The following is a 966791-nucleotide window of genomic DNA, read 5'->3' on the forward strand; positions in this document are numbered from 1 at the left end:
TGTGGAGTCCATTGACTGCATTTATTGAGTCACAATAATTGTCATGTATCTTTCCTTTTATTTGATTTCCTTACACATCCAGTGTGGGTGGGTGGGGGGAGGAGAATGTATTATTGTTTGCTATTCTTAATTATCTATATTATTTAAATTAAATATGTACTTCTTTTATTAGTTATGGGGAGGAGGGGGAGAGAAAATTATTGTTTTTTGAATTGTGTATTTAAAGTGCGTTCTGTATAGTGTTTATGTTTAAATTCATTGTATTGCACTGTTAACGTTTGAAAATTAATAAAGATTTATAAAAGAAAAAAAATAACCCCACTGTGTTTTTATAGGCAAGATCAGACACTAAAAATCTCACACTGTTTTGGGATATAAATTCAAAGCCAAGACTGTCAAAAAACGTCTCCAGCCTGGAACTGGGTAACATGGCATCTCTGCATAGCTAGGACTGAATGCCTCCCAAAACTATCACTTCCAAGATAGTAGGGCTATTTCCAAAGCTGACATCAATGTTTGTTGTCCGAAAGCTGCTTTGGTCCTAGTGTTTCTCTTATGTTTATTTTTCTTAAGTCGGTCCTTTTGACATTTCTCTATGTCCACTATGTCCTTTTGACATTTCTCTATGTCCATTTCTCTATGTGCTTCTATCCGTCCTGTCCAGCATCTCCCTTTGACTCTATGCTCCCTGCCTGCTCTTCCTCATGTCCAGATTCTCCTCTCTTTTTCCTTTTTGTGTCTCCTGATCCCTCATCCACTCACTCTCTGTGGTCTGGACATCTCTCCCTGCCTCAATTAATTTAGCATCTATCCACCTTCCTTTTGGTCCAGGTCTCTGTTTCTCTCCCATCTGTCCACTCTCCTCTTCCTCTATATTCAATCTGGTCTCAGATTCGTTAAGAAGAGCTTAGAATCTTTATTCAATTCTGTCCCCATCTTCTTTTTTTAATGCTGAAAAATCTTATTCCAATACCTGGATTTCTGGACAAGCCACCATATATGGTAAAAACTCCTTAACTGCTCGCAGCCCCACCAGCCTCTCTCATTTAGGCCCTTATTTGAAAAGCTTTATTTGTGTTTAGGACATCGGAAACCCAGCATTGTAGACACTCATATTGCATGGACATCCAAATTCTGATCTTATAAAGCTGGGATATGGACATCTAAAATTGCAGTATGTCCTTATAGCAAGGGGACATTTCTGAGTGTGATTTGAATGGGGCTAGCGAAGGGTCAAAATATGGACGTCTAACTTAGTGACTGATTTCAGAAGGGAAGGGAAGTCTATATTCAAAAAGATGGACGTTGTTATTTAGACCTGGTATCTGACATGTCCAGGTTACAGAAAGGTGCTCAGATTGAGCAACTCTCTGATGGAGGGAATAAGAGGAGTCATCTCTTATTCCCCCAGTCATTGCTGCCCACCCTAAATGTGAAACTGGCATGGGATATCAGGGCAATGTCGGGATGTCAGGGGGGATGTGGGGGATGTCAGGAGGGATGTGGGGGATGTCTGGGTGATGTTTGGATATCAGGGGGAGGGGTTTAGGGCTCTGTGACTCAGATGATCCTGCCAGGAGGAATCCCTATCAGCTGAGCCTCCAGGAATCCCCCAAACCGGCTCAGCTGATGGGGATTCTTTCTATCGTGATTAGCTGATGGGAAGCCTACCGGGGTGTTCCACTCTTTGGGTGGTGGGAGGGAGTCGTGACCACTGGGAGAATAAGGGGGCCATACCTTAAATTCTCCAGTGGTCTTCATGTCAGTTTGGGCACCTTTATGGAACGTAGACGCAACTTAAATAGGTCTAACTGCCAGCGTCTAAGTTCCCTCTAGGAAAGCTTTGATTATGGCTGGGGTATGTCCAGGTTGAAGCTTGCCCGATTCCCACCCATAACACACCTCCTAACATGCCCCTTTGTTCTCTGAACGCACAGCAGCTTAGAAGTGCTGCTGCACGTCCAGAAAGTTGGATTTGATCGGCACTTGGACGTCACTGCTATTAGGACATCCAAGTGCCGACTTAGGCTGGTTTTTGGACGATTTAAAGTTTTGATTATGAGCCTCCTAGTGTACCTGAATGTACACCATGTAATAAGCCTGAAGGCTACTGAAGCAGTATACATTCAGGTACAGTAAGCATTTTTCTGTCCCTGGAGGGCTCACAATTAAAAACAAAAAATGCAGAAATTGCTGCAGTGAGATATTGTATTGAATTAGTTTAGATCTTGTCTATCCATGCAAACTTTCAGGTCTCCAGTAGAGGAACTTCATCATCTTCTTGTCAGGCTTTATATGGTGTTCATTCGAGATTGTTATTGGCATCTTTTTTTTTATTGCTTTAGTTCTGCTTATTGCACTGCTATTTCGCACTCAGCTCTTGGCTTCTACAATTGGTTTTCCAGATTTTGTCCACATTTTTCAAAGACTGCATTATTACATCTTGGATCCCTGAAGAAGGCATGTTTAGCCGAAACACGGCCCGTGTTGGGTCCTCTGATTATTAATGTGGATAGAGATTTTAATGTGTTTTTTAGCTTTTATTTGTTGTTGTTAAGACACTGAATAAACTACAACTCAAGCTCCACGAACATTAAGTTTTCACAATCTCGTTTGTTTGGATTTGCTTTTCTTCTGTGGAAATTTGTGTCTTCTTGTTTTTGCTGTATCTTTATTGCCCCACTGCCACTATTGATTCAGTTTAAGGACTGAAGCTGATAACATTCAAATTCCCTATACCAGTGTTCTTCAACCTTTTTACACCCTCTCCCCCATTTCTTTTTATTAATTTTTTTTTTTTTAATGTAAAATTATCAATCATGAGATATGTTATTAGCATCTTCAGTGACATAGCAAGAAATTTTAATATGTAAATAAGTAAATAAACACAGCCTCAACACATGTACCTCTCCTCCCCTCCCAATGTGTAATCCATATTTCTAGTGTAATAGATGTGTCACTCTAGATGGTAGGATATTCTCCCCATGCCCGCGAGCCATGCAGAAGGAATCAAATCCAGCATTTTGATGCCTCCTTCTTCACTTCTGCTGCCTCCTTCAGTTTTTCCTTTTACACGCGAGCCAGAAGGAATCTTTCTTGATCTGTTCTGTATATTTCATTATTTTTTTCTATCTTTTTTGCGGTTTTTGGTAGCTTTTGGAGCTCCCCAGCTTGGGGGTTAAGCTCTGCCTGTGCTGAGGATAAGCAGACTGAGGTCTGCATCTGACAGGCCAATCCACCTGTGGTATCTGTTAGCCAGACTGCAGAAACATTTGTGGAGCTCAAGGTCTAGTCCCCTGGAAGCTTTGCTCACCTACTGGGTCACAGGAGCTTGAGCGCAGGCTGTCAGGCATCCGTAGAGGGCTCAACAGGGCTCTTCAGGATGCAGTCTGCATCTTGCCTCACCCCTTTCACATGCGCAGGTCCACAGGGTTTTGAGGATCAATCAAATTTCAGTCCAACTAGGAGCCCGAAGATTTGAGCATTGGAGGATCAGTAACATTGAGGCAGTGATTTATTTTCCCAGACCCAGCTACTTTAAGAGCCGAGGCAAGCTGCAGCACATCCACAGCACAGGTCAGCACAGTGAGTAAGGCTGTTACAGCCTATGAAGAAAATCAGAGGGGGGGGTGTCTTAAAAAGTTAATTTTAAAGGTTTCTGACCATTCCTTAAGGGTTACCCTGCTGTAAAATCCTTTTTTTCTGTGTTTTTTGTTTATGGTAGGGAATGACACGAGGACAAATTTGTCCCCGTCCCCGCAGGAAGTCATTTTCCCCATTCCGTCCGTGTGAATTTTGTCGCTGTCCGTGTTTCTGCCCCTGCCCAATTCCTGTAAGCTCTGCCTTAACCGCACAAGCCTCGAACGCTTATGATTTTAAAGTGTTTGAGGCTTGTGCAAATGAGGACAGATCTTGCAGGAATGGGGCAGGGACTGGATAAGAATTTGCAGGGATGGGAATATGAGTTCCTGTGGGGATGGAGAAAAATTTATTCTCGTGTCATTCTCTAGTTTATAGTTAAGATATTTTGGAGCCTTTTTGGCACCAAAATACTACCACCGTTGCCATCTTGAATTTCCCAATTAAAAAAAAAGTTCTCCAGATCCTTCAAATCACCTTGTTTTGCCTCAAAACTGGCAGGGATTGAGTCCTCAGGCTCTTTAGCCCCTACATGCCAGGTTTGCGCTGGATGGGTGCCTGAAGAGTGCCCTTGTTCCGTGTGCTACGCAGCACATGAAGGGGAGAGGGAGCATCAGGTTTAGCCCCTCCTTTGGTCTCTAGTTCCAAGGAACCATTGGGGGCTTGTCTTCTGGGAGAAAATCCCTTCCAGAGCACCAGAATGGTGGTATACTTAAGCGTAAGAGTACAGAGGCCCCAAGAGATGCAAATTGGAGTCACCTAAAGGGGACTCCACACTGCCTAATACATTATTTTTGCCTGAATTTGTTAATCTAATGTGGAGAACCTATTTGGATGGATGAGATCCCCAGGGGAGGCCTGGCAGCATACCAGGAAGCGCACAAGGAGGCTTGGGCTTTAATGTCTCAGAGTGAGTTTTCCCTGCTGGGAGATGCAGGGTCACAGGCAGGTACGAGTACATAAGATACAGTGATGGCCCTCAACCAGGGGGATGACCCCACGGTTCACCAATTGTTCAAACCCTCAGCTCTATTAGAACTCATTGCTGACTCCCTGTGTGAGTCACTCTTGGACTACCAACAGGTCCTGTCTGCTTTATTCTCTTCCCTGGCATCCTAATATGAGTGTTTTAGTCACAAAAAAATTGAGATGCTTCTGAAGGGACATTAAAGGTAACCAAGACAATGGCTCAGCAGTATCTGATAGCACAGGAGTGTCAGCAGATGTTTGTTCAGTCCAAGGTAGATTCCTTAGTAGCACAGGTAACCTATTGCACTAGAAAAGAGATTAGATTCTTACTTTGCTAATATCTTTTCTAGTAGATAGGAATGTAATTCTGGAGTCCTGCCTTGTCAGTTTTCTCCTGCGCCTGCCTGTTGTCTCAATCAGAAAGTTTAAGTCCAAACTGAAATTTTGGATGTCAGTCAGATCTTAAGGCATACATGTCGAACTCTGGTCCGCAGGGTAGTACAATTTGGCCTGCCAAACAATTCCTACTGTCACTGAGATGTGGCCCACCATTCCTTTCCTCCCTCCATCAAGTGCAGTGGAGCTCCGCCAATGTTAAAAGGAGCCACGTCGAAATCGGAGCCCTGCCACTGCTGTAGCACGTTTCCTCTGCCGCGGTCCCATACGTCAGAGGAGGGGCATGACCATGGCAGAGGGAACATGTGGTGTCGGCAGGGCTCTGATTTCGATACGGCTCCTTTTAACATTGGCAGAGTTGCACTGCATCTGATGGCTATGCCTGGAGATGGTAGTGCACTGTTTTCTTTTCTTCAAACTTTTTTTTAAATTTTTTTTTAAGTCTCCAGCCCCAAAGCTTCCCTTCTGTGACATCCTGCCTTCTCTGACGCAACTTCCATAGAAGTGGGGGTTGTTGATTTGTATTGTGTGAATGATACTTTTGGACCATGTGGTCAGATTATATATTATTTATAGAGAATAGACAGGAACTTTTTGTTCATCAAGGACTGTGACACTGAGTTACTTGTATTACAAATCTGAATTATGGCATATGAATCTACAGTCACAGATGAACAATGAGCGTTGTTTAAAATACACATCCCTGTTTTGACGTGGTTAGTAAACAAGTGGAAGAATGGTGGGAATGAACTGTTAAAAGTTTCCGATGCAAATTGACTTCAGCAGACCAATTCACGGTTATGGTTTCACTTTGTGTTTTGTGATTACAATATGTCAGATTTGAAATGTGTATCCTGACAGAGCTGATGATAGACAGCAGGCGTGAACTAGGGCCTAAAAGAGAGAGGAAAAGTCTTTTTTATTTATTTTGTTTACATCACAGAGCTGGCGTGGGGTTGGAGAGGTTGTAACCCTATATACTTCTACTAAGACTAAGGGGCCCTTTTTTTAAGGTGCGCATTTAGCATGTGCTAATCTTTAGCGTGTGCTAAATCGGTTAGCGTACCTTAATAAAAGGACCCCTAAGTATCTTAATAAAAAAATTCGGCCTGCAACTTAGCCTATTTTTTAGATTTCAGCCCCTTATGTGATTGAGTTTGACACCCCTGCCTTACGGGTATGAAGATAATCTATTGCTATAAAACATTGGGGAAATGTTTGAGCTCCATAAATGTTTCTGATTGGTGCTTTTGTTGTATTTACAGAGCAGAACAGAGTTGTAGTTCGGGGAGTTTCCCCGTACCCCTCCTATCGCCTGCTTTGATACAAACTGAAGAGTGCAACAGAGCCCTCTAGTGAAGGAGGAGGTGTCAAAAAAGCTGGAGTGGATTCCTTCTGCATGGCTTGCAAGTATGGGGAGAATACCCTACTGTCCAGAATGACACACCCATCTACTAGAAATATATTAGCAAGGTAAGAACCTAAATCTCTTTATTCAACGAAAGGACCTGAGATTCATATATACAGCTCCAAAATCTATGGCTCTTCCCCCTTCACTATGACAATACATATACAGAACTGATGAAGCTGCTCTTGCCTTCTCCCTTCATCTTGGGCATCCACATTACCTGTACCTAACACAAAGTCATGTATAAGATATTAAGAAAAAAGCATGCCTGCTTTGATCACTCCATTTCTGACTGAATGCATTATTCTGCTGCTGAGTCAGGAGCAGCTCCCTGCTCTAAATGGCTTTTGCCTGAGGAGCTGAATCACTGAAACCTGATGCTGAGGATTTGTAGAAACAAGATTATGTATGTGCCGGGACAGCCTTGAGAGTCTACCAATACTTTCTCTGCGTTGGCTTAATCTCACCAGCAGATAGAGTACCAGGCAACATTGTGCAGAAGAGAACAGGTTGAACTGCCTGCTGGGACAGGGAAGTCCGCCTCTTTGCTTTGCGAAGAGAATAACCTTTCCTCGGAGTCTATAGCTTATGAGTCATTCCAAATGTGCTACTGTAACATGGAGACTGTAGCATGGAGAGCTGAGACCTTAAAGAGGTAGACAAGAAGGAGAAATCAGTGAACCCCTGTAAGTATTTCCTGCTTTATGTCAAGAGAGGGATGATAGAGATCAGTGCTGCCTGTCAGCATCCTCTGTTTCACCTCAGGAGATGGAGCAGTGGTGAATCAGTGTTCTCTGCTTTGGGATGTTAGGGGTGAGAGAGGGAATTAGTGCTGTCAATGCTATCTACTCCATCTCAGGAGGCAGAATGATAAGGAGAATTAGTACCTTGGTCAGTGTTCTCTGCTTTATCTCAGATGATGAGGTGGCAATGAATCAGTGCTACTTTGTACCTTTTTTTTCTGCTTTATCTCAGGAGATGGTATAGCAGGATAGAGGGAAGGAATTAGCTGTTTGCCTTATTTCAGGCAGCAGAGCATTAGGGGGAATCAGTGCCTCCTGTTAATGCTGTCTGCTTTATCTCCAGTGATGGAGTAATAGTGAACCAGTGCTACTGTCAGTGCGAGGCAGTTGTGTGAGTGCCTATCAGTGCTCCCTGGTTTATGTTTAGAGAGGGAGTGGTGGGGGTGTATCAGTGCAGTTTGTTTGTATTCCCTGGTCTGGGGTTTGGAATTTATGTTCCCTTAACTACAGTATATGCGAAACTAACCATTTGGAGAAAAAGGAGGACAAATTGAGACACCGGGTTTTACTTCTATTGCTTTCAGTGGAAGTAAAACCTAGATATCTCAGTTCATCCTCTTTTTTTTTTTCTGGAGCCATATGATAACCCTAGCCCAGGAGCTGACCAACCCTGAGACTGCTGGTCTCCCTGGTTGGTTCCTGGGGGCAGTGTCTCCAAATGATTAGTTTTGCACATATTGTGACAGTAATGCACCTTACTTCTAAGTCAGGCTATGTGGAGCATGATTTCAGTCTCGCAAATTTATTGGTAACACTTGCAGTGATATTTGCATTGTTCCAAAGAAAACTTCTTTCTAGAGTTCATAAAATGTCACATGTATAGGCAACCTATCCATGTGTGCTTGAAAAATCTTTTCAATCACCCAAAATGATGGAGAAACAGAAGAGAGGGAATGGAAAGCATGGAGAACAAAGCATAGCAACAACAAAAATAGCACAGTGGCCCCCATGAATGGATGAAGCAAATAAAATTAATGAAGGACCCAATATAGACCATGTTTGTGCAGAATGCTTGCATCAGGGGTCTGTCATAAAATATGTATATCATTATAAACATGTGTAAATAAATATCTTAATTAAAGAAACTTTTTAGAAAAAATATCAAATAATAAATAATTTATAATAATATTTTAAAAAAAGCATCATAACTGAAAATGAAAAAAATAAAAATTCCATCCAAACAGCAATTGTATGAAATTTGTTAAATAATAATGACATGAAGATAGGAATTGAAATTGTACATGAACAAATAATAATCATGATGATGACATCATAGTAGAGTTACATACTCAAAACACTATACATTTAATTGAAATTAACATCAATGTCAGCGATTCAGCAAAAAACAATTGTTCTCATTCAAAGAGATTGGACAAATACAACAAATACACTGATAAGAACTGTAAAATCAATACAGTAGACACCGGAACTCAAGCAACTATTAAAAAAATCAAAGAAATATTGTAATAGTTTAAATAAAAATAAAAATAAAATCAATTTATGGCAGAAATTTAAGTGGAAACTTGGCACGCCACACCTGAGTATACCCACGCTTTGCCTACCACATGTCCAATAGTTTGTCTAGAACAGTTTATGGTATGGTATAGTATGGGGTATAGTATTAGCTAGGCCTGTTTTTAATAGTAACTCTCAAGCAAACAGAAACTACATTTATCCGGCATCTATCAATCCCCATGGGTGCCAGTTAACGGAGAGTCTACTGTATAAGCAAATTATAAGAAGATTATAAAATATATTATAAACAAGTATATTTATTTGTTTATTCAATAATCCTTTTACTAAGATGGGCTACGCATTTTAGCACGTGCTAAATATGTGCGCATGCTAAACGCTAACGCGTCCATAGACTTATAATGGGTGTGTTAGCGTTTAGCATGCGCATATATATATAGCGCATGCTAAAATGCATAGTGCACCATAGTCAAAGGATCCCTTAGTTTTTTTTAGCAAATCCTTCCAAAAGAGCCCAGAACGAGTACAATATTACATACACAGTATAGGACACACCAGATACAGACAGATATGCGAGTACTCTTGCACAGGGAGAAATAGGAATTTATACTTCAGAACAGGGAGGAGTGAACACTCTAAGGAGTCGATTTGAGGATCAAAACTATAAATTAGAGGGAGTTACTTGGTGAAAAGGTGAGTAAATAAAGAATGGTGCTAGAAGTGTGCAAACGTATATCGACAGGTGTATATGTATATATAAAAATGTATGTAACAAATTATAAAAGTATGAATACAATGTTGAAAATAACTTTGATATATTTTCTCAATCAATAAAAGAAAATATTAATTCATATACTAATTATCCCCCTCCCCCTTTTAAAAAGCTGTGTTAGGCTTTTTTATCGCCGTCCGCAACAGTATTAGCTTCACCCATAATGATGGGAAATTTTTGCATCATTTTGCCACTTTTTTTGTTTTTGTTTCAAACTGCATTTCTTTATATGATTCACAGAGTAAGTCTCTTAGTAGTCCTGTGATCAGTGCCATTCTGGTATTTTTCTCTTTTACCATTATGTCCAGTACCTGGCTGTGCGCTCTGCATAGTACTGATGTCATTGGTCTCCTGGAACTTGTATACATGCCTTTATTTTCTAGTTGTTACCACCCCCCACAGGCAATTCTCTCAACTATTGTATTGTAGTAACCTAATTTAACACATACAGAATAATTTAAACGATGCCTAATATAAACTAAACTAACCTTACCCTTCCCACACTTTCACTGGGACACTTCACATTACTGCAAAGTAACACTCCCTCCCAATAAATATAAACAGCACATACTACAACTACATGGCATAATATAAAAAAATATTACTGTTTGCTAAATTAACAAATTATTAATAGTAAGGAAGAAAAGACTTCAAGTGCTCTATAGGCTGTAGAATCTGTCTCGCTTTATTCCATGCTTACTTCTATAGAGCATAAGCCACCCAGTCTGTTAAGTCATTGTGATGTAAAGAAATAAAATAAAATAAAAAAAGTAAAAAAGATGAAATTATAATACTAAAGTTAGGTTTTTATGACTAATGATTGGCTCTAGAAGTAAACACGGAATAAGGTGAGACAAGTTCTACAACACTTGAAGTCTTTTCCTCCTTACTAATAATAATTTGTTAATGTAGCAAACAGTAATATTTTAATTATTTCAATGAGGTGGATAAATTATATCTTTATTATAATATACTATAATATTAAAAAAATACATATCACATTTAGGTTAATTTTCAAACAGAATTATATACAGTATACACTCCCCCCTCCATATTCATGGGTTTAGGATTTGGGAATTTGGTTATTCACGAGACTCTACCACCCCGCCTCCCTCCTCCCATAGCTTACCTTTAAAGCCCTAGTGGCGAAGCGGGGCAGGAACAATCTTCCTATGCTCCTGCCCCGTGCAGATCCGCTATCAAAAATGTCTACCTCAAATTGCTCACGAGACTGATACAGGAACTTGAGGCCACCATTTTTGATGTTGGATCTGCATGGAGCAGGAGTGTAGGAAGATCTCTCCTAACCGGCTTCACCGCTAGACCACCAGGGCTTTAAAGGTAAGCTGTGGAGTGGTCCTGAAGGTGGGAGAGAGTCAGGGTGGGGGCCCTAAGCTTATTCACAATTTTTTGTAAATATTCGCCTAAATTAAACAAATAGGAGCAGCACTGAGGGGAGCAGTCGCTTAAGGGCAAATTCTATAAGAAGCGCCCAAAAATTAGGCACTGTTCAGCGCGATTCAAGTAAAATTGGATGCTGTTTAATGAATCACGCTGAGCGACACCTATTTTGGAGGTGCCCAATAAATAGGCCAGCTCTAGGTACAATTAAAAGTTAGGCGCCTATGTAAGCACTTAAACACACTTAAGAGCAGCGATTCTGCATCAAGGCGCCTAACACGTAGTCACACCCACGCCTAACGTGCATAGCGTCTATTTTTTTGAAGGCCGCTTAAATTTTTAGAGGCGCCGTATTGCAGAATCGCTCTTCCTCGATAGGCGCCTAAGTTTCAATTAGCGCTGATTTAAAAGCTTAATTGCGCTTGTTCTTCAATTTAGATAGGCGCCTATGTAGTTGGGCGCCTCCGAAATAGGTGCCTAACATTAGACGTCGGTTACAGAATTTGGACCTTAATAGTTAACGCAGTGGGTAAACAGCTCCTCATTTAACCTTCAGTTGTCTCAGGTACAAATTTAGATCATTAATCCTCCAGGAACAGGAAAATACCTACTGTGTCTGAATGTAACTCACCTTGAACATATAGCCAGGTCTGCCAAATAGGCATATTAATTTAGATCAGGGGTGTCCAACCTTTTGGCTTCACTGGGCTGCATTGGCCGAAAAAAATGTTTCTGGGGCTGCACAAACGTGCAAACGCTGCTGTAAGACACAGGAGGGAGCTGGCAAGACGGTAAACACCCGGGGGCAGCAAAGGAAAACACTGCATCGCCCTCAACCGGGGCGACACAAAATACTTCACTGGGTTGCATGTGGCCCTTGGGCCGCAGGTTGGACACCCCTGATTTAGATGCTGGCACTGTTGTTTATGTTGATGCAATGGTTGCCACCACTGAAAATTTAATCCCAACCCCATCCCCTAAACAGTACTTGCATTTGCCAATTCCCCCCCCCCCAATTGTTCCTGGAAAGCTCCCCTTTGGGAGTAACCTACCCCTGTTGTGGAGATGGGCTGAAGGTTTCCCTAGATTACATTAGTTAGGAGAGATTGTGGACAGAGCAATAGCTATACAAAAAGGAAATTATATTAAATTTAAAGAGATTTGGGGGCCATTGATAAATTATTGTAATGAATAGATACCATTTTTCCAGTATAAGAACATTGCAATAAAGGGATGGGTTGGGGGGGGTTCTGAATTTTATTACATGTTTAGATCAATAGATTATAATTTTCATAAAATATACTTGATTATATAAGTTATTGTAAGGGTGGGAAGGAGGGGATAAAACTTTATGTTTTATTGTTCAATATGATAAGAATTCAAGTGATGTATTAAATTTCAATGTTAATTAATGTTACACTTGATGTAAGATGTCAAAATGAATAAAGATTAAAAAAAAAGAACTGGCATTAGGCCAGCACAGAAGAATGGGCAAACCTCAGCAGCTGGAACTGGACACGAAGAGGTACAGAAAAGCTGGGTACCCATAGAGCACCATCTTCTTCCTCTCCTCACCTAAAAAGGTTTCTGCAGATGATATACAGTTTGTAGGAGGCCTCTAATTTTAATATTTCTGAACTTGTGTTTATATTTCTTTCCTTCCTGCTGGCTCAGCACTACCGTTTCTTCACCGATAGAAGATGGAGGAGATTCTGGCTGACCTCTGTGGTACCAGTCCCTCAGAACCGCTGCCAGTTTGGCTTCATGGCAGGATTGGATATTGCTTTAAGGCGTTGCTGCTAAACTCACTCCCTCATGCTATTATTGCTGTTACCAGTGCCTGTTATGTGGGCACACCAAGGTAAGCTCTGACCCGCTGTTCAACCTGTAGTCTTTATTCATCTTTCTCTCCCTTTCCTGCATAATGCAGGCACTTTCATCTCTTTCCCCATCACAAATTTATGTTCGTTACCCTAAGAATGGGTTTAGAGGAGAGAAAGTTAACTGGAAGGGGAGGGAAGACTGTACTTTTATCTTATTCTATTAATTTTAAACTTTTAATGTCTTTTATACAACAAGCTGTATTCATTTTTTACTATTTTGTACTTCACTGATTGTCCAGTTTTTCTCTTTTGTGGAAACCGCCTAGAATTATTTTGATTAAGGCGGTATAGAAAAATAAAGTTATGTTATGTTATATCTAATATAATAAAATGATAGGCCGCGCATGCGCACTAAAAAAAACGTGTTCCCTGGTCCGTCGGGAAAATACGAGTGCGCATGCGCGCCTACAACGTCACCACAGCCTGCTCTCCGTCTCCACCTCGCGCCGCTGCAGGCCCCACACTCGCAACTCACACATCCGCTGCAGCCTAGCAACTCCGACCACAACCTTCCACCCTCAACCGGGGAGCTGGCCAGACCGCGAGAAGAGAAAATCGCGTGGGCCACGAAGAGACAGGGAGGAACTGGGAAGAGGGAAAGGGGCCTGCTTTGGGGTAAGGGTGTGCTTGGAGGCACACAGCTTTGCTTGGGGGGGAAACAGAAGGGGGGCCACGGAGAGACAGGGAGGAACTGAAGCTGGAGAGGGAAAGGGGCCTGCTTTGGGGAAGGGCTGTGCTTGGAGGCAGACAGCTTTGCTTGGGGGGGAGACAGAAGGGGGACCACAGAGAGACAGGGAGGAACTGGAGCGGGAGAGGGAAAGGGGCCTGCTTTGGGGAAGGGCTGTGCTTGGAGGCAGACAGCTTTGCTTGGGGGGGAGACAGAAGGGGGACCACAGAGAGACAGGGAGGAACTGGAGCGGGAGAGGGAAAGGGGCCTGCTTTGGGGGAGGGGTGTGCTTGGAGGCAGACAGCTTTGCTTGGGGGGGAGACAGAAGGGGGGGCCACGGAGACACAGTCAGGGAGGAACTGGAGGGCCAGAGGGAAAGGGGTCTGCTTTGGGGGAGGGGTGTGCTGGGAGGTAGATAGCTTTGCTTGGGGGGGAGAAAAAATGGGGGGCCACGGAGAGACAGTCAGGGAGGAATTGGAGGGGTAGAGGGAAAGGGGTCTGGTTTGGGGGGGAGGGGTGTGCTGGGAGGCAGACAGCTTTGCTTGGGAGGGGAGACAGAAGGGGGACCACGGAGACACTGTCAGGGAGGAATTGGCAGGGTAGAGGGAAAGGGAGCTGCTTCGGGGGGGAGGGGTGTGCTGGGAGGCAGATCATTTTGCTTAGGGGGGGAAGACAGAAGGGGGGCTACGGAGAGACAGGGAGGAACTGGAGGGGGAGAGGGAAAGGGGGCTGCTTTCTAGCACCCGTTAATGTAACGGGCTTAAAGACTAGTTATATTATATTATGTAAAACCAGGAATGGAGGATAACTAAGGGAGGTGTAAGAGATCCAGGGATGGGAGACAGAGAATGGCTAATGGAGGAGGAAATTGTTGCAGAAACAGAGGAGAGGAGAAGGCTGGTTGAAGCATGGGATTAGTAGCAAAGAAGGCTGGAAGGGAGAGAGAGATTGGGGATATATGAGGATAGTGGATGCTACGGATGGGGCCATTTGTCCTTTATCTGCTGTCATGTTTCTATGTTGCTTCCACTAGAGGTCTGCATGGGAACGGGGATCGCGGGAATCCCCCCTAACCCACGAGACTCCCACGGGGACCCCCCTCTGGCTCATGGGACTCCCATGGGGACCCCCCTCTAGCCAACGGGACTCCCACGGGGATGGAAGGCTTTGGAAGCAGGGTTTGTCCATATAATATAATGGACACGCCAGCCTTAGTAAAAGAGGGGGTTTATAAGTTAATTACCTGAACAGAAAACAAAAAAAGGGTTCCACCAAAGAGATTCCACAAGGAAAACAGCAGCGCAAACACAAAAGAAACTGTGGAATTGATGATCCTGTCAGAAGTAATTGCTGCTTTTTATGGGGACAGGCGGGGATGAAGGTAATTCCTTGCGGGGATGGGTGGGGACAGAGAGGATCTTGACGGGGATGGGTGGGGACGGAGAGGATCCTGGCGGGGATGGGTGGGGACAGAGAGGATCCAGACGGGGACAGGTGGGGACGGAGAGGATCCTGACGGGGACAGGTGGGGACGGAGAGGATCCTGACGGGGATGGGCGAGGATGGGTGGGATTTCTGTCCCTCATGCAACTCTCTAGCTTCCACTAGTGGGGGAAGGAGAATTATAGGTCCTAGAGTTATGTATGTGTCTCTCTACAGTGCAGGATTGCATGGGAGTTACAGTTCCTGGGACTCTATATGCAGCTCCCCATAGTGTGCGATTGGAGGGGTACTAGAGTTCCTGGGGCTTTATATATGGCTGCTTACAGTATTGAGGGGTGGGGGAGGACAATTTCTAGGACTATAAATACAGCTCCTCACAGTTTGAGATTGGATTGGAGGGAAGGTACTGTTCCTCTGACTGTATACACAGGTCTAATGGTGGAGGCAAAATTGACAGAACAGAGAAAGGAAGAAGAAAAGTATAATAGTAAAAGGGTAGAGATAGGTAAGAGGACAGACCCCTTTTAGGAGCTGTTGTGAGAGGAAAGGAGAGGGCAAAAGAGTAGGGCAAGGGTAGGAGGAAATAAATGAATGGCAATACTTAGGGTTACCAGACGTTTGGATTTCCCTGGACACGTCCTCCTTTTGAGGACATGTTCGGGAGTCTGGACTTTGTCTGGGTTTTGAAAAGCCTCCTCAAATCGCATCGGGCAGGGAGGAAGCCCAAAGTGATTTGCAGACAAGAGCAGGCAACGGGGAGCGAGGGGCGGACAAGAGCAGGCAGCGCTAGAGAAATAAATAAATAGTAGCAGTAGTAGCTGGTGCTGGATGGGAGGGAGGGACAGTGTATATTGCAGGCCAGAACCTGGAAGTTATATGGCTAGAAACTTAGAAACATGAAGGCAGATAAAGGCCAAATGGCCCATCCAGTCTTCCATCCGCAGCATCCATTATCTCCTCCTCTCCCTATTGGCTAATGCTCTGAACATTTGCATCTCCTCTTCCTATAGGCCAGGGGTCTGCAACCTTTAAGACATAAAGAGCCACTTGGACCCGTTTTCGAAAAGAAAAAAAAACTTGGAGCCGCAAAACCATTATAAAACAAATCTAACACTGTATATATTGTTTCTTATCTTAATGCTATATACAGGATCACTAAATTGAAAATAAAATCATTTTTCCTACCTTTGCTGTTTGGTGATTTCATGAGTCTCTGGTTGCACTTTCTTCTTCTGACTGTGCATCCAATCTTTCTTCCTTTCTTTCAGCCTCCTGTATGTTTCCTCTCCTCCAGACCTCATTCTCTCCCCCAACTTTTTCTTTCTGTCTCCCTGTTTCCCCTTCTTTCTGTCTCTGTCTGCCCCCTTTCTTTCTTTCTCCGTGCCCTCCCCCAAGCCACTCGGTTTGCTGCCACCGCCATCGGGGAATAGCCCCCAAGCCACCGCCATCCCAAGCTTTCCCTGCAGAAGCGTCGTGCTGACCAGCATTCCGCTCCCTGACGTCAATTCTGACGTAGGAGAGGAAGTTCCGGGCCAACAAGGCATTTCTCCTCATTCCATCCAGCCTGAGCCCCATCTCTCCTTGATCCAGCATTTCCCTTCTGTGTTTGTCAGAATTACCATTCCACCTATTTTCCAGCATCACCCTTCTTTGTGTCCATCTCACCTATATCCCTATCTCACCACTTTTTCAGAATCTTCATTTGTCTCTGTCCTTGTCTTTACCCCATGTTCACCATTTGCCCTTTCAATGTCTTTATCCCCCCCACACACTTTTTCAGCATTACTTCTATGTCTCTATTTCACCTCCTCTTCATGTCCCCTCTGTATCTCTATCCTTATTCAGTAGGTCCTGCTTACCCTTTCTCTTCTTTGTGTCACTATCTCCATTTTCAGCTTTCCCCCCCCTTTTCCTTTGTTACTGCACCCTGTAGCTAGAATCTTTCCACCCTCCCTCCACTCCGGCCCAGCCCAGTATGAAATATTTCCTTTTGTTTCCCTCTCCTCTCTCTTTCTCTCTCTCTTCTGCTTCCTCACCCACGAGTCCTGCATCTGGCCCTCTCCCTTCTACCTGCACCTGGCAACACCCCCCTGCTCCGCGGCTCTCTTCAGCAACTCGTCAGCAGCGGTGATCAAGACAAGCTGCCGACATCGAGGCCTTCCCTCTATGAGTCCCGCCTTTGTGAAAAAAGGAAGTTGAAACAAGCGGGACTCGCAGAGGGTAGGCCCCGACGTCAGAAGCTTGTGTCGATCGCTGCTGCTGAGTTGCCGAAGAGAGCCGCGGAGCAGGGGATGTGGCCGGAAGCAGGTAGAAGGGAGAGGGAGATAGGAAGGCTGTAGATCTCCGGAGCATGACACCGACCCCGGCCAGGATGATTTCTTTTTCAGGCGTGCAGCTTACAAGTCCGGCGTCGCGGCGGGAAATAGCCATGCTGAGCAGTGAGCTCAGCACTACACAGATGAAAGCCTTGCTTGCTGATTGGTCGGCGGCATGGCGGGGCGGGTCCGCCGGACCAATCAGCAAGCAAGGCTTTCATCTGTGTACGTGCTGAGCTCACTGCTCAGCATGGCTATTTCCCGCCACGACGCCAGACTTGTAAGCTGCATGCCTGCATGACACACTACTGGAGCCGCGGCAAAGGTGGAAAAGAGCCGCATGCGGCTCTGGAGCCGCGGGTTGCCGACCCCCGCTATAGGCTAAGGCTCTTTACACCTGCATTCTGAGGTCATAGAGCTTTATGGTTATAGAAACATGACAGCAGATAAAGGCCAAATGGCTCATCCAGTCCCCCCCATCCACAGCATTCACTATCTCCTCCTCTCCCTAAGAGATCCCATGTGCCTGCGCCACGCTTTCTTGAATTCAGACAAAGTCTTTGTCTTCACCACCACTACCGGGAGACTGTTCCATGTATCTACCACCCTTTCTGAAAAAAAGTATTTCCTTAGATTCCTCCTGAGCCTATCATCTCTTAACTTCATCTTTTGCCCTCTCATTCCAGAACTTCCTTTCAAATGAAAGAGACTCCACTCATATGCATTTATGCCCCTTACGTCTCTATCATATCTCCCGTCTGCCGCCTTTCCTCCAACGATTTTTAAGTCTGTCCGCATACGCCTCATGATGAAGACCACCGACCATTTTAGTAGCCTTCCTGTGGACTGACTCCATCCTGTTTATTCAATGCCAGCACCTGCATAGTTAAGCAGGCAAAGCTAGGAAGGCTTTTTATGCAGTCCTACATGCCCAGTTAGCTATGCAGGGGCTGGCAATGAATATTATCAGCACTCACATGACTTTCGACTTCTCCATAGCCCCACCCCTTGTAACGTCCCTGATTCGCCTATTTGGAACATGATTGATAAATGTTGATATTCAGCAGTACTGTCCAGTTAAGTCCTGCTGAATACCGGCACCTAAGCAGTCATAAGTGATTTAAACGGGTAAGAGTCTCATCTGCTCGTTATAATCATTTTGAATATCAATCCTCTACAGCAGTGTCCTGCAAACTTTTTGGTGCCTTGCACACTGGTGCCGCGGCTGGAAGACATCCAGAAGTGCACGAACTGCGACGTGATGACATCATGTGCATGTGTGATGTCATCATGGAAACGTCCACATATGCGTAGAGGCTCTCCGGCCATGACCCTAAACCTGTCACTTTGCTGGTGGACGATCCTGGAGGAGGGGAGGCGTGGGTAGAGGAGGAGAGACACCGGCGAGGAGGAAAGGGGTCGGTGCCTGCTGACTGCCTATAGGACATGCCTCTCGCCGCGAGATGTGATGCAATGACATCGTGCACGCACACATGATGTCACTGTGTTGCATTTGCACATGCTTGGATGCCCCTTCCTGACATGATTTTGAGGGAAGCATTTCAAAGCCCAGACAAGTGCCGGGTTTTGAAAAGCCGTCTGGACCCCCCCGAAATGTCCTCAGGAAATCCGGACATCTGGTAACCCTATCATTTACACACATATGCCCCAGTATTCTAATTATTTGCATGCATATTCAGCACATAGGAGTTAGCCCCTCTTTATAGAGTTACTCCTGTGATGGACTGTACTGTAATGGTTGAGGGTAGATGCACTACATTAACTCACCCTTCCCTTTAAACTTATGAAATGACTTCTGTCCCGCTGTACTGAATTGATCCACTCTCTTTAATTGTGAGCTTTCCTCCTCATGCTTCACTTTAGTATTTGTGAGGGTTGGCTGGGGCAGGGGAGAATATTTGGCATTTATGGATTTACATAAATGACCAACTATCGTTTGTTTGTATAGTGTTCAGGGCATTTAAACGAAGCTTTATGGTCTACTCTTCATTTTTGCTATACGTGTACTGAAAAGTCCTTCGTAATTGAATTTGAAGTTGTCATTACTGGTTTCTACTGGCAAGGTCCTTCTTCTTCTGAGAGACTACAGTAAAAATAAAGGGGTCCAGAGTCTCTCAGAGTTCTGGTGAAGAGACAGGAGCTATTACTAATTCAAATTCTCTCTATAAAATTAGAGGATCCTTGTGTATTTACTCCCTTCTGTTTTGTAGATTTCCTGGCTATGAGAACCTCTCCAGGCCAAGCTGGAAATGCCGGATCTTTGTGTCCTTCTTCTTGGCCATCCTTTCCTTCCTTGATATAATTCTGGCAGTTGTCTTTCCAAATCAAGGCACCATTTCCTTGGAGGTGCTGACAGGTGTTGTCTCAGTAGTCACATGGGTCACACATGGCTTGGCACTGCTCATGCTCTTCAGATCAGTATATGGCATCTCCAGAGGTCCTGTGGCTATGGTCATTCTTGTGCTTCTGCCTGTGCCAGCCCTAGTGATCACCATAGTGTCTTATTGCCAGTCTTGGATAGCAACTTATGCCCTACCGCCTGGTTCCATCTCAAAGCTTGCCATCCCATGCCTCCAGCTGGCCTGTCTAGTTGTATATATAATTTCATTCATTGCTCCTGTCCCTAGAAGACAAGAATTTTGTTCTGTCAATGATGCTTCTGAATGTGCACCCCTCCTTTCAGGCTCAGGAACTCTGACATCTGACGCACGTGCTGTTGGTGAGGATGGTGAGAGCTGGCTTTCACGGTTTTTCTACCTCTGGTTGAATCCTTTGTTAAAACATGGGTACCAAAAGAAGCTAAAACACCCTCAAGATGTCTGTCTTCTGCCTCACAGGCTTCAGACAAGGACAGTCTTCAGGCACTTCAGCAAATGTTGGCAATCAAAGATGGCCGATGAGAAAAAGGCATGCAACTTTACTAAAGCCGACGCTACTGCTACAAATGATCCCATTGGTAGGATTCCAGACACACCGAAGAAAGTGAGTCTTCTGTCTGTGCTTCACTCGTCCTTTGGACTCAGATATTACTCTCTAGGATTACTTAAACTGGGAGATAGTATACTGTTCTTTGCTGGCCCCCTTCTCCTCAACTTACTGGTAAATTTCATGGAGACACGGCAAGAACCTCTTAGTCATGGGATATTATATGCAGCTGGACTCTTTGCTAGCTCTTTCCTAGGTGCAATCTTGAGCAACCAATTTGCATATGAAGTGGACAAAGTGGTTATAATGGTCCGAGCTGCTATTATTTCCTCCATCTACCACAAATCCCTGCGTGTCAACGGCACCACCCTGTCCCGCTTTTCAACGGGCGAGATTGTCAATTTCATGAGCATCGACACTGAGAGTCTGATTGCTTTCTGCACCAGCTTCCACGAAGTATGGAGCCTGCCATTGCAGTTCTTGGCCAGCGCCTTTCTTCTGTATCTGCAGATGGGGGTTTCCTCCCTTGGAGGTCTGTGCCTGATCCTGCTGCTTGCACCCATCAACAAATATGCTGCCGGCCGAATCATGCAGAGCAGAATCAAGATGATGGAACACAAGGATTCACGAATCAAGGTAAAACCATGCAGAGCACTTTGCAAAGGCCTGCATGAAACAGAATTTTATGTACACAATGTACAGAAATTATATATTTTTTTAAATATCACGCCATATATACCATTATGCACATGCTGTTTAGTCAATTTGCAGATAAGTGTACACATATATCAGGGAGGCATTCCTGGGCTGGGGTTAAAGTGGAGAGTATGCTTATGCACATATTTTTGTATTTCCACAGATAGGCACAAGGGTTTTAATGGAAAAAGTACTCTTACAAATAGCAGGCACAGATTTGTGCACATAATTTTGCCAACTCAGTTTTTAAAGGGAAATATTTTTTCTTTTGAAAATTAATGTCAAGTCTGTGGGTAAAATGTTCTCCCAGACTTTACACATATTTTCATTGTTTGAAAGCTGCCCTCAGACTTATAATGCACACCTTTGTGGCTGTATTCATTTCTTCTTATGCCCCTAGCTCATGACAGAGATCTTGCGTGGTATTCGGGTTATTAAGTTTTACACTTGGGAGAAGCACTTCATGGACAAGGTGAACCATGTGCGGAACAAGGAACTGCAAATGCTGAAGTTCATCTGCTATCTGGATGCTGCCTGCGATTACCTATGGGATGCTCTGCCTATGCTCATTTCCATTCTCACTTTCATGACCTATGTCCTGCTGGGGCACCAGCTCACTGCGTCCAAGGTCAGTTATCATGCCTTGCTTTCTTCTATCATGGTCAGCTCCCTCCCTCATCCCTTCTGTCTCACCACCAGATCCAACTCCCTCCCTCATCCCTTTTCTCCTTTTCTATCCAACTCTTTCCGCATTCCTTCCCTCCCACCACAATATCCAGCTACCTCCCTTCCCTTTCCTCTCCTAATGCAGCCAGTTCCATCTTTCTTTCCTCTCCCACCAGAGGTTCCTCCCTTATTTCTCCTCTCATATCACAGATAATTCCCTCCATTTCCTTTCCCAAACAGCCAATTCCATCCCTCCATCCTTCATCTTGTATCTTAGCTCCCTCCCTTATCTCTGTTCTACAATCACAGCCAGCTCCCTCTCCCAGCTTTCTCCCCCAATTCTCCATTATCTTTCCTCTATTGTCGCATGTAGCTCCTTCTCTATATTTTCTCTCTTAATCCAAAGACAGCTCCCTCCTCTTAATGTCATCTTCAAAGCCCTAGACTTCCTGATATATTCTGTTTCCTGTCCACAAGCTCCTCTAAGGCTAGCTCTTTATGTGTTTAAACATGCAGGAGCCTCTCTTGGGCTCTGAGAAAATAGCCATTCATGACCCAAGCTATGAAACAATCCCCTGAGTCAGATTCTCAGTTGTATTAGCATCCCCTTGTAGAGTTGATGTGTTTCTTGTTTAGCAGGTGAGAGTATCTGCATTAGACACATACTGACCCTGTATTTAGTGCACTTTCTGCTCTTCTTGGGGGCCTCTAGCAATTCTATCCTTGCTGGACACACCTGGACAGGTCAGTGAATGATGGATTCTTTATAAATTACTGCATATTATAAAATGTTATCTTGCTTACCTACTTCTGCCTCATTCACTGCATCTCTCTCTCTGGCTCTCTCTTTATTCCAGGGCTTTCTAAACCTGTCCTAGGAGCCCCACTCTCCACAATGAATATGCATGAGATACTGTAGATCTGTATGCATTGCTTCCATGGTGAGAAACTTTATCTCCTGCGTATCTGTTGTGGATAAATGAAGGTAACTGCCTATGGGGTCCCCAGTGCAAGTTTGGGGAGGTCTGCTCTACCCCATGTTCTTGTGTCTGCTGTAGGTGTTCACAGCACTGGCACTGATCGGAATGCTCGTCTATCCACTCAATATGTTCCCATGGATGGTGAATCAAATTCTGCAAGCCAAGGTGTCTCTGGATCGGATTCAGCAGTTCCTTGAGCTCTCAGACCAGGACTTGGATAGCTATTATAGTTCCGGTATGTATGTGTTTATTTCTGACTATTAAATAGTAAGAGTGAGGTGAGCCATGAAACACTAAGGCCCTCTTCTATCAAACTGCGATAGCAGTTTTTAGCGCGGAGAGCCGCGTTGAATGACCCATGCTGCTCCCGATGCTCATTGAGTTCCTATGAATGTCAGGAGTAGCGCAAGCCATTCATTGCGGCTCCCCACACTAAAAACTGCTATCGCAGTTTGATAGAAGAGGGCCTAAGAGTCAGTTAAACTGGTAAAAAAAAAAGGGTACACAAGGATCAAGTTGTGAATGACTTATATAAGAGCTGCAATGAGGTTTCCTAGATGGTTTGCCATTCTCTTCCCCAGTCATCTTTACACACACACACAAACACATCCTCCCTCAGCTAAGGCTGGCCACTCATTTATTGACTGATACACATGTATTTCAAAAATCGATTCAAGGGAATAACCCAAAATGAAATCAGACGTTTACAGATCATCCAAAATGCATCAATCAAACTTATAATGAAAGCTAAGAAATTTGATCACGTGACTTCCCTTCTTAAGAAAGTGCGCGGGCTCCCAGTCGTGCACTGTATAATGTATATATTAAGTCTGCTTACCTTCAAATCTTTGCTATACAAAACTCCGGCTTTCATTTACAAATCATTGATTCCCTATACCTCAACCAGACTAAGGTTTAGTTCTCTGTTTGTTTTGCTGCCCCCTTAATTTTGTAATTTTACTGATATGTTCATCGCTTAGAATTTTGAATAAGCGATCAATCAAATTTATAATAAACTTGAAACTTGAACTAAGGCCCGGATGCACTAAATTCACCGATTATCTAACGACGATCGCTAAACCAGTTTGAACTGGTTTAGCATCGACCTAATATGCTGACCGATGTACACAATAGCTCACTGCATTGCTTTTCTGCGCGTTCGTACATTCTCCGACTCTCTGATGCAAATGACCTCATTAGTATTAAATGAAGTCATTAATATTGAAACGAACACTCCGATCGATAGCCTAACATCGCTAAGGCATGCACAAAATCTAGCGATGGCTACTAAGGACCTGAAAAAAGCAACAGGTCTGCCATAAAAAAAAGAGACACAAACGTTGAGGCAAAAATTGTGATACTTTCTCAGGACCAGAGAGTGTGGCGCAGTGGCTAAAGCTACAGCCTCAGCACCCTGGGGTTGTGGGCTCCAACCCATGCTGCACCTTGTGACCATGGGCAAGTCACTTAATCCCCCCATTGCTCCAGGTACACTAGATAGACTGTGAGCCCACCGGGACAGACAGGGAAAAATGCTTGAGTACCTGAATAAATTCATGTAAAACTGTTCTGAGTTCTCCTGGGAGAACGGTATAGAAAATGGAATAAATAAATAATCCCTTCATACATATAGATCCTGAAGTTCTCCATTAGCAGACCTCGGCAGTCTTAGGGGTCAGCTGCTATTTAGAAAAATGAGTATCTAAACATTATTAAGCTTTGAGTATATTTATAAAAGTAAAAATAAAAAAGTATAATACTTATTGTAATGAGTAAATACCATTTTCTATTGAAATATACACCGTCTATTGTTAGGAAAGGGGAGGTTTTATATTTTATTATTCATATTGGAAAAATAATAGAGGGAATGATGAGAGGGGAGGGTGGTAATTTTATGTAATATAAGATAAAATAGAAAGATTGTCAAGTGATGTGTTTAACTGTATTGTTGTAAAGTTTGTACACTTTGATGTAAGATTGAAAATGAATAAAGAATTAAAAAAAAGAAAAATGAGTATCTAAACATTATTAAGCTTTGAGTATATTTATAAAAGTAAAAATAAAAAAGTATAATCCTAGACCAATGACGAATCTGATGCTAGTATTCTGTGTGTTTAAACCTTGTACACACAGAAGCACCGCCGAGGTCTGTTAATAGAAAACTTCAGGATCTATATGTATGAAGGGATAAAAAAAGAGAGGCAGAAATCCCAGCATGAAAATTGAACTCAGGTTGTAGGGTAACATTTGAACCATAACATAGAAACATAGAACATGACGGCCCATCTAGTCTGCCCACACTAATGGCCCACCCCCTAACTACCTCCATGAAGAGATCCCACATGCCAATCCCATCTTTTCTTAAAATCTGGCACACTGCTGGCCTCAATTACCTGTTGTGGAACATTATTCCAGTGGTCAACCACCCTTTCGGTGAAGAAATATTTTCTGGTGTCGCCATGAAATTTCCCACCCCTGATTTTCAACGGATGCACTCTTGTTGCCATGGGTCCTTTAAGGAAAAAGAGATCCTCTTCCACCTCGATACGGCCTGTGACATATTTGAACGTCTCGATCATGTCTCCCCTCTCTCTGCGTTCCTCGAGTGAGTACAGCTGCAACTTACCCAGTCGTTCCTCATACGGGAGATCCTTGAGTCCTGAGACCATCCTGGTGGCCATTCGCTGAACCGACTCAACTCTCCGCACATCTTTTTGATAGTGCAGCCTCCAGAATTGTACACAGTATTCCAGATGGGGTCTCACCATGGATCTGTACAACGGCATTATGACCTCGGGCTTACGGCTGACAAAACTTCTACGGATACAGCCCATGATTTGTCTAGCCCTGGAGGAAGCTTTCTCCACTTGATTGGCAGTCTTCATGTCTTCGCTAATGATCACCCCCAAGTCACGTTCTCCTACAGTACTTGCTAGGATCTCACCATTTAGGGTGTAAGTCCTGCATGGATTTTTGCCGCCAAGGTGCATGACCTTGCATTTTTTGGCATTGAAACTTAGTTGCCAAGTCTTTGACCAATGCTCTAGCAGGAGTAGGTCCTGTGTCATACTGTTGGGCATTGAGCTTTTGTCGGGCACTGTGCTTTCATCTGTTGTGCGGTTGCCTACCATGTCCAGGGACTCCCCTATATCCAGCTTTCTTGTTACCCAGTCAAAGAAGCTGATCAGATTTGATTGGCAGGACCTTCCCTTTGTAAAACCTTGTTGATGGGGATCTCGTAGATTCTCCTCGTTCAGGATCGTATCCAATTGGCGTTTGATTAGTGTTTCCATAAGTTTACTCACTATCGATGTGAGACTCACCGGTCTATAATTCTCAGCCTCCGTCCTGCATCCCTTTTTGTGGAGTGGAATGACGTTAGCCATTTTCCAATCCAACGGGACTCTTCCTGTACTTATGGAAAGATTGAAGAGCACGGATAACGGTTCCGCCAGGACGTCACTCAACTCCCTGAGCACCCTGGGGTGTAGTTTGTCCGGTCCCATAGCTTTGTTCACCTTGAGTCTTGATAGCTCCTCGTAGACACTGCTGGGCGTAAACTCAAAATTTGGAAACGGGTCTTCCGAGTTTTCCCTCGTCGGCAGCTGAGGGCCGGATCCCGGCGCCTCGCAAGTGAAGACCGAGCAGAAGTATTCATTTAAAAGTTTGGCTTTGTCAGAGTCCGATTCTACATAGTTCCCATAGTCTCATAGTTTAAGTGGGGAAAGCCAATTTGAAGAGGAGGGTCTTTAATGCAGACTGAAAAGCAAAAAGAGTGGGAAATTGCATTTTTTGTTGAAACTGCACTGTTTTTAATATTTATAGTAACATAGTAGATGACGGCAGTCTGCCCAACCTGATTCAATTTAAATTTTTTTATTCTTAGCTATTTCTGGGCAAGAATCCAAAGCTCTACTCAGTACTGTGCTTGGGTTCCCACTGCCGAAATCTCCGTCAAAACCTACTCCAGCCTATCTACACCCTCCCAGCCATTGTAGCCCTCTCCGGCCCATTCTCCCCCCAAATGGCCATATATATACCGTGCAAGTCTGCCAAGTACTGGCCTTAGTTCAATCTAATATAATAAAATGGTAGACGCGCATGCGCACTAAAAAAATCGTGTTCCCTGAGCTGTCCCGTTTTTTTTAGTGCGCATGCGCGGGTTGTACGTCACCAGTCAATCGCCTCCACAGGCCGGACCGCAGCCAAACGGACCGCGGGAAGGGAAAGGGGGAGGGGAGGAGGGCTTCGAGGGAGCCGGCTGTCGGAGGAGGGCAGACGCGGGCCCAGGATCAAGTCCAGCTGTACAATCCTGTCCCTTAAGCCGCGGCGGCTTTGAAAACTGCTCCCTTAGTTACCGCGGGAAGGGAAAGGGGGGGGGGGAGGAGGACTTCGAGGGAGCCGGCTGTCGGAGGAGGGCAGACGCGGGCCCAGGAGCAAGTCCAGCTGTACAATCCTGTCCCTTAAGCCGCGGTGGCGGCTTTGAAAACGGCTACCTTAGTTCTTTGTTCGATTTTTTTTTAAAGTTTAACGCTGCCGCCATGGCTCCTCTCACGATCCCGGCCTGTGTCAGAGAAGGCTTCCGACGCAGGCGGGATCGTGAGAGGAGCCGCGTCGGCATCTTTAAACTAAAAAAAAAACAAAAAACCAGCAAATAACTAAGGGAGCCGTTTTATCTGCATGCTGCTACGAAGGAACAGGTGAAGGGGAGGGAAATGCTGATGCTGATGCACAGGGAGCAGGCAGGCATGGCAGGCAAACAGGGGGAGAGGGAGAGGGAAAGGGGCTGCTTTGGGGGTAGGGGTGTGCTGGGGGCACACAGCAATCATGGGCAGGGGATCACAGAGCAGGCAGGCATGGCTCAACAAGGGGAGAGGGAAAGGGGGCTGCTTTGAGGTGAGGGGTTTGCTGGGCCAGCAGCAATCACAGGGGGGAAACAGAAGGGGGCCACGGAGCAGGCAGGCATGGCACAAAAGGGGGCAGGGGCATTGGAAAACGGGGCTGTTTTGGGGGGAAGGGTGTGCTGGGGGCACACACCAAGAGATAGGCAGGCATGACGCAATGGAGAAATACAGGCAGGCAGGGCACAAGGCAGACACACAAACAGAAAGAATGACAGACAGACAGACAGCATCCAAGCACAGAGAGAGAAAGGAAAAAAAAACAGTCTACTCTAGCACCCGTTGGACAGGGGGAGAACGAAAGAGATGCTGATGGACGGGGGGGGGGGGGGGTGAAGAAAAAGGAACGGAGGACTAATGTTGGACAGGGGGAGAAGGAAACAGGTGCTGCTGGACAGGGGGGAGGTAAAACAAAGGGAGAAGGGCTGCTGCTGCATAAGGAGAGCAGTGAAGGGGTGGTGGTGGATACAGGGGAGGTAAAAGGAAGGGAAAATGGACAGGGGGAGCAGGCAAGGGGTGATGATGGACAGCCAAGGAAAAAGAAAGGCAGAAAGAAAAAAAAGCGACTAAGGAGAGAGAGAAAGAAATAAAGACAGACACACACACATATGTTCTAGCACCCGTTAATGTAACGGGCTTAAAGACTAGTATTTAATATTATTTTATGATTCTAGATCCTCTGTGTTCATCCCACGCTTCTTTGAACTCCGCCACCATTTTCTTCTCCACCACCTCTCTCAACAAACAACAATTATTACTTCCCAAGAAATTTTTGAAACAGATAAGCCTTCAATAACTTTCTAAAATGAAAATACAAAACAGAATGGACAAAATTCAGATTCCCAGCTAGTAGCCTGTGTCTTGTAAACACAGAGGGGCATTTTCGATAGGACATCTAAGTCTGAGTTTTGGGAAAGACGTCCAGAAATCCAGTTGAGAAAATGTCCATTCCTAAAACAGCAAGACGTCTATTTTAAAAAAAATTTTTTAATGATCTATGTAGACGTTTTGGTCATTAGTACTTCTTTTTGACCATTCTCAAATATAAATACATCCACATGAAAAACGTACAAAAGCAAGTTTTCGTCTAGGCAGCCTGCATTTTTAGCAAACTGTTCAGACAGCTGAGCACATTACATTTGTGATTTCTATTCCGCCATTACCTTGTGGTTCAAGGCGGATTACATACGAATTGTCATGATAATACAAAATACATACAGTGGATTACATATAAATTATCATGATAATATAAATACATAAGGTGGATTACATGTTCTTATATAAGGGTTGATTCATAATCATGGCAACTATTTCTTTTTCTCTCAAAAATGCGCCAACACTGGAAATCTAATATATGCGTTTGAAAGTGTGTGACCTGCAGTTCTTAATGTTCTCACCAGATAAGAGATGAGTGCAGGCGTCTCTGGTGGAGGAGAAGCAAAAAACATGACATTTGAAATCATTGTTTTATTATGGCAGACAGTGTACAACACGAACCACAAAGTACAAGTACAAATTGCTTAACTGTTAAAATCGTTGAAAGTAGAGAGGTTGTGCTCGGTTTGTTGTCATTGTTGGGTAAGGCGGTGAATACCATTCAGCTGCCTTTGATTTGCTAATGTGTACTATCTCTAGCTGAAATGCAATTAAAATGTCCTTTTTGTTAGCAAAGCGTTTCCCATACAAGGGCTTCTTCACTTTAAGGATCAGATTGAAGTCACACGGACTAAGATCAGGAGGATGTTAACAGTTAGACAGTTTGTACCTGTACTTTGTTCTTCCTGTTGTACACTGTAAAACAATGATTTCAAATGTCATGTTTTTTGCTTCTTCCCTACCAGAGATGCCTGCACTCATCTGTTACCTAGTGGCAACATTACGAAGTACAAGTCACACACTTTCAAAGGTATGTACAGTGTTCCCCAGGTCGTTCGCGGTCCCGGTCATTCGAGGTATTTTCCAACCGCAAACCGCCAACAAGGAGAGGGCAGTGGGAGAGGCAGGAGAGAGCATTCGGAGCTCCGCGAGTGCAGGAAAGCACTCGCAGTACACTCCGACCGCCTCTTCCTGCACTAAGTCTGGCCTTATCCAGTCAGGAGCTGCTTTGACACGCTGCTCCTGATTGGATAAGGCCCAACTTAGTGCAGGAAGAGGCGGTCGGAGCGTACCGCAAGTGATTTCCTGCACTCGCGGTGCTCTGGCTGCTCTCCTGCTGCCCTCTCCCGTTGCCCTCTTCAGGCTCCCCCATGAAAAACCGTATTTGCGTTTTTTTGAGATTCACAGGGGCTCCTGGAATGGAACCCCCGCAAATATCGGGGGAGTACTGTATTAGATTTCCAGTATTGTACATTTTTGAAAGAAAAAAAATAGTTGTCATGACTTATCTGAAATATTTGAGGTAGAACTGGTTAGAAGAAGTCAGTGCTTAATATAATGAAAACCTCTTGGGGCCTTGTTCCTGCTTTTTTCCTTTGTTCTCAGATGCTTTCTCTGATCCAGACGTGGTGCTGGAAATGCACCAGTCCACATTCTCCTGGTCATCTCCTTGCAGTGACAGTGTGAGCCATCCTGAGTCTGGAGAGGAGCCAGAGCAGAAGGGAGCTCTGGAGACCTATGTCCATCATCTGGCAGTGAAGAAGGTGAGAAATATCCCAGGAGTCAAGGGTGGGGAAAGAGTCAAAAGAAAACAGTGCAAATAGTGGAGGAAACACTTCATTCATCATTCAGTCCTCACAATGACTCACATATCAGTCTGATCACTTTCAACTAGTGCTGCTCGATTCAGGAAAAAAAATTAAATTCGATTTGATTCAGCCTATTGAATCGATTTTTCTATTCGATTCGATTCAATTTTCCTGCCCAAGTGGATATTTTTTTCAAATATCTTGGTGGGTTTATTTTATAGTCTCTTCACCCACTTTGTCCTCTCCTTCCCACACTTATGCTGTGGTGTAAACAAAATAAACAAACAAAAAAGACTTTTCCTCTCTCTCTTAAATCCTAGCTCACGTTCGTGGTCTAACACCACAAAATAGAAAATAAAATTATTTTTTCTACCTTTTGTTGTCTGATCATTATTCATATCTTATCGGTCCCCGGCTCTAGTTGTCTTCTGATAACTTGCTTGCCAGGGTCTCCTTCTTTCTTCTTTCTCCGTGCTAACCATCCATCTTCTGTCTATGTCCTCTCCTTCCGTTTCCCTTTCCTCTCTTGGAGGTCTGGTATCTTTTTTCGTCTCCATCCACCTTTTCTGAATTACCCTTTCATCCTTCATCTCTCTCTCCTTCCCCACCACCCCAGGGTCCACCATGTCTCCCTTTCTCTTCCCAACTACCTTCCTATCCAGTATATCTATCCCTCCCCTCCACACCATCCCTTGTCTTCAATTTCTCTTCCTTTCTGTTCCTTCCCTCCCTAAATCCCATTGTCCACCATCTCTCCTATTTTTAGATCTTTATTTCTTCTATCCTTCCCCTCATCTCCCCTCTCCATGATCTCCCCCAAGTCCATCTCCCCCTTCCACCAAATTAATTTCTCCCATCTATCTTCTCTGCCAGCACTCCTCGTGTCTTCTCTCCACTGCGGCCCGCCCTCAGTGAAAACTTCCTGTTTCTGCCTGGGTGGCCGAATGGAGAGAAGACGCCCGGAGTAGCGGCAGTGTAGTGAGTCGCATTCGCTACCGCCACTTATGCCTGGCCAGGGAGGAGAGGATAGAGCCTTGCAGCTGGGAAGGAGAGAGCCTTGCTGCCCCAATCTGTACACAGAGACCCGGAGTCCTTGCTTCGATGTAACTTCCGTTTTTTGCCAAACCAGAAGTTACATCGAAGCAAGGACTCCGGTGGCAGAAGGAAATCCCGAATGGGTCTATGGTGGTAGCAAGGGGCCAACGAATCGGTAAGTCCGATTTTATGCAATAACAAACCGATTTGAATCAATTCACCCAAAGTGAATCGGAGAATCGATTTGAATCGCGAATTGGGCAGCACTACTTTCAACCATCCACTTGTTCAGCTCATGACTCTACTGATCCATTTACATTTCTTCCTCATCTATTTATATAGGGTCTTTTTGGTTTATTAATAATAATAATTTTATTTCTTATATACCGCTTTACCATAAGTTCAAAGCGGTTTACAACAAGTTACATACAATGAGAGTAAGAGATGTTTATAACAAGAAGTAAGAGATGTTTACAACAAGAAGTAAGAGATGTTTACAACGAGATACATACAATGAGTGTATGAGATGTAAGGGGAACAGAAAAAGTACTTTCTGGGATACAAGTTGCAAATGGAAGAGAACCAAGATGGTTTGAATCAAAATGAAGTATTACTGTGCTCATAATTTTAGCTATTTATTTTTGTTCTCTTAGGGAGCATTGGTGGGTGTTGTTGGGAAAGTCGGCTGTGGAAAGAGCTCACTACTTGCAGCTGTCACAGGAGAGCTTAACCGGTAAAGTCCAGGAAGAGCCCTTCTGCTAATCAGGGCAGCCTATGAGGGGTTGTGGTTTGAAGCTAGGGCCATGTGCAAGAGGGTGTGGTCTGAAGCCAGGGCTATGATTTGAAGCCAGTATCTGAGGGGAATGAGGATTCAGGTCAGGGTCTTCTTGTGAAAAAGTGTGATCTCATGGAAGAAATATGAAATCATGCAGTGTGTGTGGATTACAGAGAAAAAAAGGGATCATGAATATAGAAAGACCTGAGGGAGGATTGAAGAATAAATGTAGAGGATTGGAAGGAGGATTCAGAGAGAGTTGGAGGCATGAACTGCATATAGAGAGTGAGTTGGGTGAAAATAATGTAAGAAATGCATGAAATACAGGGGGCTGGAGAGAGATAGGGAATTTTGGAGATGATGGCTAGGTATGTATAGTGAAAAATGGCTAATTCAACATCAAAACTTCCAGCACCTTAATCTAATAATAATCAAATAAGACCATATATAATAATAATAATTACATTACATTACATTAGTGATTTCTATTCCGCTTGTGCCTTGCGGTTCTAAGCGGATTACAAGTTAGAAGACTGGACATTTCCAGGAGCGTTACAGTACATAGAATCAAGAATGTATCTTGTTACAATTGTTAGTCTGGAACATTTCCAGGAGAATTGAAATATGGAATGATATGGAATAATGATCCTCCGATGGCTAGATTACCCCAATGGTTGTTATGAAATAGATCACAAAACCCGATCTTCATTGGATCAATAAATAATTTGATTATATTTTAACTTATTTTTGAATTTTGTATCAAAAGGTTTTCTACTTATTTTTTTCATGCATTCATACTCCAATTTTAAGGCGCTCCCTTAAACATTTGCTACTATATTAAAGCTAAGTGTTATGGTGAAGCTATTAAGCTAAATATAAATTGGAGTATGAATGTATGAAAAAAATAAGTAGAAAATCTTTTGATACAAAATTCAAAAATAAGTTAAAATATAATCAAATTATTTATTAATCTAATGAAGATCGGGTTTTGTGATCTATTTCACAACAACGATTGGGGTAATCTAGCCCTCTGTGGATCATTATTCCATATTATTATTATATATGGTCTTATTTGATTATTATTAGATTAAGGTGCTGGAAGTTTTGATGATGAATTAGAATCAGGGGTAGAGAACTCTGGTCCTCGAGAGCCGTATACGGCTCTCGAGGACTGGAGTTCCCTACCCCTGAATTAGATATATTGGATTCCAGCTATTGAATAGCCAGTTTTAAAACTGCTATAATATAGTGAAAAATGGCAGCATGGGAAGTGTAGAGGGAGCGGGTGGAGAGGCTGGCCTGTAAGTTTGGTATGGGAAAAGTTTGATCCCCAAATCATTCTTGCACTCTCTTGGTTTGCTGAGGATGCTGCAGAGAGAGCATGCACGGTACTTTTGCAATGATGACCTCTAGAGCTTGGTTTCAGGGCTCATGATTGCAGCATTCTGGAAGGAGTTGTGGTATATGGCTGTCGCTACAATGATTGGACTAGGTATATTTTAGGGAAAGATCCCCAGGTAGCTCTGAACGAAGGATCATATTATTAGGATCCTAAATGAGCTGGAAGCTCAAAGGAATAAAAGGAAACTACCAGGTAAAAAAACGAAATTCTGGAGAGAGTGTAATATGTGGACCATGCAGAGAAACGAGGGGATCTAGAGAATACAAAAAGGAGTTAGTTGTCTTAGCCCTCAATACCACATCTTCTCTTCTGTTCCAAAAAAACCCCCTCAAATTCCCCCACACTATCTTTTTTGCAGGAAAGATGGACATATCTGTGTTTTGGACCTGGAGCAGGGATTTGGCCTCGCAGCTCAAGAGCCATGGATCCAGTTTACCACCATCAGGGAGAATATCCTGTTTGGGAAAAGATACAATGCCAAATTCTATCAGGAGGTGGTAGAGGCCTGTGCTCTGAATGATGACCTGAAGGTGAGTTCCTGGGGGTCAAGAGGTGACTTATCTGATGGCCACAGAATTAGGAGTTAGATTGGGGTGAATGATGGCCTTGGTATATTTGGATTTCAACGGTGTGTTTGACATTTCCATAAAAGAGGGTCATAAATATGCTGAGCTGCCTTGAGTTGAGTCCTAAGATATTAACCTAGGTTAGATACTGGTTAAATTATAAGCAACAGAGAGCAGTGTTTAGAGACCTCTAGGGTATATATATAATATAATTTATTTCTTATATACCGCTACATCCGTTAGGTTCTAAGTGGTTTGAAGAAAATATACATTAAGATTATAAATGAGAAGTAAGAAGGTACTTAAAAAAGTCCCCATTGTTTTTCTGCTAATATGCCTCTCTACCCAGACTTAGGACAGAAAGAAGACAGTGAATGGGGGGGGGGGGTACAGCCACATGCTAGAAGAGCAAGATATTTCTCAATAGACAAAAGAAAATGCATTTGGAAATGCTTACAACCTTCAGAATACCCCTCCACCCCCCGATGAAGTCTGAAAGTGGGCTGGTGGAGAGAGATGTCATTGATATACACTGGTCAGTAGCATTGTGGCCCCGCATGGGAAGATATTTGGCAGCTCTCCTTCAGCTCATTAGAATTCAAAATTGCTCCAGCTTAAACATTAATGAAGACCATTGTTCTAAACCATTAGATATTCTTTGGCAGGCTCTGGCTGAGATCTGAGATGCAACTTTTGCTTTTCTGTGGATTTGCACATGAGCATCTAAGTGCTGCCTTTCATCTTTCAGATTTTTCCAGCAGGTGACCAGACGGTGGTGGGGGAAAATGGGGTGGCCCTCAGTGGGGGACAGAAGGCTCGGGTAGCCTTGGCCAGGGCTGTTTACCAAGTGAGTAGACCACATTTATACATTTAAACTGTCTCATTCTCTCAAAAAGAAGTTTTATCGTTTACTGGTCCTCCTTACACCCACTGCACTACAGAAAGGATCCTGAAATCAGTGGCATAGCAAGGGTGGGAAGCACCTGAAGTGGTGATGCCCCCCCACACCCTCTTCTCTGTCCCCTGCTCCTTGTACAACAACCCTCCCTCCCCACTCCTTCCGCACCCCTATGCCAAATTTGCACCCTCCCTTCCCACCACAGTACCTCTTTAAATCTTCGCCAGTGGGAGAAACTTCTCTGGCTTGCTAATTGCACTGGCATTCGCTTTCCTTTTGATTAGAGAATGACACGGGGACCGTTTATCGCGGTAAACTGTGGTCACCGCAGTAAATCCGCAGGAATAGAGACATTTGCAACTGGTTTGCCGCAGGAATGGGGACAAGACCTTTCATCGCCCAGTGGGAGTGGTAAAAAGTCTTGCTCCTGTGGTAAAAAAAATTGCTCCTGTGTCAGACTCGGCATCTCCTTCCCAGCTCCTCTTGCACCTATTATACCTTCAGGAGCCAGCCATGCCATGATGAAGACAGAAGGAATCCAAAACCAAAGCCTGAGATCAATGTTATTTGAAGAATAAAATTACCAGACAACAAAAGGTAGAAAAAAATTAATTTATTTTTTATTTTGTGATTAGACTATTTCAGTTTTGAAATATGGTATCCTGCTAGAGCTGGTATTAGACATAACTGGAGACTGCAAAGCCCAGGCTGTGCTCCTTTAGCTTCCAGCTGGCTTAGGGCTCTCTCTGTGTCCAGGGGGAAGTTGCCCTAGTTGTACTCCCCTAACACTATTCCTGCCGTGTGTGACTGAAGTATTCTGTTAGCTTGATTTTTCTATGTAGCATTCTGTAGTAATTTGGTTTGTTCAGTTTTCACAATAGTGGAGGGGATATTTGTGAAAGGGAGGGGAGACAGGGGTTTTGTTGATCCTTGCTCTGTATTATTTGTGTTTATAAAATGACAATTGTACAGAATATTGTCTCTTTTAATACTTTACTAAAATAAGTTCAGTATAAAATCATAACTATTCGAGGCTTGTGTGGATGGGATCTGACAGTTTTGCGGGACGGGAACAGGGACTGAGCTTGTGGGGATGGGGCAGGGACGGGGACTGAGCTCGCGGGAATGGGGCAGGGACGGGGACTGAGCTCGCAGGGATGGGGCAGGGATGGGGACTGAGCTCGCGGGGATGGGGCAGGGACGGGGACTGAGCTCGCAGGGATGGGGCAGGGACGGGGACTGAGCTCGCGGGAATGGGGCAGGGACGGGGACTGAGCTCTCGGGGCGGGAACGGTGATACATTTTTTTCACTGTGTCATTCTCTACTTCTGATGTCTCTTCCTGGCCCTGTGATCGGGAAGTTATTTCAGAGGGAGCTAATCTGGTACGAGCAGCTGGCTAGAGCAGTCGCTCGCGCAGGCGAAGAATTTAAAGAGGTATGGGGGGGGGGGCGTGAGCATGGTGTGGTGGGGCAGAGAGGTTACCGGTGCCTCCACCAAGATGGTGCCTGGCGTGGTCCGCCTCCCCTGCTTACTATGCCATTCCCTGAAATTAATCAGGAAATGCATCTTTGGAAGCCATGCATGCTAGAACGATGCATAGCTTTTATAAAACTGACCTAGGGAAAGCAGGTGCGCACATTTACACTTCTGCCTGAGTCTGTGTGGATGCTTATGCATTTTATAATATATGGATATACAGCAAAATCATGGCTGCGAGCATAGTTCGTTCCAGAAGCATGCCTGTAATCCAAAGCACTCGTATATCAAAGCGAATTTCCCCATAGGAAATAACGGAAACTCAGACGATTCGTTCCACAACCCACAAACTTTAATCCAAAATACTATACGTACTTGTATTGCAAGACTTTGCTCGTTTAGAACAGTCACTACACTCTTGCAGTGTCAGAGAGAGAGAGAAGAACCATTGGCTCAGTTGTGATGATGTGACGCGTGTATACTGTATGTACTGGTATTGCAAGACTTTGCTCGTTTAGAACAGTCACTACACTCTTGCAGTGTCAGAGAGAGAGAGAAGAACCATTGGCTCAGTTGTGATGATGTGACGCGTGTATACTGTATGTACTGGTATTGCAAGACTTTGCTCGTTTAGAACAGTCACTACACTCTTGCAGTGTCAGAGAGAGAGAGAAGAACCATTGGCTCAGTTGTGATGATGTGACGCGTGTATACTGTATGTACTGGTATTGCAAGACTTTGCTCGTTTAGAACAGTCACTACACTCTTGCAGTGTCAGAGAGAGAGAGAAGAACCATTGGCTCAGTTGTGATGATGTGACGCGTGTATACTGTATGTACTGGTATTGCAAGACTTTGCTCGTTTAGAACAGTCACTACACTCTTGCAGTGTCAGAGAGAGAGAGAAGAACCATTGGCTCAGTTGTGATGATGTGACGCGTGTATACTGTATGTACTGGTATTGCAAGACTTTGCTCGTTTAGAACAGTCACTACACTCATGCAGTGTCAGAGAGAGAGAGAAGAACCATTGGCTCAGTTGTGATGATGTGACGCGTGTATACTGTATGTACTGGTATTGCAAGACTTTGCTCGTTTAGAACAGTCACTACACTCTTGCAGTGTCAGAGAGAGAGAGAAGAACCATTGGCTCAGTTGTGATGATGTGACGCGTGTATACTGTATGTACTGGTATTGCAAGACTTTGCTCGTTTAGAACAGTCACTACACTCTTGCAGTGTCAGAGAGAGAGAGAAGAACCATTGGCTCAGTTGTGATGATGTGACGCGTGTATACTGTATGTACTGGTATTGCAAGACTTTGCTCGTTTAGAACAGTCACTACACTCTTGCAGTGTCAGAGAGAGAGAGAAGAACCATTGGCTCAGTTGTGATGATGTGACGCGTGTATACTGTATGTACTGGTATTGCAAGACTTTGCTCGTTTAGAACAGTCACTACACTCTTGCAGTGTCAGAGAGAGAGAGAAGAACCATTGGCTCAGTTGTGATGATGTGACGCGTGTATACTGTATGTACTGGTATTGCAAGACTTTGCTCGTTTAGAACAGTCACTACACTCTTGCAGTGTCAGAGAGAGAGAGAAGAACCATTGGCTCAGTTGTGATGATGTGACGCGTGTATACTGTATGTACTGGTATTGCAAGACTTTGCTCGTTTAGAACAGTCACTACACTCTTGCAGTGTCAGAGAGAGAGAGAAGAACCATTGGCTCAGTTGTGATGATGTGACGCGTGTATACTGTATGTACTGGTATTGCAAGACTTTGCTCGTTTAGAACAGTCACTACACTCTTGCAGTGTCAGAGAGAGAGAGAAGAACCATTGGCTCAGTTGTGATGATGTGACGCGTGTATACTGTATGTACTGGTATTGCAAGACTTTGCTCGTTTAGAACAGTCACTACACTCTTGCAGTGTCAGAGAGAGAGAGAAGAACCATTGGCTCAGTTGTGATGATGTGACGCGTGTATACTGTATGTACTGGTATTGCAAGACTTTGCTCGTTTAGAACAGTCACTACACTCTTGCAGTGTCAGAGAGAGAGAGAAGAACCATTGGCTCAGTTGTGATGATGTGACGCGTGTATACTGTATGTACTGGTATTGCAAGACTTTGCTCGTTTAGAACAGTCACTACACTCTTGCAGTGTCAGAGAGAGAGAGAAGAACCATTGGCTCAGTTGTGATGATGTGACGCGTGTATACTGTATGTACTGGTATTGCAAGACTTTGCTCGTTTAGAACAGTCACTACACTCTTGCAGTGTCAGAGAGAGAGAGAAGAACCATTGGCTCAGTTGTGATGATGTGACGCGTGTATACTGTATGTACTGGTATTGCAAGACTTTGCTCGTTTAGAACAGTCACTACACTCTTGCAGTGTCAGAGAGAGAGAGAAGAACCATTGGCTCAGTTGTGATGATGTGACGCGTGTATACTGTATGTACTGGTATTGCAAGACTTTGCTCGTTTAGAACAGTCACTACACTCTTGCAGTGTCAGAGAGAGAGAGAAGAACCATTGGCTCAGTTGTGATGATGTGACGCGTGTATACTGTATGTACTGGTATTGCAAGACTTTGCTCGTTTAGAACAGTCACTACACTCTTGCAGTGTCAGAGAGAGAGAGAAGAACCATTGGCTCAGTTGTGATGATGTGACGCGTGTATACTGTATGTACTGGTATTGCAAGACTTTGCTCGTTTAGAACAGTCACTACACTCTTGCAGTGTCAGAGAGAGAGAGAAGAACCATTGGCTCAGTTGTGATGATGTGACGCGTGTATACTGTATGTACTGGTATTGCAAGACTTTGCTCGTTTAGAACAGTCACTACACTCTTGCAGTGTCAGAGAGAGAGAGAAGAACCATTGGCTCAGTTGTGATGATGTGACGCGTGTATACTGTATGTACTGGTATTGCAAGACTTTGCTCGTTTAGAACAGTCACTACACTCTTGCAGTGTCAGAGAGAGAGAGAAGAACCATTGGCTCAGTTGTGATGATGTGACGCGTGTATACTGTATGTACTGGTATTGCAAGACTTTGCTCGTTTAGAACAGTCACTACACTCTTGCAGTGTCAGAGAGAGAGAGAAGAACCATTGGCTCAGTTGTGATGATGTGACGCGTGTATACTGTATGTACTGGTATTGCAAGACTTTGCTCGTTTAGAACAGTCACTACACTCTTGCAGTGTCAGAGAGAGAGAGAAGAACCATTGGCTCAGTTGTGATGATGTGACGCGTGTATACTGTATGTACTGGTATTGCAAGACTTTGCTCGTTTAGAACAGTCACTACACTCTTGCAGTGTCAGAGAGAGAGAGAAGAACCATTGGCTCAGTTGTGATGTGTGTGTACTGTATGTACTTGTATTGCAAGATATTGCTTGTATATCAAGTTAAAATTTAATAAAATGTTTTGCTTGTCTTGCAAAACACTTGCAATGCAAGGTTTTACTGTATTTCAGAATTCCATTCAACTGCACCTTCAGGAATGCCTACATGTACGCTGCGTAAACAAATACTCTATGCTTCAGCTACATGTCTCTTTATGTGTGTGTAACCCCAGCAGTTTGATGAGCACCTATTTCTGCATGCATTGTCCTATGACATGTACTTTTATCTGTATTTCGCAGAAGTGTCTCCAAAGATAGCATTAGGGTGGCGATTGCAAAAACATGCTGACTTTAATGTTTTCCACAGCATGTGCGTTATTTACTCAGAAAAGGTGCCTGATCTGCACATAAATGAGGCTCAGTGTCTCTGCGGCATCTTTAAACCTTTTTTCAAAGAGAAAATACACCTTTGAAAATTTCATTTCATTTATTATAGGGTTACGAGAGATCCGGATTTACCCGGCCATGTCCTCTTTTTAGAGGACTGTCCAGGTGTCTGGATGGCTTTTCAAAACCCAACACTTTGTCCTGGTTTTGAAAAGCGTTGAGATCAGGACCGTGTCTGGAGGGCATCTGCACATGTGTGGCTTCAGCGCAGTGACATCACATGCGTGCACGCAGGCATGCAGCATCATCGCGACGCATCTTCACGTGTGCAGATGCACGCCAGACTCGCTCTGAAGAGACAAGGTATGTGTGGGGCTGGGGTTGGTGGGTGGAACAAGTTGGGGCCGGGGGTGGTGGAATGGGGCGTGGCCAGGGACATAAGAACATAAGCAATGCCTCCGCTGGGTCAGACCTGAGGTCCATCGTGCCCAGCAGTCCGCTCACGCGGCGGCCCAACAGGTCCAGGACCTGTGCAGTAATCCTCTATCTATACCCCTCTATCCCCTTTTCCAGCAGGAAATTGTCCAATCCTTTCTTGAACCCCAGTACCGTACTCTGCCCTATTACGCTCTCTGGAAGCGCATTCCAGATGTCCACCACACGCTGGGTAAAGAAGAACTTCCTAGCATTTGTTTTGAATCTGTCCCCTTTCAACTTTTCTGAATGCCCTCTTGTTCTTTTATGTTTTGAAAGTTTGAAGAATCTGTCCCTCTCTACTCTCTCTATGCCCTTCATGATCTTGTAAGTCTCTATCATATCCCCTCTAAGTCTCCTCTTCTCCAGGGAAAAGAGACCCAGTTTCTCCAATCTCTCAGCGTATGAAAGGTTTTCCATCCCTTTTATCAGACGTGTCGCTCTCCTCTGAACCCTCTAGAGTAACGCCATATCCTTCTTAAGGTACGGCAACCAATTTGGACGCAGTACTCCAAATGCTGACGCACCATTGCCTGATACAATGGCAGGATAACGTCTTTCGTTCTGGTAGTAATACCCTTCTTGATTATATCTAGCATTCTATTCGCTCTCTTAGCGGCCGCTGCGCACTGTGCCGTCAGCTTCATTGTCATAGTGTCATACAAGAACGGGGCAGGGCCACATTTCCTCTTTTTTCTGATCTAAAATCTGGTAACTCTAATTTATTAAAACTTGTATGCTGTAATTCTAGAGTTTCAAAGCTGATTACAATGAAACATATGTATTAATGTAAAACACGCCGCCATCAAAACACAAAGATACAATATCAGACAATAAAAGCAATCAATATATCATAAGCAAATATTTAAAAGTCACTAATAAGTGCTTAAAAATAGCCTTGTCTTTGGCTGTTTTGAAACTCTAACATACCTGTTTCAATAGGAAGCCTTGAAAGAAATGAAAGTTCAAATGTTTGCAAGTAAAATGGTCCTGCAGACTTAGGGCTACATTTCCAACCACTTTGCGACCCCCGACCCGATTCACTAACCTTCCTCCCGAGCGTATCCACACCTGATCCGATCCGCGCATGCAAATGAGGGGAAACGGCATACAAAGTAGAAAGGGCCTCGATTCACAAAATAAATTCAGGCACATTGACTGGGCTGGCCAATCCAAAAACTAGCGACTGCTGAGGACCAGTCGCTTGTGCAAAAACCCTGCTCTCTGCCCCGCCTCTCCTGCTCTTGCCGCCCCGACTCCGTGGTTTTAACTCGTGGGTTTAAAGCGGGGTTGCACTACGGCGTGTTCTGTTAAGTTCCAGAACACGCCGCAGTGCTGCCCCACTTTAAACCTGCGGGTTAAAACCATGAGCTGGCGAGTAAAAGAGTTTTTTAAAAACTACAACGAAAGCAAAAAAATAAAAGCACGGAGAGAAAGCACATGCGCAGACCATCTACAGCAGACATGTCAAACTCTAGCCCGCAGTGTGTTAAAAATTGGCCTGCCAGACATTTTCAACTTTATACTAAATCTGGCCTGCCAGCATGAACCACTGCCGCTGCTGCTCTTCACTCGCGTCTGCCTTCGCCTGGTCTCCTCTTCAAAGCAGCCGGCTGAGGATTGGTGGCCGGCTGTAGCGAACCTCGCAGGTCACTGTTGACCTCGGTAGCACGTTACCTCTGACGTGATCCCATACGTCAGAGGAGGGGCGGGACCATGTCAGAGGGAATGTGCTACCGAGGTGGACAGCAGCCTGCAAGGTTTGCTACAGCCGGCCGGTGATCCTCAGCAGGCTGCTTTGAAGAGGAGACCAGGCGAAGTGAAGAGCAGCAGCAGCAGTGGCAGCGGTTGGTGCTGGCGGTCCATTGGAGATCAGGAAGCTGGGATGGAGGGAGGGTGGGAACGACGGGCCAAATTTGAAGGTGAGACCAGGAAGAAGAAGGGGGGGAAACATACAGGCCTTCAGGATGGGGGCAGGCCCTGGGGTAGAAGTACTCGGAGGGAGAGAAGGAGGGGTCCAGATGTGCATATGCTGTACTGAGTGGAGGGTAGGTAAGAAATAAAACAGAGGAGAGGGAGAGAGATGGTGGGCAATGGGATGGAGGGAGAGAGGGAAGGAACAGAAAGGGAGAGAAGTTGGACACAAGGGATGGTGTGGAGGGGGGATAGAGATACTGGTTAGGAGGGTAGTTGGGAAGAGAAACAGAGAGATGGTTGACCCTGGGGTGGTGGGGAAGGAGGGAAAAATGCTGGATGAAAGGGTAGTTGAGAAAAGGACAGATGGTGGATCTGGGGACTGTGGGGTCCATCGTTGCAGCTGTGGATATGGACACGATAAAAAGGAAAGATGACAGACCTCCGAGGGAGGGAAGGGAAACGGAAGGGGAGGACAGAAATGGAAGATGGATGGTTAGCACAAAGAAAGAAGAAAATGACAAATGGGCAGGAGACCCTGGCAAGCGAGCTATCAGAAGACAACCAGAGCCTGGGACCAACAAAAGGCAGAAAAAATAATTTTATTTTATTTTTGTGATTACAATATTTATTTTGTTTACACCACAGAGCCGGTGTGGGGTTGGAGATGTTGTAACCCTATATTTCTGCTAAGACTAAGCCTTAGTCACTTAGGGTCCTTTTGTTAAGGTGCGCATTTAGTGCGCGCTAAATCGGTTAGCGTACCTTAATAAAAGGACCCCTAAGTATCTTAATTAAAAATTTGGCCTGCGACTTAGCCTTTTTTTCAGATTTCGGCCCCTTATTAGATTGAGTTTGACACCACTGATCTACAGGCAAAGAAGATGGTCTGCGTATGCGTCAGGATCGCCCTTCAGCGATCTGTGTATTCGGTTAGGAGCATGCCTCTGATCAGCCTAATTTGATTGCGGACGCGTTGTGAATCGGGTGCCCGGCCACCTCACGGATCGGATCGCCCACAGATCGGATCGGATATGCATGTAACATGGAGATGGTCTCCATATGAAATAATATAAAGTGTCTGATTGTAGGAGGAGCTGACAGCTCCTGCAATCCCAGACTCTCTCAACAGGACAAGCTCACAGCTCCTTTAGGAGGTGCTGCATATAGAGGGGGTGAGGAGTGCTCACAGCTCCTTCAGTCCTATTATCGAAGAGAGGCAAAGACTATGGGGCCTCTGACTGCCTTTTTCTTCTTTTGGTCATTGGACACCATGACACTCTCTTCTTTTCTCTTTTCTCAGAATAAGGAAATATACCTTCTCGATGACCCATTGGCAGCTGTCGATACTGATGTTGCCAGTCACATCATGGAGAAGTGCATTCTGGGAGTTCTCAGACACAAGACTAGAATCCTTTGCACGCATAGGCTGGAAGTCTTGGACAAGGCAGACATATTGGTGCTGATGGAAGATGGAAAAGTAGTGCGAACAGGTAGTGGCTCTGCTGTCAAATGATGGGCAGTTGCAGAACGCCTTGGTGACGTCCCTGAGAAGCTGCTGTCCAGCAGAAAATTGAAAGATGCTAAGCAAATCAGGATGTAGCATCTTTTAGCTTGGCCTTTTTAGAAGGGTTACCCTACCATATTAAAGCAGTAACTCATATTGTCTGCATATAGAGCCTTTAATAAAATTTCCCTAATCAATATAGGCACAGTGTTCTAATTCACTCTTAAGAATTTGATGGTAACTGTGCCACAAGTTTTGTGCTTGTAGACGAGTATATTCAAGACGAAATTATTTACATTTCCTATGAAAAATCACATATATGTTCTCTCTTGATGTGGTATGTAAGTGCACTCGAGTAGCCTAGGAAAGGGTTAAAGCAAGAATGCATTGCACATGTTCTCAGGTGTGCCCAATCCCCAATTACAGGATTATCTGTGTGTTTGGGCAGGTAGAATATGTCTCTGGAGAAAAGCGGACTCCCAGAGGCAGGAGGGAGAGCAGGAAAGTAGAGGCAGAGCTCTCTGAAAGTGGTTGCCAGCTTTCAAGTAAATTGTTTACTGGGTTTTAGGGAGAAGTATTGATGTGAACTAGAGAATGACACGGTGACAAAATTCATCACTGTTCCCGTCCCCGCGGATAACCGCAGGAAACCATCTTCATGTCATTCTTTAAGAAGAGAGGGAAGAATCAGAGTATGAATGGCCAAAACCACTGACCCTCAAGCTTTGCTTTGAAGAATGCTGGTGTAGAAGGACCGAGGTTGAAACAGACACTACAGAATGACAGTCTCTGGTATCCAGAGCAGATATTGTGATGTCATAATGCCTCATTCCACCAGTGCCTAAGAGCCAATCACATCAGTGATGTCACAATGGCTTCATTATCCTTGGCTCCCATAAGAATCAGAGTATGAATGGCCACAACCACTGACCCGCAAGCTTTGCTTTGAAGAATGCTGGTGTAGAAGGACTGAGGTTGAAACAGACACTACAGAATGACAGTCTCTGGTATCCAGAGCAGATATTGTGATGTCATAATGCCTCATTCCACCAGTGCCTAAGAGCCAATCACATCAGTGATGTCACAATGGCTTCATTATCCTTGGCTCCCATAAGAATCAGAGTATGAATGGCCACAACCACTGACCCGCAAGCTTTGCTTTGAAGAATGCTGGTGTAGAAGGACTGAGGTTGAAACAGACACTACAGAATGACAGTCTCTGGTATCCAGAGCAGATATTGTGATGTCATAATGCCTCATTCCACCAGTGCCTAAGAGCCAATCACATCAGTGATGTCACAATGGCTTCATTATCCTTGGCTCCCATAAGAATCAGAGTATGAATGGCCACAACCACTGACCCGCAAGCTTTGCTTTGAAGAATGCTGGTGTAGAAGGACTGAGGTTGAAACAGACACTACAGAATGACAGTCTCTGGTATCCAGAGCAGATATTGTGATGTCATAATGCCTCATTCCACCAGTGCCTAAGAGCCAATCACATCAGTGATGTCACAATGGCTTCATTATCCTTGGCTCCCATAAGAATCAGAGTATGAATGGCCACAACCACTGACCCGCAAGCTTTGCTTTGAAGAATGCTGGTGTAGAAGGACTGAGGTTGAAACAGACACTACAGAATGACAGTCTCTGGTATCCAGAGCAGATATTGTGATGTCATAATGCCTCATTCCACCAGTGCCTAAGAGCCAATCACATCAGTGATGTCACAATGGCTTCATTATCCTTGGCTCCCATAAGAATCAGAGTATGAATGGCCACAACCACTGACCCGCAAGCTTTGCTTTGAAGAATGCTGGTGTAGAAGGACTGAGGTTGAAACAGACACTACAGAATGACAGTCTCTGGTATCCAGAGCAGATATTGTGATGTCATAATGCCTCATTCCACCAGTGCCTAAGAGCCAATCACATCAGTGATGTCACAATGGCTTCATTATCCTTGGCTCCCATAAGAATCAGAGTATGAATGGCCACAACCACTGACCCGCAAGCTTTGCTTTGAAGAATGCTGGTGTAGAAGGACTGAGGTTGAAACAGACACTACAGAATGACAGTCTCTGGTATCCAGAGCAGATATTGTGATGTCATAATGCCTCATTCCACCAGTGCCTAAGAGCCAATCACATCAGTGATGTCACAATGGCTTCATTATCCTTGGCTCCCATAAGAATCAGAGTATGAATGGCCACAACCACTGACCCGCAAGCTTTGCTTTGAAGAATGCTGGTGTAGAAGGACTGAGGTTGAAACAGACACTACAGAATGACAGTCTCTGGTATCCAGAGCAGATATTGTGATGTCATAATGCCTCATTCCACCAGTGCCTAAGAGCCAATCACATCAGTGATGTCACAATGGCTTCATTATCCTTGGCTCCCATAAGAATCAGAGTATGAATGGCCACAACCACTGACCCGCAAGCTTTGCTTTGAAGAATGCTGGTGTAGAAGGACTGAGGTTGAAACAGACACTACAGAATGACAGTCTCTGGTATCCAGAGCAGATATTGTGATGTCATAATGCCTCATTCCACCAGTGCCTAAGAGCCAATCACATCAGTGATGTCACAATGGCTTCATTATCCTTGGCTCCCATAAGAATCAGAGTATGAATGGCCACAACCACTGACCCGCAAGCTTTGCTTTGAAGAATGCTGGTGTAGAAGGACTGAGGTTGAAACAGACACTACAGAATGACAGTCTCTGGTATCCAGAGCAGATATTGTGATGTCATAATGCCTCATTCCACCAGTGCCTAAGAGCCAATCACATCAGTGATGTCACAATGGCTTCATTATCCTTGGCTCACATAAGAATCAGAGTATGAATGGCCACAACCACTGATGGTGTAGAAGGACTGAGGTTGAAATAGACACAAGAAAATGACATGGGTTTATTTCCCGCGGTTATCCGCGGGGACGGGGACGGTGAAGAATTTTGTCACCGTGTCATTCTCTAATTTGAACAGAAAAAGCCCGGTCAGAAAAAGCCCTAGTCCTCTCCACTTCTTCCGTAAATCTTTAAAAACTTTTTTATTTGCTAAACACTTTGAAAATTAATCCTCTTGTAATTCTTGTTGTTTCTCTTTTAGTATATCTTTTTAAATTATTGTTAACCGAGTCGAGCTTCCTCCGGTTGATGACCTGGTATATAAAGCTAAGTTTTAGTTTAGTTTAGATTAGAGGTTTCTTGAAGAATGTTTAGATACTTGAAGTAGGCATAGTTTTCATATGTTTTATGTCTATTATACAAAGTTTAACCTGCTCAGGGGATTTTTTGTCATTTTTTGATATTGCTTTTTTAATAAACCTTAAGTATACGAGGGGGTGCTGATACGAGGGGGTGCTGGCAATTCAGGCCAACCAACCAATTTCCTAAATTCTGAGCGTTATTTTGTCACTGTAGCTGAAAAAAGTGTTATCTTATTTTGTTAAGTGCCAATTTTTCAGAAATGAAATTCTATGTTATGACATTGTTTCAGATCATTGATTGAACCATATCCACGTCATTCTCTTGCTGGTTGGGTTGAGAACTTTTCAGCACCCCCTTGTAAATGGAAGAAACCCACTGCCACGGACAGTGTGTGTGTGTGTGTGGGGGGGGGTTTCGGGGGTGGCGGCAGGAGGGAGTGGGCATCCCTCCTGCCGGCCGACTTGTGGTGGGGCTAAGGGGTTCCTTGCCAGCTGATCACAGCAGGGAGATTTCCTGGCCGCAATCAGTTTAGCGGCTGCGTCTATTTGCTGGCCTACATTTTAGGCCCTAGGAAGACACCTAGGGCTGCTTAAGCTTGCCTAAGGCCACTTCCGTGTGAAACCATGCCCACATCCAGCCTTGGGTGAGCTTAAGCATCCCTAGGTGCCTCCCTGCACCTGCAACAGATGCCTACGGTGTAGGCAGCCCGCCTCGGTTTTTGTTTTTGTTTTTAAACGTGCGTCCTGATTGGCTGGTTAGACAGCGGTAGGATGCCTACCGCCACCTACAATTGTGACGCCATTTATAGAATCTGGCCCAGGATGTCTACCCTTTGCTGTTGTCTCTCAGACACAGTGACTGACTCTTCTGGGATCCTCTTTGTGTCATGCTTGTAAGAGCTTGGGGCTGCTCCGTTATATCTTGCCGACAGGTTATTCATAGTGTCATACAAGAATAGAAGAAAATCTCATTCCCTCTTTATATTTCCGGCAGCTAAGGGCTGTAAAAGTAAGAAATATCACGAGCGCATTCTTTCATATAAAGCAGCTTATTACGATAAAGACTTCCGTCCACTACTACTTCAATCCAGCTCTTATGAACATTTTTGAAAACTATTGAAAACCTTTCTTTTTTCAAAATTTCTGACTAATTAGATCCTTTGCATTCTTCGCATTATAACATGTATTTTCTTAACATAATTTTTTGTTAACCGCATCAAGCTCAGGGTTATGCGGTATAAAGATCTGCTGTTATGTTATTTTAGTCAGTATGATCCCGTTCTTAAACATGGCAACAACCACAACTAAACAGCAGAAATTCCACTTTCATTTCCCTTCCTGTCTCCTCTTTTAGCTGACCTCCACTCCAGTCCTCTTTCAGCTGAGCTTCAGTCCTCTCCTCTCTTTCGGCTGACCTCCACCCTTCTCCCTTCTTTGTTTCAGTGCATTCTCTTTCCATTTCTCTTTCCAGGGTCTCCGTCAGAGGTCCTCTCACAGGTGGAAGTGACACTCAAGCACCGAGATGAGGAGGCTGAGGGAAAGGAGGAAGCTAGGATCGGATTGGGAGCTTCAAAGGGTTTGCATGGAAGTAAGAAAAGTTGCTCATTCACGGGGATAATAATTCTATAACAGTGTGTCCCTATTTAGGCACCTAGAGGGCACTTATGTGGCACCTAATCTATACAGGAAAGTAATTGCTTGTGGCGAAATGCTAGAAAATACATGTGTAACCTATAGTACGAGGGATCTTCAAAAAGTTTCCACATTTTTATTTTTTGAACCCTTTGTTAAATATCTCAAAAGCAAATGACATCACTTTTCCACATAATCACCCTGTTTTGCGATCCATTTTCCCAGTGTCCTACTAACTTCCCAATGCCATCAGAAAAGAATGTTTTTTTGGCTGAGGGTGAAAATATGCAGGTGCGGAAACCTTTTGAAGAACCTTCGTATATTAATTATGCAGCTAAGTGTGAATCCCATGGACCCTGCTGGAAAACCGAACCCAGGTCCACCCAGTCCCACCCATCCCCGCCCTTCAAGCCCCGGTTACGCCCTGTCACGCCTCCAGGCTCCCAATCCTGCCCCAGCCCTGCCTCCAATCCCGCCCCTCGCTGCCTGTTCTTGTCGGGCAGCACATCCATGCAGCATGGATGCCCTCCTGCACGAAGGAAAGCTTTTCAAAGCCTGGATAAAGTGCTGAGTTTAGAAAAACCATCTGGACCCTTGGACATGTCTGGGGAAATCCGGACGTCTGGAAACCCTACCCATGTATATGCCTACCTGTGAAATATGCAATATGTAAGGGGAGTGTGTGGTGCAGTGGTTAGAGCTAGAGCCTCAGCACCCTGAAGTTGTGGGTTCAAATCCCTCACTGCTCCTTGTGACCCTGGGCAAGTCACTTAATCCCCCCCTTGCCCCAAGTAAACTAGATAGGGTTTGAGCCCACCAGGACAGATAGGGAAACATGATAAAGTACCTGAATGTAAAACCATTTAGGATATAAGTGGTATGTAAATAAAAATGCACATATATACAGAATTGTACATAGGTGGAATTATGACATATATGTGCCATTGTGCTAATTATTTACTGCACAGAGCTGGCATGAAAATGTTAGCACCCCATTTTATAGAATTTCTCCCCCATACTGCTGTCAATATGTGATAATCTTGACCTGAACCCCATTTGACAACTGGGAATTCTCATCCCATGGCATTTTCTAGATATTAAACCTTCCTTTCAACTGCTACTCTCACATAGGAAGAAGGACATCTATCTGATTTTTCATCAAGCCAATGGATCTCAATACAATGATAAATTTAATTCATAGATTAATTGCTTAGAATTGAAATCTCTATAATGAATACCATCCTGATGTTTTTCTCCTTTATCACTATCGGCTTATCAGTTCCAGCGCCTCTCCTTCTCTCCGGTCCTCTTTCCTGCTGGCACCCCCCTACTGGCATCTCAGGGCCCGTCTGAAGGGCCTGCATGCATGCGCAGACGTCGGCGATGCCTGCGCTCTTCCGGGTGCCTTAAGCTGTGGCCAGTACCTTTAATATGCGGGACACTGTTCTCAATAGATCTACTCTTGCTTTCATTGCTGACCTGCTCCCTTTGTTTTATCATTCTCAGAACTGCACAGGATGGATGAAGAGTGTGAGCCAAAGGAGTGTGGACATGAGCCTTTGGTTGGTTCTTATCCCTGTAAACTGGAGGAAAAAGAGACAGAGGAAGACTTTCCCTACAGCTACCATAATGAGGATGAGGCAAAGAAGGAGGGCACAGTGTCAATCCATGTTTATCGATCATACTGGAATGCTGTGGGCACTGGTCTAGCATGTCTCACACTCACCTCCTTCTTCTTGATGCAAGGTATGCTGGCATTATGGAGATATCAAAAGTCAACAACAAACAAAGAATCCAAGAAAAATGCAGTGAAATATCAAGTCGAAAAACAAAGGCAAAAACTGCAGTGATGATGTACAAGATGCCAAGTCTTTAATAAACAATGGTAAAAAATAAATATAAATATAATCATAAAACAGTTTGAATCCAAAAGGATTGATAAACCCAGACCCGACACGGTCTGTGTTTCGAAGAAACACTCCTCCCTCAGGGGTCCTATAATGTATCATATACCAAAAAACCTGATGGATAACATCTGGAATCAGCGGTAAACAGCTGAGCAAACTGTGAAAGCTCCTACGCAGTGCACTACAGTACTCCCCTGAAATTCGCGGGGGTTCCATTCCAAGAACCCCTGCGAATCTTGAAAAACCGCGAATACAGTTTTTCGTGGGGGAGACTGGAGAGGGCAGCGGGAGAGGCAGGAGAGAGCAGCCGGAGCACCGGCGAGTGAAGGAAATCACTCGCTGTATGCTCCGACCGCCTCTTCCTGCACTTAAGTCGGGCCTTACCAATCAGGAGCTGCTTTGACACTGGCTGCTCTCTCCTGCCTCTCCAGCTGTCCTCTTATGGTCGGCGGTCACGGTCAGAAAATGCCGCGAATGACTGGGACTGCGAACCGCCGACCGCGAATGACCGGGGGAACACTGTATACCCAAAAAGTTCAAGGCGATTTACATTCAAAGAGGCAGCAAAATCTACGGGAAGATCACATGCCCTGTTCATTTTTCCATCGGTTCAGGGTTGTAAAAGCAAAAAATTTCTTGATCATACATTAGCATTTCAGGCAGCTTCATACGATAAAGAATTTTGACCGTTGTTGCATACAGCTTGTTCTTATAAACATTTTAGAACTCGGTTGAAAACTTATCTTTTTTCAAACTATCTGGCTAATTAGTTCTATTGTGTTTCTTTTGTTATTTTTTATATAGGGCTCCTTTTACTAAGGTGTGCTAGCGTTTTTAGCGCACGCAGGAAATTACCACGCGTTACACTACGTGCTATGCTTCTAGAACCTAATGCCAGCTCAATGCTGGCGATAAGTTCTAGTGCTCGTGGCAATGTAGCGTGCACTATTTCGCGCGTTAAAACCTTAACGCACCTTAGTAAAAGGAGTCCATAATCTTTTGTAAAACGCATTGAACTTACGGTTACGCGGTCTAGAAGCACGATGTTATGTTATGCTGTTTCAATGAAAAGAAAGCTCTAGGAAGAGGGTTCATAGTTTGCATCTTTTATTCGGAAACAACTATTGATCTTTCAGGCGCTGACTTTTGAAATTTCCTGGTATCATTCAATTATATATTTGGCTTTCTTCAGGCTTGCACATCCATCTTCTTGCTGTAAGTTCTGCACTGATCTCACTATTTCTTCCACAGCTTCTGAGAACATCTCTTCTTGGTGGATGTCATACTGGATCTCCAACTTGCGGAAGACATCCAGTCGAAATGCCTCCAGGAGTGAATTTTCACTTTCTTCCTTTTCACAGAGTCTTGTGTAAGTAAAGTACTCGTATACAAGAAATTACAATGATAAAGACCGTATGGGCCAATCTAGTCAGCCTAACTATGCCATCTACTATCCCCTCTTCTCCCGTAGAGATTCAACATACTTATCCCAAGCTTTCTTGAATCAGCTACACTTTTTGTCTCTGCCACCTTCACTGGGAAGCCGTTCCACACATTCACTACATTTCCTGAGGTTACTTCTGAATCTATCCCCTTTTTCCATCATCCTATACTCCCTCATTCCAGAGCTTCCTTTCAACTAAAAGAGATTTGCCTCATGTGCATTTATACCATATAAGTATTCACTGTTTGGATAGTGGTGCTTTTCCCACAATATATGACAAGAAAAGTGATGGAAAATAAAGAACTGACCAACAAAAGATGTACAGTGTTCCCCTGATGGTTCGCGGTCCCAGTCATTCACGGTATTTTCCTACCACGAACCGCCAACAAGGAGAGGACAGCTGGAGAGGCAGGAGAAGGCAGCCAGAGCGCTGGCAAGTGCAGGAAATCACTCGCTGTATGCTCCGACTGCCTCTTCCCTCACTAAGTCAGGCCTTACCAATCAGGAGCTGCATGTCAATTTTTGACGGAGCGAAAAATCGATCCACTTGTACTCGTTCTACTCCACTCAGGATTTTGTAGACTTCAATCATATCTCCCCTCAGTCGTCTCTTTTCCAGGCTGAAGAACCGTAACTGTTTTAGTCTTTCCTCATACAAGAGGAGTTCCATCCCCTTTACCATCTTGGTTGCTCTTTTTTGAACCTTTTCTAACTCTGAAGAAACTGAACACAATGCTACAGCAGTCAATAAGTTATCTTCAGAAGATGCCATCAATTGTTAGAGCTCCCTGAAGAAGGAATGTTGTCCATATTCCTCAGCCTTCAGGCACAGCTACCACATTCTCAAGGACCATGACAGCCACAAATGAGAGTTTACTGCAACAAGGGGAAATGTCCAAACTCACAAATACTTTATACCTCAGTTTTCAAGCAAAAACTTTACTTTCAATAGTGCCATTGCTACAGAGTAGGTGTGAACATTTTTAACCTGCTTTTGCACAGGTTGAATTTTGTTGGATGAGAATGCTCATATGTTTGAGAATATCATCTACCCTAGCATTTTTTCGAACTATGACCCAACATGCCCCTAGGAAAGCCTCCTTTCCATGCTATTAAAAGCAATGCTTTGTACAACACACATCCGTCTAGCTACAGTGAGCATTGTCAGATTTCAGACATTTGATCTATTGCTTTGAAAAGTATTGTCTGTGTGTAGTTATGGTGAAAAAGCAACCTCGGCTGACTCCAATTTGAGCTCCAATGGGTCCCATCTGTTTGAATAAAGACTATTTTATTCGCTGATAGGATGCCTCCCTTGCCTTTTCTGTTGTACTGTTTGCATTTTAAGGCGAAGAGTTTCTGCTTTCATTTGTCTGTAGTTATGGTGAGGCAAATTGGAGTCAGCTGAGGTTGCAGTAATCTAATTATTTAACATAGATCCCAGCTCCAACAGTGACTGCATTTCTGGAGGAAGAGAAGGGAAATTGAACAGGCAGGGATATAGGTATCCATTAGAGTGCAGATTTTTGGTTTATTCTCATTTCTTTGGTCACCTTCTCATTTCTCAGAATCCTGTATATGAAGTGGATGATTCTTATCACTTTCCCACTAGGTCCCCGGTCACTATGGCGCCTGCAGTCCAAACAAACAGCTCTTCAGATCTGAATTTCTACCTCGGTGTATATGGCGGCATTGTGGTGGCCAATTCCATCTTCACCATCACTCGCGCATTCCTCTTTGCCTATGGGGTCATCCGTGCTTCAACGGTTATTCACAGGAGACTGCTGAATAGAGTGTTCATGGTAAGGGTCTGTAGTTCACAAGGGAGTTTTGGAAACGTTGATACCTTTGTTTACACTTGATTGTATGGTTCTCAAGGAATAACCTAAAAATCTTGTCAATCCCAAAAGAGAACATAAGAACATAAGAAGTTGCCTCCACTGGGTCAGACCAGAGGTCCATCTCGCCCAGTGGTCCGCTCCCGCGGTGGCCCATCAGGTCCGCGACCTGTGAAGTGGTTTCTGACCACTTCTATAACCTACCTCAAGTTCTATCTGTACCCCTCTATCCCCTTATCCTCCAGGAACCTATACAAACCTTCCTTGAACCCCTGTGGGTAAAATTTTTATACCATCCTTAGAATGGTTTATTTGTTTATAGTCCACCTTTTATAAAGCGGATCACAAAACCACACACATAATATAAATAACACACATACATAAAATCAAACAAAAAGAAAATCTTCTCTTGACCATAGCATCCATTATCCCACAACAGAATAAATAATTTTTCAACCCCGGTACTTCATTTTACAAAATAAATGCCGTTTTAGCAGTAATTTAAAAGTCTTCAAATCAACAGGCTTCTACAGGAACAGAAAAGTTTGCTTTGTGAATAATTAAAGCCCCTGATACTTTCTAGGCGTAATGGGAAAAAACTGTATCACTCTGTTGTGAACTGCACCTTGAACATTGTGTGCAATTTTGGTTACTGCATCTCAAAAAAGATATAGCAGAATTAGAAAAGGTACAGAGAAGGGCAGCAGACCTTAGACCTTAGACTTAGTGGGGATGGGCGGACCCGCTATGCCTAAGGCCTGATTGGTCCAGGCTTCTAGAGCCTGGGCCAATCAGGCCTTAGGCTTCGGCGGGATGGGCCGGGAAGGGGCGGGCCCGCCTCATTTCGACGAGGCGTGCCTGCCAGCTGGATGGGCAAGACCCATCTGGCCGTAAGAACAGGTTAGTTTGGTGGGGTGGAGGTTTGGGGGTTGTTAGCGCCGGAGGGGAGGGGGAGGAGGGTGCGTCTTCGGGCAGGAGGGATTGGGCACCCTCCTGCCAGCGATCAATATTGTCGGGGGGGGGGAGGGTGCGTCTTCGGGCAGGAGGGATTGGGCACCCTCCTGCCAGCAATCGATATTGTTGGGGGGGGGAGGGTGCGTCTTCGGGCAGGAGGGATTGGGCACCCTCCTGCCAGTGATCGGACAGGCCGCGGCCCGCTATACTTATAGCGGCAGAGAGATCCCTTGCCGCGATAAGTGTAGCGGGCTGTGTCTAATCTAACCCGATTCTCTAACCAGCGTCTGTAACATGGACGCCGGTTACAGAATCGGGGTTTAGTGTAGGCCGATTCTGAATAGGACACCTTTCCCGGGCGTCCTATACAGAATCAGGGCCTAGGTGTCTTGTGGGCCTCGCCTTCAATATAGGCGGCCTGCCTGGGGAGCATTTTTTTTTTAAAAACGTGCATCCCGATTGGCTGATTAGACAGCTGTAGGACGCCTACAGCTGCCTAAAATCGGGACGCACTTTGGAGAATCAGGCCCTCAGTGTGTAATTATAGAAAATGTGGTAAAAGCAGTTAGCATAGTAAGGTTTAAAAAAGATTTGGACAAGTTCCTAAAAGAAAAGTCCATAGGCCATTGGCAAGATCTCAAAGAGTAAACCAAATTGTATATTGTGTATTTTCCCAGATACTTGTGACCTGGAATGGCCACACTTGGAAGCAGGTTATTGGGCTTGATGGACCTTTGGGGTCTAGCCCAGAATAGCGATGCTTATGTTCTTATACAAATTGTCATTAAAATTAAGTGGCATCTAACCTAGTTAACTTGATAAAATCATCTTCAGTGTGCAAGTGGTCTGGCTGCTTCTAGGTTGCCTCCTACAACCAACTCATAGCACAGCTATGTGTGAACACAAGCCAGAATAAACATGAAACTTAAGTATAATAAGACAGATAGAAAGAGTTTACTGTGTTCATCACCCAGGAATGAAGCTGTTTAAAGAAAACCCACAATTATGTGTTGAATGATAAAAAGAAGAAAAGAGGCTCACCCAACTGCACAAATAGGATGAAAGACAGAAGAGCAAAGAGAATAAACATCAAGTCAACAAATAAATATCTATCCAAGGTATTATTCATTCACAGGCTTAAATTGTCACCCTAGATTTATCTTTTAAAGAGCACTGTGCAGAGAAGAGCCTCTGTCACTCATTGTGACTCTGATGCTCAAAGCTCCAGAGCCCACCCCATACCATAGGAACAACGCAGAAAACTAGTCCTTCAATGCTCAAAGTTAATGGCATTCAAATGATAAAAAATCAAAAGAAAATAAATCCACTCTTCAGCCACACACATACCCCCCCCTAACACCTGTTCTGCCTCGGGCTTTTGCAGCCCAAATGCATGACATTAAATTTTAGCTGCCAAATTTCAGACCATTCTTCAAGCTTCACCAGGTCTTTCTTCATGTTATTCACACCGTCCGGCGTGTTTATTGCAGATTTTCGTATCATCCGCAAAAAGGCAAATCTTATCTGACAACCCTTCAGCAATATTGTTTATAAAAATGTTAAAAAGAACAGGCCCAAGAAGAGAACCTTTCCTCAGAGCAATTTCCATTGACCTCTGTCGCCTTCCACTCAACCAGTTCTTGACTCAGCCCGTCACTTTGGGACACATCCCGAGGGCACTCAGTTTATTTATTAGACGTCTCTGTGGAACACTGTCAAAGGCTTTGCTAAAATCTAAATACACCACATCTAGCGCACAGAATCCATGTTATCTCCGGTCCTATAATCCACAGGATTACAGAAACTTGACCATTACAAAGATCTTATAACCCGCAGTTATCATTCAGGCAGTGGCGTACCAAAGGGAGGGGGGGGGCGGTCTGCCCCGGGTGCATGCCCCAAGGAAGTGCACAGCTGGCCACCCACTGGGGAATAGGCTGCCACCGGGAAAAGGCTTCCACTGCTGTCATCGGGAACAAGCCAGCCAAGTTCTCATAGGCAGTAGAGCACTGCTTTGTTTGGGGGGGGCCCAGGAGCTCTGCCCTAGTGCACAACCTCTCAGCAGCTCCCGGGTCCCCCATCCACCTCCTCCCGGTGCTATAGTTTTAAATCTTCAGGGAGCCACCACACTGTGTCCATGAGCAGGCCTGCCCCTAGAAGTAGAGTGAAGGGCTCCGGGGCAGGCCTGCTGTTTGACACTGTGCGGTGGCTGCCGAAAGATTTTAAACCATAGCCCTGGAAGATGGGTGGGCAGGTGGGCAATGAGCAGCAACCAAAAATTTTGGGGGTGGCCATGGCCTCCGTGGCCTCCCCCATTCTGACGCCTATGTAGTGGCTGATGCTCGCTTCCACCCCCAAAAGCAAAACTAGCAAAGGATATTGGGCTCGGTAACAGGTACAGGAAAAATAAATGGTTGTGTTTCCAAACAGATGGCATCAACGTTTATGTTCTGGCATAAAAAATTCTTATGTTGCTATTTCATAGATGGAGGTGGGAATGATCACCGCAAACCAAGACAGAATGACCAAAAAGGTCTTTATTCAAATGTGTCCATCGTCAAATGTAGAGCAGATACCTAACCGGGCCTGCAGTTATGTTTCTGCTCTACTAACTTTCCCCTACCCCTTTGTGTTATCCTTAACTGTTTTCTTTTCTAAAATGTTGTATTTCACCCTCTACCCTCTTGTTTTTCATTTGTCTGTGGGTCTTGTCCGTGTTTTGGTTCGCACTAATTATTTTAATTTTGACCCCCCCTCGCCTAGAATGTTAATAGACAAATAATCACATTTTTAATAGAACCTTGAAACCTTGAAAACCTTACTCCCACTTCCTTCATGGCTCTGCTGTTCTCCCGTGGGAGTTGGTTGGTTCGCTCTAGTTGCATTGGCTATTTCATAAAGTAAACATTTATGTGCCCACTTTGGCCCTGTTCATATCTCAGATGTTTTTGATTCGAAAGTGGGTCTTCCAGCCACGTGAAACCAGCACATAAACGACCATTTCACCAGGTATTTTAGAACAGGCTCTGTGTCGGCAGTTCCTGTTCTAGAAATACGAGCAGAACTTGAGGCTTGACCTGGATTTGTATGTCCTTTCTAAAGTGCCACTCTGTGTCTGTGATTAGACAAAGATATCAATTTCATGCTTTTAAATAACCATTTTTCCCCCCCAGGCTACAGTGACATTCTTTGATACTACTCCAGTAGGCAGGATCATTAATCGCTTCTCCTCTGACCTGGAATGCACAGATGAAAACCTTCCATTTAGACTCAATATGGTCTTGATCTTTATCTTTATTCTGCTGGGCATGGTGGTGATGATAAGCCTTGGGCTGCCTTGGATTATCTTAGTGATGGTACCTCTCACTGCCGTTTACTTGTACATCCAGTGGTACTATCGTCACACATCGCGGGAACTGAAGCGACTAAATAGCACCACTCTTTCACCAATCTACACCCACTTCTCAGAGACCCTGACAGGATTAAACACTATCCGGGCAACCCGGGCAACAGACAGGTGAGCAGAGCACCACTATCTGTTATGTTAAACCAAGATCTGCTACAATACACGCGTTTCAGTAATGGTGTTATTGTATGAAGGGAGGGAGATGGGTTGATAGTTAAGCAGGTTAGGTAGCATGTTTGAAGGCAGATACACTCAATAACCTTCTCAAAGTGCTTCTACTTCCAACCTCCCCCCCCCCCCCCGCCAACCCCCTACTTCATTATATGCACAAACTATAACTGACTATTTCCATAACACAGTTCACAAAGTTAATCTCGAGCAACACCAGGTCACCTCCATCTCCCCTTTATTCCTGAGCTCTTCCTTTAACCCAGGGATCTCAAAGTCCCTCCTTGAAGGCCGCAATCCAGTCGGGTTTTCAGGATTTCCCCAATGAATTTGCATTGAAAGCAGTGCATGCACATAAATCTCATGAATATTCATTGGGGAAATCCTGAAAACCTGACTGGATTGTGGCCCTCAAGGAGGGACTTTGAGATCGCTGCTTTAACCCTTACCATTATTTTTCTTCCTTCCCAAAAATCACAGCAGAGATCACGGCGCATCTTCTCTCCTCGACAAAACTCACTACCTGTCCCACTGATCCCATTGTCACCTAGCTAACCGGCTCTGTCTCATCTGCTATCACCCTTGCATCTAATATCCTTGGTCTCTCAGTTTCCACCGCAACTACTTCTGCTGCCTTCAAATATGCTACCTATCTAAATGACTTGAATGTGCTGTGCACCACTGTCATCTTGACTTTCTTTCATCCATTCTGGCTTTTGCTCTCTGCATTTTACCAAAACCAGTGCTTGCCAAATTCTCCAGTGAACTGTTCCTAGTCATATCCAAGGGCCCTTACTCAATCCTCATCCTTCCGATTTAACCAATGCTGATCACGGTAACATATTAACATTGTAAATAATCAGTAGTTAAAGAATTGCACAGTCCATCAAGTTTCAAGTTCAAGTTTATTGATTTTTAATATCCCGATCATAAAACAAATATCTGACCGGTTAACAATAAAAAATTTTAAAATAGGAGAGTAAAAACTAGATATTGGTGTATTAGAAGAGTTAGAGAAAACATATTAGACATACACTAACAAACATGACTGTGAGGATAGATGGGAAGGAGGGAAAAGTTACATAATATTAGAAGAAAAGAGATAGAGGGAAGGGATAGGACATGGCCAACAGGCATACTGACAAATCCGCGCATGACAATTGTGCCCCGACAAATGTGCCCCAACAATTGCTCGCACGGACAATTGCGCGCTGGACAATGCCGCCCCGTCAATTGCACCCCGTGAAATGTGCACACCAAAGACAGAAAGTTTGAAAAGTATACATACATTGAAGGCCCTGATTTGCTCAGATTCCTCGGGCCCCGTCCTTTGGAAGAGGCTTGAGGGGCCTAAGGAGTCTGAGCAAATCAGGACCTTCCAAATATCCACTTATGTAAAGGGTTCCCATAATCATCATGTAAACCTTACCCTAACACTAGATAGGAAGTGAACCTTACTGAGGCTGTAGCTCTAACCCCTGCATCACACTCTCCCCCAGTCATCAGCAACTTAATATGGCTTCCTATCCTTACCCCCTAAACCTATCACCTCCCTTCCCCCTTTCTCTATTTATTTATTTAAAAATAATTACTCACTAACATCCAACAATTCTGTGCGAGTTACAATGTAAAACCTGCATAATTAAAAATCAACAAACTAAGACACATATAATACATAAAAACTAAATTCACAATTAAACCAAAGCAAAAATTACATTGATTACTTTATCTCAGAATAAAATCTTTTAGGAAAAACATCTCTTGTATAACATGGTTTAAATCAACTTCCTAAATTGGGGCAAGCTAGATGCACTTTTTAAGTCAATAGGCAGTATGTTCTACAATACAGTACCCTGTACGGTCATCGGAGAATGACAAAAACAGGACACATTCACATGTTTCAGTGATGGAACTTCTAAACACATTTTACTTTCAGAGCACAATGAGACGGCTGGTACAACTGAAGATGAGCACTCCACCCTGTTGGGCTTCCAGGGTTCAAAATCTTAATAAACAAACAAAGAATTTTGAACTCATTCCGAAAAGTAATAGGCAACTTTAAGCCTTGCCTGGTGGTCTAGCGAATTTTCAGGCAGGAGCGATCTTCCCACGCTCCTGCCCCGTGCAGATCGCTCACAGGAAATGGCTCGAGAGATTGCAGGTGCTCAAGGCAGCCATTTCCTGTGAACGATCTGCACGGGACAGGAGTGTGGGAAGATCTCTGCTACCTGAAAACTCACTAGACTACCAGGTAAAGCTTAAGGGGGGGGGGGGGGGGGGCTTACAGGGCTAAAAATAGCCCGAAAAATGAAAAACATTTTCTGGTCAAAAATCGCAAATAACCGAATCCGTAGATATGAAATTTGCGAATACGGAGGGGGAAGTGTATTACTCATGCCTCCACTGGCTACCAGTGCAACAGTCTATAATAGGGACTAACATGATCACTTTTCTTCAGCCCAAATATCATATGGACAGCCGTGTTCTTAGTTCTTAGGTTACAAAACAGTTAAATAGATTAGTTTTTAATAGTTTTCTGAAGTTTAAGTAGGATGAGGAGCGCGAGATAATATTGCCCAGCCAATCAGCAGGTCAACTAAATGATTGGCTGGGCAATATTATCTCACGCTCCTCATCCTACTTAAACTTCAGAAAACTATTAAAAACTAATCTATTTAACCGTTTTGTAACCTAAGACCTCTATGCCCGACCTCTTGTTTCCTGCTCCCCTTTATTTATGGCCCCTATATATTGTACCTTTATCCTGCTCACCTTTATAATTTGTATCTATATTTGCAGATTGTACATATACATTGTACCTGTATCCTGCTTACCTATTTAAATTGTATCTATATTCGCTGATTGTACCTATATTCGCTGATTGTCCAGCCCTTCTTTGTTGTAAACCGCCTCGAACTACTACGGCTTTGGCGGTATATAAGAAATAAAATTATTATTATTACTAGTCTTATAGCCCATTACATTAACGGGTGCTAGAATATATGTGTATATGTCTGTCTTTATTTCTTTCTCTCTCTCCTTAGCCGCTTTCTGTATTACTGTCTTTCTTTTTCCTCGGCTGTCCACCACCACCCCTTGGCTGCTCCCCCTGTCCATTCTCCCTTCATTTTACCTCCCCTGTGTCTACCACCACCCCTTCACTGCTCCCCTTATCCAGCAGCAGCCCTTCTCCCTTTGTTTTACCTCCCCCCTGTCCAGCAGCACCTCTTTCCTGCTCTCCCTGTCCAGCAGTAGGCCTCCCTTCCTTTTTCTTCCCCCGTCCATCAGCACCTCTTCCCCTGTCCAACAACACCTCTTTCCTGCTCCCCCTGTCCAGCAGTAGGCCTCCCTTCCTTTTTCTTCCCCCGTCCATCAGCACCTCTTCCCCCATCCATCAGCACCTCTTTCCTGCTCCCCCTGTCCAGAGATAAGCCTCCCTTCTTTTTTCTGCCCCCCCTGTCCATCAGCACCTCTTCCCCTGTCCAACAGTACCCCTTACCTCCGTTCACGTCTGCCCTCCGCCGACAGCCGCCTCAAGCCGCGGCGGCCTCCAGGCACCGACAGCCGCCTCGGTAACGTTTCCACCATCCCTGCCATCGCCACTGCTTGAGAGGCCCGTGGGACCGAAGGTGGTTAGCATGTCTGGGGCTCAAGAGGAGGAGTCCTGGTGTCGCGCATGCGCACTCCTGCCGACCACTGACCTACAGATCAGGGAACACGCGGTAAGAGTGCACTTGCGCGCTTAGCATTTTATTATTATAGATTATTATTCTCAATTTGCCAGTATTCTGTAAAGAAAAATAGGGGCTTACATTCCTTCATGGAATAGGCTTTTATCTAATGCCTCCAGACATCTGTTTACTTACCCGACAGTAAAAACCTGTTGATATAAAAGATTCTTGGATAGAACTCTTGCCTTTCAAGCAGGCACAAAGAATAACTGGTTGGCCAACTTTGTTAAACCTGCTTCTTCTTATTATAAGAACATAAGAACATAAGAAGTTGCCTCCACTGAGTCAGACCAGAGGTCCATCTCGCCCAGCGGTCCGCTCCCGGGGTGGCCCACCAGGTCCGTGACCTGTGAAGTGGTTTTTGTCCACTTTTATAACCTACCTCTAGTTCTATCTGTACCCCTCAATCCCCCTATCCTCTAGGAACCTATCCAAACCTTCCTTGAACCCCTGTAAAGTGCTCTGGCCTATCACCTCCTCCGGAAGCGTGTTCCATGTGTCCACCACCCTTTGGGTAAAAAAGAACTTCCTAGCATTTGTTCTAAACCTGTCCCCTTTCAATTTCTCCAAGTGACCCCTAGTGGCTGTGGGTCCCCACAGTTTGAAGAATCTGTCCTTATTCACTTTCTCTATGCCCTTTAGGATTTTGAAGGTTTCTATCATGTCCCCTCTAAGCCTCCTCTTTTTCAGGGAGAACAGCCCCAGCATTTTTAACCTGTCAGCGTATGCAAAATTTTCCATACCTCTTATCAGTTTAGTCGCTCTTCTCTGGACTCCCTCGAGTACCGCCATGTCCTTCTTGAGGTACGGCAACCAGTACTGGACACAGTACTCCAGGTGCGGGCGCACCATTGCGCGATACAGAGGCATGATGACTTCCTTCGTCCTGGTTGTGATACCCTTTTTGATGATGCCCAGCATTCTGTTTGCTTTCTTTGAGGCTGTCGCACACTGCGCCGATGGTTTCAATGTTGTGTCCACCATCATCCCCAGGTCTCTTTCAAGGTTGCTCACCCCTAGCAATATTCCCCCCATTTTGTAGCTGAACATCGGGTTCTTTTTCCCTACATGCATGACCTTGCATTTCTCTACGTTAAAACTCATTTGCCACTTTTTTGCCCATTCTTCCAGTCTCGTTAGGTCCCTTTGCAGGTCTTCACAGTCTTCCGTGCTTCTAACCCTGCTGCAGAGTTTGGTGTCATCAGCAAATTTGATAACCTTACATTTCGTCCCCGTCTCCAGGTCGTCAATAAATATATTGAACAGGAGAGGTCCCAGCACCGACCCCTGTAGAACTCCGCTCGTGACCCATTGCCAGTCTGAGAACTGGCCCTTTACTCCAACCCTCTGTTTCCTGCCTGCCAACCAGTGTTTGATCCATCGGTAGATATCCCCTTGCACCCCGTGGTTCCACAGCTTTTTAAGTAGCCGTTCGTGAGGTACCTTGTCGAAGGCTTTTTGGAAGTCAAGGTAGATGATGTCTATGGATTCCCCCTTATCCATCTGGCTGTTTATTCCCTCAAAGAAGTACAGCAAGTTCGTGAGGCACGACCTTCCCTTGCAGAAGCCATGCTGGCTCGCCTTCAGTTGTCCATTGTTTTCTATGTGTTCGCAGATTGTGTCCTTAACCAGTGCTTCCATCATCTTTCCCGAAACCGAGGTCAAGCTCACAGGCCTGTAGTTTCCTGGGTCACCCCTTGATCCCTTCTTAAAGATGGGTGCGACATTTGCTATTTTCCAGTCCTCTGGGATCTCCCCAGTTTTTAAGGAGAGGTTACATATTTGGCAAAGTGTTTCTGCTATTTCATTTCTCAGTTCTTTTAGTACCCTTGGGGGATGCCGTCCGGGCCCGGTGATTTGTCGCTCTTCAGTCTGCCTATCTGTTTGAGGACATCCTCTTTGCTTACCTCTAGTTGTACCAGCCTTTCATCATGGTCTCCGGTTATAATTTCCTCGGGTTCTGGGATATTGGTTGTGTCCTCCCTGGTGAAGACTGACGAGAAGAATTTGTTTAACCTGTCAGCTATCTCTTTTTCCTCCTTTATCACTCCTTTCTTGTCTTTTAGAAAATTGGTAAAAACGCAGCTGTTTGATCGATTTATATCATAAAGTTTTATCGGTTTGAACTTCATTCTTCTCTCTTAATGTATTTTTGTTTAATTTCATTTTTATTCATTGTATTTTTTTACTGATTGTCCAGTACTTCTTTTTTTTTTTAATTTCTTTATTCATTTTTAAACTTACATCAAGAGTGCAGTAAATATCAACCAAATATAATACAACATCACTTGAAAAATTTTCAATATCATACACCAAGAAGATTTAACCCCCACCCCCCTCCCAAATTCATATACAACTAATATATACCACATGAAAATAATATCTTACGACAATCATCTATATATTCTTAATGGAAAAACAAGAAATCCCCCCCCCAAAATTCACATGTGTATTAAGATTGGGAAAAGTGTAACTTATTCATTACTATAATTTAATAATGGTCCCCACACATCCTTAAATTTATTATAATAACCTTTTTGAACAGCCAACGCTCTTTCCATTTTATACACATGAAATTGTCCAGTACTTCTTGTTGTAAACTGCCTTGAACTATCACGGTTTTGGCAGTATATAAGAATACATTATTATTATTATTATTATTATTATTAATTCTAGACACCTGTTATAGAATTGCCCAACCTCCTCCCCACCCGAAGTCTGAAAATCTATGGCTAAGGAAGTTTCATGTTTACCAGGTACTTGTAGCCCCACCAGTAACAGGATACTGGATTTGATAGACCTTTGGTTTGATCTAGTATGCTAGTTATTAGGTCTTCTTTTCTACCAATGTTGAAAAAGTAATCAAGCTGTAACATGATTGCTGTGGAAGGCTCATGGCCAGAAAGAACCAGTGGCAGGCCAGGGGGGGGGGGGGATCCAAAAAAGAAGCGCTTGATGCAGGAATGCTAGAAATCAAACTATGAAACTAGAAAGCTATGTTGATTTTACCAGTTGTCTAATGGGTGAATTATTTGTCCTCTGAGAACTTTCTGTATATACCAGTAACTATGTTGGCTTTTGACTCTATATGACTCATTAAAAAAAAAATACATTGTCTACTTTAGCATTAACCCTGGATTATGTGCCCGCTACAGGTTTGAACAAGAGAACGAGGTGCGATTGGAGATGAACCAACGTTGTCTGTTTGTCAGTAACACTGCTCTGCAGTGGCTAGACATCCGTCTGCAGATGATCGGTGTGGCTGTGATTACAGCAATTGCAGTGATTGCCATCATTCAACATCAGATGGAATCTGGCGACCCAGGTTCACAAACTATTTTATCTCTTGCTTCTTTCCTCGGCTGCACTGAACCTGAGCATAGCCTGCTCCTTCTACCAGGAGTACAATGAAAGGCTTAAGAACATAACATAAGAATAGCCTTACTGGGTCAGACCAATGGTCCATCAAGCCTAGTAGCCTGTTCTTAACGGTGGCCAATCCAGGTCCCTAGTATCTGGCCAAAACCCAAAGAGTAGCAATATTCCAACATCTCAAAGAATAGCAAGGTTCCGGAACCCCAATGAGAGCCAACCTCATCGGTGATGTTACAGTGGCTTAATTGTCCTATACTTGGCTCATGTAAGAACATAAGAATACTGGGTCAGACCAATGGTCCATCAAGCCCAGTAGCCCGTTCTCACGGTGGCCAATCCAGGTCACTACTACCTGGCCAAAACGCAAGGATTAGCAATATTCCATGCTACTGATCCAGGACAAGCAGTGGCTTCCCCCCATGGCTTATCTCCTGCTCACCCTCTTTTTTTTCCTTGCTCATATCTTGGGAAACTGAGGTGCCTAAGCATAAACTGCTCCAATACATGGGAGGATACAAGGAGATTATTCTCTTATATACTTTTATTCAAAAGCAGTTCAAGGACTTGTGGAAGAGTAGTAGACAAAACCCAATACTCCCTCTAAGGATTGGCCGGGTAAATGCAAATTTTTTCTGACGTGAGCAACAGGTTCTAAAAATCAATAATTTCCCAGATTTGCAAGTATTTTTGTGAGCGACCATGTAAAATCTGCGAGGATGCTCCTAGAATGTATGAGTGATTGCTCATGTGCTCAGCTTAGAGCAGTGGTCTCAAACTCGTGGCCCAGGGGCCACATGCGGCCCGCCAGATACTATTTTGAGGCCCTTGGTATGTTTATCATAATCACAAAAGTAAAATAAAGAGTTTTACCTCATGCAAAATTGTCATGTCTTTAATAAGACATGAACTATTTTTTCTGAGGTCCTCCAAGTACCTACAAATCCAAAATGTGGCCCTGCAAAGGGTTTGAGTTTGAGACCATTGGCTTAGAGGGAACATAGGACAGAATGTGGTAGGGAAATAAACCAAAATAGCACAATGGGCCTCGATGAACTGGGACTAGTCATTACAGTACTGTCCCCAAATGAGCCATGTTTTGGCATGCAATGCCTGCGTCAGAGGTCAATCAAGTGTCTTGTGATAATAAAACAGGCCACTAGGTGGTTTATTCTAACATACTGTACTTTACAGTACTGAATATCAATTGCACAGCTGAAATGAAGTAAATAATAAATGGTAAAAGTTGTGTCTAATTTGAAGAAAGTGAAAATTATAAACTGTGGTAGAGACATGGAAGGAAATGTCCTTACAAAGAACTTTAGTTGATAGTTGAGAAATTAGTTATGGGGTGCTTTGGCGAGTGAGGATGGACTTAGAACAGTATCTGTCAAACTTTTTTTTAGCTTTGGCATACTAAACGGAGCAAATGTTTTTTTGCGGCACATTATCTAATATAATAAAACGGTAAGCCGCGCATGCGCACTTCCTATGCGTGGGTCCGTTTTCCATGAGCTGCAGCTAGGAAGTGGCATGCGCGGCTTACGGTCTGGCCTCGTGGCCAGAGTTCGTATGCGGAGGACAGATCGTGAAAGCACAGCCGGCGACTCCCCCCCTCACTCACTGCCAAAACCACCACCTCCTCTTTCTCGCTGGCTCACCCGCTTTTAAATGCTGTCTTAACGCTGGCTTTGCTGTCTTCTGTCCACTGCGGCCCGCCATCTCTGACTACTTCCTGTTTCCGCTAGGGTTGGCCGCAGTGGATAGAAGACGACGAAGCCAGGGGCTGTAGCCGCCGATCTCCGTTCCTCCGGGGGGGGGGGGGGGGGGGTCTGGGAGGAGATGGATCGCAGCCACTCAGCGCCCCCACCGAGGAGCCCAGCAACTTTCCGCTGCCCGGGACCCGACTCATTTGCCGCCCCCCCTCTTCCTTACCGCGAGCCCGACTGGCGATTTAAGCAGCGTGTCAGCAGTCTTCACACGCTGCTTCGGGCCCTTCTACTGCCCTGATTTGCTCTGGACATGCCAGAGTAAATCAGGGCAGTAGAAGGACCCGAAGCAGCGTGTGAAGACTGCTGACACACTGCTTAAATCGCCAGTCGGGCCCGCGGGAAGGGAAGGGAAGGGGGGGGGGGGTGCGGCAAAGGACTCGGGCCCGCGTTTGTAGTCGCGACTGTGGGAAGGGAAAGAGGGTAGAGGAAACGCTAATGCAGGCACAGGGAACTGGTGTGGGGGGAGGGAAATGGAAAGGGGAGGGAATGCAGCTTTGCACAGACAGACAGGGAGAGGAAGGGACACAGAAAGACAAGAAGAAAGACACAGGGACAGGTGCACAGGGAACTGGTGTGGGGGGAGGAAATGCTGCTTTGGAAAGACAGACAGAGGGAGGAAGGGACACAAAGACAAGAAGAAAGACACAGGGGCAGGTGCGGGACAGCGGGAGTCGTGTCAGGAGGGGTGCGGGATGCTGCAGAGGGAACTTTTCCAATGGGTGCAACTGGGTGGCTGTCGGGAGCCTTTGATCAGGGGCAGAGCAAGGTAAGTGTATCATAGGGATAAGAAGAAGGAGGGGGGAGAAAAAGGAAGGGACGCCTACTGCTGGACAGGGGGAGAAGGAAAGAGGTGCTGATGGACAGGGGGGTGAAGAAAAAGGAACGGAGGCCTAATGTTGGACAGGGGGAGAAGGAAGGTGCTGCTGGACAGGGGGGAGGTAAAACAAAGGGAGAAGGCCTGCTGCTGCATAAGGAGAGCTGTGAAGGAGTGGTGGTCGACACAGGGGAGGTAAAAAGAAGGGAGAATGGACAGGGGGAGCAGGCAAGGGGTGGTGATGGACAGCCAAAGAAAAAGAAAGACAGAAAGAAAGAAAGCGGCTAAGGAGAGAGAGAGAAAGAAATAAAGAGAGACACACACACGCACCCGTTAATGTAACGGGCTATAAGACTAGTAATTGAAATAAAATTGCAAAACCAACAGAAAAATAAATTTGAGAGTTATTTATTTATTTAAAGTTCTTTAAGCTATGTATGGGTAATTGTAACAACAGTGAAACTCATAAGCGGCAGAACGGGGGGGACTACAGGGGCCATGGCCTTCCCAAAATTGCCAATCGGAAGTATGGCTCTCACAACTCCCCCACCTAGCGCCTACCCGCTGCTGAAATTTAAAATCTTCTGGGGCAGCCAATGGCGCAACGAAGCCAGCCTCCCGCCATCGGCCTGCCCCAGAAGTGTTCTTTCTGCCTATGCGGGAAGAAGAAGTGCTGCAGAAAGAACACTTCTGGGGCAGACCGACAGTGGGAGGCTGGCTTTGTTGCACTATCAGCTGCCTGAAAATTTTAAATTTCAGAAGGGGGAAGATGGTAGGTGGGGGAATCAGGAACTGGGGCGAGGTCGCATAGTAGGATCCAGCTGAGAGGGGAGGGCTGGGGTTGGGAATGAGGGAAGGACAGACTGCATGGGCTGAGGGGGGTAGGGGGGTTGGGAAAGCAAGAAGGACAGATGTTGCGCAGGCTGGGAGGGGGTTGGGAAGGACCGCAGCTGCACAGGCTGGGGATTAGGAAGGGAAGGAAAGAGAGACACTGTTGGTGGACGAGGGAAGAGAAAAAGAAAATTCTTGGACATAGGTGTGTGGTTAACTATTATATGATGTTAATGAGATTATATTGTGTGTATATATGAAAAATGAATGGAAAAATGGTATTACAATTAGTATTATTATTATGGGGGGCAGGGTCTGGGGGCGGAGTCTTTGGGCCTCCCCAAACAAAAAAGCATTCCACTGCCTTTGATGAAACTAAAGTAGATAGAATAGAATTACTAATTAATGTGATGGATGAGCTTGTTTTTGAGTGCAAATTAACTCAAAAGGTGGCTCGATAGTTGACAAGCAAACATGCATTTCATCATCCACCATCTGCAGTCGTTCTCTTTTTTTTTTATTTAATTTCTTTCAGAGCTGAAAATCCAAGTTCTCAAAGATAAGAAGATCCAAACGGTAACAAAGCATTAATTGCTTTGTTGCTCAAGTTAGGATAGCTACTGCATAAAAAATACAAATAAAATGACTTGCCATTAGTTTTCAAGGACCAATCACGTCAAGGAATGATGCTTGCCTGGGCGGTTATATCCTTACACATGCAGACTCTCATAACAGTGACAAACTCATGCGTATGCGACGTGCATGTCATCTATTCTAGTGTATACTTATGAAGGGAATTGAACGGACACGTATCAGAACTTTAGTAAGTGTCCTTAGGCATATGTTGTTTAAAGATGCAAAGGTAGGCCCTGTTTATCTTTCCCTTCTTTGAAGATGGTATAAGGACATCTATGTTTGTCTTTCTTTCTTTGACATGAATGTTTAAACAGAGTTGTAGTGAAGTGAATTCAATTGTTTTGTTAAGCCGTATTTACAGACAGATTTAGTTAAGAAGCTCTGCTGGTCAAGGCTTTTTCTTACCTTTTGGACTTCAATCTCTAGATAGGAAAAATGCTGATGTGTTTAAAGTTTCATGTGACCTTACGTCACATGCCATCACATGCTGGCAAACCTGATTCGTATAAATATGTGAAACTCATAATAAAAGACGGACATATTTGAAAGATGGTTTCTGGTCTTTAAGATGTGTCCCCAGGTACCTGACTTACAAATGACAGAGACAGAGAAAGTATGGGGCAGGAATTGGGACCTGAATCCTTTTCAGTTGGGGGCTTGTCCGCGATGGGCAGATGATATCACCGGTATTTTGTGAGTATTTCTGAATTTTTTCTGTTCTTTAATACTCACTGGATAGTGGTGACCTGTACCCAACCCTTTATTTTAAGTTCAAGCTTTGGGTTCTATTATGGAGTTTTTTTGGGAAAAATCTCGGGGTACTTTCGGTAAGCGCCCCTCATATATATAAGCAGCTGCCATTCTTTCGGAAAGAATGAAATTATTTATAGAACCCCCCTGCCCACTCTGTCATTTGTAAGGTTAAAAACTTTTATAGAGTATAAGATTTTATTGTCTCTTATTACTGTACCTCGCTTATAAGGTAAGATAAGCGAATATTTTTGCATTGTTATATGGGTTTTGTAATGAGTCATAAAGGCACTTACTCCTAGACAAATGAGACTTGTACGGCTGTGTGTGTGTATGACATTTTTCCTTCAGCTCCCATCTTTCTGTGTCACCAATGTTTACTACTGAGGTAGGACATGCTGTTATGTGGAATGAATTGAATGCGCTGTTTGAATCAGTCTAAGATCTTTCCCTTGTAGTTAAAAAAAAGAAAAAAAGAAAAAGAAAAAATTCCGTTTTAAAGGTTTTCTTTCTTGTGCAGAGCAAAGCTAATCTGTTCTTTGCTTTCATTATCAGGGTCTGTGCATGAATGTTTTTGTCCCTTCCCCCAGACTTCTCTGTTTGGGCTTCCACTGACCCCCTATAGTGCTTCTTTGAAATTACTCATTCTTGGTTTTATAAAGCAGTAAGGTGAGATTCCACTGCTTGTCTCTTGACTTTTCTCCGGCATTATCAAAACCACCATCTCTTCTTATAATATGCCCATCGCTCTTGTTGCCAAAGCTGATGGCATTCCCTGTTTCGTCCTAGATTTAGGGCTGTTAATGTTTTGGTAATTCTCATTGCCCTTATGTTTCTTCCACCATTCCACCGGCAGCCAATGATTTTTTTTCTGTCATTTTCCTAAATTAATGTTTTATTTTAGTCCCTTTGGTGAAGCTTTTCAGCTCCCTTTTTGCCTTCACCTTTAAGCAACAGTATACCTAGTGTGGAATGTCCTTCGGGCTATTCTACAAGTCATGCACTGCCCCTCATGGTCCTATAATGATTGTCTGTGTGTGGTCACAAGGTGTCACGAAATAAACTGCACTGGTGTACATCTGAAGTGAAATACCTGGGTTTTGTCCTGTCTCATGGTCAGAGGAAAATCTGCACTTTCTGCACTGCTGCTATTCTGGGTCGGCCCCGCCCAGCTACCAAGAAAGACATGCTTACTTTTCTTGCTATGATTGGTCACTGCCGCCAATGGATCTCTGCTTGTTCCTTCTATGACCAGATTTTGAGACAGACCCTGGTTTCTGAAATGACTGCTCTTATCAGATGGACTTATGAAATGTTGGACATTTAAGATGTGCTTTGGTTTTTAGCTCAAGTTTGGGTTTTCCTGCTTATGCCCACATGTTTTATCTCTTTGTTTGGGACTATTGTAACACCATGAAGGGAGAACATGGCGGTAAATTACGCTCTGTTGCCTTTTTTTTATAGTCACTCCTGTTCAAGAAAGCCCTGGCTGCTTGTGCTATTGTGGTAGAGATGGTTACTTCTCTGATCCTAGGTCACCCCATTACCCTTCACACTCTTCACGATGTTCAAGCCCTTCTTTTAAATGGGCTTTCGGGTCTCACGGGTGAACAGGATTCTCTTCCTCTCTTTTTTCACAGCTTCCTCTGAATTTGATGCCTGGCGTTTGGCAGGTGCCCAAAGCCGCCCTTTTAGACGGACTTTGGTGCAAAGAGGGGAAACCCTGGATACCAGCTGCTAGCTCTCCCTTATTCATTGCCCAATATCATGGTATTGGTTATCGTAGTGCTCGCTCGACATTTTAACTTCTTGCTAGTGATATTTTCATTCTTGACCTTTTGCTCCTTGATACAGAGATATATAGCTTGATAATTACAGCTGGCACGGTTGTGAATTGAAAATAAATTGGAAAATACAATTCCTTTCTATTGTTTTAGCTGAAATTAGGATGTTGCTAATTTAAAATGTTTTTTCCGGATTTATACATAGCCATCCCAGATCCGTTTTGGCACAGATATTTCTAATGTTTTCCACGGGTCCTCTTTATCACTGCAGAGATAGAGACGCTCCAAAGAGACATTAGCTTTATGCCTTTTTCCAAATATGAGATGGTTATGATATACATTATTTGTTGTTTTGGTTTTTTTATATCAATGTGTTTATTTGCAGAGTTAAATTCAGCCCTGCACACTTGACAGATGGAGTAATAGCTCCACGCTTAAAAACTTTATGTTTTGTCTGTGTCATGTCTACTTGTTTTAGTTTAGTGGGTACCCCAGGATACATAATATTGGCCATTTCTAGAGCTCTTTTTCCACTTCTTACTAGCCTAACTGCGCAATGTTCTTTTACTTTTAGCTTTTATATTCTGAATATAGTTTAGTTAGGGGTTATAAGAAAAAGTTTTACTTTATACAGCGTTTATTTCGTGGTGTTCCCTACATATGATCCATTCAATATACATTTCTGAATACATTCAGTACATCAGTATGGTCTCTCTGAAGTGCATAATAGTTATATGCAGCACGATAAAAACATATCCTTTTGGATTGTTCAATTAAGAACCTTAAGCAAGTGAGTATTGTCTCTCTTTTGCCATGGCTATGCTAAGTGAATGAATTGGTATTGTGCATGTTGCCACATTCAGTACAGGCAACATGGTTTCTCTTGTTTTCTATCTCTTATTTGGATCACATTGGAGTACAGCTGCTGAATGATATTTGGAATGCTTTTCAAGCATTTCTTTTCAAGTATCTCTTTCTGTATGCACAGATATCTGGCTGCTCTCCCTTTGAGATTCTCACGGGATGACCTTTCCCCGCCCCATGGGTGGATTTTCCCTTGATACAGGAGGAATACGTCCAAAAGCTAATTGAAATATTAGGGCTTGTTCAAAGAAACGTGTCTTGCACTTCTCCTTTCTCTCCACAGATTCCTACCCATTTTTTCCAGCCTGGTGATTATCCAGCAGCTTTCCAAGGATCGGAAGCAGACAGATTTCCCCTTTGGCCTTCCCACTACTGTGATCGCTGTGCCCAGGCCCGCTGCACTCACTGAGGAGTTTCCTGTTTGGATCCACGCAAGTCGCTTGAAGAGGGTTAACCTAAAACCCCAGAAGCAAGTCTTCCCTGCGCAGATTTCACCTCCTCCAGTAGAACAACATGATGATCTCATTGCAGCATTCTACTGGCACTGCTGCTGCTAGTTTTTCTCCCTGTATGGATCATTTCTAACTGGGTCTACAGGGATGATGTGTTCTGGGTTCACGACACTTTCTGCCCATACCCATCTGTAAATGACACTCCTACTGTAAACAGCACCCCCGACACCTCTTTGCGAACACAATGTCAAGCTGGACTACTCCCTCGCAAAGGCTGTCCTTCAATTGGAATCCAGAAAAGACCGATAGTATGCTACCCTTTGGTATAATTCCAGCAGTGTGCAAGTTGCCACCTTCTCCTTTGAGTATTGTGACATTGTGGACTGTTCATCAATTGATATCCCAAGGCTGTGCCATTGGTCCTCAGAGATTCCTAAAACTAAGGACATATATGTATATGTTACTGACTTACGTTGGGGGGATAAGTGTGCATTCTGGGGAGTGGTAGGGTGGAATATTAATACTGACTGGGCTTATAAACTAGAAAATACCCTGAAAAACAGTGGACCAAAATGGTAAATCACTGCTTACTTGTATGACCCTTCATAAGGTTGGACACTGTTATAGGAAAAGTGTTCCTGCACAAATTATTAAGCTTTCTCTTACTATTGACAACCCTAGACCTACTGATGAAGGTATGTACATTATGGACATGTGGTTTAAGGGTGGGTCTAGCTATCATCAGTTTTCTTATGGGATCTATCTACCTCCACTCATCCTCTCCCGCCATTTTGTGGGGGCCCCAAAAAATACTAACCCACTGGCCCCTACATTCAATAAATTTACTGACATGATGGCTATTGCCAATCCCACTTTTGAAGATACTGTGGCTGTTGAGGTAGGGTTTTCAGAACCTAACCTTTGGTTAGAATGGATGAAATTCACTGCTGATCAACATAATAAGAGTAATTGTTACATATGTGCTCAAGCTAGACCCCATCTAGGAACCGTACCTCTGGACCTCCCTCCTGGTATCCAACCATGCCTTTTTGGGTTATTTACCAGTATCTCCTCTAATTTTACCTATCCCCTTTGTGTACTGCAGTGTTCTAAATACCCTTTGTTGCCAGGACAGCAAAAGCTTGATATTGCCGTTATCATCTATAAGGGCAATTACATATGTCATGTTTCTAATCTGACACAGAGTAGTTTTGTAGGTAATTTACCCCCAGGTTATTGTTCTGTCTTGGCTCATAGGTATGCCCCATTGTTGCTGCATTAGATTTGATATTTACTGGCTTTATGGAGACTTTTGGCTCCCTGTTAAGCTACCCAGCCAGTGGATAGGCCAGTGCACTTTAGTTAAGGTTACTATGCTTCTGCATATTCTTTCTGAAAGGCATCCTTCCTATTCACATGGTTTTTCCTTTTATTTGTCTTGATATAAATCTGATCACATGTATACATAGATGCTATAGGGGTCCCAAGAGGGGTCCCAGATGAATTTAAGGCCCGAGCTCAGGTTAAGGCTGGGTTTGAGTTCCTTATTCCCTTTATTACTATTAATAAGAATGTTGATCGGATTAGTTAAAATTATTATAATCAGCAACGCTTTGTGAACTATTCTAGGAACGCCTTGCAAGGTATTACTGATCAATTAGGCTCCACTTCTCAGATGGTTCTCAAAATCATATGGCCCTAGATATGATTCTAGCTGAGAATTCTGAAAAATTCTCCTCAGTATTTTATGCTGTTGTACTTTTCTTTCTGACAATATAGGTCCTCCTATGGACATTCAGAAATTAGCAGACCTCTTTGCTGAGTTCAAATGTAACTCTGATTTATCTAATTCTTGGGATCAGCACTTTAGTTGAATGCATAATCTCTTATTATTTGCACTCTTATCTTGACTGCTCATGTACTGTGTTATTCGTATTACAGCTCCTAAAAAGACCCCTCCTTGAGAGACATACCTAGAGTATCACTCCCTTCCAGCTCATGCTGTGTATTTGTGACGTCATTTACATGACGTAAGAGGGGAATTGAACGGACACGTATCAGAACTTTAGTAAGTGTCCTTAGGCATATGTTGTTTAAAGATGCAAAGGTAGGCCCTGTTTATCTTTCCCTTCTTTGAAGATGGTATAAGGACATCTATGTTTGTCTTTCTTTCTTTGACATGAATGTTTAAACAGAGTTGTAGTGAAGTGAATTCAATTGTTTTGTTAAGCCGTATTTACAGACAGATTTAGTTAAGAAGCTCTGCTGGTCAAGGCTTTTTCTTACCTTTTGGACTTCAATCTCTAGATAGGAAAAATGCTGATGTGTTTAAAGTTTCATGTGACCTTACGTCACATGCCATCACATGCTGGCAAACCTGATTCGTATAAATATGTGAAACTCATAATAAAAGACGGACATATTTGAAAGATGGTTTCTGGTCTTTAAGATGTGTCCCCAGGTACCTGACTTACAAATGACAGAGACAGAGAAAGTATGGGGCAGGAATTGGGACCTGAATCCTTTTCAGGAATTTTTTAAAATAAAGTAAAATTCTGGAATCTCTTGTGGCACACAGTTTGAGATAGATTGGCCTAGAAGGATAAGGGATTTTGCTAAGAAATGGCTTATATCTGTCCATGACGGGCACAATGGACCCTTTTCATGGAGCAGCATTTGAACTAAGCAACGAAGTAGACTAGCAATTACTCTTCCTCTCAAACAGAAAGAGGTGCAGTGAACAAAGTAAGCCCATAATTAATCATATAACAAGAGGACTGTGAGAAATGATAGCTACTGACGAAATTGGTGGAAATACAAACACTATTTAATGTTAATTATTGGCATTTAGGGATCCTTTCACATATACACTCTTTAAACCCTTGTTAATGCAGTTGCATGTGTAAAGCTTCTATCTTGCCTTGCATTCATTTTCAATCCCCACTTCCTGCCCAGGCATTCAAGTTCCCGACTTTCTTTCTCTGCAGGGCTGGTGGGCCTGGCGCTGTCATATGCTCTCTCCATCATTTTCCTACTTTCTGGGCTCATTTCCAACTTCACTCAGATGGAGACAATGATGGTGAGTCTGGAGAGAGCACAGGAGTATTCCACTGAGATCCCCAAAGAACCTGAAGATGGAGTCATACAGGTAAGGACTAGAAAACCACTGGGAGAGTAAAGCCCAGGCAAATGTGAATTATGCAATGCTGGGATCTCTCTGCACTTTTCTGCATGTTTTCCTCTTTTCTCCAGTTTCATGATTTATTCAGTAATTTCCTACAATGTTCGACCTTTGTACTTTATAGCAAAGTTGATATTGAAAAGGTTTTATCCTGTTAGCTGTACCTACTACCCAGATAATTCCTACCAAGACAGATATTAAGCAGTACTATTTAGATAGTCCTCCTAAATATCTTAAAAGACCACCACCTGGATAACTACTGGACATATGTGCCCTGTATAAGAGACTTCGTGAGGCTAAGCTTCCCCAGCCCAAAAACTGAAGTCCCATCTTCACCAGCCAAGGTGCTGGCATTTCTTTCTCCCCCCTCCCCCGCCGTGGTCCCTTCACCTAACCTTGATTGTTTCACCTAACCTGATAGCAATACCATAACGATTAAAACAGGCCACTTCAGTGCCTTTCCTGTAATGTGCCTCGCCTCCTTTGATGCCACTTCCTGTTTCAACACGATCAAGGTGCATCACAGAGAAGGCACCGAACCAGATTGTTTGTTTAATCACTACGTTGTTGCTACTGGTAGAGATCAAAGGGGTGAGAATGAAGGGGAGAGATACTGTGATCTGTGTGAATTGTGTTTGTGAATGCACTTCAGTTAGGGAAGGGTGGAAGATGATCCCATTAATTCAGAAAAGGACCCTTTAAAGAGCGACTGGATGGGGGTGGGGGGTGTAGGCAATTTCTTTGGCCAATGAGGAGCGGGCAACAGGAGGGGAAGCTTCTAGAGCTCCTGGGGCCTCTTAATAGTGAGGCTGGTGTGGTCCATGAGAGCTGCAGTCCCGAGCCACTCCGAAGAAGCCATTATCAAAGGGAGTCGAGCAAGAAATGGACGAGCAAGAAATGGAGACTGATCTTGGATGCCAAGTGAGAGGCCTCTGTGAGCCTTGTGGATTTAACAGCTGCACTTTAAATGCTAGTATTACTTATTTATTTGTTTTTTTTAGACCAACTAGGGTTGATGTGTGCTAGGGCTGGAGTGAAGGTATTCAGGAGCATAGGAGAATATGTAGCCTTGTGATGTTTTTCTATCCCACCTAGACTTTATTTGTTTATAAATAGTTTTGATTTATTTTTGTTTGATGCCAATAGCCTTCCACACGAGGTACAACATAATTATTTTAGATAATTATGTGAATGTAGCATTAATCAATAACAAGGAAATAGAAATCATTTCATAGTGAATCAAGTAGTAAATCCTCTTCAATAAAACAACACCAGTCTAAAAACTTAAAGAAATCATATAGCCAAATAAGGCACCTTCCTGGGTTCAAATACAAGCTAAAAGCCCACTTTTTCTCTTAACTCCCAATCACTGTCAGAAACCTATACCCATTGTACTATTCCTTCTGCCAGAAACTCCCAACCTTGAAATGTTCTGTCTGTCTGTCACGCCACCCTCTGCCAGCCCACTGCTTCCTGATGATTAAAAGAAGGGACATAAAGGTATGGAGCTCTTGTCTAGCCACATAGCTGATGTTAAAGAGGTCATCCTGCACCTAGATGGCTGAATATGTTGACGACAGCTTTGGGGATGATGCTGGAGGACCTTGTTGGACTAGCACGAAACTAACTTCTTTTTGGATTTCTAATTCGTCAAATCGCTAGGACTCGAACTCGAGTTGATGGCACCTAACACACACATAGACAGAAAAGATTATAACATTTTAAGGTAGCATATGTTTCTTATCAACATTTTTGTGGGCCAGGGCAGGTTGCTCCCCAAGACAAGTGGTGAAGGGATGAGGAGTTGAGGGAGGGACTATGTGCCAAGGTGCCAATTTATCTGGTGCCGAGGCTGGAGATTTTGGGACAGTCCTGGGTTTCTGACTTGGTGCATTGTGGGACTTTCAATTGACAAGATCAGGCACTACAAATACCACACTGATTTGGGACATGAGCTTAAAACATGGACTGGCCAAAAGTCTTCAGCCTAGAGTTGGGTAATTTGGCATCTCAGGGGGGGCCTGGGCAGAGGCAAAGGCCCCTTATCCAATGACCTCTCAGGAGACCTTACCCCTCCACCTCCTCCCCCACCTCCCTGATGCCTGTGGACACCCAAAATTTAAAAACAATCCTGGGCTCAGCTGAGAAGGGGGGGGGGTGTTGACCGTTAATTATATCTATTTGATGTTCAGTTGATTCCTAATGAAAGATGGTCTCAATTATATTACTGGTAAAGGGGAATTGTTAAGAAACATTGAAAGATAACATTATTGTTACTTTTACAGGCTACCTCTGATTGGCCCAGTGAAGGCCATGTGGAGTTCAGAAATGTCATGCTGGCATATCGACCTGGTCTTCCCAATGCCCTGGATGGGATGGACTTTACTGTTGTCCCTGGAGAGAAAGTGGGCATAGTGGGCCGAACTGGATCTGGCAAGTCAACAATGTTCCTAGCTCTGTTCCGCATGATTGAACTGAATGAAGGAGAGATCCTTATTGATAATGTCAATATTCGACTGGTGGCCCTGGAGGAGCTGAGGTAGGCTGGACAACACCCTCTTATTCCAGTTAAAATATTATATCATTGTGAAGGCAATAGGGGGGGGGATCATGAACTCATTAGCAATTCTCTCTGTCAGTTCTGTCTTTGCCTTGATCCTCATTTATTTTATTTATTCAATTTTCTATACTGTTCTCCCAGAGGAGCTCAGAATGGTTTACATGAATTTATTCAGGTACTCAAGCATTTTCCCAGGGTCACAAGGAACAGTGTGGGTTTGAACCCACAACCTCAGGGTGCTGAGGCTATAGCTTTAACCACTGTGCCACTCTAGAAATCAAATTGAGTAGAAGCGAGCCAAGTATGGGACAGTGAAGCCATTGTGACATCACTGATGAGGTTAGCTCTTAGGCACTGGTGGAATGAGGCATTATGATGTCACAATATCAGCTCTGGTTATCAAAAGCTGAAACTTTTTACAGTATTTATTTATTTATTCACTTTTCTATACTCTTCTCCCAGGGGAGTTCAGAATGGTTTACATGAATTTATTCAGGTACTCAAGCATTTTCCCTGTGGTCGCATAATCTTATCTAATGTACCTGGGGCAATAAGGGGATTAAATGACTTGCCCAGGGTCACAAGAAGCAGCATGGGTTTGAATCTTCAACCTCAGGGTGCTGAGGCTGTAGCTTGAACTACTGCAACATACTCTCCCCACCACATTTGCCTGATATTCAGCGCTATCTAACTGGCCAGGAATGGCTCCTAGTTGGTCATTGGCCAGGTAATCCTTAGTATTTAGTAGGAGATAGGCGACCATCTCTGATAAATGTTAATAGTTAGTGGCTAAAACTTGGCCAGCTATATCATGCAATAGCTGCTAATTTTAAGAGCTGACTGGCCGAGTTTAGTGGCCAAATTGGGCCCTACAAACAGAAGGTCTATCTTTGGCCACTATAACTTAGCCAGCCAGCACTGAAAATTGACTTAGCCAGTTAAGTTTTAGCCAGCTAAAAATAAACTGGATATTCAATGCCAGTCACCAAAAATGGCCCAACCTTGAATATCTGCAGTCAGCACTAACAACGGGAGTTAGCTGACCTCCCTCCTGCGAACAGAATATCAATCCCCATGTGTTTCGGTCGTCTCATTGAAAGGCTTTGACTGGATGGGCGATCTGGTTTCTAAGCTCTCGATTTTACTAGACTAGCTTTGAAAGGGTTTGGAAGCTTCAGCCATTTCTGCTGTACTTCACACACGTGAATCATATGCTTCAGATCAACCTTGTATAAGGCTGAAACCCACACACGGCATTGAGATCACCCTTTGGATGCCGACTTCAACTTAATGTTGCCAGATATCGGAGTATATGCAGGAGATTCTTACAAAAGTCCCCAGTGTCTCTCCTCGCCTTCATCGTGCATCTCCCTTAGCACAATGCCCCTGCCTGTGGATGTTGGGTTGGGACAACACAAATTATTCCAGTGTCTTTGCATTTTTGTGTATGTGACATTCGAGATATATCTTTTGAGTGAGTTTTTCCAATCAGCCTGAACGACCTGCCCATGCACTTCAGAGGCTTTGCACTCATCCTGCTCTCTGCTCCCTGTGTCACTCCACTCCTAATAGTTAGTGCAGTGGCCTGAGAATCAGGGGAATGGGGTTCAAGTCTCAATGCGCTCCTTGGGACTTCGTGCAAGTTACTTAAGCATCCATTGCCCCGGGTACAAAATAAGTACCTGTAGATAATTTGTAAACCACTTAGGTTGTAATCACTGCAAAGGTATTATATCGAATCCCTTTCCCTTTTCTGTGTTTTGCACTAGCTGAAAGATTTTACGCTTGGCAATTCTTGTTCATTTGCAGAACTTTGTGAAGCATGCTCTCCCTTGGGAAACCAGTCCTACTTTTGAGTGTCTCTCTTGAACAGTGCTCCTGCCCACCTTTGACACTCCCGTTGTCTCTTTTTCAGATCCAGATTAGCCATCATCCCCCAGGATCCATTTCTTTTCAGTGGAACAATCCGAGAGAACTTGGACCCCTGGGGTCGGCACATGGATGCAGAGCTGTACCAGGTGCTGGAGCAGGTTCACCTGAAGGAGATGATCACGCGAATGGGTAAGCCCTAATTACCAGGGAGGATAGAACTGGACCGAGATGACTGGAATTACAGTACTCGCTCAAAGCTCTTGAGTAAAATGAAATGCAAGCATCTGGTTAAGCTAGTTGTTGGTTTTTTTTCTGCCTCTCTTAGGTGGACTAGACTCAGAAGTGGGAGAGAGTGGAAAGAGTTTGTCAGTGGGACAGCGACAGCTGGTCTGTCTAGCAAGAGCTCTTCTTACCCAAGCCAAGGTAAGTTCTTGTCATAGTAAATTTTCACACCTATTTCGCTGACACTGTCTGAAGAAAAGGATTGGAGTAAATCTGAAGATTGGAATAGAAACCCAGTGAGATGCTCTGGGGTAAATTTTATAAGTGGCATGAGCTTGTGGAATAACATTTATAAAATTTCCCAGGGGCTCTCCATCCTCCAAGTTAATTATAGGAGTTCTTCAATGCTGAGGGTAGGAGGAGTTTGAGTCCTGTCAAGTTCTGCATCCAGCCGCCTTCCCTCCCTGCCCTGCCAGGCTCTGCATGCTGTCCCCCCTCCCTGCCACGCTCTGCATCCTATCCCCCCCTATCCCGGTGCCATGCATGCCTCCACCAGGCTTGCTTTAAGTCCTGGTGATCCAGCAGTGGGCTTGGACAAGAAGGATCCCTCCCGCCTCCTGTCCCAGCCAACTTTAGCAACTCTCACCTCTCTCCCTCCCCCCCAATTAATAAAAAGCGTACCTTTAAAATTCCTGCTGGTCCAGCGGTGAACCGGGACAGGAGTAATCTTCCTACGCTACTGCCCTGTGCAGAGCCATTACTGAATGGCTGCCGCAAATGGCGGGCTGAAAAGTGGTAAATGTAAAAGAGGAACTCTAAGACAGTTATAAAGTGGTCAAAAAAAGGAAAACTTGATGTGATGAAAAAGTGTATTGATGAAAAAAAAGGGGGGCCTGCGCGCTTCCTCAGATGTGGATTGGATGCTTATGTGCTGATGTAAGAGACTAAACCCCTCTTTTACGAAGGCATAGTGTGGGTTTTAGCTCCGGCAGCGGTGGTAACTGCTCCGACGCTCATAGGAATTCTAGGATCACTGTTGTTTAATGAATCTAATTTGTCATTAGCAATGGTATTCAAATTCTCACTTTTCTTCTTGGCTGTCTTTGCCAAGAGTATCATCAGGTCAAGGGAACATTTATTTATGTTTAAACAATTTTTATTGATGACAATCTCACAAAACAAATACAACACAACAGTGTCATGAAGTTTTACAATATCCGAGCAAACAACCCCAGCAAATACAACCCACTCAAGAGCCACCCCCCTTTTGTATCCTGTCCCCCCTCCCCATATTACACAAGAGAACAAGGATCCTCCCCGACCATCCATATATCCATATATTAAAGCTCATTAAGGAGCGCACCTCTTCCCTTGGGATGCAGTTGTATCAAGTAGAGCCCCCAGGTTTTCAAATAGAGTCTCATCCCCTTCCATTTCCCACGGACATCTCTAGCCTCCCAACTAGCCAAATGATGCACTATATTGCACCAGTGCCAATAGGTGGGCACAGTATTGGATGTCCAGTGTTGCAAAATACAATTCCGTGCCACCAAACACATTTTCCTACATAACTGAGTGGGAGTTGCAGGCAAAGGCCCAAACGCTGTTGGAATATCCAAGACCGACTGGGATACCATGCCCTCAATAGTGGAACAGAGAGTCCACCGCATAAAGCCCACAATACGTTTCCAATATATTCGAATACAAGGACACTGCCAAAAAGCATATTCTAAAGGGGAACATTTATTTAAAATCGCACACCATTTGTCTAAGAATGTTTGATCATCTAAAAACATAGTGGGTGCTTTTGTATTCTTAGTCCTCTTGGTACCTTTCTGCTGCGACAATAATTGATCAGACCAAAAAAATGTAATTCATTTCTAGTGGCATTTTACCTTAGTTGTATGACATCAGTCCATTGATCTTCAAATGAAGTTTGATTGGAGTCCTCTGTGTGTTGGATACATCTTGCATCTGCATCAGTTGTTATAAGTGTTCTTCTGTGAAGCTCAGGACATTGTCCCATGGTTGAAATGACATCTCTGGGTACTCGTGAGTAATAGGGCAAACAAACAAAGAGTACTTGCCTTGTGAAAGACAAACAAACCAAAACAAAGGAAAGGCAAGAGAGATGTCCTATTCAACCAAAGAGTAACCTTTATTATAAGTAAAGTCCCAACAAGAATCCAAGTTTTGGCATCTAAGATGCCTTCATCAGGAGACACTATAATGCACTTTATATTTATTGAATGAGATTAAAATTAAAAACAACTAAAAATATTCACAGCACATATCACTTTACCAAGACCAATGATGAATTTACCACCCCAGTAAGGGCATGAAAAATGATTTAAGTAGCGCCTTGGGTATTTGAGGTCTGGTAATTCAATATAACTTGATAAAAATTTGTTCTCTGATTTATCCCAGAATTGTTATATCAGGGTTATGCCAAATTGAAACAAGGTCAGCATCTGGCCAAGTCAAACACACCCCATCCGCTAAAAACCTGAACACAGTTGGAACTATCTGTAAAACAGAAAAGTACCACTCTTGAAACCTGCATTGTACACTAATTTCCTCCAACTGCAGCCAACAAGGTCTTCGCACATCCCCTACCAGCAAAAATCAGTTCACCACAGCGGCCATCATATAGGCATTTCAAGTTTCAAGTTTTATTAGGATTTTATATACCGCCTATCAAGGTTATCTAAGCGGTTTTACAATCAGGTACTCAAGCATTTTCCCTATCTGTTCCGGTGGGCTCACAATCTATCTAACGTACCTGGGGCTACAGAGGACTAAGTGACTTGCCCAGGGTCACAAGGAGCAGCACGGGGTTTGAACCCACAACCCCAGGGTGCTGAGGCTGTAGCTTCAACCACTGCACCACACATTCCTCCATAATGCATAATGGTTGCATAATGGTGCAACTTAAAATCTGGAAAAATAATACCCCTTCTCTCTATAAGCAGTTTAAGCTTTCATAAAGCAATTCTAGAGGGTTTATTCCGCCCAAAGAAACTCAAAATCTTAATTTCCAAACTTTTGCACAAGAAATCCAAAAAAGGCATAGGAATCGTACTCAAGCCTACCCACCAAGACAAATATAAAGAAGACCATTTAGGGCCTCTTCTGTTAAACTGCGCTAGCAGTTTCTAGCGCAGGGAGCTGCGCTGAATGGCCCGCGTTGCTCCCGACGCTCATAGAGTTCCTATGAGCGTCGGGAGCAGCGTGGGCCATTCAGCGCTGCTCTCTGCGCCAAAAACTCTAGCGCAGTTTAATAGAAAAAGGGGTTAGTAACCAACTCGTCAACAATCATAATCAAGGTATCTCTATTAGACTCCAGAGTATTCTCTACTGAAGTGCCATACCAGACCCTTAAACACTTCAGCTTTGTGGCCGCCCATGCCAATGGAAGTCCCTCAACACTTCCTTTCTTCTGCTGGTTATGTCTCTCTTACAAATCTTGGTATCATCTGCACACAGCAAACCTTCTACTAACTCTTCGGCAATTGTTTCCTTGTCTCCTCGATTCTCTTTCCATGTTTCTGCCAGATCTTGGCCTTGCTCCTGTCTTCCTTGATCCTTTTCCTCTTTCACGCTGACTTTTTGTTTTCTGAGTCTCCTTGTTTCCTATCCCTTTCTCACGCCTATTCTTTCTCATCCATCTCTCACAAGTTTTGCCTCCTTCTTTTGCAGATTCTGTGTATTGATGAGGCCACAGCCAGTGTGGATCAGAAGACAGACCGGCATCTCCAGCAGACAATTCGTGAGCGCTTTGCTGATAAGACAGTACTCACGATTGCTCACAGGTCAGTGTCTAGACTTCACTATATTCAGAAAATCAGTTTTAGTGTTCCCTCAGGGCAGAAGAGATCCAGATCCAGCTACCTTGTGGGGCTCAGCAAAAGTTCTCACTGCCATTTGTGGTTTTGAGGTCAGAGAGACTGCTTAACCTGAGTCTGGTGTTACGTACTCTGACATTTCTAAGTTCAGCCAACCCAGGTTCTGTTTTTATCAACTTAGGACTTGTATGATCAAAAGCTTTAGCTGTGGATAAGTACTAGTGAGATTTAAAAAGGATGTAGAGGAAGAATACCTTGTTAAAATAGAAATAAAAAAAGAAAGATTTAAAGACTGGTGTTTGATATCTGAGCAAGGTTACAGCACCCCAAAGTCAGAATGGGCTGAGGTTGTTGCAGAGAAGAAGAGGCACAGTAATTGCAATGATGATACCTACTAGCAAGACTCTGGGCCCCTGGTTTCAAAAGTTTGGGGGGTGGGGAGTTGATGAGGGTTCCCATATATTTTCACATAGGGATACCTATGTTTGAATAAATAAACTATATTCTTTCTGTTTGAGCTATTTATTTAGTGGTTTTTCTATCTCTCTTATATGATAAGAGGATATATATTGTTCAGCTGATGGATGCGGTCTCCCTGGTTAACTTCCTTTATCTTAACAGCAAAATTTAGGGGACATTTGCTTAGACTGCTTTATTTTGGGGAACTCAGTATAATACTGAAACATTTCACTGTAGAATTGTCATTACTCAGTGTCCAACTGTTCATATCATGACATTTCATTAATGTCACATGCTGATGCACCCAATTGTACATAGATCATGAAGGTGGAAACAGGGACATCTACGTCTGAATGTTCACAATATGCACAGCATTTTACAAGAGGTTAACTGGATGCTGAATCTTATCTCAAATGCCTCTAAAGCCACAGGAAAAGCACATGTAGTTTGTGGCACAGAGTAGGAAGTGCCATTTTCCAAAGGAACTATTATATCACACACTCACACTATGGGCTCCTTTTACAAAGGTGCGCTAGCGGTTTTAGTGTGCGTTAAAATGCCGCACGCGCGCTAGCTGCTACTGCCTCCTTTTAAGCAGGCGGTAATTTTCGGCTATCTTGTGAGTACGCTAAAAATGCTAAATATATTCACTCATTTTTTCTTCTAATTGTTCAGATAAATTTTATTTTTTACAAACACCTCGTGTTGACATTCACATTCAACTGAAAATGCTATATGATTAAAGTAGAAATTCAACAGGGGATAGGATGAAAAAAACCTCAAGCACTCGCGGCGGTGTGATTGTTAGAACTAGTCTGAAACATAACTGCCTAATGCGAGTTATCACAGTGCAGTTTCCGATAGAAAGGAGTAAACATAGAAACATAGAAGATGACGGCAGAAAAGGGCTATAGCCCATCAAGTCTGCCCACTCTGCTTACCCACCCCCTGTCTATGCCCTAATGACCCAATTTCCTTATCTTGACCCTCGTAGGGATCCCACATGGGTATCCCATTTATTCTTAAAGTCTGGCACGCTGTCTGCCTCGATCACCTGCACTGGAAGCTTGTTCCAATGATCAACCACTCTCTCTGTGAAGAAATACTTTCTGGTGTCGCCATGAAATTTTCCGCCCCTGAGTTTGAGCGGGTGCCCTCTTGTGGCCAAGGGTCTCTTGAGAAAGAAAATATCATCTTCCACTTCGACACGACCCGTGAGGTACTTAAATGTTTCGATCATGTCTCCCCTCTCCCTACGTTCCTCAAGAGTGTAGAGCTGCATTTTGTTCAGTCTCTCTTCGTACGAGAGACGCTTGAGCCCCGAGATCATCCTGGTGGCCATCCATCGAACCGATTCAATTCTGCGCACATCTTTACTGTAATGTGGCCTCCAGAATTGCACACAGTACTCCAGATGAGGTCTCACCATGATCTGATTTTTTTCAGGTTATAAATTAACCTGACAGCTGCATTCTAAATCAATTGCAGTCTGCGCAGGTTACTCTTGAGACCAGCATGATAAACGATGTCACAGTAATCAAGAGTACTGAGGAGCAAAGATTGCACATGTACTCTGAAAGCAGAATGGTCAAAGTAAGAACGTATGGAACGCAACTTCCAGAGTGTGTAGAAACACTTCTGAACTAGCTGGTTAGTGTGTTCTTAATAAGAGATGCCGCTGCTGGGTCAGATCAGTGGTCCATCGCGCCCAGCAGTCCGCTCACACAGGGGTCCTTTTGGTCAAAGACCAGTGCCCTAACTGAGTCTAGCCTTACCAGCGTACGTCCATGTTCAGTAGGAACTTGTCTAACTTTGTCTTGAATCCCTGGAGGGTGTTTCCCCTATGATAGCCTCCAGGAGAGCGTTCCAGTTTTCCATCACTCTCTGGGTGAAGAAGAACTTCCTTACGTTTGTATGGAATCTATCTCCTTTCAACTTTAAAGAGTGTCCTCTCGTTCTCTCTACCTTGGAGAGGGTGAACAACCTGTCCTTATCTACTAAGTCTATCCCTTTCAGTATCTTGAATGTAGGAGGAGTGTGTGGCGCAGTGGTTGGATCTACAGCCTCAGCACCCTGGGGTTGTGGGTTCAAACCCTGCGCTGCTCCTTGTGTCCCTGGGCAAGTCACTTAATCCTCCTCCATAGCCCCAGGTACGTTAGATAGATTGTGAGCCCATCGGGACAGAGAGAAAAAAATGCTTGAGTACCTGATTGTAAAAACCGCTTAGATAACCTTTGATAGGCGGTATATAAAATCCTAATGAACTTGAAACTTGAAACTTCGATCATGTCCCCTCTCAATCTCCTCTGTTCGAGGGAGAAGAGGCCCAGTTTCTCTAATCTCTCACTGTACGGCAGCTCCTCCAACCCCTTAACCATCTTAGTCGCTCTTCTCTGGACCCTTTCGAGTATTACTATGTCCTTCTTCATGTATGGCGACCAGTGCTGGACACAGTATTCCAGGTGAGGGTGCACTATGACCCAGTACAGCGGCATGATAACCTTCTCCGACCTGTTCATGATCCCCTTCTTATTAATCATTCCTAGCATTCTGTTCGCCCTTTTCGCCGCCGCCGCACATTGTATGGACAGCTTCATCAACTTGTCGATCAGAACTCCCAAGTCTCTCCAAGTACCGCCCCGGACATCCTGTACTCTTGCCTGAGATTTTTCTTACTGACATGCATTACTTTACATTTATCCACGTTGAATCTCATCTGCCATGTCGATGCCCATTCCTCGAGCCTGGTTATGTCACGTTGAAGATCTTCGCAATTCCCCTGTGTCTTCACTACTCTGAATAACTTCGTGTCGTCTGCAAATTTAATAACCTCGCTTGTCATACCTATGTCCAGATCATTTATAAAGATGTTGAAGAGTATGGGTCCAAGCACCGAGCCCTGCGGCACCCCACTGGTGACGCTATTCCAGTCTGAGTATTGCCCATTCACCCCCACTCTCTGTTTCCTATGCTCTAGCCAGTTTTTAATCCACGTGAGTATTTCTCCCTCAATTCCATGGCTTACAATTTTCCGAAGTAGTCGTTCATGCGGAACCTTGTCGAATCCCTTCTGAAAGTCCAGATATACAATGTCAACTGGGTCACCCTTCTCTATCTGCCTGTTTACTCCCTCGAAGAAGTGCAGCAAGTTCGTCAAACAAGATCTACCTTTGCTGAAACCGTGCTGGCTGGTCCTCATCAGACCGTGTCCATCAAGGTGATCAATGATGCGGTCCTTTATCAGCGCCTCTACCATCTTTCCCAGTACCGAGATCAGACTCACCAGTCTGTAGTTTCCCAGATCTCCCCTCGAACCTTTTTTGAAGATCGGCGTAACATTCAACACCTTCCAGTCCTCCGGAATCTTTCCCGTTTTGATCGACATATTGGCTATTAGTTGAAGTAGTTCAGCTATGGTCCTTTTCAGTTCCTTAATGACTCTCGGATGGATGCCATCCAGTCCCGGGGATTTATCGCTCTTAAGCCTATCAATCTGCCTGTATACCTCTTCTAGGCTGACTGTCAACCCTGTCAGTTTCCCGTTTTCGCTTCCAGCATATAACCTGATGGGTTCCAGTATGTTGTGTATATCCTCTTTGGTAAATACAGATGCAAAAAATGTGTTCAGTCTATCGGCGATTTCTTTGTCCTCCTTTAGCGCTCCCTTTATTCCGTGGTCATCCAGTGGTCCCACCGCTTCATTCGCGGGTCGTTTTCCTTTAATTTATCGAAAGAACTGCTTAAAGTTTTTCGCCTCCTTAGCTATTTTTTTCTCGTAGTCACTTTTTGCCACTTTTACCGCCTTATGGCACCTGCATTGGTGTTGTTTGTGCTTATTCCAGTTTTCATCTGTTTTCGATCTTTTCCATTCCTTAAACGAGGTTTTTTTGTCTTTGATCGCTTCCTTAACCTCTACAGTGAGCCACTCCGGTTCTTTATTCTTTTTCCTCTTTAATCCCTTGTTGATACATGGTATATATAGATTTTGCACCTCAGTGACTGTATCCTTAAAAAGAGACCAAGCTTGCTCCAGCGTTCTTATATTGTTTATACTCTTCTTAATTTTCTTCCCCACCATGCGTCTTATCCCTTCGTAGTTTCCTTTTCAGAAGTTTAGGGCCGTTGCTGTCATTCTCGGGCCGACGTTTTGCCCCTATTTCCAGGTTGAAGTGATCATATTGTGATTGCTGTTTCCCAGCGTCCCTTCTACTTCTACATCCTAAGCCGGTCCTCGCAGCCCATTTAGAACTAAGTCCAGAATTGCGTTTCCTCTTGTGTTTTCCTTGACAAGTTGTTCCAGGAAGCAATCACCTACAGTTTCTAGGAACTTGGTCTCTCTAGCACAGCCAGAGGTGCCTAGGTTCCATTCTATCCCTGGATAGTTAAAGTTGCCCGTGACAACTGCATTGCCTCCCTTGCAATTGCATTCAATCTCATCCATAATTTCTTCATCAATTTCTTCTGCCTGCCCTGGGGGTCGGTAGTAGATGCCTATCCTCGTTTCTGGTCCATTTGTTCCTGGAATTTTGATCCATAGAGACTCTAACTTATCTGTCCGTTGTGGCATGTTCTCTTCAGTAGATTCAATTCCCTCTTTGATGTATATATATGGTAATGCCTCCTCCCTTTTGAGCCACTCTGTCTCTGCGGTATAGTTTGTATCCCAGTAGCACCGTGTCCCAGACACTTTCATCAGTCCACCATGTTTCCGTGATGCCGATGATGTCAATGTCATCCTTTTGTGCCACAGCTTCTAGTTCACCCATCTTATTTCTAATGCTCCTTGGGTTCGTGTACATACACTTGAGTTTGCAGCCTGTTCCCTTCTTGCGTGTCCTTCCCTCTTGTGTCCCTTTTGGTCTGACCTGTCCATGATCTGGTGAGTCCTCCCCTCCATCTTCCTGCACGGTATCCTCCGGATATACCGGTTCCCAAATCATCGACTCTCTCTCTCGGTCGACTGTCAGCTTTCCCCTTCTTCCTAGTTTAAAAACTTCTCTCTTGATGTTGCTTGCAAGTAGACTCATTCCATCTCTGCTGAGGTGGAGTCCATCCTTCCTGAATAGCTTGCTCTTCCCCCAGAACGTCGTCCAGTTGCGCACGAAGTGGAATACGTCTTCCTCACACCAGCGTCACATCCACACGTTGATTGCTTGCAGCTCCATCTGTCTTTTCATCTGCCCTGGGTACCGGCAGGATCTCCGAGAATGCTATCCTCTGTGTTCTGGTCTTCAGCTTCTCTCCTAGCATCCGGAACTGGTCCTTCATAGAAACATAGAAACATAGAAGATGACGGCAGTTAAGGGCATTAGCCCATCAGGTCTGCCCACTCTACTGACCCACCCCCAAGTCTACTATCCTAGGGATCCCACTCCTGGTGACAGGTTCCCTTTGCTTAACCCTCTAAGGGATCCCACATGGGCATCCCATTTGTTCTTAAATTCTTGCACGCTGTTTGCCTCAATCACCTGCACCAGGAGCTCGTTCCAAGGATCAACCACTCTCTCGGTGAAGAAATATTTCCTGGTGTCGCCATGAAATTTCCCGCCCCTGAGTTTGAGCGGATGCCCTCTTGTGGCTGAGGGTCCTTTGAGAAAGAGAATCTCTTCTTCCATCTCGATACAGCCGGTAATATACTTAAACGTCTCGATCATGTCTCCTCTCTCCCTATGTTCCTCGAGTGAGTACAGCCGCAAATTTTTCAGCCTTTCCTTGTATGATAGATCCTTGAGCCCCGAGACCATCCTGGTGGCCATCTGCTGCACCGACTCCACTCTCAGTACATCTTTTCGGTAGTGTGGCCTCCAGAATTGCACACAGTATTCCAAATGAGGTCTCACCATGGTTCTGTATAATGGCATTATGACTTCAGGCTTCCGGATGATGAAACTCCTGCGGATGCAACCTAACAACTGTCTTGCCTTAGATGAAGCCTTCTCCACATGATCAGCAGTTTTCATGTCTGCGCTGATGATCACTCCCAAGTCTCGTTCTGTTGAAGTTCTAGCTAAGGACTCACCATTCAAGGTGTAAGTTTTGCACGGATTTCTGCTGCTGAGGTGCATGATCTTGCATTTCTTAGCGTTGAAGCCCAGCTGCCAGGTCGAGGACCAAAGCTCCAACAAATGTAGGTCCTGTGTCATACTATCAGGTGAATTGCCATCTCTCACTATATTGCATAGTTTGGCATCGTCAGCAAATAATGTTATCTTATCTTGAAGCCCCTGAGTTAGGTCCCCTATGACTGAGCCCTGCGGTACTCCACTGGTCACCTCTGATGTTTTAGAGAGGGTACCATTAACTACCACCCTCTGAAGTCTGCCACTCAGCCAGTCATTGACCCATGTAGTTAGTGTTTCTCTCAACCCCATTGATTTCATCTTGCTCAACAGCCTGCGATGTGGGACACTATCGAAAGCTTTGTTGAAGTCTAGGTATACGATGTCCACGGATTCTCCCAAGTCTAGCTGTTTTGTTACCCAGTCAAAGAAGCTGATGAGATTGGATTGGCAAGACCTACCCTTGGTGAATCCGTGTTGACTGGGATCCCATAGATTCTCCTCATCCAAGATTGTGTCTAATTTACGTTTGGTTAGTGTTTCCATGAGTTTGCATACTATTGATGTGACTTCTCTGTTGTAGTTCCTGTTGCTCACTTTGTTCTTCCCCACATGGAGCACCACTGCCGTGTCCTCTTTTTCCACACTATCGACAATCCTATCGATGCGGCTTACTATGTCTTCTACCTTAGCTCCGGGTAGACAGTCGATCCAGTCTTCCTCCCGCTATGTGGCTGTCAACTTGCCTGATGATAGAGTCCCCCACGACGATTGCTGTCCTCTCTATCTTCTCTTGATTCTCCAGTCACAGGTCCGTGTCCCTGGTGTATGTCCATCTCTCCAGCCGTAGGTCCGTGTCCTTTGATACTATCCATTTCCTCTCATCCTGGAGATCGTCTTCTTGTGGGTTCCCTCTGCTGCTTCCAGATCCTGCTGCTGTGTCCTCCATTTCCTCCTGCTGGCTGTCCGTCTGATGGTCTACAATCTCTGTAGGTGTATCCTGGCGGTCCCACTGTAGTTGGTGCTTTTCCACGGCCTCCCTGTATGCCTCTTCTATGAAGTTCTCCAGGTCCCGTACTTCTTCCTCGATGGTGTGCTCTGTCTTGATCATCTCTGTCTTCCTCCTCTACTGCATGAAGTGCCTCCAGTTCCAGTATTCTGCTCTCCAGGAGTCTGATTTGCTTCCTCTTGGTCCAATGTACTTCCTAAGATCTTAATCGTTGAGTTTAATGGATAGGAAGTTCCGTCTACTAACAGATTCTCAATTATGGTCTTTTTGAAAGGAGTCGCATAGAAAAATGTTGTCTTATCCTTGTTGAGTTTTTAATTTAAATTCCTGCATCCAATGATCTATAACCAACAGTACTACAGATATTAACTGAGATAACTGTAACAGCGTAGTTGGAACAGGAATTACCACAGTTATATCATTAGCATAACTGTAATAAGTAACATTCAGTTCAGACAGACTTGAACCCAGAGAACTTAAATAAACATTAACGAGTAAAGGAGAAAGAGGGGAGCCCTGTGGGACTCCGCATCGGTTACTCCAGACATCAGAAGGAATGTTACCAAAACGCACTTGGTAAGTGCAAGTGGTCAAGAAATCTTGAAACCAGTTAAAAACCTTGCCAGACATTACCATCTCATCTAAGCTCCTCAATAACACGTATGTCGTGATCCAACAGATCAAATGCACAACTTAGATCAAACTGCATTACTAATACATATGTAAGCAGTAATGCTGAGTTATACTAAGCCATGGTAGAGGTTTCTACCGCAGTCCGGAGTGCCAAATGCTCCGATGCTCATAGAATACCTATGAGGGTTGAAGCAGAATTGGAGCTTTAGCACTCCAGGCCACAATAGAAACCTCTACTGTAGCTTAGTAAAAGGGGCCCTAAGTTTGCAACTGAAATGTCATAGTGCGGAATTTTACAAAACTGGATGCTCAAAGGAGAGAGGCCGTTAAAGAGGAAAGCTATGAAATTCTACATTTTGCATTTTTGAGGTGGATGTTAATGCCAGAGCAGAAAGCTCAATTGCATCCCCCCTATCATTCCGTTAAACCCCAAGCTGAAAAAGTATTTAGCTAATATTTTCACTTACCTCAGTGCAGGTGTAAATAACCAACATCTGGAGGAGAGTGTGGCATAAAGGTTAAAGCTACAACCTCAGCATCCTGAGGTTGTGGGTTCAAATCTCATGCTGTTCCCTGTGACCCCTGAGCAAGTCACTTAATCCTCCATTGCCCCAGGTACATTATATAGATTGTGAGCCCACCAGGACAGATAGGTAAAGTACCTGTATGTAAACTGTTTTGAGTGTGGTTGTAAAAATCTACAAAAAGGCAGTATACAAGTCCCAATCCCATTAATAAAGAAGGTGTGCCCTTCCTCTGCAAAATAGCAAATACGCACATACTTCTCAGGCCTGCCCAGGACATGTCCCTTTAAAAATGACGGTTACCCAAACATATTATGTTTATTTTATGAGGGCCACTGAAAAGTTCTCAGCCCAACCAAGAAGAAAATGAGATGGAGCTATGAAACTTACAAGTTGTTCCACACTTTTCGTTTCAATGATATGAAATGAAATGAAACAAAAAGTGTCAAGAGAATTGTGAAATAACTTGTAAGTTTCATGGCTCCACATCATTCTTTTCTTTCTTCTTGGTTGAACTGAGGACTTTTCAGCTGCCCCCCGTATTGTGATGTCATAATGCCTCATTCCACCAATGCCTACGAGCCATCCTCATCGGTGATGACACAATGGTTTGGTTTCCATATACGTGTGCCCATATACTAGATGCATTTGCCTCATTGAAATGAAAAGTGTCAAGAAATATTTGGAATAACTTGTAAGTTTCATAGCTCCATATCATTCTCTTCTTGGGCGGGCTGAGAACTTTTCAGCAACACTTCGTATGTTATATTCTGTTTGTCTTTCTCAGGTCATGTTTTTTTGAATTATTATTGGTTGTATGCCACCCAGAATCGTAGATATTAAATATAAAATAAATGAATAAGGATGTAAATAGAGGCTTTTCTGAAATCACTGCTTGGACATGTTGGGGTCATTTGCATATGTAAATCTTCCATTCAGAAGTGTTATTTATTTTTGCACTGTTTTATTTTTATTGTAACAAGCAAACTTCAATAATTCCCAGGCTTTTTTTTCCCCCTACATGTTTTTAAAATTGTCTTTAAAGTTGATCAGATACCGGTACATTCTTTTGTTAATCTACATAAATTCCACTTTTCTTCAGCACTAATACAGGAGCTCAATGTTTACTCTCGTAATTAGCTATCCAGATGAATGGGAGTTGAGTTCCAGATAACTTGCTTGTACAGCAGAGCCAAGTATTACATGGAAATATTCCCGTAAAGGAGTACTGTGCTGGCCTAAACTGAGCATTTAAAAGTACATTTTAAAAAAGTAAAAGCCTATGGGGTTCTTCTAATGGAACTGTTGCACCACGATGTTTTCAATCTATTTATAGCGCTCTTCCAATTCTCCTGTAACTCACTATTGCAAGCAATTGTCATTATGCAGAAGTTATAGACCAGTGGTCTCAAACTTGTGGTCTGGGGGCCACATGCGGCCTGCCAGGTACTATTTTGAGGCCCTTGGTATGTTTATCATAATCACAAAAGTAAAATAAAACAGTTTCTTGATCATATGTCTCTTTAGCTATACATTACAATATTATTATTAAGACTTAGCTAAAAGGAAAGATTTATAAACTATAAAGGAAAAATTGTCATTTCTTTAATAAGACATTAACTATTTTTTTCTGAGGCCCTCCAAGTATCTACAAATCCAAAATGTGGCCCTGCAAAGGGTTTGAGTTGGAGACCATTGGCTTAACAGTAATCATGACATCCTGTTTGTTTTTGGGAAGCAGAGCTGAGATTGTGATGTCATAATGCCTCATTCCACCAATAAGAGCCAACCTCATCAGTGATGTCACAATGGCTTGATTGTCCTGTTCTCCCCTCTGCCCTCCAACCCAGCCAGCAGATTAACTGTTCCCCTTAACTCAGTGGTCTCAAACTCTTTAATAAGACGTTACCTATTTTTTCTGAGGCCCTCTAAGTACCTACAAATCCAAAATGTGGCTCTGCAAAGGGTTTGAGTTGGAGACCCCGACCTAGATCCTTTCCCTGGGTGGAGACAGCGGCGTAGTGAGGGTGGATGGTCTGCTCTGACCGCTGTCTTGATGGGGGCGGTAGCACCCATTCTCCTCTCTGCCCTCCCCCCGCTCCTTCCCCGTCCCCCATACCTCTTTAACGTTCCCAGTGCGAGCAGAAACCACAAGCTGCTGCTCGCGCCAGTGTTGGCTCCTTTTTGACGTCACTTCCTGGACCTGTGCCTAGGAAGTGACATCAGAGGAAGAGCCAATGCTCGGGAACGCTAAAGAGGTTTGGGAGAAAGGAAGGGGAGCGGGGAAGGAGCGGATGGGGGTGGGGGCGGGGGAGGGATGCACTGCACCCTTCATTTCAGCACTGGTTATAGACAGAGCTCTTTTTGGAAGTCAGTATGCACATAGCCAGTCGGTGTCTCTATTGAGCAGTGGGTTGAAATGTCCTCCCCTCTGCCACCAAGAGCTGTAAATGCTGCTGTTGCCACCACAGCATCCCCAGACGCTCCAAGGAGCATCCTGGTTTGAAGCAGAACCAGGATTTCTTAATTATAATGCAATAAAATTAGTTAATGGACTCCATGCATCATTAAAGGACTTATTGGTCCCCAAACTAATTTTATTACATTATAATTAAGGTTATGTTTCTTTCTTTCTATTTCCATTAGAGTCCTTGCACAACCAGGGAGGGTGGAGGGGTGGGGGGAGGGAAACGTATTTTGAGGAGTTAAATTATTTCATTATAATATTGAAATCATATCATATATATTATTGTTTTAATAATTAAGACAAGGGGAGAAAATGATTGTTAATGTAATAATTGTATAGTTAATAGTGTGTTTGTATGCAGTTTGTATGATTTACCATTTGTATTGCACTAGCAAAGTTTAAAAATCAATAAAGATTTACAAAAAAAAAAAAAAGAACCAGGATCTCCCATATGGTGGTTTTAAAGGAGGAAAGAACGCTAATCTTGCCATTTGTAAATTAATTATCCCATGTGGCGATATTACTTTTTCTTTGAGAAGACTGTTAAAAGATCCTTGGGAAAGTAGTAAATTGTGAAAAGTGCAGAGACAGTTCCTATTCCTTTGGCCTAATCCATGCTGTTGTGCATTTCTCTGGGCAGGCTAAACACCATCATGGATTCGGACAGGGTACTAGTGATGAACGCCGGGAAAATGGTAGAACTCAACTCTCCCAAAGTGCTTTGCAACAACCCCGAATCCTTCTTTTATCAACTCATTCAAAGCGGGGAACACTGAGGAGCGTCACTGGGCTTCCAACTTCTTCAGACATGCCTCATTCCGGATCCGGGACAAAAGTGCAGAAATGATTCCAGGATGGAAAGGACTAGAAGCCAGCTGGGTTTTGTGTCCTGAAATATTACTTGCCATGTGGTGTTCAGGACCAGGGCGGAAAGGGGAACTAAGGAGCTGGTCCACAAGAATTTCTCCTTGTTGTGATGGAGAGCTAAAAACTAGCATTACCTGTGGCTCATGTCTGGAATTAAATAACAAGAATAAAATGCACAGTTTTAGGAGTCAGCATCTTCCTTGTCTCATGTAGTCATGTATTTTCGATAAAGAAACAGCACAGTTTCATGAATTTTTTTTACAATATGATTACACTTCCCCCTCTGTATTCGCGAATTCTGTATCTACGGATTTGGTTATTCGCGGTTTTAAACCCAAAAACCCATTTTAATTTTTTGGGCTATTTTAAGCCCTGTAAGCCCCCCTTAAGCCTTACCTGGTGGTCTAGTGGGTTTTCGGGGCAGGAGCAATCTTCCCATGCTCCTGCCCTGTGCAGATCGCTCACAGGAAATGGCTCCAGAGGCTATGGAAGATCAAGGCAGCCATTTCTTATGAGCGATCTGCACGGGGCAGGAGTGTGGGAAGATCACTCCTGCCTGAAAACCCGCTAGAACACCAGGTAAGGATTAAGGGGGGGCTTTCAGGGCTTAAAATAGCCGGAGGAAGTAGGGGTTAGGGGCAGAACCGGCCCGAATATTATTTGCGTTTTTTTAATATTCGCGGGCCGGCTCTGCGAATACGGAGGGGGAAGTGTACATTACATTACATTGATGTCTTCTATCCCACCAATACCTTTCAGTTTTAGGCGGTTTACAACAAGAAATCAACCTGAACATTCCCAGGGAGATTACAAGGTTGATAGCTATAGTATGCTTCAGGATTTGGGAAGGGTCAATACGGTCTTGTGTTAGATCATTTGACAATTTCTTGATATAGTATGGTTTTCAGCTTCTTTCCTGAATGTTTTGTAGTTGGGCGTCGTGTTGACTTTTCTCTCCCTTATACCTTTCTCTCTCTGACTCTTGATTTTAAAAATAGATAAATGTCTGCTCAAGGCCAAAAAACATCCACTATCACAGCCAGCCCTAGGCCCCTCCCTTCCCCCCCCCCAAAAACAAATATATTAACTATAAATATGATAGGTAATTGTATAAATACATTATTGTTTCTATCACCATGGCCTACAAAATAAACAATATATAACATATTTCAAATGGGTGTCCTAATCTGGCGCGCTCATTTAGTTCGCGCAGGAGGAACTGGGGCGGGGTGGCAGAGTAAATATTTGGGAGGAGGGGAGGGGAGATTGGGGTAGGGGAGGTGCTGGTATTGGTAAGGCTTCTGGCTTAGTTACAGGATTGGGAATCAGTGGGCATAGGTGGGAAGGGGTGATGTGGCATCTTCGGGGCTCATAAGAGTCCAGGGCCTCGGAGTGCCTTTCCGCCTCCTTAATCTCGCTCACCCTATGTAAAGTAGGATAGGGGGGAATTTGGTTGCTGTTACTTTTCTTCTGTACATGCTTGTTATTTTATTGTATATGATGCATCCTTGTTTGTACTGTGCACCCTGGGGATGCCTTGGCATTGTCTTTGTTGTTGCTGCAACAGTAAAAATTGTTTGAACCTAACACATCAATATCCAAAATTATATTAGGAATAATTGATTATTTATTTAAAACTTCTTTTTTTTTTTTAAATACCGTTTACAAAAAAATTAAGGGCTCCTTTTACTAAGATGCGCTTAGCGTTTTTAGCGCACACAGGAAATTACCGCGTGCTACACCGCGTGCTATGCTTCTAGAACTAATGCCAGCTTCAATTGTCTGGCATTTAAGGTCCTAGTGCACGCGGTAATGTAGCGTGCGCTATTCTGCGTGTTAAAGCCCTAACGCGACTTAGTAAAAGGAGCCCTAAATGGTTTACATCAGTTAAAACATACATAAAATAAAAACAAACCATATCATAAAATCTACATAATTAAACAATTTCTTTTCTGCAAACGTCAACCAATAAATTGTAAAAATGCAGTAACATCAACATATGGCACAATGCAGAATATAAAGCTACTATAAAGATGATATATGTATCGTGCCCCCTTGTCGGTATCCCTAGGAACAGGCCAGACCTAGCAGGTGGCTCCCTGGAGAAGGCTCTGTCAGTCCCTGGTGCCTCCATCTGGAGAGGAAGGGCTTCCCTCCCTTCCCCAAGGAAAACCACACCAATAATAAAGCAGTGTAACCGTGAACAGTCTTGGCTGGTAGCATGTACAAATTTTATAACCCTATTTATTTAATTCATTTATGCCCCGCCTACAACCAAGTGGCTTACAATCATATACATACACAATACTGTAAAACCATCCTTCCTAATAGTGAAATATTCACACAGTACATCATAGCAAATCATTCACTGGGGAGTCGCTGCTATACGTTAGATCTTCTGTTAATTGATCACAAATGCTTTCATAAATAAGAGAGTTTTCAGATGTTTTTTAAAATTGCTATATGTATGTATAGAATCGACAATGTCCTGGGCAGGGCATCCCGCAGTCCGTGGTCCAACAATTGAAAATGAACTATCAATTGTTGTGGCATGGGAAATCTGTCACAATTCTGGGACTACTGGCCTCTTTTCATTCTTAACCAGCAAAGCTCTCTGGGAGGTATAAAAACTGAACAGATTGTTTTAAAATATTTCAGCATATTACAGTATAAGCTCCAGAAGACTATTCTTCTGTATTTCTCCCTTCCTCGGCTAAGAGCCAGGCAGGAAGAAAGGAGAAAAAAGTGCAAGGCTGCTCTCCTCCAATTATCTCCATTCAAGTCTCACAATTAGGGTTACCATAGTTGTGAAGTCAAAAAAGAGGACATATAACCCCGCCCCTGCCCCATCCTGGCCCCACCTCCCACCAGTCTCACCCCTGCCCTCCCCCATTTCCTTAATCTCCCTTCCCATCTTCTGTACTTTTTTAATGCTTCTCTCTCAGTACTAAAGCATTGCCTGAAAATCTCTCTCATGAATATTCACTGTGGACATCCTGAACACCTGTGGCTAAGGTGCCTCCAGGACCAGGTTTGGGAACCAGTGGCCTGGGACCTTTCAGATTGGATTAATTTACATATGAATGAGATGTGCAAATTTGTGATGACTGCTGAGAAGTTAAGTCCAGATATTACTTCATTAATAATACAACTCTAAAGATGAGAAACAGGGTGAGTGAGAGAGGGAGAGGAATGAGATTAAGAAATGATATTCAGTATAGCATTCACTTGCCAGATCTATTCTCACTTCAAGGGTCTTGAATACCTTGATAGTTGGGTGGAAAGGAGAGAAAAAGATTTTAAAAAAGAAGCAATATTTCTTTCCCTTTTTCCAAGGGCTAGATTCACTAAAGACAGCGATCGTCGCTAAACCTGTTTTCACAGGTTTAGCAATGATTGCTGCTACTGATATGATTCACAAAACGGCCCCCAACGCATGTTTTCCCCCTCGATCGCCCATTCTCTTATCCGGCCATGCAAATTAGTAAAATCCCATGCAAAACAGCTAAGTGATTGATTCACTCCCTCCTAACTAAACTAAACTAAACTAAACCTTAAGTTTATATACCGCGTCATCTCCACAGAAGTGGAGCTCGACATGGTTTACAGGAATTAAAAACAAAGAAAGGAGCTCCAATGGAAGTAAGGAGGTAAGGAAGGAGGTAAACAGGAAGGAGGTAAACAGGAAGGAGAGGGGGGGAGGGAGGGGAAGTTACATTTTGGAGAAAAGCCAGGTTTTCAGATGTTTTCTGAAGTGTTGTAGGGAGGTCGAACTCCGAAGATGGGCAGTAAAGCTGTTCCACAGTTCGGTAATCCTGAAGACGCCCCCCTCCCACCAAACTTAAATATGGCAGGAGGGATGCCCACTCCCTCCTGCCATTGGAGGCCACCCTCCATCGGCTCCCCATCCTCCCTGAGCCCCCCTCCTCCCTGGTATCTTTAGGTCAGGAGCAGGAGGGATGCTCAGTCAGTCCTGCCTGCTCCTCTTACCATCTGCAATGTGGGCCTTAGGCCCCTCCCCGGCGCATCATCTTATTGCATGGGGAGGGGCCTAAGGCCTTGATTTGGGGACCCCCAGCCAGTCTGGTTTCAGGAGTTTCCTGGTGAATATGCACGAGAGAGATTTGCATATAATGGAAGTGACAAGTATGCAGGTCTCTCTCGTGTATATTCATTGGGAAACTCTTGAAAACCCGACTGGCTGGGGGTCCCTCAGGACAGGGTTGGGAAACAATGATAAACCAATGTCATTTTCACACGATTTCTATTCATAACCTTAAGAACTATATAGCTTTCCACTTCTTTCATTATGTAAAATTGTATTGATAACTCTGAATTTTGACCTCTTTGCTGATTGTCCAGCGCTTCTTGTTGTAAACCGCCTTGAACTTCATGGCTTTGGTAGTATATAAGAATAAAATAATAATAATAATAATACTTGATTGGTTCAGATGCCTCAAGCCCCTCCCCTTGGGCAGGGTCTTAGGCATCTGAGCCAATCAGTGACTCCTTTAGGCTCCCTCTGTATCCCGGATACAAGGAGGAGGAGCCTTAGGAGCAAAGAATTCATTTAGTCTCTCCACTGTGGCCTTATCCTCTCTAAGTGCCCTTAAAATTAGAACTATAAATTGGTTTTCCTGCATATACATACCCCAGAGTCCCCACTGATGTAAATAAATCCCTGATAGCCAGCTTCTTTCATCCCCTCCCCCAGATAAGGGCTATCAGAGTGGATGGGCAACAGCAGGTGACTGTACATGCATCAGGATGAAGGCAGAAGCCAATCTACAATGCCTCCCATGTACAAAAACACTTCTTGGCCAGATACGCACAAATCAAAAATATAGAAATTGAAAAATGCAGATTGTAAGATATTTAAATCTTTAAAAAGTTTGGTTTCACTTTTCTGCTAAATCCTTAAAAGAAGGCTAAAGCACAAGACAAAAATCCAAACTGGATCTAGTGGAGAAATTCTTTAAGGATCTCAAGCGCTCACAGCTAAAAGCTGATAACCATAGGGTGAACTATCATCGGTCCTTTTAAATTCTCCAATTTACTTTATTATTTATCAAAAACATTCTTTTTTTATTATTTTAGATATTTTAAACTTGTTAGATATTCTGACTTTCGATTATATTCAACTATATAAGTCATAGAGTACTTAACTTGATGACTTGATGACGACGGAAGATCTCCGTTTCGCTCTTACTAATTTTAGAAGAGCTTCATCAGGGAAAGTGCCAACATTAACACTATTTATGTCGGCAGCAGTTCTAACAAATGAATAGTTGAATATAGGAGTACTGGCTGCTAATCGAAAGTCAGAATATCTAACAAGTTTAAAATATCTAAAATAATAAAAAAAAGAAAAAAAAGAATGTTTTTGATAAATAATAAAGTAAATTGGAGAATTTAAAAGGGACCGATGATAGCTCACCCTATGGTTATCAGCTTGTAAGATACATCGGGCTTTTAGCTGTGAGCGCTTGAGATCCTTAAAGAATTTCTCCACTAGATCCAGTTTGGATTTTTGTCTTGTGCTTTTAGCCTTCTTTTAAGGATTTAGTGTGTTTCACAAAAATTAGAGGTTTCTTAAGATTTCACTTTTCTGCTAACAAGGCCTCTCAAATGGTGACATCTTGCTGTCAGTCAGTGTATATAAATTTGCCAGTAGTTGTGAGGACTGCGTTTTATCTGCAGGTTTTCCAGAGATTTCCTTCTTTCTTTTATGCTGAGTTCATATGAGGCAAGCACATTGCCAGGAATTTTGCATGGGCCTGGAATGATGCATTTCTTGGAATGCTTTTTTTTTTTTTTATCAATATTGGGTTGGGCAGTAACTTAGTATCACCGATTACTCACCAGGTTTTACAGCCACCCTTGACAAGTTCTGAGAGAGACGGGGTTTGCCTGAACACCATGCTCAGATGAAGGTTTGTACCTTTGAAAGCCACTGCCTGAATATGTCCTAAGCTATGCAGTTTTTCTGTGTGAACTGAGTGGTAGTTTTTTTAAAAAAATTGTCATATGATACTGTGCTGTTTGGTTTGGCAATGAGAGCAAAAAGTCAGATTTCTTTACATAATAACAAATTATTACTTATAATGACTGGGGTTGCCATTCAACAAATTACTTATAATTGGAAGAACTGGAGTAGGCTAAATTATAATTTTTGGTGGAATTCTCTATGTGTGTGGCGCAGTGGTTAAAGCTACAGCATCAGCACCCTGAGGTTGTGGGTTCAAACCCACGCTGATCCTTGTGACCCTGGGCAAGTCACTTAATCCCCCCATTGCCCCAGGGACATTAGATAGATTGTGAGCCCGCTGGGACAGACAGGGAAAACTGCTTGAGTACCTGAATAAATTCATGTAAACCGTTCTGAGCTCCCCTGGGAGAACGATATAGAAAAGTGAATAAATAAAAATAAAATAAATAAAATAAAATGGAAAGATTTATTGCAATACAGAAAGAGTGTTTGAAGAAATTTCAAGATGTGTGGGAGCCATTAACAAAATATTGTACTGATTAGAGGACATTTTTCCCTTGAATTTACAAGTTCAATTGTGAGGGGGGGAGGGAGGGTAATTTATTATCACAAATCGTACAAGGTATTTGATTATATGATAAGAAAGGGTGGGAAGGGTGGGAGATAAGAGCATATCATTTGTACCATTGATGATTATTAAGTGATATATTTATTGTTAATTTGTTTGAATATATTGTCACACTTATTGTAAGTTTGAAAATGAATAAAGATTTAAAAAAAAAAAAAAAATTGAATCCCATATTATACCTAGGGGCTTCTTAGCATATAGCACCAATGGGCCCGAGAGAGAGTTAATACCAGAGGGCTGTTTCTAATTCATGCATCTCAACTTTTAAGAGTCCAGGGCTCTCGTCACATCTCCTTCCAATATATTATTTGGAAACGTCACTCCAGAAGCTTTGTTTCTTCTGGTCAAAACCCTCCAAGTACTCATTTGCTCTCTTCCCCTCAAAGCATACACTCTGACTCTCTCCTATCTCTTCCCTCCACATTCTTCCTACATACTCTCCCCCACCCCTTTCTTCCCTACAAGGCATTCCCTCTTTGAAGTGGCGTAGCGAGGGTGAGTGGCACCTGGGGCAGTAGTGTCCCTCCCCCGCCCTCTGCTCCACCCCTCTGCTCCTTCACGACCCTCCTGCCACACACGTGCCCCCTTCCCTCACACCTCTTTAATTTTCCCAGCGCAAGCAGCATCACGAACTTGCTACCCACTTCACGTCGGCTCTCCCTCTGACGCCACTTCCTAGGCGCGGGACCCAGAAGTGACGTCAGAGAGAGCCGACACCGACGCGGGCAGCAAGGTCGTGATACTGCTCGCGCCGGGAAAAAGAGGTACAGCGGGAAGGGGGGGAAGGAGCAGGGGGCGGAGAGGAGGACGGGTGATGGGATAATCACGCGCCAGATGCCAGCGCGCCGACAATTCGGCGGAAGACAGGGAAAAAATAATTTTTAAAGAGCTCCAACTGGGGGTTTGGGGTGGCAACCCCCCCACTTTATTGGTTAGTGTTCGTGCTGCTGTTGCAGGGGGGGCTGTGGGGGGTGAAACCCCCCACATTATAGAGAAAATGGAACTTTTCCTGAAAAAAATCAGAAAAAGTTCGGTTTTTGCTATAATGGAGGTTTCCAACCCCCCGAATCCTCCTCCAACAGCAGCGCGAACACTAACCAATAAAGTGGGGTGGTTGCCACCCCAAACCCCCGTCGGAGCTCTTTAAAAATTACTTTTTCCCCCGCGCACTTCTGTCTTGCGCCGAATTGTCGGCGCTGGATTGTCGGCACCACTGGACGTCTTGCACTCCACTGTCTATGAACCGGGGCAGACCACCCCCCCCCTTACTATTCCACTGCCCATCCCCACAGTGTTACTACTGCTACTCAGAAAATAGTTAAGCGCTGGAACGCGTTGCCAGAGGATTTTGTAAGAGCGGATAGCGTAGCTGGTTTTAAGAAAGGTTTAGACAAGTTCCTGGAAGAAAAGTCCATAGTCTATTATTGAGAAAGAGATGGGGGAAGCCATGGAATGTTGCTACTCTTTGGGTTTTGGCCAGGTACTGGTGACCTGGATTGGCCACTGTGAGAATGGGCTACTGGGCTTGATGGACCGTTGGTCTGACCCAGTGAGGCTATTCTTATGTTCTTAATCATTTCTATTGCACTACTAGATATACTGTATGTAGCGCTGCACATATTAGATACAGGTAATATCTCTGTTCCTAGTGTTCACTATCTAAGTTGGTCCAGGGTCAAAAGGAACTGCAGTAGGAATTGAACCCAGTTCCAGAGGATCTCAGTCCACCGCAATAACCACTAGGCCGCTGCTCCTCCACTCCCCTCTCCTTCTCTTCCCAGTTAGCACTGTTTCTGTCTCTCCTCCTCAAGTTTTGCAGCCCCTACCATTCACCTGTTTCCATGGCACCCCCGCTTTTCTTTTCCCCTGGTGCCTCTGCCCTAGGATACCATAGCGGTGCTCATTGCCTGTCAAGTGCCAGCGAGGTGTACTTACATATTAACATGCATTGGTACAGTAGATGCCAATAGCCACGTTACCCGAGCAATTTTGTAACTTCCTTGGTAGGAAGTCCAATGTGGTGCTCATGGGGAGGGGCTAAGTGGCTTTATAAAATAGCCTCCCAAAATCTGCCCCTATCCATTTAAACTTGCTCAGGTGGAAATGTATGTGCATAGATTGAAAATCCATCTATGCTCCATCCAAACTGCCTTCATTCAGGTTGCATGAAAGGAAGCACAAACATTCTCTGTTGCCTGCCTTATGAACCAGCTCTGTGGGTGCTTGAGAACCCCCCCCCCCCCCCCCAGCATTGTACGCACTGCTCAACTGTGTCCAGAGAGAGGTCATTTCTGTTGGGTTTTCTGCTGGGTTTAGCACCCTCAGGGCTGGCTGCTAAACTTGTACTTGCCCGAAGTCAGGAGGGGTGTCAGTGGGATTTGAATCCTGGCCTCCCTGGTTCTCGGTCTGCTGCTCCAACCATACCTGATGCTTACAACTTTAATGGAGTCATCTAACCAGCTTGGTAAGCCATTCATTTCTGTCCTTCTTTGCCTAACTGTCCACATAACAGAGCAGAAATCTCTGAGTCAGCTTCCCAAATCTGTCTTGGTGACTCCACAACCTGCTGGGTTTTGCAAGATAGCCACAACAATATGCACGAGACATTTGCACAAATTAAAAGGCCTACTATTGCAAACTTCTATCATCCAGCTTTGCAGTGTGATATCCTAAATAGCCATCTGGCTGTGGGATCACCAGAACAGCTTTGGGGAGCCCTGCACTGAATATTCCCAGGTTATCGATTTGAATCCTGCAGAGAGGCCTCACCCTCCTCTGCGCCAGGGACTTGGAAGTAGTGCAGGCCCACTGCAGCAATAGAGGAGACAGGAGAAAGCTGCAGTCACATGCAGAGGCAGAGTGATGAGATGAAGTCATGGATTAGAATAACAGCCAGCCTTGTCCCTTCTTCAAAGACCATCTGTAAGCGGCGGACGCACACTGCGACTTGCAGAAGAGGTGTAAAGAACAAACAGTGGGAGCTCTTCCCCTCCCCCAGCCCCAGTGAAATGAAGAAAAGACTGGTTTTGAAAAACAGACACTCTGAAGAAATAAAAATGCACCGGGAAAAAAAAAAAAAAAAAAGATCTTAGTTTTGGATAAAAACACCAATTAAAACAATGGAAAAGGCTGGAACGAGGTAGATAAAAGAGTTTCAAGTCAGAAACATCAGGAAAAGTATCAGGTCCTCTGTGTGGTGCATTTATTTTTGGTAAAATTTGCTGTGCCTTGCCAGAATGTGGGAATAATGTACTGGGTGAATCTAGGGATCAGATTTGACTGACAGTTCTTTCTCTCTCTGGACAAGTGTCAGATACATCACTTAGGGGAGTGAAGCAGCATACTGGCGCTCATCTGTGCTGTTTGTCAGAATGTATTGAACATTATCTATTCTTACAGAGGAACCAGGAGGTTTGGAGGATAGTAAGAGAAGGTTTATCTCGAATTGGTTTTTATTGAAGGGGGAGAGAGACTCCAACATAATCATTATTACCAAGGCTGTAGCAAGTTATAGTTGTGCCCTGTGTAGGGTTACCATATGGCTCTAGAAAAAAAAGAGGATGGATTGAGACATCCGGGTTTTACTTCCATTGAAAGCAATAGAAGTAAAACCGGGATGTCTCAATTCATCCTCCTTTTTTCTGGAGCCATATGGTAAACCTAGCCCTGTGCAACTCACCTACCATGGAGCCCCTGCCCCCTCCCCCCCAAAGCATCCACCCCCTCCTGAAGACCCCCATAATCCCCCAAGCCTACCTGAAGGGTGCCCTGGTGGTTTAGAGTAGGCTAAGCAGCAATAGAAACATAGAAAAAAGCAGCAGAAAAGGGCTATAGCCCACCAAGTCTGCCCATTCCAAGTATCCCCTCCCCTGAATTTACTCCCTTAAAGATCCCACGTGAGTATCCCATTTTCTCTTAAAATCCGTCACGCTGCTGGCCTTTATCACCTGGAGTGGGAGTCTGTTCCAATGATCCACTACTCTTTCGGTGAAGAAGTACTTCCTGGAGTCACCAGCTGTTGCCGGCCATGCTGCACTGGTTTCAAAATGGCAGTCATGACCTCTAGCCATTTTAAGCCCAGATATGGCCTGGGCAGCAGTGACTGGATCAGGACTGCTTCACCAGGGATCTTTCAGGCAGGTCTGGGGCAGCATACAAGAATATGGGGGTAGAGTATATGCAAAAAAATATGTTTTTACAGATTGAGGGTGGGGCCAGCCTGCAAAGTCCACACAGGCTGCCTGAAGATTTAGTGGCCTAAACCACTGCTGGCAGAGGATTGTTACCCTGTGTATGGCGCAGTGGCTAAAGCTAAAACCTCAGCACCCTGAGGGGTGTCAGGTCAAAAGCGCGCCGGGACAAAGGCGCGAGCAGACAATTGAGCGCAGCGCGGAGGCACGTGCTGAAGAAAATTACTGTTTTTAGGGCTCCAACGAGGGGGCGTGGGGGGAACCCCCCCCCACTTTACTTAATACACATCGCGCCGCGTTGTGGGGGCGTTGTGAGGGGTTTGGGGGGTTGTAACCCCCCACATTTTACTGAAAACTTCACTTTTTCCCTGTTTTTAGGGAAAAAGTTAAGTTTACAGTAAAATGTGGGGGGTTACAACCCCCCAAACCCCCCACAACGCCGGTGCGATTTGTATTAAGTAAACTGGGGGTGCTCCCCAACAAAATCCCCCGTCGGAGCCCCTAAAAACAGTAATTTTCTTCGGCGCACGCCTCCATCTTGCGCTCAGTTGTCGGCGCGCGCCTTTGTCTTCCGCGTTGTTGTCTATGAACCCCCTGAATTGTGGATTTAAACACACACTGCTCCTTGTGACCCTGGGCAAGTCACTTAATCTCATAAACCAAATGCAGGAGAGTGGGTTGTCCTCAATGCAAAAAAATATAGACCAACTCAACTCTAAAAAGATTTTTTGAAAATAATTTCATGAAATACTGCAATTACTGAATTATGTGCCACCAATGATGAGAGGGGGCAATAGGAAATTAGCCCTCCTAAGGAAGGAACAACAATGGATCCACTGTTTGTGTAGGGAGGAACCCAACGGTTTGAACCACAAAATTGAGTGGCACTTCTTTTTACGAATTTTAGCAATTGCATCTTTTTTTTTTAATTTCAGCCATCACAGAATTTCAGCAACTGTAATTATTGGGTTAGCCCGTCAATATTTCAAAAGTCATTTTGCCCGTGTGATTCTAGTGCTGGTTTTCACTTTGATGGTTTTTACTTTTATTTTGAAGTCTTTATGAACAGCTGATGCCATGTTGTCATTGGCTCTGACGGCACAAGATATTTAAACTGAGGCTGCACTGCCCTGCGGCCATCTTTGCCGCCGATTTGCAGTAAGTTGTATTGTTCTGCACTCTGTCTGTGTGAAAGTGGCATTTTGGTTTACACTTCCCCCTCCCCATTCGCGGTTCTTGCACTCGCGGTTTCATATAATCGCAATTTTTTCTGGGGAGGGGGAAAATTAAAAAAAACAGACTTAATGTTAAAAAAATCCATCTTTTTTTCCTCCCTGCCGCCTTCCCGGCCTTACCTGGTGGTCTAGAGGGCTTTCGGGGCAGGAGCGATCTTCCTACGCTCCTGCCCCGTGCAGATCGCCATGAGGAAATGGCTGCTGGGCGTTCCCGTAGTCTCTCGAGACTATGTCAGGAACTCACTACAGCCATTTCCTGATGGCGATCTGCACGGGGCAGGAGCGTAGGAAGATCGCTCCTGCCCCGAAAGCCCTCTAGACCACCAGGTAAGGCCGGGAAGGCGGCAGGGAGGTGGGGGTGGGTCAGAGCCGGATAATCGCGGTTTTTCGGCATCCCCCGCGAATGACGAGGGAGAAGTGTATTTTGATTTATTTTTTTGCAGAAGATCACATCCTACCCTCCTGCCCCCCGACGCAGCTTTGAGCGAAACGCTGGTTACCATCATCAGAGGAGGAAGGCTGAACGGACGCTTGCAGAGCCCCGCACAAGCGGCCCAGCACAGCTATTTCAAAAGATATGTTGCTGTATTTATAAGCCTGTTGAAAAAGTGTTTGCTGGGCTGTGTACCTTTACCACAATTTAATGGACTTTAATGATTCTATCACTTCATTCAAAATTTAACAAGCATTTATCAACGCTGTTTAAGGAGGTTTTTTTTTTTATAAGCCAGTGAGGTACTTACCCTTTCCAGTCTTTCAGCATTATTTCATCTGTCTGAATACGGGGTTCTGAGGCTTTTTTTCTCCTTATATTAAATTCAGTAGTTGCAGTTTTCATGAAATGATTTTCAAAAACTCTTTTTAGAGTTGAGTTGGTATATATTTTTTTTGCAAGTCACTTAATCTCCCCATTGCCTCAGGTACATTAGATAGATTGTGAGCCCATTGGGACAGAGAGGAAGAAATGCTTGATAAATTCATATAAACCAGTGGTCTCAAACTCAAACCCTTTGCAGGGCCACATTTTGGAGTTGTAGGTACTTGGAGGGCCATAGAAAAAACAGTTAATGTCTTATGAAAGAAATGACAATTTTGCATGAGGTAAAACACTTTATAGTTTATAAATCTCACCCCCCCCCCGAAGGCCTGCCTTTTCCCCCCTTCTTTGCAGCGTCCTCCAGCTTCCCCCTTGGCCTCCCAGTCTTAGTTTCAGCTAATTACCGCAGCCTGCAGAGAGGATCGCCAGAGCTGTAGCATTCCTTGCAGGCTGCCATCGGCCTCCGCAGCACGTTCCCTCTGCCGCGGTCCTGCCCCTCCTCGTGACGTCAGGGACAGGATCGCGGCAGAGGGAACAGAATGCTGAGGACAACGGCAGCCTGCAAGGATTACTACAGCACTGGCGATCCTCTCTGCAGGCTGCGGTAATTATCTGAAGGTAAGAGCGGGAGGACGGGGGGAAGCCAGAGGATGCCGCAAAGAGCGGGCAGCACTAGTACAGACTGCAGGCCGCATAATAGTACCTGGCAGGCTGCATGTGGCTCCCAGGCCGCGAGTTTGAGACCACTGATATAAACTTTTCTGAACTCCCTGGGGAGAATGGTATAGAAAATTGAATGAATAAATTTCTTGTTGATGGCTAAGTAAGTTTCAAACAATTAATACTCTTGAGCAGCAAGAAGAGATCAGGAATATTCAAACTGTACACCAACTTCTCCAAATAGAGATTCAAAAACAAAACATGCTACCTTAAACAAGGTAAAGGAGATGGGCCTTTCTTAGACAGGTACTTAGCTTGTACCTGGGACAATGAGGTGTTGAGTGACTTGAGTGGGAGTCAGACTCGTAACCTCAGGCTGCTGAGGGAGGAGCTCTAACCACTAGGCTACTCTTCCACTTGTGTTCTAACTGGTGCCAATAAAGATGAGGTGAAAAACTCTCAAATAAGTCTGGCCGCAGTGTTTGATAGCAGAGTCTGATGTACACTATTGTGCATACTAGACAATCAGCTTTTTCCAGAACTGTGGAATGAATTGCTGGGCTATTTACGCCTGTGTGTGAGTGGTTCAGGTTTCCAAAAATTGTTAAAGACACTTTTTTTGTGAGGGCATTGCCATCTAGAGTAAACCTGTATTGTTATGCTGGCAGCAGAGAATATTAGCTGCAGAGCATTGTTTGTTGGGTATTTTATTTATGTTAGTTTTATGAGTATGTATGTATTTTAATTTAATTTGAGTGTTATCTTGTTAAGCAGGTGATACATTTTAGAAAGAAACTGAAGCCTTAAATTGTTTCTCTGTTAATCTGTAATACAATAAATTGCTGTAATCTAAATATGGAAGCAAAATAGCTTGTGCAAGCCTTCTAAAGCATTGAACGGGTTACTCTTAATTGTCTTAACCTAAAGAAAAACTCTTTCATCAGAGCAGTGATTTGAGATTGGAATCTATTATTACACCCAATATTTTTGATTTTTCTTAGATTTTCAAAATCTCACCTGACCTTGTTCAAAAGTCGGTCAAAAACTCACCTTTTCAAGATTACCTTCAATTCATAACCCTCTCCCCTCTGTTCATCACCATAGGTAGCAGTTTAGCCCCCGCTAACTGTAACCTCTATCCTGGCATCCTGTCTGTCTTGATTGATTAGATTGTGAGCTCATCCAAGCTAGGAAGAGGGGAGATATGATAAGATATTTTGGGCTAGATTCACTAAGCCCACCGATAAGTCCTGACTAGAGAGTTGCGCGGGGACAGAAATCCCATCCATCCCCGCCCGTCCCTGCCAGGATCCTCTCCATCCCCACCCATCCCCGTATGGAATTACCTCCATCCTCGTCCATCCCCATAAAAAGCAGCAATTACTTCTGACAGGATCATCAATTCCACAGTTTCTTTTGTGTTTGCGCTGCTGTTTTCCTTCTGGAATCTCTTTGGTGGAATCCTTTTTTTGTTTTCTGTTCAGATAATTAACTTATAAACCCCCTCTTTTACTAAGGCTGACGTGTCCATTATATTATATGGATGAACCCTGTTTCCAAAGTCTTCCATCCCCGTGGGAGTCCCGTTGGCTAGAGGGGGGTCCCCGTGGGAATCCCGTGAGTTAGGAGGGATTCTCGTGGGACCCCCGCGGGACTCCCGCAATCCCCGTTCCCGTGCAGACCTCTAGTCCCGACTACTTAGCGACCCGATTTCCCTCTGACCCGATTCACTAACCTCGTGGCTGATCATCCTCCAATCTGCGCATGCAAATGAGGGGAAATGGCTTGTAAAGTAGGCAGGCAGCGATTCACTAACCAAAAACTGGAACACCGAGTGGGCTGGCCGATGAACAAACTGGGGACCAGTCGCTCATGTCGTTTCCAACTGCATCTCCTGCTCTCTGTCCCGATCGCCGCCCTGCTTCTGTCCCAACTCTCCAGCTCTCTCTCTGTCCGGACTTTCCTGCTCTCTCTCTGCCCCCAACTCTCCTGCTCTGCCCCTTGTCTGCCTTGGAAGCTCTGTGATGATCTAGCAATGCCCACTTGCTCCTACCCATTGCATAACGAGCATAAAACAATCATAATTATATAAAATTCTCATATACCGTCAGTACCATGGGTTCAAGATGATTAAAAAAATATAAAAATCTTAGCTGGTCAATTTTAAAATGACAGCTTTACAAAAGAAAATACTGCAAATACCATAATTTCAACCACATGGAACTTTCCATAATTGCCACTTGAATTTAGGGTTGACCAGAATGTTTTCTACAAATTAGGTATTACTCTAGAAAACAATTTCTTACAAGTGGAAGCCAATTTTGTAAAAGATGTGGGTATTTCTAAATGATTTTTATAGTATAAATGACTAGGGTAAAGTCCAATTCTAAGACAAATCAAAGAAACATGTACGATGGACCGTATCTATATAGTATTTTTAAAAAATCAAATATAAAACAGAAGTCACACTAAATTTAATAATTCTATACTGACTATCCTTGAGAAATATGTTGTAATTTTACTATTTGTATTTTGTAAATTGCTGATTGTCCAGTTCTCTTCAGTGTAAACCGCCTAGAAGTCATATGACTGTGGCGGTATAGAAGAATAAAGTTATGTTATTATGTTATGTAATAAAATGTGAGCCATTATCATTATTATGGCACGAGAATAGGAGTCATGGTGGCCATCTTGAGGCTGGACACATGATGGGCAGGAAAGAGTGAGCATCGCTGCTGCCTACATGACCCCTAGACCACAAGAGAGCTTTAAGGGAGGCCAGGAAGTGTGATATCAGCCTAGGCCTGGTGGTTGCTTGGGGTGGGGGAAGGATCGGAGGAGTTGAGGCCCCTCCTTCCTCTTACGCAGGTTGATATTCAAGAAGTTCCGGCAGCCAGTGCAGCTTCAATTAACCCTGGCTATTCAGTGCCAGTGCCTGGACATGGCACAGCATTGAATATTTGGGGCTGATTCTGCTCTCGGTTGTCAGCATTTACAAATTTCTGCCTTGCGCTGAATACTATGGGGCTTATAATCGAAAGAGAAACACGACCAAAAACCGGCCTAAGTCGGCACTTGGACGAACATTTCTCAAAAACGTCCAAGCGCCAAAAATAAAAACAGGTTTTGGACGTATTTCTAAATGACCTAGGCCTTCATAGTTCCGCTCAACGTCCAGCACTAAACGGGGCGTTTCGGGAGGCGTGTCAAGGGCGGGACGAGGGCTGGCTTAGACTTAGTCGTACAGCATGTATAAAGTTATACAGCACAGGATCGACGGAACTTGGACGTTGTGACTTAGACCATGTAAAACATAGTCTAAGTCACAAAAACCCACCTAAATTCACCAGATAAGCACTTCAAACACATAACTCAGACCCCCACACACTACCCCAGTGATCACCAACCCCCCCACCCCCATAAAAATTTTATTCACAACTTTAAATTTCAGCCTCCAGACCATCATCACCTGGCAGCCGGGCATAGGAAAGCCTAGTCGTCCAGCACAGAGGCAACTTAAGTCATCTTGGGGGTGGGTTAGGGACCCATAGAGAGGAGGACCCAGGCCCATAAGCCCCTGTAAGCACTGCATTGATACTTAAACATGTGCACTGCCCTATACACCCCCAAAACCAATTTTACTGGCATATAAGTGGCTCCTGCAGCCATAAGGGCTATTGGGGTGGTAGATAAGTGGGTCTAGGGGATTCTGGAGGTAGTTTGGGGGGCTCACCATGACCTATAAGGGAACTGTAATGAAGAGAAGCCATGGCACCCTTTTTGTGAAGTTCACAGCAGTGCCCTGTAAGGTACCCCACTATTTAGGTGGCATGTCTGGGTGTGCAGTCCATCACTTTGCAGACCCTTCCCACGTCCAACAGGGCTTTTCTAGGATTTTGGACTTGGACGGAAATGTGGTATAAAGATGGATGATTTAGTGGCTTGGACGATCAGATCGTCAGGACGTATAATTAGACGATTTTTGAAAGTAAAAAAAAAGTTGGACGTAGCTTTCGAAAATGTGTCTTAGGCTCTTTTTAACTTTGGACAACTTGCGAGATGGACGAAAAATGGACTTAGACGTCCCTTTCGATTATGCCCCTCCATGAGTTTAGATTCTAGCCGGTTGATGGAGTAATTGCTCAGGGAAAATATCCTGATCTTTATCCGCAGGCATGTTTTACTTTTGTTCAATATGGTGTTTCATGGGTTGTTTTTTGTTGTTGGTTTTTTTTTTTTTCCTTACTGTGCTGTGCATAATACGCACATCTTTTCTCATGTTAAAGTTGGAGTCGGATGACGGCGGCAACCTTGGGAGACCCTTGATAAAGCACTCTTTTGTGCGAAACATGTCAGGTCTGACTCCCAGGTTTGGCTGAGATAAGTATTTATTATACTTAAAATTTTATAATATTGAAGACACGAAGACACTTATTTATACTATATTTATTCTAAAAAAATACTTTAATAGAAATAACAAATGAAAAAATGACAACAAATTGACAGCCAATGATGAAGCACCACAGTATGCTTCCCGCAGTACAAATTATTATAGCGGAGGAGTGGTGGGGCTGAGGCGTCTGTTTGAATTAGGCGAGATGTATTAATATCATATATATCCAGACCCTATCGCAATATATGCAAGATTAGTGTATAATACGCAGACATATTCAAGTGACTCCAGACAGAAATATAAAGCATGATCCTATTTCCATGAAATGTGCAATAAGCGTGCTAGCTGGGGCTACTGGAGCCTGGTACCGATGCAAATGAAGGTAAGACTCTACAAGTGGCAGCACAATCAGGCCATTCATTGCTCTTCATTAGCAGCTTTCCTCTCAGCATTGTTCACAAAGAGGACTTCCCCCTCCATCTGTGCTCTGTTATTTGCTTGAAAACTAAAAAAAAAAAAAGGCACCAAATTGGAGAGTGGATATTATGGGTTAGATTCACAAAGCAAACCGATCGGTTGCGACCCCTTTGCGACCTGATTATCCTCCGGCCCGATTCACTTACCTCTCTGCCGACCATCCTCCGATCTGCACATGCAAATGAGGGCAACGGCATGCAAAGTAGGCAGGGACGCGATTCACTAACCAAAACCCTGCAACACCAACTGGGCTGGCCGATCACAAACAAGCGACTGCTGAGGACCAGTCGCTCAAGCCTTTTCCGACTGCCCTGCCTTCTGCCGCCCTGCTCTCTGCCCCGTCAGCCCCAATCTCCTGCCTGCCCTGAACGCCTCCTGCCAGTTTGGAGAATCCATCGGACACGGATCAGTCCCGATCAGGCAGGTTTGTGAATTTAGCCCTATGTTCTGTTTGTGTGACCCCCCTTTAGTTCAATTTACTTATTTAGTTTTGGGTGTTTTTTTTTAATGTTTAGACTAGAGAGTTGCGCGGGGACAGAAATCCCACCCGTCCCCACCCGTCCCCGCCAAAGTCCCACCCGTCCCCACCCGTCCCCGTGAGGACTCCCACCCGTCCCCACCCGTCCCCGCGAGGAATCCCTCCGTCCCCACCCGTCCCTGCGAGGAATCCCCTCCGTCCCCGCCCGTCCCCGCGAGGAATCCCCTACGTCCCCACCTGTCCCTATAAACTACAGAAATAGTTATTTCATTTAATTATGCTACTGAATTAAAGGCTCTGGTAGAAACCCATTTAAAAATAAGCAAAAAGACTTTATTAATTTGGAAATATTAATTGGGAAGAATACATACTTTGTAAACGGGTTTCTACCAGAGCCTCTAATGTTTATAAATTTTTATCAACACAACTAATATACTACTTTATCCTTAAGCAAAAAAAAATAATAATAATAATAATTTTTTTCCTACCTTTATTGCCTGGTTTCTGCTTTCTTCATGTTCTCATTCAATTCCTTCCATCCACTGCCTCTCTTCTCTCTGTGTCTTCCATTTGCTCTGTTACTGTGCCTCTCCCTTTCTCCCCCCTCCCAAATTGGTCTGGCACCCATCTTTTTCCCTCCGCTCCCCCCATAGTCTGGCACCTCTGTCTTCTTCCCTGCCAGCGTCTTCTTCCCATTCCCTCTTCCCCATTTCCTTTCAGTGTCCTTCTCCCCCACCATCTTCCCCATGTCCTGTCAGGCAGCATCCTTCTCCCCTCTCTGCCTTCCCCATGTCCTTTCAGCGGCCTTCTCCCCCCTCTGTCTTCCCCATGTCCTTTCAGTGGCATTCTCCACCCCTTTGTCTTCCCCAGTGCTTTCAGGGTCCTTCCCCCCCCCCCTTCCTCCCGTTTACCCCATGTCCTTTCAGCGTTCTTTTCCACCCCTTTGTCTTCCCCAGTACTTTCAGCGGCCTTCTCCCCCCTTAAGCGTCTTTTCTTCTCCACTCCACCTTTCCTCCCTCCCTGCCTCCACCTTTGTGGCGCTTTTGCACCCGACCGACAACAGAACAGGCCCGGTCGGACAAATCTCCCTGTCCTGTAGCCGCGAATCTAAATTACCTTCTTACAGCAGCTGGAGTAGTGAAGCTGCTGTAAGAGGTAATTTAGATTCGCGGCTACAGGGCAGGGAGATTTGTCGGCCGGGCCTGTTGTCGGTCGATCGGGGGACCTGACCGGCTGTGCACATTCTCCAGGGCGGACCGCCCCCTCCCCCCTCTTTCGTACGCCATTGCCTTCTTCCTACCTGCCCTGCAGCACACAGCCGACCGGAAGTCTTCCTGATGTCAGCGCTGACGTCGGAGGAAGGGAGGGCTTTGCTTAAGCCCTCCCTCCGACGTCAGCGCTGACATCGGGAAGATTTCCGTTCGGCTGTGTGCTGCGACAGGGCAGGTAAGGAGAAGGAGACTACCCTCGCGGCTCGACCAACCCCGCTGCGATCCAACCCCGCAGGAACCCCGCGACCCTCGGAGGCGTCCCCACGGGATCCCCGCGACCCTAGGGGGCGTCCCCACGGGATCCCCGTGACCCAAAGGGGGAACCCGCGGGATCCCCGCGGGTCCCGCGGGATTCCCGTCATCCCCGTTCCCGTGCAGCTCTCTAGTTTAGACTGCACCATTTACAGTTCTAGATGGTTCACTATTAAACACAGATAGTGAAAAAAGCCATAAGAAGCCATAAACTACAGTAACAAAAATTACAACTACATCAACTCACATTGGCTACCAATCCATGAAAGAATACAATTTAAATTCTACTGCATGTTATTTAAAGCCCTAAATGGAGACAGCCCATCCTACCTGAACAACCGCCTCATCCAAGCATCCACAACCAAACACAGAAAAACGCATTCCCCATTCATACCTCTTCCCATCAAAGAAGTAAAACGATCAAAACTACACGACGGCCTCTTAGCCACTCAAGCCGCAAGACTAGACAACCAGATCTCCAACTTTCTGATGACCACCCCTGTTTACAAGACATTCAGAAAAGAAATAAAAACTATACTTTTCAAGAAATTCCTGAAGCAGCCCTAACTTCAAGTTCTCTTAATAACTCTAAATTTGACAAACGTGCTTCCATTGTTACCCCCTCTCAAATCTTTTGTAAGCCGCCTTACTCTTAACAACCCGAGAAATGTCAAAAGATCCACCCTTTACCACTCTAGTAAATCAATCGTTCTCCCAATGTAACCCCCGTTTATAAATCTTTTGTAAGCCACCTTGAACCGCAAGGTAATAGCGGAATAGAAATCCCTAATGTAATGTAATGTAACTAGATCACCAAGGTTGACAGCCTATTACATAATAAACATAAAAACTCACTTGTATACCGCAAATACTGTTAAATTCTATGTGGTTCACAGAGATTAGCAATACAAATGAATGAACAACCAGTATCTAACTTCCAAAAAATTCTGAAAAAGATGCGTCTTTAAAGCACGTCAAAATTGATGATACGAGTTTGAAAGTGTAAATATGTGAGTCAGATCCCTAATCCTTGAGGCTGCCTGGAAGAACAACAGTCATTCCTGGAATTCCTTATACAGTATTTGCATCCCTTTGCAGAAGGAAACGAGAATAGTGAGTGAGATTTTCTAGAATTTAGAATTTGTAACGATGAAAGATTCCATAAGATACTCTGGGATTAGATCTGTTAATGCCTTAAAACAAACTTAAATTTAATTCGTGCTTCAACCCAATGGCATACCTAGCATATGTGACACCCGGGGCCCATCATTTTTTGACACCCCCCCCCATCTATATGAAAAATATGATTTTTAGTAACAATCCACATATTGCACAACAAGAGTGTACTTAGGAAAAGGCAGCATCTTAAACAATGCAGTAAGCACTAGATACCAACACATACATTGTAAAACTAAACAGTTGATGCTATCAGAAAGCCATGTCCCTTTCATACACACAAACAGATATACCTTCGCCCAATATGGAATAATCACAAACTAAAAATAGAAATATGTAGACAAAAGTTAAACTGAACCGCCAAGAAACCAGACTCTGCATACAATGCAACACTACAACACCACAAAAACAGTAATACATGTCCTCTAATACTGTGCAAAATATAAAGACAGTAGATGTAAATTTGAAAAAACTGATACATAACAATCACCACTTTACAAATTAACAAATAAAAATAAAACAAATAATGAGAAATAAGAAAATACCATTTTATTGGACTAATCCTCGTAAGCTCGGTCCCCATCACCGCAAACCACCTGATTCCATCCACACAAGCCTTGAATTGTTTTATATTGAACTTATTATATTAAAGTATAAAAACAAACAATATTCTGTACAATTGTCAATTTATAAATCAGCGTCTTCTCTCCACTCTCTCTTCCCCATTTCCCTTCAGCGTCCTCAGCCCACTCTCTCTCCACTTTCCTTCAGCACACGCACATAAAAACAAGCAAGTAATTTTATATCATTTTCATTCTATTCATTCCTAGAAATTAAAGTCTAAATAATGCCAGTCACATAACAAAACATGATTTTACAAAAATTATTCCCTGCACAGTCAAGCCTGCAAGGATTACTAGATGTCTTTCAGCAGCTCCCCTCCCTCCCTCCCCCTTACCTTCATGGCCAAGTCAAAATGATCTACCAACAATAAAATTTTAAAAACACAAAGCACACTGTACGCAGAGAAAATGTTAATTATCATTTATATTCCGCAGGTTTTCAAAGAGGTCAAGGCAGATGACTTTATGCAATGTCACTTCAGTAACAACTATACAAAAATAGACAAATATACCCCCTCCCTTTTTACTAAACTGCGATAGCGGTTTTTATTGCAGGGAGCTGCGCTGAATGCCCCACGCTGCTCTCAACGCTCATAGGCACCCTGCGTTAAAAACCGCTATTGCGGTTTAGTAAAAGGGGGCCATAGTGCAAAATATAGACAGCATATATAAATTCTCAAAACGGACACATTTTGATCACTAAATTGAAAATAAAATCATTTTTCCTACCTGTGTTTGGTAATTTCATCAGTCTCTGGTTGCACTTTATTCTTCTGACTGTGCATCCAATATTTCTTCCCTTCTTTCAGCCTCCTGTATGCTTCCTCTCCTCCAGACCTCATTCCCTCCCCAAACTTTTTCTTTATTTCACTCTGCACCCTTCTTTCTTTCTCTCTCCATGCCCCCTTTCTTTCTGTAAGTCTGTCTTTCCCTCTTTCTCTTCGTGCCCCATTTCTTTCTTTGTTTCACCCTGCCCCCTTCTTTCTTTCTCTCTCCATGTCCCCTTTCTTTCTCTATGTCTGTCTCTCTCTCTGTGCCCTATTTCTTTCTTTCTTTTACCCTGCCCCCTTTCTTTCTCTATGTCTGTCTCTCTCTCTGTGCCCTATTTCTTTCTTTCTTTTACCCTGCCCCCTTCTTTCTTTCTCTCTCCATGCCCTCTTTCTTTCTCTTTGTCTTTCTCTCTCTCTCCGTGCCCCATTTTTTTCTTTTTCTTTGTTTACCCTGCCCCCTTTCTTTCTGGCTCCCTGTCCTGTCCCCCCCCCCGTTGCTTTCTTTCTCCCTCCCCTCCCCTCCATGCCACCGCCATTGCGAAAATGCTGCCATCGCCGCTGGGGAATAAGCTGCCACTGCCGCCATCGGGAACAGGCCGGCTCCGAGTTCGCCCTGCTTCGCTTCCCGAGAGGCCGACCAACTCTCGCCGACTGACGTCAATTCTAACTTCGGAGAGGACGTTCCGGGCCAGCCAGGCAGCGATTGGCTGGCCCAGAACGTCCTCTCCAACGTCAGAATTGACGTCGGGCGGTGAGAGTTGGTCGGCCCCGCAGGGAAGAAAAGAAAGGAGAACTCGGCCGGCTTGTTACACATGACGGCAGTGGAAGCCTTTCCCTGGCGGCAGCCTATTCCTCGGTGGGTGGCCAGCTGTGCAACCCCTTGGGGCATGCACCCAGGGCAGACCGCCCCCCCACCCCCTTTGCACACCACTGCTTCAACCGGAAGCCAATGCAGTTGACAATAGAAATCGGTGACATGATCATACTTCTTTAGATCAAAAATCAATTCCATATCATGCACAGTCTTTGAAGATTTTATTTTGAGCTCCAGCAAGATGGACGATGTTACAATAATCAAGCTAAGGACCGATGATTGGATTAAGAGTTGAAAGAAATTAATATCTCTTGTGTTACAATTCAGAAGGCCTTAGTGAAAAGATAAGCATTTAGATAGTTTCCAAAACTGCAACAAATTAACCAGAACAGTGGCATAGTGAGGGTGAGAGGTGCCCGGAGTGGTGGTGCCCCTCACCCACCCTCTTATCCACCCCCTACATTCACACGCTCCTTCCACGCCCCTCCATGGAGGTACAAATCATTTGCATGCAAACATGATCGCTCAGTGAGCAATTGAGACATGCGCAGAGCCCTAACAGCAGCAGCCTCCTGTCACTGCTATTAGAGCACTGCGATCCCCCTCCGCCCCACAGCAGCGAAAATGGCAGGAGGGATGCCCACTCCTTCCTGCCCTGTCACCTCTTTTTCTATCTTTTCTTATTCTTTTTCCTTCCTTATGTCCCTAGTATCTTATTCATTTATTATGTAAACCATGTAAGATGGCTGCTTCAAGATTTGTAGTATATAGAAACAAAGAAACATGATAGCAGATAAAGGCCAAATGGCCCATGTATTCTACCCATCTGCAGCATCCACTATCTCCTCCTCTCCCTAAGAGATCCCATGTGCCTGTCCCACACTTCCTTTAACAACACAAAGAAAACAGAGAAGGTTACCAGTGGTGATCAATATTTTTATTGTAGTCCAGATCTGACATGTATGTGTTTCAGCCAAAAGGCCTGCTTCAGAGGTCTATATATAAATTAAAAACAACAAATTACATAAATAAATAATGAATGAAAGATTAACATTACAATGTTTCTAAGACATATATCTGAAGAAAGCAACTTAAGATTATAAAGGATAAAACATACTGGTTAACTAAACATAAATACATAGCATTGTATTAAAATGGTAAACATAACAGTAAAAGCATAGCACTAAAATCATAAAGAAACATTACAAAGCTAATGTGTCATTTAAACCCAATGGGCACATTTGTAACCATATAAATATGTAACGAGCTTTTCACATTCCAGAGGAGGTTTTTTTCTGCCTCCACTGGTCGCCGTACATGAAGAAGGACATAGTACAACTCGAAAGGGTCCAGAGAAGAGCGACTAAAATGGTTAAGGGGCTAGAGGCATTGCTGTACAGTGAGAGATTAGAGAAACTGGGCCTCTTCTCCTTTGAAAAGAGGAGATTGAGAGGGGACATGATCGAAACATTCAAGATACTGAAGGGGATAGACTTAGTAGATAAGGACAGGATGTTCACCCTCTCCAAGTACGGAGAACGAGAGGGCAATGTCTAAAGTTAAAAGGGGGGAAGAGGTAAAACGCGGACCTCACGGACCTGACGGACCTGGCGGATCTAAACCCGTACGTCCTTAAAAATCTGAGGTCCGTGTCGGTCCGGTGTCCGTGCCGCTTGTAGTTTCTGTCGCTGACAGACCTTGATTGAGATTTTAGCACTGACGGATCAGTCTCAGCATAGGGAGGGAAAAGTGTTAGGATCCGTCAGCGCTAAAAATCTCTTCAAGGTCTGTCAGAGCCAGAGACTAGTGCTGGAGTGTGGAGACTTCTTTTCCCCGCTCTCTTGGCTTCTGCTCTGCCGCTCCAGCACTAGTCTCTGGCTCTGACAGACCTCGAAGAGATTTTAGCGCTGACGGATCCGTCTCAGCATAGGGAGGGAAAAGTGTTAGGATCCGTCAGCGCTAAAAATCTCTTCAAGGTCTGTCAGAGCCAGAGACTAGTGCTGGAGTGTGGAGACTTCTTTTCCCCGCTCTCTTGGCTTCTGCTCTGCCGCTCCAGCACTAGTCTCTGGCTCTGACAGACCTCGAAGAGATTTTAGCGCTGACGGATCCGTCTCGGCATAGGGAGGGAAAAGTGTTAGGATCCGTCAGCGCTAAAATCTCTTCGAGGTCTGTCAGAGCCAGAGACTAGTGCTGGAGTTTGGAGACTTCTTTTCCCCGCTCTCTTGGCTTCTGCTCTGCCGCTCCAGCACTAGTCTCTGGCTCTGACAGACCTCGAAGAGATTTTAGCGCTGACGGATCCGTCTCGGCATAGGGAGGGAAAAGTGTTAGGATCCGTCAGCGCTAAAAATCTCTTCAAGGTCTGTCAGAGCCAGAGACTAGTGCTGGAGTTTGGAGACTTCTTTTCCCCGCTCTCTTGGCTTCTGCTCTGCCGCTCCAGCACTAGTCTCTGGCTCTGACAGACCTCGAAGAGATTTTAGCGCTGACGGATCCGTCTCAGCATAGGGAGGGAAAAGTGTTAGGATCCGTCAGCGCTAAAAATCTCTTCAAGGTCTGTCAGAGCCAGAGACTAGTGCTGGAGTTTGGAGACTTCTTTTCCCCGCTCTCTTGGCTTCTGCTCTGCCGCTCCAGCACTAGTCTCTGGCTCTGACAGACCTCGAAGAGATTTTAGCGCTGACGAATTCGTCTCAGCATAGGGAGGGAAAAGTGTTAGGATCCGTCAGCGCTAAAATCTCTTCGAGGTCTGTCAGAGCCAGAGACTAGTGCTGGAGTTTGGAGACTTCTTTTCCCCGCTCTCTTGGCTTCTGCTCTGCCGCTCCAGCACTAGTCTCTGGCTCTGACAGACCTCGAAGAGATTTTAGCGCTGACGGATCCGTCTCGGCATAGGGAGGGAAAAGTGTTAGGATCCGTCAGCGCTAAAATCTCTTCGAGGTCTGTCAGAGCCAGAGACTAGTGCTGGAGTGTGGAGACTTCTTTTCCCCGCTCTCTTGGCTTCTGCTCTGCCGCTCCAGCACTAGTCTCTGGCTCTGACAGACCTCGAAGAGATTTTAGCGCTGACGGATCCGTCTCGGCATAGGGAGGGAAAAGTGTTAGGATCCGTCAGCGCTAAAATCTCTTCGAGGTCTGTCAGAGCCAGAGACTAGTGCTGGAGTTTGGAGACTTCTTTTCCCCGCTCCCTTGGCTTCTGCTCTGCCGCTCCAGCACTAGTCTCTGGCTCTGACAGACCTCGAAGAGATTTTAGCGCTGACGGATCCTTCTCGGCATAGGGAGGGAAAAGTGTTAGGATCCGTCAGCGCTAAAATCTCTTCGAGGTCTGTCAGAGCCAGAGACTAGTGCTGGAGTTTGGAGACTTCTTTTCCCCGCTCTCTTGGCTTCTGCTCTGCCGCTCCAGCACTAGTCTCTGGCTCTGACAGATCTCAAAGAGATTTTAGCGCTGACGGATCCGTCTCAGCATAGGGAGGGAAAAGTGTTAGGATCCGTCAGCGCTAAAATCTCTTCGAGGTCTGTCAGAGCCAGAGACTAGTGCTGGAGTGTGGAGACTTCTTTTCCCCGCTCTCTTGGCTTCTGCTCTGCCGCTCCAGCACTAGTCTCTGGCTCTGACAGACCTCGAAGAGATTTTAGCGCTGACGGATCCGTCTCAGCATAGGGAGGGAAAAGTGTTAGGATCCGTCAGCGCTAAAAATCTCTTCAAGGTCTGTCAGAGCCAGAGACTAGTGCTGGAGTTTGGAGACTTCTTTTCCCCGCTCTCTTGGCTTCTGCTCTGCCGCTCCAGCACTAGTCTCTGGCTCTGACAGACCTCGAAGAGATTTTAGCGCTGACGGATCCGTCTCAGCATAGGGAGGGAAAAGTGTTATGATCCGTCAGCGCTAAAAATCTCTTCGAGGTCTGTCAGAGCCAGAGACTAGTGCTGGAGCGGCAGAGCAGAAGCCAAGAGAGCGGGGAAAAGAAGTCTCCAAACTCCAGCACTAGTCTCTGGCTCTGACAGACCTTGAAGAGATTTTTAGCGCTGACGGATCCTAACACTTTTCCCTCCCTATGCTGAGACGGATCCGTCAGCGCTAAAATCTCTTCCAGGTCTGTCAGAGCCAGAGACTAGTGCTGGAGCGGCAGAGCAGAAGCCAAGAGAGCGGGGAAAAGAAGTCTCCAAACTCCAGCACTAGTCTCTGGCTCTGACAGACCTTGAAGAGATTTTTAGCGCTGACGGATCCTAACACTTTTCCCTCCCTATGCTGAGACGGATCCGTCAGCGCTAAAATCTCTTCGAGGTCTGTCAGAGCCAGAGACTAGTGCTGGAGCGGCAGAGCAGAAGCCAAGAGAGCGGGGAAAAGAAGTCTCCACACTCCAGCACTAGTCTCTGGCTCTGACAGACCTCGAAGAGATTTTAGCGCTGACGGATCCTAACACTTTTCCCTCCCTATGCTGAGACGGATCCGTCAGCGCTAAAATCTCTTCGAGGTCTGTCAGAGCCAGAGACTAGTGCTGGAGCGGCAGAGCAGAAGCCAAGAGAGCGGGGAAAAGAAGTCTCCAAACTCCAGCACTAGTCTCTGGCTCTGACAGACCTTGAAGAGATTTTTAGCGCTGACGGATCCTAACACTTTTCCCTCCCTATGCTGAGACGGATCCGTCAGCGCTAAAATCTCTTCGAGGTCTGTCAGAGCCAGAGACTAGTGCTGGAGCGGCAGAGCAGAAGCCAAGAGAGCGGGGAAAAGAAGTCTCCAAACTCCAGCACTAGTCTCTGGCTCTGACAGACCTTGAAGAGATTTTTAGCGCTAACGGATCCTAACACTTTTCCCTCCCTATGCTGAGACGGATCCGTCAGCGCTAAAATCTCTTCGAGGTCTGTCAGAGCCAGAGACTAGTGCTGGAGCGGCAGAGCAGAAGCCAAGAGAGCGGGGAAAAGAAGTCTCCAAACTCCAGCACTAGTCTCTGGCTCTGACAGACCTCGAAGAGATTTTAGCGCTGACGGATCCTAACACTTTTCCCTCCCTATGCCGAGACGGATCCGTCAGCGCTAAAATCTCTTCGAGGTCTGTCAGAGCCAGAGACTAGTGCTGGAGCGGCAGAGCAGAAGCCAAGGGAGCGGGGAAAAGAAGTCTCCAAACTCCAGCACTAGTCTCTGGCTCTGACAGACCTTGAAGAGATTTTTAGCGCTGACGGATCCTAACACTTTTCCCTCCCTATGCTGAGACGGATCCGTCAGCGCTAAAATCTCTTCGAGGTCTGTCAGAGCCAGAGACTAGTGCTGGAGCGGCAGAGCAGAAGCCAAGAGAGCGGGGAAAAGAAGTCTCCAAACTCCAGCACTAGTCTCTGGCTCTGACAGACCTCGAAGAGATTTTAGCGCTGACGGATCCTAACACTTTTCCCTCCCTATGCTGAGACGAATCCGTCAGCGCTAAAATCTCTTCGAGGTCTGTCAGAGCCAGAGACTAGTGCTGGAGCGGCAGAGCAGAAGCCAAGAGAGTGGGGAAAAGAAGTCTCCAAACTCCAGCACTAGTCTCTGGCTCTGACAGACCTCGAAGAGATTTTAGCGCTGACAGATCCTAACACTTTTCCCTCCCTATGCTGAGACGAATTCGTCAGCGCTAAAATCTCTTCGAGGTCTGTCAGAGCCAGAGACTAGTGCTGGAGCGGCAGAGCAGAAGCCAAGAGAGTGGGGAAAAGAAGTCTCCAAACTCCAGCACTAGTCTCTGGCTCTGACAGACCTTGAAGAGATTTTTAGCGCTGACGGATCCTAACACTTTTCCCTCCCTATGCTGAGACGGATCCGTCAGCGCTAAAATCTCTTCGAGGTCTGTCAGAGCCAGAGACTAGTGCTGGAGTTTGGAGACTTCTTTTCCCCGCTCTCTTGGCTTCTGCTCTGCCGCTCCAGCACTAGTCTCTGGCTCTGACAGACCTCGAAGAGATTTTAGCGCTGACGGATCCGTCTCAGCATAGGGAGGGAAAAGTGTTAGGATCCGTCAGCGCTAAAATCTCTTCGAGGTCTGTCAGAGCCAGAGACTAGTGCTGGAGTTTGGAGACTTCTTTTCCCCGCTCTCTTGGCTTCTGCTCTGCCGCTCCAGCACTAGTCTCTGGCTCTGACAGACCTCGAAGAGATTTTAGCGCTGACGGATCCGTCTCAGCATAGGGAGGGAAAAGTGTTAGGATCCGTCAGCGCTAAAAATCTCTTCAAGGTCTGTCAGAGCCAGAGACTAGTGCTGGAGTTTGGAGACTTCTTTTCCCCGCTCTCTTGGCTTCTGCTCTGCCGCTCCAGCACTAGTCTCTGGCTCTGACAGACCTCGAAGAGATTTTAGCGCTGACGGATCCGTCTCGGCATAGGGAGGGAAAAGTGTTAGGATCCGTCAGCGCTAAAATCTCTTCGAGGTCTGTCAGAGCCAGAGACTAGTGCTGGAGTTTGGAGACTTCTTTTCCCCGCTCCCTTGGCTTCTGCTCTGCCGCTCCAGCACTAGTCTCTGGCTCTGACAGACCTCGAAGAGATTTTAGCGCTGACGGATCCGTCTCGGCATAGGGAGGGAAAAGTGTTAGGATCCGTCAGCGCTAAAATCTCTTCGAGGTCTGTCAGAGCCAGAGACTAGTGCTGGAGTTTGGAGACTTCTTTTCCCCGCTCTCTTGGCTTCTGCTCTGCCGCTCCAGCACTAGTCTCTGGCTCTGACAGACCTCGAAGAGATTTTAGCGCTGACGGATCCGTCTCGGCATAGGGAGGGAAAAGTGTTAGGATCCGTCAGCGCTAAAATCTCTTCGAGGTCTGTCAGAGCCAGAGACTAGTGCTGGAGTTTGGAGACTTCTTTTCCCCGCTCTCTTGGCTTCTGCTCTGCCGCTCCAGCACTAGTCTCTGGCTCTGACAGACCTCGAAGAGATTTTAGCGCTGACGGATCCGTCTCGGCATAGGGAGGGAAAAGTGTTAGGATCCGTCAGCGCTAAAATCTCTTCGAGGTCTGTCAGAGCCAGAGACTAGTGCTGGAGTGTGGAGACTTCTTTTCCCCGCTCTCTTGGCTTCTGCTCTGCCGCTCCAGCACTAGTCTCTGGCTCTGACAGACCTCGAAGAGATTTTAGCGCTGACGGATCCGTCTCGGCATAGGGAGGGAAAAGTGTTAGGATCCGTCAGTGCTAAAATCTCTTCCAGGTCTGTCAGAGCCAGAGACTAGTGCTGGAGTTTGGAGACTTCTTTTCCCCGCTCCCTTGGCTTCTGCTCTGCCGCTCCAGCACTAGTCTCTGGCTCTGACAGACCTCGAAGAGATTTTAGCGCTGACGGATCCGTCTCGGCATAGGGAGGGAAAAGTGTTAGGATCCGTCAGCGCTAAAATCTCTTCGAGGTCTGTCAGAGCCAGAGACTAGTGCTGGAGTTTGGAGACTTCTTTTCCCCGCTCTCTTGGCTTCTGCTCTGCCGCTCCAGCACTAGTCTCTGGCTCTGACAGACCTCGAAGAGATTTTAGCGCTGACGGATCCGTCTCAGCATAGGGAGGGAAAAGTGTTAGGATCCGTCAGCGCTAAAAATCTCTTCGAGGTCTGTCAGAGCCAGAGACTAGTGCTGGAGTTTGGAGACTTCTTTTCCCCGCTCTCTTGGCTTCTGCTCTGCCGCTCCAGCACTAGTCTCTGGCTCTGACAGACCTCGAAGAGATTTTAGCGCTGACGGATCCGTCTCAGCATAGGGAGGGAAAAGTGTTAGGATCCGTCAGCGCTAAAATCTCTTCGAGGTCTGTCAGAGCCAGAGACTAGTGCTGGAGTGTGGAGACTTCTTTTCCCCGCTCTCTTGGCTTCTGCTCTGCCGCTCCAGCACTAGTCTCTGGCTCTGACAGACCTCGAAGAGATTTTAGCGCTGACGGATCCGTCTCGGCATAGGGAGGGAAAAGTGTTAGGATCCGTCAGCGGTAAAATCTCTTCGAGGTCTGTCAGAGCCAGAGACTAGTGCTGGAGTTTGGAGACTTCTTTTCCCCGCTCCCTTGGCTTCTGCTCTGCCGCTCCAGCACTAGTCTCTGGCTCTGACAGACCTCGAAGAGATTTTAGCGCTGACGGATCCGTCTCGGCATAGGGAGGGAAAAGTGTTAGGATCCGTCAGCGCTAAAATCTCTTCGAGGTCTGTCAGAGCCAGAGACTAGTGCTGGAGTTTGGAGACTTCTTTTCCCCGCTCTCTTGGCTTCTGCTCTGCCGCTCCAGCACTAGTCTCTGGCTCTGACAGACCTCGAAGAGATTTTAGCGCTGACGGATCCGTCTCAGCATAGGGAGGGAAAAGTGTTAGGATCCGTCAGCGCTAAAATCTCTTCGAGGTCTGTCAGAGCCAGAGACTAGTGCTGGAGTGTGGAGACTTCTTTTCCCCGCTCTCTTGGCTTCTGCTCTGCCGCTCCAGCACTAGTCTCTGGCTCTGACAGACCTCGAAGAGATTTTAGCGCTGACGGATCCGTCTCGGCATAGGGAGGGAAAAGTGTTAGGATCCGTCAGCGCTAAAATCTCTTCGAGGTCTGTCAGAGCCAGAGACTAGTGCTGGAGTTTGGAGACTTCTTTTCCCCGCTCCCTTGGCTTCTGCTCTGCCGCTCCAGCACTAGTCTCTGGCTCTGACAGACCTCGAAGAGATTTTAGCGCTGACGGATCCGTCTCGGCATAGGGAGGGAAAAGTGTTAGGATCCGTCAGCGCTAAAATCTCTTCGAGGTCTGTCAGAGCCAGAGACTAGTGCTGGAGTTTGGAGACTTCTTTTCCCCGCTCTCTTGGCTTCTGCTCTGCCGCTCCAGCACTAATCTTTGCCTCTGACAGACCTCGAAGAGATTTTAGCGCTGACGGATCCGTCTCAGCATAGGGAGGGAAAAGTGTTAGGATCCGTCAGCGCTAAAATCTCTTCGAGGTCTGTCAGAGCCAGAGACTAGTGCTGGAGTGTGGAGGCTTCTTTTCCCCGCTCTCTTGGCTTCTGCTCTGCCGCTCCAGCACTAGTCTCTGGCTCTGACAGACCTCGAAGAGATTTTAGCGCTGACGGATCCGTCTCAGCATAGGGAGGGAAAAGTGTTAGGATCCGTCAGCGCTAAAAATCTCTTCAAGGTCTGTCAGAGCCAGAGACTAGTGCTGGAGTTTGGAGACTTCTTTTTCCCGCTCTCTTGGCTTCTGCTCTGCCGCTCCAGCACTAGTCTCTGGCTCTGACAGACCTCGAAGAGATTTTAGCGCTGACGGATCCGTCTCAGCATAGGGAGGGAAAAGTGTTAGGATCCGTCAGCGCTAAAATCTCTTCGAGGTCTGTCAGAGCCAGAGACTAGTGCTGGAGTTTGGAGACTTCTTTTCCCCGCTCTCTTGGCTTCTGCTCTGCCGCTCCAGCACTAGTCTCTGGCTCTGACAGACCTCGAAGAGATTTTAGCGCTGACGGATCCGTCTCAGCATAGGGAGGGAAAAGTGTTAGGATCCGTCAGCGCTAAAAATCTCTTCAAGGTCTGTCAGAGCCAGAGACTAGTGCTGGAGTTTGGAGACTTCTTTTCCCCGCTCTCTTGGCTTCTGCTCTGCCGCTCCAGCACTAGTCTCTGGCTCTGACAGACCTCGAAGAGATTTTAGCGCTGACGGATCCGTCTCAGCATAGGGAGGGAAAAGTGTTAGGATCCGTCAGCGCTAAAAATCTCTTCAAGGTCTGTCAGAGCCAGAGACTAGTGCTGGAGTTTGGAGACTTCTTTTCCCCGCTCTCTTGGCTTCTGCTCTGCCGCTCCAGCATTAGTCTCTGGCTCTGACAGACCTCGAAGAGATTTTTAGCGCTGACGGATCCTAACACTTTTCCCTCCCTATGCTGAGACTGATCCGTCAGTGCTAAAATCTCAATCAAGGTCTGTCAGCGACAGAAACTACAAGCGGCACGGACACCGGACCGACACGGACCTCAGATTTTTAAGGACGTACGGGTTTAGATCCGCCAGGTCCGTCAGGTCCGTCAGGTCCGCGTTTTACCCCTTCCCTTAAAAGGGGATAGATTCCGTACAAACGTAAGGAAGTTCTTCTTCACCCAGAGAGTGGTAGAAAACTGGAACGCTCTTCCGGAGGCTGTTGTAGGGGAAAACACCCTCCAGGAATTCAAGAGAAAGTTAGACAAGTTCTTGCTGAACCAGAACATATGCAGGTAAGGCTAGACTCAATTAGGGCACTGGTCTTTGACCTAAGGGTTGCCGCAGGAGCGGACTGCTGGGAACGATGGACCCCTGGTCTGACCCAGCAGCGGCAATTCTTATGTTACGTTAGATAGATTGTGAGCCCACCGGGACAGACAAGGAAAATGCTCGAGTACCTGATTGTAAAACCGCTTAGATAACCTTGATAGGCGGTATATAAAATCCTAATAAACTTAAAATCCTAATAATAAACTTATATTCTTATGTAACACCTTGAGCCACTATTGTGGAGGTAGGAGCTTTTTCCTCCCCTGGGTTGATTATTTTTGGCTTGTGCTGTAGCTTTTCCCTCTACTGTGCACTGTCCATGTGAAAGTGTTTTATATGACTACTGTAATATTGGATTTTCACTGCATCTGTGTTATTAGACTATTTACTGAGAACCAAAGCTCAGGGCATCCTACCTCTTTGTTCCTCCTGTCCATTGTGCGAGTGCACCAGGGCACACTGGTATGGCTTGGGAAAGTCCTTGGTGTGCCTTGGTGATGACAGCTAGGGGCGTGGCTAGGCATAAGTATGATGGAGTGGAGGAACAGCCTAGTAGCTAAATCAGTGGGCTGGGAACCAGAGTTCAAATCCCACTGATTCGTGGGCAAGTCACTTACGAACTCACCATTACCTCAGCAAAATGAGCTACTCATGACAGAGGACACATATCTTAGATTTACTCACAGAAATACAGTAACTTTGCCCTAATTTACACGTGTGCCTCTACTACGACTGCTATTATTTCTATAGCGCTACCGGATATGCGCAACGCTGTACGGAGTCATGAAGAAGACAGTCCCTGCTCGAAGGAGCTTACAATCTAAACAGGATGCCATGGATACAGTTAAGGGGAATGGTTCACCATTGTTACAATTACCCCTGCATAGCTTAAAGAACTTTTAAATAAAGAACTCTCAATTTTAATTTTTTGTTGGCTTTGCAATTTTATAATTTCAATTATAATGTGCCACAAAAAGTGTGCCTCCTCTACTAGCTTCAGTTTAATGTTTCAACAGGTGGAGCTCTGCGGTCTCCCAGAGCTTCAGACTTCATGTAAACCGTTCTGAGCTCCCCAGGGAGAACAGTACAGAAAATTGAATGAATGAAAGAAAGAAAACAACTGAAGCTAGTAGAATGAGGCATTCACAGTTAAAAAGTACTCTCTCCTCCCATTGGTGGTAGGTTGTGGGGTTGATGTTCATGCTGAATTTAGCTTTGTTTCTGGTAAGGATTCAAATGCACAAGTGTTCCATAAAATAAAAAAACGCTGAGAAGTATCATGTTTATTGTGTAATTAGATTTGCTCTACCGCCTTGTTCTAAGAAAACAGGTTGAAGCAGTTTACATAGGAATTAAAAGGAGGAAAAGAACTACAATTCACAGAGAGAGAAGCACACGACACATGGTCAGTCAGCCTATGACTCATAAAAATAAAGCAGAGAAACAGGTACACCGAGCTACCTGACTTCCAGGCCATGCTCACCAAACACCTGCTGAAAAACAAACATTTTTAAGGATGTTCTAAAGGACGTACAAGCTAACTCTGTTCAAAGTGCCAAGGGCAATGAATTCCACAAGGCAGGGGCCAAGAAAAGATGGCATTATGTCTAGCTGAGCTGAAGGAAAGGCCAGACATGATTATTAGGAGGGTAAAGGAATTGCATGAGAATAGAAGGAATCATGGAGGAAGCAAAAAAAAAAAATAAGATGGACAGCTATTGTGTAGTATCCCATATGTGAGAATAAGAATTTTAAACTTAATGCGGACCTTATTATGTATGCAAGTGTTGTTAAACTGCTAACTCTCGTTATGCACTGCATGCAAACTTGTAATCCGTTCCGGGCTCTTCTGGGAGGACGGGCTTGAGAAATTTAAAAAAAATAAATAAAAATCTTGATAATTTTTTGTTTTACTTTTAGCCTCGCCCAAACCCAGGGGAATGTCAGCATTTATCTCCAGAGCCCTTTTGATGGGAAAAAAAGCCATCCTCACCAACTGGCTCTCCCGTGATCCCCCGTCATATGCACAATGGAGATCCCTAATGATAGTGCACGCAACACTGGAGAGACGCATGGTGGGAGACTTGACTCTTGGCCCGGGTCGCAAATTTTGTCAGGTGTGGGAGCACTTCTGGCAGGACCTCACACCGCGTGCTCGCAGTAGACTTTTGAATCTTTAAGATTTTATTCCTACTCTCAGCTGTTGGACTGGCCATGGATTCTTGGGGAGGGGAGGGGGGGATGGGAGGGGAACTGATTATATTGTTGAAAATGTTATTTCCTGACTGGTACTACTGTTTGTATTTGCTTCTTATTGCTGGAATAATAAAAATCATTTAAACATAATTTTTTGTTTTACTTTATTATTATTATTATTGCACTTTTAAAATTCTTACCCCATTGTACTTACCTTTCTTGCTTACTTTACTTTGCTTATTGTAGTCCTCCCCACTTCACCTATGTATAAGTCTGTAATGTTTGTGTGTTTGCTGTAGTTAGAAACTGAGACCCTGTTTTAATTGTAAATCGCTTTGAATTTATGATATTGTGATACATCAAAATTTTATTAAAACTTGAAGCCAATGTTTATGGATCAGAAGTAGCATCGCATAATCTAACTTTTTAACGTGGCAAAGAAGCTGAACTGCAGAATTCTGGAGGGTCTGTAAGCATTTCAGGTTAGATTGGGTGTTACCATAGACCATATTACAGTAGTCCAAGTAGGAAATCAAAAAAGGCACAGAGAAGGGTATGCATGGTTGAAATCAGTAAAATAGCTGTGAAGGTTCCAAAGTCCTTCTTTACCACCGCCAGCACTTGTGGTAAGAATGACAATTGATAAACTATCATAACTCCTAAGTAACTGAAGCAAACTACAGCTTTTGCTGGATGGCTAAAAAAGATAAGACCTGTAGAAGGATGGGAAGAGTGGCCTGAGAGCCAACACACCACTGTTTTCTTCAAATTGAGAACTAAATAGTGAGAACATTGCCAAGAAGCTATTGCATCAAGGCACTGATGCAGGAGTCCTGAGTTGGAATTTAAAGGGGAAATGTAGTGCAGTAATAAGATGTCATCAGCGTCAATAGTATGCACGGATGCCATGGTCTTATACAAGAATGGCTAAGGGAAATAAGGATATATTGAACAGTAAAGGAGAACGACCTGAACTTTGAGGGACCCCACAATACAATTAGCAGGGAACAGATAAAGTTGATATGATAGAAACTCTGAACCTGCAGCCTTGGAGAAAGGAGTTCAGGTTGGACCCTTGGAGAACAATTTTTTTTCTAATTGTCAAAGCAAAAGGAAATAGCCTATCAAATTGAATGCTGCCAAGGGGTCTAAAGAGATTACAAGAATGACTCAACCAGAGTAAAGTATACTATGAACTTTGCTCATACCGTCCAGAAGCCTCTTGTGGCAGAGTTCAGTCTGGGTTTTCCTGAACCCTGTGCCCACTCACACAAACAGCCTGGACACTCTTGCAGGTATAATAGTTTGTTTGTTTTTTTATTAAGTACAGATCTAAGCCTGTTACCTCATAGGCTCTGGTAAGGCAAAACCCTCTCTAAGCTCAAAGATGAACAGTTTGTCTTAAGCAAGGTTCACAGTCCTCACTATAACAAGGCTGGCTTACCTTGGCCAGCTATGTACCAAAGGTGTCGCACTGTCAACTCGTCTAACAGTCCTTGACAGATTTCTTGACTTCTCAGGGCTTTTACTCAGCCCTTGGCTAAGGAAGGGTTCTCTCATAAGAACATAAGAACATAAGCAATGCCTCTGCTGGGTCAGACCTGAGGTCCATCATGCCCAGCAGTCCGCTCACGCGGCGGCCCAACAGGTCCAGGACCTGTGCAGTAATCCTCTATTTATACCCCTCTATCCCCTTTTCCAGCAGGAAATTGTCCAATCCTTTCTTAAACCCCTGTACTGTACTCTGCCCTATTACTCCCTCTGGAAGCGCATTCCAGGTGTCCACCACTCGTTGGGTAAAGAAGAACTTCCTAGCATTCGTTTTAAATCTGTCCCCTTTCAACTTTTCCAAGTGTCCTCTTGTTCTTTTATTTTTCGAAAGTTTGAAGAATCTGTCCTTCTCTACTCTCTCTATGCCCTTCATGATCTTATAAGTCTCTATCATATCCCCTCTAAGTCTCCTCTTCTCCAGGGAAAAGAGACCCAGTTTCTCCAATCTCTCAGCGTATGAGAGGTTTTCCATCCCTTTTATCAAGCGTGTCGCTCTCCTCTGAACCCTCTCGAGTAACGCCATATCCTTCCTAAGGTACGGAGACCAATATTGGACGCAGTATTCCAGATGCGGGCGCACCATCGCCCGATACAATGGCAGGATAACTTCTTTTGTCCTCGTTGTAATACCCTTCTTGATTATGCCTAGCATTCTATTTGCTTTCTTAGCGGCTGTTGCGCACTGTGCCGTCGGCTTCATTGTCATGTCCACCATTACCCCCAAGTCCCTTTCTTGGTTGCTCTCATTCAATAATATCCCTCCCATCGTATAGTTGTACCTCGGGTTTCTGTTTCCAACATGCAATACTTTACATTTCTCAACGTTGAACTTCATCTGCCATCTCGCCGCCCATTCCCCCAATTTGTTCAAGTCCCTTTGCAATTCTTCGCATTCCTCTTTAGTCCCAGCTCCACTAAATAGTTTTGTATCGTCCGCAAATTTTATTATCTCACACTTCGTGCCTGTTTCTAGATCATTTATGAATATATTAAATAGCAGCGGCCCGAGCACTGAGCCCTGCGGAACACCACTCGTGACCCCCATCCAGTCCGAGTAGTGGCCCTTCACCCCTACCCTCTGTTTCCTACCCGCCAACCAGTTTCTGATCCATCTATGTACGTCTCCGTCCACTCCATGGTTCTTCAGTTTCCGGAGTAGACGTTCGTGAGGCACCTTGTCAAAGGCTTTTTGGAAATCAAGGTATATGATGTCTATGGGGTCTCCTCTGTCCATCCGTTTGTTAATTCCTTCGAAGAAGTGCAATAAGTTCGTTAGGCACGATCTCCCCCTGCAGAAACCATGTTGGGTTGTTTTCAAAAGTTCGTTTCTTTCCAGATGTTCATCGATGTGTTCTTTAATCAGTGCTTCCGTCAGTTTCCCCGGAACCGAGGTCAAACTCACTGGTCTGTAGTTTCCCGGGTCACCTCTTGATCCCTTTTTAAAGATGGGCGTGACATTGGCTATCTTCCAATCCTCCGGGATCATGCCCGTTTTCAAGGATAGGTTGCAAATTTGCTGCAGTAGTTCCGCTATCTCCTCCTTTAATTCCTTCAGAACCCTGGGATGGATTCCATCCGGACCCGGGGATTTGTCAGTTTTAAGTTTTTCTATCTGCCTGTGTACATCATCAAGGCTCACTTCCATGGATGTTAATTTTTCTGCTTGATTTCCATTGAAGATTTGTTCAGGTTCCGGTATGTTGGTTGTGTCTTCGTTTGTAAATACAGACGAGAAGAACTTGTTGAGTCTTTCTGCGACTTCTTTCTCCTCCTTCACCGCTCCCTTCCTGCCTCCTTCGTCCAGCGGTCCTACCTCCTCCCTAGCTGGCTGTTTCCCTTTAACATATCTGAAGAACGGTTTGAAATTTCGTGCCTCCCTGGCTAGCCTCTCTTCATACTCTCTTTTGGCTTTTCGAACCACACGGTGACATTCTTTTTGATACTTCCTGTGCTCCTTCTGGTTCCCTTCAGTTTTGTCCTTTTTCCATTCCCTGAATGAATTTTTCTTATTGCCTATCGCTTCCTTCACTATTTTAGTCATCCATACTGGGTCTTTTGTTCGACCCTTTTTGCACCCCTTTCTGAATCTGGGGATGTGCAGATTTTGTGCCTCGCTCACTGTGTCTTTGAAAAAAGACCAGGCATGTTCTACTGTTTGCCATTTTTTGGAAGTGTTCCTAAGTTTCTTCCTTACCATTTCCCTCATTGCTTCATAGTTTCCTTTCCTGAAGTTGAAAGATGTCGCTATGGTTCTCTTTCCGTTCGGTATGCCTACTTCAACCTTGAACTTGATCATATTATGATCACTGTTTCCCAACGGTCCCACTACTTCCACTTCCTTTGCAGGTCCCCTTAGTCCATTTAGGATTAAATCCAGAGTGGCATTTCCTCTCGTCGGTTCTCTAACAAGCTGCTCCATGAAGCAATCTTGTATAGCCTCCAGGAATTCTGTCTCCCTAGCGCATCTTGAGCTTCCAAGACTCCAGTCTATCCCAGGATAGTTGAAGTCTCCCATAACAACTGTGTAACCACTTTTGCATTCTCGCTTCATCTCGGCATCCATTTCTTTATCGCTATCTCCGGTTTGCCCGGGTGGACGATAGTATAGGCCCATCTTTATTTCATGCCCTTTCCTACCCGGTATTTTAACCCATAGCGATTCCAGTTTGTTGATCATCTCTGCTGTGTCCATTCTTGTCGATTGTATGCTTTCTTTTACGTATAGGGCTATTCCTCCTCCTTTCTGACCTGACCTATCCCGGCGATAGAGCTTGTACCCCGGCAGTGCTGTATCCCATTTGTTTTCCTCATTCCACCACGTTTCAGAGATTCCAATGATGTCTATGTCCTCTGCATTGGCCATGGCTTCTAGCTCCCCCATTTTGTTTCTTAAACTCCTTGCATTAGTATATATGCAGTTTAGATCCTGGCATTTTGTCGTCTTCATTTCTTTTCCCTGTGCTTCAGTCTTTGGTGTCTTCTCTTTTGCTACAATCTTTCTAACCTCCTCTTCTGGGTTAGTTGACTCCTGTAATTTGTCTCTTGTTTCTTCCCTGCCTTTTTTCCCCTCAGTATCTTCATGGGATACCTTCTTCCGAATCATCGACGCTAGGTCGACTGTCGGCTTTCCCCTTTCTCTTAGTTTAAAGCCTGTTCTATTCCTCTCTTGACGTTGTTTGCTAGAAGTCTTGTTCCCGCCACGCTCAGGTGCAGTCCATCTCTCCTGTAGAGCTTGCTCTTGCCCCAGAACGTTGTCCAGTTCCTCACGAAGTGGAACCCTTCTTCCTCACACCATCTCCTCATCCATGCATTTATTGATTGTAGTTCTTCCTGCCTTTTCACATCTGCCCTTGGTACCTCTCAGTCTCATAAGAATTCCTCTGCTTCCCAGAGTTCTCCTCAACCCACAGCTAGGGAAGGGTTCTCTAGTGGAAGTCTCTTTCTCAAGATCTCCTCTCTCAGGGACCTCTCCGAATGTTTCCAATCTGGGATAGAAGTATTCCTCCCTGCCTGAGTCCTGCCCCTCTGACTCAGCAGGGCTGTATCCCTTTCCTAATAGATCTCACCACTGAGCTGCAAAGTTCAGAGCATTCTGGGATGGATATTTTTCCCTGATTTGTCTGACACCCCCTTCTGCCAAATGGCATAACTGCAGTCTTTGTGAAAGAAAACCCTTTAATCTCTCTCATACCCTCCCTCTCAGTTCAACCCTAGTAGGGTGAGCACCTGCATTTGATAGTGGAATCCCCCTAAAGGGGTGTGGGCACTTCTTTCTAAGGGCATCAAAGACCTTTCTAGCTATAGGAAATCCCCAGGACTACCATCAAGTTCCCACCCTGCACATCCCATGTCTTAAGAACATAAGAATTGCCGCTGCTGGGTCAGACCAGTGGTCCATCGTGCCCAGCAGTCCGCTCACGCGGTGGCTCTTAGGTCAAAGACAAGTGCCCTAACTGATACTAGCCTTACCTGTGTATGTTCTGGCTCAGCAGGAACTTGTCTAACTTTGTCTTGAATCCCAGGAGGGTGTTTTCCCCTACAACAGCCTCCGGAAGAGCGTTCCAGTTTTCTACCACTCTCTGCGTGAAGAAGAACTTCCTTACATTTGTACGGAATCTATCCCCTTTTAACTTTAGAGAGTGCCCTCTCGTTTTTTCTACCTTGGAGAGGGTGAACAACCTGTCTTTATCTACTAAGTCTATTCCCTTCATTATCTTGAATATTTCGATCATGTCCCCTCTCAGTCTCCTCTTTTCAAGGGAGAAGAGGCCCAGTTTCTCTAATCTCTCACTGTACGGAAACTCTTCCAGCCCCTTAACCATTTTAGTCGCTCTTCTCTGGACCCTTTCGAGTAGTACCATGTCCTTCTTCATGTACAGCTACCAGTGCTGGACACAGTATTCCAGGTGAGGGCGTACCATGTCCTGATACAGCAGCATGATAACCTTCTCTGATCTGTTCATGATCCCCTTATGTGAACAGAACAGCCATTGGGCTCTGTCACACCAATGGCCTTACAATTCGGGAACTGGTCCATCCTCTCAAAAAGTTCACGCTTGGCCACCAGGCCCTCCCTGACTCTCCACTGCCAACTCTTCAACCAGCTCTTCATGCGCCCTGTCTAGGATGCTGTAGCTCCTGGTGAACCCATATCCTCTTTTTCCTGTAGCTTTTGATAGTCATTGCTCTACTGCCCAGTACTTCCTTGATTCACTTTAGCTTCTGTTGCACTTGAACTCCTTCCCTGTGATGTACCACTTCACTTGGGTTTTTATCAGATTCCAATGGGTCCACTATGGAGTGCAAGGTTTTTATTGAGGCGTTCTCTCCATGAATCAATGTAATCTCTCTTCTGAGTTATTCTTTATCCTTTTCTGTAGTCAAGGCACTAGAAGTACTAATGGACTGCTGTAAAGAAGCTTTTTCTTCATCAAATTTTCTCTGTAGCATTGAATCTCTTTTCTCCATTTCTGGCAACTGGTTATTCAGTACAAAGCTTTTGAATACTCATCATTTCTTCTCTGCTCTAACTTAGCTCCTCAGCAAGTTTAGCGTTTTCTTCTGGCAATGAGGTCAGCTGCCAGGATTTCTGAGTTGCTGCTAGTTTCAACTCTTGTTTCTTTCCTCAAGTCATCCCTTTTCCTATTTTCTAAGCAATAGAGTTCTGATTGGCTCCATTCTTCAGCCCATTGCTTCAGCCTTGGGTTGCCCAGCGCTGCTTCGTTATATCGGGTCCATCACGTGACACCAAGAGGCTACTCGCTGAGGTGGAGATTAGATCAGTTCTCACTTAAGAAACTGGAAAAGAGCTCTTCCATCGACTGTCCGGGATAACGCACCGAGGAGCAGGGATTTGTTGTCCGAATAAGGAAACGCTGCCTGGAAGAAAAGGCCAGCTTTTAGCACCTGCGAATCTGAAGGAAACAGATTACATTTCCTTAAAAAGCCCAATGAGCTAGAGCAAAATGGGTCCCGTCGGATATTGGGACACGTGACATAGAGATCTGTAAACTGCATCAGTGCATAAACAATCTGATGATCAGCAAGAAGTGGAGAAGAATTTCTCTGTGCTCTCAATAAGATAAAGTGTTCTATTTTAAACACTTAATAGCATTTTTAGCTATTGAGTGATATTTAGCTATTGCATACTGAGAAGCAAGTTTTTAGTGATAGATTCACGCTTTATATGACACAATCAAAAAAGGAAAAACTAACAAAAAAGTTTATTAATTAATAAGTGAATTAATTATTTGAATAAGATTGTTAGAGAAAAATAAAAAATATATCATTTAGTTACTTTGAAGGCTTTTTGAATCTATGAATGAAACCCCCATCCACAATGAAGCCTGTAGAGATAGCATGATCATTGGCGTGGATTTCTGAGATCCTTTTCCTTCATTTTAGCTCCTTTCTGATATTTTATAAACCTCTTTTGGATATTTAGTAATTGCTGTGATATATTTCATTTTCGCCAACTGTGTGATCACAGAGAGAGAGCCCTAAGCCAGCTGGAAGCTAAATAAGCACAGCCTGGGCTTTGTGGTCCTCAGTTATGTTTAACACCAGCTCTAGAAAGATACATATTTCAAATCTGATATATTCTAATCACAAAATAGAAAATAAAATTATTTTTTTCTACCTTTTGTTGTCTCGTTATTTTATTTTTATGTTGGTCTCATATGCTGGTCTCTGTTTTCTTTTGTCTTTTTAACTCACTTGCCAGGGCCTCCTGACCATTTTACATTTTTTTCTTTCTCCATGCTCACTATCCATCTTCTATATCTGTGTATGTATTGTTCCCCATGTTCAGTATCTCCCTTCTCTATGTCTGCTATACATCCTTTTCTTGTATTTCCCTGTGTCCATCTCCCTGCCTTCATCATTTCACCATTCTATGATCCTTTCCCCCTGTGTACAATATCGCTCCTCTGTATCCCTATGCCCCTCCTAAGTCCATCATCTTCCTTCTGTGCTCTTCTTTTCCCCTATGTCTAGCCATCTTCTCTCTGTGTCCATATACCCTCCCATGTCTGGCATTACCCCTCTGTGTCCATATACCACCCCCATGCAGAATTCCCCTTTTTGTCCCTGTTCCTATGCTTCCATTCATGCCCACCATCTCCCCTCTTTTTGTATATCTCCCTGTGTCTAGCTTCTCTCCTCTCATACTCCCTTGCACCAATGGGTCTCTCACACTCTCTTTCCTCCCTCCCTCTGCTATGTTCAATATTTCACTCACTTGTCCTTCATCCTCTTGGTTCAGCTTTTCTCTTTCCCTTCCCTCTCCTCCTCCCTGCAGATCCTGCACCTCTCTCCCTTCCCTCTAGCCCCCTTCCCATGGATCCAACACCTCTATCCCCTCTCTTCAGTGCCCAGGTGTGGGTCTGGCACCTCTCCCGTCCCTCCAGCTCCAGTCCCCCCACCACATGATCCCTGCATATCTTTCCCTTCTCCTCAATCCCCAGACCAGACTTAGCATTATATAGGAGCCATTTTCCAAGTAAAACTTGCTTTACTTCTGAAAAATGATTTCAGAAAGGACCTCCACATGCGATCCACTTTGCTTCCATTGACTTCAGCCGCTTCCTCCCTTCCTGGTGTGCCTCTGACCGGCCCTTGCTGGCTGCTTGATCCTTAAAGGCACAGTTGCTGATAGTCACCTGGAGCCGGCTGGGGGCTGAACACCACAACTTGCACTCTCTAGCGGCGGAGTATGCCGCCAAAGGTTTCGCGGCCGACAAAGACCTCTGGGAGCCCGGCGAGCAAGATGGCGGAGACCCAAACAGACGCCGTGACGGCCCAATCCCCAGACGAGGTGATGCAGGTCTCCATGAGGCACCTCTCGCAGCTGCTTGATGAAAAACTGGCTAAGCTGCATGCCTCCATGGATGACCTTAAAGATACCTTGGTGGGGCAGGCTGCACAACTACAACAAGTAGAAGAGCGACTATCGGCACAAGAAGACAGGGCTGGAATAGCTGATAGCAAGCTTGCTTCTCTGGAGACCCGGGTTTCCCAGCTGGAGGAGAAAGTGGAAGATCAGGAGAACCGGGCTCGCAGAAAGAATCTTAGATTTATTGGAATACCAGAGACGGTACATGATTCTGAGCTTAAGCATTTGATTGAACAATGGCTGCCCAAGGAGCTTGGATTCCCGGACGCTGAGGGACCTGTGGTAGTGGAGCGGGTTCACCGTGTGGGGCACCGACGCGACTCGGATGGTAATAACAGACCTCGAGCTGTGCTGGCCCGCTTCCACAACTATGCTGTTAAGGCCCGCTTACTTGATCTGTTTAAGAAGGCGCGACATCTGCTATACGAGGGTGCTAAGCTACTGATATTTCAGGATTTCTCCACTAAAGTGGCGGAGCTGAGAAGAACCTTCACGCCTTACTGCTCTCAACTGGTTTCCAGAGGAATTCGATTTGCCTTTCTTTACCCGGCTAAGGTGCGCTTGACCTATGAGAACCGCACCTTTACGGTATCTAAGGCAGAGGAGCTGAAGCGCTTCATTGAGAGTCTCCCTGCTCAGTAATGAGCTTGTTCTTTAGGGAGCATTCCTGCCTGAGGACTAGGAGAATTCTGTTTTGGGGGTGAACCTTCGGGCCCACCATGATTTCTCATGGACTCATCTAGGACAAGGACTATTCTTGCCTGTTTGGATTACTTTGCTGCCCTTTGGATAAAGCCTATTTGTTTGGACATGGTTGCGATGCCACCGGATACGCGCTGGAGGGCCTTTGGCGGTTTGCTGGCAAGACACCTGGGGAGGGGGTGATCCTACCCCTCTCAGCCGGCTTTTGCGCAGGACTGGACATCTGATAACTATTTTCTGTCTCTCACTTTGATTTGAATTGAAGAGCTAGCTGCCTTGCTCTGTTGTGCGGGGCTGGCTGTCTTGGATCTTTTCTGCTATTTTGACCCTCTGTGTTTAGCCTTTATGTCCAGGGACTGGGATGTTTTCCTGTCCTCTGTTTTTCACTGTTCTATTTTATTTTAGTTGGGTCATGGCTGCGACCGGTACTTGTGGTTGGAGTTGCGTGGGGGGGGGGGGTTGGGGGAGGGTGCGGGGGGAGTGTGAGCATCTGTGTTTGAGTGTGGTGGGTGTTGGTGGCATGGGGGTGTGGTCGCCAGTGTGGATGGGGGCAGAGGCGGTGGGGTTGCTGGAGGGGAGGGGGGTGGGTCATTTTGATTGTTGGGGGGGGGTTCGTTTGAAGAAGTTGGCAGTTGTGTTGGTGGGTAGTTTGGGGTATGGGTTGCATCCTGGGAATCTGGCTCAGACTGCTTTTCTGTTTGAGTGGACGGAGCGCCGGCTCGGCTGGGAGGCTGGTGCTGCCGCCCCATATGATCTTTGGTCTTTTTTGTGTACTTTGGTTATATTTGGTTATCATGCCTGGGGTTAAGATTGCTAGCTTTAATGTAGATGGGTTGCACTCTCCTGTTAAGCGTAGCAAGGTGCTTCAGTACTGTAGGAAACTACAGGTGGATGTCTTGCTTCTCCAAGAGACGCATCTCAACGCGTCTGAGCATGCTAAGCTCCGCAGGGATTGGGTGGGTGAGCTTGTCTTTGCTTCCTTTAATAACAGACAGAGGGGTGTAGCTGTGCTTTTCCATAAGAAACATACCTGTACTATGCACAAAATGATTTCGGACTCTGAGGGCCGGTATGTAATCTGGGCAGGGGTGTTTCAGGGAACGAAATATGTCTTTTGCTCTATCTATGCCCCTAATGTGTATTCTCATCGTTTTTTCTCTGTATTAGTTGCTGCCCTTGCTCCCTTTTCTGAGTACCAACTGGTGCTAGGTGGGGATTTCAATATTACTGCTGACCCCCTAATTGACTGTAAACCTCCCAGGCCTCGCTTACATCATGGGGAACACAAGGGGATCAACTTTGTTGCTTCGCAGTTGGGCCTTGTGGACATTTGGCGCACGCTCCACCCAGACGAATCTGATTTTACTTTCTATTCACCAGTGCATAAAGCACACAGTAGATTGGATTATTTACTAGTTGCCCCGTCCCTTTTGTCCGGAGTCCGTAGAGTGATGATTGAGGATGGAGTACTCTCCGATCATCACATGGTCTGGATGGAGCTTCTTGATTACCAGGCGCCCCAGAGGACCTTGTCCGGCTGGAGAATGAATCCCACTTTGTATGAGGATAACGATTTCCGCACTTTCCTGGCAAACCAATGGGATTCTTATCTAACCGACAACTCCTCTTCTGATGTTTCCGAGGTGGTATACTGGGAGGCTAGTAAAGCTGTTCTAAGGGGTAAAATTATAGCTTACACCTCCCATAAGCGGAAGATACAGGATAAGGCTCTGTTGGATCTGTCCCGTCAGTTGGGTCAGGTGCGGGGGGAGTTGCATAGAAAGAGTTCCACAGCCCTCAAGAGTCAATACGTGGAGCTGCGACGTCAAATTAATGATTTACTGGCGCAGAGAGCCCTGCGGGATATTCAGATGTATAAATACCGTTTGCACAGGTGGGGCAACAAGGCAGGGAAATTGTTGGCCTCCTTGGTTAACCGCAGGGCCCGCAGGCGACATATTCCCAAAATATGGGCTCCTGATGGCTCTGAGGCAACTTCGCCCGAGGCTATTCAACAGAGTTTTGTACAGTTCTATCGGGCTCTATATGATCGGGGGAGCTGTGACACTGAGCAGAGAGCAGAGTTTTTTCGTGGCCTTACCCTTCCTGGGTTGTCCCAGGACCAGAGAGATGCACTTAACGCTCCAGTGCAGGGCATTGAGATCCAGAGAGCTATACGGGCTTTAAAGCTTGCAAAAGCTCCTGGCCCGGATGGACTGGGCCCCGAATACTACAAATTGCTGGGGGAGAAGATTATTGGTCCCTTTCAGGCTTTATGTCAGGCCATGTGTGAGGGGGGCTTGCCTTCACATCGGCTCACTCATGCGCATATTGTTGTTTTACCGAAACCTGGAAGGGCGGAAGACCAGCTGGGGTCCTATCGGCCTATATCTCTGTTGAATCAAGACATTAAGCTCTTCGCGGCCATTATGGCCGCACGTCTTGGCAAGGTCTTGCCCGGTCTGGTTCACCCGGATCAGGCCGGGTTTGTGCCGGGGCGGTATTCTTCTGCTAATGTTTTACGAGCCCTATCTGTGCTACAGAACCCGGCATTGCTACGGAGCCATCCGGGTCAGGAGAATGCCCTTATTGTCAGCCTGGATGCGGAAAAGGCATTTGATAAAGTTCTCTGGGATTATCTGTTCTGGATTTTACCACAGATGGGCATCATGGGGAGCTTTCTGGCCGGAATTCGGTCGCTCTATGAGCAGCCGACTGCACAGATCTTGGTGAATGGGGCGCTCACCTCCTCCTTCTCCCTAGCTCGAGGCACGCGTCAGGGATGTCCGCTCTCCCCTATGCTGTTCGTCTTAGCCCTTGAACCTCTAGCGATTAAGATCAGGCACACTACAAAACTGCGGGGTATACATCTGGGGCCGCAAGAATTTAAAATCAATCTATTCGCGGACGATATGCTTATATTTTTGGGGGATGCAACTACGGGAGTGCCTGCTCTAATTCAGATTATCCAACAATTCGGTATGTTTTCCGGTCTGAGCATTAATTTTGACAAGTCGGAAGTTTTGGCGGTCTACTCGCAATGTGCGGCTCACCATGATCCTTCTTTTCCATTAAAATGGTCTGGGGGCACGCTTAAATACTTGGGAGTGTTTTTGCATGCGGACCCTCGGGTGGTATATAGGAAAAATGTGCTAGACAAACTAGATGCGGTTGGGGCGCTTTGCAAGAGGTGGATGGACTTTCCGATTTCTTTTCTCGGTCGCGTTGCTCTTTTTAAGATGGTCCTCTTGCCGAAGTTGCTCTATCCTCTGCAGATGGTGCCTCTGTGGATCACATGTAGAGATATTAGGAAATATAAAGGTATTGTTTCATCTTTTATATGGCGCTCTAGACGGGCGCGAATTGGTTACCAAAAGCTTATTAGAGAGCGGTCTCAGGGTGGGGTCAATCTCCCGGATCTTCGTCTCTATAACGTGGCGGCTCTACTTCGTTGGGTGCACGAAATCTACACGGGTGAGACTAAGTTTGCCCCGCAGGGATTTTGGTCCATGTTGGCGGACCCGGTATCAGTGTTCAATATCTTGAGACCCGGGGCTGGCGCTTGTGCTTCCTTGTTACGACCTCTGCGGACCGCTTGGGGTTGGTGGCGCAGGGAATTGGGGGGCTCGTCGGGCCCCTCCCCTTTCTTGGAGTTCGTGGCTAACCCTGCTTTCCCTGCGGGTACACATGTTTTCTTTGTGCGGGCTAGTCGATACGGGTGCCGATTTGTTGGCCAGCTTGTGGAGCTGGGTTCGGGGCGACTGCCAGATTTTTTTGCATGTCAGGAGCACTGGGCGTGGAGTGCAGGGTCCGTACTGTTTTATCTACAACTACGTAGTTATTGCTCCTCGCTTCGGCTGCCGTCCGGGGAGTTACCTACCTTTTCCCCGTTGGACAGGGCTTTCCTTTCCCTCTCACTTGAATTTAACTCGCTATCGGCTTGGTACAAACTGGGGAGAGACTGGAGGCCTGCTGAGGTTTTTCTGTCCCGGATGGCGGCTGGCTGGAGCTCTGAGTTGGGTGAAGAGGTTACGGTTGATGAGTTGTCACAATGCTTTGTGGATGGTGCGGGGGTGACTCCTAATGTTGCTTTACATGAAATTCATCTTAAGATCGTGCATAGGGCGTATGTAACCCGCTGCGTTGGACACACTATGGGCCTGTGGCCTGATGCCTTTTGTACCCGGTGTCCTGCTCTCAAGGGGACGCTGGTGCATCATTTTTTGGAATGCTCTTTGGTGGGACCGCTGTGGGTACGTGCACTTCAAGAGGTGGAAGATGTTCTGGGGCGCTCCCTGGAATGGTCGTACAAGACTCTGCTGCTTGGTGTCACGGGTCCCCTGACTGAGGCTGGTATTACTGTGCCTTTGCAACGTTTTGTGCTGGTGGCTTTGGGGCTCGTTAAGAAGCTCATTCTGCAGCACTGGGTGGGTAGTGTGTGCCCTACGTTCCAACAATGGAGAGCTAGTATCAGTGGCGTACCTAGGGTATGTGGCACCCGGGGCCCATCATTTTTTGACACACCCCCCCCCCTCATGGAAAAATTTTTTTTTTTTTTTTTTGCAATAACCATGAAATGGAATAAATGGTCAGAATAGAAACAGGCAGTGAAAATTTTCTTTTATTGAACCTCATTTATGTAACCATTATTCCAAACATAACATAACATAAATTATGTCGGAATTGTCATGACATCAGAAGTACATATGGAGTAGTTGCAGGTGATGCTTGGGACAGTTCTGATTATGTTAGTTTGGTTTTGTGTTTTTTGAATAGAAGGGTTTTTATTTCTTTTTTTAAGGTTTTGTAGTTTGTGGTCGAGGTCAATAGGTTGTAGAGTTGGGGGTCAAGTGTTGCAGCTCGAATGGCTAGGAGGTTGTCGAACAGTTTTTTTCTTTTGACGTTTTTGGTTGGAGGGTGTGTGAATGGTGCGTGAGTTCTCCTATGTCTGTTTGAAGTGGATTGAATTATTTAGCTGAAGAAATTAGTTACCCCCCCATTCCACACACATTAATTCTCTTCCATTTTTGTTCCCATTATAAAAAAACACTGATAAGTTCCCAGGAAAAAAATACATTAAAATAAGAAGTGAAAACAAAGGCCCCTACAGATGAGAACATAACATAAGAATAGCCTAACTGGGTCACACCAATGGTTCATCATGCCCAGTAGCCCATTCTCATGGTAGCCAATAGTGCTGCCCGATTCAGAGAAAAATATTTCATTCGATTCGATTCACCCTGTTGAATCGATTTTTCGATTAGATTCACTGTTAATGACACCGCTTTTTAAGTTTAAACAAAGTATAACAATAAATTTCACAACAACAATAAATTTCACAAAGTACTTAAAAAAAAAAAATCACATTTTTCCATTAAAGCAGTTCTGGAGACATTTGCTTGAACAGTCTTTTTTCCCAGTCCATAAGCAAGCAATATGAAAAAGATTTCCTTAATTATCTACTCAAACATTTTTGCTATTTACTTTCATTGTACCTAGACTATTATTCAGTAGAAAAAATTTAGTTTGTTCAATCAAGCAGAACATTCACTCATAGAAGTCCAATGTCCACACAGGATTTGATTGAACAAACCATATTTTTTCTACTGAATAATAGTTTAGGTATACTGAATAGCAAAAATGTTAAAGCCACACAGAAAAGCAGTAAAAGTCAATAGGTTCTCCAAGTGGGAACAACCTGATGTCTCAGCACTTGAGGAAAAGACCACGTAATAATGTTTATAAGATAAATCATATAAATGATTATACTGAAGCAGGGTGTCCTCAGCGTGAGAGGTAAGCGAGAGGAGAGAATTCTCCAGTGCTTTACACAATAAGGCTCCTCTGCCTGCAGTGCACACCATCATAGGACACCTCAGGTGTGCTCAAATTAATCAATGTGATAAATTAAACAGTGATAAACAATTGGTCAATCACAAGAGTGCAAGATCAAACAGGTTGTTCCCACTCAGAGAACCTATTGACTTTACTGCTTTTCTGTGTGAGTAGATAATTAAGCAAATTTCTGATAGCCTACAGAACTGATTCTCACCTTCCATCCCCAGCCCCCAAGACTTACCAGACCCCCCCTGCCGATGCATTTACTTACTGCCTGAACTGGATATTAAATCGTGGGGAAGAGAGGAGAAATGCGGGGAAAGAGCCAGCCAAAACTAGTATTTGTTGCTGCTGAGGGCACCAATCCAGGGCAAGCAGACGCTTCCCCCCATGTCTTAATAACAGACAATGGACTTTTCCTCCAGGAATTTGTCCAAACCTTTCTTAAAAACCAGCTACGCTATCTACTTTAACATAACTTCTGGCCACTTCATTTTTAAGCTTAGATCTTTCCTTCCAAACAGAGACCTTGCTAGATGTCAAATACAGCACAAGGTAACTTCACATGGACTTAACTGTGCAGGAAATGAATCTCCTCATACACCCACCATATAGTGCAAAAATGTGCAAAGGTCTGTTTTTTTCTTTCGATCACTACATAGCCTAATGCCACACAAGCAGCGCTGTTACAAACATATTCTGAAGGTCAATGCTAAGGTTGACAAAGTTTCCTTCCTTGGACCAGAAGGAGATACTGACAAACCACTGGAAGAGATTCTAAAACAACTACCCAGAAATAACACCCAAAGACCCACTCAGTGTGTGAACCAGTTGAGTGGAGTGGACTAACTGGGGGTGGAAATGGGCCCAGAGTTTGCTCAGCAGAATTTCCCAGACTACCTCTTCCTCTCAACACACTGACATGCTACCACCACCACCAACACTAGGAACACCTCACCGAGTATGCCAGCAATGCTTATAAACTTTATAAAACACATTATTATATTTTCTTATAAAGCATATATTTTAACTGAACTCAGCCTTGCCATTCACAAAAATAGAAAAGTTCCCATTTCAAGCTGTCTCATGTACACTTTTCAAATCTAACATATTGTAATCACAAAACAGAAAATAAAATTATTTTTTCTACCTTTTGTTCTCTGATCAATATTCAAATCTTGTTGGTCCCAGGCTCTTGTTGTCTTGCTTGCCAGGGTCTCCTTTCTCCGTGCTAACCATCCGTCTGCCATCTCTGTTCTCCCCTTCCGTTTCCCTTCCCTCTCCCGGAGATCTGGCATCTTTCCTTTTTTTTGTCTCCATCCACAGATTCACCTTTTCTCAACTCCCCACCACCCCAGGATCCACCATCTCTCCCTTTCTGTTCCCAACTATCCTCCTATCCAGTATCTCTATCCCCCCTCCACACCATCCCCTGTTTCCAAGTTCTCTCCCTTTCTGTTCCTTCCCTCCCTAAATCCCATTATGCACCATCTCTCTCCCACTCCTCTGTTTTTAGACCCATTATTTCTAACCCCCAAAGTCTGGCATATGCACGTATCTTTGAACCCCCCCTTCCCTCTCTCCCTCTGTGTACTTTTACACCAGGACCCCCCTCCCCCGAAGGTCTGTCCCCCCTCCGAAGGGCTACCCCCCACCCCTGAAGACCTGCACCCCCCGAAGGACTTTACCTCCCACCCGAAGGTCTGTCCCCCTCTGAACGCCTAAACCCCACCCCTGAAGGCCTGCACCCTCCCCGAAGGATTGTACCCCCCACCCGAAGGTTCTGTCCCCCCCTGAAGGCCTGCACCATCCCGAAGGCCTGCCCCCCCCCCCGAATGCCTGCACCCACCCCGAAGGCCTGCACCCACCCCCGAAGGCCTGCACCCCCGAAGGCCTGTCCCCCCCCCTTGAAGGCCTGACCCCCCCTTGAAGGCCTGCCTGCTTGTCCCCCCTTGAAGGCCTATCCCCCCTTAAAGGTCTGCCTGTCCCACCCCCTTGTGGCCTTGTCCCCCCTTAAGGTCTGCCTGTCCCACCCCCTTGTAGGCCTGTCCCCCCCTTGAAGGCCTGACTGACCCCCCCTTTGAAGGCCTGCCCTGCTTGTCCCCCCCTTGAAGGCCTGTCGTCCCCCTTGAAGGTTGGCACCCCCCCAAAGGCCTGCACCCCCCTTGAAGGCCTGTCCACCCCCTTGTAGGCCTGTCCCCCCCTTGAAGGCCATGCCTGCCTTGTCCCCCTTGAAGGCCCTGTCCCCCCCCTTGAAGGCCTGCCACCCCCCCTTTGAAGGTTGGCACCCCCCCAAAGGCCTGCACCCCCTTGAAGGCCTGTCCACCCCCCTTGTATGGCCCTGTCCCCCCCTCTTTGAAGGCCTGCACCCCCTTGAAGGTCTGCACCCCCCCCGAAGGCCTGCACCCCCCCGAAGGCCTGTTCCCCCCACTTTGAAGGCCTGCCTGCCTGTCCCCCCCCTTGAAGGCCTGCACCCCTTGAAGGTCGGCACCCCCCCCTGAAGGCATGCACCCCCCTGAAGGCCTGTCCCCCCCTTGAAGGCCTGTCCCCCCCCCCCTTGTAGGCCTGCACCCCTTGTAGGCCTGTCCCCCCCCCCTTGTAGGCCTGTCCCCCCCCTTGTTAGGCCTGTCCCCCCCCTTGAAGGCCTGCCTGCCTGTCCCCCCTTGAAGGCCTGCACCCTCTTGAAGGTCTGCCAGCACCCCCCCCCGAAGACCTGCACCCCCCTTGAAGGCCTGCCTGCCTGCCTGTCACCCCCCTCCCCCTTGAAGGTGTGCCTGCCCGCCCGCCCGCCCCACCCTGAAGGCCTGATGCCCCGACCCACCCCGAAGGACCATTCGCCCCCCTGGCCTCCCCGCACTACCTATGAAGCAGCCGCAGCAGGATCGCGACGTCAGCTATCTTTGCGCTGCTTAGGAGCTGCTTCCTGCGCCGGGCTACCTTAAGCTACTGCCCCCCCCCCACGCCCGAAGGACCGCTCGCCCCACTGACCTTCCAGCACACCTATGAAGCAGCCCGCAGCAGGATCGCGACGTCAGCAATCCCTCAGCTGCTTGGGCGCTGCTTCCTGCGCCGCGGTCCCGCCCCCTCCTCTGACGTCAGAGGAGGGACGGGACCGCGGCGCAGGAAGCAGCGCCCAAGCAGCTGAGGGATTGCTGACGTCGCGATCCTGCTGCGGGCTGCTTCATAGGTGTGCTGGAAGGTCAGTGGGGCGAGCGGTCCTTCGGGCGTGGGGGGGGACTGAGCGGCAAGGCCGGGAACACCCCCTCAGGGCTGGTACCCGGGGCGGCCCGCCCCCCCCCCGCCCCCCCCTAGGTACGCCACTGGCTAGTATGTCCCAGATGGCGATCTGGGAGAGGCAACGCAAGAAGGGTGTCACTAGTTGGCAATCAGTGGCTTATGTGGAGTGCTGGGACTCGTTCTAAGCTGGGTCGGTTCCTCAGGATGCAGGGGAGGGGGGTGGGTGGATTTGGGGCAGGGGGAGGGAGGGAGGTTTGTTTTCCTGTTGTTCTGTTTTATAAATGAAAATTGTGAACTTACATGGGAAGGCTCTGTTTGAGTGCCTGATTTCTGGCCTAGCTGTATAGTATACCTGATTACTGTATCTATGGTGTTATTCTCTTTTGGCTTGGTTGCTGATTGTACCTCTCGTGATTGGTTCATTCAATAAAAATATATTAAAAAAAAAAAAAAAGATCATTCTTTCTGCTAGAAACTCCCCAACCCTGAGATGTCCTGTCTGCTGTCTGTCCAAATTAGATTGTAAGCACTTCAGAGCAGGGATTGTCTATTGAATGTTAAATGTACAATGCTGCGTACGCCTTGCAGCGTTATAGAAATGATTAGTAGTAGTATAGTAGTAGTAGTAGTAGTAGTAGTAGTATAGTAGTAGTAGTAGTAGTAGTAGTAGTATAGTAGTAGTAGTAGTAGTAGTAGAGAGACTCTCCACTTTAATGGGCTTTACAAACATGATTGAATTATGAGTGTATGTGAAGATGTGTGAATGGACATAGCTGTGTCTTACATCATCATAACCGGTGGTAGAATTTGCAAGTTTCGAGCTTTCACTAATTGCACTCTTTTTATTTTTGTTACCATGTGGCCAATATATACAGACATGTTTCTCTGTTCCAGCTCAGTCCTACCAGCCCTTGACCTTTGGAGACTAATAAGTATGAGGGGCCAGCTGAAAAGTTCTCAGACCAACCAAGAAGAGAATGAGGTGGGGGGCTATGAAACTTACAAGTTATTCCATACTTTTCATTCCAATGAGGCAAATGTATCTAGTAAATGGGCACAGGTATAGGGAAACCTAGCCATTGTGACATCGCCGATGAGGTTGGCTTTTAGGCATTGGTGTAATGAGGCATTATGACATCACAATACGAGGGGCTCGCTGAAAAGTTCTCAGCCCAACCAAGAAGAGAATGATGTGGAGACATGTAATGTACACGTTATCCCACACGTTTCTTCACACTTTTTGTTTTGTTTTATATCATTGAAACAAAAAGTGTGAGCAAAAATGTGGAATAACTTTTAAGTTTCATAGCTCCACATCATTTTCGGTTGGGCTGAGAACTTTTCAGCTGCCCCTCGTGCTGTGGGAATGAAAGGCATCTGTTTTGCTTTCACCCCTTTCCAGGCTCCATTTTGCAGCTGTTCCCTCTCCTGAATGAGCTCTGCAACACCAAGTGGTCAATATACCAAAGATGTGTCCTGTTAGCTTTGGGTCTTGATGGGAAAATCTTCCTCGTTAATATTTTATTCCCCATTAGCTAGCTAGATTTGTGTGAAGAAGTCATAGAATGCGCAAAATATACCCAGACAAAAGAGGTGATGGGGAGAAAGGGAGTTCCTGGTGCACTGTCCTGGTTTCATTATCTAACACTGATATTCAGCATGAGCCAGACAAAATAGCTAGATAGTTTGAGGACATAAATAGATGTGTTGAAGTTAAATGGACTATGCTATCCAATTATTACATTACATTACATTAGTGATTTCTATTCTGCCATTACCTTGCGGTTCAAGGCGGATTACATCCAAACTAAAACAAGAATTACATTTAAAATTTTAAGGAATAGAATAAGCGATGACATAAAAATTTTAAGATAATAAAACGTTGGGTAAGGAGTTACCACAGGGAAGTGGAGGTCTTTAGGAGATAAGAATAGGGTGAATTATGGGGTTTTAGATAACGTTTGGTAGATAGAAGAGTATTAGAGAGTTCTAAGGGTAAATAGAGTGTTGGATATTGGGTTGGGATTGGTCGTGCTGGATAGGTTCTATGTGTTTTTTGAAGAGTATGGTTTTAATATCTCTCTTGAAGGTTTTGTAGTTTGTAGTCAAAGATAACAGAGTGGTGATTTGTCTGTCCAGTTTAGCTGCTTTGGAGGCTATTAGGTTGTCATAAAGTTTTTTTCGTTTGACATTTTTGGATGACGGGTGAGTGAATAGTGAGTGGGTTCTTCTGTGTCTGGTTGAGGAGGATTGATTTAGTCGGTTATTCCAGTAGGTTGGGCTTTCTCCGTTGAGAGCCTTGTAAAGTAAGCAGTAGAATTTGAAGTGCACTCTCGCCACCTTGCTGTTTTGTTTCAAAAGATGGATCACATATCTGAACAAATTATATAGAATGAACACAAAATACAAAAAAAGCAACAAAATGATTACATATGGACTGAGTATCTAGAAAAAAATTAATATTGAACAGAATAAAGTTTTCTGGTTAGCTTTTCCCCTTAGTGGTTTTCAAATACTGATCCCGTCACAGGCAATACCTTTATGATGCACAAAAAGAGATGCTGATACACTGGGTTACCATATGGCTCCAGAAAAAGGAGGACGAATTGAGACATCCAGTTTTATTTCAATTGCTTTCAATAGAAATAAAACCCAGCTGTCTCTATCTGTTCTCCTTACTTTCCATTGCTTTCAGTGGAAGTAAAACCCGGATGTCTCAATCCGTCCTCCTTTTTCTGGAGCCATATGGTAACCCTACTGAGTAGAAATGGAACATATCACATGCTCCTTAATACAAAAACATGGGACTCCTTTTACAAAGGTGCGTTAGCGTTTTTAGCACATGCAATCGGATTAGCGTGCGCTAGCCGAAAAAAATTACCGCCTGCTTCAAAGGAGGCAGTAGCGGCTAGCGCGTGCGCAATTTAGCGCACGCTATTCCGCGTGTTAAGGCCCTAACGCACCTTTGTAAAAGGAGCCCATGGGCTTGTAGTGTACTAGTGAGGAAACTGAAAAAAAAACCAAGAAGGTAAAATAATTTCTGTTTGATACCCTGCTGTTTGATTCTCTTTGTATTCTTTCCAATCAGATATTGGAAAGAAAATTATACATAGAAGATGACGGCAGATAAGGGCCATAGCCCATCAGGTCTGCCCACTCTACTGACCCATCCCCAAGTCTATTATCCTAGGGATCCCACTCCTGGTGACAGGTTCCCTTGGCTTAACCCTCTAAGGGATCCCACATGGGCATCCTATTTGCTCTTAAATTCTTGCACGCTGTTTGCCTCGATCACTTGCACCGGGAGCTCGTTCCAAGGATCAACCACTCTCTCGGTGAAGAAATATTTCCTGGTGTTGCCATGAAATTTCCCGCCCCTGAGTTTGAGCGGATGCCCTCTTGTGGCTGAGGGTCCTTTGAGAAAGAGAATCTTTTCTTCCATCTCGATACGGCCGGTAATATACTTAAACGTCTCGATCATGTCTCCTCTCTCCCTACGTTCCTCGAGTGAGTACAGCCGCAAATTTTTCAGCCTTTCCTCGTATGATAGATCCTTGAGCCCCGAGACCATCCTGGTGGCCATCCATTGCACTGACTCTCTCACTGGTCAAGAATGTCCAAAACTGTTATGAGATTTTTACCATCTCCATCATGAAAAAAATTCTCTTCCTGCAGTGCCTTTCACTGGTGTATTGAGGCAGCTGCCTAATTTTCTCAAGGTTTTCTGAGTGCTTTCTACTGTTGGCCTAAATGAATAATTTCCAATAAATCACCGGGTGTCAGCTGTGTTATTTGTTCAACGCCCGAAAAGGGAAATCTAGTTCTGATGTATAACTTCTTGAGTTCAGAGTCTGAAGACATGCTTTGCCACTACCACTATACTAGATAAGTTCACTTCGTTGTGATTTTTGCCTTGCTGGGACTATTATGCTTTTGTGGAGGTATTGCACGGATATTTTTATATGTATCTCAAATCTCAAATTCATGACATTTAAAAAGGAAGCCTTATAAGATGGTGAGGCAACGATGACACTTTTACTGCAATAATATTTCCTAGTGTGGAAGTTACTGTGCAGAAATATGAAGTTTTGAGCCTTGTAAAACTATTTGATTGATGCTTTATACACAATCATTTTTATATACATATTCTGTTGACATTTCTTGTGGATATACTGTATATTATACTTAGACACATTTTATTTATGTTTCTGTTATCAAAGAAAGAATGAATCAGATGGCTTGGCTGTCAATGAATCACAGACTTGACAGAAATGATTTTTTTATTATACGTTGGGGTTTTTTTTTTATTGTATCTCCTGGTTTTAATACTCCATTATATTCTGGATCTCTGAATTTTGTTGAAACTATGTTACCCTAACATTGTGTGATAAAATAAGTCTTTCTTTTGCAAACTCTGAGATTTTTTTGTTGTTGCTGCTGTATCATACATAGATGCCTTGGATTGTAAATCTTCTATATAAATATAAAATTGGATGGATGGATGTTCCACAAAAAAACAAGGAGGAATGGAGGGAAGTATAATACAAAACAGAAGCACCACACAAACCAAGAAAGCTAGCTGGTTAAAATCAGCAGTTAGGATCTGCATACTGATAGCCTGGATTTGACGCTAAGGCCCTGAAGCAGTGATTACCGGCCACAAAACGATCGTTGGCCTGGCCTGGTTGTGTTCAGTGGTTTTTACCATTAACCATTTTCGCCTATTTTTTTTGCTCCCACCTGCTAACTTTAAACTTGTGCGAAAGTTTTTTGCCTATGATGCTTGGGTGGAAGAGTGTGGGTACACCTTTCCATTTGTCTGAGGCTTTTCTTTCGCTTAAGTACAGTAATAAGCTCAAGTTTCAAGTTTATTAGGTTTTTATATACCACCTATCATGGTTTTCTAAGCGGTTTTACAATTAGGTACTCAAGCATTTTTTCTATCTGTCCCAGTGGGCTCACAATTTATCTAACGTACCTGGGGTTATGGAGGACTAAGTGAGTTGCCCAGGGTCACAAGGAGCAGCGAGGGATTTGAACCCACAACCCCAGGGTGTTGAGGCTGTAGCTCCAACCACGGTGCCACACACTCCTTTCTTGGCTTGTGTGGTGCTTTTGTTTTGGATATATTTGATATTTTTGTTTGGATATTTTTGAATTTTTTGACTTATGTTCCAGGATACCTCCGAAACGCATGGACAGATTTCAACCACACTTGGTATACATATCACTTACTATCTGGGGAAAAATACTGTGGGGGTGACATGTGAAAACAATAGAAAACGACAGATATTAGTGTCTAATCCATAGCTTGCCATAGAGAAGGCCATTCTTGCTGCTAAAAATGAAGATGTCCACGATTCCTTTTCCTGTCTAATAGAAGATTGGGATAAATAAATATCCAGGCAATGCCGAGTGATCAGCTAGAAAAACTAATAAAATCCATTTTTAAAGCTCTAAAGGCCTGATAGTCAAAGTGATTTAAGAAGACAGGCAGAAGTTCCTGCCTGCTTAAATTGCACTGTGGGAGTCATCACATTTTTTGGCAGTTGAGTAAAGGAAAGGGATTGGGACTTGTATACCACCTTTTTGTAGTTTTACAACCACACTCAAAGCGGTTTACATACTTCAAGCATTTGTCCCTATCTGTCCTGGTGGGCTCACAATCTAACTAATGTACCTGGGGCAATGGAGATTAAGTGACTTGCCCAGGGTCACAGGGTTTGAACTCACAATCTCAGGGGGTTGAGGCTGCAGCTCTAACCACTGAGCCACCCTCTCTTCCAATACAATCTCAGAAGTGAGCTAAGTATAGAACAATGAAGCCATTGTGACATCACTGATGAGGTTGGCTTTTATTGGTGGAATGAGGCATTATGACATCGGGGAAAGGGGTTGGGACTTGTATACCACCTTTTTGTAGTTTTACAACCACACTCAAAGTGGTTTACATACAGGTACTTCAAGCATTTTCCCTATCTGTCCCGGTGGAAGACTGACTGCAGGGCTGGTTCTGCCTATGGACCAGGTGAGACCCTGGTTCAGGGTGCTGGTGATAAAGAGTGCCAAAATCCCAGTCCAGACTTACAGAAGGATAGATGCCAGGCTGGGATTTTGGCACTCTTTATCACCAGTGCCTTACCTAGTCCAGCAAGAGGGAGGGAGACTTGATTGAGAGGGGGGGGGATACTGGATCATTGTGGGGGACAGATACCAGTTTGTGGTAGAGGGGGGCACCAATGCAAAAGTTGGTTTAGGGCACCACCGACCCTTGAGCCGGCCCTGACTGACTGATGAGTTGCTGTTTGCTTTTAATGGATCTTCTTGGTCAAATTCATTTTCATGTCTTTAGGATCTAATATATTAGACCAATGACTTGGGCATTCTGCCAGAACATGGCCTGGGTCCTGTACTAAAATCAAATTCTAGATGTCGACTGCTCTTGAAGGCTCATTAGCTTTTTTCTTTTATTTTTTCTACTCCTTGGCTAGCGTCAGAGCTGAATCTGAACAGAGCCATTCAGTTCCGGTACCTAAATAGCAAATTGAGCCATGTAGGGCTGCTAAAAAAGAGGTCCTAACTTTTCCTGCTTCACTTTGTGGTATGGTACTGCATAATGTTTGAGCATCACCAAAGAGCCTGGGCGCAGGGTGCCTCCTACCCTTGCTACATCAGCCACTGCACTATACCACTTGGCTACTCCTCCACTCCTGACTAGCAACACTTCCTCATAGGGAAGAGATGCAAGCAGGAATTTCCTCAAGGCGAGTCTCCAAATGTATCACTGCTAAACCTCCACCTCTTCTTCCAGAGTGCATAGCAGAGACAGTTGTCCTATGTGACTTGTCAACTTAGGTACCCTTTATTAATTTACCCTTACAGGAGGGAATTTTAAAGGCAATTTCACCAAATAAAACAGTATTTTAAAGGTAAACATGTGCCAGATTATATGTACTTAAACTGGGCATTAGGGTGGTCCAAAAATTAATTAACACATTTTGTTTGTCCACAAGGCTAATTTTATTCCTTCATATGAAAATGAAAAACACACACAATTTTACTTAAATCAAATACAGTTTAGGGGTCGCCCCACCTCGCTGTTGGGGTTTATTTTTTTTAACTACCGCTAAGCTTAGACGTAAATTCTAATTCTTGTGCACTCGACAAATGGTCTATGACTAAAGAGTTGCCTTTGATGCAGAAGGAAACTGGTCACTAGCCGAAGAACAAATTGTTTCTGTTCTTCATCTTTTGTCGAAGTATTGTATTTTTCAACGAGGCTTATCCCTCGTTTTGCTGCACTCATTAACAACAGTCAGTTTGGATGCCCGATTCCAAAGTTGCTTGAAAAACTGGATCGTCAGTCCATTCTGTGGGATGTTTCTTCTAGAATATTTTCGCTTTTGTTGATCCTCCTTCAATCAAGGGATCAAAAAAATGACTGTTCTCTGTGTTACAAGACTTTCAAAGGTCACAGGTTCTGTTTCATCTGTACGCATGAACGTCATGGAATGTCTGATAGTGGTGGACAGTCTAAGTTTTGCGCCATTTGTAGCTTTGTTTCTGATGCGATTCTGTCATCAAAAAAGGCAAGTGCTGCTATGTGCTCGGACAGAAACCATAAATGTCTGGAAATGGCTGTGAGCGCCTTGTTTGCAACAAGTTTTATTTGCAAGAGTCTATGCGTTGTGTTGACTCACACGCCAACTTATAGCTTTCTGATGAAGGTTTTCCTTCTTCATAGTGATGAAAATTGGCCAGTCGAAGAACATCCAGTCCATGTGACAGTCTAGCAGTTGACAGCTGACAGAATGACTTCCCAAGGAGCCAGTTTTCGGGTGCAGATCGCAAACTAGATGACGCCATACAAACTTATTATGCACAATCACCTACATACACAACACACAAGCAAACAGTGCATGTCAGGGTGATCTCTAAATATTGTCTAATCAAGCTGACAACTAAGTAAGATATCAAGTGGACAAAAATAAGCCTTCTGGAGACAAGATTTGACAAGGTTGATTTTTTTGCATTTTACCGTGGACCACCCCACTGGGTATACATCCTCTATACCAGTGGTCTCAAACTCAAACGCTTTTGCAGGGCCACATTTTGGATTTGTAGGTACTTGGAGGGCCTCAGAAAAAAACTAGTTAATGTCTTATTAAAGAAATGACAATTTTGTATGAGGTAAAACCCTTTATAGTTTATAAATATTTCCTTTTGGCTAAGTCTTAATAATAATATTGTAATTTATAGCTAAAGAGGCATACGATCAAAAAACTGTTTTATTTTACTTTTGTGATTGTGATAAACATACCGAGGGCCTCAAAATAGTTCCTGGTGGGCCGCATGTGGCCCCCGGGCCACGAGTTTGAGACCACTGCTCTATATGGTCTACTTAAGGTTATGTGTACTCGTATTCCTGTTGCATGAGTTACGCAGCCTGTTATACAATTAACCTATCAACTCTAGGGCTAGCTTTCCAGCAGGACTCCTCTAGGACTTGACAGGCATGGCTTGCTCAATTATTTTTTTAGTTTCTTGTTTGTAGCAAGTACTTCCAAACAGAAGTGCTTATTGATGCCAGGTGAAATGAATATGTTTCCTCCCATCTCACTAAGGAAAATATACCTAAAAGGGGAACTTGTCATTAATCTGCCTGTAACTTGGCAGATTTTCAAAGAAAATGGACCTGGGGCATGTGAGAATCTAAGATGGTTCCTCAAAAGAAGCTTCTTGTCTCATGCCCCTGATCTCCCCACCCCCTCAAACTATTCTATTCCTTTCTCTCCTCTCTTCTACCTTCCAAAGTATTTAGATCAATGCTGTCTTGTTAAAATGTTTATTTTATTTTTATTTTTCCTCTAACTCTACTTTTCACTTCTCTATTACCCTCCAGGTACTTTAGTTAGATTGTGAGCCTTCGGGACAGTAAGGGAATTTTTCAAGTACCTTTCTTATTTCTAATCTTAATGTATATTTTCTGTAAACCGCTTAGAATCTAACGGATGTAGCGGTATATAAGAAATAAATTACATTACATTAATTTGCACATGGTGAAGAAATAAGGGCAACAGAGCCAGGAAATACCTTGCAGTTCCTGTGACAGCCTGTGCTTGGACCAACAAATGCTTATGCTGTGCAGAAGGCATTTATGGGAGAGTCCAGGGAGGAAAAAGGTGCTTGTCGCTGGCACTCCCTCCCCCCTTCGAGGGCTTCATTCAGTCCCAGTAAGCAAGTTACCCAATAGATCCTGCAACTCACATAGCAGTGCCAGGAAAGGAGAGCAGAACTCATTGTAGTAGCAGGAGAGCTGTGATGATGGAATGATCACTACTACTTCAGGAAGGGACAGCTCGGTGAACATCACTTAGCGGAAGAGAAGAGCCAATGGCATCAAGCGTAGAGAGCAGAGAAGGTACTCTTCAAGAACAGGTGCTCTGGCAACACTGATGTACAGCGGGGACCTCTACATGTGTTTCAAGTGACGAGGCTTTCAGTCTTCATGCCAGAGAGTCAGATGGCCATGGTGGGCTTGCACTAGTCCCTTTTTTTCTGATCAACTTCCTTTGGTTCTTGAAGAACGTGGCTGTAGAAAGTGAGCTGAGTTTGCAAAAGGGGCTTTAAAAAGTAGGATAATAAGTTTGGAGGTTAAAACTGAGAAACCTATACGAGCACAAGGTGGAAAATCTTGAGGACGATGGAGTCCTTTGGGGGGAGGGAGGGAGGAATACATCAAGGGGCTTTATGACCTTAATAGGCATTAACTAAATGTGCATTGAACTAAATGCCAAAGCTCATTCATACCTATAGGTTTCTAGCATGCGCTGATTTCTGCCATCCCCATGTCCTTGCAGCTCTCTAAATCAAATCAGTTTACATATTATGTAAAGGTACAGTTTAAGTGACTTGCCCCAAATCACAAGGAGCTGCAGTGGAAATCAAACCCAGTTCCCCTGCTTCTCAGGCCACTGCTCTTCCGCTCCCTAATCAGTGCTGCACTGTTTTGGTTTCTGTTACTGTTTTCTCACTCCTCTCCCCTGGGCACTGGATGTGTTAATTAATCGCAAGCTCCCCCTCACATAGTGGTGCAGTGTCCAAGGGAGTAGAAAGCAACGATAAGTCCATTTCTCATGGGTTTGGTATTTAAAGTCCCTCAGTTTCCCTCCTTTCACTCAGGTGGGGGGTGGGGGGAGGTGGAGGTGGAGGTGGAGGTGGAGGTGGAGGGGGGGGGTCAACCCTGGTTCTGAAAATTGCAAGAGCTTTCCAAGTCAAAAGTATTCACCTAACACTGGTAGAGGCAATAAAGATCGCTGCAGGGCTGTGTCTTAACTGGCAGGATCCGCATGCCCTCTTCACTCTAAGATGATTTCTCTTTCTGATAGTGTTGAAGCAGCCCTCCTACCAGTGGCATAGCCAGACAACGAATTTTGGGCAGGCCTGATCTCAAAGTGCCCCCTCCCCACGATCCCACCTGCCACATGCGCCCCCACACACACACACTTCCGTTCCCTTCCCCCATACCTCTAGTTGAAGTTGTTGCTCGCAGCGGTCAACAACGTGTTCCTGGTTACTCTGTTGGCTCTCCCTCTGACATCACTTCCTGACATCACCCGGAAGTGACATCAATAGGAGAGCCAACGGGGTCACGAAGAACAACTTAAATTAGAGGTAAGGGGGACACGTGCGTGGAAGGGAGAAATGGTAAGAGGCAGGGGGCGGAGAGGAGGAGGATGCCAGTGCCACCAACAACATGGCGCTCAGGGAAGACCGCCCCCCCCTTACTACACCACTGGGTATGCCAAAAATCACTTACAGCTCTCTGGCTTACAGCAGACCCTGCCTGGTTTCCTCCAGATGTCTATCATCTCTCACCCTTCTCCCCTTCCACCCCTGCTCTGCATCATTGCCCACTATCGTTCTCTCTCTCCCTTTTGTTTCCATGTTCCCCTCTCTCCCACCCCAGCCTCCCCCATTCTACTTAAGAAGCTGGTCCAGGGGGCTTCCTGGCCTGGCATTTCCTCCCCTTTCTATCCTAGGGTTACCAAAAGTCCGTATTTACCCAGGCATCTGGACGGCTTTTTAAAACCCAGCACTTTGTCCAGGTTTTGAAAAGCAGATCGCGTCAGGATGCACATGTGTGTGTGACATTATCGCATCACTTCTGCATATGCAACGGATGCCCCCAACCGACTGACAAGAACAGGCTGAGGGGGGGCAGGGGTTAAGGGTGAGGCTGGGGCATGGCGTGGGCATAACAGGGCAGGATAGTTAAGCTCTGGAACGTGTTGCCAGAGGATGTGGTAAGAGTGGTTAACATAGCTGGTTTTAAGAAAGGTTTGGACAAATTCCTGGAGAAAAAGTCCATAGTCTGTTATTAAGACTTGGGGGAAGCCTCTGCTTGCCCTGGATCGGTAGCATGGAATGTTGCTACTCGTTGGGTTTTGGCCAAGTACTAGTGACCTGGATTGGCCACTGTGAAGATGGGAAACTGGGCTAGATGGACCATTGGTCTAACCCAGTATGGTTGTTATGTTCAGGGATGGATGGAACTGGGCAGCCCTGTAGGCGGGTCTATGGGTCCGGATTTTATGTGATTAAAATCTGATGACCTTATTTTATCCGCACCGGTCCAACGTCATCCTCACCTTCAGTCTTGCAGACACATCCATTTTTGTTGCAGGGGACCGCCAGCCTCGGTAGCAATTCTCAACCGCTGAATGCGGCCCCTTTCTGTGTTTTCCTTCTGCTGCGGTCAGTCCCCAATGACACAATTTCCTGTTTCCCCCCTGGACGAACTGTGGCAAAAGGAAAGCACAGAGAGGGGCTGCAAGTAGTGGTTGAGAATTGATGCCAGGGACAGCAGCCCCCTGTAACAAAAATGGATGTGTCTCCAAGACCAGGAGAGGACGACGTCAAATCGACATGGATAGAAGGGGGTGCACATGTCGACCCTCTAGGAGCACCCCCAGAACCTCTGGGCCCAGGGCAGCTGCCCTGTTTGCTCCCTCTAACGCTGGCCATGTGCTGCAGCAAAGTCACCATGGGCCACTTATAAAGGCCAGGCGGGCCTTGTGTTTGACATATATGCTTTAGAGCAGTGATTCCCAACCCTGTCCTGGAGGAACACCAGGCCAATCGGGTTTTCAGGCTAGCCCTAATGAATATGCATGAGAGAGATTTGCATATGATGGAAGTGATAGGCATGCAAATTTGCTTCATGCATATTCATTAGGGCTAGCCTGAAAACCCAATTGGCCTGGTGTTCCTCCAGGACAGGGTTGGGAACCACTGCTTTAGAGCAGGGGTGTCAGTCATTCCTCGAGGGCCACAATCCAGTCGGGTTTTCAGGATTTCCCCAATGAATATACACGAGATCTATTTGCATGCACTGCTTTCATTGTATGCTAATAGATCTTATTCATATTCATTGGAGAAATCATGAAAACCTGGCTGGATTATGGCCCTCAAGGACCACCTTTGGACCTATGCTCTAGAGCAGTGGTCCCCAACCCTGTCCTGGAGGACCACCAGGCCAATCGGGTTTTCTGGATAGCCCTAATGAATATGCATGGAGCGGATTTGCATGCCTATCACTTCCATTATATGCATATTCATTAGGGCTGGCCTGAAAACCCGATTGGCCTAGTGGTCCTTCAGGACAGGGTTGGGGACCACTGCTCTAGAGTATTCAGCAGGAAAGACAGAGGGGACCAAATTTTGGTTTTGGTTTCACTTTGGTGCCAGTACCAAAACAGACCTGAAATCCTAATTCGATCCTTTTTCAGTTTTGGCCAAAAATACAAGTGTATTTTCAGCTAAAACCAAAACTCTAGTGTAATCCCTGCTATCTCCCTCCCCTCTCCCCCCAGAGCAGCTCCTGTCCAAGGCTTGAGCCCCAAGAACATACATGAAGGCCCCTCCCCTGCCCCCCCCCGATCCCTCACCTCCAGTCTTACTTTAAAAGGATTGGTGGTGCAATGGGATCAAGAGTGATCTTCACTCGCTGCTGCTCATGTCAGCTCCATCGTCAACATGGCTGCTGGTATTTCAAGCAGCGGCCATGTTGAAATTGGAACCTATCTATCCTTGCCATCTCAACATGGCTCCCACAACTTCTGACAGCAGTCTCAGTAGACTGCTGCTTGAAGTACCAGAAAACATGTTTCAGCTTTCCATATGGATCCAAAGAAAAAAAAATGGATCCAGCATTTTTCCTTCATCTTTTTTTCCCCTGTAGGTCCTTCTCCCCACAGAGGTGGCCCTTCAAATATGTCTTTGTGGCTCACAGTAGCAGCACTGAAGACAGCCTGTGCTCAGCGGGTCTGGGGCCTTCCCTCTGCCACATCTTGCCTGCCAGAAACAGGAAGTTGCACCAGAAGAAATGGCATCCAGCAGAGGTAAGTCCTTAGGCAGAAAGATGCAACCTGCTTTCAGTACTGTACTGCTGGCTGAAGGGACACGTATCAGAACTTTAGTAAGTGTCCTTAGGCATATGTTGTTTAAAGATGCAAAGGTAGGCCCTGTTTATCTTTCCCTTCTTTGAAGATGGTACAAGGACAGGTAATGTTTAAACAGAGATAATGTGAAGTGAATTCAATTGTTTTGTTAAGCCGTATTTACAGACAGATTTAGTTAAGAAGCTCTGCTGGTTAAGGCTTTTTCTGACCCTCTGTGGACTTCAATCTCTAGCTAGGAAAAATGCTGATGTGTTTAAAGTTTCATGTGACTTTCCATATATGGTTTGTATTTACGTCACATGCCGTCACATGCTGACAAACCTGATTCGTATAAAAGATGTGAAACTCATAATAAAAGACGGACATATTTGGAAGACGATTTCTGGTCTTTAAGATGTGTCCCCAGGTACCTGACTTACATATGACAGAGACAGAGAAAGTATGGGGCAGGAATTGGGACCTGAATCCTTTTCAGTTGGGGGCTTGTCCGCGATGGGCAGATGATATCACCGGTATTTTGTGAGTATTTCTGAATTTTTTCTGTTCTTTAATACTCACTGGGTAGTGGTGACCTGTACCCACCCTTTATTTTAAGTTCAAGCTTTGGGTTCTATTATGGAGTTTTTTTGGGAAAAATCTCGGGGTACTTTCGGTAAGCGCCCCTCATGAATATATAAGCAGCTGCCATTCTTTCGGAAAGAATGAAATTATTTATAGAACCCCCCTGCCCACTCTGTCATTTGTAAGGTTAAAACTTTTATAGAGTATAAGATTTTATTGTCTCTTATTACTGTACCTCGCTTATAAGGTAAGATAAGCGAATATTTTTGCATTGTTATATTGCTTTTGTAATGAGTCATAAAGGCACTTACTCCTAGACAAATGAGACTTGTACGGCTGTGTGTGTGTATGACATTTTTCCTTCAGCTCCCATCTTTCTGTGTCACCAATCTTTAATACTGAGGTAGGACATGCTGTTATGTGGAATGAATTGAAAGCGCTGGTTGAATCAGTCTAAGATCTTTCCCTTGTAGTTTGTACACAAGCACTATTTCTTGTCTTCCTTTTGATCCTGACTAATTTTGTGCGTTTAAAAAATTCCGTTTTAGAGGTTTTCTTTCTTGTGCAGAGCAAAGCTAATCTGTTCTTTGCTTTCATTATCAGGGTCTGTGCATGAATGTTTTTGTCCCTTCCCCCAGACTTCTCTGTTTGGGCTTCCACTGACCCCCTATAGTGCTTCTTTGAAGTTACTCATTCTTGGTTTTATCAAGCAGTAAGGTGAGATTCCACTGCTTGTCTCTTGACTTTTCTCCGGCATTATCAAAACCACCATCTCTTCTTATAATACGCCCATCGCTCTTGTTGTCAAAGCTGATGGCATTATTAGGGCTGTTAGAGTTTTGGTAATTCTCATTGCACTTATGTTTCTTCCACCATTCCATCGGCAGCCAATGATTTTTTTTCTGTCATTGTCCTAAAGAATGTTTTATTTTTAGTCCCTTTGGTGAGGTTGCCTTCACCTTTAAGCAACAGTATACCTAGTGTGGAATGTCCTTCGGGCTATTCTACAAGTCATGCACTGCCCCTCATGGTCCTATTCTCATTTTGTACAACTTTTTGTGTTCCATAATTCAGGAGACCTGTCCGATTGATAGTTTGCATCTTTTATAATGGTTGTCTGTGTGTGGTCACAAGGTGTCACGAAATAAACTGCACTGGTGTATGTCTGAAGTGAAATACCTGAGTTTTGTCCTGTCTCATGGTCAGAGGAAAATCTGCACTTTCTGCATTGCTGCTGTTCTGGGTCTGCCCCGCCCAGCTAACAAGAAAGACATGCTTACTTTTCTTGCTATGTTTGGTCACTGCCGCCAATGGATCTCTGCTTGTTCCTTCTATGACCAGATTTTGAGACAGACCCTGGTTTCTGAAATGACTGCTCTTATCAGATGGACTTATGAAATGTTGGACATTTAAGATGTGCTTTGGTTTCTAGCTCAAGTTTGGGTTTTCCTGCTTATGCCCACATGTTTTATCTCTTTGTTTGGGACTATTGTAACACCATGAAGGGAGAACATGGCGGTAAGTTACGCTCTGTTGCCTTTTTTATAGTCACTCCTGTTCAAGTTCCCTGGCTGCTTGTGCTATGGTGGTAGAGATGGTTACTTCTCTGACCCTAGGTCACCTCATTACCCTTCACACTCTTCACGATGTTCAAGCCCTTCTTTTAAATGGGCTTTTGGGTCTCACGGGTGAACAGGATTCTCTTCCTCTCTTTTTTCACAGCTTCCTCTGAATTTGATGCCTGGCGTTTGGCAGGTGCCCAAAGCCGCCCTTTTGGACGGACTTTGGTGAAAAGAGGGGAAACCCTGGATACCAGCTGCTAGCTCCCCCTTATTCATTGCCCAATATCATGGTATAACTTCTTGCTAGTGATATTTTCATTCTTGACCTTTTGCTCCTTGATACAGATATATATAGCTCAATAATTACAGCTGGCACGGTTGTGAATTGAAAATAAATTGGAAAATACAATTCCTTTCTATTGTTTTAGCTGAAATTAGGATGTTGCTAATTTAAAATGTTTTTTCCGGATTTATACATAGCCATCCCAGATCCGTTTTGGCACAGATATTTCTAATGTTTTCCACGGGTCCTCTTTATCACTGCAGAGATAGAGACGCTCCAAAGAGACATTAGCTTTATGCCCTTTTTCTAAATATGAGATGGTTATGATATACATTATTTGTTGTTTTGGTTTTTTTATATCAATGTGTTTATTTGCAGAGTTAAATTCAGCCCTGCACACTTGACAGATGGAGTAATAGCTCCACGCTTAAAACTTTATGTTTTGTCTGTGTCATGTCTACTTGTTTTAGTTTAGTGGGTACCCCAGGATACATAATATTGGCCACTTCTAGAGCTCTTTTTCCACTTCTTACTAGCCTAACTGCGCAATGTTCTTTTACTTATAGCTTTTATATTCTGAATATAGTTTAGTTAGGGGTTATATGTTTAAAAAAAAGCTTTATTTTATACAGCATTTATTTCGTGGTGTTCCCTACATATGATCCATACATTTCTGAATACATTCAGTACATCAGTATGGTCTCTCTGAGGTGCATAATAGTTATATGCAGCACACAAAAACATATCCTTTTGGATTGTTCAATTAAGAACCTTAAGTAAGTGAGTATTGTCTCTCTTTTGCCATGGCTATGCTAAGTGAATGAATTGGTATTGTTACATGTTGCCACATTCAATACAGGCAACATGGTTTCTCTTGTTTTCTATCTCTTGTTTGGATCACATTGGAGTACAGCTGCTGAATGATATTTGGAATGCTTTTCAAGCATTTCTTTTCAAGTATCTCTTTCTGTATGCACAGACATCTGGCTGCTCTCCCTTTGAGATTCTCACGGGATGACCTTTCCCCGCCCCATGGGTAGATTTTCCCTTGATACAGGAGGAATACGTCTAAAAGCTAATTGAAATATTAGGGCTTGTTCAAAGAAACGTGTCTTGCACTTCTCCTTTCTCTCCACAGATTCCTACCCATTTTTTCCAGCCTGGTGATTGTCCAGCAGCTTTCCAAGGATCGGAAGCAGACGGATTTCCCCTTTGGCCTTCCCACTACTGTGATCGCTGTGCCCAGGCCCGCTGCACTCACTGAGGAGTTTCCTGTTTGGATCCACGCAAGTCGCTTGAAGAGGGTTAACCTAAAACCCCAGAAGCAAGTCTTCCCTGCGCAGATTTCACCTCCTCCAGTGGAACAACATAATGATTTCATTGCAGCATTCTACCAACTTTATCATTCTCTTACTGGCACCGCTGCTGCTAGTTTTTCTCCCTGTATGGATCATTTCTAACTGGGTCTACAGGGATGATGTGTTCTGGGTCCACGACACTTTCTGCCCATACCCATCTGTAAATGACACTCCTGCTGTAAACAGCACCCCCGACACCTCTTTGCGAACACGACGTCAAGCTGGACTACTCCCTCGCAAAGGCTGTCCTTCAATTGGAATCCAGAAAAGACCGATAGTATGCTACCTTATGGTATAATTCCAGCAGTGTGCAAGTTGCCACCTTCTCCTTTGAGTATTGTGACATTGTGGACTGTTCATCAATTGATATCCCAAGGCTGTGCCATTGGTCCTCAGAGATTCCTAAAACTAAAGACATATATATATATATATATGTTACTGACTCACGTTGGGGGGATAAGTGTGCATTCTGGGGAGTGGTAGGGTGGAATATTGATACTGACTGGGCTTATAAACTAGAAAATACCCTGAAAAACAGTGGACCAAAATGGTAAATCACTGCTTACTTGTATGACCCTTCATAAGGTTGGACACTGTTATAGGAAAAATGTTCCTGCACAAATTATTAAGCTTTCTCTTACTATTGACAACCCTAGACCTACTGATGAAGGTATGTACATTATGGACATGTGGTTTAAGGGTGGGTCTAGCTATCCGACCCATCAGTTTTCTTACGAGATCTATCTACCTCCACTCATCCTCTCCCGCCATTTTGTGGGGGCCCCAAAAAATACTAACCCACTGGCCCCTACATTCAATAAACTTACTGATATTGTGGCTGTTGAGGTAGGGTTTTCAGAACGTAACCTTTGGTTAGAATGGATGAAATTCACTGCTGATCAACATAATAAGAGTAATTGTTACATATGTGCTCAAGCTAGACCCCATCTAGGAACCGAACCTCTGGACCTCCCTCCTGGTATCCAACCATGCCTTTTTGGGTTATTTACCAATATCTCCTCTAATTTTACTTATCCCCTCTGTGCACTGCAGTGTTCTAAATACCCTTTGTTGCCAGGACAGCAAAAGCTTGATATTGCCGTTACCATCTATAAGGGCAATTACACATGTCATGTTTCTAATCTGACACAGAGTAGTTTTGTAGGTAATTTACCCCCAGGTTATTGTTCTGTCTTGGCTCATAGGTATGCCCTATTGTTGCTGCATTAGATTTGATATTTACTGGCTTTATGGAGACTTTTGGCTCCCTGTTAAGCTACCCAGCCAGTGGATAGGCCAGTGCACTTTAGTTAAGGTTACCATGCTCCTGCATATCTTTCTGAAAGGCATCCTTCCTATTCACATGGTTTTTCCTTTTATTTGTCTTGATATAAATCTGATCACATGTATACATAGATGCTATAGGGGTCCCAAGAGGGGTCCCAGATGAATTTAAGGCCCGAGCTCAGGTTAAGGCTGGGTTTGAGTTCCTTATTCCCTTTATTACTATTAATAAGAATGTTGATTGGATTAATTAAAATTATTATAATCAGCAACGCTTTGTGAACTATTCTAGGGACGCCTTGCAAGGTATTACTGATCAATTAGGCTCCACTTCTCAGATGGTTCTCAAAATCATATGGCCCTAGATATGATTCTAGCTGAGAATTCTGTTAAATTCTCCTCAGTATTTTATGCTGTTGTACTTTCCTTTCTGACAATATAGGTCCTACTATGGACATTCAGAAATTAGCAGACCTCTTTGCTGAGTCCAAATGTAACTCTGATTTATCTAATTCTTGGGATCAGCACTTTAGTTGAATGCATAATCTCTTATTATTTGCACTCTTGTCTTGACTGCTCATGTACTGTGTTATTCGTATTACAGCTCCTAAAAAGACCCCTCCTTGAGAGACATACCTAGAGTATCACTCCCTTCCAGCTCATGCTGTGTATTTGTGACGTCATTTACATGACGTAAGAGGGGATTTGAAGGGACACGTATCAGAACTTTAGTAAGTGTCCTTAGGCATATGTTGTTTAAAGATGCAAAGGTAGGCCCTGTTTATCTTTCCCTTCTTTGAAGATGGTACAAGGACAGGTAATGTTTAAACAGAGATAATGTGAAGTGAATTCAATTGTTTTGTTAAGCCGTATTTACAGACAGATTTAGTTAAGAAGCTCTGCTGGTTAAGGCTTTTTCTGACCCTCTGTGGACTTCAATCTCTAGCTAGGAAAAATGCTGATGTGTTTAAAGTTTCATGTGACTTTCCATATATGGTTTGTATTTACGTCACATGCCGTCACATGCTGACAAACCTGATTCGTATAAAAGATGTGAAACTCATAATAAAAGACGGACATATTTGGAAGACGATTTCTGGTCTTTAAGATGTGTCCCCAGGTACCTGACTTACATATGACAGAGACAGAGAAAGTATGGGGCAGGAATTGGGACCTGAATCCTTTTCACTGGCCACATAGGAAAGTTGGAGGGCTACCTGAGGGACAGAGGACAAGAGAGAAAAATACCAGACTATGGGGACAGGAATACCATGAGTGAGAGAAGAGTGGGCACTTAGGCATGTGAGCTGGAGAAGGTTCCCAAATGTGTGTGTTACATGCTTATTGTGACTTGGCATGTCAGCTCTTTTTATTTCAAAACAGTTTTATTAGCATTATTATGAAAGTCTGAAACAAGATCAACGAACAAAACAATGAAAATACAGTCAGCCGAAAGTACATAATAGACCCCCTCCAACCCATATCAGCAATTCCAGCTCATATACCATAGTATCTCCACCTGTACCATTACACAAATCTATGCAACATAAAAACTTCCCCTATACCGGCAGAAACCCCCCACCCCCTCCTCCTTCCCTAAGGTCTGACTAAGTCTCCCCCACCCCTACCAGACAAGCCCACCACACAGCTCTACAACTCATTCAACAAAAGATCACGCCCTCTTGGGTGCAAAATCTGTATATATGGATCCCAAACTTTCAAAAAGTGTAATTTACCTTTCTTAGAGCCTCTGGCATCCCGAGATTCCCAACAGGCCAGTTGATGCAGATCAGCATGCCACTGTCAAAACCCAGGGGTAGCACTAGAGGTCCAACATTTCAATATACCCTTATAGGCCAACAGGCACATTTTGCGGCATAATAATTACATTACATTATTATTTGTATACCGCATAACCATATTTAGTTCTATGCAGTTCACAATTTAAGAGTCTGAGGCAATCTCAGGAATTACAACAGAATAAAAAATTGATAAATCCTGATCTTATATTACAAATTTTTTTTTTTTTGAATAGATAAGTTTTCAAGAATTTTCTGAAATGTGGCCCCCTTGCCCATAGATCCATAAGCCCCAGGGATAGGGTTGCCAGATTTTACATTCGTAAAATCCAGAGCCCTAGACCCACCCCAGGCCCGCCCCATGTGTGGATGCCCTCTTGCTTGACATGTGGGTTCTTCTTTGATAAATTTATTTCTTAAACGTGGGTACTATTGTTAGCAAAACTCAACTTAGAATATATCTAAGTAACTTGTATTTTTAACTATTTGTATTCCGCCGATTGTCCAGCTTTCTTCTGTGTAAACCGCCTAGAAATCGTTTGGTTATGGCGGTATAGAAGAATAAAGTTATGTTATGTTATATTATGTTACAATTTCAGGGGAAGCTTTTCAAAATCCGGTTAAAGTGCCAGGTTTTGGAAATCCAGACGTCTGGTAACCCTACCTAGGTATATCTCACATCAATTGTTCCAAGGTCCCCTGAAGAGGAATCTCCAACATGTGAGCTATTTTTAATGCTGAACGCCAAGCTGATTCTTCTGTGTACATTGCGACCCTTTTTGTAACCTGGCAGAAAGCAGTCTGTTTTTGATGATTGGAATTTGTATGATTTATGCCTACTCCTAAATTTACAGGCCTGTGAAAAGAACAGGCTTCCGTTTGTTTGGAAAATGACTTCAAAGGAATGTTGCTTAGCTATTTCTGTGGAGACTCCACACTCTGCCCCCGCTCATGCTATCACATAAGGCTTCTGCTACATCTGTAACTTGGATGCTCTCATTTTTGAAGATTGGAAAGACTGGAGTTGACAGTTTTGATACTTTGGTTTTCTGTCAACTCTTTCTTCTTAAGTTCATTGTTTGAAATTGGTGAAACCCACGCTGTGAGGGGGGGTCCCTGACAAGAACTTGGAGAGAGAATAAATCTTTGTTTACATTGGGTTTAAAACCAGAATTCCTATGTCTGAATCAGAAAAATAAGAGAGGGCTCTGACTGACATTTGGCTGAGCTACAGTGGAAACGTATCCAATTCACAAATATTACGTGGCTGAGTGTTTATAGAAGGAGCTGGGCAGCACCTTATGCAAATTATTCTATGAGGGACAGACACGTAAGGCAGATGGGAGGAATTTTATACCTTTTTTAAGGAATTAATTCATGAAAGGGAATTAAGTTTATGGAAACCAATATTGTGTACACACAGAATAAAAGGAGCTAGATCAGAATAAAGGAAGTGGAAATCTGCTCCCCATGAGTTCACAGGGAACCCAGGCTTTCTTGGTTCAGCTCAGGGTATAGAGTTATGTCTGTATTTTGTGTTAACTGTGGGTTAACAGTCTTTTGCATGCTCAGCTGTTCCTGATGGCTTTAGTTGAGACTGGAGACAGCTCTCTAGAGGGGAAACCCTGTTACTGATGGCTACAGAGCTTTTATGAGAGCTGGCAGTACTGAGTGCCAGCAGGTGTGTACCCCTAGAACAGGGGTTGACAATCATGATCCTTGAGGGCCACAACCCACTCAGGTTTTCAAAATTTCCACCATGAATATGCATGAAGTTGATTTGCATACTATGGAAGCAGTCCATGCAAATTAATCTCATGCATATTCATGGTGGAAATCTTGAAAACCTGACTGGATTGTGGTCCTTGAGCCCTTAGAAGCCTGGCTCAAGGCAAGAGGCCTTTGGGAGCAGCTCAGGGCAGAAGGAGGTGGAACATCAGCCCTTGGGAGCATCACTCAAAGAAGAAGGAGCAGCAGCAGCCCTCAGGAGCCTGGATCAAGGCAAATGGTCTTTGGGAGCAGCTCAGGGCAGAAGAAAAGGACCTATTGTTGCAGTCTTCTACAGCAGGGGTAGGGAACTCCGGTCCTCGAGAGCCGTAGTCCAGTCCAGGATTTCCCCAATGAATATGCATGAGATCTATTTGCATGCACTGCTTTCAATGCATATTCATTGGGGAAATCCTGAAAACCCGGAGTTCCCTACCCCTGCTCTAGAGGGATCTCTGTTACTGATGGTTGCAGAACCCAGTTAAGTGCAGGTAATCTGAACCCCAGCAGGTAAACACCCAAGAGGCTCCTCTTGAAGACCCAGAGGCCTCCAGGGTACGATCAGCACCAAGAGCCTAGCACAGGAACAAGGCCACTGGAGTGCTATCAGCACAAGGGGGTCCAGCGAGGGATAGGAGGCCTCCAGAGTGTGATCGGCACTAGGGATCCAGCAAGGGAGAAGGATTTCTAGGAACGATCAGCAGATAAGGATAGTTTTTAGGAGACCGTAGCATGGCCAAGCCTAGCCAGTCTGAAAGTCCAGCAGTCACCTGCCCATGAGAGCTGCAGAAGAGGGGTGAGTTCTGGGGACAGGGTAAGGGTGGACCAGCTAGGAGAGAAGGGATTTAGTCACACAGCCATGCCCATACACAGATTTAACTGAGAGGAAGCTTGCAGCTACTGCCTTGACAAACAAAACTGAAAGGGTTTTAAAGGTCGCAAAATACTATAAGTTAGTGGTTTCAAAGATCTGAATTATAAACTAATGGTATTGGTTTAACTGCATAAGTATTGGTTTAATTCAGTAAGCAATGGTATTGAGTATTCTGGATTACAGTAATCTTATTTATCTAGGCTATTTGCAATATTTAATCAAATGTCTCAAAACGGCCCAAAATACTGCAGTGAGATTGATATTTTTGTGAAAGAAGTTCAATCATGTTACAGAGTATTACTTACAACTACACTGGCTCCCAATTCGAGCAAGAATTTGGTTTAAATTTGCATGTGTGCTCTATAAAGTTTTCATTGAGATGGCTCCATCTTATTTGCTCGAACATTTTAGATTTGTTAATTTTCCTAAAATAACTCATAGTAATGATCATTTTGTTTTTCCTTCTATGAAAAGGATGATCTAATAAGTGTTATATCCAGAAGTTATTGACATATCAGGCAGGACAATTTTGGAAGGAGATATTAGTTCATTGTTCTGTTACTGTACCTTACCAATGTTTTAGACTTATTTATTTAAAAAATATTATCAGTAACTTATGTATTCTTATCAGGCTCATAATCAAAAAACATAGATGCCTAAAAAGCATCCTAAATGAGTTTCTAGATAGAATGCTATCATTCCAGGCAGCTAGGCTGAACACATGGCTTGGAAAGCCCATACTTGAGGCCACTACATACGCAGACTTTAGAAAATCCCTGAAAACTCGACTGTTTAACAAATTCTAAATTCCCATACCCAACTCTTCCTCGCCATGACCCTTCCACCTCGCCCCCTAATTCCAAGGCCCGAAACTAATTATACTTTCCACCTTGAATCTCATGTACTGACATAATGTATCTTTATTGTAACCCACCTGCACCCCATGTACTGACAAAACGTATCTTTATTGTAACCCATGTACTGACTAAATGTATCTTTATGGTAACCCACCTGTATCCCTTACACTGACAAAATGCACCTCGATAGTAAACCACTTGTATTGTAACCCACTTGTATTGTAACCCACTTGCATCCCATGTACTGACAAAATATATCTTTACTGTAACCCACTTGTATCCCATGTACTGACAAAATGAATCTTTAATGTAAACCACTTGCATCCCATGTACTGACTAAACGTATCTTTATTGTAAACCGTTTCTATCCCATGTACTGTCAAATGTATCTTTATTGTAAACCTCTTCGAACTTCACGGTATAGCGGTATATAAGAAATAAATTATTATTATTATTATTACTTGGATATCCTAATCGCCAGGACATCCAAGTACCAATAATTAAAACCGTCTTTCTGTGTGTCTAGCAAGGTGTTCTACAAAGGTGCCCAAACGGACCTGATGACCACTACATGCATCAAGGTAAAACACCCCCACATTCCACCAGTGCTCACTGACCCCCCCTTCCACCACACAAAAATGAGAACAAAAGGGTACTTGGGGAAGCCTAGTAAAGCTGCACAAAGGTGTCTTAAATAGGCTGGTGGGTGGGCTAGTGAACCATAGAGAGGAGGACCCAAGCCCATAAGCCACTCTAACCACTACATATATGGTAGAATGTGTGAGCCCATCCAAATCCTACTATACTGCCATATAGGTGCCACCTGCAGTCATGAATGCTATTGGGGTACACAGGAGGGTATAGTAGGTTTTGGTGGGGCCTCACCATAAATTATAAGGGGGTTATGGTGAGATATACAGATGGCACTCTTTACATGAAGTTCACAGCAGTGCCTTCTAAGGTGTCCCATATGCATGTTGCTAGAAGCAGGATTTTAAATACTTAACTGATGGTCCTTCCTTCTAAAACCCTTGAAAAGGTGGGGGAGGGTGGTAGACAAGACCGTTTGTAAATCTAATTGAATTTTGCGGTATATCAGGCCCTAATTCCATAACATACACTAAGCATTCGTAAAAGGGCCCCCTAAAAGAATGATGGAGAAAGAAGAGGTTATGATCACCAGGGACTCTCTCATGCCAATGAACAAAAAGCTGGATTCAAGGAAACTGGACATAGTGGTAAAACTGAAAAACACCAGAATGGACTTGATCTTAGAGGTGGCTGACCTAAGCGATTGCTTTGAATCGTGTAGAGAAAAGAAAAAAAATCCTCAAGCACCATGAAATGCAGTGAAAGACGTGGCATAAGAATAAAGAAATTTCCCAGCAAACATAAGCGATAGACAATTACAGCAGTAAAAAATAGTCAAATTACAATCAAAACATTACAATGTCGACGGAATGCATGGTAAAACATTTTAATAGACAGCATAGGGTGTAAGCAATGATTAAAAGGCATTTCTAAGCATACTTGGATAAATTGCCTATACACAGTATCTTATGAGCTCCAGAAGGAAACTCTCTTTTGGCACAATGCCGTCTTTTCCCTCCATTAAGTATTAATGATATTTGTAACCTTCAGCGCAATCCTACAGCAACGTCCTCGGATCGTGGTGTTGTGTTCTATGCACTTCCCACCCTAGGGTTGTGTTTCACAGTAAAAGCAGTCCTTCCTTTCTCTCTTATTATGTTTACAGCGATTGTATTATAGACCTCCTTCTGTGTTTACCCTTTTTTCCTTCCTTGTTCTTTATTTTGTTTATTGTAAACAGCTTAGCTCTGCATTTGCGTTATATCACATGAAGGTGAATCTCTGCAAGGTACCATGTCACAGAGGTTTATATAATTTCACACGGTGCCAGCATTGTAAATGAGTCTGTGCGCACAGGTGCCGTTGCTACGTCTGGTGCAGCTCATCCCTTCCTTCACAGTCTAATGGAAATACCCTTATGATGCAGTTACAAAGCGAGATTGACAGATACGATGTATGATGAATTTGGCAGAGTGGAACATGTTTCAAACTAGCCTGAAATAATGGCTGTCAGATGACTGTGGAAAGGTATCTGAAAAACTTCTCAGCAAAGCCCAGATACCATTCCAGAGCACAAAGATAAGCAGCTTCTTCTTAGGAAGACAGCACATAGCTTGGCATGGGTTCTGCACACAATTTTCTGCACTGTTATGCTTGCCTTATGTATGATGTTTAGCACACAGAACTGCAACAAAGAGTTGTGTAGACATCAGCACATTGTTCATTTCAATTCAATGGTAATGAAGGTATTAGATATTAAAGCCAATGCAACAAAGTGCATATATGGCTCAAAGGCTTAATGTCAGGTTTTGTCATGCTAGGGATATAGCAAGACAGACCAGGACAGGCTGGAGATAGCTATGACGGTGACTCTAGCAGTGGGGCAGTGTAGCTGATACTGGAAGGACTTCTACGGTCTGTCTTGCCATATACTGCCCCAAAGGATCAGGAGCAAATATGCATATCTTGTACCACATTCATATTGTCCAAGTACAGATCTTGACTATCTCGGGGGGAAGGGAAGACATCTTAGAGGGGAACTTGGCAAGTAAAATAACTAATTACTAGATTGTTGGTTCAACATTGTCTTGATAAAGAATGTGATTGTTGGGCAGACTGGATGGACCATGCAGGTCTTTATCTGCCGTCATTTACTATGCTACTACATAGAGCAGAGGTGGGAAACCATGGCCAGAGGGCCACAACCCAATCAGGTTTTCAAGATTTCCGCAATGAATATGCATAAGATTGGATGTACTGCTTTCATCATATGCAAATAGATCTCATGCATATTCATTGTGGAAATCGAGGACCACTTCTGATTTAGAGAGGGGTTTGAGTGGGAGTAAAAGATTTGGCTCATTGGTCTTTGGCCAGTGTTGGTGAGAGTTTTGTGTCAGCAGACAATCTAGTGAATAAAACTTTTTAAAAAATACAGTATGGTAGTGCTTCTCCACCCAGCCCTTGAGGCCTACCTAGTTCCATCAGGTTTTCAGGATATCCAGAATGAATATGCATGAGATATTTACATACCAAGGAGGCCATTCATGCAAATCTCTCATGCAAATTCATTCTGGATATCCTGAAAACCTGATGGGACCAAGTGGGCCTCAAGGACTGGGTTTAGGAAGCACTGCAGTAGAAGAATAAAGAACAGAGATGACTATGTAGGCCAGTGTTTCTCAACTTGGTCATGCAGTATTCCCTTGCCGGTCAGGTTTTCAGGATATCCACAATGCATTTGCATAAACTTGATTTGCATACACTGCCTCCATTTTGTGCAAATTTCTTTCATGCATATTCATTGTGGATATCCTGAAAACCTGACTGGCAAGGGGGTACTCCAGGACCGAGCTCAGCAGCTCTGAAATGATATTTATGCTCAGAATATACATTTAATTTTCACAGAGAAGTCCATTATCTGACATGGCACCATGTTTCACACCACTGCCACAGGAAAAGCTTCTGCGAGCACATATATATAATCAACATCCAGTCCTCTGCAACATTAGCATCATCATACAAAGCAGTAACTTTATTAGACTTTCAGGCAGTTGCGTAGCGAGGGAGGGAGGCACCCAGGTTGGTGGCACCCGGCATGGGCATGCTGTGCGTTCCCGGCGCTCTTCCCTGCTGTGCACGCAGCCCCTGTCCACACCTCTTCAAAATCTTATCCAACAGCAAGCCGTTTCTAGCTGCTGCTCGTACTGACCTCAGATCGCATTCTGACATCACTTCCTGGAAGAGGGGAGGTATGCTAGAGCCGTTTAAATACCTACATGGCATAAATGTGCATGAGGCAAGTCTCTTTCATTTGAAAGGAAACTCTGGAATGAGAGAGCATAAGATGAAGTTAAGTGGTGTTAGGCTCTGAAGTAATCTAAGGAAATACTTTTTTTTACAGAAAGGGTGGTAGATATGTGGAATAGTCTCCCAGTAGAGGTGGTGGAGGCAAAGGCCATGTCTGAATTCAAGAAAGCATGGGACAGGCATGTGAAATCCCTTAGGGAGAGTAGGAGATAGTGGATGCTGCAGATGGGCCATTTGGCCTTTATCTGCTGTCAAGCTTCTATGTTTCTGAGGGGTCACATAAGTATTTAAAACTATCAGAAGGTCATATGATACGCTGAACCCAAACAGCTGCATTTTTCTAGCAATCTTCCAGTTTCCCCAGATTACCACCCCACATCAGGCAAAATTCTCCTCCAGCGGTGATAAGAAATAAGAATTCTACAGCATAGCAGACAAAAACCTTGTGACCATCATATTTCAAGATGTCAGAGGGCCCAGACGTTTCTGGCAGCCTTAGTGAAAACTTCCATCTCACAAACTTTAAGCATTCATCTAGAGTCAGAGAGGTAGAAAGGTGGAGCGCTGAGTGTCCAATAATGAGGATAAGCTTCATAAGCTAAAGGCCCAGTTATTGGGATTGCAAAAGCAAGCAGAGGCTTGGAAGGCTAAGACTGAGGACCTGGAGAATTTCTCCCATAGGAGCAATATTTGATTTGTTGGCTTCTCGAAATCCATCCTAGATGCAGAACTTCTAGTGTTTTTCGAAAACTGGTTGCCATGGGAACTTTCTTTGCCTGACCATCAAGGCAGCCTTAGAGTGGAGCAGGCCCATGTTAGGGCCAAAGAAAGCTTCTGCCTCGTGACCTTGAGTGGTTATGGCCAAGTTTTTTTAAATTATGACCATAATTTCAAGCCCTATAGGAAAATAGTTACCAGAACCACCACATTCTTTTGTTTGTGGATTATACTGCAACAGTTTTTCAACAACGTTAATCCTTTGTGAATATTTGTTCATAGGTACGAAGCAAAAATGTTCACTTTATGTTGTCCTATTCACAGGGCCATCTCATCCTATCGATCAAGTGAGGCTCTGGCCCAGGGTGCCAGTGATAAAGGGTGCCAAGAATCCCAGTTGGTCTACCTTCAAACTTCTAGAGGGATAGATGCTGGACTGGGATTTTAGCGCCTTTTATCATCAGTGCTCTGAACTAGTTTCTCACCTGGTCCAGCAGGAGGGATTACTTGAGAGAGAGGGGGGATCCTGGATTACAGGAGGGGGGGGGAGAAGGGGAGAGAAATCAGATTGGGGGGATGGAGGCACCAATGTAAAAGTTGGCTCAGGGCGCTACAGTCCCTTGAGCCGGCCCTGCCTTTCCAGCTCATTTGAGAATCTGGCGTGATGGAATATCTCACACTTTTGACATGGCTTCTGCAGTGAGTTCCTGGTGAGACATAAGCGGCTGTATTGGTTGTACTATTCTCACCGTGTGCTTCTAATAATGTGGCATCTTGAACGTGCTGCAGTTTGCTTCAGCCTGCCTGGTCAGTCTGTTTTATTCTGTAGGGTGGCAACTTCAAGGTGTTATCCAGTGAGTGATTGACCTTTGTAAACTGGATGATTTATTATATGAGGATTGCAGGAGACATTCATACTTTGAACTGTAAAATACTGACTTTCGGTTTAGACTGTGGTATTTATTCTTTGTTGTTTTATTAAGGTTGCCCTCCTTCTGGTGGATTACTATTCTTCAGGAAGACTTGGATTTTATGACCTTGTTTTCTATTGAATATAATGGCTACAGGAGTTCCAGTTCCAGCTACAGTTAAATCATGTACTGTATATTCTGCTATTGCCAACAAAGAGTTCATAGTTGATTACATACAAAAAACTAGATTAATTCAACTAGGATATATATAAATAACAAGTTGCATTACTGTTCTGTCTTTCTCTCTGTCATGGTATTGTGTTATTGATGCAGGATGACTGTATAGAGGGTTTCATTTCTCTTCTTTTTCCAATCTACAGAGGAGTTACCGTATCTGTTTCTTTTTCTTGGTTTTATTAGACTTTAAGACTGCTACATGATACACTTATTATCAGTTTGGAATGACTAGTTGCATTTATTGTTCCCCCTCCCCCAATACAATATGTTTCATGTTGTAAGAAGGGATAGCATAGCTGGTTTTAAGAAAGGTTTGGACAAGTTCCTAGAGGAAAAGTCCATAGTTTGTTATTGAGAAAGACATGGGGAAGCCACTGATTTCCCTGAATTGGTAGCATGGAATATTGCAACTCCTTGGGTTTTGACCATGTACTAGTGACCTGGATTGGCACCGTGAGAACATGCTACTGGGCTTGATGGACCATTGTCTGACTCAGTAAGGCTATTCTTATGTTCTAATTAGTGGTCAATCTATGGGTGTGTGGGGGAGGGGGAGGAGGAGGAGTTTGGAGCTGCAAATCAATTGGTGTGGCCATTTTCAATGATAAACTACTGTATTATGGAGGAAGTTGGAACTTAGGGAAAGGAGAGGTTTCAGGTTGGGGAGAGGAGGGGGCTTTCAAGATACATAAGATTTTCAGGGGGACTTTTACTTGTATCTCTTTGTTGGTGCGGGGTCTGGCTGGGCACCCTGTATCTATTTTTCACCATTATTACTTGGCGCCTAGAAACTAGCCCAGCTGTGATAGCCTGTTGGTGTGTACCCAAATGTTCTCTTGAAGTGTGTCTTATATATTATCTTTTATAAAATATTATAAGATATTCACGGAGCTTAGATGAAGGGGAACCCATCTGGCCATTCTTCAAGAAATCTAGTTAGATCAGGTAGAACATAAAAAATTAAAAGGGGATTGGGTTGGAGAGGTAATTGTGGCCTCCTTTTATGACCACAGGGTGGGAGTGGCTATCTTAATTAGGCCTTCCCTTGTACAGTAGAAACTGTTAATGCAGATACTGAAGGGAGGTATGTAATAGCAATTTTGTCCAACAGGGTAACATCTAATCTAATCTAATCTTCCATTTGTGAATCCATTTGTGAGTTTGCAAGCTCTAGGCAACTGATCAGGGATCAAGAGGAAAAAGGGAGGGGAGGAATGGATAAGTAGACAGCACGGACAAGAGGTGGTGCCCCAACACATCAGGTCACACCTTTCTAGTTGAAGTAATTAGTGTTTGGCACTTGGTGATTACCCACTACTGATGTTTGAGGACTTTAATATGGTGATGGACCTTGTTTTGGACAAAACTCCTGCATGAATGAAAAAGATACATCATTCCAAAGGGCTACATTATCTTTGTGACACTTTGGATGTCATTGATGCATGAAGGACTTTGCACCCTTTTGATATTAAATTTATTCATGTTGCTCAAACCCACATCTCTGTCTCTAGACAGGATTACTTGTATATTTTTGTTTCCAGTACATAGTTTGATTGGGTAACTGGGATAGTCTATAATGATTTCACATCATTTATTAATTTGGATTGAAATTAAACATCAGGCAGATTATGAACCATGGACCAGGTGAGCTTTTCTGATATTTCTATACTATGATTCTTCTATGATTTCTATACTATGAGACTACTTGAGAGGGGCATCCAAGAAAGACTGACGTAGAAACTTCTGGACATTCAGTTGATGACGGGCTGGGAATGGTTAGATGAGCTGGAGTGAGCTGTGACAGAGACTCCAGTAGGTAGAACCTAAGCACACTACCGGGCAGGGCTCTTGGTTTCTGGCCCAGAAATATCTAAGAAATGAACCATTTAAATTAAATGATTAATTTATGGCACATGTTTGGTTGGGCAGACCGGATGGACCATTCATGCTTTATCTGCCGTCATTTACTATGTTACTATGTATAAGTTGAACTTCCAACACAGATGTCATCTACATATCTTTGTGAAGTTTCTGAGTTTATATCTGGTCATGGAAATCCAAAGGTTGGGAATGAAAAGGAAGGTGCTATTGTTAGATTTCAGCCTTCTGGATGTAGACTGAAATTTCACATATGCAAAACAGAAAGAAGTAGAGAGATCATGGAACTTCCAACGTATTGGCGGAATATAAGTCACCAATGTAATGTAATGTAATACCTTCAAAGGTGCTCTGCTTAGTTAAAGGATGATGAAACTCATGATGGAAGGCTGATGCTAGATCTATCCAGTAGTACTCACAAATGGAGAAAGCATGTCTAATGTCCAGGTGGGTGACTTCCTGGGTTGAGTGATCATCATATGGTTTGGTTTTATGTAAGAGTTAAAATTGTGTGCAGACACACAAAACTCAAGGTATTGGATTTCAAACATGGGAAAATACCTGAAGTAAAAGATAATAGTTCTAGCTGAAAGGAGCTATAAAAATTCCAACAGATCTTTATGTAAAGAAAGTAAATGAAGCAATAGGAAAAAGGAAACCAATATGGTTCTCTATTAAAAAAAAAAGTGGCTGAAAAAAGGCAAAAAAAATTAAAAGGTAGCATTCACATAATACAGAAGAATACCAGATAAAGCTCAAAGAATCAAAGAAAGAAGGATGTCAAAAGCACGGGAAGAAGAAAATATGGTTAGCGATGTAAAGAGAGGTGACAAGGGGGAAGGAGTAAAACGCGGACCTCGCGGATCTAAACCCGCACGTCCTTAAAAATCTGAGGTCCGTGCCGCCTGTAGTTAGTTTCTGGCTCGGTGACCATTTAGCGCTGACGGATCCGTTTCAGCATAGGGAGGGTAAAGTATTAAGATCCATCAGCGCTACAATGTCACCGAAGTCTGTCAGAGCCGATTTACTGGGGCTGCAGGAAACCAGTTTAAATGATTCGTTTTGGAGCCCCTCCAGCACTACACTAGTCTCTGGCTCTGACAGACCTCGGTGACATTTTAGCGCTGACGGATCCTAATACTTTTCCCTCCCTATGCTGAGACGGATCTGTCAGCACTAAATTGTCACCATGGTCTGTCAGAGCCAGAAACTAACTACAGGCGGCATGGACCTCAGATTTTTAAGGACGTGCGGATTTAGATCCACGAGGTCCGTGAGGTCCGCTTTTTACCCCTTCCCATGACAAGGCTTCAAGGAACGTCAAGGAAATGAGAAAGATGCTGAGGATCTCTGTGTGGAGATTGACAAGGGAAAAGTAGACATGCTAAACGAATACTTTTGTGTTCATGGAAGAAGGACCACAGTTGATTAATGAGGAGAGTCCAGAGATGTTTTTAACAAGTCCTCTTAAAGATTTGTTTAATAGATCCTTAGAGATGGGAGAGATTCCATGGAATTAGAAAAGGGTATTTATTTTAATCCTAAGTGGTTTGCATCCAGGTACTTTATCAAATTTCCCTATCTGTCTCGGTGGGCTTAAGCTCTATCTCGTACACCTGGGGCAATGAGGGGATTAAGTGACTTGCCCTGGGTCATAAGGAGCAGCGAGGGATTTCCTCTTTATGAAAGTGGTAATAGAGAATAAGGATAAGTTATAAGTCAATAAGCCTTTCCTTAGTGATTGGAAAAGTAATGGAGACACTGCTGAAGGAAAGGATAATGAACTTTCCGAACACCAATGGGTTGCAAGATCCAGACATGAATTTATAGAAGGAAGATTGTGCTCAACAAATCAGATTTTTGGGGGGGTGACCAGAGAATTAGATTGAGGGCCTGCTCTGGATGTAGTTTTCTTGGATATAGTTCTTCATATGAAGCCAATGAATAAACTGAGCAGCCTGATGTTAGGACCAAAGACAACATCTGTGAGCAGTACCAGTGCACACATCACAATAATAATAATTGATCCTGAAGGGCATAGAAAAAGTAGACAGAGACAGATTTTTCAAATTAAGGGGCACCACAAGTACAAGGGGGCATTGGGGGAAATTGAAAGGGGACAGGTTTAGAACAAACGCTAGGAAGTACTTTTTCACTCAGAGGGTGGTGGATGCATGGAACGTGCTTCCAGAGGCTGTTGTGGACAAGAAAACACTAAATGGATTCAAAGAAGGTTTGGATAGATTCCTAGAAGAAAAAGGGATTGGGGGGTACAGATAGGTATAGACCATTGCTCAGGCAATGGGCCTGATGGGCCGCCGCGGGAGCGGACCGCTGAGCAGGATGGACCTATGGTCTGCCTCAGCGGAGGCAACTTCTTATGTTCTTAATTGAAACAATTTTAAGTTGTTGAGAATGGTTTTTAAATGACTTTCTCAATATTTACAAGCACACTGAGTAATCCAGAGTACTTTATAACTGAATTGCTAGAGTAGGGATAGCCAGTACTTAATATACATGAAATGCATTGGCATACAATGGGGGTAGTACATGCAAATGTATCTCATACATATTCATTGGATATATTCTGAAAACCTGAGTAGCTTGTGGCTCTCCAGAATTGAAGTTGCCTACTCCTCTGTTAAAGCTGTTTCTGTTATAATTATACTAGCTCAGAGTTTCCCCACCCCCTATTTTGGGGGCACAGCTAGCCAGTCTGGTTTTCAGGAATATCTGTAATGAATCTGCATGAGAGACTCACCAGGGTCTAGATGCACTAAAGTCTCCCATCGTCAACAATCGTCGCAGTTTAGCAGCCGATCATATTTGCCGACCCGATGCACAAAACGACTCACCGTGTGTTTTTCCACGTGATTGCTCATTTACTAATCCAGACATGCAAAGGAGGTTGTTAATATTAAAACGCCATACAAAGTAGCTGACCGGTCTATGCTCTAAAAACAGTTCGCCATGCTCAAAAAAATAGTGATCACCTGTAGCAATCCGAAAAAAGCAACAGGTCAAGACTAGTCACTTACATGTCTTACCAACTGTTTAGCCCTGGAAATAATAATATTTATAACATTTATACTATAAATACAATTTTTACAATGCAGTAGAGATGCATACATGTGTTATATTTATGTTGTGAGTACATGTGATGAAGGTGTGTGTTATGCATGCCCATTAATAGCGTAAAATATAAAATATAAGAGAGGGCTGCGAAAATATGGGTGCCAACAAGAGAAGGTGAAAACTTTCGTCCCTCATGATTAAAATATGTAGGAACTAGGCCAGAACATTACACAGTACCACCCTCATTTATGCTCCATAGTAGAGTCTGCGTAATCTGCTGCTACCTCTCCGCACCCTCTGTACGGCATCAAGGGATTGCCCTCGCTGTACTATTTAAAATCGCGTGAAATACCAGCGTTTGTTAACCGCGTGTGCTTTGTGCTCCAACGGTCGATATTATGGACGGCAGTTGTAGGCTCCGCTTTATGCAGGCTGCCCTTTCCCTGGGAGGAAGTAGAAACCATGATGGCGCCTATGACCGACGTAGTAAATCTGACACACGCGTACATTGTTGCTGTATCAACTGGACTATTCTGTGCATGTGTGAGAGTCGCTCTCACAGCGATCGATCGGACGGGGATTATGGATAACCTCTGCGCAAATCATTTGCATTCAAACGTGTTCGAGCATCGATCGCTGTTTTGGAGGCAGCCAAAAACTCTGCCCACAGCGACCCACATGGTCTTACCGACCGTGTTTAGTGCATCTAGCCCTAGATCTTCAACGCATTCAAATCTCTTTCATGCATATTCATTGTGGCAGTCCTCAAAACCTGTCTAGCTAGGTGTGCCCCCAGGAGAAGATCAAGGACCATTGTTCTACTCCTTAGCCTAGAAGGGCTAGAGATGGCAAATGTTATGGAAAGTATGTTGCTATTCCTTCAACTATAGCCATCATTTAAATCCAGCACATGAGACCTAGTGATATCCAGCCTGCAACATTCACTATGCTACAGAAATAGCTGTATGGTTTAGAAAATAGCCACATGTCATGAAAGGGACAACGTCAAAGTTGCTAGATTGTGAATTGGAAAACCAGCAAGGTGTTGATATCCACAGTGCAGTGGGAAAGATTGCTCACACTGAAGCCTACTCACTTCCTGTTCGGCTGCTGCTGGGTTCCTGTTCCTTCACTTTTCATTTCATTGCTGCCGTGTCATAGCTGCAGCAAAGGTGCTCAGGACTAGAAACATAGTAACATAGTAGATGACGGCAGATAAAGACCCGAATGATCCATCCCAGTCTGCCCAACCTGATTCAATCAAAAAAAAATAAATAAATAAATATTTTTTTTCTTCTTAGCTATTTCTGGGCAAGAATCTAAAGCTCTGCTCAGTATTATGCTTAGGTTTCAACTACTGAAGTCTCCATCAAAGCTCACTCCAGCCCATCTACACCATTCCAGCCATTGAAGCCCTCCCCAGCCCATCCTCAAGAGACCTTTGTGGCAAGTCCTGATTTTGACCTTAACTCTTCCTCTTGCCGAATGTGAAAACATAAAAGTTATAGCTATAATACCAAAAACTTTGCTCCATTAAACAAAAAATAGCAGCAAATTTTAAGAAAAACGGAGCTATATGTAATCAGTGGCTTTGAGGGACCCCAGGATGAGCTTTAAAAAAACTTTAAAAATTATTTTCTGATCAAGCACAATCTAATTCATGGGGAAAAACTTAAATCGGCAGTTTTTCCAACTTTAGTTTTTTTCTGGACAACCCTACAGAAACTGTGACTCCTGCACAGATGCATCGGAACTGCATACCACAGTTTGTAAGGCCAATCTGGAGCAACTAGAATGACGCGGCCCTGATGGACCACGATCTGCCGAATGACCCGGCCTATCATTGGCCAAGGAGGAAAGACATACAGGAGAATTTTCTGAGGCCACGGCTGCACTAGAGTGTCAAGTCTCTCGCTTCCGAGTTCGGATCTTCAACTGAAGGAGCGATCTGCTTTCTTGTTTCTTGCCGTGGCCATGAGGTCAAAGAGGGCCCAACCCCACCATTGCACTATGGCTCAGAATGTTGCTGTAGACAAGGCCCACTTGCCTGGATCCAGAGTCTGTCTGTCGAGGAAATCTGCTTGAACATTGTCATCTCCCGTCACATGCGCTGCCATTACCACTTGAAGGTTACATTCTGCCCAAAGAAAAAGAAGGTGGGCTTCCTGAGCCAGAAGAAGGGTGCTCTCGGTCCCTCCCTGGTGATTGACATAGGCTACTGCCATCGCATTGTTGGAGAAGACCCTGAGCGCTTGGCCCTCCAGAGTCTTCTGCAATCGCACCAGAGCCAGTCGAATGGCTCTGAGCTCTAACTGATTGATTGACCTCTGAGAGGGAATCCAACACTCCTGAAAAGAACAATGATTGCAGTGGGCTCCCCAGCCCTGAAGACTGACATCTGTCATCACTGCGATCCAGGAGGCAATTCGCAGTGATACACCCCTGCAGAGTGACTGTAAGAGAAGCCACCAGTTGGCTTGCCTGAGATTTCGGAGTCCAAGAGCAGAACAAACACCTCTGCTGGCATGCGTGCAGAAGGGAAGAACTGCAGGTGGAGCTAAGGAGTCCAGTGAAGTACAGCAGAGGTAAAAGGAAAAAAATCCAGAGTGGATTCCTTCTGTAGATAGCACACGGCCATGGGGACACTACCCATCTGTCTAGAACAGTGTTTCTCAACTCGGTCCTGGAGTACCCTCTTGCCAGTCAGGTTTTCAAGATATTCATGATGAATATGCATGAAAGATATTTGCATATAATGGAGGCAGTGTATGCTAATCAAGTTTATGCAAATTCAGTGTGGATACACTGGCAAGGGGGTACTCCAGGACTGAGTTGAGAAATACTGGTCTAGAATGACTAACCTATCGCACTAGAAACTTCCTGGAAAAAGAATATCTAACATAGTATTGCATGATCTTCCTTGGGGTCATGAGCCGGCTCAATCTAAGAGTAAGATATGAAGCTGGAATTTACCACGATGGAATCGGAAGCTGGGAAAGAGAAATGTTGCTCATTTACTGCCATTGTAGAACTCTACAGTGCACTAATGAAAAGGTTAGGGGGGGGAATTACATAATATGTACAAAGGCATGAAAGTACAGAGTGATATTATCAAATCAGAGGGCCAGAAAATGTAATACAGCTTCTAGTTACACTGCAAATGGGTTACTGTATATCAGTGAAGATATGAGATTGTTTAGGGTCTACACATCATAGAAATGCTGATTTAGAAGCCTTTTGGCCAGTCCTGTTTTGAACTTCCATCTCAAAGTAGGAGGGAATTTGTAGTGCTTGGTCATGTCCACTGAAATTGGTGCTGGAAATCCCATAATGTTCCAGGATGGGATGGTCAGAAATCTAGGACTGTCTGAAAAATCTCTTGCCTTGAAATGATCAACTTGACATCTTGGAGTCCAGATGAGATGAGGTTATTATGGGAGTGTGAGTATTGGGAGAAAGAGTGTGGGACAGAGAGGAACTGAGAAGGATGATGACAGAATGGAGTCAGATGGGCAAAGGTAGGGAGATATAGAGTGGGGATAGACTAAAGGGAGTAGAGAGCATATGTGTAGAGTTAACATATGGCTCTAGAACACAGGTGTCAAAGTCAGTCCTCGAGGGCCAGAATCCAGTCGGGTTTTCAGGATTTCCCCAATGAATCTGCATGAGATCTATTTGCATGCACTGCTTTCAATGCATATTCATTGGGGAAATCCAGAAAACCCGACTGGATTCCGGCCCTCGAGGAGGGACTTTGACACCCCTGCTCTAGAAAAAGGAGGATGGATTGAGACATCCGGGTTTTTCTTTCATTGAAAGCAATGTCTCAATCCGCCCTTCTTTTTCCGGAGGTCCTGAGGAAAACCACTGCTCCATGTAGCTCTCCTTCCATCCTCACAACTAAAGCAAGCTTAAATAAATACATTTTTAAAAAAGGAGGAGGGGGTAATTCTGATCATATGCCTTGGGTACGGAAAATGCTGGCCCCAGCTATGCCTTAAGGAACATCAAATTCTGGTCCACAATTTTTACATCTAGAAAAGTTTGGTTAGCCCTATTTAGTGAATGATTCCCCCTCTGATCCACTACAACCAAGGGCTGAGTATGGCTGCTAATAATCCTGAAGCTGTTCAGGCGTAAAATAAATGCAAAGCCTGACTAACAGACATGATAGTGGGATAACGCAATGCATTGCTTGAAGACATTCGGATTTCTATTTCCCCAACCATAAGTCACTGTAGCAGCTCTAATAGCAAACCAACCACATGTCAGAGGAGCATCTTATAAAATATTCAGAGACAAAAATTACTCAGATATTGTTTTGCTTTTAGGAATTGTTGCTTCCTCTTAATCCACAGTATTCGTTATAATGCAGGGAAATGTATCTTAGCCGACCAGTTTGTGGCCTAGCAGTGGAAGCTTCTCTTTATTATCTTGCTAACCGGGCAGTATGCTTGTTCTCATCTGTAGCTTTTAATGGAAGGAGAATGTGTTTTACACAAATAATTCAATGAATTTTGCCCTAATTTCTGTGCAAAATAACATAGGGGAGGGTGTATGTGTAATAATCTATTCTAAGCCTTAGATTTATATACCATATCATCTTTTGAGTAGGGGCTAAACTTGGTTTGGTGACGGGACAAAAGCGCGTGAGACTTCTGTGCGCCGACATTGCAGCGCCGACAATTTGGCGTAAGACACCAGCGTGCCGCCTAAAAAGTGACTTTTAAAGAGCTCCGACGTGGGGTGTGGGGGGGACTCCCCACTTTACTTCAGACTGTTCGCGCTGCCGTTGGGGGGGGTGCAAGCCCCCACATTATAGAGAAAACTTAACTTAACTTTTTCCTAAAAATTCGGGAAAAAGTTAAGTTGCCCCCCCAACGGCAGCGCGAAGAGTATGAAGTAAACTGGGGGGGTTCCTCACTCACACCCCACTTTGGAGCTCTTTAAAAGTAAATTTTTAGGCGGCACGCTGGTGTCTTGCGCCAAATTGTCGGCGCTGCAATGTCAGCGTGCTGAAGTCTCGCACGCGAATGACTATGAACCATCGGTTTACATAAGACTTTAATAAACAGGGAAATCAGTTTAACTAACATGTGAATTACTAAACCAAAGACAATTAGCACTCCTTAGTTAGGGTTGCCAGATTTTCCTTTCAGAAAATCCAGACCCCCCTAGCCCCGCCTCCAGGCCCGCCTAGTTCTGTCTTGTTTATTCCAATAAAGGACAAACACCAACTGTGGACCCGACACAGTACTGTGTTTCGGCGAATCAAAACGCCTGCATCAGAGGTCACTGTAGGATTGTAATTCACGGGTAACTCCTCCTTTGTTAGTAGAAGGCTGGGTCAATCAAACGCAAAGAAAGTCTAGCGCCTCAACACCTCTGTATAGTACAATTGGTGGTTTTTCAAGCATCTTATTACATAATATAAGAGGATGAGACTTGATGTTCTGCCTTTTCTGTGTGTTTACAATCAAAACAGTTTACATATTTTAGACAGGTACTTATTTTGTACCTCGGGCAATGAAATGTTAAGTGGCACAGGAAGCTGTGATGGGAATCAAACTCGCAACCTCAAGGTGCTGAGGCAGCAGCTCTTCTAACCACTAGGTCGCTTTTCCACTCCTGTGTCTGAAGAGCAAGAGTGTATGCATGTGTGTGCACATATGTCTGGGAAGCACGAGTGCATACATGTGCGTATGTTTGTTTGTGTCTGGGGGGGGGGGGGGAAGATGCTCTTTCTTTGAAAATTTGGGCTGGAGTGGAGAAGTTCTCCAGTATAACATAGTAACGTAGTAGATGACGGCAGATGAAGACCCGAATGGTCCATCCAGTCTGCCCAACCTGATTCAATTTAAATTTTTTAAATTTTTTTTCTTCTTAGCTATTTCTGGGCAAGAATCCAAAGCTCTACCCGGTACTGTGCTTGGGTTCCAACTACCGAAATCTCTGTTAAGACTTACTCCAGCCCATCTAAACCCTCCCAGCCATTGAAGCCCTCCCCAGCCCATCCTCCACCAAAGGGCCATATACAGACACAGACCGTGTAAGTCTGCCCAGTACTGGCCTTAATTCAATTTTTAATATTATTTTCTGATTCTAGAATCTAAAATGATTCTAGATATAAATGTACCTGTGTATAATCCAAAGGGTCTTTTTACACAGCTGCAGTAAACATTGGCCTTAATGCATACTTCAGGTCTTTCCCATGTGTTTAGGCCAATGTTTACTGCAGCTGTAAAAACACAAACTTTCTATTTATTCCATCAATGGCTAAAAGCAAGTATTGCTGTTAGCGCATGACCATTTTTTCAAATTATTATTACTGCCACCTATTATATAGGTCAGTGGTCTCAAACTTGCGGCCCGGGGGCCACATGCGGCCCACCAGGTACTATTTTGAGGCCCTCGGTATGTTTATCATAATCATAAAAGTGAAATAAAACAGTTTCTTGATCATATGTCTCTTTAGCTAGAAATGACAATATTATTATTAAGACTTAGCCAAAAGAAAAGATTTATAAACTCTAAAGAGTTTTACCTCATGCAAAATTGTCATTTCTTTAATAAGACATTAACTATTTTTTCTGAGCCCCTCCAAGTATCTACAAATCCAAAATGTGGCCCTGCAAAGGGTTTGAGTTGAAGACCACTGATGTAGATGGTAAGGGATCCTGCATTATATTTGCACTAACTATTTACCACCCCACCTCCCTGCAATGAAGCCAGTAAGGAGATAGCGGATGGGCAGACTGGATGGGCCATTTGGCCTTTATCTGCCATCATGTTTCTTTGTTTCTCTAACTGTAAAGCTCTATGACCTCACAATGCAAGTGTTAAGAGCCTTAGCCAATAGGGAGAGGAGGAGATAGTGGATGCAGCGGATGGGCAGACTGGATGAGCCATTTGGCCTTTATCTGTCATCATGTTTCTCTGTTTCTCTCTAGGCTTTTTTATCACCGGCTATAGCAGTAAAAGCTCCGACGCTCATATCGTCGTGGTTGGTGATAAAAAAAAAAAGCCTAATGTGGCTTCATAAAAGGGGGTCGTAGTGTTCTGGTTAGCACAAGAAGGCCCACTCTCCAGCCCCTGACACACTTTCTCAAAAAATAAATATAAAATATTCAGTATACGGTTAGCGTTGCCATATTGCAAAACTAAGGCGGAATGCATGAATGTGTGTGTTAGACATACGTTAGCACCTAATGCAGCTTAGTAAAAGAACTGCTAAGTGAAGGGGCATTTTCAGTCCAGGAGTGTGTGGCGCAGTGGTTAGAGCTAGTCTCAGCACCCTGAGGTTGTGGGTTCAAGTCACTTAATCCCCCATTGCTCCATCTATATTTATTTATTTGATTTTTTAGCCCGTCCTCCCAAAAGAGCCCAGAACGGGTTACAATGAATATATTGGTGCATTAAAATTATAAGTAAGATAGGTACTTAGAAATTCCCTTACTGTCCCGAAGGCTCACAATCTAACTAAAGTACCAGGAAAAATGACAATTAGAAGAGTAATAAAGAAAGAAAAATAGAGATAGAGGAGAAAAATAAGAAAATAAACATACTAATAAGACTACAATGATCTAAAGGACTTTGAAAGGTTGAAAAAAGAGGGGAGATAAGAATAGATGCAGAGGGAGAACCGTTGAAGCAATAGAATTCTGGGGAAATTTAAGTGAAATTTGAATGATAAAATACAACAAAATAAGTGGCAAAACAATAAGTGAGATTAAAAAATATATCATAAACTAAAAAGAAGTGAAAATAAAATCAAAACAGTCAAAACTGAAGTCCAGCTTGAACGGGCCCCCGAGCCAACCGTTGGTCCGATGGCCGGACTGCAGCCCTCCTCCGTCGGCTCTCCCCTGCTGGAATGGGGGAGGAGCGAAGACAGTGTAAGCCTACCAGGACAGATAGGGAAAAATGCTTGTGTACCTGAATACTAAAAATAAATTCAGCTAACTATTAAGTTACCTGGCAAATTCTTTAAAAATCTGACCTATTACAGTCTCCACATTATCTATATCTGTTCAGAAGCACCAAAGAGCTAATTTTTTAAAAATATTTGTGAAGCTTTTGTCACACATTAAACTTTTACATTTACACCTTAGACCAGGGGTCTCAAAGTCCCTCCTTGAGGGCCGCAATCCAGTCGGGTTTTCAGGATTTCCCCAATGAGTTTTCATGAGATCTATGTGCATGCACTGCTTTCAATGCATATTCATTGGGGAAATCCTGAAAACCCGATTGGATTGCGGCCTTCAAGGAGGGACTTTGAGATCCCTGGCTTAGACTCATCACTCATAAATCTCACTCTTTAGTGCAGCTCTCCTTTGTTCCAGAGTCAATGGAAGGTGAAAATGACTCATCAACTTTTCTGGTTCTCAGCCCACTGTTTCAAAAGTGCCAACACCCAGTTTCGGGAGGCAGACTTTTTGACCAGTCATGTAAATTTAATATTTATTAAATGTGAAGAATAATTACAAACATCTTGCACAGAAATTAGAGAAATAATACATTAGAATGCATGAAAAACAAGAAAAAAAAAATCAGCAAAAGTTACAGCACTTTAAGCACCCTATTAAATCCACAATTCAAGTGGAGAAATATACAGCAATGCTCATAAACCAATCCTGGTTTTGGCCTTACATATGAAATTAAATATGCTATTTGTAGTCCCTGATTCAAGCAATTAAAATAATTTCTGCAGGCCTCATAATACACCAGGATAGGGTAATCAGAACTTCAGGATTGGCCTAAAATCTCCCTTCTTGGAGGCGGTAGCTTGTCAACTCTAACCATAAAATAACTCCATTCAAAGCATATGCTTGCCTAGTCCTTGTACTCACTTACCCCCTCTTTTACTAAGGTGCGCTAACCAATTAGCACGTGCTAAACGCTAACGCGTCCATAGACTAACATGCATGCGTTAGCGATTAGCGCATGCTAATCGGTTAGCTCACCTTAGTAAAAGAGGGCCTTAGTATTAATGCTACCACATCACAGCTAGGTGCCGCCATTTTCATTGGTACTTATGGGCCTAGGGTTATCAAATGGCTTCAGAAAAAGGAGGATAGATTGAGACATCCAGGTTTTACTTCCATTGAAAGCAGTGGAATTAAAACCTGGATGTCTCAATCCATCCTCCGTCTGGTGCCATATGAAAGTTCTGGAAAATGTGAAATGTAATGAAAAGACAGAGATACCAAATCACCCAGTTCCAGGTTGGAGACTTTTTTGACCACTTCTGGTTTTGAACCATATCCCAGACCAGTATGGGATTTGCAGTACTAATTTCAATGGGCAGAATCAGGCACTACAAATCCCATAATGTACCTGGATTGTGTGGTCAGAATCCAGAACTGTCTCAAAATCTCCAGCTTGGAACTGGGTAACTTGGCATCTCTGACATGGCCATGAATGAAGATCAGGGGGAGGGGCAAGGAATGTAAATGTGATGGGATCCATTGTAGTAATACTTTAATTTGCTTATGGTTGAGTGCAACTGTTGGGTATATAGATGGGGGATTGATACATATATTTGATATGAAATATAATTTGATAAAATTTAAGTGCTGTTAAAGTGTAAAATGTTGATATATTATGTTGCACTTATTGTTAGTTTTAAACCAGTGGTCTCAAACTTGCAGCCCGGGGCCACATGCATCCCGCCAGGTACAATTTTGAGGCCCTCGGTATATTTATCATAATCACAAAAGTAAAATAAAACAGTTTCTTGATCATATGTCTCTTTAGCTATAAATGACAATATTATTATTAAGACCTAGCCAAAATGAAAGATTTATAAACTATAAAGAGTTTTACCTCAATCAAAATTTAATACAACTTAACCATTTTTTTCTGAGGCCCTCCAAGTACCTACAAATCCAAAATGTGGCCCTGCAAAGGGTTTGAGTTTGAGACCACTGTTTTAAACTGAATAAAGATTTACAAAAAAAAAAAAAAAAGGGAGAGAGCCACAAGAAAATAGCCAAATACTGAAGACAAAAAGCAGCGACCACATCTGGGGGTTATATGAACTATAAAAGTACTGTATTCAAAAGAAAGAGGCGTCTCATATGAATGGACAGTCCTGAAAGAAAAATATAAGTGACGGTTTGCTGTTATTTTTGCTGTCTGGTCTACTACATTTTTTCTGAGATGCTTGTCATTTTATGCTTAGAGACTAGTAAATAAACCTTTTGGTTCACAATCCCAATTCAAGTTTTTTCAAGTTTCAAGTTTAATGAAAATTTGATTAAATCGCATTATCAGAAATTCAAAGCGATATACAATTTAAAATAAAGGAGATGACAAACAGTGCATTTAGGGAATAAAAGACATAATTATGAACAATATATAACCAGAGACAAATAAATCAAAAAGGGAAGTGGGAGGAACTACCATGCATACAGCAAAGGAGAAAATTAAAGGAAACAACACCAGCTAAAAACTAACTATATTGAATGGTCATTAAAAATTTATGAGTCCAATGCATCTTTGAACAGAAAACATTTTAAATTTGCTTTGAATTTGTCTAGGTTATTTTTTTCTCTCAAATTCGCTGACAATGAATTCCATATTTGAGGGGCCGTCACAGAAAAAATTGTGTTCCACCGAGTATTAATAGTTCTTACTGATGGAACAGAAAGTAGACGTTTATCCTCAGATTTCGGTGTTCTTAAAGGGGTGTAGGGAGTGAGAATCCTTTCTACGAATAATGGAGCTTTAGACAATTGTGGCCATTGACACTGGCCCTGACCTGGACCCTCTATAAAACATGTGTGTATTCAAAGTAAGGTAGCTTTGCTAGGGCTAATCCAGACAAGAAGGGGTTACTTGTTCTACCATAGAAAGAGCAACATAAAACAGGTCTTACAGGAACGGAAACCACACACTACAAATAAACAAATCACATCTTTTCTTCACAGAAAATTCACATCATAATATTGCCTTGCAGCCTCTTGTGTAAAGGGTTCATGGAATGGTGAGGTGTTCTGTGTATGTTTAGGTGGGAGATGGGTAGGGTTATCATATGGCTCCAGAAAAAGGAGAAAATAACAAGTGGGGAGTGGGATAGACCACTCCCTTGGGGTGGACAATCTTTATTTTGTATTAAAAAACTTAACACCATAATACATATAAAACTACATGAAAAAATCCAGTGTATAGAATGTCCTTTATTGGAGTATTATAATCAATGACCAGACACGGTCCTGATGAAGGCCTGCCTCAGGAGTGTGGTTTATTAGTCATCCATGGTGTCTCTGACAGCACTCAGATTTGCAGCACTCGCCATGTTTGTAGGACATTTTATATGTATTATGGTTTTAAGTTTTTTAATACAAAATAAAGATTGTCTACCCCCAAGGTTGGCATGGTCTATCCCACTCCCCACTTGTTCGACTTTATGTGAAGCTTTTGTTCACTCTCTTTTGTTTCATATTTGCTTTCTCCAGAAAAAAGGAGGACAGATTGAGACATCCGGGTTTTACTTCCATTGCTTTCAATGGGAAGAGGGTGGGGGAGGGGCACCGCTCACCCTTACTATGCCACTGAGCATGTGTATTCTTAGTTTTCCCATAGCATGTATGTTATCGAAAACCATCTCAGTGGTGTGCCTCAAGGTTCTGTTTTTGGGTCTGTTCTTTTTAACATTTTTATAAACAATATTGCTGAAAGGTTGAAGGGTAATATTTGCCTTTTTGCGGATGATACAAAAATCTGCAATAGAGTAGGCACGCCGGATGGTGTGAATAACTTGAAGAAAGACCTGGCGAAGCTTGAAGAATGGTCTGAAATTTGGCAGCTAAAATTTAATGCTAAGAAATGCAAGGTCATGCATTTGGGCTGCAAAAACCCGAGGGAACAGTACAGATTAGGGAGTGACGAGCTTATGTGCACGACAGAAGAGTGGGTCTTGGGTGTGATTGTATGTGATGATCTTAAGGTGGCCAAACAGGTTGAAAAGGTGACGTGAAAGCTACAAGGATGCTAGGTTGCATAAGAAGAGGTATGGCTCTATATAAGACTCTGGTGAGACCTCATTTAGAATATTGTGTACAATTCTGGAGGCCGCACCTTCAGAAAGATATAAAAAGGATGGAGTCGGTCCTGAGGAAGGCTACTAAAATGGTGTGTGGTCATCATAAGGCATGTGGGACACTTAAAAATCTCAATCTGTATACTTTGGAGGACAGGTGGGAGATGGGAGATATGATAGACGTTTAAATACCTACATAATGTAAATGCGCATGAGTCGAGTCTCTTTAATTTGAAAGGAAACTCTGTAATGAGAGGGCATAGGATGAGGTTATAGGCTCCGCAGTAATCTGAGGAAATACATTTTTACGGAAAGGGTGGTAGATGCATGGAACAGTCTCCTGGAAGAGGTGGTGGAAACAGAGACTGTGTCATGAGGGCCTTGGATAGGCATGTTGGATCTCTTGGAGAGAGAAAGAGATAATGGTTACTGCAGATGGATAGACTAGATGGGCCTTTTGGCCTTTATCTGCCATCATGTTTCTGTAGTTTGTTATTGATCCTGTGGCTTGTATGTTATTGATGTTAAAAAGTACTGTACGTTTCCTTGTAACCTTTTCTGGGCTCCCGGGAAGGACGGGCTATAAAACTAGCTAACTAACTAAATAAATAAAAACATTGATAGTCAAAACTAAATATTAGATCCTAAGAGTCACACAGATTCAAAGAATCATCAGTGCCTTCTTGTATTTGCAAAAGGGTGGGTCTTTTTTCACATATTCATTTGCCTTTGTAAATGGCCTTTGAAAATTGCAATAACTGTAACCATGTCTGTATATATGTTTGTGTTTTATGTGCAGACATGGTATTATCTTGTCATTACTGCAATTTCATTTGCCTCATCCCAAATTTATCTCACTGTATGAATTATGTTGACAGTTGGTCACTTGTATTGTAATTATAGGGTCTGATATGGAGAAATCATCTTTATTAATGCATAAACATACGGTGTCAGGTCAAAAGCGTGCCGGGACAAAGGCGCGCACAGACAACTGAGCGCAATGCGGAGCCGCGCGCCGAAGAAAATTACTTTTTAAAGGACTCTGACGGGGTGTGGGGGGAACCCCCCCACTTTACTTTATACAGATCGCGCCGCGTTGTGGGGGCATTGTGGAGGGTTTGGGGGATTGTAACCCCCCACATTTTACTGAAAACTTCACTTTTTCCCTAAAAAACAGGGAAACAGTTAAGTTTCCAGTATAATGAGGTGGGTTACAACCCCCCAAACCCCCCACAACGCCGCCGCGATCTGTATTAAGTAAAGTGGGGGGTTCCCCAACAAAAACCCCCGTTGGAGCCCCTAAAAACACTCTTTTTCTTCGGCGCAAGCTTCTGTCTTGCGCTCAGTTGTTGGCGCGCGCCTTTGTCTTCGGCGGTTTTGTCTATGAACCAAAAATACAGGCATTATGGTACATAAAGTGCAAAACTAGCCAATTGGCTGTAAGCATGAAAGAGAGAACCACATTTTTAAGTAAATGATTTATGTGGCCAGGAAAGGCTCCTGGCAGTTTAAAATCACCTGTCAGGGGCTAGCCAGGCATATTCAGTAGCATTTAATCAGGTGAGTGCCCAACCCAAAACTGGCTACTTTGGGGGGTATTTCAAGGGTGGAGTCAGCACTTGACTAGTTAGGTGCCGATATCCAGACTTTAGCCAGCCAAGGTAACCGCATACAAGTTAGTCCTATTTTATTGGTTTACCATAGCTGGTTAAATTTATTTATTTAAAAATTCATAAGCCACTTAAATCCTAAGCGGCTAACAGATAAACATACACAGTAGAGAATGGCACGGGCAAGAACTCAATTTCCCTATTCCATCCCTGCAAGTTTTCTCGCAGTCCCTGTCCCATTCCTGTAAGCTATTGGTTCCCAAACCTGTCCTGGGGGACCCCCAGCCAGTCAGGTTTTCAAGATACAGCACAGAAACAGTCATAGCTTCCATACTAAACTACCTCTATGATCTTTCCAGCAAAGGCGAAAGCGCACTGATTCTGCAACTTGACCTCAGCAGTGCGTTCGACCTAGTAGACCACAAAATCATGCTACTATGCCTTGACGCAATAGGAATCTCGGGAAAGGTAAAGAAATGGTTCCAAGAATTCCTAACAAATAGATCCTACCAAGTAACCAGCAACGGAAGCTACTCCAACCCATGGAAAAACCCGTCAGGGGTGCCCCAAGGCTCCCCTCTTTCTCCCACATTATTCAACATCAACCTCGCATCCCTAGGTCACCTATTACAAAAATTAAACTTAATACACTATATATACGCAGATGATATATCCATCCTAATCCCCTTAAATGACATCACAAATGAAACTACAGATAACCTTTCGCATACAATGACAGAAATTGAAAAGTGGACCACCAGCTTCAAACTAAAACTAAACGCAGAGAAGACAAAAGTCTTTTTGGCAAGCCCCAACAACAAAATAACGAAAACATGTATAAAAATAAACGGCCATGAATACCCAATCGCCAAAACCATAAAAATACTGGGCATCACTCTAGATACTCACTTAACCATGGCTGACCACACAAACCTACTGGTGAAGAAATGCTTTTACACGCTGTGGAAGCTAAGGACTATAAGAAAATACTTTGACACAACATCCTTCAGATTACTGGTGCAGTCGCTGATCCTATCCACACTAGATTACTGCAACATCGCCTACCTGGGTATCCCAAAAAAAAAGTACAAAAATTAAGATTAGTGCAAAACATTGCAGTTCGCTTGATCTTCGGACTGAGAAAAAAAGAACACATTAGCCCCTATTACAAGAAATTACACTGGCTGCCTGTGGAGGCGCGAATACTGTTCAAATTCGCCTGCATCTGCTACAAACAAGTCTGGGGCCTTGCACCTTCCTACCTGCAAACTCACTTCACTCTACACAACCCCACACGAACAACCAGAAACAAAAACATCTTTGCATACCCAAAGATCACAGGCTACAAATACAAATCCTTCCTAGACAGAACCTTCATTTTCCAAGCAAACAGACAGCAATCCTGGCTGGGAAACCACATAAATAAAGCTAGACAGACCTACAACACATTCCGAAAATCAATTAAAACCGCTCTATTTAACAAACTCCTTGTTTAATCAGATGACCTCTCTCAGGTATTCTTCCCCCTTTCCACCCCAATGTATTATGTATCATCTTTCTTCTCTCATATATTCATGCTTCTCCAATTTACTATGTAACATCCTTCTTCTTGCATTTTGCAATTCGCTGATTGTCCAGCCTTCTTTCTATGTGAACCGCCTAGAAGTCAGTTTGACTATGGCGGTATAGAAAAATAAAGTTATTATTATTATTATTATTATTATTATTAATGAATATGCATGAGAGAGATTTGCATATAATGGAAGTGACAGGTATGCAAATCTCTCTCATGCATATTCATTAGGGATATCTTGAAAACCTGACTGGCTGGGGGTCCCCCAGGACAGGTTTGGGAACCACTGCTGTAAGCTGTGCCTTAACTGCACAAGCCTTGAACACTTATGAGGCTTGTGCAGATGAGGACGGAGCTTGCAGGAATGGGGCAGGGACAGGAAAAGAACTCAGCAAGACGGGAAAATGAGTTCCCACAGACGGGGAAAAAATTGTTCCTGAGTCATTCTCTAATACACATTTATACTCCAAATTATACAGTACACTTTATATTACAAGACCTACATGCAGGGCAGGATTAACCAATAGGCACATGCCTAGGGCCCTAAATGGTCAGGGGGGCCCGATGAAGGAGGGCATTAACATTGTTTTTTCCAAACAGTGATGGGCCCCTCCAGCATCGATCGGCAATGCGGGCCCCCTCCCCCCCGATCGGCAACGCGGCCCCCCCCCCATCGACGGAAAGTAAGACAAGCAAGCAACGCGGGTAAGAAAGGCACCGGGAACTGTAATTGTGCAAGTGGTGCTACTTGCCCAAAGCTTCCCTCTGACGCAGCTTCCTGTTTCCACCTGGGCGCATGGTGGGGTGGGGCGGGGCAGGGGGGCCCAGTATACTTGTGTGCCTAGGAGCCCTCGACGAATTAATCCTGCCCTGCCTACATATAATAACAGTAGGGAAAACTACCAGCCAAACCTTTATTTTCTTTCTTCATTGAGAACTTATTAAACTGTCCCACGTTTATATAAATTGTTAGAATCGGGGAAATGCTAAGACAAAATAAGTGTGTCTTAAGTAATTTACTAAACAGTGCTACATTATTACAAAAGCGTATCATTCCAGACAACTCTAATCTAATCCTTTGCTTTATATATCAGCTCATTCCCATAAGGGACTCGAACCGGTTAACAAAACTTAAGATAAAATTCATTAATGGAACAGTAATAAAACTAAAAAGAAAGAGGGTAAATTTGCATTCCGTCTTTAACTAAAACTACTTTAAAAGTATTTCCCTTCATCTATCAGTTAAATTTTTTTGAAATAAATATGTTTTTAAAGTTTTTCTAAAATATGTCAAAGAAAAAGAAGTTGTGATAACTGAAGGAAGATCATTCCAAATTTTTACCATATTGAATGCCAAAGAATGAGAAAGTTTACCTAAAGTTTTAATCCCTCTTACAGAAGGTAATATTAATTTGTATTTATGTATATTCCTAGTAGACTGGAGGCGATAAGAATTAAAAGAAAAAGGAAGTAATGGAGAAAAAATTCCATATAAGCTCTTAAAGACAACACTGGCACACTTAAACTGAACTCTCCAATAGTGTTTCATGGCGCCAGACCTTCAACTGAAAAGCAGGACCTTCTGGTGGTCACATATCTGATTTGATCTCTTTTTCGTACATCTAGGAGCATTCTATTCTCTGATCTCAATGCTCTATTTGGTTTGTATATTTTCAGGCACTTGGTCAGATGGTCTGGATTATTTTCAAAATTTTAAATTGTACTCAGTAGCAAATTGATAACCAATGTCGTTTCTTTAAAATTGGAGTAATATGTTCATATCGTGATTTCCCCATCGAAACGCGTGCTGCAGAAATGATGCATGATGTCACACTTAACTGGCTATGTTTTTGTTGCTCCCGTATACCTGGAAATTCATGCTGAAGCCTGGACAAGGTCCGTAGCGGTCAGCCAAACGATGACTGCCACCAGTTGAATATTGGGCCCATATTGTTAGCATTCCTTGTCCAATTTCAGCCCATATAGGACAGCAGTGATGGAATGGGGGGCAGGGGAGGAGAGAAACAACCACTGAGGTCCCAAGGAGAAAAACGGCTGACCATACCTTCTGGCCGCTCCCTCAAAACTAAAACTGCCCGCAAACGCTCCTACTCACATTTCATACCCAAACTTTGGCACACAATCCCTCCATCTGTCAGATCACTAGATGGACTCTGGAACTTCAGGAAGGCCGTGAAAACCTTCCTCTTTACTAACCCAGCGCCTTAAAGTCATTCACCCTGAAATGCCACCCAGTCAACGCACCTATGTCACTTAATCTCAACAGATGCTACTTAGTACATATGTTTTATTGTCATGTCTATATTGTAATTTATGTAAACTGTCATCTCTGCTCTGTCTGGATTATTATGGATGTACTTTGTAACCCGTTCTAGGCTCCTTTGGGAGGACGGGCTAAAAAATCGAATAAATAAATAAAAGAAGTTGGACACAGACAGGGGTAAAGCAAGGGAGATGAGATGCTACTCTCCTGCTTTACTTCCAAACCCCTCCCCCACAAATGCAGCCACTCTAGGTGAATGCCTAATCTACCTATTGGGGGGGGCTAGCCCTGTCTGGATGGAACATGTGGCCCAGTTCCTTGCTATAAGCAGCCAATGATGTGAAGAATTTCCATGCTAACCTGCCAAAACTAAGCCTTTGATCTTCCAGTAGAGGATGTTAAGTTTGTTCTCAGTTGTTTACTCTTCTGATGAAGTCATGTGTCCATTTTCCCTACAACTAAAAAAGTTTTGTTTTTCTTTTACTCCCTTTATTATAAACCATTATTATTTTCAGTAGTATTTAATTATCTTTAATAATAATAAACTGAAACATGTTTTTGTTTTAAATGACTGCATTGAATACAATTATAGTTCTAAAATATTTCTGATTTAAAGCAACCTTCAAGAACAAGATTTTCTAATGCTGGATTTTTTTTTTTCGATGTTTTAGGTTTGGTCTTCCCTCTTGTAGCACTGGCTATCTGCTTTAAGAAGCGCTGCCTCTAAATGAAATAAATATATGTAGTTTCTCCAGCACTCTTCCTGAAATTCATCTATTCCTGAACCAAACCGCCTCTCTCTGTGCTCTACGTTTTCTAGGTGTGGCATATCCACCTAACCAACAATTCTTTCAGCAGCTTGTCATGACCCATTTCTGACTTGTGTGGGGAAATTTATAATAATGTGGTATTCTCAAGAGCATAAGAACAGCCATACTGGGTCAGACCAATGGTCCATCTGCCTAGTATCATTTTTCCACAGTGGCCATCCAGGTCACAAGAACCTGGGAAAGACCCAAATAGTAGCAACATTCCACGCTAGGATTGATCCCAGGGCAAACATTGATTTCCCCCCATATCTATCTCAATAGCAGCCTGTGGATTTTTCCTCCAGGAACTTGTCCAAACTTTTTTTAAAACCCAAGTTGAACACTGTTACCATATCCTCTGACAACACATTCCAGAGCTTAAACTATTCACCAGAGCCTCAACTGGTGGATAGGTTATGTCAGCCCTGAAACCCTGATACCAAAGTTGAGTTTTCCAATTATAACTGATAAACCCTGAAATTCATGGCATGTTGATGTCACCCTGACTTTTTATGAGTCTTGTTTGTGGAGAAAAGTCCTCAAATATCTAGAAAGGCTAGGGATATCTATAATGGAGATGCTCTAGGCAATGGATGAGGGCGAGTCCCTGGACATCGTATATTTAGACTTCAGCAAGGCTTTTGACAGTGTTCCACACCGCAGGTTATTGAACGAGATGAACACGCTAGGACTAGGAGAAACACTGACAGCATGGGTAAAAGACTGGCTTAGCGGCAGACTTCAAAGGGTAATGGTAAACGGTATACGCTCAAAAACGTCAAGAGTGACCAGTGGAGTGCCACAGGTCTCGGTCTTGGGCCCAATACTGTTTAATATCTTTGTAAGGAATCTGACTCAGGGACTTTGTGGCAAAATTACATTATTTGCCGACGACGCTAAACTGTGCAACATTGTGGGCAGGGCAAAGGAACCTGATAGCGCAACCAGGCCCAACACTATGGAGCAGGACCTGCTTCTGCTGGAAAATGGTCCAGTACTTGGCAACTAAACTTTAATGCCAAAAAATGTAAAGTAATGCATCTTGGAAACAGTAATCCATGCAGGACATACACCTTGAATGGTGAAAACTTAGCAAAAACTACTGCGGAAAGGGACTTGGGAGTACTCATCCGGGACGATATGAAAGCTGCAAATCAAGTGGAGAAAACTTCAGCAAAAGCTAGACAAATGCTGGGTTGCATAAGAAGGAGCTTCAACAGCCGAAAGCCTGAAGTCATACTACCATTGTACAGATCCATGGTGAGACCTCACCTGGAGTACTGTGTCCAGTTCTGGAGACCACATTATCATAAGGATGTGAAGAGAATGGAGTCGATCCAGAGAATGGCCACTAAGATGGTCTCAGGACTTAAAGATCTCCCTTATGAGGAACGTCTGGCCAAACTGCGCTTATATTCTCTCGAAAAGCGCAGAGAAAGGGGGACATGATAGAAACATTCAAATACATCACGGGCCGTATTGAAGTGGAGGAAGAAATCTTTTTTCTCAAAGGTCCCACGGCGACAAGAGGGCATCCGCTAAAACTTAAAGGGGGAAGATTTCAAGGTGACACAAGGAAATACTTCTTCACTGAAAGGGTGATTGATCGATGGAATGGTCTTCCACGCCAAGTGGTCGAGGCCAGCAATGTGCTTGACTTCAAGAGACGATGGGACAAACACATGGGATGGATTCTCGTGGGAGAGGGGATTCTAGAGTGGGCAGATTTGTTGAGGGAGGGTTCTTGAGTGGGCAGACTTGTTGGGCCGCCGGCCCTTATCTGCCGTCATACTCTCACGTTTCTATGTTTCCTAAAATATTTTCTCTCATGAAAAAAAATTCCTTTAAAAAATACCACAGAAAACTTTGGAGTCCTTTTACTAAAGCTTAGCTTGTGTTAAGTGCTAAGAAGCCCATAGATCTATAATGGGCTTCTTAGCATTTAGCATGTGCTAAGCTTTAGTAAAAATGCTCCTTTTATTTGGCAAAAGGCATAATAGCACATTAAATTAAATCATCACAAATTACATTGTAGAACATTTAATCCAATTTGAACTGTCAATTCCACGGGCAGGTTTAAAACTTGACCTAAAAAACTCTGAATGAAGTCAATTGGATAATGTGATTTTGATGTTTTGGGACATTTACTGTAGAAAACCCTACATGGTCAAAAATATCTCCCAGGCACCCTGAAGCGGGTTCAAAAAATCTTTAGAGCATAAGGGTAAGAGATCATGATATGTGCATGCAAGGTGGTGGGAGGAGGGAGCCTATTTCAAGTTTATTAGGAACTTTCTACCCTGCCCATTAGACAAGCTGCCTGGGCAGCTTAGTCTACAGTAAGAATTAAAAAAAAAACTGAAGTAACAACTGACCCTTGAGGACTGTGGTTGCCCACCCCAGTCCTATGTGGATTGTGCCTTATTAGGCCGATTCTGGTATCTCAAGACGTTATGGGGCTCATAATCGAAAGAGAAAAACGTTCAAAAACCAGCCTGGACGAACATTTCTCTAAAACGTCCAAGTGCCGATAATCAAACCGGGTTTTGGACGTATTTCTAAACGACTTAGGCCTTCATAGAGCCTCTCAACGTCCAAAGCTAAATGGGACGTTTCGGGAGGCGTGTCGAGGGCGGGAGTTGGGCGGGATGTGGGCCGGCTTAGACTTAGTCGTACAGCATGTATAACCGAAAGTTAAACAACAGAGCCTAGAGGAAACTTAGACATTTTGACTTAGACCATCTAAAACATGGTCTAAGTTACTAAAACCCACCTAAACTCACCAGATAATCACTGAAACACATAACACAGACCCCCACACACTACCCCAGTGATCACTAACACCCCCAACCCCAATAAAAATTTTAATCATAACTTGAAATTTCAGCCTCCAGACCATCATCACCTGGCTGCCTAGCATAGGAAAGCCTAGTCGTCCAGCCCAGAGGCAGCTTAAGTCTTCTTGGGGGTGGGTTTGGGACCCATGGAGAGATGGACACATGCCCATAAGCTCCTGTAATCACTGCATTGTTACTGAAACATGTGCACTCCCCTATACACCCCCAAAATCCTTTTGTACTGGCATATAAGTGGCTCCTGCTTCCATAAGGGCTATAGGGGTGGTAGATAAGTGGGTCTAGGGGATTCTGGAGGTGGTTTGGGGGGCTCACCATCACCTATAAGGGAGCTGTAGTGAGGAGAAGCCATGGCACCCTGTTTGTGAAGTTCACAGCAGTGCCCTGCAAGGTACCCCACTATTTAGGTGCCCTGTCTGGGTGTTCTGTCAATCATTTTGCAGACCCCTCCCACGTCCAACAGGGCTTGTTCTAGACGTTTTTGACTTGGACGGACATTTGTACGAAAATGGACTATAAAGATAAACGTTTTTGATCAGATCTGCAGGACGTATAATTTGGACGATTTTCGAAAGTCAAAAGAAGTTGGACGTCTCTTTCGAAAATGTCACTTAGGCACTTTTTGACTTTGGATGACTTGCGAAATGGACGTAAACGGACTTAGACGTCCCTTTTGATTATGCCCCTCCATGAGTTTCAAGGGAACACCAATGCATGTAAAAAGCAGGTGCTTTATTCTGCACACAGCTGGCTCCGTGTCTTCTAGAGAACTGACAATAAGTCAAGAGCATTAAGACAATGGCATGTGACAGGGCACTAATGTGGAATGAAGGGGCTGAGAAGGGAAATTTGGTAACAGAAGGATCCAAACTGTAAGAATCATAGATTTAGATGCTTATGTTTATTAAAATCTTTATATACCGCATATACAGCTAAAAAGGATCAAAGCGGTTTACAATATAACTTGATCAAAATTATGAAAATAATTCCATTTAAGAAGAAAAGAAGAAAGAATAACATTTCTAGTACATGATATCCTATAACTTCCAAGTTAATACATAAAATTAAGAATTAATTAATTAATACAAGTAATGCAAAGTGCATTAAGGTACATTTGGATACACTGGGTATTTCCCTTTCCCCAGAGGGCTTACAGTCTAACCCCCAACCCTTTTTGCTAAACCGTGAAACTGATTATTAGCACAGGGAGCCATGCTGAATGATCCGCGCTGCTCCCGACACTCATAGAGTTCCTTTGAGCATTGGGAGCAGCACGGAGCATTCAACACGGCTCCCTGTGCTAATAACCGCTATAGCGGTTTAGTAAAAGGGAGGAGGGGGGGGTGGTTAAATCTATATCTGAGGCAATGAAGAGTTATGTGACTTGCTCAATATCACAAGGAGCTGGATTTGAACCCTGGCCTCCCTGGTCGTTAGTTTGGTGCTCTAACAACTAGGTTACTCCTCCACGAGGTTACAGTTAAATTTACAAATTTACTTGTAATCCATGTTAAGTCATTTTAATATTAATGAGTTACTGTGCAGGACTATGTTCTCGTCGCCTTTTTGGGGGGTATTGGGAATGCTTACACAAGTGTCACAATAAGATGCTTTATACTGGTTTTAACATTCGTTAAATGCTGAAGTTTAATGAGTGTTTAATGTGCATTGCTGCATTATCGTGAATTAGTAAAAAAAAAAAAAAAAGCTCCTATATTTGGATAACTGACAGCCAGTATCAAGGAATGGGGAGTAACAGAAAGCAGGATCAGTGACAGGATTCTTTGAAGGCAGATCCTGGTAACTGTAGAGGCAGAATGTGCAAGTCACAATACCTAATGTGGTCTTTATGACATGACTGAAATTCTATCCATTGTGTGCTCAGTATCTTATTTTCAGATGGCACTTGAATGTCCCCCCTCCCCCCTCTCACTGACAGAACTACAGAGATTCTGCTGGTATTTTTGGAACCAGTTTGAACCTCTACGTGGATCTTATGGTCATGAGGTTGTGACAATGAAAAGCATTGCATGTCTATAACGAAAAACAAGTGTGATTCTTCCATATGAGCTGATTTAAGATGGCTTCAAGTTATCACTGGCTTTCTATCCCTATATTGCATAAATTCTCTTCTCTCATTAAAACTGGTGGGCACCTGACACTTTTAATTTAAAATATGTATAAGCCACTTATCTAAAAATATATGCACCTTATTTGGGCTTTGAGTGATATAGCCGGTTTGATCTCTTCCAGAATCAATTTGTTAGTTCTTCTGGCGGTCCAAAGCACACATATCTTATTCATTGCAGGAGGCAAAAACCTGTTGAAACTAATAAGTCTTCACTTCCAGAATGACATGACCTCACTCAGTCTATGTATATCACATGATAATGCATTTTACAGAGTTGGACATACTAAAGAAAACATATGATCCCAAACCTTCATTAATCTCACTGTTTTCAAGGAGAGCACCTGTAACTATCCCTGACTCTCAGATTAGATAATGACACGGGGACATATTTGTCCCTGTCCCTGCGGGAACTCATTTTCCTGTGCCGTCCCCGCCAGTTATTTTCCTGTCCCTGCAAGCTCCATCCTCATCTGCACAAGTTGCAAACACTTTAAAATCACAAGGGTTTGTGAGGCTTATGCGGTTAAGGCCGAGCTTACAGGGATGAGGTAGGGACAGGGACAACGACAAAACTTGCAGGGACGGGACGGAGAAATTGAGTTCCTGTGGGACGGGGAAAAATTTGTCCCCGTGTCATTTTCTATCTCAGATCGTGAACTCCTAGAGGGCTGATAAAGCATCAACAAATTTGACGTACATCAAGGTGCCTCATTATGTAACATAGAAACATAGAAACATAGAAATAGACGGCAGATAAGGGCCCACGGCCCATCCAGTCTGCCCACCTTAATGTCCCTTCCCTTACCTTTGCCCTGTGAATAGATCCCATGTGCCGATCCCATTTGGCCTTAAAATCAGGCACGCTACTGGCCTCAATCACCTGTAGTGGAAGACTATTCCAGCGATCAACCACTCTTTCAGTGAAAAAGAATTTCCTGGTGTCACCTCGCAGTTTCCCGCCCCTGATTTTCAACGGATGCCCTCTTGTTGTCGTGGGACCCTTGAAAAAGAAGATATCTTCCTCCGCCTCGATGCGGCCCGTAAGATACTTGAACGTCTCGATCATGTCCCCCCTCTCTCTGCGCTCCTCGAGCGAGTATAGCTGTAATTTGTCAAGCCGTTTTTCGTATGATAGATCCTTGAGTCCCGAGACCATCCGGGTGGCCATTCTTTGCACCGACTCCAGTCTCAGCACATCCTTGCGATAATGCGGCCTCCAGAATTGCACACAGTACTCCAGGTGGGGCCTCACCATGGATCTATACAATGGCATAATGACTTCCGCCTTACGACTGACGAAACCCCTTCGTATGCAGCCCATGATTTGTCTTGCCTTGGACGAAGCCTGCTCCACTTGATTGGCAGACTTCATGTCCTCACTGACGATTACCCCCAAGTCTCGTTCTGCTATGTACAGCCTTAAAAAACACCAATACCTTAAACATCGTCACTCTCCATAAAACAGGAAGCCAATGCAATGAAATCATAAGTAATTAGGTAAAAAGGTAAAGGGTACATGGATATATCATACAGGTGAGAAGCTATTGCAATCAGGAGACTAAACTATGAAGATCATTAATAATGTTAAAGAAGGATAATAGCAAGGGCTCCTTTTATTAAGGACTTTTCACCACGCGCTAACCCCTGCGCTGGCTTAAAAACTACCGCCTGCTCAAGAGGAGGCGGTAGCGGCTAGCGCGGCCGGCGGTTTAGCACACGGTATTCCACGCGTTAAACCGCCAGCGCGCCCTTGTAAAACGATCCCCAAGTTGTGGCGCTTCACATAAATGATGATGAAATTGTGAAAAACAGTGCAGGAAATCCGAATCCGATAGATGTCTGGAAGATAAGAGGCATCATTGATGAGAGTGGAGCTACTAGATAGCTTTTCGGTTATTATGAAAAGCATAAAGAAGGTTCTGTGAAAAATGTATTTGTTCTAAACTATTTACTAGCAAAATAACTTCCATACTGTCATATTAATAATGATTTTTGACTCAGCACAAAATCCAGCTCACTAAATGCTTTGGCAGTTCCCATAGTTAATCCTTAACTAGCTTGCTATATTCAATCCATTGCCTCTATGTTATTAGGGGGGGGAGGGGGTTCCTTATCAATTTACCTTATCCTTGGCCCTTCTGTTGTGGACTAATATTTGATTGTTATTTCCTTTTTATGTATATATTAGGGCTGCACATTAATTGTGTGCAACGCTGTGATTAACATGTTAATTATTAATCACAATTAAAACATTTAATTGTGATTAATAATGAATCATGGGCAGCTCACTTTGTTGCCTGCATGCATAGTCGGTCCAGAAACCCTTACTCCCACCCCAATGTGGCTGCTATCCTTTCCTCTCCAGTCCCAACATGGCTGCTTTTACCCTTGCAGCTGACCTATATTTAAATCTAATCTTTGGCCCTTCAGGCCAGTAACAGCCATACAGAACGGCTGCATATGGCCTGAACTAGGCCTTTCTCTTTGATCCAGCTTCCTTGGAAGGGGCAGGTAAGGTCAAAGGCCTGATATAGGCCGCAAGCATCCTTTCTGTACGGCCGCTGCTGGCCTGCAGGGCCAAAGATTGGATTTAAAGGTAGATTGGCTGAGGGCTGTGGGGGGTGGATGGGAGAGTAGGCGCATTGGGTATGGCAGGTGAGGGAAGAGAACTGGGCAGGGTCAAGTTGGGAGGGGAAAATATAGAGAGAGATGCCCTGGAAAGAGGAAGAGAATTGGACCTGGGGCCAGGAGAAAGGAAGATAGGGGGGGGCCCTTGGATGCCTGGCCCCCCTCCCTTTTGGCTCAGGCTCCCTCCAAAGCTGCAGTATCTGTTCAATGGCTGATGGGGTAGCTGAAGCCCTATCGGCTGAAGAAATCTGCTGCCTGAGTCACCTCCTTCTGAGGAAGTCAGCGACATGCCTCCCGCCACTTACACTTGCATGTACTGAGCATGTTCGGGGAGTGTCAGCGTTGGCTGCTGGAGAGACCCTGCTGACTTCCTCGCTATTGAGGCAGTACAAAGAAGAAGGAGACAACTTTGGCAGTGCATTCCTTTGACTGGCGGGCCTTTGGCATCACCAACAGCAAAGGTATAAATCTTAATGCGGTGAGGAGGGATAGGAAATGCATGGCTCTCCAGTCCCCTCTTTTGCCCCCCTCCACGTGGCACAATTAAAGTTTTACTTGAAATGCAACCCTAATATAAAGTTCCTGTTTATTTTAATACTACTTCTGTCATCCAATTTAAATGATTGACTGTGCAATATATTAAAATCTTATAAATAAAACATTAATTTGCACACACTTTTTTAGGTACCAGGATCCGCATGGAAAATTTTATTTGTGGATCTGAAAAGGGGGTGCAGCCATTGGAATGGCAAAGGCGGACAAGAGGTGTTCCTAGAATTTACAGGCAGTTTTATAGAATAAGGGAGATCCATGCATGAGTAGGCATGAGAATTTTGGAAGGTTTTACTCGGTGTAAATCCTTGCACCCAAAACTGGTCACAGATTCCAGTGTGAAATGCTACTCTATGAACAGCATCCAACTCTGAGCACTATTTATAGAATACGAGGGGCTGCTGAAAAATTCTCAGCCCCAACCAAGAAGAGAATGATGTGGAGCCATGAAACTTACAAGTTATTCCACACTTTCCTTAACGCTTTTCATTCCAGTGAGGCAAATGCATCTAGTAAATGGGCACAAGTATAGGGAAACCTAGCCATTGTGACATCACCGATGAGGTTGGCTCTTAGGCATTGGTGGAATGACGCATTATGACATCACAATACGAGGGGGTCGCCGAAAAGTCCTCAGCCCCAACCAAGCCCCAACCAAGAAGAGAATGATGTGGAGCCATGAAACTTACAAGTTGTTCCACACTTTTCTTGACAACTTTTGTTTCAATGATATGAAACAAAATGAAAAGTATCAAGGAAAAAGTGTGGAATAAGTTGTAAGTTTCATGGCTCCACATCATTCTCTTCTTGGTTGGGCTGAGGACTTTTCTGTGGCCCCTCATAGCGCTTAGTACTAATTTTTATCGGCGCCCAAAATTGAGTCCACTTGTACATTGCACTGATGGAGTAGCCCAGCTACAAACTAGCCAAAAGAGATGTGATCTCTATGATCTCTACAACTGTAATTAAAGCAACTATTTCTGTTTGAGATTTTCTACTTTGTTGTCGTCACTGAGCAAGCAGATAAACAGGACTAACATGTTTTAGTACACTTTAACCTCTCTTTGATACAGTAAATATTCCTCCCGTAACAAGCCCTTAAATCAGAGCTCCAATGAAGATTTGTGCAAAATTTTGTTGATCTGTTTGGGGTTTTTTTTTTTTTTTTTCAAATTCAACTTACAGCAGATGAACTCTCAAGGGCAGTAATGCTGTAGCATCAATGCACTGGAGGATTGGAGATAGGACTTCTGATTTTAGATTAAAGTAGTGTGATTGCTAAGTCAGGCAATGTGTCTACTGTATATTTACTTTTTCACCTTAAAATCTAACATAGCAGTGGTTCTTAAACCTGTCCTGGGGGACCCACCCAGCCCATTGGGTTTTCAAGAATAAGAATGAGCAAGATTTGCCGTAGGTAGTAGGCCTGCAAATTTCTCCCATGCATATTCATTAGGGATATCTTGAAAACCCTGGGGGATCCACCAGAATAGGTTTAAGAACCACTGTAATATAGTAACATATTAAATGACAGCAGATAAAGACCTGCGTGGCCCTCCCAGTCCACCCAAGAGTCACATTCATTATCAAGGCAATGTTGAACCCATAATCCAGTATTCATTTTCCTTGCTAAGTTGCACTATAACAGTGAACCCAAACTCAAACCCTTTGCAGGGCCACATTTTAGATTTGTAGGCACTTGGAGGGCCTCAGAAAAAAATAGTTAATGTCTTATTTTTTAAAAAATTACAATTTTTCATGAGATAAAACTCTTTATAGTTTATACCGTAAATCTTTCTTTTTGGCTAAGTCTTAATAATAATATTGTCATTTATAGCTAAAGAGCCATTTGATCAAGAAACTGTTTTATTTTACTTTTGTGATTATGACAAACATACCGAAGGCCTCAAAATAGTACCTGGTGGGCCGCATGTGGCCCCTGAGCCACGGGTTTGAGACCACTGCACTATAAGATGTCTTCCCCTCCCCCCCCCAAGAAAGGCAAGACCTGCTCCTGATCTATCCTGTGATATACGGGAACAGACTGTAGAAGTCCACCCAGCCTCAACTACACTGCCCCTCCGCTAAGGTCACCATCAAAGCTAACTCCAGCCTGCCCTGATCTGTCTTGCCATATATGGAACAAAGATCATAGAAGTCTGTCTGGCAATGGCCACCACTTCCCCCACTGCCATCCAAGTGCTACTCCTGCACATCATAAATGAAGTTATAGCTGTTGAGCTGTCAAGTTGTGTATTGATACTCTTCTTTCTATTTAGGGATCCTCTGTGTCTATCCCATGGATTTTTATTTTTTTTTTTAATTCTTGTCACTGTTTTTTGCCTACACTACCTTTACAGGAAGGGCATTCCGGGCATCCACCGCCCTCTTTATGAAAAAAAGTATTTCCCGATATTACTTCTAAGTCTACCACCCTGAAGCCTCATATTATATCCTCTAGTTTTACTGCTTCTCCTTCTCTGGAAAAGATTTGTTTGTAAATTAAATACCATTCAAGTATTTTAACGTCTTCTCTATCATATCTACTCTATCCCTTCTTTCCTCTAGGGCAGGGGTAGGAAATTCCAGTCCTCGAGAGCTGGAGCCAGGTCAGGTTTTCAGAATATCCATAATAAATATGCATGAGATAGATTTGCATCTCAAGGAGGCAGTGCATGCAAATCCATCTCATACATGTTCATGGTGGAGATCCTGAAAACCTGACCTGGCTCTGGCTCTCAAGGACCAGAATTGCCTACCCCTGCTCTAGGATATATTTATTTATTTAAAATATTTATTATCCACCTAAAACCTAGGTGGCTTACAATACAAAAAATTGATAATCAATTGAACAAGCAAACATTAAATAAATACCACATCGTTTACATCACTCTTAGTCTTAAACTGTAATAATGATTCACTAAGTTTATAGTTCTTTTTTTTTTTTTTTCAGTTAAATGCCTGGAAAAAAAATACATTTTTAATATATTCAGGTATTCAAGCCTCTTCTCGTATGTCTCTCAGTGCAGACCCAATTTCATCTTCATCGCTTTTCTCTGGACCACTTCAAGTCTTCTCACATCCTTAGCAAGATACAGCCTCCAGAACTGAACACAATATTCCAAGTGGAGCCTCATCAACAACTTGTATGGGACATTAACACCTTCCTTTTTCTGCTGGTGATTCCTCTCTCTATGCAGCCCAACATCCTTCTGGCTATAGCCACTGATTTACCACATTGTTTTGCAGCCTTGAGGTCCTCAGCCACTATCACACCAAGGTCCTTCTCCCACGCCATGCAAATCAGCTTCTCATCCCCTAACAAATACAGATTCCTTTGGATTTTTACTCCCCGAGTGCATCATGCTGAACTTCTTTGCATTAAATTTTAACTGCCAAATATTAGACCATTCATCTAACATTGGCAGATCTCTTTTCATGTTTTCCATTTCCTCCTTGGTGTCCACTCTATTGCAAATCTTCGTGCCATCTGCAAAGACACATAGTTTTCTCTCTAATCCTTCAGAAATATCACTCACAACTATATTGAACAGAATGGGCCCCAGTACCAATCCCTGAGGTACACCACTTCTTACTTTTCTTTCCTCTGAGCAAATTCCATTTAAGATGACAGAGTGCTGGTAAATGGATTGGAGTATTGTGTTCAGTTTTGGAGACCATATCTAGTGAAGGATATAAGAAGACTTGAAGCAGTCCAGCAAAAGGCAACAAAAACGGTAGGAGGTTTGAGTCAAAAGATATACAAGAAGAGACTGGAAGATCTGAATATGTATACTCTAGAGGACAGGAGGGACAGGGGAGATATGATACAGACATTTAAATACTTAAAAGGTATTAATATAGAACCAAATCTTTTCCAGAGAAAGGAAAATGGTAAACCTAGAGGTCATAAATTGAGGTTGCAGGGTAGTAGACTTAGCAGTAATAATAGGAAATTCTTTATCATGGAGAGGGTGGTTGATGTCTGGAATGGCATCCCGAGGGAGGTAGTGGAGAAGAAAATGGTGATGGAATTCAAAAAAGTGTGGGACAAATACAGATAATCAGAAAATGAAGGGTATAAATTGGTACAAGGGTATAAATCAGAAAATGAAGGGTATAAATTGAAGAACCAGGCCTGTATTGAAGAACTAAATCTGGTACTAGGTAGACTATCACATTGTAGCTCTGATTCTATAAAGGGCGCTTATGTCCCACCTAACGCTGAGCGGCACTTAGGTGTCCAAACTAAGTGGTTAATGAGCCATTTAAGGGTCTTAATGAGTGATAATTGGCACATGGACATCCAAAGGATGTGGATAATACTTTGTAGGCACCTCCACAATTTCATTGGCGCCCATTGGGAAAACTCACGCCTAACGGAATAGGCGTGGGCATGCAATGATTCATTATGGGCATCTTTCAATTCATTTGCATAATGCTGAGCGACCTAGGGAATCCATCTCATGCCTACATTGTAGGCGACTGAAAACCAGGCTTACTTTTCAGCATAGTTTGGGCTTCATATAGACCTGAGTTCTATGGACAAAACTTAGGCACAGTTTGGACATCCTTAATGCGATTTGCTAAATAGCTCTCTGGGTTTTTATTTTTGCTTAATTAAGCTCAAAATACATTTAATAAGGTACCACATAAACAGGGCACATCAAAACAGATATATTGCATACACAACCTTCTATTTTTGTGGACAAACAGCAATGCTATTTTCTAATTAGAGGAAAAGATCCATTAACTAAAGCACAGCACATGAAAAACATAGCTTTAGGTTTCTTGTTAAAAAGCTACCCTTTTTTCTGACTAAACAGTGCTCCAATCAGCTCATTACTGAAAGCAAGGAAAGCACATGAAAAATATATATAGATTGTATACATAACTTCATTTGCAAATGCTTAAAAACTGGAAAAAAAAATCCCAGATACAGACTTAGCATGGCTTCTACTTCGTTGCAAATGGAGGTGTGCAGCTGCACAATGCTGACCTCATTATGAGATCATCAAGGTGCACCTGCAAGGTGGAATGCCACAATTATAATATGTGCTGGGATTTGAACCCATTACCTCTAGAAGATAAGAATAGGACTGTTACATGATGAGCCACAGCTTCTTCCTTTCAGTCTTGGGAGTTTCTACCATGAGAGCATAGTGATCCTAGCCATGTGAAGGTGAAAATACTTGAAAAGATCATAGCTTAGCAGATCCCTAAGCTATCATATCAGATATGAGGAAGAGAGACATTAGTGGAAGCTGCTGTGGCTCAATGAGTAAAAGCCTTGTTCTGATCTTCCAGAGCTCATAGGTTCAAATCCCAACACATATTTTAATTTTAATCTAAAAGACAGGTTGTCCAAGTGCCATAGTAACATAGTAACATAGTAGATGACGGCAGATAAAGACCCGAATGGTCCATCCAGTCTGCCCAACCTGATTCAATTTAAATTTTTTTATTTTTTCTTCTTAGCTATTTCTGGGCAAGAATCCAAAGCTTTACCCTGTACTGTGCTTGGGTTCCAACTGCCGAAATCTCTGTTAAGACTTACTCTAGCCCATCTACACCCTCCCAGCCATTGAAGCCCTCCCCAGCCCATCCTCCACCAAACGGCCATATACAGACATAGACCGTGCAAGTCTGCCCAGTACTGGCCTTAGTTCAATATTTAATCTTATTTTCTGATTCTAGATCTTTTGTGTTCATCCCACGCTTCTTTGAACTCAGTCACAGTTTTACTCTCCACTACCTCTCTCGGGAGCGCATTCCGGGCATCCACCACCCTCTCCGTAAAGTAGAATTTCCTAACAGTGCCCCTGAATCTACCACTCCTCAACCTCAAATTATGTCCTCTGGTTTTACCATTTTCCTTTCTCTGAAAAAGATTTTGTTCTACGTTAATACCCTTCAAGTATTTGAACGTCTGAATCATATCTCCCCTGTCTCTCCTTTCCTCTAGGGTATACATATTCATATGCCAAAAATCAAAACAGCTTTTTGGACGTATCCAGGGACATTTTAGGCCTCTGAATCCTGCTGTGCACCCAGAGCTGAAAGGGGGTGTTTTTGGAGGAGTGGTTAGGGCGGCATGAGGGCGGGATGTGAGCCATCTTAGACTTAGTCGTCCTGCAGGGACAATCATATGTTTGACGAGACTGCTTAGATGAAACTTATACGTTGTGAGTTAGACAATGTAAAGATAGGTATAAGTGCCCAAAAGGTATCCAAAGTGACCAAATAACCACTGCAAGGACAAAGTAAAGACCCACACACACTCCCCCCATGCTCACTGACCCCCATCACATCCCCACAAAGTTCAGAATAAAAAGGTACATATCTGCTTCCGGAACATCAGCACCTGGCATAAGAAAGCCTAATAGAGCTGCAGAGAGGTGGTTTAAGTAGTCTGGGGGGTGGGATAGTGAACCATAGAGAGAAGGACCCAGGCCCATAAGCCACTCTAACCACTATATTCATGGTGGAAAATGTGAGCTCCCCAAAACCCTACTGCACTGCCATATAGGTGCCACCTGCAGCCATAAGAGCTATTGGGGTTGTAGACAGGTGGGTATAGTGGGTTTGGGGGATGTTTTGGGGGGCTCACCATAAAGGAGTTCTGGTGAGATGTTTATCTGGCACCCTTTTTGTGAAGTTCACAGCAGGGCCCTGTAAGGTGCCCCCCTGTTCTGTTGCCACGTCTGGGTGGCCAGTCCATCACAATGCCGGCCCCTTCCACATCCAAAAAGTCTTGTTCTGGGTGTTTGGGATTTGGACATATTTTTGGTTGAGAACGTGGTTCAAGATAGATGTATAGGCGATCTGGACGAACAGATAGATGATTTTCGGGGAAAAATATTTTGGACGTACTTTTAGAGAATGGACATTTTGCTGCTGCCAACTTTGGGCGACTAGAGCCTTATGTTCAAATCAGACTTTTTTTTAAATTATGCCCCTCTATGTGTACAGTATATGAAACATGAATACATTTCTGGAAATGCTATCTAGAGTTTCTGGATCCCACTTTCTACCTATGAGTATTTGACTTCCACGACCTCCCTCCCACATTTTCCTATTTTATCAGTACTCACAAGAAGCAAGACAGCCAGCTCCTCCCCAACATGATCTAAAATCTTGTTTAGATGACATGTGAGGTCTGCCACTGGGCAGACATGTGACCAAACAATACTCATACTCACCAGTCACTCAGCTACTTTCCATATCCCCCCATCTTTTACTAAGCCTGATAGCCTGGGCTGACATATTAATAATAATAATTTTATTCTTATATACCGCCAAAGCCATGGTAGTTCGAGGCGGTTTACAACAAGAAGAGCTGGACAATCAACGAAAATAATTACAGTTGACATCGTCAAGTACAAGGGGAGAGGGTGGATACAAGTTGAGTGGGAGTAAGTCAGAGTGACAGACACAGAGTAGAGGCGTCGCGGAAATGTGAAATACTCTGACACCCACAGGGATTGAACAGGTGTCAGCATTTGCCATACAGCACATACTCCCAAAGCTTAGCAAAAGGGGGCCATAATGATTAAATATCTAACTAAAATGGCCATCCTAATCCTTCCTTCCTAGACAGAAACCCCTGGAGACATATCCTCGATATGAGAAGAAATTGTATCTCCTACAGGGAGGTCCTGGCTTCAGAATCTTTTCCTGTCTCATCCAGGAAGGACATGAGCTTATATTCTCCATGCAGTTTTGTGCCTTATCAGTGCTGACAACTTCTTAGTGACACCAAAATAATTACTTTCTGCAATGTAGAAAAGGTATACAGCAATAGTATCTTTGGCATAAAAGCACCAATTTTTATAGCCTCAAAGAACCCGTAATGAGCCGGAAAAACAAACATCTAAATTTACACCACCTAAGAATAGAAACCCTAATGAAAGTCCATAATGTGTTGTCACACAATACATTATGGACTACGATTAGGGCCTTTCTCTGAATTTTGTACTATTCTAATTCCCTCCCAGTATGGCTGTCTCAAGTGCACCCCTCAGGCTCAAAGAGTAAACAGGCAAGCTTCCAAGGGATGCTGCAAAGCTACATTTAAGACAACTCCTCAAAGATTGTTTAAACAAAACAATCTCCACCTTAACCCTCCCATTAGCTAAAAGTGTTGCTTAAGTATGGATCCCAACCCAGACACTGAGTCATGGGCATCCCATGTTTATACAGGGGCTGATTTTCAAAACAACATTTTGTGATAACGTGGCCAAATTCACAGAAAGTTTTATATGAGTGCAAAAAATAGGGGGGGGGGGGGAATTAAGAAATGAGAAAAGTGGGATTTAATACTTGGATGGGTAGCATATTACTTCAGGAAATTGGACTTCTGCCAGACTTATTTGATTTTGGTTTTCAATTTATTCTTTCAGTTTATGAATTATTTTAAATTTTATTCCATTGTTTTTACCCCTATTCTTTTTATTTTATTAACTGAATTCTATTGTTTAAAGGATCCTCCCTCCTTTGTACATATTACTTTAATTCATTTACATATCATTTACATAAATGTGCTCCTATCTGTAAAGTTAGGAATTTCTATGAAATATTCTACATACTTCTCTTCTCTCCACTCCTTCCTGTCCTCCATAGTCCTCCCTACCCTCTTCTAACCCCTTCCTCTGTAATATCTTTACTTTTTAATAATTGTTTTCTCAGGTACTTTTGCTAGATTGTGAGCCTTTGGGACAGTTAGGGAAGTTCCAAGTACCTAATTTTATTTTTATTTTATTGTAACCCGTTCTGGGCTCCTGGGGAGGAAGGGCTATAAAAATGAACAAATAAATAAATAAATATTGCATGGTGTATAAATAGGTTTAACACTTCTGCTTGAACTATTCTGAATAAAATTTGAAGGTCTGGAATGCGTGCTCTTTATTCAATAGCATTGGTTACTGAATTCTTCACTCAACTTTGGGTGTGAGGTCTTATATCAACTGGAGGGTGGCCAACATGATGCTAATTTTTTAAAAAGTTTTCAGAGGTGATTTGGGAAATTAATGACCAGTGAGCCTGACCTTGGTGCCGGGCAAAATGGTAGAGACTATAATAAAGAACAAAATGAAAGAACATACGCATGGATTAATGAGAGAAAGCCAACATGGAATTAGTCAAGAGAAATCTTGCCTCACTAGTCTTCTGCATTCCTTTGAAGGGGTGAACGAACATGTGGATAGAGGTGAGCTGGTTGATATTGTGTATTTGCATTTTCAAAAGGCGTTTGACAAAACCTCATGAAAAACTTCTGAGGAAATTAGAAAGTCATGAGATAGGAGGTAATGTGAATGTTTTTATTGTAAGCTGCTTAGTTTTTTAAGTGGATAAAAAAAAAAATATATATATATAAATCTCCTATTATGGATTAAGAACTGGTTGAAAGAGAAAACAGATCTAGAGATGGGAATAACTAGTGAGATAATTACATTTGCTAATGATACAAAGTTCAAAGTTGTTAAATCACAAGAGGATTGTAAATTGCAAGAGGACCTTGTGAGACGTCAAAATGGCAGATGATGTTTAATGTTTAATGTGTGCAAGTGCAAAGTGATGCATGTAGGAAAAAGGAACCCAAACTATAACTACGTGATGTTCCATGTTAGGGGTCACCGCCCAGGAAAAGGATCTAAGTATCATCGTTGAAGGTAGGTTGAAATGGCATACTGTATATTATTTATGTTAACCTGTAACCCATTCTGAGCTCTTTGGGGGAAACGGGATAGAAAACCAATTAAATAAATAAATAAAATTAATAAATGTGCTTGCATGTGCTAATTGCTAAAGAAGCCCATCATATTCCTATGGACATCCTTAGTAGTTAGCGTGCGCTAATGCAATTGCTTGCATTAATGCACTTAGTGCTATCCTATAACTTGGTGTGTAAATGTACTGCTGCACCCATCTGCCTTTTCAGCCCTGTATCGGCACCGTTCATCTGTTAATATGTGCTTCTGCACTTAAAAGGCCTTCTTTTACGAAGCCATGGTAGAGGTTCTACCGCGGCCCAGCACACTAAATGCTCTGATGCTCATAGGAATTCTATGAGAAATCCCTACTGCAACTTAGTAAAAGTGTGTGTGGGGGGGGGGAAGTTGGGTACAGAATTATCACCTAACTTTAGGCACATCCATAATAATAAAAGGCTAAGCGCACATGCGCTTTTCAAAAATCGTGATTCCTGGTGGCATGAGGTGTGCTTCTGTGTCACCCCTCAAGACGCCTGCGCTAGCTGGAGGCGCGTGTTCCAGAGACTCCTCCCTCCCGCTGCCGCTGCTCTTCAAAGCGGCCCGCTGAGGTTCGCCAGCCGCTGTAGTGAACCTCGCAGGCCGCTCTCCACCTTCCTGATGCAGATAAAAAAGGAAATCCAGGTAGGACGGAGTCTGCGATCGGCAGCGACTGCTGCTACTCCTCCAGCCGCCTAGCTCCTCTCTGCCGGCCCCGGACGGCAGCCCCCTCCACCCCGTCCTGATCACGAGGGAGACTGTGCAATGGGAAGGGGAAAGGGAGGAAGCGTCTCTAGCACCCGTTAATGTAACGGGCTTAAAGAGCTAGTTTATAATATTTCTTCAATATTGATTAAATAGTATAGTTTTAATTTAAACAAATATTGTGCACCTAGGTCTTTTTATCTGTGCTTAGTTGCGTTACCAGATAAATAAAGAGGACAGGTAAAATATTTTATTTATTTACTAGTCTTTAAGCCCGTTACATTAACGGGTGCTAGAATAGTTGTGTGTGTCTGTCTTTCTTTATTTCTGTCTCTCCCCTTGGCCGATGTCTGTCTATGTTTATTTGTTTCTCTCTCCTTGGACGCTGGCTGTCTGTCTTCCTTTCTGTCTGTCTCTCTGGCCCCCTGTGTGTCATTCTTTCTATCTGTGTCCTTGTGTCATTCCCCCGCCCCCCCCCCCCCCCCCCAGAACAAAGCTGTCTGCCCCCAGCATACCTCTTCCCCCAAAGCAGCCCCCTTTCCCTCTCCCTGACTGTCTCTCCATGGCCCCTTCTGTCTTCCCCTCCCCCAAGCAAAGCTGCCTACCCCCCAGCACACCTCTCCAACAAAAGCAGCCCCCTTTACCTGCAGCACCGGCACGACACCCTTCAGCCAATCGTGAGTGCTCAGAGCGCGAGAGGGAGCAGGGCCTGTGCGTGTTGGGCGCGGCGGGGGAGGCCCCGACTGCCCCAGCTGCAGCTTCTTCGGTGTCGGTGAGGAAGAAGAGGTAGGCCCGACTCTCCGCAGGGGCTTTGGGGACAGTCTTCTGTGGCTCGGAGCCCTCCTCCCGGCAGCCACTGCCAGCACCGTTCCGCACTGCCTTCATCCTGCCACCCAGCACGTCAAGCTAGCGCATGCGCCTACTCCGCACTGCTGTCATCTCGCCACCCAATGCGCCAAGCTGGCGCATGCGCTTAAGTCACCGAATACAGCCACGGATGGACACAGCACATGTCAGATACCTACGGCCTCCTAAGTGCGCATGCGCGCTTAGAGAATTATTATAGATTTATTTAAGATTTCAAAGCTATAAGGGCTATTGGGGTGGTAGACAGGTGGGTACAGTGGGTTTTAGGGGAGTTTTGGACAGCTCACCATACTTTTGAGATGCAAAAGTCACTTCACCGCAAATTAGTAGAAGTTCTATGCATTGTTCAAACAAAGTATACAGCATCTCTTTGGACAAACAAAAATGTCCCTTTGCAAAATCAAACTCTGACAAGAGAGCTGATTTAAGGTAATTTGTTCAGCAGAGTTATGTAAGCCGAGTTATAGTTACATCATCTATTACTTTTACGAATAACACAAATCATATAATATATGATGCAATACACATTTTTAGATTACATCATTCATTGTTTTGCTTATAAAGCAAGTACTGTCAAAACCCAAACCCAGTCGTATATATGCAAAGATGTATTTTTAAGTCATTTATAATTTAAACTGAGATCCCTTCCTTTTATAACTCACTTACCCCCTCTTTTACTTTTACTTTTTTTTATTTTATTTTTTTTATTTATAATTTTCAATTTACAATTCAAGTATCACTTGTACAGAAAATAAAGATAAGCCAATAAAGCACTAATATACATTTCTAAATCCCAAACTTATTACAAGGAAAATCCTTATAGCTTAACTTCAACTCTAGTCCACAATAAGGATCCAAGGCATATATAGCGGAAAATTAAGGTAATGTTAACAAACTAAATTGTTATATAAAGGAAGGCCCTTTAGGCAGAGACAGGTTTAACAATAATCAATTATCCTCTTATTCCCCCTTAAACCTGATAGGCTTACAGATCCAAGATGGCCGCAGACCCTTCCGGCTGAGTAACACGCCAAAGAGTCTTACCTCTAACATCTTTGATACGCTACTCGGGATTTCTGCTTCCTGCTTCATGCCAAAACGAAGAGGACGCAGTGCTGCTGGAGCCTCATGGCAGCCCGGTGTAGCGGCGTTCGGTAACATCGAGGAGATTCTCCGACGCATGCAGGAGACACCCCGGGCGTCGGGGGTCCCGCTGGAGTCGCACCGGAGGAACAGGGGTGGGCAACTCGTCGGGTTTTCAGGATTTCCCCAATGAATATGCATTGAAAGCAGTGCATGCAAATAGATCTCATGCATATTCATTGGGGAAATCCTGAAAACCCGAGTGGATTCCGGCCCTCAAGGACTGGAGTTGCCCACCCCTGTGCTAGAATATAATGGATGCATTAGCATTTAGCGCGTGCTAAATCGACTAGCACGCCTTAGTAAAAGGACCCCTTACTTATCTTTCGCAAGTTCTATATTCTGACCCAGTAGCATATCTTGAAAACTAGAGCCATCAACAGTTTAAGCCTCACGGTGAAGATGGTGTTTCTGGTGGTGGTCTCAGCAAGACGAATAGGTATGGGTGGGGGGTGGTGTCGCAGGGTCAGCAGGTGGGGGGGACAATCAGGGGTTCAGGAAGGGCAGTCGTGGGGGGGCATCATGGGCTGGAGGGCCTGGGATCCCTCCTGCCCATATCTTAATGGGGGTGGGTGTTTCGCCAGGGCAGGAGGGCTCCCTCCTGCCCCGATCGAGTCTGGGGGATCGATGGGGCAGGAAGACCTGGGCTCCCTCCTGCCTGATCTGATTGGAGGGGTCATGGCATGAGAGATTGGCTATCTCTCCTGCCGCGATTGTTGCTGGGGGTGGGTGGGAGGGTATGTAGATTCTGTAACTGGTGTTCTTTTTGACAGGCACTAGTTACAGAATCCAGCTTTTACGTGAAGGACTGGCCCCTCCTTCGCCTAAAAGCTCTTGTGTTGGGCATTTGGGACTTAGGCTTTTTTTTGTTGATTATATGTTGTTAGTGTAGACGTAGTGTTGGTCTGGACGTTTAAACAGCTGAACGTCGAGGCAAGCCATTATCAAAAAAACTTCCTTTCAGCGTTTAGGGCCTAGGCCAAAAGGGAAATTAGATGGGTTTTTTTTTTTATTATGCCCCTCCACAAGTCCAAAATTTTTTTTTTTTTTTTTTAAATCGTCTCTCTGGATGTCCAGGCGGTTGATCGTCCAGACCACCAGTACGTCTATATTTATACCACATTTTCAACCAAAATTTCGTCCAGGTCCCAAACGTCCAGAACAAGACCATTTGGACACGGGGCCAGCATTGTGATGGACTGGCCACCCAGACATGGCAACAGACGGGGGGGCACCTTACAGGGCACTGCTGTGAACTTCACATAAAGGGTTCCAGATAAACATCTCACCAGAACTCTCTTATAGGTTATGATGAGCCCCCCTCAACACCCCTCAAACCCACTATACCCACATGTCTACAACCCCAATAGTCCTTATGGCTGCAGGTGGCACCTATATGGTAGCAAAGTATGGTTTGGGGGTTTTGGTGGCCTCACATTTTCCACCATAAATGTAGTGGTTAGAGTGGCTTATGGGTCTGGGTCTTCCACTATCCTACCCCCCAGGCTACCTAAGACACTTATATGCAATTCTACTAGGCTTTCTTATACCAGGTGCTGATGTTCTAGAGATAGGCTTGTACATTTTTATTCTGATCATTGGGAGGGGGGGGGGGGCAGGGGGTCAGTGATCCCTGGGGGAGTGTGTGTGGGTCTTTAGTTTGTCTCTGCTGTTGTTATCTAGTCACTTTGTATACCTTTTCGGCATTTATACCTGTTTTTACATCGTCTAACTCACAATGTATACGTTTTGTCTAGGAAGTCTCATAAAACATCTAGGAGTAAAAACCTGGAATGACCTCACTGAAACGACCAGAACGGAAACCAATTACACCATATTCCGGATTATCCCTGCAGGATGACTAAGTGTAGATTGGCTCACATCCTACCCAAATACCGCCCTAACCACTCCTCCAGATACGCTCCTTTCAACTCTGGGTTCACAGCAGCATTCAGAGGCCTACAATGTCCCTCAATACGTCTAGAAATTTGGTTTATTGGCACTTGGACGACCTCTCTTATAGGTCGTTAAGTGCCAACTTGGGCGGGTTTTTAGACATATTTAAGGTTTGATTATGAGCCCCATAATGTATAGTTTAAAGGTTAAATTTGCTATAGTTACAGTGGAAGATTATTCAATATAAGTTTTTATCTTAACATGACGCACACCGGGAACTAGTACCAGTATACTTTTTTTTATAATCCATTGGTCATGGGCAGGGGAGTTAAGTGAAAAGGTATGTTTTATGTATAAACAATTTTGTTGATAACAACAGAGCAAAAGAACTAAAGTATCACATAAACTAACTTGAAAGTTGAAACTTTCCATGCATTAGGCCCAGATTTAACAAAGAACTTTTTGGGACGTTTTTTAATTTGCATGTCATCTGCTAATGTTGCCATTAGTGTGTCATACCTGTAAAAAATTAACATGGGAGCACTTATTGCCTCCAGTTAGCACACACTAATCATAATGCACTAGCCTGACATTTCTCTTCTTCCCTTCTTGTGGTTTGGTATCTCCTCTTCTCTCCTCCTCCTCCTCCCTACATCTCTATCCTCCCCTTCCCTTCCCCAGAGATCTGGCATCTCTTTCTCTTTTTTCCTCTCCATCCCCACGGTCCAGCATTTCTCTAATGACCACCTCCCTCTGATTCCTCCCCTCCACAAGATCCGGTAAGGCAGCTACTCTTGCACTCTTCTGATTGCTGGCAGTGTGTGAAGTAAGAACACTTTCTTAGGTAGCCTGGAAGCTTTCCCCTCTGCTACTACTTTGTGCCTAAGCAGGGACAGGGCTGAGGAAGGCAGTGTGTTTATTTCACTCATGCTGCCGGCAGCCCAAAGAATAAAGGAGTGGCTGCAGTGATGGATTCTACTTGGGGGGGGATGGAACCCTGGAGCTGCTGTGTGAGCTGCTCAAAAGGTCTCTGACCACAAGCCGCTATTGGATCACAGTCACACGAGGTCCCAAAAATATTGGGGGTGCTCAGGCACCCACAGAGCTGGCGCCTATGACTGATACAACAGGTATGCTTACAGATGGCCAGTTCCCACAAGATCTCAATGAAATCATCATCATCCCTATTTTGAAAGACACAAAGGGAGCAACTGATCAACCTTCCAACTACAGACCTATAGCCTCAATACCTCTATACGTCAAGATTATGGAAGGTCTAGTGGCAAAATACCTCACTGAGTATTTAGAATTCTACAACATACTCCACCCAACACAATCAGGCTTCAGGACCAACTTCAACACAGAGACTGTACTAGGCTCTTTATTGGACACAGCATGGCAACACTTGAGCAAAGGTAAAAAAATGCTAACCATACATCTAAATCTCACTGCAGCATTTGATCTAGTGATCACAACATACTACTACAAATACTGCAAACAACAGGAATCATAGGCAGGGTCCACACATGGTTTCAAGGATTCCTACAATCCAGGAGCTACAGGGTAAAAACAAACAAAGAAAAATCAGAATCTTGGTACAAAACCTGGGGTGTACCACAAGGATCCCCACTATCCCCAATGCTCTTCAATCTCTACATGTCCTCACTCGGAACCTACTTAGATCAATTAAACATAACATTTTACAGCTACGCAGATGACATCACCATCCTCCTTCTCTTTGACCAACCAACCCCCACCGCAATAGACTCACTACACAAAACACTAGAGACAGTAACACAATAGATGAAAGACCACAAACTGAAGCTGAACCCTGACAAAACAAAAATCCTACTTCTAGAAAATTCCAAAGCCCCAACCATAACAAAATTAGAAATAAACTCCATCACATACCCCTTACAACCCCACCTAAAACTTCTAGGGGATGATGATAGACAGAGACTGTACCATGCAACTACAAATCAACAAACAGTTCAGAAAGCATTCGCAGTTATGTGAAACTCAAGAACTATCCGAAAATATTTCGATAAAACTCAATTCCGACTCCTGGTCTAGGCCCTGATATTAGGACTCCTAAACTATTGCAACATCTTTTATCTACCCTGCCCCGCCAACACAATAAAACAACTTCAAACAATGCCAAACACAGCTCTCAGACTGATCTACTCACTGAAGAAATATGACCATATCACTGCGGCCTACCTAGACACTGACTGGCTCCCAGTACAAGCATGAATACTTTTCAAATTCTACTGTATTCTTTACAAAGCCCTAAATGGCAATGGACCAATCTACTTAATCAATTTGGAACAACTCATCCAGACCAAGGAGAACACAGACCACCTTCACTCACCCCCTTCCCCCCAATAAAAGGTATACAATGAAAGAAAATGCACGATGGGCTACTTGCCACGCAAGCAGCGAAACTAAAGAACCACCTCGCCAATTTGCTGACCTCAGCACCAAACTACAAAACCTTCAGAAGAGGAATCAAAACCATGTTATTTAAGAAAGTTATCAAGACAAGCTCATGATATAACTGGTTACTTCAATCTATCTCCAGAGCCCAATTGTTCCAATGAAATAGCTATCTTGTAATCTTCTTGTAATCTTCCAGAATCTCCTCTTATTGTAATCCGCCTAGAACTGCAAGGTATTGGCGGAATAAAAACCACCAATGTAAAGTAATGTAAGTTGAAGCCAAAAGAATTCCTTTCTTAATCACCTGTGAAATATGTGCTTCAAAAGAAAATTTTGCATTGAAAATAGCCCCAAGGAATCAAATCAATACCAAGAAGATTATAGGAGGAAGTTGAAACAAGGAGCATTCCAGTGATCCAGCATGCAATAGTATAAAGGATTCAAAACCATCCCATGTGTAGAAAGCCATGAGGCAATATTGGTCAAGCAAGAATGAAATGGATTAAGGTCGAGATGGTAAGGGAAAACAGGAAAAATCAACAGAATATAATCAGCGTATATGAAGGCTTTAATGTTACTATCCTGAATCAATAGGGCCAGTGGAATGAGGAAGCTGTTAAACAGGAGAGGGGAGAGTATAGATCCCTGGGGAACTCCACAAGTTAACGGAACAGTGGAAGAAATGGCAGAAGGTGTTATGACTGTATAATTTCTATTAGAGAGGTAGGAGGAAAACCATTTTAGAACTGTACCGAGAGACCAACGGCTTGTAGATATGAAAGTAGTAAGGTGTGAACAACTAAATTGAAAGCTACTGAGTGATCAAGGGATACCAAAAGTACTATTTTCCCTACATCCAAAAAAAGAATGCAATTCACTATTTAAGGCAGTCAGGGTGGTTTCCATGCTGTGATGTGAGCAGAACCCTGTCTGATGGGGATTATGTAGTAAAGGTTTGTCAATAAATTGTGAAAGTTGAAAAAGATTATCTGCTTGATTTTTTTTATTTTATAGAATGCATAGATTAGAGATGGGATGATAGTTTTCAGGCAGATGAAGTGGAAGAGAGAGATTTTTGAGGATGGATACTACACATTTTTTATTTTAAATTATATTCAGTGTTCAGATAAGCTTTTTTTGTTAGCAACATTGGACATTTCAGGATTCTATACATCCATCCCTCAAGATGAAGCATTTCAGGTATTATGTAATGTTTTAGAGAAGAGAGAAAGTCCTCATAGAATTCCAACAGATTTCACTTTGCAGTTGGCTAGGATTTCTTTGAAAAACTATTTATTTAAGGAACATCTGTGTCTACAGATTTCAGGAGTTGCTATGGGCACCACTTTCACCCTTTCTTTTCTTGTCTTTACATGAATCAATTTGAGAATGATTGGATTTTTCAGTCTCCATTTTTGGAAAAATTACATTCTTGGCACAGATATATAGATGATGTTTACTTTTAAGGATTGGCATAGTGGAGGAGTTATTATGTTTTATGTTATGGAGGTGAGGGGTGACCTAGTGGTAGAGCCACTGCCTCTGCACATAGAGATTGTGGGATCAAATCCCAGGGCTGCTCCTTGTGACCCTGGGCAAGTCATGTAATCCTCTATTGCCTCAGGTACAGAATAAGTACCTGTATATATTTAAACTGCTTTGAATGAGGTCGTATAACTACAAAAATTCAGCATACAAGTCCTAATTCTTTTCCATTTTTTCCATTTTGTTAAATGATTGAATACATGCAATTCTTGTATAGAATTTACTCGATATGCTTTTGAATCAGTTTATTTTTTGGATGTCCTGATTCATCAAACCACTGTAGGATTTAAAACCATAGTTTCAAGATGGTTACTGATAGGAATACCTTCTTGAAATTGCCATCCGAGACACATTTGCAAGAATTTACCTTACGTATTCTCAATTTTTAAGATACCATTGCATATGTAGTGAAATGACTGATTTCAAACCAAATCAAATGCATTGATTCAAGATTTACCACAATGGGTTATAGTAAAAAATTGATGGGAAAAAACTCTTTTCCCTATGCTAAATATAATGACTATGATTGGTCAACATAGCAAATACACACAAAAGAGGCAAGTGAGATGCTTAAATCCAACCAATATTGCTACATTTATTGGTCCAACACACACAAAAAGTGCAACACAAAAAAAAAACCCAAAAAGGGAGACCCAATGATCCACAGTAAAAACAATCTAAAGATAAAAACAATAGACTGTGAATGTGGATGAAAATGGCTTGAAACAAGCAGAGTGGCGCCATTTTCAGGTTGTATTCTCAAAGAAACGTACATTGTTTTGCTTATATTTTTATCTTTGTACCCTACATCATCCGGACCCCTGAGGAAGGCGTTCTCACTGATACACCGACCATGTAGGGTCCGTCAGGACAATCATACGTTTATTATAAATTCAGTCTTTTATTTGTATTTTTATTGTGAAGAGCGGATAAAATCATCTTTCAGGACATCCACAGCCACGGTCTGTTGTTTTTATCTTTACATTTATTGGTCAACATCACTTCAGACAGAAGATGACATTTGTGATGAAGTATTCAAATGCAAGTTCTGTTTTGAACAGCATCATATGCATACATTGGCAGATCATAGAAACACAGCAGTGAGGACAGCACACACATGGAGTCTGAATTTAAAGGAGAGCTTGTGCCTAGCAATGTTACCAAATACCACAGAAACAACAAAGGTTCTTATAGGACATTTTAGGTGTGGTGCATGTAAAAATTGTAAATCACCCATGTTTGTCATTCCCTCTGTAATTCCCTACCTGAGCAGCGTGTGTAGATTCACCCTTTTTGTCCTGTTTATCTGTCACAATTAGATTGCAAGCTTTCTGGAGAAGGAACTGTTTCTTGTGTGTTAAATGTACAGAACTGTGTGCGTCTGATAGCGCTACAGAAATCCTTTAAAAATTCTGCTGATGGTAAAGTGTGTGTTCTCAGTTTAGTATTTTTAACATCAGGTTGGCCTTCTGTGATCATGTGTTTGTGTGACAGAATTTATGTGGGGAAGATAGATAGAAGCTTCAAACTGAGACTAAATGAACACCAAGTTTGAAGCGCTTGAATAGAAGCCCTTTTGGTTCAGCACTGTCATAAGAAAATCTTTGTCAACTTGTAATATTTTATAATTGATTTTGTGAAGGATAACATTAGAGGTGCCTTCGGTGGCCCTGGAAGCTTTCCCTCTGCTACAGCTTCCTACTGTGGGGACAGGAAGCTTTAGCAGAAGGAAAGTTTCTTGGGCCGCTAAGGGCAGTATGTTTATTTCATTCACGCTGCTCATGGCCTGAAGAGTACAGGACTGCAGCAATGGAAACAAAAAAGTGCCGGATTCCAACCGGGGTAGGGGGTGGGAGAGGGAGAGGGAAAAGGGAAGAAGATGCCAGACCTCTGTGGCAAAAAAGATGAGGAAAGGGGAAGGGCGGAGAGAGTGAGGAGATGGTGCACATGGATGAAGAGGAGGGGAAGACATGGAAAAATAGACAGATTATGAAGGAAGCAGAAAAATGGAAGTTGAATGGTAAAAGTTAATGCCAAAGAGGGATGTGGGCATCTTTGTTCAACATCAAGTGTGTAGATCAAAGGACTCAGGCACTGCACACTGCATATAAAAACAATATAAAAAGCTTCCTGATATAGCATAGCGAAACACAGACTGTGTTGGAGCCGTGAACTGACCTGATAGACCGCCGCGTGAGCAGACTGCTGGTCATGATGGACCTCTGGTCTGACCCAGCAGAGGCACTGCTTATGTTCTTATGTTCTAAAGATGGATGTGGGGCAGAAAATGAAGGAGAGAAAAACAGCAAATGGATATGACAGTCCTGTAAGCAGTTAAGAGCACAAACAGAAGGAAATGCAGCCAGAGCTTGGGAAAAGATGAATAGAAAAAATAAAATCACCAGACAACAAGGTAGGAAAATTATTTTATTTTCAATTCAGTGATTGAAATAAGTCAGTTCTGAGAATTTAAATCTGCTGTCTATATTTTTCATTGTTCAGGAAGAAATGCATTTCTCTCTATTTCTCTGGTGGTGTACTGCATGCAGATTCTGGCATTATGGGTTTCAGTTATGTATATTAGGACTTTCAGTTTGTGGTCATGTATCTGCGTAGGGCTCATTGTGTGACTAAGACCAAATGTTCTGGAAGGAATGAATGTTGAGAAGGGCTACTGGCATCATGGCCCCAAGTAGGAAGATATTTGTCAGCTCTCCTTCAGGCCTTTTGGACACAAAACAGTCCCCGCTTAAAAATTAGTGAAGACCACTGCTCTAAAGTCTAAATTGAGACCAGTAAGCCTGAAAATAGCAAATCAAAATCAGAGTTCAGAAAGTCACTTCCAATTCACTTTTAGGAGAAACTCAGGAGCATAGCACAGTGCAGAGATAGAGGAGTCAGAGCTGAAAAATGTAGATGACTGTTTTTACACAAACTTGTGAGTAGAGGTGAATAACCTATCAGTTCAAGACATATGCCTTTTGCACTAGAAGTATTATTCAAGTGAGTGCCAATTCATTTAATTTTTGTGACATTGCCAGTATCGTCAAACTTTTTGTAAGCAGTTCTAGCCACTGAATGCTTGTTTGTGGTATGTCTTTTAGGTTATCACTGAAGAGTGAACCACAAATGACATTTATCTTTTTCAGCAGCCATGTGTCTTGCATTTTAACACCAGCAAAAAAACACTACTTCTGAAGAAGCCTTGGAGTGAAACGGCTGAGTCACTGTCAGGTGCAAGCTAAGTGTTTCTATTTTGAAATATGGACTCACATTGTTTATAACATTTGAGCTGCAGTTTTTTAATATTTTAAATTCCATAATTGGTGATGTATTAAAAAAAACACCTAACAATGTTTTTTTTTAGGACCTATGAGATTTGTAGATTTGCGGTATATAAGAAAAATTTTAAATAAATAATAAACATTACCTCAGTAAAAATATGGGTGTACCCTTTTTCCTTATTTGTTTCAATATTACATATTATGCATTATTTTTGATAGCCTTACTTTTGATGTGATTGGCTTTAGGAAATGCATAGAAAAGTATTAATATTGTCTACTTTTTTTTTTTTTTTTTTTAGTAAGTAGCATTCACAGAGAATTGTAACTTAAAATAGTTCCTTAAAGGGAACTATGCCCCCTAGTAGCAATACCATTTCACCAGGTTCACCCCCACCCCCACCCCCTTTTGCTCTCTACACCCACAGGTCTGGACCCATCTCCTTCTTCTCTGCAGCAGATAGAACAGTGATCATGACAACAGGAGAGGCAACATAACCCCATATTTCTAGGCCAGGTGGGCCATAGACAAAAATGGAGCAAGATGAAGTATTGCCAGCCCAATAGCAACTGTGATCATTGCGGGAGCACATGTATGTTTAAGATACAGTATAGAGAATAACATTTGGATGGATACCTGCAGTTAACCACAGAGCCCACAGGAACGGAGCGGGGACAGGGACAAACTTTGTCTCCATGTCATTTGCTAAAAAATTGAGACTAGTATCAATATGTAAAAACTTAATATCTTAGATAATTGGCAACTGAATTCAATGATTAAAAAAACTGCAGAAGCTGCTTTTGGATTTAAATGAACTACTGTTATATGACATTTGTGTCTTCTCTGCCTTTGATGTGGCAACAAGAGTCTTCTCTGCTGATCAGACTCCTACAATCTGCAATGTCTTTTCATCATGTACCCAGCTGCTCAAGCATATTACTGTTACTGTAAAGCACAGTTACTTACCGTAACAGATGTTATCCAGGGACAGCAGGCAGATATTCTCACTGATGGGTGACGTTACCACGGAGCCATCGGTACGGACCACTCTAAGAACTTAGAAAGTTCTTGATGCCCGCACCGCGCATGCGCGAGTGCCTTCCCACCCGACGGAGGTGCATGGTCCGTCAGTTAAATTAATTCAGCTAAGAATCCAACCCAGGGAGGTGGGAGGATTGTGAGAATATCTGCCTGCTGTCCCTGGATAACATCTGTTGCAGTAAGTAACTGTGCTTTATCCCAGGACAAGCAGGCATATCTTCTCACTGATGGGTGATGGGAAAGTTGGCCATTCTAACAGAATGGGATGGTGGGAAAGTTGGCCATTAAGAAAATAAATTTTGTAACATAGATTGGCCAAAGTGCCCATCCCGCCTGGTGAAAGACTCCAGACAGTAGTGAGAAGTGAAGGTATGAACTGAGGACCAGGTGGCAGCCTTGCAAATCTCCTCAATAGTAGACCTGAGGAAAGCAAAAGAGGCTGCCATAGCTTGAACTTTATGGGCTGTGATACGGCTCTCCAGTGTCAGTCCGGTCTGAGCATAGTAGAACGAAATGCAGGTGGCAAGCCAATTGGAAATCGTTCTCTTGGAAATAGGCTGTCCCAACTTATTTGGATCAAATGAGAGAAAAAGTTGGGGGAGAGGTTCTGTGTGGCTTTGTACGATCCAGGTAATAAGCCAAAGCACGTTTACAGTCTAAAGTATGTAAAGCTTGTTCCCCAGGGTGAGAATGAGGCTTTTGAAAAAACACAGGAAGAACAATAGATTGATGAGGTGAAAGTCAGAGACAACTTTAGGTAGAAACTTAGGGTGAGTACGGAGAACCACCTTATCATGATGAAAAACTGTAAAAGGTGGATCCGCAACTAGTGCATGCAACTCACTGACCCTCCTGGCAGAGGTGAGAGCAATAAGAAAAACCACTTTCCAGGTAAGAAACTTGAGAGGAGCAGTGGCCATTGCTTCAAACAGAGGCTTCATCAAACTGGAAATTACCACATTAAGGTCCCAGACTACAGGTGGAGGCCTGAGAGGTGGTTTCACATTGAAAAGGCCCTTCATGAATCTGGATACCAGAGGATGAGCAGTAAGAGGTTTGCCCTGCACTGGCTCATGAAAATCAGTAATAGCACTGAGATGGATTCTAATAGATGTAGACTTAAGACCAGAGTCCAACAGAGAAAGGAGATAATCCAGCACTGATTCCACTGCCAAGGAAGTTGGATCATGATGATGAAGTAAACACCAGGAAGAAAACCAAGTCCACTTTTGTTGATAACATTGCTGAGTGGCCGGTTTCCTGGAAGCATCAATAATTTGACGAACAGGCTGAGACAGGAGTAATCGAGTAGAAGTCAGCCCTAGAGAAACCAAGCTGTCAGGTGTAGAGACTGAAGGTTGGGATGTAGAAGGGATTGTTGATTCTGAGTAAGCAGAGTAGGAAACACTGGAAGTAGTATGGGTTCCCTGGAACTGAGTTGTAGGAGGAGGGAAAACCAATGTTGTCTGAGCCACCGTGGAGCAATGAGAATCATAGTGGCTGACTCCCTTTTGAGTTTGAACAGAGTTCGCAATAGGAGAGGAAGTGGAGGGAAAGCATATAGAAACCGACCTGTCCAACCCAGTAGAAATGCATCCGCCGCCAGATGGAGAGGAGAGTAAAGTCTGGAGCAAAACTGGGGCAGCTGAAGATTGTGAGGAGCTGCAAACAAGTCCACCTGCGGTTTGCCCCATTGAGCAAATACTGATTGGAGAGTGAGAACGTTGAGAGTCCACTCGTGAGGTTGAAGAATTCTGCTGAGGTTGTCTGCTAGAGAATTCTTCTCGCCTTGAATGTATATTGCTTTCAGGAACAGATGACGAGCTGTCACCCAGGACCAAATCTTTTGAGCCTCCTGACACAACAGGAAAGAACCCGTATATCCCTGTTTGTTGATGTAATACATTGCTACTTGATTGTCTGTGCAAAGAAGGAGGACTTGAGGAGAGAGAAGATGTTGAAACGCCTTGAGGGCATAAAACAGCGCCCTGAGTTCCAGAAAATTGATGTGAAATTTTTTCTCGTTGACAGTCCAAAAACCCTGAGTTTGTAGATTGTCCATATGTGCCCCCTAGGCATAAGGGGATGCATCTGTAGTAATGATCTTGTGATGAGGCGGCAAATGAAAAAGGAGACCTCTGGAAAGATTGGAGGAGGTCATCCACCAACGCAGAGACTGCAGAAGAGACGATGTGACGGATATGTGCTTCGAGAGACGATCCTTGGCTTGAGACCACTGAGACGCTAGAGTCCATTGAGGAGTACACAGATGAAGTCTTGCCAGAGGTGTGACTGTAGAAGGATTTATGGTTCACTTAGCAGTAGTATAATATGTATATATGTATATATATATATATATATATAATATGTATATATGGAAGCCATATGACCCAGAAGAACCATCATGTGTCTGGCAGAGATGGTCTGAAGAGAAAGCAATTGCTGACAGACAGATAAGAGTCTGAAGTCGATCTGGTGGAAGGAACGCCCTCATCAGAGTAGTGTCCAGAATTGCTCTAATGAATTGGAGACGCTGTGTTGGAATGAGATTTGATTTGGGAAAGTTGACTTCGAATTCCAGAAGCTGAAGAAGAGAGATGGTTTGAGATGTCGCATGAGCCACTCTCTGAGAGGAAATCTCTTTGATTAACCAGTCGTCCAGGTAGGGAAAAACCCGGAGACCGTGTAACCATAGACAAGCCACCACCACAATGAGGCATTTTGTGAATACTCAGGGAGAAGATGCCAACCCGAAGGGAAGAACCTTGTACTGGTAATGTTGATGATGAATTTTAAACCGAAGATAGTTCCGAGAGACCGGATGCATGGGTATATGCTTGTAGGCTTCTTTGAGGTCTAGGGAGCATAGCCAATCATTGAGATTGAGATGAGGATACAGGACAGCTAGTGACAACATCCTGAATTTTTCTCTGACCAAGAAGTTGTTGAGAGCTCTGAGATCCAAAATGGGTCTGAGTCCTCCTGTCTTCTTGGGAACCAAGAAGTAACGGGAATAAAACCCCTTCCCCTGCTGGTCGAGAGGAACTTCTTCGATGGCATTTAGCTGAAAAAGAGATTGTACTTCTTGAAGAAGAACGGAGGACTGTGCAGGATCCAAAGCAGACTCTTTTGGAGGGCAGTCTGGAGGAAGAGTCTGGAAATGAAGAGTGTAACCCTGATGAACGATGGTGAGAACCCAATGGTCCGAAGTAATGAGTTCCCAACGGTTGATGAACCACTGAAGATGACCTATGGGCTGAGGCAATGGATGAAAAATGTGAAGATTGGCTATGCTCCGAAGAAACAGGTCAAAGGGCTGCTAAGATTTAGGTTGTGCAGCCGGTTGTTTCTGCTGATGCTGACGAGGCTGCTGTTGTTGAGGTTGGTGTGGTCTCCGAGGTTGAGACTGAGGTTGTTGTAGGGGGTCTAGCAGCAAACCTACGTTGGTATGTAGATTGTGGCCTGAAAGGACGAGCAGGTGGAGGCTTTTTCTTGTTCTTGATTAAAGTATCCCACCTGGTTTCATGAGCTTCTGGGTCATAGTATCTAAAGACTCACCAAAAAGCTCATCGCCCAAACAAGGAGCATTGGCCAGACGATCCTGATGATTAACATCCAGTTCAGAAACTCGAAGCCAAGCTAACCTTCTCATGGCAACAGACATGGCAGTAGTTCTGGAGGTAAGCTTAAAGGTATCATAAACAGAGAGAACCAAGAACTTTCGTAATTGCAACAAGGAAGCAATATGCTGCTGAAAAAGAGAAAGCTTTCAGTCAGGTAAATATTTCTGGAAAGCAGACACTTGTTGAATTAAATGTTTAAGGTAAAATGAGAAATGGAAAGCATAATTTCCAGATTGATTGGCAAGCGTAAAATTTTGAAATAAACGTTTGCCAAAACGATCCATAGTTTTACCCTCTCTGCCAGGAGGAACAGAAGCATAAACAGTGGCACCTGCAGATTTTTTAAGAGTAGACTCAACAAGGAGAGACTCATGAGGCAGTTGTGGCTTATCTAAACCAGGAAGAGCCACCACTCTCTAAAGAGAGTCCAGCTTCCGGGGAGCTCCTGGAATAGTTAATGGAATTTCTAAATTTTTATAATAAGTCTCCCTAAGAATGTCATGAAGAGGAAGCTTAAGAAACTCCTTAGGAGGTTGATCAAAATCTAATGCATCCAAAAATGCTTTAGATTTTTTAGAATCAGATTCAAGAGGAATGGAAAGCACCTCTGACATTTCCCTCAAGAACTTAGAAAAAGAGGTCTGTTCAGGCTTCGAAACAGGCTCCCTAGAAGAACCATCCTCATCTGAGAAAGCCTCTTCGGCTGTAAGAATAGGTTCCAAAGATTCGAGTCTTTTGTTGGTGGAACCTGGGAAATGGATGTTGAAGGCTCGACATGCTTAGTCTTCTCAGGTGATGTCAATGAAGAACAATGTCGAGTCGAATCAGACATCACACCGGAAGACAAAACTGTCGGCACCAATGACACTTTCTTAGTCGGTGTCAAGATGGATGTCCGCATTGATGGCTCAGACCTGGTCGATGCTGCCAAAGTCGATGCCGAGACCATGTACTCAGACGGAGTCGGTGTCGGCATGATCAGGTGCAATAGTTGTAATTGCTCTCGCAACTGTTCTTGCAATTGCTCTTTAATCACCTCAGCAATTGTATCCTCGAGAGATTGCACTGAGTCGAAGGTCGAGGTTCAAGGCTGAAATGAAGCCCCGCCGGGCCGCGTGCGTAAAAGTGAAAAATTAAATTTTTTTTTAAACTTTAAATAACAGAAAAAGAAAGAAGGATTAAATCCTAAGAAAAAAGAAGTACTGCGTGAGCGAGAAGACAAGTCAAAAAAAAGCAGCTGACTAGCTCCGCGGAAACAAAATAACTGACGGACTGCGTGCCTCCGTCAGGCAGGAAGGCACTCGTGCATGCGCGGTGCGGGCATCAAGAACTTTCTAAGTTCTTAGACTTGTCTGTACTGAGGGCTCCGTGGTGATGTCACCCATCAGTGAGAAGATATGCCTGCTTGTCCTGGGATAACAGATTCATCCATCTTTGCTGACATCAAAGCATTTCCAACATAATCCTGTTCATCCACTAAACAGTTTAGCTTCTCTTCTATATCCATGTCTGAAAGACAATCCAGTTACTTTCCCAAGTGATGTAAAAACATAGGCAACTGAATCTTTAGGAAGATTTAAATGGAAGTCTCTATTTATGATTTATGAACAGCTGTACAGAATATTATCCCTCTTTATACATAAACTAGTCTTTAAGCCCATTACATTAACGGGTGCTAGAATATATGTCTGTCTGTCTTTCTTTCTGTCTTTCTACCTGCCCCTGTCTTTCTTTCTGTCCTTTGTCTATCTGTCTCTCTCCCTGCCCCTATCCCACTTCCTTGTGCAGCAGCATTTCCCTCCCCCCCAACTTTCCTGTGTAGCAACAGCAGCGGTATTTTGCTTTCCCTCCATATCCCTGTGCAGCAGCAGCATCGTTTCCCCCTACCCCCCTTTCCCTTCCCGCGGTCTAGCCAGCTCCCTGCCGCCCCCCCCCACCTTCCCTTGCTGCGATATAGCATGCAGGATTAGTTTTAGGCTCTGGCCTCCCTGCTCTCCACCTCGATCGTAGGAAAAACGGCCCTACCGGCCAAAGTTTATTTTAAAGTTTAAATGTGCCATGGCGGCCCCTCTCATGATCGCCACCTGCGTCGGAAGCCTTCTCCGACGCAGTTGCGGCTCATGAGAGGAGCCGCCGCAGCGGCTTTTAACTTAAAAGTAAACTTTGGCCGGTAGGGCCATTTTGGTGATGGAAGGCTGCGAAAACCACCGGGGCCACCGTTGCTGCTGCTGCCGCCGAGATAAGGGGAATTGGGGGAGCGGTACCGCTTACAAAGGCCGAGAAGAGTCCATTGGAGGAAGGCAGGCCTCAGTGGAGAGAAGACGGCGAGGCCAGCGGCAGCACTGCGCAGCGCTTTGCGGGCGGATGAGCAGGCAAGAGGGAGGAGAGTGAGAAGAAGATGCTGGCAGGTGCGCCTGTGCCCCCCCCTCTGAATCAGCGGCAGCAGTGAGGCGGCACTCTGGCAGTGAGTGACGGCGAGGGGGGAGTTGCTCCATGTTCTGGCCTGCCTCCGTGTTCGAAAATCGAATTCGGCACGGAGGCACACCTCACGGAGCCAGGAATCACAAAACTCTAAGTGCGCATGCGCACTTAGAGTTTTATTATATAGGATAAAAAGATTTAAATATAAAATCATGTGTGCAAATGAGGACAGAGTCTGCAGGGATGGGGGATAAATTTTGTCCCTGTGTCATTCTCTAATTGCCAGTTGGGGAAGAGGTGGGGAAAACAGATCTGAAATATTTCCAACTTGGGCTGGTAGTAACAGTGATCATTCGGGATGGGGAGAAACAGAATTAAGTAGCAGTTTCAGTTAGGGCTCCTTTTACAAAGGTGCGTTAGGGCCTTAACGCGCGGAATAGCGTGCACTAAAATGCCGCGTGCGCTAGCCGCTACCGCCTCCTCTTGAGCAGGCGGTAGTTTTTCAGCTAGCGCGCGCTAATCTGGTGCGTGCGCTAAAAACGCTAGCGCACCTTTGTAAAAGAAGCCCTTAGTGATTTCAAGTATCTGACTCTGTTTTGTGCTCTGGCCAACATACAGGCACAGTGATTGTTGAAGAAAGTATAGGCTTGTTCTACATATTAGATTTTTGGCGACAGGTTGGTTGACCATTGTTCTAATCCAGGCACAGCTTGTTATCTATAGATAACAGATCTACAAATAAGAAAAGTTCAGCTAAGCCAATACAGGCCTTTATTGTTCAAAAAAAGCTATTTTAGTTTACCAAATGTAGTTAATTTTCCCTTTGTCATTTTAGCAAAGCACTGCAATTTCCATCTTCTCCCTTCAGGAAGCATAAGGTTGAAAAGGAGCTCAAACACATCTTAAAGGAAAAGTACAGTGCTCCATGTATTTACAGTACAGTAAAACCTTCAATTGCAAGTAACTTGGTGTGCAAGTGTTTTGCAAGACAAGCAAAACATTTTATTAAATTTTAACTTGATATACAAGCAAGGTCTTGCAATACCAGTACATACAGTATTTTGTATTAAAATTTTTGGGTTATGGAGTTTCCATTATGAGGAAATTCGCTTTGATATACTTGAGTGTTTTGGATTACAATGTTTTCCGAACGAATTATGCTCACAAATCAATTACTACACTCGGGAATTTAGGCCTAGTATGGAGCAGATCAAGGAGGCCGAATCAAAGCCCTGTAACATCCAAATGACTATATGTGAACAGAAACGTTTTTTTAATCTTTTACTCCCCCCCCCATCCCCCGAAAAACCAATATCATGAAGAAAACATCACTACCAGCAAGTCGCATAGCTTTTGCCGGCAAAGTCAACTGGCGATTTCCAGTAATAACAAAACTTAAAGAATCGCTGTCAGACATAGTAAATAAGGAACAAAAACCCCCCCAAAACAAACCGCCCTCTACCAGCGGAATAAAAAGCCGCTGGTTCTTATTTCATAACCGACTCTAACCTCCCTCCTCCTGCTACCCACACTCCGCAGTTACTAAGGCAACCCCGCCCGCCCGAGAACTTTCCCCATTGGTGCACACAGCGGCGTATCCGCCCCGAGCCGCCCTCCTCGCCTCCTTCCCATTGGTCGTCGTCACGCTCCGAGCGGCGGAGAGTTTGGCGAGTCGGCGCTTGTCATCTCGCTCACACGCAGTTCTGCGCGAGTCACTGTGCGGCGTGTCTTTCTGGCTTGTGCTGCCCAACCGCACCCTCGGTGTCTCGCGCGGACCAGCCGCACCCACCTCCTCTCAGCCGGCCATGGATGCGTACAAGAGCCAGTCTCCGGAGATCTCCAGCACCGTCCCGCCGGAGCCGCGTCGTTACCCGCGGGAGCCCGAGGAGGAGGAAGAAGAGGAAGAAGAGGAGGACGAGGAGGAGGAAGACAAGCCGCGCTTCTGGGAGCAAGACGACGACGGCGAGGTGCTGGATTTGACCGGCGGCGCCGGGGATCATTCCCACCCGCCTTTCACCGTCCACTTCCCTCCTCAGCCCAGGGCAGCCGCCGCCGCCCTGCTCCCGAGATCGGAGGGAGCTGAGAAAGTCCCCGAGAGAAGTAGCCCGCAGCCGGCATCCGAGGTGCCGAGCGTGAAGCCGCCGGAGAAGAGTCCCGAGAGGAGCCCCGAGCCTCCCAGCGTAAAAATCCCCGACTGGAGCCCGGAGCCGCGCGTCAAACCCCCGGTGCCCGGTCGCATCTCGGAGGAGCCGGCCCCGCCCGCCCTGCCTCGCCGCAGGGGCCCATCCGGATCCGCAGGTGAGTGTAGCTCGTGCCCCCGGGAGCCGACGGTTCTGGCCGCAGGTAACAGTTTTGACCACTCCCCCCCCTTTTTTTTTCATGTGAGAAGACCGGGAGTCGGGACTTAATGCTTAGTTTGGGGGGGGGGAGCGCGTCACGTGAGGCGGCTCCCAGCCTGTTCTGCCATCACCCTCCAAAATTGGGATACGCCCATTATAGGACTATATACAGTACATAGCCAGAGCATCCCTGCTGTTCTGAGACCGCCCCCTTCCCTGATAGTGAGGGTGTCCCATCTACTGTTCAGAGACCCCCCCCCCTTCCCTGATAGTGAGGGTGTCCCATCCATCCTCTTGTTACTGGGAGTAAGGCGGGTGTAAGCGCTCTCCGCTCACCATTACCATCACTACCACTTTAGCCCTGGTTGTAGATGTCTTATTGTCTGGCGGTGCGAGGGTTAAATCCCTTTGCGCTTCCTATTGTTCTCGATTTTCTAGAAGTAGCTGATTGGCTGGGGCTGCTGCTGAGTGGCAGCTGATGGGGCCCTAGGGGCGGCCGCTGAGGGCGGGGTCGCTCCTCGTGAACCGCTGCATCTCCCTTTTTCCCTCGGCCCCTTTTATCCGATTTACTGTATCAGTTAATGAAAAGAACGCAGACCTTTTCTCTCAAATAGGTTTCTGCTCGAGTCTCTCCTGTGTGACGCTGTTTCTCCCCCCCCCCCCCCAATGCAGAGCTTTTGTTAGTCCGTTGGTTTGCTTGTCAGTTTGCGATACTTTCTGACTGAATTTTAGGCTATGTGAAAGCGGATGTTTCTGTATAATATGCTGACACAGAAGAATTGAAATAAAAATTGCAGCTTTTTCAAGGCGTGTGGTGGTCAACCCACTTCACTGGCTATGCAGCTAGATGGTGAGTGAACAGTGAGATCACAGGGGAGGGATGTACTTCAGCTTAAGGTTCTAGTTTATGAGGGTTGCTAGAATAAGCATAATGCTCTGACCTTTAAACTATCTGGATTTGGTTCTGTGAAAGTACCAGAAAGTTATACATAAAAGTAGGTGGTTGTTAGTTATTTCCAGGTATTCCTGAGTTACACCCAAATAATGTAATATTTATAGGTTGCATTAACTGATTTATAGCCAGCCAGTTTGCTTAGACTATGTAGTTCAGGAATTTGGTGGGTCAAAAGGCCTTGATACAGCTGTGCTAAGGCTCAAACCTTACTAAAATATTTTTGAGGTGAGTTCAAAAGAGCTAAAGGACAATACATATCATAGTTTGACTCTTTCCTATGTGTTACTGTGTGTAATAGGAAGTACGTATGTTAGAGCCCCTCAGAATGGCATTCAGAACTAGTACTTGCCTATTGGCAAGTGCTGGCTGGGTACTCTCTCCACTGCCTATAGAAATATGATAGCAGATAAAGGCCAGATGACCCATCCAGTCTGTCCATCTGCAGCATTCACTATCTCCTCCTCTCCCTAAGGCTGGGGTGTCAAATGTCAGTCCTCGAGGGCCGCAATCCAGTCGGGTTTTCAGGATTTCCCCAATGAATATGCATGAGATCTATTTTCATGCACTGCTTTCATTGTATGCTAATAGATCTCAGAACTATGGGACCTGCGCCTTCTTAGATGTGCACAGACCCCAGGGGAAGGCTCTTAGGGTGATGATGGAGAGAAATTTACCACATTTAAAGAATACAACTAAAGTGTTGTAAGTTGTGTTCTATCTTGGAAAGTGGGAGGCATAACTTCTCCAATTAAAAGAGATTCAAGATATTGGTTGCCCTAAAGTGGCATAAGGGCGATATAGCATGTCTGCAAGAAAAACAGAAGATTATTTGATAGTGCTCATCTTAAATTAAAGCGTAGCTGGGTAGGCCAAGTTTTATTTCATCTACTGGTAGACATGGAGGAGTTGCATGGAGGAAATATACAGTAAGATCTTGGCAAGACAGAGCTTGGATCTCCAATACATGATGTGCCTAGGAAATGACCACCTGAAATACTGTCTTAGCAGGGAGGTCTTTCAGAATGGACTTACATAAGAATATAAAAATAGTCTTACTTGGTCAGACCAAAGGCCCATCAAGTAAAAAAAGAAGAAAAAACCAGGCAATTTTTCAAACCCTCCCCGTAACACTAGCCTGAACTAGCAGCAGCACCGCTCTCTCCTTATTGTAATTTGCCTGACTGCTGCCATAGCTTTATCGAGTCAATTCCCTTCTACAGCCTCGGGGATTTTGCTAGGCTGCCCCCATCTCCAATGATGCAACTTCCTTCTTCCTCAGAAGCAGGACGGCCTAGAAGAGGCACCAAGGCTGCTGGAGGGAATTGACTCACTAAAACTAGGGTAGCAGTCAGGCAAATTACAATAAGGAGAGAGCAGTGCTGCTGTTAGTCCAGGCTAGTGTTACGGGGCGGGTTTGAAAAATCGCCTGTTTTTTTTTTGTTGTTGTTGTTGTTGGGTTTTTTTTTCTTCTTTTTTTACTTTATTTGGCCGGAGTCGTTCAGACTGTGCCAAGCCGGTGAGAGCCTGTTAATCGGGAGTGGTGCCGATGGACCTGGGTGATAAGAGGGAGGGGTGCTGATAGAAGGCGAGGAAAAGAGGAGAGGAGGGAGTGATGCTGCTAGATCTGGGAGGTGAGTAGGTAAGGTACTGCTTCTAGCCAGAGGGGAGGAAAAGGGAAGAGAGAGGAGCTCTGCTAGTCGGAGAGGAGAGGTGCTGCAGCTAGTCAGTGGGGGACATGGAAGTAGAGGGGAGAGAGAGGTGCTGTTGGAACTGAGTGGTGGAGGGAGGCGAGAGGGAGAGGTGCTGCTGGTTTGGGAACAGAGGAGAGTGCTGATGGACTTAAAATGGAAGAGGGAAAGCTGCAGCAGGACTGAGGGGAGAGCAGTGGAGAAGGAGAATGGATGCGGAAGAGCAGAGGTGGAGAGTGAGAGGGGATGAGGGAAGAGAAATGCTACTGCTGCTGCACCCAATTGGGGAGAGAGAGGGAAGGAGGGAGAAGGAAGACCAGGAAGGGAGAGGATAGGAAAGAGAGATGCCAAGGCCATAGGAAGGAGGGAAAGGAAAGGCAACACTAGACCATGGAGGGAGATATCAGGGCATGGGGGAGGGGGAAGGAGATGGATGCCAGACCAGGAGAAAGGAAGGAAGGAGAGAGAGAAGATGCCAGATAATGGAGGGGGAGATGAGAGAGATGCCAGGGCAAGGGGGAGGGAAGGGAAACTAAGGAGACAAATGCCAGGCCAGAGGGAAAGGAAGAAGAGGTGCCAGAGCAGAGAAGGAGAGATAGGAGATGAGAGCGATGCCAGGGCATGGGGGGAGGGAAGGGAAGGAGATAGAGATACCAGACTATGGGGTGGAGTGGGAAGGAAGGAAAGGAGAAGAGAGATATGCCAGAGCATAGGGGAAGGGGTGGAGACAGAAAAATGGAGAGGGGATGAAGCTGAAATGAATCATGTACAAAGGAGAGAAAGGGCACAGGATATACAGTTTACTGAAGGGACATAAAAAGAGGGGACATGCCGTATGGAAGAGAGAGGGCGGACACTGGATGGAAAGGACAGATAGAGGGTGGACAGTAGATGGAAGGGGTAGAGAGAGAGCAGAGGCTGGGTGGAAGGGGCAAAGATAGAGGGCAGATGTTGCATGGAAGGGAGAGAGGACAAACATATAGAAAGAAAAGAGCGAAGAGAAGATGATTAAAGCAGAAACTACAAAAGGTAGAAATAATTTTTTTGTTGTTGCTTTATAAATAGGAAATGGAAATGAGGCAATTTCTTTTGGACTAAACCTCTTTCCTCTGGTCAGAACAGGATACCAACTGTATACTGTACTGTCTTGAAGAAAGATTTGGCCTTTGAAAGCTAATTGAAAAATGGATTAGTACAATAAAATGGTATTTTCTTATTTCTCGTTATTTGTTTTATTTCTATTTGTTAATTTTTAAAGTGGCGATTGTTATGTATCAGTTTTTTCAAATTTACATCTACTATCTTTATATTTTGCACAGTATTAGGGGACATGTGTCACTGTTTCTGTGGTGTTGCATTAGTTTAACTTTTGTCTACATATTTCTATTTTTTGTTTGTGATTATTCCATATTGGGCGAGAGTGTGTTTCTGTGTTCTGTGTGTATGAAAAAGACATGGTTTTCTGTTAGCATTGACTGTGCAGGATCTGGTTTGTTTAGTTTTACATGTGTTGGTGTTCTAGTGCTCACTGCAGTGTTTAAAATTCTACCTTTTCCTAGGTGCACCCTTGTGTGGCTAAAAATAACTTTTTTATATAGAGGAGGGGGTTGTTAAAAAATGAACAGTATTGGCTGTCATATATACTAGGTACGCCACTGGATTTAATGACCCTATTCTAATCACCAAATTTCCCTGTCCCGCCCTACCCGGCTAGGGACAGGGAAATTTTTTCATGCCACCCGGCTGGAAAAAATTTCTGGGGAGAACACTGTCTATGTGCATGCACTGCTTTCAATACATATTCATTAGGGAAATCCTGAAAACCTGACTGGATTGTGGCCCTCAAGGAGGGACTTTGAGATCCCTGCTCCAGAGCATATGTCCTCTCATTCCGGAGTTTCCTTTGAAATAAAAGATTTGCCTCTTTGCATTTATGCGATGTAGGTATTTAAATGTGTCTATCATATCTCCCCTCTCCCTCCTTTCCTCCAAAGTATACCTGTTGAGATCTTAAGTCTGTTCCCATAGGCCTTATGACATAGACCATAAACTACTGTTGTTGTCTTCCTGTTGACCGACTCCATCTTGTTTATATCTTTTTGAAAGTGCAGTCTCCAGAATTATACACAGACACAGTATTCTAAATGAGAGCTTACTAGAGTCTTATACAGGGGCATCAATGCATGACCTTGCATTTTTTAGCATTAAATCTTAGCTGGCAAATTTCAGACCATTCCTCAAGGTTTTTACCAGGTTCCTCCTCATGTTTTCCATACCATCAGTGGTGTCTACTCTATTGTAGATTTTGGTATCATCTGTAAAGAGTAGTGCTGCCCGATTCAGGAAAAAAATTTCGATTCGATTCAGCCCATTGAATCAATTTTTTGATTTGATTCGATTTTCCTACCCAATTGGGTGTTTTTTCCAAACATCCTGGTGGGTTTATTTTATAGCCTCTTCACCCCCTTTGCCTTCTCCTAACCACACTGGCGCTATGGTGTAAACAAAATAAACAAACAAAAAAGACTTTTTCTCTCTCTGTTAAATCCTAGCTCACGTTTGCGGTCTATCACCAGCTTTGGCAGAATACATGTTTCAAATATGACATTGTAATCATAAAACAGAAAATAAAATTAGTTTTTCTACCTTTTGTTGTCTGGTCATTATTCAGATCTAGTTGGTCCCCCGCTCTGGTTGTCTTCTGATAACTTGCTTGCCAGGGTCTCCTTCTTTCTTCTTTCTCCGTGCTAACCATTCATCTGCCATATCTGTCCTCCCCTTCCGTTTCCCTTCCCTCCCCTGGAGGTCTGGCATCTTTCCTTTTTTTCGTCTCCATCCACAGATCCACCTTTTCTCAACTACTCTTTCATCCAGCATCTCTCCCTCCTTCCCCACCACCCCAGGGTCCACCATCTCTCCCTTTCTTTTCCCAACTACCCTCATATCCAGTATCTCTATCCGCCCTCCACACCATCCCTTGTGTCCAACTTCTCTCCCTTTCGGTTCCTTCCCTCCTTAAATCCCATTGTCTTCCATCTCTCTCCCTCTCCTCTGTTTTTAGACCCATTATTTCTCTCCTACCCCAAGTCTGGCATATGCACGTCTCTTTGAACCCCCCTCCCTCCATGTAATTCTACACCAGGGACCCCCCCGAAGGCCTGCCCCCCACCCCTGAAGGCCTGTGCCACCATACCTGAAGGTCTGGCCCCTTGTAGACCTGCACCCTCCTGCCCAGGCTATCCCACCATGCCCTGCCCGCATGTACCATTTTCTTATTTACCGTACTTCTTTTCCCCTTCTTGCTTCTCTACTTCTCCTCTTCACTGTTCTCTTTCTTTCCCTTTCTCTGCTCATTCCATCCCTCTCTCCAAATACTCTTTATCTTCTTTCCAACCCTATATTTCTCTCCTTGTCTCCTTTCTCATTCTAATCCTTCATTCAGTACTTTTTCACTCCTTGCCTCCTTCCCCTCAGCTCTCCTCTCAGGCTGCCTACACTTGAGATCTCTTTTTTTTTTTTTAAATCATGCAGCAGTCTGATGGCAGCAGAAGAAATGCTGTGCTGCTGTGAGCCCAGTTATGGCATCCCTCCCTCCCCCCGAAGCCTGCCTGCCTTCCCCCAAGCCGACCTGCTACCGATTCGGCCTCCCGCCATTCACCCGCTGCCCACAGCCGCTGCTAGCTGAATCCAGTTAGCACACACCCCCTGCTGCTGCCGCCGCAACTCCAAAAGGGCCAGGCGCGTACAGCGATTGCACCCGCCGATCCATAAGCCTTCCCCCAACATCAATTCTGACGGAGAGAAGGCTTATGGGCCAGCAGCGTACAATCGCTGCACGCGCCTGGCCCTTTTGGAGCAGCAGCAGCGAGCGGAATTAAATTGAGCTGGTGGACGAGTCGCAAGTAAGCAAGCAGCAACACAGAAACACCACTGCCGCTTGCACTCATCGTAGAAGTGCATCGGGCCCACCCTTTAATCCGGCCTGGGATGCGCGGGAGGCTAGGGGAGAAGCTGGAAACCAGCACTTCCCAACTGACCCTTCCCCCTAGCCCTCTAAAGCAGCAGCCGGCCAGCAAGAGGCAGCGCTGCTGCTCCTTCTTTAGGGGGCGAGGGGGGGGAGAGTCAGTAAGCGAATCGGGAGGCTGATTTTTTTTGTTTGTTTGTTTTTGTTTTGAATCGATTCAAATTGATTCACCCGAAGTGAATCGGTGAATCGATTCGAATCGTGAATCGGGCAGCACTAGTAAAGAGGCAGATCTTACCAGTCAGCCCTTCAGCAATATCATTTGATAAATTTCAAACAATTCTTTTAGTACCCTTGGAGCAATGTGGTACAGTATCTGATGGATAATGATCTTAAAATGTATTCTTTACTGAATAGGCAGCCAGTGTAACTGTTTCAATATAGGAGATATATGCGAGCTCCTAGGAACCACAGAAGTTAGACTCACCGGCCCATAGTTCTATACCTTTTCTTTGGTTCCACATTTGTGGGGAAGGACCACACCACCATTATCCAATCCTCTGATACCGCACCCTGACTCTAGGGAAGCATTGAAAAGGTCAGCCAGTGGAGACACAAGAACTTCCCTAAGTTCCCTCAGTACCCTCTGATATACACAATTTGGCCCCATCTTTTTATCCACCTTTAGGTCTAGACCAGTGTATCGCAAATTGTTCCATGGCACACTAGTGTGCCTCCTGAGGTTTCAGGTGTGCCGTGGCACACTGGGGAGGAGGAGAGGCGCCCGTTTACTATCTACAGGAGGTGCCTCTAGTGGTGAGAGGTACGACCTGTAGGCAATCAGCCTCTCCTTCTCTCCGGCCCTCTTCCCTGCCAGCACCCCCCCCCCCCCCTCACTGGTATCTCAGGACCCGTCTGAAGGGCCTTCATGCATGCACGCACCTCGATGTGATGACATCACACATGCATGTGACATCATCACGGTGACTCCCGCACACTTCCTGGAGCCTTGAGCTGTGGCCACTACCTTTAGTGTGCTGCAGCTCTTGAAAGTTTGCAGGACACTGTTCTAGACCTTAAAAATATTGTATGGGAGTGTTAAGTACCTGAAATTACTCAATTTTTCTGAATTCTGTTCTGATCTAAAAGCAATGCCATCAGTGGTTGGGCATTAAACTATTCATGTGTCTGCTTCTGTGATGATCACCCTGAGGCAATTTAATAAATAGCAACAAATACATTGCTACAGAGCCCTCCTTTTGCAAGAGAAAATAGTCTTCAGTTTCCATCTCATTTGCCTATGCATTTCTGGCATTCAGGCTGCAACTTTCTCTTTACCATTCTGTTAAATGTGTGCATTTAATGTTTTGCCTTGAGTCAATTTTAAGAGTAAGTAAGCTTTATTCAGAAAAGCTACATGGGCCAGTTCACTTTTTCAGCGTAATGTCATATAATTGAAAGACTACTATATTATTAGTATTCAGACTTGACAGACTAAGCAAATGGATTCAAGTAGCTAGATCCTTTTCTTAAATTAAGGAGCAGAATTAAAAAGTAATTTTTTTTAAACAGGCAATTTAAGTATTAAGTATTTAGATTTGCCTAATGGAAATATTGAGCCTTCAGTGCAAAGGCAGCTATGCTACCTAAGTTCTTGGTAGTTTTGGTCATGGGAAGGGAAACTTTCAGGCTTTTTTTTTTTTTTTTTTAATAAAGCTTTGCTGAAAAGCACCCTGATGGGGAGGGCAGTGTGTGTTGGCTGATCATATGCAGTGCAGAGTTAGTGCTAGCCAGGGATCTCAAAGTCCCCCCTTGAGGGCTGCAATCCAGTCGGGTTTTCAGGATTTCCCCAATGAATATGCATTGAAAGCAGTGCATGTATATTCATTGGGGAAATCCTGAAAACCCGACTGGATTGCGGCCCTCAAGGAGGGACTTTGAGATCCCTGTGCTAGACTACCATGGATAATGTTTCACCCATCAATTTTTTAAAGGGAAATTTGTGAGCTATTTCCATAGGGATTCTAAATTGTTTCTTGCCACAGCCCAGACTGCTTTGTACATTTCTCTTCACTCTTTAATATTGATCTGACATGAGAACCTTGATATTCATCATGGGTAAATATGACTCTTTTTTTTTTTTTTTTCTGTTTTGCCTAGCTGCCCTCCAGAATTCATTCATCCCTCCCCCATTTCATATAATCTTTCCTGCTAATATTCAGAACTGCTCTTAAAACACCACATTCGTTCTTTGTACAAGGGACCGCTGAAAAGTTTTCAGCCCAACAAAGAAGAGTGACGTGGAGCCATGAAACTTACAAGTTATTCCACACTTTTCTTGACACTTTTTGTTTCAATGATATGAAATGAAGTGTCAAGGAAAGTGTGGAATAACTTGACTTGGATGTGATTGTATGTGATGATCCCCCCCCCCCGTCTCCCTCCTCTCCCCCTTCTTCCTCCTTGTAGTTCGTAATTCTATGATCAATTTGGAATGTAACCACTTGTAACTTCTTTCTCCTTGCTGTTCGCAACTCTATGATCAATTTGGCATGTAACCTCTTGTAATTTGTTCTAACCAATGTGAACCGCCTAGAACTCTTCTGGGTATGGCGATATACAAAAATAAAGTTATTATTATTATTATTATTATTAAGGTGGCCAAACAGTTGAAAAGGTGATGGCAAAAGCTAGAAGGATGCTAGGATGCATAGGGAAGAGGGTCAGTAGTAAAAAGGAGGTATTGATGCTTCTGAATAAGACTGGTGAGACTTTTATTTAGAATATTGTGTAGAATTCTAGAAGACCACACCTTCAAAAAGATATAAAAAGGATAGAATCACTCCAGAGGAAGGTTACTAAAATGGTACGTGGTCTTCGTCATAAGGCGTATGGGGACAAACTTAAAGATCTCAATATACATACTTTGGAGGAAAGGCGGGAGAGGGGAGATACGATAAAGATGTTTAAATACCTACGTAATGTAAATGCGCATGAGTCGAGTCTCTTTCATTTGAAATGAAGCTCTAGAACAGTGGGTCTCAAACTCGCAGCCCAGGGTCCACATGCGGCCTGCCAGGTACTATTTTGAGGCCCTTGGTATGTTTATCATAATTACAAAAGTAAAATAAAACAATTTCTTGATCATAGTAACATAGTAACATAGTAGATGACGGCAGATAAAGACCCGAATGGTCCATCCAGTCTGCCCAACCTGATTCAATTTTAAATTTTTTTTTTTTTCTTCTTAGCTATTTCTGGGCGAGAATCCAAAGCTTTACCCGGTACTGTGCTTGGGTTCCAACTGCCGAAATCTCTGTTAAGACTTACTCCAGCCCATCTACACCCTCCCAGCCATTGAAGCCCTCCCCTGCCCATCCTCCTCCAAACGGCCATACACAGACACAGACCGTACAAGTCTGCCCAGTAACTGGCCTAGTTCAATCTTTAATATTATTTTCTGATTCTAAATCTTCTGTGTTCATCCCACGCTTCTTTGAACTCAGTCACAGTTTTACTCTCCACCACCTCTCTCGGGAGCGCATTCCAGTCATCCACCACCCTCTCCGTAAAGTAGAATTTCCTAACATTGCCCCTGAATCTACCACCCCTCAACCTCAAATTATGTCCTCTGGTTTTACCATTTTCCTTTCTCTGGAAAAGATTTTGTTCTACGTTAATACCCTTTAAGTATTTGAACGTCTGAATCATATCTCCCCTGTCTCTCCTTTCCTCTTTAACTATAAATGACAATATTATTATTAAGACTTAGCCAAAAGGAAAGATTTATAAACTATGAAGAGTTTTACCTCATGCAAAATTGTCATTTCTTTAATAAGACATTAACTATTTTTTTCTGAGGCCCTCCAAGTACCTACAAATCCAAAATGTGGCCCTGCAAAAGAGTTTGAGTTTGAGACCTCTGCTCTAGAATGAGAGGGCATAGGTGAAGTTAAGAGGTGATAGGCTCGGGAATAATCTAAGGAAATACTTTTTTACAGAGAGGGTGGTAGATGCACGGAACAGTCTCCCGAAGAGGTGGTGATGACAAAGATTGTGTCTGAATTCAAGAAAGTGTGATATAGGCACATGGGTTCTCTTAGAGAGAGGAAGAGATAATGGTTACTGCGGATGGGCAGACTGGGTGGGCCATTTGGTCTTTATCTGCAGTCGTATTTCTTGGGTGGACTGAGAACTTTTCAGTGGCCCCTCATATAAGTTCTTGTTTCACTTCCTTTTCTTATGATGGAGATCATGTATGTATGTAGAAGACTTTTTTCTTTAACTTTAAATCTAAATTCAGTGCTCATGGGGCAGTGTCTCCAAATGGTTAAGTTTAATGTATACTGTAACAGTAATGAACTGCTAAGGCAGTGTCTAGCAAACTTTGAGCTGTGGCACACTAAACTGGTGGCCGCGGCTTGAGGGCACCCAGAAGTGCGTGGACGTTGCCGTGATGGTGTCGCACCGCATGCGCGAAGGGCCTCCAGATGGGGCCCCGAGTCGCCAGTGGGGGTTGCTGAAAAAAGACACCAGAGAGGAGGAGAGACGCTGGTGGTGGCTGGCTGCCTACAGGATGTGCTTCTTGCCACGAGAGACACATTCTGTAGTCAGTCAGTCGGTGCTGGCGCCTTTCCTCCTTCCTGGTGTCTTGTGGTACACCTGAAATCGCATGCGTCACACAGTTTGTGATACACTGCTCTAAGGCTAAGGAGAGCTTGCTGATTTTATTTTTGGATTTAATAAAAACAAAAAACCCTCTTGCCTTGCTTTAATGAAAAACTCTATGCAGGGTACCTTTAACATTGATTGCAAGCTTGGGGCACTAGTTTGCAATCACTCATATTTTTCTAAATGGCTGTTTTTGAAAAGAGAAACAAAGAGGTAGTTTTTACCATGTGCCAAAAAAAATCCACTATTATCTACAATTAAAAAAGGTGTCCAGATTTCTTAGAAACCTTAGTACTATGATGACTGTGTTAGGATGAGGCCTTATCAAAGTATAGGATAGCAAGCTCATGTTTCATTCTTAACCTTTTTTGAGTCAGACTCCTTTAAGAATCTGATGAAAGCTATGGATCCTCTTCCCCAGAAATATAACATAACATTTATAGATCACATTACCCTTCAGATCTAAGTGGTTTAACAAAAGTAAAATACTGCTGCAACACAGAATGAAATACTTTTTCAATCTTTCAAAAACACAACTTTGCATACAATAAATATAATGTACTTTATCGAGATTTGATTGTCTCATTCATATGACGTACACAAAGTATTCTTAAACTTTAAACAACAAAACCCCCACCCCTTTTGTATGCAAAAAAGTAATAGCCACTCATTATAATTATGAAATACAATCCTTTTGTGCAAATTAAAGCAGATCTACCACTATTACTAAGCGTTCTACTACCATTACTACTATATCTGCGAGAAAAATCAATAGTACCAGGCTGTATAGTGAGCGGACTGCTGGGCACGATGGACCACTGGTCTGACCCAGCAGCCGCAATTCTTATGTTCTAAATGTTAATTTTTATCTTAACCTCACGGATCCCTTGAAACCTATCCATGGACCCCAGGTTAATATCCTTGTTCTAGATCAGTGGTCTCAAACAGGCGGCCCGCTAGGTACTATTTTGAGGCCCTCGGTATGCTTATCATAATCACAAAAGTAAAATAAAACAGTTTCTTGATCATATGTCTCTTTAGCTATAAATTACAATATTATTATTAAGATCTAGCCAAAAGGAAAGATTTATAAACTTTAAAGAGTTGCCAGACTTGATGGACCTAAGGTCTGATTCAGTGAAGGCATTTCTTATGTTCTTATGGAAAATTGTTATTTCTTTAATAAGACATTAATTATTTTTTTATGAGGCCCTCCCAAGTACCTACAAATCCAAAATGTGGCCCTGCAAAGGGTTTGAGTTTGAGACCACTGTTCTAGATCTTACCAGTGCAAAGCAAAGAATGAAGGAGCATCCCTAACCATTACTCAGTGCAGGTCCAAAAAAAATCAGTCTGCCTCTTAGAATGTAGGGTTTAATTTAGTTGCTAAATATTTCTATACTAAATTTTTAAAGATACTTTATAGAGCCAAAGGAGAGCACTTTTAATCAAGGAAACTGCAGTGTCAAAGTAGGAACAGAACATTGTTTGAGTTTATTTTATAAAAGGGAACTAAATGGTTTCTTATATCCATCCATAATTTGTTCTAATTTTACCCCCTCTTTTACTAAGCCGTGGTAGAGGTTTCTACTGCAGCCTGGGGTGCTAAATGTCCAACGCTGCTTCGACACTCATGGAATTAATTGTAGGAGCAGCATTGGAGCATTTAATGCCCCAAGCTATGGTAGAAACCTCTATTGCGGCTTAGTAAAGGAGGGCCTTAATGCACTTTCTTTGAACAAGAGCCCCATTGCAGAGTGGTGGGCATTTGAACCTTCTCAGTTGTGTACAGTTGATGATAAACAAAAAAAAATTTGAAATTGTAAAAGGTTATCCATCCTCTGTGCCCCCAAAACTGACGACTATGCTTCCAATTTATTTACTTTGCCTGTAACATAATCAAGGAGATCACTGACCTTTCAAATTTAGAATTGAGTTTTATCCACAAAATTAGATCTTTAAGCTTTTTTAGCCATTAAAACAGACAATTACATGTTCTGTTCAGCTGTTCACAGTCGGTGGCATGACTCATGTCTCTGCCCAAGCTCAGAAATGGAGTGTGACATGTGGATTCCTACACAAAGCATCCTCTTGGGATTCCCCGCAGTGAGGCCACACCATCTGAATGCAATTCTCAGGAACTCTTCATGTTCAGACTTGGAGTCTGAAGCTATAAATAATTCAAAAGCAAAAACATCGAGCTGTGGACTTGTGGACCCTCTTATCCTGCATGTATGTAGCCTATCCTGGATGAGGAATTTAACTTTCACATTAAGCATATGAAAGCTGATGTGATGTAATAAACTATGCTGTTCTTTAGTGTGGCAGATTAATGTTTGCATAGTTTTATCTGCATTGATTAGTACCAGATGTATCAAGGAGGGGATGGAGGGATTTGGATTTAGCTCGCAGCTTTTTCAGTAGTAGCTTAGATAAGTCAGGTGTACTAGATATTTTTCCCTGTGTATGGTGGGCTTAGTTTATCTGTACGTGAGACAATGGATGATCACAGAGCAGCAGCGAGATTTGAATTTTCCTGTTTCTCTGCCTATTGCTTTAGTGCTACTCCTAGGGTTAATTTTGCACAAAAGTGTATTTGTTGAAAAATTCAACAGCATTTGCATAAAATTTCCACATCCTAAGGCTTGACATTTTCTCCTGTTTCCCGCTACTAGTTCCAGTTTCCTCGGTGACACACTCATTCCTTCCTCCTACCCCTTCTGCCCCGTCTACCCAACTGTCTTCTACCCCTTCCCAATTCTAACTGATGTAACCTCACTGTCCTTACAGCACGTCTTTTTGCACACCATCTTGAACTGAAAAGGGATATGACGGGATATAAATAAAGCTATTATCCCAGGACAAGCAGGCAGCATATTCTCACATATGGGTGACGTCAACCACGGAGCCCTGATGTGGACAGCTTCACAAGCAGACTTACGTGAAGAACTTTTAGAAAGTTTGCAACTGTCGCACTGCGCATGCATGAGTGCCTTCCCGCCCAGTGTAGGACACGCATCTCAGTTTTACGTTTTCTGCGGAGCTGAGAAGCCCTCGTTTCAAGGCTCTGTGCGAAAGTTAGTTCTACTCGTGCCTGGATTCTTTTTCCAGATGAGATGGCCACTTTGGCCAGGCAGTATTACAAAATTTATTCTCTTTAATTGCCAACACTCCCACTATCCCATTCTGGATAGCTTGAAGGTCACCCATACGTTGAGAATATGTTGCCTGCTTGTCCTGGGATAAAGCAGTTAACTTACCATAACAGGTGTTATCCAGGGGCAGCAGGCAGATATTCTCACAACCCACCCAACTCCCCTAGTTGGTTTCTTAGCTAGCTATCTGAACTGAGGAGATACTGAGGAGACACACGCCCTATGGCAGGCGGGAAGGCACTCACGCATGCGCGGTGTGGCAGTCGTGAACTTTCTAAAAGTTCTTCAAGCAAGTCTGCTTGTGAAGCTGTCCACATCGGGGCTCCGTGATTGACGTCACTCATATGTGAGAATATCCGCCTGCTGTCCCTGGATAACACCTGTTAAGGTAAGTAACTGTGCTTTATTATTATTGTCTGCCTTCCTCCCCCTTCTTTGCATTGATGGAGCTGGCTGTCCCCCCTCAGATCATGTAGCAGGAGGAGGATGTGAACCACTGAACATTGAGTCACTTCTCCTTTGCCAGCCTAAGACTTGACTGCAGGACCTCCATAGTCTGGTCTCAGCCTAAAGAGGAAGTAACCTGATGTTCAGCAGTTCCTTCTTCTCCTCCTGTTCAATCTTTGTGGGGGAGGGGCAGAGAGACCTGATTCTGTACAAATTCTGTGCTGCACAGCTGGCACAGAATTCCCCAAACAAGGGAGAGAATTTCTTCATTCAGGGTGTAATTGAACTCTGACATTTGTTGCCAGAGAGTGTGGTGAAGGCATTTAGCTTAGCAGGGCTTAAAAAGAGTTTGGATGGAGAAGTCCTTAAGCCAAAATCCCACTGCTTATTCCTAGGATAAGCAACAAAAATATATTTTACTCTTTGGGATCTTGCTAGGTACTTGTGACCTGGGTTGGCCACTGTTTGGAAACATGATACTGGGCTTGACGAACCTAAGATCTATCCCAGTATGGCAGCTCATAAGTTCTTATACACAAACTTACACTACCCTTGAGCAAAATGGATTTAATGCAGATTCGCTAGCTTTATTACATGTCCGTCCCCCTCCCCCCCTAGTGCTAGTATTTTTGGGAAGAGTAAACGATCAAAGGGAGGATCTAAATGTTAACTCCTACTGTCTCCCTGGAAACATCAAGCAATTGAAAGAAGCTAAAGTAAAACAGGAAAACATGGCAAGGACTGGCCTACAGAGTATCCAAGGATCGGACACAACTGAATGGATAGTAGTAGTAGACTTCCTAGGAAAATGCCGTTGGCTGCTTGAGGCAGATCTTTTACAAGTTTCAGGTTTAATTTTATTTTGATGTACTGTTTATTGGGAATGCCATCTAAGCCATTGTTCTTCAATACAAGACCTGGGGACCTGTGCTGTGTTGTCATGGTTTGTGATTGTTTTGTTTTTTTCCTTACTGTCTCTCTATCCAAGCTCGTCATAGAAAGACGGGAGTTTCATAGAGGGAAGAGCTGTATGCTTGAAGTACAAGGCATTTCTCAATAGAAGAGAATGCATTTGGAAATACCCTCTTTCATGAGGACATCCCCAATGAAAAGGTTGAAGGGTGACTCTGAAAGCAAAAAAGGCAATGTGTTTGCAAAATCCAGACTGGCAAAACAGACCATTGTCAAAAGAAGAATTTCTTAATTAAGCAGCAATAATGGAAGGGTAATAAACTATGCTTGATGAGGGGAGATGTGCTTTAAAACTACTTCAGTTTTGTTTTGTCTGATCACTTTTTTATTGACACATTCTGGTCAGCAACCACATGGGAAGATGTTTGGTGGCTCCAGTTTAAAACAATTAGTGAAGACTCCTGATCTAAGCTAAAAAGTAGTATGAGAGGAAACCTATTTTGTTATTATTAAAATGCTAAATTGCAATCATTAGGGTAGTATAGTATTGCTAGCAATCCAAATGTATCGTTACACATTGAGACTACCTTTCACTTGTACCTGCAGAGCACACCAAGTTCTGAATGATCTGTTAAAAGTGTTTTTACATTTTGAATTCTTAAGAAACTTAAGCAGGAAGATTGTTCATAAGGTTGCTCTGATCAGACTGAAAATTCAACAAATTGAGCCAAAAAAACATAGAGGCTCATAAGCAAGCTCTGGGAAAGTAGCTTGAGAGAATATGTTATAAGCAACTGAGACAGAAAATGGAAGACTTTTACTTTGAGTTAGTATAAAAAGCTTGAAAAGGATATGTGATGAAACTTGCAGCCAATGTTTCTCCTTGAGGAGTGCGTTCTCTGGTGTCAAATGCTGGTAAAAAGGTCCCTGTTGTGTTTTGTTTTGAAATGATTACGACTTTATTATATTATAGGCTTGAGAACAAAAAGTAAGAACATAACATAAGATAAGCCTTACTGGGTCAGACCAATGGTCCATCAAGCCCAGTAGCCCGTTCTCACGGTGGCCAGTCCAGGTGACTAAAGCAATTCATGAGAACTGACGGCAGCCATTCAGTGAGCGGTGCGAGACCAGGCAGGAAGCAAAAAGCTCGCGCTCCTTCCTTATTCGCCACTCTGCATCAAGAAAGGAGGCAGCCATCCAGCAAGGGAGGGGCAAGGAGCGTGGAAAGCTCCTCCCAGGACTGTGCTGGACCACTGGCATTTAAAAAAAGGTGCCGGGGACAGCGGGCTGCCTACCACCAGATGCACCAGGGCTGTGAGCTGCCTACCACCAGGTGCACCTATGTGTAGAGGAGGAAAACCCAAGAAAAAAAATTTCTGAACCAAAATTATTTTTTCTTGGCTTTTCCTCCTCTACAAGTAGGTGTGTCTTATGGCCAGGTGCGTCTTATAGACTGAAAAATACAATAATTGGTACAAAATGTAGCAGCAATAATGCTGCTGGGAGAATCATGGCAGATGAGCACCACTCCACTGTTAAGAAAATTGCACTGGCTCCCAAACGAGAGCGAGAGCAGAGTGAAATTCAAGACTTTGCTACTCACATTCAAGATCTTGCATTTAACGGAACCTCAGTATCTGTTCATCAGACTACAAAAATATGCACCATCAAGGACCCTATGCTTTGGATAAGATCTCTGGATATCCCTTCCCACAAGAACATTAAATATGAATGCAACAGGGTGAGAATGTTCTCAGTAATGGCTCCAGTGTGTTGGAACACCCTACCTAAGGAACTATGAACGGAAAAAGATGTCAGTAAACTGAAGACACTACTTTTCACAGAATACTTTTGTTGACATCTTGCTAGTAGCCATGAGGTGCTGTGGGAAGGGAATTGTGATAAATGTAATCAATGTCTTATGTGACTTTGTATGTTACTAAGGTTATTGTCACTTTGTTCATTATAAACCACTTTGAATTGACTATTTATAGTCATTTAAGTGGTATAAAAATTGCTAATAAAGGATAAAGTTGCATTAGGTGTCGCAAAGTGCCTCCGTAGCTGCGATTCACGTGAAAGGTAGGTGCTGTAAATGTAAATGTAGGCCTGTAAAACCCTGGCCTATATTTCTGGCGTTTACCTTTCATGAAGCCACAATTGACATTTGATCGGTGTCTTGTTTACAGAAGCTGGCCCTTAATTCCAGTACCCAGAGACAATTCTCGGTCCTAAAGCTATAGATACTATGTTCAGTAAATAAGGAAGAGACAGATCTTTTTATTCAATTGTGATTGCAAGTGAATTGACAATAGTAATGGGAGGATTGAATGCAGCTGGTATACTGTGTGATAAACAAAGCAAAGCAGTTGTCATAATATTTCACAAGGCTCAGAATAGTCCTGTCTGAATCTTAAAGCACTGAGAATGGTAGCTGATGCTTCCAGTTGTTCCAAGAATTGAGTGATTCTAACTGTGGAGCAGATGAGGCTTTTGACAGCTGAAATGCTTGTCCTTTTATTTGAGAAAAATAGGAAGCTAGAGAATCTGCTGAAGGTACAGGATTTTCTTTTTCTGCCAGAGAGCTGTGCTTGTCCCTTTTGCCCAGATCACAACACATGTGTATGAAGCAAAATATACCATGCCCCACATCTGAGAAGACTGCAGTGTGTCCTTGCTGCATAATCAGTCCTGGTAAAATCTTATTACATTGGTTGTAACTAAAGTATGGTAAAAATCAGTGCTATGTTATGAATTAGCATGGATGTTTAACAAAGCTGAATAGCAGATGTCAATTCTCAAAACTGACACATTTCAATTTGATTATCCCACAGAAAGGCAGTACAACAAATCCCATGAGGCCCAGCCCACCCTCACAGAAAGGCAGTACACCAAATCCCATGAGGCCCAGCCCATCCTCTCACTAAAATAAAAAAAAAAATTAAATCATGCCAAATACCCTACCCATGTCTGGTGATTTTTATCTTTCTAATCATCTCGTTCCACATCACTGGTTCTGTTTCCATGTGCTCTGAACTCTTATTTCCAGGGCTTCCTGTCTATTCACTGTTCACTTCCTGCCCTATATCCATCTTTCACAATCCAATATTTTCTTCCTCCTATCAAATGTCTAGTTCCCTTCACTTCATGGGCACCATCGTGCTCTCCTTTTCCTGTCACAATCTCCCTTGTTTTTTCCATACCCTGTTTTTAGCATCTGGCCCTCTCAAATATCAGCCCCCCATAGGCCACATCTTTCTCCCAGCAAATCTTCTTGTCCACCTAAATCCTCTCTCTCCCTCTCCTTTGTTCAAATCTTCCTGTGCTCCTGAATCCTCTTTTTTCCGGTAGCTCTCTCCTCCTTTCCATAGGCTTCCGGCAGTTCTAATGTGAAAGCAGAACTCTGCTGGCAGGCTAGCCAGTTCCATCCTCTCTCTAAAGCAGATTCTTGAGCTGGGTAGGCCGCCAGGTTAAATATGAATTTTGGGTAGAAAATGCTGGTGCAGGTTTCTATGTCCTCCACCTGTAGGCTGATTCCCAGCCATAGGTTGATGGCGATGCCAGTCCTCCCCCCCTCCATCTCACAAATGTCTGCCTTACCTGGTGGTCTAGTGGCTAGTTGAGGCAGGAGTGATCTCCAGTTGCTTTTGCCCCAACTAGTTAATAGACCACCAATATAAGGTAGACTTCGGAGAAGTTTGAGGGACAGAATGAAGGTTATTCCCAGTTTTGGGGAGGGAGGTGCTAGTGGTGTATCTAGTTTAGCTATGTCTTACATTAGCTGATCCTAATCTAAGGATCAGAAGTGGGCTCTTACCAAGATGTACTGCTTGGTGGCGCACCAGTGTAAAAGGACCCAATAATGCAGAAAACTAGCACTAAATTTAAATTAAATCAAGGAGGTAAATACAGTTAAGCACAGAATACTTTCTGATTAGATATCCAAGTGGTTGAGTGTGTATGTTTTAAAGAGATTTATTCTAGTATTTTTCTGAGAACACTGCCACAATCTTTAGCTCTTTTTTGCGAGATTACAGGTTAAAGCTGCTTTCCCTATGTATATTTATTTATTTATAGTATTTGGTTTACCACTTATAGCCAAAGTAGCTTACATTCAGGTACTCGACATTTTTCCCTATCTGTCCTGGTGGGCTCACACTCTTATCTAATGTACCCGGGACAGTGGGGGATTAAGTGATTTGCCCAGGGTCAGATGAATTTTTATTAAATTTAGGAGGCATCAGCCAAGACCTTATTTAATTTAACATGAGAATTGCCATACTGGGACAGACCAAAGGTCCATCAAGCCCAGTATCCTGTTTCCAACATGTGGCTAACCCAGGTCCCAAGTATCTAGCTTGATCCCAAGTAGTAAAACAGATTTTATGCTGCTTATTCAAGGAATAAGCAGTGGATTTCCCCAAGCCATCTCAATAATGACCTATGGATTTCTCTTTTAGGAAATGTATTCAAATCTTTTTTAAACCCCGCTAAGCTAATCAATTTAACCATATTCTCCGGCAATGAATTCCAGAGGTTTTAATTATATGTTGTGTGAAGAAATATTTTCTCTGGTTTGTTTTAAATCTACTACTTAGTAGTAGTAGTTTCATCGCATGCCCCCTAGTCCTAGTATTTTTGGAAAGAGTGAACAAGTGATTCATATATACCCTTTCCACTCCACTCATATTTTATAGTCCTTTATCATATCTCCCCTGAGCTGTCTCTTCTCCAGGCTGAAGAGCCCTAGCTGCTTTAGTCTTTCCTTATAGGGAAGTTGTCCCATCCCTTTTATCATTTTTGTCGTCCTTCCCTGTACCTTTTTTCGAATTCCGCTATATCTTTTTTGAGATACATCGATCAGAACTGCACACAGTATTCGAGGTACAGCCATACCATAGAGCAGGGATAGGCAGTTCCGGTCCTCGAGAGCTGGAGCCAGGTCAGGTTTTCAGGATATCCCCAATAAATATGCATGAGATAGATTTGCATCTCAAGGAGGCAGTGCATGCAAATCCATCTCATACATATTCATTGTACATATCCTGAAAACCTGACCTGGCTCCGGCTCTCGAGGACCGGAATTGCCTACCCCTGCTCTATGGTATAAAGCGATACGATGACATTATATAACATTTTTTAATCTTTGTTTCCTATTCCTTTCCTGATAATTCCTAACATGCTATTGGCTTTCTTTGTCATCGCCACACATTGAGCTGAGGGCTTCACAGTCTGAAGTGAATTTTTCTTTTTGGGGTGGGAATTCCCCCCTCCTATCTCAGGAGCAGCTGCTTAAATAAGTGACTTACTAAGGCTCGGTTGCTTGCTGTTTTGTCTGTGGCCAAATAAACTTTATTATATCAGTCCATTAATATGCCCCTGTAGTAGCCTCCCTTACCAAAGTAGGCTATCAAATGTATGACAGCACTCCCTTGATAGGTAAAGCAAGAGGCAATTGCCTGAGTTCTCCCCCCACAAGATTTTTACCCAATCTTTTTCTCACATTAGGGTAAGACTAGAAGGATTTCAAATGAAATGAATAATACCTGCACTGACTGTATGTGAAGTTCTTCCCCCCTGTGTCTGAATTTGAGCCCTTCCATTTAAAGTGCTATTCATATGCACTTATGGTTGAGTGCTCTTTGAATCTGAGACTTTCTCCACTTTAGTTATGCATATTCTGCATTTCCCATTCAGTCTGACTATAAGTACTCAGTTAGAATCTTTTTAATATTTTATACCAGCAACTTCTACGAGTGTGTGGACATTTTGCTGGTAAGAGTATTGCAGTATATAGTGACGTTTTTAGGACCAGTGATCTTGTTTTGTTACTGACCTGTTACTTTGCACAGAGATCCTTGTTTTTTACTAAATAGTACGGTTTAGAATAAAGCAAGGAAATTGAATTTGTAGTTTCTGGTATCAGGGAAGGCTTTTGTATATGATTTTAACATAACTCATCTCTAATAAGAGAGAGGTCTGGGAATTAGTCGGCATTCAAGGTTTTTTTTTCAATATGTGTTTGTAGTTTAGGTTTTATAATGTGTCCTTTTTTGTATTTGGCCTACATTTGCTGGTGACCTGTTAGTATTTATGTAAAATAATTTTGTTTTATATTTATTGGATCTTTCTAGAACTGATAGTGGGCTGGAAATATTTATTTCCTTTACTTTACAATCAAAAATTTTAATTCTCCCTTTCTCCCTTTGTATTCTGTGATGTTTTATTAATATTTAAATTTAAATGTCATTGTATCTACAATGATTTTATTGTAAGCCGCCGCTTAGTTGTAAAACAATTTGCGGGATATCAAGAACTAGTATAAACTTGCAACTTGAAAATAAGTTTTTGGTGATCAGTATCATTGTTTGGTTAAGCCAGTGCCGCTTCGAGAGCTATCATTTGTTTGAAAGGAGAAAAGGCTTGCATGTGAAAGCTGTGATGCTTCTGAAAACAATGTGTTCTGTGCAGCTTACTGTGAGTTGTTTGGTGCAGAGATCCTTATGTCTTGGTCATCTGAGCTGCTTAGAACAAACGCTAGGAAGTTCTTTTTCACCCAGAGGGTGGTGGATACATGGAATGCGCTTCCGGAGGCTGTGATAGGCTGGAGCACGTTATAGGGCTTCAAAGAAGGTTTGGATAGGTTCCTAGAGGATAAAGGGATTGAGGGGTACAGATAGGAGTAGAGGTAGGTTATAGGGATAGTCAGGGATCACTGCTCAGGCAATAGGCTTGATGGGCCGCCGCGGGAGCGAGATGGACCTCTGGTCTGCCTCAGCGGAAGCAACTTCTTATGTTCTTTGTAAGATTCCTGCCTTTATTCTGAAAGCGAAGACTATGGCATTACTACTTTAGCCAGTGAAGTGATTGTACATTGTATTTTTAGTGTCATTAGCAAATATATGCAGATACTGAAGAATTTGTATTAATTTTTTTTGACGCATTTGTTCTGAAGGAAAACTGAACAGGGAAAATCGTTCACAAACCCGTTTAACAAACTGATGTCTCTTAAACTTAGGTAAGTTTCACAGACTTTGAACAGAAATATGGAATGTATCAAGACATCTAGAAAGTCCAGAGAGTAACATGAACTTTTCACATTGCTGTAATGAGGAGTTGCATTTTGTTGCAAGGATAAGATTATTTGCCCCTATGCTAGCTGAGTATGCTGTGAGGCAGTGCTCAACTCCTGGGGCAGGGAGTTGATCACTGTCCTGTGTCCTAAATCTGGCCATTAGATATCGCTGTTGAATATCGGGTTTTCAGAAGGAACCTTGCAGGCACGGCCACCAGTCAAAGACTTAGGGCTGGATTCTATAAAAGATGTCTACAGTTAGGTGCCTAAATTGCTGATTTAGGTACCTAGCTTAATTACCAAAATGACCTTAATAGCTTTAATTATGAGCTTTAAAAACAAGCTCATAATTGGAAAAAAAAAGAAAGTAAGTTTAATTGGCTGATAGGCGCTTATCACATAGTGTAACACCTAAATGGGCATGTTTTGGGGCAGACACACATAAGTGCTGCTAGGCACGATTCTCTAAAAAACTTAGGTGCCTGCAGTGTAGGCCAGTAAAAACCTGACCTACATTACCGATGCACCATTAGGCACGATTCTTTAAACGGCACCTGAGCATGACTGACATTTTTCTAGGTGCCACCTACAGAATCCGGCCCTTGGTGACTAAACTGAGAAGAGAAAATAGTGAAGAAATCGTTCCTTGGGTATTTGGACTTTTTTTTTTTCTCTCTTTCATGATCCTGACTGAATCCTAACCCTGGCTTTCTTTTAGCTGGAAGTTCAATAGAGTGGATTGTCGTCCGCACCCTTAGGCAAGCGGCCCAGGAATGCAGGGACGATAATTATGCTCTTGTGACCTAAGGTAGGATACACAAGAAATGTCAGGATATACGTTTTCAGGATTTTCCCCAACACAAAAAAAAGAAAACCAGAGGAGTCAAAATGAAAATCCGGACTGGATTTATTAAGTTCCACTGTAGGAAGGGGCCAACACACTTGGTTCCGAATCCTTCCAATAAATCAAGGAGCTTTTCAAACAAGAAAGTAAAACAGTTTAATGTTCTAGTCCCATATTGAAAAATCATAAATCCAAGCAGCTCCCAAAAGAAAGGAAAAGGGAAGACTCTGTATTCAGGAGTCTTAACTTTAAAGTCTTTGGCTGCACTACGCAGAACAATACAAACAGTCTTTTTGCTTTTCTTAGAACACAAAAATATGTCCCAAAAGGAACAGTGTCTCAACACTGCACTATGTCAGCCGGTAGTAAGGCTGGCCAGGTGGTGTGCTCCACGTGCTGATATATGCCACATTAAAGAGCCCGCAATCCCACCTCAAACGTGGGGCAAAAATTCCCCCCACCACACTGGCAAAACAAACACAAAGCCAGTAAGTTTCCAAACAATTCAGTATCCCAAAGTTCACTGAAAGAGCTGTACCTCTTAGTCAGGTCGACCGGTAACTGCTTTGGCAACGGTTATGTCCATAGGCTGTCCTTCCAGGATTGGTTCCACTCCCAATTCCATAGCCTGTGGATCCTCAGAGCAACTGGGAGACAGCACTGCATCGGCTTCTCCAAGCTCCATACCTTCCGGCCATTCCGGGTTCTGCAGAGCTCCTAGTCCTGAGCTAGCCAGAGGGAACTGTTCCTGGGACTGGTTTCCTCTCCTACAACCCCCCCTCTCCCTTACTAACTGCTCAGACTTTAGGTTCAGGAGTTTACAGCCCCGCCCAATCTCCCCAGCTGGAACACATTTCCGGTTGGAAGCCTTGGGCAGGAAAGGGGGAGGGGAAGCCTGTAATTCTACTCCCTGGCTCCCTCTGCTGGGCTTGGAAAAAATGTCAGGAAAAGAACCCTCTTGAGGTTTAAACTGCTGAGACAGAGGGTTATATGTTCTAGCCACTGGCTTAGGGCTAGGATCTACCCTAGCTGGCATAGCCTGCATATCACATACCCCCCCCCTTAAATGCCTGCTAGGGGAGGGCCTATGCCTAAGTGTCTCTTTCTCTCCAATTCGTGAGAGAGCGTCTGCATTGTTGTGTAACCGCCCTGGCCTATGTATGGTCTTATAACGGAAGGTTTGCAGGGCCAGATACCATCTAGTGAGCCTAGCATTAGTGTTCCGCATTCGGTTAAGCCAACTCAAGGCGGCGTGGTCCGTTACTAATGTGAACTCCTGCCCCTCTAAATAGTGTTCCAGACTCTGTATGGCCCATTTGGCTGCTAAGCATTCCAGTTCTACCGTCGCGTAATGTTTCTCATTATCATGTAACTTTCGACTTAAATATAGAACTGGATGCTCTAGCCCTTCCACCTCTTGGCTCAATACCGCTCCCAGCCCGGTTTGAGAAGCATCCGTTTGTAGTATAAACGGTCTTTTAAAGTCGACCGAAGCTAAGATGGGCTCTGAGCACAGACAGGACTTTAGCTGTTCTACAGCTACCTGACCCTCCTCCTGCCACTGCAGTTTGTCAGGTTTATTCTTTCTCAACATTTCTGTCAATGGAGTAGCCTTGGTGGCAAAATGAGGAATGAAACGTCGGTAATATCCTATCAATCCAAGGAACCCCCTAAGTTGTTTTTTTGTTTCCGGTATCGGATATTCCCGAATGCATTGGACCTTATCCAGTAGGGGCTTCACTACGCCCCGCCCTACCTGGTACCCCAAATATTTGACCTCTCTTTTCCCTATACTACATTTCTTTGGATTGACTGTAAGGCCGGCCTCCCTCAGCGCCTGGAGCACCGCCCGCACTTGTTTTATATGCTCTGCCCAATCCCGGGAATGAATGATAATGTCATCCAAATAGGCGGACGCATACTGCTGGTGCCCTCTCAGCACCTGTTCCATCAGGCGCTGGCATGAAGCCGCAGCATTATGGAGTCCAAAAGGCATCCTAGTGAACTGAAATAGCCCTTGAGGGGAAGTAAAAGCTGTCTTAGCTCGGGCAGCCTTCGTTAACGGGATCTGCCAGTACCCTTTGGTGAGATCTAACGTAGTCAGGTATTGGGCTTGTCCCAGTCTGTCCAACAGCTCCTCCACCCGGGGCATGGGAAAAGCGTCAAATTGGGAGATAGTATTTAGCTGGCGAAAATCGATACAAAACCGGGGTGATCCGTCAGCCTTGGGAACAATTACGATCGGGCTGGCCCAGGGACTCTGTGATGGCTCTATGACTCCCAGTGCCAGCATCTCCTCCACCAATTCCTGCACTAACATCTTCTTCTCCTCCGACAGGCGATAGGGTTTAACCCTCACTATCTTCCCTGGTGGGGTTAAGATGTCGTGGGACGTGACTGTCGTGCTGCCCGGGATGGGAGAAAATACATCCCTGAATTCCCCGACTAGTCTTTCTACGTCCCCCTGTTGAGGTGGGGAAAGATCTTCGCCCATATTGACCGCCTCCTTTACGTTAAATTCCCTTATTTGAGGCCCGAACTCATCGTCCTCATACCTCTGAGCGATGAGTGCCAGTACCTGGCGATCCTTCCATGGCTTCAACAGGTTAATGTGATAGACTTGTTCCTTGCCCTTACCATCACGGACCTTGTAGTCTACCTCATTAATCTGCTGTACCACTGTACCCGGCCCTTTCCACTGGGCGAGGAACTTGTGCGGATCAGTGGGCACTAACACCAAGACTTGTTCTCCGACTCTCAAATGCCTTTCCTGCACTTTCCTATCATAGTAAGCCTTCTGCTTACCCTGACTTTTCTCAATACCGGTACGTCCCTTCTCTACCAGATCCCTAAATTTTTGCTTCAGGTCCTTTAAATAAGAAATGATGTTGGTCTTACATTCCGGAGGGGGGTCCCATTGGTCTTTCAAAATGTCGAGTAAACCCCTAGGTTTCCGCCCGAATAGCATTTCGAAAGGGCTAACCCCCAATGAGACCTGCACCTTCTCCCGACTTGCATATAGGACCCAAGGTATCATAAGATCCCAATCGGTCAGTTCAGGCCCGGAGACCTTTTTAAGCATCAACTTAAGGGTCTGATTGAACCTTTCTACTAACCCGTTCCCCTGGGGGTGGTAGGCAGCCGTCTTTATATGGCGGATACCGAACCTCTGCCAGAAGGACTCCATCTCACGGGAAACGAAGTTACTCCCTTGATCCGTGAGGACCTCCTTGGGAAACCCCACCGAGCAGAATAACTCCACTAATTCCCTAGTTATGTTGTGGGACGTGGTCCTCCTCATTGGAAAGGCCCACGGGAAACGAGTCGCAACGTCAATCACCACCAATATGTATTGATGGCCCCGAGGGGTTTTTTCCAGGGGTCCTACTATATCCATAGCCCACCTTCCTAGGGGTTCCTCCACCCAGGGAATAGGAATTAGGGGGGCCCTTAAAGGTTTCTGAATCGACAGCTTTTGGCACACCGGACAGGAGGCACAGAATTGAATTAACTCCTGCCGTAGCCCCGGCCAAAAAAACCGCTGCAGTACCTGTGTCTCCGTGGCATCTACCCCCTTATGACCGGCCAAAGGGTGGTCATGGGCCATCTGCAAGATTAATGTCCTGAAACCTTGCGGGACTACTAATTGTTCGCCCCGATCCCCCTTTCCACCCTCGGACTTAACCCGGTATAGTAACCCTCGCCTCACCTTCATATTGCCACCCCCCTTATGGGTAGTTCCTACCTGTTGCCAGGCGGCTCGTAAAGTGGGGTCTGCCCTCTGTTCTACCTGAAAGGAAGGGAAAGTTTGGATCACCTCTTCGGGTATAGAGAGTACCTCTCTTTGACGAGCAGTGTGGGTGAGGGCTTGCCTTCTTTGCCACTTTTGCCGCTTCACCTGCGCCTTAGATGGCCGTGGCCCTCGGGAGTTACCGGCCTGGAAGATTTCCCCCATGAAGGGGAATGTCTGCCCTAAATTCTCCCCTGCAGCTCTGGCCTTCTGACTCTGGGCACGAGTACTCACTAGGGCCTGCTCTGTGTTCCACACGCCAGTCCAGCCCCCCCAGTCCCGGCCTAGGATTAAGTCATAGGGAGCCCCCGGGACCACCGCCACCAGAAGAGGGTCCTCCCGGGCTTCACACCGCACCTGAATCCAGTGCGTAGCATAGTCGTGAATATCCCCGTGAACACACCACACTCGCTTTCCCCGGGATCTTGCTGAAGGGACCCCTCCTCCGGGCTTGATCCCAGCAATTCCGGGACATAATGGATTGTTCGGCCCCGGTATCCAATAAGGCCTTAATTTTCTGGGCATTTACTTGTACCTCCAATTCATAAGACCCCCGAGAAACCTTGCTCCCCCTACCGGAGGTAATAAGGGTTAACTTGACTCGGCATTGTTTTTGCATATGCCCAGCCTTCCCACATCTAAAACAGGTGATGGGGCTCTTCCCGGGCATTGGAGTATCAGGTACCTTCCTCAGGGACATCGGGCTACTTTCCCAGGTTTTATTTGAAGGCCTCCCTTGCTCTCCCTGGCCCCTACGTGGCCCCCTGCTTCCCTGGGCCTCTCCCCCAGGTATAGAGGTGTGTAGGGAATCCAAATAAGCCTCAGCTAGGTCAATTACCTGAGACAACGATCGCTGGCCCTGTCTCTGGATCCAGGCCTTCAAACCCTTAGGTACCGCCTCAAGAAACTGCTCATGCAGAATTTCGGTAAGTAAGGCCTGGGCGTCCCCGAGACAGGGTTGCAGCCACCTCTCAGCTAACTTCCGTAACCTATGAAAAAGAGCCTTGGGCCTTTCTTTTTCTCCCATTATGGAACCCCTAAATTGCTGGCGATAGTGTTCCCGGGTAAAGCCTAGGTAATCCAACACATGATTTTTTATGGCTCTATAATTACTGGCCAGCTCAGGACTAAGAGTCTGATAGGCAGCCAAGGCTGCACCAGCCAGGCATGGTATCAGCCTCGTAGCCCATTGGTGCTCCGGCCAGCCTGCTGCCACAGCCATTCGTTCAAATGCATGTAAAAAATCATCGGGAGCATCTGTAGGCCCCATTTTACATACTTGCATGGAGTGGAGGCCTTGCGCTGCCATCGAAGCTCCCATAGTTGCGGGTGCTCCCGCTGCAGGCCCTCCAATAGCTCCCTGGAATAGCTGTGCCATGGTCCTTGTTTGGTCCTCCATAGACTTGACCAATTCCTCATGTCGCCGTCCAGTCTCGGCTTGGCTCGCCCGCCAGAGGTCTTGGTTGCTTTGCAACACAACTTTCAAATCTTCCGTTTGCTTCTGCCTCTCCGAAGCCAAGAGGGTGAATAGTTGTTGCAGATCCATCGTGAGGCTGAAAAAGAAGCACAAAGAAAAGAAACCCAAGTGCGGAACCCCAGAACAGACTGGCCAATGTTGCAGTTCCCCCTCACCCTTGAGCTTAGGTACTCTTACCCGCAGTTTGGGTGAGTCTGCGCCTTTGGTTGTTAGGCCTCCTTGGCCTCCAGTCGTTCTCCGCACGGCTTGTTCCTCCGGACCTCGGGTCTGGTTCTTATCGGCCACCTTCCGGTACAGGTCCAGCACAGGTAAGTTCCGGTCCCCACAGCTCCGTCCTCCGACGGCTTCCTTCTGGGTGTCCGGCTCTCCGACCCGGAAGACTCGTCCCTTCCAGCAGCCACCCGAAGAGTCCTCTTAGATAAACAACTCTTAATGCAGGAACAACAAAACAAACTAACAACAAAAAAAAAATTCAAAACGTTTTTTTTTTTTTTTTTTTTCCCAATAGTTAAAGTTCACCAATATGTCCAGCAGGAGGCAGTAAAGATCCCACTCCTGATACCAAGTTGTCGTCCGCACCCTTAGGCAAGCGGCCCAGGAATGCAGGGACGATAATTATGCTCTTGTGACCTAAGGTAGGATACACAAGAAATGTCAGGATATACGTTTTCAGGATTTTCCCCAACACAAAAAAAAGAAAACCAGAGGAGTCAAAATGAAAATCCGGACTGGATTTATTAAGTTCCACTGTAGGAAGGGGCCAACACACTTGGTTCCGAATCCTTCCAATAAATCAAGGAGCTTTTCAAACAAGAAAGTAAAACAGTTTAATGTTCTAGTCCCATATTGAAAAATCATAAATCCAAGCAGCTCCCAAAAGAAAGGAAAAGGGAAGACTCTGTATTCAGGAGTCTTAACTTTAAAGTCTTTGGCTGCACTACGCAGAACAATACAAACAGTCTTTTTGCTTTTCTTAGAACACAAAAATATGTCCCAAAAGGAACAGTGTCTCAACACTGCACTATGTCAGCCGGTAGTAAGGCTGGCCAGGTGGTGTGCTCCACGTGCTGATATATGCCACATTAAAGAGCCCGCAATCCCACCTCAAACGTGGGGCAAAAATTCCCCCCACCACACTGGCAAAACAAACACAAAGCCAGTAAGTTTCCAAACAATTCAGTATCCCAAAGTTCACTGAAAGAGCTGTACCTCTTAGTCAGGTCGACCGGTAACTGCTTTGGCAACGGTTATGTCCATAGGCTGTCCTTCCAGGATTGGTTCCACTCCCAATTCCATAGCCTGTGGATCCTCAGAGCAACTGGGAGACAGCACTGCATCGGCTTCTCCAAGCTCCATACCTTCCGGCCATTCCGGGTTCTGCAGAGCTCCTAGTCCTGAGCTAGCCAGAGGGAACTGTTCCTGGGACTGGTTTCCTCTCCTACAACCCCCCCTCTCCCTTACTAACTGCTCAGACTTTAGGTTCAGGAGTTTACAGCCCCGCCCAATCTCCCCAGCTGGAACACATTTCCGGTTGGAAGCCTTGGGCAGGAAAGGGGGAGGGGAAGCCTGTAATTCTACTCCCTGGCTCCCTCTGCTGGGCTTGGAAAAAATGTCAGGAAAAGAACCCTCTTGAGGTTTAAACTGCTGAGACAGAGGGTTATATGTTCTAGCCACTGGCTTAGGGCTAGGATCTACCCTAGCTGGCATAGCCTGCATATCACAGGATGGAAATAGGATTAACTCCCCCCCCTTCAAAAATGGAACAGTAGAAACAATGTGAATTACTGCATGATTCTTCGTCCTTGGTGATCTTAGAGTTAATTTCCAGGACTAAACCAGGGTTCAGAGCTGTAGCATGCCTTTTCTGACATCAATTATGTACCATCTTTAATATTATCTCTAAAACAAAAAATGACAAGGGCATTTCTGACTTAATGAGAGCCATTTAAATCACTAGGTGGTAAGAATAGCATTAATAAAAACCTGAAAATATCTTTATATATATATATACAGTATTTTTTTTTTAAACTACATTAAAATACCATGAAGTTAATTATTTTGATTCAGATGTAACAACTCTAGGATTTCAGAAGTCCACCCAAAGCTATCATCGGGGAAGACAACGCTTATGTTAACATTTTTCTTATCTGATGACTGTGGGCTCAGTATTTAAAAGGGTTTAATGGCAGGAGAGATTTTTACTTGGTTAAACTGCACTGAGTGGGCCAGCTGCCAATATTCAGCAGCACTTAACCAGGCAATGCCACTGAATATTGGCTTTAACTAGCATTGGAGGAGCATCCCAGAGGTAGTCGGGAAGAGCCATATTTAGTGCTGGTTGCCTAGAGCAGTGATTCCCAACCCTGTCCTGGAGGAACACCAGGCCAATCGGGTTTTCAGGCTAGCCCTAATGAATATGCATGAGAGAGATTTGCATATGATGGAAGTGATAGGCATGCAAATTTGCTTCATGCATATTCATTAGGGCTAGCCTGAAAACCCAATTGGCCTGGTGTTCCTCCAGGACAGGGTTGGGAACCACTGGCCTAGAGGATGACACAGTGACAGAATTTGTTACCATTCCTGTGGATAACCACAGGAAACCATCCCCATGTCATTTTTTAGGGAGAAAGTGAAGGAGCTGCGTATAAATGGGCATGACCACTGACCCTCATGCCTTGCATTGAAGAATGCTGGTGCAGAAGGACTTATTTATTTATTCAGTTTTATATTCTGTTCTCTAACAAGCTATATATTCTATTTTCTTCAACAAGCTCAGAACGGGTTACAGGTTAATATACATAATATACATGGTCAAACTTGTTTGAAATGCAACCTGTTCTTTTGCAGGATTTCAGTAAGAACTCTTAAGTTGTTTTTCTGGGTCAAAACATGGCAATACTCTGTACCTAGGCTACATATAAAACACTTCAGTATACCAAAGAAGGAAATTAGAACTGTATGGATACTTGTACCTGTGAAATTTTTTCCCTTTATACACATGTTCTAAACATGCATTGTTAAGACTAACATCTAAATTTCTCTGTCCATGATGTAGTCCATTTTGATCCTAATCATGGGATGGAGCACACTGAAGATGTTCTAAAACTGCTTTCTTCCCTCAGTTCAAATAACTAAGCCCCCCCCCACCCCCTTTTATCAAGAATGAGGTTGAGATGGACACTAAAGAATGACACAGGATAGTTTCCTGCGGTTATCCACGGGGATGGTGCCCACATAGTTAAACGGCCAGATAGAATACAGATAGCCCTAGGTCTTACCTTTGGCCAATACTAGCATTATTTTGGGTCATGGCCACCAGGTTACCGCACTGTCCAGCCACTCCAGCTTCTCGCCCAACTTAAAACCACCAGGGCCATCTTTGGTGGTCTAGTGGGAATGGATTAATAGTACCCAGGTTGGTAATCTCGCAGTACTACCACTAGGGGTCAGCTTTTTATGCAAGGGGTTACCAGGCACCATTTTGCACCCAGAGCCAGATGGAGTGGACAGCAGGTCCTTTTCATCCCACTAGGTCATTGACTCCAAATCAACTGAAGACTTAGAATTCCTCACCTGCAACCTTATGAAACACGACCTGACCGCGAACCTGAACACCACTCTTCTATATTCCACCCAACAAATGGAATAACGCCAATGAAGACTTCTCTGAATTCCTCCTACTTAACACTTTCAAAGACAAACACAACCTGCTACTTGGTGACATCAACTTCCACCTAGAGCAACAAGACACCCCAACTGTCAAAGAATTATTCTCCTTCTTAACTTCCCTAGGATTCTCCATTTCCCCCCTTGGCCACCACCCACCAGAAAGACCCACCTAAAGATCCTCACTCGTTACACATCAGCCTAACAGATGTAACCTGGACTGACACCATCTGGTCAGACCACTTGATGACCAACTTCCAAATACTATGGTGCAACCCACTCCCTCACACACCTACAAAACACAGAAAAGATATACCAACAACCACCTTCAGACCCTCCCTTAATTCCACAGAATTCTGGTCCCACTTCGATCTACTATCTTACCCAAACACTGAAACGGATTTCAATACCAACTGGATCACCCTCAGCAACCAGATCCTTGACAAAATTGCTTCTCTAAAGAAAGGCAAAAAAAGACTACACCTTATTGATGGATGGTACGACACAGAACTAGCTTCACTTAAAAGAAAAGCACACCAACTAGAAAGAATATGGAACAAAACAAAGAGAGAAGAGGATAAAGCAATATGGAGATCCAAAATCCATTAGTACAAAAGAATCACCAAGGAAAAATGAGTTACCTTCTACTCTAACAAAATAGGATCCCCCACTACCAACAACAAAGAACTTTTCAAATTAATCAATTCACTTCTTGAAATCGATCAAGATCATCCTCCACACAACTACCAATAGCAAGTCAAAAATCCTCAATCTTAGAACTTCCTTCCAGACTCTACCGTCCAACTCCCACCCAACTACACCATTCACCATGATCCAATATCAGTAGACATGAACTGGAGCCACTTTGAACCCCCAATTGGTTCCTATTTCTCAAGCTCTATAATAAATATGCCAAAACATTCTGCCACCTAGACAACTGCCCACCCACCATCATGAAAGCAGCCCCTACCCCCTTCAAGGCCATGCTGTCTGACTGGATCTCTCATCTAATATCAAATGGTGAATTCCCAACCTATCTTGGCCACATCCTCATATTGCCCATTGTAAAGAACCGCAAAATCCCATATCAACAGCATCCATCTATAGATCAGTAGCCAACATCCCCTCTCTTCACCAAAGTGATGGAAGACCTAATCAACGCTGCCTTTACAAACTACCTAGATAAATTCTCATTACTTCACAAACACCAATCGGGATTCCGCTCACACCACAGCACCAAAACAGCCTTAGCCTCCATCATTGATCACATCGCACAACTACTCAGCTCAGGGAAACACATACTAATACTCCAATTTGATCTCAGCAGTGCCTTCGACCTGGACCATGACATCCTACTCAATCAGCTAGACGTCATAGGTATCTCAGATCATGAACTCAACTGGTTCAGAGGCTTCCTTAGAAACAGATCCTACCAAATCACCAGTGAGCAAACCTATTCTCAGATCTGGACCAACCCCTGTGGTGTCCCTCAAGGCTCCCTTTATCCCCACCCTATTTAACCTATACATGTCCTCCTTAGGCCAGGAACTTTCCAATCCGAACCTCCAATCATGCATCTACGCAGATAACATCACAATCATCGTCCCCATCTCTACACTCTCAACTGAAACCAGACACTTTATCTCATTAATCATTAACCACGTAGAACAATGGTAAACAAACTCCAAACTAAAGTTAAACCCAGAAAAGACTAAGATATTTATTGCTTCCCCAACAAACAAGCCAACAGAATTGGCTATCAACCTAAATGGAACCGTCTTCCCAATTAACCTTACCTAGGAGTTACCCTAGATCATCAACTGATACTCGAAGCCCACACCAACATCCTATTCAAAAATTGCTTCCATTTATTATGGAAACTATGCACACTAAACCATACTTCGATTTCACATCATTCAGGCTGTTGGTCTAGTCTCTAGTCCTGAGCTCACTGGACTACTGCAACATAATCTACCTAGGATCTCACAAAAAAACCCATCAAACTGAGACTCGTCCAGGACACAGCCATCCAACTAATCTTTGGCTTGAAAAAATCCGACCACATTACCCCATACTACAAGAAACTTCACTGGCTACCTATCGAGGCCAGAATAATCTTCAAATTTGGTTGCCTTTGCTTTAAGATCCTCCTTGGCACCGTACCCACCTATCTCCTGGAACACCTCGCCCTACAGGACAAACTCTACCTCTCTCGCAGAACATTACTGTTCACATTTCCTTCTCCCAAAGGATACAAATTCAAAAGATTCCTCAACAGGACATTCTCCTTTCAAGCAGGAATCTGGAACAACACTTTAAGTGACCTAATCCTGAATGCACCAACGTACCATTCATTCAGAAAATCATTAAAAACCCACTTACTCGACAAAGTTATCTGATCCTTCAATTCTGCTCATTTCTTGTCTCTCCTTATATGCTCTTCTTCCTACCTTACCACCCCGTTCACTCAGCTGTCTTCCACACTTTACCAAATCTAACTGATGTAACCTCACTGTCCTTACAGCATCTCTTGTTGTTCTTATTGTATACAGTCTTGAACTGAAAAGGTATGACGTGATATAAATAAAGCTATTATTAGATGATGTAGGATGGTCCCTGTGTACCTTGTGGGTAGAAGCATCAGGGAGTTTTGTCAGTTAATCTGCTGGACTAGATTGTGTGTTTGGGGTGTGTGTGCTGAGAAAGGAATTAAAATATGGGTATAAGAGGAATTGTTGAGAGGGGGGTCAGAGGACCCCACTGATTTACCCCTTCTCCAGGTCCTGACTGGTAATCATTTGGGACCCACATAAGTGGTAGCCAGCGTAAGCCTTCTCATACCAGATATTCAATGCTGGTGCCCAGCCATGACCTAGTTTTGACTATCTGGGGGTCTATTTCAGCTTGTGGTAGTCGAGATGGTGCGGTATACAAACCTAAGGTTTAGTTTAGTTTAGTTTAGTTTAGACACTTAAAAACTGACTGCTGTTAGCTGAATATTAACTGGTGTATGTTCATATGGATCCTTCAGTTTCTCCCCAAGGGAAGAGCAAATCCCATGAATTTTTTTTTTATTGGCTATCCTTGCATACATGCTTGGCTTAATGTTCCTGTACTTATGTTTAAGATAGCTTACTACTATCATAGATTTATTTCTTTTATAGCTTTCTTAGATCCTTCAATGGTGGGTACATTAAGATCTCAGGACTGCAGGAAAATGTTAAGCTGTCCACTTTTTTAACTTTTCAATTATCTTCTTTTTTTCTCCATCCCTTCAAGATCCTTTTCATTGACCACTTTATTTACATTGGTGAACACAGCCAATCTGGAAGGGCTAATTAGAGCTGTTCATAGAACAGTGGTCTATGCAAGGCCTGGGGACAGTGGTAACCCCTGGAGATCTTTTTGTGTTTTTCCTGATACTCTGCCTTTCTATGCGAACTTGAAACATTTCTCAATGGAAAAAGTATGCATCTGGAATTGCCTCTTCTCCTTTTGGATTACCCATCCTCCGAAGAGTTTAATGGCTGGCAGGCAGTCAGATTGGCATTTTGTGAGTAGAGAAGCTGTTAGCTTCATTATTTTGTGCTGCGTTGGCACAAAACATTGAACCTTGAGCCACAAGCTAAATTTGTGTGCCAAAGTAATCTTGTTAGCATATGCTAAATGTGATAACAAGAATCCTATTTCTAGCAATTTGTCATCAGACTTGCCCTGTTATTAAAATAGTGATGTGAGGGGTTATGTTTGCTCAGAGCAAGGACTTGAGACATGTATCTCTCTGTGAGAGGGTCTAACTACACTTCTTGAATGTTACAAGTTGCTTTCATTTTTTCAGGATACCCCTAACGTGCATAAAACATTCAGAAATTGAGAAAAATAAAAGCAGATAAAGACCATATGGTCTGCCCATCCATACCATCGACTCTTCCCTTTCACTCCTTTTTTTTTTTTATAATCATTTTTATTATGAGTCAACAAGAGAAACAAGCAGAACACAGAAGAAAAATAAGCAATCAATGGCAATCAGGGGAAGTGAATAACAAGCAGCACCAAAAAAAGAATATATATCATGACACAGCAGAACTTGCCAAGAAACAAAGGCGGCCAGTCTCTCACTTTGGCTCCATCATTTGCGTTTTCTCATAAAACAAGACATCCCCCCCTATCCCAACAGCAGGGGGAAAGCACGCCCACCAGACAACACCATCCATACAAACAAACACACTCAGTCCAAGAACACACCACAATCACACTCCCCCCTCCCTATCCCCTCCCCCCACCCCCTTCCGAGAGACCAGAGGCAACTGCAAAAACACCCTCCATAATGCCAGGTATGCCAGCACCTCCGGATTAGTTGAGTGAGCATGGTAGCATAGTTCAAAGCGGGCCAATTCGATCATCTGGTTAATCCAATACTTCAAAGGAATAGAGATCTCCTGGGTCCAGTGGTGCAGAATTGTTCTCTTAACCGCCAGTGAGGTCAGGTAAATGAAGTGCCGCTGAGGTATTGTGAAACCCTGTTCCTCCAACAGGACCTGATCCCCAAGAAGCAAAGTTCTGTAATCCCACTCAATATCACGTTGCAAGACCAATTGAAGCTGCGCAAAGGAGGAGTTCCAGAGAGACAGTTCAGGACATTCTAAGAAAGAATGCAGTAGAGTTCCTGGGGCCCCCCTACATCTGCTGCACAAAGACTCCCCCCATAATCCCAGACGGGCTCCCCGATCTTTAGTGATGTAAGCCCTATGTAAGATTTTAAATTGTGTCTCCTGCCGGGCCGCAGATTTCACAAAGACATACAAGGTATGGAAAAGATCCAAAAAGGAGCCGGGCCATACTGTACAGCAAGGTCCCTATTCCACCCAGCACATAGAACATCCAGTGGCCCGCTGGCAGCAGAGGACCGGACCACCCTGTACCAGACCGAAAGGGATCCCTGGGACTCCGGTACTCTGAAGAGGTACTCATCTAAGGATCCACAAGTCCAGTCCTCCCCAAACCGTTGATAATAATGCCGTGCTTGTAAATAGGCAAAAAAATGTTGATTAGGAATGTCCCATTGTTCCTTAAATTGAGCAAAAGAAACAAAGGCCCCTGTAGCTCCATCCACCATATGAAAAAGAATAGAGGCCCCCCGAATAGCCCATGTGGTAAACGGCGATCGACTCAAGCCCGGAGGAAAACTAGGATTACCCAAGAGTTGCAAAAAAGGTGATGCTATCGGGGAGCGAGCCTGTTGCCTATGCCATCATCTCCAGGCTAGGCAGAATGGGCACAAGAACCGCAATTTAGAAGATAGGGTTCCTTTCACTCCTTTAGAGATCCTATATACTTGGTCCAAACTTTCTTGAATTCTAGTGTGACAGATACTCTATTCCTGAACTTGTGGGTAGTCAATCCCTTCTCACAAGAATTCTTGTTTTCTTGTAGGGAACTTCGTTGGCATTCTTTTGCTCCTCCTCCTATTCCTCTGGGCCATCCTCCAATTTCTCAGTTGTCGATCTCAAAGCGAGATGGTAGGAGCCTGTCTTTCTGTCCATGTTTATTTTCAATTAAATTTGGTATTTTTTTTTGCTAGTGGGACAGCTCTGGCTGCGGGAGAACGTAGACTCTGAGGTCAAGGGTCTGCTTCCAAGGGGCAGCCTGCTTTGCAGTGCACCCACTTGGACAGCCTGCACTAACAGTTTGGGGGCTCAGAGACCATTCCCTTGGGAGCAAGACTCACCCCAGGTTTATCCGCAGTAGATTGTTAAGGCAGAAGTTCTCCCTGTAAGTTGTTTGCAGCTTCAACATTTGCATGGTACAGTGAGTAACAGACTGACAGCTTGGTAAGCAAAACCCTTCTGCAACAGTTTGTGAGCTTGGGTTGGGTTGATATTAACAGAAAGTTTATTATCCAGGTAAGAACCCAAATCTTTCATTAGTCTTATTTACCATACCTTTTCTAATAATTCCTAGCATCTTGTTTGTTCTTTATTGACCACCGTCGCACATTGGGCGGAAAGTTTCAGCGTATTGTATATGATGACACCTAGATCCTTTTGGGGGCACTGAGCCCTAAGGAGAACCTTAGCATAAAGTAACTATGATTTGGATTATTCTTCCCAATATGCATTGCTTTGCATTTGTCCACATTTAAATTTCATCTGCCATTTGTATGTTGTTTATTGCTATGTGTGCTAGTCTGTTAAAAAACTTTGCAGGCAGAACATGCATGTAATTAAAAATAGTCTTTATCACACATATATATGTATGTATATTCATTGGACTTCTGTTTGTGTCTTTAGTGGGCAATGCCTGTTATCACTTTCTTACATTTGTATACATTTATGAACTGTTCAGTCGAAAATGATATCGCTAGGTGGCACAATTCTGTTTATTTACACCATATACTCTGACCATTGAACTATTTATTATACTGTTTAACTGTTTGAATATATACCTACCTTGCTGGTATATTGTAAATTATTCTTATTCATGTTTTTTTTTTTTAAATTTTAATTATGTTTGGTTTTGTGAATGATTATTATGTATATGTATTGTCTTTACAAACTTTGATTCCTGAGGCAGGCGCTTTGTGCCAATACAGTTTTACATCAAGTCTTTTTTAGTGGATGTATAATAAATGTTCCCCTTGTGTTTAAATCAAAGTGCTCCCCCCCTCCCCCACAACTTTTTGGGTTTCACTATTTAGGGAGGTAACATTCAAAAGGACTTAGCATAGCCTTATTACTACATATAGTTTGCTTTTCTGGAACCCTGAGATCCATGGATCCATTAATTGAGCCCTTTGGTATGTCTATCTCCTCCTCTCCCCGTACCTATTGGGAACTGAATACTACTTACAGGCTTGGAAACGGGAGACCTGAGCTGAAAATTTAATCTAGGTCATTCAGCATTCATGACTGAGCCTGCACACGGGTGGTTTTTGTCTAGAGTCTTTAATTTTTATAGCCCTCACCCAGACAAGACATCCTGGTTTAGTCCTGTAGAGCCTGGCTTATGTGAACTTGTGAATGTGGTCATGAGGAGTGCCTGAGACATCTTCCCTCCTGGGCGACGTAGTAGCAACCCTAACCCTGACTCATCTTGAAATTAACATGCATGTTTTTACTTTTCTACATAGTCGCCACTATTCACCACACATTTCTGTCAACTGAACCTTGGTATGACACACTGCGGCTAAACTAATGAGCTGACCTTTGTATAGTACGTAGAATAGTTTCTCTCATCTTCAAGAATGTCTGTGCATTTTGTGAAGGAAGAAAAGTTATTAAAATCTACACCTCTTTGGATTGGAACGTAGGGAGGGATTCCTGGATGCAGCTTTTTGTATTTTATATTTTACATTTTTTATTCTTATAGCTATATATTTTTATCTTTCCTTGTGATAATGGAGTTCCTTTCTTTTTTTGTTCCTAACTTTTGTAAACCGCTTTGATGTTATAGTGAAGAGCAATCTATAAATACCAATAAACATAAACCAAACATTTGTGCAAATAACCTGTATACAAAGAATAGGAATTTTAGCACAGCTGCTTAAATTGAAGAATCTTACCTTTTTCCTGGATTAAACATATCCAGAGGAGGAAGGGGTTCATAGATTTAAAAAAAAAAAAAAAATCTTTTTATACGGTATTTTCATTTGACAGTTTGCCCAGCTGTAATAGGGCATGCTTAGTGAAACACATAGCACCTTTTGACTTACACAATTTATTGAGGCATGAGCTTTGGAGAACCAGAATCCACTTCAGGTATACTAATGAGAGGTAAGGGCTGTACCCAGTGTTTTCATCTTTAAACTTTTTTTTTTCCATGCATCTGGTGCTGGAGTGCTGGTCTTTGAAAGCTCATGCCTTAATACCTTGGTTAGTTTTATAAGATGCCAGCTGCCTCTACTAAATTGAATCTCTGACCAATGCTATAGGAACCAAAATGAAACTTGTGTGTGGGGACTTTTTACTAAGCTTAGTGTGCACTAAGGGCCCGATTCTGTAAACCGTTTTAGGCGTGGCTTAGACATCCGCGTGGTGCAAGTTGCAATGAGCGTTACATAGGTGTCGGATACGCGTCCAATGCCCGTTCCTGAAAATCACTTTTTCTGATGTAGACACCAGATAGACATCCCTACGATATTAGTTATATATAAAAATGTGGTTTTTTTTACTGATTTGTTATTATTTCAGGATTATAAGCTTTAACATAATAAACCTAAAGTATACCATCATCAAAAGGATAATAAAAACACAGTATACCATGTTTAAAAGGATATTTATAATATATTAGTTTCAGTGGGAGTTGAACTGGGAACATCAGTGTGAATTTTGAAAAAATGTGACATGCTTACACACTAACCTTCATTCTAATCCGCTGTACTAAACAATGAGCCATACAATAATAGCAATTCTGATTTGATTGTACTGCTCCTTATAGGTAGTGAATGGCAGTTAATTCTGCTAGGAGACAGAACAAGGTAGATCTCACTGCCCTGTTATATCCTTTTTATTTATTATATCAGAATTGTATACTTCAACCAGTGTTCTCCCTAGGGCCTTTTAGCCGGGTGTTCCGCCTGGGTAATTTAGATGACCGCCCAGCTAAATTCTGTTGCTGCTGCCGCTGCTCAACATAAAAAAAAAAACGGGTTGGAGATGTCAGCCTTAGCCCGTAGCGAACTTATGCTCTGGGACTCTAACATGTGCATGCCAGCTTCCCTTCTCTTCCCTCCGAAACCGGAAGTTATGTCTGGGGGGGAAGAGAAGGGAAGCCGGCACGCACATGTTAGAGCCTCGAAGCATGCGTTCGCTACGGGCTAAGGCAGGAGACAGGTCAGTGAAGCTTACCATATGCTCTTCTTGCTGCCGGGTCCTGCCTACTTTCAGTTTGAGAGAAGCCTGATCGGTCGGGACACACCCTGATGTAGCCTATTGGTAATGTAATGTAATGTAATTTATTTCTTGTAATGTAATTTATTTCTTATATACCGCTACATCCGTTAGGTTCTAAGCGGTTTACAGAAAATATACATTAAGATTAGAAATAAGAAAGGTACTTGAAAAATTCCCTTACTGTCCCGAAGGCTCACAATCTAACTAAAGTACCTGGAGGGTAATAGAGAAGTGAAAAGTAGAGTTAGAGGAAAAATAAAAATAAAATAAACATTTTAACAAGACAGCATTGATCTAAATACTTTGGAAGGTAGAAGAGAGGAGAGAAAGGAATAGAAGCAGAAGGGGGAGCCGTTGAACAGTAGAAATTCTGGAGAAATTTAAATGATAGAAATAGAACAAAACAAAGACAAAAGGCAAAACAATAGATAAGATTAAAGATAAATCATAAGCTGGAAAGAAAAATAAAATAAAACTTTGTCTTCAATCCACGGTTTCAGCGTCAGTGATGAAGTGGAGCAAGTAAGTTTAGGAGGAGCGATTGATGTTTCCATAAAGGGCTTCTTCAGGGAAGAGACTTGGCCGACAGTCCCAGGATGCCTATGTCTCCTCCCCTGCGATGTTCTCCCATCCATGCATTCCCTCCCAGACACACTGCCCGTGCCCATGGTGAATGCAGGATTCTCTCCTCTGCGGGAAAGCCGCCCGGAGCCGACAGTCGATCTTCTTAGCGGATTACAGGGGGGGAAGAGTTCACACTCTTGGTAGGATCGGGTCTGTGTGCTCTCGGTGGTTGTGGCTGGTCTCGTTGCTACTTAGGTGTAAAAGCAGTTGATCTCCACTGCTGCTGATATTTAAAAGCATGTTTCCACTATGGCAGGGACAAAGTAACCAAGGAGTCAGAAAAATTTTTAGCTGAAGAAAAGAACTGACTCTGTGTATTAACACACCTCAAGAGCAGAAACTGCTATGCAAAAATTTGCTCAGAGAAATGTAACTCTAAAGAGGGAGAGGAAACCCCCTCTTGGACGAAAGAGTTTTATCTTCCAATCATTGCTTAATAAATGCAAAAGCAATTCCCACTCAAGGGTGCGAGTAAGTAAAAAACTGAACTGAATAAAGCTCTTAATAGTAATGTATGCTTTCAAAAACTTCCAAAAACTTTCAAACAACTTCAATTCTTGCATTTAGGTTGACACTGGACACTTTACAATCATGAGGTTGAAAAATGAAGATACTTATCAGGGTCCCGACGCGGCCCCGTTTCAGTAACTGCTTCAGGAGACCCCGTCTGATTAAAGCTGAAAAGGGTAACAACCATAAGACAATTCCAAAAAAGTGTCTGAAATACAAGAACAATCTCGTTAAAATGCAATAGATATGGGCTAGAACACTCAAAAGCCACAAACCCTTGCATAGCTACAAGTTTTTCATGAGATATGCAAGGGTTTGTGGCTTTTGAGTGTTCTAGCCCATATCTATTGCATTTTAACGAGATTGTTCTTGTATTTCAGACACTTTTTTGGAATTGTCTTATGGTTGTTACCCTTTTCAGCTTTAATCAGACGGGGTCTCCTGAAGCAGTTACTGAAACGGGGCCGCGTCGGGACCCTGATAAGTATCTTCATTTTTCAACCTCATGATTGTAAAGTGTCCAGTGTCAACCTAAATGCAAGAATTGAAGTTGTTTGAAAGTTTTTGGAAGTTTTTGAAAGCATACATTACTATTAAGAGCTTTATTCAGTTCAGTTTTTTACTTACTCGCACCCTTGAGTGGGAATTGCTTTTGCATTTATTAAGCAATGATTGGAAGATAAAACTCTTTCGTCCAAGAGGGGGTTTCCTCTCCCTCTTTAGAGTTACATTTCTCTGAGCAAATTTTTGCATAGCAGTTTCTGCTCTTGAGGTGTGTTAATACACAGAGTCAGTTCTTTTCTTCAGATATTTAAAAGCAGGCAGATTGATCTCTCCAATGGACTGCAGGGGGAGGAGTTCACACTCCTGGCAGGATCGGGTCTGTGGGCTCTTGGTGGTTGCGGTAGGTCTCGCTGCTGTTTGTATGTAAAAGCAGTTGTTTTTCTACTGCTGCTGATATTTAAAGCAGGTAGATTGATCTCTTAAACGGGATATAGGGGGAGGAGCTCACATGCCTGGCTGGATCGGGGCAAGGACTCCTATTATAGGCAGCTGGTCTTGCTGCTACTTAGGTGTTAAAGCAGTTGATCTTCCTAGCGGACTGCAGGAGGTGTGGAGCTCACACTCCTGTCATGATCTGGTCTATGGGCTTTTGGTAGTTGCGGTTGGTCCCAATGTTGCTTAGGTGTAAAAGCAGTTGTTCTCCCACTGCTGCTGATATTTAAAAGCAGGTAGATTGATCTATCCAATGGAATGCTGGGGGAAGATCTTATATGTCTGGTTGGATCGTGGCAAAGGGTTCCCGGTAGTGGCGGCTGGTCCTATTGCTGCTTAGGTGTAAAAACAGTTGATCTTCTTATCGGATTGTAGGGGGGGCGGATCTCACATTCCTGGCAGGTTCGGGTCTGTGGGTTCTTGGTGGTTGCGGATGGACCCGCTGCTGCTTAGGTGTAAAAGCAGTTGTTTTCCCAATGCTGCTGATATTTAAAAGCAGGCAGATTGATCTCTCAAACAAATTGTATGGTGAAGAGCATACACGTCTGGCTGGATTGGGACAAAAACTCTCGATAGTGGCGGCTGGTCTTGGTGCTGCTTAGGTGTAAAAGCAGTTGATCTCCTACTTCTGATAATATTTAAAAGCAAGCATATTGATTTTTCCAACGGAATGCTGGGAGAAGAGCTTACTTGTCTGGCTGGATCAGGGCAAAGGGCTCTCGGTAGTGGTGGCTGGTCCTGTTGCTGCTTAGGTGTAAAAAACAGTTGATCTTCTAAGTGGACTGCAGGGGGAGGTGGAGGTCTTCGTTGGTGTGCCGATCAGCAAGAAGATAAGTGGATTTTCTTCCATTAGTCTTTTAAATTTTGAGTGAATTACAGTTTGAGGCTTAAATGTCCAATATATATTGAAGGTTTTTTTGCCAATGAGGTTATCGCTTGACCACCTTTACAATCCACTTTGGTGGTGGTGGGAGAGCCTGTTCTGAGGCTTTTTCCTTCATTTTTAATTGGAATATAGCCTTGACTGTTTTTACACTACAATATAGGACATCGCAGTAGTCTACATTGAAAGTGTTTATTATCTTATGCATTTTGTTTTCATAGTATCTGAGTTTTTTGTTGCTACACATATGCTAGGTACGCCACTGCCTTCATAGTTTATATCTAATCCACAAGCCTGCTTTTAGGATCTACAGGGCATGTATCCCTCTGATTCATGACAATTTCACTTCTCATGTTATCTTATCCATTCTTTTTATTATACAACTGCCCAGATAAGCATCATTCTTTGACGTGATTGGACCTTGAAAACTAATGGCAACAGTGTTCTCCCCAGAAATTTTTTCCAGCCATGAAAAACATTTGCTGCATTTAGTGTGCCGGAGTCAAAAAAGTTTGAGAGACGCTGCTCTATACCATTTGAAAGAGGGCAAATATCTAATTATTCACTTCTAGAATTGGATACTTCTTAAATTTAATAAAAAAAATTATGGAACAAGTGTCAAACCTTAAAGGCAGTCATATTGAGCATTGGAAAATAACTAATAATAATTAACTAATACAAATACTACACATTTAGGGCTCCTTTTACTAAGCTGCGATACCAGTTTTACCGCGTGCTTAGCTCACGCAGAATTGCCGCACGTGCTAGACGCTAACGCCAGCATTGAGCTGGTGTTAGTTCTAGCCTTGTAGCGTGGCAATTCTGCACGCGCTAAAAACACTATTGCAGCTTAGTAAAAGGAGCCCTTAATTTTCCCACCACCAAATTTCCCCATCCCGCCCCACCCGGCTACTTTTTCTTTTTTTTTATTATTATTTATTTATAGTTTTACAAATTGTTAAACAACAATGTAATAGAAATAAACATTTAAGAAGAAACAACCTAAATTGTAAATCACAAATTTAACTAAGTTCATAGTCCACAAACTAGGGAGAGAAATCCTACACCTCCAAGGGAAGTTGGTTATTCAAGAAATATTCATTCAAATTAGATTAGGAGATCAAACAGTTAGATTAAATTAAATTATCATCCTGGTTAATAGAAAAGGCATGGAGGGAATTGGAGCTTAACCAGCTGCCTTACCCTCAAGGAAAAATTTCAACTGATCAGGTTCATAAAATATATATCTATTATTCTGATGGGTAACACAGCATTTGCAGGGAAAACGTAACTGAAAAGTTGCTCCTATACTCAAAATTAATTGACGGTAACTTAAAAATTTCTTTCTTCTATCTTGAGTACATTTTGATACATCAGGAAAAATTAAGACTTTTGAACCATGGAATTCTGAATTATCAGTCTTATAGAATAGACGAAGAACTGCTTCCTTATCTTGATGAAAAACAAAGGTTACCAATATAGTTGCTCTTCCCATAATTTCTTCTTGGTTGGTAAACTTGGCTCTTCCCTCCCTTTCAGAATCACTCAGCTCTGGAACAGTCTCCCTTCCCCTCTCCGCAATTTGAGCCCCCTTCTACCATTCCGTAAGCATCTGAAGACCTGGCTCTTCTCCAGAACGTAACCCCGTCCCGCTCCTGGCACTCTCACACCAACCTCTCTTCTCTCATACTTATATAATTCCACTGGAGTTCCGTTCCTTCCCTAACCATGTAAACCGTGTCGAGCTCCATCTGCGGAGATGATGCGGTATATAAACCCAAGATTTAGATTAGATTAGATTCTTGTTGAGAAGTTTCCAGGATAGCTGTGAGATCTAAATCTCCTGCTACGGTTCCTTTTTCTTTATCCTCTTTAGGAATATTTAAATAGTATGATTTATGTAACGGTGGTAAATTGTTTTCAGGAAATTTAAGTACTAATCTCAAGAAGGAATTAAACAGTTCTCTTGCCGATTGGAATTTGGAAATAGGAAAATTTAAAAGTCTAAGATTCAGGCTCCTATTAGCATTTTCCAAATTTTCCAATTTTCTAAGTAAATTTTTATCCTTCAGTTGTAAGTTAATTGAAGCTTTCGCTTCAGTCACAGATTTTTCCAATTTGTCTATTCTATTGGATTGTTTTAGAAGTTTCTCTTCAAAAGTCTTAAGCTGTATGTTGGTACTCTGGGCTGAAGTGACGAATTGAGAGCATACCTTATACAATGATTCCAAGCCACTCCAAATAGCCTCCATGTCTATAACATCGGGTCTTATCAAAGGAGGAAGCAAAGTTGTACCGGGAATCAGTCCACTGGATTCCACCTTCTCCTTCTCTGTAACATAACAGGTTTCTATTCCTCCACTCTCCACTGTCGGCTGCAAACGAGCCGACGAGCTGTGCATCTCATCCGGGGTCAGAGGGGAAATCTGCAGAACCGCCGGAGGAATCAACTCCGGAGCTTCCTGTGCTGCAAACAACGTTCCCGACACCATCCCGGGGCGAGGAGGAACTCCAGGTCCCATCGGGCTGAGCGAAGTCTCGCCCTCCAAGATCGAGGTCTGCCCCCCTCGGTCAGCGGATGCGCCCACTCCAACTGGGACGGCAAAGCTTGTAATCGCCGTCTGCGTCGACGGCGAAGAGGCAGAGAAAGTTGGAAGAACGCCCCTCTGTCTTCCCCTGCGCTTTGGCATTGCAAAAATAAGAAGAAAGGCAAGTTAATAAATATTTTGCCAATTGTGCAGGAGCCTCTTGCTGACGCGACTTACTCCTTCGCCATCTTGGATCCTCTCCCACGGCTACTTTTTCATGCCACCCGGCTGGAAAAAATTTCTGGGGAGAACACTGCTTCAACAGTATAAAAACCAAAAAAGTAACAAAGTATGCCATGTTTAAAAGGATAAGTATAAGATTACTTTTTGACTGAGAGGTACTGATTGGGAGTTGAACTGGAAACATTAATGTAGAAAGATGTAAGCTTCACTCCTGTGCTACACAGAAACTTGTATAGTAATGGTAAAATTAGCTGCTATAAGAAGTGTAAAGCATAGGAGTTTGAGCATTGTATAGGCTTTAGATAAACGTGGTTTAAGCTTCAGAAAGGCTTTAGCAGGATACATATTATTTAGGCAGCATAGGTCATTCAATGAGCTTTCTCTGGGCATCCCATAGACGTTATATGAGAGATGTATTTAAACGTTTCCAAAGTGATCTTTTAAATATAGTTCATGGATTTTTATTTTGTTATTCAGGCACCACATAAAGAGGACACATCCTTACAAGCATATTGAATTTAAAATTGCCTAAAGAAGCAATGTTATTAGCTAATTGCAGCACATGAAAATCACAGCTTTAGGTTCCTTGCTCTAAATAACACTCTCTTTCTTATTAAACATTGCTCCAATCAGCTCATCTTCAAAGCAAAGAGAAAGCCCATAACTTCATTTGGCCAAGCTTAAAAACAGAATAAAACACAGAACAGACCTGAATGTGGCTTCTAGTTCATTGCAAATGGAGCTCTGAAGTTCCAAAATGCTGATCTCATTGTGAGATCATCAAGGTGCACCTGTTTGAGCAGCACACAGCTTTTACACATTGAGGTATACCAGCTTCCACACAGGTTAAAGCGCCTGACTTTGAATCATTGCCTTCACTTCTCAAAGCTTTTACATTAAATGCATTTGACATTTGTTTAGTCTGTAGAGGCTCCTGTTACCAAATCCCCATTGTAGCTCTATGCTTAAAAGCCCTGCTTATATCATCCAAACGTCAGGGGTTCACGTCTTGACTATGGTTAGCAAATATGTAATACTAGTATTTTAGCCCGTTACATTAACGGGTGCTAGAATATATGTCTGTGTGTCTTTATTTCTGTCTCTCTCTCCCTCCCGCTGTCTGTCTCTCTCCCTGGCCCCCTTTGTCTGTCTGTCTTTCTGTGTCTCTCCCTGCCCCTGTGTCTTTCTTCTTTTCTTTCTATCTGTCTCTCTCCATGCCTCCTATGCAGTAGCATTTCTCTCCCACCACTTCCCTGTGCAGCAGCCACTGCAGGATTCCCTCCCCCTCCATTTCCTTCCCCCCACACCACTTCCCTGTGCAGCAGCAGCAGCGTTTCCCCCTACCCCCCTTTTCCCTTCCCATGGTCTGGCCGGCTCCCTTAGTCCCTTACTGCCCCCCTCCTTCCCTTCCCGCGGTCCCGACTAACCTTCCAATTCCAGCAGCGTCTGCAGCACTCTACACACTGCTGCTTTGGGGCATGTGTAGAGTGCTGCAGACGCTGCTTGAATCGGAAGGTTTCAGGACCCGCAGCCCTTGCCAGACCCGAAGCGAGCTCTGGGGTTGTTTTTTTTTTTTTTTTTTTTTAGTGGGCCCAGCCGGAGCAGGAGGAGAAGCCTGGGAGGCAGGAATAAAGTCCGTTCCGGCCCCCACTGACGTCGCCCTGGCCAGTTAACATCCTTCAGACTGCAAGAGCCGCCGCGTCCGACAGGCTCCCATCTGCGGGTCCCTACAGCTCACGGAAAACGGGAGCACGCAGGTGGGAGTGTGCATGCGTGCTTAGGGCTTTATTATATTAGATTCATTTTTCTACCAGAAAACCTACAAACTGTTTGGGCATTTTTTTGCTAAACACATTTGGGTTAATTTTATTGGCAGCAATTCTAAGATGTCTATAGCAGCTTAGCTGAATAACAAAACATGTTCCATCAAAATAATTATTGCAAAAAAATGGCAAAATCCATCATCCAGACTCTCTTTCAGAGCTAATAGAAAGTTGTTAAAATAAGTACAGGTGATAGTGGGACTTGAACCAGTGAGCTGGAGAGGATGGGCAAGGTGCAACAAGGCACCTTAGCTTGATGAGCTATACAAGATTGATTTTGTACTGACTGAAATTAGCATTTAGCTGAAACTCTGAAAACACTGAAAAGTAGACAAGCTGCAAAAATATGTGAGCATCCTAAGACTATGCCCTAGTTACCGTACTCTATCTCACTTTTGTCATTTATTTAGTCTGTGTAGCTTGTACTTATTTGTTAAAATGTGTATTATATGAGAGCTGGAGAGGATGAATAAGGTGCAACGAGGTGCCTTAACTTGGTGTGCCAGAAATGGCTTCTTTCAGTCAAGGGAGAGGTTTCCTAACCTGACAGCTTAAGATATGCTTAACTGCAGCCGTTTCAGCGTGCTTCAGGCGCTCCGCTACGGAGCCACAAGCATGCCGTAGCTACTGCCATAACAACATCTAAATGGAACAGTATAATCAAACCTGAATTGCTATGATTTTATGGCTTATTGTGTAGCACAGCGGTTAGAATGAAGGTTGGCGTGTGAGCCTGGTCTGGAAAGACTCCCTCATGTACTTCAGCTGACACAATCTCATTTTCTCAAATATGCTGGTTGCAGGCTGTGAGGCAGGAGACCCTGTTTGCCACCCCCTAAGGGCTTCCCCACTTCTCTCTTTTGCAGCCTGGGCCTCATGGAACACTAGATAAGACAAAGGTCAATGTGACAAAGTAGCTGAAGTGGTGTATATTAAGGAAACACTAATGCCCGGCTGCTACTCAATGTAAATAAGCACAAGGTGAAAAATGGTTTAATATTTTTATTGCATAGTCTAGGAAAGCAGCATTCAAGTGTAATATCAGGCAACTGCAGTTTGAGATGGATGACAGGTATGCAGAGTAAGTCACTCCTAGGTCCAAGTTGTTACTGTGGTAGAATTGTTAAGAAAAAGGAAGATGAATTGAGACAAATTAAGAGTTTATTGGTAAGTTTTAGGCTCTCTTTTTATAAAGCTGCGCTAAATCAACGCATGCTCTAACTGTTAACGCGTCCATAGGACAACATTCAAGTGTTAACATTTAGCACATGCTAACAGCGCCCTAAACTGCACCCTTTTAAGTGCGTAGTAAATGTTAACGCGCGCATGTTACCCTATGGATGCCTAAACAGCGCATGCATGCGTTGATTTAGTGCATATTTGTAAAAGAGAGCCTAAAACTCACCAATTTACTGTTCTCTCAGAAAATCATCAATAACTACACCCGTCTGAAGGAAAAAAGTGTGAAACATGTTAGTATTGTGAAAATAATAATAATAACAACTTTATTTTTGTGTACCGCAGTACCAGAATAGTTCAGAGCGGTTTACATGACAAGAGACTGTACATCTACAGCGAAATTTACAAATAAGTCAATCAATCAATATAACTTAGCGAGTCGGGAGCAGGCAAGAAGGAGATAGAGAGGTTATAAACAAGTCAATCGGCGTGGCTTAGGAAGTCGGGTGCAGGTAGGTGGGAAGTGCAGGTAGGGAGAAGGCAGGAAGGTGGGAGGTACAAGGCATAGTTAAAAGTAGAGTTACAAGGAGGGCGGGAGTCAGAGATATTTGTCAAAGAGATAAGTTTTGATTGACTTCCTGAAAGTTTGGTAGGAGGGAGAATTAGAGATGAGAGTGTATATAATTCATCACAAGGGCAAACAAAGGTTGCAGTACATCATTCTCACCTATTCTTTGTGTTTTGGTATTTGAGCTTTGGCCAGGTGCAAGCTGGTGTGCTGAACCCAGTTTGAACAGACCTGCTCTGGCCTCTGGGAAACACAAAGGGAGTCATTAGCCACTCTGGGAACCTGAAATCAGGAGAAAAGGGGAAAAATGTTAGACATCTGTGACAAAAACAAAAAGCAGAAGTCTTGGGAGAATATGTCACAGCATAGTCTCAGAATAACAGCTGATAAGGATTCCTAACAATTATGACTCTAAAAAGATTTACCTTTAGCTCTATGAGGAAAAGCACTGCTATAGGTTCCACATATTCATGTAACTTGCATATTTATTTTGCTGGCACCAAAGTTTCAAACAGCATGGGTTGTTGTTTTTTCAGCCAACACTCCTGGACCCAATTTTTATCATCACTAATTCTCAGACCTACTAATGACCCTGTGGAATGAAGAGAGTTGTGGTAAAAGTTAATGGAGAATTACCATAAGCAATAACACAGAATGGGAGTCCAAAAGAAGAAATCAGTTCTGCCTGAGCTTTTATCTAATAAAGACACCTGAGCTGCTAGCAAGGAGTTCTTGCATAGGTTTAGCATAGTCATCTGGAAAGATGAAAAAGGTTAGAAAGACATCAAAATTGCAAATTACTATAACTGCTAATGGTCCTGTGAAATGGAGAGAGTTGGGGCAGATATAGGAATGAAAAGGTTAAAAGATAATCAAGGAAAGTAAAGTCTCAGAAATCAGCATAAGCAATAACACAGACTAGGAGTCCTAAAAGAGAAAACGCTGCTCTGATGGACCTTCTTATATTAAGCACACCTAAGTAGCATCTGACATCATAGGCACCATTAGGACTTCCCACCAGAAAACTTTCAAATCTGATTCGGTGTGCTTTAGGTATGGTTTGGGCAAACACAGCTGTACTGACTTTTAATCATTTCCTTCACTTATCAAAGTTTTGACAAGAAGCCATTTCTCATCTGCTTAGTCTGTAGAGGCTCTGTTACCAAATTCTAAAAGAACTTCCCTCTATAGCTCTATGCCTTAAGGCACAGCTTTTATCTTCCATACATCAGGGGTTCAAGTTTTGAGTGCGGTTAGCAAATATTTGATATTCATTTTTTTACCAGAAAACCTTCAAACTCTACCAGAATACCTTCAAACTCTTTAGCCATTCCTTTGCTTAAACATATTTGAGTTGCTCTTTAAAATGATCTGCTGCAATTCTCAGATGTCTAAAGCAGCCTGTTCTCTCTCATCCTAAACCCCCTCCCCCACCCCAACACATACTGCTCAGGCATGAAACCACAACCAGCCAAGCTGAATTTACCTTCCTTCAATACCTGTCCAAGCCCTCTGAAGTTTTAGTAAACTCTTATACCTGTTGCCCTATGCGGATATTGCATAAAAAGAAATACATTCCTACCACAATGGCTTGTAGCTGAGAGCAGATGAATGTATCTGATGCTCCTGTGCCTGCAAACTGCAGAATCCTGATGAAAAGCAGCAAAGTCCACCACTTATGAGAGCTGTTAGGATGCTGTTAAAATGAGTGAAGGTGAGTGTGGGATTTGAACCGTTGAGCTTGAGAAGATGGACAAGGTGCAACTAGGTGCATTAACTTGGTGAGCCACAAATGTCTTTGCTCTGTCAGAAGAGAAGTTTCCTCCCTTGACAGCCATGGGAAGGTGAAAATAAGTTTGCCTGGAAAGGGAAATGTGTTGATAAAAATGGCAAAGTCCACCTTCTAGACCAGGGGTCTCAAAGTCCCTCCTTGAGGGCCGCAATCCAGTCGGGTTTTCCGGATATCCCCAATGACTATGCATGAAATCTATGTGTATGCACAGCTTCAATGCATATTAAGAACATAAGAAGTTGCCTCCGCTGAGGCAGACCAGAGGTCCATCTCGCGCAGCGATCCGCTCCTGCGGCGGCCCATCAGGCCCATTGCCTGAGCAGTGGTCCCTGACTATTTCTATAACCTACCTCTACTCCTATCCCTATAACCCATGTCTATTCTTATCTGTACCCCTCAATCCCTTGAGGAACTCCTGAAAACCCGACTGGATTGCGGCCCTCAAGGAGGGACTGTGAGATCCCTGTTCTAGACCCTCTTATGACAGCTAATAGGAAGCTTAGGAAGTTGTTAAAATTAGTGAAGGTGGGATTTGAAATGGTGAGCTTGGGAAGACAGATAAGGTGCAACAAGGCACATTAACTTGGTGAGCCACAAAAGCTTTCTTTGTGGTGATTGTGATATTCCTAAGCACATGATACATAGGCAGGTCAGTCAACTATGATATGACAGGGCAGCGAGATCTACCTGATTAGAAGGTGATGTAGCTCAATGTGTTAAAATCCTGTGCTGATCATACAGAGGTTGTGAGTTCAACACCCAGTGCATCTTTTAATTGTGGCATTCTACCTTGCAGGTGCACCTTGATGATCTCACAATGAGATCAGCTTTGTGCAGCTGCACACCTCCATTTTCAATGAAGGAAAATTACTTTTAAGGTCTGTATCTGGTTTTTTCTATTTTTAAGCTCAGAAATGAAGTAATGTGTGCAATATTGATATCTTTTTCATGTTCTTTCTTTGCTCTCAAGAAAGAGCTGATTGCAGCACTGTTTGGTGAGAAAAAAAGGGGGTTCTTTTTAAGCAGGAAAGCCAAAGGTTGTGTAATGAGTAAATCATATTACTGTTTGGGCAGAAAGTTACTATTCCATGAAATATATTTATATTGATGTGCTGTATTGATATGGTGGCTTATTAAATCTATTAGAAGGGCAAAAAGAGGAAAAAAAACAGATTCCTGATGTAGAATATACCATTTTGGAAGCCCAAAGCATGTCTTATGTTCCACCCATAGAAACCCGGGTTCAGCCCAAGCAGAAACCACACTTAGACAAGCTTTTCATTCACCTACAATTTCCATGATGTTTAGATGCGGTCTGCTGCCAAAATAGCGTCTATCTGATGCCTATCCTTAACCATGCCCAGGTTACGCCCATGTCTACATACTTGGATGCGACTTTTCAAAAAACTGGCATCTACCTAGCGTCTATATTCTGAGAATGTTTACCCGACGCCTAACTCCATCTAAGTCCCAATTAACGCTTGTTAAGACCCTTAAATCGCTCATTAACCACTTAAATCGGACGCCGAAACCATGCCTAAAAGTAGGCGCAGTTTGCAGAATCTGGGCCTAAGTGTTTGTTGCAGCTTATAAAAGAGCTCCTAAATGTTTGGCTTTGTTCTAATTTGCCTTTATGTGTTCGAGTGCAAACATATGCCATTATTAAGGAGTTGCTCAGTAGTACAGATAAATGAGAATGTGATAGCCATGGGTATCTGCCAGTGGAACATATTGTACAGAACTAAATATGAAATGTCTGGTATAACGGTGCTGTACTTGGGTTTTCAAATGCCAAACTGTTTTACTAGTGAGACAAGTTGCCAGTGGATAGACTCCAGATAACACTGTTGTTATGTTTCTATACATGTTGTTGGGGTTTTTTTTTTGTGTAAAGTAATAAGATTTGCCACTGCAGGGTCAGACCAGTAGTCCATCGTGCCCAGCAGTCCGTTTATGAAAGAAATCGGTTGTCCTCTGTTCTAACCAAAATGAACTGAATAATAGTGTCCCCTGAAGTACTGTTGCTCCCACTCTAGAGAATAATGTGCATGAACTTGGTGGTGGTCACCTTTTCAACTTACATAATATCGGGATAGGACAACTTCAGATGCCTAAACATAGGCATCCCTAGTGAAAGGGGTGGTGGCAACCAGGGCTGGTGCCTGAAAGAAAGGAGGCCCAGAAGTGGTAAGGGAGGGGTTAAAGTGGCTAATGTTCCTCTTGTAACCATGTATTTTTAGCTTGAGGCAAATATGGGGAATATATACTTTAGGCTGGTAATTTTTAGTTTGAACTACTTACGTAGTATATGCTGCTATTATAGCTGTTATTATAACTCATTTGGCTGCTTTAGGACTGATTCGGATCCCTAAAGTTTGGTAATCGCATTTTGCTCATTGGCCGGTAAGATTCTGACAATTGATTTGGATCATCTCTCACATTTACTTTTTCTTACTCACATCTTTTATCTCTCATATCATTTGTTGCAATAAGTTTTAATTCTCTACAACTCACCACTTAGTATTTCATCTTCACATTGTTCATATCTGATAATGATGTCCATCAATATTTATGATTTTATTCATTTTTGGTTGTATTACTGTTTGTGCCTTCTCTAAGCATCATTTGTTTCAAATAAGTTAATTTTTATTGGTATTTTTTTTAAATTAAATTTTGTATGTGTATATGTATATAATAATTTTTTTGCTGATCCCTGATGCAGGCGTTGTATGTCAAAACACAGCTCGTGTTGGGTCATGAGGTCCTTTGTGCTTTTTTTGCTTTATAATGTTCCGCCCAGCTATGGCTGCAGGAGTTGAGCTGAGTTTGGGTTTTGGAGATTTTGACAAGTTATCTGAGAAGGAAATACATTAAATACAGGAGAAGTATTTCCAATTGGAAATCGGGAGTGTTGAGAATTATACTTGACTGAACTTTTGAGAATTAGATAAATGAACTATTTGCAATTGATTCTGCTTCCTCAGCTGGATTACTGTGACTCTTTATGTAGTAATCGGTTAAATTACAAGAGAGCAATTGGAGCACATGCACTGTTTGTGGTGGTATGAAAAGTCGGTATACCCAGAATTTTTTAAAAGTTTTTTTCACTTGTTTTTGAATTGCTACCCTCTTGCTTACCTGTGCTTCTGCTTTAATGTGGTATTCTCCCTGTTTTTTGTCAAGGGCCTCAGCTATGCATCACCATTAGTAGACATGTTCAAACTTATGCATATGTAAAGGTAATCTTTCAAAATACATTTAGGGCCTGTTTTACAAAGCCGCGCAGCAACAGCCCCGAAGCCCTTTAAATCTAGTGCGGCTTTGTTAAACAGGCCCTTAGCTTTGGATTTTTGTGTTTCGACCTAAGAAATTTAGGTAGGCTAATCCTATGTGCAGTTTTTCTCCTTTACATGCTACACAATGTAGTGGAAATTATCTTCTGGGTAGCTTTAGGAAGCATCTATTCTCTGGGAAAATTCCAGGTACCTGCCCTGCAACGATGATGGTATAAGTATCTGCATAAGTGCTGCCCAATTCACCTATTTGAATCGATTCACTGATTTATGTTGATGAATCGATGCAAATTGATTTGTTTTCTTAAAAAAAATCGGGCTTGCCGATTCAGTGGCCTCCTCCTGCATGCCTTCGGGCATCCTAAAGCAGAAGCGGCAGCGAAAAGCCTGTCCTAAATGCTGCCTCTTGCTGGTTGTCCACTGCTGCTGCTGCTCCTGCTTTAGGAGGACCAATGTCAGATCTCATGGTGAGGGGAGGGGGGGGTGTCGGTCGAGGAGTGCTTCATAGGAGCATAGGCACCAGTGCTGTGGGTGCCTGATCACTCCCAATATTCTGGGGACCTCACGTGACACATTATCCTTGGCCCCACGGCTTTTAGGGGGCTCCCCCAAGGCCAGCATGTTTTCCCCTTCTCTTCACTGTTGTCCGGCTTCCCCCCCTGACCTTGGTCTCACTTTAAAATCTAATTATGGCCTGCAGAGGATTGTCAGTGCTGTAGCGATTCTAGCAGGCTGCCATTGGCCTCCACCGCATGTTCCCTCTGCCGTGGATCATCCCAGACTAAAACAGGACGTCACGTCAAGAGGAGGGGTGGGAACGCAGCAGAGGCCGCTGGCAGCATGCTAAATCACTACAGCACCGGTGATACTCTGAAGGACATAATTAGTTTTTAAAGTGAGACTGTGAGGCCAGGGTGAAGAGAAGGGGGAAACATGCTGGTCTTCAGAGGGCCCCCTGGTATAGCTATTAGAAGTATATGGAGGGAAGGGTTCCAAAGAGAGGTGCATATGCCGGACTGAGGGTGGAAAGGGGAAGAAATAATAGGTCTGTAAACAGAGGAGGAGGAGACAGATGGTGGACAATATGGAGGGAGGAAAAAGACGGAGAGAAGTTGGACCCGAAGGGTAGTGAGGAGGGGATAGAAATACTGGATAGGAGGGTGGTGGGGAAGGAGGGAAAGATTCTGGATGAAAGGGTAGTTGAGAAAAGGAGAAATGGTGGGATCCATTGCTGCAGCTGTTCTTTCATTCTTTGGGTGAAGTAAATGTGCTGCCTTCCGTGGCTGGAAGCTTTCCCTCTGCTACTGCTTCCTGGTCCCACTTAAGGTGCAAAGCTTCACTCATGCTGCCAGTGGCCCGAAGAGCACAAGTTTACTGCCTTATTGAATCTTATTGAGGAGAGGGGAGGAGGGTCATTGGAGGATTGTTTGGAGGGGGGATGGTCATTAGAGAAATGCTGTACTGTGGGGATGGAGATGAAAAAAAGGAAAGATGGCCAGACCTCCAGGGAGGACAGAGATGGAAGATGGATGGTGAGCACGGAAAAAGAAGAAAACGTCAAATGGGCAGGAGACCCTGGTGAGCAAGTTAAATGAAGACAAACAGAAACCAGAGCCTGGGACCAACATGATTTGAATAATGACCAGACAACAAAAGGTAGAAAAAATAATTTTATTTTCTGTTTTGTGACTACAAAATGTCAGGTTTGAAATGTGTATCCTGCCAGAGCTAGTGTTAGGCAGCGAGTGTGAGCTAGGACCTAACCAGATCTTACCAAAAGGGCCTCAGGTTTCCTGACTGTTCTGGCAAGCACCATACCAAAAGGCAGAAAGAAAATGGAAATTGAGACTTCTCTTGCTTAAGTATTCCAGTTCTCCTAAAATACAGGGTTCAAACCCACAAAATCCATAAACCTTGGCTTTGTGCTGTATATGCTGCAGTACCTTCATGTCTGTATACTTTCCATTCACATTAGACTTTTTTCCCTCACTTTTATGAAGGTCCATAGCAAATCTCACTGCCTGCTCTAGCTAATTTCAAATGACTTCTTGTGGGTCATTACGTTTGTCATCAGAAGGAGCCACAATCCCAATCTTTAAGATTACTGTATTCATCCCTTGGTTGTGTGTGCAGATTAGCCTATGTTTTGTTTGTAGTTGCAAATTGTAAGCCAAAGCTAGTATCTTCTGCTAGAGTTTGTTGTAAGTCATTTCTCATAAGTCAGATGTTGCACGTGAGTCATTTTCTTTAGTCACAGGAAGCCCTGCCAGGCCCAGACTGAATCCCATGATACTTTTGGTCACTTTCTCATCCCCTTAGCCTTTTTCAACTTCTTTGTATCCCTCCCTGACACTTTGTAGGGCAGAAATTGCCATCTTGGACTCAGAATGAGAAGTTTAGCTTCTCTCTAAAAGCACATCTTATTCCTTTTTTCCTGAAGCCCATCATCCTTTTCGCACTGTTCACAACTGTCTCTGCAGTGATGTTGAATTCCTCAGTCCAGTTTCTGGGATTCTATCCCTTCAGTCTAGCAGGCTGTCAGCATCTAGTTTCAAAGATATCCTGCCTGGGCAGAACTCTCTCAGTTCAACTACCTGAAGTCTGTAAGAAGTTATTTATTTTTATTGGAAATCAAGAAAAGTGAGTTGATATTTGATCCAACCTTTTTGGGGGTGGGGATGGGTTGCCTCAGTTTATATTCGCGTATATACAGTATATTCATTGTAGAGATCTTGAAAGACTGGCTGCTCCATATCTCAGGGCCTGACTGAGAACTTGTAGCCTAGGGTTACATTCAAAATATACAGTAGAGACTACATCATAGCAAAAACATAGTATCCAAGAGATTCTTATGTTGATATGCTGCTCCTTTTAGGAGGATAAATATCATTGGTTAGAATTCATCCACTTGATATCTAATAGACTGTAATAGATGTCTGTCTCTCCCTTGTAAATTGAAATATCATTGGTTTGTGTTAATCTTGATTGAGAAGATTTAGAGCAGGGATCTCAAAGTCCCTCCTTGAGGGCCGCAATCCAGTCGGGTTTTCAGGATTTCCCCAATGAATATGCATGAGATTTATGTGCATGCACTGCTTTCAATGCATATTCATTGGGGAAATCCTGAAAACCTGACTGGAATGCGGCCCTCAAGGAGGGACTTTGAGACCCCTGATTTAGAGGGAGACATGACTTTTTGTACAGTTTAGAAACAATTAGCAGGGGAGATGCTGCAAATAAATATGCATGCCATACTGAACTAGTGAGTTATATCTGACTAGGTGCCTAGTTATATCTAACAAGGTGCTGATGAGGCCCCTGAAATGTTGAACTAAGATACTGAGCAAACAAAAAGACAGAACACCTCACCTTGGAGTACAATCAAACAAAAAAAGGCAAGGAAGGTGTCTTTTCAACTCAACCAACAATTAAAGTCTTTATTTGAAACAGTGATCCCAACAAGGATCCCTGTTTCAGTGTGTAGAAAACGCCTTCCTCAGGGGACACTATTAAGAAATATATAACACACACAAACATTTAAAATCATAAGGCATAATATCATGAGGCATATATATTAAATAAAAGATAGCTTTTAAAGCATATAATAAACCGAATTAAAAAAAATGCCATCACCATACAAACTATATTAAAATAAACCATATACTGTATATACTTGAATATAAACCCGGGAGCCAGTCAGGAAGCCGCTCAGTACTGAGCAGCAGCGCCAAAGCGCGCTCCTCAGCGTCAGAAGAAACCGGAACTTGCGGCGGCCACAGCAGCAACCAACTGACCAGGTTAGCAGTAGGGCAGGAGCGAGGAAAGGCACTTATTCTTCACAACAATGCTCGCCCACACATAGAAAATGTTGTCATTAAAAAAAACTATGTGAATACGGCTGGGATGTTACCTTATGCTCCCTACAGTCCAGACATGAATCCACCAGACTTAAACCTTTTTCCAAAGTTGAAACAACCTATGCATGGACATCGCTTTGCATCTCTGGAAGAGCTTTCTTCCGCCGTTACCCGAGCCATTCGGCAACTGAACAAAAATGTCTTGGATGGAATAATGAAGCTTACTGGACGTTGGTACTTGGTCATTGCAAAGCAGGAGACTATATTGAAGGATTATAAAGAAATACTTGAAAAAAAATAAACAGGTAAATTAAAAAAAAAAAATAGTGTGCATTATTAATGAAATGACCCTCGTATATTTCTTAAGTGTCCCCTGAGGAAGGCGTTTTCCTACATGCCGAAACAGGGATCCTAGTTGGGACCACCATTTCAAATAAAGACTTTATTGTTGGTTGAAGAGACACCTTCCTTGCCTTTTTTGTTTGACTGAACTAAGATACTGACCAGTTTTCCTGTTAATAGTGACAAGTGGATCAAAATGGAACTGAGGCTGCTTAGAATATACCACCATCTACTGGTAGATGTGTAATTTGTGAAACATTAAACTTTTGTTCAGTGACTGCTTTAATAGTTTTATTTTGCTTCAGCCTCTTTTTGACCGGAATCAAATGCAGAGACCGGAATCAATTGTTTGTGTACTCTTCTGATGTGGAACTGGAGTATTCTTTGTTCTATTTGCATGGCATTTTTTTAAAGTTCTAATATTGATATGTTATGAGCTAAGACTGGTTTCTTCCAGGTCATGAGGTTGACAGCCTGTTTCAATGTAAGAAGACGGTATTCTGGCCTTGCCATTCAACCCCAATGAAGGCATGAAACTGGAGTGAGGCCAGACTAGCAGCACTTCATTACACCTAGTTCAATGCTCTCATTTTGCATATGGTTTGGATTGCAAACTAATGGCAAGTCATATTTAAAATTTTAGATCAGGACTCGGTGTGGTGTATGAGATTTCAGCTGAACTAAATTGGGCTAACTGGCCTCTAATGTGATAGGGGAAGGGTGCATCATTGGACATACTTGTGTGAGAGAGAGAGTTGAATGCACTGCCTTTGAGAGTAGGTGTTCAGATAGACTAGCCTCCCGAAAACCAAGTTGCACTAGTTATGGGCCCAGTGAGTGAAGCTTTGATCCTCCTAGAGACATAAAATGGGACAGACCCTCTATTCAGTTTGATCTACTGAAAAGCACACATTGAAGATGCAGGATAGAAAGAGGAGTGGAGGGTGGGTGGCATTTGCTGTTATATGATTCCTATGTATTCTAAGGTCTGTTATGGAAGTCATCTTTATTTCATCTGCTTTGAAAATGTGGTGCTCAAATATTTCAACTCACATTAGTCCTTTAACATCAACATAGCAAGGATTTCCTTTTATTGAGGAAAGTTAAGGGGTTTGACTATGCAGCATAGGCTGGTTTTATTTGTTTCAATTTTAAAGGGAATAAGCTTTGAGTTGTAGTCAGCAAATAGTCATTTTAAACCAGTTTAGAAGTGAGCTGAGGTTGTGGCAATGATATTTTGAAAGTTGTAGACATTTGCATCTAGAATGTGATCATTGTTTCTAGTAAACATTTTAAACCTTAAGTCATGGAAGAGGGAATGAAGACCAATTTGATCGTTTGGATTTTTCAGATTTCTCCGATCAGTGTGGAACCCAAACATACAGAGAGGCATTGATCTGCAGGCAGGTAGCACAGCAAACCAACAAGCATACTGTAAATATGTAGAAACAGAAACATGATGGCAGATAAAAGGCCAAATCTGTTATTTCTTCCTCTCTCCAAGAGATCCCACGTGCCTATCCATGCTTTCTTGAATTCAGACAGTGTTTGTCTCCACCACTTCTAATGGGAGACTATTCCATGCACCTACTATCCTTTCTGTGTTAAAAAAAAAAAAAAAAAAAAAAAAAAGCATCAAGGGTAAAAGATATGAGGGGATAAAAACATACTTTTTCCCTAGTTACCTAAAATGCATTCAAGATTACATTTGGCAACACAGCGCAAAGGAGCTAGATTGGAGAGGTGGATTGCTGCTCCTTTGCACTGTGTTGCTAATTGTATAATATATGCTTATTTTATTGAATATCTGCTTCCAGTTGTATCCTTATATAATTTTACTTTGAGCCTCTTCTCACATTTGCACTCATTATCAGATAAAGTGTGAAAACTTTGTACAGTTTTAACATGCATAGAGATTTTGATTTATACTTAAGACTAGGCAACTACAAAATTTTAAAACTGTTGGAAGGAAAAATTCACTGCAGGTAGCATATTCCCAGTTACATACAATGTGTGTGTGTACTGTACGCAGAGTCTAATCCCAGAAGATTAATTAGATGCTAACCAAATAAAATGGATGTCTTGCAGATTGAATGAGCAGAGGCTGCTCAGTGTGGTAAGTTTTATCTTCAGTTTTGAATTTTAAAACAATATTGTCAATTTAGAAAAGATGGATTGCTAGCTCATTTGAACATTTTTCTTTCATATCTTTTTATGAAGTAAACGTTTCTACACCCAAATCCTGTAACTTAGAAAGAAATACAGTACAGTCTCAATTCTGATCTTCTCTAATCTAACCATCTGGCATATTTGACAGACTTCCCCCCTCACCCCCTCAGTGATGTCATGTTGCCCTTAAGAAGATTGCAGATTTTCTTCCTGTTTCTGGTTTCCCATGCTACAAAGAAGTCATGTTTTGTCAAGCTGACCACAGATTCCTGTATGTGCAGAATCTTTAGACCTGGGTCTCTGCTTTTGCAGTGAGGAAACTTTTTTTTTTTTTTTGATCCGAGACCTTGCTTCCTTAGCAACAGCAGCAGATGAATCCAGAGACTAGTGGAATAGCACACATCTACCAGCAGGTGGAGATAGAGAAACTGTTTAACAGGTGGTCCTATTGGCTGGCATGCCTCCTGTATCTTCAGTATGCTCTATCTCCAGCAGGCAGACGATCGCTATTCAATTAGCTCCTGGATTATGACTGTGACTGAGCAATTAATTTCTCCTGTTGAGGTTTCTCTTCAGTGAGACGGCAATTCTATTTCTTCTGTTGGGAATTTTCTTCAGTGAGACAGGGGTGTCCGGCTGAATGGTGCTGGCTTTAGGGATAACACCTGGGCCCCCCCAGGTCCCTGCCTCACCCTCCCTCCAGTGATAGAGGGTCTGATTTGGTCTCTAATTTTCTTCTTTCCCTTATTGTAAAAAAAAACCAAACAAACAACAAAGGGAGACCAAATGCACTGTCTGGGTTTTTATGCACTGCCAGTACATAAGAACATAAGAATTTCCGCTGCTAGGTCAGACCAGTGGTCCATCATGCCCAGCAGGCCACTCCCGCGGCAGCCCTTAGTCAAAGACCAGTGCCCTGAGTCTAGCAGGAACTTGTCTAACTTTGTCTTGAATCCCTGGAGGGTGTTTTCCCTTATAACAGCCTCCGGAAGAGCATTCCAGTTCTCTACCACTCTCTGGGTGAAGAAGAACTTCCTTACGTTTGTACGTAATCTATCCCCTTTTAACTTTAGAGAGTGCCCTCTCATTCTCTGTGCCTTGGAGAGGGTGAACAACTTGTCTTTCTCTACTAAGTCTATTCCCTTCATTATCTTGACTGTTTCGATCATGTCCCCTCTCAGTCTCCTCTTTTCAAAGGAGAAGAGGCCCAGTTTCTCTAATCTTTCGCTGTATGGCAATTCCTCCAGCCCCTTAACCATTTTAGTGGCTCTTCTTTGGACCCTTTCAAGTAGTACCATGTCCTTCTTTATGTACGGCGACCAGTGCTGGTATTCTTTCCTGGGGGTCTCTCCGAGTACCGCACCGGACATCCTGTATTCGTGTCTAAGATTTTTGTTACCGCCATGCGTCACCTTACACTTATACACGTTAAATCTCATTTGTGGCGGCCCATTTCTCGAGCATGTTTATGTCACGTTGCAGGTCTTCGCAATCCTTCTGTGTCTTCACTACTCTGAATAACTTTGTATTGTCTGCAAATTTAATCACCTCGCTCGTCGTACCAATTTCCATATCGTTTATAAATATGTTGAAGAGCAACCAGCATCTACAAGCCCTCACAACATTAATGTATGTTTTGTTACAATGACTGCGGGTTCTTGCGTGCGGTGTGGGGTTTGTTATGAAGACTTTACGCTCCAGGTTTTTCATTGAGTGTGTGGTTGGTTATGGAAATTTTAGGCTGTGAGTTCCTATGCTGCAAGTGAGTAAGTTACGGGCATTTTTTGACGGCAGATTCCTGCCTCGAGCGTGTGAAACTTAATTGATAAGCCCACTTTCTTGTGCAGTGCTACAAATAAGATGAAGTACTATTTGACCCGAGAGCCTGCTTTTCCTGCCAGGGAACCATGTTTAATCTGAGACTATGCTTTTGCAGCAAGGGAACCATGATAAGATTCTTGTGCACAATGAATTTTATGGAGTACAGTATGTATACCTGTTCATTTACATTTATTTCAGTTCTTTATTCTTGCTCTCATTCTTGAATCGTTTTTTGCCTGTGAACTTGGGAGTGCAGAGTTTCCAGTGTTAGTTCTGCTGTCTTGATGTCTGTTTCGAACTGACTGGAGAAAACAAAGCATTTAGCTTGAGAAATGGGGCTCCAATCATGCTCTCTGCAATTGTTTTATATTTTGGAATGTACTGCTCTGATCTGTATTTGTTCACATTTATTGCTGTTCACATTGTCTACTGTGGAAGACAGTTCAAGTAGGGCTGAACATGGCAGTAGATAAATATGGTTCCCTTGTTGCCGATTAGTGTTAATAAACAATATTTGGGTTTCTGCCAGGTACTTATGACCTGGATTGACCAAGGAAAACAGGATACTGGGCTAGATGGACAATTGGTCTGATCTAGTTAAGACTATTAAGATGTTATAAATACAAACACCCTATGCCTGTTATATACAGGGAGTCCCCAGGTTAAGAACGAGTTACGTTTTTAAAGCTGTTAAGTCGGATTTGTATGTAGCTCGGAACTTGTAGATTTTAAGATTCTTGCTGCTTACCTCAGCTCTCAGCTGACAAAAGTGTTCCCTCTAAGGCACAGCATGTACAACCACACATTTTTCTTAATGTGGCCATGCATCATTCCTGAATCTGCTACAAGAGAAGTATAGGAATCTATGCCACTGGAAATACTACTCAGTGAAATCATATGAAGCCACAACTGCTTTCTTAAGTATGAGTCATACTTAAGTTGGGCATATGTAACTCAGGGGACTGCCAGTATACATAAAGTACGTGTCTAGTGCGACAAACACTATTCCTGAATGTAGTTGGTCCCTTCTCATGAGAATTCTTGTAGGAAGCTTCATTAGCATTCTTTCGTTCTGCTTCCCATCTTACTCTGCTGTCCTCCAATTCCTCAGTTGTGTCTCTACAAGCGAGATGGTAGGAGCCGGTCTTTTTTTCTGCTTGTGCTTATTTTTCAACTATATTTGGTTTTGGGGATCATTTGGGAGGCTTAGAGAATCCCACTCTTAGGAATCCCACACTATGAGGTCGAGGGTCTGCTCCCAAGGTACAGACTGCTTTGCAGTACACCCACTTGAACACTTACTAAATAAACACTGAAGAGGCACTCAAACATTTGTAGAACAATAGAATTCACATAGCATTTAGAACAGTTTTCGGAGGCTAATCTTGAATTTGTCAGACCGTTACACTAGGTGAATACCAAGTGTTTGAAGGCTATGACCAAACTCTCAATCATTGCACATGTTCAGTAAGTGATACAGTTCTTCAAAGAGTAATTTAAAGCACTTACCTTGTAGTTGAAGCACTTTATACAATTCTAGGGTCCTGATGCGTTTCGCCAGATGGCTGCTTCAAAAGACCCAAAGATAGCAAAAAACTTTAGCCTCGTTTCAAACAATAATGGTCTGTAAAACAATAAAAAAAACAACAAACTACAGTTGCTATCAAAATTAAAAATTATTCAAAGTACTGCTCAAACCATACTCATTCAACACATAGAATCATGGAAACTGCAGGAGGTACCTGGTATCATACTCCCATTCTTCATACTTGCAGATGAACTAGTTTAAAGATCCACATCACACATGCAGGGCGGGACTTTCAAACTACTTTTTAGGAAACCCTTGTTTGGGGAATGCCAGAAGGAAAGGGCGCTTATTATATTGAGGAACTAAGAAAGCTACTGATGAGCAGTACAGTAAAAAAGTACTTATTGGGTGGTCACTAGCTCTTATTGGGCGGTCACTAGTGTTTTAGAAGGAAGTTGGTGTCTGTGTATAAGTCAAGGAGGCAGCTGTGCCTAATTTAACAGTTATTGCTGTTTCCCATCCTGCCTAGAAGAAAACTATTCACACAATTTGTTCAGAAGAAGGCTTTATTTAGGCTTATATGTCTTTCCTTGAGTTTTGTTAGGCCTTAACCAACATCCCATCCTGGGAGGATATGGTGACCAGGAAATAGTGGACTGTAGGCTTCTTGAGCAGCTCCATCTGTATTGGTCCGAAACTATAGAACAATCTTCCACTCTCCATCAGAAGACAATCCTCCCTTTCTGAATTTAAAAACACCTCAAACCTCATCTGTTTACACAGACATTCTCTCTATAATTCACTTGGACAACAACCTGCCTATGTCTTATAAATCCATCATATTGCGTTTTTCAAACCCTGATATTTCTATACTACCACCATTCAAAAATATAAGACTTGGGCTCCTCTTGATGCATTCTGTAAGGCTTTAAAAGTCTGACTCCTATATCTCTGATTTATGAGCTTGCAGGTTAACAATGTATTGATTTTTTTTTTTTTTTTTTTATAATTTGGTTGTATAACTTTCAATAAAATGTTGATACTAAAAAAAGACATTTGGTTCAGTAACTGGTTAATTGTGTTTCAGTTGTCTGTCTGTTTTTTATTTTTGTTTATATTTTATTAACACCATAAACCGCTGTGAAGCCTAGTACAGGCTATTTGCCAGTATATCAAGTGCCAATAAATAAAATATTAAATGGTAAAGTAGGAAAGGTTACATTCCTTTAGAACCTCCATGAACTGACAACCCCTACTCGGTGATGGAAGGCATTGCTTGGGTTTTCAGGACAGTGAATGTGCGTGTTGTTTGCTAAGCATGACATGGGGATAAATTTGTCCCCATTTTGTCCCTGTCCCATTCGTGCAAGCTCTGCCTTAACCAGACAGGCCTTTAAAAGTGTTCGAGGCTTGTGCAGGAGTGGGACAGGATGGGGATAGAGAGATCCTGCTTTATTAGAGATTAAAATGATCAGAGTTCTCCAGTTATGTCTAATCAATTCTCATGCATATTTATTGTGGATATTCTGAAAATCCCAAGTGGTTATATGAAACCAATAGGATAGGGTTGCAATATTCATGTTCTTAGAACCAGCTTCTGATTCAGTTGTTAGGTGTAGTAGATTAGGGAAAAATGGACTAATTCCAAAATCCTCAGTATTTCTTCCCCAGCTCCCCTATTGTACCTTCATTTCATGAAGGAACAGTCTTGGTATTTTCCCTGTGGATGCTTTTGATAGTCCTATAAATTTGAGAATGTATTTGGATGTATAGTATTGCTAGAACATAACATGTCTGTCTATTCCGAGTGGTAATTGGTGTTAAAACAGGGGTGCTGTATATTCATTTTTTTAAACTTGTAAATTGCTTCAGGTTCACGTTCTTTATGAAGACAGACTTCGTATAAGTGTAAATGTTTATATTGAATAATGAAGGAAACTGCCAAGCTAGTCTGGACAGCAACCAGTCCTTTTATTAGTACCTTTGAATCTAAACGAATAACACTGCCAGTCCCTATTCTTCCCTTGTCCCTTAAAAACCCCAAACAAACAAACAAAAAAAAAAACCCCAAACAACTTGTTTGTCTTCTTTAGCATGTGTGAGTGAATTAGTCTTTGACACTTGCTGTAGTATAGATATTTGGGTGTTGCTTTCCCCCCCCCTTTTGCAGCTGCACAGCTTTATTTCTGCTGAGGTCACATTGTATTTCTTTTTCAGATGAGGCCCTTTTTGCTCTTCCTGCTACATCTGCACCTCTGTACTCCTCTGCAGGCAAGTCGTTTCTGCTAGCCTTTTCTACTATAGTATTTTGACTTTGTGTCTTGTGTTGCTTTTAATTTCCTTGCTTGTAATTCCATTTTCTTCGGTAGGCTGGGCCTAAAAATCTCTAGCATTTATCTGATCAAGGTGCCAGTTTTAAAAATTAAACAAGTCTGGCAGTATATATAGTAAACCTAAAGCAGAATGTTGGACACCTTTTTGCTGTGTATGTATATAAGTATTAAGTACTGCTACTATAGGCTTTAGAAAATGGTGTCTTTCCTCAACAAAGTGTGTCTAGTTTGGTTTGGACTTAAAATAACCTGTACAATAAATGGTAAGAAAGGACCCATTGAATAATTAATACATACAGGGTAGCCAAATGTCTATAAAAAATTCCAGTAACCTCCTCCATTTATATAAGACGAAATATTAACTGTCCAGCCCAGTAAAGTGTTAGTTGCAGTACCACTACAGAGGAGACACTACTTGTAAAAAGATCTTTTAATGTTAAATCTGTTGGGCAAAATTTATTGACATAATCTCTTCAGATGCCTGTACAACACTAAAATTAATACAGAGCTGCACAATAACAATAGCAGTCTGTTTCAGTGGTTTAACTTTTGCAATGTGGATTATTGGCTAAAGCCTCATTTCATAGCGTAATTTACTTGCCCAAAATGAGCTCGGAATCTAATCTTTAAAACTAGAATTAAGATTGGCAGTGCCTTGAGCATGGTAGTGATGATGAGTTTTTCCTCCTATTTTCAGTCCTGAAATATTTACATTGTACAATATTGCTACTTTTCTTTTTTCCTCCCTGTTTGCCAGAGCTTTTTGTAATAACCTTCCACTATGTTTGTTTGAAATGGCTGGCTATTCCTCAGTGAATATTGGGTTGAAATGTAATTCTTAGAACATGTCTTGCAGTTTTAACTTATATTCTAACTTTCCTTTCTGTTCATGGTCACAGACAAAGTTCTGGACTTACAGGATCAGCTGTGTGAGTCATCTGACCAAGAGGATAGTCCATCTATGCTGCTTGAAACTGCTGCTTCTCTTCCTTCTCTACCTTCTCTCTCTACTGCGCCTTTTAAAGAATACACATTCTCCAACAGATCTCCACCTGAGCTGCCTGTAGGAGCAGAGCAAGAACCCCTAAAGAAGATGGATGGAGATATTGCAGAGAGTATTGAAACGTCATCTTTAGTTGGAAATATTGATAGTGGAAGAGTTATAGGGGTGGGTTTTTCAGAGATGAGATCGCAGTTTATTTCGCCTTCTAAATTGGAGGCGCCCATTGTAGATGACTTAAAGGAAGAAATGGAGGCGTCCATTGTAGATGACTTAAAGGAAGAAATGGAGACTCCTAGAAAAAGAGGTACCTTAAGTAAAATCCCAGAACATAAGCAAGAAGCTGCCGAAGATCACAGCCCTCACTTAGTTTACTATGCTAGAGAGACTTTTACAGAGAGAGTGACATCTGATAGTTGTCCTAGTGAATATGCTCTTCAGGGAACTTTTAAAGAGGATAGCCCTATGGGAGAAGACTATATAGACTTCAACCCATTTGAGTCAGTAAAGATGATTGGCCATGCAACTAGTGAATCTGATACTGTAGGTAATCTAAATATTGCTAACAAGAACATAAAAGTAGGTAGTAAGTTGACTGCACAAAAGAATGAAGAATATGAATCTGGACAAGATAATTTTGACTATTCCTCTCTCACTTCAGAATTTCTACAGGAGAGACCAGAAATATACAGTACTGCTACATTTCATACAGATGCAGCATATGGCAGTATGATTCATCCTGTTACTAGAGCAGAGGGTCAGGCTTCAGAAACGAAAACTGATGAAAAAAGAGCAGAAACCAAAGCTCATCCTAGTATTGCTGCAGCAAGCCTATCCTTTGAATCCGAGATTCACAAGTTGGATTATGTTACTTCAGATTTGCAAGCAAGTATAACAACTGTTGCCACAAGCATGCCTGATAGTCTGACGCCCGACTTAGTACAAGAAGCTTGTGAAAGTGAAATGAATGATGGAACAAGTACAAAGCCTTATGAATCCAAAATGGATCTCGTCCAAATGATGACAGAATTGCTACAGGAGCCTCCAAGTTCTGTAACACAGCTCTCCTCTTTTGAAGAATGCGATGCTCTTTCATCACCAGTTTTGCCAGATATTGTCATGGAAGCTCCATTAGTTTCTGGTGCCACCAGCATAGAAAATACTAATGTACAGCCAGATACCACCCCATTAGAGGAGACTGCACCACCTCTTGTAAGTGAGGAGAAGATCAAGCTAGAGTCTGAAAAGCCACCATCCTATGAAGAGGCTGTGAAGGTACCCTTATCACATGTACAGAAAGAGCTGATTGATGTAAAATTGAAAATGGAAGATACTAAGGATGCAGCTTTTGAAGCATGCGATTTGATTAAAGAAACAAAGGGGTCAGATATTCATATACCCCCAGCCTTCCTTGAGTCAAAAATTGTGACTAAAGAATTTTTTTCTCAGCCTGAGTCTGATCTCTCACATGAAATGTCATCTTCCGAATCTGAGACTGACTCAATTGATACAATTTGGCAGCCCAAAATTGTTTCACAAGAAATTAAAACCATTGACGTTTTGGACAGCAACTTGAGAGAAAGTCCTGTAGAATTTCCTAGTAACCTGTTAATAGAGCATGAAAACAAGGATATAGTTGATCTACAATCTGCTTCTAAAAAGACTTGTTGGGAATCTTTCCCACTAGTTGAGGCCCCTATTGCAAAACCTAAGACAGAAGAGAAACCTCATCACATGGAGGACTTCGGTAAGGTGGCTTTTTCTGCCTCAGCATTTTCTGATAAAAAGGAACAAAAAGTAGATGATGACAAAGATGCTAATAAATTAACAGAAGATATGGGGACAGCACCAGTTCTTTACAAAATTCCTACTCCTACTAAACTGGGATTGAGTGTGACTGGTGAAAATCAAATTGTGACCGAGCCTGAAACAAAGCAGTTGTCTTGCCCAGAGCTGCCACCTGTGAAAACTAGTGCAGAAAGGTCATCTACTATACACAAAGTGCCTGAAGTTGTCTCTTTTAAGGAAAAGTTGGACAGTCCAGTAAAGCCCCCAGGTCTTTCAAAAGAAGTGGATGAAGTTGCATCTCGCAAAGCAACAAGTGAGAAAGAGAGAGACACTTCTCTGGTGATGGCTGCTTCTACCCTTTCAGCACTGTTGAGCAAGGCTTCAGGTAATCTGGCCGTACTGTTCTTTTGGTTCCTGTTTGTGATCTTTCTGTCATCCAGCATTCTGAATTTTCTATTAACATTAACTTTCATTTCACGTCATTCTGCTTAATACCACCAAGCCTTTTCTTTTTCCTTTCTATGGGATTACCTAAAATTAAGCTCTTCTGCTTTTGAATGGCTCTCCCTTGTTTTGTCACTTGGTCATGCCTTTCTTCTTGTGGAGTCTTGGTAGAGTCTCAGAATGGTGAGCTTTTCCTTTTAAAGCCTTCCATCTGCAGGCCTCGTAAAATAGATAGCAGGGTACCCTACATCCACTGCGAGTTCATCTCATCTTTTGTGGGTTCTCTGCTGATGTAAGAAATGTGTGTGGTACATTTTCTTGTGAATCCAGGCCACCTGCAGCAGTGTTGTTGTATATCACAAGGCAGTTATTTTATTTTTTACATAAGGTTTCAGAAAGTTAATATAGTACAAATCTTTAACTACCTGTAACTGGACATCAGTCCAGTCCAGCACCACTATGTTGCAGATGGCTTGGTTTTAATTCCTACTGCTGGTTATCTCAAATTAGAGAATGACATGGGGACAAATCTTTCCCCGTCCCATCCCCACGGGTTCTTTTCCTGTTCGTGCCCCATTCCTGCAAGCTCCGTCCTCATCTGTACAAGCCTCAAACACTTTAAAATCATTAGTGTTTGAGGTTTGTGTGGTTAAGGCAGAGCTTACAGGGACAGCAACAAAACTTGCGGGGACAGGGAAATTGAGTTCCTGTGGGGAAAAATATGTCGCCATGTCATTCTATGTCTCAAATTGACTTTCATCTCTACGTGTGTGAACACATCTCTTTAGATATTTTTGTAGGAGTCAGCCAAGTCAGCTGCTGCCATGAATTTGAAACTAGAGAATGACACAGTGACAAAATTCATCACTGTTCCCGTCCCCGCGGATAACCGCGGGAAATAATCCCATGCCATTTTCTAGTGTCTATTTCAACCTCGGTCCTTCTACACCAGCATTCTTCAAAGCAAAGCTTGCGGGTCAGTGGTTGTGCCCAATTATACTCTGATTCTTCCCTCTCTCCTTAAAGAATGACATGAAGATGGTTTCCCGCGGTTATCCGCGGGGACGGGAACGGTGATGAATTTTGTCACCGTGTCATTCTCTATTTGAAACCTCAAAAGTAGATCGTTAAAGCACCATGTCACGGTTTTCAAATTAGTTACTTATAAAAACAGAATATGATTTAACAAGTGAAAATACTAAAATGGCTTATTTTTTATTCCAAATAATGCCTTAAGATTTTGCAAGAACCCCTCACCCCAATTCCATCTGTGAGCTCTAGGTATTTAAGTTATGTTTGCAATTGCAGAACTGGTTTACCTTTTTTTCATTGGGACAGTTTACATGTAAAGAAGGAAGGCATGATTCAGACAGTAGGTTTGTCCAGAAAATGCTAAAGTTGACAAAACTGCGAATTGAAGTTTTTCTCATGAATTTGATTGTTTGATCAGAAAATATATTTAATAAAAAATTTTAAAACCCATCCTGGGGTCCCTCAAAGCCACTGATTATTACATAAAGCTCTTTTTTCTTAAAATGTACTACTTTTGCGTAATGGAACAAATTTCTTGGTATTATAGCTATAACTTATGTTTTCACGCTCAGCAATGATACATTGATAGACATGCAAAAAATCTAGCTGCATTTTATTAAATGAGCCTTTAAATATCTGCCCTTTATTGTGGAAAATAACAGAAATTTAACATACTTTGCTAATGGCTAAAACACGTACACTTTGGTGTAGTCCTCTACCAGTGACGTTCCAAACACTCGCGCATTCAGGGCTGTATTCTACAAACGGCGCCTGTATCTGTAGCTGCCTGAAAGACAGCTGCTGATCAAGAGTCAATCGTGCAATGGTGCTGTTTGTAGAATCACGGCCACCACACACATAGGCATCGGAAATATAGGCCAGGGTTTTCAAGTCCTACATTTCCGGTGCCTATGTTTAATGTGAATCGCATCTATGGTGGCACCTAAGGTCATTTCCGGTATTAGCCATGCCTGCTTCAACCTTAGGCGTCCTTACACCACCATAAATGTGATCTAGGTGCTGGCTTTGTAGGCGCCTCTAGGTGCTCACATTTTTGGTTTTAAACAATTTTAAGGTGGCTTTTAAACTGCTTTGCCGCTTAAGTTATGTGCCAGTACGGTGGCTGCCAGCGCCGTTTATAGAATATGGGCCTCAATGTTTGTCTTGAAACAGGATAAAGCCTGCGATGCTGTTCAGTTCCTTGCAACAAGGCCTCACGCTTGAGTGTTTGGAATGCCACTGGTAGATGACTACACCAAATTTTCCACAATGAAGTGCAGATATTTGATAAAATACTGCTAGATTTTTTGCATAAAATATCTTTTAATCATTGATGATAGGAAAACATTTTTCTATCATTCTTTTGTGGTTCTAACACTGTATAAATGGGGTTGTAAGGCATCTGATCCTACTTATTATAATAAGCATATTGGAGGCTCTGTATTGATTCATTGTTCGTTTTTCAATAAAAGATTTGACATAGTATCATTGCTGATTGTGAAAACATAAGTTTTATAGCTATAATACCAAGACATTTGTTCCATTAAGCAAAGTAATAAGCAAATTTAAAGAAAAATGGAGCTTTATGTAATCTGTGGCTTTGAGGGACCCTAGGATGGACTTTAAAAAATTTTTTAAAAAATTTTATTTTCTGATCAAGCACAATTGGATTCATGGGAAAAATGTCAATTCGCACAGTTTTTAGAGTTTTCTGGACAACCCTAATCGGATATTTTCCAACCTGCAAACCATCCTTCCCCCACCAATTTTAGCACTAATGGAAATGAACCTTTGAAAATTAGCCCATTTTAACTTGCGACAATGGAAAATATGATGAGCAGTTGCGCGCACCAGTTGAGCTTTTTGTTTTGGGGACTGAGATCTAGTGCTATGTATTGCTTGCTGCCTCCCCCTCCCCCCAACACTTTTTTTTTTTTTCCTTTGTATGAGCTAGCCTCAGCATCTCTGCTAGTATAACAGTGCCCAGTAAAATTGGCCTCAACTTCAGCATAGCTGGAAGTTTCAGCAAAGCTTGAGTGGATACTGGTAGAATGGAAGCATTTCAGCTACTTCAGAAAGAGGAGCCATATGGCATCTTAGCAGCAGTCAAAACAAAAAGGAGTGTGTTAGGCACTTTTTTTCCCTTTCGAAAGGCTGTGTGTGCCTGACTTTTTAAAGATACTTAGCAGCAATAATCAAAATGTAACAGACTAGATCGGTGTGAAGAAAATGGTGACGAGTGCCTTGGAATCCATGTGTAAGTGTATTGTTTCAGTTGTAGCTCAAGATGAGTAATATTCAGGTATGGTATCCTGTCTCTGGAGGGCTCACAGTGTGTTTGTACCTGAGGTAGTAGAGGGTTAAGTGACTTGCCCAAGACCACAAGGAACTACAGTGGGATTTGAACTAGAGAATGACACAGGGATGGTTACCTGCAGGGCGGGGATAGGGACAGAGCTCATGGGACAGGGACATGGCCCACGGGGACAATTTTCTTTGTCCCTATGTCATTCTCTAATAAAAACAACAACAACTACAGAAGCTGCATTTGGATTTCAATGTTAACAGGCACCATTTGTGTCTTGTCTACCATCTGCAATATCCTACCATCATGTGCCCAGCTGCTGAAGCCTCTTATTGTTACTGCAACAATTCTTCATCATTGCTGGCATTAAGGAACATTCAACATTATAACATTATTTTCCTGTTCACCCACTACATAATTTAGGTTCTCTTTTACATCCATGACTGAAAAAGAATCTAATCACCTTCCCAGATGATGTAAAAACATAGGCAACTGAATCTTTGGGAAGGTTGTACCAAAACCAGATACCAGGCTTTATAAACAGTTGAATAGAATATTGCCCCTTTTTATAATTTAATAAATAGATTTCACTATAAAATCATACGTGTTCAAGGCTTGTGCAAATGAGGACAGAGTCTGCGGGGACGGGATGGGGAAAGAGATGGAGCCTGTGGGGGAAGGGCAGAGAACAAGCTTAGTCTTTGTCATTCTCTAATTTGAAACATACTTACCTACTGTTCTAATCATTAGGCAGCTACTCTACTCTCTTTCGAAGATTTGTGTTCTAAAGCAGTGATTCCTAGCTTTTAAAAAACTCTTGTGAGGCTCAGTGGCTCATAGGATAAAAGACCAAACCAACCAGTCTATGCATAAGCATAGCTTCTCAGCAGCCAGGCAGCTCAAAGTTCTATCTAGGAGTAGGGTAAAAAGCAATGTGAAAGTGGCCCGCAGGAGGGGGCAGAGATGGTGGACTATTAAAGCTATTTTCCAAGATCTCCAGCTGAATGTTAACCAGTTGGAGATGACAGCTTTTTCACAAGATAAGTGGAGTTATAACTATTCAGTTGAGTCTTAAAATATAAAAAAATTATATATACAGTCAAACCTTGGTTTGCCAGTAACGCGGTTTGTGAGTGTTTTGCAAGATGAGCAAAACACTCAAGCAAATCATGCCTTGCAAACCGAGCATTGACTTGATTTGCAAGCCCCCCTCCCCCCCCCCGAGAACCGGCATCACCTGCCAACCCAAACCCTGATCTGGCACCAGCATGCAGCACCAACTCACAGGATGTGTCGGTGCTTGAAGATCCTGCCTCTTGCTGCTGGTCTGGGCCTTGAGCATGTGGAGATGCTCAAGACCCAGCCCAGTGGCAAGAGGCAGGATCTTCCGGCACTGGCACATCCTGTGGATTGGTGCCAGATCAGGGTTTGGGCAGGCGATGCCGGTTTGGGGGGGGGGACTCACGGGGGTGATGCCAGTTCTCAGGGGTGGGGTGGAAGCGCGCCAGTGTCCTCGGAGGTGGGGGAGTCTTTTTGGGATGTGGTGGTGTGGAAGCGAGCAGCGCGGTGGCCTGGGGGGGAGGGGGAACCAATCAAGTGAGTTTCCCTTACCTTCCTATGGGAAACTCGCTTTGATATACAAGCACTTTGGTTTACAAGCATGCTTCTGGAACGAATTATGCTCGCAAATCAAGGTTCCACTGTATATAAAAAAAGCTTTAACAAACAGGAATGGATTTAAGATTACTGGTAAAATTCAGAGATAGGAGGTTTTTTTTAGACCTATGATGAGGGAGGGGGTGTTTGTGCATCAAAGCCTCGCATAACTTGAGGCTTTCATTGAGAGGTCCTTTTTTCTCCACTTTTATATCGTAGATTAAAGTAGCTTATTAGGTATATTCAGTAGAAGAGAGGAGATCTTGTTGGTTTTGCAGTTAGTCATTTTTTGACCATCCAAATATAGAGGAAACTGTGGTAGCCATATTGCTTGAAAAGCAGAACCATGGAGGCTCTGGGGAATACATGGCTCACTTGTGTGGGATCAGTGGAGGCAGGAGAGGAGAGAGGGACAATAAGAGTGATGAAAACTGGGGGAAAAGGCTGGGTAATGGAAGGGGTAACACCACAGTGAGGGATGGCAGCCTGATAGTGGCTTGAGAGAGTAAGTCCAACTGGCATAAAGGTTGGAAACTCCTGCTTTGCATCTATGGGAGAAGTCTAATACAAGGCACTTCATCCAGCTCCTGCCTCTGAATTTGCTGTAAACAATTTAAGCAGGTGTGCTATTTTTACTGCCCCCTAGCAGCAAGAAATTATTGAAAAATGTGTGGGTGGATTGGAGTGCTGATTTAATGTTGAAAATACTCATGATGATGGTAGGTAAGGAGCAGTGTGCTAGCATGGGCATTTGTGTCAGGGGAAGGAGGGTAGTTGCCAACCTCTCATATAGCAGGGGTTCTTGCTCAGTCCTTGGGATACACAAAGCTATGAACTGCTTCCATGGAATGTACTCTAGTATGTACATTCATTGTGGATATCTTGATAAACAAGACTAGCTTTCTGAATCCCAAGGACTGGGTTCAAAACAGCTATAAAACCTTATTGAGAACAGTTTTTTGATTTTGAAATTCAGTGTGTTCTGCAGAGGAAATTCTCAGCCTCTGTTTCCTGGATTTCTCCATACAACATTTCTCCAATCATGTTTCGCTTATCGCTTTACATCATATTCTGAAACTCTGATACTATCTCTACTAGTAGAAATCGGCACACGTGTACAGCTAATCAGCCCAGGAAGACCCAGAATATAGTTGTTCAAAGCGGTTTGCAATGAGGTTCAAAGCGGTTTACAATGAAGATACATAAGAACATAAGAACATATGTATCTTCATTGTAAACCGCTTTGAACCTCATTGTAAACTGCTTTGAACAACTATATTCTGGGGGGTTTTTTTTTGGGGGGGGGGTTGGGGAGGGGGTGTAGGTAAGTCCATCTACATTGGTGGTGGTCCAAGGACACAGAGAACATTTTGTATTAAAGCTAAGGTTCTAATAAAGGATTCTAGTTTTGTATTCTTGCTTTGAGCCTTTTTTGGGTGTTTGAACGTATTAACCTGAAGATGAGAACTAATCTTCATTAGCTGCTGCGAATCCAGTATTGCTGTTGTGTTTTTACTGTTCTTGGGAAATCCTTAGAGTGATTTCAGACTTCCCAAAGTTGCTTCAGAAGCTGGCAGCAGGTGGTGCCAATGTCCTGCTTTGGGCTTCCCCTCTCTTCACTGCATATCTGAGTGGGAAGTGTATGGTATTTGTGACTCACTCAGTATATTGAATGCATTCTTAAGCTGGGTGACTGGAGACTTGTCTAATCACTTTGTTTTCAAACATTACCATGTCTAAATTTTATTTTCTTTAAGATTTTGCAGTAATTATCACTTTTTGTTTGCAGATAAGACATTTAGCTTATATTGTATATAACATCTGACTTAATACCAGGCATTCATTCAAACTGTTTTCCAGTCACAACAGACATGAGACTGAAATGCAGATATTAATCTAGACTGTGCCTCAGTAGAATCATCTTATGGCTAATTTTAAAATCCTTTTCAGATATACTGTAGATTTGTGAGTAAAGTATTAACCATAGGGAAAAGAAATGAGACTAATCTTATCTTAAATTTATTGGTATGCCATTCATGGTACTGAATCACCACACTGAAAGCCTTTGCACACCAGAAAGGTTTGTCATTCTAACTTGGTACCACCACTAAGTATCTATGTTGCAACTAAATACAAACAGAGCAAGGTTCATTTGGTTTCCCAGCACTGTCTCTCTAGAACCATAAAAATTCTCTAAGGCAGTATTTCTCAACTTCAAGCCAAGTACCCCCTAAGTCTAACAAATATCAACTGAGTACCCCCCAACCACCAACCCTCATGCTCTGTCCCATTACTAACTGTAATGCAATTTCTTCCATTCATTTTTCATATACACACAATATAAGCAGAGAGAAATTCTCAAAAATGACACATTTCAATCACTAAATTGAAAATAAAATCATTTTCCCTATCTTTGTTGTCTGGTGATTTTATTTTTCTAATCATTTTTTCCCAATCTCTGGTTACACTTCTTTCTGTGTGTGCTCTTAATTGTGTTTCCAGGGTCGTCTTATCCATTGACTATTTTTCTCTCCTTCACTTTCTGCTCTGCATCCATCTTTGGCATTAACTTTTAACATTCAACTTTTTTCCATGTTCCTGCTTTCTTCTCAAAATATACTTTTCCATGTCTTACCATTCCTTTCTATCTCTCACTCCTTCCTTCCCTCCCCCCATTAGTCTGACATCTCTCTCCTTCCTTACCCCCTTTCCACAGTCTGGCATCTTTGTTCTTCTTCTACTACTACTACTACTACTACTACTACTACTACTATTAATTATTTCTATAGCACTACCAGACTCTCTCCTTCTCTTCTATTTCCTGGTCTATCATCTCTCCTTCCCCCCCCCCAGTGTAACATTTCTCTCACTCTTCTTTCTGCCCCCTGCAGTCCAACATTTCCCCTCCTTTCCTGCCCCCTTCCAATCCAACAATTCTCCCTCCTTTCCATTAGTCCATTTCTTTCTCTCTGCCTCCTGCATGCTTCCTCTCCTCCAGTCCTCATTCCTTCCCCCAACCAACATATCTCTCTCGCTCCCTCTATTAGTACAACTTTTCACTCTGCTCTCTCCACTTTCCCCTCAGTGTGATATTTCTCCTTCTTTCTGCCCTCCCTGTCACTCTCCCTCTCTCTCTCTCTCCATGAGTCCAACACTTTCTGCTTCCATGCTTTCTCTTTCTCCTTGCTTCTTTCCACCCCATCAGTCCATCTCTCCCCAACCCCACTCATAACTAACATGCTCTCGCCCCATGCACCATTTCTTCCTCTCCTCATGTCCATTTCTCCCTTTCTCATCACTCACTCCTCCTGCAACAATTTTCCTTCCCTCCCCCAACCCCACTCACAAATAGGCTCTCTCCCCATGCACCATCTCACCCTCCCAGCATACAGCACCTTTCCCTTCCCCTTCTGCCAGGTTTAGCAGCACCTCTTCTCCCTTCCCTTCTCCCCCTGTCTAGCAGCACATTACCTTTCTCTCTCCCCCCCTGTCTATCAGCACCTTAACTTTCCCTCTCCCCCACTGTCTAGCAGCACCTTATCTTTCCTTTCCCTTCCCCCATCTAGTAGCACCTTACTTTCCCTTCCTCCCCGTCTAGCACCACCTTACCTTTCCCTTCATCCCCGTCTAGCACCACCTTACCTTTCCCTTCCTCCCCGTCTAGCACCACCTTACCTTTCCCTTCCTCCTCGTCTAGCACCACCTTACCTTTCCCTTCCTCCTCGTCTAGCACCACCTTACCTTTCCCTTCCTCCCCGTCTAGCACCACCTTACCTTTCCCTTCCTCCCCGTCTAGCACCACCTTACCTTTCCCTTCCTCCCCGTCTAGCACCACCTTACCTTTCCCTTCCTCCTCGTCTAGCACCACCTTACCTTTCCCTTCCTCCCCGTCTAGCACCACCTTACCTTTCCCTTCCTCCCCGTCTAGCACCACCTTACCTTTCCCTTCCTCCCCGTCTAGCACCACCTTACCTTTCCCTTCCTCCCCGTCTAGCACCACCTTACCTTTCCCTTCCTCCCCGTCTAGCACCACCTTACCTTTCCCTTCCTCCCCGTCTAGCACCACCTTACCTTTCCCTTCCTCCCCGTCTAGCACCACCTTACCTTTCCCTTCCCCCCCGTCTAGCACCACCTTACCTTTCCCTTCCTCCCCGTCTAGCACCACCTTACCTTTCCCTTCCCCCCCGTCTAGCACCACCTTACCTTTCCCTTCCTCCCCGTCTAGCACCACCTTACCTTTCCCTTCCTCCCCGTCTAGCACCACCTTACCTTTCCCTTCCTCCCCGTCTAGCACCACCTTACCTTTCCCTTCCTCCCCGTCTAGCACCACCTTACCTTTCCCTTCCTCCCCGTCTAGCACCACCTTACCTTTCCCTTCCTCCCCGTCTAGCACCACCTTACCTTTCCCTTCCTCCCCGTCTAGCACCACCTTACCTTTCCCTTCCTCCCCGTCTAGCACCACCTTACCTTTCCCTTCCTCCCCGTCTAGCACCACCTTACCTTTCCCTTCCTCCCCGTCTAGCACCACCTTACCTTTCCCTTCCTCCCCGTCTAGCACCACCTTACCTTTCCCTTCCTCCCCGTCTAGCACCACCTTACCTTTCCCTTCCCCCCCGTCTAGCACCACCTTACCTTTCCCTTCCCCCCCGTCTAGCACCACCTTACCTTTCCCTTCCCCCCCGTCTAGCACCACCTTACCTTTCCCTTCCTCCCCGTCTAGCACCACCTTACCTTTCCCTTCCTCCCCGTCTAGCACCACCTTACCTTTCCCTTCCTCCCCGTCTAGCACCACCTTACCTTTCCCTTCCTCCCCGTCTAGCACCACCTTACCTTTCCCTTCCTCCCCGTCTAGCACCACCTTACCTTTCCCTTCCTCCCCGTCTAGCACCACCTTACCTTTCCCTTCCTCCCCGTCTAGCACCACCTTACCTTTCCCTTCCTCCCCGTCTAGCACCACCTTACCTTTCCCTTCCTCCCCGTCTAGCACCACCTTACCTTTCCCTTCCTCCCCGTCTAGCACCACCTTACCTTTCCCTTCCTCCCCGTCTAGCACCACCTTACCTTTCCCTTCCTCCCCGTCTAGCACCACCTTACCTTTCCCTTCCTCCCCGTCTAGCACCACCTTACCTTTCCCTTCCTCCCCGTCTAGCACCACCTTACCTTTCCCTTCCTCCCCGTCTAGCACCACCTTACCTTTCCCTCTCTCCCCGTCTAGCAGCACCTTACCTTTCCCTCTCTCCCCCTGTCTAGCAGCACCTTACCTTTCCCTCTCTCCCCCTGTCTAGCAGCACCTCCCTAGCGGCAGCTCACTTTGTGCTTTTAACTTCCCCACACAGCTACTGCTAGTGTTAGTTTAGCCGCAGTTTCATCAGGCAGCCTTTGCTAGGCCAGCCAGCCTCCGATGATGCAACTTCCTCTTTCTTCGGAGGAAGGTCAGTCTAGCAAAGGCCCCAACGCTGCCTGATTGAATTGCCAGCTAAACTAACGCTAGTGGCAGCTGTGTGTGTGGAAGTTAAAAGCACACAGTAATCTCCGCTGCTGGGGGGGGGAGGAGGGGGGAGGCTGGGGGATAGAAGACGAGGAAGGTTGAAGATGTGATGGCAGAAAGAAGTTGGGAGATATATAGCGCTGCATACCACGTGTTGAGAACCTCTGCTCTAAGGTAACTAGTATAGTTACTGTGATAGGACAGCGCCAGCCCTCTATTACCACCTAATAATAGCCTTGCTGCTGTGTTCTAAACCAGTATTCGTCAACCTTTTTACACCTATGGACCAGCAGAAATAAAAGAATTATTTTGTGGACTGGCATCGGTCCGCAGACCGGCGGTTGAAGAACACTGGGCTAAGTCGTGGGCCAGACCCTGCCCCCATAGTCCTAATTGTAACACTATTTTTTCCATTCATTTTTCATATATACACACAATATAATCTTATTAACAACGCATAGATCGCACCGTGGACCGGCAATTGAAGAACACAGTTTTGAGCCTGATGCACATTCCAACCCTGTGGACTGGCAGGAAATTTCTGTGGACCGGCACTGGTCCATGGACCGGTGGTTGAAGAACACTGTTCTAAATAATGTTGGGGTTTTTTTGTTTGTTTGTTTTCTAGTATTTGGATGAAGTCTGCATATAGAAATTACTATAGTCTAAAACAGTGTCTCCCTAGTTGGTCCTGAAATGTACCCCCCTAGGATATCTTCAATTAATATGCACGAGGTTGATTTGCACATACTGCCTCCACTGTATGCAAATCTTTCATGTGTATTCATTGTGGATATCCTAGAAATCTGACTGGTAATGGAGGGGGGGGGGGGGGTACTCCAGGACTGACCCTTTGGGGCCTAACATCAGGTATGTTTTTAGTACTTGAACCCAAGGAATTGGTGAAATCATAATAGACAAAATGTTTCAATCATTTTTCCCAGTAGCACCCATCCCTGAACAAACTGATTTAGAAACATTGATTACCAAAACACACACACATGCACACGTGATATTCCCCAAAGATTGTAGGTCAGTGTTAGAGCAGGAATGAAAGGGGGAAGCCTTGCAGGATACCCCCTTAATATTGAGTACAATAATTAGTTGTCTTAAGGATTTCCATAAAAAGCTAGAGATTGAGTTAATACGGTGATCAATACCTTTCAAGCCTTGTATGTGGTTCCACCAAATCAGCATGCTGGTGAGAGGTCTAGGGATAGCAACAAGCATATACCTAATCCAATAAAGAAACTATTATGGTTTTCATGCTACTTTCTGGCCAGGGTCCAGCAAACCACTATCCTTCAAATAGCCTATAAGTTGGACGACTTGCCATTTTTGGTGAAATTGATAGAAAAAGTAATTTTGAAATAGGTCTGAAATTACATCTAGCTCATATGAATGGGCATTTTATACCTTGATCAAAGATGCATTTGTAGTATCTGAGTAAGATATCAGGATATGTATCTTGTACATTATTGTTTTTTTCACACATTAAAGTATTTGGAATCCTACAATAATGTAACATATGAGAGTTGCTGAGCTAAAACAGACGACAATATGTTCCAAACAAAATATAGCATTCCCTAAAGTTCTTTCAACCCTGCCCCAATCAATACAAAAGAGTACATGGGAAATAAAGTTGTAGCGATGAGAGAGAATCAAGGTCTGGCCTTTTGTGACCTCAACTCACAACTCAAAAGCTTGCTGTCTACAAACATTGTCCTGTCCTCCCCTCCCAGGTCATGTGGGCATTGCCTATTTCTGTCTGCAATTTGTTTACAATGTAACTTATTGTGGGAGAAAGTGACTGTAGATAAACGGGACCAAATCTTCAAAAACTCAGTGCTCCATTCTAATTTACTAAGATCTCCTCTTTTTTTTTTTCTTTTTTTTTTCAGAGCTGAAAAATTGTCATTTTTACCCTACCTTTTGATTTTACCTTAATTGTTTCTTTCCTCAACCCCTTACTACACCAAGGCTCACAGAACATTGAATAAGAACCTTCAATCTACCCTGTCAAAAACTTTCTCAGCATAAAGTTGATAAGTAAAGAGGGGATATTATCTTGTCTGGCTTTCTCCAGAGCGGCTAAGATTTGCCATATTTTTTGACACGGCCCTGTCACAAACAAAAAGCCTACCTGTTGAGCTGAAACTAGTGAGGAAATAATCTTGGCAAGTCTTTTGGCCAATGCAAACAATTTGGTCTCAAAGCTGAGTAATGATATCAGAATGTAGAATTCTGGTCAATCTGCTTCCTTCCCTGGTTTCAGCAGGATTATGATTTGAGCCATATTGAAGTGATTAAGTATAGCTCCATTCTCCACAACAGTATTAAAAACTGATGTAAGGACCGGGGTAATGGCTTTCCATAAAAGTGTATAAAATTCACAGCATGATCTGAAACCTCTATGGCAGTGGTTCCTAAACCTGTCCTGGGGGACCCCCAGCCAGTCAGGTTTTCAAGATATCCCTAATGAATATGCATGAGAGAGATTTGCATACCTGTCACTTCCATTATATGCAAATCTCTCTCATGCATATTCATTAGGGATATCTTGAAAACCTGACTGGCTGGGGGTCCCCCAGGACAGGTTTGGGAACCACTGCTCTATGGGATCCATCCGAGTATCTGTGACCTCTGAAAGCAAGCTTTTGGAAATTAATATATAATCTATTCTGGACATGGTGGCAAGTGCGTGGGATAAATGTGTAAAGTCCTGGTCCAAAGGATGCAGCTGTCTCCACGTGTCCACCAGACCCAGAACAGAACACAGCAGAGAAACACCAGTTAGTTCTTTAGCTCAGTGGTTCCCAACCCTGTCCTGGAGGACCACCAGGCCAGTCAGGTTTTCAGGATAGCCCTAATGAATATGCATGAGAGAGATCAACATATAATGGAGGTGCCAGGCATGCAAATTTGCTCCATGCATATTCATTAGGGCTATCCTGAAAACCCAACTGGCCTGGTGGTCCTCCAGGACAGGGTTGGGAACCACTGCTTTCGCACACTCTGCCTGAAAAGTGAATCTATCCCACTTTGGGTCGGATACCTCGTTAAAGTCCCTTCCCAGTATAAGTGGGGTATCCCAAAATTGTAGCAGTACATTTGCCAGCTTTCGGAAAAAGCCCATTCCTGGATTATTGAGTGCATATATGTCACATAGGATGCAATGTTTAGCTTTCAAACTAACTGAGGCTATAATATAGCAATCCAAAGGGTCCTGAATTACTTTGTGTGTAACTACTTGTACTGTATATCTTTTCTAATTAAAATAAGCACTCTCGCTTTCTTTCCCTGGGCAGGGGATTCAGAGTAAGCCTCCGCCCATCATGTAAGCATTTTTGCATGCTCGGAGTTCAAATGTGTTTCCTGTAAAAAAGCAATAGAAGTAAGCTTCTGGTTTAATAGTTGCAGTATTTTCTGCCTCTTTTAAAGGAAAATGTATTCCTCCCATTTTCCAAAATGTCAACTTAAATGTTATGGTTTAGAAATGGTAAAATAGAAAAGTGAACAAAACAACATAACTGATGTGGCGGAGGGGTGTCCCAGGCCCTCCCCCACCCTTTAAGTGTTTACAAGAAGCCAGGCCACCCACAGAGTCCCTCACCAACCACCTCCTTTTTCCCTGTACCCTAAAACCACACCTACTCCTATTATTGAAATCCTTCATTCCCATAACATACTTCGGCATCCTAGAGTGTGATTTCCTATGAACCGTGGACCCCCGCAGTAGCATTAAATAACTTCTACCTTCAGTTAACATAAACATAAGTTGGTATTCAGGTACAAAGATTTCAGCACTATCCACTTAAGATTAATAGTCACCCCTGAAAAGCTGGTCTATTCACGTATACATGTCTGCTGAGCTGATTAGTATTCACTAGCTCTGTATTTATCAGCACACTGTCGGAGTCTGAGATTGATATCAACCAGGGTTATCAGCTAAGTTGCAAATTCTGGTCCAGTTAACTGCATTCTCAAAAAGATGTTTAATCTCCCAGACAGCTTAATGTTTATCTGTAGACGGTGATGTTTAAAGCCCTCTGCAAAATCTTTTGCTGCTTTTACATCTTCAGAATAATGAGTGACGCCTTCATGCAGTATCTTCAGTTTTGCTGGGTACATTTGATTAAAGTGTATTTTTTGTTGTATTATCCAGGAGCATGACAGAGAGAAAGCGTGATGTGTTTGAGAGACTTTAATGGAGTAATCTTGAAATGGAGATACCTTCATATTGAAGATTATTCCCCGATCTCAGTGCTTGCAGAATTTCTACTCTGAGCCTATAGCTTATAACCACTCATGGTTTGTTTGTAGCCTCATGTTTTTGACCAAGCCTATGGGCTCTATCCTGAGAGCGCTGGCTTGAGTAGTAAGGTTGAGAGAAGTTAGCCAGGTTTCCAAAAAAGACTGTAAATTCTGTTCTTGCACTGATTTGGATATACCAAAAAGTCTGAGCTTATTGTGACGCAACCTGTTTTCTAGGTCCTCTAATTTGGCTTCCATCTACAGTAGCCTTGTTTTTTATGACCTTGGACATTTTGGGTAATAGTTTAAATGTTTTTGATCGTACTTGTCTGATGCTGCACTTGTATCTCCATAGTGAGCGCAGTAAAACGCTGATCCATTGTCTCTAGCTTGCTTATCCTGAATGAGCTGTAATTGTTTGCCAACTGTATGTTCCAAGGCTGTTTGCGCCTCAGTTGTTAATTCAGCCACCCATGCTGAGCTCTGGGAAGGAGAAGCGGGAGCTGTGAGATCTGCCATTTTAGTCTGCTGGTTTACCTCTGTTCTGGTCTTTTCTAAGCAGTTTTGCAGCCATAATCTTCCAAATCAGGAGGCAGGCACCGCAATATTAGTTTGCAGAGATTCTCAATACAGATACAAGTCCAAAATGTTAGATGGACCGATGAAATGGTGATTACCGTGGGGTCATCCAGAGCTGTGAGGCAATATGTCTTCACAGCATCACCGGAAGTTCAGATCCTAAAAATTTTAAAGCCAGGCCCTCAAGTTCTTTCCTGCTGTGGCCTATTTTACGAGCATGCTTTGTTACTACTTTGTCCTCTGTTGTATTCCTGCTTCATATAATGGTATGATACATCCATGGATCCTTTAAACAACAGCTGGATTTGTAGTCTTAAATGTTGACAGTGGTGAATTGGAGGCTTTTAAACCTTATCTGTTCAGGAATGCCAATAATGTTTTTCTTAAAATTTGCTGCTATTTTTGCTTAATGGAATAAATGTATTGGCATTATAACTGTAACTCAGTGGTCTCAAACTCAAAACCCTTTGCTGGGCCACATTTTGGATTTGTAGGTACTTGGAGGGCCGCAGAAAAAATAGTTAATGTCTTATTAAAGAAATTACAATTTTGTATGAGGTAAAATGCCTTATAGTTTATAAATCTCCCCTCCCCCTCCCCCCGAAAGCCTGCATGTTCTCCAGCTTCCCCACTGGCCTCCCGGTCTTAGTTTCAACTAATTATCGCAGCCTGCAGAGAGGATCGCCGGTGCTGTAGTGTTCCTCTGCGTTCCCTCTACCGCGGTCCCGCCCCTCCTCTAACATCAGGGGCAAGATCGCGGCAGAGGGAACGTGCTGCTGAGGACGACGGCAGCCTGCAAGAATCGCTAGAGCACCGGCGATAACTAGTATACACTACACATCACGGGCCGCAAAATAGTACCTGGCGGGCCGCAAGTTTGAGACCACTGCTATAACTTATGTTTTCACACTCAGCAATGATACATTGATAAAAAGACATTTTATGCAAAAAAACCTCTAGAAGCATTTTATTAAATGAACCTTCAATATCTGCACTTTGTTGCGGAAAATAACAGAAATTTGACAAAGTTTGCTAATAGCTAAATACGTACACTTTGGTGTAGTCATCTACCAAGGGCGTTCCAGGCACTCAAGCATTCAATGTCTTTTTGAGATAGGATAAAGGCATAAAGCCTGCGGTGCTGTTTAACTCATTGCAATAAGGCCTTACGCTGCACTGGGTCTGTGGTGATGCCAGTGGCAAAGTCAGTTTACAGTTTAACACCTTGCTCAGCTGTGTCATTGCCCCCATTTTCACTATGACAATGCTGACTCACCACAGACCTAATGGTTAATGACACAGCTGAGCAAAGTGTTAAACCAATAGCTGACTTTGTCACCGGCATCACCACATGGCCAGTGCAGCATGTGAGGCCTTATTGCAAGCAGTTGGTTGGCGGGGAGGGTCAGCAGGGGTTCAGCTGTGCAGTGGAGGTGGGAGGGGGGTGCTTAAGGGTTATGCTGCATGAGGACTGGGAGGGAGAGAAGGATAGAAGCTGGGCAAGGCTGCACAACGGATGGGAGGGAGGAAAGGATAGAAGCTGGGCAAACTTCTGCTGTGCTTTATCTTAAATTATTATAGTTCAGTCCTACTTTCCCATTTGTGTTTAGTTAATATATGTGTTTATGTTAAAGTCTACTAACTTGATACTGTATTGTACAATATTTTAACATTAATTGGTTTTGTTTCTTTTAAAGATTTCTTTTTTATTATTGTTGTACACAGCTTAGAAATTTGAATAAGCGGTATAAAATTTTTTTTTAAATAAATTTGAAACTGTACAGGGGAATTGGGAGGGAGGGGAGAAAAGATGCTGCACATGTGGGAGAGAGAAAAGAAAGAGGAAGAATTGGGGTGAAGGAGAGGGAGGAGAGATGATCATGTGCATACCCCGAAAATAAGACCTAGTGCCTTTTGTGGGCCCCAAATGAATATAAGACACCGTCTTATTTTTGGGGAAACACAGTATGTTAAATTTCTGTTATTTTCCACAATAAAGTGCAATATTGAAGGCTCATTTAATAAAATACTACTAGGTTTTGTTGTTTTTTTTTTGCATAAAATGTCTATCAATGCATTATTGCAGCGTGTGAAAATATAAGTTTTAGCTATAATACCAAGAAATTTGTTCCATTAAGCAAAAATAGCAGTGAAGTTGAGTCAAATCGAGTCAAATTTAATTATGGAAAGCTCAGGGAGAGCTGAAAGTAAATTGGGGAAGTGGATGTATGGCTGAAGGTTCACCTTTGGGCACCTGATACCTTTGGATCCTGAAACAAAGTTAAAAAAAAATATGCATGTAACTACCCAAATTGTTTATATTTATTTGGTTAGTAAGAACCTAGAAACGTTGATGTGTGCAAATCAGAGCAAAACTGGTGCAAGCACATGGCACTTTTCTGTGCTTAAATGAGCCTTTCAAATGGAAACAAATTGTGAAATTTAGATTCTTAAAGGTGCAAAATAGAGATATGCTTGCAAGGCCAATCTTTTCCTGAGTATGAGCACAAGAGCTGTGCTTACTGTGAAACTCTTGTGCACATGTGCCAGGCAATTCCTACTTGTACTTTTGGTTTTATAGTGTGTATATTTTCCAATACCATTTCCTTTCAGCATTAGAGAGCTAGCAGTCTACACTATTATTGCACTATGGGATCTGTGCCATTGGCTTTAACACCAGATCTTTGAGCATTAGGGCTTTAAGTGTCTGTAACCTATGGGAGTGGAAATTTAAACTAGTCTTATTTTTGTTGAGCCCCAGCAACTGGTTTTTTTCCTGGATGAAATGGATTGAGAAGTGTAAGTGCCCTGTCTCTTGTTCATTAAGTCAAGGTGAGAGCTATCCATGGTTAATAGATTGTTTGCTAAGGTGAATTTGCAGTGATTGTTGCTAAACAAATTTGAAGCTTTTTTTATTTATTTTTTTTTCTTGTCACTAAAAGTATGTACTGGACTTATTTTGTGGTGGTACCGTTTTAACCAGAAACGTGGAGTAATACACACCTCTGCTGTCCAAAGAAATAAAATTTTGCATTGGAGCATAGGAGTCAGCTCAGTAGGTGCTTGAGCGCACTCAATATTTAACGAACTCTTTGCCTGTGTCTCTAGGAAGAGTTGATTTCGGCTAGGTTTAGCACCCCGACGGTTTTGAAAAGTTGTCTTGATGGCAACTATTGGCGATTTTACCAATGAAGTCGAATGGACTCACTAGCTATTAACATTTGTCTAATTTAATTAGTATACTGCTGAATATAGAGGTTTGTTGCAGAAACTTCATCTGGGAGGAGAGAATGGGTGTATTGGAAGACATAATTCCCTTAGAGTAGAAAATGTAAACTTAAACCTGGGTAGGAGCCCATTTCGGCAGCAGGCAGGTTGTTTGATTTTTATTAAATTTATTTTTAACAGCTGTCAGAATATTTACGCATATTTAGCGCACCTAACCAACTTACGCCCTAGTTCGTAGATTGCCCATTTTTTAGTTTTGCGTGTGAAGACGTCTTTGGCGTATGCTGCTGGGAGGGCTTCCGGCCAATAAGAGGCGCGAGGCGCGCTGCCTGCGTCGCGTCAGGGGCGTCCTCGCCTCTCTGTCTGCTCACGTGACCCCCCCAGCCTGCACCAGATGCGGAGCAGCGTGCTCCGAGTAGTGCTGGGTCATGTTGCACAAGTGACGGCTACAGTCAGAGGTGTCGGGCGCGCGAGTAGAGATGGACGGGCGGCAAAGCACCTGGAAGGAGACGGGTAAGGTGATGAGATGGGCTTTTTGTTGTGACCAGTTAACCCCGTTTAGAAAGGTTTCAAAAACTATGGAATCTTAACTGGTACCGGGTAAATCTGCTCTTTGTAGTACTGCAAAAAACATGTTTAGGTAGGGCGGTGAGACTCGAGAAAGGCTCCACTTTTTAAAAACATGGGCGCCAACTTTTCAAAATGAGGTGGTTCTAAACACAACGCATTACCCCTTCCTGGAATACACTCGAGGAGGATTACTAGATACTGGCGGTGCTCAGATACTCACAGAGCTGGCTCATTTTTGAGTACCTGTTTCGCAGTATAAATGGAGCCTTTTTTCCTCTCTCCTTGGATCCAATACGATTCTTTTCAGTTCTATCAATTGGAGGTTTGTGGTGAATGCTTGGAGAAGGTGGCACCGCCTCTAGGAGCTTACCTGATATCTGCTCTGTTTGGGGGATGGGGAGAAAGGTTCCCTAAGCAAGACAACCCTCTATACTTCATGCAGTATCATATTTAACAGGATTGCAGTTCATTTTGTAAGTACAAAGTACAGCGATTTGAGTATTGCATGTCTGTGACCTTTGTTTCAGTTAACCCTTGTTTATAAGGGCTTGGATGGGATTTATCAAGTTGCCTATTAATCTCTGGATCTAAATGAGAATGTGAGCTCTTTATAAATTGTTTCATTGGTTATGCAGTAACACTTTTTTTTCTTTAATTTGTCTTAAACCTCTAAAATCTTTTTTTTTTTCTGTTTTGAGTACCCTTGAGCAACAAATAGTGTCAACCTAAGAATAATATAAGGAGATGCACAGTATTTATATAGTTGTAAATGATTTGTTTTCTTTGTGGTTATGGCTTTTTTGGCCTTGCTCCATTTGGTCTTTGATCTCCTGGCTGTGTCTTGGCCTGGTACCTGTTGCTTAAGGCAAGGTTTAGTTTAGAGAATAAGGCGGTAGCCAGAGGCTTTTTCATAAGCCCTAAAATTTGAGTACTTCTTTCTCTTAGAGCAGAACTCTGAATTCACTCTGCCCCCATATGCTCACAATACAGAACATGGCACTTTTAACCTCAGAAAAGACACTTAGTGTTTATGTACTGTGAAATATTCTATAGCAACTTTTAGGTATCAGTGAGAGAGTCCTGGATTCAGTTGATTGGAGCTCTAGTGGGGTTGCTATGTACAAGATGATTGTACTAATAGGCCTTAAGGTACTACACTTGCCCAATTAACATAGGCATTTAGGAGTCTGTTCCCCCCCCCCAGAAAATCTTTGATATTACCCTTGCAGAAAGTTTGGGCAGTAGGGCTGTTGGTGCATTTCAAGTTTTCTACCTTTATTTCTCCTCTCCCAACCCACTAGCTCAGGTTTTCCATCCCTGCTGCAACAAATGGTTTTCAAATGACTAATTCACCTTCATGTGCACCTTTTGGGTTGGTGGTTAGGGAGCATTCTAGGCAGACAGTCACAAATGTGGCACAAAGCATCACTCTGCCACCCTCCACGTAGTCCACACCCTCTGCTTACTCTGCTGATCATGCTGCCCATTTGAACATGGAGTTCAATTTTTGCTATTTCCCCATGTTTGCTATTTCCCCATGTTTGCTATTTCTTTGCATCACCTTTAGTTCCCCAAGGATATGCCCCTCTGTCATGTTACTATTAATTGCACAAGATGGCAAGCCTCCCTCCCCCCCCCCTCTTAAGTTTTAAAGCATTTAAATTTAAGAATTTTTGTTAGAGCTGGGCCATCAGACACTAACTACATCTGTGCTTTCCTGAATCTTACCCTGTGAAAGAACAGGGTATTTTTTTCTGTTCATTTATATCCCAGATCTTGTAATGCATGTTTCTGATTGATAACAGGATGCAGCTCTTGTAAGAGCAATTTTAAAATGATTTAATAGGTTTTAAAATGATTTAATAGGCCACATGATAGATAACAGTACTTATGCATTCTTCTCTACAGCTTGTCAAGGTGAGCTTGAAAGGGAGGCTGTTTTGGTGGCCCTGTTGCAAGTATTGCCATATTCTGGAAGGCTTATTAGAGCTTTTCTCTAGCATGTGACTGAGCTAAAAGAACCAGCTAATGGTTTCATAGCTGCTGTGAGAATCACTTCTGCTCTCAGATTACTGGCAAGCAGGGGATTTCAAGGACACCTCCCCCCCTCCCCTAAGCATATTGGTTCATATTTGGAGGTGGGTGTCTGGAGCCTCATCCCATCCACCTCTTTCCACAGAGGTTGGCTGCTCATTAGTTTGGGTGGAGTGGTGGGGGAGATAGCATGAACCTGTAGGGTACTCTCCACTCAGCATGACTCACTCAAAAGCCCCAAAAGGTGGGATTTAACTAATCAAGCTGTGCAAGGGATGGCTTCCTAACAGACCCCACAGCTGGTACCAGGACTTTTGTCCGGTTTCTACCCAGGAATGTGAGTTTAAACCAGTGCTGCCTTGGAGTATACACCTAGCTAGTGGAGTTTGTGTATATTGTAGACTCATTACATTCAAATCTGTCATTCGCTTTCATTGTGGTAGTCCTGAAAGCCGACTGGCTAGGTGAATATGTTGGAAAAGAATGATAAACACCACTGCAGACATGTTCAATGCATGCTTATTATGAACTTTAACCACATCTAGACTGAGTACCTCCTCTTGCTGAATCTTGCCAAGAATTTGAGGAGACAGAATATGTAGGAGAGAAATTTTGCATACTTACTGGTTATACTAGATACAAATTTCTCATATATATTAGAGCCTGAAAAACCTAATTGGTTTGCAGCCCTTGAGGGATTTTGCTGCTAAATGATCAGGATGAGTAAGAAGCCAAAGGACCAGTGTTTGGGGCTTAAATATATGGGGTGGACCTGATTCAAAGACAGACAAGAAATCTTCCCATGTGTCTAGTGTCACTGAGGGAAACTTTCCTGACAATGTCTGAAACGCATCCCAGGTGACGTGATTCCTGACTTGATAGAAAGAGGTCAAGTTTCTAGAATACAGCAGAGTATAGCTGTGCCCTCTAGATTTTGTGACAGCTGCTCTCCTGGTGGCTGTCTTGCCAAGGCTCACATGGGTCCTGCAATACGAGAACACTGCAGCAGTGGAAACTACACAGGAGGAAAGTGCTTCAGGGCATCCAGTAATCTCAGGGTGGGGAAGGGGCTAACTGCTGCTGCTGTCTTTACCAATGCAGTGTTATGGGTATGCTTTTTGGTTAGCAGAGAATTGGTTAAATGTCAAGAGATGCAAAAAGATAGAGCAGACATATGCAGGTCTTTCCCTTTCAGGTCTAAGGGCAGTACCACTTAGCTTAGAGGCAGTGCTATACTCTAGTTTGATCCTTGCTTCCTAGGTCAGCTGGGCATGCTGCCGGTAGTACTCAGTTTTGGAAGGGAGAGTAGGAGTAGTGTGACCCCCACTTAAGGATGTCATAGCTAGATTCAGGAGTCTGGCAGGATGCCTGGTGTGTGGGTCCCTTTTCCTAGGCTGTTCTGCAATTACTGGATTAAACTAGGTTGGGAGGAGAATCTAAAACAAGGAGAAGAAATTGAGTAGTCTTATTTCTTCTATTTGAATTAATGTAAACTGCCTTGAGTACGCAAGAGACAGTATAGCAGATGTATAATAAACTAGTGTCATTTTTGGGTGGTTTTTTTTTTTGTTTTGTATTTTTTTTACAGTTTAAGATATGGTGTAGATAACAGCTGAGCTGAACTGTTAGAAGAAGCAGGAAGAAGCTGCTAGGTCTAGAAGCTCTGAATTTCTATATCCATAGAATGACAGTGGATGTTTTTCCTTTCCATTACTGCAGCGCTGGCTTCTTGATCTGTCTTTACCTTATGATCTTGTTTTCAAGGAGGCTGTGTTGAAGGAGGTTTCAAGGAGAAATATTTCCTTGTTACTTCTGAAATTATCTCTTAAGCCATGTATCTTCACTCAGTCCTAGAAATATTGTCTTATATACTATTTTTATAGCAGTACTTCCCAAATGCTGGGTCACAGCCCCAAAGGGGTTATAAAATTCACATGTGCAGTTGGGACAATGGCAAGGACTCCCCCTCCCTCCCATTGGGGACTCTAATAGTAAACTAAACTAAACCTTAAGTTTGTATACCGCATCATCTCCACAGAAGTGGAGTTCGACACGATTTACAGGAATTAATATAGAAAGGAACTTCAATGGAAAGAAGAAGGGCTTAGTAAAAAAGAAAGAAAGAGGGGACTTAGTATAATGGAGAGGGAGGGAGTAGTTACATTTTAGAGAAAAGCCAAGTTTTCAAATGTTTTTGGAAGCGTTGGAGGGAAGTCAAATTCCGAAGAGGGGCAGTAAAGCTGTTCCACAGCTCGGTGATCCTGAACAGGAGGGATGTCCCTTTTATCCCTGTATGGGATATGCCTTTTAATAGTGTTGCAGCTGATGCTTCATTTGAGGCTGGAGTAAGGTAAGGCTGTGGTCACATTCTTGTTAGGCTTACTGAAGTGGGATCATATACTTTAGGAAGAACTGACTTTTACCCTGGTTGGGCTGGGTCCACAGCAGACAATCAGCCAGTGGCCTCGAACAGAGCAGGAGGGCAGGAAGATCACTCCTGCTCCAGGCACCAGCTGGCTACTAGGGACCCGAAAGATAGGTGAGGGAAATGTAGGTGTCAATTTCAGCAGGCACAGGAGGCGGAAGGGATTCTTCCTGTCCTGCCCACCGTGAAGCCACTAAGGAGTCGGTTGGGTGGTGGTGGGGGGGGTGCACTAGGTTGTGGTTATTTTTTTGACTGGGAGGGGGATGGGGAATCCCTTATATCCTGGGTCCCGTGGCAAGCCCAGTGAAGGCTTGGGAGGGAGAGGGGGGCAGGGTAGAGAGGGAAGGGGGCTGGTTGCAGAGCCTGGAAGGGGAGGGAGGAGCCACTGGGTGCAGATTCTGGCAGGGCAGAACACTTGAATATTAAGCTCCCCCCCCCCAGTTTTATATTCAAACAACCATTCTTCCTCCTTTTTGGGGGAGAAAAATGGGGGTCTCAACTTATGTTCAGATCGACTTATATGTGAGTATATGCAGTAATCATTTGTCTTTTCTCCTCTCCCCTATTTCCTCACTACACCTGTCTCTGACATTGATAATTCCTTTTTAATTCTTTTCTGCCTCTTTCTTACCCTTCTCCTCTTGTTTACTTTTCAGCTACTTATCAAATTTCCATTTTCTCTCCCATTTCTCACCTCATTCCTTCCTCAGCCCTCTATTCCCTTTCATCTTCAGCATACAAACCCCCCCTTACCATATTTTTTATCCTCTGTAATATTTATTCTCTCATCTGGTTCCTTGCCACCTCTTCTCTCCCTCAGGGTTCTACCATTCTCAGCATCTTCCTACCGCTACCCTTATAGCCCAGCATCTGCTCCCCTTCCCACCTTTATAGCCTGACATCTCTCTCTCTCCCTCTCCCCCTTCCCTTCTCCCTCCCTCTCTCTCTCTCTCTCTCCCCTCTCTCTCTCTCCCCCCCCTCTCTCTATCTCTCTCTATATATATTCTGCTCCTAGATCCAACATCTTCCTCCTCCTGTGTATCTCTCCCTCCCTCTCATCCATACCTATGTCCACAGCATTTTCTCCCTTCCTCTCTTCCACTGAAATATCCAATATTTGTTTCTTTCCCACTGCCCACCATCACTCTCTCCCCTTGCTTTGTGCCCAAACCTGTCTCCCTCCATGCACCATCTCTCTCTTCCTTCCCTCTATCATGTGCAGCATTTCACCCTTTCCGCTCATCATACCAACAACTTTCCTTTTCACCCCTCCCCATGTCAGCATCTGTCCTTCCTCCACTCTTGTACTCTTTTCTCCCTAGTAAGACTTGCTTCATCAGGTCATGGTATCTGCAACGATTCTCACACACTACTTGCCCCTAAACCAGAAGCCTTCCTTCTGTGAGAGACTTCTGGATTCGTGGCAGGCAGTGTGTGGTAATACTTCGACCTGATGAAGCTGACACCATTTGAGATTCTGCTTGACTGTGCAAGTGTGTGCAAATTCTGCATCATGCAGAATTCCACCAGGGATAATTTATGTTAAATCTGCATGCACTAAATATTTTCAGGCACCCTAAAGCATTCCTTTGCCTTCCCCTTTGGAGATTAGCCTTCTGGATTTCACCCAGAAAGTCTCTCTGGTACAAAGACTTCTTGTAGTTTTTCCCCTTGTCACTTCATCATTGTACTTTTCTACAGCATTGGTTAGCCCAAGATTCTTATCTTGGGTGCACAGTAGCATGTAATGTATTGTTGTGTCCCTCAGATGTATGAAATAGTATGTTTGTGTGTTTTCAAATTCTTATCCATTCCTTTTAGACATACTTAAAGCACCATGCCAATTGTTTTGCAAATTATTCTAGAATCTGCTGATATCTGCCTTTCAAAATATCAATCCTTTTTTTTGGTGATTTAAGCAGAGTTGGACCAAAGGTACTACATTGATAACCACTCTTCTTTCTTCAGAGCAAATTGTTTGCCTCTTAACCACTAGGAAAACTGGATTAACAGCCTTGGCTCTGCCCCATGTCTCCTGAACAGAGAGCAGTGTCAAATGATCCTGAGTACCATATATACTTGAATATAAATCTATCTGAATATAAACAGAGGTAACCTTCCCCCCCCAAAAAAAAAGGGGGGAAAAGATGAATATAAACCGAACTCATGTTAGTCTCACAAAGTTACTGTGGGAGTGAGTGGCTTAGTGGTTAAGGGTGCTGTCTCGGCACCCTGAGATTCTGAGTTCAATTGCAGCCTGCTGCTTCTGACTCTGGACAAATTGCATAATCCATCCATTGCTCTAGGTAACCTTCCCCCCCCCAAAAAAAAAAGGGGGGAAAAGATGAATATAAACCAAACTCATGTTAGTCTCACAAAGTTACTGTGGGAGTGAGTGGCTTAGTGGTTAAGGGTGCTGTCTCGGCACCCTGAGATTCTGAGTTCAATTGCAGCCTGCTGCTTCTGACTCTGGACAAATTGCATAATCCATCCATTGCCCTAGGTATCACAGTTAGATTGTGAGCCTGCAGGGACAGATAGGGAAAATACTTATGGGTATCTGATAACTATTCAAAGTATTATAACATCTTTGGATGAATCTCTCCATGAAAATATGGTAAATAAACATAGCAACCGCTGTCATAGGAACTCGTGTCAAGCCGTTTTGAGAAGTGAGATTGCACAGGGCAGGAGCATAGGAGGATTGCTCTTAACCTGGCTCACCAATGGGACCAGCAGGGCTTAAGATAAGCCCAGGGAGAGAGGCCTGCGATGGGTCTAGGTCTATATTTGAGCATATACAGTACTTCTTGCAAATTGACTGTTGATCAGTAGATGTGAGGTGTTACTGATTACAGGTACTATTCATGCAACTGAACTTGTGGGCTATTTGCTCTTCCCCCTCCTACGAGAAGCTTTCCATAGCCGGGGTGTGGGGATTGAGGGTAGAGCCTTGCCTGTCAGGGATGTGCACAGGGTACTTATGGCCTGGATTGGTTACTGGAAGCAGGATACTGGGCTAGATGGACCATTGGTCTGACCAAGTATGGCTGCTATTATTTTCTTATTTTTGGTTAGCTTTCAGATTTTATTTACTTATTTATTTTGTTTTCTATCCCATTGTCCCCAAAGAACGCAGAATGGGTTACAGGTTAAACATACATAATATCAGTACAAGATGAGGAAAGACTAAAATGGTTAGGGCTCTTCAGCTTGGAAAAGAGACAGCTGAGGGGAGATATGATTGAAGTCTACAAAATCCTGAATGGAATAGAACCAGTACAAGTAGATCGATTTTTCACGCCGTCAAAAATTACAAAGACTAGGGGACACTCGATGAAGTTACAGGGAAATACTCTTAAAACCAATAGGAGGAATTTTTTTTTTCACTCTGAATAGTTAAGCTCTGGAACACGTTGCCAGAGGATGTGGTAAAAGCGGATAGTGTAGCTGGTTTTAAGAAAAGTTTGGACAAGTTCCTGGAGGAAAAGTCCCTAATGTATTATTGGTAGCATGGATATTGCTACACTTTGTTTTGGCCAGGTACTAGTGACCTGGATTGGCCACCTTGAGAACAGGCTACTGGGCTTGATGGACCATTGGTCTGACCCAGTAAGGCTATTCTTATGTTCTTAAGATTACGTCTGGCATTTCTCCAATTTTCTGTCTTAATACTTTGAGTGTTTCATTATATACATTTGTGTCAAATTTGCATGCACAAAATATTTAAAGAATAATAAATGCATCCATGCTGTTTGTTGTAATTGGAATCTGGATAGAAACAAACAATAGTGAGTGTGAAGCCAGGGCACTAAGGAGGTATTTGCCAGTGGTGGGAAACAGTTGCCATAAAGAGCTCGGGAGCTTGGGTAAGCTTGATATGTTTCTCTTAGGAGTTGGTCTCCAAAGATTACCCTGGTATTTTACTACTGGCAATGAGCAAAGTAAAATAGCAGACTAGCCCAGGGTATTCTTTAGGATGTGGAGACCAACTCCTAAGAGATACACAACAAGATTATATGTAGTAAAGATGATATGTTTCTACTGAGAAAATTTAAAGTTGAAAGTCATAAAATGAGGATTAGAACTGAATATGAACCAAACAGATTATGAACATGGAAAATATTGTATACACTGAAATATAAACCAATCCGACTATAAACCGAGGCAACCTTTTTCGCCCCAAAAAAGGGTGAAAAAAATGTACTTGAATATAAACAGGGGGTTTATTTATATTCAATTGACCTGCCTTGCACCCAGCCTTCCTTCCCTCCCTGCCCAGCTCTGCAACCAGCCTCTGATGCCCACTGTAGGCCTCCCTTAAGCCTTGGTGGTCCAGCATTGAGCCGGGATAGGAGCAATCCTTCCCACATCCTGTCCCAGCCAACTGTTAACCATCCCACTTGCCTCCTGGTAGATGCATGGAACAGTCTCCCGGAAGAGGTGGTGGAGACAGAGAGACTTTGTCTAAATTCAAGAGGGCCTGGGATAGGCACGTGGAATCTCTTGGACAGAGAAAGAGATAATGGTTACTGCGGATGGGCAGACTAGGTGGGCCATTTGGCCTTTATCTGCCATCATGTTTCTATGTTTCTCTCCAGCATACCTTTTGAACCTTAGTGGTCTATCAGAGAAGCAGGGCAGGAACAATTTTTCTTCGCTCCTGCCCCGTGCAGAGCCGTGATCAGAAATGGTTGCATAAGTTCCTGTGGCAGTCTTGCGAGGTCTCATGATGAAGGATTTTGTGTGCTGTGGACTGCCAGAATTAACAAATTAATTTTGGAAGAGATCAGACCCGCTAAGTCATTGAAGCTCACATGTTATGACTGTCTCTTATTTTGGTCATATCGTGAGAGGAGAGATATTAGAAAAGGACTTCTTTGGGAAGAACAAAGGAACTGGGCAAAGAGGATGACTTGCAACTAGGCGGCTGGACACACTGACGACAACCATAGGAATGACACTGGAGGACCTTGTTGGACTAGACCAACCTCTTTTTGGATCTTTAACTCATCAAGTCGCTAGAACTCAAACCCGAGTTGATGGCACCTAACACACACACAACAGTCTGGTAATTTAGTCTAGCTAGCATTTTCTTATTGTGTTTAATATTTGTGACCAAGCTGTCAAGGAATAATTAGACACAAGGTTGCCAGAATTTCAGAAAGTTGGGCTGTGGCACAAGTTGGCCCATGGGCGAAAGAAAACTACATGTTCTGAAGAAGGGAGGAGTATCTACTTTCTTGTGACTGATTAATTTTTGGAGAGCAGTAGCTGTTCAAAATGTTATGATCACTTTAGGAAGAGAATTTTAGTAAATTGAAACAAATTTCTTCCCCCCCCCATCTAGCAATTTGTACATTGCACATTTTGGTAACGGCTCAACTGTAGGTACTACATTTTTTACAGGAGCCTTCCTAATTGAAAATTGCAGTGCCTTCCTTTTTTCACCCTGGCTCTTAGACTGACTGAAGGCTGCAGCCGTTGTATTCGAGTGGAGCAATGTGACATGCGTATTTTGGGGTGACCTCTGTTTGCTCTAGCAGGAAGTAAAAAAGCTCAGCTAGTCAGCTGTGCTAGGTGTGGGTGCATGAAGCAGGCTCAAGATGGATGCCAGAATCGGTTAGTCCTTTGTTCTCTTTGTATTTGCATGCAGATTGAGTTGTCAGGTAGATCGAAGGATAGTTTCTTAATGTGACATGGCTTTTTTTTTTTTTTTAGTTGCAAAAATGAGAAAAAAAGCAACAGTGATTATTTTTAAACTAATGTAGCTGTTAAGGTTCACTGATGTATACATGCCTTCTGTTTACTGACAAAGCTGCTGCTTGCCCTTAAAAAGGAGCATTGATAACTTAAGAAATATTCAGTACAGCAAGTGCCTTGAGAGAGAGATTAAAAGGGAGCAGTAATTACATGAGTTGTGCATGTAAGGCAGAGATGTCGTGGGCTATTTATAGCTCTGACAGATTCCAGTTTGTACTTTACCAAATGCAGGCAGCTGCACTTGCTTTATTTACAAGCTGTTTCTTATAGCATAAAGTGAAGTCTTGAACTAGGAACTTCTCTTGTGTTAATATCTTAAAACAACCTATTCAAGTATTGCTTTTGTCCATAGGTATATTGGGTGCACCGTGTAATAGGAAAAAAAAATACTTTTTAAGGAGCTTGGAGTTGATGCAGTAAGCCATGTGGTAGAGCTGTGTGCCGATAGCTGAGCACATAGATTATATCATGAGATTAGCAAAAATTTCCAGCACTGCAGTAAGCCAATGAGATGCAAATTTCAAAGCATGTAGAATTTGCATACTAACTGCAGAGTCTACCAGATACATGCTCATAGACCTGCATAACCAAAAACACATCTGCACATGAACCAGAATATTCTGGTATAAATATTAGCGACACAAATTTTACACATTTTTGGGAGGCTAAATATTTATGCACAGAACTTGTGCATGTGTGTTGGTACGCTTCTTTTCTTCAGACGTGCACAGTGAAGCCGCTATTACCTCTGTGCACAACTATTCCTTTTGTTCTCTTTGTATAGTTGCAGAAAAAAGGAAAACTGGCAGTAATTCAACTAACCCTTCCATTCTGCCCCAGACGTGGGGGGGGGGGGGTGAATGTCATGTTATGCATGGAGTGAAATCCCCTCTTTACTTTTGTATATTGTAGAGGCATAGCCAATGACCTTATTACCATTTATTTTAATGTACTGTGTGCTCATGAGTGCCATTTTAGTTGATTGCTGTGGTGAATCTTTCTGTATAGTATGGCCACTCAATATGATCTGACAATATGCCTTGCAGTAACTGCACACTTCTACTTGTGGGGGGGCTTTCTACATTGGCCCCTTTGTTGGGTGAGTTTGGGAGAGATACAGACATTAAACAGTGACCTGTTTGTTAATCTAATTTCATGGTATATTTTCAGAACATGGATTGGAAGTGGGGTAGGATCCTGCCTGTGGTATTTGACAGATCCACATAGAAAGGCCATAAGATCATGTCCATGCAGTTTTCAACTCTTGCTTCTTTTACTCATTTTGTCTTTTTTTTGCAAATTTTGGATGGCTTTCGATGCTCAGAGCTCCCCTTGTCTAGTTGTCAGCTCTGCCTGTTTGGAGAAGTAGACCGAGGTCTGCAGCCGACAGGCCAGTCCTTCTGTGGTACTTGTTGGCCAGCCTGCAGAAACTTTTTGGAGCTCTGTGTCAATTCCCCTGGTATACTATAGAAAAAGACCGACTCATCTCTCAATAGGCAAGTGGGACTTAGGGTTCCTCCCACCATTATAAATTAAATTTGAATTCAAGATTTTAAACTTAGGGCTTTCAATCAGTTTTGGGGAACTTCTTATAAATCAGTGAAGAGTTCACCAGGGTATGTTCGCGCATAATTGCACCCTAAAGTCCACCACAGGAATAGCCCACAAACATCATTCTGTCTAGCCTCAAGAGTGTTTTTAAATCAAATTAAATGAAAACTGTGCTATAGACTTGTATAAATAAATATGTCCTAAAAAATTCCCCACCGTGCCAGGTGCATAACACTGCACAACAAAGTTTTTGCTTCCTGAACACTGCTGGGTGTTTCTTATAGAATTTTGGGTGCTGATCATGAATATTACATCAAAAATTACCCATCACGTACCATTTCAGAGAAATCTTCAATTTTGTCGTGATTTTTTCTTATATTTGGATGCAAACAATTTTTTCTCCCATAAGTGTCTTATCAACAACGGTTTGTGCCGCCTGGGTATGTCCATGCATAAAATCTAGCCAGGTTGGAAGCTGTTTTATGGAAGATGACATCCTGGGCATGTCTGGGCAGGTCTGAACGAGCTTGCGCTGTCTCACCATGCTATAATGGTGGCTTCCATACACCGATCCTGCTCATTTGGTTAATATAGATAGTCCGTGTGTGTATATAGTATCAGTATAGTAAAGTATAGTAGTATAGTAGCTGTAGCAATATAACAGTAAGTAAGCTTGATGCTATAGACGTTTTGGTGTCGGGCAATATGTCTCGTCGGTGTCGTAACAGCCGCGACACATTCTGCTATATCTGTGGGGAATATACACTTACGCCTCAGAGACGTTCGATGACTGCCCTTGTAAAGAAAGCCTATCATCTGTATTTTGGCTGCAAAATAGGTGATCAAGACAAGCAATGGGCGCCTCACATTTGCTGTGCGACATGTGCTGTTAGTCTGAGAGCCTGGCTCAGAGGTACTCGAAAGACGATGCCATTTGCTGTTCCGATGATATGGCGAGAACAGAAAGACCATGTGACGGACTGTTATTTCTGTTTGACTAATGTGTCTGGTTTCTCTGCCAAAAACAAGAAGTCAATTGAATATCCTAATCTGCCTTCAGCAATGAGACCCATGCCACATGATGACAGTCTTCCAGTTCCGAAACCACCAGAGGATTGGACCTTAGACGAACCAGATGAAGAAACTGCAGTGCAGGGTTCTAACAGTGACATTGACCCGGATTTTGAACCATCCTCATCAGGCGATCCACATCTGATAACACAGTCCGAATTGAACGATTTGGTCAGAGATTTGGGTCTGTCAAAAGCAAAAGCTGAGCTGCTAGGTTCGAGACTGCAGGAATGGTGTTTGCTATCACCAGGTACGAAAATTTCTGTGTTTCGAGACCGGCATCATGATATAACCAAATTTTTTGCACAAGTCGACAGTCTCTGTTTCTGTTGTGACATTGAAGGATTGTTCTCGGTCTTTGGTTGTGATCACAACCCGGAAGAGTGGCGTCTTTTCATTGATTCGTCAATGTTAAGCCTGAAAGCTGTTCTGTTGCACAATGGCAACGTTTATCCTTCAGTACCTGTTGGCTATGCAGCACATATGAAAGAAACATATGAGAATATGGAAATGTTACTAAAGTATGTCCAGTATACCAGGTATAACTGGAATATCTGTGGAGACCTCAAAGTCGTTGCTCTGTTACTAGGACTGCAGCTTGGCTATACAAAGTACTGCTGTTTCATCTGTGAATGGGACAGCCGAGACAGAGAGTCGCACTATTCTAGAAAGAACTGGCCACTCCGTAAAAAGTTAGTTCCAGGACAGAAAAATGTAGCACATGAATCGCTTGTTGACCCGACAAAGATATTTTTGCCTCCTCTTCACATTAAACTGGGACTCATGAAGAATTTTGTGAAAGCAATGAACAAGGAAGGGGAAGGTTTTCGTTATTTAAGACAGATGTTCCCAAGAATAACTGATGCCAAGATCAAAGAGGGTATTTTTGTTGGCCCCCAGATCAGACATGTTATGAGTGACAAGCGATTTGAAGATCTGTTAGTTGGGCCGGAAAAAATTGGCTGGAAAGCCTTGAAAGACGTTGTTGACAATTTTCTGGGCAATTACAGAGCCCCAAACTACATTCAGCTGGTAGACAAACTTCTCAAAGCATACAAGAGAATGAAGTGCAATATGTCACTCAAGATTCATTTCCTCCATTCACACTTGGACTTCTTCCCCGCAAATCTCGGTGCTGTGAGTGACGAGCACGGTGAAAGGTTTCATCAAGACATAGCTACGATGGAGAAACGATACCAGGGCAATTGGAATCCGTCAATGCTTGCCGACTATTGTTGGATGCTACAACGTGATGCACCAGACACTGAATATAAAAGAAACTCGGGAGCAAAACACTTTTAATTCTGTTTCATTTAGTCGCTTGTGCGAAACGTAAACTTGACTATATATTTTATTGTCAGTAAACATAAAAATGTCTATTTCTCATAGTTCTTACGTGATGCAGTAAAACCAAAACCATATTTGAGCATACCAAGTTGGTACCTGTCATAATCACCAAAAACTTTTCAGGAATCAAGACTTAACCAAAAAATTGTTGTGCAGTGTAATCAATATGTGAGTTTCAAAAATATTTAGACTTGTAATCCTTATCATAGGGGTACTTCGCTTAATGAAGATTGCAAACATCTGTCTTGTTCAAGAGTCCATTGAAAGGTGTGCCTCAGCTGATTGCCCTACAGAGCCCTGTTTTGTGTTCTTTAGGGGCAAACTCAGTGGAACTTCACCCAGATGTAGATTTGAATGCTGCTCCTCATAAATGTGGCTCCCCTGGTAGCATTATTCATCTACTGTGTTGCAGGGGCTTGAGTGCAGGCCATCAGGCATCCGTAGGTAGCTCAGCGGGGTCCCGCAGGTTGCTGGTTGTGTTTTGCCTCCCCGTTTCATGTCCATAGGTTCTCGGGGGTTTGAGGCTCAGTCATGGTCAAACTGGCAACCCAAAGATTCAGTGTTGGAGAAGTATTCTGTTTGAAGCAGTGACTTCTCCCACTTCCAGTTACCTTTTGGAGCCAAGGCAGGCTGGAGCACACATCTAGCATAAGTCATAGTGAGCACAAGTCATAGTAAGATTGTTACTACCTATGGGGAAATTGGGAGGGGGGGTAGTCTTTAAAACTTTTTTTTTTTTCCTTCTTCTTCGGGTTTCTGCCTCTTCCCTTAGATTTCCCCACCTCCAAAATCCTAAAATTACTGGTGTTAAGTTTAAAATGTTTTTGATTTGTTTTTGTTTTTTTGTGTGTGTGTCAAAATGCTGCAGCAGCGGCCATCTTGGATTTCCTGATATATAGTTTTTTTCCCCCGAAGTTCTCCACAGAAGAGAAAATGGTAAAACTAGAGGGCATAATTTGAGGTTGCAGGGAGGAAGACTCGGGAGCAATGTTAGGAAATTCTTTTTCACGGAGAGGGTGGTAGATGCCTGGAACGTCAGTCCACCTGAGGGAAGTGGTGGAAAGTAAAACGAAGATGGAATTAAAAAAAGCATAGGATAAGCATAGAGGATCTCTAATTTGAAACGAAGGATGTAAATTAAAGAGCTTAGGCCGGTACTGGATATACTTACACGGTCTATATTCCATATGTGGTAACTTGGTGTAGGATGGTCAGGGGAGGGCATCTGTGGGAACTTCATTAACTTGGAACATGAGGATGTTACTGGCCAGACTTTATGGTAGATATCCTGCAAACAGAATGATTGGATAGGCTGGAGTGAGCTTAGATGCCATCTTCATCACTTGGAGCCTAGGACAGTACCAGGCTGACTTTACAATCTATGATCCAGAAATATCAAAGAAGAGAAGTTAATTTAATCATGTATTTTTAATGGGTATAACTTAATAGGCAGACTGGAAGGACCGACTGCTCAGGTCTTTATCTGCTGTCATTTACTATGTTTTCAAATCACCTTGTTTTGCTTCAAGACTGGCTCAAATGAAGTCCTCGGGCTCCTTTACCCCTAATTCATATGAGGTTTGTGCTGGATGGGTGCCACGTGCTGTGTGTCACATGAAGGAGAGCGGGAGTGGTTGGCTTAGCCTCCCCTTTGCTCTCTAGGGCTAAGAAACAGTTTGGGGGATGGGGTTCATTATTTGGGAGTAAACCCGTTTCAGAGCCTTGCACTCTTTACCAGTGCAGGAGCATGGAGGCCGCAGAGCCCAAGAGATAGTAGCCAAGACAATGGCTCAGCTATATCTGATGGCATAGGTGTCAACAGATGTTCGCATGGCCCAAGGTAGATTTCTTGGTAGCACAGGGTAACCAAATGCACATCCCTACCAAGTGAAGGAAGTATGGTATTAAAGGATAAGCAGGATCACAGAGTGGATGTGATTCTTCAAACACATTCAAAATACTAGTCTTGAGTAACAAGGCAGCTTCAGCAGCTTCCTTTGTGATACACGTCTGTCAAACCAGGTGACGTAGACTTGAGCTGGCCGACGGTGGACCTTTGGGCCAGCTCCTATTAGCTGGAGTAGTCCAGTTCTCATTCTGCCTCATCCTCCCAAGAAAGCATAATGATGTCAGGTCCTGAGCCGTTTCCCTGGTGATAGGATGACAGCTCTCAGACTATTTTGGGGGGGTCTTGGACTATTTTGGGTGCTGAAGATATTCAGAGTGGTTACAAGCTTGAATTCGCCTAGCTCTTAACAGACTACTGTGTGGACTCCCTGGCTAGTTGACAAGAGAAAATGAGCAAGTTCACAACCACAGTTCATAAGCTGTTAAAATATTCAGTCCATGGAGTTTGTGCTGCCTGAAAATTTGGGCTCTGGCAGATAACATCATGCCCAAGAAAGACTCGGATGACACGAGACCCATTCTGGATCTTTTGTATATCACTGCAACGTTGAAAGTGCCATGCTTATGCATGGAGGCACTGGGGGAATTTTCAGGCCCTGCTGGATTTGACAGAGACCCACCTGCACATTCCCTTCTTCTGAGACTTCATGTCCTGGAAAATCATTACCAGTTCTCAGCTCTTCCCTTTTGGGCTGGTGACAGCTCCTCGCACACTTACCAAGGGGGTAGTTGTAGTAGCTGTCCATCCATGCAGATTGGGCTTGCAGGTTCACCCATTCATGGCCGACTGATTAATTGGAGCTCCGCCATTCCCAGAAGGGAGAACAAGTGGTAGCCCACCTGGTTAAGGTTCTGCAGAGCCTATGCTGGGTAGTGAATTTCTGAATGAGCTAATTGGTTCTGTCCTAATCCCTGGAATACCTGGTGGGAGTCCTCAACACATCAGAAAGTAGTGTCTACCTTCCAGAGGCACAAAAACAGCTTTGCTCCCAGATAACAAGCTTGTAGACCTGACAAGCTCCATCCATGTGACACTATCTCCAAGTGCAAGCTCCATGGCAGCCACAACATCTGTTGGGCAAAAGCCACATGCGGTCTCTCCAGAACGTGTTACGATCAAGGTGGTCACCTCAATTGGACTTCTACAGATGCTGTGGACTTTGGAAGCCCAGGCCAGTATGAGCTGTTGGCTCCATTCACAGGTGTTAACGGGTATGCCCCTCAGATTGTCCTTGTGGGTAATTGTGACAACAGATGCTAGCCTGTTTGGCTGGGGGACTCACTACAATGGACACCTGATCCAGGGGCATTGGCCAACCTCTAATTTTACTAATAAATTATACCCTATTGGAAACCATAGGAGGGACCTACCTAGACACTACCACTATACTCATATAAAGACCCACTCATTCACTTAACACAAAAAGAAAGAGTGGCTGCGGGGCCAGGCAGGCTTGCACTTTTTGGATGCATGGAAGACAGCATGGACACCGTCTGCAGCTAAGTGTTTGTTTTTTCGTACTTACCATTGACTGTGTTTGAGACTCATATGTGCTGCTTGCTTTACTCACCTTTTTTTTTTTTAAGTTTTGTATTTTGGCGTGCTGGAGTGTTTTTTGAGGTGGTTCCTACGAGGACTACTATAGTGTTTCTCACTGCTGAATGAACTGATACATTTTGGACCTTGCTTAATGGTTGTTTATAAGTGGAGTTTTTTGCCATATGAAGATGAACTGAGGTTTTTTCTCCACTTCCCCCCCCCTTTTTTTTTCTTGTTTTTTTTTCCCTTGTTTTTTGTGTGTTAAGTGAATGAGTGGGTCTTTGTATGAGTGCAGTGAGTAGACGTGGTAGTGTCTAGGTAGGTCCCTCCTATGGTTTCCAATAGGGCAAAATTTATTAGTAAAATTAGGAGTTTTGTATGTCCTTCCTGAGATTTTTTTGGGCATTGGTCAACCTCCCAAAAGAAGTGGTCTGTCAATAGATTAGTATTTACGCCATTTGATTGGCATTGCAGAGGCTGGAGAAGAATCTGGAGGTGCAATTATTCCAACTCTTTTCAGACAGTGCTACTGTGGTGTTGTATATCATTCGCCAGGGAGGCATCAAGAGTGTACAGCTGTGTTTGGAGGCTCGCTTACTATGCAGGTGAGCAGAGTTTCATCTTCAGGTGTTTTCAGCGTCGCATGTAATTGGAGTGGTCAATGTCCAGGCTGATTTTCCCCAGCAGACAGACAGTGGATCCAGGAAAATGGACACTGAAGGAGCCTTCCAGTCCATTGTTCAGCACTGGGGTTGCCCAGTGTTTGATTTGATGGTGATGATAAGATAAAGGAGGCAGTCTGATTGTTTAGTTGAATATCTGAGCGCAGAAGCACTTGGCCATGACTGAAGAGCGAGCTCTTGTATGTGTTTCCTTCATGACCCATAATAGGCCGGACACTCCACAGGATTGCAAACCATTGGGGAACAGTCATTCTTGTGGCTCCAGATTTGGCCCCATAGACCATGGTATGCAGAACTGTGCCTTCAGAAGGGCGCATGTCTCGGACTGTGAGTAAAACTGGACTTTATTTCTCAGACCATTGGTCATAGAAGTTCAGGATCTCTTTGCTCTTGAGTGCACAACATTAGCGCTCAAGGGATACTCAATAGGGTCATTCCGTTTCAAGTAGTCTAATTTTAGAAAAGTGCCACACCTCACCATCACAGATTTTGATGAAACTTTGTATGCTGAATCTTACATGACCCAAACGAACTCCGGTAGAGTTTGATATAGCTCTCTGATACTATACCACAACCATGTACAGCAGAGAGCAGTGGTCTCAAACTCGCAGCCTGGGGGCCACATACGGCCCACCAGGTACTATTTTGAGGCCCTCGGGATGTTTATTATAATTACAAAAGTAAAATAAATTTCTTGATCATATGTCTCTTTAGCTATAAATTACAATATTATTATTAAGACTTAGCCAGAAGGAAAGATTTATAAACTATAAAGAGTTTTACCTCATGCAAAATTGTCATTTCTTTAATAAGACATTAACTATTTTTTCTGAGGCCCTCCAAGTACCTACAAATCCAAAATGTGGCCCTGCAAAGGTTTGAGTTTGAGCCCACTGATGTATAGTATCCCTGCACAATTTTGACAACATTGAGTTAAAATATTTCCATCTTCTTCTGCAAAGAATGAAACGAAGAATTCATTGTCTCTTCACTATGGCCTTATCCTTCCAAGTACCCCTTTGGCCTTATCCTTCCAAGTGCCCCTTTTGCTCCTTGATCATCCAGCTGTCACAAGATTCCTTACAGGTTTTCTGTTTCTGATGTACCTTAAAAAACCTGTTACTAATGGAGTTTTTGCCTGTCTGGCAAGTTTTTCTTCTTAGCTTTAACAGTGCTTTTGCATCTAACTTGCCAGTGCTTATGTGCCTTCTTATTTTCTTCATTTAGATCCTTTTTCCATTCTTTAACGGATAACCTCTTTCACTTCACCTTTTAACCACACTAGCTCTCGTTTTCTTTTCTTTCCACCCTTGTTAATACATGGAATACATCTGGTCATGGAGCCCTGACCAGGATGTCCAGACTACCCCTGTAGATGCTCACGAGCTCCTTTCTGGGGTTTTGCAGTTCCTTCATGGCTGCACTTCACCAGGGATGCATTTGTACTGCTCCTTAGTTCAAATCTGGATTTTTTGCTATGTCCTTGGAGTCTCTAATACCCCCCACCTCAAGGGACCAGAGAAGGCAAAACCATAGGCTCCCATGCCCCCTCCCCAATGCACTGCATGTGGAATACGCACAATCCACTGCAAGCTTGGCATGAATCCAAGGTAACCTGGCCTGAGGAGTCCATCACACCTATTTTTAAACAATCAAAGTGTTTTGAAGCAGATAAGAGGCTTTTATTTTCAAATTGGGAAATCCAAGATGGCCACCTCTGCAGAGATTTTAGCGCCAAAAATGACCTAGGGAATAAAAGTTAGCGATTTTAGAGGTGGGGAAACCTAACTCTAACCTCAACACCCCACCCTCTATTTTGTTTGCCAGGCTGTTAGCCTGTTACTCACTGTGCCCTGTTGGGAGCTGCAAGTGTGGAAGCTGAAAACAGTTTACAGGGAGAACCTCTGCCTCAGCAAGCTTGGAATCTGGAAGGGCTTGTGTCTTCTGACTGGCTCTCGGGCCCAACAAACTGGCAGGAGACCTCAACTCCCCCCGGATCACATGCACTCAAATGGGGGAAGGAAAGCAGTTGGCCCCAATCCTGGAAAAAACGCCACAGAGCCACTCAGCCTGCGTTCAAGCCCGCTGTGGATTAACCTGGGGTGAGCCTTGCTTCCAAGGGAATGGTTGCTGAGCTCCCAAACAGGTGGTGCAGGCTCTCCATGTCTGTGCACCACGAAGCAGTCTGCTCCTTGGAAGCAGACTATTGACCTCAGTCTGCACTCTACTGCAGCCAGAGCTGTCCCAACAGTGGGATTCTCTGCAGCACCAAAAAGTCTCACAAATGTTCCAAAAAATAAATGAAAAATTAAACATGAGAGGAAAAGACCGGCTCCTACCATCTCGCTTGTAGAAAGACAACAGGAATTGGAGGACAGCACAGAAGGATGGGAGGCAGAGCAAAATAATGCTAAGGTAGATCCCTACAAGAATTCTCATGAGAGAGTGATTGAATACCCATACATTCAGGAATGAAGTGCCTGTAGCACTAGAAATTGCTGCTGCTTTGTTTGTGCTGCTGTAGGCCTGGAAACAGTGGCAGAAAGTAGGTAGTTAGGTTTGAGGCAAACACTGGACCTGTGACTTGGAGATAGGTGAGTGTGCCAAAAACCCTAGCACAACATCACATCAATAGCCTGATGTATTGAGCTTTACTTTTCTCATAGACATAGTAAGAAAATAGCCCATTATTATTGGAAGCTATCTTTGAAATTATTCTACAAAATGTGATCATTCCTTCCAAATTAAGCTATATATAGTACGTTGAATAGAATAAAATGTCTGTAACAGCACTAGGTCTACAATTTCCTTAAAATGAGTATAAACATGGAGTATCGAGCTGACCAATAAATGAGGACCAATGATGCCATATTTAGTGTAAGGAAGGCTATTACATAAATTTACGACTGATTCTCAGTATCAGAAAGAGCAAAGGCCATAGCACCAAGCAGTACCCTGGTTTTATAAAAGATGCAATTTAGAAGTTACTCATAGTTGAAAAGTGCAAGCTCTAACCATTGTCCAAAGGTGGCATTTCACTGGGTAGGGTGCTTGAGTGTGCTGGAAAGGGACCAAATCAAACTCTCTCATTTTGTTCCTTTCCCTTCACACCTCACCAGTACCCCCTGCAGGTCTACATCCACTTGTTTCTGCTAGTTAGGCAGTGAAATCCCAGCCTTACAGCAGTCTGTGCTGCTATACATATGGATGGGTGACAGGCAGGAAAGGCAATAGTCTAGTGATTTCCAAACCTGTCCTGGGGGATCCCCAGCCAGTCATGAATATTCATTGTGGATATCCTGAAAAGCTGACTGGCTGGGGTTTCCCTTGGTTTAGGAATCACTGAAAGAGACCATGGGGCTGGTTTTTAGACCACGGGAGGCAGCCTGGCTCTCTTCTACAGTCAGCCACAAACCAGGAAATTCAATGCCGGGGTCATATCCAGTGACTGGCATTGAATTTCCAGTCTATTTTCAGACTCATTTGACATAGCAGGCCAAGAGCAGTGTCTGCATAGTAAGTACTCTTCTTTGCACTCTCAGCTTTATGTAAATAGTAGCGTCCCCAGGGGTCTGTGCTGGGACTGATGCTTTTTAACGTTTATCAATGATCTAGTGACGGAAATAGATAATTAAACTTGCTGATGACACAAAGTTGTTAAATCACAAGTGGATTGTGAAAAATTGAAAGAGGACTTTGGAAGACTTAGAGACTGGGTATCAAAATAGCAGGTGACATTTAATGTGAAAAGTGCAAAGTGATGCATTTGGGAAAGAGGAACCTGCACTATAGCTAAGTGATGAGTTTCACGTTATGAGTCACTGCCCAGGAAAAGGATACGTTGAAACCCTCAGCTCTGTGCGGCGGCTAAGAAAGCAAAAAGATTAGGTTCTTATGTTGCTAATATCTCCTAGTAGACAGGTATGTCATTCTGGACAGGTGGTTAATATCACCATGCTCAAGAGCCGTGCAGAAGAAATCCACTCCAGCTTTTGAATCCCTCCTACTTCACTAAAGAGCTCTACTGCCCTCTTCAGTTTTTACCAAAGCAGGCAATAGCCCAACAAAGAAACACATGTGAAGGATGGGTATGGGCAATTCCCTGAACTAAAAACATACATAGGAACATAAGAATTGCAATACTTGCACAGACCAAAGGTCCGTCAAGTCCAGTGTCCTGTTTCCAACAATGGCCAACCCAGGTCCCAAGTAGTGCTGGCTGATTAACCAATTCAAATTCAAATCAATTTGTTTTCCTCCAAAATTGGACTCGCTGATTCAGTGAATGACCTCCCCCCACCCCTATGAGGCCAACATACCTCCAGGGCTTCCTAAAGCAGCAGAAGCGGTGGTGGGTAGATGGCTAGCAGAGGCAGGTTCTGAACAAGCTGCTCGTTGCCTGCCACCAGAACCTTCTCTCTGCTGAGTAACTGATGATGCAGCAGAGGGAAGCCCTGGTGGGGCAGGCCACGAACAGCCTGTTCAGATCCTGCCTCTGCTAGCCGTTCACAGACTCTTCTGCTGTATTAGGAGACCCAATGTTATGTCTGATCTCTTTGTGTGTGTGTGTGGGGGGGGGAGAGGTTGTTGGGTCAGGAAGTGCTACACAGGGGATGGGAAGGAGGGCCGGAAAGCTTCTGTGCATGGGGGAGGGGGGGAGAGAGGAAGAATTGTTGGACAAGGGGTGGAAAAGAGGAAAGGAGTGCAGCAGAGGTAGAAAGGGATGAGAGTAAGAAATCCCTGCATATGGTGGAGGGGAGGGAGAAATGTTGGACATAGGGTAGAGGGCAGGGAGAGATAGTGCATGAGGAGAGAGAAATATTTCACATAATGGAGGGGAGGAATAGAGAGGCTTGACCCAGGGCACAAGGCATAGAGAGAGAAAGAGATGGTAGACAGTGGGAAAGAAAGAGAAATGTTGGATATGGCGGAAGATGGATGATGAGAGGAAAACGTCAAATGGACAGACTCTGCAGAGTGAATTAACAGAAATCAGAGCCTGGGACTAACATAATTTGAATAATAAAATGACCAGACAACAAAAGGTAGAAAAAATAATTTTATTTTCTATTTTGTGATTACAATATGTCAGATTTGAAATGTGTTTCCTGCCAGAGCTGTGTTACAGTGAGCATGAGCTAGGTCCTAACAGAGGAAAAGTCTTTTTTTTTTTTTTTTTGTTTTACACCACAGCTCCAGCGTGTGAGGTTGGTGAGGGCAAAGGGGGTGGTTGAAGAGGCTACAAAATAAACTTGCATGGATGTTTGCAGAAAACAAACGCCCAATCAGGCAATGTTAGGCTGATTTTTAAAGGGTTCCAGGGGAGATCCGGGAAATTACAGACCAGTAATGCTGACAAGTGCTGGGCAAAATAGTGGAAACAATTATAAAAAATTTACATGTAGACAAACATGATTTAATGGGACAGAATTGTCATGGGTTCAGCCAAGAGAGATCTTGCCTCACCAATTTGCTTGACTTTAAAGGTGTGAATAAATATGTGGATTAAGGTGAACTGGTTGATGTAGTGTATCCAGATTTTCAGAAAGTTCCTCATGAGAGGCTCCTGAGAAAATTAGAGTGTCATGGGATAGGAGGCAATGTTCAGTTGTGGATTAGGAATTGGTTATTGGATAGAAAATAAAGTGCGTGGTTATATGGCCATTTTTCTCAGATGGAGTGCTACAGAGATCTGGACTGGTGCTATTTAACTTAGTTATAAATGTTCTCGAGGAAGATCCAAGATGACACTGTGGTGGTAGGATGTGCTGGAAGGTAATGGTGAAGAAGCGCACTGAAAGGCCACATTGAGAAGACACACAAACTTGGCTCGTGTATTGGGTGCCTGCTGGTCATACCTTATTTCCCTGTTGGTGAACGATGGGGAAAAGGAGAGGAAAGTGCAGGAGCCTCCCTTGGTAGCACTTTCCGATCTGGGAAAGAGACAGACGACTCTTGATTCTTTTCAAGCTTCAGTGGAACCGGTGATGACTTCTCCTTCAGTCACGCCTGGAACTTTTGTCTTAGGCAGCAGTCTGGATGGGGTGTCTTTTTGAGCCCTGTAGATCTCGCGGCACTTCCTTGTCTGGGTGAAAGTCCTCCGGAGGTTCAGCATTCAATGGGGGAACCCGAGCAGGATGATATCCCCCTACGAGCAAGCGTGGCACACCTCTGGGAGTTTGGAGTTTGCTCCAAAAGAAGAAAACCATCAGATGCAAGTTGTTTCCAAAACTTTGGGTCGGGAGACAGTGAGTAATTTTATGAAAGCTAAGACCCGGGTAATTTCTGAGGAACGAGAAATAAGACCTGCCGTTGTGACACTTAATCACTGTGGGAAGCCATTAATGGCAAAAATTCCTCTAATAAAAAAAAGTTAAACAAAATGCCTTGGATGTGAAAAATATTACTCATGCAGCCTTGATTCAAGCACAGGTTGCTAATCAACATGCTCAAGAAGTGGACTCCTTAAGGTCTAGAGTCCAGGCAGTGGAACATAAGAACATAAACATTGCCTCTGACGAGTCAGACTATGGGTCCATCATGCCCAGCACTCCGCTCCCGCGGCAGCCCCTCCAGGTCCATGACATGTAAGTGATCTTTTACCTAAAACATTTTTTTTCCGTAATCCTTTAATATCCTGTATAGTAACCCTCTAACTATACCCTTCAATTCCCTTTTCCTTCAGGAAATCATCCAATCCCATTTTGAAACCCAAAATCGTACTCTGCCCTACCACCTCATCTGGAACCGCATTCCAGGTTTCCACCACCCTCTGAGTGAAGAAGAACTTCTTAGCATTGGTTCTGAATCTGTCTCCTTTTAATTTTTTTTGAATGCCTTCTTGTTTTTGTTGCCCCCGCTAGTCTGAAGAATCTGTCCCTCTCTACCTTCTCTATACCTTTTATGATCTTATAAGTTTCTATCATGTCCCCGCGTTAAGTCTCAGATTTTCCAGGGAAAAGAGCCCCAGCTTCTCTAGCCTTTCAGTATATGAAAGGTTTTCCATGCCTTTTATCATCCTTGCTGCTCTTCTCTGGACCCTCTCGAGTATCGCCATATCCTTCTTAAGGTACGGCAACCAGTATTGAACGCAGTACTCCAGATGCGGGCACACCATCGCCCGATACAGTGGCAGGATAACTTCCTTCGTTCTGGTAGTGATACCTTTTTTTGATAATGCCCAACATTCTGTTTGCCGCCTTTGAGGCCGCTGCGCATTCTGCCACCGGCTTCATTGTTTTATTCACCAAAACCCCCAAGTCCTTTTCCAGTTTGCCTTCCCCCAGTACCATCCCCCCCATCGTGTAGTTATACATCGGGTTTCCTTTCTCTATGTGCAAGACTTTACATTTCTCTACATTGAAGCTTATCTGCCATTTATTTGCCCACTCACTTAGTTTGTTCAGATCCCTTTGTAGTTCTTTACATTCCTCAACAGTTCTAACCCTACTGGAGAGTTTTGTGTCGTCTGCAAATTTTATAACTTCGCACTTCGTCCCTGATTCCAGGTCATTAATGAATATATTGAACAGCAGCGGTCCCAGCATTGATCCATGCGGGACGCCATTCGTGACCCCTTTCCAGTCAGAGTAGTGTCCCTTTACTCCTACCCTCTGTTTCCTGTCTGCCAGCCAATTTCTGATCCATCTGTGCACGTCCCCTTTCACACCGTGGTTCCACAGTTTCCTTAGTAGGCGTTCATGGAAGTCCAGATATACGATGTCTATGGGGTCACCTTTGTCCAATTGTTTGCTTATCCCCTCAAAGAAGTGCAGTAGGTTCGTTTGGCATGATCTTCCTTTACAGAAACTATGTTGGCTTGTTCTCATCGGATTATTTTTCTCTATATGCTCATTGATACTGTCCTTGATCAATGATTCAACCATCTTCCACGGAACTGAGGTTAAGCTCACCAGTCTGTAGTTCCCTGGGTTGCCTCTCGATCTTTTTTTGAAGATAGGTGTAACATTTGCTATCCTCCAGTCCTCCGGGATTACCCCTATTTTCAAGGATAAGTTGCAAATTTGCTGCAGTAACTCCGCTGTTTTGTCTCTGAGCTCTTTCAGTATTCTCGGGTGGATTCCATCTGGGCCCGGAGATTTGTCAGTTTTTAATCTGTTTGAGTACGTCTTCGAGGCTTACCTCCATGCATGATGATTTTCCCTCTTGATCCCCCTTGAAGATTTTTTCCAGTTCAGACACGTTGGATGTGACCTTTTTTGTGAAGACCGACGAGAAGAACGTGTTTAGTCTGTCTGCCACCATTTATTCCTCCTTCACCACTCCCTTCCTGTCTCCCTCATCCAGAGGTCTCACCTCCTCCCTTGCCAGCTGTTTTCTTGAACTTGATTGTAAAGGATAGAAATTATATTGCAAGGTGATTAGAATACCTTGAGAACCAATCAAGGTGTTTAAATTTACAATTTTTGAATTTTCCTAAATCTCCACTGGTTTCAGCTATGGAAATGTTTAAGAAATGTCTAGTGGAAATTTTGAAGCTGCTGTTGTAGGCACTTCCGCCTATTACCCATGTACATTACCTTCAGGTTCTGAGTACTTTGGCTAACCTGGAGGCTATAGTTGAAAAAGAAGAACATCTAGGACTCATGGCCTTTTAGAGTCCTCTCTAGAAGTTATTTCTCTCAGAATGACATTGCTGGTGACTTTTTTTTTGCATTTGAACTGGACCACATTAATGTGCTAAAGCTTTTTTCTTCAGAAATTTGGACTCGCAGTTTCTAGGATCTAAATAAGTGTTTCCTGATTTATCACGAGATAAGAAAAGGCGTAAAGCCTTCCTGGCCCTTCGAGCTCGGGTTCAGGCTATATCTGCTAATTTTGTGTTGAGATTTCCTTGTAATTGTTATATAGTTCTTGAGGGTAAACGGTATCAATTCTTTAATCCTAAACAACTAGAAGGATTTTTATTTGCTAGAGATGGAATTAATGTTATAGTGTGTGGATCCCATACATTCGCTGTTGGCTAGGAGGGAGCCCTCAGTGCGTCTTTTCAAAGTTGAGTTCATTAAGTATTTCTGAGATTAATTTGTCCTAAATCTTGGATCAGAATTTACCTTGCTGTTTGTGGATGTAAGTAGTATAAATGCTTTTGGATTGTTAATTGAGTTCCAATATATTTCTGTAATTTCTGTTAATCTCCAAGAAGGAATAATGCTAAGGTGGAAATATATTTATTATAGATATTGAGGGTTACACAACAATATCTTTCTACATATTCTCCTGAGAAGAGATAAAGGAGCAGCTAGCTAGCTGTGTTAGGGTAGATGTGTCTGAAAATAACCAATCCTAAACTGAGTTGCTAGTGCCCCTGAACTACAAAAGAAATCCCATTCTCTCACCCTTACAGGTTCACAGCTTCAGCATCCGATAGTGATGAATTGGTTCCTCTTCAGGGCTCCCTGGTTAGAATAGAGTAAGTGTTTAATCAAAATTTAAATAAACTATGAAACTATTTAAACTATAGTCTGACGAATCCTTACCTTGCACAGGCAGCTAGATTCTTAGACTGGTATAAGCAATAAATCGGCTCCTGAATTCTTCTTTGTACTGACCTTAGTACAAAAAGACACACTTTATAAGCGATAGCAACAACTCAGTCCTTCTCAGAGATGTGTACGTCACCAAGTAGTCTTCTCCTAATTCTCCAGTCCAAGCTCTTTACCAAGCCTAGTGTTGGCTTTGCCCAGATGGTCCAAGCTCTTTATCAAGCCTGGTAATGGTCCACAGGTGACAATACTAGACCAATTGGGAACTGTGTACATCTGTGATATGCGTCACCCATGCTGATGGACTTCCAGATGGTCTACCTTATCAGGAATGATACAGGCTACCTCACTAATGGGGTAGCTAATGAAGATTACTTAATTTCAGTGAAACACTCTACTCTGCAGTTTCACAAAAGATAGACTGGAGAGTTAGTGCAGGCGTGCAGCATGTCCTTGAATGTCTGCTAGCCCAGTGCTTCCAGGAAGTCATACAGAATCCATGATGGTATTCAGAAAAGATGGCTCATGGCCTAGCCAGGCCTCAGCATCGCTGTTTGGAAAGCTACATTGGCTCTCAATGAGGACTAGAAATTCATTTTAAACTTTTGTTTTTTTAAATTGTATATGGTTTGGCTCCTGATTACTTAAGTGGAATGGTTTCACTTTTATTCAGTTGGAAGGTTCTTAAATTCCTCTCAAGAGATTAGATTGAGTATTTCATCTAGCTTTCAATTGTGGAAAGTTTCTACTTGAACAGTCCATTATAGGGTTTGGTCTAGAGAGTTGCACGGGGACAGAAATCCCACCCGTCCCCGCCAAAGTCCCACCCGTCCCCATGAGGAATCCCTCCGTCCCCACCATTTCCCACGAGGAATCCCCTACATCCCCGCCCATCCCTATAAATTTCAGAAATAGTTATTTCAGTTAATTATGCTACTGAATTAAAGGCTCTGGTAGAGACCCATTTAAAAATAAGCAAAAAGATTTATTAATTTGGAAATATTAATTGGGAAGAATACATACTTTGTAAACGGGTTTCTACCAGAGCCTCTAATGTTTATAAATTTTTATCAACACAACTAATATACTACTTTATCCTGAAGCAAAAAAAAAAAAAAAAAAAAAAATTTTTTCCCTACCTTTGTTGCCTGGTTTCTGCTTTCCTCATGTTATCATTCAATTCCTTCCATCCACTGTCTCTCTTCTCTCTGAGTCTTCCATTTGCTCTGTTACTGTGCCTCTCCCTTTCTCCCCCCCTTCCAAATTGGTCTGGCACCCATCTACTTCCCTCCGCTCCCCCCATAGTCTGGCATCTCTGTCTTCTTCCCTGCCAGCGTCTTCTTCCTACTCTCTCTTCTCCATTTCCTTTCAGCGTCCTTCTCCCCTCCATCTTCCCCATTTCCTTTCAGCGTCCTTTTCCCCCCTCTGTCTTCCCCATGTCCTGTCAGCGTCCTTCTCCCCCTCTGTCTTCCCCATGTGCTGTCAGCGTCCTTCTCCCCCCTCTGTCTTCCCCATGTGCTTTCAACGTCCTTCTCCCCCTCCCCCCTCCACATGTGCTTTCAGCGTCCTTCTCCCCCTCCCCCCTCCACATGTGCTTTCAGCGTCCTTATCCCCCCTCCCCATGTGCTTTCAGAGTCCTATTCCCCCTCCCCCCTCCCTATGTCCTTTCAGCGTCCTTCTCCCCCCTGTCTTCCCCCCATGTCCTTTCAGCGTCCTTCTCCCCCCTCCCGTCCTCCCCATGTCCTTTCAGAGTCCTTCTCCCCCCTGTCTTCCCCCCATGTCCTTTCAGCATCCTTCTCCACCCCTTTGTCTTCCCCAGTGCTTTCAGCGTCCTTCTCCCCCCTCAGTTTTACCCATTTCCCTTAAGTGTCTTTTCTTCTCCACTCCACCTTTCCTCCCTTTCTCCCTCCCTGCCCTTTACCTTTGTGGCGCTTCCCCACCCGACCGACAACAGAACAGGCCCGGTCGGACAAACCTCCCAGCCCTGTAGCCGCGAATCTAAATTACCTTCTTACAGCAGCTGGAGTATTGAAGCTTCTGTAAGAAGGTAATTTAGATTCGCGGCTATAGGGCAGGGAGGTTTGTCGGCCGGGCCTGTTGGTCGATCGGGGGACCTGACCAGCTGTGCACACTCACTCCCCCCCCCCCACCCATGGCTGCACCCGGGGTGGACTGCCCCCCACCCCCCCTGCTTTGGTAGCCACTGCCTTCTCCTGACCTGCCCTGCCGCACACAGCCGATCAGAAGTCTTCACGATGTCAGCACTGACGGAGGAAGGGAGGGCTTTGCTTAAGCCCTCCCTCAGACGTCAGCGCTGACATCGGGGAAGACTTCCGATTGGGCTATGTGTGCTGCAGCAGGGCAGGAAGAAAATGGAAGACGAGGCCTCCTAGCAGGGCAGGTAGGAACGGCATTGAACCCCGCGGGAACCCATGGGATCCCCGCGGGTCCCGTGGGATTCCCATCATCCCCGTTCCCGTGCAGCTCTCTAGTTTGGTCCAAAGTTTTGGAACGATCTTTTAAGTAATCTAAGTGAGAAATATCTGTTTAGATGTTATTTGAAAACATACTTATTTGATAACTACCTGTTGTGAAAATTAATCTATTTCAGTGTTATACAGTTAGAAATGAACTTCTCTATCTGTAATGCTTGCCCACTTATGAGATTGTGATCCACTTTGAGCCAGAAAGTTAGGTTAAGGAGAATAAAAGTGACAAGATTAGATATGTAGTGCCAACAGGAATATCAGCTGGCATCTGGATAACTTCTAAGTTGGCAGATGGCCTAGTATTGAATATCTGGGCTTAATTCTGCCCACAGCTGAATACTGGATTAAGCGTTTTGGTTTGGGATGATTCCAACGTTTAGGTAGTTGTGCAGACAGCTGAAAACCATAATATACCTAGTTTTCAGGTAGCTAAAATAAATACACTTAAGATGTGCGCACAGAGAGACAAATTGCATGTATACTATATATAGGCCCAAATGAACTACTGGGTAAGAAATATAAACACTAAGGCCCTGATTCTCCAAAAGTGTGTCCCGATTTTAGGCAGCTGTAGGCGTCCTACAGCTGTCTAATCAGCCAACGGGATGCACGTTTTTTTTACAAAATGCTCCCCAGGCAGGCCGCCTATATTGAAGGCGAGGCCCGCAAGACACCTAGGCCCTGATTCTGTATAGGACGCCCAGGAGAGGCGTACTATTCAGAATCGGCCTACACTAAAACCCCGATTCTGTAACCGGCATCCATGTTACAGACGCTGGTTAGAAAATCGGATTAGATTAGACATGGCCCGCTATACTTATCGCGGCAAGGGATCTCTCTGCCGCTATAAGTATAGCGGGCCGCGACCTGTCCAATCGGATGCCCCCCCCTCCGACACTACCGACCGCCCCCCCTGACACTACCAACCGCCCCCCCCCCCTCGACATTACCGATCTCCCTCCCACCCCGACACTACTGATCGCTGGCAGGAGAGTGTCCAATCCCTCCTGCCCGAAGACGGCACGGCACAGCACAGCACCCCCCCCTCCCCTCCCGGTGCTAACAACCCCCAAACCTCCAAACTAACCTGTTCTTCAGGCCAGACGGTTCTTGCCCGTCTAGCCGGTAAGCCCGCCTCGTCGAAATGAGGCGGGCTCGACCTTCCCGGCCCATCCCGCCGAAGCCTAATGCCTGATTGGCCCAGGCTCTAGAAGCCTGGACCAATCAGGCCTTAGGCATAGCGGGTCCACCCATCCCCACTAAGTCTAAGGTCTGATTGGCCAATCAGGCCTTAGATTAAGTGGGGATGGGCGGACCCGCTATGCCTAAGGCCTAATTGGTCCAGGCTTCTAGAGCCTGGGTCAATCAGGCCTTAGGCTTTGGCGGGATGGGCCGGGAAGGGGCGAGCCCGCCTCATTTCGACAAGGTGGGCTTACCGGCTAGACGGGCAAGAACCGTCTGGCCTGAAGAACAGGTTAGTTTGGAGGTTTGGGGGTTGTTAGCGCCGGGCGGGGAGGGGGGGGGGTGCTATGCCATGCTGTCTTCGGGCAGGAGGGATTGGACACTCTCCTGCCAGCGATCAGTAGTGTCGGGGTGGGAGGGAGATCGGTAATGTTGGGGGGGGGGCGGTCGATAGTGTCGGAGGGGGGGCATCCGATCGGACAGGCCGCGGCCCGCTATACTTATAGCGGCAGAGAGATCCCTTGCCGCGATAAGTATAGCGGCTGCGTCTACTTACAATGTAGACCAGCATTTTGCTGGCCTACATTTTAAGGTTTCTTCCTCTACTAGGGAGACGCGTAGGGCCACCTAGGTTCGCCTAAGGCCCTTAGGCGAGCTTAGGCGTCTTGCGGGTCTCCCTAGGCTCCCGGAGGCGCCTTCAGGCCTGCCTGGGGAGCATTTTTTTTAAAAAACGTGCATCCCGATTGGCTGATTAGACAGCTGTAGGACGCCTACAGCTGCCTAAAATCGGGACGCACTTTTGGAGAATCAGGGCCTAAGTTCACAAAGTTGCAAATTCAGTTTATTATCTTTTGACCGAATGAAGATGGTGCAATGATAAGATGACTGAAAACACCTACAGGGGAGCATTCCCCGATTTGTGATTTTCTCACCGTTTCATGGTTCTGAGCACCACCTCGGTTTTAAAGGTTGTAACAGTTATAGTTCATTTTTTTGTTTGTTGAGTACTATATATAGGCAGCAGACTAGGGTGGGCCACTGGTTCCATGTCCCAATCTTTGTCTCACATGGTGCTAGTATGTTGAACTAGAGAGCCTCCCCCTGCCTATGCTACTCTTTTGCCATGCAATAATGCAGACAACTTGATTTCAGTGAGCCATTTGATGGTGGGATATCTCTGTTCTAAAATGAGTACACGTCAAGAAACAATTTCCAGTAATAAAAGCATGACTTTGAGGGTTCATGACCTTAACTTACATTAACTTTTGACCTAAAGTTAAATCACATTTTAACTCATGTTTCCAGAGCTAATGTTGGTCTGTGGTAGGGTTACCATATGGCTTTAGGAAAAGTAGGATGGATTGAAACATCTAGATTTTACTTTTATTGCTTTCAATGGAAATAAAACCCAGACGTCTCTAAAATGTGATTGCATATGGCTCTCGAGCAAGCATAATGTCCTTCATTCTAAATGTGATTACAGCATGGTTTATGCTGACAAGACGTATAGGCACTTATGTTTATTTATTTATTTTCTGAAGACATAAGAATATCCTTACTGGGTCAGACCAATGGTCTATCAAACCCAGTAGCCCATTCTCACGGTGGCCAATCCAGGTCACTAGTACCTGGCCAAAACCCAAGCAGGGTAGTATGTACTCATATTTGGCTGATGTCACCTATGGAGCCTTAATGCAGATGCTGCCCAGCGTTCTTCAATGCTCCTTTATATTCTGGAAGCTTTTGGCAGGCCCAACTTTGCATACTTGTGTGCCTTCCCTCCTACCCGACTTGCACAGGACCTGCAGTATTTCTCATCCACAAACAGTGAAGCCATGCCATGACTGTTTTCTCATCTGTGTTTTCCTTGCCTCCCTGCCCTTATTTAAATTTTGTTTGGAATTGTGTGGATCATTTTATAAAATTTGTTTCCCTTTTAATTTCTTAGTTATTTTTGGTCACATAAGTTTTTTCTTGTTTTTCACAGCCACACCTTCCTTAGGCCTTTGCTTCGAGCCAGATCTTGCTCTAAAATTTTTATTTATTTATTTTTTGACATTTGAGTGATTTTACTGTGGCTATCTTCCCCATTAAGTCCCAGAAAACTTCCAGACTGTGCTAGGATCATATCTGTGACTGACCCACATGATATGTGCCTAACCTGTCTTGGGGCTTTATTTTGTTAGGGGCTTATTTGGTGAACTATATTGGTTTACTTTTTCTCCTGTTCTTGTTATATAAAGATCTGTTGCTGACTTTGTAGCTCCTTTTCAGTTTGAACTATAGATCAGTTTGAACTGCTCTAATATCCTTCCATCCCATCAGCTCCCTCTTCGGACACTCCCATATTTTAACAGTCAGCATGTTTAAAATCAGGATTTTGAGCTTTTGTGTGTGTTCATTCTATTATCCCAGGACAAGCAGGCAGGTATTCTCACTAATGGGTGATGTCATCCGACAGAGCCCCGATACGGACGTCTCACAAGCATGTGTTGCTTGAAGAAACTTAGAAGTTTCGAGATGCCCGCACCGCGCATGCGCCAGTGCCTTCCCGCCCGATGGACCGGGCGTGTCTCCTCAGTTCTTTTCTTTCCGCGGAGCTGAGAAGTTTTACTTCAATTCTGCGCTGACTGAATTCACGTTTTATTGCCTTCTAATTCCGCGATTTTGGATTTCTTTTCCTCTTTTCGTGTGTTTTCTTTATTTTATTAAAAAAAAAAAAATAATAAATTTTTTCTTCCGGCGAGTCGGCCGGGTCGGCCACGTGGCTCAGGCCCAGCTCCTTCGATCTAGCGGCGGAGCTTTTTCGGCCTATGTCCCGGCCAATCACTGGTTTTAAAAAGTGTAGCAAGTGCCAGCGCGCGATTTCGCTGACGGACCCGCATCGACGCTGCCTGCAGTGTCTTGGTCCAGAACATTTCCCGAAATCGTGCCGGCCTTGTTCCACTCTAACAGCGCGAGCATTTAAGCGGCGCTGCCTGTTGTGGGAGTCGATGTTCAAGATGGAAGCTGCTAAGGAACCTTCAGCTTCGACTTCATCGGCCGCTTCGCCTGTCCATGCGAAACCAGCGAATACTCCTGCTACTCCAGGCCTTTTGAAGCCGGCTTCGTTTACCCCGACTTCGGCCACGAGTTCGCATCCGGTGCCTGTTCCCGTCTCCTCGGCTCAGGTACCGCCTTCCACTATTCCACCGGTGGTCATTAAAGTGCCGAAGGCTACCAAGCAGAAGCACTCGACCACGAAGGAGCGCGAAGACCGTGCAGGAGGACCCCCCTTTCGGTGCGGATCCCTCCATATCGGCTTCGCTGCGGTCCCTGCTGGAAGCTCAGTTCGTCGAGCTCATGCAGACTATGGGACCCAGGTTAATCGCCTCCATCCAGTGTGACCTCCCGGTCCCGATCCCAGGGGGCGGGCCGCCCCCTCCTCCTCGTCGATCGATCTCGTTGCTTGACGAGGAGGAGCGGCGGAGGGCGGCTGGTTCCTCGAGGCGGGCCTCCTTTAGCGATATGCCTCCTTTAGAGCCCATTACGCCTCCGCGCCATCACGGTGCCGTTCCTCCGACTGATAATCGAAGTCCTGGGCATAGTAAATCACAGGAAGAGTTCTTCCGCACTCCATACCAGGCCTGGGCTGCATCGCGTGAGGCGGCCTCCATTCCGCCCCTTCGCTCTACCGCTTCCAGTCCCATACATTCACTGGAAGCTTCGGGGGACCATGCAAAGTATAGGCGTTCCCGCTCTCCCTCCCGGCACCAGGAGGGACATCGATCCAGACACTCATCTCGGCACTCCTCGCGCCATTCTGAGGTTTCGCCGCAGAAGAAGCTGCCACGTCTGGGGTACTCCTCATCGGATTTATCTCCCCCCGGAGGGGCCGGAGTACGAGGAACCATCTACCTCTTATTCTCCTTGTCGATCCCAAATCTCTCTGGATCCTGAGGCTTCTACTTCCTCCAGTCCGTCTCGAAGGCCCGAACTGGCGGACCAGTTGTCCTTTTCTTCATTCCTCAGGCAAATGGCTGATGACTTGGATGTGACTTTGGACACTGGGTCTCGGTATTCTAAAGAGTATCTCGACACCATGCACTTGCCTAATCCTCCTGCGGAGTCTCTTCGGCTTCCTCTACATAAATTGCTGGATCAAACATTCATGCGATGTTTTGAAACGCCGTACTCCATCCCTGCGGTCCCGAGCAAATTGGATGCCAGATACCGCATTGTTCATCACAAAGGGTTTGAGGGCGCTCAACTCTCTCACCAATCCCTGCTGGTCGAGTCCTCTCTCAAGCGTTCTCATCCCTCCCAAGTCTATGCCTCTGTGCCACCGGGACGAGAAGGGAGAACGATGGATAAGTTCGGTAGGAGGATCTACCAGAATTCTATGATGGCGTCTCGAGTGCTCAATTATAATTTCTTTTTTTCTTCATATTTGGAGTTCTTCTTGCTGGTGCTCCGCAAGTTTACTCCTTACATTGATTCTCAGGCTCGATTCGAGTTCGAGGAAGTAGTAGCCTCCCTTTCCCAGCTACGTCTCCAGCTGATGCAGTCCTCGTACGATGCCTTCGAACTCTCGGCACGTGCTGCCGCCTGCTCCGTGGCCATGCGTCGATTGGCATGGCTTCGAACGATTGACATGGATCCGAACCTACAAGACAGACTTGCCAATGTGCCTTGTGCGGGCGCCGATCTATTCGACGAGTCTATCGAGACTGTTACCAAGAAACTTTCGGATCATGAAAAGTCTTTTCAATCTATTCTTCGGCCTAAGCCCAAGCCTCAGCAGTCTCGACCTTCTAGACCGCCTTTGATTTATCAGCGGCGCTACACCCCTCGTCAAACTCCTGCTGCGAGACAACCGGCGAAGAGACAGCCTCCCCAGAAAGCTCTGAACTGAAAGAAAACCACTCCATGGACCTGTTCAAAGTAATATATGGATGATATAACAGAGTTCACAGATTTGCTCAGAATCATGGAGGGGAAAACTGGGGCGAACCCCAGAGGAAAACCCACCTCACAGCCCAATCATCGCATGGACAAGTAAACCAGAGGTTATATCAATTCATATATGTTTTTACGTTGTGAAAAAACTACGGTTTACTATAGCTTATAGTCAAAGAACTTAGGCAAACTTAGCTTGCAGCTTGCGAGTTCCGACATGCATGTTTCGGTCCTGCCTCAGGGAACACACAGGAAAAATCTTAAGACAAACATTCATGCGTTGTGCGCTTCTCTATGTGAGACAACAGTCCTCTGTTGGAATCTCCCATCGCATGAGTGTTTGTCTTAAGATTTTTCCTGTGTGTTCCCTGAGGCAGGACCGAAACATGCATGTCGGAACTCGCAAGCTGCAAGCTAAGTTTGCCTAAGTTCTTTGACTATAAGCTATAGTAAACCGTAGTTTTTTCACAACGTAAAAACATATATGAATTGATATAACCTCTGGTTTACTTGTCCATGCGATGATTGGGCTGTGAGGTGGTTTTTCCTCTGGGGTTCGCCCCAGTTTTCCCCTCCAAGATTCTGAGCAAATCTGTGAACTGTTATTTCATCCATATTACTTTGAACAGGTCCATGGAGTGATTTTCTTTCAGTTCAACACTTGCATTTTATCACTCCTGTTACATTGTTTATAACTGGTCCCCTTTCCCATATTCCCCAGAAAGCTCAGCAGAAGCCTCAGCCGCCGGCTGCACCGAAGGCTACTCAGCCTTTTTGACTCTCTTCCAGGGAGCATAACCGATCTCGTTCTGCATCCCCCTATTTTTCCCATCGGGGGTTGCCTCCATCATTTTTACCATCGATGGGAGGCTATTACCACCGACCTCTGGGTCCTTTCCATCGTAAGAGAAGGATACTCCCTTCATTTCCATCGGATCCCTCCGGACCACCCTCCAAGAGAGTATCCTTCCAACTTGACGCAGACCGCCCTTCTCCTTCAGGAGGCTCAGGCTTTGCTCCGGCTTCGGGCCGTCGAGCCGGTCCCGGTGGACCAGCACAACCGGGGGTTTTACTCCCGGTACTTCCTCGTCCCGAAGAAGACGGGCGATCTGCGGCCCATTCTGGACCTTCGAGTCCTCAACAAGTTTTTGGTAAAGGAGAGGTTTCGCATGCTGACTCTTGTTTCTCTCTACCCCCTCCTCGAGCGGAACGACTGGTTATGCTCTCTGGATCTCAAGGAGGCCTACACTCACATTCCCATTCATCCGGCCTCCCGCAAGTTCCTCAGATTTCGGGTGGGACATCTACATCTGCAGTATCGAGTGCTTCCTTTTGGCCTGTCCTCGTCTCCCAGAGTCTTCACGAAGTGTCTGGTGGTGGTGGCTGTGGCACTCCGGAACAGGGGTCTTCAGGTATTTCTCTACCTCGACGACTGGCTCATCAAGGCCCCGTCAGCTCCAGAGGTCATTTCAGCGACCTTGACCACGATCTGCTTCCTGCAGAGCCTGGGCTTCGAGATCAACTTCCCCAAATCTCATCTGAAGCCTACCCAGTCCCTTCCCTTCATTGGGGCGGTACTGGACACCATTTAGCTTTGAGCATTCCTTCCTCCGCAGCGCATGGATGCTCTTCTTCATCTCTGCCAGTCTGTATCTTCTCGCCAGTCCATCTCAGCGAGACACATGATGGTCCTCCTGGGCCACAAGGCCTCTACAGTTCATGTGACAACCTTTGCCAGGCTCCATCTCAGAATTCCTCAGTGGACCCTAGCTTCACAATGGACTCAAGTGTCAGACCCGTTGACTCGACACATCATAGTCACTCCTGCTCTTCGGCAGTCTCTACTTTGGTGGATGACCTCTTCGAATCTATCCAGAGGTTTGCTGTTTCACACTCCTCCTCACCAGAAGGTTCTCACAACCGATTCCTCGACCTATGCCTGGGGAGCTCATCTGGATGGGCTTCGCACTCAGGGGTTCTGGACCAGTGCGGACCGCCTCCATCAAATCAATCTTCTGGAGCTCAGAGCCATCTTCTATGCTCTTCAAACTTTTCAACATCTGCTTCACGACATGGTGGTCCTCATCCGCACAGACAACCAGGTCACCATGTATTATGTAAACAAGCAGGGGGGCACGGGATCGGCCTCCCTATGTCAGGAAGCTCTCAGAGTCTGGGATTGGGCGGTTCGCCACAATGCCTTCCTCAAAGCTGTCTACATTCAGGGGAAGGACAATGTTTTGGCAGACAACTTGAGTCGTCTCCTCCAGCCTCACGAATGGACTCTCCATTCCAACCCCCTTCATCGGATCTTTGCACAATGGGGGACGCCTCAGATAGACCTCTTTGCGGCTCCCCACAACTTCAAACTGCCTCAGTTTTGCTCCAGGATCTACACTCCTCATCGCCTCGAGGCAGACGCCTTTCTGTTGGATTGGGGGAATCGCTTTCTGTATGCGTTTCCTCCATTTCCTCTCATTCAAAAGACTCTGATCAAGTTGAAATCAGACCAGGCCACCATGATTCTGATAGCTCCTCGGTGGCCCAGGCAACCTTGGTTCTCCCTTCTACTTCAACTCAGCAGCAGGGAGCCGGTGCTTCTTCCAGTGTTTCCTTCTCTACTTACTCAACATCAAGGATCACTGCTTCATCCCAACCTGCAGTCTCTCCACCTGACAGCTTGGTTCCTCTCAACGTAACCCCTCACCAGTTTTCCCAGGTGGTGAGGGATGTTTTGGAGTCTTCCAGGAAGCCTGCTACTCGACAATGCTACTCCCAGAAGTGGACTAGATTTTCTTCCTGGTGTGTGTCCAATTCCAAGGAGCCTCAGCGAGCTTCACTATCCTCTGTGTTGGACTATCTTCTACACCTGTCTCAGTCTGGTCTCAAGTCTACATCTATAAGAGTCCACCTGAGTGCTATTGCGGCTTTCCATCAGCCTCTACAAGGGAAACCCTTCTGCTCATCCTGTGGTTTCCAGATTTATGAAAGGACTTTTCCATGTTAATCCTCCTCTCAAACCTCCTCCTGTGGTTTGGGATCTCAATGTTGTCCTTTCTCAGCTCATGAAGCCTCCGTTTGAACCTCTCAACAGGGCTCCACTTAAGTATCTTACCTGGAAAGTGTTTTTTCTGGTAGCCCTCACGTCTGCTCGCAGGGTCAGTGAGCTTCAGGCCTTAGTGGCGGATCCACCTTTCACAGTATTCCATCATGACAAGGTGGTCCTTCGCACTCATCTGAAATTCCTGCCTAAAGTGGTTTCTGAGTTTCATCTAAACCAATCCATTGTACTTCCAGTGATTTTTCCAAAGCCTCACTCTCATCATGGTGAATCAGCTCTTCACACACTGGACTGTAAACGTGCTTTGGCTTTCTACCTGGATCACACCAAACCGCACAGAACTGCTCCTCAACTTTTCATCTCCTTTGATCCGAACAAGTTGGGACGACCTGTATCGAAGCGCACCATCTCCAACTGGATGGCGGCTTGTATCTCTTTCTGCTATGCCCAGGCTGGATTATCCCTTCCCTGTAAGGTTACAGCCCATAAGGTCAGAGCAATGGCAGCCTCTGTAGCCTTCCTCAGATCGACACCGATTGAGGAGATTTGTAAGGCTGCCACTTGGTCCTCGGTTCATACATTCACCTCTCATTATTGTCTGGATACTTTCTCCAGACGGGATGGACAGTTTGGCCAAACAGTGTTACAAAATTTATTCTCCTAAATTGCCAACTCTCCCTCCATCCCATTGAGGTTAGCTTGGAGGTCACCCATTAGTGAGAATACCTGCCTGCTTGTCCTGGGATAAAGCAATGCTACTTACCGTAACAGTTGTTATCCAGGGACAGCAGGCAGCTATTCTCACATCCCACCCACCTCCCCTGGGTTGGCTTCTCGGCTAGCTACCTGAACTGAGGAGACACGCCCGGTCCATCGGGCGGGAAGGCACTGGCGCATGCGCGGTGCGGGCATCTCGAAACTTCTAAGTTTCTTCAAGCAACACATGCTTGTGAGACGTCCGTATCGGGGCTCTGTCGGATGACATCACCCATTAGTGAGAATAGCTGCCTGTTGTCCCTGGATAACAACTGTTACGGTAAGTAACATTGCTTTTTAGTTCTTGCATCAAACCGTTAGGTGTGATCACTGTTGGCCAGGTGGGCGATCACCTGAGCAGTATTTGCATGCTATATTGTGAGTAAAAGCATCTTCAAACTGCAAAAATGTAATTGTGTCAAGCTTTATTGTATGCTTTTTAATATCAGCAGGTAAACTAAAAATGGTGCGGAAGTTGCTAGCTTAATTTTTCTGTTGTGCTTAGAGGTAAAAGAATAGATTGGACAACTTGTAACAAATCAAATTGGAGGACCCCCATAGCAGAGGGGAACTCAAGCACCGAGTACAAAATACTGCAGGCGGATTGATAACGGCAATGTCAAAATATGCTCATTTTACACCTTATCTTCGACAATTACACTTGCTACCAGTGGCATTTAGAGTTCAGTATAAGGCAGTGACGATTTGCCATCAATTCCTATATGGTACAATCCCAGAACTTTTTCAAGAGCACGATGACTAATTATCAACCTAAAAGATCACTGCACTCTGAAAATTCTGCTCTGTTGAAGGCGAATGCCCAATCCATGTAGAAACCAGCGCAATGACTTTTTTGTTGTGCAGGAGTAAAATTGTGGAACTCACTTGTAGGGCAGATACGGAAATGTGTTGATAGAGGTACATTTAGGAAACTGTTTGTCAATGCCTCTCTATGGGGTCTGATTTCTTCTGATTGTAGATTTTCTGAGGAACTAATTATTGATTAGAGAATGACACGGTGACAAAATTCATCACCGTTCCCGTCACCGGGAAATAATCCCATGCCATTTTCTAGTGTCTATGGTGCGCCCGCATCTGGAGTACTGTGTACAGTACTGGTCACCGTACCTCAAAAAGGACATGGCAATGCTTGAGGGCGTCCAGAGAAGAGCAACTAAACTGATTAAGGGTATGGAGAACCTTACATACACTGACAGACTGAAGAAGCTGGGGCTGTTCTCCCTGGAAAAACGGAGACTCAGAGGAGATATGATAGAGACCTTCAAGATCCTGAGGGGCATCGAAAAGGTTGACAAAGACAGATTTTTCAATTTGAAAGAAACCACAAGAACAAGGGGTCACTCGATGAAATTGAAGGGGGACAGGTTTAAAGCAAACGCAAGGAAGTACTTTTTCACACAGAGGGTGGTGGACACATGGAACACCCTTCCGGAGGCCGTGATAAGAAATAGCACAGTACAGGGTTTCAAGGATGACCTGGATAGGTTCCTGGAAGACAAAGGGATTGAGGGGTACAGATAAGAGCAGTGGAAGGTTTAGAGATAAGTGTAGAGGTAGGTAATAAAATTAGTCAGGGACCGCTGACCAGGCAATATGCCTGATGGGCCGCCGCGTGAGTGGACCGCTGGGCTGGATGGACCTCTGGTCTGCCCCGGCGGAGGCGACTACTTATGTACTTATGTCTATTTCAACCTCGGTCCTTCTACACCATAATTCTTCAAAGCAAAGCTTGTGGGTTAGTGGTTGAGGCCATTCATACTCTGATTCTTCCCTCTCTCCTTAAAGAATGACATGAAGATGGTTTCCCACGTTATCCGCGGGGACGGGAACGGTGATGAATTTTGTCACCGTGTCATTCTCTATTATTGATGTTTGTCTTTGTTTTAAATTTATGTATGTAATATTTTGTAAACCATCTAGGTTTAAGATGGTAGAAATTTTTAAAATAAATACTGATCTGAGTGGAGGACCAGTCTAATGGTTAGTGCAGTGGTCTTTGATCTTGGCAAATTGGGCTCAAGTCACATTGCAGCTCCTTGGGCAAGTCGTATAACCCTCCATTGCCTCAAGTACAAAAAAATAAAAATAAACCTTAAATTGTGAGCCCACTAGAGACAGGTGTTTGCAGATGTGTGTCCAGAATTGGTATGTCTAATAGTACCAAAGAAATTATTATTAGTAATAATCTAGGTGGAGTTAAAGTCCCTAAAGCAAATGATTTATACTTAGGAATTTAATTCCTGGGACGAGAGATGTAAAGCAACTCTAGCCCCAGAAATGAGAGTCCCCTTAATGCCGATACCTTCATTCAAATGGAATTTGCTTGGCATTTGTGTGAAGTCTTAAACTCTGGGGGGAAAACTGTTTGTACATTAGAGACAATTGCAAAATAAGCCTGTCAGTGAGTAACAGTAAAGCCAAATGTGACAAACTAGTTTAAAGAGCTTCTTTAGACTGAAGCAAGAAGGGTTATATGATTCAGAGAAGGGAGGGTTATCTTTGCAAGGGAAGAAGTATTTCTCAATTGGAATAAAAGGCTTATTAAATACATTGCCTTATTTGGTGTTGCTAAATATTCTCTTTAGTATTAATAGAGCTGGTAGAATTCTAATAGTATCTCTGCATGCTAGAGAATAAAGTAGACCTGCACAGGCAGGGAGCCCAGCTAACCAGACTACCTTCAAAAGCAACTTTAGCAAACTTGAAAGACCAGGACATAAGCCAAAAATGCCTAACTTGAGTGAGTTTGAAGATATCCTTGGGATACCTGAACAGAGTTGTCTTCCTGGAGTGTTTTTTTTCTTTGCTAAGTATTTAAACCACTGAAACCTTGACCTCTTGGCTGCATTCAATTTTGTAATGTCTTTCTGCTTTCCTGCAGTTGTTGACCTGCTGTACTGGCGAGACATAAAGAAGACGGGCATAGTGTTTGGGGCCAGCCTCTTCTTGCTCCTTTCCTTGACTGTGTTCAGCATTGTGAGCGTGTCTGCGTACATTGCCCTGGCTCTGCTCTCTGTCACCATCAGCTTTAGGATATACAAAGGCGTTCTGCAGGCTGTCCAGAAGTCAGATGAAGGCCATCCATTTAGGTGAGAGAAGTTTTCACTCTTATCTTCAAAGAAAAGAACTGTGTGTAATTTTTTTTTTATTTTTTAAATCCTTTATTTTGATGCCCGAGAGAAGAGGAGCCTAATCAGACTTTTATAACCACTCAAACTGAATGGCTCTAACCTCTTTAGTCTTTCCTCATATGAGAAGAGTTCCATCCCCTTTATCATCCTGGACTACAAAATCATGAGTAGTGTAGAACGGGTACAGGTGGATCAATTTTTTTTACTCCATCAAAAATTACAAAGACTAGAGGACATTTAATAAAGTTATAGGAAGATACATTTAAAACAAATAGGATGAAATATTTTTTCACTTGGAGAATAGTTAAGCTCTGCAATGCGTTGCCAGAGGATGTGGTAAAAGTGGTTAACATAGCTGGTTTAAAAAAAAAAGTTTGGACAAGTTCCTGGAGGACAAATCCATAGTCTGCTATTGATACAGACGGGGGAAGCCACTGCTTGCCCTGGATTGGTAGCATGGAATGTAGCTACTATTTGGGTTTTTTGCCAGGCACATGTGACCTGGATTAGCCACTGTGAAAGTGGGATACCGGGCTAGATGAACCATTGGTCTGACCCAGTAAAGCTATTCTTATGTTCTCACTAATTAAATTCTAAAGCAGTTAGTAAGTGCTTTATTGAAATATTGCTTTCATATCTTAATGTACAGCATACCAGCTCACAGTAAGAGGTAGCTGAGTAATGAGTGGTCAGTGGTGGACATTTGGGTAAGCTGACCGAATTTCAGTTTTGATGCTGAAAATAGCCTGAAATCTTTATTAGGCCTTATTTCAGCTGAAAATGCCAGTATATTTTTGACAAACATTTATGCTGTGTACTATAACTTTCCTCTGAACAGGAGAAGCACTCCCCCCCCCCCCCCAAAACCCTGAACCTACCATACAATGCTGGTGGTCCAGTAGCTAGTCAGGACAGGAATGATCCCCAGTTGTTCCTGCTCATGTCATTTCCACTGTTAAAGTGGTAGCACTGCCAGATTTGCCAATTCGAATCGATTCACCGATTCACTTCAGTGAATCAATTTGAGTCGATTCATTTCCCCCAAATTCAGTTAACAGCTGTCTTCCCCTCCCCCCCAACCCGTGAGGCCTGACACCTCCAGGACCTCCTAAAGCAGCAGCAACGGCGGTGGATGGCTAGCACAAGTAGGCTTTGAATAAGCTTGTTCACGGCCTGCCCCGCCAGGGTTTCCTTCTGCCGCATCATCAGTGACAAGGTGAAAAAAATTTCTGCTGGTAATAAACTGCTCATCCCTAGCTTGTGTTGCATTTCTGAATATTGAGACCATGACTTTGATCAAGTGACTTGTACTTCAGTGGATCTTTGTGGAGTTGTGTTTCGCACAAACATTTATGTTATAGTGGACATCTGAGTGAAGATGGAGCACAAAGATTTTCCATTTCCATTCACTCCATTCCAGGGAGGCATAGTCAACTTAAGGAGGGGGGAATAATAGGAAGTGGTGGTTGACTAAAGTTTCAGAAGTGGGAGTTCTTTAAACACGCTAAGTGTATTCTAGTTAGACTTCTAGTGTAGAATAGTCCCTATGTTTTGGCAACATGTATGTATTCTATTCCTACCTAGTGATCCAGCTCTGTTTGGGTGCCGGTGTTGTCCTCTGGGTCCTACAGAAGTTGGTTTTAATTCTTCATCCAGGTTCTGACAGCCACAGACTAGGGAATGTAACTTCCTGCAGCCCTTCTACAACAGCAGATGCATCACACTATACAGTTATAATCCCTGAGTGCCTGGAGGCCTCCTTGCTGGAGCAAGCATTCAGATAGGGACTGTACTCAAAACACTGCTTGCTGCTGATCTTGTGTTTTATGTAGTTAGGGAAGGCACAACAAAGGACTCATGAGGATGAGATGTCGGTAATCCAGCCACGGGTGTAAAGTTCAACGTTCACTTTATTGATAGTAGCACTGCGGAAGTGAACGTTGAACTTTACACCCGTGGCTGGATTATTGACATCTCATCCTCATGAGCCCTTCGTTGTGCCTTGATTGTCTTGTCATTGAAGCCTTCTTGGGCTCCCTTTTTGCTGTTAGGGAAGGCTTAGAATAAGTTTTTGTTTTGTTTTTGTGCGTACTTGCAGTGCTAGCACAGTGACTATTAAAGTAGTCGGTGACAGAATGTACTTATATCACTGCTGAGTTAGATGAGATGTGACTGCAGACTGATTATGGCCCATAGTTTAGGGGTACAGTTTGTGGAGTGTTGTATTTTTTTGGTTGAAGTCCCTTTCTCTGTAAATTTGGCCTTCAAAGATATTTAATGATGATTTTTCTCATGCTGCAGGGCTTACTTAGACTCCAGTATTGGTATATCTGAAGAGTTGGTCCAGAAGTACAGCAATGTTGTTCTGGGCCACATTAACTGCACTGTTAAAGAACTCAGGCGTCTCTTTCTGGTGGAAGACTTGGTTGACTCTCTGAAGGTAAGTCATAAGATTTAGAGCTCTTTTTACAAAGCCATGGCAGCAAATGCAACAAAGCCATTCAGTTCCTATGGTTTTCGTCAATTTGCTGTGCTGGGATCACTACTTTGTAAAAGGAGCCCTTAGCTTTTGCATTTTTTTAATTTATAAATTTTTGCAACTTTGTGTCAAAATTTTTCCTTGTTTATATAAGCAAAACAAATGAAACTTGGGCGATCTTATACATTTTAAAATCTATTCAATGAAACTAATGCAGATTTTCATGTTTTTTAAACTGACGTGTAAAAAGCCTCAAAGTGGGCCGATAAAATAGATGCCTAAAAAATTTCAAAGTTTAGCCTTCTGTGGCTCCTGTAATAATAAAGCTATCCCCGTAAAACTTTTTGTCTCTCTTGTGACATGACTTTATCAAATATATGATTTCAACTTATAAGTTCAAATCTTGTTGCCTTACAATTTAAATTTATTGGTTTATTAAAATACGGGTAGTTTTAACCAGCTTTTACAAAAAAGTCATCTAGAAACCATTTTCATCTAGAAACCAACTCTATTAGAGCATGTTTTGAGAAAATATGGTTTTGTTTTTCAATGCCACCAAATAATGCCAAAAAATAAGGGTCATAGATTAACGAGCTACTGTATCTTTCAACCTTTGATACTTTATATAAATGTATAATGCTATTTCATTGCAATACGGATGGTATGCTGAGCTTTAGGGTTGTTAATCTATGCTCCTCCTCCTCCTCAGTCTCGGCTGCATCCTTCAGTTCTTCCTTCTATAGGCGAGCATGAAGGTGTCTTGCTGATCTACTCCATTTATTGTCTTGTGGTACCTTTTGTTTTTTTCACTTTATTTGCAGTTTTTTCTACACGGCTTCAAGGACTACTGTGCCAGCTTAAAGAGGAGCAGACAAAGCCAGATTCTGCAATGATTAAAAATACTGTGATAAAAATCCAACCGGACCCTCACGGTCCGTGTTTCGGTGAACACGCCTTCCTCAGGGGTCCAATGGTGTGCAACCTCACATATAAAGAATTGGGACTGAAAACAGTCTATTGTCTTTAAACATGTGAGCAAATGCATTTTTTTGCTACTTCAGCTTGTCTGCGGTGTTTTTTGCTCACATGTTTAAAGACAATAGACTGTTTTCAGTCCAATTCTTTTATATGTGAGGTTGCAAACCAGTGGACCCCTGAGAAAGGCGTGTTCGCCGAAACATGGACCGTTTAGGGTCCGGTTGGATTTTTATCACAGTATTTTTTATCATTGTACTTTTTTAATTGAATTTTCATGGTTTTATATGTCAGTGTTTAATATGTTATCTCCAGAACATCTGTATCCACAGTTTTTATTTTAATCCTGATTCATAATAAACAGAGCCTAAACACTATAACAAGGAATTCTTTCTTAAATGCAATAAAAACATCACAATTGGTCTCCTCCCTTACCCATAAAATTCTAAACATTTTATGCAAGGGCACAGTAAGGTTGGAAAACTTTTGTACAGAATTTAATATGTAACGATCACAATTTATGCAAAAATGCCAGAGAATTGATGCAGAAATTTAACCCTCAGTCACAGAATTTACCTCTGCACTCTTGCAGGAAACTAGGGATTGTTTAAATCAGCGGTCTCAAACTCAAACCCTTGGCACAGCCACATTTTGGATTTGTAGGTACTTGAAGGGCGGCAGAAAAAATAGTTAATGTCTTATTAAAGAAATGACAACTTTGCAAGAGGTAAAACTCTTTATAGTTTATAAATCTTTCCTTAATTGCTTCTGATGATTTCAGCTATCCACAGCTGAAAGCAGTGCAACAGGCAGAAAGTGAAGTTTAGATAGCTTTTCACTTTCTGCATGTTGCACTGCTTTCAGCTGTGTATAGCTGAAATTATCAGAAGCAATTAAGGAAAGATTTATAAACTATAAAGAGTTTTACCTCATGCAAAATTGTGATTTAGATTCTAAAGTATCAACTGCAAGAGACAAGATTTTAGTGTAGTCCTCTAGGCTTTTATACAGGGGAGAATCCAACTTGTTCTGAAAAACTTGTGCCTTAAGTTGTCTGCAACCGCCTTCAGTTCTCACCTCCTCCAGCACCAGACACAACCGTCATCTTACATCAAGCAGTCACCACCAGGAGAGGTGCCAATTTTCACGAGATTACATACACACGCACAAGCTGCACTGCTTCCAATGGTTACCTTACGTTCTGGAATGCTGCCCACCTTGCTGCTGTAACCTCACGCAAGTGCTTTCCTGCATCTGTACGCGATTGTGAGGTGGAGTGGAGAGGACAATTGTGTACAGACACAGGAAAGTTCTTGCGTGAGGTTACAGCAGTGAGGTGGGCAACGTTCCAGAACAATGGTAACATACCGAGGGCCTCAAAATAGTACCTGGCGGGCCGCAAATTTGAGACCACTGGTTTAGATTATCAATGCTAGATTGTGCTTTGAAAATCTGAACTCCTGCTTAATCTATAAGCAAGAAATGCCAAAAGTAGGGTTTTTCCTGGCAAGCACACAATTGTTCTTCGATGGGTAGTCATACGTGATTCATCAAGTGGCATTGAGCAAAAATAACACTTGTTAGAACAGTTCTTAAAATAGTGTGTTTTAGTGTCATTACAATTAGCTCCATTGCATTTAGTTTTTATAGTAAACCATCTTCTCAACTGATATATATTTGATCCTAGGCAGACTATCAAGATAATCATTCTGCAAAAAATCCAGGAGTATTTGCATTTATTGAATAAATCCAATTATGTGGAAAAAGTGGGGTGGCTTTAGCTGTGCATCTTACATGGGGAGAGATCAGAAGTCTCAACCCCTGCTCTTGTAATGAGGGACGCTTTGGGAAGGGGTTTTCAGTTAGATTGAGTTGCTAACCCAGTTTGCCTGTGTTTGAGAGGAGGGTAGTAGTAGATGGGCAACTTATAAGGGAACATTTTTGTTGAATACTGTATTTATGACGAGCAAATGGTTTGAACTTTTATAACACTTATTTTTTCACTTAAAAGGATGGGCAACTCTGCAGACTAAGGACCCATGATATGAAAAAATCAGCCATTCTTAACATTATCCCAGGACAAGCAGGCAGCATATTCTCTACATGTGGGTGACGTCGCCGACGGAGCACCCTAGCGGATGTTTTCGCAAACAGACTTGCTCAAAGACCTTCAGGCTTGCGATTGGCCCGCGCAGGTGCACGTGCCCCTCCCGCCCTGCCTAGGGCATGCGTCTCCTCAGCGTGTCCTCAGTTCAATGTTTTCCGTGGAGCCAGAAGCACTGCTCCCTTACTTCGCGCGTTCTCTTTGTCCCTCTTGCACCGTGGCTTATTTGTGTTTCCTTTGAGTCGCTGTACTCGCGTCTTATTTTCTTTATTTTCATTTTTTTCAGTTCATATAATTTTGACTGGGTTCCCGGTCTTCCTCTGGCCGCCTGGCCTCACAGGGCCGCAGCTTTCTTTTTTCTTATGTCCCGTCCTCGTTCCGGTTTTAAAAACTGCACTAAGTGCATCCGGGTTATAGAAACATAGAAACATAGAATATGACGGCAGAAAAGGGCTGTAGCCCATCAAGTCTGCCCACCTTAATGACCCACCCCCAGACTTCACCCGGCTAGAGATCCCACATACATATCCCATTTCTTTTTGAAATCGAGCACGTTGCTGGCGTTAATCACCTGCAATGGAAGTTCATTCCAATGATCGACCACCCTTTCGGTGAAGAAATACTTCCTGGCGTCGCCATGAAATTGCCCACCTTTGATTTTCAGCGGATGACCTCTTGTGGTTGAAGGTCCTTTAAGAAAGAATATATCGTCTTCCACCTCGATGCGGCCCGTGATATATTTAAAAGTCTCAATCATGTCCCCCCTCTCTCTACGTTCCTCGAGCGAGTATAGTTGTAGTCTATTCAGTCTTTCCTCATATGGGAGGTTCTTGAGTCCCGAGACCATCCTGGTAGTCATTCGCTGAACCGACTCGATTCTCCGCACATCTTTTTGATAATGTGGTCTCCAGAATTGAACACAATATTCAAGATGAGGTCTCACCATGGTTCTGTACAGGGGCATTATAACTTCGGGCCTCCGGCTGACGAAACCTCTTCGGATGCATCCCACCATTTGTCTAGCCTTGGATGCAGCTTTCTCCACCTGCTTGGCAGTTTTCATGTCTTCACTAATGATTACTCCCAAATCACGTTCTGCCCCAGTCCTAGCTAAGGTCTCACCATTCAGAGTGTAAGTTCTGCATGGGTTTTTGCTGCCTAGGTGCATGACCTTACATTTTTTGGCATTAAAGCCCAGCTGCCAAGTCGAGGACCAATGTTCCAATAAGAGCAGGTCCTGCTCCATACTGTCGGGTAAGGTGCTGTTATCTACTATGTTGCATAGTTTGGCGTCATCGGCGAATAGTGTTATTTTACCTTGAAGCCCTTGAGTCAGATCTCTTATGTATATGTTGAAAAGGATCGGTCCCAAGACCGATCCCTGTGGCACTCCACTGGTCACCTCCGATGTATTGGAGGGGGTACCGTTAACCACCACCCTCTGGATTCTACCGCTTAACCAGTCATTGACCCATGTCGTCAATATCACTCCCAATCCCATCGAAGTCATCTTGCTCAACAATCTGCGGTGCGGGACGCTATCAAAAGCTTTGCTGAAGTCCAAGTACACGACGTCTAGAGACTTCCCCATATCCAGTTTCCTTGTAACCCAGTCAAAGAAGCTGATCAGATTGGATTGACAGGACCTTCCCTTTGTGAATCCATGCTGCTGGGGATCCTGTAGATTCTCCTCGGTCAGGATCGTATCTAATTCTTGTTTAATAAGTCTTTCCATGAGTTTGCTCACTATTGAGGTGAGACTGACCGGTCTGTAATTTGCAGCTTCCGTTCTGCAACCTTTTTTGTGCAATGGAATGACGTTAGCTGTTTTCCAGTCCATGGGGACTTTTCCGGTACTTAGGGAAAGATTGAACAGCACGGATAGCGGCTCTGCCAGGACATCACACAACTCCCTAAGAATCCTGGGGTGTAGATTGTCCGGTCCCATGGCTTTGTTCACCTTGAGTTTTGATAGTTCGCCATGGACGCTGCTGGGTGTAAACTTGAAGTTTTGAAACGGATCTTCCAATGTTTGCCTTGCTTGCAATTGTGGACCGGTCCCCAGCGCTTCACAAGTAAAGACTGAGCAAAAGTATTCATTTAGTAGTTTGGCTTTATCAGAATCCGTTTCTGCATAGGTCCCGTCTGTTTTCCTGAGACGTACTATTCCATCTGTGTTTCGTTTCCTGTCGCTAATGTATCTGAAGAAGGATTTATCCCCTTTTTTAATGTTTTTCGCTAGTTGTTCTTTTGTTTGAATCTTGGCCTCTCTTACTGCCGCTTTGACTGCTTTAGACCTGGTCAGATAGTCTTCTTTTGTCACCCTGTTTCCTGTTATCTCCATCACCGATTCTCATCGTTGGTGTGTGGAGTGCCTGGGCGCAGAGCACCGCGCTGAGTCATGTCCTCTTTGTGCAACTTTGCAACCGCGGGCTCTTCGTCGGAGGGTGGCCAAGATTCTCTAACTCTTTGGCCCCATGGATCCTGCGAGACAGGCCTCGAGCTCGGCCTCGGCCCCTCCTGCTACTCCAACCTCGGGTAAGTCTCCTTTTTCCTGCTCAGGTGTGACGGCAAAGAAGCCTTCCTCAGAGTCTCATGTCAGTGCCACCTCTTCGAGACATCACTTTAAGCGTGCCTCCTCACGTAGGGAATACTCTTCCTCGAGGTCGCCCCCGAAGAAGCGCACTGCTGCACCTCTGACCCAACTACCTTTGGTCTCGGTGCTTATGTTCGAGGACATGCTTAAGGCTATTATTACCATACAGTTTTCCTCGGTGGTAAGCCAACTAGTCCTGACCTCGACGCCTTTGACCTCGGTCTTGACCCAGTCGCGGTCTGGCCAATCTGAGCAGCAACCTTTTTGAGAATTCGCCCCTGAGTGTACCTATCTATATGTGAAGAGGCGTAGTAGTCTTGAGATGTATTAATTTATTTCTGCTGATCATTTGAATTTATTCACTTTTTAAAAATTTTTCACACTTTTTTCTCAAGAGTACTTGACAGTTTATTGATTTGTTCTCTCTGTGTTCAAAAGATCTTTTCAAATATTGTGAACAAGTAGTTGATTCATATGTGCTGAACCAGTTATGTCTCTTCATTGGCATTAACTCAGAATAGAAGCTGAACCCAATCTGGAGCCAAAATGGAAGATATAATGGTTTGATTCTCTGGATTAATAAACCATTATTAGCTGATATAGCTGGGAAATGCCTGGTGGTTAAATAGTGATGTGTAAAAAATTGTCATCCGTTAAAATTGCATTGTGCACTGTGGGGTACATTTGAATTGTACAAGTTTGCACTAAATTGTACAAATAAAATAAGGAAAAAGTTTTTATCTACAGGAGTACTCGTCATAGTCTGAGATCAGGTGATATCTAGCAGCATAGTCCTTATGCAATAGATGTGTTTAGGGTAGGGAGGGTTATTATATTTGTCTTCATATTCTAATGCATTGAACCTGGAAACCTTTGCTGCTCTGAATGAACCTTGTATGCACCCTTGGAATTTTTCAGACACTCGGGGCCTTAAGTTTTATTAACTGTGATGACTGTACAATCAAAATAATGTATCTTCTTTTCCTTCTAGTTTGCAGTTTTGATGTGGATCTTGACATATGTTGGTGCCTTGTTCAATGGTCTGACATTAATGATTTTGGGTAAGTCTTCTTAAGCTTTAATTGAAAAATATGCTTGTCTTGTTTCATTTTAATATTAAAATCCAAAGGGCTATGGTCAGTTGGGTTGATTTTGGCAAGATCAAGGCATTTGGAATGTGGTCCAGTTACCGTATTTTCACGCAAATAACGCGCACCTGTATAAAACGCGCACACGGGTATAGCGCGCAGAAATCACGATGATATGTGCAAAAACTTTGGCATACCGCGCTCACGGGTATACCGCGCATGCTGCCCGACGCTCCTTTCGCCCGCCCTGACTTTCCGTGCGCTGTCCCGACTCTCCGTTCACCCCCCCTGACTTCTGTGCACTGCCCTGACTTTCCGTGCGTGGTCCCGACTCTCCGTTCACCCCCCCTGACTTCCGTGCACTGTCCCCCCTTGAAGGTCTGTCCCCATCCTGAAAGCCTGATGCCCCCCCCCCCGACGTCCGATACATCCCTCCCCCCGAAGGACCGCCGACTTCCCGACAATATCGGGCCAGAAGGGAGCCCAAACCCGCCTGGCCACGGCGACCCCCTAACCCCACCCCGCACTACATTACGGGCAGGAGGGATCCCAGGCCCTCCTGCCCTCGACGCAAACCCCCCCTCCCCCCAACGACCGCCCCCCCCAAGAACCTCCGACCGCCCCCCCCCAGCCGACCCGCGACCCCCCTGGCGACCCCCACGACCCCCCACCCCCCTTCCCTGTACCTTTGGTAGTTGGGCCAGAAGGGAGCCCAAACCCTCCTGGCCACGGCGACCCCCTAACCCCACCCCGCACTACATTACGGGCAGGAGGGATCCCAGGCCCTCCTGCCCTCGACGCAAACCCCCCTCCCCCCCCAACGACCGCCCCCCCAAGAACCTCCGACCGCCCCCCCAGCCGACCCGCGACCCCCCTGGCGACCCCCACGACCCCCCCACCCCCCTTCCCCGTACCTTTGGTAGTTGGCCGGACAGACGGGAGCCAAACCCGCCTGTCCGGCAGGCAGCCAACGAAGGAATGAGGCCGGATTGGCCCATCCATCCTAAAGCTCCGCCTACTGGTGGGGCCTAAGGCGCGTGGGCCAATCAGAATAGGCCCTGGAGCCTTAGGTCCCACCTGGGGGCGCGGCCTGAGGCACATGGTCGGGTTGGGCCCATGTGCCTCAGGCCGCGCCCCCAGGTGGGACCTAAGGCTCCAGGGCCTATTCTGATTGGCCCACGCGCCTTAGGCCCCACCAGTAGGCGGAGCTTTAGGATGGATGGGCCAATCCGGCCTCATTCCTTCGTTGGCTGCCTGCCGGACAGGCGGGTTTGGCTCCCGTCTGTCCGGCCAACTACCAAAGGTACGGGGAAGGGGGGTGGGGGGGTCGTGGGGTTCGCCAGGGGGGTCGCGGGTCGGCTGGGGGGCGATCGGAGGTTCTTGGGGGGGGGCGGTCGTTGGAGGGAGGGGGGTTTGCGTCGAGGGCAGGAGGGCCTGGGATCCCTCCTGCCCGTAATGTAGTGCGGGGTGGGGTTAGGGGGGCGCCGTGGCCAGGAGGGTTTGGGCTCCCTTCTGGCCCGATATTGTCGGGAAGTCGGCGGTCCTTCGGGGTGGGGGTGCGAGTGGTCCTGCTGGGGGGGGGGATGTATCGGATGTCGGGGAGTCGGCCGGGCAAGAGGGCTTGGGCTCCCTCTTGCTCCGATCGTGGATGCGGGTGCGGGTGGGAGCGCGTGCGAGCGGTCGTTCGGGGTGGGGGTGCGAGCGGTCCTGCTGGGGGGGGTGAATCGGGCGTCGGGCGGGGTGGGAACTATGTTTTAAAACTTTTGTATACCGCGCTCACGCATATACCGCGCGAGGGGTATGCGCGGTAGGTAAAAACGCGTATAACGCGCGCGTTATATGCGTGAAAATACGGTATTAAATGAGAGAGTTTATCTTTTGAGAAATTGAATAGGGCAGGGTTGTCCTTGAGAGCTGCAATACAGTCTTTTTCAGGATTTTCCCAATGAGTTTGCATGGGATCTATTTACATGTACTACTTCCATTGTATGCAAATAGATCTCATGCATATTCATTTGGGAAATCCTAAAATCCTACCTGTCGAGGGCCAAGGTTGGATGCCTTTGTTTTAATAGTTCTAAATTACTTGAGCAGGGACATTAGTTAACGTGATTTTTGTATTGGACTACTTAGGCAAAATAAAGATTCTTCGGTTTACAGAAAATGTAAGTCTGAGTAATGCTAGATGTTTTGCTTTGGAACATACAGGTAGTTGTTGACTTATGACCTACCTAACTTAACGACAGTTGACTTTGTGACTGGACCTGACTGCAGCAGCCACTCACGCTCCCTCCCACCTTCCCTCCCCCTGGGCCTCCCTTAGATTTTGGCAATCCAGCACAGTGAGTGAGGGCAGGAGTGGTTCTCTTATACACCTGCCCATGCAGTCTTGCTGAAAAAAACCTGCCTTGAGTTCCTGCGGAAACCTCGCAAGAATGCCATGAAGTTTGGCAGTTTCGTGAGGTTGCCACAAGAACTCATGGCAGCCATTTTTCAACTTACAATCAAATCAGGCTACGACCAGTCGGTCATAACTGGATGTGGTCATAAGTTGATCACTACCTGTATGTGGGAACATGAATTGGGATAAGTTGTGGGGGTGAAGGATTACTCAGTCCTTGTTTTATGTGACTCATCGGGCCCTCTGGATGCCATATAAAGTGTCTAGGTTGCAGAGGGGTGGATCTCAGGACTGTTGATCTTCCTAGTCAGATGTTGGGATCCTACAACATATGTTGTACACTTGCCCAAATGTGAGACAATTTTGATGATCTGTAAGGGGTAGAATTGAAATTTATTTTTCATTTTTATGTCCCTCCGACTTACAAACTTGTTTTACCTTCTGTAGCTTTGCATCCTGTCTTAAACAACAAAAAAGGAGCTAAAATTGTCTAATATATTAATGGGAATAGCGATGCAGCAAACTTTAGCAAACTGGAAAAATAGTTCAATTTTGTCTGAATGTGCCTGGTGGAATTCTGTCTGTTTTAGTAAGAAAATAAGAGGAGGTAGCTGCTATTAAAACACACTTTTTCACATTTTAAAAAGGTTTGGAAATCTTTAGATGTTTATTGTTAGACTTGTAAAATTTTAAAAGTACTTTCGCCATGGCGGGTTGTGCAACTACACCGCTATGTAACAAATGTCACCTGGCCCCTAATACCTTTCATCATGGTATTTGGAGTTGCCGAGTAATACAGACACTCTGGTTGGCCCTTTTCCATTATTTGTAGAGGGTCTTGCAACATACCTTGACTTAGGGCAGGGGTAGGGAACTCCGGTCCTCGAGAGCCATATTCCAGTCGGGTTTTCAGGATTTCCCCAATGAATATGCAGGAGATCTATTTGCATGCACTGCTTTCAGTGCATAGTCATTGGGGAAATCCTGAAAACCCGACTGGAATACGGCTCTCGAGGACCGGAGTTCCCTACCCCTGCCCTAAATATAACAGCTTGTTAAACCTGTGGCCACAAGATATTGGTTGGTGTAATCCAGACTGAATAATCTATATGTATGTCAAAAAATGTGTCCAGATTGTATTGGTTTTACAAAGCTGACGCCTCAGCCCCACCACTCCACCGCAAAATTAAATTTAAAGAGCGGGAGATTTACTATGGGTGCCTCATCATTGGCTGTCGGGTTTATACCGTAATTCAAAACGTTATGTTTATTTATTTTATATTTATAAATTTGTTTAATAATTTTTCAGTCGTTAAACTTTAGACTTTAAGAAGTTTTAAGAAATAAATATTCCAAGACTCTTCAATTTATGAATGCCATGATTCTAAAAGTACTTAATACTTATCTCAGCATAGACCCAGGGAGTCAGACCCGACATGTTTCACAGAATTGTGTTTTATCAAGGGTCTCCCGAGGGCGCCGCTGCCACTATTAAACTGTCATCAAAATCTAAGTTTGATTTGTGTTGGAAGTGAAATACCATATTCATATGCTTATTGAACAGTCATGTGTAAATAAGGTTTTGATTATGAGTACATTCATACGAAAACCACATTATTTTTTTTTTCCTTAGCTCTGATTTCACTTTTCAGTATTCCAGTTATTTATGAAAGACACCAGGTAAGAATTTTTAAAACTATTATGTGATCAACTTAACTTCCCAAATAAGTAACCCTTTAAGGTGTTCAGTCCAGGCTTTTATATACATAGAATTTGGAATGTTTGTCTGTAGGTGAACCCCTGTACACAGGACTCTTTGCATTTTGGTTGCATTCAGAAGAAATACAATGCTAAGGGTTTTTTAGCCTCTTAAAATGGTTTCTAGTTTGTACTAAAGTCATGATTACATCCTAACCTGAACCCCTTTTGAATAAACACATCAATAAAATAAATCTTTTGATTAGTCAACAGATTATCCCAGGACAAGCAGGCATGATATTCTCACATGTGGGTGACGTCATCTACGGAGCCCCGGCGCGGACAGCTTTTCAAGCAAACTTGATTGAAGTTTCAAGTTTGCACACTGCACCACGCATGTGCGTGCCTTCTCGCCCACTAGAGGGCGCATCCCACCTCGTGGTCCTCAGTTCAAATTTTTCCGCGGAGCAAGAAAGCCCTGTGGATCTGAGCTCCAGTGTTTTTGCCTTCTAGCTGCCGCGTTTAGTTTGTTTTCCCTTCGAATTAGTTCGCGGTGCTGTTTTTCTTTTCGGTTCTTTTCAAAAAAAAAAAAAAAAAAAAAAGTCTTTCGTTTTTCCTCGGACTCCGGGGACTCCCGGAATCCGTGGCCGCGGGACGTCGGTACGTTCCCGGCCTTCTTCTTTTCCTTCGTGGATGTCCCGTCCTGTTACGGGATTCAAAAAGTGCAGCCGGTGTGAAAGGTTGCTTTCCATCACCGACCCTCACCGGTGGTGCATTGTCTGTCTTGGGCCCGAACATCCGACAGACTCGTGTGATCGCTGTGCTACCTTCCAAAACAGGGCCCTCCGTCGCCGTAAGGCAAGAATGGCCGAATTGTTCGCCGTCGACGCACCTAAGGCCTCGACGTCGGCCTCGGCTTCGGCCCCGGCCTTGACCTCGGCCTCGGCGTCCTTGGGGGCCTCGGCCTCGCCTCTGCCCTCTTCCTTGAAGGCGTCGTCAGTGAAGCAAGCTTCGGGTAAGTCCTCTGTTCTATCCCCTTCAGCAAAGAAGCCATCCTCGAGTCAGGCCAAGGCGGGTGGGTCGACCCCGGCCCCGCATCGGACCTCGACTCCGCACACCCCGAGGGAATACTCGAGACCGAGGTCGCCCTCCAGGGAGTGTGCCCCGGACTCGGAACTCCCCACCTTCGTGGGGATTCCGGCCTTCCAGGATCTCCTCCGAGCTCTGATCTCATCGGAGCTGTCGGGAGCCCTGGAAGTGTTGCAGCGTGCTGCGGTTCCGGCGGCCTCGACCTCGGCCGGGGCGCCTTCGGTCTCGGAGGCCCCGGCCTCGGCTCCCTCGGGAGCCCCGACCTCGGCGACCTCGGTCTCGGGTACGGTGGCCCCGTTCACCTCGGCCCCGCCCCGGACCTCGACCTCGGGGGAACCCCCTGAGCGGAGTGTAAGGCCCAAGGAAAAGTTGCGCAGAGTGCGCCGTCTTTCCTCCTCTTCCTCCGGGTCTTCCAGACACGCCTCGCCCTCGACGCGACCTCGGACGGGGCGTCGATCGAGGAAGTCTAAGCGACCCCGAGGCTCGCCTCGGCGCGACCGCTCCTCGTCGTTCGGGGGCGAGGCGCTGCAGGTGTCGGAGTTGCGCCTCGACAACCCGAGGCTCCTCCGCTCACCTCATGGGAAATCTTCCCGGGCCGCCTCGCCGAGGAAACGGGAGAGTGTCCCACGAACCCCTGGGTCCTCACCCAAGGGCTCTGCGAGGAGGATAACTTCCCCTTCCCCCTCGAGGGCCCTCGAGAGGGGATCCTGGGATTCGGGATCGGTTAGGGATCCTCATTATTCCCATGAGGCCTCCCCCCTCTCCTCGGGGGGGCGGTCGAGAACCCCGTCTCCCCAGGCTAGGCCGTCCTCATTTTCATCCTTCGTTCAGGACATGGCCCAAGCCCTGGGGATTGACCTGATGGTAGGCTCTCGGTATTCCAAAGAATTTTTGGAGGAACAGGACCTCCCCACTCTTCCTAGGGAGGTGCCTAGACTCCCTCTCAACAGTGTCCTTCTGCAAACCTGGCTGAATAACTTGTCAAACCCTCTTACAGTCACGTCTGTGCCTTCAAAAATGGAATCGAAATATAGGACGATTCCCCCTAAAGGGTTCGATAAGGCGCAGCTCTCACACCAGTCTCTTCTGGTGGAGTCTGCTCTTAAAAAATCACAGCCCTCACGGGTTTCTGCGGCGGTTCCACCAGGCAGGGAGGGGCGGACCCTGGACAAGTTTGGCCGTCGCCTCTATTCAAATTCCCTGATGGCCACCAGGGTTCTAAATTACGCCTTCACCTTTTCCTCCTATTTGCGTGGTATGGTGAAGGACCTCCCTCAATATCGAAACTCGTTACCGGACTCCCAAAGAGCAGGATTCGATAAATTTATGTCCAACCTGTCTCAATTGCGGTTGTACCTATTCCACGCAGTGTACGACGCCTTTGAGCTGGTTTCGAGGGTGTCGGCCCTAGCGGTGGCCATGCGCCGCTTGGCCTGGCTTCGCACCCTCGACATGGACCCAAACCTGCAGGAACGCCTGGCAGACTTGCCCTGTGTGGGGTCCGAGTTATTCGACGAGTCATTGGATGCGGCGACCAAACGCTTGTCGGAACAGGAGCGCTCTCTAGCATCCCTGGTCCGCCCCAAACCTAGACCCCCGCCGCAGAAACCCTTTCGGCCTCCGCCGCGCCGATACCCTCAGAAGTCGACTCCGGCTTTCTCCAGACCGCCTCCGAGACGTCCGTCTCAGCGAGGCAGAGGGGGACAAACCCAAGCCCAGGCGCAGGGCCCTTCTAAACCCGCGCCTTCCTTTTGACGGGCTGAGCGGACGGGGCGGGTTCCCCTCCGCACTTTCTCAGGAACCCCTTCCTATCGGGGGCCGTCTTCGGTCCTTCCGGGAGGCATGGACCGGGATTACCTCAGACGCTTGGGTGCTCCGGATCGTCTCCGAGGGCTACTCGCTCAACTTTGTGTCCTCGCCGCCGGACAGTCCCCCAAGTTTAGTCCCCTGCAACCGTTCGCAACTACCGACCCTTATAACCGAAGCCAAAGCCCTCTTGAAGCTTCGGGCGGTCGAGCCGGTCCCCAAGGACCAGTGGGGTACGGGGTTTTACTCCCGCTACTTTTTGGTCCCAAAAAAGACCGGGGACCTGCGCCCCATACTGGACCTCAGGAAGCTCAACAAATTCCTGGCCCGGGAGAAGTTTCGAATGCTATCTCTCCCGGTTTTGTACCCCCTCTTGGGGGAAGGGGACTGGATGTGCTCCCTCGACCTGAAGGAAGCATACACCCATGTTTCGGTGCACCCCGCCTGTCGAAGATTCTTACGATTCCAGGTGGGGGACCTCCACCTCCAGTACAGGGTACTGCCCTTCGGCCTGGCCGCGTCCCCACGAGTATTCACGAAGTGCATGGTGGTGGTTGCAGCAGCCCTCAGGTCACGTGGACTCCATGTGTTCCCTTACCTGGACGATTGGCTCATCAAAGCCCCGACCAGGGAGGGGGTTATCTCAGCGACCCGACAGTCTATTGCCTTCCTGCAAACTCTCGGGTTCGAGATAAACTTTCCAAAGTCTCAGTTGAGGCCGTCGCAGTCTCTTCAATTCATAGGTGCGGTGCTGGACACGGTGCGCCTACGCTCCTACCTGCCGACCCAGCGGTTGGAAACCTTGGTACGGATGAGCCGCCAGGTCTCCCAACTATCGAGGGTGTCGGCCAAGTGCATGATGATGCTGCTGGGCCATATGGCCTCGACGGTACATGTCACGCCGTTTGCGAGGCTACATCTGAGGATCCCTCAGTGGACCCTCGCGTCCCAGTGGCGTCAGGAGTGCGACCCGGTGTCTCGCCTCATTTCGGTAACTCCGCCCTTGCGGAAATCGCTGCGTTGGTGGACAGACTCTTCAAATCTGTCCATGGGGCTATTGTTTCGCACTCCGCCTTTTCGCAAGGTCCTGACCACGGACTCCTCGGAGTACGCGTGGGGAGCCCATCTCGACGGTCTTCGCACGCAGGGCCTGTGGTCGACAGAAGACCGTCAGTGTCATATCAACGTGCTAGAGCTGCGAGCCATCTTCCTAGCACTTCGAGCCTTCGTTCACATATTGCAGGACCAGGTGGTCCTCGTCCGCACGGACAATCAGGTGGCAATGTATTATGTGAACAAGCAGGGAGGAACGGGGTCATGGCCCCTCTGCTCCGAAGCTCTTCGCCTCTGGGAGTGGGCGGCCTCCCGGAACATCTTCCTCCGGGCGGTCTACATCCAAGGAGAACGGAATTGCCTGGCGGACAAACTGAGTCGACTTCTGCAACCGCACGAGTGGACTCTACACTCAGCAGTTCTACGCGAGGTTTTCGCTCGCTGGGGAACGCCACAGGTGGATCTGTTTGCCTCTCCGGAGACACACAAACTACCACTATATTGTTCTCGGATGTACTCGCAGGACCGTCTGGAAGCGGATGCCTTCCTACTCGACTGGGAGGGGAGGTTCCTGTATGCATTCCCTCCGTTCCCCCTGATCATGCGAACGTTGGTACACCTAAAATCGTCCACGGCCACGATGATTCTCATAGCACCTCGGTGGCCGCGTCAGCACTGGTTCTCCCTTCTGCTCCAGCTCAGTGCCAGGGAGCCTCTCCCCCTGCCTGTCTCTCCTTCTCTGCTGTCTCAGAGTCAAGAATCCATGTTACATCCCAATCTGCAGTCATTGCACCTGACAGCCTGGTTTCTTGTTCCCTGACTCCTCCGGACCTGTCTCAATCGGTGAAGGAGGTGTTGGAAGCCTCCCGCAAGATCTCGACGAGGCTTTGCTATGCGCAGAAATGGACCAGGTTTTCCACCTGGTGCTCGTCTTTTCACCTGGATCCGGTATCAGTTCCGGTATCCTCGGTTTTAGAATATTTGTTTCATTTGTCGCGCTCCGGCTTGAAAACCACTTCGGTGCGGGTTCATCTCAGTGCGATTTCTGCTTTCCACCAACCTCTGGAGGGACGCCCTCTGTCAGTCCATCCCTTGGTGACACGCTTCATGAAAGGGTTACTCAGGGTTTGTCCCCCTCTTAAGCCTCCGTCTGTCGTGTGGAATTTGAATGTGGTTCTGGCTCAACTGATGAAACCCCCGTTTGAGCCACTCAACAAGTCCCTCTTGAAATTTCTGACTTGGAAGGCGGTGTTTCTAATTGCCCTCACCTCCGCCAGGCGGATTGGGGAGTTGCAAGCCTTGGTTGCGGACCCTCCTTTCACTGTCTTTCATCACGACAAGGTGGTTCTCCGCACCCATCCTAAGTTTTTACCTAAAGTTGTTTCTGACTTCCACCTCAATCAGTCCATTGTCCTTCCTGTGTTCTTCCCGAAGCCCCACTCCCATCCTGGCGAGACGGCGCTTCACACGCTTGACTGTAAGAGGGCGTTGGCATATTATCTTCAACGCACCAGGTCTCATCGGAAGGTTCCTCAATTGTTTTTGTCCTTCGATCCCAATCGATTAGGGCATCCAGTTGCCAAGCGCACTCTGTCTAACTGGTTGGCCGCTTGCATTTCCTTTTGCTTCGCTCAGGCTGGCCTTCCTCCCCCGGGTCGAGTCACGAGGCACAAGGTCCGGGCGATGGCAGCTTCGATAGCTTTCCTCCGATCCACTCCGATGGAGGACATATGTAAGGCTGCCACTTGGTCTTCGGTTCATACATTCACCTCTCATTACTGCCTGGACACTTTATCCAGGAGTGACGGCCGGTTTGGCCAGTCAGTTTTGCAAAATCTGTTTTCCTAAATTGCCATCCTCCCACCTGCCCTTTTTTGGTTAGCTTGGAGGTCACCCACATGTGAGAATATCATGCCTGCTTGTCCTGGGATAAAGCACAGTTACTTACCGTAACAGGTGTTATCCAGGGACAGCAGGCATATATTCTCACAACCCGCCCGCCTCCCCGGGGATGGCTTCCTTGCTAGTTATGGAACTGAGGACCACGAGGTGGGATGCGCCCTCTAGTGGGCGAGAAGGCACGCACATGCGTGGTGCAGTGTGCAAACTTGAAACTTCAATCAAGTTTGCTTGAAAAGCTGTCCGCGCCGGGGCTCCGTAGATGACGTCACCCACATGTGAGAATATATGCCTGCTGTCCCTGGATAACACCTGTTACGGTAAGTAACTGTGCTTTGTGTCCTTGTGTGGAAAAAATATATGAACCCTTTGTTCAATAACTGGTGACACTTTGAGCAGTAATAAATATTTTCTGTAACCCTTGTTCACTTTCTCATATTGCCCCTGGAATTTTGGCCATACAGAACTGGTTTAATTCAACTTTTCCCAGCACTGTATTTCCAAAACAATTTTTGGGATCTTGAGCCCACTTCATAGAAAAGGCTACTGTTCTTTTCACATGCTTTGTGTACTATTTTGTAGCTAAAGATTCTCTAGAGCAGTACCTCTCAAACTGTGTGCCACAGCACAGTAGTGTGCCATAAGAGATTCCAGAATTTTACTTTATTTTAAAAAATTCCCTTCATAAATATTCACTAGAATAGATGCCATGCATAGTGCATACGCAAGAGTTTGTCAATGTAATGAGCATCTCTGTATGCGTAAGAATACAACCGCCCAGACAAGCATCATTCTTTGACGTGATTGGTCTTTGAAAATTAATGGCGATTTTATTTTAATTATTTATGCAGTAGTTATCCTAACTTGAGCAACAATGCAATCAAGGCTTTGTTACCGTTTGGATCTTCTTATCTTTGAACTTGGATTTTCAGCTCTGACAGAAATTAAATAGAAAAAAGAGAACGACTGCAGATGGTGGATGATGAAATGTGTGCTTTGCTTGTCGACTATCAAGCTGTGTATTGAGTTAATTTACATTCAAAAACAAACGCATCCATTGCATTGATTAGCAATTCTATCTACTTTAGTTTCACTGTTACAATTACCAATACATAGCTTAAAGAGCTTTAAATAAATAACACTCAAATTTTAATTTTTTTGTTTGGTTTTGCAATTTTATAACTTCAGTTATAATTTGCCGTGAAAAACATTTGCTCCGTTTAATCTGAGATTTATATGTTGCACTATGCCTACAAAGGTTCAAGGCGACTTACAGAACAATATATAGAGAACTGGTGTGCTAGAGAACTAAAAAAAAGGTTGAGAAACTGCTCTAGAGCCAAACTTAACTAGTCTATATTTGGTAGCTAAAGACAGCAAGTGATTGCTTATTACAGAACTCTTGTATTGGACAATGAGCTGGTTTTAGAGGTGTGTTTTGGCAATGACTTCACAGGACATAATACAAATTCCTGTCTAGTTTTCATTTCATAAAGTAATTTTTTGCAACTCCAAAGTTGCTCATGTGTCCTAGGTTTTGATTCTTTACAGTAAACCCCCACTTAAGATTAATTTCTATTGTTGGAAATATGGTCTTTCCTTGTTTATATAGACGACAACTTAAGGCAAGAGTACTTTTTTTTTTTTACACAGTGAGACCTTGGTGCACTTTGCTATTTAAAGGTGGTCACGATGGTATCTGAAGGCAAGGCTGAGAAAGATCTGAACAGCCTTTTGTAGCTAATAGGAGCCAGACTAAGACCTGGGAGGACATAAGAGTTGCCATGCTGGGACAGACCGAAAAGTCCATCAAGCCCAGTATTCCTTCTCATTATTGACAAATTGACAACATACCTTTGTTGACAAAAATGTTAGAATCAATTGTAGCTGGTCAACTTACTAATTATCTGGAGAAATTTTAATTTTCAAAAATTCAACAATTACGATTACAAAATAAATATGCAATTTTGCTTCAGTTCGATTTATCTGCGGCATTTAATGTAGTGCATCATGACATTTTGCTTCATTTACTTTAAGATATTGGTCTTAACCAGGTTGTTCTTGACTGGTTTTCTAAATTTTTATTGTCTCGTTCATATTCAGTCAACATTGATGGTGATATTTCTAATTCTTGACAGCCTCTTTGTGGAGTTCTCCTGAATTCTCTGCTTTCCCCAATCCTGTTTAATCTATATATGACTACTCTGAATTCTTATAAGTTGTCAGCTTGGGAAACGCTTCTCACCTATGCGGATGATATTTTTATTTTGATTGAGATTGAATCGGATATAACCAATTTAGTTTTTAAAATAAACCACTGTATTTCCAAACTTCAAACTTGGGCTATGTTAGTCCAGTTGAAGTTGAATGCAGCCAAAACTAAACTTTTGTAGTTAGGCCCAAAACTGGACTGCCTTCTAACATAGTAACATAGTAGATGACGGCAGATAAAGACCCAAATGGTCCATCCAGTCTTCCCAACCTGATTCAATTTAAATTTTTTCTTCTTAACTATTTCTGGGCAAGAATTCAAAGCTCCACCCGGTACTGTGCTTGGGTTCCAACTGCCGAAATCTCTGTCAAAACCTACTCCAGCCCATCCACACACTCCCAGCCATTGAAGCCCTCTCCAGCCCATCCTTCCCCAAATGACCATATATAGATATGCAAGTCTGTCCAGTACTGGCCTTAGTTCAATATTTAATATTTTCTGATTCTAGATCCTCTGTGTTCATCCCACACTTCTTTGAACTCCATCACTGTTTTCTTCTCCACCACCTCTCTTTGGAATGTATTCCAGGCATCCACCACCATCTCTGTAAAGTAGAATTTCCTAACATTGCTCTTGAATCTACCACCCCTCAACCTTAAAATGATGTCTCCTGGTTTTACCATTTTCCTTTCTCTGAAAAAGATTTTGTTCTACGTTCATACCCTTCCTCTAGGGCAGGGGTGTCCAACCTTTTGGCTTCCCTGGGCCATATTGGCTAAAAAAAATGGTTTTGGGGCCGCACAAACATGCAAACACTGCAGCAAGACAGAGGAGGGAGCCGGCAAAACAGTAAACATCCGGGGGCAGCAGAGGAAAATATTGCATCCCTCTTGACCGGGGCCGTAGGTTGGACACCCTTGCTCTAGGGTATACATTAGTGCTGCTCGATTTTCGAATCGAATCGGGCGAATCGATTCAATGGCCGACCCTTCCCCCGTGCCTTCCTAAGGTAGGAGCTGCAGCGCTGCCTCTTGCTGGCTGTCTGCTACTACTCCTGCTTGAGGGGGAGGGTCGGTCAGAAAGGCCTCCCCCAGCTTGCCCATTCTTGCCTACCGCAGCTTCCCCGCTTTTACCTCCTTTAGGCTAATAGGGCAGCCTGCAGGCTCGCTGATGTTACAGCGATCCGTGCAGCCACCCATGGTCCTCAGCGGCACGTCCTCTACCGCGATCCTGCCCCTGCTCTGACGTCAGGGGCAGGATCGCAGCAGAGAGAACGTGCCACTGAGGACCATGGGCAGCTGCAGAGATCGCTATAACACCAGGGAGCCTGCAGGCTGCCCTATTAGCGTTAAGGAGGTAAGAGCGGGGAAAGTGCAGGCTGCAGGGGGAGCAGGCGTTCGTTTACAGTGGAAGCGAGTGCCTTCGGCGGGGGGAGCAGGCCTTCACGGTGGGGAGGAAGAGAGAAAGTGCCTTCATGGGGGGGGGGGGAACAAGTCTTCGGCGGGGAGCAGGCCTGTGCAGAGGGAGGAGGAGGAAGAGTTCCTTAGGTGGTGGGAAAGCAGGCCTGTGCAGAGGGAGGAGGAGGAAGGAGTAAGAGAGGGAATGGGAGATGCCAGACCTGGGGTGAAGAGAAGGGAAGAAAGAAACCAAATCAAAAAGAGGGGGAGGAAAGCAGAGGAGAGGTGCTGGACTAATAAGAGGGAGATGGAGAGAGAAATGCAAGACCACAAAGGGAAGGGTACAAGAGGGACAGATACTGCTCCAAAGTAGGTGAGCAGGGTGCAGGATGGCAGGAGAGATAGGAGAAAGCCTGTACCCTGGGGAAGGGGATACAGGAAGTAAGGAAGAGAGAAAGAAGAAGCTGGATATGGGGAGAGATAAGATGCTGGGCATGGAGGGAGCATAGAAACAGGGACACAAGGGGGACAGTACTGGAGAGGAAAATAGGGACACAGAAGAGAGATGCTGGATGAAAGGGTAGATGAGAAAAGGAGAGATGGTGGATCTGTGGATGGTGGGGTCCATCGCTGCAGCTGCAGGGGGATGGAAATGAAAAAAAAGAAAGATGCCAGACCTCCTGGGGAGGAAAGGGAAACAGAAGGGGAGGACAGAGATGGAAGATGGATGGTTAGCACAGAGAAAGAAGGAGAGCCTGATCAGAAGACAACCAGACCAACAAGATTTGAAAAAATGACCAGACAACAAAAGGCAGGAAAAATAATTTTATTTTCTGTTTTGTGATTACAATATGTCTGATTTGAAATGTGTATCCTTCCAGAGCTGGTGTTGGACCGCAAACGTGAGCTAGGATTTAATAGAGAGAGGAAAAGTATTTTTTGTTTGTTTTTTGTTTACACCACAGGACCAGTGTGGGTAGGATAGGGCAAAGGGGGTGAAGAGGCTATAAAATAAACCCACCAGGATGTTTGGAAAACCCCCCAATTGGGCAGGAAAATCGAATCAAAAAATCAATTCAATAAGCTGAATCGAATCAAAAATTTTTTTTCCTGAATCGGGTAGCACTAGTAGATAACAGCACCTTACCCGACAGTATGGAGCAGGACCTGCTCTTATTGGAACATTGGTCCTCGACTTGGCAGCTGGGCTTTAATGCCAAAAAATGTAAGGTCATGCACCTTGGCAGCAAAAACCCATGCAGAACTTACACTCTGAATGGTGAGACCTTAGCTAGGACTAGGGCAGAACGTGATTTGGGAGTAATCATTAGTGAAGACATGAAAACTGCCAAGCAGGTGGAGAAAGCTGCATCCAAGGCTAGACAAATGGTGGGATGCATCCGTAGAGGTTTCGTCAGCCGGAGGCCCGAAGTCATAATGCCCCTGTACAGATCCATGGTGAGACCTCATCTTGAATATTGTGTTCAATTCTGGAGACCACATTATCAAAAAGATGTGCGGAGAATCGAGTCGGTTCAGCGAATTACCACCAGGATGGTCTCGGGACTCAAGAACCTCCCATATGAGGAAAGACTGAATAAACTGCAACTATACTCGCTCGAGGAACGTAGAGAGAGGGGGGACATGATTGAGACTTTTAAATATATCACGGGCCGCATCGAGGTGGAAGACGATATCTTCCTTCTTAAAGGACCTTCAACCACAAGAGATCATCCGCTGAAAATCAAAGGTGGGCAATTTCATGGCGACACCAGGAAGTATTTCTTCACCGAAAAGGTAGTCGATCATAGGAATGAACTTCCATTGCAGGTGATTAACGCCAGCAGCGTGCTCAATTTCAAAAGGAAATGGGATATGTATGTGGGATCTCTAGCCGGGTGAAGTCTGGGGGTGGGTCATTAGCGTGGGCAGACTTGATGGGCTACAGCCCTTTTCTGCCGTCATATTCTATGTTTCTATATTCAGGGCTTCCAGTCTCTCCTCGTACGTCTTCTGGCGCAAGCCTTCTATCATTTTTGTCGCCCTCCTCTGGACCGCTTCAAGTCTTCTTACATCCTTCGCCAGATACATTCTCCAAAACTGAACACAATACTCCAAGTGGGGCCTCTCCAACAACCTGTACAGGGGCATCAACACCTTCTTCCTTCTACTGGCTACACCTCTCTTTATACAGCCCAGCATCCTTCTGGCAGCAGCCACCGCCTTGTCGCACTGTTTTTTTTGCCTTTAGCTCTTCGGACACTATCACCCCAAGGTCCCTCTCCTTGTCTGTGCATATCAGCTTCTTACCTCCCAGCATATACGGTTCCTTCCGATTATTAATCCCCAAATGCATTACTCTGCATTGAATTTTAATTGCCAGGCATTAGACCATTCCTTTAACTTTTGCAGATCCTTTTTCATATTTTCCACTCCCTCTTCAGTGTCTACTCTTTTACAAATCTTGGTATCATCTTTTCCTTCTAACCCTTCAGTAATGTCACTCACAAACATATTGAACAGGACCGAACCTCGAGGGACTCCACTACTCACCTTTCCTTCCTCCGAGTGACTTTCATTATCCACCACTCTCTGGTGTCTGTCCGACAACCAGTTTCTAACCCAGTTCACTACTTTGGGTCCTAACTTCAGCCCTTCAAGTTTGTTCAACAGCCTCCTATGAGGAACCGTATCAAAGGCTTTGAAATCTGGATTCTGGGGATTCCCTGCAGATTGATTTCTCCTCTTAAGATTTCGGGAATCCTTTTCGATTCCTCTTTCACCTTTAAGGATCAAATAAATTCTTTGGTCAAGAAATGTTTTTTCAGTTTACGAATACTGAGGAAGGATAGATCTTCTTTCCATCAACACCATTTCTCTGTCTTGGTTCAATCTATTATATATATATTTTTTTTTTATAATTCTTTATTCATTTTTACAACTTACAACAAGTGTAGACATAAATAACATTTAAACTTATAAACATCACTTGAATTTCTATTACAATCATCTTAAATTAATGAAATTTCCCCCCTTACCATATCATATGTAATTTTGTATGTCTTATAATATATTCTTTTCTACTAATCCAAGCACTTAATGTAAGATCAAAAAACCCCACCCCCACCCTCTCAGTGACATTTTATAATATCTCAGCTAGACTATTGTAATGCTATTTATTGTGGTTACAAAGACCTGTCTCCAAAGATTACAGTTGATTCTGAGTACTGCTGCGAAGCTGATTTTTTGAAAAAAACAAATTTGACCATGTGACTCCATTGCGGTTGAGCCTTCATTGGCTCCAGGTTTATCTTAGGATTCAATTTAAATGTGCATGCTTTTACATGGTATTTTCACTCCTCTTGTCCCTCTGCTATGGAACATTTATAGATTTTCCTATGCTGGAAGAGTTTGGATTGTTGAGCACTTCTATCTAAAAATGGAATTAAAGGAATCAAGAACTTCAGCCTTTCTTTGGATTTTAAATTTTCTCAATTATGGAATGAACTCCCTTTAGCTTTGAGAAGCCCTAGCCCTTTCTTATTCTTCTGTAAATCTTTAAAAACTTTTTTATTCGCTAAACATTTCAGAAATTAATCATCTTAATTCTTGTTTTCTTTTAGTTTATCTTTTTTAAATTATTGTTAACTGAGTCGAGCTTTCTCTGGTTGATGACCCAGTATATAAAGCCAAGTTTTAGTTTAGTTTAACAGTGGCGAACTCAGGTAACGAGTACCGTGCAAAATCCCCAGGATCTAACTGCTGTTGAAGTTTCAGGTCCATGTGAAGTCCAGATGCTCCTATTCCATTGCTAGTACTAAACTGTAGACATTTGTGTTTAAAAGAGCAAAATGATATGCTGTGGTTATCATGGATTGTACTGTAGCAGTTGTATTATAAAATTATTATTTATCCCTATATGACAAGGCAATGGAATAAGTATAGAGCATTTCCACTCATAATTTAAATTCTCTTAATGTGAAGATTTAAAAGAAAATGGCATGTGGGGAGAGGGATAGACAGCACCAGTCATTAGTTACTACTTCCTTCTTTGTATTTAGGGTTAACCTGTTGGTTTGTAAAGAGGTGATATTAGTTACCACATTTAATATTGGGTAAAATAAACAAGGCCTGCATCTTGTACATACTATCTGCATTTTTGTTCTTGTTTTTGTTTACTGCCTCTGTATTGCAGACTGTTGGATTTCTTTGTTTGCGTATAGTCACAGCTACAACACTTGTTGCATTTATAGAAACAGGAAAATCAGAAAAATGAAGGCAGATAAAGACTATATGGCCTATCTAGTCTGCCTACTATAAAAATCACCACTCAAAAATCCCCAACACCAAAAAATACTATCAGGGTGAACATAGTTTGCTCTTCCATGGTTCGTTGGTATATGGAGAGGACTCAAATACATTGTAAGAATATTGATAAAAAGAAATAAGAAAAATACATATAGTATACATGCATACTGAAGAATAATTTAAAGGGAGTTTTCAATTTAAAGAAGGTGGAGGTTTTTCTGACCAATGATTGCTCCAAGTATGTGATCAGTACATAAATGCTATCTGGCTTCACAGTTCTGTTTCACTGAGCTCTTGCGGTCTTTTCCTCCACCTATGATATTTGCCACTCCCTTTGTTTGATTTTGTTTGGCTATTGGAGGTCACAGCTTGAGTGGGGGGGGGGGTTGGGTTTTGTTTTGTTTTTATTTTGCTATCTTGTCTACCTATCCATATCATCTACTTAACCCTTCCTTTCCCTTAGAGATCTGCTGTCATTTGCTATACTACTTTGTATTTAGTGTATATTTTCCAATATATAAAGAGGTCTGACTTTTTAACTGTTTGTTTCCTAGGCACAAATTGATCACTACCTAGGACTTGTAAACAAGAATGTTAAAAATTGTGTTGCCAAGTAAGTATTCCACATCTGTTTTATACACAGTTTTAAGTATTGCATGCCTGAAAAGTACATATAAGAACTAATGCTTCAAAATTGCCCACTTTGGTCATCTGACTGAAACATTCTGTTACTATTCTAAACTATTCCAGTGTATCCCAGAAGTAATGGTGAGAATTTTTCTTTCAAAATCCATACTGAATAGGCATCTACATTTTTTTAACTCTGTCTCCTTTTGTCAACTGGGCAGTGCCTCAGCTCATCAGTTTTTCCTTCTGCAAGTGAGTTGAGAAGGTCTTTTCTTCTGCTCTGCATTTGATTTATTATTTTTGGGTTCTTTATCTAAATTCTGAGGCTTCCTGGTGCTACAGAGGTTCCCAGAAGTCCTGGGACTTGAGCAGTGGTTCCCAAATGTGATATATACAATAAAATAATCATGACATTACATGCACAACTTCAGTTGCATATAATTACTCTCATGCATATTCATTATGGATATTCTGAAAATCTGATTGGAGGTCCCCCAAGGCAGGTTTGGGAACTACTGTTTTAGAGCATTATTTCTCAACTAGTGTGCCCTACTGTTTCCTGATGCTCAGGTCCAAACATGTGTTCTACTCTCAGCATTTTGAAATTCCAGTGGTAGATGTATAATATTGTAGGCTGGGCATCCAATATGTGGCCTTTCTGACTTCAGGATGTAGGTGACTTGAGATTTTTAACAGAACATTGCAGAGCTTTTGTGGTGAATATGAAATTTCACTTTTCAGAATAGATCCACAGGTTTGGATCAGTATAAATCATGCTATACGGTAATGGGCTAAAATATTAATGTGGCCTGCACACACAAATATGGATTTCTAATTGTGGTCCACTGAACACAAAATAAAATCCATGTGGTTTGCATGTCCATGGATAGCTGATCATGCAGTCTATTCTTTGAAGAGAGTTGTACATCCCTGGTATAGGTGTTTCTTTCCTGAGAATATATAATTACACATGCCTACCCTACCTACAGCATGAGTCCCCCAAGTAATCTTTCAGTCTCCTTCAGTTCTTCCATCCTGGGCTGGGTGAGAGCATGCATTGAGCACTGGATGACTCGCTCTGTGGTACTTATAAAATAGGGGAGAGACAGAATGGACCAGATTCCTCTATCATTTCCTTTGTGTTTATAATTTGGAAGAGACTGGGGGCTTTCCTTAGTGGTTGGAGTGCCAAAGAGCCCCTTTTTTAATGGACTTTTCTAATGCCATGCAAGCAGAGAAATAATTGAGATCTGCTGTTATAGAATGAACTTTGGTGCATGCTACTTGGCTGAGGACTGAATTAAAGTTTGGAGGGATGGCGGGAGTTGTGGGAATGATGAATTTGTGGTACTTGCTCATAATACACCTCCTACTTCTGTTTTTTGATGCCATTGGAAGCCCAGAGGAATAGGAGGAAAAACTGTCGGGTTTAAAAGAAAAATAAAGCCTGCAAACTCCTGTGGGATTACATTCATGTAATAATTAGATCTTTTCTTAAATCTGTCACACGCAAATAATCCCTTTTCCCCCTTGATCATCTTAGCGTGTCGTCTTGGTACCACATTATACTGTAGATATTTCTTTTGAGGGTGGTTGTCCAAAACTGAACCCAATACTTCCATTAGACCAAGTGACTCATTTATATGCCTGTACTGACAGCAGAGGTATAAAATGTTGGTTCCTGACGCTGCATGGTTTTGGTTAGGCAAGGAATTATGTTTTAGGGGGGGATTAATCAACATGTTATATAATATAATGGGCGTCTTTAGCATTTAGTACGCACTAACATGGTTAGCAACTGTTGATGAATTGTTTTCCTGGATCTGCTTGTTCAAAAAATAATCCAAGATTCTACCACTTTTTTTCTTTTTTTTTCCCCCAATAGGATTCAAGCTAAAATTCCTGGACTAAAGCGCAAAGCTGAATAAATGCCTGCAGTGGTCTCTCTATTGGGAGCTCAGGATTACAGCAGGAGCATTCATTTGTGTTACTGGGGAGAGTCAGGGAAAAACCAAACCTTGACGTTGCAGTGCAATTTCACAGATCTTTATTTTTAGCAATGCAGTGATTAAGGAAAAACATCTGTTTTGACTGCCATCTATTTTCATCATCTTAAGTATTGTAAGCTGCTATGTATGGATTTAAAACTAATTTTTGTTTGTCCTATGTGAAGCACTGGTAAATGTGGAAGGTTTTTGAGAGCTGTACATTAATGCTTCATCCAAGGGGGTAGTCTTTACTGCATTTTTTAAAGAGATTGTAGGCCAGGTGACACTGAGCATTTCTCAGTTTGTGCACTGTGTGTGGTCTGTGAGCAGAGATTTGATTTTGATATGAAATGTTTAGAAGATTGTACTGTTCAAGCAAGAGCGAAGAGACCTTGTTTTTGTTTGGTATGATTGTAGCTGTATTGTGATTTTACTGTTTATCAATTGCCAATATATATATATAGTGTTTCACAAAGCTTGGATCCTTTCAACTGCTCCACAGTGCTTGATATCACACAAGCTTGAAAATAGAAAAATCTATTTCTAAAAACACTAGTATCTGTTGAAAACAAAGTAAATGTAAACTCTGCTCAAAATAACCTGTGTAATGAAGTGTAGGTTGCAGACATTCGTTACTTCAACTTTTGATAATCGGTGGATCGATTATCTTAATACTGCAAATGTTTGGAAGTTTCCGAAGAATTGGAAGTAAAAATACACCTGCAGTTAAAGCTATGCTGAACTAAGTCTGAAATGCATTGTGAAAGTAAACATTCAATATCAATAAAGCTTATAGACCTGATTGGTTTGTGTGGTTTGTGGGGGGGATTGGAGGGAGTATCAATGAACCTAACAACTGAATTCATTAGTGCAATAGTTGTCAACACAGTTCTCAGGATACACTCAGCCAGTCAAGTTTTCAGAATTTCCAGAGTGAATATGCATGAGGGAGTTCACATGCACTGCCTCTTAGGCATGCAAATCTATCTCATGAATATTCATTGCAGGTATTCTGAAAATCCAAATGTCTTGAGGACTGCTGCATTAGTGTTAAAACTGTGTTTCTATGTGACAATAAAAAACGCTTATTGGATCTTTAGTGGAACATGGTGTCTACAGAATGATCCTGGTATATGGGCTTGGATGCTTGTGGTTTATAGCTGTTGTATGAATGGCTTATGTAGCTATTTTGGTATCAAATTTCCATGAACAAGTGCATGATGCTGATAGTCACTTTCTGAAAGATCTTGTGACTCTGGCAGCCTTCAGGTGACAAATCTTGAATCTGCTCAATGAAAGGGCAAGTGGCATCTTAAACTAATCACTTTTGAGGCATGAGATTTAGAGGGCCAGAATCTGCTTGCTGAGATACATGATGTGAAAAGTTCAGGGAGTGGCTAAAAATACTTGAAGATGCATGGATGGGGGAAACCACATTTACTTACCATAACAGTATCCAGGGACAGCAGGCAGATATTCTTGCATATGGGTAATGTCATCCATGGAGCCTGGTATGAACAATAGTAAAAGTATACTTGCACTTTAAGTTTTCAGAAACTCCAGCCCTGAGGCCACATGGCTTCTCTTTTCCTAAAAGATACCTTATAAGAAAGCAACATCTGCCAATCAGTGTGTAAATGTAATTTAACTACTGAAACCTCTCCAACAGACCAACATGTCCAGTTGAGTACAGAGATCCTTGCTTAAAATATGACAATGGCTAGAAAGAAACAAGCAGAGAAAGGGAAAGGGTTCTGGGTGAAGAAAAGAGAGAAACAGATATGCTAGTGGCAAACTGTTGGCACATGAAAAAGTCTGGATCAATAAACTTTTTTCAAGACATGAGACAAAATGTGGTGTCATTAACATCCATCTTGAGCAAACGGACCAACCAGAAATCACAGACTTCTGGTCTCTGCTTTCTCAACTAGGCTTTGCCAAACAACCCCCTATCAAAACCCACCAAAAAGGTCACCAACTAGACCTAGTAACTTTCTCTTCCAAGGAACAGGCCTCCCCCACATTTTACTGGAAACAAGACAGTTGGTCAGACTCTCTCTGGTCAGATCACCATCTCTGCACCTTCTCAATAGGATGCCAACTTAAACCCCCCAAAAACAGCAAAACTAGAACCATCAAAACACACACTACCAGAGGAAAGATTGACCCAATGGAATTCTGGTCCTGCTTTGAAACAAACACCAAGCAAACCGAAGAAACGGAGAACCTCATGACCACCTGGATTGAGAACAGTACTAACATACTAAACGAAATTGCCCCCATCAAGACTCGCAGAACAAGAACTACAAATCACGAAGGCTGGTTTGACTCAGAACTGCTGCTAGTAAAGAAAGAGCTCAGAAAAGCAGAAAGAGCATGGCAGAAATCAGGAACCCAAGAACACAGACTAACCTGGAGACATAAACTAAAAAATTACAAAAACCTCATTAACGAAAAAAGAAAAAATTACTCCCACAAAATAGGTAACATTAAGACCAACAGCAGTAACCTATTTAAATTGGTTAATGACCTTTACAACATCGATACCTTCACAAATATATATGAAGAATCCACTCTCACTGCCAACTCCCTTGCAGACTTCTTCAACAACAAGATCCAAAGATTAAGATCAACTTTACCTACCAAAACCAATTCCCTCGAACAGTTCCCCATCCTCCCAGACCCTAATACACCTAACTCAGACCCGGGTATAATTAAACCAGACCCAGGAGCCAGAACAAACCTTAGTTGGAAACAATTCTCAACAATTGACTGGAAAACCTTTAATACCAACTATAATAAATACAACCACTCCTTCTGCAAATTGGACACATGCCCACCAAACATCATGAAAGCAGCCCCGAGCCACTTCAAAGCAAACATGATGACATGGGTTAACTCCCTATTATCCGCAGGAATCTTCCCACCAGAGCAAGGTCACATCATGATTACCCCCATTTTAAAAAACGCAAAAGAATCACCAAACTCCCCCTCCAACTACAGACCGATCGCAAGCATCCCCATATTCACCAAAATAGCAGAAGGGGGGCAGTAAAGGTAGAACTCTCCACATACCTAGAAAAATTCAACATCCTAAGCGACTATCAATCTGGCTTTCGCACGGAACACAGCACCGAAACCATCTTAGCCACCCTTCTTGACCATCTCCACACGCTCTTTAGTCAGGGCTCTAGTGCATTGATTATACAACTAGACCTAAGCAGTGCCTTCGACCTGGTCGACCACACTATACTCCTTGAATGTCTCACACATTGGTATCTCTGATCAGGTCCTCAACTGGTTTCAGGGGTTCCTAAAAAATAGATCCTACAAAGTACACCAGAACAACGCTTTCTCATACTGCTGGGAAAACACCTGCGGTGTACCGCAGGGCTCCCCTCTATCCCCCACCCTGTTCAATATCTACCTAGCCTCCCTAGGTAACCTACTACACACCCTCAAACTCAAATTTTTCATCTATGCAGATGATATCACATTAGTCATCCCTTTCACTAGTTTCTCACCTGAAACACTTGATTACATTACAAATATCCTCAACCAGATTGAGCTCTGGATGCTAGCATTCAGGCTGAAACTAAATTCCGACAAAACAAAATTTTTTCTGGCCTCCCCCAATGACAAAATCAAGGACACCACTATCCAACTGAAAGGAAGGCCTTTCCCCCTTGAAAACACCGTAAAAATCCTGGGTGTTACGCTGGACAGACATTTATCCTTAGAATCTCACACCGACCTCAGCGTCAGGAAATGCTTCACGGTACTCTGGAAACTCCGAACCATAAAAAAATACTTCAATGACTCCTCGTTCTGCCTTCTAGTGCAATCTGCCATTCTCAGCATTCTAGACTACTGTAATATTATTTACTTGAACTCCATGAAGAAAACTACCAGGAGACTAAAAGTGATCCAAAACACCGCCGTCCGCCTCATCTATGGCCTAAAGAAATGGGAACATATCACCCCTTTCTACCACCAACTTCACTGGCTGCCTTTCGAATCCAGAATGCTCTTCAAATTCGCATGCTTCTGCTACAAATCGGTAAATGGCCTCTCGCCAAGATACATCAATCCCCTCTTTAACCTTTACTGCACCAACAAGAAATCCCGCAGAATTCAACTGTTCGCCTACCCCTCGCTTAAGCTCTGTCATCTTAAAAGATTCCTAGACAAAACCTTCGCCTTCCAAGCAGCCAAGATGAACCCATGGATCGCCCAAATGATTCTCGAGGCTCCCACTTACCTCGACTTCAGAAAAACACTCAAAACTTATCTATTCAACAAACAAGCCCCCTAACACCCCCTCTCCGGAATTACCTGGCCACACGCCCAACCCTTTCCCCCCTTTATTGATCGCTGTCTTCCAGCTCACTTACCCTCCTCCTTCTTCATCAGCCAAGTTCGGCTAAAGTTGTAAATCCAATAAATTGTGGTAAATCGGCCCGTTTGGCCCTGCCCCCCCCTCTATTGATCGCTTTCCTCCTTCTCTTCTTCCCACTTCCGCTTCTTCAGCCATGTTCGGCTGAAGGTGTTGTAAATCCAATACATTGTTTGTAAATCGGCATGTCAATGCGGATCCTAATGTAATTGTTGTGAACCGCCTAGAACTCGATGGGCATGGCGGTATATAAGAATAAAATTATTATTATTATTATTATCTTTGGAATAAAATTCAGTAATGTTTCAGTCTCTGCTACGGTATTGTGAATGAAAGAGGCAATACTTCTTATGCCGACTCATTGTTATGAAACTTTTAAAAGAAGTTGTAAATTGTGCTTCTGCAGGCTGTCAAATATGGTTCTTAAAACATCCATGTTAAAGTACAAAAACAGCCAAAGCATAAAACTCAACCAAATTTATTTGATGTGCTAATAAGAATGTTAAATCACAAAAAACTGATACAGAAAAATAAGTTCATGCAATAAAAGTTTAATTTACAGTATGATACATTAGATTTTGGAATATACAGTACATAAAATGAAAACAATAGAAACTTAAGTTTATTTTCATTCACATATATGACTATATATTGCTCTTTAGAATCATTTTGACAAATTACTATAATGTATTACTATACTGTATACTGTGACTTTTCACAGTCATTTTTTTACAATCATTATTAAAGGCCAACATTACAACACAGGTGCAAATTAGGTGATCACCCAATTGATAACTTTGTAATATAAAGAAGGAACAAGAGTAAGACTGCATAGAGAACATTATTGTGTTTGACAGCTTCATTATCTGAAGTTTAATATAAGGCATTGATACTAAATTATATATATGTATGTGATTAATTCACCGACTTTGCTGAAGCATTTTTTGGGTAAATATTCATAATCTCCATTTTAGAGAAGCTTTCTTTTTCACTTTGATTCATCTAAACTAAGGGGGAGTTGTCAACACGGATTACAATTAAAATGTATTTTAGCCCAGGTCCCAATCGTATGTAATCAGTTAATGATAACGAGTTAATGCTAAAATAACACATCTTAACAGTAGCCCACATTGATAATTACATTCATCAAATGACCAGGTACTATACAACATAAAGTGAAGCTGCTTATCTGCAGTAGGGGTTCTCTACTAACGTATGTGGCCATTCCCCTGCATTGGTGTCACTCTACTAATACTGCAGTGGTTAAGTAGCATTGATCCAACCCTCAGGAAGGCAAGCAGCAGGTCAGTGCCTGGTTTATCCTAAGAACATAAGAATAGCCTTACTGGGTCAGACCAATGGTCCATCAAGCCCAGTAGCCCATTCTCACGGTGGCCAATCCAGGTCACTAGTACCTGGACAAAACTGCCTGGTTTATCCTACTGCCTATGCTTATCTATTATAGATAAGCAACTTTTCTATCTTCCTCAATAAGCTGGATGAATTTACCACACAAGGGAATTCATAGACATTTTTGACTGACGAATCCATGAGGAGAAAAAGGAGACAAAGTTACAATAAAATTAAAGATGAAAAAAGATAGGGGAAAAGGGCTGAACACAACTGGTTAGGGTAAATTGTTCATCTCCCAGGAGCAATTTACCCTAACCAGTTGTGTTCATCCCTTTCTCCTATCCTTTTTCAACTGTAATTTTGCCTCCTTTTTCTCCTCATGGATTCATGTCAGTCAAAAATGTCTGAATTTCCCACAGGTTTTAGAGTACTTAAAAAAAAATGTTTTTGGAGTGGTGCGTAAATGTACAATAGATGCAGAGACATGGTCCTCTAGCATCAGCCCAGCCTGTGAATATGCAAAGGATATGCATTCTGCTAGTCAGCATGACTAGTCTTCTTGGTAACTGGAACTCCCAATTGGTTAGGGTCACAGAAACTAAACAGTTGAGATGTAGTCCTATCTGATTTAGTTTGATCCAAGTAGTAGGCAAGAGCATGTGACTTTGGAAAGAAAATGTGTAAAACAATGAACTGGTTGAGATGAAATTCAGAGACCACGTTCTGTAAAAACTTTGGCTGAGTACAGAGAACAACTTTGTTGTGATAAAATCTAGTATAGGATGGATTTGATACCAGTGCTTGTAATTCGCTGACTTGATGTGAAGAAGTAAGCACAATCAGGAAAGTAACTTTCCAGGTGAGGTGTTTTAGTGAAGCAGACAAGAGGGGTTCAAATGGTGGCTGCATAATTAGAGAAAACAATAAGCAAATCCCAGTCCGCTGAGAGTGGTGGAAGCTTGGTGTGGTAAAGCCCTTCATGACTCTGGAGACCAATGGATGCATCAAGATGGGTTTATTAGTCAGTTGAGTATGAAAAGCACTGATTTGCACTGAGATGAACACATACAGAAGAAGTTTGAAATCCAGAATTGGAAAGATAAAAGATAGTCTAGTACAGGGATCTCAAAGTCCCTCCTTGAGGGCCACAATCCAGTCGGGTTTTCAGGATTTTGCCAATGAATATGCATTGAAAGCAGTGCATGCACATAGATCTCATGCATATTCATTGGGGAAATCCTGAAAACTCAACTGGATTGCAGCCCTCAAGGAGGGACTTTGAGAACCCTAGTCTAGTAGTAGATACAGTAGAGTAGAGCAGTGGTTCCCAACCCTGTCCTGGAGGACCACCAGGCCAGTCGGGTTTTCAGGCTAGCCCTAATGAATATACATGACAGAGATTTGCATATAATGGAAGTGACAGGCATGCAAATCTGCTCCATGCATATTCATTAGGGCTAGCCTGAAAACCCGACTGGCCTGGTGCTCCTCCAGGACAGGGTTGGGAACCACTGGAGTAGAGGACAGGTGACTGGATCCAAGAAGTGGAAATAGAAACATGATGGCAGATAAAGGCCAAATGGCCCATCCAGTCTGCTCATTCGCAGAATCCACTACCTAAGAGATCGCATGTGCCTGTGCCTGTCCCGGTCCCATGCTTTCTTGAATTAAGACCCAGTCTTTGTCTCCACCATCTCTACTGGGAGACTTATACAAAAAGGGTGGTAGATGCATGGAATAAAGTGTTTCCTTAGATTACTCCTGAGCTTATTACTTCTTAACCTCATTCAATGCCCTCTCGCTCTGGAGTTTCTTTTCAAATGAAAGAGACTTTCCTCATGTATCTATGCCACATAAGTATTTAAACATCTCTATCATAATCTCCCCTCTTCTGCCTTCCCTCTAAAGCAGGGGTGCCCAAATGGTCGATCACGATTGACCAATAGATCGCAAAGGAAATGCAAGTTGATCGTGTTGCCTTTGCGATCTTTACTTCCTCCCCGAGCCAGGCCAGGCGTGTACAAGTGCCGGACCCACAAGACTTCACCTCCAACGTCAATTCTGATGTCAGAGAGGAAGTTCGCTACCCTCTGTCGTCTTCCACTCAACCAGTTCTGACCCAGTCCTTCACTTTGGGGCCCATACCAAGGGCACTCAGTTTATTCATTAGATGCCTGTGTGGAACACTGTTAAAGGCTTTGCTAAAATCTTAGTACAGCACATCTAGTGTATGCCCTCTATCCAATTCTCTGGTCATCCAGAGAAATTGATTAGATTTGTCTGACAATATGCCTCTACTGTTGCCTTAGGTCTTGTAATCTACTGGATTCCAGAAACATCACTATTCTCTAATTTAAAAGCGTTTCTAGTAATTTACTTACCACAGAAGTCAGATTTACCGACCTGGAGTTCCCTACTTCTTCCTTACTTCCACTTTTGTGGAGCAGGACCACATCCTCCCTTCTCCAATATTCCAGTACCACTACCAATTCAAGAGAAGCACTGAAAAGGTCAACCAGAAGAGCCACCAGAACTTCCCTAAGTTCCCACAATACCCTTGGATGTACCCGATCCAGCCACATCACATTGTTCAACTTTAGTTTAGCAAGCTCCTCACTAACACATTTACATTGATAACAGAATTTAGTACAGTAGACTCTCAGTTAACTGGCACCCATAGGGATTGATAGATGCAGGATAAATGTAGTTTCTGGTTGCTTGAGAGTTACTATTAAAAATAGGCCTAACTAATATACCCCATACTTTGCCACACCATAAACTGTTCCAGACAGTGGTAGGCAAAGTGTGAGCGTACTCAGGTGTGGTGTGCTGTTTACATTTAATTTCCACTAGAAATTGATTTTATTTTCATTTTTATTTAAAGTATTATAGTATTAATAAGATTTTTTTCTGGTTGCTTGAGAGTTCTGGTTAACTGAGTTCCGGTTAACAAAGAGTCTATTGTAGATGGTGATGCTTCAATAATGTTCAAGATAGATACCAGGCTGTGAGTGCCAATGAAGGAGAGAACCTTTATTCTGAGTTAGTAGAGTTGGAAATAACTGGAGCAGGATGGGATCCCAATTGTTGAGTTGAATCGAGGCTTATTTTTGGCGAAGTTTGAGTAGCGTTTTTCCAATTAGTGGTATTGGAGGAAGCGTCCTTGCTAGTCAAAGAGAAAGGCATTGGATTTGAGATGGCTGGGGTTGAATAGTTTGAAGCAGTAAAATGGCAAATTGTGGTTGGTCTGTTGGGATTCCCCAAAATGTGAAAATTTGACATAAAGTCGTTGTGTGGAGTGACCACTCATGAGGTTGGAGAAGTCTGCTCATTTTGTCTATTAGGCAGTTTTCTTTGCCTGCTAGATATACTGTTTTGAGGAAGATGTGAGCAATTGCCCAAGTCCAAATTTGGATGGCTTTTTGGCAATGGGGATGAAAGCCTGTGCTACCTTATTTGTTTATGTAATACATGACTTATATGGTTCTGCAAATGATACTGAAAGGTGAACAGAGCATTGCAGATCACCCGTAATTCTTGTAGGTTGATTTGTTGTGTTTTCTCAATAGGAGCCCAGATTCCTTGAGTGACGAGGCTGGCTAGGTGAACTCCACCACTGAGAAGTGAAGCATCTGTTATGAGGGCTTTCTGGTGGGGAGGAGGTTGGAGAGACTTAATGGGTTTAGCCACCAGTAAAGTGATTGCTGAAATTCTGGGGTGACTCAAAGGCATGCAGAAAAGGGGTCTGTAGCTTGAATACTACAACTATTATTATTTCTTTTCTTTTTAACTTTATTTTGGCCAACTTGAAACAGTATACAAACAAGGCACAGCAATCAGTGTTCACAAAGAGTAGCAACATCAACAGCAAAGGTATCCGAACACGAGTAATACAAAATGGTCACAAAACCAATAGTACCTGCTTCAAGTTAGACAGGTTTACATTTTCCCCCATAAAGTCCCTCCTCCCCCTGCCCCTCCCCCCTCCTCCCCAACCCCTCTCCCCCACCCCCCTGAAGCTGTGGAGTGTGCCGTAAGCAGTGTTCTGAACCGTTACCAAAGAGACATATACGCAGTCAGTGCGAGCCCCTGCTGTGAACAAAGGAGACATTCACACACCGCCATTTCTACCATACTATTATGCCAACATTGCATAACCAGAGGCTCTGCAGCCATCCACACCAGAAGAATAGTTTTTTGGCCAAAAGAACGCCCACCATGCAAAAGCAACACTCAACATCGTGGTAACCCTGCTACTCCAGTTCTTCAGTCAGACCCAGCAAAAGAATATGGTAGGACCATTCATACTTGTGCTCCACCACTGTCTCTAGCACCTGAAACACTCCGTTTCAAAAAGAAGACAAATCAGGGCATTCCAAGAAATGATGTAATAGAGAGCCCTGACCAGCCTTATATTTAAAACAACAATCGTCATCCCATAAACCCATGTTTACTCCGGGATCTACTGATGTAAGCATTGTGGAGAATTTTGTATTGAAGCTCCTGGAGACCTGCATTAAGGCCAAGGGAAGCCACCAAGGTAAAACTTTGAGCAAGATCACGGTCCAAAACTGCACCAGGATGGAAAAATACAATGCAGGGCGCCTTTCCCGTCCCATACCATACCACACTGCTAATTTATTGTGGGACGAGGAATTGCCCCAAAAAAGGTGATTCAACTCTGTGAAAAACATACGAGGTGATCCCTGAGAAAGAGAGAATACATAGTGGCGTGCCTGCAGATAAGCAAAAACGTGATTGGGAGGGAGTTGCCAAGCCTTCTGGCACTCGGAAAAGGAGAGAACAGAACCACCATCTGCCATGGTCAGGTGACCGAGAAACCTACAACCAGATCTTCCCCAGCCCTCAATGACAGACCCAGCAAGTCCAGCTGAAAAAGCCGGGTTGCCCATGAATTCAACAAAGGGAGGACCACGGGCTTGTCCAATAAAACTTTTCCACCACTCCCAAGCCTTTTTCAAAGCACGCAACATAGGTGTCAACTGAATCTGCCGATCTTGCACATGCAAGGCGGAAAACACTGTATGTGGGTGGGCTTCTTCCAGCTGCCACATTTTAGATGGAGCGAATTTGTAAGTTCCAGTACAAAGCTCATGGAGCCAACACAGTAAAGCCGCCACATTATACAAGCGCAAGTCTGGGAGCTGCACCCCCCCCCCCCCCTCTTGGATCTATCAAGGATAAGTTTATGAAAACTAATATGAGCTCTACGACCCCGCCACAGGAAGGAAGAGATAATGCCTCGATACACTTCAACATCTCTGCACCACACCCACAGGGGCATCTGTAAGGGGTATAACACCTTAGGCAACAACACCATCTTGGTCAAGGCTACACACCTCAAAAACGAAATTGGCAACTCCTGCCACCTTTGGCATAAGATTTTGATATGACCTAATTTGTCAAGGACATTTGTGCGTTATAGGACACCGGGATCCCGATGCAAATAAACCCCCAAATATTTGAGAGTGCCTACTTAGGTGGAATAGAAGGTAGCGACTGAACGTCATGGAAGGAAGAGACTGCCAGTGCCTCCGATTTGTCAAAACTGATACATAAGCCCAAAAAGGAACCAAAGTCCTGAATAACAGAAATAAGGATAGAGACATCACGTACCACTGAATCTAGAAAAATAAGCATAGCATCAGCAAAAAGATTAATTTTGTAAACCTGAGGGCCCAACTGCACGCCCGGCAAAAGGGCATGCTGCCGAATTTTGCATGCCAGAGGTTCCAAAGCTAACACAAAAAGCATGGGTGAGGGTGGGCACCCCTGCCTCATTCCCCGTTGTAAAGAAAAGGGGGGAGTAAGGTCTCCATTGATTAAAATCTAAGCTGTTGGCACCCAATACAAGGAACGGACCCCTGCTAAAAACATGCCCATAATGCCAACCTGCAGCAGAAGCCAAAAAAGGTGGTCCCTGAGGATCTTATCAAATGCTTTCTCGGCATCTAAACTGGTAATAATAGCATCCCCTGGGGTCTTTTCCCCCGCCTACAGCACCTGCAGTGCCCGGAGTACATTAGTGGAGGCATAGCAACCGGGAACGAACCCAGTATGATCAGGATGTATCAAGAAAGGAAACACCTCCCCCAATTGTGTAGTGAGTATACTGGCAAATAGTTTAATATCCTGGTTTAATAAGGATATAGGACGATAAGAGCCTACTAGTTCCGGGTCCCATCCGGGCTTCAGTAGAACCACTATGGTAGCATGTGTCAGACAACCCACATTCTGATCCAGGGTGCATAAAATCCCGCCTAAATCCCGGAACGGCCATAGCATTTGGATCCCCAAGATTTTATAGAATTCTGGCCCCAGGCCATCTGGCCCCGGTACCTTTGCTAACTTAAGTCACTTCAGGGCCCGTTGTATCTCCTGCCCCACACCGGCCCATTCAGAGCTTCCGTCTGCTCAGGGGTGAAAGACGGGAGATAAAGGTTTCGAAAGAATTGGCTCCGGGCCTCCACATCACAACTGCCTTTATCATATAAAGATTGGTAAAACTGTAGGAGAGCTGCCTGTATGTCTGAAGAGGTTGTCAGAGAGACCCCATAGGGAGACTTCACATGAGAAATGAACTGCTTGGAAGACTTAGGTTTTATAAGACGTGCCAAATGTTTACTGGTGCGATTACCCCAGCGATGAAGTCAATATTTATACAATTGAATATCCCGTTGGGCCCAGTGGTCCAAAAGTTCGTTAATATGCTTCCGTACTGTGACTCACTGTTGGAAGGATCTGCGCAAACAGTGAAGCTGATGAGACAGAGATACCAGTTCGGCATCTCGGTTCTTATGAGTATGAGCCAAGTTCTCTAAGATTTTGCCCCTCATGACTGCCTTGGCGGCTTCCCAATAGGTGACTGGGTGGATACCATAATTGGAATTTTCAGATAGAAATTGAGCCCAGGCCTCCTGGAGAAAACATGGAAATCTTTGTCCATATAAAGAGTGGGACTCATCTTCCATGTTCTCGTAGTGGTTCCCATGGCCACCCAGCACGCCATGCCATGCCATGATCTGAAACCACGGCATCCTCAATGTCAGTGGCTCTAACATGGGCCAACAATGATTGCTCCAAAAGGATGGAGTCTAAATGAGCATGGACTTTGTGTACATGAGAAAAATGCGTAAAATTGCGATCGTCCAGATGGAGGACTCTCCAGATATCAAGTAGTTCAAGCTCATGCATGAGAAAATTCACCCCTTCCCTTCTCTCCCCTTGGATCTTTGCCTGGGTGGATTAAAATCAATGGCTGGGTCAGAGGTAATATTAAAATTACCCCCTACCATTATCCTGTAGCCCTGCCCTCCGGCCAATTTAGCTAGTAAGTTGGAAAAGAACTGGTGAGAATATATATGTTAGGTACATAACCACAACACACTGCAATTTTTTTCCCCATATTCTCCCCACCAAATTATATATCTCCCCTCCGGGTGTTGGAGCGTTTTATGCATCAAGCATGTCAGACTTTTATGGAACTATACAAAGTAGGGTAAATATAGTCAATTACTGATATTCAATTCATTAAAAATGGAACAGCAGGGCCACCCCACACTGCCTTCCAGTAAAGGAAGAAGACACCATCTCCCATACCCAGCTGACTTTCAATTTAAGATGCTCTGTCTGCCTGAGATGTGTCTCTTGCATCATCAGGTCTACTTTTAATCTCTGACAGTAGGCAAGCACCTTATAATACTTGATGGACAAGTGCAGGCCATTAACATTGAGGGTGGCTATCCAAATACTAGCAATAGCCAGTAGGTCTTAAAGAAAGAGATTGTACAGAGAAACTAACATAGAAAGGCAAAAGTTGGCCTCCCAGCTGCCCCCCCCCAAAAAAAAAAAATGGCACGGCATGCCGGATCTGCAAGCGGACACTAAGCTCCCCCAACAGCACCCTCCACAGACTTCCCCTCTCGCACATCCCCCTCCCCCAAAAAAATACAGCACCCAGAAAAATCCACCCCCCCAACCATCCCCCCCACCCCAACCACAGCAGCATCCACACTGCTAACCCCATTGAAACACACACTCTCCCACTTGTAACCCTCCCCCAACAAACAAAAACAGTAATGAACAGCATGGTTGGAACCCTTGAGGTAAAACAAGATTTAGAAAGCAGCTCTCAAGAAAGAAAAAGCCCACAGCACAGGCATGCCAGGCCACCACAGCCTCACAGGCCAGGCTTCTGGCTGCTCAGTTCGATCACCCAGCTGGTCAAGTACACTCCCAGTCAGGAACCCCACAAGGTCTAGAATACCTGCAGTCAGACAGACCCAGGCTACCAGATGAACTCAGTCATGGCAGCAAATAAAGGTAGTGTCCCAGACACATAATGAAGTCCCGAGCTGCCCCCCAGAATACAAAAGCAGGTAGGCATAGGAGTAAGAAGAAAAGAGATAAAACAAATCACCCCTCAGCGAACACTTAGGCTTATCTCGAGTGGCTCAGTCCAACGATAATCCTCAGCCACTCCCCACTAGGCAGAAGGCGGGAGACTGTCCAGGAAATGCCTCAGCTCCTCCGGTTTTATGACAGTAAAGATCTGATTATTATGTGTCTCCCACACCTTAGCGGGATACTGCAAGTAAAATTTTATCCTTTTGGCAAAGAGTTGGGAACACAGTAGTGTCATCGCCTGTCGTTGCTCCGCCATCCACTGGGAAAAGTCTTGAAAGAGCAGGATCCGTGTCCCAGAGTAGTCCAAAGAGCGCACCCTTTTATAGAGGTCCAGAAGATGTGCTTTAACAGTATAATTGTGAAACCTGGCTAACACAGGCCGGGGCCAGGCTCGCTCCTCGATTTCGGCATGGCCCCATGCGGTGCACTCTCTCCTCAACCACCTGACCTGCAGTGCTGGATAAGCCCAATTGTTGAGGAAGCCAAGTCTCCACAAAAGCTGCCAGCTATTCATCCTTAACAGACTCCAGTAAATCAATAATACGAAGATTTTTCCAACATCCTCTGTTTCTTGGTCTTCCACCCGGTCCATGAGCAGCCGCACTGCCATAAATCGCCTCTCCGAAGTGGCCGCGAGGTCTTCTTGCGCAGAGATGCAGTCTTCGAACTGTTGGATCTGCATCGCATGGCCTGCCAGTGCGCTCTTTACATCCTTGAGCAAAGCGAAGAGTTTGGCCAATTTCTCAAGGAGCTGGGCCAATTTCTCATCAAGGAGCTGGGACATGTGTCTCATCAAGACCTGCATGATCGCCTACGATTCTCCCACCTGAGTCTTCGCCGTCTATGTTGCCATTTTAACCTGCACAGAGGGAACCCTGTCTTTCCCCGAGCGCAGTGTTTTAATTGACATAACACCCTGTGCAGAGCTAGAAAACGGGGGAAATTCTCCAAAAAGAATCTAGGCGACTCAGGCAATCTGATAGGGGCGGTTGTAGGAAGATAGCTAGGGTTCCAACGGTGTAAAGATCAGAGGAAACAAGTATTCAGTGCGAAGCAGAGCACACAGGCATCCACTCAGGTTCCAGCCATCATGTGACCCCCTACTATTATTTCTATAGTGCTACCAGACATACACAAAACTGTACAGAGTCACGAAGAAGACAGTCCCTGCTTGAAGGAGCTTCCAATCTAAACAGAAAAGATAGACAAACAGGATCCATTAGGAGGATAGAGTTCACTGTGGCACTCTGAGATGAAGGTGTGCAAGCAGAACTACTTATACGGTGGACACCATATGACCTGGAAAGCGTAACATCTGTCTTACATTGAGATATATTCACGAGACTGGAAGAGGTGCAGGAGATTATCGAGCCCCTGTTGAGGTAAGAAAGCGTGAGTCTGAAAGGTGTTTAGAAGGGCTCCTATGAACTACAGTTTCTGAGTTGGAGAAAGGTGCATCTTCTGGGGCAAGATATTAAAATGTTGTGGCAGTTTTTGACAAAATTTTGTTAGGGAAGCAAAAAAAAATTCACTTTGAAATGGAGCTCTCTCATTGATAACTGGGAATCCCTGATATTAAGATATATAATCAGGTCTTGTTACACCATCTCAGAGACTGGATTTTTAATACCAGCTTCTATAAGAGTGTATTCGCCCATAGCATTTACATTATCTACTCCATGCGAATCAAGTGTGGAGTAGTGGGAATCTTATTTCAACATGGCACACATGGAAGGAACTTTTCAGTTTATGGCATCAAACACCTGAGAGTAGTGCACTATTACTGTTGATAGGTAATGCTGATGTTCCCCTCAGGTTTGGACATTGCAGTGTTCAGGGTGGCAAAATCAGTGCATATTTTTGATTGTGTCCTGAGGGAGGAAGGGATGACATTAAATTTTCAAGCAAAAAGGATTCTTAGGTCCTGCTGATCAGTATGGTATTTGACCTTGAGATTTGCAAATCAAGTTCAAGATTTTCTAGAAGGTGATCCCACAGAACATTTCTATTGCATGGTTTCATAAAGCATCGCTCAGCCAGCAGACAGCTCAAAATTATCAGCCAGTATTAGAAGCTTGGAGGAGATATCTGGGCAGGCAACTTAGTCTTACCACTTTTTAGGATTTGATATCTGCTATACCAAGGGTAGTTCATAGTGCTGAACTCCAGGAATGTCACTTCCATATTCAAAGGCAGAAATGGGCATACTTGGCTGGCAGTCTTTCTTGAAATGTGGAGAGGTGGAGCACTATTTCAGTCATGGTCTCTGGCATTGTAGGGGAGTGCAGGCATTTTGGGCAGCAATGGTTAATTATTTACAGGTCCTGCTGGATCACTCTGCTTTTTTCCTTGAAAGGTATTATTTTTTGTAAATCAGCCTGTTTGGGAGCCTGAGGCAGATATGAAACATTATTTTTGGGTAAAGCCTATATTTTGGGGAAAAAAATGTATCTTAAAACACTTGCTGCAGTCCTTCCCACTGACCTATTGGTACTGATGGAATAAGCTACATGCTTTGATGTTATGGGAATCCCAAACAGGCAAAAAAAAATTTTTCTTGGGCCCGGAGCCAAGTTTCAAGTAGATTGCAGCTGGAGTCTTCAGTTCCGGTTGGAGGCCTTGAAGCTCTCTAGCAAGGGGTGGACTGGGAAGGGGATGGAGGGGAAGGGATTGGGGAAGTGTTCTGTAGTATCAGCACACCTAGTTGGATCTTTTCATTAGGTACTTTACTTCAATGATTCTGAGTGGTACTTTTACCATTTATAGTATGGATGTTATCATAGTATTCAATAAGATGTAGCAGAAGGGGGGGGGGTGTTTGAGGGCAGTAAGATATAATGGGGTTATGATATAAAAGATGTAATCTGTCTGTTCTTTGCTGTTTTGTATTACTTTTATTGGTTTTCAATAAAAGTTGTTTGTACATTATGCATTCAAATGCTAGAAAGGCTTTTTTTTAATACAGACCTTGTAATCATGTAATTTTATCTTGTGCAAACTGTCTTCCTTCACAGCAGTAAAAAAAAAAACCAAAACCATAAGAATAGTAGAAAAATCTATCCAGAAGTACAGCGTTTTTGATTTGTAAAATTTGGACTAAAGGATGCTTTTTCATTCAAAAGTAAAATATTGTTTTAAATGTTTAAGGCTCCTTTTGCAAAGCTGCAGTACTGATTCCCATGCAAAAAAATGCAACACAGCCCATTCAATTTCTATGGGCTCCATTGAAGTTGCTGCACCAGAAATTGCTACCATGACTTTGTAAAAGGGGCCCTTAATGTTATGAAATGTTATAAGTTTTTAATATTATAAGAAAAGATTTAGCGTTCCAAACTGAATTAAAAAATTCACCTGACATAAAGATTCAAGCTTCTTTTCTTCATGTCAGACTTGCTCCCTACTACCTCTCCCCTCATCTTTAAATATGTACCAAGGTCAGAGCTAATATAACCTCTGCTGCAAGATCTGATTTTGATATGAAAGGAGCTCCCATTATGACTTTCAACCCTTAAAGATCATGCTGAATTTGCACTAGTCAGGCACTGTAAAACCTGATCCCTTTAGGAAATGCAAGGCCCAGAGAAAAAGAGCCCCTGGTGAATCAATTTCTAGATTATATTTCTTAGCGGAATATTCCTAATAGTAAATGTGTCCTCTCTTGAATGATATTTGAAAAGAACATTTTATTTAAATTCTGTCAGTTTGATTGATACAAAGAATAGCTAAAGCTAGCAAAGTCCTATTATGGTCAGTAAAGTAAGCAATGATGAATTTAAAAAAAACAACAAACTACTTAGTATCATAGGGTGAGCTTCTAGCATTGGTTGGCTATGTATAAAGTAGAATAACATTTCTAGTTGAATTTTTTGCAGAAATAAAATCTGTCAAAAGAGGGTGACCTCTGAAAGCACTCTAGTTATGAAGTCATAGCACCATATGTTAAAAGCAGAGAGTGATGGGACATGAGACCCATGTCACTGGAGATTCTGTCAAGGCACTTCATGTATAAAAAAGACACAGACTAGCTTAACTAAAGACTGCTAACACACACTAATATGTGTTATTTACCTCAGGCCCTGTTTTAGGCATACATTATTCACTAATAATGTGTGCTAATGTGAGGATGCATTTCAGTAAATCTAGCCTTAGATGACCATAAGAGTTAAATAAGTTTTATATTTTTCTTATGTTTAACATGGCTTGTATGAAAACTAAAATGCAAAAATAGCATGATTGTTATAAGATGTGCAATTTTCATTATTAAAGGTGCATCAAACTTAGCATTAGATAACAACAAGACTAATTGTTTCAAATACTAATTCTCTTGATAGAAATAGCTATGATTTTCAAACATGGTAAGATATAAAAATGCAAATTAAAGGGTACAATAAAAACAAGGAATAGTTTTTTCTTTAGAGTATGCTATACATTTAGATATTTTGTTAGAAGCTATTTTCTGGAAATGCCCAATTTGGCTATCTTATTCCAATAAAGTTAATGTACAGCTCATACCGGATTAGCAAGGCTCAAACTGTTTATGATACAGTGTCTTATTTTTTTGGGATCTTTGTTTCATGTAAAATTTCAGTAGCTCTTAAATACATTCACGCTAGAAATTTTAGAAAATGTTGAATTCATGCAGCCTAAGAGTTCTTGAAACATTCACAACTTGGCAATCCTCTTCAGTCAAGTAATAGCGATTTTCTGTCAAAGACATCTCCAAACAAATACACTGGAAAAAAAATGTTAATAGATGAAATATCTTTCTTAACCTGGTAACTGCACTGAAAACATTATTTTTAACCAAAATATGTGAGAAATTTATGCTTCCAAGTGGCTGAAGTAGTTATGAAATGTAAATATATTAATTACATTTCATTAAATTTCATATTTAGATTCTAGTTTTAAATGACCAAATTAAATTCAAAACAGATAACAACCATCTAACCTCAAACTATGCATGAGAAATTAGAAACAAATGTTTTAATACATGCCAGATAAAATAAGAATATGTATCCCTTATCTAAACATTTGTCTTTTCTGAACAGACTCGTTCTCTCTATCTAGTGACTGAGAGACACCCTAGACCAAAATCCAGCCAACACAACTAATCAACTTATTCATATAGTTTTAGACCAATCTAGGTCGGTCATTCATGTTATATTTTCAATCACCCAATCTTAAGACTGAGTAGAGAGAGATAATTTTTCCTTACTAATTCTTTACTTATCACAATGCCTTGCAACTGAAGTTAATAAGTATTTTAAATATTATTAACAGAATAATTATATATTCTAGAGTGTTTTACCTGCAGTCATCTCCTCCTGTACTTATTACATACTTGTCATCATGTGAAAATCGTACATTGGTCACATGAGCAGAATGACCAAAGTAGCGTTTGTGTTTGGCCTGTTGGAAAAATGTACACAATTGAAGTCGGATTAGTGTTGCACTAATATGATCAACTGCAAATGAAATAATGCTAAAGTATATTGTTTTCAATTTTAATTAAATGTAGCATGCACTTGCACTAAAACATGATGTATATGGCCTGTAGTATCAAAGGATCTATCTAATATTAAGCTTTGCATTCTTGGTCCATCATAGAATCATCAATGCAGTTTACAACAGTTTAAAAACTACACAATCCAAAACACAATTTAAAAATATATACTACATAATCAAATACATCCTAAAATATGAGACAATAAATGTAATATATTATAACATGTTATAATATATTACATTTATTGTCTCATACAAATTGTTTCTCCTTTTATTTCTATGACCATTCCCCTCATAATAGATGCTGATCTAAGGAAGAATTTAGATTTTTCTTGTATATTAGTTATTATTGTAACATATTTTCCTTTCTGTATTTCTGGGATAAAAGTAATCTTGTAATGTTTGTGAAATTTGAAAATAAATAAATAAATAAAAATTGGCTGTCTTGAAAATAGTAACTCTGACCCAGTGTCCCACCAACTTTCTCTAGCCGCGGCACACTAAAGGTAGTGGCCGTGGCTCAACGCACCTGGAAGTGCGCGGATATTGCCATGATGACATCACACACATGTGTGACATCATCATGTCGATGTCTGCGTGTGTGTGAAGGCCCTCCAGACATGCCCTGAGACACCAGTGGGGGGTGCCAGATGGAAAGAGGGCCAGAGAGAAGGATAGGTGTTGGCGTCCACTGATTGCCTACAGGACGTGCCACTCGCCTGTAGGCAGTCAGCTGGTGCCGGTGCCTCTCCTCCTCCCCAGTGTACCGCAGCACACCTGAAATCTCAGGAGGCACACAGTTTGAGATACACTGCTCTAACCATCGATGAGTGCACTCCCCAGTGAAGAGAATGAGGGTCCTGCAAGCTCTCCAAAGAAAGGGGCAGATTTAGTCCTCCTATAGGAGATGTATCTTAGTAACAGTGAGCATGCAAAATCGAAGGGAAATTGGGGAGGGGAGGAAAAATATTTACTCACAAATTTTTCAGTGCATGGGAAGTCAAAGAGTTTTACAAGGCCAAAATCATCCCCAGTAACTATATTCAAACCAGCATGGGATACGCATGCACAGTTCACGTCTGCTTTATCAGCATTCCTTGGCCAGATTCCAATTACTTCATCTCCTAGAATACTGTTTAAAAAAACCCCAACTATTAGCAACTCATACCAAGTCTGAAGTGTCATCACAAGTTAATTTTTTTTTTAAAATATTCTTTATTCAGTTTTAAAACTTCAACTGTGCACAAAAGATGATGCATTTACATAAATTATTATCATTACAGCACAATATACTTTAAAAAAAAAATCTTTATTCGTTTTCATATCTTACAACATGTGTGTAATATTCAATCAAAAATAAATTTTACAAATCACTTGACATTCTTACTTATAATCATCAAAACATAAAAGAATCCCTCCCCACCCATCCCACCCATTAATAATAAACCAGTTAAAACAAATATCATATATCCCAATCCCACTCTACTTATAACCATATATAATAAAAAAAGGGGTGGTTAAGGTGTCTGATCATTAGAATATGTAATCAATGGCCCCCAAATCTTTTTAAAATTATTATAATTTCCTTGCTGTATAGCAAGCACTCTCTCCATTTTATAAATATGACAGACTGAATTCCACCAAAAAGTATAATTAAGCTTAGTATAATCCTTCCAATTTCCAGTAATATGTTGAATGGCAACCCCCGTCAATATTAGTAAAAGTTTATTATTATTTGCAGAAATTGGACTCTTAAATCTCATAGATGTACCAAATAAAATAGTATCATAGGAAAGGGCAACATGATTTTCTAACAATGAATTAATTTGGGACCAATATACTTAATAGAATAAAGACAAGACTTATTTTCTCCCACCCACTTTCCAATTTACAAACACCTCATAAAAATACTTGTAATCAACCCTTCTATATTTCTTAACAAATGCCAAAACATATCCCCCTCCCCCCTCTCCAGATGTGCATGTTTTCCCCAATTTATACAAATAAATCAATCTTTACAATATTTAGTTAATGGTTCCCAAACTTCCATAAATTTTTTATAATAACCCTTCTGAATGGCCATAAACTTTTCCATTTTAAAAATATAACATAGGGATTCCCACCAGAATGAATAATTTAATCTATCTCAATTTTTCCAATTTTTTAAAATAAGCTGTATGGCAACTCCTGTCATTATAAACAAAAGTTTGTTATTTACTGAAATTTGACTTTTTGCCCTCATAGATGTTCCAAATACAATGGTATCATATGATAGTGCCACTGGATTTTTTAATAAATTATTAACCTGATCCCAAATCGATCTCCAGAATTTTAGTATCAAAGGACAATAGTATAGTAAATGATTTAACGTCCCAACTTCCAGATGACAATGCCAACATCTATTAGATTTAGAACTATCTACTCTATGCAAACGAACTTGGGTCCAAAATACTCTATGTAATAAGAAAAACCATGTTTGTCTCATAGATGCAGACATTGTACATCTCATCCTCTAAGACCAAATTCGTGGCCATTGAGTTGCAGTAATTTGATGCTTTATCTCAATGCTCCAAATGTCAAGCAGACCAATTTTTGGTTTCTTATTCAAAAATCCAGATATTAATTTATACCACTGAATTGCCTGGTGACCCAGGAAGTCTACCTGAAAACATAAGACCGGGAAGCTATTTTGAACCTCCAAATTTTTCCATTCAGGGAACCCTTCCTGAATGGCGTGCTTCAACTGCAACCATCTATAATTTTGTATTTTATTAAGACCAAATTTGGGTTGCAATTGTGAAAAATCAAGCAGCTTACCATCAGAAATAACATCATCTAAAGTGCGTATGCCTCCAATCATCCAATATTTCCAGATGACCTTAAATCCGCCAATTTCAATCTTGGAGTTCAGCCATATAGTCTGAGATGTAGATTTATATATAGGAATAGGTGTTAAATTATCTACAAATTTTATAGTTTCCCAAGTATCTAATAAAATTCTATTGTCCTTATATAATCTAGGCATCTTGATACTTATAACATGACATAGTCTCAGTGGCAACAGGAGTTTCCATTCCAACCACAACCAATCAGGCAGAGTTTCCATGAGCTCAGGGAGGATCCAATACATACCTTATTGCATAATATAGGCTTGATGATACCAATAGAAATTTGGAAAATTTACCCCACCCTCTGCAATTGATTTTTGTAGAGATACTAGAGCAATTCTTGCTTTTTTCCCTAGCCAAATAAATTTAGTGAGAATACTATTTAACTTTTTATAAAAGGACTTCTGAAAATATACTGGCAACATTCCCATTTGGTAACAAACTACAGGCAAAATCATTTTAACTGTATGGACTCTCCCCCACCAAGACAAATGTAAAGAGTTCCATTGCTCACACATTTCCGTGACCTTTAACAATAGTTTTTTTTTCGTTAATTTTAATTGACTCATCCAATGTATCAATAACTTGGCCAATTTTATATAATAAGCGTGTGTGAGCTTAAAAAACACTCATTGCAATAACACAAGCTGGCATTCTCAGTGAAGTGTTTTTTTTTTAGCTCACACATGCTTATTATATAAAGTGGGCCAAGTTATTGATTTGATAAATCTCATCTGTGTTTCTGCTAAGCATAAGGCCCCTGATACAGGCCGATTGGGCCGAAACATGTATATGTCGAGTCATTGAGTGAATAAAGCAGAGTCATGAAACACATTAGCTCACCTGTTTTCTTTGGGCGTCTCCACTGTTTGTTTGCAATTGACTCGTGGAGGTGACTCTCCTGTTCTGTACGCAATATACAATCACTCTACTGCAAAACACTAGGCTTAAAAGCTCTAAGTGCTATTCCATAAAGTAGCATATTAAGTACAAGGAGGACATACATAGAAACATAGAAATAGATGGCAGATAAGGGCCACGGCCCATCTAGTCTGCCCACCCCAATGACCCTCCCCTACCTTTCTCTGTGAATAGATCCCACGTGTCTATCCCATTTGGCCTTAAAATCAGGCACACTGCTGGCCTCAATAACCTGAAGTGGAAGACTATTCCAGCGATCAACCACCCTTTCAGTGAAAAAGAATTTCCTGGTGTCCCCGTGCAGTTTCCCGCCTCTGATTTTCCACGGATGCCCCCTTGTTGCCGCGGGACCCTTGAAAAACAAGATATCTTCTTCCACCTCGATGCGGCCCATGAGATACTTGAATGTCTCGATCATGTCACCCCTCTCTCTGCGTTCCTCGAGTGAGTACAACTGCAACTTATCCAGCCGTTCCTCATACGGGAGATCCTTGAGTCCTGAGACCATCCGGGTGGCCATTCTCTGGACCGACTCCAGTTTCAGCACATCCTTACGGTAATGCGGCCTCCAGAATTGCACACAGTATTCCAGGTGAGGCCTCACCTTGGATCTATACAATGGCATAATGACTTCAGGCTTACGGCTGATGAAACTCCTGCGTATGCAACCTATGATTTGCCTTGCCTTGGATGAAGCTTGCTCCACTTGATTGGCAGTCTTCATGTTCTCACTGACGATCACCCCTAAGTCTCGTTCTGCTTCAGTTCTTGTTAGGATCTTGCCATTAAGGGTGTAAGTCTTGCATGGATTTTGGCTGCCCAGGTGGACTATGGGCCGGGTGCTACCTTATAGAATACTAACAGTTATACACACTGCATGGCACACTTAGGTACACCAGCTTCCAAGAGCCATAGACGTGGTGTACACGGTTGCACCTAAATGTAGGTATGTCAATGCCAACTTGTACTGATATTCTATAATGAAATATTGGCACCAAAATGCCATTATTGAACTGGCTCTCTGCAGTAGTACACTTCTTACCAGTCTGGTTTTCAGGATATCTACAATGAAATCAATGCATGCAAATTTCTATCTTATTCATATTCATTGTGATTATCCTGAAATCCAGATTTGTAGGACATGAGAAACACTGAATCATATGATACTCAAAGGGAGATTTTTCTGCAAGCTGACTCTTTAGCTAAGCAAAGCTTTTAGACATGAAGGACTAAAATGGATTAAAGTAGCTCCATTCTCAGTAGTAAGGTAACTATCAACCCGTCCACTAGTAAATCATCCTTTTGATCTTTTGGTAACAATTAGTTTACCCAGTTCAGTGGGGAAAACATTTGAGGCTTATTTATGAAGCTATGAACAAAAAACTTGGTTGCCAGGGGTCTTCTCAAAATTTTGCCTGAGGCTGGGTCTAGGGTTGATAGTTTAGAGATAGCCAGGGATTTGTCTGTACTTACTGAAATGGCAGAGTATACTTATTTGCAGTAAAACCAATCTTTGCAATTACCTCGTCCAGGTGGCCCATGTTATCTTCTCTATTAGTGCAAGCTCTGTCATCTGCTTTCCTGATGGCACCTCATGAACTTGACGTTTGTAGGCACCAGTTGATACCTAGAGGTGAAAAAAAACACAAAATTAAACATAGAAACATAGTAAATGACAGCAGATAAAGACCTGAACAGTCCATCCAGTCTACCCAATATTTACACACATTATAAATTCATGATTAAATTAAATTGTCTTTTCATCTTTGTTATTTCTGGGCCATAGACCATAAAGTACAACCAGTGCTGTCCTTAGGTTTCAGTTACTGGAGTTGCCATTGAAGCTCACTTCAACCTATCCAAATCATTTCTTTGTTTGTGGAATACAGACCATAAAGTCTGCACAGCACCATCCTCATGTTCCAAATTATTGTAATTCCAGTCAAAGTCCTCCCCAGCCCATTCTAAATCGAGCTGCCATATACGGGACACAGACCATGCAAGTCTGCCCAGTACCGGCCTTAGTTCATCAATTTATACCATTCAATTTCTAATAGATCCTCTATATTCATCCCATGTTTATTTTTTTTATTCCATCACTGTTTTCCTCTTCACCACCTCCTTCAGGAGGGCATTCCAGGTATCAGTCACCCTCTCCATGAAAAATAATTTCTGAATATTACTCCTAAGCCTACCACCCCACAACCTCAATTTATGCCCGCTAGTTTTACCAAAAGATTTGATTCTATATTACTACCTTTCAAGCATTTAAATATCTGTATCATGTCTCCCCTGTCCCTCCTCTGTAGAGCATACATATTCAGGTCTTCCAGTCTCTTCTTGTATGGCCTTTGGTGCAAACATCCTACCATTTTCATTGCCTTCCTCTGGACTGCTTAAAATCTTCTTATATCCTTTGCCAGATACAGCCTCCAAAACTGAACACAATACTTCAAATGTGGCCACACCAATGACAAATACAGGTGCATCAATACCTCCTTTCTTTTGTGCTGGTTATATCTTTCTCTATACTGTCCAGCATCCTTCTGGCTACAGACACCACCTTGTCACACTGTTTCATCGCCTACAGATCCTCAGATACTATCATCCTCAGACACTCTCCCAGGCCATGCATGTCAGCCTCTCACCTCCCAGCACATACAGCTCCCTCAGATTCTCCTCGCCAAGTGCATCACTTTGCACTTCTTTACATTGAATTTTAGTTGCTAGACGTTAGACTATTCTTCTAATGTTTACAGCTCCTTTATCATGTTTTCCACTCCCTCTGGGATGTCTACTCTGCTACAAATCTTAGTATCATCCATAAAATGGAAAACCTTAACCTTCTAACAAAGTTATTCGCAAACATATTAAACAGAAATGGTCACAGTACTGATACTTGAGGCGCTCCACTAATTACCTTTTCTTCTTCTGAGTGAGTTCTATTAACTACTGCTCTCTGATGTCTGTCAACCAGTTTCTAATCCAGTTCACCACTTTGGGTTTTAATTTCAACCTCTCAAGTTTATTCAAGAGCCTCCTATGAGGAAACATATCAAAGGTTTTGCTGAAATCTAGTGCACGTCCTTGATCCAATTCTCTGGTCGCCCAGACAAAGAATTCAGTCAAACTAATTTGGCATGATTTACCTTTAGTAAAACCATGTTGCTTTGGATATTCACTATTCTTTCCTTCAGCAACACTTCCATTATTTTTCCATTAACTGAAGTGAGGCTTACCAGTCTGTAGTTTCCGCTTCATCTCTGTGATCACTTTTGTGAAAACAGACCACATCCACTCTTCTCCAGTCCCATGGAATCTCTCCCATCTCCAAGGATTTATTGAACACATTTTTAAGAGGACCTGCCAGAACGTCTCTTGAGCATCCTCAGTATCCCGAGATGGATCTCATCCAATCCCATGGCTTTATCTACCTTCAAGTTGTTCATGAACACTTTCTTCCATGAAAGGCATGGCATCCTCTCCATTCTCACATGTAACTTTGCAAGTTAATAGTGGTCCCTCTCCAGGATTTTCAGTATAGTATTTGTTTAGCACATTAGCTTTTTTCCTTCTTTCAGTCTCGCACTTCCATTTTTTGCTTTCCTCCTTTCACTAACATATCTGAAAAAATGTTTGTCTCCTTTTTTACATTTCAAGCCATTTGCTCTTACACTTGCGCTTTCGCTAGACGTATCTCTTTCTTGGCTTCTTTCAGTTTCATCTGATATTCCTTTCTTTACTCCTCTTCTTGAGTTTTTTTTAAAGTGAGGGAACAAATAAATTGGAGACTCTCCTGAAATCAGCACTGGCACAAGCATAGAGGAAGCAGCGCAGGGCTGGCTGGATGCTGAAAAGATCGCTCCTGCCCAGCACCACTGGCCGCAACGAGGCAGGAGGCAGCCATAGCTGTCCAGAAGGGAGCTGCAGGTACAGGGGACTCCGTGGCTGATCTTATAATGGGGTGGCTTATCTATGATGTCTTCAAATAGGCTCCCCCATATAAGGAAGCCGCACCCACTGCAGGTGATTGTAAAACCCATGTATAGGCCGCGGCCTATACATGGGGTAATATGGTAGTCTATGTGCCTATTTTATAAAATGCATGTGTAAATCAGAAATCCACCCTCACTCTTCCTCTGAGCATGCCTTCTGTAAAAGTACCTAATTTTATAAGATCCCATTTAAGTGCATACAATAATGTTAGGCCTGTTAAATTTTCCTACTTTGGAGAGCAATTGGCCACACTCAGACTTATCTGTGATGGTACTATGCCATCTTCAAATATAAACTATACCTGAATATATTTACTGTCGGCTGAAAAATCCATCTGAATAACAAAACTTGGAATGTCTTTGCAGTAGCCTATGCGGTTTAACGTTGGACCTTGGCTAAGGTCATAAAAATCAACAGTATTTTCAGCTGAACCCACGGCCAAAAATTTATTATCTGGGCTGATTCTGAAAAACAAAATCAAAAGAATTAACAAAATTAACAAGAACTAATCATCCTGGAAACACGGGTGCCCAAATTTAAATACCACAGTAGCATTTGACCCTTTAATGGGCAGATGGTGAAAACAGATGCTTTACGTAACAGTGCCAAGTAACAGGCATTTGGAGATGCAGATCTCCCATAAAAGCCATAGAAGACACATGGTACTTCTGAGCAACAATGCAAAATAAAGGGTTAAATATAATCCAGATATTCAGCTCCACTACCATGGCTAATAATAAATATCTGGATACAGCGGTAAGTGCCGGCATTATCCAGATAAAAGTGATATTCAGTCCTGTTCTCTGGATAATTATCAGCTATCTTAGGACTGAATATTGTTAGTACCTAGATAATACCCAGAACCACCCAGGGTCTACCTATACAACTCCTCTGTACTATCTGGATGTTGCAGTATACTGGTGATCAGTGTCACTATCTGGACGGTGTTGCTGAATATCAGTAGAATGACCCGGCCAGCAGGACTTATATGGATAGATGTTGCTATCCAGATAAGTGTTCAGAATTTTGGGCCAAAAGAAGATGATGGCTGAGAAAACGAAGTTACTTGGGATCTCTGGAGACAGCAGGGAATGCAGTACATTGACTGGAGTACAGTACAAAAGGAAGTGGGAACGGACAATGAACACTCCACTGAAGATCACTGATGTAAAACCAACTTGTTTATTTCATAAAAGGACACAAGCAGAAGTTGGGTTTACATCAGTGATCTTCAGTGGAGATTTCATTGTCCATTCCCACTTCATTTTGTACTGTTTTACACCCGTGGGTCTCTGTCCTGTTGGACTTTTTGGTGTGTACATTGACTGGAAACATTCTTCCAATACAGCCTAATATACAGAGTTCTCTAGCTCAGGGAAACCCTTTTGGCTCCTCTGAGAATGCATGGGTGTTCCCATACTAGGTGGAGTTCTGTCTCTCTCTGGTCAGTTCATATCACAGCAGTTCAGAAAATTCTATTTTTGTATGGTTAGAGGAAAATAAAGTGTGGCTGCATTATCCTGCTGTCTATGGAGAACTCCCATTACAGATAAACAGACAAGCATGGAAGATGCATGGACATTGATTGGTGATTACAAAGCTGAGGGTTACCTTAAACCTGGTGAAAAACTGACTATAGATGGCTCAGATTTATGAGCTAAGCAGATGGAACTTTTCTATCCTCTTTTTTTTTACATGGGCATAATTATTACATAATGTACTGCCTTTCTAAAGGCTGTGTCCATGGATAAAGATGCATCTATGCAGTAGTGTTTTGTGAGCATATGAATTGAAGACTAAGTAGCTACCCTGCAGACATCAAATTATTCACAGTGGTTGCTGCTGTCGCTCTGAGATGATGAGGACACATTGGCCTTGAGGCAGGTAGATTCACTGTGTCATAGCAGAAAGCTATACAGTCTCAGACCCAGGTAGATAGGATTGTGCTTTGATCCCAGGGCAGCAGTGGCAGCCAGTCATCAGAGACAGTGTTGTAAACAGGCTGCTCATGGCCAGCCCCAACAGGGCCTTTCCTTTGCTGCATCAGAAGTGATGCAGCAGAAGAAATGCCCTGTCGGAGCTGACCACAAGCAGCCTGTTTACAGCGCTATCTCTGCTAACTGGTGGGAGATAAGCAAAGAGAAATAGTGAGGGGCAGCTAAGTAAGTCAGTAACAGGAGTTTGAATTTTATTCAGAAATAGATGGGAAGCCAATGAAGTGACTTTAGGAGAGGGGTAACATGAGTATAGGGGCTCTCACAGAATATGAATCATGCAGCTGATGGCAGAGCAGAAGACCTGAGACTAGAGAGTTGCTGTACTGTATATACTTGAATATAAGTCGATCCGAACATAAGTCGAGACACCCATTTTCCCCCCAAAAAGGAGGAAAAATGGTTGACTCAAATATAAGTCGGGCGGCTTAAAATTCAAGTTCCTGCCCTGCCAGGTTCTGTCCCCCTCCCTCCCTGCCCTGCACTCAGTCCCATTCCCTACCAGGCTGTGAACCAAGCCCCCCCCTGCCTGCTCCAGAAGTCTTCATTCTACAGCAACTTCCTGTTCCCATGTAGGCGCGATGTGGCAGAATGAAGGCATCCGGGGCAAGCCAACTGCAGAAGGCTCATCTCGTTGCTGCTGCCAACTGCCAGAAGATTTAAAATTACAGCAGCTGGGGAGGAGGTAGGTGGGAGAGTCAGGAGCTAGAAAGAAAGGTCATGCCACAGGATCCTGCTGGGGACCTAGGGTTGGGAAGGGAGAGAAGAACATATGCTGCATGGGCTGGGAATGCAAGGAAGGACAGATGCTGCAGGGGCTGGGAAGGGGTTGAAAAGGCAGAGAAGGACAGATGCTGTATAGGTTGGGAGGGGGGTTGGGAAGCGGAACTGGACCCTGGACTGGCTGAAAACTAAGAAATGGAGAGTCCTGGAGTGGCCAAGTCAAAGCTCTGATCTTAATCCCATTGAGATGCTGTGGGATGATTTGAAATTGGCAATATATACAAAAAACCCTCAAACATCTCATAGCTGAAAGAATTCTGCATTGAGGAGTGGGCCAAACTTTCCTCAGACCGATGTTACAGACTAGTAGATGGCTACAAGAAGTGTCTCACTGCAGTTATTTCAGCCAAAGGGGGTAACGCTAGCTATTAGAGTATTGGGTGTCCTAATTTATTCCTCAGTTAGAATATACATTTTTGTGGATATCTTTTCTTTCATGAGTAAATCAAGGAAAATTTTTGTTGCTTACGTGCAATTGCATCACTTTCTTTTCCAGAGATAAAAAAAAAAAGATTTGACATTGATATGTGAACATTTCTTAATAAAGAACTGAATATTTCATGGGGTGCCCTAATTTTTTCACATGACTGTAGTGTGGGTCTACAATGAAGTTTAAGTTTTCAAATTTTATTTAAAATTTGATAAAATGCTTACCAAAAAAATTTCTAAGCAATTTACAAAAATAAAATATACATTTAGCACCTTAAACGACAGATACACACCTAGACATACTTAAAGGGAGAGGAAAAAAAGGTAGAAAGTACAATTTGTCAGAAAAAGCACATAGAAAAGGAAAAACATTAGGGAGGGGTTTAAAACTACCTAGAGAAATGGTTTTACCTAAAAGTACCTAACCAACAAATAAGAAGAAAAAGTAGGTCTTATGGGAAAAAGCTCATTATTTTTCAAAAGCATCTTTATAAATAAAACTTTTCAGCAAACCTTTGAATTTCTCTAAACTAATTTCCGCCTAAAGTTGGATTGGCAGATAGTTCCATAATTGGGGAGCAGTAATCGAAACGATTTCAGCCCGTCTCGTATTTATGATTTTTAGTGACGGAATGGATAAGAGGTGTTAGTTCATTGATCTAAGTGACCTTGGGATTGTGTGTGGAATTAAGAGTTTATCCAAAAATGCAGGAAGTTTGGACTGTTGGATTTTAAAGGTTAGGAGGGCTATTTTATAGGTGATTCTGTGGGAGATTGGTAACCAATGTGCATTTAAAAAAAGGGGGGGGTGACATAGTCAAATTTCCTTGAGTTTGTAATGATTTATATTGCAGTATTTTGTATGATTTGCGAGTGTCTGATTTCTCTTTGTGACACGCCTTTGTAAAGGGAATTATAGTAATCTAATTTTGAGATCACGAGGGAGTGCATTAAGACATTTAATGTCGCAGGTTGCAAGACCTTTGAGAGTGACCTAATCATCCTAAGTTTGAAAAAACAATTTTTAACTATTAAACTTATTTGGTCATAATATTTTAATTTCTGATCTATCACTACCCCTAAGATTGTAATGGTTTTTTACCTCTTCCAGAAGGACGTTGTTTAGTTTAATCGAAGTTGTTAATGAGAGTCCTTCCTTCCATGGGAATAGCATTGGTTTTGATTTGGAGATATTTAGGGACAGCATATTTTCACTCATCCAATTGCTAATCTGTTCAAGTTTAGAGGTTATTGTTGTTATGTCATATGGATTTTCTGTGTTTAGCGGGTACAAGAGCTGGATGTCGTCTGCATAGGCATACACTGAAAATCCAATTGATTGGCTTAATGTCATTAATGATGCCAAGAAAATGTTGAAAAGGAGGGGAGAGAAAATCGAGTCCTTGGGAATTCCAAAAGTAGTAAAGGAAGTGGAGGATGAATTTTTGAAAGTCACTATTGATGAGCGATCTGTAAAGTACAAACGGAATCAGTTAAGGACAGTATCGGAAATACCAATTGAAGCTAGTCTATTAAGTAGGAGAGAATGGTCGATGGTATTGAAAGCTGAGGCTAGATCAAGGGAAATGAGGAGTACTGCCTTATGGTGATCCAGAAAGTAGAGTATAGTAGTTGAGTGTTCAGTCGAGTGGTGCGTTCTGAAACCTATCTGATTTGGGTGAAGTGTTTGTGTTTTTTCGATGTAGTCTGTTATTTGATTAAAGACTACTTTTTTGGTCAGCTTAGAAATGAAAGGTTGGCTATGGGTTGATAATTTGTTTCATCAGCCAGAGAAGCAGAACAGTTCTTTATGATAGGTCGAATAATTGATTTTTTCTACGCTTTTGGCATCAGGCTTGTGGATAGACTGTTCGCGATAAGTTTGTGAATGATTGGACCAAAAATGGGAAAGAGACGTTTGATTGTAGATGGGTCCTTTTATGTGGGATCATTTTCACTTTTGGGAGCTTCTTAGTTAGCCTGTTAGATCCTTTCAAAAACTGCTCCCATAAAAACTATTTTGATCACAGCACAGCAAATAAGACACAGCCCATAGGAACTGAATGGGCTATGTCACATTTGCTGCACAGGAATCATTACTGTGGCTTTGTAAAAGGGGCCTTTTGTGAGGCAATTACAACATTTTTACCCTAAAATAAGTGAAAAATCATTTACCATAGGAAAAGTCCAACCAAAACTGATCTGAAATGCTAAGCAACTTTTTAATTAAATCTTATATACCCTCTCTCAATCATCCAGCTATAACTGTGTTCCACAATACCTGATATCCTGGATCACCGATTTTCGGTCTCTCTTCCTGCCCCAAACCTTAAGAGAGCTTACAAGAAGGATGACGAATTCTCCATTTTTCATTCCAACAGTGGCCATCTCACCATCAGGGCTGTAGGCAGCACAGCTTGCAGCATACCCTACAGTGACTTTGTTCAGCATTTTCTGTATAAAAACCAAATGTTTTCTGAACATTTCAGATGACAATTTCATTTATTGGGATTTATTAACTACTTTTACAAAGTGATTCACCCAAGTTTAAATAAAACTTACAATGTTGTTAACAGCATAACAATAGTAAAATGACCAAGTAAAAACATATATACAATAAGGTGTGTTTTAACTAAGGTGTGCGAACCAAATTAATGTGCACTAAATGCTAAGGCACCCATTATATTCTATGGGCACCTTAGAATTTAGCATGCGCTAATCATTTAGCATGTGCTAAATCGGTTAAAAGCACTTAAAGGACCCCTAAATTAGGTAAACTCAAAATCAGCAAATTGAAACCTAATAATAGGACTACCATGAAACAGTATCAAAAATGTACACATTTAACAGCACTGAAATTCAAATAACAGAGATATACTACAATGTCAGCATAATACCTACGAAACATCTAATAAGCACGCATTAGAACATTTAGAAATCATAGATGTATAGATGGAACAGGGCAGGATTAATTTGTCAAGGGCCCCTAGGCACCCAAGTACACTGGGCCCCCAGCCCCGCCCCACCCTGCGCCCAGGCGGAAACAGGAAACTGCGTCAGAGGGAAGCTTTGGGCAAGCAGCACCGCTTGCACAATTACAGTTCCCGTTGCCTTTCTTACTCGCGTTGCTTGCTTGTCTTACTTTCCGTCGATGGGGTGGGGGGACTGCGTTGTGGGAGGGCACGTTGCCGATTGGGATGGGACCCGCGTTGCCAATCGGGGGGGGAGGGGGGAGGGGGGAGTGGCCCCGCATTGCCGATTGATTTCGGAGGGGCCCATCACCGTTTGGAAAAAACAATGTTGATGCCCTCCTTCATCGGGCCCCCCTGACAATTTCAGGCCCTAGGCATGTGCCTACTTGGCCTATTGGTTAATCCTGCCCTGGATGGAAACAAAATGGGTGGTACAGAATCCAACATATATGATGTGTCTTTGATATGAAGTTTTAACCTGAACACCTTATATCCATTCGTGGATGGTGGGAGGGGCTTGTATCTGAGGTTTTTTCCATCCTTGACATATTGTGCTTTTGGCTTCCACTTTGAATTGCACAAGTTATTTTTTAAAGATTATTTTAAATTGTAATTTATGTTTCAAGTGTTTTATGTAGTTGTTTTTATTCTGCTTTTAATCTCTTTTTAACAGTCTTACCCAAGGCTTGTCTGCCGCCGCACAGCGGCGGCTCATTGTGGACTCTGCCTCCTGATCCCGGTACATGCTACTTAAATTCAGGCTCCTTGCGGTGCATACCTAAGGAGCGCGCTTAAGGAGCAGGTCCTGCTCCTTAGTGCACTCCTTTGTGTGCGACTGCTGGACGCCAGGGAAAATTCTGCGATTCTATTAAGTAAGTCTTTTAAAATCATCTTCTTACTTACGGTGTCAGCTTCACTCTTTTTTTTACACTTTTATCCAGCTCATTTTAATCTAAAACACTGTTTGATTAATTCTAATAGCGTTTTAAAAATGGATATTCTCCCCTCAAACATTCCTGTTGTTTGTGGGCATCAACCATGTAAGCCAGATAGAAGTTTTGCCCCTTTTCGACCTACGGAACGTCTAGATATTTCTTTGGTACCTCATCAAATAGTCTCCCTCAACACAAACATGACCTCATTAGACCCAGTGATCAATCAAATCAAAATAGGCTTAATTAATATCCGCTCTCTCAAAACCAAATATCACCTACTCAAAGATTTAATTGTCCAATATTCTTATGACGTATTATGTTTAACTGAAACATGGCTTACTGAAGGGGAAGAAGCTTATCTTTCTTATACCTGTCCCCCTGGATTCTCTTTACTCTACAACCATCACCGCCTTAAACGTGGAGGAGGGTTAGCAGTTATTTTTCGTGATTCGAAAGCATTAGGCACTGAATATTCCCCAGCTAACTCTTCAATCAAATTCTTACAATTCACTATTCAGATCAGATCAAAGTTAGACACGCTTCTCCTCACTCAACTACAATCACTTCTGTTTGATTTTGGTTCTTCCTTTGATTCTTGGTGATTTTAATATTCATTTTGACGAACCTAGCAATATTTACACTAAATAAATTTTTTCTTACATTAACCAGCTTGATTTATGTCCAATATTAACAGTCCCAACGCATCAAGCAGGACATACAGTTGATATGGTCTTAATTCCTTCTTCTGCAACTCGCAATTATCTGACAGGATCCCAGTTCTGTGGTCAGATCATTACTTAGTCCCTATAACACACATAACTTCATCTAGCAAAGTGCATGTAATTCCTCATACCTTTAAGTATAGAGATTTTAACAATCAATCCTCAAACTCAATTACTTCAGCTTTTAAACTAAATCTTTCAGACCTAAAAGCCAGCTCTTTGGACAATCTCCTATCCCAATGGAATTTATCCACAAAGCTTCTATTAGATGAATTAGCACCGACTCAAAGAAGATTCATTTCAGCACGAAAACAATCGAATGCCTGGTTTACGGTAGAACTTGTCCTTATTAAAAAAACAGCTTCGATCTTTAGAATGTAGGTGGAGAAAAGATAAGACCCAGATCAACCTTGAAAAATATAAAGAGCATTCTAATTTATATAAAGTAAAAATAAATCAGGCAAAAATGAAATACTACTCAGGTCTAATTTTGAAAGCTAAAAACATCTCTGCGCTTTACTCTATTTTAAAATCAGTTACCAAAAAACAAGATCAAATAATTAATACCCTCCCCATTACCCAGGAACTTGCAACCTATTTTATAGACAAGGTTGATAATATTAGGAAAAATCTCACTATGAATCTGCATTCCATACTAGATCAGGACCAAACCGATCCAAGATTATCATTATCTTCAAAATGCTCACAATTTAATCTACCAAATCTTATGGAGATTGAATCCCTTATAAAAATCATTAATACCAAGTGCTCTCAAGCTGATTCAATCCCCCTTTCATTCTTAAGCGCTATTTTGTAATTTTCGGTCCTTTCATCCTTACGTTAATTAATGAACGTCTTCAAAAAAGTGTAATGCCCAAAGCATGGAAGGAAACAGTTATTCGTCCCATTATCAAGGATCAGCAAATTAGTTCTGAGGCAAAATCCAATTATAGGCCAATTGCAAATATCCCCTTCTTGACAAAGTTGACTGGGAAGGTGGTATTTAATCAAGTATCTGAGTTCATAGAAAAAAATGAACATCTTACATCCAAACCAAACAGGTTTTAGACAGCATCACTACTGAACATTCGTTGATTGGCATGTCCAATTCCATACTTTACTTTTTGGATCATCATACATCTGTCCTTTTGATCTCTATTGATCTCTCATTGGCGTTTGACACAATTGATCATAACCTTCTTATAGACAGATTACAGTCGATAGGCATTACAGATCAGGTTTTTCTTTGGTTTAAATCTTGCTTTGAAAATCGTTCCTCGATTATGTCTTTCAACAATACAACTTCCGAAAGTTTTTCAATAACATACGGTATTCCACAAGGGTCCATTCTTTCACTACTTTTGTTTATTTTTCTTTCACTGCTTATGACCCTCTGCCAAGCCATTGGCTTTACTGTATTCACTTACGCAGATGATATTCAGCTCTTACATCCACTTGATCCTACTAACTCTCTTGAAACAATAGCAATCAGTAGGAAACTTGAGAAAACTATTAAAATGATGATATTGCCTGTGGTTTGTTATCAAATGATACCAGTTTTTTTTCAGGGTCCTTTTATAAAAAGTGAAATGGTATTCTTACAAAATTTGTTTGGCTGGGTAAAATGCTTAGAATTGCCTTAGTATCTTTACAAAAACCAATTGCGGAGGGTGGGGTAAATTTTCCAAACTTTTATAGGTATCATCAAGCCTATATTTTACGCCAGGGTATGTATTGGGTCCTCCCAGAGCTTATGGAAAATATCCCAGATTGGTTGTATTTGGAATGACAACTCATGTTTTCTATAAACTTATCTCATGTTCTCAGTGTTAAGATGCCTAGGAAATATAAAGAGAACAGAATATTGATGGATACATGGAAAACATTGTGTTATGTCAGCAATTTAACTCCAAACCCAATACACAAATCAACAAATCAATCTTTATGGCTAAACTCCAAGATTCAAATTGGCGGTAATCGTATGGAAGCATTGGATTATTGCAGATATACGGACTCTAGGTGATGTTATTTTAAATGGTAAACTGCTTGATTTTTCACAGTTGTAACATAAATATGGTCTAAACAAATCACAAAACTTTAAATGGTTGCAGCTGAAGCAGGCTATTCAGAAGGGGTTTCCTGAATGGAAAAATCTTAACAATCAGTATAGTCTGGAATTCTTATGCTTTCAGGCGGATTTCTTGGGACACCAGGCCGCACAGTGGTATAAATTGATATCTGGATTTATGAATAAAAAATCAAAGACTGGTCTTAGATATATTTGGAGCATTGAGATTAAGCATCAAATTTCTGCATCTCAATGGCCACGAATTTGGTCTTGGAGAATGAGATGTACAGTGTCTGCATCTATGAGACAAACTTGGTTCTTTTTGTTACATAGAGCATTTTGGACCCCAGTTAGATTACAAAAGTTGGATAGCTCTAAGTCTAATAGATGCTGGCATTGTAATCTGGAAGCAGGGACTTTAGATCATTTAATATTCTATTGTCCCTGTATCATGGCCTTTTGGAAATCAATTTGGTCTCAAATTAATTGTTTACTAGAAAACCATGTAGCTCTATCATATGATACAATTCTATTTGGGACGTCAATGAGAATAAAAAGTCAAATTTCATCAAGCAATAATAAATTTTTATTGATAATGACAGGAGTCGCCATTCAACCTATCACCAGAAATTGGAAAAATTACACTAGACTTAATTACACTTTCTGGTGGAATTCGTTGTGTCATATGTACAAAATGGAAAGAACAATTGCCATACAAAAAGGGAATTATAATAATTTGTAAAAAATTTGGGGGCCATTGATAACTTATTGTAATGATTAGACGTCTTTTTACACTGAAAGTATAATTATAATTATGGGAAAGGGGGTGGTATATAGTTAAATCAAAGGTTTAATCAATATTTATGAATATAACACATGTATGATTTTTTTTAATTACAATATTTGTGAGAAGGGTGGGTGAGGGAGGGAGATAATTTATGTATTTAAGATGATAATAGAAAGAATTTCAATTGATGTGTATGATTCAATTGATGTAATATTGTGTACTTGATGTAAGATGAAAAAATGAATAAAGAATTGGAAAAAAAAATAGGAAACTTGAGAAGATTCACCAGTGGCTCAATGCTAACAGATTAGCCCTTCATGTTAATAAATCAAACGTCATGTTCTTTCCCTGGAAAGGCAGTTCTAAATTTATTTTTCCAATCTCTATTAAGGGTACCACTTTACAGTTGATAAGTAACATCAACATTTTAGGGGTTATCTTCGATGATAAACTAACCTATCATAATCACATTAGTAATATTGTTAAATCCACCTTTTACAGACTTCGTCAAATCTGTTCAGTATCTAAATTTCTATGTCCAAAATCTCTTAACATTCTGATTCACTTCTTGGTTATTTCCAAAATTGATTATTGCAATGCCCTACTCACGGGAATAGTACAAAATGAAATTAGATGTTTACAGATCATTCAAAATGCTTTAATTAAACTTATAATGAAAGCTAAGAAATTTGATCACGTCACTCCCCTTCTTAAGAAAGCGCACTGGCTCCCAGTCACGCATCGTATACAATATAAATTAAGTCTGCTTACCTTCACATCTCTGTTATATAAAACTCCAGCTTTCATTTACAAATCATTGATTCCCTATACCCCAACCAGATTACTGAGGTCTAATGATCAACATTTATTAGTTATTCCCTCACTTAAAATTATTAATACAGGGCGGCATTCTATTTTTTCTGTTACGGCTCCTCAAACATGGAACGCCCTTCCCATTTACTTAAGAGGAGAAAACAAGCTCAGGGTAAAAGGAAGGTGTTGTCCCTGAGTATTTTTACACATTGTAAAAAAAAACCAAGGACTAAAAAAACAAGCTGGAAGGGATGAATGGCTAAAAATAAAAAAAAAAACCTGCATATGGTCCTTCAGGACTGCAGGGGTAGTATCAGTTGAAGTGAATTAGGCATGTAAGCAGTTTAAAAATAAGGTATGATTAGGTTATTGATTAGGGGGGGGATAAATTCTGATATAGATTTTAACAGAATATTAAGTGTTGTATCTGAGTTTAAAATGTTATATATGCTGTTACACTTATTGTAAGTTTTTAAAAATTAATAAAGAATTTATAAAAATAAGGTATTGACAGAGCCTAATTCATCTAAACCAAGGGTAGGCAATTCCAGTCCTCAAGAGCCAGAGCCAGGTCAGGTTTTCAGGATATCCACAATAAATATGCATGAGATAGATTTGCATCTCAAGGAGGCAGTGCATGCAAATTCATTGTGGATATCTCGAAAACCTGACTTGGCTCCGGCTCTCGAGGACCGGAATTGCCTACCCCTGGTCTAGACAAGCCATCTAAAAAAGTAATATCAGAGCGCCCTCTAATGGTGAAAGCAAATTAAGCATGTATTAAAAAGGCAATGATTATAAGAGATCTAACAAATATGTGTTTTAGATAAAATGAATATTGCTAAGTTAACCAACAGAAATATGAAATGAATACCATATACATGTATATTCTGGATAAATCAAAAGCAGAATGAAATAAATATAGAAAAAATCTTCTCAAAAGAACAACTTGAAATGAACTAGAAAACCTTATTGACCATAATTATTTATTTAAAAATTTATATCCCACCTATCTATTCTTTAGAAGAGAATAAGTGGGGTTGAGGAGGGAAGAAAAAGTGGGAGGGGGGAGATGGCAAGGGAAAGGAACGAGAGGAAGAAAAGGGGAAGAAGGAAAGGGGAGAAGAGGATTGGAAAGTGTAACATATAGGATATAATGGGAGGGGGAGAGGGGAGGAAGGAAGGGGAAAGGGGACAGGGAAAAGGAAAACAAAGGAAAAGGAAGGGGATAAGGAAATAACCAAAACGGAAAAAGGAGGGAGAAAGTGTGTATCTTTATGGGGGAGGTTTGTTGGGAGTTAAAGGGGAACCAGTATTTATGGATTACTGATTAAACTTCAAAAAGGTGCACCCCCATCCCCATATGTCCCATTCCCCCAACCTCCCAATTCCCTTCTCCTATTTATTTATTTCCCCACATATACCTAAATGGATTATAAAAAGCAAACATAATTATACAATACACAAAAAACAGCATAAAACATAATAAAACAAAACAATATACAAACAACATATCCATTATTCCTTCATTCCTTCAGTCACTGCTTCTTAACTACCTAAAAAGCTACTATTCAAATAGATGTTTTTAATATTTTTTTAAAACTCAAAATGATGTTATTCATTCTCAGTTGTCCAACCAGATTATTCCAAACTTTCACACTTGCCAACAAAATAGCTGTAGTTCTGGTACTAGAATACTTTACATGCTGTAACTCATCAACAGATAAGTGCATCATATTCTCTGATCTTAAGGATCAACGGGGCTGATGTAATGTCACAGCAAGTGAAAGATACCACAGTATCCCTCGGTGAATTGCTTGAAAGATCATGCCCATCCCGTCCCTTCTCTTTTCTTCCCCTCTCCCCCACAACCTAATTTAACCCTTTCAAAAGAATAGATATTCCATTTTTAAATTATTATAGTTAACTAGTGTTTAAGCCCATTACATTAACGGGTGCTAGTAAAGCCTCCTTCCCTCACATGTCCCCTATTTTCAGCCCCAGCTCCAAACCCATTTTTACCCCCCTCCCCCCACGGTCCAACAGCAACTCTTCCCTGCTCCCCCGGTCCCTCTTCCCTGCTTCCCCGGTCAGCAGCACCTCTTCCCTGCTTCCCCGGCCAGCAGCATCTCTTCCCTGCTCCTCCGGTTCCTCTTCCCTGCTTCCCCGGTCAGCACCTCTTCCCTGCTCCTCCCGTCAGCAGCACCCCTTATCTGCTCCCCTGGTCCAGCATGTAGCCTTGTGAGCATCGCGGCCAGCTTTTGCGAACCTTGCAGGTCGCTCTGCACTTCAGTAGCACGTTCCCTCTGACGCGATCACGTACGTCAGAGGAAATGTTCTACTGAGGTGCTGTGTGGCCTGCAAAGTTTGGTACAGCCGGTCGCGATCCTCAAGGAAACAGCGACCGACCCTCTGCTGCACTTTGGGGAGAGTCTTCAGCGGCTTGAAGCCCTTCTTCTAGCAGCCGCCGCCAGCGCCGCTCCGCACCGCATCAAGCCGCCGAATACGGCCACGGAGGGCAATCGGGGCGGCCAAGACACAGGCAGGGAGAGTTGGTGAGTGAGGGCGGGAGGAGGGGAGTGGCCATAGTGTTCCCTGCTGCTGCGTTCTAAAATAGAATCTGGCCAGGGATCAGAAAACACGGCGGCAGGGAACACGAACCCTAAGTGCGCATGCACGCTTAGGGTTTTATTATATAGGATAGGGTTTTATAGTTCATTTCAAGCTGTTCTTTTAAGAAGATTGTTTGTTCCTATATTTATTTCATTGTGTTCATCCAGAATAAGACCGCAAAATCACTTCCTTGCACACATATATATCAAAATATTGTTTTATGCCATGCCTCAAAACGTCAAAGACGCCAAAAACGGCATGACGTCAATGAAATTCACCTAACCAGAAGATCCCAAAAAAATTTTGACGTTTTTTACGTCGCACCGGCATCCACTCAGCCGGCAATTTAAAGAGCTCAGCGTCGGGTGTCACCGGCGTCATTTTCATGAGTCTGTATGCTGAGGGAATTTTCGTTTCCGTAAGTCTGCTGTAGTTTTCAACACTTAAAATTAAAGTTTGTTAACTGAATTCTGTGCAAATATCTGAGTTTTGCTTAAATGCATTTTTAACATCTTTTACAGGCACTGTCCACGTTCCCCTGATGAAGCCACTCCAGGTGAAACGGTGGCCCCGTAGGGATTAAAGCAGTGCATACATCTTCCAAAGATAAGTGTTCAAGTTTAAATAGAGGCACTTTGGTTATCACCCTCATGATATTTGTGGCGAAAAAAAGATGTTATGACATCTATATTTAAAAGCTATTTAAATAATTTATTAAAAGTATAAAATCTTTTCTATAAAAAGTTTAAAAAACTAAAAAAGTACTTATATATGCCATTTTTTGCCAATGATTGAGAGTTCCGACCGATATAAGTTTTCGGCAATTGTTGCCTGATTCTTCGGTCTCTGAGGCATGGCATAAAACAATATTTTGATATATATGTGTGCAAGGAAGTGATTTTGCAGTCTTATTGGTTATTACACACTTCTCTAGTATTTGATTTGTGGGGTTCATCCAGAATACACATTTATATCATATTTATTTCATAGTTTTGCTGGTTAGCTTTTATCCAAAACACATTTTTTATTGGATCTCTTATAATTATTGCATTTTTAAACTGCTTACATGCTTCATTTTCTAGATGAATATGAGGCTCCAATGTGTTGATCATTTTATTGTCACATACAGCCAGTGGGGAAACTGTACAACTTTGGAGGGAGGTGAAGGCATCTTGACTGGTAAGTTGAATACTGTCAGCATTAAACTACGTCTCATCCCCATCACAGTTGGCACGGTGATGAATTCATAACCAGCATTTAAACATGAGTGACCCAGGCCTACATAGAGTCATGGGTGAGACTCTGGTCACCTTGTTGGACAGACTGGATGGACTGCAAGGATCTTTTTCTGCCTTCATTGACTTTGTTACTGTGTTTTCCATACATTTTAACTGCATACATGCCTAATTCACTTCCACCACTAGAGGGCATTCTAATATTATTTTTATAGTCGGCTCTAGATCAGTGGTTCCCAACCCTGTCCTGGAGGAACACCAGGCCAATTGGGTTTCCAGGCTAGCCCTAATGAATATGCATGAAGCAAATTTGCATGCCTATCACTTCCATCATATGCAAATCTCTCTCATGCATATTCATTAGGGCTAGCCTGAAAACCCGATTGTCCTGGTGTTCCTCCAGGACAGGGTTGGGAATCACTGCTCTAGATGAATACTAGGCACCATACTGCACTGAATGCTGTTGGACTGAAGAAGCAGTGACTGGTATGTGGATTTTAAAAGCTGAATTATCCCTTTTCGCTTTCTTTTTGATCCCTCTTGTGTCTTTTTTCATATTTAGATGCAAGTTCTCCTGACAACCTTAGCATAGACCAGGAGTAGGGAACTCCGGTCCTCGAGAGCCATATTCCAGTCGGATTTTCAGGATTTCCCCAATGAATATGCATGAGATCTATTTGCAAGCACTGCGTTCAATGCATATTCATTGGGGAAATCCTGAAAACTTGACTGGAATACGGCTCTCAAGAACCGGAGTTCCCTACCCCTGGCAAAGACATTTATTCACTATCAGGTTCTGCTGGAGAAGGACCGAGATTGTCTGGCAAAGTTACACGAGAAAATGGAGTAGATTCTGCGCCGTTCACGGAGGAGGGTGTTTATGAGCAACTTGAAAAACTGAAGGTGGACAAAGCGATGGGACCAGACGGGATCCATCCCAGGATACTAAGGGAGCTCAGAGAGGTTCTGGCGAGTCCTATTAAAGACTTGTTCAACAAATCTCTGGAGACGGGAGTGATTCCTGGGGATTGGAGGAGAGCGGATGTGGTCCCTATTCATAAAAGTGGTCACAGGGATGAAGCAGGAAACTACAGGCCGGTGAGCCTCACTTCAGTTGTTGGAAAAATAATGGAAGTGTTGCTGAAAGAAAGGATAGTGTATTTCCTTGAATCTAATGGGTTACAGGATCCGAGGCAACATGGCTTTACAAAAGGTAAATCGTGCCAAACGAACCTGATTGAATTTTTTGATTGGGTGACCAGAGAGCTGGATCGAGGACATATGCTAGATGTAATTTACTTGGATTTCAGCAAAGCCTTTGATACAGTTCCTCATAGGAGGCTGTTGAACAAACTTGAAGGGCTGAAGTTAGGACCCAAAGTGGTGAACTGGGTCAGAAACTGGCTGTCGGACAGACGCCAGAGGGTGGTGGTTAATGGAAGTCACTTGAAGGAAGGAAAGGTGGAGTCCCTCAGGGTTCGGTGCTGGGGCCAATCCTGTTCAATATGTATGTAAGTGACATTGCTGAAGGGTTAGAAGGAAAAGTGTGCCTTTTTGCAGATGATACCAAGATTTGTAACAGAGTAGACACCGAAGAGGGAGTGGAAAATATGAAAAAGGATCTGCAAAAGTTAGAGGAATGGTCTAATGCCTGGCAACTAAAATTCAATGCAAAGAAATGCAGAGTAATGCATTTGGGGATTAATAATAGGAAGGAACCGTATATGCTGGGAGGAGAGAAGCTGATATGCACGGACAGGGAGAGGGACCTTGGGGTGATAGTGTCCGAAGATCTAAAGGCGAAAAAACAGTGTGACAAGGCAGTGGCTGCTGCCAGAAGGATTCTGGGCTGTATAAAGAGAGGCGTAGTCAGTAGAAGGAAGAAGGTGTTGATGCCCCTGTACAGGTCATTGGTGAGGCCCCACTTGGAGTATTGTGTTCAGTTTTGGAGACCGTATCTGGCGAAAGACGTAAGAAGACTTGAGGTGGTCCAGAGGAGGGCGAAGAAAATGATAGGAGGCTTGCGCCAGAAGACGTATGAGGAGAGACTGGAAGCCCTGAATATGTATACCCTAGAGGAAAGGAGAGACAGGGGAGATATGATTCAGACGTTCAAATACTTAAAGGGTATTAACGTAGAACAAAATCTTTTCCAGAGAAAGGAAAATGGTAAAACCAGAGGACATAATTTGAGGTTGAGGGGTGGTAGATTCAGGGGCAATGTTAGGAAATTCTACTTTACGGAGAGGGTGGTGGATGCCTGGAATGCGCTCCCGAGAGAGGGGGTGGAGAGTAAAACTGTGACTGAGTTCAAAGAAGCGTGGGATGAACACAGAAGATTTAGAATCAGAAAATAATATTAAAGATTGAACTAGGCCAGTTACTGGGCAGACTTGTACGGTCTGCGTCTGTGTATGGCTGTTTGGAGGAGGATGGGCAGGGGAGGGCTTCAATGGCTGGGAGGGTGTAGATGGGCTGGAGTAAGTCTTAACAGAGATTTCGGCAGTTGGAACCCAAGCACAGTACCGGGTAAAGCTTTGGATTCTCGCCCAGAAATAGCTAAGAAGAAAAAAAAAAAAAAAAATTTTAAATTGAATCAGGTTGGGCAGACTGGATGGACCATTCGGGTCTTTATCTGCCGTCATCTAGTATGTTACTATGTTACTATGCTTATGTATGACAACTATTACTTTTGTATGGCTTTTTATCTTGGGAGGGCATCGCTCAATTGATGTAAAAAAAACTTTATAAATATCATAGACTCACAATATATTTTCATGTAAATCATTTGGTATAAGTTCTGATTTTTCTTTTGGTAATTGTCTATTCAAACTCATATGTCCTTTCTTTAAATACATAGTCTTTATACACAACTTGGACAGACATGTTGTTGTGTTGATCAGGTTTTCTATTCTGCCTTTACCTATTCAGTTCAAGGTCAGATTACATTACAAGAGGTTGGGTCAGTTACCCAGGAAGTTATAATGGACAGTTTGACACAGATATTCAATAGAGTTGCTAGTACAGGTAGATCAGAACAGTTATTAATACAGTTAGATCAGTTACAAATACATAGTTACAAGTTCAAGTAGGTCATGGTTTGCTCATTGTTATGTCCCAGAAGTTGCATTAGACAGTTTAGAAATGTGCTTTTTTAGAGCTAATTTGGGGGCGTGGCTTGACCGACATGGCGACCGGACGCGCTGAGTGAGAGCTCTCTGGGACGGCAGGATAAATCGTTGTTAAAACTTCTCTACCCAGCTTTTTCAAATATCGCTAGAAAATTTTAAGCTGCTATACCAATCTAGCATGTCGCTTTCCAAAAGCAGTAAAGGAGAACAGTCGCCATCGGCCACTCCCAGTGGAAAGCGGCCTAAGCACGAGGCTCCTTCGCCGGAAAAACAACCACCGAAAACTGTGGACTCGCAGCTTGAATTGCTTCTCACGGAAATGCGTGCATTTAAAAACATCATGAACAAACAAGTGGAAGAATCACAATTAATTCGTGTTGAGATTGAAGCCCTGAACTCACAATTCACCGACGCTAGACACCGACTTGATGCGCTTGAGCATTTCCAAACAGCACATGCTCAAAATGTCTCCCTCATCCCCAAACATGACCGGGACCTGGCGACTTTAAAAGCAGATCTGGAAGACTTTGCGAACCGAAGCCGTCGGAATAACATTAGAATCCTTGGGATTCCAGAATCAGCGGAAGGATCTGACACCATTGCATTTTTAACAAAGTTAATACCCTCTCTGCTTGGAATTCAATTTGAAGTACCGTTTGAGCTGGAGAGGGCGCATCGAGTTCCTTCAAAGATCAATCCGGCTCAAAAACAGCCCCGTCCTATTGTGGCTAAAGTCCTCCGGTACCCACAAGTGTTACAAATCCTGACAGCTGGAAAAGAAAGGAAGCAGATTCTCTATCAGGGAAAGAAAATTCTCCTAGTGCTGGATCTGGCTAAATCAACGGCTGCCCGAAGGAAAGTTTTTCTACAACAAAGGCAGGATCTGAAAGATATTGGAGCCAGGTTTGGCCTCTTGTACCCGGCCAAAATGCTGATCACGCATCATAATAAGACCACCACTTATCTTGATCCAGAAGAGCTGCAACGGTATATAGACTCTGTTAAAATGCAATGACCCTGTTCTGTTACATCATATTGTATATGGTATAGCTGTGGCTGTGTAGGAAGTATTTTCTGATATGCTGTTATCTAAATTCATTCCTGCCGCCCTTTGGGAGCTTTATTCGGTGCGTTGGTTTGCCTTAGGAAGTTTCAGGCTCTCCCATTATCATCTTTGTTTGATATAATGTCATCTTTCTGGCGCTGTTGGCCTTTTTTCCAGATGACATTTTGGTTTGTCAGTCAGTTCCAAAGGTTTATATGTTCCTTGTTTCAGATAGTACCTCTATGCTCTGGTATTGCTCATTTGATTTTTCTTAAGGATTTTCTATGTGTCTATTATATGATGCTTTATGACTAAATTGCACATTCTTTCCTTTAATGTCAATGGTCTTAATCACTGCATTAAGCGAAAAAAGGTGACCAATTATCTGCGTTCTCTACAGCCTGACATTATTATGTTTCAAGAGACACATCTTTCCCTCAATGATAGTGCAAAAACAGTAATTAAAGGATATGCTCCTCCATACTTCTCGCCTACGCTGCGAAAAAAGAATGGAGTTTCTATATACATTAGATCATCTCTCACGTATACTCTCATAACTAATGAATCTGATAAAGAGGGGAGATGGTGTTTGGTGCATATTATGCTTTATAAATCACCTATTTTGTTGCTGAATGTATATGCGCCAGTTGCGGATGACCCTGATTTCTACCGTTCCTTACAAAGCATATTGCTGAAGTATCCCAATGTTCCAATAGTTATAGGGGGAGATCACAACCAACCTCTGGATCTTTTTTTAGATAGGACCTCCACATGCCGTCCGGCTAAGTCCAAAACATTAGAAGAAATTAAAAGCCTTATGAGAAACTATAGCCTTGTTGATCCCTGGAGAATCCTTAAACCTGCAGCTCGAGAATACACGCATTTTTCTGCTCCCCACAGTACTTATACTAGATTGGACTATTTTTTGATTTCCTCACAATTATCCACAGACATTTCTAATGTTATTAACCATCCTTTCCTTATCTCAGATCATGCACCAGTTTCACTGCTCTTAACTTTCTCTTCAATACCACTTATAACTCGTCATTGGAGATTGAATAATAGTATTCTCTTTGATGATTCAATTACTGCCAAATTGAGAAAATTCACAGATGAATTTTTTCTTAATAATTCGGATCCATCTTTATCTCAAGCTACAATCTGGGAATCATACAAGGCTACTCTGAGAGGGGAAATCATTAGCCTGATGGCTTGGAAACGTAAACAATCCAATAACCAATTGAAAGCTCTTGAATCAGACATATCCCTTCTCGAATCGCAATTTTTTTCTAATCCAACAGACAAGATAACACACACACACCTTCTTAAAAAAAAATATGAATAAAATGTTATAGCATCTGCTTTTGCTAATAAAGATATATTTATTTTAAAATCTGGGCATTATATTGGAGGCAATAAGATGGGTAAATCTTTAGCTCAATATTTAAAAGGAAAAAAAGAGAAGCATCATATCTCTTCTATTACTAATTCTCGAAACCAATCTATCACCGATTCGTTAGGAATTAGTACTGAGTTTGAAAATTTTTACTCTGACCTTTTTCAGTCGGAATCAGACTCGTCTCTGGAGGAAATTAATAATTACTTGACTACCATTTCACACCCAAGTTTACCAATCCATCTCAAAGATGAATTAGACAGTCCGATTTCTGTGCAGGAAATTCAGTCCACAATACAAACTCTTGCCGCGAATAAATCTCCTGGACCGGATGGCATCACTAGTGAGTTTTATAAAACATTTTCCCTCCAATTAAGTCCATATCTATTACAATATTATAATTTTATACACTCAAACCCAGACTTGCAACGTAACTTCACTGAAGCCAATATAATAATATTTCCTAAACCTGACAGAGACCCTACTAGTATAGGTAATTACAGACTGATCTCTTTGTTAAACGCTGATTATAAGATCCTGGCTAAAATCCTTGCAAACAGAATTAATAAGATGATCCAATTATTAATATCTCCTGATCAAGTGGGATTTATTAAACAACGTTACATTGGAGACAATCTACGAATCTTCCATAACATTTCGGGTATAGCCAAGTCCATAGCAGAACCTGTGGTGGGTCTAGCAATCGACGCGGAAAAAGCTTTTGATAGGGTCGAGTGGCGGTTTCTGCTTCAGGTTCTGAGGTGGTATAATTTTGGTGAGGAATTTGTAACTTGGATACAAGCATTATATCGGTCTCCATGCTCCAGAATATTAATAAATAATTCTCTCTCAAATCCGATTATTTTACAAAGAGGAACAAGACAGGGCTGTCCTCTTTCGCCTCTTTTATTTAATTTATCATTAGAACCCTTTTTATCCTCCATAAGACAATCTGAAGACATACAGGGAATTCCTACATCGCTTAGAGATTTTAAGATAGCAGCATATGCTGATGATATTATGCTTTTCCTTAAAAATCCTCGACTATCGCTATCTGCCCTCATCCACACAACCAATTTATACTCTTCGTTTTCTGGCTATAAAGTTAATTGGGGAAAGTCCGTTATTTTTCCTCTTAATGAACATGCCTCACAATCTGATATACAAGATTTCCAATTCTCATGGTCTACCCTTCCTATAAAATATCTCGGTACTTTTGTACACAAAGACCCTGAGGTTATTATGGAATTCAACATCTCCAAATTAAAAGATTTAATTAATCGTACCATCAATAATTGGTCACCACTATATATTACATGGAGGGGTCGTATTTCTGCTATAAAAATGACTTTATCACCTCAAGTATTATTTAAACTCATCATGCTTCCTGGCTTATGTAAACCACAGTTTTATAAATGGATAGATAAACAATTGAATTCTTTTATTTGGCAACATAAAAGACCTAAAATAGCACTCAATAAATTAAAGGCTTCTAAATTTCATGGGGGTGTTAATTTTCCCGATTTTCGAAATTACCATTTGGCTTTTTTAGCGAAATATGGCTCCTATTGGCTGTCTTATAATGCTTTAGAAGACTCAACTAACGTTCCTTCTTGGTTCACTCTAGAATCCTCTATATGTAATCCTGTACCTTTACAGGCCCTTCCTACCATGTCATTACCCAAACATCTTAGACAATTCCCTCTTTTTACAGCGACACTTACTGCGATACGTGCGTTGGATAAAATAGCGGTTAATTCAATTTTTTCTCACAAAGATATGACACTTTAGAATAATGCCTCCTTGAAACATAACAAACGATGTTTCAACTGGAAGACATGGAGAGCTGCTGGTGTTTGGCAGGTTCGATCTCTATTTGATGGATCCGAGTTATTATCCTTTTCTAAGTTCAGTGCTCATTTCCCGACGCTAGCGTCTAAGAGAAAACAATGGTTAATTCTCACTTCTTTCCTTTCTACTTTACACTTCTCTGACTTTGCATGTCTATCCTCTTGGAGTACTCAGACCATAGCTATGGGTAAGGCTATGTCATTTTATTATAAGAAATTAAGAGAATCATGTTATACCCCCTCTTCAGATATAGTTTCTAGATGGTCTAATGATCTCAATTGGCATCTGTCAGACAAAGATTGGTGTCAATTATGGTCCAAAACTAACAGACCCTTGTTATCAGCTAGTATGTCTCAATCTCTACTGTTTGTAATTTGGAGAGCAGTTTGGACTCCCTATAAAAAGAAAAAAGCAAATCTCTCTTCTGAAGATATTTGCTGGCATTGTATTACATCTCAAGGAACGCTTAAACATATGCTTTTCTCCTGTCCTAAGATTCAACCATTTTGGGTCCAAATTTGATCCTGTATTTGTGAGATAACTGCTTGTACTGCTGATCTTTCTTTTGACATTATCATATCTCTTTACATCCATGCTTTAAACTTTGTACATGTGAAAACAAATTGATTGATATCATGATCTCAATAGGCATCCAACAGGTTCTTCAGAATTGGAAATCAGCGTCTAGATTGAACTTTACCTTCTGGTGGAATTCCCTATGCTTATACAAGCGATTTGAACAGCATGCAGCAGAAAAATTACATTATCATCAGAAATTGTCCGTTCAATCTTTGTGGACCCCCATTGACAGTTACTTGCTCATGTTATAAGTGCTTTCAATTTTATTTATTTATTTTATACTCTATGAGCTCTACATTGCATCACAACCTTTTGTGAACTGTTGTTGTATACTGAATGTTTCTTTTTCTATTGTAAATGTTGATTTTCAATAAAAAAGATTGGAACTAAAAAAAAGAAATGTGCTTTTACAATTACCATTTCAGTTACTTCAGGGTTGGCTCCCTGTCTTGGTACAGAAATGTTTTTAAAAGTTTTCTTAATCTGAGATAGTGGTCATAAGATTGTAGTGTAAGTGGTAGTAGTTCCAGCATTTTGCTAATTGATGTTGGATGGATAAGGTAATTTGCCTGATAGACTTTATATTGTTGTATTTTGGGAATTTTAAGTGGAAAAGATTTCTGGTGGAATATCTGTTGCAGGCACCCTAGAGTAGGATGGCCAACTCTTTTAGGGAATTGGTGGCATTCACTGTCAGGATCTTAAAGGCAGTGATGCCCAATTTAAACTTGATCCTTGTGGTTATGGGCAGCCAATGTAGTTTCATATAGTAAGTGTTGTAGGTGTTCCGATTTCCATAGTCCATATATGAGTCTTACTGCTGCACTTTTAACTAGTTGAAGATGCAATAGCAATGTTTTAGAGCAACAGACTAAGGGATGTGTACCGGGATGGGCCTCCTAATGGCACCTAACAGCCTGGGCTTGACCCAGTGGCATATCTACCAAGGGGAGAGTGGGCGGGGGGGGGGTGCACAGCCGGCCACCCTCCCTTTCTGCCGCTGCTGCTTTCCTTAACCAACAGCAGCAGCAGTAAACTTTAAATTAGGGGTGTCCGCAGCCCAGCTTATGCTCCCTCCGGTGGGTGTTTAGTTTCTGGCTGGTTCCCCTGCAGCAGTTTTACCACTCAAAGCTGCAACCGTTGACTCCTCGCGTGATCCGGCCAGAAACGCTGTTGCTGCACAGGGCAGTGAAGAGAAATGTTGCTGCTGCACAGGCAAGGGGGAAGAGAAATGTTCCTGCTGCACAGGCAAGGGGGGGAGAGAAATACTGCTGCTGCACAGGGAAGGGAAGGGGGGGAAAGAGAAATGCTGCTGCTGTAGCACCCAATTGGGGAGAGAGAGGGAAGGAAGAAGACAAAGGAGAGAAACCAGAGATGCCAAGTCCATGGGAAGGAGGGGAAGGAAATGAGATACCAGACCATGGAGGGGGAGAGGGAGATGCCAGGGCATGGGGGAGAGGGAAGGAGACAGATGCAAGACCAGGGAAAAGGAAGGAAGGAAGAAGGGAGAGAAAGAAGAGAAGAAGAGAAGATGCCAGATAATGGAGGGGGAGGGGGAGTTGGAAGGAGAGGAGAGAGATGCCAGGGCATGGGGGGAGGGAAGGAGATAGAGATGCAAGACCATGGTGTGGAGTGGGAAGGAAGGAAAGGAGAAGAGAGAGAGAGAGATGCCAAAGCATAGGGGAGGGGGTAGAGACAGAAAAATGAAGAGAGGGTGAAGCTGAAATGAATCATGTACAAAGGAGAGAAGGGGCACAGGATATTTAAGGGACTATAGAAAGAGGGAAGATGCCATATGGAAGAGAGAGAGTGGACAGTGGATGGAAGGAGCAGAGAGTGTAGGCAGTGGATGGAAGGGGCAGAGAGAGTGTGGGCAGTAGATGGAAGGGGTAGAGAGAGAGGGCAGAAGCTGGGTGGTAGGGACAAAGGGGGGTGCAGATGTTGCATGGAAGGGCGAGAGGAGAAATGCTGTATAGAAAGAAGAGAGCTAAGAGAAGATGATTAAAACAGAAATGACAAAAGGTAGAAAGATTTTTTTGTTGCTTTACTTTCTTATTTCTCATTATTTGTTTTATTTCTATTGTTAATTTGTAAAATAGTGATTGTTATGTATCAGTTTTTTCAAATTTACATTTACTGGCTTTATATTTTGCACAGTATTAGGGGACATGTGTCACTGTTTCTGTGGTGGTGTACTGTATGCAGAGTCTGGTTTCTTGGCGGTTCAGTTTAACTTTTGTCTACATATTTCTATATTTAGTTTGTGATTATTCCATATTGGGCGAGGGTGTATCTATGTTGTGTGTGTATGAAAAGGATATGATTTTCTGTTGGCATTGATTGTACAGGATCTAGCTTGTTTATTTTTACAATGTATGTGTTGGTGTTCTAGTGCTCACTGCAGTGTTTAAGATGCTGCCTTTTCCTAGATACACTCTTGTTGTGCGATATGTGGATTGTTACTAAAAATCATATTTTTCATATAGATGAGGGGGGTGTCAAAACAATGATGGGCCCCAGGTGTCACATATGCTAGGTATGCTACTGGCTTGACACCATACCAAGGATGGCACTGAGCTCCAGAGAAAACTATGCAGGCTGGTTTCAGAATCGTTCCAAGCACTAATTTATCCAAAAAGGGAATGAAATTACATCAAATTAAAACAATAAAATGGGGAGAGCAAAACAAACACTCCTGCAGGCACGCGTGCAGAAGGAAAGAACTGAAAGTCTCGCATTAACGACTACTTCGAAAAATTGCGAACCATGAAATCGAGGGTGAAATACTCATGTGGATTAAAAACTGGTTGGCGGATAGGAAACAGAGAGTGGGGGTAAATGGACAATACTCGGACTGGAAAAGCATCACGAGTGGAGTGCCGCAGGGTTTGGTGCTTGGACACGTGCTCGTCAACATATTTATAAATGACCTGGAAATTGGTACGATGAGCATGGTGATAAAATTTGCAGATGATATGAAGTTATTCAGAGTAGTAAAGACACAGAAGGATTGCGAAGACCTGCAATGTGACATAAACATGCTCGAGAAATGGGCTGCGACATGGTAAATGAGGTTTAACATGGATAAGTGTAAGGTGATGCATGTCAGTAACAAAAATCTTATACACGAATACAGGATGTCCAGTGCAGTACTTGGAAAGACCCCCCACGAAAGAGACTTGGGTGTACTGGTCAACAAGTCGATTAAGCCATCTGCGCAATGCGCGGCAGCGGCGAAAAGGGCGAACAGAATGCTAGGAATGATTAAGAAAGGGATCACGAACAGATCGGAGAAGGTTATCATGCCACTGTACCGGGCCATGATACACCCCCACCTGGAATACTGCGTCCAGCACTGGTCGCCGTACATGAAGAAGGACACAGTACTACTCGAAAGAGTCCAGAGAAGAGCAACTAAAATGGTTAAGGGGCTGGAGGAGTTGCTGTACAGTGAGAGATTGGAAAAACTGGGCCTCTTCACCCTTGAAAAGAGGAGTCTGAGAGGGGACATGATCGAAACATTCAAGATATTGAAGGGAATAGACTTAGTAGATAAAGACAGGTTGTGCACCCTCTCCAAGGTAGGGAGCACGAGAGAACACTCTCTAAAGTTAAAAGGGGATAGATTCCGTACAAACGTAAGGAAGTTCTTCTTCATCCAGAGACTGGTGGAAAACTGGAACGCTCTTCCGGAGGCTGTTATAGGGGAAAACACCTTCCAGGGATTCAAGACAAAGTTAGACAAGTTCCTGCTAAACCAGAACGTACGCAGGTAAGGCTAGACTCAGTTAGGGCACTGGTCTTTGACCTAAGGGCCGCCATGGGAGTGGACTGCTGGGCACGATGGACCATTGGTCTGACCCAGCAGCAGCAATTCTTATGTTCTTAGAAAGCCCAGTGAAGTATAATAGAGGCAGAGTGAAAAATCCTGAGTGGATTCCTTCTGCAGCAGCACGCAGTTATGGGGAAATAATCCTACTGTCTAGAACAGGGGTGCCCACACTTTCTTGGCTTGCGAGCTACTTTTAAAATGACCAAGCCAAAATGATCTACTAACAATAAAATTAAAAAAAACACAAAGCACACTGTACGCAGAGAAAATGTTAATTATCATTTATATTCCGGGGGTTTTCAAAGAGCTCAAGGCAGAAGACTTTAAAATATGCAATGTCATCTCAGTAACAACTATACAAAAATAGAGAAATATACCCCCTTCCTTTTACTAAACCACGATAGTGGTTTTTAGCACAGGGAGCTGCGCTGAATGCCTTGCGCTGCTCCTGATGCTCATAGACAAAATATAGACAGCAGATATAAATTTGGACACTAAATTTTAAATAAAATCATTTTTCCTACCTTTGTTGTCTGATGATTTCATGAGTCTCTGGTTGTACTTCCTTCTTCTGACTGTAAATCCAATATTTCTTTCTTTCTGCCTCCTGCATGCTTCCTCTCCTCCAGACGTCATTCCATACCCCAACCAACATCTCTCTCTGTCCCTCCATGAGTCCAACTTTTTCTTCCTCTCTCCCTACCCCTCCCCTTTCTTTCTTTCTCTTTCTCTCTCCCTGCCCCCTCCCCTCCCCTCCCCTTTCTTTCTTTTTTTTAATTTTAACAATTTTATTGAATTTTCACAATGGCAAATACACTATATAGCCAAATCCCCACCCCAAAACATAAACAGTCATACTGGTACTCTTCAATATAAAGCAATACTATCCAACCCCAAATTTCCCTCCTCCCTCTCTTTCTTTTTCTTTGCCCCCCTTTCTTTCTTTCTTTTTCTCTCCCTGCCCCCCGTTTCTTTCTTTCTTTCTGTCTGTCTTTTTCTCTCCCTGCCCCCCCGACGCCAGGCCAGGCACGTACAAACGCCAGGCCCATAGCCTCCCCCCCTCCCTGATGTCAATTCTGATATCGAAGAGGAAGTTCTGGGCCAGCCTGGCCTGGGGGGAAGGGGAAGCAGGAAGAACAGAATGCAAAGGCAACGCGAGTTTATCGCGGATTTCGACTCATGTTGCCTTTGCAATCTACTGGTCGATTGCGATTGACCTTTTGGGCACCCCTGGTCTAGAATGTCTCACTTATTGCACTGGAACTAGTGTTACATTACAGTAGTCTAGTTGAGATAGGATTAGGGACTGCACTAAAATTCATAAATTGTCTTTTTGTACATCTGGCAAGGTGTTCCAGCCTTTGTATGTTCAGAGCATGAGATGGGCATAGTGGAAACGTGTTATATACGTTCTTTGGGCAATGTCAAGTGCAGGTCAGACATGGACATCTTACAGTGATAAGAACATAAGAATTGCTGCTGCTGGGTCAGACCAGTGATCCATCGTGCCCAGCAGTCCGCTCACGCGGCGGCCCTTAGGTCAAAAACCGGTGCCCTATTTCAGTCTAGTCTTACCTGCGTATGTTCTGGTTCAGCAGGAACTTATCTAACCTTTTCTTGAATCCCTGGAGGGTGTTTTCCCCTAAAACAGCCTCTGAAAGAGTGTTCTAGATTTCTACCACTTTCTGGGTGAAGAAGAACTTCCTTACGTTTGTACAGAATCTATCCCCTTTTAACTTTACAGAGTGCCCTCTCGTTCTCTCTACTTCGGAGAGGGTGAACAATCTCTCTTTCCCTACTAAGTCTATTCCCTTCAATATCTTGAATGTTTCGATCATGTCCTCCTCTCAGTCTCCTCTGGTTGCGTCAAAGGAGAAGCTTCCGCTCGTAGACACACGTGACTTCAGGCAGGCTCTGGCGGCATGCACAAATTACACTAATGCACCACGAAGGTAAGGGGAGGGAAGGAGATGGTCGAACCGCGCAAGGGTGCTAAAGGATGGTGGAAAGGAACAGACGCTGAAGGGGGTGGCGAGAGGACAGGGTGGTGGTGAAAAGGAATGGAACAGATGCTGAAGGTGAGTGGGGAAGAACAAATGCTGAAGGGGAGTGGGGAGGAACAGGCGCTGAGAGGGGGTGGGGAGGAACAGGCGCTGAAGGGAAATGTGGAAGAAAGAGTGGGGAGAAGACGCTGAAGGGAAAAGGGGAATAGAGAGTGGTAGAAGACACTGGAAGGGAAGAAGACAGTGATGCCAGACTATGGGGGGAGCGGAGGGAAGAAGATGAGTGCCAGATCAATTGGGAGGGGTGAAGGGAGAGGCACAGTAATAGAGCAAATGGAAGACGCAGCGAGAAGGCAGACAGTGGATGGAAGGAATTGAATGAAAAGATGAGGAAAGCAGAAACCAGACAACAAAGGTAGAAAAAATTTTTTTTATTTCTTTTCTTTTTTTTTTTTTTGCTTTAGGATAAAGTAGTATATTAGCTGTGTTGATAAAAATTTATAAACAATGCCCTGCCAGCTGAACATCTTTCTTTAGTACAGCAGCAAGAACTTTGATTTATAAGGAAGGAATAAGCTAAATATTGCAGTACTGAGGCTTGTATGGATGCTGCGGGGACAGTAGTCGCGGGGGCGGGGACATTGGTCCTGGGTACAGGGCAGGGATAGTGGTCAAGGGGATAGGGTGGGGACAGTGGTCCCGGGGTTGGGGCGGTGGCAGGCACGGTGGTCGCGTGAATGGGGCGGTGACGGGGGACAAATGTTTTCCCCATGTCATTCTCTAACTCTAACCATTATATTTATGGTGGAAAATGTGCGCCTACCAAAACTCTATTCTACTGCCATATAGGGCTACTGAGGTTGTAGACAGGTGGGTATAGTGGGTTTTGGGGGCTCACCATAATCTATAAGGGAGTTCTGGTGAGATGTTTATCTGGCACCCTTTTTGTGATGTTCACAGCAGTGCCCTCTAAGGTGCCCCACTGCTCTGCATGTCTGGGTGACTAGTCCATTACAGGACTGGCCCCACCCACATCCAAATGGTCTTGTTATGGCCGTTTGGGACTTGGACAAAAATTTGTTCGAAAATGTGGTGTAAAGATAGACATCCTGACAGTCTGGGCATCCCAATGGCCTGGACGTCCAGACAGATGTATGGTGGTTTGCCTTTCGAAAATAGGCATTTTCTTACTGCCAGATTTGGACGTTCAGTGTCATATATCCAAATTGTACTTTGAAAATGCCCCTCCACATCTATTTTTTTATATATTGCACAATTCGATATGCTTTATATTACATTATATGTCATTTATATATACATTTTTTGTTTGGATATAGGTTACTACTCCTTATGCAGGCTTTTGAGTGCTGAAACACGACCCTATGTTATTGTATCCTCTTGGTGGATATTGAGAGCTTTTTATCCACCCCCCCTTTACAAAACCATGCAAGATGATTATAGCGCTGGCCGGCGTACTGAATACTCTGCGCTACTCCAACGTTCACAGAGTTCCTATTAGTGTCGGAGCAGCGAAAAGCATTCAGTGCACCAACCAGCACTAAAAACCTCTTGCACGGTTTTGTAAAAGGGGGGGTTATATGATGGTTATGCAATAAAATCAGTGTTTGAACTTCTATTGAACATCTATTGGTCTCCTTTTTTGGAAGACCATTTATCTAGTCCTACTGTTTAACTACTGTAGGGTTTGTTTTCCTCCTTTTTGGTGCTTTAAATATTTAAAAAGGCAGGCATCCCAAAGCTCTTTTCCTAATGCTACAAAAGAAAACACAACAAATATACAACATATGAATCTGCTCAAGGGATATTTCAGTTGTATAGATTTCTTCCTGAATTACAGAAGTCATCAGAACTGATTCCAGTTTGTACTCACTTTAGCTGCCAGATCCCATGTTGCTGCTGTGCCATCATGACTTGCTGAAATAAATATGTCTTTTGAAGGGTGCGTTGCTAGACCCCAGATTTCACCTTCCATATGGCCATTAATCAAAATATTTGAAGCAGCATTTTTTTCACCAACTTCAATTATTTCCCCTTCTTTGGTTCCCACTAAAATTTTGCCCTGTAATAGACAAAGTGTGGTTTAGAAAAGGAGATTATGTTCTTACCTTGATAATTTTTTCCAGTAAATAGGTGTGTCATTCTGGACAAGCAGGTAATTTCCCCATTCCTGCTAGCTCTATAGAAGGAATTCACTCTGGAGTTTTTCTGTAACCCTCTTACTTCACCGAGAGCTCTACTGCCACCTACAGTTACTGACAAGTATGCAAGAGCTCTTCTGAGAACAGGTGAAGTAAGATAAAATTGGAAAACTTCCCAAGCACATAAAAGTTCTACTCTAACAAATAAATGAACAGGTGGAGAGTAACCAAACCCATCAAAAGCATCAAAGGAGGTCAGGTAGTACCACTGTAAATGCTGAAATAGACTATATACAATTATTCATGGACCAAGGGACTGACATCCAAGATACATACTTGGAGAAGAACAAACAGAATGAGTCAGTAGGCAGACAGGAAGGATCGGGTAGGGGTCCAGAATGACACACCTATCTACTGGAAAAGATATTATCAAGGTAAGAACATAATCTCTTTTTCCAATGCAATAGGTGTGTCATTCTGGACAAGAGGGACATACAAAAGCAGTCCCAAAAATCTATGGCGGGTTGACTACAATGGCCTGTAACACTGAGGAGCCAAAGACAGAATCCTCTTTTGCCACCACGTCCACCTTATAAAACTTTGAAAATCTGTGTAGAGTCAAATGACCTTTCCCTGATGAGTTGAAATCCATTGTATGACTCGGCCTATCATGGGCCAAGGAGGAAAAACATACAAGAGTAGGCCCTGATGCCACAGCTGGACTAGAGCATCTAGACCCTTGCTTCTGGGCTTGTGTCTTTGTCTGAAGAACCTGTCCACCCTTTTGTTCCTTGCCATCCCCATGAGGCTGAAATGAGGCCAACCCCAGAGCCGAACAATGGTTTGAAATGCTGTCACTGACAGTGTCCACTCGCCTAGATCTAAGGTCTGTCTGCTGAGGAAGTCGGCTTGGATATTGTAAAGTTCTACCATGTGTGCTGCCAATACCGCCTACAGATGATGCTCCACCCAGTGGAAGAGGAGACAAGCTTCCAGACACAGATGGGCACTCCTGGTGCCATCCTGGCAATTGGCATTTGCCACTACTGTTGCATTGTTGGAGAAGACTCTGACCGCTTGGCCCTCCAGAGTCCTCTGTAATTTCACCAGAGCCAGCCGAATGGCTTGTAGCTGTAGCCTGTTGATCGACTGCTTCCTCTGAGAGGGTAACCAACGCCCTTGAATTGTTTAAAGGTTGCAATGAGCCACCAGCCAAGGATGCTGGCATCTGTCATTACAACTACCCAGGAAGGTATCTGAAGGGGCATGCCCTTGGTAAGGGACTGAGAGCAGAGCCACTAATCCATGCTGGCCCGAGCTTCCAGCATCCAGGGTAGGGACTTCTGCGAAGAATCTGACTGCGGGGACCAATGTGAAAGCAATGCATGTTGGAGAGGATGCATATGGGCCCTCGCCCAAGGAACCACATCTATTATGACTGCAATGGAACCCAGAACTTAAAGATAGTCCCATGATGACAGAGCTGTCTTGGCTAGAAGGCATGGAATCTATCTGCATGCCTCTGTAACAGGGGTAGGGAACGCCGGTCCTCGAGATCCATATTCCAGTTGGGTTTTCAGGATTTCCCCAATGAATATGCATGAGATCTATTTGCATGCACTGCTTTCAATGCATATTCATTGGGGGAAACCTGAAAACCCGCACTGGAGTACGGCTCTTGAGGATCGGAGTTCCCTACCCCTGCTCTGTAAGGTAGACATGTTCAGCCACTGTGCTGAACAAGACTACTGTGTGGTCCTAGACATCTCGTCATGTGGATTAATTGACTTTATTTTCAATAAAACCTGCATCTTGGACATCATCTCCTCCACACTGTGTTGACTTCTGATTCTGTGGAGTATTAGGGGTCAATTTTTGCTTGTGCCATATGATAAAGGTGAGACATGACTACCTTGACAGACCCCTCAGGAGAATCTCACTGTTCTGTGATTAAAACATTAATGTCCAAATGCCAGGGAAATGCCACACTCCACACATTAGGGAGGAGGAAGCAGAAGGAACTGGATGGGAGTCTAAATTTAGTTCATGCAAAGAAACAGAAATGAGATCTGGCAGGGCCGTGGGTTTAAATAAGCACAGGACCATGGTATCATCACTAGGAGCCAAGGCCATAACAGGATCCAGAGCACCAGTTTGTGGAGCAGGCTCCCCTGATACAGGAGGCGCATCTGTGGACAACAGTGGCATAGTGAGAGAGATCATCATCAGTATCCCCTGCAAACAGGTCTCCCAAGGGCCGAGCAGTGTGAGACTGTGAGATAGAAAAGACCTGTGGGGCTGTGTCCTGATGTGTTGAGTCCGAAGCACAGGAAGTCTGCGCTTTAGGAGAAAGGCTATTCTGTAAGGCTTTCCACATTAAATTGATGAATTCCAAAGAAAAGGCTGAATTAGGGAGCAAAGAGTCACCCTAAGATGACTCTAATTTGTGCTTCTTGGGCTCTATGGTTTCCACATTCTTTCGAGCAGAACGGTCGCTATTTCCAGGACCCAAAAAGAGAATAGCCTCTCCTTTGCATGCAGTGCGGCACATGGCGCACGGATGCTCCTGAGGTGCAGAATTTGCACAATCCTGGCATGGATTAGTGGTAAAAGAGCCCATCTCAATAAGTTTTGAGGCAAAAAGAATCGATTTAGAGCTGCAGGGAACTTTTGAAAAAAGATTGCAAAAAGATCCAAGATTGCCACTCTCAGATTTTGGCGCCAAAAATCGTTAAAACAACAACTTAAATAAAGCTAAAAACTAGCAAAAATAGGATTCTTTAGGAGAGGGATCTCAAGGAAATATGCAGAAACTCCCCAAAACAGCAATTTCAGACCCCCCCCTTCTCACAGGTTGTTACAGCCTTACTCACTGTGACCTGTGCTGGAAATGTTCTGTAGCCTACCTCAGCTCTGAACTGTAGCTGGAAAGGAGAAGAATTAGTGTCTCATGTTGGAAGTTTCTCTCCACTGCTGATCTTCAGGCTGCCAATCAGACATGGTGTCTAACCGTACCTCCACTCCCACAGACCGACAGATGTGGTAACAGAAGGGGAAATCAAAAACATAGCTGGCACCCAGCAAGATACCGCAACACTTTTGCAGGCTGGCCAACAGGTGCCACAAGGGATTGATCAGTTAGCTGCAGATCTTAGCCTGCTTCTTCTCCATGCAGGCAGAGAAGACCTTACAGATGGAAAGCTCCGAGCACTGAAACCGGTGAAAATAATTGAAACATAAACATAACATAAAAACTCACTTGTATACCGCAAATACTGTTAAGTTTTATGCGGTTCACAGAGATTAGCAATCCAAATGAATAAACAACCAGCATCTAACTTCCAAAAGATTCTGTAAAAAGATGCGTCTTTAAAGCACGTCAAAATTGATGATACGAATTTGAAAATGTAAATATGTGAGTCAGATCCCTAATCCTTGAGGCTGCCTGGAAGAACAACAGTCATTCCTGGAATTCCTTATACAGTATTTGCATCCCTTTGCAGAAGGAAACGAGAATAGTAAGTGAGATTTTCTAGAATGTTTAGAATTTGTAATGATGAAAGATTCCATAAGATACTCTGGGATTAGACCTGTTAATGCCTTAAAACAAATACAGCCGAACTTAAATTAAATCCGTGCTTCAACCGGAAGCCAATGCAGTTGATGATAGAAATCAGTGACATGATCATACTTCTTTAGATCAAAAATCAATCTAACTCCTGCATTCCGTATCATGCGCAGTCTTTGAAGATTTTTTTGAGCTCCAGCAAGATGGATGATGTTACAATAATCAAGCTGACTAAGGGCCAATGATTGGACTAACAGTCGAAAGGAATTAATATCAAAATATGCTCTAATAGTTCTTAGTTTCCATAGAGTATAGAAACCCTTACGAAACAATGAATCAACCTGATTTTTCATGGTAAGGATTCAATCTAGAATTATCTTTATGGTTGGCTGGATGCTGTAGACTATCATTTAAAGCAATAAATGTAACATCTTCATTTAAATTTGGAGATGTAAAAAAAAATTTGGGGTTTTTCTGTATTAATTTTCAATTTGAATTCTACCATCCAAGATTCAATTGTCTAAAGAATCACCACAAGTTTGATTTATTTGAGAGAAAGTATGTATAGGGATTAAAACTGTGATGTTGGCTGCATAACTAAATAATTTGATTTTGTTATGAGATAATCTATTGCCTAAAGAGGCCAAATAGATGTTAAAAAGCAGAGGAGACAAAGGAGACCCCTGGGGTACTCCACAAGGATTACTTCAACTTTTTGAGAACTCATTGTTAAAATAAAGAAAAAGGGAGAGCAAAACTGAAACACTCCTGCAGGCTAGCATGCAGAAAGAAAAAACTGTATGTGGCAGTTGAGCTCTCAGTGAAGTAAGAGGGTTAGAAAAATCCAGAGTGCAGAACTAGCAGAAATGGGGAAATTATCTGCTTGGCCAGAATGACACATCTATTGTACTGGAAAATCTCAGTAATGACTAAAATATAATACACTGAATTAAAAATATAATGTACTGAGATTTCTTTGAGAAAATCAACTAAGATTCTTGGTTTTGAAGCAGGTAATTTTCTCAGTTTTCAGGAACATATATCTTCATTGGTTCTGATTGGATACCCATTCAAGGTTCTGCCTTTTCTGCAGATTTGTTTAATACATACATAATTCCAATATGTCCTACAGTACCCTCCAGTTTAGGAATTCAACATTGTCTGTATGCAGATGATATATGAATGTTAAGGTCTTGTCTTACAACAAATAGACTTAAGTTGAATGTAGGGAAAATGCAGATTTTATTTTTAATCTAATCAATTGAATCTTATTCAGTTAAGAGACACAGTTAAATCTGATGATACTATTAAGAACTAGGTCTAGAATTGCTTCGTCTCTTATCGGTTCCTGAGCCAGCTGCTCCATAAAGCAGTCCTTGATTTCATCAAGAAATTTTATCTCCCTTGCATGCCCTGGTGTTATCTTTACCCAGTCAATATCAGAGTAGTTGAAATCACCCATCATTATTGTATTACCCAATTTGTCAGCCTCCCTAATTTCTGATAACATTTCAGCATCTGTCCATTCATCCTTGTCAAGCGGACAGTAGTACACACTTCTATCACTATCCTTTTCCCCTTTACACATGGAATTTCTACCCATAGGGATTCCAAGGTGTGTTTTATTTAAAATTTGTCACGTAGTGATTAGAGGGCAGCCTCTGGAAGAATACTTAAGATTAACAGAGAAGAGAAAGCTCAAACTATCTCAAAGGCCTTTAGGATCTCTTCCACAATTTTAACTCAGACGCTGGCTAAAGCATGGGGTAAGGAGTGGAGACTTTTTCTCTCTCTTAGTTTACTGAAACTCATTTTGGAGATATGGTAGATGTACGCAGCTGGGGGAAACTCACTACAAATTTTCGCTCCAGGTTTATATGGAGAGTCATTCATGTGGATACCTCTGTGGATGGAAATTATCTCAAGTGTGGTACTGTCCCAACTACTGTGTTCTTTGGGCTTGAGCACAAACTTGATTATTTAATTTTGAGATTTAAAAACTGTTGACTGTGTTTCTCTAGACCCAAGCACAGACTTTATTATTATTATTAATTTAATTATTGGGAATTAACTTTAAGAACTGTCTATAGTGTGGTGTAACTCTTCTGTCTTCTAACCTAACCCCCCCCCTCCAAAAAAAAAAAATACCAAGTCTTCCCTCCTTTTCTTTTTCTGCTTAACTCTGTCATTAAGGGGGATAAACTCTTCTGACTAAGGGCTAGATGCACTAAAGATAGTGACTCGATCGCTGTTGGCCGATTCTCTGGTCGATTCTTGCTGTCACTGCTATTAGGGCTTCTTTTTTTTTAATGGCACAGAGGTGCGTGTGTTACATATGCACAATCTGTCCCAATAAAAAAAAGGATAAAGCTGCCCTCCCCCCACACCTGGCAACCCCATTCACCGTTCCCCCCCAAAAAAATGGCAGGAGGATGTCAAATCCCTTCTGCCATGCAGAACACCCCTGCGCTAGGTACCCTGGAGCCACTGCCCCTGAACCCTTCCAAAATGGCAGGAGGGATGCCCACTCCCTCCTGCCACCGGATGCCCCCACATACACATCGAACCTCCCCCTTACCTTTTTAAAACATTGGAAGCAGGAAGCCCACTCTCTGGCTCCTGCTTCAGGCCCACCTATCTAAATAACAGCCTTCTTCTCCCCAATGCATCATGCGATGCATGGGGAGGGGGCAAAGGCACTGATTGGTTCAGATGCCTAAGGCTCCTCCCAAGAGGTGGGGCCTCAGGCGTCTGAGTCAATCAGGCCTTAGGCACCTCCCTCTCTATCCAGGATACTGAGGGAGGAGTCTAAGGCCCTGTCTAGCTTGAACAATTGGCTTGTCCAATCAGGGCTTTATGCTCCTCCCTCAGTATCCTGGATAAATAAGAACATAAGAATTCCCGCTGCTGGATCAGACCAGTGGTTCATCGTGCCCAGCAGTCCACTCACGCAGCAGCCCTCTGGTCAAAGACCAGCGCCATAACTGAGACTAGCCCTACCTGCGTATGTTCTGGTTCAGCAGGAACTTGTCTAACTTTGTCTTGAATCCCTGGAGGGTGTTTTCCCCTATGATAGACTCCGGAAGAGCGTTCCAGTTTGCTACCACTCTCTGGGTGAAGAAGAACTTCTTTACGTTCGTATGGAATCTATCCCCTTTTAATTTTAGGGAGTGCCCTCTCGTTCTCCCTACCTTGGAGAGGGTGAACAACCTGTCCTTATCTACTAAGTCTATTCCCTTCAGTACCTTGAATGTTTCAATCATGTCCCCTCTCAATCTCCTCTATTTGAGGGAGAAAAGGCCCAGTTTCTCTAATCTCTCACTGTACAGCAACTCCTCCAGCCCCTTAACCATTTTAGTCTCTCTTCTCTGAACCCTTTCGAGTAGTACTGTGTCCTTCTTCATGTACGGCGAACAGTGCTAGATGCAGTACTCCAGGTGAGGGCACACCATGGCCTGGTACAGCGGCATGATAACCTTCTCCGATCTGTTTGTGATCCCCTTCTTTATCATTCCTAGCATTCTGTTCGCCCTTTTCACCGCCGTCGCGCATGTGCGGACGGCTTCATAGAAACATAGAAAGATGACGGCAGATAAGGGCTACAGCCCATCAAGTCTGCCCACACCATCGACCCTCCCTTTTAAGTCTAATGTCCCCTTTAAGTAGAATTGTAATAATGCCATTCTACTGACCCGCTCTTTCAAGTCTATACCCTAGTGATCCTATCCTTTGGCTGACCCTCGTAGGGATCCTACATAGGTATCCCATTTATTCTTGAAGTCTGGGACGCTGTGTGCCTCTATCACCTGCATTGGAAGCTTGTTCCAATGCTCAATCACTCTCTCCGTGAAGAAGTACTTCCTGGCATCTCCACGAAACTTCCCTCCCCTGAGTTTGAGCGGCTTCATCGACTTGTCAGTCAGAACTCCCAAGTCTCTTTCCTGGCAGGTCTCTCCAAGTACCGCCCCGGACATCCTGTATTTGTGCATGAGATTTTTGTTACCGACATGCATCACTTTACACGTATCCACGTTGAACCTCATTTGCCATGTCGATGCCCATTTCTCCAGCTTGATTATGTCATGTTGCAGATCTTCGCAATCCCCCTGTGTCTTCACTACTCTGAATAACTTTGTATCGTCCGCAAATTTAATCACCTCACTCATCGTACCAATGTCCAGATTGTTTATAAAGATGTTGAAGAGGATGGGTCCAAGCACCAAGCCCTGCGGCACCCCACTGGTGACGCTCTTCCAGTCCGAGTATTGTCCATTTACCTCCACTCTCTGTTTCCTATGCTCCAGCCAGTTTTTAATCCACATATTTCACCTTCAATTCCATGGCTTGCAATTTTCCGAAGTAGTCATTAATGTGGAACCTTGTCGAACGCCTTCTGAAAATCCAGATATACAATGTCAACCGGGTCGCCCTTGTCTATCTGCCTGTTTACTCTCTCGAAGAAGTGCAGCAAGTTCATCAAACAAGATCTGCCATTGCTGAAACCGTGCTGGCTGGTCCACATCAGACCATGTCCGTCCAGGTGATCAATGATGCAGTCTTTTATCAGCGCCTCTATCATCTTTCCTGGTACCGAGGTCAGACTCACCGGTCTGTAGTTTCCCGGATCTCCCCTCAAACCTTTTTTGAATATCGGTGTAACATTCGCCACCTTCCAGTCTTCTGGCATCTTTCCCAATTTGATCGACAGATTGGCTATTAGTTGAAGCAGTTCAGCTATAGTACCTTTCAGTTCCTTGATGACCCACAGATGGATGCCATCCGGTCCCGGGGATTTATTGCTCTTGAGCCTATCAATCTGCTCTTCTAGACTGACTGCCAATCCTGTCAGTTACCCGTCTTCGATTCCAGCATATAGTCTGATGGGTTCCGGTATGCTGTGTATATCCTCTTCGGTAAATACAGACGCAAAAAATGTGTTCAGTTTGTCGGCGATTGTTTTGTCCTCTTTTAACACTCCCTTTATTCCATGGTCATCCAACAGTCCCACCGCTTCCTTCGCGGGTCGTTTCCCCTTAATATATCGAAAGAACAGCTTGAAGTTTTTCGCCTCCTTGGCTATTTTTTCCTTGTAGTCTCTTTTGGGTCCTTTTACCGCCTTATGGTACCTTCATTGATGCTGTTTGTGCTTATTCCAGTTTTCGTTCGTTCTTGACCTTTTCCATTCCTTAAACTAAGTTTTCTTGTCTCTGAACACTTCCTTCACATCTACAGTGAGCCACGCCGATTCCTTGTTCTTTTTCCTCTTGGATCCCTTGTTGATACGTGGTATATATAGATTTTGCACCTCGGTGACTGTATCCTTAAAAAGGGACCAAGCTTGCTCTAGCGTTTTTACAGTGCTTATCCTCTTCTTAATTTTCTTCCCCACCATGAGTCTCATCCCATCGTAATTCCCTTTTCGGAAGCTAAGTGCCGTAGCCGTCGTTCTGGACCAATGTTTAGCCCCTGCGTCCATGTTGAAGCGGATCATGTTTTGATCACTATTTCCCAGCGTCCCTTCTACTTCTACACCTTGTGCCAGTCCTCACAGTCCATTTAGAATTAAGTCCAGAATTGCATTTCCTCTCGTATTTTCCTTGACAAGTTGTTCCAGGAAGCAATCGCCTACAGCATGCAGGAATTGGTCTCCCTAGCACAGCCATAGTTGCCTAGGTTCCAGTCTAGCCCTGGATAGTTGAAGTCACCCATGATAACTGCGTTGCCTCCCTTGCAGTTGCGTTTAATCTCGTCCGTCATTTCTCCATCAATTTCTTTGGACTGCCCTTTGGGAGGGGCCTTAGGTGGCTGACCCAATCAAGGCATTTGGCCCCTCCCTGTGTATCACATGATGCATCGGGAAGGCATTGGGCTCAAAGCAGGAGCCTGAAAAGGTGCGGGAAGAGGGGGGGCATCCCTCCTACCATTTTTGGAGGTGCGATTCTCTAAATGGCACCATCACATGATTGACACATGATTGGTGGCCGCTTTTAAGGCGACTGCTAATAAAGGCGCCATTTAGAGAATCTGGGCCTATGTACTCAGTAAGCAAATCTCTCTCTTGCATATTCATTCTGGATATCAGGAAAATCTGATTGACTTAGGGCTCCTTTTACTAAGCTGTGTTTACAGTTTTAGAGCACGCTGCATTGCCCCACGCGCTAGATGCTAACGCCACCATTGAGCTGGTGTTAGTTCTTGGCGTGTAGTGCGGGGTTGGCGCATGCGGCAATGTAGCACGCGCTAAAAACACTAGCGCACCTTAGTAAAAGGAGCCCTTAGTGTGCCCTGAGAACTGGTTTGAGCCTAACACTGTATAGTGTTAATACAACCCAATATATTGTCTTTTCCTAACAAATCTCGGTCAAAATGAGCTCTTGACACGATAGGTATCTATTATATGAAACTCTCAGTTTATCAGGCTATGTATGCCTGGTTTTCATCATTAGGTATGCCTGATAATTTTTTCACTGGGAGCTGAAAACATATTAGTTTAAACATTTTTTTAGTTTGGTTATATTTTCTTTTATTGCAATCCACTTTAGGCCTTGTAGGGATTTGGTGGACTATTAGCACATTATAATTAATCCAGCCCTGTAAAGTTCATTTAAATCAATGAGAAATTGCTATCCTTTATAATAGCTTTCAAGTAACAACCAAGAGATACAGTGAGCAGCTATGATAATCTAAAAATGACTACAGTAGTACCTCAATTAACCAGTACTCAAGCAACCAGCACTCTCACTCAACCATCAAAAAATAAAGCGTTCTCCCTCCAGTCCCAGAAGCAGCAGTGGTCCTGACCTGCCAACCTCCCTCCAGCTTTGAAGCAGTAGCAGTCTTGAACCACCACCCCCATCCCCACCTCCAGCCCTGATGCAGCAGTGGCAACAGTCCTGACCCACCAACTCCCCACCCTCTCTCCAGCCTCAAAGCAGCAATGGCAGCGGTCCTATCAACCCCTTCCCTTCCTCCCTCACATACCCAAAGGAGCAGCGGCAGCTGGTCAGCAGAGGCAGCACTGTAAACAGCTTGCAGGACCACATCAGAAGTGATGTGGCAGAGGAAAGACCCTGTTTTGGCTGACCACGAGCAGCCTGTTTTACAGTGTCTCTGATGGCCGGCTGCCGCTGCTGCTTCGGCTAAGTGAGGGGGAGTCCAGGAGGCCATATCCGTGAGGAGAGTGGGAGGGCATATCCAGGGGGGGGGGAACAGAGGTGAATCAGAAATGTGCGGGGGGAGGGTCCAGCAGGGTGAAGGGTAGGGGAGAGGAGATGGATGGATGCTGGACCAATAAGTGGGGGGAGAGAAAGTGACCCAGACCAGAAAGGAGGGTGGGAACAAAGGAACAGATGCTGGACCTACAAGTGGGAGTGGGGGAATGATAGAGAGGTGGGAAGAGAGACAAAACTATTTTTAGAGCATCTCTCAAGAAACCAGAAACTACAGTTATCCGGCATCTATCATCTATCAATCTCCATGAGTGCCAGATAACAGAGTCTACTGTATTCATGTGAGGACTGATTTCTCAGAGCCAAGGCATTTGAATTCAGTTTTTCACCATGACAACAGTAGTTAGCTTCATCTTGTGTTTATAAGCTTACTACTGTATTATTTTGATAATCATTCATCTAAAGCAGTGGTTCCCAAACCTGTCCTGGGGGACCCCCAGCCAGTCAGGTTTTCAAGATATCCCTAATGAATATGCATGAGAGAGATTTGCTTATAATGGAAGTGAAAGATATGCAAATCTCTCTCATGCATATTCATTAGGGATATCTTGAAAACCTGACTGGCTGGGGGTCCCCCAGGACAGGTTTGGGAACCACTGATCTAAAGTATATTTGCTGAATTAAATTTTTCTCACAATAGCACAGAATCCTATAACCGCATTTTATTACCCATGGTACCAGTTCTGTGGCTATTTTCTTTCTTACCTTTCCTCTACAGACTGAGCGCACACAGTCTACAAGCTGTCCACTTTCAAGCTGAAATGCTCGACATCGTTTCATTTCCTGGTCCCACAGTTTTACAGCTCCTCCTTCTTTTGTTCTAAAATAAAACATATTACTGTTATTGACCCATGCTGATTCAGATCAAGGTCCATCAAGCTCAGATTCCTGTCTCTGAGAGTGTATGGGCTCTGTAGCTCCCAAAAAGTAGATCTCCCATAGTTTATTTTCAGGCGTAAATAATGATTCTCCCAAGTCTACCCAGCTAATACATTTTTAATGAACTTTTCCTCCAGGAATCTGTCCAATTCTGCTTTGTTGGTCACCTTGACCACATCCTCCAGAAACAGATTCCACAGCTTGAGATTTTATTAATTGCCTTTTTGAATTTACCCACTGTATATCAAGATTAATTTGGATACAGGTAAATAGCAGAAAAATATTCAAATAGTATACATTATGACATAGTGCAACACATATTAAAATATCTAAATAGATAGCATAGGATGTAAGCAGAGGTGGGACATATAGACAGAAAGAGAGTAATAGAAAATAAAGGTGACTAATAAGGAAAATTAGGCATGAAGGGCTCCTTTTACAAAGCCTTGTTAGCAATTCCCATGTGGCAAATGCAATGACTCCCATAGGAATCGAATGGCCTTCATCACTTTTGCCACATGAGAATTTCTAGCGCAGCTTTGTAAAAGGAGACCAAGTAAGAAAGGGTGCATGAAAATGAGCTCAGCTAGAGTATGAGTAGATAAGACAGTGATAGGGCTAGATTCACAAAACAGCCATCCGATCCGGATCCCAATCCGGGTCCGGGGGGCTGATTCATGACGCACCCTCATGCAAATGAGGACGCTCAGAATCACGCCCCCAACCGACTGCACGGATCGCTCTCCAGCGATCCCAATGCATGCGCAGACCACTTGTAGATGGTCTGCACATGCACTTGCCCTCCATGCCCGGCAGAGCTGGAAAAAAACATTTTTTATAACTTTACTTTTCGCGAGCCCTTTTTACTTTTAACTTCGCGAGCCTGTGGTTTTAACCCACTTTAAACCCGTGGGTTAAAACCACGGGCTTGCACTGCGGGGAAGGGCAGGAGAGTCAGGGCAGAGAGCAGAGTTTTTACATAAGCGACTGGTCCTCAGCAGTCACTTGTTTTTGGATCTGCCAGCCCAGTAGGTTTGCCTGCATTTGTTTAGTGAATTGCGTCCTTCCTACTTTGCATGTTGTTTCCCCTCATTTGCATGCGCGGATCGGATCGGCCACGAGGTTAGTGAATCAGGTCGGAGGAAAATTGGGTTGCAAAGGGGTCGCTAGGTGGTCAGGACTTGATCGGTGGGCTTAGTGAATCTAGCCCTTAGTCCTGTATGATTATCAAGTTAGCTGCTTTTTTCATTAAAAGTTTTATGCACTCGGTAAAAAAAAAAAAAGGAAGAAAAATTTTCTATGACTCGTTTTCAAGTCTGCTAGTCATTAGCTTTGAATAGTATCCTCTTTTTTTTGTGTTGTTTAACAGGTTAAACAATCATCCCCTAATTAACTGCTTTACACTATTCTTGATTTTCTAAACTGATATCCCCTTTCAGTCTTCTTTTCTCCAAGCTAAGAAGCCTGACCTGTTTAATCTCTATTCATAAGGGAGATGTTCCATCCCTTTTATCAGTTTTGTTGTCTTTCTCTGAATCTTTTCTAGTTGCACTGAATAGCCTCATTGAGAAAGGATGACCATCCTGCAAGCTCGTCCCCGTCCCCAACCCATCCTCACCAGCTCAGTCCCTCTCCCCACCCTGTCCCTGTGAGCTTGGTCCCCATCCCCACCCCATCCCCGCAAACCATCTGATCCCTTCCGCACAAGCCTCGAATAGTTTTATACTGAACTTATTTTATTAAAGTATAAAAAGAAACAATATTCTGTAAAATGGTCATTTTATAAATCAGTGTTTTTCAACCTTTTTATACCTGTGGACCAGCAGAAATAAAATAATTATTTTGAGGACCGGCAAACTACTAAGACTGAAATTTAAAAAACCACATTTCCGCCCCGTGTCCGCAAGCTCGGTCCCCGCAAACCATCTGATCCCATCCGCACAAGCCTCAGTTATGATTTTATATTGAACGTATTCCCCATCTTAATCCAGCAGATACCTTCCATCACCTACTCCCTCCATTCCTTACTCAGCATCTTCTCCTTGTCTCTCTATTCCCCCTTCACCATGTCCAGCATATCCCCTCTGCTCCCTCTACCCATGTCCAACATATTACTTCTGTCTTCATACTCCACCCTCCTGTTCAGCATTTTCCATTTCTCTCTGCCCCCTGCAAGGTCCAGCATCTGTCTTTGTGTCCCTATTCTTCCAACTCCCACCTAGTTCCAATAACTATCCTCCCCCAAGGGGATCCACCATCTCCCTGCTGTCACACCAATCCCCCCCTCCCCCGGGGCTACCTCCCCTTCCCACAACACGTGGGAATCCAGCATCTCTTAATCCCTCCCTTGGCTGCTGGCCCCAGAGTGACTCCAGTATCACAATAGCTGGTCTCACCATAACTGACACTAAATTGGAAGCAGCCTGGTTCTTAACAGTTTACTTACAGTTCCCTTGCCCAGAACTCTGAACAAAGACAGAAGCCGCGGGACCTTTCCTCTTGCCTGCATTGCTATTTGCTATAAGCTCTGCCGGTCTCAATCCTGCCCCTCAAACACAGGAAGTGGGGGCGAGATCAGGATCGGCAGAGCCTATAGCATGCAGGCAAGAGGAAAAGTCCTGCAGCTTCTGTGTTTCTTTTTGCTGTCCGCAGCCGTTTCTAAGCCCTGGAAGGGAAAGGGGAAGAGATGCCGATGGGAAATTTAACCGCGTCGATCTCGCCGGCCCTCTGCAGACCGGCAGGAATTTTCTGCGGACCAGCATCGGTCCGCAGACCGGCGGTTGAAGAACAGTGTTATAAATCACAAATAATACAGAGCAAGGATCAATAAAACTCCTGTCTCCCCTCTCTTTCCATTCACAAATATCCCCTCCACTACTGAGAAAACCGCTAGCGCACCTTCGTAAAAGGAGCCCAGTCTACACTTTTTTTAGCTGAGGGGCTGTACTCTTTGAATGGGCTGAACAAATGGGAAAAATTCTAGGTAACCCAATACAGACAGTGAGTTAGAAGTTCAAAAAATATAGGAGATAAAGGAAGAGAAACAAAATAAATTAATATTTAAGATACTAACTTCACAGAAAGTCACAAGCTAAAAATATTTTCTAACACATAAGAACTTACATAAGAACTGCCATCTCCGGATCAGACCCATGGTCCATCGAGTCCGGCGATCCGCACACGCGGAGGCCCAGTCAGGTATACACCTGATGTAGTTTTAGTCACCCATATCCCTCTATGCCTCTCGTAAGGAGATGTGCATCTAATTTGCCTTTGAATCCTAGCACAGTGGATTCCTTAATAACCTCCTTTGGGAGAGCATTCCAGGCGTCTACCACTCGCTGTGTAAAGCAGAACTTCCTGGCATTTGTCCTGGACTTGTCCCCCCTTAGCTTCAAACCATGTCCTCTTGTCCGTGTCGCGTTGGACAATGTAAATAATTTATTTTCCTGCTCTATTTTATCGATGCCTTTCAGCATTTTGAACGTCTCGATCATGTCCCCTCGCAGCCTCCTCTTCTCAAGGGAGAACAGTCCCAGTTTCTTGAGTCGTTCCTCATATTCCAAGTTTTCCATACCTCTTATTAGCTTCGTTGCTCGTCTCTGCACCCTCTCAAGCAGTTTTATATCCTTCTTTAGGTTGGGAGACCAATGTTGGACATAGTATTCCAAGTGTGGTCTGACCATTGCTCTATAAAGCGGCATTATGACTTTCTCCGATCTACTCGTGATTCCTTTCTTTATCATGCCCAACATTCTGTTTGCTTTCTTTGTCGCTGCCGCGCATTGTGCCGACGGCTTCAGGGTCCTATCTATCAGTACACCCAGGTCCTTTTCTTGTTTGCTCTTACCCAGAGTTGCGCCTGACATTCTATACTCGTGTTCCTTATTCTTACTACCTAAATGCATTACTTTGCATTTCTCCACGTTGAACTTCATCTGCCATTGCTCTGCCCATTTCTCTAACTGATACAAGTCGCTCTGGAGTTCCTCGCTATCCTCCTGCGATCTGATTGCCCGGCATAGCTTTGTGTCGTCTGCAAATTTAATGATCTCACTGGATACTCCTTTTTCCAGGTCATTGATGTAAATATTAAATAGGATCGGCCCAAGAACCGAGCCCTGGGGCACACCACTAGTCACTTTCTCCCAGTCTGAGAACTTCCCATTTATGCCCACTCTCTGCTTTCTGTTTTCCAGCCATTTGCCTATCCACCTGTGTATATCTCCCTCTATACCATGGCTTTGTAGTTTCCTGAGAAGTCTTTCATGTGGAACTTTGTCAAACGCCTTCTGGAAGTCCAAATATATTATGTCCACCGGCATTCCACTATCAATTTGCTTGTTCACGGTCTCAAAAAATTGAAGTAAATTCGTTAAACATGATTTCCCTTTCCTGAACCCATGTTGACTGGGTTTCATCAAGTCGTGTGTATTTAGGTGCCGGACTATGCTATCCTTGATCAGTGCTTCAACCATCTTTCCAGGGACAGACGTAAGGCTCACAGGTCTGTAGTTGCCCGGTTGTTTGGATACGTTTACAAATTTCAATAAAAAAATAAATTAAAAAATTAAAAAAAATAAATTTCTGTTAGGTCAGTAACACAAAGCGAGTCAGAAATAAAAGGAAAAGTTAAAAAGATAATTACTAATTAAAGATGTATGGGAAAACCCAGAAACAAATTTAAAATAAAAGAAATAAAGGAAGGAGGCACCACCACCTATGACCTATCCTAGCGCCATCTTGAAAAAAAATATCAGTTTAACTGACTAAAAATAGACTAGAAATTCAATGCATACTTGATCTTGATCTATCCTTGTTATTTTCAAGGCATAGACCTTAGAAGTCTGTCCAGCATTGGCCTCTGTAAGGGCAAAACCTCTGCATATAGCTTCTATACATTGCCTAACAACCTCCTGCATTGATTTAACAGACTGTACTTTAAAGCAGAGAGAACTGTGGCCTGCACTGGCTTAGCAAAAGCAGCTTATGGCTCACCTAGGGGATGCAGCACATGACTGGTGTTGCATCATGAAATCTTTGCCTAGGAAAATAATGAGGGCAAGAAGGTCTCAAGCCACTAATGAGCCAGATGGCCTTCAAGTTCCTCCAGCCACTAAGGAGCAAGATAACCTCAGTGGTAAATATGCCAATTTACCACCACTCCCCCAAAGAATATAACAATCCAGGAATAAATGGATCACAGTAAGCTCAGGTGGACTGCAGCATGTGACACAGAAACATCCACCTTCACAATTGGTGCCTCTAAAGAATCCCTTTGCTCCAAATGCTTTAATTTTAGAATCTAGCATTCTTACGGGAGTGGGAATTCAACAGATAACAACTAATTGGAAAGACTGTTCTAGATTGAATTCTAATTTTTGGTGGAACTCAGTTTGTCATATGTATAAGATGGAAAGATTTCTTGCGATACAGAGGGGGTATTTTAAAAGATTTCAAGAGGTGTGGAGGCCATTAATTGAATATTATAACGAGTAAAGTTTATTCTTTTTCCTTAGGGGATAATATATAGAAATGGGATGGGATGGGAGGGATAGGGAGGGAAAAATATTGGAAATATGTTGTTATGAAAAATAAGGAGATATATGTAATAGGATGGGATACTTATTGTTGTGCATTACTGGGTATAATAAAATGTTTAAAGTGTTTGAGGAAGAAGGATGGGGGAGGGACAGATTTCATGTCAGATTAATTGTATTATCAAAAAGGGATGTATAATTATATATAAATTTGGAAGGAATATTTTATTGATATGGAAAAGGGTGGGAGGTGGGGGGAGGGAATAAAAACATGTATAATAATATTATTTAAGAATGCCAAGTGTGTTATGTAAATTAATTGTAATAATACTGTACACTTGTTGAAAGAAATAAAAAGGAATAAAGATTTTTTTTTAAAAAAAAGAATCTAGCATTCTATAATAGGAGTAGGCAGCATGAACTCAAATTTCTTCAGTCACATCTTACTACAACATACTATATAATGGGAAGAACAATTTTGATAGCAATTTCTGTGGTAAAAAACATTCTTTCCATGTTGATTGACCTTCAGAAAATTGCCCTTCTTGAATGTGGATATAAGTATTAATGGAGTTCCCAAACATACAACTTTTACCAGCATTGTAGAGGTGGCTTTCTGAGGGCATGCTTAGGTCAGAAAACAACACACATAGGGGGTCTTTTACTAAAGTGTGGTAGGACTTGAAGTTACCATATGGTTAGCTCTAAAATTAACATGTGCTAACTGCAAAGCTTTTGTGATAAATACAGATGGTGTGGTAAGCAGTTGCTCTCTGCTAAAAATGAAGGGCAGATGCTGATCACACTGTATGGCACCGCAGCAATTGCAGATGCAGAGAGCAGGAGCAACTGCCCTGGTACATTGGTCTGACACAGCGGTGCTCTTCCTCCTTCCTGCATCCCCCCTCTAATCCCCTTTGCATACTTCAGAACCTCCCTCAATAGAATCCGATCTCTACTCCTGTCGAACTCAATTAAATTTATGTAGTTAGTGATTATAGCAGCACAAATTTAGCTGGGTAAAGGGAAGGTATTTTGATTGGTAAGAGTTATCAAAATTCAGTTTTAGCTAAGTAAAGCTTTGAAAAATCAACATGTAACTCATTGGTTACCAACCCTATCCTAGGGTTTTCAGGTTTTCAGGATAGCCCTAATGAATAGGCATGGGGCAGATTTGCATGCCTGTCACCTCTATTATATACAAATCTCTCTCATGCATATTTATTAGGGCTATCCTGAAAACCCGACTGGCTGGTGGTCCTCCAGGATAGGGTTGGGAACCACTGCTGTAACTGATTATATTTAAAAAGATGATAATCTGTGCTTTATAAATGGGTGTAGTAGGGTTAGTCTTACGGTCTTTCCTTTCCTCCAGTTACAATAAGTCCATCTCGAAGAGTTGTATACATTGTAAAGACTGGTCCTGTATGAGCCTTTGCCACCAGTCTAACAAGAAAATGATCTTTCCACACGTACACATCTCCATTTATGGCACCAGTGAAAGTGAGGTTATTCTGAAAGATAAATCAAATGCAAACATATGATAAACACTAATAAAACTAGCTTATAATATAAGCTCTCCATACTATTATGTACAGAATGCTATCCATTGGACCTATATCTTTGAAACAATGCATTTTAAATACTGTTGGTAACCATCATTATCACCATGTTTCCTTCCTTTTTAGTCTTATGAGATCACCATGCCGGTGTATACGCTTACCCTAATAACAGCTATATTTTACTTCCTATCCATTCCAAATTTTAGACATGTCAAAGAGCTGAAGAGCAACAACAACAAAAAAAGAATCTCGGAGAGATCATGAACTGGTAGGCCTTAAGCATGCGCAGATGCTCAAGGCCCAGCAAGAAGAGGAGGTCAATCTTCGGGCACCGGCACCAACGCACAGGACATGCCGGTGCCAGTGCCGAGGCCCAGATGACAGTAAGAAGCGGGTTTGGGTGGGTCTGGGGGACTTCAGATTGCGGCAGGGGGGATGCTGAATCACGGTGGGGGGGGGGGGGGGGGGGGGGCCGATTCGCGGCCGGGGGGGGGATGTGCCAGATCGCAGGGGAGGGTGCCAGATCGCGGGGGGCGCTGCTCACAAATCAAGGCACGCTCGTCTTGCAAAACACTCGCAAACTGGTGCACTCGTAAACCGAGGTACCACTGTACATAATTCACATTCATCAAGAAAAGAACTCCATTAAAAATAGAAGAGGAAAGATTAAGAGCAAAAGTTTAAAAAAAAAAAAAATTTTCCATAAAATATCAGCAAACATCTCAGCAATAACAATTCTAAAAATAAAATAATAAAACAATCAAATCTCAATGAACCATAATTAATACATACAGCTAAAAAATTTTCCATTACAGAATTAATCATTACATAAACACAGATCACAATCCCAAACTTTTAAATGTCTTTTAAAGTTTATATATCATTCTTCTTTTCTCAAGTCTATGGGCAGCTCTTGCACACTGCACGTGGCTGACCCACAAGCCTTCCCCTCTGACTTCAGCTCTGACATCAGAGAGAAGGCTTCTGGGTCAGCCATGAGCAGGTGCAAGAGCCGTGCGTCCCTGCAACAAGTGCCGCTGAAGGCAGGAAGGAGCAGCCCACCTGGAAGGAGGTAACTGGGATCCCCTGCTGACCCGGAAGCCTTCTGGGTTGGCTTCAGGAAGGAAGGAGGGCATGGGATCCCCGGCAGCGGAGGAAGGGGGAGCGGGAGACCCGCGCACTGCCACATACTCCCAACAAGCGGCTCGCATACCCCTAAGGGTACCGCATGTTGAGAAACTATGCTTTATGCCTTTGTCCTTATACACCTGGATTACTGCAATGCTTTATTCAGCAAAAAACTCCAAACGACTACAGCGAGTTCAAAATGCTGCAATGAGACTATTGAAAAACCTACAAGCCCATGACCTAGTCTCTCCAGCACTGATATCGACCCACTGCTGCCCCTAACCAAACGCTGCATATAAATCCCTCTACAACAGCGGTCTCAAACACGCGGCCCGCAGGCCACATGTGGCTCTCCAAGTTTTATTGCGGCCCGCGGTCTGGACTGGATAATTCCTTCCTTTTGGAGCAGCAGCGGGTCTGGCCAGTTCGTTCCGTTCAAAGCCGCGGGTTGGCGGCTCCTTGCGCTATTTGCTCCTGCATCGGAAGCCTCTCTGACATCACAACATCAGAGAGGCTTCAGACGCAGGCGCGGATCTCGCAAGGAGCCGCCACCCGCGGCTATGAATGGAATGAGCCGGCCAGACACGCTGCTGCTCCAGTGGCATACCAAGGGGGGGGGCGGTCCGCACAACTGGTCACCCTCCACTGTTCTTCATAGAGTGCGGCTCGCAGCTCGTCTAGAGCAGGCGTGCCCAACTGCTTCCCTTACCTTCTCACCGCCGGCACCATGCTCTTTGATCTCCCTGCTTCTCCCGCCGCCCGACCTCAATTCTGATGTCGAGAGGACGTTCTGGCTAGCCAATCGCTGCCTGGCTGCCTGGAACGTCCTTTCCGACGTTAGAATTGACGTCGGGCAGTGAGAGTTGGTCGGCCCCGTGGAGATCTCGGCCTGTTTCCGATGGCGCCAGCAGCAGCAGCAGCCTATTCCCCAGTGGCGGTGGCATGGGGGAGGGCAGGAAGGAAGAAAGAAAGAAGGGGGGGCAGGGAGCCAGAAGGAAAAAAGAAAGAAGGGGGGGGGGGGACAAGGAGCCAGAAACAAAGCAAAAAATGGGACAAGCAATCAGATAAAGACAGACATAGAAAAAGAAAGAAAAAGTTGGGGGAGGGAATGAGGTCTGGAGGAGAGGAAGCATACAGGAGGCTGAAAGAAGAGAAGAAATATTGGATGCACAGTCAGAAGAATAAAGTGTAACCAGAGAATGATGAAATTACCAAACAAAGGTAGGAAAATGATTTTATTTTCAATTTAGTAATAGAAATGTGCCAGTTTTGAGAAAGAAAAGATATTAAACTTTAAATGTGAGTGCTGCATAAAAAATAGAGTACTTGGAGGGCCGCAGAAAAAATAGTTAATGTCTTATTAAAGAAATGACAATTTTGCATAAGGTAAAACTGTTAAAGGAAAGTTTTATAAACTATAAAGAGTTTAACCTCATGCAAAATTGTCATTTCTTCAATAAGACATTAACTATTTTTTTCTGCGGCCCTCCAAATACCTACAAATCCAAAATGTGGCCCCGCAAAGGGTTTGAGTTTGAGACCACTGATCTACAAAATAACACCCAAATACTTATCAATGGTTAGAGCTACAGTCTCAGCAACCTGAAGTTGTGGGTTCAAACCCCGCACTGCTCCCTGTGATGCTGGGCAAGTCACTTAATCCTCCACTGATAGATTGTGAGCCCATCAGGACAGATAGGGAAAATGCTTGAAGTACCTGTATGTAAAACCACTTTGAGTGTGGTTGTAAAACTACAAAAAGATGGTATACAAGTCTCAATCCCTTTCCCTTAAACCCCAAAGAGAACACTATGCTCTCAAGATGAAATAGACCTACATACACCATCAGGACACTCCATCCAACTCCAGACAGCTTGGAGACAATCCTATTCCTATTTCTTATCAAGCCTCTGGAACAGCCTACCTCTTCATAGTAGAGCCCTTAAAGGACTTCTTACCTTTAGAAAAGCTGGAAAAACCTACCTTTTTTTTGCCTAATCGCTGCCTCAACCCTTCATCCTATCTGAAGAAATAATGCAACACACTGTATGTAAACCCTATATAATAACACTGCGAATGCAAACTGTGACCTGTTCTGAGCTCTTTGGGGAGGACAGGATATAAATATAAATAAATAAGAGAAGAAACATCACTAGAATGCTTCAAGTCAAAGTTAAAAACTTTCTTATTCAAAGATGCCTTTGATCTGTAAATTCTTTATCTTTAGATCTTCTAACAGATGGGATCCCTCTACCATCTGTTTTAACCCTTTGTATGCCTGTCCTATTTACCGAAGAAGATCTCCCCTCCTTTCCCAATATATGTTAAAGTACATCTGTCTATATTATTTTATTATGTACAACCCAATTCTATAGCCTATGTACTCTGTTTAGAAATTTTAAATAAACTTGAAACTTGCTTATGATAACAGTAGGGTCGGATTCCTTAGAACCCCACTGGAAGCAGGGACCCTAGATCATTTAATATATTTTTGTTCCTGTTATCAAGGCCTTTTGGAAATCAATTTGGTCTCAAGTTAATTGTTTATTAGAAAACCATGTAGCTCTATCGTATGATACAATTCTATTTGGGACGTCCATGAGAATAAAAAGTCAAATTTCATCTAGTAATAATAAACTTTTATTAATAATGACAGAAGAAGGGAGCCAGGGCACGAGGCAAACCTCGGCGAGTGCTTTTTTTTCTTTTTTACAGGAGCGGAGAGGCAGAAGGAAGGCAGGAAGAGCAGCCAGAGCAGGCTGCAGGACCGGGGTCACGGCGAGAGTTAGCTCCGCCCCCCCCCCACCCGCATCATAGGTTGCATTGGGCCCGGGCTCCCCTTTAAGAAGAAGGGAGCCAACGGCGCCTTTGCGAAGAGCCTTGAGGAGAGCCAAACTACACTCAACTAGGATATCTTAGAGCAGCGACCTATCCCTTTAACCTATACCCTCCCCCTAATCTCACAAACTCTCGTACTTAACTCGCTGCTCTCACACTAACTCACAGACAGCCACTCCTTCATACACCCTCAGCTCCTAACTTTTTAATCTCTCAGACAATCCAAACCTTCACAATCTCGCATTAATCTCTCAGACACCTTAATCTCTCAGACATCAATATCTCTCGCAATCTCACACTAACTCTCAGTCGGCTTTTTCTGACTTTCTCTCTCTTTTTTTTTTCTAACAGGCAGACCTAAATCACAACTTGGAAATGGCAGGGAGGACTAGAAGCGCCAAGGCTACAATCAGTTCCAGCATTCCAGCCACCATGGGAATCCAGGAGGAGATCACGGACGGCGTGCAGAGGGAGGAGGATCCAGGACGATGGACAGAGGTCTCCGTGCAGACTGAGTCCATCCCTCGGCATTACACTACAGTTTCCACGCAGACAGAGGAGGCCGCTCAGCTGGATGGGCCCTCATGCAGGAACTGTGGAGCCTCAGGGAGGAGGTGGAACGCCTGAGGAGCATCCGCGAGGATGAAGCCTACATCGACGGAGTCGTTCAGGAGTTGTCTCAAGTCACAGAACATGCCCACAACAAGTCCATTCTCGAGACACCCAAATCATCAGCTTTGAAACCGACATTTGGGATACAGGCAATGGCCAGTGACAATGACACCTGGCAGCTGGTGACCTCTTCCACAGGCAAAGGCAAACAAAGGAGATCCCGCGTGGCAGAAGAAAGAAGCAGCAGCTTCTTGGTAGCCGGGAGAGGAGAAGAGCGGCGGTGAGGAGCGAGTTGCGGCGAGAGTTAGCTCCGCCCACTCGCGTCACCAGCCGCGACACCAAGCGCCCGGACTCCCCCTTAAGAGGGGTGGTGCCAACGGCGCGCGGCCATTCGGCGCGCAGCGAAGGCGAGCAGCAAAGGCGCTCGCCTTAGCGAGAGCGCTTTTACGAAGGAGCCTTGGAAGGAGCCCAGGCAGCCCAGCAGCGAATCCTAAACTTCTAACTAAAAAACAAAACAAAAAACAAACAAACAAAAACAAAAACCTTTTTCTTCTGTTCCCATTCTTCTCTTCTCTCCCTATTCTTTCAGCTAGCTGCACGCCGAGCTAACTCACACTCAGCCATCCCTTTCAGATACCCTCAGCTCTTAACTTCTTATTCTCTCAGACACCCAAATCTTTCATAATCTCGCACTAGCTCTCAGTAAGATTTTTTCTAACTCTCTTTTTCCTTTTCTAATTACTAACAGGCAGACCTAATTCACAACTTGGAAATGGCAGGGAGGACTAGAAGCACCAAGGCTACAATCAAATCCAGCATTCCAGCCACCATGGGGACCCTGGAGGAGATCACGGACGGTGTACGAAGGGAGGAGGACTCAGGACGGTGGACAGAGGTCTCCGTGCAGACCGAATCCACCCCCCGGCACTACACTACAGTCTCCACGCAGACAGAGGAGGCTGCTCAGCTGGATGGAGCCCTCATGCAGGAACTGTGGAGTCTCAGGGAGGAGGTGGTTCGCCTGAGAAGCATCCGAGAGGATGAAGCCTACATCGACAGAGTCGTTCAGGAGTTGTCCCAAATTACAGAGCAGACCCACGACAAGTCCATTCTCGAGACACCCAAATCATCAGCTTTGAAGCCAACATTTGGGATACAGGAAATGGCTGGCGGCAATGACACCTGGCAGTTAGTGACCTCTTCCACAGGTAAACATAGAAGATCCCCCCTCCCCCTTTTTCAATCTCTTCATCCTCTTCTTTTTCTCCCCAACAGGCCAACCCTACGTCAACCCCTCACCTCGTCCTGAGGAACAGATTCCAGATTCTCCAAGAAGAAGCTGCCGACGATGAACAAGAACAGACCCAACACGAAGAACAGGAGCAGACCCAACAAGCAGCTCCATCTGACGACCGACTCCCCCCCTACAACGAAAGAAGCGCAGAGTAATAGTCATTGGGGACTCCATGCTGAGGGGCACCGAGGGACCAATCTGCAGACCGGATACACTCTCGAGAGAGGTTTGCTGTCTACCTGGAGCCAAGATACGGGACGTCACCACCAACCTGGGTAAACTACTCACACCTCATGACCATTTTCCTATGCTTCTTATCCACATAGGTACGAACGACACTGCAAGGAACACCCAAGAGACCATCGCCAGAGACTTCGGAGCCTTGGGTGTGAGGCTGAAGCAGACGGGTGCGCAGGTGGTCTTCTCTTCAATCCTCCCAGTCAGAGGCAAGGGAAGAGCCAGAGATGAATGTATCCTAAGAACCAATGAATGGCTACAAGGATGGTGTCGGGATATGAACTTTGGATTCCTGAATCATGGAGAGGCGTTACAAGGACTTCTGGGACCAGACGGACTCCACTTGACCAGCAGAGGTAAGAACATCTTCGGACACCGACTAGCCCGCCTGCTTCGTAGGGCTTTAAACTAGGTAAGTTGGGGGAGGGTACCTACTCATGTACTGGTGCGGAAAGGAACTATCCTGAAGGGATGAGTCGACACTCTGCTTCCAAGGTAAGGGCACACATAACAAACAGTTCTCTAGGAGCCACACAGACTCAGGTGGAAAACGCCTTACAGCGACCTAGGAAACACAATGTGTGGAGGGCCATGTATATTAATGCTCACAGTTTAGGCAATAAAATTCTAGAGCTGGAAACTGAAATAAGGGATGCCAACCTAGACGTGGTGGCAATAACCGAAACATGGTTTACGGACTCACATGGGTGGGATATGACTATACTGGGGTACAGTCTACTTCGTCGTGACAGAGAGGGCAGGTTAGGTGGTGGGGTAGCACTATACATTAAAGAAGACATCAAAACCACCAGGATCACAGATGTCAAATACACCGGGGAGTCCCTCTGGGTTAACCTGGCAAGAGGTGGCAATAAATGCCTGTATCTTGGTGTGGTATACAGACCCCCAAGACAAATGGAAGACATGGACACGGAATTAATTGAGGACATAGAGAATATCACTCTACGGGGCGACACTGTACTGCTTGGGGACTTCAACATGCCTGATGCAGACTGGAACACATTTTCAGCAACCACCAGTAGCACCAAGAGGCTTTTGGCCTCCATAAATGGTGCACAACTAAAACAGATGGTAACAGAGCCCACTAGGGCCCAGGCGATCCTTGATCTGGTACTCACCAACGGGGAAAGCGTCTCAGAGGTCTTGGTAGGAGATACGCTAGCCTCCAGCGACCATAACATGGTATGGTTCAACCTTAGGAAAGGATTCCCTAAATCAATCACAAAAACAAAGGTACTTAACTTCCGGGGCACCGACTTCACACGCATGGGAGATTTCGTCCATCAGATGCTGCAGGACCAAGCAGAGACCGGTAATGTGGAAACTATGTGGTCGTACCTGAAATCATCCATACACGAAGCTACTAATCGCTACATAAAATCGGTAGACAAACGGCAAAGAAACAATAAACCCCAATGGTTCACTGAGGAGATCTCGCACCTCATTAAGGAGAAGAAAACAGCATTTCTTTCCTACAAACGTACGCAGAGAAGAGAAACTAAAGTAGAATATAAGATCAGGTCTGCAGCGGTCAAAACAGCAGTTAGGGAGGCCAAACTTCGAGTGGAAGAAACTTTGGCAAAAAACATTAAAAAAGGGGACAAATCTTTCTTCAGGTATATTAGTGATAGGAAAAGGAACACAGACGGCATAGTACGCCTTAGAAGACCGGACGGAAACTACGCAGTGGCGGATTCTGAAAAAGCCGAAATACTAAATGAATATTTCTGCTCAGTATTTACCTGTGAGGCACCGGGACACGGACCACAGTTGAAGACAAAACAAATTGCGGAAGACCCGTTTCAGAATTTTGAGTTCACACCTGAAGATGTCTACAGCGAGCTGACAAGGCTCAAGGAGAACAAGGCCATGGGACTAGACAATTTACACCCAAGAGTGCTTAGAGAATTGAGAGATGTTCTGGCGGAACCGTTGGCCGTGCTCTTCAATCTCTCACTAAGCACAGGGAAAGTGCCATTGGACTGGAAAACAGCCAACGTCATTCCTCTGCATAAAAAGGGTTGCAAGGCTGAGGCTGCGAACTATAGACCGGTGAGTCTCACTTCAATAGTGTGTAAACTCATGGAAACACTAATTAAGCATAAATTAGATACGGTCTTGAATGAGGGGAATCTCCGGGATCCCAGTCAACATGGATTCACCAAGGGTAGGTCCTGCCAGTCCAATCTTATCAGCTTCTTTGACTGGGTAACAAGAAGGCTGGACTCGGGAGAGTCCTTAGACGTCGTATACCTTGACTTCAGCAAGGCTTTTGACAGCGTCCCACACCGCAGACTGCTGAACAAGATGGAATCGATGGGGTTAGGAGTAACACTAACTGCATGGGTTAAAGATTGGCTAAGTGGCAGACTTCAGAGGGTGATGGTTAATGGTACCCTCTCCAAAACGTCAGAAGTGACCAGCGGAGTGCCGCAGGGCTCAGTCCTGGACTGGAAAACAGCCAACGTCATTCCTCTGCATAAAAAGGGTTGCAAGGCTGAGGCTGCGAACTATAGACTGGTGAGTCTCACTTCAATAGTGTGTAAACTCATGGAAACACTAATTAAGCATAAATTAGATACGGTCTTGAATGAGGGGAATCTCCGGGACCCCAGTCAACATGGATTCACCAAGGGTAGGTCCTGCCAGTCCAATCTTATCAGCTTCTTTGACTGGGTAACAAGAAGGCTGGACTCGGGAGAGTCCTTAGACGTCGTATACCTTGACTTCAGCAAGGCTTTTGACAGCGTCCCACACCGCAGACTGCTGAACAAGATGGAATCGATGGGGTTAGGAGTAACACTAACTGCATGGGTTAAAGATTGGCTAAGTGGCAGACTTCAGAGGGTGATGGTTAATGGTACCCTCTCCAAAACGTCAGAAGTGACCAGCGGAGTGCCGCAGGGCTCAGTCCTGGGTCCACTCCTCTTCAACATATTCATTAGGGATTTGACTCAAGGGCTTCAAGGTAAGGTAACTTTATTCGCTGATGATGCCAAACTATGCAATATCATAAACGGCTACAATCTGCAGGATACTATGGAACAGGACCTCCGTACTTTAGAAAGTTGGTCCTCTGTCTGGCAGCTGGGCTTCAACGCCAAGAAATGTAAGGTCATGCATCTCGGAAATGGAAATCCATGCAGAACTTACACCTTGAATGGAGAAACTTTGACCAAGACTATGGCAGAACGAGACTTGGGAATGATCATCAGTGCAGACATGAAGACTGCTACTCAAGTGGAGAAGGCTTCATTTAAGGCACGGCAGATGATGGGTTGTATCAAGAGAAGTTTCGTCAACAGGAAGCCTGAGGTCATAATGCCATTATACAGAGCCATGGTGAGACCTCATCTAGAATACTGTGTGCAATTTTGGAGGCCACATTACCGTAAAGATGTGCTCAGAATTGAGTCGGTTCAGCGGATGGCCACCAGGATGGTCTCGGGGCTAAAGGGTCTCTCGTACGAAGAGAGACTGAACAAATTGCAGCTCTATACTCTCGAGGAGCGTAGGGAGAGGGGAGACATGATTGAGACATTTAAGTACATCACGGGACGGGTCGAGGTGGAAGATGATATCTTTCTTCTCAAAGGACCCTTGAACACAAGAGGACATCCGCTCAAACTCAGGGGAGGGAAGTTTTGTGGAGATGTCAGGAAGTACTTCTTCACGGAACGAGTGATAGAGCATTGGAACAAGCTTCCAGTACAGGTGATCGAGGCCACAGTATCCCAGACTTCAAGAATAAATGGGATACCTATGTGGGATCACTGCGAGAGTCCTACCAATGAATAGGGTCGCTAGGATATAGACTTAATAGAGCAGGTCAGTAGAGTTAAGGGGGCCAGTAGACTTAAAAGGGGGTCAATGGTATGGGCAGACTTGATGGGCTGTAGCCCTTATCTGCCATCATCTTTCTATGTTTCTATGTTTCTATGAGTTGCCATTCAACATATCACCAGAAATTGGAAAGATTACACCAGACTAAATTACACTTTCTGGTGGAATTTGTTGTGCCATATATACAAAATGGAAAGAACAATTGCCATGCAAAAAGGGAATTATAACAATTTTAAAAAGATTTGGGGGCCATTGATAACGTATTGTAATGATTAGACACCTTTTTTACACTAAAAGTATAATTATAATTTTGGAAAAGGGGGGGATGTATAGCTATATTATTGGTTAAATCAATGTTTTTCAATTTATTATATGTTTGCTTTATAGTATTTGTGGAAAGAGTGGATGGGAAAGGGACTTAATTTATATATTGAAGATGATACTAGAAAAGAAATTCAAGTAATGTATATGATTTAATTGATGTATTATTGTACACTTGATGTAAGATGAAAAAATAAATAAAAAATTGGAAAAAAAAAGAAACCCACTAATACAGTGTTACAATCACAAAAGAATAGGAAAGCATTCTCTTGTCATCAAATAATGATAAAAATGCATTTTATGCAAAAAATCTAGCAGTATTTTATTAAGGCTCTCTTTTACTAAGCCGTGGTAGAGATTTCTATTACAACCCAGAACACTAATGGCCTCTTTTACAAAGGCGCACTAGCGACTGCGCTGCGCTAACGGCCCCGAAGTCCATAGAGATTTAAAGGGCTTTGGGGCTGTTGCCGTGCGGCTTTGTAAAAGAGACCGTAAATGCTGTGATGCTCACAGGAATTCTATGAGCGTTGGAGCTGCATCAGAGCATTTAGTGCTCTGGGCCACGGTATAAACCTCTACCATGGCTTAGTAAAAAGGGGAGGGGGGTAAATGAATCTTTAATATCTGCATTTTATTGTGGAAAATAACAGAAATTTAACTTACATTGCTAATAGCTAAATACGTACACTTTGGCGTAGTCATCTACCAATGGTGTTCTAAACACTCAAGCATTCAATATCTTGAGATAGTCGGATAAAGCCTACAATGCTATTCAACTCCTGGAAACAAGGCCTCACGCTGCACTCAGGCTGTTGGAGATAGGAGTATATTAGTTGTCCAGGAGGCCGTACATTCAATAAGGCTGAGTTCAATTCAGTACTCTATCTCCACCTGCTTGTAGATGGATACAAACCACTTGTCTCTGGATTCATCTGCTGCTGGCACCAAGGAAAACAAAATTCTTTTCTACGTTACTAACAAATTGATTTTCTGCCACTAAAATCTCCTCTTTACTATGACATCATTGACTGACAGCTGGCAGGAAAGTTTCTTCTAAGGCTGAACCTCTTCAGTATTGCTCCAGTACTGGAAGTCATCTTCCCTTCCAGAACCTGAGTGCATCATCTCCATGATGCATCTAACGCTTTGCTGGCCCTGAGACACACAAAATTCAAACTTGAGCCATTAGATAAGCCCTCAAAAACTGTTTTTGACTTGATAGGGATCTGAGACCATGAGCTTTCATTCACAACAATCTGGGATTTTTCTTTTATTTAATAATCCCCCGTCAACACAGTTGATTTATTCACTGAAGCAGAAATCCTAGTATGGTGCTATGCATCAGATCTTCTTCTGGAACTATGCAGTCAGGAGAACTGAATTCAGTTATTTGGTGTTACCATTAAGTAATGACCATGGATCTCTCCCCCATAATGGCTGAGAATGCTGCTTCCACATGATCTCCATCCTACTCAGAGAGCAACACCAAACATAGGGACTGAACTGGGAACCTTCAACAGGCACTGTGCAGCACTAACACTGGGCTGTCCCTTCACAAACATTTTAAAACTAGAAATAATGACACATTTTCAAATTATACAATTATTTTAAGAGCTTTTCAAATTTCCTTGAAACATTATTCATACCTTACCTTTGCAGTAAGTATTAGAAATTTTTTAAAAAAGCAACGAGACTTACAGCACCAAAGGCAACAGAAAGCATGGTTTGCATTTTGGCATCACCGACAGAGCCGACAACCCCTTTTTTGTAAAGGAGTGCACTTCCAGCTATGGTCCAGAACTTGACATGTTTAATTCCCACAGACACAAACTGCATATCCGAATCTGGACGGAACTCAACAGTAAAAATTCTCTCCATATGGCCTCCTTTGCTTGCCACTTTGGCACCTGTTCAAATCATGAATATAGAAGGGCATAAGAACATCAGAAAAACCATGCTGAGTCAGAACAAGGTCCACTGAGCCCAGCATCCTGTCTTCAATAGCAGCCAGTCCAGGTTTCAAGTAGATTCATTTAGTTATAGCTTAATTTAACCTACTTAGTCAATATTTTTAATAGAATTCCTGCTAGGAACTTGTCTTAAGTCTTTTTTGAACACTGCTATGTTATTCACCCGATCATATCCTTTAGCAATAGATTCCACAGTATATGCTCTGTGAAAAAAATATTTGCTTTAGCATTGATTGAAAGGTGAAACAATCATCACAATTTAAGTGATCTACCCTACTCATAATTTTATAAATTTATAAATTTTATACATTTCTATCATACCCCTTTTGTCATCATTTTTCTCTAGCTAAAGAGCCCTAACCTGTTTAGTCTTTCTTCATAACATCTGTCACCCTTCTCTAAATCTTTTCTAGTTTAGGTGCATCCTTCCAGAGATGCGATAACCACAACTACACACAATACTTAAGGTATGGTCACATCACAGACCTATACAGAAGTATAATGACATTCTATTTTGTTCTCCATTCTTTTTTTTAATAGTTGATAATATTTATTGGGAGGTGTTTTTTGGCAGTTATGGCCATTGGGCTAGAAATAAAGTATTGTCTACAATGACTGCAATATCTTTTCCTTGAGTAATTACTTCTAACTCAGAGCCCTCAATTTTGTACCTACACAATACTAGAACACAATAATCTTGAATTCTCAGGTGTAATTCTTGTCTTTTTGTTTGTATTTGACTATAATGTTGCTATATAGGAAGAAGAGTTAAAACATTTTTTGGCATTTTTCTATACTATCCAAAATATAAAAAATAAAGTCACTGACATGTCGTATAGCAGTTGAACTAATTTAATCTACAGTGTAAAGATAGTAAAACAACAGAAGCCACAGAAATGTAGTACATTAAGAACATGGAAAGATTAAGGTGCAAATTCTCAAAACTTTAATACCATCGTTAAACTGTTTTCCAACAGTTTAGCCTGCACGCATTTTGGCGGCGGATTATCAAAACGGATTATCTCTGTCTTTAGCGACATTTCTAGCTGTCTCCGACAGTGACATGCAAATGGGCTGTTCAACATTGAAAGGAGCACTCTAGTGGATTCTTAAAAAAAATGCTGAGCCATTTTCTAAAAGTGGTGTTGGCTTTTGGCGACAAAAATAAGCAACTGGTCCAGGGGTTCCAGTACAGCATTGCAGTGTCAGAGACTGATAGAAAAGTGGTGGCGGCAACAACTCCCCCCCAACAGCGGGAGAGATGCCTACTCTCTCCCACTGCCAAGCGAAACCACCACGTGCCCAACCTACCCCCAGGGACCGGGAGAGATGCTCACTCTCTCCCGCTGCCAAGTGAAACCACTCCCGCCACCATGCCCCCCCTACAGCGGGAGAGATACCCATTCTCTTTCACCACCAAGTGACCCTTCCTTTCCCGCCATCAGCAGGAGAGATGCCCACTCTCTCCTACTGCCATACAACACCCCCCCCCTGCCTCCGACTCCCTCTCCCCTTACCTCCATGTAGATGTCTGACCGGAGGGACGTGGATTCCCTCCAGTCAGCTGGCCTGCCACTTCAAAATGGGCCTTCCCTTCCCTGGTGCATCCTGGGATGCATCAGGGAGGGACCTGAGGCTCTGATTGGCCAAAGTTGTTTAAGGCCCCTCCCATGGTATGGGCCTTATACAACCATTTCTGTTGGGTAGGAATAGATAGGAAACTCCTGCTCCATTTTTTTTTTCTTTGCATCTAGATAACTCCTTTCTTCTGTCAGATCCTTTTTTTTTTTTAAAGATAAGGGTTTTCCTTTATTGGTTTATTTTCAGCTAGCGTGGTAGATGATCCAGAGTATCTGAGCTGACGAGCTGATTCCAGGACCAGTGAGGACATGGACACCAAGGATCATGGTACCCAACGCAAGAGAGTTGTAATGTTTTCAGAGACTTTCTTAGACTGGTATCATTGTATGCATACCAATTTACTATATTAGGCCTCATTTATGCAAATGACATTCTTCAGACTTGAGTATTCGAAGTAGTGGTAAGCGTGTTAAACTGATTGCATATTATAGTAGTTAATCAGGCCATTGAACTGTTGCCAATCTGGAGAGGTAACCTGTAACATTTTTTTGCCTATGTAATTTACTCTATAGTATTAATACCTTGTATTATCTAATTGTACCAATTGGTACAATTGGTACCATCTGTACCTGTTCTTCTCCTATTGGTACCAATTGGTACCTGCTCTTCTCCTATTGCTATCTAATAAATCTTACAATTCCTTTTCTTGTCAAACTCCTTGGATGTGGCCTTGTACTATCTGAACAAATTTGGAGGAACAGGGTCATACTCCCTTTTGCAAGGAAGCAGTTCAGATTGGTCTTGGGCAACAGCTCATGAAATGTTTCCCAGAGCAGTTTACCTAGCGAGGCACCAAAATGTTCTTGTAGACAAACTGAGCAGACTTCTTCAGCCTCACAAGTGGTCTTTTAGCAAATTTTGTATTGCATCCAATCTTCTCTCACTGGGGAACACTGGAAATAGATCTGTTCACTTCCCTCTGAACAACAATCTTCCACAATTTTGTTCCAGACTCTTTGCCTCCAATCACATGGCTCCAGATGCCTTCCTACTCCGCTCAGGGACCAACTTCCTTTACGTATTTCTTCCAATCCCTCTCATGGGGAGGACTCTACTTAAACTTTGCCAGGATCAGGGCACCATAATTCTCATAGCACCTTTCTAGCTCTACTAGGTTTGGTCTCTACTACTACTAGAATTCTTGTCCAAAAAGCCATGGAAATTACAACGTTTTCCAACCCTATTAACTCAGATTGAGAGGTATCTCCTTCATACAAACTCTCACTCTCTAGCTCTAACAGTGTGGTTTCTCTCTCTGACCAAGCAGGATCTTTCCAGTCTTTATTTGTAGTATCAAACATCATTCAAGCTTCAAGGAAGCCATCAGTGGTGTTGCTACTTTAAGTGGACACTGTTCTCTACCTGCTGTGCATTACATTCACTGTTACCTATTACCTGTTGTCTGCATGAGATCTATTTGCATGCACTGCTTTCAATGCATAGTCATTGGGGAAATCCAGAAAACCCGACTGGATTCCGGCCCTCGAGGAGGGACTTTGACACCCCTGCTCTAGACCATGAGAATAAAAGATCCCGGGAAGAGATTATAGCTCAGTGTCAACAGGAATCGAAGAAACTAAACCATCTGGTAGAGCAGATGACCGCCCAGTTGAAGTTAGTTCAAGGACAGATGAAAGAAAATCAAGTCCAACAGTAAGCTGTACAGCATAGTGTTAGAGAAATAAAGACAATTAGCGGAGAACTAACAAATAAAACAGGGAAAGCAGAGTTGGGCTGAACGGCAGCAAGCTCAAGGGCAACAATTGGAGCAGCACGCCCAACATTTTGAAAAGGTCCTGGATACTTTTAGAGAGATGGAGCAAGACCTGGGAGAGTTAAAAGAGCAAATCATACAGATGAAAAAGGATGAGTTAGGGGGCATGACTCAGGTGATAGCAGCCTTAGCTCAACGCGTGGAAGGGTTAGAAAGTCCAGACGGTCATGACAACGGGGCCTCAGAAAGTCATTATGAGACCCCCCCATTCTAAGGTGGCCCGAGGATTTTCAGGACCCAGACACACCAGCCTTAACTCAAGGGAAAAAATTTCATAAACCCCGGAAACGTTACTGAACATCGGCCGGGGAAACTCAGCACTAACGTAGACACTCTGTCAAGAATTCAAGAGGATGAGGTGAGCCCTCCTCAGACTAGGGATGGGCAGACATTAAGGGTGAGGGTATGTCACAACCCTAGCCCTAAAGCTCAGCTTGTGCCAGGAAAGGCTATGCCTAAACCTAGCCTGGCTGTAAAAAGGGCCAACCAGTGTGACAGAGCAAACTACAATAGAAAGGTAGGCTCTGAGTTGCCTCTTAAAACTCAGCTTACAAAACCCTGGGGAAGTGAGGACTATGAGTGGAACAGCATAGATCAGCCCCAGAACAATTCCTCTGACTCAGCTAACTCACAGCTGCAGGACTTGATTAGAAGTCCTGTGAGAACTAAACAGAAGCTGCAGTCTGCCCTGCCCCCTCTTAGAACAGGGCGTGGTCGCCTCAATGCTCTTGAGGCTGCACTGGGGAGGAAGCAGGCAGTCTGCCCTGGGTCAGCCCAGGAAGTAGGTTTTCAGGACTGCTCTCCTGAACCTCACCACTTGCAGGATGTTGAGATGGTGGATGCAGCCCCTGTCTCTGAAGCCAACCAGCTAGCTGAACCAGAGCCCATGGACTGCCTGGAAACTGTTATGAATACAGAAGCTTACTCCATGGAAGAAAGCTAAGTAACATTACTGGGTTTTTGTTGTGCTTAAGCTTGCAATCTTTTGGGCTTCTTTCAGTGGAACCTGTTTGCACCTGTGAGAGGCAAGTGAGCAGTGCAGAACTCACTGCAAGGTGCCTGGAACTGAAAACTTTTTTTCAGGTTTATTTTTGCTGGACTGTTTGGTTTATGGTTTTTTTTGAAAGTAAGAAAAGCTGCAATTTTGACTGTGTGCCTGGGATGGTAGTTTTGGGGAAGAATCCACATAATATCCTTGGTTGGGATTGTGGGGCCATTTGTGGCATTCTGTTTTACACAGAGTTTAATTAGTGGATTTGGCTACTCCCCTCCCCCACCAACTACTGTTAAGTTGGTTGGGACCAATTCTATTTCATAGGCATATAAGTGGAACCCTACTTCTGCATCTTTATTGGCTCACATGGATAGAGTCCGTAAGGAACTGCAGGTAATGCAGGTAGATGAGTGGCTGAGCAGTTGCAATCTCTCCAACAGAAGCACTTTGAGTATGGCAATTGGGCTGGACAGTTGTTGGCGAATAAATTAAAAAAGAGGAAATTGAGGAATATGATCACTATGGTGCGTGCACCAGATAGTTCTCTATGTTATACTCAGGATTGTATAGCTTGCGCTTTTTCTTGCATTCTATCGCGATTTGTATACCCCAGAGGAGTATGTGTCACAGGCTCATATTGATACTTATCTTGCCCAAGCTCATTTATCTACAGTAGTTTGATTCGGGAGGAAGCTGAGGATCTTTCTGCTATTTTGGAGGAGAAAACTCTTTGGGCTATTTCATCATTGGCTTATGGGAAAGCACCTGGATTAGATGGGTTTACTAATTGATTCTATAAATGCTTCAAACATCTGTTGGTTGGTCCTCTTACTAAGGTATTTAATAGTTTGGGCCCGGATGGAGAACTCCCTAATTCTTGGAGGTTGGCAGGGTTTACGTTAATTTTGAAACCGGATAAGGACCCTTCTCAATGTGGCTCATATTGTCCAATCTCGTTGCTCGGCACTGATTATAAGCTATTTACTAAGATTTTGGCTCGCAGATTACAGCGTTATATGACCCGCTTGGTCTGGGATGACCAATCAGGTTTTATAGAAGGCAGGCAGACTTTTGATAATATTCGTTGGTTGCTACATCTGGTTTGGTATGTTCAGCAGAGGGATGAGCCAGCTCTCTTGCTGGGTATTGATGCTAAAAAGGCGTTTGAAGGGTGTCTTGGCCTTTTTCACTAAGCACTCTGTCGGCTATGGGCATTGGGGGCAATTTTTTGCTTGGATTCAAATTTTATATGCAAAGCCATTGGCAGCTCTTCGTATTAATGGAGGATATACTGATAGTTTTTCATTGGCAAGGGGGATCAAAAAGGGGTGTGCCCTCTCTCCCTTATTCTTTGCTTTGGCTATAGAGCTGTTGGCTAATCATATTCATGCCCAGTCAGAGGTTCGGGGTGTTTGGTGTGGTGAGCAGCAAACTAAATTTCTTTTGTTTGCTGACAATGTCATTCTTACTCTCACAAGGCTGCAATGCTCATTGCCGGGAACTATAGCAGTGCTTGAGGCATACAGCGCTGTCTCTGGTTTTCACACTAATATGGATAAATCTGAGATTCTCAATTTATCGGTGCGTCCAAGGGATTGCACTATGTTGAAATCTGGGTATCCTTTTAAGTGGGCACCTAAATTCATTTGCAGCCCCAATCTATTTTTGACTTTAATTTTCCACCCTTGCTGAAGTCTCTTTGGGCTGATTTGAATAGGTGGGAAAATACATTGCTGTCTTGGTATGGTCGCATTCAAAGTGTAAAAATGATGCTTTTATCAAAGTTACTTTATCTTTTTCAAAAGTTGCCCATCCCACTTTTGGCGACTTTTTTTAGGGGAGTGGCTCATAGAGTCTTTCAATATATCTGAAAAAGCCGGCCTCCGCGGGTGCAGAGAAGTGTTTTGTACCAATTTTGAGCCCAGGGGGTATGGCGGTGTCCTGTTTACGCTGCTATTATGTTGTGACCCAGTTGAAATCTTTTTTGATGTGATGTAAAGATCGTTCCAAGAGTTGGGTTCAGTTGGAACAAGTTCCGGGCTCAAATGAGTTGTGTCGGGCATGTCCCTGGTTACAGGTGGGGGAGGCTAGAAAGTTGCTTAACGGGGCTAATCCATATCTGACTCACACCTTTAATATCTGGGCTAGAACACGGGCCCATCTTTTCACTCCCGGCTTAACTTTAGAGGCACGTCGTTGTGGGTAGCTGAGGGATTCCTACCCGGACGGCTTGATATTCAATTCAAGACTTGGGCTCAACGAGGCCTTGGGGATCTGGGGGATTTTGTGGAAGATGGCAGTTTGTTGTCATTTTCTGATCTCTCACAGGCTTATGATTTGGCGCCTCAGATCACTTTCGATATCACCCACTGGTGGATTTTGTTGGGCATAGGGCTTTAGAGGAACTTCACTTGCCGGAGACACCTTTAGAGTGGGCACATATGGGGAATTGTGGTCGGGGCTGCATATCTAGATTTTATAGGGCCCTTATTCAACAAAATACCACTCCTATTAAATTTATCTCACTCTGGGAGGTTTTTTTTGCATCCTGCAGAACCAGTTATAAAATGGGAGTGAGTTTTTATCCACTAGTTGCATCTTTCTATAGCTAGCTCTTTGGTGGAAAATGGATTTTAAAAAATGCCGTATCAGTGGTAGCTCACTCCAGTACGTCTCCATAAAATTTATTCTCATGAACCTGACATGTATTGGTGTAATTGTGGACAACAGGGTTCTTTCCTTCATATTTGGTGGGACTGCCCGAGGGTAATTCCCTCTTGGAAAATGGTTTTTGATTTATTATCTGAGGTTCTGCATCTTAAGCTTTCCCGATCCATGGGTAGTGCCTTCCTTCACCTTCCAATGGCCTAGCTGAATAATAAAACCCATAAATTTGCTTGTTATATTTTTAGGGCTGGCAGGCTTTAAATGGCTGCCTGTTGGAAACAAATTCATCCCCCAGGACGGAGTCAATTATTGAATAACTGAATTTTATTTATTGTATATCTAAATTGTCAGCTTTGTTGCATAATCGCCTTACACCCTTTCTTAAGGTGTGGGATCCTTATATAAGATGGCAGGAGAAGCCTTCCTGAACAGTTTGGTGTTTCGCTGTCTCTCTTTTTTCATTGCATACCTCCCGTACTATTGTTTGCGTGTAATACTGACCCTAGGGGGTGGGGGGAGGAGAGCATTCCTATTGGTTCTTGAGTAATGTACTGAAGAGTTTCTGTACATCATTTTGTTATGGCGTGGGGGGGAGGGGGGGAGAAAATTTTATGGTTGCTGTTGATTTGATGTTTTGTTGTGCTGCCCTTCGGGGGAGTGCAAGCCTTCAAGGAGGGGGACAGGCCTTCGGGGGGGGGGAGGTGCAGGCCTTCAAGGGGGGGACAGGCCTTCGGGGTGGGATGCAGACCTTTAAGGGGGGACAGGCCTTCAGGGGAGGGGGGAGGGCAGGCCCTGGTGTAGAAGTACACGGAGGGAAGGGGGGGTTCAAAGAGATGTGCATATGCCGGACTTTGGGTGGGAAGAAATAATGGGTCTGAAAATAGAGGAGAGGGAGAAAGATGATGGACCATGAGTTTTAGGGAGGGAAGGAACAGAAAGGGAGAGAAGTTGAACACAAGGGATGGTGTGGAGGGGGGATAGAGATACTGGATAGGAGGGTAGTTGGGAAAAGAAAGGGAGATATGGTGGACCCTGGGGTGGTAGGGAAGGAGGGAGAGATGCTGGATGAAAGGGTAGTTAAGAAAAGATGGATCTGTGGAGGGAGACGAAAAAAGGAAAGATGCCAGACCTCCTGGGGAGGGAAGGGAAACGGAAGGGGAGGACAGAGATGGCAGATGGTTAGCATGCAGAAAGAAGAAAGAAGGAATGCCGACCTAGATGTGGTGGCAATATCTGAAACTTGGTTCACGGACTCACATGGGTGGGATATGGCTATACCGGGCTACAATCTACTTCGTCAGGACAGAGAGGGCAGGTTAGGAGGGGGGGTAGCTCTATATATTAAAGAGGACATCAAAACCACCAGGATCACAGATGTCAAGTACACCGGGGAGTCTCTCTGGGTAAACCTGGCAAGAGGCAGAGAAAAATGCCTGTATCTAGGTGTGGTTTACAGACCCCCAAGACAACTGGAAGACATGGACGCAGAATTAATTGAAGACATAGAGAATATCGCTCTACGAGGAGAAGCTGTACTGCTAGGGGACTTCAATATGCCTGATGCAGACTGGAACTCATTTTCAGCAACAACCAGCAGTAGCAGGAGGCTCTTAACCTCCATAAAGGGAGCACGTCTCAAACAAATGGTAACGGAGCCCACTAGGGCCCAGGCGATCCTCGACCTGGTACTCACCAACAGGGAAAGCGTTTCAGAGGTCTCAGTAGGAGATACGCTAGCCTCCAGCGACCACAATATAGTATGGTTCAACCTTAGGAAAGGCTTCCCTAGATCAAACACGAAAACAAAGGTACTCAATTTCTGGGGCACAGACTTCGCACGCATGGGAGATTTCGTCCATCAGACGCTGCAGGACCAAGCGGAGACCGATGATGTAGAAGCTAAGTGGTTAACACTGAAATCAACCATACATGAAGCAACTAGCCGCTTCATAAAATCAGTAAATAAACGACAAAGAAACAATAAACCCCAATGGTTCACCGCGGAGATCTCGCACCTCATTAAGGAGAAGAAAAAAATGTTTCTCTCCTACAAGCGCACAGAGAAAAGAGAGGCAAAAGTAGAATATAGGACCAGGTCTACAGCGGTCAAAATGGCAGTTAGGGAGGCAAAACTTCGAGTGGAAGAAATTCTGGCAAAAAACATTAAAAAGGGGGACAAATCCTTCTTCAGGTATATTAGTGACAGAAAAAGGAACACAGGCGGGATAGTACGCCTTAGAAGACCGGACGGAAGTTACGTGGAAGCAGATTCCGATAAAGCCGAACTACTGAATGAATACTTCTGCTCAGTCTTCACCTGTGAGGCACCGGGACACGGTCCCCAGTTGAAGGCAACACAAAGCACAGAAGACCCATTTCAGAATTTTGAGTTCACACCGTGTGAAGTTTACAGTGAACTGGCAAGACTCAAGGTGAACAAAGCCATGGGACCAGACAATTTGCACCCAAGAATGCTCAGAGAATTGAGCGATGTCCTGGCGAAACCGTTGGCTGAGCTATTCAATCTCTCCCTAAGTAAGGGGAAAGTTCCCCTGGACTGGAAATTAGCTAATGTCGTTCCTCTGCATAAAAAGGGTTGCAGGGCAGAGGCTGCGAATTATAGACCGGTGAGTCTCACATCAATAGTGTGCAAACTCATGGAAACACTAATTAAAAGCAAATTGGACACGATCTTGAATGAAGGGAATCTTTGGGATCCCAGTCAGCATGGATTCACCAAGGGTAGGTCCTGCCAATCCAATCTCATCAGCTTCTTTGACTGGGTAACAAGAAAGTTGGACTTGGGAGAGTCTTTGGACGTCGTGTACCTGGACTTCAGGAAAGCTTTTGACAGTGTCCCACACCGCAGGCTGCTAAGCAAGATGGAATCGATGGGGTTAGGAGAGACACTAACTGCATGGGTCAATGATTGGCTGAGTGGCAGACTTCAGAGGGTGGTGGTTAATGGTACCCTCTCTAAAACATCGGAGGTGACCAGTGGAGTGCCGCAGGGCACGGTCCTGGGTCCACTCCTTTTCAACATATTCATAGGGGATCTGACTCAAGGGCTTCAAGGTAAAATAACACTATTCGCCGATGACGCCAAACTATGTAATATAGTAAGTGAATGCAGTTTACAGAATTATATGGCGCAGGACCTGCTTACATTGGAAAGTTGGTCCTCAACCTGGCAACTAGGCTTCAATGCTAAGAAATGTAAGGTCATGCACCTTGGAAGCGGAAATCCATGCAGGATGTACTTCTTGAACGGAGAAACTTTAACTAGGACTTCAGCAGAACGAGATTTAGGAGTAATCATCAGTGCAGACATGAAAACTGCCATTCAAGTGGAGAAGGCTTCATCTAAGGCAAGGCAGATATTGGGTTGTATCAATAGAAGTTTCGTCAGCCGAAAGCCTGAAGTCATAATGCCATTGTACAGGGCCATGGTGAGACCTCATCTGGAGTACTTTATGCAATTCTGGAGGCCACATTACAGTAAAGATGTGCGCAGAATTGAATCGGTTCAACGGACGGCCACCAGGATGATCTCGGGGCTCAAGGGTCTCTCGTATGAAGAGAGACTGAACAAATTGCAGCTCTACACTCTTGAGGAACGTAGGAAGAGGGGAGACATGATCGAAACATTTAAGTACCTCACGGGACGTGTCGAAGTGGAAGATGATATTTTCTTTCTCAAGGGACCCTCGGCCACAAGAGGGCACCCGCTCAAACTCAGGGGCGGAAAATTTCATGGCGACACCAGAAAGTATTTCTTCACAGAGAGAGTGGTTGATCATTGGAACAAGCTTCCAGTGCAGGTGATCGAGGCAGACAGCGTGCCAGACTTTAAGAATAAATGGGATACCCATGTGGGATCCCTACGAGGGTCAAGATAAGGAAATTGGGTCATTAGGGCATAGACAGGGGGTGGGTAAGCAGAGTGGGCAGACTTGATGGGCTGTAGCCCTTTTCTGCCGTCATCTTCTATGTTTCTATGAAGAGACTGTATACAGACAGCGATGTTACAAAAAAGACTTTCAAACTACAATAGCATGCCAAAATTTATCCAGAAGCATTTCAAACATACAACAAGACAGGAAAGGAGTCAGAGAAATTTATCAAAGAGATAGGTTTTAATTGACTTCCTGAAGGTTTGGTAGGAGGGTGCATTTGAAATGAAGTTGGTTAAACAATTATTCCATTTGCCTGCTTGGAATGATAGAAATCTATCAATTAATCTCTTGTAGATACAGCCCTTCAAGGATGGAAAAGCAAACAGGTAGGCACTACGTGTGCAAGTGGTGCTTGGAAATTCAAAATGGTGCGACAGGTAGATTGGGGATGAACCTATTATGGTTTTGAAGCAGAGGCAGGCAAACTTGAAAATGACCCTTGCTTCCACTGACAGCCGGTGTAATGTTTTGTAATACGGGTTTACATGATCCGATTTTTGGAGACGGAAGTGACTATATTTACAAGCTCAGGTTTGGGTTTTGGGTTTGTTTGTTTTTAATATTGGGTCCTGTATGTTTCCCTCAAAAGATGTCATTAAGGGTTGAATAATCTATTATCTAAACTAAACTAAACTAAACCTTAGGTTTGTATACCGCACCATCTCCGCGTGCGCAGAGCTCGGCACGGTTTACAGAGGTTGAGAGGAAAGGAACTACAAAGAAAGGGTATAGGAAAGGGGCTGAGAAGATAGAGAGGGGCAGGGAACTAGAGAACGGGAGGTGATTAGATTTTTGAGAAGAGCCAAGTTTTCAAGCGTTTACGGAAGGATTGGAAGGAGCTAGAATTTCTGAGCGGGGATGAGAGGTTGTTCCAGAGTTCCGTAGTTCTAAAGGGGAGGGATGTTCCGAGTTTTCCTGCGCGGGATATACCTTTTATAGATGGGAAAGATAGTTTCAGTTTTTGGGAGGGTCTAGAAGAGAGCGGGTTTGAGGAATTCCAGAAGAGTGGGATAACGGGAGGAAGGACGCCATGTAGAATCTTGAAGGCTAAGCAGGCACATTTATAGAGGACTCTGGAGTATACTGGGAGCCAGTGGAGCTTGGAGAGGAGTGGGGAAACGTGATCGAACTTGCCTTTTGCGAAAATAAGCTTGGCCGCGGCGTTCTGAATTAGCTGAAGTCTAAGGAGGTTTTTCTTAGTTAGGCTTATATAGATGGAGTTGCAGTAGTCTAGTCTAGAGAGGATGGTGGATTGAACGAGGATGGCGAAATGAGAATGATGAAAGCAAGATCTTACTTTCCTCAACATATGGAGGCTGAAGAAGCATTTTTTTACCAGGGAGTTGAGGTGATCGTTGAAGGAGAGAGAGGAGTCTAAGATGATGCCTAGGACTTTGCTTGAAAACTCAAGCTGAAGAGTGGGGCCGGAAGGTAGAGGGATGGAGGTGGGTAAATGATCTGAAATTGGGCCGAGCCAGAGTAGTTTGGTTTTGGACTCATTCAGTTTCATTTGTACAGATTGGGCCCAGGATTGGAGGTTCGTAATACATGTGGAGATGTTCTCGGCGAGGTTCGAGAGGTTCGCGTCAGTTTCGAGGAGGATGAGGATGTCGTCCGCATAGGAGTAGAGAGTTTCTAGGGGGGATAGATGAAGGAGTTTCAGAGAGGACATGTAGATGTTGAAAAGGATAGGGGAGAGGGGTGAGCCTTGCGGGACTCCACATTTCGGCTTCCAGGCGGGGGATGAGGAACCGTTTGTGTTAACGGTGTAGGAGCGGAAGCGTAGGAATTTCGAGAACCAATCAAGGACTGTGGAGCTAATGCCTATTTCGGAGAGTTGGAAGATTAGGATGTCGTGGTGAACGACGTCGAAGGCTGCGGAGAGGTCGAATTGAAGAAGAACAGCAAATTTGTTGTGAGAATGGAGTTGTTGTACCTTAGAGATTAGTGAGGCCAGGAGGGATTCGGTGCTGAAGTTGGGTCTGAAGCCGAATTGGTGGGGTAGGAGGATAGAGAAACGTTCTAGGTAGGATGAGAGTTGGGTGGATATGATGGATTCTAATAGCTTGGTTAGGAGAGGGATATTTGCTATAGGACGGTAGTTAGATGGAATGGTGGGATCAAGGTCGGCCTTTTTCAGTAGAGGGGACAATGAAATGTGTCCCATGTCAGGGGAGAAAAGGCCCGATGTTAGGGCAGAGTTTATAAGGTCGGTGAGGGAAGCGATGGCCTGTGTGGGGATATTCTCGAATAGATAGGAGGGGAAAGGATCCAAAATGCACTTGCAAGTTTTTAGTTTGAGGCAGAGTTTGGAGACTTGCGGTTCAGAGACAAGCTCGAAGGTGGTCCAGGATCTGTCGGCAGGAATAGGGGTGGATACAGGTAAGGTAGGGTTGAGATCAATAGAGGTCAGGGAATTGTAGGAGACTGTGGGAGGGAAGGAGCATCTTAGAGTGGTAACCTTTTCATTAAAGAACTTTGCAAGGGCATCGGCAGATAGAGATGGTGGAAGCGAAGGTGGGTCTTTTTTTGTAGTTAGGGAGCGCCAGATGTTGAACAACGCACTGATCTGGTTGTTGGATCTAGAGATCTTGTCTCCGAAGAAGTTTTTTCTGGCTTTTTTTAATGTTGAATTGTAAAATTTAATATTGGTCCTCCAGGTCTGTCTATCAGAGGGGGATTTAGATTTTTTCCATTTGCGCTCCAAAGCGCGACATTTCTGTTTCAACTCTCTGTGAAGAGGTAGGTACCAGGGGGCCTTTCGGGGGTAGGAGATGGTTTTGGTGGTTAATGGAGCAAGGGAGTGGTAGGTGGACTCGGAGAGGGCGGTCCAGTTGTGCCAATGTGATTCGGGATCTGTAGGTCTAGGGTTGGAGGAGAGTTTGTTGAGGAGTTTGGACCAGAATAGATTGCTTGAGGTTTTTTTGCGGAAGGTTATGGAATGAGAGGAGTGGGGTGGGGAGTCAAGATGTGACATGAAGACAGGGAGACAGGTAGTCCCTAAGAAGTGATCTGACCAGGGGACTTGTTCCCAGCGAGTGTCGTCGGTTGAGGTTTTGAAGGCAGTAAGATCCATGAAGGTGGTGAAGTCTAAGGTATGCCCTTTTTCGTGGGTTGGGGATGGGGTGGGTGGGGGGAAACCTAGAGAGGTAAGGAAGTTGTTGAATTCTGAGTACTTTATTTCTAACTGTTCTACAAAGTTTGAGTTCTGTGACATTTCAGGTATCTTGACAATAAAGTAATTAAACAAGAATCTCAAGTTTTGCATTTCTTTAATGTTTCACTTAAGTCATTGGCTCAAATTTTCATAAAGACATCACTAACTGTTTTTGCTCAGGAATGAGTTAATGCTTTCAGTCCTAACACCAAAAAATTAATTTTAAAAAACTGTAAAATCAGCAACATGATTGATTCTTAGAGGACTGACTGGACTTTTACACATTTTACAAACTTTATAGGTGGGTTCAAGTAAATTGTTATATCTCTCTGGAAAACCTAAATGCCACCGTTTATGCCATATATATCCTAAGGATAGAATTATATTTATTTCATTTTCTCATGCTGCCAATTTGGTATCCTTGATGAGTATTAGTTTAAACAAGGAATAGAATAAGTTAAACAAAATGGCAGTAGTAGTCAATATGATTTTTTTCACATACTGTAATCATGACAAGCATTCTCTGAAGTGATTGGTAACTCTTTGGCTTTTGTTCACTTAGGCAGGCTTTTACAAAGCTGTGCTAAATGCCAAGCTGCCCATAAGAATAGAACGGGTGGCTCGACATTTAGCTTTGTAAAAGAACCTTTTAGTTAATATTTCAGGGGATTTTAGCTTAAATAGAAGAAAAAATTTCTACAACAAAAAAGGGTCATAATTTACCTTCTTGCCACCTCCATACAGTAATTGTATGCTCTGGGTCAACTCCTACTGAAACCAGCTGTTTGCCAGTAGCACTGAAATTAACATAGCTAATTCCTTTGCCGTGGGCACATCTCAGAATGGAAAGAACCTGCTTGGTCATAGCATCCCACACATGAATAGAAGGTGTTGTACCTACAATTTATATGTAGAAAACATAAACAGTACATAAGAAAATATGATAATCTGGAAACATTAGCCACATTTAAGAAAAGCAAATTACAGACATTTAAAGCTACATCTATTAATTTGCAACTGGCTATTATGCATTCATAATTTTGAAAGGAGAAGAGATTACTATAATTAATGAAATGAAACTAATTCTACATGAACAACAAAATCACTAATGAAGGACTTCATGCAAACTAAAACTTTGAAAATGCTTGATGTGTATCTGCATTTCAAACAGATACAGATGTATAATGGGTTATGATTTACAGTTTTTATGCTGAACTCATAAAAAAAAAAATCAAACAGATTTGAAGGCATGAGAAGAGCTTTACCTGCCAATTCTGTAATATCACCTGCATTGTAAAAACAATGGCAAATGAGAAAGCATCAAGGAAAAATAATAATGAAAAATAAATAATTGTTCTAATGCTGAAGCTCTCAACATCAGCACCAGAAGGGAACACAAAATTAAAATTCTAAAAATGGTCATGGGTTAAAAAAGTAAGAACACCAATCAGTCAATATATTGATAACCTATCCCTAATTCACATATTTTAAGCATTACATATTACTAGCTAGATTGCCCATATCATTAACTTGTTTATTTTGGTTCTCTTTCTTTATATGGCCAAGTACCTTGGTATTTGTGACATGTGTTGTCCTTATACATCCCAAGTAGATCCCTGAGATCAGAAACAACAATGCATTTGCTAGCGAATTTAGTGCATTATGTGGCAACAAGTTAAGCTGCATTTTCAATGGGAGGCTCTACTGTAGGATTCATTGCCAGAGAGAATACATGTATGTAAAAATGTCAAGCAATTTAGGCACTTCTTAAAACTCACTTATTTGTAAACAAGTTTTGTTGAATTATGATAATATGTAGAAAATTGATGAGGGATACTGCTTTTGTGTTACATCCTGTTTTCTGTCTGGAAATAGATTGTGAATGTTAAATTGTAGCCCACTTAGGTTTTAAGCGGAAATTTTTTTGAAAAAATAAATAACTCCCTCTTTTACGAATGCATAGCATGGGTTTTAGCGCCGGCAGTGGCGGTAACTGCTCCAATGCTCATAGAATTCCTATGAGCATCGGAGCAGTTACCGCCGCTGCCGGTGCTAAAACCCACGCTATGCTTTCGTAAAAGAGGGGGGTAAATAAATTGAAAGTCCTATTTTTAAATCTCATTTCATTTGTTCCAATTTCTAGTTTTTATTCTTTGCAACCCAATGAAACTTGGAAAAAATTACACACAGAGTTGAGAATGTCTTACTATCTATCCTAGGAAAAAATTACTCTCCATAAAATTAAAGGAATGAGATTAAACTTCTCCTGTGGGATAAACCAATAAAAAGGCACACCATAGTTTGAAAATGGGCCAGATCAGATTGAAGGTTCCAGAGAAATAGGCCCCCCTACATCTCTACACACACACAAAATGGCCTACTGCATTTCTGTGTGATTTCAAGTATGGAAACTTGCATACTAACCCATTTGGAGAAATTGCCCTGAAACAAAGCAGTCCTTTTAAAGTACTTCTCTCCATTCTTTACTCTCCCACCCCCCAACTCCCCAAACTACCCCAGAAAAAAATATCCTGCTGCAACTGCTCCGTCATCTTCAAACTGCCCTCACAACCCAGACCACCTGCAACTGCCTCACATCCCACAAATGGTTCCACCTCCAAAACTACCTCTGCACACTATCCAAGCACTCTGGAAACTACTCCTACCACCAATAACTACCGCTATCATTCCACAAACTGCCTATCTACAAATTTTAACCCACACACAAACTGGCCACTCCTTAAAACTACTCCCTCACAATTGTCTCACCCTAAAAACTACCAACACAACTACTCCAGCACCCCTCAAAAAGCCCATACTGTGAAAATCTATGCCCCAATAACTGCTCCACTCCAAATCTACCCCTGCACCACCCCATAAAGTGACCCACTCTTAAAACCATTCCCATCACCCTGCAAACTGCCCCACCCCAAAAACTACCTACAAAACTGAACCAATACTGGATAAATTACTCCCACCACCCTGTAAACTATCCTAATGTACCCCAAAACATCTCCCCTGCAACTTCTCTTGCTCCCAAAACTAATCTCCCTGCAATTGCCTACCTTGCAAACCACCCCACTCCCTAAAATACTCACGTCTCTGCCTCAGTGCCCCGTAAAATGCACGTATTTCAAAGACTACTGTAGAAAGATTTACGGTCCACTAATCAGTTACATAAACAAATAAGTGCCTGTTAGTTTCTAGGGAAGACCATAATATCTCATCCAGGTTCAACTTTCTTTGCCTATTTACACGACACAAGACCAAGGCTAATGAGAAATACTTTTATTATGAAAATAGAAAAATATAATTCACAAGCCAGCAGCAATATCTAAATATTGTTAACAAAATATCTGATTACATATATGAAACTCAGTACATAATTATCACAACACACTTGCTAGATAAATACGTAACTAATTCTTACACACACTAAACAATTCCTTATAATAACAATTTCTGATTAGCAGCAATCTATTACAGTTATCACCAAGAGTAGCTTTACAAGCCTTATCCTATATCACAATAGGATACTTTATCTAACCCCAGCTGATAAGATAATAAGTTCCTTATCTCACCATCCAATTAGGCCTTGGCACAAAATCAGGTGAAATGGAAGACGTCTCCTCAGCTTAGCAGATATAGAAATCCTTCTGTTACAGGAACAAGTGTTCATCAGCCACTGGTGAAGCTATAATTTAGGTTGGCAGCAAAGGTTTCCTTGATGTGATGAAATTCAGATCTGTTTAAGGTCCGATTCACTCTCTCAGACAGAGAGTCACACGAGGTAACTGTTCAGGTCTTAATTATTATAAAAGAGGTGCATGGAGAATACCTGTGATGAGATGCGAGTTCACCCACATCCGAACACAGACTAAATTATAATTAGCACCATTTCACTTGGATCTCGTCAGATGACCTCTTCGGACCAATCCAGAAACAGAACTTAGATGAATAGCCTTTCTATATAAAGTCTCATAAAGGCTGGGAGACACAGGCGCCTTCGATAGATAAGCACAGCATAGGAGTATGCCTCCCCCAAGATTCACATGGGAAGATCACATAGGCATAGCTGGATGTGCTTGACTAGAATACAGTTCTGGTACATACCCAGAAGGCATCAGGCAGAAACAGCAAAGATGTTTTCTTCTTTCTCTTCTTGCTAGGTTCATGCTGGAATGATTTCTTGCAAATAATGGTTCAGGCTTGATGATGTCAGAGAGGCCTAACCTTCAGGTGCAAATAAGGAAACACCCCTACACTACCCCATACCATTGTGCAAAGGACTGCCTATCTCAAAAAATTATCCCAGCACCTCAAACATTACCTATCCCATAATCTAGCCTCCAGCAAGTGTCGCATCACCCTCCAGAAACTACCCTATACAATCCTAAAAACCTATCCGTCTACAAAACTACCCCACCTCAACAACTACTCAGACAACTGCATCACCCCCTGCAAACTGTCCCCATCCTACAAATTACCCTCACCCTTCTGCAAACTGTACTATAGTACTCTCAAAACTCATCTCCGCATCTGTTCTTACCTCCAAAAACTACTTTTACAACTTACAAACTATCCACTACTCGTACTCCCCTGCTTCAGCATCCCCAAAAATGCCCATACTCCAAAAAGTACCCCATACTATTCTGTAAACTGTTTCATCCTCCTCTACTTTCCTACTCCATGAGCTGTTCCTCCCCCTAGATATCCTCAACTGTTCCACAGTACCCTGCAAACAGCCCCATCCTAATAACAGTAACTCCTGCAACTAGCCCACAATCCCACAAACCGCTGCTCTTCCAATAACCACGTACCTTCCTGCAAATGTCTTCCCAAACCACAATTTCCTCAATTCCCACAAACTGCCTCTACTCCATAACATCATCCTCACAACTGCCCCACCACCTCACAAACTGACCCATTTCCAAAAACTATCACCATAACTGTCCCACCTCTCTTTCCAATCCACAAAACTACCTCCCACACTCCAAACTGCCCCAGCTTGAGAAATACCCCAATTACCACACCCCTCACAACTATGACCCAAAACTACCCCATCCCTTCACAACTATCCACCAAAACTCCTCCCCAACTAGTCTCAATACATATTTGTACACATTTCTTATTTGTAAATGATTTCTTATTTGTGATGTGCTAAAGTATATATGTATACATATATACCTCATATATATATGTATATATATATATACAATCCGTTCCAGGAGCATGCTCGTAATCCAAAATGCTCGTTTATCAAAGCGAGTTTCCCCATAGGAAATAATGGAAACTTGCTTTGATACGTTCCCACCCCCCCACCCCCGAGGCCAGGGCGCTGCTCCCCCCCTGCTCGCAAATTCCCCCCCCCCCCGCGTGATCCGGCACCCCCCATGAGAACACGCACCCCCCGCCCGACCAACTTTAACTCACCCCCCCGTCTGGCACCGGCACGAGAACCGCTCCCCTCTGCTCGCAAAGGCCCCCCCGCTCGAATCGACACCCCCCCCCCGCGAGAACAGGAACCCCCCGCCCGACCAACTTTAACTCACCCCCCCTTTGGCATCAGGCACGCAGCCCACAAGTGCCGGTGCCTCTTGTAGATCTTCTTCCCAGTCTCTGCCGGCTTTGAGCATGCATCTGCGCATGCTCAAGCCCTTCTAATTCTCTCTCTTGCCGAGATTCTTGGCGAGAGGGAGAATTAGAAGAGCTTGAGCATGCGCAGATGCATGCTCAAAGCCGGCAGAGACTGGGAAGAAGACCTACAAACGGCACCGGCTCTTGTGGGCTGCGTGCCGGTGCCAAAGGGGGGTGAGTTAAAGTTGGTCGGGCGGGGGGTTCCTGTTCTCACGGGGGGGGGGGGGGTGTCGATTCTAGCGGGGGGGGCCTTTGCGAGTGGGGGGGAGCGATGCCGGTTATCGGGGGGTGCTCGCAAATCGAGTCAACACTCGGTTTGCGAGACACGTTTTGCGAGAATGTTTTGCTCATCTTGCAAAACACTCGCAAACCGGGTTACTCGCAAACCGAGGTTTGACTGTATATATATATATATATATACTAGTCTTATAGCCCGTTACATTAATGGGTGCTAGAATATGTGTGTGTGTGTTGTCTGTCTTCCAGTTGGGTTTTCAGGATTTCCCTAATGAATATGCATTGAAAGCATAGCATGCATATGGATCTCATGCATATTCATTGGGGAAATCCTGAAAACCCAACTGGATTGTGGCCCTCAAGGAGGGACTTTGAGACCTCTGTTCTAGCTTATGCATATATTTATGTACATGCAACTGAATGCTGATGCATTTCTTTGCACAAAATATAGTTTTGCCATGTTCTTTCATCTTAAGGCATATTTTTGTATGTACTTTTTTCACATACTATTTGGTTATTGCACCAGACACAAAATTGTTTTATGAGTGTTAAGGAACCATGTACTGAGCTTTAGCATACAGCTTTCTACATAGACCCACAGATCTTAAAAATTTAAAAGCCACTCAAGTTCCTGTGAGCATCTGTGTTTTGTAATGGAAAACTAAATTAGTGAGGAATCATTACTCAACTTTAGAGGAAAATGAGAAAACAGCTTAAAGATCCCAAATAGTAAGAGAGACTCCAATTTGGGTCACGGCACATTTTAAGTTGAAATTTCCTAAACAACTTTAGATTGTGGAATAAGATAAAAATTTCTACAATGCAAGGGGGTAAGGCTGTGCAAGGGCAATAGTGGTGCAGAGCTAGCCCTACCATCAGGTTGACCACGTGTCCACCAAGTTTGGCACTGGTGGGGCAGCCATCAGCTCTAAAGTCTAAACAACTTAGCATGGTTAGCATGACGCCTTTGATTACCTGCATGGCTCAAGTTGGTGCTCTCCCTCCAACAGGAAGTTTGGAAAGGATGGGATGCTACCAGCATCGAACATGTGCAAGGTCCCATGCCAGCTATGTTGAGTTTTGTTTAGAGATGGTGTTCTGCCATGCCAGTGCTGCATCCCAAATCATGCCACGATGAAAAGGGTGAAGGAGATATGTTTGATACGTGTGTGTGTGGGGGGGGGGGGGGAGGGGGGTAAGGTAGTGGTTGATGGTTGAGCTTGAAGGAGAGAATAAGGAAAGGAAGAGGCTGGGTGTGGGCCCATGGCTGAAAGTTCGCTTAAGAGATCAGATACCTTTAGGCTGGTCCTAGAAAGGTGGCTGCAAACGGGTTGAAAGCTGGGATAAAGAGGGCACTAAAGAAAAAAGCTAAAAAAAAAAAAAATTCAATCAAAGTGGTTTGCATTTAGTATATGTGTTGTTTTAGGCTTCATTTAATACAGCTATTGCCCGGGTTCCGAAATACAGTATACCCTCCGCCGTTTCTCTCGGCTTCAGCATCCACGTAAATCACCTCTCTGCAACAGGTGCGGGTCTCCGTATTTTCTGTCCTGGCATTTGTCCATTTAGCAGATGCCGATCTATCTCCTCGCTAACCCTCCGGATGTTCTACCGCGGCGGTGCCAATTCAGTACATACTGCCTTTGAATGTTAAAAAAAACATGCTTGTTGACGTTCTCGCCGTCCCAATTGCAAGCACTAAACAGCGCTAGCCTACGCCATCTGCCTCTTCACCATCAGCCATTTTGTTTCCTCCTCTTTGCTATAGATGGGGGGAGGTATCACTTCCGGTCTAGTGCACGAAATCGACAACGGGGCAGCGTCTATACATTAAGGGAGCTCTGGTGCTTGAGCTTACAGGGAACGACGGTGGCGGCGACGGCAAACGTACAGTAAGGGGGGGAAGAGTACTGTAGGGCCATCAAATAAGTATGAAGCTGTATGATTTTCTTTGTATGGCAAGACTCTCGCGCATGCGCACTCCTACCCGCGGGCCCCTACAGCGCACGGAAAACGGGAGCACGCAGGTGGGAGTGCGCATGCGCGGCTTAGGGCTTTATTATATTAGATATATATACAGAAGGGTTGGGAAAAATCCCATAATCCACTTGTTTTATATTCTGTTTAGAATTCAAGGTGGCCTTCTATAGTTATAATTGTTTTTTTCCTGGCTGCTTGCTCCTGCTCTTATATGTTTCTAGTTCAAGTGGAACTAATCTCTGTTGGGTTATGGTACCAAGGATCTTCATTTGCAATGGTCTTGGTTTCTTCCTATTCTATAAACCCTCTATCTGGCCCAGCTATCATAGTAATTTTCCTAGGGCAGGGACCACAGGATTATGGCTCTTCTAGAACCCAGTAAGCCTGCATTCTTAGTTAAGCAGTAGTTGATGGTTAAAAATCTCTCTTCCAGTTCCTTTTAAGTACTTCCTCCCAGAGTGGAGACAAGAATACTTAACCTGAAAATTGATATACAGTAGAAAGCTACCATAGATGTTTTGCAATGAGCTTTGTGATAGATTGCCAGTCAGGTTTTCAGGATATCCACAATGAATACGCATGGAAAAGATTTGCATACAATGGAGGTAATATATGCAAATCAATCTCATATCTATTCATTGTGGATATCCTGTAAACCTGACTTGCAAGGAGGTATTCCAGGACTGACTTGAGAAACACTAACATAGAATACATGTTAGTAATCAAAGCTCTAATATTTTTACCTTATTTTTAAAGGAGATAAGTAATTAACTCATTTTAGAACTACAGATTACACCTAAATGGTGGTTAGGGGGAGGGGGGTTATTTATTTATTTATGTATTCATGATATTAATGAAAGATATACAAGTGATGTATGATTGTTCTTATGTTGTATTTTTGTGCACTTGTTGTATGATTTAAAATGAATAAAGAATGCTTAAATAAAAAAAGAACTACAGATTATCAATCTGAAGTTTCCAAAGAAGATCTAAACTAGGGCTCCAAATAAAATCAGTTTGTCCAGCAAGTCCTTTCTGTATACTGCTATTATGTAAAATATCTTACCAATTTGACCAGTAGCCACAACATTTTTATATTTTGGATGTTGATTCACAGTTAGGCAGAGAATATCATCAGTGTGCTCCAGGTAGAAACTCTGATTTCCTAATAAGATCAAAGAGATACTTATAGTTAAGTTATATTCACAACAGCAGTATTAGAGGTCTCAAAATATCAAGTTGCTCAACCTTTAACATTTTTTTTCTTTCATCTTTCATTCTTATTTTAACGTATTATACTTCTGATATAAATAAAACTCTAGAATACAGCACTATAATATCAGGCTGTAGCAAGACAGACTCAGGATAATACAAAAAAGTGCTACTTGACAGAGCATTCTTAATGGTAGGGAAGTGACAGTAAAACTGGGTATCAGGTAAATCTACAGTCCTCCTGTAGACAAGGAAAACAGGCAAAACAGATGAACTGTGTAATATTTATCAGCCATCATGCCTGTTTTTACATCTCATAGCCATGCACCTTTCAGCTGTTTGTGTTATATTACTGTTTTACATGTAATTATAATACCCACCTGAAATTCTGTTAAAGACTATCATAGTTTATTTTGATTTACAAAGATAGATTCTCCTTCATTTTACTGATGGAATGATGAAGGGTGTTAACTCTGTAGCATTCTGAGGAAATTGTAAGGAGAAACATCTAAGAACATAAGAATTGCTGCTGCTGGGTCAGACCAGTGGTCCATCGTGCCCAGCAGTCCGCTCCTGCCGCGGCCCATAGATCAAAGACCAGTGCCCTGGCTGAGACTAGCCTTGCCTGCGTACTTTCTGATTCAGCAGGAGCTTGTCTAACTTTGTCTTGAATCCCTGGAGGATGTTTTCACCTAAAACAGCTTCCGGAAGAGCGTTCCAGTTTTCCACCACTCTCTGGGTGAAGAAGAACTTCCTTACATTTGTACGGAATCTATCCCCTTTCAACTTTAGAGAGTGCCCTCTCGTTCTCCCTACCTTGGAGAAGGTGAACAACCTATCTTTATCTACTAAGTCTATTCCATTCATTATCTTGAAGGTTTCAATCATGTCCCCTCTCAGTCTCCTCTTTTCAAGGGAGAAGAGGCCCAGTTTCTCTAATCTCTCACTGTACGGCAACTCCTCCAGCCCCTTAACCATTTTAGTCACTCTTCTCTGGACCCTTTCGAGTAGTACCATGTCCTTCTTTAAGTACAGCGACCAGTGCTGGACGCAGTATTCTAGGTGGGGGCGTACCATGGCCCGGTACAGCGGCATGATAACCTTTTCCGATCTGTTTGTGATCCCCTTCTTAATCATTCCTAGCATTCTGTTTTCCCTTTTTGCTGCCGCCACACATTGCGCGAACGGCTTCATCAACTTGTCGACCAGTACGCCCAAGTCTCTTTCCTGGGGGGTCTCTCCAAGTACTGCACTGGACATCCTGTATTCGTGTATAAGATTCTTGTTACCGACATGCATCACCTTACACTTATCCATATTAAACCTTATTTGCCATGTCGCAGCCCATTTCTCAAGCATGTTTGTCATGTTGCAGGTCTTCACAATCCTTCTGTGTCTTCACTACTCTAAATTACTTCGTATCGTCTGCAAATTTAATCACCTCGCTCGTCGTTTCAATTTCCAGGTTGTTTATAAATATGTTGAAGAGCACGGGTCCAAGCACCGAACCCTGCGGCACTCTACTCGTGACGCTTTTCCAGTCCGAGTATTGTCCATTTACCCCCACTCTCTGTTTCCTATCCACTAACCAGTTTTTAATCCATGTGAGTATTTCACCCTTGATTCCATGGCTCCAATTTCCCAGATCTCCCCTCGAACCTTTCTTGAAGACCGGCGTAACATTTGCCACTTTCCAGTCTTCCAGAATCCTTCCCGATTTGATCGACAGACTGGTTATTAGTTGAAGCAGTTCAGCTATAACCCCTTTCAGTTTCTTGATTACCCTCGGATGGATGATATCATCTGTGTAACTGTATGACATTATACTTTGTTTGTCTAAGCATGTGCCAAGTGTGGCTATGTAAAGGTTGAAGAGTGTTGGTGATAGTGGAGAGCCTTGGGGGACTCCGCAAGGGTTGTTCTAGGATTCTGATTGTTCACTGTTTGCTTTTACTCTGTATCTTCTTGAGCGGAGGAAGCCTTCAAACCAATTGTAGACTTTTTCTTTAATTCCTATTGCCTCCAGTGTTTGTAGTAGGATGTCTTGATCTACTAAGTCAAATGCTGCTGCGAGGTCGAGGTATGAGTAGCATTTTTTGCCTTTGCTTAGGTGTTGTTTGTCTGTGTCTAGGAGAGAGACTAGTAGGGTTTCTGTACTGTAGTTCCCTCTGAAGCCTGATTGTGAGGGGTGAAAAATATTGTGGGTTTCTAAGTATTCGGTGAGAAGTTTTGCTAGAAGACCTTCCATTAGTTTGACGTATAGCAGTATTGAGGCTATAGGTCTGTAATTGGATGGCTGATCTGTTGCTCTCTTTAGGTCTTTCAGAATAGGGGGGTTATGATGATTTCGGAGACTTCTTGTGAAAATCCACCGCATGAGGTGGGTGCGGAATCCAGTGCTGGCGGCTTTTAACAAGTATGGGGTACAGTGGTTGAGGACACAGGCTGCATGATTGTATTTTTTATACAGTTTGTCTAGGTCGTGCCATTGTGTGTCTGGTAAATCTGACCAGTTTCTGTCTGCTGTGTAGGCCTCGTTTTCTTTAGGTGGCATCAAGATTTCGTCGAGGTAGTTTTGGGACCCGGTGAAGGTGTTTCTGGCTGTTGATATTTTGTTTCTGAAGAATTCAGCCAATTGATTGGCTGGGGGGGAGGGGCGGTTTTGGTGGCAGAGTAGGATTTGGTGTCTGTGAGTTCCTTTAGTAGTTTGAAAAGTTTTTTGGTGCCTATCTGATTGGTGTAGTATGCCTTTCATTTTTCTTTTAGCTTTTGTTTGTATTGTTTGTTCAGTGTTCTCAGTTGTGTTTTCTCCATTCTCTTTCAAGACATCTATATTATCGTTTGAGTTGCAGTAGTTTGTTGTCAAACCATTTTTTCTGAGCGTCTGTAGATTCTGGTCTTTTTCTGCGGTTGTGTCATGTCTTCGAGGATGGATGTGCTTAGGGTGCACCAGTGGTTAATGAAGTCCTTGGGGTTTCCATTTTGTATCATGGTGTCTATTTTGCACCAGAATTTAGGTGGATCAATCTTTTTGTGTGCTTCGTATGTTAAGCTTTGGTTATTTTGTTTGGTTTTGACCTGTGTCCAGTTGATTTTGAAGGTGTACATGTAGTGGTCTGACAGAGGGTGCGTGACCATGTTCCATTTGCGGTGTGAATGTCTAGTGTGGTGAGTTGTTGGGACATGAAGGCTGCTATGTCAAGTTGGTGGCCCTTCTCGTGTGTGGTTTGTGGATCTAGGATTCTGTAAGATAGGGTTTTGAGGAATGAGAGGAGGTTTTCTGTTTGGTTGGAAAATTCATCTTCCAGGTGTAGATTAAGATTGCCTAGGATTAGGTTGTATGTTGATGTGAAGGAGTTTCTGAGTATAAATTCTTCGAATTCCGATTTTGCTATGTTCCATTTTCCTGGTGTTATGTAGCAAAGTAGGCAGGTTAGGGCTCCTTTGAGTGTGGGGCCCGATAATTGGTAGGCGAGTAGATTCATGTGTGGGGTGGAGGTTTTGTCCTGTAGTGCTATATTTAGAGTACTTTTGGCCAGGATGGCTAGTCCTCTTCCTCGTTTTTTGTCTCTACAAACTACTTGTGTTTTGTAACCTTGTGGGTAAACTTCCGTTATTCTGGAATCGGTGTCTGAGGTTATCCATGTTTCTGTGAGGAAGAGGCATCCTAGGTTTTCTTTCTCTATCTAGTCCTTTATGATCTCAGTTTTTGGGCCTAGGGATATGATGTTCATGTATGCACATTTTATTGATGTAAATTCAGTTTTAGTGTTGTGTGATATTTTTGGGTAGATGAGGGTGTCTGCTTGGGGGGTGGGTTTGATCCTGGGATGCTTTCGGGAGGCATTTGTGGGTCTTCTCCCCCAGATCTGGGGGATGCTGTGGTGCATGCAGGTGGAGCAGTCAACCACATTTATATGGTTACTCCCTGCTGGGTGGTGGTTTCTGTTGCTTGTTACTATAACTGGAATTGGTGAGTTATAGTTTCCTTTTGCTTCCCAGAATGTTAGGATCAAGAGTAGTAGGGCGATAACTACTTGTTTCTGTTTTATTGTTTTCATTGTTTGTGGAGTTGGGAGGTGAGGATTGGGTGGAACGAACTGTGTCTCTTTTGGTGTTTTCACTGGTGATTTTTGTGGTAGGGGGGGTCTTTTTGGTATAGTTTGGTGTCAAAGGACCGTCCAGATGGTCCACCCGCAGGATGTGTCCTCTTTTTTTGGTAGCCCTCAAGCAGGGTTGCAAAGGTGCAGGAGCTCTGTAGTGGGCGGAGCCAGACTCAATTCTCCCGTCTGGAGTAGCGTCATACGGAATTTGTTACTATAACTGGAATTGGTGAGTTATAGTTTCCTTTTGCTTCCCAGAATGTTAGGATCAAGAGTAGTAGGGCGATAACTACTTGTTTCTGTTTTATTGTTTTCATTGTTTGTGGAGTTGGGAGGTGAGGATTGGGTGGAATGAACTGTGTCTCTTTTGGTGTTTTCACTGGTGATTTTTGTGGTAGGGGGGGTCTTTTTGGTATAGTTTGGTGTCAAAGGACCGTCCAGATGGTCCACCCGCAGGATGTGTCCTCTTTTTTTGGTAGCCCTCAAGCAGGGTTGCAAAGGTGCAGGAGCTCTGTAGTGGGCGGAGCCAGACTCAATTCTCCCGTCTGGAGTAGCGTCATACGGAATGAGAAGGGACCAGATGGAGGGAACCTTCCTCTTTCCTCTGCCTTGCTATTCTCTGGAAAAAACCCTTTTGGCGGCTCTCAAGTAGGACTGAAGATGAGCAGGAACTCTGTAGTGAGTGGAGCCAAGCCCAATCCTCGTGTCTGGAGCGGCGTTGGGCGGAGGAGCTGGATGGAAGGAACCTTCCTCTGCCTTGCTGTTCTCTGTGAAGACCTATCAGCGGCCTCTAATAGGGCTGACGAAGAACAGGAACTCTGTAGTGGACTGAGTCCGATCTTTGCGTCTGGAGCGACATCAGGCGGGGGAAAGAGGGACAAGATGGAGGGAACCTGCCTCCTTCCTCTGCCTTGCTGTTTTCTGGAAGAAAAAAAAAGAAGACCTTTCAGCATCCCTCAAATAGGACTGAAGCAGAGCAGGAACTCTGCAGTGGATGGAGCCAAGCCCGATTCTCATGTATGGAGTAGCGTCAGGCGGAGGAAGGAGGGACAGAATGAAGGGAACCTTCCTTCTTCCTCTGCCTTGCTGTTTTCTGGAGAAAAACCTTTCAGCGGCCCTCAAATAGGGCTGAAGAGGAGTGGGAGCTCTGCAATGGGCGGAGCCAAGATCAAAGCCCTTTCAAGGGCTGGCAAGAAATGGCTGCTCAGGGAAGAAAGGGGGTGGGGCTTCCTGCCAAAGAAAAAGTAGAACCTTGCTGTTCTGGTGCAGTGAGGGGGATTGCTGGTCTCCCTTCCCCTCACTATGCTGGATTAAGCTTGCCACACTCTGGATCAAAGCGCTTTCAAGGGCTGGTAGGAAATGGCTGCTCAGGAAAGAAAGGGCGCAGGGCTTCCCACCGAAGAAAAAGTAGAGCCTTACTGTTCTGATGCAGTGAGGGGGATTGCTGGTCTCCCTTCCCCTCACTGTGCTGGAATAAGCTTGCCATGCTCTGGATCAAAGCCCTTTCAAGGACTGTTAGGAAATGGCTGCTCAGGGAAGAAAGGGGAAGGGGCTTCCCACCGAAGAAAAAGTAGAACCTTGCTGTTCTGGTGCAGTGAGGGAGATTGCTTGTCTCCCTTCCCCTCACTGTTGCCTTTGGTCCTGTAATCCACCAGATTCCAGAAACTTCACCATTCTCTGTTTTAAAAGCGTTTCCATTAATTTGCTTGCCACAGAAGACAGGCTTACTGGCCTGCAAATCCCTACTTCTTCCTTACTTCTACTTTTGTGTAGAGGGACAACATCTGCCCTTCTCCAGTCCTCCACTACCACTCCCAACTCTAGAGAAGCCCTGAAAAAGTCAGTCAGTGGAGCCATCAGAACTTCCCTAAGTTCCTTCAGCACCCTCAGATGTACATCATCTGGCCCCATCGCTTTATCTACCTTTAATTTAGCTAGCTCCTCACAAATACAATCCTCTGAAATTCGATCAGGGTCTACCACTACTCCATCCCTATTTGTGTTTGTTTTCTGCAGTCCCACTCACGGCACTTCAGCTGTGAACACAGAACAGAAATATTTGTTAAGCAATTCAGCCTTTTCTTTATCAGCTTCTACATATTTCTCCCCTTCACTTTTGAGTCTCACAATTCTACTTTTGTACTTCTTCCTATCACTGATATATCTAAAAAAATGTCTTGTCTCCCCGTTTTACTGTCAGCTATTTTTTTTCTTCCATTTGTAGCTTTGCTTTCCTGACTACTCGACCAGCCTCTCTTAACTTTTCCAGATATTTTTGCGTGTCTCTTCCTCTTTCTGCGATCTTTTGTAATTTATGAAAGCTAACCTCTTATTCCTTACGCTACTACTTTTAAGAACCAAAGTGGCTTTCTTTTCCTCTTACTTTTACCTACTTGCCTCACAGAAAGGTCCATCACCCTCAGGGCCGGATTTAGATGAAAAGAGGCTCTAGGCTATTCCACTTATGAGGCCCTTTCACCTCCCATTTTTAAGTTTGTAAATTACATGAGAGATAATAAAATACATCATTACTGTGATATATATCAATATGTTAAATGAAACATGTTGTTATTGGTACTAACCTTTATAAAAAATGTGACACGGATAATAAATAAAAAAAAGTCAAGAACACTTATTTGGACATTTATTCTCAGCACCATATATAGTACTTGTAACAATAACTAATCAAACATAACACACAACATTGCCCCTTCCTATGTCCATAGTGCCCCCAGTGCGTCATTCCTCACCTCACCCCCCTCCAATGCCCGCCTGCCTCCCATCCTCCTTCCATTGAACCCCCCATGCCATCCTGCCTGCCTGCCTTCCATTAAACCCCCCACCCCCCCTCTCAGATGCCAGTCTGGGCCGCCCTGTCCTGACGGATCCACGTTTTGCCTCTCTCCCCGCGAGGCTGGGCTTTGCCCAGCTGTTTCTGGACTGATGTCTTTCCCACCCCGATCCTCCTCCCAGGGCGAGAAAAAGAAAGGGAGAAGCCGAGTCAGCGCCCTGTTGCGGCCGGAGCCGGTTCCGATCCCGAAGCGTAGAATTTCTCCTTATTTTCAGTTCAGTGTTTTAGTGTTCACTGTTTTTAGAATAGTGTAATTTTAATTTTGCTAACAATTTGAATGTAGGCCCCTCTTGATCTTGAGGCCCTAGGCTGAAGCATAGTTAGCCTATAGGAAAATCCGGCCCTGATCACCCTTATAATAATTCCTTTCAGTTTTGCCCACTGCATTTCTACTCCTTCAGATGTTCCCATCTGAACAAAGTTAATTTTTTTAAAGTCTAGAGCCCTCTCTATATCCGTCTCAATATTAAACCGTACCATGAAGTGATTACTGGATGCCAGATGATCACCCATTGTAACATCAGAAACACTTTCCCCATTTGTAATCACTAAGTCCAGTATGACCCCATCCTGCGTGGGTTCCATTACTATCTGCTGGAACAGTTCTCCTTGTAGAGAATCCAGGATCTTCCTACTTCTAGAAGACCCTGCAATAGGGATACCCCTCTAGACGAGGCCCTGAGCTCAACAGTTTTCAAAACCTGGACGAACTGCTGCGTTTTGAAAACCCATCTGGATGCCTGGTTAGTCCTCTAAAAGGAGGATATGTCCGAGTAAATCTGGACATCTGGTAACCTTGTCAGTTAGGACAGCAAAGTATGAAGACCAGTACAGTGCCAGGACATTAGATGCATCTGTACTTTAAAAATAAACCCAAAGGGAAAACTCTGGGTGAGTTCAGGATTTCTCCTTCAAAGCCTGCTCCTAGCAGGTTTCAGCAAAGTTCAGTTCCTTGCTATCATACTTCAATATTCACACAGTCTCACATAGCAAAGCCTCCAGCTTATCTTATCATATGGCTGGGTCTAGGGGAGTGCCTCAAGTTTGCCTGAAAAAAGCTCAAAAACCAGCTTTCAAAATCCCTCCCAGTTGTTGGCAAACTTCTCCCCACAAAGAGGCACTCTCAGCTTCATGACAAAATGTGCAGAGAACAAAATAGGAAAACAATTCCACAGTTCAAGCAGTTAATGAAACTGGCTGGAAAACAAAACCACCTCAGACAAAAATAGCAACCAAAAAAACAACTCACAATTTTTTTGCTCAGTCCTTGAAAATGGTTGCCAAGCCTACTTCCATCGGCTCAGGAGTTGAATACAAATCTTCCAGAGCCAGCTCTCCTTGCAACTCCATTGGCATCTCCTGGTCTGCCTCCAGCAACTCTGAAGTGGGTCCAGCCTCCACTTACATGGGGTCATAGGTATTACCCATGCTTGAGCTGGGAAGCTCTTCTTTAGGGAGAGACCTGAGCTTCCTCCCTAACCTGCCTAGTAACTTGCTAACATCTACTGGCTTTTCAAGAGGGGAGCCACACCCTGCTCTAGTTGAGCTTGCTCTCACCTGGGCTTGTCTCTAGCCCCCCCGGTGGACATTAGAGCAATAGTCTTCCTCCCTATTCCTAGGACTAGGTTTAAAATCTATGTTCCTAGCCCTGCTGTGTGGATGGTAATGATTGTGCAGCGCTTCCTCTTCCCCCCATTCTGGGTTGGTGGCATCCTCAAGCGGGGCAGATTGGTACTGGGAGCTGGCCTTGGCAATCCCCTTTTTGGGCTTCTTGCCACCCTTTCTTCCAGTATTCATAGGGTCCTTGGCAGGCCTGGAGCCTGACTAGTCATACTATGTACATTCAATTATGTTCTTTATTTTTTAAAATTTTTATCACTGTTTCAGTTTATGTATGATAGTATTCTGCTGTGTTTCATTTTGTTGTGTGTATTTGAAGCTAAGTAAATAACAAAAATGAAAAGCTTGGTAATGAAAATCACAGAGATAAGTACTCAAAATAATAGGTGTTGCAATTATTTTTACAAGATACATTGACTAAGCTTGAATAGATAATTTAGTGTCATTTTATAGTGCCATACCAGTTGAGAGGTTCTGAACTATGCCTGCAGCAGCAGTGTGAAAAATAATATCAGCTCCATCGTTGAGGTAATGAAGGTTGTTACGGCAATCGAATCCCCTGTATCCAAAAATGTGCTCTAAAGTCAGTTCCTATAATAAAATATAGAAAATGAAAAGAACAAGGGAGTTACAAATTAAGAACTCAGTCCAATACATTAAAAATAAAGAAGCACAAAAAAATTCAGCAACGGCAAAGATGGAAATCATTACTTAATAAGTTGTGCTCATCTATGTGACCCTTGTTCCTGCCTAACCTTAATCTCTAACTGCAATCTAATTTTTCCTTCAGTGAAATTGTTAAAAAGGAATTTCTACTTTTATTTTCTGTTTTAAATTCTTTATTCATTTTAAATCTTAAACAAGTGTACAATAAAATATCCATTAAACTTTCAATATAACACTTGAAATTCTTAATCATATCATCTAGAACAAAAATATACATCCCCACCCCCCACCCATCTGTTCAATTATAAGTTGTTGTTTTTTTAAATTCATTTTTCATATAACAAGTATATCATAAAAATTCATACAATTGCATTAAGTATACACTTGATATTTCCATAACTTACTGTAAATACAACATATCATTATATAGTCCTTACTATAATTTTAGACATCATATAATATTTAATAATTATATCAACTATTATTCAATTATAATCCCTTTCCCTCCCCTTATTTTGATAGTTGCATACAATATAACAAATATTATGATAATTTATTTATATTTTGTGATAAAGAGAATAAACCTACCCACCCACCCACCCCCTTTATCAAGTATCTTATTATGGGAAAAATTATATCAATCATTGCAAAAATCTGTTAATGGTCCCCAAATCTTCTTAAACTTATCAATATATCCTTTTTGTGTTGCAAATGTACACTCCATCTTATATATATGGCAAACTGAATTCCACCAAAAGTTGTAATTTAATTTGTCATAATTCTTCCAATTGTATGTTATTTGTTGAACTGCTACTCCAGTCAATATAAATAAAAGTTTGTTATTATTTGACGAGATTTGACTCCGAGTTCTCATTGCAGTACCAAATAAAATTGTATCATATGTCAAGGCTACCGGATTTTCCAACATCCTATTTATTTGAGGCCAAAATATCAGTGGGTCAAAAAGGGCACATAAAAGTTCATGTTGCAGAATAGCAACAAAAATGGTTTTGTGACAGAACATAAATTTTTATCTTAGCCATTTTTTAAACAAACATAGAAACATAGAATATGACGGCAGAAAAGGGCTACAGCCCATCAAGTCTGCCCACTCTGCTTACCCACCCCCCCTGTCTATGTCCTAATGACCCAATTTCCTTATCTTGACCCTCGTAGGGATCCCACATAGGTATCCCATTTATTCTTAAAGTCTGGCACGCTGTCTGCCTCGATCACCTGCACTGGAAGCTTGTTCCAATGATCAACCACTCAACCAAATGTTTATTTTTCCAAAATTTATCACAAAACTCAATATCTCTTACCATTTTCACTTTTGGAGGGAGTGAGGACATCAACAGACTTCAAACGTGATAAAATTATGTGTGTATATATTATAATTCAATATTTTTATGGTGTGCTCAGTGCTCCAACATAAAAGTCATGAGTAAATAAGACTAACATGAAGAGGAACCACCAAGAATTACTGACCGGTGAGTCTCACATCCATAGTGAGCAAACTCATGGAAACACTGATCAAACAGAAACTTGATACAATCCTGGATGAGGAAGATCTACGTGATCTACATCAACACGGATTTACCAAGGGCAGGTTCTGCAAATCAAATCTGATTAGCTTCTTCGACTGGGTAACAAGGCAACTAGATGCCGGGGAGTCCCTAGACTTAGTGTATTTGGACTTCAGCAAAGCCTTTGATAGCGTCCCACACCGCAGATTGTTGAACAAGATGAAATCGCTGGGATTAGGGGAAACATTAATTGCATGGGTTAAGGATTGGCTGAACGGTAGACTTCAGAGGGTGATAGTAAATGGTACCCCATCCAAAACATCGGATGTGACCAGTGGAGTGCCACAAGGCTCGATCTTGGGCCCAATTCTATTCAACATATTCATAAATGATAATACCCAAGGGCTTAGAGGAAAAATATCATTGTTCGCCGACGCCGCCAAACTGTGCAACATAGTAGGTAAAAGCACTTTGCCTGACAGTATGGCTCAGGACCTACTACTATTGGAACAATGGTCATCGACTTGGCAGCTCAACTTCAATGCTAAAAAATGTAAAGTGATGCACTTGGGTAAAAGAATTCTGTGTAGAACTTACACGCTAAATGGTGAGACCTTAGCTAGGACCAAGGCAGAACGGGATTTAGGAGTAATAATTAGTGATGACATGAAAACTGCCAATCAAGTGGAAAAGGCTTCCTCCAAGGCAAGGCAAATGATGGGTTGTATCTGTAGAGGTTTTGTCAGTAGAAAGTCAGAAGTCATAATGCCACTGTTCAGATCCATGGTGAGACCTCATTTGGAATATTGTGTTCAATTCTGGAGACCACATTACCAGAAAGATGTGCTGAGAATTGAATCGGTACAGCAGATGGCCACCAGGATGGTTTCGGGGATCAAGGATCTCCCATATGAAGTAAGGCTGAATAAATTGCAGCTGTACTCGCTTGAGGAACGAAGAGAGAGAGGGGACATAATTGAGACATTTAAATATATCACGGGCCGTATCGAGGTGGAAGAGGATATCTTCCGTCTTATAGGACCCTCATCCACCAGAGGACATCCGCTGAAAATCAGGGGAGGGAAATTTCATGGTGACTCCAGAAAGTATTTCTTCACCGAAAGGGTGGTCGATCATTGGAACGAACTCCCACTGCAGGTGATTGAGGCAAACAGCGTGGCAGATTTTAAAAATAAATGGGATATTCACGTGGGATCTCTAATGATGTAAAGGAGGGGGGTGGGTCGGCAAAATCAGGGCGAAGGGTCACTGGAGTGGGCAGACTTGATGGGCTGTGGCCCTTTTCTGCCGTCATTTTTCTATGTTTCTACCCGAGTTCCTCCTTCAGCTGTTACATTGTTTGTAAATATTGCTACAATGTTTCATCCACAATGAATCAAGGTTTCAAAAAAGATTAAAGTAACACTTATCTTTGGATGAATGAGTAATTCTCAAGGTTGGTGGTGCTGTTTCTTTTAACAATCCTTTGCAGACAACAAAGTAACATTACTCATGGCTCATCTATAGATCACTCGTGTCCAATCGTGAAAAATCCCAAAAATTCATCGTGAATGTTTTCAAAATCTTATTAATCTTCCTCAAAAAGAAAATTAATATCACTCTCCAATGTGGTAAACATTTTAAAGACAAAGGTGCTTCTTGAGGAGGGTAAAGATCTTCTCCGAGAAAGATATATCTTTACGCGGTTGGCGCTCTGTCATGTTTCAAGTGGGGTAAGACAGAGCGCCAACCGCATAAAGATATATCTGGAGAAGATCTTTACAGCATTGGAGAGTGAGATTAAGTTTTGGGGGTTTTTTTGTGATTAAAGTGAGTATATCAAAAAATAAACAAAATCACTCTTCCACAAGACATCCAAACTTCCTACAACAGCAATGACACAATCACACAAAGTCAAAAATACATGCCCAGAGATGCAAAGGCAAAAACATGGGGCGAACCCCAAGAACATCACCCCACCACCCAGAAGGAACCTTCGACAAAGATAATTTTTTTGTTATGAATAGTCAAACGGTACATAAATAAGTTTGACTGCTTCAGCAGCAAAGAAATTGTTTTTTGAACAATTATATGCAATGACTGGGTGGCAAGGGGGGGGGAGGAATTTCTGATCTGTTATTAAAGGTTTAGGCAAATAGAAAAGATTATATAATATGTTATAAGATATATGTAATCACATTTGAAATAGTGGGGATGGGAGGGTGGGTTTAAACATTATAATTTAAGTTGTATATGAAAGTTAATCAAGTGATATTGTATAAGTTTAAATGATATTTTCTGATACACTTGTTGTAAGATGTAAAATGAATAAAGAATTTAAACATATCAAGAAATAAACAAATATTAGGTGTATTGCATAATATTCAAAATATTATAGAATATGAATTTGTAATGAAATGTTGTACTTAAAGTGTTATATGAGAGTTAATCAAGTGTGTGTTTATCAGTTCATATGATTTTATCTACTACACTTGTTTCAAGTCAAGTTTCAAGTTTAATGGAGATTTGTTTAATCACTTAATCATAATTCTAAGCGATGTACATAATAATAAAATTACAAAATGTGGGGAACAATACAATAAATAATAAATATCAGGTCTGACAAGACTATTGACAAATGTAACAAAACTAAGAACATAAGGGAAGAGAGGGATAAGAACTACAAATTATTTAAAAGTTAAAGAGACATATAAGAGAGATACAGAAGGAAAGGGAAGTTAAAAATTACTTCAATAAAATTAGAGAGAAAAAGTAAAATTGGTTGGAAGACTAAATGGCTAATTTTCAAAGGCGTCTTTAAAACGAAAGCTCTTTAGTTTACTTTTGAATTTTTCTAAGTTGTGTTCTTCCCTCAAGTGAATAGGAAGTGAGTTCCAAGTTTGGGGGGCTGTAACAGAAAAAATCAATTGCCGTCTAGTATTAATAATTCTAAGAGAGAGAATCGTCAGCAAGTGCTGTTCAGTAGATCTTAACGTTCTATTGGAAGTATATGGAATTAATAACTTATAAATGAAAGCTGGAGTTTTGTAAAGAAGGGATTTGAATGTGAGCAACTGGAAGCCAGTGCGCTTTATTGAGAAGGGGTGTTACGTGATCAAGGAAGAGCCACTGCTGCTAGCAGCTTTGTGCAGAGAAACAACTGAGAAAGGAAGGAGGAGGGAGCCGGCCAGAATCTGAACACCCGGGGATGGTAATGAGCAAAACGCTACATCGCCCTCAAGTCAGACCGCACAAAACACCCTGCCAGGCTGTATGAGGCCCTTGGGCCACATGTTGGACACCCCTGGTTTACAGTGTTAGAACCTGATAATCCTGATAATTATTTTGTTCAGTATCAGTAAGAACCCCTGCTTTCATTTTACTATGACTAAGGTTAATCTGTATGTTTTGGTAATTCTAAAAATCAGATGTTGTATTCATCAAAGATGAAAAACTGATTCTCAAAAACAGAAAATAAAAAAGCATTTTACCTTTGGTTTACTAATTTTTACTGTGGTCATGAAAATTATTTTTTATCCCAAAATTATTTTGTTTTCACTCATAGTTGATTAGAGTTAAAATAAAGAAAATACATAGCATCTGACCTCAACCAGTTTCTTTTTTTTCATGATGTTATTCTTTTGTAGTTTTTCAGGTTGAGGAGCAGCTCTGCTAACCGGTGGTCTAAAAGAAGGAAAAAAGTATGATAAGAAGAAGACAACTTTGAAGACCACTATTATTTTTTATGTAACATACATATTTTCTGTATACAGTTTAAAGCAAAGCTGAATTTCCTGGGAAATGACATGGAACATAGTTCCACTACTTTCAGACTTCAAAGCAGCAGGGGTATTCTGCTTTAATGCCTACCCCCCTCCTTCCATGAAGTCTGCAGAGAAGTTGAAGGGAGTGGTGAGCCTGGAGCAAAGCAGAGAAGTCATTCTTCTCTCTAATTCAGTTCTTCTCCTGCTCTTTCTGTCTTTGGCTCACACACACCTTTCCCCAGCTCCATAGTTCCACTTCTTTTTTTCTCTACAAATGAAGCTGAAGTGTAAAGTGTGAAAAAAATTCTGTTCTCACATCATAAAAGCTATCTCAAATAAAACACAACAAAATAGACGAGCAGCAAATAAAATACAAGATGAGGTTGTGAAAAAATTGCAAGAGGACCTTGTGAGAGACTGGGCATCAAAATGGCAGATGACATTTAATGTGGGCAAGCACAAAGTGATGCATGTGGGAAAGAGGAATCTGAACTATAGCTAAGTGATGCTTGGTTCTAGGTTAGGAGTCACTGCCCAGGAAAAGGATCTAGGTGTCATTGTTGAGGATACGTTGAAACCCTCAGCTCAATGTGTGGCAGAGGCTAAGAAAGCAAATAGAATGTTAGGAATTATCAGGAAAGGAATGGAAAACAATGATGAAAATGTTATAATGCCCTTATATCGCTCTATGGCAGTGTTTTTCAACCTTTTTTGGGCAAAGGCACACTTGTTTCATGAAAAAAATCACGAGGCACACCACCATTAGAAAATGTTAAAAAATTTAACTCTGTGCCTATATTGACTATATATAAAGTAATTATCTTGAATAGGAATCAAATAAACACAAAGAAAGTATTTTATAATTACTTTATTATGAAATATTAAGTAAACAGAATAGTGAAAAATTATAAAATACTTTATTCAGTGCGAAACCTGGGCCTGTTTGGCTGAACACAAAGCTGATATTCTGGCTGGAATTGAAGAAAGACACACACGTAGCTCTTCGTCAACAGCTCTCAGTCTCTCTCTGTATTTGGTTTTTATAGCATACAAAAATAGACAAATATACCCTCCATCCTTTTTATTAAACCACAATAGCAGTTTTTAGCGCAGGGAGCTGCGCTGAATGCCCAGCTCTGCTCTTGACGCTCATAGGCTCCCTGCGCTAAAAACCACTATTGCGGTTTAGTAAAAGGTGACCATATTGTAAAATATAGACAGCAGATATAAATTCAGAACTGTGCATAGTAAGTGAAGGGAAGTTTTCATCTCTGGGAATTTACCCAGTTAACTATTAAGTTATTTGGGCAAATTCCTTTGAAAACTGTGGTAATACTGCCTCCACTTTGCTAAATTTAAAATAAAATCATTTTTCCTACCTTGTCTGGTGATTTCTGGTTGCACTTTCTTCTTCTGACTGTGCATCCAATCTTTCTTCCCTTCTATCAGCCTGTATGCTTTCTCTCCTCCACACCTCATTCCCTCCCCCAACTTTTTCTTCCTCTCTCCCTGACCTTTCTTTCTTTTTTTCTGTTTCTCTTCTTTCCTTCTGTTTCCCTGCCTGCCCCCTTTCTTTCTTTCTCCCTGCCATTCCCCAAGCCACTGCCACTGCCGCTGCCATCAGGGAACAGGACCCACCAATGGATAACAGGCCCCAAAGCCGACGCCGACGCCGACGCATGCTCTCCCTGACGTCAATTCTGCAATCGGAGAGGAAGTTCCGCCCAGCCAGGCAGCGATTGGCTGGCCCGAACTTCCTCTCCGACTGCAGAATTGACGTCGGGGAGAAGAAGACTTATCGGCTCGATAGATTAGATTGCCAAGACAAAGTGAGTCCTGGGTGATCGACTCACTTTGCCTTGGCGAGCTACTGGCGCCCCTGCCTCGGGCCCCCTGTCAGCTCCGGGCCCCTGAATGCAGGACTGGTAGTACTGCCCTGATGGCGGCCCTGCGGCACACCAGGCAACATCTCGCGGCACACGGTTGAAAAACACTGCTCTATGGTATAGTCACAACTTGAATACCGTGTGCAGTTCTGGTCAGTGGCGTAGTAAGGGGGCGGGCAAGCGGAGTGGTTCACCACGGATGCCATGTTGGTGGGGGCACCGGCACTCCTCCTCCTCCTCTTCCCATTCCTCCCCTCCATGCGCATGCCCTCCCCCTTTCCTTCCCTAATACCTCTAGTTGAAGTTGTTGTTCGCAGCAGTCAACAACATATTCCTCGTGAACCCATCGGCTCTCCCACTGTCACTTCTGGGTGCTGAACATAGAAAGTGATGTCAGAGGGAGAGCCGACGGGGTTATAAGGAGTATGTTATTGACCACTGCAAGCAAAAACTTAAACTAAAGGTACAAGGGAAGGGAAGGAGGGAACGTGTGCAGCAGGCGGGATTGTGGAAGGAGCAGGAAGGGGAAGACAAGTATACCACAGTCCCGGGTGCCTCTCACCTTTGCTACACCACTGGTTCTGGTGACCCTATCTCAAAAAAGATATAGCAGAATTACAAAAGGTACAGAGAAGGGTGACGAAAATGCTAAAAGGTTTGGGATGGCTTCCCTATGAGGACAGGCTAAAGCGGCTAGGCCTCTACAGCTTGGAGAAGAGACAGATCAGGGGTAATATAATAGAGTGGAGTCTAAAGGGTAGATGTGAAATGCTTGTTCACTCTTTCCAAAAATACTAGGAAAAGAGGGAATGTAATGAAGCTACTACCATGTTTCCACGAAAATAAGAGTGTCATATTAATTTTGGGTCCAAAAAATGCACTAGGTCTTATTTTCAGGGATGTCTTATTTTTTTATTATCAAAACCACACTGTCAAAAAAGTTTTCAGCATAGTAGACACAAAAACCATGTGAAACTTACAGAGCTCTCCGCATATGTGCCCTGAATCCCTGATGTTGGGGTAAGCAAAGATTAACAAGCATCTGCTATAAAGGCAATGGCTGTGGAAATTACCCTGAGGTAGAAAAAAGCCTCATATCCCCTTCTCCATCCAGTCAACTGAATAAAATTGCAGATAAATAGGAGGCTTAGTCGGGGTGGATGTAATCACTGGCATAAAAAACCTTCTCGCGTAACATTACACTAAGCAAAAGCCTTATGCAATGCAATATAATTCTCTAATTGCCCACAATATCTCGGGAGACTAAGGAACACTCAGTAGCTAATGTTTAATTAACCCCGCTAGAGCAGTATTCATTGTAGCAGGAACCTAAATACCACACATCGACGGAGGCCAGCATTTTGCTTCAAAAAAGCTGCCTCAGGACGTATAAGTGGTTAATCTTTTGTAGAAGCTCCGGGTTTGAAAACATGGCGGCAGATGCTTGTTTTTTGGGGGAGGTTTCCAATTCTTTATTCATTTTTCCATCTTACATCAAGTGTACAATAATACATCAATTGAATCATACAGATCACTCGACATTCTTTTCTATTATCTTCTTAAATACATAAATTAAGCCCCTCCCTCACCCTCCCTTTCCACAAATATTGTAAATAAAGCATATCATACATGTGTTATATTCAAAAATGTTGATTAAAACCAATAATATAACTATATATCCCCCCTTTCCCAATATTATAATTATACTTTTAGTGTAAAAAGGTGTCTAATCATTACAATATGTTATCAATGGCCCCCAAATCTTTTTAAAATTATTATAATTCCCTTTTTGTATAGCAATTGTTTTTTCCATTTTGTATATATGGCACAATGAATTCCACCAGAAAGTGAAATTAAGTCTGGTGTAATTTTTCCAGTTTCTGGTGATATGTTGAATGGCAATTCCTGTCATTATTAATAAAAGTTTGTTATTGCTTGATGAAATTTGACTTTTTATTCTCATGGACGTTCTAAATAGAATTGTATCATATGACATAGCTACATAGTTTTCTAATAAGCAATTAATTTGAGACCAAATTGATTTCCAAAAGGCCATAATACAGGGACAAAAATATATTAAATGATCTAGAGTCCCTGCTTCCAGATTACAGTGCCAGCATCTATTAGACTTAGGGCTATCCAACTTTTGTAATCTAACTGGGGTCCAAAATGCTCTATGTAACAAAAAGAACCAAGTTTATCTCATAGATGCAGACACTGTACATCTCATTCTCCAAGACCAAATTCGTGGCCATTGAGATGCAGAAATTTGATGCTTAATCTCAATGCTCCAAATGTCTCTATGACCAGTCTTTGGTTTTTTATTCATAAATCCAGATATCAATTTATACCACTTGTTAATGCTTGTTAATCCTTGCTTGCCCCAACCTTGGGGATTCAGGGCACATTTGCGGATATCTCTGTAGGTTTCACATGGTTTTTGTGTCTACTATGCTGAAAACTTTTTTGAGAGTGTGGTTTCGACATTGTTATTTATCTCATATTGGCTTGGGTGTGTTGTGTTATTTTTTTCATTTACATGATCATCTCTCTCTTCCTCTCCTTCACCCCATTCTTCCTCTTTCCTTTCTCTTCCCCACATGTGCAGCATCTTTCCTCCTCTCTCACCCCATCTCCTTGTCTTCCCTCTGCAGTATCTTTCTATCCCTCCCTCCCATCCCCCTGTGCAGCAGAACCTTTTCCCAGCTTCTATCCTTCCTTCCTTCCTTCCCTCCCACCCATCCCTCGTGCAGAACCCTTGCCCAGCTTCCATCCTTCCCTCCCTCCCTCCCATCCCTCATGCAGTAGAACCCTTGCCCAGCTTCCATCCCTTCCTCCCTCCCATCCCTTGTGCAGCAGAACCCTTGAGCACCCGCCCCCACCGAACAGCTAAACCCCCACTGACCCTCCATCCTTCCCTCCCATCCGAACCCCACTGACTGTAAGCCCTACATAGCTCCCTCCAGAGCAGTATCGCGCCGGCAGCACTCTAAACAGGCTGCTTCGTGGCCTTCTCTCATCGTGGAATTCCCTCTGCCGCATCACTAATGATGTCATCAGTAACGCGGCACACGGAAGGCCCCAACGAGAGAAGGCTGCAAAGCAGCCTGTTTAGAGTGTTGCCAGTCCGACACTGTCCTGGAAGGAGGTATGTAGGGCATGCGGTCGGCGGGGTTCAGATGGGAGGGAAGGGTGGAGGGTCAGTGGGGGTTCAGCTGCACGGCAGGGGGTTGGAGGAAGCACTGCTGCTGGCAAATCCGTGGACTAGGGCTTATTTTGGGGGTAGGGCTTATATTAAGACCTACCCCGAAAATCATTCTAGGGCTTATTTTTTGGGAAACACGGTAAGTAGTAGGTTTAAAATGAACCGGAGAAAATATTTCTTCACACAACATGTAATTAAACTCTGGAATTTGTTGCTGGAGAATATGGTGAAATCAATTAGCTTGGCGGGGTTTAAAAAAGGCTTGGATAATTTCCTAAAAGAGAAGTTCATAGGCCATTATTGAGATGGCTTGGGGAAATCCACTGCTTATTCCTAGGATAAGCAGCATAAAATCTATTTTAATACTTGGGACCTGGGTTGGCCACTGTTGGAAACAGGATACTGGGCTTGATGGACCTTTGGTCTGTCCCAGCATGGTAATTTTATATATTACTCAATGCACTAGCTTTCATACAAAATTGAATTTTAGACGGAACTTGATTCAAAACAGTTCTCTTATAATGAAATTTTAAATTCTTACCTTTGTTAATCTTTCTTGTAAATCAACACTCTATTCCAGGACAAGTGGGTTATGCATCTCATGTCGCAAGACTGCTTGTAGGAAGCCTCATTTATATAATTTTTCTGATCCTCCCCTCTTATCTCAGGACTGCCCTCTGGTCTCCAGTATGTGCAAAAACAGATAGTGACACCTATAGAGGATACCGACAAACGAGAGGGGTGCAGGAAAACTCTGACAAAGAAGTCTAATCTGCTCATAACATGAAATTTCATAACAATTATGAATTGAAACAGGTCAACAAACAGTATAAACCTGAAAACAACTGTGTAATAAGGAGACTCAGCCTGCACTAACAGAAGGGGATGCCACAGTTAGGGGACCCTAGAGGCATGTTCAGATGGCACGCTTAGAAAGGCTGGTCAAGAAACCATAAGTTCAGCTTACCAATACTTATCCAGGCAGGCAATCGGCAAATCAGCAACTCCCAGGGTGGGTTCCAGGAATAGAGTGTAGATTTACAAGAAAGAAGATTATCAAAAGTAAGAACCTAATCTTTTTTCTTGTACAATCCCACTCTATTCCTGGACAAGTGGGATGTAACAGAGCAGTCCCATAGAATCATAGTGGGATCTGATGGGTCTGCTGCCAGAACTGAAGAACTGAAAGCAGCCTCCTGCTTGGCTGCCACATCAATTCTGTAAAACTTTGTAAAAGTATGCAAGAAAGACCAGGTACCAGCTCTGCAAATCTCAAGAGAAATCACAGATGACTCTGCCCATGAAAGCAGGGGATTCTTTCCAGCAGCAGTATAGGCAGATGAAATAGCCATACAGATCCATCTTGAAATTGTAGCTTTCGAAGCCAGCCTGCCCTTATGGGCGGGACCCACCAGTGCAAACAGGTGGTCAGATAGCCAAAACTCGTTCATGACCTCCAAATACCGCAAAAAACAGTCTGAGCATATTCAGCGACCTCAGCACTCAGTCATGCTTTCTCAATCTCGAGGGAGTAAAAGTAGGCAGCCAGACCTCCTGGCTGATGTGGAAACTAGAGGCCACCTTTGGGAGAAAGAAGAGAATAGTGCACAGAAACACTCTGGACCCATAATCCGAAGAAAAGGATCTCTTCAGGATGAAGCCTGAAGTTTGGAAACCCTGTGGGTGATGTTATAGCCACCAGGAAAACTGTCTTAACAGTGAGATCCATTAAGGATGCCTGTTCGAGGCTCACAGGGCGGAAAAGCAAGTAGTCAGAGAACCAGATTGAGATTCCAAGTTGGACAGGGTAGCCACAGTGGGGGACGAAGCTGCAATGTGCCCCTAAGGAACCTGGAAACGTTTGGATGGCTTAGGACCAAAACAAGAAAGACCGGCAATCTGAACTCTCAGAGAGTCAATGACCAGACATTTTTCCAGCCTGTGTTGAAAGAACACGAGAATCAATGGTACCAACGGCAAGGTCGGATCCTTGTTCTTCTAGATGCACCAAGATTGATAACATCTCCAAGCCTTCGCATAGGCCACCACAGTTCACTTCTTTTTGCTGTGCAAGAGAGTAGCTATTATTCCCGAAGAGTAGCCTCTGTGGACTAAGGCCGCATGCTCAAGAGCCATGCTGTAAGACCAAAGTGGTGCAGATCCTGGAGCGCAATTGAGCCCTGTATAAGGAGACGAGAATGACAGGGAAGCCTGAGCCCCTGATTCAGCTGTAAATAAACAAAGTTGGCACGCCATAGTTGTCTTGGCCAGTTGGGCCAGTGTGCTTTGATTCATCTCAACAGACAACCTACCATAGGCCACAGAGTGAAGACATAAAAAAGCTCCTCCAGCGGCCAGGGTTGCACCAGCGTGTCCAAACCTTCATTCCATGGTTCGCGACAGCAGCTGAAGAACTGATCTGCCTTCTTGTTGGCCATAAGATTGAACATTGGACAACCCCACAATTTCACTATGCAGATGAAGGCTCTCTGGGACAGGGACCACACTCCCGGATCCAGAGTCTGATGGCTGAGATAATCCACCTGTATGTTGTCCACTCCGGCTACGTGCACTGCAGAAATCACTAAGAGGTGGCTTTCTGCCCAACACAAGAGAAGCTGGGTTTCCTTGTGCAGAGGTGTGCTCCTGGTGTCTCCCTTAGGCCACCTCTGTGGCATTTTTCAAGAAGACACGAACCACCTGATTCCAAAGAAGATGCCTGAAGTACAGGAAGGCCAGCCAAATCGCCCAAGGCTCCAGGCAATTGATCTACCACTTCCTGTCAGCCAAGGACTACCAGCCCTGAACAAGACTGTCTAAACAAAGAGCACCCCAGTTGTAAGCTGGCATCCTTCGGTAACACCACCCAGGTGCAGATCCAGAGGGGAAGACCCCGGCACAGAGATGGAGGATTAAACCACCAGGCCAGACAGTTTCAAGCATCCACCATCCAAGGGAGCTGGACATTCAGCGAATCCCTCTGTGGACTCCAACAGAAAGTAAGTGCATCCTGTAGCAGGCCAAGGTGGGCTCTTGCTCAGGGAATCACATCTATGGTCACAACCATGGACCCCAGGACCTGCAGGTACTGCAAGGCTGTTGGAGCCAGAGTCTCCAGGAAGGCATCTATCAGCTGGCAAAGCTTCTCCTGGCATGAGCTCCATGGTGAAGTGGCCCCCCTGGTATTCCAAGTCCTCCCGGGCTGAACTGACTGCCTTGAGATCCAGGATTGGTCTCCAGTCTTTGGAACCTCTCTTTTGCATGACGAAGTATATCGAACAGTTGCTGTAGCCCAACTGGGACTCCAGGGCAGGTTCTATGGCAGCAATGTCCAGAAACCTTTGGACCGTGGTCTCTACCTGAGCTGACTTGTCTGGTCTCCCCACCGAGGAGTCCAGAAAGAGCTCTGAAAAGGACCAATAAAACTTGAGTTTGTAGTTGTCTCGAAGAATATTTAAGACCCAGCGATTGGAGGTGATTGCTATTCACTCCTCCAGGAAGGCCAAAATCTGCAGAGGACCGGTTGACAGCCTGGCGTCATAATTGGTTTTTTTTGAGTTGACACAGAATGGCTTCTTGAAGATTGGTCGCCGGGTTCCACCAAACTGCTATTTGCCTGATAGGATCTTTGACTCAAGAAGACCCCATAGTATTGACGGGAAAGTCTGTAGAGAAGAAAGCTAGAATGCCCTGGTCTTCAAGAGGACCAGGGCCTGCTATCTGGCAAAGACTTAGGTTTACAGTCCTGCATACTAGCCATGTCATACAGATCTTTACCAAACAGTAATTGCCCTTTAAAAGGTAGCTTACTGAGGGTTGCCTTAGAGGATGAGTCACCGGACCACTGCTGGATCCACAACATCCTACACACCGCAACAGAGTATGCCAAGAGATTGCTCACCACTCTGAAAAGATCATACAAGACATCTGCCACATAATCCATGTCTGAAATTAAAAAGGGAAGATCCTGAAACACAATAGTGTCAGGATTATGGAAAGCTTTGAGTGACAAGCTCTGACCACAAAGGAAGCAGCCACGGCCGCTTTCAGCCAGGAGGCCACAAAGAGCCATTTGAGGACAAAATCAATCCTAAGATCCTGTGCATCTTTCAGTAGGGAGAGAAGTATTTTTGGTAACCCCTCCTTCACTAGAGAGAGAAGTATGCTTGGTAACCTGTACCACCAAGGAATCCACTTTCAAGGATGCAAAATGCTAGTTAAACGAGTCTACCATTGGGTAGAGTTTAGACATGACTTTAGCAGCTCTCAGAGGACCTTCCAGTGCCTTCCAGTGATCCATGAGTATTTTTGTGATATCCAGATGATTATGAAAGTCCAAAAACTGCGGCTTTGTGCTACTCATGAGAGAGCATTCTGCCGCTGCTGAGTGCCCAACTTCCAATTTCAACTCCTGGAGGGATTTGGAAATTAACTTAATCAAGGCAGAGGGCTTGAAGAGTCTGCATACTGTGGGGTCCTCACCCAGATCTGGAGCCTCTCCCAGATCCAGATCATGGAGATACATGAGCATAGCTATATCCCCTGCAGTGGTGGTGCCTGCTTGCATAATCAAAGGCATGGTAAAGTCACCTGGACCATCCTTGTAATCAGTCAACATATCATCCTTCATCAACTCTGGGATTATGGATTGAAGAACCGTGTCCTAGGAGGGGAAGACCCCCAACACCAGCAAGAATGCCAAAGTAGATGTACTTGGCATCTTTTTATTTATTTAATTCGTTTTATATTCTGTTGTCCCCAAACAGCTCAGAACAGGCTTATGTTTATGTTTATTAAAAACTTTCTATACCGCATAACAGTCTAAAAATGGATCCAAGCGGTGTACAATATATAATACACATTCATCAAGAAAGGAACTCCATTTAAAAATAGGATAGAAAAGAATAAAAGCAATAATAATAATTCTAATAGCAAGTCTAATAAAAACAATCAAATCTTAGTAAACCATAATTAATACATAGTTAAAAAAAATTTCCATGTCAAAAATTAATCATTATATAAATACAGATTACAGTCCCAAACTCAATTATTCAATTTGGGAAAGCCAATTGATAAAAATGGGTTCATAGACAAAAGCGCCGGACAAAGGCGCGCGCCGACAACTGAGCGCAAGATGGAAGCGCGCACCGAAGAAAAAGTGTTTTAGGGGCTCCGATGGGGGGTTTTGTTCGGGAACCCCCCCCCACTTTACTTAATACAGATCGCGGCGGCATTGTGGGGGGTTTGGGGGGTTGTAACTGCCCTCATTATACTGGAAACTTAACTGTTTCCCTGTTTTTTAGGGAAAAAGTGAAGTTTTCAGTAAAATGTGGGGAGTTACAACCCCCCATATCCCCCACAACGCCCCCACAACGCGGCGCAATCTGTATAAAGTAAAGGGGGGGGTTCCCCCACACACACCCCCGTCGGAGCCCTTTAAAACAGTCATTTTCTTCGGTGCGCACCTCCGCATTGCGCTCAGTTGTCTGCGCACGCCTTTGTCCCGGCGCGCTTTTGACCTGACACCATAAAAATATGCTTTTAGGTGTCTTTTAAAGTTTATGTATGATTCTTCTTTTCCCAAATCTATGGGCAAATTATTCCATAACCGCGGAACTAGATAAAAGAATGCACAATCTCTAGTTGACGCAAGATGTGACTTTGAGATATGAGGAAGGACTACCCTATTGTCATTCAAAGATCGTAATAAATGTCTTGGGGCATAAAATAACACCAAGTTTGAAAGATATGAAGGCTGTAGCTGAAATAAAGCTCTATATGCCAACATGAAGTTCTTAGATTTGATCCTAAATTCCATTGATAACCAATGGAATTTTAAATACAGAGTTGTCACATGATCACAAATATATGCACGGCCCAATAATCTAATCGCAGTGTTTTGCACTGTTTGTAAACGTTTCAGCTGTCCTAACCCAATACCTGCATAAACTAAATTACCATAATCTAACTTCAACAATACAAAGGCATGAATTAACGTATGCAATGATTTCTCATCTAAAAAATCTCTAATAGCTCTAAGCTGTCTTAATGCCCCAAATCCTTTAGCAACAACGGTTGAAACCTGCTCCTCAAAAGTCCGATGACAACTGATTATAATCCCCAAGTACCTGAAGCTATTTACTAGCTTTATATTATGATTATTCAAAGAAATATCTATTTGAGGTGTTGTCTTATCTCCTGAGATATAGCATGCTATAGTCTCAGACATATTTAAAATCAACTTATGTTCACTCAGCCATTCTTCTATTCTATTTAAGCCAACTATAAGAAGACCTAAATCTAAAGTTGCAGGTGATAGTCTATAGACTAAGATGTTGTCTGCATAAATATATGTACTGATTCCTAGTTCCTGAATTTGTCGTGCTAAGGGACTCAGAAAGATATTAAATAGTAGAACTGGTAATAAAGCTGACCCTTGAGGTACACCACAATCTAGCGATTTATCCTGAGATATTGATTCCTCAGTGACCACTCTAAAAGTACGACCTCGGAGAAATGCTAAAAACCAGTCCCAAACTACTCCTGTTAAACCAATCTTATGTAAAAAGTTTAGTAAAAGACCATGATCCACTAGATCAAATGCTGAACTCAGATCTAATGACATTACCATAGCAAAGTCCCCCCATCCAAGATTGAGTGAGCCTCACTAAGAAAGCCTGCCAGCACTGTCTCAGTACTATGCATTGATCAAAACCTCGCTTGTCTTGGGTTAAGTACATTTGTTGATTTGATATGACAACATTTGTTCTAACACTATCCTCTCTGTTAATTTTGCGAAAAAACAAAGGATAGAAACTGGTCTATAACTAGCAGGATTCAACATATCTAAATCTTTTTTCTTCAGAATTGGTTACAGGTTAACATACATAATTTCAGTACAAGTTTACAATACAAGTTTTTATCCTATCATGACACATGCTAGGGGTCTAATATTAACCACCAGGACAGGTCTAATATTAATATACATAATATACAATTTGCCATAGTTATCCTTGCAGTGCAAGGTTTTCTGTACAAATTTTATCCTAATACATAATATAAAGATATTATCCTAATTCAACACATACTAGGGATCTAATATCAATGTCATAATATACAGTTTATAGGTTGAATTAGTCAGTTACAGTGCCAGATTTTTCCATAAAAGTTTTTATCCTAACGTAACACATATCGAGGGTCATGCATCCATATGCATTTCTTTGTCATATATCGGTCGTGGGTGGAAGAGTTAGGTAAACAGGTATGTTTTTATTGCTTTTCTAAAGTTGAGGAGTCCTTCAAGGGTTCTAATCTGCGGGGGCAGTTGATTCCAGTGGCTTGGTATGAAGTGAGAGTAGGAACGTCATTTAGCAGTTTGCAGTTGAAGGGCACGGCCAGGGGGCGTTTTGAGGTGCATTTCATCTTTGAATCGAAGGAACCTGTTCGTCACGTACAGAGGAAGCTTGGTCGTCACATAGCCCGGTGCCATGTCGTGCAAGGATTTGAATGCTAGCATCAGGTCCTTGAAGACACGTTTGGCTATGGGAAGCCAGTGAGCCAACAACAGAGCCTGGAAGAATGCGAAGCCACTTAAAAACTTAATAGAAGAAAAAAATAAACATGAACGGAAAAGACTGGCTCCTACTGTGTCCTTGTAGAAAAGCAACTGGAGACCAGAGGAATTTCCCAGGAACCATTGAGGCGATCACCGAAGGCAGTCCTGAGGTAAGAGGGGAGGGTCAGAAAAATTATGTAAATGAGGCTTCTTACAAGCAGTCTCACAACATGGGATGCATTACCTACTTGTCCAGGAAATGAGTGCGATTGTTCAAGAATGATGCTAACTGTTCATAGAGTACAGTAATATAACAAAATTCAAAGAATACAGCACAAGTCATAATAATATAAAAGACAAATGATAAATGTTTTGTGAATAGGAATCTAGCTTTCACCCTAAGACATTTACAGTCTTTTGGAGTAGTAGGCTTTCAATGAAACTATACTAGATGTAGATGCTAGAGCATACTAGAATACAGTATGGGTGACTTTGGAAGTAGCAACAATTATTATAATAATCAAACAATGTATTCAGACACAAGCAAGACATTGCTAATTATGGTGTAGCCTAATTTCATGCTCTTGCCTTTTAATATTTTTATTTATAACAAATGATGTGCTAGATGCACAATGTTGTATCATTATCGGTAATCAACTGTTGGAAGGCCTTCTTTTAGGAACTCTTATTGGCAAATTCAATGACACATATATATTCAAAATTATACCTACAAAAATATAGCTTAATTTTTGAACAATTATTAGAGATTATACTATATATACAGTAAATTTGCCTTCAGGTTGTTAAAAAAATTATATTATGACAAGTGTAGAATATTTTTATAATTGCTAACAATTGTTATTTACAACTACTTAGATTATTAGTATTATTATTATTTTTTTCTGAAATGAAATATAAAAAAGTTGACTTCCAAAGAGAAATGAAAATGGTATATGAAAACAATGGTTGAGAAGAGATGCAGTGGGGCATGTACTGTATCTGAGTGCATAAAGAAACAAATACTGAATGACTTCTAAAGTTACCTTGATCCCCTTGTAAGCAGCAAATAAAGCCAAGTAAGATATTTAGTATAGTTTGCAGAGTATTTTTGACCATTGTATTCATGCACAAGCACTTTCAGAATTGAACAGTCATTCGTGTGTTGCACAATCATGCTTTTCAAGCATGCCAGCAATAAATGAAACAGAAATTAAAGAATGCACTGAGTCTACAAATTCAGAAAGCTCATACCCTTGCATCACTTGGCAAATTCTGCACTAAACCTCCTACAGGATGGGGAGAAAAAAGGAAGCAATGTCAATGCTTCCAGCACACTTAAAGCTAAATTTTAAAAAAATGCCTACACTCTTTTTCATATGTCTCAGTATATGATATAAAACCTCTAATACGTCAGAATGTTTTATATATAGAAGCCTTTCTTAAATTATCCACCATGCCTAATAATCCGTGTTTTAACTTTATAAGCCCAGATTCCTACTACAACAATTTCCCCTTCAGAGAAAAATCCATCTAAGCCTTTTCTGATATTATGAAAACATGTTAAAAAAATCATCAGATAAAACTTCAGCAAATGGTGATATGGCAATCAGGAAAAAACATATAGGAAATGACTAAGCTCCAAATTCAGGGGTCTGTTTATAAAAATGCAATAACTATTTACTAGCAATGCACATTAACACGTATCACTGGAATTTTGTAAACAGATCCCATAAATATTGATGATTAGGAAGACAAAGAACACTTTGGGGGATGTTTATGAAGCTAGCATGGGTTTTAATGCACACTGTCCATTAGTGCAAATCATCATTAATGACTACTACACATTAAAACGGTGTCTCTCAAACTTTCTCAAGCCGGGGCATACTAAAGGTAGTGCGCAGCAGACGTCATCACATCAACGTCCGCGCATGTGCAGAGGCCCTCCATATGGGACCTGAGATGCCAATAGGGGGTGCCAGCAGGGAGAGGCCTACATCCAGTGTCCCCTCTCTAATGGAAGCATTGCCTACAAAGCTGAAGTAGCAATGCTGCTGCGGTAAATGCTCTGACGCCCATTCAATTCCTATGGGTACTGGAGCATTCAGAATGGGATTATTCATCACAGTCATTTCAGCATGGCCACTTCAGTGTCGCCATTTCATTGCTGCCAGTTCACCACGGGACCTTTCATCTTCGCTGTTTCAGCGTGGGCTAAAAGACTGAAGGGAAATCTTCAGGTAAACTTTGCCAGGCTGACAGATACAAGTGTACTTTGGTGTCTGAGAATGACACGGGGACAAATTTTCCCCATCCCCACAGGAACTCATTTTCCTGTCCCGTCCCCACGAGTTCTTTTCCTGTCCCTGCCCCATCCCTGCAAACTCCATCCTCATCTGCACAAGAATCAAACACTTTGAAATCATAAGTGTTCAACACTTTTGCAGTTAAGGTAGAGCTTACAGGAATGGGGCAGGGACAGCGACGATGACAAAACTCACAGGAACAGAACGGAAAAATTGAGTTCCTGAATGGGGACAAATTTGTCTTCATGTCATTCTCTAGTGTCAATCACCACCTGGGCTGGCAAACGAGCTGAACCGTGGATGTAGTTTGGGGGGTAGATGAAAGCAACCTAGTTTCAGTGTGTAAATAGTTTACTAAAGGAAACTGCATATGGAAACGGAAGGTAGATACTTTATAAGAAAGAGATGCATTTGTGGGGGAGCTTCGGTAGGTATCTCCCCCAAAATGAGCTCTTGTTCAGTATCAACTTCCCTTCCCCAGCACAGATTGATATGATTCAGCACTGTATCTTAAGCATGCATGTAGTTTGAAGGGGTATTGGGGGGGTATTGTCTCCCCCACCAAATGAGCTCTTGTTCAGCAGTTACTTACCTTAACAGGTGTTATCCGGTGACAACAGGCAGGTATTCCCACATGTGGATGAGGGGGAGAGTGTGACGCAATGGTTAAAGCTACAGCCTCACCACCCTGAGGTTGTGGGTTCAAACCCCACTGTTCCTTGTGACCCTGGGCAAGTCACTTAATCCCCCCATTGCCCCAGGTACATTAGGCAGATTGTGAGCCCACCGGGACAGACAAGGAAACATGCTTGAGTACCTGAATAAATTCATGTAAACCGTTCTGAGCTCCCCTGGGAGAATGGTATAGAAAATTGAATGAATAAATAAATAAATAGATGTCATCCACAGAGCCTGGTAAAGACAGCATTGAAAGTGAATTGTCACTTTTAAGTTTTAAGAAACTTTGTGACTGCCCGCGCAGCACATGTGCGAGTGCCTTCCCCCCATCCAACTTAGGCTTGCGGTACCTCAGTTCGGTAAGCAAGCTAAGAAGTCAACCCAGGGAGGTGGTAGGGATGTGAGAATATCTGTCTGCTGTCCCTGGATAACACCTGTTACGGTAAGTAATTGTGCTTTATGCTAGAACAAGCATGCAGTATATTCTCACATGTGGGACTCCCTAGCTGAAGGTAATGGGATGGAGGGAGAGTTGGCCATTAAGAAGAAAATAAATTCTGTAATACTGCTTGGCCAAAATGACCATCTCATCTGGAATAGGATTCTAGATAGTAGTGAGATGTGAAAATATGGATTGAGGACCAAGTAGCTGCTTTGCACATTTCATCAATAGGAGTGGAATGTAAGAAAGCTATTGATGCTGCCATAGCTCAGACTTTGTGTGCTATTACACATCCCTCCAACTATACAGGTTACTAGCCATGTAGAAATAGTCCTTTTGGTTACAGGCTTTCCCAATCTGTTAGGATCAAAGGAGATGAACAGTTAAGGTGATGTCCTGTGTGACTTAGTTCTTTGTATGTAGTAAGCCAAGGCATGTTTACAGTCCAATGTATTAAAAGCTGTTTCTCCAGGATGAGAATGAGGCTTTGGAAAGAATATTTATTTATTCAATTTTCTATACCGTTCTCCCAAGAAAGCTCAGAATACTAGTAGCACAATAGATTGATTGAGATGGAATTCCGTGACCACTTTTGGAAGAAATTTAGGATGAGTGTGGAGGACCACCTTATCATGATGAAATACTGTGAACGGTGGGTCCGACACCAAGGCTTGGAATTCACTCACTCTACAGGCAGACGTGAGAGTGATTAAGAAGACTACTTTCCAAGTGAGAAACTTGAGATGAAAATAAGCCATTGATTCAAATGGTGATATCATCAAAGTTGTAAGTACTACATTAAGATCCCAGACAACTGGAGGTGGCTAGAGTGGAGGTTTTGAATTGAAAAGTCCTTTCATAAACCTGGAAATAAGTGGATGAGCGGCCAGAGATTTATTGTTGACAGGAAGGTGAAAAGCACTAATAACACTGAGGTGAACTCTGACCAAAGTAGTTTTTAGTCCAGAACTGGAAAGATGCAAAAGATAATCCAGCACTGATGACAGAGATGAAAATGGAGCATCTTGCTGGTGGAAAACATACCATGTATGGAAACGAGCCAACTTTTGTTGATAGCATTGCTGAGTAGAAATTTTTCTGGAAGCAGCTATAATGGCTTGTACAGTATCACAGAGATTAGGGTCTGTTTAAGTCAATCTAAGAGGTACCAAGCTGTGAGGTGCAGCAATTTCAGATTGGGATGTAAAAAAGACCCTTGACTCTGAGTGAGCAGAGATGAAAAGATCTTCAAGATGATTGGCTCTCTGGCACAAAGCTCAAGTAGAAGGGAGTACCAAGGTTTCCTGGGCCACCGAAGAGCTATGAGGATAGTGATGGCTGACTGTGTTTTGAGTTGGACCAACGTCTTGAAAATGAGAGGGATTGGAGGAAAGATGTATAAGAATTTGTCCATCCAATCCAGAAGAAAGGAATCTGCCTCTAGATGTTGAGGAGAATATTGCCTGGAACAGTACAGAGACAATTTGTGATTGTGGGGAGAAGCAAACAGATCTATCTGAGGAATTCCTCATAGTGAAAAAATGTGGCGTAACACTTTGAAGTTGAGAGTACACTCATGCAGTCAAAGAAATCTGCTGAGTTTGTTCGCTAGAGTGTTCAGAGATCCCTGCACATACATAGCTTTGAGAAATATGTTGTGAGAAATTGCCCAATTCCAAATGTATTGGGCTTCCTCACATAGAAAGTGAAAGCCAGTTCCTTCTTGCATGTTGATGTAATATATTGCTACTTGGTTGTCTGTGTGAACTAGGAGGACTTGATTGGAAAGGCTGCTCTGAAAGGTTTGAAGAACATATCGAATTGCTCCAAGTTTCAACAGGTTGATGTGAAATGTTTTTTCCCAAACCAACTGCTTTGAATACGAAGGCAGTCCAGGTGGGCTCCCCAAGCATACATGGATGCGTCTGTGGTAAGCATCTTCTGATGTGGAGGAATGTGAAATAGGAGACCCCTGGATAGATTTGTTGGATCCAGCCACCATCGAAGTGATTGATGAAGAGATGAGGTGACTGTAATCTTTTGAGAGAAGGGGTCAAGGACTTAAGACCACTGAGAGGCTAGGGTCCACTGAGCTGTTTAGAGATGAAGTTTTGCAAAAGGCGTTACATGTACTGTGGAAGCCATGTAACCCAAGAGATGCATCATTTGCTTGGCTGAAATGGTTTGTAGGAGAGAGACCTGTTCGCAAAGATTAGCATATCTTGTCTTTGCTGCAGAAGGAAAGCTCTTTGATGCACTGTGTCAAGAAGTGCTCCTATGAATTGAAGCCGATTGTAGGGTTGAAGTTGAGATTTTGGGAAGTTGACTTCAAACCCTAAATGTTGCAGAAATGCTATTGTCAAGTTTGTTGTGGACAGCACCGTTTGAGGAGATATAGCTTTTCTTAGACAATTGGCCAGATATGGAAAAACTTGCAACCCGTGATTTCATAAAGCTGCTGCCACTACTACTAGGCACTTGATTAACACTCTTGGAGAGGACACCAGGCTGAATGTAAGGACCTTGTACTGAAAGTGACGGTGAGCCAAACAAAATCGCAGGAACTTTCTGTGAGCAGAGTGTATGGGTATTTATTTATTTATTCAATTTTCTATACCGTTCTCCCAGGAGAGCTCAGAACGGTTTACATGAGTTTATTCAGGTACTCAAGCATGTTTCCCTGTCTGTCCTGATGTGCTCACAATCTATCTAATGTACCTTGGGCCAATGGGGGGATTAAGTGACTTGCCCAGGGTCACAAGGAGCAGCGTGGGTTTGAACCCACAACCCCAGGGTGCTGAGGCTGTAGCTTTAACCACTGCGCCACCTCTTTGAGGTCTAGAGAGCATAGCCATTTGTTTTGATCCAAAAGGGGATAAAGGGTCCCGAGGGGGTAGAGACAATGTCCAAATCTGTCCATGGTCCAACCCTCACATCCTGGTGGTGCAGGGGCTTAAACCCTGGTGCTAGAAGACTTTTTGAGGGTGGACTCTTCCAGCAGCAATTGGTGTTGAAGCTGTGGCTTATCAAACCCTAGACAGGAGATGATTCTATAGAGAGAGTCAATTTTCCTGGGGGCTGCAGTGATCATGAGAGGAGTTTCCCAGTTATGAAATAAAGCTTCTTTTAGCAGACTATGTAACGTCAGCTTGAGAAGCTACTTAGGTGGGTCATCATAGTCCAAAGCATCTAAGAACTCTACCCTGGGCTCAGTGTCTCCCTCTAGCTTGACCGGCAGAGCCTATCCCAACTGTCTCACATATTTAGTGAAAGAGAGTCCTTCACAATCAGAATCAATAGGGTGCTGAGACAAGTCAGAATCAACTGTCCGAACCTCAGGAGATTCTCTGAAAGATGATGCATGAGGAGAAGAATGGTGAGATTGGCGAGATGATGCGTCACGGTGCCTTTGGTACCAATCCGATGAGGAGAAAGAAGAGCGATGGGAAGGTCTCTTAGTCTCAGTAGCATGGGATCGATGCTTTGATGCAAAACATCTAGTCGAAGAAGAGCAACGACACATCAAAGAAGAATGTCACTGCCTCAAGGAAGAGAGACGGTGCTTCAATGAAAAGTGATGCTCAGATCGATGCCTTGATGAAGAGCATAGATGTGCACTAGTCGATCAATGCAATACTGATCGATGCCTCAATGAAGACCTGGTACCCTGTGGCCTCGATGTTCTATGCTGAGACTGGGCTCGTATTGAGGGAGTGGAAAACAGTGGTGCTGCATGCATCTTCAGGATGTCTCCAAGCTACCTCTGAAAGAACTCATTGAGTTGCTCTTTGAAGAATTGCCCCAGTACCTTTAGCTGAAGAGCCGATACCATCGGTGCAGCAGGGTGTCTTGGGTGGGTGACCTCGGCGAGTATGCACGCCCTGAAGGAGACAACCCCTGTGGAGATGATGACATTGCTGCTTAGCCTGCATCGAAGGACTCGATGCGGAAGAGGCTTCCAATGTTGGCTGGGAAGAGGATGGCTTCTTAGCTGGCTTCCCTGATGCCAGGATGTCATCCGATTCCAAGGTTCATGCAGATGTGTCTAGCTTTTAAAGAACGCTTCTGTAGGGTAGAACAGCACAGGCAAGATTTCACATGATGTTCAGGGCCTAAGCTAAACTAAACTAAAACTAAACTAAACCTTAAGTTTATATATCGCATCTTCTCCATAGAGATAGAGCTTGGCACGGTTTACAGGAACTTTAAAATAAGGAAGGAAAAACATAATAAGAATTAGTGATTATAAAGAGGGTAGAGAGATTTACATTTTTGGGAATAGCCAAGTTTTCAGATGCTTTCGGAATAATTGGAGGGAGCCCAGATTTTACAGCAGGGCAGGAAGGTTATTCCAAAGCTCAGTGAATTTGAAGAAAAGAGATTTCCCTAATTTTCCCCGATAGATGACACCTTTTAGCGAGGGGAAAGATAGTTCAAATTCTGGTAGTGTCAGGCCTTGAAGAATTCCAGGATAGTGGAATTAGGGGAGGAAGAGTGCTATGTAGGATCTTGAATGTTAGGCAGGTACATTTAACGTGCACCCTAGAAATTACTGGAAGCCAGTAAAGTTTTGTCAGAAGCAGGGAAACATGATCAAATTTACTTCTTGTGAAGATCAACCTAGCTGCAGTGTTCTGGATCCGCTGAAGTCTTTGAAGACTTTTCTTGGTTAGACTTAGATAGATGGAGTTAGAGTAGTCCAGTCTGGAAAGAATGATAGAGTGTAGAAGGACAGCAAAATGTTGTTGGTGGAAGCAGGATCTCACTTTTCTCAACATGTGAAGACTAAAGAAACATTTTTTTTACCAGAGAGTTGAGATGGTCATTAAAAGAAAGTGTAGAGTCAATAATGATGCCCAGAACTTTGCTTGAGAATTTGATCTGCAGTGTGGGACCAGAAGGTAATGAAATGAGTGTGGGTAGCTGATCTAATTTTGGGCCAAGCCAGAGAAGTTTTGTTTTGGACTCGTTCAGCTTCATTTGTACAGTGAGGGCCCAGGATTGGAGTTTCATTATGCATGCTATTATATTCTCAATGAGGTTAGTAAAGTTCGAATCTATCTGACGAAGGACAAGGATGTCATCTGCGTATGTATATAATGTTTCAGAGGGAGACAGATGGAAGCTGCACTGCAAACACCAGCTATGTCGGTCAGTTAAGGATATAAGCTACTGACATTGACAGCACTTTTTAAAACCCGTCAATGACTTCGACATGGACGTGAAAATAGCATCAACGAGGTAAAACTCAATCTTTAAGTGTGTTAACTGAAAAAAAAATAAAAGAAGACCGAAGGTTGAAAACCTTAAATGCCTCACACAATGGCACAAACAATCTCCAAAGGGGCAGAAGCCTGTCGTGAGGGAATGAAAAAAATTATAAATAAATAAATATGGACTGTATATATATATATATATATATATATATATATATATATATACAGTCATGTGAAAAAATTAGGACACCCAATGACATATTCAGTTCTTTCTTAAGAAATGTTCACATATTGATGTCAAATCTTTTTTTTATTGATCTCTGGATAAGAAAGTGATGTAACTGCAGGTAAACAACAAAGGTTTTCCTTGATTTACTCAAGAAACAAAAGAGATCCACAAAAATGTGTATTCTAACTGAGGAATAAATTAGGACACCCCACATATCCTCCCACTTAAAGTGGCTCAAATCACAACAGGTGTATCACATTAGGTGCACATGATTAGAACATTGTTACTCAGCATTTTGAAGGAGGTTTGCCCTACTTAAACCTCAGACATTTAGTTTGGTGTGCTCATGACTGCTGCGGTGAGAGTGAGCACCATGGTGAGATCAAAAGAGCTGTCTGAGGCCTTCAGAAAGAAGATTGTAGCAGCTTATAAGTCTGGTAAGGGATTTAAAAGGATCCTGAAAGAATTTAACATTAGCCATTCCAGGGTCCGGAAAATAGTGTACAAGTGGAGGACTTTCCAAACAACTGCCAACATGCCCACTGCCAACTGCCAACATGCCGTCCAAGCAAGTTGACCCCCAGAGGAGACCGCAAGATGCTAAAAGAAGTCTCCAAAAACCCTAGAACGTGATGTGAAAGTGCATGCCTCTACAATCAGAAAGAAACTGCACAAATTTAACTTGAATGGAAGGTGTGCAAGGAGGAATCCATTGCTCTCTAAGAGAAACATCAAGGCCAGACTGAAGTTTGCCAGAGATAACATAGACAAATACCAGGACTTCTGAAATAGTGTTCTATGGACAGATGAGTCTAAAATTGAATTATTTGGGCACCAGAAAAGAGGACATGTTTGGCGTACACCAAATACAGCATTCCAGGAAAAGAACCTAATACCAGCTGTGAAGCATGGAGGTGGAAGTGTCATGGTTTGGGGATGCTTTGCTACAGCAGGATCTGGCCAGCTCATCATCATATAATCCACCATGAATTCTACCGTGTATCAGAGGGTGCTTGAGGAACATATGAGACCATCTGTAAGAAAATTAAAGTGGACATGGAACTGGACACTGCAATACAACAATGACCCAAAACATACCAGTAAATCTACCAAGGACTGGCTGAAAACTAAGAAATGAAGAGTCCTGGAGTGGCCGAGTCAAAGCCCTGATCTTAATCCCACTGAGATGCTGTGGGGTGATTTGAAGTGGACTGTACATGCAAGAAACACCTCAAACATCTCACAGCTGAAAGAAATCTGCATTGAGGAGTGGGCCGAACTTTCCTCAGACCGATGTAGATGGCTACAAGAAGCATCTCACTGCAGTTATTTCAGCCAAAGGGGGTAACACTAGCTATTAGGGTGTAGGGTATCCTAATTTATTCCTCAGTCAGAATATACATTTTTGTGGATATCTTTTGTTTCATGAGTAAATCAAGGGAAAATTTTTGTTGTTTACCTACAATTACATCACTTTCTTTTCCAGAGATAAATAAATAAAAAGTTTTGACATCGATATGTGAACATTTCTTAAGAAAGAACTGAATATTTTATGGGATGTCCTAACTTTTTCACGACTGTATATAGTAAAACCTTGGATTGCAAGTAACTAGGTATGCAAGTGTTTTGCAAGACAAGCAAAACATTTTATCAAATTTTAACTTGATATACAAGCAAGGTCTTGTAATACAAGTACATACACTATATATGCTTCACATCATCACAACTGAGCCGATGGTTCTTCTTTCTCTGACGCTGCAAGTGTGTAGTGACTGTTCTAAACAAGTAAAGTCTTTCAGTACGAGTACATACAGTATACATGCTTCACATCATCAAAGCTGAGCCGATGGTTCTTCTCTCTCTGATGCTGCAGGAGTATAGTGACTGTTCTAAATGAGCGAGGTCTTGCAATACAAGTATGTATAGTATTTTGTATTAAAGTTTTTGGGCTGTGGAACGATTGTCTGAGTTTCCATTATTTCTTATGGGAAAATTCGCTTTGATATACCAGTGTTTTGGATTACAAGCATAGTTTCGGAACTAATTATGCTCATAAGCTAAGGTTTTACTGTATATATTTTTTAAAATGAAAAGAAAATGAGACTAAAATAAAATCTAAAATAAAGGCCGATAAGCCGAGAATACAGCGGGTCAAAGGCATGCGAACCAGACAAAGTCCAGACACAACTTCTTCACTCCATGGAGAACGAAGAACTGAGATACCACGAGACTACGTCGGGCAGGAAGGCACTCGCGCATGTGCATGCGGGCAGTTGTAAAGTTTCTTAAAACTTAAAGTAACAGTTCACTTTCAATGCTGTCCATACCGGGCTCCGTGGAAGACATCACCCACATGTGAGAATATGCTGCCTACTTGACCTTAACTCCCTCCACTGCATGGATTGGGACAATTCAGCACTGAAATGGCCGCCCTGAAACAGTATCGCTGAACTTGCCGTGATGAACTGATTGCACTGAAACAGCTGCACTGGATTGTCCACACTCATATCACCTCTCGTCTAGATTATTGAAACTTGCTTCTCACAAATCTTCCACTAAACCATCTCTCTCTCCTTTAATCCATTCAAAATTCAGCTGCATGATTTATATTTCTCCAGTGTTACTATGCTCACATTATTCCTCTCCTGAAGTAACTCCGTTGGCTCCGCATACAATTCAAACTCCTCTTATTGACTTACAAATGAATTCACTCTGTATCTCCTCAATATCTCTCCTCATACTCCTCACCAGGAACTCCATTCATTGGATACGTCTCTCTTATCTGTACCTTTCTCCTCTACTGCCAACTCCAGACTCCATTCCTTCTATCTTGCTGCAACATAGGCCTAGAATATATGTCAAGCTCCTTTGGCAGTATTCAAATCTAGGTTAAAAGCCCACTTTTTCGAGGCTGCTTTTAACTCCTAATTCCTGCTCACTTGTAAAGTACCCATGTCTGTTTTATCATTCCCTCTGTTAGAAATTCCCTAACACTTTATTTGCAAGTTCTACTGAGCAGGGATTGTTTCTTACATGTTTAATGTACAGCACTGTGTACATCTAGCAATGAAATAATATAGAAATGTATAGTAGTAGTGGTAATAGTATTTGGGATTCGGCCAGGTACTTGTGACTAGGATTGTTCACTGTTGGAAAAGGATACTGGGCTAGTTGGACTTTTGGTCTGTCTCAGAATAGGTATTCTTTTGTTTTATGATGCAAATATCTACATGATGTTAGATTTCACATTAGGAGTCACCATCCATGAAAATGATCTACATGCTATTATAGACTATATGATGTTGAAATCTTCTACTCATTGTGCAGTGGTGGAGTAGCCTAATGGTAGTACAGTGGGCTACGAGCCAGGGGAAATGGGTACAAATTGCCACTACAGCTCCTTGTGACACTGGTAAAGTCACATAACCTTCCAGTATTCCAGGTATAAAAACTTAGATTTTGAGCCCACAAGGGACAGAGAAAGTACCTGAATATAATAACAACAAAAAATTTTATTTATATAACGCTATACATCTGGTAATTCGATGCGGTTAACAGAATTATCTAAAGGATGAACAAAGGCAGTACATAGCACAAGAACAGTGGTCTAGGCTGGGCAAAGTCGTAGAAGTATACAGATACATAGATCAGTATTCTATCATGAACTTATTGCACAAAAGAGTTTTTAGGTTACATCTGAAGTGCATGTATGAGGAGGACAACAATATAATGGGGAGCAGCTCCTGAATCAGATGGGCTGCCTGGAAGGATAACAATTTTGACACATGTTTTTTTGCAATCCTCCTTATAAGGAGGGGAAGGAAAAGATGGCGTTATTGAGCAAAGAGCGGGTGTAGGTAGCAAATTCAAACATCTCCATCATGTAGCTCGGTAGAAGGGCCATGGAGGGCCTTGTACATGAAGCATCCAAATTTGAAGAGAGGGCGGGTCTCGATGGGGAGCCAATAGAGTTGTTTATAATAGGGCATGACATGGCCTGATTTCTTCAGGTTGAAGATGAGTCTTAAGGCTAAATGTTGAATCATAATGTTTGTAATGAATGTAATGTTTTTGAGGGTATGAGAGATATACAGTGTTACAATAGTCCAGGATGCTAAGGATCAGTGATTGAGAGAGGATCTAGAACGGGAGAGGATCCAAATAAGATCGAATAGATCACAGTTTCCAGAGAGTGGCAAAGCCTTTACATATGGCAGCATCTACTTGGGCTGTCATGGTAAGCTTCTGGTCTAGTGTCACTCCCAGGATCTTGATGGTTGATTGTAATGCCTGGGGATTGTCCTTAATAGTGATGCTGTCTTTGTTCGAGGTTGATGCGTTTACGAAGAAGAGTTTAGATTTTTCAGAGTTCAGTTTCAGTTTGTGACCCTCATCTAATCTTCCATTACATTGATAATGTCGTTGACTCACCTAGACTCTTTTGAAGGTACGGAGGAGGGGATTGGAAGGAGAATTGTGATGTCATCCACGTAGCTATAGCTTTTTACTCCTATGGATGCCAGTCAGCTCCCCAGTGAGCACAGGTAAAATGTAAACCACTTTGGTTCTTCCACAGAAAGGCAGTATATCAATACATTCCCCTTTCCTTCCTTACCCTTTCCAAATAAGCAAATACTGTTAGAAACTATTAGGAAATAAGTAGATAATAAAACAAAGAATATCATAATGTATCTTTATTGCTCTATGGTGCAACTGCACCTTGAGTATTGCATGCAATTCTAGTCATTGCATCTCATAAAAGATATACCACAGAATTACAAAAGCTACAGAGAAGGGTGCTAAAAATGTTAAAGGGGATGGAATGACTCTCATAAGAGGAAAGGTTACATAAGTTATGGCTCTTTAGCTTGCAGAAGAGACAGCTGAAGGGAGATATAATAGAGATCTTAGTTATCTGTATCTCGTTTTTGTTCAGTTATGTATTTTACCTTGTAACCCGTTCTGAGCTCTCTAGGGAGGATGGGATTTAAAATGAATTAAATAAAAAATAAATGAATAAATCTATATGTGAATCAGTTGTTTACTCTTTCGAAAAGCACAAAGGCAAGAGAACTCACCAAAAGGTCACATAGCGATACTTTCAAAACAAATAGGAGAAAATATTTTTGACTCAGTGCATAGTTAAGCTCTGGAACTTGTTCCTAGAGGATATGGTAAAAGCCATTAGTATATCAGGATTTAAGAAAGGTTTGGACAAATTTCTGGAGGAAGTCCATAAACTCTTATACACCAGGGAAAAGTCACCACCTTTCGCTAGGAGTACGTAACATGAAAACTATCTACCTTTTCGGATTCTGCTAAGTACATCTCACATGGCCTGGCCACTGTTGAAAATAGGACACTGAGCTTGCTGAACCTTTCGTCTGCCTCCAGCATAGCAATTGCTACAGTCTTATTTAACATATACCCTGAATCAGTTTCAAGTTTATTCAAATTTTGATAAAATGCTAATCATAAATTCTAAGGGGTTCATAATCGAAAGAGAACAACATTCAAAAACCGGCCTAAGTTGGCACTTGGACGAACATTTCTCAAAAACGTCCAAGTGCCGATAATAAAACCGGGTTTTGGACGTATTTAAAAACGACCTAGGCCTTCATAGTGCCGCTCAACGTCCAAAGCTAAATTGGGCATTTCGGGAGGCGTGTTGAGGGCGGGAGTTGGGCAGGACGTGGGCCGGCTTAGACTTAGTCATACAGCATGTATAACCCAAAGTTTAACAATAGAGCCTAGACGGAACTTGGACGTTGTTACTCATATCAGTGTTCTTCAACCACCGGTCCATGGACCAGTGCCGGTCCACAGAAATTTCCTGCCGGTCCACAGGGCCAGCACGTGCATCAGGCCCAAAACAGTGTTCTTCAACCGCCGGTCCACAGTGCGATCGATGCGGCATTAACTTCGAGCCAGCTCCCTCTTCCTAACTGATTCAGTGCACAAAGCCACAGGCAGTGGCTCCTACGGGCATCCTGCGCCTGAACCAGAAGCATTGAAAACACATAACACAGACCCCCCATACACTACCCCAGTGATCACCAACACCCCCCCACCCCCATAAAAATTTTAATCATAACTTTAAATTTCAGCCTCCAGACCATCATCATCTGGCCGCCTAGCATAGGAAAGCCTAGTCGTCAAGCCCAGAGGCAGCTTAAGTTGTCTTGGGAGTGGGTTAGGAACCCACAGAGAGGAGGACCCATGCCCATAAGCCCCTGTAATCACTGCATTGATATTGAAACATGTGCACTGCCTTATACACCCCCAAAACCATTTTTTACTGGCATATAAGTGGCTCCTGCAGCCATAAGGGCTATTGCGGTGGTAGATAAGTGGGTCTAGGGGATTCTGGAGATGGTCTGGGGGGCTCACCATAACCTATAAGGGAGCTGTAGTGAGGAGAAGCCATGGCACCCTTTTTGTGAAGTTCACAGCAGTGCTCTGTAAGGTACCCCACTATTTAGGTGGCATATCTGGGTGTGCAGTCCATCACTTTGCAGATCCCTCCCACGTCCAACAGGGCTTGTTCTAGGCGTTTTGGACTTGGACGGAAAGTTGGACGGAAATGTGGTATAAAGATAGACAATTTAGTGGCTTGGACGATCAGATTCGCAGGACATATAATTAGACAATTTTCAAAACTAAAAAAAAGTTGGATGTATCTTTCGAAAATGTAGGCTTTTTTTAACTTTGGACGACTTGCAAGATGGACGTAAATGGACTTAGACGTCCCTTTCAATTATGCCCCTCTAAGTGTTTTACAATAAAAAGGGAAACATTTATCATACTAAATAATGACTGGACAAAAATATGATATACGTTAAAAAAAACAAGAGGAAAGTGAGGGAACTACAATTTAAAAGAAAAGAGAATATATAGATGAAACCATTAAGCAAAGAAGAGATTATGTATGCTGTCTTTTCTATAGCTCCAGCTGATCCAGAGAACTAAAATCAGGTACGACACATGGCAGCACCTAGTACTACCACTGAGACACAAGATTAGCCCAAATATAACTCTTCTATTGTGTTATTCTCTCTCTATTCAGAAAAACTGATCTGAAAACAGTAGTTCAATCCCCGATATGCCAAGTATTGAGCAATAGAACACTCTATATTTAGGATTACTAAATATACTCATAAATTGCAAATGATACAAAACAATGTAGCTTGCAGGGTGACAGGCTTCAAATCCAGTAATCATAGTGTATTATAGATATATCTTTATTGATTTTTTAACACAAAATACACAAAGTTAACAACTGTATGTTCTAGATTAGGTATCATTGTTTACACAACAGAGATCCATAAATCAGCGTTCTTTATACATTGTCATTTTCATCATTATATCCTTTATTATAGCATGGGGGCAGTAGTTGCACTGACCTCAGAATATGAGTAATAGTTTTGCTCTGCATCTCTCTTCCCCCCACACACACCCCTAGCAGTGGCTTACATCTAGTTTTACTAATCATCTCTTCAAAGACCCCTTAATCAAAAGAAAACTCCTCATTCTTGGCAGTAATGCTTCCCACATAGGATCTCAATTTTTGGGGGAAAGTCTACCATCTTCCAGCTGAATGCTTTTCCATAATCATTAACTCATATAGTATAAGAGGTATAAGCGGGCTATAAATAAATAGATAACAAAATATCCTTATGTGCCAACAGACAAGGCTTACAAGGCAGTTATTCCTCCCCATCTGATAAAAGTATGTAAAGACTCAAATGCATCAAACAGAACTACTAGGATTGTTTAGAGCAGTGTTCTTCAGCCGCCAGTCCACAGTCCCTCTTTCTCACTGCCGTGTTGTACAAAGCCGTGGGCAGTGGCTCCTACACCGGAACCCTTCTCTCTGACATCAGAGAGAAGGCTTCCAGATGAGGCATGGAATGCAGTAATGAGGAAGAGGGAGCCAGCCCAAAGATAATAATGGGGACGGCATAAAACGGCGAGGCAGGAGCAGGCCAGAAGGTAAAGCACAACATGGAGGGACGGAGACAACAAAGGTAGGGGGAATGATTTTTTTTTTGAATTTAGTGATTGAATTGTCAATTTTGAGAATTTACATCTGCTGTCTGTATTTTACACTGTTCAGGAAGAAATTAATTTGTTTCTTTTTCTCTGGGTTTGTACTGCATGCAGAGTCTTGCATCTTAGGGTTTGTTTGTATATATTAGTACTTTTAGTTTTTGGTCCTGTATTTGCATGACGTTATCTGTTTTCTTGTAGGAATGAATGTTGAAAAGCATTCAGTGTGCTTTGTGTAGTTTAATTTTGTGGTTAACCATTGTGTTGTTAATAAAATTATATTGTGTGTGTATATATTGTGACAGGGAAGCTCCTGTCATGGTTAAGAAGACAGCTAACCCAGTCCAATGTACAGCCCTCAAACCTGCAATCCCTAAAATAAAACTTGTATATCCTGCTAAAAGCCCTAGTTTAGGACAGAAGGAAAGAAAAGAGAAAAGGTAGGTGATGTCACAGTCAGGAAGGGCAGAGAAAACACAGTCTATCCCCTATTATTCCTTTCCCAGAGCTATGGAGAAACATAGGATCAACCCAGAAAGGGGTGGAGTTAGCCATCAAGCTCTGCAGTCACTTAAGCCTCAAGCAGGAGGACTGCAAATGGATAAATTATCCTCAACTGATTCTAACAGGAGAAGCAGAACAGAGCACACTGAAAGCAGCCCAACGCTCTCTGCAAACCACCAGGAACGTATGATTGCCCTAGGGAGAAGAATCCAGCAGCTGGCTAGGTACAGTGAATTCCCAGGGGAGCCTGAGGGGGTAGGGCTAGAGGTTCTTTCAGATGGAGAAGAACCTGGCCAGGAAACTTTCCCAAACACCCACAGAGGGGGATGGGAGGTGGGGAGTGAAGCAGGGGAATTTATAGAGACAGAAAATGACTATAGCCCCAGTGACACAGGGTGGAGGTGGTGCAGTGAAGCTGAAGCAGAGTTAAGTGGGCCAGATGAATGGATGTAGACCTGATTCATGAGTTATAAACTGAATCATTCCTCCTTGCAAAGTAAGGACTGCACAGAGAAGCCTGTGCTTAATTAATGTCATAGAAGCAGAAGGCAGCAGAGTCTGTCCATTTGAACCAGGCTTAAAAGCCGTATTGGCAAGTAAGTCCCTAGGTAACAGAAGCTCTAGGACTGTGATAGCATTTGGGAGGGTCTGAAGAACTGAGTGAAAAGGGAGGCTTGCTCCACACAGCCTGCAAAGCAGGGCTGTGAAAGTCCTTATCAGGGGCCAAGTGCTAGAAAGGAAAACAGTGGCAGAGAAAATGTTTTTTTTTCTCTCTGTGGGAAAAGTGTATGGAAGAAGGACGGGCACCTACAGTGCTCAGCCAGTGCTGGCAAGAACTGGTGCTAGTAGAAGCCAGCTGCCCTAAGGAGGGAGAATTGAGGGCATTTGTGAGACTGGAAAGCCTGTTTTGATTTTTGGTTTATCTTTTCGCTGACAAGGACTGTCCACGTCCATGAACTAAATTACAGATAGCATGCATTGGAACTAAAGGGAGGAACTGTATAATTGATGCCTGTGAGAAACAATTGTCTGTTTTGGAATTTTTCTTTTGCCTTATAGTAAACCCGGTGAAGTTTTGTTTGAGAGAAATCCAGTGTCCGGGTTTTCCTTCCAGCAGCCATATAAAAGGCTCACTGAAAATCTTACCTGCGGTCCGAGCCGGGGTTTACCTGGAGCTTGGCCCAGCCACAATATATGAAAAATGAATGGAAAAAATGGTGTTACAATTAGTACTATTATGGGGTGGGGTCTGGGGTGGAGATGGGCGGGGTCTGGCCCACGACTTAGCCCAGTGTTCTTCAACTGCTGGTCTGTGGACTGGTGCTGGTCCACAAAATAATTATTTTATTTCCGCTGGTCCATAGGTGTCAAAAGGTTGAAGAACACTGGTTTAGAGCAATGCCTCAGCTATAGTCCCTTTTAAGTACATAGATAATCTCTCATTCTCAGTATTGTTGAATCTTTACACACATTTTCAGAACATATGAGATAGTGGCACTCTCCTCCCTGCATTTAAGATAGTTCCCACTTGATGTTATAGGCAGGGGTGTCAAAGTCCCTCCTCGAGGACCACAATCCAATCAGGTTTTCAGGATTTCTCCATTGAATATGCATGAGATTTATTAGCACACAACGAAAGCAGTGCATGCAAATAGATCTCATGCATATTCAATGGGGAAATCCTGAAAACCCGACTGGATTGGGCCCTCAAGGAGGGACTTTGATACCCCTGTGTAATAGGACTAGATTCACTAACCTCCGATCCATGTCCGTTTGCATGCAGGCTGATGAATTCACTAAAGGCCTGCATGCAAATGGAGACGATCGTTGGCACGCCCACAGCCAACTGCACGGATCACTAGAGCTCTGACAGTAGTGACAGGAGCAACAGCACTCCGATCACGGCTGTTAGGGCTTCTGCTGGCTTTTACATTTTTTTTTAATCGGGCAGATATTTTGCGTGTTTTACATACGCAAAATATCAGCCCGATTTAAAAAAAAATTAAACTCACCCTCCCAACAAGTGCCCCGAACCTCCCAAAAATGTGCCCCGCAGCTGCCGCCCTTTAACATTATGGCAGGAGGGTTCCCACTCCCTCCTGCCATCGGTCCCACCCACCAACCCAAAAACAAACAGCAGAAGGAATGCCAACTCCCTCCTGCCACTCGCCGGATGCCCCCTCCCCACCTTCCCCATACCTTTAACGGAGCAGGAGGGGTGCTCAATCCCTCCTGCTCCAATGCCTCCTGCGACGTGTCTGAGGCCTTGGGCCCCTCCCTGGTGCTCAGGCGCCTCGGGCTCCTCTCTTGGGAGGGGCCTGAGGCGCCTCAGCCAATCAGGGACTTCCTTAGTGAGGATCTAAGGCAGTCCCTGATTGGCCAGTAAAGTATGGCTGTTTCATTTCGGACAGTTCAGTGTGGCCAGTTCAGTGTACCTAGTTTACCACGACCATTTAATTGTGGCCTTTACAGAATGGTGGGCTGTACGATGCCGCAATCATTTCTCCAGGCCTGTATCTCTCTGCTGCAAATGTAGCAGAAAAGTCATGGGGGGGGGGGTGGGGGTGACACCCTCCATCCCCTGCATGAAAAAGCGGAGAGAAATTTTTTTCATACACACAAGAAACAAGCCTCCTTCCTGGGCAAAATGGAGAAAGGTCTCACTCGGAAAGTTGAGGTTACCAAAATGGGTTATTATACATGATTTTAAAGGCAACAGTCTTCCTTGCTGCAATGAAACATCTCACAATGCTGAAAGTTCTCAGATGAAACATCCTACAATGAGCCAGCCACACTACACTGCCCGAGATGAAATGGCAGTGCTGAAACATCTGAGCTTAACTGGCTATGCTGAAATATCCCATTCCAGCAACAAAGGGAATCCAATGTGGCAAGAGCAGTCTAAACAAAGTACAGTACATACAGTATTCAGTAAGTTGTACATGTAAGAGAGAGCCCTACCCATTGTCCTTCCATGCTCTACTTATATGAATACCCCCTGCATTTGCATGCTATGCTACTTACACAAACCCTTAAAGAACAGCACCTAGGTGGAATGTTACTACTATTTGGGTTTTTGCCAGGTACTAGCAACATAGAAACATGATGGCAGATAAAGGCCAAATGGCCTATCTAGTCTGCCCATCTGCAGTAACCATTATCTCTTTCTCTCCCAGAGATCTCACGTGCCTATCCCAGGCTTTCTTAAATTCAGACATCTTACCTCTTCCAGGAGATTGTTCTACGCATCTACCACCCTTTCTGTAAAAAAAGTATTTCCTTAGATTACTCCTGAGCCTATTACCTCTTAACTTCATCCTATGCCCTCTCATTCCAGAGCTTCCTTTCAAATGAAAGAGACTTGACTCATGTGCATTTATGCCATGTATTTAAATCTCTCTATCATATCTTCCCTTTCCTGCCTTTCCTCCAAAGTATACAGATTGAGATCTTTAAGTCTGTCACCATATGCCTTATGATGAAGACCACGCACCATTTTAGTAGCCTTCTTCTGGACCAACTCCATCCTACTGAGTTAGATGGACAATTGGGCATGCAACATGTAAACTTAAATCAAAGTAAGTTAATCTAGAAAACTAAAGATTTAGTAACAATTCTTTAAAAGGCCATTTTAAATCTTATATACTAATCAAAACTGGAAAGTATGGTAGGTAATAATGTGCATTTTTAGAATATTAGGTATACTGTGCTTCCTTCTGTTAATGATAAACACTGCTCCTTTTTTGATGTGTTGCACTTTGAAGTTACCTGAGATATATTTAAGCTATAAATTTATGGTATTTAAGAGACAGTATTTAAATTAGCAATACTACCATTTAAAAAAAAAAAAAATTCAGCAACCTGGGACTCTCTTGCACCTTCTTTATTCATGTCCTAACATGCAAATAGTATGATGAATTTGGGAATTTGGTCCAGAATTCAAGCCATAATGCATATGAATGATAATATTACCTTTGTCTTATAAATCTATCTTACTGCGTTCATCAAACCCAGATATCTTGTTACCATCATCATTCAAAAATATATTTGATTCTATGATTGTGTAATTGGAAAGATAATTCTAGGCTTAACTTTCTTGAATGGTGGAATCATCTCTTAGAAAATATGAAGAAATAATAGCATTCAAGCAAAATAATATTTCTAGTTTTACTTAAACGTGGGCCCTTTTAGAGGAGTATTGTAAGGATTCTAATGATAACCTTAACTGACTCTATTATGTTTTGTGAATATGCAGCTTAATCTATTATAGTACTGTTTCATTGAAATGTTTAAATTGTACATTTTTGTATTTGAAAAATTTAATAATATATTGTAAAAAAAAAAAAAAAATCAACTGATTGCTGAAGCAAACAAAATAGTAAAGATTTCTTTTATTTCTTAATCTTATTCCATCACTGCTCTGACAAAAGTGAATCAGTGTAAAACAAGATATTCCTGTGCTGGTTCAATAGAAACTGATTGCTCCAATACTGTTCAAGAATACAAACAGAAGTAAGCATAAAGGGCCTGATTCGGTGTAGGATGCCTGGTCTCAGCAGCCACTTAAGCGGCTTTAGAGAATCGCACACGGGCGATTCTATGTTACAGGTTCCGGTTAGAGAATTGTGTTGCCACTGAGCTGATCACAGCAAGTGAATCTCCCTGCCACGATCAGCTCAGCAGCAACCGCAGTGGCAGGGAACCCCTGACCTCCTCCTCCCTCCTGCCACCCTACCCAACCCGGAAGCACCAGCAATAGGAGGAATGCCCAATTCCTCCTGCCGGAACCCCAAGTTAAAATAATTCTCAATCCTGATTCAGTCAACCTCAAGTCCTTTTCTCTTGGCATCTCCAAATTGACAAAAGATTCTGAACCTATTAGAAATTCCCTAGAAGCAGCAGCCTCAGCATGGCATAGAGGAGTACAAACATGTTATAAAAATCAGCAAAGGCAAAGACAACCAAATCAACAACACATCAGAAATCATCCCCTTGGTTCACTGAAAACCTGAGGTTGAAAAAAAAGAGACGTGAGGAAAGCTGAAAGAACATGACATAAAATGAGAAACCACAAAGAGAAATTCCTCTGGAAAAACTTGCTAGAAGATTACAAGTTAGTTAGCCCAAAGGGGAGGGATCAAGTTTTAGTAGCCCTGCAGGAGAAGCTATCAGACATACAAGAACCCATGAGTTCAGCCTCCAGAGGGACTGTGCAAGAACTTATATTATGTATGTAAACTTGTAACCTGTTCTGGGCTCTTTTGGGAGGATGGGCTAAAAAACTGAATGAATAAATAGAGGCTGTATTTTGTTCCAGGATTGGGAACTGCTGGGGGACCAGGAAGCCTTGCACTTTGGATTAAAACCCAACAAAAATAATTCAATTGCAGAGCAGAAGAAAAGACACTTTCTCAAGTCGCTTTCAGAAGGAAAAACTGAGGAGATGGGGACTGCCCACTGACACAAGGAGGCGAAGCTGAAAAGCTATAGATGATTCCTTCTGCAAAAATTCATGGGTAGAGGCGAGTCAAGCCTCATGCTCCTTTTGCGCTGGAACAGCACTTAACTGGCCAAGTGCTGACTCCTCCCCCAGAATGCCCTCAAAATAGTTTGTTTTGCATTTGGCGATAACCGGTATTTTCAGTGGTGCTAATCAGTTGTCTATAAGTCTGATATTTCTAACATCTGTTATGTATCTGTATATTGTATTTTGCTGCCTTTTTAAGTTTCTGCATACTGTATTTCTCTTATCTCTGCATATTGTAACTCGCTGACTGACCAGCTCTCTTCAATGTAAACCGCCTAGAAGTCTCACGACTATGGCGGTATAGAAGAATAAAGTTATTATGATTATTATTATTAAGTGCCCTTGAAAATGTCTGATTATCTCCAAACAAACAATTTAAACAGACATGAGTCATTTCTGACTAGTTAAATCCAGTTGAATATTGAGCTCTAAGTGTCCAGGTCCTCTTCATCAAATGTTTTGCCACAGAGATTAAATAACCAATAATGAACAGATGTTTTTCAATTATTAATATAAAACTTTTTAACTTATTAGAACATTTTTAAAATATTGATCTGTGAATGTAGTTCTCCAAAAATAGTATGGTATTTGTCATGGATACAAATTTATTTTGGTGGATAGTGTGAGGTTAGGAAGGGAGAGTATCACATGATTCATTGCAATGTGGTGTCAGAGAAGTTCTATAACTTACCATTTTCCAATGCTGTTTAATGTAACACATTTTGTGACCATCACCCCACAAGCTCCAATTTTCTACTCCTTTTGGAATTAACCTAGAATCTACTGTGGAACTATTATATAGGTATGCAATTATAGGTGCAAAATAGGAATGCCAGGATGCACAAGGAAGGTCAAGAAGGCAGTATGGCAATCACAAAACACTTTATTGGAGCAAATCATCAAGAAAATTTAACATGGTCATGTTTCAGCAAACAGCCTGCATCAGAGGTATAAACAAATCATTGACACAAGCCTTGTGAGATGAGATATTATGTGGGTTCTTCAAAAGTTTCCACACTTTCATATTTTCATGGGAAATGGATAGGACAGGAGAAAGCAGTAAGAGGGTGTATCATAGAATGTCATGTGACTAGTCAGTCAAGCAAGCCGGCCCACCTTGCAGGTAGTGTTGTAATTTGCTTTTGAGATATTTCATAAATAATGTTTAAATAAATAAAAGTGCAGAAACATTTTGAAGATCCCTCGTATTTTTGCTTGTTAATGTACTGTACCAACTTAATGCACCTTGTAGAATTGTTACAATCTTTGGTGAAACAGTTTGGATAACATCAAAGGATTTGTTCATACTTCTGATACAACCACATCAGGTTCCATCTATGATTTGCTCAAACAAAGTGATTTGTGGTTGTCATAATACCTTTTTGACCTTCTTTGCACATCTATCTGCACCTCAGTAGACTTTAGCTTCTTCTTTATTTCAGTATGTAATAAGGTTGGGTATACCCTATGCTTATCACATTAGTCCTGCTCTGGGACCAATGTGATAAGCCACAGAATTAGCTATTAGCTTCTGGAGCAATTTTGCTAAATTGGGCTTACAAAGCCTTTTTTGTATACCTGTATATTCTCAAATTTCATAATTAACGCACTGCTTTGCATTGCAGCAGCTCATTATCTATGCATTCAAATAAATAAAAGACAGGTCGTCCAAGTGCCGATAATCAAACCAACTTTCTGGACGTATCCAGGGACCTTTTAGGCCTCTAAATGCTGCTGTGTGCCCAGAGCTGAAAGGGGCATATCAGGAGAAGTGGTTAGGGCGGTATTTGGGTGGGATATGGGATGACCTAGACTTAGTCATCCTGCAGGGATAATCAAATGTTTTACTAGACATCCTATACGAAACTTATACGTTGTGAGTTAGATGATGTAAAAGCAGGTATAAGTGTCAAAAAGGTTTCCAAAGTGACCAGATAACTACTGTAGAGACAATGTAAAGACCCACACACAATCCCCCGGTGATCCCTGACCCCCTCACACTGCCACTAATCTATAATAATAAAACGCTAAGTGCGCATGCGCACTCCTACCTGCATGATCTGTGATCCATATGTCCATGGAAGGCAGGAGTGCGCATGCGGCTTTTCTGTCTGCCCACCGGATCGCGTCAGAGGGAACGTGCAACCAAGGTGCATAGCGCCTGCGAGGTTCGCTACAGCCGGCTGCGATCCTCAGTAGGCTTTTTTTGAAGAAGAGGGCAGACACAAACGACCAGGAAACCAAATGCTGGACAGGGGGAGCAGGTAAGGGGTGCTGGTGGACAGGGGAGCAGGGAAGAGGTGCTACTGGACACGGGGGGAGATAACAGGAAGGGAGGCATACTGCTGGACAGGGGGAGCAGGGAAGAGGTGCTGTTAGACAGGGGGGAAGTAAAAGCAAGGAAGAAGGCCTATTGCTGGACAGGGGGAACAGGGAAGAGGTGCTGCTAGACAGGGGGGGGAAGGGAGAAGGCCTACTGCTGGACAGGGGGAACAGGGAAGGGGTAGTGGTGTACAGCCGAGGAAAGAGAGAGACAGAAAGCGGCCAAGCAGAGAGAAAGAAAGACAGACACACACATCTATTCTAGCACCCGTTAATGTAATGGGCTTAAATACTAGTATCAGATTGAAAACAAACATACCTGTCTCCAGAACATCAGCACCTGCTATAGAAAGCCTAGTAGAGCTGCATACAAATAGCCTGGTAGGTGGGCTAGTGAACCATAGAGAGGAAGATCCAAGCCCATAAGACACTCTAACCACTACATTTATTGTGGAATTTATGCGCCCACCAAAACACCCTCCAAATCCTACTCTACTGCCATATAAGTGTCACCTACAGCCATAAGGGCTATTGGGGCTACAGACAGGTGGGTATAGTGGGTTTTGGGGGGGGGTGTTTTTTGTTTTTGCGGGGGCTTACCATATCCTATAAAAGAGTTCTAGTGAGATGTTTATGTGACACTGTTTTTGTGAATTTCACAGCAGTGCCCTGTAAGGTGCCCCACTGTGCTGTTGCCATGTCTGGGTGGCCAGTCCATCACAATGCTTTTCCCTTCCACATCCAAATGGTCTTGTTCTAGGCGTTTGGGACGTAAGATGAATTTTTGGTCAAAAATATGGTATAAAGATATACTGGTGGTCTGGATGATCAGTGGCCTGGATGTCCAGGTAGACGATTTTTGAAAAAATATATATTCTAGACGTATTTTTCAAGAATGGACATTTTTCCACTGCCGACTTTGGGCATCTAGCACCATACGTCTGAATCAGACTTAGATGTTTCTTTTGATTATGCCCCTCCACGTGTTTTTATTTATTGTGATCAGTCCAGAACGATAAAATGGCTGGAGTCAGTTAGTGCTTTTTTTTAAATGCTGACTGCTGTGAACAGTTATCCCCAGATATATATTTTCTTTTTTTTTTAAAATTTATTCCCAGTGCTTGATATGCCGCAAAATGTCCATCCATGGCAACTATGCGGTGTACAACATTCTAAAACTAAAGGTGAAAAAAGGAAAGTAGGTAAAAGGGGAAGAAGTGACAGAGAAATTAGCAAAGAGGGGACTGAAGGCCTCACGAAAGAAGTCTTCAAGGAGAGATTGAATATTCAGTGCCAATTCATTCTGTGCTAGCTGCCAGAAGAAAGCAGAAACTAGGATAAATTAATAAAATGGCCAGACAACAAAGGTAGAACAGAAAATGCAGTTTTACTGTAAATGTGCACTGCTTTCTTTTTAGATTCCAAAGTGTAGCATGTTGTTTCTCTTTCTCTGGTGTTGAACTGCATATGGCTACTTGAGGTTTAAGCTTGATTTTTGTCTACATTTATTTAAGTTGCTTGTAGTTGCATTTTCCTTTGTAGGGGGCCTTGCTGTGAAAATGTTAGTTTTGGATATATGCATGATAGATATTTGTGTTATGTTTATGGACTTACGAGATAGCTGATGGGGAGGGAGGGTGAACAGTCTTTATGGACTGGCTCACCATGATAACCCAAATTTCTAACTTCGGTTTATATTCAAGTCAACATTTTTTCACCCTTTTTGGAGGGAAAAAAGGATATCTCTATATGTTACATATTTCATTCAGTTTATATCTCTATCAGTTTATATCTCTATATGTTACATATTTCATTCTGGAATGTGACAGGGTTGTTGAGCTTACTTATCAAGAGAGCAAAAATTCTACAAATGTTGCATAGGCAAGATATCAATTGTGTGCTTGCAGAAACTCATCTTAATGATATAGAACATACCAAATTGAAGTGGGACTCGGTATTTCAGATATATTACACTTCATCCAGATATAGGAGAACTTAAAAAACAATTAATCAGAAAGACTAAAAAACTGAAACACAAGTAGTAATATGCTTGCACAAAGAGGAACACTTTTAGCTGTGTTTTAAAATACTGTACCTTGGTATCACTAGTGACCTAAGGCTGATGGGCAGTTTATTCCACTTGAATGTTCCAGCTAAAAAAAAGTACAACACCTGGTTTCCTCAAAAATGCACCGTAGACAAGAATGGAATAGACAGCCTCAGAGTACCTTCTGAACTGAACATTCTGGAGTGTTTGTACATCTTCAACATAAAGGAGAGATATTGAGGTACATCTGACTGGAGTACTTTCAGAATCAAGAACAAGATTTTACATTTTAACATGGATAGTAAATGGGTAATGAATGTAGAGCCTTAAGAATTGAAGAAAGATGACAGAAATGTAGGGTACCAGTTAACGGTTGCTCAGCCACATTCTCTTCAAGTTGCAAGCTTTCAGGTGGATTTGACTAAGATACAGCGTGCTCTGCAGTAATCAAATTTATTTATTTATTTCTATTTATATCCCATTTTCCTAGAAAGCTCAGGATAGTTACACGAGAACATACAAAGTTTCAATAAATTGTGGGAGAACCTATCTTCAACACATAGGAGGGACATAGCTGTTGAACAAGGGGCATGACAATCAAGGGGTACACAATGAACGATCATGGAGGGATACACGTGTAATGAGTCAAATAGACCTAGTCTCTGTAAGACCATTCTGAAATACGTAAAACAAGAATGGGTTTTAAGTTTATTCAATATCTAAGGCAAAAAGGATGCTTGAATGACTATTTTCAGTTGTAGCCTCAAATGGCTATAAATATGCATTTTATAAGATGTGACCCAAAGGGTGGCTAAAAACAGCAGATACTAGTAATATTGGCAGGAGACTAATTCAGCTGTGGACCCTATTTTAGATAAGTAAGCTCCTATGGAGGGAGTGAGGAAAATATGAACAAAGGGTGTCCCCTGCCTCTGTAATATGGTAGGATTTCTAAATCCCTGGAAGGGTCATAATTCAGGCAAATCAGACTTTACACATCTTTCTAGGGCTTATGGGATACGATCTCTTGTTATTTGTTAGTTTTGGTTGAAGCTTTCAATCAGGTTTTGAAAACAGAGATAGGTTTGCTGGTTATCTTGAACCATGCTATAACAACCAGGGTTTCTTTATGGTGGGAACACCAATTATGCAACCTCCAACTTAGCTGGCAAGCCAGACACTCCCCAACCAAACCCAAGGAGGCAAAAAGGAATAGGAAAACGATAGCCACCAGAGGCTTGGTGAATCCAGTGGAATTCTGGTCACACTATGATATTACTTCCACCGCAAACTCCGATTCCCTCTCAGTAGACTCCTGGACCAATACGAGCACGCAGATACTAAACACAATGGCCCCCATCAAATTAAGAAAAAACAAGAAACAAAAACCTGGATGGCTGGTTTGATGCCGAGCTAGGATCAGTGAAACAAGAGCTGCGTAAACTTGAAAGACAATGGCTGAAATCAGGAGATAGCAAAGAGAGTGCAAACTGGAGACTCAAACTAAAAGAATACAAAAAACTAATAACTACAAAATGCACTAATTTTTATGTGCAAAAAAAAAAATTGACTCTTCCAACACCAATATTAGAAACCTCTTTAAATTAATTAACAAATCTCTATGACATACAGTCCTTCTCCTGCCCCACCATAGACTCCCCACCATCGGCCGATGCTCTGGCTGTCTTCTTCAACAACAAAATCAACGTCCTAAGATCCAACCTACCAGTCACTACACACAACCACCTGAACTACCCAGAGGCTCAACACACAGTCGAACCCCGAGTAGACATGTCCTGGAACAAATTTTCTATCCCCACCTGGCAACAATTCTGCAAATTCTACTCGAAATACGTTGATTCCTACTGCAGATTAGACCGTTGCCCTCCAAACATCATGAAAGCTGCCCCAGTCACCTTCAAAGCCAGGTTACAAGATTGGCTCTCTTCTCTTTTACTGTCAGGCACCTTCCCCGAGGAGTCAGGTCAGATCTTAATCACACTAATTGTAAAAAAACCCCAAAGAATCTATCAAGCTGACATCGAATTACAGACCCATTGCGAGCATTCCCTTATTTGTAAAGCTGATGGAAGGTTTGGTAAACCAGAACTTAGTAACGTACCTGGACAAACACAACATATTACATGACAACCAATCAGGTTTTCGATCCGGGTTCAGAAAGGAAACTGTTACTGCCTCATTGCTAGATTCCCTCCTGAACTTATTCAGCCAGGGTGCAAGCGCACTAATCCTGCAGCTAGACTTGAGTAGCACCTTCGACTTAGTCGATCATACCATCCTAATTGACTGTCTCTCGGGTAATGTGTTAAAATGGTTTCGAGGTTTCTTGAATACACGTTTGTACCGAGTCTATAGCGATAATAATCCACCAGCTGGGTAAACCCATGTGGAGTCCCGCGGAGCTCCCCCCTATCCCCCACTTTGTTTAACATTTACCTAGCCTCTTTGGGAAATCTGCTGCAAAGCTTAAAAGTCAAATTCTATATCTATGCTGACGACATCACCATAGTTCTTCCCTAAGAAGTCTGACTTCTGAGACCAAGAACCATCTGGCATCAACTTTAAAGCAAATCGAATCTTGGATGACCGAATTCAAACTCAAACTCAACTCAGAAAAAAACAAATTCTTCCTGGCGAGTCCGAATGACAAAATAAAAGATACCTCAATTTCCTTGAACGGCCAGATCTTTCCTATTACTGACACCATAAAAATTCTGGGAGTGATGCTGGACCGCTACCTCACTCTAGATGCTCACACTGAGCTACTGGTTAGAAAAGGCTTCTCGACATTGTGGAAACTAAGAACCATCAGAAAGTACTTTGATGCAGCATCATTCCGCTTACTGGTGCAATCTTCCATTCTAAGCCTGTTTGACTATTGCAACATCATTTATCTAGGATCCTTCAAGAAAATCATCCAAAGACTCCGAATCATACAAAATTCAGCAGTTTGACTGATTTTTGGTATAAAAAAATGGGAACCTATAACCCCTTACTACCAAAAACTTCACTGGCTGCCCCTGGAAGCAAGAGTACCGTTCAAATTTGCCTATGTTTCAAATCCATTCAAGGTTTGGCCCCCATTTATCTGGTTTCCCACTTCAACTTGGACTGTTCCACCAGGCCTACTCGCAGGGTACACATGTTTAGCCACCCAACATTAAAGGCCTGCCAATTCAAGAATTATCTGGGCAGAACTCTTGCCTTCCAGGCAGGCCAACAGAACGGTTGGCTGGGTAACATCATTAAGTATGCCTCATCCTATCTTAACTTTAAAAAACTAGTTGAAACAAACCTGTTCAACCGATTTGTAACCAAGAACTCTTAGGCCCTGATTCTCCAAAGTGCGTCTCGATTTTAGGCAGCTGTAGGCGTCCTACAGCTGTCTAATCAGCCAATCGGGATGCACGTTTAAAAAAAAAAAATGCTCCCCAGGCAGGCCTGAAGGTGCCTCCGGGCGCCTAGGGAGACCCGCAAGATGCCTAAGCTAGCCTAAGGGCCTTAGGCGGGCCTTAGGCGAACCTAGGCGGCCCTACGCGTCTCCCTAGTAGAGGAGAAGCTTAAAATGTAGGCCAGCAAAATGCAGGTCTACATTGTAAGTAGACGCGGCCGCTATACTTATCGCGGCAAGGGATCTCTCTGCCGCGATAAGTATAGCGGGCCGCGGCCTGTCCGATCGCTGGCAGGAAGGGTGCCCAATCCCTCCTGCCCCAAGACGCACCCTCCCCCCCCGACAATATCGATCGCTGGCAGGAGGGTGCCCAATCCCTCCTGCCCGAAGACGCACCCTCCCCCCCGACAATATCAATCGCTGGCAGGAGGGTGCTCCAATCCCTCCTGCCCGAAGACGCACCCTCCCCCCCCCCGGCGCTAACAACCCCCAAACCTCCACCCCACCAAACTAACCTGTTCTTACAGCCAGATGGGTCTTGCCCGACAAGCCGGCAGGCACGCCCTGGTCGAAATGTACACTTGATGTAAGTTATAAAATGAAAAAAGAAATAATAAAAAAAAAATAGCGTATCGTTTTAAGAGGGCAAAGGAGGATGCAGAAATAGTGTGTGTATCCATGATAAATACTACCTTAAGAGAACTACAATAACTTGTATGTACTGTAATTTCTAATTTCTTCATGGATAAACATTTTTGTGGATTCCCATTTATGGAATTTTAATACAAAAGGAATGTTTCTCATGAACAATGACAAAGTGCTCAGATAAAGTACTGAATAAGGAGGGTCTTTACATGACTTATAATAAAAATCCTGAGTCTGGTTTTGTTCAAGTACATTCTGTGATGTGCTTTTATATTGGTTGTTCCTGTGTCTGAAAGCAGAAGGGTTTACATATGAAATTCTTGCCAGCACCCATTCTGTAAATGTTATGAAAAACATTTTCTTAACACAAAAACAGAAAAGTAGAGGCATGCAATATACATATGATAAAGATTTAAATAGGCATGAAAAAGCACGTAGAATAACTTTTGCAGTACTAAATAATGCTATATTGAGAAATATTGATAACATAAATCTGATAACTTAGTCAATGTTTAGCAAAACACATAAGGCATATTCCAGTTTTACACTATTATATCATGCTAATCATCAACCTCATCTATTCCAAGAAAGTTGCCAGAACTAGTAAGCCTAAATCATCTTGCTTAAAAGAAAGGGCTAGCTCAAGGTATGGTGGCTCCCTAAGCCAATCTTTGCTTCTGAACGCACATCTTGGGGGTCAGTCTTATGGTATAAACTGCAGAAATGTCAAGGCACAAATCACAAGAATGACTCCACATCAGAAGGAAGCTGGTGTTGTGGCTTAAAAGCCATGGATCAACCAGTTTGGGATTTTAAGTATTCCATATATTGTATTTAGATTCCACAGGTCCTTCCTCACCAAAAAATGAGCATTTTCTGAGCATTTGGTACTATTTCCATGTTCTGTTCTCCTAACTGTCTGTGCACATGCAGACTCTGTACCCTCCTCCAGAGCTAGGCTTATTGTTCCAGCAAGTCCACTTAGTGGCATAATAGGGGAAGGTGCAGGAGTCCCAGGTGCCGGCACCTCTCCTCCACTCCCTCCCCTGGTGATAGACGGGAGTCTCTGAAATGGAGTGCTACCTCTTCAAATCTTTACTGGCAGCGAGCAGGCTCTCCTACCAGCTGTTCACAGGACCAGGAAGTGACATCAGAGGGAAGGCTCAGCTGGCAAGAGCAGTGGATGGGAGAATCTGCTCACCGCCAGTGAAGATTTGAAGAGGTATGGGTGGGGTGCAGCAATGCTGGGATAGTGGGGAAAAGCACATGGGGAGGAGTGATAGCACAGTGATGTCAGATGCCTCCGCCCTTGGCACAAACTTTCCTTGTTACATCACTAAATCTACCAGCAACAGGAAGACTGCTAGAAATGCACAGCATTAGTCAGCTCTTCAAATGGAAATACAAACCCAGTTCTGATTGGCCATTGAGCTCTCTTTTGATTAGCAACTTCTGTTTATATTCTAGGCATAGCCAAGTTCAACCACTGATAAAAGCTACCATTACAATTAAACAATGTCATTCTAACATGTTTTAATGCAAGTCATATGACGAGCAATTCTATATTCTAGCTGCTTGCATATACATGCCCCTTGTGCACATAAATGTCTAGCGTGCTAGCATTTAGGTATGTAAGTGTACACTTATCTGCAGAAGTGCCAGTAAATCGCTTAAGCACTATTCAATAACGGCATGCATAACATACAAAGCACATAAATGAAAAAGGAGCATACACATGGGTGGAGCATGGATGGGAAAAAGGCAGGGCTCCCAGTTACAAAGGTAACTTACAGAATATTGCTGCATTTAGGTACCCACATGTACCAGGTCTATATCTAGTGTAACTGCAGGCAAATAAATATTAGGCATTCTGATCCTGGGTAATGCTAGCATTATTAAATATGCTTTTAATGCAAGCTTGGGAAACTTAAATGGAGATACCCAGTCACAGAATTGTCCCCATAGAGCTGTGCTTCCCAACCAGTCTTAGCACACTGGTGTTTTTAAGAGCCTTGTGTACCACACAAGATTTTGTCCTTCCCAGTGGCATCTCGACAGGGCCTTCAGGGGATTCAGTGAATCCCCAGCCCTGCTGTGACTGTGTTTTATTTTTATTATATTGATTTCTTTAATCTAGCTTGCAGTTCTGTTTCTTTTGTGAGTGCAACATCCCTTACCTCCTTGTGAGTCCACCATCTCTCTCACCCCACACCCCTTCCTCCCAGAGCCTTTCCTCTACCATTTTTGTGTACATGCACAAACAGGAAGTTGCAGTAAAGGGTTGGGAAATGGCAGAGTGAAGGGTCTGGGGTCATGGCTAATGTAGCAAGCAAAGGTTTGAAACAGAGAGCTGCCACAGGAATGGGGTTTACAGAAATTTCACAGAGACAGAAACAGTTCTTTCAAGGCTCCTGCAGAAGTGTACCTGCCTCCGCTACCGGCTTCTGTCATAATTCTGCAGCAACACTTATTGTCTTTAACAGGCCACATGCTGCTGGGATCTTTTATTAACAATTCAATCAAGACCAGAACCAGATGACAGCATTTTGACATTCATTTCAAAATACACTAATGCAAGTCCCAGAATAACACGTATAGTCAAAAAGAACTGGAACATTATGCAGACACACGACACATTTAAGCATACAAAACTTGGAAATGCATATTCACGGGGTAGGAATCTCAAAGAGATTTTGAGTTCATCAGTAACAAGATTGCCATTCCAACAAAACTATCAGAAGTCTTAAGATCCAACTCAATGATCACCGGTCAAACTTAAAGAGATCCAAAACTGAAGCACCATTAGTATCTCACTGCTCTGAATTTCATCATAAGTTTGAACATCTACAGTGCTTGGTTATAGATATGATCAAGAAACAACTAAGAGGAGGTGATCGCGCTAAGCTCTTACAATGTGAGCAACAGTGGATTTTTAAATTAAAATCGCTCAAACCTACTGGTTTAAACAATCAGACTGAGTGGAGTGCTTTTTTATGATTCACAGTATCTAAAAACTTTGAACATCATGCCAGTAATGTTCCACTTAGGTACCCTTCAGTCACTGTACCTTGTTATCCAGATACAGCATATCAGTATGTCCAATAATGACGTTTTGTCTTTTCTATATTAATTTTTCACATAAATTTTTTTACCGATGTTTCCCTGCTACACGGTTGTTTTAATGGTTTCCTAATCAATAAATATTTAGGATCAGTTTTATTGGCAGTAATTTAGTTTGATTAATAGTTAATTTAAACCAAAGAAAAAATATATATTTATGACATCAATAGCCATCCAGAATTGGATTGGCTAGACAATTAGTTGGCGTTCTTTTTAAACACTGGCGCCATTTTGTAACAATTGAGAGAGTAAGCCAGTGGCGACCGTGCAACAAGTAAGTTTGTGTTCTCTGTGATCTTTCTATTCTTTAACATTCAAACAGTGAGATTTAGTATCCTCGATCTCCATTTAAATTGCTATGATGTATTACAAAAAAAAAAAAAAATTTTGTCCTTTCATTTTTAGGAGATCGAGCAACTATCCATTAGCTGGTATTGGCAATTGATGTTTTCTTGCACTTTCCCTGAAGAAGCCTACTAGTGTGAAACAGATTTTGGCCTTCATCGGGAGCAAAAGATAAGTGCTTGCTTGTAGTTGAAATAGATATGCCATACACAGTTTTGCTAATGGATCGATCTTAATGCTGGTTGCTAGGTCTTCTATACTTTTTTGAGTATGGAAGGAAGCAGTCATTCAATGAAGTTTATATATTTAAAATTGAAGAAAAAATTAATTTAAATAATGAATAAAAAAATTATTTTCAAATAAATGAACATAAATGGAGGTTTTTGACCTATGATAGTACCCCAAACCCTCAATAGGAGTCTTTTTTTCCCCAATTCTTTATTATTTTCAAAACTTATAGTAAGGGTAACAATAAATACCACATTTTATCTAATATAATAAAATGATAGGCCGCGCATGTGCACTAAAAAAACGTGTTCCCTGGTCCCGTCGCGAAAATACGAGTGCACATGCGCGCCTACAACGTCAACACAGCCTGCTCTCCGTCTCCACCTCGCGCTGCTGCAGGCCCCACACTCGCAACTCACACATCCGCTGCAGCCTAGCAACTCCGACCACAACCTTCCCCCCTCAACCGCCTATGCCGGCTCAGGCTGGCGCGTTGAAGAGTCGGAATGCAGACCCGGAAGAGCGAAGGAAGCCTCACACTGAGCAACTGTATTTACACTGTGCAACGAGCCTCTGCCATGGTCCCGGGTTCCTCTCAGCCCACCCTTCTCGCGGTCTGGCCGGCTACTTTAGTCCTTTGCCGCCGCCGCCACCCCCTTTCCTTCCCTTCCCGCGGTCGACAAAACTCTTGTCTCCAGCAGCCGCCGCAGCACTGTAAACACGCTGCTTCGCGGCCTCTACTGCCTTCATTTGCTCTTCCGTTTCTCTGATGACGTCATCAGGGACACGGAAGAGCAAATCGGGGCAGTAGAGGCCACGAAGCAGCGTGTTTACAGTGCTGCGGCGGCTGCTGGAGGCAAGAGGTTTGTCGACCGCGGGAAGGGAAGGGGGTGCCAGACCGCGAGAAGAGAAAATCGCGTGGGCCACGAAGAGACAGGGAGGAACTGGGAAGAAGGAAGAGGAAGAGGGAAAGGGGCCTGCTTTGGGGTAAGGGTGTGCTTGGAGGCACACAGCTTTGCTTGGGGGGGGGAGACAGAAGGGGGGCCACGGAGAGAGGAACTGGAGAGGGAAAGGGGCCTGCTTTGGGGAAGGGCTGTGCTTGGAGGCAGACAGCTTTGCTTGGGGGGGAGACAGAAGGGGGACCACAGAGAGACAGGGAGGAACTGGAGCAGGAGAGGGAAAGGGGCCTGCTTTGGGGGAGGGGTGTGCTTGGAGGCAGACAGCTTTGCTTGGGGGGAGAGACAGAAGGGGGGGCCAAGGAGACACAGTCAGGGAGGAACTGGAGGGCCAGAGGGAAAGGGGTCTGCTTTGGGGGAGGGGTGTGCTGGGAGGTAGATAGCTTTGCTTGGGGGGGAGAAAAAATGGGGGGCCACGGAGAGACAGGGAGGAATTGGAGGGGTAGAGGGAAAGGGGTCTGCTTTGAGGGGGAGGGGTGTGCTGGGAGGCAGACAGCTTTGCTTGGGAGGGGAGACAGAAGGAGGACCACGGAGACACTGTCAGGGAGGAATTGGAGGGGTAGAGGGAAAGGGAGCTGCTTCGGGGGGAGGGGTGTGCTGGGAGGCAGATCATTTTGCTTAGGGGGGGAAGACAGAAGGGGGGCTACGGAGAGACAGGGAGGAACTGGAGGGGGAGAGGGAAAGGGGGCTGCTTTCTAGCACCCGTTAATGTAACGGGCTTAAAGACTAGTACATCAATAATATACTTAATATTCCATTTATATCCATTTCAGAATTAGTCCCCCCTCCCTCCTAAACCATCACAATGCAATCACATAACATTTCTATAATGAACCCCCAATATATCTAACTTCATTAATCTAACAGACCCCCCATCCTCCCCCCTCCCGGATGTGCATGACATAGGAGTCTTACTATTAATTAGACGCCTGGGTTCTTTGAGGTCTTTTTGCCTCCATTTATATATAAATATACATTATTAGCACTTGTGGTGTTCTACATACATTAATTATCTTAGGATTCATTTTTATAACACCAATCTAAGTTTTTTTCACTTGATATTTACAGAAAACACATCTTTCTATGACTGAACATGCCAAGCTGAAATAGTTGGGTGGGAGATTTGTGGTGCTTCTCCTTCAATGGGAGGTACAGAGGAGTGGCTATCCTTGTTCACAAGGGGATGGAACTCCTCTCGTATGAGGAAAGACTAAAAAGGTTAGGGCTCTTCAGCTTGGAAAAGAGACGGCTGAGGAGAGATATGATTGAAGTCTATAAAATCCTGAGTGGAGTAGAATGGGTACAAGTGGATTGATTTTTCACTCCGTCAAAAATTACAAAGACTAGGGGACACGCAATGAAGTTACAGGGAAACACTTTTAAAATCAATAGGAGGAAATATTTCTTCACTCAGAGGATAGATAAGCTCTGGAACGCATTGCCAGAGGATGTGGTAAGAGCAGATAGCGTAGCTGGTTTTAAGAAAGGTTTGGACAAGTTCCTGGAGGAAAAGTCCATAGTCTGTTATTGAGAAAGAAATGGAGGAAGCCACTGCTTGCCCTGTATTGGTAGCATGGAATATTGCTACACCTTGGGTTTTGTCCAGGTACCAGTGATCTGGGTTGGCCACTGTGAGAATGGGTTACTGGGCTTGATGGACCATTGGTCTGACCCAGTAAGGCTATTCTTATGTTCACAAACAAATACATTTACATGTCCACAAGGTCATTACAGACAAAAATGGTAGATATGTAGTAGTGGCAGGGGAGCTATGGGCTTTGCCAGTGATTAACGTATATGCTCTTAATGTGTATCAACACATAAATCCTTCTAGGGAGGATTTTAACTTTGTTGCCAACCCCATGCTGGATTGCAAACCACCCAGATCAAGGGATGCCCATTATGAGTCTAAGGGGGTGAATTTTCTCATGCATCAATTGGGGGTGGTGGATGCCTGGAGGATCTTGCATCCTGATGAGCAGGACTACACCTTCTATTCTCATCCACATAATGGTGTATGTCTTTCTTTGAGCCAAATTCCAGGAACATTTGCAGAATAACTCTCTGGCCGATGTGTCTCCAACCATATACTGGGAAGCTGCAAAGGTGGTTCTTCGGGGCCATATTATATCTTTCTATAAGCAACAACTCATAAGGAGTATTTGGGATAATCAGGGCACCTGCCACACTGATCTAGAGAAAATTGCAGAACAATTTGTAAAATTCTACACCATTTCATATAGCCCAGGACAAGTTGAGGTGGAAAAAAGGGATACCTTTTTCCAAGAACTATGCCTCCCTGCACTGACCCAAGTGCAACTGGAGAATCTTAAAAAACCTATAGGGACAGAGGAGATCAGACTTGCTATTAGATGCCTGTCACTTACTAAATCCCCAGGTCCTGATGGAATGAGGCTAGAATTCATTAAAATCTTGAGTAATATGGTCTTAAAACCCTTACAACACATGTTTACGGATGCTTCGGAGGGGGAAATCAGGGAAGGTCAAACATTGTTCATATAATACTTCTTCCCAAGCCGGGTAAATATGTTGAGACACCAGGGTCTTATAGAACCATCTCCCTTTAAATCAGGATGTCAAGCTGATGGTAGCAATATTGGCTAAGGGGGTCTTTTACTAAGGTGCGCTAGCCGATTTAGCGCGTGCTAAATGCTAACGTGTCCATAGAATATAATGGGCATGTTAGCATTTAGCGTGCGCTAAATCGGCTAGCGCGCTTTAGTAAAAGACCCCCTAAGTGCTTGAACAGCTATCTGCCTGAGTTGATAGGGGAAGATCAGATAGGATTTGTGCCCTGAAGGTATGCATCTATGAATTTGGGTAAGGACCTCATGGCAGTGCAGGAGTCCAAAGGAAAAGGTGATGGGGCAGTTCTAGCCAGTTTAGATATTGAAAAGGCCTTTGACAGTGTTCTCTGGTCCTATCTCTTTTGGACTCTGGAGAGATTTGGCATAAAGGGTAGATTTATGGAGTGGGTGAGGGCTTTGTACTTTGAACTGCAGGCCCAACTTATCATTAATGGTAAATTGACTCCACCTTTTGCTTTGCAAAGGGAAATGAGGCAGGGGTGCCCCCTTTCACCTCTGTTATTTGTCTTGGCAGCATGTATTAGACAAGATCCAGGGTTGGAAGGTATTCAGGTAGCATCCCAGGAGCTGTGATTAAGCATGTTTGCTGACGATATGCTTCTGTATGTGCGCCACGCAGATATTCAACTTCTCCAGTTCCTGCATTGGGTACAGCTCTTTGGCACCATTTCAGGACTTAAGGTGAATTGTAATAAGTCTGATTTTTTGCCTTTACTGGGTGTGGGTTATGAACCCTTGCATGGGGACTTGCCTATCAGGCCTTTGACTTAATAATCCCATAAATACTTGGGGATTTATCTTCATCCATCTGCTTCTGAAATGTATAAACAGAAAATTATACAGGTCCTCAACCAACTAAAAAATGTTTGCGCATCCTGGATGGCCCTTCCTCTGTCACTACTTGGCAGGGTAGCTTTACTGAAAATGATGTTGCTACCGAAGATCCTGTACCCAATACAGGTTCTACCAAATTGGATCAAACGGAGGGATGAACTGGAGTTTAAGGCCCTGATACGGTGCTTTTGTGGCATAATAAGACACTTTCTAATAGTGAAGAGGTCATTGCACAGCTCTTAGCAAAACTGTGCAAAAGAACCAGGATTTAGGGAGTGTGGAAGAGATAGTCTTGGGCCGTGTTAGAAGTCAGCAGGTAATGAAGGGTGCTTTATTCCTATTATAGACAATTAACTAGTTGTGTCAAAAAAAAATCACAGATAACCTTGACAAGATACAGTAATGGGCCAAAATCAACAAACTCAAACTGAACGCAACCACAACCAAAATCCTCTGGTTCCATACCCCCCTACAAACAGCTCCAAATAGCATTGTCCTGCCATTCGCAGCTAAAATAGACATAGAAGAATCCTCCAAAGTACTGGGTGTTATACTAGACTCCACACTATCCCTTGAACCACAAATCTCAAATTTCTGGAAGAAAACTTTCTTTTCCATGAGACAGCTGAGACTCATAAGAGCCTACTTCCACAAACAACACTTCACTATACTTGTACAAATGATAATTTTGTCGCAGCTTCATTACTGCAACTCTCTCTAGGCATCAATACAATACTAACCTGCAAACTACAACTAATCCAAAACACAGCAATTAGACTTATTTTGAAGCTAAAAAAATATGACAGGAGAGTTTGGAAGTAATTATGAGCCCTTTTGTAGATTCTGGGGCAATTCCAACATCGGAGGGTGGATTGAGCCAGCTGGGACAACGACAAGTTCTGCAGCAGTCCGGTGAGCACTGTTTCACTACTCAACCTTTAATTTCTTTGCAGAAACCTTCAGAGGTAACCCTGGAATCTTTATGGGATCTTATGGCCGGTTTGGTGGAGACCATAAGCCCAAACTTTCAACAAATTAAAGGGAAATTACATGAACGTACTAAAGAGATGAAAGATTTGAAAAGTGAAGTGACTGCTTCTAATTCCTCAATTCAGAAACTTGAACAGGAACTTCCAGACAACTAAAGAAAGTTTAATGAAAGACAATATTAGTCTTAGGAGGAAGATAGAAAATCTTGAAAATAATTCTAGATATAATAACTTAAGGCTGATTAATTTCCCTAGGCTAACGTTGGTAACGCATAGGGAAATATTTAAGAGGTACTTTCTTCAAGTGTTGGGGGGTCTCAGAAGAATCGTTACCCCCACTATCTCAAGTGTATTATTTGTCTGATAAAAATCAATCTCAAAAAAGGTCTTCTGAAAAAGAATTATTGAATGTATCAGAATTATTGGAGAAATCAGATAAAGAGTGCCAATTACTTTGATTATATCTGTAGCTCTTTCTATTGATAAAGTTTGGCTGTTAAAACTTTTCTTTAAAAATAGAAAGAATTCATGGGATTTAAAATACAGATGTTCCCTGATCTTTCATGGGAGACGCAGAAGCATCGCCGTTAATTTCTTTTGATGAAACCTGGAGTTTTATCTTTGGGTGCTACTTTTTACTTACGATAACCTTGTAAGTGTACTGTTAAATACGTTTTCTTTGAGCCAAACCAGTTGACTTCTTTCTTGGCGCTGTCCCGTCTGGAGATAGAAAAATCTTAAGCCCTATTGATTAAGGAATGAAACTTCTGTACTCAGCGTTATAGCCATTATTATGCTTTAAAGTGTACATTTAGTTCATTTTTCTCATTTTCTCACTAAATAGTATTATCCTGGATCCTATTTGAGGATGTGAGCATAATTAGCTAAGACTTATTATTCTTTTGGTTTTTATATATTCTTTGATGTATATAACAACTAATTATGCTTGGTGATTTAATTTGAAAATAAATAAATAAATAAAATATGACACAATACTAACCCACAAACTACAATTAATCCAAAACATAACAATTAGACTTATTTTCAAGCTAAAAAAATATGACCCAATCTCCACTTATCTCAAACAGTTACATTGGCTACCCATCACTAATCAAATAAACTTCAAAATATCCTGTATAATCTTCCACATCCTACATGGAAACTCCGTCATGCCACTCATAAACTCGACCACTCATATACTTCTAAAGTCGACCACTCATAAACTCAAACTCTACCTCGACCACTCAAACTCCACCTCAACCAGAAATCGTAGTAAGCTTCTGATGAACTACCCCTCAACAAAAGGTCTCAGATACAAATGTATTTTCAACACTATGTTTATGTATATCGGCACAAAGATATGAAACAACCTCCCAACAATCATCAGATCTGAACTGAATTACCTCATGTTCTGAAAGAAACTAAAGACTTATCTCTTCAACACCATATCCACTACAGAAAACAGACCCTTGAGTCTACAAAACACCTTGCAATCTCTATGACACTACAAACACTGTCATTCATATGACTTTGGACAATAAGTTACCTCCACCTTCTACCTCATAGTACTACTTTTTAAACAGTACTAGTATTGTATTGTACCATCTCTCAAAAATGGACGAAAACTGGGAAAAGCACAAACAACATCAAAGCAGGTGCCATAAGGCGGTAAGAGGGGCCAAAAGAGACTATGAGGAAAAAATAGTCAAGGAGGCAAAAACTTCAAGCCATTCTTTCGATATATTAAGGGGAAACGACCCACGAAGGAAGTGGTGGTGCCGTTGGATGCCCATGGAATAAAGGGAGTTCTAAAGGAGGACAAAGCCATTGCCGACAAACTGAACACATTTTTTGCATCTGTATTTACCGAAGAGAATATACACAACATACCGGAAACCGAAAGGCTATATGCAGGAAACGAAGACGGGAAACTGACAGGGTTGACGGTCAGTACAGAAGAGATATGCAGGCAGATTGATAGGCTTAAAAATTATAAATCCCCAGGACCGGATGGCATACATCCAAGGGTAATCAAGGAACTGAAAGGGGCTATAGCTGAACTGCTTCAACTAACAGCCAATCTGTTGATCAAATCGGGAAGGATTCCAGAAGACCGGAAGGTGGCGAATGTTATGCCGATCTTCAAGAAAGGTTCGAGGGGAGATCCGGGAAACTACAGACCAGTGAGTCTGACCTCAGTTCCAGGAAAGATGGTAGAGGCGCTAATAAAGGACCGCATCATTGATCACCTTGATGGACACAATCTGATGAGGACCAGCCAGCACAGCTTCAGCAAAGGAAGATCTTGCTTGACAAACTTGCTGCACTTCTTTGAGGGAGTAAACGGGCTGATAGACAAAGGTGACCCAGTCAACATTGTATATCTGGATTTTCAGAAGGCATTCAACAAGGTTCTGCATGAACGACTACTTCAAAAAATTGCGAGCCATGGAATCGAGGGTGAAATACTCACATGGATTAAAAACTGGCTGGTGGATAGGAAACAGAGAGTGGGGGTAAATGGACAATACTCGGAGTGGAAAAGCATCACAAATGGAGTGCCGCAGGGTTTGGTGCTTGGACCCGTGCTCTTAAACAATCTGGAAATTGGTATGACAAGTGATGTGATTAAATTTGCAGATGACACGAAGTTATTCAGAGTAGTGAAGATGCATGAAGATTGCGAAGACCTGCAATGTGACATAAACACGCTCGAGAAATGGGCCGCGATATGGCAAATGAGGTTCAACATGGATAAGTGTGAGGTGATGCATGTCGATAACAAAAATCTTATACAGGATGTCCGGTGCAGTACTTGGAGAGACCCCCCAGGAAAGAGACTTGGGAGTACTGGTTGACAAGTCGATGAAGCCATCCGCGCAATGTGCAGAGGCAGCGAAAAGGGTGAACAGAATGCTAGGAATGATTAAGAAGGGGATCATGAACAGATCAGAGAAGGTTATCATGCCGCTGTATCAGGCCATGGTAAGCCCTCACCTGGAATACTGCGTCCAGCACTGGTTGCCATACATGAAGAAAGACACAGTACTACTCAAAAGGGTCCAGAGAAGAGCGACTAAAATGGTTAAGGGACTGGAGGAGTTGCCATACATCGAGAGATTAGAGAAACTGGGCCTCTTCTCCTTTGAAAAGAGATGACTGAGAGGGGACATGATTGAAGCATTCAAGATAATGAAGGGAATAGACTTAGTAGATAAAGACAGGTTGTTCACCCTCTCCAAGGTAGAGAGAACGAGAGGGATTCTTTAAAGCTAAAAGGTGATAGATTTCGTACAAATGTAAGGAAGTTCTTCTTCACCCAGAAAGTGGTAGAAAACTGGAACTCTCTTCTGGTGGCTGTTATAGGGGAAAACACCCTCCAGGGATTCAAGACAAAGTTAGACAAGTTCCTGTTGAACCAGACCGTATGCAGGAAAGGCTAGTCTCAGTTAGGGCATGGTCTTTGACCTAAGGGCCACCGCATGAGCGGACAGCTGGGCACAATGGACCACTGGTCTGACCCAGCAGCGGCAATTCTAATGTTCTTATCTCCTTGTACTGTACTCCTGTAGCTCCTTGTAATGTATCTCCTTGTACTGTACTAAATTGTATCTCTTTAAATTGTACTATAAGTTGCCTTGAACCTATTTAGGCATAGTGCGACTCATAAATCCCAGATTAGATTAGATCAGTTGTCTTTGTATTGTGTTCAACAGAAAAAGAAATGCATTTCTGTCAATGTGATAGTAATGGCAGGTAGAGAGCTTGGAGGAAAGGAGTCAGGGGAGCCCCTCCTTTATTTTCTGCCCTGGGTACCGGTATGTCCAACACTGGCTCTGATCTTTGTTGCAGCTGGTAGGAATTCCCAAGCACCATTAGCTGAGGATCTCCGCCAAAGTGGCTAGAACACCCTTCTACTAAGCATGGCAGTTGCTAGTAGCATCTTTGAGTCACTAAAAACTAGATCTAGAATTGCTTTACCTCTTGTTGGTTCCTAAACTAGCTGCTCCATATGTCCTTGATTTTATCAAGGAATTTTATCTGCCTAGCATGCCCTGATGTTACATTTACCCATTCAATATTGGGGTAATTTCAGTATCTGTCCATTCATTCCGGACAAGCAGATGGTAGTATACTCTTATCACTATCCTTTTCTCCCTTACATATGGAATTTCTACCCATAGGGATTCCATGGTGTGTTTCTGTTTCTGTAGAATTTCAGTTCATTCAATTCAATTCAATTCAATTCAATTCAATTAACATATAACATTATGCCTCTACTGATTTGATCCACCCTATCACTAGAGCCGAGGCCATCCTAGACCTCGTACTTACAAATGGCGAGAGTGTCTCGGAGGTCTCGGTGGGAGAAACGCTAGCTAACAGTGACCATAACATGGTATGGATCAACCTCAGGAAAGGCTTCCCTAAATCACTAACAAAAATGAGGGTACTCAATTTCCGGGGCACTGATTTCGCACATATGGGAGATTTCGTCCATCAGACGCTGCAGGATCAAGAAGCAACTGATAATGTGGAAGCCATGTGGTCAAACCTGAAATTGACCCTACACGAGGCAACTATCCGCTACATAAAATCAGTAAATAAACAACAAAGAAACAAAAAACCCCAATGGTTCACTGAAGAGGTCTCGCACCTCATCAAGGAGAAAAAAAGAGCATTTCGTTCATACAAATGTACGGGAACAGATGAAGCTAAACAGCAGTCAGGGAGGCCAAACTTGCAGTGGAAGAAACTCTAGCAAAGAACATTAGGAAAGGGGACAAATCCTTCTTCAGGTACATTAGTGACAGGAAAAAAAATACAAACGGGATAGTACGCCTCAGAACACCGGATGGGAATTACGTGGAAACGGATTCCGATAAAGCCAAACTACTGAATGAATACTTCTGCTCGGTTTTTACCTACGAGGCACCAGGACAAGGGCCACATCTGGAAGTAATGTCAAGCGTGGAAGACCCATTTCGGAATTTGGAGTTCACACCAGCTGATGTCTACAGCGAATTGTCAAGACTCCAGGTGAGCAAAGCCATGGGTCCAGACGAATTGCACCCAAGAGTGCTCAGAGAGCTGTGCGATGTCCTGGCGGAACCATTAGCCATGCTCTTCAATCTCTCCCTAAAAAAGGGGAGAGTCCCCCTGGACTGGAAAACAGCGAATGTTGTTCCTCTGCACAAAAAGGGTTGCAGAGCAGAGGCTGTGAATAACCGACCAGTGAGTCTCACGTAGATAGTATGTAAACTCATGGAAACACTAATTAAACAGAAGTTGGACACGATCTTGGATGAGGGGAATCTTAGGGATCCTAGTCAGCATGGATTCACTAAGGGTAAGTCGTGTCAATCCAACCTCATCAGCTTCTTTGATTGGGTAACAGGCAAGTTGGACTCAGGAGAGTCTCTGGACATAGTATATTTGGATTTCAGCAAGGTTTTTGACAGCGTCCCACACCGCAGGCTACTAAACAAGATGAAATCAATGGGGTTGGGTGAGACGATAACTGCATGGGTCAATGATTGGCTGAGTGGTAGACTTCAGAGGGTGGTGGTCAACGGTACCCTCTCTGAAACATCAGAAGTGACCAGCAGAGTGCCGCAGGGCTCGGTCCTGGGTCCTCTCCTTTTTAACATATTCATAAGGGACTTGACACGAGGACTACAGGGTAAAGTAACATTATTCGCCGATGACGCAAATCTGTGCAATATAGTAAGTGAAAGCTTTTTACAGGATAGTATGACACAGGACCTTCGTACATTGGAAAACTGGTCCTCGACATGGCAGCTAGACTTCAATGCTATGAAATGTAAGGTCATGCACCTCGGTAGTAGAAATCCGTGCAGAACTTACACCTTAAATGGAGTAACATTAGCTAGGACCTCAGTAGAACGAGATTTGGGAGTAATCATCAGTGCAGACATGAAGGCTGCCAAACAGGTAGAGAAGGCCACATCCAAGGCAAGGCAAATGATAGGATGTATCAACAGAAGTTTCGTCAGCCGGAAACCAGAAGTCATAATGCCGCTGTACAGAACCATGGTGAGACCTCATCTGGAATACTGTGTACAATTCTAGAGGCCACATTACCGTAAAGACGTGCTTAGAGTCGAGTCGGTTCAGCGGATGGCCACTAGGATGATCTTGGGGTTCAAGGGTCTCTCATACGAAGAGAGACTGAGCAGACTGCCGCTCTACACTCTAGAGGAATGCAGGGAGAAGGGGGACATGATTGAGACATTTAAATACATCACAGGACGTGTCGAGGTGGAAGATGACATCCTCTTCCCCAAAGGACCCTCGATCACAAGAGGGCATCCGCTTAAACTCAGAGGGGGGAAATTTAGTAGTGACACCAGGAAGTATTTTTTCACGGAAAGGGTGGTAGATCACTGGAATAAGCTTCCGGTGTAGGTGGTCGAGGCCACCAGCGTGCTCGACTTTAAGAGTAAATGGGACATTTACGTGGGATCCCTACGTAGGACGAATCACTAGCACTTAGACTTATTGGGGTGGGTCAGTAGAGTGGGCAGACTTGATGGGCTATAGCCCTTTTCTGCTGTCATCTTTCTATGTTTCTATGTTTCTAATATAGCTTGTACCCTGGTATGACAATTTCCCATTGGTTATCTTTCTTCTACCAGGTCTCAGAGATGCCTATTAAATTTATCTTTTCATTTAGTGCAATATATCCTAACTCTCCCACCTTGTTTCTTAGGCTTCTGGCATTTGCTTACAGACATTTCAAATAATGTTTGTCATATCTACTTATAATAGCTCATTTGTAAAATACTGTAGGTACCCCATTATAGAATTACTTCACAAATGTCAAATACAATGTTTTAAATTTAATCTTCAGTGGAATGGATAACCAGTGAATCTCTTTTAACAACAGTGAAATCCTAATCCCTCAGAATTTCCCTGAGCAATCTCACAGTTGCATTCTGAACTAGCTGAACCTCTTAATTAATCCCTTAAGGAAGCCTTTCAGTAAAGCATTATAATAGTCTAAGGTCAATAATACAACTGTAACTACCATTGTTTTTAATGCTTTTATGATAAGATAATGCTTCCGCACTCCAACTATCATTCCAACTGTTATTACTATCCCCTTCTATAACAAACTGTCCTAAAATAAAATAACCCTGAGTTTCTTCACACAATTCTACTTTTGGAAAATATGATCCCTGTCACATTCAAGGTCTGCTCTTTCTTTTTAATACATGAGATTTTCATGTTCCCTAAATTTACCACCAGACTGTTTTACTTAAATCAGACCATAATTTCCCCTAGCCAAAGATGAGATCTCATCAGATTCATATCTTCACCTGTTTCCAAAGGGATAATTAACTGTATATTGCCATGTTCATCTTGATGGTGGAAAGACTGTATTGCCTGTCATCCTAGACATGAATGCAGCCTTCAGTTTGGTCAATCACATAGGCCTAAATTCTTTAAATGGCACTGTAAGTTAGGTGGTAGGCCCTCTATCGCTGCCTAATAGTGCTGCCCGATTCAGGAAAAAAAATTTCAATTTGATTCAGCCTATTGAATTGGTTTTTTGATTCGATTTGATTTTCCTGCCCAATTGGGTATTTTTTTCAAACATCCTGGTGGGTTTATTTATAGCCTCTTCACCCCCTTTGCCTTCTCCTAACCACTGGCGCTGTGGTGTAAACAAAATAAACAAACAAAAAAGATTTTTCCTCTCTCTGTTAAATCCTAGCTCACGTTTGCAGTCTAACACCAGCTCTGGCAGGATACACGTTTCAAATCTGACATATTGTAATCACAAAACAGAAAATAAAATTAGTTTTTCTACTTTTTGTTGTCTGATCATTATTCAAATCTTGTTGGTCCCAGGCTCTGGTTGTCTTCCAATAATTTGCTTGCCAGGATCACCTTCTTTCTTTCTCCGTGCTAACCATCCACCTGCCATCTCTGTCCTCCCCTTCCGTTTCCCTTCCCTCCCTCGGAGGTCTGGCATCTTTCTTTTTTTTCGTCTCCATCCACAGATCCACCTTTTCTTAACTACCCTTTCATCCAACATCTCTCTCTCCTTCCCCACCATCTACCATCTACCATCTGGGTCTACCATCTCTCCCTTTCTTTTCCCAACTACCCTCCTATCCAGTATCTCTATCCCCCTCTCCACACCATCCCTTGTGTCCAACTTCTCTCCTTTTCTGTTCCTTCCCTCCCTAAATCCTATTGTCTATCATCTCTCTCCCTCTCCTCTATTTTTAGACCCATTATTTCTTCCCCCCCCCAAAGTCCGGCATATGCACATCTCTTTGAAACCCCCCTTCCCTCCCTCTGTGTACTTCTACACCAGGGCCCCCCTCACCTGAAGGTCTGTCCCCCCCGAAGGCCTGCACCCCACCCCTGAAGGCCTGTCCCCCCCTTGAAGGCTTGTCCCCCCTGAAGGCCTAAGCCACCATCCCTGGCCTGTTCTCCCTTTGAAGGCCAGTCCCCCCCCTTGAAGGCCTGTCCCCCCCCTTTGAAGGCCTGCACACCCCCCCAAAGCCTATCCCCCTGAAGGCCTGTCCCACCCCAAAGGACTGCGCACCCCCCCTCCCCGGGAAGGCCTCCATGTTTCCTCTGGCCTCCCCGCACCGTTTACCTTATAACTGAAGCCTGCAGAGCAGATCGCGGTACTAGCGTCTTTGCAAACTGCTTTGAGCTGTTTCCTCTGCTGTGGTCCCGCCCCTCCTCTGACGTCAGAGGCAGGATTGCAGCGGAGGAAACAGCCTCGAAGCAGTTTGCAAAAACGCTAGTATCGCGATCTGCTCTGCAGACTCCACCTATAAGGTAAACGGTGTGGGGAGGCTAGGGGAGAAACCGAATGCCAGGATGAGAAATCGGACGCCAGGGGAGAACCGGACGCCAGGGGGGGAAGCCCACAGCAGCAATTCCCGACTGACCCGCCCTCCTCACCCTCTAAAGCAAGTGCAGCAGCGGCTGGCCAGCAAGAGCAGCGCAGCCATTCCTGCTTTAGGGGGCGAGGGGTGAGGGTCGGAATCGGGAAACCGATTTTTTGGTGTTTTAAATCGATTCGAATCAATTCACCCGAAGTGAATCAGTGAACCGATTTGAATCGTGAATCGGGCAGCACTACTGCCTAACTTAATCGTATTAATTGGTGGTAATTGGCATGGCAATTGATCGCATCGTTTAAAACTAATTGAAATGCCAATAAAAAAAGTATAGGTGCCTCCAAAAAAGGACTCTGTAATCACATCTATGGCGGCGCTTAACATGGTTTATGCTGGAAATTACCTTTGGCACCTCTGTAGACACAATTCTCATTAAACATAGGCATTGGGAATGTAGGCCTTCAAAACCTTGGCTTACATTACCAGTGCCTATGTTTAATGGTAGGCATAATTCTGCAAATGTTGCCATTGCATGATTGGCATGCAATTGGAAATTTTTTTAAGGTTGCCGCCTATGTAAGCGCCATTTGTAGAATCTGGCCCATGTTTATCACCAGAACTGAGGAAACTGATGTTGCTGGGACTGTCCTCTATCAACGGATCTTCTGAGTAGACTAGGGTAATGACTCATCAAACTCTCACTTACTGTCATGCAGAGTCCCAACAAGGGTACATTTTGTGTTCTGTTTTCTTTCATCTTTTCTTCTTTCTCCCTGCTAGTCTCATTCAAGGAACTGATACAAATTCTTTCCTTACAGTTTATAAACCCTATTCGCCCTTGAAAGATGCAGCTACTTGACAATTGGAACAACTGCCTGAGCAGTTATACACTGGTTATCCTTTCAAAAGCTCAAGCTGAACATGGAAAAATCTGATGATATTTGTTTCACAAGGAGTTTCACAATTTCTTCTGTGATTACTTCTCATATTTTAGTGATCCCAATAGGGTTGAAGGGGAAGGGGGAAGATGAAAGGAGTCTGGATTTAGCTCAAGCCTTTTCAGTAGTATTTAAGTTACATTCAGGTATAGTAAGTATTTTCCTGTCTCCAGAAGGATTACAATAGGTTTACACCTGAGAGAATGGAGGGTTAAGTGACTTACTCAAGATCACAAGGAGTGGGATTTGAACACTGCTTGACTGGCTCTCCACAAGCTGCTTCTAGCCATAACGTTATTCCTCTGCTCCAGGATTCAATTTGCACCCTTGGGTCACCTTACATAGTAATTTGACCTCTAAGCTCCAAACTTCAGGTATATCAAGAAATCCTTTCTTGTTCCAAGTAAAACATGCTCGGTTCATTCCCTTCTCATGACAAAGGTACTTTATATCCTTGCCAATGCTCTGGAATGAAATTGCCTGGATTCCCTTAATTCTGGTTTAACAGATCACCGACAAGTTGTTTGCTGAAAATACTAAATGTGGCAATCAAGCTTCATTATGATGCCAAAATGTTTGTTTGAGTTCAAAAAACGCATAAAGATTTGATTGGTTTTCGTTGGCCTTTATGTAAGGCATGATAATTCTGGGACCTTGTTCCTTTCAATCTAAACTTCCGACTTTTTCCTTCCTTTGCTTCTTTTTCTCCTCCATTTATGTCTAACATAAATTGTAAACCGCTTTCATATATACAATGAAAGGGGATATATCAAAACTAACTACAGAATATAGTTTTCCTCTTTTTAATTTCTCTTTTAGTTAGAAATTCTTCTATTTGGAGCAAATGGGTGATGGTTATGTACATATCAAAATAAATAGTAATGTCTCATACTCAAAACATACTTAAGCTAGGAAATATCTGACACCACATGCAAGGAAGCATGTAATCCCCAAGGGTGGATCCATGCTTACTACTTACCATTGGAGAAACTGCATGATCATAGAGATTAGTGATAGGCAGGAGTCAAAATGCTCGCTACCACCAAACAAATCACCTAATTTTGGTGGGTTGCTTTGGTATCTGAACCTAATATTCATGAGAGAAAAATTGAGAAAGAAAGACAGACAGAAAAAGAAAGGTGCATTTCTAATTTTTGGGTTTTTATTTCATACATTTAAAAGAGCAATGAATATATTTTCTAACAACACTATTAGGAAGAAATACATAAACATATAAAAGCAAAAGAATAGTTCTAAAAATCATGGTGGAAACACACAAAGGTTATTTTTGTATTTGTTTCACTAGTAAATAAATGCACTAACAAGTCGCCCTACATGAGCTGGGGAAACATATTGTTAATGGTATGAAAATGGGTCTAATGCACTTATTATCTCGTATTATAGAGTATTTGTAGGTATCTATAATACAGTATGTTATACATATTTAAAATAATATTTAAGAAATAGTTAAGTAGGTGAGCATGTATAACAAACCATCAAAGTGCAAATGTGTAAGAAAAGGTAATGCTAAAAAGGTGATGTTCATCCTAAGTGCAGTATCTTATAAGGGTCCTGTTAAAAATGAGTTTCTATATAAACACAGCATGTATCTTTCTTCTTTCTTGAATTTCATTCTGCTCTTTCTTTTTCTCATTTAATTAGTTTATCATCTCTTAATAGGGAATCTGTTATCTAGCAGGGGTTTCATTTAGCTGTCCAGAAAAGAAAAAAGCGTTATATGTTTCATAAATATATTTACAAAGCAACCTCACTTTAATAAAAATTATGTTTATTTAATTTGCTATACCGCTCTTCAATCCAAATGAGAAAACATATGTAAATACAAAAAAAACAGCAAGTTAGGTACCTTTCCTCGACTGAAACCTCTTTTAGCTGCTGGTGTGGTTTTATGCCTTCCATTTCTCTAATGCTGACTGCGTAGATCTTAGTTGTATAATCAATATTTTTTTCTCTTGCAACATCACTGTCATAACCTTAAGAAATAAAAATCAAAGAAAAAGTGTAATCAAACCTTTTCAAATTGCTTTCTCAATTAGTCAACCTTGATTTCTGTTGAAATAAGCTTCCTTTGGAACTGACAGGCTTCTTCTGTGTTATGCTTTAGGAAGGAACTGAAAACTATTCTATTTTTATGTATTTATAGCAGTGAGTGAATTGCTAAGAGTCATTTCTCAGTCAAAATATGGGAGGGTGGGAACTTGCCATGTTGTTGGGATATTTTATTTTATGTGATGTTATGTTGTTTTATGTTTTTTATATGTTATTATTATTAGGTTATAATTTGTTACTTGTATGTTTATGATTTTGGATGTTTTACTGTAATCCGCATAGAATTGTAGGATATGCGGAATATTAATTTTTAAATAAATAAAAATAAGATTCTCCTTTCATGTCCTTATTTTCAGTCGTTTTGTTACTTATGAGGATCTGTGATCATATACATAAAGATTAACCCCCCTGTAACAAAAGCGAAGAAGAGGTTTTTAGCGCTGGCTGGTACACTGAATGCTCTGTGCTGCTCCGATGGTCATAGAGCTCTTATGACCGTCGGAGCAGCGAAGAGCATTCAGCATGCTGGCCAGCACTAAAACCTCTTCCGTGCTTTTGTAAAAATAGGCGGGGGAGGGGGAGGAAATAACTTGCTACATAACGTATCCTTATAAACTGGCTTAAAACTTTTATCTCATGAGATTTTATGATTTGAAACATAATTTGCTGTTCAGTGTACCACTAACCCATAGTTTCTCCCTGCAATAAATTATTCATATAAACTGATAATATTCGTGTAGGATTTTAGCATTTGTGAAAGGTGTTTTTAATATTTTTAAATGTATTTTATATAAAATACTGCAATAAAGTACACAGTAGAAAATACAAATGAAATCTAAAGCAAAAATACTTGCTCTTTGCAAGCTCATAAAGATACACAGTAAACCAGTTTATAGGTGTTCATTCTGCAATGTCTCAGCCTGGACTAGATGGTACATTGCTACCAATGAGAGTGAGACCACTAGCATTTTAGCTTTCTCCATTCACCAGTGATATAATTTCCTCTCTAGTCTTAGTCTGTCAGTTGGGAAGAAATCACCCTTCCATATATACAAGAAGACATTTTTTTTACTGAATCAGCTTGCTGCTCAGTCATCAAAGCAGTTGTTCTACCTACTCTAAAGTTTCTTTGGCTACAGAGAGTTTCTTAGGCAGAAAAATTAGGTGCTCTTGCTCTATAGGGGAACAAGCATGAGAAGCCTGTTGCCAGCTTTATTGTCATTGCAACAGCCAATTTAGACTGCCCTGTTTTTACAACCATGGGCCACAGTGCTTCTCTTTACGTGTGCTTCTTAAAACAAGAGATCTTCAGGTAGGCCTGTTTTTGCATCTCCAAATCTTAAGTTTCCTCTAAGGTACTGGGAATGTTTTAGTTAGGTGATCACCCAAACCAAGTATAAGGACAATAAAGCCAGAAGTAGGGAGGAAAGCTGACTTCATCAGCCACCACTGGGTCTTCAGGATGACAGTGAGGATCTTATGACTGTAGAAATCTCAGGGCCCTCTTTAAAAAAAAAAAACAACAACAAACATAAAAAGGTTTCCTTCACATTTTTTTTAGTGTTTTTAGTTGGGGTTTTTTTTTAAATTTGAACCCATGTCGGGGCACGTTGCTATTTTTAGTGTGATTGCAACCATTTTTATATAAGCAAGCATTTCTCATCATGCTTTTACCAAAAAGAGTATTTTGAAGGTTAAGAAACTTATTTTCATTTCTTCCAAGTGTTTTTACTTTTGTTTTGATTTTAGTGGGCTGTTCCTTTAAAATTACAATTTTAAACATTTTTTCTTAGTGATTTTAAGTGTCTTAGGGGCCCTTTTACAAAGCAGTGCTAAAAAGCAGCCTTAGTATGCCCTTACGCTGGACTTTCTCTTGCGCTAAGGCCATTTTTAAAGCTGCAGTAAAATGACTGATTTTCTATTTTCAGCATTAATGACCATGCACTAATGTCATTAGTGCATGGCCATTAGCACATGGGCCCTTAATGCCACTTTTTTTGTAGGTGGTAAAGGCTCAAGCACTACCGTATTTTCACGCATATAACGCGCGCGTTATACGCGTTTTTACCTACCGCGCATACCCCTCGCGCGTTATATGCGTGAGCGCGGTATACAAAAGTTTTAAAACATAGTTCCCACCCCGCCCGACGCCCGATTCACCCCCCCAGCAGGACCACTCGCACCCCCACCCCGAACGACCACTCGCACGCGCTCCCACCCGCACCCGCATCCACGATCGGAGCAAGAGGGAGCCCAAGCCCTCTTGCCCGGCCGACTCCCCGACGTCCGATACACCCCCCCCCCCGGCAGGACCACTCGCACCCCCACCCCGAACGACCGCTCGCACGCGCTCCCACCCGCACCCGCATCCACGATCGGAGCAAGAGGGAGCCCAAGCCCTCTTGCCCGGCCGACTCCCCGACGTCCGATACATCCCCCCCCCCCGGCAGGACCACTCGCACCCCCACCCCGAACGACCGCTCGCACGCGCTCCCACCCGCACCCGCATCCACGATCGGAGCAAGAGGGAGCCCAAGCCCTCTTGCCCGGCCGACTCCCCGACGTCCGATACATCCCCCCCCCGGCAGGACCACTCGCACCCCCACCCCGAAGGACCGCCGACTTCCCGACAATATCGGGCCAGAAGGGAGCCCAAACCCTCCTGGCCACGGCGACCCCCTAACCCCACCCCGCACTACATTACGGGCAGGAGGGATCCCAGGCCCTCCTGCCCTCGACGCAAACCCCCCTCCCCCCCAACGACCGTCCCCCCCCAAGAACCTCCGACCGCCCCCCAGCCGACCCGCGATCCCCCTGGCGACCCCCACGACCCCCCCACCCCCCTTCCCTGTACCTTTGGTAGTTGGCCGGACAGACGGGAGCCAAACCCGCCTGTCCGGCAGGCAGCCAACGAAGGAATGAGGCCGGATTGGCCCATCCATCCTAAAGCTCCGCCTACTGGTGGGGCCTAAGGCGCGTGGGCCAATCAGAATAGGCCCTGGAGCCTTAGGTCCCACCTGGGGGCGCGGCCTGAGGCACATGGGCCCAACCCGACCATGTGCCTCAGGCCGCGCCCCCAGGTGGGACCTAAGGCTCCAGGGCCTATTCTGATTGGCCCACGCGCCTTAGGCCCCACCAGTAGGCGGAGCTTTAGGATGGATGGGCCAATCCGGCCTCATTCCTTCGTTGGCTGCCTGCCGGACAGGCGGGTTTGGCTCCCGTCTGTCCGGCCAACTACCAAAGGTACGGGGAAGGGGGGTGGGGGGGTCGTGGGGGTCGCCAGGGGGGTCGCGGGTCGGCTGGGGGGGCGGTCGGAGGTTCTTGGGGGGGGGGCGGTCGTTGGGGGGGAGGGGGGTTTGCGTCGAGGGCAGGAGGGCCTGGGATCCCTCCTGCCCGTAATGTAGTGCGGGGTGGGGTTAGGGGGTCGCCGTGGCCAGGAGGGTTTGGGCTCCCTTCTGGCCCAACTACCAAAGGTACGGGGAAGGGGGGTGGGGGGGTCGTGGGGGTCGCCAGGGTGGTCGCGGGTCGGCTGGGGGGGGCGGTCGGTGGGGGGGGGGGGGTTTGCGTCGAGGGCAGGAGGGCCTGGGATCCCTCCTGCCCGTAAGGTAGTGCGGGGTGGGGTTAGGGGGTCGCCGTGGCCAGGAGGATTTGGGCTCCCTCCTGGCCCGATATTGTTGGGGAATCGGCGGTCCTTCGGGGGGAGGGATGTATCGGACGTCGGGGGGGGGGCATCAGGCTTTCAGGATGGGGACAGACCTTCAAGGGGGGACAGTGCACGGAAGTCAGGGGGGGTGAACGGAGAGTCGGGACAGCGCACGGAAAGTCAGGGCGGGCGAAAGGAGCGTCGGGCAGCATGCGCGGTATACCCGTGAGCGCGGTATACCAAAGTTTTTGTACATATCAGCGTGATTTCTGCGCGCTATACCCGTGTGCGCGTTTTATACGGGTGCGCGTTATTTGCGTGAAAATACGGTAATCTTGTGGTAAGCAGTTAGCATGCGGCAATGCCAACATGCTGATTAGCATAGATGTACCCACTCTCCAACCCAAAATATGCCCTCTTAGTGAAAAAATTAAGAATATTGTTAAGTTGATACTACACTTATTAACAATAACATTTGAATCTTACCACGGAATACTTCAGCATGCCCTGTGGTAAACCTTTTAAGGAGCAGTATGCACACTTTAATGCTTGCTGCAATTTAGTAAAAGACCCTCATAATGTCTTACACATCAGCTCTCAGCTCTTCTCAAAAATTACCAAGTTTATAAGTTTTACCTAACAGGTTTTCATGTAGTGATTTGGCCACCATCTGAGCGTTTTGCCACCAAATGCTTTATCGAGGTGAGGTAATCCTGCCATGGGGGTAAGTCAATTCGCCGTTATATCAGCTGATTTGCTAGGAAAGGTGCGGAGCTCCGCGTTTCAACGGCCGCTCTCGTGCATGACACCACATGACCTTACCTAACAGGTTTATTTTTGAGGTTTTTAAATGCTATCTTGCTCTTTTGCACTGCTCTTTTAGTGGCAGCTTTTCCCTTTAGATCTTGTGGCTGGTGAGTCTGCCCTCTGTAAGGTGTCTGCAATTCAGTGCTATTAATTTGATTTCAGCATGCTCCCAGTGCATTTTGCTGGCATGCACCTGCTTTATGCTGGTGAGACCTGTACCATTAGGTCCTGACAAGAGTAAGTGTCTCCATACCTGCTTTATTTTTGGTATTAGTGAGATCAGCACCATATGATCCTGGCATGTATCCCTTTTTGTCATTTTGAGGCCTGTACTATATGACCCCCATAAGCTTTTTATTTCTAGTTTTTATTTGAAAACACTGTTGCTGTCTGTAGAATTTATCCACCATTCTCTGTCAGTCAACAGTTTCTAATTCAGTTCACCACTTTGGATCCCAAATTCAGTTTGCTCAGCTTATTCGTGAATCTCCTTGAAGAACCGTATCAAAAGGCTTTGCTGAAATCCAAGAAGATTACATCTAGTGCATGTCTTTTATCCAGTTCTTTGGTCAATCGGTCAAAGAAATCAATTTGGCAGGATTTTCCTTTGATAAAACCATGTTGCCTTGGCTGTTGCAAACTGTTGGATTCTAGAAAGTTCACTATCCTTCTACAGAAACTCCATTATTTTTCCTATCACTGTCATGAAACTTACTGCCCTATAACTTTCTCATTTCTTCCTTGTCCCTGCTTTTGTGAAACATTTGTTCGTCTTCCTTAAAGATTTGTTGCCATATTTATAGGAATTCTCAGCTTGGACTAATGTCTTTCCAGTTCTCCTCTGTTTACTCATGGTGTCAGCTCCTTCTTCAGGTATTCCCCTATTCTATGAAAATCAGCATGTCTGCAATTCAGTTCTCTGAATTCTGTGTCTGCACTCCTTTTTAGCTCTTATGTCAAAACCATATTACAGCTTATGTCAAGATCACTACAGTGGTACCTTGGATTACGAGCATAATCCGTTCCAGGAGCATGCTTGTAATCCAAAATGCTCGTTTATCAAAGCGAGTTTCCCCATAGGAAATAATGGAAACTCGCTTTGATAGGTTCCCACCCCCACCCTCTCCCCCCTGAGGCCAGCAGCGCTGCTCCCCCCCACGAGAACCGGCATTGCTCCCCCCCGAAGCCCCCCCCCCGCAAACCGGCACCCTCCCCCCCGCGATCCGCATCCCCCCCGCCGTCATCGGGCACCCCCCGCTGCGACCTGAGGTCCCCCAACCACCCGAACCCTCTTCATACTTTGCTGTAGCCTCTGCAGCGGCACCGGCACCAGCATGTCCTGTGCGTGGTGCCGGTACCTGAAGATCTGCTTCCTGTGCTGGGCCTTGAGAGTTCACGTTCGATGTGAGAGTTCATGTTTGACGTGAACTCTCAAGCCTTGAGCATGCGCACATGCTCAAGGCCCAGCACAGGAAGCAGATCTTCAGGCACCGGGACCATGCACATGACATGCTGGTGCCGTTGCCGCTGCGGAGGCTACAGCAAAGTAAGAAGAGGGTTCGGGTGGGTTGGGGGGACCTCAGGTCGCGGTGGGGGGTGCCCGATGGCGGCAAGGGGGTGCCGGATCGCGGGGGGGAGGGTGCCGGTTTGCGGGGTGGGGCGCTTGCAAATCGAAGCGTGCTCGGTTTCCAAGGTGCCGATTTTGCGAATGTTTTGCTCGTCTTGCAAAACACTCACAAACCAGTGCACTCGTAAACCGAGGTACCACTGTTTTACCTATTACTTTTTCCATTTGTAAGCACTAGACCCCTTCCCTCATGGATTCCATCATCATTTGTCTGAGCAAAGCACTTTAGCAGGTATCCAAAATCTCTATGCTTCTTTCTGATTCTGCTGAAAGGACATTCCAATCCATATCATAAGTACATAAGCACTGCCATATTGAGACCAAAAAAAGTCCATCAAGACCAGTATCCTGTTTCCAACAGTGACCAATCCAAGTCACAAGTTGCTGGCAAGATCCCAAAAGAGTAAGCAGAGTTTATGCTGCTTATCCTAGAAACAGTGGATTTCCCCAAGTCTATCTTAAAAACAGCTTATGGACTTTTCTGTTAGGAAATTATCCAAACCGTTTAAAACCCTGCTAAGTTAACTGCTTTTATCATATTCTCTGGCAACAAATTCCAAAGTTTAATTACATGTTGAGTGAAGAAATATTTTCTCTGTTTTGTTTTAAATTTACTTTACTGTGTACCCCATGGTTCTAATATTTTTGGAAAGAGTAAACAAGTGATTAACATTTACCCATTCCACTCCACTCAAATATTTTATAGATCTCTATCATATCTCCCCTGAGCCATCTCTTCTCCAAACTGAAGAGCTCTAGCCACTTTAGCCTTTCCTCATAGGGAAGTTATCCTATCCACTTTATCAATTTAATCGCCCTTTTCTGTACCTTTTCTAATTCTGCTATATCTTTTTTGAGATATAGCAGAATTTTGAGAGCTGCACAGTATTCAAGGTGAGGTTGTACCTTGGAGTGATACAAAGGTATTACAACATTCTAATTTCTGTTTTCCAGTCCTTTCCTAATAATTCCTAACATTCTATTTGCTGGACACTGACAGAGGGTTTCAACGTTATCATCAATGATGATCCTTTTTTCCAGGGTGTTGAAACCTAATGTGGAACCTTGCATTACATTATATAATTTGGGTTCCTCTTTCCCACATGCATCACTTTGCACCCTCCCCACTACCCCACATTATCCATCAAGTTATCCATTAGTTATCATAGTTTATGATAAGTTCTCTATATCAAATATATCCTATCCCATATTAAACATTTATAAACCTTAAGAAATATTCTTCTGTATTGATAATTGGGTATCAGTAGGCTACAATCAAACTGCCCACCCACCAGAGTTTGTCTGCTGTGGTAAGTTTTTCTGGTATAATCTGAGATGTGATACAAAAATATAGAGTTACTTACCAGATAATTCCTTTCACATATGTTTGCAACTAGACTGTACCAACCTGTGTACCCTAATGCAGAATGGTGAAGTTTACAAGTTTGATAACTTTATACACCTAATTTATCAATTATATTTTAGGGATGCTATGCAAGGTCATGTGCTGAAAAACATGTGATATTACCCAGGAGCAAAGAAAGAAAAGAGAAGCTTACAGTGCTAAATTACTGCTGGTATCACTTCTGCAGATGGCAGTGTAGCCATCTTGTCCAGTTGTTTGTGAGACTAACATAAAAGTTATCTATCATCTACTAATCTGAAATCTTATGAAGAAGAAACATTATTTAAATTTTAAGCTTTAATATAAAGAAACCATGCTGGTAAAGAAAAAACCCAAACAAACTTAAAAAGCAAAAAAAACAAACAAACAATCTTGCATTGCATTTAGTAAACTGTCAGAACCCTAATAGTAATAAAGGTGACCAACAAATTTTTACATTTCAATGAAATACTCACATGCGCTTAAAATGCAGACAAAGTGTAAATCTTAATAAAATCTCTATATCCTGTTTACCTCCATCCTCCTCAGCATCTGAATCAGACTCCTCACTATCAACTGGTTTACTTTCCAAGCTGCCAAAAGATTCTCTCATCCAGATCATTAGAGCAGTATCAGCACCTCCTACAGTCAGCAACGTAGAATCATCATGCAGCCATCTAACATTGGTGACATGAGCACTGTGACCAATATATTTTTTAAATTTTGAGTGCTGGCCCTGCAATATAAAGAAAGTGTGTTACATTTAACAAGAAGGTCAATGTAAAACTAATGGAGTCTACGTTCAGGAAGGTGCACATAAGCATACATGTGATTGTCTAATTGGATCAACAAAATACTTCTGCCAGGATCTCCTCAGATCAGCTAATAATTTCTGAAAATTTGCTGTGGGTAGGACATTAAAACACAAAGCTGCCAATGGCATCTATATGTGTAAATAACAACATTTATACGTGTACTGTAGACAAGCTACATGTACAGGGCAGGACAAAAGAAGGTATACAGTATTTATTATTTCTTTTTATTTTACAGGTGTCACGAATAAGATTCATGTGAAGTTTTTGTATTAGTTACATTGTTTCATTTTTACTTATCATTCAATACTGTATTATAACTATTCAATACCTATAAAATAAAAAGAAATAATGAATAAATACTGTTGGCCCACCCTGTATAATGGTGTTATTAGAAAGCCACTATTTACATATGGAGTTGGCTGATATGCAGAGAAATCAGGATGACATGTTTTGAGCAGGCCAAATTTTACATACATGTATAAAGTAATGAGATTGCCTCTGCTTTTCTTTCAAAGAAGTAGATATGGCAATGCTATGCTTGTTCATGTGAAGCTCATGCATTAATGTTTCTGAACCTGCTGATGAACTGCCATAGTCTTCATTGTTGGGTCACAGTGAGAGGAAGAACTTTGTACATTTCATCTTGGCAGAAGAGGAAGACATGTCTGTGAGAGTATGCCAGAGGTATGTGATTGAATTTTGTGTTAAACTTGTAAAAAAACAGTAATGAAACTCTTGAAATGTTACAGCAAGCATTCGATGGTGAAACAATTAGCCATGCTGACATACTCTCACAGACATGTCTACGCCATCTGCCATCCTCTTGCTGTGATCCAACAATGAAGAGTACAGCAATCCAACTGCAGGTTCAGAAACATCGATGTATGAGCTTCACAAGAACCAGCACAGCATTGCTATGTCTACTTCTTGGAAAGAAAAACAGAGGCAGTCTCATTACTTTCCAATCTGCCTTCGTATATATAAAAAAATTCTCATTGGGTAGTGCACCAGCTAAGAGGGATGCTTAGAATTTAAAAATAAGCTTTACATAAACGATTAAGGGAGTAAATATCTTTAATCTCCCATTTATTTTTCTGCTTCAAATGATAACTACCACCACTTACATGTGCAGTTTTCTGAGACTATGGGACTATGCCCGGATTCTATAAATGGCACCGTTGTTGGAGGCTGCCTTAAAAACAGCTGCCGATCATGTGCCAATCATGTGATGGTGCCGTTTATAGATTCTCAGCTTGGAACAGGAAGTGCCTGAAATGTAAGTCAGAGTCTTCAAGCCCTAAATTTCCAGCGCCTATCTTTTATGTGAATCATAAGAACATAAGCAATGCCTCTGCTGGGTCAGACTAGAAGTCCATCATGCCCAGCAGTCTGCTCACACGGTGGCCCATTAGTTCCAGGACCTGTATAGTAATCCTCTATCTATACCCTTCTATCCCCTTTTCCTTCAGGAAATCATCCAATCCCTTCTTGAACCCCAATAGCGTACTCTGTCCTATCACACCCTCTGGAAGCGCATTCCAGGTGTCCACCACCCTTTGGGTGAAGAAGAACCTCCTAGCATTGGTTCTGAATTACATTACATTACTGGCTTATATTCCGCCTGTACCTTTCAGTTCTAAGCGGATTACATCAGAACGATAACTGGACATTTCCAGGAAGAGAAATACAATTACAATTAAAGGCGTAAGGTCTAAAGCAATTTTGATGAGAGGATTCTAAGAGGGGGTGAAAGGGGAAAAGGAAGGGATTAGGACGTATGGGTGAATTTCTTGAATAGTAGGGTCTTGATTTCTTTGCGGAAAGCCTTGAGGTCAGTTGATGCTGTCAGTAGGTTGGTGATGGAGGGGTCCAATTTAGCTGCATGTGTTGCAAGTAAGTTGTCATACATCTTTTTGCGTTTAGTTCCTTTAAAAGGGGGGTAGGAGAAAGGGGATTGGGTTCTCCTCTGTCTGGTTGAGAGGTTCCTGTTTAGACGGTTGTTTAGGTGGGTGGGTGCCGTTCCGTTTAATGTTTTGAATAACATGCAGTATAGTTTGAATTGGATGCGGGCTTGTATTGGAAGCCAGTGTGAGTCTGGGAAGGCGTTGGTGATGTGGTCAAATTTTCCAAGGGAATAGATCATTCTGAGGGCAGTGTTCTGCACGGTCTGTAGTTGTTTTATTAGGTAGGTGGGACAAGAAAGGTAGAGGATATTGCAGTAATCCAATAGACTTAGGACTAGGTATTGAACTATGAGTCTGAATTGTTCTTTTTCAAAGAATTTTCTGATTTTGCAAAGGTCGCGCATGGTGAAAAAAACTTTTTGTGTGATTTTGTTGATTTGCACCTGAAGAGTGCAACCTCTGTCTACTGTTACTCCAAGGAGTTTGAGAGTGGGTTGTAAGGGATATTTGGTGGTTTTTATTTCTAGCTCAGTTATACAAGGGGTTTTGTCCTTTTCAAGCAGTAGAAATTTAGTTTTATCTGGGTTGAGCTTCAGTTTATGTTCTGTCATCCATTTTTCCACTGCTTCTAGAGTTTTTTCCAGGATGCCTGATTTGGTGGGGTCTTGTGTGTCAAAGGGGAGGAGTATGGTGATATCGTCTGCATAGCTGAATGAATTTTCTTTGAGTTTGTCTAACAGGGTACCGAAGGAGGAAATGTAAAGATTGAAGAGCATGGATGACAGTGGGGAACCTTGGGGTACTCCGCAGGGGTTGGTCCAAGGCTCCGATATAAGGTCCTTTGTTTTTACTCTGTATGTTCTTGTTTTAAGGAATCCTTGAAACCAGTTGTATACTTCGCCTGAGATCCCTATTGCTTCTAATATCTGAAGAAGTATAGTGTGGTCGACCAGGTCGAATGCGGCAGAGAGGTCGAGTTGAATTATCAGCATCCTTCTTCCTTTGCTAAGGTGCTGTCTGGCTATATCTAGAAGGGAAGCTAGCAGTGTCTCGGTGCTGTGGTTAGATCTGAACTCCGATTGAGTTGGGTGGAGTAGATTGTGGTCTTCAAGGTAGTTGGTGAGGTATTTGGCAACCAGACCTTCTATTAGTTTAACATATAATGGAATTGAGGCGATGGGTCGGTAGTTGGAGGGGGTGTCTATTGGTCCTTTGGGATCTTTCAGTATTGGGGTGATTATGATTTCCCCTAGGTCTTGTGGGAATTGGCCTTCCGTGACAGTTGTTTGGATCCATTGTAAGAGGCAAGCTGTCCCCTCTTATTTTTCCAAATGCCCTCTCGTTCTTGTAGTTTTCGAAAGTTTGAAGAATCTCCACTTTCTCTATGTCCTTCATAATCTTATAAGTCTCTATCATGTCCCCTCTAAGTCTCCGCTTTACCAGGGAAAAGAGCCCCAGTTTCTCTAATCTTTCAGCATATGAAAGGTTTTCCATACCTTTTATCAATCGCGTCGCTCTTTTCTGAACCCTCTCGAGTAACGCCATATCCTTCTTAAGGTACGGCGACCAATACTGGACGCAGTACTCCAGATACGGGCGCACCATCGCTCGATACAACGGCAGGATAACTTCTTTCATTCTGGCTGTAATACCTTTCTTGATAATACCTAGCATTCTATTCGCCTTCTTTGAGGCCGTTGCGCACTGTGCCGATGGCTTCATTGTCTTGTCCACTATTACCCCCAAGTCCTTTTCTAGGGTACTTTCACCCATTACCAGCTCTCCCATCGTATAGCTGTACTTTGGGTTTCTGCACTGTATGATGTCTAACACCACTACAAATGTGTGAGACATAAACTAGCCACCAAAGTAATAAGTTTAAATAGAAAGCTCTAAAGAAACTTCCGGCTCATTAATCATGGATTTAGCATTTTGCTAAGACATTGAACTGCTCTGCGTTCTCCTTCCCCGACCCTGATGAAATAATGAAACGCGTCGGTGGGGATTGAGCCAGACCCAGTTTCTTTTATAAAAAAAAGCTAAGTAATTGCTACTTCTGCTACTATCGCAATTATACTATAAAAAATTAAGCATAAGCACTTTATAATTTATTGAATAATATATAAAAGAAAACAAAGAAAAAAAGAAAAAAATTACACACTAATTGGTTCCTATGAGGACAGCTACCATACGCTAAAACTGTGTGGCAAACTGAGGAACTTGTGTGTAGTTTCTTTAGAGCTTTCTATTTAAACTTATTACTTTGGTGGCTAGTTTAAGTCTCACACATTTGTAAGTGAATTTTTGTGCACAATTTTGTTATTGAGTAACACCACTACAAGCATTAGCCACACCTACAGTGGCATTAAGCTTCTTAAAGCACCTCTTTAGGTGCGATGCAGGCGCTTTTTTCCTTTTAAAATGCTTTTTAAGCAGCATTTTCAATTTAAGTTTTGTGCCGATAGGGTGCCTAACTTAACGTGCCATTAATAGAATATGGGCCTATATGTATATGCTACACATGCAGGTAGCAAAATGGCCATTTCAATGTATAAATGCTGGAACTTTTATCTAGAAACTGCTGCATGATGGAGTGGGGAGGTGATGTCATCAGCCTAGATGGCCACTTAAGACCATAAGAACTGCCATCTCCAGATCAAACCTTTGGTCCATCAAGTCCGGCGATCCACACACACGGAGGCCCAGCCAGGTGTACACCAGGCATAATTTTAGTCACCCATATCCCTCTATGCCTCTCGTAAGGAGATGTGCATCTAGTTTGCTTTTAAATCCTAGAACAGTGGATTCCGCAATAATCTCCTCTGGAAGAGCATTCCAGGTGTCCACCACTCGTTGCATGAAGCAGAACTTCCTGATATTTGTCCTGGACTTGTCCCCCCCCCTTAGCTTCAGTCCATGTCCTCTTGTCCATGTCACATTTGACATTGTAAATAATTTTTTTTCCTGCTCTATTTTGTCGATTCCTTTCAGTATTTTGAAAGCCTCGATCATATCCCCTCACAGTCTCCTTTTCTCAAGGGAGAACAATCCCAGTTTCTTAAGTCGTTCTTCGTATTCCAAGTTCTCCATACCTTTGATTAGCTTCGTTGCTCGTCTCTGCACCCTCTCCAGCAGTTTTATATCCTTCTTTAGGTTGGGAGACCAATGTTGGACACAGTATTCCAAGTGTAGTCTGACCATTGCCCTATAAAGCGGCATTATAACTTTCTCCGATCTACTCGAGCTTGGAGCTCTGCAGGGCCTGGCACAAAAACAGCAATTATATCAGCAATTATAGCAGCCAAGTGTTCCACCCTGCAGCGGAAAAAGGTGGCCGTGATTTGCAAAGAATTGGCTAGCTTTGCCTACCAATTGGCCTCCTTGTCGACGTGCACCATAGGCAAGATGATGTCAGAAAGCGAGCCAAATGCTCAGCCATTTCAACAAGACACTATAGCTATGAATGTACAGGTCATAGCATCAGATGCCTTCGTGAATTTCTGCTTAAGTCTTGAAGAAATTAAATCAGACATTAATGCATCCAATCAGAGCTAATAACTCTCACAGGAGATCTCCGTGGAGAGATAACAGAACTGGACAATAGGCTGTTGGAGTCAAAGACCCAATTGAAAGAACATCAAGACATGCTTTCATCCTTAGAAGTATCTCTCCAGGAGTGTAAGTCTTCAGAAATTTTTCTATTTGACAAAATAGAAGATCTAGAGAATTGACCCAGGAGATGCAATCTCCGATTTTGGGGACTCCTGGTGGAATCACCTGAATATATAGACTGCGAATCAACAATACAAAAGCTAGTGAGTTCCCTGCTTGCAGATTCATCACATCCTTTGGCCCTAGAAAATATATAGATTGAATGCATTCACAGAGCCTTGGGCCGCTTGTGGGCTAATCTTCCATGTGACATAATAGTGCATTACACGGATTACAAGCCGAAGGAGGCAATAGTAAGTTTCAAGTTTATTAAAAATTTGATATACCACCTTATCAATTTATTTCAAGGTAGTTAAAGTAAATGAGAGTAGATGTAAAGACCTGAATGGTCCATCCAGTCTGCCCATTAGTTATTATGATTAAATTAGCTTGTCTCTCTTCTTTGATATTTATGGGCCATAGACACCTGGTATTATTCTAGGTTCCAATTGCTCACTCCAGCCTATCCAGCCATCCCGTTGTTTGCAGGATATCTACCAGTATCAGGCCATCCTGTTGTTCGCAGGATATCAACCAGTATCTGGCCAGTAATTTCCTCATTCCCATTGAGGCCCTCCCCAGCCCATCCTACACTGAATCACCATATATGGGACACAAACCATACAAGTCTGTCCAATACCGGCTGTAGTTCTTTAATTTATACCATTTGTTTTCTGATTAGAGATCCTCTGTGTTTATCCCACACTTTTTTGAACTACATCACATCTTCCTCTCCACCACCTCCCTTGGGAGAGTAACATAGTAAATGACGGCAGATAAAGACCTGAACGGTCCATCCAATCTGCCCATTAGTTATATCCATTGAAAATACATGATTAAATTAACTTGTCTCTTCTTTGATATTTCTGGGTCATAAACTGTAAAGTCCACCGGGTATTGCCTTAGATTCCAAATGCTGAAGTTGCCATCCAAGCTCACTCCAGCCTATCCAACCATCCTGTTTGCAAGATATCTACCATAAAGTCTGGCCAGTAACATCCTCATGTTCCATTTAGTGGAGTTCCCATTGATGCCCTCCCCAGCCCAATCCTACACCAAATCATCACGTATGAAGCACAGACCATGCAAGTCTGTCCAGTACCGGCCTTAGCTCTTTATTTTACATTCTTCATTTTCTAATTAGAGATCCTCTATGTTTATTCCACGCTTTTTTTGAATTCCATCACTGTTTTCCTCTCCACCACTTCTCCAAAACATCATTTAAATCACCACATATTTTAGTGCCCAAGTGTACTGTGCAATAAAACTTTCAAAACATTTAATATCAGTGTCACTGTGATTCTTTAAAAGTGTAAATTATGTTGCCTGTGGGATATACCAGGGTGAAAGCCTTTGATTATAAGGTGATTCCCCAGAAACTGATCAATCACCCTACGCATTAATTTAAAACAGTCTGAATGCCCTGAGCAAATCTTTAAAAAACTTGGAAGCAGGTCCTTTAAAGAGATTGTATTCCTCTTTCTATACAGCCTAGAAACTTTCTGGCTACAGCCACCGCCTTATCACACTGTTTAGATGCCTTTAGATCCTCAAACACAATTACCACAAGGTCCCTCTCTCCATCAGTGCTTATCAGTCTATCACCTCCCAGCACATACGGTTCCCTCAGATTTCTACTCCCCAAATGAATCACTCTCCGCTTCTTCACATTGAATTTTATTTGCCAGACATTAGACCATTCTTCTAACTTTTGCAGATCCTTTTTCATGTTGTCCACTCCCTCTGGGGTGTCCACTCTGTTACAAATCTTGGTATCATTCGCATAAAGGCTAAGCTTACTTTCCAACCCTTCAGCAATGTCGCTCACAAACATATTAAACAGAATCAGTCCCAGCACCGATCCCTAAGGCACTTCACTAATATAGTAACATAGTAGACGACGGCAAATAAAGACCCGAATAGTCCATCCAGTCTGCCCAACCTGATTCAATTTAATTTTTTTTGTTTGGTTTTTTCTTCTTAGCTATTTCTGGGCAAGAATCCAAAGCTCTACCCGGTACTGTGCTTGGGTTCCAACTGCTAAAGTCTCCGTCAAAGCTCACTCCAGCCCATCTACACCCTCCTAGCCATTGAAGCCCTCCCCAGCCCATCCTCAACCAAAAAGCCATATACAGACACATACCTTGCAAGTCTGCCCAGTACTGGCCTTAGTTTTTCAATATTTACTATTATTTTCATATTCTAGATCCTCTGTGTTCATCCCACACTTTTTTGAACTCCGTCATCGTTTTCCTCTTCACCACCTCTCTTGGGAGCGCATTCCAGGCATCCACCACCCTCTCCGTAAAATAGAATTTCCTTACATTGCTCTTGAATCTACCACCCCTCAACTAGTCACCTTTCCCTCCTCCAAGTGAATTCCATTAACCACCACCCTCTGGCGTCTGTCCGTCAACCAGCTTCTAATCCAGTTCACAATTTTGGGCCCTAACTTCAGCCCATGGAGTTTGTTTAAGAGCCTCCTATGAGGAACCGTGTCAAAGGCTTTGCTGAAATCCAAGTAAATTACATCTAGCACACCAATTCTCTGGTCAACCAGTCAAACAATTCAATCAGATTCATTTGAAACGATTTACCTTTAGTAAATCCATGTTGCCTTGGATCTTGTAATCTATTAGATTTTAAGAATCTCACTATCCTTTCCTTCAGCAACGTTTCCATTATTTCCCCAATAACCGAAGTGAGGCTTACCGGTCTGTAATTTCCCGCTTCATCTCTGTAACCACTTTTGTGAAGAGGGACCACATTCGCTCTTCTCCAGTCCCACAGAACCTCTCCCGTCTCTAAAGATCTATTGAACAAATCTTTAAGAGCACCTGCCAGAACCTCTCGGAGCTCTTTCAATATCCTGGGATGGATCCCGTCCGATCCCAAAGAAATCTTAGCTAAAGCAAGTAGTGCAAGTGATTTTTGCTGGGACACCTTTCCCATTGAGATATATCAGGATTTGGTTGCCACCACACTGTGTAGAAGAAGAGAAATGAAGCCTTACACTCGCTATTTATTGGATAAAGGAAATAAATACAAATGGTTAAAGGGAGGAAGTGAAATCACTAATGTGGAAGGATGCATCACAGTGAAGCTCTAACAGGGCCACGGTGTTATAAGCATAAAATCCCCAAAAGCTAAGTGTTTTTCTCCTCAGTTTGCCTCCCTCCAGTGTATGCGTGTGAGATGAATATGCGGCGAAAGTTAGATGCATATTGATTCACGGGGAACCGAATGGGAGCGACCGCAGAGAAGTGCATGGCGCAGACCGTGAATGAGGCTGGTTTGCATCAGGGTAAAGATCCCCTGGTTGAGGCACCTAGGTTCTCAGTGCTGTTAGCTGGACTGCAAGCAGAAATTCACTCTATCAGAGAAGTGGTCGTAAAGATTAAACAGGAGATCCAGGAGATCACTAAAAGACAAGAGGAAGTGGAAGCCCGAGTTGGCAAACTGGCTGAAGAACTGTGGATGTTAAAGCCAACCTGGAGACCCTTCAAGCAGCGGAATTGGAAATCTTGGCTCTGTGCTTGAGAGGTGTTCCTGAGGAAGATTGTTTTAAAGATGTGCGGAGAGTAGCGCAGGAAATTTGTGCGGAGTTGTTGCAGCCAACTTCTAGAGCAGGGCCGGCATGTAGTGAGATTGGTATAGAGCGAGCCCATAGGGCCCTTGGGAGACCCCAGTGTAACGTGCCGAGAGACACTGTGATTTGTTTGACCTCCTTCAGCATGAAAGAATCCATCTTGCAAGCGGCGAGATGACAGAATTCGTACCAATGGAATGGACTACCCATCTCAGTATACCAGGATCTGGCCACTACTGTACGGAAGGACTTACAGGAGATCACCAGGTTCCTGAGACAGGAGGGCTACAAGGACAGGTGGCTCTATCTGTTTGCACAGCAGATGACAGTACAGAATACCATTAACAAAGTCAAAACAGTGGTGGAAGCCTGGGATGCATTGAAGACATTGGCAGTGGATCATCTTCCGGAGGATGCTTGGAGTATGAAACACCTGAAGGACATAGATGATAGAGGCCAGCAATGGCAGAGGGCATGTTCTGCATGAAAACCAGCAACTGCATCCAGGTCGGCTGCAGAGGACAAGCCAAGTTGAATGGTGCATTTCCTGGCAATGACTGAATATCGTTGGACACTTTGAGCCCACAGCTTCTGGACATTACCCTATAGTATGTGTTGCAATGGGTGTGCATGAGTAAGTGGGGGAGGGGAGTCAAGAGAGTATGGAGATGGATGAATGTGGACCGGGGGGAGTATGTGTGCTATGGAAGAATGGGGTGAATTTTTTGAGTGGCCTCGCTCCAAGTGGGCCTTCCTTTTGGTGGAGACTCTAGCTGATAGATGGCTAGACAATGAAATATAGGGGAGGAGGAATGGAGGGGGAAAAGGGGGAGTGGGGAGGTGGGGTGGGTTGGGGGATTGGGCACTGGGGGAGGGAGGGGATGTAGAGGGGACACCAGGTTCTGGCTTGGACAGGGGGATTGTTAGTATACAAATTTGGGTGGGAAGGGAGAGCGGTCGGTGGCTGGGACAGCCACGCTCTGACATTCTTGTGGTGGGGATGGATAAAGGGGATTTCGGTGGGCTCCAATGGTGAAGTGACTACATGGAACGTGGCAGGGATAAACTTGCCCTTTAAGCGCACCAAAATTTTGCAGCACTTCCAATGTCACCTTGGATATTGCTATGTTGTAGGAGATTCACTTAGATGGCATAGAACATGGGAAACTTATCCATTGGTGGGTGGAAGATTGTGTAGCAGCCAATGCGATGGGGAAAAAGAGTGGAATTGTGATATTATTTTGAAAGGGGGTGGTCCACAATCTCAAACAACTGGAGCAGGATGGAGATGGGAGAAAGGAAAGTTGTGACATTCTGCTGTATGCCCCAACTCGTGTGATGCTACCTTTTATGAGACTTTGAAGAGAATACTCTTGAGATACTCCGCCATACCCCCCATCGTACATTATGATCTAATCAAAACTTGCTATCCATCCCCTCTTTAAGATACATTAACACTATGCGTACTAGCATTTTTTCCTGTTACGGCCCCTACTATCTGGAATTCAGCACCAAATTATATAAGAGAAATTACATCCCTTGATAAATTTAAAAGTAACTTAAAAGGCCTTTCTTTTTAAAGATGATTTCGGTGTATAATAGTCCTTCTAAGGACGGTAATGGAAACCTGTTCCATGCCATTTTTTAATCATTTTAGCCTATTTTACAAAATACTAGACTTTTTATTTTATTGTTCCCCTTCCTTTTGTTCTGGTCCTTCTCCCCCGCTTTCACTTTTTACAAATTGTATTTCTGCCCTTTTCCATCCTATATCGGTAAGTCAATGTTTGTCAGTGTGTTTGATTGTTTGTAGCATTATTTGTAAGTTGTTTTTAACGTACGCTCTTTTTATACTTTGTTTTTATATTATGTAAAACCGCTTTGAAATTTGATAAGGCGATATATCAAATTTTTAAATAAACCTGAAACCTGATGATTGTGGGTGGCGACTTCAATGCTGTTTGGGACTCCCACCTGGATTGCACGGGAGAGGCAGAGCATAGGCGAATCTCGAGCTCTAAGGGCTTACACCATCTGGCCCAGTTGGTAGATCTAGTTGATGTCTGGAACGTATTGCACCCAGGGGACTATGAATATACTCATATTTCAAGAGCTCACAATTCTCAGTTCTGAATAAATTATTTACTGGTCTCCCGCACATTATTCGGCTTGGTTACTAGAGCTGAAATAGGGGAAGTAGTGATATCAGATCACACTTGGGTTTGGTTACTCTTGGGCGGGTCTGACAAGCGGGTTAGTCCCAAGAAATGGGTATTTCCCCTGTCCTTTTATAAAGATATTAAATTTCAGGAGAAGTTATGGGAAGTTTGGCAGGATTATGTGAACAACAATGCACAACATCAGGAGCATCCGGTGTAATTCTGGGAAGCACGCAAGGCTGTTTTAAGGCGGGGGGTTGGGGGGGGCGAGGTGGGGAATCAGCTACACAAGCCATGCTCGCAGAATGAGGGATCGGGAAATTTTACGCCTGGAGAAATTGCTGAGACAGTCGAGGGCAGTATATGGGAGGACTCAGGCGCTGGCTGGAATTACAGGTCACCCTTAATAAGTTGTTACATCAACAGGCTAAGAAAATGCAGGCATATTATAAATACCAGCTTTACAGATATGGCCACAAAGGGGGAAAGCTTTCAGCACATTTAGTGGCTAAGGACAGGGGATCAGGCCATATCTTGTCGCTCCGCAGGGAGGCGAGCAGGAGAATGCATTCCGATTGGGAGATTGGGGAGATCTTTTATCGGTTTTACAGCCGATTATATGCGGACCCAGGGATGGCAGGATTGCGAGCCTCTCAATATTTACAGAATGTTGAGCATCCTAGAGTATCCCCTGAGGAGAAAGCAAAGTTGGAGACCCCTATCATACCTAAGGAGGTGTATTCGGTCATTGGGCAGAGTCCCTTGATGAAGGCATCAGGAGTCGATGGCTATCGTAATGAGTTTTACAAATTGCAGAGAAAGGAGATATAGGTTCCCTTGTCAAAGGCATTCAACATGATGGTTTGGGCTGAAGCTTTATCAGAACATTTGAATATAGCCCAGATAATGGTGTTCCCTAAACCTGGACGTGACCCGGAGCTCCCAACTTCTTATCACTCCATCTCGTTGTTGAACACAGAGGTAAAGTTGCTGGCAAAACTTTTGGTGAACCGCTTAGTCTTGGTGCTGCCTAGACTGCTTCATGTCGCCTAGGTTGGATTCGTACAAGGAAGATCCATGTATGGAAATTATTGCTATCCTTGGAACAAAGGGCTCATAGACAAATGCAATCGGTGCTAATTAGCTTTGACATAGAAAAAACTTTTGATCACATGAGATGGGACTTCCTTTTTGCTATCTTAAAGGATTATGGTTTTGGGGGCCTGTTTCTCTCAGGAGTGCAGGCTTTGTATGCCTCCCTGAGTACACATGTTTGGGTCAATGGCAGGGAATCGGACTTGATCTCCATTGGCAGAAGTGCTCGGCAGGGATGCCCGCTGTCTCCGTTATTGTTCGCTTTAACATTGGATCCCTTTATACGGGATGTGGTGATGATGCCGGTGGTAGCGGGCATCCCCGTGGGCGGGGGGGTCATTTAAGGTGGCAGCTTATGCCAACAATCTATTGGTACATCTTTTAGAACCAGAGACTTTGCTCCCTGTGCTTTTAGATATAGTAAAGGAATATGAATATGGGGATTATGCTGGTTTCCATCTCAATAAATCTGAAGTGCTTCCCTCCTTGGAAGACCTTAGGGAGTCCTGGGGCACCAGGTTCCCCCTACGAGGACAGTGGATTCATTCCGATATTTGAGAATTCAAACAGTGATGGATGGATGGTTCTAATGTCCCTAGACTGATCAGGGAGATAAGGCAGTGCCTGGACCACTGGAGAGGGCTCCGTCTGTCATTGACGGGATGGTTAAGCCTTATCAGGATGATAATTCTCCCTAAATGGTTATACCTGTTTCAGATGCTCCCGCTAAAACTTCTTCAAAAAGATATTATTAAGTTGCATAGAATGTTGGCATAATTTTTTTGGGCTTATAAAAAACCAAAGATGAGGTTACCCTATTTGTTGGGTGGATGGCAATTGGGAGGTTTGGGAATGCCCAATCTGGTGCATTATAATTATGTCTGTTTATTGGACTTCTGGAAACTTTTTCCTCTGGGTGGCCGTTGGGCGCTGGATCTGGGTATCTCACCTTGGGTTTTGGATATGGGGTGCCTCATCAGTCATATTCCATCTTTATCGACTTCCACTGAGCTACGTGAATATTAATTCCGAGTATTACATTACATTACATTAGTGACTTCTATTCCGCTCGAACCTTGCAGTTCTAGGCGGATTGCAAAGAAGCTAACTGGACATTTCCAGGAACATTACAGTTTAGGAATTAGGATTACAGAGAAGCTAACTGTACATTTCCAGAAGATTTGCAAGTTAGGTAGTGGTATACATGGTTGATACTTTGGAGAGAAAAAAATTACAAGAGGGGTGAGACTATTTGGTGGGGGGGGGGGGGGGTTTACAAGGGAGGAGAAAGGACAAGGGGAAGAGTTAAGATGTCTGGATAAATTTTTTGAATAGCAGAGTTTTGATTCCTTTTCAAAATGATTTGAAGTCGCTCGTTGTTGTCAGTAAGTTGGAGATGGAGTGGTCAAGTTTCGCTGCCTGCGTCGCTAGTAGGTTGTCAAACATCTTCTTGTACCGAGTACCTTTGAACATATTTTCTTGTACTGAGTACCTTTGAACATATTTTACTCACGCACAACTATTTAAGTTAGGTCTGTCGGAATCCTCCCAGTGTAAGAATGATGTTAAGTCCTTTATCCATGCTTTTTGTATTTGCTCAGGGATTAAAGCCTTTTGGAGAAGGGCGATTTGATATTTAGAAAGTTTACTGGGGTGGTCCATTCTCCTTACCCCAGTGGGATTTTTATTAGACAAGTACGAGGCCTTCTGGTTGCTCGCTGGCTCCCATAGGCTTTTCATCAGAAAAGCCGATCTTTTGGCCAAGAAAGTAATCTTAGGGGTATGGACCTCAGAATTCTCTCCATCCTTCTGGGTGTGATATAATTGTGTTCATGCTCTCAAGCTTATGGAAAGAGGTCAGGTACTGGGCTCCTTCAGACAGAAATATATATATATTTTTTTTCAAATGCTGGGGGTATATATCGATTCTTTCCTCATAAAGTTGTAGTCTTATCCTGAACTCCCTGTAAGAGGTGGATTCTGCAGTGGGTTGATATATAGCCCCCATAGGTGCCAGCACTTGTACTTTCTAAACTACCATGTCCTCTGTTTCTTTTTCTCTTTCCCTGTTTTTTTTTTTCTTTCCCTCTTTTTCTTTTTTTGGGGGAGAATAGGGTGGAATGGGGAAGGGGAGAGCAGTTGGACTGCATATTATACATAGATGCTTATACTGTAATTGGTTTTGTTGGTTCAGCCTTTTTGTTACATCCATGCTTTATGTTCTGAACTTTGTTTATAGTTCAAACTATGATGCTGTGGCATTGTCAATTGTGGTCTTGAGACATGCCTAGATTCCTATTTGTTTCTATGTTTTGTATTTATTTCTATGCTGCTCTGTTCTTTCCATAGCAACAATACAGCATTGTTTCACAGTAAGAGGGAAAGGGGAGGGAGGTCATGCAATACAAAAATGGATGACCAGAAAGGTACTGTTATATTCTGTTTATTGTTGTATTATTGTGAAGTCATCAATAAAAACTGTTAAAAAGTAAAAAAAATAAAGTTATTATGTGCTATTATTATTCTTATGAGCTAATTTATATGCCTGAAACAATCTGCCTCTTTTACAAAGCCGTGCGGCAACAGCCCTGAAGCCCTTTAAATCTCTATGGGCTTCGGGGCCGCTAGTGCGGCTTTGTAAAAGAAGCCGAATGTCATTTTTCATCTTTCTTTGTTGTAACTTAATGCTAACTCTTCATATTCCTGTTGTTGTGTGGCACACCTTCATTCCCTGTTTGATATGTATTGTGAGCTGTGGAAACTCTCTTTTTCACTAACAAATGGTTATGAAGTACACAATATGTTGCATTACTTAAGAGAAATCCAGATTATATCAAATACTCTTTCCAGTTGATTATGATTTTGAGATGCAATTGATCATAGTTGATATTTGAATAAAATTATTTTAACAGAATAGAAACTTACCTTCACTGGATAAGAAAATATTTTCACAAAGCCAAAATCATCCCCAGTAGCTAATAGTTTTCTATCTTTGGTAAGAGATGATGCATTAACATCAGTGACATCACTATGTGCAGGCCATATTCCTTCACAAGTAGGGCCAAGCACACAAGTCCATGAATGCCATTCAATCTTCTCTATCTGTAAACAAATTATTCAGAAAGAAATTCAGTCCATGAAATATTTTCTTTTTTTTGTTCCATGTACAGTAGACTCTCAGTTAACCAGCACTCTCAGGGATTGATAGATGCCGGATAAATGTAGTTTCTGGTTGCTTGAGATCTACTATTAAAAATAAACCTAACTATCACTATACCCCATACTATGTCATACCATAAACTGGTCCAGACAAATTACTGGACATGTGGAAGGCAAAGCATGGGCATACTCAGGTGTGGCGTGCTAAGTTTATACTTAAATTTCTGCCAGAAATTGATTCTATTTTAATTTTTATTTAAAGTGTTACAGTATTTCTTAGATTTTTTTTTCTGGTTGCTTGAGAGTTCTGGTTAATTGAGTTCCAGTTAACAGATAGTTTCTAGTATTATACACTAGTCTTTAAGCCCGTTACATTAACGGGTGCTAGAATAGATGTCTGTCTGTCTGTGTTTCTTTACCTCTCTCTCCTTGGCCGCTGTCTGTATCCTTCTGTCTCCCCCTCCCCCTTGAGCAAAGCTGTCTGCCCCCAGCACCCACCTCCCCCCCAAATGTCTCTCCATGGCCCTCTTCTGTCTTCCCACCCCAGAGCAAAGCTGTCGGTCCCCAGCATACCTCCCCCCAAAGCAGCCCCCTTTCCCTATCTCTTCATGGCCCCTTCTGTCTCCCTCCATCACACCCCTCCCCCCAAAGCAGCCCCCTTTCCCTCTCCCTGTCTCTCCATGGCCCCTTCTGTCTTCCCCCCCAGAGCAAAGCTGTTTGCCCCAAGCACACCCCTCCCCCTAAAGCAGCCCCCTTTCCCTCTCCCGCTGACTCTCTCTCTGGCCCCCTTTCTCTGTCTGTCTTTCTGTTCCTCTCCCTGCCCCTGTGTCTTTCTTTCTTTCTGTCTCCCTCCCTCCCGCTGTCTGTCATTTTTCCCCATTTCCCTGTGCAGCAGCATTTCCATCCCACTTCCCTATGCAGCAGCAACAGCATTTCCCTCCTATCTCCCCCTTTCCTGTGCAGAAACAGTAGCAGCATTTTCCCCCACCCCCCTTTTCCCTTCTCTTCCCTGCTCCGTTTGGCCCCTCCCCCTTCTTTTACTGCCGTTGTCCTGCTCCATCCGGCCTGCTCCTGACCCTCCCACCGCTGACAAACCTCGGGGCTCCAGCCACGTAGGCAGCACTTTAAACCTGCTGCTTCGCGGCCTTCTACTGCCGATTTCCTCTGCCGTGTCTGTCTCCGATGATGTCATCAGAGACGCGGCAGAGGAAATCAGCAGTAGAAGGGCGCGAAGCAGCGTGTTTATAGTGCTGCCTACGCCGCTGGAGCCGGGAGGTTAGGAGAGAGAGAGAGAGAGAGAGAGAGAGAGCACAGTCGCGCGCCTCCAGCCCCCGCATGCGCCCTGAGGTTTAGAATGTTGCCACAGAAGCACACCTCAGGGCACCAGCGCTCACAAATTTTCAAGAGCGCATGCGCCTCTAGCATTTTATTATTAATGATAACAGCAAACTAAATATTTGGAAAGTATGGCTTCAGAAGGACTGGTACACAATGCTATGTTGAACTGTGTTTTTATCTGACAATTAACATTAGCTGGTACCTATAATGCTGGAAATCAGAGCAGCAATGTTTTGGAATGTTCTGTGTTAAAAGCACAGTTACTTACCGTAACAGGTGTTATCCAGGGACAGCAGGCAGATATTCTTGACTGATGGGTGACGGCACCGACGGAGCCCCGGTACGGACAATTTTAGAGTGATTGCACTCTAAGAACTTGGAAAGTTCTAGCAGGCCGCACCGCGCACGCGCGAGTGCCTTCCCGCCCGACAGAGGCGCGCGGTCCCCAGTTAGGATAAGCCAGCTAAGAAGCCAACCCGGGGAGTATCTGCCTGCTGTCCCTGGATAACACCTGTTACGGTAAGTAACTGTGCTTTATCCCAGGACAAGCAGGCAGCATATTCTTGACTGATGGGTGACCTCCAAGCTAACAAAAAGAGGGATGGAGGGTAGGTTGGCCATTAGGAAAACAAATTTTGCAAAACAGATTGGCCGAAGTGTCCATCCCATCTGGAGAATGCATCCAGACAATAGTGGGATGTAAAAGTGTGAACTGAGGACCATGTAGCAGCCTTGCAGATTTCCTCAATAGGCGTGGAACGGAGGAAAGCCACAGATGCTGCCATAGCTCTAACTCTATGGGCCGTGACAGAACCTTCCAGTGTCAGTCCGGATTGAGCATAACAAAATGAAATGCATGCTGCAAGCCAATTTGACAACGTACGTTTAGTAACAGGACGTCCTAATTTATTCGGATCAAAGGACAGAAAGAGTTGGGGAGATGATCTGTGGGGCTTAGTACGCTCTAAATAGTAAGCTAGAGCCCGCTTATAGTCCAAAGTATGCAGAGCCTGTTCTCCAGAATGCGAGTGAGGTTTCGGAAAGAAGACAGGCAGAACAATAGATTGGTTGAGATGGAATTCAGAGACAACCTTAGGGAGAAACTTTGGATGTGTACGCAGAACCACCTTGTCATGAAAGGTGGATCCGCAACTAGTGCATGTAGCTCACTGACCCTCCTGGCAGAGGTAAGAGCAATAAGGAAAAGTACCTTCCAAGTGAGAAACTTGAAAGAAGCGGTAGCCAAAGGTTCAAATGGAGGCTTCATTAAGGCGGAAAGAACTATATTGAGATCCCAGATAACAGGAGGGGCTTTAAGAGGTGGTTTCACATTGAAAAGACCCCGCATGAATCTGGACACCAAGGGATGAGCTGAGAGGAGTTTTCCATGGACTGGCTCATGAAAAGCAGCAATAGCACTAAGGTGGACTCTGATGGAAGTAGACTTGAGGCCAGAGTCAGACAAAGAAAGAAGATAATCCAACAACGTCTCCACTGCAAGGGAAGTGGGATCAAAATGATGAAGAAGACACCAGGAAGAAAATTGAGTCCACTTCTGAAGGTAACATTGCAGAGTGGCCGGTTTCCTGGATGCGTCCAGAATGGAGCGAACTGGCTGAGACAAAAGAGTATCAGTCGAAGTCAGCCCGAGAGATACCAAGCTGTCAGGTGCAGAGACTGGAGGTTGGGATGTAGAAGGGTTTCCTGATGTTGTGTAAGCAGAGAAGGAAACAGTGGAAGAAGAACGGGTTCCCTGGAACTGAGTTGAAGTAGAAGGGAGAACCAATGTTGTCTGGGCCACCGTGGAGCAATCAGAATCATGGTGGCTCGTTCCCTCTTGAGCTTGAACAAGGTTCTTAACACGAGAGGCAGAGGAGGGAAAGCGTACAGGAACAGATTGGACCAATCGAGGAGAAATGCATCCACTGCCAGACGGTGGGGAGAGTAGAGTCTGGAGCAGAATAGGGGCAGCTGGTGATTGTGAGGAGCTGCAAAGAGGTCTATGTGAGGAGTGCCCCACTGAGCGAAGATGGACTGTAGAGTTAAAAGATCGAGTGTCCACTCGTGAGGCTGGAGAATTCTGCTGAGCTTGTCCGCCAAGGAATTCTGTTCTCCCTGAATGTAGATAGCTTTCAGGAATCTGTGGCCCAAGCCCAAATCTTCTGGGCTTCTTGGCACAAGAGGCGAGAGCCTGTCCCACCCTGCTTGTTGATGTAGTACATCGCAACTTGATTGTCTGTGCACAGCAGGAGGACTTGAGGAAAGAGAAGATGCTGGAAGGCCTTGAGGGCATAAAACATTGCTCTGAGTTCCAGGAAATTGATGTGATGCTTCATTTCCTGAGCTGTCCAAAGTCCTTGAGTTTGGAACTCGTTCAAATGAGCTCCCCAGGCATAAGGGGAGGCGTCGGTGGTGATGACAAGTTGATGAGGAGGTAGATGGAACAGAAGACCTCTGGAGAGATTTGAGGATATCAACCACCATTGTAGAGACTGACGAAGAGATGATGTTACAGATATGTGACGTGAGCAAGGATCCATCGCTTGGGACCACTGGGTAGCTAGGGTCCATTGAGGAGTGCGCAGGTGAAGACGTGCAAGTGGTGTGACATGAACTGTGGAGGCCATGTGACCCAAGAGTATCATCATTTGCTTGGCAGAGATGGAACGTTGTGGAAGCACCTGCTGACATAGAGATTGAAGCGTTTGAAGACGGTTGGACGGCAGAAACGCTCTCATGAGGACTGTGTCTAAGACTGCTCCAATGAATTGAAGTCTCTGAGTGGGGATGAGATGAGATTTGGGTAGATTGATCTCGAACCCCTGCAAACGTAGAAATAGAATGGTCTGGTTGGTGGCCTGGAGTACTGTCTGAGATGAATTGGCCTTTATTAACCAATCGTCCAGGTAAGGAAACACCTGAAGGTGGTGGGAACGTAGAAAAGCAGCCACTACAATCAGACATTTGGTAAACACTCTTGGAGAGGAGGCAAGACCGAAGGGTAGCACCTTGTACTGGTAATGACAACGATTGATCATGAAGCGTAGGTACTGTCTGGAGGCCAGATTGATCGGTATGTGAGTGTATGCTTCTTTGAGATCGAGGGAACATAGCCAGTCGCCTTGATTGAGAAGAGGATAAAGAGTGGCTAAAGAGAGCATTCTGAATTTCTCTTTGACCAAGCATTTGTTGAGATCGCGAAGATCTAGGATGGGTCTGAGATCTCCTGTTTTTTTGGGAACTAGAAAATAACGGGAGTAGAATCCCTGCCCCTTTTGATCTAGAGGAACTTCCTCTATGGCGTTCAGAAGGAGGAGGGATTGAACCTCCTGAAGAAGGAGTGAAACCTGAGGAGTGTTCAAAGCAGACTTTCTTGGCAGACTTTGGGCAGGAAGTGTCTGAAAGTTGAGAGAGTAGCCATGGCGGATAATGTTGAGGACCCACTGATCCGAGGTGATGGTTTCCCAACGGCTTATGAAAAGAGTAAGGCGTCCTCCTATGGGCTGCGGAAGGTGGGCGGCAGGATGGAGACTGACTATGTCCTGGAGAACCAAGTCAAAAGGGTTGAGTGGATTTTTGTGAAGGGGGAGGCTTCACCTGTTGTTGCTGCTGTGCTGGTCTAGCAGCTTGCCTCTGTTGTTGCCTCTGACGCCTGGGTTGCTGCGGGGCCTGTGGTAAAGGACGAGCCACAAATCTACGCTGGTAGGCCGACTGTTGGCGAAAAGGCCTGGTAGGTGGGGTTTTCTTTTTCGTTTTAAGGAGAGTGTCCCACCGAGTCTCATGAGCTGAGAGCTTTTGGGTAGTGGAGTCCATGGATTCTCCAAACAGCTCATCCCCCAAGCAAGGTGCATTGGCCAGGCGATCTTGGTGATTGACATCGAGTTCTGAAACTCTAAGCCAGGCCAGTCGCTGCATGGCCACTGACATAGCCGTGGCCCTAGAGGTCAGCTCAAAGGTATCATAGATTGATCTGACCATGAATTTACGAAGTTGTAAGAGCGATGAAGAAGTTTGGCGAAAGGCAGATTTTTTACGGTCAGGGAGGTATTTCTCAAAAGTTGACAAAGTTTGAATGAGATGCTTAAGGTAGAACGAAAAATGGAAAGCATAGTTCCCAGATCTATTAGCTAGCATTGCATTCTGATACAACTGTTTGCCAAACTTATCCATGGCCTTACCTTCTCTGCCAGGAGGGACAGAGGCGTACACACTAGCCCCCGTGGATTTCTTTAAAGTAGATTCTACCAGTAAAGACTCATGGGGGAGTTGCGGTTTGTCAAAGCCCGGAATAGGTATGACCTTATATAAGGAGTCCAGTTTGCGAGGAGCTCCTGGAATGGTCAAAGGTGTCTCTAGATTTTTATAGAAAGTCTCTCGCAAAATATCATGGAGAGGCAATTTTAAGAATTCCCTTGGAGGCTGGTCAAAGTCCAGTGCATCGAGAAATGCCTTGGATTTTTTGGATTCAGCCTCCAAGGGAATAGAGAGTCGCACATCTCTTTGAGAAAAGAGGTGAAAGAAGTTGCATCAGGTTTGGAGGATGGATCTAAACCAGAAGGATCCTCGTCCCCTGACGAACACTCTCCCTCAGAGAGGAAAGGCTCCTCTGAATCACCCCACAGATCAGGGTCCCTCACTTGACAGCTACGGTCCCGTGACTCCGGTGTGGAGGGTTCTAGGTGTCGAGTTTTGTGAGTCGACTTAGCAGACCTCTGAGAAACGGTACCGGGAGATGTCATCGGGCGTGCCGGTGCCGAAGTTTGCACCGCCTGGTGTAAAGACCTCGGTTCCGGAGCTAAAACTGGCATGGATACCGAGGAAGCTGTTTGTACCGGTACCGACAAAGTGGATGCCGATAAAAGAGGCTGTTCCACTGCCGGTACCGGTAGCTCAGACCGGACCGGGACTGGAAGGCTCGGTGTCAGAAGAGCAGGCAGGAGCTGCTGCAATTGCTCTTTGAGCTGTACTTGCAGGACGGCGGCAATTCGCTCGTCCAGCGAAGGCACCGGTACCGCTTTTTTCTTCTGCGGTACCTTTGGTGCCGCTCTACACTCCGAAGAGGAACCCGAGGTCGAAGGGCTAACCTCAATCGGAGCGGAGCGCTTCCGCGGGCGCCTCGAGGTCGGCAGGATTGGGCTCGCTGCCACTAAGACCAGAGGACGCTCCAGCGGGGAAGGCTTCTTAGCCGGCTTACCTGAGGGATGTGACGCCAGCACGGTGTCGCATGGCGTCGATGAGGTAGGTGCCGACTGTGTCGGGGCCGAAGTCGGGACCGGTGCCGTCGAATCCGACATCTCGGTACCAAATAAAAGTTGCTGTTGGATCTGGCGGTTTTTTAACGTTCTCTTTTTGAGAGTGGCACAGCGGGTGCAGGTGGACGCCCGATGGTCAGGACCCAGGCACTGTAAGCACCAGTTGTGCGGGTCAGTGAGGGAAATGGGCCTTGCGCACCACTGGCACTTCTTAAAACCGGGTTGGGGGGGCATGAACGTGAAAACGGCTTCTGCCAAATCGAAGGCCGAGGCCTCGATGGTGGCAGCAGGCCCCGCCGGGGCGAACCCGAAAAAGAGAGGAAAAAAAAAGAAAAGAAAAAAGGGAAATACAAATTCCGAAAAGGTTTACGCGAGCGGGAAGGCGAATGAGAAAAAAGTTTTCAACAGCCGTTGAAAGTGCGTCTTCTTAGCTCCGAGGAAACTAAGAAACTGGGGACCGCGCGCCTCTGTCGGGCGGGAAGGCACTCGCGCGTGCGTGGTGCGGCCTGCTAGAACTTTCCAAGTTCTTAGAGTGCAATCACTCTAAAATTGTCAGTACCGGGGCTCCATCGGTGCCGTCACCCATCAGTCAAGAATATGCTGCCTGCTTGTCCTGGGATAATAAACAATACATTTTAATACCTGACAATTATTCCAGCCATGTGTCATTTATGCACTGCTTTTTTTGTAGGATAAAAGGCACTAGTACTCATAAGGGCAACCTTAGGGAAGGGGTAACTATCTATGGTTCCATCCTTTAAGTAACTACACCCCTTTTACCAGCCATGTAGTATATAAAAAGGCATCATTGTCTACTTGTTCCACTCTATTCAGTATTTTATAGATCTCTCTCTCCTGATCTTTTCCCATACCTGACATCTGCACTCTTCTCTCCCTCCTTTTCACTGTATGGTCCAACATCTCTCCCTCTATCCCTTCCACCCCAAGAACTAACATTTCTCTCTCTCCTTCCCTTCCACCTCTGGGTCCGGATCCAGCATTTCTCCATCTCTCTCCTCTCTCCTTCCCCTCCCCTCCACCTCTGGGTCCAAATCCAACACTTCTCCCTCCCCTCTACCTTGTAGACTAACATCCCTCCAACTCTCTTTCCTCACTGCCATTGTCCAACATATTCCTATCTCTCCATTTCCTCCACCTCAGGGTCCTAGGTCCAAAATCCCTCATTCTCCTTTGCTGGTTCCCTCCCCAGTCCAACACTTCTCCCTTTCCCTTCCATTGTCCAGCATGTCTCTCCAACTCTCTTCTGTGCCCAGCTTAGATATTTCCCCTTTTCTATCTTTTAAACCTCCCTCCTGCCCGGGCTGCGGATCCTTCTTAAAGCTTCCTCCCCCCACCGGTTTACCTTTCACCTTGTTTATTTTACACAGCAACAGCAGTGTTTCAGAAAAAGTTTCCTGTGCATCTCCTCTCTGCCTCACCCCACCCCCATGATGTAACTTCCTGTTTCTGCAGGAGTTTGGCAGAGAGGAGACTCCAGGGTCGACCCAGGCAACTTTCTTTCTCTGAAATGCCGCAGCTCCAGTGCAAAAGTTGAAAGGTAAAAATTTTGACGTCTATAGATAGAGAGCAGGTAAAAAAGGTGCTGGTATGCCAAACCACCCTGTACTGGCACCAAAAAAGCCTTGCATTGTGAGAAAATACTACAAGCAGTGATGTGGGAACAAAATTAATAATGCTTATCTTTTTTTTAGCTGTTAGTAAATCAACCCAAATACTACAAGAAACACAAACACACATTTATTTATTTATTGGGATGTATTAACTGCCTTTATGAAGAGATTCACCCAAGTATGTTATGTGTACCTCTGCAGTTCTTATTATATGTCTTTTTCCTCTTGGGGCTTCAAAAAACAGTTGTTCCTTGGCACCTGAATTAATTTGTAACAGTTTACCTGTTAAGACAGAAAAAAATTTGAATTATTACAAAGAAATGTTAAATTTGCAAACATATTTATAGTGGTCTTGGAAATAAGTTCTAGAAGCATGTGAGCATAGCTCAAATATTGTGATATGAGAAGGTCAGCACTTACTGATGAAGGATCTCGTGTATTAATATAATCTAAGACCAGCTCCTCTTTCCCTTTCAACTTTTTTGCCCTCTTCCAGTTCACTTCTGAAACAACTTCGAACTGCACAAACTTCCCATTCCTATTGCTTGTGCTCTATTAGCACATTAAGACTAATCATCCTCAGGATTTAGGTATACTGTGATTTACTGCCTCTAGACAATTCCTTCTTGTAATGTGTGACCAGGAGATCATGACAACACTTCTCTCTAACTCCTGTTAGTCCTGGCTTTGCACAAATTTGGATCAATATTTAGATACACTTATCTGGATAGCAGCACCTGCTGGCTGGCTGGCTCTATTTGGTGATTTTTCAGCAGCACTATCCAGACAGTGCTGCTGAAAATCATCAGACTGCCTAGCACTATCTACCTGGGAAGCAATTCTATAAAAGTACACCAAATTTTAGCTACCATATTTTTGTGGGTTGCAAGTCTATTCTATAAGAACACTTATGTATGTGTTCTTATAGAATACTAGTGTAAACTGTCAGTAGTGCACCTAAACTTAGGTATACACATTTATGTTAGATTTATGGCTGGTATAAATGGGGGAGCCCAATTATGGCATTTATGCATGTTTCTACCCACATAAAGGCCACCCTTATGAGCACCCAAGCCCCTCCCCTGTGAATGTCCTCCTAAGCCATTTTAGCATGTAATTATGGAATTGCAGTCAGGCGAACTACGGTACTGCCATGTATGATTGTATACTTATGCATGTAAATGGAAGATTCCATAAATTTAAGCGCACAAATGGTACTTAAAATAAGGCGATTTGTTGTAGAAAAAGAGGGATAGTGTCTGTACTTATCATGAGCTATCCTCAAAGTTATTTAAATAGCTGTCTGGACATCCTTTTGCTATCCTGTGTTGTCAGGATAGATCAGTGTCTCGCAAACTTTGTCGAGCTGTGGCACACTAAACAATGTGGCCACAGCTCAAGATATCTGGAAGTGTGATGTCAACATGATGACATCATATGCATGCATGATGTCATGTCAACATCCACGCATGTGGGGGGTGCTGCCGGAAGGGAAGACATGCGGAGAGGAGAGGCGCTGGCACTGGCTGATTGCCTAGAAGATATGCCTCTCACCGCGAGAGGCACATCCTGTAGGCAGTTAGCCTGCACCTCTCCTCCTCTCCAGCGTCTTGCGGCACACCTGAAATCTCAGAGGAAACATACTAGTATGCTAAGGCACACAGTTTGCGATATACTGGGATAGATTATCCAAATAGCAGTGGGTCAGCGCCATAGTCTGCATTTAAACAAATGAAAAATCAACTGTAGAGGCTTATAATCAAGCTCTCTTGCTGGGCAGGGAGCTGGAAAATCTCATTAACTAAGACCGATTCCTATACACTGGAACTTTTAGAATTTGTTCAACTTAAGATATGATAGCAAGAATTAAACAGAGTATATATATGAAATCATTTATCCCAAAAATGTTAACTATTTTAAGTTTTAATTTCAAATGTTAAAAGAAAACTTTAAGCTTGGATAATGGTTTATGATTCTTCCTATTAACTGCAGTTTATAGATGCAGATGTTTGGTTTATATTTGCAGTCTTTCATTGTAAAATTCCAAAAATTGCAAAATTGCCACCTGTGAGAAAAATATAAACACAATTAAGTACTGCAATCTACCAAAAGCAATATAAACTCTGCATGCAGCTACACATGAAAGGCAATTCTATATCTGGGCATATGCAGTTACATGCATGTGTATGTGCACAGAAAAGTGTCACTTATGCAAGTATGTGCACTACAAGCTATTCTATGAGATAGTGCATAAGTGCAAAAGAGTCATGTTCATGGATGGAACATGGAAGAGGCATAGGCATGTCTTCAATTTATGCATACTGTATAATTTATAGAATACTATAAGCTACATGCTTTGCATTGTGCACCTAGGCATGCCCATTTATGTCTGCCATTGTCCTGACATAAATGGTCGCACCTAAATTCAGCATGCCAATTTGGTTTTATCCTAGTATTCTATAATGGCATCTTGGCCCAAAGATGCTGCTATAGAAGTAATTCTCAACATGTGGCATTGACATGCCTAATTTGAAGAGCCAAGTTATAAAATTGCCCCCCAAATGTTTCAAAACTCATAGCAGAAAAAGAAACAACACTCCTATACACCTCTAAGAGTACAGAAAATGAATCAGTATTTATATAATAACTCAGGTAAAGTGAGAAGCCAGTGGAACTTATAACAACAAAATCATAAAGGCAGTGCAGTGAAGAGACGAAGCTAAAACATGAGTCAGGAACAGACCACTTGGGAGGAAAAAGCCTCAGAAATGGCTTCCCCACTGCCACAGCGGGGAACCTCATTGGCAAAAAACCTCCCGTGGGTCTATCAAGACTCTATGCACAGGATTAGACCCCACAAAGAACCATTTTAGGCCACTTTTGAATTTTACCTTTTGTCAAATCAATTGAACTGCTGGATATTTTGGGGAGTTGTAAGCATTTCAGACAGAATTTAGAGTGAGCCATAGCACAAAACCTCTTTTTGCCCTAATCAGATGCTTGTCATTTGAAGCATAAAGTTTCAAGAATGACAGTACTACTATCATACTTATCTCAAGAGCCTTTTTGATACTATCAACCATAAGAACATAAGAATAGTCATACTGGGTCATACCAATGGTCCATCAAGCCCAGTAGCCCGTCCTCACGGTGGCCAATTCAGGTCACTAGTACCTGGCAAAAACCCAAAGAGTAACAACATTCCAGAATCTCAAAGAGTAGCAATGCAACAAAATTGTACAGTGTTCCCCCATGAATTCACGGTTCACAGACTCACTAATTTGTGGTATTCTCCGACCGCCTCTTCCTGTACTAAAGTCGGGCTACACCAATCAGGAGCTGCGTGTCAAAGCAGCTCCTGATTGGTATAGCCTTATTTTAGTAACAAGAAGAGGCAGTCGGAGCATACCGGGAGTGATTTTCTTCACTCGCCGGTGCTCCAGTTGCCCTCTCCTGCCTTTTGACAGGTGAAAAACCGTATTCGCGGATTTTGAAATTTGTGTGGGTTCCTGGAATGGAACCCTTGTGAATATTGGGGGGAGTACTGTATATCAAAATATTCAAAATGATATGAATGACATTAAACTCAAACTTATCTGTGTAAAGCTCGGTCGGAACACCAACGGTGGCCAGCATTCCACATAAAGCTGCCTCCGGGTGTACCTCTAATCATGAACTTTCACAACAGGACATAGACGAGCGTGTCTCTCTGCACCTGACTTGTGTTTTAGCTTCGTCTCTTCGCTGCACTGCCTTTGTGATTTTGTTGTTATATGTCAGTACTGTATTTATATAAAACACTGCATTTCACAGACAGACAGGTTTCAATACGGGTGCTTGTAGTCTCACAATAGAAAGGTTACATAGCTTACATCAAACCTAATTTGAATAATTTTAACAGATGGCTATGCCCACTTCCAGTCCTGTCAGTCAATCAGAAGCAAGGATCCACCCAAGCCCACCCACTCTCTCTCTCCCCATCACCTTTGATGACATCATCAGATATGTTGTGGCCCTGCTCCTTTTGCATAACCTTGCCCCTTATTTACATAACCCCACTCTCTTTTGCATAACCACACCCCTTTTGGTGACATCAATGGCAGTGTTGTCATAACTCTGCCCAAGCCACACACCTTTCAAGATGGTAGCGCACACTGGAGATCCCTACGTAACTTCCTGTTTTCATAGTACTCACAGCCATCTTGGATGGGGGTTAGGGTGGGGTTATACATAAAGGGTTGGGCATGAGGAAGGCCACAATGTCAAATCTAATGATGTCATCAAAGGGGGCAAGAGAGTGATCGGGATTTGTGTGGAGATGGGATGGGGCTTGGTTGGAGCCTCGCTTCTAATTGGCTAATGGGACCAGAAGTGGCTGTCAAAATTATGCAAATTAAGTTTAGCGAAAGCTATGTAACCTTACTACTCCTCACCTATTAAATTCAAAGTAAATAAGAAAAATAAGAAATAAGAACAATATATAAGGGTAAATTTTCAGTAGTGTGCATAACTGTGAATTTATGTATATAATATATATGTCATTTTGTAATATGCTTATGAATTTTGCTAGGTGAATGTTTTTTTTAAATAATAGTAAGTTTAAACACACACAGAACAACTTGATTTTCAAACACTTAGCACTTGCATAAATTTGATATATATATTGGGCTATTATATGGCTAAATAAACATGAAGTACTTTATTCGCAGCAAAACAGGGCAAAACATTATGCACATTGAGGACAATTTTCAAATAATTTACCTAGATAAATTGGCTTCATTGAAAATAGTTCTCTTCTGCATGTTTAAAATTAGGTGCCAGCTTTTAGGGCCGGATTCTATATAGAACGGCCAGTCTCAGCAGCCCCCTAAGTGGCTTTTGAGAATTTTTTTCTTTTTAAATTCTTTATTCATTTTTACATATTACAACAAGTAATTGTACATGGACGTCCTATATAGACAGATGCTTAACCACCCTGATTCTCTAACTAGCATCCACGTCACAGGCGCCAGTTAGAGAATCATATTGCCGCTGAGATGATCGCGGCAAGGGAATCTCCCTGTCGCGATCAGTTTATTAGCTGCAGCAGAGAGCCCTCCCACCTCCCCCCCGCGAAGATGACCAGCAGGAGGGATTCCCTCCTGCCAGAACTGCTGAAGCCCCCCCCCCCGAAATGTCCATGGCAGGAGGAGTGCCCAATTGCTCCTGCCACCTCTGAGACATCCCTCGGTAGGAGTGTCCAATTCCTCCTGCTACCCCCCCCCCACAGGAGACATCCCCCAGTAGGAGTGATGTCCACTCCCTCCTGCCACCACCCTACTCCCCGAAGATCATCAGCAGGAAGGATGTTCAGTCCCTCTTGCCAGAACCTCCCCTCCCTGAAGACATGCCCGCCCGACTCTCCCCAAACCCACCCGGACCCCAGCCGGCTACACAGAATGGTGCACTGGGGAGTAGCTTAAGGCCCTGATTGGTCCAGGTGTCTAAAGCCCCTCCTATAGGAGGCACCTGGGCCACACAGAATCTTAGGTTTCTCTCCCAGTACAGTCTGGGATGTACTGGGAGTGGCCTAAGATTCCGATTGGTCAGATCCCTTAGGCCACTCCCATGGGCTAGGTTTTACTTCCATTGCTTTCAATAGAAGTAAAACCTAGGTATCTCAATCCTTCCTCCATTTTCTGAAACTATATGGTAACCCTAGTGAGACCACAACCCTCAGCTTACCAAAAGGGAAGGGAATCCCTATGGAGGCGACAGAGACAGAAAGGCTCTGTCAGGAAAGGCACAGGCACTGAGAGATAGCAGCTGCATAAGAGAAGGGACTGGGTATTCCTATCAGTGAGCTGGAGGGTGGACTCAGAAATATTTAGAAGACATCATATCTGTGGGTCCTGAAGGCTTGTCTGAATGTCTGGATCAAGAATTTGCAATCCCATTTGCAACAGATAAGTTTCAACATCTGGTCCATACACATCACCTTCCTGCATATAGTGCTGGATTGCAAGCATATGGTATCCAGATTACCAGAGTTACAAGTTACAATTCTTATCCTCCTCTGCATGAAGATGAAAAAGCCCCCAAATGTGACAGAGGTAAATGCAATCTGTAATTGGGAGCTTGGTATTTATTTGTTGAGTAATACCTATGGGCCAAATACTTTTGTGCCAATTGACCTTGTTCACTATTAGTGTGTCTTGTGATCACCACCAGATCTAGGTAGGAAAATGTTCTGTAAGGTGTTCTTCTCAGAGTTTGATCACATTCTAATCTAATCTAGTATTTCTGAACCGTGCTATGCCTAAACAGGTTTAAAGCGACTTGCATTGTAAGGAATTGAAAAATGTATATAATACATTATAGCAGTTTGAGGAGGGCTGAGTTATGAATGGAATAATGGGGAGGTATAACATTTGAGTATGGGATTTAGTGATATAGGTTGCCAGTGGCCTTTCAGATACAATTCAAACTCCTTGTACAGCTTTTCCAATGCTTATTTCTGTCGGTACCTGCCATTCATGGCCTAATGACTGGTGTCCGCTTAATGCTACAGGTTCCTGAGGAAGGGACCCAGAATCTCCGAAACCAGGCTTGATAGAACCTGATGTGGCAGTGGGTGTTGTAGCCCTGCCCTTGTCTTCAATCTTCCAGACCATGCCTTCAAGCTAAGTCTGCTTTTTTGATCTAGGATTCGGCTGGGGGACTTTCAGAGTGTCCCACTCTGTCTTTATTTCAGCACTTTAAAAATTTGTGATTTACTTTATCACTGTACTATTTTTTCACTTATTATTGAGTTGAGCACATAAGAGGGATTCAGTGATGGTGTGCAGGTGGAGATTATTATACCTTCACCAGTATGTGTAGGCGCTGGAGAATATTCTCCCCTCGCTTTTCCTTCACACTGAGAATCCCTTTTACACATTTATTATTATAACTATTTATGAGTGCTTTAAACAGACTGGGTGACTCGGAAAGTCCATTAGACTTTTTTTTACTGCTTTTTGTGGTTGCTATTTAATATATTTTGCAGTATTTTGTTTTTGGAGTTATTTTTGATTTATTTCATATAAGGCCAAATTTATGAATATTATTAACCTATGCATGTACTTTTAAGGTAGCTGAAAATCCACCTAAACGTATTCAAGGAATTCTGCTTGCAACTCCTTCCTTAACACATATAAGCCACAACTACTGTTTTGAAAATTTACCCATATTGTGCAAACACATTCTAAGTGCTGACACAGCTAAAGGAGAAATTCTTTATAAAATACAAATACAAATCAAAAAAACTGTTTCTTCATAACTAAAAAACAGCACTCAGATCCAAGCTTACATTTCATGTCCTCATGATATACAGTTCAGTAAAATGGTATTTCTTTATATCTCTGGCAGAGGAGAGGAAACAGACACAGAATAAACCTTGCAAATTTCATATTATTATAAAGACAGCAATTTTATAAATCAGATTTTAGTTTTAGTTGTTCAGCGCTACTCAGTAACATTCAAGCCAATATTCAGAGCTAATTATGTATTTGGCAGAGGCAGGTGACCATATTTTTTGTTATCACTATAGGCACTGACTATACAGATTAAATATCAGTACTTAACTTTCATCAGGAAAGCAAAGTTACTTACCTGGAGCAGCAGATATATATTCTTACATGTGTGGTGACATCATCCGCAGAACCCTGGTATGGACAGATACCAGATACTTTAAATTTTAAGGTACTGCCCGTACTGCACGTATGCCTGTCCCTACCTGCCCGATGTTGGCTCACAGACCTGCAGTTCAATAACAATGCTAAGAGGTCAACTAGGGGAGGTGGGCAGGCTGTGGGAATATATACCTGCTGTCCTGCTATAGATAAGTAACTTTGTTTTCTCTGAGGTCAAGTAGGTATAATATTCTCATGTGTGGGACTCCCAAGCTTCCAGGATCTTGCCTCTAGATCAGAAATGGGCAATCATGGTCCTCTAGGACCACAACCCAATTGGACTTTCAAGATTTCCACATGAATATGCATGAGATTGATTTGCATACAATGGAAGCAGTCCATGCAAATCAATTTCATGCATATTCATTGTGGAAATCTTGAAAACCCAACTGGGCTGTGGCTCTCGAGGACCATGATTGCCCACCCCCTGCTCTATATAGAGGGTTAATTACATTACATTAGAGATTTCTATTCCGCCATTGCCTTGCGGTGCAAGGTGGATTACAAAAGAATTACAAAAAACGTATTACAAGAAGAGGATATCTGGTAATTTCTAGAGGAAATAAATAGTGGATGAGGTTGCTTTGGGGAATCGGGAAGGTATGGAGAAGTGGGAAGGAGCTAGCGGTATTAAGTCGCTTGCAGGAAATTCTTGAAAAGAAGGGTCTTTATTTCTTTTCTGAATGTTTTGTAATCTTGGGTCATAATCAGTAGATTGGAGATTTGGTTGTCGAGTTTTGCTGCTTGTGTGGCTAGGAGGTCATCATATAGTTTTTTCCGTTTGACTTCTTTGATTGGAGGGTGCGTGAATGGAGTGTGGGTTTTTCTATGTCTAGTTGATGTAGTTTGGATGAGGAGGGTGTTCAGGTAGGTTGGGCTGTCACCGTTTATGATTTTAAATAGTAGGCAGTACAATTTGAATAGTATTCTTGCCGGAATTGGAAGCCAGTGTGAGTTGAGGTATGCCTCTGTGATGTGGTCATGTTTCCTCAATGAAAAGATAAGTCTCAGTGCTGTGTTTTGGATTGTTTGTAGTTGTTTTATCATTGTTGCTGGGCAAGGGAGATAGAGAATGTTGAAATAGTCTAAAAGACCTAGGACTAGGGATTGTACTAAGAGCTGGAATTATGTTCTATCGAAGAATTTTCGAACTTGTCTTAAGTTTCTCATAACTGCGAATTATTTCTGTATTGTTTTATTGATTTCTGGTTGCATGGTGCAGCATCTATCTATCGTCATTCCTAGTAGTTTTAGGGTGGGTTGAATGGGGTAATTGATTGAGTTAATTTCTATATTGGTTATGGTTGGGACTTTGTTATTTTCGAGGAGGATAGGTTCAGCTTCAGTTTATGACCTTTCATCCATGTTACTATTGTTTCTAGTGTTCGGTGTAGTGTGTTTGTCATAGAGTTGTATACTTAGCTTATCATGCTACTGGGTTACATGCTACTGGGATCATGTAACCTAGTAGCATGATAAGCAAGTATACAACTTATTTGAACATTTTTAAATAGAATAATCTCAAGGAAACTTCTAAAAAGAGCACGGCGGATAAAAAAGTTAAAGTTTTTTAAAAAGTTTACTTAAATAATTGCAAAAAAGGAATGTGAGCCAATGAGAAATGAAAACACCGGTATTCTTACCGATATTGAACACTACTAAGGGTGGAGGAGGTGTACCTGAGGCCACATTTTGTTATATTTGAAATATATGAGAGTATGTTTAACAATTTGTAATTCTACGGAGGGGAACGCTGGATATTTTGGGGGTTGGGTAAAACATTGGAGTTGTGTTATATGATTCCCAACCATAAATGAAACATTTAAATAGTTCCATCTTTAGTGTGAGTGCAATTTAAAATGGTAGCACTTTCGTGAGGAGGGTTTTCTGGATGCTTCAATGATAGCTGATACTGGGGCCAAAAGGGTGTAGGTATTTATGTGCTCAGAGAGAGATACCATGCTATGAGCACTAATGAGCAAGGGTTGGGATGATGGAGATAACCTTCAATTTGTGTTAGTAGTGTTGGAAATGATTGGAATTTGGGAAACCATGTTTGACGCAGCCAGTGGGGTGCTATAAGGATCATGGTGCCCCAATCTTGGTGAAGTTTGAGTAGAGTTTTGTCGATAAGAGATAATGGAGTATAGGAGTCTGTTGGCCCAGTTGAGGAAAGCATCCAATTCTAGACGATTGGAGGAACAGAGTCTGGAGCAGAAGAGTGGAAGCTTGTGGTTGTGGGAAGCTTGTGGTTGTGGAGGAAAGCAAAGAGGTCTATCTCTTGAGTTCCCCATTTGGAGAAAATCTGGCACAAGACAGACATGTTGAGAGACCACTCATGGAGTTGAGGAGTCTGCTGAGTTTGCCTGCCAACACATTTTGTTCCCCACCAGGTATACTGCTCTGAGGGGGAGGATGTGAGCTCTGAGGATGCTGTGAGCAGTTGCCCATGTCCAAATCTGGATAAATTCCATGCAGAGAGGTTAAGATCCAGGGCCTCCTTGTTTGTTGAGATAAAACATGTAGACTTGATTGTTGATTCGAATGAGGACTATTTGGTGAACGTGATGGTCCTGAAATATTTGAAGAGTGTTGTGAATTGCTCAGAGTTCTATGAGCTTTATGTGAAGGGTTTTCTTATAGGGAGACCAGACTCCCTGAGTGTGGAGGCCATTGAGATGAGCTCCGCAGCCTAGTATCAAAGTATATGTGTTGAGAAGTTTCTGATGAGGAGGAGGCTGGAAGAGGAGACCTTGTGAGAGGTTGGATGGAAGCATCCACTACTGGATGAAATGACGAAGGTCTGACGTAACTTGATTAGGAGCAGATAGAGACCCAGTGGCCTGAAATCATTGGGTCGATAGAGTCCATTGTAGAATTCTGAGATGGGAGATGTGCAAATGGCGTGACAAGGCATAGGAAACATAGTATCTGATGTGCTCTTATGCATTGCAATGAAGAAATTTTCTGACACAGTTGAAGGAGATTGTCGACTCTCTGCTGAGGTAGAAAAGCTCAACCTTGAGTAGTATCCAAAAGAGCTCCTATAAACTCTAAGGTATCAGTTCGCTGCAGATGTAATTTAGGATAGTTTACTGCAAATCCTAGGCGTTCCAGCAGATGAACTGTTGATTTGATGGCATGCTGAGCTATTAGCAATGATGAAGCCTTGATCAACCAGTCATCCAAATAGAAAAAGTAATGAAACCCCCATGAGCGAAGGGCTGTAGCTACTACTACAAAGCATTTCATGAAAACTCTCGGTGCTGATACTAGGCTAAAGGGCAGGATCTTGTTCTGGAAGTGAAGACAGCCAACTCGAAAGCGAAGATATTTCCTATCAGTAGGCAGTATGGAAATATGAGTGTAAGCTTTTTTGAGATCTTGAGAGCAAAGCCAATCATTCTGTTCCAATAGGGGCAGCAGGGTCTCCAGAGAGATCATGCAATAATTCTCCTTCACTAAGTATTTATTGAGAGCACGGACGTCTAGAATTGAGTGGAGACCTCCAGTCTTTTTTTGGTATCAGAAAATACTTGTAGTAGAACCCCCATCCTCTCTCCTGCAGAGGGATTGGTTCTATTGCCTTTAGCTGGAGAAGGGGTGAGACTTCTTGGTGAAGAAGGATCTTCTGGAGGGAGCTGAAAAGAGACTGTCTTGGTGGGTGACTTGGAGGTTTTCTTAGCAGACACAGGGCATAACCCTGAGTTACCACTTTGTATACGCACTAGTCTGATGTTATGAGAGTCCAGAGTTGTTGAAAATAAAGAAGTCTGCTGCCGATGGGAAGATTTGGAGTGAGATTCAGGGATACATTGGCTATGCTCTCTAGAAAGGAGTCAAAAGGATGATTGCTGCATAGACTGAAACTGAGACTTTTGTCTCCTCTGTTGTCTAGGCTGTCTCTGGTTGTTTGACCTTGCTGATGGTAGCGACATCTGGGATTAGAGAAAAACCAGTACAGAGGGCCTTCAGGTCGTTGGCAATCAATATGTGTTTCATTAATAGACCTAATATAAACAACTGGGTATGTTTCAAACAAATGTTCCTGAAGAGCTATAACTATTAACACATAAAGGAACAAACACTACTTCAAACGTCTTTTAACTTTCAATGGTGCTCAGATTCCAAGATGGAGGTTCAAAGTACTCAATAGGGGCATACAGCCCGTGAGAAACTTTATATGGTATCAATCATTGCACCTAGTTGTAAAAGATGTTTCAAAGTCCTTAATCAGTAATAATTTGTAATGCTTGAAAGTCCATAAAGTGAAAACACTGATAATCCAAATTTTTAACTGTGTGTATTAAGAGCTTCCAAAGTAAATCACTTAGCTGAAATGTAGAGAATGCGGTGATATAGCTGGGTCCTGACGCGTTTCGCCACACAGGCTTCCTCAGAGAACCCGCTTGCAATCCCTTATATTCAAACTATAGTAGTGTTTTCAAAGTTTCAATATAAATCCTGCAACATAAAGAAAACGAGGTGCAGAAAAGTTATAAATATTCAAAAGCTATGCTTATAACTACACCGAAAAACTTTACCAAACTCTCAGCGCTGTCGACGGAATACCTGCTGTTGCTTCTGTAATCTTTTAATGTCCTATGACGTGAATGCTCAGCTGAGCACCCGACTTTTTATGCACTGAAGAAGATGTCAATCATTCAGTGGAGGAACGCCCACCACTCGACTTCTTTATTCAAACCGGAGGGAGCTACTGTCTGCCAATAGTAAATCCAACTCTGCTCATGTTTCCAAAGCCATGCTTGAGAATTGCCACCTCTGATGTTACGGGCCACCTCTAACACCACAAATTTTAAATCCTGTAGCTGGTGCGGGATAGCCTGCCAATGTTGAACCAAGGGGGCATTACAGTCACCCCTTCTTATTATACTCAGATGTTCTATTATACGGGTCTTAATGCTTCTGATGGTGTGTCCAATGTATAACAGGTTGCACGGACAAAAAATAAGGTAAACGACTCCCTGGGTGTCACAATCTGAAAAATGCTGGAGAACATGTTTCTTGGGTAACGTGGGGTGCTGCATACAAGTAGTTTCCAACGCATGCATGCATACAGTGCAATTCCCACATTTAAAATGACCTTTGGGCTCATGTATCATAATGTTGGATGGTGAACTAAAAAAATGTGAGGTGGATACAAAGTCCCGAACATTTTTACCCCTTGAAAAAGCAAAAAGGGGTTGCTGTTCCAAACACTGATGAGCCTGAAGAATATACCAATGTGTTTTAATAATTTTTTTGATGTGAAATGCTTGGTAAGAGTAAGGCAAAGTGCACACCAGTCGGGGGTCACGTTGGTCAGACGATGGTTGTAACAAGTAATCTCTATGGGCATATAAGGCCCGTTTGTAAGCTTTTTTAATGATATGGTAAGGATATCCCCGTTCACTAAACCGATGCCACATGTCTCCTGCCCGAGATTTGTATTCTGCTTTAGTGCTGCACAGACGCCTGAGTCTTAAAAATTGACCCACAGGTAAGTTATTCTTCAAATGGCGAGGGTGATAACTTCCATAGTGCAACAACGTATTTCTATCAGTAGGCTTACGATGAATAGTTGTGGCAAAAGTTCCTTCACTCATGGTGATATGGATATCCAAAAAAGCTATGTGTGTGAATGACATGCTTGCGGTGAACTGTAAATGAGGATTACATGTATTCAACCAATGTAAGAATTGATGAAAACTGTCCAGAGAGTTAGTCCAAATTAAAAAAACATCATCGATATATCGTTTCCAGGTGTAGATGTCTGCCATGTATACAGATGAAAAAATAAAGGTGTCCTCAAAATCTGTTACATATAGACATGCCAAGGATGGAGCCATAGTGGCCCCCATCGCAGTGCCTTGTATTTGCTGGTAGAACTTCATGTCAAACATAAAATAATTATATTGCAACGCTATGTTGGCTATAGACACTAGAAACTCTACTCTGGCTTGTGATAATTGAAGGGTATCCAGATATTTGCGCACCACTGCGATGGCACTACCTTGGGGAATGTTGGTGTATAGAGCCTGAATGTCTAATGTGGCCATCAAAGAGCCTGGAGGAATTTGATGTGGCTCCTGAAGCCAAATTAACATGGACGTCGTGTCCTTTACATAGGACTTGGCACCAGACACTAAAGGTTTCAAATGAAAATCAACAAAGTCAGACAAAGGTTCTAACACAGAACCAATGCCAGACACTATGGGGCGTCCCGGAGGTTTAGAAAGATGTTTATGGATTTTGGGGACAAAGTAAATCACAGGGATGGTGGGATGATTTTGATGAAGAAACCGGTACTCCCTGTCTGTGATAATGCCCTGTTCTAAAGCCTGTAAAAGAATGTGGTGAATAAGATCAGATATGGTGACTGTAGGATCACTGGGCAATTCTGTGTAATATTGCCTATCACTAAGTTGCCTACGGGCTTCAATGACGTAAGCATCTGTGTCCTGTACAACAATTCCTCCTCCCTTATCAGCCGATTTGATAACAATATTTGGATCATTAGCTAGTGTACGTAATGCTGTAGTCATGTCTGGTGACAAATTGCGTCTAGTGTAGGAGGGTTGCCGTTCTAAATTCATAATTTCTTTTTCAACTAAAGTATTGAATACCTGCAGATGAGGATCCAACGGTCCAGGGGGGTTCCATGTGGAAGGTTTTTGTAACCCCGTAGGGCTGGGGACATATGGCTGATCTTGAAAAAATATTTTGAGGTTGCACTTTCTAATAAGTTTATATAAACTGATTCTAGTGTCCAAAGGGTTGTAATTCGTGAAGGGCACGAATGACAACCCTTTGGAAAGAACCGCAACCTCACTTCCCGTCAACCTTCTGCTTGATAAGTTGAAGACATTGTCACCTGTATTTAAGGTTTCGGAGGACGTCTCCCCCTGGTGGACCGAGGACCCTTCTCTTCCACTGCCAACTCCAGACTCTGTTCCTTCTTTCTTGTGGCGCCGTATGCCTGGAATAGGTTGCCTGAATCAATACGTCGTGCTCCATCCCTGGCAGTGTTCAAATCCAAGCTAAAGGCTCACTTTTTTTAAACGGCTTTCAACTCTTAACTCCCCCTCACTGCTGTCAGATACTTATACCCGCTATAATCTCCCCAACCCTGCTGCTGTCAGATACCTATACCCACTATAACCACCCCAATCCTGAAATGTCCTGTCTAAATTAGATAGTAAGCTCTTCTGAGCAGGGACTGTCTATTGTATGTTAAAATGTACGTACAGCTCTGCGTACGTCTCTCAGCGCTCTAGAAATAATAAATAGTAGCAGTACTAATAGCTAATAAGTCCTTAGTTAGCTGCTAAAATGGCTTAAGTTGATCTGAGGGGAGAAGTTGCTCAAAATCTGGCAATTGTTTTATTAAAGATTTAAGATATATGGACATGTAGAATTGGTAGTCCATTATTCTATTGATCAAGTTTCAAGTTTCAAGTCAAGTTTATTAGGATTTTATATACCGCCTATCAAGGTTATCTAAGCGGTTTTTACAATCAGGTACTCAAGCATTTTTGATGAGCATGGTGGACTGGAAGATTAATTTGTCAAAGGAGTCTAGCCTCTCTTCCAGGTGGAGCTGAAGTGTAAGAACGTAAACTGCATGTACGTTTGAGGGCAGATTCAACAACGAATGATTGATGTTGAAGCTGAGGTCTGTGAAAGCCAGGACATGTTTGTATTCTGTACATAGTATTTATTTTCCAGGGAGCTACCTGCACTGACAAGGGATTCTCCCAGTTTTTAAACAAAGCATCTTTGTTACTCTAAGTAAAGGTACCTTTATATAACCTGTAGGCAATGTTTCATAGCCCAGGAGCTCAAAGAGTTCTGAAAAAGGCTCATCCTCTATCTCCATCTTAATGGGTATAGCCTGCTTCATCTGCTGAACAAAAACTGTAAAAGAGAGGCTTTCAGGTGGGGATGTTTGGTGTGGAGAAGGTGGAGAAGGATCAGAGGGTATACCATAAAATTCATCCACACTAGAGCATAAGGAAATGTGAGTCACATTCCTCAAATGATTCCCTTCTAGATGTGTCTAAAAGTGAACATCGCGGAGAACGTTAAGAGTGCATTGAGGTGAAACGTGAAATTTGTTTCCTTGCGGATGAAGCATGCATTGAGTGAGTTCTGGCTGATGTTAATGCTTGGCATCAAGCCAGTGACCTGGAGCATGTCCTAGATGGATGACATATCCTAGGGCTGGGCTGAGGCAAATATGGAAGCCTCAGGAGCCTGCGTCTGCAGTAACCTCAATAGCTTTTGCCTGAGTATCACCTGAATTTCCTCCTGTAGCATTAGTGCTAGTACCGATAGAGACAGTGGTGTTGAAGCGGTGTGCTGTACCAGTTGTTAAAGCGTGGGAGATCTCAACGTTGAGGCATGCCTGTGCAGAGACACTAGCTGGATGGAAGATGATCTGTCATTTGCACATCGACACTTCACATGCATCAAGTAAAAATATGCCTGGGAGGATGCAGCAGCATGCATAGAGGTAGAGAAATGCTTAGGTTTCTTATATGCAAGGTTCCCCAATGCACACGGGATCGATGAGGAGGTAGACTCTCTGTGGTGAGTTGATCCCGACGTGATATGGTGAGTTGATCCTGACGTGATATGGTGAGTTGATCCTGATGCGATGAAAATGTGGGCTGTGCAGGTGTCAATGAAAGGTTGGACAGAAAATGGGCATTAGTTTCGGAATCCCCAGCCATGCTCGATGTTGCAGATACAGTACTGAAAGGTTTTTGAAACTGAAGCTTACAGGCTTTTAGTGACTTAATTTGCATATGAGAACAGAGGGCACAGTCAATGTCCTGATGCTCAGGATCGTGGCACTGTAACATACAGGTTGTGTGGGTCAGAGTATGAAATGGTCTTATTGCATGAACAGCATTTCTTGAAGGTACTTGGTGACGCTTTATACATGGAGGGGAAGATGGCTGATGCAGATTAGAAGGGCTCAATGGCCTGGGGAGCTCAAGTGGAACGGATACCGAAAAAGGCTTGATGCTCCTGGCTGGGAAGAAAGTTCAAAGTGGCCCAAAAGCCCAAAAACAAAATTGAGAAAAAAATCAACCAAACTCAAAGAGGAGGAAGGAGTTTGAAGAAAACAAGAATAATGAGAAAAACTAAAGAGAAAATGATGGAAACGCAGTAAAAATGAAAAATGTTTGACACACTGAGAACACTGAAGACACAGCTTCTCATTTTCATGGAAAACAAAGAACTGCAAGTTCCGTGAGCCGACACTGGGTGGGAAGGCACAGGCATGCATGAAATGGGCAATGCCTTAAAATTTAAATTGACAGTACACTTGGGGCTCCTTTTACTAGGTTGCGCTAGCGTTTTTAGCGCACACACGAAATTACCGCGCGCTAAACCATGCAGTACGCTTCTAGAATAACGCCAGCTCAATGCTGGCATTAAGGTCTAGCACTTGGGGCAATTTAGCTTGCTCTATTCTGCGTGTTAAGGCCCTAACGCACCTTAGTAAAAGGAGCCCTTGGTATCTGTCCATACCAGGGTTCCGTGGATGACATCACCCTACATGTGAGAATATTATACCTGCTTGTCCTTGGAGAAAAACATATTCTAATTTCAATGGCATGTTATAAGAAATCTTATTAATCTTTGTATTATCTATGTTCATATACAGAGCTATATAATATTACAGTATAAGTATAATTCAATTGTTTTGTTCAATCCTGTATAGAGTGGCATTAAGTATCTGAAAGTGGTAAATTAGTTTATTCATTTATTTTGAGTATGAATATTCCTTTTTCATCAAGAATACTCACTACCTTGAAGTCTGAACAGGACTCACTGGTAGCTGATGAGTCAAAAATAGGTATTACCAAAGCACTGGCACTGTGACTCCCCACTTCCACATGCCTAGTCCACCTCCCCCTGCTACTATTCTCCAGCCTTCTCCATCTATTGTCCCTTCACACCCCCTCCTCTCGTTCATCATCTCTGTTATCATATATCTTTAATACTTTTTGGTCTCTTCAATTATTTTTGGTTGTGTGATCCTGCCATCACACTTACATGCAAGTCAAAATATACACAATATATTTATTTATTTATGTGTTCATTTTTATAGCTCGTCCTCTCAAGAGCCCAGAACGGGTTACAATAAAATAAAAGTAAAACTTAGGTACTTGGAAATTCCCTAACTGTCCCGAAGGCTCACAATCTAGCTAAAGTACCTGAGAAAACAAATTATTAAATAATAAAGATATATTGTTAATATTCCCAAAGAGAGATGAAGAAAAAAAAAAAGTATCCTGTAGATAAAGACAAAGAAACTACATCAAGGTACAACTAAGAAGCAGCAAACAAAAGAAAGAACAAAAATTAGGCCATCCCACAAAAGAAAGGTATAATAAAGCAAATCAAATCCCATTCAGTCTCCACAGTCTCATCCAAATATAAACATTAAGGGGCTCATAATCGAAAGAGAAAAACGTCCAAAAACCGGCCCAAGTCGGAACTTGTACGAACATTGTCAAAATACATCCAAGTGCCGATAATAAAAACTGGTTTTGGATGTATTTCTAAACGACCTAGGCCTTCATAGTGCCGCTGAATGACCATAGTTAAACGGGGCGTTTAGGAGGAGTGTTGAGGGCGGGACATGAGCAGGCTTAGACTATACAGGATCGACGGAACTTGGACATTGTAGACCATTTAAAACATGGTCTAAGTCACAAAAAAACACCTAAAGTGACCAGATAAGCACTGCAAACACATAATACAGACCCCCACACATTACCCCAATGGTCACCGACCCCCCCATAAAAATATTAATCACAACTTGAAAATTGTGCCTCCACAATATCATCACCTGGCAGCCTGGCATAGGAAAGCCTAGTTGTGCTGCACAAAGGCGTCTTAAACTGTCTTGTGGGTGGGTTAGGGACCCATAAAGAGGAGGACCCATGCCCATAAGCCCCTGTAATCACTGCATTGATATTGAAACATGTGCACTCCCCTATACACCCCCAAAACCCTTTTGTACTGGCATATAAGTGGCTCCTGCAACCATAAGGGCTATTGGGGTGGTAGATAAGTGGGTCTAGGGGATTCTGGAGGTGGTTGGGGGGACTCACCATGACCTATAAAGGAGCTGTAGTGAGATGATGACATGGCACCCTTTTTGTGAAGTTCACAGCTGTGCCCTGTAAGGTGCCATGTCTGGGTGTTCAGTCCATCACTTTGCAGACCCCTCTCACGTCCAACAGGGCTTGTTCTAGGCATTTTTGACTTGGACAAAAAGTTGGACGAAAATGTGATATAAAGATGGATGATTTAGCGGCTTGGACGATCAGATCAGCAGGACGTATAATTAGACGATTTTTGAAACGAAAAAAAAATTTGGATGTATTTTCCAAAAATGTGTCCTAAGCTATTTTTTACTTTGGACAACTTGCGACTTGAACGAAAACGGACTTAGGCGTTCCTTTCGATTATGCCCCTCTACGAATACATAAGCATCTGTAAAATCATTTTGATAGTTATGAGGCTAATTTACCTCTGGAGTCCCAATCAATATGTGTGATATAGCTGGATGCACCTTTGCAAATTCCAACTCTTTTGCTGGTCAGTACATTATAAATATCTACAAAATTATCATGGGAAGCCACTGCCAGATATTTTCCTGCATCTATAAAAAAAGCAATAGATTAAATGGATAAATATCATCAATTGATATAATGTACAATAACCTGTCAAGTTATTTATATCTTCATACATTTTCCTTCTAAATATCACAATCAATATTAGACATTATGGGCCCAATATTCAGCCAGTGACAATCAGCATTTTGATGACTGCCACCAGGATTAAACTCAAATTCAGTGCCAATTCATTTCAGGCACTGGCATTGAATTTCCAGGTTACCGGAGATGGCTAAGCACAGATGGTTATTTATGATATTCAGCACTTAACTGGCTATGGATTACTTTATAAAGAAAGGATTGACTTTTATGTGGTCCTAGTTAAACAGTTAACCTGGCTGCTTAAATGCTAAAATGGGCACTTAACCGACCAAGGGCCAACTCCATTCTCCTAAGGCCCCTAAACTAGCCAGTTTTCAGTTTGGTGCTAACCAGTTATTTTCAACAGCATTGACTGGGCCATTGAAAAGACAGACTGATTTTTACACAGATCTAACTGACCACGTGCCTTAGCCAGCAGCCAATGTAAATCGGCAAAGACCAGCTATGTCGCGCAGTATATCTGGTCACTAGGCGAGCTGGATATTCTCCCACTGAATATTGGCAGATAGCTTCCAACAAAAGATTAGGTTCTTACTGTTGCTAATCTTCTTTCTTGTAAATCCACCAGTGGGTTATTTCCATCTATCCGCCAAGATCTGTAGGAAGCCTCAAAACCTTTTACCCCTTCCCCCTCATATATCTCTGAGCATGCTCCTCTGCTCACCAGTCTTAAAGCAGCCAGGAACGTATGTAGAAGATAATAAGAGAGAGAGAGGAAAGGGGAAACTCCTCAGCAATCAAATCAACTCTGTTCATTTAAACAAATGCAACAACAGCAATAATGAAAACCGAAATAACAGGTTATGAAACTTTGTAAACCTGAGCAACAAAACAATGCTATAGGGAGACACAGTCTGCACTGATAGAAAGGGGCGCTTGAACTAGGGACTCCTTCAAAATAAGTGCTAAACCCATTTTGATGGCATTGTTATAAAGGCTGGTCAGAAAACAGAAATCCAGCTTACCAGTACTTGTAAGGCATACAATCGGCAAATCAGCAAGTATAGGGTGGGTTCCCGGAATAAAGTGTGGATTTACAAGAAAGAAGATTAGCAAAGGTAAGAAACTAATCTTTCATTCTTGTAGAATCCCACTTTATTCTGGGACCAGTGGGACTGAACAAAGCAGTCCCGAAAATTCAGGGTGGGACTGATGAGCCCACTGCCAACACAAAGGCACCAGAAGCAGCATCCTACTTGTTTGCCACATCAATCCTGTAAAACTTGGTGAGATGAGAACCAGGTAGTGGCCCTGCAAATATCATCCAGAAAAACAGTCGACTAATCTGCCCAAGAGGACGAAACACCTCTGGTTGAATGAACCCACACCCCGAGGGGGAGGTTTTCTTCCAGCTGCCATGCAAGCCGCAGAAATGGCCATGCAAATCCACCTGAAAATGGTAGCCTTAGAAGCTTGCCTACTTTTGCAGGCTGGACCCGTAAAAACAAACAGATGGTCAGAGAGGCAAAATTCATTGGTGACCTCCAGATACTGTAATAAATTTCTACGCACATCCAAGGACCGCAACTCATCCTGCTCCCTTGAACCAAAGGGAGCAAAAGCAGAAAGCCGGACTTCCTGATTCCCTTGGAAAACAGAAACCACTTTTGGAAGAAAAGAAGGATCAGTACGCAGCATCACAGCGGAATCCGTAATATGCAGAAATGGATCCCTGCAACAGTGTGCAGCATCACAGTGAAATCTGTATGCAGAAAGGGATCCCTGCTGTTGCCTGAAGAATGCTAGGCTGCATAGAAATAGACATAACCAGCAGAAAGAAGGTGTTAATGACTCTACAAATCGTTAGTGAGACCCTTCCTAGAGTATTGGAGGACATATCAGTTTTGGAGGACATATCTCAAAGACATAAAATTAATTGAGGCAGTTGATAGGAAGGCAACAAAAATGGTACAGGATTTGTGCCAAAAGACATATGAGAAGAGGCTGGAAGAGTTGACTTTGTATATGCTAGAGAAAAGGAGAGAGAGATATGATATAATGTAGAAAAGTAAGTACTGAAAGGTATTAATATAGAAACAAACCCTTTCAGAGTTGAAGGGGGTGTTAGAACTATAGGACATGAATTGAAGTTGAAGTGAGATAGACTTAGACATCACAAAATACTTTTTCACAGAGAGGTTGGTGGACACTTGGAATTAACTTCCAGGAGAGGTGCCAGTCAAAAATGGAGAGCAAATTCTAAAATGTGTAGGATAGACACAGGGGATGCCTAAATAGAAAGAGGATGGAAAAACAACATGGCTGTTGGTGAAGATGCAGCAACTCCAGCATTGGGAGAACCAAAGCCAATGCTGAACAGACTTCTATGGTCTGTTTCCTGCAAATGGCAAAAAAAAGGGTGAAGCTTTGACAACTTCAGTGTTGTCAATCACCTTATTGTCACATGCTGCAAATGAAGGTGCTGTATACCTCAAGGGGGATGGGATAACATCTTAACAGGTTGAATAGTGTCAGCAATACTTGGGGTCAATATACAGTTATAACAAAGACTACATCATGATTGGCTGCAATATGTGTTTGGCAAGGTAGAAACTTGCCGACCAGTGTTTAAGCATGCTTGGCTGAAGCCCACACAGAGTAGCAGGTGTGGAACTGGCTACCTTGTTGGACAGAGTGGGTAGACCATGTGGGTTTTTATCTGCCATCATTTACTGTGTTACTCTTGAGGAGATTCCATCTCCAGTTGACAAATGCATCAGGAAGCACTTGATGCTGGTAGAGAAGACCTGTGACCACTCAGGAATATAGGAACCTCCTACAGATTAACTTTTCTCATGGTTCATCTGAGAGGTACCAGAGATCAAGTTTTAAAATATAAAGGATACCAGCTTCTCTCTCCCACAAAAAGATACTAGCACTTTTGAAGAGGTAATGGAATATAATCAAAGTGGTTTACACAAGTGCTAGCCCTGCCCCTTTCAGTGATGTCTCTCAGGGCACGGGGTTTAAAACGAACTGGAGAGGTGCCAAAATGAAAGCTGTCTGTCCTTATTGTCATCTACCTGCTTGCTGAATAACTTTACCTCACGGTGAAAGTGCAGTACCTGATGCCTGACAGCATTTGGAATCCCCTTTATGATGGTTATTGCCCTTCAGCTGGAACAAGTGTGGGCCCCGCCCCTTTGAGTGATGTCTCCCAGGGTGCGGGGTCTAAAACGAACTGGAGATGCACCGAAGGCGTGTAGCACTAGAGGTGCAAGCGCCGACTTTATCGCGCTGACAGAGCACAACTAAGGTCCTGCTCCTTAGAGTACTCCTTTGGGCGATCATTTGGGGAGAGAGATGTGCTGTTATTTTTTAGTTGGTGTTTGTGTCATTTTTAAAATTTATTTTGTATTTATATTGGTTGGGTGGATATGGAGGGGCCCTGAGCCAATTAGGGGCATAATCTCCTCTCTGTATCCTATGATACAAGGGGAGGAGTCTCCCAGGCAGGGCCTTAGCCAATAAGGGCCTTGGGCCCCTCCCTGTGCATCACATGATGCACCGGGGAAGGAAAGGCCCACCATTTTGGAGCAGCGGGCCTACAAGCAGGGCGGACTGAGCTTCTGTCATGCTCCAACATATCTAAAAAGGTACGGAGGGTTCAATGGGTGACAAGAGATGGAAGGGGACTTCTGGTGGCAGGAGGAAGTGGGCATCCCTACTGCTTTCTTTTTCAGGAGGGGGAAGGGGAGGATAGGGGATGTTTGGGAGGAGTGTGCCTTCAGTGGCAGGAGGGAATGGGCATCCCTCCTGCCCTATCACTGCTGTTTGGGGGGGAATCAAATTGGCAGGAGGGAGTGGGCATCCCTCCTGACGTATCACTGCTGTTTAGAGGGGAGAGGTTCGGCATAGCAGGAGGAAGTGGACATTCCTCCTGCCATTTGCGCTGGTGGGGGGGGGGGGCAATGGCAGGAATGACCATCCCTCCTGCCGTTTTTTGCTAGCACGGGAGGGGGGGAATCTTCCTAGTGCCCCAGGGCAAACCTGCCCCTATCTTTTCAATACAGGGGGAAGGTCACCTGAGGCTAAAGAAAAAATGGAGGTTCTTCCTGCCAAAATCGGAGCTGAAGCCGCCAAAAACCGAGCTCTGGAGGCCTGTAGCGACTAAGAGGCCTGAATCACCCCAGCTGCTAAAGCAGGCAAGCTGGCAGCAGCGGTAAGAGAGTCCCCAGCAGCTTCGGCAGTAAGGGAATCCTTTTTGCCCTGATCATCGACAGCTGGGGAACCTTCCGCATGGGTGGCAGGGGAAGCCATCCATTGCTGACTCACAAGGCACTTGCGAAGGGAATCCCTGGCCGCCGCACCCGATGCTGCTGAGGATTCCCCCTCCACTCCCGCCTGCACAGCGCTTGCACAGGCTGGCCATGAGTGCCTCGCATCTGAAGCACAATGAGCACTTTTTTCCCAGCAAAGTGCTCATTGTGCAATACACAACCTAGCTTAGGAGAAAAGTGCTGGTTAGCAGAAAAATACAGTAAAATACAGCAAATTTAAAGGAAAGAGACGTTTAGACCGGCACAGCCTCAGGATTTGGGGGGTTTTGTTTTCAGAATAGACTCCATTGGCTCTCTAAGCCAGACGTCTGACCAGTATCGGTGGCCAGGCTGCCAGCTGAGGCACCTCTACAAAAACTTGGGGAGGTGGAGGAATGGACCAACTCAAGACCTGTCGGGTTAGACACCCCGGAGATTGGACGGACCTCCATATAGGACCCATCCAAGCTCCGTCTGGCACCAAAAAGGGGACCAGGGACCCTAAACAAATTCCAACAGCTCTAATAAGGGGAGCCTACATTTTTTTTAGCTTACCACCTGCTTTGGAGACTGAGCAAGACTGGTTTAGGAGGGGGAGCCTCAGCTAATATACCACAACTAAAGTTTTGGCCTCAGTCTCCATCTGCTGGTCACAGTGAGCTATTACCTATCAGTTAATAATAATAATAACTTTATTTTTATATACTGCAATACCACAAACAGTTCAAAGCGGTTTACATAGGACGAGGCTGTATACGGACAGCGATATTGCAGAAAACTTTCAAAATTACACTAGCATGTTAAGGTTAGCCAAATTTATCTGGAAGTGTTTTGGAAATACATCAAGGCTGAAGTGAGGTCAGAGAAATTTGTCTAGAGAGCGAGAAAGAATGCAGCTTTTACCAGCTGGAAACCACAAAAAGATAAATTCGGCAAGCACTTCATTTTGAACACAATCAGTGTCATAACCATGAGAGGAAGCTAGGCCTTCCACTTTGAGCTTAGGCTCCCTCAAAATGAACATCTCCCTTGCTGTAGATCAGGGATCTCAAAGTCCCTCCTTGAGGGCCGCAATCCAGTCGGGTTTTCAGGATTTCCCCAATGAATATGCGTTGAAAGCAGTGCACGCACATAGATCTCATGCATATTCATTGGGGAAATCCTGAAAACTCGACTGGATTGCGGCCCTCAAGGAGGGACTTTGAGACCTCTGCTGTAGATGGTAGAGATCCCCAAACATGACCAACTGATGTCCACCTCCTCTCCCTCCAACTTTCCAAGTTCTGCAGGTGGCCTTCCCACCTCCCCACCCCTGCTGCCTTCCCTCCTTCCCACCCCTGCTGCAAAGCTTGGAGATTTCTGGTTGCCGGACTGGAGGAAGATGTCTTCAGTTGGCAGGGCTTGGGAATCCCCCCTAGCTCAAGTATTTAGATATTGCCCATCTACTAATTTTGGGCTCCAGACCTTCTCTCAAATCAGCTGAATACAATACAAAAATAATTGTGGTGCACATGTCCCAAACCTAACATATTCCAGTTAATAAATTCAAAATAAAACAATTTTTTCTACCTTGTTGTTTGGACATTTTGTTTTTCCATCATATTGGTCTCAGTTTATCTTTCTGCTTTTTGTCTATCTTCTACTAATTCTCTTTCCAGTTTCTGCTGTCCATTTTTCTTCCTCTTATCTCTTGTTCCATTTCCTCTTATGCCTGTTTCCAACATATTGATTTCCCCCTTTCAGCTTTCTTAACTTTTTTTTTTCTTTTTTGCCTCTGTCCACTCAAATCTTGCCCTCTTTCTCACCCTTCTTCTTTTTAAATTTTGAGCTACCTCTCAGTTCTCCATCTCCTCTCAGTCCCTAGCTCTCCCATTTCCCATCTCACTCCTTTCCCAGCCTCCTATTTCCTTCTATCGACTCCCCATTACCACATTTCTACCACTGTTCTCTCACTCATCTTGTCATCTCCCTTTTGAACTCATCCACATGGCTCACCACTTTCAGAATCCCCCTCCCTCTCTCCATTGGTCAGGCTATATTTCCCTGTCCCTTTCTCTCCACCCCCTAGCATCTTCTTATCCCAGCTCTCTTCGCTCCTGCTCTCCCATGGGTCCATCTCTCTTCCTCTCTCCCCATAGTCTAACATTTTTCTCCATCTCTTTTCTGTTGTTGTTGTTCTTACCTCCCTCCTTGATGCTGAACAATGAGATGGAAGAAAAATAAAAGAGATGCTGCATCTCTCTCTCACTTCCACCCCCAGGCCTAACATTTCTCCCATCCTCCCTTCCATCCCCAGATCCAATTTCTCTCCCTTTCTCTTCCCAACTGCCCCCCATCCCATCTCTCCCCCCTGCCTGCCTCCCTCCCCCAGGTCCACCATTTCTCCCTTTCTCTTCCCAACAGTTCTCCCTTCAAGTATCTCTCTCCTTCTTCCTCCACACCAGCCCAGGTCCAATTTCTCTCCCTTCAGACCACTGCCCACCATCCCTCTCTTGGCCTGCACCCGTGTCAGACCGCTTCTGCCTTCGTATGCCACTGCTTTGGAGGATTGGCAGGGGAGGTCCCGGCACCACCAATATAGCTCCAAAGGACCAATTATACTGCAATATCAGTAGCTCTTCTCCACAGAAATGTGCTTGTCCTTCCCCCTAACTTCTACGAAACTAGTTACTAGCCAATTCAAAAGTTTAAAGTAAAATCTAGCGAACTTCTACTACCTGCTGAAGATAGAAGAATACTGAATTGTCTGAGCTGCATGGGGTTCTATTAAGGCACAACACTATTCTGTACTCTCTACCTCTACCTGCTGATAGATAGACAGAATCTCACATGTCCTCGATTCATCTGGTGCACTTGACAAGGAATTGATGTGCTAAATGAAGGAACCATGAAGGAGTATATGGTATAAGGATGGCTGCAGCTATCCCATCAGACACACCTGTCCACGTACTCCACGTACTCCACATACTGAATATCAACCCCTTTATGCCTAAAAATTATACGTATACTATATTTATACATATAAATTTTGTTTTCATGATTTTCCCCAAGTCATCATCCAAACTATTAGAAAATGTGCTTTTCTTCATATTTTCCACTTTATTCCCTCATAAATATCCCTCCCCTGCAAACCTCAGCTCTCTATTGATATTAATCCCCTAGCATATTTAATTTACTAAAAAGATTTATTACATGTTGTATCTACAATTCTAGGTGGGGTATCAATTTAAAATCAGACATAGCCAAACAAACAATTTAACAAATTCACATACATAATAAAAAAATCAACAAACAAAAACATAACTAAGCTATGACACAACAGTGTATTTGTAAAGAACAAAGACAGGTATTCTGATCACTTTTATCAGTTCAAGGACTGTTATAACTATGAGATAAAAGAATATAGAAGCTTTTCAAGAAGTAGATTTTGAATGTTTATTAAAAATTCTGAACATGAATCCAACTATTTATTTCTGTAATTTATGTCAGTTAAAAAAATCCTCTTTGGTTCAAAACATACCTGGAGAAAATTTGATATCTGCAATCATTTCCTTTCTGTGATGAAGGGATACCATATCTTCAAGCGTGTCAGCATTTACCACCAGAAAACTCCCATCATGTAATCCTACTGCTAAGGCCTTCCCATCTGGGGAAAAGGCACAGCATCTTCCACCTAGAACAGAAATTTAAGATATCTTGCACTATTCACAGATTTTATACCTATAGCAAAAGCAATCAGTAATGGTCTTACAGAAATATGCAGGGGTTCTGTACAGTGAAAATCCTTTCAGATATGTGAACATCCTTACAAGTCAGCTAACTTTCACATTTCTCATTCTCTTATTCCCTTTTATCTGCTTCCCATTACCACTTTTCTACCCTCGTATACTCATTATTCTACTCACTCATCTCCTTGAAAACTTCCACATGGATCCACCATTTCTAGCATCTCCCCACCTTATGACTTACGCCACCCTCATTTTCTTCTCTCTCCCTCCCACAAGTGCAACATCTCTCCTCCCTCTCCCCTGGCATCCATTCGAAGGTAATCAAGGAACTGAAAGGGGCTATAGCTGAACTGCCTCAACTAATAGCCAATCTGTCGATCAAATCAGGAAGGATTCTGGAAGACTGGAAAGTGGCGAATGTTACGCCGATCTTCAAAAAAGGTTCGAGGAGAGATCTGGGAAACTAAAGACCGGTGAGTCTGACCTCGGTACCGGGAAAGATGGTAAAGGTGCTGATAAAGGACTGCATCATTGATCACCTTGATGGACACAATCTGATGAGGACCAGCCAGCACGGCTTCAGCAAAGAAGATCTTGCTTGACGAACTTGCTGCACTTCTTCGAGGGAGTAAACAGGCAGATAGACAAGGGTGAACCAGTCGACATTGTATATTTGGATTTTCAGAAGGCATTCGACAAGGTTCCGCATGAACGACTACTTCGAAAAACTGCGAGCCATGGAATCTAGGGTGAAATACTCACATGGATTAAAAACTGTCTGGCAGATAGGAAACAGAGAGTGGGGGTAAATGGACAATACTCGGACTGGAAAAGTGTCACGAGTGGAGTGCTGCAGGATTCGGTGCTTGGACCAGTGCTCTTCAACATATTTATAAATGACCTGGAAATTGGTACGACGAGCGAGGTGATTAAATTTGCGATACGAAGTTATTCAGAGTAGTGAAGATGCAGGAGGATTGCAAAGACCTGCAACATGATAAAAACGCTCAAGAAATGTGCTGCGACATGGCAAATGAGGTTGAATGTGGATAAGTGTAAGGTGATATATGTCGGTAACAAAAATCTTATACACGAATACAGGATGTCCGGTGCAGTGCTTGGAGAGACCCCCCAGGAAAGAGACTTGTGAGTACTGGTCGACAAGTCAATGAAGCTGTCCGCGCAATGTGCTGTGGCGGCGGCGAAAAGGGCGAACAGAATGCTAGGAATGATTAAGAAGGGGAACACGAACAGATCGGAGAAGGTTATCTTGCGACTGTACTGGGCCATGGTACGCCCTCACCTGGAATACTGCGTCCAGCACTGGTCACCGTACATGAAGAAGGATACAGTACTACTCGAAAGGGTCCAGAGAAGAGCGACTAAAATGGTTAAGGGGCTGGAGAAGCTGCCGTACAGTGAGAGATTAGAGAAACTGGGCCTCTTCTCCCTTGAGACTGAGAGGGGACATGATCAAAACATTCAAGATAATGAAGGGAATAGACTTAGTAGATAAAGACAGGTTATTCACCCTCTCCAAGGTAGAAAGAATGAGAGGGCACTCAAGGGGATAGATTCCATACAAACGTAATGAAGTTCTTCACCCAGAGAGTGGTAGAAAACTGGAACGCTCTTCTGGAGTCTGCTAAAGGGGCAAATACCCTCCAGGGATTCAAAAGTTAGACAAGTTCCTGCTGAACCAGAACGTACACAGGTAAGGCTAGTTTCAGTTAGTGCCCTAACTGAAACTAGCCTTTGACCTAAGGGCCGCCGCGTGAGCGGACTGCTGGGCATGATGGACCACTGGTCTGACCCAGCAGCGGCAATTCTTATGTTCCACCCCCCAGTCCATAACCCCTCTGCCTTTCCTTGTCCATCCCTCCTCTGTTCTCAAGTCATCCATCTCTCCCTCCCCTTCCCTGAATCTTTTCCCTTTCCCCATTTTTCCCTCTTCACCAAATCCATCTCTCTCTCTCTCCCAATTTTGTCCCCTCCACATCCATCTCTCCCACTCCCCATTTTGCCCCTCCAAATTCATCTCTCCCTCTCTCCGTGACCCCCTCAGCCTTTCCCATGTCCATCTCCCCCTCTCTTGTTCCCTGTCCTCCTCCAAATCCATCTTTCACTGTTCCCCTTCTACACCCTCTCTGCCATCCACAAGTCCATTTCTCCCTGCCCCTCACAAATCTGACATCTTTCCATCTTCCCCTACCCAATTCCTCACATTTCTCCTTCCTTCCTTCATTTGAATTTCTAAGTCTCACATTTCTCCCTCCTTCCTTCATTTGAATCCAACATCTCTCCCTTCCCCCAGACCAATATCGCTCCCTCTCTAACTTCTACCCCTTCCCCTAATCTGAAATGTTTCAGGAAGGGCCTTATTTCTAAGCAGCACTCCGGTGGAAGCAGAATTTTGCTGCCTGCTGCAACCCTTCCCGACATCTACTCTTTCTCCGCACCCCCCCCAAGTCTACCCTGAATTTCTTGTAACAATTGCCAGGCAGCAGAACTGATTCACAGCATCACTCTGCTTCTGGTTCCGGCATCTTCTCTCCACTGTAGCCCACCCCATTGGAAACAGGAAGTGCTCAGAGAGGGTGAGCCGCAGTGGAGAGAAGATGGCAGCATGACAGAGTGACACTGTGAATCAGTTCTGCTGCCTGGCAACTGCTACAAGAAATTAAGGGTAGATGCACGAGGGGGGCGGGGCGGGAGACTGGTAAATGTTGGGGATGGGACGTGGCAAGCAGCAAGATGCCACTCCCTTGAGAGTGCCGAGGCTGCCACCTCAGTTAGTGTTTCTCTGCCCGAAGGATCCCTATTGGACCTATTACTACCGGCAATTTTTGGGGAGGCCATGGCCCTGTGGCCTCCCCTGTTCCAACGCCTATGCTTGGTACTCTGAATAAATTAATCACTTTCAGAAGCAGACGAGGCAGAGCAGTGTAAGAAAATAAGCACTAAACCCTGATAAAAGCACTACTGAGATTTATGCCTTAGTTGTACGCCATGGAGGAAAGGAGAAAGCAAAGAGAATGGAAGGAATAGGATAAAATGTAGTAGGGGATGTGAGATTCAAGAAGAGATAAGGAAAATAATTTTGAGATGAGTAAAAGAAATTTATCTTCATGTGGGGAGAGGCTGCTTAGCATAGTGTGAAGAAATGTAAAGGATAGGCTTTAATGCGAATGAACAGAACAGAAACTCAGGAGGAATGAAAAGTAAATGTAGGTTCAATGTCAACTCTTGGATGATACCTTGAAGTCAAACAGATGTTGAAACTAAGGCAAATATAGCAATGTGAGCTTAGAGCAGTGTCTCTCAAACTGTGTGCCATGGTAAAGTGGTATGCCCCGAAGAGATTCCAGGATTTCTCTTTATTTTTAAAAATTCCCTTCTTAAGTATACACTAGAATAGATGACATGTATGTAGCGTACGCAAGAGTCTGTCAATTTTTTGAGCATCTGTGTGAATAACAATACAACCACCCAGACAAGCATCATTCTTTGATGTGATTGGTCCTTGAAAACTAACAGCAAGTAATTTTAGTTTTAGTTTTTATGCGGTAGTTATCCTAACTTGAGCAAGAAAGTAACCAAGGCTTTGTTACAGTTTGAATCTTCTTGTTTTTGCGAACTTGGATTTTCAGCTCTGACAGAAGTTAAATTGAAAAAAAGAAAACAACTGCAGATGGTGGATGATAAAATGTGTGTTTACTTCTCAACTATCGAGCTGCGTTTTGAGTTAATTTGAACTCAAAAACAAGCACATTCATAGCATTGATTAGCAATTCTATTCTATCTACTTTAGTTTCACCATTGTTACAATTACCCATGCATAGCTTAAAGAACTTTAAATAAATAACTCTCATTTAATTTTTTGTTGGTTTTCTCATTTTATAATTTCAGTTATAATGTTCCACGAAAAACATTTGCTCCATTTAGTGTGCCAGAGCTAAAAAAAGTTTGAGAGACACTGGCTTACAGGATAGTAGTATAACTGTTCTTTCAGCATAAAAACTAAGCTTACCCTTTTTGAGTTTCCGCACTGCTAGCATGCGATGATGGGAGGAAAGTTCCCAGATCCGAAGTGTTTTATCATCACTCACTGTTGCACAGACAGGTAGCAACGGATGAGTTGCCAGTCCCCATACTTCCCCTTCCATATGCCCCTATTAGAAAAATATCTCAGCAAGGTCAATTAGTATTCATTTAATATTCTATTGTACCTGTATCATGGCCTTTTGGAAATCAATTTGGTTTCAAATTAATTGTTTACTAGAAAACCATGTAGCATTTTCATATGATACAATTATGTTCGGTATGTCAATGAGAACAAAAAGTCAAATTTCATCAAGCAATAATAAACTTTTATTGATTATGACAGGAGTTGCCATACAACATATCACCAGCAATTGGAAAAATGACAGTAGATTTAACTATGCCTTCTGGTGGAATTCATTGTGCCACATTTACAAAATGGAAAGAACAATTGCCATACAAAAAGGGAATTATAATAATTTTAAAAAGATTTGGGGGCCATTGACAAAATATTGCAATGATTAGACACCATTTTCCACTGAAAGTACATTTATACATAGGGGGGAGAGGGGTGGTATTAAGTTTTATTAAAGGTTTAATCAATAGATAAGAATATAATATTTATACAATATTTTTGATTAAAATATGTGTGAGAAGGATGGGTGGGGAGGGTATAATTTTATGTATTTAAGATGATATTAGAAAGAATTTCAAGTGATGTATGCAAAACCGGAAGTTACATTGAAGCAAGGCAGAGGGCAGTTACATTGAAGCCAGTGGCAGAGGGAAATCCTAAACGGATCTCTGGTGCAGATTGGCGGCAGCAAGGCTCTCTCCTTCCTGACAGCAAGGCTCTCTCCTCTCTTCCATGGCCAGGCAAAAGCGGCGGTAGCGAATGCAATTCACTACCCTGCCACTACTCTGGGCGTCTTCTCTCCATTCGGCCGCCCAAGCGGAAACAAGAAGTTTTCACTGAGGGCGGACCGCAGTGGAGAGAAGACGCAAGGAGTAGTGGCAGGAGTGGATCGCAACCGCCACCAGCAGACCTCTTTCCAGATGCATCCCTACTGCCAGACTCTCTTTGGGAAAGGTGTGGGGGTATGGCGGTGGTGGAGGCTTAGGAGTGCCATAAAAAAAATAAAAAAGGTAGATGGAGGGAGAGGGGAGATGGGGAGTGGTGGACTGGAGAAGAGATGGGGAGAAGATAGATGGGAGAAATGAACTTGGTGGAGGGGGAGATGGACTTGGGGGAGATCATGGAGAGGGGAGATGGGGGGAAAGATAGAAGAAATAAGGATTTAAAAACAGGAGAGGGAGAGAGATGGTGAACAATGGGATTTAGGGAGGGAAGGAACAGAAAGGGAGAGAAGTTGGACACAAGGGATGGTGTAGAGGGGGGATAGAGATACTGGATAGGAGGGTAGTTGGGAAGAGAAAGGGAGACATGGTGGGCCCTGGGGTGGTGGGGAAGGAGAGAGAGAGATGAAGGATGAAAGAGTAATTCAGAAAAGGTGGATCTGTGGATGGAGACGAAAAAAAAGGAAAGATACCAGACCTCAGGGGGAGGGAAGGGAAGCGGAAGGGCAGGACAGAGATAGAAGATGGAAGGTTAGCACGGAGAAAGAAGAAAGAAGGAGACCCTGGCAAGCAAGTTATCAGAAGACAACCGGAGTTGGGGACCGATAAGATCTGAATAATGATCAGACAACAAAAGGTAGAAAAAATAATTTTATTTTCTATTTTGTGGTTTTAGACCACTAACGTGAGCTAGGATTTAAGAGAGAGAGGAAAAGTCTTTTTTGTTTGTTTATTTTGTTTACACCACAGCGCCAGTGTGGGTAGGAGAGGGCAAAGTAGGTGAAGAGGCTATAAAAGGGGTGAAGAGGCTATAAAATAAACCTACCAAGATATTTGAAAAACACATCCACTTGGGCAGGAAAATCGAATCAAAAAATTGATTCAATAGGCTGAATCGAATCGAATTTTTTTTTCCTGAATCGGGCAGCACTACTGCTGAGGCTGACATTATTTTAAGCCTGCAGAATTTACAAAGGAACCTGAAAAAGAACTTATCTTTCTTTAAGAATGCTGTATTTTGAACTTTTGTTTTTCCTTCTGTGCTGAGCACGCAAACAGGGACAGAACACAGAGGCTTGTGCTAGAACAGTGTTCAACTGCCGGTCCGTGGACTGGTGCTGGTCCACAGAAATTTCCTGCCAGTCCACAGGGCCAGCACATGCATCGGGCTCGAGACAGTGTTTTTCAGTCGCCAGTCCCTCTTTCTCACTGCTGCGGGCAGTGGCTCCTACGCCTGAATCAGAAGCCTTCTCTCTGACATCAGAGGGAAGGCTTCCAGATGAGGCGTGGGATGCAGCAGTGAGGAAGAGGGAGCCAGCCCGAAGATAATACTTAGGGTGGCATAAAACGGCCAGGCAGGAGCAGGCCAGAAGGTAAAGCACAGCATGGAGGGAGGGAGACAACAAAGGTAGCAGGAATGATTTTATTTTTGAATTTAGTGATTGAATTGTCAGTTTTGAGAATTTACATCTGCTGTCTGTATTTTACACTGTTGAGGAAGAAATTAATTTGTTTCTTCTTCTCTGGGGTTGTACTGCATGCAGAGTCTTGCATCTTAGGGTTTGTTTGTATATACAGTGGAACCTTGGTTTACGAGCATAATTCGTTCCAGAAGCATGCGCGTAAACTAAATTACTCGTATATCAAAACCAGTTTCCCCATAGGAAATAAGGGAAACTCGCTTGATTGGTTCCACCTCCTCCCCCCCCGACGCCGCTACACCCCACCCTACCACATCCCCAAAAGACCCCTCCACCCCAAGGTCACTGGTGCGCTTCCACATTCCCCCCTTGAACTGGCATTGCCCCCCCTTGTGAACGCCCGCCCAAACTGAAGGCTTACCCCCATCTGGCACCGGCACGCAGCACCAACCCACAGGAGATGCCGGTGCCCGAAGATCTTGCCTCTTGCCGGACTGGGCCTTGAGAATCTGCACATGCTCAAGGCCTTCTGGCTCTCGTTCTCTCAGAGAATCTCGGAGAGAGGCGAGAGCCAGAAGCCCTTCTCAAGGCCCAGTCCAGCAAGAGGTAGGATCTGTGGGTTGGTGCTGCGTGCCGGTGCCAGATGGGGGTAAGCCTTCAGTTTGGGCGGGCAGGTGATGCCAGTTCGCAAGGGGGGGCGATGTCGGTTTACAGGGGGGCAGCATTTCCGGGCAGGGGGGCGATGCCGGTTCGTGAGCGGGGGGACTCGCAAATCGAGTCAATGCTCGGTTTGCGAGTCACAATTTGCGAAAATGTTTTGCTCGTCTCACAAAACACTCGAAAACTGTGTTACTCGCAAACAGAGGTTTGACCGTATTAGTATTTTAGTTTTTGGGCCCGTATTTGCTTGGGGTTATCTGTTTTCTGGTAGGAATGAATGTTGAGAAGCATTCAGTGTAGTTTAATTTTGTGGTTAACCACTGTGTTGTTAATAAGATTATATTGTGTGTGTGTGTGTATGAAAAAAAAAAAATATATATATATATATATATGAAAAATGAATGGAAAAAATGGTGTTACAATTAGTACTATTATGGGGTGGGGGTCTGGGGTGGAGATCGGCAGGGGCCTACGACTTAGTCAGTGTTCTTCAACTGCTGGTCCGCGGACCAGTGCTGGTCCACAAAATGGGTTTATAAGACTGGTAAGTTGCTGTCTTCTGTCATTTGCTTTTACTTTGCTTTTGCTGAAATAGCTTATCTTAATCTCACAATGAGGACTCCCTAGTTTAGGCCCCATTTTACTAAGGTAATTAGCAAAGGCTAGCGCAGTAACCACAACGAAGCCCTTTAAATACCTTTGTGCTCAGTGTGGCTGCTACATAGTACTCACTAAAGAAAAATTAGGTTCTTACTTGCTAATCTTTCTTGTAAACAGGAATGGTAGTCTTGACCAGCAGATTAACCTCTCATTAGCTGCTAGGGATATAGGGCTAGATTCACAAAGCAAACTGATCGTGTACCGATCGGTTTGCGACCCCTTTGCGATTTCTCTCATGCACTATTCATTAACCTCTCCTGAGATCCGCTTCAAATCCGTGCAAGCAAATGAGATGAAACGCATGCAAAGTAGGCAGGGATGCGATTCACAACACAAAATTTCACATCTGACTGGGCTGGCCGATCAACTGAAGAAGCAATTGCTGGGGACCAGTCGAAAACGTCTTCCCGACTCTGGAAGTCCTGCTCTCTGCCCTGCTCTGCAATCTCTCCTTCCTGCTCTGCTCCAAATCGCCACCCTGCTCTGCCCAGATCTCTTGTCTCCTGCCTGCTCGCCCCAAATGCCGTCCTGCTCTGCCCCATGTCTCCTGCCTGCTCGCCCCGATCTTCCAGCCCTGCTCTCTGCCCTGATCTGTAGGAAGAGGTTGGCAGCACCAGGGGAATAAAAACGTGCAGCTCCTTTCCCTGCTCTGCTCTCTGCCCGGATCTTCCAGCCATGCTTTCTGCCCCAAGCTCCAACAACCGAAAAGTTTCAGGGTGCAGGAAAGAAAGCGAAGGCAGGAAGAGAAATTGTGACTCTCTCTGCTGCCTTCCCTGCAGTGCGAGCCCACGAGTTTAAAGCAGGGATGCACACCACAGTGCAGTCCCGCTTTAAACCCACGGACTCGCACTGCAGGAAAGGCGGCAGAGAGCAGGAGAGTCTGGGCAGCAAGAGCAGGACTTGGAAGGGGAGAGCAGGAGGGCGCGTGCAGTAAAGTTAAAAAAAAAAAAAAGTTGCGACTGGATGGTCTAGACGCATGCGCAGACCATCTACAGATGGTCTGCACATGCGTTTGGATCGCAGACTTGCGATCCCTGCCGGCTGATGGGGGCATTCCTCCGATCGCCTCCATCTGCATATTGAAGTTTCCTGAATTCATTGGACCTGCCTGGATCGGGCCCAATCAGGCAGGTTTGTGAATCTAGCCCATAGAGAGCCCACTGTTTTGTTTTCATGCTCCAACTCCCATCAGTCTGGGATGAGCTCTACCCCCTCAGTCGGTATCAAAGCTTCTAGCAAGTCCTAGAGTGCAAACATAAGAGAGGAAATTTCCTGAAACCATACAAGGTTGTTCTGTTCTAAATACAAACATTAACAGTGATTTTAGCCATTACTAAATGAACCAAACAAGGTGGAAATAAAAAGGAGCCACCTACCTGTGTGCCAGCTGCACCAATAGTTCTGTTAAATACCAATAGTATTTAAAATGAGTTTCTTATGAGTGAATTCCTCTTCATTCCTGACCCTACTGGGCAGGAGATAGAAATAAGACATCTGACTACCCAGGCATGTCTGAAACATAAAGCAGGCAAGTATACAGCAAGCGTCAAGGCTACAATTCCTGTTTACAAGAAAGATGATTAGCAAGGTAAGAACTTAATCTTTCCTTCTTGTGCAATAGGACTGGTACTCTTGACCAGCAGGACATATCACAGCAGTTCCAGGTTCCTAGGGTGGGACAGATGAGTCTGCTGTCAGTACTTTAGACCCATAAGTGGTGTCTAGCCCGGCTGCTACATCCACCCTGTAAAACTTAGTGAAACTAGACTAAATGGCCACCTTGCAAAATCTCTGCAGGTGAGACTGCTCTAGACTCTGCTCAGGATGACGCAATGCAGTGAGTGGAGTATGCTATCAGCACCACTGGAAACTGCTTTCTGTTTCTAATATAGGCAGAAGATATGGTCAATTCTGAGAATTTACATCTGCTGTCTGTATTTTACACTGTTGAGGAAGAAATTAATTTGTTTCTTCTTCTCTGGGGTTATACTGCATGCAGAGTCTTGCATCTTGGGGTTTGTTTGTATATACAGTGGAACCTTGGTTTACGAGCATAATTCGTTCCAGAAGCATGCGCGTAAACTAAATTACTCGTATATCAAAGCCACCTGGTCTCCCTTGATGTGGTGCATTTGTAAGTAAGAAGTGATGATCAGATAGCCAGAACTCATTAGTCACCTCCAAGTAGCGTATCAAAATTCTTTGTACATCCAGAACTTTCAACACTCTGCTTTCTTTACTCCTGTAGGTGTGAAAGCTGGGAGTCACACTTCTTGGTTTACATAAAAACTAGACATGACCTTCAGTAGGAAGGAAGGAATCATTCAAATCGAGATGCTAACATCAGAGATTCGAAGAAAGTGCTCTCTACAGGACAGAGCCTGCAGCTCCGATACTCTTCTCGCTGACGTCACAGTCATTAAGAAAACTGTCTCCAAGGCTCATATGGGGCCTTCACAAGGGCCCGCAGGATTAGATTAAGGTTCCAAGACGGAAAGGGCTGGAGCACTGGAGGGCAAAGATATAAGGCTCCCTTCAATAATTTGGATACATCCAGATGGGACACCAATGAGCGCTTGCTGACCTGTGCTCTGAAGCAGGAATATCCAGCCATCTGTACCTTGAGAGAGCCAAGCACCAAGCCTTTCTTCAGACCTTCCTGCAGGAAGTTCAGCACTGCTGAAACCAGTGCTGTTAGCAGTCTGAGCATTTTCACTTGCACCAATTCTGGAAACACATCCAGGCTTTCGCATATGCCGCTAATGTGGACTGCTTCTTAGACCTCAGGAGTGTAGCAATGACTTCAGGTGAATAGCCTTTATACTTTGTGCTCAAGAGCCATGCCATAACTAAAGTGCTCCACATCCTCCAGAGTGATGGTACACTTTGAGAGAAAATTCAGATGGCAAGGAAGCCTGAAAGCCTCGTCCTTCTGCAGATGTACTAGGTCTGCTTAATGCAGTTGTCCGGGTCTCGCTGCATCTGGGTAGGTAGAACCAATGTTTCAGACATCATGCTGTAGCTTTCTTTATGTTATGCTGTAAGGTCTGCAGTTTGTCTCTCTATATAGTAGGTCCTATAACCTGATTGGTTGGGGTTTGAGATGATTGAGGCAATAAAGTCTGTTGGTCGTAAATTTGAATTCTGGCAAGAAAGTTTGTCAGTCACAAATTTGAAATTGGTGGGATAGTTCATTGATCACAAGTTTGAATTGAGGAGAGAAAGTCAACTGGTCATAGATTTGAATTTTGGCAGGAAAGTCTAAGTCTGTGTACCACAGTTGTCTCAGTCAATCTGGAGCTACCAGGATTACTCGACCTGGGTGCGTTCTGACCTGTTGAAGCACTCTATCATGGGCTATGTGGGACACACATATAGGAGCTCCTTCACAGGCCAGGCTTGGACCAGTGTCCAGCCTGTTGCTTTCGGGCTCATTCATGCCTTCAGCTGAAGAAATGAGACACCTTTTGGTTGGATGCTGAGGCCACGAGGTCGAACACTGGATGCCCCTAGTGCCTGCCTTTCCTTCCAGGGTGCTGCCAAGGGCCTGCAGAGCTTATCGCTCTCAGTTCTAAGCAGTTGATCAACCACTTCCTCCGAGATGGGGGCCACTGTACTGGTCAGTCTCACAAGATAAGTTGATTTTTTTTTTTCATCTATTTTGTTTAACTCTTGCTTTGCACTGCAAAGAGCCAGTTATACAATGTCGAGGGTGGTGTTTTATGCCTATGAAGTTTAGCCTGAACACCTTAAATCCAATCTGTGGATGGTGGGAGGGTTTGTTGTCCAAGCCTTTTTCCACCCTTGACAACCCTTGACATATTAAGTCTGGTCTGTGCATATCCAGTAATTTTCTACTTTGCACAGTCCATGTGAATGAGTTATATATTGATACCTAGTATATTTGACACCCAGGGCCAATAATTTTTTAACATCGCTCTCCCTCTATATAAAAAATTATATATTTTTTGTAATAATCCATGAGTCACACAAGGGTGTACCTAGGAAAAGGCAGCATTTTAAACACTGCAGTGAGCACTAGAACATCAATAGAAACATAGAAAATGGCGGCAGAAAAGGGCTATAGCCCACCAAATCTGCCCATTCCAAGTATCCGCCCCCCTGAATTCACTCCCTTAAAGATCCCACGTGAGTATCCCATTTTCTCTTAAAATCCGTCACACTGCTGGCCTCAATCACCTGCGGTGGGAGTCTGTTCCAGTGATCCACCACTCTTTCGGTGAAGAAGTACTTTCTGGAGTCGCTATGAAACTTCCCTCCCCTGATTTTCAGCGGGTACCCTCTGGTGGTCGAGGGTCCCATGAGACAGAAGATATCATCTTCCGACTCGATACGACCCGTGATGTACTTATATGTTTCAATCATGTCTCCCCTCTCTCTTCTTTCCTCAAGTGAGTACAGCCGCAATTTTTTTAGTCTTTCTTCATACGGGAGATCTTTGAGCCCCAAGACCATCTTGGTGGCCATTCGCTGAACCCAGTGTAAAACTAAACAAGCCTGATTAATACAGATCAAGCCTGAATAGTCAATGCTAACAAAAACAACGTTGTTTTCATACATACAGAACACAGATACACCCTTGCCCAGTATAGAATAAGTAATCACAAACTAAAAATAGAAATATATAGATAAAGATTAAACTGAACTGCAAAGCCAGACTCTGCATACAGTGAAACACCACAGAAACAGTGACATGTGGCCCCTAATACTGTGCAAAATATAAATCTAGCAGATTTAAATTTTAAAAAAACTGACAAATAAAAATCACCACTTTACAAATTAGCAAATAGAAATGAAACAAAAATGGAAAATAAGAAAATACCATTTTATAGGGCTAATCCATTTTTCAATTAGCTTTAAGAGGTCAAAACCTCCTTCTTCAGGTCAGTACAGTATACTGCTGTTAGGGTATCCTGTCTTGAGGAAGGTAATTTGGACTTTAAAAGTTAGTAAAAAATGTATTAAAATAAGTCCAATAAAAAAATTATCTTATTTCCATTTTCTTTTTATAAACATTTATCAGACAAATACAATACTATTTTATTCTTGAGCAACAAAAAAATTTTTTTTCTACTTTTTGTCATTTCTGCTTTAATCATTTTTTCTTCACTCTCTTCTTTCTATCCAGCATCTGTCCTCTCTCTTTCTCCCTTTCATCCAGCCTCTGCTCTCTTTTCTCTGCTCCTTCCATCCACTGTCTGCTTCTTCCATCCATAATCTTTGTGACATGGTACTGGAATATTGTTGAGATTGCTTGGTGCCACATAAATTAGAATGCCCTGAGCCTCTAGAAGTTCTGAGTACAATCAGGCAGGGACTTGAGGTGACAATCCACCACAGAAGTCATGAGATCATCTAGGCATTTACCAAATAACAGTTGCCCCTTAAAAGGGAGTCTAGCAAGAGTAGCTTTAGAAGTGGAATCACCATCAGGTAGGAAGGCACCTACATACACACTGTATGGGTACAGCCTGAAGATTTAAAGTCCTGTTGATGACATCACCCACATGTGAGAATATTATGCCTGTTTGTCTTTGGAGAATGCAAAAATCTTACAGCTGTTGAAATACACAACTAAACAACAAACTGTTTACTTGTTTGCCTGGAATAAGCTTTCAATGAACCTGTATCCATATATTGTGTTATAATAAATATTATTTTATCAAATATTTGTTTGTGCAGCCTAGACTATGGGCTCCTTTTATTAAGCCGTGTTAAGGCTTTAACACGTGGAATAGCGCATTAGTTCTAGAAGCATAGCGTGCGGTAATTTCCTGCGTGCGCTAAAAACGCTAACGCACCTTAGTAAAAGGAGCCCTATGTATATAATTGAAACACTCATTTACAAGGATGAATACTTATTTGACTTCCATTGAGTCTGCTTGTCTTCTTAAAAATTAAAATTACTTATCTATATCTGTTCCATTCTATATGAGTACTGTTTTATTACCTTTTCTATATGTTGTACTAGGTTATTTAACTAAAGACTCTCTATATTTCAGAACATTTTTTTTTAACTAATCTTGATTTACATACACAAATGTCAATAAACAGATTAAAAATGTTTTACTTGTAAACTTTAAGAGATATTATACCTGAACAAGCAGAGTCATTGGGCCACTTTTTTCAATTTCTAGTATCTCTCCATTTTTTGTCCCCACCAGTATATGCCCATGTCCTAGAGTGATAGCTCGAACTGAAGGGTTATCTTCCAAAAGTAAACCTGAGGAAGAAAGAGGTCTGATAGTTTTATTTACAAAATCCATAGTAGGAAGGGGGAGGGGGGGAATCAATTTGCGGTGCTCAAAGTACAATAAAACCTTGGATTGCCAGTAACTTGGCTTGCAAGTGTTTTGCAAGACAAGCAAAACATTTTATTAAATTTTAACTTGATATACAAGCAATGTCTTGCAATACGAGTACTTACAGTATACCACATCACAACTGAGCTGATGGTTCTTCTCTCTCTGATGCTGCAAGAGTGTAGCGACTGTTCTAAACAAGCAAAGTCTTGCAATACGAGTACATACAGTATACACACGTCACATAATCGCAACTGAGATGATGGTTCTTCTCTCTCTGACGCTGCAGGAGTGTAGTGACTGTTGAAAATGAGCGAGGTCTTGCAATACACATATGTATGGTATTTTGTAGTAAAGTTTTTAGGTTGTGGAATGAATTGTCTGAGTTTCCATTATTTCCTATGGGGAAATTTGCTTTGATATACGAGTGCTTTGGATTACAAGCATGCTTCTGGAACAAATTATGCTCGCAAACCAAGGTTTTGCTGTATTTGTAAAGTTGATTTTTACATACAGTATTAAAGTATTATGGGATAATATTCAGCCTCATTGTTTGTTTTTGTTTAATAAATGCCAATTGCAGTAGAAAAAACAAAACAGGTATATCAGCACCAGTGCAGCTATTGTTGAATAATCCTGGTTGAAGGAGCCTGGACTCTGAGAAGAGGCCTTTTTCCAACTGCCACATAAGCTGCGGAAATGGCAATGCGAATCCATCAGGAAATGGTAGCCATAGAAACTGGCTTCTTCTGTGGGCAAGACCCGCCAAGACAAACAAGAGGTCAGAGGTGAAACTCATTGGTGACCTCCTACTAGTCCTGGAATAAAGTGGGACTGTACAAGAGCACACCTTCTTATATCGTTTGCAAAAGGAAAAACTGAAGAGGGCACTATACTCCACTGATGAAGGAGGTGGAGCTGAACAATATGATTGATATTCTTCTGCAACAATTCGCAACCAGATGTCACCTAGAGTACAGACTCCTATGTTTATGTAACAGAACTCACCTTGAGCTATTACTGAAAAAGGCGTGAGCTAAATTCAAACAAATAAATAAATTTGAATATTTTTACTACAGCAATTGTCTGTTGCTTATATCTGCCACATTCTTGCTGAACTCTTCTTTGGGTGAATTTGTTAAAAAAAAACAAAAACCTAAATCTAATAAATAAATGGTTACATATTTTATTTAGTTATATCAAGGTCAATGAGATAGGTGCTGTTTTTGCCACTTATAAGTGCAGATGTTGGTACTGATAGTGTAAGTTCATAACAATCATATTCAAAATTCCCTCCCCCCTTTCCCAAATGCCAACCTCCACAATGTGGTACAAGAGACACCTTCAAAAGTTTAAAACCTAACTACAAGCATGAGATGAAAGAGTTCCAAAAAGGTTCCCAGATAAACTGAAAAGACAGCCTTTCACCAAGGTCCAACTGCCTATGTCCAATTTTTCATAAGTTAACAGTATAATCATTGAGGACCTTCATTGCAACAAAGGAGTTTCAGATGATAACTACTTAATCAAAATATATTTTTTCACCATCAAAGAGGCCCACTTTAAAAAGGTGTGAGCACCCTTAAGTAATTGCCCAGCCATAACAAAACTGTCAAATAAGAGCATAGGCGATGGCAAGATCTTCCACAGATGTAATCATGAAATGTGTGAACAAATAGAGATGCAAAAAGATATAAATTTAGGGCAATACTAAAACTTGTGAACCAAATGTTCCTGGGCTTGATAACATTTAGGGCAAAAATCATTTTCTCTGTTCATCTTCTTATAAGCCTTATAAAGGTAACATAGTAAATAACAGCAGATAAAGACCTGAATTGTCCATCCAGTTTGCCCATAAGTTGTACTCATTAAAAAATACATGATTAGATTAACTTGACTCTTCTTTGATATTTCTGGGCCGTAGACTGTAAAGTCTAGTATTGTCCTAGGTTCCAAATGCTGAAGTTGCTATCCAAGCTCACTTCAGCCTATCCAACCATCCCATTGTTTGCAGGACATCTACCGTAAAGTCTGGCCAGTAACATCCTCCTGTTCCATATTAGTGGAGTTCACATTGATGCCCACCCAAGCCCATCCTACCCCGAATCACCATATATGGAAAATAGACTGCACAGGTCTGTCCAGTATCGGCCTTAGTTCTTTACTTTACATCCTTCATTTTCTTTTTTTTCTTTCTTGAAAATTTATTGAATTTTTGTAGATTACAAAAAGATAAGAGGGAATACAAATAATTAGAGATCCCCTATTTTTATCCCACACATTTTTGAATTCCATCACCGTTTTCCTCTTAACAGTCTTAACAGAAATTTATACTGCAATTCTCCTAGTGACATTTGTAGATGCAGCAAGTGCACCTCACAGATACATTTTTAAATGGTCATCCAAAATTTCCAGCAAAAAGTCAATGCTCCATGTCTGTGTTAAAGAATCATAGTCCAGCTCTGGGAGCCTACTTTGCAGGTATTTATGGGCATTTAAGTTTAATGCTTCTGGTAGTAACTCCTGTAACTCTGGGTTAGGAACTGCACGATCTAAGGAGTGTACATAATGTTCAGTTGTAAGTAGAAAAAGTATCCGAAGACTGCAACTGAAATTCAGCAGCTAAAGCAGGAAAGGTCTTAAAACAGCCGCCATTACCATCATCATCATATAACTGATACAAATATTGTAATCCTTTATCTGGCCATATCTAAAATACCTTCATTGAGGACTCCAAAGAGCACCGATGCAATCTACACAATCATCAACAATATCATCTCGCTGGGCTGTACAGCACATGGTTACACAACCCAAAAAGGGGCATGAAGATAATATCCAAGTGGTCTATAAGCAGTATGACCTCTATTGTAGTATTAGAAAAGTCTTACTTTTTTTTTTTTGATACCCTGTACTTGAACTGTTTCTTATATTTTTTCAAAAAACTCAATAAAAAATATTGAACTAAAAAAAAAAGAAAAGTCTTACTTGCCTCTAAACCAGTCATTCATGTGATATATAAAACAGGCGTCAGAAAACAATTTAATTCTTAATAAAACCTAAGCCCCTCCCCCCATGGTGTCATTATCCTGGAAAACAGCAACCTAGTTCCCTCACCATGCCAAATATAAGAGGTTACATATTTATTTATTTATTTCCAAATCTTTATTCATTTTTACATCTCACAACAAGTTTACAATAATATAACAATTGACTTATACAGATCACTTGAAAATCTTTCTTATTATCATCATAATATACAAATTTAACTCCCCCCCACCCTCCCCAACCACCCATAATATCTTTGGTTATAATATATGTATGATATGCTTCAATTATATTATGATGTTACTTATATTATGAGGTTACATATTTATTAAGAAGTTGTTCATCTTTCCTTGTCAAATATAAAGGCAAAATTTGAAAATTATATAGCCATTTAGGAATTAGAACCATACTGCATAAATAAATTCTACCCAAGATAAGAGGGCAGAAGTGCCAGATCTGCAATTTGTGCCTAGTTTCTTCCAACAAAGGCTCACTGTTTACTCTGTATAGATCAGTCAAATTCTCTAGAATAAAGACTCTAAGATATTTCATTAAAGATTGTGCCCAAGTAAGAAAGAAGCTACCCATGTTGCTTTACCAAGTTCAAAAATGGGAGAACGGAAGTGACGTCATCATCCAAGATGGACATGTGATTTTTCAGCACCACATGTCCTCCGTATATTTACATTAGTTTCACCTGACCCCGAGTGTTTTTGCTTGCATCCCACGGCTGTTTTGGCTGGGGAAAAAAGTGCTCTCTTAGAATCGGTGCCAAATGTCTCAACCAACATGTAAGACGCTGCGCGATTTCTCCTTTGGTCCTTTGGGGCCTGCGCCATTGAAAATGGTGCCGCCCTCTGGGAAAGACACCTTGCTGCCTCTGTTGTCTCCGGAGGTGGCTGAGGAGGGGAGCGCATCGACTGTAGCAGCGGATCCGCTTGTGGAGGTGCGAGCAATGTTTGTGGAAATTCACAAGATGAAAGAACTGCGTGGGGAGTTTACCACGTTCGCCACAGATTTGCAGGGAGAAATGGCAGAGTTGGGGAAACGTGTTAGTGAGATGGAGACCCAGATTGATGAATAACATGTGGAGATGTGACAGTTGGACACACGCTGCAAAGATCTTCAAATACAGCAGGCTTTTATTTTTGACAAGCTGGAGGATCTTGAAAACCGGAGCCACCGAGCTAATTTGAGGTTCCGAGGACTCCTGGAGGTAGCAGAATACAAAGATTGTGAGAAGGTGGTACAGGAAATAGTTGGTATGCTGTTTGTGGAGGCAGTGGATGCAGGACCTTCGCTACCAGTAGCGAATGAATGAGCGCATCGTGCTCTGGAAGCTCCGAGGGGCAACAAGCCACGTGATATAATTGTATGCTTTAAAGATTTCAAGGTGAAGGACGCGATTTATCACAAGGCAAGAGGCCTGGAGGAACTTAAGTGGGACACTTTTGAGTTGGAAATCTATCAAGACCTTTCAGCGGTTACTTTGCGCCGAAGGGCAGAATTGAAACCCTTACTTAGGTATCTGAATGAGAAGAAAATCCGTTACCAATGGCGCCATCCTTTTGCAGTACTTTTTTATCTGGAAGGTACTTTAAGAACTGTAAAAACCTTGGAGGAGGCCGTGGAGCTTTTCCCAGGCATACAATTTCTGCCCTCTTCAGCAGAACCTACAGTTAAGCAGTTGGAGGGTCGTGTACGCTAAGGCCTGCAGCCGCGCTCTCATTGGCAGCAGGCCCACCAAAATGGTGGTCGCTTGAAGCAGCACTCTGTAGAGCAGAAGTTAGAGGCTGGACATGGCACTTGATTGTGTTCTGTCTACTTTGCCAGGTCTGTTACATTGGGGAGTGGTGGTACCTCTAGGGTGCATCTATAGGGTTGTAGGATATGCTTGGGTGGCCTGGGGGGGACCTTTATTAAGGACTTGAAAACAACAAAAATTTTTACAAAACCACAATAAAAAAACCCAAAAATGGGAGAACTAATTATTTAGATAAGTTAAGCTGAAGCCCTGATAGTTTCCCAAAGGTAAAAATGGTCTCCAATGCTCTGGACAAGGAGCGCTGTGGATAGAAACATGATGGCAGATAAATGGCCAATCCAATCTGCTCATCCAAATTAACCATCATCCCTTCTTCTTTCTAAGAGATTCCACTTGCCTATCCCATGTTTTCTTGAATTCAGACACAGTCTCTGACTCCACCACCTCTTCTGGGAGATTGTTCCATGTATCTACCCATTTACCCTTTTAGGCCATTTAGGCCAGGGTTTTCTTAGCCTATTCACTAGAAAAAGAGGTGCTACTCGGAATGGTCAGTGGTAAAAGGAAGCAGGGGAGACCAAAGGCCCATTGGCTGGATATTATCAAGAATGCCATGGGAATGAACATCAAGCAATTGAAAGAAATCGTGGAAAAAAGGGAAGCATGGTGAGAACTGGCCTACAGAGTATCCAAGGATCGAACACAACTGAATGGATAGTAGTAGTTTCTTAGGCTAAACAAGTGTGCCCCAAACCATGGGAACTTGCTGGTCAGTGACACAAGTTAGATGCCTACCAATTAATTAATCTTTTTTACGTTTTAAAATTGTTTTTTAATGGCACTTTCAATGATCAGTGACGATAAAGCCAATTAAGAAAATTAAGTTAGACACCTAGATTGGCTAGTCATTCTGATCTAGGCGCCTAACTTTAAGCATCATTTATAGAATCTGGGCCTTAGTGCAGCCTGAGTTGTTATGTATTTTTTTTAACCCAGATGAGTGAGTAGCAACATACTGCCTTTTAACCTTTTGAAGTTGTTTCTCTAATATTATTCCTCTTGTTATTCCTTTATTACGAGCACTAACATAAGAAACAATATCACCTCGTAAAACTGCCTTAGACAGTATCACAAACTAAAAGAGGCTCATCCATATGTTCACAATTGTATATAGCAATTTTCTCCTATTTCTTCAATAAAAAGGTGTGAAAATCTGAATCATGTTGCGGATAAGCTGGGAATCAAAATCAAACTGCTGTCAAAGGATTAAATGAATCTAAGTCATAGAAACATAGAAACATAGAAAGATGACGGCAGATAAGGGCCATAGCCCATCAAGTCTGCCCACACTATTTACCCACCCTCTTAAATCTACTGACCCCCTAAAGAATAATTGTAATTATACTGTCACTCTACTTACCCGCTCATTCAGTCCTAGTGACCCTATCCCTTGGCATGACCTCGTAGGGATCCCACATAGGTATCCCATTTGTTCTTGAAGTCTGAGATGCTGCGTGCCTCGACCACCTGCACTGGAAGCTCGTTCCAATGCTCAATCACTCTCTCCGTGAAGAAGTACTTCCTGGTGTCTCCACGGAACTTCCCTCCCCTGAGCTTGAGCGGATGTCCTCTTGTGGTCGAGGGTCCCCTGAGAAGAAAGATATCATCTTCCACCTCTACCCATCCCGTGATGTACTTAAATGTCTCAATCATGTCTCCCCTCTCCCTACGCTCCTCGAGAGTGTAGAGCTGCAATTTGCTCAGTCTTTCTTCGTACGGGAGACCCTTTAGCCCCGAGACCATCCTGGTAGCCATCCGCTGAACCGATTCAACTCTGAGCACATCCTTACGGTAATGCGGCCTCCAGAATTGAACACAGTATTCCAGATGCGGTCTCACCATGGCTCTGTACAGTGGCATCATGACTTCAGGTTTCCTGTTGACGAAGCTTCTCTTGATACAGCCTATCATTTGCCGTGCTTTAGATGCAGCCTTCTCCACTTGAGTGGATGCTTTCATGTCCGCACTGATGATTACTCCTAAGTCTCGTTCTGCCGTGGTCCTGGCTAAAGTTTCTCCATTCAGGGTGTAAGTTCTGCAAGGATTTCCGTTGCCGAGATGCATGACCTTACATTTCTTGGCATTGAAGCCCAGCTGCCAGATCAAGGACCAACTTTCTAAAGTACGCAGGTCTTGCTCCATAGCATCCTGAAGATTAAAGCCGTTTACTACATTGCATAGTTTGGCGTCATCAGCGAATAAGGTTACCTTGCCTTGGAGCCCTTGAGTCAGATCCCTAATGAATATGTTGAAGAGGAGTGGGCCCAGGACCGAACCCTGTGGCACTCCGCTGGTCACCTCTGACATTTTAGAAAGGGTACCGTTGACCACCACCCTCTGAAGTCTGCCACTAAGCCAATCTTTAACCCATGCAGTTAGAGTCTCTCCTAATCCCATAGATTTCATCTTGTTCAGCAGCCTGCGGTGTGGGACGCTGTCAAACGCTTTGCTGAAGTCCAGGTACACGACGTCCAGGGACTCTCCTGAGTCTAGTCTTCTTGTTACCCAGTCAAAGAAGCTTATTAGATTGGACTGGCATGACCTACCCTTGGTGAATCCATGTTGGCTGGGATCCCGGAGATTTCCCTCGTTCAGGATCGTATCTAATTTATACTTAATTAGTGTTTCCATGAGTTTGCACGCTATTGAGGTGAGGCTTACCGGTCTATAGTTCGCAGCCTCAGCCTTGCAACCCTTTTTATGTAGAGGAACGACGTTGGCTGTTTTCCAGTCCAACGGAACTTTCCCCGTACTTAGTGAGAGATTGAAGAGCACTGCCAACGGTTCTGCCAGGACATCTCTCAATTCTCTGAGCACTCTTGGGTGTAAATTGTCCGGTCCCATGGCCTTGTTTACCTTTAGCCTTGCCAGTTCGTTGTAGACGTCCCCAGGAGTGAACTCAAAGTTCTGAAACGGGTCATTCACGTCTTGTATTATCATCAACTGTGGTCCGTGTCCCGGTGCTTCGCAGGTGAAGACTGAGCAGAAATATTCATTTAGTAGTTCTGCTTTTTCTGAATCCGCCACCGCGTAGTTTCCGTCCGGTTGTCTAAGGCGTACTATACCGTCTGTGTTCCTTTTCCTATCGCTGATATACCTAAAGAAGGATTTGTCCCCTTTTTTAATGTTTTTTGCCAGAGTTTCTTCCACTCGACGTTTGGCCTCCCTAACTGCTGTTTTGACCGCTGCCGATCTGGTCTTATATTCTACTTTAGTTTCTCTTCTCTGGGTGCGTTTGTAGGAAAGAAATGCTTTTTTCTTCTCCTTAATGAGGAGTGAGATCTCTTCAGTGAACCATTGGGGTTTGTTGTTTCTTTGCCGTTTATCTACTGATTTTATGTAGCGATTAGTTGCTTCGTGTATGGATGATTTCAGGTACGACCACATAGTTTCCACATTGCCGGTCTCTGCTTGGTCCTGTAACGTCTGATGAACGTGATCTCCCATACGTGCGAAGTCGGCGCCCCGAAAGTTGAGCACCTTTGTTTTTGTAATTGATTTAGGGGATCCTTTCCCAATGTTGAACCATACCATGTTATGGTCGCTGGAGGCTAGCGTATCTCCTACCGAGACCTCTGAGATGCTTTCCCCGTTTGTGAGTACCAGGTCTAGGATCGTCTGGGCCCTAGTGGGCTCCGTTACCATCTGTCTGAGATGTACTCCTTTTATGGAGTTCAGAAGCCTCCTGCTGCTGCTGGTTGCTGCTGAAAATGTGTTCCAGTCTGCGTCAGGCATGTTGAAGTCCCCTAGCAGCACAGTGTCACCCCGTAGAGTTATATTCTCTATGTCTTCAATTAATTCTGCGTCCATGTTTTCCGGTTGTCTTGGAGGTCTGTATACCACACCAAGATACAGGCATTTTTTACTACCTCGTGCCAGGTTAACCCAGAGGGACTCCCCGGTATACTTGACATCAGTGATTCTGGTAGTTTTGATGTCTTCCTTAATGTATAGTGCTACCCCTCCACCTAACCTGCCCTCTCTGTCCTGACGAAGTAGATTGTACCCCGGTATAGCCATATCCCACCCATGTGCGTCAGTGAACCAAGTCTCGGATATTGCCACCACGTCTAGGTTGGCATCCCTTATTTCAGTTTCTAGTTCTAGAATTTTATTGCCTAAACTGTGTGCATTAACATACATGGCCCTCCACACTTTGTGTTTGCTGAGTCCCTGTAAGGCTATTCCTGACCGAGTCTGTGTGGCTCCAAGAGAACTGTTTGCATATTGGGTCCTTACCTCGGAATCTGAGTGTCGACTCGTCCCATCAGGATAGTTCCTTTCCACCCCAGTATATGAGTAGGTCCCCTCCCCCAACTTACCTAGTTTAAAGCCCTGCGAAGTAGGCGGGCTAGTCGGTGTCCGAAGATGTTCTTACCTCTGCTGGTTAAATGGAGTCCAGTCAGATAACGGCAAGATCAGAGACCTCCAATGTTCAGATAATAAGATACACTCTATGTGAGATATACAGAGAACCATGTACCCTAGATCAGTGTTTTTCAACCTTTTTTGGGCAAAGGCACACTTGTTTCATGAAAAAAATCACGAGGCACACCACCATTAGAAAAAGTTAAAAAATTTAACTGTGCCTATATTGACTATATATAAATATATAGGAATCAAATAAACACAAAGAAAGTATTTTATAATGCTGCCACCGCCACTGGGGAATAGGCTGCCACTGCCGCCATCGGGAACAGGCCGGCACCGAGTTCTCCCTGCTTCTCTTCCCCGCAGGGCCTGAGTCGTGGCGCGTGGCTAGCGTGCTCGTTATGGGACGATATTGAGGTCAGAAGCATGATAGTGCAGTATTTTTGTAGCGCCAGTTTTTCATATGATTCTGGGTAATTCTAGTTAGAGAAAATTCTGTGTTAGTTAAGGACCACGCCCAAATAGAAGCGTACGGAAAAACAGGTGAATAAAAATTTTAATATAATGTAGCTAAGGCCAGAAGTAAAAACACACTAAAGATTAATATAAGGAAAAGAATGGTGTTTTTTGTGTACTTTGCTGTTGAAGCTAAATCATGGTGGAAATCATGATTACATGATTACATGGAGGTTCTTTTGTATGTATTATAACTGTCCTGTCTTAGGCCAGCATCTTGTGCCAGTGAATAGTTTCTGTTCTTTGTTCAGCTTCCCGCCTTTAGCCTCGTGGTTCTAATTGAAAACAGATGTGCTCAGGCCAGTTAGGAAAACTCCATATTCCAAACTGAGATATAAAATGTATGAAGTATGAATGGCCAAGATATGAATGAAATTATGAATGTTTGGGGCCCATGGATGTGATATGTGGAAATATAAATGGTTTATATAAATGGTTTTATAAGAAATATTAAGGAAAAATCTTGAGCACAACATCTGGAAGTAATTAGAGTCAGTCTCAAGAATAGGGAGAAGGGGGGCCTTGGAAGCCCACGCTTCAGGAAGAGGAGAGGGGGATTTAACCCCCCCTTTTTCTCCTGAGTAAGATTTCTGTGTAAGGCTGTGCAATTTGAATCTGTCAGCTTAGGAGTTTTTTTTCCTTTAAGGCTCAGAACTTGTCAGCATGGAAGGACTGAGAATTTACCATGTTAATAATTGTGAATTCTTTTGAATGTTAATGTTAATTCAGAAATCATCTGAAACTTTGTATAACTTTTAAACATGGAGGAATGTTTCTTTGTCTAAACTTTAAGACCACCCAGAGAAATGTTATTGGTCGTCAAACTTGATGATGTCACTAAACCAAAAGTTATATAATAGACTGTAATGAGATAGAAAAAAGAGACCATTGTGAGAAGGCCAGTCTTTGGCCACGATGATGATCTCCCATGAGCGCAACGTAAGCAATTATGCTATTCTTTTGATCTAATAATGGGAAAATAGAACCAATAATTCAATAAATCCTGGTTATAATTTTAAAACCTTGCGCTGGTGTCATTTTGCATGTAGAATTATTTTCAAACCTGAAGCTTTCACAAATGGCGTCAATGCCCCATGCTCAATTGGTGGCGAAACCCGGGAACTAACTAACTAATTTGACGCCTTGAAAAAGCTTATAGGTTATTCATGGAAACTCTAGGAGCTCTGGAGATTTCGCATGGTTGTGTAACAAAAGGTGGTCACAGGTTGACTGGCTGCGCAGGAATATGGCGGAAATTAGAGATAAAACGGGACCGGAAAACTGGAAAATTGTGAGTATTACGCCTGTTTAAAGAGAAAAAAATTAATAAAAAAAATTAAAAATAATAATAAAAAAATTATTTGAGCATGCTGCTTGTATATATCTGTACATAATTATATGAAGTTAGTGGAAATTAAATATTAATGAAAAAAGAAAAAAGAAAAAATTAGAAATAAAAGTAACACAGAAAGAATGTAACAGCCCTTGCAGTGCTGGCATTTTTCCATCTGGCTTTTAAACTGAGCAGTGCCTGTCTGAAAGAATAAAAAAATTAAGTTTTTGCTTGTCTGATAACAGAGGTTACTGAGTTTGAAGAAAAAAATATATATATATTTTCCTGCTGTGTGTCTAAGCTTTGTCTCTGAACTAACTCTTTCTCTCTGTGAAAAAGAAAACTGTCTGTTTTAATCTGACTTTGAAAAGTTTCCCTCTGTCCCGTCTCTTTGTTTGAAAAAACGGGCTGAGGGCACCCCCCCTCCTTCTTTTTCTCCCTCAGTGCATTTTCAGTGCCTATCTGAAGTAACTACTTTGAAAAGAAAAAAGAAATTGTGTTTCTCAGCTTTGTCTTTCTAAACTCCAGTTCTGTCTCTCTCTGTCTTTTTTGCTTTGCCCTAACTTTTTCTCTTGTCTCTGGAAAAAGAAAAATAAAGTTAATGGCTTCCCGTTCCCTTCAGTGTTCTTTGTTTGAAAGAGCGGGCTGCAAATGGGGGATTTTCACCCCCACCTTTTTCCTCCCTCGATACCTTCCACAGAGCTATCACGTGAGGAAAGAGGGGGAGGGAATGGAACAGCAATGGAGTTCTTTTGTCTCAGGGCTACAGATTTTCCAACAGGTATTTGCTTATTATCAGGATTCAATGTGGTCTCTCTCCGATAAAACTTTAACAGGGAAATGCATGCAGGTTGGAGTTCCGATCAGCCGGGTAATTGTTTAGTAAGGCACTTGAAGTTAATTCAAAGTTGTTTTTGATGTTCAGGAAAACAGTTTGAGTGTATTGGGAGAGCAGAGTTTACATAGCTAAGTGATCCCTGCTGTGTTAGGAACAATGGAGGTACTTTGGGAGAGTTTCAGAAGCTGTTTGTAGCCTAAGGGCTCAGTACAAGATGCATTCTAGAAAAAAAAAAAAGACGTTATGTAGCTTGAATTTTTCCCTTGTTCCTTTATATTTTAAAAAGGTTATTAGAATGTTGGAAGAACAGAACTGTAATTGGAAAGTGATTTTTAAACGAGATGGTTAAGTGAAAAGGAAAAGAAAGTTAAATGTCTGGCGATTTCAAAGCAGGGAGATAGTCTGTAGAACGAACGTACAAGAATGTGGAAGAAAGTTTTGTGAGACGTGTTAAGGAAGGATGTGCTATGAATTATGACCTGATTGTAAGGGATCTGATATGGAGAAGTTCGATAGGGAAGATGAGAGAAAAGAAAGAATTCTGCTGGACTTGGGAATGTATTCAACAGTAAAAGAATACTTTTCTGAAAAGAAAAAGTTTGATTTTAAAGGGTAGATACCATGCTTAAAAGCAGGCAAGTGTGCATAAGGGAAAAATAAAATCCCTGCCTTTATATTTTTATCTCAGGGTTCAAATTAATTTTGAATATGAATTTTTGTGCCCCTGCATGGTTTATAAAGTATTTTTAAACTTGTGCATTGTCTGAAATGTATGATTAGGGAGTAATTAAATTTAAATGCATTTTAAAATTAAATTGGGAAGTTTAAAATAAAAAGATTAACAAAAGTAGAGGTTAAGTACCTATATTTTTTTGAAAATCGAAATAAATGTGAAACAAAAGGCTTGTTAACCTTGTTACCGGAAATGAACAATTATAATAAACTTTTATGTAAGTGGATGAATTCGGAATTGAAATTTTGCTTACTTTTTACAAGTAAGCTCTTCAGGATAGGAACCCAATAAAGAATATGGAATTGAGAATAATTCCCTGATGTTAGAAAAAAAGAAAGTCTAATTTTACCATGTAGAGAATGTGTCTGCATGTTTAAATTTTCCTGTAGCCATATTTTGGTACTACAGGACCTTGAAAAAAGTCTATTTAATCTGTATGTTTTGTGTTTCAGTTAAGAACCTTCTTTGAATCTTTTCAACAATTCTACACAGAAGACTCTGCAATACAAGAATTTTGCAGAGGGGATAAAGTGCCATATGTTTCTCTTTTCTTTGTTCTTTTGTTAATGAACATGTGCTTTCCTTCCAGGATTTACACTGATCAGCAGTACCACATACCACCACTAGAGCTGTGGAGAACACAGAGAAAAAATTCCGATGCTGAATTTTCGGCGGGAATTTCAGTGTTCCTTTGTCTTCAACTAATAGACTGTTACCTTTCAGTTGTACCAGTACGGGTGTAAAGAAAAGCAGTTCCATAGTTACAGAAAAGCCAAGCTTGAATTATGAAAACGTTGCAGCATGAACTTTTTAAAGCCATGATTTAAATTTCACTGAAATTAATTTAGAGACTCCGACCTTACAAGTTGCTAAAACTATTTGCAAAAGACATTTCTGGACTCATATAAAAATTTTGAATGAAAAAACAGACTTTATCTTAAACCACGTTACTTTAAATCACTTCATTTGAATTAGGCTTCTGAACTTTAATTATGCTTTTGCATAATTTCATAGACTTATTCTGATATTGTATTAATAACTGTATTTTCTTTATCATTGTCTTCATGCATTGTTCTCAGAAAATATTTTGTCCTGTATTTTAAATTTTATTTCATATGACTGTATTTCTATACACAGTGGCAGCTTCTAAGCTGTAACACAGTGCCACAATATTGTTTAATTGGGTTTAACAGCTGATATCATCAGTCCTTTTAATGATTTTAATTTAAATTTGAGAAATGAGTTCCTGCAACACACACAGAAAAAGAAAACTTATATCTGATGTGCATGCATTATCTGCACATAAGTACATTTCCATATTAAGCATATATTTGGGTTTTCTTAACACTGTGCATTATTTTACATTTTATTGATTTAATTCCAGGGCTCTATAACATAACACTTTTGAGCATAGGGACCAATTAAGTTAGATAATACTGAGGTTCTCTTTATCTTAGGGAAATCTAGGGTTCTATTTTTCTGTAACTATACTTTCTCTAAATTTCTGACTTTTTAACTTCAAAAGTACTGGAGTTTCATGAATACCTCTATGAATAAAACAACAGACGTCTCTGCTCTAGGACTGTACTTGCACCTAGAACAGACACTGTCTAACAATCACTGGAATGGTAAGTTTCCTATATGATATGGTTTAGACAGCAACTTACATAAATGTACACTTAGATGGGTTTTATCTAGAATAGTGGATGGGATTTGCTTGCATTCTCACTAGAGAATTCAAGTAAGCTTTGGGTAAGATCTTCTAGGCACCTGCCGTTGCAGGCCTAGGTAGTACATTTTTCTGGCTTTTGCTATCTAATTGGCATTTAAAAGAATATACTTGCACAGACACACTGATCCATAAGAAGAACCGTACCCTGAGTGAACCCCAGCGCCACAGATAAGACCACGAGCTCAATTATGAATATTACTTCATAAATTCAGTAATATCCAAGAGGGGAATGAGTCGTGGCGCGTGGCTAGCGTGCTCGTTATGGGACGATATTGAGGTCAGAAGCATGATAGTGCAGTATTTTTGTAGCGCCAGTTTTTCATATGATTCTGGGTAATTCTAGTTAGAGAAAATTCTGTGTTAGTTAAGGACCACGCCCAAATAGAAGCGTACGGAAAAACAGGTGAATAAAAATTTTAATATAATGTAGCTAAGGCCAGAAGAAAAAACACACTAAAGATTAATATAAGGAAAAGAATGGTGTTTTTTGTGTACTTTGCTGTTGAAGCTAAATCATGGTGGAAATCATGATTACATGATTACATGGAGGTTCTTTTGTATGTACTATAACTGTCCTGTCTTAGGCCAGCATCTTGTGCCAGTGAATAGTTTCTGTTCTTTGTTCAGCTTCCCGCCTTTAGCCTCGTGGTTCTAATTGAAAACAGATGTGCTCAGGCCAGTTAGGAAAACTCCATATTCCAAACTGAGATATAAAATGTATGAAGTATGAATGGCCAAGATATGAATGAAATTATGAATGTTTGGGGCCCATGGATGTGATATGTGGAAATATAAATGGTTTATATAAATGGTTTTATAAGAAATATTAAGGAAAAATCTTGAGCACAACATCTGGAAGTAATTAGAGTCAGTCTCAAGAATAGGGAGAAGGGGGGCCTTGGAAGCCCACGCTTCAGGAAGAGGAGAGGGGGATTTAACCCCCCCTTTTTCTCCTGAGTAAGATTTCTGTGTAAGGCTGTGCAATTTGAATCTGTCAGCTTAGGAGTTTTTTTTCCTTTAAGGCTCAGAACTTGTCAGCATGGAAGGACTGAGAATTTACCATGTTAATAATTGTGAATTCTTTTGAATGTTAATGTTAATTCAGAAATCATCTGAAACTTTGTATAACTTTTAAACATGGAGGAATGTTTCTTTGTCTAAACTTTAAGACCACCCAGAGAAATGTTATTGGTCGTCAAACTTGATGATGTCACTAAACCAAAAGTTATATAATAGACTGTAATGAGATAGAAAAAAGAGACCATTGTGAGAAGGCCAGTCTTTGGCCACGATGATGATCTCCCATGAGCGCAACGTAAGCAATTATGCTATTCTTTTGATCTAATAATGGGAAAATAGAACCAATAATTCAATAAATCCTGGTTATAATTTTAAAACCTTGCGCTGGTGTCATTTTGCATGTAGAATTATTTTCAAACCTGAAGCTTTCACAAATGGCGTCAATGCCCCATGCTCAGGCCGACCAACTCTCGCCACCCGTCGTCAATTCTAACGTCGGAGAGGACGTTCTAGGCCAGCCAGGCAGCGATTGGCTGGCCCAGAACGTCCTCTCCGACGTCAGAATTGACGCGAGTGGCGAGAGTTGGCCAGCCCCACAGGGAAAAGCAGGGAGAACTTGGCGCCGGCCTGTTCCCGATGGAGGCGTTGGCACTCAAGTGGCTAAAGAGCCGCAGTTTGCCGGCCTAGGGACAACACTGGAGAGTGGCCAGCTGTGCACCCCCTTGGGACGTAAACCCGGGGTGGGGCAGACCCCCCCCCCTGGTATGCCACTATCTGTACCTCACTCCCTCCCTATGACCAAAAATTCTCCTTTCTTCTATTCCCCGTGTACACAACCATCTCTTTCCCTCCCTTCCTCTCTCCAAAGTCCATGCCTTCTGTGTCCAAACACTCATTCCCTCCCCCACCTCAGCATCTCTTTCCCTCCCTTCCTCTCTCCCAAGTCCATTTCTTCTGTGTCCAAAAACGCATTCCCTCCCCCACCTCAGCATCTCTTTCCCTCCCTTCCTCTCTCCCAAGTTCATGCCTTATGTCCAAAACGCACTCCCTCCCCCCTTTTGTGTTCCGTGTTTGCCTCCCAGCCCATCTTTGCAACTTTCTCAGCAAAACGAAGCTCAAGCCGCGAGGCTTGTCTTCTGCTTCCTGCCTGCCCTGCCGCGCACAAATAGCCGAACGGAAGTATTCTCCGACGTCAGCGCTGACGTCGGAGGGCAGGCTTTGCTTAAGCCCTCCCTCCGACGTCAGCGCTGACATCGGGGAACGCTTGCGATCGGCTATATGTTAGCTGCAGGGCAGGCAGGAACAGAAGACGAGCCTCGCGGCTCGAGATGTATTGAACTCCGTGGGTCCCCCGTCCAGCTCTCTCCTGTCCACGTGGGGCGGACCGCCCCTCTCCCTAGACTGGTGGTATTGCCCTGATGGCGGCCCTGACCCTACGGCACACCAGGCAACATCTCGCGGCACACTAGTGTGCCGCGGAACAGCGGTTGAAAAACACTGCCCTAGATAAATGGGTATAATCTCATTCCTCTGAATTCAACAAACGCCTTGGGTCCAACAAATTTAATGCTGTACACAGCCCTTAGATTCCCCTCTCTAACTTAAGAGGAGAATTGGATCTTAATGTGATCCTAGCCATCTGAGGGTCATAAAACACCACTAATGAGACCTCTAAGTACAAAGAACAAAGCCTAATTAAGGCTTGAAAAAAATGCATAGTCATAATTATTAGGGGCATAGATTGTCAGCACGTTGAATGTCTTACCATGCATAGTCACTTGCAAAAACAAACATCTACTTCCAGCATTTGATTTGAGGACTTTTAGCAGCTGCCTGGAGACTTTTGGAGAGAAATTATGTAAAAATTTTATGGGATGAAAAGAATAAAAAACTTTGCCCACCTATAACCTTGTAAGTTTTTTTTGTTCCATCTCAGATAAGCGAGTCTCCTGCAGACATGCTATGTAACTTTTTGATGACTTGTATTTTTTTTTTTGTTTGTTTCAATAAGTTTTTATTAAACATTTTCAAAATAAATGCATAAAATAAAACTGCTGAAAAGAACATACAAGGATATCAAATCACCCAACTCTCCCCCCACTCCTCCAAGTTCTCTCTCCTCACAAATATCATCCTGCAAGAAAATGGAGATCAGCAAGTTGTTTCTGCAAGCTAACTTTCAATTAAATGATAAAGTACCTCTCCTTCCTACCCCACCCCCAAGTTTGAACAAGGACTCCAAATACTGACTTATTTTTACATATCCACATGGACTAAAACAGCAACCACATTTCTCTGCTGCACACACACACACACAAATAATGATATAGTGGTACCTTTCGAGTTGGGTGACAGTGATGCTCTTTTAATAGCATAGGTCTTCAAGCACCTTTCAAACATGTCATCCCAGAGTCCAACTATGCCATCCTTTCCACCAGTTACAAAACCCTTCAGAAAGACAAACAGAAATGTTATCTTTCACTTAAACAAATATTTAATTCTATTTATTTTATGATATTTAAAGCATTTTAGCACTTTAATCAGGTTATAATATGGTCAAACAAGATATTTAACACATAATACAAAAATAAATACGATTCAAATTCAAATTCCTAAAATCAAGTTTATGTTAAATCAACTTTTCTCAAACTACATCTGTTCAACTTATCTTTATATCTATCTTTATACCTACACACACACAAAAACAAGCACCATTATTTATTGATCTTTTCATTAAATAAGAAATACATGCACCAGAGAATGGGAGCAAGAGAGTTTTTCTAAATAGATTGTTTTGGAAGATAACATAAGAACATCAAACTACAGTATACAGAAGGGATCCATGTAATCTTGAAAGTTTAGAACTTATGAAAAGTTATATGATATTTTCAATTTCAGATTTAGTTCCAAACATGGAGCAGCAACATAATACTCTACTGCTGCATGCCTTACTAGTCATGGTAAGTTGATTTGCCTATTTAGAGAATTGAAAGCAGACCAATATGAATACTCATGATTCTTCATTTTCAGTATTTACTTAATTTCTCTTCAAAGTTTTTCAGTGTTATTAGAACAGAAAGATGAAATACAATGGAAAAACTTCACATTTTCTTGAATCGATATCAAAGTTCATTTTGTTAAATGGATATATGAAACACAACACCACCTATTAGGGAGGAAAGTTATCAAGCAGAATTAGGGCACTAACCTAATGCTGGGGTGTAGTGCTCTAATGCAGTATAAAATGTCATCCTGTGTTACATAGTAATTACATTACATTAGTGATTTCTATTCCGCCTTTATCTTGCGGTTCAAGGTGGACTACATAAGAGTTGTTATGATAATAGGAAGAAACATATTTTTAAGATATTAAGAAGTACTTAGGAAAAGTTTGAGCATTTACATAAGAGTTATTGTGATAATAGGAAGAACTTATTGTTAAGATATTAAGACGAACTTAGGAAAAGTTTGAGCATTTTCTAATTTGTTAAGGAGTAGTTGGTAATTGCAGGAGGAGTTCCAAGCCTGTTTGGTTTTATGTATTTTTTGAAGAGTAGGGTTTTTGTTTCTTTTTTGAAGGTTTTGTAGTCTGTGGTCGAAGTCAGCAGATTGGTGAGCAAATGCATGTACATCAGCTCATTACTTTGTAAATATCATACTATGTTTGACCGAACCAACAATTCCATCTGGAACTGGACTCCAGAAAGAAATGGGATGTGAAAATATGAAGTAGGGACTTAGAAGTCTGTTTCAGAATGGAGGAGAAATGGATTAAACTACCAAGGCTGTTACTGCTGTTATTTTAGGCTCTGGAGCACTAATGTCCAGTGGCAACTCAACCTGAGCATGGCAGTATTTTATACAGTTTGTTGACTATGGAGAGATGAAGGTCTTGATCACTGAAGATCCTAGTCTGTTGGTATTAAAGGACAATAACAGACACGTTGTAGAGTGGAAGAAGGTAGGTTTACAGCCCAATGAGTGAAGTACAGTTGTCCCAGGGAGACCAGGTGGTCTGGAGAAGAAGTCTGGCACTTCTATTGAGTGGCTGAGATGAAAATTGGAGACTATCTGTAGTAGGAAGTTAGATGAGTAAGAAGAACTCTGTCTTGAGGAAATGTTGAATAACGAGGATCGTGTATTAGAAATTGGAATCCACTGGATCTGTGTACTGAAGGGATTCAATGGGAGAAGATAACAGGCTATGCAATATGCTGTAGAGATGGAATCACAAGCACTTCAAAAGGAGACTTCAACATGTGAAGATTATCTGTGGATTTGAAACTACGGGAGATTGGATTAGTGGTGGACATGTACCCAGATGATTGGTGCCCATAGGTACTTATGTGGCATTTAAAACTTGAAATATACGCACTTGTAGGGCACTGATAGAGGAGAGATAAGCACATATTGACGTGTTGTTGATTGTGGTCTCCGCAAATTCTGAATTTTTTTTAGTATGAAAAAGACAAAAAAGGTACTGATGATATAGGATATATGTTTACAGTCCAGTCTTTTAGGTGATACCAGTAGGTAAACTGTGTGCACATGATGTGGTAGAAATATGATGTGGAGATTTGATCAAGAAGTTGTGGTGGTCAGCACTGGAATAGAAAGATGGAAGTTATCACGCAAAGGGAGTCATGGAAGAGGCTGTAAAGTGCTTATACTGTAGAGTGGTGAGTAGAGGGGATCTTTCACTCTGAGTCTAGACAATTGAAAGGTTTAAAGAGGAATGGGCTCTCTGACATGGAACTGACGAAGTAACATAGAAACACAAAAACATGATGCTAGATAAAGGCCAAATGACCCATCCAGTCTGTCCATCCGCAGTAACCATTATCTCTTCCTCTGTCTAAGAGATCCCACGTGCCTATCCCACGCTTTCTTGAATTCAGACACAGTCTCTGTCTCCACCACCTCTCTGGGAGACTGTTCAACGCATCTACCACCCTTTGTGTAAAAAAGTATTTCCTTAGATTACTCCTGAGCCTATCAGATTTGTCTGACAAGACCTACCTCTAGTGAATCCATGTTGCCTCTGGTCCTGTAATCCACCGGATTCCAGAAACTTCACCATTTTCTGTTTTAAAAGGGTTTCCATTAATTTGCTTACCACAGAAATCAGACTTACTGGCCTGTAATAATTCCCTTCTTCTTCCTTACTTCCACTTTTGTGGAGAGGGCACATACCCGCCCTTCTCCAATCCTTCAGTACCACTCCTGACTCTAGAGAAGCATTGAAAATATCAGTTAGCGGAGCCACCAGAACTTCCCTAAGTTCCTTCAGCACCCTAGGATGTACACTATCCGGCCCCATTACTTTGTCTACCTTTAATTTAGCTAGATCCTCATGAACACAACCCTTGGAAAATCGATCAGGGTCTACTACTCCTCCATCCTTATTTATGTTTGTCTTCTGTGGTCCCGCTCCCGGCACTTCAGCCGTGAACACAGAACAGAAATATTTGTTAAGCAATTCTGTCTTTTCTTTATCAGCTTCTACATTTTTCTTCCCTTCACTTTTGAGTCTCACAATGCCACTTTTGAATTTCTTCCTATCACTGATATATCTAAAAAAATGTCTTGTCTCCCTGTTTTACTGTGTCAGCTATTTTTTTCTTCCATTTTTATCTTTGCTTTTCTGACTATTCAACCAGCCTCTCTTAACCTTTCCAGATATTTTTGCCTGCCTTCCTCTTTCTGTGATCTTTGTAGATTATGAAAGCTAACCTCTTATTCCTTACCTTCTCAGCTACTACTTTTGAGAACCAAAGCGGCCTTCTTTTCCTCTTACTTTTACATACTTGCCTCACAAAAAGGTTTGTCGCCCTTACAATAATCCCTTTCAATTTTACCTTCCAGATGTTCCCATCCAGACAACGATTTCTTGACGTAATCTCCCAACTGAACAAAGTTAGGTTTTTTTTAAGTCTAGAATCTTTACTTTTGAATGAGCCCTCTCTAAACTCGTCTTAATATTAAATTGTACCATGCAGTGATCACTGGATGCCAAATGATCACCCACTGTAACATCAAAAACAGTTTCCCCATTTGTAAGAACTAAGTCCAGTATGATCCATCTCATATGGGTTCCATTACCAATTGCTAATTACTTGTGTACATATACTGTATGCTTACTTGTACAAATTGTTTTATTTTGTCTCACAATTTTTTATTGTCATATGCATTGAAATATTTGATATTGCGTGTACAACAAACTTTTAATAAACTTGAAACTTAAAACTTCTCCTTGTAGAGAATCCAGGATCTCCCTACTTCTAGAATACCCCACAATAGTGATATCCCAATCAAAATCCGGCATGTTAAAATCACTTATTAATAAAACTTAGCCTTTTTTAGATATATTCTGAATGTCTACTATTAAATCTCTGTCTACTTCTTCTGTCTTTGAAGGGGGCCTGTATATCACACCAAAGTAAATATAGTCACCATTCCCTCTTTCAAAATTGATCCATAGTGCTTCTTCCTTGCCCCGCAGTTGTGTGGTTTTAATATGATCTTTAACATATAACACTACTCTCCCCTACTTTTCTTCCTACCCTGTCTTTCCCGAATAGATTATAGCCCAGTATAACTACATCCTCCGAGTCATGGTTCTCCGTGAACCATGTCTCCATGATCACCACTATATCCAACTCATCTTCTTCCATCACAGCTTCTAAATCCAGAATCTTGTTTACCATACTTCAAGTATTAGTATGTACTGCTTTCCAGACATTGGTCCCTTTTCCCATCCATGTAGAAGTAATCAATTATTTACTTACCTGAGGGTTTATACTCACCCAGTAGCTTTGATCACCCTACCCCATCACTTAGTTTAAAGCCCTCTTCAGTAGATTAGCCAGCCTGCCACCGAAGACACTTCTTCCCTTCTTTGATAGATGTATACCATCCCTGCGCAGCAGCCCTTGAAAAATCATCCCATGGTCCAGAAAACCAGAACACTCTCGATTCTATCCACATCTGACCTGGCCCTTACCCTCGACAGGGAAGATGGATAAGAATACCACCTGCGCACCTGACTACTTCACCTTCTCTTCCAGAGCAACAAAGTCACTTTTGAGACATTCACCGAGGTATCTGGCAGTATCACTAGTGCCAACGTGGACGAGCAGCATCAGATAACAGTCATCTGGCATGATGAATCTTGGCAATCTCTCCTTAACATCTTGGATTTTGGCACCAGGCAGACAGCATACCTTCCGGGTACATCATATCTGGTCTTCAGATGGACGCTTCTGTATCCCTCAGAAGGGAATCGCCAACTACCGCTACCTTATGCCTCCTGGATTCACCAATTTTTGGGATTTCAAGCTTTGGTCCTTCCTTTCTCTACGATGCTTTCATCTCCTCCACTTCCAGCCACTGCCAAATTCACTTTGGGCTACTCAAACAGCTGCTTAAACTCCAGCGCCATAGGATAAAGTTTAGACATAGCTTTAGTCAGTCTGAAATAATTCTAGGGAGTCTCCCACTGTGATCAGAGCAGTAAGATCTGGATGCCCAGGGAAAAAGTATGTCAGATCATTAGAGCGGCTCATGACTACATTGAGACATGGAAGGCTGACCTTCCAACTTCAATTCTTTCATGGTATCCATAATGAAATGGTAGACTGAAGCTGTCTTAAACAGCTGGTATATGGCGGGATCATCACCCGAATCAGGGCTCCCCGAGGCATTCTGCTTAACTGTTCCACAAAGGGAATCAGTGTCATTCAGGATGGAAGCAGTATCTGGTGAAAAAAGAGGAATAGTATCAGTGTGCCATCTAAGGCAGTATGGATCCATAGGAACCTGGGCACTGGGGATCTAGGTAGTGACATCCGCTAAAGAAGGCACTGGCCTGGAAGCTTGCGGCGTGCCCAATGGCTGTGCCACATGAGTTGGGTCTGTGAGATATTCTCTCCACATGAGCTGGAGAAAATCTGGGAAAAAGCCACATAGCGGGGCTGAGGCTAACTCCTGACGTACCCCAGAAAAGACCTACAATGTTTTGCGCTGCCGCCAAAAACAGGTACCAGGCAAGATTTTCTGCCCATTTTCTGGACCCACATCAGTTCCCCAGCCTTACAGAACACGTGGCACGCAGTATATGGATGTTCCTCTGCCGGCAATCTGGCGCAATACAGACATGAATTCATCTAAATAGTGGTTGAGGAGTCTATTCCTGTCAATTTTTAGCAAAACCGAGGGATTATGAGGCAGAAAAAAAAGTTGAAATAAAGACTGATAAAAATCCACTATGGCTGCTCCCAGTAAATTTGCACCAAAAATAGCCCAAGGAAACTATTTGAAAAAATTAAAAATGCTGAAATAGGGGTTTTGGAGGTAGGAAACCTGAACCCTACCTCCAGAAAGTGCTAAAAATGCCGTTTTTAGAACACCCCGCCCCTCTTCCCAATTTTTAACATAGGAAATAATGGGGCTGTACTCAGTCTTAAAAGTGCCTGCTTATCTGTTCTCTCTGCACCTGAAGTGAAGGAAAAGGAATTTCTGCCTCAAATTTTCACCAAATAGTTCACTTTTCAGGATCTTCAGGCTGCCAGTCAGACAGACCCTGACCAAAACCTCCACCCTCTTGGAACCTCAACACGCGACTAGGGGTGGGAAATGCAGCATGTGCCTTGATACCCTGAGGGTTCTTACTCAGGGAGCATACAGCCTGCGCTTAACCCTCTGACAAGATCAGAAGGCAAGTTTGCTCCCAAAGGAACAAACCCCGAGCTCTGAGGTGACACACAGCAAGCAGGCTGACTCCACAGGTCCACTCAAAGCTTGCCCTGGGAAGCTGCAGTCTGACTCCGCGGGATCTGCTTCCTTTTCCAGGCAGAGAACCCCTGACTAAGGGGTCTCAAGGCACAGAAGCCACCGAAAAGAACAAATTTACATCAGAAAAATAAAATAAGTAGAGCAGATCAAAAACATTTCTGCACGGTTCGCTTATAGAAAGAAAAAACTATAGGGGGCTGTGTTCCTCTGCCAAGTAGGAGGAGCAGAAAACAATGTGTGTGGTTATCTGCAAGACCTGGTTCACGGATACAGATTAAACATCTACTATATAAACTCCAGAGTGGATGTAACAGAAAATGTGTTATCACCATCTCCAATTTGTGATTTTATTTTATTTTTTTTTAGCATAGGTCCTATTTATTCAATGAGACCTGGGGTTAACAGTAAAATAGCATGTCTTTATGTCTTGACAATTTCCTCACTATGAAAAACAAAAAGTACAGTACCTTATCTAAAGCATATATAGCAAATGCAGGTCCATCATGAGCTTTGACTGTTTTAAGTAGAACAATATCTTTCCAAATATAAATATCTCCAGTAGCTGATCCAGAAAAAACAAGTTCTTCCATTCGACCAAAGGAAACACACATCATTGTTTCCAGCTTTCCTTTATTGCCCAAAGTTCCTCGTTTAGAAGTAAATCCACCACCTGGAATTTTTTAAAAAAATGCAGTCAGTAAGTTACCCTAGGCAGACAAATGTAAGTCATGGCTCAGTCAGTTATAGCAAATAAAAGCAAAATAAATATTCTACATATTTTATTCAAATTATTTAGAGTTTTGTTTAATCAATAAAGCCATGTAATAAAAATGAGAAACTATTTGTTTTGATTTGATAATGGCAGTAGTGAGCAGTGTATGGCGCAGTGGTTGGAGCTATAGATCTCAGCACCCTAGGAATGTGGGTTCAAACCCTATGCTGCTCCTTGTGACAATAGACAAGTCACTCAGTCGTCCATAGTCCCAGGTACATTAGATAGATTGTGAGCCTGCTGGGACAGATAAGGAAAATGCTTGAGGAGCTGATTGTAAAACTGCTTAGATACCCTTGATAGGCCATATATAAAAACCTAATAAACTTGAAACTTGATGATTGCAGGAGTGGCCCAAAGCATTCAGTGGGAACAGAGTGGAGGAAGGGGTGAGTTTGTAACTTTTATCTCACTGTATTCAGGGACCAATAATTCGACATTTTCATGGAAATAGGCTATAAAGTCCAGAATGCAATGACATAGAGCTGAAAGGGGAAGAAGGTAGAATGGGAAGATCAGGCGGGAAAGAATCACTATGGTTCTTGTTGCAGGTTTTCAGGTTTCACTGCATCTTTGTCAAGTAGAAACTGACGTTTCAGCCACCCATATTGTGGCTTTCTTCAGGGTGGACTGCCCTGTTCCCAATCATATCAGTGAACCCACTATTTCCAAAGTCACACTGCAGACTTCAGAGCATACCCTGAAGAAAGCCACAGCTTGGTGGCTGAAACATCAGTTGCTACCTCACAAAGACGCAGAGAGACACAGAAACCTGAAACAAGCACAATGTCAGCTGTGGAAACCTTGAGAGAACATCTAACCCAGCTCCATGGGGAGAACATATTTAAACCTACATGAGACTTTTTCCAGGGGCTGCCAGACTGGAGGTGAGACTTCTCTACAACTCCTCCATGTCTGCTACTCGAGCCTAAAGGGAACAGACTCATTTTCTGAGAGCTAGGAGCTCTTTGCAATGAGCACACACATACAGATTCTCACTAACTGGGAAATAATCATACATGTGACACTTAGTGCAAAAGACTAGATAGCACTCCTCTTACTGCTGGATTACTGTCGGAATCTTATTATTGAGCTGATTAATTAGTAACATAGTAAATGAGGGCAGATAAAGACCTGTACGGTCCATCCAGTCTGCCCATTAGTTATTCTCATTAAATATACATGATTAAATTAACTTGTCTCTACTTTGATATTTCTGGGCCATAGACTAAAGTCCACCTGATATTGGCCTAGGTTCCAACTGCTGAAGTTGCCATCTAAGCTCACTCCAGCCTATCCAACCATCCCGTTGTTTGCAGTATAACTACTGTAAAGTCTGGCCAGTAACAACCTCATGTTCCAACTTAGTGGAGTTCCCATTGATGCCCTCTCCAGTCCATAATATTCCAAATCACCATATATGGGACACAAACCATACAAGTCTGTCCAATACTGGCCTTAGTTCTTTAATTTATACCATTTGTTTTCTAATTAGAGATCCTCTGTGTATATCCCACGCTTTTTTAAATTCCATCACCATTTTCCTCTCCATCACCTTCCTCTATTAAGGTACTAGGAATATATTTATACCAGAAGGATTACACAGACATCCTACTGAGCAAGCTACCAAATAGTTCTCAATACTATACCTGTTTGCTGCCAAAATTTAATGTGCTTTATTCCAACGGTTACCAATTTGTCAACATGATAAGGATTACACTTCACTACAAAGATTTTATCTGTATGCCCCCTGTGTAAAGACAAAAAAAGTAAAAGATCATAAAATAGCCCCAAAGTAATTCTGAAATACATTTCAAATTTTGAAGGCTTCCATATAACTATCTTTCAATCTTTTTCTAATTTGTATTATTGATGGGTTGAAAAATAACTACCAACAATGATGTAAATCTTGCCCATACTATGAATATTTCAAGTCTGACAGTGTTTGTCAGATTGTCATATAGATCACAATAAGAGACTAGGAAAAAATGGTAAAGTTCTCATTCATGTAGGCCTATTTACTAATCTGAGATAAAATAGCACATTGTGTCCTATTTTTCTATGAGATTCACTAACCTATGAGACCTCAGTACAGCAGGATATAGAATATTGTAATAATATTTATTTTTGCTCTTCTTTACACAGGAGTATCATGTGTTTTCAGCTGTAGTAATATAAAGTCTGCCCTAGCTCATAAAGAGCCCGGCAAATTCAGCCCTGTTACCTCATAAAAGGCCAGACAAGTGCTTAGTTAAAATAATAAACCTTGCCTCCATCTCTCCCTTCTTTGGCATTTTGACCTCCTAGCAGTAGTTATCACAAGACTAGCACTAAGAGGCTGAGATTACCAATTTGAGTCACTGAGCCATCAGGGCAGTGGTGTCCAGAGATCGTTCCAGCCACCCATCTACTCACCAGGAAGGCTTTTAATAAGTGCTAGGAGAAAGGAGGTATTTGCCAAAAGGGACTAAGGGAGGGGGAAACAAGCTTGTTTCCTGGGAGCATCAAGCTGCATATTAAGAGGCCTGCTCCCAGGAGGAAAATTTACCATACCTCTGAATAGCACAACTTGTGAAATTTAATGCAAGATGCATTAGTCTTCTTTTTTGCATAATGATGAGCTGTTTCGCATGAATTTGCAGGCAATGCATCTCGTCATCTTTAAAATATCTTTAATTCTTAGATGGGAGCTTTCCCCTTGAAGTGGTCTGATAAAGACATTAAATATTTGGGTGTATATATTCCCATTAATCTTTCCACTGTATACGCTTCTAATGTGACTCCCTTACTGCATTCTCTGGCCGTCAAATTACGACTGTGGCAGGACTATCCCCTTTCCCTACTGGGGCGGGTGGCTCTCCTTAATATGATCATACTTCCTTCTTGGCTATACCAATTTCAGATGTTCCCTTTGCATTTGCTCAGAAGGGATGAGAACAACTATATTCGCCTTGTCCGTCAGTTTCTATGGAAGGGTCGCCGTGCTCGTTTACCTTACTCACAGGTGGTGCACCCACAATATAAGGGGGGTTTGGGTTTGCTTATTAAAGACTACTTTCGTGGTACATCTGTCTTTTCTAATACTCCACTGGAACTAGGCATGCTATCAACAGGAGCATTTCAGTGCTTACTTTCATTCTGTCTCCTCTGCCTACTCTTCTGTTGTGCATCTCCAGGTGTTTGGCCTCCCCTTACGGAAGGTGTAGAAATGGGTATGTAAATTTCATGGTGTTAGTGACAGTGAGTCTCCCCTTTTGCCTTTGTGCGGTAATAGGAATTTTTCCCCGGGCATGGGGGGTTCCCGGTTTAAGCAATGGGCGGCAAGGGGGCTGATCTTTTTATTTCATCTGGTGCAGGATGATGGTTCTATTCAACCTTTTCCAACGTTGTGTCAGGTTTATGGCCTCACTGCTGTTGACAGATTTGCTTATATGCAGATTGCGCATTATGTGGCCACTTTGACCAAGACCAACTTGCATTCTGCTCATCAGGACTTACTGTCCACGGCCTATACGTTTGGCTCCCAGATGAAAGTCCTTCTCAAGTTTCATCACATGCACTTGAAGGATGAGACCCCCTTGCCGGATTATGTTACTCTCCAGGCAGATTGGTTACAGGATTTGAATATGACATTTCCGGAGGATATTGTGTCCCGTGCTGTGGCCCGGCTGCCTGCCTTGAGAAAGTATGTGTACTTTTGGGAATATAAATTGTTATTTCGAAACTATGTATGACCTTATAGGGCATATTGTGCGAAATTTCGGCCCACAGCCTCATGTGACAAATGTAGGCATCTGACTGCTACATTGGGTCATATGCTGTGGTCCTGCTCAACTATACAAGCCTTTTAGCAGGGACTCTTTACTTATATTGGGACTCTTTGGATTGTATACATTCGACCTTTGCATCGCTTGCTTTTTGGACTTTCTCCATCTTATCATCTGAGACCAGCGGGCTTGAGTGCCTTTCTCAGGTGGTCCATTTTATGTGCCTTAAAATGTATTTCTCTTAAATGGCTGGACAATGAAGCTCCAAACATTCCTATGTGGCGTTCTCACATTATTCTCCTGTTGGCTTGGGAGCACTAAGATGTGCCTGATCTTTCCACTTTGCAGGGAGAGCGCTTCACAGCTGTCTGGGAGCTTTTCTGGAACACCATGACTCCAGTAGCCCGTAGTCAAGTTTTGAATTGCTGATTGATAAGTTTCAAGTTTCAAGTTTATTTGTTCTTGATGAATCGCCTATTTAAATTGCTAGGCGATGTACAACATAATAAAGTATACAAATAAAATATACAAATAAAATGTTAGTATTAACATATAAAATAACTTTTGTTATGAGTTAAAACTTAACATACTAAACATGTACATTTAAAATCATTTTTATGGGTTAAAACTTACAAGAATTGTGAGGGTAAGAGGGGAAAAAGTTACAATGTTTGCATAGAAGAGAGGAAAAAACATAAAAAGGAAGAACAAAAAGGAGGGTAATGTTAGCTGCTTTAAAAAAATCGATATTTAATATACTAGGAGTCATAAGTATCCTTAAAAAGAAATGTTTTTAACGTTTTTTAAATAAAGTTAAATCTTTTAGTTCTCTAATATATTGGGGTAAAAGATTCCATGAATGGGGGGCCATAACTGAGAACATATCGTGCCATCTGATTCCTATAACTTTCATTGAGGGAACGGAGAGAAGATTGTAAGAGGTTGAGCGAAGAGATCGTGTTGTGCTATAAGGGATTAGCCACCTATTGATGAATTGGGGTTCATTAAAACTTAAGGCTTTAAAAACTAAAAGCAGTAATTTAAAAGTAATACGATGGCTCAGTGGGATTTAATCAACAGAGGGGTAGATGGTCATATTTTTTTGCGTTGTAGATCAATTTCACAGCAGTATTTTGTATTAATTGCAGCCTTCTTTTTTCTTTTTGCATAACGTTAAGGAGGAGAGAATTACAGTAATCTATTTTAGATATTATTAAAGAGTTAATTAGAATATTAATGGATTCAGGCTGTAAGAATTTGGCGAGTGAACGAATTAATCGTAGTTTATAAAAACATGATTTAACAGTATTGCTAATATAATCGTGATATGTAAGTTTATCATCTATCAAAACGCCTAATATTTTTATAGTGGTAACCAGTTCTAATTCAGTGTTGTTAATGAAAATTGGAGAGCTTAATATTGTATCTTTTTTCCAAGAAAAGAGCATCGACTTCGTTTTATTGAGATTTAATGCCAATTTATTTGTGTTAAGCCAGCTTTTTATTATTACAAGTTTGTTATTGATAGCTGCAATGTCATCTTTGTTTTCCGGATCTAATGGATGGATGAGTAGTTGAATGTCGTCAGCGTAAGCGAATGTAGTGAAACCTAAAGATTGTGTTATATTTAGAAGTGGTGAGAGGAATATATTGAAAAGAAGGGGGGATAATATTGAACCTTGCGGGATACCATATTTTGAAGAGTAAATTTTGGACGTGCTATCATTAAATCTGACGAAAGATGAACGACTTGACAGAAAGGAGGTGAACCATGCTAGTACTTGGTCTTTAATTCCAATTGATTCTAATCGATCGATTAATAGGTCATGGTCTATGGTGTCAAAAGCGGCAGTTAGATCTAGGTAGATTAGAACTACGGATTTATGGTGGTCAAGAAAGGAATGAATATTATTGGTCAAGCCTATCATGGTGTATTCAGTGCTATGGAATTTTCGAAACCCAGTTTGGTGGGGATGGAGAACGTTGGTTGATTCAATGAAGTCTGAAAGTTGTTCGAATACAAGTCTCTCAGTAAGTTTTGCCATAAAAGGGATATTTGCAATAGGGCGATAATTAGAGATTTCATCTGGAATAATTTTATGATCTTTCAGAATAGGGGTAATTATGGATTGTTTCCAAGTCTGAGGAAGCGAAGCCGTGAGAAGACTATTTTGTACTAAAGAGAGGATGAAGGGACCCAAGCAGGAGAAAAATGTTTTAAGGTAGAATGGTGGTATTGCTTCGTCGCGAGTGCCCTTTAGATTAATTTTACGCAAACTGAGTTCTATATCATTTATTGTTGGGATTTTAAATTTGGAGCATTTGGACGTCGGAATGGATAAAGAAATATTATTATCTGTAGGTTGACTGGACATGCCTAATTGAAATGTATTTCGAACATTATTTAGTTTGGTTGAAAAGTAATCTGCAATTTCTTGTGCTGTAAGAATGAATTTTTGGATAGTATTCTTTTTTAATAAAGGAGATACTGATTTCATCAGTGAGTATAAAGCTGCTGGATTTTTAGCTTCTATAATTTTTTTATTATAATATTTGTTTTTGGCTTGATTGATTTTTTGTTTGTAAAATGATGCGTGTTCTTTGTAATGTTGTAAGTTTTTGAAAGATTTGTCGTTTCTCCATTTTCTTTCTAGTGATCTCTGCTGTTTTTTCAGAAGCGTAAGCTCTTCTGTATGCCAAGGGTTTAAAGATTTGCGGCTTGAAATTGTTTTGGATATTAAAGGAGCCTTAGTGTCTACGAGATCCCTTAATGTGGATTCCCAAATTAGAAGTTGTTCGTCAAAGGAAGAGGAGTTGAAAGTTGTACTGATGGAATTAAAAATAGCTGTTACATCAGTTAATTCAATTTTTGAGAAGTCTCTATAAGAAATTGTTTTGTGATTTGCAGGTAATAAGTTTGGTATGATTTGTTGAAATGTAAAACTACAGGATATAAGGTGATGATCCGACCAGGGTACAGGATGAATAGAAGGTTCTGAATATTTGAAAGGAGGAGATTTAGGTATAAGTATCATGTCAAGAGTATGTTTAGCTATATGAGTTGGTTGGTGAATAATTGGAGACAGGTTTACGGTGTTTATAAAAGTAAGCATGTCCTTTGTAGCTGATGTTGATTGATCTTCAAAGTGTATGTTAAAATCTCCCAAGACTAGGGGATTGAAGCTGTGCAGTGATCAAAAATTAGATTTTGTAATGATGTTATGTTGTTTTGTCCAATGGGAGGAGGAGCATAAAGTAATAGTAGTTCGAAGTTAGGATGAAATTTTATTTTAACATGTAAGTATTCGATAAGGACATTACCTAATGATTGGTCGCAAGAATCGATCAAACCGTTTTGAAAAATGATGGCTAAACCACAGCCCTTATGATTATGGCAGTGATTCCAAAGATAATCATAATTTGGGGGGCAGCAATAAGATAAATAAGCTTCTTCTCCTTCTGATAGCCAAGTTTCTATAATACAGAAAATGTGAAATCCCTGGGTTAAAATTGTATCTTTTAGAAGGTGATGTTTATTTTTGATTGATCTAGAGTTAATTAAGCCTATTTTTAAGTTTGTATTATTACTATTATAGTTAAAAGTGTTTGAAGATAAGAGTCTATTTGAAGAAGTATTAGAGAGTTTAGGTAGAGTAGGAATTTCTACTATAGTCTTTGATCGGGGCGGGATAATACTTTTTGAGGGAGGTCGGTGGCCCCAGTGGACCGGAATATTATAGCTATTTGAAGTCATATTAATCTTTGTATTATTGGGATTAAAGATGATTAACGATTCCGAAATTAAAGTATGGTGTGAGAATAAAATATTAGTAAAAAGTAAAAGACAGAATAAAAATGTAGAATAAAAAAAAGTATAAAAAAGGTGGCGCCCTCAGTTTGCGCACGAAGGAGCAGGATCTGCTCCTTTTGCGCGCTCCTTCGGCGTGCGCCGCAGAGAGTCTGGGAAGATATAGCATATGCTAACCTGTTGGGGGCGGAGTCCGGCGCAGAGACAACAGGGAGACAGCAATGGCTGTTGGGGACTGTTTTCCTTTGAGTTGGTTATTTTGTGTTCACCTTGGGAACCCGGTCCATGGGGGTGGGGGGGATTGCTTTCTTTTTTATTTTTTTTAAATTCTTTATTCATTTTATGTTTAACATCAAGTTCACAGAAAGTAATGACAATTTTGACTAATAAATCACTTGAAATTCCACAAACATTTTCAATAAATAAAATTTATCCCCTCCCCTACCATCATAATAACATTAAATAATACATATAATATAATAAATTCTTCCATACCTTCATAACAAATAATGAACTCCACCCCCCCCCCTCTATTAAAATGTTGTTGGAGTACTGCTTGTTAGGATGAATCTTAGTATCTATGTTTTGCCTGCTCTAGTAAAAATCATTTTACCATAAAATATCTTTATTGCTTTTTCATTATTTTTTCACACATACTGGATCAGATTTTTATGTGTTATTGTATGTAAGGCTTCAACCTGACCAACCTGGAATGAGGTGGTAGAGATGAACAATGTATTTGAATTCAAGAAAGCTCGGAACAAGTAAATTGGATCTTTAAGGACAATGAAAGGATAATATATGGCATGGATAGACAGACTAGATATCTTTATCTGACTTCATTTTTTCTCTCTTTCTCTGAATATTGCTACTATTGAGGCTTCACAGAATACTGGGCTAGATGGGACCATTGTTCTGACCCAGTATGGCTATTCTTATATTCTAACCTTTTGTGATGTCAGAAACAAACCATCACAAACTTTCTACTGCATAGCACTGTGGAATTTCTACTGCAGCATAACCAAGTTGTCCATATGTGAAGAATGAAAAAGGCATTGTTTTTTTTTGGTTTCCCTGCTGTGTTCTTGCAGTGAAACAAGTATCTAAGGCCTAGTCAGTCCTGAGACTAGCCATGAGAATTTTAAGAAGGAAAAGTTTGCCTTTTTGCAGATGATACCAAGATTTGTAACAGAGTAGACACCGAAGAGGGAGTGGACAATATGAAAAAGGATCTGCAAAAGTTAGAGGAATGGTCTAATGCCTGGCAACTAAAATTCAATGCAAAGAAATGCAGAGCAATGCATTTGGGGATTAATAATCAGAAGGAACCGTATATGCTGGGAGATGAGAAGCTGATATGCATGGACGAGGAGAGGGACCTTGGGGTGATGGTATCCAAAGATCTAAAGGCGAAAAAACAGTGTGACAAGACGGTGGCTGCTGCCAGAAGGATGCTGGGCTGTATAAAGAGAGGCGTAGCCAGTAGAAGAAAGGTGTTGATGCTCCTGTACAGGTCGTTGGTGAGGCCCCACTTGGAGTATTGTGTTCAGTTTTGGAGACTATCTGGCGAAGGATGTAAGAAGACTTGAAGCGGTCCAGAGGAGGGCAACGAAAATGACAGGAGGCTTGCGCCAGAAGACATATGAGGAGAGACTGGAAGCCCTGAATATGTATACCCTAGAGACAAGGGAGATATGATTCAGACGTACATATACTTGAAAGGTATTAACATAGAACAAAATCTTTTCCAGAGAAAGGAAAATGGTAAAACCAGAGGACCTAATTTGAGGTTGAGGGGTGGTAGATTCAAGAGCAATGTTAGGAAATTCTACTTTACGGAGACGGTGGTGGTTGCCTTGAATGCGCTCCCGGGAGAGGTGGTAGAGAGGAAAACAGTGACGGAGTTCAAAGAAGCGTGAGATGAACACAGATGATTAGAATCAGAAAATAATATTAAATATTGAACTAAGGCCAGTATTGGGCAGACTTGCACAGTCTGTATCGGTATCTGGCCGTTTGGGGAAGGATGGGCTGGACAGGGCTTCAATGACTGGGAGGGTGTAGGTGGGCTGGAGTAGGTTTTGACAGAGATTTCGGCAGTTGGAACCCAAGTACAGTACCAGGCAGAGCTTTGGATTCTTGTCCAGAAATAGCTAAGAAGAGAAAATTATAAAAATTTAAGTTGAATCAGGTTGGGCAGACTGGATGGACCATTCGGGTCTTTATCTGTCGTCATCTACTATGTTAAGATACAACAGTATTACCACCATCTTGTGCCAGCTTTGGAACACCAACATTCCTATCAGGATCTTGTCTCTCATTAATGAAAACATCTGCATCAGACTTTCACTTGAAATATGTCTGATTTGCTCTGCTAAGATCAGTGAGCTTCAATTCAACAAAAGAGACTTCTTCCACTATTCAGGCATTTGCATATAACACTGATAACTACAGGCAGCCCCTGGGTTAAGAACGTCCAACTTATGTCAGACTTGTACTTACAAACTAGGGTCTGTCTGTGCCAGTGCGCTCCTCTTCCTCCCTTCCGTTTCCCAACGTGCCCCTCATTGTCCTTCCCTCTCTCTGTGCTGAGTCATGCCTCCTTCCCTCCCAGCCACACTTGTCTTCACAAAGCTGCGGTCGCGGTTCCAACACACAGTCTGCGGTTGACCTGGAAGCCTTCCCTCTGACATCAGGCTGCCAGCTGAGCTGACTCCACTGAGACCTCCACCCCCATAGAACCTCAAAGTGTAACGGGAGGTGGGAAATACACAAACCTTTTTAAATCAAAACTATAATCATTTCTATTTAAGGATGCTTTCAACTTATAACCGTCCTGTTAAGGAAGCACAGCATACTTTTCTCTCAGTTTAACCCTTAGACATGTTCCCTTTCCCTTATGTACTTACCATTATCATTCTTTACTTTAACAAATGTAGTTCCAATATATCTGTCTTGTCTATTGCTAGTCTTTTAATATGTGCATGAAATATATTTTATGTATCACCCACTGTTTTTAACATTATTGTGCTCCGCCTTAAGAATGCAGGGTGCGCATTGCGCCTCAATATACAGGGTATTTCATACTAGTAACTCATACACAGACATGCAATTTAATCAAAATAATTTTTATTCAATTTTATGTCTAATTAAGCTTGAGGTTCAAATTAGAATTAAGATTACATTGCCAATTACATTCATTACCAACTCGGCAAAACATTCTGTGTATGGAGGGGCCGTCTCTTCCAAGGCTATGTAGCCCATATGGAGAGAGAGGATTCTCCCCCAAACAAAAGCTGGTGCTTGCTTATGTATTCTCGCAATGATCAATATTACACCACTTCAATCTACCAATGGTCAGCTAACACATCACTGAAGAAGGCTGAGCTTATTTAAATAATAGAATTCCTTTTAGCTCTTATAGATATCAGGCTTAAAGAAAAGTTTTACAAATTATATATTTGTTTATAGCAATTTCTGAATATGCCTAATACATTATAATATACCCAAAGAAAACTCCCTTTCCCAGTATCCTTAAGAGTTTGAATCAAAATAGTTCTCTGTGTCTTTAGGAACTCATGCTCTGGAGAAGCTGACAGTTTCAAGTTACAGAAAGAGAGCTCATACGGCCCTCCTTAATGAGAATTAAACACAATTAAATAACTTCTTGCATTCCTACTTTGTTTCACTTGCATAATAATTTTTTTTTTAAATTCTTTATTCATTTTTACATCTTACAACAAGTATATCAGAAAATATAATTTGAACTTATACAATGTCACTTGATTAACTTTCATATACAACTTAAATTATAATATTTAAACCCACCCTCCCATCCCTACTAATTCATATATCATATAATATATTATATAATCTTTTCTATTAATCTAAATATTTAATATCAGATCAGAAATCCCTCCCCCCATCCCTCACTTTACAATTGAACAAATTCCTTAGGATTGTCAGCATCTATGAGACAAACTTGGTTATTTTTGTTACATAGAGTGTTTTGGACCCCTGATCGCTTACAAAAATTAGATAGTTCTAAGTCCAATAGATGCTGGCACTGTAATCTGGAACCTGGGACATTAGATCATCTAATTTATTATTGTCCCTGTATTAAGATATTTTGGAACTCAAAATGGTCTCAAGTAAATGCATTATTGGAAAATCATGTGGCACTCTCTTATGATACAGTGCTATTTGGTATGATGATGAGGAAAAAGAGTCAAATATCACCAGAGAACAACAAGCTTTTATTAGTTATGACAGGGGTTGCCATCCAACATATAACCAACAATTGGAAAAATCACAGCAACCTTAGTTATACTTTTTGGTGGAATACATTATGCCATATATTTAAAATGGAACGAGCAATAGCAATTCAAAGAGGGACATATACTAACTTTATAAAAATTTGGGGGCCATTGACAAAATATTGTACTGAATAGTCATCACTTCTTCTCTTCTCTTTTTCTCTTACGGCACACTAAAAAGAGGGGGGGGATTTGGAAATAATTTTACATAATATGTTATAATATGATATATAATTTGTGTGTATTTTATTGAAAATATGATGAAGGTGGTAGGGGGGATATTGATGTACTAGATTTTTATGTATAGATATCAAAGTGGACAATAGAATAATAAATGATCTAGAGTCCCTGTCTCAAGTTGACAATGCCAACATCTATTAGACTTAGAGCTATCTAATTTTTGTAAACGAACAGGGGTCCAGAATGCTCTATGTAACAGAAAAAACCAAGTTTGTCTCAGAGATGCTGACATTGTATATCTCATCCTCCAAGATCAAATTTGTGGCAGTAATTTGATGCTTTATCTCAATGCTCCAAATGTCCCTCAAACCAGTTTTTGGTTTCTTATTCATAAATCCAGATATCAATTTATACCAATGTGCGGCCTGGTATCCCAGTAAATCCACCTGAAAGCATAAGAATTCCAAACTATATTGATTATTTAGATTTTTCCATTCAGGGAACCCCGCCTGAATGGCCTGCTTCAGTTGCAACCATCTATAACTTTGTGATTTATCAAGACCAAATTTATGTTGCAACTGTGAAAAATCAAGCAGTTTACCATTATATATAACATCATCTAGAATCCGTATACCTGCCATCATCCAATGCTTCCAGATGACCTTAAATCTGCCAATTTGAATTTTGGAGTTAAGCCATATAGTCTGATTTGTTGATTTATATATTGGAATAGGTGTTAAATTATTCACCATTCTTAAGATTTTCCATGTATCAACTAATATTCTGTTTTCTTGATACTAAGAACATGGTTTAATCTCAGAGGAAAAATGAGTCGCCATTCCAACCACAACCAATCTGGAATATTTTCAATGGGCTCTGGGAGGACCCAATACATACCTTGGTGCATGATATAGGCTTGATGATATCTATAAAAATTGGGAAAATTTACCCCTCCCTCCACAATTGGCTTTTGTAAAGACACTAAAGCAATTCTAGCAATTTTACCCAGCCAAATAATTTTTGTTAGAATACTATTTAACTTTTTGTAAAAAGACCCCTGAAAAAATACCCATTTGATAACAAACCACAGGCAATATCATCATTTTAATAGTTTGGACCCTCCCCCATCAAGAAAGATGTAAAGGATTCCATTGCTCACACATTTCTGTAACCTTCTGTAATAAAGATTTTTCATTTACTTTCATTGTGTCTTCCAGTGTGTTTTTAATCCAAATACCTAAATATTTTATTCCATCTTTTTTCCATAGAAAAGGAAATGAGTCAAATAAACCTTTTGTACAATGTACATTAAGTAGAAGAACTTCTGATTTACTCCAATTTATCCTATATCCTGAAAATTTTCCAAATTTATCTATTAATTCAAGTAAACATGGAATGTTTGTTTCAGGATTTCTCAAATCAAGCAGTATATCATCTGCATAAGCAGACTTATATTCCCGTTCTGAATAAGGAATACCCTGTATCCCCTTTACCTTTTGAATAGCTAATAACAAGGGTTCTAATACAATATCAAAAAGCAAAGGAGATAAGGGACATCCTTGTCTAACCCCTCTGCAAACTAAAACATTCTGAGAAATTATTATTAATATACAATCTAGCATTTGGGAAGCTATACAAGGATTGAATCATCTGTATAAATCCCAAACCTATGCCAAACCATTCTAATGCTTGATACATTGAAGGTCCATTTAACACAATCAAAGGCCTTCTCTGCATCCAAGGAAACAAAAAAGGCCAGATCTTTCATGGCTTTTGTTAAATATAACATTTGAAAAGCCAATCTGGTGTTATTATAAGAATGTCTCTGAGCAACAAATCCTGTTTGGTGCATACCAATAATATGAGGGAGAACCTTGGCTAAGCGTAACGCCAATGCTAATAGTTTTTCATTAACATTTATTAAAGAAATAGGCCTGTAATTTGGCTTTGGCAAAACTATAGTTAATGATTCTGCCATAGTGCCTGTGTGCCTGTAATGCAACCCTTATTGAGTTGAGCCTGATATAAATTTAACAAATGTGGCAATAGGGTATTTTGAAATTCTTTATAAAACTCTACTGTAAAACCATCATCATCTGGAACGGATCCTACTCTTAAGGACCTCAATGCCGTTTATAATTCATTTAATAATATAGGCTTATCTAAACTTCTTTTTATATGTTCAGGAAGTTTGGGTCCTTCTAATAATTTCAAAAACTCTAAGCCATCTCTTTCTTTATCTGAATAAGGCTCAGAAGAATAGTCTTATAAAAATGTAAAAATTGTTCCAAAATAGGACTAATTTGAGAGTGAATATTTCCTTTCTCATCTTTAATTGCAATTATTTTTCTTTCTTTTTTTTGCTTTGAGATAATTCGCCAATAATCTTCCAGCCTTATTTGAATTTCCATAATACAGAGCTTGCTGAGAAAATAAATCTTTCCTAACCAATCTAGAAGAAATCTCATTGCACTTACATTTAACTTTTAAAAGAGCTTGTAATGTAGAGTGCTTCCATTTTTCAACCAATTTTGATTCTAAAATCTTAATCTCCTTTTCAAGATTAAAATATTGTATTTTAACCTGCTTCTTAATATATGCTGATAATGAGATAATTTGCCCTCTCATGGTAGCTTCAAAAGCATCCTATAAGGTTTCCTTAGAGATTTCTTCTATATCAGGGGTGTCCGACCTGCGGCCTCGTGAAGTATTTTGTGCGGCCCCGTTCAAGAGCGATGCAGTGTTTTCCTCTGCTGCCCCCAGGTGTTTACTGTCTTGTCAGCTCCCTCCTGTCTTGCTGCAACGTTTGCGCGGCCCCAGAAACAATTTTTTAAACCAATGCGGCCCAGAGAAGCCAAAAGGTTGGACACCCCTGTTCTATATTATTAAATTGAAAATATTTGTTCATTTTTAATTGAAAATCTTCACAAAATTTTGGATCTGCAAGCAATGTATTATCAAATCTCCATACAGATCTGCTATTATTCTGATCAAAAATTTTAAGTTCAACCCACACCCCTCCATGATCAGATAGAATAATTGGATCTATAGAAGCTTGTGTTATCTGTTGAGCCAATTGATCTGAAACAAAAATGTAATCTATCCTTGAAAAGGATTATTTACATGAGATCAAAATGAAAATTCCCGCCCATCAAAATGAAGTATTCTCCATATATCTTTTAAATTACAAGATTGTACAAAATTATCTAATCCTAGTGATTTCATAATTTTACTAGGATTTTTATCCATCAGAGGATCCATAACGGCGTTAAAATCCCCTGCCACTACTAAATTAGAAGCAGCCAGTGGTAAAATCAATTGTTGTAGAGATTTGAAGAACTCAATTTGATTAGAATTAGGGGCATATACATTAAAAAGCGCCATGGTAGTATTTCCCATGCTCATATCTACATGTACCCATCTTCCTAAAGGGTCTGAAGCAACTAATTTAAATAATGCATTACACTTTCTATTTACTAAAATCGCTACTCCAGCCTTCTTTCCTATAGCAAGGGCATAAAAACAATGTTTTATCCATTCTCCCTATAATTTTGTAGATTCTATAGCTGACAGATGTGTCTCTTGGATATAACAAATATCTACATTCCACATTTTGTTGTTTTAAATATAATAATGTTTTTTTCCTTTTAATCGGATGGTTGAGGCCATTAACATTTAGTGATAGTATTTTTAAATCCATTATATATATTATATTTATTGTATACAATTATCATACAGTAATTCAAATTATAATGTGTACATATTAAATAATCATTTTTCCCAAATTTAAAAACTAAAATAAAATCCCCTATCCCACCCATCCCCCTCCCCTCCATATCCCCACCCCACCCTCTTCCCAACCCTCCCAAATTAATAGTGAAAACTTGGAAACACACATATGATATCAGGTGATAAAAAAAACCCCACAGGTTAAACTAAAAATTCAATATATACTTATAATAAGCCAATTAATTCTATAATATGAATCATGAGTTTTATATAATTGATCTAACTTTTAAAACTATCTATAATAAACTACTGATGATTATAAATTCCTAATTGAAATAGTCCATCAGAACTCTATATTTTCTTAAAAATAAAACCAATTTTGTATGTGTTTATAAGTAATCTGTTGTAATAAATATTACTACTAAATTATAACTACTTCTTACTAATATATAAGCTTAGGTACATCATAAAAATACTTCTCAATACTATACAGTATCAATTAATAATTATTCTTTTTAGTAATCCTATAATCTCTTATCTTTCCCCAACTTATCATTACTTATGCTTATTACTTACAATTATGAATAAATTCCCCCCAATTCAATATTTTATCTTATAAACATTTAATTATTTTGAACCAATTTGAATTTCATCTCTCCTAAATTTTATCAAGGTGTGCTACGGGGGTTAGCGCGTCGGACATTTCATCACGCGCTAACCCTGCGCTAACTTGGAGGCTGAAGGAAAGGTCATACAGCAATCTTGCCCGGTGATCGTCTGCTTAGTTTTTTCAATGTAATCACCGAAAAGTTCATTTCCTATTCAAGGGATATTTGCAAGGCACTCTTGAAGAGTGAGCCCCAAGCTTGATTCACAAGCCCATGCTTGTCATCTCATTACAATGGACAAGGCTAATAAGTACATAAGTACATAAGTAGTCGCCTCCGCCGGGGCAGACCAGAGGTCCATCTAGCCCGGCGGTCCGCTCACGCGGTGGCCCATTAGGCATATTGCCTGATCTGCGGTCCTTGACTAATTTTATGCCTACCTCAACACTTATCTCTAAACTTTCCACTGCTCTTATCTGTACCCCTCAATCCCTTTGTCCTCCAGGAACCTATCCAGGTCATCCTTGAAACCCTGTACTGTGCTATTTCTTATTACGGCCTCCGGAAGGGTGTTCCATGTGTCCACCACCCTCTGTGTGAAGAAGAATTTCCTTGCGTTTGTTTTAAACCTGTCCCCCTTCAATTTCATCGAGTGACCCCTTGTTCTTGTGGTTTCTTTCAAATTGAAAAATCTATCCTTGTCAACCTTTTCGATGCCCCTCAGGATCTTGAAGGTCTCTATCATATCTCCTCTGAGTCTCCGCTTTTCCAGGGAGAACAACCCCAGCTTCTTCAGTCTGTCAGTGTATGTAAGGTTTTCCATACCCTTAATCAGTTTAGTTGCTCTTCTCTGGACTCCCTCAAGCATTGCCATGTTCTTTTTGAGGTACGGTGACCAGTACTGTACACAGTATTCCAGGTGCGGGCGCACCATAGCCCGGTACAGTGGCAGGATGACTTCCTTCGTTCTGGTCGAGATACCCTTCTTAATGATACCTAACATTTGATTTGCTTTCCTCGAGGCTGTGGCGCATTGTGCCGACGCCTTCAGTGTTGTGTCTACCATCACTCCCAGGTCTCTTTCAAGGTTACTGACCCCTAGCATTGATCCCCCCATTTTGTAAGTGAACATCGGGTTCCTTCTCCCTATATGCATGACCTTGCATTTCCCTACATTGAAGCTCATTTGCCACTTTTTCGCCCATTCTTCCAATGTCGTAAGATCCCTTTGGAGATTCTCGCAGTCTACCGTGGTTTCAACCTTGCTGAATAGTTTGGTGTCATCTGCGAATTTTGTTCCCGCCTCCAGGTCGTCAATGAATATGTTAAACAGGAGCGGTCCCAGCATTGACCCTTGAGGAACCCCGCTCGTGACCCCTTGCCAGTCCGAGTAGTGGCCCTTTACACCAACCCTCTGCTTCCTGTCTGCCAGCCAGTTTTTGATCCATCGGTGGACCTCCCCTCGCACCCCGTGATTCCATAGCTTCTTGAGCAACCGCTCATGTGGTCTGGAAGTTACATCAAAAGCATCAAATGTTGATCTTGACATGAATGTCCTGGTCTTAAGGAGATCATGCGAAGTTTGCTGAAAATCAGGAAGCTGGTCTTCAGAAATGAATTGTTCATAATGAGACAGGTGTGAATAAACATGTGGATAAAGGTGAGCCAGTTGATATAGTTTATCTAGATTTTCAGAAAGCATTTGATAAAGTTCCTCACGAGAGGCTCCTGAGAAAATTAAAGTGTCATGGGATAGGTGGCAAAGTTCAGTTGTGGATTAGGAACTGGTTATCAGATAGAAAACAGAGGGTAGGGTTAAATGGTCATTTTTCTCAATGGAGGAGTGTAAACAGTGGAGTGCCGCAGGGGTCTGTACTGGGACCGGTGCTATTTAACTTATTTATAAATGATCTGGAATTTGGAACGACGAGAGAGGTGATTAAATTTGCAGATGACACTAAACTGTTCAAAGTTGTTAAAACGCATGCGAATTGTGAAAAATTGCAGGCGGACCTTAGGAAATTGGAAGATTGGGCATCCAAGTGGCAGATGAAATTTAATGTGGACAAATGCAAAGTGATGCATATTGGGAAGAATAACCTGAATCAGTTACCTGATGTTAGGGTCCACCTTGGGGGTTAGCGCCCAAGAAAAAGATCTGGGTGTCATTGTAGACAATATGGAGAAACCTTCCGCCCAATGTGTTGCGGTGACCAAAAAAGCAAATAGGATGCTGGGAATTATTTAAAAAGGGATGGTTAACAAGACTAAGAATGTCATAATGCCCCTATATCGCTCCATGGTGCAACCTCATTTGGAGTATTGCGTTCAATTCTAGTTTCCTTATCTCAAGAAAGATATAGTGGGGTTAGAAAAGGTTCAAAGAACAGTGACCAAGATGGTAAAGGGGATAGATCTCCTCTCGTATGAGGAAAAACTAAAACGGTTAGGCCTTTTCAGCTTGGAAAAGAGATGGCTGAGGGAAGATATGATTGAAGTCTACAAAATCTGAGTGGAGTAGAATGGGTACAAGCAGATCAATTTTTCGCTCTGTCAAAAATTACAAAGACTAGGAGACACTCGATGAAGTTACAGGGAAATATTTTTAAAACCAATAGGAGGAAATTTTTTTCACTCAGAGAATAGTTAAGCTCTGGAATGCTTTGCCAGAGGATGTGGTAAGAGCGTATAGTGTAGCTGGTTTTAAGAAAGGTTTGGACAATCTCGTGATCCCTTATCATCAATATTGAACTTTTTTAGAACTTGACCATTGGCTGTCTAACAACTAAGGCCTTACTTATGCCGTTAATACCTGTTCCTGTCAAGTGCTGGATATCTCCTTCATCGTGCCAGTGATGACTCCATGTCTTCTTGCTTGGTGCCAGATACTTCCTCCTGCATGTCAGCTGTTTCCTGGTTGACCCTGGCTGTGAGCTTGGTGGTGCTGGCAATTTTTCAACTCTCAATGGAGATTACTGTTTCACCTGGCGCCGTGGACATGAGATTCACTGTTCCTCCCCTGTTGCTGATTGTGGCTTTGGGCCCGACTCTGCACATCAGGGTGGATGGATGGCTGTAGAGCCCTGCCGTTTTTCTTTCTCCGGCTGCGGCAGGAATCCAACATCTCCTCGACGACTGATGGATGGGGTTGAGGTGCACCTGGTCCTGAAGTGCTGTGTGCCTCTCCCTTGCTGTCGATGAATCTTTTCTAACCGCTTCTACAAACTTCGGCCTCTTTCAAAATAAGAACTAATTGGACTGATGGGATCATCTTTAACTTTATTTTTATTACTCATACTTTTATATCCCATTTTTAAAATTGATTTACCCCTTATTTTTACTTCTTTTACTTTGCTTAGATAAATTTTATGCCATTTCCCTCTTAGGTATTTTACCCCACTGGTGCTTTGAGATTATTATTTTCATTGTTAAAACTTTTTCCTATGTTGTACCTACTTTTCTGTAACCGCATCAAACTGTAAGGTATTTTGCGGTATATAAATAAACACTTATGTTATGTTAAGCACTCTGGCTTTCTTTCACCATTTATGAAACCTCTCTATTGCGACTCCCTATATGTTCTGATTCAACAGTATCCTTCAAGGATACTTTACACCGAACCATCTGCTTCTGGGTGACTGTCGGCTTTCCCCCCATCTTAGATTAAAAGCTACTCTATCTCCTTTTTAAACGTTAGTTCCAGCAGCCTGGCTCCATCTCAGTTAAGGTGGAATCCATCCTTTTGGAATAGGTTCCCCTTTTTCCCAGAAGGTAGCTCAGTTCCTAACAAATCTAAATCCCTCAACCCTGCACCATCATCTCAACCACGTATTGAGACTTTAGAGCTCTGCCTGCCTTTTGGGTTCTGCGCTTGGAACGAGGAGAATTTCTGAAAATGCTACCCTGGAGGATCTGAATTTCAGCTTTCTACCTAGGAGCCTAAATTTGGCTTCCAGAACCTCCCTCCCACATTTTCCTATGTCATTAGCACTATCTAATATCCTATCTAAGTGACACATGAGGTCCGCCACCTTTGCACCAGGCAGGCAAATGACCAAGTGAGCCTCATGCCCACCAGCCACCCAGTTATCTGCAAGAGGATATTGTATCTCCTGGTGGGCAGGTCCTGGCTACAGGATCATTTCCTGCATCATCAGGGTGTTCTCCTTTTAGGAGACCTCCCTCCTCCAAAACAGCACAGGGGCCGCCAGACTGGAGGTTGGACTTCTCTACAACGTGCCTGTAGGTCTCCTCTATGTATCTCTCTGTCTCCCTCAGGTCCTCCAAGTCTGTAACTTTAGCCTCAATGGAACGGATTAGTTCTTTGAGAGCCAGGAGCTCTTTGCAATGAGCACACACATATAATTTCTCATCAACTGGGAGATAATCATATATGTGACACTGGGTACAAAAGACTGGATACTTTCCTCTTGATGCTGGACAACTGTCTGCATCTTATTACTGAGCTGCTTAATTAAATCCTTTTAGGAATGTTAGATTGGTATGTTTCAGGTTTGTGGAGATTGTCCTTGTTAAAATCAACTGGGGACTTGTGGAGGGTAATTTAAGAGTAGTGTAAGAGTAATTTGAGCCTAGGGATGGGTGGGCAGAGGCAGACAGCAATTCACAAGTTGCTGTGAGAACTATCTTTAATGCTGAACCTCTACAACCTCTCTCTTAGAGCCAGGCTTACTGAGGGTTAGGCACTAGGCCAGCATTCCTCCCCTCAAGGATCACCTGTGGAGTCCTCAGAGTTCAGTGCTATCACAAATATTTCTTTTTTTTTTTTTTTTTCATCTTTATTCCTTTTTATTTCTTTCAACAAGTGTACAATATTATTACAAGTAATTCACATCACTCAATTGACATTCTTAAGCAATATTATTACACATGTTTTAATTTCCTCCACCCACCTCCCATCCCCTCCCCTATCAACAAAATATTTTATCCAAACATATACATATTTAGACTCTCCCTCCCCCCCATTTTTACAAATTATCCCCTAAGGAAAAAGAATAACCCTTAATCATTACAATATTCAATTAATGGCCTCCACACCTCCTTAAACCTTTTAAAATATCCCCTCTGTACGGCAAGAAATCTTTCCATCTTATATAAATGACAAACTGAGTTCCACCAAAAACTACAATTCAATCTAGAACAGTCTTTCCAATTAGTCGTTATTTGTTGAATTCCCACTCCAGTAAGAATCATCAATAATTTGTTGTTTGCTGCAGATATCTGACTTTTGGCCCTCATACACATTTCAAAAATCACTGTGTCGTAGGATAATGCTACATGATTTTCCATCAATATATTAACTTGATCCCATATTGATATCCAAAATGCCTGAATACATGGACAATAAAATAAAAGATGGTCTAAAGTTCCAATTTCAATTTTACAATGCCAGCATCTATTAGACTTAGAGCAATCTAATTTTTGTAATCTAGTAGGGGTCCAGAATGCTCTATGCAACAAAAAGAACCATGTTTGCCTAATAGATGCCGACATCGTACCTTTAATTCTCCAAGACCAAATACGTGGCCATTGAGATGCATTAATTTGATGCTTAATCTCAATGCTCCAAATATCTCTTAATCCATTTTTTGGTTTCTTATTCAAATAATTAGATATCATTTTATACCACTTTGCGGCCTGGTGTCCCAGAAAATCTGCCTGGAAACATAAGAATTCTAAGCTGTAATGATCATTTAAAGATTTCCATTCAGGGAACCCCACCTGAATAGCCTGCTTCAATTGCAACCACTTATAACTTTGTTTTTTATTCAGACCATATTTATGTTGCAATTGTGAAAAATCAAGCAGCTTACCATTATCAATTACTTCCGTTAAGGATCTTATACCTGCTTTAATCCAATCCTTCCAGACAATCTTAAACCCGCCTATTTGTATCTTGGAGTTTACCCAAATAGTCTGCTGTTTCGATTTTAAAATAGAATCACTAGTTAATTTATCTACAAATCGTAATGTTTTCCAAGTATCCATTAATACTTTATTGTCTTTACGTATTCTAGGCACTTTTATACCAAGCAGAAGATCAAGACTAAGTGGAAAAATAAGTGATCTCTCCACCCTTATCCAACTCTGGTAATTGTTCCAAAAGCTCTGGGAGGACCCAATACATACCTTGGCGCATGATATAGGCATGATGATACCTATAAAAATTGGGAAAATTTACCCCACCCTCCTCAATTGGTCTTTGCAAAGACACTAGAGCCACTCTTGCAATTTTACCCAGCCAAATAAATTTAACCAGAATACTATTTAATTTTTTATAAAAAGACCCCTGAAAAAACACTGGTATCATTCCCAATTGATAGCAAACTACAGGCAAAATCATCATTTTAACAGTTTGAACTCTTCCCCACCATGACAAATGTAAAGGATTCCATTGCTCACATAACTCTGTTACTTTTTGTAATAAAAATTTTTCGTTTATTCTCATTGTCTCTTCGAGTGTTTTATTCAACCAAATACCTAAGTATTTTATACCATCCTCTTTCCAAATAAAAGGGAAAGAATCAAGTATATCTTTTGTACAATGCACATTTAAAGGTAAAATTTCTGATTTATTCCAATTTATTTTGTATCCTGAGAATTTTCCAAATGTATCTATTATCTCCAGTAGACATGGAATTGTTGTTTCCGGATTCCTCAAATGAAGCAATATATCATCTGCATAAGCGGATACTTTATATTCCACTCCAGCACATGGAATACCCTCTATGTCCTTTGCCTGTTGAATAGCTAACAACAAGGGTTCAAGAACTATATCAAAGAGCAAAGGAGATAATGGACAACCCTGTCTAACTCCCCTCTGCAATTTAAAAGCATCTGAAAAATAGCACAGTTACTTACCGTAACAGGTGTTATCCAGGGACAGCAGGCAGATATTCTTGACTGATGGGTGACGGCACCGACGGAGCCCCGGTACGGACAATTTTAGAGTGATTGCACTCTAAGAACTTTAGAAAGTTCTAGCTCGGCCGCACCGCGCACGCGCGAGTGCCTTCCCGCCCGACAGAGGCGCGCGGTCCCTCAGTTAGTATAAGCCAGCTAAGAAGCCAACCCGGGGAGGTGGGTGGGACGCAAGAATATCTGCCTGCTGTCCCTGGATAACACCTGTTACGGTAAGTAACTGTGCTTTATCCCAGGACAAGCAGGCAGCATATTCTTGACTGATGGGTGACCTCCAAGCTAACAAAAAGAGGGATGGAGGGAAGGTTGGCCATTAGGAAAACAAATTTTGCAAAACAGATTGGCCGAAGTGTCCATCCCGTCTGGAGAAAGCATCCAGACAATAATGAGATGTAAAAGTGTGAACTGAGGACCAAGTAGCAGCCTTGCAGATTTCCTCAATAGGAGTGGAACGGAGGAAAGCTACAGAAGCTGCCATTGCTCTGACTCTATGGGCCGTGACAGAACCTTCCAGTGTCAGTCCGGTCTGAGCATAACAGAATGAAATGCACGCTGCCAGCCAATTAGACAACGTACGTTTAGAAACGGGACGTCCCAATTTATTTGGATCAAAGGACAGAAAAAGTTGGGGAACTGATCTGTGGGGTTTCGTACGCTCTAGATAGTAAGCCAGAGCCCTTTTACAATCCAAAGTATGTAAAGCTTGTTCTCCAGAATGAGAATGAGGTTTTGGAAAGAAAACAGGTAGAACAATGGATTGGTTGAGATGGAATTCAGAGACAACCTTAGGGAGAAACTTTGGATGTGTACGCAAAACCACCTTGTCATGGTGAAAAACCGTAAAAGGTGGATCTGCGACCAGTGCATGAAGCTCACTGACCCTCCTGGCAGAGGTAAGAGCAATAAGGAAAAGCACTTTCCAAGTGAGAAACTTGAAAGGAGAGGTAGCCAAAGGTTCAAATGGAGGCTTCATTAAGGCGGAAAGAACCACATTGAGATCCCAGATAACAGGAGGGGCTTTAAGAGGTGGTTTCACATTGAAAAGCCCTCGCATGAACCTGGATACCAGGGGATGAGCTGAGAGAAGTTTTCCATGGACTGGCTCATGAAAAGCTGCAATGGCACTGAGGTGGACTCTGATGGAAGAGGACTTAAGGCCAGAGTCAGACAAAGAAAGCAAATAATCCAACAATGTCTCCACTGCCAGAGAAGTTGGATCAAGATGATGAAGAAGACACCAGGAGGAAAATCTCGTCCACTTCTGATGGTAACATTGCAGAGTGGTTGGTTTCCTGGAGGCATTCAGAATGGAACGAACAGGCTGAGATAAAAGAGTATCATGAGATGTCAGCCCGAGAGATACCAAGCTGTCAGGTGCAGAGACTGGAGGTTGGGATGTAGAAGGGTTTCCTGCTGTTGCGTAAGCAGAGAAGGAAACAGAGGAAGAAGAAAAGGTTCCCTGGAACTGAGTTGAAGTAGAAGGGAGAACCAATGTTGCCTGGGCCACCTCGGAGCAATCAGAATCATTGTGGCTCGTTCCCTCTTGAGCTTGAATAAGGTTCTCAACATTAGAGGCAGAGGAGGGAAGGCGTACAGGAACAGATTCGACCAGTCGAGGAGAAAAGCATCCGCTGCCAGACGGTGAGGAGAGTAAAGTCTGGAGCAGAATAGAGGCAGCTGGTGATTGTGAGGAGCTGCAAAGAGGTCTATCTGAGGAGTGCCCCATTGAGTGAAGATAGACTGCAGAGTTACAGGATCGAGTGTCCACTCGTGAGGCTGGAGAATTCTGCTGAGTTTGTCCGCTAAAGAATTCTGTGCTCCCTGAATGTAGATAGCTTTCAGGAAGAGATGGTGATCTATGGCCCAATTCCAGATCTTTTGGGCTTCTTGGCATAAAAGGCGAGAGCCTGTCCCACCCTGTTTGTTGATGTAGTACATCGCAACCTGATTGTCTGTGCACAACAGAAGGACATGAGGAAAGAGAAGATGTTGGAAGGCCTTGAGGGCATAAAACATCGCTCTGAGTTCCAGGAAATTGATTTGATGCTTCTTTTCCTGGGCTGTCCAAAGACCTTGAGTCTGGAACTCGTTCAAGTGAGCTCCCCATGCATAAAGAGAGGCGTCGGTGGTGATGACCAGTTGATGAGGGGGCTGATGGAATAGAAGACCTCTGGATAGATTTGAGGATACCAACCACCATTGAAGAGACTGACGAAGAGATGATGTCACAGATATGTGTCGTGAGCAAGGATCCTTCGCTTGGGACCACTGAGTAGCAAGGGTCCATTGAGGAGTGCGCAGGTGAAGACGTGCGAGGGGCGTGACATGAACTGTAGATGCCATGTGCCCCAGGAGTACCATCATTTGCCTGGCTGAGATGGAAGGTAGCGAAAGCACCTGCTGACATAGAGACTGAAGGGTCTGAAGACGATTGGATGGTAGGAAAGCTCTCATGAGGAGTGTGTCCAGGATCGCTCCAATGAATTGAAGTCTCTGAGTGGGGGTGAGATGAGATTTGGGTAGATTGATCTCGAACCCCAGAATTCGTAGAAACAAGATGGTTTGGTTGGTGGCCAGTAGAACTGCTTGAGCGGATGTGGCCTTGATTAACCAGTCGTCCAGGTAAGGGAAGACCTGGAGGTGGTGAGAGCGTAGAAATGCCGCTACCACAATGAGACACTTGGTGAAGACCCTTGGAGAGGAGGCAAGGCCGAAGGGCAGCACCTTGTATTGGTAATGACAATGATTGATCATGAAACGGAGATACTGTCTTGAGGTTACATGGATCGGTATGTGAGTGTATGCCTCTTTGAGATCGAGGGAGCATAGCCAGTCGTTTTGATTGAGAAGAGGATAAAGGATGGCTAAAGAAAGCATCTTGAATTTTTCTTTTACCAGGTATTTGTTGAGATCGCGGAGATCCAAAATTGGTCTGAGATCTCCTGTTTTTTTGGGGACTAGAAAATAACGGGAGTAGAATCCCTGCCCTTTTTGATCTTGAGGAACTTCTTCTATAGCGTTTAGAAGAAGGAGGGATTGAACTTCCTGAATGAGGAGGGCAGATTGAGGACTGTTCAAAGCAGACTCTTTTGGCAGGTTTTGGGATGGAAGAGTCTGAAAGTTGAGAGAGTAGCCGTGGCGGATGATGTTGAGGACCCATTGGTCCGAAGTGATAACTTCCCATCGGCTGAGGAACAGAGAAAGTCGACCTCCTATAGGTTGAGGCAGGAGAGCAGGAATAGGAATACTGGCTATACTGTGGAGAATGAAGTCAAAAGGGCTGTGACTTCTGCTGAGGAGGTGGTTTCACAGGTTGCTGCTGTGGCTGCTGTCTGGGAGGCTGACGTTGTTGCTGCCTCTGACGCCTTGGTTGCTGAGCAGTGGTAGGTAATGGCCGAGCTGTGAAGCGGCGTTGATAGGCCGACTGCTGCCTATATGGTTTTGGCGGAGGAGGCTTCTTTTTATTTTTAAGCAGGGTATCCCAGCGTGTCTCATGAGCAGAGAGCTTTTGTGTGGTTGAGTCCATGGATTCCCCAAAGAGCTCATCCCCTAGGCAAGGGGCGTTGGCTAACCGATCCTGATGATTAACATCAAGGTCGGATACCCGAAGCCAGGCCAGGCGACGCATAGCTACCGACATTGCTGTCGCTCTGGATGTAAGTTCAAAGGTGTCATATATGGATCTAACCATGAACTTACGTAATTGAAAAAGAGACGACAAGCAGGTATGAAAGGAGTGATGTTTTCGTGAAGGAAGGTACTTTTCGAAGGAAGCCATGGTGGTAAGGAGATGCTTCAAATAAAAAGAAAAATGAAAAGCATAATTGCTAGCTCTATTTGCTAACATAGCATTTTGGTAGAGCCTCTTACCAAATTTATCCATGGCTCTACCTTCTCTGCCAGGAGGTACCGATGCATATACACTGGCTCCTGAAGATTTTTTAAGGGTGGATTCGACAGTTAAGGATTTGTGTGGAAGTTGAGGTTTGTCGAACCCAGGAATGGGAATTACCTTATATAGAGAATCCAGTTTACGTGGGGCCCCTGGGACAGTTAAAGGAGTCTCTAAATTCTTATAGAAAGTCTCCCTCAAGATGTCATGAAGAGGGAGTTTCGAAAATTCCTTTGGAGGCTGGTCAAAATCAAGGGCATCCAAAAAAGCTTTGGACTTTTTGGATTCAGCCTCCAAAGGAATTGATAAGGAGTCACACATCTCTTTCAAAAAGCAGGAGAAAGAGGAAGTGACTTGTTTGGAGGATGGGTCAGGGACAGTTGAATCCTCCTCCTCTGAGGAACATTCGCCTTCAGAAAGAAAGGGTTCCTCTGAGTCTCCCCACAGATCAGGATCCCTGACATGGGGAGTATGGTCCTGAGACTCAGGTGTCGATGATTGTAAGTGTCGGGTTTTGTGTAACGACTTACCCGACCTCATCGATATCGAGTCAGGAGATGTTATCGGTCGCACCGGTGCCGAAGTCTGCACCGATTGATGGTGAGCTCTCGGCTCCGGTGCAAGAACTGGCATCGATACCGATGAGGCTAGTTGAAGCGGTACCGAAATAGTGGAAGCAGGTAACACAGGCTGTTCCACAATCGGTACCGGTAGCTCGGTGCGGACCGGCACCGGAAGGTTCGGAGCCAGGATAGCAGGAAGGAGCTGTTTCAATTGGTCCTTAAGCTGCACCTGAAGGATGGCCGTGATGCGGTCATCAAGGGATGGCACCGGTACCGCCTTTTTCTTCTGCGGTACCTGCGGTGCCGTTCGACGCCCCGGAGATGAGGAGCCCGATGTCGAGGGACTCACCTCTATAGGGGCGGAACGCTTCCGCTGGCGTCTCACAGTCGGCAGGATTGGACTCACTGCACTCGAGACCGGAGGACGCTCCAGCGGGGAAGGCTTCTTAGCCGGCTTACCTGACTGGTGAGACGCCGGTGCGGAATCACGCAGCGTCGAAGAAGAGGGTGCCGACTGAATCGGTGCCGAAGCTGGAGTCGATGGAACGGGGTCGGACATCTCGGCACCGAACAATAATCGCTGCTGGATTTGGCGATTTTTTAATGTCCGTTTTTTTAGAGTGGCACAGCGGGTGCAAGTAGAGGCCTGATGCTCAGGACCCAAACACTGTAAACACCAGTTGTGTGGGTCCGTGAGAGATATAGGCCGAGCACACCGCTGGCACTTTTTAAAACCCGGTTGAGGGGGCATGAAAGGAAAAACGGCTTCAGCCAAATCGAAGGCCGAGGCTTCGATGGTGGCAGAAGGCCCCGCCGGGGAAAGATTAAATTAAAGAAAAAATGAAGGATTTTTTTTTTTTTTTTTTAACAAAATAGAAAAAAGAAAATAAATAAGATTAAATAATCAAAAGTTTACGCGAGCGGGAAGGCAAAGAGAAAAAAGTTTCAACAGCCGTTGAAAACGCGTCTTCTTAGCTCCGCGGAAACTAAGAAACTAAGAAACTGAGGGACCGCGCGCCTCTGTCGGGCGGGAAGGCACTCGCGCGTGTGCGGTGCGGCCGAGCTAGAACTTTCTAAAGTTCTTAGAGTGCAATCACTCTAAAATTGTCCGTACCGGGGCTCCGTCGGTGCCGTCACCCATCAGTCAAGAATATGCTGCCTGCTTGTCCTGGGATAATATTATTTATGTATAAACGAGCAGTTGGGGAGCTATACAGTGCTTGAATCATTTGTATAAATCCAGATCCAATACCAAACCATTCCATAGCTTGATACATGAAATTCCATTCTACACGATCAAAAGCCTTCTCAGCATCTAGTGATACTGAAAAAGCCGGATCATTAATTTGTCTTGTTAATTTCTCATGAATTTGAAGACAAGACTTTGAGTAACCTGATAGATCTAATGATTTGGAAGCACTAAAGCCCCAAGTCTATAAACGGTGCCTAAAACATAGGTGCCAAGGAACATGGCACATAGTGCTTGTCAAACTTAAATTAAGCACTGTTTATAGAATTGTGCCTAGTGGCCCCCTAATGTGAGGCACGTCCTAGCGATTTCTTGGCCTAAATACTGCCACCTAAATCCACTTTAAGCGCCTACATGCAAAACATGCCCATGATCTGCTCCTAACCATGCCTACTTTCTGGAAAGCACCTTAGACTAAGTGCCTACCTGAAAGTGGTAGGCGCCGATCTAGGCACCTAACTTTAGGCGTCTTATATAGAGTCAACACCCAATAGCCTCAGGATCATCCTCTCCCTCTGATAAGTCAAATGAAATAAAGAATATTATACAATAATACATTGTGCTTTTAAATAGCATATATTTTTATCATATACCAAATCTACCTATATCATTCTTACCTTGCTGTTGCCATCTTTTCTCCCTTTTTCCATTCCCAAAATACAATGGTATGATTATCATCTAAACCAACAGACACCAAACATTTGCCATCAGCTGTTTAAAAAACACATAAAGAAGTGAGTTTACAAGACTCAGACTGGGACATTCATTTTTCAGCAGCATCTTTGAAAATATTATACAAGAATGCAGAACTGAGGAATCACTTTTTAGATTACTTCACTACCAGGTGGTTACTCTGATGTGTTGCCAAGTTCAGTGGGAAAGATATTGTAGAGCAGGGGTGCCCACACTTTTTGGGCTTGCGAGCTACTTTTAAAATGACCAAGTCAAAAAGATCTACCAACAATAAAATTTAAAAAAAAAACACAAAGCACACAGAGAAAATGTTAATTATCATTTGTATTCATGGTTTTTTTCAGAGGACTTTAAAATATGCAATGTCACCTCAGTAACAACTATACAAAAATAGACAAATATACCCCCTCCCTTTTTACTAAACTGCGATTGCGTTTTTTAGCACAGGGAGCTGTGCTGAATGCCCTGCGCTGCTCTTAATGCTCATAGGCTCCCTGCACTAAAAAACGCTGTTGCGGTTTAGTAAAAGGGGGCCATAGTGCAAAATATAGACAGCAGTTATAAATTATAAAAACGGTCACATTTTGATCACTAAATTGAAAATAAAATCATTCTTCCTATCTTTGTTGTCTGGTGATTTCATGAGTCTCTGGCTACACTTTCTTCTTCTGACTGTGCATCCAATATTTCTTCCCTTCTTTCAGCCTGCTGTATGCTTCCAGACGTTATTCCCTCTGCAAACTTTTTCTTCCTCTCTCCCTGCCCCCTCCCCTTTCTTTATGTCTCCCTGCCCCCTTTCCATTCTTTTTTTTAAGGTTGGATGCAGGGCCTAGCATTTTTCTCTTTATCTCCCTCTCTATGTCCATTTCACCTCCCATTGTGAGTCCAACAGCAGCTCTCCCTACATATCTCCCTCCTTCCCTGATCTGTGGCCCTATGAACTTGCTATTTTTGTCATAGAACATAAGAAGCGCCATCTCCGGAACAGACCCTAGGTCCATCAAGTCCGGCGATCCGCACACGCGGAGGCACCACCAAGTGTACCATGGCATAGTTTAGGTCCCCATATCGCTCTAAGCTTCTCGTAAAGAGAAGTGCATCTAGCCTACCCCTACCCATGTCACTTCATGCCACTCATTAGGAGATGTACATCTAACTTACCCTTAAATCCTAGAATGGTGGATTCCGCAATTACCTCTTCTGGGTTGTGTGAAGCAGAACTTCCTGATATTTGTCTTGAACTTGTCCCCCCTTAGCTTCAGCCCATGTCCTCTTGTCCGTGCCACATTGGACATTGTAAATAACGTTTTTTCCTGCTCTATTTTGTCGATTCCTTTCAGTATTTTGAATGTCTCGATCATATCCCCTCGTAGTCTCCTTTTCTCAAGGGAGAACAACCCCAGTCTCTTAAGTCTTTCCTCGTAATCCAGGTTCTCCATACCTTTCACCAGCTTTGTTGCAGGGTTCCTCCAGGCCAGCCCTAGGGGCCTGTCATAACTTCCTGTCAGGGCCAGCAGTGCAGCCACACAGGACACAAGTAAGGCCAGGGCTTCAAAACTGTGTCTTGCCCATTGCCTTCTCTGCTTGGCTGGGGTGCAGTGGATGGGGTGGGGTGGGGCTCATGTCATATCGGCCACGTTTCCAGCTTGGGACGATCTTGCTTCATGTTACTTTGTAGGATGAAAGGTCCAAGGCCAGCTGGAGGTAGCATAGACAAAGCGTTTGTTGGATCATGGAGGGGGTGAGGCTGGGCTATAGGGAGCGGGGATCGGATGTCAGGGAAAAGGAGCTGGCTCCAAGAGAGTGAAAATGGCAAAGACACATAAAGCTGCTGGACTGGGAGGAAGAGGCAATGCGGGATGAAATGCATTTCCGTCTCGGTCTCTTCACTGCTTTTTAGGGGGGGAGTTTGACTGTGGCTTTCGGCAGGGTCTCGCTGCAGCCAGGCAAACGGCACTGAAAGCTGCAAAACAACGAGAAGGGCGGAGGCTGCGACTTCGCTGCCATCCACCAGGGATTTGAGCATCACTAACAGCCGGAGGGAGGGAGCAAGAAGTGCATCAATCGGAGGCCGCACCTGCTGCCCCGATGCTCAACTCCGTGTATGTGTCCTCGAGCCGGGGCTGGAAGTCCTCGGGCAAAAACCCCCACAAGCCCAGCCTGAAGGAGGAGTTGGCCTGGGGCAACGGCGCGGACAGGGTGGTGCCATATTTCTTCTCCCCGATGTCATTTCTGAAGTCGGAGAGGAAGTTCCGAGCCAGCCAGACAGCGATTGGCTGGCCCGGAACTTCCTCTCCGACCTAAGAATTGATGTCGGGTGGGGGAAGTTGGTTGGCTCGGTGCTTCTGAGTTGGGAAGGAGGCAGAAGGTGAAGGCAACGCGATCGACTCGCGTTGCCTTTGCGATCTACCGGTCGATCGCGATCGACCTTTTGGGCACCCCTGTTGTAGAGAGTATAGATGTCATAATCCCAATGTAGATATGCAAAAAAAATAAATAAATCTTCCATTGCTTTTACCTGTACTCCTATACATTTAGAAAAAAGATATCAAGAAATCAAAAATATAAAAAAGCTAATAGATTAATAAAGATGATGAAAGACTAATCATTGTAAATGGTCTTAAATACGGCTATCTTTGGTGTTCATCAACCCATACAAATACAGTCTTATCAGGAACTGGTAGGGGACTTTATCACACCTAGAAGTGAAAAAAAGTGATTGTCTCCATCATGATTCAAAACAGGGAGACAAACTTAGACTAAAAATTAAATAGGTAATGTTCCTAGAAAAATATAACAGCAAAATATAATTATTTTATAAATTTGTCAGTTTTCAAATTTGAAGGTACTGATTCAGATTGACCCTGATTAGGGCTACATTATTTGGGATGACAAAGAAGGACAGATGACCCCCCCACACACACAATCTCCACCCACAGCCCCATCCACCTATTTCCTTGCTCTCCCCCTTCCCATCCTCTGTACCCTTTTAGTGCTTTTCTCTCTCTCCTTCCCTCCCTCCAACCAATCACAGGTGCTTCTTTCTATCTCCTGCCAACCCCTCTCTCCTGTAGGTGCTTCTTTCTTTCTCTCTCCTTCCAACCTCCAACTCCCTCCTCCCACCCCGCAGGTGCCAACTCTCTTTTTCTCTCCTTCCAACCTCCTCTCCCACTGTTTCTGTCTCTCACTTCCCATCCAGCACTACCCTACTCCATGCTCTTTTTTCCAATACTCTCTCCTTTCCATAATGCTCTCCAGCTATCCCTCCCTCCCTCCATGCTGTTTCTCCAGCCCTCCCTTCCATCTCTCCTGTTTCTCCAGCCCTCCCTTTCCTCTCTCCTCAAAACTCCAATCCCGCATCTCCTCATGATGTCTCTAGCTCCTGACTCCCCCACCTACCTCCTTACCAGCCACTGTAATTCAAACTTTAGGCAGCCAGTACAGCACCAAAGTGAGTCACCTCTCTGCAGTGACTTCCTGTTCCTGCAGAGATGCAGAGGAGGTAGGTGGGGGAGTTGGGAGAGCAGGCTAAACCCAAACAGACTTCCTTTTCTTAATTTGTATTGATTTTTCAAACTACAAATGCGCAATAAATGATTCACATATTTTCACATTACATAATAAGCGCAACAAAACTTACAAATACTACTGCATAATGAAATTTCCCCCACTCTCCCAGCTAATAAACAAATATAATAAAACCTTCATGAAATTATTCATAAAATCCTTAATCAATTCCAATTCTATTCCCTTCCCTTACCCCCCCCCAGGATGTGTATGTTTACTTGACTATAAAATTAAATTAATTATTCCTCTTTATAGTATTTGGCCAATGGCTCCCAAACATCCATAAAATTCTTAAAATGTCCCTGTTGTATGGCCATGCAACATTCCATTTTATAAGTATAACACAGGGATTCCCATCAGAATGTGTAGTTCAACTTATCCCAGTTTTTCCAGTTTCTTAAAATAAGCTGCATGGCAACCCCTGTCATTACAAAAAGTAGCTTGTTATTTCTCACAGATAATTGACTTTTAGTTCTCATAAGTGTACCAAATAAAATAGTATTATAAGATAAATCCACTGGATTCTCTAATAAATTATTTACTTGGTCCCAAATATACCTCCCAAACTGCAGTATCAAGGGACAATAGTAAAGTAAATGATCTAAAGTCCCAGCTTCAAGATGACAAATGCCAGCATCTATTAGACTTTGACAGACTTCCCATTTTTAAAAAAAACCTTCCGGGCTGTAACAACCCCAGCCCTAGAGCTAGGCTTGTCCCAGGTAGGAACCCCCAAACTACTAGACTGCAGCTAAAAAGAGCAGATCAGTGCAGTAGTTCTGTTAGCCCCAAAGTTGCTGAGCATAAAAAATCTGACCTAGCGCAGGAATGTCATAGGAACAGCCTCAAGGAACCTGAGATAGCCGGTAGGAAGGAACAGCCCAGAAGTCAGCCTAATGCTGGAATTGCTCAGCTGCTGAAACTAATTAGGGCTCAGGAGAAAGCCCAGCAATCCAGGAAGCTTAAATTAGTAGCTCCTGAGTCAAGGGAGGAGGAGGTCTTCAGAGCCAGTTCTCCTCCCTCTCACCTGGAGAATGAGATTGAGATGGAAGAACTAGAAACCTTCCCTGGAGCAAGCCAATTATCCAGCCTTCATTCTACAGAAGATATGGACACTTCTATGGAACCTGCTGAGGAACTTATGGACGAGAGTTAAGTGTTTTTTTCTCTCTTGCCTGTTTGGAATTGCTGCTGACAATTGGTGAGCAGTGCTGGGCTTGTTGCTGAAGCTCAGCGTTTTTGTTTTTGAAACTTTTTGGAACAGTTGTGTTTCTCTCTTTTTGCTACTGCTCACATAGGACTTGAAAACTAACTGGGGGTAGTGTGGGGTGAGTCCCCGAAGATCTTTGGGTTGGGATTGTGGGGCCAGTTTGGCAAATGTTAATTGTATGGACTCAGCTGTACCCCTCCCCCCTCGGCTTAGTAAGCTGAGATGGAAAGAAAGCCTGTTGTTTCAAAGGCGAGTGCAGTACTTTGGACTGTGATAGAGGAACTTTTGAATAAGTTACACTTAAAGACTATGCAAGCTGGCTTTTCCGGATTGCTATAGTTCTGTTATGGACTGTGAATTTATTCCTGGAAGCCAGACCGGGATACTTACCTATGGAAAGGCAGAGGCCTGTGAGTTTTGTTAAGGCCTCTTATTTTTTATTTTGTATGCAAGCCTGTTTTGAGAAACAGTACCTACACTGACAGCACTGCCAATTCCAGAGTGCTGCCTGATTAAAGCTTGCTCTCATACAGAACTTATGGTTTGATATTCTTTTGTTCTTGAGGAATGTTTTATTACCCTACTATTAATGCCAGCAGGACCCTTCTACCTTAAGAAGGCACGCTCGGGACTATTATTTTGCACACTGCCCGGTAGCCATTCTGACAACCTAGTACCGGGGGTGTGACAGGGCAAACCTGGTAGGTTTTCCTGGATGTAAAGTAACCCTAACCCTGATTGTCTTCTTGGAAGATAATTTTTTTCCAAAATACCCCCATTAACAAATTAATTGCCTTGAAAAATGAGTAACACAGAAATCTAAGCTGCATGAAATAAAGCATGGGTCAGATGAACCATTTTTTAATGAACTCATCTGACCTTCTGTAAGACATAGAAATAACTTTTCTCCTTGGACAAGCAGGGTCACAATGGCTAAGCATGTGGGTGATATCACCACCTGACAGAAGGTAAGCTAGTCCCATTGTCCCAAAGCTCAGAAACATCTAGAAAAGGTACAAATTCCTACCTAGCATCTCTCCTCAGAGCACCATGGTTTCTTTTCAACTGCCATAATGGTCTGCCAGTTTTGAGCCTAATTGTAAAAACTTCAATTAAAAAAAAAATCAAGCTTGACTTGACAGCACTTCTCTTTGGTATGGAGAAGAAACCAGGGTTTAAGTGCTGGAAGACTGTATAAACAGCCTTGCACCCATCCACCTCAATATTCAGCCAGTGGCAGTCAAAATTTGTTTAAATGCTGATCACTGCCAGCTAAATTATGCCCCAATATACCTGGAAATTCAGCGGGGTCTTTGTGGACAAAAGTGCAACTCCCTCACTCCTGCCCCCTCATGACAGTCTTTCAAAATGGCTGCTGTGACCTCTCATGGCAGCTTGTGGTAAAACATGAAGTATCGCAAGCTGCCATGAGAGGTCACAGCAGCCATTTTGCAAAGTTGCCACAAGGGGACAGAAGCAAGAGGGGTTGTACTCCTGTTCTGCCTCCTTCAAAACAATGTGGTGATGAGGCTTTGCTCTGCCTTCAGTGCCAAAGTTTCCACCTCCTTCAAATTATCAAGGAGACTTTCCCTAAAAGCATTTCTCCTTCTATAGCAGAAGAAGCATTCATTCAAAATTGGAGATCTACGAATACTCCTCTTTCAAGATCCACCCTGATAGTTTCAGGTAAGTAGTGAGTGTTAGAGGATGTTCCTGGCTGAGAGGCAGGAAGTATGGAAACTAAATTTGTTTTGGCCAGTGAGGCAAAGTTAGTATTAGACATGCTAAATCCCTAAGTGTTTTGAATATTAGCAGATTGGAAGATAGGCATAAAAAAGGCCATGCTTCCATGATATGCAAAAGCATCCCCTGAGAGGCAATTGTGCTGAGACAGTGAGAACAGAAGACTAGATGTTTCTTTTTCTCTTCTGTTGTGAAGAAATCTATTTGAGGATAACACTAAATACTGAAATAAATGTTGAATTACTTGATTGTCTAAGAGCTCAAGTACTCAGCTAGTCTGTTCTGCTCCCTTAGTAAATATGAAGAAAGGAGAAAACTGTCCAGATCCACTGTCAGATTCTAAATTGTCATGACTCCTGGCAGGGGTGCCATTAGCTGATCCCCCCTTTCCCCACTTCTTTATATAGAAGCAACTTGTTTTAAGGTAGGGGGGGGATGTGAGAGAAAGGGATAAATAACTGACTGGGATAGAGGAAGAGGACAAGAAATAAAGGGCCTAGGGACAGAGAAGAGGGAGAGAGATGTGCTGGACAATAGGGATGGTGAGAGAAAGCACAGTTACTTACCGTAACAGGTGTTATCCAGGGACAGCAGGCAGATATTCTTAACGCATGGGTGACGTCACCGACGGAGCCCCGGTACGGACACTTTTAACTAGAAAGTTCTAGTTGGCCGCACCGCGCTTGCGCGAGTGCCTTCCCGCCCGACGGAGGAGTGCGTGGTCCCCAGTTAAGATAAGCCAGCTAAGAAGCCAACCCGGGGAGGTGGGTGGGACGTAAGAATATCTGCCTGCTGTCCCTGGATAACACCTGTTACGGTAAGTAACTGTGCTTTATCCCAGGACAAGCAGGCAGCATATTCTTAACGAATGGGTGACCTCTAAGCTAACAGAGAGGGAGGAGGGATGGTTGGCCATTAGGAAAATAAATTATGTAACACAGATTGGCCGAAGTGTCCATCTCGTCTGGAGAAGGCATCCAGACAGTAGTGAGTAGTGAACGTGTGGACTGAGGACCAAGTGGCAGCCTTGCAGATTTCCTCGATGGGCGTGGAACAGAGGAAAGCCACAGAAGCAGCCATAGCTCTGACCCTGTGAGCCGTGACAGCACCTTCCAGTGAGAGACCGGCCCGAGCATAACAGAACGCAATGCAGGCAGCAAGCCAGTTGGAAAGCATCCGTTTAGAGACAGGGCGACCTAGATGGTTAGGGTCGAAGGATAAAAAGAGCTGAGGGGACGAGCGGTGAGCCCTGGTACGGTCAAGGTAGTATGCAAGGGCACGCTTACAGTCCAGCGTGTGTAACGCCTGTTCCCCAGGATGAGAATGTGGCTTAGGGAAAAAGACAGGCAACACAATGGATTGGTTGAGGTGGAAGTCCGAGACCACCTTGGGAAGGAATTTAGGATGGGTACGCAGAACCACCTTGTCATGGTGAAAAACAGTGAAAGGTGGGTCGGCAACCAGTGCATGCAGCTCACTAACCCTCCTGGCAGAGGTTATGGCAATGAGGAAAAGCACCTTCCATGTCAGAAATTTGAGTGAAGTAGTGGCAAGAGGCTCAAACGGAGGTTTCATGAGGGCTGATAAAACCACATTCAGGTCCCAGACGACTAGAGGAGGCTTCAGAGGTGGTTTGACATTGAAGAGGCCTCTCATGAACCGGGAAACCAGGGGATGAGCCGTAAGCGGTTTTCCGAGGATAGGCTCATGAAACGCAGTGATGGCACTGAGGTGGACTCTGATTGAGGTGGACTTGAGGCCAGCATCGGATAGAGAGAGCAAATAGTCCAGTACAGTTTCCACCGCCAATAAGGTGGGATCGTGGTGATGCAGCAGACACCAAGAGGAGAACCTGGTCCACTTCTGATGGTAACATTGGAGGGTGGCCGGTTTCCTGGAGGCATCCAAAATGCGACGGACAGGCTGAGACAGATTCTCTGGAGAGGTCAGCCCGAGAGAAATCAAGCTGTCAGGTGGAACAAGGACAGATTGGGATGTAGTAGAGACTGATGCTGCTGTGTAAGTAGAGTAGGAAACACAGGAAGAGGAATGGGCTCCCTGGAGCTGAGCTGGAGCAGGAGGGAGAACCAGTGTTGGCGAGGCCACCGAGGAGCGATGAGAATCACGGTGGCTCTGTCCCTGCGGAGTTTGAATAGCGTCCGCAACATCAGAGGCAGTGGAGGAAAGGCATAGAGGAACCGATCCGTCCAGTCGAGCAGGAATGCATCCGGGGCCAGACGATGAGGAGAGAAGAGTCTGGAACAGAACTGGGGCAGCTGATGGTTGTGAGGAGCTGCAAAGAGGTCCACCTGAGGAGTGCCCCAGCGAGCAAAGATGGAGCGGAGTGTGGGAGGATCCAGAGGTTGAAGGATGCGGCTGAGATTGTCGGCCAGGGAGTTCTGTTCGCCCTGTATATAGACAGCCTTGAGGAAGAGACTGTGGGCCATGGCCCAGGTCCAGATGCGGATGGCCTCCTGACAGAGGAGGGGAGATCCGGTGCCGCCTTGCTTGTTTATGTAATACATGGCGACTTGGTTGTCTGTGCACAGGAGAAGAACCTGAGGGTAGAGAAGGTGCTGGAAGGCCTTGAGAGCATAGAACATGGCCCTGAGTTCCAGGAAGTTGATGTGATGCTGACGTTCCTGATGGGTCCAGAGTCCCTGGGTGCGAAGATCCCCCAGGTGAGCTCCCCTGCATAGGGGGAGGCATCTGTGATTATTGTCATGGAGTGAGGGGGTAGATGAAAGAGTAGACCCCTGGAAAGATTTGAGGAGTTCAAAAACCAGTGAAGAGATTGCTGAAGAGACGATGTCACAGAGATGGGATGAGAAAGAGGATCCGTGGTCTGTGACCATTTGTTGGCCAGCGTCCACTGAGGTGTCCTGAGGTGGAGTCGCGCCAGAGGAAGCACATGGACCGTCGAGGCCATGTGGCCCAGGAGGACCATCATTTGCAGAGCTGGAATGGAGCGACGAAGGAGCACCTGACGGCAGAGGTGGAGCAGGGTCCGTTGGCGGTCTGAGGGGAGAAACGCCCTCATCAGAGTGGTGTCGAGGACGGCTCCAATAAACTGAAGTCGCTGTGTGGGAAGCAGATGCGACTTGGGGTAGTTGATCTCGAACCCCAGGAGGTGGAGGAAGGAGATGGTGTGCTGAGTGGCTTGTAGCACAAGAGGAGACGTAGGTGCTTTCACTAACCAATCGTCCAAGTAGGGGAACACCTGGAGGTTGTGGGACCTGAGAAAGGCCGCCACCACAATGAGGCACTTGGTGAACACCCTGGGCGATGATGTGAGGCCAAAGGGTAGCACTTTGTACTGATAGTGACGGTGCTGTACCTGAAATCGAAGGTAGCGATGTGAAGTCAGATGGATTGGAATGTGAGTGTAGGCCTCTTTGAGGTCTAGGGAACATAGCCAGTCGTGTTGAGAGAGAAGAGGGTAAAGCGTGGCAAGGGAGAACATTCTGAACTTTTCCTTGACCAGACACTTGTTGAGGTCCCGGAGATCGAGGATGGGACGGAGGTCTCCTGTCTTCTTGGGAACCAGGAAGTTGCGGGAGTAGAATCCCTGACCCCTTTGGGCTGGGGGTACCTCTTCGATGGCATTGAGAAGAAGGAGGGATTGGACCTCCCTCAGGAGGAGAAGGGATTGGAAGGAGTGAGAAACAGACTCTATGGGAGGATTGTCTTGTGGAAGAGTCTGGAAGTTTAGAGAGTAGCCGTGGCGAATGATGTTGAGGACCCACAGGTCTGATGTGATGACCTCCCAACGGCTGAGGAAGAGTTGAAGGTGTCCTCCGATCGGTTGAGGAAGAGGCAATGATGGTGGGAGACTGGCTATGCCCTGGAGAAAGGAGTCAAAAGGGCTGAGATGGCTTTGACGGAGGGAGAGGCTTGGCAGGTTGGTGAGACTGTGAGCGAGCCTGAGTTTGATGCTGTTGCCGAGGTCGGCGAGGCTGTTGTTGAGGCGGATTGAGAGGTCTGGCCGAGAACCTGCGTTGGTAGGAAGACTGCTGTCTGTAGGGGCGAGCAGGTGGAGTCTTCTTCTTAGGTTTTATCAGAGTATCCCACCTGGTCTCGTGCGCCGAGAGTTTCTGGGTGGTTGAGTCCAGGGACTCCCCGAAGAGTTCATCACCAAGACAAGGTGCGTTAGCCAGGCGGTCTTGGTGATTAATGTCGAGGTCAGAAACTCTCAGCCAGGCCAGGCGCCTCATGGCCACAGCCATGGCAGATGCTCGAGAGGTTAACTCAAAAGAGTCATAAATGGAGCGCACCATGAATTTCCGGAGTTGGAGTAGACTGGAAATTTGTTGTTGAAAAACAGGAACCTTACGTTCAGGGATGTATTTTTGTAAGGAGGAGAGTTGTTGCACCAGATGCTTCATGTAGAAGGAAAAGTGGAAGGTGTAATTATTAGCCCTGTTGGCAAGCATTGAATTTTGATAAAGGCGCTTGCCAAATTTATCCATCGTTCTGCCCTCTCTGCCAGGAGGGGTGGAGGCATAAACACTGGAGCCCTGGGATTTCTTTAAGGTGGACTCCACTAGAAGGGATTCATGGGGTAGTTGAGGTTTGTCGAACCCCGGGTTAGGAATGACCCTGTACAAACTATCCAGTTTTCGAGGGGCTCCCGGTACCGTGAGAGGGTTTTCCCAATTTTTGTAAAACGTTTCCCGTAAGATGTCGTGGACGGGTAACTTTAAAAATTCTTTGGGGGGTTGTTCGAAGTCTAAGGCGTCGAGAAAAGCCTGGGACTTCTTAGAGTCGGATTCCAATGGGATAGAAAGAGCCGCCGACATCTCCCTCAGAAATTTAGTGAATGAGGACTGTTCAGGTTTGGAACCGGTATCGACCATTGAGGGTTCCTCGTCCGTTGATGAAGCCTCATCATCGGTACCGGGTGGGGATTCTTCCCATAAGTCCGGGTCCCTGACGTCGGTGTGAGCAGGACGGGACGGTGGTGTGGATGGCTCAGCGTGGCGAGTCTTAGAGAGAGATTTGCCAGAGCGCATCGAGACCGGGGGAGGAAGACCGGTGCCAGTCCCGGTCTCGGGGGGACCGGCATCGGTCTTGATGTCGGGGAGGGTCAGCATCAGAGCGTGGTTGCACGGGAGGATTGAGTGGTTCAGCCGCGAGCACCGGCATGGACGTGTTCAACGGTACCGATGGGGTCGACACCGCTGGTATGGTGCGAGGCTCGGGTCGGTCCGATACCGGAAGGAGTGGGGCCAACATTACTGGCAACAGGTGTTGGAGTTGCTGCTGTAGTTGCTCCTGCAATTGGCTTTGGAGTATGGCCGCAATGCGGTCGTCCAGGGGAGGCACCGGTACCGCTTTTTTCTTTTTCGGTACCATAGGTGCCGCTCCATGCCCCGGCGATGAGGAGGCCGATGACGAGGCACTCACCGAAATCGGGGCGGAGCGTTTGCGGGGCCAGCGTGATGTCGGGAGGACCGGCGTCACCGCTGTGGCAGGAGGGCGCTCAAGGGAAGTGGAAGGCTTCTTAGCCGGCTTACCTGGTGCTAGCGACCCCGAGGAAGGATCAGGCGGCGTCAAAGTAGTCGGTGCCGACTTTTGCGGTGTCGTCAACGGCGCAGCCGATTCCATGGCAGATCCGATACCGAAAAGGATATTCTGTTGGATCTGTCTATTTTTTAATGTACGTTTTTTAAGAGTAGCACAGCGGGTGCAGGTGTCAGCCCGATGCTCTGGACCCAGGCACTGTAGGCACCAATTGTGCGGGTCAGTGAGAGAGATCGGGCGTGCACACCGCTGGCACTTCTTAAAGCCCGGCTGAGGGGGCATGAAGGGAAACACGGCCTCCGCAAAATCAAAACCGGAGGCCTGTATGGTGGCAACAGGCCCCGCCGGGGCCGGCCTGAAAAATAAAGAAAAAAGAAGAAGCAAAGTTTTTTTTTTTTTTATTTTAACTGAAAAGAAACCCGAAGGGAAAAAAGAAGAAAATTTCGCGAGCGGGAAGGCAAAAATCAGATTTTTCAACAGCCGTTGAAAACACATGCGTCTTCTTCGCTCCTCGGAAACGAAGAAACTGGGGACCACGCACTCCTCCGTCGGGCGGGAAGGCACTCGCGCATGCGCAGTGCGGCCAACTAGAACTTTCTAGTTAAAAGTGTCCTTACCGGGGCTCCGTCGGTGACGTCACCCATGCGTTAAGAATATGCTGCCTGCTTGTCCTGGGATAATATGGAGTTTATAATAAAGAATTGGAGCTTCAAGGTTTGTATTGAAATTTTGTTCATTTCTGTAGAAATCCAGACTTGCAGAGACAAATATATTGAATAATGTAGTCAATTATAATGATGGTTTTACTGGAATTGGCTGGAGGGGAGAAGATTTCTTTATGCATAGAAGGTCAACGTGTTTTATGTTGCTAATTTTAAAGTGTGGAAATAGTAACATAGTAAATGAAGGCAGATAAAGACCCCATTGGTCCATCCAGTCTGCCCAACCGTACACACTCTATAATAAATTAATGATTTAATTTCAATTGTCCTTTTTCTTAGATATTTCTGGGCCAGAGCTCTGCCCAGTGCTTAGGTTCTATCTACTGGCGTCTCCATCACTCCAGCTCATCTAAATCATCCTAGTCATCGAAGTGCTCCCCAGCCCATCCTCATTTGAATGGCCATATACGGGACACAGACCATGCAAGTCTGCCCAGTACTGGTCTTAGCTCTTCAATAAATACCCATTATTTTCTGATTAGAGATCTTCTGTGTTCATCCCATGCTTTTTTTTTTTTTTTTAACCCCTCTATTACCATTTTCCTCTCCACGACCTCCCTCGATAACCCATTCCAGGCATCAACCACCCTTTCTTTAAAGCATTTTCTAACATTACTCTTGAGTCTACTACCCCTCAACCTCAAATTATGCCCTCTGGTTTTACCATTTTCCTTTCTCTGGAAAAGATTTTTGTTCTATGTTAATACCTTTCAAGTATATGAATGTCTGAATCATATCTCTCCTGTCCCTCCTTTCCTCTAGAGTATACATATTCAGGTATACATATTAAGTTTCTCCTCATACGTCTTTTGGTGTAAACCTCCTATCATCCTCATCGCCTTTCACAGGACCGTTTCAAGTCTTCTTATATCTTTTACCAGATATGGTCTCCAAACCTGAACACAATACTCCAAGTGGGGACCACTAACAACCTGTACAGGGGTATCAACACTGTCTTTTATCTATCTGGTACACTTCTTTCTATACAGCCCAGCATCCTTCTGGCAACAGCCACCGTCTTGTGATACTGTTTCTTTGCCTTTAGATCTTCAGATACTATCACCCCAAGAAACTCTCTCCCCATCTGAACATATCAGTCTCTCACCTCCCAGCACATACGATTCCTTCTGATTTCTAATCTCCAAATGCATTACTCTGCACTTCTTTGCATTGAATTTCAGTTACCAGATATTAGACCATTGCTTTAACTTTTACAGATCCTTTTCATGTTTTCCACTCCCTCCTTGGTGTCTACTCTGTTACAAATCTTGGTATCATCTGCAAAAAGGCAAACCTTTTCTTCTAACCCTTCGGCAATGATACTCATAAACATATTAAACAAGATCAGCCCTAGCACAGATCCTTGAGGGACTCCACTACTCAACTTCCTTCTTCTGAGTGAATTCCATTAACCACCACCCTCTGGTGTCTGTCCATCAACTAGTTTCTAAATCAATTCACCACTTTGGGTCCTAACTTCAGCCCATCAAGTTTGTTCAAGAGCCTCCTATGAGGTACCATGTCAAAGGCTTTGCTGAGATCTAAGTAAATTACATATAGCATTTGACCTTGATCCAATTCTCTGGCCACCCAATCAAAAAATTCAAACAGATTTGTTTGACATGATTTACCTTTAGTAAATCTCACTAGAATCCTTAGGATAGGCTATCATACAAGGCTATAACTACTATCATACATAATATAGAGACGAACCAGGAATCTCAAGCGCTCACAATCAGAAGCCAACAAATATTGTCAAGGCTGGTGACTTATTTAGTGAGCTATCATCGGTCCAGTTATGTTCTCTATAATTGTAAATTTATTAATTTAATTTGTTTTAAATATTTTTTCTGTATTTTTTCTTTTTTTCTTTTTCTTTCTTTAAAACAACTGATAAAGTAGTCTACTAATTTAAATATCCGTTACCCTCTCAAATACTATTCAGGGTTACTTAGCTTTCATTTCTTTAGCTGAAAGTGTTCTAATTCAGTTTTTCTCCTCGATACTTTATTTCAACGAAGCATGATGACATCAGAGCAATTTGAATCAAAGATGTTAGATGTACATGAAACCATTAACTCATACCGTGATACCATTAGGAAACAGAAACAGAAGAAAGCTAACCATGATATGAATGATTACATCAATAATAGAGTATACAAATGGATGTATACGACTCAGCAGAAAACTGATGACAAAGCTTCAGATAATAGTGCAGCAACAACATCAAGTTCATCAAGGAGTAGTGGCTCCGAGGACAGTTATTCTGAACAACAAAAAAACTTCCAAAGAGGCAGAGGAAGGGGAAGACCCAGAGGCAGGAGTAGGGGTCGCAGGAACACCCGCAACCACTATTGATGAAGTGTCAACAGCAAAACTCTGCCTCATCGCTAATCAATATCTCTGACCGCATTTTGACCCAAGAAGAAAAGAATGTACTTTCTAAAGGATTATCGTTTGTCCCTACTGTTTCTTTTGACTATTTCCAATTTCAAGTTGACCTGGAGAGATTTGTGAGGTCTTTATCTTTAAAAAAATTTTTTGGGGGAAAAGAATCGCAGTTCGATAGATCAGTGGTTGTGAAGAAGTCGACCTGGAGTCCTCCTGGTCCTCTTGATCCACTATTGTATACCTTTAAACAACTGGTTCTTCAGGATGTAGGAAAACTGCGATATAAAAAAACTGAAACTTACAATCTAACTAAGAGTGAACATAATGCTTTATGTAGCCTTCAACAAGATCAGTCAATCATCATTAGCAGAGCCGACAAAGGCGGTGCAACTGTTATTTGGAACATGACAGACTACAAGAAAGAACTAACCCAACATCTGGCTGATAAAGATACGTATAAAGTATTGGATGTTGATCCTACAAGTCAGTTGAAAGCCCAAATTTTGGCCTTAACCCAAGAAGGCTTCGACGAGGGTTATGTAACTAAACGAGAGTTTCAATTTCTGAATAAGGAATTTAGCACCATCCCTTGGATGTATTTAACTCCTAAAATTCATAAAAGACTGCATAACCCCCCTGGGAGGCCAATCATATCCTCGATTAATTCCATTCTTGAGCCCCTCTCTAAGTATGTGGACTACTTTTTGAAACCAATAGTAAGCCAAAGCAGCTCTTACATCAAAGACACCAGTCAATTTCTACTATGGCTAAAAACAATTAATCTATCAAATACTCCTACTATTTTGGTTACACTGGACATTGTGGCGTTATATACTTCCCTCCCCCAGGTCAAATGTTTAGCTGTTGCACAAAATGCATTGGATGCTCGTGATAGTCCCCACCAAAGCCCTACCAAATTTATCATGGCCTTATTAGAACTAGCCTTAATGAATAACTTTTTTACTGATGGTCAGAATCTATATCTACAAATAAAAGGGGTAGCAATGGGTGTCACATGTGCGCCCTCGGTAGCATGTCTCTATATGAAAGACTATGAAGAAACATATTTAGGAATTCATCAATGGTATCAATATATTGTAGGTTGGAAAAGATACATTGATGATGTCTTCATGATTTGGCAAGGGTCTGAAGATCAATTGAAAACATTTTTTAAATGGCTTAACACCAAGGATAGTAATATCCAGTTTACTATGAATCACTCCACTTTGGGGATAAATTTTTTAGATACTTGGGTTTATATTGTTGATAATCATCTTGAATCAAAGCTCTATATGAAACCTATCGATACTACCAGTTTACTACAGTATGATAGTTGCCATCCTACCTCTCTTAAAAATAGTTTACCTTTAGTTCAACTTTTACGGTTTAGGCGCATTTGTACACATACAGCTGATTTTAAAGCGTCAGCCAATAAGTTAATAAAAATTTAAGGAATAGAGGTTATCCTGAAAAAGTGCTGAAAAGATCATACTGTAGGGCAAAATATAATCACCCTGAGTGGCTTTTACAACCATCTACTGATAGTAGTGAAAGTTATACCCAAAGTGGGGATGATACAAATGAGCTTAGTAACAGTGAGGAGTTTCAAACATTCATACTCAGACATAATGCAGAGTCTGATCATATAGCCAGTATAGTTCATAACCATTGGAGGGTAGTCCAAAGTAGTCCTTGCTTTGAAGGCTCCAAATTACGTTTGACCTACTCTAGAGCACGTAATCTTAGAGAACATTTAAGATTAAGACCTGACCCAGTATCAGTAGAAGGTAATGGTAAAGGGTTCCATTCACGATGCGGCAAATGTCAAGTTTGCCCACTAACGATGCAGGGTGATGTATTTGAAAATCCTATAAATCATAAACAATATCAACTGCGTTATATCACCACGTGCAGAACGGATTTTGTTATATACGTTATTAAGTGTCCATGCCAAAAAATATATGTAGGTAAAACTATTAGACAGTTTAATATTCGGATGGCAGAGCACAAATCTTGTTTAAACCTTCAGAGGAAAGAAGCTCCGCTTGTAGCTCATTGTATTCAATACAAGCATACATTTGAACAATTAAAATGTATGGTAATTGACAGAGTTGAGGTGTCTGTAAGGGGAGGGGACAGAGGGAAAAGGCTTTTACAAATTGAGCAGAGGTGGATTGATCGCCTGCATAGCCTTCAACCTCAGGGTTTGAATGTGGCTATTAATTGGCAGGTCTTCTTTTAAATTGGCATGATTTCTTATGGCTTGGGTTAACGTTGGAAATCCGTATTCTTCTATTTAGTTGTTTCTATTTAGGTGTGTTCATAGCTTGTCTTTGATGTGTTGGGTCTGTTTTTAACATGTATGAGTGTACGTATGCTTGGCTGGGTCGGCATTTGTTTGCCGATGAATGAGGTCACTTTCCAGAAGTGACGTCAGACGCTCTCATTCAATTTAAAAATCTCGTAGGTTTGTGTTGAATTGACTATTGACTCTTGAAATTGCTTGAGTCCTTGTATAGAGCAGTCGTTGGTTTATCTCCAGCCTATTCACCAGTGTAACATCGGCGTTGGTATCAGGTATGTTGCTGTTGAGGGGATAGGTTTTCCCTTCCGTGGAGTACGTATGAATGTTCGGATTTGTATGTGTTTCGGGTATATAGTTGCGTGGTTAGAAAATACCTATAAATTTAAATTTATAATTAGAAATATAATACAATACTTTTAATTGCTAAAGAACTGTTTAATATAGCAGGGTTGGGAACGTTTAGATTTATTGTATTCTAAATTTAAGAATTTAAGAGTTTGCCCATCAGCGATTCCATGGAGTCCTCTTTAAGTACAAGCAGTTAGTGCTTTCAAGTTAGATTAAGTAGGCTAGCTTTTTTCAAACTAAAATGTTCATGTTTTATTTTTAGTGATATTTTTGGCGTTTGCCTTGATGAAGCTCCTGTTCAATTAATGAGAGCGAAACGGAGATCTTCCGTCAAATTGAAATAAAGTATCGAGGAGAAAAACTGAATTAGAACACTTTCAGCTAAAGAAATGAAAGCTAAGTAACCCTGAATAGTATTTGAGAGGGTAACGGATATTTAAATTAGTAGACTACTTTATCAGTTGTTTTAAAGAAAGAAAAAGAAAAAATACAGAAAAAATATTTAAAACAAATTAAATTAATAAATTTACAATTATAGAGAACATAACTGGACCGATGATAGCTCACTAAATAAGTCACCAGCCTTGACAATATTTGTTGGCTTCTGATTGTGAGCGCTTGAGATTCCTGGTTCGTCTCTATATTATGTATGATAGTAGTTATAGCCTTGTATGATAGCCTATCCTAAGGATTCTAGTGAGATTCACAATTTTTGGAAAGAGTTACCTTTAGTAAAACCATGTTGCCTTGGATCCTGTAACCCATTAGATTCTAGAATTTTTACTATCCTTTCTTTCAGCAACACTTCCATTATTTTTCCAATTACCAAAGTGAGGCTTACTAGAAGTGAGGCTTACCAGCCTGTAGTTTCCCACTTCATTTCTGTGATCACTTTTGTGAAGAGGAACCACATCCAGTCTTCTCCAATCCCCAGGAACCACTCCTGTCTTCTTCAAAGGCATTGGCGACCTTGATGTCCAGGCATGCCTCTGCAGAGACACCAACTGGAGTGAAAGTAAGTGGTAATCCACCTGTCGACACTTGGCTTACATTGAAGAAGCAGCAGCCTGGGATGCCAAGGCATGTCTGGCAGGGGGGATATGTTTGTGCTTCTTAGCTTTCTTATGCAGGTCTCCTGATACACATTGCACCGAGGAAGTAGTAGAATCCCTGTGCTGCACTAATGCTTCCAATATGACATTGATGCAGTTGGTGCAAGGGTCGATGCTGGTGTTGATGTAAGCTGAGTGTCAGGCTTGTAATCCCCAGCCATGCTCAATGTCACTAATGCGGTACCAAAATACTTCTCAAAATTGAAGTTTATGGGCCTTTAGTGACTTCTTCTACATACGAGAGCAAAGGGTGCACATAATCTCCCAATGCTCAGGACTGATATACTGAACACAAAAATTGTGTTGATCAGTAGCTGAGATGGTCCTATTGAATCAAGTATACTTCTTGAAACTGGTAGGTATCTTGGACATGGAGGGAAAACCACTGACGCAAAGTCAGAGGGCTCAATGGTCCAGGGAGCTCAAGTAGGTATCATCCTAAAAAAGGCTTGATATTCCCGGTAGGAGAAAAGGTTCCAAAGTGGCCCGAAGGCCCGAAAATGATAAAGTCACAAAAATTTAAAAGAACTCGATTGAAGGGAAGAAAACGAAAGAAAACAACAAATTATGACTAAAATGGAAGAAAAATTTGAAGGGAAGGCACCAAAAAGGGAAGCTTGATATACTGAGAAAGCACTGTTACTTACCTGTTATATCAGGCAGATAGTCTCAAAGATGGGTGACATCATCCATGAAGCCCTGATACAGACAGTGCAAAAGTGTACTGTCACTTTAAACTTCTTCAAAAGTCTCGAGACTGTTTGTACTGTGCATGCACCAGTGTCTTCCTTCCTGACATTGGCTCGCAGAACCATCAGTTCAGTAAAAAGGCTAAGAAGCCAACTAAGGAAGGTAGGAAGGTTGTGAGAATATATGCCTGCTGTCCCTGGATAATACCTGTTACAGGTAAATAACTGTGTTTTATCCCAGGACAAGCAGGCAGTATATTCTCCCTAATACACCTTTGTAAAAGGAGCCCAATATGCCCATACTGTAGACAACTCTCTTAAATATACAAAATTCTGCATACATGTCAGACTTGCTTTTTAATCTTTTAACTGCACATTTATGAATAAGCTGATATCCAAGTACCTAAGCAAGTAACATAATAAAAAATCAGTATTTCATTAAACTACAATAAACTTAAAGTTTTCTCTCAAATCCATATACAGTGATACCTTGGATTACGAGCATAATCCGTTCCAGGAGCATGCTCGTAATCCAAAATGCTCGTTTATCAAAGCGAGTTTCCCCATAGGAAATAATGGAAACTCGCTTTGATGCGTTCCCCCCCCCCGAGAACCGGCATTGCTCCCCTCGAAGGCCCCCCCCCTGCGATCAGGCACCCCCCCTGCGATCCAGCACCCCCCTGCCTCGAACCGGCACCCCCCCGCCATGATCCGACCCCCCCCCCCGACACGATTGGGCACCCCCCTGCCAAGATCAGGCACCCCCCCGACACGATTGGGCACCCCCCCGACACGATCCGACATCCCCCCCCGACACAATTGGGCACCCCCCCGCCGCTTCTTACCCTCATCTGGGCACTCTTGAAGATCGGCCTACTCGTCTGCTGGGCCTTGAGCATCTGAGCATGCTCTTGAGCATCTGAGCATGCTCAAGGCCTGCAAGTTCACGTTCAGAACGTGAACTCACAGGCCTTGAGCATGCTCAGATGCTCAAGGCCCAACAGACGAGTAGGCCGATCTTCAAGAGCCCAGATGAGGGTAAGAAGCGGCGGGGGGGTGCCCAATTGTGTCGGGGGGGATGTCGGATCGTGTCGGGGGGGTGCCCAATCGTGTCGGGGGGGGTGTCGGATCGTGGCGGGGGGGTGTGCCGGTTCGAGGCAGGGGGGGTGCCAGATCGCAGGGGGGTGCCGGATTGCGGGGGGGGGGGGGTGCTCGTAAATCGAGCCATGCTCGGTTTCCGAGGCACCGATTTTGCGATTTTGCAAATGTTTTGCTCGTCTTACAAAACACTCGCAAACCGGTGCACTCGTAAACCGAGGTACCACTGTAATTTAATTTTTTTTAAAAGACAAATTCGTCTGCTATTTCAAAAATAGACTAAATTTCATCCTCATGTTCTGCATATTCTTTATACACCAGCTTTGTTCTGCTCTGCTATATTCACTGTGCATCTGGAAACAATTACAAAGTCACACAACATACAATTTACCTGACATTATTTTTTAATTATAGTATTTAGATTTTCCATGTTGTGTAATGAACTTCAACTTCATATAAAAATGGAATAAAGAAAATTCTGAGGTTAACCTTTTCTGGTCTATTTCAGGCTTGACCTGGTAACAGTGCAATAGAAATTGTAATGTACCCAGCACACCACTAATCAAACAATGAGAGGCTTTATATTCAAAGTGAGTTATGTGCTTGCATTAAGTTATGAAAGCATAGTTCAATTATGTATGAATGTTCAGCCCTTAAGATGGAGCTGTACTTATAATTTTAGAAATTAATGCATCTCAATGGCCACGACTTTGGTCTTGGAGGTTAAGATGTACTGTTTCAGCATCTATGAGACAAACTTGGTTTTTTCTTTTGCATAGAGCTTTTTGGACCCCTGTTTATTTACAAAAACTAAAGCTCTAGATCTAATAGATGTTGGCACTGTCATTTTGAAGCTGGGACATTAGATCATCTTTTATTCTATTGTCCATTTATTTTATCATTCTGGAAATCAATTTGGCCTCAAATTAATAGGATGTTAGAAAATCCGGTAGCCTTGACATATGATACTATTTTATTTGGAACAACTATGAGAGCAAGGAGTCAAATCTCGTCAGATAACAACAAGCTTTTGTTTATTTTAACTGGAATAGCAATACAACAAATAACATACAATTGGAAAACATATGACAGGTTAAATTATAATTTTTGGTGGAATTCTGTGTGTCATATATACAAAATGGAGCTCACAATAGCAACCCAAAAAGATTATATTAGTAAATTTCAGAAAATCTGGGGACCATTAACAGATTTTTGTAATGAATAATTAACTTTTCCCATGTTAAGGTATTTGATTAGGGGGGAAAGGGTGGGTTTTACTTGTTGTTATTATATAATACATGAGTATTTAAATAATTTCACAGTAAGGATAATTTTATGATTTATTGAATAGGGAGGAAGGGGGAGGGACTATTAGATTCAATAAGGATGATATAAATGTTAGATTTCTTTCATAATATTTAAAATATTATAGAATTTTAATTTGTAATGAAATGTTCAATTTGATGCTTATATGAGAGTTAATCAAGTGTGTATCTTTAAGTTTTAAATGAGTTTATTTGCTACACTTGTTGTAACATACGAAAATGAATAAAGAATTTAAAAACAGAAAACAGAAGGTAATTTTATGAAGGCCTTTTTGATGCATATATAAAAGCATATGTGACTACAATGCTGCTTATAAAACTACTCCAAAGTAAAAGTAAACATAGTGAATTTACCCTAACATGACTTGGGTATAGGCATGTCCAGAACAAATTAGATTATTAAATGATTAAAAAGGAATAAAGATTCATTTTAAAAAAAATTTCTTTATTCATTTTAAATCACACAAGTATACAGAAATACATCATTTATAACACTTGAAATCCTTTCTAATATCATCAGAAAAACATATATCCCTTCCCTCCCACCCTTCCTTAAATATTTCAAACAAAACTTATCATAAACATATTATGAATACTTAATGATTGTATACTTCTAAAACCACTCCCATCCCCCCAGTGTGTACATATAGTATCCAAGGAAAATGATGTCTACTCATTACAATATTTTTCCAATGGCCCCCAGATCTTTATAAAATTATTATAAATCCCTTTCTGCATAGCAATTACTCTTTCCATCTTATATATATGGCATAATGAGTTCCACCAAAATGTATAGTTAAGATTAGTATAGTTTTTCCAATTATTGGTAATATGCTGAATGGCGACCCCCCGTCATGATCAATAAAAGTTTGTTATTATGCAAAGAAATTTAACTTTTTTTCCTCATAGATATACCAAACAGAACTGTATAATAAGATAACGCAACATGGTTTTCTAATAGACAATTTACTTGAGTCCAAATTGAATTCCAAAATATCATAATACAGGGATAATAAAAAAGTAAATGATCCAACGTCCCCGCTTCCAGATTACAGTGCCAGCATCTATTAGATTTACAGCAATCTAACTTTTGTAAACGAACTGGGGTCCAAAACGCTCTATGCAACAAAAAGAACCAAGTTTATCTCATAGATGCAGACACTGTACATCTCATTCTCCAAGACCAAATTCGTGTCCATTGAGATGCAGAAATTTGCTGCTTAATCTCAATGCTCCAAATGTCTCTAAGACCAGTTTTTGTTTTTTATTCACATATCCAGATATTAATTTATACCACAATGTGGCTTGATGTCCCAAGAAGTCTGCTTGAAAGCATAGAACTCCATACTGTATTGATTATTCAAATTTTTCCAGTCAGGGAACTCCACCTGAATAGCCTGCTTCAGCTGCAACCATTTAAAACTTTGTGATTTATTCAGACCAAATCTATGTTGTAGCTGTGAAAAATCAAGCAGCTTACCATCTGAAATAACATCATTCAGAGTTCGAATACTTGCAATAATCCAGTTCTTCCATAAAATTTGAATCTTGGAGTTTATCCATAAAGATTGATTCGTTGATTTATTTATTGGAATAGGTGTTAAATTACTAATGTATCTCACTGTTTTCCATGTGTCAGATATAATTCTGTTTTCTTTGTATTTTCTAGGTAATTTAATACTAGGAACATGAGCTAAATTTAAAGGAAACAAAAGACGCCATTCTAAATATCAGGTGCATTATCAATGAGTTCTGGGAGGATCCAATACATACCCTGACACAAAATATAGGCTTGATGATACCTATAAAAATTTGGAAAATTTACCCCATCCTCCTCAATTGGCTTTTTAAGAGATACTAAAGCAATTCTAGGCATTTTACCAAGCCAAAGAAACTTCGTAAGGATACCATTAAGCTTTTTGTAAAAGGACCCCTGAAAAAAAATTGGTATCATACTCATTTGCTAACAAACTGCAGGCAGTATCATCATCTTAATAGTTTGAACTCTCCCCCACCAAGAAAGATGTAAAGGATTCCATTGCTCACATAACTCTGTAACTCTTTTTAATAAAAGTTTTTCATTCTCTTTTACTGTGTTATCAAGAGTATTTTTTATCATAATACCTAAATATTTTAATCTATCATCCTTCCATATAAATGGAAAAGAATCAAATAATCGTTTAGAACAATGCACATTTAGAGGAAGAATTTCAGACTTACTCCAATTTCCTTTCTCTAGAATAAATTTATTCTACGTTAATACCTTTCAAGTATTTGAACGTCTGAATCATATCTCCCCTGTCCCTCCTTTCCTCTAGGGCAGGGGTGTGAAACTCAGTCACATGAAGGGGCTGAAATCTAAAACACAGGCTAAGTCGCGGGCCAGACCTCGCCCAATATCCACCCCAGACCCTGCCCCCATAATAGTACTAATTGTAACACCATTTTTTCCATTCATTTTTCATATATACATACAATGTAATCTTATTAACAACACAAAATGGTTAACCACAAAATTAAACTACACAGGAGCAGGCTTGCCATAATATTTTCTGTACTTCATTAGAATCAGTCTTCCATCACGTCTACACACATGCTTTCTCAGCTCTTTAATCAGGATTAGGATTTGAGTAGTGAAATCCTAGTAGCCATTGATTTTCCACGTATTCAAACCTGGGGGAAAGGGGAAGGGGAGAAGGGCTTCATTTGAAGAATGAGGGTTTTCCCCAGGCCCCTAAGCACACAAGTACACTGGGCCCCCCTGGCCCTGCCATGCCCCCACCCCGCCCCTACCCTGCCCATGTCCCACCCCCATTTATCTGTTTTCTTATTTACTTCTTTATTTCACTTGTATTTCTTTTTTTTTTTTTTAATTCAAAACAAAGAAAGATTAGCATACCAGTGCACAATTGGTTTCTTTTATGCAACCCCCAAACATCTCTGAACAAATCCCCCTTCCTTCCCTTCCCATCTACTTACCAAGGACTTTAACTCTGAATCTTTTCCATGCATATATAAAAGTGTTCAAATATTTGTAAAGCAGTAATACTATCCGAAATATAAGTCTATATTAATAACCAAGTTTAAAAACGCCTCTCAACTGCCTCACTCTACATCAACCAAATGTATGTATAAACAACCAAATCTGTAATTCCTCTAGTACGTTCCACTCCATGTACGTTAACTTGCAACGAAACAACAAGGCAAGCAGTCCACCAAAGAAGCCAACATGAAACAAAAGAAGATTGGCAGAAAATAAGGAGATTCAAATCAGGTTTATTCAAGGTGCTCCCAAGAACCATATCTGATACATTTCACCAAACAATGCTAGTCAACGCTAACAAAAAACCAAACCATTTCTTTCATACAAACAGAACACAGAAAACACCTTCGCCTAGTATGGTATATGTAATCACAAACTAACCTCTCCCCCTTTTACAAAACTGTAGTATGGTTTTTAACCATGACCAGCGCTAAAAAAATGCTCTACAGTTTTGTAAAAGGGGGGATAAAATAGAAATACGTAGACAAAGTTTAAATAAACCCACCAAGAAGCTGGACTCTGCATCAGCCCCCTTTCTTTCCCTCCAACTCAATTCCATTCAGTATCCTTCCCTCTTATGTTTTCCCCCTTTCTCTGCACACCAATTCCATCAGCATCTGCCCCCTTTTTCCCCCCTCCCCATCCTTTCCACACGGCAATGGAAACGCCCCCCCCAGAAACGGCAACGACAACAACACGACAACGACAACAACATCGACGGACACCAACGCTGCCTTCTGCCGGCATCAATGGCAACGCGGCTGGCTCAGCTCTATGAAGATCCCACGATGACTTCATCTGCCGGAAGAAGTGACGTAGGAGGGGGGATGGACCGGTAGACACATTCATCGCGAGACCTTCTTGGAAATGCGTTGGCCGCGTTGCTGTCCATTAATGCCAGGGGGGGGGGCGGCCAGTGTTGTCATTGTTATTGGGTGGGGGCCCGTTGCCGTCTAAAAAAAATTGGCATATTGGTAAGTCATCCTTCAGAGGGCCCCCCTGACTAGTTCGGGCCCTAGGCACGTGCCTACTGGGACTATTCATTAATCCGGCCCTGGGTACCTGTGCTCTTATGTCTTCTGTGTCAATGCAGCCTTGGGAGATGAAGTAACTTCTGAGAGTATGTCCAAAGGTGATCAAGTCAGCCAGAAGCTCTCGTTCCCATTCAGTCTTTGACAGATTGTTGTCCTGTGCTGGAAAGTACTTCCATAACTTTCAAGTAGTATATCTTCTGGCCGGCTCCCTCCTCCTCATTTCCAGTGTGCTCAAAGCCGCGGGCGGCAGCTCCTAAGCACGTCCTGCGCCTGAACCGTAAGTCTTCTCTCTGATGTCGCAATGTCAGAGGAATGCTTCCGGATGAGGCGCGGGATGCACGAGGAGCCACTGCCTTCAGCTTTGAGTACACTGCAGAAATGAAGAGGAGGGAGCCAGCCAGAAGATAAAACACCCAGGTGCGGCAATGAAAATGCCACATTGCACCGCGGGCCACATAAAACAGCCAGGCAGGCCAGATTCGGCCCACGGGCCTTGTGTTTGACAGCTGTGGTCTAGATAGTTCTGTTGAATATTGGTTCATTAGGACTTATTTGGTTAGCAGGTCCTACTAACAAGATAACCCTTTTGAATATCAGCCCAAATACTTTTAATTTGTTTAAAAAAATAATCTCAGCTTAATAATATGAAAATTGAATGACTGCTGTTAAATGTTAGAGGCTATCACTGTACTTACCTGAAAAATCCAGTGCACAAACACCTCTTTGATGTGAACCTTTCAGAAGCGATAGGCATTTTAGAGTTTGAGTATCCCACACATGAATGGCTGCATCTCTCCCAACCTAAATCAGAAAGTCTGTATTATTTATTTAGTTTTAGTATTTATATACCGCTTATAGCCTAAGTGGTTTACATTCTGGTACTCAAGCATTTTCCCCTATCTGTTCCGGTGGGCTTACTACCTAATATACCTGAGGTAATGGGGGATTAAGTGACTTGCCCAGGGTCACAAGGAGCAGCAGGGGATTTGAACCCACAACCTCAGGGTGCTGAGGCTGTAGCTCTAACCACTGCACCACACATGCATGTTTCATCAGGGATCAGTTTACTAATGGCCTTTTTAGTTTACCCTGAAGCTTTTTTCAGCCATTTTCAAACAAGGTTCATTTGTGAGTGTAAGCAGCGACTTTCTAAGCCTGTAAAATTAATTGCAAAGAAAAAGATCCTCTCTTGGACTGGCATGTAAGAAATGTTTTAAATAAATACATAAGTAAAAGAATATGCCAAAGTGATTGCAGCTTTATACTTATTGATTCTGTTTTTGACCATTTAGGATTAGGAGAAATGGCATTCAAGAATTAAAGATAAAAACTCATCAAAATATCATGTGTTAAATATTCAAAGGGAAACAGCAAAAAGCGGAGATGACTGAGGGATAACGATATCATTGGAGCCACACTCTGGTAATAAATTTTATTAATGACCCAACACAGCCATGTTTTGGCAAGTGCCTGCATCAGGGGTCCTAGCATTAAAATAACATTGTATAAATAAATTGTTGCAAAGGGCTTTGTACATTTAAATATAAAACATACATACTCAGTATAAAAACATTATAATTCAAACATAAGCAATACTTTAAAAAGAATAAAAAAGAAAACCATATATCATATTAAAAAAATACTAAATAAACTAAGGGGGGAATTCATGAAAGAATGCCAAGTGAGCAGCCTCACACCCTGACACAGGTACCAAATTTTACAACTCCAAACCTGAACTACTTTTTTCCCTGAACTATAACTGGCTTTCAACCATCACCTTACTACCTCCCCTCATATCACCTAAGTGCCCCAAGTCTGCCAAAACTCCTCACAACAGCCTTCTTCAATTTATAACCTTTACTATTCTACTAACCAATTAACCTTTCCCTTGCAATTCCACTTCCCTTCCCATTCCTCTCATCCAAACTGCATACTACCAACCTATCATCCCCTAACTGAACTCATACACTACCTAACCCTCCTAACCACACACTCCAAAAGAAATGTCCAGTCATCCAGATTTTCCATTATTTGGACTGCTTTCTGCCGAGGTTAGTCTGGATAATTGGGGCCTGATTCTCCAAAGTGCGTCCCGATTTTAGTGGGGATGGGCGGATCCGCTATGCCTAAGGCCTGATTGGTCCAGGCTTCTAGAGCCTGGGCCAATCAGGCCTTAGGCTTCGGCGGGATGGGCCAGGAAGGGGCGGGCCCACCTCATTTCGATGAGGCGGGCCTGCCGGCTGGACGGGCAAGACCCATCTGGCCTTAAGAAAAGGTTAGTTTGGTGGGGTGGAGGTTTGGGGGCTGTTAGCGCCGGGGGGGTGCGGATTGGGCACCCTCCTGCCAGCGATCGATATTGTCGGGGGGGCATCTTCTGGCAGGAGGGTTTGGGCACCCTCCTGCCAGCGATCGGTAGTGTCGGGGTGGGAGGGAGATCAGTAATGTCGGGGGGGGGGGCGGTTGGTAGTGTCGGGGCGGGGCATCTTCTGGCAGGAGGGTTTGGGCACCCTCCTGCCAGCGATTGGACAGGGGGCCGCAGCCCGCTATACTTATAGCGGCAGAGAGATCCCTTGCCGCGATAAGTGTAGCGGGCCGTGTTTAATCTAACCCGATTCTCTAACCAGCGTCTGTAACATGGACGCCGGTTACAGAATCGGGGTTTAGTGTAGACCGATTCTGAATAGGACACCTCTCCCGGGCGTCCTATACAGAATCAGGGCCTTGGTGTCCTATCAAATAGTACAGATATAAAAAAAAATTATTATACTATCAGCTATAAATGTTTCTCTATATTATTGATAGTATAATGAAAATGTTATAGAACTTTTTTTCTTAATGAGATTATGTATATATTATATTTAAATGTATAAAGTTCATTTTAAATAATTTATTTATACAATGCTATTTTAATGTTAAAACACAGCCATGCTGGGTCAATAATCAAATTTATAACCAGAGTATGGCTCCAGTGACATAATTATCCCCATGGCATCTCCATATTTTTGCTGTTTCCATTTTCTGCAGCATGTTTTTTGGTTTTCTCTTGTCTCTTTTCTCAAAATTCAAAGTGGCCAGCCAGTACCTAAAGCACCAATGAAAATCATTACTCTTATACTCAGTGGCACTCTCCATTTAATTAGTGGCATGAATATGTACATGACTGGGATCTGTGCCTAGGTGGATCCTAGGCAAAGAAGCATCTTGGGCAAGCTTATCATAATACAACAATATTATATAACTACCATAATCAGGGTCCTATGTGGTTCTGCTTATAGAAAAAAAAATAGCAGATAAAAGGTAACATAGTAAATGACAGCAGAAAAAGACCTGAATAGTCCATCCAATCTGTCCAATAGGTACATGCATTATAAATTCATGATTAATTTAAATTGTCTCTTTTCTTTGATATTTCTGGATCATAGACCACAGAAGTATGCCTTGTACTGTCCTTGGGTTCTAACTACTAGAATTGCCGTTGAAGCTCTCTCCAGCATATCCAAATCATTCCAAATTACTGGAGTTCCCATCAAAGCCCTCCTCAGCCCATCCCAAAACAAATAGTCATATACAGAACATAGACCGTGCAAGGCTTCCCAGTTCAGGCCCTAGTTCTTCAATTTATGCCCTTCATTTTCTGATTAGAGATCCTCTGTGTTCATTCTACACTTTTTTGAATTTCATCACTATTTTGCTGTCCACCACCTCTCTCAGGAGGGCATTCCAAGCATCACCACCATCTCCATGAAAAATTTTTTTTCCTAATATTACTCTTAAGTTTACAACCCCACTACCTCAATTTATGCTCTCTAGTTTTACCATATTCCCTTCCTGGAAAAAAATTTGGTTCTCTATTAATACTTTTTAAGCATTTAAACATCCTTATCATCTCTCTCCTGTCCCTTAGAGTATACATATTCAGATCTTCCAGTCTCTTTTTGTACATCTTTTGGCTCAAACCCCTTACCATTTTTGTTGCCTTTCTTTGTTTTCTTATATCCTTAGCCATATACGGGCTCCAAAATTGAAAACAGTATTCTCTAGTGGATGAACATCAAGTAATTGGAAGAAACCTTGGAAAACAAGGAAGCATGGCGAGGACTGGCCTACAGAGTATCCAAGGGTCAGACACGACTGAATGGTTAGTAGTAATATTCCTAATAGGGCCTCATCAATGGCTTGTACAGGGGCATCAATACTTCCTTTCTCTATACAGCCCAGCAGCCTTCTAGCTACAGCCACCGCCTTGTCATACTGTTTCTTCACCTTCAGATCTTCAGACACTATCACCCCAAAGTCCCTCACCCCATCCATGCATATCAGCCCGTTACCTCCCAGCACATATGGCTCTCTCGGATTTCTACTCCCAAATTCATCACTCTGCACTTCTTTGCATTGAATTTTAGTTGCCAGACATTAGACCATTCTTCTAACTTTTGCAGATCCTTTTTCAGGTTTTCTACTCCCTCTGGAGTGTCCACTGTGTTACAAATCTTGGTATCGTCCACAAAAAGGCAAACCTTACCTTCTAACCCTTCAGCAATGCTGCTTACAAACATATCGAACAGACTTGGCCCCAGCACTGATCCTTGAGGTACTCCACTACTCACCTTTCTTTCCTCTGAGTGAATTCTATGAACTACCACACTATGGAGTCTGTCCATCAGCCAGTTTCTAATCAAGTTCACCACTTTGAACCCTAACTTCAGCCCATCAATTTTATTCAAGAGTCTGCTATGAGACATCGTGTCAAAGGTTTTGCTGAAATCTAAATATATTACATCTAGCCCATGTCCTTGATCCAATTCTCTGGTTGCCCAGTCAAATAATTCAATCAGATTCATTCGGAACAATTTACTTTTAGTAAAACCATGTTTCCTCTGATCTTAGAAACATAGAAACATAGAAAAATGACGGCAGAAAAGGGCCAAAGCCCATCAAGTCTGCCCACTCTAGTGACCCTTCTCCTTGAGTTTGCTCACCATCCCCTGCCCATTACCTCATTAGAGATCCCACATGAATATCCCATTTATTTTTGAAATCTGCCACGCTGTTGGCCTCAATCACCTGCCGTGGGAGTTCATTCCAATGATCGACCACCCTCTCAGTGAAGAAATACTTTCTGGAGTCACCATGAAATTTCCCTCCCCTGATTTTCAGTGGATGCCCTCTGGTGGACGAAGGTCCCATATCCTCTTCCACCTCGATACGACCCGTGATATATTTAAATGTCTCAATCATGTCCCCTCTCTCTCTTTGTTCTTCAAGTGAGTACAGCTGCAATTTATTCAGCCTTACTTCATACGGAAGATCCTTGAGCCCCGAGACCATCCTGGTGGCCATCCGCTGAACCGACTCAATCTTGTAACCCATTAGAATCTAGGAAATCCACTTTCCTTCCTTCAGTAACACTTCCATTATTTTTCCAATAACCAAAATGAGACTTAGCTGCCTGTAGTTTTCCACTTCATCTCTAAGACCTCTTTTCTGAGGAGAGACCACATCTGCTCTTCTCCAATACCAGTAAACCACTCCCATCTCCAACGATTTATTGAACAAATCTTTAAGAAGACCTGTCAGAACTTCTCTGAGCTCCCTCAATATCCTGGGATGGATCCTATCCAGTCCCATTGCTTTGGCCACCTTTACTTTTTCAAGTTGTTCACAAACACTTTCTTCCATGAATAGCATGATATCCACTCCATTCTCATGTATAACCTTGCTAGCCAAATCATGGTTCTTCTCCAGGATTTCCTTCAGTGAAAACAGATGTACATAGTGCCCATAAAAACACTCCTTGATTTTAAATGGTTACAAAATCAAAACTTATTGGAATATGTTTATAAACAAGATGACAGCAAATGCAAGTCCTAAAAAGTACAGTTAGCAAGATCTTACACAATCACTTGCACTTTCATGCTTATAAGCTGCAATTGGTGCAGAAGTTACAACTTCAGAAGATACAATGAGACAAAATGACCAGGTGTTCCTCAAGTGGCCCCCGAGATCACCAGGTATTATTGTTTGTGACTTTTTCCTTTGGGGGTACCTACCTCCCCTACCCAAAACTATGGATGATCTGCAGGAACGCATCACTGAAGCTATAAATGCGATCACACCAGATATGCTTCGAAGATTCTGGTCCGAGCTCGATTATAGTATCAATGTTTTCCGAGTAACAGGTGGGGCGCACATCAAGTGCATGTAATCAACAGATACCATATGAAACTGTGAGTTGATGAAACTAGCCTCAAAGGTGAAAGAATATTCCAATAAATTTTAGTTTTGTAATAATTTAAAACCAAGGAGTGCTTTGTGGGCACCCTGTATTTGTTTAGCACATTTGTTTTTTTCTCATCACTTTCCACATAGTGGTTCATATCTTCTTTCAGTCTCACAATTCCATTTTTTGTCTTCCTCATGTCACTAATATACCTGAAAAAAATTTTGTCTCCCTTTTTTACATTTATACCCATTTGCTCTTCTGCTGTTACCAGGTGTATCTCTCTTTTGGCTTCTTTCGGTTTTATCTGGTATTTCTTTCTGTACTCTTCTTCTTGAAGTTTTTTTTATATTTCAGGAACACAAACTCTTTTGCCTTTATTTTCTTTGTCACTAGTTTGGAGAATCATATCAGTTTCCTTTTTCTCTTGTTTTTATTTATTTTCCTTACATAAAGGTTGGTGGCCATTTTTTTATTGCTCCTTTCAACTTGGACTACCGTTTTTCCACTTCTCTTATGTCCTCCATCCTATCAGCTCTTTCTTCAGGTACTCCCCCATGCTACTAAAGTCTGCATGTTTGAAATCCAGGACTTGGAGGTTTGTGTGGCCGCCCTCACTTTAGCTGTTATATCAAACCAAACCATTTGATGATCGCTACTTCCTAGGTGAGCACTCACTTGGACATTAGAGATACACTCCCCATTAGTAAGCACCAGATCCAGTATTGCTTTTTCCCTTGTGGGTTCCATCACCATTTATTGGAGCAGAGCCCCTTGAAAGGCATCTACAATCTCTCTACTTCTTTGTGAATCTGCAGATGGAACTTTCCAGTCCATATCTGGCAGGTCGAAATCACTGAATAGCAGCAACTCTCCTTTCTTTCCCAATTTTTTATTTTTATTTTTTGCAAAGTTTGCAACTAAAGGAGGACAACGACTTCAGTATAGAATCCTATGTCTTTGAAACATTAAATGATTATAGCCCAGTATGTTTACATCCCATCCAAGGGAATCAGCAAACCATGGCCCTGTGATAGCAACAATATCCAAGTTTGCCTCTAACATCAGGGCTTGCAGATAATGAACTTTGTTGCTTAGAGTGTGAGCATTTGTGGTCATTGCTTTCCAGTTATCTTTCCATGGTAATCTCATATTTTTGTATAGGTTTTTGTTTAGTTTCACTTCCTGTTGCATTGTTAAAAAGTAAGTTGCTAAGATTGTTGTTCAAATTGCTATCTTTACTACATCACATCTTGTATTTTTCTGGGGATGGCCACTATAATTGTCCTGCTTATATATGCCACCCCCACCTTCTAGTTTAAATGCCTAGAAACATATTGCCTGAATTCCTTAGCATGGATTCTTTTTCCTGCTATAGTCTCTCGTCTTTCCATGTATTACCTCATCCTTCTATGTACCTAAAGTTTTCTTAATGACACCATGCTTTGAGCCACTTATAGAAGTTCTCTGTATTTTGTACTCTTTCCTCTCCCTTTCCATAAGTGGGCAGTACTTCAAAAAGATCTACAATCTTTACAAAAGGTTTTAAGCCCTCTCCCAGCTCCCAAAAAGCTTTCTGTGCTGCAAGTGGGGAATTGTTAGGCAGGTCACTTGTTCCCAGATAGATAACAACATCAGTGTTAGAATTCTTAAATTTATTCCCTAAGTATAGTCAGTATTTGCCTGGTATTGCTGGTAGCCAAGGATCCTGGGGCTCCTTGACTTGTGTTCCATGGTTAATGCCTCTGCTGATGGAATCCTTTGCTGATGGAATCCCCTAGCAGAAATAGTTTTCTGTTTTAAGCTTTTTTTTTTTTTTTTTTTGCTTTGGGTGTGCTTTTCCTTTCGAGTTACCTTCACTGGTTCTAGTTCTACCTCAATTCTTTTTTCTTGGGCATCACAATGCTCTAATGGAGCAAAAGAGTTCTGTAGGGGTGCTGCTCATCAACTCTTCTTGTCAACTGCAGGATAGGGAGAAAAGACAGTGGTGGCTCTAGTCCCCATTTCTTTCTATCAGAAGCTGACTTACAAAGTATAAAAAATAATTACCTTGGAAGCCATTGAGTTAACCCGAGGAGGCCCCTTCTAAACACTTAGACCTTAGGCATATACCTAATTTGTTTGTGCTTTAGAACATAAGAATTGCCGCTGCTGGGTCAGACCAGTGGTCCGTCTTGAATCCCTAGAGGGTGTTTTCCTCTATAACAGCCTCCGGAAGAACATTCCATTTTTCTACCACTCTCTGGATGAAGAAGAACTTCCTTACGTTTGTACGGAATCTATCCCCTTTTAACTTTAGAGAGTGCCCTCTCGTTCTCTCCACCTTGGAGAAGGTGAACAACCTGTCTTTATCTACTAAGTCTATTCCCTTCATTATCTTGAACGTTTCGATCATGTTCCCTCTCAGTCTCCTCTTTTCAAGGGAGAAGAGGCCCAGTTTCTCTAACCTCTCACTGTATGGCATCTCCTCCAGCCCCTTAACCATTTTGGTCGCACTTCTCTGGACCCTTTCGAGGAGCACTGTGTCCTTTGTCACCACCTATGCTTTGGCCGAGCGGTTTTAGGTAGCCAGGCAGCAACATATGCTCCACTACTGGCGCGAGCCCCCTTTGAAGTAGGGGAAACCTTTCCACTGGGATACCTGGATTTGCTCACTAGCACAACTTCTGTGTGGGTTCCTAAGGAAAACCAACAGTCCGGAGGGTTCAAGATGAAATACTGAGCTTTTATTAAAGCCTTGCTCACAGCATTCCCATGCCCACCAGGTACTTTCGGTGGCATGAATTTACATTCACAGGAATACAAAAGAACTTTCTCAAAACAAAAAAAGATAAACTTCTTTGCTCTGGACTTTAGCACAGCATACTACATAGTCCCAACAGTCCTCTTCACCACAGTTAGATATTGGCTTAAGTCATTTGCTATTAGAGCAACAGCTCTGCCAGTTTATTCTTGTTCAGTGCAACTGGCTACCTGAACTTATGCAGTAAGGCTAACCTGAGTTTTCACAGTGCAACGGAGCAATCTTCACTTCAGCGTTCTCCCTCACGACTGCTCAAGCAGGCAGCCTTAATTACTTTACACAGAACTGCAGCTGTGAACAGGCACGGAGGTTTGGTAACCTGACACCACAGTTCTTCAGCTGTTCTTCCTGCTCGGTGTTGTTTAGCTATGCTGAGATACACTCAAGCACTGATATCTGCACTGGTGCTTTACTCGGACAGTAAACTTTGCCCCTTGTAATCTTAAAGTCTCTGTCCTGAACATGCATTCACCTCTCAAAGCAAGCCATGGAGGAACAATAAGGTAAAAACAAAAGCATTCCCTTAAAACTCACAGGGTTATGCTGTCTCCATGGATTCAGGTTGGCATTCACCTGGAGCATTACTTTCCTCTGTTAACATGGGCTCAATACCACTGGGTTCAAGGGCAGAGTTCACCACTGGCTCTTCTATCATATCCCAGTCAGACTCAATCCCCGACCTGGCTGTTCCTCAGGTAGGGCAGCCTCATGCTGGACTCTCTGTCCCTGCACAGCTTGTCTTCCCGGGACTCTCCAGCCCAGCCCCTCCTCCGTCCTCCTTAGCTCTCTACAGAGCCTCGGTTTAAGCTGTAGGAAGAAACCACTCCCCTGTAGCTGCAGGGGGGAGAGTTTCCTTCCCTCTGCTGGCGTACCATGGCCCTGTACAGCGGCTTAACCCTCTCTGATCTGTTCGTGATCCCCTTCTTAATCATTCCTAGCATTCTGTTCGCCCTCTTCGCCGCCGCCACACATTGCACAGATGGCTTCATCGACTTGTCGACCAGTACTCCCAAGTCTCTTTCTGGGGGGTCTCTCCAAGTACCGCACCGGACATCCTTAATTCTGCTCTATATTGAAACTTATACGGGGTGTAGTTTGGACAGAATGAAGGTGGAGGTTGCAATGTAGATATATATGTATTTTATAAATTATACATATACATACATGGGACCCAATAATCTGACCTTGGGAAGCAGCCCAGCTACCTCCCACAGTCCACAGCAAATCTGGATATTCAATGCCAGGGCTGTATTGGGCCACTAACATTGAATATTCAGGTTTAATTTCACTACCTTGAACTTAGCCAGTTAAGCTGATATTTAGTGGCTGGTTGGCTAAGGAAAAATGGTGAAAGATAGAATTGCTTTTTAGGTGGGTCTATCTAGTCGCTAGTCTTAACCAGCCAGCTGCTGAGTACTGGCGGTGACTGGCTATGTTGTGAGACACAGCCTGTCACGGCCAATCCATCGAGCCAGATAGTCAGCAAAAGACAGCCAGGTGTCTCCTACTCAGTATCAGCAGATACCCAACAGCTAAGTGGTACTTAGCTGACAGGAAGCAAATCTACAGCTGAGTAAATACTGCTGAATATCAAGAGGAGAACATACACACAGAGTGCCGGTTACATAAAAAAATACAGTAAAATACAGTTTTCTTAAAGGGAAACAACCCTTCAGACCAGCACTACCTCAGGATTTTTTTTTTTTTTTTTTTTACAGAACAGACTCCACAGGCTCTCGAAGCAATATGCCTTGCTTGACTTAGGGGGCAAGGCTTACTGCTGAGGCTCCTCTAAAAAAATGTGGGGAGGTGGAGGAAGTGGGGGGAGGGACCCCGCTCGTGACCCGCCGGGTTTGACACCCCCGAGGTCGGACGGACCCCCAAACAGGGCCCGACCAAGCTCCGTCCAAAAACAGGGACAATAAACCCCTAAACAAATTCCAACAGCCCTACCAAGAGAGATGGGTACAGATCACTCAACACCTGCTGGAGACTGAAAGAAGACTGAGGGAAATAGAGAAGGGAGGATAGTATATACTGTCCCAAAGTTTTGTTTTCAGTCTCCACCTGCTGGTCATGATTAGATATATACCCATTCGTAAAGTTAACCTCTACTGGTCTGGAGAGTGCTAAAGAATTACAGCTTCTTTAAAGCAGATGTAAATTTGTGCATTGGCATTTGTGCATTATTAGGGCTGAATCTGGAAGACTATTTTATTAAGGCACATAGATGTCTATATTGCTTTTAGAAAATAGCTACTTTATTTGGACTTCTTGCAGGTGTTCTTATAAAAGCAAGCCCTAAATAAAACATTTTTCAGAATGTAAGGCATCTATTAGAAATAATAATAATACATAATATTTAAAGTAGATTTTTTTAAATGATCAGAATGTACAGTCAATAGATAAGAGTCCATTGGCTTGCCCTGCCAAGTGATCTATTCTATTCTGTTCATGTTGGTTAGAAGAAATTTTCACCTGCCCAGTGGCTACGTAGTCTTTCACTGGATGAATGGCTAGGCTGAGGATGTCATCGTCATGACCAAGATAAAATCTTTGAGAATGCTGCTGCCTGTTGTACACCACACCTGCTGCAGCAATATGGTAGACCACTTCACCAGTCTGCGTGTAGAATAAATTATTTCGACAATCATATCCTCTGTATCTGAAATAAATATAATTTGAAAACTGAATAATTATAAAAAGCCTTCTGTTCTCAGAAGTGGCAGCCAGTAGTTAATAAAGCTGATAGTAAAACCTTGTGTCTATATTAGCAGTTACTCTTTCTCCCAGCCTTATTGAAGGAGCAGCACCAACTCATCTCTACCTCACCAGGCTCCAATCTTGATTACAGAAGCTTCTCTCTCCCCAAACTCTACTCCTAGCAGCAGTAACTCTTTTCTCTTCTCAGATCATACTCCACCTGGCAATAGCTTCCCTTCCTGCCAAGCTTTGCTCCTGATTAGAGCACTTCTTCTTTCCCCTGACCCTATCAGCATCAATAATCCATTCTTACCCCTGTGTCCTATTCCTAGTAGCAATAATTATTTTTCCTCCACGCTAGATCCCAAATCCACTTACACTAGTTCCTCACTCCTTAACCCCTACACCAAAGCTCATCAGTTTGTGGAATGAGAAATGGTTGAAAGACAGAAAACAGAGAGTGGATTTAAACGGTCAATATTCTCAAAAGAGAAGGGTAAATAGTTGGGTTTCCCAGGGGTCTGTGCTGGGACCGCTGCGTTTTAACATATTTATCAATGGTCTAGAAGAACTGGGATCGCCTTAACTTTAATTTGTGGTGGGCAAATCTATGATTTGAAACAAACTGGAGAAAATATTTCTTCACATAACGTGTAATTAAACTCTGGAATTCATTGCCAGAGAATGTGGTGAAATCAGTTAGCTTAGTGGGGTTTAAATTGGTTTGGATAATTTCTTACAAGAGACGTCCATAGGCCATTATTGAGATGGCTTGGGGAAGTCTACTGCTTATTCCAAGGATAAGCAGCATAAAATCTGTTTTACTACTTGGAATCTTGCTAGGTATTTGGGACCTGGGTTGGCCACTATTGGAAACAGGATACAGGGCTTGATGGACCTTTGGTCTGTCCCAGTATGGCAATTATTATGTTCTTATGTGGGCATGACCCACTGATTGCAGCTAAATGAAATTATGTGCAGAATAATGATGCTCCACTGAAGAACCCACCAAGCTTGCAACCCAAACATGGGTTTTATGACCCCCCCCCCCAATTTGGGTCCAAACACACAGTTAAGAAAGCTCTGCCCTAAACCTAACAGAAAGTTTCCTGGAGGGAATTTAATGTATACATGCTGAGATTCTTCCTTTCATGAGCCACTGTAGGGTTCCTCAGGCCTTGAAAACAGGAAGGACTTTAGAGAAGCACATGGGTTACCAAGGCCCCATCCATAAAGGAATATAAAATAGGCCTGGGGTGTGCAACAGGAATGTGGAAAGAAAAAAACAGAGTGAAGGAGTGGCCTAGTGGTTGGGCTGCAATCTCAGCACCCTGAGGTTGCAGGTTCAAGCCTAGTGCTGCTCCTTGTGACCCTGATCAAGACACTTAACACTCCATAGCCCCAGGTACGTTAGTCAGATTGTGAGCCCACCTGAATGTAAACTGTTTAGGTTATAAGCAATGTACAAATACTAAAAAATAAATTTAAAAAAGGTGCAATGACTGCGATGGGAGAGAGTCGTGGCTGAGGCCAGAAGGAAAACTTTTACTGATGGGGAGGGAATGATTTACCTCAGAAAGGGAGCTTTCTCAGGTATAGCTGGGGCAATTGAGGTCATGGGAGATTTTCTAAGAGGGGCTGTATGGGTGATCAACATTAAGGGGCGATAGTGATTGAGGCCAATAAGAAGGGGTTGCTTTGTAGGGACGATAGGGCTATACACCCTGTGGCATTTGTTTATGTATTATCCCATGTTGTGCTTTTCACCTGTAGCAACATTTGCTTGAGTGAGGGACTAACTGGACCTATTTTAGTGACTTCATCAATCATGCTGATGAATGAACTACAGAACTCATCTCCAAAGGGATGTACAGAAAAATGTTTGGGTCACACACTATATGCAAACAATATAGTTCTACATATTTGTCTTATTTTATCTATATTCTGCTTTTATATATAAAAGACTACCTTTAATATAAGACTGTTGTATTTGTATGAGTTGATCAGTCAAGGATAATGGCAAAGGGAAAAGCATCTACATATTTATAAATAAAATATAAACCTAGTAACAACTCAATATTCAGATGCCTTTCCCTAGATCATTATACATTTTTCCCTCTCAAATTATCAATAAATCAAAATATATATATATATTTTTTGATTTATTGATAATTTGAGAGCTAATATGAAAGCTAATAGATTTATAAAGAAAGAATTACATTCGCTCCTGATTGAAAAAAGCAGTGAAATTTAAGATCATGCTGCTGACACACAAAATCATTCAGAACCGCAATATCTAGCAAACTGAATACATAATCATAAACCAACTCATGCCCTATGCTCGAACCTAGAATACCTACTGGAAATACCCTCCTTCAGAGACATCAAATACAAATGCATCAGGAAAAAAATGTTCTCGGTGATAGCTCCAATGTGGTGGAAATCCCTTCCACGTGAATTTAAACTAGAAAAGGACACCAAAGGGTTCAAGAAAGGAATAAAGACAATACTCTTCACAGAAAACTTTAGCAAATAAAGAAACAATTAGGGAGAATAGCAACATGAAGGAAACGAATACAAAGAAAGATGAATATATGATACACAAAAACTATAATAATAGTATATGTACATAGATGGTATAAATAGGTAAGATATACATATATTTAACTCATGTAATGTAACAACTTTACTGAAGCTCAGGCAAACTGCTCTGAATTGACTCCCTAATCATTAGTAACGGTATAGAAGCTTCCAATAAATATGGTTAAATTAGGTCTTACCTGCCAATTTTCTTTCTTTGAGTCCCTCAGACCATTCCAGATGCTCTCCTGCCAACAGGTGGAGACTGAGAACTACCGAACTATAACGTCAATGTATATAGCATTCTGTGTTACTAAAACCCTGTTTTTGTATTTGTAAATCATATGGATCACGATATTGCGATCAAATCAAATTTTAAATAAACTTGAAACTTGATTCAGCCAGTGTTTTCTTAACAAAGCAGTAGAAAACAAACTCCCCCAAACACCTAAACTTTTACATAAACTCCTAAAGAACACCAATGACAGATGTACTGAAATTTCATAGAAGTCCCCAACAAGGACTTATGAGAGAAAACTAGGGAGCAGAAAAGCAACACTCATGCACCTTCTTCAAACTGCTAAAGAACATACAGTATACAAAGGCATAAAGACAGGTTCTAAAATGATCTGGAGGGACTCAAAGAAAGAAAATTAGCAAGCAACACCTAATTTAACTGTCCTCATCATACTTCCAGACTATTCCAAACACTTAGAATATACTAAAGCAGAATTATTCATGATCCTGTGCTAACCATGGACAACACACTGAACTACAAAGGCTGCACCTTATCTGATTTGTAGTATCTGGCATAGGAATGCAATGAAGCTAAGTAGCTGTCCTACAAATTCCTTGAGGTGGAATCAAACAATGCTCCACCCACAATGATGCCTGTTTTCAAGAAGGGGTTGGACAAGGATGCCCACTATCTCCTTTGCTTTTTGATATCGTTTTAGAACCCTTGTTATTAGCTATAGAACAGGTAAGAGAGATACAGGGTATTCCGCATTCAGATAGAGAATATAAATTATCAGCATATGCGGATGATATTTTACTTTATTTGAGAAATCCGGAAACAACCATTCCAAATTTGCTTGAATTGATTGAAAAATTTGGAAAATTTTCAGGTTATAAAATAAACTGGAATAAATCAGAAGTGCTTCCACTCAATGTACATTGTACATTGTATTTGACTCATTTTCTTTTATTTGGAAAGAAGAAGGATTAAAATACTTAGGAATTTGGATTACAAAAACTATGGATGAGACTATGAAAATTAATGAAAAAAATTTATTACAAAAAGTGTCAGAAATGTGTGAACAATGGAATCCTTTATGCATATCTTGGTGGGGGAGAGTGCAAACTGTAAAAATGATGATATTATCAGTAGTTTGTTACCAAATGGGTATGATACCAATTTTTTTTCAGGGGTCTTTAACAAAAAATTGGATAAGATGTTAACAAAATTTATTTGGCTTGGAAAAAACCCCAGAATTGCTCTAGTATCTTTACAAAGACCAATTGCGGAGGGAGGGGTAAATTTTCCAAATTTTTATAGGTACCATCAAGCCTATATTATGCGTCAGGGTATGTATTGGATCCTCCCAGAGCCCATTGAACATATACCAGATTGGTTCTGGTTAGAATGGAGATTAATGTTTCCTTTACGTCTGAGTCATGTTATCAGTATTCAAATGCCAAGGTTATATAAGGATCACAAAATATTTGTTGATACTTGGAAAACTATAAGATATATAAGTAATCTAACTCCTATTCCAATAACTAAATCAACGACTCAAACAATATGGCTCAATCCAAAGATCAAAGTTGGCGGTTTTAAAATTATCTGGAAACATTGGATGATTGCTGGAATTCGTATTTTAGAGGATGTAATGAATAAAGGTAAACTGCTTGAATTTTCACAATTGCAAAATAAATTCGGTTTGAATAAATCACAATATTTCAGATGGATGCAATTGAAGCAGGCCATTCAGACAGGGTTCTCTGAATGGAAAAACCTTAATAACTATCATAGTATGGAATTCTTATGTTTTCAGATAGACTCCATGGGTCACCAGGCCGCAATGTGGTATAAATTAATATCAGGATTTGTACATAAAAAGAAAAAAAATGGTCTTAGAGATATTTGGAGCATTGAGATTAAGCATCAGATTAATGCATCTCAATGGCCACGACTTTGGTCTTGGAGGTTAAGATGTACATTGTCAGCTTCTATGAGACAAACTTGGTTTTTTATTTTACATAGAGCTTTATGGACCCCTACACGTTTACATAGAATTGATAGCTCTAAGTCTAATAGATGCTGGCATTGTCATCTTGAAGCAGGGACATTAGATCATCTTTTATTCTATTGTCCATTCATATTAATATTTTGGAAATCAATTTGGCCTCAAATTAATAGGATGTTAGAAAATCCGGTAGCCTTGACATATGATACGATTTTGTTTGGTACTGCAATGAGAGCTCGAAGTCAAATTTCATCAAATAACAATAAACTTTTATTTATATTGACTGGAGTAGCAGTTCAACAAATTACACATAACTGGAAAAATTGTGACAGATTAAACTATAATTTTTGGTGGAACTCAGTTTGCCATATATATAAGATGGAGCGTACATTTGCAACACAAAAAGGATATATGGATAAGTTCAAGAAGATTTGGGGACCATTAACAGATTTTTGCATTGACTGATTTTAATTTTTTCCCATAATAAGATAATGGTTAAAGAAGGGAGGGAGGGAAGGGGTAAGGAATTTATTCTCTTTATTATACATTATAAAAAATATATCATAATGAGTGATAGTCTTATGAGAAATTAACGTGATAAAGGGAGGGAAAAGGGTTCATAATTAAATAATAATTGATAAAATCATTACAATATATATGTTATATAAATTCATAAGAAAAATAATATAAAATATGGTTTATATAAAGTACATTATAGAGATATCAAGTGTATTGTTAAGATAATTGTATGGAAAATTTATAACACTTGTTGATATATGAAAAAATCAATAAAAAACTTAAAACAAAAGAAGAATAAGCCTCCAAAAATAAGGGACCAGGTTTACCCACCAAGATGTACACTGAAGCAATCACCTCTTTAATTCAGTATGCCCATGTTTTCCTATGTTATTGGTACCTACATGTACCAAGACAGCTTGCTCCTCCCCAGCACTATCTAAAATCCTAGCTAGGTGATGCGTGAGTTCTGCCACCTTTGCACCAGGCTGGCAAGTGACTAGGTGATCCTTACTACATCAGCCACCCAGTTATCTATATGTCTAATGATCAAATTACCAACTACAACGGCTAATCCAAAATAAACATTTTTTTTTTAATAATAATTCTTTATTCATTTTTCATCTTACAACAAATACATATATATTAAATATGTCAATTATAACATCATTTGAAATTCTTTCATTTATTAGTATATAATAATTTTATCCCATCCCACCCTCCCTTTCATTCTTACATTCAATCAAATGTTTCACATCAATAATCTTTCCTAATGATCTAATCATTTAATAAATTCAAATTCCCCCCTCCCATCCCTTCTACCTTAGATTGTATTTATAATGTAAAATGGCATCTACCCATTGCAATATTTTGTTAATGGTCCCCATATCTCATTAAATTTATTAAAATTCCCTTTTTGTACCGCTGTTGTTCTCTCCATTTTGTAAATATGACATATTGAATTCTACCAGAAATTATAATTAAGTCTATTCCAATTTTTCCAATTACTTGTGATCTATTGTATGGCAACTCCTGTCATAATCATTAAAAGTTTATTATTCTTTGATGAAATTTGGCTCTTTATTCTCATTGCCATACCGAATAAAATCATATCATAGGATAATGCCACATGATTCTCCAATAAACAATTAATTTGGGGCCAAACTGATTTCCAAAAAGTCATAATAAATATAAAAATGTTATTGAATATTCATCAATTGTATTTTAACATGTTGTACACTTTCTATAAAATTTGAAAATTAAAAATATTAATATTAAAGTAATAAAAGGGTGGGGGGAGGGGGAGGGGGAAAATCAAATTTAGACATATAATGTATTAGATATAAAAGTGATAATATATATTTATCAATTGTACTTTAATATTTTGTACACTTTATGTAAAATTTGAAAATAAAAAATAATGGGAAAAAAAAAAAAAGTCATAATAAAAGGACAATAGAATAATAAATGATCTAAAGTCCCTGCTTCAAGATTACAGTAACAGCATCTATTAGATTTAGAGGAATCTAACTTTTGTAATCGAACTGGGGTCCAAAATGCTCTATGTAACAAAAAGAACCAAGTTTGTTTCATAGATGCGGACACTGTACATCTCATCCTCCAAGACCAAATTTGTGGCCACTGAGACGCATTAATTTGATGCTTAATCTCAATACTTCAAATGTCTCTAAGACCTGTCTTTGTTTTTTTATTCATATATCCAAATATCAAATTTATACCATTGTGCGGCTTGGTGTCCCAGGAAGTCTGCCTGAAAGCACCAGAATTCCAAACTATACTGATTATTAAGATTTTTCTATTCAGGGAACCCCTCCTGAATAGCTTGCTTCAGTTGCAACCATCTAAAACTTTGTGATTTATTAAGACCATATTTATGTTGCAACTGTGAAAAATCAAGCAGTTTACCATTTGAAATGACATCACCTAAAATCCGTATACCTGCAATAATCCAATGCTTTCAAACGACTTTAAATCCGCCAATTCGAATCTTGGAGTTTAACCAAATTGTTTGATTTATTGACTTATGAATTGGTATTGGTGTTACATTACTAACAAAGCATAATGTTTTCCATGTATCTATTAATATCCTATTCTTTTTATATATTCTAGGTATCTTAATGCTGAGAACATGACATAAACGTAAAGGGAACATGAGTCGCCATTCCAACCATAGCCAATCTGGAGTATCTTCCATGAGCTCTGGGAGGACCCAATACAAACCCTGGCGTAAAATATAAGCTTGATGATACCTATAAAAATTTGGAAAATTTACCCCACCCTCTGTAATTGGTTTTTGTAAAGATACTAAAGCAATTCTATGCATTTTACCTAGCCAAATAAATTTTGTAAGAATACGATTTAATTTTTTATAAAAGGCCCACAGGCAATATCATCATTTTGATTGTTTGAACTCTCCCCCACCAAGAAAGATGTAAAGGATTCCATTGCTCATACATTTCTGAAACCTTTTTTATCAAATATTTTTCATTCTCTTTCATTGTGTCCTCCAGCGTATTTTTAATCCAAATTCCTAAATATTTTAATCCATCTTCCTTCCATATAAAAGAGAATGAGTTAAACAAGCCCTTTGTACAATGCACATTAAGTGGAAGAATTTCTGATTTACTCCAATTTATCTTATATCCTGAAAATTTTCCAAATTTCTCAATCAATTCAAGCAAGCATTGAATGGTAGTTCCTAGATTTCTCAAATGAAGCAGTATATCATCTGCATATGCAGAGACTTTATATTCCCGATCTGAATAAGGAATACCCTATATCCCCTTAGCTTGTTGAATGGCTAATAACAAGGCTTCTAATACAATATCAAAAAGCAAAGGAGATAATGGACAGCCTTGTCTAACCCCTCTCTGCAAGTTAAAACGCTCTGATACATTATTATTAATATACAATCTTGCAGCAGGGGAGCTATACAATGTTTGAATCATTTGTATAAATCCTGAATCTATGCAAAAACAATCTAATGCCTGATACATGAAAGTCCATTCCACACGATCAAAGGCTTTCTTTGCATCCAAAGATACAGAGGAAGCTGGATCTTTCATGGCTTTTGTTAAATTTAATTTATGAAAAGCCAATCTGGTATTATTAGATGAATGTCTCTTAACAACAAATCCAGTTTGGTGCATATCAATAATAAAAGGGAGATCTTTGGCTAAACGTAAAGCCAATGTTTTAGCCAAAAGTTTTCCATCTACATTGATTAACGAAATAGGCCTGTAGTTTGAAACCAAAGTGGGATCTTTATTTGGTTTTGGCAAAACTATAGTTAATGATTCTGCCATAGTACCTGTAATGCAACCCTTAGTTGAGACTGATATAAATTTAATAAATGAAGTAATAGGGTAATTTGGAATATTTTATAAAACTCAACTGTGAAACCGTCACCACCTGGAGCGGATCCAACTCTAAGAGATTTCAATGCTGTTTCTAATTCTTTTAATGATATAGGCTCTTCTAAACTTTTTTTTATATGTTCAGGAATTTTCGGCCCTTCAATGAGATTCAAAAATTCTAATCCATCCTTTTCTCTACTTTCATAAGGCTCAGAAGAATATAGGTCTTTATAAAAATTTAGAAATTGACTTAAAATATTTTAAATTTGAGTATGTGTATCACCTTTCTCGTCTCTTATTGCCACAATTTTTGTTATTCTTTTCTTTAAGATAATTTGCCAATAATCTTCCCACCTTATTTGAGCTTCCATAATACAGAGTTTGTTGGGAAAACAAGTCTTTCCTTATCAACTTTGAAGATATCTCATTATATTTGCCCTTTGCTTTTAAAAGAGCCTGTAGTGTATTTTGCTCCCACTTATCAATTAGTTTAGATTCCAACTGCTTAATTTCTTTTTCATTTTGTTGAATTATCATCTTGTCACCTTACCTGTTCAACCTTTATGGCAAAGTTATCTTCAGAAAAGCAAATTTGGAAGAAGAGAGAATTGGTTTTAAAGTTGGTGGCTGAAATATAAACAACCTGCGCTATGCAGATTATACAACGCTCATCACCAGCAACAAAGAAGACATGCTGTACCTACTGAGAAAAGTCAAAACCGAAAATGATAACATAGGAATAGAACTGAACATAAGACAGGGAAATACTTTTAAAACCAATTGGAGGAAATATTTTTTCACTCAGAGAATAGTTAAGCTATGGAACGCGTTGCCAGAGGATGTGGTAAGAGCGGATAGCATAGCTGGTTTTAAGAAAGGTTTGGACAAGTTCCTGGAGGAAAAGTCCATAGTCTGTTATTGAGAAAAACACAGGGGAAGCTACTGCTTGCCCTGAATCGGTAGCATGGAATATTGCTACACCTTGGGTTTTGGTCAGGTACTAGTGACCTGCATTGGCCACTGTGAGAATGGGCTACTGGGCTTGATGGACCATTGGTCTGACCCAGTAAGGCTATTCTTATGTTCTTATCATGAATACGGAAAATGATGAAGATTTTGAGCTTGAAGGTGAAAGAAGTTGTAAAGGATTTCAATCTCCTGGACTCTTCCATAAACAAAGAAGCAACTAGCGAGGAAGAAATACTCCACAGAATAGCACTTGGTCGCTCTTCAATGAAGGCTCTTGACAAAGTATTCAAAAGCAAGGAAATAACAATCCAAAAGAAGATCAGAGTTTTCCACACGCTCATTTTCTCAGTAGTCAATTACGGATGTGAAAGCTGGACACTACAGAAACAAAAAGGAAAGTAGATCGACTCATTTGAGCTTTGGTGCTGGAGGAAGATTTTATGCGTGCCAAGGACTACCAGAAGAACTAACAAATCAATTCTGGAAGAGATCAAACCAGCTATGTCACTCGAAGCCCAAATGGTGACGTTACGACTGTCTTATTTTGGTCACACCGTCAGAAGAGAAAGATCATTGGAGAAGGACATGATGTTTTGGAAGATTGAAGGAACCAGGCAAAGAAGGTGACCTGTAATCAGATGGCTGACCAGGGGAGGATGCTGGAGAACTTTAATTGATTAGCACAAAACCAATTTCTTTTTTAGATCTGTAATTCATCAATCGCTAGGACTCAAACATGAGTTGATGGTACCTACCAATCAGCATCATTTATTTTTTGTTCAAAATAACCCTTCTTAAGTTATGTCAATAATTTAACACCTATACCAATACATAAATTGACAAATCAAACTATATGGCTAAACTCCAAGATTCAAACTGGCAGATTTAAGGTCATCTGGAAGCATTGGCTGATAGCAGGAATACGTATTTTGGATGATGTCATTTCAAATGGTAAACTGCTTGATTTTTCACAGTTGCAACATAAATATGGTTTTAATAAATCACAAAGTTTCAGATGGTTGCAACTGAAGCAGGCTATTCAGGCAGGGTTCCCTGAATAGAAAAACCTTAACAATCAATACAGTTTGGAGTTTTTATGCTTTCAGGTGGACTTCCTGGGACACCAGGCCACACAGTGGTATAAATTGATATCTGGATTTGTGAGTAAAAAGCCAAAAATTGGTCTAAGGGATATTTGGAGCATTGAGATTAAGCATCAAATTTCTGCTTCTCAATGGCCACGAATTTGGTCTTGGAGGATGAGATGTACAGTGTCTGCATCTATGAGACAAACTTGTTTTCTTCTCTTGCATAGAGCATTTTGGACCCCAGTTCGATTACAAAAGTTAGATAGCCCTAAGTTTAATAGATGCTGGCATTGTAATCTTGAAGCAGGAACTCTAGATCATTTATTATTCTATTGTCCCTTTATCATGGCCTTTTGGAAATCAATTTGGAGCCTATATTCTAAGACAGGGTATGTATTGGATCCTTCCAGAACTCATGGAAAATGTACAAGATTGGTTATACTTGGAATGGCGGCTCCTGTTTCCTTTGCATTTGTCTCATCTTATTAGTATAAAATTGCCCATGAAATATAAAAATAATAGAATTTTGTTGGATACATGGAAGACCTTACGTTTTGTTAGTAATTTATCACCAGAGCCAATTTCTAAATCATTAAATCAATCCATTTGGGTAAACTCCAAGATCAAAATTGGCGGGTTTAAAATCGTCTGGAAGCAATGGATTATTACAGGCATATGGACTTTAAATGATGTTATTATAAATGGTTAATTGCTTAGTTTTTCACAATTGCAACATAAATTTGGTTTAAATAAGTCACAAAACTTTAAATGGTTGCAATTGAAGCAGGCTATTCAGGAGGGGTTCCTTGAATGGAAAGTTCTTAATTCTCAGTATAGTTTGGAATTCCTATGCTTTCAGGCGGATTTCTTGGGTCACCAAGCCGCACAGTGATATAAATTGTTGTATGGATATTTGAATAAAAAACAAAAAACTGTCCTTAGAGATATTTGGAGCATTGAGCTTGGGCACCAAATTTCTGCCTATCAATGACTACGATTTTGGTCTTGGAGAATAAAAACCACAAGGGCAGCATCTATGAGACAGACTTGTTTTTTTTTTGTTGCATAGAGCTTTTTGAACCCCAGTTCGTTTACAGAAGTTGGATAGCTCTAGGTCCAATAGATGCTGGCATTGTGGTTTAGAAGTTGGGACATTGTACCATTTAATATTTTTCTGTCCCTATATAAACGCCTTTTGGAAGTTAATTTGGTCCCAAATTAATTCATTGTTGGAAAATAATGTTGCCCTTTCATTTGACACTATATTATTTGGTACATCAATGAGATTTAAAAGTCCAATTTCTGCAAATAATAATAAACTTCTATTGATATTGACAGGGATTGCCATTCAGCAGATTACTGGAAATTGGAAAGATTACACTAAACTTAATTATACTTTTTGATGGAATTCAGTATGCCATATATATATATAAAATGGAAAGGGTGCTTGCCATGCAACAAGGAAATTATAAGTTCAAAAAGATTTGGGGGCCATTGATTATTTATTCTAATGATCAGACATCTTAAACACTTTAGTATTAGATAAGATATAGGGGGTGGGATTGTGAAAGGTAATAATTGATAACTGTTTGTTATTAATGTATGGATGGGTGGGATGGGACTCTTTTATATCTATGTATTTGGGGGAATATAAGTAAGATTGTCAAGTGATTAGTTAAAATTTTTCTGATTGTTTATTATACACTTGTTGTAATATTTGAAAATGAATAAAGATTAAAAAAAAAAAAAAGGAAATCAATTTGGAGCCAAATTAATTGTTTATTGGAGAATCCTGTGGCATTATCGTATGATACGATTCTATTTGGTATGTCAATGAGAACACAGAGCCAAATTTCATCAAAAAATAACAGACTTTTATTATGACAGGAGTCGCTATACAACATATCACAAGTAATTGGAAGAATTGGAATAGACTCAATTATAATTTCTGGTGGAATTCATTATGTCACATTTATAAAATGGAAAGAACAATAGCTATACAAAAAGGGAATTATAAGAAATTTGAAGAGATATGGGGGCCATTGACAAAATATTGCAAAGAATAGATACCATTTTACCGCCTGCTCAAGAGGAGGTGGTAGCGGCTGGAAAATTAGTGTGCGTTATTACACGCGTTAAACCGTTAATGCGGCTTCGTAAAAGGAGCCCTAAATATTGTAAAGATTGATTTATTTATGTAAATGAGGAAAACACACACATCCGGGGAGAGGGGGAGGGGGATATGTTTTGGCACTGATTAAGAGGTATGGATAGGTTGTTTACAGATATTTTTATGAGTTGTTGTTCAATTGGGAAAAGGGGTGGGGAAAAATAAGTCTTGTCATTATTTCTATTAAGTTTATTGTGCTGGAATGTTAATATTTTATGTAAATGCATCATCTCTTGTGCACAATTGTAGTTTTGAAAATGAATAAAGAATTTTTTAAAAAAGAGAAGAATATCTTTCACACGGTGTCAGGTCAAAAGCGCGCCGGGACAAAGGCGCGCCCAGACAATTGAGTGCAGTGCGGAGGTGCACGCCGCTGAAAATAGCTGTTTTTAGGGCTTCGACAGGGGGGGTGGGGGGGGGAACCCCCCCACTTTACTTAATAGAGATTGCGCCGCATTGTGGGGGGTGTTGTGGGTGGTTTGGGGGGTTGTAACCCCCACATTTTACTGAAAACTTCACTTTTTCCCTGTTTTTAGGGAAAAAGTTAAGTTTACAGTAAAATGTGGAGGGTTACAACCCCCCAAACTCCCCATAACGCCAGCGCGATATCTATTAAGTAAAGTGGGGGGGGGGTTCCCCAACAAACACCCCCCCCCCGTTGGAGCCCCTAAAAACAGTAATTTTGAGCGGCGCACGCATCCGCGCTGCGCTCAATTGTCCGGGCACGCCTTTGTCTTTCGCGCCGTTGTCTATGAACCCTTTCACACAGTTGACTGGTCTGGGATATCAAAGTTTAAAAAGCCTGTGTATTCTTACAGTATATTGAAAGTAATAGCTATGAAAAACTAAAATGTATTCCAATTAGACATAAAAGTACATAATTCACTGGCTTTAGAAAACTAATAAAAAATTATTTCTATATAAATCTGCTTACACAAAGAAGGAAACTATCAAGCTTTATTTTTAGTTACCCATGAACAAACTGCAGTTTTAAACTCTCCTCTGGTGCCTTTTCTTTTTTAAGTGAGGGTACCAAATGATTTTTTTCTTTACTTTGTTGTTTCAGCTGAGGTAGATCTTCTTTGTAAACCTAAAAAAATAATAGCCATATTTAAGAAGAACCATACTTACAGAAGGTATTCAACATATGACTGATGCCTTGGGAGATATGAAATTTTTATTTGTAGTTAGGCATACCTGCATTTAGATGCCTATTGATGTGCATACAGTAAATTCAGAACAGATGCCACATACATATACACTTGCTCTAAGCACTATTCTGTAAGCTGATGCATAAGCGGCATAACATGCAATTGAAAAAAGGGGAACCACCTTTTAGCGCCCTCTGTGTGTCTGTCATCATTAGATTTTAAGCTCTTCTGAGCAGGGACCATCTCTTTCATATACAATGTACAGCGCTGCATACACCTGGTAGCACTATAGAAATAATAAGTTGTTGTACATGTGGAAGGAGCATGGGTGAAATGTGGGAATGTCACCCTCAACATGCACATCTTACAAACTCAGATGCATGGGTTGATTGATTGATCCAAGCATGCCCAGCTACACCTCCCCTTAACTTAGAATAACTGAGCATGCTTTCTTTTTGGCTCATCATGAGGATTTGTACTAGTATTCTGCAAAGGCATATATTTAGGCAAGATGAAACCTGTCACCACTCATTCTTATCTGTGGACAAAGTAAGCTTTCTTGCCTTGGGTTTCAGAGCAGTGCATTCTTCCCCTACCCCAGGCTTTAAAGGGGGCCTACAAGTTCATTTTCCTTTAGCCTAGCTAAAGCAGGAGGACCTTTTCTCCTTGGCCTTCATGGCTGTCCTAGGACAAGGACCCTTGAAGCTTCTGGCTCTGAATCCTTGTCACAAGCTTTATGAATAACCAAGGCCAAGACAAACACCATGACCTATCCAGGGGCAATAAAATAATTGGTAGCTCATGAAACACAAAGCATTCAGTCTAGGAGTTTGACAATCAGATAGCCATGGCCCAATAAAATAGGCCAGTTCTGGCTGTGTCTCCTATCAAGTCCCTAAGTTTATCAAGCATGTTACAAATCAAGCATACATTTTAAAGAGAATACAAGGCATAGGGAGGGTTTCAAAAGGGCAACCAGCAACCAGCACAGACATCTGGCTTAAAATTTAGTAACTATGCAATCCCTATTCAAGCTCCACTCCAGCCCATTCAAATCTATCCAGTCATGATAGAGCAGAGACTGTAGAAATCTGTCATTACTAACTTTGCTTCCCAATTACTGGCTTTGCCTTCTATGTCACAAAGTTTGTTTGGATCCATTCTCTTTCTATCCCAAGCTTTTTTGAATTCTATTATCATTTTTCAAGCTTTACCACATCCCTCTGGAGGGCATTCCAGGGCATTTTCCCCCACCCTCTACCAACCTCGCCATGAAAACATACATCTTGACGATTACTAAGTCAGCCCTTTGCAACCTCAATTCATGTCCTCTAGTTCTACTGCCTTACAGATTGGAATGTTTGCTTATTCATTAATCCTTTCAAATATTTGAATATCTAGAATCATATCACCACCTATCTCTCCTTTCTTCCAGGATATACATCTTATGGTCCTCAAGTCTTTCCTCACAAGTCTTTCTCTGAACCACTTCAAGTCTTTTATGTCCTTAGAAATATAAGGACCTCCAGGACCTCCAAAATTGAACACAATACTTCAAGTGGGGCCTCATCAATGACTTGTACCAACACTTCCTTTCTTCCGTTGGTTATACCTTGCTCTATGCAGCCTAGCATCTTCTGGCCATGGCTACCGTTTTGTCACATTGTTTTATCACCTTGGGATCCTCACACACCATCACCCCAAGGTTCCTCTCCTGAGTTGTGCCAATCAATCTTTCACCTCTTATATCTCATTTGGATTTCTGCATCCCAAGTGCATCATCCTGCATTAAATTTAACCTGCCAGAACTTTGATCATTCTTCTAAGTTTTGGAGATCTCTTCTCATGGTTTCTACTCTCTCTAGGCTATTCACTCTGTTGGCAATCTTTCTGTCATCTACAAAAGGGAAACTTTTCCTTCTAACCTTTCAACACTGTATTTCATGAATATATTAAACAGAACAGGCCCTAGTACTGACCCTCAAGATACTCCATTACTTACCTTCCTTTCCTCTGAGCGAATTCCATTTACTATCACCCTCTATAGCCTGTCAAACAACTAATTTCCAATCCAGTTCACCACTTTGGGTCCTACATTCAGCCCTCTCAGCTTATTCATGAGTCTTCTGTAAGAAACCATATCAAACTCTGCTGAAATCCAAGTAGATTACATCTAGCACGTATCCTTTATCCAGTTCTTTGGTTACCCCGTCAAAGAAGTCAATCAGATTTGATTGGCAGGATTTTCCTTTGGTAAAACCATGATGCCTCTGATTCTGCAACCCATTGGATTCTAGAAAGTTAACTACCTCTTCCTTCAGAAGCAACACCATTATTTTTCCTAATACTGAAGTGAGGGATACCGCCCTTAGTTTCCCACTTCTTCTCTGTCCCCACTTTTATGAAGAGGGTCCATATCCACTCATTTCAAATTCCACAGAACCTCATCTGTCTCTATAGATCTATTAAATGAATTCTTAAGAGTCCCACCAGGATTTCTCTGAGCTTCCTCAGTATTCTAGGATGTATCCCACACAGACTCAAAGCTTTGTACACTTACAGATTTTCAAATCGCTAATAAACACCTTCTTTCATGAATAGTGCAATATCAACTCCATTTCCAGATATATCCTTCACAGCCAACTGTGGTTCTTCTCCAGGCTTTTCTCTGTGAACACTGAAGTGCAGTATTTGTTTAGCACATTTGCTTTATCCCTGTCTCTCCACATTGCTTACAATTCCATTCCTAGCCTTTCTCCTTTCCCCAATATATTGAAAAAGGTCTTGTCACTTCTCTTTACATTTTTAGCCATTTTTTTATTCCATTGTGTGCTTGTTAGCCATATTGCTCCATTTGCTTCTTTGAGTTTAATCCAGTAATATGATTTTTTTGTTACAGTCTTCTATATTTCTTGAACACAGTCTCTTTTGCCCTTATTTTTTTGGGCAACCTTTAGAGAACCATATCAGCTTCCTGTTTCTCTTGGTTTTGTTTATATCAGCTTTTAGCTTGGATCACTGCTCTTCCACTTCAATGCCTGCCCATGCTGTCAGCTCATTATTTAGATACTCCTTCATTTCACAAAAACCAGCATGTCTGAAATCCGGTACTTAAGGGTTTTGTGTGTCTGCACCCTGCCTTTGCTCTTACTTGTATATCAAACCATATTATGTGATGGTCACTATTGCCTAGGTGGGCATGCACCCAAACATTAGAAACAGTTCCTCCATTTCTAAGCATTAGAACTAACATCATCCCTTCTCTGGTGGGTTCCATCATCATTTGACAGAGAAGGCACTTTGACAGGCATCTACAATCTTTCTGTTTTTTATGATTCTGCCAACAAGACATTCCAATCCACATCAGGCAAGTTTTACCCCCTCTTCTATTAAACTGTGCTAGCAGTTTTTAGCGCAGAGAGCCACGTTGAATGGCCCACACTGCTCCCGACACTCACTGAGTTCTTATGATCATCGGGAGCAGCGCGGGCCATTCAGCGCGGCTCACTGCGCTAAAAACTGCTAGCACAGTTTAATAGAAGAGGACCTTAGTTTCAAACATAATCTTTTTCTGTGCCACACACTATAAAGTCCCAGGAGAACAGGCGATACCAACTTCCCAAAAACTCAGAAAGTAGTAGGCAAACAGCGAAGGAGACTCTGGTGTCCAATCACATTTATTATATATCAAGACTCAACACGATCGTGTTTCGGCCCTCAAATGGGCCTGCTTCAGGAGTCTAAATAAACATATATATAAAAAAAATATATAAAAATGAACATAAACAACTTTCATTTTGAAAAACATTCCAAGAAAAGTTATAAAAAAACTTTTGTAATAATAATAATTTATTTTCTTATACACAGCCCAATCGGAAGTTCCAGCCAGTTCACAGCAAGAGAACTGAGACATATCAGCGAAGACACAAAATACAGTAGAATTCAGTGAAATACAATATGATGCAGTACAATGTAATATAATATAAAATCATGGCATAAATTTATCAAACAAATAGGTTTTTATCGATTTTCTGAACTCAAGGTAAGATTGGGATTGGGCAACTCAAGGTAAGATTGGGATTGGGCAAATAAAGACACTAGAAGTAACAACTCTAAACCAGTATAAATGAACCAGGTATTAAAGTTCCTGTTATCCAAGGGCAAGGCCCACATAATTTCAAAAGATCATATACATTAAAATTGGGTTAATCCTTATTAGTTCAATAAAAGGTAATGCTACATGCATAGTAACATAGTAAATGACAGCAGGTCCATCCAGTCTGCCGATTAGTTATATCCACATTTCAGAAGATGAACAATAAAACAAACTACTAAAACTATAATTTCAGGAACTGATCATCAGAAAACTTATATGTCAAAAAAATGTGTATATACAAAAAAATTTTTGTATATGTATATTAAAATTTTTTTGTATACATATATAAAACAATCATGTGAACTATAAAAATGACCATAAAACATGTATATCAAAATTTAATAATAAAAAAGCCTAAAAATACTCTTAGGGATATTTGGAGCATTGAGATTAAGCATGATATTTCAGCATCTCAATGGCCACAAATTTGGTCTTGGAGAATTCAATCTACGGATCAAGTAATTTGTTTATTAGAAAATCACGTAGCATTAACTTATGATACTGTACTTTTTGGTATGTCTATGAGAAAAAAGAGTCAGATATCAATGTGTAATAACAAACTTTTATTGATTTTGACCGGAGTAGCCATTCAACATATTACTAATAACTGGAAAGACCATAGTAGGCTCAATTTTAAATTTTGGTGGAATTCAGTTTGCCACATATACAGAATGGAAAGATCAATAGCGGTGCAAAATGGAAATTATAAAAACTTTATTAAAATTTGGGAACCATTAACGTCCTTTTGTCATGATTGATGCCATTTTTCTAATATTTCTACATTTAATATGTAAGATAAGGGTGGGGAGGGGGGAGGGTCTCTATTATATGAAAAATAAAAATTACTAAAGGGATTTCAGGATGGGAGAGGGAGGGTTATATTTACAACTATAAGTTATAATGATAAGATGTACAAGTGGTTAAATCTATGTTATTGTGTTGCAATTTTTGTACACTTGATGAAAGTTTTAAAATGAATAAAGAATTTATAAAAAAAATAAAAAATAAAAATGCTTTGTGTTGTACACTTTGGGCTCCTTTTACTAAGGTGCGCTAGCGTTTTTAGCACATGCAGCAGATTCGCACACGCTAACCCCGCGCTACACGGCTAGAACTAACATCAGCTCAGTGCTGGCATTAGCGTCTAGCACGCGTAGCATTGTAGTGCGCGCTACTCCACGTGTTAATGCCCTAACGCTGCTTAGTAAAAGGAGCTCTTTGTATTGATCATTTGTGAAAATTCATATGACACAAAATACATACATGATAAGTGAACATACCTGAAATATGATTGAGGGTATGTATATTCTTCTTCTAAAGTAGTTACAGATCAATAATGCTACATTATCATTCTTTCTCTTGCAAATTTCTTGCTTTCTCTCTTCTTTTCTTCTGCTTTCTTCTTTGTTTCTTTTTCTTTTTTTTCTTTTCTTCTATTCTCTCTTTTTCCTTTCTCTATACTATACTAATTATTATTTTCCTATTATGCTCTTTACATTTCATTTTATCATTTTCATTTATTAAAACAGAAACATGTATATTGTTTTTTGTGATTTAAATGTGGGTTTTAAAAATATTTTTAAATGTATTAATTCATATTTTTTATAATCATGTTAATGCATGTATATATAATTGTTTAGTACTTTTTTTTAAATATTTTATTTATAAATTTTTCATTCTTACAATAATTTAATTTTACATAAACTTCAATTAATACATGAAAAATTGTGATTACAAGTAATTCATCTTATCACATAAAATATAACCCTCCCCTTTCTTCATTTCTTAAATCCATATAATATACATTCCCACCCTTCCCCAATCTAATATATCCATTACTAATGTGCTATGAAACCTGATCATTGGAATATCGAGTCAATGGTTCCCAAATTTTCTTAAAATTATGAATATTTCCCTATTGTAATGCTATTGTTTTTTCCATTTTGTATATATGACAGACTGAATTCCACCAAAATGTAAAATTTAATTTGGTGTAGTCCTTCCAATTTTGAGTTATTTGTTGCATGGCGACCCCTGTCAATATTAATAATAGTTTGTTATTGTTTGCTGAAATCGGACTCTGAGTTCTCATTGCTGTACCAAATAGTATAGTATCATATGAGAGTCCTACATGATTTTCTAGTAATTCATTAATTTGGGGCCAAATTAGTTTCCAAAATGCATTTATACAGGGACAAAAAAAAATTAAGTGATCTAATGTCCCGACTTCTACTCTGCAATGCCAGCATCTATTAGATCTAGTACTATCTATTTTTTGTAAACGCGTAGGGGTCCATAAAGTTCTATGTAACAAAAACAACCAAGTTTGACTCATAGATGCTGACTTTGTAGATCTTAATCTCCAGGACCAAAATCGTGGCCACTGAGATTCAGAAATTGTCTGACCAATCTCAATACTCCAAATATCCCTAAGTCCAGTTTTCTTTTTTTTTTGTTTAAAAATCCATTTAAAAATGTATACCATTTTGCGGCTTGGTGACCCAAAAAATCCGCCTGGAAACATAGAACCTGTAGACTATATTGAGTATTAAGAGCTTTCCATTCAGGGAACCCTGCCTGAATAGCTTGCTTCAATTGCAACCATTTAAAATATTGTGTTTTATTTAATCCAAATTTATGTTGCAATTGTGAAAAACTAAGCATTGCTCCTTCTGAAATAACATCATTCAATGTTCGTATATCTGCAATTATCCATTGTTTCCAGACGAGTTTGTATCCGCCAATCTTGATCCTGGAGTTTACCCAAATTGATTGATTTAATGATTTAGCAATTGGTTCTGGTGATAGATTACTGATATATCTTAATGTCTTCCAAGTATCCAACAGAATTCTGTTATCCTTATATCTTCTAGGCATGTTTATACTAATTAGATGTTCTAAATGTAATGGGAACAGGAGCCGCCATTCTAGATATAGCCAATCTGGTACATTCTCCATGAGATCTGGGAGGATCCAATACATACCCTGTCTTAGAATATAGGCTTGATGGTACCTATAAAAATTTGAAAAATTTACCCCTCCCTCCACAATTGGTCTTTGTAAAGATACTAAAGCAATTCTGGGTCTTTTCCCAAACCAAACAAATTTTGTAAGAATATTGTTTAACTTTTTATAAAATGACCCCTGAAAAAATATTGGTATCATACTCATTTGATAACAAACCACAGGCAATATCATCATTTTAATTGTTTGGACTCTACCCCACCAAGAAAGATGTAAAGGATTCCATTGCTCACACATTTCTGTTATTTTTTTTAATATAAGTTTTTCATTTTCTTTTACTGTATCTTCAATTGTATTTTTGATAATAATACCTAAATATTTTAATCCTTCTTCTTTCCAAATAAATGAATATGAATCAAAAAATCCTTTGGTACAGTGAACATTAATTGGAAGAATTTCCGATTTACTCCAATTAATTTTATATCCAGAAAATTTCCCAAATTTCTCTAGAAGATTAAGTAAACTTGGAACAGTATTCCCCGGTTCTCTTAAATATAATAATATATCATCTGCATATGCAGAGAGTTTAAATTCCCAGTAAGAAAATGGGATTCCCTTTATCTCCTTAGTTTGATTAATTGCAATTAATAAGGGTTCTAAAACAATATCAAAAAGTAAGGGGGACAAAGGACATCCTTGTCTAACTCCCCTACGCAAGTTAAATCTATCTGATAAATTGTTATTAATATATAATCTTGCACCAGGAGAGCTATACAATGTCTGAATCATTTTAATAAAACCGGGGCCTATTCCAAACCATTCCAGAGCTTGATACATATAACTCCATTCCACTCTATCAAATGCTTTTTCTGCATCTAAAGATAGCATAAAAGCTGGATCATTCATATTTTTCACTAAATTTAAAGAGTGGAATGCTAATCTAGTATTGTTTGATGAGTGTCTTTTAGCAATAAATCCTGTTTGGTGTACATCAATAATAAAAGGAAGAGCTTTTGCCAATCTTATTGCTAATACTTTAGCAATCAACTTACCATCTACATTTAATAAAGAGATAGGCCTGTAGTTTGAAACCAAGGTAGGATCCTTGTTTGGTTTTGGTAAGACAATAATTACCGAATCAGCCATAGTACCTGATATATTCCCATTATTTATTTGATATTGATACAAATTTTATAAATATGGTAAGATGATATTTTGAAATGTTTTATAGAATTCAACAGTATATCCATCACCACCCGGAGCGGATCCAACTTTAAGAGACTTCAATGCTGATTCTATTTCTTTTAAAGATATAGGATCTTCTAAACTTCGTTTTATATGATCCGGAACATTTGGTCCAATAAATGAGTTTAAGAAATTTAATCCCTCTTGTTCTTTATTTTCATAAGATTCAGAAGAATATAAATCTTTATAAAAATCAAGAAATTGTATTAAAATATCTTTGGTGTTAGTGTATGTGTTGCCTTGTGTATCTTTAATTGCAATAAACTTAGATTTCCTCTTTTTTGCTTTAAGAAAATTAGCTAATAATCTTCCAGCTTTGTTTGAATTACCATACCGTGTTTCCCCCATTATAGGACCTCCTCCTTTAGTAAGACACCCCCCTTTTTTCCCCACCTGGGAAATATAAGGCCCCCCCCCCCGAAAATAAGGCACTATTTGGCAAGCACCCCCACAGCCTCCCGACCACCCCCATCATGTAGAAGCTCCTACCGGTGTCCTGCTGCTTCCTCTTGGCGGTCCCGACACGATCGGGGCAAGAGGGAGCCCAAGCCCTCTTGCCCCCCCGACTTCCCGACACTATCGGGGCAAAAGAGAGCCCAAGCCCTCTTGCCCCGCCGACTCCCCAACTCCCCGACAATATCGGGCCAGGAGGGAGCTCAAGTCCTCCTGGCCCTGGTGACCCCTCCCCCCCCGCTAGTTGTTCGGGCCAGGAGGGAGCCCAAACCCTCCTGGCCATGGCGACCCCCTACCCCCATCCCGCACTACATTACGGGCAGGAGGGATCCCAGGCCCTCCTGCCCTCGACGCAAACCCCACTCCCTCCAAGGACCGCCCCCCCCAAGAACCTCCGACCGCCCCCCAGCCGACCCGCGACCCCCCTTGCCGACCCCCACGACACCCCCACCCCCCTTCCCCGTACCTTTCTGTAGTTGGCCGGACAGACGGGAACCAAACCCGCCTGTCCGGCAGGCAGCCACCGACGGAATGAGGCCGGATTGGCTCATCCGTCCCAAAGCTCCGCCTACTGGTGGGGCCTAAGGCGCCTGGGCCAATCAGAATAGGCCCGGGAGCCTTAGGTCCCACCTGGGGGCGGGGCCTGAGGCACATGGGCCCAACCCGACCATGTGCCCAAGGCCCCGCCCCCAGGTGGGACCTAAGGCTCCCGGGCCTATTCTGATTGGCCCAGGCGCCTTAGGCCCCACCATAGGCGAGCTTTGGGACGGATGGACCAATCCGGCCTCATTCCGTCGTTGGCTGCCTGCCGGACAGGCGGGTTTGGCTCCCGTCTGTCCGGCCAACTACAGAAAGGTACGGGGAAGGGGGGTGGGGGGGTCGTGGGGGTCGGCCAGGGGGGTCGCGGGTCGGCTGGGGGGGCGGTCAGGGGTGCTTGGGGGGGGCGGTCATTGGGGGGAGGGGGGTTTGCGTCGAGGGCAGGAGGGCCTGGGATACCTCCTGCCCGTAATGTAGTGCGGGATGGTGATAGGGTTCGCCGTGGCCAGGAGGGTTTGGGCTCCCTCCTGGCCTGAACAACTAGCGGGGGGGGGGGCGCCAGGGCCAGGAGGACTTGGGCTCCCTCCTGGCCCGAACAACTAGCGGGGGGGGGGGGGGTCGCCAGGGCCAGGAGGACTTGGGCTCCCTCCTGGCCCGATATTGTCGGGGAGTTGGGGAGTCGGCGGGGCAAGAGGGCTTGGGCTCCCTTTTGCCCCGATCGTGTCGGGGAGTCGGGGGGCAAGAGGGCTTGAGCTCCCTCTTGCCCCGATCGTGTCGGGGGTGCCGCGGTTGGTTGGGGCAAGAGGGCTTGAGCTCCCTCTTGCCGCGATCGTGTCGGGGGTGCCGCGGTTGGCTGGTGCAAGAGGGCTTGAGCTCCCTCTTGCCCCGATTGTATCGGGGAGTCGGGGGGCAAGTGGGCTTGAGCTCCCTCTTGCCCCGATCGTGTCGGGGAGTCGGGACCGCCAAGAGGTAGCAGCAGGACACCGATATAAGCTTGTACATGATGGGGGGGGGGGTCGGGAAGCTGTGGGGGTGCGAGCGGTCCTTCAGGGTGGGGGTGCGGGTGCGGGTGGGAGTGCGTGCGAGCGGTCCTGCGGGGGGGGGGGGGTGAATCGGACGTTGGGGGGGGGCATCAGGCTTTCAGGGTGGGGACAGGACTTCAAGGGGGAGAGGAGAGTCGGGGCGGGCGAAAGGAGAGTCGGACGGCAACGGGAGAGTCGGGCAGCATGCGCGGTATACGGGTGTGCGCGGTATATAAAAATTTCTGTACATAAATTTGTGTTTTTCGCGCGCTATACCCGTGTGCGCGTTTTACACGAGTGCGCGTTATCTACGTGAAAATACGGTACTTGTAGTGATACCGTACATAGTGATGCTGCCATCTAGTGTTTTAAAAGCAAACTGCAAATCTGTATCTGATCTGTACGGTATGTGGAGGATGCTGTTTTCTAACAGATTTGAAAGCTGATTTCAAGTTCAAACTTTACAAGTATACATTTACCGTGTTACAGACACATTTCCAAAAACGTTAGCTTGCCATGTAAAAGGTAAATAAAAATTGGAATGCAAATCCTTTAAACCAGGTTGTTAACTGTAAAATCAAAAATCTGGTTTAAAGGATTTGCATGCCAATTTTTATTTACCTTTTACATGGCAAGCTAACGTTTTTCTCTCCATACTGTTAAGATGGTAACCGCCCATCTCCCTGATTCTCTTGTGCCATTTTGATTCCCCCCTCTGATGCCCTCTGTATCATTTTAAAAGATCACCCCCCCCCCCCACCCAGGATACCCTAGTGCCATTTTTTATTCTTTTACCCTTAGGCATGGCCACAAAAAGAAAAAGCTACTCTGTGGAGTACAAGAGGAGAATCATGGAAGATTCTTGGGGTCAAAATCTTGCTGCTTTCTGCAAAGAAAAAATGTTGAATATACGATTGCTCCGCAAGTGGCGAGCAGAGTATGGTAAACTAGTTGAACAAGTGGAAAAGGGAAATTCTAACAAACGCAAGTGTGGATCAGGTCGGAAACCAATATTTTCTGAGCTGGAAGATCTGATCTGTTGAATGGGTTGTTGACAGGAGAACAAAGGCTTTGGTTGTGAATAGGGCTCATATTCAAGAATTCGCCCTTGCAATGGCGCCACAGTTTAACATAGCCTCTGAAAATTTCAAAGCATCACAACACTGGCTGGATAATTTCCTTCAGAGAAGTGAATTGTCTTTAAGAAGATCCACGACATTGTTTAGGCTGGAAGATGCTCAAGTGATTAAGCGAGCACTTGCATTCAAGTCCTTTATTGATGAGATTGACTTCTCTAAATACAAGCTTTCCAACATGATTGCTATGGATGAAACTGCAGTGTTTATGGGCCAATCATCTCAAACAACAATTGAACAGCGGGGTGCCTCCTCAGTGTACATTCCCTCCACTGCTTATGAAAGTGCACGTGTGACCTGTATTTTGGCAATTCGTCTGGATGGCACTAAAGTCCTACCTCTAATAATTTCTAAGGGCAAGAAGGAAAAGATTGAACGTGTTTCAGGAATTTTTGTCCTTGAAACTGAAAAAGCCTGGGCCACACAAGCTGTTATAAGAAAGTGGGTAGATTTAATGCTGCCACTTGTTATGCGAGGAGGTCAAAGAGGTCTGCTAGTCTGGGATGCAGCTAGCACTCACCGTGCTAAAGATATGAAGTCATTTCTTCATGAAAGAAAAATAGATCAAATAATGATTCCTGCGGGAATGACGGCCTATCTCCAGACCCTTGATATTGCAATCAACAAGCCATTCAAGGACAATCTGCGCATGGAAATTAATGACTACATTAAAAATAGAATGGAGAGAAATCAGCGTGGAAACTTTGTGAAACCTAAACTGCAAGAGGTTGTGACTTGGGTGAAGAATTCATGGGATAAAATCACTGACAGTTGCATTGAACATGCATTACGAGCAGGCTACCTTGATAAGAAGTACTCATTTGAGGACACTGCTATTGCTAAACATGAGAGATTTGGTCCACTGATTGTGAAAGAAATGGAGTCCCAAGTAATTGACCTGGAACCTCAGGGTGTGAGTTATTATGATGATGTTCCAGAAGATGATGACTTGATTGTCATTGATTAAATGTGTAAATGTATCATACTGTAAACTGTTATACAGTAAATGTTTTTCTGGTTTGTGATACAGTTTTTTCTGGTTTGTGATACAGCTTTTCTGGTTTGTGATGACCTGTACCATATACAGGTAATAAATGTCTTTTTTTCAGCAATAAGTGTGTACTGTATTCTTCTTCATGGAAAAATAAGACATCCCCCTGAAAATAAGACCTTGTGCATATTTTGGAGTTTTTAAAAATATAAGACAGTGTCATATATTCGGGGAAACAGGGTAGTACTGAACTTGCTTATAGAAGATATCTTTCCTCACAAATTGAGAAGAAATCTCATTATATTTCGCTTTTATTTTTAATAAACTTTGTAATGTATTATGTTCCCAGTTCTTAATTAATTTATTTTCTAATACTTTAGTTTGGTTTTCCAGATCAACATATTGTTTTTTAAGTTGTTTTTTGATAAATGCTGAATATGAAATAATATTTCCTCTTACTGTTGCTTTAAATGCGTCCCACAAAATCTCAGCATTAATATTGCCGAATTATTTATTTGAAAAAATTCATTCATCTTTAATTTAAAATCTTCCAGAAAGTTCAAGTCCGCAAGTAAAGCATTATCAAATCTCCAAATTGGATCGAAATGTACTATATCATTATTCTTAAAGTCAATCCACACACCAGCATGGTCTGAAATTATAATGGGATCAATAACTGCATTCATCACTCGCTGCGCTATATTATTAGACACGAATATATAATCAATTCGTGAGAAAGATTTATGGACCTGAGAACAAAAAGAGAATTCCTGATCATTAAAATGAAGAATACGCCATATATCAACTAAATTACAAGATTGAACCAAATTATCTAAACCTAACGATTTCATAATTCTACTTGGTCTCTTATCCAAAATTGGATCCATTACAGCATTGAAATCCCCTGCTACAATTAAATTAGAAGTAGCCAGCGGTAACAGTAATTGTTGAACTTGTTTGAAAAACTCCATTTGATTCGAATTAGGAGCATATAAATTTAATAAATCCAGGGTTGTATTTCCCAGAACCATTTTGATATGCACCCATCTTCCTAAAGGATCAAAGTTTATTAATTTGAAATCAGCATTGCACTTCCTATTTATCAGGACAGCAACCCCAGCTTTTTTCCCCATTGCAGGTGCAAAGAAGCATTTAGAAATCCAACCCCCAGATAACTTTTTAGATTCAATATCAGAAAGGTGCGACTCTTGAATAAAATATATGTCCGCATTTTGCTTTTTAAGGAACATTAGTACTTTCTTTCTCTTAATAGGATGATTTAAACCATTGACGTTAATAGAATAAATTTTTATATCCATCTATTTTATAATTAAATTTTGGCAAATACTTCTAAAATAAAAAAGATGACCAGACCTCAGCACATTAAGTAAATATAATTCATTCATCCAATTCCCCCATCCCTTTTCCCCCCTAAAATAAGATTATAAAAGAAAAATTCAAATTTTACATTTATCCCATTTTCAATCCTCATCAATATATTATTACTGTGAACCCCCCTCCCTCTCTCTATGCTCCCTCCCTTCCCCCCCATAATCATTGTCTGATCTGGAACACACATTGGTATAGCAGACCCTAAACCCCCTCCCCCAGACAACTAATATCCCTCCATATTGAATTAATATATCTCAAAAATTCAGCTATTCTTTTTCCCCCCACATATTTAATATTTCATTATTTCTATCCATACATATTCAATCATTCAATTAATAATTATTATCATTAATATTAATATTTCATTGTAGCAAATAACATAAAATTATCTATAATGAATTCAAATATAACTATTCAAATAAATTTTCATTCATATAAGTTATTCATATAAATAATAGTATCTTAAAAATCTTTATCTCCTTAGTAATTATCTCTTCTTTAAAAAACCCAATTCCCAGACTTAACCCTTTATTTAATAATTTTTGTATTTCATATCAATTAGTATCTAGGTAAAATATATCATTATATTAAGAATCATACTTAATTAATTCATATAAATTATAAATATATCTTCCTTTCAAAGTAATATATATCCTATCTTAATATTTTCAATTTTAACTATAATTCCATGTATATTAAATATTCATTGTTAATTTAAATATATTCATTCATAGCGTTAATATATTACTAATATTAACATCTAACCAATTTATTTATAACATTCTCATTTAAAAATCAATCATAATATATTCAATATAAATAAATATTTGAATAAAATATATATTTTCATATTTATTAATAAAAGTCTAAAATTATTTCCTATTTTATTAATAATCCCTTTTGAAATATGTAATATCCTATATTTATTTCCTCATATTAATCAATTATTGTTATTCAGGATGGTTAGTAATTAGTAGTTAGGTAAATATATATATTATATTTATAATATCTCTCATAGATAATTAATTTCTTGTTAAATTAAAAATGTATCAGTAAATTCACAATATTGAAAAATTAGTCAAAAGCTCTTCAACTGCAATAAAATGCAGTAAAAATAACTTGGACCAGTATCAATCCACTTCTTTTTTTTTTTCCTTCTGTCTTCCTTATTTTTCCCCTCTTTTCTTCTCTTCAAAATGAGTCTTCTCCATTTTCTCTTTTTCCTTTAATCAATTTTCCTTTATGTAGACATCGGTTCCTCTTGTGATAGAAATTCTTTAAGTTTTGCAGGGTCTTGAAAATACCAGGACTTATTTCCAGTAGATATTCGCATTGTAGATGGATAGTACAAGCCGTACATGTAACCTTTTTCTTTCAACTGCTGCCTCAGCATAAGAAACTGCTTTCTGATGTTTGCAGTGTGTTTTGCAAAGTCTGGAACCAATAACAATTTAAACCCTTTATAATTTAAATTTTTGTTCGCTTTTGCTACTTTCAGGATTTCTAAAGCTTGCTGGTATCTCAAAACTTTAAAAATCAAGGGTCTGGGGCCATTCTGATTCACTGGTTTTTTTGAAGGGATTCTATGTGCCCGTTCTATTTCCAACGGCCACTTGGAGTTTAACTGTAACAGTTTAGGTAGTAAGTTCTCTAAAAACTGTACAGTGTCTCCCCCTTCAAGATTTTCAGCCAGTCCAAGCACTCTGATGTTCTTCCTTTTCCCCCGATTCTCCAAATCTATCAGCTGATTTTTCAAGCTTTCTACATTTTGTCTTTCACTGTCACACTTTTGTGTGACAGTTTCCAGCAGTTCAATTCTCTCCTCAATCACAGACATCCTCTGTCTGGATCTCCTGCCTCAGACCCAGCACCTCCTCGTTTACCTCCGAAATTTTGCCAGCGTTGTCTGTCAGCATTAATTTAATTTTAAATAGCTCCGCCATTATATCTGCTTTATCTGAGAATTCCTCTGTTTCCAACGGGATCGGGACACTCGACGGCGACACCGGAGTAACTTTAGATCTTTTTGCCGATACACCGGAAGTGCACGGCTTCTCCGATTTGCCTTGCCTTGTGGTAGCCATTTCAGAAGTTATTTTTTGTTTTTATAACGCGGGTGAGCGATTCTTAGCAGCTGTTTCCTTTCCTTTAGTTGTCTGAGTTCAGGGAGCTCCGTTGCTATGCGACCATTTTGCGTGCTCCAAGCCACGCCCCCTCCAGTACTTTTTTTTTTAAAGTTTGCATTATAAAATTTGGCTATACATGTTTCATGATAATTTTTATAGTTCGTAAAGTATGTATGTATATTTTTTCTTCAGCACAGTGAGGGGAAGGAGTCTAAGGAAGTCTCTGATTGGCCAAAAACAATGACACACTCCCAAACCTACTAAAATACCCTTTTTAAGACCCCCCCCCCCCCAAATCACTGATTCAAGCTATCATGTGCTGCCTGGAACTGCAAGGAGTGAGGCTGAAATTTCTTACAAGATCGTCAGCCTCAAGCAAGCAAACTGGACTGCTGATCTTCTGACTGCCACCCCACCCCCCGGCCCGACACCTACAGCCAGGGACCTCTGCTACTCTTGACATCCCCCCAAACATACCTGATGGAGGAAACACAGTCATCCCTAATCTTGAGAAAACCTCCATTGAGCCACGCAACCTGCACCCAACCCACTAGCGGACAAACCTGGGGTGAGCAAGCTCCTAAAGGAACGGTCCCCAAACCCTGATCTGAAGTGGAGGCTGTCCAGAGGGTGCATTGCCAAGTAGCCAATCTCCTGGAAGCAGACAGCGTAAAGTCTGATCTCCTGCACTCAGCGTTGTCCCTGTGGGGAACCTCTGCAGCACAAGGGCCAAAAATATGATTTTAAAAAACTGAATATAAAGAAAATAAACTAGCAAAAAAGACAAGTACCAACAGTCTGGCTTGTAGGAAAGAAAACTAATTTCCTGGGGGGCAGTCATGAGGTAAGAGGGGATGGGCTCAAGACTCTGTGTCATGAGGTTTCCTACAAGCTCTGGCAAGTATGGGAAAATAACCCACTAGTCCAGGAATAGAGTGGGATTGTTTAAGAATGGCTAATTATCAGTGTTAGTTGGGCCAGTTAATCAATTAATTTGTGCACATATATCAGCTATACACACCAATGGATGTGCACAACTTTAGGCACCATTTACAGAATTAGGGAGTAAGCGTTTTTTTATCTCTCTATTATCTCCACATTTTTATGCTTCTGCTGCTACTTTCATTTTGTTCTGGAGTTTGATGTTTTGTATTTCTCTTATCTTTGTTGATTTTAATCCTTTGACATGGTCGTACTAGCTCATTCCACAAAAATTCCCCAGAGAATATAACAAATATCAGGCTAAAAATGCTGAAGGAGCATTTTAAGCAATACTCATATTAGTGACAGCTCTGCATGCAGCGATTATATCTTTCCTGCAATACATTTTTTGCAAGGAGAGGTTTTAGCTATCTTCTTTTCTTCTATCCTTTTGTCCTTGTTGGTAGAGTTCACTCATTAATGATTTCTGCTCCACTATATTGTATCCGATTTATTTCTATGATATCAATAGATGATTCTTTCAGGCAGACTACAACCTAGTTGATTTCATTTATCTTTACCAGAAGCTTCTATACCACTACTAATAACTAGGGAGTTTTAGGCATCAGGATTAATTTAGGTATTCTTTTCCTTTCTTGGACCCCAGCATACATACCCATCAGGAGGTCAACTGTGAACTTTTTCTCCTAATCTCTGTTCTGCTTTTTCCTCTTTCTCTCTGCTTCCTAGCCTGTCTTACATTATTCTCCCCAACACTCACTGATTTGATCTACTCTGTTTCTTCAGCCACCCTGTCCTTGTTCTCTTTTCTATCTATCACAGGTATTTTACCTGTTTACCTCTTCCAACTGTTCTGGCTGTTTTTGACATCTTTCCTCTGGTACCCTAATGGTTTTGTTAAATGGGGGAACATATTTCATATTAAACTCCTTTTGGACTTTTGTAAATCTCAAATATTATTTCTCTTTACTGCTAAAGTTTCAGAGTACCTATACAAGTTTTTTCTTTGGAGGGTTTTTTCCCTCGCTTTTTATATCTATGACTCTTGTTCTCTATAGTATTTAAGACCTACATTGGAGTATGCACATATATCACTATCTTTCAGAAAAGATAGGTAAAATCAGTGCACTTAGGGCTCCTTTTACTAAGCTGTGTTAGGGCTTCAATGCGCGGAATAGCACGTACTACAATGCCCCGCGCGCTAGACGCTAACGCCAGCACTGAGCTGGCATTAGTTCTAGCCGTGTAGCGCGGGGTTAGCGCGCACTAATCTGCTGCATGTGCTAAAAACGCTAGCGAACCTTAGTAAAAGGAGCCCTTAAGACTCTGAATTTAGATTTTGTATTTTTCTTCTGAATATTGTATTTCATTTAAAATGTTGTATTCTTTATCAGTTATATAGAGTTTTTTACTGACCTGGCGATCATAACTGATTTGTGTTTCCTCTTCTATATCAGAGTCCAGCTCTGGCACGTCAGATAAATCAGAATCAGATTCTTCACTGTAGGAATCAATACAACCTTCTGTATAAAACAAATTACACATATTGTAACTAAATAACAATGCTGATAAACAATAAAATTAGAATGTCTTAAAAGTAAAATTTTCATTTCATACAAATTAAAAGAAAACATATTCACATGAATTATTGTAAATAAACCTAAACGTTTTATAGTGTGATCATTTTATTAAATAAAGAGATTGTTAATTTTGTCATTTTTCATCTGTACCACTAAAAAAGGAAAAATTATGTCTTACCTGATAATTTTCTTTCCTTGGTCACAGCAGATGAATGCAAAGACTTGTGGGTTATGATCATCTACCAGCAAGTAGAGATAGAGAGCATTAAACTGAGCTGTGTCACACAGGATGCTCCTAAGTCAGTCAGCATTTCTCATAATAAAGGAGAAGGACAATTAATAAAAAACAATGATAAATAGAATGCCTTCAAAGTTTCCAAGTTTATTGTACACTTGATATACCGCAATCAGAAAACATCTATACGGGTTACATAAAATCACTATATATAAAAATAATTAAAAGAAAGAACATAGTAAAACAAAGAAGAAAAAAGAAAGAAAAGAAAATTATAAATAAAAACTGATTATATGCTTGTTATTTTTTTGATCAAAGTGAACAAGAGTGTTAACTGGTAGGGCTAGTCTCAGTTAGGGCGCTGGTCTTTGACCAGAGGGCCGCCGTGTGAGCGGACTGCTGGGCATGATGGACCACTGGTCTGACCCAGGAGCGGCAATTCTTATGTTCCTGTAATCTTAAGATTTCATTGGTCATATGCATCTGTGAACAGGAAAGTTTTTAGTAATGTTTTAAAGCGTTCAAGATTTTGTTCTATTCGAATGTGATTTGGAAGAGCATTCCAAAGTTGAGGATTGATAACTGCAAAAGATTATGAACCTGACAACAATCAAAACTCGATGATGCCAGAAGGCCAAACACCTAAGTAAGAGAAGGAAATAAGAAAGGGGGGGGGGGTGCTTTGGATTCATCTGCTGTGACTAAAGGAAAGAAAATTATCAAGGCATACATAATTTTTCCTTCTTTGTCATCAGCAGCAGATGAATCTAGACTTGTGGGACATAGCAAAGCAGTTCTGATTAGGGTGGGATAGCGAAAGTTATGCAGAAAAGCCAATGTCAAAAAGGAGGCTAGTGAGCTAGCTGCCACTCAAGAGGTTGAGAATCAGTGAAACTAAGGGCTCCTTTTACTAAGGTGCGCTAGCGTTTTTAGCACGCGCTGCCAATTAGCACACGCTAACCCCCGCGCTACGTGTAAAAACTAACGCCAGCTCAATGGTGGCGTTAGCGTTTAGCAAGTGCAGCAATTTAGCGTGTGCTAAAACCGCTAGCGCAGCTTAGTAAAAGGAGCCCTAAGTGACTACATGTTCTGAAGGAAGACATCCTTTGCCCACAAATATGAATACTAACGGTTAGAACAGAAAGCAGTTACTTCCCGTAACAGGTATTATCCAGGGACAGCAGGCAGATATTCTCACACATGGGTGATGTCACCGACGGAGCCCCAGTACGGGTGCATCGTCACTTTAAGACTTTAGAAAGTTTGTGATAGCCCACACCATGCATGCGCGAGAGCCTTCCCACCCGACGCAGGACATGCATCTCCTTAGTTTTTTTCATTTCCGAGGAGCTAAGAAAATGCGGTTTAACGATCGTTAAACTTTTTCTTGCCTTCCCGCTCTGACAGCTTTCTGACTTTAGTCAGTTTTTTCCCTTTTTTCTTTAGTGTTGCTTTCTTTTTAAAAAAAAAAAAAAAAAAGCACTCTTAAATTTAGCACATCTTCAAGTTTGACTCGGTGGGGCCTACTTGTTCTCTTCAGCGTCCGACTTTAATTTTCCACAGCTGCTGTTTCCCCTCCTTGTCAGATGGCTGACTGAGTTTTTTCAAGCGAAGTTGTGTTCCAGCTTTTTTCGTTCTTTGTAGCCACTGCACTGTCTTCAATTTTGTTGCTAAAAAAAAGAAAATAGTAGGAAAAAAGAAGAATAAGAGCAGGATCTTTGTCTTTCTTCATCGACGGACTTTGCTATCCTGACACTCTTCCCCGCACCAGGGAAGAGTGGGGATGAAGTTTCGGTACCGAAGGATCCAGCGACGTCAAATTTTTCAGCAAAGACTGCTTGATGTCACTATCGACTCCGACACCGATCTCGGTGACCCCACATTTATTGACACCAGCCTCTGATGTCGCCTCATGCTGTTTGAGTAAGTGGGCTTCCTCCATTGGGACTCAGGTCAAACTAGCATTGAGCCAAGTCTTGTTGACCTCCTGATCTTGAGGAGTGCGGCACCATTGATAAAGTCAATGGTACAAGAGCTTGAATATGCCCTAATCACGCCACCGGCTCTTGTGAGGTGTCTCATCATTGGGCATCACAACACCGGAGCTCGATACCGATGGTACTGGCGAAAAGCAAACGGTACTAGTGTTTTTTTCTTTCCTTCAGTCTCAAAAGCTTGAGCTCCACTTACAGTCCAACTCAGGCTGAACAAGGTTCAGAATCAGCAGGAGCTGTTGCACTGCTTGTGAAGGACCTTGCTGTTATTAATTTCCATGGCGCAGTGGGGTGCTGTTCTGCCCCGCGAAATGCAGGCCGCGTCGGATGAATGAAGAGAGGCTAGTTATATAAGCAATGGTCTGAATCTCATTGTTACTTGGCAAGAAACATAACGCCAAAAGATAAGCACTAAGAAAAAACTACTAAGAGATATAGATTGGTTTTATACCTTATGCTTGCATTGGTCTGCCGATTCTGTGCCTTGAACTGAGCTGGGATGTTTTAAAAAATGGAGTTAATACTTCATGAAGAAATAAAGTAAAGTTTGGCTTGATTGCCTACAATTAATTTTAAGGACAAAAAGAAGTTTATCAATTGGTAGTTTAAATAAATAAACAAATTTTTAGTGTGAGGGTGGGTTATAGCCAATGAAGTGAACAGGAGCTAGTGGAGTATTTCTACAAGATAACCCTATTTGGGTAAAAAAAAATCTCAAAATTCTGAGGCTTGTTACATCAATAGGAAAGTTTTTCCTGTCAGTCTTTCCCATCTCAGTTCTATAGTCACTCAGTGGTTTTTGTATATTAGCTAGTAGGTTAGCCAGACATAGGTTGAGATGGCATCACTTCTTCGTAAGTCTCTTTAGTAGGTTAGCAATTTCTGCTGGTTTGACTATAGCAAATTCCTTCCAATTTCTGTCTGCAGGTGTACCCGTTGTGCCTTCGACTCATGTTAGATTAGGTGCTGTGTGGTCTTCTGGTGCATGAGTAAATTTTTCTTTTATACATCTAATTTTGTTCTGGAAATAGTGAGCAAGGTCATAGTCATCTGGGCATTGAGTGGACTGGTTTGTAGTTATTTCTTTGGTGGATATCAGTGTTGTGATCATGAAAAATCTTTTGGTTGAGTTTTCTGATTGGCTGATCAATGTGTCATAATATGTTCTTTTGGCCTCAGCCACCAATAATTTGTATTGTCTTATTTCCTTTCGCCAATAGATGCAGTGTTCTCTTTTGTGAGCCTTCTTCCATGCCCGTTCTAGTCTGCACACTTACAACCTTTGGGATCGTAGTTCCTTCGTGTACCATGGGTTGCTTTTCTTTTTCACCTGTATTAGCTTAAATGGAGCTAGGTTATCGAGGGTTGAGGTGGAGGTGTCTCCTCTTACTGGATCTAGGTGGATTGTGACTTCTTCCCAGTATTCTACTGCTGGAATCTTACCTCGGGAGTCTTTAAGTGAAGTTAGTTTGGGTATTGCTGAGCATCAAAAACTAGAAAATGGGTTTTCAAATAAAACATCCTACCCAGGACCAGATTAATGGGTAGGCCCAGTAGGCACATCCCTAAAGCCCGAAACTGTCAGGGGGCCCCGCTGAAGGAGGGTAAAAAGACGATTCACCTTGCAATTATTTTTTGGAAATGTAAACGCCCCCTCCCCCCAGCATCAACGGCAATATGGCCGGCTTTGCTCCAGGAAGGTCCCGCGATGACTGTGTCCGCTGGTCTATCCCCTTCCGACATCACTTACTTCTTCCGGAGCAAGTAAGTGATGTTGGAAAGGGATGGACCAGCAGACGCAGTCATCGCGAGACCTTCCTGGAGCAGAGTCGACCGCGTTGCCATCGATGCCGTCATCTGTTCTAACAATTTCTGCTTTCGGGCTGCCTTTTGCCCAGTTGCTCAGAGTGCAGAGCCAGCAGCGCAGGACCTTGTATTTGTTTGGAGGGAGAGAGAAAGGAGCCTAGAAGGCTGGTGGAGGGAGAGAAAGGGGGCAGATGGTATGGAAGGGTGGTGGAGGGAGAGAAAAGGGGCAGATGCTGAAGGAATTGGTGTGCAGGGAAAGGGAAGAGAGACATAAGGGGGAAGAATACTAGATGGAATTGAGTTGGAGGGAAAGAAAGGAGGCAGATGCTGATGGAAATGGGGGGAAAGGATCAGGAGAGATTGAAATGCCAGACCATGGGGGTGCAGGAGAGGAAAGGGAAGGAGAGGACAGGGATGCCAGACCATTGGAGGAGAGAAGGGAAGAAGATGGATGCCAGACCAATTGGGGTGAAGGGACAGAAGATGCCATATAGAAGGGGCAGAGAGGGTAGATAGTAGATGAAATGAAGAGAGTGACAAGAAGATGAGGAAAGCAGAAACCAGAGAAGACAGGGTAGAAAAAATGTTATTTATTTATTTATTTTTATTTTTTTGCTTTAGGGGAGATGCATCACTGTTTCTGTGGTGTTGTATTGTATGCAGATTCCAGCCTCTTGGTGGTTCAATTTAACTTTTGCCTACATATTTCTATTTTATCCCCCCTTTTACAAAACCATAGAACATTTTTTAATGCTAGCCCTGGTGGTAACAGCTCCGACGCTCAGAATTCTATGAGCGTCAGAGCTGTTACTACCGTGGCTAAAAACCACACTACAGTTTTGTAAAAGGGGGGAGGGGTTAGTTTGTGAGTATATATTCCATACTAGGGGAAGGTGTGTTCGAAAAAGATGGTTTTCTGTTAGGATTGACTGTGCAGGATTGATCTATACTAGTCTGGCTTGTTTAGTTTTACAATGGGTGTATTGATGTAAAGTATGTAAGATGCTGTCTTTTCCTAGGTACACTCTTGTGTGCTGTGTGTATTGTTACTAAAAATCATGTTTTTCATACAGATGGGGGGTGTCAAAAAATTATGGGCCCTGGATGTCACATATGCTAGGTACACCACTGTGCTGGGGTTTTGCTTTTTCCCTTGGAAAAAAAAATGACACACTTGTGACATCGGCTCCCCTCTCTCGCTCTGAGCTACTAATTAAAAATAATAAATAGTAATACCATTGAGCGGCAGCAGCGAGAAGGGGGCGGTGGCTGCCATACTTTCCTTTCTACCTCAGGTGGTTTCCATCTTGCATGTCAACCAGGAGGTTCATTTGCCTGTGTTTCATTCCACAGGATCAGAGCGAAATGATCAGATATTGTTTAAGTTGAATGTCAGGAGAGTCTTGCTCCACTATTTGGAGAGGACTAATGATTTCCAACTGTCTGATCACCTCTTTACCCTGACTGCTGCGCCTCGCCGTGGTCGACCGGCGTCCAAGTCCTTGATCACTCAATGGATTCACCTGGACATATCTGCGACTTTCATCATCCGTGGCAAGCAGCCACCTATTTCTCTTAAGGCTTACTTGACTAGAAGTCTTGCTGCGTTGTTGGCAGAGACTCGCATGATTCATTCAAATGAAACTCCTGGTTGACATGGAAGGAAGAAACCACTTGCAGTAGAAAGGAAGGTACATTAAGGATCACAACTCCTAGCATATGGACTAACATATAGGGACTAACAGAAAGAAGATTATCGAAGGTAAAAACCTAATCTTCCAATCCCTACCCCATCCCTTGAAGCTTTGTCCTCATCTGCACAAACCTCGAACACTTATTATTTTAAAATGTTCAAAGCTTGTATAGATAAGGACAGAGCTTGAAGGGATAGGCACAGAACTTGCAGTGAGGGGACAGAAATGGGAGACAAATTTGTCCCAGTGTCATTTTCTAAGAGCAGTAGATTCAACAATGGTCAAAAATAAAGCAAATTCAAGTGGTCAAAAACTGCAAAATTAAATAGAAACTATGAAGAAAGACTAAAAAAAGCTGATAGAAAGACCAAATTTGAAACAAATTCCTCTCCCTCCCCACAAAAAAACAAAATCTTAGTAGACTTCCATTGGTGGTACAGTCTTTTTCAATGGTGGATAAAGTCAAATCAACTAACAGTAATTTAATTCACCTAAGTCCCATATCATGCATAACCAAAAGCTTTTGCTAAAATGCTCTACCAATGACATAAGTGATAATGATCACATGACCTTTGGTTTTCTCCATTGGGGCTTTCTTATCAAAGGTTACTAAAACTCTTAAGCTAGCACAAACTACAGATTATACCATATGGGGCTCATAATCGAAACAGAAAAATGTTTAAAAATCTGCCTAAATCGGCACTTGGACGATCAGTAACAAAAAATGTCCAAGTGCCGATAATCGAACAGGGTTTTAGACATATTTAAAAACGACTTAGGCCTTGACAGTGCTGCTGAATGACTAGAGCTAAAAGGGGCTTTTTAGGAGGAGTGGTGAGGGCGGGACGTGGGCCATCCTAGACTTAGTTGTATTGCATGTATAACCAAAGGTTTTACAACACTGCCTAGACGGAACTTGGAAGTTGTGATTTAGGCCATCTAAAACCAGGTCTAAGTCCACAAAAGGTATCCAAAGTGACCAGATAAGCACTGCAGACACAAAGTACAGATCCCCACACACAGCCCCAGTGATCACTGATCCCCCCACACACATAAAAAACGTAATAACATTAACAACTTTACATATCTGCCTCCAGAACATCAGCACCTAGCAGCCTGGCATAGGAAAGCCTAGTACAGCTGCACAGAGGTGGCTTAAGTGGTCTTGGGGGTGGATTAGTGAACCATGGAGAGGAGGACCCAGGCCCATAAGCCACTCTAATCACTGAATTCATGGAGAAAACATCTGTACCCCCAAAAAACCCAAACCCTTTTGTACTGCCATATAGGTGGCTCCTGCAGCCATAAGAGCTATTGGGGTGGTAGACAGGTGGGTCTTGTAGATTCTGGGGGTGTTTTGGGGGGCTCACCATAACCTATAAGGGAGCTGTTGTGAGATGTTTATGTGGCACCCTTTTTGTGAAGTTTACAGCAGTGCCCTGTAAGGTGCCCCACTACTCTGATGCCATGTCTGGGTGTCCAGTCCCTTACTTTTCTGGCCCCTTCCACATCCAAAAGGTCTTTTTCTAGGTTTTTTTTGACTGGGATGAATTTTTGGATGAAAACGGGGTATAAAGATGGACGACCTAGTGGTCTGGACGATCAGATGGCTGGATGTACAGTTGGATGATTATCGAAACAAAAATATGCTGGACGTATTTTTTGAAAATGGACCTTTTCCCGTGTCTGACTTTGGATGACTTGTGAGTTAGGCCAAAACGGACTTAGACGTTTCTTTTGATTATGCCCCTCCACATGTATTGTGCTATATTTTGTACCTGAATTGCCAAAATGAAACAAATTTTTTAATATTATTTATACATACCCTGAGGTGCTGTTTCAAGGACAGAACTGGTCATATCTTCTGGAACGAACTTCCATTGAAAAACAGAATGATCAGCTCCTCCTGTACTCAGTACCCATTGAAAATCATGAGACCACCGGACATTTGTGACATGTGCTGAGTGGCCAACATATCTTCGAAATTTAGCCCCTAAATTAAAACAAACATAAGCAAAAATAAACTGAATTAGTAAATTTCTTGTCAATGGAAACTCACCTAAGAATATTAAAGCCTCTCATTAACTTAAAACCAGAACACTGCTATGGCTCTGCAGATTCCCTCCTTTAGTATACTTAGAAGGGAGGAGAGTGTGGCATACTGATACATTAGGCAGACTGTGAGCTCACTGGGATAGATAGGGAAAATGCTTGAGTACCTGATTTATAACCTGTTGTGAACTCCTTTGGGAGAAATGGGTAAAAAATAAATAAATACATAAATATGTGATGGGTATAATTTTCACATATTTTGATTTAGAAACATAGAAACATGATGGCAGATAAAGGCCAAATGTCCCATCAAGTCTGCCCATCCGTAATAACCATTATCTCTTCCCTTCTCTAAGAGATCCCACGTGCCTATCCCATACTTTCTTGAATTCAGACATGGTCTCAGACTCCACCACTTCTTCCAGAGACTGTTCCACATATCTACCACATCTACCACCTCTTAACTTCATCATATGCCCTCTCATTCCAGAGCTTCCTTTCTAACTAAACTAAACTAAGGGCTCCTTTTATGAAGCTGCATTAGTGGCTTTATCTCACGCAACTTTTTAGCACGCACTAACCCCCTGCTAGCCGAAAAACTACCGCCTGCTCAAGGGGAGGCGGTAGCGGCTAGTGCAGCTGGCAAATTAGCACGCGTTATTACGCGGGTTAAACTGCTAACGCGGCTTCGTAAAAGGAGCCCTAAAACTTAGTTTTATAGATCAGGTCATCAACCAAATGGAGCTCGACTCGGTTAACAGTAAATGGTAAACATAATACTTTAAGAGAACAGAAAACAGAAAATCTAAATTAACAAAAGGGGCTAGTTTTCAAAATGTTTAGCAAACAAGAAAGTCTTCAGAACTTTCAAATGAAAGAGGCTCGACTCATGCGCATTTACGCCACATAGGTATTTAAACGTCTCTATCATATCTCCTCTCTCCCACCTTTCCTCCAAAGTATATATATTGAGATCTTTAAGTCTGTCCCCATATGCCTTATGATGAAGACCATGTACCATTTTAGTAGCCTTCCTCTGGACCAATTCTATCCTTTTTACATCTTTTTGAAGATGCAGTCTCCAGAACTGTACACTATGTTCTAAATGAGGTCTCACCAGAGTTTTATACAGCGGCATCAATACCTCCTTTTCCCTACAGGCCATACCATTTCCTATGCACCCTAGCATCCTTCTAGCTTTCGCCGTCACCTTTTCAATCTGTTTGGCCACCTTAAGATCATCATATACAATCACACCCAAGTCCCGCTTTTCTATCTGTATATAAGTTCTTCACCCCCTAAACTGTACCATTCCTTCGGGTTTTTGCAGCCCAAATGCATGACCTTGCATTTCTTAGCATTAAATTTTAGCTGCCAAATAAAATTTTTGCTAGGTCTTTCTTCATGTCATTCACACCATCCAGGAGAAGGAGGGATACGGGGAATTCCCCAAAACCAGGTGTCTGATCTGCTCAGATGAAGTTAAAATGATCAATGAAGAAACAGTAATGTAGTTAAAACATTAACAAGCCTCTGAAAGGAATTCTATCCTTTTTACATCTTTTTGAAGATGCAGTCTCCAGAACTGTACACTATGTTCTAAATGAGGTCTCACCAGAGTTTTATACAGCGGCATCAATACCTCCTTTTCCCTACAGGCCATACCATTTCCTATGCACCCTAGCATCCTTCTAGCTTTCGCCGTCACCTTTTCAATCTGTTTGGCCACCTTAAGATCATCATATACAATCACACCCAAGTCCCGCTTTTCTATCTGTATATAAGTTCTTCACCCCCTAAACTGTACCATTCCTTCGGGTTTTTGCAGCCCAAATGCATGACCTTGCATTTCTTAGCATTAAATTTTAGCTGCCAAATAAAATTTTTGCTAGGTCTTTCTTCATGTCATTCACACCATCCAGGAGAAGGAGGGATACGGGGAATTCCCCAAAACCAGGTGTCTGATCTGCTCAGATGAAGTTAAAATGATCAATGAAGAAACAGTAATGTAGTTAAAACATTAACAAGCCTCTGAAAGGAACAATGAATTCAAGAAAATACAAGTTAAGCAAGAAACAGACAGCCTGAATATTTCTGGAACTCATTCCTCCCTTGTGACCCAATATACAGGCTCTTCCTAATCCAAAAGTCTGGCCGACAGTGAAATCTTAGCTATGGAACTGACCATTAAGCTTGAGTAAGAAAGCAGACACATCAGATAAATTGCTGGGTGGGGGATTCAGCATACCCATCTCTTATCTACTGGAAAAGATATTAAGGTAAGAACCTAATTTCTTTTTCCAGTGCAATAGGAATGGTATGCTGAACTACAGGGATGTATCTAAGCAATCCCCAAACTCTAATGTAGGATAGATGAGCCTGCTCGTAATACTGAGGACCCGAAAGCAGCATCCTGTGCTGCTATGTCCACCCTGTAGAATTTGGTGAAGGTATGGACGACCAGGTTGCTGATCTACAAATCTCCTTGGGTGGAATTGCTCAATCTTCCAACCAAGAGGAGGCCACTCCTCTTGTCCAATGCACCTTCAATGAGACATGTGGTTGTTTGCCATAACTGATGTATGCAGAATATCACTCTACAAATCCATCTAGAGATGGTGGCCTTGGAAGCAGACTTGCCTCGTCTTGCCTGATTAAAGATGATCCAAGAGATGAAACTCATTAGTCATCTCCAGGTAATGCAATACAACTCTCCAGACGTCCAAAACCTTTAAGGTCTTATCTTTCTTCTTGGACCCTATGGGATGAAATGCTGGCAGTCTAACCTCTTGGTTGACATGAAACGCAGAGATGACTTTCAGTAAGGTGGGAACCATACACAAGGTCACTGTCACTTCCGTGATCCTGAGGAATGGCTCTCTGCATAACAGTACCTGCAATTCTGAGACTCTTCTGGCAGATGTAATTGCGATCAAGAAGAGTACTTTCACCGATAGATCCATAAGGGAGGCTTCCTGTAAGGGAGTAATGACTACTTCTGAATATCCTTTTTGGTCTAGCGCTGCATTCTCAAGAGCTGGCCATAAGACCAAAGTGTCCTGGATCTTCTAGGACAATCAGCCCCTGTGAAAGCAAGTCTGTGTGCACTTGGAGACTGACTTTGCTCCTTCTGCAGACATGCAAGATCCATGTACCATGGGCGCCTGGGTCAATCTGGTTCTATTAGAACTACCATTCCTGTTCAGCGGATCACCCAGCCTATCATGGACAAGAGAGGGAACACAGTAGCCCAGTCTCTGGCCATGGTTGAACTAGGGCATCTAGCCCTGCACTTCCAGGTTTGCATCTTCAGCTGAAGAATTGAGTTGACTTTTTGTTCTTTGCAGTCGCCATGAGGTCAAACATCAGACGACCCCATCGTTTCACAATGGTCTGGAAGGCTTTCAGGAACAACAACCTCTCTCCCAGGTCTAATGTCTCTCTGCTGAGTTAATCCACTTGCTGGGGAAATGGTGGTGCAGCCTGATTCAGCTCCCTTAAGATGTAGCTGGATCTGGATAGGTTCTCTGCCTCAAGCAACTCTCACGCCAAGATCGTCGGGCTGCTAGTCGGACCTTAGTCAGACTGATCCTCACACACACACCCCAGACCACGATGTGAAAAAAGGGGGGGAGGCAAAGTTGGAGCTGGCACCCTGAGCATCCTATAGGACTACTATTGATGCCTAACAGCTTGCGCTCAAGCTCCTGACCAAGTCAAGGAAGTGAGCAAGTGCTAAGGGTCAGGAACCCAGAGCTCCACAAATCTTCAGCAGGCTGGCTGTACAGGTCCTCAAGGAATATATCTACCAGATGCTGACTAAAATGTCTGCTCCTCTCCGAGTAGTCCCTTTGAACTGGGATCTCCGACACTGCACAAAAAAATTTGCAAACCAGCCAAAAAACATTTAAGAAATAAACAGAGCAGATCAGAAAGACACCTTTGTGCTCACTTGCAGAAGGAATAACTGAGGGGGGCAGCAGAGACTATGGAGAAGGAGGAGTTGAAAAGCTGTGACTGACATCTTTTACAGTGTGCTCGCAAGCACAGATGGATAACCCTATGGTTCAGCATGCCATCCTTATTGCAGCTTTAATGCCTAAGGCAGCTGCATCACCTACTTTGGGGGAAAAGGTGCATTTTGCCACCTGCACTACAAAAACCCACCCTGGGCTTAACCAAAGCTGCTGAGACTTCCTTGCCATAAAATCCCAGCATGGCATAGCAAGTCAGAGCACTCTCAGGAGAAATAAACTGTTCTAAGACCAGAACGCATATATCAGGGTACCAGGAGAAGGTAGCACGTATACACCACAAAGCCAAGAGGAAGAAGTGGCTGGAGCTGGCTGAGAGACAAAAATGACCTCCAGTAAAGTTTCAGAATGAAGGTCTGGTAAAGCTGCCAATTCAAATAGGTGCAGGCTCGTGAGAGAATTTCCAGGATCCCAAAACCCCAGAGGGATCCACAGATCTAGCACACAGTTCCTGATCTCCCATCCTGGCAAACACTGCACCTGTAAATAAGGAGTCAGCAAGCAAATCATCTGCACCTAGATCCCTCATATCAGGGTCAGGCAGCGCAAGAATCATGGCAGGGTGAGTCTAGGACATGTCCAAAGAAGTAATACCACTGAGAGATGCCGTGTAGGCGGATTGAGACTGTGCAGGGAGAAAACACAGTGGTCCAAAATCTTGAGCGCAAAAATTTCAAAAATGTTGAAAAGGTGTCCAGCTCCTGGGGCATAGGTCACATTAAGGTGGCAAAACTGAACTTTTCTGAGGCTGTGCAGGGTCCGCAGCCTGGCGGATGGAATTACCAACCATGTTGAGCCCCAAAAACCATGAAGGCTGCCCCACTGGGCTAGCTGATTGTTTGGTCACCTGCTTTAGTAGGGAATAGGTTAAGCTGGATGCTGCCCCCAATCCCCCGGTTGCACAACTGCTCTAAAAGTGCTAAAAATGCACAATTCTGGCAAGAATCCACATGAGGAGACACCAAGGACTTCATCCCAGCAATTTTCCAGGCAATGTTTTCAGATTTGAAGAAGCAGGGAGCTTTAGAAAATAAAATAGCTAAAAATCTAAATGGGTACCGTCATAAAATTTGCGCCAAAATTGTGATTTTTTTTTTACATTTTCTAACCATTAAAAATAGTGATTTTAGGATTTTTCAGGAGGGGGAACATTCGGAAACATTCAAAACTCTACTTTTCATACCTCCCCCAATGACTCTCATAGCTTGTGTACTCACTGTGACCTGAGAAGATCAGTTAAAAATGCTGCAAGCCTGCATTCAGCTCTTTCATAGTAGTTGGACAAGAATAATCACTGCCACAAAGCTGGGAATGTTCCTTCAAAGCTGATCTTCAGGCTGCCAGTCAGACTCCAATGTCTGACTATACCTCCACCCTTGCAGACCATTGGTTACGAACCGGAATAGGCAGAGGCACGACAACGCAGCCGGCACCCTGTGAGACACTGCTGAGCCTCCTAAGGGTGCCTAATAGCCTGCGCTCAACCCCTGATTAACAGTAGGTGAGCTACTTGAGTGACAGCTCTGAGTTCCAGATAAAACTATGGAGGCTGGCCAACAGGTACCCAAAAAGGGATCAGCTTGTCAGCTACAGACCAAAGTCTGTGAATTCTTAAGCAGGCAGAGCTTTAAAATTGCTCCAAGCACTAAATTATCCCAAAAGAGGATGAAATTACATTGAATTAAAACAATAAAATGGGGAGAGCAGAACACAAATAACTGCATCTATGCGTTGCAGAAGGAAAAAACTGTAGAGGGCACTAAACTGATCAGTGAAGTACTACAGAGGCAGAGTGAAAAATGTGGAATGGATTCCTTCTGCAACCATGCGACTAAAGGGAAATAACCTTATTGTCTAGAACAGTAGTTCCCAACCCTGTCCTGGAGGACCACCAGCCAGTCAGGTTTTCAGGATGGCCCTAATGAATATGCATGGAGCAGGTTTGCATGCCTGTCACTTCCATTATATGCAAATCTCTCTCATGCATATTCATTAGGGTTATCCCAAAAACCCAACTGGATGGTGGTCCTCCAGGACAGGGTTGAGAACCACTGGTCTAGAATGTCTCACCTATTGCACTGGAAAGACAAATATTATCTAGCTATGTTATCTAAACTATGTAAGAGACTTCAAGTTATAGAGCCTCAAATTTCCACTTTACATTAGATAATATGTAGAAATAAAAAGAAATAAAACAAAACAAAAAGAATCCAAGTGATATTTTTCTATTGGACTAACTAGAGCATGGTTAGATTAGCTTTCAAAGGTAATCCTTCTTCTTCAGATAAGAGATAAGCAAATGAAGACAGCTATCAGTATATAAAACATCAAAGTATTCAAATGACAGTCTTACAGGAAGATGGTGGGAAGGGGAGCATGGGAGACAGAGAGAAAAGGAAGGGTGATTTGAAGGTCTCTCTGTCTCCCACCCTTCTCTCTCCTCCCTCTTCCTGTAAGACTATCAATTGAATACTTTTATGTTTTACTCTTATATACCAATAGCCATCTTCATTTGCTTATCTCTGATCTGAAGGATTACATTTGAAAGCTAACCTAACCATGCTCTAGTTCAGTGTATTTCAAACTGTGTGCCGTGGCGAGATTCCAGGTGTGCCGCAAAAAACATGAGTTGGTCACTGCCAGCACCAACGTCGGAACCTCTCCTCCTCTCTGCCTTCCACCCCTCCCCCGGCAATTGAGGGATTTCCAAAACCCCAACGTCGCACAATGTGGTTGAACACTTTTCTGGAGAGCGATCACTCTCTCAGGTCCAATGTCTGCTGGCTAAATCGTCACCTTGTACATTCTCCATTCTCATTGCATGAGGAACAGAGAGAGTCCTTTGGTAGATTTCTGCTCAACAGAACAGCAATTGAACCTCCAGGCATAACTGGGCACTTCTTTTGCCTCCTTGCCAGTTAACCGGCAGAGAGACTAGCAGAACTGGTGGCAACCAGCAAAGAGACTGGAGACTGGTAATGGTACTGTAATCGGCTAGAAGACCCAGATGGAAGCAGCCTGAAGAATGAGAGACCATTGGCCAAAGTGAGTGACTGGTGGAGGGACTGGTGGTGACCAGCGGAAAGACTGGTAATGTTACTGGAAGCAGCCAAAAGTCCAATGAAGGTTGGAGAGGACCTGGAAGGAAAGAAGACCAGAAGTGCCTGGTGGTGGTGAAGTGACAGGAGGTGACTGCTCGGCCTGTTCACAGTCAGTTATACCTCTTCTTCCCACTTTTTACCCACTTGTAAACCTTTCATTTGACTCATGGTTCTATGTTCATACTGAGTCAATATCTGATGGTGAAATTTCCACAGGTTTCACTCCCTCCATACAAGGAAAGCATACTACTGCACATTGTTCTTTGATGGTGCAGTTTGCAATGGAGCATTCTTGTTTCTGACCTCGCGGCTGCCGCACAACTAAAGGCTGAGCGCTGCTTTGTGCATGGACGAACTATCCAACAGGCAATGTATGAGTACTTATGTTGTATTTCACTAGCTCTGTTCTGGTTATCACATAATTTAACAATTGCCTTTGATTTTTGATTTGCCCTCATATATATATATATATATATATATATATATATATATATATATATATATACATATATACAGTCAAACCTTGGATAGCAACTAACATGGTGTGCGAGTGTTTTGCAAGACGAGCAAAACATTTTATTTTAACTTGATAAACGAGCGTTGTCTAACAGTACGAGCACATATACACGTGTCACATCAAGTACGCACAATATACGCGCATCATATCGCTGAGCGTGGCTGAACGTAATACAAGTACCCGTGGTTCAAGCGCGTACAACATACGCACATCTTGAGCGTGGCTGAACGTATTAAGAATCACACCCAATTCACCCGCAGTGTAGTGACTGTTCGAAACAAGTGAGGTCTTGCAATACAAGTACGTACAGTTTGTGGGTTGTGGAACGAATCGTCTGAGTTTCCATTATTTCCTATGGGGAAATTTGCTTTGATATACGAGTGCTTTGGATTACAAACATGCTTCCGGAACAAATTATGCTCGCAAACCAAGGTTTTATTTTGAGACAGAGAGGGGGAGAGAGGGAGAGAGAGAGGCCATGTGCACTAGTTTGTCTCTCAAAAGGCAGCACAAACAGATTGTCTCTGGACTAGAATCCCAGACTAAAGTACTATCTTCCAGCATTCAACACAGTTGGGAGTCAGGCTTGGCCCTTAGTTCCAAAGATCCAGTTTCAGCAGGGTTTCAAGATAAACTTGGCCTATCTGAATAGAACTTCTGAAGCTTATTCTTCTGTGGTAGAGGCATAGGATTGAAGGCTTGTCCTCTATATTCTGGGCCTCTTTGACTTATCTATATTGATGGGGGGGTCTGCCTTGATCTCTCCTCCCTACTCTGATCCTTCCTGTGGCCTTTTAAGGCAGCTCAATGATTGTGAGGGAGTCCTGTTAAGGGGGAACAATAGTTTCCTATAGACTCCCTTATATCCCCCCAATAAACCATCCAACCCCAGAGCTTAATTTCCCTTCAAATTTCTTATTATCCCCTTGGATTTCTCTCCCCTTTAGAAGTGTATTTACTCTTTTCCTCACTGGATAATTTAGAAAGAGATGCTGAAACTACATATCTTTCAGTTTTTCCCTAGTCTACCTGTGCCTCCTTCATGTACAACCGATTATAAAATTACACAAGCTGGTCCACTTTGCTATCCGTGTGCCAAAGTCTATCATTTTCCCCTTTATCTTCTGTATTGTGTGTGTTCCCATTTGTTCATATTAAACTAGTGTTAAAGAAAAAAATGTTAAATGCTTTGGAGTTTCCATCAATACATTTGATACTGTAATTCTTCTAAACAATCTCAAATGACATACATATATATAACAGCTGAACTTTTGCATGCATATTTGCCCTTTCATTGTCTTGACCTTTATTCTCAGCCTTGTCTTTTCAAGTCATATGAATTAGCATACAACCTAGCCATCAGAAGAGAGTAGTAAATGGATATGACGATCTAATTTAAAATGAATAGTGAAAAGTAAATGTACAATGTATATTAATAAGGAAAGCATACAATACTCAGTTAATTTTAAATCTCCTGAAATCCTAAACATTAAAAAAGTATGTTTTTTCAAATGTAATAACAGTATTAAAAATGATGATCCTTTCTGAATAGTGTAGGTTTAAAATAAGTTTTTTTAATTTTACAATAGGAATCATTGATTCAAAAATTCATATTATATAAATTAAATTACAGTATTGTCAAACTAAATTGTCTCACCTTTCTTTAGACAAGGAAATCGGAATAATTTAACCAATCCAAAATCATCCCCCGTCACCAGTACTTTGCTGATATAATTAGCATCCACAGAGTTGATATCTGTAATATCAGTATACTTTGGCCAAATCCCACTCACATCAGGCCCTATCACACAGCTCCAGGAGGCCCAGTGAATCCCTTTGATCTCTTCTTTGCTGGTTAGATGTTTCCCAGCTGAAATCATTTAATGTCAGTTACTACAGATTTAACTAATATACAGAATACTCAGTTTTAATTCTCATTTACTAATTTGTTCTTAGTTTTCATTTATATACTGAAATGAACAACCATCTATAACATTAATATAACCAACCATTTATATAAACTTTTTTTTTCAAATTCTTTATTCATTTTTCCATCTTACATCAAGAACACAATATTACATCATTTAACCTTATAAACATCACTTGTATTTCTTCTAACATCATCTTAAAAACATAAATTTATACCCTCCCTACCTAACCTTCCCACAAATATTTTAATCAAAAATATCATATAAATATTGTATTCTTATCTATTGATCAAATCTTTAATATAACTTTATACCCTCCCCCCTATGTATGAGAATACTTTCATTGGATAATGGTGTCTAATCATTGCAATAATTTGTCAATGGCCCCCAAATCTTTTTATAACATATTATCAGTAACTGGAAAAATTACAGTAGACTTAACTATACCTTCTGGTGGAATTCGTTGTGCCACATTTACAAAATGGAAAGAACAATTACCATACAAAGAGGGAATTATAACAATTTTTATATAAACATATTTTGAAGAACTTACATTCTTCTATATTCAGTTTTAAAAATAATACTATAATATTAGAATTAATAACATTATTAGAAATCCATGTAGCTCTATCATATGACACTATTCTATTTGGGATGTCAATGAGAATAAAAAGTCAAATTTCATCAAATAATAACAAACTTTTATTGATAATGACAGGAGTTGCCATTCAACATATTACCATGAATTGGAAAAATTATTCTAGACTTAATTACACTTTCTGGTGGAATTCGTTGTGTCATATATACAAAATGGAAAGAACAATTGCCATGCAAAAAGGGAATTATAATAATTTTAAAAAGATTTGGGGGCCATTGATAAACTATTGTAATGATTAGATGCCTTTTTACACTGAAAGTATATTTATAATTAGGGGAAGGGAGGGCAGTTTTTAGTTGTATTAAAGATTTAATTAATAATTATGTATGTAATATTTATATGATATTTTGAATACAATATCTGTGGAAAGGGTGGGGGGTGGAAGAAATAAATTTATGTATGTAAGATGATAATATAAGAATTTTAAGTAATGAGTATAAGTTTAATTGAAATAATATTTGTGCACTTGATATAAGATGAAAAATGAATAAAGAATTGGAAAAGAAAAGAATTAATAACATTATTGAAAAACAAAGGAAGAACATAGAATAGTTATGTTAGTAAAATAGATCTCATCCTACACTTTCTTTTTTGGTAATACAATATGACAGCAGGATAAAAATACTATAATAAGCATCAAAAGGTAAAGAGGTACAATGTACCGCTTAATAATCTATAAACATTTATACATAATCTATATATGAACCAACATCTGAGATATAGATCACATGCTAAATCAAGAAAGATGAATATAATTCTACACTTTTTTTATGTACAGAATTGCAATCACAGTTAACATATACTGTATATATTTGCTATGAAGCTAATTTTAAAAACATTACAGATCATATAAGATAGTGAATGTGATTTTATTAATTTCCAGTTATCATTAGTTAGGCTTCAGTAATACAAGGTGATGCACTTCTGCAACAATGTATGCATGCAATTTGTAATCTATAAGAAAGCAATAAAAAGTCAGAACTATGAAAAGGACAAAACGGGAAAAGGAAAAAAAGATTTTTGTCACTAAATTACAAAGAAAGATTAGGTTCTTAACGTAATAATCTTTTTTTTCTTGTAGATGTGTCTAGTGATCCTGAACACTAGGGTTATGCATCTGCAAGTTGCTTGCAGAATGCTGTCAGTCATCTTTGGAACTCCACCTCCTTCTCAGTGAGCTGCTCCTGCCCCCTGAGTTTGTCCAAAGCAATCAAGTAGAACTGTAATGAAAGACATAACCGGGAGGAGGGAAACGGGGAAAAAAATCCCTGACACTTCAATTCTATTCTGCTCTATAACCAACATATCCATTAACATTATAACATAAAAGTAACTGATCAAAACAGATACAAAAAATTGTGTGCAACCAGCACTAATCTTTTTTTTTTCCCCAATTCTTTATTCTTTTTTAAAACTTACAATAAGTGTAACAATAAATTCATCATTTTATACTCAAATATCACACTTAATATTCTATTAATGTCCATTACAGAATTAATCCCCCTCCCCCCAATCACTCACAACTTCCAACATGTAAAACATCAATCCCGAATTCCACATCTATATACTAAAATTCAATATCATATCAGACCTCCCCCCTCCCAGATGTGCATTTTTAAAGGGGGGGAAAACCATCCCCAATATTTAGACATTACAATATTTTGTTAATGGATCCCAAGTCTCCTGAAATTTCTTAAAACATCTTTTCTGAGTAGCTAATGTTTTTTCCATTTTATACATCTGACATAAGGAATTCCACCAAAAACTAAAATTAAGCCTCTTCCAATCTTTCCAATTGCTCGTTATTTGTTATATGGCAACTCCTGTCATGATTAATAAAAGCCTGTTGTTCTTAGATGAAATTTTGCTTTTAGCCCTCACTGACATGCCAAATAACACAGTATCATAAGACAATGCCACTGGATTTTCCAACAAACAATTTATTTGGCCCCATATTGATTTCTAAAAGGCCAAAATGTACGGACAATAGAACAATAAATGATCTAAAGTCCCTGCTTCGAGATGACAATGCCAACATCTATTAGACTTAGAGCTATCCAACTTTTGTAAACGAACAGGGGTCCAAAATGCTGTATGTAACAGAAAAAACCAAGTTTGTCTCATAGATGGCAACATTGTACATCTCAACCTCCAAGACCAAATTCGTGCAGAAATTTGGTGTTTAATCTCAATATTCCAAATATCCCTAAAACCAGTTTTTGGTTTCTTATTTATAAATCCAGCTATCCGTTTATACCACTGTGCGGCCTGATGTCCCAGGAAGTCAACCTGAAAGCATAAGAATTAGCAGTGCCTCCGCCGGGTCAGACCATAGGTCCATCCTGCCCGGCAGTCCGCTCCCGCGGCGGCCCAAACAGGTCACGACCTGTCTGAATCACCACAAGGGGCTCCCTTGCCACCTTGGTTTCTCATTGAAGTCCTATCTTCCCATCGAAGTCCTAACCCTCCGGTCTTGCACATGCACGACCTGGTTGGGTTTCTATACTTATTACCTGGTTAGCTTTCTATACTTGTGTTACATCCCAGCTCCTCCCTCAGTATCCCACGATCCCTTTATCCCTCAGGAATCCGTCCAATCCCTGTTTGAATCCCTGTACCGTACTCTGCCTGATCACTTCCTCCGGTAGCGCATTCCAAGTGTCCACGACCCTTTGGGTGAAAAAAAACTTCCTTGCATTTGTTTTGAACCTATCTCCCTTCAGTTTCTCCGAATGCCTCCTCGTACTTGTTGTCCCCTTCAGTCTGAAGAATCTGTCCCTATCCACCCTCTCTATGCCCCTCATGATCTTGAAGGTCTCTGTCATATCTCCCCTGAGCCTCCTTTTTTCCAGAGAGAAGAGCCCCAGCCTATCCAACCTCTCGGCGTATGGGCAGTGTTCCAGCCATTTTACCAGTTTCGTTGCTCTCCTTTGGACTCTCTCAAGTACCGCCATGTCCTTCTTGAGATGCGGCGACCAATACTGAACGCAGTATTCCAGATGTGGACGCACCATCGCTCGATACAATGGCATGATGACTTACCGCATCCTGGTTGTTATGCCCCTCTTTATGATGCCCAGCATCCTGTTGGCTTTTTTCGAGGCTGCTGCGCACTGTGCAGATGGCTTCAGTGATGCATCCACCAGCACACCCAAGTCTCTCTCAAGTCTGCTGTCTCCCAACAATGCCCCCCCCAATTTGTAGTTGAACAACGGGTTCTTTTTCCCTATATGCATGACCTTGCATTTTTCCACGTTAAAGCGCATTTGCCATTTGTTTGCCCAGTCTTCCAGCTTGTCCAGGTCCCTTTGCAGGTCCTCACACTCATCCCTGGACCTAACTCTGCCGCATAATTTGGTATCGTCTGCAAATTTTATAACCTTGCACTTTGCCTCCTTTTCCAGGTCATTGATAAATATGTTGAAGAGTAACGGCCCCAGCACCGATCCCTGTGGCACACCGCTTGTGACTCCCCGCCAGTCAGAATATTGGCCCTTCACTCCGACCCTCTGCAGTCTACCCGACAACCAGTGCTTGATCCATCTGTGCACATCCTCTCCCACCCCGTGGTTCCACAGCTTCCTAAGCAGCCTTTCATGTGGCACCTTGTCGAAAGCCTTTTGAAAATCAAGGTAAATGATGTCTATGGGTTCCCCATTGTCCACCCGACTGCTTATTCCCTCAAAGAAGTACAGAAGGTTCGTTAGGCACGACCTTCCCTTACAGAATCCGTGCTGACTTGTTCTCAGTAGGCCATTCCTCTCGATGTGCTCGCAAATGCCGTCCTTGATCATAGCTTCCACCATCTTCCCTATAATTGAAGTCAGGCTCACCGGCCTGTAGTTCCCGGGGTCACCCCTCGATCCCTTCTTGAAGATAGGTGTGACATTCGCCAATTTCCAGTCCTCTGGTACCTCACCAGTTTTCAAGGATAGGTTGCAAACATGCTGGATTGTGCCCGCTATTTCTTGTCTTAGTTCCTTCAGAACCCTTGGGTGGATCCCGTCCGGGCCCGGTGATTTACCGCATTTTAACCTGTCTATCTGTTTGATGGACATCCTCCTTACTTACCTCTATGTGCTCCAATTTTTCGGCCTGTTCCCCACTCATGAGCTCCTCTGAGTCCGGTATATTAGATGTGTCTTCGCTCGTGAAAACCGACGAGAAGAACGTGTTCAACCTCTCAGCTACCTCTTTAGCCTCCTTAATCACTCCCTTCCTATCCCCATCGTCCAACGGCCCCACCTCCTCTCTCGCTGGTCGCTTCCCCTTTACGTAACTGAAGAATGCCTTGAAGTTTTTCGCCTCCCTGGCCAGCCTCTCTTCGTATTCCCCTTTCGCTTTTCTAACCTCTCGGTGGCATTCCTTTTGGCATTTCCTGTGCGCCTGGTGATTTTCCTCCGTTGGGTCCTTTTTCCATCTCCGGAAGGATATTTTTTTGTCACTTATTGCCCTCTTTACTTCAGTTGACATCCAACCGGGTCCTTTGATCGCTTGTTCTTGCAGCCTTTCCTGAAACTGGGGACATACATTCTTTGTGCTTCCTGCAGGGTGTCCCTGAATAGGGTCCAGGCGCTTCCCACAGTCTCCATCCTAAAGATGTTTCTGAGCTTCCTCCCCACCATTTCCCTCATAGCAACATAGTTCCCTTTCTTGAAGTTGAGCGCAGTTGTTGCGGTCCTCCTTACTATGGGTGTCCCCCTTTCTAATGTGAATCTGATCGCGTTGTGATCACTGTTGCCTAGTGGTCCTCCCACTTCTACCCCTCTTGCAGGCCCCCCTAATCCGTTTAGGATGAGGTCAAGAGTAGCACCCCCTCGCGTCGGTTCTTTGACTAGTTGCTCCATGAAGCAGTCCCTCACAGCTTCTACAAATCCTGTTTCCCTAGTGCAGTTGGAGTGACCCGTACTCCAGTCTATTCCCGGGTAGTTGAAGTCCCCCATCACTGTTACACTTCCAGTCCTGCATTCCTGTCTCAGTTCCGCTTCCAAGTCGTGTCCGACTCCTTCTGGCGTACCAGATGGGCGATAGTACAGCCCCAGTTTTATGCCTGCACCCTTGTTTCCCGGCAATTTGACCCATAGCGATTCCAGCCCCTCTGCCTTCGTTGCCATATCCATCCCGACCGAGTGGATAGAGTCCTTTATATAAAGTGCTATGCCTCCCCCCTTCTTGTGGGTCCTGTCCCTCCTGTAGAGCTTGTACCCCGGCAGCGCCACATCCCATTGATTTTCCTCTGTCCACCAGGTTTCTGCAATTCCAATTATATCTAGGTCCTCCCCCTTGGCCACGACTTCTAGTTCACCCATCTTGGCCATGAGGATTCTTGCATTTGCGTATAAGCACCGCAGGTCCCGTAGGTCCCGTCGTTTTTCCTCCACCTCTGCATTTACCTGGGCCGCCTGCCCTTGGATTTCGGGCAGTTCTCCCGTTCCCTGTGCTTCTGCTTTTCCCTCAGCCTTTACCCTCTTAGCTTTCAGCTTCCCTACATTCCCGCCACCCCACTTCCCCGCTTTTCCTCTGGGTTTTCTAGCCCTACTGGCCCCCTCCTGGGCTATCATCCCTTGAGCCTCTGTTTGATCCCCCTCACCTTGTGGTACCTCTATATTGCCCTCAGCTTTCGCCCTCGTGCCACCCAGTCCCCCTGTGTCTCCATGCCCCTTAGTCTTCTCCCAGCAAGCTCCCTTTACCTGATGTTTCCCTCACTGTCTGATCATAAGATCCTCCGGTCCCTCTGCTTCCTCCCTGCAGTCAGCCCGTTCAGCATCTGTTCTGGATACTGTTGTCCGAAGCGTCAACATCTGATCAGCTGTCGGCTTTCCCCCTCTCCTCAGTTTAAAGCCCTCTCGATCTCCTCCCTCACATTGGCTGCCAGTAGTCTAGTTCCCGCTGTGCTCAGGTGCAGGCCGTCCCACCGGTAGAGCTTGCTCTTTCCCCAGAAGGACGTCCAGTTCCTCACAAAGTGGAAGCCCTCCTCCTGGCACCATCTCCTCAACCATGCATTCACAGCCTGGAGGTCTGCCTGCCTCTTTGCATCTGCTCTCGGTACAGGCAGGATCTCCGAGAATGCTATCCTCCGTGTATTCCGCTTCAGCTTTCGTCCCAGGACCCTGAACTGGTCAGTCAGTGTGGCCATGCTGAAGTTCCTCCGGCTCACATCATTCCAAACTGTAATGATTATTTAAAGTTTTCCATTCAGGGAACCCCGCCTGAATAGCCTGCTTCAATTGCAACCATCTAAAATTTTGCAATTTATTAAGTCCAAATTTGTGTTGCAACTGTGAAAATTCAAGCAGCTTACCATTAGATATAACATCATCTAAAATACGTATTCCTCCTATCATCCAATGCTTCCAGATGACCTTAAATCCGCCAATTTGAATCTTGGAGTTTAGCCATATAGTTTGATTTGTAGATTTATGTATTGGAATAGGTGTTAAATTATTGATATATCTTAAGGTTTTCCATGTATCTACTAATATTCTGTTTTATAATTCTGTTATATAATCTAGGCATTTTGATACTGAGAACATGGCACAATCTCAGAGGAAACATGAGTCACCATTCCAACCATAACCAATCTGGGACATTTTCAATGAGCTCTGGGAGGACCCAATACATACCATGGCGCAAAATATAGGATTGATGATACCTATAAAAATTGGGAAAATTTACCCTACCCTCTGTAATTGGCTTTTGTAAAGACACTAAAGCAATTCTAGCAATTTTACCCAGCCAAATAAATTTTGTAAGAATACTGTTTAACTTTTTGTAAAAAGACCCCTGAAAAAAAAAAATGGTTATCATACCCATTTAGTAACAAACCACAGGTAAAATCATCATTTTAATCGTTTGCACTCTCCCCCACCAAGACAGATGTAAAGGATTCCATTGCTCACACATTTCTGTCACCTTCTGTAATAAAAGTTTTTCATTCACTTTCATTGTGTCTTCCAGTATGTTTTTTATCCAAATGCCTAAATATTTTATTCCATCTTCTTTCCATAAAAAGGGAAATGTTTCAAATAAACCTTTTCTACAATGAACATTAAGTTGAAGAACTTCTGATTTACTCCAATTTATCTTGTATCCTGAAAACTTTCCAAATTTTTCTATTAAGTCAAGTAAGCATAGAATGAAGCAGTATATCATCTACATAAGCAGAGACCTTATATTCCCGATCTGAATAAGGAATACCCTGTATTTCCTTTGCCTGTTGAATAGCTAATAACAAGGGTTCTAATACAATATCAAAAAGCAAAGGAGACAAGGGACATCCTTGTCTAACCCCCCTCTGCAAACTAAAACACTCTGAGAGATTATTATTAATATACAATCTAGCCACAGGGGAGCTATACAAGGTTTGGATCATATGTATAAATCCTGAACCTATTCCAAACCAATCTATTGCTTGATACAAGAAGGCCCATTCCACCCGATCAAAGGCCTTCTCTGCATCCAAGGATACAGAAAAGGCTGGGTCATTCATAGTTTTTGTTAAATTTAACATATGAAAAGCCATTGATGGTAGCAGCCTATGCCAAAGCCTGGAGAACAATCAATTGATTGAGATAAAACTCCGTGACAACTTTTGGAAGAAACTTTGGATGCATGCGTAGAACCACTTTATCATGGTGAAAAACTGTGAAGGGTGGATCTGCCACCAACACTTGTAACTCACTGACCCTCCTGGCAGAAGTGAGGGAGATAAGAAAAACAACTTTCCAGGTAAGACACTTGAGATGAGCTTAGACCATAGGTTCAAATGGTGTCTTTATCAACCTGGAAAGAACTACATTAAGGTCCCAGACTACAGGAGGAGGAGGTTTGAGAGGTGGTTTAACATTGAAAAGTCCTTTCATGAACCTGGAGATCAAAGGATGAGCAGTGAGAAATTTACCCTTGACTGGCATATGAAAAGCTGTAATAGCACTGACATGAACTCTGATAGATATAGATTTGAGTCCAGTCAGACAAATAAAGCAGATAATCCAACAAGAAGTTCACTGACAAGGAAGTTGGATAATGATGATGAAGAAGACACCAGGAAGAAAACTTAGTCCACTTCTGTTGATAACATTGTTGAGTGGCTGGCTTCCTGGAGGCGTCGATAATTTGTCGAACAGGCTGAGAAAGATGCAAGACAGAAGAATTGAACCCAAGAGAAACAAAGCTGTCAGGTGTAATGAGTGCAGAAGAGATCCTTGATGCTAAGTAAGCAGAGTAGGAAAGTTTTTCAAAGGTGTTTGCTCCATGGTGCTGAGTTGAAGTAGAAGAGAGAACCAATGCTGTCTGGGTCACAAAGGAGCTATGAGAATCATGGTGGCAGATCCTGGGATGGATCCCGTTTGGTCCCATTGCTTTGTTCACTTTCAGTTTTTCAAGTTGCTCATAAACACTCTCCTCCGTGAACGGCGCGAATCCACTCCATTTTCTCATGTAAATTTGCCAGACAATCTCGGTCCTTCTCCAGAATTTTCTTCTGTGAACACAGAACAGAAGTATTTGTTTAGCACATTTGCTTTTTCCTCATCACTCTCCACATATCGGTTCCCAGCATCTTTTAGTTTAGCAATTCCATTTTTCATCTTCCTCCTTTCACTAATATATCTGAAAAAATTTTTGTCTCCTTTTTCTACATTTTTAGCCATTTGTTCTTCCGCCTGTGCTTTCGCCAGACGTATCTCTCTCTTGGCTTCTTTCAGTTTTACCCTGAAGTCCTTTTTGCACTCCTCTTCTTGGGTTTTTTTTATATTTCACGAACGCCAACTCTTTCGCCTTTATTTTCTCCGCCACTAGTTTGGAGAACCATATCGGCTTCCTTTTTCTCTTGTTTTTATTGATTTTCTTCACATAAAGGTCCGTAGCCATTTTTATCATTCCTTTCAGCTTAGACCACTGTCTTTTCACTTCTCTTATGTCCTCCCATCCTAATAGCTCTTTCTTCAGGTACTCTACCATTGCATTAAAGTCTGTACGTTTGAAATCTAGGACTTTAAGTATCGTGCGGCCGCGCTCCAGTTTAGCCGTTATATCAAACCAAAACGTTTGATGATCAATACTTCCCAGGTGAGCACCCACTCGAACATTAGAGATACTCTCTCCATTTGTGAGGACCAGATGGCGCCTTTTGTTTCCTCTGAATTTAGTTCATGTTCCAAGCATTAACATGCCTAGGAGATATAGGGAAAATAAAATGTTAATGGATACTTGGAAAATGTTGAGATTTATCAGCAAATTAACACCTATTCCAATTAATAAGTCAACTAATCAATCTCTATGGATAAACTCCAAGATTAAAATAGGCGGAGCTCAAATCCTTTGGAAGAACTGGATTATTGCAGGCAATAGAACTCTAAAGGATGTTATTTCAGATGGTAAACTGCTTGAATTTTCACAAATGCAACATAGATTTGGTCTTAGTAAAACACAAAGCTTTAAATGGTTGCAGTTGAAGCAGGCCATTCAGGTAGGGTTCCCTGAATGGAAGACTTTGAACAGTCAGTATAGTCTGGAGTTCCTATGCTTCCAAGCAGACTTCCTAGGGCATCAAGCCGCATTGTGGTATAAATTATTATCTGGATACTTGAATAAAAAACCAAAGAATGGTCTGAGAGACATTTGGAGCATTGAGATCAAGCACCAAATTTCTGCATCTCAAATGAGATGTACAGTGTCAGCATCTATGAGACAAACTTGGTTATTTTTGTTATATAGAGTGTTTTGGACCCTGTACGTTTGCAAAAATTAGATAGTTCTAAGTCCAATAGATGCTAGCATTGTAATCTGGAGCCTGGGACATTAGATCATTTACTTTATTATTGTCCCTGTATTAAGATATTTTGGAATTCAATATGGCCTCAAATAAACGTATTATTGGAAAATCATGTGGCACTCTCTTATGACACAGTGCTATTTGGCATGATACATAGAAACATAGAAACATAGAAATAGATGGCAGATAAGGGCCATCTAGTCTGCCCACCCTAATGACCCTCCCCTACCTTTGCCTAGTGAATAGAGTGATGATGAGGAAAAAAAGTCAAATATCATCAGAGAATAACAAGCTTTTATTAGTCATGACAGGGGTTGCCATTCAACATATAACCAACAATTGGAAGAATCACAGAAACCTTAGTTATACATTTTGGTGGAATACATTATGTCATATATTTAAAATGGAATGAGCAATAGCAATACAAAGAGGGACTTATACTAAATTTATAAAAATATGGGGGCCAATGACAAAATATTGTAGTGAATAGTCATAATTTCTTCTCTTCTTCTTTTGGCACACCAAAGGGGGGAGGGTGTTGGGAACAATCTTACATAATATGTTACAATATGTTCTATAATATGTGTATATTCTGATTGAAAATATAGATGAAGGTTGGGAGGTAGGGGGGGTTAAATGTATCATTAGATTTTTATGTAGTAGATATCAAAGTGCTATTGTGTAATAACTTGTTGAATTATATTATTTTGTGCACTTGTTGTCAAATTTGAAAATGAATAAAGAATTATTTAAAAAAAAAAAAAAGATACTCTCTCCATTTGTGAGGACCAGATCCAATATCGCTTTTTCCCTCATGGGTTCCGTCACCATTTGTCTGAGCAGAGCCTCTTGAAAGGCATCCACAATCTCCCTACTTCTTTCCGATTCCGCACACGGAACATTCCAGTCCGCATCCGGCAGGTTGAAATCTCCCAACAGCAGAACCTCCTCTTTCCTTCCAAACTTTTGGATATCCACAATCAGACCCTTATGAATTTGCTGTGATTGAGTCGGAGGTCTGTAGACTACACCCACGTAGATAGAAGTTCCATCTTCTTTTTTCAGAGCGATCCATATCACTTCTTCCTTTCCCCAGGTCCCTTACATTTCGGTCACTTGGATATCGATCTTTACAAAGAGAGCTACTCCTCCACCTTTTTGACCATCTCTGTCCTTCCTTAGGCAATAATATAGGTCCCATTATTATGTACACTAATTCTGCTATTTAGTGTCTACACAGGTGTCCCAGTGTTCTTATCCATACCCTTTTTATGTTCTCCTTTTTATGTACTTGGCTCCTGTTGGAGATTTTATTCTTTAGTTCCATGGTTAAGTTCTTTTTTTTATATAATATATTTATGGTTCTGATATGATGTGTTTGCTCAGTCAATGTCACAATTTATTCATTATAAATGTGATGTATAATTATCCATTTTTCAATTATAATGCTTTTAAATTTTTTTTTATTTATATTGATGTGTTTTTTTATATTGATGTGATGGTTTTGTCATTGATGGTTTTAGTTGTATTTTATTATGTTTTTCATTATTATTCTTTACCTTTCTTTTCTTTGTGTATTGGATTTCTGAACCTTCTGAAGAACCCCTGAGGAAGACTTCATTTGCCGAAACATGGCCCATGTTGGATTCTAGGCTCGTTGGGTTAGCTTTTTAAATTTGAAATAAAGCATTTGAATTTTAAACTATTGTGTCCAAGAGCTGGCTCCACGTGGTGTGCTTTGTGGACTTCCCTTGTTTCTTTGTGGAAGCCTGGTCTTTTGCTTCTTTCTTTAGGACTGCAGCTTTTACAGCAGGCACCTCCAGTGGCATTTTGGTTTGTGCCCCAAGGCCTGGCATCATGAACTTCTTTGGGCAGCAGCAGCGTTTATAATTCGCTGCTGTTGTCAACTTCTCTGCCGGGTCCTGCCTGTTTCCGCAAAGGCAGGACCCGACAGAGAAGAAGACCCTAAGCCGGCAATAGCAGCAAATTGTGAATGTTGCTGCTGCACAAAGAAGTTCATGACGCCAGGCCTTGGAGCACCCGCTTAGGGACTGCACTGCCGATCAGGGACAGGGTGACAGAAGGAGGAAAGGAAGGAGACAGAGATGCCAGACCGTGGCTTGGGGTGGGAAGGAAAGAAAAGAGAAGAGAGAGATGCCAGAGCATAGGAGAAGGGGTGGTGACAGAGAGAGAAAATGGAGAGGTGGCAGAGCTGAAATGAATCATGTACAAAGGAGAGACAGGGCACAGGATAGACAGTTATGGAAGGAGCATAGAAAGAAGGACAATGCCATATAGAATGGGGAGAGGGTGGACAGTGGATGGAAGGGGTTGATGCTTCATGGAAGAAAGAAAGAGGACAGATGCTGGCTAGAAAGAAGAGAGTGAAGACAAGATGATTAAAGCAGAAACGACAAAAAGTAGAAAAAATATTTTTTTGTTGTTTTAGAATAAAATAGTATTGTAGCTGTATTGATAAAACTTTTATAAACAGAAAATAAGGTAACCTTTTTATTGAACTAATTTTAATACATTTTTTACTAATTTTTAGAGACCAAAACCCCCTTTCTCAGGTCAGGAGAGTATAATGTAACAGCAGTATACTATATTGACTTGAAGAAGGAGGCTATGGCCTCTGAAAGTTAATTGAAAAATGGATTAGTCCAATAAAATGGTATATTCTTATTTTCAAGTTTTGTTTTATTTCTATTTATTAATTTGTAAAGTGGTGATTGTCAGTTTCTTCAAATTTTTTATTTTTTTTAATTTTTATTTATTCATTTTCAAATTTTACATGAAGTGTACAAGTTTCTTCAAATTTACATCTGCTATATTTATATTTTGCAGAGTATTAGGGGCCTATGTGTCATTGTTTCTGTGGTGTTTCACTGTATGCAGTTTGGCTTCTTGGTGATTCAGTTTAACCTTTATCTACATATTTCTATTTTTAGTTTGTGATTACTTATTCCATACTGGGTGAGGGTGTATCTGTGCTCTGTGTGTATGAAAGACATGGTTTTCTGTTAGCACTGACTAGCCTTGTTTGGCGAAATGCATCGGGCATGGTTCTTGGGAGCACCTTGAATAAACCTGATTTGAATCTCCTTATTGTCTGCCAATCTTCTTTTGTTTTATATTGGATTCTTTGGTGGACTGCTTGCCTTGTTGTTTCATTACAAGATAACATACATGGAGTGGAACGTACTAGAGGAATTACAGATTTGGTTGTATGGGTTATAGTTTGTCAAGAGAAAGTGAGGCAGTTGAGAGGCATTGTAAACTTGGTTATTAACATAGACTTATATTTTGAATAGTATTACTGCTTTACAATATATTTGAACACTTTTATATATGTATGGAAAGGGTTCAGACTTAAAGTCCTGGGTAAGTAGGTGAGAAGGGAAGAAAGGGGGATTTGTTCAGAGATGTGTGGGGTTGCATAGAAGAAAAATTGTGCACTGGTATGCTAATCTTTCTTTGTTTTGAATTTAAAAAAAAGAAAGAAATACAAGTGGAAATAAAGAAGTAAATAAGAAAACAGATAAATGGGGGTGGGGCAGGGGGCCCAGTGTACTTGTGTGCCTAGAGGCCCTTGAAGAATTAATCCTGCCCTGCTGATGGTGGTAGGAGGGGCCTCAACTCAAGCCACGTGGTGGAGCTGCCAGTGGAGAAAGGAGGAATGACCTGCCGGCTATCTTTCTCCTTTTTCTGCTGATGGAAATCTGGAGCCATTGGGAAATGCTTGGCCATAGCCTTAGCCACTCATAGGAACCCTTCTGGTGTTTCCCAGTGGTCCCTGACCAGCTTTGTGATGTCCAGACGCAAGGGAAAGAATGCGGTCAGAGCAACTAAGCCGCTCATAATTGAGCACTGCAATGAAGGGGATCAATTCTCATAACAAGATAGAAATAATGCCCGAAAGTGTAGAGGCCTTAACAGCTGACACACCTTGGGGTCTTCCCCCTGGTCCAGGGCCACTACCACTTTTTGACTGCTGCCTTCATTCAGAAAACCAGACTCTGCCAGAGAAACTATATCCTTGGACAATAGTGGCATGAAATCGGACTTTCCATCCTCCAAGTCTATATCAGACTGAACCATCTGGTCCAGCTCTGTGCTTTAGTCTGGTCAGGGCACATGCCGAGTGGAGATTTCCTGCGCCACTGCCTCTGTCCTGCTGAACACAGGCACTGAGGACCCTCAGCAGTTCAAACAGGCATTCCTCATAAGGCTCAGAAAATCCAGGGTGTACTGTGGATCTCGAGGACCCTGGCAGGGACCCCAATGGTCCTCTTGGTCTCCGCAGCCACCACATATTTGCGCTTGGCTAATGCACCTCCAGAGGGCTCTGAAACGGGTCTCTTCTCTAGTGGTAACATGCTTCCTGCCCTGGAGGACTCAGAGACTAAGCCCAAGGCTACCACCCCTTCCCTGCACGCTCAGTCGCACGCAGGACATGGATGCTCCTCAACCAGCTATACAGTACAAACATAGCATGAAATAGGGGTAAGAAGACTGAAGGGTCCATCCCTGTCAATTTTAAGTAAAATAAAGCGGTTTTGAAGCAGATGGAATCATTAGAAAAAAAAGATTGTTTAAAACCCAAGATGGCCACTGCCAGGAAAATCATACCATAAATGGCCTGTGGGGACTTCCCTGAAATACGTAAATTGCAGGAAAAAGTGTTTTAGAAGTGGAGAACCTTGACTCTGGCTGCAGAAAACTTTAAATTACAATTTTGGAGACCTCCCCCACCCCTGATTTTCCCCATAGACCATAATAGACTTACTCATTGTGCCATGTGCCTGTTTGCTTCAGTTCAGGACTGTAACTGGAATAAAAGGAGAAGAACTTTGCCTCATAGGTTCGCCAGACAAACTTGGTCTTCGGGCTGCCAGTTGGACCAAGGTCAGACTGAGCCTCAACCCCCAGAAACTTTGCACCGTGAAGGGGGTTAGGGGAGGACCAAGCAGCTGGCCCACTATTAATCCCAGCCAAGCCAGGAAGGATCCAAACAGCCTGTGCTCAAGCTCCTGATAAATCAGGGATGCAAGCATCTACACAAGGGACGACCCCCTAAGCTTAAAAAATACAAAAGCAGTTTGCCTAGCTAGGTGTCTCCAAGGGCTGATCCTGCTAGCAGCAAACTTCAGCAGCACGAGTCTGTGTTTTCTCCCAGATAGAGGTTCTAACAAGTGGGAACCTCTGGGCACCGAGCCTCTGATCGAACACTTAGAAAAAAAATACCCGCAAATAATAAAACCACAGAGTAGAAACAATTCTGAGGAATTTGCTTGCAAAAAAAAACCTGAGAGGGCAGGAGCTGTTCCCTGGGAAGGAGGCAGAGTTCAAAAGATGATTGACAGCATTCTGAAAGCAACTTGCAGGCTCAGATGCAAAACCCTAGTGTTCAGGATCACTAGACACATTGCACTAGAATTTCATTAATAGCTAAAGAAATCAATGCATTTTTATATTTCATGTATACACTATTATTCTCCTGTACTTACATGGCATCTTGTAGAACAGTCTTTCCCCTGCCCCATCATTGCTTTGCAAGAATTTGCTGTCCACAGACCAATCAATATGAGTAATAAAACTAGAAGATTTGTTGCATTCTCCTATTTTCTTGTAACGCTGGGCAACTGCATACACATCCACTAGGCCATCGTTAGAACCCACAGCAAGATAGGATCCATCTGGTGAGAATTTCATTTCATGAATTACTTCCTTTCTGTCTTTGATATGAACTACTTCTGTCATATCTCTGAAAGTGATAGAGAACCAAGTATAAGGAAAATAAATATATACTAGCTCACGGTCTCCAAAACATTTGCAGAGCAATGAGCATTTCCATTTCCATGCAAACAGCCCTGTCCTGTCACCACTCCCTCCCAACCCAACTGCAGCAGTCTTCCCCTTCACTCCAACTAACCCTTGAGAGGCAGCCAACTAGCTCTTCCTGCCACCCTTGAAAGTAGCCGCTCTTTTGGTATGTTCTGGGTCACATGAATGGATGTGCTGACAACTACAGTACCCTAAATCCTGCCTACTGGGATTACCATCTGTTACTTCCCGCAGACTGTGATAGAAAGCAGCCTGCTGCCTCTCTATTCCCCACCCCCCAATTTTACAAAACCGTTGCATGGTTTTTAATGTCAGACCTATTACCGCACTACATTTTTGTAAAAGAGGGGTATGCCTGTATGACTTTGTGTCTAGCAGCTGCAATCCTATGCAAATGTTATCTTTAAGGAGTAACTGCAAAGCACACACATTACATTTTAGCAAATGCCCCTTCACAGCCACAAGGAGAAAAGCATGTATTACAACAGACAGGCACCAGCACTTGAGTCTAAGCATATTACAGAAGGCTTAGGTTTTAACAAATAAACACTAACAACCAACACCCCCACCACCACCACACACATACTCCAGAAAACCCACTTCCCCTAGAACTCTTTCACTTCTTCCCTCGTCTCTCCTGGATCCTCCACTCCATTTTTGTGCCTTTACTGCACTTATACTGTAGCTCACAAGTGATATAACTGTACATAGTACAGTATAGAAAACTGAATAAAGTGTGAAAAGTTACATCCTCTGATAACCAGAGCAAGTATTGTGATGTCATAATGCCTCATTCCACCAATGCCTTAGAGCCAACCTCATCAGTGATGTCACAATGGCTGGATTGTCCTACACTTGGATCACTTTTACTACATTTTGATTTCTAGAGTGGTGCAGTGGTTAGAGTGAGCAGTAGTGGCTCGTGGCCTGCAGGGGGCGATATCTATGGTACGTTAATGGAATGGACAGTGCAGGACATGATGGTGCAGTATTTTGTGGAGTTTTCTACAAAATTGCCTGCTTTTCGTATGGTTCTGGGTAACTCTAGTTAGATACAAGCATATGTGTTAGTTAAGGCCATGCCCAATAGAAGCGTACGAAAATTTGACTTTTTGGTTATTTTGGTAAATTTCTGAAGATTTGGAGACCATTAGCAGATTTTTGTAATGATTAATAACATTTTCCCATAATAAGAGATTTGTTAAGTGGGGATGTGGGCGGGTATTATTTTATTTACCTTACAATATGTATGAATTAATTAATGCATTTTTAAGTATTAGGTTAGAGTTTCTGAAATAGGAAGGGAGGGCTTGGGGGGGGTTATTTTATTTATATTTGTCATACATATTAAATGATTTACATATTATCTAAAACATTATAAAAATATGAATATAAATATGATATATTGTACTTAAAGTATTCATGAAGGAAAATTAAGTGTGTGTTTATAAGATTATATGTATTTTTCTGATACACTTGTTGTAATATGAAAAAATGAATAAAGAAATTTTAAAAAAAAGAAGCGTACGAAAAATTGGTGAATAAAAATCTGAATATGGATGTAGCCAAGGACAGAAAAACACACTACAGATTAATATTAAGGAAAAGCATAATAATATTCTCCTTATGTACTTTGCTATTAAGCCAGACCATAAAGGAAATGGATATATATAATACATGGAGGTATGAAATTGCCTCCATGACTCTCTCTCTCTGAGTCTTTGTTCAGCTTCCCGCCTTAAACCTCGTGGTTCTAATTGATACCAGATGTGCTTAGGCTGGTTAGGAAGAGCATATTAGATTACGTATCCCAAAATGGAGCATAACATGTATTAAGTGTGTTGGATGGATGAAAGGGGCCCCGAATGATGGATGTATGAAAGATATATATGAAAGAATGGTGTGTACTTAATTTCTAATATTTTATATATTTTAAACCTGAAGGAACACTAAGGAAAAATCCTAAGGCAACATCTGGAAATAGTTAAGTTAGAATCTGAGATGCTGCACTAGTCTCCAGTATAGGAAGGCTTCTGTGTGTGTGTATCAGTGAAACTTAACACTGTCAGTTTTGTAAAGATCAGAGCAAGGGGGAACAGCCCCTCCTTTCTCTGATGCTGATAGGGCCAAGAAATTTTCAGCAGGTTGTCTTACATAAATGAACTGCCTGAAATAAGTTTTGAGAGTGACAAAAAGAATATTAGATATGTAGTAAAATGAAATAAAGTATATTCAGAATGAATGTAAACAAAAAGTATAATTTCTGAAACTTTTATTCCATGTTAAAAAGAAGTTCTTTGTCCAAATTTAAGGACAGCCTCTGTTAATGGATTGGCTGATAAATAATGATGTCATGCAGGACAAAAGGTACATATTGGGGAGCTACAAATTATCGGGTTGAGATCTTTATCAGAAGGCCAGTGTTTGGCAACTATAAAGACCTCCTGATGACGCAAAATTAACCCTTTTGAGGTCCATTCTGACAATTAATAAACGGAAATAATTATTTTAATGAAATTTGCATCATGTGTTATTTTTCATGTACTTTTTACACACCTAGAGCGAAAGCTAGCCGCTTACGGCTGCTTAGTACTCGTGTGCCACCATGCTCAATAGAGCTAAGGCCTCAGCACCCTGAGGTTGTAGGTTCAAACCCACGTGGCTCCTTGTGACCCTGGGGAGGTCACTTAATCCCCCCCATTGCCCCAGATTGTGAGCCCACTGGGACAGACAGGGAAAAATGCTTGAGTACCTGAACAAATTCATGTAAACCGTTCTGAGCTCCCCTGGGAGAACGGTATAGAAAATTGAATAAATAAATAAAGTTAATTCCACTAGAAAAATGACCTAACAAAAAGCACATGTGGCACAAAAATGCTAATAAATGTTTTTGTACCCTCAGACAGCCCATAATTAGCTGGGAAATAAAAAGGACGTATTGTTTGGAATTGTCTGAGTTTATTTTTGGTACAATAAGGTACTTATTGTACCAAAGGAAAGGTGAGTAGTGGAGTCCCTCAGGGTTCGGTGCTGGGGCCAATCCTGTTCAATATGTTTGTGAATGACATTGCTGAAGGGTTAAAAGGAAAAGTGTGCCTTTTTGCAGATGATACCAAGATTTGTAACAGAGTAGACACCGAAGAGGAAGTGGAAAATATGAAAAAGGATCTGCAAAAGAAATGGAGAGTAATGCATTTGGGAATTAATAATAGGAAGGAACTGTATATGCTGGGAGGAGAGAAGCTGATATGCATGGACAGGGAGAGGGACCTTGGGGTATTAGTGTCCTAAGATCTAAAGGCGAAAAAACAGTGTGACAAGGCAGTGGCTGCTGCCAGAAGGATGCTGGGCTGTATAAAGAGAGGCGTAGTCAGTAGAAGGAAGAAGGTGTTGATGCCCCTGTACAGGTCATTGGTGAGGCCCCACTTGGAGTATTGTGTTCAGTTTTGGAGACCGTATCTGGTGAAGGACGTAAGAAGACTTGAGGCGGTCCAGAGGAGGGCAACGAAAATGATAGGAGGCTTGCGCCAGAAGACGTATAAGGAGAGACTGGAAACCCTGAATATGTATACCCTAGAGGAAAGGCGAGACAGGGGAGATATGATTCAGATGTTCAAATACTTGAAGGGTATTAACGTAGAACAAAATCTTTTCCAGAAAAAGGAAAATGGTAAAACCAGAGGACATAATTTGAGGTTGAGGGGTGGTAGATTCAGGGGCAATGTTAGGAAATTCTACTTTACGAAGAGGGTAGTGGATGCCTGGAATGCGCTCCCGAGAGAGGTGGTGGAGAGTAAAACTGTGACTGAGTTCAAAGAAGCGTGGGATGAACACAGAGGATTTAGAATCAGAAAATAATATTAAATATTGAACTAAGGCCAGTATTGGGCAGACTTGCATGGTCTGTGTCTGTATATGGCCGTTTGGTGGAGGATGGGCTGGGGAGGGCTTCAATGGCTGGGAGGGTGTAGATGGGCTGGAGTAAGTCTTAACAGAGATTTCAGCAGTTGGAACCCAAGCACAGTACCGGGTAGAGCTTTGGATTCTTGCCTAGAAATAGCTAAGAAGAAAAAATAAAAAAATTGTAATTGAATCAGGTTGGGCAGACTGGATGGACCATTCAGGTCTTTTTCTGCTGTCATCTACTATGTTGCTATGTTTCCAAGAGTAAGAAAAACAGGAGTTTTTTGAATATTTACAATTAAAAAAAAGGTTTATGGCATTTTTTAAATTGCATTTATAAATATACAAATTTCACACAAATGAAATACAAGAAATAACAGTCCATATCAATGAGAGGTGATTGCAACAAGAAATTCTCAAAGAAATACAATTAAGACTATCCTCACAACTTTCCTCAAATCTTACTAAATTATATCTGTATCTACTTTCATTTACCCCTTGACAGATCCTTCTTTAACAATAAGTCTTCTCTGAAGCTGGGTAGGATCAAAATTAATAAGTCGCATAGAATTCAGTGTTACCACACATTTAAAGGGAAATTGTAGGAAGAAAATTCCGCCTAGAGCAATTACCCTGTCTTTCAATTTCAGAAACTCTTTCTGATCTTTCCAGTTATTAGTAATAGTGTTGGGTGGGGGGAGGTTTCAATTGGAGGGTTTATAATCTTATAATGAATAATGGGCTTAGAGCAGGGATCTCAAAGTCTCTCCTTGAGGGCCGCAATCCAGTCGGGTTTTCAGGATTTCCCCAATGACTATGCATTGAAAGCAGTACATGCACATAGATCTCATGCATAGTCATTGGGGAAATCCTGAAAACCCGACTGGATTGCGGCCCTCAAGGAGGGACTTTGAGATCCCTGCTCTAAGCCCATTATTCATTATAAGATTATATTTACATTTTCATGACAGTGCAAACCGGAGATAGCGATAAAGAAATGGATGCCGAGATGAAGCGAGAATGCAAAAGTGGTTACACAGTTGTTATGGGAGACTTCAACTATCCTGGGATAGACTGGAGTCTTGGAAGCTCAAGATGCGCTAGGGAGACAGAATTCCTGGAGGCTATACAAGATTGCTTCATGGAGCAGCTTGTTAGAGAACCGACGAGAGGAAATGCCACTCTGGATTTAATCCTAAATGGACTAAGGGGACCTGCAAAGGAAGTGGAAGTAGTGGGACCGTTGGGAAACAGTGATCATAATATGATCAAGTTCAAGGTTGAAGTAGGCATACCGAACGGAAAGAGAACCATAGCGACATCTTTCAACTTCAGGAAAGGAAACTATGAAGCAATGAGGGAATTGGTAAGGAAGAAACTTAGGAACACTTCCAAAAAATGGCAAACAGTAGAACATGCCTGGTCTTTTTTCAAAGACACAGTGAGCGAGGCACAAAATCTGCACATCCCCAGATTCAGAAAGGGGTGCAAAAAGGGTCGAACAAAAGACCCAGTATGGATGACTAAAATAGTGAAGGAAGCGATAGGCAATAAGAAAAATTCATTCAGGGAATGGAAAAAGGACAAAACTGAAGGGAACCAGAAGGAGCACAGGAAGTATCAAAAAGAATGTCACCGTGTGGTTCGAAAAGCCAAAAGAGAGTATGAAGAGAGGCTAGCCAGGGAGGCACGAAATTTCAAACCGTTCTTCAGATATGTTAAAGGGAAACAGCCAGCTAGGGAGGAGGTAGGACCGCTGGACGAAGGAGACAGGAAGGGAGCGGTGAAGGAGGAGAAAGAAGTCGCAGAAAGACTCAACATGTTCTTCTCGTCTGTATTTACAAACGAAGACACAACCAACATACCGGAACCTGAACAAATATTCAATGGAAATCAAGCAGAAAAATTAACATCCATGGAAGTGAGCCTTGATGATGTACACAGGCAGATAGAAAAACTTAAAACTGACAAATCCCCGGGTCCGGACGGAATCCATCCCAGGGTTCTGAAGGAATTAAAGGAGGAGATAGCGGAACTACTGCAGCAAATTTGCAACCTATCCTTGAAAACAGGCATGATCCCGGAGGATTGGAAGATAGCCAATGTCACGCCCATCTTTAAAAAGGGATCAAGAGGTGACCCGGGAAACTACAGACCAGTGAGTTTGACTTCGGTTCCGGGGAAACTGACGGAAGCACTGATTAAAGAACACATCGATGAACATCTGGAAAGAAACGAACTTTTGAAAACAACCCAACATGGTTTCTGCAGGGGGAGATCGTGCCTAACGAACTTATTGCACTTCTTCGAAGGAATTAACAAACGGATGGACAGAGGAGACCCCATAGACATCATATACCTTGATTTCCAAAAAGCCTTTGACAAGGTGCCTCACGAACGTCTACTCCGGAAACTGAAGAACCATGGAGTGGACGGAGACGTACATAGATGGATCAGAAACTGGTTGGCGGGTAGGAAACAGAGGGTAGGGGTGAAGGGCCACTACTCGGACTGGATGGGGGTCACGAGTGGTGTTCCGCAGGGCTCAGTGCTCGGGCCGCTGCTATTTAATATATTCATAAATGATCTAGAAACAGGCACGAAGTGTGAGATAATAAAATTTGCGGACGATACAAAACTATTTAGTGGAGCTGGGACTAAAGAGGAATGCGAAGAATTGCAAAGGGACTTGAACAAATTGGGGGAATGGGCGGCGAGATGGCAGATGAAGTTCAACGTTGAGAAATGTAAAGTATTGCATGTTGGAAACAGAAACCCGAGGTACAACTATACGATGGGAGGGATATTATTGAATGAGAGCAACCAAGAAAGGGACTTGGGGGTAATGGTGGACATGACAATGAAGCCGACGGCACAGTGCGCAACAGCCGCTAAGAAAGCAAATAGAATGCTAGGCATAATCAAGAAGGGTATTACAACAAGGACAAAAGAAGTTATCCTGCCATTGTATCGGGCGATGGTGCGCCCGCATCTGGAATACTGCGTCCAATATTGGTCTCCGTACCTTAGGAAGGATATGGCGTTACTCGAGAGGGTTCAGAGGAGAGCGACACGCTTGATAAAAGGGATGGAAAACCTCTCATACGCTGAGAGATTGGAGAAACTGGGTCTCTTTTCCCTGGAGAAGAGGAGACTTAGAGGGGATATGATAGAGACTTATAAGATCATGAAGGGCATAGAGAGAGTAGAGAAGGACAGATTCTTCAAACTTTCGAAAAATAAAAGAACAAGAGGACACTTGGAAAAGTTGAAAGGGGACAGATTTAAAACGAATGCTAGGAAGTTCTTCTTTACCCAACGAGTGGTGGACACCTGGAATGCGCTTCCAGAGGGAGTAATAGGGCAGAGTACAGTACAGGGGTTTAAGAAAGGATTGGACAATTTCCTGCTGGAAAAGGGGATAGAGGGGTATAAATAGAGGATTACTGCACAGGTCCTGGACCTGTTGGGCCGCCGCGTGAGCGGACTGCTGGGCATGATGGACCTCAGGTCTGACCCAGCAGAGGCATTGCTTATGTTCTTATGTTCTTATGCATCAGCCATTTGATGATGTCACATTAGTCACGTTTTTACGTTCAGCATCGTGAATCTCCTCCCCCATTTTTCTGTATTTATTATCGTCAATGATCAACCGACCTTAAGTACAAGTCATACATAAAGCAATACAGAAAAACATACCCACCCCTTCCCACCCACCCCCCCACCCCCCCAAAGGGAACAGCCCATATCATACATGCCTGTGTGAATTCACTCCAACAAACGAGCTTTCGCTACAGGAGACAAAGTGGAACAAAATGGTCTCCAACAATGGAGAAATAGCACCCCTTTTTTGGAATGCATGTCCAGAACATCTTGTCTTTCATAACCAGCCCAATAAATCATCTGGGTCCGCCAATGTGAGACTGTGGGCGTCTGAGGTGACAACCAGCATTGCAAAATGGTCTTTATGCCCACCAAGATCGCCCTTTGGACAAATGCCTTTACTCCAGGCCTAATTGGGTTCAGTGAGAATTTCAATGTGAAGAGGAAAGTCGACGTCTGTGTCCAGGAGCAGTTCCATAGTGACTGTATGATGAGCCCTATGCGCCGCCAGTAGGCTTGAATTCCAGGGCATAACCAGAACATGTGTCCAAGGGTTGCTCCGACCGCCGCACATCTAGGGCATCTAGCTGAAGTGCTGATGCGGGCTTGGTAGGCTCTAATGGGCGCCATGTAAGCGCGAACCAAAAATTTATAGTACCGTTCCCGTTCGGTGGCTGCCACCAGGATACCTTTTCCCAATTTAAAGCTCCTCTGTAGCATGGATTCAGTGATTGTGGTTTGTAAGTCCAAGGACCAGGATTCGGCCAGAGTTCTATAGTCAAGTTCCCCCGCCAACCCCTGCAGGTAACGATGATAAACACTAAGCGGGGTGGGATCCTGCGTTGTTAAGCAGAGGGCTTCAGATAATGTGTCTTGAACAGTGTCCGATAAGGCCAATCTGGGTAAGGAGTTCACATAGTACAATAGTTGACCATAACTCAACCAATCATTAGCAGTTAAAGTATGTGCCTCTATCAATTGCTGGAATGAGTGCAGGGTTCCATCCGCGTTTAATACCTGAGACAGATAAAACACCCCTCCCTGGGCCCACCTAGAGGGGGCCCCCAGACCTATTCCAGGAGCAAAAGCAGCATTGCCATGTATTGGCAAATATGGTGTCACATCCGGTCTGATGTGCAATTGTTTACATAGCTTCTTCCAGGTTTTCCTCAACGGAACTAGTAATAACTCCCCATAATGTTGTATACGCACCGGTAATATGGTAGTATGCAGTAAATAGCTGCAATGATAGGGGTTAAATGCAAGGCATTCGATCTCAGCCACTGAAAAATGAGAGGTCCTACAGAGCCAATCATTAATATGTCGGAGTTGGCATGCCATATTCATTCTCCCTAGATGTAATAGTCCGAGACCTCCCTGGGATGCAGGTAAGAAAAGTGTACGGAGGGGTATACGTGCACGTCTACCTCCCCACAAATACGCATTTAGTGATCTGTGAAGGGTGCAGAGGTGACGTTGTTGTAACAATAAGGGTAGTGTCTGAAGCAAATACAACCATTGGGGAATAATCATCATGTTGTATAGAGCTATTCGACCCAATAGAGATAAAGGGTAAGAGCGCCAGGCTCGTAATCTTTGTCCCGTTTGCTGGAGCCGGGGGAGTACATTAAGCTTGTATAATTGAGTTAGGTCTTGCGGGATCCATATCCCCAGATAACGCAAGGACTTTGATGCCCATTCCAACTGAAAGGGCCCCTGCCAGGAGATTCGGACTTCGTCTTGCAAGGGCATGACTAGGGACTTCTGCTTGTTTAGGATTAGGCCGGAGAATATATGGAACTCGTCCAATAATTCAAGAGCTCTAGGCAGGGATTGCTGGGGGCACGCCAGGGTCAGCAAGATGTCGTCAGCAAATGCTAATACTCGCAATTGGGATGCTCCTTCTTTTAATCCAACTAAGATGTCGTCTCTTTGAATCGTTCTAAGGAGAGGTTCAAGGTATAGTATAAATAGTAATGGCGACAAAGGGCAACCCTGGCGTGCCCCCCTGCCCACCTCAAAGGACGGTGTGAAGACTCCATTTACCAATATGGATGCCGTGGGGGTTGTGTACAGTGCTCGCAATGCTGCTAGAAAATGTCCGCCTATACCTACATATTCAAGAACTGAAAACAAGTAGGGCCAGAGGACCTGATCGAATGCTTTGGCCGCATCCAGGCTCACCAAAATGCCCCCAACGCGCGATTCCTGCGTCCTAGCCATTGCTAAAAGAGTACGTCGTACGTTGAGGACAGAATGGCGACCCTGAACAAAGCCTACCTGTGCCGAGGATATGATATGTGAGAGAAGCGGAGTCAGTCGATTTGCCAATAATCGGGATAGGATTTTTATGTCCACATTAAGCAGGGATATAGGCCTATAGGAGTCAACCTCCTCCCTGGATTTATTCGGTTTAGGGATCAATGTAATGGTGGCCGAGTTAGCATAAGCCGGGAAAGCTCCAGTGTCCGACACCTCCTCATAGTAAGACATCAGTGATTCACAGAGCTGAGGTGACAGCATTTTATAGAATTCCGCCGAGAACCCGTCTGGGCCCGGGGCTGTGCAGGAACGCAAGGTCTTAATGGCTCTCTGGATCTCTTGGCCCTGCAATGGTCTGTTCAGAGCTTCTCGTTGATGTTCAGTGAAGCAGGGCAGGCCGGCATCAGTTAAGTAGTCTAGTACATCGGGGCCTGAATATGGTCTGGGTGTCGCATAAAATTTCGATAAGTGCTGGTAGAACGTGTCCGCAATGTCCGTCGGTGAGGTGTGATAAGTATTGGAACCATGTCTAACTTTTGGAATATATCTGGAGTCTTGCCAATTCTTTGTTAAAGAGGCAAGCATCCGGCCTGGTTTGTTTCCGTACCTATGAAATTTATATTTACGGTAGATGATAGAGCGTTTAATACGGTCATGTATTAGTGTATTGAGAGCTACTTGGGCTACATGGAGTTCGTCCCTCAGAGCATTAGTAGGGGAACTCAGAAACTCCGCCTTCAAGGCTGAGCATTTTCCTTCCAAGCTTATAATACTAGCTGCTATGCGTTTATTTCTTGCCGCAATGTAAGCTATGATGTCTCCCCTGAGGACCGATTTCGCGGTTTCCCAAAATAAACATGGTTCTGTGCGATGTTGTGCATTAGTCAGTAAGAAGTCTTCCCAGCGTGCTCGGAGGTAGGCCCCAAAGTCCGGGTCCTCATGAAGGTAGGATGGGAATCTCCACCGGCGGGTTCCTAGGGGTGGTTGTCCCCAACCCAAGTCTATCCAAATGGGACAGTGGTCTGACACCTCCATTGGGCCTATAGTAGCTGCAGAGACTCTGACAAACCAAGACTCTGAGACCAGTACATAGTCTATGCGTGAATATGAACCATGTACTCGCGATTGATGGGTATAGTCTCGCTCTGTTGGGTGAAGCAGTCTCCACGGGTCCACCAAACCTAGTGATTGGCAAAGAAAGGGAATACCCTTGTTTAAATTTGGCACCGTCGATGATTGGGAGCCGGAACGATCTAAAGAGGTGTCCAGTACCTGGTTAAGGTCCCCAGCTATTATCAAAGGCAGTGAGGGGTCCTGCAAGCCCAGGGATACTAATTTATCAAAAAATATTTGAGAGTACGTGTTTGGTCCATATACAATCAGCAGCTGGAAGTCCGTACCCTGCATTGATATCTTTATGAGTAAGTATCTACCCTCAGGATCCTCAGAAAGTAACGTTACAGAGCAGTGTAGACCCTTACGTATCAGCAGACATATCCCGGCTCTTTTCCCGGAGGTAGAAGCCGAATAGACAGAACCCACCCAGCCCCTTTGCAATTTTTGATGTTCTTCCCGGGTCAATTTGGTCTCCTGGAGGCACGCCAGATCAGCCCTATGGTGCTTTATCTGTCTCAAGAGCTTTGTACGCTTAATTGGTGATGAAATCCCCGACACATTCCATGACAGAATACGGAGAGAGTGATCACCCAGGGTCAAAACACCAACAGCTTGATCCATCCAGCTGCGAGTATTCTACACCCAGGCGCCCAGCCTCACCTAGGTGAATGATAATGTCCCTGTAGTATCTGGTAAACAGGCAGAAATGAATGTACCACTTCCCCAATAACATTTCAATAGGCTGTTCCCCACACTTCTGCTCCCTCCCCCCCTTACCCCCAGAATACCCAAAATCCATATCCCCGAAGGAATATGTGGAGGGTCCGAAAATGGCGCCTCACAAGACCCCACCCCTACCCCCGCAAACAGTGTAACAATTGTGCCCCCATCATGTCAAACTTTCATCTAGTCTGTATTATTCAACATTACGATTGCTGGAACCACCGTCTGGTACAGGAAGCGTTGCCACTCCGTCCGTTCCTATGTCGGTTCTGATGTTAGTTGTACAGTCTTGTTTATATAGTCTGCGGCTGCCAAGGCCTCAGTGAACACGTGCCAGGAGCCCTCATGATGAATCTTCAAGACCACTGGGTATATAAATTGAAAACGATGCTTGTTTTCCTCCAGCTTGGCACACAGTGGGTAGAAGGCTTTTCTGCGTTCGGTGAGAGCTGCTGAATAATCCTGGCTTATCCGTATTGCAGAGCCTCTGAACTTCACTGCGTCGCGTTTAGTGCGGTACTGTCGCAGGATCTCCAGTTTGTGTCTGTAGTTGAGGATTTTCACGATCACCACCCTGGGCCTGGAGTCCCTAGTCGGACGGGGGCCGAGGCGATGTGCTCTTTCCAGGCACAGTGGGCCCAGAGATGTTGTGTCTGGGAATTCCAGCTCCAGCCAGCCCTCCAGCTCTGCAGTTAATTGATTGTCGGGTATAGTTTCGGGCACACCCATAAGGCGCAGGTTCCCTCGGCGAGAACGGTTCTCTAGATCATCTATTTTAGCAGCTTGTAACTGAACCGTCTCTTGCAGGGCCGAGAGATCCATTTCGTGTGAGTTTAGGGTGTCTTCTGCTGCCGACACCTGGTGCTCCAATTCGGTCGTTCTGGCCGTCGTGTCCGACATAAGCTGTTCAAGCCTGGTCATTTGGGTTGTTAGGGCTTCTATCTGGGGGCCCAGGACCTGCGCCACCGCCGCCTCAATTCCAGCAGGGCCCCAGCCGAGAACTCCGTGACCGCCGTTCCGGATGCGGCCGCCATCTTGCCCGCCCCGGGACTTGCACGCTCTCTGTCTTTTCGCGCTGGTTTCGCGCGTGCCGCCTCCTGGGAACGGGTTAAATACCGTTCCATGTGGTCTAGCGTTTGTTGCTAGGCAGTCTTCGCTCTCGGGCGGTCCTAATGTCGGCGGTATGTGCGGGGGCAGAGACGGGGACTCGGAGCTGAGCGGGAACGCGTCCTCACTCGCTCATGGCGTCAGGAGTCCTCCTTTCTGTATTTAAACCGGGAAGGTGTCGCTGTGTTCTTCCTGGCAGTTTGAAAATAACTTTGTGAAGTGAGAGCATTTTCCAGCAGCGGTATGTACATTGTAAAGTTCCTCCCGTAGTTTTAGCCTTATAAGCTATTAGGAGATCAGTCGTGGTGTGGGTTGTGGCATTTTCTCTCACACCCGACTTTATGTTATTTTTTGTTTTGTAGGAGCAAGTATACATCGCCAACTCTAATACTATTTAAAGTTTTAAAGGACTTTTATCAAATTTATGATTGGGTCTCCTGAGGAAGAAAGCGAAACGGGGCCACGTTGGGACCCCAAACCCTTCATAAAGCTAAGTTATCAGTTTATAACTTATCCAGTTTCAGTGATGTTAATTTAATATAGTTCATGAAGAAAAGAAAACCATGACACATTGAAGCATTTGAAAGATTGTGATACATTCTTTATTTATCACTTTCTGTATCCTAACTTGAAGTGTGATCTCTATTGAAACAGTTACAATGATTGGAAGGTGAACTCTGTTTCATCCTGGGGGGTATATCCCTTCCTTGTAGAGTTTCATGCCTCTGAGTAATCTGGAAAAATCTTGATCACACCATAGATAGGTTACTATTGCAAAGTGAAGTCAGTTCATATTTTTGACTAAAGCATTTTCTGACTTCTTCTAGTTTTTACTAGTATTACCCCCGTGATTTCAGAAGGTTATATAAAGAGCATAAAATATTTATGGATACTTGGAAAACTTTAAGGTATATAAGTAATCTAACTCCTATTCCGATAAGTAAATCAACAACTCAAACGATTTGGTTAAATCCCAAGATCAAAATTGGCAGTTTTAAAATCATCTGGAAGCACTGGATGTTGGCAGGTATCCGTACTTTGGAAGATGTAATAAAAAATGGTAAGCTGCTGGAGTTTTCACAATTGCAACATAAGTTTAGTCTTAATAAATCGCAATATTTTAGATGGTTGCAATTGAAGCAGGACATTCAGGTAGGGTTCCCTGAATGGAAAAATCTTATTAATTATCATAGTTTGGAATTCTTATGCTTTCAGATGGATTCTATGGATCATAGAGCCGCACAGTGGTATAAAGTAATATCTGGATTTGTAAATAAAAAACCAAAAAATGGTCTTAGAGACATTTGGAGCATTGAGATAAAGCATCAAATTAATGCATCTCAATGGCCACGACAAACTTGTTTTTTTCTTTTGCATAGAGCTTTTTGGACCTCTGTTTGTTTACAAAAAATAGATAGCTCTAAATCTAATAGATGTTGGCATTGTCATCTTGAAGCTGGGACATTAGATCATCTTTTATTCTATTGTCCATTTATTTTATCATTCTGGAAATCAATTTGGCCTCAAATTAATAAGATGTTAGAAAATCTGGTAGCCTTGACATATGATACTATTTTATTTGGAACAACTATGAGAGCAAGGAGTCAAATCTCGTCAAATAACAACAAACTTTTATTTATTTTAACTGGAGTAGCAATACAACAAATAACATACAATTGGAAAATGTATGACAGGTTAAACTACAATTTCTGGTGGAATTCTGTATGTCATATATACAAAATGGAACTCACAATAGCAACGCAAAAAGGTTATATTAGTAAATTTCAGAAAGTCTGGGGATCATTAACAGATTTTTGTAATGAATGATTAACTTTTCCCATGATAAGATATTTGATTAGGGGGGAAAAGGGGTGGGTTTTACTTGTTGTTATTTATAATACATGAGTATTTGAATAGTTTTCACAGTAAGGATGATTTTATGTATTATTGAATAGGGAGGGAGGGGTGGGGAATTATTATATTCAATAAGAATGATATAAATTTTAGATTTCTTACATAATATTTAAAATTTTATAAAATATTAATTTGTAATGAAATGTTTAACTTTATGCTTATATGAAAGTTAATCAAGTGTGTATCTTTAAGTTCATATGAGGTTAATTGATGCACTTGTTGTAGCATACAAAAATTAATAAAGAATTTAAATTCAAATGAAAATGAATAAAGATTTACAAAAAAAAAGTGTTTATTATGAATTTTTGTACACCTGATGAAAGTTTAAAAATGAATAAAGAATTTAAAAAAAAGAAAGAAACAAAACTCTTTCTGACACAGTTGTGTAGATCTAGCTATGACCAGTAAAACCCAGACAGGGGGACTACAAAACTGAACATCTTTCTTCCAAAATATAATTTCAGTACATGAATCTTCTCCTCGTCAGTTGGGAAGGTAACTTGAAGGGTTGCCCTTGTAGAAATTTCCTTTTGAGAGGATTCTAGGAAATTAGTCAAATTTAGAGATTCCAAATTTGCATGTTTCTCTTCACCCTCTCCGACTGCCCCTGATTGAGGTACAAAAACATGATGACACTCAGAAACACTTATTTCTTCCACTTTATCTAGAAGCAATACCTCCTTTAAAATCTACCTAGCAATATCTCAGGAGACAACAAATGACAAATAGGAAAATTCAAATGTAATGTTCTAGAACAGGGATCTCAAAGTCCCTCCTCGAGGGCCGCAATCCAGTCGGGTTTTCAGGATTTCCCCAATGAATATGCATTGAAAGCAGTGCATGCACATAGATCTCATGCCTATTCATTGCGGAAATCCTGAAAACCCAACTGGATTGCGGCCCTCAAGGAGGGACTTTGAGATCCCTGTTCTAGAACATATACAGTTTTTCTAGAAATTCTATTTGCCTATGGATCAGCAAACTGTTCTTAATAAAGGCTGAAGAAACCAATTGATAATTGATAATGGCCACGAATTTGGTCTTGGAGGATGAGTTGTACATTGTCGGCATCTATGACACAAACTTGGTTTTTTCTGTTGCACCGAGCTTTCTGGACCCCTGTTCATTTACAAAAATTAGATAGCTCTAAGTCTAATAGGTGTTGGCATTGTCTTCTCAAAGCAGGGACTTTAGATCATTTATTGTTCTATTGTCCATTCATTTTGGCTTTTTGGTAATCGATTTGGGGGCCAAATAAATTGTTTGTTGGAAAATCCTGTGGCTTTATCCTTTGATACTATATTATTTGGAATGTTAATGAGGAAGAAAAGTCAAATTTCTGCAAAGAATAATAGGCTATTACTTATTATGACAAGAGTTGCCATTCAGCAGATTACATTTAATTGGAAAAACTGGAATAGATTAAATTACAGTTTTTGGTGGAATTCATTATGTCATATGTACAAGATGGAAAGAATGTTAGCCTTGCAGAAAGGAAATTTTAATAACTTTCAGGAGGTTTGGAGGTCATTGATAGAATATTGTAATGAGTAATGATTAGAATATCATTTTTCCCTAATAGGTATAATTGCAAAGTGTGGGGGGGGGAGGGATTTCTGATTTGATATTAAATGTTTAGATTAATAGGATAGACTATATATAATATATTATATGATATATGTAACTACATATGAATTAGTAGGGTTGGGAGGGAGGATTTAAATATTATAATTTAAGTTAAAAATGATAATCAAGTGATATTGTATAAATTCGAATGTTATTTTCCGATACACTTGTTGTAAGATGTAAAATGACTAAAGAATTTTTTTTAAAAAATTGTTATTGGTAGAAGAAATTTGTCAGTTTAGTGGCATTAGTTTGATTTGTAAGACCACATCTTGAAACTTGTCAACAGTCTGCTGAGAGAAACTACAAAGTTGTGGAATAGTAGATTTTATATACTCTTCAGTCCTAATCACCACATGCCAAATATCCTTTAAAGTAATATCTTAAGAATGATCAATTGATTTGGTAAAATTAGGACACAACACTGCTGTTGGAACACCACAGACAGCATGTGGTTGTGTTGAAGTAAGTGTATTTAATAAATCTGTAGATTCTTTAGGGACAGCACCACCTTAGGAAGATGTCCTCATTGGAACAAAATGAATTAAAGGAGGGGAAGAAGTAGAACACCCTCCCTCACTCAAAGAAGCACCAGAGACAGATACTTCATCTACAGCTGGAGAGGATAGTATCAACTGAACATGTTTGTCCATAGGACCAGTTAGTTTAGGGGTACTTGTACCCTTGACCTTTCCTTTACATTTCACCATTATATATTATTAAAGAAAGTGTACCTCAGAAAGGGTAAAAGTCCAAGATTCTAATTCCTCTGACTCCTTCTGGGCTCCTAAAGGGCTTCCATGGGGCTTGGCGTGCCCCTTGTGGTGTGCCAATTAGAGCATGTCTCATGGTCACACACCATTGGAACTCTCTTTCTTTATGCAAATGTTCTAACGGTGACAGATGAAGGAACAAACACTTCCGAGCAGACACCGGCATTCTACTCCTCCTCTCAAGTACCTCGATCTCTCTCCCTCGGGAGTCCAACAGATAGAACAGTCACCTCTGAGCTGCCACCAGAGCCCTCCATCTTCATGCAGATGCTCCGAAGGCGGAGGATGACGTTACATTCCACTGCCAACCAAATGCCTTGATCTCTCTCACTCGGGGGCCCAGCTGATGAAATAAACACCTCTGAGCAGGCACAGGAGCCCTCCTCTCAAGCACCTCAATCTCTCCCTCTCTGGGGTTCAACAGATGGAACAATCACCTCCCATGTTTGTGCCAGATTAAGTGTAGTAACTCAAAACACAGTTTTAGAGTACCAGCCCTACTTCTCCCACCACAGCATTGCCTTTCCCCTTCTTTAAGCCCCAACAACTATATCAGCACACCCTTTACCCAAGTCCAACAACAGTACCCTTCAACCCTGGCAGCAGTAGTCCATTTTCCAAACCTTAACCCCAGTATCAGCTTGCCTTTCCTAAGTCCCAGTTCAACATCAGTCCCCTTCACCAAGCCACAGCATCAGCCCTCTCCTTTTTCAAGCACCCTTTCTTCCATTCCCAGCCCCTCTACGAGCCCAGCAGCAGCCTCAATCCCTCTTTTGTCTCATTCCCAGCATCTGCATTAGCCGCCCCTGGCCTGTTACAGCCCCCAAACCCAGGCAATGGAAAGATATGTCTTTACTCCCATGGCTGTGTGCTTCTTCATCAACTCTGCAAGATGCTTTAACATATGAGAAGTGTCAGTTCTCATCTTTTAAACTCTCTTACAGAGTTGGCTACAAATGCATACTGCCACAGCAGTAGCATGTTCCAATGACATCTTCACACTATGACAGCAGTTGCTAGAAGGGACACAATATTCAAGGTTTATTAATAGGTATACTGTCACCCAATGGGGCACAGGGCCTAAAGCAGGGATCCAAATGGACAGCACACAGATCTAGCATGCTTCCTAAAGGAGGACAGTTCTATAGAGGTGCTAGTAATAGGCAGTTGCCAAATCCAGCATTAAATAAAACTTAGGCCAGAAGCACTACCAAAAAGCAAAGCAGAAAATGACCAATAACAAAAAGGGGGAAAACCTAGAGAGTATTTAGTCTTAGTGCAGCCTGGAGTCACAGAAATATAGAACTCCTTTTATATACTCCTACACATTTCCTTAGGTAGGCTAGGCATCACACCCTTCCCCCACCCCAAACCTTGCCTTATTACAGGTACAGTCCAGGTATTCTTCACAAGAACTTTCTTCAAAACAAAAATGTAGTCAAAACACAGTTCACAACTGATGCTTAATAAAATTCACTTTGCCTGCTTGTCCTCAATCAGGCTGGCCACCAGCTGAGAGCTGGGGAGATAGAATTCCTGAATCCACCTAAGTAATGGGCTTTCACAAGCACCCACAAACCCCACCCTTAGGTGAACAGCGGATTCTCCCCCTAACTGTGGGCACCAGCAAAACAAACAGAAAAAACTTTAACTTCAAAGCAAAGCAAAACAGTTCCTTTTGAGCACTGATCTCAGGCTCCCCAAAATCATCTGCAGTCTGCAAATCCTGCTAAAGAAAAAAAAAAAACCTCAAAAATAGTCCATCCAGTTCTTAATACTGAATAATTTCAATGGTCTTTTATATTCCATCAAGCATGATTTTAGCCCCAAAGTCACCTTAGCAAATAAACAGTTCCTTTTCAGAGGGAAAACAGTCATTAGAACATCAAATGCTTAAATCACATCCATTTCCTCAGCCAACACACTTTCTAAAGGAAGCTGCTCAGAAATTTCCGTTAATTCTTCATGGCTGAGAGGCTCTGCCTGGCTTAACTGGGCAGGTTCTTCACATTTCCACAACATTACCTTGCTTAGCTCTAGGGGATAGATTCAATAACAATGATCGCAAAACCAGTTTTACTGGATTTGCGATTGTTCCCTGACCCCAACCCGATTCATTAAACGGCCCACCGCCTATTACATACACAAAATATCTGCCCAATTAAATATAAAAGCCCCCCCCCTCCTCCCGGCAATCAGGCACTTCCTCAGGCTACTCACTAAGGAAGTTCCTGATTAGCTCAGGTGCCTCAGGCCCCTCCCAAGGGAGGAGCCCAAGGCACCTGAGTCAATCAGGGCCTTAGGCCCCTCCCCGTGCATCACATGATGCACCGGGGCGGGGCCTAAGGCCCAGATGCATCGCTGGAGGCATAGGAGCAGGAGGGACTGAGCATCTCTCCTGCTCCCTTACTGATACTGGGAGGGGGCGTCTGGTGGCAGGAAGGAGTGGGCATCCCTCCTGCTGTTTGTTTTTTTTGGGGGAGAGGGTAGTTGGCCCGATGGTAGGAGGGAGTGGGAATCCCTCCTGCCATAATTTTGAAGCGGCGATGGCAGCAGGCATCGGCGGGGGGTGGGGGCATATTTTTGGGATTCGGGAGGGAGGGAGCGGGGTTTTATGTTGTTTTTTTTATTCAGGCAGATATTTTGCGTGTGTAATACATGCAAAATATCTGCCCGATTAAAAAAAAAAAAAGACCAGCAGAAGCACTGGCAGCAATGACAGAAGGCTGCTTCTCCTGTAACTATTGTCAGGGCTCTGCCCCAACTCACTGAGCAATTGAGTGGGGAGTTTGCATGCAAATGATTTGCATGCAAAAAAGATAGTGAATCTATCGCTGTTTTAAAATCGGCCACCAGCGATTGAATCACTATCTTTAGTGAATCTGGGCCTAGGTACTCTCCACAGTGGGTTTTCCTCCTCTGCCTGTTCTTCAGTGTCTTTTTTCCTTTGTCTGTATGTGCCCCACCCAAACCTATGTGGTATAGTTTCGGATCTTAGCTCTCTCTTGCTCCTCCCTCTGGTCACCCTACAGATCGCCACAGTTCCTAATTAAAGATAACTGCCTCTGCTTTCTGGGCGGAGCCCTGTAAGGTTTTTGCTTCTGCTTGAGGGTACACTTCTCCCTCTGTATCCACGGTTTCCGTATCTGCAGATCCGCAGTTTCTGTATCTGCGGATTCGCTTATTCGCGAATATCATCATCATTAAAAGTTCTTTTTTCTTTTACTGTACCGATAAAAAAGTTTATCGCTTACCATTCACTCTGAAAATCACTGCTTCCATGCTTTCTCCCACAAAATCGCTGCTTCCCTGCTTCTCAGTTTGCACTGAGAAAAACGCTGCTTCCCAGCATCCATAGAGAGAAAGGCTTCTTCCCGGCATGCATGGAGAAAATCGCTGGGAATCGCTGCTTGCCTGCTCCAAGTTATTCGCTGTTTCAATCATAAAAATGACTATGTTTTCTAAAAACCGCAAATAACATAAAAAGTTGTTCGCGGTTTTTCCATATTCACGCCTATGGTCCGCCCACATCCCCTGCAAATATGGAGGGAGAAGTGTAGTTTTATCCTCATTGTAGACTACAGAATCCTGCAAAGGTTCATGCTCTAGGCCAACTACATCAGGGTAGGAAGCCAAGTCTGTCAAAGAGTCTGAACTATTGCTTTGGTCAGCTTTTCTCACCCTGGGAAATGTTCTCTTCTGGTTTTTAAAAGGGACAAGGTTAGCAGCAGTGTTGGGCTTGACACAATAAATATACAACTAGCTGGCTTAACACAAAGGATAACAACCAAATAAAACAATATAAAGTCTTACAACACACAAATCTTATTCAAGAATAAAGGAGGAAAAGATTTCAGAGGGTACACCAGCACAGAGAATTGGTATTATAAGACCACTTCAACTTACCTGACCCGAAGAACAGTAAAGGAGCCATCCTTCATCCCTAAAGCTAGCTGTGAACCATCAGCATTTAAAGCTACACTCCGCACAGCCTCCTCCATGTTACACCGTGCAATCAAGGCATGATCAGCAAGGCTCCATAGTCTATCCAGGACAATAACATCATTTTTAAGAATAAAAAATATTATAGTTAGTGACCATATAGCAAAAAACAAGAGCAACAAAGAATCAAAACAATAAAATACACCAGAATGTCAGCAAAGAATAGTTAAAAAAGAATGGGCCTGAAATGCAAAGGGTTTATTCATTGGAAGATTAGGTTCTTACCTTTGGTAATCTTTTTTCTGTTAATCCACAACAGAGTCTGTGCAAAAGGAGTTCAATCTGTACCCGCAAATCGGGTCTTGCAGAAAGCCACACTTGTTGCTTTTGGCTCTTCTACATAGCAAAGGAACACAGAGCTCCCTACAATTAAGTCCCAGATAGGGTTATCAGACGTCCAGATTTACCTGCACATCTCCTCTTTTTAGAAAGCATGTCCGGGCATCCAGACGGCTTTTCAAAACCCAGCACCTTGTCTGGGTTTTGAAATGCTTCTTTTTGGGACCGTGTCAGGAGGACATCCGAACATTCACAGATGCCCTCCTGACAAACGAGAACGGGTTTAGGGGGCAGGGCTGGGGGCAGGGTTGCGGCATGACATGAGCGTTACGGGGCAGGCCTGGGGGTGGGGCTATGGATCTGGATTTTATTTAACTAAAATCTGGTAACGCTACTTTTCCCTCCCCCATATTTATAGATATATTTCTGTTGTTCTCAGATAATTTGGGACTATGTGGGCTACATGTAACATAAATATGTACGGTCCATAACAGGACTAGCTCTGAAGGGGCGCGGGGTGTTGGGCCCAGAGTCATATATCAAGAAATGAATAAGGCACTTGTCCGGCCTGGGTCTCTGCAGCTGCTACTTTGCCAGTGCATGATGTGGGAAGTTTGGGCACTCTCGCAAGCTTATCAAACATCCGGGAAAACCCGAACATGTCCTCTTTTTAGAGGACTATCCAGGCTCCCGGATAGACTTTCCAAAACCTGGCATTTGTCCGAGTTTTGGAAAGCCCCAACAAGCTCTGACTGCATCTGGAGGGCCTTTGAACATGTGCGGTTGATGATGTCACACACATCTGTACATGCTCCAGGCCCTCCAGGTGCAGCTGGAGCTCATCTGGAAGAAGAGAGGAGGTTTTGTCGGGGGGGGGGGGGCTAGATGCAGAACTGGACGGAGCTGGGGCAGAACAGAGTGGGGCTGGAGGCAGAATAGGGCAGGGTTATGTGCCCAGGGTTTCCCGTATAAAAATATGGTAACCCTTGTCTCAGAGCAATTGAACATCACTGGAACAAAGCATACACAGAAGAGGGGAACATCCCCACAAACATAGCACTACAATATTCTGTTCTGTTCTGCAAAATACAATAGAACAATTAAGAAACAGGAAATAAGAATATAAAGGCATGCACGAACATAGCAGCAATAAGAACCAACCTGCTGTGTGCAACAAGCACAAACATGAAAGTAGCCAATGGCTAGTCTAGACATTGATATATACAGGATGAGTCCCCACAGGGCCCATCTGCTGGATGGAAGATACTCAGGCCCGAAAGGAAAAACATCTAAGGCAGAAAATGCAGGCAATATAGAAAGAATCAGAGTAGACAGAGGGCGGGCCATATAGACTCCATCGTGGATTAACAAAAGATTACCAAAGGTAAGAATTGAATCTTCCATTCTCTTACATCCACTTCAGAGTCTGTACGATAGGTGATGTACCAAAGCAATGGCAATATCTAGGGTGGCAAACAGAAGAGTCCCTCGCCTTGGGATACAAGCAAAAAAAAAAAAATGAATAAAAGGCAAGGGGGATGTCTTAACAACCGAAATAAGTTTTAGTCTTTCCTCATACAAGAGGAGTTCCAGCCTCTTTACCATCCTGGTCGCTCTTTGAACCTTTTCTAGCGCCACTATATCTTTCTTGAGATAAGGAGACCAGAATTGAACACAATACTCCAGATGAGGTCGCATTATAACATTCTTAGTCTTGTTAACCATCCTTTTAAAAATAATTCCTAGCATCATATTTGTTTTTTTGGCCGCCACCTTCGCATATTGGATGGAAGATTTCATTGCATTGTCTATAATGACACCCAGATCCTTTTCTTGGGCACTAATCCCCAAAGTGTATCCTAGCAATCAGTAACTGTGATTCAGGATTCAGGTTATTCTTCTCAATGTGCATCACTTTGCATATGTCCATATTAAATTTCATCTGCCATTTGGACGCCCAGTCTTCCAATTTCCTAAGGTCTGCCTGCAATTTTTCACAATCTGCATGTGTTTTAATAACTTTGAACAGTTTAGTGTTATCTGCAAATTTTAATCACCTCACTCATCGTTCCAATCGCTGCCTGGCTGGACTGGAACTTCCTCTCCAACATTAGAATTGACGTCAGAGGTGAAGTCTTGTGAGTCCGGCACTTGTACGTGCCTGGCCTGGCTCGGGAAAGCAGCAGGGAGAAATTGGCATGGTGGCTTGGGGGAAGGGCAAGAATCGGGGAATTAGAGAAATCGGCGTGATGGCTTGGGGGGACAAGGGGAGAGAGAAAGAAAGACAGGCAGGCAGGGGGGGAGAGAGAGAGAGAGAAATAAAGGCAGAAGAGGGGGGCAGGGGGAAAGAGAAAGAAATACAGGCAGGCAGGGAGGAGAGAGAAAGAAAGAGAGACAGACAGAAAAGGGGAGGGGCAGAAATAAAGAAATATTGGATTTACAGTCAGAAGAAGGAAGTGCAACCAGAGACTCATGAAATCATCAGACAAAAAGGTAGGAAAAATGATTTTATTTTCAATTTAGTGATCAAAATGTGTCCATTTTGAGAATTTATATTTGCTGTCTATATTTTGCATTAGAGCCCCCTTTTACTAAACCGCGATAGTGGGTTTTAGCACAGGGAGCCTATGAGTGTCGAGAGCAGCACGGGGCATTCAGCGCAGCTCCCTGCACTAAAAACCGCTATTGCGGTTTAGTAAAAGGGGAGAGGGTATAGTTGTCTATTTTTGTATAGTTGTTACTGAGGTGATATTGAATATTTTAAAGTCATCTGCCTGAAAAAAACCCCGAATACAAATGATAATTAACATTTTTTCTGCGTACAGTGTGCTTTCTATCTTTTTAAAATTTTATTATTGTTAGATCATTTTGACTTGGTCATTTTAAAAAGTAGCTCACAAGCCAAAAAAGTATGGGCATCCCTGCTGTACTATCTTGAAGAAAGATTTGGCCTCTGAAAGCTAATTGAAATGGATTAGTCCAAAAAAATGGTTTTTTTTATTTCTCATTATTTATTTTCTTTCTATTTGTTAATTTGTAAAGTGGTGATTGTTATGTATCAGTTTTTTTCAAATTTACATCTACTGTCTTTATATTTTGCACAGTATTAAGGGGCATGTGTCACTGTTTCTGTGGTATTGCATTGTATGCAGAGTCTGATTTCTTGGTTCAGTTTAACTTTTGTCTACATAGTTCTATTTTTAGTTTGTGATTATTCCATATTGTGCGAGGGTGCATTTGTGTGTATGAAAAGGACATGGCTTTCTGTTAGCATCAACTGTACAGGATCAATTGATTGTGCAGGATCTGGCTTGTTTAGTTTTACATTGCGTGTGTTGGTGTTCTAGTGCTCACTGCAGGGTTTAAGGTGCACTCTTGTTGTGTGACTCATGGATTAAAATATCTATTTTAAAAAGGTTACTATAATAAATTTAAGGGGGCCATTTTTAAATTATTATAATGAATAATTTACACTTTTCCCAATTTTTAATTCTTACATGTGGATCGGGGGAGGGGGGGTTGGATTTCTATTAATAATATATATGAATGATAAGATATTATATTTATGTGGTATATTTTTGTTGTATATGAAAGTGGGAGGGGGTGGGGGTTATATCTTTTTGGTTGTATGATATGGTAAATTTTCAAGTGATATTGTATTCTAATTGTTTGATATTTACTGTACACTTGTGAATTATAAAATGAATAAAGAATTTTTTTTTTAAATGTCTTTTTTATATAGAGGAGGGGGTTGTTAAAAAATGATCAGCACTGGCTGTCATATATACTAGGTACCCACTGGATTTAATGACCCTATTCTAACTTTACTGTGGATGTAGGTGTTGTTACCCCCCCACACACACTATAAAGAATTAAATTAAAGTTGTTTTAGAGGACTTGATTAAGAATTTTAAATGTTGTAATGAATTTATAATGGAAGTAATTCTGTACACTTATTGTATGTTTTAAAATGATTCAAGAATTCTAGTTACTTTAAGAAGGGTGGGGGGTGGGGATGTATATTTTTTGTTCTTGATAATATGATTAAGAATTTCAAGTGTTATATTGAAATTTTAATGGAGAATTTATTGTACACTTGATTATGATTTAAAATGAATAAAGAATTTAAAACAAAGTTGTATTAACATCAAGCAGCTTTCAAATGACATTATAAGCAAATAAAAATAAAATATTTTTAATACATTGCTAATTATTACCTGCATCTTTATCTAAACTGTTTTGCCCTAGCTCTCACTTTGCTCTACAGCAAAATAAAAAAGTAGCAGATATAGATCAATCACACAGGTCTCCTTCAAGTTCAGTAACAACTCTCCATAAATTATGGGCTCCTTTTACAAAGCCACACTAGGACCTTAATGTGCAGAATAGCATGCGCTAAATTGCCGCACGCGCTAGCTGCTACCACCTCCTTTTAGAGCAGGCGGTAGATTTTCAGCTAGCACGCGCTAATCCAGTGCATGTGCTAAAACCGCTAGCGCACCTTTGTAAAAGAAGCCCTATGTGGAAGAGGTCTGGAAATAGGGACAGCATCTATTTCATATCCTCAGTGAGACCTCAGGAAGGAACCTAGTGATCAAAACATTATTAGAGGTGCTGTAGAGCCATTTCTTATATGACTGGATGAGCTATATTTATCTTTTTTTTTTAGTTGTTTAAATTCATGCAGAAATAAATGGATAGACTTCATTAACGCATTTCCCTTTTTAAAACCTCTATATCATTTGAAAGAGGGTAAATATCTAATTATTCCCTTCTAGAATGGGATACTTCTTAAATTTAGTAAAAATATTTTGGCACAATTGTCATATAAAGCATTGGAAAATAATAATAATTAACTAATAAAAATAGTACATATTTAGGGCTCCTTTTACTAAGCTGCGATATCGGTTTTAGCATGCGCTTAGCGTGTGCAGAATTGCCGCGTGTGCTAGATGTTAACACCAGCATTGAGCTGGCATTAGTTTTCCCATGTAGCGCAGGGGTTTGCATGCGCTAAAAATGCTAGCGCACCTTAGTAAAAGAGGGGGTTAACTTTCCCCACCACCAAATTTCCACATCCTGCCCCACCTGGCTACTTTTTCATGCTAGCCGGCTGGAAAAATTTCTGGGGAGAACATTGGAGTTCCTAGGCTGACGGGGACTGGTGGAGTGACCGGTAGGACTGGTGACAACCAGCAGAAAAACCAATAATGGTAGCAGGAGCTATCAGAAGACCCCGTAGGCATGAGACTGTAAGACCTGGAGATTGTTGGCGAAAGGTAACTGGCGAGTGACCAGCGGGGCTGGAGGTGACTGGCAGAGAGACCAGTAATAGAAACATAGAAAAAAGCAGCAGAAAAGGGCTGTAGCCCACCAAGTCTGCCCATTCCAAGTATCCCCTCCCCTGAATTTACTCCCTTAAAGATCCCACGTGAGTATCCCATTTTCTCTTAAAATCCGTCACACTGCTGGAAGCTGCCAGAAGACTCGGAGGGTCAGGGAGGACCTGGAGGAATCTGGTCACATGTTTTAGAAATGTTTTAACTATTGTTGTTGTGTTTGTGCCTGGGGACAGATGTGTGTCAGGTAATGACCGCTCAGCCTGATCACATGATTACATGCAGTCAGAATTACTATAAAAGTGTACCAGGAAATAAGACCAACTATTAGCCAGTTTATGTTGGTATTAATCCTGTGATTTAAATTTTTAATTGCAATTAATCATACCATTAAGCACAGTTACTTACCGTAACAGGTGTTATCCAGGGACAGCAGGCAGATATTCTTGACTGATGGGTGACGGCACCGACGGAGCCCCGGTACGGACAATTATAGAGTGATTGCACTCTAAGAACTTTAGAAAGTTCTAGCTCGGCCGCACCGCGCACGCGCGAGTGCCTTCCCGCCCGACAGATGCGCGCGGTCCCTCAGTTAGTATAAGCCAGCTAAGAAGCCAACCCGGGGAGGTGGGTGGGACGCAAGAATATCTGCCTGCTATCCCTGGATAACACCTGTTACGGTAAGTAACTGTGCTTTATCCCAGGACAAGCAGGCAGCATATTCTTGACTGATGGGTGACCTCCAAGCTAACAAAAAGAGGGATGGAGGGAAGGTTGGCCATTAGGAAAACAAATTTTGCAAAACAGATTGGCCGAAGTGTCCATCCCGTCTGGAGAAAGCATCCAGACAATAATGAGATGTAAAAGTGTGAACTGAGGACCAAGTAGCAGCCTTGCAGATTTCCTCAATAGGAGTGGAACAGAGGAAAGCTACAGAAGCTGCCATTGCTCTGACTCTATGGGCTGTGACAGAACCTTCCAGTGTCAGTCCGGTCTGAGCATAACAGAATGAAATGCACGCTGCCAGCCAATTAGACAACGTACGTTTAGAAACGGGACGTCCCAATTTATTTGGATCAAAGGACAGAAAAAGTTGGGGAACTGATCTGTGGGGTTTCGTACGCTCTAGATAGTAAGCCAGAGCCCTTTTACAATCCAAAGTATGTAAAGCTTGTTCTCCAGAATGAGAATGAGGTTTTGGAAAGAAAACAGGTAGAACAATGGATTGGTTGAGATGGAATTCAGAGACAACCTTAGGGAGAAACTTTGGATGTGTACGCAAAACCACCTTGTCATGGTGAAAAACCGTAAAAGGTGGATCTGCGACCAGTGCATGAAGCTCACTGACCCTCCTGGCAGAGGTAAGAGCAATAAGGAAAAGCACTATCCAAGTGAGAAACTTGAAAGGAGAGGTAGCCAAAGGTTCAAATGGAGGCTTCATTAAGGCAGAAAGAACCACATTGAGATCCCAGATAACAGGAGGGGCTTTAAGAGGTGGTTTCACATTGAAAAGCCCTCGCATGAACCTGGACACCAGGGGATGAGCTGAGAGAAGATTTCCATGGACTGGCTCATGAAAAGCTGCAATGGCACTGAGGTGGACTCTGATGGAAGAGGACTTAAGGCCAGAGTCAGACAAAGAGAGCAAATAGTCCAACAACGTCTCCACTGCCAGGGAAGTGGGATCAAGATGATGAAGAAGACACCAGGAGGAAAATCTCGTCCACTTCTGATGGTAACATTGCAGAGTGGTTGGTTTCCTGGAGGCATCCAGAATGGAACGAACAGGCTGAGATAAAAGAGTATCATGAGATGTCAGCCCGAGAGATACCAAGCTGTCAGGTGCAGAGACTGGAGGTTGGGATGTAGAAGGGTTTCCTGCTGTTGCGTAAGCAGAGAAGGAAACAGAGGAAGAAGAAAAGGTTCCCTGGAACTGAGTTGAAGTAGAAGGGAGAACCAATGTTGCCTGGGCCACCTCGGAGCAATCAGAATCATTGTGGCTCGTTCCCTCTTGAGCTTGAATAAGGTTCTCAACATTAGAGGCAGAGGAGGGAAGGCGTACAGGAACAGATTCGACCAGTCGAGGAGAAAAGCATCCGCTGCCAGACGGTGAGGAGAGTAAAGTCTGGAGCAGAATAGGGGCAGCTGATGATTGTGAGGAGCTGCAAAGAGGTCTATCTGAGGAGTGCCCCATTGAGTGAAGATAGACTGCAGAGTTACAGGATCGAGTGTCCACTCGTGAGGCTGGAGAATTCTGCTGAGTTTGTCCGCTAAAGAATTCTGTGCTCCCTGAATGTAGATAGCTTTCAGGAAGAGATGGTGATCTATGGCCCAATTCCAGATCTTTTGGGCTTCTTGGCATAAAAGGCGAGAGCCTGTCCCACCCTGCTTGTTGATGTAGTACATCGCAACCTGATTGTCTGTGCACAACAGAAGGACCTGAGGAAAGAGAAGATGTTGGAAGGCCTTGAGGGCATAAAACATCGCTCTGAGTTCCAGGAAATTGATTTGATGCTTCTTTTCCTGGGCTGTCCAAAGACCTTGAGTCTGGAACTCGTTCAAGTGAGCTCCCCATGCATAAAGAGAGGCGTCGGTGGTGATGACTAGTTGATGAGGAGGCTGATGGAACAGAAGACCTCTGGATAGATTTGAGGATACCAACCACCATTGAAGAGACTGACGAAGAGATGATGTCACAGATATGTGTCGTGAGCAAGGATCCGTCGCTTGGGACCACTGAGTAGCAAGGGTCCATTGAGGAGTGCGCAGGTGAAGACGTGCGAGGGGCGTGACATGAACTGTAGATGCCATGTGCCCCAAGAGTACCATCATTTGCCTGGCTGAGATGGAAGGTAGTAAAAGCACCTGCTGACATAGAGACTGAAGGGTCTGAAGACGATTGGATGGTAGGAAAGCTCTCATGAGGAGTGTGTCCAGGATCGCTCCAATGAATTGAAGTCTCTGAGTGGGGATGAGATGAGATTTGGGTAGATTGATCTCGAACCCCAGAATTCGTAGAAACAAGATGGTTTGGTTGGTGGCCAGTAGAACTGCTTGAGCGGATGTGGCCTTGATTAACCAGTCGTCCAGGTAAGGAAAGACCTGGAGGTGGTGAGAGCGTAGAAATGCCGCTACCACAATGAGACACTTGGTGAAGACCCTTGGAGAGGAGGCAAGGCCGAAGGGCAGCACCTTGTATTGGTAATGACAATGATTGATCATGAAACGGAGATACTGTCTTGAGGTTACATGGATCGGTATGTGAGTATATGCCTCTTTGAGATCGAGGGAGCATAGCCAGTCGTTTTGATTGAGAAGAGGATAAAGGATGGCTAAAGAAAGCATCTTGAATTTTTCTTTTACCAGATGTTTGTTGAGATCGCGGAGATCCAAAATTGGTCTGAGATCTCCTGTTTTTTTGGGGACTAGAAAATAACGGGAGTAGAATCCCTGCCCTTTTTGATCTAAAGGAACTTCTTCTATAGCGTTCAGAAAGAGGAGGGATTGGACTTCCTGAATAAGGAGGGTAGACTGAGGACTGTTCAAAGCAGACTCTTTTGGCAGACTTTGAGGCGGAAGAGTCTGAAAGTTGAGAGAGTAGCCGTGGCGGATGATGTTGAGGACCCATTGGTCCGAAGTGATAACTTCCCACCGGCTGAGGAACAGAGAAAGTCGACCTCCTATAGGTTGAGGCAGGAGAGCAGGAATAGGAATACTGGCTATACTGTGGAGAATGAAGTCAAAAGGGCTGTGACTTCTGCTGAGGAGGTGGTTTCACAGGTTGCTGCTGTGGCTGCTGTCTGGGAGGCTGACGTTGTTGCTGCCTCTGACGCCTGGGTTGCTGAGCAGTGGTAGGTAATGACCGAGCTGTGAAGCGGCGTTGATAGGCCGACTGCTGCCTATATGGTTTTGGCGGAGGAGGCTTCTTTTTATTTTTAAGCAGGGTATCCCAGCGTGTCTCATGAGCAGAGAGCTTTTGTGTGGTTGAGTCCATGGATTCCCCAAAGAGCTCATCCCCTAGGCACGGGGCGTTGGCTAACCGATCCTGATGATTAACATCAAGCTCGGATACCCGAAGCCAGGCCAGGCGACGCATAGCCACCGACATTGCTGTCGCTCTGGATGTAAGTTCAAAGGTGTCATATATGGATCTAACCATGAACTTACGTAATTGAAAAAGAGACGACAAGCAGGCATGAAAAGAGTGATGTTTTCGTGAAGGAAGGTACTTTTCGAAGGAAGCCATGGTGGTAAGGAGATGCTTCAAATAAAAGGAAAAATGAAAAGCATAATTGCTAGCTCTATTTGCTAACATAGCATTTTGGTAGAGCCTCTTACCAAATTTATCCATGGCTCTACCCTCTCTGCCAGGAGGTACCGATGCATATACACTGGCTCCTGAAGATTTTTTAAGGGTGGATTCGACAAGTAAGGATTCGTGTGGAAGTTGAGGTTTGTCGAACCCAGGAATGGGAATTACCTTATATAGAGAATCCAGTTTACGTGGGGCCCCTGGGACAGTTAAAGGAGTCTCTAAATTCTTATAGAAAGTCTCCCTCAAGATGTCATGAAGAGGGAGTTTCAAAAATTCCTTTGGAGGCTGGTCAAAATCAAGGGCATCCAAAAAAGCTTTGGACTTTTTGGATTCAGCCTCCAAAGGAATGGACAAGGAGTCACACATCTCTTTCAAAAAGCAGGAGAAAGAGGAAGTGACCTGTTTGGAGGATGGGTCAGGGACAGCTGAATCCTCCTCCTCTGAGGAACATTCGCCTTCAGAAAGGAAGGGTTCCTCTGAGTCTCCCCACAGATCAGGATCCCTGACATGGGAAGCATGGTCCCGAGACTCAGGTGTCGATGATTGTAAGTGTCGGGTTTTGCGCACCGACTTACCCGACCTCATCGATATCGAGTCAGGAGATGTTATCGGTCGCACCGGTGCCGAAGTCTGTACCGATTGATGGTGAGCTCTCGGCTCCGGTGCAAGAACTGGCATCGATACCGATGAGGTTAGTTGAAGCGGTACCGAAATAGTGGAAGCAGGTAACATAGGCTGTTCCACAATCGGTACCGGTAGCTCGGTGCGGGCCGGCACCGGAAGGTTCGGAGCCAGGATAGCAGGGAGGAGCTGTTTTAATTGGTCCCTAAGCTGCACCTGAAGGATGGCCGTGATGCGGTCATCAAGGGATGGCACCGGTACCGCCTTTTTCTTCTGCGGTACCTGCGGTGCCGCTCGACGCCCCGGAGATGAGGAGCCCGATGTCGAGGGACTCACCTCTATAGGGGCGGAGCGCTTCCGCTGGCGTCTCACAGTCGGCAGGATTGGACTCACTGCACTCAAGACCGGAGGACGCTCCAGCGGGGAAGGCTTCTTAGCCGGCTTACCTGACTAGTGAGACGCCGGTGCGGAATCACGCGGCGTCGAAGAAGAGGGTGCCGACTGAATCGGTGCCGAAGCTGGAGTCGATGGAACGGGGTCGGACATCTCGGCACCGAACAGTAATCGCTGCTGGATTTGGCGATTTTTTAATGTCCGTTTTTTTAGAGTGGCACAGTGGGTGCAAGTAGAGGCCTGATGCTCAGGACCCAAACACTGTAAACACCAGTTGTGTGGGTCCGTGAGAGATATAGGCCGAGCACACCGCTGGCACTTTTTAAAACCCGGTTGAGGGGGCATGAAAGGGAAAACGGCTTCAGCCAAATCGAAGGCCGAGGCTTCGATGGTGGCAGAAGGCCCCGCCGGGGAAAGATCAAATTAAAGAAAAAATTAAGGATTTTTTTTTTTTTTTTTTTACAAAATAGAAAAAAGAAAAGAAATAAGGTAATCAAAAGTTTACGCGAGCGGGAAGGCAAAGAGAAAAAAGTTTCAACAGCCGTTGAAAAACGCGTCTTCTTAGCTCCGCGGAAACTAAGAAACTGAGGGACCGCGCGCATCTGTCGGGCGGGAAGGCACTCGCGCGTGCGCGGTGCGGCCGAGCTAGAACTTTCTAAAGTTCTTAGAGTGCAATCACTCTATAATTGTCCGTACCGGGGCTCCGTCGGTGCCGTCACCCATCAGTCAAGAATATCTGCCTGCTTGTCCTGGGATAAATATTTTTATTTGGTGTGCAGCCCTAGCATAAATATCTCTTACCCTTACTCTTTTTTTTTTTTTTTATTCTTTATTCATTTTTCCATCTTATAACAAGTGCACAATACTACATCATATTAACTTTTACATATCACTTGATATATTCATACAATTATGATTTTACTTACATGAATTTATTCCCCCCCATCAACACTTCCCACATGTAATTTAATTCAAAATATCATTTATATATTATATTTCAATCTTACCCTTACTCTTACATACCGCACTGAACGATCATCACTGCCAGTTACAGCCAAAGGCTTCTTGGGATGGGTGGCCAGGGCCCAAAGCTCCCCTTCACAATGACCCTGCATTATCAACATTGGTTTATCCCTCTCCCTGACCATCACCTCGAATATTTCACTGTCTTGTGTCCCACATAAAATTCTGTCTGCTTTCCAGCAAACACTTCTAATAGACAAGCCTGAAAAGAGGGGAAAAAAACAGCAGGTAAAAGAGGTGAGACTAATCTGAGGCTAAAATCATTTAAAAATAGATTGTGAATTTTTTTAAAACATTACTCAAAAGGAATTATAATGATTTTAATAAGATTTGGAGGCCATTGACAAATTATTGCAATGATTAGACATCATTTTACACTGAAAGTAATACTTATACATAGGAGGGAGGGGGGATGATATAAAATTTTATTCAAAGATTTAATCAATAGATAAGAATATAATATTTATAAGATGTTTTTGATTAAAATATGTGTGGGAAAGGTGGGAGGGGAGGGAATAAATGTATGTATTTAACATGATAAAGAAAGAAATTCAAGTAATATGTACAAGTTTTTAATGATGCAATATTTATGTACTTGATGTAAGATGGAAAAATGAATAAAGAATTTGAAAAAAATAAATAAAACATTACTCAGACAAATTTTAATTTTATCTATAAAGGAAATATTGAGATTAAGAAATATATACAAACATAATATTGTTAATTGAAAAGGGGTAGCCATGTTAGTCTAGGGCAGGAGTGGGCAATTCCAGTCCTTGAGGGCCGGAATCCAGTCAGGTTGTCAGGATTTCCCCAATGAATATGCACTGAAAGCAGTGCATGCAAACAGATCTCATGCATATTCATTGGGGAAATCCTGAAAACCCGACTGGATTCTGGCTCTAGAGGACCGGAGTTGTCCACCCCTGGTATAGTGTAACAAAATTGACAGAGACAGCTGACACCTTATAAACTAACCAATTTATTGAGGCATTAGCTTTTGAGGATCAAATTAAACTTTATTAGACTTGTTTTCAAAGATCATTCCTGAGGGAATTCTGCACAAATTAAAATTCTACACAGTTTATTTGTAGTGTTTTTGTGCAAAATTTCCCCATCATAAGGCCTGAAATTCCCTCTATAACAGGGATCTCAAAGTGCATGCACATAGATCTCATGCATATTCATTGAGGAAATCCTGAAAACCCGGCTGGATTGTGGCCCTCAAGGAGGGACTTTGAGACCCCCAGCTCCTCTATAAGCTCCAGCCTCCCCAGTTCCCTCTCTCCCTCTAATTCCCAGCAGGACCTCTAATTCTGTCTGCTTCAAAGTCTTCATCCTCATGCAATATTTCCACCACTCATTCTTTCTTTCGTTGGTTTTTTAGCCCATCCTGCCAGGAAAGCTCGGGTTACAAGTTTACATACATATTAAAGTGCATTTTATACAAGGTGATGGCAAACATGGCATGGAAGGACATTGTCTGATAGATGGAAAATCATAGTTAAACATAGAAATAGACGGCAGATAAGGGCCACGGCCCATCTAGTCTGCCCACCCCAATGACCCTCCCCTACCTTTCTCTGTGAATAGATCCCACGTGTCTATCCCATTTGGCCTTAAAATCAGGCACGCTGCTGGCCTCAATAACCTGAAGTGGAAGACTATTCCAGCGATCAACCACCCTTTCAGTGAAAAAGAATTTCCTGGTGTCCCCATGCAGTTTCCCGCCCCTGATTTTCCACGGATGCCCCCTTGTTGCCGCAGGACCCTTGAAAAAGAAGATATCTTCTTCCATCTCAATGCGGTCCGTGAGATACTTGAATGTCTCGATCATGTCACCCCTCTCTCTGCGTTCCTCGCGTGAGTACAGCTGCAACTTATCCAGCCGTTCCTCGTACGGGAGATCCTTGAGTCCCAAGACCATCCGGGTGGCCATTCGCTGGACCGACTCCAGTCTCAGCACATCCTTACGGTAATGTGGCCTCCAGAATTGCACACAGTATTCCAGGTGGGGTCTCACCATGGATCTATACAATGGCATAATGACTTCAGGCTTACGGCTGACGAAACTCCTGCGTATGCAACCTATGATTTGCCTTGCCTTGGATGAAGCTTGCTCCACTTGATTGGCAGTCTTCATGTTCTCACTGACGATCACCCCTAAGTCTCGTTCTGCTTCAGTCTTGTTAGGATCTCGCCATTAAGGGTGTAAGTCTTGCATGGATTTTGGCTGCCCAAGTGCATGACTTTGCATTTTTTGGCATTGAAGCTGAGTTGCCAGGACCTAGACCAGCACTCCAGTAGGAGTAGGTCGTGCATCATGTTGTCGGACATTGAATTTATGTCTGTTGTGCTTTTGCCCACTACATTGCTTAGTTTGGCGAATATTGTTATTTTACCTCGCAGCCCTTCTGTCAAGTCTCTTATAAAGATGTTGAATAGGATCGGGCCCAGGACCGAGCCCTGCAGCACTCCACTGATTATCTCCGTCATTTCAGAGGGGGTGCCGTTCACCACTACCCTCTGAAGCCTACCTCCAAGCCAGTTCCCAACCCATTTCGTCAATGTGTCGCCCAATCCTATAGAACTCATCTTGCTCAGCAACCTGCGGAGTGGTACTCTATCGAATGCTTTACTGAAGTCAAGGTATACAATGTCCAGGGACTCCGCAACATCCAGCTTCCTCGTCACCCAGTCAAAGAAGCTGATTAGGTTGGATTGGCAGGATCTCCCCTTAGTAAATCCATGTTGACGGGGATCCCGTAGATTCTCCTCGTTCAGGATCGTATCCAATTGGCATTTGATTAGAGTTTCCATTAGTTTGCACACTATTGATGTGAGACTCACTGGTCTGTAGTTTGCTGTCTCCATCTTGGAGCCTTTCTTGTGGAGTGGAATGACGTTAGCCATCTTCCAGTCCAACGGGACGTTACCCGTACTAAGGGAGAGATTGAAGAGCGCGGATAGCGGTTCCGCCAAGACATCACACAACTCCCTGAGCACCCTGGGGTGTAGGTTGTCAGGCCCCATTGCCTTGTTAATCTTAAGCTTTGACAGCTCGCAGTAGACACCGCTGGGTGTAAACTTGAAATTACTAAACGGGTCATCTGCGTCAACCCTTGTCTGTAGCTGAGGGCCGAGTCCTGGCGCTTCGCGGGTGAAGACTGAGCAGAAGTATTCATTTAACAGTTGGGCTTTTTCCGAGTCTGCTTCTACATAGTCTCCGTCTGGTTTCCTAAGACGTACTATCCCGCCTGAGTTCTTATTTCTGTCACTGATATACCTGAAGAAGGATTTATCTCCTTTCTGGATGTTCTTCGCTAGAGACTCCTCCATGCGGAATTTGGCCTCCCTAACTGCTGTTTTGATGGCTTTTGACTTGGCCAGATAGACTTCCCTAGAATCCTGTTTCCCTGATTGTTTGTAAGAGATGAATGTTTTTTTCTTCTCCTTGATGAGGTCCGAAATCTCCGCAGAGAACCACTGTGGCTTATTGTTCCTTCGACGTTTACTTACTGATTTAACATAGCGGTTTGTTGCTTCTTGTATGGTGGCTATCAAAGTCGACCACATTTCTTCCATGTTATCGGTTTCTGCTTGGCTTTGTAGCGCCTGGTGAACGAAGTCTCCCATTTCTTTGAAGTTTGTGTTCTTGAATTTGAGGACCTTGTTCAGTGTGGTAGATTTCCTGAGATTGAACCATATCATGTTGTGGTCACTGGAAGCCAATGTGTCGCCCACCGAGACCTCTGTGACACTTTCTCCATTGGTATCAGGTCCAGTATTGCCTGATCCCTTGTTGGTTCCAACACCAGTTGTCTGAGTCTTGCTCCCTTCATAGAGTTTAATAGCCTCCTGCTGCTGCCGGAAGCAGAGGAAAGCGTGTCCCAATCCAATCAGGCATGTTGAAGTCACCTAACAATACTGTGTCCCCACGCAAGGTGATATTCTCTATATCTCTGATTAATTCCATATCTAGGTCATCCTGTTGTCTTGGGGGTCTGTATATTACGCCAAGATACAGGCATTTGTCCTTCCCTCTGGCCAAATTTACCCAAAGGGATTCCCCAGTGTAGTGGACATCTGTGATTCTGATGACCTTAATGTCATCTTTAGTATATAATTCTACACCTCCTCCCATTTTGCCCTCCCTGTCCCGGCGAAGCAAGTTGTAACCCGGTATGACCATGTCCTACCCATGGGAGACCGTGAGCCAGGTCTCAGATATCGCCACCACATCCAGGTCGGCATTCCTCATTTCTGTTTCTAATTCCAGGATCTTGTTTCCCAGACTGTGGGCGTTTATGTACATAGCCCTCCATGTTGTATGTTTGTTACGTCTCAGTGGGGATGTTCCCGCTTGAGCTACTTGGTCACCTTTAGCATTATTCGCATGTTTTGTACTTTCCCTAGACCCAGAGTTACAACTTGCACCTATCCCGGACTCCCCAGACCCAGAACTACACTGTGTTCCTATCCCAGACTAAGAAATGTGTGTACCCTGTGGGGGTATTCCCGCTTGAGCTACTTGAACTCCTTTAGAACAATTTGCAATGTGTGTACTCCCCCTGGACCCAGAATTACAATGTGTACTCCCCCTAGACCCAGAATTACAATGTGTACTCCCCCTAGACCCAGAATTACAATGTGTACTCTCCTTAGACCCAGAATTATAATGTGAGCCAACCCCAGACTCGAAAATGTGTATACTCTCCCTTGACCCAGATCGGTGTTTACTTACCTTAGTCTCAAAAAAGTATTGGCAGCTTAGCTCGCCAGGTAGGTTGTTTGTGCCCGTACCCTCCCCCAACTTACATAGTTTAAAGCCCTGTGTAGTAGGCGGGCTAGATGGTGTCCAAGGACGTTCTTTCCTCTTCTGGTCAGGTGTAACCTGCCTGGTCCCTGTAGTCCTTGCAATGCCTCTCCATGGTGCAAGAACCCAAAGTTCATCTCCTTGCACCATCCCTGCAGCCAGTCGTTTGCCCTCTGGATGCGATCCTCCCTGGCACTGCCCTTGCCCCTTACTGGGAGGATCGAGGAGACCACCTGCGCATCCATCCTCCTCAGCTTCTCACCCAGGGCTCTGAAGTCTTCAGGTATGCTCTTCGGGGTGCTCCTGGCGGTGTCGTTGGTTCCGACGCGGATGAGAATCATGGGGAAGTGGTCACGGGGCTTGATGAATCTGTCCAGGCAAGCGGTTACATCCCGGATCCTGGCCCCTGGCAAACAGCAGACCTCTCTTGATTGCAGGTCTGATCTACAAATTGGACCCTCGGTGCCCCTCAGCAGTGAATCCCCGATGACCACCACTCTGTGCTTCTTAGGAGTGGGCCGATCTGTTGACTCCGGAACTGGAACTGTCTGCTGAACAACTTCCTGTTCCTCATTGTCAGGACCTTCCTGTAGCAGCTGGTATCTGTTCCTCAGGGTGATTTGTGGTGTCGATGTAGAGCCGCCTGTATGTGAGAGAAAGAGACAGAATAAGGTCTTCTGCGTTTTCCTATGGAGGAAGTCACCAGCTGCCAGGAATCAGCGTCCCCAGCCACTTCCTGTATTCCGATGGTTGGTCTCAAGTTTGCAGGTTTGGATGCTTTGGGTGTCTCTAGGATGGTCTTGTCAGGTTCCTGTTCGGCGATCTGAGACAGCTCCTGGATGACTCCGTCAATGAAGGTCTCGTCGTCTCGGATACATCTTAAGCGCTGAACCTCCTCTCTCAGGCTCCTCAGCTCTAGCAAAAGGCTTTTATCTGGCTGATCCATTGCTTCCATCTGTGTGGAGACTGTAGACATCTTTGAGGGGATGGCCTCGGTCTGTACAGAGACCTCTGCCCTCTGTCCTGGCTTCCCTTCCATCTGTACGAAGACCGTAGCCATCCCCTGGGTACTTTCGGTGACTGGACTGCCTGTCTTGATAGAAGTCTTGCTACTTCTAGTTCTACCTGCCATTTACAAAAGTTGTTTTTTGGGGGGTTTTTTATATTTGTTAGGATGGGGGCTGTTAGGTGTTGTCAAAAAGTGTTGAGGTTGGAGGGATAGAGGTAGCTAGTTAGTTCTTGGTCTGGGAGATAGAGTAGTTAGTTAATTGTCAGTTAAGGTTGCCTGCTTGTTAGTGTGCTAGTGAGGTCAGTCTGATTAAATGTCTGATTAAATGTTAGAGGATAGTGTGGTCTGCCTGTTAAAATGGTTTTGGGATAGAGTGATTGGTGTGGTCTGCCTGTTAAGTGTGAAAGGTTTAGTTGCTTGTTGGTTAGGTAGAAAGTAGAAAGTTGAAAGACTTGGAAGAAAGTTTAAGACAGACTGAAGTCAATTGGTTAATTAGCTAGTTGTAGAAGTTAAGAGACCGGCTAAAGTTGATAGCCCTTCCTTGAGGCCCTTCGCAAAGGCGCACTCGCTAAGGCGAGCGCCTTTGCCGCTCGCCGAACGGCTGCGCGCCGTTGGCTCATCCCCTTTTATGGGGGGAGTTTGGCTGGTAACGTCGGGGGTGGGCGGAGTTAGCTCTCGCCTCTTCCCCTGCTAGCACCGCCTTCTCTGCTCCTTCCTGCTAGCAGACTCTCTGCTCCCTGCTCTGCTCACTGTTCTGCCATGTGCTCAGGACTGTTCTACCATGTGCTCAGGACTAGGTACAGCTCCTACAGTCTCCCTTCGGCTGGCCTTGCACTGTGGACTCTCTGACGTTGGCTCATCCCCTTTTATGGGGGGAGTTTGGCTGGTGACATCGGGGGTGGGTGGAGTTAGCTCTCGCCTCTTCTCCTGCTAGCACACTCTCTGCTCCCTGTTCTGCCATGTGCTCAGGACTGTTCTACCATGTGCTCAGGACTAGGCACAGCTCCTACAGTCTCCCTTCGGCTGGCCTTGCACTGTGGACTCTCTGCCGTTGGCTCGTCCCCTTTTATGGGGGGAGTTTGGCTGGTGACGTCGGGGGTGGGTGGAATTAGCTCTCGCCTCTTCCCCTGCTAACACCGCCTTCTCTTCTCTTTCCTGCTAGCACACTCTCTGCTCCCTGCTCCGCTCACTGTTCTGCCATGTGCTCAGGACTGATCTACAGTGTGCTCAGGACTAGGCACAGCTCCTACAGTCTACCTTCGGCTGGCCTTGCACTGCAAAGCATGGTAAAAACATAACATGACAAACATGGTATGCTAAGACATTGTATGACAAAACATAGCAAACATTTATTGTCAAACATAGTATGACAAGCATGGCTAACATAGCATGACAACCATAGTATTATATATACAAGCATTGCATGGCAAACAGCAAAGCAACAGTATTATATACAAACATAGCATGGCAAACATAGTATTATATATACAAACACTGGGATATAGTATACAAGTGTGGCTAACCTAGTATGACACGACACTATGATATGTAACATGGTAGAACCTGGCACAGTAGACATGGGCAAATATAGCATGAGAATTTGAAGCACAGTAGATAGTGTGGCAAATATGAAAGATACAATGTATAGTATAGTAGAGTGAGAGAGAAAAGATGATAGTATGACAAAATGTAGCAAAGCATTTTAGAACATAAATATGGTGTGGTTGGACATAGTAGATAGTACGGTGGCATCTTACACAATCGAGGCTATATATTATACCATGGGAGGCGACTTGGTAGGTTAGAACATTATATGATGGGCAACAGTTCATGGTACGGTGTGACAGTTCATGGTATGGTGTTCAAAACTCATGACAGCGCAGGGCTGGTGCTCTTCTTTGTAAGGTTTGGGGATTTGGATAGGTGCATTCTCATAGAGGGTCAAGGGAAGAGGTGGGCTTTTATTGTCTTCCTGAAGTTCAGTAGACCTTCTAATGATCTTATGTGGATAGGAAGCTTGTTCTAGAGGTGCAGTAGATAGTGCGTGTAAGATCTTTTTAGGGCAGTCTCAAGGCAGAGGGCCTGTCCCGAGGGTGCATGTAATCGGTTTTCTTCTTGCGAGCGGAGCATTCAATTTGGGATATAAGTATTAGTTTGGTGGCCATAAAGGCCAGTATCATGTCATGGAAGAGTTTGTATTCCATTACTAGGCCTTTGAATAAATATCGTTTGTCGATTAGCAGCCAGAGGGCAGTGCCGGAGTGATTACCGTATTTTCACGCAAATAACGCGCGCGTTATACACGATTTTACAAACCGTGCATAACCGTGCGCGTTATACGTGTGAGCGCGTTTTACAACTTTTTTTTTTCAATCCGATCCGGCATACCCCCTACGAACCGGCATCCTCCCCCCCAACCCCGCTCGCGTCACCCCCTCTCCCCCGCGATCCTACATCCCCTCCAGCACCGCAAAACATGTCTTACCCGATTGGGCACCGGCACCAGCACCAATGCACAGGATGTGCCAGTGCCCGAAGATCCTCCCTCGTTGGTTTGGGTTGGTTTGGGCTGGGCTAGGCTGGGCGGTGCAGGAGAGATCCTCCTTCTTCCTGCGCCGGGATGGACTAGGCTTTGAGCATTTGCGCATGCTCAAAGCCTTCTGGTCTCGCTCTCTCCGAGATTATCTCCGAGATTATCTCGGAGAGAGCGAGACCAGAAGTCTTTGAGCATGCGCAAATGCTCAAAGCCTAGTCCAGCCCGGCGCAGGAAGAAGGAGGATCTCTCCTGCACCGCACTGCCCAGCCCAGCCCAAACCAACCCAAACCAACGAGGGAGGATCTTCGGGCACTGGCACATCCTGTGCACTGGTGCTGGTGCCGGTGCCCAATCGGGTAAGACATGTTTTGCGGTGCTGGGGGGGATGTAGGATCGCGGGGGAGGGAGGGTGATGCGAGCGGGAGGGGGGGGAGGAAGATGCCGGTTCGTAGGGGGGATGCCGGATCGGATTGAAAAACAAAAGTTGTAAAACGCAGGTAAGCGAGCGGGGGGGGGGGGGAGGATGCCGGTTCGTAGGGGGGATGCCGGAACGGATTGAAAAAAAAAGTTGTAAAAAACGCAGGTAAGCGAGCAGGGGGAAGGATACCGGTTCGGAGTAGGCGGGAGGAGGTTTTAGCATGCGCGGTATACGCGTGTGCACGCTATATTACATTTTTTTTACATAGATTTGTGTTCCCCGCGCGCTATACCCGTGTGCGCATTTTACACGGGTGCGCGTTATCTACATGAAAATACGGTAGGTCTCGTATGTGAAGATTCTTCTGTAGTCAGATGGTGGCATTTTATATTTGTTGTAGTCAATGGGTGGTTTTTTTTTTTGTAGTGAGCCCATTTAGCAGTATGTTGCAATAGGAGAGGACGAAAGCATATAGCAGTTGAGCGAAGTTCGACTCTGAGAAGTACCGTCTAATTTTCCATAGCTGCCGGAGGTAGGAGAACGAGGTGGATACCACTTGGGAGATATGGTTGGAAAGTGAAAGGTTGCTATCAAGGATCACCCTAGGCTGTGTACTTTGTCTTTGGCCGTTAGTGGCAGATTACCAGGAGATCGATAGGCATGTGAGTTTGGGGTCATCTCTTCTTATCCAGAGGAGTTTGGTTTGTGCCGCATTTTGGATCATCCAGCTTATTATTTCCGAGATTGCATGAATGAAAAAAGTCACTACATAATAATCACAACTATGTTGCTGTGCTATTCATACAACATTTAATTGAACTCTGCTCAGAGACATGAAGGCAATATGTTCCGCCTTACCACCCAATCATTGCAGTGTTCAGAAAGTGTAACCTTGCTTTAACTATTATATTGCTAGCTACTACAGCTATGCTTGAGCTTATCATCCAAGTAACAGATATTTGAAAAATAGTTTGAAAAACTTAACTTCAGAATGTAGCTGGTTCCGACGTGCCACGTTTCGACTCTGCGTCAGGGAACCGACAGCAAAAGAAGTTACAATAAAGGTGAAAAGCTCATGAAAAATAACCCGCGATTTCACTGTGTCATTAAGTGCTGCATCTCTAAAGATACAGCACTTAATGACACAGTGAAATCGCAGGTTATTTTTCATGAGCTTTTCACCTTTATTGTAACTTCTTTTGCTGTCGGTTCCCTGACGCAGAGTCGAAACGTGGCACGTCGGAACCAGCTACATTCTGAAGTTAAGTTTTTCAAACTATTTTCAAATATCTGTTACTTGGATGATAAGCTCAAGCATAGCTGTAGTAGCTAGCAATATAATAGTTAAATCAAGGTTACACTTTCTGAACACTGCAATGATTGGGTGGTAAGGCGGAACATATTGCCTTCATGTCTCTGAGCAGAGTTCAATTAAATGTCGTATGAATAACACAGCAACATAGTTGTGATTATTATGTAGTGACTTTTTTCATTCATGCAATATCATTTTAGTCACTCTACTTTAAGTATATTTTGCTTAAATTGATTGCCCCTTCTATATATATTATTTCCGAGAGGCAGTCATATAGTTTGGAGATCTGTGCGTTTCCGTTTAAGCCTAGCAGTAGGTAACGTTGTATGTTGTCAGCAAATGAGTGGATCTTTATTTGGTATTTTAAGGCAATGTCTATCACCAGTCTGATATATAGGTTGAAAAGCAAAGGGGGCAGCAGGGCGACCTGCGATACTCCATATTTTATCGATTTAGGTTGTGATAGAGTAGATCTTAGTAAGCTGCTTTGAGTCTTTTGGTTCAGGAATGATAAGAACCACTGGAGTGCTCGATCATTTATTCCAATATTTGAGAGTTTGGTGAGGAGGCAGTGGTGCTCAATGGTATCGAAGGTGACACTGAGGTCTGGAAGGGCCAGTAGCCCACTGTTCCCTTTGTCTAGTATGCTCCAGCAGTCATCGATAATGTCCGATAAGACCGTTTCCGTGCTATGGAATTTTCTGAATCCAAATTGGTAAGGGGAGAGGGCATTCTGTCTGTCGACAAAGGCCATGAGTTATAATAGTACAGCATTTTCAAGAATCTTAGAGATGAAAGGAAGTTTGGAGAACGGTCTGTAGTTGCTAGGTTCGTTCAGATCCAGGGTCGTTTTTTTTAAGATCACTCTGATGATTGCCAATTTCCAGCTTTGCTTTACTGTTCCTGATTGCAGGGAGGAATGTATTAGAGGAAGGATCGATTCGATGAAAACGTCTTTTGTGGCCATCAGCAGGTTCAGTGGGCATGGGATGGATCCAGAGGGTCATAGGGTGGGAATTGTTTTTGCTAGGTCTTCATGAGATGCCAGTTCAAGGCAATTGAGGGTTTTGGTTCCAGGTTCTCTCATAAAGGGGGAGGAGGTCGGTCTGGGTGTTTACTGGGATATGGGGTGTCGAATCATGATTTGTGCATATACATAATTTTTTCTTGGGAAGTAGATGGAGAGGTTTTCCAAGTTTATTTAAGATTTGATATACCGCATTAGCAAAACATCTATGCGGTTTACATATGATAAAAATAAGTGTAAAAATAAATTAAAAGTTAAAATAGTATAAGAAATATAACTACATAATTAATAATTATATTAGGTTATCATGCCGCTGTACCGGGCAATGGTGCGCCCTCACCTGGAGTACTGTGTCCAGTACTGGTCGCCGTACATGAAGAAGGACACGGTACTACTCAAAAGGGTCCAGAGAAGAGCGACTAAGATGGTTAAGGGGCTGGAGGAGTTGTCGTACAGTGAAAGATTAGAGAAACTGGGCCTTTTCTCTCTCAGAGGAGATTGAGAGGGGACATGATCGAAACATTCAAGGTACTGAAGGGAATAGACTTAGTATATAAGGACAGGTTGTTCACCCTCTCCCAGGAAGGGAGAACGAGAGGGCACTCTCTAAAATTGAAAGGGGATAGATTCCGTATGAACGTAAGGAAGTTCTTCTTCACCCAGAGAGTGGTAGAAAACTGGAACGCTCTTCCGGAGTCTGCCATAGGGGAAAACACCCTCCAGTGATTCAAGACAAAGTTAGACAAGTTCCTGCTGAACCGGAACGTGCTCATGTAGGGCTAGTCTCAGGGCACTAACCTATGATCAGAGGGCTGCTGCGTGAGCAGACTGCTGGGCACAATGGACCACTGGTCTGACCCAGCGGCGGCAATTCTTATGTTCTTATAAGGTAAGGTAAGGTAAGGATAGGTAAAGTTAAAAGCTGAATATGTGTTCCTAATTTCAGATTAATCCTCACAAAGCCCTGCACTGATCAAAATTTATTAAACTGTCAATCAAACGCATCTATAAACAAAAAAGTTTTCAAAAGAATTTTAAAATGCTCAAGACTGGATTCTAATCAGATATGATTTGGAAGAGCATTCCAGAGTTGTGGACCATTAACTGAAAAAAATCCGCTCTCTAATAGATGCATATGTAATATGTCACGTAGAAGGAATTTTAAGAAGATTCTGCTGGAGGGAGCGAAGTGTACAAGATGGTAAATACAGTATCAAATAGTTATCAAGATAAGGTTTTACTGTCTAGGTCGGTTTGTAAGCTTCTTTGATTTCCTTGAGAGGCTGTGAGCAAATTTTCTGTCAGTGTGAAGAGGTTCTTTGATCTATTTGGAGCTTTCTGCAGGAGATTAGTATAGCAGGGGTTTTTTTGCATCATGAATAGATAGTTTATATCCCTGTAGCAGTTTTTTCCAGTGATTGGCCCAGGGTGTTTAAGGCCCCTCCTATGGAAGAGGTGTTAAACAACTTGGACCAATCAGAGCCTCAGGTCCCTCTCCCCAGATGCATCAGGAAGGATCCTAAGGCTCCAATTGGCCCAGATGCCTAAAGCCCCGCCTATGGAGTGTAAGAACCAATCATAGCCCTAGGACCCTTCCTGATGCATCCGGGGAGGGGCCTGAGGCTCTTATTGGCCCAAATTATTTAACACCCTCTCCCATAGAAGAGGCCTTAAACATCCTGGGCCAATCACAGCCCAGTTTAGATGACAAAAGCAGCTGTGAGGAGGATGTCCATCTCCTTCCGGCTCATCTGTTCAGGTAAGGGGGGGGGGGGTGCGGCAGAGACAGGGTCACTACTAGTCACGGTGGGTAGTTTAGTGTAACAGGAGAGAGTGGGCATCTCTCCTGCTGCTGGGGGGGTCGCTGCTAGGATTTTAGGGAAGGAGTTTTTGTGATGCAGTGGAAAGAATGGGCATCTCTCCCGCTGGATCACATCACAGGGGCTGTGGGAGAGTGTGTTTTTTTGAGGGAGGGATTTGCGGGGTTTTTCTGTGCATGTGCCCATCAGTGATGAGCACATGCAAATGTAAGAAATCTTCGCTGCTGTCCGCCAATCTTATTTGCATGAGCAATTTTTAAGAATGTCTCGGCTGCGTTAGCAGACTGTCACTTTTTAACACAGGTTTTTGAAAATCCTGGCCTAAGTGACTTGCCCAAGGTAATAAAGAGCAGCACAGGGATTAAGCCCACAACCTCAGAGAGCTGAGGCTGTAGCTCTAACCACTACGCCACACTCTCCTCCTACCCCTATGTTATCCAATTAGCACACTGTAATGTGAATTCACTAATTGGATAATGCTTCTATGTTTGTGGTCAATCCCTGCCCATGACATGCCCCTTTCTGAAAAAAAAAAAAAAAAATTAAAAATGGTCAATTAGCACATGCATACAGCTAAATTACTACAAAATGCTTTACATGTAATGCAGTAAGCATGTGTTCCCTGTTAAGGGCTCTTAAATATGTGTATGTACTTTCTTTCTACATAATTTTCAAAGGGAAAATATGCACATCCTTTATCTTAGAAAATTTGTATAACTATGCTTCACAAATTAGGCAACCTATTATAAGATTACTTTCACAATCATACAAGCATACTATAAGAAAATAAACATAAGGAAATAATGTGCTGATATTGGACTTCTTCATGACTGGGTATGAATATTGTATGTGGGAAATCTGATGGTGTTGCACTCTGAATACACTGGAAAACATTTGGCACTGTGTAAAACCTTTAATACTGTTGACTTTAAGGTACTTCAAATATATTTGACAATATGCAGCAATATGAAGTTTTCTGATACTCTTTGTAAAGCTGGACTGCTCTGAATTGGAATAGAAATGAACACTGCTTTTTTTGTTTTGTTTCCTGCTTGTATGATTATATTGCTAAATTTGATAGTTAATAAAAAAAAATTATATTATGGTAAAATAAGTTTAAAAATCAGCATTTAAAGGGAATATGCCACTATTTTTTCTATATGTGATTTTTGAACTCTACTGTATATACTTTACAACTTCAAACAAAAGCCCTACAGCATGAGGAAAAGGAGTGCTAAGAGGAAATAACTTATTTATAAAGGTCATCTCTATTGAGCTATTTGTAAATCTGCCCACCTCTAGGCAGATACAGAAGCTTCATCTTGAAATTATAGGGAGTTCTTAAGCTAGCTGGTTTCCTTGTTATGCAAAGAAGATGCTCTCATTAGAACTGCATCAAATTAGTATCTTTTAATAGCCATTGCAGCTGCCATCTGTTAAATGTTAAAGGAGACAGCACATTTGAATGAAAACAACTTAGTTCAGAAAGAAATTACATAGCAACTGCTTTTTTTTTTTTTTTTTTTTTGCAGGGATAGAAACATCCCTTCTTATTATGATTATTAAGTATCATTTATATATTGCTACCAGATAAATGCAGTGCTTTGCAGATACATATAATAGACCAAAGGTTCTTTATCAGTTGTGCCCGCACCCCCAAAGGATGTAGGAAGAGGTCAAAAGGGGTGCAGAAAAGGACCTTGAAATCTGAGATAATTTATTGAAACTTTCTAGAGAGAATGAAGACAGTTATTAGACAATTATTAACAGCATAACTATGTACTACTGCAATTTTAGTGAGGTTAGCACTGTTAGCAATATATTTACATTACATTACATTACATTAGTGACTTCTATTCCGCCTGTACATTGCAGTTCTAGGCGGATTACAAAAGAGCTAACTGGACATTTCCAGGATAGTTACAATTGTTTTTTGCAAGTGAGATAAGAAAGCTGGATATTTCCAGGAGAAATTGGAAATATCCAGCTCTCTTATCTCACTTGTAACAAAAAATTGTTATCCTATTTGTAATATTGCCTAGAAATGTCCACTTATCTTATTTGTTATCGAAATCGCAATTTCTCCTGGAAATATCCAGCTTTCTTATTTCACTTGTAAAAAAAAAAAAAAAAAATATATATATATTTTTTTTTTTACAAGTATATATATATAGCTGTCAACAGTTGCTAATGGACACATAGGTTAGGAAGGGGGAGCGAGGATTTCATTGATCAGTTAGGACTAGGGATTGGACCAGGAGCTGGAATTGTTTTCTGTCAAAGAATTTTTGGACTTGCCTTAAGTTTTGCATAGCAGTGAATGATTTCTGAATTGATTTATGGTTGCATGATACAGCATCTGTCTATCATCACTCCTAGTAGTTTTAGGGTGGATTGATGGGGTATGTGATTGAGTTTAATACTGTTTGTTATGGTTGGGGTTTTGTTTTTTTCGAGAAGTAGGAATTTTGTTTTGTCTGGGTTCAGCTTTAGTTTGTGTTCTTTCATCCATGTTGCCACTGTTTCTAATGTGCTGTGTAGTGTGTCTGTCGTGGAAAGTGTTGGCTGATCAAAAGGAAGGAGGATGGTGATGTCATCTGCATAGCTAAGAGAAGTTATGCCTAGTTTGTTTAGGCAGATGCCGAGGGATACAATGTAGAGATTGAAGAGTGTTGGGGATAATGGCGACCCTTGGGGTACGCCGCAGGGGTTGGACCATGATTCTGATTTTTCTTTGTTTGTCTTAACACTGTAGGTTAAGTAAAGTAAATAGGCCTCCTTAGAAACAATGGTAACTGCAGTAAATAATATGTATTATCTTGTGTTAACACACAGTGATATAGTAGTGCATTTTAGTAAATCAGACAGTAAGTGAAGAATATATTTCTTATATTTTAAAATGAAATGCATGCCACACAGTTTTGCAAAATGCAACAACATAGAAGCATAAATGTGTTTTGTCTATGGAATTTCCAATATCTCAAGAAAAAAGAATAATACTATGTGTTTACCTTTGTATCCTTGTTCAGTCTCCCTGAGATCAATTTTAGTAATTGGCTTGAAATCAACGTCCCATAATCTTATACACCCATCTCTTCCACCAGTAGCAAAACCTTCCTCACAGCCATACATGCTAAATATTCCAGCCTGTTAAATAATAATTATTTTGTTACAAACGGTTTATTTCATAATTCTGTAGGATGAGTGAAGTGTAGCACTCAACAGCTAGCCATGTAGAAAGGAGGATAACAGTTATAACATTTTCCATAAAAATGCCCATCCAGTACACACAATACTCTCACACAAATTAGCACTGCTCCGTTGAAAGGCAGTTCAATTGAGTCAGTGTGTGTATCAAGAGTGTTGGGGGTAGAATATGTAGAGGAGTCCTTACCTTGATAATATGTGAAAGAGACTATGTGAAAATATGTGATATGTGATAATATGTGAAAAAGACTTTGCCCTTATCTTTTCCAGTAGATAGGTGTGTCATTCTGGACAAGAGGGTTATCTCCCCATGGCCACACGCCATATGCAGAAGAAATCCACGCTGGATTTTTTTCTATGATCTTCCTACTTCACTGGGAGCTCTACTGCAACCTGAAGTTAGTACCCAAGCAAGCAAGAGCTCCACTGAAATTTTGTGAAGGAAAGAAAATGAGACATTTTCCAAACAAATCAACTGTTCTGCTCAAACATACTAACAAGTAACAAGCAAACAGAAGCACCAAAGAAGCTCAGGTAGTACCCCTGTAGAGACCATAAAAATATTATACAGAATTCTTCAGGGCCCAAAGGGCTGACTAGCATCCAAGATACAACTTAGAGAAGAATAAACAGAATAAGGTCCCGCCTGTCCTGGTGGTTTGTTGCTTTGTGCTGTGTATATTGCAAATGCTATATCGGCTGCTTTGTTTGTTTGTATTTTGTCGATTCAATAAATGGTTTTGGGGGAAAAAAAAAACCCAGAATGAGACAGTAAAGGCAGGTGCAGGAAGGACAGGGCGAGGGGTCCAGAATGACACATCTATCTACTGGAAAAGATATTAATCAAAGTAAGGACATAATCTTTTTTTTCAGTGCAATAGAGGTGTGTCATTCTGGACAAGTGGGACATACAAAAGCAATCCCAGAAATCTAGGGCCAGCTGACTGCACCAGTCCATAACATTGAGCTCCCAAAGTCAGAGTCCACTCTTGTCGTAATGTCCACCTTGTAAAACTTTGCAAACGTGTATAGTGGACCAAATTGCAGCTCTACAAATCTCCGTGAAGAGACTGCCCTAGCTTCTGCCCACGATGAGTCTACACTTCTAGTCAAATGTGCCTTAACAGAAACAAGGGACTGTTTCCCACAGATAATGTAGGCTGACAAAATAGCTTTACAGATCCATCTGTCTTGCTTAGTCGAATGAGTCAGCACAAATAGATGGTCAGTGTGTTTAAACTCGTTGGTGACTTCCAGATAATGAAGAATCACTCTTCTCACGTCCTAGTTCTTCAAAATGCGGTCCTGTTTCTTAGAACACATAAGGCTGGAATACAGGTAAGCAAACTTCCTGATTAATGTGAAACACCAAAACCACCTTTGGCAGAAAAGAAGGGACAGTGCGCAGGGAGACACCAGTCTCCTAGATTTTAAGGAAAGAGCCTGGAGCTCCAAAACTCATTGCACTGAGGTTACAGCAACCAGAAAAACACACCTTTAGTGTCAAGTCCAAGTGGGACGCTTCTTCCAATGGCTCAAATGGAGCTTAGGTGAGGCCTCACAGAACCACTAAACCAAATCGACAAGTTAAAAAGTGATAAATTGCCAGGACCGGATGGTATACATTCCTGGGTACTAAAAAAACTCAAACATGAAATTGATGACCGTCTGTAGTACCTGAAAATTGGAGGGTGGCCGATGTTATGCTAGTTTTTAAAAAGGGATCCAGGGTAGATCTGGGAAATTACAGACCGGTAAGCCTCACTTCAATGCTGGGCAAAATGGTAGAAACAATTATAAAAAATAAAATTGTGGAATACTCTGAGAAAGAGGAGAGCTGTGACTGTACAGGAACGGGTCAGAAAAAAAACTGACAGGCAGAGGGGAGGGGCTCGAGTAGTAGGGCTATCCTGCACATGCTCAGTAAGCTCAAAAGTTTACTATAGCTAGGGGAGAGTACCGATGTCATTAGGCTCAGTCAGAGACCTCACCTTCAAGTGGGGCTGCATATCCTCTGCCTGTCTACAGAGAATGGTCCTTACTTGAAAAATGTTGAAGACTACTGACCTGGACTTACAGGGGTATAATACACTCATTTCACTTGCATTGAAATCTAACTAAAATATTCCACATTGACATCTATCTATTAAAAAATATTTTATATCATTTGAAGCCTGATGTACTAAAGAGTTTTTTCAATTTTGGGAATAAAGAGCATGTTTTGTTTTTCTCCTTCCCAGTTACACATAGATATATTTATTTAAAATGTGTACGTATCTATACCAATACAAAAAACACTTTCACCAAAAGGAAAAAATGAAGGTATATAATGAACACAAGCAAAGACCAGTCTATTCGGAGGAAAAAGCCTCAGACAGGGGCCCACCCACCTCCACAATGGTGGAATAACGGTGTTCAGGCGATCACTTCACTGGCATAAAACCTCCTTCTATAGTGGTCATAGCAATGTGTTTAAAAATTATTTTCACTTATATTTTTTTGCTTTCAAATTTGAATGCAAATTTGAATGCAAATTTGAAAGCAAAAAAATATAAGTGAAAATAATTTTTAAACACATTGCTATGACCACTATAGAAGGAGGTTTTATGCCAGTGAAGTGATCGCCTGAACACCGTTATTCCACCATTGTGGAGGTGGGTGGGCCCCTGTCTGAGGCTTTTTCCTCCGAATAGACTGGTCTTTGCTTGTGTTCATTATATACCTTCATTTTTTCCTTTTGGTGAAAGTGTTTTTTGTATTCATTGTGATATTCACCATATCCGAGTTTTTGTGCGTATCTATACCAATATACATTATATTCAAGTATTCAATACTTACGCTATGAGCTCCTTGAATTGTACGAACCAAATTCAGCCCTTTCCAGACATAGATATCGCCATTTAAAGCACCAGAGTATGTGATGTCATCTCTTGCACAAGCCAAGCAGAGGATGGTTTGAAGATCCCCAGTTTTTCCAAATATCCCTCTTTTGGCAGTAAGGGCATTTCCACACAGCATCCAAAACTGCAGAACACAAATCAAACTAGCCCTTCAGAATACAGTTCAATTTTTCTAGGGGTTATTCATGAAATAGAAGTATTTATGAACTATCTTTCTTGACACTTGAAAAAAAATACCACAGGATAATATTTTCAGACATTCAACCACTCATTAGCTTTCTAAAATTTTGCAGAAGAAAAGCACTAGAGGTTATGTAAATGATATTGGGGCCTATATAATAAACTTTATTTTTTTTTTTTTTAATTCTTTATTGATTTTAAAACTTTCATCAAGTGTACAAAAATTGCAATACAATAACATATATTTAATAACTTGTACATCTTAACGTTATATCTTATAATTGCAAATATAGCCCTCCCTCTCCACCTTGAAATCCCTCTAGTAATGTTATTTTTCATATAATATAAATCCTCCCCCACCCCACCCTTATCTTACATATTAAATATAGATATATTAGAAAAATGGCACTAATCATGACAATGGTTAATGGTTCCCAAATTTTAATGAAGTTTTTATAATTTCCATTTTGCACCGCTATTGATCTTTCCATTTTGTATATGTGACATACCGAATTCTACCAAATTTTAAAATTAAGCCTACTATGGTCTTTCCAGTTATTAGTAATATGTTGAATGGCTACTCCGGTCAAAATCAATAAAAGTTTGTTATTACACATTGATATCTGACTCTTTTTTCTCATAGACATACCAAAAAGTACAGTATCATAAGTTAATGCTACGTGATTTTCTAATAAACAATTTACTTGATCCCAGATTGAATTCCAAAAGGCTAAGATATGGGGACAATAAAACAAAAGATGATCTAAAGTTCCCACATCCAGATTACAATGCCAGCATCTATTAGACAAAGAGCTATTTAACTTTTGCAATCTAACTGGGGTCCAAAAAGCTCTATGTAACAAGAAAAACCAAGTTTGTTTCATAGATGTTGACATTGTACATCTCATTCTCCAAGACCAAATTTGTGGCCATTGAGATGCTGAAATATCATGCTTCATCTCAATGCTCCAAATATCCCTAAGAGTATTTTTAGGCTTTTTTTTAACCAATTCACTAATAGTTTTATATCAGTGTGCGGCCTGATGTCCCAGAAAGTCCGCCTGAAAACATAAAAATTCTATCCTAGGTTGAGTATTCAAATTTTTCCATTCAGGGAACCCTGCCTGAATGGCCTGCTTCAATTGCAACCAATGAAAATATTGTGATTTGTGAAGCCCAAATTTAGGTTGCAATTGTGTAAAATCCAGCAGCTTACCATTAGTAATTACATCATTTAAAGTTCTGATGCCTGCAATTATCCAATGTTTCCAAACGATCTTGAAACCGCCAATTTGAATCTTGGAGTTTAGCCATATGGATTGATTCGTTGATTTATTAATAGTAATTGCTGTTAAATTACTGACAAATCGTAATGTTTTCCAAGTATCCATTAGAATTCTATTTTCTTGTATAATCTGGGCATCTTGATACTGAGCACATGAGAAAGATGTAAAGGAAACATGAGTCGCCATTCCAAATATAACCAATCAGGAGTATACTCAATGAGATCCGGGAGGACCCAATACATACCTTGACGTAAAATATAGGCTTGATGGTACCTATAAAAGTTTGGAAAATTTACCCCGCCCTCCCTAATTGGTCTTTGCAAAGATGCTATAGCAATTCTAGGAGTTTTACCAAGCCAAATAAATTTTATAATAATCGAGTTCAACTTTTTATAAAAAGATCCATGAAAAAATACTGGTATCATACCCATTTGATAGCAAACTACAGGTAAAATCATCATTTTAACCGTTTGGACTCTCCCCCACCAAGATAAATGTAATGGATTCCAATGCTCACATAATTCCGTAACCTTTTTTAAGAGCCTTTTTTCATTTTCTTTTACAGTCTCATCTACTGTATTTTTAATCCATATTCCCAAATATTTTAAACCGTCTTCCTTCCAAACGAAAGAAAAAGACTCAAACATACTTTTTAAACAATGCACATTGAGTGGAAGAAGTTCAGACTTATTCCAATTTATTTTATAACCTGAAAATTTACCGAATCTGTCTATCAAATCTAACAAACAAGGAATGGAGGAAACAGGATTTCTCAAATATAATAAAATATCGTCTGCATAAGCAGAAAATTTATATTACTAATTATTACGAGGAATACCTTGTATTTCCTTTGCTTGATTAATAGCTAACAATAAGGGTTCTAATACTATATCAAAAAGCAAAGGAGATAGTGGACAACCTTGTCTAACTCCCCTATGTAAATGAAAACGATCTGACATTTTATTATTGATATATAATCTTGCCATAGGGGAGCTATACAAAGTCTGAACCATTTGAATAAATCCTGAACCTATACCAAACCATTCCAAAGCTAGATACATGAAATCCCATTCCACTCTATCAAATGCTTTTTCTGCATCTAAAGATATGGCAAAAGCCGGTTCATTCATATTTTTAGTTAAATTTAAAGTGTGGAATGTCAATCTTGTGTTACTAGAAGAATGTCTATTCGCAATGAATCCGGTTTGGTGTACATCAATTATATAAGGGAGAGCCTTAGCCAATCTCATAGCCAAAGTTTTAGCCAGTAATTTTCCATCCACATTAATTAAAGATATCGGCCTATAGTTTGATACCGAAGTAGGATCTCTATTTGGCTTAGGTAACACAATAGTTAAAGATTCTGCCATAGTACCTGTAATACAACCTTTATTTAGTTGAAATTGATATAAATTTAATAAATGAGGGAGTAATGAATTTTGAAATGTTTTATAGAATTCTACTGTAAAACCATCCCCACCTGGAGCGGATCCAACTCTAAGAGACTTCAATGCAGTTTCTACTTCTTTTAACGATATAGGCTCATCTAATCTTCTTTTTATATGATCAGGAAGTTTTGGACCCATTAATAAATTTAAAAATTCCACACCATTTTGAAGTTTATCAGCATAAGACTCGGAAGAATACAAATCTTTATAAAAATTAAGAAATTGATTTAAAATATCATTAATCTTAGTATGCAAATTTCCACTACTATCTTTAATTGCTATTATTTTTACTCTTCTTTTTTTTTGCTTTAAGATAATTTGCAAGTAATCTTCCCGCCTTATTGGAACTTCCATAATACAAAGTTTGCTGGGAAAACAAATCTTTCCTCGCCAGTCTTGAAGATATCTCATTATATTTCCCTTTTACTTTTAATAACTCTTGTAAAGTATCATTCTGCCAATTATTAATTAATTTAGATTCTAGAAGTTTAATTTCATTTTCCAGATCAGTGAATTGTTTAACCAATAGTTTCCTAGTATGTGCCGAATAAGAAATAATATGACCTCTCATAGTAGCTTTAAAAGCATCCCACAATATTTCAGTGTTAATATCCGCTGTATTATTAATTTGGAAAAATTCAGATATCTTCTCCTTAAATTCTTCAAGAAAAACTGAATCTGCAATCAGTGTATTATCAAATCTCCAAACTGATCTATTTATTTCTTGTTTATCTAAACTACATTTAATCGATACCCCTCCATGATCTGACAAAATAATTGGATCAATGGAAGCTTGTAACATCTGTTTTATCATTGAATTTGAAACTAAAACATAATCAATTCTTGAAAAAGATTTATGAACTTGTGAAAAAAAAGAAAATTCCTGATCATTAAAATGAAGAATTCTCCATATATCTTTTAAATCACAAGAATTTACCAGATTTTCTAACCCTAAACTTTAAATGTGCACATTAAGAACTTCTTATGTGTGCTTAAAAAAAATAGCATGTTTATTTTTTTTATTTATTTTTTCTTATTTGATAAAATTGCTTTTTTCAAAGATTACAAAGTGATGTACAATAAATAAATTTTTTATTAAGGGGGACATACAATCTAGGGATAGACAGACGTGCACTTCATGGGGAAATCAGGGAAGAACTACAATTTGATATAGGAAAGAGAACAAATAAGGATCAAACAGGAGTTATATTATATTAGATCAGTGCTTGCCTACTTCAATTGGGAATGTCAACTCAGTTTAAGGGGCTCACTAATCAGTTAAAGGAAACTTTTTAGTTTTGATTTGAATTTCTCAAGGTTCTTCTCTTATCTGAACGGGTAATAAGTTCCACGTTTGGGGGATGGTGACAGAGAAGAGTGTGGTACATCTAGTATTTATGGTTCGTAAGGATGGAACAGTAAGTAGGTTTTTATCCTCAGATCGTAAGGAGCGGAAAGGAGAATACAGAATGATAACTCGATCTAGGAATAACGGTGTGTTGACTTGTAGAACTTTAAATGTAATGAGCACCTGTTTATATGTTATTCGGTGGTTGATAGGAAGCCAATGTGCATTGTTTAATAATGGTATTACATGGTCAAATTTTCTTTTACCTGTAATGATTTTTATCGCAGTACTTTCTATTAGTTGTAGTCTTCTTGTTTCTTTTTGTGTGATTCCTTTATATAGTGAATTACAATAATCCAGTTTTGAAATGATCAATGAGTGAATTAAAATGTTTAGTGAGGTAGAATCCAAAAAGTTAGCTAAAGATCAAATCATATGCAACCTATGGAAACAACTTTTAACGACAGAATTTATTTGATTGTGATAATTTAGTTTATTATCTATGATGAACAGACAGACATTAGAATAAGCACACAAAGCTTAACTTTTCCATGCAAGTAAATAAATGAACATTATCCTCCAAATTCTATAAATGTGCCGAAACTTAGGTGCTCAAATGAGCATGCAGTTATAGAATAGAACAAGTTGCTCACATAACAATTTAGTAATTGTCACATAATTGGTGATAAAGACCAATAATTGGTGTTAACCAAAACTAATTGGTGCTAATTTGTTTGTTTTTTTTAATTCTTTATTTATAATTTTAATAATTGACAATAATTACAAGTCAATAAAAGAAAACATGCAGTGTAAATTGAAATTAAATCAAAATTCCAAACAGCTAAGGAATATCAAAATATACATCGCATTATTAGTCCACAATTTTGGAGACGAGGCTAATGAAAAAGACTGAAATAAGTCATCAAGGCAATTAGTATAAGGCAAAAAGATAGGCGTTTTGAGTGCTCTTGAACCCATATGTTGAGCTTAACAAGAGAACAAGGCAGCTCATGAAGACTCTCTATCAGAAATAAACTTAGATAAATGCTGTGGATCACAAAATACATATCTATTCCCCCCATATGTCAAAACGCATTTACAGGGATATCTTAGGACAAAGGTCGCCCCTAGCTGAACAGCCTGTGGTCTCAATATTAAGAATTGTTTTCTTCTTTTCTGGGTCGAGCGAGATACATCAGGGTACATCCTAATTATATTTGTCATGAATGGAACATCTCTATGCTTAAAAAACATTTTAAGCAGCCAATCCCTGTCTGAGTCAATTGCAAACTGTACTATTAAGGTAGCAGGGACCTGATTTTCCGTATCCAACCTCTCTAGAAAATGTGTTAAATCCAAACTATCAACAGATAAATTCTGTTGATTTGGATTTTGAGATTTAACTCTCGTTGGCAGGTAATATATTTTTGTGAGAGGTGGGTACGAAGTTTCTGGTACCTTCAAAATTTCTAACAAATATTTTTTAAACATAGCTAGGGCAGTTATTGTTTGTACTTTAGGAAAATTAATAATCCGAAGATTACATCTTCTAACAGAATTTTCCAACATTTCTTGTTTAAAGTGCAAACTAGCACTGTCCTTAATCCAAGTCTGGGCTTGTACTTCCAAAGTTTTTACTTTAGGTTCAATGTTACTCAATTTATTTTCCAGGCTTGTAACTTTATCCTTTAGTTCCAAATTTTCCGATATAACAGTATTGCAGCTCAAAGATAATTGCTGAATTTGACTCCCCAGTAAAGTTTGCATACCAGATATGGCCTCCCATATGGATTCCATCGTAATCACCTTGGGCCTTTGCAAGGGAACAATCTCAGTTCCAGGAATCCCTGCAATGCCCATTGAACCAGATACCACTTCATTTATCAAAAGAGTTTCTTGGGCTACTGAAATACCTGTAGCCATCAGTGAACTTGAAGAGTCTCCTCGGGCTTGCTGTGAACTCCTCACCGCTTGCTGTGATCTTGGAAGCTCCTCCTCCCCCCCTCCGGGGTTAGTCCTCCCAAACAGAGAGGACAGCAAGAGGGCATCTCGAGCCGGTGAGTCAATAATCGACTCCTCCGTCGCAGCGGGACAGCAAGGCGGTCTTCGCTCATCCGGGGACAGAATGACAGCCTCAAAGGAGAGATCCCGCACCTCAGCCTGTGCAGTCTCTCCAGCTGTGGCACCCTCCGGTTGTAACTTTCGTGAGCCGCGTTCTACAAAGACATCCATCGGACCCAATGGTGCTGCTGCCTCAACGGGGAACACCCGAAGTTTAGACTTTCTTTTTACCATAACTCTAGGAAATCCACACGATGAGCACGACGGCGTCTCCGCAGCTACTCCCAATCCGCCATCTTAGGTAAGCTCCGCGATTTGGTGCTAATTTGGAGTTGCATATAGAACTATTTATGCCCCTACTCTGGAAATAGTGCACCTAATTTTTCTTGCATGGAAATCCAAAGGAAGGGTGGATGACATGTTGGGGCATTCCAAGTTTTATTATGTGAACTTTACAGAACAGAGCAAAATTACTCTCCTGTAGCAATGTTATCTAAAAACAGCAGGACATATATTCTCACATATGGATGATATCATTTGACAGTGCCCGGTGCAGACACTACCCAGCATTCTATAACTTTAAGAAGCCTTTGACAGTGTCACACCATGCAAGTGTCTTCCTGCGCAACATGAGCACACAGGATCAGCAGTACACTAACAAAGCTAAAAGAATACAAACTTAGGAGAGGTGGGAGGGAATGTGAGAATACATGTCTTGCTGTTCTTGGAGAACATCTGCTACAGGTAAGTAATTTTGCTTTCTCCGAGGACAAACAGGACACTGTTTCTCACACGGCTTATCGAAAACAACAAACAAGGACAATAGGGACTTCCAACGGCAAGGACAGCCAGAAACCAATCAATTTTAACTTATATTTAGTCTTGTTATGAGGATGTAGCCTGGAACAGAACAAAAATGGGTCTAAGAGAGTAGAATTGGATTCTAGACACCAAACAAATTCTGCAGAACTGTCTGACCAAATCAATTATCGTATCAAGTACTCTGTCCAAGGCAGTAATGAGATGGGAATGTGTGAACTGAAGATCATGTTGTAGCTTTGTAGATCTCTTCAATGAAGGCTAATCTTAAGTGAGCTATTCACATAGTTATGGCTCTGACATTGTGAGCTATGACATGATCCTCAAGAGTCATTGGCTACAAAGCGCCTGACTGCGACCCTGTATACCCCAACAGGGAAGGTGTGTCATAAGATATAGTAAGAGATCCATTATCATCCGAATCTCCCTCTGAAAGGTCTCCTAGACCCTGGCTAGATGTAGTTATTGAGACAAATACACCCTGGGAGCCTCTGCCCCCTCATGCGGTGTTTGAAGCGCTGCCAGACTTCTCCTTGGAAGGAAGGCTTTCCTGAAAGGCTTTCCACATCAAATAAATAAATTATGGGGAAAAAGCTGTATTAGGCAATGTTGAGTCTCTAGTAGATAACTCCAGTTTGTGTCTCTTGGGCTCTGCGGTCTCCGCACGGGACAACCACTGTTCTGGGGATCAGAAAGAAAAATGTCCCGAATGGGCTTCCTGACCATTCTTTGTCCCTAGAATGCAAAGGAGAGGCTAGGTTGGACACTCCCGCCCCCCCCCCCCCCCTTAATGCTGCCTGGCACATGGCGCAAGGACATTTTTTGGGCACACAACTTGCACATTGCTGGCATGAACTAGGGACAAAGGAGCCTGGGGATTCAATCCATGCAAGTTTTGAGCCAAAACAATGTGTTTTAAAGCTTCTAGAGAAGTTTGAAAAAAAATCTGGAAATATTCACGACGACCACCGTCACAGCATTTTGGCGTCAAAAAATGCTTTAAAAACACCAAAACCAAAAATAAAAGCCAGTGATTTTAGAGGTTGGGAACACATGGGAATGAATTTTGCTGCATTGTTTTGTATGTTATTAAGTCTTTACCCTCATTCTGTTATTAAGTCTATACCCTCAATCTGTATTCTCCAATGTCATGTACCTTCCTGGAAATGTCCAGTTCTCTTCTTATGTAATCCGCTTTGAACCGCAAGGTACAAGCGGAATAAAAAAATCACTAATGTAATGTAAAATGTAATGTAATGTAATAATCAGCGGTTCAGTGCGGTTAACAGCTAAGAGAAACTAGCTATTTGTAGTATGATCATAATAAATTAAACAAAATATTTACCAAACAAGTGGGTTTTCAACGATTTTCTAAAGACTAGATAAGAGGTTGAGATTGATATGTAAGTGCTAACTTTTTTGTCCCACATAGCTGCCAAATATGCTAAATTTTTACTAAGAAATCATTTATAAACACATCTCTTTACAGATGGAAAGTCAAAAAATTGTATCATATGCAAGTGCTTTCTAGTAGTAAAATTGAAGTAATCCAAAAGGTAGCTAGGTAAAAGTTCATTCAAAACCTTAAAACATAGACAACTACCAGCACCAATTTAATTTCAAATGTTTAATTATTTATACACTTGTTGTAAGATGGAAAAATGAATAATTTAATAAAAATTTAAAAAAACATACACAACTAAATTTGAAAACTATTCTGGCTTCTATTGTCAATCAGTATAGTCTATAATCACAGCAGGAGGGATGCCCAGTCCCCCCTACCAACAAAATTCCCCCCTCCGCAATTTCACCTGCCCAATCCCTCCACCTGGACTCCCCAAGGGGTGGTCTTAGGCAGTGTTTTTCAACATGGCCCTGGAGTAGCTCCCTTGCTAATTGGGTTTTCAGGATAACCACAAGGAATATGCATGAAAGAAATTTGTATATAGAGGAGGCGGTGTATGCAAATCAAGTTTGTGCATATTCATTGTGGATATCCTGTAAACCTGATTGGCAAGGGGGTACTCCAGGACCGAGTTGAGAAACACTGGCCTAAGGGATCTGGCCAATCAGAATCTTATCGGAATCTTAGGCCACTCCCAGTGCATCCCCGAAAGATTCCGGTTCCTACAGGAGAGGCCTTAAGCACCTGGACCAATCAGGGTCTTAGGCCCTTCCTGGGGCATCCCAAGATGCACTGGGAAGGGGCAGGCCTGCCATTCCAGCGAAGTCAGGTCTGCCAGCCGGACGGAGGCAGGAGTCGTCCAGCGGGCCATCTAAAATAGGTTAGAGGGCGGGTCTGGGTAGGGGTGGGGGGTCCTGGTGGGGGTGGTCTTGGGGATCCGGTTAGGCAACCTTTGGGGGTATGGGGGGTATTGGCAGGAGGGACTGAGCATCCCTCCTACCGGCAAACCTGTGGGGAAGGGTGTTGGCAGGAGGGACTGGGCATCCCTCCTGCTGCAATGCTTGCAGTGGGGGAGGGCGCAGGGGATCACAGCAGGAAGGACTGCGCATCTCCCCTGCCATGGAAAATTGCAGGGGGTTCAGGAGTGTCGGCTGGAGAATGGGCATCTCTCCTGCCACGATCATTGAGGGGGGAGTGGACGATTCCACAATTCTCTAACCAGTGCTGATGACAGACGCCGATTAAAGAATCGTGCCTTTAGGCGAAGGACTGGTCCAAATAAGATTGTCAAGTGATTTGTTAAAATTTTATGTTTGATTGATTATTATGCACTTGTTGATGGATTTGAAAATGAATAAAGAACTTTAAAAAAAAAAGGTCTTGTTTTGGGCATTTGGGACTTGGGGGAATTTTTTTTTTTTAGAATAGGACTTAAAGGTAAACGTAGTGGCAGTCTGCGTGATTAAACGCCTGAGTATACAGGAAGGCCATTCTCGGAAAAAAAAAAAAACCCAACACATTGTGGATTTTTTTTTTTTTTTTTCCCATTATTTTTTATTTTCAAATTTTTCATAAAGTGTACAAAATATTAAAATACAATTGATGAATACACAATATCACTTTTATATCTAATACATCATATTTCTAAATATATTTTTCCCCCTCTCCCTCCCCCCACCCTTCTATTACTTTTCAATCATACATTACATATTATATACCATATTATAGCATATTATGTAAATATTATTTTCACTATCTCCCCTCTATGTGTGTCACAAAGAAGATATTGAAAAGAAGAAAAGAAGAAGAAAAATCCTACTATTTATTCATTGCAATATTTTGTCAATGGCCCCCATATTTTTATAAATTTAGTATATGTCCCTCTTTGTATTGCTATTGCTCTTTCCATTTTGAATATATGACATATTGTATTCCACCAAAATGTATAATTTAGGTTGTTATAATTCTTCCAATTGTTGGTTATATGCTGAATGGCAACCCCTGTCATAATTAATAAAAGCTTATTATTTTCTGGTGAAATTTGACTTTTTTTTCTCATCATCATTCCAAATAACACTGTATCATATGATATTGCTATATGATTTTCCATCAATTTATTAATTTGTGGCCAAATTGCATTCCAAAAACTTTTAATGTAGGGACAATGATATAGTAAGTGATCTAACGTCCCTGGTTCTAGATTACAGTGCCAGCATTTATTGGACTTAGAACTATCTAATTTTTGCAAACGTGTAGGGGTCCAAAAAGCTCTATGTAATAAAAAGAACCAAGTTTGTCTCATAGATGCTGACACTGTACATCTCATTCTCCAAGACCAAATTAGTGGCCATTGAGATGCATTAATTTGATGTTTAATCTCAATGCTCCAAATGTCTCTTAGACCATTTTTTGGTTTTTTATTCAAATATCCAGATATTAATTTATACCACAATGCGGCTTGATGTCCTAGGAAGTCTGCTTGAAAACATAAGAACTTTAAACTATATTGATTATTCAATGTTTTCCATTCAGGGAACCCAACCTGAATGGCCTGCTTCAATTGCAACCATTTAAAACTTTGTGTTTTACTTAGACCAAATCTATGTTGCAATTGTGAAAAATCCAGCAGTTTTCCTTCTGAAATAACATCATCTAGAGATCTAATGCCTGCAATAATCCAGTTCTTCCAAAGGATTTGAGCTCCGCCAATTTTGATCTTGGAGTTTATCCATATAGATTGATTAGTTGATTTGTTTATTGGGATAGGTGTTAATTTACTGATAAACCTCAATGTTTTCCAAGTATCCATTAATATTTTATTTTCTCTGTATCTTCTAGGTATGTTAATACTTGGAAGATGAACTAAATTTAGGGGAAACATAAGGCGCCATTCCAAATACAACCAATCTGGTGCATTATCTATAAGTTCTGGGAGGATCCAATACATACCTTGACGTAAAATATAGGCTTGATGGTACCTATAAAAATTTGGAAAATTTACCCCTCCCTCCTTAATTGATTTTTGCAAAGTTACTAAAGCTATTCTAGGTGTTTTACCAAGCCAAAGAAATTTCGTTAAAATGCTATTAAGTTTTTTATAAAAGGACCCCTGAAAATAAATAGGTATCATACTCATTTGGTAGCAAACTACAGGCAACATCATCATTTTAATAGTTTGAACTCTCCCCCACCAAGAAATATGTAATGGGTTCCATTGTTCGCATAACTCCGTAACTTTTTTTAATACAAATTTTTCATTCTCTTTTACAGTATCTTCAATTGTATTTTTAACTTGAATGCCAAGATATTTAAATCCTTCTTCTTTCCATATGAACGGAAAAGCGTCAAATAATCCTTTTACACAATGAACATTTAAAGGTATAATTTCAGATTTATTCCAATTAATTTTATAACCTGAAAATTTACCAAACTTATCAATTAATTCCAATAAAGAAGATAAGGTAGATTCTGGATTTCTCAAATAAAGTAAAATATCATCAGCATAAGACGAAATTTTATATTCCATATCAGAATATGGAATACCCTGTATCCCCCCTGTTTGCTGTATTGCTAACAATAATGGTTCTAATACAATATCAAATAACAAAGGAGATAAAGGACAACCTTGTCTAACTCCCCTCTGCAATTGAAAACCATCAGATATCATATTATTAATATTTAATCTTGCAATCGGGAAGCTATACAAAGTTTTTACCATTTGTATAAATCCAGAACCTATACCAAACCATTCTAAAGCCTGATACATAAAATTCCATTCTACCCTATCAAACGCTTTTTCTGCATCCAAGGAAACTGTAAAAGCCGGTTCATCCATTTTTTTGGATAAATTTAACATATGAAACAATAATCTAGAGTTATTAGAGGAATGTCTTTTAGCAACGAAACCCGTCTGATGCATATCTATAATATGTGGGAGAGCTTTAGCTAATCTCAAAGCCAAAATTTTCGCCAAAAGTTTATTATCCACATTTATTAAAGATATAGGCCTGTAGTCTGAAACCAAAGTAGGATCTTTATTTGGCTTAGGCAAAATAATTACTATTGATTCAGCCATAGTACCTTTAATATCACCTTTTATAAGTTGTGTCTGATATAAATTTAGTAAATATGGGGAAAGGACATTTTGAAATGTTTTATAAAATTCTACTGTATAACCATCACCACCTGGAGCGGATCCAACTCTAAGAGATCTCAACGCTGTTTCTAATTCTTTTAATGATATAGGTTCATCTAAACTCCGTTTATATGATCAGGAACCTTAGGTCCAATAATTAAATCTAAAAAATTTTTACCATCTTTTTGCCTCTCCAAATAAGGCTCGGAAGAATACAGGTCCTTATAAAATTTTAGAAATTGCTTTAAAATTATATCCGTTTGATTGGTTATTATACCATTATCATCTTTTATCCCATTTATATTAGTTCTTCTTTTTTTTGCTTTAAGATAATTTGCCAATAATCTTCCCGCCTTATTAGAATTTCCATAATACATTGCTTGTTTGGAAAACAAATCTCTTCTTATCATTTTTGAAGTTAATTCATTATATTTACCTTTTGCTTTCAAAAGAGCTTGCAATACTTCATGTTCCCATTTACTTATCAATTTAGCTTCTAATATTTTAATTTCTTTTTCTAATTCTATATATTGCATTTTAATCTGTTTCCTAACAAAAGCTGAATATGATATAATATTACCCCTCATAGTTGCTTTAAATGCATCCCATACGTTCTCAATAGATGTATCCTCCACTAAATTTATTTGAAAGAAATCATTAATTTGTGTTTTAAAATTTTCCAAAAATTTATCATCCACAAGCAATGCATTATCAAATCTCCAAAGAGGTCTACCCTTTTCCAATTGATCCAATTGTAATTCTATCCATACTTCCGCATGATCCGAAATGATAATAGGATCTATGGAAGCTTTAATCACCTGTTGCACCTTATTTGTTGAAACAAAAATATAATCTATTCTTGAAAATGATTTATGAACCTGTGAACAAAATGAAAACTCCTGATCATTAAAATGAAGAATACGCCATATATCTTTCAAATCACATGATTGTGCCAAATTATCTAAACCTAAAGATTTTATACTTTTACCTGGTTTTTTATCCAATAATGGATCCATTACAGCATTAAAATCTCCAGCCACCACTAAATTAGAAGTAGCCAGTGGTAACAACATACTCTGTAACTTTTTAAAAATGTTTTTTTTGAGAATGGACATTTCCCTACTGCCTACTTTGGGCGCCTAGGGCCTTAGGCCAAAAAGGGACAAACCTTTTTTTTTTTTTTTTTAAATTATGCCCCTCATAGTGTAGATGAATAAATATAAAATTTAAGATCCTCAGCTGAATATTCTAATTTTCAAAATGCACATAAGTAATTTACACCATGATTTATGTGGTTGAAAAAAAATGTGCAAACTTTTGAAGTTAGTCACCCTACTGAATATTAACTCTCAAATTCTCTAATTAAAATACACTAATATAATAGAACAGATTTACCTTGATATGTTTCACCCCACAGCTAACAAGCCTGTTCAGCTGATATGGATCCCAGGCAATATCAAAAATCTGTTAAAAAGCATATTTAAAAAATTTACATCAATAAACTCTACCTTGGTCAGTTGGGTGTGAGCCACATTAGAAACAGATCACATCTTAACAAGCTATTTTAAAATTTATTTATTTTTTCAAATCTATTTCTGATTGTTATAATAGGTGCTACACTGGAAGCTCAGAAGATTCTCATGTTGCTCTTCAACTTTGCTTATCTCCTCAATGGAGGTTAACCTCAAGTGAGCTACCAACGCAGTCATGGCTCTGACATTATAAGCCATGACATATCCCTCAAGAGTCAGCCCAGCCTGAACGTAAGCAAAGGAGATGCAATCTGCTAGCCAACTCAATAAATTGATGGTTATCCCTAGCCTGTTGGGGGTCAAAATAAAACAAAAAGCTAGATGGACTGTCTATGGGCTTTAGTCTGCTTCAGAAAGAAGGCTAAAGGTAAGGTATGTTAAGCACTTTTGCTAGGATGGGCATGTGGTTTTGGAAAGAATGGTGGCAATGACTGATTAAGACGGAACTCCAACACTACCTTAGGAAGGAACTTAGGATTTGCTAGTCAGAAAATGTTTCTCGGTCTTATGGAAACTCTGAACCATTAAAAAATATTTTGATTTAGCATCATTTCGTCTGCTAGTTCAGTCTTCCATCTTAAATATGCTCGACTATTGCAATATTATTTATTTGGGTACATATAAGAAAACACTGAAAAGGCTTTGAGTTATTCAAAATTCAGCATATTACTCCCTATTCAAAAACTACGTTGGTTACCGATGGAGGAAAAAGTTTTGTTTAAATTTTCTTGTATCTGTTTTAAATCAATATTTGGTATGGCTCCTGAGTACCTGGTCTCTCATTTTTTTCTAGACCGTTTTAACAGGTCTACACGCAGAGTCCGTATGTTCAACAGTCCAACAGTAAATTCTTGTCGCTTTAAAAGATTTCTGGATAGAACTCTTGCATTTCGGGCAGGTGAACTGAATGACTGGTTGAGTAATATTATTATACGTGCTGCATCTTATTTTACTTTTAGAAAATTAGTAAAAACACAGTTGTTTGATCAATTTGTAACCTGATTTGCTGTTTTTAATCTTTTATCCTTTTATCTTGTATGTATTTCTAATTATTTGTATTGTATTTTTTTCACTGATTGTCCAGTACTTCTCACTGTAAACTGCCTCGAACTATTATGGCTTTGGCAGTATACAAAAATAGCACATTTACTTACCATAACAGTTGTTATCCAAGGACAGCAGGCAGCTATTCTCACATATGGGTAACGTCATCCACGGAGCCCGGATGCAGACAGCCTCGCAAGCAGACTTGCTTGTAGAAACTCAGAAGTTTCGAGTCTGCCGCACTGCGCATGCACGAGTGCCTTCCCGCCCAGCACAAGGCGAGTCTCCTCAGTTCAGATAGCTAGCAGAGAAACCAACCAGGGGAGGTGGATGGGTTGTGAGAATAGCTGCCTGCTGTCCCTGGATAACAACTGTTACGGAAAGTAACTGTGCTTTATCCCAGGACAAGCAGGCAGCCTATTCACACATACGAGGGAACTCCGAGCTAACCAGAATGGGATAGTGGGAGTGTTGGCAACTTAGGAGAATACATTTTGTAATACTCTGGCCAAAATGGCCATCCCGTCTGGAGAAAACATCCAGACAATTATGAGGTGAAAGTATGAACCGAGGACCAGGTGGCAGCTTTGCAAATTTCCTCAATAGGAGTGAATCTGAGGAAAGCTACTGAAGCCACCATTGCTCTGACTTTGTGGGCTGTGACTCGACTCTGTAGATGCAGTCCAGCCTGGGCATAGCAAAAAGAGATAATAATAATAATAACAGCTTATATACCGCAATACCGTGAAGTTCTATGCGGTTTACAAGCAGCCATCCAGTTGGAGATGGTACACTTTGAAATTGGATGTCCCAACTTGTTTGGATCGAAGGAGACAAAAAGTTGAGGAGCAGATCTGTGTGGTTTGGTGTGTTCCAGGTAGAAGGCCAAAGCACATTTACAGTCCATAGTATGAAGAGCTGATTCTCCAGGGTGAGAATGAGTCCTTGGAAAAAACACTGGAAGTACAATAGATTGGTTGAGATGAAATTCTGAAACTACTTTAGGTAAGAATTTAGGATGAGTACGGAGGACCACCTTGTCATGATGGAAAACTGTGAAAGGTGGATCAGCAACTAAAGCTTGCAGCTCACTGACTCTTCGAGCAGATGTGAGGGCAATGAGAAAGACCACTTTCCAAGTGAGATATTTCAGATGAGCCGTAGACATTGGTTCAAATGGAGGCTTCATCAATTGAGCAAGATCAACAATGAGATCCCAAACCACTGGAGGCAGTTTGAGAGGAGGTTTGACATTGAAAAATCCTTTCATAAATTTGGAAACCACAGGATGAGCAGAGAGGGGTTTCCCTTCAATAGGCTGATGGAAAGCAACAATTGCACTAAGATGGACTCGGATTGATGTAGACTTGAGGCCAGAGGTAGACAAGTGCAAAAGATAATCCAAGACAGAAGCCAAGGAGGTATCTCGAAGCTCCATGTCATGAGAGATGCACCATGTAGAAAATCTCGTCTATAGCTGTGATTGGAATGGCAACTCCTGTCTCCACTGAGATTAAGTCATGTGTTGAGTATCAAGTTTCCAAGATTATATAAGGACAATAAGATTTTGCTGGACACGTGGCAGACATTAAAATATATAAATAATTTAACACCCATTCCAATTCATAAGTCCACCTATCAGTCCCTATGGCTTAACTCCAAGATTCAAATTGGCGGGTTTAAGATCATCTGGAAACATTGGATGAAAGCGGGCATACTTACTCTGGACAATGTAATATCTGATGTAAAGCTGCTTGATTTTTCACGATTGTAACATAAATTTGGTCTTAATAAGTCACAAAAATATAGATGGTTGCAGTTGAAGCAGGCCATTCAGGAAGGGTTCCCTGAATGGAAAAATCTTAAAAATCAATATAGCTTGCCGATCTTATGTTTTCAGGCGGACTTTCTGGGGCAGCAGGCCGCTTAGTGGTATAAATTGATATCTGGATTTTTTAATAAGAAACCAAAAACTGGTCTTCATGACATTTGGAGCATTGAGATAAAGCAACAGATTACTGCGTCTCAATGGCCACGAATATGGACTTGGAGGATGAGATGTACAATGTCAGCATCTGTGAGACAAACTTGGTTCTTTTTATTGCAGAGTGTTTTGGACATAAATTAGATAGTTCCAAGTCTAATATATGCTGGCATTGTCATCTTGAAGCAGGAACTTTAGATCATTTAGTATACTATTGTCCCTTGATACTGCAATTTTGGAGGTCTATTTGGGACCAAGAAAATCCAGTGGTTTAACTTACGATACTATTTGGTACTCTTATGAGAACTTAAAGTCAACTATCTGCGAGTAATAACAAGCTTCTATTAGTAATGACAGGGGTTGCCATGCAGCTTATTTTGAGAAACTGGAAAAACTGGGATAGGTTAAGTTATTCATTTTGGTAGGAAACCCTATGTTTTACTTATAAAATGGAACGTTGCTTGGCCATACAACAGGGACAATTTAAGAATTTTATGGATGTTTGGGAGCCATTGGCTAAATATTTTAAGAGGAATAATTTTTCATTTTGTGGACATGTAAACATACACATCCTGGGGGTGGTTGGGGTGGGGAAATGGGAATGGAAATTATACTGATATAGGAATTTATGAATAGTTTCATGAAGATTTTAATATATTTGTATTGGGTGGGAGGGAGGGGATAAAAATAATAAGAGCATTAATGTTCTGCATTTGTTGTGCTTGGTTTGTGATTCATTTGTTGCACAATTGTAGCTTGAAAAATCAATAAAGATTTATTAAAAAAAAAAAAAAAAAAAAAATCTAGTCCATTTTTGGTGATAGCATTGTCTAGTGGCAGGCTTTCTAAAAGCCTCTAAAATATCTCTTACAGGTTGAGAAAACTGAAAAGGAGTTATGTTGAGAGATACCAAGCTGTCAGGTGTAGAGACTGCAGGTTGGGATGAAGTAGAGATCCTTGACTCTGTGTAAGCAGAGATGGAAAAACTAGTAGAAGGTATGGCTCTCTGCTGCTCAGTTGAAGTAGAAGGGAATACCAAGGTTGTCTCGGCCTCCGAGAAGCTATCAGAATCATGGTGGCATGATTGTTCTTCAGCTTGACCGGAGTCTTGAGAATAAGAGGGAATGGAAGGAATGCATACAGGAAGAGATTTGTCCATTCCAATAGAAAAGCATCTGCCTTGAGGCGATGAGGAGAATATATCCTGAAGCAGAACTGAGACAGTTTGTGGTTGTGGGAAGATGCAAAGAGATCTATCTGAGGAGTTCCCCACTAAGAAAAAAATGTGATGAAGAGGCGAGGAATTGAGTGTCCATTCGTGAGGTTGCAGAAGACGACTCAATTTGTCTGCTAGACAGTTTTTCTCCTCTTGAATGTAGACAGCTTTCAGGAAGGTGTTGTGGAGAATTGCCCAGCCCCAAACCTTAAGAGCTTGTTGACAAAGGGAGAGAGATCCTGTTCCTCCCTGCTTGTTGACATAGTACACGGCGACTTGGTTGCCCATCCAAAGGAGGATTACCTGGTCATGAAGATGTTGAAAAGCTTTGAAAGCATTGAAGATCGCTCTGAGTTCCAACAGATTGATGTGATACTGATGATCCGTTCTGGACCAGTGGCCTTAAGTACGGAGACCGTTGAGGTGAGCCCCCCAAGCATAGGTCGAGGAATCTGTCGTGAGGACCTTCTGATGAGGTGGCGTCTGAAACAGTAAACCTCTGGAGAGATTGGAAGAGAGCATCTACCAACAGAGAGACTGTCTCAAGGAAGGAGTGACTGTAATATGTCGAGAGAGTGGTTCGCAAGTCCACTGAGATGCCAGGGTCCACTGAGGAATTCAGAAGGAGTCACGTGAACTGTGGAGGCCATGTGACCTAGTAGTAACATCATAGTAACATAGTAACATAGTAGATGACGGCAGATAAAGACCCGAATGGTCCATCCAGTCTGCCCAACCTGATTCAATTTAAATTTTTTTATTTTTTTTTTAATTTTTCTTCTTAGCTATTTCTGGGCAAGAATCCAAAGCTTTACCTGGTACTGTGCTTGGGTTCCAACTGCCAAAATCTCTGTTAAGACTTACTCCAGCCCACCTACACCCTCCCAGCCATTGAAGCCCTCCCCTGCCCATCCTCCACCAAACAGCCATACACAGACACAAACCGTGCAAGTCTGCCCAGTAACTGGCCTAGTTCAATATTTAATATTATTTTCTGATTCTAAATCTTCTGTGTTCATCCCACGCTTCTTTGAACTCAGTCACAGTTTTACTCTCCACCATCTCTCTCGGGAGCACATTCCAGGCATCCACTATCCTCTCCGTAAAGTAGAATTTCCTAACATTGCCCCTGAATCTACCACCCCTCAACCTCAAATTATGTCCTCTAGTTTTACCATTTTCCTTTCTCTGGAAAAGATTTTGTTCTACGTTAATACCCTTCAAGTATTTGAACGTCTGAATCATATCTCCCCTGTCTCTCCTTTCCTCTAGGGTATACATATTCAGGGCTTCCAGTCTCTCCTCATACGTCTTCTGGCGCAAGCCTCCTATCATTTTCATCGCCCTCCTCTAGACCGCCTCAAGCCTTCTTACGTCTTTCGCCAGATACGGTCTCCAAAATTGAACACAATACTCCAAGTGGGGCCTCACCAATGACCTGTACAGGGGCATCAACACCTTCTTCCTTCTACTGACTACGCCTCTCCTTATACAGCCCAGCATCCTTCTGGCAGCAGCCACTGCCTTGTCACACTGTTTTTTCGCCTTTAGATCTTCGGACACTATCACCCCAAGGTCCCTCTCCCCGTCCGTGCATATCAGCTTCTCTCCTCCCAGCATATACGGTTCCTTCCTATTATTAATCCCCAAATGCATTACTCTGCATTTCTTTGCATTGAATTTTAGTTGCCAGGCATTAGACCATTCCTCTAACTTTTGCAGATCCTTTTTCATATTTTCCACTCCCTCTTCGGTGTCTACTCTGTTACAAATCTTGGTATCATCTGCAAAAAGGCACACTTTTCCTTCTAACCCTTCAGCAATGTCACTCACATACATATTGAACAGGATTGGCCCCAGCATCGAACCCTGAGGGACTCCACTAGTCACCTTTCCTTCCTTCGAGCGACTTCCATTAACCACCACCCTCTGGCGTCTGTCCGACAGCCAGTTTCTGACCCAGTTCACCACTTTGGGTCGTAACTTCAGCCCTTCAAATTTGTTCAACAGCCTCCTATGAGGAACTGTATCAAAGGCTTTGCTAAAATCCAAGTAAATTACATCTAGTATATGTCCTCGATCCAGCTCTCTGGTCACCCAATCAAAAAATTCAATCAGGTTCGTTTGGCACGATTTACCTTTTGTCTCGCTAAGAGTGAAGAACGGGAAGACACTTTGTGACCGAGTTGCAGAAGAGCATCCAGACGTTGAGGAAGGAATGCTCTGAGTTGGATAGTGTCCAGAGCAGCTCAGATGAACTGTAGATTCTGAGAGGGCTGAAGTTGGGATTTGGGAAAGTTGATTTCGAATCCCAAGCTTTGTAGGAACCACGTAGTCCATTGGGTCGCTACAATAACCCCCTGATATGTTGAATCTTTGATGAGCCAGTTGTCTAGGTAGGGAAACACCTGAAGACCATGGCTCCTTAGAGCTGCTGCTACCACCACTAGGCACTTGGTGAACACTCTGAGAAATGATGCCAGGCCAAAGGGTAGCACTCTGTATTGATAATGCAGATTCCCCACCCAAAATCTGAGGTATTGATAGAAGGCCAGGTGAATGGGAATGTGAGTGTAAGCCTCCTTGAGATCTAGAGAACATAACCAATCGTTCTGATCTAGAAGGGAATAAAGGGACGCCAGGGACAACATGCAAAATTTTTCTTTGACCAAAAATTTGTTGAGAGCCCTGAGATCCAATATGGGCCGCAGATCGCCTGTCTTCTTCGGAACTAGGAAGTGACTGGAGTAAAACCCCCTGCTCTGCTGTTCCAGAGGAACTTCCTCGATGGCACAGAGATGAAGCAGAGCTTGAGCTTCCTGAAGAAGGGCAGTCTGGGATGGATTGGAAGGATACTCTCTTGGAGGAAGATCTGGTGGAACCTGAGTGAAATGAAGAGAGTATCCTTCCTTGATTACTGACAACACCCAGAGGTCAGATGTAATGGTCTCCCATCGATGGTAAAAATGATGGAGATGACCTCCTATGGGGAGAAGGGATGACAGAGATAGAACAATGGAGGTTAATCTCTGTTTGAGACAGTCAAAAAGGCTGAGCAGCCTTAGGTGCAGCAGAAGGCTGAGATTTCTGTTGCTTCTGTTGCTGTTGTTTCTTGGGGGGTGCTCGAGTGTAAGGAACCGCCCTTGGAGGATAGCACCTCTGGAAAGATGGAAGAGGTCAAGAATGTTTTGCAGGAGCTGGCTTTGGCTTTGGACTGACAATTGAAGCAAAAGATTTTTCATGCTCAGACAACTTCTTGGTGGCAGCCTCTATGGATTCATCAAAGAGGTTATTGCCCTCATAAGGAATATTAGCCAGACGGTCCTGATGATTGGGGTCCATATCAATGGTGCGAAGCCAGGCCTGGCGGTGCATCGCTACCGAGAAAGCAGTGACCCTGGAAGAAAGTTCAAAGGCATCATAAGATGATTGGAGAAGATGTAACCGGAGTTGCGCCAAGGTAGCAGAGAGCTCTAGAAACTCCACATGTCTATGTTCATCCTTCATAAAACTTGGAAGATGATCAATCAAGAACTTAAAATAAGTCGTGAAGATAAAAGGAGTCTCCAGATTTCATTTGAAAGTTTGAGACAAAAGCCTGTTAAGAGGAAGCTTTAGTGACTCTGCAGGAGGTTGAGACAGATGCATTTCTTCTAAATAATCCTTAGCAAATTTAGAACCAGCGTCCAACTTAATATCCAGGTCAGCCATTTGATGAAGAAAGGAGGAAAAGGACAATTGATCCGCCAGAGCCCTGCCTTGAGAAGGACTCGATGACCTTGAGGCGCCTTGAGTGGAGAACGAAGGTGAAGCCTCTCTGGAGTATTGATAACCCAAGGAATAAACAGACTTGGAGGAGGCATTCGAATCAGCTGAATTCTCAGGGTCTGGAATTGGAGATCTCAATCGAGGAGTTGGAGGCCTCGAAGAACTGGAAGGTCTGGATTGAGGCCTGGACAAGGAAGACTTTTGTGCAGAAGAAGACCTGTGCTTCGAGGGATGCCTCGATGAGGGCCTCGATCTATGACGAGAGTGCTGCCTCGAAGTAGGTCTTGGGTGATATCGATGAGACTTCGTCCTATGCCTGGAAATGGGCAGTGCCGCTGGTGAATGAATAGGGCTAGAAGCTGTAGATTGAAACCCCACAGACTCATTGGGTTGGATCGAGGAATCTCGAAGCACTCCCAAAGACTCGGCTCCTTGTATGGAGTGTGAGGATTCCTGTCGAGACACTCGCAAAGACTCGACTCCTTGCATAGAGTGTGAAGATTCCAATCAAGACACTTGCAAAGACTTGACTCCTTGCATAGAGTGTGTAGATTCCAGACCAGACATTCGCAAAGACTCAATTCTTTGCATAGAGTGTGAAGATTCCAATCAAGACACTCGCAAAGACTCGACTCCTTGCACAGAGTGTGTAGACGCAGCTCGAGGCACAGGCAGGGACTCGACCTCGTGGGAGACTGCCGATTGCCCAAGCTGGACTGCAGGAGGCAGAGTCAAGGCAGGACCGTATTTGCTCAGTAACTGAACAAATTGTTGCTCTAACTTGGTCTGGAGAGAAGCCTGCAAATGTGGATCCGAGTCTGAAACTGGATCACTTGCTGAGGCTATAGGCTCCGAGAAGGAAGTAGAAGCATGCTTGGACTTAGATTGATGCTTGGATAACTTGAGGACCACCACAGAAACCTTCTGCTTAGGTATCTGACCTGAGGGAAGCTCAGGGGAAGATAAAGCAGGTGTACTCGAGGCCAAAGATTATCTGAACGAGGAAGGTCTGATGAGACTCGAGGTCGGGGTTGTGGAAACAGGAGGACCTCCGGTTGAAGTCTTGACTGAATCAGAAATCGAGGTCAAAGGTGTAGCTGAAGAGTCCATCCAGAACAGCTTTTCCACTTGAACCAGACAACATTTAAGGGCTTGAGGTTGAAGAGTAGCACAGCGCTCGCATGACTTCGGACTATGGTCAGGCCCGAGGCAACGAAGACACCAGCGGTGTGGGTCCGTGAGGGAAATCGCATGCTGACATTGGCTACACTTCTTGAAGCCCGTGACTGGCCAGGACATAGAAGGGAAGATAGCCGCTGCGAAGTCAAAGCCCACAGGCTGCAGGCGTGCAACCTGCCCCGCCAGTCAGTCGATGAAAAAAATAAAATTAAAAAAAAAACCCAGAAAATAAAGAAAATAACACAGTGATTCGCGTCAAAAAGAACACAAACCGTGGTGAAGAGAAGGCACAAAGCGAACAAAGTTCAGCGCAGAGCGTCAAAGACAGACTTCTCAGCTCCGCGGAAAACTGAGAACTGAGGAGACTTGCCCTGTGCTGGGCGGGAAGGCACTCGCGCATGCACGGTGCGGCAGACTCAAAACTTCTGAGTTTCTACAAGCAAGTCTGCTTGTGAGGCTGTCCACATCCAGGCTCCGTAGATGACATCACCCATATGCGAGAATAGGCTGCCTGCTTGTCCTGGGATAAAAATTATTATTATTATTATTATGATTACATTCCAAAGCTTTTTATATTCCAGAGCCTTATGAGTTCCAGGCGGATTATAATAAAGCAGATGACCAGAAACAAACCTGGTTAAACAGGCAATATTGAAAAAAATCATAAAAACAATTAGTTCAAAAATTTCTTGAATAAAACTGTTTTTAAAAGCTTTCTAAAAACAAAATAGTTTCTGATCTAACAGGAAGAGGAAGTTTATTCCAAATAGTCGGAGTCTGATAATTAAAAGAAGCACTAAGTTGATGGAATAGCTTAATTGATTTAGGCGAGGAAAACTGTAAACAGAATTGATTTTGTTGTATATGACCCTGTCTACCAATCATTAAGGAAACTAAATCCAGCAAATAAGAAGGAGCTAGGTCGTGTAAAATATTAAAAACCAATACACAGAGCTTGTAAGTTATCCTAGCAGAAATTGGTAACCAATGTAATTGAACAAAGTAAGGTGTAATCCTTTCATATTTGGGAATCGAGAATATAACTAACTGCAGTATTTTGAATAGTTTGTAATCTCTTTAGGAGTCTTGTACAATAATCCAATTCTGAAAGAATTAATGACTGGACCACTAGTGAAAATGCTGAAATATCAAAACATTTTCTGACTAATCTTAATTTCCTTAAAAGCCCCAACATTTTCTTACTCACTAAATTAACTTGATATTCCATAGTTAACATATTATCTAGTTGAACTCCCAATACTCTAGTTTGCATTTTGAACTTATAACTAATCTGACAGAAGGAGGACAAAAGATCTGATCTAGCCAAACCTGCTGGACCCAACCAAAGGAGTTTGGTTTTTTCTGTATTTATCTTCAAATTATGAGCAATAATCCATTGTTCAACTGTAGTGAGAAAACATTTCAACATCTTCCAATCAGAATCCTTACTATTGAAAGGGAAAAGAATGCTAATATCATCAGCATAAATATAACTGGAAATATTTTATCTTTCAAGTTTTAAACCTAACAAGTGCATCATAATATTAAACAATATTGGGGATAGGAGAAGAGCCCTGCGGTACACCACAATCCAATGACCAGCTAGTCGATAAACAACCATTCATTTTAACCCTGTATGATCTATGGGATAAAAATCCTTTAATCTAATTTAATACTGAACCTTCCAAACCTCAATCCTGTAAGATCTGTAATAGAGAATGACATGGGGAAAAATTCTGTCCCTGTCCCTGGACCACCATCCTCTTCACTGCCCTGTCCCCGCCGTCCCCTTCACCACCCCGTCCCTGTCTCTGCCGTCCCCTTACCGCCCCATCCCCGTCTCTGCCGTCCCCTTCACCGCCCCGTCAACGTCCCCGCTGTCCCTTTCATCGCTCTGTCTCCGTCTTCAGCGTCTTCTCCTCTCCATCCCCCCACCCCCAGCACCCTTCACGCGGTCCAGCAGCTCCCTCCCGCCAACCAGCCGTGCATTTCTCTCCCTCCCTCCCTCTTACCTTCTCTTGTGGCGAAACTGGCAATTTGTATAAGGCTATGCGCTGTGTTACAGCAGAAGCCTTGATGTCGCATCGGGTTGCCTGCTAGAAAAGTCTCCTTTGATGCAACCGGAAACAGGAAGTTGCGTCAGAGGAGATTTTTCCAGCAGGCAATGCGACGCAACTTCAAGGCTCCGGCTGTAATACAGCGCATAGCCTTATAGAAATCGCCAGTTTCAACAAGAAAAGGTAAGGAAAAAGGAGGGAGGGAGGGAGTTGGCCTTGTTCTCGATCTCGCGGTGACCTTTTTTTTTGGTCACCGTTTTGCGGGTAACCCGCGGCTAGCTGCGGGTAACAACCACCGTGTCATTCTCTAATCTGTAATAGTTTGTGATCAACAAGATCAAATGCACTTTAGAGATCAAATTGAATAAGTATTGCAGTTTGACCTAAACTCAAAATAGATCTGTCTCTAGCTACTAAAGAGCAAAGCAATGTTTCTATACTATATAATCCACTCTAAAGCCAGATTGGATGGAGTGGAACAAATTATAATGTTCTAAATATTTAGTCAATTTGTTTGTAACCCAACTTTCCATAAGTTTTGTAAACAATGGAATAGTTGCAACAGGCTTATAATTTGTAGTATCCTGTACTTTCCCATTTGGATTTTTTAGTATAGGGGTTAAAATAATATGGCCAAACAAAACATCAGCTACTAAGGCCTGAAGCTAACTGTGCAAGTTGAAATGACAACAACAAAAACAGGACCTTCCAGGTCAGGTACCTCTGCAGACATGAGTCTAATGGCTGAAAAGGAGCTTTCATAAGCTGAGTGAGGACAACATTGGGATCTGAAGACACTGTGGGAGGTTTGAGATGGGGATTTGTGAACATCAAACCTCGCATGAAGTGAACTAGAGGCTGAACAGAGATGGGCTTGTCCTCTACACAAGAATGTAAGCACTAATGACAGAGAGGTGAACCCTTACAGAAATGGTCTTCAAATCAGACTCAGAAAGGTATAAGAGGTACTCAAGCAGATTTTGTATAAAACAAGTAAGCAAATCTAGGGACCTACCTTCATATCAGCGGGCAAACCTTCTCCATTTAAATGAATCTAATCTAATCTTCCATTTGTGTGTCGCACAAACCTTTGCAGGCTCTAGGCAACTTACAGTGAAAAGGAAAGAGAGGGGGAGGAGGGGACCGGGAAGGAAGGGAAGGGACAGGAGAAAGACATGAAGGAGAGGCTTAAATAGTGGGAGGAGAGATGGAAAGAAGTTAATAGTATCAATTGTCGAAGAGAAGAGTTTTCAGCTTCTTCTGGAATAAGGTGTGGCTGGTTTCCATTCTGATTGTGGGACTCGCAAGAACTGGCAGCAGCCATTCAGCAAGCAGTACAGAGCTGGGCGGGAACTCGAGAAGCACAAGTATCGTCCAGCCACATGAGATCAAGCAATAACAAAACTGGGATGTTCTTAGATGACAAGGGCTGCACACATGCTACACTGAAAGGATCATCATGTGTCTACTCTTCACCGAAAGGTCATCTGTGATAGGGATAGGGATGCAATTATTTCCCATGAATGGCAAATTCCCAGTAATTGAGGGTAATAAGCTTGCATTAAGTCTTTTTGAATTGTTGGTTTAATTATCACACTAAATGTGACAATGACGAAAACATAACAACAAACTATTCTTAAGACTACTAGCATGGTGTTGTAATATTGTGGTATCATATAGGAATGCCATCTTTTACTGTGTGTGTTGTGATCAAGATTTATTGAGGGACGGAAAAGGGAATGAGGCTATAGTCCCTTCACTCAGTGCTAACATGAAAACATTTTGAACCACGTACGTGTTATATTGTGTGTTATATTTACTTTTAGCATGTTTATAAGAATGGCTGCACTTTACTGGCCAAGCCATAAAACTTTGTGGCAATTTACCATGCAAATTAAATTTATACTATCAAGTAAACAAATACATTTTTAGTACAAGTTTTACTGTATAAGTCCCTAAATTGACCTTCTGAACTTTAAGTGAAATCTGGTTTTATGTTTTTGTATAGTTACCCTGTCTGAATGACCAGTAGCCGTTGCTAGTACTTTCCCTTTCTTCCAGTCCCAAATACAGACTGTGTTCTTGGCATCTAGTCCCACAGAGGCCAGCCGCTAAAAACAAAGAATAATAATTCTGTTAAAAAGAAAGACATATGAACAGGATTTTCTATTTATGAGAAACACAACTTTATTTATATTCAAGCATATATCAAATGACTGGAATTCTGTTACTGCCTCCCTGCAGCAGTAATAGAAGAGAACAGAGTTAATTTGGAACTTTCAAGAATTAGCCTGAGATATGTTGGGTTGGTCCATCTGTAGCTAGATTACTGAACACACCTTGGTTATACTTTTCTTTTATTTAGAGTACCGTATATACTGTAAGTGGACTAATACTATGAACTGCAAGTGCCAGAATGCTTTTTTACGTGTTTTATGCTCCTTTTTCCTACCACCTGTTAACCACATGCTGATGATCCACAGTCTCAGATTATTTCCTCCATGATTCTGTGACCGAACTGCCAAAAAGGAACACAGGCAATTCAACTCCTCATAAAATAACCCTCAGTTCCTATGTGCTAGTCTGGTCCTCCCTTCAGATGCTTTTTCCCACCCACCACACTCCAGAATCAATATTTATGTTTAAGACAACTCCCCTTCTCAATGGCAGGATAGAAAAGAGCTTTCCTGCTGGTGCAATTTACTGGAATTTCAAAAAGGGTGAATTATAGCAACCTGACACTTGAAGGACTTTTTGTTAAGGAGGGAATAAATGGGATGTCATTATTTACTGCTCATTTTTTATCTGTGTCTTTTTGGAAGATTTAACTGGTTAGTGATGATAAGCAATTAAGAACATAAAAATTTCCATACTGGGACAGACTGAAGGCCAATCAAGTCCAGTATACTGTTTCCAACAGTGGTCAACCCAGGTCCCAAGTACCTAGCCAGGTCTCAAGTAGTGAAACAGATTTTAAGCTGCTTATCCTAGGAATAAGCAGTGGAATTTCCCCAAGCCATCTCAATAATGGCCTATGGACTTCTCTTTAAGGACATTATCCAAACCTTTTTTTTAAACCCCACTAAGCTAACTGATTTCACTACATTCCCTGCAATGAATTCCAGAGTTTAATGACACATGTGAAGAAATATTTTCTCAGGTTTGTTTTAAATCTACTACTTAGTAGCTTCATTGCATACCCCCTAGTCCTAGCATTTTTGGAAAGAGTGAACAAGTGATTCACATCTACCCTTTCTACTCCACTCAGTATTTTATACATCTCTATCATATCACCCCGGAGCCGTTTCTTCTCCAAGCTGAAAAGCCCTAGCCACTTTAGTCTTTCCTCATAGGGAAGTCTTCCCATCCCTTCTCTCATTTTTGTTACCTTTCTCTGTACCTTTTCTAATTCTGCTATATCTTTTTTGAGATATGACGTCATATCTCAAAAAAGATATAGCAGAATTAGAAATATTCAATATTCAAGGTGCAGCCATACCATAGAGCAATACAAGAGCATTAGAATTTTTCATCCTTTTTTTTCCATTCCTTTCTTGATAATTCCTAACATTCTATTTGCTTTCTTAGCCACCGCCTCTTCATATGTGTTTCTTTTTCCTTAAATGTTTCTTTTTCTTTTCTTAAAAAATTTGTAGTTCACCCCTTTTGCCTTTTGTACCAGTGTGTAATAGAATGCCAAAATTTGTCTATATTATCTTGTTTTGTCCTCCCTAATTTGTTGCTATTTTAAAAACAATTGTTATACGCATTGAAATATATGATATTGCGTAGAAAACAAATCCCAATAAACTTGAAACTTGAACTTGATTAAGCTAAGGCTTTCAATGTATTCTCAACGATAACACCTTAGATCCTTTTCCTGGGCAGTACCCTGCATCACTTAACTATAGTTCGGGTTCCTCTTTCCCACATACATCATTTTGCACTTGAACATATTAAATGTCATCTGCCATTCTGATGCTCAGTCTCCCAATATCACAAGATCCTCTCGCAATTTTTCACAATCCTCTTGCAATTTAACAACATTGTGTCATAAGCAAATTTAATCATCTCACTGTCAGCCTAGAGGCCTATGGGAAATTATATCAATCTGACCCTGGCATGGGAAGGCAGATAGACCCTTAGTGCAGGGAGACTGGGTTAAGTATCCCTGATATGTTTTAAGTTTCCCTGATTGAATCATGACTAGCTAAAAGGTGTTAATGTCTGATTAAGAGACAATTAGGACAATGGTGCACAGATCAAGCCAGAGACTGAATCCCATCACCATGCTTGCAGATGTCACACTCTCCTTTGTCAATTAAATTGACCATTGTCTCAAACAGTTTGCAAGTTCTAAACCGAAAGATACTGGGAGATACAATATTTTCTCTAGTCAGAATAAGATTCCAAGGTATAAAAGCCTGCTCTCTGCTCTATCAATATATCTCTCTTTTTCTATCAAGCTATCAGGAGAGGGGTCTTGGCCCTCTATCTCTCTTTCTATCTAGCTATCTCTTGGCTCTTTGCTTGGCACTCTGGTTCTGTCTTGGCTATCCTTCCCTTTATCTATGGAACACGAAACATCACCCCATCCCCCTTTCTCTCTCTCTCTGCCTTTCCCTGAAACTTCACACTTCCTTCTGGACTCTGTAAGGCAGCAAGACTGTTTTGCTCTCTGCTTAAGTGTAATGCTCTCTGCTTAATTGTAATGCTTATAAATATTACTTTTCTGTAAGACTATTTCTATAATATATATTCTTTATATAATCACCTCTGGCTATGCTTCTTATTTGATTCTATCCCTAATGAAACTTCTGTGAAGGTATTGAACTCGGGACCGCGGATTGTAAGGCCGTGTCAAACATAACCCCCTCCAACCTAACATTGTGGGGGTGCGACCATCCTTACATTTTATTAAACTGACACTCACTAGTTATTTCCATCTCTAGATCATTGATAAAAATATGTTAAAAAGCATCAGTCCTAGCACAGACCCTTGGGGAACCCTACTATTTACCCTTTTCCACTGAGAATATTGACCTACTCTGTTTTCTATCTTTCAACCATTTCTTAATCCATAACACTGGTCAACACTCAATTTGGTGCCTCAAATGTTAGTTTCAAGTTTCAAGTTTCAAGTTTAATTTATTTTGATGTATCGCTTATTACAAACTAAGCGATTAACAAAGTATAACAATCATCGTTAAATTATATAATATTGAACACTAAAGGGGTAAAATAACGGCAAAATAATATTTCTTTAACTAATAGGAATTTAACACACAAAACAATATTGACAGACTATGACACATATGGAATAAACATAAGGAATTAAAGTTACAACAATATTTTCCCTAAAAAGGGAGAAAGAGAGGTCTGAAAGGGGAGGGAAAAAAACAATGGGGAGGGATTGAAGGTGCTCAGATCGAAATTGGCAGTGAGGCAAGTTTAGAGATCAAAAGAAATTTTGAAAAGAAATGTTTGTAAATTGGTTTTGAATTGGATTAAATTCTTATTTTTCCTGATATATAAAGGAAGAGAATTCCAAGTAAGAGGAGCCACTACAGAGAAAATATCGTGGCGTTTTGTCCCTACTATTTTTAGAGAGGGAACCATTAATAATTCTTGGGATTCGGAACGTAAAGAGCGATTTGAAGAATGGGGTATTAATAAACGGTCTATGAATTGTGGTTCATTATTATTTAGTGTTTTAAAAATAAGTAGAGCTATTTTATAAGTTATTTCGATTATTTATGGGCAGCCAATGTGATTTTATTAGCAGAGGTGTACGTGGTCGTATTTTTTACCATTGTGAATTATTTTGTTGCTATGTTCTGTATAATTGTAAACGTTTTTTTTTCTTTTTGAGTAATATTATGTAGCAGAGAGTTACAGTAATCTAGTTTTGTTATAACAAGAGAGTGCATTTAGAATATCTTAAAGATTGTGGTTTCTAAATATTTTGTCATTGAACGGATTAAACGGAGACGACCTGTTTCTGGGTATATTTGACCTGCTGATTCCAAAAATGGCACCAGTTTTCTTCTATCAGCTCTAGTTTTTGAGATACAGAACATGTGCCACATACCACTCTTCAATCAGGATATTTTTATTTATTTTTTTTTTTTTTTTATAATTCTTTATTCATTTTTAAACTTTCAACAAGTGTACAATATAAGTAATACATAGATTTACTAACATCACTTGATAAATCTATCAAGATCATAACAAAGGTATATATATCTAAACCCTTCTTCCCCCCTCCCTTTCCATACAATTATTTAATTGAATCAATCTTTGTCTATTTCTTTTTTTTTACATTTTTATTTATTTATTTTTTTTCATTTATATAAACCCTCCCCTTTCCCTTCCAATCATAAATAATGTTAATAAAATGGTGTTTATTCATTACAAAACAATGTCAATGGCCCCCCATATTTCATTAAACCTTTTATAATTTCCATTTTGTATTGCTATTGAACCGTTCCATTCTATATATGTGACATAGTGAATTCCACCAGAAATTAAAATTAAGTCTTGTGTGATCTTTCCAATTTGTAGTAATATGTTGCATGGCAACTCCTGTCATAATCAATAAAGTTTGTTATTACTTGCGATATCTGACTCTTTTTTCCTCATAGATATGCCAAATATCACAGTATCATAAGTTAATGCTACAGGATTATCTAATAAAGAATTTATTTGATCCCAGATCGATTCCAAAAGGCTAATATATAGGGACAGAAAAATAAAAGATGATCCAAAGTCCCCTACTTCAAGCTTACAATGCCAGCATCTATTTAGACATTGAACTATTTAATTTTTTGTAATCTAACAGGGGTCCAAAATGCTCTATGCAAAGAAAAAACAAGTTTGTCTCATAGATGCTGACAGTGTACATCTTATTCTCCAAGACAAATTTGTGGCCATTGAGTGCCAAAATTTGATGATTAATCTCAATGCTCCAAATATCCCTAAGACCATTTTTAGGTTTTATTATTAACCAATTCACTAATAACTTTATACCACTGTGCGGCCTGGTGACCCAGAAAATCTGCCTGGAAGCATAAAATTCCATGCTGTATTGAAAATTTAAAGTTTTCCATTCAGGGAACCCTGCTGAATGGCCCTTGCTTCAATTGCAACCATTTATAAAATTGTGATTTATTCAGTCCAAATTTATTTTGCAATTGTGTAAACTCAAGCATTTTTCCATTTGAAATAACATCATTTAAAGTTCGTATTCCTGCATTTAACCAATGCCTCCAGACAATCTTAGTTCCGCCAATCTGAATCTTGGAGTTTAGCCATATAGATTGATTTGTCGATTACTAATAGGAATTTCAGTTAAATTACTTACATATCTTAGAGTTTTCCATGTATCTAATAAAAGTTTATTTTCTTTATACAATCTGGGCATCTTGATACTGAGAATGTGACAAAGATGTAAAGGAGACAGGAGTCGCCATTCCAAGTATAACCAATCTGGAGTGTATTCAATGAGATCTGGGAGGACCCAATACATACCTTGACGTAAATATAGGCCTGATGATACCTATAGAAATTTGGGAAATTTACCCCACCCTCCTTAATTGATTTCTGTAAAGATACCAAGCAATTCTAGGTGTTTTGCCAAGCCAAACAAACTTAATAATTATTGCATTCAATTTTTTTATAAAAAGAGTTCTGAAAAAATACCGGAATCATACACATTTGATAGCAAACCACAGGGCAATATCATCATTTTTTATGGTTTGAACTCTTCCCACCAAGATATATGTAATGGGTTCCATTGTTCACATAATTCCGAAACCTTTTTTAATAAAAGTTTTTCATTTTTCTTTTACTGTATCTTCTATTGAATTTTTAATCCAAATTCCTAAATATTTTAATCCATCCTCTTTTCCATACAAAAGGAAATGAATCAAACATAGATTTTATGCAATGCACATTAAGCGAAAGAATTTCAGATTTATTCCAATTGATTTTATATCCTGAAAACATTCCAAATCTTTCAATCAATTCTAACAAACATGGTATAGATGAACCTGGATTGCGCAAATATAATAAATATCATCCCGCATAAGCCAGATAATTTGTATTCCCATTCTTTCAAGGGAATACCCTGTATCCCCCTTGTCTGATTAATAGCTATCAATAAGGGTTCTAAGACAATATCAAACAGCAAAGGAGATAATGGACATCCTTGTCTAACTCCTCTATGTAATTTAAAACTCTCAGATAAATTATTATTAATGTATAATCTTGCCATAGGGGAGCTATACAAAGTTTTAATCATTTTGAACAAAACCAGGACCCCACACCAAACCAATCCAAAGTCTGATACATGAATGACCATTCTACCCTATCAAAAGCTTTTTCTGCATCTAATGAAAGAGCAAAAGCTGGTTCATTCATCATTTTAGTTAAATTTAATGTATGAAATGTCAATCTTGTATTGTTAGAAGAATGTTTTGTTAGCAATGAACCTGTTTGATGTACATCAATTTATGTAAGGAAGAGCCTTTGCCAATCTTAATGCCAGTGTTTTAGCCATTAATTTTCCATCAACATTAATTAATGATATTGGCCTGTAATTTGAAACCATAGTGGGATCTTTATTTGGCTTTGGCAAAACAATCACCATAGATTCTGCCATTAGTACTTTTAATACAACCTTTATTAAGTTGAAACTGATATAAATTTAGTAAATAGGGTAATAAAGAATTTTGAAATGTTTTATAGAATTCCACAGTAAAACCATCCCCACCTGGAGCGGATCCAACTCTAAGAGACTTCAATGCTGTTTCTAATTCTTTTAATGATATAGGTTCTTCTAAACTTCTTTTTATATGATCAGGAAGCTTTGGACCCTCAAGAAGATTTAAAAATTCCATACCTTTTTGAACTTTATCAATAGAAGACTCGGAAGAATACAACTCTTTGTAAAAAGCCAAAAATTGATTTAAAATGTTATTAGTTTGATTATGCATATTTCCTTTCTCATCTTTTATTGCACTTATTTTTATTCTTCTCTTTTTTGCTTTAAGATAATTTGCAAGTAAACTTCCTGCCTTATTAGATTTTCCATAATACAAGGTTTGCAGAGAAAACAAATCTTTCCTTGCCATTTTTGAAGAAATTTCATTATATTTGCCTTTAGCCTTTAATAAAGTTTGCAAATTTTCGTGATTCCAATCATCTATTAATTTGGATTCCAGCAGTTTAATTTCTTTTTTCCAAATCTGAAAATTGTTTAATAAGTTGTTTTTTAATATACGCAGAATAAGAAATAATATTACCTCTTATAGTAGCTTTAAATGCATCCATAAGATTTCCGCATTAATATCTGCTGAGGTATTTATTTGGAAAAATTCCAAAATTTTTAACTTAATTTCTTCAAGAAAAGTTGAATCTGAAACCAATGTATTATCAAACCTCCATAATGATCTATTGTATTCATTATTATCTAGTGTAAGTGTAATCCACACTCCTCCATGATCAGACAAAATAATTGGATCAATGGAAGCTTGTGTCACTTGTTGCACTATGGAATTTGATACCAATATGTAATCAATTCTTGAAAAGATTTATGAACTGGTGAGCAAAAAGAGAACTCCTGATCATTAAAATGAAGAATACGCCATATATCTTTCAAATTACAAGTATTCACCAAATTATCTAACCCTAATGATTTTATATTTTTTGCTTGGTTTTTTATCCAAAAAGGATCCATAACAGCATTAAAATCTCCAGCTACTATTAAATTAGAAGCAGCCAGTGGGAGTATTAATTTTTGTATATTAATAAAAAAATCATTTTTGATTCGAGTTCGGGGCATAGATATTTAATAAGTCAAAGTATTATTTCCCATTCTCATTTCCGCTCGTATCCATCTCCCTAAAGGATCAAAATCTATCATTTTAAATGAAGCTAAACATTTTGTGTTCACTAATATAGCCACTCCTGCCCTTTTTCCCTATTGCGGGAGCGAAAAAACAGTGTTTCACCCAATTATCTTCTAGCTTTTTGGATTCAACCACTGATAATGTGTTCTCTTGAATATAATACACATCAGCCTGTTGCCTTTTTTAAAATGCTAACATTTTTTTTTCTCTTTTACTGGGTGATTAAGGCCATTAACATTGAGTGAAAAAATTTTAATCTCCATCAATCCAATTAATTTTTACAAAAGTTCTTCCAATTATTATAATCTGAACAAAAAACTGAAATCATTTGAAATGAATAAACACCACCTTCATTTATATCTCCCAATCCAACATCTCTACCCCAATTATCAAATCCCTTTAACCCCCCTCCCATCCCTCCCTCCCCCCCCCCTTATATTGGCTGATAAAACCTGGAACTGCACATACAAGACCAAGTAAAGCTAAACTAAAAGCTCTATACAGACTTCAATTATAAAACAATATTGTATGTAATAATCATATGTATTTTTATAAATAATTTATGTAATATTCTCAAATATATTAAAAAATCAAAATAGAAACTAAATAAAGATCTTCCACTCACATTATAAATGATAAAAAAGAATGTAAAACTCTGTCTGCCTAAAAGTATCAGACTTGTAAGAAACCTATAAATGAAAATTAAGCATTAATAATATATTTTCCTTTTTTTTAAAATTATTGTTATTATTTATTTTTAAATACATATATTCCCCTTAAATATTCTCAAGAAGCCTACTAAACCTTAAACTAGAGTCCCTTGAAAATCTTTGCTAACTGAAATCTTTTGTACTGAATTTTTATCAAAACCTCCATTAACTCATCATAACCTATGATCTAAATCTGCCACTATAAGCTCTGTATATTAATATCTTATCTTCATGAATATATTGCAATAACATATATCAGAGATTCTAATATCTTATTAAGATATGTAACAGCAAAGGAACAAATCATTTCAACTTTAAAAGTCATCCTTTGAGAAAGAGATATTAAAGGCTCACAGAGAAACAAACTGCCTTTTTCATCAACATTCCATTTCACAGTGTCCATTCAAAAATAAACAGAGCCAAACTGTCAGTTAGCAGATTCTCAAATATATTAAAGATGAATAACAAATAAAATCAAATAAAAACCAAGAAGAATCAACTCCAACTCCAGGAAGTGAATAAGTCAAATTAAATTGACATCGGCTGCTCCCTTTGATTTATAAAACATTTCCAACTTCACAGGTTCATCAAAGCTCATAGTTTTGTTGTCAATAGTTATTTTCATAATCGCAGGGTATATCAAGCCAAATCTAGCTCCCGATTTCTCTTAACTTCGGCCTCATGTCTAGAAATTTTTTCCTTTTATCTGCCGTTGGTTTTAGCGAAATCAGGAACGATGTGAACTTTGGCATCCTGACATTTTAAATTTGCATGTTCTTTAGCCATTTCTTAACACCTCTAAAACTTGCTGGTGTCTTAGCAACTTGAAAATTATAGGGCGAGGACCTTTTAAAGTATCCAGTCTTTTCAACTGGTATGCCGATGTGCACGTTCAACTTCTATCGGGTAATTGGATTTGAGGGGCAGGACTTTCATCAAAAAATTTTCCACAAATGAAACTGGATTATTTTTCTCCACCCTTCCGGTACGCCCAAAGTCTCAAATTACTCTGTCTCATGCGATTCTGGCAATCCTCAACTTCCCTGGTGAGTGTAAAGATTTTTTCTCTGTCCAGTTTTATATTGCCTTTTTTCTGCTTCAAAACTGTCCATTCTCATTTCCATTTTTGTTGTTTTAATCTCCAGCACTTCTGTTCTTTTATTTAAAGTCATTACTTCTTCCTGTATTTCATCCAGCTTTTTGGCGTTTTTTAGAAGAATTTCTTTTATCTCTTGTATTTCTTTCCAGAAATCAATGTCACTTTTCTCTCTTGACAACGGACACTTTGAGGGTGTTGCCGGCTCTGGCTTAGATCTCTTAACACTGCCAGTATTAGAAATCCCCATTTCAGACTTGTTTTGTTTTCCTGAAGCCATCACGTTGTATTTTCCTTCGTTTCTTCAGTTAAAATGAAAATTTTATTTCAGTATTTTATGTCATTAATGTCTGTATGTACAGAGCCTCTGCCCTACCCGACCATCCTCGTGCACTCCCAAGCCACGCCCCCTCAGGATATTTTAATGTAGTGTTTAAATTAATATCTTTTAAGCATGAAGGAAACATTAAAAATTACAAGAAAAGTGTACAACATGAAAATCTACTTATTTCATACTAAAAGCACAAGTTTACGATAGAAACTTTCCAGTCATTCGACACATAAGCCCCTTTTGTAAGACTTCTGAGAGTAGAATCTGCCATGCCAGTGCTAACGCCGATGCCTCCAGAGAATGATTCTTGAACTTTGATGGAGAAGACAATATGGTTGATAATGAAGAGGACCTGAAAAGCTTCTCCTGCTGTAAACGCATAGCCTTCAAAGAGCGCTTTTGAAGACTAGAACAGCAGAGACAAGTGTCGACTCGGTGTTCAGGACCAAGACACTGAAGGCACCAGCTGTGCAGGTCAGTGATGGAAATGGCCCTGTTGTACCTAGTAGACATATATAACCTCTTCAATCAACTCACTGCCAGTAAGCTTAAAGCAATAAATAATAGCAGTGTTATATAGTATTGTTTAAAGTTCATTCCATTTATAGTCTAAACTATTTCTTCGGTTTGTTTCAGATTATGCCAACTTCCAATTTTTCACAGTGCTCTTTGGTTGGGGTATATACCGGCCAATTGATCCTCATCAGGCTTGATTTCTTCAAACCATTTGTTATTTCTTGTTCATCTAATAAATGATTCAAAAGTGTGTTCAAAGTGCATTCAAGGTGCTTATTCAATGTAATAAATACATTATACAATTTTTAAATCTTATTGTTTTCTACTTAGGGGTCCTTTTATCAAGCTACGGTAGGGGTTTAACGCACATAATAACGTGCATTAAACTGCCTGCCGCGCTAGCCGCTAACACCTGCATTGAGCAGGCGTTAGTTTTTTAGCCGGCCGCAGGGATTAGCGCGTGATGAAATGTCCGACGCGCTAACCCCGCTAGCGCGGCTTGATAAAAGGAGCCCTTAGCTTATCGTGCTTATCATGCTTGCAAATTGCATGAGCCGCTATTGACTTATCTCAACGTCGTACCAAGTTGTACCAAGAACAGTTTTTAAACCCATCGGAAGGCTTAAACATTGATGGAAAAATAGCCGCAGCAAGATCAAAGGGCTCAATTTTAACGGAGGTTGAGGCAAGAGGAACCCGCTAAAACAATTGATGCAACAAGTCTACAAAGAGGCCCAAAGGCCCTCAAAAAATGGAAAACAAAAAATAATTTGAGGAACACAAATTAAATTACTAGGAAAACAAAATAATAAGAAAATATCCGGTAAAAAGGATGGGAAGGTAGGAAAAAGGGTAGAAAATCATGTGTTTAGAGACACTCCAAAACACAACTTCTTAACTCCGAGGAAGACTATCCTCCTCTTCTACAAAGCCGTTACCGCGCGGCAGCCACAAGCTGACATCAGGCAGGAACGCACTAGTGTATGCATGTACAATGCAGTCTCGATATTATGTGTGCACAAACAGCAGATACAATTTTTGTATGGATAAGATAATTATATAACGTTTTACATTTGTATCCAGTGGTGGCACTTTTATGTTTATTGCCACTGAATATACACATTATTTTATACAAATATTTCCCCAATGAAAATTTACCAAATACATAACTATAGTACCTTTCAAAGGAAGGCAAAATGAAAATAGAAGATACGCACCTGTCCATCTGAATCAAAAGCCAAACAGGCAATTCCATGTGTGTGTATATCTTTGAGAATAGAAACAGTCTGTACACTGTAAGAATCCCAAATACAAATGTAGGGGTCCTTTCCAACCTGTCCAGTTGCAACCAAGACTTTGTCTGGGTGTAAAGCAAGGCTGAAAGAAAAAATAGCTTGAAATCAAACATAGGGGTTTTCTAATACAATTAATGCTAAAAAAAATGTTTTAGCATATATATTAGTAAAAATGTAAAGGATTATTTTCAAAGCTATTTCTATAAATAAAACAGAAACTGCATGGTGCTCAGGTAAAATGTATATATATAATACAATTTAGTACTCTGTACAGCGCTGCGTACGTCTGGTAATGCTAGAGAAATAATTAATAGTAGCAGTATGCACTTTTACTCACAAGTATAGTTAAGGGGAAGGAGTTGCACTTCAAGGAATACTTTTGGATTTTCAAAGAATATACAGAAAATTTTCTGAATTTCCCTAACTTTTATAGGTATCATCAATCCTATATTATGCACCAAGGTATGTATTGGGTCCTCCCAGAGCTCTTGGAACAGTTTCCGATTGGTTATGGATTGAAAGATCGCTCATGTTTCCACTTAGACTTGGTCTTCTTCTTAGTATCAAAATGCCTAGAATATGAAAAGATAACAAAATATTAATGGACACTTGGAAAACTATACGATTTGTGGATAAATTAACTCCTGTTCCTATTGGAAAGTCTATACATCAAACTATATGGGTAAACTCCAAGATTCAAATAGGCGGGTTTAAGATTGTCTGGAAGGATTGGATTAAAGCAGATATACAATCCTTAGAGGATGTTATTTCTAATGGTAAGCTGCTTGATTTTTCACAATTGCAGCATAAATATGGTCTTGATAAAAAACAAAATTATAAATGGTTGCAATTGAAGCAGGCTATTCAGGTAGGGTTCCCTGAATGGAAATCACTTAATCAATTTAGCTTGGAATTCCTATGCTTTCAGGCAGACTTTCTGGGATACCAGGCCGCACAGTGGTATAAAGTATTATCTAATTATTTGAATAAGAAACCAAAAAATGGACTTAGGGATATTTGGAGCATTGAGATTAAGCATCAAATTAATGCATCTCAATGGCCACGTATTTGGTCTTGGAGGATGAGATGTACAATGTCTGCGTCTATGAGGCAAACATGGTTTTTCTTGTTGCATAGAGCATTCTGGACCCCTGTTCGTTTACAAAAATTGGACTGCTCTAAGTCTAATAGATGTTGGCATTGTCATATTGAAGTTGGAACTTTGGATCATTTGTTATTTCATTGTCCATTTATTAAGGCCTTTTGGTTTTCGATTTGGGACCAAGTTAATCTTATGATGGAAAATCATGTGACACTGTCTTATGATACGGCTTTGTTTGGAATGTCTATGAGGGCTAAATGTCAAATATCTTCTGCTAATAATAAGCTTTTGATGATTCTTACGGGTGTGGCTATTCAACAGATAATATATAATTGGAAGAATTGTACCAGATTAAATTATAATTTCTGGTGGAATTCAGTATGCCATTTATATAAAATGGAAAGATTGATTGCAGTACAAAAAGGATATTTTAATAAGTTTAAGGATGTGTGGGGGCCATTAATAAGGTATTATAATGATTAATGACTATTTGTTACTTTTCCTTATGGGTTATTATTGGAGGAAAGGGGGGAGGGTGGGTCATGATAATTCAATATTAAATATAGAGAATGTTATTGTATATTATAGTATTTTATGTATATGATTGATTAGGTGGGAGGGTGATAAAACTTATTTTAATAATTATTACAATATTTCAAGTGATGTGATGTTTTATTGTAAAAATTTCTGTACACTTGATGTTGAATTTAAAATGAATAAAGATTTATATTAAAAAAAAAAGTACAGCGTGTACATGTTACAAATTCCCTTTTTAAAATGACCTAAAGTCACATGGTTGGTTAGCATGAGAAATTTGAGTTTAAGTCCACCAGTGGTCCAGATCATCCTATCCCACCCCAATTTTCCCAATACATATTGGGTTTGCCAGTAACTTTCAACATCATCCATGATCCCTCTTTCTTTCAGGGGCTCAATGGCCCAAACAATATACCTCCCTCCACCCAACAAGAACAATAGCAGTTGCTCAGTGATACAAACATACACACACACACACACACACACACACACACAAACTGACTAAAGATCAAGGGGGTCTTCATGTATGGATACTAACTCCAGATAGCCTGGGATCACTTGGGTGCCATGAGCAGGAGCAGACGCTGATTGCAGAGAGGAATCGATAAGAGTGATTGGGTGTTGGTGAACTGACTATACGGCAACAAAATCTAAACATCGGGAGAAGGATCAGATGAAGTTGCCGGAAGCCAAAATGACGGATCCCTCTGTGCCATAGTTACCATCTGTGTGCTCGGCGTGGACGGTGGAAACAACAGCCAAAGTCACGGCAGCAGTAGAAGTCATTCTTGATTTTTAAAAAACTACAAAAGCTCTACGAGAGATTTCATAGAGGGGCCTTCAACTACTAAAAAAGTTGGGGTGGTTATCTTATTCTGGAAGTGTATACAGGTAGTTAAGAATTCTGTAGTATCGGAGGCCACCGGCTGTTATATCCTGGCACATGTCTCCTTCAATGGGCAGGAGCAGCTTCTGGTCAATGTTTATGGCCCCAATATTTATGAGAAAAAATTTTATAGTACCCTCATACAAGCCATTCAGGCATTTGGGGATGTACCTGTGATCATGGGATGAGACTTTAACACAGTATTTGACCTGTTTTTAGATAGATCTCAACCAGGAGGGGTTGCTCCTTTGGAGTATACTCAGGGTGTTTCTTTGGTGTGTGACACTTTTGAATTATCAGATGGTTGGAGATTCTTGAATCCTGTGGAATGGGATTACCCCACATGTCGCATGCCCATGGAACCCAATCGAGGATTATCTTCTGTCGTCGACTTCCTTCTCCTCTCAGTTACAATCTGCGAGCATATTGTTTGTTTGTATTTCAGACCATGCCTTGATGTGGCTGGATATTGAGGATGTCCCCATTTGCTCAAGATCACATTGGAGGTTTCCCAGGTCTCTCTATTATGATTTGAAATTTTGAGATTTTCTCCTTAATAAATGGAAAGATTTCTCTGAGCATAAGGATTATATATCACAACCCTCCTTATTTTGGGAAGCTGCCAAGGCCATGTTACTTGGTGAAATTATTTCCTATTATACACACAAAAAAACAGTTCTTGGCAGTTTCGCCAATGGGAGGGCAAGGTTCGTATGACACACTATTTCTATGGTAGTCATCTTACCCCATCAGCAGAAGTGGAGTGGCTTTCTTCTCAGGCTACCCTTAATCAGTTGCTTCATGATAGAGCAAAAAAAAAAAAAATCAGCTCAATACTATTGTTATCAGTTCTACAAACTTGCCAATAAGCTGGGGTCCCTGCTGGCTAGATTGATCACTAAAGAGCAAGGCTCTCGGCGAGTCTTACAAATTTATTCAGTAACAGGGGATCTAGTTTGTTTGGAAGGGGAGATTCTTAATGTGTTCAGAGACTTCTGCACTACTTTATATGCTCCGCCTGTTGAACCCCCTTTTGACAGAGAAATGTATCTGTCAAATTTATCTTTGCCTAGGGTGGCAGCTCACTAACAAACTAGTCTCAATGTCATCATCATCTCTGAGAAGGAGATGTATTATAATATTCAAAATAGTATTTTGGGTAAAGCTCCAGGATTAGATGGGCTCATTGCAGAATTCTTATAAGATTCTTAATTCAGCTATAGCAGGTTGTCTGGCAGAGGTCTTTAATTCTCATTTGGATAAAGAATCGTAACCTGACTCTGCGGGAAGCTTTAATAATTGTTCTTCTGAAGTCAGGAAAAGAACCTGACTCTTCCGATCTCTTTATCATCTTTTAAGGCTAAGCTTTTTGCCAAGATACCAGCTAATCGGTTTTCTAGAGTCTTACCTAGCCTTTTAGCCTCCCCTCAGGTTGGTTTTGTGAAAGGATGTAGGATAGCGAGTAACCTTCCGCAAATTGTGCTTTTGCTGGAAAAGGTGAAATGTGACTCCACTCCATTGATGCTCAAGACCTTCGACAGAGTTCAGTGGCCTTTCTTGTTTGCTGTCTTGAGGGCCTATGGTGTATTGGGGGCCTTTGTAGTGAGAGTGTGAGCGCTCTATTGTTTGCCACGAGAAGTATTAGGAATTAATGGCAGGTATTCTTTGTCTTTTTCAGTTGGACGAAGCACAAGGCAGGGTTGCCCATTATCCTCCCTCCTTTTTGTTTTGGTATTGGATTCCTTGATTAGTGATATTCTGGGGAATCCAGAGATTGAGAGTATACAGTTGAGCACAGCAGAGTTTAAGATTTCTACTTTTGCAGACGACTTATCGGTACATCTAACTAATCCGACTCAATCTCTCTCAGTGTTAATAGATCTTTTTGCTGAATTTGGGGATTATTCAGACTTCAAGTTGAACTTATCTAAAACTGAATATCTGGCAACTGAGGGAGATTGGAGCATTCAAATCCCACTGGGGAGTCTTTTCGATATTTGAGTATATAACTGTATATGAACCCAAGTAATTTGTATAAAATCAATATTTGTCCTCTATTTATAACGAAGGGCTATTTTCAGAGATGGGTGGCTTTGCTTCTCTTTGATGGGATGTATTAGGTTATTTTCCCAAAGTGGCTCTATTGTCTTCAGATCCTACCCCTCTATTTGTTGAAAAGGGATGTGCAATCTCTACATAAACTTTTGTGTAGATTTTGTTGGAAGGAGGGGCATAGGGCGAAGATGAGGTGGCTCTTTCTTCATGGAAACTGGAGAAGGGGTGGCCTGGGACTTCCTGATATAAAACTTTACAACATGGCCTGTCAATTACACCATTTAAGTGATTAGATTCATAATACTGATTATTACACCCCGCTAGAGATGGAACAGGCTATATGTCACTCCCGGCATCTGTTATATATCTTACAGGCTAGAGTTGCGGCTTTGCCACCATCTCTCCGATTTTCTGTACTTATTCGATCGATCGCAAAACTGTGGGCTGACTTGGAGAAAATTTCATCCACACAGCAGCTGCCTTCTGCCGATTAGGGACAATGGGGATTTTCAGCCAGGTACGGACAACCCTCAATTTCGGGTTTTGCAGGATTGTGGCTTACAACAACTTAAGCATGTGGTGACTTTGGAGGGACGTTTGCAGAGTTTGGAGGCCCTCTGTGGTCCTGATGCTACACTGTGAGACCGGTTTGCTTATCTGCAACTTCAACATTATGTCCTGTCTTTGCCAGCTTTATCTTTGCACTTGTCGGCAGCGACATTAGTGGAAGCTCTGTTAGAGCCCCTACCGGTTAAATTACCTTCTGTTTCGCTCTTTCATAAAAGATTAGTGCTTGGATTGCCTATGAGAGTTACGGGAATGTCAATATAGATTCTGTTACTGGACTTATATTTCCCAGTCTCAGCTTTTCCATATGGGAGGGATAGCAAAGGAGACATGTATCAAGTATCAGATGGCGGTGGGATCTTTTCTACATGCCTTTTGGGATTATGCACTGATTCAATTCTTTTGGAGATCACTGGTTCACTATATGGATAGTTTATTGGGCCAATCTGTGGGGTTCTATCTGTTGGGGATTTTAATGGGGAAAACAGTGGCTTTGGGTATAAAGGGCAGGGGAGACTCATGATAGACTAATAGTAAACCTTTCAATGAGGCCTTTGCAAACTTTTTAAAGGTGTCTGAAGACTCTTTCGCTCCAAAAATATTTTAGTGAATTCTTTCCATATTTAGTCAAACTTAGGGTTACTAGACATCCGGATTTCCACGGACATGTCCTCCTTTTGAGGACATGTCCGGGGGTCCAGACGGCTTTTCAAAACCCGGCACTTTGTCTGGGTTTTGAAAAGAAATTTGCGTCGGGAGGGGGCATCCGCGCCTGCGCAGATGCAATGTGGTGACATTATGCGCACACATGGATGCGCATGGTCATTGCATCACATGCCTGTATGCCTTCTTGCCCGATGAACAGGCAGAAGGGTATGGGGCTGGGGCGTAACGTGGCAGGGATGGGTGGAACTGGGCGGGCTAGGGGGCGGGTCTAGTCAAACTTATGTGCATTGGCTTGATCACATGATCTTTTTGCATATTCATCACTGTGCTCTGAAGGGGTTCTAAAGGGACCAGACTCATTCCTTCAGGCACTTGCCTGCAGCCGTAAACCATACCCAGGGCCTGCTCAAATAGGAACACCTGCCATCTTCTGATGATATCAGAAGAGGAGACTTCGATTTTTTGACCTTCCGTAACAGTTTGAAAGCTTATTTTTTAGATGGGCCTTCCCAGATCTGGGCAGTTTGTAGTTCAGATATAGTTTGATTTTTATTTGTTTTAGGTTATAGGATTGAGGCTGTGTTGTTATTACTTGTATATCATTATTTGATTGCTCTGTTTTATTTATGTATGTAATTTTGTAACCCACATAGATCTTGGATATGTGGGATAAGCACAGTTACTTACCGTAACAGTTGTTATCCAGGGACAGCAGGCAGATATTCCCACATATGGGTGACGTCACCGACGGAGCCCCGCAGCGGACAGCCTCGAAAGCAAACTTGCTTGAAGATCTCGAACTTTCGAGTACTGCACCGCGCCTGCGCGCGTGCCTTCCCGCCCGAACTAGGGGGCGCATCTCCTGAGAGGATCCTCAGTTCAGATACCTAGCCAAGAAGCCAACCAGGGGAGGTGGGAGGGTTGTGGGAATATCTGCCTGCTGTCCCTGGATAACAACTGTTACGGTAAGTAACTGTGCTTTATCCCAGGACAAGCAGGCAGCATATTCCCACATATGGGTGACCTCCAAGCTAAGTAAAAAGGGATGGAGGGAAGTTGGCAATTTACGAAAAAAGATTTTGCAAAACAGATTGGCCAAAATGGCCATCCCTCCTGGATAAAGTATCCAGACAATAATGAGAGGTGAAAGTATGAACCGAGGACCAAGTGGCAGCCTTGCAGATTTCCTCAATAGGAGTTGATCGGAGGAAAGCTACAGATGCCGCCATAGCTCTAACTTTATGGCCCGTCACTCGACCTTGCAGAGGAAGACCAGCCTGAGCATAGCAAAAAGAAATGCAAGCAGCCATCCAGTTGGAGATGGTACGCTTTGATATAGGACGACCCAACCTGTTTGGATCAAAGGATATGAAAAGTTGAGGAGATGTTCTGTGAAGCTGAGTGCGTTGCAGGTAGAAAGCCAAAGCACGTTTACAGTCCAAGGTATGAAGAGCCGCCTCTCCTGGGTGAGAATGAGGCTTTGGAAAAAATACAGGCAGAACAATAGACTGATTGATGTGAAATTCTGAAACAACTTTAGGCAAGAATTTAGGATGAGTACGGAGAACAACCTTGTCATGGTGAAAAACTGTGAAAGGTGGATCAGCCACTAGCGCTTGTAACTCACTGACACGACGAGCAGAAGTGAGGGCGATCAGGAACACAGCTTTCCAAGTGAGATACTTGAGATGAGCTTTGTCAAGTGGTTCAAAAGGAGATTTCATAAGTTGAGCTAAAACAACATTGAGATCCCAAACCACAGGAGGTGGTTTAAGAGGAGGATGGAGATTGAGAAGTCCTTTCATAAAACGAGAAATCATAGGATGTGCAGAAAGGGATTTTCCATCCAAAGGCTGATGAAAAGCAGCTATAGCACTAAGGTGGACTCGGATAGATGTAGTCTGAAGTCCAGATTGAGATAAATGAAGTAAATAGTCCAGAACTGATGTCAATGAAGCAGATCTGGGAAGTAAATTATGTGTAGAACACCAAGCAGAGAATCTTGTCCACTTTTGACCATAACATTGTCTAGTTGATGGTTTTCTGGAAGCAAGTAAAATATCTTGCACAGACGGAGAGAATTGAGAAAAGTCTGTTAAAGAGAAAGGTACCAAGCTGTCAAATGTAGAGACTGTAGATTGGGATGAAGCAAAGATCCTTGATTCTGCGTGAGTAGAGAAGGAAATATTGGTAGAAGTAGAGGCTCCCTGGTGCTGAGTTGAAGTAGAAGGGAGAACCAAGGTTGCCTGGGCCACCGAGGAGCTATCAGAATCATGGTGGCATGGTCTGATTTCAACTTGACCAGAGTCTTGAGAATCAGAGGAAACGGAGGAAAAGCATAAAGGAACTGATTCCTCCAGTCCAGTAGAAACGCATCCGCTTCGAGACGTTGAGGAGTATAGATGCGGGAGCAAAATTGAGGCAGTTTGAAGTTGAGAGGTGACGCAAACAGATCTATCTGCGGAGTCCCCCAACGAGCAAAAATTTGGCGAAGAGTAGGAGAATTGAGTGTCCATTCGTGAGGTTGTAGAAGACGACTCAATTTGTCCGCCAAACAGTTGTGTTGACCCTGAATGTAAACTGCTCTGAGGAAGATGTTGTGGAGAATCGCCCACTGCCACAATTTCAGAGCCTCTTGACAGAGGGAGTGAGATCCCGTCCCTCCCTGTTTGTTGACATAATACATGGCTACTTGATTGTCAGTACGTACTAGAATCACCATGTCGTGAAGTAGATGCTGAAAAGCTTTGAGAGCATAGAATATCGCTCTGAGTTCCAACAGATTTATAGGACACCTCCGGTCTGCTTGGGTCCAGAGCCCCTGAGTGCAAAGACCGTCCACATGGGCTCCCCATGCATACATTGACGAGTCGGTTGTGAGGACCTTCTGATGAGGAAGAGGGTAAAACAGTAAACCTCTTGAAAGATTCAAAGAGAGCATCCACCAACGGAGAGACTTCTTTAATGAAGGAGTGATGGAAATCAGTCGAGTTGGTGGATCCACTGATTGTTGCCATTGAGATGCCAGTGTCCATTGAGGAATGCGAAGATGAAGCCTGGCAAAAGGAACCACATGAACTGTAGAAGCCATGTGACCTAGCAGAACCATCATTTTCCTTGCTGGAACAGTGGAAAGTTAGAAGAATTGTTGAGAAATGTGAAGGAGTGCATCCTGACGTGGTTGTGGAAGGTATGCTCTCAAATTGATAGTGTCCAGAGTTGCTCCTATGAACTGGAGAGACTGAGAAGGAGTCAGTTGAGATTTGGGAAAATTGATGTGAAATCCCAGACTTTGAAGAAAAAGAATAGTCTGTTGGGTCGCTACAATAACCCTTGAAAGAGAGGGAGCCTTGATGAGCCAGTCGTCTAGGTATGGAAATACTTGGAGACCCTGGTTGCGAAGAGCTGCAGCCACAACCACAAGGCATTTTGTGAAAACTCTGGGGGAAGAAGCCAGTCCGAAGGGGAGAACTCTGTACTGAAGATGAAGATTTCCTACTTGGAATCTGAGGTACTTGCGAAATGCTGGATGAATGGGGATATGAGTATAGGCCTCTTTGAGATCGAGGGAGCACATCCAATCCCCTTGATCCATCAAGGAATATAGAGTTGGCAGAGTGAGCATTCGAAATTTCTCTTTGACTAGATATTTGTTGAGAGCTCTGAGATCCAAAATCGGTCGCAAATCCCCCGTCTTTTTGGGAACTAGAAAATAACGGGAGTAAAATCCCGAGTTCCTTTGGGAGAGAGGAACTTCCTCCACTGCTCGCAGGAGAAGAAGAGCCCGAGCTTCTTGAAGAAGAAGAGGCAGATGTGACTGATTTGAAAGACACTCTCTTGGATGGCGATCTGGAGGCACCTGAAGGAGTCGAAGAGAGTATCCCTCTCGTATGATGGTAAGTACCCAGATATCTGATGTTATGAGCTCCCATTGATGATAAAAATTGGACAGGCGACCCCCTATGGGGAGGGGAGAATTTGGAAACAGAGAAATTTGAATGCTCAAGTCGAGATTGTCAAAAAGACTGAGCAGGCTTAGTGGTAGCAGGGGTCTGTGACTTTTGTTGTCGTTGTTGTGGAGGAGGCCGACGAGCAGGAGGTCTAGAAAATGCAGGAGTTGTTTTCTGAGGATAGCGACGTGGAGTTTGTTTGAAACCTCTAGTTGGTACAGATTTAGGTTTTGGACGAATGAGGGAAGCAAAAGAGCGCTCATGTTCTGAAAGACGCTTTGTAGCTGCCTCAATTGAGTCATCGAATAATTCATTTCCTTGACAAGGAAGATTAGCCAATCTATCCTGAAGGTTAGGATCCATGTCCACTATCCGTAACCATGCTAATCTACGCATGGCTACTGCAAATGCCGAGACTCTAGAAGAGAGTTCAAAGGCATCATAGGAAGCTTGTAGCATGAAAAGTCTCAACTGGGAAAGAGTCTTAAGTATATTTTTAAATTCTGATAGACGATTGGTAGAGATGTCCGGGTAAAAGGAAGACAAAATCTTTAAAAAATGATTGAAATAGGACGTAAAAATGTAATTATAATTCAGAACTCTATTTGCCATCATAGAATTCTGGTATAAACGTCGACCAAATTTATCCATGGTACGGCCTTCCCTACCAGGGGGAACTGAAGCGTAAATTTTGGAGGGATGTGCTTTCTTTAATGATGACTCTACCACTAGAGATTGATGAGAAAGTTGAGACTTTTCATATCCTTTAGATGGAACCGTTCTGTAACGAGATTCCAATTTAGATGGGATAGCAGTGATCGAATAAGGAGTTTCCATATTGCGAGTGAAGGTCTGCTGGAGAACAGGAGTCATCGGCAATCTGAGTGACTCTTTAGGAGGATGGGGAAGCTCCATATCCGCCAAGTACTCAGGAGTATATTTAGAGTCTGAATGAAGGTCTAGCTTGAGAGCTTGGCCCATATCAAAAATAAATTTGGCAAAAGAAACTGATTTTGGGTCAGATGATTCTTCAGGAGAGCCACTGCGAGATTTAGGTTGAACTGAGTAGGATGGAGAATTTTCTCTAGAGTATGTGGAAAGGTCCGATTCCATACGCATAGTGGCAGAAGAAGCTGTACTGTGAAGTGAAGTAAGAGAATGTTTCCTCTTCAGACTCCTGGATGGAGAAGTACCCGGTGTACGTGGCACAGAATGAGTCGAGGTGTGTGGAGAACTGTCTCGACGGACTGGCTTCGATGGGGTTCTGGATCGAGAAGGGCTTCGAGTGGAGGCTCGATGTCGAGATCCCTGCTTCGTCTTCGAAGAACGAGACAAAGAAGCCTCGGTATCCAAGGTCGAAGACTCCCTCCGAAGCTTGGAGGCAACATGCTTCGACCGATGCTTCGGAGGAGGTGAGCCCGTAGACGACTCCGATGAAGAAATGTTCTTCGGTGTTCGGGATCGGCTTCGGGAGACTGGAAGCTCCGGTTGAGTAACAGGCTGGTCAGCCCGAGGCAAGGTCGAGGACGGGACCAGTTGAGCCACTAAAGAAGTAATCTGAGTAGTGAGGATAGATTTTAACATGTCCTCCAGCATCGGCACCGAGACAGAAGGTTCTGACCTCGTATGTGCAGCAGTACGCTCCGAAGAGGGCGACCTCGAAGGTGAGTATTCCCTTATCTTGGAGGTACGCTTTGAAAGTGGGCGCGCCGAGGACTCTGGTGGCTTTTTGGATACGGCACCTGAAAGGGAACTCGGAGACTTACCCCCCCGTAGAAGGCTTCGTGGAAGACGTCGTCTTCGAGGCAACCAAAGTAGAAGAGGTCGAGGCCTTCGAGACCGAAACTCCAGCCGGAGTCTGGGTCGAGGCCTTCGAGACCACAGGTGTCGAGGTCGTCGGAGTCGATGCCTTCGAGACCGGTGCAGCCGCCACGGTCGAGGCCGGCTCCGAAGATTGCTCCATACCGAAAAGTTGAAAAAATTGAGCACAACGCCGCCGAAAAGCTCGTGGAGTGAGGGTAAAGCAGCGATGACAATCTTCTGGGGAATGAGAAGAACCCAGGCACTGTAAACAACGGCAGTGGGGATCGGTGACCGAAATCACGCGATTACACTGTCGACAACGTTTAAACCCGGTAAGAGGCCGGGACATGGAAAAAATAAAGTCCGTGTCGAACGAAGGAGCCTAGGCCTAGGCCCAAAGCTCGACGGCCGAACTGAAAAGGAAAAAAGTATAAACTTTTTTTTTTTTTTTTTAACGAAAAAGAAAAGAAGAAAGATAAAATGAACACAGCGACCGACTCTTAAAATAAAAGAAAACAGCCACGGTGATGAGAAGGCAATGCTGCAGAGAAAGAAAACGTGTCTTCTTGTCTCCGCGGAAATAAACGAACTGAGGATCCTCTCAGGAGATGCGCCCCCTAGTTCGGGCGGGAAGGCACGCGCGCAGGCGCGGTGCAGTACTCGAAAGTTCGAGATCTTCAAGCAAGTTTGCTTTCGAGGCTGTCCGCTGCGGGGCTCCGTCGGTGACGTCACCCATATGTGGGAATATGCTGCCTGCTTGTCCTGGGATAATAAATGTTTTAAATAAATAAGATATCCCAAGCGCCTTAGTTGAGGAATACCACCACCCATCTCAGCCACCAGTACATTCCATTCCTCTTCCACTAGCCTAGTTCCAGGGCCTGCTCAAATAGAAACACTCACTGCCTCTTGATGGGAAGGGTACTCATGTCCTGGACACCTCCAAGATTGCCTCTTAGTCAACCATGGCCTCATCAGCCACCAGTGTATACTGTATTCCATTTGCTGGCTCTTGATGAAGTCAGTGGAGGAGAGCTTCAATATCCCAGGCATCTCCAAGATCACCTCTCAGGGAATAGAACTATACTCATATTGTGAGAAAAGTATTGTGAGAGGAGGAATAGCTGAAAAACATTGGTACATTTTACTCCTCCTGCTCAAATACAAATGTATTTATTATTTCCCCCTTTGCTACATGCTGCATCTTGTACAGATGAATATATTTCTCAGTATAAAACTAATGCCTTATTTCAAACACTTTACTGATGAGTACTTTTCTGAATCTGTTTCTCTTTATAGAATTTTGTTACACCTTGATTTAAGCTCTAACCTATCTATTCAATCACAAAGATCAACTAAATTTACCACCAATATCTTTCCAAAAAAATGTAGTAAAAAATATCTGCAAAATATCTAAATGCTATTAGGAACAAAGACTATCAGAAAAATCCAGTGAATTACATTATAAATAATTCACCAGAAAAAAAAAATAGAAAATAAGGCATGGGCAGCTGCTGTCTTTCATCTTGGCTAAGTAGCTTGTTTGCTCAAGGGCTACCATTAATTTCTCATAAGATGGAAAGCGAGTACTAAATATATTGTGACAGATAGGGAAAATACTTCAAGTACCTGTATGTAAACCACTTTGAGTGTAGTTGTGAAAAACTACAAAACGGCGATATACAAGTCCCAATCTCTGTGCCTAAATTGATTTAAGATGTAGTAGCATGAACCATTTTTTCTTCTCTTTTGTTCTTTATTGTTACATTATTCACCCTGCTTTCCTTTACAGCAAAATATGCATAACAAAGGATTAAACACTTTCCACAGATTCAAGCTAAGTCTACAAATAACAGTAATTTTCCATCTTTTGCATCACAACTTCATAATATCAATGATATGTTCATTTTAAGCACAGCAGCTCCTGTGGTGCAAGAGGGCCTATTTACATCTGATCCAGGCGCAGAAGTGAAAAACTGCAGGTGGAGCTAGGTCTCCCAGTGAAGTAGCGCAGTCACAGAAAAAATCCGGAGTGGATTCCTTCTGCATATGGCATGCGGCCATTGAGCTACAACCCACTTGTCTAGAATGCAGGGCTGTGGAGTCGGTAGATAAATGTTCCGACTCCGACTCCTCAGTTTTTTGTACTTCAGACTCCGACTCTGACTCCAGGTACCCGAAATTTCCTCCGACTCCGACTCCACAGCACTGGTTAATTTTCAGATCGTTAAAATGGAATGTCAAGTTGAGAGAAATAAGCATTTTCGACACCACCTTCTTTTTGCTTTTAATCAAGGTTCTAAGGCCGCAGAAGCTGCTCGCAACTTTTGTGCTGTGTATATAGTGGGTGCTATAGCTGAAAGAATCGCTCGTGATTGGTATGCCAAGTTCAAAAATGGAGTCGGTAGATAAATGTTCAGACTCCGACTCCTCAGTTTTTTGTACTTCTGACTCCGACTCCGACTCCAGGTACCCGAAATTTCCTCCGACTCCTCGACTCCGACTACATAGCCCTACTGGAATGTCTCACCTATTGCACTGGAAATCCCTTTAAATATGTCCATAATTGTATGGTTTTTAACATGATAAGAAACCCAGATTTCTATTAAGTCCTATCTCATTATGTCATTAATGTGGTCCTGAAAGTGCTCTCCCACAGAGGTGTCACCTCATGTGTGTATACAAGCAGACTCTCAGTTATCCGGCACCCATGGGGATTGGTAGATGCCGGATAAAGCAATGTTACTTACCGTAACAGTTGTTATCCAGGGACAGCAGGCAGCTATTCTCACTAGTGGGTGATGTCATCCGACAGAGCCCCGATACGGACATCTTGCAAGCATGTCTTGCTTGAAGAAACTCAGAAGTTTCGAGATGCCCGCACCGCGCATGCGCCAGTGCCTTCCCGCCCGATGTACCGGGCGCGTCTCCTCAGTTCAGGTAGCTAGCCTGAGAAGCCAACCCAGGGGAGGTGGGTGGGACGTGAGAATAGCTGCCTGCTGTCCCTGGATAACAACTGTTACGGTAAGTAACATTGCTTTATCCCAGGACAAGCAGGCAGGTATTCTCACTAGTGGGTGACCTCCAAGCTAACCCCAATGGGATGGTGGGAGAGTTGGCAACTTAAGAGAACAAATTTTGTAACACTGTTTGGCCAAACTGTCCATCCCGTCTGGAGAAAGTATCCAGACAATAATGAGAGGTGAATGTATGAACCGAGGACCAAGTGGCAGCCTTACAAATCTCCTCAATCGGTGTCGATCTGAGGAAGGCTACAGAGGCTGCCATTGCTCTGACCTTATGGGCTGTGACCTTACAGGGAAGGGATAATCCAGCCTGGGCATAGCAAGAAGAGATACAAGCCGCCATCCAGTTGGAGATGGTGCGCTTCGATACCGGTCGTCCCAACTTGTTTGGATCAAAGGAGACGAAAAGTTGAGGAGCAGTTCTGTGTGGCTTTGTGCGATCCAAGTAGAAAGCTAGAGCACGTTTACAGTCCAGAGTGTGCAAAGCAGATTCCCCAGGATGAGAATGAGGCTTTGGAAAGAACACCGGAAGCACAATGGATTGGTTGATGTGAAATTCAGAGACCACTTTAGGTAAGAATTTTGGATGAGTACGGAGAACCACCTTGTCATGATGGAATACGGTGAACGGTGGATCCGCAACTAGGGCCTGAAGCTCACTGACCCGACGAGCTGACGTGAGGGCCACTAGAAAAACCACCTTCCAGGTGAGATACTTGAGTGGAGCCGTGTTGAGAGGTTCAAACGGAGGCTTCATAAGATGAGACAGGACAACATTGAGATCCCAAACCACAGGAGGAGGTTTGAGAGGAGGGTTGACATGAAAAAGCCCTTTCATAAATTTGGAAACCACAGGATGAGCAGACAAAGGTTTCCCTTGTAGAGGCTGATGGAAAGCCGCAATAGCACTCAGGTGGACTCGTATAGAGGTAGACTTGAGGCCAGACTGGGACAGATGTAGAAGATAATCCAATACAGAAGATAGGGAAGCTCGCTGAGGTTCCGTGGCATTGGAAATACACCAGGAAGAGAATCTAGTCCATTTTTGGGAATAGCATTGTCGAGTAGCAGGCTTCCTGGAAGCCTCCAAGACCTCCCTCACTGCTTGAGAGAACTGGTGAGGAGTTATGTTGAAAGGAACCAAGCTGTCAGGTGGAGGGACTGCAGATTGGGATGAAGTAGTGAACCTTGATGTTGAGTGAGTAGTGAAGGAAACACTGGAAGAAGTACTGGCTCCCTGCTGCTGAGTTGAAGTAGAAGGGAGAACCAAGGTTGTCTGGGCCACCGAGGAGCAATCAGAATCATGGTGGCATGGTCTAATCTCAATTTGACTAGAGTCTTTTGAATGAGAGGAAAAGGAGGAAACGCATATAGGAAACGTTTGCTCCAATCCAGCAGAAAAGCATCTGCCTCTAGGCGATGAGGAGTGTAGATCCTGGAGCAAAATTGAGGCAGCTTGAAGTTGTGGGGGGCTGCAAAGAGGTCTATCTGAGGTGTCCCCCACTGAGCAAAGATCTGATGAAGGGGGTCGGAGTGGAGCGTCCATTCGTGAGGCTGAAGTAGACGACTCAATTTGTCTGCCAAGACGTTGTCCTTCCCCTGAATGTAGACTGCTCTGAGGAAGGTGTTGTGGCGAACCGCCCAATCCCAGACTCGAAGAGCTTCCTGACAAAGAGGGGCCGAGCCTGTGCCCCCTTGTTTGTTGACATAATACATGGCGACCTGATTGTCTGTGCGAATAAGGACCACCATGTCGTGAAGCAGATGTTGAAAAGCTTGGAGAGCATTGAAGATGGCCCTGAGCTCCAGAAGATTGATTTGATGGAGTCGTTCCGCACTGGTCCAGAACCCCTGAGTGCGAAGACCATCCAGATGGGCCCCCCATGCATAGTTCGATGAATCGGTCGTTAGAACTTTCTGATGGGGAGGAGAATGAAACAGCAAACCTCTGGATAGATTCGAAGAGGTCATCCACCAGAGAAGAGACTGCCGTAGAGCAGGAGTGACCACAATGTGACGAGATAACGGGTCGGACACCTGAGTCCACTGAGATGCCAGAGTCCATTGAGGGATCCTGAGATGTAGTCTGGCAAAAGGCGTCACATGAACTGTAGATGCCATGTGGCCTAAAAGGACCATCATGTGTCTCGCTGAGATGGATTGGCGAGAAGACACTGACTGGCAGAGTAGAAGGAGAGCATGTAAGCGTGGAGGAGGAAGGAATGCTCGAAGTTGAATGGTATCCAGGACAGCCCCTATGAAGGGGAGAGACTGGGTGGGCTGAAGATGGGACTTTGGAAAGTTGATCTCGAAGCCCAAGCTCTGCAGAAAACAAATGGTAGTCAAGGTCGCCGAAATGACCTTGGGAGCGGACGGGGCCTTGATGAGCCAGTCGTCGAGGTATGGGAACACCTGGAGACCCATGTTCCGGAGTGCAGCGGCCACCACTACCAGACACTTCGTGAAGACTCTGGGCGACGAAGATAGGCCGAAGGGAAGCACTCGATACTGCAGATGCAGATGTCCCACCCGGAATCTGAGGAACTTGCGGGAGGCCGGATGAATCGGGATGTGAGTGTAGGCCTCCTTGAGATCCAGAGAGCATAACCAATCGTTCTGCTCGATGAGGGGATAAAGAGAGGCAAGGGTCAGCATGCGGAACCGTTCCCTGACCAAAAACTTGTTGAGGACCCGAAGGTCCAAAATGGGACGCAGATCGCCCGTCTTCTTCGGGACCAGGAAGTACCGGGAGTAAAACCCTTGGTTTTGTTGATCCACCGGTACCGGCTCGACGGCCCGAAGCCGGAGCAAAGCCTGAGCTTCCTGGAGAAGAAGAGCGGTCTGTGTGGAGTTGGAAGGATACTCTCTTGGAGGATGGTCCGGGGGGACCCGTTGGAAATGAAGAGAGTATTCCTCTCTTACGATGGAGAGGACCCAGAGGTCCGTGGTGATCGCCTCCCATCGATGACAAAAATGATGGAGACGACCCCCTATGGGAAAAAATGGGGTAGGCAGAACGAGATCGGTTATGCTCCCTGGAGGAGAGTCAAAAAGGCTGAGTAGCCTTGGGAGCAGCCGGCATTTGAGGCTTTTGCTGAGTCTTCTGGGGCGGCTGTCGCTTTGCAGGCTGTCTCGCAGGAGGGGCCTGCCTTGGTTGATAACGCCTTTGGTAGATTATAGGCGGTCTAGAAGGACGAGACTGTTGTGGTTTAGGCTTAGGCCTCATGATAGACTGGAAAGATTTTTCGTGGTCTGACAGTTTTTTAGTAACAGTCTCGACAGACTCATCGAACAGATCCGCTCCCGCACAAGGCACATTTGCAAGTCTGTCTTGGAGATTCGGATCCATATCAATGGTGCGAAGCCAAGCCAGTCGACGCATGGCGACCGAGCAGGCCGCAGCACGAGCCGAGAGCTCGAAAGCATCATAGGAGGATTGCATCAATTGGAGGCGCAACTGGGACAGGGTCGCCACCACCTCCTCAAACTCAAACCGAGCCTCAGCATCGATGAAAGGTGCGAACTTGCGGAGTACCGGCAAGAAAAAATCCAAATAGGACGAGAAGAAAAAATTGTAATTGAGCACTCGAGTCGCCATCATTGAATTTTGATAGATACGTCTACCAAACTTATCCATCGTTCTCCCTTCCCTGCCAGGAGGCACGGAAGCGTAGACTTGGGAGGGGTGCGAACGTTTAAGGGAAGACTCGACTAGGAGGGACTGATGAGAGAGTTGAGCTCCCTCAAACCCCTTGTGGTGCACGATGCGGTATCGAGCATCCAACTTGCTAGGTACCGCAGGTATGGAATACGGTGTCTCCAAACACCGCATGAGAGTCTGGTCAAGTAACTTATGCAGGGGAAGCCGAAGTGTCTCCGCCGGAGGATGAGGTAAATGCATGGTGTCCAGATACTCCTTAGAGTACTTCGACCCAGTATCTAAGGTCACATCCAAGTCATCCGCCATCTGTCTGAGAAAGGATGAAAAGGAAAGTTGGTCCGCCAAGGCCGGCCGGCGAGACGGACTAGAAGACGTGGAAGCCTCCGGTTCCAGGGAGAGCTGGGAGCGGCATGGAGAGTATGAGGTAGATGGTTCTTCATACTCCGGTCCCTCTGGCTGGGATAAATCTGAGGATGAGTATCCCATACGCTGCATTTTCTTCTGTGGAGACACCTCCGAATGACGCGAGGAGTGTCTAGAAGAATGTCGAGATCGATGCCCCTCCCGATGCCGGGATGGGGAACGTGATCTTCGATGCATCGATCGATCCCTTGAAGCCTCGAAGGAATGGATTGGACTCGATGCAGTGGAGCGCATGGGAGGCAACGATGCCGACTCACGCAGTGCCACCCAAGTCTGGTATGGAGTGCGAAAGAACTCCTCCTGCGATGCAGTATGCCCAGGACTCCGATTATCAGGGGCCGATGTAGTACCCTGGTGACGTGGAGGTGTAATGGGCTCTAAAGGCGGCATGTCAGAAAGGGAAGCCCGCCTAGTGGGTTCCGCCGCCCTCCGCCGCTCCCCCTCGTCGAGCAGGGAAATCGAACGACGAGGAGGAGGAGGAGGGGGCGGACCGCTCTCCGGGACCGGGACCGTAGTATCGCCCTGAATATTAGCGATAAGCCTCGGTCCCATCGTCCGCATGAGCTCAACAAATTGAGCTTCGAGCAGGGATTTAAGCGATGCCGATATGGAGGGATCCGCACCGAAAGGGGGTCCTCCTGCACGGTCATCGCGTTCCTTCGTGGTCGAGTGCTTCTGCTTGGTAGCTTTGGGCACTTTTATGACCACGGGAGGAACAGTGGAAGGCGGTACCTGAACCGAGGAGACGGGAGCAGGAACCGATGCTGAACTCGATGCAGAAGCCGGTGTGAACGATGCTGGCTTCACGATGCTCGATGCATGAGTCGCAGTCAAAGAAAGTAAGAAAACAATAAAACGCGGGGAAAGAAGGCAAAATACTGAAATTTCAGTCAGCGCAGAATTGAAGAGAACTTCTCAGCTCCGCGGAAAGAAAAGAACTGAGGAGACGCGCCCGGTACATCGGGCGGGAAGGCACTGGCGCATGCGCGGTGCGGGCATCTCGAAACTTCTGAGTTTCTTCAAGCAAGACATGCTTGCAAGATGTCCGTATCGGGGCTCTGTCGGATGACATCACCCACTAGTGAGAATACCTGCCTGCTTGTCCTGGGATAACTGTAGTTTCTGGTTGCTTGAGAGTTACCATTCAAAACAGGCCTCACTACTGTAATACTATACCTTCTCCCATCCCCATTTGTAGGTCCAGCATTCTTTCCTCCCTTCCCATTCTCTTTTCTGGTCTGGATCACTTTATCTCCCTCCCACACTTATGGGTCCAGCATCAATCCATCTCCTCTCTTCTTCACCCTGCTGGACTCTCCCCCCGCACACACTTCTGGTCTGCCCTCCCTCTCTCCATGCGGGTCTGGCCTCCTGGACCCCCTCACCCGAAGCCGAAGTCCTTACCCGCCACCCTCCTCCCTCCAGCCCCAAAAGCAGTAGCAGCGGTCCTGACCCGCCAACCCCCCCTTCCCTTCCTCACTTACCCAAAGCAGCAGTTGCAGCCAGTCAGTAGAGTGTCACCCAGTCGTGCCCGCGAGGGCACTGCGGAGTTCGCCGACAGGTGGCAGCACGACCCTGACGTGGCTCCCAATGAGGGAAGACCCTATATAGTAGTTCAGTTCACTGGTGTATTAAAGATAATAAACCAACGCCAGATACTCTGCATATTGCAAATAGTTTTAATTCAAAAAAAGAAGCAAAGTAATAAGACTGGCTTTCTGTTTGCAGTAGAAAAATAGAAACAGACAATATTTCTCCAAAGCTCTTGGAAGCTCAATTAGCCAAAAAGAAATCAAAACAAAAATATCCTGTCCCAGGTAAGTATTATTAAGTTCTGAGTTCAGAGCAGTTTTTAAAGGTTCTTTTCAAGGCATGCAAAATCTCTCAATCACCAGTTCACTATATTACAAGGATCTCTGGTCTTCAGTTTATCTTAGTCCCGGTCTTCACCAGGTCCTTGGCTTTTAAAACAAACAAAACAAAACTCTAGCACTATGCAGCACTCCAGTCCTGGTGTTCCAGGAACAGGATTGTCGGGTTCACTTTCACAAAAGGCTTTTCACAAGCACCCCCCAAAATTCCCCAACCCAAGGTCTTCTGTGAATCCAACCCCCAATCCTGTAAGTCCTAAGTATGGTCCAGTACTAACACCAGCAACACACCAGCTTCTCACAAAGCTTTCTCCCAGCTGGTGTGGAGTAGCTTAATTAGGGCTAAGCACCAGTTCACTACTGCTTCTAGCCCAGCCCTGGCTGTGGGCAACAAAAAAACACAGTTTTCAAAAACATTCTGACAGGTCCTTCTAATCAAAAAAATAGTCCCAACAAAACTCTTTAAGGAAAGCTTGCAAAACAAAGGAATAATTCATTGGCAGGAAACTGCCACACTTACATCCATGGATTCCAGAGATTCCATTCCAGGCATTACAGATTCTGCCATTTCCATTTGTTCCTCTGGAACCTCTGGCTCTGCCATGCCCTGTGTTACAGGACTTTCCCAATCCATGGGTTCTGGTTTGGGAACTTGCCCTTGCCTGGCCAGGAGGATTCTTTCTACCAGCCCCTCCTGAGCTGTCCCTCTCAGACTCTTTGAGAGCTGCTTTAAGGGAGAAGAGCCACTCCCAGTCTTAGGTGGCTGAGGTACTGCTTTGGAGGCTCTCTGGCTCCCTCTCAGTTCAGTGGTAATATTACACTCTGGGGGAGTTTGTTTTCGTGACAGGCTTTGGCTCGGGCAAGGGATCTAGGTCTGCATCAGATTCATTGTCTTCGGGATAGGAAGCCCTGTCCTCTACAACCTCTGAGGCTCTACCTGCTTCTGGATTTCTGGCTAGGGGAGTTGGTTTAACCCCTATCCTAACCTTGACAGGGTCATCCTTGGGGATGGAAATGTCACAAGAGGTAGTGCTGTAAACAAGCTGCTTGCGGCCAGACCCAGCAGGGGCTTTCCTCTGGCATGTCAGAAGTGACGCATCAGAGGAAAGGCCCTGCCAAGGCTAGCCATGAGCAGTCTGTTTATAGCGCTGCCTCTGCTGACCGGCTGCTCCTGCTGCTTCGGGTGAAGGAGGGGGGTTGGCAGTCAGGACCGCTGCTGCCACTGCTTCTTCAGGACTGGAGAGATGGAGGGGGGTTGTTGGGTCAGGATCGCTGCCAATGTGGGTAAGTGAGGGAAGGAGGGAGGCGGACTTGTCAGGACCAGCTGCTGCTTAGGAGCCAGAGGGAGGGAGGTTTGTCAGGACCGGCTGCCGCTGATGCTTCGGGGACTGGAGGGAGGATTTGTGACTGCCATTGATGCTTCGGGGGCTGGAGAGAGGGGAGGGAGGATTTGTGACTGCTGTTGATGCTTCAGGGGCTGGAGGGAGAGGAGGGAGGATTTGCCGTTGATGCTTTGGGGGCTGGAGGGAGGATTTGTGACTGCCATTGATGCTTCGGGGGCTGGAGGGAGGATTTGTGACTGCCATTGATGCTTCGGGGGCTGGAGGGAGGATTTATGACTGCCGTTGATGCTGGAAGGAAGGGATGAGGATTTGTGACTTCTGTTGATGCTTCGGGGGCTGGAGGAAGGAGAGGGAGGATTTGTGACTGCCACTGATGCTTCGGGGCTAGAGGGAGGATTTGTGACTGCCGCTGATACTTCAGGGCTGGAGGGAGAGGGGGTGGGTTGTCAGGTCAGGAGCACAAAAATTATTTGGAGACAATTGGGGTTTTTTTGTGGTTGGTTGAGAGTGCCGGTTAGTTGAATACTGGTTAACTGGGTTTCTACTTTATGTTTCAATCATGTTTATTGAGCAAAAAGCAAACAAAAGTACGAACTGCAATATAACAATATCGAACAAGCGTATCAATCAGACAACAATTGAAGAAAGAACATGCTCAAAATTTTCATAAGTCCCCAAAAACCCCATCCCCCCAACCACTCCCCCCCGCCCCTCCCAACCGAAAATCTACCAGCAAGAGAGGAGTGCCTGTAACAATAAGTATCCAACTACCTATTCAAGAGACAATTTTGCACTCTAGGGGTCAAAAAAGCACACCAAGTGCACTTAAATTGACAACCCTGAGAAGAGTCAATATCCTGAAATTGCAATCGTTCCATCTTAAGTAATGTAAGCATCTGCCACTCAGAGAGGCAGGGTGGGATTCTATTTTATATAGTAAGATAACCCTATTGATTTGATTTCAGTCCCTATGGAACCAAAATACTGTAATTTTTTTTTTTTTTAAGGAACTCCACAGCCTGGACTCCTTGCAGTAGATGTTTCATTTGGCATCTAAACTATAATTACACTTCTTTAGAAATCCAGAGAACCAGGATAAATTTGAGCATTGTCTAATATTCATACCAACAAATCATACTTGACTAGATCATTATCTTCATCTGAGCAAATGGTCAGACCTTGCTTCTAATATACCTGAGTTTATCTCAAATGCATTTTCTTACAAAACCTTTAGAAAGTTACACTGATGTAACTTCAAACATTTCCTGATCAATTTGTCTGAATCTTATTATTCTGATGTAATTTTGGAAGCTTTTGTAATATCGCTGTCTGTATACAGTCTCTTCCTTTGTAAACCGCATCGAACTGCTTGTGGTATTGCAATATATAAAAATAAAGTTATTATTATTAAAATGTTTTTACTACCGTAAGTGTTTTTGTCTCCAATGCAATCTTCTTTTCAAGGTCTCTGCCTTCCTTATCAGCACGTTGCACTTGACTTGCCATTCCTTATGTCGTTTCCTATTATTTTCAGTCAGATCCTTCCACTTTCTGAAGGATTTTCTTACCAAATAATATTATATAAATAGTCGCAAAAACAATTAGTTATCACGGGGGAGGGGGGCACGATCATTCTTAAATCCTGTGTTAGTATTTTACCATTTTAAAATGCCTACACCAGACTAATAGAATACGATACTCTACTGCCATCTCCAGAATCCAGAGGATGCATCAAGTTTATAACAGAGATGTCAGAAACCGTGCTCCAAACTCCTCCTGGGGGGGGGGGTAGGAAAGACCCTCTGCTCTCACTGCATCCATCAGCTGCAACTAGCATGCTCAACTGGCACTGAGCACCCACAAGAGCCAGTTTCATCCTGCAATGCCATCAGGGCACCTCTCCCCAGAAAGTCAACTTCATTCCAGCAATGCCTGCAAGGCACCCCACAACAGGAGCAGGGGAAGACGAGGCCACGGACAGAAAAAAAAAAATAATAATAAGGACGTAAACATAGGAGAGTACTTTAAGAAGGGACCGAAAAAGGGCAGAGTCTCACCTGATGACATCGTCGTGGTGCCCCAGGAAAAACCTCTGGCTGTGCTCTCGGGTGTTGTACACCACCCCGACTCCGGCCACAAAGTACACCACCTCCTTCCCGGCGGTGTAGTACAAGTTGTTGCGGCACTGGTGCCCGCGGTAGCCGTACACCCACTCCAGGCGCAGCTGGCACCGAGGTGCCGTCCGGTCCGCCATGATAGCGCGCCGCGTCTCAGGCAGCCGCAGCATCAGCAACGCTCCCCGCCGCCGCTGTCATGGCAACGCCCAACCGTCGTCTAGCAAAACACAACGCCGACCGGCGGCTCGACCGCTGCGCCGCTGGCGTACCTCGTTCGAGCCGGCAGCGTCGTAATTTGCGCCAGAAGCGTACAGGTGCGGGTACTGTGCACATGCGTATTAGAAAACTGCGCTGCCCGCGGGCCTGGAGTGAGCACAGGGCCCGGCGGTGGGGGGTTTCTTACGTTGGAGCTAAGGTTGCTGGCTTTAGACTAGGCAGTCGCCCAAAATCAGAACTTGCAGAAGGGAGAATGGTGGTACTTTTCATTAAAAAAAAAAAAAAGGACCAGGTAGGATTACCACAGTGGCGTACCTAGGGTATGTGGCACCCGGGGTCCATCATTTTTTGACACCCTCCCCCTCCCCCATGTAAAAAAATATTTTTTGCAATGACCATGAAACGGAATAAATGGTCAGAATAGAAACAGGCAGTGAAAATTTTCTTATAGTCCAAACATAACACAACATAAATTATGTCTGAATTGTCATGACATCAGAAGTACATATGGAGTAGTTGCAGGTGATGCTTGGGACAGTTCTGATTGTGTTAGTTCGGTTTTATGCGTTTTTTGAATAGAAGGGTTTTTATTTCTTTTTGAATTGGTTGTAGGGTTGGGGGTCGAGTGTTGCAGCTCGAATTGTCGAACAGTTTTTTTCTTTTGACGTTTTTGGTTGGAGGGTGTGTGAATGGTGCGTGAGTTCTCCTATGTCTGTTTGAAGTGGATTGAATTATTTAGCTGAAGAAATTAGTTACCCCCTCATCCCACACACATTAATTCTCTTCCATTTTTGTTCCCATTATAAAAAACACTGATAAGTTCCCAGAAAAAAAATACATTAAAATAAGAAGTGAAAACAAAGGCCCCTACAGATGAGAGCATAACATAAGAATAGCCTAACTGGGTCAGACCAATGGTCCATCATGCCCAGTAGCCCATTCTCATGGTAGCCAATCCAGGACACTAATACCTGGTCAAAACCCAAAGAGTAGCAACATTCCATGCTACCGATCCAGGGCAAGCAGACACTTCCCCCATGTCTTAATAACAGATTATGGACTTTTCCTCCAGGAATTTGTCCAAATCTTTCTTAAAACCAGCTACACTATCTGCTTTTACCATAACTTCTGGCCACTTCATTTTTAAGTTTAGATCTTTCCTTTCAAACAGAGACCTTGCTAGATGTCAAATACAGCACAAGGTAACTTCACATGGACTTAGCTGTGCAGGAAATGTGAATCTCCTCATACACCCACCATATAGTGTAAAAATGTGCAAAGGTCTGTTTTTTTCTTTCGATCACTACATAGCCTAATGCCACACAAGCAGCGCTGTTACAAACATATTCTGTAGGTCAATGCTAAGGATAACAAAGTTTCCTTCCTTGGACCAGAAGGAGATACTGATAAACCACTGGAAGAGATCCCAAAACAACACCCAAAGACCCACTCAGTGTGTGAACCAGTTGAGTGGAGTGGACTAACTGGGGGGTGGAAATGGGCCCGGAGTTTGCTCAGCAGAATTTCCCAGACCACCTCTTCCTCTCAACACATTGACACGCTGCCACCACCACCACTAGGAATATCTTACTGGGTAGGCCAGCTATGCTATAAACTTTATAAAACACATTATTATATTTTCTTATAAAGCACATATTTTAACTTAACTCTCTGACATCCTCAGCCTTTCCATTCACAAAAATAGAAGGAAAAAAAGTTCCCATTTCCTGCTGTCTCATGTCCCCGGCCTATACAATATTTTTTTTCTGCAGACCCTTCAAAAGTCTGACCAAATCCTCGTTTCACTTGCATTATAAAGTACTGAGGATGCCATCTCTCCCCAATCCCAGGTCCTAAAGTCTAAGACAGTAGCGCAAACTAATGCTGCCAGATTCAGGAAAAAAAATTTCGATTCGATTCAGCCTATTGAATTGGTTTTTCAATTCGATTTTCCTTCCCAGTTGGGTGATTTTTTTTCAAAACTCCTGGTGGGTTTTATAGCTTTTTCACCCCCTTTGGCTTCTCCTAACCACACTGGCGCTGTGGTGTAAATAAAATAAAGAAACAAAAAGGACTTTTCCTCTCTCTGTTAAATCCTAGCTCACGTTTGCAGTCCAACACCAGCTCTGGCAGGATACACATTTCAAATCTGACATATTATAATCACAAAACAGAAAATAAAATTAATTTTTCTACCTTTTTTGTCTGGTTATATTTCAAATCTTGTTGGTCCAAGGCTCTGGTTTTCTTCTGATAACTTGCTTGCCAGGGTCTCCTTCTTTCTTCTTTCTGCATGCTAACCATCCATCTGCCAACTCTGTCCTCCCTTTCCATTTCCCTTCCCTCCCCAGGAAGTCTGGTATCTTTCCTTTTTTTCATCTCCCTCCACAGATCCACCTTTTCTTAACTACCCTTTCATCCGGCATCTCTCCCTCCTTCCCCACCACCCCAGAGTCCACCTTCTCTCCCTTTCTTTTCCCAATTACCTTCCTATCCAGTATCTCTATCCCTCCTCCAAACCATCCCTTGTGTCCAATTTCTCTCCCTTTCTGTTCCTTCCCTCCCTAAATCCCATGGTCCATCATCTCTCTCCCTCTCCTCTATTTTCAGACCCATTATTTCTTCCCCCCCCCCAAAGTTTGGCATATGCACGTCTCTTTGAACACCCCCTTCCCTCCGTGTACTTCTAAACCAGGGTCCCCCCCAAAGGCCTGTCCCCCCTTAAAGGTCTGTCTGTCCCCCCTTGAAGGCCTGCCTGCCTGCCTGTCCCCCCCTTGAAGGCCTGTCCCCTCCCCTTGAAGGCCTGCACCCCCTTGAAGGTCTGCACCCCCTGAAGGCCTGCACCCCCCCGAAGGCCTGTCTCACCCTCTTGTAGCCTGTCCCCCCCTTGTAGGCCTGTCCCCCCCTTGTAGGCCTGTCCCCCCCTTGAAGGCCTGCACCCCCTTGAAGGCCTGCACCCCCCGAAGGCCTGCACCCCCCTTGAAGGTCTGCACCCCCCCGAAGGCCTGCACCCCCCCGAAGGCCTGTCCAACCCCCTTGTAGGCCTGTCCCCCCCTTGAAGGCCTGCCTGCCTTCCCCCCCCCTTGAAAGCCTGTCCCCCCCTTGAAAGCCTGTCCCCCTCCATTGAAGGCCTGCACCCCCTTGAAGGTCTGCACCCCCCCCCCGAAGGCTTACACCCCCCCCTGAAGGCCTGTCCCCCCCTTGAAGGCCTGTCCCACCCCCTTGTAGGCTTGTCCCACCCCCTTGTAGGCCTGTACCCCACTTGAAGGCCTGCCTGCCCCCCCCCCTTGAAGGCCTGTCCCTCCCCCTTGAAGGCCTGCATCCCTTGAAGGTCTGCACACCCCCCCGAAGGCCTGTCCCACTCTTGAAGGCCTGCCTGTCCCCCCCCTTGAAGGCCTGTCCCCCCTTGAAGGCCTGCCTGCCTGCCTGTCATCCCCTCCCCCTTGAAAGCCTGCCTGCCTGCCCGCCCGCCCCACCCTGAAGGCCTGATGCCCCAACCCACCCCGAAGGACCGCTCGCCCCCCTGGCCTCCCCGCACCACCTATGAAGCAGCCGCAGCAGGATCGCGATGTCAGCGATCCCTGCGCTGCTTAGGCGCTGCTTTCTGTGCCGCGGTCCCGCCCCTCCTCTGACGTCAGAGGAGGGGCAGGACCGCGGCACAGGAAGCAGCGCCCAAGCAGCTCAGGGATCGCTGACGTCGCGATCCTGCTGCGGGCTGCTTCACAGGTGGTGCAGGAAGGTCAGTGGGGCGAGCAGTCCTTCGGGGGTGGGGGGGGACTGAACGGCAAGGCTGGGAGCACCCCCTCAGGGCTGGCACCTGGGGCAGACCGCCCCTCCCGCCCCCCCCTTGGTACACCACTGGATTACCATATGGCTCCAGGAAAAGGGGGCAGATTGAGACAGCCGGGTTTTACTTAAACTAAACTAAACTAAACCTTGGGTTTATATACTGCACCATCTCCACGAATGCGGAGCTCGGCACGGTTTACAGGAAGAAAGATGAGAGAGGAACTACAGTGGAGAGATTAAAGAGTTAGGTGTAAAGAGTAGGTGAGAGGCCTAAGAGGGGGGAAGTGTTACAGTTTTGAGAATAGCCAGGTTTTTAGGTGTTTGCGGAAGAGTTGGAGGGAGCTTGAGGTTCGGAGAGGGGAGGTGAGGTTATTCCAGATCTCAGTGATTCTAAAGGGGAGGGATGACCCAAGTTTGCCTACATGGGAAATACCTTTTATGGAAGGGAAGGATAGTTTAAAAATTTGGGAGGATCTGGAGGAAGTAGGGGTTGGGGAGTTCCAGGATAGAGGGATAACGGCAGGAAGGATGTCATGTAGGATCTTGTAGGCCAGACACGCATATTTGAAGTGGATCCTGGGGATTACTGGGAGCCAATGGAGCTTAGACAGGAGTGGTGAGACGTGATCAAATTTGCTTTACGTGAAAACAAGCTTAGCTGCGGCGTTCTGAATCCGCTGAAGTCTGTGGAGGCTTTTCTTGGTTAGGCTGAGGTAGATAGAATTGCAATAATCCAATCTGGAGAGGATGATGGATTGTACTAGGACTGCGAAGTGTTTTTGGTGAAAATAGGGTCTGACTTTCCTTAGCATGTGAAGGCTGAAGAAGCATTTCTTCACCAGGGATTGGAGATGTTCGTTGAAGGATAGAGAAGAGTCTAAGGTGACACCCAGAACTTTGCTTGAGAACTCGAGCTGTAATGGGGGGCCGGAGGACAATGGGATGGAGGAAGGTAGATGGTCTAATTTTGGGCCGAGCCAAAGGAGTTTTGTTTTGGACTCGTTTAGTTTCATATGCATTGTGAATGCCCAGGATTGGAGGTTCTTTATGCATGAGGATATGTTCGTGGAGAGGTTAGTGAGGTTCGAGTCGGTCTCAAAGAGGACGAGGATGTCATCAGCGTAAGTGTAAAGAGTTTCAAGGGGGGATAGTTGGAGTAGTTTCAGGGAGGACATGTAAATGTTAAAGAGGATTGGGGAGAGGGGTGAGCCTTGTGGGACACCACAAGTCGGGGTCCAGGGGGAGGATGAGATGCCGCTCATGTTAACCATGTAAGAGCGGGAGCGCAAGAATTTGGAGAACCAATCAAGAACTATGGAGCTAATGCCTATCTTGGAGAGTTGGAAAATTAGAATGTCGTGGTGGACAACGTCAAAAGCTGTGGAGAGGTCGAATTGTAGAAGGACAGCAAACTTGTTACGAGAATGCAGTTGCTGAACCTTAGAGATTAGAGAGGCCAATAGGGATTCAGTGCAGAAGTTGGGTCTGAAGCCATATTGGTAAGGTAAGAGGATGGAGAATCTTTCTAAGTAGGAAGAGAGCTGGGTAGATATGATAGGCTCGAGCAGTTTGGTGAGGAGAGGGATATTTGCTATTGGACGGTAGTTGGATGGTATGGAGGGGTCTAGGTCAGCTTTTTTCAATAAAGGGGTCAATGCGATGTGTCCCATTTCAGTGGAGAATAGGCCTGATAATAGGGCAGAATTTATGAGTTTGGTAAGAGATGTGATGGCCTGTGCAGGGATTTTCTCAAATAGGTAGGAGGGAAATGGGTCCAGGATGCAGTTGCATGATTTTAACTTGAGGCAGAGTTTAAGGGTCTGAGAATCAGATATGAGCTCGAAGACAGTCCAGGATCTGTCGGCAGGGATGGGGTTGAGAGCAGCTAGGGTGGGGTTGGGTTCGGGGGGCACCAGAGAATTGTAGGAGATTGCGGGCGGGAAGGAGCGCCTTAAGGTAGAGATCTTATCATTGAAGAATTTTGCTAGGACCTCAGCTGAAGGAGATGAGGGAAGAAGGTTGGAGTCATTTTTAGTGGTTAGGGAGCACCAAATGTTGAACAATGTGCCATTCTGGTTTTTGGATTTGGAGATCTTGTCTCCATAGAAGTTCTTCCTTGCTTTTTTTTAATATTGAGTTGTAGAGTTTGATATTGATTCTCCAGGCCTGTCTGTCAGATGAGGATTTGGATTTTTTCCATTTTTGCTCTAAGGTTCGACATTTTTGTTTCAGGTCTCTATGGAGTGGAAGGTATCAAGGGGCTTTATGGGGATAGGTGATGGATTTAGTGGTTTGGGGGGCGAGGGAGTGGTAGGTGGACTTGGAAAGGGCGATCCAGTTGTGCCAATTGTTTTCAGAGTCTGCAAGCTTGGGAATGGAGGGGAGGAGGTTGAGGAATTTGGTCCAGAACAGATCGCTCAAAATTTTTTTCCGGAAGGTAATAGAATTGGGGGATCGGGGTGGGGATCCGAGATGAGCTCATCATTGATTGAGGCTAGCATATATTCTAATGAAGCGTGGGTGCCTCTCTCGAGGAGCTGGACATCAAAGAAGGATTTGTAGAGGAGTGCCAGGCCACCTCCTTTGCGGTTGATTCTGGGTGAAAAGAGGCCTTGGTAGCCATGGGTGCAGAGTTCGTTTTGTGTGAAGAGGTCGTCTTTTGAGATCCATGATTCTGTGATGCACAGGAATCCAGGATCAAGGTCCTCAAGGAGGTCCTTCAGAATTTGAATTTTATTGCATGCGGATCTGGCGTTGCAGTAAAGGGTCGGGACAGGGGTGAGAGAGTTAGAGGCATGGCAGGGGAGGTTAGCATGGGGGACAGTCTTTAGAGAGGTGGGATTGACTTTGCGGGGGTTTTTTCTGGTGGGGTGATTCCTGGGGCACGTCAGGGTGGGGATTCTGGTGCCAGGGCCAGAATTGTGACTATTTGAGGAGTCGAGCAGGTTGGGAGAGGGAGGGTTCAGGCAGAAGGAGGTGTTGAGAGATGAGCAGAGCAGGAGTATAAGGACCCAAAGGGTGGCTTCATGGTTGTTGTTTTTTGGTCAGAAAAGGGCCTTAGCAATGGGCAGAGACTAGTAACTGGACAAATTCCAGCGGAGGGGCTTAGCGATGGCTAATTGGGTAAGAGCCTTTATAATGCAATCAAGTAAACTGTACAGATCACGATGGAATTTGAACATGGGAGACTTAAGCCAGGCAGGCAGAGTGGAGGTGGAAGTAAAACCTAGATGACTCAATCTGTCCTCCTTACTTCCATCGCTTTCAGTGGAAGTAAAAATCCAGCTGTCTCAATCCTCCATTTTCTGGAGCCATATGGTAACCCTAAGGAATAGTGGGCTAGATTCACTAAGCAAACCAATCGGAGCCCTTTGCGACCAAATTTCCCTCTTGCATTATTCACTAAGGCCTATAGCGATCCGATCCCAATCTTCCCATGCAAATTAGTAAAACCCCATGCAAAATAGCCAAGCGATTGATTCACTAACAAGTGTTTGGCTATTTTGAGTCAGGTTTTACTACTGACAAACCCGACTGCTGCAGACCTGTCCGTAACTGAGTTACCGACAAGTCTGCAGGTTTTTTGACAGTCCTGCCTGTCTTTTTTATTCATTTTTTTCCATGGCACAGATATTTTGCATGTGTTACACCATAAAAAAAAAGACAGGCAGGCCTGTCTAAAAATGGCTCAGGGTCCTCCCCCCCTCCTCCTCCTTGGATTTTATTTTAAATTTAGCAAAATGGAGGCAGTATTACCACAGTTTTCAAAGGAATTTGCCCAAATAACTTAATAGTTAACTGGGTAAATTCCCAGAGATGAAAACTTCCCTTCACTTACTATGCACAGTTCTGAATTTATATCTGCTGTCTATATTTTACAATATGGTCCCCTTTTACTAAACCGCAATAGTGGTTTTTAGCGCAGGGAGCCTATGAGCGTCAAGAGCAGCGCTGGGCATTCAGTGCAGCTCCCTGCGCTAAAAACTGCTATTGTGGTTTAATAAAAAGGATGGAGGGTATATTTGTCTATTTTTGTATGGTTGTTACTGAGGTGACAATGCATAGAGTCATCTGCCTTGACCTTTTTGAAAAAAAACCAGAATAGGAATGATAATTAACATTTTCTCAGCGTATAGTGTGCTTTGTGTTTTTTAATTTTATTGTTGGTAGATCATTTTGACTTGGTCATTTTAAAGTAGCTCACAAGCTCAAAAAGTTTGGGCACCTCTGAGCTAGAGCGTTGAAACTGTGTATTTCTATTTTATCCCCCCTTTTACAAAACTGTGGAGCGTTTTATAGCGCCAGCCGTGGTGGTAGCAGCTCTGATGCTCAGAATTCTATGAGCGTCAGGGCTGTTACCACTGTGGCTAAAATCCACACTACAGTTTTGTAAAAGAGTGAGGGGTTAGTTTGTGATGACATATTCCATACTAGGCGAAGGTGTTTTCTGTGTTCTGTGTGTTCGAAAGACATGGTTTTCTGTTAGGATTGACAGTGTAGGATTGATCTGTGCTGGTCTGGCTTGTTTAATTTTACAATGGGTGTATTGATGTACTGCTCACTGCAATATGTAAGATGCTGCCTTTTCCTAGGTACTCATGTGTGACGTGTGGTTTGTTACTAAAAATCATGTTTTTCTTACAGATGGAGGGGGGTGCCAAAAAATGATGGGCCCCGGGTGTTACATATGCTACGTACGCCACTGTATGTAAAGATACCAGAAAGCTGGCGTAGCAAAAACTTTAGGTAAATTGTTATTCTTCTAAGTTTTGAGTATTTAACCCTCCCACAATCTCACGGGCACTCATTTCAAGTTTCAAGTTTATTGAGATTTTGATTTAAACGCAATATCAAATATTTTCAATGCGTATAACAAAAATAAATTTGGGGAAATAAATAAAACCATTTGAACAATAAACATACAAACATATCCATAGATGATTAAAATTACATAAGGAGTACAAGGATAAACTACATTTGTTTAAAAATGCGTTTTCCGCGCCTGTTCATAAATTTGTTGACTGGAAGGATCCAGCAATGTGACCAGATGCCATTCAGGACAAAGACAGAGAAAGAATTGTGCAATTTGGATTAATGATGGAAGATGATTTAAAGCAAATGGCACAGTCTATGAGTAAAGATCTTGACGGACGTTCTTTTTATGAATATCTCCTCTATGCCAAATCACCCAATGGACGTGAGAAGATTTTACGGTACTGGCTTAGGTGGAGCATTAGCAGAAAAGTATGTTTGTATTCAGCCCATGGAAGAAGGGGGGGGGCATTGAGGGGGGGGGGAAGGGGTGCGTGGGGGGCCCAATAGGATTGCTCAGTAAGGGGCCCAGAAATTTCTGATGGCGGCCCTGACAATAGGACAGATATGCGCGCACTCAGAGCCCCAGAATCCAGGTCAGTCGCACACACTAATACATATGGTGGCAGATGTGGAATCCCGTCTTCCCACCCAAGACCAACAGCTGCCAGGAGGCGGAGACATTCAATTGTGCTCCATGAAGTGCTTACTCCAGGCTCTGACAAAGGCTGAGCAGCAACTGCAGAATGTTGTGAGCACTAGGAACTGCAGCAGGTTCTAAAAAGGCTTCGGGAACAGCAGCAGAGCTTACTGATACAGGTAGCCCAAGCCATTCAGGCTGCCTTTGCTCGACCTACACCTTTGGCCTTAAGAACACTGGGCTTAACAGTTTAATCTTCTCTCTCTACATATGCTTTTCAAACTTCTTCTTCCAGTACTTTCCCCAAACCATTTTCTTTTGGCATCACTCAGGGCTCTATCTTGGCCCCTGCTTTGTTCAATATTTATAATGTTCCTTTTACAGCCTTTGTCCAACAGCTAGGCTTTTCTATCACTTGCACAGATGATATACAGCTCCTAGTGGCTCACGATCTCATTTCTATAGCTTCTTGGCTTCGACAGCATTAAGTTGTTTCTCAGCCCACACAAATGTGAAGCCATTTGATTTTCCCGAAAGCATACATCACCTCCTTTTCATCCCTAGTGTAATAGGGTTTCAGTACCCATTAAGGAAAATATTCAGTCTTTTGAGCTGAATAGACTTGGAAATAGCCAAGGTTATCTAATAATCTTTAGTCCTTTGCTTCCCTATTGTTGTTTACCCTTCATGTTTTCTTTACTTTTAAATTGTCGCTCTCCCCACTTTCCTATCATTTCACGTTTGTGATGTATTGTTTAGTCGGTATTTATTGTAAAACACTTAGAAATCTTGATTTGCATTTTATCAAAATTTTAATGAACTTGGAAACTTGCCTTTTGTCCATATATCTGTCTCTAAGATCACTTTTGTGTACTTTCTTAGTCTGTTCTCGGATAACAGGGCTATTTTTGCACTTTAGGTCATGCACTGGTACTAAATCATGTAGATGACATCATTCATTGACCAAAAATAATAAAAAAATCAAACCAAAAAAACCGATTACCTGCCAACGCGTGGAAACAGTCTATTTGATATGTAATGTAATGTAACCTGATTTAGCTTCTAATGTTATTATGTCTACACACTCATTCTGTTTTTAAGCCTATACCCTCAATCTGTATTCTCCAATGTCATGTACCCTCCTGGAAATGTCCAGCTCGCTTCTTATGTAATCCGCTTTGAACCGCAAGGTACAAGCGGAATAAAAATCACTAATGTAATGTAATGTAATTCTCCCTTGCTAGGCCTTCCTACTGCATGACTTTGTCATCTTTAACTTCTCCAGAATACAGTTATGCTGTTCCTTTTTAAAATATATATATATATATATACACATACATGCAAAATTTTTATACATTTAACCAAATAAATTCACTTGTACAGTAAAGGAGAATACATAGGACCCCGCCTTTTACAAAACCGTAGCACAGTTTTTAGCGCTGTCCATAGCAGTAATAGCTCTGACGCTCATAGGAATTCTGTGAGCATTGGAGCTGTTACTGCCACGGCTGGCATTACAAATTGTGCAACGGTTTTGTTAGGTGGGGGGGAGATAGCAAATAAAACAAACATGCAAGATATTCAAAATTATGGCCTATTTAGGAAGGAGTTAAGAACTTTTTTTTTTAGAAAATGTAATTGTAGGCATTAGATTCACAATTTTTAATATAATTGAATTGCATTTCCTTGGAAATGACCAAGCTTTCTTTAGAGTTGTGACCCACATTGAACCTGAATAAGGTAGTTGCGCTCAAGTCCACAAGAGAAGGAGAATGGAGAAGACAACTTAAAAAGCAAATTAAATACTGTTAGCAACACTTTGGGCTCCGTTTATCAAGCCGTGCTAGCGGGGTTAACACGCGTGACGTTTCATCACGCGCTAACCCCCACGCTGGCCAAAAACTACCGCCTGCTCAAGAGGAGGTGGTAGTGGCTTGCGCGGCCGGCGGTTTAACGTGCGCTATTACACCCGTTAAACCGATAGCGCGGCTTGATAAAAGGAGCCCTTTGTTTATAACATACATTGTATTGCCCATCATATGTAACTGCCTATATGTGGTGGGCTTGATGGCAAATTGCCAACCAGGATTAAAGCATGAATGATTATAATTTGCATAGATTAGCAGGTTCAGTTCTGGCTGCCTTGTTGGACAGACTGGATGGACCATGCAGGTCTTTATCTGCTGTCATTTACTATGTTACTGTCAAGTTCATAAAGGAGAAAAAGAGGAAAATACTAAATTAAATCTTACATATAATACAAAGCTGAAATAAGACACAGGCACTAAAGCACACCCAGTCAGTCAGGTTTTCAGAATATCCACAATGAATGTGCACAAGTGCATGCAAATCTACCTCATGCATATTCATTGCGGATATTTTGAAAACCCAACTGGCTGAAGCAGACAATTGTGAAGGTATAAAAATACATATCTCTGAGATTGATATTTGATCATACATTTGCAGTGAAACTTTAGAAAATAAATATAACATTCCTAACTATAATACATCTTGCTTCATCATCAGTTTCTATAGATCAGTGGTTCCCAACTCTGTCCTGCAGAACCACCAGTCAATCATGTTTTCAGGATAGCCCTAATGAATATGCATGGGATAGATTTGTATGCCTGTCACCTCCATTATAGGGCTATATCAAAAACCCAACTGGCTAGAGGTCTTCCAGGGTAGGGTTGGTAACCACTGCTACAGATATATCCAGAAATACGCAAACTTTTAAATCAGTGATTCCCAAACTTGTCCTGGGGGAACCCCAGCCAGTTAGGTTTTCAGGATATCCACAATGATATGCATGAGATAAATGTATATACCAAGGTAGTGTACAATTTATCTTATGCATATTCATTGTGGATATCCTAAAACCTGACTGTGGAGTTTTCCCAGGACAGGTGTGGGAATAACTGTTTTAAATTATAAAACTGCTTCTAATGATTATAATAAAAGTACTTTTTTATTGAAAGAGGCATTTTTATTAAGAGAGAACAAAAAAAAAAAATACAACTAACAGCAACTTGGCGTAGCAAGAAAATTCACAAAAGAGTATACTCAACAAGAAGCCTTACAGTATAATCTATGAAAAATAAATAACCAAACACTGGCAACATCCATGAACTCTAAAACATGAAACAGAGTCCCAAATGCTGTGCCAATATAATAAGTGGCCAGTCCCAAAATGGTGCAAATATGACTGATGATGGTAAAGTGTATCTACTGGCAGACGTTGTAGCAGTGTAATGGACTCCAATATGGGCTGAAGTGAGGGACCCTAAATGGTCCATGTTTTGGCAAACGTGTTTGCCTTCATCAGGGGTCCATTATTAATAACGACCATCTGGGTAAGGTGTGAATAAATACTAAAGCTCTAAGGAGTGTAAGAAAGACACCGCTGAAATGAAGACAGCAGGACGAACTTGCTGCACTTCTTCGAGGAAGTTAACAGGCAGATAGACAAGGTCGACCTGGTCGACATTGTATATCTGGATTTTCAGAAGGCGTTCGACAAGGTCCCGCATGAATGACTAATTTGAAAAATTGTGAGCCATGGAATCGAGGGTGAAATACTCTAGTGGATTAAACACTGGTTGGCAGATATGAAACAGAGGGGGGGGGGTAAATGGACAATATTCTGACTAGAAAAGCGTCACGAGTGGAGTGCCACAGGGTTCTGTGCTTGGACCCAAGCTCTTCAACATATTTATAAACGACCTGGAAATTGGTACAACGAACGAGGTAATTAAATTTGCAGGCGATACAAAGTTATCGTTGGTTGATGATTTGGTCTATAAAACTAAGTTTTAGTTTAGTTTAGTGAAGACACAGAAGGATTGCAAAGACCTGCAACGTGACATAAACATGCTAGAGAAATGGGCTGCAACATGGCAAATGAGGTTTAACATGGATAAGTGTAAGGTGATGCATGTCGGTAACAAAAATATTATACATGAATACAGGATGTCTGTTGTGGTACTCGGAGAGACCCCCCAGGAAAGAGACTTGGGAGTACTGGTCAACAAGTCGATGAAGCCGTCTGTGCAATGCGTGGCAGCTGCAAAAAGGGCGAACAGAATGCTAGGAATGATTAAGAATGGGATCACGAACAGATCGGAGAAAGTTATCATGCCGCTGTACCAGGCTATGGTACGCCCCCCACCTGGAATACTGCGTCCATCACTGGTCACCATATATGAAGAAGGACACAGTACTACTCGAAAGGGTCCAGAGAAGAGCGACTAAAATGGTTAAGGGGTTGGAGGAGTCGCTGTACAGTGATAGATTAGAGAAACAGGGTCTCTTCTCCCTTGAAAAGATGAGACAGAGGGGACATGATCGAAACATTCAAGATAATGAAGGAAATAGACTTAGTAGATAAAGACAAGTTGTTCACCCTCTCCGAGGTAGAGACAACGAGAGGGCACTCTCTAAAGTTAAAAGGGGATAGATTCCATACAAATGTAAGGAAGTTCTTCTTCACCCAGAGAGTGGTAGAAATCTGGAACGCTCTTCCGGAGGCTGTTATAGGGGAAAACACCCTCCAGGGATTCAAGATGAAGTTAGACAAATTTCTGCTGAATCAGAACGTATGCAGGTAGGGTTAGTGTCAGTTAGGGCGCTGGTGTTTGACCAGAGGGCTGCCGCGTGAGCAGACTGCTTGGCACAATGAACCACTGGTCTGACCCAGCAGCGGCAATTCTTACATTCTTATGTATGGCAATCATATTACTGCATAAAAATAATAGAGAACTGGCCCTAGGATAGATCCCCAATATACACACCACATCAAACAAACAAAGAATTTTGTTACACAGTACATAGTTAACATGTAGAGTCATTGCCACAGGACATTGTGAAGGAAAATTGGACACTTGAAGTAGCTGTATAAAAAGATTAAGAAACATATGGCAGAAAGATTGAACATACTCATAGACAAAGATACAATGTAGTTGCCAGAGACATCACCCTGGGTTCAGTCCATTCCTAAATGATGTCTACTAGAACCTGGAAGATTCAGACAATGGCCAGACCACGTCACTGGCTTTTTGCTGCTTTCAGAAACATGATGTTAGACTAGATGGATCTTGGTCTGATTCAATTATGCACTCATATTATGGAACAGCTAAATTCATAAAATCAAATCTTCAAAATGGCAAAAAGTCAGCAGACATGTCTGTTTTCACAACTAATTATATATAGGTCAACAGATGAGCAAGATTTTTTTTTTCAACGTATTTCCAAGTTAGATGCTGTATTTAAAATACTGTACACTGTATCTTTAACTAGGATGACCTCTACTGGCTAATATATGTACTGTCAAGAAATTCATTTGGTAGAATTTGTAGGTGGACAAAAAAGGTTACTAATTTGTTGGTTTTTTTTATACATTTCTTGACTAGCTGCCAGGAGCTAACACTCCCTTTTCTCAGCTCAGAACAGATTACGCAAAACATGACATTTCCAGAAAATATAAACTAATTATAAAATATATTTGAATGATTGTCTGAAAGGAGATTTGATGGCTAATTAGGAGTTGATAGAAAGTGGAATTTTACAGCTTATAATAAGTTAGAAAGCCCACGTCTTTGTCCAGTCCCTTTTCTATTACTTCCAAAGTGTCTGATAATTTTATTTTTATAGCTCTTACATTCCTGGCTAGTTTAAAATTCTTGTTTCTGCATCCTAATCTTAAATTCATAGATGCTGTGGTCTGTTCCTGAAAAGTGCTCTCCAACACAGGGTCACTTTGTAGAATTTCTTATGAATATGTGAATTGATTCTTGCCTCATCGATTGAGCATTCTTCTTCACCTTTTACATGGCTTCAAACCTGGTGCGAGAAAATTTTATACATATAATCAGCTGGGAAATTAGAAAACAAAAGACTGTACTGCAAAGACAGAATTCCTTCTTTTTGTTTCTCTTACTCTCTTCTTTCCTGTCAGTGAGCTGAAGTTCCTTTTACATTTTTCTCATTTGATTTTAAACTTTGGTGTAAATTGCCTTGATTCATGTGTTGAAAGATGGTATATCAAGCTCAAATAAACTACATTTTTCGGTAGCAGAGACAAGTAAATTTCAACTACAGGATGTGGGTGGCAGGCGTGAGAAAAATTCAAGAAAGGCATTTCATTAGTGGGAAAATAATAAGAGATATGATTTCGGTACACTTAACAGTAAAAATGGACAACTCCTCACTGACAGGAAAGGGTGATGATACTGGGGCCCCAAATGCACTAAAGCCAGCGATTGTCACTAAAACTGCTTTTAACAGCTTTAGTGATGATTGCATTTGTCAAACTAATGCAGAAAATGGTTTTCTGCACAATCACTCATATCCTGATCCAACCATGCAAATAAGCTGATTAATACTAAAATGCCATGTAAACTAGTAGAGAAATTGATGCTCGAACATGGCTTCCTGATGCACTAAAAAAGTTCCATGTGGAAGAAGTGTCACAGCAGTGTATTATCGTGATTTTTTTTGCAAAAAATGCGCAGAAAAATGCAGAAAACCCGACCTCATTTGCTCTTTGCTAGGCCACTCATTCTTCACGACGCTTGCCCGCACATAGGGAATGTAGTAATTGAAAAACTATGGGAATACAGCTAGGAGGTGTTACCTCATGCTCCCTACAGTCCAGATATGAGTCCACCAGACTTTGGCCTTTTTCAAAAGTTGAAACAACCTATGTGTGGACATCGTTTTGCATCTCTGGAAGAGCTTTCTTCCGCTGTTACCCGAGCCATTCGGCAACTGAATAAAAACAGTATCTTGGATGGAATAATTAAGCTTCCCGGACGTTGGGACTCTGTCATTGCAAAGCAGGGAGACTATATTGAAATATTGTAAAGAAATACTTGAAAAAAACCCCCAAAAACCCCATGTAAATTTTAAAAAAGTGTTCATTATTTATGAAATGACCCTTGTATGAACAGCACAGCACACAAGAGTACATATTTTTCTTAATAGAACAATATTTTGGTTTAATGTCTGGAACAAGATGCTGGAGCCATAACATAACGTTAAATAGATACGTACGTTAGATAGATTGTGAGCCCACCAGGACAGAGAGGGAAAACTGCTTGAGTACCTGAATAAATGCATGTAAACCGTTCTGAGCTCTCCTGGGAGAACAGTATAAAAAAATTGAATGAATGAATAAATAAATAAATAAATAAATAACAGTTCCCTGAAAATAAGCTAAAAAAGTCACACTAACATATTTGTCGCTTGTAGACTTAGGGGAAATCATGTGACTATAACCATGTGATTGAAGTCTACAAAAGTGTATTGTCTAGCAAATGAGAAAGTTTCTGTAAACTAGATATTTGCAATAGAATAGAACATGTTTGCAAGGTCAGCATGACCTCGGTGAGCATGTTGTTCACTTCCTTCTATTGCTTATTGAGGTGAAACCAATAGCATGTGATGAATTGTCATTGTTGCTAAGGAAAAGTACTAATGAAGTAAAATTAACAGGAAACCATGTGACTTGAATAGAACCAATAGAATATTGTTGAAATATGCAATTTGTAAATGGATTGTAATTGGAAGATGTACTAACTACGTATTGTTTAATAATGAATTAATTGATGACATCATTATCCCAATAAAATGGTCAGTCACTGGTAATTCGAGGAGATTTTTGGTTGTCACCTTACCATTTCAGTAAGCGTTCAAAATACTCCCAAAGACCTTGACTATTAACCATACTTTTGTGTTAGATTTCTTGCTTGATCTCCTGAGATAGAATTAAGAACTGAGGGATACATTTAAGAACTGAGGGGCATGTATGTAGCCTGTCCACATAGGTATTTAAACCAAACTAAAGTAGATAGAATAGAATTGCTAATCAATGCGATGGATGTGCTTGTTGAGTGCAAATTAACTCAAAATGCAGTTTGATAGTCGAGAAGCAGACATACATTTCATCATCCATCATCTGCAATCATTCTCTTTTTGTTTCAATTTAATTTCTGTCAGAGCTGAAAAATCCAAGTTCTCAAAGATAAGAAGATCCAAAGAAATAAAGCCTCGATTGCTTTGTTGCTCAATAAAAATAAAACTAAAGTTACTTGCCCTTAGTTTTGAAGGACCAGTCATGTCAATGAATGATGCTTGTCTGGGCAGTTGTATCTTTATGCATACAGACACAGATAACATTGACAGACTCTTGAGTACAAGACGTACATATCATCTATTCTAGTGTACTGTATATATATGAAGGGAATATTTAAAAATAAGCAGCCAAGCAGGAGGGCAACTCTTCTCCTTCCCTTCTCTTAGCTCAAGTCCTCATTCATTCCTTAGGGCAGTTTACAGGTATGAGGAGAGTGATTCCTTATTGAAACTCCCATACAAAATGAAGCTTAGCAAGGGGCTTGTTAAGAAAGGTTTTTCTCCTATCTTGTTCCTTATGGCCACAAACTTTTAGCACAAAGGTTTACTATAAGATATATGTTTAAGAATCAAAAGTAATCAGAAAGGAGCTGTTATCATTGAAACAGGAATATAGGAGTCTGGAAAGAAAATGGCATAAATATAAAAAGAGGAAGATAGAATTTTATGGAGGAAAAAGATCAACATTTATAAGGTTCAAGCAAACCCTCCCTTCTAACAAGGTGCGCTAGAGATTTTTAGCGCAGGCCAGTGAGGTAAATGCTCTTACACTCATAGGAATTCTATGAGCATCAGAGCATCTACTGTGCTGGTTCATGCTAAAATAAACTCTAGCGCAGCTTGATAAAAGGGGCCCCAAATTAGCTAAATGAAAGTATTATTCTGAACAAATAAGAAAAACCAGATCTGAAAAAAATATTTCAAATTAATTTTCTGGCATCACCAATCAAATTAACAAAATCAACAGCAACTGAACTAACAACTTTTTTTTTTAGTTTGAAAGTTGAAAATATCAAAATGGATATCAACAATGAAAATGCTGTGAATAGCATAGAATTGCTAGGAAATGAACAGGTTCCAAAGAGGTGGATGACAACAAGTCCAACATATAGGAATTGGATTTTTATTTTCTGATTTCAGAAATAAGAGTTAAAAAGATTAATATTCAAATATATTAAATCTCAATGCTTATAACATTTGTCCAATATTCCTAATCAAAAATCCATCTAAAATATATTATAATTTTTGGTTAGGCTGGTTGAATAATTTAACTAGAAAAGGGAACTTT

General features: G+C 42.7%; 3 protein-coding genes across 8 annotated transcripts; 2 read left to right on the forward strand and 1 right to left on the reverse strand.

Annotated features, from left to right (window-relative positions):
* Positions 1–6915: 6915 nt before the first annotated feature.
* Positions 6916–97432, forward strand: LOC117357597 (multidrug resistance-associated protein 7-like). 3 transcript variants are annotated; one of them, XM_033938417.1, is made up of 22 exons: positions 6916–7098; positions 12536–12722; positions 19401–20751; positions 21212–21439; positions 22536–22692; positions 29840–29997; positions 31731–31810; positions 33613–33784; positions 34569–34667; positions 43626–43815; positions 48513–48629; positions 50180–50419; positions 51832–51949; positions 53637–53826; positions 57990–58333; positions 65277–65446; positions 76384–76544; positions 78863–79116; positions 81053–81198; positions 81335–81432; positions 84931–85043; positions 96868–97432. In XM_033938417.1, exons 2-22 carry the CDS (start codon positions 12562–12564, stop codon positions 97001–97003), a joined length of 4683 nt encoding a protein of 1560 aa, XP_033794308.1. In that variant the 5' UTR covers positions 6916–7098; positions 12536–12561; the 3' UTR covers positions 97004–97432. The 3 variants fall into 3 exon arrangements, with proteins under 3 accessions (XP_033794308.1, XP_033794309.1, XP_033794310.1); XM_033938418.1 differs by lacking the exon at positions 6916–7098 and having other exon boundaries at positions 12590–12722; positions 19874–20751; XM_033938419.1 differs by lacking the exons at positions 6916–7098; positions 12536–12722; positions 19401–20751 and adding an exon at positions 22335–22418 and having other exon boundaries at positions 21352–21439; positions 96868–97429.
* Positions 97433–243250: 145818 nt separating this feature from the next.
* On the forward strand, positions 243251–408257 carry RTN4 (reticulon 4). Of its 3 annotated transcripts, none has more exons than XM_033936833.1 (9): positions 243251–243914; positions 311870–311923; positions 312885–315158; positions 377486–377693; positions 380037–380175; positions 386881–386950; positions 391012–391058; positions 405395–405453; positions 407353–408257. In XM_033936833.1, exons 1-9 carry the CDS (start codon positions 243422–243424, stop codon positions 407393–407395), a joined length of 3387 nt encoding a protein of 1128 aa, XP_033792724.1. In that variant the 5' UTR covers positions 243251–243421; the 3' UTR covers positions 407396–408257. The 3 variants fall into 3 exon arrangements, with proteins under 3 accessions (XP_033792724.1, XP_033792726.1, XP_033792725.1); XM_033936835.1 differs by having other exon boundaries at positions 243254–243914; positions 313647–315158; positions 407353–407529; XM_033936834.1 differs by lacking the exon at positions 243251–243914 and adding an exon at positions 244778–244805 and having other exon boundaries at positions 407353–407529.
* A 16599-nt stretch (positions 408258–424856) lies between these two features.
* On the reverse strand, positions 424857–948341 carry EML6 (EMAP like 6). Of its 2 annotated transcripts, XM_033938329.1 has the most exons (44): positions 948076–948341; positions 924051–924210; positions 912282–912380; positions 898885–898953; positions 884746–884931; positions 881712–881847; positions 865763–865964; positions 853697–853834; positions 832427–832683; positions 816213–816425; positions 806677–806844; positions 798959–799065; positions 780399–780517; positions 766254–766440; positions 755448–755553; positions 728567–728660; positions 700545–700645; positions 698591–698793; positions 691667–691778; positions 673711–673838; positions 663766–663907; positions 659528–659680; positions 651502–651633; positions 632426–632514; positions 623778–623954; positions 608114–608315; positions 599916–600042; positions 599028–599135; positions 597579–597583; positions 586064–586082; positions 534960–535038; positions 529624–529753; positions 520443–520541; positions 512246–512419; positions 497062–497270; positions 484861–485018; positions 477791–477905; positions 466021–466209; positions 440429–440601; positions 435243–435405; positions 432469–432572; positions 428115–428268; positions 426940–427040; positions 424857–426363 (listed from the first exon to the last, which is right to left on the reverse strand). In XM_033938329.1, exons 1-44 carry the CDS (start codon positions 948303–948305, stop codon positions 426339–426341), a joined length of 6042 nt encoding a protein of 2013 aa, XP_033794220.1. In that variant the 5' UTR covers positions 948306–948341; the 3' UTR covers positions 424857–426338. The 2 variants fall into 2 exon arrangements, with proteins under 2 accessions (XP_033794220.1, XP_033794219.1); XM_033938328.1 differs by lacking the exons at positions 586064–586082; positions 597579–597583; positions 599028–599135.
* Between the last annotated feature and the right edge of the window lie 18450 nt (positions 948342–966791).

The sequence above is a fragment of the Geotrypetes seraphini genome, chromosome 3, assembly GCF_902459505.1.
Source record: "Geotrypetes seraphini chromosome 3, aGeoSer1.1, whole genome shotgun sequence".
Classification (NCBI taxonomy): Eukaryota; Metazoa; Chordata; class Amphibia; order Gymnophiona; family Dermophiidae; genus Geotrypetes; species Geotrypetes seraphini.

Excerpts from the sequence above, each read along its gene's own strand:
- LOC117357597 (XM_033938417.1), top strand. The coding sequence starts at position 12,562 with ATGGAGGAGATTCTGGCTGACCTCTGTGGTACCAGTCCCTCAGAACCG. Across the intron at positions 29,998-31,730 it reads ATCATCTGGCAGTGAAGAAG|GGAGCATTGGTGGGTGTTGT; the intron begins GTGAGAAATATC and ends TTGTTCTCTTAG. Across the intron at positions 81,199-81,334 it reads GGAGATGATCACGCGAATGG|GTGGACTAGACTCAGAAGTG; the intron begins GTAAGCCCTAAT and ends TGCCTCTCTTAG.
- RTN4 (XM_033936833.1), top strand. The coding sequence starts at position 243,422 with ATGGATGCGTACAAGAGCCAGTCTCCGGAGATCTCCAGCACCGTCCCG. Across the intron at positions 380,176-386,880 it reads ACTTGGTTGACTCTCTGAAG|TTTGCAGTTTTGATGTGGAT; the intron begins GTAAGTCATAAG and ends TTTTCCTTCTAG. Across the intron at positions 386,951-391,011 it reads TCTGACATTAATGATTTTGG|CTCTGATTTCACTTTTCAGT; the intron begins GTAAGTCTTCTT and ends TTTTTTCCTTAG.
- EML6 (XM_033938329.1), bottom strand. The coding sequence starts at position 948,305 with ATGCTGCGGCTGCCTGAGACGCGGCGCGCTATCATGGCGGACCGGACG. Across the intron at positions 755,554-766,253 it reads ACTACGTAGCCACTGGGCAG|GTTGGGAGAGATGCAGCCAT; the intron begins GTGAAAATTTCT and ends TTTCTGATTTAG. Across the intron at positions 427,041-428,114 it reads TCCCATGCACTGAAAAATTT|GCCAAACACAAACGCTACTT; the intron begins GTGAGTAAATAT and ends TTTTTCCAACAG.